Raw genomic sequence first — 1,054,209 nt, 5'->3', positions numbered from 1 at the left:
GATCTGAGCAAAAAAAAAAACCCTTGAACAGGCCAGTCCCACTGCTCTCTGACGTACCGATGTCTAACTGCTACTTTGATTCTGCCCTAACTAGAGATTACAAGAGTAAAGTAAAGTTACGCTGTAAAAGAACTAATAACATTGCCACTATATTCTATACAAATCTATGTCCTGTTATCACTTGCCTTGCTAGGCAGTTCCAATTATGAATTGACGTAGCACTTGACATGACACATATATCTATCTTTCCAATTGACATTGACTGCACTCAAAAAAAACATTCTGACACTAGATTTCCCTGTTGATTGTAGTAACTATCTCTTCACTTTGTACTTGATTTGCTACTGTCTCTCTGACTGGCTTCCTTTAAAAATACTATCCAAGATTTTTCATTCTCTGATTTGCTTTGTCAAATCCAACAGAACTCCCACTTCCAATGACTTGGCTGTTGCTTTCCATGTCTCTCAGAGTAACTCCCAATTCTTTTTAGACTTTGTATTTGATATGCATTAATCTTCTACAATTCCGTGAATTGACTGGCTTCCTTTAAAAATACTATCCATGATGTTTCATTCTCTGAATTTTCTTTCTCAAATCGAACGGAATTTCCAATCCCCCGTTCACTTCCATGTCCATTCTCTGATAGTTCTTCTTCAATTCTTTAAACTTTGAATTTGATCTGCATTAGCTTTTTCTCTGTCCGACATGCCTGGCGTTATTTCACTCAAACATTCCATTGAGTTTTTTTCATTCTCGAGCTAGACAACTGTCTTAAATTGTTAGCCTGGTTTGATTCTCTCTCATTTCTTGCCATTGCAATTGTTATCCTTCACTTGACTCCATCTGTTTTGACAACTCCCATCTTTAACTTAGTGCCATCTAATTTGACAACTTTGAATTTAAATTTTTCTTCTGTCACCCTGCTGTTTTGACCTTTTCTTGAATATCTAGCAACTCATAGCAGCATTCACAATTGCATACTTCATTTCATCTGATTGATTGAATATCTGATTGAATGAATAACTGATTTGTTGTTGATTTGTCGAAGAAGAAAGTGATACAATTTTTTTTTTTTGTTGCGTTGTCTTTTCCCCACGTTACACCTACACTGCACCATAAACTCTGAATGACAAACAATCGATTAAATACATAATCTACTCCTTACACAATCTACTTAAAATCTGCTCAACCTCCGAAGTCTTCCACTCATAATCCTCTAACAACTTCTTCTCTTTGCGAGTCATCTTCTTATTATCGTCTATCTCGCCACTCCACAGCTGCCCCATAATCAGATTAATAACACGTCGCATCTGTCCTGCACTCACTTTACTCTGATCCCGTCCAGTCCCTGAAAGTGTCTTCTTCATCGTGTGTTTTGTCAAGTCAAAATCACCAATCTCACCTTCTTGTTCTCCTCTCGCATTAAGCAACTGCATCACCGCAACATCAACATCGTATACTTCTCCATATACATTGTAATACTGATTTAGCTAGACTGACAAACTTGATTCACATTTTAGCCAAAGAATTGAAGTAGATGCACCAAACAAGCAACAAGTACTTATTACTACTCTCCTGTGTGATTGTCTTGTGAATATTTTTTGCCAATCCCAATTTGAGATGAATCCGTTTTTGAACACTGAAATATAGCCATTCAATCAATAAATTTTGATGCAGTTTTCAACAGACATAATACAACTTCTTTTCTTATGCTCCTTGTCTAAACACAAAATCAGTAACACTTCAAATTCTTGCAAGCTTGACTGCCTTTCCATCCACATGTGCTTTGATTAGGCTAATTGTGTTAGATGTTGAACATTGCTAATGAGAGTTCCATCGTTGCAAATTTTCCAACAGGTTAAATCATTTCAGAAATCAGTATTTCTAGGTTTCAAATATTCTATTTCCCCATTCTTATATCAGTAGTAGCTTTATCATGCCTGTGATAGTGAAGTGTCAATGAAGATGAGAAGAGTATTAGTTGATTGTTGTCATTTTTTTCTTGCCAGCTGTAAAGTTTCGTCGACTCGCGAATTAGAAAACCGGGGAGTCGTTTCCTAATCCGGAAAAATTGTTATAGCTTAAATAAACATTGTTTTCTGTCTAAATAAACCCTCGAGAATCTTCACACAGAAGTACCCATCGATCTTTTTTGGGTCAACATTCTTGTAAAAATAAACCTAAATTCTTACAATATCGATGAAATACGCTGCTACTCGATCAAGACACTAGTCGTTGAGCCTTGCACTATAACCCTTTGTTGTTTTTCCTGCCACCTTTCAACAAAAACCTGACGCCCTAATAACTCAGTGAAAAAGAGCGAACCACACACAGTATTGTACAAAACCCATCTTAAATGACCTACCTAGCTATCTCCAAATTTCAACCTTCCCATCTCTTCGGGTTCGCCCTCTGCACTCCTTCAAAGTTAACCCAAAATATGCCCTTTTCCATGAAATTCTGATTTTTCCGGTCGTGTGCGCAAAAAGAAGCTTTTTTTCTCTTGACCTTAAAATCAACCAACTTTTCCAATCAACAGCAGATCAGTCTATATTAACGTTATAAACCTAAAAACTATATAAATCGCTTCTCCAGATGATATAGATTGCTTTGATACCCTTACCTTTACTATACGACCAAAATTGGGCGAGTTATAAAGTGCTAAAAAACATGACGCATGTCACCTTCCTAACAAAATTCTATATATCTGACACCTTGTCAGTGCGCATAGATTAAGATTGCAAAATCTCTGCCATTTTTTTTAGCCAGCCATTTGTTCCAGCTAGTTATTTTTTCAACGCTCCAAAAAAAAAAAAAAAAAAATTTATCATTTCTTCGTCCAACCATCTATCCATCCGTACGTCCTCCCCACCACCAACATGTCCTGTCATAGCTCATACCCGTTGTCTTAGATTAGTCACGTTGCCTATTTTGTCATCCCGTCTTTGTTGTGCTACATCTTCACATGTCTGTGTTACCCAGTTTGCCTTTGTCGTGGCATGTCTTTGTTAGTCAACTTGTCCTTGTTGTTACGTCTTTGCCTCCTCCCTGTTATGACTTGTTGTTGAATGTCTTGAGTTTTGTCATTCGTCCTTGAATTATCACCTTGTCTTCTATATCCCGTTTTTGTCACTTGCCTTAGATTACTTGTGTTTATCTTGTCATGTCTCAGATTAGTCAATTTGCCTTTGTCATGACTTGTCCCCACTTGTCTTACATTACTCAACTCGTGTTTTCCCCGTATTTGCTATAACTTGTCGATAACTTTCTCAGATTAATCAAATTGTCCTTGTTGTGTCGTATTTGCCTACTTCCTGTTGTCACTTGTCCTAGATTAATCAACTTGTTCTTGTTCAACTTGTTCTTGTTCATCTTGTATTCGTCTTACACGCATTTTACATCCTATTTCTTATCCTTCAACTCCTTGTACACCAGAACCAATATATGTTGATACAATCCTGCCACCTGTGAACGCATCATAGCACGCATCCAATGATTAAACACTTGAATATCTCCCCTAAGCCGTCTACATCTTGCATCAACAAACACAGTATAGAAATACAACAACGTCTTGTTCCCAATACAGCCATTGTGACCCTCATTTAAGCATCCACATTCTCGACATACATTTTCCCTGGGTACCTCGAAGTACGTCTCCATAGCATGCTTCTCCCATTCCTGACCAGCAATCTGCACAGCACTCCCAGTTGATTCAGCTCCTAAAACTTTAAGCATCCACTCCTCCGGTTCAAATGTATTAATCTTCGACAAAACTCGTGCATACGTTTCATTCAAAATGTCTCTTCTACTATTCAACTTCAACCCAGTATCATCCAAAAACAGACACACCAAAAGTTTCTCATCATACGCTTGAATCATCTTGTCCAAATCATTTTCAATAACCCAATTCAATTGAATCCCACCTTGTCCATACTGCACAACCTCACAAACTTCATCCCCGCTCATTCCTCCAAATATAATCCTGCAAGCTAGACTTTGATGCACAACCTTATATCGCTCGCAACAGTTTCTCGAACACTCCTCATCATTCATAAAACACCAATCACACACCCGTTCAACCCTCACAACCGGATTACCTTCTAACGTCGTTTTATAGAACTTGAACCATAAATGAAGATTGTCAATACTAATAAATGTATACTTTTTGTCAAGCTCTTCCAATTTCCTCTTTGCCTGTTCTAGGTCACTCTCCTGCTCTTGTGCACTCTCTTCAGCTCGCCGTCTCTTAAATGCAGCCCCCAGCGCCTGCACCATTACTTTAACAATATCCCTTGTTTCACCATGTGCGTTCTGCACCCCACAACAGTTAAAGTGCCCATCCCATTTTAACAGGTAAAACTGACAAATTTGTTTCTTAATGCACTCACCAACATCAACACTCTCATCATACCCACCGTCTCGATCACCACTGAGAAATAAAACATACAGCGGCTTGCTTCTAAGTCTACCTATGACTTGAATAACTTCCGGAACCGTTGCCAATCTGTCTAATCTTCGATATATCCAAGCCTACCGAAGCAGCTTTCGTGGCAAGTATAATCCGTGTCCTACTAATCTGCTTGTGAGCCAACGCAATGTCACTAGTTTCAGAACTGATGCTCACACTGTTCGGGAAAATATCACCAAACTCTCTAAGCGTCGCGAGGCAGCTAAAATAAACGAAAATGATCCCCTCGGAATAGCTCTCTAAAAACCGTTCAACAACACCAACCAAACAACCAACCCTCTTCTCATCATCACTCACAAATTTCGACTCAATATAAACATTCCGGTTCGGCTCACTAACAACCGCATTATATAGCTTCGGCGACAACAACTTCTCCTCCATCAAAGTTGCAAAATTCTGCGGCAACGTCGCACCCAAACTAATAACTTTTTTGAATGATCGTAATATCAGGTACTTGATTCTAGATAATTCGCGAAATTCGTGCTCCTCTAACAAGACCTGGGCCTTCGTCTAAAACCACCAAAAACAACTCACCCGAATTTCCTTAACTTTGTCTGAAATTCAAAAAAAAATCCTTCACATGTGTCTTGGTAAGACTCTCAATCGTACCCACAATGAAATCAATACTATCATCAAACGCATCTAGATGGTCAAAATTGTGTGGTCAAAAATCAGTACTCAAAGAAAACCTGCGGTCAAAGAAAATGTGTGGTCAAAAAATGTGTGGTCATAGAAAAAATCAGTGGTCAAAAAACCTGTGGTCAAAGAAAATGTGCGGTCAAAAAATGTGTGTTCAAAGAAAAATGTGTGCTCAAAAATCAGTGCTCGAAAAATCTGTGGTCAAAAAAAATCTGCGGTCAAAGAAAATGTGCGGTCAAACCTGTGGTCAAAAAATCAGTGCCCGTAAAATCTGCGCTCTTTGGCGCTACCCAAAATGTGGTCAAGCAGAGAAAAAAAATGTGGTCAAAACTCGGCGCTACCTAAAAACGTGTGGTCAAAGAAAATCATTAATAACTTGCCACACAGAAAAGGTATAACCACTCTTCCTTTTTCAACCACAAATTCATTGACCTAGCTAACTGTCTACCTACTATCAGCTTACCACCTCTTGTACTGCCCTTCCTGTGCTCTTCCAAAATTGACCAAAAATCGCTGTTTTTCAAAAAATTCTGATTTTTCGGGTCGTGCGCGCAAAAAAATGATTTTTTCTCTTGCCCCTGAATTTTTAACCTTTTTATGATGAACAACAACTCAGTGTATATTAAAGTTATAAACCTAAAACCTATATAGTTTATCTCCCAGAGTTATGTAGATTCCTATGGTACCCTTATTTTTGCGCTACCGCCTAAATTGGGCAAATTATAAGTGCTAACAAACATGTGGTCAAGAAATGTGGTCAAGAAAAAAACATGTGGTCAAGCTAACAAACTTTGTTAGCACATGCGGTCAAAAATGCGCGGGTAGCGGTAGATGGTCAAAGAAAATCATTAATAACTTGCCACACAAAAAGGGTACAATCACCCTTCCTTTTCCAAACACAAATTCATTGACCTAGCTAGCACTCTCCCGACACTCACAGCACCACCTCTTGCGCTGCTCTTTCTGTGCTCTTCCAAAAATGACCAAAAATCGCTGTTTTTCAAAAAATTCTGTTTTTTCGGGTCGTGCGCGCAAGAAAATCATTTTTTTCTCCTGCCCCTGAATTTTTAACCTTTTTCTGATGAACAACAACCCTTCACATAACTTCCATTCTCAATCTCAGCCAGGGAGATTAGATACTTCGTCTAACTCCCAAATGGGGTACCCAGTTGCCCCTTCGTCCCCAAATTTTGTTTCGTCAAATTTGAATTCCCAAAATAAAAGTTCTCAACAAACAATCAACACAGCCCGAGCCGAACCATGCCAAAGTTGTTGATTATGCTGCTTTTGCTAGACTAATTCATGCTGAAAATGCTAAACATCCCAAATATAGGGAACTTAAACGTTTAGAATCCGCCCAATGTCCTATAGATCTTTATGACCTTGCCAATAGAAACAATAATATTAATGTTCCTCAGACACAACTTACAGCAGATATTAGCCACATGTATGAATGTGCTACTTCAGAGCAAGTCGTTAACACAATTTATTTCACCTTAAGTCAGGCCAGAGATTTTTTCCAAGACAAGTTAGCGGAGTTACCTGACTCCTTTATGGATGAAATCGCTAACTATGAAAAAGATCCTCAGCTTTATATTCAGGAACATGAACTGATTCCAAAATGGTCAGATGACTATACCCTTGATAACTTTTACGAGTCTCGGGCTATGTCCGAGATGTATCATGCTTGCACCTACTTTGAAGGTGATAGTGATCATAGGCTTTATCTTGAAGCTTTTGATCTTACATACATTAAGAAAGCGGAATTTGAACACTTGAAACAGCTACTTATTGGCGAAATAGAACGATTAAACTTTGTCATTGGGGATAACAGTTTTCAAATTCAAGTCGACGATAAGGTCGAGCACATGTATGTCGCCTCGTTTAGACTCCCATCCATCTCATTGCGGAGTTGTGTACAATATTTCCGAGAATTTCTCGATCCAAAAGATGAAATTGTTCATGCAAGGATTCCGGTTTTCTCTCATGAAGTTATGAGTATGAATCCAGGCTATGTTAATGCATATTTTATTCTTAAATTAAAAGGGGATAAAGTTCCTCCGAAGCGAAAAGTGATTTTACAACGAAATTATTCGGTGAGAATTCTCACGAATCTTTCCCATTGTGTTTATTGTCACTCCAAATCTCACACTCGTTTACAATGTCCTGAGACAGGAGAGTGTAATATATGTGGGAAACTTGGTCACCGTGCTATGAACTGTGAAAGCCGGAAAAGGCGTAGCCCAGAGGCCGTTCCGATGAATGGACCAGTTAAGATTTTAACTAAACCATCGGTCGAAACCTCCCAGAAAGTTTCGGGTGATGGTCAATCAAAGGAACATAACATTAGCGCCCCTCTGAGTTTCGCTGATACTATTTTTGACTCAGATGGAAAGGAAATATTTCATATAGATCCTAATAAATCTTGGGCTTTTCACATTTCACAACTCAGGTTAAAGAAAACGGTCCCCTCTAATTATTTTGTGGCCCCCTCCGAACCAGTTGCTCGGAAACGTTACAAAGATGGGTCTATTCTTGTCGATATTGTTGCTATCGTGGGTCATCGCAATGTTGGTCGTGGATTTAGATTAGCTGCTCGCCATGCTCCCACAACAACTCATCCTGACGGCGAAATTGTGGAGTATAATGCATCAGCGTTGCTGAGAACCGTCCCCGGATTTGGTTAAAACTTATGTTTCCGCACATAGTCTTCCAGTTACTTTGAAGTAACTTTCCTATCCTTTTCCAGGTGCTGTTGATTATTTTTTCTATTTCTATTTCTTTTCTCCTTCTACTTCAGTCGTTACTCCTTTGTTCCGGTGGTACGATATCTCTATTTTCTTTACTAGGGGGGGATGTTAGGTAGTAGAGTCACTTGACACTATTCTGATACATCTTCTAAACTCTAGTTCCTCTATAAATAGTTTAGAATTCCTCTTTTATATTTAAGTAAAAAAATAGACACTAACGATCAAATCTAACAACTTGGACTTGTGGGTATTTTTCTAAATGGCTTTCAATAGCCATTTGTGTCTAAATTTGGAAACATATCGGAAAATTTGCCTCCGGTTTGTGAGTAGATAATTCTGTATGTACCGTCTGTCATAAATCTTACTCTGAATAAGTCTTTTTCTGCTGCGTAAAGTAATGCCTTCTTCATGTCGGAGTTGGCTCCTTGTTCTCTAATAGTATTTGGGATGGTTTTTTTCAAGTGGACCTTGATGGCCTCTTGTTGTTCAAAGTAACCTCCATCCGAGTCTCTTTCATCGACCACATTGGTGTGGTCACCATGTCGGAGACACATTCTCTAATAAACGCCTTACTGGCGCCGTCTAATCTATTCAACATAGCAGGCCATTGGCTTGCTCCAATGTTCTTCACGTAGGTAACCATATTCTCCAACTCCCCCAACTCACGGTCGGTATCTGCATGGGGCTCCATCTCTATTTCTTTTTTGCTTTGGCCAACTGGTGGCCGTACGTGCCCGTCTTGGTACTCCCCTTCTTCGGTGGTGGCGGTGGCAGCTCGTCTGTAAGATGTGCCAACTTCTCTGCCATGGTCAGCGGGTTGGTTATCATGATTGATAAAAAACTTGAACTCTTTCGATACAATAATATGAAGACGCTAGTGTTTTATAAACGGGCCTCCAAGGTGTACTTGTATGTAAAAACTGAACGCAACGGACCCACTTACTTTCGATGGTATATTGCCAATATTTGTAATAACATCCTCCATTGTTGAAAATGATAAATTTGGGATAACAATAATAAGTTGTCTTGGTAGTTTCTCTTTGACAGGTGTTTGCCCATGACTGGGTCCCCTTCTGGTGAAGAGTCGTTGTTGTTATTGGTCTTTTTTTTTTTTTGGTTGTTCGTTTTTTCTTTTTGTATAGGCTGGTATGTGTACACACCAATCGGCATACCGTACAGATGCCCCAGGTTATTGAAAATTGGGGGTGCTTGTCACCCCCTGAAAAGTACGGATGTAGGATGTTCTACGGATGAAGACAGCTACGGATGTCTTGATGTTTCGAGGTACACCATTTAGAGTAGGACTGTTTAATTGCAAATCAATTCATCTGTGCCGGAATGTTTAAGATCTAGAGGGGGGCAGAAGTTAGGTACCACAATTACAGCGCCTTGGTTAGTACAATATACCAATAATTAGCATTTCTTTACTCTACTGCTAGACCTACACCCCCTCACTAAGCCCATAACTATAGCCAGTGAGTTATTTTCTGGCCACAACTCTTACCTTGATACTACCACTAAATTCTGTACATCCTGTAGAACTTCAATTGACCCTGTAAGTGAACAGTAAATATCAATTTTCTCTTATCTATTAATTATATGATTAACTGAAACCTAGTAAATGCACCCCACGTCGTTATTGATCTTTAGTTTTACTTAGTGTGTAGGCAACTTACTGTTATGTCCTTTATATCCTTGTGTTGGAATTTTTTTGGGCATGTTTCTCCACAAAAATAGATCAAAAAGATCAAACACATTATTATAATAGCAAACCCGTCAATATAGTAAAAAGGACTTGATATATACGTATCGACAAATCCCACATTTAACCCTTTGATGTGGGCATGTCTTGTATAGATCTGCCTTTGGAGTGACAAATTTTGACTTCATAAAAGAACATCAAAAAAAAAATTTCAACCAATTCAATCTCACGCTTTTGCTATCACATGACCTTCACATGACTATCACGCTTATATCACGCACTCTACACATAAAACAAACATCAACAAAAAATCTACCAATCCATCACCACTTCTTCTTCACCACCAATGTCCAACACCTGGAAGTCCCGCCTAACAGAGATTCTGCACATCACGGCAGACCCGTTCTTACGGGACTTTCAAAAACTCCACACAGAAAACCCCAACCAGATCCTATCCCTTCTCCATGACTCCGACACCTTTGTCGAACACACATTCAAAACAACCATCATCAAGTCCATGGAGGAGTCGATGTACCGCCCATTGATACCAACCACTGAAATGAAACGTCGCCAAGCAACCCACACCGAAGCTCCACCACGTAAAGTCCAAAAAACCACCCCCTACAAGCCCACTGCCGTCAAGTCCCTAAAAACCCAAGACCAAATCAACCAAGAAAGATTGACACACTACCTCAATCAGCCATTGGAAGACTTAGAAGTGATGACTGTCCCTGATCACTACCCAACCAGCGTACCTGTTGTGTCATCCTTGCCCGAACTATACTACCTAACCCAAACCCTTCCACTGATAAAACTACTCCCCAAATCCCACAAGGTACTCATGACAGAAAACTTTGAGCTGGCATTGGCAGAAGGGAAAATAGCCGTGCTCTACTCCCGCATCGAAGAACTAAAACGTCAGGGCAAGTGGTCGTTGCGACAACCCCAAAAATTCTACGACCCATTCAAGTTTATCCGCAAATCAAAAAAGAAATCGGCTCATTGGGACTACTTGCTCCAGGAAGGGAAATGGATGGCCGACGATTTTAGAGAGTCCCTGAAGTATAAGAAATGGTGTTGTGTGTTGATCGCAGAAGCGGTAGAAGAGTACTGGAAGAAAGTAGCTAAAACCCCACCCAAACCTGTCGTCGACGTAACAAACTTAAAAAAGATTGACAATTCCATCATTCGCAACTTGCCAGTATACACCGGCCTAGAGAACGACACTACAAAAGACCAACCAATCGCAACAGTTTCCAAACTCATCTACCCGTCCGAAAACGACCACTGGTACAAGATCGTCCTAAAACAACATGACCACGTCAACTCCCCACACACCAACGAACCAGGGTTGTTTGGTCCCCAGGCCCACCGCAAATACAATATCCTCAAACCACCAAAACCACCACCACCAAAAAACATCGAGTTCCGAATCCCAACAATCTGGCTCCCTGAAGACGACAAGCGCTTAATCCATTATGTTGCCGAATTCTGTTTCAACTGGGACCTCATATCTGAACATATCCTGTCGACGTCTTCTGCTGTCAGCCTAAAAAAATACGAGTCCAACATCGAGCGGCGTACCCCATGGCAGTGTTTTGAACGCTATATCCAGTTAAATGACAAGTTCCAATTTTCCGACATGAAGGGCGTATATGCCTACCACGCGCAACAATGGCTAGAACAGGCCCATAGAGCTCAACTGACAACTAAACGCAGAATCTCACCATTGGGCGTGGCCCCGGAGTCGATTCAAAGAGGTAATAGAAAATTGCGCTGGGCATCCATGTTTGATGCAATACGAAAGTCTATGAAGAAACGAGAAATCGTCGCCGCAAAGCTAAACCACCGCAAATCAACTGCAGAACTACAAGCCAGCCAAAACCCAACCTCCCCTCAATCCACAACCGTGCCTACCCCAGCAGAACTATCACGACTAAAATTCGAAAGAGACAAATCGCTACACGAAAACCAGATCAACCACCAAGCCACAAGAGCACGCATGATGCAGGCAGTTGCACCCCCACAACAACCAAAAAGACCTACAACGCCAAACGGAACCCCTCTAACCAACGAACAAATCCAACAGTTGCTCCAAATGCAAAAACACCGAAGAATGTTGCAGCTCCAACAACAGAGGGCAAACCCCGCGCCACCTCTACCACCTCCACCACAACCACAACCACAACCACCAAAAATACACTTCCCTCCTGCCCAAGTATCCAAAGTCATTAACGATATCCAGCAACAAAATCCAGGATTATCGAAAGACCAAGTGACAAAACTTGCCGCCCAGTACCTTGCAAGCCTTCTGCAAGGGTATAGATCACCAAATAACGCGTAGTAAATAGGATGTGTATATACAGGAATAAAAAAAAACATACAAAAAAAAAAAAACAAAAAAAATTTGGCAACACGAACTCTACTTCTTTACCAACCATGTCTTCAGACAACGACCTTAAACATGCATTGGCAGTGACTCCATTTGCACATATGGTGCCGAAACAGGGACTATACGGACTTGTGTGTCCCCTGCCCTTACCACAAGTTGAATCGCCAGACACCAAGCATGGCATCAAACAGATAGATCTAGACAGCGAGGAGGTAATGACATTACTAGGCAACGACTTGCTAGAAGCCAATGATCCAGCAGTGTTCTTTCGAGAGTTCCTGAAAACCCACCACCCTACCTCCTCCCCCATACCGCTAGCCTCCACTGAATTGCAACTCCTCAAATCCCCTATCCACTACGTCAACCCTCTATCTACGTCCGTGCAGTGCCCACGCTTATCGGTTAGAAAGAAATACAACCCAACCGAAATGGACCACCACAACAAGACCTACGAAAAGAAATTCAATAAGGCCTCAACAAGCGAACTCAAAGTGAAACGGCCATCACCACCACCACCCGCCCCTGAAACTGCCCGAAAACTAGTCAAACTTGCCCCCACAACCCCAAATCTAACCGATCTACTTGACAACAAATCCTTTGAAGAAATACTAGGCTTGATCAACGCACCGGGAATCGACCTCAACATAGACCAGTCCAAACGCGTGTTGTCGGTCTGCAAGTCCTACCTATCGACCACCAAAGACCATACACTGGCTTCCTTATCTGCATGTGTGTGTATTGCCACAATTATGAACAAAAACGTATTCAACATGTCGTTCCGTGTTGACGATACCTTCACCGAAGTGGGGGCCTGCGTGTACCGGTTTGTCCATACCATCTTGCCAGACTCGTCGGACTTGGACATCCTGAATCTTTGTAAATTGCTAAGAGAACTTGGTTTTATCGGTACAGGAGCGCTTTGCGACGAAGACTCACTCACCAAACTCGAAATATCCGCCATCCACATCCTTTTTGAAGAGCTGTTCCCCACCAACGATTTCTCCCTGCTCAGGCACGCTGCGGCGTCATTTATCACAGATGTATACCACGGGTGCCACACTCAGAGACGGTTCCTACTAAACGAATTGTCAACAAATTTCCTACGATTGCCAACCAAAAAAACCGAGGCGAGAAACTACCGTACCCATAGAGGATTCAATATCCTGGTGTTCACCACTGTCGCCATCAAATTCTCCCAAGAAGAGGATGACGCAAACGTCCTTGCCGGAGAACTAATCCTGCGAGTAACCACAAACTTCGATACCACCGCCAAATCCTTGCTTGAATTGCTAGTCGAAGACTTGATCCAGCTTTTACGATTTTGTGAATGGGCTGCATCAGCCGCCTTGTTGTCTGGTCTTGCAAATGCCATGCTAACAACCAACACACCACAACTGGAAGTGTTTTTCTTAGAGCTTTTGGGGACAATCTGTGCTAATGTATACGACATAAAGAAACACATGGGCCCAACCATCTATCAGGAACTTTCAGACGAGTGCACACGGTACGGAACCGAAACCGACGTCGTCTACATGACAAAAATGTTTGGAAGTTCCAAAAAATCCTATATCGAGCTTTTACTACACGATTTGGATAAATTCTGCAACTCGTTCCTAACTTCGTTGTGCAAATGGTTAAACTCCCCCAAAATAAAACTCAAAACCAAAGCTGTCAAAGTGTTGAGTCTTTTATCAGACAAACAACCCAATTTACTAAACTCAAAGGTGTTGCAGCTGGCTTTATCGGCAAGACTATGTGACGACGCTACTCTGGTCAGAGACGCAGTTTATGAATTCATAGGCAAGTACATCAAGGCCCACCCGAAAGAAGCCGATAATTTCCACACCTCCCTATGCAATGCTTTATCGGATGAAGGGGTTTCTGTCAGGAAAAAGGCAATAAGACTAACCAAAGAAATCTATCCCATGTTCAGCAAAACCTCCCGCATATCAATAGCCGCAAAAATGTTGAAACGGTTAAACGACGAAGAAGAGAGTATACAAAAAGAAGCAGCATCTATGTTAGTCGGTTGTTGGATGACTCCATCCAACCAGGCCATTTCGGAAATGATCACTCTCGCAATGTCCCACCACAAAACCCAAGAAGCATTGCAGACCTTCCTTGATGGGTATGTCCTACAAGAAAACTCGGTGGATTTTCTCATTGACACGCTTCTAGATATGGTGGGGGACGATTCCTCCTCCAAAGAAGGGCCATTATTGCTTCTCTCAGTGTGCAGCACCAGCAAACCCCAATTGGTCGGCCAAGACCAACTCATTGCATTACAGCCATTCTTAACCGACAGCAACAACATCACCACAAAATCGTACCAGTATGGCCTAAGAATACTCAAATCCGTTTTGCCCCTCATCTCCTCATTGCGACCACAATTCATCGACCCCGTCCAGGAATTCTTGTTTGCCAAACTCACAAAAATGACAAAAAAGGAATTACATGAAGCAGTACCCAGTCTATGGCAACTATGCAAGATCAAACTGGATTTCACCAAATTGGTTAATGCAGTCATCTCAACCATGAAAATGATATGGAAATACAAACTGGAACCCGATGTCCGTCTCGCCAAACTTATCCAGCTCTTGGCGTGTTTGGTCAAGCATTGTGATTTAGAGCCATTCCACGATATGTTCCTAAAAGCAAACCTTGGCCTTAAAAAGAACGAGACGGTGGTGTCGTTGGCCGTCAAGTACATACTCACCTTTTGCGACAAATCTTCATCTGTCCGATCCAGTGCAGTCACTAACCTCCTCGTCGCATGCTCCAACTCCCCACGAATTTTAATGTCGCCACCGGTACTTACAGTCTTTGACCAGTCGCTCGACTCAACCCCAGAAACCATCAAAAGCCTCCTTCAGACCATGATCGACTTTATCCAGGAAAGAGATAAAGTCTCGGTTGCTGCTACAACGAGCTTGGAAGATATTGTCGATGACGCGTGTCCTGGTCTAGTCCAACGGTATATCGAAAGGATCTTGGCTCTAAGCCTTGCCGACAAGGGCCAGCTTGCATACTTACCATTCCAGTTTGTCCAGGTCGCATTAGACCTAGGTTTCGCCAACCCGAAAATTTGCATATCAACAATAATTGCATTGGAAGCATCGTTAGAAACCATTGTCCACTGCTCGGCAGTGGCCATGCACCAAAAGTTGTTTGACAAGCACGAGTCGCTAGTAGACTCCAACTACCACGAAAGCATACGCAAGGCATATGATGCAGGTCTCACCTCCCCTTCCTTCTTCAACTCCATCTACACAATAATATACCGCTCTAAAACTTCAAGAAATAAGTTTCTTATAGCATTGACAAAGGTGTTGACGCTTGGCAATGCCCGTTTCTTATTGTTTTGTGTCAACAGAATTGCCGCCACCAATTTCAAATTCACCGAAGATGTCTTGGTGGTATTGACTCACTTGCAGGACCAGATCCGTGTTGATGGGGCCGACCTCGACCAACCCCAGGCCATATCCATCTGTGCACTAATAGAGTTGTACCGCCATCTCACTACTGCCTACAAAATATCAGACGAACAAGTCGAAGCATACGCAACTGGCGCTTCAGATATCGATTCAAAACATCCTATAAAAACAAAAACACACGACAGACTAGATCTAACATGGATAACCGAAAACCTCAACAACCCTTCTTGCTTGGCAGAATGTGTGGAGACTATCACCAAATTCACTTAGCCCCCTTATGCATCATTCGCCGCATATGTAGCGGGAGCTGGAACCCATTGCGGTACGTAGGTATATCTTCAAAGTTTGTACCAAAAAGTATATTGTCTTTAGTTTGAATGTCTATTTGCGAAGCATCATCAACATCCTCTAGTGTTACTATTGTCTTGCGTTTCTTTGGTGGTTCCTTCTCTTCCACTTTTTCAATCTTCGGCGTCGAAAGTGGATCAATTACCAAACAGTACTCATTCCCCAAATTCAACCTAATAACAGGCCCATACCGTTGTCTATTTTGCAATTTCCTTCTCTCCCTCAACTCTTCAATCGGCATATCATACTCCGAGTCCGAACTACCCTCACACCACTCCTTCATCTCACGACTGTGAAACTCCTTACGTTTCCTCCAGTTTTCATGTTTCTGCAATAACCGTTCAATCTCTTTAATCGTCAACTGCTTCTTCCTCTCTAATTCATCATAATCCTTCATATCTTTAATCACAGTAATCTCTGGCAAGCTTCGAATCCAATCATACTGCGACAACCGCTCTAACTGTGACTGCAACGTATCCAATTCCCACAAGTTCTTTATTCTCTCTTCGTTCGACATCTGCTTTTCGTTCTTCTTCATTCGCCGATAAAATATCTCATACGTAGAGTCCGGCAACGGGTCTGTCTTTGGACGTCGTGGCAACACCCTCTCCACCGTGACAACACTACTCCTAACCCTTGGCAACTCAGGAGTTTGCCCTCCATAATAATTATACTCAGCCCCACTGCCCCCCACTTTTATCTCTTTATCATTATACAAGTACTCATTCACATTATCAAAATCAAATAACGCCTTGGTTTCTATTTTCAGGCTCGTCGAACGTAATTTCCTGGACTCCATATTGTTGGATACCACCTATTGTTGTTGGTACTTTGAAAAAAAAAAAAAAAAAAGCGCACCATAAATTCGACGCGCAAAAATAACAACAACATTTCTTTACTCTCCTCCTTACCCATGAACACTTTACGAAGAAGAGGAATACCAAAACCAATCCCACATATCTTTGAGGACGTGGAATTCAAACGATCTACACGCACCAAACCCCCAAACTGGAAACTTTTTGGGTTGGTTGTCATCTGCTGGGTATTGTTGATACACTACTTTGAACGAACCATCCCGCAGAAAGCCTTAATGGCTTGCAAATGGAACAACTGGGAACCTTGGCAAACCCCCAGCTCTGCTCATCGAATTGTCTTGATAGCAGACCCTCAAATTGTCGACGACTACTCCTACCCCAAACAATTCAAAATAATAAACTATTTCACAAAAAAAATGGCCGATAATTACCTCCACAGAAATTACGAAATGATACATTCACTTCTAGCTCCCGACACAACAATCTTCTTGGGAGATTTGTTTGATGGTGGACGGTACTGGGACGATAAGCAATGGATTGACGAGTACAAGCGGTTCAGTCGTATATTCCCCAAGAAAATCAACCGTCGCGATATCCGCTCAATCCCAGGAAACCACGATATAGGTTTCCAAACTATACACCACAAGGTCCTTAAACGTTTTGCCGAGTACTATGGCGAGCTCAACGACTACATAGAGCTAGGCAACCACACTTTCGTATTGCTAGATTCCATATCATTATCACACCCCGACCATTTGATTAAAAAAGAGCCCGACGAGTTCCTCAACAACCTCAACAACCACATAAACACCAACTTCCCCCGCATATTGCTTACCCACGTCCCCTTATACAGATTCCCCAATATCCAGAAATGCGGTCCCCAAAGAGAGAAAAATAAACCATTCCCACTCCAACGAGGCGACCAGTACCAAACGGTTATCGAGTACGAGATATCGCGGAGAATTCTCAATACCATCAAACCAGCCCTTATTTTTGCTGGCGACGACCACGACTATTGTGATATCACCCAGGAATACGACGGCGGTATTGCTCGAGAAATAACCGTAAAGTCAGCTGCCATGACCGGCGGAATCAAACACCCAGCAGTCCAGTTGCTTTCGCTAAACACAAACGAAAACTCCAAGCATACTTACACAACAGAAATGTGCTATATGCCAAACGCATACTACGGTCTCTACACCTACCTTGCATTCTTGCTTCTTACCTCGGTTTTCATTGATAGATCTATTTGGTGGCTCAACATTATTTGGCCCTTGTTTATATTAAATGTGTACTATATGACTATTTGAACTTGAAAAATTTATCTGCATAACTTGGATTGAAATCGGCGCGTTTGGTGATATATTGCCTGACATTGTACGGCTTCATATTTGCCAACTGGCCCTCTGTAACCAACGAGTTGACCAAATCGGTCTGCACCGTAAACAAATTCCCAATCTCTCTTAATATCTGAAACTGCTCCGACAATTCAGGAATCTGCCACCCATCAATCACCGACTGGTACCGAATCACATCCTTGGTAAGCACAATGCCCCCAATCGAATTGACAGTAAACTTCTTGTAGTGCTCCAACAACTGGTGCAACACTTCCATCCCAATCTTGATCAAGATCTTTTCGAGATTGGCCCCATTCATCGCCAGCAGAATACTGGTATATATCTCCACCAAATAGTTACTAACTAGCTCACACGCTTCTGTATCATCCTCAATATTGTTGCAATTAAAATCTTTCTTCTTTTGCTTGGCCAACTGCGACTGAAGCTTGGCTCGAAAATGATCTAACGTGTCGTTAAGAATAACATTCAAAGACGTCTCGCACTGACCAACAAACCCATTCACCATATTGCTCATTCTGGTTTTTATGCTTGGGATGTTGGTGGCAATCGGCAATATAATTCTCTTGATGCACGACGACATCAAAAACAAGAGCTCACTAATGGTTGCAAACGACGACAAGTAATCCAAGTTTGCATTCTTCTTGCACTCATCATACACAACCTCAAGACCAGACCCAATATAAAGCTTACCAAAATCAATAATCAAGATCTCCAACACTTCCAATGCATATTCAGCTGATTTTGTAGGGACCAACTCAAGCAACCGCGCAACCGACTCAATCACCGATTTCAACACCGTCTCAACACTACCAATGTTCAACGACTTGCACTCCATAAATGTCGGCTCCGGCTCCGAATTTCTCGATCCACTACGATCCTTAAGCTTGGCGGTGACATACTGTTTAAACTGGTTCATGCGCTTCTTCTCAGACACAAAACTAAATCTATCTTTCTCTGGTTTCTGGGTGTTGTCGAGATTCTCCAATCTCGTGGCCAAACTTTTGCTGGTAATTATACTTTCGTTGGCAGTGTTGAATTCATGAACAATCCCATAAATCGTCTCTTCAAGGTTCTTCTTTTCACGGTTGAAATAAACATTGTCACCAATATACTCAACAAATAAATCACTATGCGACTGATCAAGAATAGCCGAAAGCTCCTGATCCTTATCCAACTCTTCTGTCGTCAAATAATCTTTAATCTGTTCTGTGAAATCACCAACTAACGTGTACAACGAGTGTAACACTCTCACATGCGCCAAAGGACTTACCGCTAACGATTTCTGTAACAACGATGTCACCTTATTTCTAATAATCTGAGCATACATTCTCTGAATAAATATTTTGATGACTGGTGTCGGGTCAGCAAACACTTTCTTACTAATTCTTGCTCGTGACTTGATCTCAAACTTTAAATTATCAAACGTCGCCTGCTCGTCAATCTTGAAATCTGTCCTGGTGGAGTCCGACAACATCGCCCACTCTTGCTCCCCCAACATCCTCTCTTCATTCTCAACCACAATATCATTTTTAATAACAAACGTCTGAATAACATTTATGCCTTCATTATACTCAAACAAAATCTGGGCAATCTGGTTCATCATATCAAAATCAATATCGTCCTCATCCTCTGAAGCTATCTCAAACTTTCGTAACAACTCTTTCTCCATGTTTTCTCCAAACTGCTCAATAGTAGTTATACACTTTATCGATTTCGGCAGCTTCTCGTCAGATACTTTTTTGGCTAGATTCAATAAATTCCGAACTGTCTTGGCACATTTCAACTTATCCTCAAGCTTCTTGCTATTCTTCAACGTCTCCAATGGCAAGTACTGCTCCTTCATGAAAAACCCATGGTACGCCCGAATTAAGAAAATCGTCTCCAATGACCGGTCACGGGAGTTGGTAATCTTGTTCAATGTATTCCCTAATGGATTAATCCGTGTAGACACGTCCAGGATCTGGTTGTCCAAAATATCAAATTTCTTGGTTGCCTCGTCAATTCGGTGGTTCAACTCCAACACGTTCTCTGAATGCTTCAACTCAAATGAATCCACTTGTCTTTCATTCTTGACTCGCTGTTCATTGGCCTCTAATTGTAACTGTTTCAACTCCCTCAAAGTACTTTCAAAGGTTCTGATGTATGGCTTGGGGTCGAGGTACGCTTTATTGTTGACTTCGGCTCCTTTAAGAAAATGATCTTTACTGATCTCTTCAATGAAATCATTGACCGACAACCCATTGAGATAATTGTCTACCGTTAGTAGCTTCTTGATGTTTTCATCTAGCTCATAAATAGAAAAACTCATCCTTAAAGAGTATGTGTGGGTAAAACAAAAGAGTGAAAGGTGTTTATTTTTTTTTTTTTGTTGTTGAGCACAGAAAGTAGTGCGACCTCGCAAAAATCTACAGTCTCATTTTTTGACTAATTTGAAATACATTAATTATACAACTATACTTACTGCATTTAGTTAGCCTTTAAGGTCAAGTGACATTTACCACAGTATTGTCTGTCTTTCATGTTGGCCATGAAAATACCGGCACCACAGGTTGGAGCTGGACATTCTCTTCTCAATCTTTCAACATTACCTTCGTTGTCAACTTTGTAGTAAGTCAAAACAGCCAACTTGTGTTTTCTGTGCTTGTGCTTGATCTTCTTTGGGGTGGTGTAGACCTTCTTCTTTCTCTTCTTACCACCACCTCTTAATCTCAAGACCAAGTGCAAAGTAGATTCCTTTTGGATGTTGTAGTCAGATAAAGTTCTACCGTCTTCCAATTGTTTACCAGCAAAAATTAATCTTTGTTGGTCTGGTGGAATACCTTCTTTGTCTTGAATTTTGGACTTGACATTGTCAATAGTGTCAGAAGATTCAACTTCTAAAGTAATGGTTTTACCAGTTAAGGTCTTGACGAAAATTTGCATCGTGAATTGGCTTGTCGGCAAATAGCTATGCTTCTTTCTTACCAAAAAAGTGGATTAGTGGAAAAGAAGAAGAAAAAAAAAAAAAAATTTTGGAAGATGAAAAATCGATTGGTGGGGCGCACTTTTATTTCTATCTCATCAGAAAAAAAAAAAAAAAAAGAAAAGGCAAAAAAAGCTACGTCACGTGCAAAACGTTAGGGCTAAGCCCTAAACATGTCAACCTTGACCAGGAACACCTCTATCCCATCAAGGGAATGTGTATTGCTACTTCCTGCTCGCCTATTGCAACAGCACACATTTATGGGATGGTTCTTCTCCATCAATTTTAACAAATCTTGGACAAAATCTACACCAAAAATATTACACCAACTTATCCTTGCTGTACTGATTTTGTGTAAGTTCACGCTATCTCGCTTAGATAAAAACAATATCAGAGATCAAATAGGGGGGAAAAAATCAAACAACTTAAACACTCCGACCACTTGGCTCATCAATGTCTTCCGATCTTACTGGGTCTACTGCAATATCATCACCGCCACATCAAATTGGAGATAATGTGCTACTCCATCGGAAACAAATAAAACAAGAGAATCCAAACTTCCATCCAGCTACAAGAAGACTAACATACCCCGAACTTCGATTCGGCAACGAAGAATTGGACGAAATCATCTACGGCGAAAAGAAACCAAAGCCAAGTATATGGAGACGAATACTAAATGCTATATTATGTCGTACCTGACTATACACATCTACCTAGCATGCAATTGCAGCATTAGTTCATTCAATAACTGAATGTGTTGTTTGATGATTTGTGCATTGTGTGGACTTGAAGCAATCTCATTCAACTTTACCAAATTGCTATTTATATGTTTCACTGTGGATAGTATCATACTTAATTCCATAAGCACTTGCTGCTCTTGCTCTTCTTGAGTCATCAGGGAATTGGATATAATAGGAAGAGACCAACGATTGTTTATGTTTTCCGGAAGATCAACAAAAAAAAAAAAAAGTGAGAGAAAAAGTAAATCAGAGAATGCGACACACTATCCGTGAACACCTTTTGCATTTTATAAATCTATATAACCCATTACTATGCCATTACCTTTCTTGATTTTCTTTTCTTTACCCCGCTGCGGTCCTCTAACAACTCAGCTATAACCTGCTTCAATTCCTCGTTTTCCTGAATCAAATGCAACTTCGTTTTCTCATTATCATTAAACTTTGTCAATAAATAATTATACTCTTTACATAACTTTAAGTACGTATTCTTTAATGTCGAGTACAACCCAAGGAGCTTGGAACCGTCAATCATTAGTGACTTCACATAACTTATTGTATCTAGATTAGCCTTGGTTTCTGGCTCGGTGGCCGCCGTTGTAGTAGAATCGGTTGGGGAAAAAGTCGAGGTTGGAGTCGACATCGGAGATAATGTCATGATTTTCCTAATCTCCTCTTCTATATCAAAGTCAAGTCCATCAAATTCATCATAACTGTCAAATTGCTGTTCTTGTTGGCTCATGTAGCGGGTGTAGCAAGGGTGAATAGAAGTAATGAGGTTGGTGTACAGTTTTTTCTTAACAAAAAAAAAAAAAGTATGTGAGATGGGGATGAGTATGTGCACATACCATAATACAAATATCTCACTCCCCGTCTATCCACAACCTACAACGCTATCCACTATCAAGTAATATAATTATTGTCTATGTACAGGTGATATCTACATGCAAATTAAAATCTAACAAAGCAAACTCTCAACCATAAACTCCCAATATGCAAAAAATATGAATAAATATCAAACGAAAAGGTGTAGAACTAAAAAAAAAAAGAAATATGCAAAAACCTTCTCTAAATCAGTAAATTCTTGACCTCTTGCAAGATCTTGTTATTCTCAAAAATTCCATTTTCCTCCCATTTCAAAGTCAATTTATCCAAAACACTCTCAAAGGCCAACTTCCCCGTTTTAGCATTCTGTCCAAACCGTTCAACCGACCAATCCTCTAACTTGTCACAAAGTCTACTCAACGAAGCAAAGGCAGTGATCTCAGCACTTTGATGGAAAACAGTTTTGTTATGAGGCAATTCTTCATCTGGTTTATAAATAACAGTCTCGTTAACCAATAATAAATTATTCATAGTCAAATTCATCGATTTCATCACTAGCGTTTTATTGAGAAGGTCAACCTCACTGACTTCACGCACATAACTCACAGTGGCACCTCCAACCACAAACGATAACCATTTAGGAATAGGCTGTTTACAACCAATCAACCTTTCTGTTCTCAACGTAGTATTGTTATTGATCATTTCTCGTTGTAAAATATCAACAGAAATAACATGTGAGGCTAATTCATTTGGGTATTTCTGCCAATTAGCAGCAGTAACTTGTTCCCACGGATAATTAAAAGAATGCTCTGATTCAAATAACTTCATTCTTGAATGTGTGATACCTGGGGTAGGAAAGATAACGGTGGGTTCAATTCAAAAAAAAAAAAAAATTTGATTGGGGGAGAAAAAAAGAAATCTGAACTTTTATATATGTGGTGACAAATTTTCACGGGCAGGGGTGAGCTTAATTGTGTGGGAAAATTTCTTTTTTTCTTTTTTTTTTTCTAGTTACTTCTAGCCGATGTTCCGTACCACCCCGGAAAAGTATATGCAGGTTGTCTTAACAGATAAGAGAAACATTGATTTCCCGAAACGCCACAGGCAATTGTAGATGTATAATCAAGTTAACATGCATTAATATAATCTAAGTCTAACTACTTTCATCGCTAGAGCTGTCACTGCTAGAGCTGTCACTGCTAGAGCTGTCACTGCTAGAGCTGTCCTCACTGGAGCTGTCCTCACTGGAACTTTCATCGCTGGAGCTGTCATCGCTGGAGCTGTCATCACTCCCATCACTGGAACTGCTTTCCTCACTGGTATCACTCTTTACTGACGGCTTTGTAGAGCGTTTTGGAACACCCCCAATCTTCAATTGAGACATGGGTACTTCACTATCACTATCACTCTCACTTGATTCATCATCACTACTATCAAAAATCTTAGAAAATTTCTTCTTTGGTTTCGTAGGCAGTAATAAAATAGGTTTCTTAATCTCAATCGTAGTACGAGGTTGTTTTAAATCCTTTAATGATGCCAATCTTTGATTCTTTTTGGGTGGTGGTGCTGGACCTGATATTTTCTTAGACTTTCCAGAAGCAACAACACTTGACGGTTTTTGTATTTTAGCATGTGATGCAACGGTTTGAGGTTTCTCTGAATTTCCAGTTGATTTCAATTTAGTTGTCTTTATAACAGGTTTTGGAGCGTCATCGCTGGACTCTGACGATTCTCCACTTTCATCAGATGAATCCATTGACTCATCACTTGAGTCCGAATCGGTTTCAGATGAGTCAGACCCAGACTCGCTAGAGCTAGAGTCAGAATCATCACTTGATTCACTCAGGCTATTGTTACTATCTGGTTGTTTCACTGTTTTAGGAATAGACGGAGTTGAAACACTAGCCACATTAACAGGAATGGTTTTCAACTTTGAATTATTTTGAATTTTTGATGGACTCTCCTTCTCAATACCATGAGCTGCACTAGATTCCTCAACTTCTGTATCATCATCACTATCCAGAACAAATTCTTTACTCAAAACAACTTTGCCACGTCTTGGTGTAAAATGCAAAACTTGCAAGGGTGCGGCTACTTTGCTTTTGGTCATTAGCGGCCTTGTAACTACGCTTTCTGACTTGTTTAAGTTAACGTTATCATTGTTATTAACAGGAGTAACTTCTGGTGATGGTTTCTGATTCAATTTAGGAGGGGTTTCTGGGTCGCTGGAAATTTCTGTGTCACTACTCGAAGATGAGCTGTCAGAATCTTTAGCGGGGGTTTCTGGGTTAGCAACTTCATCATTACTGCTCGAAGATGAGCTGTCAGAATCTTTAGCGGGGGTTTCTGGGTTAGCAACTTCATCATTACTGCTCGAAGATGGGCTATCCGAATCTATAGCGGGAGTTTCTGGATTAGCGGTTTCTGCATCACTACTCGAAGATGAGCTATCCGAATCTATAGTGGGAGTTTCTGGTTTACTTTCAACTTCTGCATCACTACTTGAAGATGAGCTGTCTGAATCTTTAGCAGGAGTTTCTGGATTAGCCATTTCGGTATCACTGTTCGAAGATGAGTCAACTGTATCTTTAGCAGGAGTTTCTGGATTAACCAGTTCGGTATCACTGTTCGACGAGCCATCTGAATCTATAGCAGGAGTTTCTGGATTAGCACCTTCGACATCATTTCCTGAAAATGAACTATCTGAATCTATTGTAGCTATTTTGCGAGTTTTCTTAGATACTGTCTTCTCTTCCTTTAAAGAAGAGGTTTCAGAGGAGTCATCAACGTATTCACTTCCTGAATCACTTTCAGATTCACTCTCAGACTCGGTTTCAGAGTCACTTTCGGACTCATTTTCTCCTTCATCTCCAGATTCTACTTCGACTTCCATTTCATCTTTAGCCTCAGGTTTATCTTTCGCCTCAGATACGATTTCCATTCCGTCTTCATCTTTATCCTCCTTTTCACCTTCACCTTCACCCTCATCTCTCACTTCATTACCTCCAATTGTTTTAGGTACTGGTACAGGTGCTACTTCATTTTCAGTACCTGCCTTAACGTTTTCTTGCACATCATTATTTGTGAGCTTATTTGTTGGTTCTTTCACCGATACACTATGTATTTCCAGCAAGTCAACGTTATCACCTGTTCTTGATGTAGTTGTTACGGTTTCTGATCGTCTTTCATCAGTAGAAACACTTGATGCACTTTCTTCAGAACTTTCGTCATCACTTCCATCAAAATTTCTAGACAATTTGGTATTTTTTGGTAAGGAAAAACTAAATCCACTGACGACAGGTTTGGTTGAGGTTGGTGGTTGTAAATCTATCAATGATCTCAACATGCCAAGTTTACTTGTTTGATGGGAATTGTCAGCTGCAGTTTGAATAATGGGTGTGTCTTTTGGTTCCACTTGGGTGGGTGGCTCCTTACCGGAAACTATCGTCTGAGGTGTATTGTTCAACAGAGAACCCGTGCCATTGACAAGCGATGCATTGGCACTTGTATGTGGTGTATACTTAGACCTCTTAATTTTGTCAGCAAACGAGTCATTAAGCAAACCATCTGCATCGTCTGCACTTTCCTCATTCTCCTCATCTTCATCTTCTTCAAATGCTTCAACAAAATGCAAGTCATTCTTCTCCAACATTTGCAATATTTTCGATTTCTTAATTGTACGAACTTCCTCTTCGGAATCATTGGGTCGCTTTCTGGAATCAGAACCATCTTCTGAAGCTTCACTTTCTGAAACACTTGCACGGCTAGATTGCACAGTTCCCATCATACTCCCCTCTGGGTGCAATGTAGATAATAAATGAGATTTGTCAACCGTCCTCTTAAGGCTGTCATTAAGTTTACATATTAAATCAACCAAATGCACGTGATTCGGAGGAACAGAAAACACCCCCAGCGGTTGAATCAGTTGATCAACGCTGCTCTGAGCATTTTTCATATGCAACTCATTATAGAGAATAGAAAACTTAAAGTACAAGTCACTATTCCTAATACAAGGGAAAATCTCGTTCAAAAAAACATCACTAACCCTATCCCAATCCATGCTCTTCAAGGATGGGACATATATCTCAAAATCGTTCAACCTAATCATTATTGAAATTATATCTTTGATGCTGTAATGATAGTCTAGTATAAACCCGTCATTCCCACTTTCTCCATCAAGGATAAAAATACCGTCACTAAACTCAATTCGAGGATTGTCCAAAGATTCATCTTCAACGGTACTAAAAAAGGACTTTTCAATACAAAGCTGGTTAAACTTAAACATCACTGGATCCGACTTGAGTTTCTGGATCAATTGGTTGTAATTGAAAAGAAGGTTAGGAATAATACTTGTGTTGTGCAATGACTGTCGTAACCAGTTCTTCAAACCATAGTCCCCAGGAAACTTCATGTAATCTTTATGATAGTACCCATCTAAGTGTTTGCTAATGTAAAGCAATTCAATATTGGTAAAAAACCGGTTCATCCAACAGTTGTTATGTAGAATTAATAAAATTTTTCTGCCTTGCAATTGCAACTGGAGATTCAACCTTAGCAAGTAGATATATAGATGAAATGGGTTTAAAAGACCAGTTGGATAGAAATTGAACGTCTCAGATATACTAGACGTAACCACGAGCGGATCTAAGAAATCAGTACCAGAAAGGTTCCCCAGTAATGTGATTGTCGTCATATCCCCATTGGCAGGGAAATTTATTTCATCCAAGTAATAGATATCATTATTTGAATACGGCTTCTGAAAAATAGCCGACACCTGTTCTTCAATAGTAAGTTCCAGAGACAAGTCCTCATACCTTTCCACCCCATTTATAATCTTGTCCTGGTTCAATGGGGAGATCGAACTCAAATTAGTAACCAAATCAATCACATCATTTAGATCCAACTCCGGCGTCCATAACTTGATCAAGTACTCCAAAATTGTGTACTCATTTAGTCGACTGATGGAATTTTTACGAATCACGCCTTGTGAATCAAGGATCAATTGAAGGGCAGGTTTGGTTAATTGTGGAATCAAGCTTTGAAAATAATTCCATGTTTTGTCTATAGAGTGTTCTAAAGATATAGATGAGTGATAATTATGATATTCTAAAATGACTAACTTAAGATCATCATCTAAAGTCAACATCTGTAACTTCCCGTATGAGTCCTCTTCTTGTTTAACGAAGAATTTCACGATGATTATTTTTTTTTTTTTTTAGCTCTTCTCTCTGGTCTTTTGTGTAGGAAAAAGTTGAAGAGGTTAACTACATGTTTGACCAGTACACGACAATACAATGTATACGTTTAGACCCATTTATCCATACCTATCACGTACATGCCAAGTTTGGTTGGGTTGGTTATAGGTATCTGGTAACAACCACACACTGTAGAACTTGACCCATGTAGAAACGAAAATTTGTATATCTTGACAACAAAGATTTTGCGTGTATCTTTCAAATTTTTTGTCACCTTCTCCCCTGATACTTCAGACGCGTCTTTTTATCCAAAACACCCTTTCTCTTTCTTTTTTATCATCCACCATGTCTAGTACCAAAATAGATCTCAAGTTCAGTGACTTGGCTGACGAAAGACTGTATTTCAAGAAATACGCACAACTTCCACCAAAGGAAAGCACCACAATTAGATTTATTGACCACAACAACCATGACTATTTTACTGCCCTTGGATCTGATGCCGATTTGATTGCTGAGAAAATCTACAGAACACAATCTGTGATTAAACACCACAACCAGACAAAGTATGTGACCATTTCACCCCAAAACTTTAAGGAGCTGTTGAATTATTGTTTGCAAAATCATCTTAAAGTAGAAGTTTATCATAGCAAAACCTTCCAGTTGATCTCGTCTGGTACCGCAGGAAACTTGGATAGTCTTTCCGAAGAATTCGACATTGATTTTGATTTCAAGGATGGCTCGAGCTCATCCATAGCTGCAATCAAGCTTGGAAGTAAAGTAGGTGTTTGTGTGATTGCCGATTCCATCGTGCACTTGTCTGAATTCGAGGACAACGAGTTGTACTCAAACTTAGAAAGTTTGTTGATCCAATTAGGCGTCAAGGAAGTTGTTATCCCAGCAAATGTCGACAACAAGAAGTTTTTCCAAATGTTGGAGAAAATAAACGATTTGGTGGTTAGTGCAGCAAAGTCGTTCCCCAAAGACAACGAACAGGATATAAGTAAATTGTTGGATACTGAGAATTTAGAATTAACGTTAGCTGCAAAAGGCATAAACTCACTTGACTATTCATCGGCTTTGTCATGTTGCGGCGCTTTAATCGCCTACTTGGATTTATTGAACGGCGACAAAACTTTTGAAATTAACAAATACAATTTATCGACTTTTATGAAATTGGACTCATCCACCATGAAAGCGTTGAACATTTTGCCAAATGGGACACAGCGGGCCATCACATCTATTTTTGAGTTGTTCAAATGCAAAACTTTGGCTGGCTCCAGATTGTTAGCACAGTGGTTGAAACAACCGTTGATTGACTTGCCATTGATCGAGGAGCGTCAAGAATTGGTAAAGTCGATGATCGATGACACTAGTTTGAGAGTTGAGACTCAGGAGTTCTTGTCAAAGGTACCAGATATCAATCGATTACTTAAAAAAGTGAGTCTTGGTGTTAAACGATCCGGCGCTGAAAACAAAAAATTGAATGAAGTGGTCAATTTGTACCAGTTGGTACTGTTGCTCCCCAACTTGACAGAAATCTTAACTGTCGACTATTACGCGAAGCCACTTAAAAAGGATGAACAAGCTTTATCCAAGTTTTGTGAGTTGGTCGAAACCACCATCGACCTTGATACACTGTTTGATAAGGATTACAAAATAAAGCCAGATTTTGATCCATCTTTGTCGGAAATTTCCAACACCATGGAAGCAGCATTCAAGGCTATAAACGATCTTTACTTGGAAGCTGGCGATGATTTGAATCTTGACACCGCGAGCAACAAATTAAAGTTAGAGCAACATCAAACCCATGGGTGGTGCATGAGAGTAACTAGAAATGATTCAAGGGTTTTAAGAGGTAAATCCCAATACAAGGAACTTCAAACAGTAAAGTCGGGTGTTTTCTTTACAACCATCGAGATGAAGAGACTTTCGCAAGAGTACGCCAAGGCCTACGACGAGTACAATGTCAAGCAATCCGAAGTTATCAAAGAGATCTTGTCTCTCACCTTAACATATGAACCAGTTCTCCAATCACTTTCTTCAACTTTGGCCCACTTGGATGTCATTACTAGTTTTGCCACCACTGCTATGCTCAATTCATACACACAACCCAAATTGTTCCCCTTTGAGTCTGCTCGTAAGATAAATTTGATAGAGTCGAGACACCCCCTTCTCGAAGTTCAGGATGATGTAAACTTTATTTCCAACGACGTGAAAATGGGTGACAAGCACTTTGCCATAATCACAGGGCCAAACATGGGAGGTAAATCTACATATATTAGACAAATCGGTACCATTGCCTTGATGGCACAAGTTGGGTCATTTGTACCTGCCAACGAGGGGGCAGAACTACCAATTTTCGATGCTATATTATCACGTGTGGGTGCCGGTGACTCACAATTGAAAGGTTTATCCACATTTATGATTGAAATGTTGGAGACTTCGTCGATCTTAGCCACTGCCACTGCTAACTCATTGATTATAATTGACGAGTTGGGTCGAGGAACGTCCACTTACGACGGATTCGGCTTGGCATGGGCAATATCTGAAGAGTTGATCAAAAGAAAATGTTTTGCAGTTTTCGCAACCCATTTCCATGAACTAAGCCAGTTATCAGAAAAGTACGATGGCGTTGAAAATTTGAATTTAATGGCTGAACAGACAAATGAAGACATCACATTGATTTATAAGGTCGGACCGGGTATTTCAAATACTTCGTTTGGTATTTCTGTGGCCGAGAAGTTACATATGCCAGAGAAGATTATCAACATGGCTAAAAGAAAAGTTGAGGAGTTAAGTGAAGAGCCACCAATTAAAAAGCAATGCTCTGAAATTGAAATCAGAGAAGGGATGAGCAGATTACGAGAAATCCTAAAAGAATGGAGAAACAATCCGGAAATTAACATAGCAGAGTCCTTATCTAAGGAGCCCAACAAGTTTATAAATTATATAGTTGACACTTTATAGATGTTACATGCGTGTGTGGCACAATTGTTTTCACGGAGATTAACCTCCGGAATGAAAAGCTTCCTCTTTCTCAACGGATTACTGTCTACCATTTTCTTTTTTTGTTGTCTCAATACACACTCTCGCATTGAGTTTGGCGAAGGCCATCAATAATTGTTCCGTGTTTTCTTTTTTTTTTTTTTTTTTTTTTTACAGTTTATCTTTCCATCAAACCAACCTTTTACCAATGTACCGTGCAACAGCTACTAGTCGCCAATTGGTTGGTGCTACTGCCAACATACTTGTCGCCAAGAGATCAATGGCCAAGGCCGCCTCAGATTTGGTCACTATCGAATTACCACCTACCTCTTTTGAAGGATACAATTTGGAAGTCCCAGGTTTGAGTTTTGAAACCGAAAAGGAAACTTTATTGAAAATGTACAAGGATATGATTATTATCAGAAGAATGGAAATGGCTGCCGATGCTTTGTACAAAAGTAAAAAAATCAGAGGTTTCTGTCACTTGTCTGTTGGTCAAGAAGCCATTGCTGTTGGTATTGAAAATGCCATCACACCAACTGACACTGTCATCACTTCTTATAGATGTCATGGTTTTGCATTTATGAGAGGTGCTTCCGTCAAGTCTGTTTTGGCTGAATTAATGGGCAGAAGATCCGGTATTGCTCATGGTAAAGGTGGATCAATGCATATGTTCACCAATGGATTCTATGGTGGTAATGGTATTGTTGGAGCCCAAGTCCCATTGGGTGCTGGATTAGCCTTTTCGCACAAGTACAAAAACGATAAAGCTGTCACTTTTGATTTGTACGGTGACGGTGCTTCCAACCAAGGACAAGTTTTCGAAGCTTACAACATGGCCAAATTGTGGAATTTGCCTGTTATTTTTGCCTGTGAAAACAACAAGTACGGTATGGGTACTTCTGCTGCCAGATCATCAGCCATGACCGAATACTACAAGAGAGGTCAATATATCCCAGGTTTGAAAATCAACGGTATGGATGTGTTGGCCACCTACCAAGCTTCTAAATTTGCCAAGGACTGGGCTTCTCAAGGCAATGGACCTCTTGTTTTGGAATACGAGACTTACAGATACGGTGGTCACTCCATGTCTGATCCAGGTACTACTTACAGAACCAGAGAAGAAGTTCAACACATGAGATCAAGAAACGATCCAATTGCTGGATTGAAAGCTGTTTTGTTAGAAAAAGATATTGCTTCTGAAGACGAAATCAAATCATACGACAAGGCTGCTAGAAAATACGTTGATGAACAAGTTGCTGCTGCTGAAGCTGATGCTCCACCAGAAGCCAAAATGGATATTTTGTTTGAAGACGTTTACGTTCCAGGTAGTGAGATTCCTGTTTTGAGAGGTAGAATTTCCGACGATAGTTGGGATTTCAAAAACAAGACTTTCTTAAACAAGGTCTATTAAGTAGGGTATAGTAGAGTCATATGTAATTATTCAAAAAAAAAAAAAAAGACATGAAAATGAAAAGTTGTAGAAGAATTGAAGGAGAGTTTTGTCTCATCACAAATGATGCTCGCCAAAAAAAAAAGAAGCACACACCTAAACTCTCCATCACAATCAACACACCCATTAACCAAGAATGTCTAACAATGTTATACGACAGAAGAGAGATCGAAACCATGACGAAGAGGTTCCTGCGTCCTCTATGAGTGGCAGAATATCAAAGAGTGATATGGGAAGCAATTACAAATCGTCACAACCACCAGCCCCATCACGAAAAGACCCAGAATTAGAACCAGTAGATGACCAATCCTTTGAACTATTCGTGACAAAAATACGGTCCTATTTACCTGATGCTAGTCACGAAGTAATTCAATCGGCTTCAGAAGTGGCCAGTGAACAATTGAGCAACCGTGACATGTCTGTTCCAGAAAAGAGAAAAGAACTTGAAGAACTATTGAATATATCTATATCTGATGGCGATCTTCATGAGTTGATTAATTTATCCAACTCAATTGAATCTGCCAAACAGCAACAACAACAACAACAAGAAGAAGATGTTGGTGACGAATTTGTTGCCATCAACTTTAATTCATCAGATGACGAGGGCGAGGAACAAGTTATTGAACCAGAGATTGAAGTTGCAGAAGATAAAGAAGAAACAAACACGGTCGTTATTGAAGAAGAACCACACAAATATCCCAAAATACATGACTGGGATTGGTTTCAAGAATGTTTGGAACTGAAAAACCAGCCACAGATATTTGATCTTTTGGCTAATAAAGATATGGATCTGATACAGTTAGATAACCAGCTCAACGAGTTGTTGGACTATAAAGAGATGGATTTTATTGTCAAATGCATAGAGCATCGATGGCGTATTGTGTTTTCCAAAAGATTGCAAACTGAAAACAAAGAGTCCGTTGTGAAGGAAATGGAAGAGCTTGGTCTTTATTCTTTAATCGACGAGTTGGACCGAAAAAGGCTGCTAGATGATGAGAGTAGCAACCCCCTTAAACGACAGAAAAAGGTAAAACGAGCACTTCAAAAGATTAGCCTTGACAAGATTTCGTTTTCTGCCAGTGTTGACAATGCCCGTGTGACTTTACCCGAAGGTACAACTCACGAAGTTAAAAAGTCATATGATACTATCACAGTTCCACCACCAGTTCAGTCCTTGACTGACAATGATGAATTGTTGCCCATATCTACACTTCCAGATTGGGCTCAAGAAGCTTTCCCTAGAAATGAAACCACCACATTTAACAGGATTCAATCAAAAATATATTCACAGGCATTTGAAACTGACAATAACTTATTAATTTGTGCTCCCACTGGTGCCGGAAAAACAAATGTGGCAATGTTGACTGTACTACGCACCATTGAAAACTTTCGCCACAATGGCCACATTCAATTGAAAAACTTTAAAATTGTATATATTGCTCCGTTAAAGGCACTTGTACAAGAACAAATGCGTGAATTCCAAAGACGGCTTACAGCTACTTATGGGATTGTTGTTAATGAGTTGACCGGTGACCTGTCTTTGTCGAAACAGCAAATTGCAGAAACCCAGATCATTGTCACAACTCCAGAAAAATGGGATATCATAACCCGAAAGGATCCAAGCTATGTGAAATTGGTCAAACTCGTAATCATAGATGAAATCCATTTATTGCACGACGAAAGAGGTCCCGTTTTGGAAAGTTTGGTGAGTCGGGCTATAAGAAAATCCGAGACTACTGGATTCGACATCAGAATAGTGGGGCTTTCTGCCACTTTACCAAATTATGCTGATGTTGCAAAGTTTATCCGAGCCAAACCTGAAGGGTTATTTTATTTTGATGCTAGTTACAGGCCATGCCCATTGGAACAAGTATACATCGGGGTAAAAGAACAAAAGGCCATTAAAAGAATTGCTGCCATGAATGAAGCATGCTACGACAGAATGTATCAAAGTCTACAGGATCATCATCAACTTATTATTTTTGTTCACTCCAGAAAAGAAACGTTCACCACGGCAAAATACTTGATGGAGAAATTAGATATTGACATTGTTGAACAAGAAGGTGTAAAAGAAATATTAAAGCAGGAAAGCGAGTCAATGTCTAATTCTAAATTAAAAGAGGTCATCCCTCAAGGATTTGGGATCCACCATGCTGGTTTGACTAAACAAGATAGAAGTACAGTTGAAGACTTGTTTGCTCAAGGTCACTTGCGTGTCCTTGTTTCTACGGCTACTTTGGCATGGGGTGTTAACCTTCCAGCACACACTGTGATTATTAAAGGTACAGAAACGTATTCGCCAGAGAGTGGGACCTGGGTCCAATTGTCACCTCAGGATATCCTACAAATGTTGGGACGTGCTGGTAGACCAAGATACGATAAGAACGGTGAAGGGATTATAATCACATCTCAAGACGAAGTTCAGTATTACTTGGCTATTTTGAATCAACAATTACCGATTGAATCACAATTGATTCATAAATTGGTAGACAATATCAGTGCAGAAGTTGTTTCTGGATCAATTACTACCATCGAAGAAGGAATAGAGTGGTTGAGTTACACCTACTTTTTTGTGAGAATGTTGCGGTCGCCGGCATTGTACGGTGTTGAAGCAACATATGATTTCAAAATTGACCCAACGCTTTACAACAGAAGAGCAGACTTGATATATACTGCATTTTGCATATTGCATGAAAACAAGTTGATTGTTTATAACGCTGCATTGGGATCAGTCGCCTCAACTGAGTTGGGTAAAATTGCATCACATTTTTATATCAATTTTGAAACAATAAATCTATATGGGAAGATGCTAAAACCATGGCACACTGAAAGCGACATTTTGAGCGTGTTCTCAAATTCAGGTGAATTCAAATATGTGCCTGTGAGACAAGAAGAGAGGTTGGAAATTAGCAAGTTGATGGAGAAATGCCCTATCCCTATTAAAGAACAGCCCAATGAACCACTTGCCAAAATTAACATACTATTGCAGACTTTTATTTCTCGATTGAGCCTTGAAGGGTATGCTTTGATTGCTGATATGATATACATTACGCAATCGGCAGGGAGATTGCTAAGAGCGTTGTATGAAATAGCCTTGTTGCAAAAATGGTCATCCTTAGCCAAAAGTATCCTTAATTTGTGCAAAATGGTAGATAAACGATTGTGGTTAAACAATTCGCCTTTGAGACAATTTGGTGACGCGGTCCCGCAACAAATCATCAGAGCATCAGAGATGTCACATTTGCCATGGATTAGATATTTCCATTTAAACACAGAAGAGCTTGCTGTTGCATTAAATCTAAAGGGAAATGCCCAAGTTGCCAAACAATATATCGATTCTTTCCCAAAGGTATCGATCCAATATATGGTTCAACCAATCACAGACCAGTTTCTACGCATACAGATTGAAGTGATTCCAGAATGGTCTTGGATTCTGGCTATTCATGGAAGCCAAGAGATTTTTAATGTTTTTTTGGAAGGCTGTGATGGGAATAGGCTCTTGCATAGCGAACAGTTTATTGTAAAGCGCAAAAATATCAATAAACCACATATTTTGGAGTTCTTTGTTCCCTTTGTTTCACCACATTTGCCCAATTATATCCTATCGTTTGTCAGTGAAAAATGGGTACATTGCACTTGGAAAAGCTCTATTATGTTGTCTGACGTGATTTCTCCCAAAGTGTCACCTCATTATTTGGATAACAAAGTGGATTTGGTACCTACAGAAACGGTGGGGGAGTTGTTTCCATTTACTCATTTCAACAAATTGCAGTCGTCGACGTTTGATGCAATCTATAATAGCGAAACTAATGTTTTTATTGGCTCTTCCAAAGGTGACGGGAAAACAGTTTTAGCGGAGTTGGCTATATTGAATCATTGGGCTAACCATAAAGGCAGAATAGTATATATTAACCCATGCCAGGAACTTGTTGATAAATTGTTCAAAAAATGGTCCACGTTTTTTCTGTCGTTCGAGAAAGAAATCAACGTGCTAAGCGGTAATTTGCGTGAGGATTTGACCACTGTGAATCAAACTCAGTTGGTTTTGGCCACACCTGAACAATTTAACTGTTTATCAAAGCGTTGGAAAACTAGAAAGGCCTTCCGATCTATTGATTTATTTATCTGGGATGACTTGCATTTAGTTGGTTCAGATGTTCACTACGAGATGCTCGTCACAAGAGTTCGTATGCTAACTTCACAGTGGGACGATTATGCACTAAGAATTATTGGTTTATCGAGCCCTGTATTAAACAGTCGTGATATTGCAGAGTGGATAGGAGTGGCAAAACTGGAAACCTACAATTTTGCTCCGCTTAGTCGCGAAAACAAAATTACAGAAATTAAACTCAGTGTTGACAACCCAGTTAAAATTTACAAGGATTTGGCTAAAGTGAATAGTGGTTTGCAGAACACAATCATTTTTGCCCCATCATATAACCATGCCTTCGAAATGGCACATGCTATGCTCGAAAATAACCAAGCACAAGAATGGAGAGCAGTTGATTTATTGAAATTGGAAAAGTATATCCTGAAAATTCAGAATCCATTATTGAAAAACTTGTTACCCAAAGGGATTGCCGTGTTCTATTCAGGAATGTCGCGGGTTGATAGACTAATTGTGGAGAGATTATTTGAATCCAAGTCTATTGGAGTATTATTTTGCACTGTGGATACTTGCAAGTTTGCACCAGTTGCAAATAATGTATTTGTTGCTGGAACGAGGATATATGATGGGCATGAGCATCGATTCCTTGATTACCCGCTCAATGATTTGTATGAGATGTTAGGCTGTTGTCAAGATGGTGGAGTAGTACATATCTATACAACTTCGCAGATGGTTGAATTCTACAGCTCGCTTTTAAATCTGGGGCTTGCGGTGGAGAGCTTGCTCCCAAACTCATTGCACGAATTTTTTATGGACGCTGCTGCCAATGGTATTATTAAGCAAAGACAGAATTGTATTGATGTCTTGACATTCACGTTTTTTTATCGAAGATTGCTTAAGAATCCAAGTTTTTATGATTTGAAAGAAGTTTCAAATAATGGGATCTCAACCTATTTGTCGGAATTGATAGAAAGTGTTTTTGATGATTTCAACAAAGAAGAATTTATCGAAGAAGAGGAAGAAGGCGATATTATTAGCCCATTAAATAAAATTGTTATTGCATCGCATTACAACAGTACTTTTGAAACGATATCTAACTTGAGCAAGCTTAGCAATAAAAGTAAATTGAAAGATATTTTCCATGCATTAACAAATGCAACCGAGTTTAGTTACTTACCAGTACGCGAAGATGACGACGCATTGTTGCTAAAACTTCAAACCAAACTACCAATCAAATATAGTCAAGATGATTATGAATCGCCTTTTTTCAAAGCTTTTATACTATTACAGGCACACATATCACGAGTCAGCGTTCCACTGGACTTGAAGCAAGATCAAAAGTCAGTTTTGAATAGGATTTTGCCAATTTTAAATGCTGCTATAGATTTGTTGTCCAGTGATGGTTCATTGAATGTTTTATTGGCTATGGATTTGTCACAGATGATAGTCCAGGCAGTGTGGAGTTCGGATAACCCATTAAAGCAAGTTCCATGCTTTAGCAATGAAATTTTAGCTAGATGCACTCAGCATAACGTAGAAACGGTATATGATATAATGTCATTGGAAGACGAAGAACGAGACGAAATATTGCAGTTGCCTGATGAACAATTGAATGAAGTTGCTTCATTTGTGAATCTGTATCCTAATATTGAGTTGCTGTATGAAATGAAGGGTGAGGTTACTTCTAACGCCTCAAAATTTGTTACTGTTACTGTTGAGAGAGATGAAGAGATGGATTCATTAGAGGTTGTCAAAAATGAAAATTTTCCTCCTGTCAAGCAAGAGAACTGGTGGATTGTTGTTGGTGATAGTAAGACTCGTCATTTGTATGGCATAAAGAAAGTCAATATTCAAAAGATGAGCCAATCTTTCGAAATTGAATTTACTATCCCAAACAAAGGTAAGCATGAATTAACAATTTATTTGATTTGTGATTCGTACCTAGACGCCGATAAAGAAATGGAATTTGTTATCGATGTAGTATAGGAAGAGGTGTTGCGAAGATTGACTCATTTTTTTTTTTTTTTTTTCTTTTGTAGCTCGAGCGAAAAAGGTGTTGTGGAAAGAAAATTTTCAACCACAGAAAACACTTGCAATTATTCATCTTCCTCTAGACATATTTACAGCTAAACATAGAATAAAGGTTAGACTTACTAGTTTGTTTGATTTTCCCTCGCTATAGAATAACCATTAGTTTTGAAGAATATGACGTCTTCGTCTAAGAATGCATTGACACCATACTTGAAGAAATTGGTAGTACACCCACCAACTTTGGAACCTAAAGATTTGTCAGAGGCCCTTGAACTTATTTTTAGCGATGTCCCATCTGATATTCAAACTGCAGCATTTTTAAGCTCTTTAAGGTTGAGAGGACTAGATCAAGAGCCTGACTATATTGCTGCAGCCGTCACAACAGTATTACATTTTGCCAAAACCATTCCGCCCGAGTTGGTTGATTCCAAAGGATACATCGATATAGTTGGAACAGGGGGTGATGGCCAAAATACGTTTAATGTTTCTACATCATCTGCGATTGTGGCTGGGGGGATGGGTTTACCAGTGTGCAAACATGGTGGGAAGGCTTCAACTTCGTCTTCGGGGTCTGGTGATTTATTAAAGTCGTTGGGAGTGGACTTGTCCCATGTAAACGAGGTCACCACACCGGAAATTGTTAAAAAATCAAAATTTTGTTTTCTATTTGCACCTTCCTTTCACCCAGGGATGGGCTTAGTTGCTCATATTAGATCGGAGTTGGGTGTGCCTACTATTTTCAATATTTTGGGTCCATTAATCAACCCAATACCGCTTAGAGCCAGAGTCTTGGGAGTGTATAGTGAAAAATTGGGTGAATCTTATGCCCAAGCAGCATCATTATTGGCAATGAAAAGTCAAACACATGAAAAAACAATGGTTGTTTTTGGAGAGGTCGTTCTTGATGAAATCTCGCCAATTGGATACACAAAGACATGGACAATTGATAAAAGTGGTAAAATTGAACGTAGTAGAATATCGCCAAAGGATTTTGGGTTGCCAGAACATGATTTATCTACAGTGAAATCTGGAACACCACAAGAAAATGCTGAAACATTATTACATATTTTAAATCAAGATAGCGATGAATTTAAAGTGAAGCAAGACGGTAATAACCACCCATTGGTTGATTATATCTTAATGAATAGTGCTGCAGTTGCTGTTGTATCTGGTATAGCCGAAAATTGGGTTGACGGTGTGGCGTTGGCTAAAAAGTCCATTGTAAGTGGTGCTGCCAAGAAAGCACTTGAAGATTTTCAAAACAGTTCAAAAGAAGTTTTATAGGTTAGTAGATAAAATGAATGAATTTTGTTAGTGAGACTAATAGTATGCGAATTAGTATTTACTCCAAAATATGGACAAAAAAGAGTAGAAATTTATTTTCAAAAATGAAAACAACTTAAAAGATCTTGAAAATTGATTTTGCAATTCCAAGATCAATACCTTTTGGGGGTTTACTACAAGGTTCCATCTTCCGTGAAACTGACCCTGAATCGAGTCAATACAGAAATACCAACCATGGGCCATGTTATACAAAATCCATAATAAAAAATAAAATCAAATGGGGAAATAAATTTTTACGCGTTTTTTTATTTCATCCTGGAAAACTCGTCCCTCCAAATAAACAAAACCACAACAAACACATCAACAAAACAAAAAAAAAAAAAAAATATTACAATCTGACTTTCAATTTCAAGTCCTTTCTAAACTTCACTCTACTCAATAACTATGGTTTTAGGTTTTGGATCATTACTAGGCTCCCCACAAGGGAGATCTCAAACCGAAGCGCCGCGTCCTGAGTTTACTCCTATTGGAAAAAGAAATGGATCAACTTCTTCTTTTCAAGTGTATCACAGCTACCCAGAGGAACCGAAACCACAAACATCGCCACCTAGAAGGAAACTATTTCGTCCATTAGCAGACTCCAACCTTGCTTCCCACTATTCTCATGATTCAGGATTATTTGATGACACCGTTGAAGATTTTGAAAAAGTCTCCCCTATCCGTCCACAACTTTCACCAATAACACAAAGAAATAGAAGGAGCCCAGATAGACACGCTTTTATTACCGATGACAGCGGCGGGATCGCCGCAAGACAACTGGAAGAAACCATTAAAGAATTGCGACTGGAGAATTACGGTTGGAAGATTAAGTATAAAGAACTTATCAGATCATTGGAGAATATGCCTGCTAATGAAAGGGAAGTAAGAAAAGAAAACATTGAATTAAAGGAAAAGTTGGCAACATTACATCAGCATGTTCAACAGTTGGAATCGCAAATTGCCGAATTACAGAATAATAAGGAGAATATTATCAGTAACAGTAATGATTCACAAGAAAAGAGTAACATTATCCAGCAGTTAAATCATCAAATTTACGAATTGCAAAAACTGTTATCGTCTGAACAGAAAGCTGAAAACAAATTAAAAGAATCACAACTTGAAAATGAAGAGATAATTCAAGCCTTGAAATCTGAAAGAAACGAGTTGACATCAAAAGTTTCTGAATTGGAAGACTATATGAAACATTCTGAAGTCGAATTTGATGTTGTCATGAAACAGAATGACGAATTTCAAGCAAGGATTCACGAATTGGAAGCTGCAATTGACAAATTACATCGAACTGAGGCTGCCGCTAATCAGCAACAGTCTCAACTGAGAGAGAGCTCTGAACTCCAGATTGAAAAATTATCTACCGAATTAGATAAACAACAAGAAATGAACCGACTTTTGGCATCAAAAAATGAGAATCTTGAAATGAATTTGTCTGAAAAAACCAATAATGTAAAAGAGCTAAACAACAAAGTTTTGAATCAGGCCCAAGAAATTAACTTACTTGAAACAAAATTGGATACCCTAAAGTCTCAGTTTGAAAACAACTCCGACGGGACTGAGAAATTAATGAAAAACTTAGAACTGCTTCAAAACAAAGTACAGACACAAGAAGCCTTTATTGATGAATTGCACAATGAACAAAAGACCATTGATAATGAGTATAGAGCAAAGATAAGAGATTTAGAATACGAGAATAGTCAATTATCTGAAGAGATTCAAAGAATAAGGACAAAGAATAGTGAATATGATCCCAAGGCTAAGCATTATGAGATTGACCAATTAAAACAAGAAAATGTTCAGTTAAAAGACAAAGTCAAGAAGTATTTGAATAATTTCAAGGAGTTGAAAGACAAAGAAGTTGAACATGCTCACCAAATTGCATTTTACGAGTTAGAGTTTGAAAAAGCTGAAAAAGAGAATGAAAAACTTCGAAAAGAAATAAAACTGTTAAAAGCCCATGAGAATGAGTTTGCTGAAAATGAAGTCCACAATAAGGAAACACATAGGAAGCTAAAGGAAGTCGAGCGTGCAAACAAAGAGTTATTGAAAAAATTGGAGAATCTTCAATCTGAATATGCTACTGATAAAGAACAGCATTACAAAGAATTAGCTGAACTTGAAAGGGTTTCGCTCTCAAAAGAAAGAGAGTTGACGAGGTTCCGAACCGAACTTGAGAATTTGCAAAGTTCGGTTTCCGAAAAAACGGAATTACGTGCTGACAATGTCCACCTTAGTAATCAGCTTGAGGCATCGTGGAAAGAAATTGCTGATTTGGAGAACCAGCTTTCAGAATTAAGGATAGCAAATTCAGAAAAGAAAGCTGAAGTCGACTATGAGATCGAAAACCTAATAAGAAAATTGAAGAATGACCTAACAGATTTGGAAAGAGAAAATGCAAGATTAAAGACCTTAGAGATTGAAAATATTAAATTAAAACAACAAGCAGACAAATTTATGGATGATCGAGAATTATACTCAGATAATATTGAATTGCTGGAGCAATTGAAGAAGGCAGAGTCTGCCAGAGCAGCTGCTGAACAGAAAGCGTCTAAGATGGAGTTGGATATCGCAGATCTACAAGAAATTGTTGAAGAATTGTATACGCGGAACAAGTTTTCCTTGCATGACAAGGAATCTACTGAGTTAAAGAACGAGGTTCAAGACCTTAAACACAAAATCAAGGCAAGTGACGACTATATCGAGGACTTGGAAAGGAAACTTAGACTCTCGCTAGTTGACAACAACGTCAATGAAAAATTGCAAAAAGAATTAGCCGATGCATATGATTTGGTTCAAACTTATGAAAGCAAAATGAAGCAATTGGAAAAAGAAGTAGATAAAATCAAACAGTCACCAGAATCGTCAACCATTGAACAATATGTGGAATTTCAATTGAAGCTTACTCGAGATGAGCTAGAGAAAGCAAACGCCCAATTGAAATCAACTGAAGAAAAGTACAAGAAACAAATCACAGAGTTGCAAGATGAAAAGCAAAATATGGATATCGAACTATTAAAGGCAAGATCCAACAACAAGGATTTGAATCGTCAACTTGAAGCTCTGAATCAGGAATTATCAACAATGACCAGAAACTGCAAGAGATTAGCCATAAAGGCAACCGAATATAGACGACTTGGAAAAAAATTGGATAACACAGACTGGATTGAATATATTCAAAACGAAAATTATTACTTTAAAGAAAGATATAGAGACACAAATATTAAGGCCCGTGACTTTAAGTTCTTGTATAACTTTACCATTAATTCAATTCGCAACTCGACCCAGGTGCTAGCAAATAAGGAGGATAATAGTAACTTGGCAAAATTAGGCATTTACCCTGAGTATGTGAATTTATCGAGGGAGAAACGACCAAAGTTGACATTTGCAGCATTGGCCAAATTTGTGCTAGCAGCAGTCAGAATTAGACGAAGAACCCGGGATCAAGTGGAGAGATACCGAGAGTTGACACGAGTTAGAGGAGAAGTAGATGTGGCCAGACTTAAATACAATTAATTATGTATTGTAATTGGAATAAATATAAATTATGTATTATTACTCACCTCATTATTCTGCTCACAGGAGTTTGGAACTTATCTGTAGATACTTGTCTTACTCTTCCGGGTCTAGGGGTTTGAAACTGCAGCAGCAGCAGCTGTTGTTGTTGTTGTTGTTGTTGTTGACTTGTAGAATTTGATCTCATATTAATAAAAGTGTTGTTTGAGTTTCCAACATAATCAGACGTAGAATTCAAAGACATATCACTGTTGTGATAGACTGTATTATTTCCTGGTGATAATTGTAGTATCAGAAACTCTTCCTTGTTGTATCCATTACTTAGAAATTCTGCCAAATCAGGATCCCCAGCAACCGGCGGAACTAAAGTTTTATCCACCACATTCTTGTTATCCAGTTTGAAACTTTCAATATTCAAGTCCATCCACCGCTTTTGTTTTATTGATCGTCTATTCTTATATAGTTTCGATCCAAATTGTTGAGATGGGAAGTTTAGGATGCCGTCGTCTTCTTCTTCCTCGGCAAACAATTGGGGATATACGTTTACTGCAGCTTCTACCAAGTTGTTGGTTTCTATATCATCGTAGGTTATGGGATCATCCTTCCATCTCTCAATATAAAGCACTTTATTGGGATCATCCAAATGGATATATGAAAACGTTCCGTCTCTAGACATGGTTAACAGCACAAAGATGTGTTTATCAGTTGTTTTACTCTTTTTCTTTTTTTTGTTCGCGTACATTCTTTTACATGCCGAAAAAAACTCCTACTCATATTCATTCTTTGCACCACTATATACTCCTTAAGCACTAGCTGCTACTTCACAACATGATTCGAATAATGTTGGTTTTTTCTTTAATACTTTCTTTTCGTAATTACTAGATTTAACCAATTTAAATGAACCAGTTCCAATCAGCATTGTTTGTCCCAAAATAATACATTCAGAAACACCTTCAATTTTATCGTTCTTCATAAAAAATGCAGCATCAAACAAATGATCCGTTGTTTTCTCAAACGAAGCCAATTGTAAAACCGAATCTCTCATTTTACTCAAACCAAATCTAGTAATACCCAACACTTCACCTTTATAAGTCATAACATCACCCAATAATTGAATATGACGAGGATCAACACTCATACCGTGGTTACTCATTGTATAATCAATTTCCTTAATAATAGATCCTCTGGCAGCCTCGATTCCTAGTATCTGATTCACTTCCAAAACATGATTTGTGGTAGTTTTGGTTCCTACTATACCTTCGGTGTTCATAACATCCTTCAATCCATATCCTTCTACTAACAACTCCTTTTTACCATCGTCTTTTATATTGATAACAGCACGGAAAATATTGGGCAACCCTTTAATACAAACACCAGGCAAAGCTCTCTTCAAGTGCTGCATTCTGAAGAACAAAGCATTCTTGGGGTCGACAGTATTTCTCAAACTCTCTGTTTTGGTCTCTTTGATACTAACTAAAACATTAATTCTGTCCTTACCAGTCACCGAAACGTCACTCTGCGAAATCTTTAATTTAGGAGCATTAGCAATGGCAACAGCAATGTTTTCTAAATTAAGCTCTAATTGAAGCTTATCGATTGTTTCCAAATCGACCTTGATCGACAAGTAGGCAAGATTGTCCTTGTAAACATCTTCAATATAAAATGCGACATCTTCCAAAAGTGTCTTTTCAATTCTCCCTTTGGCAACACGTGCCGCAATTTCGTCGTCATCGTTAACCAATACTGCATTGATAATTGGCGTTGATATGACTTTTGATGCATTGATAATTTCTTTGATACGAGGAACACCCAACGTAACATTCATAGATGCCACACCAGCAAAATGGAAAGTTTTCAAGGTCATTTGCGTACCTGGCTCACCAATAGATTGTGCACCAATAGCTCCAACAGCAGTTCCAGGTTCAACTCGGGCACGAGAGTATTTGTAAAGACATTGTTCCAAAAATGTTTTCACTGCATTCAGAGAAATCTTCAGCAATTGATCAATTGCGTTGGAGGTTACACGATCCTCATCCATAACAATTTCATCCTCGTTGGGGGCTGTAAAATATGCCTTCAAACCTCTCTCTTCCCTAAGTCGAGCCAATCTGGTCGATTTTTTAGTGATAAAGTCACGTATTGATTTGTAAAAGTCTCTTTCACCATCGTTTTGATCAATATATTCTATTTTTTCCTCCTTCTCTTTATCATTCAAAGCATTACCTAAATTATCATATCTTATCAATTTATTCTCCAATGGTGCCAAAATGGAATCCACCAACTCTTCTATTTGATAAGGCAACAAGCTGACATCGTCGACATTGTATGTCAAGTTATAAGCATGATCCCATTGTCTATTGAAGTTGACTGGTTTGGCGTCACCTTCCATATCATATGGGTCTAAGCCATCTCCACCATAAGTGAATTGAACAATACCATTAGACGAGTTTCGTACTGTGTTGTCATACTGCGATGATAAATCTTCTAATGACTTCATTAATCTTCTTGACATGTAACCAGTCTCAGCAGTCTTGACAGCAGTATCAACTAAACCTTCTCTACCAGAAATAGCATGGAACAAAAATTCCGGCGGAGTCAACCCACTGAAGAAAGAGTTTCGCACAAAACCCTTTGATTGTGGAGTCTTGGAATTCTTTGTGAAATGAGGTAATGATCTATCTTGGAACCCATCGGGAACACGGTGTCCTGAAATGATTTGTTGACCAACAACAGCCACCATTTGCGACACATTTAATGTAGAACCTTTGGAACCACAGGTTGCCATAATCAATGGAGCATTTAAAGAGTCCAACTCTCTGATACAAACATCCCCCACCTCTTCTCTGACCTTCGACAATAACCCCCCAATCTTTGCTTCCAATGTTTGTTCTTCATTACAACCGGGTTGAGTTTCTAATTTCCCGCGATTATACAAATCAATCAATTGATCACACTTCAAATAGGCTTGTTCCACCATCAACTCTTTCTTTTGCTTTAATTCATCGGCAGGGGTGACATCATTGATACCAATAGAAAACCCCCTATTCCCCAAAAACCTTGCACACAACTTGGCCATTCTGTTCATAGCAGCAGCAGCTTCCTCTGGACCATAATCTCGAAGAATTGTGTAAAACACTGAATGTTTCTTACCATCACCTAAAGTGGACTTGTCCATCAAACCACTCAATATTTTAGATCCTCTAATAACAACAAATCCATCATTTGGCGACATTTCATTAGGTAAACCCTTCTTTGGAGGATGGAATGTTTTATTTTTGGCATCCAAATTAATAACAACATTAGATTTCTTGTTTGGTTTTATCAACAAAGAAAATACTTGCTTACCAGTCCACAACATGACCGGTTTGAAAATTGTTGGTGGCGGAATATCAAATTGAATATCTGCATCAGACATCATACTCAATAGCTGCACCAATGTAGCACGATCAAAAAATGAGTCCTTGTGGGAAATCAAGTAAGACCCAGTGATGAAATCTTGGGTAGCAGCAATAATTGGTTCTCCGGATTTTGGAGTCAATAAGTTGTTCTTCACACCCATCAAATTAATAGCCTCCGCCCTTGCCTCCTCCGTTTGAGGAACATGCAAATTCATTTCATCACCATCAAAATCAGCATTATACGGTGTACAAACACATTCGTTCAAACGGAAAGTTCGCCATGGCCTGATCTTGGCATAATGTGATAAAATTGACAATCTATGCAACGAAGGCTGTCTGTTGAACAAAACAACGTCCCCATCTTCTATATGACGCTCAACAATGTCTCCAATCTGTAATGTTTTTGCTAACTTTACTCTATCACCAAATCTCAAGTTTCTTTTACCTGGTTCGTTCTGTTTCATAACATAGTTTGCCCCCGGATGAATATCTGGCCCATTGACAATTAACTTCTGCAACTTTTTCTTGTTATATCTAGTACATTTTTCAGGATATGTTAATACCTTGGCCACTCTATCAGGAACAGCGACCTCATCAATTTTCAAATTGGGATCTGGAGAAATGACGGTTCTTCCTGAAAAATCCACTCTCTTACCTGACAAATTACCTCTAAAACGACCCTGCTTACCTTTCAATCTTTGACAAAAGGCACGAATTGGTTTTGATGATTTTGCACCACCACCACCCGTCAGCAATGCAGGATTGGCAGAGTCCGAGTTAATATACATGGCAACCGATAACTGCAAATAATCCCATTGTTCCATCAAATTATTAATGGAAATCCCCTTAACAATACCTGCTCTGATCATAGATGAAGTCCACACTATTTCTGTCAACTTGACAGTTAAATCATCTTCATTGGATTGCGCATCCATCATCACCGAGGGTCTGATACAAACTGGTGGGGCAGGCAAATATCTCCATATATACATTTCTGGCCTACCACCCTTGGCAGGATCTAATCCAAATAATTCGCAGTCTTGAGGGGTGATCTGTTTAAATAAGTTCAACGTTTTCAATGGATTCAAATCATCGTGGATTCTTTTGGCAAATTTTTCCAACTCAGGGTTTCTAATGAAAACTTGATCCAACTCCTCATCCCAAATAGTCTTTTCAAGGGTTTCCTTTTTACCAATCCATCTAAATGTGTCGTGGACAATCTTCAATGCAGCAGGCCCTGCACCACTAGCTGCCTTCTTGACAACACCATTGATATGATTACATTTGAGACATCTTCTTTGCTTTTTACACTGTTCAATAATTTTCTTTATAATTTTCATTCTTCTCAAATTGTCAATATGTGGTTTCCGCAAATCATTCAAGTATTGTCGCTTGCTTTGTTCATCCAATAAAACAGCAGCACAGTTTTTACAAATGCACTGCAAAACAGAAATGATACTCTTAAAATAACCCACATGAAACACCGGCAATGCTAGTCTAATGTGACCAAAATGCCCATGACAAGACGCCAAGTTACCATGACAGGTAGAACATTCTTGGGCATTCGATGATATTCCCATTTTAGTATCTAGAGCCCCGTGTTCTTTGGGCACTCTGCCTTTTTCCAAATCATACAAGTCTCTGGTTTGAATCTCAACTTCGGACTGAGCTACTATATCCTTTGCAGATAAAGCTCCAAACTCCAAACCTTTAATGCATTTAGGAGCTATATCAACAACTACTTCTTTCATAGCTCGTGGTGATTTACTCTAACTTGATATGGCAAACTGACGAGATGAGATGATGTTGTACAGAAAATAGAAAAAAAAAAAAAAAAAATGACGAGTGCATTTGTTAATTGACTAGTCGTGAGTAGACAAAAAAAAAAAAAAATAGTCGCCATCACTACAACTGTGATCTGTTAATTATCACTACAGCGTATAATATACCCCCCTCAGAATACAAAGGTATAACTGATATATATATATATATATATGTTCTATAATAGAATAACTTGCAAACGACAACCACCGTGCACTAGATTGGTGATCTGGCATTATACTCCGATTGCAAAAACCATTTAGCTTTGACCTTATCTCTAAGTCAACGAAATCTAAAACGAAAAGAAAAAAAAAAGGAAGTATTGAAGATTAAATGTTTTTCTTATCTTCTTCTGCTAATTTTTGAACCGACCTGTGTCTTTCCAAGCCCTGTTTGTCTATACAGTAAACGACGGGCAACCCCCATATCCAAGTAAACTCGAAATACTTCTCAGTCCCAGTCAAAAAACAACGTAAATACTCTTCATACACCAAGGAATAGTAGACACCAATCCCAGTGAATATATGCCACCATCCGTGCCCTTCCAAAACGAACCCGTATGGAATACCCCACTCTCGTCTGGTAGCACGAGCAAAATCACAAAAATGAATGTCAAGGTTCCATAAAAAGTATCCTAACAAAAATATCCCAATCCCAAAAATACTAGTCTTGTGCAATTGAGTTCTTGCGGTTTTATCGTGGACATACTTTATATTTAACTGAATTGACCTGAGAATAATAAAGCCGTTCAATATGCCGTATGCCGCTTGATGAATTGTTGGGTTTCTAAAGTGCAAATATATCACAGTAAGCAAGTTTGCTGCAGTGAAAATGCCCACGGCTACAAGAATTGACTGTCTCGGTGTCTTGAATTCACTAAACACAGACCAAAAGGGGATACACGTTGCGTAAATCATTGGCAATTCGTCCAATAATTGGAAATGATACCTCAAAGTCATATGGAACAACCACGAGCCAACACCAACCAAAAGAAACCCAAACGCAGTAAATATAAAACGTGGCTCTAATTTATTATGGAACGCATGGTAAATTGCAAATGTTGCCAATGCAATAAATACCGAGTTAGTGGTGGTGTTCAATGCCTCTGCAATATATGTAGATATGACGTAGTTCTCTTCACACCAATCTATAGTAGAAGTAGGGATACCCCAGTATCCATCCTTTTGTTCAGGAGGATATGGCCAGGCAAAGGGTAACATATTTTTGCGTGATTTAGTATTAATTAAAACAAATAATAAGAAAAACCTCTAAATTGAAGGAAAAAGATTGTTGTATAAAGTGAGTTGATAAAAGAAAAAAAAAAAAAAGTAAAAGCAATGTGTATATATCTATAACAAGACGAAAGGTCCACTCGGATAGTTGAGGAGGAGTAACCAAGGACAAAGAAGAACAAGAAACACAAAAAATTTTTATCTCGCAACCGACGGGCCGATCAAGAATAACCAGGGAAAAACGAGCATCACTTTCAGCGGAAAAACCAAAAGCAATCAAAAAGGTTGTTAAACTACATGCCATAACTAAAAAAAAAAAAAAAAAAAAAAAAAACGGGGAATTCTTTTCCTACTAGAGTTTCTCCCATTTCAACCAACATTCGTCGTACAATGGTCTAGTAGTGTACCAGTCGTACATTCTCATTTTGTCTTGGTCAGTACTACCATCGCCACCTCCACCCATTTCAATAGGCTTTGCATCGTTTAGGACTTTGCACCACGTTTCATCGATCGCGGAACCATAGTGCCAGTACAACTTTGCGATAGCTAACTTCATCTCAATCATGGCCAAGTTCATGCCAAGACACATTCTGACTCCCTTACCAAAGGGCATCATATATTTTTCTTGTCGTTTGACTCTCCATTTGTCTTCTTCATTGTTGATAATCCACCTTTCAGGGATAAACTTGTCGGGTTCAGGGAACACACTTTCTGTACGATGGAAGGAGTATGGGAGACACGAAATAATTGTACCTTGTGGAATAACCATGTTATCTACCAAGTATGGCTTATCAACAACTCTTGGTTCAGCACCGGGGATGGAAGTATGAACACGTCCGTTTTCTGCAAACAAAGCATTAAGATATGGAAGACTGTCAACAGTTTCCAAGTCAATTTTCCCATCGGGGAATGCTTCATGTAATTCCTCACGTAATTTTTGCTGCATCTTATAGTTTGCCGGACGTGACAACTCGTAGCACAAATAAGTTAATTGAACTGCAGTTGTTTCATGACCAGCAAATAAGTTATCAGTAAGAAATGAATAAGCATACTCACCTTCAAACCCATTTTTCTTTAGTGTTTCAAATGTAGTCAAGTTTTTCCCATTTGAGGTTAAATTTTTTTCAGCAAATTTATAAAGGTTCAATTGGAAATTGCAAATATCATCTGCCGCCTGAAGAATCGATTTAGTGGCAGCATAATCCCAAAGAAAAGTAGGCATCAAGGTTGTCCAAAACCCCATGCTCGACACTTCTCTGTGAGACACAATTATTCTTCTATCGGATGAGCTGTCTAATAAGTTTGTACCATTACTCCTACCAAGTTCAAATCTTGAAACCACGTCCATCGCTAATGCGCCAAACAATGTAAATACTTCAATAGAAGGAGACTCCTTACCAACAGTTTCAACCAATTTATCTGCAGTCTCTAACAATACTGACCTAGTATGATTCTCTTTCGAGAAAATGGCAGTTTTGTTGTACAAATTGTTAATCAACTTCTTATACTTGCGATGACGATCATTCTCTAAGCTGGCAAAAATATTGTCCTTAAACCCATGGTTTCTGAAATTCTCATAGAACTTTGACTTGGGGAAGTTCTTCACATAAATATCATTGATGAATTTGGGATCGCCATTAACACTAACCTCGTTTGGAGATAAAATAATCACATTACCATATTTTTTGTGCAACTCATGAACACGAGCTATCCAAGTCCCATTTCTCTGGGCATTGTAACAAGGAATATAACTGATTCGATGAATATATGGACCAGGAATTTTCCATAACGGAGAGGTTACTGGGAATACAACCAAATAATAAACGAGTACAGCAATCAAGACAATAACTTGAGTTTGCACTGGGTGCGCAACCATATATGAGTATAACGTATATGCAATCTCTTTCAACATTTCAAATACTTGTTAAGCAACTGCTGATACATAAAAAAAAGAAAGTAGCTCAGTCTAAATGTCTTGTAAAGATTTCATTCTATATATATATATATGCCAAAACTGCTTATCAATACCAGATATACTGCTAGAAAATAATAATCGGTCCAAGTACAAAAGAAAAAAAAAAATTCCGCGCTTTGCCAAATCGGGATACTTATTCCTTCATGTATTCCGTGTACTTTTTGGTAACATGGATTCCACATTCAGTCTTTGGTTTACCCTTCCATCGCCCGCTTCTTTCATCTTCACCATCCGCAACTGGTACTGTAGAATGCCAGTCGCCAATAGACTTATAACCTAAATCTAATAGCTCATTATATGGAACCTTATTCTCATCAATATACGCCTTTACTTGTTTAAAATCCCAATTCCATAATGGGTTTATCTTGATAACTCCACTTGTTTCCTCGTATTCCAAAATTGTCAACTCGCTACGGGCTCCACCTTGAGACTTTCTTCTTCCAGTTAGCACAGCCGAAACACTTAACTCTTTGTAAGCACGTTGGCTCGGTTCCACCTTGACCAAAAAATCATAATATGCGTCATTCGATTCCCATAACTGATCACCATATTTGGCAACAAATTCTTGTTCGGTGTTCACATCCTTGGGTTTGTAGATATGCAATTTTGGGTGATATTTTTGCTCAACCTTTTTTACCAACTCATGAGTTTGTGGGAAATGATACAATGTGTCAAGAAAGATCAAATCAATCAAATGATCCTTTTCCAATTCCTGGGATAATTTAGATATAATGTCAACGGTTACCAATCCTGTTAATCCAAACGCTGTTGTCTGATACAAATAGGGGAAAGTAAAGTATGCCCACTTGATGATATTGTACGCCGAAAGAGTCTTCAAGTGCTCATTAAGAAAAGAAATATGCTCTGGAGTTAATTGAGCTATGTTTCCCATTGTTTCTTCTGGTGTAGTGTTTGCTTAGTAATATCTGGAAGAATAGTAGTTGCTGAAGTTGCGAATAAATGAGATCAAGACTCTCTGGGTTTCAGAGTTCACAGAAAAAAAAAAATTTTTTTTCTTGTTATCAAGAAAAGATGTAAGTGCACGTGATTGCTGCAATATTGTTACCTAAACAGACTTGTTAAAGTTATGAAACTCTTGTTGTGCAACAATTGTAGTAACATAGCGATGTGTGGTATGAGGACTGCGAAAATAAACTGTCCCGAGAGCGTCTATGAGCTTAAATAACTCACGAGTTTACGAATCGCAATTCTAATGTTCTGACAAATATAATCGAAGGATTATACAATAGACAAACCATAATTTTAGAAAACGCTTTCTTAGTTCATCCCTTAATCAAATACCCATGACATCTATTAATCAGGGGAAGCAAAATAAACATTTTAGTACTGCTTTTCAGTAAGTTGTTACACCACAAAACAAGAAAATTTCCTTCCTTATCACAAAAATAAGAAAAAAAAAGAAAAAGAAGGAAAAGATTTATTGAGGAGAATATAAGAAAAACTCGTAAATTCCTGTTATACACAAAAATACAATTAATCTCAGATTATTGAATTATACGAGCTTTTCCTTAGATATTATCAGGAGATAAAGCAAACAAACCAAATGAAAATAAAAAGCCAAGGGTTTTTCCCAATTCTGGGTTTTTTTGTCCTTGTTTGAAAAAAGAAGGTCTAGTTTCTCACTATTATAGCTATTCCCATGTCGTTTCCACAGTCTATTGACGATTTCATTCCAGAACAATTCAAATTACTAGATACTATATCTTCCTACTCGAAAAACTTTGTTTACTTCTGCAACCATTGTCATTCCAAATTATTTGATAATACATCCTCTGCTGGAGTCCAAGAAGACCAAATTCAAAAACTATTGAGTAATCATCTTCTCATCAAAGAAGTACACTGCATTGCCTGTAGTGGATTAATTGGGTTTCGAATTAAAAATTTTATCCCCGACCAATATGGTTATATTTATGAAACACAGAAAGTGAGTGGGTTGAAAGATTTTAAGAACTTTCTACTATGCTTGGAAAATGGAATATTGGAAAAACAAAGGTATTCCAAGTTTGTCAAGATTAACAAAAGGTATATTGATAAATATTTTATCTGCGTGACAAATATAACCACAAATTCAAAGAGTCTAAGTTAAATAGAAATGTCATGGCCTGTCTGAGGTTTGGACTATATGGTGCAAACTACCCTGAAGGAAAACCAATGGCAGTATTGTTTACTCCAAATTTTTCGTATGTATCATTCTGATAAACGACAATAATATATCACTAATACGCCCAAAGAAAAAAAAAAATAAACTGAAGGAACTACCCAAATTAGATGCTTTTCCCTGCAGGTCATATGAATAATAGCTCTCCTTTATCAATTTAGTGTTGTAGTTAATAAAACGTTGTATCAGGGATACTTCTCTTTTTGTGTTTACTTTTTTTTTTTTTTTTTTTTTGCTCTCAACATTAGAAAATTCGGATTATAAATATGTCCAGGATTATCCCTGTAACCTCCAGAATACCTTGATCTAGTCCCCAATGTACTTCTGATGCAAAGCTTATATTATTCTGTGTTTGATACTGATGTATGTACGGTGCTAGTCGTATTAAATCAGGATGGTTGTATATGTTATGCTTCATTGGGAAAACCTGCAGTTGAGCTAAAACGAATAATGGTTAAGGATTTCCAGTCATTGTCATATCAGCTCAAACCACTATCCACAATGAAAGGCGATAAAGCTCAAATAGATAAATCGGTGGAGAAATTTAAACTATTGGTAGAAAAGCCTTCAGTATCCCAGGATATCAAAATCCAAATAGTATTTGGTACGCCGTTTCAGAGAAAAGTATGGAAGGAATTAATCAAGATACCAGCAGGAGAAATTCGAACATATAAAGAATTGGCGGATTCACTAGGTACGCATAGCCGTGTAGTTGGGAATTGCTGTGGTGCAAATAGAGTCGCTGTCTTGATTCCGTGCCACAGAGTTGTGGGTGCAAATCATAAGCTCACTGGTTACAGATGGGGGAAATCCTATAAGGAATATTTATTGAAGCAGGAAGGTATAGATATTTAAAGTTATGAAGTGTCTTTATTGTACGTGATAAAAATAGTTCCTTACTTGTTCCATTCGTAACATCGACAATGCTTCATCATTGCTATTCTTTTGTTGCTCTGTGTACTCAAAACGACCCATAAACTCTTCAAAATCTAGCGACTCTTCACATTTGCATTTTGATTGTTCAGCTTCATAGTTTTTATTGACTTTAGATTTTAGAATTGATTTTGTTGGCTGCTGAACTGTTTCATCGGTATCATCCCTTCTAAAAAAACTGAGACACCCTAGGGAACGTTTCTTCTTAACTGATTTCAAGTTGGATAGCTTTGGGTCGTCGTCTTCCTTTTTTTTAAAGAACCCCATGAACCTTTCTACCACATTTGATTCCCGGATTATATCATTCGGTATACTAGGAGGATTGAGGTGTAGCTGAAAATCATTTTCTAGGTTAACTGAATCGAAATCAACGTTAAATGAACTCATTAATGATAATTGTGGAGACGGAGGCGTTGGTACTCTTCGGTACACCTCTAAGCTAATCGGTTTTTCACAACTGGACATAGGTGTACTGTTGTTGCTTCTATTAATACTACTGGCCACCGGTGACGGGCTTCGAGAAATCGATTGATTTGATATCTTCGATGTATTGTCTGATGTCATTATTAGTCGATTTAATGCAACCATAAAGTCAAAACAGCCAATTTTCCAAAATTATTGCAAAACAAAAAAAAAAAAAAAAAAAACAAGCACTGAATCTACAAAAACTAAATATCTTAAAACTTTCTAGAAACTATCTTGTTATGCGTCTATGAAACTGTTAAACTATCTATCTCCTGATTGTACTCCTCGTAAAACGTATCTAACCTACCATTGACTCTTTCATATTCAAATAATGATTCCCTAAAAGGTTTATGTAAAGTCACGATGTCTAGCAACTCTTTATACTCCTCTGTTATGTCGTCGTTGTCAATTGCTCTACCTTTACTGGTAAATGTTGTAAGATACTTGAGTTCTTCGGCATGAAATTTCCTAGCATTTCGAGCCAATTGATAATCCAACAATAGCTGATCATTATTCGAAAGCATTTGAAAAATCTGATCATCAGTCATTTCATCAATAAGAAATTTCATTTGTAAATTGCTTATATTGCCACTACTGTTAATGTAGTCATTCTTTTCCAACGCTTCAGCCAAAACCAGAGTGTGGATCCAAATATTAAGCTTATTTGAAAAAATATAATCTTGGTACTGTTTCCTGGTGATTCCACTACGGTACTCTCTTTTAAGGTTCTGAACAATGTGATTGGTTATGTAGCAAGGGACCCCGTTTAGCATTGACAATTTAACTGGCGCCAAATCTGTCAATTTATAAAAGTGTTTTCGACGATCATGGATATCTCTTCCATCATATCTCGATGCTCTGCTTACTACCACATTACTCAATCCCGTAATATCAATATAAACACCCGTGTCCACATCAATAAACCTGGCATCAATGTGATTACCATCGTTCGATATATCCCTGTTGTGAATAAAAGTACCCACATCTATCAAATATTTCCCAAATCCTTCGCGCAAGTCTTCAACTACCAACGTTTGATTATACAATTCTCCTAACTTGGCCAACTGCTTTATTGGCATTTGAACATCTAAATCGTTGTCGTAAGGAAAGATGGCCCCATTCCAGTACCAACTCAATAACGGACCATGGGCAATCCAACTAACAATTCCATACTTTTCAGTGAATCTAAACCAATTACGAAGTAACCGTTCCAATATAATTGCAGTTCGTGCACCATCTTTGAGTTTCCCATTGAAAAACCTCCAATCGTAATGCCACCCTGAATCTTGGTTCGCATCACCCACAGTCATAGTTGCTTCATTAAAATATCTAGTTTCCGGGTCCAGAGATTCTTGAATCGCAATAGACTTTTTTAACGACCACAAATATGATTGTTCGTGTTGATTCAAGTCTGATTTTGCCTCCAAGTTCTTTATTGATTCGAGAACAAAATCCTTTTCATATTCAAATTCACTCAAGGGTATATCTATTATTGGTTTTGGCTTATAAACGTTAGATCCTTCCGTTAACTTTTCAAATTCAGCAACTGGATCTATTTTAGATTTCTTGTAGCTGTCTCTCAATTTCTCTAGTCTCTCTTTATAGACATCAAATACAAGATCCTCGCCCTTATCGTTCATAAATATGACACTATATGGAATAGGCATACTTGTTAGCACGTATGTTTTTCCTTGCAAATTTCTGATATACTCGGTTGCTGAAAATACAGTATGCTCAAACTGTACAAAACCTGGTAACTGTTCGTATGAATCAACGCCATACTCTTGTAGTTGGGATAGGTTTAACAGTTTACTATCAGCACAACCAAAATAGCGAGTGTTTTCTTCACACAACTCTTTATCTTTGTCAAATTGCAAGTGAATATGATTTAGAATATCTTCACATTTGAGACGTTTATCAACCGGCTTATTTAATTGGTTGTTCAAGAGTGACAAGTCAACCCAATCAGCCCAATGGAATGGAATGCTAGACGAAGGATTTTGGTAAACATAATTTAGTATTAAGCCAAAGGTTAATCTAGGATCTTGAAATATTTGATTGGTTTTTCTTGGAATACGGTATTGTGAAGTCACAACGGGCGATCCAATACTCGCCACAAGCTCGTCAACTTCCTTGGTATAGTTTGCATCTGTTGTAGCATATTCCGCTAAAAGATTAGTCGAGTCTAGTGGTACATTCAACAAAGTCAACTGTGAATCATTATTGCTAAAATAATGATAAAATGACAAGTATAGGGTATTAGCTATTAATAACAAAATCAAGGGTTTCCTTAGTCTTCTAATGCTGGAGTATTTATTATACATGTCAAGTCAAAGAAAGTAATAGGCATATAATGCTCGTGGAAGTGGTAAACTTTGATTTAATTCAAAATAATAAAAAAAAAAAAGAAAGGGTACTGGTAAACATTATTCTTCATTGCTCGATATGAAAATATGCCTGAGTTGACTATTTTTGAAAACATTCATCTGTATGGTTGGGTCTTGTTAGTATCTTTGTACCACCAGCACAACTAATACTTTGGATTTTAGATTTGCTACTTTAAAAAAATTTTTATCCATTTGCCTTTTCCCCTTTCAAGAAAAATGAGAAACTAAAGCTAATCCCACAAAAACCGCGAGGCTTTGTTCGTCGTCCTAAAATCTCATTAATGACGTAGTGCAACAATTTCAAAACACTCTGTGGGCGTAATAATCAGCTTATTAAACTACAGTTCGATACTAGAATCGCTCTTCCAGTTACATACAATTTTTACAATTTGCTTTTTTTTTTTTTTTTTAATTCTTTCAAACTATAAATTAATTAAACAAAATGTATCCTCAAAACACATTAAAACAAACGTGGAAATAGTTTGAAAACCCAATGCTGGACTTGACAACTAACAGTGAACTTCGCCATCTGCATGTGTGTGGCAATGCAGACTAGCAGATGTGGTGGTGCTAGGGTTGCTATCAGTATGTTGATCGGAACTTGAAGCTGTGCTGCTGGTCCCTGATTCAGAACTATGTTCGTTATCCTGACCAATTTCAAAATCTGATGTCTTGTACAGAGTACCATCTCCATTGCACCCTTCGCCTGGAATTGCAACATCATATGCATAGACATCCAAAGCATAATAAATCAACGATTGCGAGTTTTTTGCAGCATAGGTAGAATTTTCTTGAGCTAATTCAAGAACTTCCTTATAAGTATCAGCATAATGATCAATAACAAGCTGTCCAATCGATTTTAAGTGCCAGAATCGGTGTAATAAGTCACTTGCCCAAAAAATGTTTGTCTTAGATTGCGAGACGGTATATCCACTGGAGCATAGTTGCGACAAGTATCTTCTGCTAACAAAAGAATATTCACAAATAATAGTCTCATCACTATGGTTAGAGCCTCTCCAATATCCAGCCCACCCATCATTTTTGCACTTGTCATCCAAGTCATCACAAAGAAACAAAATGGAAGATTTGTCGGCACCTACAACATTGTCAAAATGACCAACAACCTCAGCACTTGCAGTCTCGTTGCCAAAGTATTTTCTGAAAAATGGGGATTTATTACCAAATCTCAATGTGTGATCCTTGGCATGTTCAGCTAATAATTGAGCTTCTTGCAACCCAGCGGATAATTGGTTATATTCGGTGGCATTACACGATTGATCAATCGGAAAAACTTTAACCCAGTCAGACTGCCAATCATAACCAGTTGGAGAAGCATCAACAAATCTGGTAACAGTAACTGGTGCAGCAACGGAAAAAGCAAATAATAAACAAATCAATAAATAATTCATAGTGTGAAGATAAGAGCGTGTTTGGTCAGAATAAAAGTACAACGATCTTTTTTGACAAGATATGGTCTTCTCTTTATACTTTGGTTTACACAGAATATATAACCGTTATAACCATCCTGTCCCTCTCCCATTTTTTTCCCTGAATTGTTTGCAATACAGATCTATGAAGGCACCGAGGAAAAGATTAATTAATTAGTGGCACTTGTATCTCTTGGCAAATGTAACTGTAGTGGTTGTGACGAGGGAAGTGGGTGCGAAATATCTCATATATTTCAACTGCCAGGGCAAGGTGAGGTCGCCCAGAATAATTTGGAACATAGATTTATAGAGACCTGTCGCAATGAAGATATATACCATGGTGGTTAAAGTTGTGACTTGTCTTGGCAGACGATGAAATATTGGAAAACAGATATAAAGCTAGCTCTTGTTGGGATATGTTTTGATGGTTGTTCTCTAAACTCTAAGAATTAACAGGATCAATGAAGTTTGCCTATTTATTTTTCATAGTGTTATTGACTAAGGTTTGTACTGAAACTGTGACAGTGTTATCCACCAGAAGCTACAGATTGCCAACCACCGAGCTGAACCCAACTGATGGTACTGTGTACTTAACATTAACGAGACAACAGAGTCTGTCAACTTCCTTGGATAGTTCTACAATCACTTCTCCTCCACTGAACCTGTCTGTCATCGTTCAAACAACAGCAATAACAGATTGTCACTTTCATAATTCAGTTCAATATTGTGTTGACGGTTACGGAAATGAAGGTTCTATCTTGCCAGCCCCAACTAACATTAACAATCTTCCTACAAGCTATACTGGGTGCCACTCACACGATGGCGATACCTTCTGTATGAATGGAGACAACGAAGTTCAGTTTGTGAAATTAGAAGAAGAAGACAATGAAGGGTCAAGCTCCTCTTCTGGGAAAAAGTGCCATTTCCATGCTGGGGTTGAACATTGTGTTGGCGATAATAACCACGACGCTGTAACTTGTGAAAGAGTGGAAAGAGATTATGATATTCCTTTGAGAATTGGGTTGCTTTTTGTTATTCTTGTTACTTCTGGTATTGGATCTTTTGGTCCTATTGTGTTGAAACAATTTGTCCATTTGTCCCAAGAAAACTACATTATTGTTATCATCAAACAGTTTGGTACTGGTATTATTATATCAACGGCATTTGTACATTTGATGACTCATGCACAATTAATGTGGAGTAATTCCTGTTTGAATATCAAGTATGAAGGGACTAGTGCTTCAATAACCATGGCAGGAATATTTATTGCTTTTATAATCGAGTATATTGCACTTAGAGTACTCAATACCCGTGATACTACAAATGACGATAAAAAAGAAATTGAGGAATCATCCAGCAATGAGCAATCATTACATGGCATTTCAGTCAATGATAAGATTTCAGTAATGATTTTAGAAGCAGGAATCATTTTCCATTCCATCCTTATTGGTATTACCTTAGTTGTTACCGATGATGTGTACTTTATTACCTTATTCATTGTTATTGTTTTCCACCAGTTCTTTGAAGGGTTGGCTTTGTCTTCTAGAATTATATCTATTACCAATGCAAACTTGTCAACCAAATTGGTAATGGCCCTCATGTTTGCTTTGATTACCCCTATCGGAATGGCAATTGGTATTGGTGTGTTGAACAAATTTAATGGTAATGACCCTGCTACTTTAATTGCATTGGGAACATTGGATTCTTTTTCGGCAGGTGTGCTTCTTTGGACCGGTTTGATTGAAATGTGGAGTCACGATTGGTTGCATGGCCACTTGAGAAACAGTTCTTTGTTAAAAACTACAGTTGCTTTAGTAAGTTTGGTCTTGGGAATGTTGCTCATGAGCTTATTGGGTAATTGGGCGTAAATTTCGATATACAATCACACACACACATATATATATATATATATATATATATATATGATTAGAGAATATACTAATATATGCAGCCGTAAATTACCAAGTTATTGGTTTAAAAGTTGGAGACCAATGCTTCTGACCACCATAGTAGGTCTCATATTCTTTTTCAACCATTCTTATTGCCTCACTTTTTATTTGATTCTTATCCAAATGACTCAATTCCTTCACTTCAAATAATTTATCCACCTCAGAAGAAGCAAATGCAGTAAGAGTTTTCTTGGCAAAAGCATGACTAACAGGTTTCCCGTTTTTTCGATGCTTATCCTCAAACAATCTGGTGGCCTCAAAGGAGGCAGCCCCTGCTACTATATCATGAGAAAGTTTTGTCCTGTTGTCACTAATACCGCTCGTGGTACTATTTCTGTTGCTAGCACTACCACTTGGACTCATGCTGATACTGTTACTGCTGCTGCTGCTGCTGCTGCTACTATTACTGTGGTGACCATACACTCTCCTGTGACTAGCTTTGAATATTTCAGACATTTTTAATGTGGGACGGTAGTTGATAGGAATAAAAGTTGAGCGAATCCGTAGACATTTATACAAGAATGAAGGAAAGATATTCTCTAAGCAATGAAGTATGTAACTGCAGGGTGTAGTTGCGCAAACTTACCGGAATGACAAGTAGCTGTCACACCAGCATGAATATGCATACAGTAATTTCAGCAACCATTGAACGTCAAGAAAACTATCACAAGAGTACCATTTATTTACTAGTCTGTCCGAGTTCAAATTCTGAAATTAACTAATCCATCTCGGATCTCATCAATGAACTCACCATTTTCGTTAACAAAGCTTCCCCATAGCTCTCTATCATAAGCGTTGTTCACTGGAAACAAAAATTGTTGTGATACTCCATTATTCTCCATAATTATCAAACCTGCATGAAGAGCAATTTGGTTACTTTTATACAACTTGCTATTGACGTTTTTAGGAATTTCGGAATTTAGCTTGAAATCAGAAAAATTATCATCATTCAACAAAGGAACTCCAAATTTTTGTATTATGTGGTCTCGAATTTGGTTTTTCCTACCTGTTTCCAACTCCAAGATAATTGGTAATACTGGACCCTGTTGGGATATCGGAAATATTCCTTCTATGGCTCGCCTTGCTTTTGGAATCAATTTATAATGTGTAACAGCAGAGTAAGTAAGTAGCTTTCTTGACTCTCCTTTCCCTCTGTAATCCTTCTCTAATGCTTGTATGGGGAAATCAATTGTGCCCTGGGTTGATTCAGGAATTTGGTCGAGAGCTATCAATCCGACATACCTTCTTGTAAGTCGAAGAGTACCTTCTTGAAAAAACGATTTCCTAACCTTGTCTGCCCATTTTTTATTTCTAGCAACTACGAGACCACCAGTGACGAATCTATCTAGTCTTTGTACAAGTCTAAATTGTGATGAGTTGACTGAGGGAAGTATGGCTTTAAATTCGTTTGTCAATGCAGTAATAATATTATTTGTGTGATTAGTATCGCATACCATTCCCGAAGGTTTATTAACTATTACATAGTTAAACGTACGCTTGACAAGATCTAGTTTCATAAGGATGCAAATGGATGAGTCATTAAAAGTAGAATATAAACAGAGGAAATCCACCAGGATTATAAAACCGAGTAATTTGCAAACAAACAAACAAAAAAAAAAAAAAAAAAAAAATTCGAATAAAATGATTATGGTACTGAAAAAGTCTACACCACCTACCCTACCACAAATATGAGCAATAAGAATACAGATTTATCTAAATCACTTCGATTTTTGCAAGTGTCGAAGTTAATGCGTGCTTTTAAACCGGTTACTATAAATGGAAACTCGGCCAAATCGGTTATTAAACAAGTGAAAGAAATAGAATCAGACAACCCTGACCATTTCAAACGTTATAAAAATCATGTACGGTTGTCTTATTTGCAAAAATATTTGCTTGATTATATGAAAGATAAACTGGAAAGTCCTATTTATTTGTCACTTAGAATTAAACCTTCTGATCCCGAATTTCCATACGATCTAGAAAAGTTGAATATCAATTTGAGTATTCCAAGTGGGTTTCCAGAGGATAAATCTCAACGACCCAAAATCAGTGTCTTGAATGAAGAGATTCCCAGGGGATTTGCTTATAATGTCGAAGCGGGTTTTCAAAGAATAGTTGATATTGCCCAAGGTACCACCAAGGATGATGAAATCGCTTTGGTTGATGGGATAGGATTAACTTCAATGATATTGACATTGGACAAGTATTTGGAATTGTTTTTGAAACAGGAAAAGAAAGAAACTATCAAGTTTGTAAAGACCAAGAAGAAATCTCCGCCACTAACATCATCAAAGCCTCAACAGAATGTACAGCCAAGGCAACAGCCAAATCTCAAAACAAAGACAAATAATAAACCAAAAGTTGACCCAAGGTTGTTACTTCAACGAAAGAAACTACTTGAAGAGATGTGTTACAAATTAAATGGATCTGTTAGGCTACTCAAAGATGAGGTTTATCGAGCCACTATTCCAGTACTTCAAGATACTGCTCCAGAACTTTGGAAGTTGAACGGGAACATCGACCTTATGCTCACCGTTCCACAAACTTATCCTACGGACAAAATAACTGTTTCATTGAGAAACAATTTCAATGAAAACCTAGTGATCAAGCATTGCCAAGAGGACCAGTTTGAGATGGTCAAGATTATTAAGCAATATAAAAAATATGAGAAAAATATGATTGGTAATGTAAAGAGTTATGACTTTGAAACTGAAAACTTGACAGCAATACTAAATTATTTGGCAAATAACATTGACAAATTTGTTCTTGATCCTGAAGATTTCAAAAATTACAATGTTCTTGTTAATAAGTTGAAGGCAGAGATGGTCAGTACATAATGCTGGATTTATGAACATTGATCGTAACTTCAGTTTTGGGGTTTTGTTAATAGTTTGTAGGTGGGAATCTATATTAGTTTCGCATTTATTTTTTGATTAAGGAAATGTAGAGTTTAGTTATATGGCAAGGGGACTGTAGTAGTTATCCTAGATTGCACTTTGATTGGTTTGATCTTTTGTTTATGGTGGAAATTGGTTTATAATGATTTGCAGCATCTAGAATAAGATGCAGTTTTTAGTGCTGGGGGGGGTAATTTTCCGAAGCAATGCGAAGAAGCTAGAAAAAAAAAAATCAAAAACGAAAAAAAAAAAAAAAAAAAAAAATGAATGAATGAATGAGGGTTGAATATTTTTATAGTGCAAGGACATCCATCAAAGTACTTCATAATCATTATCTATAAAAATGGCAGAAGAACAAAGAAGACAGATAGAGCAGTTGATGGGGAAAGAAAATGGATCACTGATACGGCGAAGAGATCCAGAAATGACTTCACCTCGTGTTTGTCGGGCGTTTTTAGTGGGCACCTGTCCTCACGATTTATTTGTTGGAACAAAGCAAGATCTAGGAAGATGTCCTAATCTACATTTACAGAAACATAAGCTAGAGTACGAACACCGAACGAAAAAACTAGGGGAAAAGTTTTCTGACATTGAGTATGACTATTACAAATTATTGTCTAAATATGTTTCCGATTTGGACCGAAATATACACAATGCCCAATTGCGTTTGCAGCACACACCAGAGGAAAAAGCAAAAATTGCCCGAGTTACAAAAGAATTGGATGATCTAGATGTCGAGATTGGTTTAATGGTTCAAGAGCTAAATTATTTGGTGGCCAAAAATCAAGCAAGCAAAATTATCGATTACGCCATTGAATTGAATGCCAAATGTGAAGAAAGGGAAAAGCTTAGTCAACAAGCTCGACGAATAACTGAAAACGTCGGGCAGACATCACAACAGAAACTTCAAGTCTGTGATGGGTGTGGTGCTTACTTGTCAAGATTGGACAACGATAGAAGATTGGCAGATCATTTTGTTGGAAAAATCCACATGGGGTATTTGGAAATACGAGAAAATTTCAAGGAGATACAAAATAAATATAAGAAAATGGGAAAGAACCTATAATAATGATTCGAAACCGCTTTTGCTATTTCCGGTTATTGCTTTATATTTGTTATTTAGTATAATGCTATACAATGTATACCAAAACAATAAGAGAATATACTGTTTTCCTCCAATTATAATTAGAAATGGTGCTAACGTGCAGAATTACTTGTACCCCTTCTCCTTAAAGACTACAATTCCCGAGTTTTGACAGAAAAATAAATGGCTGAACTGTTGCGATTGGTGGAAATAACGTCAAGTGTGCCAAGAGCCGATACCCCAAGAGACACAAAATAAAAAAAAAGCGAAAGAATTGATGTTGCAAAGTAGGTGAAACCACCAAAATACTACTTTCAAAGATTGGGTTTGAACAAAACGGGAAACGACGTCCACTCTGTCTACTAGAGGTTTGGAGTTATCGGAGAGTAAGATAAATGAGTTGTTGTTTGGAAGAACTGGATAGGGGGTATAAATAGGGAACCAAATTTTCTTTCATAACATGTTTTTTAGATGAATATCAACAAACCAACAATTACTTTACCATAAAAATGAAATTTTCTACTATTTTCGCTATTCCATTTGCAATTGCCTTTGCTAATGCTGCTGCTGCTCCAGCTGTTACCGCTGCTCCAGCTGCTGATAACCCTTATACTGCCTATCCTAGTGTCCCTAAAACTGCTTCAATTAACGGTTTCGCTGATAGAATCTACGATCAAATTCCAGAATGTGCTCAAGAATGTGTTAAGCAAAGTACCAGCTCCACTCCTTGTCCATATTGGGATACTGGTTGCTTGTGTGTTATTCCTAACTTTACAGGTGCTGTTGGCAACTGTGTTGCAACTAAATGTCGTGGTGCTGATGTTACCAATTTTAGAAAACTAGCTGTCGATGCTTGTTCTGCTGCTGGTGTTTGGGATCCATACTGGATTATTCCAGCAAGTGTCTCAAGTGCTTTGGACGCTGCCGCTACTGCAGCTGGTAACTAATCAAGTCAACCAAGCTGCTTACTATGATTGTTTAGAATTTTATAGTCGATATTTTTATAATATTCGTCTTGAACAATATACAGAGAGCACTTGATTTTAAAGGAGTCCACATTCAATGGACTTTACTTTCTGAATTTCAAAACTATATACGTAGCAAATCTGTAGACAAAAACTAGAGCAATTAAAACCCCAATCCATAATCCTTTATCGTATTTCCCATATCCCAAACTTTCCAAAACAGCTTGGCCACTAATTTTGCATTGGCTTGCCAAAGGTGAATCATACATGCAGTGGCACCCATCTCCACAGCGGAATTCTCTATTGGTAAACTCGTTGAAGATCATTCCTTGAAAGACGTATCTTTGATAATCGATCCAATAAAAGGTATAATACCAAAATACATTCAAAATGTTAGAAGGCACCAAAAAGCCTCCTACTGCCATCCATAATCCGTTGGCAAAAGCTGTGATAGCCAATGACACAACAAAGTTCGGGAAAACGCTGGCAATGAATGTAGTCATTGATTCTGCAGCAACTAAATCCAAGAATAGCCACATTAAATAATACCAGAACCCACTTGCTGTTTGATGAAAGTTGACCATAAAAAATGTAATGACACTAAAAACAGCTGCAATCAAAAATAAAAACGGAAGTCCAACCAAAAAATTTGCTAAGGAAAATGCCAAGGGCCCATACAACCCATTCATTCTTTCCTTCTTATAGCTTTGAATATCTTCAAGATATGATGGAATGTACGCAACTGACATGAAAGACATAAACGCCCCAGAAAAGAAAATGGCATTAATAAATGGTTGTATGTTTTTTTGGCCATCTTGTAATCTCAACCACACGGTACCCATTAATATTGCCAAACCCAAGTACATAACCAATCTGACATAGTATGTCAAAATATCTCTTCGAGCTTTGGTTAAGGAACGAGCAATCAAAATCAAGACATTTTTCATCTCATTTATGGTAGTGGCTTCAGCTAATTGAACAGATCCTGTCTCAACTTTTTCGACCTCTCCACTGTTCCACTTAGATACCAAATCATCAAGTATACTTGAATCTTCTTGAAAATCAGTATTGATTAAATCTAAAACATATTCAGCTGGATTGATGTATGGAGGCATTGTGTGTCCAATTGAGTTAAAGTACTTGACCACATTGCTAACACCGTCATTATAGACTATTCTACCTTTGGAAAGAAACATTACCTTGTCAAAAAGTTCAAATGTGTATGTGCTGGGCTGATGAATGGAACAAATGATGATCATATTCTCCCTCTTGGCAATTCTTTTAATAGTGCCAATAACTTCGCGTGATGCAACAGAGTCCAATCCCGATGTTGGCTCATCCAAAAATAAAATGGACGGGGAAGTAATAATCTGAGAAGCAATACTAACCCTTCTTTTTTGCCCACCAGAAATCCCCTTTTGAATTGGAGTGCCAATTTTCAGAAAAGCCTGCCCCACCAATCCAAGTGATTTTATTGTTTTGCTAACGAGTTCTTTTTTGTGTGCTTTGACAATACCAGCAAACTGTGCACTGTAGTCAACTGTTTCCAGGACGGTTAAAGAACCAATCAATGAATCTTCTTGCTCAACATAGCTTGAAAGTTGTTTGATTTTGTTTAAAGTTGCACTCTCATTGTTAATAAATATACCACCTTGGAGTGTCGAAGATCGTGGACTATTCCTATAAGCCAATACGTTAAGCAAAGTTGATTTACCACTCCCAGATGGACCCATGATAGCTAACATTTCTCCACCACTAACAGAACCATTAATATCATTAAGAATTGTCTTTCCATTTGATAAAGTCAAACTAATATTTGACCAAGAATAAGTTTCAACCAGCATCTTGTTTAGGAAACTTATTTACAGTTATTGTTGAAAGGTGAATTGACTTGTTTTCTTCAAAAAAAAAAAAAAATTTTGCAGCAGGGCCAATTTATAATCATACGGGGTTTGAACTTTTTTTGCAATTTCATTGTGAAAATGTGTATAAATTTTTATTGCAAATAAGTGTTCATTTTCGCGGGAATAAGTGAATACTCGGGGAATAAATAAATCGATACACTCACAAAAAAAAATATCTTGCATGAATTTGCTTGGTCCCGTGTATATTTGCAGCTTTTGTGGGCCAGTAAAAGGAAAAGCTGCATGGGACTATGTTGTATGGGATATCTCTACAAATACTCTTTGTACGTATCAATACCAGTTTTAACTTATCACTAATTTGTATTTATTGTACTTCATACTGATATAAAATCTATTTATTCCTTTGTAGAAAATTTCATGTCAAATTGCAACAAAAAAATACCCAAAAAAAAAAGAGGATATATTAAAAGCCTCTCATTTTAATTCAAATCCTTCTTTGACACCTTTAATTGACAAAACGTCATAGTACCATTGAGTCACATGGGGATACTGCTGTTCAAAATTTTCAATCTCAAATTTGGTCCCTGTAGTTTTTTCAATACGACGGAAATGCCCCACAGCAAATGCCAAGTCGGCTATTGTGAATTTATCACCAACAAACCATTTATTCTGTGCCAAATGCAAATCCAAAACTTGATAAACTTTGCCAATTTGTTCAAATCCTTTGTCGACCAACCATTCGTCGTCGCTGCGAAACTTTTTGTAAAAGAGTAGTCTCGACAAAGCATCACTGAATTGGGTTGACTGATAGAATAACCATCGCATTTGCTGCCAATACAAAGGGTCATTGTTTGGGTAACTAAACTTATTATCAGTGTCATACTTATCAGCAAGATATTGCAAGATAGCATTACTTTCGCATAATGTTACATCACCATCTACTAAGGTTGGGACTAGTCCATGAGGATTCAATTCCAAATACCAATTCTTTTTGATTTCTTTGGTAGGCCAATCAAACATATGAATTTCATGAGGAACATCTAAAATATGTAAAAAAATTAATGGTTTGCGACCATTTCCAGTTGGAGCAGTGTATAATTTCATATTTTTCTTGAAGATACAATTACGAAAAGAAGAGCAAATAAATCACCAGAATATCGGAACTATTACCATCATTAAATACACTTCTTTCTGTAAAAATAAGGTTGGAGCATTTTTTTTTTGAATAAACTTTCTTGATTACTAATGCATCTCTCTCGTACTTGATTGAGTGGTGCTTGCAAGTGTTTCAAGAAAATTTTTACGTGAAATTATTGAATATTATTTTCCCCACTAAATTCTCTTGCAAAGGATTAACAGAACTAGTGGATGAATTAGTAATCCAGAAGGACAAAATCTTGAAAAAAAAAAATATTCAAGAAAAAGAATGAAACAAACTGTTAAAATGGCCGGTTGGTGCAGTATATGGTAATTGTATGGCAATTCTTCAAAATACATAAAAGCTTAAATAATTTATTAAAGTTGGCTATATAATTCCAAAAAATACACCTAACGGCGAATTTCATCATCTAGCTCTTCGACATCTGACCAGATAAATTTAGTTCTCAAGTATCTAGCAACAAACGTTAGTATCAACAATATTGGCACTTCTAACAATGGTCCAAAAGTTGCAGCAATTGCTTGTTTACTTCCTGAACCATAAATTGAAATTGCAACAGCAAGCGATAATTCAAAGTTATTAGAAGCAGCAGTAAAACTTTGCGTTGTAATTTCAGAATAATTGGCACTGCACCCTCTCCGCCATTTTTTAGGGTACTTTTCAATTTTCTCTTCACATCCACATAACAATCTAGTATCCTCGTCCTCCAACTTTGGAGCCTTGGAAAACCATCTCAAAACAAAAAATGTCGTGAACCAAGAAATCAAAAAGTATAAAGTCAAAGGAATAAAGCAAAGGAAGGCAGTTCCAACCTCTTCAATAAACTCTTTACCTTTATCAATGAAAATAACGATGATCGTGTACAACAATCCAATTAAAGCCCAAGGACTAATAAATCTAATTAACTTATCGTAAACCTTAAAGTATAATAATGCAAATCTAACAATCACACCAAGACCAAGTGGCACCCCCAAGAAGAAGGCAACACTCTTTGCAACTATCGAGTACGACACACCAGAGTCTATTGGGATAGGATCACCAGTTATCACATAGCAGAAAAACAATTGATAAGGTGCATACAAAACAACTTGCAACAAACTGTTAATAAGAACAATAACAGCACAAAGTGTGTTATCGCCTAAGGCAATGTCATTCCACAACAATACCATAGCAATACATCGCGCTAATCCAATCATAATTATACCAGTTCTATATTCGTCATAGTTGAATAACACCATCCAAGCTAACCCAAACATAATAAAAGGACATATAATCCAGTTCAAAACAAGCGAAATCAAAATAGGTCTGAGATAAGTACTCTTGTTGAAAAACTTGTGGAAATGTTCCCATTCCACTTTACATAATGGAGGAATCATCATAATTATCAATCCTATGGCTAATGGTACAGAAACACCAACAACTTTGGTACCATTAAACGCTTCACTGCTCCCTGGTACATATACTGATATTATAACACCAATAACTATAGCAAGAACAATTAATAATGGCAACAATTTATCTGTGATCGATAAGCCTTTAAATGCGGCTCTAGCATCTTGTTTGAAAGTCATGATTACCTCCAGAAGCAACAGATTTTAACTGAAAATGAATATCACCTATAGTTCAGCTCTATAAATACAAACACTTGTAAAATCATGAAATATTTTATTTTTTCTTTTCCCCAGGCATTTCAAGCATCTTTAAATGAAATATTATATTTAAACTTTCAGGCTGACTAATCATCGATTCAGTGCGCTACTATAGTTTTAATCCGTTATCATCCTTTTAACTTTAAATATAATTTCCAAGAAACTACAACATGAATGGTGCCAATAAACTCTTTTACTCAGCATCGATGAGGTCACAGTCAATAGAGAATTAGTAATCATAAAATAAATTTCTTGATTTAATGGAATATTGTTGAGATGAGACAACATTGTTTGTACTTGCGTGTAATGATCTCCTTGCTTTTATGAATTTGTGCCAAGAGAGTTCCGGTAAGTGTTTATTTTATACGCTATTTGGTATATTTTAACGGACATCGTGGTCTCACAATGATTCTTATGATTTGTCCAAACCTATAGTTATTAACCAACATCCGACAATCTCTCAAACGCCGATATTTATAGACTTTTACTTAAGGCTAGCAAAATTCTTTTTTACACCAACGCTACCTAATTAGGACTAACCAAGACAATATGAAAACTTTTAGTAATCAAAAATTTAAACTATTCTTACTTGGATTTTGATCTTTGGGCCAAACTCGAAATTCTGTAATAACATTTAGTGTCGGCAACAACACATTTTGCTATTCCTGTACAAACTACACCAAAGGCTCAGTCCCAAAATTTATAATGAGAACTAAAAAAAAAAAAAAAAACAGAACTAGGAAAAAAAAAATATCTTGAGAGTGGCAACCATTCGATAGTCAACATCAATCCAATAACACAATAATGTCAGACGTCGCTAAACTAGATTCTAAACCACCTGCTGCAGGTCCTCTGAAACATACATCAAATCTTACTGAAGAAGAAAAGAATGTTATCAAGACATTAGAAGAGGATGATGAATTTGAAGATTTCCCAGAAGATGATTCCAAGTGGTCAAATAATAGTACCAATAAATTAAGTGAACAAAATTTATGGGAGGAAGATTGGGATGATGATGATGGCCAAGACGAGGTGTCCAACAAGTTAAGAGAAGAGTTAAAGAAAACGATTAAACCAATTCAATAAAACGGAAAATTGTTCAAGTCTGGCAAATAACAGGAAATATGGCTCTTTCTTTTTTATACTATTGAATTTACAATACATGCAATATACACAATAACATAAAACTTCATTTATGCGTAGAAATTGACTGACTTTGACTTTCTAGCTTGAACTTCACTGATAGCTTCTACGAAATCTTCATGTTTAATTATAGACTTACCATTTCTCAAAGCAATCATACCTGCCTCTACTGTAACTGCCTTCAATTGGGCACCATTGAATTCGTCGGTGGATCTGGCCAACTCTCTCCAGTTTACCGAATTATTGTCACAGTGTAATTTTCTTGCATGTATTTTCAACACAGACTCTCTGGCTTCCTCTGATGGCAATGGGAACTCGATTTTCCTATCCAATCTACCTGATCTCAACAATGCAGGATCTAATGTGTCGACTCTATTAGTTGCTGCTAAAACTTTGACTCTATCGTCAGATCCAAACCCGTCTAATTGATTCAACAATTCCAACATGGTTCTTTGCACCTCTCTATCACCACTTTTATCGGAGTCAAATCTTTTGGTACCAATAGCATCCAATTCATCAATAAATATAATTGTAGGAGCCTTTTCTTTAGCTAAAGCAAACGCATCACGAACTAACTTTGCCCCATCCCCAATAAACATTTGCACCAACTGAGGAGCAGCCAATTTCAAAAAAGTGGCACCAGACTGAGCAGCACAAGCTCTAGCCAATAAAGTTTTACCTGTACCAGGTGGGCCATACATTAAAGCACCTTTTGGTGGTTTAATACCCAAGTTTTTAAATTTGTCTGCTTGCTTCATAGGCAACACCACGGCTTCAATCAATTCTTCAATTTGTTTGTCCAATCCACCAATGTCAGAATAATCTTCAGTTGGTTTTTCATCAACTTCCATCGCCTTCACTCTTGAATCGTATTCCGAAGGTAAAGTATCCAACACAAGATAAGAATCCTTGTTCACACCAATTAAATCATTTGGTTTTAATTTGCTCGGGTCGACCAATCCTATCATTGGTAGGAATATAGTTTGTCTGGTTGATGTCTTGATTACAGCTGATTTACCAGCTCTAGCTGCGTCAATATCAATATTGGCACCTTGTTCGCTGGCTTCTTTGTCAGCATCTAAATCTAACAACTCCACAACGTTCCCCACCAAGTAAGGCAATTGCTTATTATTGTTTATCTTTTCTTGATTGTCTTTTATTCTTTCCAACATCACAGTCTTTTCATGGGTCAACCTCTGTGATTCAGATCTCATAACTTTAATGTCATTATCCAACAATTTGGTCCTATTGATTATATCTGACGTAGCAGAGTTTAAAATTTCTTGATCTATAACATCTTCCTCTTGTTGCTGATTGTTTTCTAAATCTTCTAAGGTAACCATCGTTGATACAGTTGTCAGTAATTCGTAGTGGTAAATAATAGGTCAAGTCCTTCAATAGTAATTTTTTTTTTTTTCTCTCTCATACATTTTTTGTTGCCACCACCCGAAAAAGCTTGAATCGAAAAGTGTTTTGATATTGGGCACACGACTGCTAGAAATATTGGTTAGCGTACTGTAAGATAACTGTTGAATTTTCCCACCCTTTTCTTAATTACACGCCATGTCCATTACAAAGTATACCGATCATAAAGAGTTATCAGACACAGAATTTTCCAAATTGAAAGAAAACGTTATAAAAGGTATGAACAGAAATAAACCAAGTATTTTTGAAAGTTTATTTTTTGCTAACAATTCGATATAGCCAAATCCACCGCTTATTGTCCTTATTCGAAATTCAGGTATGTTGATAAAGTGCAGATTGTGACGAGTATATGACTAACTATTTATTTTTCACAGAGTTGGGTGTGCTCTTTTAACAGAATCAGGTGAATTCATATCTGGTGCCAATGTTGAAAACGCATCATACGGAGCAGGTGTCTGTGCTGAACGAACAGCAATTGTTAAAGCAGTGGTATGTGTTTATTTTTTTTCTTTTAAGTTATCACCTAAGTTATTACTAACTAGATTTATTGTTCACCATTAGACAGAGGGCCATACAAAGTTTAAAGCAATTGCGGTGGCAGGAAACACCAAAGATCCAATAACTCCTTGTGGAATTTGCCGTCAATTCATTAGAGAATTTGCTCCAGAAATTCCAGTGTTCATGTTCAATGAAGGAAACGGGTTTATTAAAGTGTACCTACAGGATTTACTCCCATTGAGTTTTGGCCCAGAAGATCTCGGTGTAACGAATTAAAATCTTGAACCACGTCACGCGACATACTACGCGGGCCATTCGATGAACAAAGAACAATACGCCTAGCAAATATGTTTGAGACTCACTTCTCTCTCCATATACTCATGTGAAGAACCAGGTAAAAAAAAAAAAAGAAAAATTTTTCAATGCATATTTTATTTTATTTTGTTTTATCTCTTCCTTTTTTTTGCATCGGAATTACTTTCACCAAAAAGTTATAGACCAACTATATATACATATATACTACAAGAAAACATGGCATCTATTTGTGCAGCACCACATTGTGGCAAAGAAACCGACTCAGCCTTGAAATGTCCTGTTTGTTTGAAAGACGGCGTTTCTAGTGTATTTTGCAATCAGAATTGTTTCCGTTCCAGTTGGGCAATCCATAAAGGCATCCATAAGGCAGAAGATGGGTCTGAAGATTACAACCCATTTCCAAATTTTGAGTTTACTGGTGACTTGAGACCTCATTATCCTTTAACGCCAAGGAGAGCCGTTCCTAAGCATATTAAATTGCCTGACTACGCCCAACATGGTAAACCAATCAGTGAAATTAAAAACGATAGAATTGGTAAAATCCCCATTTTGACACCAAAAGAAATCGAAAAAATTAGAAAAGTTACTAAAATAGCCAGAGAAGTTTTGGACATTACTGCTAGTCATGTTAAACCAGGAATCACCACTGATGAATTAGACGCAATTTTGCATAAAGAATGTATAAAAAGAAATGCTTATCCATCGCCTTTAAACTATTACAATTTCCCTAAATCATTGTGCACATCAGTTAATGAAGTTATTTGTCATGGTATACCAGACAAAACCAAGTTACAGGATGGCGATATTATAAATTTGGATGTTACTATATATTATCTTGGATTCCATGCTGATCTTAATGAAACTTATTACGTTGGAGACAAAGCAAAATGCAATCCAGAATTAGTCAATTTGGTTGAAACCACTAGAGAGTGTCTTGATTTGGCTATTAAACATGTAAAGCCAGGAATTGCCTTTAGAGAATTGGGTAATATCATTGAAAAACATGCAAGTGAGAACAATTGTTCCGTTGTACGTACATATTGTGGCCATGGTTGTGGGACATTATTTCATTGTCAACCTAATATTCCTCATTACGCCAAAAATAAGGCTATTGGAATTGCTAAGCCAGGTCAAGTATTTACTATAGAACCAATGCTTAATGTTGGAACATACAAAGATTTGTCGTGGCCCGACAAATGGACAGCCGTCACCCAAGATGGTAAATGCTCTGCTCAGTTTGAACATATGTTATTGGTAACAGAAGATGGGTGTGAAGTATTGAGTGCCAGAACAGAAACGTCACCAGGCGGACCTGTACCCAGAATAAACTAGTCCTCATGTCGACTATAATAGCAAGAGAGATGCAATTTATATTATTTCTTTATCACTAACTAGAATATCTAATAATGTAGATTCGATTTTCTTGAGTGAACTTTCAAACACTTGTAACTTTTTTGTGAATGAAATGTTTCCTTTCAGATTGGCCGAATCGTCAAAAACCCCTCGATTTATAGAGATCCCCAGATAGTGTTGTGTCAATAAAATATACTGATCATACAATTTTTGTAAAAATCTATAATTATTCAAAGTAGCCTTGATTTCGAAATCTCCAGTTGATTGAGACAGTTGCAGTATACACATTCTCATAATCTCACCAGTGCAATCAAAAATCCCCATTAGATAATCTGCTAGATCAATAAAGTCAATGTGTGGCTCAATACGCTCGGGCAACAGCTTAGACTTAATCAAGTATTGGACAATGGCTTCGATATTGTCACCATTTATCAAAATTTGAATCATCTCCAAAAAAGCATTATAACCCAACAATTGAAAATTATACTTATAAAAAGCAAATGTGAAAAACTCAATTAATTCTTCAATTGCTCCCGATATTGTTCCTCGCAAGTGCATATTTTCAGGGTATATTTCTTGGATTTTAGTAACCTATCACTTAAGACTTTAAAGTATCCAGTTAATTCTCTGATCAATTCATCTTCCAGGATAGTTCTATGTAAAGAAAATATCCCTTTTTTCGAATAGCTTGTTATGTCTCGACACAATCGTATCACCTCTTCTCTATCATCTTGTTTTATCCGCAAACTGTCTCTTGCAGGTATGAATATTGTGCTGGCAAAGTCTGACATTCTATAATGTTCTTTGATATTCGTGTATGTAATGTAATAATCTTCGCAAAAAAAAGGAAGGGCGAGAAGATTTTTTTTAAAGAACAGACGTTTCCATGGCGAAAACAGAAACATATACAAAGGAAAAAAATTTTTTTTTTTCTTACTCCCTTTTTTCGTTCGTTTACCCATCAATCTGATCAATATAAATAATATATCTTTGAAGACAACTATGTCATCATCAATTCAATTACTTAATCCTAAGGCAGAATCAATAAGACGTGCCCAAGCACTACAAGTTAATATTAATGCCGCCCAAGGCTTGCAACAAGTGTTAGCTTCTAATTTGGGACCTAAAGGAACATTAAAGTTGTTAGTTGATGGATCTGGCGGATTGAAATTAACTAAAGATGGTAAAGTTTTATTGACTGAAATGCAAATTCAACATCCAACAGCAGTGATGATTGCACGTGCTGCCACTGCACAAGATGAAATCACTGGAGATGGAACAACAACCGTTATTTTGTTAGTAGGGGAATTGTTGAAGCAAGCCGAAAGATTTATCAGTGAAGGTGTTCACCCACAAGTTATTGTTGATGGGTTTGAAATTGCTCGTGAAACCTCATTGGAATTCCTTGATCTGTTTAAGCAAAAGGTGGAAACGTTTGATCGTGAATTTCTTTTACAGATTGCTCGATCATCATTAGCCACTAAAGTCACCAATGAATTGGCTGATGTTTTGACACCAATTGTTACTGATGCAGTATTGACTGTCAAGGAAGAATCACAAAGAAATTTGGATTTACATATGATTGAAATTATGACTATGCAACATGGCCATTCTAAAGAGACGGAATTAATTCAAGGTTTAGTTTTGGATCATGGGGCTAGACACCCAGATATGCCTAGACGAGTTAAGAATGCTTATATTTTGATTCTCAATGTGTCTTTGGAGTACGAAAAAACGGAAGTCAACTCTGGGTTTTTCTATTCCTCTGCCGAACAAAGAGAAAAATTGGTGGCTTCAGAAAGAAAATTTGTTGATGATAAATTACGAAAGATTATAGAGTTGAAGAATGAAGTGTGTGATTTGAACTCTGACAAAGGGTTTGTTATAATAAATCAGAAAGGGATAGATCCAATGTCTTTGGATGTGTTGGCCAAGAATGGTATTTTGGCATTAAGAAGAGCCAAAAGAAGAAACATGGAACGTTTGCAATTGATTTGTGGTGGAGAAGCACAAAACTCTGTTGATGATTTGAGTCCGGAAATTTTGGGATATTCAGGGTTAGTTTATGAAAATGCCATCGGGGAGGACAAGTTTACCTATGTCACAGAATGTAAAGATCCAAGAGCTGCTACAATTTTGATCAAAGGTTCTAACAGTCATGTTTTACAACAAACTAAAGACGCAATAAGGGATGGGTTGAGAGCTGTTTCTAATGTGATTAAAGATGCTTCTATCTTACCAGGTGCTGGTGCATTTTGGTTAAGTTGCAATAATTATTTATTACAAAGCGATGCAAGCAAAAAGATTTTGAAAGGTAAAAACAAGCCTGGTATCAAATCATTTGCTGAGGCCCTTTTAGTCATTCCAAAGACTTTATCTGCAAATGCTGGTTTGGATCAATTGGAAACAATTTCCAACTGTCAAGATGAAATAATCGATGGTCACATTGTTGGGGTTGATTTAAAGTCGGGAGAACCTATGGATCCAACGGTGGAAGGTATCTGGGATTCTTTTAGAGTTGTTAGAAATGCCATATCCTCAGCAACAGGTATAGCTTCGAATTTGTTGTTATGTGATGAGTTATTGAAGGCTGGTAGATCGTCATTGAAGGAAGGTGCTGGAGGTCCACCAGGAGCAGGAGGAGCACCAGGTGGAATGATGCCACCAGCAGGAATGATGTAAAAGATGATTTATCTATAGAGTTGGTTTTAATTAAATATCTTCAATAAGAAAGAGAGAGGAGGTGTTTAGTATCAGAAAAATGTACATAATTCGCCATTACTCCAGCTTTGATTCTAGTAATTTTTTTTTTTTTTTTTAGTAAGCTTTAATACTTGGCGTTTAATAGCAATCACGGATTATTATTTGGTTGATTTGCAGATATACGTCTCTATACTCGAAACCAACTTCACAATAAACGCGATAGTGGATCCTTCTTTTTTATGCTAAAGTTCTTGTTATTCTTTCCAGCTTTCGATACTTGATGTTTTAAAGTAAAGTCTCACAAACATACATACCCTATACAAGTTGCCAAGATAAACCAATTACAAGTGGCAAACGTTTGCATTTTGGCGTCCATTCTGTTGATTATGGTTCGATGTCAAATAAAGTATATTAATAAATAATCAACAGCAATTAAAAGAAAAAAGGGCCCAAAATGGGGAATCTAGACTTTTACTTCTTCTCCTTTCTGCAAGTGCCAGAATATGTCTAATCGTAACAGACTGGGTTGTCATTATAAGGGGGCTCACAAGCATGTACTGAAAATCTTTATTGTAGAGAATTAATCAATGAAACAAATCCACAGGAAATATAAACAAGACATAATGCACTTGACAAATTACCAGGGTTTTAAATATAAGCATAAAGAAATGAGTCAACTGATATACAATAAGAACAATCCGTTACACAGGATAGAAACAGAACAAGATTAACAAACAATTGAATTGAATTGGTAGGTCAGAAAATACTAAGGGACAGGGAGTTGTTGGTGGCGGCGGCAACGATGGCTGCAGCAGCAGGAATATTAATCATCATTACAAATCAAAAAATTGAAATTCTGTTACACATCGTGCATATATATTTTGTGGTGGTTACTAATGCAATTTGGTTTTGAAACTGCACGCCTTACAGAAGGATTTTGTTCTCCAGGTCTCACTTGTTAAAAATGTACAAAAAAGAAAGAATTGGAACAAAAAATTACAAAGGCTTAAGCATGTATGCATGTTCTTGACTAGTTGGAATTAGTGGTGGTGAAGGTGGTGGCACCGCCGCTTGGTAAAAAGGCTCCAAAGAGGATATCTTGCGATATTTTTAAGTTTATTTATTGTTCTGGTTCAAATTTAGTATTTTCTTGATAGCGGAAACTCGTTTTTTTTTTACTCATTATGATGTTAGAAGGGTGACATCATTAAAAAATAATTACAAAATGATAACCATTTCAAATATGAAAATAACAAATATTTTTGCATGTGTTAGGTTTAAATTGAAAAGAGGGGGAAATCAAAGATTTGGTTAGTTGGTAGATAGATACGTAAATGAAAAGGTATTGCAAATCAAAATAGCATACCTATATTGTCTGGAACAGCTTGCCGCCTACTAGTAAGAAGAAAAGTACTATCTGTGTATTGTTCAAAATTTACCACCACTGGTAGAAATCTCTTATTGGTTCTTAGCTGTAGGTTCATAAATGGCGATTTTTTAACATGAGGAGCATTATAGCCTACTCAGAAAACGACAATATGGCTAGTACTTTGTTATGGTTTTGATTTTAGTCTTTTAGTGTTTTTCTAATAATTTCATTTACAAATGAAACGCACAAGTGATAAAACTGTTGTTGCGAATTGATGGTAAGTTTGGTGAACGACATTTACTAGGACCAGCTTTGCCAGCACTATTATTGAAGGGTAAGGCAAGAAAAGAAAATAGTGTTGGGTGAATTATACAAGTTGATTCTCATTCCAGATAATTACGGTTTGATAATGTTTTGCCCAGAACCGACACGAAACAAAAAAAAAAAAAAGAGTCCATATCATATACGTTATTTTCTGTTTAATTGAGGACTTCAAGTCGTTATGTTCGGCACGTCTTCTTTAGCATCTTATCTTTTAATGTTACGGTATCTATTGTTAGAGAGTTGCATTGTTTCCCTTTTTCATCTTCAGTCCTCGAGGAAATTTTGTTGAGCTTGAAAGGAATACAACTATTGTAATTTTTGTTGATATTAAATTGTGTATTCTCAAAAGTCGTCGAAAATTTAGTATGGATATCTGGACGCTGTGCATAGATTAGTAGTACTTCTTATTGCATTCCACGTTAGTCATTTCAATTTACCCTTTGATGTTTGAATTTTAGTTCTCATTATAAATAGTTATCACTACTCAAAGGGTTTTCGATATCCTTGTACTTTTATTCTGGTAGTCCACCTTTATTCTTCTATATCCATTCTGTGGAGTAATATTTGTAGAATTGAAAAATAATAATAAAACTCCCTTGCGTCTCTTGGAAGTATGAATTTGCCTCAAATCCCTTGTCTCCTTCTCAGTTCTGGAATCTGAGATTTTATCTACATTTCTTCTTGTTGTGAGACTAATTATTACACAATTGCGTATGTCCAATGTGGTAAAAAATAATAATATCACCAAAAATAGAAAATATTTTTCTTTTGCCACGATTATGTAACACCACGCCTTAAGGAGCTGGTGATAATGAGTTATGTTCCACCATATCATTTCTATTAAAACATATTTAGACTCAGCATATGCTAGTTACACTCGGTATTAACCACAGTGTAGCCATGAGTACTGGTATATTTCTTGCTAAGTAGTAAATTTTTTTTAAGAATATGGCAACCTATCAAGTGGAGACTAACAAACTTCTTCATATTAGTTATCAACATTTTGAAACCATGTCAAAGTTTTAGTTAAAGTGAAACAATAATTCAATGAAAAATCAGCCACCCACTAAAACAAGATAGGTGGTGTCGATAACAAAGCGATCTAAAAAAAAAAAAAAAAAAAAAAAAGACATGGCAGACCAACAAAACCGTTGCGGTGTTACAAAAATGAAATATACTTTCTGTTCTCTTGTTAAAGGATAGACAATAGAGAACTTGTTTTAAACAATTAATGCAAATATCTTTCACATGATTGTGTATGCGTCAAGTTGGGTCAAAAATAAATGAAATGATAACAATGAAATGAAATAAAAAGGCAGTACTAATCGGATTTGTTTGTTTTTCCGGCTTATTCTTTTCCGTTTGTGCACTCATTACTCTCACTGGAAATATTGATTCCATTACGTTTATTGTTCTCTCGTCAAGCTAGCAGTTTTAACGTGGGAGTGTGTAACAAACGCTCGAAAACACAAACACCGATTTACCGGCTTTGCCATATAGAAGTTTTTACACCTATGAAATGCTGTTTTTGGAATAAACAAAAGTTGAGACACACACACAATTTATTAACTAAATTGTTTGTTCGATTTCAAGAGTTCACCATCCTGTCAACAAACCTAGCAATTAGCTATCTTCTGGTGACCATTTAAATCCAATATTGTGTTCCATGGAGTTGTAACGCACTACACGGAATTAGGAAATATGACTAAATAGATAATACATATTTTATTGTATTTGTAGAGTGGGTCGCAAAATGATGGGAGATAATAAAAAATCTTGATATTTGCGGATTTTAATTAAACTATCTCCGAGTATCATATTGTATCTGGTAATTCATATATTTCTTTTGCATCTTAACTATGTCTGTGATGTAGAGTAGGATTAGGTACTATACAGCAACAAAAGAGGAGACCTAATCTTTGGAAAAACAGAAAATCTTTCACTGTCAAGAAGAAGAAGACGGGGTGTATTTCTAACAGGCACATCTAAGAAACAAATCCAAAATAGAAGTATGTACAACGACTTATGACACGTTTAATTTTCTTTTTTTTTTGGCTGCTTAGGTAATTTTGCATCTACCAAAGAATGTCGCAACTAATCAAGTTTATGTAGAGTACGTAAGTATCAACTTTTTCAGATTTCAAGTTGTTCAATTCAGTGGCGATTGACAGGTACCTAGAGCCGACAACATAAATTCAAGAGATACTAAATTGTCAATAAGTAAACAACAAACCAGGTCAAAAAGAATAGAAAATAATGTTGTAACTATTAATTATGAGCCAAATTTTCAGATAGCCAAGTCTACCCTGCAATAAATAATGTTCTACCATCACGGAGATTACCGAAGAATTTCCACTCCATTCGACCCTTTATGGAAACATATTTTGTTTCTTACTATAAGAGCAATTAACCATCAAGTGGTGAAAAGAAATATTAGCAGGATAATTCAAGCCAGAATTAGACTACCAACAAAGGAGTTTTAGCTTTCATTAAAAAACTTTAAAATCTTAACTTTTGATTGCTAATGTTGCAGATCAATAAATGTTGAACCATGATTGAAAAACAACAAAAAAAAAAAAAAAAATACTACAAACCAGTTGATTTAAACTATTATAACTTTGTTTCGTGTTGTTCTTTTTGCTAAAGGTTTTCTTTTCTATTGTTTCATGCAAATGTGTAAATGAATCAAAAGAGCTTTTTAGTTGTTCATGTTTATGGCCGAGCCAATAACAATAGGATATAACTCACTTCAACACTATTTATCCGAACCAAAGAGAAGTATTAAAAATTTGGGATTATCAAGAATAATGTCGGGGTCAAATGCATTCAATACTAAAAAAAAGTCTTGTGTCATAAATTATTAAATAACCCGTACTGCATCAATTGCTTAGGTAGCACTTGTCCAGAACAATACTCTTCTTTTGTTTTTTTAGTGGACAAAAATATTATGGTACCAAAGACTTGACTTTTTTCGTACTTCCACTCGCCTTAATTTTTGCCGTTTTGTTAATTGATGTATTTTTGATTAAATTTCTACATACCGTATATCATTATATTGCGTATGTCTTGCGTGATTTTTTTTTTCCAATACTTCTGCTCCTTTTTCGTTTTTTTGGGGGACGCCAATTGCATTTCACTTTTAGTTTCTAATTCTGTTACACATTTACATATGAATGAATGAATGAATGAATAAACAATTTAGTAATAGTACATATTGTTGTTATGCATATATGATAAAATAATACTTGAGATTCTCATAACCAATGCATCTCTTCTTGAATTATTATTGTTATATATTTTCAATTTAGTGTTTTCCCTTCACTTTAAATACTGTTAGATACTAATTCTCTGATATTCCATGCTTCCTTTTTTTTTTTTTTTTGTTTTTGGCTTCTTGTTTTAAAGTCAAAACAAATTACGCCTGGGAACTACAACGCAAATCAAAAGTAAGAAAGACACTTGCAATCTTTTTTTTTTTTTTTTTTTTTCTTTCTGGTTTTTGGCAAATATAAATAACAACTAATTTTTCAATCATATTTTCATTTTTTTTTTTGTTTTTAACATTTATCCTCAAAGTTCTTAATTTGGTTATTCTAAAAATATTCAATTAATATCCAATTCAATCTTCCATTTGAAGGAAAAACACCAATCAGTAACTTTACCGCATTATTGTTTACCCCCCACCCCTACCCCTACAAAAATCATTATACATTTACAACCCATTTATCACATAAAAACGGGCTATACTATCTTCAATTGAATTAAGGGAAATTTGAGATAGATTTGAAATTGAATCGGACAATCTTTCCTGACAACCAATTGATTACAACCAAATATTCTTGATAATTGGAAAACAAAGTATACGTGTATTCATCCCACCCTGATAAATATTTTTGGAGAGTTTTTGTTTTACCCAGACAACCCCTACAAATACTTTACAATTTTATTTAAGTTAGATTTTCACATACATTCTTTTTTTTTTTTGGTTTCACTTTAACTTAAAATACATTATTTTCATTTTTTTTTTTTTGTTTCCAGTACCCAACTTGACAATCAAAGAAATTGAAATTTCAACTATCAACTCAGTTTCCATTCCTCACGTTTTTGCTGCATTGAGTATAGTTTGACAAATCCTTTAAGTACAAGACTAGTTCAATAATTCCCTTCGAAACTCCTTATTTTCGCGTACTATTTTATTGTTTTTTTTCTTTTTTTTTTTTTTTTTTTGCACAACCAAAAACCAAGTACGCAATATCAAATACAACACCCCTGAAAGCAAAGTAAGAGAGGTTAAAATTAATTAGTTATAAAAGAAAAGACAAAGGAAAAAGGAAACTTAAGTTTACATTATAAGCAGTGTCATTCTCCAAGCACATATATATTTTCAACAACTTTCAAGAGCCAAAATATACTTTAACCTATCATTATATATTTGGAGAACATTGTCACACAATTTCATTTCCCCCGATCAAAACTAATTATCTCATTTCCAGGTATTTTTTTTTTTTCTTTTTTTTCTTTAAAGAAAAATTTCAATTGCCATAAATAAAAATATTTGTTGAAAATACTTCTTCCATATAACTCGTGTTAAGTCGAAGTAAAATTTCCAATTCCATTTGTGTCATCATCCTCATCATCGAATAGGTTGATTCTATTTTAGTTTTTCTTCTAATTCGTTCTTTTTCTTTTGGTTAGAAAAAGAGGCATATAGACAAGTTTCTATTATAGAACTAAAAATCACGAAGGAAAAAAAAGACCCAACCAAAAAAAAAAAAAAAGAAAGAAATTAAAAAAAAAGGACAGAGAAAATCCCCTACACATTTGGACTACCCATTTATTTGCTGTAATTAGAATCTTTTACCCGAAGGACATATATTTGTTGCATTATATATTTGGGGTTGTTTTACAATCAGAAAGTTGTTCAATTCATACCATCCACACCAAATTCAAGCTACTACCAAGAACTGGAACATACCATCAAATAGATGAATCATACCTCAACCAATTATATTAATCGGACATTTATTTATTCATATCTAACATCATTCAATAGACAAATACTAGGTTTTTAGATTCACAGCACGAAATATCTCAAAAACTTCAGAAACCATAGAGCAAGAATTAATTCATTTTTAAATATTTGCTTTCTTCCTCCACATTTAAAGTAGTCATTTGCCCGCAACAGTGGATTACATTTTTTTAAAAAAAAATTATTTTTCTGGCCCAATCATAACCTATTCACATTTGAAAGTTTCAATTAGGTCCTTCTAATTAATTGCTTGAATAAAGAGAAAAAAAAAAGCTAGAGAAACAGAAACAAACTAATCAGAACTTCCAGACAGTGTTATTCTTGATTACAAGATCTAATAATTATCAACAGGTCGTATTCTTCCGTTTCTAAAAATATATTTTGCTCGATATACAAGAAAAAAAATATAACGTTTTTTTTTTTTTTTTTCGTATCTTTTCACCCCATTTTTTTTTTTTCAACAAACTATATTACAACAAATAACCAAACTCGGAGTTTTTTAATTTTTTTTTTTTTGCAACAATTGAAATTTTTGCTTTAAATTAATAAAAATTAATCAAGCGAAAACTATTTGGTGTTTAATATTCCTACTTTGCAAATATAAAAGTCAAATATTTAAATATCATCAATGAGTTCATTACCCAATACCAATTGGAATGACCCTAACAATGGGAAATCTAATATTCGAACCACTCATCAAGCACAACCACTGACTAATGTATCGCCTCCTAATAACAGATCAGTACCAATATCGGGGTCAGTAGGAGGACCTCAGTACGGAAGCTCACAATTGTCAAATGAGTACTCTCGAAATCCTAGTACAATAGGCGGACCATCATACCCACTACAACAGAATCAGCGAGGGTATCTACAAAATACAGGCTATCCGATACAACAAGTCCCACAGCAAAGAAGTGGTGATAAACTACAGCAGGTTCCTTCTCTGCAGCAGCAGCAACAACCATTATATCAGCAGTATCCTCCTCAACAAATGGGCTACCTAGCGGGTGATATGTACAACCCCCAGCACCAAGAATATGTGCAAATGAACCAACTACCAAACCAACAATACAATTTGCAACAAAGACAACAAGTACAAGGACAACAGCTTAAACTGCAACTAAATGATCAATCCACCATGATGTCTACATCAACACAGCAATATCCTGTACAAGATTTTGTCAATCCATACGCGAATCCACAGAATCCTGCAGAACAACAACAACAACATCAACATCAACAACAACAACAACCACTTCGAGGACAATCACAACAATGGGATGGGTATCAATCTCAACCCTTGTATCCCGCTGTTGGTAATGCTATACCTTCCTCAAGTCAGCAACCAGTTGTGGCCCCATCAGATCAGCAACAACTTAAACAACAGCAGCCACTGCCACCAGAACAGGTCACAAAGAAGAAACCTGGTAGAAAACCAAAATCAAGAAAATTGTCAGACCTGAGTTCTGAACTACCTCTGGTTTCAAAAACGGCATCTAGTTCTTCGGGCTCGCCAACTGGAGTCAATTCTGGTAAAGCAATCACCAAAAGATCACGTATGGGATGCCTAACATGTCGTCAAAGGAAAAAGCGTTGTTGCGAAACTAGACCAAGGTGTACTGAGTGTACTAGGCTTCGTTTAAACTGCACATGGCCCAAGCCCGGTACAGAACACAAAAACAAGCCTAAGGATCAAAAAGATGACGAAAATACAATTGAGCATGCCGAGTTTGGTAGAATCAAAGTTTTGAGGGGTATCGTTGAGTACAGAAGCAAGTAAGCTTCCATATAAAGGAGCATGTCGTTTAATAAAGAACCACAAATAAAAAGAGCCGAAGGGCAAGATTGCCTTTCTTGTATTATGTGAAGTGTTTTAACAACATTATTGGCAACAACTTTTCTAATGTTACTATTGTATTTACTGGTATTATTATCATATTCATATCAACTTTTGTCATTATCACTATAATTACTGTACAATTATTAATTTCAATATAGATGTTTTTTTTTTTTTTTCCTTCTTTTGTATTTTTCCAGGATGTATTCAAATAAAGTATGGGATATTTGAGTTCTACAACCAAAGGAATGTATGTTCGATTTTGCAAGCTGCAAAAACAACCAAGATTCCAAATGTTCCCTTCACAACTAAAAAATGAAAAACTAACTTTTTATGTATAAAAAAAAAACAAATTTGTTATATATAGTTTGTTGGTCATATTACATGTGTAACACCAATAATTAAATGTTTGTATTATTATTATTATTATTATTATTATTTCATTCAAATTGTTAATATTGTCAAATAATAGCAGTTGTTGTTGTCTAGCAATTGGTGTCGTGTGTGTAGGTAGAATTTCTTTCTCTTCGATTCTTTTTTTTGTTTTGGTGGGTCAACTTGGACAAGTAGTTTACGTGTATGTGCCCTAATCCAAAAGTTGACAACAAACAAGCAATTTAAAAAAAAAAAAAAAAAAAGAAGCCTACATATATCATTCAAACAAAGTACAGCAACAGCAAAACGAAATCAGTAAATACGCTTTAATAATTCAATTCAATAGTTAATCTTATCAATAATGTCACTTGATGTAACTTTACGAGATAGGCAAATTTCTATTTTGCAAAAAATGCTTCATTTGAACAAGGAAGGTTCTGCAGACTTGACATTGGCATCCAAATCAGAAGAAATAATTTGGAAAGTCTTAGTATTAGATTCTAAATCTCGATCGGTTTTGTCATCGGTATTGAGAGTCAATGACTTGTTAAAATGTGGTATAACTGTTCATTCCTTGATCAATTCGAAAAGAGCAAATTTGCCTGATGTCCCAGTTATTTACTTTGTCGAACCAACAATTGAGAATATTTTATATATAATTGAAGACTTGAATCAAGACCGATACGATAGCTTTTACATCAATTTTACATCCCTGATAAATCGTGAATTGTTGGAAGAATTTGCTAAAAAAGTTTCCATATCTGGTAAATCACAAAAGATTAAACAAGTTTTCGATCAATATTTAGATTATATTGTCACCGAGCCAAACTTGTTTTCATTGAATTTACCCGAAATTTTTACTCAGTTTAACAGCTCAAACACTGATGAAGAGAAAATTCACAAGTTGGTTGATGTCATTGCCAATGGATTATTATCTACTATTGTTTCTATGGATATAATTCCTGTTATACGAGCTCAACAAAATGGCCCAGCTGAATTTGTTGCACAACAATTGGACTTGAAATTAAGAGAATATTTAAGTAATACTAGAGGAAGCACAGTGGCCACCGCTTCGATTCAACAACGTCCTGTCTTGATCTTATTGGATAGGAATTTTGATTTGGCATCAATGTTTTCCCATTCTTGGTTCTATCAATGTATGGTCAGTGATGTATTTCAATTACAAAGAAACACAATTAAAATTACCAAACATGCAACAAAAGATGGAGAAAAGGATTCAACTAAAAATTACGATGTTGATCCCAAAGATTTCTTTTGGAACAAATATTCTCACCTCCCATTCCCTGATGCAGTTGAAAGCGCTGATGCTGAATTAAATGCATACAAAAATGATGCTAAAGAAGTTACTGCTAAAACAGGTATTAGTTCTTTGGACGATATTGACCCCAACGCAAATGCAACGGCTAATATCCAACAAGCAGTTGAAAAATTACCTGAATTGACAGCAAGAAAGGCCACTTTGGATATGCACATGGACATATTGTCATCGTTGATCAATGAATTGCAAGCGAAAAACTTGGATAAATATTTTGAAATAGAACAAAATGCCACGGATCCGAAAGTTTTGAAAGAGTTTTTGGAATTGTTGGTTGTTGACTCAGAGAGAGATAGTTCTTTGGATAAATTAAGAACATTCATAATTTTGACTTTGTTGGTAGATTTGACTCCTGATTATATTGAAAAAGTTAAATCTATTTTCAAAGAAAAATACCCACAAGTTGATTTATCCAGTTTTAATTATATTTTGAAATTTAAAGAACACTCAAAATTGGCCAACTTATCGACATTGAACGAAACAAGTAATAATTTCACTAACCAAGCTTCACAGATGAACTCAAGTGCCTTATTGAGTGGATTGTCATCAAAACTTTACGGTTTGACAGAGGGTAAAATCTCTGAAGGATTAACTTCCATTGCTACAAGAATTAAAAGTTTTATACCTGAAAAAAAATTGCTTCCGATTACAACTATTGTTGAGGCAATTATGGATCCAGTTAATGCTTCTCAGCAGAGTGTCCAGTTGACTGACGAATACTTGTATCTCGATCCTAAATCAAGAGGCGGTCATTCAAAACCCCCTAAAAGACAATCTTATCAAGAATCATTGGTGTTTGTTGTTGGTGGTGGAAATTATTTGGAATATCAAAACTTACAAGAATGGGCTAATGATCCTAATAAAGCTCGTAAAAAGGTTATCTATGGTAGTACTGAAATTACATCGGCAACCGAATTCTTAGATGAATGTGGTGTTTTAGGTAGCTAAAATGTATATGTATCTCTCAAACAATCATTGGTACTTTTCCTATTTTTTTTCGTTTTGTTTGTAATTTTTTTTTTTTTTTTTTTGTTTTCAATATAAAAACTAATTTCACACAATCTATATTTTACAGTTAACTATATTCTTTTATTTAAAGGAAAGTCTTGGTCTCTTGCAAAACTTTTGTTGAACGACGGGAATCCAAGAATAAGAACTCACATTCTTCAATATCTTGAACAGTAATCTCAGAACGACCTGCAGTTGTACTTAAAACACCTGCTGGGGTTAATAATTGTACTGCATAACGTAACGATGTACTCAAACCTTGTTTTGACAATTTTTCTAAAGCGTCATCAGTCAATATCAATCCTTCCAAACTTGCTCTTTTACCAATAATAGTTTTGATTTCTTCTTGATTGTAAGGCAATGTTCTAACGATTAACAATCTATCGATTAGATCAGGTGGACATCCATGAGGAGCTTTGACTCCATCATCAGATCCTCTTACTGTAGTTAACCCTCTATTGGATGCCAAAACAACAATTGGGGCTATTGAGCTTTCCAATGCACGATTCAAGTAGGTGAAAATTTCCACATCCAACATATTAACTTCATCGATAAACAAAACGCCAGGCACTAATTCTGCAACACCTTGCTCAATGTATTTGGATACAACTTTGTTGACTTCAGTTCTTAATTTGTCAGTGATTTCGGTTTTCTTAGGTTTCAATAATTGTCCCATCATTGACAAAACATCTTGTCCTCCTTGAGGTCTGGCATTGGCTACATCCAAATCATGTAATGTAACATCTTGAACAATTTCTTTTTTCTTATGAACTTCCCCCTTTGGCAACGGAACGTATTCCTCTGCTTCTAAATCAAATTCTGTGGCATAGGCATCTGATCTACCAACACGCTTGACAGCACCAGTGTTTGCTTCAATATAAATCACATCCCCAATAGTTACTCTTTCTTTCTGAATGCTTTCATAAATAACAGGATCCAATCTAAGAGTCTTGGTCCCCTTGGCTGATTTTAACCCAACAATCACATGACTAATAGTTTTGCCATATCCACCTAACGGGTTTTCAGCTTCTTCAGGAGTCAATTCAATAACTTCTCCTTCATAAACTTCTTTGGTTTCTTTGATTCTCAAACCTATTGCTCTTCTGAAATTCTCCATTAATGCCAGGGTTTTCTTGACTTCTGCAGAATATAATTCCGACCCAACAATGGGGCAAAATGGAACTTTAGGACCCAATTCTTGCGATATAGCTAAGGCTAAAGCGGTTTTACCAGTTGCTGGTGGACCAGCTATTAAAACAGCTTTACCAGACATTTTTTTCGATTTGATTAAATCAACAATTATTCCACAGGCTTCACGGGCTTCATTTTGTCCAACAAATCCTCCTTCTATTGGTTTTGCAATACCTTGTTCATTAAGACCTAACCCTTTAATGTGAGTATGAGCAGCAGTTCTGCTTTCTCTAGATGATTGATTTTCTTTTACTTCTGTTATTTGTACCATTGTCTAAAGACGTTTTCTTATATTGTTGTTGTTTGAAATATTTTGATGTTTGGAATTTTTTTTTTTTTTTTTTTGTCTTGGTTTTTTTTTTTTTCCCAGTTAATTTACATTTTCTCAGAGAAGACATTGAGATGAAATTCCCTTAGTATAAACTCTATAATCAATAATATACATACAAATCTATTTAAAATGCCTCATCTGGTAACTCGACTTCATCGTGAGGCTCTTTTGGTTCTTGAGCCTCGCTCCATTGTGTTACATCATCAATATAACTTAAAATTGTCTCTACACTTCTGCTATCCTTTGAACAATCCAATGGCAAAAACTGCACCATTCCAAAATCATCGACCAAATTAGCAATCGATTGAGTCAATTTGGCAAATTTGGGATTTATGTAGTCTTCTTGTTTTGCAAGCAATAAAGGATCAGGATTCAAAAATTTCTTCAACTGTTTCCTGCTGTATTCATCTTTCACTAGATCAATTTTGGATAATATATTAATGTGTGGTAATTCTAATAAAATCATGGCTGACATGGCACTTAAGGCACCAGAGAAGAACTTTGAGTTATCAATGATAAATGGAGCTTCTAATAGATAGGTGGCACATAAGTTGAAATTCAATGATGTCTGCAAGTGTCTTACTATAGTTGGCAATACTGGTATATGAGTATATAGTTCGATTTGTCCAGGACAATCAAAAATCAAGTACTCGTCGTTGTAATCACCAATTTCTTCATCTAGCCAGTCGAGATTATTTAGTAAAAACTCAAAGCAATAAACCAACCCTCCATTTGGTCCTAATTCCATCTCTTCCATGACATCTTGTAATGATATTAAATCCTTGACGTCGATTGTGAATTCGTATTCGGTTGGGTTGGCTGCTGGATCCAAGTTGACAATATGGGCCCTACGTCCTATAGATTGCATATACGCAATCATGGAATTACAAAATGTGGATTTACCTACACCTGCAGGTCCTAATACTAATACTCCAGTTCTTGACATGTCTTGATTGAGTTCAGTTGGTGTCTGATGAACAGATAATAAAAGGGAAAATCAATTGTAAACATTTTTTTTTTTTTTCAACTTTTTTTTTTGTGGTGTTCTATCACATTCTTTGATGGTGGTGTCAAATATTATGCGATGAGTAGGAGCATTTAACAACAGTAATTGCCATAAACTATCATTATTAGCAGTAAGCTTAGTAAATTGAGAACTGAAATACGTACTCTAATAATCTACAGCTTATAAAAGTTTGTTCCCCAGGAATAGGATAATTGTCATAATATGGTGTATCATTTATAATTTTTAGCCTGATCCTCCTTTCATTAACAAGTATCAGGCAATAGCTAATGATACTTTCTCAAATGCCGTACTTATGATAGGCCATGAAGGAAGAATTGTTCGAGCGTGTTCGCCAACCATACTATGTTGTAGTTGGTTCTTCGTAGCAAACCCCATTTGCTGACAAATAATGAGACTTTTTTCTTTCGGTTGAAATTCCTTTTTTGGCAACCTTGGAAAGATATACCGCTAACACACCTATAACTCGATTTGTAAGCAGGATATCTCAATTTTGAAACGCGTTATTAACATGCTATTGAACCACTAATCTGACTGCATGGTTGTGTGGTTTGTTAGATAATTACAAAATCACACGTGAGACAAACTTTTGCATTCCCTTACAGTTAGAGCCAGCGTCCAGGGGTTTGCCATAATGGAACAATTTTAATTCCAATGAGGGGGGTGTGTTGCTTTTTTTTTTTTTTATCCGAAATCTTGTCCTTATTTGTAAGCACCGGATATGCTTCCACAATTTATAAATAGCAGATTTCCTCAATTTTTCAAAATGTTTTTTGTTTCTAATCTTGTTTAATACATTCCATATTAACCGAACTGATTTATTATAACGTTCTTGCTACAATGACAATTCCATACGAAGTTAAACCATCAGATGAAATCAAGGGTGCTCCTGAGGTTTCCTATTACACTCCAGAACAACCTGTTCCAGCTGGTACTTTTTACCCTCAATCACCAGATGAAGTTGCTCCCAAGATTTTCCAACCTTTAAAGATTGGTAAGCTTACTTTGCATAATAGAATCGGTGTCTCGCCAATGTGTCAATACTCTGCTGATTATAATTTTGAAGCAACTCCCTACCATTTAATCCATTATGGTTCGTTGGTCGTTCGTGGTCCAGGAATAACTATTGTTGAAAGCACTGCTGTTTCTCCAGAGGGTGGATTATCGCCTCACGATTTGGGAATTTGGAAGGACGAGCAAGCACAGAAATTGAAACCAATTGTTGATTATGCACATTCGCAAAAGCAATTGATTGCCATCCAATTAGGTCATGGTGGTAGAAAAGCATCTGGTCAGCCATTATTTTTGCATTTGGAACAAGTTGCTGACAAATCTGTCAATGGGTTTGCCGACAAAGCTGTTGCTCCTTCTCCATTGGCATTCAGACCAAATGGTAATTTACCAGTTCCTAATGAATTAACCAAAGAGGAAATCAAGCGTATTGTTAAGGATTTTGGTGCTGCCGCTAAAAGGGCTATTGAGATCAGTGGATTTGATGCAGTGGAGATCCATGGTGCTCATGGTTATTTGATTAATGAGTTTTATAGTCCAATTTCAAACAAGAGAACGGATGAATACGGTGGCAGTTTTGAAAACAGAACCAGATTTTTGAAAGAAGTTATTGATAGTGTTAAGTCGAGTATTCCAAAGGATGCCCCAGTGTTTTTGAGAATCTCTGCTGCTGAAAATAGTCCTGATCCAGAAGCTTGGACTATTGAAGACTCAAAAAAATTAGCTGACATTTTAATTGAAAAGGGCATAGCATTGGTAGATGTGTCATCTGGTGGTAATGATTACAGACAGCCACCAAGATCAGGAATCAGTAAAGAGTTAAGAGAGCCAATCCATGTTCCCTTGTCTCGTGCAATTAAGCAACATGTTGGCGACAAGCTATTAGTCAGTTCAGTAGGTGGATTAGAGAAAGATCCTGAATTACTCAACAAGTATTTGGAAGAAGGAGCATTTGATTTTGCTTTGATCGGTAGAGGATTTTTAAGAAATCCAGGTTTGGTCTGGGAGTTTGCTGATAAACTTGGTGTCAGACTTCATCAGGCTTTGCAGTTAGGTTGGGGTTTCTGGCCCAACAAACAACAAATTATTGATTTGATTGAAAGAACATCTAAATTAGACGTAAATTAGAGTTTTTCGTAGTTTGAAATTAAATGTATTTCTTTTTGGTCTTGACTATATTAAATTGGTTACTAAATAGTAGAAAGGGGATAAATGTAAACGGCTGCCGCCCCCCCCCCCCCCACTAATTGAGAAGGTTGATTTCTATTACTACTTTCTGCACCAACAATCATCGTAATCGTTTTCAATCTGTAGCATCACATCCATGTTCCTGCTCTCAAACATTTTCTCACATTGTCGCTTGATATAAGACGTATTTTCCCCTCGGTAAACTTGAACATGAACATACCCACAAACATTATTTCTAGGACCGGGCCAGAACCTTGGCGTTGTGAGAGATCTCACTCCTTTGACTTGTTGAACTTCGTGCAAAATATTCCGAATCTGGTCTTCTTTAGTTTTTGAGATACTTAACAACAAGGTCGAGGCTGTTGATTTAATTAAAGGAACTGCAGACACAAAAATCAAAGTGGCAATTATAATTGACGCTATCGGATCAAATCCATCCCACAAAAAGTATTTTGTTAATATTGTTGAGATTACAACACCAACCGAACCCAAGGCGTCTGCCATTATGTGCAAAAAAATACCCTTCATGTTGTCATTCATATGGTCGTGTTCATCTTCTGAGTTGCATTCAGGGCTATGCAGGTGTTCATGAGAATGCCCATGTGAATGTTCATGGCTATGAGAGGGACCATGAGAGTGACCATGGGAATGACCATGGGAATGGCCATGATTAAAGGCAAATATTCCAACCAAGTTAACTAGCAATCCCAATATTGAAACAATTATCAATTCCGTAGTCTTTTGTAAATGAACTGGGTTAAATAACCTGCCAATGGCCTCAAATAAAATGGATCCACTAATACCGACTAACAATGTCCCATTGGTAAATCCTGCCAAAATCTCAAAATTTTTTAAGCCAAAGGGGTATTTCCCATTGCTATCTATTTCGTGTTTGGATATGACACCAGCAATTAATCCCAAAACTAATGACATACAGTCTAAAGCCATGTGCAATGAGTCAGAAAGTAATCCTAATGATTTAGATCTAAACGAGTATAGAAATTGAACAAACATAAATGTAGCATTAAGTAAAAGAAAGTTGAAAATGGCTCGAGTATCAGAATGTCCCATTAGCTCTCTAAGAATGGGAGCTGAATTGTTGGTTATTTTATGTCCGTGACTGGTCCCTTTTTCTTCTTCTTGTTCAAAATAATACGATTTGTCAGGGGTCACTGCTCCTGCAAGCGCAACATTTAGTATTTGTGAAAACGACGGTTTCTGTGATAACACAACATATTGCAAAAGTTCAAGTAAAAATGAAACAAATACACTTGACAATCTGCTATCTCTCATTTGAAACTCTTGGATTGCTATCATAAACACAATAAATGTAGCAATGTTAACTCCTATCATACTGAAATTAAACACGGATGGATTGTAGAATGCAAGTGACAATGCACTCAAAATAAGCGTACCAAAAACGGTGGGTTTATCGAGTGAAGATAATAAATTCGACAATGAGGTCAGGTTCAATTTATAGGACAATAAGTAATATCCAAGTATTACCAATGAGTATGTGAATACAATGTGGAGGGCATAGAATTCCTTGAAATTAGTATAACAATCCAAAACAAATGCCAATGGAGTGTAGAAATTCCACGAGTTCAAAAACAATCCCAAATACAATACTGCCACTCTGTTTGCCGGTAGAAATGATGCCGACGTATATATGACATAAAATGTAGAAAGAAGATAAATGGTAGACATTTTGTTTGATCCGCTGGCGGTGGCGGTAGTATTGCTTATAGGTAAAACATTTAAACGATGAGCTAGTATTACTATTGAAAGACACGCTGATGCTAAAAAGATGTTTAATAGTATGGTGTTTTCATAAGCAAATTCAAATGATGTTGTACTTAGACTATGAGATAAAAACACTAGGGGAAACGCCACGAGTAAAGGCAATGAGCCAAAAAACTTTGTAAGGGTTAGTGATGATTCGTATCGGCTTTTAAAATCCATATCAAAAATAAAACTGAATATGTATGAATCTATTTATAAGTGTATCTAGTAGTAGCAGTGGATAAATGTTGTTGATAATTTACTTTTTCTCTGTGTGCTACGTGAAATTTTTGATTGAAACGCTAGTGGTTATCTCTCAAGCGTGGAAGTTTCTAAAAAAAACAATCTTGTAAACGAAAAAAAAAAAAATAGAAATTGACAACACGTATCCCTCCCTCACCACCCATCACATTGTTCCTGTTTGGTTCTACCCCGCCAAAGCGCGAGGAATGTCGCTTGCCGACCTGAACAAAACTACCATCGCGAACTTCTAGTTGATTTCCAATAATATAATGGACTTAAAGTTGGGTTCCAACAAACTTCAAATAACAAAACTACTCATTACCATACTACAAGACCATCTCTACAAGTTTTTTTTTTTTTATCTTCTTTTCTACTATTTTTCAAACATCTATCAATATTTTATTCTATCGAAAATTTAAATAACAAGTAAAATATAAAAAAGAACTTATATTATAAACAAAATCATAATTTCATTATTGGATGACAATTTTTTCAACATCAAACTTCTTTGGAGAAATACCCATGTTACCAATGTATTGTCTGGCTTCCTTTCTCAATCTTTCTTCGGTTTCTTTGTCCCAACCGTATTCTTTGCTCATGATTTCAACAACTCCGTCAACAGCACTAAGAGCTTCTCTGGCATTCAAGAATGCCAATCTAGTTCTTCTGGCTAAGAAATCAAGTGGAGTTCTTGGGTATTCATATTTCAAAGAGTACTTCAATTCGGCAATACTGAATGGTTCGTCAAATCTTTGGTAACTCAATTGATTATCTTCATTAGCCTTCTTTTCTGAAGGTTCAAATTCTTCAGTGGCAGCTAAAGTGACTGGCAATTTATTGTAATCACTTTCAGCGTATAAATCCAAAATCAATGGAGCTCTGGAACCGTAGTTGTGGGACAAGTGCTTGGCCAATTTCAATGGGATATGGTATTCATGGATCAATCTAGCAGAATAGTTCTTTGAATAATCAGTTCCCCCAACCAAAATCAATTTGTTGGTTTGACATGGTAAGATCTTTTTATCGCCAAAATCAAAGTGTTTAACAACGTAATCAATAGTCTCTTGTGCCATTTCTCTGTAAGTAGTCCATTTACCACCAGAAATAGTAACTAATCCAGTTGGTGATTGAACTAACAAATGTGAACGCACTAAACCTTCAGTTTTACCAGAAGCTTCTTGACCTTTAGGAATGGTAGATGGATCTCTGACCAATGGTCTAATACCTGACCAAGCAGATAAAACGTCATTTCTGTCAATTGGGAAAACAAGGTATTTTTGCATTTCATTAAGAATATCTTGGATTTCTTCTTCAGTTGGTACAGGATTTTCTGGGACTTCCTTCAATGGAGTATCGGTGGTACCAGCCAAAACTTTACCTTGCCATGGCAAAAAGAACATGACTCTACCATCAGAGGTAGAAGGATCTAACAAACCGTAGATGGTTGGACAATAATATTCTGGCAAAACAACGTGAACACCGGATGACGGAACAACCATTCTTGGTGGTTGTTCAACTTTTGGAGGTAAACCTTTTGGATCTTCGTCCATTTCCAAGATTTTATCAGCAAACGGACCTGTAGCATTGACAACACTTTTAGCTTTGATTTCGTATGATTCCTTGGTTTCCAAATCTTTAGCCTTGACACCATACAATTTACCATTGCTATCTTTCAATAATTGTTCGACTTCGAAATAATTCAACACAGTGGCGCCGTTTTCAATCGCAGTCAAGGCTAAAGTGACATTGTATCTGGTATCATTGAAACTACCGTCGTGGTAAACACAAGCAGCTTTCAAGTTGCTGGTATCCATCATAGGAGCAATGGCAGCAGCTTGTTCGGTGGAGAAAATAGTGGAGGAACGCAAGTTTTGTTTACCAGCAAACCAATCATACATTTTACAACCAGCAAAGAAATAAGGGACTTGCCACCAATTGTAAACTGGGATCATAATTGGCAAAACAGTACACAAGTGTGGTGCGGTTCTTAACATGTTACCTCTTTCATTCAAAGCCTCAATGACCAAATCCAACTGAGCTCTAGACAATTGGAAAATGGCTTTTTCCAAATAACGAACACCACCGTGTGCCATTTTGGTAGATTTTGAAGAAGTACCAGCACCGAAATCGGTTTTTTCCAAAAGACAGACATTCAAACCACGTGTAGCTGCATCAACAGCGGTACCAGTACCAACAGCACCCCCACCAATGACCAAAACATCGAATTCGGGCACTTTTTTCAAATTACCAATCAATGATTCACGTGATGGTGGTGGTGGAATGTCTTTCTTAAACGGTTTGTAGGAAGTAGCAAGATGTGGTTCATTTTTTGGTCTAATGAAATCCAAATAAACAACTGTACCACCAACTGCGGCACCAGCTGCTAATACTGATTTTGCAAAAGTTGATTTTAAAAATCTTGACATTGTATGGTTTTAAATTCAGGAGAATATGGAATAGTTATTATACAATAGACAAGATATTTGGAGGGATTTTCAATAGCAGGAGGGGGGACTAATGGGGTGGAGGCTATATCAAATGAGTTTTACCTAGTTATTTCTGGAATAGTTACCCGTTATTGGTGAAATATAAATTTCTCTATCAATTTGTCTATGAAATTAGAATAAATAATATAAATATTGCTTTCTATTGGGTAAAAGTACAATAAAAATATGAAAGACCAATGAAGTAGAAAAAGAAAAAAAAACGAGGAAAAGAATATTAATTTACAAAAAAAGAGAAAAGAAAGAACTTATGAAATGTGAAAAATTGAAAATATGATAAATTTATATTCTTGAACATTTTCATCTGTGAAATATTGAGTTTTGTTTGTGTTTGTTGCTCATGATTAATTTTTTAGTGTTTTTTTTTTTTTTTTTATTTTTCTCCATCATCAATTTTTGTTCCATTTTTCTGATTTCACGGTTCTAAAATTATTTGCAAATATTATAATTCATGCCTATTATTCGAGAACAACAACATATACAACTGTAACATTTTTGTAAATAATTAATCAAGAGTGAAGTATTTGAAACAAATTATAATAATTCAATAATCAAAAAAAAAAAAGAAAATCATTCAACCAGTAAGATGTTAAGATATCTTCTAAGATTCAATAGATTGTTTCAATTTTTAACAAATCTCTCGTGGAAAAGGAATGTTTTCGGGGCACCACGTCGCTTGTCATTCGGAATTTCTATATGGTTGAAATTCATTTCTTTTTCTGTAGGATTCATGCTCATGCAAGAGTATATTGTGCAGTATTACATAAGCAGACGGTTTCAGAGATTTCTCCATTCATCCATCTCGGAAGAATTGTACAAGAAAGATTTTTTTTTTTTTCTTTTAGTCATTGATTTCTTACCTATAGATTATGACATTGTAGGGTATTCAAACAAGTTCTGATTAGTAGAATGTGTGGAATTGGAGAGTAACAAGAAAAAGGAAGCGTATATGTATTGTAGCAATTAATTTGCATCTGACAATTCAACCAAACTGAACTTTTTTTGGGCCTTGTTATTGGTTGATTAGCTAAGATGTACCACCACTGACTCATTTTTTTCTTTTTATTTAGCATCTTTCTTTATGCAACTGTAGTGGAAACAATGTTATACCGATACAATTGGTGGGGGAAACGGTGGATATTATTTTTGAATCTGGAACAATATAAACACTTTACAAAGCCCATTCTTATTATGGTACCGCAAAACCAAAACTTCATTGTTAAGTATTGTAGTCACGATTTTATCCGTTTTTTTTTTTTCGGTTTCAGGCGTTTACTGACCTGATTTTATGGAATACATGTGGTTACCGCTTTGTTTGGTTTGTGGAATTTAAGCCGAGGTTTTTCTTTAATGTTTTCATTTTATGAGTGTCATCTTTTATGTTGAAAGAAAAGCAACTGCTTCCATCACTTGCAACTCTGTGTTGACAAAATGTAGAGTTTATGGTAGATGTAAATACCGACTGCACTATATGGGTCCACATAGTTCGAAATTATAAGATAAATCATGTCTGGTTGCTATTTGTATTAATCATATGAGATGTTTCAGTATACCTCGGTTAAAATAGATGTAAGCATTTTACTGGAGAAAGTGGTTTGTGCAGGAAAAAAATCGTTAGTATTATTCCTGTTTTAATGAGCCCTATTTTTGAAGTTTCAACAGCATGGAAGACGACTATATCATCTAAAGACGCTACAGGGCAATTATCATAGAATAATTTAAACTAGCGTAGAATTCCTCGAGTTTTGGGTAAAGTTCGGAAGTCTTGCCTTCCAAATTTAAGCTGCTTTTATTGTGATTGTTTCTAATAATAAGCCGCAAACAATTTAAAACTTATTGTAGAAATTGATGGCATGAGTTATTATCAAGCATGAGCAAAGAAGATGTGTGGCAAATTACTTGGACAACGTAGAATCCAATTTTCTAAAACTTTTTGGTGTAAAATTTGCCATTACCATACTTCGGGTGTAGGTGTTGAATTTTATGGTAGTTTTTCACACCAAATTTACTGTAAAATTTTGCATTGGAAATTTATGTTGTACAACACGTATTAGGAAAGCAAAAACTCTATTGAGTTTGTCAATAACAAGAAAGTGTCAAACCACATCCAATTGAAGACTACTGACCACCAGGGGTCTACTTTCTTTGATTACGCTTCTGTTCTCTTCTTGATTGAAGTCCAAAGTCTTGCTTGACAGATATAGCCCGTAGTAGCACAAAAATGACAACCAAAACAAACCAACATCAAGTCCAGACACGTAAGGTTCACCACTAAAGAAGAAGAAAAGAGGGGGTGTAAAAGGGAAAAAGCAACATAAGCACTTTCTACATTATTCTGCTAAATTCTACTCCTCTGTACAATCCCTTAAAGAATGTATAATTACAAAATATAGCAGATAGAATTATTATTATCTAAGCTACATATTGTGGAATCCATGGTGCATTGCGCAAAAGGCGACAACTGAGCTCCTGTGGGAACAAAAGTGTGTACCTATCCCACGACATTTTTTTGTTTTGCTATTTTTGCAACTAAAACTAAATGCTTGCTAAAATATTAGAAGGAGGGTTTTTAACATGTTTAAAAATCAGTACCTGGTGGTATTTACTATGACAGTAGGATATATATTTTTTTTTTTTTTTTTTCGTTTCAAGAGTAGATCTGCATAATGAAACTACCAAATCTAGTTAATTTACATAAGTCATGAAACCTTTTCCCCACCTCCTTGTTATTTTGGGATTGTTAGCAGAAATTCTATACCCACCTCAAGTTTATATAAATGAGATAGGCCATCAGCATTCAACCGAGAGAATTACTATTCAGTATGTGTTAAAACCCCAGATTACTAAACACCAATCATTCGTATCCTCTCATTCGACTGTTCGGACTAACAGCAACAAGTAATCTGGATGGTTTTAAAGAGCTTTTTCCTTTTTATCTTTAATGTTTCTAATTTTGGGGAATGTTTGATTACGAAGAATTGGATTCAGCAACATCATGCGTCATCTGGTGCGTCAGTGATAAACCCGACATATACACCAAAGAATATGATGAACAACTCGTAAGGAACCAGTCTTCCAGATTCAAAATTGTTTTCCTCTCAGAATAATATTTCAAGTTAATAGAATATAATACCTCATACATCCTTGTAATTCGGAACTACACATTCTTTGAACAATTATTATTTGTAGAATTAACTATTGCTACAATAAACAACACGCCTTTACACATTTGGCATGACAAGACTAATCCACAAAGTGAATGTTGTTTACAACAAACCATTGCAGGAGAATTGATTAGAAACAATAAGCTTCATTAAAATAGATGAGGTAAATTTCTGAGGTTGAAAAAAGTTGAAACAAATAAATCAAGCCATTTGGTAGTTAGTTTAGATGGTGTTTAATTAATTTCACTTGCTTTCAAAACCAGATGCAGTGTACAAGTATTGATCAATTGTCTATCTTCTAGTTACTCATTACAACATGCTGCTTGAAACATGAAATCTAGAATGCCTGAGCAATCAATGTAATCAAAACAACAAGTTTGATTGTTGGTCAAATAAAAAAATGTTGATTAAACTATCATTTAGGACTTGAGGGGAATAGCAATTACTCTGTCGAAACCAAATTCGTTTCCCAGTAAATTTAGTCCTTTTTTAGTATAACCACATTGCTTATTTGAAGTAGAGGCACTTAAGAATTTGAAAACCTTGCATTTTCGTTTTTGGTGGCGACACATGAGAAAAATCCAAGTGAAAACAAGTAAGGTAGCCTTTTGCTAGTTTAGTTTGTAGCAATGATGTTACACTTTGTACTAGACGCTTACCTAATAATTACCTTGACAACGAAGAATCGTGAATTATGTTGACTGTAGTGCTAATGATCGCACATAGTAGGTTTCATGTTACACGACACGAAGGGCTAATGACTTTTGAGGTACTTAACTATGCTTATCTTTACACCCAATAAGATTGCCATTGATAAGAACCAAAAACTTAAACCACTTAGTTGAAGATTAAACTTGTCAGTATCTCTCAAGTAATTGCAGAAACATCACATGATGATATTTGCTCTTTTGTTCAGTCAGATCAGAACAACTTCTATCCGTTGGTGAAGTCGCGTACAACGTTACAAAAAAAGCTTCACCAGTTCTATTTCGATCGTTCGTTCGTTCTTTGTTTTTTTTTTTTTTTTTCCTCTATCGTCGGGCTCCAAAATTTACACCTACCTTAATTTATTTCAAAACTAATTAGCAACAACTGCTTTTTTTTTTTTCACTTTACAAAATATGGATTCTTTGTCTTTAGATTACAGAGAGAAAGTTGATCAATTTAAGTCGATAACTGGAAGTTCTACTGAGTCTGAAGATGACGATAAGATAATTGAATTATTGACGGTACATGATTTTGATTTAAATAATGCAATATCCACATATTTCGATTCGGGGTTTGATTCCATTGGGAACAGTTCAGCAATTAACCAACACGATGAGATTGACAACGAATTAACACATCGACACTCGCATCATCAAAACGATACCCCTGATGTCAGTTTGGAGCAACGTGGACCAGTAAATTTGCAACATCAAATGTTCTTTGATAGCTTATTACCAAAGTTACCCAAAGCACCAGTCATTTCAAACGGTTGGCAATTGGAAGTTGGGATACACACATCAATAATGGAGGAAAAAATAAGGCAAGAAAGAGAGAAAAATGAAATTACAAAGGAAGATGTTTATGAAGCCACAGAATCAATTCATTCTGAAAATGAAGATACCAAGAAATCACCGTTGAGCTCATTATGGATAGTATTACTTCTAATACCAAAGACATTATTGCATGTTTTATTATCAGCATTTAGATTTGTGTTTGGATGGCGTGTATTCAAAAGTCCAGAAGAGAGACTACCCGAGCTGTTCAATTATGAGAAGTTTATTCCCAATTATAAGTTTTTACCAGAATTGAAATCCAACAAGGACGAATCAAACGAAGATGTGGATGTTATCAATAAATTTAACTTACGGGAAGGTGAATTTAACGAAACACATCAATTTTGTCAAAAAGAGTATCGTTGGCTTTTGATCGTTTTAGTCAATGATTCAATTGCAGCTAAAAACTTTATCGAGTCATTGGTTAACCACAGACACTTTAATAAACTATTTAATAAATCAAATGGATCGTTCAAGGAAACAGAGATATTCATCAATAACATTGAACGATCCCCTGAAACTTTTGAGATTGCCCGAACTTACAAAGTGAAAAGACTCCCCTATGTTATGTTAGTCGGTAATGTGTCTGCTAGCCCTGAGATAATGCCTTCCATGTCAATAGTTTATAAATCAAATATTGCTAAACCATTTATCACTGAAGATGAACTTCCCAATACCACAAACAAGATCTTGAAGAATCTTGGCAAATTGATGGAGCGATTCAATCCTCAATTAGTATCAGCCCGATTTGATAAACAAGAAATGGAAATCAGCAGACAGATAAGACAAGAACAAGACGACGCATATCTCAGATCTTTGCAACAAGACAAGATAAAGAAAGAGATGAGATTGCAGGAAGAAAACGCTCAAAAGTTGGCTGAACAAAAATCGAAATTGAGACAATATTATTTGCTAAAATTGATATCGACAAAATACATTGAACTGAATGTTCTTGATCAAGATGTTGATACCAAATGCAAGATTGCTTTAAAGTTACCTAACGGTAAAAGAATAGTAGAATTATTTAATGGAGAAATCACATTGCTAGAGTTTTACATGTTTATTGAATTGAAGCTTTTCATGGAACAAGAGGAGTTGGACGCAAGCAACGTTGATGAATTGATTGAAAAGATAGATATTGACAATAATGTGAGAGATTCGATTCAAGATCTTTCTGATTATCACAATTCTTACCCGTTTAAATTTGAAGTCATTCAACCTTATCCTAAAAAAGTTATTCATTTGGATGTTGACATGGATCAGAATATAAAAGACATTAACGAGTTCAGCAAAGGGGCAAACTTTTTAATCGAGTTTATAGATGATGATGATGATGATGATGAAGAGGAAGAAGAATAAATAAGATGTCCGAGACATCATAGTATAGAATTTCATGTTTAGCTATATACATTTAAGTCACAATAAAGTTGGCTGATAATGCTGTGTGGAGAATTTGGAATGTTGGATGTAAGAATTATAATGATTGCTCCTGTGTCTATACGAACAAGGCGGGGGTAGAAATCACAGTCCTCAATATGAAACGGACGTACACCAACCAGGAGAAAAAAAATACCTTGGCATTGTATCACTCTTACTCACACATTTTCTATTGTTAATCTTTCTCACCCTTGTTCACCAGTTTTTTTCTTTTTTAGACAAGGAAGGAAAAGCTCCATTATTTCTATCTCTTTCTCCTTTTAATAACCAAAACCAACCAATAGAAACTTCCTACTTCATTTTGCTTCTGACCCTCATAGAATTTTCTTTTTACCAACATTCCTAAGACTTTTATTTATTCGTTTAACTCGCACCAAAATGGCCAGTCGTCAATCCAGGTTAGAGGCAGAAAAATTAGCCATAATTCAACAATCCATGACCCGAGGCAGATCAACATCACCTAGAGGAGGGTCTCATTCTCGATCATCATCACTTAACCGCGAAGATTTTAATAAGGAATTGAAGTGGTCTATTGTTAATCATGACCCCCTGGAGAGAATTGTCAAGTCCGATAAGCAACAAACTGATAATGATTTCTGGGAAAACGAAGTTAGTGAAGAAGAACATATAAGCGACGACGACACAAACGAGAAATTCCAATACGATGACACGGGGAATATCTTGCCTAACTATGCTTGTCAAGATGAGAAAATCAACGAAATCAGTCAAATTTTAGAGAATTCAAATTTGAATGACCGTGCCACAATTAAGAGATTGGAGGAATTAACGGCCAGCGAAAGAGCGTTTGCTGCTGCTCGGAAAGCAGGAAGCAAGATTGATCAAGAAATATTGAATAAATTGGCTAGCGACAAGCAAAGATTAACTGGAACAAACTTGAATTTGGAAGAAAGTGACCAAGATGCATTAGCTAGAAGACAGAAGTTGGAAAATTATCAAGCATATAGAAAGAAAATTATCGATCAAGAAAATGGTCTTCGAAATGGATCTGTTTCTCCAACAAGGCCAGAGGAAGGCGAAGGTGCAGGTGAAGATTTTATGGCTCCGTATACATCAGCTGTTGAAGACAAGTTGGATAGCGAATTTGCATCACAATTGAACGAAACTATTAAAGAAGGGCCCGTTGATTCAAACAAATCCCATTCAAGGGTGATTCAGACTATAACAAGAGGTAATTTCTTCCAGTTAATCAACCCAAAAGTCAAACCAAAAATGTTTTTATTGTGCATGGACTTTTCCCCTGAATCCATTTTTGCCTTAGAGTGGAGTTTGGGGACAGTTTTAGTTGACGGCTCAGTTTTGTTCATAGTTTGTGTTATTGAAGATGGTGACACCAATCATCATTTGAAAGGAAACACATCAAATGAAACTTCTCGTGAACAAACAAGATTGAACATGTTGAACAAAGCCAAACAACAGGTATTGAATTTGTTGAAATTAACAAAGTTGCAAATACATATTGTGATTGAAATTATTCATCACCCAATCCCAAGACATTTGATTTTAGAATTTATTGATAATTTACAACCTACTTTGGTTATTGTTGGGTCTAAAGGCCAAAGTGCCATCAAAGGGGTGTTATTGGGTTCATTATCAAATTATTTGGTGACAAAACTGACAGTTCCTGTTATGGTGGTTCGTGAGAAGTTGAAGAAGATCAACCGTTTCAAATCTGGATCATCAGTGTTTTCAAATAACGTTAAACCATTAACATTGTCAGAAGCTAGAGTTGATTAGACCTTATTGTTTTGTTTTAATTTGTCGTTATATTATATATATGTTTGTATCCTACAGTTCTTTGATGTGCCACTTTTTTTTTTCTTTTCGTTTTTTTTTTTTTTTAGTTTTCAATAATCAAATGTATTAATCCTATTGTACAAAAATAATTTTATTTAAAATTTAGAGTATCCCAAATAACCTAATCTATTTCTTTATACCGCTTCTCATGTATCTACCAACGACAATACAATGGTCTCTTTCATAAGGTTCCAAAGTCAACTGTTCCAATGGTTTAATTCTTTCTTCTCTCAATTTTTGGACTTCTCTAGCAAAAACAGTTTCTGCATCAACAGTAGAATCAATACAGTTGGCCTTGATGGAAATGACAACCAAACCACCGTCTTTTAAGAACAAATGGGAGTTTAATGCAATAATTCTAGCTTGATCTGGTTGGGCAACATCAGCAAAGACACAATCGACCATACCAATCAACATTCTGTATTTTTGTGGATGTCTAGCATCATCTATGATTGGAATAACATTTGGTCTCTTTTTGGCCATACCAATTAATTCTCTACCTGGACGATGAGAGAATTCAACAGCATATACCAAACCTTCTGGACCGACAACATCAGCAACGTGGGAAACAGAAGTACCAGAAGCAGCACCCAAATATAAAACTTTTTTACCTGGTGCAATACCCAATTCATCGATACCACCCATAATACCGGCAGCCAACTTGGATCTGAATGGATTCCACACACGGTATTCAATCTTGGTTGGAGCAGCACCTTCTTCTTTAGCTGGCTCTTCAACAGAAATTCTTTTTTCTCCGTACACTGATTCACCTGGGGCAATGTTCTTGGTAACTAACAAATCTTCTTTGCCTCTGGCAATGAAAACACCAGCATGTCTATGTGGTTCAATGATGACTTTGGCACCTCCACGAGCACCACCTCTGGCACCACCTCTGCCTCCACGAGCACCGCCTCTTCCACCTCTGGCACCACCTCTGGCACCGCCTCTTCCACCTCCACGAGCACCACCTCTTCCACCACCACGGGCACCACCTCTGCCACCTCTTCCGCCACCGAAACCACCACGGCCACCTCTTGCTGGACCGCCTCTACCTCTTGGAGCGCCGAATGCCATTATGTATGTGTATGATTATTAAACTGGATTGAATTGGAAATATTTGTTGACCAAAACCAAACTAATAAACCAAGAGAAACTATAGTTAGGAAAAAAGAGAAAAAAAAAAATATCTAAAATGGAAACGAAATAGTTATTTTTTTGATGATGGGATACTGAAAATTTTTCCTCTTCACTTTTTTTTCAGTGGTTTAAAAGGAGATGCGACGTAAAATGTTGGTGCATGGATGTTCTCACGTGACTACAACTGAACCTTGCGTCTTGAAAGTTTTGGTGATAAGCAAAACTTCAGAGCCATAAAGAAGCAGTTTATATAGAAGAGAGTTGTTATTGAAAACAACTAGTATGGTTATTGATACGATACTTAATGCCTGATAAAGTCAAAATAAAGATTTTGGGTTGTGAAGTATCAATAAATTGATAGAACAACTACTGAAAATGCAATTTTTATAGTTTTTCCAATATTTCAAACCATCATATTAAAGTTTTGGTATTCATAATGTATCAAATCTTTAGATCCACGCATTAGCTATACAGATATTATATTATATATAGTGGTTGCTTTACAAAATTGTGCTGATATTGACCCATGATTAATATATCAGAGATGCCCATCGTGCGGCTCAGAATTTCTCATTCGGGGATAATATGGGGAAAAAAGCCAGAGCTTGAACTGAGGATTTTGTAACCAAACTTGACTCCTTTACAAAGAAAAGTGAAACAAAATGCAATTCTACCAAGGTTTAATGTTTTTCAGAGGACTATTTATGGGAGGCAATCAAGTTTTGTTTTCTCAACCTTGAACTACCCCTAATTCTCAGTCAGAATAATTGGCCAATACTTAGTTAACATTCTACAGGCTACAATTTACACTTTAAACTAATTTTCCATAAACATTAAAAAATATATTTTCATTTACATTCAATTTACATTACAGCTTTCCTAATCAACCTTAATAAGCAATTTACCATTTGGCTTGTTATCCTCAAACAACATGTTCCAAATTCTTGGAATATCAGCTAAACGTTTTGCTGGTTCATCACCAGATAACTTTTCAACATGGTAAGCACCTTGAGCTTTGATTTTACCTTCTTTAACAGCAGCACCAAGAATCTTGATAGCTTCTGGGAATTGAGCAGCAAAGTTACCAACAATGAAACCATTGACACTCAAGGAGTTGGTAATGATGTATGGCCAGGTGGTGACAGCAAAAGCTTTATTGTCATTGTAACCCGAGATAGCACCACAGGCAGCAACATGACCAAACTTGTTGATCTTTGTCAAAATAAAACTCAAAATTTCCCCACCAACACAATCAAAGTAAACATCAATTCCTTCGTTGTCTTTGGCCAAGTAATCACTGACTTGATTTTGCCATTCTGGATTTTTGTAATTGACACACAAATCAGCACCTAAGCTTTCAACCCATTTACATTTTTCATCTGAACCAGAAATACCAATCACTTTAGAAGCACCCAACAAGTGTTTGGCAATTTGAACAACAGACGATCCAGTGGCTCCAGATGCAGCAGATACACATACAACTGGACCTTTTTCACCTTCTTTTGGACCGCCCAAGTATTTCTTTAATTTAGCAACTTCGGTCAAACCAAAGAATGCAGTCAACGTAGTCATACCTAAAATAGACAAATAGAATTCCAAAGGCAATCCCAAACTCTTGTCAATTTTGTTGAAGAAAACAGCATCTGGAACAACAGCATAATCGGCCCAGTAAATTCTACCACTGGCAATGTCACCTTTTTGGTATTTGTCTGACTTGGATTCAACAATTTCAGCTAAACCCAATGAAGCCATTGGGGTGCCTTCGTGGACTGGTGGCAAATAACTTGGAGAATTGTCACCTGCTTTTCTTAACCAAGTTCTTTGGGTTGGATCATTAGACAAGTATAACACTTTAGCTAAAACCTGACCTTCTTTTAATTCTGGAATTGGGACTTCTTTGATTTCAAAAGTGGAGTCGTCTTCATTAACTTTAGTTTGAATGAAACCAGATGGACAGGTTTTCAAGAAAACTTGAGTAGCAACTTTAGGAGCAGACATTGTTAATTGTATTGGTGTTGTTTATTAAAGTAGTGTTGAATGATATGATTGAAAGGGAAAAAAGAAGAAGATGAAAGAAAGTATAGTTGCTGAAAATTGGCTCATTTATATAGTTGAAGAAATGGAAACCCATTCATGCACGTTCCGGACTTGTGAATTGAAAAGTCAGTATGAGATTATTAAGCAATGGAAAAATACTCATTTTTCCGCAACTCTTCTCATGACACAAAATGTTGCTAACCCAATACTTCAATGATCTGTTTAGATACATTGCAGTTATTTCATCGAAACTTATTAGTAATTAACTCCGATAGAAGATGTTGTTTGTGTTTGATGGATGTCAAATCATGGCGGATTTACCATGACAAGTACACTCTTGAATTAATAATCGGTTTTCTCATTTCTATAGTTCTAGAAATTTCTTCATGAACAAATAATCTTTAAAAAAAAAAAAAGAAAACATAAAATAGCAATGAGTTGTCGATAGCAAGCAGAGAAGAGAAGCTGAGGGGGGGGTGATTTTCTAGAAATTTTGCAACTCACATCAAGTTGCTTATTTGATTAGATTGCTTGACTTACTCGATGTGGTTGAAATTGTAGTATCACAACACAGATTTAGCCATCTCAACCTCTCATACCAACAATTCTTACTTGATATTTACATTAACATATTTTTTTTTTCTTTTTTGAAATTTCTACTGCAATGTCTACCAATTGTAACATTATCTTATGGTTATGTTATCAAGTTTCCCAGAATCGGTCTGGTGAAGAATCTGCAGTCGTGTAATCGTGTATTATAGCGAGTACGTGGAAAGCAAATCCACTCAAGCAAGAAAACTCAACCAACAGAAAAAAAAATATGTATGAACTTTGAGGTTGGTTTCTGATCAGTTTTGCCACCTATATATATCAAAACACAATTGCCAATAATCTATAATGGTATGTCTAACCCAATTAGAAGATTTAAATATGTATCAATAATTATATACTAACAATTATGGAAATAGTCATTAAGAGTTGTTCCATCCAGTACTAATAAAGAGTCTTCAGTGAACACCACGAAGTTTGGTCAACCAGCTGAGCATGCACCTGCCTTGCAAGATAGTTTAAGATCGCAAGAGGGTCCCTTGAATATAGCATCAAAGATAAACAATCGTCATCCATTAGAATCTCAAGTGACAAACTGGGAAAAAACTCAGGAAGAAAACAGAATGGAAACTTATAGACGTATATTTGGTGCTGGTGCTCCAATCAAAAGAGCCATGGAGTTGGAAATCGTGGAATCATCATCATTTAGACCAAGTTTGTTAGGGGGTGTTGATTCAATGCATAAGGATATCTTGTTGAATAAAGATTCGAGCGTTGATTGGGAAGATATTTACCCTGGAGGATTTGCTAATGGTGACAACGTGAGGGATTTCCATTCTGAAATGGAAAAACAAATGGGGATTTAGTAGAAGCTAAATAGAATAAGGAATGAATGTGGTTTAAATGTGATTGCATTGTGAAATGATTACCAGAATACAGTAAAGAGTAAACTTATTGATCTGTGATAACATTTTGAGCTTGAAAAACACGTCAAATTGAATAATATCAAATGAGCTTTATTCACTAGACAACTAATAGATGAGAAATGACCTACTCTTGTTAAATATCATTTACCACCTGTGCTTTTGACACCTCTCTTCGTTCAGCACACAGACTTACATTGTTTACTTCCTAAAATCAATCCTTGAAAGTTAAAATATGTTTTTACAATCGCAGCTTAGTTTAAAATAGGAACATTGTCCTGTTGTATATAGAAATCAAACATTAATCCCATTTAAAGTACAGGAAACCCAATGATAGGAAGAGAAAGAAGAAAAAAAAAACCTGCTAATGTATTGGGGCAATTTTCATGGGAAGCCCAAAAACAGAGAGAAAGAAAATTTTTTTTTTTTTTTCAACCAAATAACAATCAAAATTTGAATTCCCTAACAAATTCAATTCAATCCGAACATTTTGTTAAACCAAAAACCAAAATAGTTTACTATCAATTTAGCAATGTACTCAAGAGCTCGTAAATCGCAAGAAAATTCAAGTAATGGGAATACTGATGAGGTTTCCACCTACAATCAGCATCAATCCCATAACAGCAGTAACAACAACAATAGTAACCATCACCATCACCACCACCATTACCATCATCATCACTCACACCAGTATCCTCACACGAACACTATTCCTGCAAACAAAGATGGCAAACGTTATACCATGAATGAAGTATTCCAAGTATGGTATGATAATAAAGACCAGATTTTGAACAATAGTGTTCCCGTTGGTGCTGATGAACCCTACAAATTGTCTAAACCAGAGCCTATTTATCATTTAGATTTGCAAAGCAATCTAACCAAATCAGGTGATTTTCAACTGGAAACTACCAAAGAAGTCACTGATTCATTAGATAAGCTTACCATTGGTGCAGATTCTGAAGTAGATACAGCTACTCAGGTCAGTACTGCAACAGGAGGGCCCTCGGCAACAACAGGGACTGGGACAATTTCTTCGATTCAACAAGCACCACCAGGGATGTCACAATTGCATAAAGATTTTCCTAGTGTTGATTCCAAATTTAGACCTTTAGTAACATCTGATAAAATTGAATGGCATTACATTGATCCTTCAGGAAATGAACAAGGTCCATTTAATGGTGATATGATGCAGGAATGGTTAGCTGGAGGTTATTTGAATCTTGAATTGAAAATAAGACGAAAAGAAGAAGCGTCGTTCAAGACATTGAGGGATTTATGTGAAAGTTTGCAGAATTATGTGACTCCTTTTAAAGTTCCATTACCTGATTTAACTACGCCTAATGGTGATGCCAGTGGTGGTAATGCTACAGACAATGGAGTTAGGACCACAACCACTGGTGGTGGCAGTCAGTTCTTTTCTGATAATTTGCTGGGTAATACCTTTCCTAATTTCCAATCCAACTTGTTGTCTTCATTGGGTGGTATGCCACAGAATAATTCATCTCAAACAAATTTGTTTGCTAATGATTTTATGAAACTGGACCCGTTTTCCAATCCATTGCAGTCTATTAACCCAGGTGGCTCCTCAGGGTTTTCCGGTTCAAGTTTTGGTATTGATACATTCAACCAACATACTACTGCTGCTAGCAACATGGATGCGTTCAATCAGAGTTTGGGGTTTCCGTCAATGCCAACCTTGTTGCAACAACAAATTCATCAACAACAACAACCAGCATTGTCTAGAGTCAACAGTGGTTGGGGTGTTGATACAGCATCATCCATTTTGCATTCAGGGAGCAGTCCACAAACTCCCATTGGTGGCCATTCTGTTTTGAACAATCCAATTAGCCAACCTGCTCCAATGTCTCCTTGGTTGCCAGAGGCTGTTACCCAGTCTCATTCAAGAGTTAGTTCTCCATTTACATCAAGTGTAAACCTAATTGGCGGAGACACAGATCCATTAGCTTCGGTTCAACCAGAAACCAATATTGCCAAAAACAACACTACAGGTTCCGTTGGTGGGGTCTCTGAAAACAGATCTACAACCAATACTAAACCCTCTCCACAATCCGAAGATTTAGTTTTAGATGACATTCATAATTCTGTTGTCACTGATATTTTGAACGATGATGAACCTAAAACAACTAACAACCAACATGATCAAGCAACATTGGTTCCCATTGTCCATGATCAATCTACATTGGCTCAACCTACGCCTTCTGAGTCTAGACAATCAATTTCAAACGAATCCACTGCCAAAGTTTTAGAAACAGAGCAAGAACCAGAACCAGAACAAGTTAAAACAGTTGAGTTAAAGCCATCTACACCACAAGTTTTGGCCCCATGGGCAGCCGCTAAAGCCGATTCCAAGAAACCGGCCTTAACATTGAAAGAGATCCAAAGACTTGAGGCAGAAAAATTGAATGAACAAAAGAGAATTGAAGCACAAATCAAAAGTGAACAAGCCGCTAAAGCTTGGGCCAATGCTGCAGCTGCTGAAAAGGCAATTAAAGCTGAAAAAACTCCAGTTGCATTACCATCAACTTGGGGGTCTGCTTCTAATGTTCCAGTTACTAAAACCTTGGCTGAAATTCAAAAGGAAGAAGCCGAGCGTGCTAAGGCTAAACAAGCAGCTGCCAAAGTCAATTCTCCAAGTACTACATTTGCTCATGCCATTTCTAATTCAGTTCCAAGAGATGATGGACCTGCTTGGACTACAGTTAGTAGTAAAAAGCAAACTTCGGCTCCAGTTGTAAAGAAAGCTGCTACTACAACTACTATTCCAACTTCAGTTTCAAAAACAACTCCTCAATTATTGCGTTCGGTTTCTGCCAATAAACAAAATGTTTCCGCTGTAAATGCTCAAGCGATTAGAGAAGACTTTTTGGTATGGGCTAGATCCAGTATGACCAGCTTGTATCCAACTGTCTCTAAAGATGATTTATTGGAAATTTTTATTACTTTACCACCAAATTCGGCCGATTCAAGCTCATTAATTGCTGAAACTATATACAGTTCTTCTGCTACTATGGATGGAAGAAGATTTGCTCAAGAGTTTTTAAAGAGAAGACAAAAAGTTGATCAACAAATTGGTGGTGGGGATCATGTATCTTGGTCAGCAGCCATCATTTCATCAGCAGATAAAGTTCAAACTGTTGATGAAGATGGTTGGAGTACTAGTTTGAAATCCAAAAAGAAGAATGGTAAAAGAAACTAAGGTTGTGAATAGGAATCAATATATAGCTGAGAATCGACGTAAATAAACAATTTTTCTGAAAAAAAAAAAAAAAAAAAAAAAAAAAAAAAAAATTCAAGGGTCTTATTAAACATATGTTAGTTAAACTATAAAATATGTCAGCAACTTTTCGGTTGTTGACAACTTTAGACATCACGTAAAATCTTAGCTATGGTTTCAATATTTTCTTGTGGAATCATAACCACACCAGATCTTGCCATTGAAAAATAATACAATTCGGAAAGATTTTCACCACCAGTAATCAACTTACTAGCTAATCCAGCAACTATACCTGTAGAATCCAAGGGAAGTTTGGAAAAGTCTATTGTTATGGGTATAATTACATCTTGAGTTGATCCAATAATATATTTAGAGTCAAATCCTAACCTTGTTCTTTGTTTACTTGATTTCGGTAGAACAAGAGATACTTCATTGTAATAAGTTCTGGTAATGGCAAAATAATTTGGTATTGTTTCTGTAGATGATAAGATTTTGGCTGATTTAATAATTGCATTGTTCACTTCACCTTGTCTTGAACCCGTAAGTAATAATTTCACTTTGTTATTAATCATAGGATGAATTTGCGATTGTTTGAATGATTCAAATGTTCTTTCTTCTAATTTTTTGGAACCTTGTTCGAAATCAAATTCTGTAGCAATTGGTGACGCTCCAAATGTAGGAATATAACTATTGGAAACATCCAGAAATTCAAACCTATTTTTTGTAAGAATATTGACGACTTTTTGTTTCAAATCATAGGGGATTAATACGATATCATTGAAATGACTAGATATGAAAAATAAAGAAATGTTGTTTTCTGATAATGGTTTAGTTAATTCCAAAATTCTTAATGAATTATCCGAACTACCATCACAATCAACACTTAAACATAAATATTTTTCCGGTAGCAATTGGACATCAGTATAGTTTAATTGTTTACATATTTCAATTGGTTGTTGGAAATATTGTTTCATCAACTTTTGTGAACAAATAATTGTACATTCAACAGGAGTCAAGGCAATATGGAAAAAATAATCCTCGGATTCAATATCTTCTTCTATTGGTTGTTCAAGTGGAGGGCTAGGGGGTAATTTGCTTGAATTATCAACCAATTTTGAGTTTAATCCATCACTGTCCGAAGTAGATGTACTTGAGCTGTATTCATCCAATCCATTGCCGTCGTCATCGTCATCATCATCGTCGATGCTTGATTTTTGAAAGTTTGAACTATCAACTGAATGATATAGTAGTTGCAAAATAGAACTGATAAATATCCAATATTTATCTCGTGATATAGATAGTATCGATAGCATAGTAGGGTTTAAATGTACTTGTGTACTCATTTTGAATTGACCATGTAATGTAAAATTAAGGATGGGGGCTCCAAAAAGAACAACTCCAGATATATATATATATATTTGTAAAAAATTAAATCAAACAAAGATTTGAATATGAAAAATTGAAAAGGGACAAGAAAAAATCAACAAACAAACGAACAAAAAAAAAAAGGTTTCCCGTTGTGAGTCACAAAATATGATTTGAGCTTAATCTGATAAATTCTATTTAAATACAACTTAACTTGAATTAAATATTTTTAGAGAGATGTTATAACATATTTATAAATTATAACAATTTTCAAGGGATAATGGGTGTCAGGGGGGAAACCAGGATAAAGTAGAATTTAAACAATCTAAAAGTATTGAAAATTTATAAATGAATAATTCATGCCTCTCCCCCTCTACTACTAGAAAGAAAACAAAGAAATGAAATTTCAATAATAAACTTAGTTAGTAAATTACTTACTGTGGAGAATTTTATTATTTATTTCTAATTCCTTTTATCCATCCATTTTTTAGTTTCCAATTAGTGTGTAACAAACCATCAAGAGTTTGGTGAATATCTCCTCCTCCCCCCTTTCTTGCATGCATTGTTAACTCTCATGTGTAATGCACCACACCTCTGTCTTTATAAATTTTTATTTTATATCTCATCGTCATTAGTATTATCATTGGAATTGTCTTTAATTATTACTTGCTTTGATCCTCACCCCCAACATAGCCCTCTTTCACTTATAAACTAGTCGCTTAGACAAAGATAATCCAAGAATAATAACACGCAATTCATGTTAAATTGGTTGTAATGGTGATTATTCAAAAACCGCAATAACCGTATAAGCCAGAAGAGAACTTTTCTAGACCTGATTCCAGGTGAAACCACTAAATTATATTTGGAATTAACCAAAAATAAAAAAAAAAAAAGAGGGAAGCAAAAAAGGAATAGAACGATAAAAGTGAAACCGTTGTCTGAACAACCCTTATTGTCTTAATTTGATAATGCAAGAAACTTTTTTTTTAGTTTTCCATTCTTCCTCTTCTTCTTCTCTCCGATGAATTATAAATAAAGAAGTTTAACCCAGCCTACAGAATTGTCGAGTTGACAATTTTCTCTCAACAAAGGGAAAAAAAAATTGCAGGAAGTGGATAACTATCAAATATGGAAGGAGAAGGAGAGACAGAAGATATTTGATAGGATTAACAGTTCTACAGATTTTACCAATTGCTTACATTCCCCAGATAACACTAATACCAACAACAACAGATAATAATTGGAGCCATTGTTAAAAGCTAAACGACTACAGTTGGTGACCCCTCTTTTTGTCATGAAAGTGTGGTTCTTTATTATTCTTGTATTGCTTTAGTATACAACCTAGAAAACAACTTTGGTTTTTTTGTTTTTTTTTTTTTAGTTTTCATTACTAGACGTCTCCTAAATTCTGTCTTTCATAAAATGTTTCATACAACTCAATTGCTTCCTTTTGTGATTCAATAGCACTTTCAATGAAGATTTCTACACTATTTCTGAAATCATCAATCCTTTCGTATTCAAAATTCTCCAATTCCTGTTTGATCGTCTCACTTATCTCTTTAAAACTTTGCTCGTACGATTCTGTTCTTTGTTTCAATTTATCAACTTCAAAATTCAATTGATTGATCTTATCAGGTTGTTGTTGTTTTCTTGTAAGTTTATCCAAATGGGCTTGTTTTTTACTCAATTCTTGACTCGAATTATGATATTGTTGATAAACATTTAATCTTGTATCAAATACAAAATTAATTGATCCAATGATTCGAAGATATTCTTCAATAGTGAATCCTAATGTCAATTGATCTTGTAAATTGATTCTATCGAGATTATCTTTAATTTTCAATTCCACTTCACTAAATGCTGATAATAAATCACTAGTGACTTTAGAAATCTCCAATCCAGCTAATTCGCTCATTGTTAATGCAATCTCCTCCAATATCCCAATCATATCCAAACGCTGCTGACCTATTAGCTCAATTGTTTTGTAAAATTGTTTTAAATTATACTCCAAATCATCAATATATTGCTTTTTTGTAATAAAGTATTGGTCTGGCTCAGTTGCTTTGGTTGACATTGAAAACAAAGAGCTCATAAATCCACCTGAAGTGGCCGCCGCAGTGGCAGCAGCAGCAGCAACATTTGAGGACATTGCCACATCTTTATTGCCATCCAAATATTCACTATTCTGTAGTGATGCCCCTGATCCCGATAATCTTTCTCTCTCTTTGGATTCATTGACAAAATCTTGACTCGTTAAAAACATAACAAAATCGGGGTCGTTGCACAACAAAGGGTGATGATTTATTTTGCTCAACATTTTTTCTAACGATAGTCTTCGATTCTCAATGAAATTTTCATTAAACCTTCCAATAAAAGTTTGTTTAGAAGGTGGAGGTGGAATGATTCTCCCGGGATGGTTATTCTGTAATTGATGATATATCCATCGAAAATCTCTGTATCTTCTACAAACTTGCACCAGTTCAACTGCTGGGAAAAACTTTGAATCTAAATTCTTGTTCACTGTTTTGATCGTGTATACAACATGGGCTGTGGTTATATCGCCAACTTTAGTAGGGTCTCCCACTGTTATTTCTAATTTATTGGATTGCGGATCAGGTTCACTTGATTGTTTTTTTTTGCTTTTGATCAGCAGTGGTTTCTGTGGAGAATCAGGTCCATTATTTATATCATATAGAGGTGCCTCAACTTCCTTGGCTATTGATTCCCCATTAAAATCTGTTTGCGAGTTGGATTCTGAATGTTCATTTTCTTTATTATCATCTACACTTAGCGGACCCAATGGACTTGTACTGCTCTCATTCATATGTTGTACATTTATTTTGGAGCTGAACTTTCTTGGTCTCGTTGCTTTGAACTTGGTGGTTTTGATTTTCGTTAAGCGAGTTGGTGATTTGGTTGTCTCGCCATCTGTAGAAATAACCTTTAGTGGTGATCCCTTATCATGAAATAATGCCTCAGAGGAAGATATTTTCCCAGGCGATTTAACAATTGAAGATTCTAATATATCACTATCTTCCGCCCCATGCGTTAACTTAGATAATATTTCATTTGAATGTTCTTTTCTCTCCTCTTTTTTCAATTCGTGCGACTGTTCATCAACGGCATTGTAGTATGATGATTGTTTGTTATATTCATTCACCCCATAATCATCGTTGGTTTCCTCTTCATCTTCATCTTTTGCATATTCTTTAAAACCTTCTTGATTTTCGTTACCAAATCCTAATGGATTGGCAAAGGGGTCATCCAAAGCGAGTGAACTAAATTGATTTGATAATGGAGCAACTACAGAACTGTGTAATCTAGAATTGTTAAGTCCATTTGAACCAAAATCGTCATTGTTGCTTGGAGACACTGCGTCATCCCAAACAGATGCTGTCAATTCATCATTGTCCATAGTGCAAATTAATGTTGGTATGGTATTGACGAATAAAAAATATGGTTGGCAAATTTGGATCCAAGAGCTTATTTATTTCTCGTGTCCATTAGAAAAAAAATAAATGATAATCATCATCATTATTCGGTTACACATTTGTTTTGTTTAGTGTTTAGGAAACCATACACGACCAAGTACAAACGTGCAGGAATACGGTGTTAAAATAATAATAATATTAACATTGCCCATTAAAGATAGTAATGATCGTATGTTATGGATCAGGCAGTTGTTGTAGAAAAATGTGTCTTCAATTAACTGGTTAAACAGATCATGATTATGTTTGTCGATAGAATGATTTCGATATTAATATTGAATAAATTTTGTTAAAATTGTTCGCGCAATATTTTGCATCTAGCCTTGGGCTAGTAATTGAATATAAAAATTCAAACAAAAGCCGTTAGCCTCCACCCCTAGCGATAGAAAGTGTTATTTTATTTTTCATCTATAGTAGAAACAAACTTATTGATTGCTATTACCCCACAAGGCTAGAATTATAACAATGTGGATACTTACAAATACACTGTTCCATAGTTTTAAATTAAATGCTGTAAAAGAAATAGCATAGCCATATAAATAAACTTCTATAATTTTGAACCGCCTTAATTTGACCACCTTCACGTAATGGCTGACCCCTCGTTTCCCAGAGAAAATGCCTCAAATTATTGACACTTCTGTTTTTTTTTTTTTTTTTTTGCAACCATTTGTTTACAATTTTGGTTTTCAACCAACCCCAGGAAAGAGAACAGTCAGCCATAGCCCCTTCTATTCCACCATAGAAATAAGAGCATAACTGTAATGAAATACTATAAATAAGGGTGAATAATCCCCACAATTTTGATTATTTTTTTTAATTCTTATTCACTACTACCAAGATCTTAATTATGAAATCTTATAACTTTATCCTTTTCACCTTTTTGCTTTTTGTTGCTACAATTTTAGGCAAATTACAAAATGTTTACTTGTATGTAAAATCTGATAACAAAACTGTTGATGGAAACGGATTATATTCCATTAAGGAAAGACCTGGAATCAATTACTTCTTCTTAGGTCCTCCTAGTCAGGCTCAAAAATTGATTTATGACGATCAAAACTATTATATTTATCAACAGGTTGATCCTAACACAAGATATTATTTTGGTATTCAAAGAAATATCTTACAATTGTCCAAGGGAAATCCTCAAAAAGTTATTATAAGAAAAAATGGTTCTTTAAATTTTAGAGGTGATGACAAATTATATGCCGTTAAGAATATTGGTGATCCAATAAATTATTCTAAAGATCATTATGCCGTTAAATATTATGCCAATAAGAATAATGTTCCCATGCATGCGCCGAAAGTTACTGTTTATGCTAAAAAGGCGTAATATTTTCAATTATGAGAATGCATGCTTGTTTTTGTTTCTGTTGTACGTAGCGATTGTAGTTTATGTCTGTTTAATACATGCATTTATATTTCGCTGGAACAATAGTCTAATTGCCATGAACCATACCCCATGGCTATTTGAGCTAAAAGTAAAGCACTTTAGCCTATGTGACACAACTGTTTTTGAAATGTTTGCCAGGCTGTACTGAAGTCCCCTTTGATTTTATTTTCACCAAATTTGCAACCAACTTTATAGTAAACTTGATTCTTTTTCTTCAAGAACACCGATTTCCATGATGCAATTACAACATATCTTCGTCTCCATATTCATAATATTTGGTTTTTGTTTCGGAGAGTTAATATCTATCAATTTGTATTCAAAATCAGAAAACAGTTCTGTAAACGGGTTAGGGCTATTCTCTTTACATGAAGGCGAAGGCTACAATTATTTGTTCTTAGGAAACCCTAAAACGGCTCAAAAACTAATCTACGACACCCAGATGTATCAGGTATTTTTTTATTACGTTTACCTATTTCCTTACTATTTGACACTGGTAAACAATTTTTTACAGTTGTCTTCTGTTCATTATCCTTTTAAAATCAAGATCAAGAAAAATGGAGATCTTAAATTTACTTACTCTAACAGGTTGTATGCAATGAAAAATGTCGATGATCCACACAATTATTCAAATGAATATTATGCTATATACTACTACCCAAAATCCAGTGTTGTCCCATCCCAAGCTATGAAAGTAACCATAACAACCAGTATACCCACTAATTAAACAAGCATTTGTATGGAGAGTGTGTTGTGCGTGTTTATTAATGTTCCAAAAAATGTGTTGGTAGTAGTTCTTGTTGATTTTTTTTTTTTGTTTCTCCCGCATTTCTATTTTAGATAAAGTTGCTAAATTAGGAAATCATATTGATATCCACTAGCAATGAAAACCGAGAAAAAGGGCATCATTCATTTTTTACTTCCACTGGCAACCACATCCCTTGAATCCATTTTTTCTAGAAATAAATAAAATATTCTTGTTCTCTTTATTATTTTATCAACTATTCTTTCAATCAACAATCTTGCTAATTATGAATCTTCTACTATTATTTTTTCCAATATACGTTTTAGCCACTATTCACAAAATCGAACTTTACGTCAACTCAGCAAATCAAGAAATCAACGGACACAGGGTCTCTTACAGAACCGGGAAATTTCCTAGTTATGATTTATACATTGACGACCAAACTTCTTTTTACCAATACGATGATGCTAAGAAAGTCATTTACTATGATAACAAAGTTAGATTTTATTTAACTGTAATCAATAACATACTTCAATTGAGTCCAAACACTCCGTTATCAATAAATATTCAGCCTGATGGAAAAATATTGGATAACACTTATGCAGTGGAAAGCTCAAGTATAGCTGAAGCTAGTGCTAAAAAGAATTATAACATTTGGTATGGCACTGATCCACCAATTGATGCGATTCCCTTGTCTATTCATGCCAGTTATCTATAATTTATGTTGACGTTCGTACAGAAATATATATAGGAGAAAAAAATATAACAGTTAATTTGTTCTCATTCAATTTGCCTCTACTGCTATTTATGATATAAAATAGTTTCCCCAGTTAGAAGATTTGGAGTGTGCTCTTTTTGATTGTTTTGTTAATTCCTTAACTAGCAACTTCGACGTATAGTGAAATGACTCAATTGTAGAAACTTTACCATTAAGAAAGTTCTACAACATTGCAAACCCTCTTTCGTTTCTACTAGGAAACTTCCATTATCTCTTAGTCTAAGCATGAAGAATTATCGTGTCAAGACCAAACAGTAACCACTTAGGAGACCATTTAGCACTCGATGTAATACTAACTGGTTACTCCAAATGCTCATAATAAGGATTAAGGCCAACTAAAGGTTGTATTGAATGAGATAGCTGCAAAAATTGAGAAATATTACCATAGAAATTGCCGAATAAGTTTGACCTCGGAGAAAAAAAAAAAAAACGCTCTCTAAGAATTGCCTTTTTCATTACAAGTTGTGCTAGTACTGCTGCTGCTGCAATCCTCATTTTTTTCTTCTTGACTTTCCCCGGGGTCAATCTTCCCAACCGGGAAAATGCGGCTCACAAAAAACTGACCTATTAAATTCAAGCATTTTGTAATACATAGAAGAGAAAATGAAAAAACCAATCATGAGACGTTTTTTAATTTACACCAAGTTTCAATTACAATGGCCCATAAATCAAAAGAATGGTTCCTATTATATAATTGTAGATGAAGAAGACAATAACATTGTTAACTTATTTCCTAGAAATTCCAAGGTTTCGTAAAGAACAGGAGGCGTTTTATTTTATAAAGTGAAAAATTTCCAATCCAATAAATCTTAGCGATTGACTCCAGAAAACAGAACCAGAAGAAAAAAAAAAAAATTTCTCATTCCTCTCAATAACAAAAGTATTCCTCATATTTCTTTTTCTTTTACACTTTTCCAATTCCAATCAAGAACAAGTTTAAATCCTTTCAAGGCTGGAATCAAAGAAAGGAAAGAAAGAAAGATAGACTTGGAAGCTTTATTTTATTTCACCACCTCCAATTATTTGCATTTTTTTCTCAATTATTTAAAGGTTTTTTTTCCTGTTTATTTATTTTGTTCCTATAAAATTTCTACTTCAACACCCACCCCCCCCTCATAAAATATAATTTTTAAGATGTTGACTTCATTCCGTAATCAAGTGAGAAGCTCAGCAGTGACAAAGAGATTATTATCTTCATCTTCAGTTAGATCTCAAGTTATTGGATCAAATGTCAAAGGTCAAGATTTCAATGCTGCCAAGTATATGAGCCAAAAATACCATGTCGTTGACCACGAATATGACTGTGTTGTCGTTGGTGCTGGTGGTGCTGGTTTGAGAGCAGCTTTTGGTTTAGTCTCTGAAGGTTTCAAAACCGCTTGTGTTTCTAAATTGTTCCCAACCAGATCACATACTGTTGCTGCTCAAGGTGGTATTAATGCTGCTTTGGGTAATATGCACCCAGATGACTGGCATTGGCATTTCTATGATACCGTTAAAGGTTCTGATTGGTTAGGTGACCAAGATGCTATTCATTACATGACCAAAGAAGCTCCAGCTTCTATTTATGAATTGGAACATTATGGTGTCCCATTCTCTAGAAATGATGAAGGTAGAATTTATCAAAGAGCCTTTGGTGGTCAATCTAAAGAATTTGGTAAAGGTGGCCAAGCTTACAGAACTTGTGCTGTTGCCGATAGAACTGGTCATGCCTTGTTGCATTCCTTATATGGTCAATCCTTGAGACACGACTGTCATTTCTTCATTGAATTCTTCGCCATGGATTTGATGATGAAAGATGGTGCTTGTATTGGTATCATTGCTTATAATGAAGAAGATGGTACTTTGCACAGATTCTTTGCTAACAGAACCATTATGGCTACTGGTGGTTACGGTAGAGCTTACTTCTCTTGTACTTCTGCTCACACTTGTACTGGTGATGGTTACGCTATGGTTTCTAGAGCTGGTTTGCCTTTAGAAGATTTGGAATTCGTTCAATTCCATCCATCTGGTATTTATGGTTCCGGTTGTCTTATTACTGAAGGTGCTAGAGGTGAAGGTGGTTTCTTGGTCAACTCTGAAGGTGAAAGATTTATGGAAAGATACGCTCCATCTGCCAAAGATTTAGCTTCCAGAGATGTTGTTTCTAGAGCTATTACTATGGAAATTAACGAAGGCAGAGGTGTTGGTCCAGAAAAGGATCACATGTACTTACAATTGAGTCATATTCCAGCTCCAGTGTTGAAAGAAAGATTACCAGGTATTTCTGAAACTGCCCACATTTTCGCCGGTGTTGATGTTACTAAAGAACCAATTCCTATCTTACCAACTGTTCATTACAATATGGGTGGTATTCCAACCAACTGGAAAGGTGAAGTTTTGAAAAAGAGTGCTGATGGTAACGATGAAGTTGTTCCAGGTTTATTAGCTTGTGGTGAAGCTGCTTGTGCTTCTGTCCACGGTGCCAATAGATTGGGTGCTAACTCCTTATTGGATTTGGTTGTTTTTGGAAGAGCTGTTGCTCACACTATTAGAGATAATTTGCAACCAGGTACTCCAATTCCAGACCACGCTAAAGATATTGGTTATGAATCAATTGCCAACTTGGACAAACTCAGAAACGCTAATGGTTCCAAACCAACTGCTGATATTAGATTAGAAATGCAAAAGACTATGCAAAAGGGTTGTGCTGTGTTTAGAACTCAAGAAACTTTGGACCAATGTGTGGAGCATATTGGTGAAGTGGACAAGAGCTTTGAAGACGTCAAGACTACTGACCGTTCTATGATTTGGAACTCAGATTTGGTTGAAACTTTAGAATTACAAAACTTGTTAACTTGTGCCACTCAAACTGCTGCATCAGCTGCTGCTAGAACAGAATCAAGAGGTGCTCATTCCAGAGACGATTTCCCAGATAGAGATGATGTTAACTGGAGAAAACACACCTTATCTTACCAAGAAACCGTTGGCGGTCCAGTGAGATTGGATTATAGAGATGTTGTCAAGACCACATTGGACGAAAACGATTGTAAACCAGTCCCACCAGCCAAGAGAGTGTATTAGAATCAATTGGTTTGTTTTTTATTTAGGAAAAAATAATTGTGTATAGCAACACAAAGTAAATATATTTATAATCAGTTTTATTTCTATCTTCTTGCACGTAGATTGAAGGATGGCGTTGACGGGAATATCTTACATGATGTTGAACCAGGTTTATTGCTACAGTCAATAACTCCAATCCAATATGCTCAGCTAATGAATAAACTACCAACAACACGTCTGGACTCTATACATACAATCAAATCTATTATTTCTAATTCCACACAAATACAATAGTTTTCTATTCATCTACAATAAAATCATCATCATCACCATCATCCCCATCACTCATAACAATATCGTCATCTTCATCATCATCACTATCTATAATGACAGGTTTTTTTTTAGTATTTCTGTTTGTTGTTGAAGCAGTTTCTCTGGGTCTTCTTTCTTTTGACGTTGGTTTATCAAAACTTCCTAATATTTCAAGATCCTCTAATTCGTCCAAAATAGATTGTTTACCAGAAGGTTTTTGCTTCTTTTGTTTCTCAACAACTGGGGTAGCAGACCTTGATTTTGTCTCTTTTTTGACTTTCGTGGAAGATGACAGATTTAAATTAAATATATCGTCATCGTCATCATCATCACTGAAAAGTGTAATTGTTTCAATCTTTTTATTGGATGTTGATCCACCTGATGTTTTGTTTGTCTTTTTAGCACCATTGCTTGATGGAGAGAAAAATGACAATATATCATCCTTATCTTTAGGCTTGGAAGAAGAAGAAGACGATTGTGGTTCACTTGAAACCTCTTTCTTTACCACTGGCTTGACTGATGTAGTTTTCTTTTCTTTTGGTTCAACTTTAATTTTCTTATTGGTTGGCTGCTCTTTGGTGGCAGTTGCCTTGGCTCTTCTCTTGGTTGGTTTTTTCTTCCCATTAGAAGCCAAAGATTCTCTTTCTTGTTCATCACGAATCAAGAACTTGTCAAATTCAACCAAAAATTCATCCAAATCATGGTTCCAAAGATCCTTTGCCGATTTTGATAATAAGGCATTCAATTCTGCTTCCTTTTGGTCACGTTGTTGCATTATCTTCATAAACCGTTCATAAGTTAACGACCAAATTGCCATACCCAACAAATAATCATAAGATGAATAGATAGTTTCTGGAACATGAGCTGTTTGTTCAGTTTCTCCTTCTTGAATATTGGCTATAGAAGTATCTCCCACATCTTCGTCACCTTCTTGTTCTTCGACTTCCTCTTCTTCATCAGCAGCTTCACCAGTCAACAATTCTTGATTAGATTTAATTGGCTTCCCATCTTTACTGAATTTTGTAAAATTATGTTCTTCCAACAATGCAACCAATTGCTTCTTTTTCTTGTTGGCAACACTCAATTGTTTCTCAATTATCATTTTGATAAACCTCGCCTGTTCACTCAACATCAACAATTGATTCTGTAAATTGTCTGTCATGTAATCCTTTCTCTTTTGGTAGTATTCCAATCGAACATAATAGAAATCCTTAATTATTTCTAAAACATCGTTATATTTTTTGATTCTACCCATAGGATCGAAAGCAACCATATTGGCCAAACTCAAAGAAGACACCAACTTGAACCTCTCCAAAAGACCAATTCGTAAAGATTTTTGCATTTCAGCATCAGTCAATTTCACCACAAATCTGATCGAAGTAGTATGGTGTTCCTCCATATCTTTAATCCATGGCTGTGTCTTTTCGTTTCCAAACCCACTGAGTAAAAATTCCTTGACATTGTTGGTCCAAGTTTTCACTGGAATTTCTGTAATTTCAACTGTATTCAGATCAATTTGTTCAATTCTTCCGGAAACTTTGAACTTTTGCGGTCCCATTGGCTCGAGATCACCACCCCACCCTTTGTACCATGGGGTCATTTCCTGTAATTCTTCACCATTCATTAATCGTCTTATATTTGCAACAAGATCTTTGGGATTGTATGAAGGAATATTTGTAGACCAACCAGTACCAATGCCTTCAGCACCATTTACCAAAATCATGGGCAAAACAGGCAAGTACCATTCCGGTTCAACTGTTTGCTCATCATCTTGGACATAAGTGTACAAGGGATCATCCAATGGATTGAATATTTTCCGAGTAATTTCACTCAATTCCGTGAAAATATATCTCGCAGCCGAGAAATCCTTACCACCAGCAGCACGCGAACCAAACGAACCATTTGGCTTCAATACGTTGATGTTATTAGACCCAATGAAATTTTGCGCAAGACCAATTATAGTTTGCACCAACGACTGCTCACCATGATGATATCCTGTGTTTTCACTTACATATCCTGCCAATTGGGCAACTTTAATTTCGCTTCTCAATTTTTTCTTAAAACATCCATACAAAACTTTTCTTTGCCCTGGTTTGAACCCATCCAAAACGGATGGAATCGATCTTACATTATCAGACATTGAAAACAAAATCAACTCTTTATTAATGAAATCACTAATAGGAATTTCGGTAATTTCAGGGTCAAGATGGGTACCTGGTAAAAATCCTTGTAACCATTCCTTTCTTTCATCAGCTTTCTTTTTCAGGAATGCCAAATCAATATAATTTTTGTCTTCACCTTGCAATGCATGAAATCTCTTTAAATGACGATCCAAGGCCGTGAAATATTCACGTGCTTCCATAGGAGTAGAAGTACCCAAACCTTTGTAATACTTTTGAGTCCAACGACATTGTTTCCCTTCAGTGTCTCTCCAGTGTTCAAATTCAGGCATTGTATAAAATGGTATAACACGTTTACCACCAGCACCCCTTGCTCTAACAGTAACCTTAACAATTGGAGTAATAAATTCTAGTAAGAACCCAGGAATATCCAACAATCCAGGAAACGAGGTTTCTAAAAAGTTGATAATCAACCCCTTTATATGCGATCCATCCTGATCTTGATCTGTCATAATCATAATATGACCATATCTTAACGATTTTATATTCTCAGCTGTGTAAACTTTTTTATGTTGCAACCCAATGATTTGTTTCAAAGAGTTGATTTCGGAATTTTTAGCAATTTGATCTGCTGAAGCTTCACGAACGTTCAATAATTTACCACGCAATGGGAAGCATCCGTAATAATCCCTCCCGACAACCGAAAGCCCAGCAACCGCTAAATTCATAGCAGAAAGCCCTTCTGTTAAAATTAAAGTACAATTGTGTCCGTCTTTTGTACCAGCTCTGTTTGCATCAACCAAATTAACTTGACCCTTGATACGCAGTTTTCTGCTACCATCAGCTTTTTGAAGTGCCTTGTCTTCGTTCGCATTGGCAATAGCTCTAATTTTCTCTACTATACTGGTTTTCAAAATACGGTTGATCAAATTATCATTGGCAACAAACTTATCTTTACCTCCAAACTGTGAAACTTTTGTTGTTAATTGTTCTTTTGTTTGGGAAGTAAAAGCTGGGTTTTCAATAAGACAATTGATAAATAAAAACATATTATCTCTAACTTCCTGGGGTTTAATCATAAGTTTCTTCTTACCTTTTTCCTTCTTGGATAATGTTTCGACTAATTTATTAATGATCTGATCCGAGACGTATTTGACATGTGTACCCCCTGATGTTGTGGCAATGGAGTTGACAAAACTGACTTGATTAAAAGATCCATCACTAACAGCAAAGGCAACTTCCCATCTATCATTAAACACTTCATGAACAATGGTGGTGAAATTCTTGATGGTTCCATCCTGAGGTTCAGGTTCAGGTGATCTTTCTTTGATGGCTTTGACATACATTTCCACATAGCTCTTAAAACTGGAGATGTTTAACCTCTTTTCATTTAAATAAATGTTACAGTTTTTGACAGTACCACATAAATCATAAACTCTTCTTCTCAAAACAGATAAAAGGTCATTATCCAAACAGTCCATATCAAATTTGCTCAAGTCTGGTCTAAAAGTGATCTTGGTATATTCTTTTTTGGTTTTTAAAGTGGTGATTTTTGGTTTCGAGACATTTGACATGTTATTTGTCCAAGATTGCTTATATAATTTCCCCATATTCAAATCAGCAGTTTCCACTTCAAATTGAGTAGAGAAAATATTACATAATTTGGCACCAAACCCATTTCTACCACCAGTAACTTTTTTCTCATTGTCGTCATAGTTCGAAGAAGTTAATAAGTTACCAAAAATCAATTCAGGAATATACATATTTTCTTTGGTGTGCATTTCAACTGGTATACCTTTCCCATCATTCATTACCTCTATTATATTGTTTTCCGCGTCGATTTTGACTCTGATATTCTTCATACTAGGGTCTCTGATTTTGTTATCAGCAGCATTAACCAAAATTTCATCAAATATCTTATACAACCCAGGAACAATAGTAACTTCTTTGAACACCATGGATTCAGTGTCAGCATCAAAACACCACATTTCTGTTTTGGTTTTTTCAACAGATCCAATATAAGTGTCGGGTCTTTTCAAAATATGCTCTAACTGGGAAAGTTTTTGATACGTTTCTGAAGCATTGCTAGGTTTAGGAGTGGAAGAACGCGATGAACTGACTGTGCTATTGGTTGCATCAGCAAGAGGCTGCTTTTGTTTGGAAGACGCGTTTTTCTTGGTAGATTTTTTAGAAGTTGGAACAAAATCATCTTCTGAGCCATCAGTGAAATAGTCAGATTCTGAATCAGACATTGTAGATATGAGTGGTTCAATTAAACAATAACGTAAGAATAGATTATTATTTGCTGTCAAGGAAAAAAGAAGAGAAAAGGATAGAAACAAATATCAATTCAAAATTGAATTTGGCAACGCAAAAAAAAAAAAAAAAATAATCAACGCACATTTGTTTTGTTTTGATTTTTGATGAAGATGATGATCTGAAGCAATGCGAATTTACAATCACGGGTTCATTTTATCTCTAGACACGCCTAGTTTACCGACCTACCTCGCGTCCAAATATATTGGGTAACATTAAACACCACTATACATAAACATAAACTATCTAATAACCCTTTTTTTGTGTATTACTTCTTTTTCTTTATAATTTCATTTTGAATTCTTTCAAATTCATCTTCATCTATATCTTTAGGAGATCTCTTCTTCCCCTTTTTATCCTTATATTTACTTTCCAAATTATTAATTAAATCATCTAATCGATTTGCTTGACGACTTTTAATTAAACTAGTCAAGTCTTGATCCTTTTTAGGTTTATTCTTAAGTAGTTGCTGTAACTCTTCTGCTTGTTTAGCTTCTTTAGCTAACTTCTTTAACATTTGTTTCACTTTAGTTTTTCTTGATTTGGTATATTTCTCCCATGATTTTCGTACACTATCATTGACTTGTAAATTATTCAACTCTTTATCAATAATCTTGTAAACTCTTTGTTCTTCTGATTCGGTGAACTCTAAATGTGGAATCAATTCAAATAATTTAAGAAAATCTCCATCATAATAAATGAAATTGTTTAAAATATCGTATTTTTCTTCTTCTGAACCTTGATATTTCAATCTGTCTTCTTCAACCATCTCAACTGTTATTTTTTCATTAATGGATTCGAAATAATCCTTCCAATCAAACCCTTCATCGTCTAAATCATAATCTGCTAAAGATCCTGTATTATCATATCTCTTCCTTTTCGCTGGATCATTTAATATACTGAATGCAAATTGTATTTTGGTGAACATTTCTTGTTGTTTATCTTTGTCATTTTCGTTGTTGTTCTGTCGTAATTTATCAGGATGGTATTTAAGACAAAGCTTTTTATATGTTTTTTTAATCTCTAGGGGACTAGAGTCCTTCAATACCCCTAATTTTTCGTACGGGTCAATGTCAGGGAATGGAATACCCATTTTGATGTAATCTGGTTGTTAAGAAACAAATCAAAAATAGGTACAAATTTTTTTTTTTTTTTCTACCAGTATTACTATTTTTTTTTTTTTTGGTTAGTTCCTTAAGTTTCTTTGAAAACTCATTACAAAATACACATCTCTAACAACAAAACTGGCCATACATTTACAATTACATACTTAAACACCATCAAATTAAAATAATACACAACACTGATAGAATTATATAAATAGATTTTTTTTTTCTTTTTCTTTAAATAAAAATACCACCTCTAACGAAAACTTCCAACATATCCTCTTATTTCTTCCCTCTTTTCAACTGTTCAATTTCACGATATGCCAATTCGAGTTCATGCTTCAACTTTTCATTAGAAGCACTCAACTCACTAACAGCTTGTTCGGTTAACAACTTTTCTAAAGTCCATTTTTCGATATTATTGTTTTCATTTTCTTTCAATCTTTTAATGTATTCAACTGCTCTTTGTAAAATTTGGGCTTTATTGGTATCGGTAGTTGGTATCAATCTGGCCAATTCTCTTATACCAATATTTATTGATTCTCTTCTTTTTCTTTCAACTTCCTTATGATTTTCTCTTCTTTGTCTATGCCATTCCGGTGATCCGTGTGGAGGTTTGGCAGGATTAGTTGCTTCTGATTTGAAATTTGTTTGAGCAAGCAGTTGATGATACTGGTACTGCTGATCAGCCTGGTTTTGTTGATTTCCGAGTTGATCATTGGAAACTTCAGGCTCATGGTGCACAGATTTATTTTCATGTTTAATGTTGCCAGTGTCTTTCGTCTTCTTTTCATCTTTATCCAAGTCAGTTGTTTGGCTAGTATTGGATTCTGGTTGCTCTAATTCTTTGTCATGTTCTTTATTAACAGCAGCCACAGCAGCAGTAGCAGTAGCAGTAGCAGTATCAGCACTGGCAGAATCAGAAGCTTGTTGGGCTAACAATTCAGCATCAATTTCCATATCATCCTTGGAAATGTTACTTGCCCGTTTCTTCTCTCGACGTTGTTCGTCTTTTTCTAATGATCTTTTTTGACTCTAAACAAAAGGGAAATAGAAAAGAATAACATTCATGTTAGTCATCGTTGTTTGGAATGTGTGTTGCATGTATGAAGTGAGCGAGGGTGCAAATGATAAAGTTTGTCTGTTGCAAATAAAAACGTGATCTTGGGCGTTGCTTGAACAAAACCAATTTGTAAACAACTTTGTACCAACCAAGGTTTATTTGTTAATTCCTGATTTGCATAAACCACTTGACATCATATATTCAAACACACTTAGAGGTTCATACCCAGATTTCTGGCGTAGTAAACGATGATACATACTTTTCCCATTGATGTTGTAAAATGTGTAATGAGAGATAGAGTTAAGTGTGAAGAAAACAAAAACAACAACAAAAAAAAAAAAAAAGATGGTGATCACGTTGTTGGCACGTTTTTTCTCTTCTCTTTTTTTCAAGATGTTTTCTGTAATACTATGCAGAGTGCGTGTGAAAATCGTTTTTCTCGTTTTTCTTTTTCTCGTGCGCCCCTTCTTCTCCTCCTCCTCGTGGCAAGGCAAAGATAGAAGAAGAAGAAGAAGAAGAAGCCCGCCACTTTTCAACAATTCTTTTTGATAGTGTTCTTTTTACTAATTAATCATGTGTTCAATTGTAGAAACCGAAGCTGGCTGACTTGCCCACAAAGCAATCTGCAAACCGATAATCAATCCTCAAACGAATAACGCATATACGAACAAGAATAGCGACTAACACGGCCGTGCTTTTGCAATGGTTTAGAATTCGTTAAACCGTTATTCAATTCAATCCACAATATCAGGGAACATATCATTCTAAAGAGCGACAAAGAGAAATAACCTTCTAATCAGATGTTTTCCAGAAGATCGGGAATTCAAAAGTTTGAATATTTTGTTAGAGAAGGTGAATATGCGCTTAGAGGGATTGAATATTTTGTATGTATGCGCTTACAGCTTCCGGTATCAACCATAACTATATTTTTCTTTTTTGTCTCAGTCTATGTAAGGGCGTGTACTGATAACCATTCTCATTCATTTGTGGGTATTTCTTTTTGTTCCGTCGTCTTCTTTTCAATTTCATTCATCTTAATTGCTTTTCTCGGAGATGAGAAAGAATTTCGCATCAACTGATATTCAAAGACTAAAAAAATAATTGTTCACACAAAAACGCAAGCAAAGTTTCATCAAGATTAACAGCAACCACCGCCAATTACCCACCAATTTCGACTCAGCCGGCCGCCAACAAAAACATAAAAAGATTATGCATACGGAACGCTATTGTCCCTAACACTAAAACGAGATCATTCCACCACTTCCCATTCATCTAATGTTCAAAGCATTGCTACCTAAGTTGAGATTCGTCATTGATTGAAAAATTCTATAATTCATATATATATATAAAGAACCCCCCATCCATACGATATATCGTTTCGATTTTTATTTTATTTTTTTTTTTTTCTTTCTTTCTTTTCTCTTTTTATTATCATCAATCACAACTTATAATATATCATTTCTATATATTATATTTCATTAAAACTCACAAACAATCGAATTAATAATGTCCGAAATTACTTTAGGAAGATTCTTCTTTGAAAGATTACATCAATTGCAAGTTGACACTGTTTTTGGTTTACCAGGGGATTTCAATTTAGCTTTGTTGGATAAAATCTATGAAGTTGAAGGTATGAGATGGGCTGGTAATGCCAATGAATTGAATGCCGGTTATGCTGCCGATGGTTACGCCAGAGTCAATCCAAATGGTTTATCTGCTTTAGTCAGTACTTTTGGTGTTGGTGAATTGAGTTTGACTAATGCCATTGCTGGTTCTTATTCTGAACACGTTGGTGTTATTAACTTGGTTGGTGTTCCATCATCTTCTGCTCAAGCTAAACAATTGTTGTTGCACCACACTTTAGGTAATGGTGATTTCACTGTTTTCCACAGAATGTTCAAAAACATTTCCCAAACCAGTGCCTTTATTGCTGATATCAACTCTGCTCCAGCTGAAATTGACAGATGTATCAGAGATGCTTACATTTACCAACGTCCAGTTTACATTGGCTTACCATCTAACTTGGTTGACATGAAAGTTCCAAAATCATTATTGGACTCCAAGATTGATTTGTCCTTACATCCAAACGACCCAGAATCTCAAAAGGAAGTTATTGAAACCGTTGAAAAATTGATTTCTGAAGCCAGTAACCCAGTCATCTTGGTTGATGCTTGTGCTATCAGACACAACTGTAAACCAGAAGTTGCTAAGTTGATTGAAGAAACTCAATTCCCAGTCTTCACCACTCCAATGGGTAAATCAAGTGTTGATGAATCCAACCCAAGATTCGGTGGTGTCTACGTTGGTAGTTTATCCAAACCAGAAGTTAAAGAAGCTGTTGAAGGTGCTGATTTGATCTTATCTGTTGGTGCCTTGTTGTCTGACTTCAACACCGGTTCATTCTCATACGGCTACAAAACTAGAAACATTGTTGAATTCCACTCTGATTACACCAAGATTAGACAGGCCACTTTCCCAGGTGTTCAAATGAAAGAAGCTTTACAAGAATTATTGAAGACCGTTAAGAAAGCTATCAATCCAAAATACACCGTAGGTCCAGTTCCACAAACCAAATTGCTCAACACTCCAGCTGCTCCATCTACTCCATTGACTCAAGAATACTTGTGGACTAAAGTTTCATCCTGGTTCAGAGAAGGTGATATCATTATCACTGAAACTGGTACCTCAGCCTTCGGTATTGTTCAATCACGTTTCCCAAAGAACTCTATTGGTATTTCTCAAGTCTTGTGGGGTTCCATTGGTTACACTGTTGGTGCTACTTGTGGTGCTGCTATGGCTGCTCAAGAATTGGACCCAAAGAGAAGAGTCATTTTATTCGTTGGTGATGGTTCATTACAATTAACCGTTCAAGAAATCTCCACCATGTGTAAATGGGAATGTAACAACACCTATCTTTTCGTTTTGAACAACGATGGTTACACCATTGAAAGATTGATTCACGGTGAAAAAGCTCAATACAATGACATTCAACCATGGAACAACTTGCAATTATTGCCATTGTTCAATGCTAAAGATTACGAAACCAAGAGAATCGGTACTGTTGGTGAATTGAATGATTTGTTTGCCGACAAAGCTTTTGCTGTTCCAGACAAGATTAGAATGGTTGAAGTTATGCTTCCAACTATGGATGCTCCAGCTAACTTGGTTGCTCAAGCCAAATTATCTGAAAAGACCAATGCTGAACAATAAATGTGTTGTTAAAACAGCAAGATTTTATGATGATGGCTATTTTACTGCTTTTGTTATTTTTGATTTTCATGATTTTGAATAAATGAAAAGAGTAATTATGACTTTGTTTTGTTTTTAGTTCTAGAGTTCATTTTATAAAGGATAAATATAAAGAAAGATTTTTTTGATTAAAAATAATATTGGATTTCTTGTAGATAAGGATTCGAGGTTTATTTTGTGTTGATAAAAAAAAGGTAGAATTGTAATTGTTAGCCAAGTTATGTGATATCGTAAGAAAAGTATACACCAGTCGACAACAACAATAGATAAACCATATGGGTTCATGATCTATAGGTAGAAGTATATGATCAATAAATTCTCTTTATTATATCTTGGAAAATCTCATCATAAACCTAATCTAAGATTGAGAATTTCTTTTTTTTTTTTTTTTGGTTGAATATTTCTTCATAATCTCAATAAAAAAATACTATTCTTATTCCCACAACCAATATTATATACCAACAAATTATATTCCATAAATAAGAAAAAGGGGGAGTTTCGGTTTCTTATTGAGTTTCCAGTTATACTAAGAAGGAGAATCTTGATTTGTAACTTGGTTTCATTTATTATGTTTTTAAAAAGGATTATTTTTTTTTGCAACCACAGCTTTTTCTTTCGGATGACTTCCCGATAGATGTGATAATGCTACCACAAAAGAATTCAAATACGAATGTTGTCACTTAGATATTCTATACATGCTACTGAGTGTATATCAGAGAATACATCAAGAGAAGTTCACCAATCTTTAATATGACCACATGAAAGATTGAAGTTATTCTCCATTTATCCAAAGTTCAGTTAATTTCAAGATGTTTCCCATTTGAGTCTACGTTCAGAATAAATCACCACGATAGTTCTGGAAAAACACATATATTTACCAACAATGCTATTCAAAAAAGAACAAACTGTAGCTTCGATCAAATTAAACTTAAAACTAAAATCAAAAATGTGCCAACACTGATACTTGACAAATAATTAGCAGCTCCTGAAGTTGTTTGAGAGCTGGTAGGTTGGTTATTGGTTGTAGATGACTGTGAATTTGGAGGGACTGATGTTTGTTCATTGTGATTAGCAGCACCACCACTACCACTGTTACCACCATTCCCATTATTTCCGTTGTTTCCACCACCGCCTTGAGTTGACAAGCTAGTTATGGTAGAAGTATTATCACCTGTGGAAGAACCCGTGCTAGTAGTTGTAATACCTTTAGAAGATGAGCTGTCCTTAGTGGACAGAATAATATCAATTAATGAGCTGGTCTCATTGGATGTACTATCCCCAGTCGATGAACTATCTTCGGTAGATGGACTATAATTAGTAGTAGCAGAAATATCAATATCCGACCATGAGCCACTATAAGACTCATCACTTGCTAATGAACAAATAGTTCTGGATGCATAATAAACAGCCTTGGTATAACAATCACAACTTCTTAAATTGCTAAAATATTGTGAATTAGTACATAAACAACCAAAGTACTCTTGGTCCGAAATATCTTCATCATAGTAACCACATCCATTTTCTTGATTTAAAGCCTTAGTGCACCAAGTATTACAATCATAGTATACGTAATCTTTGTTGTGAGCTCTATTGGCGGCAGTAGCAGTGGTAGTAGAAACCTGAATTAAAGTAAATCATAAAATAACTAACTTCATTGTTGGGTTTTGAATATGTTGTAGAGTGATATCTTTATAAGTTGCATTCATGGAATAGGGATAAATTCATCCCTATTTATAGGACTTTCCAGTAAGAAGTACAAGTGATAGACCATGACCAATCTAATTGTTTGGGTAGTCCATTTTTTGCTAGAAAATTCATTTATGAGCTTTTTTTGGTGTCAGCCTCTCATGGCTGCTAATGGGCTATTTTTAGTATTACGTAATCGAGCAAACTCGAGATATTATGATGAAAATTGAATTAAGATCTTTAGTCTTTGGACTAATTCATGAAGTTTTAGAAACTATTTGGTTTCAAATTATTCACTAAATACGCCATAATCATTCACGCTTTTAATTTCTTTTTAAACCAGTATATATATCTTCTTTTTTGACCTTGGCAATCCTTGCAAACACTCTAATTCATGACTATAATGCATATACTAGATTTGTCTTTCATTTGAATATACCTTGTGTATTGTCACGGTGGTGTGGTATGCTATTTTTTGGGAGATAAGTTATTTGCGGGGTTAATCAAACACCCCATTAATTGAAATAGCTATTCTTACCAGTAATAATGTTCCAACATTGAACAGGGGTTCAGTTTTGATATGTCTTATGTCAGCAAATCACTAATATTTGGTAGTTTAGTGATCAAGTCTTAGTTTATACTACAGTCTTTAATGTATGACCATGTGTTTTGCTTGCATAGGTTCTTAAAATGACAAACTAATGGTATCAAGTAGTAGGCGTGTCCAATCACTTTGGTCTCCACATCCCTGTTGTTATTGATTAGTAAGTCTCAATCTTTTGTATGACTTCTATTCGTTTTACGAATATGCATTTATTGAGTTGAACATCGATAACAAATTGGTAGACTGTACTTATTCAAATACTAATCCTATTATAATCCAATTAAGGTTGTTAATACCATCCATTAAAGTTTGTTTGGAATATTATTGTTTTCAGAGATATCGTATAGCACTCAATCTATGGTATAACTGTAGTCGATTTTCTTACTCATTTCCCTACTACGAAATTTATCATACACCCACACTTTATCCAACGCCTTAAATACATTATACAGCTTATGAGCACAATAATTGAGATATCAATAACACTCTTAATGAATACAGGTTTTATGAGTTTTATTTTTTTTCATATCAGAATAATTATTGGGGTTTTTGTTGTTGTGCCAAGGCGTAAATACTACAAGAGGCTACAGTGTCGTGCGAGGTGCTCAGTATATGTCGCCTTACACACCCGTAATTATTATATTCGACTAGGTTACACCAGAAGTCAAACGGTCAAATCGGACTTCTTCACCGAAAGAAAATATCCCCATTACAATTATCGATAATATTATATTTGTCCAAGACTTTAAGGATTGATATATTTATAAAAAAAAAAAAGAAACTTTTCGGGGAGATGGGTCCGACTCACCCACCAAACAATTTTGTAGAATATCGAAAACTAAAAAGAAATCAAACTTGTTTTTTGCAGCTAATTTACTATGATATCAAAGACAAAACCACCAAAAGAAATCATTTCAAATCCATATGAATTAAAAAACTATAAATTCAACCAATATCCATTGTTGTTTTCCCCAATTTTTTTTTTTTCAATTCTTTTTCATCATTACAACTCCATTCAATCAATCATCACTATGAAATTGTTCCAGAATATTATTGTTTCCCTCGCTTTATTCACTCAATTAATCTTTGCTATCGAAATCGCTGAAAATAAAGTTGATCGTGGTACCATTACTTTAAATTTAGGTGATATCATTATTTATACTGGTGCTACTTGGTCAATCATCGACAATGCTTATACCAATTTTGTTGGCAAATTAGATGTCAGAGCTGATGCTGGGTTATATATCTCCCTGACTTCTCATCTTTTGGCTCTTCAAGTTAGTTTGACAACTATACTCCATTCAATTACCAATAACGGTATTATCTCCTTTGATTCACGCGTTTCAAGAACATCATCTTCGTATGATTTGAGAGGCGTTTCCTTCACAAACAATGGAGAAATGTATTTTGGGTCTTCTGGTGAATCTTCAAGTTCCACTTCACTTACTTCTGCTCTGTGGACTAATACTGGGTTATTACTGTTTTTCCAAAATCAAAGAACTTCTGGTACAGTAAATCTTGGGGTTTCAATGGGATCTATTACCAATGATGGACAAATCTGTTTGAATAATCAAGTTTATGAACAAGCAACCCAAATTAAGGGTTCGGGTTGTTTCACTGCTAAAGGTGACTCCACTATTTATATCGCCAATGTTGTATTAGCAGTTTCCTCCAAACAAAATTTTTATTTAACTGATAAAGGCTCTTCCATGATTGTCCAAGCAGTATCAACCACACAAACATTTAATGTTTATGGTTTTGGTGATGGTAACAAAATTGGATTAACTCTTCCCTTAGTTGGAACTCTTTTCACTTCAGCTTATACTTATGATACTGCTTCTGGTATTTTGACTTTAAGAAATACTTTGCTTGAACAAAAATTTAACATTGGTACAGGATACGATCCATCTAAATTTCAAGTTGTTACAGATTCTGGATCAGGTACTCCATCAACTGTCTTGGGTTCAGTTGCTTATTATGGCCGTGCCCCAACGAGAACTTTGCCTAAATCCTGTCAAATTCCTTGTAAACCAATTCCAGAAGCACCAGGAACTAACCCAACAGAATACACTACCACAATTACAAAAACTAACCCTGCTGGAAACACAGCAACTGAAACTGGTGTTGTTCATATTCTGACAGATAAAACTGGATCTTGGTTCACCACGACATCAATTTTCCCAACATTGACAACTGCTATAGCTACATCCACCCCAACTACTTTATCTACTGGATTATCTTTCAGTGTCAATATTCCAGTTGAAACTTCGTCAATTGAAGACTCATCAAGTACTTTAGCCGGTTCTGAATCTTCTGTTACTCAAACCACATCCATAGAAACCCCAGTTTCAAGTTACTCCTCTGCTGATCAAGAGTCAGTATCCATTGATGAATCTTCTGTTAATGGCAGTACTATGGTTTCCAGTGAATCTGCTCTTGAATCTGCTAGTGACATTATCATTGCCGAGGCATCTAGTGTTGAATCATATCCTTTGAGTGAACAATCCGTTGCTCATGAATCTACTACTACTACTATCCCAATGTCTGCTACTACTGAAACATATGTTACTGAATCATCTGAAGTTGTGGTTGATTCATCATTTGTTAGTGAAATCCATATTTCCAAAGCATCTTCTTTTTCAATTGTGACACCAAGCGAGACCATAATTGTTGATGAATCATTTACCAGTATTAGTGCTATCTCAACCACAGCATCACCTTCTGAAATATCATCTGATTTCGTTGTATCATCTGCATCTTACTCAATTTTCGCCAGTGAAACACATATCTCCAATGATTCTGAATCCGTTGAACCATCATTTGTTACCCCAAGTGAATCAATAATTGTCATTGTTTCTGAACCACCTATTAGTACTGATTTAATCCCATCTACTACCTCACAACCTGAAATGTCTTCTGTGATTACTGAATCAAACATCATTTCATCAATTGTTACTGCTCTGGAAATGGAATTATCATCTACTTTGGATTTATCCCATTCTGAAACATCTTCAATCAAAGAGTCAGAAATTATTAGTGTAACTTCATCAGTACCAACTGTGGACTCCACTATTGCTGACAATAAATTAACATCCACTTGGAAATCATCCAGTTTAATCAACTCGGAGTCAACTCCTTCTATTGCCATGAGTGAATCAGAAATAACATTGACTCCTGTTTACACATCTGCATCAGCTGCTAAATCTAGTGATATTCAAACACAATTCACTTCGACTTGGGTTGCTACAAAATCTGACGGATCTGTTACCACTGAGTCTGGTATTGTCAATCAATCTGGTACTTCTTTCACCACTATTGCCACATTCCCACCATCATCCACATCATCAGATATTACCACTGAGTTCATTTCTACTTGGACCACCATCAACTCCGATGGTTCTCTCACTACTGAAATTGGAGTTGTTAGTCAATCTGGCACATCATTAACTACCATTGCTACATTTCCACCTTCATCAATTCCATCAGAAACTATCAGTGAATTTATTTCCACCTGGACTACCACCAATTCTGACGGATCGGCTGCCACCAAGTCTGGTGTTGTTATTCAATCCGGTACTTCCTTTACTACTATTGCCACGTTCCCACCATCATTTACTTCATCTGACATTACCACTGAATTTACCTCAACTTGGACTACTACCAATTCCAATGGATCTGTTGCAATTGAGTCTGGTATTGTTAATCAATCTGGAACTTCATTAACCACTTTAACAACTTTTGAACCTGTTACTTCATTAGTTGTGCCATCATATACTGCCATTGAAACCGAATTTACCTCCATTTGGACCACCGTCAGTTCTGATGGTTCTATTGTTACTGGTTCTGGGATTGTTGGCCAATCAGATACTTCTTTAACTACTTTTCCTCCATCCTCCTCAGATTTTGTTACTGATTTCACATCAATTTGGGAAATCACCACTTCTAATGAATCCAACGCAGCTGAATCTAGTGTCATGGATCAATCCAATGAAAGTTTGACAAGTACTACTACTTCATATGAATCTGCCACTGAATCCAATATAGTTAGTCAATCTGATGAAGTTTTGACTAGTGAGGCTACTTCATTTGTATCAGTCGGAGAAACTTCAGCTGCTATTACTACCACTGTTGCACCCGCTTCTCCTTCTGCTAATATCAATAATAGTGTTACCATTCTTGTTTCCCCATCAGAATCGGAAATCAATACCAGTAGTTCAATTTGGAATAATGAAAATAATACTTCTGGTTCTGTTTCAACCTCAGACTCAACATCTATTACTGATCATCATGATGGTTCATTATCTATAACCAAAACTGAACTGGAAATCAATGGTGGTTATTCAACTGAATCAAGTTCCCTGATTGTCACTGCTACTATCACTAGTTGTAACGAATCTGATTGTTCTGAAAGTGTTGTTACTTATGTTTCAAATGTTTCTTATACCACTGTTACAACTGGACATTCCAATGATAATGTTTCCACTGCTGAAAATAATGCTGGTAGTACTTTGACTGAAAATGTTTCAAACACAAAAACTATCTCAATTGAAACCTATCCAGCTACCACTCTTAATCAATCAACTTCACCATCAAATATCGCTGAATCAAACAAAACTTCAATTGTTGATAGTGGAAACAACGACACCGACATCAATTCAGATGATAAGACTGCTATTGTTACCGCTGTTGCCACTGGTGATGGTGTAGCAAGTAATGGTACTAATTTCGTTTCTCCATCAACCATTGCTGATGGATCTTCAACTACTTCTGTTGGTATTCCATTATCTTACGAAAATGGATCTAATCAATTATCAATTGAAAATATTAAATATTTGGTATTGGTCGTGTTTGGATTATTGATGGTTATGTAATCATCATCCAATTAAAAGTGAATCGATTCATTTTATTTTTTCCTGTTTGCTTTTATTGTTGTTATAGATTTATAATAGAAATATCTTGTTATTTAATTTAATTTAATTTAATATAATATCACTTATTGAAAATAGTTATTAATAAATACTTTGTAACTTAAATTCTCTCTCTCATCATTTCATCAAAATCAAATCAATTCTAATCCAAGAATCCCTTAATGCATTGGCAAAATTAATATTATTACAAACTTGTATATTAGGATGCTCTGAAGTGTATAAGATTACAAGCGAACACATAGGCAAAATGGAAATCAACAGCCACATATCATCTTCTTCCAAACTCAGAAAATAGCTCTTGACCAATTTTAAAGACTAGCCGGACCTCGGGTAAACCCAGGAAAACTCCAATTTACTCACTTATTACCCAAATGAATACACTTTACCATATCAAAAAAACTTTCATGGATGAACCAGAGATCTGATATCTCGGAGTTCCCCTTTCTAAGAATTCATTGGTAACTGAACAACAAGACTTTACAGTGCAATCAAATTAGACTTACTGATCCAACAACGAGCATCACATACCTTGCAAGTAAACTTTATTATCAAGACATGCTTGCATCCTTCACAAATGCAAAAGGAGGCTAATCTCCTAGTTCTTCCTAAGCAGGAAGGTTTTTGGACTTATTGATATCAATCAACAAATGACGAGTAACAGATGTAAACCATCTTTAAACCAACAGGCAACAAAGTCCTTCCCTGATATGTTGTGCTTACTCACGGTTGTGGCACGATCAGTGAAAGACTCCAACAATACCGACCTTGGCCACTCCACTAAAACCATGCTACTCAATTAATTACCACCAATGTATTGCCAATTGAGGAATTTCCAGATTCTGATTTTACTTCCCTCTACCACAAGCAATACCTTCACCCGAAGGGGGGGATTGCTTATATAAACTTTGATAACCATGAGTTAAAGGAAAAACAACTTGATGGAGGGATGGAATTATTAAATATTTTGGAACAGTAATGGGGTTAAATTTTTCAAAGTCCTAAATAAGCTTAAACAAAAAATAGCCAAAAAAAAAAGTTTGGCAAAGACTTGGACCATGTAATTTAGGTAATCGAATCAATTCATATATTCCTAATGATGTACTTATGGATCACCAATATCTTTGACTATCTCGTTTTATTGCTGCAATCACAAACAGGAAGCAACTGACGAAGAATAAATGGATCAAGAATTTTTCAATGTTGGTCCTTAAATGGGTGTCCCTCAAACAAACAAGCAAACAAATTGTTCTATGTTACCCCTTCTTTTTTATATGATTGTTTATATATTTACAATAGATAAGATTAAATTAGACAACAATATTAGTGTAAGCCATTGATTGTAATTCTAAAATGATTCACATGGTCCGAAAAACAAAACTAAAAATATCCCGCCCACACACACACACAAAAATTGTGTTTATTTATATACACGACTAAGCAATCTTGTAATATTATGGCAATCTTTTATCAAAAATAATTCAAATTCAAATTAAATTAGAGTAGAAGGGTTAAACAAAATCACTTCCCTTCCCTTCCTTCGTCTCCCTTTCATCTAAATTATAAATTTTATAAATTTTCTTATTTTAATTTATTTTCACTTCTTTATTTCTTTCTTTCTTCAGAGATTAGTCGTTCTGGTGGTCCGTATAAAATAGCCACCTCGCCTTGACAAAAATGGTTTATAATTCTGTGAGGATTCTGACGATTCCTAATAGCTCTCTTTCCATCGCTGAGTATCGTCTTTGGGTTTCGGTGTTATAAGCACTATTATTTAATATACTATCACTACTACTATTTATTCTTTAATTGTTGTTGTACATGAGAATATTCTACCATTGTGTAAATTAGACTTATTTATTAAGATTGTATATCTCTAGCTTTTTATTAATTCCTGTTTCATTTCAAAAACATTTGATAAATTGAAATCATGGACTACAAACAGTGAGAAATGTAATCTATAGTGATCTCTTTGCCTTACAAAGCAATATTACGATCAGAAATCAACTCTATATCAAAACAATATATTGTATCTACGTTAATGGTTACTCCAATGGAGTCCAAAAATAACCACTTACATATCGGTACTATCTTATTAATGAAATCATTTGAATTATATTCTCCATCAAAACTACATGTAAACTACTCTTTTTTTTTGAATAAATGGGAAACAAAAAGATCACCACTACAGCATTTTTCCTAAAAGAATATTACATTACAAAATGTTATTAAAATGTTATTAAAATAAAAATCTATTAAAAAGTATACAAGTCGTCAAAAACTTGAATGAGATTGTACGTATATTACGTTTTTCATTTTTTTTTTTTTTTTCAAAATGCAAAATCTAAATCTTCTTCAATTTCCATAAAACTATTATCACCAGTAGCTACTTCTTCTTGTTGTTGTTGTTGTTGTTGTTGATATGAATTTTGTAAAGCTAAATAACGATCGACTTTATTTTCAAAATTATCAAGATCATGATTCAATTTATATAAATAAGGTTCATATTTTATTGGAGGGAAATCAATTGCCAGTGACATTAATTTTGCCGTTGATTTACCAAATGTTAATTGCATAATTTCTTGTTCATGGAAACTAGTAAAATCTTTTGCATTAAAAAATTGTATTAAAATATCATCATTATTTAAAAATTGTAATAATTCTGATTCATTCATATGTTTTAATTTTTCAAGTTCCAGATTTTTTAATTCAAATGGTTTTTTAGTTTTTTTAAATGGATTATCATTTTCATTATTAAAAGAATATTGAGAATTTTCATATTCTTCTTCACTCATTAAATAAGAATAATCTTGTAATAAAGTGTTACTTGGATCTTGTGATAATTTAGTATTAAAACTATGATACTTAGTCCATTGATCACGATGTTTAATAAAATAATATAAATCATCTTCTTTAATCCATAATCGAAGTTTAGCAATGAAAATATACCCACCATGAGAATTTGATGATAATCCACTTCGATATTCACGAGTTAATATACTAGTATATCTTGAAGGTATATAACCAATTTCTCCTTCAACAGAAGATTTCATTAATGGAGATAATTCATCATATGAACTAAAATGATTATTACGACAATTATAAATTTGTAATAATTCATTAGCAGATTTATAATTATTATCTTTAATTTCAAAATTTTTCGGTAATTCAGCTAAATCACTTTTAGGAGTTTCACTATTGGATAATGCTAAAGCGGTTATATCAATATATAATCCAGTATCAATATCAATAAATCTGGCATCAATATTATTATTACCATTGCCCTTTTCTCTTAATGTAATAAATGATCCAATATCTAAGAAATAACGTCCAAATCCATCTTCTGGATCTTCAACAATTAATGTTTGATTAAATTGTAAAGATAATTTATGTAAATCCATAATTGGTACTTGTACATCAATATCATTATCCCAGGGGAATGCCATACCATTCCAATACCATGATAATAATGATCCATGAGCAATCCATGTCGTAATACCATTTTTTCTCGTGAATGATAACCAAGTACGAACTAATCGATGTAAAGTTAATGATTGTTCCACAGTTCCAAACAGAATTCCATTGAAAAATCTCCAATCATAATGATCACCTATATTTGTACCAATTAATCTTGATTCAGCAAAATATTTTGGTGGTCCTCCATGTTCAACTTTATCTTTTGAATATTCTAAACTTTGTAAATATTTTAATTCTTTAATAGTCAATTTTTCTCCTTTATCTAATCGTTTAGTATAATCAAATATAATTGAATCAGGATCATATTTAAAACTTTCTTTAGGGATATGTAATAAATAATCATTAATGACTTTTGCTGTATCAGGTTTATGATTCTTTTTCAATTTATGTAATTGTTGTAAAACATTTAATGACACATCAAAATTGTTATTAAAAAGATAAGATTCAGGTATGCCATTTCTTAAAAGTGGTGCACTATGTTTCACATTAACTGAATATGATCCTTCTGAAGTTAAAAATAAAATCAGTGATGGTGGTGGAGCAAAGGAATAAAGAAATGATTTACCAGCAATAATAGCTTTTTGTGGAGTGGTTCTTCCTGGACTTTTGAAAACATTGAATCCAGGATGAACAATTTGTTTATCATTATGATCCATAGAAAGTTTACCATTAGGAATACACCAATCGGAAGGTTTAGTGATTTTTTTCAAAGCATTTTCAACATCTTTAGCAACACTAGCTTTATCTTCATCAGAAAGTTTTTCAAATGCTTCATTAAAAAATGTAGTCATATCGATTTTTTCTCTATCACCACCATCTGAATCTAAACTAGTCAGCATTTCAATTTCATCATCTCGTTTAACAAATTTAGAATGTTGTTGTTTCTCTTGTTGTTGCTGTTGCTCCAGTTTATTCTTTTCCTCATCAATTCTTTGCTTTTCTTCTTCCAATTTTTTCTTTTCTTCTTCTATTTCTTGTTTCTCTTGTTCATGACGTTGTTTTTCTTCTTCTTCACCTTTCTTCTTTTCTTCTTCTTCCTTCTTTTTATCATCTTCAGCTTTTTTCTTTTCTTCTTCAGCTTTACGTTTATTTTCATCCCATTGTTTAGCTAATTTTTCCATTTTCTTCTTTTCAGTTTCAATTTTCTTAGCATCTTCATGAGCATCTAATATTGAACAATCAGGTTTATCTTTATTAGAAGCTAATAAATATTTATTTAATACTGACATATCAACCCAATCATACCAATTAAAAGGTATAGTAATTGATCCTTCAGAAGAATCACTACGTGCAGATGTCATTTGTTGATCAAGATAATAATAATACATTGCTAATGTGAATCGTGGATCAAATGGTTGAATCAACGGTTTTTCCATTGGTTTTAATGATTCTTGCACATTTTCTTCTCCATTCTTATTATTATTTCGAGGGTTATTATAAGTGAAATATTTTGGAATTTGTAAAATTGCTTGATCATCATTAATTTTAGTATCAAGTGACCAAAATTTATTTTCTAAATCATGTTGTCTTTTTTCATCAACAATTTGTTGTACTTTAACATTGAAATAAGCTTCTGGATCATTTTTAGCTAAATAATCAATGTTATAATTATTAGTTAGATAATTATAATCATATATTTTCAAAATTAAATCATCAAAATAATTGAATTTCTTACTATATGATGTGGTTGATAGTATGGCAAATGAACCAAAGAATAATAACCCTGAAATTAATGCTAATTGGAAATTTTTCCTTCGTGCCAGAAATATTAGATTAAGAATTCTAATAAAATATTGTGGAACTTTACTTGACATGGTTGTGTGTGTATATGTGTGCTTATTGATTGAGGGAACTAGTAAATAGTTAATCTCTTGATAAATGAAAAATGCAAATTTTAAATTCTAGGAGGGGCGGTGGTTGGTTGTTTAAGGGTTGGCTTCAAAAAAAAAAAAAAAAAAAAACTGAATAGTTAAACTTTAATTCTAATTTTAATTTTTTAACCAAGATTAAGTTTTTAAATAAATGATAGTGTCTTGTGTGTTTAGGTGGAGTATCTTAATGAAAAGAAACAGTTACTTTGGAAGGTGATTGATGTATATATATATGGTTGGTGGATAGATGGATGTATGTAATACGGCAAAGGAGCTAATGTGAAAAAAGGGGAACCAAAGTCAGGGCGAAATTTTTGGGAAAAATTAGGGCGGTTGAAGACTTTACTTTTGGTTTATCTAAACTTGAAAAAAAAAAAAAAATTTTTAAGAAAAAGAAATTCTTCTGTAATTGTTCTTTTAGTTTGTTGTTATTTGACTGGTTGTGAGTTGGGTTGGTTGTTTCAAATATAAATCAGTCTGACTGAGTAGTGGTTGGTGTTGATGTTGTATTCGTGGAATTCGTGATTTCTCAATGAATTAATATAATCCTTGTTACAATTTATTGTTACAAGTTTGAGTAAAACTGAATGAGTCTAGATCTAATATATATATATAGGTGAAGTATGGAAACACGGAATGGAGTATTTTGAAACAGTTGATAAATTGAATAAAGAATTCTTAAGGTCCCACTAGTTATATAAGGTAAGATTTAACGAATTGTGGTGATAAAAAGTAAAAGTAAAAAGAAAGAGAAAAAAAAAAAAAGAACAAAAACACTTTTCGGTGTTTGTAATGATGATTAATGGGAATACTCTTCTATATATATATATGAATGTATCTTTTGTAAAAGTAATTATAGTAACAGAAACAACAACAGGAATATTATAAATAATAAATAAGAAGATCATTGATGATGATGATGAATGAGACGGAACTAAAAACCAAGAAAATTATTACTAAAGTAGCAAATGTATTTCTATTGTTGTCGTTCTTCTTCTTGTTGATCATGTCTAAAAAATTTCGAACTAAAAAAAATTTAAAAGATTTAAAAAGTTTCTTTTTCTTTTCATTTTGAACACACATCTTCATTTCTAATGTCCATATAAGTAACCATATATCAAACTACTTTACTTAACTAAATTGACAAAATTTCATATAGTCAACAACGACAACAAATAGATATATGTAAAGTCTAAACTATCAACTAGTTTTATCTTTACTAGATGTTTCAATATTGAAGATATCGTCATCATCATCATCATAATCATCATTGTTGCTTTTTATTGTTCCATTACAATTGTGTTACGTTTCAAATTGCAGCTACAATTTACCTGTTTTGTGTAGTATGTAAGTTTTGTTATATCGTTTATATATTCACACAGAAGCCACACACCAGAATCATTACACCAAGAAAATTGAATTTCACCTCACATCAACTTCTAGTGTTTTCCATTCTTCAATTCAATCAAAATCCCCTAATAGCTTACACTTAAACAAACTTTAGTTAGAAATGACGATAAAATGATCTCATCTTTATGATTTACAATTCGAGTTTCCATTGTTACATTATCAAACAATAGATTAAACAACAAGGCGACTCATTTTGTTCCCTTCGCTGGATTTCTCCCATTATCGCCCCCTCCTTCCCCCTTCTCTTTCTCTCTCCTTGTTTAGTTGGATGGCTTTTGTACCATTTATACACAAAACACACACATACACCTACACCAAGACAACACCTCTGGTTTTAGTGGGTAATCTATTTTAAATGTTGAGCGTTTTTTGGTTCAATTTTTGTACACTCGTGTGCGGATAAATTAGGAGGCTTTTGCCTAAGGTTGTCCCGGATAAGAGAGAAAAAGAATTCCTAACATTTCTATACTTGGCTATGGTGGTGGGTGGGTTTGTGTGAACAATATAATATAATATAATAGTATATATTATACCACACCACAGAAGTGATGAATTTTCTTGTTTCTTGTTTCTTCAATGGTCTGGTTTATTTTTTTTTTTTTATTTATTTTTTGGGATTATCGGGTTTATTAATCAACTAATTAGCCGATTCCGTTAACAACCAAAAACTAGTCTACAGCAACAACAACTGCAAATATTATATAATATTTCTACACCTAATATAGATCTATTTGGGGTGAAAAATCCCGAACATTCATCTAATAAAAACGAGGTGATTTACAGCATAATTGTACATTCAGGTACACGCAATAGAAAAGAGCAAACGCGTTGTTGTTGTTAATGTTGTCTAGTTCTTGGATTTAGTTTGATTTTCTTATCTTGCGTTCTTTAATCTTATTCTAGGACTTTAATAGCAAAAGTGAAAACAGTCTAGAATATATCTATTTACGAAAAATAGTGTAGTGGCTGGCTAGTTGTGGCTTTGCCTTTCGTTCAAGAAAATCCCCTCCCCCCCCCCAACAATTTTTGTCATTATTGTTTCTTATAGCGAAAAGAAAGTTTTGTCAATGATCATACACTAACACCAAATATACACACTCTTGGCTGGTTTTTTTACCAAAAGGTCAAGTTATACACCAAAATTTTTTGCTAAATCATCCAAAGAAATGTTCATCTTGTTTTTTAAAAGCTATATATATATATATATATATCACGTCTAAACTGCAAAAAAATAGGCTTAGCACTTGCTCTTATTCTTGTGACTTGATATAAATGCCGAATTATCAAGTAAGGAGCTGAAAACGAAAAATATATATGAACCAATGAATCAATAAAGTTGATATTGTTATTCACCGGAAATATAATAAAATTGAGTTTTGTGTACGATAATTATTATTTAGTGTGTGCACCAAAGGTTAAAAAAGAAATCTTAGTTTGTTTGTTCGTGTGAGATTTCGATTAAGGAAAAAAAAAAAAGAAATTTTATTATTGCTACTACTCTGCTACGACTAAGGTATTTGATTCACACGACCATTAACACACACTAGTTAATTAGTTAGTTAGATTATAACAATAGAGATTGTTCAAGAAGGTGAATGGAGGAGGAGGAGGAAATTTAGTATAATCTGTATAGTTTATCCACCGCCCCCCCTTTATGATGAGTTTTAAACACTGAAAACAAAACTATAATTTGTTGGTGTGGTGTTATATCTCCAAATGCGGTATATTGTTGACCCAAAATAGATCAATAGGTGGATTTATTCAACACATTGTGGGTGTATATATGTGTGACTTTTACCAAGGTATAACAATAAAAAAAAGAAGAAGCCATTATTAATAAATCATTCAATTGAAATTATTACACCAATCATGAGTTTAGAATGGATATGAAATTGTTCTTATTAAATCCGCTTTCTCTCTCCTTCTCTCGTGTGACTTATAAAAGAATCATTTTTTGCCAAGAAATTTCTGGTTTGAATTTTGGTTTTTTATTAGGTTTTTAAGTCGTGATGCATTTGATAGATTTTTTTTTTTTTTTTGATTGATTGATTGCTAGTTCGTGATTTTAATTTTGGATCAAACTAATATGAAAAAACACTTTAGCCGTAGTATTATCTGAGCAGCAAACAGTGTATACATCTACACATAATCGTTAATTATTACTAAGTCTAATATGACTTATTGTAAGAGTCAACAACTAGTGTCTTGGATTGAATAGTATGCAAACTATACTACTGAAGTGCTCTCATTAGACGGATCAGATATGTATGCTACAATTTGTTGTCACTTAGAATGACAATAGCACACTTTCTCATGATAATAAGCTATTGGTAAGAGCATGTCTACTATCCAACAAAAATAGAATACTAAATCAACAAGAAAAGCGTGTCAAATATTAATAAATTGGACGCTTTTAGACGAGAAAACTGAACATATATATGATAGAAGACAAATGGAGTAAATAGAAACAAACAATCAATTGTAACGACCACCAGTAGTTAAGACAACTGGGTTACTCCAGGTTGATATAGTATCTCTATCAGTGGTAGTTATTATAATATATATTGACCTTTAGTTCCCCCGCCTTTTGCTTTATTTTTATATTTATATTTAATCTACATATGATCCTTCCATAGTAATTTGCAATCTTGTTTCCCGCTGTAGAAAATCAGCTTTATTCCGGTAGATGTTCAGATTTCAATATTTTTTTTTTTTTTCCTGAAAAAAGTTTAATTCAAATTTTGATTGATTTAAAGTTTCCACTAGAATTGTTGCAAAAAAAAAAAAAAAAAAAAAAATAAAATGTTTTTGCACTTTTACTATCTTCCAAACAATCTATGACAAGAACTACTTCCTTTAGTTTTTATTAATGAATCAATTGAGTTACATCTCAGAAACATTGATACCACATAACAGAGAAGAAATTTACAAAAGTACTTATCAATGATAAATAATTAGAAATCAATCATCTTGAAAAATATCATTATTTAATCAAATTGAGCTTGTTTAGACAATTTCTGTTTATTCGAGAACCTAGTTGAGATAAAAAAAAAAGAAAAAGGTAAAAAAAATAATCTAACCAACATTTTATAGGAAATTCAACGGTTGTTCTATACAAATTAAGAGAAGTTTGGAACAACTATGATTTAATTCCCTAGAAGATCAAAAAAATTTTCTTTTTTTTTTTTTTGATAACTATGGCTTATCTTAAAAAAGGGCACCAACCACAATCATATACGAACAGTAATTGTTCCCAAAAAAAGTCTAGTATATTAATGTGAATCCCCCCATAATAAGAAAGGATTAATCTTTCCCCAAGAAATTTCAAATCTGTTTATTATTAATAAAACTGATTAAATCTATAGAGTCGTGCACTTTTCCTCAAGATCTTTCGGTGATATCCGATGATTGCTGCATTGCCCAGATTTTTTTTTTTTTTTTTTTTTGTTTTTCTAGCGCCCCCCCCTCCTCCTCTCGCCCCAATTATGGTAATAAATTTCATCACCGCTACCAAACGAGAAGAAGAGATTTTTATTAGATTTTGTTACTCTTTAATAGAACCAATAAAATTTTTTTGATAAGACGGCGAATTAATATACACAAAAAGACTGGGATTCTAATCTCATCATGATTATCATCATTAGTAGTGGCCAAAAAAAGTGAAAAAAATAAAAAGAAACATATACGGAGAAACGGTAATCTTTCTTATCAGATATGTTATTATAATTGATTAAGGGCATTTTTTTCAAAATCTGGACCAATGGGAACAACTACAGGAACAGAATCACGAGCCCAGTTTTTGGTAAATACGGGGGAAAAGGAGGGGCAGGGGAGGATGAGATCATGTCATTGATATTGCTATTACCCTTCTACAATGATTTACCCCACTATATATATTCCTCATATGTTATTAGTTCTTTTGTAGTCTGAATAATTGAAATTGGGAAACCAATAATTGACTAGCATTACTTTATAATATCTCTCAAAATCAATCTTTTACTTCTAAATTAATCGTAATCGGGCATTTGCAGTGAAATTAGATCTTCATTTCGTTATCTTCATTTTTCTTTTTTTTGTTTTTGAGAAATAATTTATATTTTGATAACGGACAAATGCACTGGCGAAGAAACAACCAGGGCCACCTCATTACATACAGGAAACTAATGCCTTTTTTTTTTTTTTTTTTTTGCAAATCTCTTCTTTCTCAAAAAAAAAAAACAATCAAAATCTATTGCTTTTTATTTTAGTTATTATCAATAAAACTATATCATATTTTTATAATTTAAGATTAGAAATTTTACAAATGAAATATAAATAAACGATTAAATAATTGGGGTTTTTTTGCATTATCCAATTTTTTTTTTTTCTTTTTTTTGAAAAGTTTATTTTTTTTTGAAAAGAAGCTACTATCAACCACCATAACAGCACCATGTCAAATATTCAAAATACTTTGAAACGAATGGTTCGTAAATGGACCACTAAAGATGGACTTCTAGGAGATTATGATTATAAATATTTATTTACTCCAGATATTCCATTTATAACTAAAGAACTTAAAACTCAACCATTTTTCGGAATTGATTCTGATATGCCAATATTATTAGGAGCAATATTAGGATTTCAACATGCATTAGCCATGTTAGCTGGGATAGTGACTGTACCCATTATGGTTGCTTCTACTGCCAATTTATCAGTAGAAATTGAACAATATTTAGTTAGTACATCATTAATTGTTAGTGGAATATTATCATTAATTCAAATCACAAGATTTCATATTCCTAAAACTCCTTATTATATAGGAACAGGTTTATTATCAGTTGTTGGAACATCATTTGCTACTATTACTATTGTCACTAAGGCATTCCCTATGATGTATGCTGATGGTACTTGTCCTATGGCTAGTGATGGAGTCACAAAATTACCATGTCCTGATGGATATGGGAAAATTTTAGCTAGTGCTTGTTGTTGTGCATTATTAGAAATTTTATTATCATTTATGAAACCATCAATATTACAAAAAATCTTCCCACCTTTAGTTACTGGTCCTGTGGTTATGTTAATTGGAATTCATTTAGTAGAAAGTGGATTCACTGATTGGGTTGGTGGAGCTAGTTGTCAAAATTCTGAAACTTGTACTTATGGGAAATTTTCTGCTCCTTGGGGTGATGCAAAATTTATTGGATTAGGTTTTTTGGTTTATGTATCAATCATATTGGCAGAAAGATTTGGTGCTCCAATTATGAAAAGTTGTGCCGTTATATTTGGTTTATTAATTGGTTGTATTGTTGCTGCTGCTGCTGGTTATTTCAGTTCCGATAATGTTGATGCTGCCCCTGCTGCTAGTTTTATGTGGGTTCATACATTTAAATTAACTGTTTATGGTCCAGTCATATTACCATTTTTGGCCGTCTATATTGTTCTTATGATGGAATGTATTGGTGATGTCACTGCTACTAGTGATGTTTCTCGTTTACCAGTTTCGGGAGAAATGTATGAATCAAGAATTCAAGGTGGAGTTTTAGGTGATGGTATTTGTGGTATACTTTCCACATTAATGACCATGACTCCAATGTCAGTTTTCGCTCAAAATAATGGGGTTATTTCTATAACAAAATGTGCTAATAGAAAAGTTGGTTATTGGTGTGCATTTTTCTTAATTGTTATGGGAGTATTTGCTAAATTTGCTGGTGCCATTACATCAATTCCTAAACCAGTTCTTGGTGGGATGACAAGTTTCCTTTTCTGTCTGGTGGCAATTAGTGGTATTAAAATTATTTCTACTACAGAATTCACTAGAAGAGATAGATTTGTTTTAACAGCAGCAGTATTACCTGGATTAGGAGCTACCATGCTTCCAAATTGGTTTGAAAATGTATTCACTTATCAAGGTGATAATAAATCATTAAAAGGATTTTTCAATGCCATTATTGTGGTGGTAGAAAGTGGATTTTGTTTATCAGGGGTTATTGCCGTGATATTAAATCTTTTAATTCCTCAAGTCGAAGATGATGTAGAAGAAATTAATGAATTGGTGCTTGATGTCGTTGGTAGTGCTACTGAAAGTGCTAGACAGAAATTTGAAGAAAAAGAGGGGGTTAAATTAGAAGCTTTAAGAAGTCAATTGAGTAATATTAAAAGTAATGGAGGAAGTCAAAATGGTATGACTGTACTTCATAGAAATGATGGATTCCCTGATTTGAAATAACCTCCAGAAAGATGATAGTAAGACAAAATATTTATCGAGTTGATCTCGAGATTGTTTTTTGGTCAGTCATTTTATTGTTTGTATTTAGTTATATTATATATATATATATATCTATTCATTGATAAACACGTTTACTTAAGGGTGTATTAATTACTCGAACTGTAATCTATATGATCAATTGAAAGCTCCAAGTTTAACAAAACTACAAGAATTAAATTATAATATAATCAGACAAGTATAATAATAAATAATATAGTATAATATAATATAATATTAAAGTAAATGAAATATTTCTATGAAATAATTCCGGAAAGAAAGAAAGAAAACTAACTTCCCCCCCCGCCTCTCTCTCTCTCTCTCTCCGAACTTTAATATTTTAAAATGAAAGAATAAAAATGTAAGCAAGTAAGGAAATAATTATCACTTCAATGATAACAATCAAAACCAATTCCAAAATTTGAACAATAATAATGATGTCGTCTAGTACAAAGTTATCTAACAAATGTGGTTGATTGAGTAACTTTGTTATACGACATGAGGAAACTTTATCATTATGTTAAATTGTTATATAAAAGTGAGAATTGTAATTTGGTGTTGTTTCTTTTGACCTCATGCGAGGCTTGAGTGTGATTTAGTGAATACTTGAATATAAGAGTTTTCCACATATTAATTAATTAATTAATTAATCTTAGTCTGAGATCGGGGGGACTTAGGGCGTCTCACCTAAAAGATTGGTGTTCTAATCCATTAAACGACGTTAATCACTATATTCGAACAAAGTACTCTCAAGAATTATATTACGCTGGCCGCACCATTGCTTAGAGTATAAAAGAGATTCTATTATACACGACACATGGGATTCGCCCTATTTATAATAATGATTGTCGTGTGTGAGCACCGTACTCAACAAACGGAACGATTTTATATAATACTTTTTTTTTTTTTTTGCATCATCCCCACCACCTCTTCTCCTCCTCCACCTCCACCTCCTCCCTTCCTTCCTTCCTCATTATCTGCCACGTGACTTGTACATCAATTTCCCAATTAAATATTAATTTTACTTTACTACAAAATATGAGTTTCATGATATTACAAATAATAATCAGATCTTAGCTTATTTATCCATAACTGAAGAGTAAAAGGAAACAATAGATCACGTGCGGTTTGGTTATTCACAATTGCACGACGACTATTTTTTTTTTTTATTTTTCTTCTAGCCGCGGTTCTTTTCCAAATTTCGGTTAAATTGAGTTTCGCTTTATTGTAATTTCTTTGTCTTTGTCTTTTTCTCTCTCTCTCTCCAATCCAATGAAGTTTTATGCGATTACAATTCCAATCAACTACCCGGAGCACCAACAGCACCAACAGATTTGATTATTTATAAACTGTGCCATATTGTTTTATAAATATAAATATTCCATTATTTCTAATTTTTAATTTCAAATTTTATTCCAAAAAAAAGAAACCCATCGCAAAAGGTAACTATTCAATTATTTGATTTATTTGTTTGTGTAGTATAGGACTTCATTTTTCATCTTATCAATTGCTTGCTTCTTATTTCTAACAATATTTGATATATCAACATCGACATCAACATCAACATCCATTACACAACTGATTATGAGTTCAATTTCAGGAATTTCTAATATTTCATCAATCACTAAATCTAAAGCAATCAACAACAATAAATCATTATTACCAATTTCAATATTATTAAATGTTCAAAAAATATTGAAAAAATCAATTTTTTCAAGGAAATTTTATCAAGAAATTAATGATAAAGTATTAAGTAAATCTTCTACAGTGGATCAAAATTTATATTTTATTTGTTATTTTACTTTATTAATTTCTGCTATTTTAAATAATAAACCAAAAATCATTTATTTTTTGAAAAATCAATGGTATAAATTTATACAATTAATCAAAAATACTACTGGTATATCATCAACAACAACAACAACAACAACAACAGCAACAACCGAAAAACAAGAAACTAACCGTATTGGTTCTTCTTATTTGGATAAAATTTTAAATCCAAAACCTCCAATTTATATTGAAGGAAAACCATCAAAATTAGCTTATCATTTGAAAAAAATCAATAGTTATTTAGCTGATATAAGAATTTTCAATCGATTAACTGATTCCATTAAATATATGCCATGGATAATTGATGAATATCAATCATTTATCAATATAAATGGGGATATTCCAAAATTTGATAGATTTATTAATTTATTACAATCATTAAATTGTCTTATTTTAGAAATTTTAGAAAATTTAGGATGGTTAACTGATCATGATTGGATAAGTACTGGCAATAATGAATATTGGTGTATTGAAACTTATATTTGGTGTTGTCGAGTTTGGGGGGTTTATTTATTAATTGAAATTATGGAAATTATTCGTAAAACTCCAATGAATAAATGGTTAAATAATAAACAATGGCAAATCAATTTATTTAAAAATATTATTCAATTACCTTTAGTTTTACATTGGTCATTAAGAAATGGTTGTTTAAGTCCATTTTGGGTTGGTGTTTGTGGTTCAGGAGCAAGTTGGTGGAATTTTAAAGATATGTGGATGTCAATAGATTTATCTTAGAACAAAAAAATAGATTTTTGAGTTTAAAATATATGATAATAATAATAATAATAAGAATAATAATAATAATAATATATAAACTATGAAATATTACAAAATATGTGATTTGTTAAAAAAAAAAAAAAAACTATGGTTGACTTGATCCCACTCCAACTCCTTTTTTTTTTAGTCAAAACCAGAATTTCTATCAGCTTTAGCAGCTTTTCTTTCTAATGTATCCCAATCTTCTCCACTTTCTGAATCATCATCATCATCATCATTATCATCACTTCCAGAATAATCATCACTTTCTTCACTTGCATAATCATCACTTTCTTCATCTTCATCTTGAGGATCTTCATCACTAGCTTGAAATTCACTTTCTTCATCACTTTCTTCTTCTTCATCACTTTCACCTTCACCAGTTAAAAATGACCAACCACCATCAATGAAAAATTGATAAGGATCAGCTAATACAGTTTTCATAATTTGTACCCAATTTAAATTCATTTGTCCTTCACTTATAGGAATATCAACATCAGTTAACCAAGATTTAACATCTTCTAATAATTCCACTGGGATAGTATTAATATGAATTACTGGTTTATTAAAATCTTTGAAAACAAATACTAAATCAAAATTTTTTAAACCAAATTGAACTCTTTCTAAATGAGCAATTTCAATTTCTTCTAAAGTTATAACTAAATATGGTGGATCAATTAATTGAACAAGACAATCTCTAGTGGGGACACATAATACTGATGATCTAAATGGTACACCTTGAAATCCTAATTCTCGAAATGGTATATCTAAATCAACCATACCATGAGAAGAATCAGCAATTAATTCAGCAAATCCTTTAAATTCTTTATCTAATAAAGCTTTTCTTCTTCGTTCTTCTTGTTCTTGTTGTAATTCATCTTCATCACCATATCGATATTTCCGTTTACGTCCACCAGTTTCATCAAATGCCATATCACTAGCTTCACGATAAAATTGAATATCAAAAGTTTTCCTTTTCCCAATCATTATAGGATTTTTTAAATGACAATGAATTAAAACAATTAATTCATCTTTACAAGGTTGGAAAAATAAATGTTTAATATTTGAAAATAATATATCAACTTTTTGATCATTTTTAAAACTTGATTGATAATATCTTAAACCATTTTCATGAATTTGTAAAATTCCACCTAATTTTTTTGTATCAGGAGTTGGTCTAATAAATATATTATCTAATTTTTTAATTCTTGAACCTTTTAATTCAATTAAATTAGGTTGAATTATAACATCAGCCATTTGTTTTTTTTCTTGTTCACGTTTAACTGAATCTTTTTTCAAATCTTGAATAGCTTTATAAACATCAATCATTCTTTGACGATCTTTTGAACGAATAGTAATTGATCTTAAAAATGAATTATCAGGAGAATCTTCATAAGGTAATTCTTGTTTTTTAGTAACATTACCTCCAGCACCAGGAGAATTAAAATTTAATCGAAGATATGTAAAATCTCCTTCTTCATTTTGTGATCCATTTTTATAAGAATTAATATGAAATGGAATTGGTCTCCCTGAAATTGGTAAAATTATTGTTTGATTTTTATAATCAATATGAATTTTTAAATCATTAACACTATTAGGAATTTGTGATTCTCTAACATAAGATTCATATTTTTTAAAAATTGGTTTAAAATCATCACCATCAGTTGCATCAGCTTTAGAAAATCTTGTTAAACCTTCTTTTAATCTTTTTTCATGTAATTTACTTTGAATTTCTTGTCTTAATTTTTCAGAATTAGCTTCATCAGCATTAATATTTTCATGACGTAATTTTGATTTAAGAATCGTGGTATTTTCTTTATTAGATATTTCCAATTTAGTGGTGGGAGGTTGTGATATACCTGGTCGATTGTTATTACCATTCTTATTATTATTATTATTATTGCTATCATTATTATTGCTATCATTGCTATCATTGAAAGAAAAACTTATGGCGGGTCTATCTTTAGAATAATTAGTTAACAAAATTGATGAATCATCAGTAATTTTAATTGTATCAGTCAATAATAAAGCATAATTAATTTTATTCCCCCCTTGAAAATCTGATAAATCATTAAATCCAATAGTCAAAGATATAATTTGTCCAGTTGTCAATTTTCTATTAATTGTTTTACCATTTAAAATAAATGTCAGATCTCTAAATTCAATACCTAATAACCAACCACAATTTTTTGTGAAATGATCAATTAAATCTGGTCTTTCCTTTTTAATATAATCTATAGTATTTTGATAAACTTTATTAGCAAAAATACCATCTTTTAATAAATTATCAATAATATATTTTTGTAATTTTAATAAAAAATCATAATTTTTTTCCATTTCTTTAGTCGGATCAATTAAAAAAGTTCTAGCAATATTAGAACAATAAGATTTATATCTTAACCCAATAGATGATAAAATTACTCCTTCACCAATTAATAATTTATCATTAGATATAGCACTTGGTTTTAAATCATAATCACCACCATTTTGAATAATTGGTGAATAACAATATTCAAGATATTCGGGATCAAAATCTTTAATTGATTGTAATAAATTTTTCCCTAATTTACTTTGTAAATACCATTTATTATTATCAATTTTATCTTCAATTTGATCAGTTAATTGACTATTAGTGATTTTTTTTTCATCATCAACAATAATCATCATTTCATTAACAAATGTATCCATCATAACTACACTAGCATTAGAAGCAATTTTAGTATTATTAAATTCTTCAGAATCTTTAATAGCTAATGATTGAGAAATTGTTAATGCTAAATCAATAATATTTAAAGAATGATTTTTTTCATTTAAAATTTCATTCCATTCATCAATAAATTTACCTTCATATTTATCTTTTAATACTTTCCCATATTTATTACCATTTTTATTCATAATTTCTAATAATTTAATAAACAATTGTTTATTATGATCAATATCTTTAGTTCTAATCCATAATTCAATCATATCAGGTTTTTGATTAGTTAAATGTTTTAAATATTTAGATTTCCCTTCAGAAGTAATAAAAATACATTTATCTAAAGTAATATAAATTGCTGTATGAACAAATTCATAACCTAATAACCAATTTTGTAAAACGGTGGATTTTTTATAAGTATTTTCATCACTACGACCACCAACAATAATTAATGCTTGAGGAATATTATTGGCAGAAAGTTGTTTTTGGAAAATTGATAATCGTTTATAAAATAATCCAGGATCAATGTTTACTTCTGACATGATAAAAATTTAATAAATGTATTATTATAAAGTTATCAAGAAGAAGAAGAAGAAGAAGAAGAAGAAGGATAAAGGTTTGCTATTCTGTTTTTTTTTTTTTTTCCTTTCTCGTTGTGTTGCGTTGTGTTGTGTTGTGTTGGAATTGAATTGAATTGAATTGAATTGAAAAATTTTGAATGGCAAGTTTTGTCTCTTTCTTCTGGACAGGACGTGTATTGGATAATGTCGGACACCACAATAATGTCGTTTCTTTTTTTTTTTTTTTTTTCACGCGTCGTACCAAACAACACGACACGACACGACACGACACACACGCGTGGAATTCTTCTTCAATGGAAAGATTTTATCAACATCTATTCTATTCTTCTTCTTCTTCTTCTTCTTTTTCTTCTTCTTCCTTCTTCCTTCTTATTCTTCTTCTTCTTCCTTCTTCTTCTTGTTCATTCAAACATGTTTAGACAACTGAAAAGACGTACTGCTGGTAGAAGAAATTTTGAAGATAATAATAATAATAATAATAATAATAATCTTGATGAACCAGAAATTTCTAAATATCTTAATCCTTCATCATTATATAATTCAAGATTATCATTTTATGATTTACCACCAATACAAGAAATTACATTAGAACAATTTGAAACTTGGGCTATTGATAGATTAAAAATTTTAATTGAAATTGAATCATGTTTAGCTCGATCTAAATCATTAAAAGAAATTGAATCATATATTAAACCATTATTATTAAAATATTTACCATTAAATCCATCACCAGGATTATTATCAACAACAACAACAACAATAGATTCACAATCAAATAATAATTATATATTAGAAAGAATGAAAGATCATTATAGTCATTTTATTCTTCGATTAGTTTTTTGTCGTAATGAAGAATTAAGAAAAAATTTTATTAAAAATGAAACGATATTATTTAAAATTAGATATAATTTATTACAACCAAAAGAACAACAAGAATTTATTGAATTAAATCATCATAAATTAAATTGGCAATATATTACATCAGAAGAAAAAATTCAATTAAATCAACAATTATTTAATTCTAGTGGGAATTTAATTAAAAATCAATTTTTATTAGATGGAGAAAATTTAACTAATGATCAATTAAAAAAATTTATAATGTTTAAAGAAAATTTTATTAAATTACCATTTGAAAAAATTTCTACTAATAATTTAATTAATAATCGATCAATTTATTTATTTAAAGGTTATGGATATTTACCTAGTTGTTTACAATTAAATTTATTATCAATTGAATTTAATAAAATTTTAAATGATAATTTAATTAAAACTTTCCAAACAATTCCAATTTTAGAAGAAGATGATAGATTATTACCTTTACTTAATAATTTATCGAAAAATTTTAAAAATTTTCAATATGAATATGAATATGATCAAAATCAAATTAATAACAATAATAATGATAATTTAAATTCTGATATAAATGCAAAACTGATAATAACTTCAAAAATTATTAATCATTATCCATTATGTGCTCAAAATTTACAACGAAATTTAATTATTAATTCTCATTTAAAATATGGTGGTAGACAACAATTAGGATTATTTTTAAAAGGTATTGGATTAAATATTGATGAAGCTATTAAATTTTGGTCTTATCAATTTACAAAATCAAATTCTTTATCATTAGAAACTTTCAATAAAGATTATAAATATAATATTCGTCATCAATATGGTTTAGAAGGTGCAAGAATTAATTATAAACCTTGGGATTGTTCTATTATATTATCTAAACCTCGTCCTAATTATAAAAATTTGGAATATCATGGTTGTCCATATCGTGATTTTAATTTAGATGTATTAATTAATAATTTAAATAATATGGGGATAACTGATCAACAAGATTTAAATACAATTATTGATGATGTTAATAAACATGATTATACTATTGCTTGTACAAGAGTATTTGAATTAACTCATGAAAAACAATTGAAAAAAATTAAAGAAAAAAATAATAATAATAATATCAATTCAATGATGCATATTAATCATCCAAATTTATATTTTGATAGATCAAGACAATTAGAAAGAAGTGAAAATAAAGATAAAGAAGTTAAGGTTGTTAGTGGTGGTGATGGTGGTGTTGGTGGTGATGGTGGTGATGATGATGTGTCTAATGAGTAAATGCATAAACCTGCATAAACACATTTAAATAGGAATTTGTAAATTGAAATAAAATGTTATCTGTTGTTGTTGTTGTTGTTGTTGTTCTTTAAAGGCTTGCCTTGAGTCGAGGTCACTTGAGATTAAGCATTCATTAAAGATTGAAAATGCTCAGTACCAACGGATGGATTTTGTAAAACTGTTTTGTCAGGATTGTTCTCTGACATATTGGATTGAAGACAACAATAGCTAGTTCAATATATATTATAATTTATTGTTATTAATTCTTAACTATTTAAGAAATCATCAAAAGATTCCTAGTGGTTAGTCTATAAAGAAGATTTTATTATATTTATAATCTACCTTTGTCTTTCTAAACCACTCTCAGATTTCATCCCTTAAGTGGGGGGGGTTAACTTAAGTAACAATATCACAATTTATATTCACAATGACAACTATTCTCTTAATCAATATTCTCTTAACAATATTCTCTTAACAATATTCTCTTAATCAATATTCACTTATCAATATTTCACTATAATAAAAACTCACATTAACAACATTAAGGTATTTACCTCATGATCAGTATAACCTTATCAAGTTTTCACATGATCAAGTATTTGCATTAGTTTACTATTCAACAGCTTGCAATTGGAACTATGTTGGTTGGTACAGTGGTATGTATGTATGTATAGGTTATGTGTATGCGTGTTGTGCGTGTGCGCGTTTTCGCTTGTGTTGTGTGGTTTGATTTTGTGTAACTTTCTCATCGATTCTAATTTGGTAAAATCTGAAACATGGCAAACTGGTGGGTTAAAAAAGAGTAAACAAAATTGAATTCTGAAACGTCTGAAACTTTCTCCTCCTTTTTGTAACATTATCAACATTATCAACATTATCAACAACATTATCAACAACAACAACCATAGCAAAGCCTCTTTAAACGATTGGAAGAAATAGTTTTTTTTAGGTTTAATTAATTAATTAAGAAATGATACCAAAAGAGTAAGATCGAATTCATTCACAGTTAATAATAATATATTGTTGTTGTTATTATAATTATTATTATTATAGTTGAAAGATAGTTGAAAGCGATTCTAGATTCAATTTGGTTTTCTCTCTGTGTTTTGTTCATCATCATCAAGATCATTAAGATCATTATTACATTTTGAACAACAACAACAACCACAACAACAAGAACAACTGTTACTATTTTCTTTTTTTTGTATATATTCCAATTCAATTCAATTCAATTCAATTATTACTATCATTATTATTATGATTTATCAACAATAACGTGAAGCACTTATTTTTGCGTAATATTAATAATATGTAAGGTACTTTTTTTTAAGTCGTCGTCGTCGTTTCTGTTTCTGTTTCTCTCTCTCTCTGAATTGTGGAACACAACAACAACAACAACATACCTCTTTTTCAAACTATGAAAATCCCCCTCGCCCCCCCCTGACATATTTGACCCGCCTTGATTTCTGGTCTACTACTACTTCTCTCCCCCCTCCCCGCCGCCCCCTGTATTGAGACTTATTGGTCTATCATCAATCAATCAATCAATTAATCAGTGATTTTTACAACTTTTAGTGTTTTTGATTTGAATTGTAAAACAAGGGTAAAACAAAAACATCCCCCCCCCCCCAAAGTAGCAAAACATAATATGATGATGAATGCATTGGTTGATTGGTTGATTGGTTGGATGGATGTTGTTTTGTGATATTTGATATTTCCTAAAACACATATTCTTACTTAATTTGGCAAGACCAGACAAGACAAGGCAAGACAAGGTAAGACAAAGTGTATTAGTTTGAATTTTTTTTTTTTATTTTTTTATTTATTTTTGACGATTAAATCAAGAGTGAAACTGATAATAATTATGTTTAAAACGTTCTACTATTACTACTATTACTACTACTACTACTACTACTTATTAACAATTAATACTCTATTTCATTTTGAAAATAATATCTGATGATGATGATGATTTTCATTAATTTGTTATATTTCTAAAAATGGGAGATCCGTCCATTTCATCTTTTTTTTTTTTTTTAGACAAACAAGATTCAAGAAAGAAACAAAACACGATAAGAGAGATATATATTTCAAAATCAACTTAAACTTAAATTAAAACTAAAACTAAAACTAAAACTAAAACATTTTAAAGGTACACAAACTAAAAAAAAAAAAAAAAAGGAGTATTCTTTTTTTTTTTTGGTGTGGTGTGTAGTGATGATGATGGTAGTGATGGTGTGTAGTGATGGTGATACTACTTTTGATTAATTTTGTTTTACATTTACGGTAAACATTTAATTATATTGTTATTGTTTATTAATATCAACATCACCAGGTTAACAAGATGAATCTTTTTTCTTTATTTCTCCAGACCAAAAGCCTAAACAAAAGCATAAACAAAAGCAAAAGCAAAAGAAGAAGAAGAAACTAGTACAAATTCTTTTCATTCTTTCAAGTAAGAATGAATGAAGAAAAAGAAAACTGATTTGTTGTTACAGAATTTAATTGGGGTTGTGGTAATAATAGTAGTAGGCATACATTAGTAGTAGTAGTATCAGTGGTAGTTGGACCATTCTCTTTCTATTATATTATAACAAATATAGCTTCTTCTTTATTGTTGTTATAATTACATTACATTACATTACACACTGCATTACATATATATATATAGGTATATGTACATGAGAATAGTAGTGATTTTCTTTTTTTTTTTAAAAAAAAAAAAAAAAAAAAAGGAAATAAAGAATTGAATTGAATTGAATTGAATTGCTTAAATTAGTTAACATTCTTTAACGAAACATACATACATTCTTGTAATATGTTTTTTTAACTAACTAAAGTAAGAAAGAAAATAATAAGAAGAAGATTTAAGTAGATTTAAGTAGATTATTTACTTTACTTATCATCTATTATTATTCTAAACAATGAGAATCATTAACCCCACCAACAAACAAACAAACAAACAAAGAAACAAAGAAACAATTAGAATGAAACTTGTAATGAAACAATTTTTTTTTTGAGAGAATAAGGTGGTAAAGATATAAAGCATGGCTTGGTAAGGTAGGTAGATAGGAGTGGAGTGGAGTGGAGTGGAGTGGAGACACAATACCAATACCAGTATTGTGTGAATGATATGAATGGAAAGTTTAGGAAATAATTGATATAATGTAGAATCAAGTAAATCACAGTTAATAAGTAGAAATGTGAAGATGTTGTAGTAGTAGTGGTAGTGGGAGTGGTAGTAGGAGTAGGCTTGGGCGTGGTCGTGTAAGAAAAAAAAAAGAATTAGTTTAGTGTAGTGTAGTGTAGTGTAGTGTAAAATACATAATGCATAATTATTGTGATAGTATGGGGGGGGATGTTTCAATTCAAATTTTTTTTTTTTTTTTGCTTACTTTTTTTAGTCGACTATTTACTACTTACTACTTACTACTACTATTACTAAAATAAAGAGAGAATTGTTTTTTTTTTTTTACCCCCCCAATCAACCAACCAACCAACCAATCTAACATATATATATATATATACTTACTTGTATTCTCATTTCATTCTTCTTCATTTTCTTCATTTTCTTCATTTTCTTTTCTTCTTTCTTTCTTTCTTCTTCTTTTTAAAATTCAAAGTTATATATCAACTATTTAATCCTTCTTTCCTTCTTTCCTCCTCCTCCTCCTCCTCATATCAACTTTTGTTTTTTGTTTTTTGGTTTTGTTTTTTTGTTTTTTGTTTTTTTTTTGATAGTTAAATTTAATTTAAATTTTATATAAACAGTCACTCCTTATATCTTTATTTTTCAACTTATATATTATTTATTTTAAATTTACTATCCCCCAACCCCCAACCCTCAGACCCAACCCAACTACTACATATTATTATTAATAATTTCATTTTGTTTGTTTATACGGAAACAAAAAGAAAAAAAAAAGAAAGAAAACCCCCTGTTTTTCAGTTTTTTCAGTTTTTTTAGTTTTTTTTAGTTTTTTTTTAAATTTTTTTTTTTTCAAAATTTTACTTGTGAATATTTGACCACGTCATCAATAGATATATTACTTTACAAATGATGAATATAGATCAACATCATCAGCTTCAACAACAACATCAACATCAACAACAAATGTTACAACAACAACAACAGGCTCAAGCACAGGTACAGGCTCAACAACAGGCTCAACAACAGGCAGCAGCAGCAGCAGCAGCAACAACAGCAGCTAACGCTGCTGCTGCTGCTGGTGCTACTTCTTCTACTACTCCTCGTCAAGTATCATTCAATGTTTCTGATCATTATCAAATTTTAGAAATTGTTGGAGAAGGAGCTTATGGTATAGTTTGTTCAGCTATTCATAAACCTTCACAACAAAAAGTTGCTATTAAAAAAATTGAACCATTTGAAAGAAGTATGTTATGTTTAAGAACTTTAAGAGAATTAAAATTATTAAAACATTTTAATCATGAAAATATTATTAGTATATTAGCAATTCAAAGACCAATTAATTATGAATTATTTAATGAAATTTATTTAATTCAAGAATTAATGGAAACTGATTTACATCGAGTTATACGAAGTCAAAATTTATCTGATGATCATATACAATATTTTATTTATCAAACTTTAAGAGCTCTTAAAGCTATGCATTCAGCTAATATATTACATCGAGATTTAAAACCTCTGAATTTATTATTAAATTCAAATTGTGATTTAAAAATTTGTGATTTTGGTTTAGCAAGATCAATTGCTTCACAAGAAGATAATTATGGATTTATGACAGAATATGTTGCTACTAGATGGTATAGAGCTCCAGAAATTATGTTAACTTTCCAAGAATATACAACAGCAATTGATGTTTGGTCAGTAGGTTGTATATTAGCAGAAATGTTAAATGGTAGACCTTTATTCCCTGGTAGAGATTATCATAATCAATTATGGTTAATTATGGAAGTTTTAGGTACTCCTAATATGGAAGATTATTATAATATTAAATCTAAACGAGCAAGAGAATATATTAGAAGTTTACCATTTTGTAAAAAAATCCCTTTTAATGAATTATTTGCCAATAACAATAGTAGTAACAAGAATATTAATCCTTTAGCATTAGATTTATTAGAAAAATTATTAATTTTTAATCCTATTAAAAGAATTACTGTTGAAGATGCTTTAAAACATCCTTATTTACAATTATATCATGATCCTAATGATGAACCAATTAGTAATAAAATTCCTGAAGATTTTTTCGATTTTGATAAAAAAAAAGATCAATTATCAATTGAAGATTTAAAAAAATTGTTATATGAAGAAATTATGAAACCATTATAGAAGAAAAAGAAGAAGAAGAAAAAAAAACTTTGATGGTTTGATGGTTGTTATAATATATATATATATATATATTAGCATTAGTTTATATAAGTGATTTGTTAGTCTTTTATTTTTTGTTGTTGTTGTTGTTGTTTTTAAAGTTGAAAATTGAAAGTTAAATGTGTGTAATGTGTGTTGTGTGTGAAGAATAGATTTTAAATTTTAATTTTGAAATAATTAGAAAAGAGAAAGGTATAGTATAGTATAGCATAGTTTAGTATAGATAAAGTTGTAGATGTAAATATTGAAAAGAAATAGTAGTAGTAGGAGTAGGAGTAGTAGTAGGAGTAGGACTATGAGTTATAACCAAGATCATATTATATATAAGATGTGGGAATTTGATAGATTGTGTTTTATTTTTCACTTTTTTCTGTCAAATTTGCACTACTTCTAATTTGTGTAGTGCAAATACAAATATAAATATAAATATAAATATAAATATTCTATTTTTTATGCTTGATTTTTTTTATTGTCTTCTTTTTTTTTTTAACAATACTTTTTATATCTTTTCTTTATCAACTCATCTTTTATACAATATATTCTTACAACAATTATAACTTTCAATTAAGAAATACCAACTACTTAAGTTCCTAGGAAATTCTTTGAAATCATAATATTAAAGAATAAAAAGTGTAAAAAACAAACAGAAAATTAATTTTCTGAACCAACTACAAATCAAAACAAAATTCAGTTACACATTTACTTACATTGCTTAAGTTTATCAGAATATTCACAATATATATATATATATATATATAACAAATCTACAACTTTCCACTTCGAAAACAACTAACTTAGACAGTTTTGAGAAGCTACTTTTACAGAGTACAATATAGTTTTTGAAGAAAAAAAATTTACATTGGAATCAAAGTTAAGTTTCAACTTATTGAATTATTTCAATTTCAATTTATCGCAAAAATATGAGGCACAAATTTTATTTATCAAAGGTCTCTTCAGGTAACCAATTTTAGAAGAAAAAAAAAAAAAAAAATATCTCAACAAAAAAAAAATCAACCAATTCGATTGGACACTTTTCAAAGACAAGTTCTTAGCCAATCAAAAATCATTTTCACTTTTTGATTGACAATTAGTTCAAATAAAATAATTATTGATTGATCGACAATATTAGATATCAATCAAACAAAAAAAAAAAAAAATCTAACAAAACTTACAGAAAAAATAAAAAAAACATATACAACCACACCTTTGCAATAAATTTTTTTTTTCGCAACCTCCAGCTATTATTAAAACAATACAAAAACAACATAAAACCCCACACAAAACCTCACACACAAAAAAAAAAAATCAATTTTTTCCACCACCCCCCAAATAATTTTTATTACTACAAATTTTATATACCGTTTACAGAACACCTGTTTAAAATCCTTTTTGGCAACTTTCTTTATCTACCAGTTATTTTTCATTATAAGTCAAACAAATCAATCTGGACCAAAGAGTACATCTCCATCTCCATTTTCATTTGATACGTCCACTTCAGCTACTACTGATACCTCCGCTAATGCTACTAATTTGGCCTTTCAAGCAAGTGTGGAAGCAAGTGTCAACAAACAGTTACAGGCCTTCCAAGAACAGATGATGGAAATGCTCAATCAATTTACTAGTAGATATGAACAGCAAACAGCACACAGGATCAATCAATCAAACTCTTGAACAGGAAGTTATCGTGACTGACTTTCAAAAATTCAATTCTGCTGATATGATATGATGGGAATCTCATGTCCAGGACGTTGAACAAGGGAAACTCACGAATTGGAAAAGGAAGTCAGAGCTTTTGAAGAAACTTAAAAACAAACGTGTCCGTTTTGAAGACGAACATTTTTTCAACAGGCTTCTAATATTATGGCTCAAAGCTTAGGACAAAGAATTGAACCTTCAAGAGCAGATTACTACTTTAAGGGACCAAATGGCAGAAAATGGCAAAGAGAATAAGTACTAATCAACTGGCTAACTTCTGGCCAATGGTCCTAAACCAGTTTTCGTTACTATTGATGACATTGCAATTCAAATTAAACCTATTGTATTTTTTCCACTGACTGATTTGACTACTACTGATTGGGAACAAATCCAACCAACAAATTTCCCACCCTTTTTATGGAAGTCTATATTATTGATTCATGCAATGATGTCACTATGGTTACTAACTAAAATCCACCAGATTCAAAATTATTTCCATGGTAATAAATTAATTAAGTCAGTTTGACCTTATGCTGCACCGCCTTATTTGCGGGGTGAGAACTTAGCTAACGATTATCGCTATGCCCAATTGAATCATCCTCTCAATGCCTTAATTTCCAATGAATCCAATGGAATAGACATTTTCAATGTAATAAAGGGGAAAAAGTCGTAATTGGGATATTTTCAATATCCCAAAAACACTATTAAATACCAATTGTATTTTTTTCCATAACCTGATCAACGTGTTACCGAGTACGTCCAACAATTTAGAAATCTTGCTAGTAGTACAACAACAACAACAACAACAAGCTTTAAGAACCAATTTTATGGTGTCAAATCAACTTTGTTTAGGTCTCCACTTATCCAAATATTTCCCAATCTGATATTTCATCCGTCATAACTTAACCACTATCAACAACACCCAAAACCTTTTTTTTTTTCCACCACCGTTAACCTGACCTGACCTGACCTGATCTTTATTGGTGTTCATTTTCCAGTTACATCATCATCTGACAATTCTGTGGCCCCCAAAAAAAAACAGAAAATTACACTTTTATTCTTTATTAATTATGTTTTTTTTTTTTTTTTTTTTCTCGAAGAATTTCCTAGGAACTTAAGAACTTGTAGAAGAATGTTAATAAGAAATTGGTATTTTTTAATTGAAAATTATTATAATTGTAAGAATATATATATATTGTATAAAAGATGAGTTTGATAAAAAAAAAAGATATAAAGAAAGTATTGTTAAAATAAAAGTATTGTTATTTGTTGTAAAAACAGGATCGGCAATATTTTATGTGCAGTCCTTTCAGTCCTTTTTTGAATTCAACTCCAGGGGAAGTTGAATGCGAATCCTTTATAATTGTTATTTTATTATTCTCTATTATATACTACTTCTCTTTGTAAAAAAAAACTAATTCATATTTTTTTATTACTTTCAATTTATTACATACTGATAATTAGCTTCGAATCTTCTAGAAAGTTAGAGCAACATATATTGTCCGTCGTAATATCTAATTAATAAAACCTAGGAATACTTCAGTATATTTATATTTGCACTACACAAATTAGAAGTAGTGCAAATTTGACAGAAAAAAGTAAAATAAAACAAAAGGGGTATATATGCAGGATAATATATATGTCACACAGTCAGATCAACATACAAGGAATGTCGCTCAGACAGACTGAATGTGACAGTTAAATAATATAGTAACTTATCCTTAAGCTATATTATTTACGATATAAAGAACTAATAACACAAAATGGATAAAAGGAAATTAATACAAGTAAAGACGGAAATAATGTTTACACATCTGATCTATTTCCTGGTTTCTTAAGAGATTGACAATATAAATAGTGGACAGAAGTAATTTATATTTTATATTATATACTAGTTAGATAGGATTAATTAATACAAGAAAAGTATAGTTAACTTAAAGAGATTTGAGAGGAGAAATCAAGGAAACAAAAGTGGTAAATCAACCAAAGGTTGAGATAGCTCATATCTGAGCAATAGAGTGTATTCGAGACATAAGATAAAAGACGAACAAGTTGAGGTTATTTCAATTACATTGGTTAGTGCGATGTTCACTTAAGCTTAATTACTAGGCTGTGTGACATATATATATATATATGTATATTAAATTACTACACAATTTATTTTTCTGAACTAAACTAAACTAAACTGAACTGAACTGAACTGTGAGAGAGAAATAAAAAGGTGGAGATTATTAAAAATGAAAGTGGCGGAGTTATCTCCATTCATCCCACCGAACACAAGATAACCAATATTTATAGTAACACTTATTAAAAAACCATCTGTTTTTTTTAAAAAAAATAACATAATATAAAATAATATACATTATAAATCAAAAAAAGCAAAAGCAAAATCAAAATCAAAATCAAAAAACCAAATATACATTAATAATATTTTAAATATACAATTACAACATCAAAACCAAATCAAAATCAATACCAAATCAATACCAAATCAAAATCAAAATCAAAAACTTATAACTTATAACTTAGAACTTATAACTTATAACACGTCTCCCCTGCTTCTTCTTCTTCTTCTTTATTTCTTTATTTCTTTCTACCAAATAATCCTCTTTTTTTCTTTTTAGTATTATTTTGATCAGCTTGTAAACTACTAGCACTATAATTACCTGCTTGATATACTGGTTGATCATTAAAATTAATCACTGGTCTACTATAAGAATTCCCAATTTCTTGTGCATTACTGTTATTATTATTATTTTGTCCATTTAAATTATAATAAGGGAAATCTTCATGAAACCCCCAACCTAAACGATTAGTTTCCAATTGATCTCGGAAACTTATATCACCAGTAATAGCATATTCAAATCCTCTAATTGTATCTAAAGGACGTTCATTTCTTGATCTTGTTGGATTTGACATATCAGTTTGATTAATTGGTTGACCAAATATATCTTTTAAATCATGAGAATTTTGTGATAAATATGATGGTCTTCTTCTTTCTCCTTTTCCTCCTGATAAATCATCATCACCATCATAATCATCATCACGTTTAACTGCTTGTTCAAATGGTTGAGCTTCTTGAACTGCTGATAAAATTGGATCATGAACATTTGCTGTATGCATTTTATAATGTTGAGCATCATGTGAAGATATTTTTATATCTATATCATTAGCAGTTTGAGGTTTTTTATTAGCTGATGATTTTGATCTAAATATAGCCATGATTGAGAAATGTGTGTGTGTGTGTGTGTGTGTGTGGTGTGGTGTGGTGTCGGGGGGGGGGAGGAAATATAGGGGAGTAAATAGTAATTAAAATTAACTAATGAAAGTGAAAGTGAAAGTGAAAGTGAAAGTGAAGGTTAAATCAAAGTAGTTGAAATAATAAAGAAAAGAAAAGAAAAGAGAAAAAAGAAGAAGAAGAAAGTAAAGGAATTAGGCTATGTTTATATATTATATTATAAGGAGAAGAAAAAGGGGGGAGTGGGGGGATAAATAAAAATGGAAACATTCAAGATCAAAACTTAATGCAGAAACAAAAATGAGAAAAAAAAAATTTTTTTTTTTTTTCTTCTCTTTTGTGTGTGAAGTTTTTTTTTTTTTTTTTTTTTTTTTTGTTAATAATTAATTAATTAATTAATTTTATATTATCACTGATTCACTGATACACTGATACACCCTCTCTCTGTCTCTCTGTCTCTCTTTCTGTATAATTATATATTTTGAGACAAATCAACACTACATACATACATACATACAAGTTAAGTTAGTAGGCCTATTGATGTTACATTCTACTTTATACTTTATACTTTCCTAAATATATGAGGAAAATGGGATTAATTAATGTTAATCATAATTTAAGTTAATCATTAATATAAAGTCAATGTACAAAATCAACATTAATATATCCTACATCCTACTATTCTCACTTTACTTTTACTTGACTACTTGGTAAATAATAATAATAATAATAATTTGTACCTAACCAATCAGCCAATCAGCCAGTCAGTCAGTCAGTGAGCCAGCCAGCCACTTTTAATCTTCTTTTAAATCCTTAATAATACTACTACTACTAATATATTAAATAGATCAACATTACAAAGCAATCAGAGAATTTAATCTACTTTCCAATAGATCTTAATTAATAAACTAAACTTACACACACACATATATATATATATATAATCAATAAAACGTTTGCAAAAGGAAATAATAATACAATCTTCTTCTTCTTCTTCTTGTGAAGGTTTTTCTTTTTTTCTTTTTCTTTTTTATTGTATAGAGATTTAAATTAAAACCTACATTGTATTGTATGTATGTGTATTATGTGCATGTATCTGTGGTTCTATTTTTGTGATAATTAGAAACAAGGCTGAGTTATAGAAGCAACTACTACCACCACCACCACCACCAATACTACCACTACTACTCCTACTACTAACAACCATTGATTGTAAATATATTCTATAATGGTGAAAAAAAAAAAAAAACACACATAATATTAACAAATCTAGACTTCTTAACCAACAATCATCATTAATTATCATCTCATTTATTCTACTTCAGTCACAAAATCTTTATACGACGACAATTCTTCTGCTTCTTCTACTTCTTCTGTTTTAATAACTAACATTATGTGCCCATAACATCGTACGATCTCATGGTTTTGAGACCTATTAATATATTTTCGTGTGTTGAGAATGTCCATTTTCGTATATATATATATATATATATATGGCCATTCTCCTACTTCTCTATTCTATGGAATCTTGTATAGAAATTAACTAAACTACATACAAATATAATATCTACCACAAAGAGTATCCTAGGGAGATTGAATCAGGTTAGATTATGAGCCTGATCAATCATACCGAGGCATTCTCATCCATCACCCCCCCTCCCCCCCCCACTTCAAGGAAGCTCAAACTACCATAGCTGGGCGTATCAAATTAAGGTCATTACTACACCTTTGGGAATTTTCCCATATTTGGATGACGATCTTGCTGGTATTATTGATCCCTCCACCATTTTGAAGACGATGAAGGTCAATCTGACGAATGTGGTTGTGGTTGGAGCTTTGAACTCCTATTATTTTTTTTTTTTTTTTTTCAATTTATTTAAACATACTGTTGATGTGGGGGCGATATTTTGTTTAGTTCATTCAAGCGATGTCAGGGGACAATGGGCGTTGTTGCAACTGTATTTTTCATTAAATTACCCCACGCGTTGCTGCGGCCAGATTGAGAGAGGGATCTTTTTTGCTGATCAAGATACAATGAGTAACCGCATGGAACTTACATAGTTAGATGTCTTTCAACACTATTCTGTTGGGGACCTTGATGGTTTATTTTATTTGTCGTCCTTATCTGATTCCATTTTATGAAGGATTTTAATAATGCTGGTGAAGCTCGTATAATTATTATGTCGGTTTTTAACCTCCCCCCCTCCCAGTATACATTGATTCAAAAATTATTCAGCATAACTTACTGAAATCCACCATTGTTTCTAACCTGGTCATCCACTTGAGAAAGAGCCCTCAATTCCCCAATCTCCACTGATTGGAGCTTCTCCAACTCCTGGCTCTAGTGCCAACTCATCTTTAGCGCTTGCTGCCACCAATGCCAAGCCACACACTCCCAACGCAATTTGTGGTCTCTGCAACAAACAAAATCACACCACTGAACAATGTTTGAAACTTCAAAGACAACAACAGAAGGACAAGGTTAAATCTCAAAAGGCTTCTACAGCTTCACCTGGTCCTCTTGCTTTATGTGCTATTGAAACTCCACGTTTTTCTCAGGCTACACACGCATACTATTCGAAAGAACTTGCCGAACCTAACCCTAGTATGGATTATTCCCTTTTCACTGCAAATTTTTCGAGTGAATTTATCATTGACAGTGGCAGCACTCGTCATATTTGCAACAATCACAACTTATTTGCTACATTAAATCGGAGTTATTCCTCCTCCATAAAAATAAAAAATCCCTGATGGTGAGACTATTGCTGTTCACGGCCAAGGTGATATTATTTTCCATGCTGATACTGACAATGAAATCAAATTATCGGATGTTTTATTTGTTCCTAATGCAGTAGCTAATCTTTTTTCAGTTTACGCCAAGCATGATCCCAATCCACTTACTCTTTCATTATTACTCACGATACTGTTTATTTCACACCAACTTCTGATATTTCTACTACCAACCTTCATAAATTCGGTACCGTTTCGTCATCAGTCAACTTTTACACCATTGCTGGTTCTCAGACTCATGTTGGGCTTGCAGTGAGGCCTCCCTCCCTTTGCCCCCCGTACGCGCATTACCAGAATGGCTCTATTGAACCATCCAATAAAGTATTACAACAAATTGCTCGCAATTTACTTGCTAATGCCCTGGTACCAGAATCATTCTGGCTTTTTGCTATTGCTATTGCTCATGCTCATGCTACCTTGCTTTGTAACATCCGTCCACTGTTGAAAGGAGGGGGAGGGGGGAGTGGAATGCCAATCTGTTTAAACGTTGGTTTCTTCACGATTTCGACCACTCGCTGCTGCTTCGTGTCTGGGGTTTGTTGTGCTTATGCATCGATGCCTCAATTACCCAAACAGCGCGCAACAAAATGTGTGTTTTTCTTGATTTAATCTCCCTAGGATACTCTTTGTGGTTGACATCATATTTGTATGTAGTTTGTTTAATTTTTATATAAGATTCTATACAAAAATATATTAATTTGGTCACAAAACCATAACACTGTACGATGTTTTGGACACATAATGTTAGTTATTAACACCGAGATATCACTATTCCATGGTCACGTGACTGATGTATATAATCAAGTCACGTGATCAAGCCAATATCTAATTTTTTTTTTTGTTGTTTTTTGAAATCTTCTCATAACGAGAACAAAACTATTAATCAAAATTAAATACTACTACTACTACTACTACTACTACTACTCGTGGTATAAGTAAATCTTCTTCCTAGTTAATTCATTAATTAATTATGGCTACTCCCAATCAACCTAATAAATCCACAACAATATCTCAACAATCTACCTCAATTAATCCAATTCAATTTATATCATTAATTTCTCGAAATGATAAACCATTATATATTCAATCATTCAATATTGGTGATGAAGAAGATGATGATGGTACCAATATGAACCCTATTAATGCTGATAAATTTCTTAAATATAATTTTTTAAGTCATATGGCATTAGATATATTTACATCACCATCATCATTAAGTTTACGTGAACAACAACAACAACAACAACAACAACAACAACAACAACAAGACAAGAACCATCAAAATGGTGATAATCAAATATCAATTATACTTTTATTTATTCAAGATCAAATTATGGTATATGGATATGAAACTAATAATGGATTGAAAATAGTTATTGGATTAGATCAAACTATAAATTCCACTATTATTACCAATAATAATGAAGAATTTTTAACAAAATTGAGAAAATTATTTTTAGATATACAAAAATGTTATTTACGTACAATTTTCAATCCATTAAATCAAATATATACTACTCTAGAAACTGGGATTGGTAAAACTGTTGATAATGATAATGATTATGATAATGATTATGATGATGAGAATATTTTACAATCTCCTACATTTGATAGAAATATTAAAAAATTAGTTAATTCATATAATATATAATAATATTAATAATAAAAAAAAAAAAAAAAGTTCTATGTAATTGGTAATTGATAATTGGTAATTGATAATTGATAATTGATAATTGGGTAATGATGATTTTATTTTAATATCACATTAGCTCCTCTTAATTGTAAATATTCTTGATCTAATCCAGCAGGCATATTTTTAATAATTTCTTGATAAATTTCTAAATTATAAAATCTTAATTGATTTGAAGGACATTTATAATTTGTTGGTAATCCAGTTATATCACAATATTTCATTGATGGTTTTAAACTTGGTGGTGACATTATTGAATTATAAGTTGGTGTATTTATATCAAATTTTTTTAAATTTGAATTTGAATTTGAATTAGAATTAGAATTTGAATTTGAATTTGAATTTAATTTTGATTGAATATATTTTAATTCATCAGATATTAATTGTCGACTTGGTTTATATCTTCTATTTGGTGGTTGTTTTCTATTAGGATTTTGTTTAAATGAATGAGATTTTGTAGTGATTTCCAGTAATTCATGAAGATTGACTTGAGTTGTAGTAGTTGTTGTTATTGGAGTACTTGACATTGAACGACCTGGAGTATTTGACATGATTAAATATAATATAATGTGATGTTGTTGTTTATTATTAGTGATGGTGGTGGCACTTTCTTCATTTTTTTTTTTTTTTTTTTTGGTCTTATTTACACACCACTTGATTCATTCTACAAGATTTCTTTTTTTTTTTATTTAGGACACATAGACTTATCTACACACACACACATACACACTCAATAGTACACGGCACCAATTAAACAACAGACCGTTAGTTTCCCTTTCCTTTGTTATATCATTTAATATTTACTCCTTTTCAACTACTTATCATGGGGATTGGTCTTTATTTAATTGTTGCAGGAACTTTAATCACTGGAGCAGCAAATTCTTTACTTACAAAATATCAAGATAATCAATGTGTTGATAATTGTCATGATCCTAATCCTGATAATCATAAACTTTTCCAACAACCAGGTATTCAAACCATGCAAATGTTTCTTGGTGAATTAAGTATGTATTTAGTATTTGTGTTTTATAAATGGTACAACCATGATAATAATAATAATCAATACATTCAATTAAATGAAAATGAACAATTGAATGAGTCATCTAATAACCTTCCCCATGAAACATCAATATTTGAAAATTTTAAATTATCAATTCCAGCAATTTGTGATTTAAGTTGTACTACTTTATTAAATATTGGATTAGTTTATACTCCTGTTTCTATTTATCAAATGTCAAGAGGTTCAGTAGTATTATTTGTGGCTACATTATCAGTAATATTTCTTAAACGGAAAATAACTAAATTAGAATGGTTATCATTATTTTTAGTAACATTAGGAATTGGTCTTGTTGGATTAAGTGGTTCAAAAAATCCTTCTTCAACTCCAAATTCATCTTCAAATAACTCACCTGGCCCGGCATTGGCTATATTTTTTGGAATTTTTTTAATTATTTGTGCTACATTTTTACAAGGGATTCAATTTGTTGTTGAAGAACATATTCTTATTAAAAATCCTATTATTCCATTACAATTAATTTATATTGAAGGATTTTATGGATTATCATTAATGATAATTATTTGTTTATTATTAAATTTTTTAATTAAATCAATTGAATCACCAAAAGATTTCCAATCTTCTCCATTTAATTTATTTTTAGCAATTTATCAAGTTTTCCATAATGAAAAAATTTTAATTTCATCAATTTTAATTCTGTTATCAATTGCTATTTTTAATTATTGTGGACTTTCTATAACTCATAAAATTTCTGCTACAGCAAGATCAACAATTGATACTTGTAGAACTTTATTGGTTTGGATTATTGCTATGACTATGAAATGGGAATCATTCCAATTATTACAATTTTGTGGATTTATTGTATTGGTTTTCGGAACTTTATGTTTTAATGGAGTTTTAAACCCAGAAAATTGGTCATTTATTCCCAATTGGTTGAAAAATAATGAAGGTAATACTTCTCATGAAAGATTGATTGATGTGGTTGATGAAATTGATGAACCAATTGAAAGAATGTAAAAAAAAAAAACAAAAAGATTGTCATGATATGTGTTATGTTTTATGATATATTATTGTTTAATTAGATCAGATCAGATCAGATCATACGTATTGTTAATATAAATCTATTCCAATCAATTAATTAATTGTTGTCTTCTTCCCCTAACATACAAAATCCCCATTCCGAGATGGGGCCCCGCGCTAATTATGTCCCCGGGACCAAGTACCCTCTTTTTAACAAGAACACCCCCCAAAAAAAAAAAAAAAAAAAAAATTCTCACCAATCGTTGAACCAATAAAACTAAATCAATTAATCAACCAAGCGACCAACCAACCAAACAAAGGCAATAGTCAGAGATACTATTATTATAAGAAGAAGCCAAGATTATCTTATTGACGTTTACATTTCCATTTCCATTTTTTTTTTTTTGGCATATACATTTATGAATCTTTTATTATTTATTCATCTATAATCTTTTTTATTGTTTGCTTTTCAAAATTTTGCTTTAGAATTGTATTATAAAACCGTATCATACTATATCATACTTTATTTATTTATTTATTTATTTATTTATTTATTTAAATCTGCATTTTTTTTTTTTCTTTTCTTTTATATATGAGGTCAATAAGATATTCATCATTGGTTAAAATTAAAATCCCATATCAAAAATCATATTTCCATACAACAACAACCAAGCGAGTACAAAATTCGATTAATTCCAATGATAATAATTCATTCAAAAATATTACTCCATTAGAATTATATAATCAACGAGTTTCTGAAAATAAACTTCGTGATGATCCATATCAAAGGAAAATCATTACTTCATTATCAAAATTACATGAAAAATTAACTTCATATATTCCACCAAAAGTAATTACTCCATCAATTTCTGATTTGACTCCAAAAATAACTATAGCGAAAATATTCAGTTCCTTTTTAGGTAAATCTTCTGCCAAAAATAATAACAATACTCCTTCATCTTTATTAGTTGATGAACAAACATTATTGACTGTTAGTAATGAAGTTCGAGGGATTTATTTATATGGAGATGTTGGATGTGGTAAAACCATGTTAATGGATTTATTTTATGATACAATACCTAAAAATTTACCTAAAAAAAGATTACATTTCCATCAATTTATGCAAAATTTACATAAACGATCTCATCAATTAAAAATTCAATATAAATCTAAGAATAATAATAATAATGGTAGTGGTAGTGGTAGTGGTAGTGGTAGTCATAATGATATTGATGTTATACCCTTATTAGCAAGTGAAATTGCTCAAACATCAACAATTTTATGTTTTGATGAATTTCAAGTGACAGATGTAGCTGATGCCATGTTATTACGTCGATTAATGATGTTATTATTACTGCCAAAATTTGGGGTTATATTATTTGCTACATCAAATCGAGCCCCCGATGATTTATATTTAAATGGAATTCAAAGAGTTAGTTTTATTCCTTGTATTAAATTAATTAAACGTCAATGTCATATAATTTATTTAAATTCTCCAACTGATTATAGAAAAATTCCTAAACCAATTTCATCAGTTTATTATTTCCCTAAACCAGGATTAAAATGGGATCTGAAAATTAATAAAAATAATTGTTTAAAACATATTGAATCATGGTATGAATATTTCAATGCTTCTGCTTCTGCTTCCGCTTCTGCTTCTGCTTCTGCTTCTGCTTCTGCTTCTGCTTCTGCTTCTGCTTCTGCCTCTGCTTCTGCTTCTGCTTCTAGTGATAAACAAAATATTAAATTAAAAAATTATAAAGTTGAAGTTTGGGGACGTCAATTAAATGTACCAATTTGTTCACCACCTTATGTTGCTCAATTTACATTTCATGAATTATGTGGTACTCCAATGGCAGCAGGAGATTATTTAGCTTTAGCTCAAAGTTTCCAATCATTTATTATAACTGATATACCTTATTTAAGTATTGATGTTCGTGATCAAGTTAGAAGATTTATAACATTTTTAGATGCAATTTATGATAATCATGGTAGAATTGCTGTAACTAGTGCTAATTCATTTAAAGATTTATTTGTTGAACCAGAAATTATTGAAAAAAATAATTATTATGAATTACATCAAAAAAATGATCCAAAAAAGAACGACATGGATGCTTGTGATGAAGACGAAGAAGAAGAAGACGATGAATTGGTGATTAAACATGGATTTGATAAACTGATTGCTAGAAAGGCAAAAATGTTTGTTAATGATGAAGAAAGATTTGCTTTTGCTAGAGCATTAAGTCGATTATCACAAATGAGTACAACTGAATGGATAGATCAAGTTAGAGATATATAAAATGAGTTACATTACTTTTTATTATTAGGTTTAGATATATATATATATATATATAAAAGAAAAAGCTAATAGATACTGAATAAGTAGTGGTAGTGGTAGTAGTAGTAAGCAGTAAATGGAAATTTGAAACGATATTTATATCTGGTCTTAATGGAATGGGATCAATTCTCTCAATATTAGGATCTACATATATATTAAACTTATACTTTGAAGCGTTTAATGGTGATTTAGTTATATTATGCTATATTATGTTATATATGTTGTTGGTTGAAGTTTTGAACCACTTTTTTTTTTTTTCAGGTTATGCAATTTATTGGATATTGTAATAATCTATATTTACCTAGATCTATTATTTGGAACAAACATTGACATAACTTTGAATTGTTTTATCAGAGAGAGAGAGAGAGAGAGGGGGGGGGGCAAGGAATTTCATTTAAAATAGTAGTTAACCCTCTTTATCAAGAAAATACTGTCATGATTATACATAATATAGTCTACTATTTATTTTTTTTTTATTAATCTCAACCCATCTAATATGACCTACAAGCTGTTAATGAGATCTCTCTTTCATTAGTTATTCCGAGTCTTGTTTATTTAAATCTATAAATATTATCATTTACTTCCCCTTTCCTATATACGTGTCCCCCCTCCCATCTGTATTTGTATATGAGTGTGTTATTAATTTTTTTTAAAAATATATTTCCATTTATCAATAAATGAATTCAAATTAATTAATTGATTACAAGTATAATTTAATCGAATTGATTTATTTTCTTTAATTAATTGATTTAAATTATTCCAATTTAAATGATAATAATTAAAAATTATCATTATAAAAGTTTCTAAAATTTTAAGATTATTTTTAAATTTTGTTTTATAAGAAAATGAATAAATGATTAATAATGTAAATAATTTAATAATTAATTGAACTGAACAAGATTTCAACTCGGTGGTGGTGGTGGTTGTTGAGGTGGAGGTGGTGTCGGTTGGTGGACCAATTATTGGAGTTGTTGGAGCACTTAAACTTAATGGTAATTGATCATTAAATTGTAATAAAATTTGTAAAATTGAATTAAATGATAAATTTTCAAATTCACCTGGTAAAATTTGAAATTTATATAATTGATTCATATTATTCCATTTTAAAACATTATTATTAAATTTTTGTTTAAATTCTTTAGTTAAAACTTCTTGATTAATTAATTCTAATAAACAATAAATATCTTGACATGATTTCGTGGGGAAAATTCTTAATAATATAGCAATTAATAATATTTCATCTTGATTTAAACCTGATTCAGATATAGCTTTAATATTCCAAATCAGTTTTAATTTTTCCATAAATTCAATTTGTTCTATTAATGGAATAGTTTCAAATAATGGTTTCTTCATTATTATATCATGACATAATTTATTAAATTCCATCATTTTATTAGATTTAATTGATTCAGGTAAATTATTAAATTTATTTTCAAACAATAAAAATGAATTCTTTATTGTATTTAAAGAATCTTGACAACTTTGATTTAATGATAATATTTTTAAAAGAAATTGGAAACATTGATCATTAGGTATATTCAGTGTCCATGCAAATGTTCGAATCATATCACGTTGAGATTGGAATTTTTTAATAAATAATTTCGAATCCAGTGAACATTGTTGTTGTTGTAATTCTTCTATTAAGGTCATAAATTCTTGATTATATGTAACAGCATTATTATTATCATTATTGTTAGAATCATTAGTATTATTATTAATACCGAAATTGGATTTCGTGGGTGATTTAATTAAATGAGGTGAACTATTATTCTTATTATGTAAAATCTTATCAATTTGTTGATTATGTTTTCTTCTTTCATCTAATGATTTTGGTGGTAAATGACTTGGTCTAGTAGGATCAACAACACTTAATTTTTCAAGTGATATTAAATGAAGATCTTCTAATGAACTATTAGATTTAATAAAATTAGGAATTTTATACATGACATTTTGACGAGCTAATTTATTTTTCATTTCAACTTGTTGATTATAATAAGTTGTTATATTGGATATAATTGTTGTATCATCATTAACAATCCCCAAACCAACTTCACCCAATTGTTGCTTGTCTTGTTGTTGTTCTTCCTCTTCTTCCTCTTCTTCTTCTTCTTCTTCAATAATACTTTCATCATTATGTGATGTTGGTCTATTACCAACACTTGATAATAAATCTGTCAGTGATCCTAATTTCCCAGGTAATGGACAAGGCTTTATAGTACAATATTGATCACGATCTGAAACAAGATCATTTCTTGATAATATTGTTACTGATGATGAATTTGCCGAACCATGATTCTTATTATTATTATTATAACTATTACCACTTAAATTTTCATGAGATATTTTACTTGAATTGGCGGACGTTAATGAATATAATTCTGCTTTATTTTTAATTATGGGGACATTGAATAAAAATTCTTCCAGAATTTCTTCATCATCATAATCATCATTATCATTTTCATCATATTTCTTTTTACGTAATTTTTGTCGTTGTTTGGCTTCACTAGATGATATAAATTTACTTTTAGTACGAGTTAAAGTTTGCATGGCAGAAATTGAATGAGCTCTTCTGATTTTGGGTGTAATGGTAGGTATATGTGAAGTTGAAGATGATTTAATATTAGTTTTATGTGGTTGTGGTAGTACTTGATTGGTAATAGTAGTACTAGCAGTACTAGTGTTTGGTTGAGATATGGTACTCAGCAGATCTAAACTAGAATCAAGAATTACTGTGCTATCTTTAAAAGAATCAGAAGTCATGGAATTTAATCTTGAATCAGGAGTATTAGTAGATGCCGCCGTTGAACTAGTACTAGCCACTCCATCAAATTGAGATGAAATAATTGAATGATCATCTGATATTGATGATTGTGCTGATGTGAGCGAATCAGTTGACATTCTTTGTTTCATCATTAATTGTTGATGTTGTTGTTGTTGTTGAGGAGAAAAATTTAGTGAACTCTTCGATGAATTTATTTTCTGAATATAATAATCACCAGGACGTTTAATCAGAGTGGAAGAATTACTAGTTTCATTCAATGTGGGTAATGAAGGGACTCTCTTTGGTATAGAAGTTGAAGGTGATGATAATGATAAGGAAGTACTACTGAAATTATTTGTAGAATTACGTGATAATGGATGGGAAGGGGGAGGAGGAGGGGCTTGTGGTAGTGGCGGTAACTGTTGTTGACATATCGTTCTTTTAGTTGTTGAAGTTAATGAGATATCATATAAGTTATTATCATCCATAGTTGAATAAGAAAAAAACTGTATAATAAAAGATATAAATGTTAGCTTGGTGAAAAAAATAAAAAGAAGTCTAGTATTGTTTCTATCGTTCCTAGAACTCTTGTTGAATATAGTTTAATAGGATAAAAAAGAAGGGGGCCAAGGATATCTCCAAAGTAGTAATCAAACAAACTAGTAATAAAGAGGCTTGTAATTAGTATGTAATATGGTGACGATGGATTGGCTTGGATTGAATAAGTAGCAATGGAACAAAAAAAAAAATAATAGTGAAGTGTAAAATTGTTCAAAAATTGTCCAAATCGAGCAAATCGGAAAACAAAAATGGAAAAACGGAAAAACTGAAAATAATAATAAAATAAAAATAAAGTAACAATTAACGATTAATGAATAATACTACTTAATAATGAAATTTCTTGTCTTCTCTTGTCTTGTCCTCTTTATCCGGATTGCCTTATGTATGTATGTGCCTATGTGAATGAATAATGAAAGTCGGAAAGATTAAGGCGGAAGTGAAAAAAAAAAAAAAAAAATTATAGGAAACTGTAAACTATTAATAGAATAATCCTTTGGAAGGGACTGAAGATAATGCCAATGTTAGAAGGGTATGGGTATCAAATAGATTGATTAAAGCGAATGTTGAAGTAGTTGAATTAGTAAATCTTAAAGAAGACGAAAATCAGGAACACCATAAGAAGAAAGTAAAAGATAACAAAAATCAGAAAAAAATCAAAAAAAAAATGTATGTGAAAGAAATAGAACTATATATATATATATATAGAAGATGGGTTGTGTCTGAATCAATTGTTCTGTCCTGTCCTGTCCTGTCCTGTCCTGTGTGTGAATATTACTTTTTAATTTTAGTTTTAATTTTTAGTCAGTTTCTTTTACAAAGTTGCTTTTGCATTTTTCATTGTGTATGTGTGTGTGTATGTAACTTCTGAGTTTTACACCCAATTAATAATAATCACAATTACAAAAAAGATCCAAAAACATCAAAACAATTGAATATCCCGTATTATTAATTAATATGTTAGTATTCCCAAATTGAAAGAGTTTATTAAGGGTGTAAAAATATGTGAGAGAATGAATAGAAAAATTGGTGTCGATAAATTTGCAGAAGTGTCACAAAATTCAAAAAAAATCCTAAAATTCTGTCTTTCCTAATTCGGAATAGTGATCTGCAACAAGTGTTATAATTTGGTAGAAATGGTGTGTCAATTGCACCAATTGGTACAATTTTTGTGGTTTGGGACACTACTTTTTTTTTCTGTTTTTGCTGTGTTGGCTTTGTTTGTGTAATTACGATGATGGCGATGGCGATGGCGATGAGGATACCAATGTAAATCAATCTTTAAGGCGAGGAACCAACATAAACATAGAGAAGGGGGGGGGGTTACAAGGACAGGGGGAGTTGTTTAGAAATGATTACACTAATAGTAGTATAAAAGATCAATGAAGGGATTTTACAGAACTAAAATTTTAAATATCATACTTTGCGCATATACTGACACTTATTGTTTTTGATTGAAGAAGTTCAATTTGAGTAAGTTTCTTTTGTGATTGACAAAATTAATTGTTTTATAAAGTTAAAAAGACGGGAAACAGAAGAATCAAACAGAAAAAAACAATCATAACAAAGAAGGAGGCGGCGGCGAAGGAGGGTCTAGATCTCAAATCTATTTTACCATTATTATTATTATTTGTTAGTTGATCAAAGAATGTGGATGTTTCAATACTTAATAACCGATCTTTGAAATTAAAACACTTTAACTAACCAATTTTTCGTCTAACTTCTTCTTAACATATTCATATTCAATCAAAACTTATTTAAGGGGTTTTCTTCGTTTCATGAAGTATCATATTTTCATGTCGTCTACCACCGTATACATTTTTTTTTTGTCGGATTTTTTGCTATGTGTGTCCAATTGACAAATTTCATTACTCCCTCCCCCCTAAATAATATCCTACACACACACACACACTTACTCCTGAAAATTTCATCTAATACTATCGTTGACTTCGGAAGATCTTTCTAAATCTCTTTAAACTAATCACCACATGGTGGGTATTCAGCAATTATGCAACCTTAACAGAAAACGTTTGGAATCTATATTTATTTTTTACTTGCTCTCGAGGAAATTTATCTTCTCCTCGAAAAGAAATTATAGCAATCTAAAATATAACAAATACTCCTATCAATGGTGTCGATAACATATTTCCTTATCTAAAATAAGTATATCGAGTATAATTATTTTGATTGCTCCTTCCTCGAAACCTATTACTAGTTCATATTGTATGTATGTCTCTAAACGTTGTTAATTGTCAAAAGTATAACACTAATAATTAATGTAATATGTATTAACAAATTTATTTATGCACCACATTATCTGATAGGACTATCTATACCGATAGTGATATAATCGTATTAACTCACACCAATGGAATAGAACAGTAAATTTTTGCATTAATATATTAAGAAATATTTTAGTTGATCTTTCTCTTCATACATTTAAACAAACTCTTATCACAACATATTTTTCAATTTCTAATTCACTGAAAATAATCCTATATATCTTCTTATTATTCATGTTTTTGCTACTTTATAAATAAGGGTTTCATTATTTCTTATTGCCTGTTCTTCTCGGAAATGCAATCAATTTGGTTGGTCCAATCTCCATAATAATCATCATCATCAAAAACAAGAAGTTAAGCACCGAATACTCCAGAATATATCACAAAACCTGATCCGGTATGATTACTTTGTGTTCAGGACACCACTCCTCAACAAGGTATAATGATGATGATGATGATGATACAATTAGTTATAAACCTTGAGTACAAGTATATGAACGTATCTCTATCCCTCAAATTCACCCTCTCATATATCAATCGAATGTACACGGTAAGGGTTTGATCTAATTTTGTTTGGGTCTGAGACGCTAAATTTTACTTTTTCTTTCTTTTTTCGTATCCCCATTATTCGTTTGTAAACTTTGCAACATTGTTGATCTGTTAAACAAACATTCTCTATTCTTACAGGGGGGGGGAGGAGGAAGAGGAGAATCACCACACACTTTTTAAAAAAGGGAAACCTTACATAAAAAACCTATTTGTAAACTCTTTTACATCACGACAAAAATAAAACACTCCATATTGAAACAATTAAAATATCGACATATTTACATATCTATATCAATTATATCTGGATTGGTAATTTTATCATCAGACTCTGTTTCGATGGAAGTAGCTCGCAAGAACCCCATTGGATTAATTGATTCTTTAATGACTTTATCATTAACAATTGAATTAATTACTGTTCGTTTAAATCTTAACATATCTTTAAAACTTAATTCATCACCATGTTCCATTTCAAATAATTCCCACATTTTCCAACTTTCATCTAATAAAGTTGATTGACATATAAATTTAAATAATTCTCTTATTCTCTCCAATTGTTTGTTTTTAGTATTTTTATTGGTGGTGGTGGTGACAACGGTTGATATTTCAAATTTAATAAATCTACTACCTAAATCAAATAATTGATAAGTTGATAAATATTCATCATTCATGGCCATAGTGGCAATTTTATTAAATTGTTCAATATCTTGTAATTCTTCTAATTTAATTAGTATCAATTTATAAATTTCAAATTTCAGTAAATTAATTTCTTTCCTTTGTTGTGGAATCATCAATTTATGATTCCTTTGAGCAGGTGAAAACTTTTCTGTTAATGATTTAATTAATATTTTAATGGCATTATAAGTATATCCTTGATCTAATTCATATTGATAATATAATAATAATATTGGTTTTATTAAATAAGCTGGAATTTCATTAATGCTTTGTTCAAATAAATCACGAATTCTTTCTGTTAATTGAATATGTTTAATGGCTTTAACAAGATAAACATTCCAAATTTCAAATTTAATTTGATTATCATTTTGGAATATTTTTAATGCTTGATGTAATACATTAAAACATTGTTCATATTGATTCCACGATTCTAAAAATTGAGCAAAATTAATCATTATTTTTGGAGTAGCAATTTTTAATTTTATTAAATGTTGATAAGCATTAATAACTTTTCCAATCTCATTCAATTGATTATCTGATTCAATAAATGATTCTAATAAATCAATATAAAAATTCCATAATTTAATTGATTTAATGATTCTTTGTTGTACCGGTTTAGTATTATCAGTATAATTGATATCAGAATATTCTCGATATAATATATCATCAAGAATTTCAATGGCTTTTGTCTCTGGGAATTTATCACACCCTAAAATCATTTCACTCCAATTAATATATAATTCTGCTAATTCATCAGGATCATTATATTGTGATAATACCGATTTTGAAAAAATCAAATCAGCAGTTTGGAAATCTCCTCGACTAGAATAAATATCAACATATTTTAACCATATCCCACTTAATTTTAAATTCTTTGCTGTTGTTGTTGTTGTCGTTACTTTCAATGGATTAATTGATTTTAATGCTTGAGTTAATGTTTGAATTAATAAATTTAAATCATCTTGTGTTTCAATAATTTCAAATCGTTCAAACCAAGTATCTAAATCATTGATGTTTTGTCGTAATTTCATATCATTAAGTAGAATTTTCCGATCATTAATTAATTTTTCAAAATCATCTAAATATAAGGATAGTATTTCTGATTCTGATTCTGTATCAAGTTTTTCTGTTAGTTTTGTCACTTGATTTTCTTCAAATTGTAAATATGAATCATAAATCATTGTGAAATCTTTAACTGTACAACAATTTTTAATCCCTTGATTATAATAATATCGAGTTTTTTCAATATCTCCACGAGATTTGAAATATTTAGTTGCCTTGATATAGAGTTTCCCTAATTGATCTGGATATTGATATAAGGATTTCGTCAATAAATCTTCAAAGTATTTGTTGTCTGTTGATTTCAGTGAACTAATTAATAAATCAATATATTGAAACAAATAATAAACAATTGGTTGCGGCAATTGTTTATAATTATTAGGATTATTAATAATTTCATAATATAATTTCATTACATTTTCAACGTCACCAAATTCTCGTAACTTATCAATTATTTCTTGTAAATTCATCCCATAATTTTTCTGTTTATTAATATCCTCTTTCCCCTGTAATATCGACTGAGGTAAATATTGTTTATACTTTAAATATATCTTAATCGCAGTAATGCCGCCTATTGTGTCGGCAAATTGTAAATAAATTGGCCAAATCATTTTATGATCCACTAGTGGTAAACTCTGCAAACAATTGTTAAACATTCTTCTTATATATGTCACCTTATTTATTCCGCAACTGTCATCAATTGTAGTTGTAGATAATAGGAATTTAAAAAATTGAATCCAAATTTCATGATTTGTCAGTAGACTAATCAATGCAGTTTCAAATACTTCAATAATAGTACTTGATTGAATTTGTGATTGTTCCAATAACACAAGATCAATTAATAATTGCCATAATTCAATTGATGTAGGGTTTGATTTGACACTACGATATAAAATGAATAATTTATTATATAGACTGGTTGAAATGGAGTTGGATTTGAAATTATAATAAGATATCCAAGTTGAAATATTGGTAGGATCTTTAGATATTGATTCTTCGTAAGATATATCTTCGTCAACTATTAGTTTATCTAAATCCGTAGACATTTATTTATTAATTGGTTTGTCAATAGTGTTGCCAAAAATCTCATTTGTGATGAGAGAAGAAGAAGAATGGAAATAGAATTTATTTATGATAATGCTTGTGCGTGTCTAGATGAACAAAAAAAAAAAAGTTCGACAACAATTGAATTAATTAATTTTATCACCAAAAGAAATAGGTAACACTACCAAAAAAGATATTTCCCATACTTGGTTTATTCATTCAATTCCTATCAATTCATCATTCACTTACACATTAATTTGCATTCAAGTTTTTTTTTTTCTTCTCTTTTTCTCCACCACATTCTTTATTATACATATATATCAGTTTTCTTAACCAATTATGTCAGGAGCAGGTAATCGTGAACAAGTGTTCCCAACTCGTATGACTTTGGGAGTCATGAAAAGTAAATTGAAAGGAGCCCAACAAGGTCATTCACTTTTGAAAAGAAAATCTGAAGCATTGACGAAAAGATTTAGAGATATAACTCAAAGAATTGATGATGCTAAAAGAAAAATGGGTCGAGTTATGCAAACAGCGGCATTTTCATTAGCTGAAGTTCAATATGCCACTGGGGATAATATTTCTTATCAAGTTCAAGAATCAGTACAAAAAGCTCGATTCACCGTTAAGGCAAAACAAGAAAATGTCTCCGGGGTGTTTTTACCTACATTTGATAGTCATATTAATGAAGATGTTAATGATTTTAAATTAACTGCTTTAGCAAGAGGTGGTCAACAAGTTCAAAAAGCTAAATTAATTTATTCCAAAGCAGTGGAAACTTTGGTTGAATTGGCTTCATTACAAACAGCATTTATAATCTTGGATGAAGTTATTAAAATCACTAATAGAAGAGTTAATGCCATTGAACATGTTATTATCCCAAGAACAGAAAATACAATTGCTTATATAAATGGAGAATTGGATGAAATGGATCGTGAAGAATTTTATCGTTTGAAAAAAGTTCAAGAGAAGAAACAAGAAGCTGCTGCTGCTGCAGAACAAGAAGAAGCCCTTGCTAAAGCTAAAGCTGAAGGTGCCACTGATGAGCTAGCAATTCAACAAGAAGTTGAAGCATTGGATATTAAAGCAGATAATGAAGAACTTGATATTCTTCAAGAAAAAGAGGACGATGTTATATTCTAGAATGATGCGGATTTTTTTTTTTTTTTTTTACAGTATATGTTTAATTAGTAACTTTCTTTTATTAATACATAAACCAAAAAGAATTATGTTTTGACTGATGACGATGACTACTGCTATTATTATTTCTATAACTTTTTTTTTTTTTAAGGGGAACAAATTCTTATTCTTATGGACATGTATAACCTCCGTCAACAGCAATATTGGAACCAGTAGTATAAGTTGATGCATTCGAAGCCAAATACAAATATGCCCCTACCAATTCTTGTGGTAATCCTTCTCTTCCTAAAGGTGTCAATTGCCACCATTTCTTTTTCATTTCTGGATCGGCAAAATCAGCGATATCCGTCAATATATATCCAGGGGAAATTGAATTTACTCTAGCACCAAAACTAGCCCATTCAACACTTAATGATTTAGCTAAATGAGTACAAGCAGCTTTAGCAGCATTATAAGGGGCTTGTAATTGCGGGATATTAACAATTGTCCCCGACATTGATGAAGTAATAATTAATGACCCAGATTTATTCTTTTTGAAAATTTGTCCTACAGTATGAGCACAATAATAAACTCCATTTAAATCACAATCAATGATTTTATTCCATTGATCATAACCTTTAACATCAATTTCTGGTCCTTCAGTCCAGGCAACACCAGCATTAGCAACAAATATATCAATGGTTCCAAAATCTTTTTCAATTTGATTAATCACTTTAGAAACATCATTAGGATCAGTAACATTACATTTATAAGCTTTAGCATTGACACCATAAGTTTTAATTAAATATTCAGCTTTTTCATCGGCGGGTTTAGAATTATACCAAATAGCAACATCAGCACCAGCTTGGGCAAATGCTTCTGCTACTGACCAACCAATTCCTCCTGATGACCCTGTCACTGAAGCTACTTTACCCTTTAAAGAAAATAAATCAAGAACATTTGATGGTAATTGAGGAGCTTTTGTTGGTAATGGACCTAAAGCAGGATTTGTATATGAAATGACTTCTTCGCTCATAATGATGTTATAATGAATGTGTGGAAAAGTTTATATCATAATGGAAAAAAAAAAAAAAAAATTAAGGAATTTGAAAAATGGGATGTTGGGGGGTATTTGATATTTATATTTTTTTTTTTTTTTTGAAGCAAACTTTAAAAATAAAAAAATTTAAATTAGATTGAATCTAACAGTAAAATGAGATCTCTCGGGTAGGATTAAGTAAGTAAGGGAAGGTTGACTCGAAAGGTGAAAGATTGCAGAATTGGGAAAAATTTTAGATAACCCAATGCCACCACCACCAATAATAATAGTAACAAATTGGATTTAAATTTTATTGTATCTAATGTAATGTATGTGTGTTTCATTATTACACAAAAGTTCTTTATATTTGCCATTTTTAAGGGTAATATTGGGGGAAAGTTTTTTTGGGGGGGTGATAGGAAAAGAGATTAAAAATCCCAAGTTGTTGTCGTATTGTACTCTCGGGTAAATAGTTAATCCGACGATGACTCGGAGTTGGCCCACTGACTTTTAGTCAATTCCTTCATTAAGTTAAACCTAAAGGATTTATCAATAAGAAGGGGAGTTTATAGTTGTTTGTATATTGCTATTGCATTGTGTTATAGCAATAGAGTGAAAGAGAGAAAAAGAGTGACGTCATTTCAAGATATTGTTTCATATTTCATTCTTTTTTCTGTCTTTCTACTCTGAGAAACTAATCCTATGTATGAGGATAAACGATGAAAGATTGGGGGGGGGGGGGGGGGGTTGCCGTCTAGAATTGGCTCATCACGAGATAAATATTCTGTAATGTAACATATATTATAATTTTTTCTATACCTCCTGTAAAATTTTTTCAACTGGTGATTCCTGTTTCTAGACACAAGTAACTCCTAAACCACTGTGTAACCTCCATCGACAGCAAGATCAGCTCCAGTTGTATACGATGCAGCATCAGAAGCCAAATACAAGTAAGCACCAACAAGTTCTCTTGGTTTTGCTTCTCTACCAAGTGGTGTAAGTTGCAACCATTTATTCTTGACATCAGGATCAGCAAATTCACTAAGATGAGTAGCAATGTAACCTGGAGAAACAGAATTGACTCTAGCAAATGGTGCCCATTCCACACTCAATGATTTAGACAAATGTTTAACCCCGGCTTTAGCAGCATTATAAGCGGCTTGTAATTGTGGAACATTGACAATTGAAGCAGACATACTGGCTGTGAAAATAAATGACCCCTTGCCGTGTTTTCTGAAAATTGGACCAACAACATGAGCACAATAATAAACACTGTTTAAATCAACATTAACAACTTTATTCCATTTGTCTACTCCCTTGACGTCGATTTCAGGACCATCAGTCCAGGCAACACCAGCATTGGCAACAAAGATATCAATAGTACCAAAATCCAGTTCTATTTGTTTGACAACTTTTTCTACATCTTGGAAATCAGTGACATTACATTTGTAAGCTTTGGATTTAACTCCATAAGTCTTGGCTAAATATTCCGCTTTATCATCAGCAGGATGGGAATTGTACCATATGGCAACATCAGCCCCAGCTTGGGCATACCCTTCAGCCACTGCCCAACCAATTCCTCCTGAAGAACCAGTTACAGATGCAACTTTACCCTTTAATGAAAATGCATCTAAAATGTTATCGGGAATTGTTGCTGGTTTAGTTGGTAAGGGACCTAATGCATCATTGGTGTATGAAATTGTTTCTTTGCTCATATTTATCGTAATAGTTGTAGAAAATTGTCGATTGATGGGTAATACTCGAAGTTTTTAAGTGATTGAATATATGTTCTTAAACATTCAAAGGAAAAGAATTATGAAGACTAAACTTTAGGTGTGTATTTATATCATTTGCGAAGCCATGGAGTAAGGTCAACTGTTTAGTTTATAAATGAATTTAGTAAAATATGACTGATATTAACATAATTGCTATTTCAAATCTGGAGCAAATATTGAATCTTGAGCGAGGAAAAATTAATATAGTATGAGGAGCAAGTAAACGTATTATGTTAAAGTGTGGATCCTTAAATCCAATTTTTCTCTTCTGTTTTATGGGGTAAGAAGATATTTATTTAAGATGAATAAGAAATTACTAAACTTTTAAGCTCTCTTCCCTAATTAGTAGTTGTTTCGCTTTGTTGTTTCAAGATGTGTAGTAGTATGAGTTGCAATTGGCATTTTTCTAGAATCACTTACTATATGCACATTATTATGACATCATAAGAGGTTCTTGTGTTTGTTTATGTTCTTCGTATGATCTTGCTTATTTGACAATTTATGCAAAACAACTGAATCCGAGAATTACGGATCTACAAGTGGGTTTTGGCTTATGATAGCAATTTAACAAATTAGGATTTTTCTCGGTAGAATGAAAGACCAATGAGGGATAATTCATCTGATAGTCTGTGATTATGAGTCTAATATTCCCTCTGGTAGCGAATAGTTAGTTCAACATTTGAAACTTGTAAGTATCAAATAACTAGACTCTTTTTTTATTCATACATTAAGTGGTAATTGAATTATTGCTCTGAAATTTAAACCAAAAAAAGATAAATTAGAAAAGATCACACAATCTATTTCACCTCTCAAGATTAGTTCAACTCTTCCTTAATAGTAGCTCTTGGGAAAACTTCAAGCTTTAAAACTGAAGTAGAAATCGGAAAACAGTTGGAAGGGGGCAAATAACGGCAGTTTTATTATCCAATTTTTTTTGTGTCTATTCTATCATTCACTATGTATCAGCAATTTTAACAACAAAGTTCCTGCTTTTCTACATACCAAGTAATTAAACCCCTGTGAATATCTGGATAAAAACCAATCATATAAGAATATGCTTTGTTTGTTTGTAATGTTATTCGATTGAAGAGTTCGAGGGGGCGGGCGAGAGTGTGTGTGGGGGAAGACATTGGAAGGGCCGCAGCACGGCTTATGCTCGTCATCAATTATACCGCATAGATTATTATTATTATTATTTGAGAAACCTTAAAATAAAACCCAAGAAAATAAAATAACAAACCCTAATTGCCGCAAATACTTGAAGTCATATATATTGGCCACGTTTTTCTACCAGTTCAATTTATAACAAGAACAAGGATAGAATCATATTGTTAACTATATTGTCAAGTTTTAACCCACTTGATAAGATCTTTATACGGTTGACAATACTCAATGTACAGGAATCAGATTTATAATCCCCAATACAGACCACACACAAGAAAAAAAATTATAAGATCCTTGTATCAACACTTTCCAAAAGGTCATCACTATATTTAACACAACAAATATACTCCTACCCACATTTCGTTTTGATATTTATAATTGATACATTCTTATATACTTTTTACTTAATACTCAAGTACCTCGTCTTTTTCAGCCATGGGGTTATCATTTAGACATTTTAATTATTTTGGGTATGGAATCTATAATGATATCAAGAGTAGACTACCGCATTATAAATCAGATTTCACTGATGCATTCAACTATCGAGTGATTCCATCAACTGCATTTATTTTCTTCACAAATTTATTACCAGCCATCGCATTTGCTCAAGATATGTTTGATAAAACTGATCATGCTTATGGTGTTAATGAAGTTTTAATGCTGAGTGCTCTTGCTGGGGTAGTATTTGGGTTATTTTCAGGTCAACCTTTATGTATTGTTGGAGTTACTGGACCAATATCGATTTTCAGTTATACAGTTTATGAATTAATTCATCCTCGTGGCACACCTTATTTCCCCTTTATGTGTTGGATTTATCTTTGGTCAATGGTTTTCCATATAATTATTGCTGTGGGGAATTATATTTCATTCTTACAAATCATTAGTCTTTATAGTTGTGACATTTTTGGGTTTTTTATTAACATGGTTTATATTCAAAAAGGTATTCAAATATTGAGTAATCAATTTGATGATGTTGATTTAGCAAGTGGATATTGTTCGGTAATGATCGCATTATTAATGGTAATATGTGGAGTAGGATCTAATATTTTGGGTAATTATTTACATTATTTTAAACCTTGGGTTAGGAAAGTATTTGTTGATTATGGGGTTGTGGCGCTGGTAATTTTTTTCACGGGATTTATTCATTTTGGCGGTAAATTGGACAATACAGAATTAGCAAGATTACCAATAACTCAATCTTTCCAACCGACAAGAAGTGGCGACATACGACCACATGGATGGTTTATTCATTTTTGGCCAGGAGAAAATATTTCTGTTGGAGATGTATTTTTGGCCATCCCATTTGCTATTTTGTTGACATTTTTATTTTATTTTGATCATAATGTTTCGTCATTGATGTGTCAACTGAAAGAATACCCATTGACTAAACCTGCATCTTTCCATTGGGATTTCTTATTGTTAGGATTAACTACTGGTCTTGCTGGCATATTGGGGATCCCAGCACCAAATGGATTGATTCCTCAAGCACCATTACATACAGATTCATTAGTCATTCATGACAAAACCGGGAAAAGATTATCGGTAGTGGAACAAAGAGTAACAAATACTGCTCAAGGAGCATTGACATTTTTAATGATGTCAAGACCGTTTTTGGTGGTTTTAGGACTAGTACCACAAGCTGTGCTTTCAGGGTTATTTTTCATTATGGCTATTGGTGGATTACATGGGAATATCGTCACCAATAGAATAAGGTATTGTTTTTTGGATAAAGAATATATAGAGACCGATCCACAATGTCCTCAAGTTTGGAAAGATATTCATCGATTGCCGACCAAGAAATGGTTTTATATTTATACTTTGCTTGAGATTATTGGCGGAGTGGCAGAATTTGCAATCACATTAACCAAAGGTGCAGTGGGATTCCCTGGAGTGTTGTTGCTTCTTGCCTTTTGTGCCAAATGGGTTTGGCCATTGATTATTCCGAAAGACGAATTAGCCAAGCTAGATGGAGATGTAGCTGATGAATTCATCCTTAAGAATTTCACCGTTGCATCTGATGAAAGAAAGAGAAGACGCAGAAGGTCAGATGCAGAGGAAAAAGAACGAGGAAGTAATTATCATGAATCCACTAATGAACAAAGCGGTAGTATAACGTCGTAGTCTCTAATATACATCCTTCAAACGAAAGAGTATTTACTGTACTTGAAGATTTTATTTAATAATTTTGTTAAACCGGCATTCTTTTATGCTGGTTAATGTAAATTACTGCAACTGTAAAATCAACAATTTTAATATCCCACATTTATAAAATCTGGGGGTTGTTTAAAATTCTATCAAAACTTGACAATATTATTAATTAGTCCAATTACTCAGAGTATCTAAATCATGTCCTACAATTTAGTAAATAAAGTTGCGGTAGTTACTGGTGGACTCACAGGCATTGGTTTGGCCACCACCATAAAGTTACTTAAGAATGGTTCAAAAGTGATTGTTGGTGATTTTTTACATGAACATGAGATTGATACAGTTTTAAATCATATTCATAAACAAGTCCCTGAAAATCATCATCAAATCAAATTTTTAAGAATAAATGTTGCCAATTATCAAGATAACGTCAATCTTGTAGATTTTGCCTTGGATGAATATCAGGATTTGCATTATGTTGTGACCAATGCAACCACTGCCGTTGCCACCAACACTAAGACGGAAACACTTGGCCAATTCAAGGATGTAATTGATACCAACTTGAATGGTGTTTTTGCTTTAAACAAATTGGCTATCAATTATTGGGAAGAGTTTCATAAACCAGGGAGTATTGTTAATGTAAGCAAGATATTGGGGTTGACCAGTACTAAAGGGTTAACTAGCTATCGTGTTTGTCAAGGCGGAGTTCAATCATTAACACAATCTTTATCTTTAGCATACGCTAATAAAGGTATAAGGCTAAATTCAGTGATTCCAGGTTATGTTGAAATATCTCCAATGTTGGGTCAAATTAATCAACATATAGAAACTAACACTTTGAAACAACATCCAATGGCTAGATTAGGGAAACCTGATGAAATTTCCAATGCCATAGCTTTCTTGTTATCAGATGAAGCATCATTTGTAAGTGGTGCATCGTTGGTGGTTGATGGAGGATATTCTGCCCAAATAGGAAATTAGCATCAATAATGTGTATGTATTGTGTTCATGCAAGAGATTTAACTATTTAATACTCTCTGTTATATACTTTATGTACTAAGTAGATACCCACCTGACCATATGTAATCAGTATAGGTTTGATATGTCGTAACTTTCAAGTCTGTGTCGTTTAACTAAGAATGTCGTTCATTGACTCTAATGAAATTTTTTGGAAGTGAAAGGAAAAGAAAAAAAAAAATTTCTGGATTTTTCTTCTTTCATAGCAACACACACACACACACACACATCGAAGGAGTTTAATATTCCATCAACAAATATTAATTGACAATCATTAAACATCCCTTACAACCACTCCTATTAGAAAAGTTTTTCATTTTTTTTTTTTTTTTTGGCAATGGATAATAGAAAAGTGTTTAGTTCTTACAGGAGTAAGCTAAATACCAAAAAAGATAATAGTTATCATCCATATTCTTTGATCACTAATAGATTTAAACATTGGTTTAACAAAACTGATAACAAATCTGAATCTTCATCTTCAGAAAGTCAGTCAACATCTGTAAATACAAAAACGAATAATGAATCTGAACCATCGTTTATAAAGCCATTTAAATTTCCTGAACCAAAGTTAGCTTCATCATCATCATCATCGACTACATCCTCAGTTACTCAAGAAAGTACTAAATCATTCAGAGTTCCTGGATCATTTACAGTAGATGATATGCAACAACAACAACAACAACAACAACAACAACAACAACAACCAAAAACTAATAAAATTGTGGATATTAGTCGTCATGACGTATCTATGAATGACACAACTAACGACCATACTGCAAATGAAATTCTATCAAATTTTTTCAAGAGAAAAGGTGAGAAGCCATTAAATGATATAGAATATGAAGGAGTAATGGCATTGATTTCTAGATCGAAAGCTGGTACACCAATTAGTAAACGAGTGATATCTGAATCAATTTTAGAACAACAACCACAAAGGAAAAGGGCCAAAAATGAAAAGTTAATAGACGGTGCAGCTGGTGCAACTGGTGCAGCTGGTGCTACTTACAAACAAAGCACTTTGATTCATGATACTTCAAATATAAGTATATCTACTCCAGGATATAAACCAACCTATCATACTATTCAAAATGATACTTTTGATAGAAGCAATCAATCATTCAATAACACTACTTCAATCATACCTTCTATCAAACGAGTCTATCAATTTTCAGGATTACCTTCACCTTATTCTACTAGACTTAGACCTCCTTCTTCAACGAAAAAATATAAAAAACTAAGAAATTTGCATAATGAAAATAGCAAGCTTGATAATACAAGTACAGCTATCAATAATAATGACACTACTACTATGAATAATAGTGCCAATACTACTACTTTTGTTAATAAAACACGAGAATTTAAAAGTGAAACTGCGAAAACTTTATTATCTATATTGGATGGTAGTGAACAAGAGAAAGCATTTGATTTTAATAATGATGATTCAAAATTAGAGGATTTAAAACCGTCATTCTCATCAGGGTTTAAATTCATTAATCCATATGCTAAAAATGGTCGTAAGATATCAAGATCAATTAAAAATCTTAAACCAGAAACTGGAATTGTTAATAAAGCAATATCTATAACTGCAAATGATATTGATAAAACTATATCATATGATAAATCTGAATCATTACCTTTAGCGAAAAACCCATCGCAGGATTCATCCATTAATAAATTGGAGAAGAAACTGAACGGAAATATTGGTCAAGAAAATGGTGAATCATCAAATGCAGGATTTGGTTCTGAGAAGAATCTGAGTTCTCCATCGAAAAATACATTCACTTTTAATAAATCCGAGACAGTGCTTAAACCAGAGGAGAACAATAATAAATCTGATACTACTACTCGCAATGATCAACCAAAATTCAATGGGACAATCAATTTCAATGATAATTCCAATTCTACCAAATCAACCAACGCCGCTAACAAAGAAACTTCCAGTGAAAGTATTATATCAAATGGAAATTCTAATAAACAAAATCCATTTATTTTTGAATTTCCTAAAGTTGAAGTGAAAAATGTTCAATTGGATACAAATAAAGTTGATAGTTTTAAATCATTATTTTTGTTTTAGAAACTTACATAGATACATTTACTACTCCTTTTGTTTTTTAATTCTCCAAAAAAGAGATTAAGAATATACAATACTCGGTGTTACTTACATTCTAATCAAAAAGCAAACTCATTAAACAAGAACGAAAACAAGTTTTTTGCTACAGTAGGAAGGTAAACAAACAAAATACAAAACTTTAACATCTGTACTTAATAAAAACAAGAAAAAAAAGAAAGAATGAATAAAAAAAGACAAAAACCAAACTAACAAACCAACAAGAGCTAAACTAAATGTAAAACATTGTGTTACGAACACTTGGATTAACATTTTCACCAAATTTAGTTCTTGCTCTTTCAATAGGAGTACCAGATAAATTTGGATCTTTAACAAAACCATAAATATAATCTCTTCCTCTTGTACATAATAAATCAGCATAATAAGCTGCAGGGACAACTTTAACTGATTTAGTAGCTCTACTAAAAGTATGACATAAATCATAAGTAATTTTTTGAATAGCATCTGAAGTATAATTATTTTCATCATGTAAAACAAAATAATGAGCTGGAATACCAGTACCTTGTAAAGATTGTTGAGATTGAACATAAAAATCAAAATAAGCAGGAGAAGTGATTTCTCTATCAACAGTAGTACCAGGAATTACATTTTCATTACTAGTAACAGCAATTTGTTTTTTAGTTTTAGGATCATCACCATTATCATGAATAGGAATAAATCTTGTATGATGTCTTTTAACAACGATCATAAATGTAATTGTTGGAGAATATTTTGGTATATTTTTCAATTTACCATATTCAATAAAAGCTGCTTTAATTTTTGTTAATTCTTCTTTTAAAATCGTGGTATATTGCCCCTCAGATACTCCATCACGATAAAATAATACCTTACTTGGTAATTTGCCGACTTTTTTATGGAAATTTTCTAATCTTTCTAAAACCATACTTTTAACATCAGCAATAACTTCTTGTCCACCAGTTTGAATTCTAACTGATCCCGGGAATTTATTAAAAATTCCATCTTCACTACCAACTATAGACGCAATAGAAACTGATTCGGAATTGATTTCACCAGTTGGATGAGTAACATCAGCTCCAAGAATGAAAATTGGAACATTATTTTTATCAAATAATCCTTGACTATCTTTTTTAGATAATTTATGATTTGACCCCCCTAATTTAATATTAATTTTCATGGCCATTTGGGCATATGTCATAGTATCGAAATTATCGGACCCCCGTCTTTTTTTAGTAAAAGTATTTAAAACTGAACAACTGTTAAGAATCCCAATTTTAAGATCACAAGCTCTTTTAATAGCTGAATATAATTGAGTATCTTGTCTTGGTAAGATAAATAATAAATAATGGCAATGATCAACTGTTTTAGCCTTTTTGGCAATGGAAATTAAATTAGATTCTAATCCGGATGGAGATTTAACCGTGGCATGATTTAAATCAACAGAATATTTTTGGAAATTTTTACCAACTTTAATACCTAATCGAGAAAGTTCTGCTAATAATGCGGGGACGGCTTTTTGTAAATCACCAATACGTTTAGCAACATAGTCATCTTTTAAAATAACTACACCAAAATTGAATGGTTTCCCCATTGGTTTGGTGATTTTTGCCGCATCAACAAATCGATATCTTTCAAGATTCCAATTCCCCTTTTGCTTTTCAGATCTGCCATTAAAAGGTGCGGGTTTATAAGTAACCATTTGATTATTAGCATATTCAATAGTGGGTGCATTTAAAACTCTGGCAGGAACTACGGTGAATTGTGATTCAATACTACCAAAATCAACTTGTTTCTGAAACAAATTTCTATTGGTTTTACTAATCAATTCGGCCTTTTGATTAGGTCTGGTAGCAGTGATTTTAATAATCTTTGCTGGATCAGCTAATTCCCCCTTGTATTGTTGATGAGGAGCAATGATTCCTAATTCCATAGGTAAAAATGCATCAGGACCAATTTTAATCAATGGTAACTTTGGATATTTCAATCTAATATTCCATCTTTCAATGAAATATTGTTTAACACTAACCAATTTATCATTAGCATCTTTGAATTTTAATGTTTCGGAATTGTTGGTGAAATCAAATCCAAGAATAGCTTTAGCAGTTTTACGATTAAGATAAGTACGATAGATTTTACAACCCTTAATAAATGATTGAGCTCTTTTAATATCTTTTTCAGTAGGGACATTTCTAATCTTTAAAAATTCTTGAATTAAATCCAAAACATTCATTGGTTCACCATTTGGTTTTGATGATTTATAAAAAATAGCTGGGGTGGGGTTTAAATTAATTCTAACATCGTCAAAGGAACATCTAACGGAAGCAAACGTCCCCATTACAATATATAACCCTTTATCCAATTCAGTAGTTTTCGTGGCCCCATCAATCAAAAAAAACTTATTGGGACCAAGACCAACAACATTAGTATTTTTCATCACTTGTGATCCCATAACTGCAACTAACGCGTTAGTATATTCAACAGTTTCCAAAAAATCAGGAGTATAATTTTTCAATCGAGTATAATTAAGCAAATCAGAAAAATTCAATTGTTTAATAAATTGGATTTTTAATTCAACAATTTTCTTTTCTCTTTTAGGATCACCACCAAGTTCAAGAGGATAAATAACAACGTCTTCAATAGGAAGCGGCATTCTTGAATAAAGATGATTATGATCACGGTAATAAATAATAGCTTTTTTACTTTTAAATGGTTCCAATTCCATTAAATATTTCTCAACTGCAGTTTTGATAGTTAATCTGGTTTTAACGTTAGGATTTTCCAATAAATCTACACGATAGGAATATAATTTCAATCCATTAACATTATATTTGAAATAATTGACTCCTACAACGGTGGGAACACCTTCGGTACCAAAAGATGGTCTCAACAAAATTCCATTTTGCTCGTTCTTTATTTGTTTTTGGAAAGTATTCTTATAAGTGTCAACTGCCACTAAAGCTTTATCATTTATTTTTGTTGGCGTGGAAAATTTGACGAGATCACTCATGTTAAATTGTTAAATAGCCAGAGATAGCAAGGTAGAAGGAAAGGGGGGGGGGGGAGGAGGACAAAGGGGTAGCCAAAATTTCGATTCTTATGATAGTAAATATAAAACAAAAAAAAGAATAAGAAAAATGGTAAAAAGATGGGCTAAGGTTGTGATAATATAATTTACAAAAAGGAGAGAAGGGTGGGTTGAAGGGTCGTGGTAAGTTGGTCAGAACCGAAAATTAAGAAATAGCAAAATGAAACTGTTGGTTTATGCGACGTTTGTGTCAGGGAAATAGCACCTTGATATAGTCGTGCGTATTAGATCAACAATAGTGAAAAATTTGCACTCATCGAGAGCCAGGAATTAGTATAAAAGAAAGAGAAAAGAAAGATATTTAGGATATTTTCTACATAGAGAGCGAGCTTCAATAGAGACATTTAGTGGGCGTATAACTTCATTTACTCTGTTTCTTGTTTATTACAAATATAACCGATCGTGTACTAGGACTAATTCTCACGAATTATCCGTGTATACTAACTGTTGGCGTTATGAGGAGAACCTCGGTTAAGTGCATGGGCATGCGCACACGACTTATCTAGGTATATATAGCTGGACAATTCCCCCTCTCGACGTCGAGTCGCAGAAGAGGAATTGAGGAACTATCTAAGAATATATACATTCTAGGCGCTCTATAAACAAAAGTCCTACACTAACAGAAATGGTTAGGAGACACAAGGTGGGGGCGAGACTCACTAACTAAATACCATCCCACATGCTTAAATATGTATGGTTATCTTTTTACTTCTAATACAAATAAACTACAACTACAACTACTTACAGTATACCATAAACCCTAACTAACTAACCTTTCTGATGTTTAAACTTCATTTCTTGGCGTGATATGATATATTGTGGACATTCTTCGAACTGTCCAAGGTCTGATGCGATATATCATAATTGTAATGTAATTACTAATTTTATAGCTTGTATTTTCTATATAACTATATATTGGTTGACGGCAAGGCGTTAGAGATAAGGTATATATATCAGTGTCCAACTCTAGTGGTCTGATGCTACTCGGTAGTCCGGTAACCAAGAGACCTGAGATAGGTCTGTTTTACCCAACTACCTCACACCTACTACTTGATACCATTAGTTAGCCACATAAAGAACCTATGCAAGCAAAACACATGGTCATACATTAAAGACTGTAGTATAAACTAAGACTTGATCACTAATCTACCAAATATTAGTGATTTGCTGACATAAGACATATCAAAACTGAACCCCTGTTCAATGTTGGAACATTATTACTGGTAAGAATAACTATTTCAATTAATGGGGTTTTTGATTAACCCCGCAAATAACTTATCTCCCAAAAAATAGCATACCACACCACCGTGACAATACACAAGGTATATTCAAATGAAAGACAAATCTAGTATATGCATTATAGTCATGAATTAGAGTGTTTGCAAGGATTGCCAAGGTCAAAAAAGAAGATATATATACTGGCTTAAAAAGAATCTAAAAGCGTGAATGATTATGGCGTATTTAGTGAATAATTTTAAACCAAATAGATTCTAAAACTTCATGAATTAGTCCAAAGACTAGAGATCTTAATTCAATTTTCATCATAATATCTTGAGTTTGCTCGATTACGTAATACTAAAAATAGCCCATTAGCAGCCATGAGAGGCTGACACCAAAAAAAAAGCTCGTAAATGAATTTTCTAGCAAAAAATGGACTACCCAAACAATTAGATTGGTCATGGTCTATCACTTGTACTTCTTACAGGAAAGTCCTATAAATAGGGATGAATTTATCCTTATTCCATGAATGCAACTTGTAAAGATATCACTCTACAACATATTCAAATTAACCCAACAATGAAGTTAGTTATTTTATTATTTACTTTAATTCAGGTTTCTACTACCACTGCTACTGCCGCCAATAGAGCTCACAACAAAGATTACGTATACTATGATTGTAATACTTGGTGCACTCAGGCTTTAAATCAAGAAAATGGATGTGGTTACTATGATGAAGATATTTCGGACCAAGAGTACTTTGGTTGTTTATGTACTAATTCACAATATTTTAGCAATTTAAGAAGTTGTGATTGTTATACCAAGGCTGTTTATTATGCATCCAGAACTATTTGTTCATTAGCAAGTGATGAGTCTTATAGTGGCTCATGGTCGGATATTGATATCTCTGCTACTACTAATTATAGTCCATCTACCGAAGATAGTTCATCGACTGGGGATAGTACATCCAATGAGACCAGCTCATTAATTGATATTATTCTGTCCACTAAGGACAGCTCATCTTCTAAAGGTATTACCACTACTAGCACGGGTTCTTCCACAGGTGACAATACTTCTACCATAACTAGCTTGTCAACTCAAGGCGGTGGTGGAAACAACGGAAATAATGGGAATGGTGGTAACAGTGGTAGTGGTGGTAACAGTGGTAGTGGTGGTAGTGGTGGTAGTGGTGGTAGTGGTGGTAATGGTGGTAGTGGTGGTAATGGTGGTGCTGCTAATCACAATGAACAAACATCCGTCCCTCCAAATTCACAGTCATCTACAACCAATAGCCAACCTACCAGCTCTCAAACAACTTCAGGAGCTGCTAATTATTTGTCAAGTATCAGTGTTGGTACATTTTTGATTTTAGTTTTAAGTTTGATTTGATCGAAGCTACAGTTCTTTCTCTTTTGAATAGTATTGTTATTAAATATATGTGTTTTTCCAGAACCATAGTGGTGATTTATTCTATAGTTCAACTAAAAGATTAAGCGTCCTAAAATACATTTGACTCTGTATAATTGGAGATTTTCTCTAACCTCACAAACAAACGTTCCGAGAACTGACCGTTTTCATTAAATGTTATCCGATGCTAAACTATTTATTCTACTACAATCTTGGTTTGCTTAAATATTTCTCTTTATCAACTAAGAGCGCGCACATTAATTGTAACCATATTAACCATCAAGTAAGACTTTCACTAGATTCTATTTCCACTTTTCTCGTACATTCTAGCAAGAATATAATCTATATTGACTTCCTTTGGTTAGATACTTCAGGCTTATTCAACAAAGTTTGACATTTATAAGTTGCCTGAAAAAAAGTCGTCCACCTCCTTCTATCTATCCATTATTCTTATAATCTTGTAATTCAAACGAGTGATCTTTTTTACCATCAAATTCATCCATACATTCTATAATTGTTTTAATATTATCAATCATATTACTTATGGCGACTCGTATAACTCTATCACTTACTCCTGAAAATTTCACTTTTAGATTGTTGGAATCTGTAGCATAATCAATTGTCAACTCATCTGATCTAAGTATTGGGTCTGGTGATAGCGTATTCTTTGCTATTTCTGCTTGATTGGAGGTTTCAAATGGAATATTCAATTCGATCGTATACGGGAGTGACATCGTTATGGAGATGGTGATGATGTCAGTACTAGATATTTTTTGGTGGTGGTGGTGGTGGTTGATTGATTTTTTTTTTTTTCTTTTCATGATTTTGCAGAAATCGATGAATCGAAAAACCTGGAAAAAGCGGCCATTAATTTCGTTGCTGCAGAAAACCACAGATACCTTCAATCACCATAACGTACACTGACTGATGGAATGTAAGCAATTTATGATGAAAATTGCTATGCACTATTCTGTAATACAACACATCTTATCCCTTCTATGCAATTTGGTGTCAACTTCAATATGAATCGGTTCCTATTTTCAAAAGATATATATATATATATCAGCACTAATTATCTCTCTATATTGGATACTTGTTCCCATAGACAATAACTATCATGAAGGCTGCTGTTGTACCAATATCCATTAAGGATAATCATTTTACCGAAATCAAAGATATCCCAAAACCAGAAATCAAAGATGATGAAATTTTAATCAAAGCCAAAGCTTGTGCCATCAATCCAATTGATTGGAAACATATAGTTTACCAAATGAGTAAACCAGGTGATGTGGCTGGAAGTGATGTTAGTGGAATTGTTGAACAAGTTGGATCTGACGTTACAAATTTCAAAAAGGGAGATTTTGTAAGTTCATTTGTAATGGGGAATATGTCACCAATGAGTGGTGCATTTGCTGAATATGCTGCTGCATCCCCTCAAGCTACCATCAAATATGATCATGATTTGAATAACGCACCAACAATTAAACCTTCCACCATCGATTCTTTTGAAGGTGCTGCAAGCATTACCATGGGGTTGACAACTATTGCTCAATCATTTTCACATTCTTTGAATATTGCCAAACATAAAAGTCCAGGGGATTCTATATTGATTTGGAGTGGTGCCACTGCAACTGGTACTGTAGCAATCCAAATTGCCAAATTGGTTTATAATTTAAAGGTCATCACCACTGCGTCACCTAGGAATCATGAATATTTGAAAGGATTAGGAGCTGACTACACATTGGACTATAAGGATCCAAATATTGTTGAAAAGTTGAAACTGCTTGGACACATCAAATTTGGGTTGGATACAATTGCTTCTCCACAGACTTTTCAAAAACTCTATGATGCCACACAGGGTACTCCGGAAGTTTATTTGGATTCTTTATTAGGATTGGATGGCAGTTCCATCAAAACTGACCCAGCAAGAGAGGCTACTGTTCATTGGGGGCATACTATGGGTTATCTTTGCGTTCTTAAAGAGAAAGCTTTAGGATCAACCACATATGTTCAAACACCAGAGTTGTTAAATGATTATAATAATTGGTGGGAAAATGTTATGCCAACGATTATCAATAAAATAAAACACGCAAACTTGAAGATTTTGCCAAATGGATTAGAATCAGCTAATGAAGGGTTACAAATGTCAAAAGAAAATAAAGTCTCTGGTGAAAAGCTTGTTTTCAGAATTTGAGAACAGACATTTACTGTATGTTTGTTTTTATAAATAGTTTATATTTACTATGAGTGATACACATTGTTATGATTAAGTCCAATTGCCATATATGTAAGTTTAAAAGGTCAATTGTGAAACAGAAAGAAAAGATGGTGGGAAAGCGCCAACTCAAATGATTTCCTCCCTGAAGTGGGAAATAGTCTAGTTGCTTTCATTTTGATAGAGGTGCTAAAATCTCTTGGAAATCTCATCGGATATCATACATGGTAGCGCTTACTCTATACGACGAGACCTACTACTCCATATCGTGTTGGAAGTCAAACCATGCTCGCATAATCATCGTCAACGCGATACGGAAAAGGAAAAAAAAAAAAAGAACCAACACCAGATTTTTCATCACACAACATTTCTTGTACATCTCCAAAGACTTTACGAAATGAGTGAATCTTTACAATCAGTATTAATCATTGGAGGCTCTGGATTTTTGGGTCTTCATTTAATAGAACAATTTCATAGACATTGTCCTAATGTTGCAATCACAGTATTTGATGTACGTCCTTTACCTTCCAAATTATCGAAATATTTCACCTTTGATCCTTCTCAAATACAATTTTTCAAAGGAGACTTGACTTCAGATAAAGATGTTACTGATGCCATAAATCAATCTAAATGTGATGTGATTGTTCATTCAGCTTCACCTATGCATGGATTACCTCAAGAAGTTTATGAAAAAGTGAATGTTCAAGGAACAAAGAATTTACTTTCCGTTGCACAGAAATTACACGTCAAAGCTTTAGTTTATACATCATCAGCTGGTGTTATATTCAATGGACAAGATGTTATCAATGCTGATGAAACTTGGCCATACCCAGAAGTTCATATGGATGGTTATAATGAAACAAAGGCGGCAGCAGAAGAAGCCGTAATGAAAGCAAATGATGATGATCAATTACGTACGGTATGTTTACGTCCAGCAGGTATTTTTGGACCAGGCGATCGTCAATTGGTTCCTGGATTAAGAGCCAGTGCTAAATTAGGACAACTGAAATACCAATTGGGTGATAACAATAATTTGTTTGATTGGACATATGTTGGAAATGTCGCTGATGCCCATGTATTAGCGGCACAAAAGATTTTAGATAAATCTACAAGAGACGAAATTAGTGGTCAAACATTTTTCATAACTAACGATTCACCAACATACTTTTGGACATTGGCAAGAACTGTTTGGAAAAATGATGGTTATATTGATAAATATTACATCAAACTACCATACCCCGTAGCATTGACTTTGGGTTATATCAGTGAGTTTGTTGCCAAAAATATTTTGAAAAAAGAGCCAGGTATTACACCTTTCAGGGTCAAGGTTGTTTGCGCAATAAGGTATCATAATATTGCTAAAGCTAAAAGATTATTAGGGTATAAACCAGAAGTCGATTTGGAAACTGGTATCAACTACACTTTAGATTGGATGAATGAAGATTTGTAATTAGTCGAAGGGAGGTTTAAGGTTTAAGATTTTTTTGTTTTTTTTTTTGGCATTATGGATGTCTAAACATAAATATGTGTCATATCTAAAGCCTAAAATTGTGTATATGTCTAATACATAGCGAAAAGAGTTCCTGTGATAATAGCACAAAGTATAATTATCGGGCTATTGAAATAAGATGAAGTTAAGCACGCCGATCCATTTTCTGATTTTGCCGAAATCGAGTTGTTAGAAGTATTTGTATGGTTTTGAATTGCAAACGTTTCATCTTTATCGATAAGTAATTTAATTTTCTTCTTGAGGAATTGATCTTGTTTGACATGACTTTTCATTTCATCAACCTTGTTATGGACTTTACTTTTCAAACTAGCATCATACTTTTCGTCAGCTTCTAGCGCTTGAACAGCAGATTTGGAGTCTGGAGTTGATTTCTTCTTGTCAACAAACAACTCATCTGTCTTTTTAAAAGGTAATGCACAAGCGTTTATCTCACTTAATTGAGCACAATCTTGAAGTAAAACTGTCAAAAAGTTAGTCAGTGGATTACCGGGACACAAGTGATAACAATCTCGATCAATCAGTTGTAATGCACAACATTCGCATGCCAAATCGTCTGATTTGCATTGATCCAATTTGTGTAGCAACTCGTTACAACATGATGACAATTTGACTAAATCATTGGCTTGACATTGTGGATATTTGCGAGGATTAGGGTTCAGGTAAGTGCCAAATTCTGGATCAACAATTCGTGCTAGTACAACTGTTGAGTGGAGATAAAATAAAAGCCATATTAATATTGAGTGGTAACTGTGCTGATACATTGATAATGTAGTCTTCTGGATTTCTGATTTTGTATATTTTAATAGAGAAGAATAATTCCAAAACAAGATGAAAATCAGGAACCTCTAAGAAGTGTAGCAAGAATATTCAAGTTTTTCGTTATTCTAATGTTGCAAAAAAAAAAAATACAAACCCGATTTACTTTGATATTCATGTTATCAACAGGTGGTTTATTTGGTCTCCTTGTGGTCATATCAAAATATATCAATGAAACCCAATCATGATTGCTAGTCGGATAATATTAGAAAAGACAGTTCATGATCAGCTGTAAGCTTGACATCAGATTGATTTAGGAATATACTATGGATATCACTGATTTTGATCTGCTATTATATAGGAACAATTGTAATTATTCGACATTGTTTTAATTCAAGAAGTCCAACACTCAACTATGAAGAGCTGTTTCGAAATCAAGCACTTAAATCTGATTTACAATTTACCTCACAATACTCTTGTTCCCCTCTTTCCATCTAATCAACAAAGTGTGTATGACAATGCCGTTAAGGGTCTTTAAATAACCCTTGGTCTACACTTTGTGATCACTTGAATTTGGAGAAAATTGAAACGACAAAAAGAGAGAGAAAAAAAAAAAAAAAAGAAAGGTCGAGTTAAAAATAGAGATTATACAAAAAAAAAAAAAAAAAAAAAAAAAACATACACACATCAACGCCAACAATTGATTATCAACAACACCAAAGATATAATACACTAAACCAAAAAGGAATTAATTGTCATTAGTTATTTCAAAATATTCTTTTATAGTTTAATATTGACGAACGCCGATAAATAATAAATTCAAATATGTTCAGAAGTCCAAAGAGATCAAAACAAAAACAATCTCAACCCCAACAACAGCCACAACAACAATCTAGACTGCACCATCATCATGTCCCGAATCCTGCCCATTTATTTTCCCACCCTTCAAGTCATCGTCAACAGTCACCATACCCATCATCTGGACCGGGATCTCAGACCAATTCCGGATACTCCACCCCTCAAAGAAATGGAATGAGTCCGATTCAAACCAATGTGTCGAGAATGGCTGGTCCTAACTCTCCTGCCGGGAGCACCAATTCTGAACAGCAACGAAAATTAGCCACAGATAAGATTATTTCCGATTGCTATTCAAAAGTGATAATTGATGGAGGAAGAAAGGTTAATGATGTTTCTTATATAACACACATTGGTGTTATTGAGTATTCACATTACCCATCGGCCCCTCCACCTCCCAACACCAATTTCGGTACCGTCAAACATCGTATACTTGTTTTGTGCAAAAAGAATTCAGGGAGAATGCAACTACAAAAGGGGAAATATCAAGCCGATAAGAATCTCTACCAAATTGGGAGAACATGGGATTTATCGGAACTACAATATGTTAAAAAAGTTGGACCTGATGGATTAATTTTACAATTAAATAAAGTATATTATTGGAAATGTGATGAGGATGCCAACCGTGTTTGGAAATTTGCTCGTTACTTAACACAACATTACGGGATATTTATGGGGAAATACCCTGGACTTGAAGGGTTTTCGCTTGATGATTTCATGTTACCCACAATCCCGAAATCTCCAACAACTACTGTTCCTAGATCACCTTCGTTAAATGAGCCTAATCCTGATCCTCAATTGTTAAAGTCGCGTTCATTGAAAAGAAAGAATATGCCTAACCCGGTGTTACCACAACCTCCCACTGCATCGGCAGCAAAAACCCCACCAATACCTTCCAAGCCGGAAGAGTTATACAAAGATATGGACTTTACAGTTAATGGTGGGTTGCCTCAGAAACAAATGAAGGTGATACTGCGTGAATCGAGTGATAGAGGGTATGCTAGCAAACTTGACCCAGGCCGGTCTGTTCATGAACAACAACAGCCTCGAGGCAGTCATCTGCAACTGGGCTTTAACAGTCCAAGCCAGGACAACGGCAGTCATCAAGCACCTCCAGTTAAAAAACACAACCACCATCCATATTTCCAGAAGTCGCCAATGAATGGAACAGATTCTTCTAGTGTTGTTAGTAATGATTCTCACAGTTTTGTGTTTGCTTCAAATGATGATAAAAACCACTCCCGAGAAAGAGTGGATGATAGTTCCAGGTCTTCTAGACAGCAAGGATCCTTAGCAACTGTTGCCGAATCTAAAAAATCAAAGGGTCTGCAAACTAGTAGCTCTGTGGGTAAACAAGAAAGGGAATCTGTTGCTTCTCAGAAATCTGCCGAAGACGTTGTCAAGGAGTTTTCTGAAGCAATTCCTCCAAAAAGAAAAATGGCAGCCTCAGCAACGGTTCCTGATTTTGGTGTTGAAGAGATTACAGATGACAGTGAAGACGATCAACGACCTGCCCCTACATTTAGTATCCGTAGACGCCAGCAACAAATCAAAGCTCAAGAGAAGAAAGAAGCACAGACCGAGAAAGTTATACATGAACAACCACCACATCACAATGCAGAAGCAACAACTAATTTTACTGACAAATCAAGTCATTACGATGAGAAGACTTTTGCGTCCCAAAAGGGATTAGGAATTTATCCAGGTGGTTCCGGGTCGTTTATCGAGGAATCTACAAAGTTGGAAGGTCAGAACAGTGCTAGTTCGAATCTTCAAGACTTGCAAGATTTGTTATCGTCACATATTGATAGAGCCCAAGAAGATTCTTTTGATTTCAATGATGGGATTAACGAAAAGAGTGTTGATGACTTGAATGAGATTCCTGAGATTCGTGTGGCTAGCCCATCAAAGAATTTGAATGGTGACACACATAGTTTTGAAGGGGAACCCCTTGAGAAAGGTTTGAATATAGTTAGAAAGTCGGAAACACCAGAGAACGAGAAAGTTAACCCATCGCCAATTATTTCCAAAGACCAAAGAGATGTTGAAGTAGATACCCTAGTCAATGAGATTGGGTGGTCAGTCAAAGATACCACCGATACTTTAATGAAGAAATTAAGTAAGGAATTGAACAACAGTAAACAAGATATTGTATCGAAATTGGTTACCATCGATTTGACCAACAATTCAGGAACTGATATTGGATCTGCATTGAATGAAGTGGATAACATGACTCAGATTTTTCAAAAGATGGAAGTAAAATTGAAACTCGTACGAAACGAGCTACAATATTCTGCTGCTGCTTGAAAAGAAATGCATCTTTATTTTTTTTTACAAAGAGTAAACTATTATTGATTTTGTATAATATAGCTTCAATTAAATTATTACTATTTTTTAGTATTGCTTTTATCTAACACCTATACAACAAAGAAACAAAACAAACCTATTTAGTAATATGCTCCACGGCCAGTATAATTTAGCTTCTCTTCAGTCTGTTTTTTGCTTGGGTGTGGGTCATATGGTTTAATCTCCGAAATGGGAATAGGACAACCAGTTGGCCATTTGCTGTCAACAAATATATCCAGCCATTTTATTATGGTATCAAATTTCAAATTGTTGTTTTCTTTAGTGAACTTGAGATTTAATTTGATTAATTGATCAAAAAGATAATTCAAGTCATTTAGAATTAGTCTAGAAGATGATGAAGATTTTTCATTAAATGCTGACTTGTCAATCTGCAAACTTGAAACTGAATTCAAATTAGATAGTATCACCTCATTCTTTTTGTTGTTGAATTTCATTTTTACACTGCGTATTATATTTTTGCTGGACTTTGTAGATTCTGTAATAATAGCTTGTTTACTTTGTAAAGATAAGAGACTAAAATGAACCAAGCCTAGTGCATGCCCCAATTTGTCCTCCTTGTACATTTGCAAACTTTGAAATAATCCAGCATATCCATTGATATATTTTTCAATCACGTTCAAATACTTTATCCAATGTGAACAATCTAACATAAAGTCCTGTTCGTTTTTTTCTATACCATTAATCAAATTCTTTATCACCTTCAACTCTTGTAATATGTAGATGGCCACTTTCGATAAGGTGGAGTTGTTTTCTGTTTGTATTGTTTCCTCTTTAAATTGAAAGGAGTTTCTATTAATCCAAGAAAATTTGATCAAAATAACAATCTGAATTGATACTTGAGAAATTTTATGAATTATATTCAATAGGACATTGTTTATCTGAAGATGTGGAGGTTCTTGTTGAGTTTGTGGCAAATTCATGGCATATAAAATATAGGAAATGCCAGTTTTATAGTAAGACATGATATGCTTCCAGTTTTCATTAAATTGACTCACGTCATCCGTTTCCTCGTCAATAATTGCATTGGCCATTTCTGCAGCTTTTTTCAAATATGTTAAGGTTATTGCGATAAGGGTCATGTACAATTCATTTTGAGTCGACCAGGTGATCTTATTGTCGATGGTTGATCCCAATTTTGGTATTTTTCTTTGTTTTGAAAAGATAACATTTGTCCATGGTATACCTTCACATATCACAGAAGGGTTTCCAGTTCCGTTTTGGTCTATATAGTTTAGCAAACATTTTAAATACTCTTCTAAATGAATCAAATAGGAGGTGCTGTCAGTCACCGGTTGTTGAAGTTCAATGGCAGCTCGTGATGATAACAATTGTGAAGAAACTTTGGAGTTTTTAAATTTTATGGCCACTGGTGGTGTATTTGGTAAAACGATCATTGATAGTATATAATTATACAAGTGAAAATCAATTGGTGGACAAGGCTGTATCGTGATTAAAAATCTGTCCTCACTATTGAGCCCAAAACTAAACCGTTCCTTGATAAACAACAACAACAACAACAACAACAACAAAAAAAAAAAGGTTTTTCCATATACACTCAATTTTTACCAACGCATTCACAGATTCTGACCCTTTCGACTACCGATCTAGTGATCTTGATCTAACTACCCATCGCCACAATGTCGAACTTGAAAAGGTCTGATAACTCAAATGAAAAGTATGGTATTGTCATTGATTCAGGTTCGTCGGGATCCAGAATTCAAATATATAAATGGACTGATCAACAATTTGAATTGAAGTCTTCCAAAGATCAATCTGTATTACAATCACCTCCAAAGATTACGCAAGAAAAGGGATGGACAAAGAAAATCACTCCGGGGATTTCTACATATAATTCAAAAGACAAATCTGGTAGAATTTGGCAGGACCATTACTCAGAATTGTTAAAGTTTGCTGAAGATATCATTCCTTCAGATAAACAGCCAGACACTCCTGTATTTGTTTTGAGTACTGCTGGGATGAGATTGTTGCTGAAAAAGGATCAAAAATCAATTTTAAAAGAAACTTGTTCTGGTATCAAACAAAACACCAACTTTTATATCCCTACCGAAAATTGTGAGAATTTTGTTGAAATAATCGATGGGTCAACAGAAGGTATTTATGGGTGGCTTGGGCTAAATTATTTGATGAAACAATTTAACAATTATGATAGCTCGCAAGATAGTTTGCATGAATCTATTGGATTTATGGATATGGGAGGAGCATCTACCCAAATTGCATTCGTTCCATCATCTAAAGAAGAAGTCATAAAACATAAGGAGGATCTTTCTACAGTTACTTTGAGAAACATTAATGGGGAAACTCAAACTTGGGATTTGTTTGTCGCTACATGGTTAGGTTTTGGTGCTAATGAGGCACGTAAAAGATTTCTCAATCAATTGATTAATTTGGCGATTGTTAATGGAGAAAACTGGAATAATGAAATCAATGATCCATGCTTACCAAAGGGAGCTTCGATGAAATATGAACACGAAAAAAAACAGTATTTGGTTCAAGGAGTGGGGAATTATGAGATGTGTATCAAAACAATCTATCCATTGTTGATGAAGAATATGGTTTGTATTGATGAACCATGTCTTTTCAACGGTATTCATGGGCCCAAGTTTAATTTTGAAAAAGACAAATTCATTGGTATTTCTGAGTATTGGTATACTGCTAACGATATTTTTCAAAGTGGTGGTGAGTACAATTTTAAAGCATTTAATGCAAAGGTGAAGGAATACTGTGAAAGCAACTGGGATGACATCCTCAAAAATTCCAAACAGGGACAATACTCAAACTTAGATCCTGATAAATTTTTAAAGGATGCATGTTTCAAAGCAAGTTGGGTCATGAATATTTTGCACGAAGGGTTTGAGTTGCCTAGGATCGGTTTTGAAACAGAAAAGGAAGATCAGACAGAAGAAGACAAAAAAATCACTAATTCCCATGTTCCTTTTAAATCTGCTGATTCGGTGGAAGGAGAAGAGTTGTCATGGACTTTGGGTAAAATACTTTTATTTGCATCGTCTCAAATTGAACCAAAAGAAGGAGACGCCGATGCTAAGCAAATCGGTATATATCCAAGTGAAATCTCTGGTCGTAAATTTGTGCCAGGTGGGGGCCTGTTGTCTGGTGAGGGAGATTACTCAACTGATGATGAAGATGATGATTTTGGCAGTCAATTCAGTCATATACTATACTCCTTAATTTTTATTTTCTTGTTGTTATTCTTTTTGTTTCATTTTGGAAAATCTCATTTTGGAAGATGGTCCAACAAGTTAAGAAGATTTCAAATTCCAGTTGAAGTCAAAAGAGCAGTCAATACGATTGGATCCAAAATTCCCGGTGTTAGGCATTATTTTGAAAATATTGTGATGTTTCTGGACCTTCAAGACCAAAGTATAATTTTGGAGGAAGGAATATTTGATAACACGTCGAATAATACCAATTTCAAAACTTTACAGAATCAGCAACAGCCTGCATCTGCGAGCGTATTAAGGACAAGACTGGCAATAGGATTAAATGAAAATTCAGGTAATGATTACAAAGGCGGTTCTGGACAGTCGCTTACAAACTTGAGTCTGTACAATCCCAAGGGGAATAGCTACTACAATAAGTCTTTTTCGTCGCCAAAGAAGAACATTTATATATCTGCCAACAATAGCCGAGAGTCATTGGCCAGAGGTTCTAGTAATGCTTCTATTCCCAGGTCTAAAAGCTCATTAGATTAAATTTATAAATACATGTGTTGGATACATTTCAGTGTTTAGTTTTTTGTTTTCGTAGATAGTTTAAAGGAGTGGGGAAGAGGTAATATTCCATGTGAGTTTTCTTTATAGATTTTGGGTATTATTTTTTATTGTATTTCCGTAGTATTATTGCTGCGAAAAAAATAAAAACAATTGCACAGCTTTCAAGCGTAACAAAGATATGAAATCGGTATATCCTTGTCCTGGTAGAATATCTTATTCTAGTAAAGATTTTTTTATTAATATATGCAATTGATAGACTCAGAGTAAAGTAAACACTATCTATTACTATCTACCAACAATGAAGCCAAAATTCGTTACTATCAAGCTTATATCAATACTTTTTTTATACCCCCTTGATTGTTTTACTGCAATAGTACCATTCAGAGATTCTATTGAACTTGTGTTTACCCCCGAAGATATCAAAAAAAGCACAGACTATGCTTTGTGGAAAATTCCTGCTGTTAAAAAGAATTTTAAAACTACCGTTAAGCAAAAACTACTCAACAGATTACTAAATAAGGACCTTCAGGAAATCAATCCAAATCCATATGACGAAGAGTTATTTGAAGAAGAACAGGAAAAAGTGAAAGCAAATGAAATTTCAAACACTTTTCAGATAGTGGAACTTGACATCAAAAAACCGAATGGTGTTATGCGATCAGTTTTGAAAGGTCCATCATCGACAGAGAAGAATCAGGCAAAGTTGGTTGTTCAAAGTAACAGAAATACACTTCTAAAAAATAACTTCAAAGAAAGTAGGACAGGAAATGAAGTAAAGCATCAGTTTCAAGAACTTAGTAGTGAACATCTTGGGTATCTGCATCCTAGACGTGTCAAGAATATCAAACACGACTTTAACAAAATGCCTAGTGAAATACCCGATAATACAGCTGATTCAAATTCAGATAGCGAAGAAGATGATGATCACGATGGTTTACAAGATGGAAAGACAGTTGATCCATTTTATGACGATTAAGCAGGCAAGTCATGTGAATGTATTGAAATTTATTAGTCTTATTTACGATGACAAAGCAACATATCCACGGTTACTAAAGGGCTTCTTTCTTATGGTTTATAGTAGGAATGAACAGTATAAGATAAATATTCCATTGATATTGTGTAGGTTAGTATTTTTACTTCACTTCTGTCTGGATCAGTATAATTGCAATTGGAATTCTTTTACAATAAGGAATTGACCACATTATGAATCGCTTGGTGTTGTATGCAATTGGTTCGCAGTATAATGATATTTACACAGAAAATGCAAAGTATAATTTCTACCTTCAGGAGTTTATAATACAATAAATAGTTTATATAAGCTCCCTGATGACTATTCCTTGAATACCACTAACTATTTGTTTAATATATTATTGCCAAATTGTCCCTTGAAAGCTACATTCAGTTGAAAAGGAATACGCTGTTAGCCAATAACCACGACCTTATGTATTCTGTTTTTCTTCTCCTTCCCAAACAATATTTACGATCTCATCGCACAATACATTTTCTAAATATTATTTTTTTTTTTTTGATTTTTTCATTAGAGAATTTACTAATCACCGTAGTTTTCCATCACTAATTCAATACACAATAAGTATTATCAAATATGAGAGTGAAAAAGCCAACATCTAAAAGAACTACCACTCGTATGAGAGAAGGTATTAAGAAAAAAGCTGCAGCCAAAAGAAGAAAGGACAAGAAATTGGCAAAGAAAGACGTCACCTGGAAATCAAGAAAATCTAAGGATCCAGGTATTCCAGCTAGTTTTCCTTACAAGGATAAGATCATAACAGAATTAGAAGAAGGAAGAAGAATAGAGAAAGAAAGAAGAGAGCAATTAAAATTGCAAAAACAACAAGAAAAAGAAGAAGCTTTGGCAAGAGGGGAAATTGTTGAAGACGACGATGAAATGGATGAAGATGATCAAGAAGAAGGGGATGGAGCCAATGGATTGGCTGCATTATTGGAATCAGCTCAACAAGCTGCTAAAGAGTATGATGGCGATGACTATGAGGATAACGAAAATGAAGAGATGGCTGATTCCGAAGAGGATGTAGAATATGAAATTAGTGATATCGAAGATACCCAAGACGAAGAGTTTGGAGAATTAGAGAAATCCCGTAAGGCTTATGATAAAATTTTCAAAACAGTGGTGGATGAAGCTGACGTCATATTATATGTTTTAGATGCGAGAGATCCAGAGTCTACCAGATCAAGAAAAGTAGAACAAGCTGTATTGCAAAATCCAGGAAAGAGGTTGATTTTAGTTTTAAATAAAGTCGATTTAATTCCAACTCATGCTTTGAATCAATGGCTCAATTTCTTGAAATCATCTTTCCCTACAGTGCCTGTCAAGGCTGCACCAGGTGCCACTAATTCCACATCGTTTAACAAAAACTTGACAAACTCCATGACTTCAGATGCTTTATTAAAAGCATTGAAAAGTTATGCTAGTAAATCTAACTTGAAAAGATCAGTTATTGTGGGGGTTATTGGATATCCAAATGTAGGGAAATCATCAATAATAAATGCATTAACCAACAGACACGGAAATAATTCCAAAGCTTGTCCTGTCGGTAACCAAGCTGGTGTTACCACATCTTTAAGAGAAGTGAAGATTGACAACAAATTGAAAGTGTTGGATTCTCCAGGTATTGTGTTCCCTGATGAACTTGTGAATGCCAAAAAACAATCAAGAACACAGCAATTAGCTAAATTGGCGTTGTTATCAGCAATCCCACCAAAACAAATAGTTGACCCTATTCCAGCTATTACAATGTTGTTGAAAAAAATGTCCAAAGACACTGAGATGGCCGATGGATTGAAAAGTTTCTATCAGTTGCCACCCTTACCATCGAATGACTTGAATGAATTTGTCAAACATTTCTTAATTCATATTGCCAGAAGCAAAGGAAGATTGGGTAGAGGTGGTGTTCCAAACTTAGAGTCGGCTGCCATGTCTGTTTTGAATGATTGGAGAGATGGCAGAATAATCGGTTGGACGTTACCAAAAGCATCTAAGAGTGCTGCTGGTGTTTCCTCGGAAGAAGTCAATTTGGATGCTCCTAAGAGTTCATTAAGAGGTGAAAAGGAGCCACCTAAAGTTGAACAAACTACTATTGTTTCTACTTGGGCCAAAGAATTTGATTTGGACGGTCTCCTAGGTGATAATTTTGGTCTTGAATAAACGAGCCAACAAAAGTATGTATATTAGTTAAATAAATGAATTAAAAAAAAAAAAATAAAAATAAAGAAACCGTAAAAGGGTCTCATGCATTCTATTTCTTGATAGAGGACTCAATTTTATCTGTTAATTTAGGAATGCTGGATAATTTGTTGGCAATACTAAGATTCTGCACCAATAACTCTTCGTGATTACGTAGCAATTCATTTATCGGTTCTTTCAAGTTGGACATTTGTTGTGTGAGGACCAGGTATGGGTCACTTGTATTATTCTTTATGCTACTATTTTCAGTTGATTGGGACATATGAAAGTGTTGGATGTGTGTTTGTTGTTTTGTTGGTTGGTGTATAATTGTATAAACATAGGGCGTATAATCTTCAGTATTTTTTTAAGAACCATCTTTGCAACAGCAAAGTTTGTATTAGAATAATACGCGCAGAATATCTGTAGCTTTCAAAATTATTATGTTTACCTTTTTTTTTTTTTTTTTTTTTTTTTTTCAATCATTAAAAAACAGAAAGACGTTTCTATTTCATTTCAAACATGACAATCATTCCATTAGAAGATGAGGATGATGACGACTGGGTCTTAGAGGATGACGATGATCTTGAATTTCAGGCCATTTTACAAGGTAACTCTTCAAAAGGTCCACCACAAAGAACATTAGAAGGATCAGTGGCTGCAGTATCAACGCGTCCACAGAAAGACAAGTACGAAACTATACCTGTTCCTGTAAAAATAAATTCTCCTACTCACCATGCTATGGATTTTGAGAACTTGAAGACCTACATCTATCCTACAAATTTTGAAATCCGTGATTACCAGTACAATATAGTTGAACGCGCCTTTTATGACAACTTGTTAGTTGCATTGCCTACAGGTCTAGGTAAAACATTCATAGCTTCAACAGTGATGTTGAACTTTCTACGATGGTTCCCAATCTCGAAAATTATATTTATGGCACCAACTAGACCATTGGTTGCTCAACAAATTAAAGCGTGTTGTTCAATTGCAGGTATCCCCAGTTCTAAAGTAGCAATATTGTTAGACAAAACACGTCGAAATCGAGCAGAGATTTGGAATTCTCGTCAGGTATTTTTCACGACTCCCCAAGTTGTTGAAAACGATCTAGCTTCTGGGGTTGTCAATCCTAAGTCAATAGCATTATTGGTAATAGATGAAGCACATAGGGCAAAGGGAAACTATTCATATAATAATGTTGTCAAGTTTATTAATAGATTTAGTGACTCATACCGAATACTAGCATTGACTGCAACTCCTGCTTCAGATGTGGAGGGAGTTCAACAAATAATTGACAATTTGAATATCTCCAAAGTTGAAGTTAGAACAGAACAAAGCATTGATATAGTAAGACATATGAAGAAGAAAGTTGTTGAAAGAAAGACGTGTTACCCGTCAACTGAAATAAAGGAATGTATTGATTTATTAGCAGAGGGGATAACTCCAGTGCTACAAACTGCAAATGAAAGAGGACTATTGGACCTTACCGATGCTACTAGGATCAATTTTTTGCAATGTATGGAAATTTCCAGAAAGATTATTGCTAATCCAACAATTCCTGAAGGTTTGAAATGGAGCAACTATTTTATTTTGCAGCTATTAGGTATGGTTGGTCAGTGTTACAGAAGGTTAAATATTTATGGTATCAGGTCATTTCAAAGTTATTTCAATGAAAAATTCTTGGAGTTTAAAACAAAGTGGAACGCAAAGAAGTCAACTAATAAGCTTAATGCAGATTTTTATTTTAGTGATCCGATAACCACATTAATGGAGCGAACCGAGGAATTACTGAAATCATTAACATATGGGCACCCAAAAATAGAGGCGTTAATGGAAGAGCTAGACGATTTTTTTAAAAACCATGAAACTGCAGGTTCGAAAGTTATTATTTTCACTGAATTCCGTGAATCCGCTTTGGAAATTGTCCAATGTATTGAAAAGGCGGGCGATAATAGAAAACCACATATTTTCATCGGTCAATCTAAAGAAAGGGAGAAATTCGATGTTGAGAATTTTGGTAAGAAGAAGCAGAAAGGTCAAACAAAAAAGAAAAAGGATGAACGGCCATCCACAAGATCGAGTTCAGAAAATGCCCAATTGACTGGGATGTCGCAAAAATTGCAAAAGGAAATTATCAAAAAATTTAAACAAGGTGTCTTTAATATCCTTGTTGCAACTTCTATTGGTGAAGAAGGGTTGGATATTGGAGAGGTAGACTTGATTATATGCTATGATTCCACCTCGTCTCCTATCAAGAATATTCAAAGAATGGGTAGAACTGGGCGTAAACGTGATGGGAAAGTCCTAATGTTATTCTCAAGCAACGAGGAATCTAAATTTGACAAAGCAATGGGTGGGTATGAATATATTCAACAGCATATCATGAAAGGTGATCTCATACAACTTCGTCCTCAACATCGAATGATTCCTGATGAATATAAACCGGAAGTTGTAAAACAGTTTATTCAAATCCCAGACGAGAACATTGAATTGAAAGCAGAAGATGATGAAGATGAAATTATAAGAATAGCTACCCTGTATATGTTAGGCAGTAAAGGTAAGAAGGGGAAAAAGGCTAAGAATAATAGTACCAAGAAACCAGTCAAGACTTTTTTTATGCCTGATAATGTTGAAACAGGGTTTAAAAGTGCTGCCAGTATGGTTCGTAAAGTAGGTGATAATAAATCCTTGGCAGAAAGAAACAAAGAAAAAACGTTTCTTGATAAACTTGTTGATTCCGACAGTGACAGTGATAACGAGGTAGATAAGGAGAATGGCAATGTTGTACAAGAAATCGAAGGATCCAGAAATGAAGGGCCAATTTTCACTGAGGTGGAAAATATTAACCAACTGGTTGGAAGTAATACCAAAAGTATCAATAATGATGTTGAAGCTGAAACAAGTGATAGGTCAAATCTCGATCATACCTCCGACAACTCAAATTTTGTTGCAAAGATGCCAGAACCAGAAGTCATTGAAAATTCAGAGAGTGAAGAGGAACTGGTTTCGAAGATAGCAAATAATACGCCAGCCACTTCAGTAGATCTTAGCAACGGTCGAGAGGAGACGAGCTACAAAGTGGATCTGGTTCTTATTGACTTGATTGAAGATGATTTTACATTCAGTAGTGAAACTGAAGAGGATAAAGTTGAAGTTATTGATGTCGTTTCTCCAGAGGTTTGTGAATTGTCTGAGAAATCAACAAAACAATTGATAAGAAAAAGTTTGGGTTTGAAAAGGAAAGTCAATAAAACACCAGTTCCTGAAACCAGTTCAATTAGTGACACATCTTCTGCTTCCAAGAAATCTCCTAATGAAGAAACAAGAAAAGTGGTTCAGGATTCATTTACAACAAACAAGAGGTCACTAGGTGTAAAAAGACCCCGCCCAACAAGTATTATTGATCAATTAAAAAGGCAAAAAATCAAGTCACAAGTTATAGTCTCAAGAGAAACTCAGAGTATCATAGAGCATGAAATTCGGACACAAAATTCACTTCCTAGTCCAAGAAATACGCTGGATGAAATTAGTGAAATCGACACCATAATAGATTTAGATGACGATGACAAGGTTATTACTCATGATAAGCTCCAAACCACCACATCAAAAGTGGATTCAATATATGAGTTTTCCAATAAAGACGATGACGGGTTCCTTACAAACCTGCAAACTCGTGAGCTTTATAAAAACTACTATATGGCTATTGACTCAAATGACCATATCCCTTTCTATGATCCAGTTGAGGGTTTCTCGAAAAATAAGGACACTGACAAATTCACGATAGGTAGAACAGGCCCGATTCCACATAGTCAGGCGGCACAAAGACTTTTCCAAGCATGTAATGCTGAATTCGACAGACAGCTTACAGTAGAAAGAAAAGATGATTCGGAACAGGGTTTTGCATTCATAGTAAAAAAGTAAATATATGTAAAACCAAACAATAAATACGCATAATACACGAAAATAGTAGTAGTGTGAGCACCAATGTTACTGGTGATTATAATTTCTTTGCGACTATAAATTGCCAACGCTTTAACCAAAAGAAAAAAAAAATTTTTATTTATTTTCATTTTGGTCTTTTTCCTTTTTCTTCTTTTCCCTTCTTTGTCTTTATGCAGGGGCATTACGTGTATCAGTGAGGATTCGTCCGAGATCATGTTTTTGCTGGTTGAAAACTTAAACCTGACAACTTCTTGAATGCTATAGTACTTTACTTGTGTGTTCAAGAGAATTTTTGGAACCATTTTTTTTTCAAAGTCATTAAGCATGTGTGAAGTGTTAAGTCACGAATACTGCTTTGAAAAGTGCTTTATTCCCAGGAATACTGAGATGATTGGAAAAGTGTTTGGTGTTCCTTCGTACACTTCTTTGAAGGTATTTGAGAGAAGCCAATTATGCATTTCTTCCATCAGTATCTGTTTGTTTGTTTGATTAGCTTCCATTTTTAAGTTATTGAGTAGTGAGGTCATTACCTATTGATTTAAAATAGAGGCTCGTCCAACAACGACAGTATCAGCAAGTTTGTGCTTTATTTTGTATTTAGTTGTTACGCCTTGTGCCTCGCTCGGTTCGATTTTTTGTTTACTAGTTGAGTCTTGAGCTGGATACTTTGAGTTATTACTAAAGTAATAGGCAATAGTAAACCCGTAAAAGATTTTCTTTGAGTGCGATAACACCAAGGTTTCTTTAAGGATTCTGGATGGTGGTATTGTAATTATAAATCTTTACATTAACGTAAGTTGGTTCTCTATTTCGGAACCTCATTCGCATTTAGTGATGTTCATCTTTGAAAAAATTTGTGAATAGCAAATACAGAGAAAAAAAAAGTTCCCTACAAAATCAAAAAAAAAAGGTTTTCCCTTACTGCAATTCTAGTAAAGATGTTCAAAAAATTCACTAGGGAAGACGTTCATTCACGTTCTAACATTAAATCATCAGTTCAGAGAGGACTTAAATCTAAATTTGTGGGTGTATACCCAGATATAGAGCAAGGTATAGATAACCTCATACCTAAAAAGTCCCAGGTGGTGGTTGTCAAATGTGAAGACAAGATCCAATTGTATGCCGTTGAACAGAATGACGAGCAAGACATTGTTATGTTCCAGCATTTTAGCGATGATTTGGTACCAACTTTGAAAACTGTTCATAAATATCCAGATTGTTTCCCTCGAGTTCAAGTTGATCGTGGTGCAATTAAATTTGTTTTAGGAGGAGCTAATATAATGTGCCCAGGGTTAACTAGTCCAGGTGCTAAGTTACCAGAACAGAACTTGGAAAAAGACACAATTGTTACTGTTTATGCCGAAGGTAAAGAAAACGCATTGGCTGTTGGGAAATTGTTGATGAGCACAGATGAAATCAAAAGTAAAAACAAAGGTATTGGTATAGAATTATTACATTACCTAGGTGATGGATTATGGAATTATCAAGAATAAATGGCTATATCGATGCATCTATAGAAATATAAACTTTTTGGTCATGCAGTAATGAATAACTATCTAATGTGCTTAAATAGTTTGCTAGCTCGTGTTTTTCGGCAAACGTCGAGTTTTCATTGGTGTAGTAGTATGCAGAAAACTTGAGGATGGACAAATCGTCCATCCATTGGGATACTAATCCTTTGAATTGAAGAATAGAAGTATTTTTTGTGAACTTTTTGGAAATCTCTTTAGAATCGGGAAATACTATAGTTAGAGGCATCCAGTCCTTTAATGTGTAAACGTGAGACAGCCTGGTTTCCAGTGGTTTATTATATTTTGAAAGCAAATATGACCATTGCCGTTCATTATCTATATGGTATTTTCCTTGCTCCACTTTCGAGATGAAGTAGAGCTCGGAATTCTCAATCTCTTCATTTGTTAAAAAGCTACCGTTCAATTTCCACAAGTGTTCTGGGGAACATTTAATGCGGCCAATTAACTGCATCGTCATATCATCCACAGACATTTCTTGAAACAATGGGTTGTGATTAATTCTTAGTTCTTTTAGGCCCGGTAAATGTATGGAAATTTCATCAATATCAGACCAATCCTTTATCATATTTGCTCTCAAGTCCAAAGATATTAAGTTGGGAAAAGTACCATTAATGATTTGTAATGATAGATAATTATATGACAAGTTCAAAGCTGATACAAGTGGTAGAGTGGGCATGTACTTTAGTTTATTATAAGATAAATCTAAAATTGATAATGATTGATTGAGACACATACTTTCAATATCCTTATTTGAATAATTATTCCCTGAAATGTAAAGCTCTTTCAAGTTGGGAAACTTCTTGATCAACTTCTCTACCATCAGTATTGGCATCATTGTTGAAGATAACTTTAGCAGAACTATACCATTATGAACTTTTTGATCCTGCGAAAACTCACTAAATCTGTTTCCATTAATGTTAAGACTAGTCAAATTTGGAATATGGTCAACTATTTTGGATATTTCATTTACATCGGTAAATAAGTTGCAACTTAGTTCCAAGTTTTTTAAATTGACAAGCTCATTAAACAATTGCTTGTCTTCATTATCACGGTAAGCAATACTAATCAAACAATAGTCCAATGTTAGTGAGTTCAAATTTCTCAAGTTGGAATGAAATTTGTTTAACTTATCCCATCCTAGTTCTTCCACTGTTTTGGTTCCAAACTGAATATTTTTGGTCTTGTATTCAGTATCCAAATAATTTTCGTGCATAACCTGAACAAAAGACTTTTGATTATGATTTAAAGATCGATTAGATGACTTTATGAATGTGCCCGATCCAGAAACCTTCGGAGTAAAGTACAGTATATCATTCAAATCACCATTATTCTTGCCTCGACGAGGATCGTCCCATTCAATCCCTAATGCGATAGTGTTTGCTCCCCAGACAGGTAAGCTACCAATGTACCTAATGGTACCCAAATAGTTGTCAATTGTTGAAATTCTATCGTTGATGGAATACTTATCGGTCATTGAAAGGTTGATTGAATGCAGTTATGGTTGACAAATAAATAACACAAGTCTACATTTATTTGGTAGTGCGACAATTTCAAAACATGAGCCCCAAGAAAAAATTACTTGATACCGTCTGTATAAAACAAATACAAGCTTTAACTTGTCATGCTTTGTCGTGTGGACAATTTTATTATTACATGTAATATTTGATTAGAAAGATTAGAGAATTGAAATATGGTTAGGTAAATGGTTCATTTTACAAAATTTTGCGGGTTTCTATTATTGGTATGTGTTCCCTAACAATCATACATGATTTTCACCAAAAATTTACAAAAAAAGTGTTGCAAAATATTCTCTCTTTTCCTTAGAAGGAGAATAATTTCATCATTCAGCCATGGCACCAGCTAAAAAGAGTCCACTTAGTACAGAGAAAGCCTTAGCATCAGTACAATTGTATATGCAACAGCAATACCGACCATATTCAATAAGCGATATCCAATTAAACATGCACAATGTTTTGACTAAACTGAAGTTGATAGCAGTATTAGACACCTTAGTTGATAATCAACAGTTGGTTTGCAAAACAATCGGAAAGACATCATATTATGTATACACAAAGCAAGAGTGTGTTTTGGATAGCAAACCCAAGAGTGAAACAAGTGAATGTTTGAACATAAAAATTAAAGACTTGAAACAAGAAATCTGTCATTTGAAGTCAAGTAAGTAACAACAGAATTGCTCACCTACATGACTTTACTAACGCAAGATTCAGAATTACAAGAAATTGTTTCTACTCCTACAAATGAAGAGTTGGACAATTTAATAAAAGTACATACAAAGGAGATAGAAAAACTAAGTTTGGAGTTGGAACACTCGGCAAGCAATTTTTCGGTAACTGACGATCCAAATGCATTAAAGAAGTACGTGCTTCAACTAACTAAAGCAAAAAAGGACCGAATCGCCATGGTATGTTAATCCTTGAAATCCAGATGATTTCCACGATAGAATCAAAACTACTAACACGATCAACTAATCTGCTTATTCTGACTTTAGTTTAATAACATTGTTTCGACAATAAAAGAAATTACCGGACAAACAGACATCTTGGTATGTTGAAAATAGCCCAGGAAGGAGGCTGAAAAAGCGCTGTTTAGAAGAAGAGAACTAGTTACTAACATCTCTGTTGAAGGATGCCTGCGGTATTGATGAAGACGAGATGAAAAAGTTCATTTAAACCATTGCCAAACATAGTTACAATTACGAATAACCAAATCTTTGGTGTGATTGATGAGCTGTTCTCTTTTAGTTATTGTTGTGTCTTTTATAAATAAGCTCTACTGCAGTGTCCGCCGCTTATGGATTAAAGCAAAGTGTATTACGTATCAGTTTTCATTTTCCGCCGCCACATTTTTCTCTCTGTTTTTTTTTTTTTTTTTTTTTTTTTTTTCGCCCCCACCATGCCTAGAAATACAAATCTGGTGAGATCTTAAGTTTTTCTCGAGTCCAATTTTTTTTTTCATTGTTTTGTTTTGCTTTGCTTTGCTTTGTTTTGATTTTTTTTTTCCGTTTGCTTCTTATTTTTAGACTAAATTGCTTTCATATTTTTACAGTGTTTATAGTTGAAAAATCATAACCTTATTCCTTTTTAGAGAATTGCCCCCTCCCCCCCTAGAGAAAGTACTCTACTCATTGAATATAAACCAAGATAGAACATCCCAACCTTTTATGAACTACTTATAATGATCTCACGAAACGTGCAAAGAGTTTTTGTTTTATTGTCTTGCACTTTTTTGGGTTTGATTTGTGGAACACTTTATCTTTATTCATCATACAGTCCCCAACTAGCAAACCAATTGCATTACAGTGCATCTGACTCATCAATAATAGCCCTTTGTGGAACTATAGGTGTAGCAATAGCTGGTCCAATATCTGGTGCTGTTGTGGATAAAAAGGGGTATACCGTGTCACTACTAATAGGTGGCATTTTGATTATATTTTCGTACATTGGATTGAAACGGCAATTTGACTATGCTTGGAGCAATTTGCATTTTTCTAGTTTAACCATCTTTTTGGTGGGAGTAGGCTCAACGTTCATTAATTCTGCATGTTTGAAATGTTGTGCTGTAAGTTTCCCCAGTATTAGAGGCGTGGCTACAAGTTTACCATTAGCCTTGTATGGATTAAGTGCCCTTTTTTATTCAGTTATAGCATCTGTGTTTTATCCTGGTGATACATCTAGCTTTTTGGGGTTTTTGGTAATGTCAATTATTTTTATCTATTTGATTTGTTTCCCAAGTGTCTATATTGCTGATTGTGAACACAAACTAAAAAGTGCTTCAACATTCCACAAACCTTCGGCTACTAGCAATTCTAATCATCATCATGGGCCTAATGCAGAATCTCATTCAGTATCTTCCTTATTTACTGATGTTAAATTTTGGCTCCTTTTTCTTATAACTGGAACTTTGGCTGCTATGGGGCAAATGTACATCTACTCTGTGGGATATATGGTCAAGGCGTTAGTTACTAAGGCGTTGCCTGCGGAAATGAATGTGAGTATGATAATCCAACAAGATCAACAGTTTCAAGTGGGGCTTATATCTATAGCCAATTTCATTGGAAGAATAGTTTCTGGGGTCGCCGGTGACATTATAACTCAGTCATTCCATAAACCAAGAGAATCTTTACTATTTATACCTGCTATTGGCATGGCAGTATGTCAGTTACTAGCCTTTAACATTGAGAGCTACACTGAGCTACCTTCCAATTCATTTCTAATAGGATTTTTCTACGGGTTTACATTTTGTATCCTGCCAATTATTGTTGGAGATGCCTTTGGTATGGAGAATTTTTCTTTTAATTGGGGTATCGTGAGTATGAGTCCAATTGTACCTAGCTTTTATTTCACAAAATTGTTTGGTCAGATCTATGATTCCAATTCCGTAACCATTCAGGATTTAAATGATGCAAACTCAAACACCTTTGTTTGCACTTTGGGTAAGTTATGCTACAATTCGATTTTCAAATTGACATTGGCTTTAAGTCTATCTGCATTATTCGCTGTAATAGTGCTAAATTTCCGAGAGTTTATTTCAAAACGAAGAAAGATAACTTCCTTGCCACTTGCATCCCCAACACAGGGTATAGTTAACGAAAAAGTCAACTGAAAATAGAGGCCAACACTATTATTATTTAATAAAAATACTCACATGTGTATTCATTTTAATATACAATTGTCAAAACATAAACATTGATCTAATATTTATCCATAGTCTATTCATATTTCAACTATTCCTTTCCAATTCTTCTCATGGACAGGAATCTTGAAAGTCTTCCTGATGCTGGCGAAGAAGGCAGCGATGTAATTCTCTTAGGTCTTGGGTATGCACGACGATCACCCGTATCCATCAAACTCACCAAATTTCTATGGGAATCTGACTTGACAGCAGCAGGAGCTAATCCAACAGGAACATTGACTTCGAATTCATCCGATAATTCATCTATATTCGTGTCTTCATCAATTACCAAGTCGTCAATATTCCTGTTAACCAAATAACGCAAAGCATTGTACCAGATGTTGTGACGGTGTCTAGTGGCACACGTGATCTTAATGGATCTGTCAGTTGAATGAACAATAATACTCTTATAATACAACCCAGTAGGTAATGGATTGTTATCTTCAACACTTTCAACACTTACTATGGCAGCAGCTCTAGTTTTGGCCAGAGAAGAACTGGATAATATTGGATTATTCTCCGTCCAATAAAGTGTCAATGAGTAAGGATGCACCCAAAAGTATCTTTCATGTCTTGTTTCTGTGATTACTTTGAAAGCACCTAATCTACGATAGTATTTGAACAAGTATTCACCAATAACCACTTGAGTTATAGCTGGAATCATCGACCTGTCTGTGAATGAAACATCTGTCGCCATCGAGAATAATCCTTGGCTTCGTAATGATTGATGAACTGACTGTTCAGAAAGACGAGAGACAACTGAATTAGATTCGGGAAGACCACGTGTAAAACTCACGCGACCACCACTGCTAAGTGACAAACTGCGTCTGGACACTGGTGTGACTTGTCGTTGTTTTACTGCAGGATTTATAGGTGGAGTGATTCTTGACATCAGATCCAATGAATCTCTATCTTGTATTGGTGTACCCTTGAATTGAGTCGTTGACGCCAATACTGGGGTTAATTGATCCCGGTGAACAAATCCACGTTTCTCTGCATACTGTTTGAATACTTCGTCAGAACATTTTTCAATGGACATTGCTTTCAACTTGAGTAGCTGATTGAAATAACTAGTTGGAACCACCTTAACATTGTTCACATCTGGACGTGGGTGAGCTGTAGTACCCACATACTGTGATTCTGGAACTGGTAGTAACGCCAATTTAGTTGCCGCAGTAACAATGTCATCTTTGTTTGTAAGAATTTCCTTTTTAGCAGCCTCTGAGCTTTCTGCAGTTTCTGGTGCATTAGAATCTTTCTTCTCCAACAGAGCCATTTTTTTCGTTTGCTCTTCTTTCTCCAAATTCAATTTGTGGATCTCTTCATCTTTTGCTGCTAACGATTGCTTCCAATTAATTACTTCAGATTCTGGAACCAAGGTCAAAGACAACTCTTTGGCTAGACTCTTTACTTTTTCCTCATCGACTTTGCTCAACTTATTATATTCTTCTTTTGATAACAACACCAAACCCAATCTAGAAGCGGAATAACTTAACTCATGTTCGGAAAGAACGAATGATTCATCTGCATCATGGAAATGGAAGTCTTCTGAATCCGAACTAAATGATTTTTCTGTTGGCAATGACGTTGAATTGTCTTTTGGAATAACTGAGAATCCCAATTCGTTGAGCTTCTCTTTAACGGCACTTAGCGAATGTTCCTCTCCTGAACTCAAGTCCACAGCAGCATACTTTTCCTTCCATAACTCCTTTTCTTCAAGAATCTCATTATACAACTTTTCAGAAATTGTCACTTTACCTTCAGCTAGTGCTTTTTCCTCGACTGTCTGAGACTCTGCCACTCGTAACTGTTCCAATTCATCAGGTTTAATTAAAGCATATCCTTCAGCTTCGGCTTTTTTAACTAATGGAGTTTCAATGTTCTCCTTCATTTCATCATGCACCTCCTTTGACATAACAACCATACCCTCTCTGGCCCCTCTTTCATAGATTGACTCATTTGCCTGTTCTTTCAATTTATTAATAGCTTCAACAGACATTACTCCAAATCCAATTGCTGCCGCATTTTTAGCAATATCGTCAATGGTTGGTTGATGGGCCTTCACCAAAAGTTCATCATACTCATCATTTTTAATCAACTTCCAATCAGTTCCTTCTAATTTATCTTGAATAGTGGCTTCAGCTTGTTTTTTCATTTCAAGATGCTTGTCTGTTGGGATTAATACAAATTGGTTAGCCTTGGCAACTTCTTTCAACTTTTCAATGGACGGATTATTTGCTTTTGTTGTCAACTCAACTAAATCAGTATGAGAAATTAAATCATAGTTCTGCCTCAGGGCAAATTCCTTCAAACTCTCCAAACTTGGCTCAGATAGTTGCTTATGTTGTTCAGGAGTTAACAATACCATATTATTTTCTAAAGCCTTATCCTCTAATGTAAATGAAGCTTGTTTTACCAAATTATCATGCGATTCCTTTTCAATGACATGATATCCACTGCTTCCACATTTATCTTTAAGGAATTCAAGACTTGGATCTTCCACGCACTTCTTCAAGGAAGAAAACTCATCGACAGGCAATACAATCATTCCTCTGCCTTGTGCCTTGTCTTCAAGAGACTGATTTAAGTTCTCTTTCATTTCCACTAATATCTTTTTGTCAACTAGAGCATAACCCTTACTGCTAGCAGACTTTTCTAAGTATTCAAGGGAGGGGTCTTCTACTGACAACTTCAAATTATCCAACTCCTTCTGTTCAACCAATGTCATGCCCTTCTCATTACATTTCAGATGCAAAAATTCAAGTGATGGTGCTCTATGTGTTGCTTGCAATTTAGAGTGCTCGTCTTTATCGATCACAACCATACCAGCTACAGCTGCTTTATCTTGTACAGTTTGTGAAGCTGATTTCACTAATTCATCATATTCCACTTGTGGTACAATAACTTTCTTCAAAAGCTTGGCTTTTTCATTCAAGAAATCAATGCTTGGTTTGTTCAAAGTCTCTTGTTGGGTAGTGTACTCTTCAGCAGGTATCAATTTAGCATGTGCCTTTTCAGCCTTTTCTTCTAACGTTTCCTTATTTTCAGCAACAATTGAGGCATAATCGTCCGACAAAACAACAGTATAACCTTGCTCTTTTGCTTTTTCTTTTATAAACTCTAATTCAGGATGTTCAAAAGTATTCAAATACTTGTTGAAATCACTTGCTGATACAACCACATGCTCATATGTACCTGCCATTTCTGTAATATGAGCCAAAGAAGGTTCATTGGCATTTTGGACCAAAGTATTATACTCTTCAACTTTTAATGCAACTAATCCATTTTCTTCAGCGAGATGTTCAACAGATTTCTTATATCTTTCGCTGATCAAGGAATATTTATCTTTTTCGATAACTTCGAATCCTTGATCTGCAGCTTTTGACTTTATGTAGTCTAAGCTTGGAGATTCAAGCAATGTCTTAAGTTGCTCTAACTCCTCTGGTTTAATCACTACTAGTCCCATACTATTAGCTTTTTGTTCAACAGTTTGATTAGCTCTCTGTTGAAGTTGTTCATACTCTTCTTCCAGAACAATCTTTTTGAGATGCTTTTTGCAACATTCCTTCAAATACTCTAAACTTGGTTTCTCAATCTTATTATTCAACTTGTCAAATTCTTCAATACCTACTACAGTCTTTCCTTGTTCTTTAGCTCTTATATCAAGAGGTTTCTCGGCATTTTCTTTAAGCTCTTTCAACACTTCAGGGGATACAACATTCATTCCATTTTCTTGAGCTAGTTCCTCTAATGATTTATTGGCCTTGTGGATCAAGTCCTCGTAACGGTCTTTATCAAGCAAAATTAAATTCTGCTCACTTGCCAAATCTTTAACTGATTTACTTGCTTTTTCAGTTAATTCTTCATGTTCCGATTTTGAAAGAACAACCATGCCTTCGGTTTGGGCATGATCATTCAAAGATCGAGCAGCTTTTGTTACCAACTCTCGGTGTTCCTTGGTCAGTACAGGAATTACGCCTTGTTCAATTGCAAAGTCATCTAAAGTTCTCGATGCTTTTGCTGTCAAATCTTTGTGATCTTCTGGAGACATCAATACCATTCCTTGTTCTTTAGAAAGGTCTTGTAATGATTTCGATGCTTGTGTCACCAACAGATCATGTTCATCAATCTTGAGCAATACCATACCTTTTTCTTTAGCATGGTCCTCGGCTGTTTTGTTTGCAGCTCTGGTCAAAGTTTCATGTTCACCTTTTGATAAAACAGTTACACCTTGTTCAGCAGCATGATCATGCAAGCTCTTAGCAGCTTTTTCGTTCAAATCTTGATATTCATTAATTGGAATAACTGCCATCTGATTTTCCTTAGCAAGATCACCTAAAGACTTCGTGGCCCTGGTGACCAATTCTTTGTGTTCATCGGGAGAAACTATAATTTTATTATTCTCCCTAGCGTGATCCTCTAAATTCTTAGAGGCACTCTTTACCAACTCAGCATGAGAATCCGATGGAAGCACCACCATTCCTTGTTCCTTAGCCAAATCTCGAATAGAAATATTAGCTCGTTCAACTAGTTTTGAATGCTCCTTTTGTGGAATTACCACATGATCATGATTCTTTGCTTTATCTTTGATATGATCCAAAGAAGGACTCTTTGAATTGCTTACCAAATCTTTATGTTCCTTAGCTCCAATAACAGTTAATCCCAAAAGCCCTGCAACTGAAGCAATATGAGCCTTGCTTGGTTTTGTTGCCTTTTCGTTCAAATTTTGGTATTCTTTAACGCTCATCACATGAAGTCCCAATTTATTTGCCTTTTCTTCAATATATTTCTCTGTTGGCTGATCAATTGCTCTTTTCAAATCATTGATTTCATTTGATGATACTAATACATAGCCCAATTTTTCGGAGTTAAGTTTCATGTACTCGACACTAGGGTTATCTAATTTACTTTTCAATAATTCCAACTCCAGTTTTTCAATCACTGACAATCCTAATTTAGAAGCACTTTCAATCAATGACTCCTTATTTGGATCAGTTAACAAATCATACTCTTCTTCCGTTACAGTCACAAGTCCATATTTGGTTGCTTTGGTCCGAATAAACTCAGAACCCGGATTGTCGATGCAATTTTTCATACTTTCATACTCAGATTTTGGAATCAATTCATAATTCGCCTTGGTTGAATGTTCCCTTAAGAAATCAATCGGTGGATCGTTAAATGCCGATTTAAGTTGTTTCAAATCTGTTGTTGGTAATATAGACATGCTTTTATCATGACACTTCTTTTCCAAATACTCAAAATCTGGAGACTCAATATCATTAAGCAATTTTTTATATTCCTCAGTAGAAATAATAACATTGCCATGTTCACTTGCCTTGTCTTTCAAAAAATCTACACTTGGGTTCTTAAGTGAGTTGGTTAACTTGGCATGTTCTTCTTTGTGAATTAACAACATTCCTTTTGCATTTGCTAATTTGGACAACCTTTTTTCATCAGGGTTATTTGACTTCTCTAATAATTCATCATATTCATCTTTTGGAACAACAACTAAACCAGCAGATTGTGCTTTCTCTTCAATATGTTCCTTTGATGGAGAAGTAATTAAGGTAGTTAATTTGTTGTAGTCATCTGTACCAACCATCGTAAAGTTGAACTTGGATGCTTGCTCCTTTAGATAATGTGAAGTTGGATTCTCAATTCTTTCTTCCAAGGATTTGTACTCATTTTTGTCAATTACTACTAAATCATTTTGAGCTGCCTTCTCTGACAATTCTTCCTTGGTTGGGTTAAATGCAACACGGGTAATATTCTTCCATTCATCTGAATTAATAACGGATTTGTTATACTTTCTAGCCTTCTCTTCAATAAACTGTATGCTTGGGTCAGTGGAAACTTTCACTAACGCATTGTAGTCTTTTTGTTTAACAACAATTGATTCATGTAAATTAGCTTTCTCTGTCAAATAGTTCCAGTCGGGCAGTTCTAAATTCTCCTTCAAAGACTCATATTTATCTGTTGGAATTATTACTGACTTGAAATTGTTGGCTGCTTTTTCACTCAAGTAATCAAGAGTGGGTTCCTCCAAGGCTTTCAACATTTGGTCGTGCTTTTTCTTAGAAACAGCAACTAAACCAATAGCACTGGCTTTTGCTATGATATGATCTTTTGAAGGTTCATTAGCATTACTTGCTAATTTACTATGTTCCTTTCTCGTCAAAGTAACCAAATCGTGCTGTGCTGCCTTTGTCTCAATAAATTCTCTAGACGGTGTACTTTCTATTCCTCTCAATCTGTGAACTTCTTCTTCAGGTACTAATAAATGATCAATTTTTGAAGCATGTTGCTCAAGTTTAAATTTAGAAGGCTGTAATAAAACTTTATGATCATTTTCATTAATAGCAACTAAACCCAAATTCTTTGCTTTCGCTATAATATGCTCTTCATGAGGTTCATTGGCCAACTTTGTTATGTTCGCAAATTCCTCCTTATTCACAACAACAAGATCTTTGACATTAGCAGTCTCTGTGATATGTTCAACATCAGGATTATGGGCCAATTTTTCCAACTGGGATTTCTCATCTTTGGTAATAACAAGGGAATCATATTTAGCGGCTTTACTGACTAGGTAATCCAAAGTTGGGTTCTCAAAATCGTCCATTAATTTTTCATGTTCCTTTATGGGCATTAATTGCAATCCCAAACGGTCTGCTTGTGTTTTTACCAAGGTTTCATCTGGATGTACTAAATTCTCGTATTCTTGAGTAGCAATAACTACTTGGTCATTCCTTTTTGCTGCTTCCTTGATTTGATTCAATGTTGGGTTCTCAGCCCTGTCGGTCAAATCCTTGAATGTACTATTTGTCAAAACTGTAAGCTCTTGTTTCTCAGCAACCAGTTTAATGTGGTCAGCATCTGGATTAGTAGAGTCCTTTACCAATTTCTCATGTTTAGATAAAGACAACACAACTAAATCTTGTTGTCTAGCAACTCTTTCAATATATGCAGAGTCTGGATTTTCAGCCAAAGTTTGCAAAGTAGATAACTTGTCATTTTCAATAATTGACAAATCAAGAGCCTTCGCTTTCTCTACCAAATAATCCCTTTGTGGATGTTCTAAATCTTTCTTTAAATTGTTCAAAGCATCGATACCAATTAAAGACATACCAAGTGCCGAAGCCTTTTCAACTAAATGAGATTTCTCTGGTTTATGAGCTAAAATCATCAATGAATTATACTCGTCAGTAGTTACTAATTTCAACCCTTTGTCTTTCAGTTTCTCATGCAAGTATTCTTCAGATGGCGACTCAAAAGAAGTCTTCAAGTCTGTTAAATCTTTACTGGGAATTATTTCATGTTCATGAGCAACTGATTTCTCTTTTATATAGTCAAGACTTGGATTGTCAAATTGTTGCTTGGAAATAACGATAGAATCATATAATTGGGCTTTTTCTGTTAAGAACTCGTACGATGGCTTGTTTACTGTGGCTTCCAATTCATCGTATTTAGTTTTAGTCACTGTGACTAAACCAAGTTTGGCAGCTTTGGACTCAATTTGTTCCTCCGTGGGCTTATCAATCAATTTTTGCATGTTTGTGAAATCGGAATCCTTGACAACAACATATCCAAGTTCCTTAGATTTCTCAGTGATATGCTCTATTGGGGGATCATTTGCCAATTTTGTCAACTCTGTGTGATCAACTTCCTTCACTGCAATGAGTCCATGCTCTTTTGCCTTGGCACTGATACGTTCCACATTTGGGTTGTGTGCCAATGCATTCAAATCGTTGAAATCAGTTTCTTTAACAGTAACAAAACCAAGTTCTTTTGATTTTTTGGTGACATGTTCAATAGTAGGTTCATGAGCCAATTTTTTCAATTCATCGTAATCCAGATCTTTGACAGCTGCATAGCCAAGAGATTTACATTTTTCAATAATATGGTCCAAATCTGGTTTATGAGCCAACGTTTTCAAAGTTTCAAAGTCAGTTTCTTTCACAGGAACATATCCATGGAATTTTGCCTTCGATGTGATGTGTTCTAAGCCGGGAGAATCAACTACTTCTTTCAATGTTTTAAGCTCAGTTTCTTTAATTGCAACATAGCCATGATGTTTCGACTTTTCAATGATACGATCAATAGATGGATTGTGAGCTAAACTATGTAGTTCTTGATGCTCTTCTACCTTTACTGGTATGTATCCAAGATCCTTTGACTTTTGTTGAATATGATCCAAGTCTGGCTGGTTGGCTAATTTGTCTAAGGCTTCTTTGTCTTCATTCAGCAATAATTGATAGCCAAACTGTTCAGCTTTCACTTTTATAGTTTCAAGTTCAGGATTCTTTAACAAATCGAGATCGGCATTATCTATCACAGAACAATGCCAATTCTGAACTATACATTCAATCTTTTCTCTTGATGGGTTTTTCAATTTATCCAAATCGACTCTGCTAATTGTTTCAAGTCCAAATCCTTTCACCTTTTCTTTCATTTGATTTATATCCGGATTTCTCAATGCGTCGAGTTCACTTGATTCCACCAATGTATGATTTTTCTCTTTTGCTAAAGATTGTAATCTCTCAATGCTAAATGTATAAGCTAATGCTTTCAATTCGTTAACTTCATCATTTGATAATACAGTTTTATCCAACTTTGATGCGCTGGCATGGATGTGCTCGAGTGATGGGTCATGAGCCAATGCAAATAATTCTTTGTAATCCTCTTGAGATATTATTTCACAATTCAACTTACTAGCTTTCTCCAGTAAAGAGTCAGTAGTTGGATTATTCAAGGCTTCCAATTCTTGTTTTGGTAATAACTCATAGTCAATCTCTTTCAAGACTTTTTGAAGATGATCCAAATCAGGATTGTATGCCAACTTTTCAAGATCAGCCAACTTGGTTTTATCTAATACTGAATGGTTCAAAGTGTCAGCTTGCAGTTGCAAAGTTTCCAAAGTTGGGTTTTGAAGTTTCTCATAATCTTCGTTGCTCACCAAATAATGGTTCAAACTAGTTGCTTTGGTTTTTATGTGTTCCACTTCTGGTGCATGTGCCAATTTATAAATTTCATCGTATTCCGACAATGGCAATATTTTGTAATCAGGGAGTCTTCCTTTCAAATCAGTAATATCTGGATGGTTTATGCTATTTGTCATATCGTCGTATTCTTGTTGTTTAACAACAGTATATCCTAAATCAGTTGCTTTAGAACGTATATGTGAAATACTGGGTTCGTTTGCGGTTTTAAATAAATCTGTGAAGTCTGGCTTTGACATGGTTACCAAATTTAATTTATCAGCGTGCACTTTGACTTGAGATAAGCTTGGATTTTGTGCTGATTTCTTCAATTCTTCCAACTCAGTATCTTTGATAAGAGTATGTTTCTTGGCCAAGGCATGGCTAGACAACACATCTAATGATGGATGTATAAGTTTTTGATATTCGGTATCCGGTACAATGGTCATTTTATGCGATTTTGCCTTTTGGGTGATTGTTTCAACAGATGGGTTTGTCAAAGACTCGTACTCATTGTTGGATAAAACTTGAGACTCATGTTTTGATACTAACTTGGTTAACTGATCCAAAGAAGGGTTCTTTAATTGTTTCCACTCTTCATTTGATAATAATATTAAGTTTTGGGCTCTTGCCTTTGCGGTAATGTGGTCCACTGATGGCTCATTGGCATTCTTCACTAGGGTATCGTACAAATCATTCGATGTAACAATCAATCCCATCTGGTTTGCTTTATCGGTGATATATGCCTTATCAGGTTTATCTAAATTTGTTCTTATAGATTCGAGTTCATCAAAAGGAAGAGTAACAAGACCTTTGCTCTCCAATCTCTTCTTGATTTCTTCTTCATCAATCAATTCGTTGTACTCTTTGGTTGTAAGCAAATGATAACCTCTGTCCTGGGCAGTCAACAATAACTTTTCGTCGTCTATTGATTTCAATTTCTCCAATTCCTCGAAAGGTACCATGACTAAATTGTTTGAAGATGCATATTGTTGGATTTGCTTATTTCTCAATTTGCTCGATTCTTGTAGTTCTTTTGATAAAAGTGATGATTTTATATGTTTTGAAGGAGAATCATCGTCTAACAGTTGAGGCTCGGTTTCTGAATCAGATGATTCCACTAAATAGGGTATACTGTAATCACCAGTTGCTGCAGTGACATTTATGGCTCTGCTATGGGTTGATTCAACATCCGAATCAGTGATTAATTTTTTAGATGCCGATTTTGATGGAGTTGTTTCTAAGTCATCAGTAATGAAATCTTCCCATTTGCCTCCATCTGTTGGGAATGGTTCATGGTCATCGTTATTGTGGGTTGTATCATCGTCAAGAATTGAAAATTTTGAATTCTTTTTCGCTGGTGAAAGTAACATCGAGGTTCTATGAGATGGAGTAAGTTCACTCTTTGAAGCTCTTAATTTGGGTTTACTTCCAAACTTCATTGGAGTTCTCTGTAAATTTGACATATTAGCTTGTTGTTGCTGTTGTTGTTGTTGTTGTTGTTGTTCAAACTTTCTCAATTTAAGCATAGAAGATCTTAATTTAGCAATTGTTCTATTAGAATGTTGCAAAGTAGATCTCAAAGTATCAATTTCTAACTGTGGATTATTTGGGTTGGCCTCGGGTATATCACAAGGTTGCAATTCTTTCAAAATCGAATCAAATTCAGTGGTATCATCATCACTCTCTGTTGATTCATCCATTGATGGTAAAGTTGCTTCCTTTGAAGTTTCTGCACGACTGATATTAGTGGAATCTTCACCGGCTAAACGTAAATGCAATTGATCATTTTCATCATTTAAATTTTCAATTCGCGCATTCAAAGCCAGAATTTCTGATTGGTACGACTGTTTGGTGTCATGTAAACTCTTTGTTAAAGATTGATTACTTATTTCCAATTTGTCATTAATTTTATTTAAATTGCTGATCTGATTAGATAATTCGGAGTTTTCGTGAATAGTTTTTTCTTGCGATTTTTTCAACATTGACAATTCATCATCCAATTTGATAACTTTACTTTCCAATTCCCAATTTTTATCTTTTAATGCTTGTTCATTAGTATTGTGTGACTTGTTAAAATCCTTTAATTTAAACACTTCCTCTTTATAGTTTTGAACTTCGTCTAATGCTGATTTTAATTTTTCTCGATATTTAGAATTTTCAGCATTTAATCGACGGCATTCTGTCAAAAGATTTTCACTTAATCCAACAACAAAGTTCATGTCATTACCTTTTGATTCTGGTCCTAAACGCGAGGAATGTTGATGTGGAACGCGTTTCAAAGAAGAGGCAGCAGGTGCCGGTGGTCCTAATGAACCAGAGGCATTGCCACTGCCTTTAGGAAGTGGTGGTAAGAATTCAGCAAATCTTTCTTGTTCATGAGAGCCAGCACCACCAGATAATAAAGATGATTTGCCTTGTGAATGGTGATTGGATTCTTTTAGAACTGGTCGGTGATTAGAATTGGTACTGGAGCTAGGACCAGATGTATCTTTAGGAGGAGACTTTTTGTTAAATAATCGTTTCTGTATATCGGACAATTGTCCTCTAATATCCTCTTTAGATGGCTTGTCCTTGGAAGACATTTTCAAAGTAAATGGGATACGAATATAATCAATTAGCTATACCAGTAGCAGTAGCAGTAGCAGTAATGGTAATTGGTTTTTATTGGAATGAAAAAAATATAAGGATAGTAAACTATTTGGTATACTTTTAAATTATGGTTTGATTTATTATATAATTTTTTGGTTGGAAAAAAAAAAAAAATTTTATTGTTGTTGTCTTATTTCTGTTTGTTTTGATTTGTTTGCTACTTTGTTTTGATTTGATTTCGGTAAGACGAGTTTGCATATAACACAACAACAATACACGCCCTTTTTTTCTTTCTCTCTTATGTTACCAATTCTATTGACAATACGCCGCATTCCCTTTCTCTGCTCCATACAAAAAAAAATTTTAAGCCCTGTCCCACTACTCTTACTGAATACAACAACACATTTTAAGTCAATAATAAGAATCAGCTAATATTTGAATCGTGTTTCCATCGTCATTTTTATCATCATAACAACAACCAAACACTCAATTAATAAAACAGTATGCACTTCTTTTTTTTTATAATATATTTACACACCTCTAATCTATCTATATATATACTTTGCATTAACTCATAACTCACAAAATAATGACAATTAATCCCAGAACTGAAAATTTTACAATATAAACTAACCACATTTACCTCCCCCTCTTATTGTCCATCATATAAAAAAAACCAAATAAAAGGAATAAAAAGATAAAAGTCGTTTAAACTAATGTGTTTTGGTTTTATTTCACTTAAAAGACATCACCTTGGTCAAACATGGCATCAGCAACCTTAATGAAACCGGCAATGTTGGCACCTTTCAATAATGAAGGTAAACCATTTTCGTTCTTTTCGATGGAGTACTTTTGAGCAGTCTTGTAACAGTTGTCGAAACAAGTGTACATGATTTCTTTCAATTTAGCATCAACTTCTTCGTTAGTCCATTGAACTCTTTGAGAGTTTTGAGCCATTTCCAAACCAGAGACAGCAACACCACCACAGTTGGCAGCTTTACCTGGAGCATACCAAACACCGTTGGAATCTCTGTTAGCTTCAAAGACTTCGATAGCTTCTTTGGTGGAACCCATATTAGAACCTTCAGCAATGAATTTACAACCAGCATCAACCAAAGCTTTAGCTTCTTCACCACTGACTTCGTTTTGAGTAGCAGATGGCAAGGCAACATCGACTTGGCCAACTTTAGTCCATGGACGAACACCAGCCAAGTATTCAACAGAATGGTCGCCGGAGAACAATTGTACGGAGTCAGCAACAATTTGTTCTAATGACTTGAATTTCAATTTAGCAGCAGCAATGGCGTAAACTTGATCAGCAGTGATACCATTCTTAGAAATAATTGAACCTTTAGAGTCGGATAAGGAAACAACAATACCACCCAATTCAATGACTTTCAAGGCAGCGTATTGAGCAACGTTACCGGAACCAGAGATGGCAACTCTTTTACCTTTGAAAGTTTCTTTACCATTAGTGGCTTTTTCAATCATTTTTTCAACATAGTAAACACAACCGTAACCAGTGGCTTCTGGTCTAATTAAAGAACCACCCCAGGTTAAACCTTTACCAGTTAAAACACCAGCCCAGTTGTTTCTCATTTGTTTGTAAGCACCGAATAAGAAACCAACTTCTCTACCACCAACACCAATATCACCAGCTGGAACATCGGTATCTGGACCAATGTATCTGGCCAATTGTCTCATGAAAGAGACACAGAATCTTCTGATTTCATTGTCAGATCTGTTTTTGGGGTTGAAATCAGAACCACCTTTACCACCACCCATGGATAATCCGGTTAAAGCGTTTTTGAAAATTTGTTCAAAACCCAAGAATTTCAAAATTGACAAGTTGACAGTTGGGTGGAAACGTAAACCCCCCTTGTATGGACCTAAGGCGGAGTTGTATTGAACTCTGAAACCGTTGTTGACTTCGATTTCACCTTTGTCATTTTCCCAAGTGACTCTGAATTGAATGATTCTTTCTGGGACAGAGACAACTGGAATAACTTTTTTGTATTGTGGTTCTTCTTTGAATAAAGTGGAATCTTCAATAGCTGAAACTAATTCATCATAAGCTTGTTGGAATTCTGGTTCGTGAGGTAAGACCATTGTGTATATATTATTAATTAATTAGTGATTTAAATGAAAGTTAAAGATAAAGATAACCAGATCAAAAATGAAAAAGAAAAGAAGAATCAAAAATAAGAATTGGAAAAATTAGGAAAATTACAGAAATATTTATACATTTTTTTGGGAAGACTGGTGAATCAAAAAGGAAAGCGAGTGTTGAAATTTGTAACATGATATTGATGATGACCGTAGCACAAATTTAATTGCAAATTGCCTAATAATTTTAGTTTCTTTTCCCATATAGGAGGTTTTGCCAAAAAGGAATAAAATGAGATGTAGTAGTAATAAATTGTTTCCAAACTTGCCAGAAAAAAAAAAAAAAAAAAAAAAAACAGCAGCATTTGAGTTACACAAAATCGGAAAAATGTGCTTATATGCAGGTAAATCACTGATAACGAAATCTAATCGTCCAATAGAATTAGTTCGATGATGACAATCAATACAGGGTACTGTATATTGAAATAAGCTGGAGCTTTCCGATTCCTATACCGGCGCGACAATTTCCAGTACCATATCAATAAATATTGCGAAGAAGATGGAGGAGAAGAAGAAGAAGCTTTAACAATGAAGATACCTATACAAATAAACTTCTGTTTATGTCACGAGGTTTTTTTTGGAAGAAACAGAAAGAAGTAAGACATGGGAACAAATACAACACAAACACTGTAGTCTATGATTCTAAATGAGTATTTGTAATCTTGTTTTGTGCCTCTTTTTAGAACAGAAACATTGACACTGTAGCACTACCAATTGATTGAAACGAAAGAGAGAATCCCGATAAATGGAAAAGGTTTAAAAAGGTCTTATGCAATCTGAAAAACTCGATTGGTCTTAACAACTTGACAGTCAATGATAGTGACAAGTCATTGGATAACGATAAGCTTTATTTAAACAGTTGTGTGATCATGAAGCTCTAAGGCATTTGTTGTTGTGTTGTCTACATAGCCAAAACCCCATACGTATTCTATTTTTCTATCTAAGATTTTTTTTTTCAATAATAATTTCTTGACTCGGGGCAAATTGGAACTCAAACCAAATATTTCGGAGAACTCACACCCAGTTTTAGTCTCGAAAATGTAGATTCAATACCATTATTGATTATTATGGGCACTACCACATAACATGTATGGCGTTGTTTAGATTGCCTTTCAGTTTATATACTGCAAAAAAAAAAAAAAACACGTATAAACTGGGCAAAATATAACTGAAATATGTAGGAACATGCAGCAAAAGTTAACTAGATCATAATCAAACGTTGCTTTTTGGTGCAATGGATATACTGTTTGATTATTGGCTACTGATAAAAAAAAATGATCCCTTTTTTATAGAGAAAAGAAAGTTATCCCGGAATAAAACCAGTTTCTTAACCACCACCACCACTATAGAAAAAAGAAAAGTTAAACCCAGATTTATTATGAAAGAAGAAATTTAAATTTCGGTTCGGCCCATTAATTAACATTTGCCGCAAAGTGAAGCGAAAACATAAATCTGATTGGATTGATTAATTCTATACACAACAACAGAAGCCTTTTTCCTCTGACTCAGGCACGAAAACATATATCCCCATAATTATTTACATAGGAGATGACTCACGTTTTTATGGGTTATTGTTCCTTTATTCAATCTAATGAAATGTACCCCAATTTTTTCCATTTCAATCGTAAATAGTAAACTGACGTCATTGTAGATCATTCCGTAAGATAGATTGTGAATGAATTTTCCTCATAATTTTGCAAAGAACCTAGAATAAAACTAACTGGATTTTTCATTGAGACAAAAGTTGTCTATTCCAATTTCTTTCCTTGAACTGAACAACAGTGCCTCTCTTTCATGAATGAATTGAAATCTTTGCAGTAATGATTATTTATTCGAAATATCAATCCTGACTCTACTTACCAGCTACATTACTACGATATCCTCCAAATCTAAACTTATGGAGAACTTACCTACTTGGAAAAGACTGGACCGTTGAAATCTTCAGAAACACTTCAATCATATTCTACTGTTAAAATCTTTGAATGAATAACAAACACACACAACAGTAGCTATTGTAATGACCACCCCTACCACTACCACCACCACATGGCTTGGTAGTGAGAACTCCAAAAAATTTCTCAATTCCTTCATATAAGGTGTTCTGTTTTTCTTTTTTCTGTTGACTCATTGCTTTTCGTTTTCTCGATTCTCTGTCACCAATTCTTTTTTCAGTATTGTTGAAAAATTTCTCCAGATAATATAACAATACACTTCTTTTCCTTTACTCCAATTACCATAAGCAAACAATATAACTCTTTTTTTTTTTTTTTTTTTTTTGAACATGTCTGCTTTACTTAAAGAAACATTTGCCAGATGCAAAAAGGAAGGACGCAATGCCTTAGTTAATTTTATCACTGCTGGGTTCCCTACCATTGACGATACCATTCCTATTTTACAGAACATGCAAAATGCCGGTGTTGATATCATTGAATTAGGTGTTCCATTTTCTGATCCTATTGCTGACGGTCCTACCATTCAACAAGCCAACAATGTTGCCTTAGATAACGGAATCACTGTTCCTAAATGTTTAGAATTATTATCTCAAGCCAGAAATCAAGGTGTCACCGTACCAATTATTTTAATGGGGTATTATAATCCAATTTTGAAATATGGTGAACAGAAATTTTTGAAAGATGCAGAAGAAGCTGGTGCCAATGGGTTTATTGTGGTCGATTTACCTCCCGAAGAAGCAATTAAATTTAGAACCGAATGTACCAAATATGGATTATCTTATGTTCCATTAGTTGCTCCTGCTACTTCAAATGAAAGATTGAAAATTTTAGGAGAAATTGCCGACTCATTTATTTATGTTGTTTCTAAAATGGGTACCACTGGTGCTTCAACTAAAGTTTCAACGGGGATCCAAGAATTATGTGATAGAGTGAGAAAATATGCCGGACCGGATACTCCATTAGCCGTTGGCTTTGGGGTTTCCACTAGAGAACATTTTTTGACCGTTGGTGAAGTTGCCGATGGTGTAGTTATTGGATCGAAAATTATCACTTTGATTGGTGATTCCAAACCAGGCGAAAGAGGTAAAGTTGCTTATGATTACGTCCAATCTATTTTGGGAAATGATTTCAAACCTACTTATCCTAAAACATTTGAAAGAAATAACAATAACCAAGCTAAGGAAACTAAACCAGTTTTGGAAGAGAATCATAAATACAATCCAAGATTTGGTGATTTCGGTGGTCAATATGTCCCTGAAGCATTACATACATGTTTAGCTGAATTAGAAAAAGGGTTTGAAGATGCCGTTGCTGATCCTGAATTTTGGAAAGAATTTAGAGATTTATATTCATACATTGGAAGACCATCATCTTTACACAGGGCAGAAAGATTATCTGAACATGCAGGTGGAGCACAAATTTGGTTGAAAAGAGAAGATTTGAATCATACTGGTTCTCATAAAATCAACAATGCCTTGGCTCAAGTTTTAATTGCCAAGAGATTAGGTAAAAAGAAAATCATTGCTGAAACTGGTGCTGGTCAACATGGTGTTGCCACTGCTACTGCTTGTGCCAAGTTTGGATTGGAATGTACGGTATTTATGGGAGCTGAAGATACTAGACGTCAAGCATTAAATGTTTTCAGAATGAAAATTTTGGGTGCTAATGTTGTCCCTGTAAAAAATGGGACTCAAACTTTAAGAGATGCCACCTCTGAAGCTTTTAGATTTTGGGTATCCAATTTAGAAACTACTCATTACGTTGTTGGATCAGCAATTGGTCCTCATCCATATCCTACTTTGGTTAGAACTTTCCAAAGTGTTATTGGTCAAGAAACTAAAGAACAATTCAAAGCTTTAAACAATGGGAAATTGCCCAATGCAGTTGTTGCTTGTGTTGGTGGTGGATCCAATTCCACCGGTATGTTCTCTCCTTTCGAAAATGATAAAGAAGTTAAATTATTAGGGGTTGAAGCTGGTGGTGATGGTTTGGATACTGAACGTCACTCTGCTACTTTAACAGCCGGTATTCCTGGTGTTTTCCATGGGGTTAAGACTTATGTTTTACAAGATAATGACGGTCAAGTTCATGATACTCATTCTGTATCTGCCGGATTGGATTATCCTGGTGTTGGTCCAGAATTGGCTTATTGGAAGAGTATTGGTAGAGCTGAGTTTGTTGCTGCTACTGATGCACAAGCTTTGGAAGGGTTCAGATTATTATCGCAATTGGAAGGTATTATTCCTGCTTTGGAAAGCTCTCATGCTATTTATGGTGCTATTGAATTGGCTAAAACAATGTCTAAAGACCAACATATTGTTATTAACGTATCTGGTAGAGGTGATAAAGATGTTCAATCAGTTGCTGAAGTATTGCCTAAATTGGGTGAACAAATTGGCTGGGACTTGAGATTTGAAGAAGATCCTTCAAAAGCTTAGAGAGGTTTTATGTGAATTGTTTCTTCAAAAAAAAAAAAGAAAGAATAAATTTATAACATTACATATCTATTGTAACTCTATAACTTAAAAAATACACAACCGCTATTGGAAAAGTGAAACATGATCAATCCTGCATCTTGAAAGTGTTTTGAGAAATGCAACATAAGATTGCGAATGACCAAAGATAAGAATGTATGAATACAGAATGTATGAATAATGTTACACGGATGTGTGAATGTATTGAGTATTATCTCAAGTAATGTAAAATATACACAATGGTGTGAATGACCTTAAAAGACACGTTACATTACAAGCACTGGTTAGTGCAAGTCTCTAAAGAATTTAAGATAAGAAATGAATGATATAAAAAAAGGTCTTAAGATTCTTTAGAGAATTGTAAATTAAACTGATTTTAATAGATTTGAGAATTAACTAATCAATAACTAATGAATACTACTTTATAATGCCACCAACTTCTAGACGTTCTAATAAAAGAGCAAGAACCAATTCGACTACTGAACCATTAATACAAGCTCCACCTCCGCCACCTATTGAGACTCCAGGTGAGTCTAGTATTACAGAGATTAACGAGACATCAAGTGTTCCTAGTGAGGAAACAAATAACTTACCTAGTGCACACACAAATGTCATGGAATCCATAGCCGAGAGGAATTTTATCTTCCAACAACCGCCGTCCCCCTTTTTTTTTTCAGCATTGGTTCTTAGAAATAATAACCACCTATTTCATTCAATTCAAATGTTCAGGCATTGTCATCATTATCAAGACCAAAGATGACCAACCCAAAAAATTCTTAGCTCTTTGTGCTTCCCCTGTTTCATCATTATATTGTTCCCACACAAACCCAGTTTTAGCAGCTTGATTAAATACATTGTTAACAATATTTATTCTCAAATCATGGTAAGTCTTTGCAAATTTTTCTTGTAAATCAGTTGACATGTGATCTTTGCTACGAATATAATAATCTTGAATACTATCTAAAATTAAATAGTTTATTGGGATCCATATTGGTGATCTCCAATAATCTTCACCTGTTTTATAAAATTCGTCAGCTTTTGATAAAGATCTGATACCATAGGGGGTCCACAATTCTTCTGGATTGGAAATTAAATCTATAATATGTTCCAATTTATCAATATTAGTTTCAGGTATCAACTTGGTTAAAAATGGGAATAATGAAATATATCCTTTGAAACAAACAAAAATATTTTCATCATCATCATTGACTGAAACATCACAGTAAGTTTTATCTTCTGGTGACCAATGCAATTTTTCAATGTTATCAATGATATCATTTTCTAAATTCTTATAGGCTTGTACATCTTCATCAATATTCAAAATCTCTGCCATTAAACGAATTGATCTTGTCATAATACCAATCCATGAGATCAAATCAACATTCAATTCAGCAACATCTGCAGGTAATGCCCGAGGGTAATCATCCAACCCACTAGCAAGACAATGTGTTAATGTTCTACCTCTCCATCTATAGGCTTCTGGGTTGGTTCCTCTATCAAATTCTTCAACATAGCCTCTTTGAGTTCGACGAAACATATCAAGATGTGATTTCAATTTAGGATACACCTGCTTAGTGTAATTCGTCAACACCTCGGGATTCTTCAACACAAAGCTGCCCAAGGTTTCTCTTGATAACGATTCATCGACATTTTTTGGTTCATCAATGTTATCATAATTTCCAACCACAGAATCAAGTAAATACGTAAGAACTAATGTCAATGTTGGAGGATTCACAATTTGTGGACTTTGTACAACAAATTCAGCCGGTACTCTTGATCTCAGTTCTTTACCCAATATTTGTTCACGAGCAATCCAACCATCCTCATCCATCAAATTAAACCAAGACTTGGTTATTTCCAAAACTAAATCAGAATCATAATTCAACAACGGTAATAAATGGAACCCTTCATCCCAAAGAAATCCACGTGGGAAAAATGGTCTCGAAGGAACCAAAGTGAATAACTCGTAAGGACCTTCAAAAGTACCCTCTAATTTGTAACTTTCAAACGAATCTTCATCAAATACAGTTTCTCTATCAACCAACTGGTCACCATAAAAGTAGGAAAGTCCTCCTAATAACCCTGACAATACTTCTTTACCAAACTTTTTGTACTTTTTAGAATTGAATGGAGGCGCTAACTCAAAATTACTATCAAATTTCTCATCAAATGCCTTCAACGAATTTTGTATTCTGAATTTCAAATTATCAAACGTAATTCTTTCCGTGATCGGTGTTAATGCATTATTATATACAACATCAAATTCACATGATCCTTGATAAATTTTTTGTACAAAATGTAAATTTCCTTCAAAATCTTGTAAATCCCTAAGGATAAACAAGTTTTCTGGTGGGATAGTTTCAACACCTCCAAATCTTTCAACAAGTTTTTGAATTGATTCTTGTAACATTGTCATGAAAATATCTCTTGCTCTCCAAACATTATCATCTGGAACAGTCAAACTATAATGGTGAGCTTTTCTTGGATCTAATTCAGGATCAATATAGGTTCTTCCAACTGGATGGACATTGGTCTTGGGACCATCATTGATCTCCAATTCAAATGCACCTAATTCTTCTGAAACCCCAGTAAATTTGAGATTCCCCTCATATCCTAAAACATTTTTTGGGTTCTCCAACTTCAAAAAGCCAGTTCTACTCATGCTTTCATCGCCATTTTCATCAATCACTTTTTGCTCACCTTCCAACCCACTATACCATATAAAGGAAGTCTTTATATTTTCAAACCCTTTATGAGGTTTAGATCTAATTTTAACCCCCCAGGATAATCCATCGTCACTTTTAACAAAATCAATTATTATTTTGATATGACACTCATCATCATCAATGATTTGTCTACCACCGATTCTTGGGTCATATGAAACCCAATTAGCTTTGGACATTTTGTCATGTTGTTCGTAAAAGTGTCTTATTTTACCAATTCCTTCATAGTCGTTAATTGAAAACCACATCAACCCAGATAACAAGGATCGAGGAAACCTAGGTCTGAGTCCAAAATATAATGCTGATCGATAAGGTCCCCATAATAATGAGTTATTGGATATTTGTGAATATTGTGTTGCTAAATCAACAGTGTCGTTAGTGTATTGTTGATCGTCGTTGTCATACAAATCAAATTTTATTTGATTGTTTGCAAATATTACTTCCAATAGAAAGACTAGTGGCAACCACAAGAACCATCTCATATTATATCTTTTCGAAAAAGGGGTTGCAGTAAAAGTAGATACACCAAATGTTGATTGGTATACTGAAAAAAAAAAAAAAAAAAAAAAAAAAAAAAAAAAAACAACGAGTTGTGTCTAAAAAGTGTGCAAAAAAAATTTACACAGCAACAATTTGAAGCAAAAGTTGTTGGAAGATAAAATTCCTCTCGGCTATGGATTCCATGACATTTGTGTGTGCACTAGGTAAGTTATTTGTTTCCTCACTAGGAACACTTGATGTCTCGTTAATCTCTGTAATACTAGACTCACCTGGAGTCTCAATAGGTGGCGGAGGTGGAGCTTGTATTAATGGTTCAGCAGTCGAATTGGTTCTTGCTCTTTTATTAGAACGTCTAGAAGTTGGTGGCATTATAAAGTAGTATTCATTAGTTATTGATTAGTTAATTCTCAAATCTGTTAAAATCAGTTCAATTTACAATTCTCTAAAGAATCTTAAGACCTTTTTTTATATCATTCATTTCTTATCCTAAATTCTTTAGAGACTTGCACTAACCAGTGCTTGTAATGTAACGTGTCTTTTAAGGTCATTCACACCATTGTGTATATTTTACATTACTTGAGATAATACTCAATACATTCACACATCCGTGTAACATCATTCATACATTCTGTATTCATACATACATTCTGTATTCATACATACATTCTTATCTTTGGTCATTCGCAGTCTTATGTTGCATTTCTCAAAACACTTTCAAGATGAAGGATTGATCATTGTCACACACTCAGCCAATATTACCGAGAATACAGGCTGATAGGATCAAGTGCGATATCTAGATAATTACTCAACATCTTAAAAATGATGGACAATAACTATAAGTAATTATCTACGACATTTTAGGGTAACAGAAATTTAGTGTAAGTGTAATACTAATTGGTGGACACACATCCGTTCTATATTGCACATAAACTACATTATTTAAGAAAAATATTTAGAAATAGAAAAAGAATTATTTTATATTATATAGGTTTAATTAGAGAAATGAAAGTACTATGTACTTGAGTACATTTAGATGAATATCATCGCTGGTAAAAAGGGTTAAATGTGTAACCATTCATTAAAAATGGTTCAACCGTAGTTACAGGAATTGAACACTAATGAAAATCCCTATAAAAATTACTATGTTATAAATTAGTTTAAGTTAACTGCTGACCGTACGCGCTGAGAACTGCTACGTCAGGACAATCATGTTTCACTTTTCCAACAAAAGTGAGGAAACGTTTTTTTATTACGTAATAATTTTGTTCTTTTCTTTTCTTTGATATCATACACAAATTATCACTTATGATATGTGGCCACATAAAAAGGGTCTTGGAAATCGACTAAGCTATGGAGTATATGGAAATGCTATTGTTTCAATAGATACCTTGATAGAGGCACAGAACCAGGATCGACTGTCCAATACCAATACAATTCCTCACAATGATCTCGAGATGAGCACGAAACCAATACCTGTAATATTTCCCAGACTAAATGATGAAACTATGGAACTTATTCCTAAACAAAATAGTACTCAGGAATTGGTAGAGAACCAAATTTCTAAATTCAACATTAATTCCTCAATGGCCAATTCAATTAGCTCCTCTACTGTCCCTAAAGGAAAACTACCCAACGATTTGAGCAACAATACGTATATACCGCAAGAGATAATACGAGCATACATGTTTGAATCCAAATCTTTAACATCTAACATGGCATATGATCCTATTGATGGAGATCTTTTGCAAACATTTGACATTTTTGTGAAATCAGAGGATGCATATGTTGATGTGATGACCTTTGTGACAGGCGAATCCATGTCAATTTTGAATATATCAACCTACGAAATAAAAGATGATTGTATTCTATTATCACCAGCATATCAAATTGACTTTTGCGACCCAATATTACAAATTGAAGTTTCAGATAAAATTGATGGTGTTGGATTGGTGGCAATTCGAACAGGCGCCAAAGTATATATTTTGAACACTTGTCTAGATAGGCTAACTTATATTGAAGAAATCCCCAATGTAGTACTATTTGTATTGGGAGAAATATCTGCAAAGTGCTTGGCGGGAAACGTGCTAGCTGATGTTCGCTTTTGTCCTAATGACAGTAGGAAAGTTGCAGTGGTGGACATCAAGGGCAATTTGACTGTGTGGTATGTCAATAAGACAGTTCCTAGTATAAGAAAGTTTAGCAAAGAACAACTTGTCGATGAATCATCGGATTCACCATCGTTATCGAATTGGCGACGTATTTGTTGGCTCCCACTTTGCGATAATTTACTAATTCTTTCCAGAGTTGAAATTTTAAAAGTTAATTTTAATTCAGAGTCTTCGAAAAAGATAATAGTTACATCGAATACCTGGTCTCGAATAAGAGATCTAAATGTGGTTGATGAGTACATGTTTTTGTTGACTTCTAAAGAATTGATTTGGTTTAGTGCTAAAGATAATATGACAAGATTGCTATCCTGGAAACATTTTTTAGATGATAGTGACCCATCCTTAAAATTCAAAGTTTTGGAAACCTCTCCGAAAGTATTTACTTGCTTTCTATATTCACAAGTGAATCCTTTGATTATTGTTTATTCATTTGGATTTAAAGGAGATAAGCCCTATAGCTTACGAGATCCTTATTATTTTAGAAAAAGTTTTGATAATTACGATTTGAGACAAATACATGTGGCCAAAACAGAAGATTCGTTGTTACTTTTTGAATTAACTACTGGGTTGGCAATATATCTGAGACGTTTAACTAGCAAAAATGAAAATTATGATCCAAATTCCCTGTTTCATTCCAATTTGGTAGACACTGGTATTGACAAGCACAGAAAAAATTACTTTAAACAGTTTTCCAAAAAAGAAATCAAGCAAATGATAGCCCAGTTTTCAAGTACAGTTGAACCTGATTGTACTACAGCTTCACAGCAGATTGATTTGATTCAGCGATATGCATATGAATTAGGAAACGGATTTGCTCAAATGGGTAATTCTCAAGCAGCACAACAACTGCATTATTTCTCGTTATATGAAGTTTGCAATAAAGTGCCGTTAGGGGTAACTGATTTGTTAGAATTAGATGATATGATTGTGCAATTAGAGAATTCTTTACCTCCAGATCGCCTCAAAGTGAAAAGTTTAATCAATAATTCATTTATACAAAGGAACAAGTTTATTAATAAAAAGGAAGCAAATACACACATCTATGATATTTACAAATTGTTGGAACAAATTTATCCTAGTCATAACAAAACATCATCAAAGTTAGCTGTATCCATATTAATAGGATTATCGCTAATAAAATGTCAATACGAATCAAACGATTTGCAGGAGAGATTAGAAAAATCTATAGCCAATGCACCAGAGAAAGTACAAACCTTGTTGAGCGAGTGGGATGAGGAAGACGACCAGGACAACGCCCAAACAGAGGGTCTTACACCCACTCAACATGATTCCCAGTTTATGATTCCAACTATTAATTCGTCAATCCCTCCACTCAGAGTAAACTCACAACCAAGTCTTCGCCAACAAGTCTTGACTCAAAATTCACAGACTCAAACATTACTCACTTCATCATTAAACTCAGCTGTTCCATCTATTGCTAGTTTCCCTTCACAAAAGTCAATATCATCGCAGGGGAGCCAATCAAGATCAGGCTCACAACCTAAAAAGAAACGGAAAAAGAAAGGAGGGTTTGTATAGATTGCCGATAGAACCAGCTGTTGTTTTCTTTCTTGTAGTGGATATATATAGTTTAAGTTAATATCGAATTTGTTTCTTTTTTGATTGCAAGAATATGTTTCGCCAATTGTTGTGGGTTTGCTCCTTCATCTAATAACTTTATACACAACTGCAAAACTGTTTCATCTAGCTCAACACAATTCATAAGACGGGCCAATTCAACAACCATGGAATTTGGATCGAGTGGCATAGTAGGTATGTATTATGTAGAATAACAGGAGTTGATGATTGATTGTGAATCAATTAGAAATCTATTTTGTTTATAGTTTTCTGTTGTTCATTATTTGATGGATTTTTTTTTTCGCCCACTAACAGATGTTGATTCCGGATTTTCTTAACCCCTTGAAAGTGTAATGATAACACCTATTCATTTATGTCGAAGGGCATTCTCAAATTATAGACGATATACATCACAATCAACACATGATCCTTTGAGAATTGCATTTTTTGGTAGTGATAATTTTAGTGTGGCTAGTTTAAATAAACTAATTCAGTACCAAAAGGCAAACCCACACAAAGTAGATAGCGTTCATGTCATTACAAGAAGCCTTAAGCCACAAGGAAGATATATGAAAACAGTACAGGATCTCCCAGTTGGAAAATTTGCTAGTAAACAGGGTCTCTCTATAATGAGAGCTGATACTTCTGAAGAAATAACACAGTTTTCAAAACAATATCTTTTCAATCTTGTAATAGCAGTATCGTATGGTAAACTCATTCCGTCGACATTCATACAACATTGCAAGTATGGCGGGCTTAATGTTCATCCTTCGTTACTACCGAAATATTGTGGCTCGTCACCATTGCAGTATGCGTTATTAAATGATGATAAATTTACTGGCTGCACCGTTCAAACATTACATCCTACAAAATTCGATCATGGCGACATTATAATACAATCTCCAGAAATTCCTATACTGGATGGTGACAATTCTGTTTCGTTATTTAAAAAATTTGGCGAGATTGGAGGTGACCTATTAGTTGAAGCGATAGATCGAGGCTTATTTGTTAACCCGACTCCAATAAAAAACAACTATGCACATTCAATGGCCCCTAAAATCCCCAAGGCCAGACTGCAGGTATTTTGGGATAAATTCCTGGCTAGAGACATCAAAAGGTTATACGATGCGTTGGGACCAATCTTTACGTTTTTAAACGTTAATGTAATCAGAAAAAGAAAGCAAATATGTGAAAAGAAACGCGTGATACTATCTTGCATTAAGGAGTATCAGTTAACAGACTCAATTGAACAATTGACACAACCAGGAGATTTTATGTTGGTAGAAGAAGGACTTCTTGTTAAGGCCAAAACAGGCGGGCTTTTGGTTGAGAAAATAAAAATGCAAGCCCAAGAAGAAGAAATCCCTGAAAAGTTTATAGGAGCATATTCCAAAAAAGTGGGACCAGACATGCCAAAACATTTCATAGATTGATTGAGAGAAAAGGTCAGGAAAGTGCCAACCAAATATATATATATATAAAACACTAAATATGTACTTCTATTGAACATTTCTATACGTTTACTTGTAAATAGACATATATATATATATAAAAATAAGAAAACAAAGGGCTATAGAGTCACTTGACAGTGCTTGTTAAATTCTTGAACAGCAATACCAATTTTCTGATATAAGAAATTTCTGCCTGTTCTATCTGGAATAGGTATGAATGGGCCCTTTTTCGTCTTCAACTGAATTGTCAATCCTGTAGGTTCAACTGAAATCGATTTGATTTGCTCAAACTTTATCACCCATTTGGACAATAACGAGTTTATATCAAACAAAATTATTAATTTAAAAGAAACCAAAACAGCCATCTCTTCGCCTGGTAAAAGCAAATGTGCCAAATATTTTTGATTATAATAGACACCACCATCCACGTTATTAAGCCAATACTGACCTTGCGCTTCCCTTTGTGAGTATGGTTTGACAACTCCGTTTGGATTTATATATCTCGGTAATCGAACCTTGTCTAATCCCTCACTATCGAAAACAGTTGTGGTGTTACGAATTCCCTCACTGACATTTGATGCTAAATCAAAAATCCCAATTGCAGTCTTTGTAGGTAATCCAATGATTCCTTTCCCAAGACCCTTGAAAAATCCTGCGGCACCATCACTATTCGCCCCTTCAATTGGAGCTGTAGCAACTCCGGTGACACCTGAGGACAATGAGTCAAAAAACGAATTAGCACCAGTAGCAAATCCATACAAAGCGTGTTTTGGTCTGTTTCTTCTGGTATTTAAACGACGACGCTCCTGGAACAGTTTATCCATAGTGGCAACAGACAACCCCTTGGCAATCGATCCAGTTACTTTTGAAATAGAGTCAGAAAACCCAAAAACAGATTTCTTAACAAAACTCAATCCTCCCTTAGCAATACCAATCCCTAATTCTTGAGGGCGATCATTCAAAACAAATCCCTGGTAAGGCTCATAAAATATATCAATGACACCTGAAGAAAGCAAATTAAACAAACCCACCGGGTTCCCCAAAAAGTCTGCCGATCCAATGATATTATGAAGCTGGTAGAAAAAAGCCTGGCTATAATGTGTTTGGATAGAGTCAACCAAAATTGGAATGGGGACTCTTATATTTTCAATAAACAAAGCATTTAACTTTATTGGAGCATCGTTTATATTTCCGATTGCCATCGTCAATATGTTTACGAAAAACATTAAAGTATTCTGGGATGAGCCCTTATCCTCTGCATTAACTCTTTCAGTTCGCACAAATGACAAGTTTGCTTGAAGTGGTTGTAAATGTAATGCTTCAAAATAGATATCGCTAGTGTCACTAAGCTTGGCTGGCTCAGGTATATTCAAATTATCATCACATAACCTGTCAACATGTTGCTTATTCCATGAAGCCCCTGGGAACTTGGAGAAGTCTAGTAGTGCAAATAGGAAATCTTCATCAATTTCTAAGGTCATTTCTTGCAACAAAAGTGTAGCATACTTGATAAATAATACACCATGTGTATCATCTTTTACGCGACATATAGATCCTGAAAATGCTGGATGACTATTCAATTCCTTCCCAGTTTTTGGAATAACACTTGGGTACAAAATAATTGGGAATATGCCTCCATAGAGTTGATTGTCAATTTGAATCCATTTCAATTTAGCACTAACAGTTTGATACAAGTTAGATTCATTATACCTAAACTCTAATCCTTTCAAAGTAATGTAACACAATTCCTGATCTCTTGTATTAATCAAAGAAACTCCAAATCCATCAAACTTTGTAACGATTTTAGTGTGATAGTTTTCATCATTTTCAACCGCTTCAAATTGACCACTGTGACTATTTGCCACTGAACTCGATGAGGTCGAACCTCCTTTTAATTGATATAGACTGCTGGACGGGTCATAGTTTGAAATAACCAAAGACTGTGTGGGTCCATCAGCAACAACATTGAGGTCAACAATTCGCTGTTCCTTGTCATTTGTAGCAGGAAGTCTAAAAGGTTTCAACGTACCGATTTCTGCCAAACTTACCGCACGCTCTCTTCCATGTGATCTAATGATTATTTCTTTGATAATAGCGTTTGGATAATCGTACGCGTATGGCATAACACTTTTTGGAGGAACCTTATAGTAGATTGGCTTATATGGTGTTTCACTTTTCACAACCTCGCCATTAACATTAATATTGGGATCATTCTGATAAATATAGAACTCTTCATTAGTAAAGTTTCGAATAGAAAATGGCCATTGATCATTACCATTCTCTATATGGATAAACACAGTAGCGTCTTCTAGCATTATTGTGACCTTAACTAATACTTGTCCCACATCCTTTTTAAGTACCTTCACAAACATTTGCCCTACATCATTAATACAGAATGGTTGTGACCAAGACATTGATCCTGATGCTTGTGGGAACTTCATCATTAAATTCTTTTTCTCTAATATGCGCAAACCATAAAGGGGCAATGAACCGCCAGACTCAATCGATAATTGTTTGGTAGTACCAACTTCCACAACTTGCAACTCCTCTTCTAGCTTATTGACAAAAATGTATCTTGGGGTAATACTTATAACTTTGGTTAAATTGTATTTACCTTCCCCTTCTGAAACTGTCACACCGAGATCTATTTCCCTTTGTTTCCCAGTAATCTGCAATTTGATTTCATTTGATTGCCCAAGAGCATCAAAACTCATAGGGTGAGACCAAATTGAATCTTCTGCCTTTATAATTGCTCGATTCTTGGTATCCCCATGCTTCTCAAATGAAAACATAGCAGGTGTAATCTTTTGTTCCTCACCAGATCTGCCGAGCAGTTCAATAGTGTTACCACGCTCACTAATAGCCAAATTCAAATTCGATCGATTCAAAATAATATACGGCGAATAAATCACAACTTTCAAACTCGTGCTGTCTGACTTTTTTCTAGGATAGTATATTCTCAACTTAAGTATCCTGTTGTGAGTATCTTGTAATGTAATGGTGTTTTCTCTTTCAAATTCACTTTTCTTGGGATGGTTTATTACAGCAAACTCTGATCTCTTGAAGTTGCCATTCACAGGCTCGACACTAAGAAGTAGCAAGCTTTCCAAATTAACAATATGAATATAACTCTTAACACCTTTCTCTACCTTTCCTGTCCAATCCTTTCTTGCATGTTTATCGTATAATCGGTACTTGAAATCAAATGGGAGCAAGTTCTCAATTTCCAATGGCGCAGACACCACCAATTTCATATGCGGATAGACGTGAGCCAAAGGCTCCTCCGTGTCATATACTGCTTCTGCTTGAAAATAATAAACAGACTTATCGTCTTTACTTGCTGCTCGACAACTCAATGCAATAGAACCTTTCATTGCATCTTTCCAGTATAATTGCTCTTCAGACCAACCATAAGGTATGTTTGTTTCCGGTCTAATTTTTAATTTACCGCCATAAACCAAATCAATAGGTAAGGATTTGCTTTCCTTAGACCCAATGCGCAATTCTTTATCACCTCGTGCATCACTAATATCAATAATAATAGGTATATCAGCGTCATTTTCTAAAATAACTGTTGATCTCAATCTAATGACTTTAACATTATCCTCTCTTAGCATAATATCAACAGATAATCTATTATGCACTCCATCGACAGGAGGATACATAACATACAACTCTTCGCCAACGCTAGAGGCCGATACTTTTGCAATATTTTGGTACTTGCTATCAACAAATCTAATTCCCAAAGTACTAGCATCATCAGCATCCAAATTCTCACGGATCGATCGCCAATCCTCAAAACTCCAAGGTTTAGAGTCCCAAGATTTTATTTCGGTTCTAGTTTCGGATTCCTTTGTATCATTCCAAACTTCCAAATCTAATCCAGTTTCATTTACTATTACATATGGATAATCTTCACCTCTTGGTTTCAATTTCTCTCCAGAAGTAATCAAATCAGATACTTGTGATAACAATGCTACTGCCTTAGATGTAAGCGTCACTTGAGCTACTTGTCTGGAAATTATTTCCACTAATAATTGAGGTTTCGGGTGTCGAGCTTTTGACATGTAAACTGCTATTGGCCAGCTTTCAACCAAAGGTTCCCAAGACGATCGTGCATAATTGAAAATATTGATATAATGCTCAATATGAACTTCAGCATTAAGATCTGTGGACCAGTTGATTGCCCGTGCTTCAAAAGGTTTGATTTGCATATCAAGGACAGGCAACTCAGATACATCACCAATCAAAACAAATCTCAAACCACCAAAATTGGCATTCAACTCTTCACCTTTTACAATAGCAACACCTGGTGGAATTCGGGGAGTCTCATAATCGGATTCATCAGAATATGTTGAAAGCACACTAGGAGCATACTGCGAAAGCCTCTTTTTGAAATTCTTCGAGAACTGGAATTCTTCTGAATTTGATGTCTCTTCAACCATACCTTGGTACTTCATGTACAAGTCGTTTGCTCTATTGAATATTCCCAATGCAAGTCGAATATCTCTCAACGAAACTCTGACGATTAATGGATCTATAGATGCTTGAATGTTTGTCAAAAACTTGGTAGCAGTAGAGCCCCGTGAATCATGTGCAAAAGATACAGAAAAATCGTCAATAATTCTATAACTAGACGTATCTTGCTCGTTCATATCCATCAAATACATTCCAATGTTACTGGCAGCTAACGAGATTACATTCTGTTGAGTAATTAATATTTGACCAACTTTAAATACAACTGCTTCAGTATTTTCTTGGGTATCATCCGCGAGTAAAAGAACAGATGGTTCGATTATATTGACGGAAAACCCTACTGTGTTTGAAGTCACATCTTTCAGATTAGAAATTTCAGTGCTTTGAGTTTTTGCTGACTTTGTTGTAACAGAAGTTGTAGACTTTTGTCTTGGTCTCTCAACAAAAGGGGGTGGTGCCTCTTGTTCTGTTGCTTTGTTTATAAACAGTTGCACTTCAAACAAGTAGTCAAGAGCCAATATTGTTTGGGGTTTCTCAACCGTTAGCATAGCAGTAATATTCCTACTGTCTGGAGGACCTTCAGTGGTGACTAACAACGTAAATTGGTTATCAACCCCGTCCACGCTAGGGATAATCACGGGAAATTTGCTGTCTGTATCGACCCTTGTATCTTTTACAACAAATGACTTGATTTTGACATTGGCATTGAAATGCCCATTATGCAACATGTCAAATTCACAAATTAATTTGTTCATTGTAAAAGTAGATAATGAACAATTTTTCAATGTAGTGGTACTTGCAGTTCCATTGTAAATAGTCAAAGCTACTCGAGGAATATCAAATTTTAAGTCAACCATTTTATGATTTCCAGGAATATCAGTATCTTCTGCATTAGGAGGACTTACAGATGTTTGTTGCTGGGGTGATTCAGCATGAATCATTTGAGTGTTGTGTCTAAGAACTTCGTTTGCATAAACAGCGTCTTCTTCAACATCTTGTAAATTAGAATCTGAATTGTCAAACGTAAAGGCTCTATTCACAGAATCAGAAAGCTGTGTTAACATTTTCAATTGAATTTCAGTTAGATGTAAATCAAGCTCTGGCATTTTACCACGTACCACAACTGTTGGAGTGTCTCTAATATATTTCTCTGAATACTCGATATCAAACGAAACGTCTAAATCATCTACCATATGCAGATCTTGTTGGATATTACCTTCAAACACTAAATGGGACATAACATTAACATTACGGATACCAACTTGTATTGTATTTATTGCATCCTTGTATTGATTATGAGCATAAATCTCTCCCAAATTAGCCACTAACTTGTTAGTATTATGATTTACAAACGGAAACACGATTGTCGGTGCATGGATTAAAACATTAAACAATAATTGAGCAGGTAATTGGGCAGATTGATTGATGGCAGCTTGACGTGCACTATCATAGATTGCCTTCATTTTAAGGAACTGGTTTAAATATGCCAATATTCTATTAAATGATGCCTCAATAAAATTTATTGTGATAGCGCCAGTCTCAAATTCCACAACTGACGGTTTGCTTTGAGTAGCATTATCGTAGGCCTTATAAGAAAACTGAGCCAAATTGTCACCATCAATATGAATAAGATTTCTAATTAATGAATTTCTGGGAGAACCTTGGTTAACTTCATCATGTAATGCAAACGCTCCAAGTTTACCCTGTATATCCATTGTATCTGGTAACAAAAATACTCTCACTTCAGCCGAGCTTAGCTGCAATGTAGCCAATTTGATGCCATCTTCGTTTAAAACAATAATTATACTTTCTAATGCAACATTGACATTAATTTTTTGTGGTGAAGTATCTTCGCTTGAAGTGTCATTTATTAACTCATTGGCAGATGTTGCTGGTGCGTTTGGATCAGTAAAAGTATTTAACACAAAATTCAACAAGCTCAAGTAAGATTTTCTTGTGACCACGAATTTGACAACAGCAATTTGCATATCCACATCTTGGTCGAATACTTCAATCTCCTTGTTTTTAAATATCACCATCCTTTGCTTTCGCGAGTATTTCATTTCAAGCAAGTTCTTGGTTTCACCTTCACTATTTGAAGATACTAGCTTTTGGAATTCTGGCACTCCCGATTTTTCAATATGATCCAATAGGCTGATGTCAAATACGCTTAATGTTAAATGCATGTCAGTAAGGGTTTTGTAGAAATTCAAAGTCAACGACTCACCAACGATTTCCGCTAATGGCTCTGTTTGTAGTGTTACCCCATCTATACATCTAGAGAGTGAAATTTGAACCAACTGAACATTCAAATCAAACTCGAATTGGTGCTGATCTTTATTTGTTGGAGCATTAGGTTTACTGACCTGCTTACTGGTGTCTTCAATATCAACATCCTGAATACTTCTGCTGTTACCAAACGCATTAAAAATACTGGAAGTATCTGAACTTTCAAAATCTGTGTTAGGAATTGCCACATCTATAATCTGCATTAAAGTTTTGTACTGGAAATCATTAATGGCCAATGCAACCTTAGGAACATCCCCACGTATTCTTATTCTAGCCAAGTTTTGTGCATCCGGAATAATGGAAACACCTAAAAGCAAACCTAAATTGAATGTGTCTAAAACGTAAGTCGATCTGTCGGTGGAATACAATTGCTCCATAGTGGTTTTGATATTGTGTCCCACTAAAAACCTTGCATCTTCAAGATTTACATGGAATTGATCATACATCAAGTTCTTCAAACTCTCCCAATCCTTGGCAGAGTATTGCTGTTTTTCTTTGTATTCTTTGATTTTTGATTTATCAACCAAATCGCTGATTACACTTATATGCCCTGCATCAAGAATTGCCACTGGGGATTTAACACTGGCAGGATCAAGTGGTAAAATTATCAAAGGTGTTTGTAAATCCAACTTGACATTGATTGTTTTGTGTTCTTCCAATGCATATTCTAACCCCATTCTTGTTTGTGTAGTTAATCCTTCAACAGTTGACTCGGCAGCATTCATAATTGCTCCCACTGTATCTAAATGAATCTTGGGGGGAGTGAAAAATTTAATAATTTCTTCTATGAACTTAGGGTTGTAATAAATGGTCATTGATTTTAATTTTCCAACAAGACTTGAATCTGCTTCTTGATGCAATGGGTTATTTTCAAACGATAACTGCAAAAAAGGTTCATCAAAACTATGATCTTGGTGGTTTTCTTCATCTTGCTTGACACTGACTATGTGTTTGTATAGCGATGTATTGGTGTTGTCCTCAATTCTAAATTCCTCCATTTGGAAACTAGCAACAAACGAATCTGGACGCTCATAGAACTGTGTTTTACAACCTTCAAAGACAATTTCTCCTAAAGTAGTTGTCTTGTTACGCTTAATAGTAAATCCCCCTTTGTTCAAATGCATTGTAACTTGCATTTTCACCCACTCTCTGGGAATATCCACAGTTGCTGTATCAGCATTCTCGTCATAATCAATAGCATCATAAAGTGCTTTCCTTTGTTCGTCACTCAAAGAAAGATCGATCTTGTCACTAGATTGAGGTTCGTTGTTCAGTTTTTCTTCGCTTTCATTCAGCCGTTTGGCACCACCCCACCAACTTGAAAGCCAACCACCACCACTTCCCGTAGATTGGGTACCATTTGTAGATTTACTCTCAGTGTCGTACAAAGAAGAAATATTCTTCTTTTCCTTTTTCAATTCATTTCTGGTCAAGGAACGATATAGTTTTATATCTTCATACGGCAAATCCCATTCCAAATCATCGAGCGATTTCTGTTGTTCAGGTGACATTTTATTCTCTAATTTCAATTTCCATAATGCAACATATTCCTTTCTTTGGTCTCGTCTTTTTTCAAAGTATGCCCAACTCCACTTATAGTTTCTTTCGTGGATTTCATCTAATACAGCTTTGGCGGCATATTGAAACCATTCCTTTGGAGACTCACTAGGAGCAATTTTAGGACGAAATTTTCTAAATTTTTCAGTTTTCATGAACCAGTGAAATTTAGAAGCAGTCCACAATAAATTTTGGTATTGCTGGGAATTCAATTCAACTCCAAATTCTTCGAAAAACAAGTCTGTGTCTATGTGTGGTATAGTGGCAGTTGTTCCAGTCTTATTAACCGTTAACTTACCATTACCAGTGACCGGTTTTAGTAAGTACTCTATGTCAGTCAACGTTTTCTGGAACGCAGCGTGTATTTCTTCACGGTCAAGGTTTGAATACAACTCAGTCGCCTGAGTATCCATGTAACAAGAAAGGTTTTTCAAAGTCAACAATTTTCTTGTAAGTGCTTGGGTTATGTTGATAAAGGAAGGTACCCAGTCCTCATCTGTTGAAACTGCTGACAATTCATCCAAAGTAAACCCTATCGAATACGGAGTCTCGGTTAAAACAGAATCATCCTCATACTTTAAATGAATATTTTTTATAGTAACTTGGAGATTATCCACTATTTTGGTAACTAAGGATTCCACAAAGGTCTCATTCTCTAAATCAGTCCCCAACTCTTGTGATTTTGCGTCCAAAAATGTTTCTAATTGTGCCAATTTTTCTTTCTTTACCGCTTGCAGTCTCAATTCCTCTTCTTCTAAATCATAATCTTGAACAATTTTAGGTGATATCAATAAATACACATCTTCGATAATAACTCTAACTGGTTTTCCTTTCAAATTGGACCAAGGAATTTGTAAAGTCAATTGCCCCAATTGACCAAATTTTACATCCACTGGTAACTTGAATTTATCAAGACTCTCTTTCCTTAGGCGCAAATTTCTCAATTTAACATCTCCACTCCATATTCCAATGTTTAACTGGTTTGTGTCAAAGTTTTCCAAGTATGATCCCAAAAAACGGTTTACCAAATTTGCTACGAGAGACTCAAACATATTCTAGCGCTATGGTAACTTTGTTTGATCTCCGAAAGTTCTTTAATAAATTGTATACTTGTGATCTATCACTTTTTTTTTGATAAAGGTGGATTGAATATGTTTGTAAATGAAGAAGAAGCAAATAAAAAAGAAAATGGATTCTGGGAATAAATTGCCAACAAATAGGAGAGACGCCTTTTCTTATTGATGTCGTTTGTTAATTTGTAGCACAAGTAGAAATAGAAAATAGCAACCCACTCTTTTTTTTTTTTTTAGTACCAGTAAATCCGAAAACTCGGTTGCGCAGATCAGCTTGTGAAGTGAGATATTTCATACAGGTAGTGCATGATTTACAAAACCAAATCCTTTGTTTTAGTGTCGGTGTAGTCTGTTCAGTGGAATACATTACAAAACTGTGTTATATATAATACATACATCTATATATGCTTCGAAATAAATGTTAGTGATACTACTCTGAAGAACGAGCTACTGTTACACGAAATTGAACAGCATAATAAGCTCTGGACGGGGTGTATTGACTTGTAAACTTTGATACTTATACGTATATTTGTACAGTGTCACCTTGGCTCTTCAAATAACAATTGGTTGATTAGCACTACTACCCATACCTTTATTGCTCACAGACGCCTTCTTTGTTGTTTTCTTTGTAGGTTTCGACGCAGTATTGCTTGAAGTCAGGTATGCTGCTGTGTTGGTATTACCAGTTAAAGTACTTGGGGTGGTGCTATTCCCCATAACAGGTGTTGTCTTGTTTCCCATATTTGGTGTATTATTATTGGTTGGAGCTTCGGATTTTATTTTACTTGGAGGTGGACCCTCAACATCGTGTCCCAACTTTATTTGAGCAAGATTAATGATCGGCAATAGCTTGTTATATTTGTCGCAATAATCAACAATACTATTCTGTACTGTCTTCAACCTAGATACTACTAATTTGTAATATTCCATCTGTGATTGATTTGTAGGTATAGTGGCCAAGGCTTTAAGGAAAAGTGACATATCATTTCTTAATGTGTTTATTTCCGCTTTCAATCGTTCTATTTCATCATATATCAACTGTGGGTCTATTTTCCCTGAAGTTATTTCATCGATTTTGATTATATCAGGAAGCTTGCTCTCACTTTTTGGTTTATCAGACATTTGTGTTCTCGTATATCTTTGTAATAGAATGTGCCGGTGTTTATAAAAATTAGACTATTATTGGAAAATTTAAATTGATGGCCTGTTATGAGTATGCAGAATCCTTTAAGTTGTTGATATATCTAACTATGGTTGCTCAGTATCACAGTTTGGTTACCCTTTTATATTTGTTTTTTTGTAGGCGATTGGACTTCCCTGACCTTTTTTTTTTTTTTTTCTTTCTCTGTTTTTCTACATTTGTCTTGTTCTGGTATCAAGTCTGTTAGGAGGGATACGCTTACATTTTGCTAGATATAATTGTATATTATGACTTGCTTTACTATATACATTAAGAAACCACCTTCTTTCTTCTCTCTCTAATGACAACAGTTTTACCGTCATCAGAGAGTTTCCAGTTGATATTGTGTTTGGAAACAAGATCGTCAAAACTCAAGTCATGCGGCAAATAGTTTTGTTCAAGATCAGATTTTTGCAACGTGTAATAGCAACAGCCTATGGTTTTTATTAGATGACAAACCATTTTATCATGACCCAATTTCATTAAAGAAAGAATGGCTTCATTTCTTTCTTCGTTGTAAATTCTGATCCAATGGTAGTAATTCCCGTTGATCCAGCTTTGGATAACAGTTAAAATCTCTTTTTTGTGGGGGATGTATCTGAAAAATAATCGAATTGCTTGTGCTATATTCTCATTTAAATGTACAAGATGAAGTATTAGGATAGTTACTATCTCTTCAAACTCCAGGTCAGAAAGATCCAATTCTGCTCTATGTAGTATTAGATAATTAATACTCGGTATGTATGTCTGGTAATGGCCCAAAACCGAAGATATACGAACCGAAAACATAAAGACTTTTTTATGAAATGCACTTGGCGGATCACAAAGAAGAGCTTCACGCAATTTTCGAGTTGACAATAGTATAGAGTCCATGGTAATATTCTCTGGATCGGAAGCATTGTTCTCTGGACTCTCTAAACTTTGATAATCTTCTTCATTAAGCAATTTTGTTAGACCTAGATGTAAAGAATTTGGGGTGCTGCAAGAGCAAAAACGAACAAACTGAAATAAAATCTGGCGATAAAACGCTACCCTGTCATGTTCATTATTACGAAGTCTGGTATCATTTCCTCTGCTTACTAGCCCAAATTCTTCTTTAGGAGTTGACTTAGATCTTCCAAACCTAGCCAATCTTTGTTTATTCTTCTCCCGCTCTTCCGGTGTTAATGTTACACTCAGATGATCACGCTCCTTCTTTCTATAACTAGACCCTCCACGCTTTGATTTGTGTGGCGGGATATATACTCCTCTCTGAGTGCTTTTAGATTTAAACGGTTTGTTGTTGATGTATTCTGGAGGTGTTTTCTCCACTGAAGATGCTAATGATGACAGTGAATCGGAGAAATCATTATCCACAATATTGGCATCAGAACTTCTTGTGTCTAAACATTGATTCGTTTGAACCCTTCGATCGGTATCATTATTATTATTATTATTCTGTCTGAATCTCATGAATCGCAACCCTTGCAATAGAATGGTATTTGAGGTGGTCTATGGATTGTAATATGTAATTGTAAACAATCTTTTAAAAAAAAAAAGTACATGTACAAAAAAAAAAGGCAACCTTACTCGCTAACTGTAACATCATACTAAATAAAGTAATTGGATAAATTGAATCCATATAAGATAAACCACTCGTTATACTCTTATAAGTTTCAATCAAAGTATCCAAGTACTTCTAGTACCATTGGCTTTATAGTGCAGAGAAGGAAATAGTAGACTACTATTACTAAAAACGAATATCAAATAACTAGTACAATCAAAGTGTATTAATTAATCAAGAACAATAGAAAGAAAGGGTAAGAAAAAAAAATGTGTCGTTGCCATTCGTTTCTTCTGAGGACCATTATTTAGCTGCTAATAACAGAGTAAACTCTTGGATATCAATCTCACCATCATTGTTGGTATCAGCTTCTTTAATCATTTGATCCACATCAGCATCAGACAATTTCTCACCAATTGAAGTCAACACATGCCTTAACTCGGCAGCACTAATCTTTCCATCACCGTTTCTGTCGAATACTTTGAACGCTTCTGCAATTTCTGCCTCTGAATCAGTATCCTTCATTTTTCTTGCCATCATGGTCAAAAATTCTGGGAAATCAATTGAACCATCAGAGTTGACATCAACTTCATTTATCATGTCAGTCAACTCACTTTCTGAAGGGTTTTGACCTAACGATCTCATAACTGTACCTAATTCTTTAGTGGTTATTTTGCCATCACTGTCTTTATCGAATAAAGAAAATGCTTCTTTAAATTCAGCAATTTGTTGTTCTGATAATTTTTCAGCCTTTAGAAGTTAATAGTTAGTATACATGATTCTTGCGGAATAAAAGTCATACAGACTAAACACATTTCACGAAGAGTCCATAGAAGTAACACGAGTAGATCAAAATGAAAAACAGTAAAACACATTACCTGTCACGAGGACCAGTGGAATAAAACACGCCCTTATTCGTCTTCATAACTTTGATCTTAAACAACAGTTGCTATCCAAATCATAAACATACCATCTTGTGTTATATCTTGTGTACAAATCAAAAACAAGGATTCAATAGTGGAACGAAAAAGAAAAATTAAAAAAAGAAAACTAAAGGAAGGGGAAACAAAATAGCAAGGAAAAAAAAGAAGAACAACCTTTACTGAAATTTTAGTCGTGATTTTGTTTGTTGTCATTTAGAAGTTTTGCTTCACTTTTAAAAATAGATCAGCAGAATTGATATTACACGACCGGAGGCTTTTTTTTTTTGTATTATTATGATCACGTACTCCATTTAATACACGGTAAACGTAATCGAACCAACTATTCGAAACGTTGATGGATAATGATCAAGAAAATGCCAACAGTGAAGAGTATCCCAGTTTCTTGAGATCATTAGATGACGAGAGTCTAATCTCACACATTCAAGATTTAAACAAGCAGCGTCTGCAAAGAAATGGGGCAGACTACTCCTTTGAACATGTCTCGACACCCAAAAAAATGGCGTCTTTCAATAGTGCCATCAGCTCGGATCCTTTTGACGATGGATTAGATGAAGATATAATTAATCATGTTAACAATACCGATGAGAATGATGCCTTCTCTGGTGAAGAAGATGACAACAACAGCAACAAAGAAGCAGTGGGTAAATTGCATGAATTTGGTGATTATGCCACGTATTTCCACTCTAAACGACTAAAGCAACAAAAGCAAGATGAAGAATATATCAAGTGGGATAAGAAGAGACGCAAATTGCAAAATATCAAAGATGAACCAAAGCAGATTTTTAAAGGGTGTTCAATTTTTGTAAATGGGCACACTAATCCCTCTATAACAGAGATCCATCGATTGGTGATTCTACACGGTGGACAGTTTGTGAGCTATATGGTTAATAAATCGAGTGTGACACATATAGTTTGTGATCGATTGACCCCTCGGAAAAGTATACAGTTCAAAAATTGTCGAGTGGTGAAGGCTCAATGGATTGTGGACTCGGTTGCACAACAGACATTACTAGATTGGACACTTTACAGACTGGTGCTGGAAGTAGCTTATGGTCAAAAAAGATTGGAATTTACCAAACAACAGACTATCGAAGAGAAGAGCGAGATAAGGGACGAGTGTCAGAATAATAATGACGATAAAGAAGAAGATGATTTAGACAATGAGACAAACTTTTCTTTATCTGATGAGTATAATGCAGATATCTTAGACAAACTGCAAGAGTTGGAAACCTTTTTTGAGAAACGTCAAGATCTTATACAAGAACCGGAAGAGGAATTGCCAGTTGTAATTGAAGATCCTCCACAGTCAGGCAAAGGTATTCATAAAGTGAATAATAAGTATGTCCTAGATGCACGGCATCCAGACTTTCTTCCAAACTTCTTTGCAAACTCCAGATTACACCATCTAAGTGTATGGAAGGCTGATCTTAGGCTAAAGTTTCTTCGTAGAATAGTGAAGGAAAGGTTGCACGAGTCAACTAGTCTCTTTGAAAATCCATTCATAGACCCAGGTGAGAAAAAAGTGATTATGCATATTGATTTTGACTGTTTTTTTGCTACTGCATCTTGTTTGAAGCGACCAGATCTAGATATGAATAAACAGCCTATAGCGGTTTCGCATGGTGGGAAAACTTCTGATATAGCTAGTTGCAATTATGTTGCTCGAAAACACGGAGTTAAAAATGGTATGTGGTTTATACAAGCGACAAAATTGTGTCCTGACTTAATTTTGTTACCTTATGAGTTTGAAAGTTATGAAAAGTTTTCTACTGAATTTTATAATTACCTATTCACAAGCAAGTTTTTTGATTCTATTTTCCCTGTCCTGATTGATGAAGTATTAGTTGATGCCACATCTTATTGTCATAGTGGAGTTGGTGATAGTGTGAGTTTAGTAAATGAATTGGCTACTCGCATTCGTAAAGATGTATTTAGGTTGACAAATTGTCCTGTGAGTATTGGTGCTTCGACAAATGTACTTTTGGCGAAATTGGCTCTCAAAAAGGCAAAACCAAATGGTCAGTTTTATTTGTTTGATGACACTGAAAAGTTTTTGCAGTCTATCTATATAAAAGATTTGCCCGGTTTTGGAAGAGGGATACTAGAGAAGTTGGATTCAGAGGTACAGTCCAGTAAACCTCGAATCAAAGATGTTATTTCTATACCGAAGCAAAGACTCGTTCAGCTATTAGGAGAAAAAACAGGTACCAAGTTGTTTGAATATGCTAGGGGAATAGATCAAACGAGTATCGAAATAGATGCGAATAATCCTGAAGCAGTGTTAGGTAGAAAATCTGTTTCAGTCGATGTTAATTTTGGTATTAGATTTGATACTGTTGAAGAATTAGACGAGTTTTTGATGAGACTTTCTCGAGAATTATATCAAAGACTTGTATCTCTTGGTATTTGTGGTTCTAGTTTAACCCTCAAACTTGCCAAGAGAGCTGAAGGAGCAAGAGTAAACCCGCCTAAGTTTTTGGGAATGGGACTTTGTGATTTTGTCAATAAATCTTCCAAATTAGGCGTGCCGACCAATGATTGGGGCATCATAGGCAACGAAGTGAAGGTGCTTTATAGGATGGTGAACATTCCTGTTAAGGAGTTGCGTGGTATTGCAATTACTATTTCAAAACTCGTCGATGCTGAAAGTGTCAAGTCTAGTAAACAGATGAGATTGCCTTTTAAAAAGGCAGAAAGCAATGCATTGAGTATACGAGATTTAAGACAGTTACAAAAGATGCCTGAATCGAAAGATAAAAAGACTCAAAAATTGATATTCAGCATGCAACTGCCAGAAAAAAGACAAGCTAATAAAGGCCGAGTGTTGCATGAATTTGCTGATTTTAAAAGCTTGGATTGGGAAGTTTTCCATGCTCTACCTGATGAAATCAAACTGGAACTAAAAGTGGAATTAAGACGGCGAGGCATGTTATCAGAGAAATCCACACCAAAAAAGGGGAAAACTTACTTGCAACAGTTGTTGCCCACTCAGTCTGGAAACGCCCTCAAATATGTCAGAGTGACTGAATCACCTAAAAAGAGGAAATCTCCTAGAAAAAGTAGACTGGAAACGCTGCTGCCAATAAAAGTTGCAAAACCAGAACCTGTATATGAAGAGTCACAGTCATACGATACGTCTGTATTAAATGAATTACCATCTTCAATTAAGGAATCGGTGCTAAGAGACGCAGAGTACAAAGAGAAGATTAAAAAGTTTGACTTGATGTCAATGCGAGATAAATTGGCGCAAAAGCTAGAAAACAGCAAGGTACTAGTAAACGAAGTCACTTCAGATTGGATCAAGAGCCAAAAAAAACTTAATACAACACCTTTATTTTTGAATGAACAATTGAAGGATAAAGAGTTATATACAAGATTAGACGATTGGGTTAAGTTCTCTCTACCTCAAGGAGGGCCACACGAGGAAGACATGGATTATTTTGCTTTCTTTGTTGAGACAATGTTGCAACGAGATCAATTTAATAGAGTTTTGTTGTTATTAAAAAGAATTAAAGAAAGATTAAAATACCACAAAACATTATTAAACTGTCAAGTTTTTAATGAAGAAGAACAGTTGGTATATGAGGAATCGTTCGAGGATTGGTATAGACAATTAGATAATAAGGTACAATTTTTAGTTGATAGATATTCAAATGAAAAAAAGATTCAAGTAGGATGTATAGGAATTGTGTAAGACTTGGTGTATTATCTGGATCATATTGCTGTAGTGGTTTAATTATCTCTACCCTTCTGTGTAAAATAGTTCCCGCAAAAATACTGATTGTTTATGTAATCAAAAACAAAAACAAAAAAAAAAACTGCCAAAGACCAGGCCATTATTATCAAACACTGAAGATGACCACAAAGAGAAAAGTGTATATCACTCTATCAGACTCTACAACCAATATATTTGATTTACTTCCATCTAATAAGGGAAGGCAGTCGTTAGTACAAGGCCTAATTGAGGCTTATAAATTGATTGACTTGTGTGATGGAACTATACATATTTATCCAGCTCAGACTAAAGATCTTACGACGTATCATGATGAAGAGTTTGTTAAACATTTGATGGAACCTCGAACGTCTCTAGATAAATATTCCGATCAAATTGACGCAGGAGAAGCAGATTTAACAAATGTTGTAATTGAGGAAAATGATCTAGATGAGAAATATGGATTAGTTTTCGATTGTTATCCATTCCCATGTTTGGGCTTATATGTGCTGTTGACGGCAGCATCTAGTATAAATGCTGCGAGAAAGATAGTTCAACAAGTTAAAGAAACTAATTATCAAATAATTGCAGTGAATTGGTATGGAGGAAGACACCATTGTCACAAATCTCAAGCAGCTGGGTTCTGTTATGTGAATGATGTGGTGCTATCAATTAACATTCTACGTAAAAACTTGGGTCCGGTGTTTTATCTTGATTTGGATTTGCATCATGGAGATGGAGTAGAAAGCGCTTTTAAGTTTTCCAAGAAAGTTGCTACTTGTTCAATACATAGATATGATGTTGGATTTTATCCTGGTACTGGGAGTTTGAAAAGCTCTCGAGAAAATACATACAATATACCAACTGGGAAGGGACTAAACAATTCAAGTATGTTATGGATAATCAAAGAAATTGTAACTCCGTTGATAGTCAATTTTGGCCCAAAGGCTATTGTCATTCAATGTGGGTGTGATGGATTGGCTCTAGATACACATAAGGAATGGAATATGACCATTAAGGGGTATCGTAATAGTATAGAGTGGATAATAAATTATTTTAGTGAAATACCTATAATGTTGTTAGGTGGCGGAGGATACAATCATACAGAGACTGCAAAATGCTGGACATACCTCACAGGTCTGGTTCTACGAGTTAGTAATATTGATACATGGGATATCATACCAGAACACAAAAATTTAGATGCATATGAAGAAGATGGTTTCAGATTCTGGACAGACCATAATACAGGCCCTAGTAAAATGAAAGATCACAATAGTGTAGAATATTTGAATGAAATTAAAGCTCATTTATTGTCTCTATAAGTAATTACCCACCACTTAAAGTTTTTAGGACTTATTTTCAAATATAGAACCAAAAGTTTGCATCCAGTTTTCGTCCCATCTGGAGTTACTCTCCTCTAAAGCTCCTTCCTTTAGTGATCTTAACAACGTACCATCAGTAAATACCCCAGTGATCAAACGAGTCACCTCCTTAGTTTGGTCTGATTTACTGTTTGTGAGTAGTCCATTGACGCTGTTCTTCACTAATTCGTCTATTGCTGGGAAATCTAGAGACACAACAGGGACACCACAACCGAAAAAATCAACAATTTTCATTGGCAAATCTATGCCACTGGAAGATGTGTGTAATGAAATACCCAAATCAGCGCATGCTAGAACTTTAGGATAGTCCTCTGAACTTAACCATGCACTTTTCACACAAACTTTGTTCGTAAACTCTAACCTATCTACTGTCTCCAAAAATTTTTCCTTCAAAGGTCCTTTACCAGTAACAATTAATAATATTGGTGGAGTGTTTGGTGTACTCTCATAACCTTTCAATGCATCTAGTAGGATATTAAAATCCTCATCAGGAGTAAATGAAGTTGAACTAATTAACACCTTATATTTTTCAATGTCAATGTCTGCAAACAACTTATGCCCTGACATAAACTCTCTCTTATTCGACAAAGGCTGGAATTGAGCTCCTGGCCTATCGTACAATGTAACAATTTTTGACTTTTGAAATCCAAATTCTTTGACTAAATATTTCCTCATACTTTTCGTGACTGTTATATTAAGATTGGCAAATTTCCCCAAAAACATTTCATATAGTTTCACCAATTTCACAAGTGGGTGGTTTAAATTATTGTATCTCAAATTCAAAATTGTATAATTCAAATTGTGCCAGTCAATAATTAACTTGGTTTCTCGACTGAAAATTGTCTTGAACAACATCACAATCAATAGTATGGGAATACTGGGAGGGTTCTGTATCATAATATAATCTGATCCTCTGGTGTCCCATAATATGCTCCAAATTTTCCCACATTGTTTTAGGACTTTAAGAATAGCAAAAACGATAAAGGGCAAATTGTTGGTATTTTTGATAGCCTCTATTGGAATGATATCAATATTTACATCATCAACAATTTGGTGTGATGGTTCTGTTTCGACATAACCACATAAATTCACATAGTAATCCAACTTACTGAACGATGACGCATGGTAACACATTCTAGGTGAATGGCCCAAGTCCCCTAGTACAAAAATTGATATAGTTTTCCGTTTACTGGACCTGTTTTTATGAAATATCCAAGGCAATATATGGTAAGCTAACACTGGCAAGCTAATATAGACCCCAATTAGACAATATAACCACGGTCCAGAGTATTGCCATAAATGATCAAATCCTTTATATTTAATAATTTCACCCATACCACAGTATAAATGAGTGTTGAACTAATCTGTGTATACAGTAAAAGATTGTTGAAAATGCCAAAAAAAAAAAAAGAAAAAATATTAAACGAAAAGAATGAAATAAAAAATCTAGAGTATTGAACTATCAAAAAAATAACGACAACTGCAGGACTCGAACCTGCGCGGGCAAAGCCCAAAAGATTTCAAGTCTTTCTCCTTAACCGCTCGGACAAGTTGCCTAATTTTCTAGAAAATAATAGTGCTCATTTTCTAGTCAATTAGATGTCTGGTTTAAAGAACACGTTCTAGATTGTTGGTATTGGTCCAATGCATCAGTATAGTGCTACTCCAATACCTGATAGGCCTGGAAATAAAGAAAACTTGTTGTTAGCTCTTTTTGCGAGTCTGCGCCTGTTGTCGTATGTCTCTGTATAGCCCGGGACGATGGTATTACTCGCAAAGTTGAGATAATGACGATTAAAAAAAAAAAAAAAACAAATAATATGCAAATCGAGTTACGACTATTTAGAATCTTTTCTTTTGATTCAAGATCCTCAGAGTTGCATACCCATACAACAAAATGTCTATCAATTACAATGCACAACCTCATGCTGTGGACGTGCCTGTTACTGACATGGACGACCCCGAGGATGATATTATTTTTGCTGAACAAGCATCTACACAACAAAATAGAACTCGAAATTCGTTTTTAGATAATTTGGATTTTGAAACTGACAATTCAAGGTCCGCATCAGGAGGGATTTTAGACAAATTTCGCTCTTTTTTTGAGTCACGACTGGGTCAAAATGATGATTACGAAATGGTTCTGCGGTTTGACGTAGATAGCACAAACGAAAGTGATGGTCTAGATAATCAACCACCAATTGATGTTAGAGAACGCCGACTTCAATTATTGGAGAAACAAGTTAAACGTCGAACTATTGTTGGTAGTGTATTTTTGCTTACAGTGGGTATATTGACACTTGTGCTATTCTTCAATAAGAATAGTGCTAAACTCTTGGTGAATTCAGGACCAACCCGTAAAGTCTATTCAAATTCAACACATGAGTTTCATCAAACAACGATATTGATATCACTTGATGGGTTCCACCCTCATTACATTAATCCTTTGGATACCCCTACCATGCATAATATAATGAAGAATGATTATGGTGCACCATACATGACTCCTAGTTTTCCCTCCCTGACTTTCCCTAATCATTGGACTTTAATTACAGGATTGCATCCATCTGAACATGGAATAGTAGGGAATACTTTTTATGATCCGGTATTGAAAAAACAATTTATAAACACAAATCCTAAAGTAGGCGGATTAGACCCAGATTTTTGGAGAGGAGGCGAACCTATTTGGAAGACGGCTGAGAGACAAAATGTTAAATCTGCAGTTCACATGTGGCCAGGTTCAGAAGTACCACATATTGGCCCAACAAAGGATTTTGATAGATACAATGGGTCTGAATTGTTATCTTCAAAAGTGGATAGAGTTATGGGTTGGATAGATCACGAGAGCATAGACACAAGACCAGAATTGATTCTTACCTATGTTCCCACTATTGACCAATTTGGCCACAAGTTTGGGATCTCAGGTGGTAACTTAACTGAAGCTTTGACTTATGTCGATAATTTTATTGACCTCATGCAACAAGAGATTCATAAAAGAAATCTCGATGAAATTGTCAACATGATTATTGTCAGTGATCACGGAATGGCCCCAACTTCCAATGACAGATTGCTTTATCTTGATGATTTGGTAGATTTGGATAAAATTGAACATATTGATGGGTGGCCATTGTTTGGCTTACGGCCAAAGGGGGACATTGATGATTTCTACATTGAACTTTCAGGAAACTTTAATAAACTAGATTCCAAAGTGACTTCACATTATCATATATATAGAGTTGAGAATATACCACCAGAATTTCAATTTGGTGGCAACATAACTGCTCACAAGTACAATTACCGTCTAGCCCCAATCTGGATAATACCTGATGTTGGATATTCGATCACTACGCATAAACAAATGGAGGATAATGGATTTGAGTATAAACCCAAAGGTGTTCATGGGTATAATAACACTCACTTGTTAATGAGAGCAATATTTTTAGGAACTGGGCCTTATTTTAAAAACAAAAATTTGAAAGTGGAGCCATTTGCCAATACAGAAGTTTATAACTTGGTTTGTGATACATTGGATATTGTACCGGCACCAAATAATGGAAGCTTGCCACATGAAGTTTGGTCTCAAAAACTACCTGATGAATGGACTGACGACTTGACATTTCCAAACTTGCCATTCCAAGTTGAGCATATTGTTAGAAAAAATGCAACTTATGATTTGCTTTGGAGAAAAGGAAGTGAAGCAAAAATCGATCCAGCTCCAGCTCCAACAAACAAACATCCAGTTGAATCTATGAAGTCAGAAGAGTCGACTATCACCTCGCTAGAGACAGAATCATTGCCCAAACCAAGTGATTTTATTTCGTCCTCAACTGGTTCAACGATGAAAACGCTGACTACTACAAAAGTTCATGAAGGGTTTGGAGAGGTTATAGGTGATATTATTGGTGGAATTGAAGATGGTTTTGATGCCATTGGCGATGTGGTTCATGATTTTATAGACGATATCTTTTAATAAAGTTATCTAATTAGAAGAATAAAAGTATTTAATTGTTTAATTTACAAAACTACTACTATTATTTGTTATTTTTGGTTCTTTCGTTGGTACTATACACCCGCAATTATTCCTTTGGTATTGTGTGTGGCTTTTCCTAGTCAAAGACACTTGTTGAATGGTTTGCAGGCGAATCAATCACAAATGGAGAGTTTGTATTTCTTGTTGGTGTTTCTGGAATCAAGTTTGTATCTAGTGTGTCTAACGAATGATTTTGGTTGGGACTTTTTGATAAAGGTGAGTCATCAGTTGAATCTTGACATAATCTAACAATTTCCTCTTTACTTAGAGAAAGGAAGGTTTTTGATCTGGTTATGATTGCCCATTTTCGTTTAATCAACTCCAATACTGTCACAATAAAGATCGCTTCGTTGGAAAACGCCAAATCTCTCCAGATTGTCAACAATACTGATATGGATGTTTCATCGTCAGAAAAACTATGATCAAACAGGATAAATAATTTGAACAATTTCTGTAATAATAAATATCCAAGCTCTTTTAATTCGTATAAATTTGTTAAAACAAGTAATCCTGAATAATCAACCAAGGTGAGCTCACCAATGTATTTTTCATCAAACTCAATTGTTCCAACATACAAATAGTATATCAAAGCTTTGATTCGGTTAATTGGCTCGGGAAGAAACAACCTATTTTGTAAGGCCTCATTCATTCCTGTTTGTATCATTCTTTGGAAATGAGGCCAGCGGGCTACAAGAACGGTCTTATGGACTCTAATAGATTCTGTTTGATATTCTAGTTGGGCCTCTACTTTTTCCTTGTCGTCATTGCTGACTAATGCAATAATTTCAAAATCAGTAAATGTGGAACTCACAAGTAGTCGATGGTAATCCGATGATAATGGATTTTCTAGTTGTGACGGGATACCAAATTTCTGTATTTCGATTTGTAATATATAGTTTAGTCGGGCTGATTCCTGCTCTTCGTCGTCTTCCTCTTCCTCCTCCCCCCCTGTGTCTGTTCTCCTTCCATTGCCATCAATGTCAGGCTCATGTTCGTGCCCTTCATCTTCTTCTTCCACCATACTATTCTCGTTCATGTCACTGCTAGTGTTCAAATAAGCACCAAATGGGTGGCTATTCCTTTGCTTTTTCTTTTGTGTTCCCAACAAGTACAATTTACCTTCGTGATTAACAAATGCTGTTTTCCAAATGTAGTCGTTCATATTTTTATCCTTGAAATAGTGACTTAGATTATTCTGTGAAAATAAGTTTTGTGCTTCAAATTTCCCAAGATCAAAACAAGAAATGCTAAGCCCGTTGTTAGGATAATTCCACAATGGCAACTTAACAAATAAACTTATGGATGGATTGATTTTGCTACTTAAGATGGCTAGATCATAAAATCCTGTTGGAGGCACATTGGTGATATCTAAATTCAAATATATCTCTCCCATTGCTTTCGTTTTCAAAGAATAATAAGTTATTGATTTAACATGATTCATATCCTTATCTAATCCGCCAAATGAGAAAATCCGGTCTTCGTACATCATAATTGTATGATCAAATCTATAGACAAACTCAATTGGTCCCAGCCAGATGCCTAAAGTCAAGTCATAACAGTATAAATCGTTTAAAGGGGTAGATTTCACCAACCCACCACTAATATATAGTTTTGATCCATCACGAGATAAGCAACAGGCATGCCTTGATCGCGAACTAGGACAATTTTCCAATGCAAAATTAGGTGGGCCTATCCATTTTTTATCGAAAATGTTATAAATCATCATCAAACTATCTTTTTTGATCTCTCCAGTACTACCATTCATCGTGTCCAGTCTTGTTGACGCTGTTTGTCTACTATTAAACCGTCTACTCTCCAGTGTTGGGATTTCATCTTCAAATGGTAGGCCACCATATACTAAAACGTTACCATTACCTATGTACACTGACAGGTGTCCTTCTCGATATAAACCATCTATTTTGTTGTCTATTTCCCACTGCATAGTTGATGTATCTAGTAAGTACACATTGCTATCCAATGCATCATATTCATCAAACCCTCCATATAAAAAAGCATATGGTGTACCAGTACATGCCACAATAGTTGATTTGAAGTTATGTGATGGGATTGATCCTAACGATTTATGAATTGCTAGACTTGGACATTCTGATGGCCTCATTTCAACCATTTCATTGAAATTTGTACCATATACTATGCCAAAGTCAAGTGTCGGGTCTTGCTGTTTTTCTAATTGGTTATTTTTATAGTGCAAGTGTAAATATGTAGGTATATGGGTCTCTCTCTTTCTTTAGATTTGAAAAGAGTGTAGTGGGGTGATGGAGATAGTGTTTGGTGACGTTGATAGTATGGTTAATGTACCATCGCGATAATGTTTCAAAAAAATGCGGATAATAAGAAGGGGGTGGGGAGGGAGGAAAGGACAAATAAAAAAAAGTAGTGTGCAAAGTTACAAATATCAGTACTGATGATGTTTTACAACACAATTAATGTGACGGGGAGGAACAACTATCAAGCTAGTGATACTTGTAATACAAATATGTGTCACCCGATTAACTGTGTGTCATTCCCTGCTGCCCAACATAGTTTTATTGAGGTACTTTTTTAATTTGCTCAGATTAATCAGTGACAGTGAATAAAGAGAACAGGCATTCGACAGAGCTTAGCATTATATGCCTATTGATAACTCTTGTATTTCATTGAACAGTGTTGTCTATTCTCTCTCTACGCTTTTTTTGTCCCAGTTGTATACGCCTTTACCAAGTTTCAAATGGATCTTTGTCAGTTTCACTTATTAAAACTTCATCAGTATCATCTAGTTCATTCTTCAATTGTTCTTGAATTACTTTCAAAAAAGCTCTTTCGGTGTTTGAATGATTACAACAAATCACTGATGATCCAGATTCCTTGAAAAACAATGCTTCATGATGAGATAATTCTCCTGTGTAATATAAATCTGCGTCCACTCCTTTGAACACACCACCTCCAGAACCAGCACAAATGGCAATTGTTTTAATATCGTGGTCAATTCCATCTTTTGATGGTGCCACTTGTACATGTTGCAAACCAAGTTGCTCTTTGATATTGGATAGTAAATCTGTTAATTTTGATGGTTGGCTCAATTTCACTAATCTCCCCATTCCACAATCTGAATCAGTTTTATCTTGTTCAATTGGGATCGATGATTCAACTTTTTGGTTTTTGGTAATACCTTCTACTAAAAAATCATTGACACCTCCTTTAGCACTATCAACTGCAGTATGTGGAGAATAAACACTAATCTTATTTTGAATCAATTTAATGAGTGATCTTTGTTGAGGGTCGTTATGTGTAATTGACTTTAATCCACGAAATATAAAGGGATGATAAGCCACAATGAAATTGGCATTTTTCGAAATTGCTTCATCAGCAACAGCTTGGGTTAAGTCAATGGTTAATAATACCTTGACTGGAACCTTAGTATTAAGTTCTGAATCAGATTCTTCAAAAGAACTGGAATCAACTAATAATCCAGTATTATCCCAAGTTTTGTCAGCCAAGGCAGTGGGATAGAATTTTTGAACTGTTGAATAGAAAAGTGTTTGGTTGTTAGTACTCTAGTAAAAACATATGGTATTATTAATCAAGTACATACTAGCATTGACAACTCTTTTCACTGAAGTCTTTGACATGATGAGTTGATATTGTGAGGCAGTAATTGTTCTTTTAACTTGAATTACGACTTTTCAAAAATTTGTCTTTGATTTTTTTTTTTTTTTTCGCTCTTTCGTAAGCAAGTTTATATGGTGGATGTAATTCAAACTTTAAGTGATAAAAATGCATTGTAATATAATTTCATAACTAATTAACTATGAGGTATTGATATCAAAATGTTTTGATTTTAGAAAAGTGGAGTAAAAAGATAATAAAAACTTGTAGTTGAATTACAACCTACTTTTTATTAAAAAATTGCAAAAAATTTGAATCAAAATATTAATCTAATGATATTATCATATAGCAGACAAAACAAAATGATAGTCTTCATTATTGTTATTAGCCCTAATCTAAGTACAAACCATAACCAATTTATCTACAATATTTGTTACTAATAACTTAAAATCAACTGATTGACACTTGATATCGATATTTAATAAACAGAATATATGTACATTTTAAATACCAGAAGGAAAAATCTAATGTACTATAATTTGGGTATTTGTTACACAAATACTGAGATGAGATGAGCTCTCGATGATTACTGACTGAAATTATCTCTTAGTGTGATATAGCTGCTCATCTCATCTGAAAATTCCAGGTTGGTATTACCAATCATTACTATAACTAGGTATTGTATTAGTAATCAACTGAGTCCATTTATTAATTATAGATCTATAGTTTGTGTTTATATAAAGAGGAGTTTCGTCTCATATTTTGTTTAATAGTTTAGAATAAAGAAATCAAGTATCTTCTGAATCTACTCATAAAAAAATAGTACGCACGAAAGAAAAGTTGCCTTTTTAGCTTAGTGGTAGAGCGTTGCACTTGTAATGCAAAGGTCGCTAGTTCAATTCTGGCAAGAGGCAATTATTAATTTTTTTTCTTTTTTTGCTTCCACCCGTAATTCCTTAAGGAATTCAAAATTTTTTTTGGGGTTTTCGTTTTTTAGCAATCATCATGATCAATAACATTTGATACATCAAATGAAATGAAATGACGATCATACTGTTGTAAATGCAACCAATTGGAATCAACTTTTTGATCATTCAAGTTTTTCTTTATCTTTGTTTTTCTTTTTGTTTTAGATACGTTTTGCAAACTTTAAAATGTTAAGAAGAAAATTGAGAGTTTTGTATTTCTTCCAAATAGCAACATTTAAAACAATGATATCATATATATAGATAAAGAGATAATCAATGATTGTGGCAATTTAGATTTTTCTCTCATTGATTAGGTTTATGAATAATGGGGGTCATGTATTTTTGATTGATTTGAATGTATGTGAATTGTAAGTTGTGATTTGTTTAATATGATCCTGTAAGTAGTTCAGCCCCAAAGGAGATTGAATCGTAGTAGCAACAGTAATCAATAATACCTACAAATCTTATTCAGTTAGTTATACAAACTAATTGATAGTAAACAAATAATATATTAGTATTTGTTAAAAAACTCAAAACCACTTAAAAACTAATTAATCTAAAACATAATACACATAATTACACATACACAATACAAATTATAGAATTAAAGAAAAAAATCAAACAAACAAACAAGGAAGAACCAAGTAAAAATCCCAAAATAAAACAAAAAAAAAAAATGACAGTAAGAATCCATCTATATGTATAAAAGTGTCCTTAGAGTTTCCCTGTGGGATGATAGTATCAATAAGCACCTGTGCTTTTTGAAATATGGTATGTCAAATAGGAACATATAGGACACAACAGACTCTTTGATAAATATGAAGCATTAAAAAAATTTCAAGGATATGTAGAATTGAAATGAGCTATCCAAACAAAACAAAAGTTCAAGATAATCTAAGCAATAAATGAATAAATAAATAAATAAATAAATAAATAAATTATGACGAAGGAAAGGTTATTGATTTTGGATTGATATAAATTTGATTTAATTGATTAATTAAACAACAAATGATTTCCCAATTATAATATTTAAATTGATGATTAATATAAAAATCTTTTAATCCTAACCATTGATCAAATAAATATAATTCATAAAATAATTTCAAATTTGGTTGAATAATTATATTAAATCGTTGAACTCTAACAATGAAATATGATTGTAAAAATCCAAGACGATAAGTTTTCATTAAATGAGCAATTATTAATGTTGCTGATCTACTAACGCCAATTTTACAATGAACTAAAGTTTTATTAGTATAATTGTTGTTGTTGTTGTTGGTGGTGGTGGTGGTGGAAGGATTATTGATATTGGTGGTTGTTGAACCTAATAATATTTTATCTTGGATAGCTGGTGGTGCATCAATTAATAATTCCATTAATGAATCTCTACCATCATCTTTAAAATCATGAATATAAATTAATGATTTGAAATTCTTATGTGGTAACCCCATTGATGATGATGATGATGAAGAAGACCATTTGTTTAATAATTCTTGAGGTATTGATTTCAAATTTTTCAGATTAAATTCAAATTCATAAATTTTCGATTTTGAATTATTAAATGTATAAATTGGTTTAATAATTTTACAATTATTTTTAACTTTTCCTCTACCTTTATCTTCCTTTTCTTCTTCTTCTTCTTCTTCTGCTTCTTCTTCTTGTAATTGGAAATCAAATTTATAATATTTCTTCAAAGTATGCCACCAAGTTGGTAATTCATCAATAGAAATCACATGAGTGAATTTATAAGCTTGTAATATTGTTAATGACCCACCATGTTTTGAACTTCCTAAATATACATTTGGTAAAATTCTCGTTGGTAAATTTATATCATGTTTGGAATTATTAGTCTTGGGAACAAACCAATCATCTTGATAAAGTGGAGGTTTAGCAATGGGATTGAGACAATAATACCGATGAATTGAATCTAAATCTAAATTATTCATATCAATGATAGTTGGGAATTCTTGAATTAAATGTTTGTTCAAATAATCAACAAATGGTTCCAATTCTCGTAAAAATTGTAAATCACCACCAATAATATCTGGATTTGAAAAAAATAATTTGACATTTTCTGTTTCTGTTAATTGGAAAATTGATTCTTCAATGATAAATTTACCCAATAATTGCATTACTAATACTAATAAATTAGTAGAATGAGTGAATCCATCATAACAACCAATAAATACTTTATTAACTCGACTAATTCGTTCAATTAATTTCAAGATGTTCAAGATCATTATTAGTTCATATTCATCAACTGATTGATTATCTCTAAAACCCAATGATGGGATCGTTATTCTATACGTATGATGAATATGATTTCCCAGCATATAATCTTGCCAAATACATTGCAAGTCATATAATGTGGGGAATTTATCATAACATGCTTCATTTTGATAATCTTCACAATATATCACAAGTTTGAATTGATTATCTATTTGATCTTGTATTTGTTGGTAATCAAGAATATTACCAACACATACTTTATTATTTAATATCCAATGTTTACCATACATTTTCCAAATTAAATTTTGTTCCAATCGATGGAATTTATTGAAAAATCCATCTCCTTGACTAATGAAAACTTCGTTACTATTATTATTATTATTATTATTATTATTATTGTTGTTGTTGTGACTGGTGTCACCATTATTGTTCTTAGTGTAAGGAGTAGGAGATTTGATTATTTGATTAACAACGGCATTATTATACCAATGCAATTCATCAGAGCCATTATCAAAATAACTTTGATCTATTGACCGCCACCAAGGCGCGCAAGAATTAGAATTTGTCAGATTGGAATATTGGTGTTCACACTCTATGTCAATAATATAAATAAATCGATTACCAGAAGATTTCATATATGACAACAACTTGTTCACTAATTTTTGGGTATTATTATTGGTTTTATTAGTACAAGTATTGTAATTATAAACCACCATATGAGATAATGGTGCCATTAATTCAATTTGTTGGCCGAAATTGCGACAATTGACTTTATTACCACTACTAGAATAATAATATTCATAATCATTATTACTTGAGTATCGAGATTTTGATGGTACTAGATCTTCAACATTCACAGTATTGATTAAATTTGGAATATTCTCTTTGTTGTTGTTGTTATCATTTTTCGTGGTATTAATAAACATGAAATTATTAATAGTTAAATTTACAAGCTGATGATTAATTTTATCAACTGATTTACCAGCTTCTCTAACAAAATGTACTTGTTGATCTCGCTCATTAAGTCCATGTAAATAAGGAAATAATGTATCCGAATATTCATAATCAAACCCCAGTTTTTGATGATAATTGAAATATAATAATCGATTAAGTTGAGCAACAGTGTTAATAACAAACACTTGATCTTCTCCCATATCACCACTATTATTATCTTCAAAATAACTCTTTAAGCCTTTATTGAATCTGAATAACCAAACATCTTGGAAATCTTGGAATGCAGTATGACAATTACTATAAGTGCTTGACCGTGAGCTCTTTCTGCTATTAGTGTTATTTTTGATACTACCACCATTACCAAATCTATAACTTCCATCACTAGCGATGACATTGTTATCAACAGTAGTACTTGTGCGTCTTGTGGGTGGTGCTGAGGATGACGACGAAGACAATAGTGATGCTAAAGAAGTAGTTGATGGTTTTTGTTGTTCTGGTTGCTGTTGCTGTTGCTGTTGCTGCTGATTCTGCAGTGAAGCCATATGACTTTCCTGAGGTGTCCAAGAAGAGTTTGGGAGAGCAACATTACTCAATATACTTGAAGCTGAAGATGATGAAGATAACATAGTAATTGAAGTTGGAGTTGCAATTGCTGGGGAAACGGTTGTTGTTGGTGGGGGTACTAAACAAGATCTAGGAATATTAACATTATCAGATTTGTAATATAATGAATCTGGGGTGGTTGTGACTGTGGTACTGGTAGTAGTATCAGATGATGTGGTGGTGGTAGTACTCAATTTTCTGTTTCGATGCTGGTTACGCAAATAAGATAAAGTTGAACTCATCTTTGAATGTTGGGTATTGTTGGTGGTAACTACTAATGAGTTGGCAAAGATGAAAACAAAATAATAGTCTTTGGCGGGTATTGGTTGAGTTATATAAATATTTTTTTTGAAGCAATTGATGTTAAACAGTTGACGATTCAATCAACAACTTAAATGAGTGTTGTTGATCTTTTTTGGAATAGTATGTAAGAAATGTAATGTGTTAAATGTTAAGATGTGAAAATATATTCTTTAAATCTTTTGTAATTGCTGCGTACTAAGTTGAATATGTTTGCTTTGTTATCTCTTTCTCTTTCTCTCTTCTTTATATATATATATGTGTAAGATTGGCGTCGACGTTGCTTATCTGGTGGTGGAAATTGCTGCAGTGAGACTAAAAAGATTAAACCAGCTAATTAAGATGCAAAAAAAAAAAAGAAAGAAAGAAAGATAGAAAATAGAATGTGTACAAAATTTATTAGAATGGGGAGAGAAAGGGGAATTTGAAACTAGAAAATTACATTGATATTTATATTTCACAGAAGTATCAGTATATGCAACACATTTTACTTAAAAGTAGTGAAAATCCTTAAAAAAACACATCACATTATCTCAGGAACAAACAAACAAACGTAGTGAAGGAAATTGACAACAATAAAAAGAAAAAAAAAAATTATTAAAAAAGACAACATGAGACGAGTATCAACTTTTCTTCTTTTGCTGCTGCTGCTGCTGCTGCTGCTACTATTAGTGGTGTTGCTTTATTGTTTGTTTTATTATTTTAGAATTTTTAAACAATTTGAATTTTTTTTTTTACTTTTGTTGTTTTCTAATTTAGTAAATCTTATTATATGCAAAGTCAAATTATAGAATTATAAAATTGTCTTCCCAATAATGGCTTTCTTTTTTATTTTTATCCTTTTGGTAGCCTCATGAGGTTTTATTTTTCTTGTTCGTTCGTTCGTTCGTTCGTTCGCTCTCTCTCTCTCTTTTGTTCCTACTCCCGTCTAAAAAACTAAAAAATAAGTTACACAAAATTAAGGTGCGAAATTATTCTGTTTTAGGACAAATTATTATTATTTTATGTTGCACCCCCTCCTCTCTTTCTCTTCTCCCCTCCCCCACCCCTTGGTCTTCTCCCCTGCGTGGCCCAGCCTCTAATTCTATTACTACCAGCAAACTATCATTTATTTAATACCACCAACAACCAACCAACCAGCAAGCAAGTTCTACATATTATTCTATTCAAAACATGCTTAATTTTTAGCTATTTCTATTCTGCTTTGATAATTAATAGATTTTGTTTAACACTTGTAACAAAATTGAGCAATCTTCATATATGTATAAGCTTCGTATTACCCAAAAAGAAAAAGGTTAAACTTTTGATAACAACCCATTTTGTTCTCTTTGATGATGTTTTACTTACAAACAGGGTCACGCCGTATCAATACTTTATCAATATCCAACCAATAGACCAATCAAATTCAGTGTAATTGATCATTCATTATTCGCTTAATTACAGAGACAACAACCCAATAACTGGGGATTGATTGGTTGCGTACATTAACACAAAACACAAAATTGGAACTAAAACTAGTTCAGATGGACCCCCTTATCCTCCTCCAGCCAACAAACAAGCCCTGTAACTGAAAGAATAAAGATACTTAACTTTCTTGCTTGTCTGCCCGTTCGCCCGTTCGCCCGTTCACTCTTTGTCTCTAACAACCTTCATTTACTCTAGATTAGGTTCAACTACACGAGTAAACCGAATGAATACCAATGCTCAAACAGATCATATTTATTGATCACATGTGAAAACATTTTTAACAAAGAAACTGAAACTTCTTGTTAATAATGTCCATCCTATTCCTATTGTAGTCTAAGAACATTATGTATTGATCTCGAGTAAAATCTTAATAACCGTTGTAAAGTAAAAAAAAAAAAAAAAAAAAAAAAATAGAAGGAAGGAAAGAAATAATAATGTACATAGACGACGAAGAATAGAATAAACGACGACGCACTAAAGAAGTAATAAATAATATTCGAAACATACATGTACTCCTGTAAAACCATACATTCTCAGATGTTACAAATTAGGACATACTACGAACAAGACGTGTTTTCTTAGTAGAATTAACTGGTTCTTCTTCTATTAATGTCAAACGCGTCTCCTTATACTGGCAATATGATTCGGCAATCGAAAAAAAAAGGGCATTTAGTATAGATAGGACAGGCGAACTGTATATATGGGGTGTGGAGATACTGTGTGACAGTGGCTATAGATTGGCGATCAAGACGATTTACCAAGCGTCTAGGTGACGAGCGGATACTACGGAGTTAAGGTATTGGTTATCAATGATGTAAGTATACACATCCTAAGCCATAACGTACATGCACATACCTCCAGGGCGTACATTCCAAAAAAAAAAAAGAGGATACACAAACCACAAGCCAAGTGGTTAAGATTAATTTATTTTCTCTTTCTTTGTTCATTTCATGTAGGTTGACGACAATCATTGAATACAACAACAACAACATATTAAAGGCTTGTGAATAGGGATATTTCTTACACGTGATTTATTTTTTTTCTTCTTTTCTCGTATTATTTTGCCTAAACTTGGTTAAATTATACCATGGAGTATAATCACCTGGTTTAGGGAAGGATATCTGTATTTTTCTTCTTCCTTCTTTTCGTCAAAGGTTAAATTGTTGATCTTCCCTAACTTCTTAGGGAACTATTGCCTATACAAGGTAAATATGAGCTATTCTGTAGTAGTAATAATAATAATAATAATAACCACACGCGTTATCTACCAAAAAAACAGATAATATGGTACAACCACCACCACGACCACCTTTTCTTCCAACATTTTGTGGACATTACTTGTCCCTAAAACCCAACAATTTTTGTAAACCTATTGATTAAGAGAATATGTCTTTGCATTTGTGTGATGCCCGTCAGCTTTTTCGAGACCACACACGTTTCGTACTTTTTTTTTTGTGTGTCTTTTGGTAGCAGGTACAAATATTGGTGACAAGACGATTGAAGTAATTCATGACCCTCTGTCAACTCAGTTCCTCTGGCACACGTTTACTATCTTGTTCTAACAAAACCAGAAGATTACAAGCATGGTCTATATATTTAATTGAACAAAAAACTACTACGCCCCACTATACCATATCAATAATTTTTTTTTGTGTATGAAACTCATAGAATTCATAATATTCACTAACAACATAATGATAGTAGTAAGACAAATAACTAGACTTGACTTTTTTTTGACCAGATACAAACAAAAATGTGACAGGTAACAAAACCGTCAAGTTTATTATTAAAGATAGAATTCTTTTTTTGCTTAAAGAAAAGTTTAAAACTGAAAGATTATAATTATGAAACATCAAATTTTTGTCCAACTTATAACTTTGTATTTGTTCTATTTTGTATTAAAAAAAAAAAGGAGAAACAAAAGGAACTTTAATTAAGTAAAGAATAATTAGATTTATTTATTATATGTTGTTATAAATTCATATTAAAGTTTGTGGTGGTGGTGTTGTTGTTGTTGGTATAAGATGATCTATAATAATAATAATAATAATAAATTGTGTGATGGCCATATTATTATTGTTAATATTTTCTGACAGAGAAAGAACAATATCGCTAATAAAATAGAAACTTAAATATAATTACACCAATAATCATGATTCCACAACAACGCGTTGTTCATATTTAAATGTTAAAATCACATTCCCAAGAGGGAAGAAAAGAAGATTTTCATTTATACCTCATTTGCATGATGAGGGATTTTTTTCAACTCAATAATATTAGGCATAAGAACTCGTCTATTTGTAATAAAGAGAATATTTTGGAGTGGCGATACTTTGTTGGGCCTAATTAGGCATGGTTTGTGGTACTTAACTAGGTCCTGGTGATAATCTCGGGTGCAAAAGAAAAAAAAAAAAACAGAACCAGATTCCACAATCTCCAAATAGAAATATCATTCAAACAAACCAACACAGTAGAATTAGATAAATTGATTAACTCTGAGGGATTTTTTTTTTCTGTAGACTACAACTTTTTGACGATATTCTCTATGAACTAGTGATGATTATGATATTTGGTTAAGCTCTACTTGCATCAAGAGTGGGTTATGATTCTGTAAATAGTTAATCTTAGCTATGCATAAACTAAAATAAGAAATATTTAGGTACACCCCCCCACCCCCCTCATAAAGATTAGCAAGCACAAGTTTAAAGTGGTATTAATTACTTCCCACCCTGTAAATCTTTCCTTAACTAATAATGTTCCTAGTTTTCTTTTCTTCCATCGTCAATGCGAAAGTGTTTATCCACAAAATGGAAATTCACTACATAATATAGATATTATTCCAATATTATTAACACCTCCTCATAATCCTGGAAGAGAGTGGTGGTTATTTGCCAACTCTATAACCACAATCATTGCTCTTTTGGTAGGTTGAAACGAAAACCCCAAAAAAAGGGGGTCATCAAACTATATTGTTGTATAGACTACCTGTTATCGAGAAATTACAATTTCTTAATCATTCTAAAGCAACATTGACAAAGGAAATAAATATTACCTCAGCGGGTATTATTGTAGTAGAACTTGATAAATGTGGCTTGGGTTAAATTATTCTTTTTTTTTATCAACTATTGGAGTTTTATTTTGTTATCTATTGTTATCGACAAAAGTTGTTGCAATTTCACAACTTTTTCTTCTATTGTTTATGAATACGCGTTTTCTCAAAATACAACAACAATATTGACTTTATACTTTTATCACCTCTTACTAGTTGGTTTATTATGGTTTCTGGTATATGTCGTGTGCCAAGGGTAATGCTCTGAATATAGGTAACACTGCTTGTGGAAACTTGCTTTAATAGACTTTTACTATACAATTGAAACTGGCAATCCATTGGTTACTGCCATTACATTAATGATAATAGAAATTTATCAGTTGATTGTTTAAATTATCTCATCTTATTGTTGTTGTTGTTGTTGAATTTGTTGTATTCAAAGAATTGATTATTGAACAAAGAAGTGGGGAATAACTATACTACATCCAAACTGGGTTACAAATTATCTTAAATTGGGAATATAATTAGATAATTGTTTAATGGCTTAGTTCTTTGTTTAATGCATACTTCAAAAAAATAAATCTTATTGTTGTCTAAGAAAAAAAAAAAAAAAACTTCCCAACAGCAGCAGCACAACTATTTGATTGAATAACAAGTATATGCTTCCTTTGTCTATTATCTAACATGTAAGCGTACCACCCAGAGAGATAAATCTTACATACTTTTGACAGTTTGATGAATTTGTAGGGTTGTTTGTTGTGAGGTCACGTGGATTAGTTTTAGCCGCCATATTGTGCAACCACAAAAAAAGTATGAAAGATATATCGGTTTGTGGCACAAAAGGCACTACAATCATGAACTGTTAAAGTGTCCAAAAAGATTATCAAGTTCTTACTCAAGGTAACCAATTAGGCAATAGTGTCATTTGTTTGTAAATATTATTATATATATTCTAAGAGACAAGTAAGTAAACAGCCGGCACGTTGATAAATTGTTGTTCTGATATTTCCCACATTGATACCAATCACAGTCAGTTTTTTCTTCCTTTTTTTTTTTGCAACCACTTTGAAATCCAAATTTAATAGTTTTTTACTTCAACAATAACAATAATCATCACAGCTATTACAACATCGGTCAATATGAATTTTATTACATCATTATTGTTACTATCAAGTAATACGTTTCTACACCCAACAACAACATACTTACAATCCATCAATGATTCAATTGTTCTTGTGACATCTTCAATGCCATCAAAATTAACAACATTTGGTTATGATCATATATCAACAATTTCTGGCGTTAATGGAACCAATAATATCGATTACATAAAGTTATTAAACGATACCAACGATACCAATTCCACATTTGTTCAATTGGATAATTCTGATTCAGAAATTAGCGATAGCTCATCAAATTCTGGAGATATGTCTTCCAACGAGGAGATTGAGGAGCAAGTAGCACTAGTGAATTCTTCGAGTGAATTATCCGATGAAAGTAATGACGAGGGCCATGACAATGATAGTGATGACAATGGGGATGAAGTTGAAAATTTGGAAAATAATCAAGCCAACGAAAATGACAGCCAAGATGAAGATGATAGAGTGTTCAATTATGAAGGCAACAGTGCCAGTAGCAGTGAAAATGAAAGCGAAAACCATTTGGAACAGGAACCAGAACCGGAACAGCAACACTATTACTATAAAAATAGACTGAAGTTTTATAATCATTTTTTACATTATCCTGAAGTGGTAATAAACAACAATGATGACAGAGATGAGTTACCACCACCAAAGAATAATTTATTACTGAGACTGTCAAGACAAAGCAACAGAAGATTGATGGAAAATTCAAAAAAGAAAACTGTCAAATCCAAATCCAAACCATCCAAATTAAAGCAAAAATCTAGAAAATCTCATAAAAAAAGACCTAAACATCTCAAATCAATTAGAAAACCAAAAGATGTTGAAATAAATGAGATCACCACAGTAGAAGTGATCACATTAACCATTACAAAAGTTTTAACAAGACATGATTTGAATGCAGCAGTAACACCAATTCAACAGCATCAAAGTGGCCACTTGATTATTGGCTACCCCTTTGGTCCTGACAAAATGCCACTACCTATAGCAACTAAAAGTACATTCCATGATCAATACAAACCTGGTGGTGTTTTAAAGGAAGTTGATACAAGTCCAACAAAAGAGCATGATTCTAGTGACGCGAATGAAAATAAACAACCAAATCCAATACCAGGAAAGACAGAACTGCCAAAAAGTACTAATTCTAATTCTGTTGCACTGACGTATCATCATGAACCCTTTGAAACAATACAACAACCCAAAAAACAATTTACTAATAGGACTGGAAACTCTGAAATACCAGAAAACTACCCAAATAATGTACAAGATATTGATGACATTACATTCCCTATTGAATTATCCAATCTGATTACCACACTGATTTTGTATTCAATACTACCAATAAATCAAACTAATCTATCAAGAATTGACACCATATCACTAGTACCAGAAACTGAATCAGCATCCTCTCCTCGATATTCTAGTCACCATAGTGAATTTACCGTTGAAAGACCACCTCGACCAAGTCGAACCAAAAAAAGACCCCGTCTTAGAACCAAAAAACCCATAAAAGTATCGACACACACATCTGCTATTCCCATAGAAAGTTCAAAATCAATATCGAGTTCTGATAATATTAGAAATATAATTGCAACTAGCCCAACTTCCTCAACCTATAACATGCCTCAAAATAATAATTATGATAAACAACCAATATCTTTGTCAATGACAACTGACGCTACCACGAGAAGTGTTACAATCACGGAGAAGTTAGATAAACCGAAATTTCCAGACATTTTCACTATAATAAGGAGCAAACTCTTGAGCAAAAAACCACAAGAAACCAAAATGTATTCAAGCATTCCCACATTTATATCAAGTAGTAGTACTAGTAGTACTAGTAGTAGTAGCAATGACGGAACTCACAAATTCGAAACTAGTATAAAATCAAAAGGAGATAGTCAAACACAGGAAAACACATTCCATAACGACACAAACGCAATTTCTAAAACCAGTGTTGTATCAACAACAACAATATCTACTAAATCAAACGATGATATTTTGAAATCATTCATACAATTCACAGAAACAATCCATTCTCAAATTCAATTCCCTATTGTTGACGATAAAGATGATAATGTTGGCAATAATTATCATCGTCGATTTACTGGCGTTGTCTTACCAGAGAATCGACAATTCATATTCCGATCAGCTTCGCAAAATTTATCATTTTCGGTGTTGGGATTAATTGTTTTATTGTTATTAGTACCTGGACTATTGATAATTATTATGTAGGCAATATATATAACTGCAACTATGTACGACGATACCGAGTAGTTTAGATTCTTATTCTTTTTCGTCAGAATTATAAGACATTTCTTGAACACCATAGAAAAAAAAAATAAATGCAAGCTGAGAAAAATACAACTCCAACTGATTAATACCATCCCACAATCCATCCATAGATTTGTCATCAATCACAAATATTGACACATTTCTAATTATTTTTCATTGTATATATAACTTGGAAGGTTCATTTCATTGTCACGCCTCCTAATCCTATCAATACGCAATCTCATACCAAGTCCAACCGCATTCAACTAATCATTACAACCAAGAATGTCTTCTTCACCTACATCTCCGTCTTCTAAGACTTCATCATCTCCTCTATTATCATTATCATCATGGAGACAGTTCCAATTGTTTGATTATACACCAATACGAGACCCCAATTATAATTCTTCACAGGCATTGTATTCTGACCCAACTTTGAGTTGTATTACAGCCACCACCTCCAGTTATTTAATTATTGCCATTAATCATTGCACGATCAAACTAATTAATTTATCTGATTTGACTTGTCAATTAATATTTGATGCTTATGATATCGACTATAGAATCACATTTATTGAACCTATTCACAATTCAAATAATTTGTTTGTTACATTGGCGGAAAAACAAGGCATGCCCAGCATTATCAAATTATGGGATATTTCAAAATTATTAAACTTGTCCAATAACGAAAACGATGACAGCAGTAAAAATTCCAAAATGGAACAATCGGAATATAGATTTGAATTTCAAACACAAGTATTGGTTACTGATCATAGTAATGGAACCACCGGTGTAGGCAACAATTCATATCCAATCAGTTGTTTTAAATTCAATTATGATTTGACATGTCTTGCCATTGGATATACTAATGGTAAAGTTATTCTTGTACGTGGTGATTTATTACGAGATCGAGGAGCCAAACAAAGATTAATTTATAATAGTGGTAACAATGATCCGATAACTGGAGTACAGTTTAATGAAATTGAACAAGTATTATATGTAACCACTACTGAAAAATTGTTAACCGTAGCAACAACAGGGAGAAATCATGAAAAACCATTGAAAATTTTATCCAATAAATATGGAGCTGATTTGAATTGTACTGATATTGACGAATCAAATCAGAATTTGATTGTTGGGTTGAATGATTCAATACAATTCTATGATTGTTTTAATAAAATACTGACAATCAATTTTAAACTTGCCAAATCAAGAATTATCAAATCAAAACGATATTTATTGATTGTTAGTCCCGAAGAAAGAAATAAAACAGGGATACCAGAAACCGAGAATACCATTGATAAATCATTAATGTCAAGAATAGTTATTTTGGATTTAGTCAACAATCATATTTCGTTTAATTTACTTATTCCTGATAGTTCAATTTCTCATGCATTTAGTTTATCCAATGGTACATTCTTGTTATTAACCACTGATGGAGTATTGTATAAGATCAATGAAAAATCAATCAATCAACAAATTGAAATTGTGTTACAAAGAGAATTGTTTTCAATTGCTTTTAATTTAGGTCAACAATATAAATTACCTAATGAAACATTATTAAGAATCCAAATATTACATGGCGATTATTTATATGATCAGAATAAATTTGATGAGGCAATTGATGTGTATATAAAGTGTCTTGAATTGTTTAAAGAGAGTGGCAAGATAGTAGAACAAAAACAGAAGACTAACCACCAGGCAAAGCAAACAGAAGACGAAGAAGAAGAAGACATTGATGAATTCATTATCACTATAATTACTAAATTCAAAGAAGCCACAAATATATCCAATTTAACAAAATTTTTGATTCGATTATATGAGAAATCACTTGCCAATATTGATCATATTACTTTATTATTATGTTGTTATTGTAAATTGAAAAAAATTGATAATTTAAATGAATTTATTGATGAATTAGATTTATCAATTGAAAATCTACAAGAATTGAATTATGAATTAATCATTAATTTATTTAAAGAATGTGGATTTTATGATCAAGTTTTAAAATTACTTTATAAATTGAATCAACCTAATTTGATTGTTGATATTCAATTAAACGATCTTCATAAACCAAAGTTGGCATTGAATTATATGAAGACATTAGCCATTGATGATTTGTTATTGATTTTAATTGATCATTCTACAAACTTATTGGATTCGTGTCCACTTGAAACTACAGAATTATTGATTAATGTATTTACTGGTAAATATCAACCTAATGAACCCAATGCAAAATATGTCTTTGATGTTTCTAATAATACTTCCACCATGAATCAACCTCAAGAAAATTCTGAGAAGGAATCATTGGAAAGGGAAAAGTCTGTTGATATATCTAATTATAGAGCATTTTTAAACTATTTATCATTACAACTGGAAGAAACTGACAATAGTGATAACTATGCAGACAGTAAAACTAGTCAAGAGAACCCATCTTTATTATCAAATAAGGAGCCAACGTATTTGCCACCAAAACCGAATTTAATTTATGCTAGTTTTACTAACCACCCAAAAGAATTTGTGATTTTTCTTGAAGCCAGTCTTGAAGCATTTAATAAATATGATGGTAATATCGTTGATAAGAGGGAAACAGTATTGACATTGTTGGAGATATACTTGTCATTGAATAAATCTACTGGTGACAAAGAATGGTTAGATAAAGCCGATACATTAACACAAGATTATAAACAATTATTAGATAATCAAGCATTATTATTATTGAGTCATATTTATGATTTCAAACCTGGTGAAGTGATTGCCCAAGAAAAAAGTGGCAATGAAAGTGACTTGTTTATGAGTTGTCAATTGAATCAGGATGTGGAAGGATGCTTTGAAATTTTGGAAAAATATGGTGATACCAAACCTGAATTATATAAATTAATGCTCAAATTTATAATCTCTTCCAAACCTATATTTGATCAGATAAAATATGAAGATATTCAAGTAATACTTGAACAAATCAAGATATATAAATTATTAACACCCCTTGAATTGATTGATATTTTAACAGAAAATCCTGATAATGAATTTATTACTTTGGGATTAGTTAAAGATTATTTTATTGATTATTTCCAACAACAAACTAAAGAAATTTCCAATAATACTAAATTAATTGAAAAATATGAACAAGAATCAACGAAAAATTCATTAAAATTATCAGAATTAACAAAACCATTTGTTATTCAAAATAATAAATGTTCGGGATGTAATTTGAAATTGGATTTCCCAGTGATTCATTTTAAATGTAAACATTCATTCCATCAGAAGTGTTTATCGACTAATTTAATTGCTACATCAACAGAATCACTGACACCGACACTGTCAACACCAACATCAACATCAACGTCAACGTCAATGTTGAATCCAAACAATAATACTGTCATTAATCATAATGATGACGATAAGTTCACTTGTCCAATATGTATTCATAAATTTAACGATATTAAAACTGCTAAATCGCATCAATACAAACTTGGTGATGTTTCTAACCAAAATAAGGAGAATTTTGATATTTTCATTAATTCATTACATTCTAGTAATGATAAGTTTAAATTTGTTTCTGATTATATTGGTAAAGGAGTAATGGAAAATCAATAGGTTAGAGATACTAAATAATATATGTACAATAACTTATGTATGTTGTAGGATCAATGCTTATACTTGGCCACATTTACAGACTAATTGTACTGGCATAAATGCCATTCGTTCAATTTACAATTCAAAAACAGGAAGTTGGGGAATACCCAGTTCTTACACACTTTTATGTTTTCTATGACAGAGGCTTTCATGTATCTTTTACGGACCATTATATCCGCAACATAATCATAGTATCACGCAGCAATTTATGTTTTTAGTCGAGATTATCTCATCCCTCGTGTTTATGTCTATTGTTTAAGAGCACTTTGAGTCATGTTGATTCATGTTTGTTTGATACACAAAAATATTACAGATCCTACTGGCCCCCTATCTTGAAAAATAAAATAAAATAATTTCTAGATGTATACCATCAGTAACTCATTCATTGCTAGTTTAATCACCTTTTAGTTTCGCCGTATTTATAGCGATTCTTTTAATCTAAAGATGAAGAAATGTTTTTTTAAAAAAATTGATTCTGGTATTTTTTGAATGCCCAGTAAATTATTGTGTTTCCCGCAATATCCACAACGTTCAAACAACCACAATAATATACACACACACATATATTCACCACTTTTTAATTATCAACACATTGAGATGTGTGTAAACTCGGTTCTAGACATGTATCAATAAACGGTCAAATATCCGTAAAATAGCTTTTTCTTCTGTAGTCAACGTCGGCTATAGTACAATATATTAGCAACTATGCTTGATAATAATTCTTTCGTCATGTGGTGTACAGATTCATTCATACTAAAACTAGACATATAATAAATTGCCTAATAATAATAAATGAAACAACTAACCCCTCTTTTCCTCTCTCTCTCTCATCGTGTTTCCTTAGTTTGAATACTTATTCCTGTTTCATTGTGTCAATCTAACCATTAACATTTCACATGAAATTAAGTGAATCCTCATATTTTAATACTGTCATTGGTCCTAAATATTCATTATTTGTGATAGTCTTGTGTTCATTGATTGGGGTAGGAGGCAAATGGCTACATTTAAAATAATAAAAAAGGGGACAGACAGACGATGGTTTTGAGGTCCGTTAATTTCTGTACTCTTGCATGCACGTGTATTTGTTTAATTTCCCATTTGTAGCAAGTCAAGACGATGGCGAATTAACAGATTACCGTTCTAACTTGTGGAGGGTTCTACAGTGGTATTTCCACTTTGGCTATTATTTTATCCGGTAGCCAGAAACTGACTCATTTTAACAATATTTATATGCCCGTGTTTGTGCGTAATCGGAGAAAGTGTGAGATAATTATAAGATTACACACTCAAACAAAGGCTTCTTCAATCAGCGAGGGAATTACCCTTTTCATGTCAACAATAACAAGTTGTAAAACAAAGAAAACCAAGCTTTGTTTTCGGGGTCTGAATCAGTTCCAGCTACTTTTTAAAAGTACTTGTTCAATTCTTTCAATAAATCTTCGGTGATCTAAACAAAGATGTATAAGTTAGCAACATTTCTTGGTCTTGCTGACGATAATACGAACTAATATGGTGGAGAGAGGCGTCTTGATAATTAAGCCACCATAAAAGGTCATTTGGTGGGAAAAAAAAAAAATAAACCACAATACCAAGCATTAAGCACGCGACACAAAAATATCGTATCAAGTCGCGAAAGAGCTAGTAGATTATACAGCCCAACAAACCATTACCAGTCCGTAGAGACTTCTATTTAGCCTGAAGTGAATATATGAAGACCAATTACTTGTACTAACACTACAATTAGTAATCTATATACTGAAGTGACCTAAAAATGAGAGGCGATCATTTCAGTGTTAAAAAAAAAAACCACTTATACACATCATCGTGCCGGAAATATGACAAAAACACACACTACAATAAAAAAAGAAACCTTCACCACACAAACACAAACACAAATATTATCTTCCTGGCCGCAGTATTGTTCCTCTATTGAGATGTTTGCGCCTTGCGCTCTGTATTGGGAATTGCTCGGTTAACCATTCTCATTCTCATCATGGAATGGTCATTTCACCTATATCGTATCATGGTGCACAATTACAATCCAAGCCCATAATGGTTATCGACTGATTATTGGAAATTAAAGGTAGCAGTTAATTTACACGCCTTAGAAGAGGTGGCAGGAAATATGTTCAGTCAGAAGAAAAAAAAAGCCACCCAAAAAAAAAAAAGCAGAAGGAAATATGAAAAATAAACTAAGACTAAGACTGGGTCAGTAGAAAATCATTTTATTGCTAGTAGTCAATCAATGGCTCATAACTATTTCATTTATTTATATAACCCAAACCTTTTTCCCCCTTGTGTTTATATGAAAAATTTTCTCCTTTTAACCTCTGTCTTTTTTGAAAAATAATAATCATTATCACCAGAAAAGGGAGATCCCATCATCAAATCAATCAGTATATTTGCTTATTGCTAATATCTCTATTTGTATTGAAATATAATAATTGCCGAGATTAACAAAGAGGTTAGTTTGCTCATCGATACATAAACACACATAGTCCCACACAAACCCACAGGAACCGAACAGAACAGAACTAGGACCACCACAACATAAGTTTTCTTGTAGAGGAACAAAAAGAAACACCGAGAAATTCTGCTTCATTTTGCCTCATTTTGCATTAATTCAACTTTATTACGTTTTCAGATTTAATCATTTCAACTTTCCCTTTAATTCACTTCAATTCCCAAATTCTCTGATTTTTATTTTATTTTCACTTTAACATTTATTATTTTATTCGGGGTTTTTTTTTTTTGGTTTTTTTGGTTTTTTTCATAATGTCAGATAACATTACTTCTGCTACTGCTGCAAATACAAATACCCCAACATCTACTTCTACAACAACCCTAGAAAATAGCAGTAAAAGCAATTATTATAATCCTAGTTCGATCCATAATAATATTTATAATAATAATAATAATAATAATACAACTGGATCGATAGGACCAACAACAACAACAACAACAGCGGCAACGGCAACAACAGGCATATCTACAACAAATACAGATTCAGGTAAATCTTCAGTTTCAAGTATATCCACCAATAATTCAATCTTTTCAGAGGCACCAGAAGCAAATCCACAACATTATTGTTCACATCCTCCATATCAACATTTTCCATTTATGACAAATAACAATCATCATCACCATAACAATGCCAATGTTGGTGGCATTCCTGCTTCGGGGTACCCTTTCCCACAACCTAATGCTTCACCAACAACAACAACAGGAGCACCAACCATAGTCTCACATAGCAATGGAACCCCTGAATTACAACAACAACAACCTCTTGTGCCACCTCAACCACAAGCACAATCAACTGTATCATCTTCACTTCCCCAATATCAGAATCAAATAATATCGGGAACAGGAGCTTCTACAAACCCACCCCATAACCCTCGAATCAGTGCCAAATTCAATAATCACGATATTCAAATATTACGTCAATTATTATTAGCTGGTGAAAAACATAAGTGGAAGCAAATCACTAAAGAATTGAATTCATCAACGAACCATAACGCTCATATAGTTGCAGCAATAAATGCTGCTGCTGTGAAATCAAGAAATCTTGCTAACAATTATGACTCTAACAATAATAACCACAACATTAATGATAATACACCTACAACTAATCTACATCATAGTTTTGGATATCATCATCTTCAACAACAACAACACAGCTTGGATCAAAAATCATTAGGTCATAGAATAGGTAATGGTACTACTAGCTCTTCTTCTGCTACTAGTGGAAGTCTTTCTGGCAGTTCACCTTCAACAATACCAGCCAAGAATGTTTCTCCAACATTTGTTGTTAAACAATATCAACAATTACTAGGGTTCCCTAATAATGCATTATATTTTGGTACCTTAGGTAGTTCTTTGCCTTATGTTGTTGCTGAGAATGGATGGGATGATATTGGACCAGAAGCAACCAACTATCAATTTTAAAAAAAAAAATTCCTCCAAGAGTATTAATAGTTTTGTTTCTGGTGAAAGAGGAGGGAAGATACTGCCAGTCTACAAATAGTCCTTGGTATGTCTAACAGAGGGGTGAAGCTCTTTCTATTTTCTGTTTTTGTTTTACTTCATTATAGTATATATATTTACATTATATAGCTTTTTGTTCTCCTTTTTTTTTTTTTTAATTTAATTTAACTTTGTCTTTCTATGTTGGATTCAATATTCATGATTCTAATCTACAATCTTTACAGTCTTTACAATCATCACTCTTATCATTACTTCCATCATATAACTTATTATCATCACTATATTTTTCTAAATGATGACCAATTGATAATTCTGGTCCTAATTCCATTTTAATCAATTTCTTTAAAAATTTACTATCAGGGAATCCATCAAACACATAATTTCCTTGATTTTCATTATGATATTTCGTATCATTTTTAAATTTTCTTCGATAAATGATTTTCGTCTCCACCCTATCATCACCATCATCATCATCATTGGCTTTTGTATTTTTGGAATCCATTTGTAGAATGATTTGGAAAATCCCCGGGAAATCAAATATTGGTTGAATACTAATATCATAAATTTTAATTTCCAGATCAGTAGATGATGCAAAAGTTTGTAAAAATTCTTGTAAATACCAAATAGCTCTATTTTGCCATTTACATTGATGACAATATTGAATGATTATTCGAGGATATCTATTAATATTAAGATTGAATGATGGTGAAGATGTTGAGGATTGTTTTTGATCTGACATTGTGATATTACCAAGGCAAAGTGATAAAGTTAGTTGTTTATAGAATTGATTAATGTATCTTCAAAAGTTTGTTACTATTTTGAGTAAATTATTATTAGTGGAGGATTTTTTTTTTTTAAGTGATATTGGGAATTTTTTGTCAACCAAATATCGAGGACCACCTTTTAAACACCAAAATCATGCCCTAATGGATTATTATATACGACTCAAACTACTATTTTCTGCCCCGCCCCCCATTACCCATAGCCTACAATATTTAATAAATAAACCTTGACTGGGTTTGCAAAATTTCAAATTCATATACAAATTCTGTGTTGCATTTGACTGTACTCACGTGATATTCTATCTGTACTCGATAAAATACTGATTCTAGTTATCTAGAACTTACCACTACCTATAAAGTTTCGAAAAAATTTATTAGTGAAATTTATTTGATCTATAATAATAAATGTAAAGAAGTGAAGGCTGTTTACAAACAAGAAAAAAAACGGGGGATTTGTTTTATTAATAATTCATGTTTAACCAATCCCAATCCTGATTATTAACTGTCGATGTATTGACTCCACTAGAATTGGAACCGTCATTATTCGATTCTACTTCAGGGTCAAACGTTGTTGCCAGTAATGACAGTTGGTGCAGTGGCTGATGCATTGTCATTAACATTCCATTGTTATTGCTATTATTCAGTAGATGATGATTATCAATCTCAGATTTAACAAGTGACACTGTAGGAGAAGTGATACCATTTAAGTAATCTGGGGTATTACCAAACACTCCTGAAGATCTTCCTCCATGGTTTAAGTTGATTACTGGTGATGAATTGTTAGATGTAGTCTCGGAAAGATTGGTGATTTCATTAGTATTGATTTTCAATTTAGATTTATCCAAATTGTTAATACCACTATTGTTATTATTGTCATAATTTTGATTCTTTTTCGATTTGGCAGGTGATTTACTATTATTGCTAGTGATCGAAGTAGGATTTAAATCATCGCCATCATCGATTTCGTTTTTCTTATTATTCGATTTGTTGTTGTTGCTGCTGCTGGTAGCATTACTATTTGCATTACCATTATTGTTACCACGTTGACGTTTCTTAATCACATCTGTTTTCAAACTCAAGGGCCGCACTACCCCATGTAATTTTAAAAATAACCCACAAGCATTACACAATGGTTGACCTTGTGGATTTCGTCTCCATAATGGAGTAGTTTTCGTACCACAGTTTGTACACGAGACCCCTGCATTCAGTGCAGCTGATCCTGTTGCTGTGCCCTTTGCAGTTGGATTTGAATTTGATGTCTTTATAGTCACATTACTTCCAGTATTAGTTATTGTTGATTCAGGACTTGTTGCTTTCTTTTTCGATTTTGTACTAGTTGATTTCCGTTTCAGTTTCTTGGCAGAAGGTTGTTGTTGTGACACGGACAATGAATTATTATTATTATTATTATTATTATTATTATTGAAGTAATCCTCTTTGGGTTTGTTATCAAAATGGATAGGTTGTGGTGATGGTTGACTAGGTAACGTGATTCCTGTGAAGTTATTCATAAAATAACTACCAGCATCATTTAAACTATGTGAAAATTGGGCATTGCTACTATTCAAAGTCGGAGTTTGTGACATTGATCGTAAATGATTGGCATAATCTGGTAAACTAACCATTGATTCTTGACGTAATAAATTACCTGGAGTTGCTGTAATGCTGACAGTAGAGTTCAATCGGTGGAAACCACTATTATTATTGCCTTGATTTGAAAATGTCGAAGTTGGTGATGTTATTGAAAACTGGGTATTTTTCGGCACAATTGTTGACAATGACGATGCTGAAGTAGGCACACTTGAGCTTTGAATATGATGATGATCACGAGGAAGAAAATCGTCAAACAAGGGCCTCTCATATGACGATGTCATTGAATCAAAAGAGTTGGTGTTGAAATCTTGTTGGGGATCAGGTTGGAAGTTTTGATTTGGTCCTTCAAATGCTAATGGATCCAAGGAAAACTCAAAAGCCGTCGAACTAGGGGCTATATGAGAACTTGAAGTATCCATATGATGATCAATATCGTTGAAATTAGGTGTCTGACTAGGATGATTAAATTTATTGAATTCGTTTAATTGTTGTGACAATTGTGACATGGTATTAGTAGTGGTAGTGGTGCTTATTGACTTTTCTGGTTGAATCAATGGTGAAAATGGAGCTGGTCGTTTTTTCAGTAAATTACTTATGGAAGTCATACCGCCACCACCACCGCCACTTGAGCTGACTCTGTTGTTGTTATTGCCAGAAAAAAAAGTGTTGTCATCAAATATACTATTATGATTATCTTGCGGTTGTTGTTGCTGCGGTTGCGATTTTTGTTGGTTAAATTGACCAATCTTTTTTATATGTGCCACATAATCAAAGTCATCAATTTCTGGGTCCAAACTTTGTTCAAAAATCTCTTTAGACGAATTGTTAGTATTGGTAAAAATCGATTTGTTGTTAATAAACATCATCCTCCAAGTCAAGTTCTCCATTCGTTTTTGATAAGGCAATGAGTGACGAGCACGGTTGTACATTTTCCATATATTTTCAATATGTTCTTGTTCTTTACTTGTTACCTGTGATAAGGGTGTGGAGTCGGTGAATGAGTTTATTTGCAATGGTAGCAGTTGTTGCTTGTTTGATTTTGTTGAAGGTGGGAAAGTTGAAGTGGTAGATGATGGTGATTTAACATAAGGGGATTGATATTTACCTGTTTGATTAAAATTCATTGTCATTGGCAAGATGTGGTCACTAAAGTATTATGCGTTAACGAGATAAGTACTCTTATTAAATCAAAGAAGAATACAGTTGTCAAAAAAGAAAAAAAATTCAACGGGAGTTTTGGATATTCTATCTTTACTGTCTCACGGCTATTATCAGTAATGGTTATTGTATCTTTTTTTTTTTTTGGTGTTGTTGTTGTTGCTTTTGGTGGACAAGTTAAAAAAGTTAAAAATAAACACTTGGACTTGGAGTGTCGATTGGCAGGGTCGTTGTTATCGGATTCTATTGTTTTTTTTCTATCTTTAACTCGAGACCACTAATGAAGATTCAATACTTGAAGAAGAAATAAATGAAATAGATAACAAAATAATATGAAAATCAATATATTATAAAAGAAAAAGAGTGAAAAAGAAAAGAAAAAAAAAAAAAGCTTTTAAAATCGAATTGGATTGATGTTGAAACAATTGATGAAATGTTGAAATAAAGATCAGCCTCGGTGACATTTTTTTTTTTTTTCCTTTGTTCGACTCTATTGATTATGATCAACACAATACTACACAAAGAGGAAACTATATCAAATACGGGATCAATTATCAAACGACTATGTTTACTCTATTCCTCAAACTAGAGTTTTACCTCCATCAATTAGCCAAACATAAGATTGTGATTAGTTTATAGAATAGCAAAACGTACGACAAATGCCTAGTTCACTTGTGGTACTGGGAGTTCTTTATTTTTGCAACAATTGTTTAGATTTCCGTGACAATTACATCTAGCGTTGACTCCCTACTTTTTGTTAAACAATATCTTGTTAAATCAATCAACCAACCAACTGATACATCTACACAAGTACATAGTACTTTAACAATCACCTATATTCCAAACAACCCAAAAAAGATAGAAAATATCACAGGGTCAATATTTATCCGCATATTATAACAGGGGATTTATGGTATGTTTTTTCTTCTTTCTCACACCTACTAAAATGTCGTACATATTTCTACGAATAATAATAATTAAGAATGAAGAAGAATTGGTGGTGGTAATAATAGCTGTGGAATTGCAAACAGAAAACAGTTACAAACATGTCAATAATTTAATGTTCACTTCGCACGTGATATGTCAATTATGATTGAATTTGATTGGTGCGATAAAAACAAAAAAAAAAATTCACTTATCGTTTCCCTGATAAGAATACAATAGGTAGTGTACCAGGTACTAAAAATACAAACTAAATTAATTGCTATTAATTACCATGTGTCAAACTATAATTGTCAATAATAATATAATTTCCTTCATTTTTTCCGGTTTTATTATATATTGAACGGGATGTCAAAACCGCAATTTCCTTTGATTTGATTCGCTAATGATAAATATACACCAGGTATTACAATAGTAGTATTGTTTGTACTGAAACATGACAATTACTAACAACTACAGTAGTGTGTTTTCAATCAAGGGACATACTGGCCTAGTATTACTTCAGATAACGTCAAATACAACTACATTTGGTCACGTGATATGGTTTTTTGATTTATACTCTGTCGCCACTTTTTGTAGTCTGTAGTTGAGTTTTTGGAGTAACCTAGAAGTTTTCAAGATTAGAATGTAGTTTACACCGTATTAGGTTTAATATTGATTAATCTGCAGATTCGATTTGTGTGTAGATTTCCGTAGGAAACCGTTATATCGTTGACCGTATAACTCGACTTGGTAATTGTTGAATATTCTATTTGATACAGATGCCTTGCATTATATTTACAACTAATTATGCGGTATATACAATGCACGTATGTACTTTCCTAATTGGTTTTCATAAGTGTAGATGAAACGTTTTATTGCCATGGATACAATTTAGTTAACCAGTTTCAAGTGCTTTTGAAAAACTTGAACTAAGTTGTTGTAACTAGTATATAATTTGACTCTTTTCGGGTATGCAGAATTCGTATTCTCTATTATTCCATACTACTATGCATCATCTTTGAGCAGTGATGATAACTTTTTTGGTGGTTTGTGTAAGAAAACAATAGGTTGTGACAATGAACAATATAATCAAAGAAGAATTTTTATGTGTGTTCCCCAATTTAAGGAGTATTTTCTGTTTTCAGCAAATTTTTATATACTTATTGAACTAAAACTTTCTTATGTTGAGAGATGTTAATAAAGCAAGATTAAAACATTGTTGTGAAGTTTAATTCCTCATTACGAGTATCAACAATTTGGAATTGTTCTCCTAGAACGACGACATCTTTCTTTCTCGCTGGTGTTGGGTAGTAATAATTGATAACTCCCCTTTTTCGATGATACTTGAGTTTGGTACCTTAAATTATACTCTCAAAACCACTGATAAGCATGGAGAAGATTCAATGCATCCTAGCATAAAATATCACTTTTGGTTGCACTCGTTCTGTCTCATTGTTATTGATCTTTCCGATTAGACTTTATTGGTTTTTAGATTCAAACTAAAACTATAGTGCATTTGTTATACACTAAAAACTGCATTACAATTAGCCAAGAATCAAATAATCATTCTCCTCTACCTAGCTATTATCCCAACAATTTCATAATTAGTTGATTTCCAAATAGGAGTTTAGTTTCAGCTCCCCATTCTCTTTATTAAATGAAAACGAACTTGTCTTTAGCAAGTTCACTTGGTGCCTGTATACTTGTTAAACAAGAGAAATCAATTGGAAACAATTGATTCTACACCCTCTTTCAAGTAAGCAATCAATGAGGCTGACCAGACTCAACATTCTGTTGTACAGTTGATTTTGAAATTATACCTCAAGTGAACAATTTCTTTGTTTCTTAAACAAGTTAAATCAAACTGAATATTATACACCACAATTTCATCTATAAATACTAGTTATGACAGTAGAGGAAAATCGAAAGGGATGAAAATGCTTACCCATATTCTTTGAATAATTAATTCGGATTGTGTAATATCGGGAAGTAGATTTAGGTACAACTTAAACTTTCTTAAACAATGCAGAAGTATTTGTTAATATATTTGTGATATTAGTGTATACAACATTGTGTGATTTTTAGTTTTATTGTAGCTTTCGAGATTATCTTCGAGTTAATATTGATAATGATTCTTCATTTGTCCCCCACACATGTCAACTCCTTTGGATAGCCACAGTTAAATAGAAACAAAATAAACAGCTTAACTGAGAGAAAAGTACAGATGTCCACCAATAAGTTGAAAATTCAAAATCCTGGTTTGGTGTTTCTAGTATGCAACTATTACTTACCAAAACAAACGTTTGTTGCAACAGAGGGAAATTCAAAATTGAATGGAATGTTATTTCCAATTAGTTTTCTTTATTTGATTTGCAGTTACTTTTGTAGATCATTAACAAAGATCCTAGTAGAACATGACGGGACCATACAATGTGAGAGATTATAAAACATCTACACCTACAAACGGCAGAGGTACTATGACTTAAAATCAAATTATTTTTTGAATTACTCTAAAACCAACAAAACAATAATCTGTTAAGCATTTTCCATTGGAAATTACTTCATACTAATCATGAATTGGGGGAGACCTATTTTTCTTGAAACAAATTTATTTAACCGATTATTACCATCACCAACGTCATAAATCGAGATCCGGAAATGTAATTCCGTTAAATTATTATTGTGTAACTTTTGTCAACAATTAGTTGGGGGAACGTGGCGAGGTGAACTCAAATCTGATTACTCCTGAAAGTTAAGTATCAATGTATGATTTTTAGGTTAATAAAGTCCACAACAAAGATATATACTAATCGGTGCTTGAAACTCGAAATTTTAGAGGTCACTTCAACGAGAATCCATTTACGCTTCTTTAGGAAGTCGCTCATATTGTTAACAATTTGCATACATATACATTCATGGCACTTAAAAACAATACAAAAATGGGCATATTATTATAGTTTATACTTAGACAACAGTATCCTCTTTTCCTGCTATCTACAGTAAAACTAAAAATTGGGATTGTTTTTGTTCATTACTAATCATCAAACTAAAAGTTAAACGATACTAACACCACATGCAAACCTTGAACAAGATTATTCCAAAAGATAGTGGCCAGTTAGTGTAAAAAGTTATAAAAAACCAGAACAATTCACAGTCTATAGTTCTGAATATTAAGATCTATTTCAAAAAAAAAAAGAAAGGTAATTAGTAGTCTTAGTCTTACGGATCGTTCCATTTATAAAATTCTCGACGAACTAAAAACTGCACAATGCTGCAAAAAAGAAAAGAATTAGCAAAAGTCTAACTAAAATAGATCACAACACGATACAACTACAGTATAATCATTCATTCATTCTTTACTATTAGGAATTTCATGTATTGTGATACTTGACTAATTTTATATTTTGTGTAGTTCAGATTACATGGATTTGCTACCATTACGTCTTCCAATTTGAAACTAAGTTACCTCCACTCAAGTTAGTTGTTCTCCCCCCTCTTGGTTTTTACAAAGACACAATAACTAAGACAATTATTGTATAAATTGCTGTCAAAAGTACCTGATTTTGCAAAAAAAAAAAACCCATTTCTTGAAATGCTTGAGTTGTATTTACCATTAAACAACAACATATTAAATTACGATGGAGTTTTATTTGATTCCTGCAGTTTCTTATCAAACACAAGAAAAATTGAAAAAGAAAACTAAAAGAACCAAAAAAACACCATCAGGTTCCAAATCAAGTTCTAATTCTTTGCCACAAAATCTTCTGGCTTCAAGGAGAGGTTCATCATCAGGTTCATCGTTTTCTTCAAATTCCTTGTTTTCAAGTTCATCATCCACGATTTCTTCACCCTCCAACTCATCAACAAAATCCAAAAAATCATCTTATTCCAGCTCTATGGAAACCAGTTCCACAGCCACTACAAACAAATCAAAATCATCATCAAACACAATTCCAACGCCCATTTCTTCAACATCATTAACTCAAACAAGGTCTCTTTCGAGGAAACCTACTAATTCGTCTGATTCATATTCAGTCAACTCTCTTAAAACAAATTCAAGTGTAAAAACATTCAGTACTTCCAAGACTTCAACATCTAAGAAACATTATAATTATGAATCAAATACTACCATGAATGAAATCCTTTCAAAACCAAAATTAAAGAAGAAAAGTTTACGATCAGTTTTCAAAAATTTGAGTTTAACTAATGAAAAAGAAATGATTAATGATCACGAAAATTGTGGATATGATTATCAATCTGATGAAGAAGATGATAATAATACACTAGATAATCTGGATTTGAATACCATATATTCCGATGCAAATTCAATTTTCAGTCGTCGGAAAGCTCCAGTTCCTTCGAAGTGATTAATTTGGATTAAGGTAGTAACAATATTCCTTCAGGTAAGGAATAAACCACAGTCTCTGATTAGATTATCAGAATCGATTTTAATTTACTTAATCATGATGTTTCAGTTTTCAAACTAAATATTTTTTTTTTTATATAATTCCATTCCTATGTTTATATTCATTTCTAACTAAGTATATCGCCTAATGATATTTTAGATCTACTTATACTCTCAACCCGATGTGATTTTTCTATTTTGTCTATTTCATCATCACTTTCTTGTAATTCAATGATATTAGGTTTATAAATTAAATCTAATTTGTCTAATTCATTCTTGATACCATAGTTTTCCCCATTCAACATTGCATATACCCCATCCTTCATTGACTCGGACTCGGACTTTTCTGTTTCTCTAAGGTTATCCCCTTCACCATGATAACATGATTGACATAATTTTGTATTGTCAACCGTCCACCAGATTGGCGAGTTTGTAGTAGTACACCTAAAACACTCATTGACAGTTTGAGATGGTTCTAAAGTATCTCTATTTTCATTGTTATCAGTCTGATGGTGGAAAAACTGTTTATAGTTTTCGATATAATTGATCAGCTTAGAAAATTTCCCACGTTTGTTATTTTTATCATTGGTTAAATCTTGTAAATACAATTCAATCAATGGTCTATAATCCACTTCATTAAATTTAGAATTCATTCTCTTGCCATATGTTCTTAAACTCAAAATAGTCTTTTTGGATTGATCATGTTTTGGACATACTAGTATCGGTTTTAGTCTACCACAGACATCTTCATCCAATAATTTGACAGAATTGATATCTGGCCCTCTGGTGTCAATTAATTTGAATCCCAATTTAAAGTTCGGTGTATCCTGGGCACATGTTACATGATAATTCAAATTATCGTCACACAACTCACATTTAATCAAAGCACCATTTTTCGACTGACAGATTTCACATTGCAAATGGTGATTATTAAGGAATACTTTATCAATATTTAGAATTGATACTGAGCTATTACTGTCTTCTAAAGATTTTTCAAAATAAACGTAGTCGTGATTGAAAATAGCACATAACAAGTGGCACCAACGACCATTCCCAGTAGGTTTTAAAAAGTCAGGACGTACAAATGGCGAGCCCAATATAGACAATTCATAATTAGACTCATTAGCAAGACAGCAAGAACATGAATAAATTGCCGAGTGAATAGGTCGTAAATCATTAATACAGGGCTCACACAACCATTCCTTGATCGGCTTTGATACACCTTCATGCAACTTGATTCCAGCACACGATGCATGTACATTAACTCCACACGAGGAACAAATCAACATTTCCAATAACGATGACGATTTACCCGCATTGTTATCGTGCTCTCGACATATACAGCAATTTCTTTCTGATGGCTCAAATGGAAGCTCAATCGATGACGATGGAACAGTCACATTTGTTAACAAGTTGTTATAAACATCAGTCAACTGTCGCTCTCGGTAGGTTTCAATCAAATGTGATATAAAACTTGGCGCAGAATTATTTGATAGTCTTTTGACCAATTTCTTTAATTCTGGTAGTCTGTAATCATTATTAAATAGCAAATCACGAATAGCATTATCTGGAATAAATCTCTCCTCATTTTGTATATTTGAAACTGCAGGTGTCAAGGACATAGTATTTGTTTTGATATGGACAATTTTCTCTTTCTCTTTCTCTTTTTCTTTTTCTTTTTCTTTCAACTCTTCTTGTTTAATTCTAGATTTTTTCTTTAATGGTGAAGTTGTCGACGGCAGTGGTCTTTTCTTACCGGAGCTATTTGGTTGTTCTTGGGTTACCAACCCCGATGAAATTGCCTGATTGTGTTCTATAATTCTATTGGCATCTTCAAGCAATTCAATTTCAATTTTCTTCTTCCAACCCCCTGCTGATTTACTACTACCATTATATTTTTTAAGCACTTCGTTTGGGTCTTCCCAAACAACAGCGTATCGACGCCATAATCTAGCACATCTAAAACATAAAGATACAATGTAGTTGTCTGAATTTTTTTTCTTAGTATCATGTCCGGTTATCTTGAACCATTGGATCGACTCAAGTGTATTACAATGTTTACAGATAAACTGTTTGTCGTCATTGGGATCATTTGATTCTTCGTATGAAGACTCATCGTCCAGGGTTTTCAAATTGTTGGGTTCTTCTTTAACAACTGATTTAGCTTCTTCTTTAACGATATTTTGTACTTTCTTCTGTATTCTCCCTTCGAAATTTCCCCAAATTTCTCTTCCATTCTTGGTTTTTTTCCACAAATAATAGAATCGCACAATCATCGACACTGGTTGGGTCTTCACTTTTTTGTAGACAGGATATAGTTCACTACCAAATTCACGCACACCAGCCTCAAATCTTTTGATTTCCTCTTTGGAAAAAATAGGTTCCTTCAAACTTTTTTTAGTTAAAGTTTTAGCTTCTTTGAAAGCTTCTTCAAGGTTACCTTTGTGCTGCAAGTATCTAAGTAATATCGCATCGACAAAGTTTGGTGAGTTCGGTGACAATCCAATTGATTCAGCAATAGGCGAGCATCTTTCAACATACTGATCTAATTTGGTGAAATTGTCTGCAATGTCTTCTTCAGAGCTTTTCCAAAGTAAAGTACAGGTTTCTCCATCACCATCGTCAACACCACGCTCAATATACCCTTTTGGTCTAGGCTGCAACCATGCCGGATATTCCTTGGGATCAACATCTGCATACTCTTTGGGTACTGTCAATTTTACTTGCTTTAGATCCTGGTCTTCAAAACTTTTACTTTTGGAACGCCTACTAGACGAGTTGGATCCATTGCCGTTCTTTTTCTTTTGTGGTTTATCAACATCATAATAAACCAAAGGATGACCATCGCATTCAGGAATATATGTAGCCTGGTGTTTTGTACCTATTCTTGTGCTTGCTCTTGGGTATGGAGATCTATCATCAACATCAACACCATCTTCTAATCTTGCATGTTGCCCCAAATATCGCATACACCATTCTTCTTTGATTCGTCTTTGAGCAAAAGAAGTGGATTTATCGTTCTTCAAAAATTCTATAGCTAGCATCTCATACTTTGGCAAAGTGCCTAGCTCGGAAAATTTAGGCGACGGCAGTATAGGAGTTGATTCTTTACTATATTCATTGTCGGTTGAACTCAACACGCTCAATTCTTTTGCTAGCTGGTCTTTGTTTGACGACTTGTTGTCAAGCAACATGACAAGTTTATTCTGGTGACTTTCTTGTTCATTTTTTTTAGCACATGGAGCACACGACCACGAGAATCCACGACTTGGCTTCTTCAGCATTGGCGGGTCGAGGCAGAACATATGAAAATACTTTTCACATACCACACACTGTATTGAGTTTGAGTTTTCACACCATTGTCCACAGATTTCACAGTTGCATGTATTAGAACTAAAGGAATCTATCAACGACTTTGTTCGCTGGCTCTCAACAAAAATAAATTCGTATCTTTTATTCAAAGCAATTAAAAAATTTCGACTTTTGCTATTTTCAACTTCTGCATATTGTAACAAATTGGCTGTCAGTAAAACATCATAGAACTTGATCATGTAACGATCAAATAGTTTGTCAAAATAAAATTGATTGGGTTTTTGTGCATATATCTCCAATGCAGTTGAAGCGCTGCTCGGTGATGTATTCCTTTTACCATTGCCAGAGCGCTTATGTTCTTTTTCTTGAACACGGTTAAACTCATCTTCAATATCTTGTTTATGCCGCACTTCAACTAATCCACGGAATGAACTGATAGGACAAGAATCTGTGTGCATAGAAGCAAATAATAGTCGCGAGTCTGAAGTAGTCTTAGAAATATCTCTTGGTCGATAAAACCATTGTATTTGAAAGTTGTAGTTCCTAGCATCAACAGTATTGGTCTTGTTTTCCAGACTTTGATTGTTATTATTCTTATGTTTGAACCCCATTATTCTTCCAATGTAGTAAGGTTCACCAGGAGGTTCGCTTATCATGTAAATATATTGACCTTTGCTGAGACTAAATTGTGGAACATTGCTTTTACGGCGGCTATTCGGATTGGTGTTGTTGGTAGGAAATTGATTGGGACAAAACAATGTTTGCGAATCGACGTCTATGTATGCATCATTTAAATCTAATTTGAACGAAAAATAATCTTCTAGTCGAGGTGACGATTGCCAATTATTAGGTAAGCTCTGTAAAATGGAGTTACCATTAATGCTGTTGTTGTTACCATTGGTGGTGGTGGTGGTTGACTTGTTGGTATCAGTCGACGTTTTTTTACCATTACCACTGGAAGCGGAAGTTTGATTTTTTCTTCTTGAACCTGAAGTAGTAGAGCCAGACAGATGGTTTGAACTAACAGTCGAGATGGAGTTCAGCGAATCGTAATCCAAACTGTTTAGATCAACTGAGTCATTATATGACTTATTTATTGTTGCTTTTCTTCTTGGTCTTGTTGTCGTTTGTGACATGGTTGCCAATATCTATGTATGAAAATTTATGCAGCCAGTGTGTAAGGTGCAAGAATGGGGAATAGTAAGTAAGACAAATTCCCCTTCCCCCAAAAAAGAAAGAAAAAAACAGAAACGATGGCAATTGGCCAATAAACTTATAAACTTAACAGACTATTTGCACTGAATCTAAGTGCTTTGTATCTTTAATTCTTGTTGAACTATTCTAATATAGAGAAAAAAAAAAAACAAGAAGATAATTTGGAGAGTTGGAAAAATCAAAAAAAAAAAATATGTTACTAGAATTGGGAGAGAATGAGAGAGAGAGAGCAAGGCATATTATAGTAGACAACAACAATAACAACAAATAGAGGCAGAAAATTTTTTAGACTTTCATAATAAAGGTGATTAGTCTCAATACAACTAAAACCAACCAAAAAAGAAAAAAAAAAAAAAAAAAAGAAAGAAAGAAAGAAAGAAAGAACTCTAACAATGTAACACTGAATAATTCTAGGAGTATACAAGTTAAGATAGTAATACTATTGATGGGATAAATGTGAGTGCCATAGAGCGATGTTCCTTATGTAGGGGAAATGATTCGTGTGTAGAAATCAACTACCAATGTTGTAGCATCTCATTTCAAACCATACCTTCTTTTAAATCATTTTCAATTCTTTCAATCTCTTCAATACTGGTAGCTGTCTCTAATTTTTTCAACAATTGTTGCCTTTCTTCGTCACTCAACTTTTTAACAAAATTCTTGACCTGTCTATCTGATTTTCCATCTAATTTTATGTTTTCATTTTCATTGCTAAACATCAGTTGAGCCAAAGTGTTGAATTCATCATGATTTGTACCAAACATGCTCTCACTTGTATTTCTTTCAGCCTGTTTCACTTTTTTGAAATCCAAAACTTTCAAGTTAGGTATTAGCCATATTATAAAATGTCTATAATTTTCTATTTCTGTTATGGGATTCCCTAAAAGAACTAATGTCTCAAGTCTGGTAAATTTATCTTTGAAGCTTTTCTGAAACTTATAAATGTTGTTGTTAAACAATGATATCGACGTTATGTGATTTTCCAGGGGGAAGCTATCATCATCGATATATGAAATGTTATTATTGGACAACAATAAACATTCTAGATTATTGAAGCTTTTAGGTATATTACCTAGACTAATCAAATCATTATTAGATAAATCTAGAACTTGATACTTGTTTTGTGTGATTGCAAGATTCTCTAGTTCTGTGATTTGAAGATCTCGTAGCAACAAAGTCAATTTCCCTTCTGGGTTTAATATTTCGGGTGCTTCATTTATTACCTGGGCTGTTAATCTCATCAAATTATTTTTCACGTAACTAGTAGTGTAGTGTTAAAATGGAAACAATACTGGATGAGAAAGTTTGACTTGTAAAATGAAAATTTTCTTTTGAGAAATAGAACAGAACAATGAAAGCTAAACAAAAAGGAAAAAAAAAAAAAAAAAAAATCCTGAAAAAAAAAAAAAAAAAATAACAGGAAACGTAAACATCCCTCCATAAAAGATAAAGTAACAAAAAAGATAATATTTAAAGAGGTCTACGATTATTCCTTAGAAGTAACAAGCGTACTATAAATTTTATGATTCAATTAGAAGAAAGAGAAATTCCTGTGATTCCAGGTAACAAACTAGATGAGGAAGAAACCAAGGAATTACGGTTGATGGTTGCTGAGCTATTAGGAAGAAGACATACTGGGTTCCCCGGTTCACAGCCGGTTTCATTTGAGAGAAGACATTTAGAAGAAACATTGATGCAAAAGGATTACTTTGTATGCGAGAAAACAGATGGATTAAGGTGTTTGTTGTTTTTAATTAATGACCCCGACAAAGGTGAAGGTGTGTTTTTAGTTACTCGAGAAAATGACTATTATTTTGTCCCCAATATCCATTTCCCGTTATCTATTAATGAAACCCGTGAGAAACCAACCTATCATCATGGTACTTTGCTAGACGGTGAGTTGGTGTTGGAAAACAGAAATGTCAGTGAACCTGTTTTACGATATGTTATATTTGATGCCTTGGCCATAAACGGAAAGTGTATCATTGATAGACCATTACCCAAACGATTGGGATATATAACCGAAAATGTGATGAAACCATTTGATAATTTCAAGAGACATAATCCAGATATTGTCAATTCCCCGGATTTCCCATTTAAAGTCGGATTCAAAACAATGTTGACTTCTTACCATGCTGATGATGTATTGAGCAAGATGGATCAATTGTTCCATGCCTCAGATGGATTAATTTATACCTGTGCCGAAACACCTTATGTTTTCGGAACCGACCAAACTTTGCTAAAATGGAAGCCTGCTGAAGAGAACACCGTTGATTTCCAATTAGAATTTGTTTTCAATGAAGTACAAGACCCGGACTTGGACGAAAGAGACCCAACATCAACTTACCTAGATTATGATTCCAAACCAAATTTGATAAAATTGAGAGTGTGGCAAGGCAGCAATGTACATACTGATTTTGCTAAGTTAGATCTATCAGACGACGATTGGGAGCGATTGAAAGCACTAGAGCAACCATTGCAAGGTAGAATCGCTGAATGTCGCCAATCTACAACTAAAAAGGGATACTGGGAAATGCTTCGATTTAGAAACGATAAAAGTAATGGAAATCATATTAGCGTGGTAGAAAAGATTTTGGTATCGATTAAGGATGGTGTTAAAGAGAAAGAGGTCATTGCTTGGTGTCCCAAAATATCAAAGGCCTGGAAAAAGAGAGAGAATGATAGAAGACAGAAGCATTCCAATGGAGTTGCCCGTCCAGCCTCTATACTGCACGACGAACCACTACGGAAGAAAATCAAAACAGAGACAAATGGTAATGGACACCGCACACCTCCAAAACAAGAACAAGAACAAGAACAAGAACAACAGCAACAGCAACAAGTACTTAATGACATACCCACTTATGAAGATAGTGATGACGAATAAATTGGAATTATTTATGAATAAAAGACAAATATAAGACTAAAGAATTTGACTTTTTCTTTCTTTGTTTTTCTTCTGTAGAAAAGAAAGACGACATAAATACAGATGACAGGAAATTTAAGTTGTGTATAAATTTGTATTACTAGTATCAATAATATATAAAGGCAATCTAAAATAAAATAAAAAAAGAAAAAGTGAGCATTTGGATTCCTTTCCAATTTAGTATTAGATGATTATGCCCAAGTCTGTAACTGTTCATGGTATTCGACTCTATGTTTTGAGGCACTCAAGCTCTTGGTTACAGCAGATCTTAATTCGTCAACCATGACGGGGTGTCCACATGTAACAAATCCAATTGGACCATCTGCTTGTCTAACCTCCTGTTCAACTTGCATTGATATATCTGGACGTCCTTCAATAAAGTCAATATGAGATAACTCCTGCTTAATATTTGAAATGATTGAATACTGAGATGATTCCACTGAGTCCTTTTCGTCGGATTTTCTCTCAATACTAACATCCTGTTCAAAACATTCTAGACCTGTACAATCTTGAGGTTGAGTAACGTAAATGGTACTTTGTATATTGGTTTTTTTCAAATATTCCAACTCTTCAGTAAACCAACTCAATGACTTCCAATGTCTTATAATCCAAATCAACTTGATAGACTGATTTTTTGACTTTTTGGCTAGATCGACACATTCGGAGTAAATACCTGGGATACCATTACCACCAGCAACTAAAACGACATTCTTACAATTGCGCCCAGCTCCACTTGCCTCACCATATGGACCTTCCACTAAAACTCTAATTGTGGCTGTATTGCCAGGTAAAGGTGACAAGTATTTAGCAATATTACTAGTGATACCATTTTTGATCTTAGCGTACAACACTATTTTATCATTTGACTCTGTTGTTGTGAATGTAAACGGATGACTTTGTAAAAATAAGGTTGGCCTCAAGAAATGAATAAAAGCATGCCCACCAGCAACCGACTTCCAGTACTTTGGTTTGGGAACCTCGATTTTCAAAGTGTCATCACCTTTGATAGAAACGGTTGCCTTTCTGGCACCGAAAAAGAAAATTCTACCTAATCGAACAGCACGATCGAAAGCCCATACAGCAATAGCAGCCCACATGAAATCTCCATATCCTTGACTTTCCAAATGATAGTATCCTCCAATAACAAAGAAAACAACTAAAACAATATGGATTAAAAAGAAAACTTCATAACATTTTCTTCTAAAAAACAACATGGCTTGGAAAAGAATAAATCCTCCACATATGGTAGAAACAGTACCCCAAATCATAAAATCACGTTTCATTCTGTTGTTGTACTTGCCAGTTGCTTTATCGGAAATGGAAAATGTAATAGCATGAACAATAATCAATAAAACATCAACACGGGAAATCCATCTGTGGTACATAATAAACGTGGCAAAATCCCAGCCCGTCAACCATTGCAAGAAGTTATTACGACCTCCAAATAGAATTAACAACGGAATCAAAAATGTTCCTAAAATACCGGTTCTATCTGCAATCAAATGGCCTAATTCAGCATCTTTGGAAGCATACTGTGGATTATCCTTAACATGATGAATATGTAATGCACTGAAAAGACCACTCAAGAAAATAAAAATTACAACAATTATAGATTCCAATCTAGTTGGAATTAAACCATCAAAAAATCCAAAAACACCAATAGAGAATTCTTGTGCCTTCTTTTTGCGGAAAGTGGCAGGCAAGAAAAGATGTCTTCTTAATGCATTGGAAATTGTGCCTGATAAATAATTTGTTAAATTAGGGAACATTTTTTTCATCATGTTAATAAAAATTGCAATGGCTAGAATCCCTGCCCAATAAGCAAGCAATCCTGAACCATAGTAAATTGAAAGGTTGAAGTTATTATTAGACATTTGGTAAGCATCTTTGTAAGGAGTGAATTTTTTATAATCAATTAACAATGGAGCAGTTAAAGTTTTTGTTGTAGATGAATCACTATTACCTTTGCCACTTTTAGAACTGCTACTGCTACTACTACTGCTATGAGCATTTGTGGATGACTTGGACACATTGGGCAGATCTGTTGACTTGGAGGAGTTACTTGCACCAGTAGAAGCTGAGGACTTGCCACCACTAGACGATTTGGTAGTCATGTTAGCATATTCAGTACCATTAGTTTTGAATTCAGTCTGAATCTTGTCATATTTGGCATAAAATTTTGATTCTGTCATATTACAGGATTCGGTGAATTTACCAATAATATTCGTGTTGTTATTGAAACCACGGACCAAACAATCTGAGATTGTTCCAAACCCAGCATCTGTTTTACAATAACAATTCCAATTAGTTGATCTTTTACCAGTTGAAGTACAAACAGTACCATATTTCCCAATAAATGTTGTACAAGTCAGCATCACGATATCCAATTGGGAATATCTCTTTGGTGTTCTTGCATCGATTAATACGAATGCAAACAAAAACACTATCAATTGATGAATCTTCATTGCTTGCAAAGGGGTGTAATTATATGTTAGAAGCGACCCACGGTGAACGGTAATCTAGTTGCAAAAGAAAAAAGGAACTTCCTGTATAAATAACAAAAAAAAAAAAAAAGAAAGGTTTTGAACAAGTAGGAAAATAGAAGGAAATATTGACCACCATTTATACCACTTCAAGGCATTTTTGAAATAAAATATATCTTATAGCATTATTGATTTCGATACTTTCAATTGAGTGTGATACTTGGGATGAATCAAGCCTAAACTATGGAAATGAAAAGTTTTCCATTTTGTGAAAAAAAAAAAAAAAATGATTTTAAACTGACTTGTGTAATTGGTTAATCTATTTCATCAGTGCTGTTGTTTTATAATAATTTTCATCAAAAATACAAAATAATATTTATTCCTGCCTTTTTTTTTTTTTTCCTTGGCAGTAGTTGGTTTAAAATTAATAGACTCTAAAGGGTATCTTGAGAAAATATTCATTAGAATACATTGTCCTGTGAAGAATTCTAAATTGAACGTTCTCTTGTTATTATCATTTTATGGATATGCTTTATTCGCTGTTTGGTGGGTTGATAAGTTCCACAAGTCTTGATAGCAAACACTTTGTGAATAAAAGCAGGCTTAGATTTATTTCAGACGGCATTCAAACGATATAATTTGATACCGATCACCGGGGACAAACAAATATATGATAAAATATTTTGAAAATCTTGTATTTATTCAGTTTTGATTTGTTGGTTATTTATTTTGTTCCTGAACAATTAGGAATGTAATTGCTCATGAATAGTTTTTTTAGATTAGTATTATAATATTGATAGACATAAACAGCTTGCTATGGGTAATCTTATTATCCGTTATTTCTTGGCGTTCACTTCGTATTACGAGCATATCATCTCGGTATGATTGATGTAATATTCAGTGTCAAATCTTCAAAAGGTTCTTCATTGTTGGAGAATTGCCGTCTTCTTGAAACATTGTAAATTAAGAATATAAAAATAAAACAAATCAAGGAACAAATGAGTATCTGAATAGCGTGTCTGTTTGTTGGTTGATGGTATTCAAAGTCAACAAATTTTGATTTGTACTAAATCTTTCACAATTAATCGATGGAATAGATAATTTTGGTTTTGTTTCACATACTTTAGTTTTCTTTTTCTCTTTTTTGCACGACAGCAATTGTGCATTTGGAGAAACCATCAAGGCGTGTTTTCCTCAACTTAAAATAGATTGATGATTACTGGCTATATGCTAGTCTATGCTCCCACAAGAATATTATTTGACCACAGATCTTAAATGCTTATTACATGTTGGATATGCAACCAGATATAAAGTCAAGTTGTTATTGATTGATTGATATTTATTCGCTTTATACCAAATTCGATTACAGTGCCTAGAGTTTAATTTCAATAGAATTGAAAACTATTCACTAGCAATTGCTAGACATCCACAAACTATCTGAGTTTATTCAATTAGTGAATTTTTTCTTTACCTACCGCTATGAAACTCAAATGGTATAAGCATGGAAACATTATCTGTCAAAAATGTTGGGTTGAAAAAAGTGAAACAAAAAAAAAGTACTGAAAATTAACTAGATCTGCAATGTGGAATCTGACCAATAAGTGAATGAATAAAAAACCAATTGTATTTGCGAATCGGTGAGAATTTATTACTTCAATTTATGTTACATTTTGATTATTTTAAGAACCACACAAAGCTATTAGATGATCCTCTTGGATATTTAACTTTTTAAAGCACAAAGAGAAAGACCACACTTTAGTTGTTAATGGGAATGTGATTTACAATTTCTGACAAGTACATCCAACCTTTTATCAATGTGTATTTGGTTTGATATATGTTTGAGTACCATGAAAACTTGACTTGGCAGGTACCGTGAAAATTTTTGACGACTTGTGAATAATTCGGTACAAACAAGAAATAGCCCACTTAGATAATGCCGAGGGTGTGTCTCGGTTGTTATTTTTTTTTTTTTTTTTTTTTTTTTTTTTTTTGTGGAGTGTGATTATTAGACTAAGCTGGGGTAAGGTTAACTAAAATAACATTATCTATTAAATCTAAGAAAATATTCATAGTTAAGAGATAATTTAATTTTTGTCATACATGTAAATAGTAAAATGGACCAGATATTTAGTGTGCTCAATAGGCATAAGAGTGAAAGCAGTACATTTTTCAAGAATGAATATAAAAAAACACATGTCGTGTATCCAATGTTACTAGGAAATCTCAACAACTTGGTTAAATTGACCGTTTTCAGAATATATTGAGAATAGCTATAATACGAAGAAACGACTTTTTTTTTGGAAGGCCTTTCGTTTGAAAAAAATGTGTAACAAATATGATTAATAGAACAAAACTAAAGAAAACAGTATGTAAATGAAACTACGAAATCTAATAAATCAAGCCCATGTTTGTAATTGTTCATGAAATTCAACTCTATGCTTCGATGCATTCAAATTCTTGGTTACAGCAGATCTCAATTCGTCAACCATGGCAGGATGCCCACATGTAACGAATCCAATTGGCCCATCTGTTTCCTTGATTTCATGTTCAATTTGTTCAACAATATTTGGGCGCCCTTCAATAAATTCAATATGTGGCAATTCCTGTTTAATTCTTGAAACAAAGGAATTTTGAGATGATTCAACTGAATCTTTTTCGTCCGATTTCTTTTCAGACCCCGAATCTTGTTCGGAAGACTTTACGCCATTGTAATCCTGTGGCTGAGTGACATAGACTGTAGTCTGAACATTTGTTTTTTGCAAATACTCTAATTCTTTAGTAAACCAACTCAATGACTTCCAATGTCTTATAATCCAAATCAACTTGATGGATTGATTCTTTGATTTCTTGGCTAGATCAACACATTCGGAGTAAATTCCTGGGATACCGTTACCACCAGCAACGAAAACGACATTTTTACAGTTACGCCCAGCTCCACTTGCCTCACCGTATGGACCTTCTACCAACACCTTAAGTGTAGCGGTGTTACCAGGCAAACGTGACAAATACTTGGAAATTCTCTTAGTAACACCATTTTTAATTTTGGCATAAAACACAATTTTATCTTCCGATTCAGTAGTAGTAAAAGTGAATGGGTGACTTTGCAAGAATACTGTTGGTCTTAAGAATTGAATGAATGCATGTCCACCGGCAACGGACTTCCAGTACTTTGGTTTAGGGACTTCTATCTTTAATGTTTCTCCACCTTTAATGGAAACAGTAGCCTTTCTAATACCAAAAAAGAATATTCTGCCCAAACGAACAACTCGATCGAAAGCCCACACAGCAATAGCAGCCCACATAAAGTCACCATAGCCTTGGTCATCTAAATGGTGGAACCCTCCAACAACAAAGAAAACGACTAAAATGATATGAATGCTGAAGAAAACCTCGTAGCATCGTCTTCTGAAGAATAACATTGCCTGAAACAATATGAAACCTGCACAAATAGTAGCAACAACTGCCCAAATCATAAAGTCACGTTTCATACGAGCATTATATTTATCAGTTGCCTTATCAGAAACGGTGAATGTGATCGCATGAACAATGATTAACAAAACGTCAATACGAGAAATCCATCTGTGGTACATCATAAAAGTGGCAAAATCCCAGCCCGTCAACCATTGCAAGAAGTTGTTACGGCCTCCAAATAAGATCATTAATGGAATTAAGAATGCTGATAAAATACCGGTTCTGTCTGCAATCAAATGACCCAATTCAGCGTTTTTAGTAGTATACTGTGGATTATTATTAACATGATGGATATGTAATGCACTCAAAAATCCAGTTAATAACACAAAAACAGCAATAATTAACGACTCCATTCGGGTGGGGACTAATCCATCAAAAAATCCGCCCAAACCAAATGAATGTGGTTGTGCTTTCTTTTTACCAAAAGTTGCTGGCAACAAAATGTATTTTCTAAAAGTGTTTGAAATGGCACCATTACAGTAGTTGGTCAAACGAGGAAACATTTTCCTAAGCAAGTTTGCTAATATGGCAATAACAAAAATACCAGCCCAGTACCCCAATAAACCAGCACCATAGTAGATGGAAATATTATAATTATTATAGGACATTGCATAGGCATTTTTGTACGGCGTAAAGGTTTTGTAGTTGATCAATAATGGTGTTGGAGAAACCTTCTTGGTGCTCAGTCCACTTGAGCTTTTACTGGAGGATACACTAGCAGTGCCTGATGCTTTAGTAGACAGGGTTTTGCTGGCCGAAGAACTCGTCTTTGTCTTTGATGTTTTATTGGCATAATGAGTACCATTGGTTTTAAACTCTTTCTGGATTCTGTCGTACTTTTCATAAAATTTTGCTTCAGTCATATTACATTTGTCGACAAACTTCTCAATGATTGAGGTATCATTATTATAACCACGTACAAAACAATCTGAGAGTGTTCCGAAACCAGGGTCTTGATTACAATAACACTTCCAATTGATCTTTTTTTTTGCACCGGCTTCACACACAGTACCATATTTACCAATGTAAACAGTACATGCTTGCATGGCAGTATCCAATTTGGAATACTTTCTTGGTTTACTGCCCGAAGCCTCGATTAAAGCAAATGTTAGCAAGAAAGTTATTAACTGAAAAAATTTCATTGATTTAGGAAACTTTGCGGTGTTGAAAACTGTCCAAGAAAATCAACAAGTTAGTTGCAAAAAAAAAAAAAAAAAAAAAAAAAACAGAAAACAAAGACCAATAAGGGAATTACAATCAATATTTATAAACCTTGCCTCATCAAAAAAGGGAAAGGCAATTGAGGGAGATGAGTTGATGCAAATCAGGTTTCATCCTGTTGTCTATGATACAAAAACAAAAAGCTAACCAAGGCAAGAAAAGATCGATGAGGAAAAAAGAATGCTAGTAATAGTATTGGAACTGCAATTATGTAATTGGCTGATTCATCTCTTGAAAAGATTTTGTACCATTTCTTGTACTAAATTAATACATACGTACATTATAACCCTTTGAATGTCCAACAATATAAATGTATGTATGTAAGAATAGTATACCTATCTGTAAGAAAATAAAATGGCTTGGCATTAATTTAAAAAAAAAAGAGGAAAATGCAAAAATAATTAGAGGATCGTTTTACTAGGCATCTTTTAACGCTTGTTTTATCATCCTTAGTTTTTCCAACACTATACATATAACTATGGTTAAACAATTATTATATTTCATTGTTTCTAGAATATATCAATTTATTATAAAATTGATATGATTTTGAGTTAGTCTCAGTAGTTTATTCATATTTAAATCTCTAGCCGAAAAAAAAAAAAAAAGAAAGAAAGGTTGACCATGTTTGTGTTGTTGTTAATGGCTAGTAATTGGGTGGTGTCGAGCAGCATGAATTGGTCGGTGAGTGAGTTCAAGATGAAATTCTCCAATCATCGTTAACCTCAAAGTAAGTTATTGTCTTATAGCTATTCTACATAACTTTTCTTGGCTTATACTAGTTCTATTATTTTGTTAGTACTATATTTAGGTAATGTTGAGAATTTTAGATTAGCCAGAAGTGGCTACATCTAGTGTTTTGTGGTATATTTTCTGATTCCTCGTTTCTTTGAGTGTTTTCTTGTTTAATAAATTATGGTGGTAGTATTAAAAGACCTATGGACAGTATAAAACTGATGAATATTGCAATTGCTATAATAATAGTGAGAAAGTTTAAAATCCAGGAGGTGACAGATTTGTTGAATCAATCTTAATTGGAAAATCTGTTTTCGGAATTGATGAAAAAGATAATTTTTTTTTTTTCTTTTCCTACCTTAAAAAAAAAAAAGAAATAAAACTAATTCTATCTCCCTTTAATGTATTGACATAATATAGGCACCAATTATATGCAAGTGCGGTAAAATTTAAACAATAAGGTTAAATAATATATTCGAAACAGCCCCACCATGATTGGCTGGAATACAAAATAAACCTCCTATAAATATATTGTTACAATATCATTTCTCCTTTAGTTAAGATATAAACAAGGAATATAATGGAATCTTTTGTTTCAGGTTCTTCTTCACAACTGTAAAATTCGAAAAGTGTGAAAAACTAGCAGCGGCATTTTTGCGAGGAACTGGGATAAGTTTAAATTGATCTAAATTCCAGTCAAAACACTGTCCATCGCTTATTAATGGTGAGAATAAATCAAAAATAGGCAATGCTGAAGAAATAATTTTGCACAACCATTTCTGTACTATTCTTCTTAAAGCCCTGTTGGTTAAGAAATTGTCTTCTCTTTCATATCTGGTTTGAAGAAATATAAGTTATTAGAACAAGCAAACACCTATTTAACCTAATTGAAAAGGGGGTAGAAGTAATGCTTAAGCAATTAATACTGGTAGTATACTTTAAAATTGAAGGGGGTTTTAAAATGATTCTACTTCTTTTTCTTGACATGTTCCACCAATAAACATTAAAGATGGAAAAATTAATGCATTTGCGAATCGGAAGGCTGTTAATCCCAGGTATGCAGAATTATGCACCATTGCTTTATTTAGAGTTTTCGGAAAAAACACAAACCTAAAAAAATGCAAAACAATTCCCAGTTGTTCGGTTATAAAGTATGAAAGTAATTATCCGTGGACTATAATGCAACATTAGAATCAAGCAAGTATCTAAATAGATTTTTTGTATAAGGTGATGTCTTGCTACTACCCCCTCAGTGAACACTGGTGCCCCCTTTACATATTGTAGTACCCTGGGAAGTTGCACATCAATTGAGTGAATTGTTGAATTGGTATCTGTTCAATCAGCTAGAAGCCTACTATATTAATTTCAACAATTTAGTCGGATTATCAGAATTTGGTCTATTATTTTTGTACATTTTTTACAAAAAAACCAAAGCAAATACTTGAACATTTAGATAGTTTACAAATTATATAAAAATTCCAATAAATAACAGCCAATTTATGAAATTATGAATAGAACTTCTCAAAATAAACTTTTGAATGGTCCAGGGTACTGTCAAACTCCTATAGAACAAGTTTTTGCTGCCATTATATATCACGAAAGAAATAGTACACAAAAAACCTAACTTGTCATGTGACAAACTATGTTTCAAAGGACTCTTTAATTTTCAACCATATTTCTTCAAACTTTTAGTAAACATCAGCTGTGTTTGGCTTTCGTAAATGCGTGAAGTAACACCTCTCTGAAAGTCGTGACAATGAGCACAATCAATCACTAACTAATTGCCAACTCCATTATACATAGCATTTAATACTAGTTTTTTCAAACCTAATGATCTGGAACATAATAAGTTAAACAGCGCTAGATCACAAGATTCATCGTATTATTAGCTGTACGTATTTTCTATCAACTCAACTTGTGAATTTATTTTAATTCAATTGTTGGTTGATTTTGGACCCTATGATTACGTAATACCATCCAAAATACTGCATATTATACTGACGTGGATATTTCAATCAATATAAGCTTAATCGATTAGTAACTCCTTAAACTTATTGTAATTATACTAGCACTACCTTGGTTATACCACAAAACATCGAATTCAAAAACTTAACAATTTGGGGGGGGGGAGGTTCAAGCTTCTGGTGCACACAGTAGATTTGCATAAAATTCGTGTTGTGGTGATTCTTTTTTTTTTTTTTTGCTGAATGTTCGTGTTTTGACAACAACAACAATAGAAAAAACATCAAAAAAATCCAAAACTGATTTGCTTGTAAAACTAATTTCCTAACAAGTTTCCATTGACATGGCGAATCCAGTTAAAATTGGATATTACGATCCATTTGGTATATATCCATTGATTAAAGATGAGCTCAAAAAGATATCACCTATACTGAGCCTACACATACGGTTTCACCCTTCACAACCATTGAAAACAACCCATGATTTGCCAATTGGATTCACAGAAGAGATTCCCAAAAAATCAGACTCATCTTTTTTGGAAAATCACAATGTCTATGCCAGACTAATGCTTATAAAAATTGAATCATTGGACAAGTATCGTACCCAAGTAAGGCCGTTAATCAAAGAATGGTTGAAGACTCTTGTGTTCAATGGAAAAGTGAACGCTTCTTCTCCATCATGGATGATTCTACTATATGTTCCCTCGGACGCCAAAGATAAACTGTCCACAATTATTAAAATGTCTCACTATGACAAATTATTGAAAGATTTTAGTAACGAAGGAGGTAAAGAATTAGTAGCTTTATTTTCTGAGTCGGCTTCGTCTAGTGCATCTGTTGGTGTCCAGAGCAATGAATCAATGGGGTACTGTTTTAAACTCAAGCAGAATGAATTTGAGTTGAACGAATTTCTTGTCCAGATCAAAAATTTGTTGGGGTTTACATTTAACCAAAAGTACCATTTGAATCTGGATTTGATAACGACTAGTGGTGATGACGAAAAGAATACATTGACAAAATACGTGGCAACTTATAATCTAGCCGAATTGTTTTATGATATGAAGCTATTCAATGACTGTATCAACTTTTTCAATAGGTTATCTGAGCAATTAAACAATTTAGTCGAGCACAACCCAGATTTATTTAATTATAAAGTTGACTTACCAGCTGAGGTTTTCTCAAATGATTTTGATTTTAATGAGTTTTACAACAGAAAATGTCAACATATACATGATGCCAACTCGTTTGCCAATGTGAATCTATTTGAATTGAAGTGCTTTATATTTTTCAGACAGGCATCAACACTTGAGATGTTGGCTACTAATAACTTTAAAACTTCAATCTCCTTAGCAGAATTACAAATTTCCAAGCTTTTTAGAAATTTGGTACTTTTTTTAAATGATTTATTACAGATATTTCACAATGAACAAGTATTGATAGAATTTGAATATTCAATAATCGAGTATTTCTTGAGTTTAGATATAGTCAATAAGCTTATCGAGCAAGGTACAAAAATTCATGAAGCAGAACCAGCAAACAACAACAATTCGCACCAACTAAAAAGAATGTTCGAGTCAAGAGGGGAACTAAAACTACTACAAAGATCCAGCTTGAGCAAATTGGCACAGAAGAATAGCATTGAAATTAAAGGCTTAGATCAGGTTTTTGAAGACGTGTCACTTGACGAGGAAGAAGCATTGAAAGAACATAGAGATTCGACAAAGGAAACCAAATTAGACTTAAGTCATCCAAAGCTATTACAGGCATTACAAAATAAAAATGCATTCATTGATGAGTTTACAAAACTTACCGAAGGAATTCTTGAAGATTTTATGGGCTGTGACAGATCAAAAACTATCGATGTATTATCCATTGATTTAGCCATATTAAACTATGAGAAGGGAAATTATAGTGAGTGTTTGGAAATTTTACGTGACTCTTACGACTTCTTCATTCAGAATGGATGGAATTATTTGGGTGGTATATTACTAGAAATCTATTATGGATGTATGGAGAAAACCAAATCTACCAACTATGAAGAAATATTGAGTACTTGTCTAAAACTATTGTCATGTTTAGAGGGTAACCACACTGATATCAATTCGTTTAGATTAATTAATAATAAGTTACAGATAAAGAAATTATTTGACAGAATTGAAGTTTATGCAAATAAGCTAGATTCCACAAAGAGATTCGAAAAGTCTTTGAATCAATTCTTCAAAACCGATATAATTCCTTACATAAATGCCGATGAGTCAACTTCTAGGGATAAGTATTTAATCCGGTTGAAAATTAAAAACCCCTTTTCCTTGGCGTTTGTATTTAAACATGTGGAGTTGATCATAGTAGACGAAGAAGGGTCAGAAATAGTGTTTCAAGCTGATAATGTTGAGATTACGGAAAAATTAGATAACACTATTCAACTATCAACTAATAATTTCATATTGGGATCCTTTTCGCCGTACCGCTTGACAATCCAATTTTATAACAGTTTATTTTTGATTTTAGACTACGGAGAAAAAGAATTACAAATGAGCCATGCTTCATTTTTAAGTGATACAGTGATTGAACATAATAATAATAATAATGTGTTTGATTATGAGGGCCTGAACACGTTGCCTTTATTTAAACCAAGACACGAGAAAACACTTTTAGCTTATCAGAATATTAATAAATTGACTGCACAGTTTTGTTGCGCTAATGACTTGAAATTAGGCTCCACAGAAGTTGTTCTAAAGATCAAAAGTGGAAGCAATCCTATCAGTGATATTAGAATAAAAATGTTTTCGACGACACCAGGGCTAACAATAGTAGAGCCTGAATTGGAAATCAGTGAACTTGACTCACAAGAAACTCGAACATTTTTAATTCCTTACACTTACGTCAGGTCAGTCAATAAAATAATTAATATGAGAGCTAAGATCGAATATAATGTTGATGGTGAAGAGCAATACAGTTTCCAAGTTTCGTATAACATAGATACTGCGCTAACTGTGTCGGTTACTGTCCAAGACATATTCAAGCGGGATTTTATATACTCAAAGTTTCAAGTTGGCACATCTAATCCCAAATACCCAATTAGGATCATCAACAATGATTTAACCACAGAGTCAAATTATGAAATTATCAAACCAAGCAGGTTTCTGTCATATGATATTATTGCATTTGGTGAACAACCAAGTAATTTCTTTTACAAGATCAAACCTAAAAGCGATGAAGTGTACCTAAATGATACGTTGAACTTGACAGTTGACTACACAAACTTGCAAGAAGAATGTGAAGAGTATGTTTCAAAAGAGATAATTCACTGTTTGGAGCACAATCAATTGGTCAAGTATTGGTATTTGATTAAGGATATTATTGTCACTAAACTAAAGTTTGATTTAAACGGATTTGCAGTGTACAAAACAATCAAATTCTTGAATGGGTTAGAATTGAATCTATTAGCAGAGAGAATTGTTTTGCAATATGTGGAAAATTCAGTGGATCAAAAGAATTTGCTTAAATTAATGCTGAATATACTCGTGAATCATAACTTTGAAACATCTTTAGACTCCTATGAGTACAATAATGTTCTTCATTTACACATTTCGGTTCCAGTCCCCGTTTTGAAGTATTTACAGATTGTTGAATATCAATATGATAAAAAACAGTACACTGTAGGAGAGCCTATCAATGTCAATTTGAAAATCAATACTATAATAAGATGGTCCCCTAAAGATCAAGATCATGAATTCGACTACAGTGAAAATCAATCACAACCTCTTGCTGTATCATCACCACAAAGAAATAAGAGTAAGAATAGCAATGAAAATATGGATAATTCCACACCAGTTGTAACCAAGGACCAATTTCAATTAGTCATACAACAAGATGATAATTGGTTAATGTCAGGGTTCAGACGTTTTACATTTAGTGGTGGACAAGAGACAACTAAACAATTGACTTTAATTCCATTAAATGTTGGTAAGATACCGTTGCCTCAAGTGGTAATTAAAGAATTGGCTGATGGTGTAAACCCTATAAATGATGATGACGATGAAGAAGAAAATGACAGTGATGATTTAGATATTGAATTCATCAACGGATTGGAAACCATTTTAGTTATACCAGAAGTAAATAGCATTACTTTTTCATTCTAGAAATATAGGTTTAGTTTATTTGTTTATACAGTTCTAGCACGAGTGGTTATGGGGGGGGGGGATCTGACACGAGAGCAACTGAATCTAGGCACTTTTTTGGTTTGTATGACCAAAGTGTGGAGATATAGATCCGTGGCAATAGTGAGATAAATATTCTTAGATGTTAGTCTCATTGTATTCAGATAATTACCTTCATACATAATGAAGGTAATGTTAGCCAATAATGGTGAAAATATGTGTGTTTTTTTTTTTTTTTTTTTTTTTTTTTGAAAAGTTTGCAGTTTCATATTTCTTTAATGGTGGGTAAACAAAAACAAAAGAAACCTTACTAGGTGGTAATTGTTTTGACTGATTTTTATAAAAGCTTTTAATTTCTTAACGCTTCTTTGACGTTTTCTAGTTCTTCTGACTTTCTAACAAAGACTTTTGGGTTGGTTCCAATGGTTTTTCTTCTTTGCAGACTTTTCCAACACTGATTTCTTTCCAACTGAACTTTTGCTATTTATATTCTGGTTAATTTCTGGATTGTTCCTCTGCTGAAAAATAGAGGAAAATTGCTTCTTTTGCAATTTACAATTTAATTTCCCGGTCGAAGGTTTTATTCTTAAACTTTACTTCTATCTCTTGGAAGTCATTAATTATTCCATTCTTCTAAAATGGGTACTCTGGATCTTTTAATTCTAATATCCTCATATACCGTAGAATATTTACATTTATTTAATTACATCAAAGTTTGTAAATCTTCATAGTAGTATGCACTAATGGAATATGCTTTTTCCATCGATTCATCTTCATCATTAATTTCTTCTTTGCCTGCTTTTTCAAACTTCTCAAGTTTCTCCATAAAATCGTCTAATAAGTATTGAGTTTTGTCTTTATATGCCTCAATGCTTTCATTAGAAACATCAAATATATTGTATCAAATTTAAACTTTCAACTAATGTCTGGGATAAGATAAACAGGGCCTACATTCTTCTTGAGTAGCCTGTATAATTCAATTGGAGGGTTAGCTGCTTCCATTCTTCTAATTTCTCTGACTTTTGGATATTCAGCATTTTTATAATGAATAGATTCAAGTGAATTCATATGATTTGAAGATGACGGATCATCATCTAATGAAGGACAATGGAGAATTAGAACCTTGTTAGTAGTTGAGGTGCTTTTCTTTTTTGTGTGTCTTCTTGCTGCTCCTCCTTCGTCGGATGAGCCGTGACGCCTCTGAAGAGAAGGGCCGAGCAATCCTTATTTTCCGTGATGAGATTCTTTGCCGGTCCAGACAAAGGTAAACAAAAACGTTCGTATATAAACAGGGGGGGGGGGGGAAGAAAAAAGGCAAAGAGAAAAAAAAAAAAATATCAGTGTTATCTTTGATTCAATACTTACAATCCTATACAGTTCATCTCATAGCATATCACATGGACAATGGTGAAAGACACAATTTATTATGATATCTTACAAGTTGAGGTAACAGCAACTGATGTCGAATTGAAAAAAGCTTATAGAAAACAGGCTATAAAATTACATCCTGATAAAAATGCCAATGATCCCAAAGCTGCAGAAAAATTTCAAGAATTGGGTGAAGCCTATGGTGTTTTACTGAATCCTGAAAGCAGAAAAATATACGATGAGTTTGGGGTTGAAGGAATGAAGGAAAACCCAACCATGCAACAAGCTGCTGATATAGATCCTGCCGAATTCTTCAACATGATTTTTGGTGGTGATTCATTTAAGGGATGGATTGGGGAATTGAGCATGTTGAATGATATGTCGAAAATGGGGGAAATTATCACTGAAGATGAAGTAGAATTAGAAAACGTTGAAGAGGAGAATAAACCGGGGAAACAGCATGGGGCTACTGATTCATTGAATGAGTCTGTTCAAACATTGACTATTTCCGATAACAACACGAAGGTATCTAGTAGCAACAATAAACCGACATCCAATTTAACTTCAGAAGAAATTAAAAAGTTGAAAAAGCAAAAGATCAATGAACAACAAAGAGAGCAAATGTTGAAGTATCAAGAAGAAGCAAAGCAAGCCAAATTGAAACGTATAGATGACTTAACAAGTTTATTGTTAAAGAGAATTGAAAATTATCAATTATCCAAAAACAATAAAGAAGCATTGGAAAGTTTCACCAGAATATTGCAAACGGAATTCGAAGATATGAAAATCGAAAGTTTTGGGATTCAATTGTTGCATTTGATTGGTAAAATATATATTGACAAAGCTAATGCTACTATTCATGCTTCAAAAACATTTGGTGTATCAAAAATATTTACTTCTGTAAAATCAAAGACCGAAACGGTTAAAAACGGCTATTCGATTTTGAAAACCGCAGTTGATGCTCAGTTATCTATTGAACAGATGGTAAAGGAGCAAGAACAGTTTTTGTTGTCACAAGAAGAAGGACATCAACCAACTCAAGAGGAATTGGTAAAACAAGCGGAAATGGAGAGAATTATCACTGGTAAATTCTTAGCAACCGCATGGGCAACCACAAAGTTTGAAGTCACTGACATATTGCGTAAAGTTTGTCATAATGTATTACGCGATAAAACTATTTCCAAGAAGGAAAGGGTTGCCAGAGCCGAAGCATTATTGTATATTGGTAAAGAGATTTCCAAAGTTGAAAGGTCTCCTGAAGAAGAAGAAGAAGCAAGAATATTTGAAGAAATAATGGCAGAGGCCCAAGCCAAGAAGTCTTCCAAAAAGCAAAAATCAATGAATAACAAAGAATTGGAAGAATATATGAAAAGAATGGCTGCTGAAAATGCCGAATCAGAGGAACAGTGATGTCTCACCTTTGTAGGTTATACTTGTTCATATGCACAGATATATTTATAGAATTGTGACCGCATATTTCTAACTTTCGAGTCGTATCTCAATAATTATATAGGAATATATTCATCGAGAATGAAACAACTGTGGTTTATGTGTTCAATGAAAGCCATGGAGAAACCAGTCGTGCACGAAATTTCAAAATCACCAGAAATTCTCAATTCTAAAGGGGAAAAAAAAAAATTACAATAAAAGAAATGACAATTACTAATAAGCACTATTATTGCATCGTATTCTGTTTTAAAGCTATTGCTAAAGGCTTATCAAATCATATAGGCAATAACAAATTTCATAATCATAATGGTGAACTCAAAACAGATTTTACAGTTGTATAAGCAATTATTAGAAAAGGCATACAAGTTTGATAACTACAACTTTAGAGAATATTCCAAAAGAAAAATCGTTGAAACTTTTAAGGCTAACAAATCCCTAACGAACGAAAATGAGATAAATCAGTTTTATAATGAAGGTATAAATCAATTGGCTTTGTTGCATAGACAAACAACCATTTCCCAGTTGTACACTTTTGACAAATTGGTGGTGGAACCATTAAAGAGACATCAATAATGATAGGCATGGACTTTGCTACTTTAGATTTATTTCCTTAACTATCAAATAATATAACTTGTATATATTAATACAGAATTGTTAATTATCGTTTGCTTCTTTCGGTTTAGCAATCTTTTTAAAAGGTATATCTTGTTGAATCTTGCAGGTGTCAGTTCTACTCTAGATTTGTAAATAATAAATCGGAAAAATGTGCTTATCAGGCGTATTTCATGGTTTTCAAATTTGCTGTTTAAAATGATACTAAATGATACTAAATGAACCAAACAATATGTTTAGTAATATGTGATGGAGTGATTGGGCACAGCATTTCGGTTTAATACACATTCCATTGCAAACAACAATGTGTCTCGCACAAGAATTGCGTCGATCTCTGAGCAAAAAAAACGTTTTGGTTTCCTTTTCGGGCCATCACCTCCACCTCCCTTTTCTTTCAGCCACCAAAAAAAAAAAAAAGAAAATAGAATAACAGATGAACATTTTTGCCACCATTTATCATCACAATGTGATCCGCGTACAAGCAAGTTAAGATATTCTTTTTTTTGCACCTTTTTTTGTTGAAATCAACAAAGAAATTCAATTACATTTAGGTATTGTATTACGAAAATATGAGTGTGAAACTTTGTTGATCTCTAAATAATGAAGGTCAATCAATCCTATTGTCCATTCCTTTTAATTATCAGTTTCTTTACTGCTGTTTCGGTGTTTCCCATTAAACGATATTTTTCGATTTTCTTTACCACCGTATAAATGGCTTGTCATTTCCTCGAAAAAATGTACAATATGTCCTGAAGGATCCAATTTTTTTTTTTTTCAGCTTATCAAAAATAGAATCTCACTAGACATTAAACTACTGCTTTCATCACACAGCTTTCTGCAGCAACTATGTTGGTATCCATTTTTTTGTTAGTCTTTGGACTTGCTTCGTCAGCTTTATCGTCATCAAATCCATATCGATACACACCGCTAGATATTGCTCAATATTCATGTGACGCCTGGATCAGTAACCATAAGCCAGTGTGTTTACCACCTAAAGTTTGGGGAGGACATAATTATGATTGCTATTGTAACTCCAATCCTGCTTTTGCTACTATTATGGATTGTTTTATTAATGGGTACAACAATGATTCCCTTATTATCAACGAATTTGCTCAAACTTGTAACATGACATTTGAATCAATGTTTGTAAAGTACTATTTAACTTTGAATTTCAACTCAACTTTATTAAGAAATTTGTCATTGGGGAAAAGATGGGGCAACACTTTAACTGAAAACGATTTTGCCAAAACACCAATTTTATACAATTATACTAATGGATCTTTTGCAGTATACAAAGATGTTTACAAGTTATATTATTTAAACACAAACAGATCCATAACCTATGGAGGCATATTGTTGGCATATTGGGGAGTTATCTTAGTACTTGCAATCATAGTTAATCTCGTCTTGAAAATGTACTTGGGTTGTATGATCAATGCATTTATTGGTAAAGTTGTCAACTTTTACAGAAAACATATTGGGTTAACACCTACATTTTCTCGAACAAAATCGAAAGAAGTTAGTGTCATGGGTTGGTTCTTGCTTGGAACAATTCCATCAAGATTAGAATCTATTATTTTAGGAGGCTTTTTAGTTGTCACAATTGCAGTTTGTGCAGCCAATATTCACCATATACCTAATAACCCTAAAGAACCTTCCATGGCTGAAGAGTTGTGTGATTTAATAGCAACAAGAACAGGTATAGTTACATTATATTTAGTTCCATTGTTGGTGTTATTCGCAGGACGCAATAATTTTATGCAATGGTTAACTGGTTGGAAGTTTTCTACTTATATGATGTATCATAGATGGATTTCTCGTGTTTGCCTTGCCTTGGTGTTTATTCATGGCGTTACTTATACAGTTGTTGACAAAATAAATGGCACATATGCAACCAACATGAAAACAAATAATGTTATTTGGGGTATTGTTGCATGCGTTTGTGGTGGATTCATTACCTTCTTTGGAATGTTGATATTTAGAAGAAGATATTATGAATTCTTTTACATTTTCCACTTGTTGTTGGTAGTGTTCTTTATTGTTGGGGGTGTTAGACACGTTATTGGTTTGGGATATGCAAACTACTTGTGGGCTTCAATTGCTGTATGGGTATTTGATAGAGTGATTCGAATTCTAAAATTGGCATCATTTGGTGTTAAGAAAGCCGATATTGCCTTGTTGGCAAATGAAACCATTAAGGTCACTATACCGAAACCTAAAAAATGGAGACCAAAACCAGGTGGTCATGCCTTTGTGCATTTTCTCACACCATCAACATTTTGGCAATCCCATCCATTTTCGTTTGTCATTGGTGGTAATGATGAGGAAGAAATTATGTTTTATATTAAAGTGAAAGATGGTATAACAAAAACATTGTATAACCGTTTGAGTCAATGCCCTGGTAAAGTTTCCACTATGCCAGTTATGGTCGAAGGTCCTTATGGTGGACATAGTCCGGGTCAAAGATGTAGACATTTGGTATATGTTGCTGGTGGTAATGGTATTCCTGGTCTTTATTCTGAATGCATTGACGTTGATAGAAGAGCACCTGAAAATAAAACAATCAAACTAGTTTGGGTTATAAGAAATTGGAAATCGGTGACTTGGTTTGCTGACGAATTGAAGAGGTTACAAAATACACGAGTGCAAGCCATGGTATTTGTAACTCGACCTGACGATTTGAGTGGATTTGACTCATCTAGCAATAAGGCTTTTAAACAACTGTATCAATACGAAAAGGAATCAGTTGAAAAAATTGAAACAAAGTCTGTCGATTTATCAATTTATTCGCATCCAAACTCAATAGTCGAGAATTTGCGACAAGAATTGGCCCATATTGAATTCATTGAAGGTAAACCATGTATGGATGCCATGGTGAAATATGAAACAGAAAAAGCGGATATGTCGTTGGCCTTTATAACTTGTGGGCATCCAATGATGGTTGATGAGTTGAGGGTTGCAGTGAAGAAAAACTTGGATAATACTCCACATAGAGTAGATTTTTTTGAACAATTACAAGGTTGGTCTTAGAAATTAGATTAGAATTAAAAAAAAAAAAAAAAAGCTATTGGTGTTTGGTTTGTATTTATTTATTTTTGTATAATAGTTAATTGATTGACTTGGTATGCACAATCCCGTACCAAACGTAAATTTCCCTTTAACATTATTTCCAATAAGCATCAGAATACAAGATATATTCAACAGTAATATACAATAAATATAAATATAAAGTAGAAAAAAAAAAAAAAACATCTCAAATGCTCTATTAAGTTTAGCTAACCTCTACTTATTAAAACCAAGGAAGTTTATCATTTCCTTCCCATATTATATCAGACTCACGCAATTTTACATCTTCTTTAGGATCATTCATCAATATTGCAGAACGGGAAGGGTTATCGATATTAACTTGAGCATTCCATTGGTTGATCAAAGTATTTTTGACACTTGAACTGATTTCTGATTCCCAAATTACTATTTTGGTAGTCTTCATACCATTCAATATTGGATTTTTAATCAAGTGGGTTTTCAATAAACTTAATAATTTGATAGAAACTTCATCTTTTGAATTCTCGTCAAAGGAAACAATCTTCAAAACAGTGACATAGTTTTCCGGCTTTGATTGATTGTTGAAATCCATTGTCCAAATAATGAACCCAGCAATTTCAAGTTTAATACCAAAGTATTTTGGTTCAACCAGTTCTAATTTTGATTTTATCGACTCGTATGATTCATTATAGAAATCAATAGGTTCATGGGCTTGTTTTGATTCATAAAATATTTTATAGGAAATATACTTTGACCTCAAATGAAACCAATCAATGATTTTAGAATTTGGCACTACTGTAATACGTGACTTCCCATCCTTAAGAACTTTTACTATTATTTCTTGTTCATTTTGTTTGTTATAACGTTCCATCAACGAATCAAATTGATGATACCCAATCAAATCATACTTCATATCAGACGTGGTTGCAACAGAATCCAGTTCACATGTCAATGGAATGTTAATCAAATCAACCCCTTGAGACAAAAATCCATTTTTAGAATAATATTCACCAATTTCAGAATATAAAAAGACAAATCCCCGTGATCCCAACAATTCTTTTGCTTCAACAACTAGCTTATCAACCATTACTCTAGCATATCCGTTACCACGATGTTGTGGGTACGTATAAACACCACCAATACATCCACTTAAAATGTCTTCTTGTTCAACCACATTCTCTTGTTTGTTCAAAGTATACTTTTTACTTTTACGTATTAAAAATTCAATAGAACACAACGGGGCTTTATCTGTTTTGTTTCTCAACATAAATATCAATAATTTATTAGGAGGTGTAGTTGCCATTTTTGATTTACCCAAGACATGCTCTCTCAAGACGTAATCTTTAATTGATAATGCCCCTTTCCAAGCTTGAGCATTTTGAAATCTAGTGAAATCTATGAGTTCTTGTTCTGTCAAATGAACTAATTCAAATTGTTCTTGATCTGGGGAAGATGAAGAAGAAAATGTTGATGGCATTATGAGTGAAGATTAAGACAAAACAAAACAAAAATGAAAAATTGGAAAAACTGAATTGACCCCTTTTTAAATACTCTTCAATGTGGTGGGTAGATAACAAACACAAAGCAATAAACTCAAAATGTGACTTAAACAAGACTTGCAGTTTCTTACAAAGAGTCTTTTGTTTTTAGGTGCAACCAATGAATTTTAAGTTAAAATAGTGGTAGTAGTTGCTTCCACTAACGTTAACCCATCGCGAGAAATTAGATTCTAGGTGTCGCGTAACTCTCAATTAGGAAAGTTATCCGATGACTTCTGGAACTATAGAGGATTTTCATACATTTATCAGTTTGTGGCTGACGTTGCTTTTAGTTAGATTCTAGGTTTATGGTGAATGGGAGTTTTACATATCTTGTTTACCTGCCACACCAGATCTATTCCAAACTATGATGCGTGGCATTTGGATAAATGAAAATTTTTGGGGTAAAAACAGTGAACAATGCTTTTTCTTTTTTGCAATAACACTTACCGAACAAATTAAAAGTTGCCTTAAAAAATCTCCATACAAATGCTTTATATGGAGGAAGATTAAATTGCCACACAGTCAGTTCCAACATACAAGGAATGTCGCTTAGGCGGACAGACAGACTGAATGTGACTGTTAAATAATATAGTAACTTAATCCTCCCAAACTATTGTTGTTCCGTGAAGATTCTCTATATATTTGTTTTAGTTTACACGACCAGTTATTATCCAATTTAATACCATTCTCTTTCTTTGCTATCTATATATTATTAAGATTATTAAGAACAATATAATACCCTAGCTTTTCTACTGTTAAGTATGGTCTGAAGAAGAGGTACCGAAACATCAATAGTATAAAATTAATACATACTTTGAAGAATAGAAATTCTTGTGGAAATTACACCCGAGGCATTGCGCACATTCAAACAAACAACTAAAAAGAAAAATTTAGAAAATCAATTTTCTTCATCCAACAACCAAACTCGGGACACAATACAATCATGGAGTTGTTACCATCAGGACAAGTCAACACGTCCACAGAGGTGACATATGAAGATCAATTAAAAATCAATAAATTCTCCACTTTAATATCTAAAAAAGATGAACAAACTCAGGAGCTATCCACGTTGAAAACAGAAAAGGAATACCTTGATGATTTATCCATTGAATTAGAATTGATTGATGACGAAGAGAAAATACAATACAGAATCGGTGATTGTTTTGTATTCTTACCTAAAGACCAGGTGTTACAGAAGATAGAATCAGATGCTAATAGTTTGGAGGAAAAGATAAATAGTATTGAAGAACTAATTGATGGGTTTGATGAAGAGTTGAAAGATTTAAAGGCTCAATTGTATGACAAGTTTGGTAACAATATAAATTTGGAACGATAATAAGTAGGAGGAAAGAAAAAGAAATCAAGAATTTATTTAAATACATTTATACAATCTTTCATTTATTTGTTTACTCTATATATTTAATCAACTCATGCAACAAATTCTCTAAACTTGAATAAAAGCTGCAATAATCAGTAACATCAATAAAAAGTCTCTACCAAATAACGCTATTAGTGAAAATAAGAACAATTTTCATCATTTTTTGAAGCGGTCAAGAAAACCGAACCTAAGATTTCAGAGAATTTGAGCAGACTACATTTCTAATCATTTATAAAGACAATACCTGAAAATATAATATTACTATAATTTATACAACAATCAAGAATATACTAAGCAATATAGTATATTCTCATCCTATTAATACGTAAATTTTTGGTTAGTAGCAAACTATCGAAGTGATGATTTCAACGTCTTATTTCCAAATGACGAAGTGGACAACAAAGTTAATATTCATATCTTATTCATGAATCAGAAAATTACATGCTAAGGGAAATCGCCCACTCGTGCCACTGGCCGATTTAACGACTTGCTACACAGATTCGTCCCCACCGTTCCACTGGCCCTCAACACGAAGGATCAGTCTTTTCTGACTTGCTAAACTGGATAAGGATATAGAACTACCTCCACCAAGCAGTAAATAATCTGCAGCAATATTAATAATGGAATTGTTTTCAAAAAAAAAACAAAAAAATCTTAAAATATTGAGGAATTAATGGCAATTTATACTTTTTTTACTGATGTAAAGAGAAGAAATCAATAATCACTTATAGTTATTGTGGAGTACATGTATTTTAGGTTAGTGTTACGTAGATTGCGTAAATCCTGTATATAATCTGTGTATTCAAGTTCTAGCTAAATTGTTAGGATTGTGGCGCTGAAGACTGCATAGAAGGTGATTCTTCATGTATTGTCATTGGCGGGGATATCGGATAAGCTAGTGAACCTCCGACTTATGGTCATTGACGTTCTTGAGCCAATCAGAACCATCTTTGTCTTACCCCCCATAAGCTAGAAGTGGAGAAGACCGAATGTGAACTCGAAACACATTTAAGTAAGATGAAAGATAATCATAAGAGATTGAAGGATTCCTAGGTTTTATTACTCAGATATTACGACGGACAATATATGTTGCTCTAACTTTCTATAGATTCGAAGCTAATTATCAGTATGTAATAATTGAAAGTAATAAAATATGGATTGTCTTCCAAAGAGAAGTAGTATATAATAGAGAATAATAAATTAGCAATTATAAAGGATTCGTCGAACTCCCTGAGTTGAATTCAAAAGGACTGCACATAAAATATTGCAGATCCTGTTTTACAACAATATACACACCTAGAACCTGTAACTGTATATCCGTCTCAGCGGAAACAGTCGTGATTATAGTTTAAGAAGTAGCAGTAAGTCATTACCAATAGTAGTAGTAGTAGGTAACTATAGTAGAGTACAACATTAGAACGATAGTAATAAAGTGATGGAAAAGTATCGTATAGACTATTAAGGTGATAGTCTACACTGATTATATTAATTCAGTAGTTGGTTGATTATTTGCTTAAGGTGAGCAAGTAAATCTAGTTTTAGTAGTTAGTGGTTAGTCTCTAAACGGAATTCCACAAGTTTTTAGTTAAAAAATGTTAAGATCTGATGAAAGTTACAAGATGTTTAACTTCTTGTTAGTGGCTAATGTATTTTATAAGTTTATTGCTATTGGCTGACAGTCATACGGTTTACAATTTTGCATTACACAAAGATAATCAAAAAACTGGATCTAACCCACTAGACAATTTTGACCCCATAGATTCCATATAATCGTATTATACTTAACAGAATTGTAGGTCTCATATTTCTAAATTCTTAGACTACTCTATTCTCTAACGACAACATGACGATTCCTGTTTTGTTTCCAGACGGCCACGCAGAAGTTCTATTTCTCGAGTTTAAAACCGTTGACGTAGCCCCCTCTAATGGTACGGCTTCAGCTGATCCAATGGATCACTTGGAAGTTCGATTTTCCTCTTTGAACTTGCTTTGCAAGGATAACAAGCGTCCTCGTCATTCTAAAAAAGGTGGTGACAGAGTGAATAAATATTGGAATAAGCAGACAAAAAGAGCCACTAAACGCCGTCATGTTACCAAAGCACAGAGGGATATTAAATTAGAGGATGCTCGTCAAAGAGTTAGATTTCAGAGAGAGAAAAGGACCCGTGATGGATATGAAACAGATTGCGAAGTTATTTATCTTAGTGATGATGATGAAGATGAAAATCAAGAACAAGAGAATCCTGATACAAATTTAGAAGAAGGCTCAAACAGCAGAACTCTTGTCAGAGTAACCAAGTTAACAAAAATAACAGATGTCTTATTAGGTCCCGCACATGCCGCAATTGAAGATATTGACAATTTAATCAAGTCTTTCCCTTATATATTCAGAGATATTCCTCTTGCATCCCTTGGAAAGAATGATATTACTTATGAAGGAAAAGTTCTTAAAAAAGGTACCAAGAAAGTTAGACGGGTATGTGATATGTTGTGCTCCAAAATAAACGCTCCATCTTTATCAATTGCCTCAAAAAATTTAGGACATAGTGGCCAAGGAGCACAAAAAACAACAATTGAGAAAGAAATAAACCAATTGGTGAACGACCACCAGTTCATTGAGCTTTGGGGGATGCAAGAGGCGAAAATAAAAAATGACTTCGATCCTGAAGACGTTGATATCTGGAAAAATAATACCCCCATGCATTTTAAAAAATATAGGCATGGGGATTTAACTGGTTTTACGGTGTCTGACACATTGGCAGATGCTCAAATAGCTGCCTTGGATGACGAAGGCAGAATTTCTGTTATTCGTCATTCATCACTTCCCTTTATGATTTTTAATCTTTACTTCAAAGTAAATGATTATCGTCATCAAATAGGGAGTGCAAAAAAATTAAGAGATGCTTTAGTTGCTGCTAAACAAACAGGTTTTCCAACTATAGCTTTAGGAGATTTTAATTCGGTGGTAGATTACAAAAGAGATACAATTACAAAAATAAAAAATCCAACCGAATACCAATTTAAGCCCGGAGAAAGAGATCTTATGAAGTTCTTGAATACGATTTTTAAGCTGCTCGGCCTTCTAGATTTGTTTCGTCATGAAAACCCCGATGTCAACCAACCGACAAATTTCCCTTACAAAGCCGGAGATAGAAAAAAAAGACTTGACAGGATATATGTTCATCGTTTTTTACTCGATAACTACATGTATAAATTGTTCAAGGAGAATAGGCGTATTTCAACCCACGACGTCATTCTGCTCATCCATAAGGATGATAAAAAATACTTAGCTCACGAAAAAGTTGAATTAGAAAAACAAAACATAAAAATAGAAAAAATAAGAGAATACGAGAAAAAAAATATAAAAATACAATATAAATAAAAAGCAATAAAAAAAAAAAAAAAAAAACAATAAAAAAAATAAAAAAATTAGAAATTAAAAAAAAAAAAACAATAAAAAAAGTATGTAGATTTATAGAGTATAGTTTGTATACAAATATAAATTTGCATATTTTAAAAAAAAAAATTACAAATCAACAACGCCACCAGATTAATAAGTACCTTGTTGTTTTACTTAATCGAGTAAAACGACGGCAGCGGTAATAAATGGGTCTTATTACTTAGCTGCGACTTTTTAGGTACTTATTTTTCCGTGATACTAGGCGACACAGTACTTCCCATATTCTTTAGTTAGCGTATATTTGTGTGCAAATATTCTATTTTACTTGATTTTTGTATACTTTTATTTTACATTACTTTTTTATAGGACTTTTTATATCTTTTCTTTATCATCTCATCTTTTATACAATATATTCTTACAATTATAACTTTCAATTAAGAAATACAACTTCTTATTAGCATTCTCCTACAAGTTCTTAAGTTCCTAGGAAATTCTACCAAACTATAATTAAAGACTAAAAGTGTAAAACAAACACACTGCATCATTTATCGATAAGATTCAACGTGAGGGTTATTTGCATCTGCATCTGATGAAGAAGAATCTCTCTTTGACTTTATCTCCCAATATAATTTATGTTGGGCTAAAAATTCGTTCATATTAACCACTATTGGCAACAATAGGTGTACTGAATTGATATATCTATCCATCAATTCAAAAGAACGATCTTTTCCCGTTGGCAAGTATTCCATAATATCATTAAGTATATTTGAATTCTCACCATAGGTATTTGTTCCATACAAATAGTTAATTGAAGTAGCAGTATTGACACGATATTCATTAAATGAATGGTACAAGGATGAGTTCTGCGTTTGAGTTTTCATTAATGAATCTGATTCTGGTCGATGTGGTGTCTGTTGTCGTGGTTGTGGTTGTTGCAGTTGTTGTTGTTGTTGTTGTTGTTGTTGTTGTAATCTTTCAGAAAAGGTCATAGTAGGTGAATTTACATGACTTGGGAATGTGATCGATACATCTTGATTTGCCAATGGAAACGAGCTTGAGTTGAAACTGATTTGATTATTTGTCTGTGTTGTGAAATTGTGATTGAAATAACTATTTGTCATATTGTTTGTGGCTTGATTTACCATAGGAGATTGAATTAAACTTCCCATTGCGAATGGATCAGCACCAGAAAATGGTGATTCCAAAGTTGTTGTAAAACCTCTAAGGCTGTTCAAGTTAGAATTTGTTTCAGATTTATTCGGGAATGTCAATATACTTGCTGACATATCCAATCCCAGTGGTTTAAATGCCCCATCATCAATACCAAGTTGTTCACGTTGAGTCTGGTTAGAATTTTCAATAAAATTCTTGTTATCAGAAACAGTGACAAAGTGTTTTTGCTCGACTTCTTCTATATTTGTTTCTAAACTTGAGGATGTAGCTAATGGATTGGTTACTGTTGTAGTTGAGGAGTTTGTAGGACAAGAAGATAGCAGGGACTGTGTATCTTGGCTCTTTGTTGCTTCATCAGATTTCAGTTGCCCTTTCTTGCTTTCTTCGGCGGAACTCGTCAATCCTCTCAACTTCTTCTCATCGGCAGTTAATCTGCTAGATTTTTTACCACCACGACTAATTCTTTCATTAATAAAGTACTTGCATTCAATGTCTAACTTGGTACATTGAGAACATGGCTCTTGCCGATCACATTTGATCTTTTTCGAATGGCAATAGACACATGATAAAATCTTACGTTGTCTGGTTCGTTGAACTTTTTTCACAATTTTACCATCTTGTATGATCTGGACATTAGGGTTTGGTATCCCAGTCACGTTGGTAGACATTGAAAACGAATTGGATTCACTAGTTTCAACCATAGTTTTTTTAAATGTAAGGGGATAATACAGTTACTTCTGTCAGAAGGAGTATTCAATTTGAAAAGAAAAAAAAAAAAAAAATGAAGAGTGGAGCTGATTTACAGAATGTAAGAAACCTGTCAGCAATATTTGGTTAAATGCTCAGAGTGAGTGGGGCAAATGATTCTCATGAAATTAATTAAACAAAACAAAAACACAAAAATAAAAAACAAAGAAATTAATTTTCAGGAAGAGCTAAATGTAAAAAAAAAAACTAACAAATAAAAGTCCGGAAAACTGAATGAAAACTGATTTCACATCACTCTGGACTACGTAATTAATTATTATTATACTTAATTGTGAATCTAAGAATGACAAGCACAGGTACATCAGCCACTCTTTCATCTCGGACATTAGTTGACGCACGGGGCAAATTATCTATAAAACTGGTACTGCATTATTTATCATGGATTAAATCATTTGTATAAAATGTTTGGTTTTTATTCTCCCCTCCACCCAACCCCGCCAATTCATTGTTTGGTTTTGTCAGTCGTTTAGTTTTTGTTCTGCAGTTGCTACCAAAAGTAAGGCTGCAACGGTGGTGTTTTTGGCACCCAACAAAAGACCTTCGCAAAAATAATCAAACTAACAATGGCTAATAGACAACTTCACACGACTTGCCACAAAAATGTCTGGGAAACAACAATAAGGTTATGGAGACTTAATTCGGATTTTAGTGTATATTCCGTTATTATAAAAAAGTATTGATGGAGTATTTTTCTTGTCTATTGTTACTATTGAATTATTGATTCAAATGTTTCACAATATCAGTTATGAATATGAAGAGACCCCATTGGTCTAGCGAAGTTTCTAAAATGGGTTATATAAAAAGAATCTACGATAAAGAGTAACATCTTCTTTTGTTCTTTTTTTTTTTTTTTTTTTTTTTTTTCGTTTGTGGCCAACTAGGTTTATTTGTGGATACCTAAAATTTGTCTATAGATAATTTTAATAGGGTTTGTCTCAAAGGCTTGGCGTATTTGTGTCAAATCTCCTATAGAAAATGACATATCTTCTACTGAATACCCTACAACAGGTACAATATTAAACGCAAATCAGGGAAGAGACTTACCCCATTAGAAGTCTTTGTTACTTGAATCAATTTTTATTTATTGCAATAGCTTATTCAACTATACAAGTATCATAAACACTTTTACATATATATAAAAGGAGCAGGTTTAGATTTATGAAGACCCAGAAACTACTAATTTTTGTAAATGGCTCATAAATACTTGTAAACTAACATCATCAGTCAACACAATAGCACCTCCTCCTGCACCACCACCGATAAAGTCATTAGTATTATAAGTCACACTTGGGTTCAATTTACTGTACAAGAATCTTGCTTGTGATCCACCTTCTTCGGTGTCAATAAATCTTGGCAATGGATATCTATCGTGTAATAACTCTGCTGCTTCTTTTTTAGGAAATTCCAATAATTCTTTGAAATTACTATACTCTGGCAAGTCTTGATAATTTGCCTTACGCCATTGAGAAATGGTTTTACCATGGAAAATTAAGATATGGAAAAATGTGTCCAATAACAAAATCCTATCATCTTTGATGGAAACACTATCTAACAACACTGCTTCTGGTTCGCCATCCAAAGTGAATGATGTCAATGTAGGTTGAATCATGATTAATGAGTTATTGGTGTCTTCGACTAACAAAACATGACGGTAAAAGGCAGTTTCATCAGGAGAATTATTGAAAACTTGCAAGAATTGTGATCTTCTCAAATAATAAATAAATTGAGGATATAATTGAAATTGAGGACCCAATCTAAATGATTCTTGTTGATCTTTTCTATAATCAGCAAACTTTTGGCATAATCTAATCAACATTCTGTCAACCCAACGTAACACATCGGCTCCATCATCTTGTTCGGCTTTAAACAATGTAATTCTTGCCATCAACACAGCAGCTGCCTCTTGATCAAAAGAGTTGGTCAAAGTTTGTTCGTCACTGGTCAAGAAATTCGACACAGTGGTGACTCGAACTCTATAAGTACCACTCGAATGTTGGTAATGGGTTATAAATTGAATATAACTTTGAGCATTTGGTGGCAATTGCTGATTGTTGACCACATCGAAAAACACTGCATAGGTATGTCTTGGTGATGTCGAGCACAAACGGTAACTTGAACTGCCTCCTAATCCCAATTCATTCTCCAGAACATTTGCTGATTTAACTTGTAATGACGATGCATTACCAATTAACCCACTGATTTTCAATTCTTTAGAAGTTCTAACTTCCAAGTTACCATTGAATCCCATCAAAAGGTACCCTTCGTCATCCTTGTTGAATAATCTTAGGAATGATCTCTTGAAAATAGAAGTAGTAAAAGCATCTGTCAACAACAAGGTCCCACCAGTTAAATTACATAAATTCTTCATCTCCAACATACCAATTTGATCGTAACAACCAGCAAAAATGTCTACTGTATGACAATTCTTAACAGCTTTAGCAGCTATATTTTCATAGAATTTAGTAGCTTTTTTGAAATGTTTAGCATTGTCTTTATCGATATCTGAATGCGATCTTATTGGTTCTTTCAATTGATTTCCAACAATCATTCCTGGATTCAATGTACATGGACCAGCAGCAAATAACATAACTCTGGCACCAAACCCTGGGTAAGTTAACCCTAATAAATTGACAGCAATGTTTAAGGCACTTCCAGTACTTCTCAAAGGTCTAGCACCATTGGCAACTGCCCAAGGATCTTTGCTCAAATTCTCCAAAATACTAGTTAATTGAAACTCAACATCCTCTAATGGTAAAAAGAATCTTGTCAATGAATTAGCAAGTTGTGGATTAATTTGTCCTGGTTGCTGTTGTTGCATTAATTGGGCAGAAATTGGACGATTCAACATCTCTGATATTTGCTTGTCAGTATATTCCTTATCACCTCTGAAAATATAGCTCTTGTTGATTTTGTCACTACCCAAATCATGAACTTGAATCATGGTACCAAAAGTAATCAACCCAATCAAGGCGTTAGGAGGTAAATAATTAAAACTAACAATAATATCTTCAATCAAAGCTTGCAAATTATCTTCATCCTGGCACAAATCAATGACAAAAGTGAAAATAGGTGGGTTTTGGACTGGTCTAGCAGTGATATATTCGATTGTAGAAGAAGTGCTTTGTAATTCAAGGGGCAAATTCTCTGGATTCAACCCATGATAATGAGCTGGTAAAGGGTTTCTATATTGACACAAGGGACAACGCCAAAACCCATTGGGATCAACAGCACAATATGGATTAAGAATCAGTTTACATGATTGATTAGAACAATAAATGGGATCATAAGCAGCAATGGGCAAGTCTTCACGTTGCTTCAATGGTGTATATAATGCTCCAGTAGGAACAACAACCTTTCCTGCTTCGACTTTGGTGGATGGAAATGCATTCCATGCAAATCTAATACCATTGATATCTTCAGCTTCCTCAAAATCCATTATTAAATATTGGTAGAGAATTCAGTTAGATGGATTGTGAAAAACGATTGTTATATAACAAGTTTGTTGGTTTTAGGTGGGTTTATTTATTATTATTATTATGTTTTTTTTTTTTTTTTCTTCCTATTTGTTTGTTCGTTTTCTCGTTTTTGTTTCGTTGGCATTTTTCGATTTCATTTTGTTGTCGTTTTTTTTTTTTCCATTTTTCAGTTGAATATGGTCGTGTATTTCATATTTTATAAATTGTGTTGCAAATCAATCAAGAATTGCCAAACTATGTAGTTTTGATTCTACTAAATTACATAGATGATAAAATATCATATATATATAAACAATAGCATTTCACCAATAGACATACTTACATCCAAAACAAAACAAAAAAAAACTGGATTACAGAAAATAAAAACTTTCTCAGGCAAGAACTTACCAACAAATGGATCGCCCCTGTTCTCTCCTTGGACATAGAATTACTTCATTTCTTTCAACTCTTCAATTTCCTTTAATAAAGCGGTAATATATTTCGAGGCCAATTCAACTGTTGTTGCTTTAGAAGGAATACTAACTTCATCGTGATAACTTTGCGGAATCAATCTTCCTAATTCTTGCACTGCATTATTCATTCTATTTCTTCTTCCTTGCTCAGCCAACTTATGAGATGCCTTTTTCGTTGCTGGTTTTTCTGACTTTTTACCACTGGAGTTGGTACCATTATTTGCTAGTATTCTTGGTGATGTTGAAGTAGACGTGGAAGATGAGTCATCGGAGCTTGATGATACTGAATTCCTATGTTTTGAATAACTTGATTTACGAGATAGTTTACCATTGTTACTACTTGTTCTTCGTACCAGCTTTTTATCGGCAATTGTTCCTGCTCCACCTTCAGCTAGTTTTCCCATAGTGAATCCCATTAATGGGGCTCCAGTTATTTCAATTGGTCTACCATTTGGAGGTAACATTGGATTACTGTCATCTAGCTGCTGTTGTTGTTGTTGTGGTGGTGTTGGTGGTGGTGCATCTAGCGATGCCTCCAGTGGTTCACTTTTCACTGTTATGGTAGATTCAGGCAACTTCTCAAACTGATTTGCAAAAGAAAAATCCTGCTTTTGAGTATTCTTGCCATTTTTCGTAATTGGTGACTTGTATGGTTTACCACTACCATTAATTGTGGTAGCATTACCTGTATTACCTTGTAAAATTGGTGTTCCATGTGGAGTTCTACGTTTGTATTGTTTGTTTTCATCTTTGCTTGGAGCATATGCTGAACTAGTTGACCTTCTTCTATCATCGGTTTCTTTGTGGTTCTTATTTCCGGATTTAGATTTTAGCGTTGATGGCTCGGCATTTAATGCTGGTGATGTCAATGGTTCAAAGGATATCTGTAAGGCAGGTTGAGGGGAAAATGAGCTACTATGTGGATTGTTATGGCCACTACTGTTTTCCCTGTCAGTTTTGCTATTTGTATCTAATGGAGCAACAACGGGAGAGACTAAAGGAGTAAAGACAGCATCAGGTCTCACGTGTTGGGAAGGTGCCGAAACAGTAGATCCAGTATTTTTGCCGGAGACAAAGACTTTATTGCTTGAATTATGTCGATGATAGTAATGCAGTGGGTTGTATGATTGGTCATTTTGTCCAGGTAGTACTGGTGATGAAAGCTCGCTCAACGGATCATGATGTCTCTGCTGTTGTTGCTCTTGCTGCTGCTGTTGTTGTTGTTGTTGCTCTTGTAATTGTTTCAACTTATTGACTGCTAATAAACTTGGAGTCTGGTCAGCAGGTAATTGCGGTGGAAATGCACTGGATATGTGATTTGGATCTGTATCAAAATTCAACTCCTCGGGAATGATAAAACCTATTGTGTCTAACCCAAGATCAAAAGATTGAGGGTTGGTTGTTGAGGAAACGGGTGGTGGTTGTGGCACTAAGCCCAAAGCACCAGAAGAAGTTGGGGTGTCGTTTGCAGATGGCACTTCAGAATCTATATGCGAGCGTGAACGAGAATGTTGATGTTGGTATGGTTGTTGCTGTTCGTTATTCAAATGAGGAGATATGTGCTGTTGCTGCTGGTGTTGGGATGAATGATGTAAATTAGGATTATGATTATGAAACGACATTGGTCCCGGAGTATTGCCGGCTGACTGGTTTGTCTGTTGTTGGTTTTCATACATTTCCATATGTTGCAAGAACATCTGATCACTATCTGCAAAAGCAGTAGGAGTATTAGAAACAATATGTGGTGTGTTTTGTTGAGAAGAAGATGGGAGTTGGATATTACCTGAAGGAGTTGAATGATTGGAACCACCACCATCTATATGAAAAAGTTGATGTTGTTGAGCTTGTGATGGGAGTTGAGAATCTTGATTAGATATGTGATTCTGCGATTGAGGAGCCAACTCATTATAATAAGAGGGAGACTTTCCCGGTGTTGTCCCGCTTGGTGAGAATATAGGGTTCCAAACTTGCTGGTCCATTTAATATGATATTGCTGAAATCAGTGTCGAAAGATGTTGCTTTATCTTTACGCCTTGTATTCTATCTGTTTTTCTTCTTTTGGTTGGAAAGAAAAAAATACAATTATTAACTTTTCACGGTTTTGCTGTTGTTGTTCTAGTAGTAGATTGAATATGATAGTTCACTTTTTAAAAAAAAAAGAATAGTAGAAATCGTTCTTTTTCTTATAATAAAAGTACTTAAATCTCTTGTGCAGATTTTGTTTTCTTTCAAGTTTGACTTCGGTTATTACTTTTTTTTTGGATTTCAGTTCTTTCTGATTTTTTTTTTCGTTTTTTGAATTCCCTTTTGTCCTTTTTAGTATTTTTATGTGTTCATTGTTATTTTTTTTATTCTTCTTTGCTAAGGGAGAGAGAAAAAATTAAAGAGAGAGAAAGATTTGTGCCCTGTTTGATTTACAAATTTCCTTTTCTTTAACTGGTCAATTAGATAATTTGATTTGATTAGCGTGATGTAATTCTACTTACCTGCAACAGAGGATGATCTCGGGCAAAGATATCAAGTATTGCATTGACCCAAACTTTTCATCTTTAAAGATCTAGTTCTAATTTATTTTTCCTTCCTCTATTGTTCGCCAATGATGTTCCACAAAAATACTCAAGCAAGATGTAGTCATCATGAGAACTTGACTGGCTCACTACAACATTAATTTACACTACTGTGATCAGTATTGGCTATTGAATAAATAGAGAACTAAGAGGGGGGGGGTGAGGAGAGTAGAGGAAAAAAAAAAAAAACCATACATCCAGATTATATTAGTTAGTTAAAGTTGGAAGTGCCAAAATGCAAACTCTCACCTACTTTATTATATATCGAAATAAAGCAAAGTAAGGGGAGGGGGGGACAAGCCACGTGGGTCTGGTTTTTTATTATTACCGTTCAAAAATAATAACAATCACAAAACAAAAGATTTGGAACCTCTTTTTTTTTTGCTTCTTTTGGGTTGATAGATTCGGAACTTTGTCTCGGCTGAACTCGGCACAAACTCCACTTTGATGTTTTTTTGTTGTTGTTGGGCGTATATAATACGACGAAATAATAACAATCCAGATTGTATTGGTAACGAATATCATTAACTGAATAAATTTAACTATTAGGCTATGGAATTGGAGTAGAGACCATTTACAACGGATATCGATAAATTGACTCCGATTGATCTTTTTCCCTCTATTCTTGTATATGGGAAGAAATATGTAGGCAATCTGCCATTCATCATCAGAGGTTGTTTTATCAAGTGTATTCTGTGAACAATTATTCTCGTGTTGTTTTAATTCTTATTTAAATATCCAACTGTCGATGTTTGTGTTTTCATTATCAAGCTATGCTTCTTTTTCTATTCGTTTTATGTAATTTAGTAAGATCTTTTCTGGAAAACGGTGGCATCACAAATGAAAGTATATGTACATCGGTACAACCATAGTATACCTACTCTACACTTATTCAATAAATCCGGCTTTTAGTTTAATATGAATTATCTATATTTATTATTCCAAACATAAATTATGTATTATCATTATAGATCAAAACAAATGAAGTAAAGAAAAAAACAAAGCTATTTACATACACCATAACCTTTATCCAAAGGTTTTTAATTCTTTTCCTCTTTCTTCTTGCTTGCCTTTATTATTTTTGTTAAACAGTCTATTTTTAAAAACTTTTTTTTTTTTTTGTTGTTTGTTTATTTCATTACTTTGGCATTTCATTATGCTGTTGGCATCGGGTCATTGAGTATATCTTTGATCTCACTGGATTTACTTGACTTTTTAATAACAGTATTACTCATTGTCTTGGCCTTGTTTATAGGCTCGCCTTTAACAACTTTCTCCATTTCCTCCTTAGTCAATGTCTCGTATTCTAATAAACCTTCCGCCAATCGTTTCAATTCTAATCTTTTATCATATAACAATTTTCTAGTTCTTTTTTCACTCTCCAACAAATAATCTCTGACTTCATTATCGGCCATATTTCTAATCTGGGGCGACCAACTCTCCCAGTCATCACTTAATCGAACTGGTCCGATTTTATCGCTCATACCATACGATGTAACCATGGCCCTAGCAACACTTGTTGCATTCGACAAATCAGAAGCACATCCGGATGTAACGTTTTCCTTACCATTGATCATTTCTTCAGCAATTTTACCGCCCATACAAACATCCAATCTAGCAAAACATTCCTGTTTACTCATGTCCACTTTATCCATTTCTGGTAATTGAAAAGTGATACCCAATGCACGTCCTCTAGGCAAAATTGTGGCCTTATATAATGGCGTGGCACCTTTAGAAAACATAGCCATAATTGCATGACCAGCTTCGTGGTATGCAGTATTTATTCTACTTTCTTCAGTTATAACCATCTTTTTCTTAGCTGCACCCATCAAAATCTTATCTTTGGCCCATTCAAAATGATTCATGTCCACAGCTGGCGCAGATAGTTGCGACGCATGGACTGCAGCTTGGTTCACCAAGTTCATTAATTCAGCACCAGACAACCCAGGGGTTCCTCTAGCTATAATGGAAGGATCAACGTCATCGGCAGTTTCAACATTTTGCATATGGTGTTTCAAGATATCTATTCTACCCCTAACATCTGGTAAATCAACAATAACTTCTTTATCAAATCTCCCAGGTCTCGTCAATGCCTTATCTAAAGATTCTGGGAAATTAGTTGCACCAATAATAATGATCCCTTCAGTTTGACTGAATCCATCCAATTCAACTAACAATTGATTCAATGTTTGCTTAGCATATGCTTGGTCTTTGGGATTTCTTTTGCCTCCAATGGCATCCAATTCATCAATAAATATAATTGCTGGTGCCTTGTCACGTGCTTGACTAAATAGTTCTCTAATTCTTTTAGCACCAACTCCCACGTATAATTCGTCAAATTCCGATCCTGACATAAAAAAGAATGGTACTCCTGCTTCACCAGCAGTAGCTCTTGCCAATAATGTCTTACCAGTACCTGGAGGTCCAGTTAATAAAACTCCTTTTGGTAATTTACCACCTAACCCCGTAAACTTGGATGGATCTTTCAAGAAATCGACAATCTCTTCTAATTCAGCTCTTGCCTCGTCACAACCTTGAACATCTTTAAATCTAACTGTACTTTGAGAAACATCAACTGATTTATCACTGGTTTCACTGTTTCTAAAAATAGTTCCATTTTCCACCAAATAATTAAACGCATTAGTAGCACCATAGGTTAACAAGGCAATGGGGATCAACCATTTTAACCATTTTGATAAAATTGTCAATAATGATTCACTAACAACAACATGAACTGGCTCTTGTCTTGAACCAAATCCATATGGTAATCCAACACCTATGTTGCCCCCGTTAGTTTGATACTGATACTGCTGTTGTTGTTGTTGTCGAGCAACTTCGGCTGCTTTAGCAGTTTGTCCAACTTTATTCAATGCATCGATGTACAACTGTACACATTCTGGGGATGAGGCAATACCTGGGGTTTCAAATCTCTGAACCAAAATATGTGGGTAATTATAAGCCAATAATGATTTGTAAAATTCTAACTGTGCTTGAGGGTTATTTAATTCATTGTTTGCAATCTGTTCTTGTTGTTGTAACAAGTTTATTGTTGAGTGAGATGCAAATCTTCTAGAATTTGCCACGGGATTTGAGCCATATCTTGATCTGAGATAATGTACGTTTGTTGATCGTAAAACTTGTGTAGACAAGCTTCTTATACTGTTTTGACTGTATATAATACCCCTGGATATGGGTACTATCTTGCTTAAAGAATTCATTGGTTGTATGTATGAATCTAGTATCGTATGTAAAATGAACCAAAAAAAAAAAAAAGAGCAGTTTTCCGGCTTGGTTGTCACTCTTTTTTTTTTTTGTTGAGTGGTGATATTTGCGCATGTCTAGTTGAGAGACATTAAAGGTAGTGTGAAGATGCCAAGAAGAAGAAAGGTCGAAAGATTATGGTAAAAAGCAACACAATTGTCAAGCTATTATCAGATTCCAGTGCAACTGCGACATGCCAGGCTTATAAAATGAGTGTACTGGTTCTACACAACCAATGCCATATTACTATGCAAATATATTATCCAAAACTATCTACAAACCTACATTCACCCACAACCAGAAAAATCATAGGTCACGTGACTTTGCTTTCTTAACAACCTTTTAATCATTTCCAAAAATACAGAGTTTTGCACCGACCGTAGCTATCGACGTAGAATATATAGCAGTTTACTAATAGACCCAAAATTTGCACTGACCGTAGCCACTGCCTTCAGCTTTGTAGTAAACTACACACTGACCCTTGTCATATACTGGCCGTAGTTCTGGCGAAGGGTAGACCCGTCCCATTATGTGTCTTGACGCTAGAGATGGCACAAGTGTTGGCAGCCGGCACAACCGTACCCCAGGATAGGATCAAACCGTCCCAGCGGTGGCTCTCGTACCTCCACTTTGTACCTAACGCCCTGCTTATGAGAGATGCGCTGTACTATGAGAAGAGTTTCGAATCCGTGGATCACCAACTACGTCTTCCTCGGACCTACTTCTTCCTCCCAAATAGCACCATTCATAACATCGTATCACCTATCCCCAAAGCATACTATCCTATACAGAATATACACTACATATATACCATTTGATGAACCTACGTATTCAATTATACTGTTAACTTGCCATAGACAGAGGAAATCATACAACAGATGATGGAATTACTACTATTGTTAATGATGGTAGGATAAGTATTTGAGAGGTGTTTTTGTACTTGTGTTTGTGTATCTTTTGCTCGGCTCTTACTGTCTTTCTTTTATTTATGTATTGAGACAATATTTGGCAACATTAGATTAATTTTTGTAGCCAAATCAACATCAAGACTATTTCCATCTCTTGTTCATGTGTAGTTGATTTGTTTCAAGGATGCATCAATACTATCAACCAAATTAAATTTTCTTTATGGGGGAGATTGACTTGAAATGGTATCAAATTTCAGCGGCCAGCAAATTATTTAAGAATGGGAGTATTTAAACAGCAGTGATATGGAAAAGCGGCATACTAATAAAGGACACTTGGTACCATAAAGGAATCATTGAATCGGTTACCTGGAAATTATTTTATAAATGTGAGAAAAAGGAAAAGAAAAAGTGATAAGAAAGTAAAAAAAAAAAAAAATTGGGTGCAAATGGGAGATTTGGGGTATTTATATAGTGAGAAAGAATACTGCCACAAATAGTTTATTATAGGCGTCAGTTTGCTAGATTATTAGACTGGTACATTAACCGCTGAAGTTCTTGTGGTGCAGTTGTGTTTATTTTCAGAAGTATACCAGTTTTATTACGCTGAAAGTTATATTTCCAATAAGGATTATTCATAACAAATCAATTCTCCATATCCTGCCTAAACCTTGTTGCTACAAAATATTTATAAAGAAATCAAGGTCTATATTGGATTTAGAACAGACTAAACAAACTTGCTAAACGTTTTTTCTTTTTCCCTATTTAACAAATTACAGAATAAGACTATACCTGTATTAACAACTATGTGTGTTCCTTTTATAACTATTTTTAGTGCAATTTTTTAACCAAATTTTTCATTTAATTAAATACATTACAATTGAGCAATACGTATAATTAAAATAATTAGGTCCAATCTGTAATAGAAACCACAGATGACTTACAGATTATTTTTAGAAGTGACTGTACCAACAGTCGCTGGCGATATTATAACCAATATACTGATCCTCTGTCTCTCTATAGACCTCTTATCCTAAAAAAATTTCGGAACAACCTAAAAAAGTGAATACCTCTATAAGTGTCTGGTATGTTTGGAATAACGATTAAACATATCCTCTGACGTTTCTTTTTTACTTATCTTTGCTTGACAGCACTAAGGTTGTTACAAAATGCATGGTGTGGATGTCGCTCTTCTTCTGTTTTTGTTTTTCCCAAAGAGGGTCTGCGCGTGTTCCAAGAATCAAAACTCAAAACAAAACAAAAGAGAAAAAAAAAAAAAAAAACAATCCGAAATGTCACCAATTTAAACTCTTTCATTTCATAAACTTATCATAATGATGCCACAGGTACTACCAAAAAAACGATCAGAAAACCCAGATGAAAGAAGAATAAGTACCAGCAGTAGTACCAATAGTTCCAATAATCATAATCACACCCCCAACAGAACAACTCCAACCTCCAATAGGATTATGGCAAACAGGAAGGTACTGAATCGAATTATGTCGGCGAGACACGTTAGTAGATCTATAGCGGAAGATGCAGACACTAGCAACTCATTTGACGATGGGATTGGATTCAATGAAAATAAGCATACCATCATGTCCAATTTTGAAGAATGGATTAAAATGGCAACAGATAATAAAATCACGGTGAAGAATTCTTGGAACTTTGATTTGATTGATTATTTCCACGATTTGAATGTGATTAAAGACGGTGAAAATATAAATTTTCAAAGGGCATCTGCTACTTTAGATGGTTGCGTGAAAATATATTCGAATAGAGTCGAATCAGCCGCCACTGAAACAGGTAAGTTGTTGAGTGGATTAAGTAAGAAAGATGATGGCCATAATGGTAATCAAGAAGCCGGCGACGGAGATGAAAATGAAAATGGAGAAAATGATGATGACGATAGAGACGGCAACGATGAAGATTCTAGAAAGAAAAGGAAATTTAACCGTATTGTCGAGTCTACGCTAGTTGAGTTTGATGCTATAAAAGTGAAAAAACTAGAGCAAGAATTGGCTATTGATCCATTATTCAAAAAGGCACTAGCTGAATTCGACGAAGGTGGTGCCAAAAGTTTATTATTGAATACATTGAACATAGACGTATCTGGAAGAGTGGTATTTGATGCAACGTCAAACCCTATTCAAGAGACAAAAGAGGCCAATCAGGTGGAAGCTGATCTTCAACAAGTACAGGAATCACAAACATTGGATACGAGACGGTCAGACGTCTCATCACTAAAGCAGTTTTTGTTCAAGAATAACGAGAACTTTGATGATCTAACTCTCTGTCCATCATTAGTAGAGTTCCAATCAGCATTAGCAGATGTCAATAAAGCTAAGAGTATTCTCAATGATTTCAATTCAAAGATCACCACTGCAGCACAAGAACCGCTTGTATTTAAGGAAACCGAGGAGAACAATGACTTTGATTTTGGGGAGTTTAACGACTTTGGTGACAACGACGACTTTAATGATGATATCAATACCAATGATAATAGTAGCCATAACGATCCGTATAACAATATTGATAATACAATCATGAAAGCCTTGTTCAATGAAAAAACCGACAGCAGTATTTATTCGCGAACACAAAGCACAGCAATTATGGATCAGGACTTGATGGCTTACTTTGATGACCGAATGAAATCAAACTGGCGTGGCCCTGACAATTGGAAAGTTGCTGCATTCAAGAAGGCCAATAATATTGACCAAAAGCAACCCGATGCCTCAATTAAACAAGAATCATCCACCCAGGCATCAACGGCAGCACGAAAAAAGCCTGAAAATATTATAATAGATTTTCTCAATGATGACGATGACGTTGATGAAGATATTCTTTTTGAACCACCAAAAAATTTAAACTCAATATCAAAGAAAGGTAAATTCAGGCCGTCGGACTTTATACTACCTGATGACATCAAGTATAATTCGGCCAGATTAACCAATTTATTTACAAAACCACAAGTTGCTATAATGCACTACGGAAATAAGAGATTACAGGGACTTGATGGACAGACACTAACCGATCAAAACTATTTTGCAGAACAGTATCGACAACACGAAGAAGAAGAAAGAGACAGACTTGCTAATTCGTTCCATCAAGCTGAATGTGACGATTTTGATAATGACTTTGGTGACAACAATGACTTTGGTGGAGTAGATTTCAATGATGCATTAGAAGCAGATGTACCAGACGTAGTTGCTTCTGAAAGCCAGAGTGTCATGGGTAAGAGACGTCCAGAATATGTCAATTTCTCAAGGGTTGCTAAGCGAGTTGATGTAAAATTGTTGAAAGATAATTTATGGGTTGTAATGAAAAATCAATTAGCAGACAAAAAAGAGGATCCAAAGGAGGATTCGCCAGATACAGAGGTAACCGAGAAAAAGAGTACTATTGATTTCAAAAGCGTTGTTCAAAATGTTTTACGAACATACAGACCAGAGCAGGCAAAGGATTTATCAACCAGTTTTTGTTTTATTTGTGTGCTACATCTTGCCAACGAACATGGATTAGCTATTCAGAGCAATGAAACTCATGATAATTTGACTATTATAGGTTCTTAAGTAGTGATACGTATACGTATGTAATATTACAATTGCGCGTTTTATCTTCTTTTCCTGAATCCTTTTCTACCACCACGATTTACTCTATCTATTTCCCCTTGAGATATTACTAATCCATTTCTAGTAGATCTACCAATACCATTAATTTTCAAACCTCTATCTCTGATTCTTTTATCGACTTTTTTGCCTGTACCCAATCTATCACTAGATGAGGTTGATCCTTTTCCTGCATCCAAATCACGTAGCTCTCCTTTTCTAACTTTTGATAATACTATTCCAGCATCTCTTGCGTCTTTTTCATATTTCTTTATTCTCTCATCACGTTTCTTAATCATCCCCTTTCTCATAGCCATAGGCATTTTTTCCAACTTTTTAGGCAACCCCCCAGTTCTTGAATTTGTACTTGCCAACTCACGAATTCTCGAATCCAATGCTCTTCTACGTGCTTTACCTGTTGGATCCTCAAAGTCAATCGTTTGCAAAGTCAAATCAGCCCCAGAATATTCTAACGTGTTGGCCAAAATATGTGATTCCTTTAGCAATCGTTGTAGTTTTAAGTCGTTGGCAAGATTTTCTTCATCCTCTGCTTTGGATTTAGCAGATTGTTGTTTGGCTTGTTGTTTCGCAGCTAGCTTTTCTTTCTTCGATATTTCTAATAATGTTGGGGCTCGACCTGATTTTAATAGTTTTCGATCCTGTTTGGAAACAACTGGAGGTGGTGTATTTGAACTATCATTGAGTTTAAACACTTTGGGTTTGGGGACATCATCTTGATCTTCATCACCCTCTAAAAAATACATTTCCTCTTCATCAACATTAGAGCCAACTTCATCGAATTCTGAATCTTGTTCTTCCGATGATTGGTCTGATGAATCTTGGCTTGAATTCTCGTCTTCATCTTCAGATTCTGCTTGAGCCTTTGATTTGTCTTCAAATCCCATATCCTCAATAGACCCAAATTGGGCTTCAAAATTTCTCCTCTGAATTTCCAATGCCTTTATATATTCATCATCTTCACTCATTCTAATTTGGTATTGTAGTTTTCAGTTGATGCTCATCTCTTCAATAACATTTCGAAGCGCTCATTTTGTAGTGCGGATTTCATTTTGCTTTCATTTTTTTTTTTTTTTCTTGTTTGGCACACACTTTTGCTCGTTGGACTGAAATTTTCACACTACTCTCATACGAAGATAAGATTGAACAGATACCAGGATTAACCCAATTCAACGAAAGATGACAAAATTCAGGGGCTGCATTGATATCCATTCCGGACAAGTTAAGCAGATTGTTGGTGGAACATTAACTCAAGATGACTCTGCAACTTCTGAATCCTCATCTACTAAAGAAAACTTTGTCTCCACAAAACCCTCCTCACATTACGCACAATTATATAGAGATTATAATGTGAAAGGATGTCATGTCATTAAATTGGGATCTAATCCAGCCAATGATGATGCTGCAAAATTGGCTCTTAGTACTTGGCCACACAATTTACAAGTTGGAGGTGGAATAAATCTCGACAATGCACAGTATTGGTTGAATCAAGGAGCATCACACGTAATTTTGACTAGTTGGTTGTTTACCAAGAATAAGCAGGATAAAATGGAACTCGATTTTGATAAATTACAATCGATAAGTAATTTAATTGGCAAAGAAAAACTAATTGTTGATTTAAGTTGCCGAACAGTAATTGAAAATGATAAAGCAAATTGGTATGTTGCAATGAATAAATGGCAAACAATAACAGACACTGCTCTTTCAGCTGAGTTTTTATTACAAGTAAGTGCCTATTGTGATGAGCTCTTGATTCATGCAGCAGATGTTGAGGGTCTCTGTAAAGGAATCGACGAAAAACTTGTGGAGAAATTGGGCCAATGGTGTCCTGTAGGCTTTGAAGAAAAAATCGTGTATGCTGGGGGTGCCAAACTGATCAATGATTTAGATACTGTTGCTAAGTTAAGTAAAGGAAAAGTTGATTTAACGTATGGAAGCTCATTAGACATATTTGGCGGAAAGTTAGTTAACTTCACTGATTTGGTGGAGTGGAATAAAACTAACAGAAACGAAAACTAAAGTACTATATATATAGACGTCTATTGACAAACAATAAAACACATAATTATAATTTACTTATACTACTACAAATAATTTTTCGTAACATTAACCCCATTGTGCACCTCCAAAACCGCCATCACCGTATGGTGTTCTTCCACCAGGAGTTTGGCCTCCATCAACACCGCCATATTCAGTTCTACCATAGCTAGTAAACCCACCAGCTGCGGCTTCGTTAACTTCAACATCTTCCTTATTTAATTCAATAGAAATGGCTGCCAATTTTGTTTGCAAAGTTTCTATAGACTTGATTACCACTTCATTCGGAGGTAAATTACCGACAGTTTCGACATCAAAGTAATAAATTGATGGCTTTGCTTTGTAATCAAAAGGTGCCTCTGGATCGGGTGCTTCTTCCCAGTCACAATTTTTCGATTTGGGCCATTCTGCTTCGGCATCAACTTCATACCAATAGTCAGTATGTTTTAGTTTATTCCAAGGATCATATTCAAACCCTATAGCTGCAGTTGGAGACCATTTAGCATGCTCTTTGGCTATTCCCTTCTTAGCAATACACGTAAGTGATAATTCCTGATGCTTTCTTAATTTACAAATCAATGGACCTCTTGCCTGAGGATCTCTAATGACTGGGTCCCCTAATTTGGAACCATTATGGGACATCTTTTGTAAATCCGATGCATAAACATTCATAGTAGACTCGGTAGCACAGTTTGCTACTAACTGTAATGTCACAGAACATTTAGAACAATAGTTGTCACATGTACAATCTCGTGAATAAGTCAAGTTATCGATTCCTTCACTAACCAAAGGGATAAGCCCTAATCTATGTGATAAGAACTCATCTGCCAATACCGATGTATTAACATCTATTTCAACCAAGTCTATGGCTAGTGTTGGCACTTCAGCTATAATAGTTCTTCTCATTGAATTTGCCACAGCCAAATCCACATTTTTCAATATAAAATTAACATGATCCTTTTCTGCCTCCCTAATAGTTACTGATGGTCCTTCGTGACTATCGATTTCCATATTGTACTGTGTATGTATGTGCAATAATCAGATTTAACTAGGACGTAGTTGTCTGTTGGACAATGGATTGTTGACTGTTTGTATTTTCCAAATTTTTTTCTTTTCCAATTTTTTTTTTTTTCCTCTGGGTAGAGCTCTCAGTTTTTCCGTTTTCTGGCCCATTCTCTCATGTTGTGTGGATAACAAGTAAACATCTCCATTCATACGATTCGATATCAAGCACACATAATGTCTTTGCCAATCCCCGATTTGAGATTTGAACAATCGTTTATGAACCAGCTAAATAAGTATGCGGGTAATAAACAACCAGACCAGCAAAAGATACAACCATTGAGTAGTAAGAAATATAACCACATTGCGACTTTAACTGATGACGATTTGAAGTTGATGAATGAAGAGTTGGACGTTGAAGAAGAGGAAGAAATAGATCACTACAATGATAAGTTAGAACCAAAGCCACTAGCTCCCATAACTCCTTCGATAGTCATATACGCCTTAATAAAGGATCAAATACTCATGCCTTTATTACAAGGATTTTTATGGACAGGGGTACTACTTTGTGTACGTCCGCTTCTAAAATTGGTAGTTAGGAACGGCCAATACGCCGGACACTGGGTGTCAAACGTGTTGGGATTGAATAGATTGGCTACATCTCGCTCTTCATTGCATTCTAGAAGAAGTTACAGTTAGAATGTGTATTTCAGATTTTAATAAATAGCAACCCATTATGTCTCATTGCATTACTGTTTTCTATAAAAATTTAAAATGAAATCTGTCAGATTACAAACATGTAGAAACTAGGCAAATTAGCAACATAGATTCAGTTAGTTAGTTAGTTGGCTAAACGGTGGAGAGAAATAATTAAGAAGAAGATGAAATAGCATTCCGGGAGTCTTGGTAGTGTACAAACGACAAGAAAGCAAAGATATGTATTTCACAATTTCAATGAGCGCCGCAGCTACACAACAACGACAACAACAACAACTACAAAAACCTCGATTTCCTAATTAGCCGGATTAGATTTTCTTACTTCCCTTGGTTTTATTGATTACTACTTTTTTATTTTTTTTTTTTTTTTGTCTTTCTTTTAATATTGCTTCTTTTCTCTGAAGTTTTATGAACCATTGACATCACACCTGAATGTATAAATAGTCGAGATGTTTTCTAGGAGAAAGACAAGAAGTGTTAATGACACAGCCTATACTGGTGTTAGTCGAACTGCCCTGAACACTCATCAACCCAATTCTGGAGCTTTAGCTGCTGCTTTAACTATTGGCAATGCCATGAAACAACAACAGCAACAACCTTCACAATCAGCAAAAAAGAACACTTATATAACACGCTCCCAGTCATTTCAAGCTACACCTCCATCTACAAATTTATCTGAATCTGGTGGAAGTCTTTTGAAAAGAGGGTCAAGGTCAAGCATGCAATCTAAAGACAAGGCTGCACTTGCGCAGCCTCGAAGAAGGTTTTCAACGAATTCACGTAGCTCCTCTGCCTCAGCTGGCAGTTCATTCAATTCTCAAACTCAACAAACACATGTTTATGATATCGATGATAGTTTCAACGATTCGTATTTGGATGAAATCACAGAGGAAACAAACCAGACATATTTAACCAACCAAGCTAGGATGAATGATTTAAGATTACCAAAACACAACGCAGGTGCAACAAATTCGAATGTAATAACAAACACACCTGTAAAAATGGTTAAGAAATACATACCTACACCAACAGGTATTAAGATTATTGAAGTTCCAGAACTGCAGTTTCAGAAAGAAGTTGCTAGAAACAATTCCATGAGGTCAAACTCACTTTTATCTCGATCTGGTTCATTGAGAAATGTCTCTTTAACCAAGAAGAGTTACAATAACATCCCCAGAGCTACATCGTTAACAGGTGCTTCAAGACGTACTGGATCATCAAGCACTAAGAATGCAAATCGTTCGGTAAGCTCACCTTTGAAATCAATGCACGAAGAAGTGGTTTTGGAAGAAGCTTTGGGGAAAGGAGATGAATTAGAAGAACAACATTCAAAGTACCAAGCATTGGAAAAGGAAATAGAGGAAGAAAAGAGATTGGCAGCACAAATCGAAGCAAAACGCAAAGAATATGAGAGATTAAAGCTGGAAAGATTAAAGAACGAGGAGAGATTGAAAGAATTGGAGAAAGAGGTTAGCTTTTCGGATGAAGTCACCGAGGCCACTATATTGCATACTCCTGATACTGGCAATATTCCTCTCGATCAGGCATCTGGTACACATTTATCAGATGCGTTTGTGGACGTTCCACTGATTGATGAACAACCAACTGAAACTGTCGAGGAAGAAGAAGTTCCAATAACAAAAGTCCCACCAGTTGTGGATGAGTTAGATGAGAAAAAGTTAAAAGAAGAAAAAGACGAAGTCCCAATTACAACCGTTCCTCCTGTTGTTGATGAACTAGATGATAAACGTTTGAAAGAAGAGCTGAGTGCTATCGCTGTAGATAGTTCAGATAATAGTAAACCTTCAGAAACTGATAACACTGGTGTCACAATTGATAAATCAGAAGGTACGTTGTCAAACGGAAGAAGTCAGTCACTTTCTGAAGCTGCTGATAATTTGAAACACCAAATACTTGGTGCCCAACCCGAAAACTCAGTTTTAGTTTCTGTTTCAACTTCTCAAGTTCAGGAACAGTGTAGTGCTGATGGAAAAATTACTAAACCGTTTTTGTCTACTCTTGACGATGAAAAATCAACTGACGATTTTTATGAAGCTGGTCATTTAGGTTCATCTTTTGTTGAAAGGTCGTCCGTATCTGATGATGACAAAGATTCCAAGACTTTGGATCCAAATGTTGCAACAGAGCTTGGTGTGATCAACCAATATCAAAATCTACAGTCATCGGAATTGTTACAACAAGACAATACTTCTGCTATTACTATTGAAGAAATCGATGACTCCGATGAGGAACAAGAGCGAAGCAAATTAGCTAACCAGTTGCGTCCACAGTTTAACAATAAACCAGAAATCATTGAGCCAGCAGTTGCAGATGAAGAAGACATAGAAAAATTGAATCCAGAGCACGAGAATAGCAAAATAGAAAGTGAAGATACATTACTAGCACCAGGTGCTTCATCAAATGTTAGTTCTAAATCTTCACTTTTTTCAAACGATTCACAAAGGAAACCCATGAAGTCAGCATTAAAGAGTGCATCTTCATTTACTACGCCAACTCAACAACAGCACCAGCAACAGCAACCAGTGACCAAAGGGAATGCTGCCCAACAGGCGTACCTTTCTTTGACAACAGCAGAAAATACTCGTTTGAATTCAAAGTTGTCTAATTCAAATCTTAATAATAACCCTGATTTTGCATTAGCTAAAGCTGGAAGTGGTAGTGGTGGTGTTGGTAGTGCCAGCAGTGCATTTGGCAGTGCTTATCCACTGTTTGGTAACCCAGCAACAGCCAATAAACCAACCAAACGATTATCCCATCAAACATTGAGAAAACCTCCACCACAAACTCAAAGAGGTGGTGCCAGACCATATTCAATGCAACACATCGAAAAACAGTCTGGAATGAGCAATCGTTCGTTACGCCCTAATTCAGCGGTACAACCAATTCCATCTCACCCAGCATTACAACCTGGTTATCAGTCACCTTCTAAGTTGAAAGCTGAAGCTCTATATGCTAAGGCTCAAGCCAGACCACATTCTGAATTTAAACCGTCATTAGCAAAGAAGTCCTCATTTTCTCGAGAAGTAGAGTCTAATGGACACAACAACCATGGTGTCCCTCCTAGATCCCAAGGAAGAAGAATTGGTGATCGACCTGCTAGAACTACATTGAGAGACCCGGTTGCTCCAACAGCAACACAAAGTCACGGATCAAAACCATTCAATCCGGAAGCTACCGCAGCATCCAAACCAACCAAGTCTCAACAGCAAAAATCGCAGTCACAACCACAATCGCAATCGCTGAGTGTTCAACAGACTAAACCGGTGCAACAATATCAACTGTCAAAAACTTTCAAATCGAGGTTAGATGACTCTGATGATGATGAAGGTGGTGATTCGTTGCCAACTAGAAATTTTACTTCACGATTTAATGATTCTGATGAAGATATTTGGACTCCTCAATCGTCTGCTCCTCCTGTTGCCAGTTTAAGAAACGAACCAGAACCAAAGGATTCATCTCCTAAAAAGGAAAAGAAGTTTAAAAAATTGAGAAAATTATTTGGATCTTCGAAGAACTAATAATTTTGAGGTGATGATTTTTTGATGGGTGCCGTCGAATGGTTTCTGTTGGTTAAAACTAAGTGTTAACAAAGTAATATTTATCTTTTTCTTCTTTGTCTTTTCTTTTTGAGTATAGAATTCTCTGATTTATTATTAATAACAAATTGTTTTACAAAAAATAAAATACATCAATATGCACAAACATATATAGTATAATATAATAATAATAATAATAATGAAGTATACAATTAATAATGAAGTATTTAAGTATGGTATGTACGATTTGTATAAATTGATATCTAACAACTCCAACTCCAACTCTGGTTCCCCCCTTTTTTTAAAAAAATAAAACTACTAAAAAAAGCTACATTTATTGCTCAAACTCGATCAAATTCTCAGTATGGTTACCATTAACTCCATCCTTGTGTATATGGTTTCTAGCTTCCAGTTCTGCTCTATGAAATTTTTCAAGAGTATTAGCAGTTGCACTTTCATTCTTAATTGGATCAACAAGTGATTGTGCTTCAGCACCAAGTAACAAGTCTTTATCTTGTTCATCAATTGAAATCATACCAAAATCATCATCACGTTCATCATCTTCATCAGAAGGACCTGTTTTACTTGTACTCTTATTTGATTTAACCAGGGCACTACTTGAACCGCCAGGATTTGAAGCGCGTGAATCCATACGTAATCTAACTTTATTAGCAACTTTCCTTCCATCGGCTAACAATCCATCAAACATATCACGCAAATTACGCATTGGATTGAAACTTGAGTCTAATGGTCTATTGAGATGAGTCGCCTCTCTTAAGGTATGACTGAATAATAATTCATAAGTTTCATCAGCTAGTATAACCATTCTAAATGTTGGTAGATTCAAATATACTGGGGTATTGGGATTTAATGCAGCATTGTGAGAAAGTTTTTCATCAATTGCCAAATCCTTAATTAACAATTCTTGATCCTCTGGTTGAGCATACTCAAATGCACGTTGAATAAATGTGCTTGCAGCTCGTAAATACCGTTCAATTTGTTGCTGTTCGATTTTTTCACGATTGACTTCAACATGTTGTGGCAAATCAATGGTTAGTCCATCACCATTGGCAACTTGATTTTTGAATACTTCTTCTGCCACTTCATTTTCAACAGCCAATCTGGTGATTTCATCCAACAAATAACCTTCTTTCCATGGACTCGTTATGTACAATAAATCTTCGGATATTTGTAGAATCGCTTCACTGTTTAATTTCCCATTATGGTTGGTGTCGTACAATTCAAAGTAATTTGACATGGATGCCATTAAATCAGCGTCTACTAACGAATTTAATCCAACAACTAAATCTGAAAAAGTCAAGACACCTTGTTTCTCGCTATCCCAATTATTAAATAAACGACGCAAAAAATGCCTTTCATTAGTCTCGTCTTTGGCATCAACAAATTGTACCCAATCACAGATTTCGGACATAAATTTCAAAAACGCTTTAAAATCCATAAAGCTGGATCCAGATCCTTTCGTTATATTGGAAACTTCTACTTGGGAATAAAACCTGTCATACAATATATCTAAAGTATCTGGTGGAATATTGCTGGTTCGTGGCAAGTTTCTAATTTCCGTTCTTTTGACAAATGTTGAAATGTTTTGATAAATAGAATCCCGATGTTTATTACGATGAGTATTGATCATATCCTCGTTAACTGTGGAAAACTCTTTAAATGCAGTAACCAAGAGCTCTTGAAATTTAGTCACAGTTCTATATTTGTGGTTGGGGGAATTAGGATGAGCCGACTGGTCTAAAGTATGGAAATAATCTTTAATTATAGATATGAATGTACCATCATCTTCAGTTTGCAAAAGCTCTTCTCCATTTTGTTTTAAAATGGCCAATGCAACCTGAAATAACGTTTTCGGACCTTGCATGAAAAATATATCAAGAATTCTGAATGCAAAAACCAATGGCATTGAAGATAAGTATAATGATAAAAACCATGGTAAGGAAACAACCGACAATTGGATATCATTTTTAGTGATGTGTTCCCAAAGCATGGGCATGGTATTCTGAACCAATGATTCAAACACTTTTTGATCTAATAAAGTCCCATACATGGTTTTCGAATAATACCCAGGCACAATCCTGTCACACAATACATTCAATGCCCAAAATGCTTGTTCTTCAGACATATATATAAGTAATGCGGCCACAACTATATTCATGGCTTGACAATACCCGACATCAGGGTTTTTCCAAGAATAGGCCGTTAAGACTCTTCTTAACCTCTCAATACCCTCTGGTGATTGATACGCAGCATATTCTGGTAAGGATCTATTCAAATCTTTTTCGATCTCTTCAATGGCAAACGATTTCTTGTCTTTATTTTCTTCTAATAACTGAATATATTCTCCTTGATGCTCCATTCGTAAGTACATCGACCCACAAGTCAATTCCCATATTTCTCCTCTTAATCTATTTGGTAATCCTACTCGAATAAGTTTATAAAACAAAGGTTTTTTAACCAAAGACAAGTTTCGTCCATCAGTTTGAAATAAATCAAACCACATTTTCAATTTTGTTTTATCTTTAGATTCTTTAGGGTTACCAGGGAATTTAAAGACCAATCCTAATCCACCTGCTGGCATATGTTCCACTTTTTCACTTGACACTTTGTTCTTAGATAACAAATATTCCGAGTAGCAAGTTTGAATAAATGGTTGTAATTTCCCAACATTGGATAAATTCTTTTTCAAACTAATAGTCAAATTTTGAGCAAATCTTTCACTTTCAGATCTAATACCTACCAAATACAATGTTATTGTCAATTTACTATATGTAGTAATGCTTAGTGCAAACCCATAATCGGTTGATACCAATCTTTCGACTTTTTTAATTGTGGACAAATGTATAGTAAATGAGCAATTCTTCCTATCATAAGCATCTTTAAAAATTAAAAAATGTGGTGTCAAATATAGTCTTCCCTGTGGAAATGGTTCATTGTTATTTTTATAACTATCATGAGAATATGCTGAAGTGATGTTAATTTCGGCTGCTGATTCATAAATAACGACTTCTTTATCGGGTAAATTGTATTGTTGACAAAACAATTGATCTTTGGTCAACACCATGTGGTTTTTGTTGTTAGCAGATAGTACCTGATTCAAAGTATTGAGAGCTTTGTCTTTAAGTGAATCAAAAAATGCCATGATGATGAGGTTGGTGGTAGTAGTGGTGATTCAAATGATTGAATAATGTATACAAGGAATTGACAAAATCAAAGAACAATTATGACTGTTCTTGGCGAAGAGGAAAAAAAAAAATGACAGATGAAGTTATAAATCAATAGATAGGATACTATAATAATTAAAGATGTTAATGTCCAAAGAATGGATCCAATTTAAGATTTATTTTGTATGGTAGTTTTGGGTTTTTTTTTTTTTTTATTAGTTTTGTTTCGTTTGGTTTAAACTATTATTTTGGTTTGACTTCAATTTTGACCCCCTTTATAATATTTAACAAGTTCACACACACACACACAAAAAGCACCAAAAAAATATAAAGACTGAAGAATTTGTTTGACAATTATTGGTGGAAATTAAATGGGAATTATAAAGGGCAATAACATCCACTTGAATAGTTTGATAAACACAGTAACAGTAGTGGTAGGTGTGGTAAGAAACTGTTTGTAGTATGTAGAGTGGGGTGGTGATTAATTGTTGTAAATGTAATCAAAAAACAAAAATGCTTTGGACAACAAGAAAAAGATTAGAACCCTAATAATATGGAAATCCTCTAATTCTTTCAGATCAAATGATTTAAAAACTTTTTATTGATGATAAAATGATACTTGTAACAACTTCTTTTTTGATTTCAATTTCAATTTTGTATTATTTCTTCCACGTAATGAAGTCTTTTGTTCTAGTAGTTTTGTATGGGTAAAGGGACAATTTATTGGTTGTCCCTTTCACAAAATTTGTTTTGTTTTGTTTTGTTTTGTTTTGTTTTGAAATTTTTTGTTTCGGCTGATTTTTGTTTTCGTATTTTTTTTTTTTTGTTTGGTGTGGCCGGTCACTGCCGCTATGGACACGTAAAATGGTACTAAACCTTAAGGCGAGGCGACCAAAGTGACAACAAGAAAGAGAATAAGCCGCGTATTAAACTAAATACTAAACTCAAAACTAGTTTCACGGTTTACAATATCTCCACTCAAATTATAATACAGTACTTCGTTATTAATACATAAAATATACATAAATACCCGACTAAATAACCCAATTATTTGTCAACAGTAGCAGCTTCATCAGATCCATCAACATCATCCAAATACTTTTCAAAAGTAGAATTATTATTGCTAACACTTTGACGTGAAAGAACACGACCAATACTAGACATTCTTGAACTGGATTTATGACTGGTTTTCGGTTTCCGATGTAGTTCATGATCAACCGTGGAACTGTCTCGTTCTCGTCCATGTTGCTGTAAATCATCCAACGTCATGTATTTGGAATAATTTGATATCTGTTTCAAAGGTTCACTTGTTTTTGTCTTTTTCTTTGCTTTGAACTTGTTACCTAATATCTTACCACTATGTTGTAAAATGACCTTGATAATATCTTTTTTCAACCGATCTGTAAGTTCCTTTGCTGACCAGATTTTATTAACATATCTTAAAGTTGGTATATTTATAACCAAACGATGAACATCAAGTAAACGCAAAGTAATAGGTGCTGAGAAACTTATAATCATTTGAAAATTAGCAATCTCAATATCAATCAACGATTTGTATTTCAAAGATCGTGCTATTATAACATCTATCTCATCATCGTTTTCTTCATCTCGTTGCTTTTTATTTTGCAGCGGAACATGTGGTTGTGGTCGATTTAATTTGATACCACTACCAAACGATACTTCATCTGAACTTAAAGCCGAGCTATTGGAACTTCTGGTGACTCCAGAATTTAAAGATAACGACTGCTGTGGAGAACTAACTGCTGAATCAAATGAAGACTTCGGCAGTCTACTATTCCTCTTCGACATGAATCTCCTTAGTGGGTTTTTGCTAGACAAGACTGAATCGTTACTTGACAATTCAACATCACTAGTGCTATCTGACATACCGTTTTGTTGATTATCGACATATATGTCATCAAATTCATCATCCTCTTTCTCATCATCATCTTCGGTGTATGCATCTTTGGGGAACAAATAACTTTCAAGTTTTTTAGCTGTAGCATATTCCAACTCCAATTGCAACGGTTGGGTCTCTAACTTGGCATTTTTGATTATAGGAATTCCACCAACAGCATTTAACATTGTCCAAGACATCGTTATTATTGGCTTTTCTTTGTGGCAACTATCCAATTTTTTCTTTTCATCGCTAATATTTGGACCCAATAATTGAGGATACTTAGCCCCCTTTTGTAAATTAAATCCTTGAACCATGCCAATTTCAAGAATGTTGACAATAGACCCATCTCCAACTTCGTTTTTAATAAACCTAGTGCTAGCCAAAGCAAAATCAATGAATGGTTCTCTGTCATCGTCAAGCATATGCCAAATCACCTGATCTGCCAATACTTGAAGACATTTGCTAGTCAATTGTGAGGTTGCCTTGATTCTCGTTTGCAACGCGTTCATAATAAGTATCAATTCCAATTTCAGTCTTTCCACTTCCAATTCAAGAACATGCAAGTATTTCTTTTGTTCTTCATTTAAATCAGCACCTTTTTGATCAAAATTAAATAACAATTCTCGGTAATCACGTATGCCTTGTTGCAAGTTTTGTACACGAACATCCAATCCTTCAAAATCAGAAGTATCCGCCAAATCCATCAACCGTTGCAAACGACCGTTATAGTTGCTTTCTTTGTTATCATTGGAAAGAAGTAATCCTGTAATGACGTAATAAATACTCGAATACTGTGCCGATGTCGCATTGATGACATATTTTGTGAGGTACACAACAAGTTCGTTTCCTTGCTCCAATTTCTCTGAACTAATAAACAACTGATTGGGGGATTTTTGTATTATAGCTACGGTATTTTTCTCTGAAACCAAATACTCGTGTGCCCATGAACCATCATAGCATACTTCACATTCAAACCATGGTGGCCAATTATATTTGTCTGACATGTATCCATTTTTAGCAAATTTCAGTTTGGCGTTACTAACCACTTCATCTCTTTGTAAAACAAATAATTGCTCTTCTCTAAACAATACTCCTGTTCTTCTTTCTATTCTCGCTGTCATCTCATTATTTTCAGACAAAATATTTACTCTATCTTTCATATTAATATCCACTATCCGAAGCTCAAGATCCTTCGAACTGATCAAGACACAAGAATCAGGCGCTTTTTTACTAATCATTTGGATCTGTGGATGTATCAATTTAACAAGGTATTTATACTCAGGCGCTTCTCGCTCTGAATCCTTGACTTCATCTAAATCATCTTCAAAGCAATCAACAATATTGTCGGTTTGTTTGAAAGATTTTTGAAACACTCTTTCTCTTGGTTGCAGTATAGGTTCTATTTCCTTTGCACTTTCTTGCATCACTTTCTCAACTAAATCAACTGCATATTTGGTCATATAGTAAATATGACTTTTCCTCTCAGCTATTCGTTTCATGTAACTGATAAAATATTTAGAAATATTATCGTCCCATTTCAAAGTCAAATTATGTAAGATAAATCGGTTGTGAAATTCGGCAATTGAAACAAAAGCAGCTGCTTGCAGCATTTGATCTTGTGTTATGTGACTTGAATATGCCGATAACCCAGTACTAGATTTCAGTAAACAACTGGAACTATCATTATCGTCAGTAAGATTTTTGGCAGAAGACAGTGGCAAACCACCAAACTCGTCATCTGTGAAACCGTTATATGCCGCACGAACTACGTCAACTTTTTCTTTCAAAGTGCAAATTTCTTGTTCTGTCATTTTAATATCATACTGAAATTCAGGTCCATTTTGAAGTTTAAATCGACGCAATGCTTCTTCATTTCGAGCTAAATCATCCTCCAAAGTCTGAAGACGGTCTAATAAAATCCGGCTCTGCACTATAGCAGGCTTATCCAAATCCATAATGCAATCGTGAATTCGCTCACCACCAAATGGGAACGGACCGTCTTTTTGCAACGTAAATTCCCTATAATAACTAAATTTCGGTGTGGCAAAAAATGGCAATATTTTTGTTTTCGGGTACGGAGATAATGGCTCCCTAACTTCCAACTCAATAAAATCCTTGGGATCATACCACGAAAAGTCACCATCACTTATCTCCACATTTTCAAGCCATCTCAGGTATGATGAACCACGATAATCCAGAGATTGTGAGCCATCAGTTGACGAGTCCAGTGTATCAGCATTCAAATACGTCATCAATTTCCCAGTCACAGAAGTATCATTGAATAACGCATAAATAATTCTGGCGTCGGCATTTTCAATATTTACTTCCGCTTGATTCATTTTCAAATGTCTGATTTTTGTGGTTCGATTTAATTTCTTGTTTTCATGGATAACAAATTCCTTTCTTTGATGTAAATCAATTTCACAAACATCAAATCTTCCTTTCAAACCAGTAAACGCAACTCTGCTATTTTTCTTTGGTACGTCACTGGTAGAATGTCTGTATAAATGGGAAATAGTCACTGGATTAAAGATTAGTTGATACTTCATTGTAAACATGTGTGTGCCAAATTTTATCTTGGGTTTTTTGACTTGATCCATTTCAAATAATTTCCCTCTTTTGATAGGAGGTGGAGAGTAATGCAACATAGTATCCCACCAGTAGAAAAAGTGATGGAACGACAAAGGAGTAAAATAAGCAGTATTGTCTGTCTCCCCTGTCTTAGCTCGAGATATCACGGAAAGTGACATGTGGACATAGTCTGAACGATATCCCTCGTAAGAATCCGGATGAAATTCGTTAGCTGGATTGGTAACCATAACTTCATAGTGTGGTTTAAAGGTCGACACTCTTAACTCCTCGTCAGAGAATTTATGTGTTGGATATTTGTTTCTTTCGAAAAGCATGCCCAACACCCAACGCACTCTTTCTGATGACGACAACTTGATAACATATTTACTAAATTTCTTCGATTCCAAGTCAATATCAGGAACTGGATCATCGAAATCATCGTAGAATAAACTCCATACATTCTTCTCTTCAATTGAATAATTGGGAATGGCAAATATAAAATCATCACTTTCAAGAACCACCAAATCTTTACTATTAATAGTACCATCAATCACTAATTTAACATTATTCTTCCAACAAAATACAAATCCTGCATTCTTTCCAATAAGTTCATGAGGATTTCTCCCACTCTTCATATGAAGACATAATTCGTTAGCAATATTGAATTGATATTTACCATGAACAATCAATGGAATCTTATCCCACCATCCAATGGGACTATCATCAATCGCAGGCTTGGTAAAGTTATCAAACGCCATTGCCATTGCCGAAAAAGCAGGTTGATAAGACTTACACCAACTTATAGTGCAAGATCTATCAGTATTCAAGTCACAATGGAAATCAGCTGCAACTTTAACAGGCGTCAATGTTCTCGGTATATTGACAGAGTAGAAATTGTCAGCTTTACCATCATCAGGGACTGCAGGGGAAAATGGAACATATATATATCTCAATTCCTCCTTTCTGGTGAATAGTTTTTCATTAATGACCAAGTTGGTTTTAATATGAATCGTTGGTGATGAAGGTGCGTTACTTCGCGGGAATGAAGCTACTGGAAGTGGATAGTCTTTCAAAATCATATAAAATTTCCTGGCTTTAAGTTCAAGATACATTGGACACAAAATCGAGTAAGTTAATTTTGGTTGGTGTTTGGCGTAGTCATACAAAAATTTGTCAACATCACCTAATTTGAATTTATCCAAAGTTAAATCAACATCCCTTAATATTGCTCCTGTCAAAGGTTTGCCATGATCAAACTCAACAATATCATATTTTTCTTTCATAACTTCGTTAATATCATGGGAACCCCAAATGTTTTCAGCTCTCTCTTTCCATTTTCGAGATTTGGTCTCTTCAAAAACCTTAAATTTCCTGCACCAGGACTTGCTAAAATTTTCAAATAACCTTTCTCTAGCTTCTGCGATCCTTTCCTCTGCTTCTTCCATTGTGTATTTTGCATCTGCTGGTTCTATCTCACTCACTGGTGCTACTGACAGAATATTGGTCTTTGTCTGTTTCCTTTTATTCAAAAGTTTGTTCTTTATCAAGCCAGCTCCACTGGTAAATAAACATTCCGAGGATCCACTTTTGGAAGGGCTTTCTGGTCTAGTGATAGAATCGTCAGCAACACTTGAAGTCTTCTTGGAAGGTACGGGGGCAGGGCTATGTGTGGGAGCAGGAACATTTGACAACTTAATTTGGTCTTCAATATTGACTTCGGCACCATCTCGTATCTCCTGAGCTTTTTTTTCAAACGCTTTCCATTTCCTAATACGTTCCTTTTGCTCAATTTTCCCTAATTCAAAGATTAATGCTAATCTGTTCTCAAAAGGATCCGCGCGCAATTCCAATCCCAAGACTGCAGTTTTGATGTTGACCCGAGGGAAAACAATTGCTTTTTTCTGTGTTGGATATATGGTCCCAAATTCATCGATTCCCCAATTAAAGTATCTAAAATTTTGCAGCAATTGTTTTATGGCTTTAAAAAATGTTATGAAATTATCAATAACAGTATAAAACAAAAACCTGTTGGGGACACTAACTCTGATTGATCTGGTGCATATTCCAAAATATGCATCGTGGATCGACTTGGTGAAATCAATGCTAAATTTAGGTTCTTTAATAATTAGCAATCTGGCCCAGAGTTTAGTACTTGGATCAATAACGTATAATCGACAGTTTACTATATCTGCTGACTTTAAAACTAAAGCATTCTTCAAGCGTGCTCTGTCGATTTCAATCATAACATCTACTTTCCGGGGCAATCGAATAACCAAAGCTACAGAATCAAGATGAACGTCAATCTTCAACTTCTTTCTTGGCCCTCTAATAACTTTGATTTGATCCTTGGTGCAACTACTTTCCACAGTAGGCTTGAACCTTTCCAACATCGTCTTTGCATAGAAACAACACCAGACAAAGAACATATCTACTCGGCCATCAACCTCAGGTATTGACAAAGTTAATCTGTCTGGATCCTTTTCGTTCAGTTTCCCTCCATTGGAGACAAGAATATCGCGAACCGTTAACACGGTTTTAATTTTTTTAGTGTTAGACTCATCAATCTCAGAAGGAGTATCATCATTTAACGACATAGACTCTGCTGAGTTGATACTAGATAAATCACTGATTTCAGATTCACTGACTTGCACCTCAGTAACCTTATCAAAGTCTTCCATATATTCTGAGGCGTATTCACTCAATGTGAAGGCTTTCAAAAGGGATACACTGGCTTCAAAATGTTTTCTTGCAAGTTTGTAAGTGACAGAAAAATCAAAAATTTTCAAAGATATACCTCTTCTAAAGTCTTTCAAATCCACTTCTCTTCCTAATTTCTCATCATATAACTTATGACTAGGTAAACCCTCTTTACATACCATATCCATTACTATGCTAGAAATGTCGATTTTCACTGATGATATGAAAGACGGAAGAATCTCAAATAATTTTATAAACTCAGGATTGGTTGATACATCTGTTGCAAAAGAAGTTCCGGGTCTACTGTCCATATGTTCGCTTTGTTTCCATGGGCATACATTGTTACCATCCATTTTTTTCCATTCTTCAAATTTCTTGTTAAAATAAATTCGTTGACGATTCTTAAACAGTCGGACAATGTGAAATATAAGATCGTTTGCCGAAACTAGTTCAAGGGTCTTACTAGAAAGTTTAATTGACATGTTTCGTTGTGTCATATTGTATGAGGCTAAAAGATTGACTTTAGTAAAATGAAACTTGTTACCTGTACCTTCACATTTCACATTTTTCATTTTAATCAAAGTGTTCAAAGTGAACTTGTTTGATTTTTTGTCGAGATTTCTTGTGAAGACTTTTAAAATCAACTCCAGGAGTGCCACTGTGATAATTGAATTGGTTTTAGATAAACGGTTAAACTTCCCAATTTCAGTTTGACCAAACTCTGGTAAATGAAGATTAACCTTTGTGTCCACCACAACTAGCTTACTAAATACAGCCTTGAGTATTTTGGATGCAATTGACAATTTTGTAAGAAACTCTTCTTTCTTCTGGACCCCAGTAGCCTTTCGCATGGTATTCATTCTCCTTTTCATCATTTTATCTCGTAGTATATCCAAAAAAATATCTTGTTGATCATAATAGATGTCAAACACTGGATTTGTCAAAGTTAAATTGAAATCAAAATTGATTGTTTCTGATGGGTTCTTTTCATGGCGGAGTAACGACTGAGCTACTGTTAAAAATTGAATAGGACAAAGCTCGTAGCAGAATGTTGCTGAAGGCAATTCAAAGCATTTGGTATCTATGTGGTAAAACTTGAATGATGTGAGATACCATGTAAATTTGAGATTGGTCACGCCATTGTCTTTTTCGAGTTTTTCTAGTGTTAGCACGAAATTGGATAAGTTAGTTCTCATTGATTTATGAGATAGAGTCAAATCTTCTAATCTGATTTCAGTAGTTGAATAAACCAACATAAACTCTTTGATGAAATCTTTATATTTGGTAACATCAATTACTTTAGTGTCAGCCAAGTCGTCGTCAACATTGGTAACATCTTTTTTGGATTGAGACTTGACAAATAAATCTAATGGAACGTTTAATCTTCCAACAGACAATGAAGTTTTAAAATCTGACAAATAGATGGATACAGCATTTGATCTTGTTGTTCCACAAGAGGTAACGGTTTGGCAATTTATGTAGAACTCGATATTTCTGAGCAAATTCACTTTTTTCAGTCGATCCCTTTTGTCTTGGATAAGGCCATTAAATAGAATCACTGTCACTCGTGTACTGTTGTCTTTTTCAACATTGACATTCAATCTGGTATAGTCAAGAAATATAGAATGATCTTGAAGAATTTCTTGATGTGTTATAGTGCAACGGAACACATGGATATTAATTCTATTGGCCACTCTTGTCTTTAATAAATATTCATAAAGTGAATTCGGTATTTTAAAGTGTAATTTCTCTGCAAGGGAAACATTCTCGATAGCCTTGAGTTTCATTTTTGGTGCCGGTGATTCCGTTCCTGCCGTTTCTTTTATAATTACTCGAACATCAACAATTTCTAGATTAACAAGTTTAAATCCTGAATCCTTGTTTGATTCAAATATATTAAATCGTAAAGAAATTTTGCTGATATGTATGGTAGACTTTTTGGTAGTAATGGTAATACCTCTTAAAGAAAACAACCCCACATATTTAATTGATACATTGGGTATCAAATTTATCAAGAAAAGCACAATTAGATATATTGTGATACTGATTGTTAAGATCCAATAAATATTAAACATTGTATTTCTGAGTGGATGAGTTTTTGCGGTTGTATCAATTGTTGTATGAAAATGTTACAAATATGTATATATAAATGTGTGACAAAGGAAGAATAAATAAACATAAAAAAAAAAAAAAAAGACTGTTAATCCAACCCAATAGAAATCACAATTCAAATAGAAGGTTATTGATTGATTATAGGTTTTGATAGATTATAACATCAATAATTAAAAAAGAAAGAAAAAAGAAAGGGATTTGGTTGCTATAATTTGAAAATATTTTCTAACAAACCTCTTCAAGAGTAATAAACAGGGTTGTAAATATAATATTATTTTTTGCCGCTGCTTTAGTAATGTGATTGTGTGTGTGTGTGTGTGTGTCTATTGAACAATTTTTTTTTTTTTTTCATCCTTCTTCCTTCTTCCTGTAGTATCCGGTTAGAATCTGTATTGTGGTTTTTTCCTTCCTTTGTTCTTAGCCGGACAGAAAAGACTTCTTTAGAAGAGATAGAAGGTTGCGGGAATAAATAAATAAAAACGGAACTTGTTTCGGAATTAGTTGCGTCAAGTTAAATTTCCGGAAAAACCGTCACCTTACCACTGATTATTCTTATTGTTTGATTAAACTTATTAGCAGCTATACCCTTTCTTCTTCAAATACATATGTCAATATAGGCTTGCTACTTCATGGAAATGAACTGGGTGTATAGAACAACATGTATATATGGTCAAGGCGTTCACAATTGGGATGAGATTTTCTGGACGTCACGTGATGTTATAGTGGCCCTGCAACAACGAAGACTTTAGCCAAAGAAGACCAAATAACAAATTGCTCTCTTATGGTATATATAAGACAAAGAATGGATATTCGAGTATACAATTTATCATTATTACTGTATTTTGAAATTTCTGAAATTTTGTATTCTTTTGAGTTATTTGATGGAAATTAGAGTGAAAAAAATCACAATATTTGGCAGACCTGTATCAAACGTACACTTCTCCGTATACCAATATTCAAAGAGCTACGTTATGATTTAAATGCATCAGTTAAATCTTATGTTGTGTTGATAAACCATTAGAGTCTGTTTCTATTCCCAAATGCCCAGTTTAAGACCATTTCAAACGATTGCTTTCTTTGGGGCAATTGATCCAAATCTTTGGATTAATCAAACACAAAAGTATAATCTCTATATACTTTCGATTTAATTAATAATTTCCATTTGAGGAATACTAAGTTTCAACCAGTTGTTTGACAGTATTATATATACTCTAAATATAGTAAAATCAAAAGGCAAATCTAAACCTTTGCCACAATCATTCAAATCCCAGCAAAAAATATGAAACAGGAGAAGAAATTACAAATGGAAATATAATTAGAAACATATGGTTCCACTGAAATCCAATTACGGTAAGAATTAAAAAGAGAGGAGGAGAAGAAAAAATTGTTGTGTATCTTTTGCGAGGGAGGAGAAATATTTTAAAGATTCAATTGTTACTCAACTGGGATATAAATTACTTTTTGGTCTGTTCGTAATAACTTCCCCCCGGAAACAAACATTGTTTTGCTATTGTTGGTTATTTCTTACAAAGCCGCCTGCAAAAACAGGGTTCCTTCTTCTTGAACAAACAATCAAAACAATGTCTGTAAACCCAAATCATGTTACAAGAATTATCAATTTATCCAAACACCAAAATCTCTTTCCAAGCCTTCTGGTATTTTTTTGACCCTGACCTTCTAAAACAATTGTTCTCATTGAATAATTATCATTGTTGTTATAATAAAGCCAAAGGGCCAAATCAAAAGTCCAAACCAAAAGTAAAAGTGAAGAAGAGAATAATATTTTTTTTTCCGTTTTGGGAAAGCCAAAAATTTCCCTACCAAATTGGGAAACTTACGCAAAATACTAAACGTTTAGTAAATGGAAATTTTTTGCAATCATTTCTTTTTCTCTCTTCTTCAATAATAATAGACCTCTTGACTTTTCATTATTTCTTAACCATCAACAATCTCCATACACAAAAGTATATCCTTAATCAAAGAATTACCTAACTTGGTTATATAATTTAATTTTAAGACGGGGGAGGGGGTCGGGGTCTCTAAGTTATCTGGCGGCACGTTTGCTCTATAGCTTCTCATGATTCTTGAGTTTTCTCTTCAAACAAATATAAATATAATTCAGATCCTGCCCCCTTTTTTGCCAATTCAAATAATCTTTTTATTTTATTTTTCTTTTTATCATAACCAACAACCCCTTGTTTTCCCGTTTATCTATTAACCATTCGCTATGAAGTTAGATTTCGCCACTGCCACTTTAGTTTTAGCTGCTATCTCATCTGTTGCCGCAGCCCCAGCTGCCGACGCTCAAGTGAAAGTCACTCAATTGACTGTTAGAGAAACCAATATTGTCAACAGTGCCTTAGCCAACTTACAACATTACAATGCTAAAAGAGATCTCATGTCTCAAGAAGAAATGACGAAAAGAGAAAACCAAATTGTCACTGATGTCTTGACTGCCATCAAAAACACCAACTTAGCTCCAGGTATTCTTAAATATTTCATTAGTGATCCAACTTTGTCTAAAATTGCCGTAGATGTTATTGTTGGTGCTATTAAGAATGGTTACATTAATTTGGGTACTTTATTGAAATCATTGAATGATTCTGGTTTAGCCGTTGATGTTATCAAGGATTTGATTAACGATTGTCAATTCTATGCTTACATTTATAAAGCCATTTTAGACAAACTTGCCAGTTTACCAAACCTTATTGGTAATGCTTTAGGTCTTAATGCCAACACTGTGTCCTCTAAAATGGCTGCTGCCAAGAGAGAAATTATGGTTGAAAGCGCACCAGAACCAATTTATGCTAGAGATGGTCAAGATGTCCTTACTTCTTTGATGGAATCATTGAAAAGTTCTGGTTTAGCTAATCAAGTTGTTGAAGCTTTGGTTGTTGATGATCAATTTTACACTTTTGGTGGTGACTTGATCAAAGAATTAATTGATGAAAAAGCTATCACTCTTGGTCAACTTATTGATGCCTTGGCTGATTCTGGTTTGATCCCATCTCTTTTCCAAGCTTTCTTAAACTTTGACACTTTGAAATCAGTCGTTGTTAATGCATTGGCTGCTGCTTTTGGTAAATGTCAAAATGCCACTCCAACTTCATCTTTAAAGACTTCTCCAACTGGTTCTGCCACTGTTTCAATACCATCTCCTACTGGTTCAAGTGGTCCAATTACCTGTAAAAAGAAGAAGAGAAGAAACTACTAAGCTGGTTGCTAACTAAAAATTCATAACTTTCATGTTTTTATCTGGATATGAATTCAGTTAATTATTGGTTTTATTTTACTTTTACTTTCACTTTTCATTTTTTTTATTTTCATCGTTGGTTCTATCATTGCAAGTTTATTCTTCTACTTTATTTTATGTTTTTTTTTTTTTTCGGTAAAAAGTCAAGGGAAGCATCAAGTTGATTAACCCCCCTTCTTTGATGATTGGGAAGAAGGAACAGTTCTTATTTTTTTATGACATTGATTTGGTTTATGGTCAATTCTCATATTCATTACATTTTATTATTACAATCAACCATTTATTCGGAAACACTATTTATCTCCATACCTAACAAGTTACTGCTGGACAGATTGTTTTGACATACTGATGCTACCATTTTGTTGAAACAGATTTGATATTATTCATCATCTTGTTTATATTATAATTAGTTGTTGGTTTAATTTTTTTTTTCCTTCCCCTTCCGAATAGTTATATTTCATGGTGATTCACAGGCTAGACATTAGAAAGAATATTGACTGTTTGTTCCTTAATATCTTAATCATTGTTTGTTTGAAAACCCCCTTTATTTTTTTTTTTTTTATTTTCTTCACATTTTGTTTATTATAATTTATATCATTTATACGTTTGGTAGAATAAAAAACAACCTATCTGTTATATATAAATCTTTTATTTGATCGTAAATGAAATTGGGGAAACTTGAAGGATTTAGCATACAGTGTTTTTTTTGACAGGGCAAACTTCGGGTTGTTTCGTAATATCAACAATTCCATATGTTGGTCACGTGATAGGATTTGAAGCAAAATTAAAAAAACCTCTCCCTCAACCAAAACGAAAAAATGTAAGAAAAAATCATCACCAAAGTGTAAACAAAGCAGTAATTCAAATACGCGTACTCAACTTTCAATCATCAACAATATGCCTGGGTAAGTAATAGTCTACAAAAAAAAAAAAAAGAGAAATACCTTTTTATGTTTATTGAATGTATCCGTAATACTAACCTTTTTGTTTTAATTTAGTGAGACGATTACATTGCAAGTGGGTCAATGTGGTAATCAAGTTGGATTACAATACTGGCAACAATTAGCAACAGAACATGGAATACAATCAGATGGTTCTTCAACACCTTATCCTAAAGATATCAATGATTTGCAACTACAAGAACTTAATAATTCAGGATCATCACCTCAACAATATTCACCACAATCCAGGACCAATGGGAAGTATCGTAATGACCATCCAGAGCTTTTTTTCACTCTTTCGGATTCTAATACATATACCCCAAGGTCCATTTTGATAGATATGGAACCATCAGTTATTGCAAAAAGCACATCTTCTTTACCTATGTTTAACCCTCGTAATGTTCATTTGAGTAATCAGGGGAATGGTGCAGCAAATAATTGGATAAATGGATATAAATACGGTACAGAGGAAGAAGAAACCTTGCTTAATTTAATTGATCGAGAAGTTGATAAATGTGACAATCTATCTAATTTTCAATTATTTCATAGTGTAGCTGGAGGAACTGGGTCTGGAGTAGGGTCAAAAATGTTAGAAGTGATAAGTGACAGATATGGTCATAAGAAATTATTAAACACTTTTTCCATATTCCCATCTAATGAAGATACATCTGATGTTGTTGTACAACCTTATAATACCATTTTAACTTTGAAAAGATTAATCGATTATAGTGATGCCACTTTTGTTTTCCACAATGATTCATTGAATAGAATTGAAAATATATTATTTAACAACAACAATAATAACAATAATAACAATATCCAACATGACGATAACGACATGTTTTTAGGAGCCAACAAATTAATTGCCTTAGTTTCTGCGTCGGTGTCAAATCCTTTGAGATTTCCTGGTTATATGTATAGTTCAATGGAGTCCATTGTTTCGAATTTGATACCGACACCAGATTTGAAGTTCTTGACAAGTTCAATAGCTCCCTTCAGTACTCAAAAACATAATTATTTGAACGAATATGATATGTTATTGGAATTGTCCAATGATCGATATAAAACTAATCGTGTTAGTGGTGATACAGCCTATATCAGTATGTTAAATTACCTTATTGGAGATAATTTAGATCAACGTGAGATTCGTAAAGGGATATTGAAATCACAACAAAGAATCTCATTTGTACCTTGGGTAGCTCGATCAGTACTAGTTGTTCATGGGAAAAAATCTCCATATTTGAAAAATACCAATTTGGAAGGTATTCAGGTAACAAACAATACTTCAATGATAGATGTTTTCACAAAAATTTTAAAACAATTTGATTTATTAATTAAGAGAAAAGCTTATCTTAATAGGTATTATAGTAGTGTTGAAGAAGAACATGAAGTGATGGAAATGTTTAATGAATCCCGTGAAAGTGTCAAATCTATAATAGATGAATATAAAGCTTGTAAAGAAATAACCTATTTAGATGATGAGGATGACGGTGGTGGTGATGGTGATGGTGATGCCATTGGTTATAATAATATAGATGATGCAGATATGGGTTTATAACAAAAAAACAATTGTAATATCTTATTGTGAATAAATATGTAAAAGAAGATTGTATGCACAGAACATCGTAGGTGGTGGTGCTGGTGGTGGTGCTGTTGTTATTGAATTTATAAACCCGATTGGCCCCTCGATCGTTGTGGAATCAATATTTTTCCGTTGTGGATTAATTATTGCGCATAAAACATAAACAAACTGATAATATTAAACTATGTGGCGTCGCCCCGATACGAAAGACGACTGTCATTAGTAATCAACAATAGATCTATAAATAGTTTCGTTTAATTACAATTGTTATGTTTTATTCTTCTTCTTCTTCATCTTTTTTTTTTTTCACTTCTTCCTTAAAAGTTTGCTTTACACCAAGATATGTCTGATCCTTCTCATTTAATTTCTAAACGAGCTGCTGGAAGAACCTCGTTACATTTTACTAATGCTCCATCTGATAAGCCTCCAGCAAATTTCAAGCCTCATGCAAAGCCCTTGGCATTATCTTATGGTATGCCTAATCATGGGTTTTTCCCAATTGATTCAATAGATGTCAATTTAGTTGATTTTCCATTCCAAAAAATCCCATCAGCCTCAAAACCCCCTTCATCATTGAACGGGTCCGAGAACGGTCATCAAACCAAAACTCCACCTCCAAATATACACGAACAACAGTCAACCGTACACATCAGTAGACATACTACTGATCCAAAATTAATTGATTTAGCTAGAGGATTACAATATGCTGCTGTTGAAGGACATGCACCATTATTACAATTTGCAAGAGATTTTATCATTCGGACACATAAACCAAATTATGACGATTGGAATGTTTTCATAACTTCTGGTGCCAGTGATGGATTAAATAAAGCTGCCGATGCATTTTTGGATGATGGTGATGTTATCTTGGTAGAAGAGTTTACTTTTAGTCCATTTTTAAGATTTCTGGATAATACTGGTGCTAAGGCTGTCCCCGTGAAAATCAATTTTGATAATGATTCCGATGGGATTGATTTAGATGAATTTGTTGACCTATTAGAGAATTGGGGGAAATATTATCCAAATTTACCTAAACCAAAGGCATTATATACTATTGCTACTGGACAAAATCCAACTGGATTCACCCAATCTTTAGAATTTAGAAAGAAAGTATATGATTTGGCAGTCAAACATGATTTTGCCATTATTGAAGACGATCCTTATGGATACTTGACATTGCCAAAATATGAAAAACCAAATATAGCTGGTGGTAACATTAATGAGTTAAAGAATGATCTTACAATTGATGATTATTTGAAAAATCATTTGACTCCGTCTTATCTTGAATTAGATACTACTGGTAGAGTATTTAGAGTTGAGACATTTTCCAAGTTATTTGCCCCAGGTTTAAGATTAGGATTTGTTGTTGGTCACAAAAAAGTAATTGAGGCAGTTAAGAATTATAGTGATGTTGTTAATCGTGGTGCCCTGGGTTTAACACAAACTATTGTTAATAATGTTATTCAAGAAAACTTTAAAGGTGTTGATGGATGGTTGGAATGGATTTTAAAGATGAGATCGAATTATTCTTATAGAAAAGATTTATTGTTATATTCAATTTTTGAATCACAAGCTTATAAAAAGGGGTATGTTGATGTTATTGACCCTAAAGCTGGTATGTTTGTTACTTTTAAAGTTAATTTACCAAAAGATGTTGATGTTTTACAAAAAATGAAATTATTATTATGGAAATTGATTTCTCATGGGGTGTTGGTTGTTGCAGGATATAATATGACGGTTGATTTAGAGTTTAGTAAAGATAGAAGCAATTTTTTTAGATTATGTTATGCTCTTGCTAATAATGATGAAGAAATTCTTGAAAGTGGGAAAAGATTGACTGATGCAGTTTATGAATTCTTTACCAATGGCTTAGAGTATTAAAAGGTTAGTTTTCCATTTACAATTTATTATATTTTGTAACCAGTTAGATTTGAGATATTTCAATAGTTTGTGTAAAGAACAAGGAAATAAAATGCCATACACTAGTCTCCATGAAATCATTCTGAATGCTATCAGTAATTTTTTTGAAATATTTAGTTCAAATAGGTCAGTTATTATATATGTGAATGATATCATATAATATAAGTTGTTTTGATTACTTTAATGGGAGGATGCTTTTACCAAGAGAGAATTTGTGTGTGCGTGTGGATCAATCAAATTTACACCCGAAGAAAGGAAGAAAAAAAAAATTGTGAGAGAGATTTTAATTTAGAGTTTGGTTTTCTTTTTTTTTGTTTGTTTGTTTGGTTTCATTATCAACCAACAGTTTCTTAAACAACAACTTACACCACCACTCCCACCACCACCACTAAACTATACTAATTAATCAATCCCAATGTCATTCAATTTCTCCAATTTTACAAAGGATTTAAAATCTTTTGGTGATAAAATCACTACTGAATTCAACAAAGAAGTTGTTCCATTAGCTCAAAGAACTTCAAGATTAGTTCAAGAAAAAATGGGGAACATCAAACAAGATGATATTAGTCAATTACCATCGGAATATATAGAGTTGGCCAATAAATGTAACAATATTGAACAATTATACAAGAATGTTTTGAAAATCACTACTAATTATGAAAATGAAAGTTATGATTATCCAACTAATGTTCAAGAAAGTTTTACAGAATTTGGTAAGAATATCACCACTAGAGTTTCCAATGTTGCCAAAGCTACTACCACTGCTGAAGCTCAAGCAGCATTGATCAATCCTAATACTGGTGAATTTAAAGCTCCTAAAACATTGTATCATGCATTAAGTAGAGCCACTGATGCTTCAATTTTGACTAGTGATAAATCTCAAGACCCATTGATTAAAGGATTAGATTTGTATTCTTCAAATTTAAACAAGATTGCCAATGCAAGATTAGGTCAAGATCAATTGATTAAATCTAAATTCAATAAACCTTTATTGACTACATTACGTTCATTAATTAGTCAATCAAATAATATCCAAAAAAAAGTTGAAGATAAAAGAATTGATTACGATTTAACTAGAAGCAATTTGGCCAGTTGTACAAATCCTCAAAAAGAACCTAAATTAAGGGTTGATATGGAAAATGCCGAAGATGAATTTGCCAATACTGTGGAAGATGCAATTAATATCATGCAAAATGTTTTAGAAAATGCTAAACCTTTGGAAGAATTTTTGGAATTGATTAAAGCTCAATTGGCTTATCATAAATTGGCTACTGAATTATTAGATGGCATGGTTAAAGATTTTGAAGAATTAATTGATGAACAACAAAAATTGAGTGGCAGTGCTACTAGTGGAAGAGAATCCGGTGATTTTGACATTTAGGGCAAACTCATAAACTGAGATTATATTCTTCTCCTCTTCAATCATTGTTTCCAAAAAAAAAAAAAAAAAAAAAAAGGAAGGCAATATAAGGAGATTTGTTTTCAGTTTCTTTTTTTTTTTTTTTCTATGTATAGTTTTATTTATGCTTGTTAGCATTTTTACTATTATTAATATTTTTATTATTTTTATTCTTTAATGTTTGTCTATCTACAGGAGTTTTAATGCTTCTAAACGTGTATCCACAGCCAGGACATCACCAAATGATGAACCACCTTCTAATAATTTAGCATGAATGGATTTTAATGCTCTTAGAGTATCTTTTTCATTAATAACCGCAGAAATATTGATTTCATTGGCCCCTTGAGAGATCATTTCAATATTGATCTTTTCATCAGCTAGCACTTTAAACATATTACCAGCAATACCAATGAAATTTACCATTTGTTTACCTACTAAGGAAACAATGGTCATTTTTTTGGTCACATCAACTGTACCCATTTTACGTAATTCAACTAATGCATGTTTCAATTGTGATTCATGATCTGGTTGTATCAGTAATGCCATTGAGACATGTACTTCTGATGTCGAAATCAAATCAACCACAAGCTTATATTTATCCAATGTGGTGAAAACATGAGCCAAAAACCCATGTGACAATGTCTTTTTGTTTGAATGGATATTTATAACGACAATGTTTTGTTTGGCAGTGATGGCAGTGGCAGAACGTTTTCTTTGCAATAAACTACTCATAGCCAATTGTTCGAATGCTGCCGGAGGATGAGGTGGAGTGGCTTCACCTCTTCTACCAATATTATCTGGATATATAATTGTCCCATTACCAGTTGGGTTCTCGACATTTTTTATTCTGATAGGGATTTTAGCTCTAATGACTTGTTCCATGGTGAATGGGTGAATCACTTCAGAACCATAATAAGTCAATTCTGCTGCTTCTTCTGGTGTAACACTATCTAATAATCTTGCATTAGGGACTTTACGAGGATCAGCAGTGAAAATACCATCAACTTCTTTCCAAATTTGTAATTCATCAGCTTGTAAGGCAACAGCAGCTAAAGCGGCACATAAATCAGTATAACCTCTACCAACACCATTTAATAATCCACCAGGGACAACACCAAAATAACCAGTTAACACTGGAATAACATTTTCTCCTTCTTGGTCACATTGTAAAATTCTTTTACCAATTTCTTGGGATAAAAACTGATAAAATGAATCATCAAACCCTTTTTGGAAATCATAACTCAAAGGAATGACATCTTGCAAATTTATATATACTGCATTCAATCCATGGTCTTTCATTAAAGCAGTCATGAACAAACACGATAATTTTTCTCCAACTGCCATAATTGAATCCAATGAACGAGGACTGATTTCACCAATGATTTGACAAGCATGTAATAATTCCCTAACATGTTCAATTTCTTGCTTGGTGTCTTTAATCAACTGTTGTTTAATTTCCTCCAGTTGAATACGATCAGCATTAGTAACATGATCTTCTTCGATTGCATTTAAAAGTGGTTGATAATCCTTATCACTTTCTGCCAAATCAGCACTACGTAATAATCTACTAGTGGTACCTTCACTTTTAGTTTGTGAAGATCTAGCAGAACATACAACAGTAACACGATTGGTTTGAGAATACACTTTGACAATGTTATCAACGATATTCTCTGGGAATTTACCCACTGAAGTACCACCAAATTTTTGAACGATCCAACCTCCAGTAGCACCAGAAGCAGAGTTTGTTGGTGAGGCAAGTTTAAAGTCTAAGACTGAATTATAGGATCTTGGAATGTTAGTTGGAGATTGTGACATTGATAAATAACTTTAGATAGCTTTATTGTAGGAATGTAAAATTATAATTATAGAAATTTGTGTAAAAGAAAAATAATTCTAGATATATATATATGTATATCTCGATCTAATTGGAAAAATAGGGAATCACGAGGATGCTAGTAGTAGTTACAGGAGTTGTTCTCAAGGACAACTGAAAGGAATGGGCAACAAAATAATTGTTGAATATTCTATAATAAATGAAGAAGAAGAAGAAGAAGCAAAAGAATTTAGAACAAGAAAAAAAAAATATTTAAATTGTGATCTCAACGGTTGGTGGGTTATATTAATAAGTTGAAAAATTAAATTAAGTTAAGAGAAAAGAAGAATGAGTCAACAGGAGGTGCAACGGAAAAAAAAAAAAAAAAGAAAGAAAAGAAAAAAAGCTTCAACTGTGAAGATCATATTACGTAATACGGCCCATTACTCGGTTACAGGAGAGTATTTTTAATTCATCAAACAATTCTTTATTGGTAACATTACCAACTCAACAAAAACATTGAAGAAAGTTTGTAATTGGTTCGAAATTATAGACTGTAGTAATTACTGGTGGGACAAGTATAATTGTTAAGCAATTCTTTCTAAAGAGCCCAGAAGTTATGTGATTGCACACCCTTGCAAAGCCCCTTCTTTAAGGATTCAATAGTTATTCATATCTGTACATTTCAAATGTTGTACAGTTTGGAAATACAGCATGCATATTTTTTTTATTTGTTTGTTGAATATTTATTTCACATTTGAAGTAATTCCCTTTATCCTGATTTGTTGTGTTTCCAACCATGCCTTGGGAGTTTTGGAATTGTGCATCGTGTGTCTCCTCCGTCATTCAGTTGATGACTTGCGATCAGAAACATCAATACCAAGTTGCAAATGTTCGGTCACTTCTCTCTACCTGGGTATACTGAGGTAAGCCCAGCACCCCCAGTACAACAAATCAGTTGAACTGGCCTTGGAGACAATGTGGATTTTACTCTTTCTACTTGATCGTACCTTTGGCTGAGGCAGAGCACTGGCAGCAACAATTCAACCAGTCATAGGACCAACTTGTAAACTGGCCTGTAATATACTCTGGTTTGTTTACCAGACGATAACCTCGGAACTAGGCTAGGTAGCAGGGCCAACTATGTTGCCCGTGGTGAATCTGGACGCAGTCATTACAACTGACTGGTACCCATCACCCTTGAGCCTCTTGTAGGGTGGGTCAGAGTACTAGCCCTGGCTCCCGGTATTGTTACCAGGTTAGCCATATTATGGGCTTTGGCTTTAGACCCATGCTCTGGCTCTGGCTCTGGCTCTGGCTCTGGCTCTGGCTCTGGCTCTGGCTCTGGCTCTGGCTCTGGCTCTGGCTCTGGCTCTGGCCCTGACCCTGACCCTAACCCTAACTCCAACCCCAGCCCTTGGTGGCACTGGCTTTGAACTTGTTGTCCCCACCAGCCCAGCCTTTCTGGCCATGGGTAGACCAGTCCCATGATGTGTGTTGGCGCTAGAGATGGTACAAATGTTGGCAACCGGCACAACCGTACCCCAGGATAGGATCAAACCGTCCCAGCGGTGGCTCTCGTACCCCCACTTTGCACCTAACGCCCTGCTTATGAGAGATGCGCTGCACTATGGGAAAGAGTTTCGAATCCGTGGATCACCAACTACGTCTTCCTCGGACCTACTCCTTCCTCCCAAATAGCACCATTCATAACATCGTATCTCCTATCCCCCAGAATATCGTATCCTATAAATGATATACAAGTAATATATATCAAGACCTTTTAAGCTAGCACACAAGGTTTTATAATCAGCTTTTGAAGACCAATATAATACAGCAGCAACTTATTATTTGTTTTTATCTTTTTTAAGTCTTTTTTATGTTCTTTTATCTTTTTTTTGATCGTTTTTGATCTTTTTTCTATTTTTTATGTCTTATATTATACTTCTTTATAGCTTGTTTTATACTTTTATGTCTTTTTTTATATTTGTTTTGCATTTTTGCATATTTTTTATTTTGTTTTGCGTTTTTGCATCTTTTTTTGTTCCTTTTTTATTTGACAGTTTGATAATATAGAATCTTTTATAAATTATTAAGCAATACCTTGGTAATATATTGATTCAATAGTGAATGTAAGGATAGGTTTTAATTATGATTAGCAGCTTCAGCAGGGAACTTCAATTTCTAGGGAGGTTTGTATTTAATATTGATTGGACAGTTTTATACGTGATTGGACAGTCAGTTTTAATTTCTTCTTGACGTAAATTTATGACTAGGGAATAGTAATATCAATTTCCAAATCTACTTCAGGAGTCTAATAATATAACAAATCTATTATGCATTTTGTTTTTGATTTTTTATATGTGATTATTTTTTTTTTTTTAGGTTTTGATTTTGTATTTTTTTGCATAATGTGCTCCAACAAGTATTCAAACAATAGGTTCCAGGCAAGTTAAGAGAATCAGTTTATGGAATTGGCTTTAAAATCAACATGAGGAGTCTTATCTGATATACCATTAGTTGTACTATGCGTCTTTTTAATTTGTATTTTTTTGATTTTGATTTGCATTTTATATTTGTATTTGTGTTTTTAACCGCATATTGTGCTCCAATAAAAATTCAAGTAACAGTGGAAAGAGCCTTGCTTATTCATTTACTTTCTGAATGGACATGGATTTCGAAACACGTTTTAGGAGTCTTTTAATTTATAACAACAACTTTATTATGAGGTTTTTTGTGCTTTTTTTTTTGTTTTTGTTTCATTTTTTTATTATTTATTTGGTTTCTTTTCCTCATAATGGTGCTCCAATAAATATCCAAACGTTAGCTTCACCCTGCATGCTTTGGATCCGCCATGAATGGATGTAGTTTCAATAGCGGTTTCAGGAGACTTATTTAATATAAAAATACTTCTATTATGTGTTTTTTTTTAGTATTCTTTTCATTTTAATTTATATTTTTATATTATTGATTTGTTTCTTTTGCACATAATGATGCTCCAATAACAATCCAAACAGCAGCAGTGAATAGTGCCATGGTTATCCATATTGTTACCTGATGATGTCGATTTTGTTAACCGCTTGAGGAGTCTTATTTTATATAACAATAACCCTATTATGCGTTCTTTTTTTGTATTTTTTTAATCTATTATTTATATTTTTATATTTTTGATTTGTATTTTTAATCGCATAATGATGCTCCAACAAGCTTCCATATAAGAGATAAGATTCCTGGTTCCTTGAATGAATGAAATGGATTTTGAAAGTTGATTTTAAATGAAAAGAAGAAAAAAAAAAGTGGTGGAAAGTTGCAAAAAAAAACTGGCGCCATAAGGAGTTTATATAGTTTTATAAATTTTGTCGCAAATATAAAGAATTATTTAGTGTAGCAAATCAAAGTTGGTTGCAAAACCTTTCTGTGTAAAGTTGAAAATAACTAGCAGCGGCAAATTTCAAGTAAGGTAAAATACAATTAATAAGCCTATTTGTATTCATTAGAACAGTATTTGAAGCAGATTACAATGCTTTTCTTGTTTAGAAAGCACAATAAAACAAAATGAACTGATCATACAAGATTTAGAAAAGTGAAGTTTAGCAGTAGTAGTAATAGTCAGAACTATGACAGGTATCTAGTGATTCTATAACACTAGAGTCATGTCTTCTGAATAGAAACAATGAGCCCTTGAACATTTCAGACCGGCTGTTGAACTAACATGGTCATATGAACAACCCTTATACTCTTTAGTGTATAAATTACCGCCAAAGCTGCAATGAATTTCATATCACCCACAAATAAGACATACAAAAATATGCATGTCTTTTAATGTATGGTGTATTGCAATATCAGCCACAATTGAAGAATCCAAGGAAGGTCAAGGGTATCTGCAACCATTTGAAACAAACAAGCATCGGTCCATAGATGTGAAAGATACTGTACTGACAAAACAGCAAACAACTACCTCTTGCTATACAATAATTCACCACAAAAGATGTCCATTCTTATTCTTGTAAGTGCATATTTCCAAATACTGGTGATGATAATAAAGCATTCATTAGTTTGTCTCATGCCCGTTATTTGACAACTGGAGTAGTCAATCATGTTTGTTTAGTGAAGTAAATAATGTAATAATACTAGTCATTAATCTCTTCATTATAAAACAGTCACTTCTATGATATACTCGACAACACAGCCAAAGTTGAAGTAAACAATTCATTACCAGTTAACTCATCACTCTCAGTATTCCCAAAAAATTGAGATGGCTCTCTATTCCCACTTCCAATTCCCTGTTCAGTAATAAAAACCTTGCGAAAAGATACAAGTAAAAGGTCATCTATTCTAGTAATTTTGCTTCCATTCTGATTTTTTATATATAGTTCATTCAAGTGCGTTTGCAATGGTTGAAATACACTTAGCACGTAAAACCTGATATAATTATTATAATATCTCCATGCGTTCAATATCAAAGTTTGTAAAGATACTTCCGATGGCTCGGCAGTTTGTAAGTTGTGACTCAATACTGTCATCAATTTCTCAATCAAATTTGATAACTGTCTATAATCAAAATCGTCCATCTTACCATGGCCCAAACTTGATACACTTGATCTTGTTTTCAGTCTAAAACTTTTATCGTGATCTAATGATGCTCTTTCATTGGGTTGGTGTAAACAAAAGCTCTCTTTTACAAAATTTGCAATTTCTTCCACATTTGCATTCAATATTGGACGCATGCTTACCTTTCGACCAGAGTCGGATACGGAAAAGGATGGGGTGAATAGTGGTTTCAAGTAATGATAAAGGTTCGAATATATCTTACTATCTTTTTCGTGATCTAATTCACTTTCATATATGCCCAATCCAACTTCTGTTTGGTGATACGACTGCTTTGATTCTTAGAAAACTTTAACTTCTGGGCAATCTTCAACCTATTGCCACTCTTGCTTGATTCAGATGGAGACGCAGATTCTCGAAGTGTCTTTGGGGAGCTATCATCATCGCTTGGAGAATGATAAATTGAAATGTTAGATGATGGCTTATTTTTAGTGAATAGCCTGGATAAAGCATTGCTTGTTTTAGTGGTTGAGTTACTTAAGTTTGACGAAAACGAGGTGTTCGTATTTAGTTTTCTCAAGGTGTTGAAATCGACATTAGCAATTTGTGAACTAGATGGAGCACCATGTATTTTTGTTGATGATGAGGCATTCGATTGTTTAAATATCGATGAACTCGGTGATTCTTGATTAGGAACTTCAGACATTGTGTAATACTACTCAAGTTTCACGATTTCAAGAATGTTTGAATAAAGTAGTGTGGTGGCTGCCAAGCCTTGTTTTCTCCTTATAAATGATTCAAATTATGGAATTCTAACAAAGATTCACGCAAGGGATAGCTGAATTAGTAGTGGTACATGCTTATAATGAAATGGTGCCAACAAAAAGCTCATCTTCAAAGTTGAACTCAAGTTTTGACGAGTCTCGTTTCTATTTGGCTCTTATACGCGAAACCAGTTGTCGTGGATGACACAATACCATTGTCAGTACTTTCAACACGGTTCTTATTTAAAGTGCATATCCATTCAAAACTGTGCAAGAATGAAGCGTTACAATGAGTGTATTAAAGCACTTTGGATTAATAAGATTTATATGTCTTTATTGTGCATTCTAGTCCATGTTAACCGTCTAAAGTTACAGTTATTTGATTGCTCAAGCTTTTTCTACTCGAAACCTCCATTATACAATTAGTTGAGGAGAAAGAGTGTCAATGAATGTGTAGGAATACCCACCTATGTCATAACTACGGTCAGTCTTTATGACCAACTTAAGTATTGAGTGTAAATGTACAAATTAATGTACCTCCAAACATTATTGAATTCAAGGCAATTTCGAGAATTTCTGAGTTGTGTATATTTCTCAAATTCCCTCGTCAAAGTGATAAACCGCCACTCCTATTTTATGTAGAATAAGCTTATTTATGTACAACATTCCCTAGTTGGCGTGTATCTTTCTCAATAGTAGTAGTTATGTTAAGAGTTTTCGTGTTTACTCAGGTGAGATATTCGTAACGTAGATTACACAAAAATAATTTGTATGTCGCGTTTTTCTTGATAATCACCAATGGTGTTTTGTAAAATTGTATCTTGCACGATCAATGAAGAATACACCAGAAGTTAGACAATTTGAGCTATAAGTCTTAATCAAAGTTATCTGGTGTGTGTCCAGTAATATCAGAAGCTATTGGAGATACTTGGCTAAGTAAAATAAGTGTAGAGTCTGGCTTTCTTGGTGATTTGTTTGGATTAATTATTTGCAACTATTGATTTTGTGTCACATATTTTTAATTCTACATTTTTTTATATTTTGCAAAAATATTGAGCCAAACTTTACTTCAAACTTTCTACAATAGTTGAATTTCTAACTCGTTGTGTCTATTTCCTCTATAATACCTCCTAAAAAGAACCATACAACTGTTTGGCTATTAAATAACATTACCATCAATATTTTGAGTCCACAAAGGTTCATTTTGATGCTCAAATATGGCCATCAAATACTTGTCCACGTGAGATAGTCATACAATTTGAGTCATTGTCACGAGATGATTCAGAGTCATCCATGCCTAAATGGTTAAAACACTACTAGTGTTATGCACTACCTGTGGCCATCACACGATGAATACGTGTACTTTTCATTTCCTAATTACGTGTTTGTTTACATTTCCTCTTCCTCTTATGAAACGCGCAGAAATATATCATCACGACAAACATTCATCCCTTTTGACCCATCACATTTCTTTTCCAAATAGTCCAAACTACTGAGACCAACAAAATGGTAGTATTTCACTTTCTTATAATTTATAATAGCTAACCCTGCTAACCAGTTTCAGGCAATCAGTGTTTATATAATTACCAAATGATTCACATGCTCAGAAGCACTAACTGTTTTCAGATATAAAGTAGCAGCAAGTTCTTTCCAAATGAATTAGAATAGTTTATTCTACCGAAATATTTTGGTCATTTCTGGATTAGAAACTATTACCACATACCTTGTATCCAAGGAGGTTCCTATTTATTGGACATTCATATAAATTAGCGTAATGAAAACCACTGACACACATAGCACTCCCATTGAGAGACAACACCTTTGAGATGATCCACATATAGAAAGCAATCAACTTGGTTTATTTCCACATAGATACACTCATTAAAAACTCCTGGAACATTTAGGATATTTTCCTATTAATGACAATTTCAAGTTAATTCACACACAAGAAACTACCGACTACTTTCAGGAACCAATTGCTAGTACTTTATTTCTAGTTAAAACTCTTCAAGGTATTTCAATGGGTCCAATAATTTGGAGATGTGGCATATATATTGGTTTAATCCGATATCATTATGGCTACAGGATGGCATTTTTTATACATACTTCTATTCAAACTCATTACAGTTGAATTTAAACCTCATAGTCAATATCACAGAATCATAAATAGACAACTTAATCGTTAAATTGAACCAATTTCACAACATGTAAATTATGTAAACACACCTGTTAATTCCCTTATAAAAACGGCCTTTTTTATTGTAGCATCTCTAATAATTCGCCTACCTCAGTCACTGTTTGTGTGCATAATAGAGATTTGTCTTGGCTTCAAAATGGTGTTGGTTTGGTCGTTGTAGCGCATCTATTGGTGGAGCAGTAACCAAAACTAAAATCGGTGTGTTTCTTAACTATGGCCAAAACGGCCTTTTTTGTCCCACAGCTTTCATCTAAATAGGTTTTCAAACAGTATCTAACGGCTTTGGTACTCACATTTTGTGGCTCCAAATCGGCACTAGCGTTACCATTTACTCGTCTATACTCGATCTTCTGTCAACAATAAACCACTATTTTGACCCTTAACTATGGCCAAAACGGCCTTTTTTGTCCCCCAGTATGCAGTTGGATACCGTTTCTAACAGTTCTCATGGGGTTCGTAGTCATAACACGTGGCTACAAATCGGCACTAGTTTGACTTTTGTAGCGCTTCTATTCGTCGCATTGTTTTGACTGGACATAACTGCGATTTCCTTAACTATGGCAAAAACGGCCTTTTTTGTTCTACAGGTCCTGTTTAAAGACCTTTTCCAATGGCTCTCTCGGTGTTAGTAGTTACATCCTGTGGCTACAAATCGGCACCAGTTTGATCTTTGTAGCGCAGAAACTGGTAATTTGGTGGCTCGCGGATCAAAATAGTTTTTTCTTAACTATGGCGAAAACGGCCTTTTTTGCTCTACAGGTCCTGTTTCAACACCTTTTTTAACGGTTCTTTCAGTGATAGGTAGTTACATCCTGTGGCTACAAATCGGCACTAGTTTCACCTTTGTAGCATCAATACTCGTTGATCCATTCTTCTCCAACCAAAACACGGAGATTGACCACCAAAATATTTTCTTTAATAACTCCTCCAATTTTTAGCCGATTTAAACCAAAGTTATACCCAATAATCTAGATTGATGTCGGTTCAAATCGGCCCTAGTCTGGTCTTTGAAGACGTCCTTGTTCACCAGTAATCGCTGTTTTTCCAAAATGCCCTGCGCACGACTTTTCTGGCCATCTCGCACTTTTTGCCCTCCAACAATGAAAACACCATTGATCAAATCAATACTCTCGGTTCCAAACTCCATAACCTTCCTCTACAAATCGGCACCAGAGCCCCCAAGTTCCGACTTCAATTCGTTGACCTACAGAAAGGGGGTGCTCTTAACTATGGCAAAAACGGCCTTTTTTGTCCCAGAGAACATGCCACAACTGATCTTTGGATCGGTTATGACGGCTTTAACAATGTTCATGTTTGGCTACAAATCGGCACCCATTGGGCAGTTTTACTGCTCCAACTGGTTGTACCATTACAAACGGAGTTTACGAGCATGCTCTTAACTATGGGCAAAACGGCCTTTTTGCTCATACAGCTCCCAACTAAATGCCGCTACTAAACATACTCTCGGTTTCAACCACCACAACTGTAGCCTACAAATCGGCACCTGATTGGCTCTTGTAGCACCCCTCTACCGCCCACACTTCAATTTCCATCCTTAACTATTGCGGAAATGATTTTGTGGTGTTTTTTTTGGTGGTCAATACCCTAGGATTTGGGAAATATCAGTGTTTCTTTAATACTGGGTGTGGTATACTTGATTTATTTTGTTTCTATTGATCTTATGATACTTCTAGACTCTGCCTATCATGTGATAGTAATAACATTATGTAGAGATGAAAACTGATTATTTTATTGAGAGGTGTAATATTAACTATGGGGAGGTGGTAAGTTGGTAGCATATTTGTTAAAATCGGTGGTGAAATATTTCAATCTGCAATATCTCACTCAATTTTTTATCGATCGTTTTCAATCTGAGATTGAGACTTGATTGATAATTAGGCTAGAAAATGGGAGGTCTGGGTGTGCATGGGAAGAGTATTGAGTGTGTTATTGTGTCCTCTCTGTTGCGTCTCATTCTTCCTAAGTCACGGAGTTAACATGCAAGTATATGCAGAAAATGCAGGAATTTGTATGGAAAAAGTCACGTGACCAGGTCGGAGTTAAGAAAGTCGTGTACCCGTGCTCAAAATACATACAAATTTTAGGCAAATTCGGACATAAATATGCAAGTTTCATGCAAGGTTCGGAACTTATTTCTCCCATGCATAATGGTTTTTACTAGGATTTTTTTGGGTATTTTTCTGGCGTCTATTATTTTTTCTCAAGCCTAATTTCTTAGAATCTTTTCTTACAACCAATTTCTTACAACCTTTTCTTACAACTTTTTTTTTACAACCAACTTTATCAATCTCATTAGTACACAACAAGTTATATTGAAACACCTCAACTAGCACAACATAAATCATTCAATCAATTGTTTATTCAAGTTTAGATCCCTATGAGAATGTATGAATAGTTCCATTGACGCCATGAGTTGTAATTTATTGTGATAGCGGTTAGTGGTTTCCAGTTTTGTTTGGCGGGATATTAGACTTAACTACTTCAATCAAGAGAATGAATAGGATGATAGTGAATTAATAGTGTTTGAGAGTTACAGAGATACTTAGTCAATGGCGTCAAGTAATTATTGGTCATTTGTTGTTGTATTGCTTTTAAAGAAGTCCCCATTATTTTAGACGCTGGTCGGTAAATCTACCTAATAGCCATATTTCAATGAAATTAATAAATGTACAATGGAAATGTACTTAGGATTAATGAATTTAACAGAACTAGCCACTTTTGGTATTGGTGTCACAGTCATCTACTGGGTTTAGTTTATCAGTTGTTATCATGTTTATGAAAATAGGTTTAATTATTTTAGTTAGTCAAGCTGGATAGTACTAATGGTTAAACAGATTATTATTTACTAATTGATATGGATGTTTATGATGCACACCTAGGAATCGTTAAATGAATAAATAGTGATTTAATTCTCATTATTAGAAGTCCAGGATTATGAGTGAAACTATAACAAGTTATCTCCGCTAGTTGTCTCAAAGCAGTATTTGATATCTGGTACAAGTATTTTATTGGTGATCAATTTTTTGACTTTTGGGATCCATGATTTGTTGAGTAGTTGCCATATTTGGAACATCATGATTGATATTTTGAAATCACTTTAATTATTTTATTAGAGATTGAAATTTGCCAAATCATTGATTAAAAAAGGAATTCGATATTTAAGCTTCATTAGTTTTTATTAAGAACCTTCCAGGTGTTAAGAGCATTTACGATGGTATTGATTCTTTCTAAATCAGTGAATATACTGAAGGTAAATATATTGGATTGCAACATCAATCATAACCAGATGTTGTTGAATTCTTGAAAATTTTGACAAGAATCAACTCCGAAAGAATTGCCATATGTGCTTTTGGTTTTGCTTTGAAAGACAAAAGAAAGTTAGTTACTGGTATCCAAAAAGCTAACATCATGAAATTAATTTGTTAAGTCAAGTTGTGAGAGATGTTGGTCAAGATTACACAGGTATTGGAGTAAGTGATTTGATTGTCGATAATATTTTTATACAAGCTTTTGCCAAACCACGACAAGTCGATGTTGTGGCCACCCCCACCTTGCATGGTCGTTACTTATCCAGCATTAGTGATGCATTAATAGATGGTTCAGGTTTGGTTCCAGGTGCTAACTTTGGTAGAGAATATGCTGTTTTCGAACTAGGTTGTTGTCACCTTGGTTTAGATATCAATGATAAGAACTCAGAATTGACTTAGTGGTAACTCCCAGTTCATGGTTCAATTTATCTAATTGGTTGTGAGCTACAGAATAATAATACGGCACTTTATACAAGGAAGTTTGAATTAGTCATTTTATTGGATTTTAATGCGTTTCTTAATAGGATGTGCTGTGGTCAATATCATTTGGAACTTCCATGTTTACAGTCTAATGTCCCACTTCATAATAATATTTTGTTGTTGTATTGCTCCTATTGAGGAAACGTCGAGACATGAACAGAAGCTTCTTGGGGAATTACTTACCACTCAGCTAAGTTTCATATCCTCACCCTTGTTTATCAACAATTAATTTGATTAGTTGTTAATACATCAACTAAAGTATTGATGCGAATGGTTGTTCTCATCACAGAATTTCATTAAGGGCAAGTGAAGTGAATTCAACTAGTATTAACTTATTACTAGCGTGTAAGATTGATAAGGTTATACTATACACATGTTGACTTGGTTATTGTTATGTTGAGTAATATGGTTATTGTTATGTTGAGCCGATGAAGGAAAAGCCAACCAACTATTATATGCTATTGATGCGTTAGAATTAATCCTGCTTAACGATTAAACTCAATGTGTGTTAGGGAGAGACAAGTTGGATTATAAGTATATGTGAGAATCCCTTTTGGAGAGTCATCACTGGAAGTCGACTGCTGTTTGGTTACATAGAATTCAACATTTACTGCTACAATATAAATTCATAATTGTTGGCAGAATGAAGTATGGTTTGTCAGACTAAGATCAATCATATTCTACTAATATTGTAGGAAACACTTTTATGGTTCTTTGTCCACTAAAAAAAATCAAGGGAATTGGGTTTTAACTGTTATTATACTTCTTTGGTAGAGTTTGTATAGAGAGCATAAATATAGGACCCATGGTTTGCCACGTACAAAGGAAAAAAAAAAAACAAAAAAATTTTCTCAAGCATAAAAATAACTCTTACACATCGTCCACTCTACTTTCTTCTGAACTACATCATCAATTAATCAAAATGGTATACACATTTGAAGATATATAAAATAGTATTGATAAAATATATTTCATTCTGGTGTTGTGTATCAACAGTCAAGTGAAAATTGGGTATTCCAGATCCAACAATTATAGATGGCATTAGTGGAGATAGACGATGGGCAGTTTGTTTTGATTATGAACTATACCCTCTGCTAATGGTCAAAAAAGAAGTACTCATCAATTTTTCATTGGATATTAATGAAGATGATATATCCCGTTCGTTCATCAAGCTGTCTTGGAAACTGTCAAAAATCCTGTGGAGATATATGGGAATACTCGTCTAAGAAGTTCTAGAAAAGCCACAAGATTGTTACAACATTTAAGAATTGTCCGTTCATAAAGTTTTAGATGCATGGCTTCTATCGGGAATGCCTTTGTTAATTATGATACAATTTGTGATGAATTTGATTTCCCCAAGACTTCTTGTGTATGGTTGAATTTTAATGAAGAGAACACTTAATTTCAATGAAAACTGGTTTACAATAGGAAGGCCAACAGGTTTGTCATATTGAGTGTCTATGGGATAAGAATCATTGTTATTGGGAGTTTAAACGAAGATATGGCACGTAGTGTTGAAAGTGTTAGTGCTAATGGGGTAAATATTCTACTGGCTATCATTTTGTCAACTGGGTACATTTTATTATTTATTGTTTCCTTTTGCCAGATCAATCAATATGGTTTCAGTATAATGTTTAAGAGCATATGGAAAATTGATGATCTTATATTTAGTTTGATCAAGAGTCATTCACTACTACCTTGTGTATTTGGTGTTACTTCATGCTTGGGATTTAATTCGTATTGGAAACACTATAAAATACTAATTGATATTTCAACAACAAGAAAGAGATTATGAGCAAAATATTGAAAAATGAAACAGTTTATTGAACTATTTGGAAAATAAGGATATACTAAGTTGTTTTATAAAAGTATTATGGGTGTTGGACAAGTGGCTGGATTAATTTTTATTTTATTGCGGTAAAGATTTAGAGTTTTCCCTAAGTATCCATAATTCAAGTAATACCAACAAACAGATTTCAATGGGGAACTTATCGTATGCGTCTACATCAGGGCATGTCAGTCTTTATAGACTATCAATATGGATAGTTGTGTTGGTTTTTTACAAATAGAGTGCTTGAAGACAATGGAAAGAAATGAGAAGCAGGATACAAGACTACCAATATCACTTCAAACAAATGCTCTGACAAGAAATGAACCATCGGAAAAGAGGGATAACAACGACAATCGGATTCTGATTCTAACAATGATAGGAAAAGTATAAAGATGGTTAAACAAGACGACAATAACAAATCGTATGACTCAAATTTCATTGCTGATTAGAACATTACTGACATTATACATATTGTGGAGGGTGTTAGTGTCTTTGTTTGAAGTTAATGTCTACTACTTGCTACTAGTCAATTGAGACAATTAACATGTGTTTGCCACTTTTGCTTCATTTGTGTTTAGCAGAAACTATATCTTTATTTTCTCAAATCATAAATAATAGCCACTAGGTTGCATGATTGCTGCTCTTTCGTTCTCAAGACAGCTCTGCTTTATTTCTAGAGAGTGCTGCTGGTCTTTTTCTCATTTCTTATTGTCTACACTATGTTTGTACTACCAGCTTGGTAACCAACCACATTGATATTAATACAACTAGCTAAAGTATTACACAGCAGGATAAATTATGATTGTGATTATAATAAAGCTTGTTTTTTATGGTTCAAATGTACTTTCGTTATATTGATCAACAATTCTGTTATTATTTGATGTCTAAGTATCTGCAGGTTTCGAACGAAATCCTCATCTTTGCATACATCTATGTCCTCAAAATACAATCGGCTATAATTCACCCAGTATTTGAGTTATATTGAAACCAATGGTATTATTGAAATCAGCGAGTCATTCTCCATCATTTAATGTCATCAAAAAAAATTGGTCAGATTTTTACCTATATATGAATCATACCCGGCTAGACTGATGTAATTTATTTTTTTTGCAAAGCACTGCTTTTACTATGCATTTCTGGAAAATCAAATTTGCTATAACTCACCCAATATTTGTGCTACGTTGAAAATAATGACACCATTGAAATCAGGAGCTCATTTTCCATTAGTTAATGTCATAAAACATTAGGGTCAAATTTTTGATTTTGGTGGGAATTTTTTTTTGGTGGGTTTTACCTTCATTCTTGGTTTCTGAAAAAATTTCAAAAAATTTTCAAAATTTCAAACTTGCTGACTTAAGAGTTCGAAAAAATTAAATTTTGCCATAACTCACTCAATATTAATGCTACAGCGGAACGAATAGTACCGTTGAAGTCAGAATTTCATTCTCCATCATTTAATGTCATAAAACATTATGGTCATATTTTCACATACATGAAGTCTACCCGGCTAGACTGATGTAATTTATTTTTTTGATGGATTCTGTCTTTACTATGTGTTTTTGGAAAATCAAATTTGCTATAACTTGCTCAATAATTGTGCTACGTTGAAACTAATGGTACCATTGAAATCAGGAGCTCATTTTCCATTAGTTAATGTCATAAAAGAATATGGTCAAATTTTGTCAGATTTTAGCCTGTATAAACCCTACCCGGCTAGACTCTTCTTGAAAAAAAGAATTGGAAATAAGAAAAAGAAGTTTTCTGATGGTTTAGAATTAAATTTACCCGACTGGGGAGAAATTTCTCATAAAATACTGTTTTCGCAGCCATTCTATTATAAAAAATAAACCTACAAATGAATTAATCCACATAATAATATATTGCCATTTACAAACCTGATCTGATATTGAAAGAGGCATAAATGCATTTGTTTAATGGATTATTCTTTACAACATTTAAGTCTCTTTGTACTGCCTTGCAATCTAATAGCCAGAGACTGAGTTAAAATACTTAATGTTTAACATATCATAAATGTCACTAATGGTTATAACATTTCAAGATTGTTGTTTTCTATACGCTGACTATCAAACAGGATTGATGTGGCTTTTTTTTCGTTTGGAATCAAGATTAAAAGTTGGATCAATCAGTCATTTTACCCATTAATTCAATAGATAAAGTAACAGCTAAAGTCTTTATGGTCAATTGGTATACATGAAATAAGGGATTTTTCAAATGGGTGAAGCACGTATATTTGTATCTATCCATCTTGATGTTAGGTAAGTAGTTTTATGTATTAATTGATTAAATCAAGATTGAAGTTCTGACAATTATTAATACATTAGTTATTTTATATCCGACTATCAAAATTTCTAGGGTTTTCTCTATTATTTGGCATTGTTTAGGTTATGAGATATAAATTGGCAATGTTATTTATCAGAAACCTTCTTGTTCTCTTTCCTTATTGCCAATGAATAGTTTTGGAATTATATTTGAAGAAACTGGCGTATTATTACTCTATTGATACGTGAATAAAGGACATTTTTATTTAATGAATGGACCCAACTCTTTTGTTTTTTCTCTTATTGGGTTTCAAACTATTGGAGTTTACTTTAATATGGGTTCTTGATTAAAAGTGCTGTAATGGAGCATGAGTAAACATTTGATAATGGTTCTAATACTAATAATTATACATCAATGGATTGATAAAGTATTCTCTGACTAGGTAATTGTTTTTGTAATCAAGTCTTGCAGTAGAGAATATTTGGTGATAATTTTTGTTTAAATTCTCACCCAAAAAAAAAAAAGAAAAGTACTAAGGAATAATCAATGACTTGGTTGCAAATGTATCCTTTGCACATATTTCAAATGCATTCACACTTTAATTAAAAATCATATTCCCTTTACATTATGTTGAATGAGATATCGTTTAACTGTACAACAAACAAATTCTGCTAGAGTAAATGGTGATATATAAGGAGAGCAAATTTTTATTAACTCAACTGGAAGTATATACAGTTTTATCTACCGAGAATAAAAATCATCAAGGGCTTGATAAGTTCGTTCTCATCCTCTGCCAAAGTGGTTGTCCAAGTTCTTTGCTTGATTGGTGTCTGTAAAGTCAATTTCATTGTTAGAAATGTGGCATCTTAATGGAATATTATCAAGTAAAGTCCAACAATACTGAATGCATGATTTAATATTTGTATAGAACTTGTATTAATCTAGGTATGATGATCCAAAAATGAGCTAATTTTATAGGAAAGCTGATTGTAGTTTGATATGAATTTATAAAGATATAATACATAGTGGGAATAGAAATTGAAGTTAGACATCGTCCTGTAACATTTTCCAACCTGATCTATTACAGCAAATTAAAGGGATTTTAAATCAATTTCATACCATCCCAACATTAATTCAGAAAAATTCATTTAAAATAAGCCTGATATGGGAATGGTGTGAATTGTTCTATCATATTGGCAAACATTTATTCTCTGGTAATATCCATTAGCATGAATGATTTAAAGAAGAGACCATAAGGGATATCAATTCTAAAACTAAAGAACACCGTCAGAGCAGCCTTGGGTTTCAATTAGATTAAGTTTATCACATGACCAGGAAGATCTACAGAATTACATCACCTTATGGTTGTAATTATAAGTACATTGTCTGTTTTGTTAGTGGTGTGTGAATAAATGCGATGAGATTCTGAAAAAGAAAAAAAAAAAAGAATGTTAAGAATGGTCTGATAATATTCGTGAGCCAAAATATTTATACATCGATAATTCTTCATTTCTCTGGTTTTACCTTAGAACACACACACACAAATCATCATGTCACCTAGCAAAAGAAGTAATAACGATACAGAATCATCAGTGGAGCTGAAAAAATTAAACACCTCTTTCAATAAGAAAGACATTCATTCTTTTTTCAATCAACAAATCTGGGACACCAAATTTCAAGATGATTTGAAAACAACCATTGCCGAATCACAACCATATAGATGGGGCACCATTAAAGGATTAATGGATGATACATTGTTAAGACAAGTTAGAAAAGAAGTATTGTCGGAAATTGCCTTCACCAAAAAGGAAACTGATATTTATAAAGTTTTCCAACTGGGTGATTTGGCCAATTTACTGGGATTGGATTGGGATGATTTACTGAGACTCCCTAGTTTATATAAATTACGCGCTGGTATTTATTCTCAAGAATTTAGAGATATCATCAGTAAAGTAACTGGATGTGGGAAATTAAGTGGGATTAAAACAGATATGTCAGTCAACACTTATAGAAAAGGTTGTCATTTGTTAACCCACGATGATGTCATTGGTAGTAGAAGAGTTAGTTTTATATTATATTTACCTGAACCAGATAAAACTTGGAAAGAAAATTATGGTGGTGCATTAAGATTATTCCCTGCCATTGTACCCAATGTCCCCAAAACTGATTTTAGTGCCAAGTTAGTACCTCAATTTAATCAAATTGCATTTTTCACCGTACAACCAGGATTATCATTTCATGATGTGGAAGAAGTAAGAGTTGATAAACATAGATTGTCAATTCAAGGTTGGTTCCATATTCCACAACCAGGTGAAGATGGATACATTCCAGGTGAACAAGAAGAAACCGAGGCAAGATCAACATTACAACAATTACAAAGTAAAGAATTACAGGAATTTGATTTTCCTAAACCTATCAGAAATGACTTTGATGAACAACAAATAGACATCTTGGCAAAGACAGTAGATAATAAATTAGATGCAAAAGATTGGGAATATTTATCTGAATTTATCAATCCACTTTATTTGAAACCAGAAAATCTTGAACAATTGAATAAAACTTTTGTGGAAGAATCAGTTATTGAGATTAATGAAATATTGAAAAAAGAATATGCCGATAATCTTAGAACCGTAATGCGTGATTATGAAATCAATACCCCTGCTCCACAATTGGCATCTGAAGTAAAACATCCATGGAAAGTAGCTGTTCCTCCTCATAAACAAAGATTTTTATATATTGATGGTAAATCACCCATTGAATTGACTGAAGCTGGTATCAATCTTGCTAACAGAATAGGACCACAAGAATTACCTAATTTTAAATTATTGGCTGAAACTGAAACCAATGAAGTAGATCAAAAATTAACTAAACTTGGTTCATTTTTAAAATCTATGGCATTTAAAAAATGGTTGAAATTGGTGACCAGTTTAATAACCACTTCTGATCAAATTTTGATTCGTCGATTTAGACCAGGTCAAGATTTCATATTGGCAACTACTACTGGGAACCAATTGGCACGTAATGATCAAGAAGAAAATGTGCTACTTGAAGCCACTTTGAATTTAACTCCAACTGCTGCTAATCCTAAAAATTGGGAATCAGGGGAATTTGGTGGATATGAATTATGTATGGCAGACAAAGATGAAGAAGAAGATGATGATCCAGCAATTTACAAGACTAATGATCCTAATGATGATAGTTTATTATTTACTAATCAATGTAAATGGAATTCATTGACTTTAATGGTTAGAGACCCTTCAGTGTTGAAATTTATTAAATATGTTAGTATTAATGCCAAAGGTTCAAGATGGGATATTAGCTGTCAATGGAATGTTAAAACGGATGATGATGATGATGATGAAGAGGAAGGAGAAGAGAATTAAAGATTTTATAAATACATAGAAGTATAGCTTCCATTGTAGTTGCACCAATTTATAAATTTATAGGATGAAATATTATGACTCAATATGTACAAGATCCACTATCAAATTATACAAATGAAATAGAATAACTGTAGTTGGGAGAAGGAAAAGGGGCAGATCTGGGCAAACTATTAATGGCTTGATATCAAGGAAGCGTAATAGCGCAAGTTTTAGATCTAAATTTCCCCCCCTCATACATACTCCCTGTTAAGATATGAATTATAAGGAGAGGATAATATTGTGCATTAGAGATAATAATTCAAAAGAGGAAGCGGGTGGCAGTGGTGGAAATCAATGCCGAATTAGGACAAGTTTCACGAGAATGGGATAAAAAGTAGATATCAGGGTATCAAACACTACATCAAGAATGGTTGATTCAAATTATTGAAAATCATAATCCTAATTATATGAAAGAGAGATTTGAAAGAAAACAAAAGAGGGATTAATGAAAAACTCTTTATAATCATGAGATATTTTAATATCAGTCGATAATAATTTTTCTTCATCACAATTCACAAGACGACTTAAGAAAACGAAAAAGAGAAAGAAAATATTTTAAGCATTTGATTTTTTTTTTTTTTTTTGTTTTTAAACTTTTCCCATCAACAAACTCTTTCTTTATTCAATTCATTCCATTCGTTGAAAAGATCAAGAATTGCCAACAAAAGCATCATGTCTGAAGCTACTACTGTTCCTCCTGTTGAAACTGTTTCTGAACCAAACCCATTGATTGTATTTGCTACTGTTGCCACTATTATTAGTGTATTTATTGGATATTATTTCCTTCAACAATCCAAGAAACTTAAACCAGTTTTAAAACCAGATGAGTTTCAAAAATTCCCTCTTATTGAAAAAATCAGAGTCAGTCATAACTCAGCAATTTATAGATTTGGGTTACCAAAACTGACTGATAGATTAGGATTACCAATTGGTCAACATATTTCTATTGGTGCTACTATTGACGGTAAAGAAGTTGTTCGTTCATACACTCCAATTTCTACTGATGATCAATTGGGTCACTTTGATTTATTAATTAAAACTTATGAAAATGGTAACATCTCTAGACACGTTGCAGGAAAGAATGTTGGCGAACATATTGAAATCAGAGGTCCAAAAGGGTTTTTCACTTATACTCCAAATATGGTTAAAAGTTTTGGTATGATTGCTGGTGGTACTGGTATTGCACCAATGTATCAAATCATTAGTGCTATTTTGAAGAACCCTGATGATAAAACTAAAATTCATTTAGTTTATGCTAATGTTACTGAATCAGATATTTTATTGAAAGAAGAATTAGACAATTTTGCTATTAGACACCCAGATAGATTAAAGATCCATTACGTTTTGAATGAAGCTCCAGCTAATTGGCAAGGCTCAGTTGGATTTGTTACTCCAGAAATCATTGATACTCATTTACCAAAGGCTTCAAATGACACTAACTTGTTATTGTGTGGTCCTCCACCAATGGTTAGTGCTATGAAAAAAGCTGCTCTTGAATTAGGATTCCAAAAAGCAAAACCAGTTTCTAAATTAGGTGATCAAGTGTTTGTCTTTTAAATGGAGAAGAGGAGACGGCGCATCATAACAAAGAAAGAAAAAGATCTGTATCTATATTGCAAGGTTTACAGTTTTATTACGACTTCTAGATATTTTGAATTGAATTGAACGATAGAAACTTTTTTTTTTGTAATCTCTTCTTGTGATTTGTTGGGACCGACCCTGAGTGTGTTTCTTTGTCCATTTATTTATGATAAACAAAGGGTTCATATAGAATTCGGATTTATCGTATATCTCTAGAATATCACGTGTTGAGGATACTGGAACATGTTAAATAGTGGGAAAATGAATTTCTCTCTACTGAATTGGAAACGGCCTGTATTACTTGCAACTTTCTCTAGTGTTCTGACATTTTATAAAGCATATCTATAAACCACCCAACATAACGTGGGGTTCATCCTACAGTCCTTGATCATTAATCTATATTAGAAGCTGTTGTTTCAAACATTATAACTTGTGATTGAAAAACATCAACAATATTACTTTTAGTGAACGATTGTTTTATGCCAATCAAGTGTATAAAAAACGGTCAGGAATAGAATATCTCTAGGATGTTCCGGCTTGTTGTTGTAACGTCAAAATCATATTCGGTTATATATATATAAACAAGCCGAGAGTATCTGGTAGGGACACTCCCCGACACCCAACCAAACCGAATTCTATACGATGAGGGAGGGCGAGTGTGTCATGCATACATAATTGTCTTCTCTCCGAGTTGTTATTTATTACTTGAATGATATTTCTTTTTATTTTTTAAAGTATACTCTACCAAGGAGATATTTCTCTTCATATAAACCACATATTATTAATACTAATCTAATTCATTTTCTTATTTCTTGTTGGAGTTTTATTTTTTGTTTGTTTTGCCATTCCTCAAGCCAGCTTAGTTAGTCTCCCCATATCATATAAAACTGGCTACTTTAGTTTTTTTTGGTGTATTATACTACTATAACTATTATTACACGTGCCAACCATGATGACCACCACGGGCTTATTAACTATACTTCTGCTATCATTACCATTTTGTTTAACAAGTAATCCAGAATACTTTGACGTTGGAGCTAATAGTTATATTCAAAGCACTCTTAATGATGAATCACGAGAGATTAAAATAGAGAACATTTTACATAATCCTTTATTTTATAAAGACTATCCACCAATAGTAAGTCCACCTAACGACACTCAAAAGACTTTGAAACCAGGCGAAATCCCTGATTATGTTATTAAATATGCTCCCTTGGTACATCTTTATAGTGAAGAAAGATATTTCCCTTATGATGTTAAGAAATTTGTTACCAATTTCCATGTCACTTGGAGAAATGGTTCAATATATCCTGGAACGGAAACAAATATGAATTTAGATAAATTAGCTCATTTACCTAATAGTACTGATTTGTTTCTCACTGCTAATAGTGATTTTGATGCTGATCCTGAATGGATCACAGGATTGAAAAACAAACCTAGTTTGATTAATGGAGAAATCAAAGATGCTCCAGCTACGTTGATTGTTGTTGATAAGGGGAATGGATGGGTAGATGCATTTTGGTTTTATTTTTATTCTTTCAATTTAGGACCTTATGTAATGGGACAAGGTCCATATGGAAACCACGTGGGTGATTGGGAACATTCATTAGTGAGATATTACAAGGGGGAACCAGTAATAGTATGGATGTCTGCTCATAGTGGTGGTGGAGGGTATTATTATGATAATTTGGAAAAATACTCTTTAGACCCCAACCATCCTATTATATTCAGTGCTAGAGGTACTCATGCAAATTATCCCAGTGTGGGACAACACCCTCATGATTTACCATATACTATATTGAGTGATTTCACCGATAGAGGTCCATTATGGAATCCATCATTAAATTATTTATGTTACACTTTTGATGGGAAACATGTATATCCAGGTAACAATTCCAATCCAAGACATGTTGGAAGAGAATGGGATTATGGGAATTGGTTATCATTTAGTGGTCATTGGGGTGATGATACTCTTTCAAGAAAGGATTCTCGACAAGTATATTCATTTGTTGGTGGATATAAATATATTGAAGGTCCCACTGGTCCATTAAGTAAGAATTTAATGAGATTGGAACCATGTGAAAGTGCCCAATGGTGGAATTTTTGGAAAGTTTGTAATGTCCGTAATGATATTGAATGGGGGGTAGGCGTTGAATCAGAAGGGTTCAATTGTGCACGATTAACTAATAATATTAGACCAATATGGTTAAAGAAATCAATACAAAGTATAATGTGGGGTGGAGGAATTTGTTTTATAGCCAATCTATTGGATTAATTGGGAGAGAAGTCTCTTTGTATATGTTTAATGTGATTATTCTTGGGTTTTTAATTAATTAATGAGTATAGGTTTGATTTATTTCTTAGAGGTGATTTTAATTTAATATACAGTTTAATTTTTTCAGACCAGTTTATGGGTGTTGTATTCCAGTTGAAAACTTGCTACAAACTATCCTGTAAAGCATAATCTATCACACTGTTGATTGAACTATGACCCGTTATGAGTCAATTTTGATTCTGTCCCATATTTTGTCGCGGTTGCCGCCCCGCTGCTACCACAGTTGCAAGTTTTAACACCGCGCTTAGCCCGAAAAAAAAAAAAAAAAAAGAAATTCACACCAACCAACCAAACAAAACCATTTGGCATCGCATAAAAAGCTGCAAACTTATATACAGGAAAGCGGCAACCAGGAAAAAGAAAGAAATTTTCATTTAAGGCATTTGGGATTTCAATATTGAATGTTTTGTCACCTTATTTAATTGATTCTTCTTAACTTTCCCCCTTCTTTTTTTGACTTCTTCCTCTTCCTCTTCTTCGTTTTCTCTTTCTTTTTTCTATAAACTACAATACAGCAAGCTTATAAGCATAGTTTTTTTTTATTATTTAGCCAATGTCGAAGAAATACTGTGAGGAGAATACCTCGAGCATAGCATTGACAGATTTACTATCTCCAAGTACAGGAGAAACCAGCTCACAACAACAACAACAACGACAACGAACATCACCACCACAACAACAACAACCAGAATCAAATACCGGTACCAGTAGTAGTAGTGGATCGAAATGGCTGAATTTTGTCGACTCTTTCAAACCAGCAATAGAAAATGAAAAACTTGCCATGCGTTATCGTGATGATGATGAAGAAGAAGATGCTGGTGGATATTACAATTCCACTGAAGAATTAACTGAAATTCAACGTATTAATATAAACAGTTCCAAATCAAATTTGAAAAGAAAATTAAAGAATAGACATTTACAAATGATTGCTATTGCTTCATCGATTGGTAGTGGGCTTTTAATTGGTACTGGTGGTGCATTAGCCACTGGTGGACCTGGTGGTATATTGATTGCCTGGATATTGAGTGGGATTTCTATTTTATGTACTGTTCAAGCAATGGCTGAATTAGCAGTTACTTTCCCTGTTAGTGGTGGATTTAATGTTTTATTTAGTAGATTTATTGATCCAAGTGTTGGGTTTAGTGTTGCTTGGAATTATGTTTTACAATATTTGGTTTTACTCCCCTTGGAATTGGTTGCTGCTTCTATGACTATTCAATATTGGAATACTGAAATTAACCCTGATGTTTGGGTAATAATTTTTTATGTCACGGTCACATCAATTAATTTTTTTGGAGTTCGTTTATATGGAGAAGTCGAATTTATTCTTAGTTCTTTAAAAGTTATTGCTGTTGTTGGATTTATTATTCTCTCAATTGTATTGGCAGCAGGTGGTGCACCTAATGGAGTTCATCACGGGACTAAATTTTGGCATGATCCAGGGGCATTTGCTAATGGATTTAAAGGAGTAAGTAGTACATTTATCACCGCAGCATTTAGTTTTGCTGGTACTGAATTGACGGGGTTAACTCTGGCTGAAGCTGAAAACCCTCGTAAGGCATTACCAAAAGCATGTAAACAAGTATTTTGGAGAATCTTGTTGTTTTACGTTGTTAGTATTACTTTGATTACATTTTTGGTTCCATATGATAATCCAAGACTTTTGGGTGCATCTGATGTCTCGGCATCTCCATTTGTCATTGCTATACAAGAAGGTGGAATTAGTGGTCTTGCCTCAGTGATGAACTCTGTTATTTTGATCTCAGTGATATCTGTGGGGTCTTCATCGGTATATGCAACTTCACGTACTCTTGTATCACTTGCTGAACAAAATCTTGCTCCTAAAATATGTGGATACGTTGATCGTGCTGGTCGTCCATTAGTCGCTATTCTTATAACTAATGTATTTGGATTATTAAGTTTTATTGCTGCCAGTGGGAAAGAAGACGAAGTGTTTACTTGGTTATTGTCAATTTCTGGGTTATCGAGTATTTTCACTTGGTTATGTATCTGTATTTCTCATATTAGATTTAGACGGGCTTTGCACGTTCAAGGAAGAAACACTGATGAGTTGACATTTGTATCTCAAACTGGAGTCATTGGTTCTTGGTTTGGTATTATATTGAATGTGTTGGTTTTGATAGCTGAATTTTGGTTAGCAATTTTCCCATTAGGTGAAAAACCTAATGCCAAAAGTTTCTTTGAAACATATCTTGGGTTTGTGATTTTAGTTTTATTTTATTTTGGACATAAATTGTGGAGAAACAATTGGATTGTGTTTATTAGAAGTCGTGATATTGATATTGATAGTGGTAGAAAAGAAACTGATCTTGAGGCATTAAAAAGAGAATTACAAGAGGAAAAAGAAGTTTTAAGGAATAAACCATTTTGGTATAGAGCTTATCATTTCTGGTGTTAAATAGGAACTATTATGATTATAGATAATGTACAATTGACAATGTAGTAGTTGTAGAATTATAAGTTGTTGTTGTTGTTGTGCCATATTGTAACATTCATTCATTTTGTTTGAGAACGAAAGGTCAAACCAAAAATGGAAAAAAAAAAAAAAAAAATTACAAGCAAAAGCCACACACAGAAAAAGAAGAGAAAGGCCGAACCTTGAACCAAGAATACTACAATAAAATCAATATCCAACCTTCAATTGTTGATATTATATTATATTTTCTTTTCTTTTTTTTTTTTTTGGGCTACATTGAATGAATAAATGTCTACATATCATCCTAGTTTTAGTTCCTCAGGAGGACTTGGAAGTGTTTTCAAATCCATTACTAAATCATTTAAACAATCACCATCCACTAAACGAGTTCCTGTCACCATCAATCCAACAGTTGTAGGTGGTGGCCAAGATTTACAAAACCTTATTGATCAATTACAAACTTCATCGTCATCAAGTGTTAAATTACAAGCAGTTAAAAAATTAATTGAATCAATTAAAAATTATCTGATTTCATCAATTCCTGAAATATGGTACGTTGCTCGTAAGAATTGCGACATTAAAAATATAAAACATTCACGAGATCTTCGACGAGCAACGTTAGAATTATTAAATGCATGTATAAAGAAAGATGATTTAACGTCTGTGGGGACAAGAATACGATATTTTAATGATATTTTCAAATGTTGTATATTTCAAGATAATAAATTTGATCCCGATTTTGATTTATTTTTAAAAGCCTTACTAGTGTTAACTGGTGAAGGAAGAGATATTTATGATTTTATAATATATGAAGATAGAAATAATCTATATATTTTTTTGGAAAATTGTTTAACTGTTGCGATTGAATTACTGGCAGTTTACAATTTTCAAACAGAGATTCAAGATATTACAACTAAAGAGAATGATGAAAAGTTTGCTAATATATATAGAGTAATTGAATTCACGAGAAATTGTATCAAATTCAATTATACTGTTTTCAGTGAGAATATGGTCATTTGGATAATTAATAAGATTATTGAAACCAAATCTAATAACAAACTAATATTATTGGCGATTATAGATATCATCAATTCGTTATCAATATATGGACAAGTCCCCAAAGAATGTATACCACAAATGGTCAAGTTTTTGGCAACCATTTATGGACTGAGTTTAGATAAAGGTATTAGTTCATCAGTATGGGGTTGTGTTAAGAATCTTTGTCATGATCATACGTATCGTGACATTATAAATTCTTTATGTGACAATATTCAAAGCCCAGATATAAATCTTTACAAAATAGATTCTGCAGAAGGGTTACAATCAGTATATGCATGTACGGGATCAGTAAAATTAATAAGAAATTTCCAAGTACAATCTGGTTTATCACGAAATGAAAATATATTTGAAATCCTGCAAGTACAAATATTGAATTCATTTAAAGTTGCATTAAGTTTTGGTATAGATATTATAAATTCAGTATTTTTGGATTGTATTGATAGACTTTTAGCTAAAGATTCTTATATTGACAACTTTGAAATTTCATTTAATGATTCCATTGATAAAATATTCCCTTTCCAATTATGGTACTCTTCTAATTCAATGTATGATATTTTCAATTTGTTAAAAGTAGATACTGAACAAGATAAGAGTTGTTTCCAAAGTATATGTTTATCATTGCAATCGTTATATGAAAGTCAAGAATTGTTTACTCCTAAAGATAAATTGATTAATTTTTTCACAAATTATATTGAATATTTACCGATTAATACTATTATATTTGTTTTACAATATTATTCTGATAATAAAATGTGCAGTTTGCTTAATCCATTTTGGCGAGAAAATTCCATGAAATTATTGAATCATTTTTATTTCCCCGTTAATATTGATGTGACAGTGAAAATGAGGTGTCTTCAAGTTATCTTGGATGCGTATAATACTTCTGTTGCAATATTTAACGATAATGATATCAAATACGAAATTATTTTAGAAATAGCAAAGAGATCGTTACGTGAAACAAATGAAGAGTTGTTGAGGTATTTGATTAATAACTTATTTGGTGTTGTGTTTTTGAAATGTCCCAATACAATATTCAAACAATTGGTGACCGTGTTTTTACCCTTATTTCAACCTCCTCAAGCACCACCGAAATCACTGCATCTAGTTTTTGAAGGTCTGATCACCCTGAGTTTTGTAACGTCTACCCGTACACTGGGTACTGTACAAGAACATGGAAGTATAGAATTCACAGAAGCAATAACTAAATTATTATGTACAACATTTATTAAGGCAACTCCGGAAAGAGCTCAAGATTGTTATAATTTTTTGATAGAAATAGCCAATTTATCGAAACATAATGGTAATGTATTGTTGATAATTGCTAAATGTTTGGTTCGAATTAGATCGACAACGGAAAACTATATTTATTTTACCCAACCTAGTGATATGGCAGGTTTAGCATTAGCATTCCGTCGAGATATTTCAACAACATGTTCCGATAGTTCAAAAGTACTGGGGTGGGTATATCCAGAAACTGTAGATTATTTGCCTGAAGAATTGTTTGACCAACCTAATCGAAACTTACTATTGTTTAAAGTTGCAAAAGATGTGGAAACAGATAAATATTATATTGATATTCAAAAATGGCTTCAATTGGTCTTATATATAATGGATCAATATATTGATTGGGAAGTATATTCATATGTTTGGGCTCATTTTGTTAGTCAATTATCAAATACAAAATTGTTTTATGATTGTGATTTAGAAATCAATGAACTTCGGAAAATTATATGCAATCAATTAACTTTGAATTTACCTTCTAGTCTTAAATTACCTCATAAAACCCAAAATATTGAAGTCACCAAAGCAGATTTACAGGTTGTTTTCGTTAGAAGTTTATCATCACTTACGGGATATTTCAATAAATTCACTAAACCAGATCAAGATCAAGTAGTGAATAGTTTAATATTTGGATTAGGATCTTGGGATAAAACTGCTGTTCCATGTATTAATATTTTGACAGTTTGTTGTTATGAAATTCCATTATCAATTAAAAAATTTTTGAATTCAATTTTAACTAAATTACAAACAAGAATAACTAGTGCTAATGCTGCAGCTCATTCTCTTGAATTTTTAATATCATTATCACAACTTCCTAGTTTGACAACTAATTTCACTGTTGAAGATTTTAAACAAGGGTTTGGAATTGCATTTAAGTATATTCAATATTCAATAGATTTAGAAAAAAGATCTCAACAACAACTGCAACAGCAAAATCTGCCACAAATAATACAACAACATGGTGTTGATGCTGATGTTGAAGAAACCCCACTGACACAACAACAAACAATTACCCCAATTCTATCGGAATATATATTAATGTTATCGTATCATATTATTGCTAGCTGGTTTGTCACATTAAAAATGAGTGATCGAGTTGAATTACAACAGTTTATTATTAAAAATTTGAAATTATGCAGTGAAAGCAATGAAAACCTACAAGATCAAACTATTGGATTTCTTGATTTTATCAAGAAATTCACATCTAGTGATTTACCATTGGAAATGCGATTACCCAGTAACAATAACAAATCCAATACAAGTAATGGTAATGGTAGTGGTAGTAGTAATAATAGTAGTACTGCTAGTATTTGTAATAGATGGATGGTTGATAATTTGGTAGTATCGATTGAAACTGAACCATATGGTGGAGATACTGAATTAATTATTCGTAAACCAACTGGGATATCAAAATTCAATATCACTTTAGATCATCCTTCATCAATGAACAATAATAATACATCACCTATGGTATTACCAAACTATTTCTTACTGCAATTAGTTGAAAGTAATATTGATCCTATTCTTATACCTGATGATGTAAATACCAATCGAGCAATATCAGTGTTAGATCGGATTCCTAGTGTTGAATTTCATAAAATAGGTATAATTTATATTGGTAAAAATCAAATGACAGAAAATGAAGTTTTAAGTAATCGAATTGGATCAATTGATTATCAAAAGTTTTTAAGTAATATTGGTGATTTAATTAAGTTACAAGGATGTAAAAGTATTTATACTGGTGGATTAGATACTGAAAATAATATTGATGGAGAATTCACGAGATATTGGCGAGGGAAATATACTCAAGTTATATTTCATGTTGCTACAATGATGAATAATGAACAAACAGGTCAAACAGGTCAAACAGGTCAAACTCAAAATGGGAATGGAAATGAATTAACTGATATGGATATTCAACGTATGATTGATTTGAAAAAACGACATATTGGTAATAATCATGTCAATATATTTTATGATGAATCAGGTCATGAATTTAATTTCAATTTAATTAAAAGTCAATTCAATTTTTTAAGTATTGTTATTACTCCTCATACTTATTCTCAAGATTATAATTTGACATCATCATCATCATCATTTTCATCATCTTCTTCAGATGATAAACTGTTGGAAAAATATTTCAAGGTGAAAATGTATCGACGTGGTGGTGTTCCGTCATTTTGTGGGATATCTCATTTTAAATTAATTAGTGAAAGAGAATTACCAGTGTTTATAAGATCAACAAGTTTATTAGCAAGTATATTTGCAAGTATTTGGCATGGTAGTAAAAATGTTTGGTCTCAAAGAGTGAAACAATTGAAACTCATATCTTCATATACCTTGCCTAATCTGAATTCAACAGCAACAACAACAACAACGGTGTATAGTTGATTAGTTTTAGATGGTTATTTATCTACAAGTATATATGTATAACTAACTTGGGAGTAAGACGGAGAAGAAGATTCTTATCTTTTTGTTGGTAGTTGTGGCGATCCACAGTTGTAAATATAACGTAATTAATGAATAATATTTCTTTACATCCGGAAGACGAAGAATATAATGACACGTGATCTCAAGACTAGATGATGATGATGATTTGTATCCCAATGCCATACCCCCCTTCCGAACCGAACAAAAACTAAAGCCAAATGAATATAGATAATAAGATTCTACAGTAATAAACTTGGTTATCAGGGTAAGTAATCTTTGCTAATCAACAACAACGTTTTCTATTTCTTTCTTTCTTTGTTTCCATTTCTCGGAGATAATAATTAATTTAAATTTTTCTTGTCGAAAAATTTCTTTTTTAGAATATTGTTCTTTATTATTATGGTTGGTAATCTAATTTGTAATGGATTTGGTATCAATTACTAATTAAATTAGAAGTAAAGTAAATTAGAAGTAAAGAATTAACGAGAGGATAGCAATGGCAAATTCTCCTATTCTGATAAATATCCAATCATTTGGAAGTTGTGGCAGATGAGTTATTCATTTCTTTTTTTTTTTTTTTTTTCCTTGGTTTCTTATCTAGACCCAATACTAAAACATGAAATAAGCAATATATATATATAGTCTATTGTCTATCTAGTTCCAACATTCATCATCCATAATTCAATGAAACATTGTGAAATTTCGGGAAATAGGGCCTCGAGGCGTTGGGGGCATTTGGGCCCCATTGATAATGTATCTATATGCAGTATTCTTTAAAAAGAAAAATTTCATTCCTTTTTTTGCACGCGCACTGTGTAAGTGTGTGTGTGAGTGTGTGTGTGGCCGTTTTTTGCCCTTCGCTCATCCATCATCCTTCTCTAACATATTATGAATCAATCAATAAACTATCAATTATCTTTCATCATTCATCAACTTTAAAAATTATTTCGTTTTCTTTTTCTTTTTCTTTTTTTGAAGATTGTAGAATTATACATATTTATATATATTCATCTGATAATTTCTTTATTTTATTTTATTTTATTTTATTTCTTTCTTTCTTTCTTCCTTCTATATTTTCTTCTTCTTTTCTTTCATCTCTAACTATCATTCCTCATTAATTTATCCTTGGTTTTGAGATATCTATATTCCATCATATTTCCCATATCTTATCAAATCAAAACGCCACACTTTGGGTGACTAATTATTGATTAACTATATATTGCAACTATCTACCCTCCCCCTCCTATATCTCCAACATATTCATTAACAAACCAAACAGACTTATTCGATACTTGCACTCCTCCAATGACCAATCCAATTAGTCAATATTTAACTCTGGTTTCATTGAATTCAGTACAAACAACTTTGAAATATGAAACTGATGCGGTTACTAATTTATTTAATCAATATCATCAAGATGAATTTTCCATTAATAATATAATTCAAAGTATTACAATAATGTATAATACTATAATTTCTAATAATGGGAAAATTGTTATTACTGGAGTTGGTAAATCATATAAATTAGGTTTAAAATTGGTGGCCACATTGAATTCTTTATCAATTCAATCATCATCACTACATCCAACCGAAGCATTACATGGAGATTTAGGATTAATTGATCAAAATCGTGATTGTTTAATTATGGTAACTTCAAGTGGTAATACACCAGAATTAATTCAATTATTACCTCATTTATCTTCAAATTTACCAATATTATTATTAACTTGTTCTCGAAATTCAAAATTATCTCAATATAATCAAATTAATAGTTTAATACTAGCAGAATTATTATCTTGTCATAAAGAAGAAATTATTCATGGTATACCAGCACCAACAGTTTCATTCACTTTAAGTATGATGCTTGCTGATGCGGTGATTTTAGCATTACTGGAATTAATTGAAACTGATTCTTTAAAAAGGAAAAAATTATTTGGTTTAAAACATCCTGGTGGTTCAATTGGAGCAAATTTAGCTCAACAATTTGGTGAGGGTGGTGGTGGTGGTGGTAGTAGTAGTGATAACATTGATATTAAAACAATTAGTACTACTACCACTAATACTAATACTAACAATAATAGTAGTATTACTGTTCAAGCACCAATTATCCCATCAACTTTAATGTCAACAACAAGACTTTCTTCTAATAGTTCATCAATGTTAAGTCTTAAAGAAATGGAATTGGAAAGTTATTCATCAATATCATCTACAGAAGAAGGTCCACTGCAACAAAAATCAATAAAAGAAATTACATATCAAGATTTATTAAAATTACAAGAATTATCATTATTACAATGGATTGTAAGATATGATTCATTAAGATTGGTTGAACAAGACAATAAAAATGGTAATAATAATTATGTTAATTGTGATTTTATTCAATCTTTATATAAAAAACATTATGATGGATTGAATTGGGATAAATTTAAATGGGAATTAATTAAAAAATTTACTTGAAAGAAAAAAAGGAAAAGTATTTGAACTATGATTTGATAATAATTGAACAATTATTAATAGGTTTATTTATTTAAGTATTTGATTTAGGGTTGGTTGCGTTTTTTTTTTTTTTTTTTTTTTTTTTTGCAGTAATTACCATTCGTTTAATACATTGTATCATGCTTATTATTGTAGAAACTAAATTGTTTATTGCGTAACAAGCTTGTTGGAATCCCTTGCATCTGGATAACTTCTCTAAGAAAATATATTTTGGTGAAAACTAACGATCTAAACAAATATTTACTTTCCCTTCTAAGAAGGACCCCCTCCCCCGCCCTTCCAACCCCATACTTTTCCTTTCTAATTGACTCTATTTAAACATTTACCTTGAGTAATAATCTGATCAATATTTTCTAATGCCTTAGCAGCAGTATAATCAAAATTTTCAACAGTTGAAGCTCCTATATGAGGAGTTAATACAACATCATCTCTTCCAAGTAATTCTGGATGAATTTTAGGTTCATTTTCGAAAACATCTAATCCAGCAAATAAGATTTTCCCTAGTTTTAATCCTTCAACTAATGAATTTTCATCAATTATTGTACCACGACCAATATTTATAATTCTAAATGGATTTTTAATCAGTTGAATCACGGTTTTATTAATTAAATGATAAGTTTCTGGAGTTGCTGGACATGCAATAATTATTAAATCAATTTTTTGAGGAATATCAATAATTTTCGAATAATATTCCACTGGATAACCTAAATTATGTTCTTGTAATGAAGTTAATTTATTCCGTTTAATATAATTAATTTTCATTCCTATATCATATAATTTTTTCCCAATAGTTTGACCAATTTTCCCAAATCCAATAATTACTACATTATGACCTCTTGGAGAAGTATTAGCTCGATGATTCAAATAATGACCAAAATCATACCCAGAACCAACACCACCATCACTACCACCACTAATGACTTTACCTGATTGAGAATCAAAATCATTTTGATTCAATTGATATCTTAAATCAACTGTATGAGGATTTTTCAATAATTCATTCCCATACATATGAAATTGTCTAAAACTAGTTAATGTCAAATATAATACTAAATCAGCTACAGGACCTGCAGCTCCATCACTAGGTACATTAGTTAAAGTAATTCCATGTTGTTGTAATATTTTAGCATCTTCATGATCATATCCAACTGAACAAAAAGCAATTATTTTTAACAGTCGAGGAACATAATCAATAACAGTTCTAAATCCACCAATAGGTAAAAATCCAAGCCAAGCTCCATAAATTGCAACAATATCATGATATTTATTAATTAAATCATTAATAAATTGTTCTCTAGTGGTGAGTTGGATAAAAATACAATTATATTTGGATTGGAAATGTTTGAATTGAACAAGTTCTCGATTTAATTCTCCAATGAAAAGTACTTTTGGTTTAGCCATAATCAATCAATATGTGTGGTATATATTTAAGACTTGAATGATGATGTTGTTGTTGAGGTGGTGGAAATATATTTTCCAATCGCAGTGAGTGGGGCAGGACGAGGGCTTCCCCGTCGACTGTCTCCTCCTCCTCCTCCTCTATTGTCTTGTTGCCGTACAATACATATTTATCTTGGTCGTGTGTGACCATTCAAAACACCACCACCACCACCACACGATCGCCAAAACAAAAGAGAATTGACAACTAACAATCCACAATTAAGGACAACACATATTACCACTTATCATCAATTAATATAATTAAATCTACTTCAATTAAAAGTCATTTCTTCCTGTTTCAAATATAAATCAACTCCTATTATTACTTTTCAATTATGGATAAATTACAAGAAATAATAGAATTCCCAGTGACAATTCCTAATCAAAAGAAACCATATCAATTAATTCAAATATCATCAATAATTAATGTTATTACTTCATTAATAGTAGGAGTAATTACTGATTCAATTAAAAATATTTGTATTTCATTTATTATTCAATTTATTATATTATTATTAATTGTTTCACCAAATTGGTTATTTCAATCAGAACCTTCATTGGAATGGTTAACTGTAAAGTTTTAAAAAATAAGGAAAAAAACAAAAAGTTCATACCAAAGGGTTTAGTAGTTTTTAGTTTAGAAAGATATACAAAGTTGAATATATAAAAAGGAATTAATAATAATGATGATAATAATAATAATAACTGTAAAAAAAAACAAAAACAAAAACACTATATATAAGAAATTATCAAATATTGACAATTTTTTTTGAAAGATTTGAAAAGTATAAACCATAATCCCCCAATCTTGAAACTATAAACAAAATAAATCCATTAATTAATTAAACAACAACAACAACAACAATAACAGTAATAAATAAAAAATTAAACAAGTAATAGTAACATAAACTAATAACGGTATTATTAGACATTCTTGTCTCTCATGATTTAACTTTTAAATTTTGATTCGATTCACTAACATTATCAATAATATTTCTAATATTACGAATACTGGCCAAATTATTACTTGATAAACTTAAACATTTCTTTATTTTAATAATTAATAATTTCCTTTCTTCACCATCAAATGCTTCGACCAATTTTTGAATAACATAATTACCAAATTGATCTTTCACCATTAATGCCAATGGTGAATCTTCTTTAACTGGTTCATCATTGTCACTATTGTCATCATCGTTGTTACTTAACATTTTTTCATTACCAATCATAACTTCATGTAAAATTCTTTGTCGTTGATTTGTATCACCAAATTTTATACATTTTTCAATAACATTTGAAGCAAATTTATGTTTAGAAAATTGTACTACTGAACCCAAAACAATTTCTAAAATTGGTTCTTTTTCTTCACTAGTACCATTTTCTAAAATATGTTGAATAACATAATTACCATATTGATCTAAAATTAAATAATAAAGAAAATTATTTAATTGAGAAAGTATAAATTTTTGATCATTAATATCAGAATATTCAAGTAATCTTTGAATTACTCTACATCCATAAGGATGAGTAGATAAATGATAAATTTGATTATCTAAACTGGTTAAAATATATCTAATTTGTGAAAATGGTTTAATTTTTTCAATTGATTTTTGTATAACATGATTCCCATTTTGATCTTTACAACAAATTAATATATGATTTTTCAATTCTTCAATAATTCTTAATTGTCCTTCATTATCAATTGCTTCTAATGCTCTTTGAACTACTCGACATCCATACATTTGTAATGATAATTCATGAATATGACCAATCATACTTTCAAGTAAAACTTGTTTTTGAGTTGTAGTACCATATTCAAAATATTTTTGAATAACATAATTCCCAAAAACATCCGTCATTAATTCATAAGAAATTTCCCAAATTTCATTGAAAATAGTTTCTTTTTCTTCTTCAGTGGCTTCAGGTAATTTTTGTTGAATAAATCTTGATCCATGTTGATCTTTAGTAAATTCAATAGCATGTCCATGAATATCTTTTAATTGATATGGTTTAGGATTAGAACGTACTTCTTCTAATAAAGGTGAACGATAAATATGATTACCACCACTACCATTATTATTATTATTATTGTTACTACTGTTTTTACCTTTAAAATTACCTTTTCTTTTGGATCCTACACCAGTGTTGTTTACATTGGTATGTGGATGAACATTGTTGTTGTGATGAGGATGAGGATATTTAGAATGTTGATGATGTGATGTGGTTGTTGATGAAGAAGAAGTACCAGAAACACCTGATGTGGATTTGCCTTGAGAAGATGGTGGTGGTGGTGGTGGTAGTGGCTGCTGTTGCAGTTGTTGTGGTGGAGGTGATGTCATTCCTCCTAAAGCTGCTTCAGGTGGAACTAATGGTGGAGACAGTTGATACATTGAATAAGGATTAAATGGATGAAACATAAATGAGGCAGGAGAAAATTGACGATTCATAAGACCAACACCAATGGGTCCTGGTCCTGGTCCATGCTGATAAGAACCTTGTTGATAATCTTTAGTATTATCATTCTCTTCTTCATGAGATTCTGTATCTGAATGTTTATTATCTTGCGATTTTGAATCCGTTTCATTGCCCTTGTTCTCTTGACCAGGATTTGTTTGTGACTGTGGCTGTTGTTGTTGTTGTTGAGATGGTGGTGGTGGTGGTGGTGGTTGAGGGAAATTACCACCATACATCATACTATATACACTAGGGTCCAAAAATGGAGGGGGAGGAGATGGAATCATAAATGGAGGTGGGGGACTAATAGAATTTGCTCCACCAGAATTAGAAGCATCACCACCACGTGGTGGATAAAACCCTTGAGGTGGCATTGGCATAGAAGGCATTGGTAATCCATTAGCATCAATAAAATAATTAGGTGTTGGTATTGTTACTCCTGGTCCTACTGGAGTAAATGAAGTAGCTGCAGCTGGATTCCAAAAATTATGAGAATAATTCCCTTGATTTTTAGTAGCATTGGCATTGACACTAGTAGAATTAAGATATGATTCATTATTGTTGGTATTCCCACCATCAGAATTCAAATCAGAATTTATTGATAATGCTGCAGCTGTTTGAATGGGTGAATTATTATTATAATTATCAATTTTTTCACTTATAGATTGATGTCTTGATCCTCCTCTTGTTGGTACTGGCATATTCAAATTTTCATTCAAAGATCCATGAGGTGAAGTAAATGCACTAGTACTAACCATTTTAATTTCATTAACACCAATATTATTGTTATTAGTATTAGTTTTATCATCTAAAGATAATCTACCTAATTCAATTTCTCTTGTAGCATCAGCAACACTAGAAAATTTTTGTAAAAAACTATCTTGAGGTGGATGTCTATTAGCAATACCTCCACTAATAGAAGCAGTTCCAAAATTTTTATTTATCACTTGATTATGATTATGATGATTATGAGAACCATTGTTTCCATTCCCAACAACAGGTGCAGTAATTGCTGATAAGGCACCTCGTTTAAATCCAAAAAAATCACTTTCAATAATATCACTACCATCATTAAATGATAATCGTCTATCTGCAACTTTAACTGTACCTGTACCTGAACCTGAACCTGGTCCACTTGTTGTTGTTGTTGATGATAACGGATCAAAAGTATTTGAATTGGCAAATAATCGAATCACTTCAGGATCAACTTGATCAATAACTGATTTATATTGAGATGCATTATTGGTAGTAGATGATAACAGAGGATTATTCTGAATTGGAGAATTATGGCCACTAGACCAAATAGTTTCAGACTGCATTTGTTCTTTCACAAAAGGATTGTTTAAGGAAATTCTCTCTTTCTGGTTCTCTCCTAAAAATTTAAAACACTAAACAGAGTAGTATAAGTTATAAAAGAGGGGGGGGGGGGGGTGAAAAAATGGTATGTGATTGTCTATTTGTGTATATTGAACAGTAGTTGATTGTTTGAGAGGGTAATATGGGGTATAATAGTTTGAAACGTGGTTAAATGGTGGTGGTGGTGGTGAGTGGTGACAGTTTAAAGAAATAATTTTTTTTAGTATTTGGAATGAAAAGAAAAATTGAGGGTAGTGTTAAATTGCCGAAATAGTTTTGGCCACCATAGAATATACGTAAATGGGGATGGAAAGGGCTACCATTTCTATATACTTCCGGTATGGCTAATTCTAATGCTTGACACTATGTCTTTATCTATATTCTAGGGAATTAAGACAGTCATCTTGGAGCTCAATAACAACAAAAGGGGAAGGTTTTAAATGCCGGTCAAACAAAAGTGAAACACCATGTAAAGAAACACCACCTATAACAAGTCACCCTTTAAAATGATTTATACCATTCATCTACTAATATAGACAATTCTAATGCTAACACTGGTTGTTGTTGTTGTTGTTGTATTAAGCTACCCATTTGATGACTTAATCACGTGACCCCTGTTTTTCTTCACGACAAAAATATTTTTCCGTTCTTCATTAAATATACATTATAACAATTACAATAACTTACACTGCCACCTCTAAATAAGAACCTAGAACCATGTCTAAACCTACACTTGAAACGTCGAAGAAATTAATAAATCTACTATATTCATCAACAGCATCCAAACTACCTTTGACCAACAAAGGATCAATAATTTCTGATATTACCACTCCAACAATATCACGAATATTATATCAAGATCTGTCGTCTACTTCAGGTAATACTGATAATATATTAGATTTAACATCTCCTCCATCACCTAGATTGAAATTTCCAACTGAACACAAATCATTACGTGATATTGGAATTGTGAATTCAAATATTATTCGATTTAAATGTCCAATTCTGTATATTACTAAAAATGATCTAGTTAAATCATTACTGACATTATCATTAGGTAATTTCAAATATGATAATGATAATGATATAAATGGATTAAGGAAGTTGCCTAGTTATTATAATAATAATAATCAATTTGAATTAATTAAAAAACGAGATTATCGAATAAATACTAATCAACCATTGAAATTTTTAGGTGAATATTATATGATTTTTGAAAATCAATTATTAGCAAATAAATTCATTCAAGGATCACCAAATAATGGTGTTATTATTAATGGGATGAGAATACATTTTGAAATTATTAAATTGAATGAATCAATTTTGAAAAGTATGAGTAATGAAAAAATCAGTGATTTTAATAAAATTAATGAAATTTTATCAATAATCAACAAACCAGAAAATGATAATGGTGGTGATGGTGATGGTGATAGTAATGATTTTCAAATTTTGAAAAATTGGTTAGGTGGTGGTAATCAAAATCGTGATAATTATGTTTTAGTTCAAAATTGGCCATTTGGATTATCAACAATATATATATCTAAATTATTATGGAATTATAAATTATTAGATATTATTAATATTAAAACTGATATTAAACAACAATTGAATATTGTATTATTAAAATTTGATAATCATAAGGATTCTTCAAGATTTATAAGAAATTTCCATGGTCGGAAATGGGATCATTTACAATTGAAATCAAATACAATTAATAAAGAAATTATATTCTATCAACCATTGTTATGTGAAACTTTATGAACAAAAAAGGGTAAACTATACCACACCATTCCATGTAAATATAGGTAATATATAGGTATATATATATATTTGAACTCAATATAGAAACAACACACGCAAACACATTTATGCATATATACATTTACCTATACACGGGGGGGGGGGGGGGACGAATAATATTAAACCTCTATACCTTCATATCAACCACCCCCCCTTCCCCCTCAACTATCAAGTCTTTTCCAACTTGCTCGTTTTAAATCATATTGATGATTTTCTGTTTCAACAATAACATATTTTTCCCATATTTTTTTCAACTTCCATATAATTATAATACTATCATTACCACTCCATCCAATTATTCCTTCATCAACTCTTCCTTCTGTACCATTACTATCATTTATTGTCCATTTCTGTTGTATACCAATATTAGCCTCTTCGAAATCGGATGTATGATATTTATTGGTATTAACTGAACAGAAACTCCAAGTACTTTGAAAATAATTGGGTAAATAAGGTAATCCATTCAATAAATGATGACGATTTAATCCTCCTCCTCCATCCTTTGTATTGTTACCAATAGTATCATTGGGATGTTGTTTTTCATCAATATTATATACATGCAATGTATGTTTATCTGATAAAACTGCCAACTTACTATCATCATGACTAAATTTCATCGATGTAATAATGGCTCGATCTATACCTCTTCTAAATTCAAATAGTAATGCTGTTGTACGAGTAGAATGGATACGAATAATTGTACCAGTAATAGAAGCACTAGCAATTAATGTTCCTGTTCTATTAAGACATAAACAACGAATATTCAGTTTATGAGCTTTAATAATATTTATTGTATGTTTGTTAATGTTGTGGTTATTACCAACATCAACAATTTGAATTTGTCCCATTGATCGACCAGGGAATGCTAATGTTTGATAAGATGATCCAATACCATTGGCTAATGGTTTAGTCAGAGTAGTAGCCGTAGTGGTGGTGGTGGTGGTGGTTGCTGTAGTAGGGTTAGCAGTAGTTGCTTCCACGGTATTATTGTTGGTATTAGTTATTGTAGCGACTGAAGCTGAAGTTGATGTTGATATTGAAGTTGTTGATGACGGTGATGTATATGTAATTAAATTGCCTCCATTTTCTTTTAATGAAGTACTTGATGAACTTGATGAATTTGCTGGTGATAAACTTTTCCGTCTTGAAAAATCATAATGGGATGGACCATGAGCTTGAGCTTGAGCTTGAACCACAGGTCCGTTGTTGTATAAATTAATAGTGGATTGTTGACTATTAACTGATAAATCAGCTATACCTAATGGATTGTTTATAGTATTAAAAGTTTGGAATTTTTTTGGTGGGGCAGCAAATCCATACACGATAATTTGATCAATTAATACAACAATAATTCGAACTCTGGATAATAATACATTTAATACCGGGGTATCAAATTCTAACAGTAAACTAGTTTTCCGTTTTAAATCATCCCAAATAATTAATTTATTAATGGGGAATTTAGGATTTTCTCCTCCTCCTATTAATGCAAGATAATTTGTTCTATGTAACATGGAAATATGACCAATTCCTGATCCGGATTTGTTATTAGATTTATAACCAGATGTTGATTCATTATTTGATCCCAGTGATGAAACCGATCCATTACTTCCAGTACTCCCAGTACTATTATTACGATGATTACTACCACTACCACTACTACTGCCATTACTATTATTATTATTTGATCTTGATGAGATATGACTATTGATGTGGAAATTTCTTTTGACTCGTAATTCTATAGGATCAGTATTATAGACCAAAAAACCTTGTTCATGACTTATTGCAAAACAACCTTGATCTTGATTAAAATTAATGCATAATATTTTTGAATCATTGGGTATAGAAGTGGTAGAGGAGGAGGTGGTGGTGGTGGTTGTAGTAGTTGGGGTAGTAATAGAATGTCCCGATACCATTATTGATGTAAGTCAAGGGGAAATGAATTGAAAGTAAAGTATAACTTTATGTAATGCTAAATAGAATGCTTGAAATGTAGAATATGTGTAATGTACTTCTATCCTGTGTATTTGGTTGATTGATGTGAATCAAGGGGGAGGGTAATATGTAACAACAACAATAGTGTGGGTGATAACTGATGGTTGGTGGTACTAATAGAAGATCAAGAAAAAAGTGGAACAACTGGGAAAAGTGGTAGAAAGTGTGATTAGAATGAAAGTAAAAAGTGGGTGTAATAATTCAGGTTAATGGTTGATGGTTGATGGTTGTTGTTGTTGTAAATTGATGATGTTTATTGTTTTAATCACGCAGACACGCACACACACACACACACGAATTGTTTGTTTGTTTTCTTTTTGTGTTAAATATATATGAATGATAAACTACTTCCTTTGATAGATTGATTGATTGAATGTCCTTTTTACAATTATTAATGAACGAACAAACCTCAACTTATAATATAATATAATATTTCCAACGATAGAATCAAATGAGTCTATTATATATTTGATTGTTGGTTTTGAACAAATGAAAATCTAAAACTTCCCAATAAGAAGTGAAATTTAACTTCTGATGATAATGCTAATGCTAATATAAATGCTAATTCAAATGCTAGATGCTTGATGTCTAATGCTATAATGACTGATGCTAGTTGGAAGTAATAAATAAAGGGGAATTAATTAAGACAAGTACTGGTAAGATTTATTGTATTAAAAAAGAGAAATAAACCCACTTACAAGGAATTATAACATATATATATATAAGAAAACCCCAATTTCAATATCAATAATAAGAAATGGGAATTAAGCCTTGATATTTATATAAATTATTAATTCATTCAAATTTTTTTGAAACAAAACAAAACAAAGCAAAGAATTTTCCATTATTCCATAAAGAGAAAGTAAGGCCAAGTTAAGTCAAGTAAGACAAATTTGACTTATTTTTTTTTTTTTTTATAATTACAATTTTGTTTTACAATTTTAATGTATTCTTGTATTTCATATTGTTTCCCTGGTTTCGTTTATTTCAATTGTTTAAATTGTTTAAATTGTTTTGGTTTTGGATATTTTGGGAGTTTTTAACGAATTATAAACTTGAATTGATGAATGGTGAAACCCTTTTTGGTATGTTTTATATTGATGAATGAGTTGGTGATTACGAATAATTTAGTTATTTACAGAAGAGTAATACTGTTAGTACCGTTATTCTTGTTTTTCCTATTTGATATTTGACTATATGTGTGCTAACTCCAGTGACTAATTGTATATGGGAAGGATGGTTGATATACAATTTAACATGAAAGAAAGAATACGCTTAACCAATTTTAAGCTTTACACTTTTTTGCATTTTCTTGTTTTAATTTCTTCGACCGCCTTTCTTGGATGAGGAAAGTTTATAACTTTAATATCAATTCAAATTTATTCATTCATTCATTCATGTACCCTATCTACAAGTTTAGTTGATGCTTATCCATCCGGATCCCCCTTTCTTACCCTTTCTATTGATTGATATTCATAAATTTTATAAAATCTAATTATTTCAATAATTTTATTCTTTCCTATCTTGGTTAAAATTTCAACCGTGATCCCAATAATAAACAATCCCCGGCATTTTAAGTATTATCATGCATGTATGTATGTTATGTTTATTATGCTTAATGTGGATTTTGTGTTTTTGGTTACTACAAATGAAATTGAGAATAAACGAAGACGAGAATTTTCTTCCATCGTCTAAAAATGAACTTCACCACCACCACCACCAACGTTAATATGAATTAATTCTTAGAATTAAAACTATTACTACTGAGGTGGTTGTTTGAATCTATAATGCAATGGATGATGATACATGCTGAGTAATTCTTTGTTTCGAATATTATTGAAAATTTTTCATATTTTTCAAAATTAATATTAAATTGAAAATCTTTCTTGGTAAATCTTTTTTAGTTTAAATTTGATTTCCCACCTTCTTCTTCTTCTGATTTCTTCTTATCTTAATTAACTCTGGAATTGTCAAAAAAAAAAAAGGATATACTTATCAACCGTTGATACATTATGAATCAAAGGGTAAACCCAATCTTTTTCAAATAATTACACTCACTAGTATATACACCTTACTACTATCAGCAACGTCTTCACCATCACTAAAACATTACTATATAGTATAATAAGAATGCTATAAATGATTTTCATTCAAGTATTACTAATCATTAACAGTCATGTGCTTGGCACATCCCTCTTTTATCAGCTTATTACACAAACTCAATTGCCAATATTGTTCATTTTATGAATGAATCCTCCTCCCAAAACAACCAATCTTGTTGGATTATTCTTAAGTTGTAATATGTCAAATACTTTGCATATATGCAAGCACTGGGAATAGAAACTAACTTCTTGTCCTGTTTTTTTTGGTCCCTGTTTGCTTGCTTGCTTTATAATTCTCGTCTAAATTGGTAGGAAAGAGAAAAGAGGGTGCGATGGATTTATACGATGCAAGGGGGTGGGGCTGGGGACTAGTGCGGCGTAATTCCAAATTAGGAAAAAGAAACAAACGATGGTAGCGCAGAAATTTATAACATTCATTTTAATCACTTTCTATATCCATTATATCTTCATCATTATCTTCATCATCAGTTGAAGCTTCACCATTTTGTAATTCTTGAGCTAATAATGTTACATCATCTCCTTCACCTTCTAGTTCTTCATTATTATTTCTACCTGAAGTAGTATCACCAAATAATATTGGATCTATACTACTATTATTACTAATATCAATATTTCTATCCCGTACTTTTGTAGTTAATGGAGTAGCTAAATTCTTACTATTCTCACCACCTCTAACTTGTTGTTGTTGTTGCTGCTGCTGCTGCTGTCGTTGTTTAAGTAATCTACTTTCATGTTTTCTTCTTTCTATAGGTAAATTCAATTGAAATAATTTCTCTGTAGTGGTGAAAATTTCTTGATTTTCTTTATTAGCTTCCAATGCTCTTTTCAATAAATCACTAGCTATTGGATCTAATGGAGAAATTGCCAAGGCATCATGTAAAACATCTATAGCTTGGAAAATATTTCTTAATCTTAAATGAATTAATCCAATGGCCGATAATATATTAGCATCATTTTTATTACTAATTTTTAAAACTTGATTAAAACAATCTAATGCTTTATAAGGTTGATTAGCTCGACGATATACATGACCTAAATTAGCATGAATTGAAATCCAAGTTTTACTATCAGAATTCAAATTTTTTGCCGCATTTAAAGCTTCTTGTAAAAAAAATTCTGCTTTATCAAATTGATTTTTATGGAAATTAATTACTCCTAATTCATTTAATAATAATGGATCACTATTACATATATGATATGATGCTAATAAATATTCTTCCAGTAAATTTAAATTATTCATTTGTAAATGTTGCATTCCTAAAAATAAATTAGGTAAATGAGTCCCAGGGAATAATCTTGCAGCAAAAGCATAAGCACTAATTGCTTGTTCATGTTCACCTTCAGCAGCAAATGTATGAGCAAATCCAATCCATCCATTACCAAAATTAGGGTTTAATAATGTTGCCTTACTGAAAAATTTCCTGGCTTCAGCCATTTTATTAATTGATAAATAATAAGTTCCTATAGCTAACCAAGTCATAGGATTAATTGGATGTAATTCAGCTAATTGATGAGCTTTTAAAAATAATTTATTTTTCCCACCTAATTCATAAAGGCAACTTAAATAATTTGGTAAAACATCAAAATTATATTCATCTTTATTTAAAATTCCTTCACATATAGTTAAGCATTCATCAAAATTACATTGAATATATAAATAATCCGCTCGACTCAACATTAAATCACAATTTTCTTGTAATTCATATTCTTCCCTCAAGATATGTTCACTTTCATTGAATTTATCGGTGTTTAAATATTTACTTAATTTTGTCATATAAAGTAATTTAATTAATTCATCATTATTATTATCATCCAAGTTGTCTCGGAAATTCAATTGATTCATAACAAATTCCCATTCTTCATTAGGTGTCATTAAATTATTAACAATCAATTCATTAAATGCTTCATAACATTTAACATCAACCATACATGCTTCTTTATAACATTCTTTGGCTCGTTCAAAATTATTTTGATTGGCATAAATTAATCCTCGTAAATAACACATTGATGATTCAAGTTTTATCCCTCCATCAGTGGTAGCACTACTACTTGTCAGATTGGTATCATTATTTTTGAAAGGGTTAGTTTCACCAATCAAATCCAAGGCATCATCCCACATTTCTAATTTTATTAAACTATACCCAGCCAAATATCGACAACTAATCAGATTTTGATAATTAATATTTGATGTTAATAAATGTTTACATCGTAAATAATTACCTTGATTAAAGTATACTTGACCTAACCAAAATGCATCATTGGCATCATCATTAGTTAATTCTAAAATTTTATCACCAATAAATTCGGCAGTTTTATATTGATGTTGCATAATGGCATCATGTCGCCATAATCTTAATTTATCTACTGGAGTTAATGGATCATCCAATAAATTGTCATTGGCTCTATCATGTAAATTATGATTAGAAGCTCGATCAAAATGGAAAAACAGTGATGTTGATGTAGATTTATTGGATCCTGGAGTATCTAATAATTTATTGGTTGCCGTGGTGGGATTAGGTGGTGTAACATACATTAAATCATTTTTTTTATTAACAACCGGGGATATATATAAAGTAGAGTTATTATGATTAGGAGTCTTTTGATTCTGAACCATGGCGAAGGGTGATACAACTCAGTTAAGGTGTTGATTGGGCTGGTTGATATTATTTGATTTGATTTGCTTTGTTGTCAAACTTGAGTGGTTGGAAGTTTTTGTAGATTTTATTTGGACGCGCAAAATTGGATTTTAAAAATGAGTGTTGACAGTTGGTAGCAGTTGTTCCTCATCTCATCAACACTCGCTAAGTTTTTTTTTTATAAAGTCCTGTCTAACTTCTGGTAATGAAAAAAAAAAAAAAATTTACTTCCACTGCTTTAACAATCCTTTCTATAATCATCCCTTCCCTTTCTTTTGTTAAATCATTGTACTATCCGATTGAGAAGTGATAGGAAAACTTATAAAATGTCTAAAGAAGAATCTAAAGTTATCAAATCTGCATTAAAAGGAAGTGACTCCACAACAACAATCACTACCACCACCACCTCTTCATCAATTCAATTTAGAATATTTGTTGGATCTTATGAACATAATTTATTATGTCTATCAGTAATATTAGATCCATCTAATACCAAAGATCCAATCTTCCAACCAATTTTCCATTTCCAAGCTCATTCATTATCAATTAAATCAATGGATTTAGCTAAAAGATATTTAGTCACTGGATCTAATGATGAACATATAAGAATTTATGATTTACAAAAAAGAAAAGAATTAGGTACATTATTAAGTCATAGTGGGACCATCACCAGTTTAAAATTTTCTACTGAAGTTTCCACCAAAAATGAAAATGAAGACAACAATGTTGGTGGAGGTTATTCACAGAAAACTGGGAAATGGTTATTATCAGGATCTGAAGATGGGAAAATTATAATTTGGAGAACTAAAGATTGGGAAACATTTGGAATTTTAAAAGGTCATACGGGTAAAATCAATGATTTAGCCATTCATCCAAGTGGTAGAGTTGCTATACTGGTATCACAAGATCAAACTATTAGATTATGGAATTTAATGACCGCTAAAAAAGCTGCCATTTTAAAAATAAAGGGGAAAGATCATTTAGGTCAACTGGGAGATTTTGTTAAATGGTCTCCTGATTGTAAAGGATCATATTTTTTAATTGGAATGTTAAATCAAATATTAATTTATAAAACTTCAACGGCGAAAATTGTTAAAAAAATTAAAATATCACCAACTTTAATGTGTATGGATATTTTAAACTTTGATAATAAACATTGGTTAGTTGTGGGATTAAGTAATGGTGTTATTGAATTTTATGAATTTAATGAACAAGTATTATCAGGGATAGAAAACTCCACTTCTGAATCAGATGATGAAGAAGAGAAAATGTGGGATTCTAAACCAGAAGAATTGACTGCCAATTTCACATTAAGAGGTCATACTAATCGTATTAAAGGTATATCATTTATTCAAGATAATTCAGAAACTCATGGAGTACCATATTTAGTATCAGTTTCATCTGATGGAAGAATTGTTATTTGGAATTTATTATTAAAAGATCAAATTGCCGTATATGATACTGGTGAAAGATTAAATTGTGTTGTTACTAGTCCTGAAGGAATTGAAAAACTGGATACTATGAAAAGAAGATTTACTTCATTAAGTCAAATTACTGGAACAGGTGAAGGTGAAATTGATAATGATATCCCTAGTGAATCTGAATATGAAACCGATGGTGAAGAAATTAAAAATATAATGCAAGGTAAAAAGATCAAGAAAGGTAAGAAATCAAAAAAGAATAAAAAAAGAAAAGTTAATGTAACATTAGAGTAGTAGTACTACGACTAATAGTAATTTTGGATTAATAATGTACCTTATCGTATAAATAGATCAATATACACATACGCATGTAACAAGAAATGAAAATAACACATATACACTTGTGGTAACTTATTCTTTATCAAGTCTGGCAACATGTTTATCAAATAATTGTTTAGCTCTAACCCATACTGGAGAAGTATCTCTATTAGGTAATTCTAATAATGATGGCATTAAATCTTTAGCGAAAAATTCTGAAGCTTCTCTAGGTAATAATGAAGGTAAATGATCAATTGAACAAACAGATAATTTAGGTCCTTTATCAAGTTTAACATCCACTGTTGGTTTATTAAAAACTGTAGCAATTTCATAGACTGGGATTGGATTATGAGGATTAGTAGTATCAGCAGAAACATCAACAATAGTAGTCAATTTTCTATTATCATTATTTAAAATTTCTTTATTAATAAATGGTGGTATTGGTTTAGATAAGTAAATACAATTGATGAAAATATCCAGATCAACAATTTCTTGGAATGGACCACCTTTAGCAGTTTCTGCCATATCCCATTTAGCAATATTATCTTCAGGGATACCTATTTTTTTAAATAAATCAATGGCACCAGATCCACATCTACCCAAGGCACCAATAACAAGACATTTAGGATATTTACCACCATTTTTAGTTAAGGCTTTTTCTAATTCAATTTTAACATCTTTAATTAATTCATCTTCATTAGGATAAGGAGTCACACCTGGTAATTCCCCTTCAATATTACCCAATTGTTTAAAACTCCAATCTAATACTCCAATGGCAGCACCAGCAAATCCAGCATAAAATCCAAATGCAGCAACTCTTCTACCTTGATCATTTTCTAAAAATTCTAAATCATATAATGTTCCATTACCTTGAGGGAATCTTTTTAAAACATCTTGCCAACCAGCTTGATCTTTATAACAATGAGCAAACTGAATATGTTCGTGAATTAATGGGAAAGTTTCATTTTCAGGTAATTCTTTCAATCCAAATATAATTCTTTCTTTAGGGGCAGTTTTCCATGAACCTTCAGGTACTATTTTAGCACCAACAGCTTCATATTCTTTAATATCAAAAGTAGATTGTGAAGATTCTTCAACATAAATTTCAAATCCAGCATCGAGTAATTGTTTAGTGGTGGAAGGAGTTAAAGCTGCTCTAGCTTCTAATGGTTTAGTTTCTGCTCTTAAATGAAGAATAACTGGAGATTTAGACATGATTTGATAAAAGTGTTTCAATTAACAAGAATAAAAATAAGAATTGATTGAAAGGAATTGATTTTTTTTTTTTTTTTTTCAAAATGAAAGGGGAGAGAACCGTGGAAAGAATTGTGTTTATATATTAGTGGGGGAGAATGACAATGTTGGGTGAGTGAGTAATCTTTGTTACGGCGATTAATTGAGTCGTCGTGGTGTGGTATGAAATGTGGGACGACAACAATGTGGCTAGAAACAAAAGAATGATAAGGCGGTAGGCGTTCTGCCATAAAGAAATGAGTCAGACGGAGAAACAGTTTTAGTGGGGGGCAATTTATCACAAAATTGGACCTACACATGCGCGGCAAACAGCGAAAAAAAAAAAATTTTTCATTCTGGATGATTACTCATTTCAGTATTGTTGCCATGTGCACGACTGATTATCAGTCATCAATCTTCATACTGCCGGCTAAGTTTCCCAATTAGGAAAGTGTTTATACCAAAGTACACGCACAGATATACACCCCTTCCCCCAATCGATAACACTATCAAATAGTATTTACCAAGGCTATTGATTCTCTATCTATTTACAAATTACTCTAAATAAATTCTTCTGTGGGTAGACCTCATTACTTTTCTCAATACTTTATGGAATCAATGTTTTCAATATACTCCAAAGCAACATTTATCATTTTTAATTGAGCATTATCTTCCCAAACCTCATTATCAATAAAGCAATCACTATAAGTTTTAAATAATTTTTTGATTTGACTAATTTCTAACTCATCAACAATTATTTGATTCTCTATAGCTTTTTCAAATATTAATGATGCAAATTCACGATCATTGTTGATTAAAAATCCTAATATTATTGATTCAGTTAATAATCCCTTGGATGATTTTTTAGTTTCAGGATTGATTTGTGAAGATACATTTTGAATATAATCATTATATATTGATAATCCTGAATCAATATTGAAAAAACTTTTACCAATAATTAATAATTGTAATGTTTTAATGGTTAATTCTGGGTTAATCATCAGTTGTGCCACTTGATTCCAAATTTCATTGTTTTGTTTTATGGCTAAATAACTGAATATTTTCACCATAATAAAACGAATGTGTTCAATATTGGTCTTAACATGAGTTTCATAATAAAAATATTTCTTTAATGCCTTATCATTATCTTGTTGTTTAATACCATAGATTTCTAATAATGTTTGTCTTAGGTTAATTGCTTCTGGGATTTCATCAAGTTTTGAATCTATAACAAACTGTAAAATTTCATTACTTGTTGATATTGTCCTGGTGGTGGTATATTTGGATATAACATCTAACAACTGTTTATGGGAATCACCGAAATTTAACAAATTCAATACAATAGTATAAATTTGATAATCAATAGATTTTGGATTATTTATAAATAATTGATTGAATATTGTAATAAATGCAAATTTAGTAGAAATAGAACTTGTCTTGATATTACCCTGTGAAATCATTTCCTTTAATATTATTTCACCATTTAATATTCCAGAATTTATTAATTCAACAATCAATTCATTATCATTGTTATCAATCAATTTATAAAATAATTCAATCAATAATTGATCAAATTGTAAATGTTGATAATCATTAACAATTTGAATAATATTATTCAAATCAATATTATCAGTCCCTTTTTCTTCTTCTGTAGTAATGTTCTTCTTCTCTCCATGAATTAATTTATTTAAAATATCATTGATCATATAATCTTGAATTTCATTACGATGATTATTATATAAATCCAAAGTACTATGAACTCTACCAGGATTTAATTGAATTAATCGATGTAAAACTTCTTGTTTAATGATATGTTGAGGTAATTTAAAATAAAACGAAAAATTTGGAATTAAAAATTCTAATAATTGGTTCCGATTATTAGTTGATAAAGTTGGTGTATTTTGTATTGATTCAATTAATTTTAATCGACCAATTACATCATGTTGATTGATTGATGGTTGAGATAAATCTTCAATAGTTAATTTTTCAATGGGTTTGGTAGTTAATAATGTAGAAAATCTTCTATTCAGATAGAATGATGATCTTTTTAGAAGGGTTCTTTGACTTCTAAGCATTTTTAATTGTTATTATTAGAAGTATAGTTGTTGATAATGGGAAATTAATTCTGATGATCAATTTTTTTTTTTTTTTTTTCAAAAGGGCAATTTGGTAGCAACTAAAAAATATTCACCATCAACATCTTTTTTGAATGTTCATAATCCTTCTAAGTTTATATAATTAAACTAAACAATCTTCTAAATATCTATCTAAATTCTAAATACAAGTAGGAGAAGAACTTCCTTCCTCTATTGTTTTAACAATGTTTCTTCCATTTTGGCTAACATACCAACTCCAGTGAAATATTCTTCCCATTTATCATCAACTTTAAAACTTTCTAATTCATCATTAGTATCAAATAATTTACCAATATATTCATCATAACTAATCATTTTATTTTCTAATTCACATTTATATGACCAACTAGCTTTATAAGCACCACCTAAAGCACAAGCATTTGGAATTTCTACTTTATAATTACCATTGATAGGACCAAAAATTGATCCCATCTTCTTGATTATACTAGTATTATTAGAAGCACCACCAACATAATAACATCTATTGGGTCTTGCTATTAATGATTCAAATGATTGTTTTTTACCATCAGTAGATAATTCTCCAAATTTATTCACCAAATTATCATACAATTGTTTCAACTCCTTAGAAGTGTTAGTTTTCTCATTACCATTTTTCTTTGAAGATGTAGTGTTGGATGATGACGACTTGCTTAACATTGGACCTGCTCTTAATCGACAACTCAAAGTTTGAGAATCAACAATTGCTGAAGCATCATCATCAACAGTAAATCCATGACTATCTAATTCACAAGGAGTTATTTCCCCATTATCTTCCAACACTGCTCTAATAGTTTGTGCTGGTGCTTGGGGAATGATTTCTCCCAAGGGGAAATAAATCCCTAATTTCCCATTGAAATCTTTATTATTATCCAAAATTTCATTAAATTTATCCCAACTTTTCTTATCTGATATATTATGTTTTGCATTTACTTGATCACGAGCTTTTTCTCTAGCCAAAGATCCATTACAATAACAAAGCATACCCATATAATGATCAGGTAATGTAGGATGCTTAAAAAGATGATATTGTGATGATGGTTCATAATTACTAGTAATAATCAATACTGTGGTTGAAGTACCTAATGAAATTAAACAATCATTATGTTGTAAAGGTAATGATAAAATTGTTGCCAAATTATCTCCAGTAAATGAATAAATTTTACAATTAGAATTGAATCCATAAGTATCAACAAAATATTTTGAAATTTTACCTGATGATTTGTATGTTATGGGTGAAATTTCTCCTAATTTTTGTTTAAGTTGATCAATTGATTTCTTATATTTAGGATCTTCTTTAGAAACATTATCAATCTCAGGGTGTACACCAGCAGCTAATGCCAATAATTCTTCATCGTATTGACTCTTTTGAATATCATAAAGATTCATTCCACAAGCATCACTTTCTTCTAATTGAGCAATTTCTCCCAATAAAATACTTGTAACAAATGATGATACTAAAGAAATCCTTGAAGTTGATTTATATTCTTTACTATGAGATCTCGTGACAAATTTTCTAATTTGTAATCCGGTGAACCTTAAATGAGCTCTAGATCCAGTAATTTCTGCTAAATGTTCTTTACCAATGGCTTTATGGAATTCTTCTGCTTCTTTTACTGTTGAATGATCTTGCCAATTGGGTGAATACCCCCATGAAAATGCATCTTGTAATTGTGTTGATAATTCTTGCGAAGGGTTCAAATCATTTAATAATTCATTGGCTTTTTCACTCCAATAAACTGATCCATGTTGTTGGCATGATCCACTAATCCCCAGAACTTTATTAAAAGGGAATTTATCTTTTTTCATTTCATCGAAAACATAATTAATAGCATCTAACCACATAGCCACGGGGCTTATAACTTCTCCATCATCGCCAGTGATTACCCCTTTATTGATATCTTTATATTTGGATTTGAATTGAGAATCAAATTCAACATTATAAGTATTTAAGGGAGTAAGATTTTCATTAGTGATGATAATTTTTAATTGTTGAGTTGATAAATCAAATCCTAAAAATAATGGTTTTGAATTAGAATAATCGGTCATAATGATAATCTGGAAAAGAAGAAAAGTGAATGATAATACTTAGAAATGAATGTAAAAGAAATGTTTATATAACGAAAGAAATGGATGGGAATATTGGTAAGATTTTATATAAGAAGTTGATTGAATGAAGAATGAAGAATGGAGAATGACTTCGGAGTTTTTGTGTAATGGCGTGAGCAATCAATCGGAACAATCGCAAACTGAAGCAACAATTAAAAATTGTCAGGTTGATCCGAAAGCAAAAGACCAATCAAACATCAATTACCCATCCAACAATAGCAATAAAAAGTGTTTAACTCCATAAAAGTTATATAGAGATTGTTCTTACGTGAGGTGGTTTATTGAGTTGACTTTTTTCTAAGCACAATAAATATCTTAAGCTAGTTTCTCTTCTTTTCCTATTTACAGACAATTTTTGTATAAATCTATATTTCTATTTGAATGCTTGTAATGCACTAGTCAACTTTAACATCATTTCCTCCCATTCATCATCTACATCACTTAAAACCGTGATTGCCCCACCAGCTCCAATTCTCCAAAGCTTGGTTGTGGAATTATTTTCCTTATCATTATAATAATGGAACACTGATCTTATAATAACTGACCAATCAGAATCATCAGTTATTGACCAATATCCAACAACTCCACTATAAATGCCTCTTCTACCTCCAACAAAATTTTTTTGCATCGCTTCGATATCTTGTAATAATTCTACTGATCTTTTCTTTGGTGCACCAGTCATTGATCCTGGTGGTAATGATCTATGTAAAAGATCAATTCCATGATATCCTTGTTTATAAAGTTTCCCCTGGATAACACTAACCAATTGGAAAACTGTCTTGTATTCTTCAACCGCCATTAATTGTGAAACTTCAACATCATCAGTAAATTGATATAAATCATGTCTAATCAAATCAACAATCATAAGATTTTCCCCCATTTCTTTCGGTGTTTTAAGTATCTTGGTAGCCATTTCATGTGTCACTTCATCAGTGTTTTTAACTGTCCCCTTGATAGGTCTAAGTTGAACAATTTTGTTACCACCACCACCACCAGTACCTTGGGTGTCATCATCTTTCCAGGATAAAAATCTTTCTGGAGATGACGATATCAAACAGCAATCATCAAAATCCATAAAACATGAAAATGGTGAAGGATTCTTATGAAGAGTCAATACTTTATATATATCCCATGGCTTTATATACCGGGGTAAATGGATTTTCAGTTGCGTCGTGAGACATAATTCATAAGAATCTCCCGAATGAAGATATTCTTGACATTGATTAAATTGTTTCTTATAAATATCACGACTTGGTAATTCAAAATCAATTAAATCCAGATCCCCTTCTGCAGCTAACTTGTTGACAGAATCTGGAATATTAGCAAGGTTGATTTTGCCAACTTTATGTAAATCAATTATGATCTCTTGCCCCCAACTACTATTATCACTGTCATTAATAGCCACAACAAACCAATTCTTTGTCACGTGATCAAAGGCTATGAACCTGGAAATAAATATCATTTTTAAATCTGGAGTGGTTGTTTCACTTCTGCAAATATTGGATACCTTGTTGATTATCACATGTTGACCTTCTTCATATGAAACTAAACCCATATATCCTCCCCAAAATGGTAATTCACGATCGCCATAATCATTTCCTATTCTCAGTTTTATTGTTTCACGTGATATATATGCATTTTGCATTCGGTTAGCAATGAAATTCCAAACTGTTTGGGAATCATCTAGCTTTTGTTTTTCAATAGTTTTAGATCCAAATTGTGATAAATAAATATGATTCTCATCATCTACTGAATGAGTAATAATCTCACTTTTCCCCATAGTTGGTAATCCAATAATTGACCATTCACCAGGTATTGATGCTGAATTTAATAATATGAAATCGCAATTATCATTATTCTTTTGATGGTAAAAATAATCACATACATCAATGGGTAATATTTCTTTATCCAATTGTAATTTCTCGAAATGAATATTATGTAAATCATTTGAAATAAATTTACCATCTTTAATTAAATAATCTTCATGAACTGCATGATTATCTAACCAATTTGATATTTTGTTTTGTTTAAATGCATTTCTTCTATACGTCTCATTGTATTGCTTGGCTATATTACTAAAATTTTTAATCAAATCTGAACCTTTAGATGAACATATAGATTCCGGATGATATTGAACTCCATAAAATGGGAATTTTTTATGTTTCATCGCCATCAAAATTTTATTATCACCATTGTTCCCCTTATCGTTCCCCAATGGTTCATAACAATATGCTAGTGGGATAATTTCCCCATTAATATTCTCCTCAACAAATAATGAATGATATCTAACACTTCCAAATGATTCACCATCAGGAAATAATTCATTTTTACTAACAGGATAAATATCATATATTTGACCATGTTTAACTTTTTGTAATCTTGATACTTCATTACCAAATTCATAACATAAACTTTGAAATCCAAGACAAATTCCTAAAATTGGTACCACAACATTATCAACACCCTCTTTTTGATCTTGTTGTTGAAATTTTTTAATTAACCAGCTGATTATTCCAATATCCGATTTAATTGCTGGATGACCTGGTCCTGGACCAATAACTATGAATTGAAATAATGGAAGATATTGACTATAAAAAGTTTCATATTCATTAGGGGTGAATGAATCATTATGAATAGTTATTACTTCTTGCCCAGTACTTTCTTTTAATAAATGTGCAAGATTATTAGTAAAAGAATCGTATGAATCAATAAGAAGAATCATCGATTATAGTACCAAACAAGGAAGGAAGAGAGAATAGTTTTTTTGCAATTGGTAGGAATCGGTGTTTGAAATTTTTTGAATTCTTTTTTTTTTTTTTTCATTCATTCATTCATTGTCTTTTTATAAATTCATTGCATCGAGTGCCCTGTTTTTTTTTTTTTTAACGTTTTGCATTTTATGGTTTTACGTTTTTACGTTTCAATTGATTGAATCTTCATTAAATCTTATATTTCTTTATTGGGAAAGGTTGTTAAGGTAACAAAACTACAAATAATTCCGTGGGAAGTAGGTTTAGGGTTACATAAAAAATCGAAACCATTATTGACTAAACATGTTATTCATTATTCTATATTCAAGTAGGTAAGGTTACTCATCTTCATCTTCATCTTCTGATTCTTCCTCTGATTCTTCATCACTTGAAACCTCATCATCACCTAATTTCTTCAACCTAATTTTATAAGCTTTATTCTTTTCATCCAAATCAGACATTAACAACATCAAATCATCTAAATCAGATTTAGGAACATAATTTTTAAGTTTATCCTGTAATTTCTTAATCTCAGATTCATATTTTGTTGTAATTTTCTCATTTTCTTCTTCAACTTGTTGTAATTTCTTTGATGTTTCGACATGTTCAATATTGAGTTTTTCATGTGATTTGGCAAGATCATTTTTTTCATTTTCAATATTGTCTAATTTGATTTTGAACTCTTCATGTGATTTACTCAAACTAGTGAATTCACTAGTTAATTTTTCACGATCTTTCAATTCTAGTTTATTGGTTTCAAGTTCTTTAGTAAGTTCAGCAAGTTGTGTCTCAAGTTCCCCTATTTTTTTGTTAGCTTTTTCAAAGTCAGAATTTATCTTATTGGAATCGGCATTTTTATCATCAACCAGTTTAGAAAGTTCAGTATATTGTTTTGTAAGCTTTTCTAATTCTTGTTCGGCTTTTTCTTTTTCATTAACCAACGTATTCACTTTATTATTTGCTGCTTCCAAGTCAGAAGTAGATTGGGTTAACTTTGATGAAGTTGTTTCAAATTTATCTTTAAATGCCAATGCACCACTTAAATCTTTCTTTAACTCATCTAATTTCAATTTGGCGGCAGATTGCTCATTTGTAACTTTCTGTAGCTCCTCGTCCTTTTCTTTTATTTGTTCTTTCAAATCATCATATTGTTTGACAATCGACTTTTTGTCTTCCAATTCCTTAGATAAAGTCTTAATTTCTGACTCAAGTTTGGCGACTTTTTCCAGTAGCTCTTTTTTGGCATCATTATCGTCATTTTTTAATAGCTCCAATTCTTTACTGAATTTTACAATTTCTTTGTTCTTACCTTCCTCGAGGTCTTTAAATTTGCTGGTTTTTGACCTTTCAGTTTCCAATTCCTTCTTAGTGGTAGACAAATCATTTTCCAATTCAGTCAATTTCTGTTTCGAATCATCTAATTCTTTACTCTTCTCTTTAAGCTCATCGGTCAATGATTTAAGCTTTCCCGATATGTCATTATAATTTTTAGTGTAATTTTCCAACTCCTTTGTTTTGTTTCCTGACAAAGACTTTAATTCTTCGTTCTCCTTTTCCAAAGATTTCACTGTCTCTGTTAATGCAGCAAGTTCAGAAGTTGTAGACAATCCACTATTTTTCACCGTTTCAAGTTCTGATTTCAATTTACTTTCTCTTTGTGTGATTTCTGCTAATTTTTCATTTGCCGTTTGTAAATCTGATTTCAATTTTTCTAATTCTCCCAATTGTTTCTCCAACTTTTGTTCAGCATTGGTGTTCTTACTTTCTAAAGCTTTGCAATCCTTTTGAGATTGTTGTAAGGCATCACCACTTGTCTTTAGTTCACCTTTCAATGACTTGATTGTATCTGATAGTCCCTTTATTTGATTATTTTTTTCTTCAATACTTGTTACTGACTCGGTATGATGTTTTTCTAAGCTAGCTTTCAATTCCTTTAATTGATTCTCCTTATCCTCTAATTGAGTTTGTACCAGTTCATGATCTTGAGATAATTTGGCAATATCTTTTTTCAAAGAAGATTTCTGTTCATTATGGTTAGTTATCTCTTTTGAATGAGTTTCCTTTATTGCATTGATCTTGTTCTCTAAACTCTTTATCTTGTCACTATATTCCTTAATGACGGTTTCAGAATTCTCACTAAGCATAGCTCTTTCTTTTTCAACTTCCAGGATCCTGTCTTTTAATTCGTTTTGCAAGTTAACAATCTCTTTTTGTTTCTCTTCTACCTCATCTTTTAATGAATTGGTTTCTTGAGTATATTTGCTTTCAAAATTCTTGAGGTTGCTTTTTACTGATTTTAATGAGTCTTCAAGTTCCAATTTTTCTTTTTCACAAACTTCCAAAGCCTTTGACGATTTGGCCAAATTAGTTTTTGTCTTTTCATGTTCTTCTGTCAAACTTTGGTTTCTATCTTGGATTTGTGTTAACTCTAAAGAAGTGTTAGTTAACTCTTCTCTTACTTGTTTCAACTCTAACTCGGTCTTTTTTAATTCCTTTGTGGCTGAATCCAATTTTGATGTTTGAGTTTCCAATTTATCAGCAAGTTCTTTACATTTAGTGGTATTATCCTTTTTCTGCTCTTCTAATAGTGAAATCTCTTTCTTCAAACTTTCAATTTCGGTTTTCAAAGTGTCAACTGATTCCTGGTTTTCCTTTTCATTATCACTTTTCTCTTTCAAAACCTTGTCAAGTGTAGTTTTAATCTTTTCCAAATCTGCAGTTTTAGATTCCAATTGAGATTGAACCTCGCCAACTTTTCTCTTTTTTTCACCTTCGAGTTTCTCAATTTGTTCCTTCAACTGAACTGTGTTTTTCTCAGATTCCGACTTTGTTTCCTCAATTAACTGTGACAATTTTTTACGCTCGGAATCATGATCAGACTTTGCTGCATCTAATTGGCTATTTAGGTCGCTTACCTCTTTCTCCTTTGTTTCGGAAAGTTTTTTCAAAGACGCTTCAAGCTCTTTATATTTGTTATTAACAACTTGCAATTGTTCCTTTTTCTCCGAAATCGTTTTCTCATTTTCTGCCAAAGTTTTTTCTAATTTACCCTTTTCTTGTTTCAAATCTTCAATATCACGTTTCAAACTTTTTGATTTATCTTCAGAGATGGCCACTGAAGTTTCTAAATCATCAATTTTTTCTTCCTGTGTCTTGAGTTTGGTTTGCAATTTATTTTTCTCAATTTCAAGGCTAGATAATTTTTCCTTATTTTCAGATAATTCCCTGGTGGCATTTTCCAAATTGGACTTGATATCATTTTTTTCACTTTCATACTGTGACTTTTGTTTGGCATGTTCCTGTTGCAAATCTGAGATGTGTTTGGTTTTGGTTTCAATTTCATCAGTGACCTTTTTATGCTCGTCAATCTTTGCTGAAAGCTTAGCTGTCAATGAAGTTTTGGTACTCTCATACTCTTTTCTCAATTTTTCAAGACTCTCAGAGAGTAAAGAATGCTCATTCTTGGTATTAGCATGAGAGTCTTCTGTCTCCTTCAATTTTGCTTGCAAGTTAGATATCTCTGAATTAAGACTATCAATATTTGATTTGGTCTCTGCTCTCAATTTATCGATCTCTTTATCTTTTGTATCAAGATCCTTTTCAGTTTTCTCTAACTTTTGTATTAATTCTGAATTTTGCATGGAAATTTCCTTGTTTGACTTTTTAATAGTCTCTAATTCATCTTCTAATCCCTTGATTTTTTCATTGGTGGAATCAGTAGCATTTTTTAACTGTCCCTCCAATTCAACTTTCTTGGACTCTTGTTCCTTCAATTCCTTTTCGAGATTATCAATCTTAGTGGTAAGTGCCTCCAACTCTTCTTTCGCTTTAGTTGTTTCTTCTTCAGATACGGATTTGGCCTTTTTCAATTCATTGTATGCAACTGATTCTGATCTCAATTTATCCATCAAGTGTTCATTGTTTTCTTCTGTGTCTCTTAACTTCTCCTCAAGTTGCCTTGTGTTTGATTTATTATCTTCATTTAAGGATTCAATTTTCTTGCTCAATTCATTTATTTTCTGCTTGAATTCATTATTTGATTTATTCAAATTACTAATTTGTAATTCATAATCCTTTTTAGCGTTTTCATATTCACTAGACAAAACTTTAAACTCCCTTTCACGTTGTTTGATTTGACTTTCTGCTTCACTCTTCAGTTTCTTGAGATGGAACAAGTCTCTGGTCATGTTATTGATACCATCTTCTAATTTCTTTTTCGCCTGTTCTGTGGAATCGAGTTTTTCTTTCAATTGCTTCAAGATGCCTTCAGAAGTATTGCCCTTTTTCAAAGCCTCTTGTAATTCTTTTTGATATTTTTGTGAAGCAGTTTCAAACTCTTTCTTGGAAGCTTTCACGGCTGATAAACTGTTGGTGGTGGCCAAGAATTTTTCATTAAGCAATTTATGGTCTTCATGGATTTTGGTCAATTCTTTTTCCTTTTCTTCAAGCTTTGTTTCGAGTTTTGAGGAAAGATCAGTCAATTTTTCAATCTTGTCGTTCAATTCTTTGTCATTGCTTTCAGCATTGTCCTTTTCAGTCTGCAATTCCTTTGATAAGTTTAAAACCTTCATATCTAGCTCCTCAAATAATTCGTATGAGATTTTGCCGCGAGGCTCTGATGATGGATCATGAAATAATGATCTTTTGATTCTCAAAAAATTGTCTTTCACCAAATTCACATAAACATCGGTGAAATATACCGTAGGAAGACCAGTTTCATCTTGACTGAACGTTAAAGTCAGTGCCTCTTCAAAATCAGCAAATACTGGATTGGATCTAAATTGTTTTACTTTTAAAGAGTAATTATCTTTCCCTAACCCTTTCACTAACAACGCATGCAAATCTGATCTTGGTAATGGTGAATCTTTGGATGAAAATTCGTAACATACCCCCAACAAAATAGTGGCCATTCCATGTACTAATACATTTTGGTCAGATGAATTATTTGATAAAAATGCTAAAATTGATTTAACAATAGATTGATCACTCAAAAAATCATTCACAGCATCAAAATCTTCGTATAACCAAATGGTTAAAAGCATTAAATATCCCATCGCAATTCTTTGGTCTTTGTATTCGAGTGTCGTGACCAAGAGTCCCGACATTGCTTGAATTGAGTTCATTACCTCCTCTCCGGCCTCTTCGTCCCCTGTTTTCACATTTCTGGCAATTTCTTTGTTTTCCGGCTCATCAAGAAACAAATTTACCATAATTAGGGAAGCAAACCATGCAGTATAAGGATTTAATTTAAGATCTGCGTCATAATCCATTAATGTTGTAAATATATTTCCAAAAGGAGTTGGAACACTATTCCCATTAATTGCGTTTTCGTTTTGTTCTTCATCCTTGTGTAAGCTAGTGTAATAAGTTGGATCAGTGTACGATTTGATTTGGTCGTCTAAAAATGCAAACTTTGAGTCTTTATTGTCTTTGAAATATGCATTCAAACAGAATGCCGAGGCTACTCTAATATCAAAAGCATGTACTGAGTTTATGTATAAACACCAATTGAGCAATGAAAGTGGAACCAGGATTGGTCGGTCATATGGCTGGATTTGTGTTGGTAAAGATGGATCCATATAGGGAACATCTACTTTGGAAAATTCAAATTGAATATAAGGATTACCACATATCGCATCACCAGTAGTGAGTAATGCAACTGATCTGACACTATTTTCTGTCAAGGGTGAAAATACAAGTTTGAGTAAAATATAGTGGATTCCTGATTGAAATAATTTATCCTGGTTTTGCGCTACATATTCTGTATCTTCAGAAACTAGTAATCGACAAATCTCCAATGCAATAATCATATTTTGTATTCTTTGTTCTGTCCAGACAATTGGAGGTGGGATATCGGGGAATCCATTTTCATCTAGCATATCAGGATCACCCGTTTCATCTACTGGTTCACCTAATAAACTTGCTAATCTTGGAACACATTGAGTCTCTAAAAAGAATTTTTGATTCGATGCATTAAATTGTAAAAGGTTGGTTATTAAGGTGAGACAATCTTGTACTAAAATAGATCCTCTTATACCTCCTTCTTCTGCTATAATGTCAAATAATGTTTCAAATGTATTTTCAAAAGCCACCAATTTTTGAATGTTGAAATTGTCATTTGCTACTGCCATAAGTAAAAGAATGGCTTCGTTTCTCACTGGCTCGTTTGAATCTTGTAATAACAGGCATAATACTGACATGGATGTTGGGATATTCAATAAGCAATCTTTTGTTCTTGATCCTCTACTTGATGCTAAAGATTCCAATAATTGGATTGTGTATAATTTGGCGTGGTAATCATTGGTTTCTGAAAGGTTTTCAATGAGTAAACGTAGGATTTCTTCGTCTTGAATCAAAGCATCAGCAATCCATAATGATAATTGGTCAAGAGAAATATCTTCCATAAGTAATGGTGACGGATATTTACCATTTTGAAGACGAGATTGTTGTGAGATCCAACCTCTAGTCAAATCTTCGTCATTTTCACCACGAATAAATAAAATGAGTAAAGCTTCCAAAATTGCCTTCACAATCTGAGGATTATCAATATCTTTTTTAAAAGTTGAGATCAATGGTCGCAATCCATGTTCAACAACGGTTTCTCTATATTGTCTACTGAAACTTTTCAATCCAAGAACTGCAGATCTTCTATCAGACGACATGGTTGCATGTTGTAAACGATTGCATAGTGTAGGAATTGCTTCTTCCACCAGCTGAACTTGATTCAGCAGCCCCAAAATATTATTTATATACTCCATTGACGTGAGTGGGGGTAATGTAGGAAATGAATCTTGGTAATGGTGGTGGTGGTGGTTGATCTCTGTCTGTGCTGTTCAGATTTTTCTTTGAAAGAGAAAAAGAAAATTTCTTTCCGTGGAAACACAAACACATTTTACACACAAATGAGATTCGCGTCTCTTACTATTTACTCCCATCATCATCATTTGGTAAACAACCCAAGGGTAGGATGCCTCTATATGAAGATCCAAAGTATGATATTGATGAAGAAACGGCTGCACTTCCATCAACAGTGAAGTTTTTCCCAAAGATGACAGATTTACTAGATGGCGAAGAATGTCAAGACAATGCTGACAGTGATAATAATAACAACACGATGATCAATGAATGGGCTCTTAAAAGGTTTGGTGCACTTCAAATGAAATTAGAGAAAATGCAACATTCTAGAGATACCTACAAATCATTTGGATCACGAGATAATTTAACCAATTTTTCTCGAAGTATATTATATAATTTGGCCAATGAAGTGTTTGGATTTGATGGATGGTCAACGACAATTTTGGATTGTAATTTAACCAAATGTGAAAATCAAGATCAAAGCAAATTTTCTGCAATTTGTATAGTGAAAATACGGTTAACATTAAAAGATGGTACTTTTAGAGAACAATTGGGGCAAGCAGAATCGACAAATATGCCTTACCAGTATATGTGTTATGCCACGGCTCGAAAGAAAGCAGTTACAGATGCTATCAAAAACGCTATTATTGGGTTACGTGATCTTTATCTTGAATATGAACAAGAACAAATTATGAAAGAGTTTGCACTTGACTGTGTTACGTAAAACAATAAATTATACAAAGTATATAAATAGGTTGTGAGGTTGAATTGGTTTGCAATTTTTATTATTAATAATCTAATATATTAAATTTAGGAAATTCTGGTACTTTAGGTTTAGGGATTTCATCAATCAAATATATTTCACCATTGTCATCAATTCTTTCACGATCCTTTTCACTCATATTATGAATTTCATCAATGTTTTCCTTTATAAAATCAATCAATTCACACCAATTCTTTTGTATTTGATAAGCTTGTTCTTTCATATGTCTTCTTAAAAGTCCTTCAATTAATTTGAGAGCATCTGGTTGGGTTTGATCCAATCTTTCTAATAAACGACCAACAGATTTAATAAGATATTCTTCTTCATAAATCGTACCTTTTCTTCCCTTGGCCCGTTTTCTTTCTTCTCTCTTTTTGTTCTTGGCTGTTCTTCTCGATGCTCCTGTCTTGGCAGTACCAGCAGTTTTACCAGTATATCTTGTGAAAAATGAAGGTGTTGTTGAAGTTTCAGAAGCAGCAACAGATACATTATCTGGTGTATCTAAATCGTCTGGGGTTCCATAAAAGGAAAATGGATCTTCTTGCTTTTTAGTTCTTAATTCTCGAAGTCTCTTTAATTGTGAATTCATTTGTCCTTTACAATCAGCTAATAATTCTGCAATCACTCCAAATCCTTCATTTATTTGAACATCAACTATCGATTCAATCAATTCTGGTTTTTTGGATTTTTCAGCTAGCAATATAGCATGATCGTACCAATATTGTTTACAATATAATTTGATAGAAGCTTCAACATTTCCCAAGAATTGATACTCAATTTCAGCAGCATCACTATATTTATGATCATCAGTTAAAGATTCAACTAATTTTTCAGCAGTTTCAATTAATTTCTCAGAAAGGTCTGAAGCTTTTTCAACCAATGATAATGCTTGTTTCCATTTCTTGGCCATGACATAACATTGTAATGCATTTTCCAAATCTGCCAAATATTCAAATATTACCCCAGCTTCACCATACTCTTTCTTTTCCCGTAAATGTTCAGCAAATAATCCCATGACCGTATTTGTTCGTGTTTTGTCGTATGTATAGATCTTCAATGCTGGTTTGTACAATTCATGTAATACAACGTAATCATCAAACTCTTCATGAGCAGTCTCGCCTTGTTCATGTAACCATTTCAAAGCTAATTCATAATTTTTCAAATAATCATCAATTAAAAATTTTCTTTGCAATTCTGGCTGGACGTGTAAATTCTGTAAGAATGGCAAATACTCTTTAGGATCCATTTGTGATTGTTGAGCAATCACCAATGTTAATTTGACGTCATATAATCCCAAACATGTTCGGTATAATTTATTTACATCTTGTAAGAAACACAAATGAGTAACTGCTGTTTCTTTCTGTTCTTGATTGTCCATGTTACCAATCAATGTGAGTGCTTCTGTCAAATTTGCTGGTTTTTCACAAGCATAAGCAGTAAGAATTGTTTGTAAATATTTAGTGAAATATTCTGGCTTTAATAAAACATTCAATATGGCTTCACAAATTCGATTTACTTTGGAATCATTAAAGTTGGCGAAAACTTTTTCCTTTTTATGATGAAACTTCTTTCTGAATGCTGGTTGAAGAGTGTCACCATCACGTTTTATTTCTTCTTGAGTAATCCCAGCATCATTTATTGTTTCTCTATATTTAGTAACAGTGGCATCTTCCTCATGTAAACATGAAACAAATAAATCCAAGTATTCGACTTTCGATATTTGAGTAATAAATGTCTCGACATTGTTGAAAAACAATTCCGGGTCATAATCATGTAAGATGTCTAAATCGATTCTATGGGTACGACAAGTAATAAAGGCATCTTTGTAATTTTTCTGTTTGATGAATTTTCTAATGGCTGATAATACCATAATTCTTGGACATATAGTTTCTAAATTACCTCTAGGGGCTTCTAAAACTGCCGAATATTTCGTTGGCATTACATTGACTAATATAGACCCTCTTTCAACCTGTCTAATTCTTTCATCAATAATATTTTCATTTGTCAAATTCAGGAATATTTCATAATTTTCTTGACTAGAATTCAAATGAATAAAACATAATTTCGATTGAACAGTGGTGAATAATAAATGAGATTCAGTAATTTTCAATGAAGTGACACCACTAACAACATGATTTTCGTTACAAAACAATTTCCCATTTCTAGAAATACCAAAAGCTTCGTACTGTTGGGTGTCTTCTTTGAAAGAAACTTCGATATCACGACATAATTGTGGGAATTTGACAATTTCTTTTGAATCGAGTGTGGAATCTAATTCTACCACTCTATTATCAACTAATTCAATAATCACGGTATTGAAATCGGCTCTGGATTTTAATAAAACAATTTTGGTTGTAATATTGACTGATTCATTCATAAATGGATTATTTATATCATCAACTTCGAATAAAGCTATTCGAGAACCCAAAGGAGAATCTATGGCAACCGCAACAAACAGATCTTTTATAAAAGCAATTTGCTTGGCAACTTCATTGGAATCAGTTATATATTTATCTCTTGATATCTGGTGGTTCACCTTAGGATGTTTACCTTGTTTCATATCTGCTAATGATAATTCACTGAAATAAATATCTCCTTCACTAGAAAGTACCGCATATTTCTCATTAGACTTGCTCACGGCCAAGTCGTTGATATTACCATTAATGTCCAACTCACGGAAACTAATTGGTGGTGGAACATTGGCCATTGAGAGTGGAGTGATTTTAACAGTAGATCCATCAGTGACTAAAGTCATTCCTGAATCATTGCCTAAATGAGTAGGTCCAGTAACAATTTTGTGGGTCAAATCAACAATTTGAATCCCTGTTGAAGTTCCAATCATGAAATTTAATGGTTTTTCAGGATGGAATTTGGCGAAAATAATATCATTAGCAAACAATTCTTGTTTCAAATACCAATGATAGTTTTTCGTGGTCCATAATTGAACTCTATCTTGTAATTGAAATAATAAAATTTCACTATCAGAAGACCAAGTGAGATTTTGAATGATTTCCGTTTCTGGGTTTAAACGGGTATTGAATTGTCCATGTCTTAACCCGTTTCTCTCATAAAACACCAAATCAAGTACTTGTTCTCCATCTTCATCATCTATATGTCTTTGTGTTGATGCAATTAAAGCTCCTTGAGGTTTCCAACTTAATGTATGTTCCAATCCATCAACTGCCTCATTGACACTATCTAATTCACCTTCTCTGTTGAACACTCTAATAACTCTTCTCTCATACATTTCTCCAGTATCTTCCACAATAACTGGTTCAACAGTACTAACTGAAAAGTATTCGCAATCACCTCTCCAACTGATTTGTACTGATTGATCATCAAATGTAGATAATGTCCCCTTTTCAATTTCATTAACAGTTGGGTCACGTAATTGAGTAACATTGTCATCTAATCCTGCATGTTTCAATGCTTCTCTTTCTCTTTCTCTTTCCAATGCCTTGAAACCTTTACCTTTGAATTGGGTTTCTTTTTTACCCCAACCGACAGAAACATGTTTGGAATCAGTAATTTTAATATCACTAGAATCGAGTAATTTCTCACAAATTGGTTCAAAAACACGTGAAAGTAATAATAATTTATTTTCATTGGTCACAATAGTTAATGTTTCTTCATCAATAGACCACAGAGCTGCTGAAATCCCAACATCAATAGAACCAACAATCTCAATGATTGTATCATCGATTTCATTGGTCAGGGTATTATAATTTGCCGTTACAATATCACCATTGGCAAAAACAAATATCAATTGGGTTGCATCAACAAAATGAATAAAATTTATTAATTTGGAATTGACAGGAAAACTTGCTAATACGGAAATATTCCCAGTTTTATGAAATTGTTGAACTTCAATTATTTGAGATTCTTCTGATGATAAGACAAATGTGATGGAATCAGATATCACATCGAAAACAGAATCTATAATGTGTAAATCAGGATATGTTCGAGACTCTGGTGAAACAAGTCCTCTATTTAGAACAATCAAATTTCTCATATCTCTATAGTTGTTCAGGTTATTAATTACAAGAATAAGTGGTTCTTTACAGGTGTATATTCTTAAATGGTTAGTAGCTGGATATAGAAAAAAAAAATTTTTTACTTGATGAGATAGAACGACATTCGACGCACGACATTGTAAGGCATCTCAATGTCGTCAATTTGGTAGCGCGGCGCGATCCACTGTTTTCTATTGAATTGTGTTTCCTATATATATATTTATGCTCTATATTGTCGGATGGAGATAACTATGACGAGTTTGTTGCTCTATATGAATCTACTGCCTCTTTTATTGTAAGATTTGGATATAACTGATCTTCAGTTAATTCTTGTCTTGTTATGGGATCAAATTTCCCACGTCTTTTTAAATGTTCTAAAATATGGGCTTTTTCATAGGTGATACCACTTGGTGTAATCACTGGGTTGGTAAACATTTCAAAAGATATTGGGTCCAATAAATGATCAGGGATTTCTTCGGAAGAAGTAGAAGCCGAAGAAGAAGTGCTTGGTAAAGAATTTCTTGAAAATACCGAATTACTTCTTGAAGCATTTGATAATTTACGATTTTCCAAACTATTTTGATATAATGAATGTGTATAATTATTCTGAGCAAGTTCTAGTAATTCACTACACTCATCAAGTTGCTTTTTGTATAAGTTAAATAATTCATCATAAAATTCATTCAGATTGTTGTAATTATATTTTTGTTGCAATTTTTGCTTCTCGGTATTGTAATAATTGTCCATTGGCTGTAATATTTTACTAACCAGTTGTTTTTTAGTGCTATACTTCTTTAGTTGTGATTTGGTGATGGAAATATCATTTTTCACATATGGAATCAAATCTTTGTGGTTCCCTGTGACTTTTTTACCTTTAGGAGCTAGCTTGGGCTCTGTGGAAGAAGAGGAAATGAAAACTGTTTTAAAATGGGACAACATTCGAAATAATGGCTGATGACAAATTGGAAAAGTGAAAGAAGATTTTGGAGTGGAAATTTATCTGTGTTAAGTAGTTTTTTTCAAATTAAGTTGAAAGTAGAACCAGAAAGGGACACACCAGTCCAAATGACAAGAAAATATAAACTAAGTCAAAGTATGCTATTGTTATCTTAATAATCACAAAATCACGGGGATTAACGAATAACAATAAAAGTTACATCAACAAGCTTACAAATCCTAAAAGGAAACAAAATCAAAACAAATTATTAACAAATAACACAATGAGAAAACAATGTCAAAATATTTTTCCAGCAATGAAACTCCAGCTCATAACAATAACGATGAATTAAATGTTATGGCTGTGCTAGCTTTTTCTTTTCTATGTTTTCTTCGACCTTAGGTACCCTGAAGGAACTGAATAAAACAACTATCTTCCACCATCTGTATTGAGGTTAGTTTCTTGGTTATTATGACGACGATTATTTGATTTCGTCTATTTAATTTGCTGCAAGGCAAGTTTTGGCGGTACTTAATGAGCAAATTAGTTTTCATTTTATAACCGATGTTCTCTTGCAAATTTAAAATACCAACTACTGCTACCAACAGAACAGTTACCTGCAGGGAAAGGGTAATTGACATATTCATAATTGGTTATAGTTGGAGGCTCTACCAATAACAGTAATGGTCTAAAAAGCAATTACTGTTGAGTTAGATTTAGCAACTTATGCATGATGTCATAGATTTACCAACACAAAAAATTATCCCATTAACAAAGAAGAAGATCTTACTTACTTACTTACTTCTGATAGTTAATAGTGTATGACATCATTAAGACTGATTTCTTTTAAAATCGTCGTCAACAACAAGTTGAACTGGGAAGGGTCGACTAATTGATCTTTAACACAGTACCAAAACTGTTCAAAGTTTCCGTATCTGCAGCATTGTTAATAATTAGCGATTTCTAAAAAAAGATAACCATTAGTGCTAACGACTTATCTAGATTCGGAATGGTGGTTCCCATAAACAGTTCTTGAACATGGCTATCATAGAATTATCTATTGTAACTTATTATCGTAGATTTTATTTGGTATAAACTGTATTCCCAAAATATTGGTGGTAATGTTTTGGTTTGATAATTTTACCCAATTTTGACATAAATTTGATAACTAAAATTTATACTCATGAACAATGTCAGCTATGAAACAGCCATAGCCGTTTATCATTCAATGGGTATCTGGTTTATCAGATCATTGTTTGAAATAACATAAAAATCAATATTAATACTATAGTTTTGTTGCAAATGGATTAGACAACTTCATGGCGAAGGCAAGTCGTGTGATGATGTACAAGTAGGGGCGTGTCCCATTGAACAAAAACAAGTAAGTGGTGAGAGTGAGTGAGAGAAGAAAGATTTCGTCCATCATGAAATACTGAAGAAAGAAAAATACTCAACGAAGAATATTTTTTTTTTTATTTTACAACACTGATTAAAAAAGACAATCTTACAATCTGTTAACAAACAAACAAACAAACAAACTTCCTTCTTTTGTTTTTCCAATTCTTCAAATATAACATTGTATAAATATGCCGGAAAAGGAAGAAGCAGTATTCCGTTCAGCGGATATGTCGCTTGTTCAGTTGTATGTTCCAACTGAAGTTGCTAGAGATATTATCTATAAAGTGGGTCAATTAGATATTATTCAATTTAGAGATTTAAATTCTAAAGTCAATGAATTTCAACGTTCATTTGTAAAAGAATTGAGAAAATTAGATAATGTTGAAAGACAATTCAATTTGTTTAAACGTGAATTGGATGTAAGAGATATTCCTATCAAATTGTTTCCTTATGATTTAGATAATGTCCCACCTCAAACTGAAATTGACGAATTAATTGAAGGTTCTGATTTATTAGAAGAAAGAGTAATTCAATTGCGTGATTCAGTAGAAACTTTATATGATAAGGAAAAATATTTAAAACAATTCAAATACACCATTCAAGCTGTTAATAATTTCTTTGCTGTACAAGGTGAAACCACAATTGAGAACGAAGAAGAAACTGCATTATTATCACAATTGGAAAGTGGCCGTGGCGGCAGTGGTGGTGATGCACGTTCAGGATCTTCATTTATTTCTGGTGTGATTAATAGAGACAAAGTTGGTGTTTTACAACAAATTTTATGGAGAGTTTTAAGAGGCAATTTGTATTATCATCATGAAGATTTACCTGAAGAAATTTATGATTTTAAAAACAATGCTTATATTGCCAAAAGTTCATTCATTATTTTTTCTCATGGGTCACTTATTCGTGAAAGAATTAGAAAAATTTGTGAATCATTAGATGCTGATTTGTACAATGTTGATTCCACTTCAGCAGCTAGAAGAGAACAATTGGATGATGTTAACACTAAAACAACAGATTTATCTACTGTTTTAGCAGAATCGGAAAATGCATTAAATTCTGAATTAATTGCCATTTCTCGTGATTTGGCTAAATGGTGGGAAATTATTGCTAGAGAAAAAGCTGTTTACAAAGCTATGAATAGTTGTGATTATGACAATTCAAGGAAAACTTTGATCGCTGAAGGTTGGACTCCAACCGATTCTATCACTGAATTGACTACAGCTATTCAAGAATATGATGCATCACAATCAGTTCCAACCATCATTAATGTTTTGGATACAAACAAAACCCCACCAACTTATACTCGTACCAACAAGTTCACTTATGCTTTCCAAGCAATTTGTGATGCTTATGGTGTACCTAAATATAAAGAAATCAACCCTGGATTACCAACAATTGTTACTTTCCCATTTATGTTCGCCATTATGTTTGGTGATTTAGGTCATGGGTTTATTGTTACTTTAGCAGCTGCTGCTCTTGTTTTAAATGAAAAAAAATTGAATGCAATGAAAAAAGATGAAATTTTTGATATGGCTTATACTGGTCGTTATGTTTTATTACTTATGGGGGTTTTCTCAATGTATACTGGATTTATTTATAATGATGTTTTTTCAAGATCAATGTCTCTTTTCAAGAGTGGATGGGAATGGCCTGACAAGTTCAAAGTGGGTGAAACCATTTATGCCAAATACGTTGGTACTTATTCCATTGGATTAGATCCAGCATGGCATGGAACTGAAAATGCTTTGTTGTTTTCCAATTCATACAAGATGAAATTATCTATATTAATGGGATACATTCATATGTCTTATTCATATTTCTTTTCCCTTTTCAATTATACATATTTCCATAGCATGATTGATATCATTGGTAATTTCATTCCTGGTCTTTTATTCATGCAAGGTATATTTGGATATTTGTCCTTATGTATTGTTTATAAATGGTCAGTTGATTGGTTTGCTACAGGAAGACAACCACCAGGGTTATTGAATATGTTGATTAATATGTTTTTACAACCAGGAGAAGTTCCGGAACCTTTATATTCAGGACAATCTACTATTCAAGTTTTCCTTTTACTTATTGCTTTGATTTGTGTTCCTTGGTTATTATTAGTCAAACCATTGTATATGAAAAGACAATTAGAAAAACATGCCAATTACACCCAATTAGCCAATGATGAAGAAACAGGTGAACAAGAACACAACAACAACAACAACGACAACGACAATGATGATGAAGAAGAAGATCATGAAGAACACAATTTTGGTGATATTATGATTCATCAAGTGATTCATACTATTGAATTTTGTCTTAATTGTGTCAGTCATACAGCATCTTATTTGAGATTGTGGGCCCTTTCATTGGCTCATGCTCAATTATCCACTGTTTTATGGTCTATGACTATTGGTAATGCATTTGGTCCAACTGGTATTGTTGGTACTTTTATGGTGGTATTTCTATTTGCCATGTGGTTTGTATTATCGGTTTGTATTTTGGTGGTTATGGAAGGTACTTCAGCAATGTTGCATTCTTTGAGATTACATTGGGTTGAAAGTATGTCCAAATATTTTGAAGGTGGTGGTTCTGCTTTTGAACCATTTACATTTAAAGGGTTGTTAGACACTATTTTGTAAACTCCGTAAAGAAGGTTTGTTGTTGTTTTGTAACAAGTTTTATTTAGATTTATTTTCATTAAAAGCATTCATTAGTTAAAAAGAAAGAATAATTAAGAATTTTCAATTATATTTATTGAACTAATATATATATATATATATATGTAAATACATTTGATCTTGTCTTAATTTAGTATGGTATGGTATGGTAAAAATTTTTCTACTTTACTCTCTTTTTCGACTCATCGCATTGCACTAAAAGATGATGAAAAAAAAAAACTATCAATCATTAACTTACACTTCCTTATTCAAAACACAACCATAATGTCTATTAATATTGTTTTGGAAGAAATCAAAGGAACTCCTTCTTCAATTATTCCAATATTATCATTTTTACATAATGATAAACAAATCTTATCTTGTATCACCAAAGTTGAATTGAATCATCTTATTTCAAGAACATTAAATTTAATTAGATCACCTGAACCTTATAAGAAATGGTGTGGGATCAATTTAATTAGAGTCATAATAGAAGAATATTCTATTTTAGCTAGTGAAGGTAATAATTTAATGAATAGTTTATTACAAGTTTTAGAAAATTATAATGAAACTATTGATTTAAAAATATTGACCAGTTGTATTGATACAATCAATTATATGGGGAATTTAATTCGAGGTAAACCAACATTAACAAGAGAGATTTTAACTCCAAAATTGAATTCAATAATTGGATATTATTTTGAATATTTACATTTTGCTCCATTATTAATTTTGAATTCATTACAAACAATATTGAAATTCCATCCTACAACATTTAGACCATTTGGTAATAAATTAAAAGCCAAATTGATTACTTTAATTGATCATGATGAATTTATAAATTATCCTCAAAATTTACAAATGGCAATATATGATACTTTAGCTATGCTTCCAATTATTGAAAAAATTGAACCAGAAACAAAATGGTATAATGATGTTATTAATATTATTGGAGAAATTAATGAATTGATTCAAGTTTATCAAGAATTTATAAATTTTAAAGATGATCAAGATTTATTTAATTTGATTCACAAAATATCTAAACCTTCCACTAAAATTTTAACTGATTTATCAATTGATTTTAATAAACCACAAACAATTTTAACTATTTCAAATCATTTGAATATTCTTGTGGGGATTTTGAAAAGTTATATAACTATGGAAACTTCATTCACAGTGAAATTACCCATTGGAATAATTTTAATTATTTGTGAATTAGTATGTTCTATTAATATCAAATTTTTATCATTTAAAGGAGATATTCGTGATGAAACAATTAAAAAATTAATTAAAACTAGTTTAATAGAAAATTATCGATCAATAATTGGATTATTAATTGAATTAATCAATTATTATCAAGGTGCATTGATTCCTCATTTGAATACTATTTGGTCATTTTTAGAAACTTTAATTCCATTTCAAAATAAAAGAATTGTTAATGAAGAAATTATTGATGAAGAAAGATTATTTGTGGAAATTTTACAATTCATGAAAGAAAGTTTATCTCTTTTGGGTAATGTTTCTGAAAATACTCAATTATTAAGATTTGTTGATATGGCATTAGTCTTAGTTGAACCAAGAATGAATTCATCATCATCATTAGCCAACAATAATAAACAAACTAACCACCACCAGCCTCAAAATAGAAAACAAAAGAAAAAGAAAAACACTTCGGCAGTGGCATTATCAGATATATTATCTCATGAACATTTATTTATGATTAGTATCCCTGAAAATACTATCAAATCAGTTAGATCATTTATCAATCAAATCATTCAAAAAGTCATTTTACCACCAACTCAACATTATAAAATTATGAGATATTTAATAATTGAATCAATTCATGCCAAATATTATAATTTACAACATAATGTCCCAATTGAATTGAAAAATTTATTAATAAATGCTGTATTATATCCTGGTTATGATAAAATTAGTATTTTACCTATTGTATCATCTATTTTATCTGATGATCAATTATTAGGGGTTTTCAATAATCCAAAATTCCCACCATTACCGAAATATATCAATTTAGTAAATAATATTGAAGATGGACAGGAAGATGAAGAAGAGGAGGAACCAGAGGAAGAAAATGAAGTAGATGTGATTGTTGAAGATGAATCATCAGCAATACCAATGAAAAAGAGAAAGTTGGATATTGAATCAAAACAAGAAACTGAAAATAATGAGATTATTCCAGTAGAAGATCAATCTAAGATTTTCACTGCCACTAAAGTTGAACAATTGACATTAACACCAGCAACAACAATTGAAAATAATCCGGTTGTGATTGAAGAGTTGACGTCTACTAAAGAAGTTGTTGTTGATGCTCCAACTAAAGTAGATAATATAATACCAACTACAACAAATACCGCTCCAACAAATGATGGCGACGAGGATGCTGAAGATGATGAATCTTCTGATTTTGAAATGCCTGAAATCAATCTTGATCAAGATTCTGATGATGAATAAAGATAGTTTGTTTGTATAGAAATAAAAGATTATTAAAGATCGATCGCGAGATTGTAAACAAAAAAAAAAAAATAACAAACTGATCAAACTCTTCAAATGTTTTTAATATCATTTACTCTTCTTTATCATCATCATCATCATATATTTAACTCATAATTATGTCTAGAGATGATATCAAACTTCTTTTATCAGAAGATTTATCACCTTATAAATTAACCCTTTTAATATTAATACATCTATATTTATGTAATAAATTACCCATCCCACAATTAATCACATTAACTCAATTAATCGAAAACAAACAACCACCAACTTCAAACCTACTATCAACTAATAACATTAACATTATTCATTCATTAGAACGACTATGTGAAATTTTTAATGATTTGAATGTGACAAAACAACTTTTAAAATGTATTTGGAATATTCATTCATTAGAACAATTGGAAAATGAATATATCAATAGTTTAATAAAACAAGTTAAACCAGCCGATTTAATTACATTGAATATAACTCCAGGTTCAACAAATAATAAAGTTTTATCATCAAAATCATTATTTGGGTCATTTATTTTGAAAATTTGTACATCATTTAATTCTCTTAAATTTGATGAAAGTTTATTATTATTTCAAGCATTCCAAGAATTTAGAGAACCAACAAGACAGAAATATATTATTGAATTTGGTGGTAGTGATATGATAAATGATAGTAATCCCGATTCTGATTCTGACCCTGATAAGGAGTTATTTACCAAATTGAATAATAATTTAATTGAATTAGGAATGAAAAGTCACCTGTCAACACATATCATTCCAGTACCAAAATATGATTTTCAACAATTATTAGATCGACAAATTTCTCTTTTAGAAAATTATGGTACTCCAACTCCACAATATTTAAAAGATATAATGACAATGATGATATCACCTAATTCTAATGTTGGAAGAATTCAAAATATTCATTTTAATAATTTACCATCTTATTATTATTTACGATATCTTGAATGTCTTCAAACTTCAAATTATAATGAAGCATTTTCTGCATTACATCAATATTTTGATTATATGGTTTCTAATAATTCCAAATATTTTTATCATTTTGCCTTAATTTCTCGAGCTTCATTACATCAATATTTTGGTGAAGATAATAAAGCCATGGATGCTATTGAAGAAGCCATTTCTGTGGCTCGAGAAAATAAAGATAATTCTACTTTAACTTATATATTATCTTGGTTATTTAATTTTATGAAAAATAAACCTGAATTATGGAATCGACAAATATTTCATAATAATAGTAATAATAGTAATAATAATCATAGTGAAGCACATTTATTAGATTTTTTAATTAAAAAATCTAAACAAGTTTCGTTTCTGCTTTATTCCATGAGTTATAATTTTGAAACATTACATTTATTACATAATGGTGATCGTTCATGTATGAATAGTTTAATTAAATCAATGTTTATTGCAATAAATGATGTGAAACCAACTTTTATTAAATCAGCAGAATTAGCAGCTATAGTTTGGAGCAAAATTGGTGAACCAATATTAAGTGAAGTTTATAATGAAATTGCCGTTGAATTAACTGATAAAACAACTGATAAAATAAGTCTTGTTATCAGACTGAATTTTTTGAAATTTTTACAAGGTAATAATATAAATGAATCTTATAATGAATTATTAAAATTGAAAGATAATGTTACTTCTGATCATTCATTGTATAATGCTATTCAAATGAGACTTTTAATTATTCTGGTCAAGATCAATTTACAAAAGGGGAAATATAATGTCAGTAAAGAAATCATTAATGTATTGTTAGATACCGATTTAAAAGATTTGGAATTGAAATATGAAGTATTGATATTACAAGTGGAATTAGAAATGTATTTACAAAATTATAGTCATGCCTTGGAATTACTCGCAAATATTCATGCTACTAATAGTAATGAAGTTTATTTAACCATTCGATTAAATTTATTAAAATGTAAAATTTTCATTTCATCAGGTAATCCATATCGAATATTTACTTTACTTATTCAACAAATCAAAATATCTAGTAAATGTGGATTTGGGATGATTGTTATTGAAGCAAAATTATTATTATGGAAATTATTAAATGATTTACAATCATATCTGGATGCCAAAAATTTGGGACAAGAAATTATGCCACAAATTTTCAGTTTAAATCAATCAGATTTTATTGCTAAAGCATATTTTGAATTATCTAGAAGTTGGAATGACGAATCCAAGTCGATAGAGTATATTAAAATTGCTATTGACAAATTTAAGAAAAATTCAGATTTAGTTATGTTGAATATGGCTTTACAATATCAAGTTCATTTAATGAATAAACATGATTCTTATCCACAACAAGAAAAGGAAAAGGAATTGGCTAATCATATATTACATGAAATGACTCAAGAGTTGCAAAATGAAATTGAAAAAGGATATATATAGTAAGATTCAAGAATAGATGTATCTAACAATTTAATTCTTTCTTAATACGATAATGATGTGATGACGTGTATTATTATTACTTGGTCAGAGGGGTGCAGGGTGGAGGGTGGAGGGTGGAGGGTGGAGGGTGAGGGGGTAATCATAAATCTAATCTCTTTTACTATGATCATGAGCATCCATTCTTGCCAATATTAATGATGCATTTTTCAATTGTATAATATTGGCAATTTGTTTAAATAACCAAATTGGTGTACTTGCCACTAGCATAACTGTACCTAACCAAAAAAATTTATAATAATGTAAATAAACTGCCATATAAAATAATTCATTGACAAGACAAACGAAAAACAATACTAATCGATTATTATAATATAATGATAATAATTTTGATTGAGTTTCATCAACATTTTTATGAGATGTGGAACCAGCTGATAACATAGCATACATATGCATATAATGAGATGATAAATCTAAACTGACTAGTATTTGCCAAATCACAGTATATTGAGGATATAACACTCCAAGATATACAATTAAAGAACTAGTAGCACATCGATCAGTTACCATATCTAATACAGCACCAAATCTAGTACCTTGATTGAATTTTCTAGCAGCATATCCATCAAATGCATCTAAAAACCCTGAAATCCCATAAAAAATCAATGTGGCCACAGGATGATTAGCCATACATAAAAATGATATAATGGCAGTTATTATTCTTAAATATCCAATCAAATTTGGAATATAAAAAAAAATATCTTGAACTGAAACTTTTTGTTGTTTAATCAGTTCAAGATTAGTTTTCGTTGAAGAAAGATCAGGGGTCTTGGATGTCATATTTGTATGGGGGGAGGAGGGAAAGAAAACAGGAGGCCGAGGTGATGGAATAGTAGTTTCTGGTATATATTTAGTTGGAAAAACAAGTATGTATGGATTCCAAAACAAAAACAATGAAATTTCACTCCTATCTTGAGTATTTGATGTTTAGAGTAACTCAATTAGTTTGTATTAAATTTTTTTCTTTTTTGAGTTTTGTTTGGCGAATTGAAATTTTTCTTTTTGCTCGTTTCTCTCAGTTGTTGGTGGTGTGCCCAATTTTTCATAACGTGTAATTGCTATCGGATATAATGGATGGGAGGTGGTGGGAGGGGGTTTTTGTTAATACAACACATTTGAAATATATCAGTAGTTTATGAAAATGATGATCAAAGAACAGTAACTTGGTATAGTCAAGTAAATATTTCCCATGGTAATTAACACCTTGAGATACACCAGAAGTTTGCCACGACAAGTTGCAACCGGAATTATCGTTGCCACCTCGGCACGGGTTTTCTTTCTTTAACATTAAATTCATTCGTTATCATCAGCAGCAACTTACATAAGCATTCTATAGTGAAGCTTATACCTGATTAAAAAGATATTGTAAATTTGTCAATTATAAACATTTAGTTAATCATAATATAACCAGTGATCAATTGAACATACCAAACCTAGAAAGACTAGTATATATTTGACAACTAACAACAATAGGTTCCAGCATTCTTTTTTCTCCTTCTCTATTGTTTCATAATGTAATTTGATGGCATGGCATCTAAAACAAGTAATGATCTGCATTGAAAAAAAAAAAAAAAAAAACAAATATAATGTCAATACTTTTGTTTGTCAAAATGATTGGCGTTGATCTTTTAAATTATCATTGATGGCAGAGGACCAACTCTCATTTTCAAGTTAGAATTGAAATGGATTGAAAATCAAATAGTGGAAACAAAACACATTCCATGAACAAATCCCAGTGAATGTTTACTTGAAACTCAAGAATATTCCTAGTTCCCAAATCCAATTCAAAGTATATAAATACATGTCTATAATCGTTTTCCATAAAAATGATTATAACATCTTTTATACCTTTGTTTAATATCCAACAAAACCATTTCCACAATGAAATTTACTACTGCTTTTGCTATTTTGTCAGGTTTATTAGTTGCTAAAGCTAATGCTGAATCTGCCTCTACCACTATCAATCCTGCTTCTCTTGCTAGTGCTCTTGCTGATGCCAAGGTTTCCGTATCTGCTTCTCCAAGTGGATCCTCAGCTGATATTAATATTAAAGGCAATGGTGGGGCTACTTTAGGAAATATTGATTTCAGTTGTAATGATCATTGTCACTTGGCCATTAAAGCTGTCAAGGACAATTGTAATGGGAAGGATTTTGATTGTATTGATAACTTGTCTGATGATCAATTATGGAATCACGTAAAGGAATGTAACTGTATCAATCCATTTGGTCTTCTCGACACTAACACCCTTAAAACTGGTATTATCAAAGCTGGTAAAGCCAACATTAACATTCAAGGTAGTGGTTCCATCGATTTTGGCAACACCCTTTCTACACTGACAACCACTTCATCTTAAACAAATGAATGTAAACCTTTAATTATATATATCTCCTTTGTTTGATTATTAGTTTTTAAAATATAGTTTTCCTTTAAATGTATACCCCTTTACTATTGAAATATAGACCTTCCGTCCGTTTGAATTGATTCAGTTGATGGTAAATTTGCAACATAAATATTGTCGTGTAAGAAGTATCAAATTATGTGTAGACCCAAAAAAAAAAAATTTCCTCCAAAAATTCTGCCGTGGAAGGTAAAAAAAAAAGTTCATACCAACCAACCAACCATCCAACCATCCAACCAAACAATTAAAAACAAGATCTTTATTCCTTGATATTTCCCAACAATGACTGAATTTCTTAATTATAAAGTTGATTTAACATTAAAGGATGGAACAAAATCAACTGGTTTAATTTCCCAGGTCGACAGTCAACAAATTAGACTTTCGAATGCTATTCAATCTATCCAACCCAAGCAAACCATTCCATATTTGGATATTAAAAGTTCTGAAATTTCTGATTTAAAAGTAATTCAATTACCTCCAGATTTTAAACAACAACAGAAAAAGAAGCTGAAACCAAGAAATGGTGAATTGATTGATGATGCAATAGTATTTGCCTCAAAACCAGGAACACCTCGAGTACACACTCCGAAATTGAAAACTCTGAAACCTCATGCCGTTTCAGCAGGTTCAGAACAAGCAGATTGGGATAACTCTAGTGATGTACAAGATATAAAAAGTTCCAATGATTTTGATTTCCAAGCTAATCTAGCCATGTTTGATAAGAAATCAGTATTTGCCGATTTTCAAAAACGGGATCACACCAACATTAGTGATAGATTGGTGGGGCATAATAAAGTTGAAAATGTCAATAAATTGAAAAAGGAAAAATATGACAATGACGAAATGGTTTTAGATCAAAATAGAACTGACAATTGGGATAATATTGGAACTGCAACCACTAGTAAGACCGGCACTCCAGTAATTCATCAAAATGGATATAAAGATACACAACATCAACATTTGAAATTAATCAATGCTAACAATTTAAGTAATGTTGCCTTGGCGTCTCCAGTACAATTGTTAGAAATTGAAAGATTAGCAACAGATTCATTTGGAATTACCCAGGCAATGATGGCTGAAGTATGTGCCATTAATTTGAGTCAATTAATTATGGAATCCATACTAGGAGGAGCGTCAAGGTTAAGTAATAAAAAGAATCACAATCTACCACCATTAGTTTTGTTGCTTATTGGTAGTGGTAGAGGAGGTAGTCGAGCTTTTGCCACGGGTCGTCATTTAACCAACCATGGTGTTAGAGTGTTGGCATTTATGATAAATACTATTGATGTTGATGCAGACTTAGAACAACAATGGAAATTATTTGAATTGGCGGGAGGCAAAGTAATGATTTCCAATATTGTTGAGTTGTTAGATATTGTTAATAATCAACTAGATACCCCAGTGGAAATTATAATAGATGCATTACAAGGGTATGATGATCACTTGGAAGATATATTTTATCAAGATGAAGATCAAGCTACTTTGAAGAAATTGATGAAATGGTGTAATGAACCACAACAACAAAATAAAATAATGTCATTGGATATACCTTCAGGTATTGATGGTGGGTCCGGTACTTTACTGGATGATTCATTGAAATTGAATTGTCGGTGGTGTATTTCAATGGGGTTACCATTATCAGGAATTATACTTGCATATAAAAATGGGAACATGTCTTTGATAGATGGTGATATTATACATTATTTGGTTGATGTTGGTATACCGAATAAAGTTTACTCTAGTAAAGGAAACTTGCGTAAATTTGACAAATTTTGGTATAGTTCTGAAGCCAGCATTAAACTTGAAGTATCTGAGAAATAGATCAAGTTCTTAGTTTGTACCATTCATATATTTATAGTGAAATGTAATAATAGACCTGTCTTAATGATTGTTTAATATTTGTAATTTCAATAAGAACTTGGGTCGTGTGAAGCTGAATAATATGTTTTTGTTTTTCACATCTCTCAATTTCTTACTTAGTTGGATGAAAAAAAAAAAAAAAAAAAAACACTGATATACAAAAGAATCAGATTCAAACAAACAACGACAATTCAATCCCTAAGTTCTGTATAATGTCCTTCAATTTTGGATCTGGATCTGGATCAATCAATACAGGCAATGCCAATGGAAATAGTTGGGGTTCATCTTCAGGTTTTGGAAGACGAGCTTCAATTGGTGGTCCAACAACAACAGCAAATACTTTTGGAAATACATCCAATACAAGTGGTGGTGGATTATTTGGTAATCTGAATACTAATACTACATCAGGTTCAGGTTTGTTTGGAAATTCATCAAATAATGCAACAAATTCTACAGGCGGTCTTTTTGGAAATTCTGCAAATAATACCACGTCAAATGCAACTGGGTCTAATTTATTTGGCAATTCTAATAACCAAGCAAATACAGGAACCACTAATCTATTTGGATCAACAGCAAAACCATCTGGAACCACCAATTTATTTGGAAATAATAATGCCACATCAACAACCTCGAATCTTTTCGGCACATCTACTTCAAACACCAATGCAAATGGAGCAGCATTGGGTAATTCATCTACTCAAGGCGGGTTGTTTAATAATAATACATTGGGTTCTTCATCTGGTGGACTTTTTGGCAACTCTGGAACTTCAAATGGTAGTTTATTTGGGAATAGTCAACAGAATAATAATTTACAAGCCCCATCAAATCAACTTACTGTTAATAATAACAATCCTTATAGTTATTCTCAAGTTATTTCGAATTTACAAGCAAACACTTCAAATATGCCAGAATCCATCACTACTTCACTTTTTACAGGAATTGGGAAAGAATCATCAGATAAAAAAAGAAGATTCTCATATTTAGAAAAACTGGAGAGTCATAAACCAAAATCATCCCTATTAAGTAAATTAGGTCAAACATTTAAATTCATTCGTAATGGGAACACATCAGCAACTTTTGAATCTTTAAAAGGATTATTTACTAGTAATGATGTATTAAAGCCAAAGGAAAAGAGGATCATGCTTTCTGCAGCAGCTGCATCATCATCATCAACACCATTTGTTACCCCTAAGGCAATTTCTAGACCTTCATACAAAGCAATTGATGCTAGAAGAGTTGGGAGTATGAAAAGATTGATTATCAAAAGTAAACCTATGAAATATCATATGATCGATGTAAATAAAGTTTTCAATACAAAGAGAAGAAAAGTGATTGATAATAAGGTTACTGCTGATAGATTATTAACAGCAAGTTATCCAAGTGATGATGACAGTGATGACGAGAATGATGATAATGAAGAAATTGTTAGTGAAAAGACATTTGCAAGATACTCATACAAGACTGGTAACACTTTTGAGGAATCTGAAACAAAATCTACCACAAGAATAGTTGAAAAAGAACCACCAATCACTAAAAGCGAAGAGAAACCATCAGTAGAACTTCATGATGGTTATTGGTCTTCACCTACTATTCAACAATTGTCAGAAATGAATGTTGAACAACTTTCGAATTTAGACAATTTTATTATTGGCAGAGTTGGATGTGGTCAGATTGCATATGATTTCCCGGTTGATTTGTCCCAGATATATTTCAATGCTCAAAAACAAGGTATATCATTGGAAAAAGAACTTTTTGGTAAAGTTATTGAAATAAATCCAAAAGTAGTATTGGCTTATCAAAATTATCCTAGTAAACCTCAAATAGGGTTTGGATTAAATGTTCCAGCAACAATTACTCTTGAAGGCATTGAGCCAAGAGCTAATTTGTCAGTGACTGAACACATAAATTTCTTGAGACAACAAATAGGGATGGAGTTTGTCACGTATGACCCAATAACTTATGTGTGGGTTTTCAAAGTTAAACATTTTAGTATTTGGGGTTTGATTGATGAAGATAATAATTCCCAAAAGGATTGGATTGTTATGAAAAGAAAGCAAGATGCTCAAGAATTGGAGGCGTTAAGAGAATATTCACAAATCTATGAAAATGAAAAATATAAACAGGAATTGAAAAAGCAAAAATTAAATGAAAAAACAAAAGTTGTTCCTGGTGGTTGGGAATATACTATTCCACCATCTGATGAACCTTTGAATATCAAACGTAGATTGGTTTCAGATGAAATTAGTCAGCAATTGATCAAGTATCAACAAGAACACAACACTGAAGAACTCAGTGCCCAAGTAAGTGATATAACTATAGATTCAGATCGTGAATCAGCACCAACACCGAAATTGGTTACTTATATGGATCAATTGGCAAATTTCATTCCTCCAGGTGTTGATTTGAATGAAATCATTGATGAAAAAGTTTATGAACCAACAGTTTCGAATGAAGTTGTTTTTGATTCGATACAAATTCGTCCAAACTTGCCAACTTCTGAAGATTGGTTACTTCAATTGGAATTGGCTAATCAATTAACATCTGCTTTAGCTCCATATGTTGCCGAACCAAAGAAAAAACTGGATAAATTAAATATTGAAAGAGTTGATGATATTTTATTTTCAGATTTCAATAAAAATGTATTGAAAGTTTCCACACCAACGAAAAAATTAAGTGTTGTTGAAGATATGGATGAATCCCAAGATATATATATTGATAATATTTCGACAATTTTCCATAAACTTTTATCTAAAACAGTTGTTGGTCATCGTCATGGCAATGTGAATGATTTCCCTATCATTGAAAAAACTACTGGGTTTGAATTTAAAGATGTAATCACTACTCCTCAAGAAAGGGAAGAAAAAGATGTTTTCGTCTTATGTTCTGCTTTATTTGATAAACTAACTATAAACCAATCCAACCCTGAAATTAGTGCTGCCTTGATGGATAATACCAGAAAGAAATTATTAGGTGATTGGTTGAAAAATTATAATTTGTCATCGGTTGAAAAACTTTTGGCTGAAAACAAGAATGATCCATTGGAGAAGACATTCATCTATATGTGTTCTGGTGATATGATTAAAGCTATTGAAACTGCAATACAAACAAATAATAGTCATTTATCAGTAGTGATAACTTTATCTGATTCTAATGATGCGGTAGTGAAATCAATTGCTCAAAATCAATTGAAAAATTGGAAACAACTTCAAGTTATCCTGTCTATTCCTTCAGCTGTTGTTAAAATTTATCAAATATTAGCTGGTGATTTTGAACCAATTCTTGAAATATTACCTTGGAATCTTGGTTTGGCCTTAAAATTGTTTTATGGTGATTATAATGATATTAAAAAATTGATTAATAAATTTAGTTCACTGATACCCATTGGGGATCCAGTTGGTGATGTTTTACTTGCATATGTCAAAGGTGTTGATTTGGAATCTATCACATCAAGTTCATTGAATATTAAATTGAAATGGTTATTCTGTAAAATATTAGCAGATTTTAATTATGATGCCATAACTAAAGAATTTGGTGATTATTTGCTGTCAATTGATTATTGGAAAGAAAGTGCCTTAGTGTTTGCCCATTTAACCAACGATAATGATGCTGCTGATGCTATTAGCAAATTGGTAAATTCCAAAATACTGTACATCAAAAGTTCTACAATTGATAAAGAACAATACGCGATAGAAGTATTAAAAATTCCAAGACCAGTTATATACAAGGCAGTTGCTATTGAAAAGAACAATAACGAAGATTTCTGGGGTGAATGTGAAGCTTTAATAGAAGTTAGTTTATGGGAAGAAGCACACGTTACTATTGTTAATGAATTAGGACCAAGAACAGTGATATCCAATTCAAATCAAGATAAATCACAATTACAAAATGTACTTTCGAAATTTCCTGAAAATGGATTGATTATTTCTGATTGGAATAAAGGAGCAGGAATTTATGAGAAATATTTGGTGGTATTACAAAATGACAATGATTTATCGGTTATTCAATTCTTACTAGATAATTTACCATTGAGTAATATTGATTCATTTCATAAAAGAATTGCATTAGATATTATATCTAAATTTATTGGCAATTTAATTATTGAAAATGACAAATTTAATGCTACGGATAAATCAAAAATCTTAAATTTACCATTAGATGATGTGAATAAGAAATACTTTGAATTAAGATTGGCGGATTTAAAAAAAAACATAGAATAAATATTTTGTAAAAAAATTTTTATATAAAATGAAATAGAGAGACATGTACTTTAAGTATCTACAGTAATTCAATTATCATTTGACATATCTATCTATCCCACCGATCGGAAATATAAGATATTGCTCTGTATAAGTCGTGAATTGCTTTTTTAGATATGACTATGAAAAAAACAAGTCGTGTAAATATGGCAAAACAAAAAAAAAGTTATCAAATCCAACGTCACTCAAGATATATACACACACACAAGATTACTAATACACTTTTTATTTATATACTTCTTCTTTCTACTACTTTTCATTTGATTCTATTATTATTCTTTAAAATATTCGGCTTTTTTCATGTCGCCAAGTCAAACACAAATAGAAAAATCACAACTAGCTGCACCAGAACCAGAACATTGTCCGGGTCCGGAATCGGAGCTTGCTGGTAAGGGAGATGCATGTAAAGGATGTGCCAATCAAGAAATATGTTCTTCACTGACTCTTAAAGGACCAGATCCTGATTTACCAATTATAACTGAAAGATTATCTGCTATAGATCATAAAATATTAGTATTAAGTGGGAAAGGAGGTGTTGGGAAATCTACATTCACATCAATGTTGGCATGGGCCATTGCTGCTGATGAAGAAATCGAAGTGGGAGCTATGGATTTAGATATTTGTGGTCCATCATTACCACGTATGTTGGGAGCAGAAGGTGAATCAGTACATCAGTCAAATTCAGGTTGGTCTCCAGTATATGTGGCGGATAATTTAGGATTAATGAGTATTTCATTCATGTTACCCGATCCTGATCTGGCAATTATTTGGCGTGGAGCTAAAAAAAATGGATTAATTAAACAATTTTTAAAAGATGTCAATTGGGGTGAAAAACTAGATTATTTAGTGGTGGATACGCCTCCTGGGACTTCCGATGAACATTTATCAGTGACAACGTATATGAAAGAAGTTGGTATAGATGGAGCATTAATAGTGACTACACCTCAAGAAGTGGCATTATTGGATGTACGGAAAGAAATTGATTTTTGTCGGAAAGCCAATATAAAAATCTTGGGACTTGTGGAAAACATGTCAGGGTTTGTTTGTCCTAATTGTAAGGGGGAATCACAAATTTTTAAAGCAACTACTGGTGGAGGTAAAAAATTATGTCAAGAATTGGGAATTCCCTTCCTTGGTTCAGTACCATTAGATCCAAGAATTGGTAAAGCATGTGATATGGGTGAATGTTTTTTCGATAGTTATCCTGATTCTCCAGCAGCAACGGCAATATTAGATGTTGTTGATGCCTTACGAGATCAAGTAGAGTTGAACTTTGAAAATTTAGCAATTAAGTAAAACAAGAGAAAACAATTGGTGATGTGTGTATTTATTTATAGAATAACTAGGATGTATTTAATAGAGGGGTTGCAAGGATAGATTCAAAGAGTTACCCCAAAATGTAAGAATCTGTAATTGGGATGAGGATCAGCAATTCTATGTGGGCTACCAATTGTGGTCTATCTTTCTATTACATTCGATGGGTCGTGTTATCGTGGCAAAAAGAACAACCTATAAATGATGACTGGTAATCTTATCAACCAGTACTTTCACACACACCATTTTTATTACTAAACATAGGTGATTAAGGTTATGCTATTATCCGATATATGATATAATGTCAGATATAGAAACTTTTATTAAATCAATACCTGAATTTAAAGAATCAAGATTAGCTTCTTTATATTCAAATTTTGAAAAGAATAAAATTCTTAATCCAGAAGGATATGAAGCAAATATATATGCCTGGCAAACATTATTATTAAAATTAATTACTTCATCAAAATTTCCAGATTCTGATATTTCATTTGTTACAAATACAGCTAATCGTACTTTAGGGGGTAGTAGTAGTAGTGGTGGTGGCGGCGGTGGTGATGAATTCAATCTTTCTTCATTTTTAAGTATTTCCAAATATGGACTGCCTCAAAATCTTGGACCAATAATTAATGAATTAGTTGTTCATCGGAAAGTTTTCATACCGTATTCATTGTTTATTAATGGAGAGAATGATTCAGAATGGGTTAACAAGGGAACCCTGATTATTGATTATATATCACCTAAATCATGGATTAAATGGGGGATTAATTCAATTTTCTCAAAACAATATTCTGTAATTGATCCCAAAACGGGTAATTTGAAACATGATAGATTTATAGCATGGGAGCAATTGACAAAATTGAGTAATCAATATCTTGAAATAATTCGAAAAGAAATTTCGAAACAAGGAACTTATTCTAGCAAATTATTTAATAATCATACCTTATATCAATTTTTAAAAACCAAAAGCATCAACAACAACAACAACAACAACAACAGTGGTCATGAATTGAAAAAAATTGATTTTGAAATTTTGTTAAAATATTGGAGTATTTATAAATCAGTATGCACGATACGTCAACCAACTACCATATCAGGAAATGATGATACAATATATATTAAATTTGATAATAATTTAGAAATAACTGATGATGATATTGGAATTATAAATATTCAACAAAATTTAATTAATTTACAAAATCGAAATGATTATTTACAAATGAAATTAAATGAAATTGATTATAAATCAACATTATTAACATTACCTAAATCAGAATGGAAATTTCGATTGAAAAAATTAATGAATCGGAAAATGGTATTAACTAAATCATTAATGAATTCATTAAATTTATATGATGAATTAAATAATATTCTTGTTAAAATTAATGATTCTGATTTAAATTATCAAATGTATCATCAATTATTAATTAGTTCGAAAATCTTACAAAATATGAATAATAAAGTGAATTTAAATGATATAGATGATTTGAAAATTGATATTGATGAACAAATTGCTAAAGAAAATGAAATTAATCATGCATTAACAAATGATTATAAACAGAATGATGAACAAGAAGAAGTAGAAGATGAAGAGCTTGAAAAGGAATTGAATGATTTATATAAAGAAATTAATGGAGAAACTTCAAACGATGAAACTGAGTATCAACAATTGGAGAATGCAACTAAAGGAGAAGAAAATGTTGATAATGTTGATGATAAATTATTAGATAAATTAACTCAATTGAAAGTTAGTGAGAGCACAATCAGAGAACCAACAAAGGAGAAACAAACTGAACCTCTAGCAAATTAGATTATCTAAATATATAACTGTTTTGTATACACCTTCAGAAGTAGTATTTTTTGATTCAATTGAATGAGCAAAGATGGTTTGTTGGTTGCTTGGTTGGTTGCTTGGTTGGTATTATCACAATTAAATCAAAACTTTAAACTAATTAATATTAAAATCAAACTATTGAATACATAAATATATTGAAATATTTAAATATATATTTATCCCACTTTTTTTTCTCTTTGAACAAGAACTATTGTAATTTTGTTCAAATTTTTTTTTTCTTTTATCCTAATATTTGTAAGATTTGTTGAGTCAAATTAAACAATTCTACTTTTGGATCTTCAAATTGATCTTCATTAGTTGCTGCTGCTGCTGTTGTTGTTGTTGTTGTTTGACTTATTTGTGATTGTTGTATTTGTTGTTGAGAAGCACTTAAATTCTTAATTCCTGCTAAAATAGTTTCATTCTCTTTTATTAAAGCATTAATTTCAGTATTATTAGATTCTAATAATTGTAAAATTGTCCACAAGGCAATATGTTCAAACGTTGGACTACCACTTTCCAAGAATCTAATGAGGAATCCATAAATACCTTCATTAGGTTGAGCCCAATTATTCAAAATATATTGTTTGTGTTCATTAGAGACTCTTGAACATAAATTAGCTAATGCAGCAGCAGAATTCCCACAAACTTCTCCATTTTCACTAAAAGTTAATGGTATCAATACATCAATAATATGACTTTCATACAATTTAGGTTTCAAATCATCAGCTAAAGCCAAAATAGCAAAACAAGCAGAAATTTCCAGTTGAACTGTAAGTGGCACTTTTAATACCAATTCTTTACATTTATCCACCGCACCAGCAGCCAATAATGCTGTTCTATTCTTTTCTGAAGATGCAGCCAAATTTCTCAAAGTAGAGACCGCATGACATTGAATCTCTTCCGAATCGGTATAATCCAACAATCCAACCAATGGTTTCAAGAAGCCTGCTTCAATGATTAATGCCTCATTTAATGGATGGATCGATATGTTTCTGATACAAGCAACGGCAGCTAAAACCAAAGGTTGATGATTACATGTCAATAATTGCACCAAATGAGGTAAACCTCCTGCTCTAACAATTTCAACTTGATACCCAGAATCTGATGCCAAGTTTCTTAATGCTAAAGTTGCTTGACATTGAACACGAGGTGATGGTGAGTCCATTAAATGTACCAATTGTCCAACTAATTTAGGCTCAGTACTAGCCAATTTCTTTCTGTTCACTTCGTCAACAGCAATATTAGAAAGAGCTGTAGTACAGTAATATTGTACATCAGCATCTTCATTGGATAACAAGGAGACCAATACCGGCACGGCACCAGCATTAACCAATTCTTGTCTATTTTCACCAGAATGGGTCATATTTAATAATGCCCCAGTAGCATTTCTTTGAACTCTGATATCTTTTGATTTGGCCAATTTAGTTAATGGGATCAATGCACCACTTTTAGCAATTTTCGATTTATTATCATCTTGAGTGGCCAAATTGGTTATACATCCAACAGCATTACATTGAACCTCAATATTAGTTGACATCATTTGTCTAATCAATGGTTCTAATCCCCCCATTTCAACAATTAAGATCTTGTTTTCTGTGTTTACTGCCAAGTTCCCTAAAGCTCCACATGCAGCACGCTGTACTTCTGAATCAGCCAGTTGTAATAATATCAAGATTGGTTCCAATACATCTCTATTAACTTCTCTAACATCTTTTTCGGTAATTTCAGCAAATGCTAATGCCGCACTTCTTTGTAAATCGATATTTTCCGAATAAACCAAAGTACTCAATGCACGAAGTGGTCCATTGCTGAAAAAATCAACGTCAGAACGGTTTTCCAAGTATTGTAATAAGGCTGAAATGGCTTCTCTTTCATTTTCTGCTAATAATAATTGAGTATGACTTCCATCACCTCCACGATTACCTAAACAACTACAACAGGCACCCATTTTTCGGTTTTTTTGTTGTTAATTGTTGTTGTTATGCAATGTTGTAATATATATAAAAAAAAAAAACAGAAACAAATAACAAAATTTTGTCCTGACCTGACCTTGAATTGATAAATGTAATCAAATCTTTTTAACCAAGTAGTTTTTCACAATAATCGAAACAACGAATGGAAATGAAACTTAGTTTGTTGTGATTGTGATTGTGATTGTTGTTGTTTAATCCCGCAAGAATACTGATAAGGAGATATTATAGTATTCCCAAATTAAATATTAGTACAATAAATAGAAGGTGGCAAATCAATCAAAAGATAAACTAAACCAAAACAAAAACTAAAACAAAAATTAAATATCAACCTTCAAATGATGATAATAGAATGGTGATGATGATGGGATTAATAATCTGTAAGTTTTTGGGGTAAAAGTAGATAAAAAAAAAAAAATGACGACCAAGAAAAAGGAAATGTGTGAGAAGTGAAATGAAGTTGGGTTGTTAAGGGAAAACGAAAGAGAAAGAGAAAAAACGAAGAATTATTTTTTGAGTTAATAAACACGACAACAGAAAAACAAAAAACAATTAACGGAGTGACCTAAAAATATGATTATGAAACCACCACTCCAAATCTGGTAACAAATCTGGTAAAACAAACAACAACAAGGAGGAAACGTTGATTGTTGATGTTTAACAAAGGAAGTCAACTTGTATCAGGTAGTTATTCATTTTGTAAGTATTCAACACCAAGATTATGATTGTTGTATAGTTTAAGAATAATATTAGATAGAGACGCGTTTAAGGCAAGATTGTAGGACAATAATTAGCGGGTAAAAAAAAAGAACTAGTGGTGTTGCAAAAACCCTACATACTAAAGAGAGCTTGCAATGGATAGCACAGTCCTTCAAACTTCTGGTGCCTCTATAGATTCTCTGTATAAAGGCAATAGTATAATAATAGTTTCTTTAGGTATGATTGGACCTAATAATTTGGTCTTGGTTGTAAATCGCCAGCCTGTCAGCCGAGATCGTCGCATAACAGCAACCTTTTCCCAAAATAGCAACTTAATTACCAATTATGCCCAGTATGACGGTTGTAATGTAATTCCTATTAATGCACAAGTCAAAGATGCAAAAAAAAAAAGAATCATCAATCAATCAATCAATCAGCCAAGGCTGTTATGATAGTTGGTGTAACTATTCAACCTTTTCAGTAGGGGGGGGGGGGTTATTTCTTTTTTTTTTTGATATTTTTTTTGCTTAAAAATTGACATAATTTTCTTCTTGTTTATGTCAAACTTCTGGTGTAGTAAGAAAACACTTTTGTTAGTTGTTTTGCCAAGTTTTCTACATCTGTTCATTAAATCCAATTGACAACAATCATAGAGAATAGTTTTAATGACCTCACTAGTGTTGATTTCTGATGGTTGCCAATCCATAAGAGATTTTTGCAACCCCTACTCCAACATTAAATAAATTCCCTCCCCTCCCCCCAGTAACCAGTTCAGTTAAAACTTCATTACAATCAATGAAACACCCTATTGAAATTACCAACCGTCATTTGTTGAAATTAGGTAGAATAAGAAGTCTGCTTCAGTTTTGGGGAACAAAAAAGAGACGACAACAACAGCCGAGAAAAAAAAAAAAAGAACAAATAAAACAATAAAGGCCCCGCCCGGCCGCCCCTCACTTGGTCTCGTTCCTCCTTTCCTTCTTTCTTTCCTTCCGCAATCGCAGTCTTCTCTCATCCGATTTCTAGAAATGCTTGGGATCTACTATATACAGTACCACACAAGTTTTGTCCTTCATTCTCTTTCTTTATTAATTAATTAATTTTGCTTGCTATCGCTAATTCTCAACTGCTACCACCACCACCACTACTACTACTACTACCTCCCTAAAACTCAACAACATATGCACACCACACCACATAACCCTCCTAATTTAGTAAATTTTACCATCAACTTACTAAAATTAATATAAAGAATTAAATTCCACCATCCCTTAAAAGAGGTCCGAACTTTATTTTTATTTCATTTTTTTTTTTGAAATTCATTGCTTTTTCTTTTTTTTTTTTTTTTCTTTTTACTATACTATCATTTGATTTTCATTTTCAATTCGTTCGTTAAACTAAATACATCATGTCTGAAGCACGAACTGTTTTATTTCGATTATCCAATCTAGGTGAACCGGTCAACAATGAGAATATTTCTAATGGTGTGTTAATTTTACCAGTAGTAGAATTACCAACAAACTATCAACCAGGTGATGTTTTATTCCAGCTTAGATTTCAATTGAATGCTGCTAGTAAAGTATCAAGAAATGGGGTTTTATACACTAATGTGCCCCCAAAATATGAACAAGAGTTTGATAGAAACACTCATTACCAATATCCAATCAAATCATCGTTTCATCAAGATATTCAAATTATTGTTCCAATTTATAAACCAGGTAGTTATAATTATTATATTGAATATGATGATGAAGAAGATAATAAGAAAACCACTGAGAAATATTACTTCAATGTCCCCCCAAATTTAACGATCAATGGTAAATTTGTTCCCTTCAATAACATTAATGTTGAAACTGTGGTTTCCAAATGGATTGGACCTTATGAGAATTGGGACAAGTTTTTCAAGATTGTGGCACAAAAGGGGTATAATATGATTCATTTTACTCCATTGCAAGAACGTGGTGAATCGGATTCCCCTTATTCGATCTATGATCAATTGAAGTTTGATCCTAAGATTTTCCCTGGTAGTGATCAAGATTCTATACAAAAAATCCATAAAGTATTGAATGATAATCAATTGTTGTCATTGACCGATGTGGTTTGGAATCATACTGCCAATAATTCTGAATGGTTGAGAGAACATCCAGATTCAGGTTATAATGCCACCACTGCCCCTCATTTGATCCCTGCTATTGAATTGGATGAAACATTGTTAGAGTATTCTCATAATTTACAAGAATTAGGTTTACCAACTGTTCTCGAATCAGAAGCAGATTTACAAAAAGTTATGGATGGTATTCAAACTCATGTGTTGGAGAAATTAAAATTGTGGGAATATTATGTTTTCCATAAAAGACAAACAATCATTGATTTGGAAAAATCTTTTAAAGCCAACAAAAACAATATCAATAGAATTCAAATTCCTAATGATGTTGATCCTCAAAACTTGAAACAATTGAGTGATTATGTTTTAAAAGTGGCTAATATCAACCCAACTCCTATTATAGCCGATAGATTTGCCAACAAATTGAATGTTGATAAACTTTTAGAGGTTTTGTTTACAGTATTTGATGGTAATGTTGAATTTGAAACCATTGCTGACAAGGCAGAAGAAATTATTGATGTGATTAATAGTGATTTATATGCGTTATTTGATGATGATACCAGTAGTATCAAACAACAAATTGCTGATCGTATTAAATATTTGAGATTAGCTGATAATGGTCCTAAATTAGGTGAAATCACTGATAAATCTCCTTTAACCGAACCATATTTCACCAGATTCACCGATGTTAATGGCAAGAAGCAAGCTTTAGCCAATAATGGTTGGATTTGGGGAGGTAATCCATTAGTTGATTTTGCATCTAATAAATCAAGAGCTTATATTCGTCGAGAAGTTATTGTTTGGGGTGATTGTGTTAAATTAAGATATGGTGAAAAATTTGAAGATTCTCCAGAAACTTGGAAACGTATGATTGAATATACTCAATTATCAGCGAAAACATTTAATGGGTTTAGAATTGATAATTGTCATAGTACACCATTACATGTTGGTGAAAGATTATTAGATGAAGCCAGGAAAGTTAATCCTAATCTTTATGTAATTGCTGAATTGTTTAGTGGTTCAGCAGAAATGGATAAAATATTTGTTGAAAGATTAGGAATCAATTCATTGATTAGAGAAGCAATGCAAGCATGGAGTGTAGGTGAATTATCTCGTTTGGTTCATAAACATGGTGGTAGACCAATTGGTTCATTGACTTGGTTACCATTGGATGATTTTACTTATCCTGCTATTAATGAACCTATCAAGGATAAATATATTGATGGATATACCGAATTAGAAATCCCCAAAGTTTTAACTTGTCAAGCTCCTCATGCAATTTTTATGGATTGTACTCATGATAATGAGACACCAGCACAAAAGAGAACTGTTGAAGATACATTACCTAATGCGGCATTAGTAGCATTTTGTTCATCAGCTGTGGGGTCAGTTTTCGGTTATGATGAATGTTATCCTAAATTGTTAAATGTTGTTAGTGAAACAAGACATTATGATCTTGATAGTGACAATGGTATTGGAGAAATTAAGGGTAAATTGAATAAAATTAGAGATAATCTTGTTCAAGAAAGTGAGGATGTCACTCGTGATCATGAAATGTATATTCATCATGAAGGACAATATATTACTATTCAAAGGTACAATGCAAGAACAGGTAATGGATGGTTTTTAATTGCCAGAAGCAAATTTTCTGAACATGAACCGACCCAAGGTTTATCACCATCAATTCTTGGTGGAACTAAAGTTAAACATGAATTTAGTTACACTTTGAAAAAACAACCAGGTGATTATGAACCACAATCGGATAAATTGACTGGTATTCCAGTAAAAGTCGAATCTATTGAGGATCCATCGATTGAATACACTGAAGATGGTGATTCAATAATTACTATTGATGAAAATATATTCATTCCTGGATCTATTGCTGTTTTCTCTACCGAGATTCCTGGAGTTGATGTGAAATTAGATAATTTTGTGAAACAAGGAGCTATTGAAGCATCAATTGGATTAGATTTATATGATTTAAATGCTTTATTATATCGTGCTTCCACTGAAGAATTGGATGCTAGTCATGGTAAAGATGATGTATATGATATTCCTGGATATGGGAAATTAACATATGCTGGATTAGAAGGATGGAATACGGCATTAAAACATGTTATTTGGCAAAATAATTTGGGACATCCAATTTGTGATCATTTACGAAATGGTGATTGGGCTTTTGATTATGTTATTAATCGATTAGATAAATATGTTGTTAAACTGGAAAATTTATTAAAATTCCAAGATTGGTTACGATCTCGATTTGATGCTGTTAAAAATAGTAAAGCACCATATTTTTTGCGACCACATTATTTTGCTCTTATTATGGGTATTGCTTATGAAGCAGCTAGATTTAGAGTTATTAGACAAATGAGTGAAGAGATTAAAGAGGCCACTAATTTTGTTCAAAGTCTTGCTCTTACTTCAGTACAAATGGTTGGGTATATGCAAAATACTTCTTTAGTACCCGATAAACAAGTCCCATGTATGGCAGCTGGGTTACCTCATTTCAGTAATGATTATATGAGATGTTGGGGTAGAGATGTTTTCATTGCCTTTAGAGGGTTATTAATTGTTACTGGTAGATATGATGATGCCAAACAACATATTTTAGGGTTTGCCAAGACTTTAAAACATGGATTAATTCCTAATTTATTAGATGCTGGACGTAATCCTCGTTATAATGCTAGAGATGCAGTATGGTTTTTCTTACAAGCCATTCAAGAATATGTTACTTATGTTCCTAATGGTATTAATATTTTGGATGAAAAAGTGACTCGTAGATTCCCATTAGATGATACTTATATTCCATATGATGATCCACAAGCTTTTAGTTATGAATCTTCCATTAGAGAGATTATTTATGAAATATTGGCTCGTCATGCTAAAGGTATCAAATATCGTGAAGCCAATGCTGGACCAAATTTGGATTCACAAATGAAAGATGAAGGGTTTAATGTTGAAATTGGAGTTGATTGGAATAATGGATTAATTTATGGTGGTAATCAATTTAATTGTGGTACTTGGATGGATAAAATGGGTGAAAGTGAAAAAGCTCATAATAAAGGTATTCCCGGGACTCCACGTGATGGATCAGCCATTGAAATTCAAGGATTATTAAAGAGTGCATTAAGATTTGTTAATAAATTACATAAACAAGGTAAATTTGATTATACCAAAGTGATTAAACCTGATGGTACTACTATTTCATTAAAAGATTGGGAATCATTACTTGGAGAAAATTTTGAGAAATATTATTATATTCCTAAAGATCAACAACAAGATGATCAATATATTATTGATCCATCAATTGTTAATAGAAGAGGAATTTATAAAGATTTATATAATTCTGGGAAACCATTTGAAGATTATCAATTACGACCAAATTTTGCTATTGCCATGTGTGTTGCTCCTGAATTATTTACACCAGAAAAAGCTCTTGAAGCTATTATAATTGCTGATAAATCTATTCGAGGACCTATAGGTATGAAAACATTGGATCCATTAGATTGGAATTATCGACCATATTATGAAAATTCTATTGATAATGATGATTTTGCTACTTCAAAAGGTAGAAATTATCATCAAGGACCAGAATGGGTTTGGAATACTGGATATTTCTTAAGAGCATTTTTATTATTCCATCATTTACATGAATCAAAGACAAAGAGTTTTTCTTTTACTTCTTCTTCTTCGTTACTTCTGCCATCAATTAAGATTTTGACATTATTGAATGATAGATTACAAGGACATATAAAATGGATTAAAGAAAGTCCATGGAATGGATTAACTGAATTGACTAATAAAGATGGTTCATATTGTCAAGATTCAAGTCCTACTCAAGCATGGAGTGGTAGTTGTTTATTAGATTTATATTATGATCTTTGGAATGATAAACATTTTCAATAGATTATAATTATGTTTACATAGATATTTAGATTGTGTAAGACAAAAAATTTAGAGTTTATAATTATTTATTTGTAGTTATCCATATTGGTCAACATGGACCATGAGGTTAAACATAACCTTGATATTGTACAATGTTTAAAAGATAATAATAAATAAAGGACATATATTAAAAAGAATACCAATTTCTAAAGAATCAGTACGCTATTGGTAATTAATCACTGTTGCTAGAAAAATCCACGCAAATCAATCAACCAGGTTAAGTTAATCACCCTGGACATCAGACGTTAAAACAAAGTAACATTAAAAAAATCCCCGCGCTTATTCCACATATACCCAACAATAAAGATCACTGTTTACTCAATCCAAAATATTTCTCGACACTAGATTTTAAAAAAAAAAAATGCCCTTTTTTATCAAATCTGAATCTACGAATTATTTACCCATTAAATTCACTACTTTGGTGGACGAATTTTCCATTATCAAATACTCATTAATGAGGACGCCAAGAAGAGTCCAACCAATGGAATGGGGGTTGAATACAATTATATTGACATCTTTGATCGCATTTGTCAAAGGATCACAGTTGGAAGTAATCAATGCAAATATGCAAATGGAATTATTCAAGATAACACCAACATCAGGATAAATAGTCGGGGACTTTATTGATTCAATGATACGCAAAAAAAAAAAAAAAGAAAAAGAAAGCAAGATCGGAGCGGGGGGTGGGGCGGGGAGATCTCCGGTTCAGGAGTTGTTGTTGTTGTTGTTGTTGCTGTCCATTTCTGGTGTCTTAACGCGGGTCCACCTATCCGGTACACTACCACCACCACCACCCACTCAGTGTGGCGCAACGAATTATTTCATAAGCTTTGCAGTCCCAGGGACGTGTAAATTTGTTGACAATGCGTGTGATAAGATAAAAGATAATAAGAGAATGAGAGAGATTGAGATCTGGAGATCTGGGCCATTTTTTTTTTTTTTTTTTGTGGTGGTGGTGGTTCGTGGGGCGGCGGTTATTACCAAGAATAATAAGCGGCAATCGATGCAAACATTCAAGCAAATTTTTGCCATTTCATTCATGTGAAGAAACCAAATGGTAGTACTTGTTCAATAAATAACTAAAAATGACTGACAATACTAATGTAGGTTTTAGAAACATAATATGCATGGAGCCCAACTAAAAAAAAAAAAAAAAACAGCCCAGAAGTATAGTAAGTAAGTAAGTAAATAAGTAAGTAAATAAGTAAGAAAGAAAGTTATCAGTGTTAGAGTTTTGTTATTGCTCGGTTATTACAGTATATTGGCGGGTCATAAATACACCTACCAAAGTATCAGTAGGTTAAGTTTAGAATTTTGTTAGACAGAAGAGGTGTATAAAGAGGGGGGAAGGGGGGGAGAAAAACACTTTCACTTTTTAAGTTTATTTTAATCTGATTATGGTTGCAATTGTTTAATAAATTTGTTTCGAGGTTTTTAAATTAATGGTTAGTAGTAGTAGTAATAGTACCAGTGGGTAATTAACAATATCCATGGTTACTTGGATTTAATACCGAGCATTGTAGATATTTTTTTTTGCGTTGGTGGGTGGGAGGGTGGGAGGGTGGATTATGGTTGCCCCGCAAAAAAAAAAAAAAAGGAAAGAAAGAAAGCCCTACTGGTTTATATACAGGAAATAGGATTTCGTTATCCTACACTGTCAACTTTTCCATCAACAAACCACCAACAATAATAATAAATAGGAACAACTACTGCTACTAACTAATAATACCGCCAATTATCCAAACAGCCGCTGGGAAGAAGAAGAAGTTTTAACTTCAACATTTTCTTTTTCTTTTTCTTTTTCTTTTTCTTGTTCTTTTTTTTTTTTTCAATTTTTACTAATTTCTATAAAGATCACCAAATTTGTCTTTTTTCTTTATTCAAATTCAAATTCAAATTCAAATTCAAGTACAAGTTCAAGTTCAAGTTCAAGTTTAAGTACAAGTTCAAGTTCACTGAAAATTTCAATTTCTTCTTTAGTTTTCAATTGGCCCCACCACCCCACCACACCCCACCACTAGTTTAATATATTATCTTTTACTAATAAGGATAATATTGATATACTTATTATATTCAAACTTCCCACATAAACTAACAGTCACGGTAGTTTATTATTATTATTAGTAGTAGTATTATTATTATCAACACCACTACTACTACGACTACTTGAGGGAGAGAGTTCTATAATTCTTTTTTTTTTTTTTTTTTAAACACTCCCCACAAATTAGAAATCATTATTTATACACCATGTTATCACGTGTTATTTTAAAGAATAAATCTACCATTAATAAAAATATGACCAATATTGTTGTTTCCACCAAAATTTCTATTAGAAATAAATCTATTATTACTTTATCATCAACTACTACTGATTATCCAAAGGGACATACTACTGTTAATGATGAACCATATTTAACTCCAAGTTTTGTTAATAATGAATTTATTAAATCAGAATCCAATATTTGGTTTGATATTCATGATCCTGCTACCAATAATATTGTTTCTAAAGTTCCACAATCAACACCAGAAGAATTAGAAGATGCAATTGAATCTGCTCATAAATCATTTCCTTCATGGAAAGATACTAGTATTATTAAACGTCAAGGAATTGCTTTTAAATTTGTTCAATTATTACGAGAAAATATGGATCGTATTGCTTCAATGATTGTTTTAGAACAAGGTAAAACTTTTATTGATGCTAAAGGTGATGTTTTACGTGGATTACAAGTTGCTGAAGCTGCTTGTAATATTACTAATGATTTAAAAGGTGAATCATTAGAAGTTGCCACTGATATGGAAACAAAAATGATTAGAGAACCTTTAGGAGTTATTGGATCTATTTGTCCATTTAATTTCCCTGCTATGGTTCCATTATGGTCATTACCTTTAATATTGGTCACTGGTAATACTGCTGTTATTAAACCAAGTGAACGGGTCCCTGGTGCAGCAATGATTATTTGTGAATTGGTTAAAAAAGCTGGTATTCCTCCTGGTGTTCTTAATATTGTTCATGGTAAACATGATACAGTTAATAAATTAATTGATGATCCTCGTATTAAAGCTTTAACATTTGTTGGAGGTGATAAAGCTGGGAAATATATTTATGAACGAGGTTCTAAATTGGGTAAAAGAGTTCAAGCCAATTTAGGTGCTAAAAATCATTTGGTAGTATTACCTGATGCTAATAAACAATCATTTATTAATGCAGTTAATGGTGCAGCATTTGGTGCTGCTGGTCAAAGATGTATGGCCATTTCTGTTTTAGTTACTGTTGGTAAAACCACTAAAGAATGGATTAAAGATGTAGTTGATGATGCTAAATTATTGAAAACTGGTAGTGGATTTGATCCAACTAGTGATTTAGGTCCAGTTATTAATCCAGAATCATTAATTAGAGCCGAAGAAATTATTGAAGATTCAATTCAAAATGGAGCTATATTAGAATTAGATGGTAGAGGTTATAAACCAAAAAATGATCAAGATCAAAAATTTATTAAAGGTAATTTTTTAGCACCAACTATTTTAACTAATATTAAACCAGGTATGAGAGCTTATGATGAAGAAATTTTTGCTCCAGTATTATCAGTAGTTAATGTTGATACTATTGATGAAGCCATTGAATTGATTAATAATAATAAATATGGTAATGGAGTATCACTTTTCACTAATTCAGGAGGTTCAGCTCAATATTTCACTAAAAGAATTGATGTTGGTCAAGTTGGTATTAATGTTCCAATTCCAGTTCCATTACCAATGTTTTCTTTTACAGGATCTCGTGGATCATTTTTGGGTGATTTGAATTTTTATGGTAAAGCTGGTATTACATTTTTGACTAAACCTAAAACTATTACTTCAGCTTGGAAACTTAATTCTGTTGATGAAGAAATTTTGAAACCTTCTACTTCAATGCCAATTCAACAATAAGAGTAATAAGGATAATAATAATTGAAAATGGAATAGTTTTTTTTGTTTTTTTTGTATAGTTTTGTATAGTTGGCTTTAAAAAAAAAAAAAAAAAAAAAAAAAAAAAAAAAAAAAAAAGTGTGTTAATTTCAAATCAAAAAAATTTTTTTTTTTTTTTTTTTTTTGGCTGCAAACTATTATTACTATAACCAAGAATTACAAGTATTATTATTATTACCATCTCTACTACTGGGTGTTTTACAAGGTAATTGCCAAAAAACAAAAAGAAGGATTTGGTTTACTATACCACTGTGTGATTGTTGTTGTGTTATTCATTTGTTAAAATTAACTTTCTTTTTTTCATGATTTTCATAATTTTCATCTCGTGATTACATTTGATCTCTAATAAACATCACCTTGTCAATTATGACAATCACCAGCTGTTACAAATGAAGAATAAGAATAAGAGTAAGAATTAAAAGAAGAATAACTTAGGTTGTCATAAATGACAAACCAACAAATTCAAATTCAAATTCAAATTTAAATTCAAATCGGGATTTCCGGATAAAAGGAATAAAGAATGAAATGATAACAACAACTATGATCTTGGAACAATAAAGTTGAATTTAAACAGACATTAAAATCATCCACCCACAAACACCCACAAACACCCACTCCCACGCCCACACCCACCCACACACATACATACATACAATAGAAACAATAGATACTACCAGACTAACAAAGCAGAATCAAATAATAATAATAATAATAAGCCATGAATGAATCCAAAAGGTAAACAACATACAACAAACAACAAATAATAATAATTGTTCTATTTTTTTTTTGAGATAATATCGCTTAAGTATCTCTTTAATTCATTGTTTAAATTGATTGAACCAAAAAGTAAAAAAAAGTAAAAAAAAGTAAAAAAAAACCAAAAAAAAAAAAAAAAAGCCTTGGGATGAAATGGGATGGGGGGACCGAAATTGTTTTTGAGATTGGACTAAGTGGATCAAAAAAGAGGAAGAAGGAAAAAGGAGGAAGAAAGTAATTAATCCCTTCCTTCCTCCTTCTCCTCGTCTTCTTCCCTTCGGAACAATCGGTGATTCATTATTTGATCTATTATTATTGGAAATTGCAAACAATCAATTGGTAATAAAGAAAAAAAACTACTACTATTATCATGATTAAATAAATTAACCAATATTCAATGAGTTAGGCTAATTGTAAAGTTATTGTTTTCCAATAATAATAAAGGATATTACGAAGACGAAATCAACAACAACAACAACAACAATAATAATAGTAATAATAATAATAATAATAGTAATAATAGTAATAATATAATAGAATTAAGGATTAAGGAATGGAAATAAAATAGAAAATAGAAATGGTCAAATGATCGTGCTGCTGTTTTTGTGTGGTGTTGTGTTGTGTTGTGGGGGGGGCCAACATTGATAACATTGATAACATTGATAAATAATAATTAATTATCAAGTAACATAACGATAAAAGATATGAATCTTTGAATATGTAGTAAGTAGTGGTGGTAATAAAATGGAAACCCCCCCGAGAAGGAATGGATAGATAGTATGGGGAGCAAGGGTGGAAGAAATAAAGTTGATAATGAAAAGAAGACGACGGAGTTTGGAAACAAGAAAAAAAAAAAAAGATAAAGTAGAATAAATTTATTTTTTTTTTTTTTTTACGAGGGTTGTTAGTTATTGTTGTTAGTTATTGTTGTTGTTAAAAATTAACACCGAAAACTCCGAAATAAACAAAAGGGAGAATTACATTATTATTATTATTATTATTATTATAACCAGTTATTCTTCTTCTTCTTCTGGTGTAGAAAAAGAAAACATTTTTTTACTAAGAATAATATTATAATATAATATTGAAAAATCATGTCATAAAATACTACTACTACTACTACTACTACTACTCCTTTCTCCCCCCCGTATCCCCTATTATTTCTAGATCAAGTATATCGTCAGTGAATAAATCCAATACTCTCTTTCTTTGGTATAGAATAATTCTAAAAAGGAAAAAAAAAAAAAAAAAAATGATTCAACAACAACAACAACTCATCATCATCATTCTTCCCTCCCTCCCTCACTCCCTCCGGAACGTCCCTTGAGAGATGGCAGACCTACCTCAAAGAGATTTATTATTATTTATTCAATTTAGTCAATCAATTTAGTCAATTAATTAATCATCGATCGATTTCATGTTGACTAAAAAAAAAAAAGAAAAAAAAAAAAAAAGAAAGAAAACAAGATTTCTGTGTCTGAATGAATTTCCAATTTAGTAAAGTAAAGTAAAATAAAGAAGAAAGAAATTAGGATGATGATGATGATGATGATGAGGTTTTCATTTTTTTTTTTTTTTTTGGTAAATTTCTCTGCCCGGGCAGGGCAGGGCAGGGGAAGAATTTCTTCTGTACAATTTTCTCTCTCTATCTCTCTCTATCTATCTATCTCTTTCACGCCCTCCCACCCACCAACCGCGCCCCCAAGTTTCAATTTAAATATTATCCGGAGTCTTTCTTATTATTATTATTATTAGTATTATTATTATTAATCTGACAATAATGATTCGTTGGTTTTGTTCCCCCCCCTTTTTTTTTTTTTTTTTTATTCTTGGTCTAATACTACAATACATTGTGTTAGATATTATAGATATATAAAGTCTAAATTATTATTATCGTTTACATGCAAGTAAGTATCATATTACATCTATTTTGTACCTAATGAAAAGGAAGTCATGAACTATAAACTAAAAAAAAAAAGGCAATTTTATGTTGAAAGTCCGAAATGTATAGATGATTATACGAACAAGAAGAAGAAGAAGAAGAAGAAGAATATGGTGAAGCAAAACAAAAGAAAAGAAAAGGAGAATAAATAAATAAATGAATGAATGAATGAGCAAAACGAATTGAAACGAATTGAAACAAAACGAAACGAATTGAAGCAATGACTACCGGAGTTTAGACACATACATATACATTAGACGTTGATTACAACAACAACAACAACAACAACAACAATAGTCAATATTGCTAACATTATTTATTTATTTTTCTAATAGATGAAAGTGGTCTCCTAGTCCTAGTTCTAGTCCTGGTCCTGGTCCTTAAATAAAGAACGATCTGATAAGTAATACCCCATATATACATACATATATAACTAATGATACAACCATCATCATCATTCTTATTATTATTAATATTAAGAAGGAAAGATTGTGTTGTATAAACTATGTAATCTGGAGTTTAAAACTTTTAAGGGGGGGAGGGGGGGGGGAAGAATGGTCAACCAACCAACCAAGACCAACCAACCAAGACCAACCATGACTAAAAAAAAAAAAAACTTTTCCCTTAAGTTTTGTGCCTATTTTTTTTTTTTTTTATTAAATCTTACAGATGAAATTCCTTCTTTCCTTCTGTGTATGAATGTGTATGTGTATGTGTATGTGTATGTGTGTATGTGTCTGTGTCTGTGTCTGTGTCTGTGATTTGAATTGCCATGGATAATCCCTAAATTTTTGTACTACTACTACTATTACTACTACTATTACTACTATTACTATGTGATTATTATTTTTCCCACCCATCCGGCCCGCTAAAATTTGGTTTTTTTTTTTTTTCCCCGGTTCCTGTGTTTTTGTTGTTGTTGTTGGTAAAAGGTTAATCATTATCATTATAATCGATATATAGATAGAAAACCCTTGAGTCAAAGAAAAAGAAATACAAATGGAAATAGAAATAGAAATAAGGAAGTATTGGGGGGGGGGCAATAAACAAATACATATTAATTAACCAGGGGCTCAAGGGCTCAAAAGCCAAGACCTCAAGCTCAAATAATAAGTTTGTTACAGGGAGATGGAGAGGGAAAGGGAAGGTGATGATGATAATGATTAATTCTGGTTAATTCTGGTTAATTAACCCAAATGATAGAAGTCAAGAATTACCGTTAGAACAAAACATATATTATATTATAGTTATATTATAGTTATATTATAGTTATATTATAGTTATATTATATATTACTTTACAAAACAATGACAATGAATAACTGTTGTAGGTGATTCCTCTCTCTCACATATCGTGAAAACAAAACCAAAAAAAAAAAAACCAACCAACCAACCAACAGAATCAGACACTAATTTATTTAATTAGTTCTTAGTTCTTAGTCTTTAGTCCTTAGTTCTTATTTATCCTTATTTATTTGATGCAACCTGTGAATATAGTTTGTGTAATATTAGTTTCTTATATATTACATTATATTATATTATATTATATTATATTAGGGGGGGGTTTAGAAATCTTTTTCTTTGTTAGTTTCTTTTTTTTTTTTTTTTTTTTTTTCTGTCCTTTGCCGTGGAAGAAGGAAGTATGCATGGGGAAGAAAATTGGCGGACTTTTACAGATTACTCCAGAATAAGTCTCTCTTTTTTTTTTTTTTGGTCTTGAGTAAATGTATAATTGTTTTTGGACGTAAAACGATTGGGTCGTGAATAAAATGGAATAAAATGGAATAAAATGATATGGAATGGAATAAAATTTGGCCATATTGTCAACATTTGTTATTTGTTGGCTGGACTCCACAAGAAAAAAAAAAAACCACTATAAGATTGTGATTGTAATTGTGACTGTGACTGTGACTGTGACATAAAAAGCTATGCAAATGAAAGAATGCCTTACTGTTTATTCATTTGAGATGTTTTCTTTTTTTTTTTTTTCTAGTATAGATAGACCACACATAATAATAATGATGTATTAATTAATAATTACTATCGTTTAACATATCTAATTTGATAAATAGAAAGGAAAGGAAAGGAAAAGAAAGGAAAGATTATAATATAATATAATATTCGTTTACAATTAGTTTAGAAGTTAGTTTGCAGCTCTTTTTATTTGGTAAGTTCCCACGGATTGAAAGAAAGAAAGAAAGAAAAAGGGCAACATAGATTCACCCTGTTTTTTTTTTTTTTTTTTTGTCGTCCTCATTGCAAATTAAAACACAAGAAGAAGAAAAAAAGACGTTGAAAGATTTTTTTTCTTTCTTTCTTACATTACATTACAATATTTAACAGCAAAAAAAAAAATTTTTTTTTTTTTTAAATGTATATAATATTAGTTCGTTATTATTATTATTATTCTTATTATTATTCTTATTATTATTATTAATGTTTGTAACTTGTTGGTTGATTCAATTCAATTCAATTCAATTCCAAATATCATTGTTGTTAAATCCCTCCCTCCGTCCTCCCCCCGGGGGAAGAAGAAGGGGTGTGTGTGTGTGTGTAATTTACTTCTGTGACATTCTCTTAACACTTTTTAAATGAATAGACCATATATTACCCTCTGGTGTATTCCAACTACCAATTAAGAAAATGATTTATAGCTGGTAACTGATAACGATGACGATAACTGGTAACTGATAACGGCAGTTGGTATTGTTTGAATTAATTTTCATATGCTGTTGTGCTGTTGTGCTGTTGTGCTGGTGTGCAGGGCCAGGACTAGGACTAGGACCAGGACCAGGACCATTATGGGCTAAACTTTTGGTTCTAACCCGAGGAGGTTAAAAAGACAAAAAAAAATGCGTGCGCAAAGAGAAATACCGCTTGGCATTAGGACATGCGCGATTTTTTGGTGGGAGGATGTCGGGTCGTGTCGGGTTGTGTCGTGTCGTGTCGTTGGAAGGGATGGATGGATGGAGGGAGAGCAATAAATTCTCTACCAAAACCCCTAATTCCTATTACACTACCGAACCTAATATAGGTTACTTTCTTTCTTGTTTAATTGAATTTTTCATGGAGATATGGGTATAAAAACATTCATAGTAAGTAAGTAATCTGTATGTGTTATATATATGTGTGTAATCCATTCATCATTATTATTATTATTATTATAAAATTGTCACGGACAAACTCGCGCCACCCCCGGATTTTGATTTTGTCTAACTTTACTACTAATACTAGTAGTAGTACTACTACCCAATGATTGGATTGATAATGATTCTCTCTAACTTCTGGTGTATGACTGTTTTTGTCCTCCAATTTTTTAATTTTTTTTCAACATTGGACTTTTGTTTAAACAGGCATCATTCCTTTTTTGTTTTTGTTTTTGTTTTTGTTCTTCCTAAACTACAAGAAAGTTGAAATATTATTCATTCACTCAATAAAGCACAAAGAAAGAAGGTCATTTGTTTAAATTACCTGGTATATGTGTGTGTGTGTGTATGTGTGTTAGACTTTTGATATTGTTGACTACAACTACACAAACTCCGTATCTTCTCTTCCCTTCCCTTCACTTTCCTTCCCTTAACTATAAAAAATACAACATTGCAAAAAAAAAAAAACACCCGAAAAAAATAAAAGTGTCTGACTGAAATTTCTCTAATATAATTTGAAGAATATCCAAAAATTGGGTTCCGTAACCTTCCGAACAATCATTCCGGTTTACCCAGACACACATGATTGTTGTCTGCACACACTAAAAAAAGCACTGACACTGACACTAAACCACCACCACCATTACCACCATTACCAAAAGAAAGAAAGAAAGAAAGAAAGATATTATTATTATTGTTATTAAGTAGTTAGTGTACCAATGATCAAAAAAAAGGAAAAAAATTTTTTCGTTTCGTTTTTTTAATTTTTTTATTTTTTTAGTTTCATTCATTCATTTCAAATTCATTTTTTTTTTTTTTTTTGGACTATTGATGTGTCTATTTAACGCATATGTTTTATTAATATATACATATGTACATTATATAAATATATATTTATATATATATATAGATGTTGCTTGTATAAATATATATATAAATATAATTTCATTCTTTCTTTCTTTCTTTCTTTAATTTTTCAATTTTTCAATTTTTCACAAATTTTTTTTTTTGTTTTCTAGTTTTAGTTTGTATTTATTCCATTTATTACTACAATTGCAAAAAAACACCCACCACCACAACAACAACAACCTATTCCCTGTTATTACCAATACTATAATACTATATATTCATATATATTTATTTCATTATTCAATTCTTTTTCTTTTTTTTTTTTCTTTGGCCATTTTCAATTACAATTGATTATCTAATTTATTTTCCTCCCTCCCCCCCTTTATTCCCTATTCCCTGCCTACTACTTCCATTTATTAAATATTCTAGTCTTATGAATTTACCATTATGATAAGTATGTATAATAGAATTCTTGTTTTTTTTTTTTTTTCTTATAACAATTTCCCTTCCACCCTTCTACCCTCCCTCCCCCATAATTCGGAGGGGAATGTTCTAAGATAGAGATAGGGACAGAGAGTAATTTGATGTTTATATTTCAATACATTTTGTTCTTTGTTTTTTTTTTTTACCGTAAATGAAATGAAATGGAATATAGTCAAATTGATTAAAAATCACAAATTTATCATTGGTTGTTCAAATGAATTTTCCAACAACAACAACAAGAACAAGAACAACAAGAACAACAAGTTGATTGCTTTTTTTTTTGGGTTTTGGGAAACTAAACTTTACTTTCCATTCTTCCAGAATTTCAATGCACCTTATTATTATTATTTTCTTCTTTCCAACTCCCCCCCCCCATTGAACAAGCAGACTCATGCATGATACATTACTAGTGCTACTACTAGTAGTACTACTATTATTATTATTATTATTTTCAACAATAAATCAAATTAAACAAAAAAAAAAAAGAAATTTTTTTTTTTTTTTTTGATTTTTGAGACGAATCGGACTTAATTGCAATGAGAGCAATGAGAGCAATAAGCAAATGAACAAATGAACAAATAAATTTAAGGTGTGTTGTTGCCCTTTGTTGTTTTTTTTTTTCTTTTGTGGGATTCCTAGTATAATGGTATGTGGTGCGTGGTGCGTGGTGCGTGGAGGTAGTGGGGAGGATGATTCCCGGTAGGATGACTCTTGTATCCCCCACCCCCACCCTCACCCTCACCCCATGTGCGCATTTGCCATAATCATAATCATAATCATATCGCATCCCATCGTTTTCCATCCCATCGCATCCCATCCCATCCCATCACATTCCTCCTTTCCCATTCCTCCTTTCCATTTGTTTTCCTTATTTTATATACTCCATTGATATTTCCCATTTCATTATTTATATCTATATTTCTATATTTCCAGATTTACAAGTGTTTTTGAAATTTAAATTGATATTGAAATTTAAACAAGCAAATTCTCTCTCTAAAATATTTGATTCAATAATGTATACTAATATTATTCTAGCTGCAACCTCATCATCTTCAACATTAACAACACCTCCTCCTACTACTACTACTACTACTACTACTGTTCCACAAATAAATCATATTGAACCTAAACTGGATCATAATCTTGAATCGAAAACAATATCTATTAATGATTCCTTTTCAATTTCTCAAACAATAACTTCATCAACTCAACCATCATTAATTATTAAAGCTTCAAAAGATTGGGTTTTACCTCCAAGACCAAAACCAGGTAGAAAACAAAAAGAAAATATCATTTCAATTTCTAATAAAGATTTATTAAAACCTAAAAAAAAATATGTCAAAAAATCTCAAAAAAAGAAGGAACTACTAAAACAACAACAACAACAACAACAACAACAAGAAGAAAAAGAAAAAGAAGAAGATTTGTCAACTAATATTAATGATCTACCTTCATTGATGAAAAATATTTCTATAATAGATGGAGAAAATATTGAATTAAAATCTCATTTATTGAGTTTAATTCATGAATATAAACATTTGAAAGATATTGTATTTAAACAACCAATAGATATGTTTTCACATAATGTTTCATCTATAACAACCCCAGAAACAGTCCCAGAAACAGTAACAATCCCTGCAACAGTAACAACAACAACAACAACACCACCACCACCACCACTTGCAGCTAAGAGCACAACTACAACCACTTCATCTACTACTACTTCTACTACTACTACTCCTCCTCCTCCTACAGAAATATCAGCAATTTCTTTACAACATTCAATATCATCATTATCATCAATAAACAATAACAATAATAACAACAACGATAACAATAACAATATCCAAGATGATCCATTTCATCAATACACCTCATCAATCCCATCTCCAAGTTCTCCAATGTCATCAATATCTACCCCATTACCTTCTATTTCCACCACCACCACCACCAACTCCACCTCCAACTCGACAACAAATGATAGTTTATTAGCAATAGGAACACAAAAATCATCATCATTATCATTATCATCATCATCATTATTATCATCATCATTATCATCATCAATTTTTACTAATCCATTAACCATATTTAATGGTAATAATCATGGTAATAATCATGGTAATAATAATAATTTTCATAATACCATTCATATTCCATCAATATTAAGTTTAGATTCAAATGTTCATAAACGATCATTTGATGAATTATCAGAATTTATTGATTATTCTGAAGGTTGTAGTGGTAGTGGTAGTGATGAAGAAGGTGAAAGAGATAGAGAAAGAGAAAGAAGAGAAAGAAAAAGAGATAGAGAAAGAGAAAGAAAAAGAAGAGATGGTGAAGGAGATGGAGAAGGAGATGGTGAAGGAGATGGTGAATTTATTCTGGATCTTTCTCGTACTACTTCTTCTTATAGTGATCAATATTTGATGAATGTATGAAAAAAAAAAAAATGATTTATTGATTGATTTATTGATTGATTTTGTAATGTGATGTGATGTGATTAGGTTTTGGTTTGCGTTTTGCGTTTTGAGTTTTACGTTTTGGTTAAAGTGATTTATTATTTATTAATGATATATTGTTATATACAAAGAAAAGAATGAATAAAATATCTTCTTTTGATGTGTTTGATATTTTAGTAATTATAATTATAATTATATATATATATATATATTCAATAGAGACAAAATGATAATGATAATGATTTTTTTTTTTTTTTGTTTAATTTCTATGGACTAATTGTAAATTGATTACATTACTATATCAACAACAACAACCACCAACACAACCACAACCACCACAACCACACCCACTTCCAAATTATACTTGAATTCAATCATTACTCTGTTGGCTTCTGGCTTCTGGGTTCTGGCTTGAATGGGAGAAAAGAAAATCACATAGACAACCAATAAATGCAATTACTAAAATGGTTCATAGTACCAGATTTTCATGACTCTCAATCGCCATCGAATCGCCACCGGTTTATATTATTATGAGCAAACATCGCCCCCCCAAATGATTGAATTCAACAACTACTATTAAAGGAATCAGCTTATGTGTCATAGTAATGTACTCAACTCCAACTCCAACTCCAACTCCAACTCCAACTCCAACGCCAACGCCAACGCCAACTTCTTAATGATTACATTGTGGTTGGTTTATCTGCGTTATGATTATAAAACTGTAACAACTGTTAGTAGTGGTAGTAATAGTAATAAAAACATATGTTAAGTAATTTCTATATATTTTTGGACGGCATGGAGTCGATAAATATAGGATTGGCCTGACAGGCGGGCGATGATGGCGGTGAGAGAGAGAGTGTGTGAAATACCAATCAACGGAAGATCTGGAAAGGGGGGGGCGAAAAAAAAAAAAAAAATGAAGGAATTATAGTTTAATCGGACTTAATCTCAGTGTTAAGGAAGGACGAGGAAGAAACGAAACGAAACGAAATGGAGACAGATTTATTTCAATTCTCAACACTGACATTGATACAAGAAAAAAAAAAAAGAAAACACTCTCAAAACTCAAACCCAAAATTCAACCGACCGACCAACCAACCGCAGTTTAAATTTTTTTTTTTTTTTTTTTGGTTTTTTTTTAGATTTCTTTCTTTTCTTTAACAACATTTCATTCATCAATTTAATACACCTCTAGTCATTATCTTCATTTATTTTCATTTAACTATCATGGCTATTGTGAAAAGAGGTGGACGTACCAAGACAAAACAACAACAAGTACCTGCCAAATCTTCAGGTGGAGCAAGTGGTGGTGGTGGCATCAAGAAAGCTGAATTTGATATCACCAAAAAGAAAGAAGTGGGTGTATCTGATTTAACTCTTTTATCAAAAATCACTGATGAAGCAATCAATGAAAATTTACATAAAAGATTTATGAATGATACTATTTATACTTATATTGGTCATGTGTTAATTTCTGTTAATCCATTTCGGGATTTAGGAATATACACTTTAGAAAATTTAAATAAATATAAAGGAAGAAATAGATTAGAAGTACCACCTCATGTATTTGCTATTGCCGAATCCATGTATTATAATTTGAAATCATATGGTGAAAATCAATGTGTCATTATATCAGGGGAATCAGGAGCTGGTAAAACTGAAGCAGCAAAACAAATAATGCAATATATTGCTAATGTTTCTGTAGATCAAGATAATATTGAAATATCCAAAATTAAAAATATGGTATTAGCCACAAATCCACTTTTAGAATCATTTGGTTGTGCTAAAACATTAAGAAATAATAATTCTAGTAGACATGGGAAATATCTTGAAATTAAATTTAATGAAAATAATTATCAACCAATTGCTGCTCATATTACCAATTATTTATTAGAAAAACAAAGAGTTGTTTCTCAAATCACTAATGAACGTAATTTCCATATATTTTATCAATTCACCAAAAATTGTCCTCCACAATATCAACAAATGTTTGGTATTCAAAGTCCAGAAACTTATGTTTATACTTCTGCAGCTAAATGTATTAATGTTGATGGAATTGATGATGCTCAAGATTTCCAAGACACTCTTAATGCCATGAAAATCATTGGATTAACACAACAAGAACAAGATAATATATTTAGAATGTTGGCGGTGATTTTATGGATAGGTAATATCTCATTTATTGAAGATGAAAATGGTAATGCTACTATTCGTGATGATTCAGTAACAAATTTTGTTGCCTATCTTTTGGATGTTAATTCAGAAATTTTAAAAAAAGCCATTATTGAAAGAACTATTGAAACAAGTCATGGAATGAGACGAGGTTCAACTTATCATTCACCATTAAATATTGTACAAGCTACAGCTGTACGTGATGCACTTGCTAAAGGGATTTATAATAATCTTTTTGAATGGATTGTAGAAAGAGTTAATGTTTCTTTATCAAGTCATCAACAACAATCATGTAAAACAATTGGTATTTTAGATATTTATGGATTTGAAATTTTTGAACATAATTCTTTTGAACAAATTTGTATCAATTATGTTAATGAAAAATTACAACAAATTTTTATTCAATTAACATTGAAAGCTGAACAAGATGAATATGTTCAAGAACAAATCAAATGGACTCCAATTGATTATTTCAATAATAAAGTAGTGTGTGATTTAATTGAAGCCACTAGACCTCAACCAGGATTATTTGCTGCTCTAAATGATTCCATTAAAACTGCTCATGCTGATTCAGAAGCTGCTGATCAAGTATTTGCTCAAAGATTAAGTATGGTGGGAGCTAGTAATCGTCATTTTGAAGATCGTAGAGGTAAATTCATTATTAAACATTATGCTGGTGATGTAACTTATGATGTTGCTGGTATGACTGATAAAAATAAAGATGCCATGTTACGAGATTTATTAGAATTGGTATCAACTTCTAAAAATACATTTATTAATCAAATATTATTCCCACCAGATTTATTATCGATATTGACTGATTCAAGAAAAAAACCAGAAACTGCATCGGATAAAATCAAAAAAAGTGCTAATATTTTGGTAGATACTTTATCTCAATGTACTCCATCTTATATTAGAACCATTAAACCAAATCAAACGAAAAAACCTCATGATTATGATAATCAACAAGTATTACATCAAATTAAATATTTGGGTTTAAAAGAAAATGTCCGTATTAGACGTGCAGGTTTTGCTTATCGTTCCACTTTTGAACGATTTGTTCAACGATTTTATTTATTATCATCAACAACAGGATATGCTGGTGATTATATTTGGCGAGGAGATGATATTTCTGCTGTTAAAGAGATTTTGAAATCTTGTCATATTCCATCATCAGAATATCAATTAGGTACAACTAAAGTATTTATCAAGACTCCAGAAACTTTATTTGCTTTAGAAGATATGAGAGATAAATATTGGCATAATATGGCAGCAAGAATTCAACGAGCTTGGAGACGTTATGTTAAAAGAAAAGAAGATGCTGCTAAAACTATACAAAATGCTTGGAGAATTAAAAAACATGGTAATCAATTTGAACAATTCCGTGATTATGGTAATGATTTATTACAAGGTAGAAAAGAACGTCGTCGTATGTCAATGTTAGGATCACGAGCATTTATGGGTGATTATTTAGGATGTAATTATAAAAGTGGTGGTTATGGTAGATTTATTATTAATCAAGTTGGAATTAATGAATCAGTGATATTTTCTTCCAAGGGGGAAATTTTACTTTCTAAATTTGGTCGTTCTTCTAAAAGATTACCAAGAATTTTTATTGTTACGAAAACTTCAATTTATATAATTGCCGAAGTATTAATGGAGAAAAGATTACAATTACAAAAAGAATTTATTATCCCAATAAATAATATAAATTATCTTGGATTATCTACATTCCAAGATAATTGGATTGCTATATCATTACATTCTCCAACACCAATTATACCTGATGTATTTATTAATTTAGATTTTAAAACTGAATTAATGGCACAATTGAAAAAATTGAATCCAGGTATCATCATAAAAATTGGACCTACAATTGAATATCAAAAAAAACCGGGGAAATTTCATACTGTCAAATTTATTATTGGATCAGGTCCAGAAATCCCTATTAATGGTGATCATTATAAATCAGGTACTGTTAGTGTCAAACAAGGGTTGCCTGCTAGTAGTAAAAATCCTAAAAGACCAAGAGGTGTTTCTAGTAAAGTTGATTACAGTAAATATTATAATCGAGGAGCAGCAAGAAAAACTACTACTACTACTACTACTACTGCTGCTGCTGCTGCTGTTGCCACACCAACTTATAACCATCCAACGCCAATTGTTAATTCAGGTTATCTGGCTCCCCAACCAGCATATCCAATACCACAGCAACAACAGCAACAACAGCAATACCAGCCACAACCACAGCAACAACAACATCAAACACCGTATCCTATTCAATCAACAATCCCATCTGTTAACCATAATCAACCCCAACAACCTCAAAGAAAAGCACCACCACCAGCTCCAAGTTTACAAGTTTCCGCTGCACAAGCTGCAATTGGGAAATCACCAACGCAACAAAGACAAACACCAGCTCATAACCCAATTGCTTCTCCAAATAGACCTACCACCACAACTACCACCACTAGTCACACTGGTAAACCGGTTAAGAAAATAGCACCTGCTCCTCCAATGAAAAAGACTGCTCCTCCTCCTCCACCACCACCACCACCTACATTAGTAAAACCTAAATTCCCAACTTATAAAGCTATGTTTGATTATGATGGATCAGTTGCTGGTTCTATCCCTCTTGTTAAAGATACAATTTATTATGTTACCCAAATCAATGGGAAATGGGGGTTGGTTAAAACTATGGATGAAACTAAAGAAGGATGGTCCCCCATTGATTATTTAAAGGAATGTTCACCAAATGAGGTTCAAAAAACTGTTCCACCACCAGCACCACCAGCATCCACATTCACGGGAGGTAATGTAATTAGTACTAATACTAATACTAGTAGTAGTACAAATACTACTAGTTCTCATACAACAAATACAACTCTGAATGGTTCATTAGGAAATGGATTAGCTGATGCATTAAAGGCCAAAAAGCAAGAAGAAACTTCATTAGCAGGATCATTAGCTGATGCTTTGAAAAAGAGACAAGGTGTTACTAGAGATAGTGATGATGAAGAAGCAGAAGAAGACGATGATGATGATGATTGGTAAGTAAAATTCGTTATATTGTGTGTTTAGTTTATATTTGTATATATATATATATATATTTATATATATGTTTTTTATCTACTATAATTGTATATATTGAATCGCCTCCCCCCCCCTTCCCCTTGGATATTAGATTTAATTTCTGATTCTATTAAAGAGTCATATATTACTTAACATGAGAGGAGTAAGAAATTCCGCATTTCGCTTACCAAATAATTTTCCTCTCTCTTTTTTTTTTTTTTTTTTTTTTATTATTTGAAGTGGTGCGGTGAACAGAATGAAAGTATGTGTGTCAGTTGAAATTTAGAAATGTTGTCTTCTATTACTAACCATACTTTATTTTAACACACACACACACTTGAACACACACACACATTTACAACCACCAACTACTAAAACTCCCGTTCTTTTCGTTTTTCGTTTTTCAATTTAATTTAATTTAATTTGACGTCTATCCATTACTCAACATTAATTATATTATGTCCAATAAGAATCGTAATAGAAACAGTTTATTATCATCTCATAATCGATCTAGTCATACAAATTCCACTAGTAAAGATGAACTACTAAAATTGAAATATCTGATGGAATCTCCTAATTTATCCATATATCCATTAAATGATTCATCATCTATGATAAATTGCAAAACTAATGATAATTTGAAAAATTCACCTTATCAAAAATCAAAATCTCAACCACAGACCCAACCACAACCACAACAACAAGGTTCTTTGGTATATCCTGATTTTATGCCTTGGAAAGATCATACTCAATTACCACAAGATGAAACTGAAATTGAGCATCAAAAATTAAGTAATGTATCTTATTTGAACAAAGGTTATTTTGAACCTCCACAAGTGGCCAATGAATATTATTCTGCTCGTAATTTGATTCAAGCTACAGTATTTTTATCTACAGATAATTGTACTAATGTTATAAATGAATTATCTATTCATCTTTCTAATGCTTATAAATCAAGAAATGAAATAATTAATAAAATCAAATTTGATTCTAATAAATTTAAATTACCTACTAGAGTTACATTAACTCTGTCCAAAAAAGAAATTTGGTTAAATGAATTAAGTAATCCAAATGTATCAATGACAAAATTGGGGGAAAAAATTCCTCATGGAATTAGAAATAAAATATTGATTGATTGTATATGTAATAAGAAAATCCCTATGAATCGATCTATTTGGTTTACAAAATGTGTATTATATGGAGAATTACTTGCATTAAGAAGAAAACATCAAAATCGATTATCAACAATTCCCAATAATAATAATAATAATAATAATAATAATATTGGTAGTTCATTGACAGGTACAATGGATCATAATACTGCAGAAAAATTTGAAATTCATTGGCTTCAAGAATGGACTCAACAAATAACTGATTATATTTATAAATTTTCTCGAGAAATGAATAATGTGGTTAATTTAGATGGGAAAAATCAATATATGGGGAAATTATCTTATTTATTGAATTATATTCAATCATTATATATTGAATCATTACTTGATAAATCATTATTTCTATCATTGATATTAAAATTTTTAAAAGAGGGACTTTGTTTACAACCAAAATATATTAATGGATTGATATATGCCAGTATGGAAGAAAATTTGGATGATTATAATGATGACAATGACGATGACAATGAGGAAGAAGGGCAAGAGGATCAAGAGGATAAGGGTATTATTGTTGATGACAATTCCGAGAATAACAATAAGACTAAGATCAAGTCAAAGAAAAGAAATTTAGCTTGGGTAGATGAAATTGATATGAATTATGGACAAAGATTAGTATCTTTAACATTAATCAAAATGTTTTGGAATGATATATTGAAATTTGATTATTTATCCAAAGAATTAAGTGAATTATTATTACTTAACCATTTTTTCATCAATAAATTGTTGTTAATTAACAATAATGATAAGGAGAAAAATGATGTCACAGTAGTTATATCTGATGGATTACAATCCAAAATCCTTAAACTAATATCAGATTGTATCAGATATTTGTTTGAATATAATTGTAATATTTTCATTATCCCTAATCATTGGACCCTTATTGAACAATCATTAATGAAAATATTATTACTGGATTCTAAGGCAACATCGGAAAAGGAACAAGAAGAAATTCAGAAACAATTGGAATTGATTAAATATCGTAATGAAAGCTTGATTTTAAATTTGAAAAGTGAGTTTAATAATTCTAACAACAATAACAACAATAACAACAATAATAATACTAGTAGCTCCAATTTGGTTACTACTACTACTGCTACTTCTAAAAGGTTTGTTAGATCAGGGTCATTTTCCAATTATACACCAAAATCAATATCTAACACAACTATGGAACAAGATTATTCATTTATCAATAGAAGTTCTGATGATGTGTTGAATATTGTTGAAAAATTGGATAATTTAAAACTTAATGAAGAATTTGCAACTTTTTTAAAACCAACCAAAAAATCCAATATTAATTGGAAACTTAATTTAAAAGTTTTATTATATTGGTGTGTTTTACCATGGAGAAATCCTATCAATTCAAATGAAGATATTTTATTTGTTTGTAATTTTTTGAAAAATACTGTGGTTAAATCTTTAACAAAATCTTTACGAACTGAATTTGATAATGAATTATTAGAAATTATTTATCATATTGCTGAAGATAATAACAATTTACAATTTACAAGTTCTAGACTATATGTTTTGATAAATGAATTGTATCAATTGAAATTAATTACCATTGCTGCTTATTTAAGAAAATTAATTGCTTCAGGGATTTTTTATTTAGAACCAGGTAGTACTATTGATCAAAGTCTTAACAATTTACCAAGAATTATGGAAATTCATTTGAAAATTCTTGAAAATTTACCAGTATTAAATAATCGACAATGTGATAGTATATTGAAACGTTGGACTCCCATGGGATTTGATTTTAAAGGCAAATTTTCTCAAGGACAATCATTATTACAAGATTCAATCATTATGAAAATCTGTGATAATCAATTAACTGATGAAATTGATGGCAAATGTATTGAATACATTGATTCTTTAAGTGTTGGATTACAATTTTTATTGATAAATTGGTTGACCAATGAATTAAAACTGAAAATAAAATCAACTAATAAATTAATTCATTTTACTCCAACAGTAATTACAAAACTTTATCAATTTTATACGGAAAACTCAGGACTCACAGTTTTCTTTAAAGTTGTTATTCAAACAATTTTGAAAAATGATGGTGGTATGATTATATTTTATCTTGATTCATTATATTTAATATCTAAATTGGTTATTAGACATTATAAATTGATCAAATCAATAGCTGGTACTCATGAATTATCTACTGCTTATGATTTATTTAAACTTATTATCCAAGTTTATAAAGATTTGAATACTCGTGAATATGATTGTTTTAAGTTCAATTCAGTTTGGAATTTTATTAATGCTGTCATTGAAAAGTCATCAACAAAGACAGCTGCTTCAATGTCGATATCTTCTTTGTCTTCAACACTGGGGGGGAATAGGGATTCCAAACTTAAATCAGTACAAGGATTACATCTGAAACAAACTATGGATTCACCCATGTATATTAATACTGTTGATGATTCACATACTCATGAAACTAGATTCGGTACAAAAAGGTATACTTCTACTGATTTTAGAAATGATCTTAATTTTCTAATTACTTTACAACCAAGAACATTGACACTTGAAGAACAACAAGAAGTGTTTGATTTGATTGAAATTGAATTGAAAGATGTGGATTCTATTTTAGAGTTTTGGTATAATAATTTTGAAACACTTGATGAAGAAAAAGAAATTAATTTAATGAAGATACTTAAAAGTTTAATTGTCAATAAATTTAGTGATCATTCAAGTCAATTCAATGAAAAATTGAAACAATTTATTATATCAAAAGCTGGTCAATCCCAATCAATAAATTACTTCAAAGTGAATAATTTTTTGAAGAAACTTGTTATTTTTGATCTTGTTCGAATTAACGATATTGTTAAGTTGATTCAGTCTATGCAACGAGATGATATCAATATCATTGATGATCCTATATTATTTATTTATGATTTGATTTGGGGTGAAGTGGAAGAAACTTACTTTAGTTGTTGCCAATTAATCTTGTTACAAATTGCTAGACGTATGTATCAAGAAAAATCAAGTTATCAATGTACTATTTTGATGCAACAAGGATTATTGAAAAATCATGAAACACAATTACAAAACAATTCATTTTTCATAAAGTACAAACAAGATGTATTGACATTTTTCCATAAAGCAATAATTACCAATACCAAAGCTATTCAAAGTCAATTCTTTGATAAGTTGTCACATTCAGACAGTTTACAACTATTGAATATGTTACTTCAACGTCAAGAACATGAATATATTGCCACAATTGAGGATTTTAGTTTGTTTATCAAACATATTAATGAATTCAACATGCCTTTATGTCAAATATTGTTGAACATATTATTCAAAATTTTTTTGCCAATTGATAATAAATTAGAAATTAAACATCAATTGGAAATATTTGTCGATAATTTATTACAAGAAATCAAATTTGAATTTTCTAATGAAAATTCTTTTTTTGGAGAATTGTTTAATTTAATGCCTTGGAATCAAAAGAATTATATTTTAGAAATTCTTGAAACAAAATTTTTATTACAAACAAATTTGAATAATGATCAAATTGAATTGATTATAAATGATAAAAACTTATTACCACCATTGAATGATTTTTTCAAGAAATTTTCTTCTTCTTCTTCTTCTTCATCATCAGGACAAATTATTGATACTGATAGTTCATTTTTCCTTAATTTATTTAATTTCATTGGGAATTTAGTTAATGTGGCAAATTGTCAAGAATTGATTATAAAACAATCTAATAGTATCAATGATACAATATCGATTTTTTTAAGAATTTTAATTATTCATAAACTGTATTTATGTTCAATGATATCAAGAAATACTAATGAAGAAAATGTGATTTCATTTGTTACTAAATTAATTGATTTACTCAATTCTGATTATTTGACTAATCATAATGATAAATTGAGAATTTTACTTTATGATTTACTTTTGTTAATGAAATCATCAGTTAGTGAAGAAGTTAATTCAAATAGAGAATTAAATGATAATATTCAAGGGAATGGGAATGGGAATAGAAGTGGAAGTGGGAGTGCTGGTGGAGGATCAAATGCAACATCACCCAATCAAGACACAATACCAGAAGATCAGAATAACAATACTACTAAAGACCTGAAATCTCAAATTGGTGTTACCAATAATAATGATATGTTGGATGTTATAACCCCTGCAGTATCTCTGATTCAAGTTTTATTTGATTTACCTGAACCTAATGCTACTAATCCATTTAAAGAATTTATAGATGATAAATTGATTAAATGTTCAATCATGCTTGAAGAAGAAGAATTAAAATATGGTGGTGATTATCATGTTTTCAATAATACTGGACTTTATTTGAAATCAACGAAAAATTTTGAATCAGTAAGTTTACCTCCATTTGTAAATGGATTAAATAAAAATACTGGTGATTATGATAATTCATCAACAAAAATGGTTAACACACAATCTTTTAAAATGAAAAGTTTTGAAATATTAGAAGATGTAAATAGTAATACTAACAAGAATTCAGTCAATGATGGATGTATCAATTTAAGATTGTTTGATGCTTATACTACAAATGAAAATCCCCGTTAATATTATTATAGAAGATATACTTATAATTTGTGCAATAATATACATCATCGTGTTTATTAATTTTATTGGGATTCGTACGAAATTGATGGTAAGGAGTTTTACAGGGTCCAAATGACATTCTTGGCAGTTTGTATTTTTTTTTCTACTTTGCCAAGAAGTATTAATATTTGACAATCTCTACAATCTGATTAGAATCCCAGTTCCGTAAATGTCTCAAACTAGACATTTCAAAAACCTACTGCTTTGTGTTTATGCCTTCCCTGAGTTGAATAATTTGACAGATTTTAATTAATTGATGACGTGTGACGACATTTATTGTTTGTTTTATTTTTTCTCTTTTTGGGGACGACATATTTTTAATCGACTTGAAGCGACATGCAAATGAAAAGGGGGGGGGGGGGACAACACAGGCGAACAGTTTGAAAAAAAAAAAAAAAAAAAAAAGGGACAGCCTTTCTGAAACACATAACATACTACCAAACAAATTTATCTCAATTGTTCTTATTAATATACCAAAACCCTAGTTATAATCAATATTGGACAACAATGACAGATAAAGATCTTCTGCCCTCACCGGCATTGAATGACCCTTTTGAAACAGAAAGTGCGGTTTCAGATACAAGTGATACCCCAATGACGAATAATTTTGAAATTCCACAAATACAAACACCACAAGATTCTCAAATTAACCCAATGTCACCGTCTATTCATATTGAGGAATCATTTATCCCCAATGATACTTCATCGACTAGTAATTTTGGATTGTTGTCAAGTGCAAATTTTTCGACAGATTCTTTAAACAACGACACAATGACAGAGCCATTTAACGATTATTATAATAATAATAATAATAGCAATTTTAGTAACAGTAACAATGGTTCACCTAGACGATACTCAAATTCATCATTAACCAATTCACCAAGAATGGGTCGAGCCAATTCAAATAGTGCTACTTCACGTTCTCGTCCCTTGTCGGCATTTTTAATGGATTCTAGTAATGCAATTTCAGAAGATGGTCAACCAATTCAACCAGTTTTCAATAATACCCCAAGATCAAGAAATTCTTTAACATTTGGTATAAAAACTCCAATTTCTTCCACGTTTTCAAATAACTATACACCACCACCATTGGCTGCACCAACTGGTCCTTATAGATCATCATCTCCAACAAGACAATCGTCACCACTGAGAATAAACAAACATTACCGATCAACTTCACCAGTTAGAAGAGGATCATCACCAACAAAGGCTAACAACAACAACAACAACAACAACAACAGTAATCCATTTAATTTTCAATCACAAGACTTGATGTATCAAACTAATCTTAATGTCAGTAATGGTTCAAATCTAAGTTTGCCACTTAAACCAGCTCATCGTAAAGGTCACAAATATAAACATTCCTCGATTTCTATGAACCTTTTCCAAGAACCTCCACCGGTAGATATTGGAATGACACAACTTTCAGCTATTCCTGATCTGTATCCAATACCGAATTTCAATGAAACATTAAATTCAATTACCCCTAATCAGAAATTAAGATTCATGTGGTCAGGTTTCCATGTTAGCTTATCATTGATTATTTTCACTATTGGGTTCAAATATAAATTATCATCTTTATCTACATTGGCTCATTTAGTATTTTATGATTCATTGGGTTCATTACTTATAGTGTTTGTTGACACCATGTCCAATTTTGATGTTTGGAACAAATCTTCTCTTGCTTACCCTTTTGGACTAGGAAGAATAGAAGTATTGGTTGGATTTGCATTGAGTACCTCATTAGTAATGGTTGGGTTTGATTTGTTTAGTCATTTCATTGAAGAGTTTATAATATTATGGGTTTCTCCCGATAATCATGTTGATCATGAACATCTGTCACATAATGTCCATGCTGAACCTGGTAAAAATAATACTGATTCAAATTGGCTTATTTATATACTGGTTTTGATTATCACCATGGTTGTGTCATTGATTTCGTCAAACTATATCTTGACATATGATAGAATCACGGAAATGATAAACGGACAAGATGATTCGGGTTTGAAAGGCAATTTCTCCACTAAGGGTAACATCAATAATGGGAGTTTGTTAATTGATGTTGATATTAATAATACTGCTGGTGAAAAATTAAAGAAAATTGTTAGTGCTTGGAAAAAGAATCCAACACATTTGATCACATTAAGTTATACGTTATTTTTATTAGTTGGGCCCTTGATACCTCAGAGTTTAACCTCTGACTTGGCAATTGATATTAATGAAGCTGCTACTATTACAGTAGCATTGTTGTTATGTTATAATGGATGGAAACTAGTGAAAACTCTTGGCGGGATATTATTATGTTCATTTCCTTATTCAGATTATGATTATCATGTGCTCAAATCTAGGATTGTTGATCAAATATTGTCGAAAGATTTTTTCAAACAAACTTATCGAATAGAGAAATTTTTCATTACTAAATTCAATTATCGACTTTTTGTTATTGGTATGAAAATCAATATGAAAGGAGCTAATTCTGATGAAGAAGTAAGAATGAGATTTGAAATTAATCGAATAATTTATAATGAACTTGAAAAATTGGATAATTCCAGTAAATTAGTGAAACCAGAAATTACTATTGATATAGATCGATTCTGAAAATGTACTAGTTAGAATAGTAGCTATAGTTAATAAAATACTCTTTTTTTTTTTTTTTTTTTAATGAAATAAGTTGAATTAAGTTTATGGTGGTGGTGGTTGTAGTGGTAACATGTGAAGGACAGCCGCAACTGCTGTATCAAGTAATAATAATTAATGAGTCAATTTTACCGCGATCGATAAATAATCTTTGGTCAACACAATGAGAAGAAGAAGAAAAAAAAAATTTTTTTTCAACGTAATAATTACTTCCTCTTTTCGATCTTTTTATTGACTTAGACAAACTTATTGACAATGTTGAGAACATATACTAAATCCTTGTTAAAAACATCAACCGTCATAAAGAAATCACTTTTGTTGAATCCAGCAACTTTATCATTGCTCACGAAAAAGTATTCGACGACGACTTCAATTCCTGATGCTAATGATGAATCACATACAGGGAAATTTATTAATTCAATTTCCAAACCTTATTCAGTCACCACTTATGCCCGTCCAAATCTAGTATTGACTCATGGTAAAGGATCATATATATATGATTTAGAAGATCGTAAATATATTGATTTCACTTCTGGTATTGCTGTTACTTGTTTAGGACATTCTTATGAACCTATAACTGAATTAATTAAACAACAAAGTGAAAAATTGATTCATTGTTCAAATTTATATTATAATTTACCTGCTGGAGAATTATCCAATAAATTAATTAATAAAACTAAAGAATTTGAAGGAATGAAAGATGCTAGTCGAGTATTTTTATGTAATTCTGGTACTGAAGCTAATGAAGCAGCATTAAAATTTGCTCGTAAATATGGCAAAACAATAAATAAGGAAAAATATGAATTTATAACTTTTGAAAATTCTTTCCATGGTCGCTCAATGGGGGCATTATCAGTTACACCAAATCCAAAATATCAAGAACCATTTTCTCCTTTGATCCCAGGGGTTAAAATTGCTAAACCAAATGATATTGAAAGTGTTAAACAAGTTATAAATAAAGATAAAACTTGTGCAGTTATAATTGAACCTTTACAAGGTGAAGGTGGAGTTAATCTTATTGATGAATCATTTTTAATTGAATTACGTAAATTATGTGATGAAAATAATGTATTGTTGATTTATGATGAAATCCAATGTGGATTGGGTCGTACTGGTAAATTATGGGCCCATTCTTGGTTATCTCCACAAGCTCATCCAGATATAGTTACCATTGCCAAGGCATTAGGTAATGGATTCCCAATTGGTGCCACTATGATCACAGAAAAAGTCGAAAGTAGTTTAAATGTGGGTGATCATGGAACAACTTATGGTGGTAACCCCTTGGCTTCATCTGTAGGGTCTTTTATTGTTGATCATATTGCTGATAAAGAGTTTTTAACACAAGTTGGAAATAAATCAAAAATTTTCCTTGAAGGATTAAATAAAATATCAAATGAGTATCCTAATTTGATTGAAAAAGTTAAAGGTAAAGGATTATTATTAGGGTTGCAATTTAAACAAAATGTTGATATCGGTGAAATTGTTGCTAAATGTAGACAACATGGTTTATTGATTATAACTGCTGGGATGAATACTATTAGATTGGTACCAGCTTTAAATATTCCTGATCAAACCATAAAAGATGGTCTTGAAATTTTAACTCAAAGTATTAAAGAGGTTAATTAGATTAATACGAAAAGAATATACATACATAGAATAAAAATAACCTCTGCACAATTAATTAATTAATTCATTCATTCATTCATTTCTACAATCCTATTTCAGCTAATTTTGGGGTATTAACCAATGCACACATTGCTGCTTTTTGAGCAGCTAATTTCTTATTCAAATCAAATCCACCACCCAAATAAATACCTTTAACCAGAACAAGAACATGATAAACTTTTTCAGGGGATATTTTATCCTCATATTGAGGGGTGGAAATTTTTGCTTTACCCAATTTCGAATATAAATCATTTTTAGCATTAGTATCAACTTTCTTACATCCAGTACCTAAATGTGGTATACCGTATTGATCAACATAAATCTGCTCACCATTCTTACTTGTAGCATTTTGATCATATAAAGGTCCGCTGGAAGGTGGTTGTACTTGAGATCGTGCTGGGGCTTGGGCTTGGGCTTGAGTTTGGGTTTGTGCCTGTGCATGTTGTTGCAATAGCTGTGGTGATGCTGTTACTGCCGCTGCTGCTGCTGCTTGTGAGTGTAGATGCTGTTGCTGCATTGGATGAAAATAGCCGATGGGTGCACCACCTCCGTATTGTTGTGGTTGTAGAAATGGTGTTTGATAGGCAACTCCGGGATAATGTTGTTGTGCAAATGCAAATGATTGTTGTGATGGTGGCGGCTGCATTGCAAATTGGGGTGGCGTTTGTCTTGTATTTGCATTTGCTGACGATGGGGATATGGGTGTTGTTGTTAGGTTTTGTATTGAAGGTGACTCTGTAGCATGCTCAACAACAGGTGTACCTACATGAGAACTCATAGTTGGAGGAGCTTGTTGTATTGGGATTTGCATGACGGTTTCCGGATTCTCTGTTTTAATGACCGACTTAGTGGTATTATTCTTCATATGATTATTTTTCAAAATCTCCCATATTTTCATTATCCGACCCTGATCATTCAAAATATCTTGGGCAGCTCGACATTTGGCTTCTTCAAAACTTACTGATGATACCCCAGAACCCAATTCTTCATTATCCACCAATATTCTGGCCACATGAGGATCAGATTCAACTTGAATTATCTCGTATCGAATATTCTCTCGAGGAAGATACAACATATTAGTCACCAGTTTGAATAAAAGATCCAATTCAACAAGAGCAACTTTTGATAAAACATCATTTTTATTCATATAATCAGCAATAACTGGTTCATATAATCTTTTAACAAACAATTTCAAATCATTCAAATCATAACCCTCGGTTTTAAGTCCACCCATATATGCCAAAAAAATATTGCCAATGATTTGCAACTTTTCTTCATAATCAGCATCAACGGAAAAGTTATATTTCAAATGATCAACTAAATTATAACCAAATGCAAACTTGGTTAAAATAATTGGTGTCATTAATTTATGACTAATAAATTGTATATCTTCATCAAGTAGACGAGGGTAACTTTCTTCCAATACTTCAACAAGACAAAGTTGCATGATTGCTCGTCCTCTCAAAACCAATCTTCCATTATGACTTTTATTATAGTCACTAGATGACAGTTCAATGAAATCCAGAGGTTGACGATACGATCTATCAGTCATGATTCTAATCAAAAGTATTGTACTACTAATTGCAGGCAAAGTTGGTGGATAGGAAATAATATCAATAGGAGCAGTAAGGGTATCAGGTTTTTTACCTTGAAGAACTCTTAAATCTTGAACAACATTACTGGGTAATACTGGATTATAATCCAAAAAATAAGAAACAAATTGATCTTCAACATTTGATTTGAAATTGATTTTTGAAAGTGATGTTAATAATGGCAAATACCCTCCCAAATATAATTCTTTTAATCGAACAGCAACTTTTGTTTGCAGAGCAGTCATCAATTGCTCTAGTCTTTCAATTGTTTGCACAGTCTCACCTGGAGCTTCACCAAGACGAATAATTTTCAATAGCTTTTCATATTCTTCTCTTGTTGGTGCTTTACTAATGATATTGTTAACCATTGCTTGAAACTGGGAAACATTCCCCTTGACTTGAGTTAAATCATCACATACAGTTAATAATGATTCTGTTTTATCGAAAGACATAATTTTGTTTATGCTATGTTAATATTGACTTTAAAAAACTACTAGAATTATTTATTTGCAATGAAGTATTTTTTGACAACACTAGGATTGTTTTTTGATGCAGATGTAATAAGTAAAAAAAAAAAAAGGGGAAGGATGGAGGAGGAAGAAAAGAACATAAAAGTTGAAATATTTGCTAATGTACAACTAACACCTTTTAATATGTTGATGTTTAGAATTGAATTGAATATTTCAATAGATACTCTAATTTTTTATGGCAACAACAAGAACAAAGTATCTGGTTAGGTTGAGGCCAATGATGATGCTTAAATAGGTGAGAAAAATACAAAAGGGAATTACAACTTTATGCGGTCGTGCAAAAAGACAAAAACTGCCACTCTTCTATAGATTCCCCAAACGATTATTGGAAGGAATTATAAGAAGTTTATTGGAAAGGAAAGAAGCGAATAGGATGGGTTGGGATCTATAGTTAAAGGTATTGAATGGGTTTTATTGGATTATACCAAAATGAGAAGTATCCCTATATAGAATCTAGGGTATATTTTTTGGTATGTTTAGTAGGAAAGTAACATGGTAGCATGGTGGCAGCACCGGTGGTTTCCCTTTTTTCTTTTAATGTGAAAGAAACGACTTTAAGTCAATTCAATTTAGCTTTGGCTTTGGCTTTGGCTTTGGATGGGACGGGCTATAATTGGTATCGGTCGGGGATTGGGCTTAAATGAGTGATGTGCCCTGGACCAGCCTAGCAAGCCACCACCCGTCCAACCATCCAACCAACCAAGAAAAAAAAATGTTCGTTTGTTTTTCTGGCACCATTGACACGAAAAAAAAAAAAAAAAATTTTAAGGCAAAAACAAAAAACAAAATAATAAACTTATCACTAAACTTTACTAACCCAATCTACCAATAGATATCCCAAACAAACATATCATTACAGCACTCTTATAATCTTCTTTTTTTTTTTTTTAGTTCTTTTTGTTTGTATTTTTTTGTACTGTCATATTATTTAATTTTCCCCCATTCATCAATATTTATAGGTACCTGGGAAGGACTATTTTACTCGACTTTGACGACGATAAGGCTGTAAATCCCCCCCAAAAAAAATTGTGTATTTCCTACCCCCATAATACTTCCCCATCAGAATCATCATTAGCACCATCACCAACCCCAACATCCTCATCTCAATCCATTTTCATTAAAACACGTGTGTTCACATCCAACAAAACATTATCAGACATACTAATTCTTTTTTTTGCTGTCATTCATTGTAAATATATGGTATTAAATGACAGTGCCGTTCAAAATACCAATATCCGATTTGGATTATTGTCTAGAACAATTATTAGATCATAAACCGCCAAAGATTCTTCCTCCAGAAACTATTCAACAGTTATGTCATACATTGAAAACCCAATTGTTACAAGTTCCCAATATAATATCTCTACAATCCCCAATATCGGTAGTTGGTGATATTCATGGACAATATCACGATTTATTAGAAATATTTCAAATTGGTGGGTCTCCACCTCAAACTAATTATTTATTTTTGGGTGATTACGTTGATCGTGGTTATTATTCAGTGGAAACTATATCGCTATTATTAGTGTTAAAATTGAGATATCCAGAACGAGTGTTTTTGATACGAGGTAATCATGAATCAAGAACAATTACTACTAATTATGGATTTTATACAGAAGTGTTAAATAAATATCAAGGGTCAGCTGATGTATGGACGTTTATTACTGATTTGTTTGATTATTTGCCATTGGGGGCCACTATAGATGGCAAGATATTTGCATGTCATGGTGGGTTGTCTCCAAGTTGTCAACAATTGGATCAAATACGAGCGGTGGATAGATTTAGAGAAATCCCTCACGATGGGATTATGGCAGATTTAGTATGGAGTGATCCCGATGTTGCCATACTGGATTTTAAATTGAGTCCTCGAGGTGCAGGTTATTTATTTGGTAATGATGTTATTGATAAATTTTGTCACGATAATAGTTTGGTACAAATGATTAGAGCTCATCAATTGTGTAATGAAGGTTATACAAGTTATTGGAAGGGGAAATGTCTAACAGTTTGGAGTGCGCCAAATTACTGTTATCGGTGTGGTAATAAAGCAAGTGTTTTGGAAATCTTGCATTCAAACTATGATAGTAAAGATCCTACAGATGTTCCTGATGGTGAACAAGACAAGGCTGTCAATAGTATTAATGGTGAATTCATAGGGCTGATTGACTACGATAATGGTTATAACGACTACAGAAATCGATTTAATAATAGTTCCTGGCTACACAAGCAACAAGGGGTGCTACCGGGACAATTTTTCAATGTTTTTGAAGCATCTAAAGAAAATGATGAAGATACTTTACAAGGCAAAAGTGTTAATGGTATTAATTTTGAAGACGAATTGTCAACGTCTGATGATGATAGTAATAGCAATAGTAGCAATAATAATAATAAGAGTGATTTTTTTGCTTCTTTTTTCCAAGATCGTCCTAAACGTCAACAAGTTGAATATTTCTTGTAATTTATAAGTTTCCCTTTTGTGTTTGGTTTTACTTTGATTATATATATTATGTGTATAGAATGTTGTAATATTAATTAAGTTAATTAAGTTGAATTAACCGTAGTATAACTCAAAATTGAACCCATCGTGTATTTCATAATCTTCCAAAGTAATATGATCTTTATAAACTTGATATCCTTTTTTCAAGATAATCTTATCCAGGGGAGCACCAATCTGTAATCCAAGTATCTTTTTAACATCACCAATAGTGTCTGTTTCAAGACATTTTAATCTAATTTTTTTACCCAATCTATCATTAGCTTGTATTTCAATCATTTGTATTCAATGTAGTTTATAAGTGGTATATGACAGTTAGCAGGAGATGAGGATTGTAGAGGAAATAGCAACAACAGTGATAATATTTGAGTGAATTGTACACTACTTTCTATGTATGGTAAGTACACACACATTTAGAAGTAGACTAAAAAAAATTATACTTAGTGGCAGCAGCAAACTTTCTGGTGTGTCTCACTTCGTTTTTTTCTTCCTTCTATTATTTAAGCAATCACTTATCCACCATTACAACACTTCATTCCATCTTGAATAAATACTTTAGCTAAGTATAAGTTTATTCATTCATTCATTCAGTTTGTCAATTTAATTCATATTCACTCCTTTATATTTATTCCCCCACCACGAAATTTATTGCAAATTGAAACCCCGGTTACTTTTGTTGTTGTTGAATTCTTTTTCTTTTTTTTTAGTTACTTACGAGAACTCTTTACAACCAACACAATCTCCAACCAAAGCCATACACGCCTTGAAAATCAAATATAGAAATTCTTTAAATTTTTAATTATCAATAATTTAAATACTGAGTTATCCTTTTAACTTTAACTGTTGTATTATTGTTTTAATTATTACTTTATTCGAGGTTTTTCTTTGGTTTTCTTTTTTTTGCCCACTATTAAGTTCATTAATAATAAAAGAGCATTTTCATTTATTTCAGATAGTTCAATTATTACCTTTTAGTTAAACAACATTTAATATCTAATAGAACAACTAGCCTATAAAAGGGTCGAATTAACCACAAACGATAGTTAAGTAATAATGTCAGATATTCCTTCATCCAATGAATCTCATCTGGATTCTATTCCCATTAATCATAATAATAATAATAATAATAATAATAATAATAACTCTAAGGAAATTGGTAAGGACATAAACTCAACTCATACTCCTCATCATAGAGTCTCATTTACTGAACAACAATCAATGTCTACTTCAAGCAGGAAATCCTCACTTTTGAGAAAGCATTCCCTGAATAATTCATCTTTAGAAAACGATAAACGTCCATCCATTATATCGAGAAATAGCAATCCGGACATTCATAGAGAATCGTTACCTCCTCTTAGTCGAGGACCAAGTTACAATAGTAATTATACAAGAAGTCATAGTTCAAAGAATGTTAATGCCAACAATTCCATTAACGCTGGTATTACTTCCGATAATAATAATAATAATAACAGCCATGCAAATTTGAATACTCCAGTTAGTTCTCCAGTTACATCCTCAGTGAGTTCTCCATCAGCCAATGGTAAGCAATTTAACTTGACATTACCGGCAGGAAAATCAAGAGAAAAGTCACCAGGCCGTCATTCCAAAGAGGGAGGACATACTAGATCAAGATCATTTACTAAACAACAATATGGTGCCGGTAGCACAAGTTCTCAACTGAGCACACTGTATTTGGCTCAAGAAAAAGCATATCTACGTAAAATGAGAAATCAATCTATTGACGATTATTATTCAAAAGGTATACCTGGCGCTCATGAATTCTCCAAAGCAGATGATAACGATGATGAAGACGATGAAGATGAAGAACATTCTTCCTTTGATGCTGGTGATAATGCTAATTTGTTAGCAGCCATAGATGATGATAAATATCAAATTGACTATAGCATGGCTCTTTCATTAATGAAAAATTCTAATGTCAATTTGAGAAAAATCGCCAATTTGAATTCTGATGACACTGATGATCCAGCTATCATTGAAAGGTTGGAATGGCAATCGATGTTGACTTCTGTGTTAACTGGTGATGTTGTTCGTAGTGAAAAAACGAAAATCATTAATATTAATAACCCGGATAGTACCCAAGAATCCTACTTGCATGCCACTTTCAAAGAAAATTTGTGGTTTGGAATTAGGGCCAAAATCTTTAATCGAACTGAAGATGAACAACGTAAAATTGTTGCTTATAGAAGGACTTTGGTGGATCAATTGATTGATGATGTGATGAAATTTGAAATTGATTATGAAAACTCTACTGAAAATCCAATTAGAGGTCAAGTCAAGACTATTTTGGATAGATATGACCAAGCATGTAGCTTGTGGAAAACATTGGAAGACATGTATAGTGATAAACCAGCGTGCCGAAGTGAAGAGTTTCAAAACAGAATTGATGCATTAACAGCATGGTTGACTATTACTGATGCAATTAGTAGAGAAACAAAGTCGTTACGATTATGGATAGGAAATGATGAGTTGGATATTACCAAATCTCCTGTGGAAGTTTCATCTTCCAATACTGTTACTTCAAATAGTAAAATTGTGAAGAAAATATTTGATGAAGATAACAAGTCATTAGCTGAGAGATTAATGAAAGAGAAAGATGTGCAAACAATTTTCAGGAAAAGAATTTTCAAGCCAATAGCACCATGGATGATCAAATCTAAAGATACTTATATTAGATTAGGAGTCATGTTTGAGAATATGAAATTGCCGGATTATTTACATGATTTGTTGCAAATATGTATTATTCCGGTTCGATTAATCAAAGAAATTGTTATTGTGCGATTAGGTTATGCCATGAAATTACAGAACCCTACATTAATGATGATTGATCAAATGCTTGATGATTTTAAAAGTTATATTACTGTTGCCTTGGAAGTTAAAAGTGGAATTCTGGAATATAAAGAGCCCGATGAAGATAGAAAATGGTTAATTAGTGATTTATTTGACAGTGAACTTGAAGATTTTGATAACGTTATATTAAGATGCGTTCGTTACTTTTTGGTGTTACTCAATAGAAAATTATTAGATAGTTCGCGTTCGCCAACAACGTTCCGAACATTTAAAGAGCCAGAGGAGTTGGAAGAAGCATGGAATTTTTTGAAACCATTAGGACATTATGTTGATGGTGGTAGTGTAGTAGTTGCTGAAGAAATCACTATGCTTGCTCTGAGGTTGATTCACCGGTTGATGGCATATTTTAATCATCAGATTAGAGATCCTACTTATAATGGACTGTCTCAAGACTTGATCCGTTGGTACAGCTCCACGTCGGAAAATTTCGGTCAATTGCGACGTAAGTTGGCTCGTTTTATGGGTGAAATATCTCGAGATTTTAAAAACTCGGTAGTATTTGATATACCGTCTCAATCAAATAGTACCAAGACTTTGTTAGATATCCTTCGTACAACTAATCATTTTTTGGTTTACACCGGAACTGTTGAGACTCAAGGGACTTATTTTTTTGCCAGTCCTGAACTATTAGGCAATGAACAAGAGATTTTGAAAATTTTGACGGGATCTTATGTTGGATTGGATCCAAGTACTGATAATCTGCATTTCACTGATTTATTGCACTTGATACGATCTGGTAGTGAAGAGCAAATACGGTATAATGATGATAATGATGACGATGATCTCGAATCGTATGATGATTCAAATAGTGCTTATGCTTATGTTTTGGCATTATGTCCTATGAAACCTATCGTATGGGATGGGCTTGTTGTCAATGTTGATATTGATTCGGTTCCGATTACAGATATGAAAAATGGTGAATTATTGTTAGTCTCGAAATTATCGTATTACGATCTTCATATTGTCCGCAATAGGTTTTTGGAAGTGGCAAGCGAAGTGTCTCTTGGTAATGCTGGACTTAAACAAATGGAATATCGATGCTCGTTGGCCAAAGTGAATCAAGAGTTGAAAAAAATGAATCGAGTTGTTTTTAAAATGTGCTCATCAGTATTAGAATCGGTAGAGATAATCAAAACTAGAATTGCTGAACTTGACCCAGTAGGAGAATATCAAGCATTAATTAATAGTTATTTTATTTATGCGCGTGATTATGGTAAGAATTCGGTGAGAATGCTCGACCCGCAACGGAAATCAACTATTATTATGAAGATGATTCAATTATCGATTGATTGGGTCAGTTTTATTTGTGACGATTGTATTCCAACCGATAGGAAAACTTTCCGATGGTGTGTTTTGGCATTAGAATTTGCCATGGAGATGATTCGTGGTATCAATATATTTTTGTTGACAGAGGAACAATTTACGAAATTAAAAGTAAAAGTTGCTCGTTGTATGTCATTGTTGATTTCTCATTTCGATATTATGGGAGCCAGATCAAGCGAAGCAGAAAAGAACAAATTATTGAAATGGACATTGCAACGTCATAATATTGCTAGTTCTCAGAATGACGATGAGTATTTGAACAAGGTGTATCATGAAGAAGTCATGGGACAGATTAAAAAAATTGAAGAAGAGCGACGTGATTTACAAGAAGAGTTGCAATCAATTGGACGTGTATTGGATGTTACCGATCTGGAATATCAATTTGTCACATTATTGGCATCGTCATTTTCAAGTGTTTCCATCAGATGGCAAAAGGGGGCGTGTATTGGACGTGGTACATTTGGCCAAGTGTTTTCAGCAGTCAACTTGGATACTGGTGGAGTTATGGCTGTCAAAGAAATTACATTCCATGATAGTCAATCGATTAAAAATATCGTACCCCTGATCAAGGAAGAAATGACGGTATTGGAAATGTTAAATCATCCAAATGTGGTACAATATTTCGGTGTTGAAGTTCACCGTGACAAAGTTTACATTTTCATGGAATTCTGTGAAGGAGGATCGCTTGCTGGATTATTGACCCATGGTAGAATTGAAGATGAAATGGTTATTCAAGTTTATACATTGCAAATGTTAGAAGGGTTGGCCTATTTGCATCAATCGGGTGTTGTACATCGTGATATCAAACCTGAAAATGTATTATTGGATCATAATGGAGTAATTAAATTTGTTGATTTTGGTGCTGCTAAAGTTATAGCTAGCAGTGGAAGAACTCTTAGTGGAATGACAAATGCTTCACTCCGTAAATCAGTTAAACGTGATGGACATGATAATTTGAATTCCATGACGGGTACACCGATGTATATGTCGCCAGAAGCTATTACTGGTACGTCTACTGATAGAAGTGGTGTTGTTGACATTTGGTCTTTGGGATGTTGTGTATTGGAAATGGCTACTGGAAGACGTCCATGGGCCAACTTGGATAATGAATGGGCCATCATGTATCATATAGCTGCTGGTCATAAACCACAATTACCTTCACCTGAACAATTGAGTGAATCAGGGAGAAACTTTTTAGCACGTTGTCTCGAACATGATCCTGATAAAAGACCAAGTGCTGTTGAACTATTAGCTGATCCATGGATGGTTGACATTAGACAAATTGCTTTTGGAAATTCCGATGTTACAACTACACCATCATCAGAGATTTCAGGTCCTATTTCAGAATAAGTCTGGGTACACTTATAGAGGGAAACAATAATAGAGCTTTTCTATTTTCTTTATTTCGATAATCCCAAAAATATATATGTCTATATGTATGTATTGTGTGACTGTATATTTACAAGATATGATACGACCGAAAACTATATTTGATGGGGAGGGTTTTCTATTTGATTTATTGAGTTGAGGTTGAATTTTTATCAAGATAATTTTTAATTTCTTCAACTACATTACCTTTAATATTAACAATTCCTGCTGTTGAATTAATAGTTAATTTATAATTTGGATTAAAATTTAATAAATCTTCACGAAGTTTTAATAAATCACCTTGTATTCTTTTGATTTCAGTAGTGATTTTAGTATTTTGAATCTTAATATAAACTGGCCAATGATTAAATTTAGTTTTGGGAATAAAATAATTATTTATGCCAAATCCATTATTAGGTAAATCTTTATATGATATTTCCGATAATTTAGGAAATTGAAATAATTGTAATTCTGGTTTAGGAGTCTTTATATGAATTTTCGATAATATACTACTTGGTCTCATGATAATATGATGTTGTGTGATAGGTTCTAAGGAACGTGGTGTATGTTATATAGATTGTTAAGTATATGTTAAAGATACTAGAAGCGAAGAAGAATAAAAAAAAAAATTTTTTCAGTTGCTAACAAATATTCAAGTGGTCGTGTTATTGTATACAACTATATAAACCATACTCATGTTCTCTTTCTAATGGGACCATAATCTAATCATTTTATCTTTACCACCAGAAGCCACTCTTTTACCGTCTAAACTCCAATCAACTGCATAAACTTCATCTGAATGACCAGGTAAATCTACACTCAATTTTTTAGTTCGAATATCCCATACTTTTAATGTAGTATCTTTAGAACAACTAACCAATAATCGATTATCGGCCGACCAAGCAGTTTGATAAACTGGAGCAACATGACCTCGAAGGGTAGAAATAAATGTACCTCTAATACCGTCCCAAAGTTTAATAGAATTATCAAAAGAACTTGAAACAACAAATCTTCCATCAGGTGAGAAATTCACATGATTAACAAGTTTTTGATGTCCCGTCATTCGACATATAGGTTTTGATGATTTTAATGGTTCCCAAAAATACATTGTAAAATCATCACTAGCAGTAACTAATCTTTCATTGATTGATCCATTTAATTTAGCCACTTTTTCATATTGTTGCAAAGCACGAGTACGTAATTCTTCTGGTGAATAGTGGGTGATCTTTGTTGAAGTATGATCAAATCCTCCTTTACGTAAAACATAATCGGTCGATAATGATAAATGATTAACCCAATGAGCATGGCTTTTCAAAGTTTGAATACATTTCCCATTAGCACTTATATCCCAAGCTTTAATGGTCTTATCATGAGATGCACTGTAAACAATATTAGATCCCGACCATTTAACACAAGAAACAGCTCCAGTATGACTACTCAATGTCATAGTACAAGTTCTTGCTGTGGTGTCCCAAATTTTAACAGTTCCATCTTTAGAACCAGAAACTAAACGGGGGTTATCGTTGGCTTTAACTAAATGTAATGGTTCCCAACTCAATGAACTGACCCATTTAGAATGACCTAAAAGTGGTTTCCCTACTGGTTTACCCGTTGTAGCATCCCATAATCGTATAGTATTATCCATAGATCCTGTGGCAATCAATTTCCCATCTGGGGAATAAGTGACACATAATACCCAATTTGAATGTCCACTTAATGTATGCAATGGAGTTTGGGTATTACAATCCCATATACGAGCAGTAGAATCACCAGCTCCGGAACACATACGACTGGAATCATTAGGAGCAAATGCACAACATAAAATTGTTGATCCATGTCCGGCAATTGCTGCATTCGAACGAGTAATTGGTTTAACTTTAAAAATTGCCCTTGGGGTGTATACTAATGTTAAGAAATCTTCAGTTGTTTTGATTCCTGGTTTTAATACAGAATGATATAAATTATCTTTAATATCAATTAGTTTATTGTTAGCAGTAGTTGAGCTATCTTTTTCATCCGCATTTAAAAGAGAAAATGTGTAGGGAACTGGATCATCTGATTCACCCTGTAAATTGTTCAATAATTCTTCTAATTGTTTTTCAGTGATTCCACCAGGAACTCGAATTGAACCACCAGTCGATTCACCAGTATCTGAAGCTTGAAATTTGATAAGAACATTTGGTAAATCTTTTGGTATAAGATCTAAGTCACGGACTTTTTGTGCTTCCTTTTTTTGTTTCTTCGAAGGTGGCGGTATAACTGTAGCCATGATTAGTTGTTTATCTGGTTATCTGGTTATGTGTGTTGACTCAAAATCAAAATAGACTTTGGTTTGTTTAAATAAGATGTGTGTTTTTCAACTTGGTTAAAAAAAATTCGAGATGGCGCACGATGAGATGCGAATTGAGAATCAAAAAAAAAAAAAAAAAGAAGACGGCCTAACAATTTATGTTGATCTATACATTTTCTAAATACTCTAAGTTATCATACTACTTGTACTAATTATAGGCAATTCGTCTTCTGAATCTTCAATTATATCATGAGTGTCTATAATTGTAGGTGTTCGACTTTTATCGATTATAAAACTAGATTCAGCATTGGTTGCATGTAACATTGTAAGATCTTCAACATTGGGGGAGGAAGAAATATCAGGGACTGTGAATTGTTGATTCAAATCTATCATGGTAAAGTGACTTTGTTGATTATTGCTGTGCTTGTCAAAAAGCTCATCATATGTGTTATAGAACTCGCTATCAATATCGAAAAAAATCGGATTTGAAGAAGTAGTAGTAGATAATGAATTCATCTTAAATATCACAATCTGGGCAGCATATACTAATTTCAATTGGTCTTGGTTGATCACAGTATTCTTTTCTGAATTTGTAGTTTTACAATATTGATTTCTAAAATGTGGTGAATTGTGATACCAGTCATGATAAATGATTAGTTTGACATCAAGACTTTTATGAGTTTTAAATGGAGATAGCACAACTCTCCCCTTTTCACTAAATGAGGAAAACGATGATGAAGACGGGGTTGGTGATATCGAGTTTAATGATTCTAATAAATCCTGGTTTTTCGTTGCTTTGTAGGGTCGATATTTTGTATCTAAATATCCCAATAAAAATACCATCGAATTCAAATTTATACATTTATTTTTTAAATTAGTAATTAATGAATTGACGTGTGATTCATATTTTAAAATTGGACTTGATTTCAAAAGATCGGAATTGTTAGGTAGTTCCGGTAAGGGATCTTTTTCCTGAGTTTTTTTATTGTTGATAAATGTGTCATTAATTTCAATGTGATGTTTTAGTATAACATCTTCATATATCGAAGATAATTCCAATCTATAAACCTGCAATAATTGATGAAATTCATTTATTATAAGTATAGTGTCAGACGGTATTGTTGTATCAATCAATGTCGAGTATAATTTAGCAAATGTATCACATCTGTAATAAGTGATATTATCTAACCAAGACTGTTCAAAATGGGGTTGCAGTTTAAGAAATTGTAAAGGAAACTTATTCATTGTATCGATCAATACTATGGATTTATTTTCCCGTAAGTGTGAAGCTACTAATGCACACAATACCATATACATCCCATTACAACTAGGTGCTGATTGGACATCATAAATCTTGTTTTTCACTTGGGTTTGAAATATTAGATTGTCTAGACTTGGTATTGAAGTTGTTAGATTGGAGAAGTTCTGTTGCAGTTGTATAATATCTCCTAATAAAACCATATTGTTAGTGCAATAGTCTAGATTATCATTTGTATACCGTTAAGATCTTGGTTAAAGTGTATTTTCGATATTTGCGGCTTAACAATGAAAATTTGTATGTGTGTGCGTGTGTGGAGCTGATTTTCGTGATTTCAATTTACGCGTCTTGAAAAATATTTGAGAGCGGTCGTGTGCTACTGGTTGGACATCAACCACTAATGATGTAATATAATACTAATCAATCCAACTAATATTTAACTATTTCAGTTTATATAGTGTTGCAAATTGAGTGGTTGGAAACAGAGTGGGGGGTATTTAGCTTTAGTGGTTTAAATAATATTGAAAATGGTGATACCACCCCCAAATGTCTTATTTGGTAGCGCTTCAAAAAAAAGCTTGATAGTAATAATATTATTATTTTTCAGGACTTGGTTGCTTATCAATCACACCACCACCACCACTCATTTGTACTCCACCTATTCCAATAGCATAATTAATATAATATAATTCAATTTACAACGCCGCTTAACAACAACGACATTAAATACTGCAACCGAATAGAGAATTATATATCGTACTTCAAGATAAAAACAACAACAAGTATCTTCACTATCAAGGATTGTCTCTTATCAACACACTTCAACCAACCATCACAATAAATAACACAATCGTGACACAAAAGAAACGACAAAGTAGTCAAAACATTTGACACTTCGACAGAACCAAACATTGATAACAACAATTTTATACCATTTTATAGATTAACTATTTATTATCTGTTATCAAGAACCTTCTTTGTCATATTTGATTCTCTCTAAAGTTATCAATTTAGAACAACCAAACTAAAAAAGGAATTCCATCTCAACATTTCAAAAATTATAAATTTTGCACTCCCTTTTTTTTTTCACCAAATTTTTTTTTTTTTTTTAAATCCATCCATCCCATTCAAAGGTGAATTATAATCTTCGTTATCAGCACATTTTATTATATTATATTATATTATATCGGCATATTCAACACACGCATACTTCTAGTAATTTAATGAGAATATAGTATCAGATTCAAGAAACCGACATTTATCTATATATATACGCCTATCTATTTTGATATGACAGATTCCCTACGATTGACACATTCACTAAAATTACTTGACAACTTTATGTTCAACATATCAAAGACTTCAAGTATAATATCTTTAACAATATGGTTATTTACTCAGATACCACAAATAATTTTAAATTATAAACGTAGGGATGTTTCATTATCAATTTCATTTGTTGGATTAACATTTCTTGCGGATATCATAAATCTAACATATCAAATTCTGATTAAAGACTCTGCATATTGCATTTTATTGGTATATATGATAATACTAGATCTAATAATAATTTCACAATACTATTATTATTCACGATACTTTAAAAAGTCAGTGTCGTCTCCACCACAACAACAACCAACATTGGTCAATCGAATATTGGGGGCTGCGTTCGTAACAGATCTTGCCCTGGCTATGAATATCAAGGTACAACAACAACAACAACAAACATTTCCTTTATATATTGACTGGGTCCAGGTCTTGCCCATACTGTGCTGTTTCCTATATATAATACTGAGAATACCTCAAATAAGGCGCAACTATGTTAGAAAATCTACTACGGGACTTTCGTTATACATGGTTCTCTTTACTGTCTTGGGTACAATATTCAATTTACTATCGATCGTAACAGATACAAACCTTTATAAGGTATTGTCAATCAAGATTTTTTTGATTGGTAGTTTTGTTATAGTGATAATGGATGGAGTGTTGTTGTATCAATTTTGGTTATATCGTAAACCTATATCCCCTTATGAAAATGATATAGTCGATATAGATGAACAGCCACAATGGTATGTCAAGAATCAGCCACTAGTATTCTACCAATCATTTGAGCAAGACAGACCACTACAACAACAACAATTAGCGTCATCATCTGTACCTTCAACCACTTCTAGCCCTCATTTTTCCAATCTGATCCATCCCATTAAATCAAATCAATCCCGAGGAAGAAAATTGGTAAAATCACCAGGTGAACAAACCCTGCTATTGGATGAATCTTTGATAGCATCAACAGCAGTATCAATGGCAACACCTCCACCACCTCAGCATTATATTGTTAGTTCAAGTTCTAGATCCAGATATCAACTGATTCATCGTTTTAATCTGCAACAAAACCAAAACCAAAGCACTCAACCGAAAATTATTCCTCAAAGTCTAACTAGTAGTTCTGTTGGTTCTGCTACTAGTTTAATACCAAGTATAATTGGTAATATTTCTAGTGTCAATAAAAAATTAATGGATGGTTCAAAAATTCCATTCCTGCCGATTGATTTTTTAACTGATGATTACTATAATGGTAATAAGAATGTAAATTCATCTAGAGAAGGTGTAAATAATGGAAATGTTGTTGTTGGTTCTTCTAACGTGTATTATGGTTCTATAGATACCTAGAATAGAATAGAAGTTTAATTATAAATCTTAGTTTCGTTTTTTTTTTTTGTTTCCTGTTAAAGTAACGGAATATGTATTATATATAATTATCTCTATTTGAATTTCAATTTTCTAACTTCATTATTTCGATACCCTCCAAGCACTATTTGGTAAGCTTTGAAGATAAGTTGCCTTCTTTTTAACCCAGAAAAAAATTATGATTCCTAAAGTTATACATAATGCATTTGTATAAAAATATCCATCTCTTATGGTTTCAACTTTACCTCCAGAATAAGTACATTGTTCCTTTGCTTCTTCCGATGTTAACATAATATATCCTTTATCAGTTATGCATTTATTGATAGTAATCTTGTCGATCAAATAATAAATAAATATTCTTGGCCAAGTGCCTCCATAATTGGATAAAGTGTTTAAGGTGGTCATATATGTTCCACCTATAGCTGGATCAGCAATTTTGGTATGAAATGCACAAAGTGACACAAATTGGATTGTCGACATGAATGATCCTAATAAATGTTGCAAGATGATAATTATAAAATAGGTGGTAGAAACTTTTCCATCTTTAGGGAAAAAATATACAATCAATTGTGCCAATGATGCCGCCACTAATCTCCCCATAAACCCCCAAAGCCAAGGCCGTAATGGTGCTTTACCGGTAGACCACCTACCAGCATAATATCCAAATATCATTTCAAATGGGAAATCAATAAGAACCGTTATAGAAAGATCCTCTTTTGATAATCCTTTCTCTAATAATTTCAAATTAGTACCAGCTTCATTTACTTGGAATCCCAATTTTGCAATTAATAAAATAATAACAAATGTTTGAACATTAGGCAATTTCAAAACTTCATACATTGATTTATAAACATTAGTTAAATCTTGCCAACTCGTAGTATTATAAAGTCCCTTCTCTTTAGCTAATCGATCTTTATTGATATTGACCAAATGTGGTGGATCTTCAGGAACAAGACAAATCACACCAGTAACAATCAAATACATCCACCCCCAAAATTTCAAATATCCTCCTAATGAAAATAATCCAACATTTAATGGAGTTGATCGTAAATATTTATTAGCAAAATCAGGCGAACTTAAAGCTAAAAAAATTGTAAAACTTGAAAAATATCCAGTATTAATTCCAATTGTTTGTGCTGTAGAAGCATAAGATAAACTTTCTGGTGATAAACAAGTCAATGCCCAACCATCAACTGCAATATCTTGAGTAGCACAACATAAAATCAATATGAAAAATACAAATGTTATTAAACTTAAATAATTTTTGGGGTTTTCCATTAAATCATTTATTTGACTCCCCAAAAAAATCAACATTATTCCAGAAATTGTTTGAATCGGTATAATCCATGATCTTCTTCGACCCCATTTTTTCAGATATATACTATCGACAAATGGTGACCAAATCAATTTTAATGAATAAGGATATGCTGCTAATGAAAAAATCCCCACTTGAGAATAAGTTAATTTTGATTTCAATATAAATGGAATTGATCCAAAGGCAAGACCAACAGGTACACCTTGTAAAACATATAATAATACTAAAATAATAAATGCTTTTCTATCTTGAGGAGCTAGATGTGATGATTTTGTATGTGTATGATGTCCCAGGGTATTATTGGTGGTGGTGGTATGTTTTGGTTTGAGGTTTTTGTTGGCTAATGGTAAAAGACCATTATTTTCTTCATCAAAAGCAGCATGACGATAATTTAGTTTGTTTTCTGTTGAATCAGAAACAGAGAATTGTTGGTTTTCTGACATATAAAAGCCCCCTTGTTGATTCCAAAAAGAAAAAGAATGTGTAATGGATGGAAAAGGTTGGTTAAGTGTTTATTTATATTGTAGTTTTTTTTCAGGCGTTTATTATTATTATGCGTGTCCTTTTTGAGTTTAATTAGGGGTCTAATTTTTGATTTCCTCGCTCGGCATGGGTTATTATTGGTGTTGTTGTTGTTCTTGCCCCACATATTAACATACACACACACATATATAGAAACAGAAACAATAATGACAACACTGTAAGTTATGGTGTTTTTTGTATTGTCTCTGTGTTTTTGTTCGAATAAAAAGTGTTAGTATTGACTTGATTATTTTAGACAAAATTGGGATAAATTTGAGTCTAAAAAAAAAGATCTCTTCCATTAGTTGGAATGAATAATTTTGTTTATAGAAGTATATTCTCAAGTATGGACAAAAGAGAATACTAAATCTATTTAATTAACAATCAATCAAATTATATAACTACTTGAAAATGCTTCACTACACCTAAACTATTTGTTGAGGTAATGGTAATTTTACCAGTTTATGTTAGGTTTTTGATTAAAAATCATTATATATTTGGTACAATTAACACGACCCACAACAATAATTTGTGTCCAAATTTGAACCAACCAAAAGTTGCAGAAAAAAGTTTCAATGTGAAATATTTGCTGGTGAATTGAAATTGAACATTGATTGGAAACTAGTTCAAATATAGAAATAGAAAGAAGTACCACTCCCTTTTCCAAAAATAGTATGTCAAATTAATTATACATTACGGTATACCCATTGTCAAAGAAAAAACCTTTTCTTGCTGGATTGTAAACTTATTAATTCCAATACTAACATTTAACTTTTATTAGGAAAATTTATAATCATGTCTACAGAAATCAAACCACAAGAACTCGTGCCTTCTACTGCTTCTCAAAACTTATTGAACGACAAATGGGATGTTGTTTTATCCAACACATTGATCAAAACTGGATTAGGTTTTGGTGGTGGTGTGTTAGCATCAATTTTATTTTTCAAAAGAAGAGCATTCCCAGTATGGTTAGGTGTTGGATTTGGATTAGGTAGAGGATATGCTGAAGGTGATGCTATCTTTAGATCTAACCATGGATTAAGAACTGTTAAAGCTTAAGATGTTGATGATTAGATGTAGTGGGACATAATAAAAAGCCAAAAAAATCAAGTAATTTATTTTCTGAATAAAAAGTTTTGAATTTGGGGGAAAGGGGTTCTGTTTATTGTTTAGTCAGTCATTTATTTCCTTGAGCTTTTTTCATTTATTTATCTATTCACAATTTTATCCTTTTTCTTTGTTTTTTACCATTCATAGTTTTGTTGGTGAGGTCATTATAAATTGTATATTGAAATCTAAAATATCTTTGTTTTTTGATATTACCGTTCTTTTACGATTACGATCTACATCAACAATATAGTGTTCCAATTGAAATAACTGATAGGAATGAACGAAATTCTTGACCAAACATTAACTTATTAAAGCATTGTTTTATAAATATACGTATACATTCATGAAATGACTGTAAAAAAAAAGACGTTACGATGTCTCCAGCCTTTAATATTTGTGTCAATATCGACGACAGCAACCTTTTGATTAAAAGATGCAATCTGCTCTATTGTAAAATAATATCCTTTATTGGTAACCACGGGATGTAAAGCATGTAGATCTGACATATATAATAATATAGTCTTTAGCTTAAGTTAAATATTTTTGACAATTTAAGCATAGAATAAGAGACTAATGCAACCATGTTTTGTTACGTACTGGATATTTCCTTCTACAAGGATGCTACCACTTGTCAACAAAGGAAGCTACATTTGCATATATAGTAATAAAAGTTCTACTTAACATTGTATTCTAACTTGTACCATTTTTAGTCTTCCCACAATGATAAAGGAATTTAAATTTCTTCCCTTGGATGATATTCAACAGGAACGAATTGAAGAACTGGCCCATTTCTATCCACTAACAGGATACTCTTCTTCCTGACAACGTATTCTAATTTTGGAAATTCATCAAGATTCAAATCAACATTAAAACTAGATTCAGAAACATATTTCCAATCAAGAAAATTATTTTTCAAATAAACTTCATTTTCGAAAATAACTTTTAATGAATCTTTATGATGTAATAATGCCGGATAAATGGTTTCAAATGAATTTAATGACTCGGGTACACCAATTTCTTTTAATGAATTTTGTCTTAAAGTTCTAACAATAGATACGAAAACTGTCTCATCCAAATTTACATTTAAACTCTCGAGTGAAGTGAATTTTTCAGCATGATCTACCAATGGTATGTTAAATAAATTCATGCTTTTATATATACGTAATTTTTTAATTTTTTTTTAGATCGAAGTTTCTAAAGATATTGTCCATTCATATTTTAACTATTGTGAATATGTAAATCCAAAATATCCACTGGTTCTGGCAACTGAAAATATGGTAGATCAATTAACATGAGTTTTTCTAAATTGGGCATCTGTTTAATGAAAGTAAACCTTGTTTGGATCTTGGCAGAATCAGAACAATACAAGGTCAACTGTTTGATTCTGTTTAGTGGATGATTCTTTAATTCAAGATTTATATCATCAGATAAAATTGGTTTTGTTGGTTTAGTTTTAAGTTGGTAATCTGATAACCATGAAGCATCTTCATTTAAATATATTATTCCAAAATTAACTGAACCACGCAATTTTTGTATTTGTTTATTTTTCACCATTAAAGATGTTTCATCATTAGTACGTTGGAAAAAAATATTTTCAACATATTTAGGATTTGTATCATCTCCATGAAACAACTCCTCAAACGAAAACTCACCAATTAATGTATAATTAGTAAACGCTGGTATATAAAAATTCTTGGGAAATAAAGGCCGGTCCTTAGTGTGCAAATACACATAAATGTTTTCCATCAATTTCTTTTTACATATTTCACGAAATGATCTATGAATTAAGGCAAAATGAATAATATCTATTTGATTGACATAACTAAGAATCTTATCAATGATTTCATCTGGTAAAATGAATATCCCTTTAGTTAAATTATTTAAATTCGGTGGTGGTGGTTGTAATTCTAAATTTTTATGAAGATAATCATATGGAACCCCATCCTTGGTAACCGTACCAGTTGAATGGTCAATTATTACACCTTACTCCTTTAATTCACAACCTATTTCGAATGACTTTTCTATTGATTCATCCAAATCAGACATTCTTTTCTTCTTCTCAATGTGATACTGATACAACTCAATTATCAAGATGAAAAATAAAAAAAAAAAATGGATAATAGAGAATTAATATAATCTCACCAAACCCAAAATCCCAAACAGTAATTCAAATTATGAGAAATTTCTTTTTAAAACCAAAAATGTGGCGAATCCCAACAACCATTTATATTCCTGTTTACAAATTAAAACAAATAATTACAGTAAAATTTGTAATTAAATTACTTTGGTGATTCTTCCACCATGTTGCATTGTTATTTGTTTGTGGGTGTATTATTATTTTCTTTTAAACTGTCTCTTAACTTTAAGTGGTTTGAAAACTCTTGTGATAGTTTTTTAGTAGAAATTATACAACTAAGGCGTAACCACATTTTTTGTCACTTCTCCATACAGGAGTTTAAAAAAAAAAAAAAAAAAAAACCAAGAAAATAAACTGCCCCACCGTACCATGTAATTATCAACACAATGGACCAAACCATATCCCAGATTATAAATGATGATATTAACTTGTATGATGTATTAGGAGTTTCACTTGACAGTACACCTCAGGATATTCGTCGAGCCTATCGACAAAAAGCCTTACAATTTCATCCTGATAAATACGATGGTGATACAACGAAATTCAATTTGATTTTGAAAAGTTATGAAATACTAAGTGATAATTCATTAAAGTTGAAATATGATGAACTTTGTCAAATAAAGTTGACAAAACTAGAAAATCGTGCTCAACTAGATGATTTAACAAGGAAATTTCAGGATGAACTAATAGCATCAGAACTGAAAAGACAGAAACATCGACATCCCAATATCGAACTAATGAAACAAGAAGGATTGAAAAAAAGAAGAATCCAGGAACAGAAATTATTTGATGAAAAGAAACCTTGTACTACGATTTATGATATACCGTTGAATAACAATGTATCGGTCAGCCTGAAATATGCCAACACGACAGTAAGTTTAAAATACAAGTTTAAAAAGGAGCTTGAAAATCTAATTGATGGAAATGTTATATCCAAAATCATGCTGATTTTCGGCGAAGTTACAAAAGTGACAATGAATGGTCATGATAATCGATATGCCTATGCGTATATTGAGTTTGCTACAATTGACGGTTGTAACCAAGCTTTGCGCCACAACTATAGCGAATCAGCAAGAAAATGGGACGGAACCGAGGTCAGAAAGTTGGCCAGTTTACTTAGGGAATGCAAGAAGGCAGACCTTGCCATCTCAGATTTTACTAATAATGATAAAGTTAACCAAATTTTAAGAGATTATTTGAAAAGTGTCAATTCCCGTATCTGACAAGAATACCATGGGCAAATATGTAAAACTTGCCTTTTCAAAGAATTTTATTTTTAATGTACGATCACCATTTTAACGAAATAAAGGTTTGGATACTCACCTCTACGTCGAGGATCGATATCTAACAAATTCTGATCATTTCAATAATTTTTAGTATATGTATTAATCGTCTCTCCATTTAACAAACACTTCATCTGTTCTAAACCTTTGTGTACAGACGGTATTGTTCAATTGGTTAGTTTGACCTGTCCTATAACTCAACAAACCTGCATGGGCAATCATGATACCATTATCTATACAGAAACGTTCATCGGTGGCATATATTTGTCCATTTTTACGATCCTGAATCATAAGCTTCATCATCTCTTGTAATCTCTGGTTAGAACCTACTCCTCCAACAATTAAAACTTGATTGCTATCAACATGGGCCAAAGCTCGTTCAGTAATCTCCACCAACATGCTAAACAATGTTTCCTGTAAGGAAAAACACAAATCTTCAGCAGTTATAGGCTCCCCTGACTCTTCATCAATGAGTTTTTTTTGTTGTTTGCCAAACATCTCTTTGGCTATGCTATCAATGGACGCTAAAATACCTGACATGGATAAATCCATCCCTTTGACTGTGTATGGCAAGGCAACCAAATGTTTCCCCTTTTTGGCCATTTGTTCTATGTTATAACCAGGTGCTGGTTCGTTAGGAATCTTTAATGTACGTGCAAATCGATCCAAACAATTTCCAATTGCTATGTCAAGTGTTTCACCAAATATACGATATCTTTGTTTCGAGTACGCAATGACCTGAGTGTTTCCTCCACTAACATACAACACCACAGGGTTTTGTGCACCAGTAATCTCTCTACCCATTTCTATGTGGCCAACACAATGATTGACACCAACCATGGGGATTTCCCATAGCTGTGCCAAAGTCCTTGCTGCAATGACTACACTCTGTAGTGGCGCACCCATCCCAGGACCTTGTGTAAAACAAATCACATCTATATCTTTTCCTGCAACCTTTGCTGTGGCTAATGCTTGTTTGATAATTCTAACTACCCAATTTCTATGATGTCTTGCCGTATCTCGTGGTAGAAATCCTTCTCCTGGTGGAGTTATATAAGTATCTCTGATATTTGATAATACTTCGGCACGGTTTGTTGATGATAATGGGCCCCTGTTGTGTTTGATCACACCCACACCTAGTTTATTTGCAGACCCCTCCAATCCAAGAGCCAAGTAATGGTCTTTTCCTGGTTTAAGATACTTGTCCAAATCAACAGTCATGATAGTATAGTAAGGTGATCTGCTGTGTAGAATTAGGAAGATGTAGTTGTCACCTTCTTCTTTGAAGAAAAAGAAAAAATTATTCTTTTCAACACGACTCGATTGGAAAAAAATATCACATCGCAGAGCGAGGGAGCGACTTACGCAATTGGCGTTCAACATATCATCGAACCGCGAGCAAACAAAATGTAAACAAACCTTTACTTATAAAATACACTTAAACCATTGAATTATTGTGCCACACAAGATATAAACCATAACAGCCATGACAGTCTCAGAACCTCTTGAGAAGTTACAACAATCATTCAGATCTATTCAGTCGATAAATTTTGACGATGCGCAAATGTTTACCAACTCGATTGTGAATGCACCAGCAATAACAACATTATTGAAGGACCCCACCCATGATGAAAGTTTGCTATATAAGATTGTCAAACCAAAAACCAATAAAGGACCAAGCAAACTAGTAAGTACAATTGTTGAGTCTGCATCTATGGATAGTAAGCCTGAAAGAGTCGATGGTAAAATCCTATATACACTTGAAGGTATAATAAGCGACAAACCTGAAGACGAAGATTCAGAAGAAGATGAAAGAAATCCAGTAGTGAAATTCCCTAAATTAGGTCCTAGAAATGCTTATTCGAGACCATTTATACACTTGGAAAACTCAGAAGATTTCAAAGAAACTTTTTATCAAATATCACAAGTGCTATCAAAATATCCAAACTTGATTGATGATTATCCAACGTTGATCAATAAATTGAACACATATGAAGATACTTACCGGAAACTACAAAGAGATATAGAAAATTTGGAAGAAGAGATAAAAGTGCTGAAGGCGTTTCTTGAAGATAACTATAATGTGAGCTACAGTCCCAAAGTTAAATCTTCGGCATCATTTGGTAGTGATGATCCCGATGCACAAATAGATATTGATGAAGCTATACGGAGAGAGGAAGAAGAAATAGCACAACTAGAGTTGCAATTCAATAAAAGAGGGTATTAAGAGATTGCTGGTGGCTATGATCAAAATACAAATGTAGTTTGTGTATCCTTTTAGATTATGTACATTAATTAATTAAATATTGTTATTATATAATTCTTAGCTATACCAATCAAACTCCTTAGATAGAAGAAAGGATATCGGAGTCACCAGCATCCAAAATGGACAAAGTACCAACTCTGAATAATTTACCACAAACGGTACCCAATTCGTTGTTACCACCTTGGAAGTAGTAAACTGGGGTCTTGGACAACATAGCGTAATATTCCAATTCAGATTTTCTCAAGACTGGGGTGTTAGCAGCAATGATAACCAATTTAGCTTTACCAGTTCTTAAAGATTTGACAACTGATTTGTAACCCAAGGTATATTTACCTGACTTGATAGTCAAAGCTAATTTTGAGTTGATGTTTTCTTGGTTCTTGTTAGATTTTGGGGCCTGTATTAAAAAAAAAAAGAAACAATTGTTAGTAAGACAATCCTTGTTAAGACTTGTATCATGCTTTCTACTTTTGATAGGTTCCACATACATCTTGTCCGTCTTCTCATCAGGAAAACCCTTTCAATAAGACGATGTATTCATCAATCAAAGGTAATATCACGAATTTAAAGAAATTATACTGACCATCTCTGTATATTAATTAATTACTCCGGTCTTGGTGTAGTAAAAGAAAGAAGAAAACTCCAAGTGTAATTGAATTTAGTGTGTGAAAAATTTTTGTTTTACATTTGCGAAGCCTACACCACACTGTATGAGAATTGGCAGGAAGAGGTTTTGAGAAAAAAAAAAAAATAAAAAAAAAAAAAGTGTGCATATCAACACGACCAAAAGTGTTCAGCATTTGATGTGTCACGTGCAGATAATTAGGGCTGGAATTAGGGTTTTGTAATATATGCAGGATTTTGTTAGCACATAGAATGAAAGTTCTCACTTTTTTTTTCCCTCCCTCCCTCTCGGTCTCATACTAGGGTTGCACACATTGTTGATACACCTTTTTTTGCTCAATGTACACACACACGCACAGGCCAGTGGGAAAAAAAACAAAATTAAATGAAAAATCATTTTCATCCAATATTAAGCTTCTTAAGATAACCAACCAATTAATATGTATGTGACATACCATACGACTGAAGTTATAAATGGGGATAACTATATATCGAATGATAAATGAAAGCAAGAACAAGAATGGATATCAGTGAATAATATTTCGTTTAATCTAAGAAAAAACCAATCAACCGACAAATTGGAATTTGAAACCAACAGAGAATTGGAAACCTTCATATATAAGTCAATAAGAGAGAATTACCAACTACTACATTGCCTGGCTACTTTGTTTATTATATCAAAAGATCTATAGTTACCTACCCTTGAGCAATTTTGTGGTTTGAAATACTAACAATTTATTTTTTATTTATAGTGAAAAATGAAGATTGAAGTTGACTCCTTTTCAGGTTCTAAAATCTACCCAGGTAGAGGTACTTTATTCGTCAGAGGTGACTCTAAAATTTTCAGATTCCAATCCTCAAAATCTGCTTCTTTATTCCAACAAAGAAAGAACCCAAGAAGAATCTCTTGGACTGTTTTGTACAGAAGACACCACAAAAAAGGTATTTCTGAAGAAGCTGCTAAAAAGAGAACCAGAAAAACCGTCAAGCACCAAAGAGCTATTGTCGGTGCCTCTTTGGAATTGATCAAAGAAAGAAGAAGTCAAAAACCAGCTGACAGAAAAGCTGCTAGAGACTCTAAATTAGCTAAAGACAAAGAAGCTAAAAAGGCTGCTAAAGCTGCCAGAAAAGCTGAAAAGGCTAAAGCTGTTGCTTCCGGTGCTTCTGTTGTTTCTAAACAACAAGCTAAAGGTTCTTTCCAAAAAGTTAAAGCTACCTCCCGTTAAGTTCAATTGATTGTAAATACGGATAAGGGAAACTTAAACTAATGACATAAAGAAATCTAAAAAAAACAACAATGCAAAAGCAAAATTCTGTGTACATTTAGAGAGTGGTTTATTCATGGTTGTATATGTGTATTTTACTTTTTATATATAGATGTACAACGTATTATTAATTATGGAAAGTAAACCTCAATGGAGACTGTACTCTCCGAATGTAAAGTATCCCAATTTATCTGAACTACTTAAAACGATTCTTGTTTGATTTGGTGATCGGAAACCAAAGTAGAAAGTTTCTGTGGTGTGTCCATAAAGTAGCTGGGTCTGTGATCCATAGTTTAGAACAATGATAAAGCCAACATAAAATCTTGGGTTTAATTCATATATCATTTTTTCAAGATATCCACCATACTCATCACCAGCAACATTAGCGATGCTATTGGCTATTTCCCATGCCAACTTACTTTTGATAATTTGTTCTCCATTTCCGGAACACATACAACAGATTTCGCAATCACTAAGCTTCTTTCGAGCTATAGCCGCTCCAATAACACCAGCACATCCTATCCTACCAGGTAATTTAAAAAAGTTGCCTCCTGATGATGTCACAATCGTTGTCTCGGTGTCAGATATATGGGTAATACCAATAGTATCAGAAACTTCATTGGGTATGGTGTAATGGTCTAAATGCTTACCTTGAAAAATCTTGTCCTTATAGGTGTCATATATTTTCCTTGATTTTGCCGATACCAAATTGCCATCCATTATATTGGGGATTAAGTTTTTCAACAGTGGATAAACTAACATTACTGGTGGTGTTAAATCGGTTTCGTCTGAATCGTACAAGGTATCGAGATATTGAAATATCCGAAACAACTCCTTGGTAGGTTTCTCACAGGTCATATTAACAATTGCCCCTACCTTGTCATTACTTATATAGCTTGCATCACATTCTACTTTGCCTAATAGATTTAATGATGAACCATGGCCTGTATTAGTTAGTGAGGATGATTCAATGACATCACTTGCTTCTGTTATTGATGGCCTCGTTAATGCATTTCGTAGTAGTGTTTTGTAGTTTTCCAGCTTATTAGGGTCATGTTTACCTGCTCCAATGTGAATAATTAATATATCGTTCATGGAAAACCATACATAGGTCAAGCAATTGGGTGTGCAGTTGGAAGCTGATATAAAAAATAGGACGACAAAAAAAATTGGAGTATTAAATGTTGTGAGAATTGACTTAAAACTGTAGGTAGAGCCATTTTATTGACACCATAAAATAAGTAATTTACAAAACATTCTAAATAATTTTGTTTATAAACGTTTACTTTTTGATAGATTATTTCAATAGCCCTATTTGATAGTGCTTGCAAATAACAATGACGTACTCTATTTCTGCCTGACAGAAAGGTATATTTGTGACAGTCGCTCATCCAATATATAACAGTAACACTTTTGTCAGGTATTATTGAACTGATGTTTGATTGAACTTCTAGAAAGCCCAAACATGGCCACTGCTAGGTAAGTGAAGGAAGAGGAAGTTTTCTAGTTAGTTTAATAAACACATTCGTGGGTTTTCTATTGGATAATGTTAGTTGATCCACTATTTCATCCCACCACCTTCATTTATGTATTACTATCATTATCAAAGACAATTAATTAATTGATATTCTTTTACCAACTCATTATTACCTCTTGACAATCATTTCTAGTTGCAAAAAACACTAAGCAAGACATTTAATAAATTGAGTAGTGTAAGTATGTCAATATATACAAGTCCTTTCAAGCACCAAACAAAGGAGAAGAAAAAAAAAAAATTGTTCGTCGACAAAAAAAAAAGGAATAAAAAAAGAGTCAATCTTGAAATTGCCAGAGTCGAGTTTACTTAATAATTCAATAGAATGTCATTTTTTGGGTTTGATCCAGCAGCTCCTCCTCAAGGAGCCAATCAAAAAGATGATGTTTACGACTTTGAGAATACTTATGATGGGTTAGGTGAATTACAGGAAGATGATGCTTTCAATCAAGAAACATTTGGAACTAGTACCAGTGAAATTAGAAAAGATTTTGAATTTAGTCAAGGAGAGTCTCAACAATCTGAGTCATATGCAAAGGCCTCGGCACCTCCTGCCCAAACTATTAGTTATGCCCAGGCAGCAACAGTTCCAGTAAATGATGATGAGTTTATGCAAGAATTATGGGGATCATCTAATGCACCAAGCAAGAACCATACTGACTCCACTGAAGAAAAGACAGCAGGTGGTCAATCTGAGAAAAAGATTTTGTCTTTAGAAGAAATTGAGGCCCAATTAACTGCAATTGATCCTTCTCAACAACCACCTCTTCCTCAGCAACAATTTCCTCCTCAACCTTATGGGGTTCCAGGAATGATGCCTCCACCTCCACAATTTGGGTACATGATGGCGCCAGGATTTATGCCACCTCAGTATCCTTATCCCGGTATGATTCCACAACAAATGCCACCTATGCAGCAAGGTCAATTTCCACCTCCGCAACCACAGCAGCAACAGCAACAGCAACAGCAACAACCTCAACCTCAACAACAACAACAGACCGCAGGTCCTGTAGATAAACAAGTTTCAGAAGGTCCTGCTCGTTCTCCAGCTTCCAAGAAGACACAAAAAGTGGATTTGTCTAATTTCCCAGTTTTAGGATCAAAGGAGGCACAATCGCATCAACAGAGCACTCCCCAGCAACAAGTGCAACTGCAACAGCAACGCCATCATCATCATTATAATCAACATTATCAACATGGTCACCAGCGTGAGCCTCTGCAAGAGCTTACACCAGAACAACAAGAAAAAGCTGCTAGAAGACAAGAAAAAGTTTCTCGAATCATGAAATACTCGGGGATTATGAATCCTAAAGATAAAGATTTTGTGACCAGATTTCAATTATCTCAAATTGTTACTGAAGATCCTTATAACGAAGATTTTTATGCTCAAGTTTTCAAAGTTATTCATCCAAAGACAATTAATGGTGCTCAACAATCTACTCAACAAAACAATTCTATTGCTCAAGCTTACTTGGATCATAGTGGTCATAGATTAGGTGGACGTTATAAAAGAGCTGATGTTGCTTTACAAAGAATGCAACAGCAAGTTCAAAAAGCAGTTACTGTTGCTAAAGAAAGACCCAAGTTGACTCAATATGCCAAAGAGGGAGCTCTTGGTAAGATTTCTTTTGGTAGTGGTAAAAAACCAAGACAACAATTGGAAATTATCAGTAAAGCTGCTGAGAGACAAAAGCAGGAAAACCAAATTGGCAAGAAAGAAGGGGTTAAGCATTATAGCAAAAAAGACATTTTAAGTATATTAGAGAATATTATTGGTGAATTAATGAATGTTGAAAGTGAATCAAGAACCCGAGCTGATGTTGATACTAGTAAATTATGGGAGTCATTGAAAGTATTGGAACAATCGTCATCATCCGGTGATGAAGAAAGTGAAGTCAACCCATTCATTCAATGTTTGAACTATAACAAAATGTTAAAGATTTTGCTTCGTCTTTTCAAGTTTTTAACTAGAGAACAAATATTAACTATTGTAACATTAATCATGTCTAATTTAGAAAATTTGTTAGTGATCAAGAATGGATCATATACTACGTATCCTAACAAGAAAGTACCAGAAAATATTGTCAAATTGGTTGAAGCTTATACTTTAACATTTTCAAAAGTGTTGATGAATGCAGTATTGGATTTCAAATTTAATGAAATCATTGGATTATTAGTTATTTTAATTGAGCACAATAATGTTTCATTTGTGTCTACCACCAAGATTGGGTTATCTATATTGACAACATTGTTATCACGTGCAGAATTAATCATTGGTGAAGGATCGATATCGGCCACTGATTTATCGGAATGGTCATCATGTTATGATGAATTGTTTACATCATTAGAATCGAGAATTGCTGCTATTTTCCCACCCAATCCTGAAGATGTTGATGATGGTTCTTCTGGGGAAAACTATATATGGCAATTTTTAGCCACATTATCGTTGGGTGGTAAATTGAGTCATCAAAGAATTATTGTTGATGAAGTACGTGATGAAATTTTTTGTGTGATGAATCGAGCTAAAGCCATTGCCAACACTGATATGGCTAATTTGTATAAGAAACAGAATTTGTTGAATAATTTGAATATGTATTTGGTTGTTATGGGGTTGGTAGCAGATGAGACGGAAATCAAAGAACTTCAACAATAGTAATTACTGAAAGAGAAAAAAAAAAAAAAAATTGTATTGGGCGCAATTAATCATTCATTAAAAGCTTAATAGTCTTGAAACAAAATATACGAATATTGTGTATTATTATTAAATTGGGTATTACTTTGTACTATAAAGTAAAGAAAAAATGAACGAAAACTAGTAATAATTAAAGTACTCTTAAAAACTGAAAATGTAAATGGATATGAAAAAAATGGGTTCAACGTTAAAGAATATTCTTAAAAAAATTAGGTATTTGTATTTGTTTTCTCAAAAGTCATATATTAACAATTAATTTTACAATAATCATTAACAAAATGACTTCTTAAACTGGAAGTACTTGAGTAGTTTCTTGTTTCCACTGTATTATTACCATCACTATTGTTGTTGTGAATACGTTGATAGTTTGGATTATGAATATCAAGATTCCTACTCATTATTGAATCAGCTGATGAGACAGTAGATTTATTATCATCGACATAAATATCCATATCAATATCAATATGGGTGTCAGTGTTGGTGTTGGTTCTTTTATGTGGATAATTCATGGAAAATGGAGGCAATAACTTATTGTTGCTGCTGTTGTCGTCAGTATTATTAGCTGACATTTGATTGACCAATTGTTGGTTTATTTGGTTTTGATAGCTTAATAATTTTTGTAAATGATTAATTTGTCGTTGTTGTTTTTTCATTATATAATTGTGTTTTTCTTTAATTAACATTAATTCTAATTGGTAAATCTCATCATTTATTTCAAGACCAGCTTGATTGTTTAAAGATAAGTTATTTTCTTGTTGTTGTTGTTGTTGTTGGTGTTGTTCTGATTGAAGCTCTTCTAGGTCTACTAGTTGTTGTTGATTGGTGGTATGGTCGTTAATTTGGTCGTCATAAACATCTAAAAAACTTTCCATAAATGTATTGGATTGGGGGTTAGGATTTGATGTATCGTATTTAGTAAATATTTCAATATCTGCCTGTGTGATGAAGATTGAGCTTTCTTTATCAAAAAATGATCCAGGTCGTGATACCGAACCAGATGCTTTTTTTAAATAATAGCCCAAATCTTCACCATCAGAATGATAGGCATTATCAAATATAGAATCTACTGAATCATCACTTCTTCGTTTTACAGATTCAGGCTCATCAACATTTCTTCTTTTTCTCGTTGTCAATCTTGTTTCACCTTTTATTGGTGTTGATGTTTGTTCAAACGAGTCTATTTCAAATTCTAAAATTTTGGGATGCATTAGCAGGGATATTCTTGGAGGCAGTAGTAGTTGCGGTATGTCATCAGCAATTAAATTGTATTGGGCTGGAGTTGGTGGTGATTTGATTTCTGCCAAATCTGCAGTTTGGAATACTTGAGAAATTGGTGTTATTGGAGTTTGATCTATTTCCAGGGGTTGAGATTTATAACTTAAAGGTGAAGCTAATTTAAGAAAGAAATCTCTTGCACTTTTTGATTTTTTAATAGTCACTGGAGCTGGTGTCATTGGAGATTGTTGATAATTCTTTGACCGTTTTTTGAAGAACATTTTGGATGACCTTCTTCTAAGTGGGGGTATCAATTGTAGTAGTTAAAGCGATATCAAAAAGCTAGACTCTAATAAAATATATATATAATAAAAAAAAAAGAGAAAGAGATTTAGTCAAAAGTAAGGTAAAGGGGTTGAGGAGGAAAGGGTGTTATATATATAATGTAATGATTATTATAATTAATGCCTAAACTAGTATTTAGACAAAGCAACTTACTACTCCTCCTCCTCCTTCTTCTTCTTCTTCCCACCCTCTTCTCAAATAAAACAATAACAATCTTAATTATAGTAACAAACCACATTTACTTAATAAGAAAGAGAATATAGACTAAGCAGGGCAGCTTACATGATGCTGTTGGGTAAAAAAAAGAATTCCCAATCAATCCAATTCCTTTTTTTAGTAGTTTTTTTTTTCTTTTTTAGTTGTTGTTGTTTGGATTTTAGATATTTGTTAAGTTAAGTTAAGTTGCATATACATTAACAATTGGAAAAAAAAACAAAAAGTGGCTTTGTTACTTTTCTTTCCTTATGTGTGTATGTGTATGTGTATGTGTACTGGGTATACGTATACACATTCCAAAGAAAAAGAAAGGGATACTAATGGAAGTGGGTGGTGGTGGTCGTGGTGGTCGTGGCAGAACTGATAGAGATAATTAAGGTGGATAATTAAAAGCACACACAGCTAACACACACGCACACAATAATCTTTAATGCATGAAATTATGAAATAACTTTTATTAGCTTCTGAATCTAAAAGGTAAAGTAGTTGCCTAATTAGTAAACCATTTTGTACTCAATTCTTTCTTATTCTTCTTCTTCTTCTTCAACAAGACGCGTGAACTAAATAACAATAAGAACAATTTCCCATTAAGGTAGTTGTAATAATATAAAGGTACTAAAGGGTATTCTATTTAGTTATTTAATGGTGCCAATAATAAGTTAGAGCAACAATTCTATAGCAAGCATTGATGATAATGGATTCCACATTCTGATTGGGATTTCATTTCTTTGAGGGAATAGAGAGATGCTCAAGATTCAGTTGCTCGTTCCCCTTCTTTCGTAGGTAACTTTGTAGTAGTATCGAACGATATATTTTAATTTAAAGCCTCAATCAAAGCTTTCTAGTAGTTGTCTCGAGATGTGTTTATTTGCTTTACAGTCCGTCTCTTCCATCTTGATATTTGTTGGGGCTTTCTTGTTTGTTTGTTTTCTATTGTTTTTTTCTTGAAAGAGAATTGGTGGTGGTGTTGATGAAAGAAAAAGATCAACAATGACAATGGCAAGAGCAGTTTTCAATTTAAACAATAAAAATTATAGATCCTTCTAATCTCATCAGGAAGTCCGTACTGCTTAAATCTTTTTTGAGTTTTCTGTGTGTGATATTTTTATTCTATTGTTCGTTTCTTATCCTTCTTTTTCTTACAACAAAAACCTATTGTTAATCGAACAGGCTATTTCATCCAGATATATCTTTGTTATGTGGGTTTTGGGTTTGTTCTTTAATTTCTTGTAATTACACCATTCTATCCGGTATATGCAATGCATATTCGTCATATACAATACACACATAATAATATGCATACACAAACCATCTACACACCAACCAACACGTTATAAACACTCCCCTACACAGACCACCAACAAGTCAACTTTCTTGGGAGTGTATTAAAAAGTGGACATGTATAATAATTAATACAATTTACAATTTATAATTAATATAAATTAGGAAACAACCTATAATAGCAAATTATTAGGTGTAGATAAAATTTAAACACAAGGTCAAGCCAATAAAATAAAATCCATATTAATCAATCAATTACCAGCATTTAGTGAACATTAGACACTACTATAATTTCCTGCAAGATCGGTTAAATTTTTTTTTTTTTTCTTTAGTGGAGTGGTGGTGGTGGTAATGGAAAGTAAAGTAGCGAAGGAAATTTTATAATTCATTTCTTCCTCCTTTGTTTTAGTCTTTGTAACTTGATGCAATAGATTTTTTTCTTTGTATTATCAAGAGATTGTTTTTTAGACTTCCTACAACAAAGAGAGGATTTACTAAAGTCATTTTGGTTTTTGAAAACCGAAGTCTAATCAAAGACAAGGAAAGAATGATGGAAATTAGACGATAAGATATTAAATTTGTATTAGTCATTCATTAATTTGTATATTGTCGTTAATATCAATTTGTTGAAAAGGTAACAACGGTTTATGAATTTGGGATTATTGGTTGTTCATCGGAACAACTCGATATTGTTTTTTATTTTATTTTTTTTTGTTTGTTTACATGGATTAACTACATTTTGTGTACATACTTATAATTTTTCCGTATGATTTCGGTACAACTTGAACTTGCATTTAAAATAAGAAAACTATCATGATACGATGACAGTAGCGACGAGACAGAGATGTGAAGAATATTTTGTTGTAATTCCTTTTTTGGATCAAATTTAATGCCAAAAAATGGCTAAAAAGTATTGGAATTTTAGTCTTCTAAAATTCTAGTCTATTTTATTAACTAAAGATCTTCATCTCTTTCTAAAAAAGACGAAAAAACCAACAAAAAATAATTTCGGATTATTTTTATATTGACAACCAAACCCATGGCTGGGCTGTCATTTTCAGTAAGTTACCAATTGTATATGAGTTCATCTCGCAGAGACTCTCTAATTGATACTTTTTTTTTTTTCTTATCATTCCAACCTTATTTGAGATGGCCTTACAATTTCGATTGTTCTTCCCCCCCCCCCTCTGATGGCGTACTACAGTCCACTTTTTTTTTTTTCCTACTGTACTTTGTTGGGCCTAAAGTTTCTTAGAAGCTTGGCCTTTTGACATGTACATATGTCATCTCCCCCAATACAATCTCTTCGTAGATGCAAATCTCCTGGTAATTGGACCTACCGTTCTAATTGAGCTATTTTTTTTATTCAAATACAATGAAGGCTCATTACTGACGTATTTGTAATTTCGTGTCATGTAAACAGGTCTGACCCTTGTTAATTACGGCCTACAATTTCTACTGTTTTCTTGGTTGCAAGTTGTTATGAAGATACATCGTCTTTCTAAAATTAATGCACTCACGACCCTTGTAAGTTCTTTTACACCAAAAAGCAACTATTGGTCACTATTTCCACATTGTTAAGAATTAGCTGGTTAAACTTTATGCAGGGTGTTCCCTTCACTGTACTACCACCACCAACGTTAATCCTTAATAAACTTTGAAAATATTAAGCTTTCTTGAATTAATTAATTGAGAAAATGTAAATTAATTGCCTTGGATGTATGTCAGTTGGTAGCACCAATGGACCCCCCCCTCTTTGAACCTTTATACACGACGTCTCTTTATTTAGAAGTAAAATCTTTAACAATAAGAATTATTAATAGTTGTAAATTAATCACCCAATTTAACTGAACCGGAAAAAAAAAAAGATTGAACAAAATCAAAATGGCATAACCACCAAGGTCATTGCAACCTTTAATTAATTATTTCTCTTTTCCCCTAGTCGTAGTTTTTTATTTATCATTATACTATATCATCATCATTAGCTACAACATCAACAAGAATACTTCTCGAAGAGAATTTTTTTTTTTCTTTTCTATTCTATTCCTTAAAGCATAATAGAAATTTTTTATTTCATTTTCAAGTGGAGAAACGTATTTCCTTGGTTGTATTACAAAATATTTATTAGACGTTACTTTCTTTCTTTTTAGTTTATATTACCAATTCAAAATTATACTATATTCTAAAAGATATACCAACGATGTTACCAATTGCGGGTGGTCCACAGAATACTAATCATGAGATGGGCGATGCTAATGAAGTTCAGGTTGAATTTTCCAGAAACAAGATACCAGAAACATTGATAAAAAACTTGCCAGTAGATGGGAAGGTAATAACTCATGGTTATGTCCATGGTCATATTCATAAACATAAAGACCATACCCATATACATGGTCACATCCATAATCATGATCACAGCACAGATTTAAATACACAGATAAATGATAGGTCGATTCAACCAATTTCCAAAGAGTATAATCAACCCAATTTCAACTTTTCATGCCCTGAGTTGGACGACTTGGATTTTTGCAAAGACGTGTTTTGTAATGATCTTGACGATTGTTTTTATTTGAGTTGTGGTGATAGTAAGAATTCTAACACTTGTGATGTAAATTGCTGTGATTCTCGAGTTGACGAAATTTGTTGTACCAATGATCAATGTGTGGAACCAAACCTGGTGCAGCCACTGTCATGTGAGAAATCTGACCATCTTGAGTGTTGTGCTGATCCTCGCTGTGAATCATATGATATCTGCCATTCCAATTTAGGGGATCAATCGAGTGTTTGTACAGATCCTAACTGCTCGGAAATTGATACTTGTTGTTCGTCATTGCCACAACCTACACTCCCTTCTCATCTGGAAAATAATTTATGTCAACCACAACTCTCAAAGAGACCGATATTTGAAGATTTAATTACAAACGTACATTTGAGTTGTAAACAAACCCAATCACAAAAAACCAACAATGTTTATCCTCCTAAGAAGAAAATTAAATGTGAGTCTGATTTTGATATACATTTCCCTCATGAATGCCATCAAGATTATAAAAAACCATCCACTACCACCACCACAAACCACCAGCTTCATCAATCATGTTTCCATACTACTATACCTGATAGGAAAAATACATCTTTAGAATATGATGAGAAACTAATGTCTGATTTTGATTTTGTCATACAGTTTAATAATTTCAATCAACTATTAAATACTGCACCAAAACACGAACCACAACAGGAGCAACCGAATCAATTTTCAAAGACCACAGATTTCAACGAAGAGTCAACTACTAGACCCATGCTGTATTCATGTCAATGGGAAAATTGTTTCAAAAGATTGAATAACAATACATTTCTTAATCATGTTATCGAAGATCATTTAGAAAAAGAGGAAATTGTTAAAACTGAGAACTCCAATTATCAATGTGAATGGAATGAATGTAATTTTACTGATAATGATTTTAATTCTTTGATAAATCATTTAAAATCTCATCAACCTTCCAACCAAATAGAGACATCTAGTGGCTCATCACTATTGAATCACGTAACAAATAACTATGCCTTAACACCATTATCATGTTCAATATCTAATGATGCTTCTCCTGTGGTTGCTTTACAAAGCCCACAGGCACCTGATTTAAATATTACTTCAGTGAAAATTGTCCCTAAAAGTAAAAAAAGTTGCAAACCAAAAGTGAAGAAAGAAGAGAAGGACGTGGATTTAGAGTTTACTTGTAATTGGCAAGTTGGTACTGATGACAATGGAGACCCACTTTATTGTAATATAAAACATCAATCTCCTGGTGAATTACATAGTCATTTACTTGATGTCCATATAGGATCAGGGAAACATGAATATTATTGTTGTTGGCGAGGTTGTGAACGTCATAATGGGAAAGTTTTCACACAAAAACAGAAACTAATTCGTCATATTCATATCCATACTAATTTTAAACCTTGTAAATGTGATATTTGTGGGGCATCATTTGCTGTAGAATCGGTATTGCAACAACATTATCGAGTTCATTCAGGTGAGAAGCCATTCAAATGTCCTATTTGTGATAAAACATTTGCCACTAGTTCTTCATTATCAATCCATACTAGAGTACATACAGGAGAAAGACCGTTGGCTTGTAAATGGCCCGGATGCAATAAACGGTTTAGTGAAAGTTCAAATTTAGCTAAACATATGAAAATCCATACCAAGAAATTTAATTGTGAAATATGTGGGCAATCGTTTGATAAAAAGGCACTGTTTAATCGACATGTTTTAGAACATTCAACTGAGAAATAATTGAAAAATTGTATTATATTTTTATCGATGTATATATATATATAGGGTTGGTAGTCATTCTAAGTTGATGAATTGCTATCGTAAAAGAGTTCACTATTATATTCGTAAATAAAAGAAATCCCAAGCCAATAATAGCAAATTATCATTCGAAATTAAAAAAAAAGGAGCAATCATAGACATTGTTGATAATTTATTATTATTTTCAAAATTGTTGTAGTACATCTGTAAGGGTGTTTCAGATCCGAGGAGTGTAGTTTCAGAATCTTATCTGTATGTAACATATGTTTTGTAAGCATATTACTATGGGGTGAGGACGAAGAAGTTGCAGTTTACATTGATCTTGTCTATTTCAGCTTATGGTTCGGCTAAAACCCTAGAGTACAGACTCAATTTGTAACACTATTGGACCAACCTAACAAAACCCCATTCAAAAAAACATATTTAACTCTTGTTACAGATGAAATCAGCACCAAAACTAATACTGTTGAGAATCCACAGTTGTGTTGCTCTATCATTTAACTAAGTTGCTTGCACGTGACTTATCTAAATCTTGCCATTATTTTTTTTTTTTTGCTTTTGTCGCAAGGAACAAGAAAAAGATCGTGATCAACAACCTGTATATGCACCGGTAGATTAATTAGTTAATAAGGAACTTGATAATAATAGCAACGAGAGCCCCCTCGCTAAAAAAAAAAAAAAAAAAAATTACTTAGTGTTTGAGATGATTGGCAGCAAATTCATATTCAAATGTTTAACACCACTTTCTTTTACTAAATGATACATATTAAATTTCTTCAAATGTTAGAAGGCTTTTTTTTTTTTCTTTAGCTTTTAATATAAATAATTGAATAAAAGACTGTTGTTTTCCATTTTTCTAGAAAGATTCTATTATTATTTTTTTTTGTTTGTTTCATACTAGGTATATTTATAATCTAATGTCTATCCCGACTAAAAACTTGGAACTGATACGGTCACAAGAACTAGATAGTGACCAATCGATATCGTACGACTCGACCACTGGTCTTAAACATGGATTAAAAGATCGACATCTAAGTTTAATTGCTCTTGCTGGAATCATTGGGCCTGGTATCATGATCGGGGCAAGTTTGGCCTTGGCTTCTGGTCCTGCAGCATTATTGTTAGGGTTTGGAATCATTGGTATAGTTGCATTTTGTATGATGCAAAGTCTTGGTGAAATCGCCACCATGTACCCAACCGGAGCAACATTTTCCACCTTGGGAGCAAAATTCGTTGATTATTCTTGGGGTGGTGCTGTTGGTTGGAATTATGTTATTATTTGGATAGCTGTTTTGGCTAATGAGTACAACACTACGGCTTCTGTATTACAATTTTGGGGACCGCAAGTGCCTCTTTATGGATATGTATTAATATTATGGGCTGTGTTTACTGCTTTCCAATTTTTGGGAGTTTCAGTATGGGGAGAATTTGAGTTTTGGTTAGCATTAATAAAAATTGTCGGATTAGTTACATTCTATATATTTTCCATTGTTTATTGTGCTGGTGGGGTTAAGGGAACTAAAGCATTTGGTTTCCATTATTGGAATGACCCAGGAGCTTTTGCTAATGGGTTTAAATCGTTTGTTTCAACATTAACTTTTGCCAGTACTTTCTATTCTGGTTGTGAAGTGACAGCAATCGCTGCTTCAGAAGCTAAAAATCCAAGTCGAGCATTACCCAAAGCCATTAGACAAACGTTCTGGAGAATATTGATTGTCTACATTGGAATTGCCATTAGTTATGGTTTGACCGTTCCATATGATGATCCAAGGTTATCAAAAGGTTCCAAAACTTTGAAATCACCAATGACAATTGCCATTCAAAGAGCAGGATGGGATGGGGGTGCTCATTTGATCAATGCCTTTATTATTGTTGTCTGTATCCTGGCTATTAGTTCGTCAATTTACACTGGTTCCAGATCTATGGTCAATTTGGCAAACGAAGGATGTGCTCCAAGTATACTCAAACGAGTAAATGGCCAAGGTGTTCCCTATGCCGCAGTTATTTTAATGAGTACCTTAGGGTTAATCTCGTTAATGAATCAAAGCACCGGTGCTGCCAATGCTTATCAGTACATTGTTAATCTTTCTGGTGTTGCCGTGTTCATTGTGTGGGGTAACGTTTGCTTTTATCATATTCGGTTCAGACAGGCCATGAAATTACAAGGTCGGTCATTGGATGAGATACCATTCAAAGGATTGTTGTACCCTTATTTGCCAATACTAGGTCTTGTATTAAATGTTTTTTTGGCTTTAATTCAAGGTTGGTCCTATTTCAAGCCGTTTGATGCTGGAAATTGGGTTGATGCATACGTGTTGTTGCCATTTTTCTTTGTGTTATATTTTGGGTTTAAACTTTGGCATAAATCGAAATGGGTGAATTTGCGAGAAGTTGATTTAGATGAAGGTAGAAGAGAAGACGATGAAAAGGGAGTAGACAGCAACAAATGGATGATATAATGAATATTACCAAAATAAAAAAAGGAATCAGTTTATTACTCAGTTTGAGGTGATTGTATAACTGCTTAGACTCTGTAGATTTTGTAATTAGAGTGAGTTTAGAATAAACGAATTTCATCAATCAGTCAAATCAAAAAGGTGTCATATTTTTTAAAATGGGTTTCTTCACCACCACAGTTAAACTACAAATAGACTTTGCAATACCAAAACAGTGAAAACAAAAAAATTAATATGTGTTTGGGCAAAAAAAAAAAAGCTGTTTATTAATACGTCTATAATATAGATAAACTAATCCTACTATTCTGGTGAGTCCCTAGTTCGGAAATCTTTACAAATTTCTCTCATTGCACTTTCATTTTCCAATAATGTTTGAGCTACTCTGGCCATGGCTTTCTTCTTCGATGGATCAGTTGCTTCACAAATCAAAATGCTTCTAACGTTTAATACCACTCTAAACAAATTACCATTTACCTGAGATGTAAGATAAATCGGTTTGTCACCAATTTTTCTACCAAGGATACCATACAATTTGTTTTTGGCATCAATGTCCAATGGTTCATTTTCATTAACTGGGATAGGAAACATCGAGGTTCTAATTGGCGACAGCGGTGTAGAAGGGAGATTATTCTTTTCCTGTTCTAATCTTTCTGCAATTTCCCTCTTCTTGGCATTTTCTCTTTCGAGTCGTTGTAATTTAATTGGTCTTTCAATTTGTTGACGTGCCACAAAGTATTTTTTCAAAATTTCAGTATTATTTAGTCCTGCCATGGCAGCTCTTAACCCTGCCTCTTTCAAACTATTGGCTGAACCACGACCTAATTCTTCTCCATTGATAGTGCATTGAACTATAAATTTATGATTAATTCCATCACCCATTTGAATAGTGTTATATATTGGATGTAAATCATCTTGACCTATAAGTGCATATAATTTGGATTTGGCCTCTCTATCAATTGGATCCTCAATATATTCAATTTTCAACTCATGAATCAATGGCGCATACAATTTAGCAAGCCATTCCTTGACATCTTCCACTTCAAGACCTTTTTCTAATGCTAATGCTCCGATATATGCCTCAAATACATCAGCAAAGATTTTCTGATCACCAGTCTTTAATACATTTTCACTTATTCTAGTACGTAACTTCTTGTCGAATCCATATTGAAAGGCGAATTTAACTAATGTCTTATTGTTAACTAATCTTGATCTAATTTTCGATAAATCACCTTCGGCTGAATCAGGGAACTCTTTGAAAATTATAAGGGTCACTAAATTATTCAAAATCGAGTCCCCATAGAATTCTAATCGTTCATTATGACTATGCAACAATTGATTAGCTTCAAGATATTGCTTGTTATTGACTGTGGATCTGTGAACAAAAACTCGTTCAAACAACTTGGGATCTTTTATTGGTGGTAACGGTGGCATGTCATGGTCAACCCCGGTAGATTCAATTTCTGGTACAGTATCACGATGAGAATTTACTTTGACAGAATTTGATTTGACAGGCACTTTTTTCAAATTTTTCAAATCATTCTCACTTATTTCGACTTCATCATTGATGATTTGGTCTAGAATTGGTAATTTTCCAATTTCATGTAATGACTTTAATTTTGTTGCTGTGCTTATCAATGGATTGTCTTGTAATTCAATTCTGGTACTATTATCTATCTCGTTAGATTCAATGAGATATTGTAATTGGTTACAATTAGGTGCCTTTTCAAGTATACTGGAGACACATTTTTGCATGGTTTTAGTTGAATGTTCTAATTGATTCATATCCAAGATTCCTATTGTGGTTGGAGGTGGTCTATCAAACACTGGCTCATGATATGCCAGAAGTTCTTTCAAATATGCATCGGTGATTTTTGCTTTCTTTGTAGCAGTGGATGGTATCGGGGCAGGACTCGATCTTTTCGATGAGTGGTGGTTTTTCGAACTGTTGTTGGTCAGCATACTAGTGTCTGAATCTATATCTGATACACTTAAAAGATCGTCAAGATTTGATGAGATTACTTTATTGTCTTCTTGTTGACTGGTAGAGGTCCAGTTGTGGATGTAACTCATAAACCCTTTGTTGGCCGTTTCTGCTATATTTTGTGCTGCTAGATTTTTTTGAGAAAACGATGACATTAGGCCCAAAGTGAACAATGTGATGAAGGAAGGAATTGAGTATGATGTGAAAAAAACTCTACCAACAGGGCAATATAGAAAACAAATCAAAACGCAAACAAACTAGAAATGGAAAAAAAAAAAAAATGCAAAGCTCAAGTAATATATATGTTAGCCAGTATTTACCAGTTATGTTTCAACAACACCCCATGAATTGAAAAATTGTTTAATTTATATATATATGTGGTGTAGAATGCATCAAATACGTTAAATTTTTTTTCTTCCTCTCTCTCTCTTTCGTACTGTGGTAGTGTACAATATATCAATATCAACATTGAGTTTTCATTCACCAATTAATTGTTAGTAACTGAAAAAAAAAAAAAAAATTTTCTTTCATAGTTTGATTTGAATTCTTTGAATATTAGGTGTGTGGGAAGTTACAACTATCTAATTATTCAAACGATTACAGTACCACCTCACATCATCACCAAATGTTGTCTCATAAACTTATTAATACTGGTATATTACGAAATACCTCCAGAATATCGGTGAATCAATGGTCAAAATCATTTTCGACCTCAATAATCTCTTCCAACCAATACGCTGATTTTATACCTGCCAATGCTGAACAAGAACAATTTTTATCTAGACAGACTGAGAAACCATTATTTTCTAGAAAAACCTATTTAATTGATTTTTACAAGCATTTATACGATAGCAATGAAATCTTATTATTTGTTCACCATAATAATTTAAACAAATCTGACAATAATAAATATCGACAAGAATTGATCAAATCAGGAGCAACTTTACATGTTATTAAATCTAGTGTATTTAAGTTATTATTGAGATCTATCAATGAACCTGACCCAGCACAAAAGGGGTTAGCAGCCAAGAATAAAGATAAAGTTCATGATTTAGATCCATTGCTTGCTGGACCAACAGCAATTATAACAATCCCAAAGAGTGATCCTCAAGTGGTTGCATCAGTAATGAAAGTTTTAAAGAGTGCCAATGAAAGATTACTTTTAATTGGTGCTAAGATTGAAAAGAATGTAATGAATCTTGATGAAATCAATCAATTCAAGACCTTGCCTACTAAGGAATCTTTACAAGGACAATTAGTTGGATTATTGACTATGGCTGGTGGTGCTGGATTAGTTAGAACTTTGGAAACTCCTGCAAATGCATTATACTTGAATTTGGATCAAAGAAAGAAAGATATGGAAGGCCCTAAACAAGAAGAAACAGAAAATAAAGAGTAGATAAATGTAAATAGAATTTTATTTTTTTTTTTGTATATATAATGGTGTCATTTGTAATTCAGGTGTAAGAAATCTATTACGGATTTCTATTGGTACGGTATTTGCGCACATCGATGTGTTGATAAACAGTGATAAAGCTGTGGTTATGTTAAGTTCAGAAATAGTATTCTTGTTTGTTGATATCTGTAATTCAAGCATATATCATCCATTTGGAAATATTTTGGTCCATATGGTATACATTATTTTGCAAGTAAATAGTCTGCAAAAAAAAAAAAAAGAATACCTTGAGTCAACGCATAAACGGCGATGGACTCGAACATGAAAAAAAAAAAAAAAAAAAAAAAATCTTCACATTTACCTCTTTATCCTCTCCATCTCCCATAGCATTAACCAAAGGTAATTCCTAACAACAACCATGTCTGAATCCACTGAGAAACAGGAACAAGTATCCGCTGAACCTCATTTAGCAAAAGATTCCAAATCAAAACAACAATCAATAGCAGCAACGAAAAGAAAACAATATCGTGAAGATAAATCTCAAATACGAAAACAAGCTAGATTTGAAGTATCAACCACTCCAGAACTTGAACAAAGTGATTCATCAACAACAACTACAACGATTACCGAGTTACCGAAAAAGAGATATTATCGTCAAAGAGCTCATTCAAACCCATTTTCAGATCATAGGTTAGAATACCCTAAAAGTCCTGAATCAATGGATTGGTCAAAATTATATCCTAAACAATATGATATTAGTAAAGTTGAAATTGCTGATATTGGATGTGGGTATGGAGGATTAATGATTAAATTAGGTCCTCAATTCCCCAAATCATTGATTTTGGGATTAGAAATTAGAGTTCAAGTGACACAATATGTGGAAGATCGTATTATTGCATTAAGAAAGAATCAAGAAATTATAAACAGCAATAAAAAGGAAAGTGGTGATTATAGTTATCAAAACATTGCGGTGTTGAGAGGTAATGCCATGAAGTTTTTACCAAATTTCTTTGTTAAAGGACAATTATCAAAAATGTTCTTTTGTTTCCCTGATCCTCATTTTAAACAACGTAAACATAAAGCAAGAATTATAACAAATACTTTACTAAGTGAATATGCATATGTATTGAGAGAAGGTGGGGTGGTTTATACCATTACTGACGTTGAAGATTTACATAATTGGATGGTTAAACATTTGGATGAACATCCATTATTTGAGAGATTAAGTAAAGAATGGGAAGATCAAGATAAATGTGTTGAGATAATGTATAATGCGACTGAGGAAGGACAAAAAGTGACTCGTAATAAAGGTTCAAAATGGGTAGCATGTTATAAGAGATTGCCAAATCCAGATGATTGTGAATAGGAAGTGATTATTTTTGTAGAATATAGAATGTATGTATACTAGTGTGTGTTCTCAAAGGAATATAAATGAATTATCACACAAATGGATGAAGTGTAGAGAAGACGATCCGTCAATCAGTATGAAACATAGCTTACATTAAACCACCAAAGGAAAACAAAAAAAAAAAAAAAAAGAAGAATTTTTGAAAAGTACCAACTACATATAAGAATGAAATACAACAAGCAAAATAATGTGAACGGAAAGAAGTACAATTAAGGATTAGTGAAATTGAATAAAAAAAAGAAAACTCCATGATAATTAATGAATACCATAGCAGCATGAAGTCAGTTATGATTAAAAGTCAAATGAACGTTGCATAAAGTAATATAAGATATCAAAACACAACGAAGCAAAGCAAAGCCACGGCCAATAAAACAAAAAAAGAACAAGCCCTACTTACTTACTTACTTACTTCCTTCCATGCACTACATATTCCGCCTTAAATGCGACACTTAATGTAAGGTTTGTTTGAATGATTCCTGCGTAGTGTCAGCAAATTCATCTGCTTCTTCAGAGGTTTGTTTAATAACATCTTCAACGGTACTTGGATGTAAACCAGAAGTTGGAGCATTTGGGAATTGAGAAGCACCAGTGGAATGGCCAGTTGAAATTGGTTCAGCTGAAGCAGAAGCAGCAGGAACGGAAACAGGAACAGTTGTTGAGTTACCAGCAGCAATATTTTTATCAGCGTCAGTACCATAGGATGTTGCCTTTGAGTCGCCAACAGTAGAACCAGCAGTTCTGACTGGAAGTTTTGATTGAATGAAACTTCCAATTGGACCAGTTTTTTTGATTAAAGTGTCAATATGTGGACCAGCAGCTTTATGAGCCTTTTCGGTGAATTCAGCAGTCTTGGATTTAATAATCTTGGTAACATCAGCAACAGCAGCATCGATTTCCTTCTTGTAAGTTTTGTAAATGACAGGAACGGTGAAAATCAACACAACGAAAATAAAGATCAAAGTGTATAATGAAAACCATGAAGTCAATTTATATAAAACATAAGAAATACCAGCAGCTTTCAAAGTGGTTTCAATATCGTGTGAATAGACAATTTTATTAAAACTTTCTTCCAAATGCACATTGAAGTTAGCCAATTCTGGTAATACTTCATCATTGAATCTTTTAGCATACAATTTACCAGTTGGTTTGAAATTAGCAAGGAAACCTTTACCAGTAATCAATTTACCAGAATATTCAGCAGCAGCAGAGACTAATAAACCAATGTAAGCTAAATGGAAAAAGATGTTGAATAAATTGACGGTTTTCAAGATAATCAAACCAAAAACAAGAGAACCAAAAACTTTACCAGTCTTGATTGGGTTTTTCCAAGTCAAAAAATCAGTGGTTGAACAGGATGGGTGATGAGCACCAGCAATTGATGTTGATGAAGATGAAGAAACAGCTGGAGTTGGGACTTCATGAGCCAATGGAGTAGTACCACTGGTAGTGATATCAGCGGTGTTGGTGTTGGTAGTGGTAGTAATTGGTGATTCAGTAGGAATTGATGCAGACATGATTATGGAAATTTAAATGTTGAATTCAAATAAATACTATGGATGATGTTGTTGATGATGAATTGAATAGTGAAAACTAAATCTATTAAAGATTAGATAAGGATATGGATTCGTCGATGGCAACAAAAAAAGTTAGTATAAAATAGAATGAAATAAAATAAAATAAAAAGAAAAAAAAAAAAAAAAGAAGGGAAAGGGAAAGGAAGGAAAGGAAAAAAAAAAAGAGAGAGAGAGTGGAACTTGTACACTTTAAAAATCGAAAAGTTATAATAATAAATAAATTAATGCCTTTATCAAAGAGAGAGAGACAGCAAACTGTGGAAATAAAAATAATATTAATAATTAATAGTCGTGTTAAATTTGACGGAAAATATATCAAATGAAATTATTTTTTTTTTTTCAATCAAATCAATAACAATTTGTTTTTTAAAAATAATGAGACGATATTAATGCAGTGTAAATGGGTTTTCATTCTATGTGCTGTACTAATTCTTTTAGTTGTAAATGAATTGATCTGTTGTTGTTGTTGTTGATTATTTAAATTCTATAAAATATACTTTTATTTGCTTTGAATTTTTTTATTTGATTTTTCATTCTTTTGTTCATTTAACTTGCCTTGAATAGGGAATTCTTGCTTTATTATGATAAGTTTAATGTACAAAAATAAAAATAAAAAAAAAGGTTAAGTCAGATATAGTAATTTTCAATCAAATTCTTCGGCAAGAGCAATTGTACTACTACTTATATATATTCTTTTATTGCTCTATCAATATCTAAGGTATTCTCAAGTTTCTCGATGTTTAAAGTAATTTCATGTCTAATTTTTTTGCTTCCCTATTTTTAAATTGCTAGTTCACGTCAATTAATCCAGATTCCATTTCATATCATTTACTACATACACTATACTATCAGAATAAACCAACTGATCTATTCTAAGAAGTTACCGTGTAAATGACCAATGAGTTCATTGATAACTATTCTAAATTTTTCAATTTTTGATCTGGCCGGCACGAACTCTTTTTTTCTTTTTCTTTTTATCACAAGACATTTAAAAAAAAAATTCTCTCATTGCTGATTCGGGTAATTAATTTTGAGCCGCTTACCATTTCATCTTTTAACTTCTGGTGATTCACAATAAACTTGTTTTCCCTTTGTGATTTTTAACAATCCTTTACGACCAATAGTGGCATGATGATGTAAATTGTTATTTTTATCAGTACGATCTTATATATGCTCCAAATATAGTGTCTTCAGATTGTGTTCAAAATTTGTTTTTACTCTGCAATGGCCATAGTTTGAATAAGTCTACCAGGATCTAGATCATTTGATTTGAATTATTTTTGAAAGGGGTGGGGGGAGTGAGGTGGAGTTGTATAGAACATGTTTTTTTCAGAGCTTTCTCTATTGAGGAGTTAATTTATTTTTCAAGTTTAGTTTATTATATTATTTATCCTATGGGATTCTTGCTTCCTCTCTATTTCCTAATTGTCATTTTTTTGGGCTGTACTGTTCATCTTCTTAGTTTTGGTAATTATACATTATTGAGATTCTTCTTCATACGATTTTGCAACCAACATAATTTTGCATTTTCACACGACCACGTATATTTGTGAGAAGAATTTGTGGAAGCATATCAATAGCTTATTGCGCCTTGGTCTTTTTCTTTTGCTACTTTATCACTTTTCTTTTCTGCTTTAAGATCAAATTCCAAAATCCATTTCATTAATTAAGAAAGTTGGAACCTCGTATTTTACATAGATGCTTGTTGGAGTATTTTTATGGGATTAAAAAACTAATCAAGAATAATGAGAATATGAATAATAGATCAGAAATTGCTCAAAAAAAGGATACATAATTAGGCTATTATGCTATATGGCTAACAAAGTAGATGTTGAAATTGATACTACTATTTCTTGTGATAAATTCTCGTCAAAAAGAAATTAAGACTGACCAATCCAATCAAACAAAGATCCAATTACCCATAAAACTATCCGATCAAACATTAAATATAAACTTGTCTACAAATTGACGTTACACGCTGAAACTGCTATCATAATTGAAACACGTTTTTGCGTTTGCTATTGAGTCATTATATTACTGATGTTTTTCCAAATAATTCATAAAAGATGTTATATTATTTAAATGTCAACTGAAAGACAATAGTAAAAATCAAAAACAATTAATAAGTTGCTGTTGTATTATGCTGGTCTTCAAAAGATGATTATAAAACCTTGTCTGTCAGTTTAAAAGCTCTTGATATATATTGCTTGTATAGTATGTATAGGATACGATATTCTGGGGGATAGGAGATACGATGCCATGAATGGTGCTATTTGGGAGGAAGGAGTAGGTCCGAGGAAGACGTAGTTGGTGATCCACGGATTCGAAACTCTTCTCTTAGTGCAGCGCATCTCTCATAAGCAGGGCGTTAGGTACAAAGTGGCGGCACGAGAATCGCCACTACGACGGTTTGATCCAGTCCTGGGGGTACGGTTGTGCTGGTTGCCAAAACTTGTACCATCTCTAGCGCCAACAAGGGCTAGTGCCAGTGCCAGAGCAAAGGGTAACAAGTCAAATTCTGTTTCCCAGAACCCCAACCTCAGTACTCCACCTATGATCTGGGCTCGGCATTGGTATTAGTACAAACAGAGAAAAAGTTAACTTTAGCACAAGACACTTTGTAATGTAATTGTCCAGCTAGATACCGTTACTATACAGATTCAACATCCCTCTAAGTTCATGTTGGATCCATGACTATGAGTCAATGTGTTCCAAGTTGTATTTCATTTGTTTCATTTTGTTCGTTTTTTGGTAAAATTCTGAGAGAAAAATTTTTGTTAATAAAAAGGTTCGTTAAACCATTACCAACTTGTTGTTGTTTGTAAAAAATGGAAATAGAAAACAACCTAACTACATTGTAGATTCACATTTATACTCGGTTGTATGAAGAACATGACCGTCTCCTACAGTATATATTCCATCCATATACCCCGAAGAACTCCAAATCCTCGTTCACTGATACAGCCTCATAACTGATCGACCTTTCAACAATAATACAATTACAATTTTATTAATTAGATATACACATTAAAAAATAAGCTGAGCTAATAGTTAGAACTGTTTAACATCGGCACTAACTTACCAAACCAAAAGTATTTGTCTATATTTATATATTATAAAGTTTTTGGTCCTTGCCCACCCAAATCACATAACCAAACTTTTCAATTTAGTTAACTGATTATAATATTGAATGATATCTTCTCCATTGGGTTTACCAATTTTATTACACAAATCTTGGTATTCCTTAATACTATTTGACCCAATTATTCCTTCCAACCATTGTCTATACAATTTGTTATATTGAGAAACAATTAATTCCATAAATTTATTAACATTAACTGGATCACCTTTACCTTGATCACATAGTTTAAGACACTCATCAATAGGGATAATCAATCTATCAGCAATATGTAAAATAATTGTCAGTTTAGTGAATTCAATTTGATTTAATAATTTTTCATGAAAAGATTGATAGATTGATTTGATATATGGGTCATTATTAACGTGCATATTTCCATTTTGCTGATATTGTTGTTGTTGCTCGTCAATTAACGATTCCCATGATTTACAATAATTCAATTGCAAATTCAAGAATTCCAATAATTGAGGACCAATTTGAAATAAGCGTTTACGAAACTGCACCAAACAATCCAATTGGTATTGAATAGCTGAATTGTCAACTTTTTTAATGGATGCTTTTTTACCGTTTATCGATCGATATCGAGCAATTGTTGGTTTGATACTTGGTTGTGGTGGCAATGGACATGGCTTATTTGGCGACTTTGATAGTACCAAATCTTCTCGTTTAGGAGTCTTTACCAGTTGTTGATTCTTCAAATGCTCTTGTAATGACTGATGTCTTTGTGGTGGGTGCTTGGGAGTATTTGTTTCTAATTTAGCTGCTGGACTCTGATCGGGAATATCTTCTCTTTCCTTATTATTTGCATCATTAGTTGACAAACTTCGTTTAACAATTTTACTTATTGATCTTTTCAAAGATGTTGCTCGACCTAGTTTTTCCGGCTGCGAATTGTTGTTGCTGTTGCTGTTGTTATTACTATTGTTGTTGTTGTTGTTGTTGGCGATATTTTTAATGGTTAGAGAGCCACTTTCAATTCGTCTAGGTGGTGCAGCAACCCTTTTCATATGAATGATTTTAATATCATTGGATGATGATAATGGACGAGGCATATAATCAGGGAATTCTTGAATATGGCCATGTTCAGTATAATCTGGGAATTTTTCAGTCAACAATCGATTGATTTTTTCAAAATCATGCCAAGATCCTATAGGATCTGTTTTTTTCAAATTATCAACGGTGGGGAATTTACAAGTAATTGAATTCAATTTCACCAAAGTGATTTCTAAATCTCTCGTCATTGGTTTGTTGATCTTAGTTAAATTATCATTAATGATTTTAATAAATGAGGGCAATTTATACCATATTTCCATGGGGATCACTAACCAATTTTTTTGATCTTTAACGTTGATCAAAAGATAATTCAATTTATAATAATAGCTCAACAAATTAAACTTGAATGTATTGGTAAATAATGAACAATTAATCAAATTTCCAACATTAACATTTTCAATCGAACAATTATAAACAAATTGGAAAACATTATAATTTATCAAATCATCATCATCATCATTAGTAGTAGTCATGTTGGTATTAATATAAGAAGGATCCAAAGAATTCTGTGTAAATGCTTTATTCTTACTCTGTGAGCCATTTCCAATTATCCCACTATTTAAACTTAATTGTTTTAGAATACTAATAATCATTGCTTTAAATCCTTGAGCAATATGGATTAAATTATCCAAAGTTTGTCTCTTGAATGTATAAACATTCCACCAATCGGTATATGAATTTATCCCTTGTTCCATCTCCTTATATTTGCCAATGATATAATTTAAAAATTCTATAATACTTTGTTGATATTGAAATTTCACATCCAGAGCCAAATTATCCTGGAAGAAAAACTCATCCGACATGGGCGAATCAACTTTTTTATTAGCAAGATACCTAAGGGTATTATAATCTCTGGCTGGTGATAACAACATTGCTTGTCGTTGCTGTTGTTGCTGTTGCTGCTGCTGTTGTTGTAATTGCTGTTGCTGTTGCTGGTGTTGCTGTTGATTCAATAAAATATTCTGCTGTTGACGTCTTAATTGAGCATTATTATAAACCATGGCAAAATTGGCTGGTTGATTATAAGTCAGATTGTTCGGATAACTATTCCTATACTCTTCTGAATCACTCGAACTAAATGATGCGTCCCCAGGTGCAACTTCCTTGATCTGTAATGGGATATCTATGGGTAATGATGCTAACTTTGGAGGAGGGTTAGCTTTTATCCAATTTGAGGGTGGATTATTGTCGGAAGTGGTAGTATTTGGAGGTACCAGGGTCAGTTCAGGGGCAGATAAATAGTTGTAGTCTGAATTAGTGGTGTTATCCGAAGACGTTGTTGCTAAGGATGGGCAAGTAGTCGATTCTAATGACACTCCTGGATTATTAGTTGTGGTGTATAACTGACGTTGATTTTGGCCAGTGTTTTTAACTTCTTTGGTGCTAGTACTTATACTGGTACTAATTGTGGTGTTACTATTAATGTCGTCTTCGTCGTCAGTAAAATTGTTGTCGTCGAAATTATTGTTACTTTTGGTGTTGGGCCTGTTTTTATATTGTGTTAAATCAACATTCATTGGAAGTGTGATAGTATTTGGTGCAAATTTGTATGTATATATATATATATATATGCCTAAACTAAGAAAGGGAAACTAACAATGGAAAATCAAATCTAAAATGTTTTAAAGATGCAAGAAATAAACTGTTGATTAAGGTTTTGTGGGTGAAAGGAGGAATGATTAGGAAATTAATACAAGTAACAATAGTCTGAAACAAAGAACTAATAATGAATCTCAAAACAATGAAGTTGCGTAACTTGAAGATGACGAGACAACAAAATTATTATTATCACTAGATATAATAAAAAAAAAGAAGATGAAGAATCAACGAATGAGCATAAAACAAACAGAGAATTGCCATATATATATATATACGCCATAATGTTGGTTGTATAATTATAAAAATACAATTCTCTTGGGGTTTTTAAAATACTCGTCATGAAACACTTTCAAAAAAAAAAAAAAATATTAAAAAGAAAAAACGGAAACTGATGAAACACTACAACAAAAAAATAAAAAAAGAGCCCACTTTACGTGATGGGCGATCATCATCATTATGATGACTTATAACTGTAAATAGCAACAGCATACAAATCTAGTAACAGGGAGAGAAAAAACGATACACGGTGGTGAAAATCAAAAACCAACCAAATAAACAAACAATAGAAGCAAGATAAATGAGGCGTTAATAGGCAATTATTCTGCGTCAAGCTCTACTATTATTATTATCGATGAATTTAGGAACGAGTTGGCTACTGTTTTACATAAGGACTATGGGAATAAAAGGTGTAGGGGGGGGAACAACACCAAGTTTAGTACTAAACTATATCATTTGGGAAAAGGCAACATGATGCGTGAACAATAACAACATTTTAATCTGCATTTGAATAGGGTTATGCAGAACAATTATATCTTGTTCACATTTACTCACTAGCCCCGTAATATTTTTTCTTTAGCAATAAGGGGGGGGGGACAGGGGGGACAGAGAATCCCTAACTGAATTTTAAATGTATAACAAAGAATTTAGGGCCAAAAAGAGTGACAAAACTGGATTTCAAAAAGGTACAAAGGAGAGGAAGAGGAAGAGGAGGCTAGAACATATTTGTACTACAAAGAGCCTAGAACCGTTGATTCGCAGTCTTTTTTTTTTATATCTCTTTTTCTTGCCCTTCTTCTGAGAGATATAACAACAACATTGCTGCAACAATTATCATGATTTTTACTCTTTTGGGAGTTTGAATTAGTCCCAGCACATTACATTATAATATCATACTTGGCGTCTATCCTAAGCAAACAATATTGGAGATAATGCCCTTATCACGACAATAGCTAGGGCTTAAAGACGTACAACTTAGGGAGCTGAATATCTAACAAATTTTAGCAAAAGCAACTCCAATCTATAATTAGAATTTTAAGGACATTGTATTTTTTTTTTTTTTTCACCAGAAAGAAAACATATTCTTCATCTTTTTGTTCTTTTGGTTTGTTTCAGGTGAAAATGCTGCGAAAATAATAATGGTTGAAAAATTCAATATGAAACAATACACAAAATAATACTTTGATTTTGTGTAATATATAATACCCACCATCATCGTCTATTTACTACTACTACAATTGTTATCACTATCACTATATCTATATCTACAATTTTGATAACACCGTAAGCGTTGTTCTTTTCGGCCACATTTACAGATGAATTATGACTTGGGCTTTTGTAGAAGTGCCAGCAACAGATGCGATAAGTTAAGAGTGTGGTCCATTGCGTGCGCATGTTGGGTTTCCTTGTTTTCTCTATCTATATGCGGGTTAAAATATCGGTCTCAAACGTTTCATCCTCCACAACAAGAACAAGAACATTCCTAATTTGTGCAATTATCTGGAATAAGAAAGAACTACGCGTGAAACAAGAATATCGGAATTAGATTATTGAAGCATTGATCGTTTTCAAACAGTGATAAAAAAAAATCGTCGACAACATTAGTTTCCAAAGAATCGATACATTTTTAACAGGATGATAACACTATGTTTTACGTCCCATCCAGTGTTAATTCCATAATAATTGACACCGCTTTTCCAATAATGACCTTGGACCTTTCAATAACTTGATGTTTTCCTTTGGTATCATATACGAAATTGCTAGGCTGAGGTATCTCATTTTGATGACAGATTTAATATTCTCCGTCGTGAGATTTACTTTGTGCTGGATATTAAACCCAGGCAGAGTCATACTAACAGTATATAGGTCTAGCTGAATAGTATAATAAAACGATCTTTATTGTTATACGAATCTAGTTGTAGAATGATGATTAGAAGCTCTAATCAAACTTAGAAACGGTTTAGTCCTTTTCTTACTCTAAATGCTAATCAGAATTTTAGACAACGAATTTGTGCAAATACTCCTCACTATATATGATTATTAACAGAATCAAAAGGGAGACCTAGACACCAGTGATTGCAATCAATCAAGTTTCTAGCTAAAGAATCGAAAGAAGTTGATACGATGGTGGTATTTGTCATACAGTCGGGTCCACAAGTAAAGAATGTCGTCCAGACAGACTGAATGTGAAAGTCTAATAATATATTAATTAAATCAATTTCTAAAGAAACCTCGAATTTCATTCGTATTCTAAACATTAAACCACATCAAAATAGTAAATAGACAAAATATTTTGAATCTAAAAACAACCTGAAATTAGACTGTTTCATATAGGACAAAGTCTTAGACGCGTTTTCTCTATTCAATTGTCTGTACAGAATAAATAACTAAAAAACTTTTCTACACGAACTAGCATGCTTTGTTATAGTATCTATAAATTATATCATCCATGAACCTAAAAGTCGTAAGTGTCGAAAAGCAACCGATGACCCCTCCATACCAAAAGAAAGATCTTTGAAATACCAAAAACTTATGCAAATCACCAAGTATAACGTTGAGTAGATCACCACTTTGAATATATACTGAAATTTATTGTTATGATAAGAAAAATCCAAATTTACTATGGCATCAACAATAAACCCAGCAATAAAGATGGCAAAATATAATGCTGGGACATAATGATGAAGATACTTGACTCTTCCCATTAAAATAAACGGAACATAATGCAAAACCCACCCTGCCAATGGAAGCAATGCTCGAGCCGATAGTAATGATAATGTCTGCTTGTTCACTGAATTGGTGTTGCTAGCGTCTGTTGCTGATAATGATATCCATTGTCGTTGATATTTGATGCCAACAATCAATAAGTAAACGGGACATGCAATCAACGCCATTGTTGACAACCAAGTGATCAATGGATTACCCAAAAGAAAATATTTAATATCGGCGTCACCCCAACTATTCATTCTGAGGCCAGTGTTCAATATTGGCCATTCCCACCACTCAGAACTGAGTTTATCAAATCGGTCTGGGTCAGGGATCAAGGCATTGTTGGATGCCATCATGGCGTAGTTCAAAAGAATAAACTCTTTCCAGAATTTTGGTTTTGGTGGCACATATTCAGTTGGTGGTAATGGCAATTTATCATTAACATGTTTTTCAATGTTCCACCACGTATTTTTATCACGACTGAAAACAGAATATTTGCAAACAACTTCACCCTGTTGATACCCCCACGCTGGGTACGATTTCCCAGTGGTAGCCAAATAGCATCCTAATTGTTTGTGTTTCAATCGGAAACTAGTCGACACTGAGTGTATTTCCAGCCGGTCTTCATCCTGGAAAATTGGATCCGGTGATTGGTCTTGTGTTTGAATTTCTATTACCCATTCATCTGCCCAATCATTACTTTCAACATCACCAAAACATGACACTTCATAACTACTTGAAGTCACAGGAGCACCTACAGCATTGGCTCGTAAATAGCACCCGGTGTTTTTGTGGTTGATTCTCACAGTATCACCATCATGAATTATTACATGGTAATAATCATCATCGTCATCCTCACCACCACTCGCAGTACTATTTCCATTTTCTAATGTCGCGTGTTGATTGCGTAACCCGGCATCAACACCAAACTCAAACAAAAACTCATTATTATCGTCCTTAAACCCATATGTGGTTACTTGTTGCTCTTGTGACCCTTGAGGATAGTTATGGGGGTGTGAATGAATAAGATTAGGCGATAATCCTTGTGATCTAATAGTAACCAATGACCCAAAAGCCACTGATCTAGGGCCGGATTGTAGATCATTTCCTATTAATGATCCTTGTAATAAAGTTGATAAGGTACCATCGTCAGGCCCGGTATGATTCAATACCATAAAATGTACTTTAAAAGTGGCAACATAAATTGTTATGGGGATAATTATCAATGTAACAATTCTAACAGCCCAATGAATTAAATAACTGCCAACTGACATTTTTTTAGGAGACTTGTCGTCGATAGCGAAAGTTTGATAAAACTTAAGCCATAAGTCAAAAATTGTATAAAATCCAACTAGAGCTGTAACAAATAATCCTACCCATTTAACAGAACAGACACACCCTATTGAAATACCAGCTAGAATAAACCATTTGATTTCCAATTTCGTTAATGGTGGCCTGGTATTGCTACCACCACGGGCCATAGCTAAAGTGTGTACTTTAATCAAACAATACATTGTCAAAACCGTGAAAAATAGTAACATTGAATCCAATAAAATAAACTTTGATAATGTCAAAGACAATTGTTCAAAAATTACCATAAAGGCAATCAACCAACAAGTAAACTGGTTATACCCTAGTAATACAGCAGTTTTGTATGCTAACGGTGTAACAAGAATTCCGAAAAAGCAATTGAAAATTCTCATAAACACGTAATTAACATTATCAGAATAAACATTTGAACTTTCAAATTCAAAACTGCCATCGTAATCAGCCAAATATCCCGACAATCCTATTAACAATTTACCCAATGGTGGATGCACGTCAAAATAAAACTGTCGTTTAAGGTATTGTGAACCAAACTTTCCAAAATGTGCTTCGTCCCATACAACGCTATTGGCCACGTCAATACGATAAAGTCGAACGAAACTTGAAATTGCGGTTAATATTAGCGGATTAATGGTTTTAATAAACACTTCCCTCAATTGTGGGGAATGTGACGATGAATTTGCATTGTGACGTCTTGATGAGGGGAAGAAAAAGTTTTTTATTCTTGTTGACGTGGGAGTATTGATGTGAAGTTGCGATGTCTTTTGAATGATATCCTCAATTTCAATATCGTCTTGTTCATAAACATCCAAAGAATCAGGGCTCTGGTTGTGTTGTTTTTGGTGACGATGATGAATTGAATCATTGTGACTATTGTCATCCAAACCAAAAGGTGATGCACCCGTGGAATAGCCCGTTGCCATTGTATGGACTAGTTGTTGGTTACCAGATTTTGAAAGGAAAGAATACCAAAAAAAAAAAGTCTCGATACACCCAAATTTGATGTAATGACGTAGAAGTTAATCTGATATATCAAAATAAATTGACAATTGTAGAGGGTTTCGTTTTGTTTTCCCCTTTTTTTTTTACTACAATTCTCTCTCGTTGAAGCAAGTGAAAAAAATAAAGATCGTCACTAAAGCGAACGAAAAACGAAAACTGAAAAATTTTATCATTACAATTTTGATCACGTGATACTCGCTGTGATGTACTTGTGCTTTACTGAACAATAGAAATTAATACCAAACAAACTAAGCATAATTCAGAAGACAGGTTTATTTTTGTGTTCATGTAACTTTATCATTAAACAAATAATTTAGGAAAGGTAGAATTGGTTAGTGCTTGTGCTTGACGTATGAAGCACAAGATCACTTTTCAAATGGTAATCAAAACCAGAAAAAGCCCACTTTTGAAAGTTAGAGTTTGGCGCTATTTTTCATCCAAAGATTGCTTTCGGCAATTATTGTTCAAACGATTGCTCCTTCTAATACAATAAGAATGGATACACAAAGTCTAACATCAAATAATAGAGCTTCTTTGTTTGACTATGAACTGGAGCTACCGGTTGTCACAACAGTCCAGGGAAGATTCCCGAAGGGGGCTTCTAAATTATCAAGAAAAGAAAAAAAAAAAGGTTTAAAGCCACATGGATCTCTAGCAGTAGGGATATCAATTATATGCTTCTGAATATCAGCTGATGTTCCAAAGGGAGCAATAGCAACAGTGTTACAGTAGTAAACCAAGACAACTTGTGTTGATTCATTTTCTGTAAAGTTTCTTTGTTAGGGAGGACATAAAGGTAAAACAATAAGGTTAAACAGAAACAAGTATGCAAACGTTAGAAGAACATTTTTAATGGAAAAAGTAATATTAATTGATTATACCAACGCGTCCTAAAAGTTCATAAAAAAAATTTTTTTCTGGTGGTTCCAATTTGTGGTGAAGTATAAAGTTCGTAAGCTAGAAGTTTGTTTGTTTTTGTTTTTTTTTTTTTTAGTTTTATTTTTAACAATGTATTCCTTTGTTATTCCAATTTTTTTAGTTGTTGCATGTCGACTGGTTTGATAAATTATTTTTAACAAAGGCAATAACACTAAAGACTTTGTTTTTAAGATCGCTTTTAAAGCTTGTGATTGGTAAAGGTAAAATAAGCACTACAAGATGGCTTTTTGAATATGTGTTTGTGGAATAGATGTATTTGATGCATTATGCGAACTCGTGACCACATGTCAAGCCTTCTTCTTCATCCGTCATTCGAGATTCTTCCTTAAGAAAAAAAAAAAAAGCTTATAGTTTCTGGATTCATCAATACCAGTATCACCTCTTAATATTCATGATATCAGAAAACCAGTGTGGCAAAGGAATTACATCTATTAATAGAACATAATAATATTTATCGTTTAATTTTCGCTCTATCCACAGTTTTAAATTAGTTCGTAGATTTTTTGCTATGGTCATTTCAATCTAAACATACTGCTTCATGTACATCTAGTAAAATATATCTACAACATGCCTGGAAGGAGAAATAAACATTATTTGCTTGCTTGCAGATTTGTGATCATAATTGGATCTTCCATTTTACCCACACACACGCACAATCTATGCACATAAGTGCGTGTACCATTCCAAAATTACTTTTTTTGATAAGTTTTTTCATCTCTTTGTGTCTTTATTCTTCGTTTCTTTGTTCGTGTCTAGACACATTAGTGACAAGAATTAGTTTTTGCAGCATTACTATTTTTCGACTTTCAAATATTCCAGTTTTTCCACCCCCCTCCCTCCTCTTATCTACTGTATCTATGTTCAGTCACCAAACATTAATGCCTCAAACTACACTCTTCTACTTTGTATAGGGTCACCCTTGTGTTACGTGTTTATATATAGATACTAGTAAATGTCTTTCTCTTTGTTTTTCATTTTTTTTGACTATTTTGGTGTCACCTACGGATAATCAATAATCATGAGTAGTATATTTAAAGAGAGACGTAGAGCCTTACTCAAACCAAAGCCTATAATAATCTGTTTATGTTTACTTTCAATATTTTTTACTCAACTAACCAAGTATCAATATCAACTGCTAGCGGACGATTCTCAACCAACTATTGCTCCACATCATTCATCGTTGAAGTCACCACAACACAACTCAACTAGAAGTTCATCACCAATAGCTCCACCAAAATCTTTAAATAAGCTAACATCGCAAGAGTTTTGGGAGCACATTTTCAATATTTTTGAGAATAACAAATTTGATGATGGATTAAAGCCTTTAATCAAATATACACCACAAGAGCAACAACTAACTACCAAGATAAAAACTCGTGAATGGTTATTATCAAAAGCTAAAATATTTCATAAGGACACAATTATGCAGTATCATGAATCCGTGGTGCACAATCTACCCAGCAAATTACCTAAATCAATTTACACGCCTAATACTTATGGTATTGTTACTATTGGGGGTAATTTTTATTCATGGATGGCCTATATCCAGCTATTACAATTACGTAAATTAGGATCCAAATTACCCGTGGAGATACTCATTCCCTCAATTGAAGATTATTATAAAGAGTCACACTTTTGCGATCATGTTTTACCTCAACATAATGCTAGATGTATTTTAGTGCCAGAGAAATTGGGGTTTAATGTTGCCAAGCATTGGAAGTTCTCTAGCTACCAATTTAAGGCTTTGGCACTTTGTTTGAGTTCGTTTCAACACGTTTTAATATTAGATTCGGACAACGTTGTCCTACTGAAACCTGAAAACGTTTTTGATTCTCCAGTTTACCGTGACAATGGTATGGTTTTATGGCCAGATTATTGGGAAAGAACAATATCCCCGGAATGGTACGATATAATTGGGAGACCCGTCGTTGGTAACAAGCAAGTGAGATCTGGTCGGTTTCCTGTTAATATACACAATCTATTAACACACGAGCTTGAGTTTGAGGAAACAAGGTTTCACGACCTTGAGGGTGCTTTACCAGATTTGTCAACCGAGTCTGGTCAAGTTATGTTCAATAAAAAGACTCATGGGAAAGTCATGTTGATGGTCTTGTATTATAATATCTTTGGCCCCGAGATTTATTATAAACTATTTAGTTTGGGAGCATTGGGTGAAGGTGATAAGGATACTTTTGCGGCAGCAGCTCTTGCTTGTGGTGAAAAATACTATCAAGTGGCATCATCGATTCGGACATTGGGATACTTTGATTCTACTCCCGGTGGTGGGTTCCAAGGCATGGCTATGGCACAAAAAAATCCTCAATTAGATTATCAGTTATTTCAGAAAACTAAAAAGAATTTCAAAGATATTCATTTGGATTGGGATAATGAAGCCAAAGATCAATTTAGCGCCAATAACAAGATTCCTATTTTCACCATGCACTGTAATATGAAAAAAATTAACCCTGCAGCATATATGAAAAATGAGAAAATTGCCAATATCAATGAGAAGCGAATGAATGTTAGGTTCTATTCAAATTTCAAATTTAAATTGAATGATGATGATATTTATAATCCGAAAAAGGAACAAGAGAAAGAAAAGGAAGAAAGCAAAAAAGATAAAACCAAAAACGATCCCAATGAGGTTGATTTTGAATTATCAAGATGGAAGATTGTTTCTGAGATTCTTTGTGACCAAAAAATAACTTTTGAATTCTTGAAAGATGACAATATGGAGGAAGTGTGTCAATTTGTTAAAAATACTATTGCCTGGTTGGAAAAAGAGAAATAAATAATTGCGTAAAATGTCGATCCATTCAACAGCTTTAATTCTAGATCTGTATCTATTGCTATTTATTTTGGTGATGGTTTTCGTTACTTTTAAAACCCCGGTCTAACTCCTGAAGATACAACATATCTTTAGAGTAAATATACACAATAATTAGAGATAAGGATATACATACATACATACAATCATACACGGTTTGCAAGGTTCAAATAAACTTTTAGTTAAAAAGTTAGTAAGCTCTCTTTTCAAAACTACCTTGTCGTAAATTATCAAAATTCGGGGAATACAACTTTAAATCTAAAAAAAAAATTGGATTATACGATTACACGCTTGGTAGCAGTTCTTGACGATTTGAAAGAATATCGCTCAACTCGAGACAAAAGAAAAAAAAAAAAAAAAAAAAATTAAGTTGAAGAAAATTACATTCATCATTACTAAATGAACTATTCTCAAAGACTTTTGATTTCAACAAAGTTACTAGTATTATGATTGTCTCAGCTATAATCGAACTTGTCTACCAATATGATCAGTTATTAACTTCGTTTCTACAGTCGAATTCATTCACTAGTAATTTATTAGCTACTCCGATTTCGAAATTGATCACTGAGTTTTTAATCATTGTGTTCATTGTTTTGTTGAGTTATGAAACCATTTATTGGAGTGGGATATATTTGAACTTATGGGATTACCATGCCAAAGATATCTTTACTGAAGTCCCGATCCACTGTTCCCATGTTTACATCAGATTGAATTTTGTTGATTCAGACAATATTGAACTATTGGATCAATATTATCAATTGAAGTCTAATTCAACAATATTACTATCCAAGTTCCACGATCATTTTAACTTTAATGTTGATTTTGATCTTGTTGGCGACTTCAACAATTGGAAAAAATTAAACTCATTAAGTCGGGAAGTCTTTAAATTGCAAAAATTTATTAAATATTACTTTGAGTTTAGTCCCGAAGATTTTGAAATGAATGAAGAACCAGAATTCGGCAGCACTATTGTTCATTTACGGGGTAAAGTACTAAATCTAATCAACGACTCAGAGTACTTACGTCAGTTTAATCAGTCAAATGGAAAGAAATCTGATAAAAGCATTGACGACGACAACGACAAGAATGAGTTAACCGTAGATAATGTGAAAATCTACAATAATAAGAATATTGAGGTCGGGTCCCATGAAAATGACAACTATTTAAGTAAATGCAATATTGAAACGGGTAATACAATTGATGTAGTTGTTGTCATATAAACAAAACTGAGAATTGGTCTAGCCACCAAGAGGTTGCTTTTTTTTTTTTAGTTTCCGTTCATAAGAAAAGACAATCTCCCTCTCCCAAATACCAGATTATAAAATTAGATCTTATCATATATTATGTATTTATGTATAGCTAAACATTATCAGTTAGTGGTACAGGCTAAACTGTATACTCTTTCATTACTCATAAATTAAACCTTTAGGTTCGGTTTGTAATAACAATGTTCAGGTCTTTAATTCTCTGTTCAGTTAATAACCATAATTTAATCACTCTTTCCAACCTTGAATCCAATGACAAATTTATTATTTTATTCATCTCATCTTCATTTTCAGTCCCCATATTGTCGATGCTACTGTCCTTAGTGTCTTTATCAGCATGGCCATTGCTATACAAGTTAACATCGGGATTAATATGATATCCTATTTCTTCCTCCTCCTCGTCCTCCTCGTCCTCGTCTACTGCTTCTAATTCTTCTTGTTCATCTTGACGTTGTTGTTCTTCTGATTCAACAAGTTCCGACCCATTATAGTTTATTTCCTGTTGTTGTCTTGTTTTATGTTTCCGATAATTATCATAGTTTGATAAATCAAATTCGGCAAATTTAGGACCGTGATAAGTTTTGGTCATTTTCCGTTTATTGGATTCCTCTTGGTTTTCCAATAATTCTTGAACTGTTTCATCATTTGTCAAGTAATAACTATCATTAAACGGTGATTTGGATTGATGCATACCTTTGTTGGTTATTGTAGTAATGGAATTAGCATACTCGTTATTATAGAGTTTTAAAATTGCATTGTTGACTAATCGATAGCATTGATACCTCAATGATAGGTCAAAAAGTTTCCTCAATTCAACCGGCAAATCAGTTTGGTCTTGCAAGTTTTCAATAGTAGGGTCAAATTTAAAACATAATAAACTCATGGTGATTTCTAATTCTTTTAGTAGTTTGAACAGATTAAAAACTTTATTGATTAAATTTTCTCGAACAAAATTCAATATTGTTGCCAAAAATTCCCGTTCATCTTGGTCAGCATCCATCGAATCGTCAATACTACTTTTACTACTCTTAGTATTAAATTTGTGGTTACGTATCATTTCCACGAGGTTTAATCGCAACAATTTGAAATGTAATAAATTGTTCAAATCTAAAATCATTGGATAATATTGACTAATTTGTTTGATTGCTTGACTAATGTCGCCATTCAAAATCAAATGCTTAATCTCTTGACGTTGCCTAATTGTGGCAAAACCAGACTCTATCTTTTTATCACAATTACTTGTTGCCTCAATATCATTAATATCGGGAAAACTAGCACTCCCACTTTCATCATTATTATTATTGTGTTTACTACTGGTGTTATTAAAGTAACTAATAACCATATCGGAAAACTCTTTGTCGTTACTCAATCGGTTCATATTGTCAATGAATAGACTGTTAGGTGGTTGTAGTATCTGATCCTTCTTATCACCCTGAAAGGTTGGTTGCCCACCACTAATACTATCGCTGTTATCGTCCCTGTTTTTAATTTCTAGATCCATTTCAGCATCTTGTTCTTTTCCACAACGGCTATACCGAATTGCAGCATCCTCATACCCTTCATGAATAAAATAATCTAATATCAATTCATCGAATTTATCATTTCTCGTTGCATTTGGGGGTTTGATCATTTCTATTGCTATGGGAAGCTCAGATCCAGCAGAGTTGTTTGTCATTGTATCACTATGGTGTCAATATGTGTATATGGATATATATATCGACTAATCAAAGCAAAGAAGATGTTGTAAAGTTGTATCAATGTGCAAGTGTGTTTAACTACTGTAACAAAATCTCTGGTATTATTTGGGTTGCGGGAATAACACATGAGTGTCCAGTAATTTGTGCTCAACACACGACTTGCTCTACTAGATTTGTCAAAATAATTTATCGATGTTGGTTTCTCCTTACATTGATAAGTTCAAATTTTAGATTAACTAGGCTTTGTAAATGCTGTATTTTGGTGTTAGAAGAAAATATTTCAATCAAGGGAGGCGAGGAGGCAAAGTGTGGTGGCTACGAAAAGAAGATAACTTATCTCAGTAATATTTGTACGCAAACACTTTCAAATCACCCCTGTACTCAACACACATTCATGGTAAACTATTTCAGAAATCACTAAGGAGAAAAAAAATATGAGGAAGAGGATAACCTCTGAATACAACCGATAGATATTTTGTGTGCAAAAAATATGGTCCCTAGCAGGATCGAACTGCTGATCTTGGCGTAACAACTTTTTTTTAGTAAATTATTAGCACCACGCCTTAACCAACTGGGCCAAGGGACCTATTTGCGACAGTTCAAATTTCTGGCTTTTTCACACTGTAGTATACCACCCACTCTTACTTACGTCTATAGCTATACATTATCCTTTCAATCTTACTTCCTCTACTGGGCTCTACGTACAACAACACAATTACAATAACTCACATTTATTCTCATAAAACTTAAATTTATAATTCTATTGATCATTTCTACTTAGTTATAGGTAAAAATTATACATCTAAGATGGGTTAAATGGAATAATTCCAAAACCACCTCCCCATTGGTCATATACCGAGTATTTTTGCTGCTGCTGCTGCTGCTGTTGTTGTTGTTGCGAACTTTGCTGAGGTTGCACTTCTGGGAATGTTGAACCCTCTCGGGTGTATACATTGTAAAACAATCCGTAACTATTCAATGTTTCTTGGTCTACGCCGACTTCCGATACTTCTCTTGCCAATAATTTATCCTCTTCATCCAATCCCTCTTCTTGTTCTTCGTCATTGTTGTGTTGACCATTTTCTGTTTGCTTCCTGACTTGGCTTTGACTTAGCACTGGCTTCGGCGTATTCTCTCTGGTGTTGCTATTATAATAATGAAGCGGGTGATGCTGCGAGACGGGCTTTTGGGAAAACTGAGTTGAAGTAAGAATTTTGCTATTAGTGGAGCTTGTTGCATTGTTATGATAAGCTGTATCATGGGAAATATTATTTTTGTTATTACTAACCGTAGGCTTGCCAGTGGCATTATTCAAAGTGCTATTGGGCAACTCTGTTAAATTCCTCATTGTTTCCCAAAAATCCAACTCTTCATCCTCACTGGGGATGTCATGATTCTTATCATTGTTAGGGTGTTGAGCTCTATTCACCATGTCTGTACTCGATTCAATAGAAGCACCCAATTTCCTCCGTTTGACCTTTTGATTCTCCTCTGCCTCTACATACTCCACAGCTTGTGCTAAGGGGGTTAATGGATTCGAGATCGGTGTTGTTTCTCTTTTGTTAAGTTCATCAGTATTGTTTAACAATTTTATAAGGTCTGATTCTCTGGTGCCATCAAGTTCTGCCGGTGTTGTTGATCTAACAGCGCTCTCATTATTTCTAGTAGGCTTAATTCTCTGGTCCTTTTCATGGTTGTTATGGTGGTGGTGATGGTGGTGATGGTGATGATGAAATTGGGTGGTAGTTGGCGTTGTGCCACTCGCACCTTCATAGGAGCTGTTATTTGGAGAGGACTGCGAAGAATTCAATTTAGGAACCTCTACTAATGGTGGTAGATAGTTGAAATGTTGGAAACGTGCCTGTTGATCCTCGGGTTCAATGTTGAATCGGTTTGGTTGAGTTCGATTATTCGTGTCTTGTTGAGCACTAGAGCCATAATGATGGTGTATGTGCTGATGAACTGTAATATTCAAATGCCTTTTCTTTGCGTACGATACAAGCTGTTGTACCATCTGCTGATTTTTGATTACTCCTCCGTTCTCTTCACCAAAAACATTGCTCCGAGAAAAATAGCCATCTTCTGCATTTCTTGTCTGCTTGCTGCTATCTGGCGTCAAAGCGTATCTCCACTCGACCTCAACACGGCTTTGTTCGCTGGTAGGGGTACTTGCACTTGCAGATCTGGGAGAGTTTAGCGGTAGATCGGGGTCTCTTTTTACTCTTTTAAAGCGCTTACCACTTTTGGGTCCATTTTCCTTATTGCTCTCTGTTAATTCCTGTTGTTTCTTTGACAAAACTTCCAAAATATTATCTTTGTTGGATTCATCATCGATGCTTTTCTGGGTCACGTTTTCTACTTGCAGTTTGATCAATGGATCGGCTTTACCTCTAACCACATCCGTTACTAACTTTCTCCATCGATTCCGACAAGTCAAAGACGGCCTTCCTTCAAACCCATTGCTGATGGTTCGCCATTTTGTGCCATGGATTTTTATCTGCTGGATCAACCTCAAATCCTCCTCCATTGACCATGGTTTCAAACGGTTCTTTGTATTGGGATCTAAAACTTCCATATATCGTTTCGCACACTGGTCATCTGTCCGCCCTTCAATCTCCTGTGATACTTTTAGCCATGATGCTCCGTATTTCTCAAATGCTCTCACCAATTTCTCGTCTTCTTCCTTGCTCCACTTTCCCCTCCGCAAGCTTGGATTCAATGAATTACACCACCTCTTCCGACATTCCTTGCCCTTTCTAAACCCATCGGGAAACAAAGTCTCTGCAATATAATCCCAGTTTACTTTTTCCACATCAATAGGTTTAGGGTACTCTGTTTCCACTAGAGACGACAACCTCGAATCTTCTTCCTTTGTCCATGGCTTCCTTGCCCCTTTTCTAAACGTCTGAAATCCTAGCGATTGTGTGATTTCCAATGGGTCAATATGAACTACCCGTTTTCGAACTGATGAGTTTGATGTGTCTGAAGCTTCTTTTGGAGACGAGCTCATCGCGTTGTATAATGGTGTTGTTTATTTATAGGTGCACAAATACACAGAATAGATAGTACTGACTGTTTTCTCTTCTTTAATACTTCTGTTTATTTAGTTCCTGTCTCTATATTCTTTCAAATGTCTCTAAGATTGAATTGGACTGATACAAGTTAGAATTTTAAAATAATCTGAGTTGCATAAAACCATCCGAGTTAAAAAAACTCAAAGACAAAAAAAAAAAAAAAAAAATTTTCTCTCATTCGCTTGACTTCTCCTAATTCCTGTTGTGGGAAACATAAAAGGAAAAAAAAAAAAAAAGATAATAATACCAGTTTAATTTTTTTTTCCTGTATATACATGTCATCTCCCATGTGTCATTCTCCTTCTCCGACAATTTAGCCTGAAGAGGCCGCATCTGAGACTTCGCCTTGTCGAACTTGCTTATTGTGAATCAATCTCATTAAATTTCTCAAAAGAATGGCAATTGTGACTTTGCCAATGGATGGGACATATAAACCAGCTCTCAATTTAACATCATCATTAAAGTTTTTGGCACTGGAAAAGTTAATAACGACAGTACCGTGACTGACCAAGTCTGAAGGAAATTTATAGTTCTCCAGAGGAACACCTGTTATTATTACATCACATTGAGGTGCAAGTTTCTCTAATGTGTACTCCTCAGGGCTCAAGTCAACAACCTTGTGTCTTTGTTCCAGCAAATCGTCGCCTCTGGTGAACTGCTGGATGTTGTTGATGTCAACTGAGTATACAGTGGCACCATCGTTAGCTAACAATGCCGCCAATGGACGCCCAACAATCTCTGACCTGTTAACAATAAGCACCTTTTTCCCATATAACCTATTCCCGTAGTGCAATATTGTGTTGTACACTCCCAAGTATTCCAATATTTTGACCATTGCTAAAGGTGTACAAGGTAAAATGGACTTTTGTTGGTTCTGAGGAGGATCCAAAAACCTAACATTGTGATACAAGTTATGATAGTATAAAAAGTTTAACCCTTCAACATCCTTCTCAGGGGAAATTAGCTGTTGTAGATATTGATCTTGTTTGTCACCAAAAACCGGGAAATAAACCATTATTCCATTCACGGAATCGTCCTTGTTGGCTTTAATTAACGCAGTCTCCAAATCATTTTTGTTAACTTCAAGTAATTCGTACTTGAAGCCTAAGGATTCACAAGTTTTACCTGTCCAATTAGCATACATTTTGGCTGCTGGGTCCTCGTTTGATAGGAGTCCAACTAATTTGGGGGTGAAGCTTAACTGTTTCACTGCTTTCGTAACTTCCTCTTGGAAAGGTTTAGCGATTGTGGACGCTAAGATGGTTCTACCAGCAGGTTTTGACATGATTGACGGAAACTAATTTGAAAGATTAGGGATACAGACTTGGACCACTCTGATGTTACAGTGAAAAGAAAGAGAGAAAAAAAAAAAATATATTGTGGGAAGAAGGAGAGGGGGATGATAGTGAACTATTTATCTTTTAAATGCGGGAACAACAAAACTATAAAATTTTGACTTCTTTTTCTCACTTCTTTAATAAGACACAGCTTTAAATTAATTAATAAAAGACTCTGGTTGCAAAAAAATATTAAGCCCACACCTAAAAATGCCTGGAACTAAACACAACACAGGAAATGCTCGTATGTGGGTTATCTACTTCAATACTATGCTGCTTTATTGTCTAATATTTTATTTTTCTATTACTACAAAAGTCATTCGCTATCCTGTATTATAGGTTGGTACACGGAACTCGGGTAGTGCTGAGTGTGCCACCTTCTGGTGCTAAAAAGTACAAGTGTATATGTACTGTTTATCTCAAGTGAGCTGACGCATTTTTGTATAGACTCTGCCAAATGTAAGCTTCACTCAACATCAACTCGACATCCTTCTCTGTCCAACTACTAGTGGGGGGATTCTGAAGAAATAGAATAATCTCCTGGAAATCCTTCTCCTTCAAGTCGCTACTGAATTTAATCAAAAAAGCAGCACAAACATAAGTATGAAACGTATTAAACCCCAATGGAGTTTCACTAAGATAAGTGTCCCACATTCTAATAATGAGTTGCATCGGCAACTCGCGCATCAACAAACAATTCATCCATCTGAATGAAAACTGAATAAACTCGATGCCCTCTTGCTCAAAATGATTTAAGAGCTCCACGTCGATCTTTGAAATCAAGTTTTTCAATTCATTAACTTGTCTTATAATACCAGGTTGCTGGTGAATGTAGTTATCTGTTATATTCTCCAATAATCTTGACAAACACCAGTACGTATCTGCCTCGATGATAGACGTGACTCTCGCAGAAAGCCACTCTGTATTAAAATTCTCCAAGTTGTATTGCATCAATTGAGGATCGTTGAGCAATTTCTGCTCTTCTGGGTCTTCTTCATCAGTGCCAGCCATGTATCCGGGAATAAACAAATCCTCATCTTCCAACTCGCCTTGTTGCTTTCTTTGTAGCTGCCAAATGTAATTATTCAAGAATATCTGATAAAATGGAGTAGATAAATCGTTTATTCCTTGAACATACCCACTGGCTGGGTGTCGTACTGCCCATAAATACAATATTTTACGTAGTGACACTTGAGTTGCCGAATAAGAATATAGCTTTAGTGTTGGGTTTGTTCTTTTTACATCTATCTTTATCTGGTGATACAACTGCTTGTCGCGATTAACATTGGATAATGACAAATTTGAATTGTTATCTGGTGGATCCTCATGAAACTCTATTGTAACACTACCCAATCCATCCAAATACTCCTGTCGTTTTCTTTTCAAAGTGGAGCTCTGGCGAGACTTATTTGTAGGAAGATATCCAAGTAGCAACAACCATGACAATGCTCGCAACTCATTTGGTATACCATTCCATGATAACTTTCTCAAATCCTGTAAATTTATAATGGTATCAGACGCAAGGATCTTCCTGAACTTTGAATATTTGCTATTAAGCTGGTTTAGCTTGTTTATTTCTGCTTTTGCCTGTAAATCCACATCATCCATGGACTCCTTGTGTTGCTTTTTCTCTGGTACTTCCAGGGGAAGCTGAACTGTCAAATCTGGGTACAAAGAATCCAACATTGGTGGCGGGTTAGGCTTAACAACGACCTCATCTAGCCCTGCATCCCAGTCATCGTCTAAGTCAGTATAGCGTGTATTTGAATGAGACCTGCGATGTTGAGTCTTGGGTGATTGATGCCTGCCAATGTGTCCAAGAGAAACCGTCCTGTTCCCACCTGACGCTGGTCGAGGTTGAAAAATCGATCCTGAGCTTAAATTGGCGGCAGATCTGTTGTTCTTGCTATAGCTAAGACTTCCATATATATTACTGTTTACTTCCTCATAGGAATCTCGGTGGGAATCGACACTGGCAGAAGATCCTGTTAACGATAGGTTCTTTAAAAACGAAGATAGGTTTCTTCCTTTTCCTCCTTGCTCTCCAAAGATAAACTCGTTTTTGGATCCATTATATACTTGAGACATCTCCTGTTTCTTCTTACCCATAATGTAGACAAATTGTTTAGGGATTGATGTCGAAAACACAAATAAGAATAAATGAATAAACAAAAAAAAAAATCAAAAATTGTAGTGTGTAAGTCGTTTATAGTGATCCAATTTGCCAACAAAAAAGCTCTTCTTTGTATTTTTTTTTTCCGTTGGTGTTGGTGTTGTTGTTTTGCTCGTTCATTATTCCCGATCATACAACGACTCCGCATTACTACCACTGTCATTTCCTTACAAGAAAAGAAATTATTTAACTTTATTACTGTCGAGTTTACTATTATAATGACATTTCATGCAACTTTTCGCCAATCAGACTTCTATTCAAAAAAAAAAATTACAATACAACGATCTACATTTTCGGTATTTATTGAGATGTGATTTCACCTTTAACAGCAGTAGAACCTTGTTTTAATTCTCTTCCTGACAAATGCAAAACACCATTTTGAGTAATGTTTACAATAACTTCCAAATTTGCGTTTGGTTTCAAGTCTTTCAAGGACAATTCGGCCAATTTGTCACCACATTCGTACACAACTTCTCTTTTGATTTCTGGTTCTTCTTCTTCTGAGTCTTCATCTTCTGAATCCTCAACTGGTTCAGCTTCAATGACAGTTTCTTTCACTGTTCTCTTACCTTCGTATAATTCGACAATAACTGATGATGAATCACCGTTAGTCACTGAAATAGATTTTTTGATAGGATAAGCTGTTTCAGCAACTAAGATTGGCTGGAAGTTGCCATCAGCGTCTTTGACACCAATTGGCTTGGTCAAATGTTGAGTATTTACCACAATTGGTTGTAAAGATTCTTTTATTTCTGACTCATCAAATGATTCAACTAAAGAAGCTTGCAAGGCAGCACCAAGAGCAACTAATTCAGATGGGTTCAATGCTTTTGAGTCCAAGGATGGGGCTATTATGTTGGTTGTCTCTGGGAACAAGAAGGAAATGTTACTGGCCAATTTAGGGGTATGGGCAGCACCACCTACTAATAATACTTCATCAATATCCAATGGGTCCAAGTCAGCTTTAGCAATGACTTTTTCAACAAAAGCTGTCATTTTGCTCAATGGGTCTCTGGCAGTCAATTCGTATCTTAATCTATTAATACTGGTATGAAAGTCAAAGCCATCGGCCAATGACTCAATGGAACAGGTGGAAGTTTGAACATTTGATAATGTCTTCTTGACAACAATAGATTCAGCTTTCAATTTAGCTAATGATCTGGCATTGTTTCTTGGGTTGGCCTTGTATTTCTTTTCAAACTCTTTGGCAAAATACTCAGATAATGCGGCATCCAAGTTGTCACCACCTAAACCGTATTCATGGGCAGTAGCCAAGATTGTCAATACACCACCTCTAACAGCAATCACTGCACCATCGGTTCTAATACCACCAAAATCAGCAACAACATAAATCTTGTCTTGCGATAATCTATCTTCATCATTAGACAAATGGGCCAACAAGGCTGCAGATGGTTCATTGATCAATTGCAAAACCTTCAATCCAGCATCTTCTGAAATTTTGGCAATTTCTTGTCTTTGAACTTCAGTGAAATCTGTTGGCACAGTCAACACCACACCTTCAATATTTTTACCAATAAAGTCTTCAGCTGCCAATTTCAATTGTTTGAAATGTCTCTTGGCAACTTCATGTACAGTCAATACTTCTGTTTTACCATCATTGGTGATCTCATAGCTAATTTCTCCATTTATTTCTTTGGGTTTAGCACCGGTGGCGGCGTTTGGGTTAATTTCACTAAACTTTTTCCCAATGTAATCTCTAAAGTTCACAATAGTGTTTTCTGGGTTTCTAATTAATCTAGCTTCTGCTTGAGATCCATGGTACTCATCGGCACCAATGTATGATAGTGCTGATGGGATGGAACGATCACCATCTGGGTTAGCAATAACATCCACTTTTCCATCTGCAGAGGCAACTGCAATTGAAGAAGATGTGTTACCAAAAGTGATACCAATAACTGACATGTCTACTTAAATATGTGGTTGGTTTATGAAGTAAATTTATCAATAAAAAAAAAATAAAAAATTTTTCTTTACTCTGATGAGAGAGCGAAACAATTTTTGAGAAAAAAAAAAAAAAAAGCAGATCTCTCTGATAGAGCCAGGGTCGTGTATTTCAGTCATAGTTTTGCAGCAACATTCCCTGTGAAAAGTATGGAAGACAATCAAACCCATGTTATTTTCTGATATCAGCTCGTTAGTAGGCAAGGTTTCCTTTTGTTAATAGAGAAAAGTATTTGTTACGCAGTTAGTCTAAATATGCTATGAATGTTGTACATTTTACCTATAATGCTTGATTATTGCAACTAGGGGACAAATAGTGGTTGTACCTGATGTTAGTGAGCTCTTGGAATTATCGAAAAAACATAACAAATCAGAACAAAAAAGTGATGTTGATTGATTATTTGAAGGTTTGTTGAAGTATTTTTTCTTCTTTCAAACTCAAGTTGGTAGGTAAAAAAATTTGGGAACTAAAAACAACGAAAATGTGACAAAAAAAAGTACTTGTTGATGTTCTCCAATTTCAAACTTGTCTTGCTAACTCAGAAAACTATTCAAACAATTGGCAAACTACTAGGTTAAATAACAAGTAGCTTCTCTTTTGTATACAATTAAAGCAATCAGAAGAGTATTATTTAAACAAAAAAAAGCAGGAAATTTCTCGATCAAAAAATTGGTCCTATAGTGTAGTTGGTTATCACCCAAGGTTTTGACTACAAAGCCTCCTTGTAACTCCGGTTCGAATCCGGATAGGACCTCTTTTCTTATGGTCCTATAGTGTAGTTGGTTATCACCCAAGGTTTTGATTTAAGCAAAACTTCCTTGTAACTCCGGTTCGAATCCGGATAGGACCTTTTTTTTCATTTTTGGACATTTTACGCCATCCTCATAGCAAAGAGGGTGTTTGTTTTTGAACTCTGTTTTGACAATTTTATAAGACAGAGCTCCAGGGGTTATCATTCGTATAAGTGCCAGTTGTTGTAGTTGTAGTGTCCATTTTTATTTTTTATTTTTTATTTTTTATTTTTTTTTTGTCAAAGTTGGAAGACAATTTCAAGAATTTCACCAACCTATACAAACTACGTTACAATGAGGATGACACGTTCCCAGCGTACCAAACATGTTCGACTAACATTCATCTCGATAGTTGTTATTCTGGTTTTTGCATTAGTGTATACACTTAGCAGGTCGGCTGCTGTATCCACGTACTCGGACGTTTCAAAGATGATAACTGACTTTGGACAGAAATACAACCCAGCCACTCTAGTAAACGACCATTCTTCAAATATACCGATGGATGACACTCAGAATCTGAAAGACAAATCTTTTGGAAATAAAGGGAACAACAACAAGAATGATGTTCTGGGAAATTTGCAAAGTGATATGCTTGGAGAAGAAACGTCTCAAAACCCGGGGAATTATCTAGGAGAAATTGAACGCATGTCGCCAGAAGAAGTGGAAAGAGCCAAATCAATAATGGAAGAGCCAAAAAAAGGAGACGAAGCAACAAACAAGCTTGGTGTTCCTGATCCTGGCAATCCCAAGTTCTCTCGCGTGACAAAGAACAAACCGGAACTTCCTAAAATTCCCCTGATTGGTACTAGTGACAAATTAAAACGGTTCAAATTTAGAATATACTCCCATAATGTGAAAAACGGTGGTTACCACAGTCTAGTTCCAGGAGAGCAATCATGGTCAGATAGACTAATTCCATTAGTTGCATCCATTAAGTTTAATACGTTTGCCGACAATTCAATTGTCACCTTACAAGAGGTCTATAAATTTCAAATGTTGGATATTTTGAAAGAGCTCAACCGGCACGAACCTGATAAATGGGAATACTATGGTAAGGGAAGAATTGATGGAGAAGAGATAGGGGAGTTTGTTCCAATAATTTGGCAGCCTGCTGAATGGGAGCTAATGTATAGTGACACAATGTGGCTCAATGATAAGGACCCAAGAACGTCATTTGAGGGTTGGGACGCCATTTATGCCAGAATTGTTTCTTATGTCACCTTGAGGCACAGAGCAACTGATAATTATATCAACGTCTTCAACACGCATTTTGACCATGTAGGACAGGAAGCACAAGTTGGATCAGCAAAATTAATAATAGACACAATGAAGGTGTTGAATCTGTGGCCAAGTTTCCTAAGCGGAGACCTAAACATAGAACCCAATCTGGAGCCTTACAAAGTGTTGAATGAACACTTGCAGAATACAGCAGATTTAGCGACTCCATTTAACAAGTTTGGGCATTTCAAAAGCACGGTCACAGGTTTTGAAGGAGAGGTGTTATTAGATGGTGGTCAAAATATAGATTATATTTTTGCACCAAAATATACCCTAAAAATGGGCAATGATGAACAAGACGAAGCCTCTGGACAAACAACTACAAAAATAAATCTAAAGCTTTATCAGTTGGGTATGCTACATTCAAAATTCAACGGTAAATACATAAGTGACCACCGGCCATTGGTTGCTGATTTTATTATGAACTGAATGAAATTGTTTACAGCTGCCCTGCTTCTGCACAATTGTTTACTGATATAAATAATACCAATAATAACCAAGTAGCTAATGGCAATAGTTGTAGTATAACCAAAGTCTGTTTCCATGTTAAGAACAATATAAACAATTCTGTGAGGCAAACTAGTTACCTAAATTTTGAGACTCTTTAAACCATTTAGGCAGTTTACTAGATCAAAGGTTACGAATGTTAAAGCAATAGCTTTTCAAGACACTTCTGATATGAAATTGCCAGCATAATGATCTAGAATTTTAACCACAAAAGAGATCACTTAAGTAAGTAAAAAATTGGTAATTCTTAAAAATTAGCTTTCTGTGCAGCAATGTTTTTGAATATGTTATTGTAAGAATGACACAAAACATCCCTTTGGTATTATCAACAACGAGATCGGAAAAATAAAGAGAATTCAGAATGGTATTGTTGTGTATTCGTGGCATTCGGCTTAAATGTGGAACAGATTGCATTACCACTTAAAGTAGTTGGTCTATGAAGCTAACAACTTAGCAGTAATGTTTTGCTTAAGTGACGGTTGAGTCCATTATAATTTGATATCGGCAATGGTGCTTGATGAATGTAGCGTAATTATGGTCATTTATGAATTTGTTATATCTTGTGAATATTGTGCATAACCTTTAAAGCTAGGCTTTCACGGATAAACTGTTTATTTCCCATATTTAGGATATCTAACTATACGATATATTTTACGCTTTTTATTCTTTTTATGTCAAGCTCATGTTTGTCACACAGCCCCATAAGTCTAAGTGGACATCGAACTAACCAATATAAATGAAAACCAGTATCCTTATCTCACGGATACAGTCCCTTGCTCACCAATCCAATATTGCAACCTGTAATTAATTTGTCATACTGGTCTCTCTTATCAAACCTCGTTAGATAAACTCTACTTTCATTGTATCCATTGAGCCTCGATAACAAGTATATGATAGTAAATATAATTTTCTTCTTTCCACAATTTATATTGTCAATCTCTCAAGAAACGTGAAACTACATTTCTTTTGGCCACTTGGTTTGTCCATCCGAATATGTCGTAATTAATATATAATAAGTTAATATATTATTTAGCTGTCACGTTCAGTCTGTCTGGATGAAATTCCCTACATGATGACCTGACTGTGTGACTGAATCTCAATCTTGTATTTTTGATGTCACAAAATCAACCAAAAAAAAAAAAAAGAGAATTACTAATGTAAATAGAATCAAAAGGGGACAGGCGGGCGAGACGCAGTGACCACGATTTCCACTTACTACTACCGTGCCTCGCTGACCAACAATCAGGAAAAAGAAACACCAGAAAAACAAATCGATTTGAACACAACAAATACAAACATAAAGACTAATCAACCAACGGAGATTTAGTAACCAGACACAACTAATAAAGGACATCACTCAGCTATTGTGAATCAAATATCAACATATACTATTATTACTTAGATTAAAGATACTGCAACATTTTCCAAGAAATACTTGAGACAACATTCGCCACATGGAACGCATAAAGCACAAGACCAGACTACCTACAGCGAATGTTAATAAAAGTTTGCCTGAGACACCAGAAGCTCCTTCCAAGTCACCGCCACCCAATGATATGCCAACATCTCAACCCCAAGTTTTTACTTCCTCAACAGTCGGATCAAGCACGGTGCAACATCAGTTTCATGAAAACAGTACCCCACCAACTGCTGTGATGCAGCCACTAATAACGGAAGATGACATACAAGCGTACTATAGTAGATTGATCAACTATGAATTCAGAAACTTGCAACTAGACTCGGAAGTAAAATCAAAGTCCTTATTCGATCTAATAGATTATTGTGAATTCCAGTACGAAACATCGAATGTCCAACTTCAAATGGGGGCAACAGACCCTAATGCCACTTTGAAGGGAATCAAAACCTACATAAAGGGTTATCTTGTTTTCAACTACTTTATAAACAGTTTTATCATAGTGCATTTTAAAGGCTTTGATATGTTTATTGAAAACAATGAGCAAGATTTTATAATATACTTGAACATTTTTGCATTCTACAACTCAAACGAGTATTTTCGAAATGGAAATTATTCTATTCAGTCTGAAGATTTGCGAGAGTATGTGAAGAAGTATCTTGTTGATAAGAACTTATTAAGCTTCAACATTGAGGAATTGTACTCTTGGCTTAACGAGTATATTGCGTATTTGAAAGAAAAAGACAAGTCAGCAGAAGAGCAAGCTTCAGTGTCCTCATCAAGCTCATCATTTTCATTTGTTGAAGAGGCGTATGCTACACCAGACCTTCGCCAATCAACACATTCTAGAAATTCATCTATAACCTCAGAAAATGAGTTTAAGCAGAAGTTTCCCTCTATCAAAAGAGTCGACTCACCTCCTTCAGAGTTTATACCAAAACAAATACCACCACCAATACCGACACAGTTGCCACCTAGTTTGCTTGAATCAATGCCAGACCTTCAATCTGTGTCTCCAAATGCATCTCCACCGTCGCCTACACCAACACCCCCAAGTCCTCCCCCACATCGAGTTTCCACAGCCGAATATCCTATTTCAAGAAATGCATTCATGACGAAGGAAAACAATCAAAGCACTTATCCCGTTCAAGACAAAGTCCTAGGTACAGCGGTTTCCCCAGAAGAACAAGTTTATTTTCAACCAAAGTCATATAGCAGACCCAAGAACGAAGTTCCAGATGGTTATCTACGCCCGACAGACTACACGAAGACCAAAATGTACCATAAATCAAATAACCTAGTCTCTTCCAACGGTTACGTGAATGGTTACGACCAGAGACTTGCACAAAGTCATCAAATCGACCCACAAGTGGTTCAAGGCGGTAATGCGCATTTCCCAACACAAGCACCACCACCACCACAACCTATTTATCGCCAACCAATGCAACCAATACCCTACCAACAATATCCTTATTACCAACAACCAAATCAACCGATTCATCATGTTCAAAATACTCAGCCCCAAATGTATCCACCGCCAGCACATTATAACAATACATATTCCCACGTTCCTGCACACGTTGTACAACAGCAAGAACAAATAAAGCACCAAAAACATTCACTATTAAAGGAATACTCCGTGTGTGGGTTGAGGAATTTTGGCTCGTCATGCTACATCAATTCCACTATTCAGTTATTGTTTGGTGTTTACCCTTTTAAGTCTATTTTCAACCACGGATATCAGAAGTATGTAAAGGATCCCAAGTATTTAAGAATTTTAGCCAAGCCCAATAGTCACACCAAAGAATCTGTCCTATTAAGTGAGGCCATAGCTGGACTTTTGAGAACTTTCCAGCAGAACGGAGGCGTGTCGGTTTCTCCCACCAAGTTTATTCGAGTCACCTCGTTACTAAAACCCGATTTTAATATTCCACATGAACAGCAAGACGCACAAGAATTTTTGCTATTTGTTTTGGAAAGATTACATGAAGAGTTGGCAGATAAACGACAAGATAACTACGACCCGGAGTTGTCTGTCCAGAAATGGAAGATAAATATCAACATGGAAAATAAAGACAAGTACATGGAGTGGTGCAAATCATTACACAAGCATGAAGGCAGCTCCCCAATCACGGATTTGTTCCAGGGCCACTTGCAGAACAAATTGAAGTGTAACAAATGTGGGTATGAATCAGTCAGCTATTCTCCTTTTAGCATTTTGTCGTTGCCTATACCAAACAATTACAAAAATGAAGTCAACTTAAGCGACTGTTTGCGATACTATATCCAAGATGAAGTATTATCGGGAGAGAATGCATGGCATTGTCCAAAATGTAACGGTGAGGTCCAGACATTAGAAAACCACCCAGTTTTTGAAAATAAGCGATCAGGTATTTTCAAGCTAGGCGGGAAGAAAAAACACACCAAGAGCCAACAGGCATCAAACAACAGTATTAATACGATCTCTACCAAGAGTATCAACTTTGTCAAGTTACCAACAATCTTATTCATTCATTTGTCCCGCTTTTCCATGTATAATTTAACAGATAAATTAGATACCATGATTAGATACCCTTTATTGTTAAAATTTAACAACCAAGGCCACGAGATAGTGTACAAGTTATCAGGGTTGATCAACCATTTTGGTAATTTGAAGAGTGGACACTATACTTCGTTAGTTAATAAGTCGACGGTCCATGAGAAGTTACAGAACTCAGATAATTTGAAACGGCCATGCTGGTGCTTGTTTGATGATGAGCATGTTCGTTCAAATTTGGTACACGGAGCCTTAAACCCTCCACATGATGAATTGGTGTCTAGAGATGTTTATGTTTTGTGTTATGAAAGAATAGATGTATGAACATGTACCTAGCGATATAGATAGATAGAGGCATGGTGCATTCTACAAAATAGATATTTAGAATTAAAACAGCGGAAAGTAACAAATAATACAATGTAGACATTAATATACACATACACATGTTACTCACTTTCACTGTCATCGAAAGCATTCACCAATTTTTTAGTGGCGCAAACCTTTTTCTTTTTGAGTGTAAGCTTCACTGGTCCAGAAATAGGGACTTGTTGTTGTAAAGTTGGCTTCTCGGTGTCTTTGTCTCTCTCCATTTCCTGACCTCGTTTAATCTGTTTTTGTAATAGTTTGTCATCGTTCATTTCGTCATTGTCTTCCAAGACACTGATGTTACTATTGGTTTGATACGAGTTCAATGTCTGCATGCGATCAACCAATTTAATTTCTAAATTGAACCCCTCCTCTTCTTCATTGTTCTCATCACTAGTTTGTACCTTCACAATTCCATTTTTACCCAAATGTTTTATGAATGAAGTTAGGCTCCTCCATTTAGTGGAATTCATATGAATATGATCTCGCTCACGGATATATTCTTGGTAGAACTTATTGGCATTGATAAATTTAGTCCCATGATTTATTCGGAGCAACTTGATAAACTCATCTTCAAATTTGTTAGAGTACGTTTCTATTAGTTTGGAGCTATCACCAGATTCGTGTATTTCAGATACCTTCTTTATATGCAGTGGTGAAGATAGATGGTTTTTGAATCCATTGGAATCTCGACACTGTTTCGAGCATAATTGGCAATAAAACTTCAATTTTTGTAATCCTGCTGCTCGTAGCTTTTTAGATTGATATTTCGCTGTTCCAAACTCTGCCTTTGCCATGATACTTAAGCTAGTGATATAATGAATTGAATCAAAACAAAAAAAAGGGAAGAACAACCTGTACTCTTTCTGTTCTTAATTTTCTTCAGGAGTATTTACGTATGTTGTTTTTTTATTTCATTTAAGTCATTTTTGATCTTGAGTCTAGAGTTTGATGAGCCTCGGAATTTTTTGTTACAGCTTCAACATGGTTTCAGTAAATGGTCGTGTAATACTCGTTAAATACAAAAGCACAACAAATTCTATTCAAATTTATCATCTGTACATTGAACATTTGAACTCAACACATAAAGGTTTAAATCTCATCAATCAATTCATCAAAAGGTTTATTAGGTTAGGGGTTCTCTATTTTTACATTTGGTGTTCTTGGCCCAGCAGCTTTCATTTGATTTAATTTACATACCTATCGCACGAGCTTCTTTTGGCAAAATAACGCGAACAGCAATTAGAGATGCCATAACAGGAATAAAAAGAGCTGAGAAATACCGACCCTGCTTGAAAAACTTCCCCTTAATATCAACAAAGAAACGTGTCTCGATGTTACGGAGTCAAGTCACATGTATTCAAAAACGAACATTGTTTCAAAAGTACAATAACCCGCCAAGGTTGTCCTACGTTGCAAATAAAAGCTATTTCAGTCTAATCTGGAATAATCTCATTCCACAACCATTGAAGTTAACAGGTTTAGTCGCATCGGGCATAATTACATTTGTGAATGTGCACCCACGGTATTACATCACTCTAGGTCCACCCATCGGGTTGCTAGGATTTTTTGGTTATCAAAAATACCGACATTGGCAGTATCATAAAGCAGTTACCAAATTGGATGTAACGGAATGGCAAGATAATGAAACGATCAGAACTGCAAAATATGATGAAAAGTCTCTCGATAATGTAATAATGGGGATAGATAATCAATATGATTCACTTAGAAGACAGATTATTCAACTAGTGGAGCAGCGCATAATTGAATATATACTGGAGAATGGGATTGACGACGAAGTAACTGGTTCATTTATTTCCGACGACAATCAATTCAATGTCCGTTTGCCTGAATCAGAAATTGAGAGCTGGATCACCACAAACGTTAAGCTTGAAAAGAACAATAACGCAGTCTCTGAGTTTATAAAGTTATCTGTGCCCTATTATGATTCGAAAAATGTACACACGAGGAAGCGATTAGGTGTGGTGCTGATTTATTTACTACAAATTCCTCAACAAGAAGAGTCAAGTTTCATTGACTATAAAATTGGTATTGAAGTCACCCGTTTGAAATGGTTCAATCCCCAATCGTTATTTTTTACAAGACTTGAAAATAAAGCACTAATGCAAAGTGAGATATACAAAGCTTTAAATAAACAAAACTAGAATTGGGGAGTTGAATGGTGTGGTGTTACGAATAAAATTATAAGACATGCAAGCACAAACAAAGAAAGATGTTAACGTGAGTTTTATTCCAAGGGGTGCTTTAGTGTGTTTGGGTACTTTCACTATTTTTGATAGATTCTAGTTCTTTAGTCTATCGACTGATGATTTACACATTGTATAATACTAAACACGAGATATTTGCAGTATATGGGAGCACCACCTAACCTTTTGTTCATGGATAGCGGTTGATACTATTTAAATGTCAGTAAATAAAACTATTAAGAGGTGGCCAAAACACCGTAAATGGCAACTTTGTTGAATATTGAACTTTTTGTTTGGCGAAGCTTTTTTGCAAAATAAATATAAAAAACCATACTACTATTATCGCAATTTCTTCATTGCAAATTCTTTAAGCATTGACTTTTAACTCATAGCTACCTGATCCAAAGTGTAATTCTCTCAAATTCTATAACACTAGAGGTAAGATTCCCAGATGGGTGTTCGTATAAGTCTGTATCTTCGACAATCTTGCTTCGGCCACTCAAAATCAAAGCAATCTATTCGTAGTAGTATTATAGTAAATGCTGTTTGATATTATTCACTCAAGACAATATGGATCCCCCTCAACTTTCCTGCTTCAATATTGAACTCGTCATACATGTAACCATTTTACTCATTTTTCCAAGAATCATTTCTACCACCTGGAGAAACGCAAGTGTTGGCACAACTTCTAAACGTCTATCAGCATAAATTTTCCAATACTTTGCATCAATTTCCACCCAAACCCATTCTTCTATTAACAAGTGCACTTTACTGCAAATTCAAATACAGTTATCTCTTGAAACTCCAGCTCATTCTAAGTTATAATTTCAACATGTCACACATTAAATACTTCTAAAAATACTAACCACAATACTCAATTCCACCTGGACTCAGAGAAAAATGATCACATTTAAAGATGGCAAATCATAAGAATTAAGTCTCTGACAACATCCAACCAAACCACCCACACTGATATGTTGTTGTACCAACCAAAAACATATTTAATAAACACCAACTGCTACCTTATCTGTTTTCATTCATTAATATCAATATCCACTAAACCAATTCAGCTAGAACCAAAGACAAAAAACACATGCAACATAGTCATTCTGCCATCTCTTATAAAAAAAAGGGTTCTATTCCTGCCATTGAAAACCCAATATTAATTGCGAGAATTAGACAACACAAACAAAGCTGAGCATCTCCAAATAAATACATTCATCAATGTACTTCTGCCAGACAAAATGGCTCCCTATAACAATAAATCTACACACAGAAACTGAAAAACACTGATAAATAGACAATTCACCAAGTGAACCTCCCCTTAACAACCCATCCGTACTTAATAGTCTCCAAAAAAAGGGTACCTCATGAAAAGACAAGCTAGCTAAATTCGAAACATGGTTTCACCATCTCTATCTTATTCGACTTAGGCCCTATTTACTCCCACAACTACTGCGAACTTACTTGCATTGAAAGAAGGATAATTCTCCTACTATAAAAGTCTCTTCTATCACTATTGAATTGATGTATCCATCCTCAATCCTGATAGCTAGTAACAAACAGCGAATGCAAAACAAACTCCAGCAAATCTCTTACCCATTAAAAAACATAACTCGCAGATATCCAAGTCTTCCTTCAACATCTTTACTTCAAAGGACTCCCAGAATTATTTCTTACTCTTTTAAGTAAATACACGATACATTACAAAGCCATGGCGACCCTCATGCACCCTACCAAATAAACAAAACTCTCGTTTCTAAATAATCCACTCCAAACTTAGCCAGCCCAACCGAATCCACCCATTTCAAACTCTCAGAGAAGAACATCTAGGGAAAAGTCTTGTCATCATTAACCCAAGAATGACGGACTACCGACAAACAAAACCAAAGAAAGACCTAACTGAAAAACAGTTTTCCAACCAACAAATGGATGACCCTCCACCACATAGTAACAATGTCTCAATACATACATTTATATATTTTTACAAATTATCCAACAAGTCATGGAATTGTGGATTCTTTGAGTATACAATTCTCACAAAATACAACACAGTAGAAAACCCTCTAAAAGCTCTACTTTTAAACGACGTGAAAATGAATTACATATAAACCATTAATATCCATAAAATGATAACCTGCAAGAAGTTGCCAAGTATACATGGCATCAAATAACTGCCTGACCTCTCATCAAAGTAAAAATCAAACATAAACAAAATCGTTCCTCTTGATTAATCAGATGCTATCTATTTTGGCGGTGAATTGACAGAAAATTGCCAATGGCGATAACATGCATATTTGAGCATAAGAATTCTGCATGTTGTACTCCTTTTGTTTACATTTTTTTGTTTACATTTTGCTTACCTCCAAAATATCTTTCATCCCTTGCTCTGTCCTTTTTCTTCTTCATAATGATAAATGCCAGGCTGGCGTGACCTCAATTATTTTCCTCTCACCACCACTTCTTTCTCCTTCTTCTTTCACCATTCGTTCATCAATCCATCAGTTTCCATCATAAATCAATCAAATAGTTACTGCTACTGGGATTACAGATACTTTAAGTCATGATATGTATGATTAATACCCTTGTTTTTAAAAAACTGTGCTTACTAACTAACTAATATAGATGAGTTATTGATTTTTGTTTGACCAGTAGGTGTCAAACTTTTGGAATTGCAATTTGGTGAGTTATAATAATTCAAAAATGGTGTACTTCTATTTGACAATTTCTGTCGGATGTTATTGCTCAAATTGCTTGATGCTAAAGTGGGTTTTTATTTTGAGGATTGAATAGCGAGTGGCATGTTCATTATCCATGAAATCTTATTATTAGGGCTGTTGAGTGGATCATTTAACTTGAATTGGACAGGGGCTTAGGGCTATTAATTTGCATTTACTTGAAGTTATGGTATGATCTAAACTAGTTTTCCACTTCAACAATTACAGATAGATAAATTGTTAGTGAGATGTACATTTTCCAGCCAACTTGGATTTATGATTCAATATCAAGGGCACAAACGAGTTTTTACAAAGTATATACTTGTTTATAGAGGTTTTGTATTCAATGAGATGAGTTTAAGTTAATGATTTGATCATAATTAATGTGTCATATCACATAAAGTAGCCTAAGGTTTCTCACGGTCACAAGAACGCTGCTGTGGAATACGAGGAATACCACTGCAACCGTGGTGATTCCTATACTCAAACAAGTTTAAACCATCAACAAAATCAAAGTGAAGCCGCGAATGAAAACAATATCAACAATGTATTTGCTGTGAAAAAAAAGAAACAGAAAAGAATCCATAAAAAATAAACTGTCCAGCAAAAATCATAGTTCAGCAGAAACATAAAGGGGAACAGTGGTTTGCTGATTGGATTTATCACCATAACCATGATTTTTCAAATAGCTACTACCATAATAGTCGGCTAAGCAAAAAATTGGTTGAAGAATTGAGGACTTCAATACAACAACAAACTCCAATAGTTGAAATAATCAATTCAATGTTGGATCCAATTTACAGAAGTTGCCAAAATGTGGCTCTGAAATTAAAACAAATTGTAGTTTTTGAAGACAAGCAGCGACAAAAGGCTATTCATGACCTGATAATAAAAGACTTGCAGCATATTTTATTCAATCCAGAAATACTGAAAATGATATCCAAAGTTTTCTTAACAAATATGCATCTTTTGAAAGATTTATAACCTATTTTAATTGAGCTGCTCACTTCACTGCCACCTCCACATCACAATACAACAGCTTTAGCAATTGACAATACAACAGCCTCAACAAGTCATAATACAACAGCTTCAACAAGTCAGAATACGCTGAATATATCAAGAATAAGTGCAGATAACTTTGAGAAACTCGATGATATGGAGAACGGTCTCCCCCAACTATCCGAATTAATTGCTGATATTAAAAGACGAAAGCTATACGAAAAAAGCCAGTTCAATGATATTTATATAACGTACCTTGTACTTAAGAAAGATTTGAAACATTTATCTTCTGGCAAGAGAAACTTATCATATACTAACAAGTCAGAAAAACGAAGGAGATTAAATGAATGAATTGTTCTTATTATTTTATATAAAGTTTGATTTTATATGTAGTTGTTTGTTTTATTGAGTATAAATTATTAAGACTTGAAATGAGAAGCCGAAGAGATGGGGCCGAGTTCAATTCTCTAGTGCGAGGAAGTAGTACCACTTCGACCTAGAGTTGTCGACCTAGGCAAAGGTTTCAAGGGATAAAGAATCCAAAAAAGGAAATTTAGGGGAGGATAATTGCATATTTTTTCTATTTATAGTAATAGAAATACTAATTTCGAACCGGCTCCATACATATTTTGCAGTAGAAAAGATGACTCTTTATTGAATTTTCTTCCTAAACTAGTAACTGAGAATCTGAAAATCACACGAGAAATATGCATGTAGTAATTAAAAAAAAAAGAAATTCCTGTCAATTCACCGCCAAAATAGATAGCATCGATTAATCAATAACTCACTTGGAACTCTATTGCTGCATCACCAATGGTCAACACTATTAACCAATTCTCCGTATCTTCCAGTCTTCGTCGAAAACCAGGCGACCAAGTCATTTTCAAATAAACGATAATACCGTACACCCATTACTCCACCACCTCCATAATACAATTTGTCATTAATCATATTCATACCATGCAAATGTCACTTTAATTCCTATAAACTTTACATCTTACGTAATTTCCTTTATCTAAGATAATCCAATTAAAGAAGAAAATGTAGTATACACTTGGAAAAGAAAGCTTCAACTATAAATGCTCAAATTCTAATGCTCCCCCAATCAAAGTTTAAAGAACCTTTTCTTCCGTAAAAGACAATCCAAAATTTCTCAATATTTGATACACCCTACTACATCTTCCAATGAATTGACTAAACGTTGCTTATCAGAAGCAAAGCCAACGCAGCTTAAATTTTCTAGCTCTGAGGCGTGACTAAAGGAATGTCTCTAGTACGAGTATAGCTTTATTAAGTAACTTATTAAAACTCTTTTAATTATGCACAAATATTTTAATCTGTCCCAATCAAGAACTTATTCGCAAAAACACTTCTATAGTATAAGTTCAAATGAACCCTACTAGTTGTTGGAAACAGTAATCCAGCTAGCAAACTTACTCAAATATACTAATTTCCCATTTCAACCGACAATCTCCTCGAACCACCGGTTGCTCAATTTCAAACTAATACTTGCAATTAATATTTATGTAGAAACTTTCAAGCAAGTATCACTTTACGAAGGTGGACCCTAGTAAGAAATACCAGAATAATCAAAACTCTAATGCATGAACAAAAAGCTTAAGCTGACTGAATACGTTGTTGGACAAGTTGGAAAGACACGTTCAACTCCTTAGCTCTAAAGCACTAATCCCCATACTTGCCTGCATTCGACGACGACAAACTCAGTTTTCTTTGTTAAGAAACGCAAGCTTTAATCATTTACTAGGTGTCTGGAACAGCTACATTGCTACCATACGGCAATGTATTTTTTGATGTTACTTAGGATTATCTCGATACTACGTACGACGATCATCAGCAACCAAACCAAAACCGATTGACCTGAGGCTGTACCAACATCTGAAAGAAGCATAACTGTAGCACGTGAAACCTAATTATAAGTGATGATTGGCATCAGGAAAACGAATTGAAAACTTTGTTGCAAATTCACAATGCCCTGTTAGACTGCAGGAACAGGATACGTAGTTTAGTAAAATCGAATAGCCAAAGCATCTTCTTAGAAAGCATTTTGAGGGGGTCGTTTAGCAATTAATAGGCTATAAAGAAAGCGCAGTGTCTTTAAATCATATAGAGGACTTAACTAGTCTAACTACAGCTTTGATTAGCATTGTAGAATTGCGTTCGTCTGTAGAAAACACACGAAAATGTAATCACTTAACAGTAGACATTTTTAATGGTGTTTGCATTCAGTGCATGCTTTAATTCGTGGTTTAATGTTTGGTCCCGGTAGTGGTCAATTTTAGTTGAACCCGATTCATTTCAACAATGTACGCACCTGGGTTATTCTTCTTTATATGTAAAGGCTCGTTTTGCAATTGTTTCATTGTTCCAAGTAGTAGTAATGGTAGATGTTTTCGTGAGTTGCGCAATAATGAATGAGGTGAAGTATATTGATTAGGAATAGTTTATATTTTTGAAGTTTGGCTGATTCGAAAATGAGATTGATGTAAACTCTATTGTTTTCATGTTCTTACCTATTGCAGTATGCAACAGCTATAAGTTTTGTATTGTCTGACTTGAGGTGTATTTGAGATAATGTTTTCAAGTCCATGGGTGTATCTTTTCTGAAGCATAATTAAGTATGTTTGCTACATTCATAATCTGATTTGTAGGCTCCTAGTAAGCCAACTTACATGTTGTGTGGCTAAGGATTGGATTTTAAAGAATAGAGCTCTGTGCTTTAGGTTTACATTTGCAGGGAGTTGGTTGAAAGCTTTTCCTTTTATAATGGTTTACTGGGAATTGTGTATTCGGTAGTATAGAAATTAGGAGGGATGCTTTTGTTTCCGTGAACGAGTAATGTGCTGGTGGGAGCCTAAATATTGTAAAATATATTTGTTGGAGTTGATAAGGTAATCTTGGAAGGAGGGCAGTGCTTGCAGAATAGTACCATTGTGTATTGTGGTTTAGTGACTAGAATTCTTGTACTACGGATTTTATTTTGCGAGTACGTGATATATGGGAGACTGGTAGCAGATTAACGTATCTTGGTGAGCTTGTTATATGACTGTTGCAAATAAAGAAATGGCTTGTTTAATATCATAAGTGAGATCGATTAATTGGTAGGTCGCGTTTGAGAAAGGAGAGAGGGGGTCATATATGAAGTAAAAGTAATTGATGGAATGGGTTGCTATATGGGAGATGTCTTGAATTAGACATCGTTCAGGACTAGATTATTTCTAGAGATTTTAGTGTGGCCATTTTGTGAATTGTGTCAACTACTTAGGAGAATACTTATAGAATTTGGTAGCAGATTACATTTGATGCTTGATTCTTTGTTAAATTGTAAATGTAGAGAGTATTGCTAGCTAGGAAGAAGATATTGGGAGGTAGGAGAATTACTTGTTTGGTGTATGGTATAATCAGAGCTTGTAGAGTATCGTTGCAATCTTCTGGTAACGTCTTGTTATAGGAGAATATTATGAATGTAATTGGTGCAAATTTTATGTTTGACTCAGAACAAGCAGTACATTTGAGTTGAAATATCCATGTGGAGTACTTTGGATTATTTTGAATGTCTATGTAGCTATTATATATATTGACCTTTAGTCCCTGCTCTTTGTTTATTTTTTCTATTTATGTTTAGTCTAAGTACGATTCATCCATGGTAATTTACAATCTTATTCTACCTAGATAAAATCATAGTAATGTGAGTTACATGATGACAGAATAGCCTGAAAGGAACGATAAAAAGTGTGAACAGCATTAAAAATATTTTGATGAAAAGGAATATGGACCTTTGAGATAGGTCTCGGGGTTGGATGAAATGCTGAAGAATCTTTTGTCCAGGCGTCTGGTGTTACGCATGGCAATACGTAAACGGAAGCAGCAGGTTTGGAAGTTGGTTTCCTAGGTTTGAAATACGGAAATGGGAATGTAGTACGAATAAATAAGCGACAAGTAAAATTCCATACCACAAACCAAGAAATGGTTGCTAAAGGACTAATTTGGAAATGGTTGATAACAAATTGAAATAATGACGAAATGCATCCTAAAACAAATGATACAAAAGGTGAAATAGCTGTCCAAAAGGACTGGATATTTGCCATCCATGGAATGGCGAAATCAGTTGAATCATTGACATAGTTCATCACAGATTGGACTTTAGAAGTGGTTGTGCTAATAAAGTATTCCAAAGTATCTTCGACGGACGTAGTGAAACGATTGTTGGCGATTGCCAATAAAAAGTGATTGGGGAAGAAATACCGGAATACCATCTTAACCCATGCAACAAAAATTGACAACAAAATAAGTGGTGAAGACATTAATGAAGTTAGAATTGGTTCAGGTGTCATAAGCAGGTTTTGACTTGCGGAGTTGGGCTGCATGATATGATTAAAGTGAGATTAGATTGTGGTGGTTTTTATTATCGATTTACTTATGCAAGTTTGTAAGGAATGTTGTGGATGACTATCTTTTAAATATGCTATATTTGGCACTATCCCACGACACAGAATTAGTTGAAAGAATGATTAAACTTGTTGGTAAATTGTAAAGAGAATTGCGACTTGAAGAGAAAAAGTGTTGAATCAATGAAGAGGATTTAAGTGTGAATGTGTGAGTAATGAGAATGATCATTACTGGCCTGTATGGAAAGGTTGAATTCTATAGAAGTGGAAGAAATCTAGAGAATTAGTTATTTAGTTGAAACGGGATTCATGCAAGGTTAGGTTGAGATCCAGGAATATACAATCCATTTATATTTACACTCGAACAAAATAGAGGTTACTCGAAGGCTTACACTCAGTCGCTGTGTTCATTATTACACATATGACCAATAGAGGTGATTTACATTAAATTGCCAACCACCATAGACTCCGTGAGATTTCACCTTGTACGTGAATCGATACCGTACATATCATTGTGATTTGAATTAAATAGCGCTACATGGTGACCCGATTGTGTGACAAAAGATAGTAATGCCGCAATTTACGCGAGACTCGAAGGGAATAGTTTGATGTTAATTCTAAGCTATACAATAAATGCCAGGGGAAATGTGGTTGGAAAACTCGGGCTTTACTCCTAGTTTATGTTAACAGTGGTAGAAGGCTTACTCTTAAAACAAGTAGTTGAAAAAGCGTTTTCGAGGAAATTGGTAAGTTTTTAAGATCAATTCTTTATTTGGTTTAAGGGGGAAGTTGTTTTCTCTCTCGAGTGAGATGGCATTATCGTCTTGGTATCGATGTCATGAGGAAAATTCATAAAACTTATCCTAGCTTAAGCTATTTCTTACTTCAGACACAATTTCAAACATAATCAATTCCAAAGTTAATCTGTGAAATCAATATACCTGTCAATGGCAGATTTGGGATTCCATTTACTCTATTTGGTAGCGCATAACTGACTAAATTAAATTTCCGTGCTATTACACGACTAGCTGAAATTGAGATGAAAACCAAGATTTGGAAAATCACAACAAACTTCGACGTATATCAATGCAAATAGAATAATAGAATGTCAACCAAATCAGATCGTCAGCAGGTATTGAACGTTTTAGAAGACAATTATACCTCTGATTTGTCCCTACATTTGTATTCGACCTTCTTGCTAAGACGAGTAAATCCCAATTTTCCAAGACATACCTGGAGCTACTGGCCCCTAAAGTTTGCTGATGTGCCCATTCCGCAAGACAATTTTGAAGACGATATAGTTGATGGGTATGAAAAAGACATAGATTATGTTTCTGTACTCAAGCGTAAGGTGAGCAATCGAAAGAGCAGAACAGAAGAGATGACCAGCCTTGAAGATAATACAAAAGAGGATGAGGACAATCCAATCTACAATGCTGAGGTTGAGTCGGAGGACGAACAGGAAGCGGAAGATAGTGAGGGTGACAATGAAGACGAGAATTTAAAGAAGCTTTTGCTGAGACCTATCAATGAAATAACATACTTGGAACGCACTCCCAATTCCAAGAAGTTACTTATCAATTCGTTGTCGTCAATAATCCAACATAAAATACATGCAAGAGTAAAGGATTTAAATATTTCTAAGACGAACCTAGCAATTACGGATGATATGGCATCGAATCCAGCTTTATTACCACTAACTATCCAAGTTGCAAATCGGTTTAATTCTTTGATAGACACTTTGACAAAGAAGAGAACCTCTAAGAAAACAATAAACTGGAAGGATATTCTATGTACAGCAGTGAGAAATGAAATTAATCCACACACCATTATAAATACAAAGACCTACAAAGATTTATATAACAAATGCGAGAAGTTGTTCAGCAAAATGCACTATAACTACGAGTTTGAGAGCGAACCAGAATGTGAGGGCCAGATAAGAACTGAAGAAGGGGGATTCAACGTGCACGAATATTTGAAAACATTATCTAATAGTGTCCAGGCGTCAGGTCAAATTACTTATAAAGATTTAGTAGCCCGATATCTTAACGATTTCTCTCAAAGAGGAAGAGAGGAGGCAAGGTTCAAGCATAATTTTTTCGAGCTTCTACGAATCCAAGACCAATCTTCAGATATTTCATGGAGTAAGACGAATGGAGAACGAGAAAGAAAACGTAGAAAAGTGTCGATAGCAGAACCAAAGGTAGAGGATTTGAATGACGTGAAAGAAGATATTCTAGGATCGGCTGAATTAGATGAAAATTCATATATGTTGAACCTTTAGCTTTCCAATTGGTGCTTGAGTTCCTTGGTGCCCATAAAAAAAAGTCCTGGTTGCAAGAATTCAAGAACAAACTCTTGCAAATTCTATATATTATTGTATAATCTACAAAGTCTACGAGTTTAAGTGTATTGCGTAAATAATCATTTTGCAGTAACCTCTCACATAACAGCTACTTGCCACTAACACTAAGTTTTTTGTACATTTGTACATTGTATTTTCGTTTATTTAGCAAGTAAAACTAAGTTTGAAGAGCTACTTATATCCACAGAATACCCAACTAACCCTAACAAATACCCGTTATTTTCTATTTTCTCTTCTCAAAAGTATTGGTAAGTTCTGTACCAAATACGACATCCCAAAAGGGAGATGTTACACCAAAGCCCAACTCGTAGTTCTTGTAATGATGCTCCAAATGTAATCTCTTCACAGTTTGAAAGTATTTAGGTAACTTGGTGTGATGCAACACATAATGAGTCACATCATACATGATATAACCCAAAGTACCACCTGCAAATCCCGAGCACGCCATGTAGAAAGGAAATATTGAAAAAATCAACTTGTAGAATGGGAAAGCTAAAACCAAAAACATGGCTGGTGGCAAAACTAATCTGTAGCCATCCATGGGCAAATAGTGGTGGACACCGTGCAAAAGAAAGTGGACAGTAAATGCATAAGGATGATTGGGCAAAAAGTAATCCAAATGGAATAAGAAACGATGTAAACAATATTCCACCAATGTCCAGACAAATAATCCCATCACCCATAAACTCAACGCAGTAATGGGGCTTTGGTTGACAAACCCAATATAGAAAATATAAAGGTTGGGAGGCAACCAAACCATAGGTATAACCCACCATGGTGTCAAAGAAATTGGCTCCAAGAAGTTTCCAAACAAAGGTGCAGATCCTTTTCCGTAATGTCTTGGACGGTGGACTTGGTCCAAGTAAAAGTCCTTGGAGAAATCACTAGTCAATAATTGCATCAACAATGGTTTGTTCAAATCCAAAAAGCGATGCTTTTTAGTATCTTCTTCGAAATCAGTTTGAATGGATAACTTTTCTTCTGCTGGTAAATGGTCATGGAACTCATACATATCAAAATCCTTGCCATCGTTATTCACCAACTTAACCTCAACTGGTGTGTTGTTCTTATTCCTCAATAACCCTTTCTCTTCATCCTCGGTTGCCAAGTACCCAACCAACATTCCATCGTCCAAGATTTCATAGGCACTTTCTGAGTGTTCATGAGACAGCGCCTCAGCCATGATTCCTGTGATATCTTTACCAGCATATGGCAAAACGATCTCAGCGCCACCAGGATGTTCTTCTAAAAACCCGGTCACATTGTAGATTTTTCTTTGGTACAAAGTGACCCAACAATCCTTCACATGGTTGTGTTTACTCACTTCTTGAATAGATAACAAGGGCAAATTCTTACTCATCTCTAACGCTCTAATATTCAATCAGGGTTTGTGTTGTACTTCAATAACTCCCTAGTGAATGAACCTATCTAGCTGTTGTGCAAAAAAGAAACAGGGAAATAAAAGTGGTAACAAAAAATAAGATATTTTGCTTATAGTTATATATTACTTGATTCGTCAGTTGACTTCAACTTACCAATAATATATGTGCTCGATGGGGTGATTTCTTTTTTTTTTTGCTTCCATATAATTTTCAAATATTTTTTATTTTATTTTATTTTTTTTTATTTTTCGCGTCAGTTGTTAACGAGGAACGAGGTGCATAATAATGCCTGTGCGAAAAGAAACAAAAAAACGGAAACAACGGGGATTGCAAAAATAACAAACAGTTATTCCATTTTTCCGAGAATAACAATAAGCCACACGTTACAACACTTGGACCACTCTTTATACAAAATAGATACAAGAAGAGCCATCACCCAAGAATAGGGTGGAAAGCAAACCGCCAACTGTCGTTGCCTGTTACTTCGAATGTGCGGCAAATGATGTATTAGAGCGATCTAAGTATCCATTAGATATCTTTTTTTTTTTTGATTTTTACAATAGTTCTCTATGTTAAGTTATTCTAAATTCATTCTAATTCCTATACCTCGATTCCAGAATGATGGTGCTGTTTCCTATGTAAAACGTCCATACCAGCCATATCCAAGTTAATCCCAATTGAATCGCCATTTGCTTCCTCGGGCATAATGTCGTCCTCATCGGCGATACTACTTTCTCCAAATATCATGTCTTTCTCATCCGTGTCAGTCATTTCTTCTTCCTCTTCCTCGTCACGTTCCATCTGATCACCATCCTCACTACTCATGTTTTGTTGCTCCAAATGTAATGTATGATCAACTAAGTTAAGGTAGGCATACATAAAGTTTGACAACAAAACTTGTTCTCTCAATGAACGTTTGGGGTTAGCTAGCTTCAAGTGTGACAATCTATAAATAGCACGTTCAACATGAACCGGAAATCTGTAGTCAAGCATCACTAAAGTTGACTGAGATGGTGGTGGCAAGGGAAACCCAAAAGCAGAGTCTGTAAACTCTATAGGTTGGTTAGCTCTTGACGTACGCTTAATTGATTTTTTCAACTTTTCTTGAATGTCTAACTTCTCTTTATCTTCATTCTTAGAAGCAACTTCGTCCTCTGGGCTTGGCTTGATACTCTGATCTGCTGCAGGAACCTCCTCTACCATCTCCTTGTTTGTATCAGCAAGTTCCGTTGAAGGGTTCTTTTTCTGTACCCTGTTATGTTTTTTCTTGCTGACCGATTTCTTCTTAGACAATTCATCAACCCTTAACGTCTCCAAATCATTGTTAGCAGCGTTATTTCCAGTAGAAGCTTCTTCATCTTCATCAACAATGACAATTGTGCTCTGAATATTACGAGATTGTACACCTTCGACAAAATCTTGGGCTCCAGAATCCAAAACGTCGTCCTTCTCCCCAAAAGAGATAAAATCGTCCTTGAGATGTTCAATGTTGAATTGATGTATGGGTGACGAGGTTACAGGCAATTGCTCTTCATGTTGCTCTTGGTTCTCAATCCGTTCTGACTTGCGAGTACCATTACTTTGCCGCAAATTCTCTTTCTCCTCAATTGTCTGTGATTCTTTTGACACCAAATTCAAAGGTCGAAGCTTCTCTTTATTCACTGAATTCTCTTGTTCTGATAATTTGGCCTTTGATTTCTTCTTAAATAATTTACTGCTGTTGTTGGTCTTCTTTTTCATCAGCTTTGCATCGTTGTCCGATTCGTAGTCGACACTAGCCCCTGAGCCTCTTGATTCAAATGAAAATACCGACTGCGAGCTTGAACCTGGCACTTTTGTCTTTTTCTTGAAAAGTTTGGATAGAACATTTTCCTTGTCTGTTGACTTCATAGAAGTAGAATCAACTGCAAAGCTTGAATCGTTGATCAATGAAGCATCTTGATGCTTTCTTTGATGTTCGTAATCAAACTCAAGGTCCAGCTCCAACTCAAGTTCAAGTTGTGGCTCATGCTCTAATTCCTGCTCAAGGTCTGAGCCATTTGCAAGGTCTTGTTTGTGGTGCTGATCAGTAGATGTTTCGGGATTTGAAAATGACCTCGTAGGCAATTTATCAAGTGGCAAAGGTGGTAAATTGTTGATATCTGCAGATGACGTACTGGCAGAACGTTCCCGCAACCAGCCCCATGACTTTTTCTTTTTCAATTTTTTGGGGCCCTCACTTTCAGATGCATTGTTCCCCCCCACAGATGATGTTGTACTAAGCAAACCAAAAGACTTTTTCTTCTTCAATTTTTTGTTATTAGATGTCTCAATACCCATTTTTTCTTTGTAGTTGTCAGAGTCTATAATTTCCAAATTGGGGTCTTTGTTAAATAATTTTGTCTTGACTTTGGTCTCTTTCTTTGTTTTGGGGGTACCTGCAGTGGATGATTTGTCTGCTATATTGTAGTAATCGTCGTAACTGGCAGAATTACTAGTCTTTCGCAGATGTCCAGGTGTACTATTTTGAGATTCATCTAAATGTAACGTTGGAGAGGGTAACGCATTCATTCCAAACCCGATTGCAGTTTCCTCGGGGTGAATTGGCTTACTCTGCAACAAATCAATACTTAAGCCAGGACCACTTTTTCTATCAGTATCTTTACCTGGAGGCAAACGCAAATCATCATGAGCCACGTATTGTTGTGAAGATGGCGGTGAAATATTTCTAGGTTGTTGTGGTTCTTGTTGTTGTCGCGTAACGTGGACCTCAGTCTTACCATTGAGGTTTTGAATCTCTTCATCTGCAGATCCAACCAATTGATTATCCATCAAATCGAAGCTGCCCAAAATGTCATGGTCGAGTGTGAATTGAGAACGAGTTCCATCATTGATAGGCAGAACCTCCAAATCTTCATCAAATGCATCATCTATATCAATTTCATGAGAATTCCCCTTTTCCTTGCCTAATTCTCTCAATGCCTCTTGCTCAATACCTAATTGATCTTCAACACTTAGGTCCTGATAACTTATGTCAAAGCTAGTATCTGACTGTAATGGTTGGACTTGTTGGGGCTGTAAGCGTTCATGTGGTTGTTGGCTTCGGTAGCGGTCATTATGGTTGTAACTGCGAGGTTCAAGTTGTTGCTGTGATGGTGCTTGTTGTCGTTGGTGCTGGTGCTGGTGTTGTTGCTGGTACTGGTCGTGATGCAGTCTGTGTGCTCTTTTGGAATCTTCGCCAGGTGAGTCCGATTTGTTCAAACTTTCCTTGAATTCATTGATCTCTGACCTTAACTTGTCTAAATTTTGATGTAGTTGACGCGATTTGGGAGCAGCAGAAGTAGTCAGATACGGTTGATGTAAATGCTGTTGAGGCGACGAAGACATATTTCTCATATTTGAGTTTCTTGTCGAATGAGACTTACGTTGGGGGTCTTCATTTGCAAACAATGCCGTCTTGTCCTTTTTATGGAGGTTGTCATATCGATGGTGCCTTGACCCATTAGTCTGAAATTGATTCAGTTGCACCATGAAATCATTTATGTCCGTATTAGTAGCTGACAGCATGATACGTTTGTTATCCTGTCGATGTTGCTTCTCAGCCCCTATGCCCTGATGATTGTGGGCCTGTCTCGTTGACTGTCTCTGTGTTTGGGGTTGCACCTGAGGTTGTGGCTGTTGATGATAAGGATGAGACCTTTCTTGGTATGGGTAACCACGATGGGGTTTGTTTTCTGGCTTTGTGCGAGATCTGCCATCCATGGCATTCTCTGGACTAAGTGGTTGTTTGTTTGACTTTTTGACACCCATACGACTGAAATCAATGGTGGTTGATGCAGTAGGGTATGGATTATGCGACATATCTGAGCCATCGACTATTGGATTAGCCAATGCTGCTTCCAATGACTTTTGAGATTTCTTGTGCTTCACTCTATGACCCGTCATGCTTTGAGATGACGATGGTGAAGGTGAAGGTGAAGGTGACAGCGAAGGAGAATCTACTGGTCTCTTGTAATTAAACAACAATTGAGAATTACGAACATTGTACTTTCTTGTAGGAGGCGAATTATTTGATGTCTTTTGTTTGGAGTCAGTTTCCTTTTTCCGATAGTCAGTTCTTCTACTTCGTTTCAAAGCAAAGTCGGTACCACTTCCACTACTGGTAAAAATATTAGGAGTAGAACTTCCATCATTGGTTGAGAACTGTGACAGAGATTTATGACTACTTTCATTGGATATTGGCCATTGTTGTTGCCTTTGTTGGTGTCTGGTTGTTCTTTCTGCTTCTCTTTCGGCCTTCATTTGGGCCTGTTGAAATTGTTGTTGTAGACGCTGTTGCAAATGCAAGGTTGTGGTACGAGGTGAGCTGGCAGAATCGTAACCTCCTGATGAGCCCAGTGAATTGGGAGTTGTCGCTGTAGCGGTTGTTTGTGAACCGTCTAATTCATCAAAGGCTAATTTCTCCACGTCAGTGTATCCCAACGATTGCGCCGACAAAGTTCTTGCCAAAGTCACGGCATCATTCTTGTCCATGCCGGCCATTTTCGACAACTGCTCTAATTCTGAAGTTAGCTCTCGCAATGAAGGATTCAGATATCTTTTTGGGTTGTTGAAGTACCAAGATTCTCTCTTTGTTGGATCTTTTTGTGGAGAAGTTGAAGAAACGGAGGATGAGGACTTTCGAGAAATATCTTCATTCGGGTTCTGTTGTGACGAGGAAGACAATGAAGATTTTCTTACTGGAGAAGGAGGAGACACATCGTGTTCCAGCTCTGGGCTTATTTCTGGTTCTGGTGCTAATGTTTCTTTGGTACTGGTTGAAGAACTACGTGATAATGTTGACCTTCTCGAAATAGTTGATTTTCGAGATAGCTTTCTTTCCAATATCTCTTCGACTTGAGTTTTGATTAAACTCTTAAATGACTCGGGATTCACTTGAGGATGAGAATTAGCCGGTACCCACAACAAAGGTGATGAGCTATCATAAACTTCATCTTCGGCATCAAAAAATATATCATGACTTTCTGATGTCAACACGCTAGAATTGTCGTAAAAACTGCGTCTCTTGACTGGACTAGGTGATTTGTTATAAGGGGGGGTCTGTGGCTCATGAGGAAAAGATTGCTGCTGCTGTTGCTGTTGATGTTTGTGTTGAGGAGAAGTAGAAGGTGAAGTTGAATGTGATTTTGATCGTGATCGAGTTGAGTGTGATCTGTGAATATTCTGTGGAATTAGATCTTCATCATAAGGGCTTTGACCACGATGGTTGTTCAACTTTGAGTTGGGAGAATGATTGTGTGTGTTGTTGTTGGTGTGATCTCTGGTATGAGGATTGTGGTGGTTATTGTTGCTGCTGGTAGTAGTGGTGTTGTTGTTGTTTGCAAAGGGATCAATGTCATCCATACTGCCTGGTGGTAAATCGGGGTCATATTGCATCATATGTCCTATAGATAGTCTCTTCAAGGCTGCCACCATTTTCTTCTCTTGTTCGAGATCTTGTACAGCTGATTCAAAATTCGAATCGCTATGGAATGACGTGTTAGGCAGTGACATGATAGAATATGTGTAACGGTTACTAAATATAAACTACTAGAGTTGATAAAGTCCTCGTCTTTAATAGGAATAGTGAATGAAATGAATGTAATGGTAGGAAGTGAAAGTTGTCTATGATGTTAGTTGCCTAGGTTAACCTGTTGTTGTTCTGGTTGATGTTGTTGTAATTTTTTTTTTGGGAATTTTTTTTTTTTTTTGGATTTTTCCTCTGTTTAAGGTTGAATTTATTACTCGTTAAAGTTTCAATTATTGAAAAGGGGGAAATGAAAACAAAACAAAGCAAAACAAAACAAACAAGACCCAGAACTAAGTTCAATTTAAAAAGTATTGAAGGTTAATACTAAACTAATAAATAAGGAAATGAAGATAAGGGATTGAAAAGAAAAGTGGTGAAAATCAAATTGAAATGTAAGAAAGTATAAAATAATGATGTATGTGTTCCTTAGAAAAAAAAAAAAAAAAATACGGGTATGTTTGGTATAGGGTATGTACAATAATAATAATACACTTGATCTGAAAAAGAAAGCAATAGGGTAGAGAGGTTCAACAAATACAGAAACTATAAAGTTGGAATGATATAATATAAGATTCACCACAATATTATCTATAAACCATAATACTAATTGTTGTGACAGTGAATAGAATTGATTTAATAGGTTCTTCAATTGAAATTCAATTGTGAAAAATCTTGACAACGATGGAAAACAAAGAAATAAACTTGTCTAAGTTCTGGTGTTAATTCACCTTTGTTGGTTACTTGTCTTTTTTCTTTTCATTTGTCGAATTTAGTGTTTTGAGTTTTTGCCGTTTGTGATAGATTCCACCTGATTACTACTACCTACCTATCCTTACTACCCCTACTACCCCTACCACTATTAATATGGCTAGAGGAATAGAAAAAGAAAAGTTAAAGCATTTTTTTAGGATATGTTACGCATTCAAATCCACAAAATCAAATGTTGCTTTTGTAAATGAATTACTTTTTTTTTTTTTTGGAGTATGGAAATTGATTTGGTTGTGGTTGAAATGATTATCGTATTCTCTCGTTAATTGGAGCAACTCCTCTTTCAAAGGTAAGAATGTTGTCGATTGTAAAATATATAGAGTGGTGTGGGCGGGCGGTTATTGTAAGAAAACATTTGGAAATATCGGTTAAGCTTTTGCTTTGTTGTTGTTTTTCAATTCTTCGTGTAATTTTTACAAGGGCGGTATAGGGTACACAATTTGAATACAACAACAACAATAAGGAAATTTTAATTGTGCATAAGAAAAAAAAAACAAATGTATGTACGTGTCTGATTATATCCTCATATTATACACGACCAACACGTCTCCACATTATTTTTAGTGTACTTTAGCGAAAAAAATTAGTTCTTTAAAAAAAAATAATGGTAATAATAATTCCACTGTACACATTGATTTGTAATTGGTAGTCCAACACTAGTATAGTTGTTATTACAATTTCCAACCATTTGGTAATGCTGATAATTACAATTTTTCTAAACAGTTTGTGATTAAGTGTTTGCCACGCCTTACGTATTTTCATTCCCGATCACCAGATAATTATCGGTTGTGCACGACTTTTTGGTTTTGCTTCTTGTCATCATAACGCTCTTTTTAAAAAAAAATTTACCCTAAGTTTCTACTTTGTGTAACAGGTTCAATAATTTATAATCATCATAACAACTTCTTTTTTTTACATTCTCGTTTAATACACTGAATTAATTAATTAATTGGCTAATCTGCAAAGTGCTTGTGATTTGTATCATCTGCAAAGAGACGAAATTCTTAAGGTCCGTTTCATTTGCTGACTGATTGATTGATTGACTCAATCAACGATGTAACCATCATCCCTTGCTCTTTCCACAACATATTGTCAGCTTAATGCATCCTAGTGCTACACCAAAAGTTTGAACCTTTCTAGGTAACCAATGGAATCACAAGAATACAGTGTTTAGAGACAATAAAGAACTAATAGACATTTTTTGCGTAGTTGGATGGATGTAGTGTGCTATCTATTGGTGGTTTTTCTACACATTATGTCGATTTTATACCTGTACGGCTAATTTAAAAGATTGTCTTGTCTTTTTTGTTTCTCATATATTGTATTGTCTACATGTAATACAACAATACCACCATGCTATGAACTATGCCCAAAACTATCAACGAGTAAAACATCACTTGATGGATCAATTTCGATGAGTCTAAGGTAAAACTAGGTAATCCAAATACATTACAGATCATATGTAATACAATGCAACTCCACAAATTTTGGTTAGTCCCAGAATAAACTATTTCACTCAATTTACCAAATAACGAAGTGTATATAAGTTGAAACCCAGTTGTAATAACTATTGTCATTACCGGTACATTTTGTTGATATAATTGTATGCCGTGGTGTATATGAGCCACACCAAACAAAAACGGTGTGAACACATGGCGATTCTTGTGATTGGAGTCTGTATTGGTATCATTATTGATCAAGAAGATTAATCCACGATATATCAACTCTTCCGATATGGGAGCAAGTACGTAATCTCGGATAGGATAAAGTACTGAAGTGTTGCTAATGGAATTGATTTGATGCTTCCAGTCAAAAAATTCAATCTCTTCGATGTAGATTTGGTAAATACTTGATGAATATAATATCAAAATGAAATATATTGTAAACCCAATATTGAACAAATCAACAGCTAAGCTAGTTGAGTTAGTGAACCCAGGGATTATTCCAAGCTGTCTAATTTTATCCAAATATGTTTCGTTATGATTTTTGCCCTGGATTAGAACTAAATTAGGTATAATTATCATCAACAATGTGCATAGTATAATTATTCGCAGTATTCGATGTCGTACCACATCAAGATTGTTACGATCTTTATGTTTAATTGACGGTGGTGGAGCAAAATATATGGCAAAAACATAGGAGCAGGCTGTTAATATTGATAGTATTTTTCCCATATCTGAAAGCTCGCTATTGTAGTATTACTAACAATCATTACAGAGCAAAGAAAAATTTGATTCAAGCATCAACTGTCACAATGTAGCGCTATTTAATTTAAATGACAATGATATTTACGGTACTGATTCACGTGCAATGTGAATACTCACGCCGTTTCTGGTGGTTGGCTAAAAGTAGTAAATCAATGCTATTGGATGTATGTGTAATAATGGACACAGTGACTAAGTGTAAGTCTTCGGGATACCTCTATTCCGTACGAGTGTAATATGTGTGGATTGTATGTATTTGTATATTCCTGGATCTCAGCCTAAGCTTGCATGAGGTCCATTCTAACTAAATAATTAATTTTCTAGATTCTCTTTACTTAAATAGAATTCAACAATTTCGTGCGTGTGTGTACCAATTATTCTATTCGCTCACACACTCACACTTAAATCCTTTTAACTAATTCAACACTTTCTCTCTAATAACAATTCTCTTCTTTATGTGCGATTTACCAACAAACGTAATTATTCTTTCAAATGATTCTCTGTCGTGTGATAGTACCAAATATAGCATATTTAAAAGATTACTATCCACTACACGACATCAACAAAAAAAAAAAATAATCGAATTGGTAAATGCACGTGAGCGCTTATTCTGTATAATAATGATGTTGAGACCACCATCTTTAGAGGGTTGAGTTGTAACTCTAATGGACATGTCTTATTGAAAACAGTTTCTTTTACTTTGCCTATTAACTATTAAAAACAGGGTTATGTATTGAAGACAGTTGGTATTCAATCAGTGAGAAAATGGCTTGTCAGTATTGAGAAGTTTCTTTCTTTTCTGGTAGAATTATCACCAAGTTCTTTCGAAAATAAAACAATATAATTATTCATATCGTATTAAACAAAAGTACAATTCTTCAATCATGTAGAAGTGAATTCAAAAATATCATAAAGTGTAATATCTTTAAAGAATCAACCAACTATTAACAAAGGAGTAAAATAGAAACCCCATACATTGGTTCGGTTCATGAAAATAGATTTCAAAATTTGTATACCAATCAAACGGAATTAATAATAACGTTACATTGGCGACGATAAAAGCTTGTTAGGTTGTGGCAGGTATTAGTCGGATTTTCTGGTACCTTAAAATTAGATTTAAGATGTGGTTGATTGGTTTGATTTGGTTAGGGTTAAACAATAAGAAAAAAAATAGGGGACTAAAAAAAAAAGCAACTCATTATGTTTCCAAAAATAGAAAAATCTCAACACTCCACACATATAGTGCAAAGTTTCTTCTAATGTATTCAAGACAAGGGGGAAAGGGGGAACAATAAAGCTTGGAAAATATCCCATACCATTGACTGATTTACAGTGAAGTCTTTTTCAAGTTTAGAAGTAGTGCTAGGACTTTACCATTAATTGGCAGAAGAAAACAGGAGACAAATACCACTTACTGCACAAGAAATTGATCAATTGATCAAATACTGAATCACACCAAAGCAACGTACTCTACAAATGAATCCTTCAGCTATACCACAGTGATGTGTGTTAACAGCTCTTGTTCATTTCTTTCTCCATAGTCTAGATAGCAGAATAAATGGCAAAACAAGCACTGTCATTATTCACATTGGAGAGAAATATGCAAATGAAACACGCTTGTGGGCACTAGAATTATCATAACCTAGATTGTTTAACAGATTCGATAATTTGAGCTTGAGATTGTGGGATTACTCCTAGTAGTAGTAAATGGATAGATTTCAGATACTGGAAATACCACAAAACTACTGGCGATTGTAATCTAAAACTACTTCTCTTTTCTTTTTTTTTTTCTTTGGTTTCGCTTTCTCTGTCTAAAATTGTATTTATGTATGTATCTAATTTATAAATGTGTCCATACATTGTGTGATTGCATAATACCAGCATATTAATTAATTAAGGTGTTTTAAATTTAGCGTTGGAGAGGCAGAGGAAGAAAATAAAATAAAATAAAAGAGACGACGATAAAGTAAGGGAAAAAGAAAAAAAGCTAAATCTAACGAACCACCAGTCAAGCAAACAAAGTCAAACAGAAAAAAAAAAAAAAAGAAAGAAAAAAAAAATTCTTGGCTGTGCTTTTTCTTTCTTTCGTTACTCTTTTTTTTCTTTCTTTTATTTTATTTAACAGTCGCTAAGTGTGTTTTATTGTTGTTGTTGTTGTTGTTGTTGTTGTACTATTTTTAATATTTAATTGTTCAACAATATACCACCAGTGTCTATTAACAGAAACCAAGATTAAACACAAAGATTACCTTATTCTTGTGAACAGGTCCCCTCTCTCCCCCATACCTTCCGTTCCCGCATTGACAATTCACCAGCAATAGCATATAGAGGTACAAATATATACACATTTTACATCAACGTTTCCATTTATATTCATTTTTTTTTTTTCAGCCAAGTTCATTTTTAGTTCGATCATGGTAAATACACAAGGATTAACAGTAGGGTTAGCCGTTGGAATCCCTTCATTTATAATATTGGTGGTGGTTGGGATATTTTGGTATCGGAATCAGCAGAAACAGAAACATGAGGATATGAAAGATAATGAAATCGACATAGGATTACGAGACGACCATTCTTTCAACCAGTTTCAGGAGGAGCTCCACAAACAATACGAAAAGAATAACGATGAAGACGAAGCCCATATACGTGAAGAAAAATTAACTCACGATTCATCGGAAAATAGCAATGATGGGCAACAGCATTCAACGTCGACTGCAAGCAGACAAACCCCAACACCTTATAGTCAGCACTACAATTCCAACAATGTCAGCCAAAGACCTCAAACAAGCTATGATTTCTATGAAACTTTTATTCCTATTTTACCACTGAATCAACAGGGTTCCTCATCAGCACAAGGCTCTACTGCGGATATAGCGGAAGCCCATCCCAACGACACCGATACCGATATGGAGACAAATACCAACAACGGTACTGGTAATAATTTGACAACTGACAGCTCGTCTTCGTTAATCAACTCCCATTTACGTACATCGTCAAACGATCTAAATACGCTAGCCAAACAGCTCAATAATCCGGTATTTTTTGAGAAACTACCTAGTAAAGCCACCAAATATCAAGTTAAATCAGTCAATAACAACAACCATGGTAACACGATTGCTGTGGGGAAAAATAATAACTCGAGTAGCGATTTAATTAATAATTACTTAATTGGTGAAACCCACGCTATTAACGATCATTTTACGTATGAGGCACCAAAAGTTGAAGTTACTGATCTAACTCAACCTGAAAAAAAGAAATAGATATAGTTTTTACTGGCTACAATCAAGTAAAGGTACATTTTTTGTATAAATATAGAATTCATCGATTGGTTTATAATTATATGAGACAACTTTTGTTGAAGTGTAAGAGAAAATGAAGTATGCTGGAACTGTTGTTCTATATTGCAGTACAATTCATTTGAATCTCAAACAGGGTTGGTAAAGGGACATTCAATTATCGCAAATAAAACTAATCTATTTGCAAACTCAACTCTTAAAGTAATTACTGAACTGAGAAGGATACTAAACAAGATTGGTACCCTTACTTAGTATAACCAAACTTCCTGATCCAGCTATGTTTTTAGATGTTGTAGTTGATTTGCCGGAATCTTATTGGTGCAGTCGGAAACTCAATTTATTCTGGAATGTTTAAGACTGTGCACCAGCCACTCTTTTAGATGGCGCACAGTTGACCAATAGAGTTAGTCGAGACAGATAAGAAAAAAAAAAGCTCTATGATGGGTTGTGGTCAAGCGATTCCAGAATGTTTCTCAATCAGACGAAGTAGATTGACATGAATTTACATAGCTATAGATTCCATCCAACTGAACAAACCCCTTACATTTTAGCTTCAAAAGAACCTTCGAAACAAAAAAAATAAATAGAAAATTGATATTACGAACAGCTTTCAGGGGAATTATGGCTAGTAATGTTCTTATGACGATCACTAGAAATAATAATAATAATTGGAAAACTATTCGATCTGTGTTTCGAAACGGTATAGTATGCAACTATCAACCTTGAACTTGTAGAGAGTTTCTTTTTCTTTTTCCCAATTATTTTTTTTGTTCTGGAGGTTTCTATTGCGACTATTTTTTTTTTTTTTTTTTTTGTTTCTGCAAGCATCTTATAGATGTTATAAATTTGTATTCTGAGCAACAACCTAAACCAGTTTCAACATTAGTATAAACCACTTGAAATGGTGACAATGTTTGGCTCCAAGATATTTCTGCGTTTATTTTTCAAACGAACTTATGCCACCTATAAACGGTTTGATAATAGTACCTCGTCATCATTTACCACCTCGTATTCTCATTTATTAACCAGCAGGAAAACCCTATACATTGGTGGAGGATTATTAGGCTTCTATATTTACAACCTTCATGATGCCCCATATACCCATCGTAGTAGATTTATATGGGTTCCATATTGGCTAGAAACAAAGATTGGTGACTATTCTTATCGTCAGATTTACCAACAATTCCAACTGCAAATATTACCCCACTCAAACCCATTGTATAGCCGAGTATCAACCATCATGAATAAGTTACTTGCGGTGGCGCTAAATGACAATATCAACGACGATTTAAACGCCAATTTTTTGACACATTTAAAAAGTCTAAAGTGGGAGATCAACATCATTGAAAACAATAGATTGCCACCTAACGCATTTATATTACCCAATGGGAAAATTTTCATTTTCAGTTCGATCTTGTCCATTTGTCAGAATGAAGATGGGTTAGCCACGGTGTTATCCCACGAATTATCCCATCAATTAGCCCAGCATTCGAGTGAACAATTACTGAAACAGCCGATTTATATGGTTTTGTCGACAATTTTGTACACCATAACTGGAGTTAGTTGGTTCAATGACCTATTGATAAATGGAGTTTTGACTATGCCAGCATCGAGAGAAATGGAATCGGAAGCTGATCATATCGGTTGTGAATTGTTGGCTCGGGCGTGTTTTAATCCACAAGAATCCATTAATTTTTGGCATCGAATGAGTCAGGCAGAGAAAAAAGCAACTGGAATTGCATCCCAAGAGGGCGGTTACTTGAACACCTGGGAATTTTTTTCAACCCATCCAGCAACTAGTCGAAGAATAGCCGATATCCAAAAATGGATGCCACAATTATTGCAAATTAGAGAATCTTCGGGATGCTACGAGTATGGAAGATTTCACAATTTCAACAAGAGTTACTTCAATCACCAGAACCGTTAATTAATGGTTAGATTGTGTGTGTTTTAAGCCTAAACAAACACTTTGTCACGGAACCAAGACTTGAAGTTGTATACTATTGTGTCTGGAGTTAAATATTCAATATAGATTATTTTTTGTTAACGCTTGGCTCTCACACGAGAGGTATTTTGAATGTGTGCATCACAACAAGACAACCCTGTAAGCCTTTCTCTTTGGTATAAATATTTTGGAGTAGTCTTTGTTGATTAAATGACCATTTGCCAAGTGGTAGCATTTTTATAGAATTCTCGGTATTGAAGAAAAAAAAAAAAGCAAAGTGGGCTGTGTCAGAAGGAGGAGACGAGTAGTAGTATTAGACCAAGTTGGTTAGAACAATGAACCAGACTACAACTAAACATGGTTATACCTTTGTACCACACAATAGTGAAAACCTAAATAAAGAAATGTGGGGTTCGTGTGTGATAAGAGTGAAAAAAAAAAAAAAAAAAAAACTTGAACCCCATCTGTGTTTATTCTGGTAGGTGTGTTAATGGCGGTACCAATGATATGACCATCGCTTATACCACCACCAAACACTACTTGTATTACATTTACTTCGACTAACAACATAGCCACCAAATCAAGAAATCTGAAAATGTTAAAGCTTGGTGCTGATTGTTCTTTTTTTTTTTTTTTTTCTTGGTATTTGAAACACAAGGGAAAAACAAAAGCTAGAACTATATAATAGAACAAATCAAAGGAATTTAATACACAAAGAGAGAGGGGAAGCTAACAAACAGATACCTATAACTGGAAGTTTAAACTATTGGAGAAGAAGGTGTAGTGTAATTGTAACGTATGATCCAACGAACCAGCGAACTAAGCTAGCCATACACATGAGGAGATATCCAAGAGCACGCGACTTTGCCCTAAACCGCTATTCATTACCTACCACAACCTATTGTCGGTTCTATGCATCAAATACCTTCTAGTTTTGCACAGATTTGTTTATGATTTGTTCAAATTGGAAGTGCTAAACAGGTTCTGTATATTGCGTACATTATGTTATCTTACAGCATATTTTTCCGGTTAGTGCGACCCATAATCACGTGGGTATTAGACGAAACTCATTGCTATTTTGCACCTACAATGGTGAATTAGTTCACAATATCATTGGTAAAAACAAATAAACACAGTATAAACCAAAACATTCTACGAATGGAAAATGAAAGAAATGTTTACAAGGATGCTACTCGATAGTTTTGGTGTATTAGCTGGAATTTGCTCACCGGCTTTTAGTTTTTGTTTGGTAGCCAAACATGTCCTAGTGGATGCAAAAGAATTGGCCAAAAAAAAAAAAAAAAGAAACACAGACAAATTTTCGGCTAAGCACTGCTAAGTCATTCTCTTGCAAACAAATCCAGAACCAATGAAGTAGTAGTAAACATTCATCATTTGAAAAAGATTTGAATGTTTTCAATTTGCCATTTCTCTCACACTTGCAGAAAGAATTCCAAGAAAAATACTCATTTTAACCCAAATGAAACTGAAAACTAAAAATTTGCACTTTTTTTTTTCTTAGCCTTAAAAAAATTTCTTAGGTTGTTCTTAGCTTTGTGTTCCGTTCACGTCCATATCATTCAAGCTACCGCCCTCTCCCTCGTCCCCGTCCGCCCCATAATACTCACGATTACCGTCCAATACTATATTTATCACAAAACACGAAATATAACGCTACTTTATACTAATAATAGCTTTCTTTTTTTTATTTTATTTCGTCTTACAAAACACAACACAACAACGACAATAACAAATGGAAATAAAACCAAGAAAATTTATTCAATATGAATTCTCCTTAGATCAAATCATTCCACCTTGAAATGTTATTTATAACCATATATATAAATACCACGCTATTCTCTCATCAATTGTGATAACAATTTGTTTTCAGATTTTGTTTTCAGTTTTTTGTTATCCCAATTTCACACACGCCTTTAATCGACCCTTGTTTATCACTCATACACTCCAGTTAAACACCTCCGTTTCTACTGTCGCCTTTCTTTGAGAAATTCACTAACGACCCCCATTCATACTAATATATATTGAACAAGGTGTTGCAACCCCAAGATCATTTCATCGCTTAAACAAATATCGTAAAATTTTTTTTTTTCAACTACAAAGGTTAATATTTACGACCGGCAATATTCATCAAGAGTATAGTTACCACCACAGTCAATACTTAAAACAAACCATCATTTAATAATAGTATTTATTAATCACTTCAAAAAGCTCAACTGTGTGTGTGGTTTTTTTTTTCAATTCATAGATTAACTTATTTTCCCCATTTAACATACCAATTGCAGAGTGAAGCAAGAAAAAAAGATGTATTCATTAATCAAATCTTTGGCCACATTTGTCACACTCTTTTCATTAACTTTAGCCAAATTTGAATCGTCCACCCCACCAATTGAAGTTATTGGTAACAAGTTTTACTTCTCCAATAATGGTTCTCAATTTTTAATCAGGGGTATTGCCTATCAGCAGGATGCCGCAGGCTCAGTTTCTTCTGGCTACGATGCTGATCCTAATAGAAAATACACTGATCCTTTAGCCGATGCCGATGCTTGTAAGCGTGACGTCAAGTATTTCAAGGAATCAAACACCAATGCCTTGAGAGTTTATGCTATTGACCCAGAGAAGGATCACGAGGAGTGTATGAAGATTTTCAGTGACGCCGGTATTTATATTGTTGCTGATTTATCAGAACCAACCGTTTCAATTAACAGAAACAGCCCAGAATGGAATTTGGACTTGTACGAACGTTATACAAAGGTTGTTGACAACATGCAAGAATACTCTAATGTTTTGGGATTTTTTGCTGGTAACGAAGTTACTAATAACCGTTCAAACACTGATGCTTCTCCATTTGTCAAGGCTGCCATTAGAGACATGAAGAAATACCTCAAGGACTCTAATTATAGAGAAATTCCAGTTGGTTATTCATCCAATGATGATGAAGAAATTAGAGTTGCCATTGCTGATTATTTCTCTTGTGGTTCATTAGATGACCGTGCTGATTTCTTCGGGATCAATATGTACGAATGGTGTGGCAAATCCACTTTTGAATCCTCAGGCTACAAGGACAGAACCGAAGAAATCAAAAACTTGACCATCCCAGCTTTCTTCTCCGAATATGGATGCAATGCTAACCGTCCACGTTTGTTCCAAGAAATTGGTACCTTGTTTTCTGATAAGATGACCGACGTCTGGTCTGGGGGTATTGTTTATATGTATTATGAAGAAGCCAACAAATACGGTTTGGTTCTGGTTGATGGCGATTCAGTCAAGACTTTATCCGACTACAACAATTACAAGTCAGAAATGAACAAAATAAGCCCATCCCTTGCCCACACTTCAACATTATCCAGCTCTGAAGCCAGCAAGACTTTGGAATGTCCAGGAACTGCCGCTAGTACTTGGAAGGCTGCAACTAAATTGCCACCAACTCCTGATAAAGATTACTGTGACTGTGTTTCCAAGTCATTTGAATGTGTTGTTGCTGATAGTGTTGAGAAAGAAGATTATGGTGACTTGTTTGCCCAAGTTTGTGGTTATATCGATTGCTCAGCTATTTCTGCTGACGGTAACAAAGGTGACTATGGTGTGGCATCCTTCTGTTCTGATAAGGACCGTTTGTCGTATGTTTTGAATGAATACTATATTGATCAAGACAAAAAATCCAGTGCTTGTGATTTCAAAGGCAGTGCTTCAATCAATAGCAAGGCTAGTTCTTCTGGCAGCTGCAAAGCTGTTAGTGGAGTGGCTACTGGTAAGGCTTCTGCTTCCGGTGGAAGCTCCAAATCTGGATCTGGATCTGCTTCTTCCTCTGCTTCTGGATCATCTAGCAGCAGCACCAGTTCTGGATCTAACTCAAGCTCTGGAAATAAATCAACTCAACAAATGTCTATGGTCAAATTGGTTTCAATTACTACTATTGTCACTGCTTTTGTTGGTGGTATGTCCATTATTTTCTAAATCAATGAAGACTGACCAATAGAGGATTTCTATAGGACTAATATATAGTTTAGGAGTTTATTATTCAAAGTTCTAATATCAAATCAATACATATTACACATATCTATACTTTATGTATTGTGTTCTACATACAATACAACTTGTCTTGGTTATCCGAGCTCTTTGTATATTTCTCAATTGGTGATCATAAAAATTTCGTTTAATGCCTTTGCATCCATCACTGATGCCCTCTTCTGTTTAATCCACTTTGATCTAGCCGAAAGTCGGGTGGCGATAGGGGGTGGAGTAGTACTAGATTCTTTTGATACCAGCGTTTCCTCTAAACTGGTTCGTATTTTGTCTTTCTTTTCCTTCTTGGATTTTTTGTCCTTTTTGTCTTTCTTTTCCTTCTTGTCTTTCTTCTCCTTCTTCTCTTTCTTCTCCTTTTTATGCCTTTTCAACATCTTTTTATCTTCTTTAGTACCGCTTTCATCAGCTTTCCTCTTTCTACTCTTCTTCTCATCATCTTCCTGATTTTTATAAGATATTAATTTTTTACTCTCCTTATCCCAAGTACTCAGTAAAGTTTCCCCCTTGACAAATCTCATACCCCATTTACCGTTAATAATATCATCGTCACGAACATTATCCAATACTTTATTAACAACATCTTCTTTCCCATTTAACCTTCCCAATATTCTTTGAAACGCATCTAATCCAGCAGTTCCTTCTTCCTCTAATCCACCATCACCATTGGCTTTACGTTTATGTAATTTGGCTCCTAGTCCCAAATTATCGTCCTTGATAGAAACCTTAACATGGGTAGTTAATGCATGCGATACCAATCCTAATCCACTACCCTGTTGCCAACCCATTTTCGATAAATATTGATGTCCAAAACGTGATGTGTCATTAGACCAGTTGGTGTTTCTAGGATCGTTCCCAAACCGCTGCTTTATTTTTGTACCTGCCAACCCCATTATATTGCAATTTGATAGTTGATATTTCTATAGATGTTAAAAAAAGAAAATTCAAACGAGATGTGTTTTTTTTTTTTTTCTGGCCTTGACTTTTCTTTTTTTCTCGTTTTAGTGCAATTCTTACTGATACAAATTTATTATTACACAAAAATACTCATTCCATAAATAACAATCGTGCCTCTTATTCAGTATCCTAATATATTTAACCAATTATTTGAAGTAAAGTATCCATTATGAGCGCCTCTTTCAATACACCCACTCTTTGTCAACCAGTCAATCACCGCAGTGAAATCACTTACACTCAACAACGAATCAAACTTTCTGAATATCATATCCATTGGAATACCAGGACGAAAGTGAACATGATACAAAATTGCAACAACAATATCTCGCCACAACTTTGCATCAATTTGTCCATTTATATCTAACCAAACTCTACTACATGGTTTCCCAGTGGGGACTGGGATAATCATGTGGATGTCTTGGTCATCTATGTCCCTCAAGTCTGTGGACGATTTATACAACACAATTTCACAATCCAAATCATTCTTATCCATCAATCGCGATTCATACCCGTCAAAAGTATAATCCTTCTCCATTCTTTTTACAGATATCGAGGAGCTCGATAGAAGGTCTAATAGTTGTGCCATAATACCATTGTCTATTCCCTGTGACAAAGGGTATCCCTTCTTGGAACTGACAACATTATATAGTTCATCTTTAAACTGAGCTGCTTCATTGAAAAATGATGCCAGAATACGCACATATAGGGAATCATATACTTTATCGGTCAAGGCAAAATTGTTTTGGCTGTCATCAGTTCCAAAATACAACAATTCTCTATCTTTGATCATCGCTTCCGACGCTTCCTGAATATGCTTGTGAGGGAAACCTGATAACAACTTGTCAATCTTACTTGAGGTGCTCGTTTCTTTGGACGTACCAAATATTGCCTTCAACATGGTTCTAATCTCATCGTGCGGTTTTATTGGTAAAACCGTATCCTCTGGATCTTTAGACACATAAAATGGAATGGTTGCAAGAGACATCTCCTTCATTCTCATTGATAAAAGCTCAATTTGCTCAAAAGTATCAACATAGGTTTCAGTTGTTGTTTTCTTGTAGTACCTATAGTTATCCTCCATATTCTTATACAACGGCATTTTGTCAACAAACTCATTGTCGGCACCTTCATAATTGGCCCATAGGTCCAAAAAGAACGGTATTCTAACATCCTCCAAATCGCCGGCCAGTACATTTCCTTCATCTATTCCTCTCATCACAATCAACTGAAACTCCTCAACTCCCTTGTCTACTACTGCCCCTCCACCAATCGATTTTCTAGTTACAGACCACGTTTTCCGCAAGGAATCAACAGTGACATTATCGAAAAGTTCGCTTATAGCGTTGTAATCAATAGAACTTATGTTAAAAGCTTTGGAAATGCACACAGCACGGAACAAAGTGATCGTATCGGTTTTGTCGAATTTGACAGCAAAGTTCTTTTTAACCCCTCTATTCAGCAGCTTACCATTATTAGATCTTCTTTCAGGAGCAGATTTTCTTTTAAATCTTTTTGGAGCAAAACTAGACAGTTCACTTTTGGTTGACTTAGCAGATTTGTGCGAACTTATAGCCTCTGATTTTAAAGCCAACTTTTCGTCTCGTTTGACATCAGAAGGTGCAGTAACATTTTGACCCGCTGGTACATCCTGATGATCTTCGTCATGAAATCCCAGTATATCACCCACAAATTTAGTTTGAGGTTTGCGTCTGTTTGCTGCAACGGGCTTTGCCTTTCCTTTCGACTGGGCCAAAGATTCCAACCTTTTCGTGTTTTTCCTGTCAAAGGGACTTTCAATATGGAAAAGTGTATATTTTGACTCAATAGTTCTTATGTTGACATTAGTAAACAGTCTCTTGTTTTGAGTTCGGTTCCATCCCTCTGAGCACGATTTTCTATACCCCTCAATCACCTCATTACTAGGTCTTGATCTTTCTTCTTTGGAATATATTAGCAATCTGGTAATTGGCTGGCCACTTTTTGTCAGTGGTATAAGTTCAAACTCAATCATGCCACTTTTTTGCAACTTTTCTATATCTCTTTGAATTGTCCTTTTATCTGTTATCGTAGTGTTTTCTAATTTTTCGTCCAATTCTCTGGACAACTTTGCGTCAAAAATAAGAATCCCACCTTTGGATTCAACTAGTTTTACAAGCAAATCTCTTCGTAATTCACCCTGGGCATCGTCTCCAAAATTTGGTGTTTGGTAACCTTTTCTTCGCCTATATTTTCGTACCCGTTTACCATTCAGACCCAAAGAAACCGATTTAGTTTCAAGTTTAACAGTTTCATTTGATACACTTTCCGTCGTTGAAAGGCCATCTGTAGCAATTTTATCATCACTTTCTTGCTCTGATTCTACTTTTACACCCAGTTCTATTCTTTCTTGATTATCAGCTTCATTGTAATCATTGTCCAGGTCATTCATCAAGACATCATCTTCAATTTTTATTGCAGGCTTTCTTGCTGAACGTGCAGACCTTCGTAAACATCTCACAATATCGTTTGCAGGCAAAGTTTCAACTTTTCTTTTCTTTGGAGTAGTGTTAGGTGATTCCTTGGATACTTTCCGCTTTGGCAAAGGTAACTTCTGGGTACTAGACAGTATCACATTGACAGCATCATCTTTCTCCACTTTAGATGCTTCCGTTTTCCTAAGTTTGTCATCTTTTATAGGAGACACCATTGACTTATCAACAAGATGTTCACCCTCACCATACTTGTGGTGCGGATCATGTAACATTTTAATAGCAGGATATAATTTCTCAGGAACAGCAAACAATGGTACTGTTTTCTTTTTTCTGTCTTTCACAAATAAACTTTCATTCAACGCTTTGAAATCAACATCACTTATTGTTTTCAAAACTGGTCTCTCTTTTTTATGCATCTTGACAGTAACTGAATTAATACTATCCCGAGCACAGTATTTGTAAAACTTGATTTTACCTTCGGCATCAACAATTCTGACTACTCCAGTTTTATCATTTTCGTCAGGATATAGTCTCAATGGCTGCAACTCCAGTCCTTTCAACTGATAGCTGGAAAATATCTCAAAAAATCTTTCCACTAATCTATTCCTAGGCTGTCCAAATACCAGCAGAAGCATCTGTCTCGTCGAGATACCTTCCAGTTTTGAATCGTATATGTATTGGTACAACTGTGATGCAAGAGGAAACATGATATTAAACGAAGGCACAAACCTAGCTTCGTCGTCATCTTCTTCATCATCATCCCCATCTTCTTGATCTTCCCCGTTGTCACCCAACAGGGGCATTTCCAGAAATTCAGTTTCCATATTTAGTTTCGAATCTTCAGGGTCTTTCAAATACTTAATAGCGTAGATTAATCTATCCGTTTCTTCGTCTTTGATATTCACCTTTTCTATAAGTCCTTTATTGTGGAGGACATTAACGATTGCGCGAAACAAATTTGATAACGATCTTGTTTCATGCATTCGTAATTCTCTTTTCAAATCTCTGAATACCCTGACTGAATGTGGAGCATTTTTACAAGACTCAACAATAACGTTTTTCAAATTTTCACGAAACGTCCAATACCCGCTAATATTACTATCTTCTTCATTTTCTTCATCCTTGTTTGGATCATTGGATTCTTCGTTGGTGTGGTCAAGTTTTTTCTTCGTCTGTTTATCCTCGGGCTTTTCCGATGTTGAGGCAAACTTTATATGTACAATCCAATTGGTATGTACTTTTTTCTCTGTGTAAAACCTTTTCTCCCTGTAAATAAGCCTCCATTCTTCCAACTTATTGAGTCTTCCTGTCAATGATCTATTGTCCTGGCCAGTTACATCAGTCAAAGTAGGTGCCCAAATACCTTTGCTCCCGTGTTTGGCAATCTCTTGTAGTAACTCATATGGTTTTTCACCAAGGGACGATAAAAACTTTTTGTTGTTGGAGATTCCTGTTAAATAAAACACCTGAGTTTCCTGTCCTGGGAGTACTCGAATTTTCGTTAAATCCTCATAACTTGCAACAAATGCCTTGTAGTCGCTATTCGCCTTGACTGGGCTACTATCATAGGTGACATATATTTTGGCTTCCTCTGGATTTCCATCCTCACCTTCCGCAACAAATAGCCATTGCCATATTAATTGTTTTTGAAATTCATCCAATTCATCTTGTTGGTTAAATTTGGTTTGAATAAATGTCCACAACTCATCTAACGTTAATCCCCACTTTCCCGAAAACGATAATTTCTTTACTGTAAATTGAACAATTTCATATGGTGCACACGGAAACAGCATATTAGCATGGCTTTTAGATATACTACTCAATTTATCCTGATCGAATCTTGCAGTAAGTCTGTTAAAAAAAAAAAAAATTCACTTTCCTGTTGTTATCATCATCTGTTTTTATTTTATTTTATTTGTTTCGTTTTTTTTTTTTTTTTTCTTTCTTTTTTTTGGTTGCTTGAGATTATTATTATATTTTCGGGTGAATTTTTTTTTTGGCATCAAGTTGGCAACTTCTCAAACTCTATCAGTTTCTTTTTTAATTAAAAGAGCACCTACCCAATAAATATTACATAACCACTATGACCAGTTCTGACGATGAACCAATAGCCTTGTCTGCACATGCCTTGGCTGCTTTACAAGAATTCAGAAGCGAAGAAAAAGAGAGGTTGGAGAAGTTTGAATCCTTGTACCAGCAATCTGAAGATAAATTTGATGAGCAAAAGAAACAAGAGCAACAAAAGATAACTATTGACGACTTTAAAGAGGACTGGCAATTATCACAATTTTGGTACTCGGATGAGACTGCAAAAATATTGGGCAAAGCTTTATTAGAAGGTGCTGACGAAAGCACGGTTGTTGTGATTGCCAGTGCACCTTCAGTGTATGCCGCCATTAAGCAATTCCCACCAGAAGAGATTCCTACTGAGCATATTTATTTATTAGAGTTTGACCCTAGATTTAAGGTTTTGGCCGGTTCCGAGCACTTTAGTGTCTACGACTACAATAAGCCCAACGATATCCCAGAGCATTTACGCAACAAATGCCACAGATTATTGATTGATCCCCCATTCTTAGAAGAAGAGTGTCAGACAAAGTCGAGCGAAGCAGCCAAGAACTTATTGGTTCACAACAAGACCGAGAAAACAAAACATGGAGATAACAAGTATAAATTAATCACGTCGACTGGTGAAAGAATGTTTGAATTGGTCACTAAGAAAAACTATCCTGATACCGAGATGACAGACTTTTTCCCCGAACATAAGAATGGATTAAGTAACGAATTTAGGTGTTATGCGAATTTCGAATGTTCGTATTGGAAATTTCAAAAGTGATTGGAAACCCTAACAAAAAAAGACCATATACAATAATAGAAATAGCTTAAGCTAGATATAAGTCGTGTGTAGGATACAAGAATACACACATAAAATTTTTGGTGTGCCTGTATATAAAGAATGTATGAGTGGTAAGTTTGTAAAAAGGGGAGTGGTGGTGGTAAGTGAGGACAACGTTGTGAAAGTATTTAAAGAGTGCAAATAATTTTCTTTATTTGTTCTTCGCTTTCTTTCAGTGAAAAATTTTTCTTTTTTCCCCTTTGACTGAAGAGAGAGAAAAGAGCAAAGCACATCCAACATCATCAAATTTTTTTTTTTCCTTTTTTTTTTTTTAACTTCCTTTCCTTTGCTTTCTTTGAAGTATCATTTTACTACACCACCACATCACAAACCAATTACATAATGTCATTCTCAGATTTCTCTAAAGTTGAATCTCTCAAGTCATTGAACGAATTCTTGGCTGACAAATCATACATTGATGGGTAAGTATTTTTTTCAGCTTGGTATTTTGTATTATTAGTTTGATCTCATTTCATTGGGAAATTGCCATTGACATGGAGACGTTTCTAGCTGGAATATCTTAATTGAGTTATGGAAACCCCAATTCCAAAATGTGACTGCATTCTAATGCATCCGGCGATTTTATTTATTTATTAAAATGATGATCTCAATCTTTGGTCCGTGTTTATGAGGTGGCCTCAAGACCCACCGCATGAGTGACAAAGAAGATTTAAATCTTATATCTGACAATAATAGAGTTATTTTAATGAGACAATTGATTTTGCAATTACCGACAACAAGTATAAGAATAAAACCATATACTAACATGTTTGCTAGTACTGCTGCCACTCAAGCTGATGTTACTGTCTACAAAGCTTTCCAAAAGGAATTCCCACAATTCACCAGATGGTTCAACCACATTGCTTCATTCACTGAAGAATTTGAAGACTTGCCAGCCGGTAAAGCCCCAGCTGCTTCTGCTGCTGCTGCTGAAGAAGAAGATGACGAAGATGTCGACTTGTTCGGTTCTGATGATGAAGTTGATGAAGAAGCTGAAAAATTGAAGCAACAAAGATTAGCTGAATACGCTGCCAAGAAAGCTGCTAAAGGTCCAAAACCAGCTGCTAAATCTATTGTCACCTTGGATGTCAAACCATGGGATGATGAAACTGATTTGGACGAATTATTGGCCAACGTTAAAGCCGTCGAAATGGAAGGTTTGACTTGGGGTGCTCACCAATGGATCCCAGTTGGTTTCGGTATCAAAAAATTACAAATCAACTTGGTTGTTGAAGATGCTTTAGTCTCCTTGGATGAATTGCAAGCTGCTATTGAAGAAGATGAAGACCATGTCCAATCTACTGATATTGCTGCTATGCAAAAATTGTAAGCTTCTTTTCTCCATTTCTATTTTGTAGATTTTTTTTAATAACAGTAAATATTTTTTTTTTTTTTTTTTTGTCCATTATTATTAGGACAGCTAGTGTGTCTTTGGTTGACTCTCAGAGCAGTGTCCAACAAGTTTGGTGGAGCGTTAGAAATTGATTGATCGTCAACAAAGAAACAGCCTTCGCATAACAGTATGTGAAATTGACTGAACTGTGAATCAACAGCTTCAAGCGTTTTTGTAAGTTCCACCTAGAACAAGTTCATGCCTCTGTTTTGTTTTCATTGAGCTGTCAGTGATATGAAGGTTTAGCACATGGTATTCAGTCAATCCAGGATACCATTGTATTTCATCTAATTGAATTTGCTCTACAAATCTTTTTTTTTCATTTCATGTACGATAATTTGGTATCAGATTCTATTAGTCTATATAATATGTATATACACGAGAAGTACAGCACACAATGTGGTGAGCCATGAATGTGCTTGACGACTCCCACTGGCACTGCTGGTGGCCTTCTTCATATTGTCACCACTGGAGGTTGAACTGGACTGGGATTGAGAACTAGATGCAGATTGTGTAAAAGAATTACTTGTTCGAAGCTCGTTTTGATCCTCGTTATGGTTTAAAATCTCTTCAATATCTTCGTCTTTGGTATAAGCCACTGGCGCTACCGAAATAGTCATGTCCTGCAAATCATAAACAAGATAAATTCGTCTCAATATATCGTCACCAAAAAGAATGCCGCCGCCACCTATAACTGAATTGCTCATAATCGCCAAATAACACTGACCGTCCTTTTCTGTGGTGAGATCTTGAATTGGAATTGAAAAATCAGCATTGCCTATTGAAAACCCAAAGAAATTTTCATCATAGCCATCACATTCAATTGCATAAACTGACTCGTTGTCATCGTACGTAGCATTCAAAGAGCGTCCAAGTGCGTCAATCCACTCATCGGGGAAAATCGAAAAGGTCGATCCGGTATCTAATAGAACCGAATGACTACCAGAGGTAACCTTTCCATCTTTTGTCTCTAAATTTGTTACATTGACCGAAAGCTGACTTTCTGAATTAATAGGAACTGTACTCAATGCACCGTCGTACTTTGCATGATCGATAGCACCAAATAGTATGGTTCCCGTAGTGGAATTTGACGAGTTCAAATAGACAGAATATGCGATTTTATTGATCAACCCCTGTTTCTGTAATAATACAGGAAAGTTGTCATACCCATTAGCTATCCCAATCCCCAAAATTCCATCCGAAACACTGGATCTATTGGCAATTCCTATTTTCAAATCAGTCACCCCATATTTTCCAAATTGAACACTATCGTAGCCCCATACACCTTGAGCAGCAGAACCATCTACATAACCAATGGAAAAATCTTCTGATGTATTTTTAAACGTTGTTGAGGTGTTTGGATTGTATGTTCCATTGACAGTACAGGAATACTCTTGATCAATATCATTGAAAATATCAGGTAGTTGGGGTGCACCTTCAGTTTGAAACTCAGATACTTTGTAACAAATGGCATCGTTGCTCATTACCCACAAGTCATAAGATCCAGTATCTATTGACACTGAAACCTTATCCTTATTCGATCCGATCTCCAATTCTGTAGTGTACAAGATCTTGTCGTTGATAAGAGGCATGGGCAAGGCATCTCTTTTTGTGTATTTGGAAGGGGTCAGCACTATATTGAAGTCCAACTTGATCGAACATTTCACAACTGAGGCTAAATATAGTAGGAATACAAAATACATTATTGCTTTACCATACAAAGGGGAAATTAACAAAAGAAAATGAAAAGAAAGTTTAATAAATAATTTTTCAGATATAGTTGATGAAATCTGTAGAACGAAAAGATCTGGTCTTTCTTTTTTTTGTAGAAAAAGGAAAGAAAGAAAGAAAGAATAGGAAAAAGTCTTTTATGGTTCTAGATCCGCTTTTTAATAGATAGAGATTGTCACCCCCCCCCCCCGTTTATCATTGTCTTCATCGTGGCTATTACCAAAAAATGCTATTGTACCCTATCCAATTTTTCTGTTTTTAGTAATATACTAGAACAAACAAAGAAGCGTGGCTGCGGCAACTATATGCTTAAATATCTTTTTCTGTGTACTACACAAAATGAATCTCCTATACTTGTTATCTGCTTCGGTTATTCAATAATTTCAGGCTTAGAGATATACACAGGATTAATAGTTGGGTTCAAGTGAGCAAAGTCCAAACTATAAATTTTAGTTAATTAATCAATTAATACTATGCAGTCAACGGATTCAGTTGTTTTATTTTCTTTTTAATCACTAGTACTATTAGAATATGTGGTGTGGTGCGATGGGGGCGGACTTTCGGGCGTAACTATTTTTTTAAGGGAATGTTAGTAATTTTTTTTTCCATAATTCTTGTTTTTATCGAAAGAAGTTTGATCCTGTCAAGACCACCAAAATAACAAGATACTACAAAAGTATATATTGTATTGACTTGTTTCGCTTACAATAATGATATGTATTTAATCGTCAAAATCTAGGCGAGAATTTGTCGTTCTTGATGGCAAGATCATATTCACACTTCAAAAAAGGAGTTCTATATTACTTGTAAATGAATAGTAGTGGCAAACTCTTGGTGCAACAAAGCCAGTATATCATTTTTTGAAGTATTTCCTCCAATCTGTCTTTCAGTCTGCTTGAATTTTCGTATTCTTTGACTTTCACCAAGTGATACCCTTGGTATAGTTGGGCTTGTAATTATAGAGGCTGTTTTTGCCACTTCGAAGCTTCAATTTTAAGCTTTTGAATAAAACCCGTTAAAAATTTTACACATTTAACGAAAAAAATTCAGGACAAATTTCTGCCGGAAGTCAATGTTTATGTTAAAATCTTAATAATTGTATTCGTTAAAAGTAGAGTTGGCAACATATGTTGTGGGAATTCTCAATTTCAGTTTACATAAAGTTGAAAGCTTTCATATACTGTATTATAATCCACCTCCGATTGTAAGCATCTGTGCATATATTTGTTAGCATGAGCGACCCCATGTTTTAGAAGTTATAATAGAATGACCCACAAAAGTAACCAAATTAATGTTAATGTAGACTTCTCGGATAACTTGGAATTGATAGTTTCAAGAGTTACTTCTGACGGGTTCCCCGGTTTTCTATTTTCCATCAGAAAGTAATCTCCAATCCAATGAGACTTGTACCAACTTTACAGGTATGCTTTGCAAGGAAACTAATCTCATTGAATCGTTTGATATTTTAAGTACATCTCAGTTGGCAATGGCTTTATCGTACAGTTGTCCCAGTACACTACATCTACTTATTGTCAACGTTACCAATTTGTTCAACAACTTACCAATTTTTTCTTACAGTGCTTCTATCGACTTGACAAATAAAAAGACTTCAGACTTTTCATAGGTTTACCAGCTTTAATTACATGTATCCATTAGAATATGACAAGAGGATCACCTCATAAATCACTATACATATATTCTGATGTGTAGTCTTAGGAAAAACCTGTACATAGTAGTTTGGTTGAAGAAGAAAAAAAAAAAAAATAAAAATAAAACATCAAAAAAACTTTTTTTTTTTCCCTTTCTTTATTTAAATACCTATACTTTACGAAAGGGCTGCCCTTCTACTCTTTATGTGTTTATGTTACTTCGTTTAGCTTGAAAGAAATAACATAGTTTGAAGATTATTGTCAAAAATATTAGAACGGAGAATACTCAATTATGTCTACATCTCTACTGCATCAAGAGTTCTCCACCGAAAAGGGGCAATCATGTTCTCCAATACCCCATAGCAATCATTTGAATCTAAAATCATCTGCATTAAGAACCAACAGCAATTCTACAAATAAAAATAGTCACATTGAAACCATCGATGCAAACGGATCATCAAACAGTAGCATATCTGAGGAACCAACCATTAATGGCTCAACATATTCAAATACCACGCCAACAGTTCAGCCTGAAGTGTTCGGCGAACTGCACACGACAACAACAACCCACAATTCCGCAAACAACAGCACCAGAGCAGAAAGAAACAAATTTCCGAATAGTCACCCACACCAGCAAGAGACTAAGAACAATGGTGAAAGTAATTCTCCTGTAAATTCTCCTAAACATTTTCCCATTGAAGATTTGAGACACAGTCTTTTGTACAAAGCAGGATCGGCAGCTTATCATAAATCGGCGACTTCTTCGAAACAGAGTTCTACAACATCATTGAAAGATGGCCTCAATAATTTGAATGCTCATTTTTTCCAGAATCCATCGTTGGATAACAGTGTTATGTCAGATTTGGAAGAATCACCAGTTCCCAATGAGAGAAACTCTGTCCAAGATGCGGGCACCCGCTCGCATACAGCTAGATTTAGTGTTCAATCTACAACGTCATTACCAGCTACTATACTGCAGAGTAGAGTACCAAATAGTAATAGATCTAGCTTTTTCCCTTTCAAATCTTACACAACTTCACCAGTAAAGGAGACTAAGCATGTTTTTTTGGAGTATGACCCAATCACCCGGAGAAAAGTGCTTAACACGTATGAAATTTTAAGAGAAATTGGGAAAGGTGAACACGGGAAAGTAAAGCTAGCAAGGGACTTGATTAACAATGAGTTAGTCGCTATCAAGATTGTCAATAGAAGATCACGAAAGGAGAGACCTTCACTACGGATGCGGAAGAATTCGAGCGCACCCATCGTAAATGAATATGAATTGAAAGTTAAGCGTGAAATAGCAATAATGAAAAAGTGTCGTCACAAGCATATAGTGGCATTGCGTGAAGTTTTGGATGATTTAAACTCATTAAAGATTTATCTTGTTTTAGAGTATATGGAAAAGGGTGAAATAAAATGGAAAAAACTACAATCAGATGTAGCGAAACCAACTGCTGGCAAATGCTATGATGTCGACGATAACGAGATTCCTTGCTGTGGCAATGGAAGAATGCAACAGCGGCAACCGAGTCTTTTAACTGACGAAGACTTATTGTCGAATGAATTTTCTCCAAATTTGACTTTTAAACAGTCAAGAAAGATATTTAGAGACGTTTTACTAGGACTAGAGTATTTGCACATGCAAGGAATTGTTCACCGTGATATCAAACCAGCAAACTTGCTAGTCTCAGCCGACAATATTGTCAAGATTAGCGATTTTGGCGTTTCATTTGCCACCTCTTTGGCTGAAAATGATGAAGGACACTTGGTAAATGAATTAGATTTGGCTAAAACTGCGGGGACACCAGCATTTTTTGCTCCCGAGTTATGCCAATTTGACGATGAAACGCCCACAGATAAGTTGTCTTCCAACGAGCCGATGACCCCTCCTAAGATTGACTACAAAATTGATATTTGGGCATTAGGTGTGACATTGTACTGTTTGCTATTTGGCAAGGTACCATTCAATGCTGATACAGAGTATGACCTCTTTCAAGTTATTGTCAAAGAGCCGCTACAATTCCCTGATTCCATTGAAGCATTCAATCCTCCAGCAACAGTGACAGAGGAAGAATTTGAACTAGCTAAAGATCTATTATCTAAGATGTTGGACAAGAACAACCGAACCAGAATCGAAATCCAAGATATTAAAGAGCATCCATTTACTTTGATGGATTTGGATACCGACGTGGATGGCTTACATGAATTGTTTCATCTTAATGGCGACAACACATCTGAGCCAATAACTTTTGACTTAGACGAACACGACATAGTCCTGAAAGATGAAGTCGATAATGCAGTTATTGGGGTAGGAGCAAGAATCAAAAGAAGCTTAGTTAGGGCAATACGTGCTGGTGGATTGAAGGATGGCGAAATCAGAAATAAATTTGCTGCTTTGCAACTAGAGCATTCAAGGAGCGAAAATAGTGAGGAATCTTCTAGTGGTTATTCCAACTATAGCTCCAGCACCAGATTGTTGGGCTATCAAAACGGTCAAAACTACTCAATGATATTGTCAGAAGGCTTACCAGTTTCATCTGCCACTCCTCCTCCTGTTGCTCAGCCATTTGTGACACAACAGAAGAGATCGTCGTTGTTGCTGCCAAAAAGTGGGAATATCCCTGAGAAGAATAACCCGCATTTCCCGTCATCATTGGCCCATCAAATACCAAACCCATCGTCCCCTTCTTCCTCCTCATCATCATCGATGGCCTTTCAAAACCATTTCTCCTTTGCGGGCATTAGAGAAGGTGGCAAAAGTCTATTACAAGATATGATCGAATCCAATAGCAACAGCTCTAGCAGAAGAGGCAGTTCTGCTGGAATAACTGTTTCGGAGGCACCACAAATTGAAACAAAAAGAAATGTTGGAGGGGATTTATATTTGAAGAACCAATCTGTTGTAGAGACATTCAAAGGGATACAACTCCAAGATGACAAGAGACGAAGATCAAGTATTTTTTCACTTCATTCACAAATTGGAACAAATTCCAACAAGAGCTCCTTATCTCATGAATTGACACCAACTCAAACAGGACTGGGAGCTTCCACTCAGCAACAGCATCAGCACTATTCAAATATAGCAGCACCTATTCCGGTACCAGTATCTGCAAAACAGTCTATTTCGGATAAGGAACAAGGCATCAAGGCACCATTACTCCAGCAAGAAAAGAATGCCATGGGTAAACCATACTTAAAGATTGGTCCCATTAGCATTGCAAGAGAAGACGACAAGCCTGACGATAATCAGCCCGACTCTTCTATTATATCATTACCATTAAGTGAAAGCTTTGCGTCCTTGGATAGTATAAATGATGACTATCTAAGTAGAAAGTATGAGGAATACACCAGCAATAGAAAAGAAAATTCAAAGTCTGAGGGAAATGTGCCGGTGATACTGTTGCGGAGAAAGTCAAGTCTTTCGGAATCAGATTTAACGAGACGTGTTCTGTTGAATGACCCTTTCGGTAAGTTTAAACCTGATGGAAGTGAGATAGCTGAGAAGTTCAAGGCTTTTAATCTTGGAAATCTGATGAAGACTGGGAGCAAATTTGCTTTAAAAGATTGTGAACTCAGTGGCGGTCAACAGGTAAAGGGCAAAAAATATGAAAGCAGTGATGACGGCATTGCTCCGAAAACAGTGGTACCCACTATAGCATATTCGAGTTCTGATTCTTACTCTTCGTGTTCGTCTAGCAGTTCGGACGAGGAAGATGAATCTGACGACGATGAAGAGAATTTGACGTTGGCATTTCAGTCTAAAGTTGCTCCTATTTCCAGAGCCAATTTCTTATCGTTGACAGGACGAGCTAAATCACATGACTCAAATTTACCAACCCTCCGACAAAATCGTGAAAAAAATAAACAACTAAATCATGAGTTTCAGGGGCCAATAATTTTCCACGATGGTTTGCCTGAATTTGAAGATGTTCCAGATGGCTTAATTGGCAACAATGCAATTGGTAGTAGCAACGTCAATGGTAATAATACATTTAATTCCGGCTACAGCTACTATGACAATGTCAACCCTACTGTCGTTTCTAGTAATGTATCTACAGCCACTTTAACAGTAGGGATGGCACCAAGTGAGTCTGCAGAAACAAAGCTTGAAGTACCAGCTCAAGAAAATGCTGTACAAGTTTCATCGCCATCAAACCCACAAAAAAATATCCTGTCTCGAAGTGACGTTTTGAAAGATCTTAAAAAGAAAACAGACGTTTCATTTGGAGAAAACTTTTGCAATAATCAGTTTAACAACCATTACAAAAAAGATCCAGTTTATTCGCCATTCCCCTCCGCTAAACATTTAGATAATGATCCGGAAAAAATAGTAAAGGAATCAGTTAACAAATTTCATGAGCATAGACCAACTTACTACAGATCAAACTCGGTAACCATTGGGTTATTACATAGAAGCAAGCATAGAGAAGAGGATGAGGATGGACTGCAAATGAGTAATGATTTAGGACAGCATCATACTGAAGAAAAACAAGGATAAATGATTTCATTTAGTTTTTTTTTTTTTCATTTTTTTTTTAATATATGTTTTCTGGAACACATTACAGTTAGTGGTTTAAATTATTTATGCCAAATAGATTTGAATACACACAGTCATTCTAGTATTAAGATACATTTCTTATGGCTTTTTGTATTATGTTTGTGTGTAATTGTGGAGAAGAAAAAAGGAAAGTTTTTACTATTTTTCCGTCTTACCGTTAACTAAGGTCATGTGACTTCTGTTTAACTAAGAAGCGTAATCTGATATGGGGGTGGAGGGTTATTTCATTGATAAGTACTTGATTTGTGGTGTGTCTAATACTTTTCAGGAGCTTAGAGTCTTTATTATCAAGACTCCAGAGATTATCTAGTCAAGCCAACTTAATCTTATGTCTACATGAATAGTTGGAAAGAAGGATGGATCATATTACTTTGGTAGCCAATGAATGATCTTTCCCTACCCCCCCCCCCCCCTCTACCGCCTCCAAGAAAATAGTTCTTATCAATCCTCACACAATTTTTTTTTTTTTTTTTTCTTTGTTTGTTTTTATTTTGTATTAGTAATAGTACTCTTTTGTCTTAAATCCACCCTCTCCTTATTTTACACATATACAAGTCAGTCACACTAACACCATTTCATAATCTCCTGTTGATTTTACTTTTACTTGGTTAATAACTAGTTAATCATCAACTACGGTGTATCACTTATCAACAACAAATCCAGAATTATTTTTTTTTTTATCGCTTTTTTTTTTTTTTTAATAAGGTTAAGTTGATTTATTAAAGAAGACACTACTCCACAACTAAGTACTACTTTGTCTTTATCAATATATACATACATTCAACAAGGACACCCTTCTTTATACATACCTAGTTTATTTAATATGATGCCCAAATCGAATCAGACAGATCAGGGACTTTTACGTGATACCCAAAATACCAATAATGTGGCACCCAACTCAGTTGCCACCACTACTTTGACATCTTCTACCCAATCTGGAAGCAGTAACAACAACACGAACAAAAAATTGGAGTACATAGGCGTGTACAAGATTGGTCCAGAAATTGGCAAAGGATCATTTGCCACGGTCTATAAATGTATTGACACCACAAATAACAAAGCTGTGGCTATCAAATCCGTGTATCGGTCCAAATTAAAATCGAAAAAACTACTAGAAAACTTAGAAATCGAAATACAAATATTGAAATCAATGAAACATCCTCATATAGTGGGCCTATTAGACTATAAACAAACAACAAGTTACTTCCATCTAGTTATGGATTATTGTTCGATGGGTGATTTGTCGTATTTTATTAGGCGAAGAAATAATTTGGTGAAATCGCATCCAGTCATTTCGAGTTTGTTGCATCGCTATCCATCTCCAGAAGGGTCTCACGGGTTGAATGAAGTATTGGTTCTCCATTTTTTGAGACAGCTCTCGTCTGCACTTCGATTTTTGAGAGACAAGAGTTTGGTACATCGGGACATTAAACCGCAGAACTTGTTATTATGCCCTCCAGTTCATTCGAAACAGGAATTCATTGATGGTGAGTTTGTTGGTATGTGGGAATTACCAATATTGAAAATAGCTGATTTTGGCTTTGCTCGTTTCTTGCCCTCAACTTCAATGGCAGAGACTTTGTGTGGCTCTCCTCTTTATATGGCACCAGAAATTTTGCGTTATGAAAAGTATAATGCCAAGGCAGACTTATGGTCCGTTGGGGCAGTCCTATATGAGATGACAGTGGGGAAACCTCCTTTCAAAGCAGGAAACCACATAGAATTGTTGAAAAACATCGAGAAGGCAAAAGATAAAATCAAATTTCCCTCAGCAGCCAAAGTGCCCGAGTCGTTGAAGCAATTAATCAGGTCCTTGTTGAAATACAACCCAACAGAGCGGATTTCTTTTAATGAGTTTTTCAATGACTCATTGATAACTTGTGACTTGGAAGACAACGATCAACCTCTCGAAACCTCACATATGGATGAAAATTTGTTTATCAGTGAATATATCAGCCCTATAGCTCCTGCAGAACGGTCGCAGTTTTTTAAAGAGGAAAAGAAGAATGATACAGCCGTTAGAAGCCCATCACCAACTGCTGAAACGATTCCACGTCAGGACAATACGGTACAACCAATGACGAAAATTGCAAGCCCTGTACCTGACAATTTTGCACTTTCTATCGCTCAAAACTCGTCTGAGTTTAATTTAAAGAAGGATGATATGAATTTAGAAAAAGATTACGTTGTTGTTGAGAAAAGGGCGGTTGAAGTGAATGCACTCGCAGACGAATTAGCACATGCTGGTACTGGGGTGGATGCCATTTCTAGCTCACGCAAGAATCTGGATGCAGACCAGGGTAATAGATTATCATCACTGCAGCAACAGCAACAAGCAGAAACAACTCAGTATCGAAGATCGTCACTGAATGGAAGTCAAAAACGACCCAGTTTTTCTGAAAGACGGATTTCACTTTCGCTTTCACCCACCAATGCTTTAACAAAGGCAATTGGGTTAGCTTCGAATCGATTGTTTGGGTTGACTACCAGTAGTCTGCACGCAAATGTGTCAGCTATAGCCGAAGATGACGATTCATCCACAAGCAATAATGATTCGTCGTCTTTTTCAACTGTCATTCCATCTACAAACAACCATGTTATTTTGCAGAAACTCAACCTTGCTACTATGGGTGAACCCGGTACTGAGTTCGACTTAGGGAGTGCTTCCAATTTAGATGATCAAATACTAGACAAGTTAGAGTTGATTGCAAACATTGCTAATGCAGTCAATTTGTATGCTGATGTTAAATTCAGCCAGATTATTCCCAGTCCGCCATCTTCAGACGGGATAGAGGATGACACCGAGATGTTGCCTCCTAAGATTGTTCATATGATCAGTCAAGAAGGGATCGGTTTATATATTAAGACGTTGAGTTTGTTGGGAAGAGCCATGGATATTGCTGGTCAATGGTGGTTTGAAAAGTACGATGCAGTTCACGGCGAAAGACCTAGCCTTGAAACGACGGTTAGAATAAACCAAATAGTTCAATGGATCAGAGAAAAATATAACATTTCCCTTGAAAGATTAGAGTTTTTGAAAAGTAAGAGTGATTTTACTGCTGATGAAACTTTAGAAGATAGTGAGTCTTCTAATGGGACGGCAAGAGTGCAACAGACAATTTTTGCTGCTGCTCTTGGAATTGCCAGGGAGACCGCACTTAAGGAACTTCTTCGCAATAGCACAGATATAGAATGCTCCTATATCACAAGTATATATATGCTTTTGGCAATACTCGAAGATCTCGAAGAATCTGATCGCCAAGAAGTGAAAAAGATAGTCGAGAAAATTAACTCCCGTTTGAAAAATTTCATGGGGAAATGATAGATAATATCGTCTTCATTAGATACAAATATACCCTTAAAAAAAAAAAATTACGGTTTTTATGTATTTAAATATATATTAATATATTGTATAAACAAAAGAGAAGGTAGAAAGGAATATGCAATACTAGTTTTTCTTTGTCTTGCTGTTTTTTTTCTTTTTCTTTGATTTTGAAGAGTCGTTATCACCAGCTTGGTGTTTTTCATCTGCTTCTTTTTCTTGTTCTTCCTTTTCCTCTCCAACCTTATCATCGATTTCTTTTTCCTTATCCTGTTTCTCCTCGATTTTCACTGGCTCCACTTTTTTCTTTGGCTCAACTTTCTTTGCTGATTCTAATGATTTTTCAGATTCATCAGCGTCGACTTCCCACAATTCACTAAATTTTTCTGCTCTATCATCCAGTGCTTTCAATCTTCTTCTTAATGCTTCATTGAAACATATTTCTTGTGCCAATGGGAAAAACGTTTGAACCCAACCTTTTTTATAAGTTTCACATTCAGCAACGATATCTTTCAATTCCAATTCCTGGAATTTTATTTGAATTTGATATTGCTTGAAAATATCATCACCAATTAATCCATTTTGATATAATTTATTAAATACCGGTTCATTCTCTTTCAATTTCATTGATCTTCTAATGGCTTCAACTGCACGTCTCAATAATGCTGCCTTCATCACTTTTTCATGAGGTCTCTGATCTTTAGGCAAATCTTTATTGGTATATTGATCCTTTAACTGTTGGTACAATACAGCAGTGTAATTTTCTTTGAAAAGCGGTTCCACCTTAGTCAATGATTGCAATCTTTTCTTTCTATATATGATTGAAAATGTAATAAATATCGACAATACCACACCCACATAAATCAATGGAGTGAAAACGGAAATCTTTACAATTTCAGGTTCAGGTGTCACAGTTTCTTCAGCCATATTTTATTGATTAACCAGGTTTTGGAATGCTTGATAAAACAGAAAAAAAAAAAGTGGTGATTTCTATTTGGTGTTTTCCTATTTTATTCCAAAGTCTTTTCTTTTTTTTTTTGGGGAGCTATTGAAAAATTTCTACTACGAACACGTCAAAAAAAAAAAAAGAGAAAGAGAAATACACTTGCAAATAAGTCGTGTATACATTTCAATATACAAAACTATCAATCAATATTCCTTCAAAGGATTCATTCACAAATTCTACCAACCGTCACTATTTCTTCTATGTTTTATTCCAAAATATCTAGCCAATTCGTCGTAAATTTCATTTACCTGATCTTCATCAAAATTTTTGCTCAACTCTATTATATCTTTCTTTTTGTTGATATCTAAGATTGCTTCTTTGCTATTAGTCTGTTGCAAAGCGTGGTCTATTTCTTCTCCATCTGGTAATATAATTTCATAAAACACTCCTAATCTTATCAAATCAATTTTCTCCAACAGCTTAAACTCTTTTAAAGTGACAGGCAATGCAAAATCAGGCAAATCACCATCTTTATTTGTAATTGGTGCCAATTTTTCGTCATCTCCTTGAACGGTTGCATTATATGTTCGACGCATAGTTCGAGCTTCTAAAGCATCTAATTGTGTTTGTAATTCTGTAACCAATTGAACAATATCATCATTGTTCACATAATCAGTTAGATCCAATGCAGGTTGGATGTTTTGGCCAGCTTGGTTTTTCATGTTTCTCAATTCAACATCAATCAACTTTTGTCTCGCTTGAACCATTACATTGGCCTGTTTTTTGACTAATGCTTCTAGTTCAACCACCTTTGCTTTAGCTTCATTTAATTTAGAAATATCAGACATGATAATTGTTGAAAGAAAGTTGTTAAAATACAAGAGAGTTTGGAAAAAAAAAAAAAAAAAAGTGGTGTTGTATTACTATTGTTTTTCTTTTTTTGTTTGTTCCGTCTTACCTAGAATTTCTAGTAACTGTAGGGGTCCAACAACAGCAACCACAACAACTTTTACATTGTCAAAAAATACTGCAAAAAAACAAAAAATAAAAAAAAAAAAATAACTCTGGGTGGACTACTCATTCAAATATATTAGTAGCACCTGTCTATGAATCTACATACTAATCGAGAACAATTGGATCATCCCAGCTTTCACCATCACCATAATGAATTTCGTTATCCGTTGTTTGATTTAATATTTCTTGAGCTCTTTCATAAAAATCAAAACGTTTTTTTGTCTTGACTTCTGGTGCTTGCACCAGGGGTGTATTCCGATCATCTTCATCCTCCTCATCGGAGGTGAGCACAATCACTTCGGCAGACTGTTGGTCATTCTCCCCGGCAGCGGCTGGTGTTCTTCGATTATCATCAATTAAGCGGTACTTATCCAATCCAATCAATAATTCAACTCTGTCTATTTCCTTTGGAGTTGCACGAATGAAAAAATTGAATCCATCACTTATGCTTAATTCGCTTAATGGGAACTGGGTATCACAAATTGGGCATTTGTACATGGGGTATTTGTGATGGGGAGTTACAAATCGACTACCAACTCCGGGCTTTGGATCATTGATAATTCTTATATAAGGTTCACCCAATTGGTTATGGAAGCTAGTGATATCACCAGATTGACTATATCCTGCATTACTATTGTAAATATTGTTATTATTGATAGGGTTGTTCAAGGCAAAATTCGAATGAAATGTTGGTAGTACCAAGAAGTTGTGGATCCCATTACTTCCGGGTAAAGCAACGGGTAGCTTATTGGAAATATTGGGGTTATTGCCTTTATTTGGTAACTGCGAGTTTCTCGGTGAAAACTGTAATGAGCTATTGGTGGTTGGTTGTTGATTAACTTGCTGTTGGACTCGGGCAAGATGTGCACGATTCAGTTGTACAAGATTTCTTCTAGTTATCTCCTTAGTTGCAGCAGTAATCTTATTGAATAGACAAAAATTTTCATAATCAAAGCATTGAAAATGTATGCATGAGGTTGATTTTACCGGTAGACTTATCCGTCCACCTCCTAAAGGATCCTTTAAGGAAAATACCATCCGATCTACTGGAGCAAATTCATCTTCAATGGAATGCAACTCGTTTCTCACAATAGGTGAAACATTTCTCGGTAGTACCTTATATGTCTCATCCACACGTGGAATATCTGAACTGGAAGAGCCTTGCCGCTTTTTCAGTAGCAGGGAAGATGGTTTTGGCGAGGGTTTCTTTTCCAGGGTTTTTTTAGTTGTGGGTGCTATTTCTGGATGATTTGGTACCGAAGGTAGGCCTGGAGTCACCAATACTGAATGTTCAGTTAGAAACTCCGTTAGCTCGTTATCCATAGAACTAATATCACTATCAGAAATATCTTCTCCAGTATCAAGATTCTCTGGTGCTGTTGGTTCTGGTAATTCAGAAGATGTAGGTGGCAATGTTTCTGCATTCGAATTCTTTTCAATAGTTGTCTCATCTGATTTCTCTATTTCTTTATTGACGGATGTCACTTTCAGTATGTTTTTCAACTGTGTGGGATCCAAACGTATCGTGACCAAAATCTTTGCATTTTTGTACTTTCGACCCATTTCACGAACTATTGAAACCTTGTCTGTTAAAAGTTTAGGCCCCCGTATCCGTTTTAACCTGGTCATTTTTTTCTTTTTGTTCTAAATTGATTCAAATAAAAATGATTCCTCAATAGTGCTATTTTATTTCAAAGAAGATAATAAATGTAGTTGACTTATTTAATGAGTTCAGGTTTAAATGTATCTATGAAAGCAGCAAGTTTCTTTTTTTTTCTTTTTTCTTCTTCAACATATATTTAGTCCTTATATACAGGTATATACCTATAAACATATGAGGCGGTTACAATAATTTATTTAATTAAATTCAAGATGGAAAACCTTTTAGGCCATTTGCATGGAAAGAAAAACTCATAATGAGTGTTCTCTTAAAAACCACCGTGTATAATGTTTAGTGTTGACAGCGCTTGCAATCACTGTATAGGTAATTTTCGTATAAAATCTAGCTGTCTTGTTGTTATGGCTAAACGAGTATATTTGTTGCACCGTCCACATCTTGATATGCAGTGTATGCAACCAGCGATACTTCATTCACCACTCCTATTCCCTCAATTTCCTTACTCAATCTAGCGAGAAATGTCTCTAAGATTAAAATAAAAATTAAAGGGGAAATAGGGTTTCCTTGTCTGACCCCCCACGGTTAAGTGGGAAGCATGACCCTTCAATGTTATTAATACTGACTTTTGCTTTTTTGTTTTTGTGGTTATTGCCATCAAAAAGTTCGTCGCCTTAGGTCCCTAAACCTCTACTTGGCGTAAAACTTTCAATATAAAATCATGATGTACTGAATCAAAAAAAGCTTTCCGAAAATCAAGACTAATAAACCCTTCCGGCTCTGCTGCTGCAGTTTTAGAAGATTGATATCTTGTGAAAAACCATATCGAGGAGGTATATGCTATTACTAATGGATCTTTCTTTAAGGAAACCTGTTTGAGTTTTCTCAATAACTTTTGCCAAGACTGGGTTTAGTTGTTTTTCTATTACTGATGATAATAATCGTACGGCACAGCTAATTACACTGATAGGTCGAAAGTTTTCAATTATAAGTGTCTTCAGTTTTTTTTGGTATTAGTGTAAAAATCACTTCATACTCATTTGTTGTGGTAAAGTTCCATTTTTCAAAATACTATTTCCTACTCTTATGAGGCTTTCACCTAAACTGGACCATAATTCAATGAGATTTTGGTAGGAAATTCCATCAGTTCCCACTGCAGTTTTCTTATTGATCATTAGTAAATGGTCATATACATTTTCTTCAATGAAAGCTTTTTCCAACAAAACTTTGTCACTTTCATCTATCTTTTGATCAAACTGGTCCACAAAATTAAAGGATTCCAATTTTCTATCGTCTGACAGGAATAGATCTTGATAGAATTTTGTCGCTAAATTTATCATTATTTCTGTGTCTTGCACTGCATTACCAGACTCAGTTTGCATTTCGGTAATTATGGAAAAGTTAATCAATGGTCTAAATCTAAATTTAAGCATCTTTTCATCTGGAACCTTTTCTGTATTTGAAGTGTATGCTCTAATATATTTCTCAGGTATTTTTCATAGAATATCACTTTGTCTTGTATCTGGTTAATAAGCCCATTCCAATTGGGAAAAAAAAAAACGGTGAGACTGCCTTTATCGTTATTATTTAAGTCTTTAATTATATTTTCATCTTGGCTCATCCATTCAGGTATCCGGTACCGTGGGTTACCAACTTTTAATATAGGTTCTTTTTTGAATTTGGAACGAAATCGCCATAATTTTATGCGTCGAAATTTGTTTAAACTCTTGTAGGAGTCTGCACTTTTTAAGTTTTCTTCTAATCCTGGAGTCAATATATATTCTATCTAACCGTTTCTTTACAGACTTGTTAGAATGAAAATTTGTGGGTTGAAGGTTGTTGCGTATTTGGAAAGCATCTTGAAGTTTCCATTTTTTATAAAAATTTGACATTAGCTGAATGATTTCCAGCTCTTTTTTGGAGATAATATAACTATTTTGGTTCAGTGGTAGTTGTACATCATCTAGTAGCATAATGTGGTTATAATCACCACCATAAATTATATTATAATTGGTTGTGTTTTTTTTGAGTTTGCAATATATTTAGTAAATATTTTGAGGAGAGTCATCTGTGCATCCATATTTCAACTATGTAAATAGTTATTAATCAAAAGTATGTTTTCATTTGTAATCATCAAAGTGATATCCAAGATGCTAATACGACCTTCAAAATGTGGTGTTTGGTAATTTTTATTTTTATTGATTGTAAATTTAAGCTTAGCATGAGGTGAATAAATAAGAAAACCCGTTAGGTCTTCAAAGTTATTCATGCTAAGTTGGGCATTGTGGTGTTTTAAAAAAATGTTATTGATATAAGCAAATTGTTCCTGGGATACGAATCTGATTTCCAAAAGAAGCCGGCAGTTGGTGGCTTTCCGGTTACCCATGACCTGCCGTACTTCAGCTAGAAGCTTGTTCCAAAAATCTTTCTTGCATAAAGAAGACATAATAGTACAACAATATGCTCCTGTTGTGGAGGAAACACACATTGGGAACACCATAGTAAATGGAGAAAGGAGTTATGCCAACTCCAATGGAATATGTTTGTTACTTCATTGTTGATCTCTTCTCGGGACAAGTTCCGAAAAGAAGAATCATTCCAAAAACAAACGGATAGTAATAACAGATTAATATTTGAAAAATGTACCACAAGGGTGTTATCAAACTGCAGATATTGTGAATACTGCAGATCGATGAACCACACTAAGTACAATTGCCAATTAATCAAACCTTGTACCAATTGTGGTATCAAGGGTCATAAAACGACCAGCTGTAAAAAAGCTACGTCGGTGCCAACGACAATTTTACAAAGACCAGGAAGCCAACAGTATTTCCCAGCTTTTTTTTTTTTTTTTTTATTTAATCTTTGGGCATTCAAAAAAAAGAAAAAGTATTCAGAAACATTTTGTTCGAGCATTTCTCAGTTGCTTCTCCCTTGTCTTATTGTAGAAGGTAGTGTGGTTTGGTTGTATTCTTTTTTTTTTTCTTAATCCCCACCCCGCCCCCCCCCCCCCTCTGGAAATCTCTACCGTCAGGCAAGAATAAACGGAACGGGTCGACAAAACAAAAACTCCGGTACCAAAATTAAATTATTGTGTCCAACCACCCCTTTTTCAAACCAATGGCCTAGAATGAACTCATGTTTACCCTTTTAAAGCTGTAGGTCTTCTCAAAAAAACTTAAAGGCTTTTCTTTTAATTTAGCCTCTATACCAAGAACATGCATTGAAATAGTAACAACTTGTAGGGCATGATGAAAATCAATAAACTTGAAGTTTGTTTTGTATATAGTTCGAACCACAAAACTCAATGTAACAGATTAATAAAAGATAATAATGAATATTACGTATATTTGGATGTTATAGTTTATCTGAGTAATTGAATCACATTCTTTTCTTTCAATATTGAAAATTTGTACTGTATTTTTTTTTTTTTTTAATTCTTTATTTTGCAGAAAGTTTGAACTAAAAATTACTTCCACCAATTCATTAAATTGCAATCCTTTGGAGTTGACAATCATTTTGATAGCTAATCTGATATCGTGATCAACTCTTTGAACAACAATTAGGACCACTCATGCCAATTGATACACAAACATCTATAAAGTCCTATCTGTTCAACACAAAACACTACCAGTAAATGAAAAATTTTTGCATTCACTTGACCATATTTACTAGAGTATCTGACTAAGGATAATATTATTAACATTTGGAGTCTCTTGAAATTGATAATTAATGTCAAAAGTAGTCATGTAATGCTATATCATGTCAGAAGCTCAATATAATCATAAGTGACTAGACGAAGAATATACCCAACTATCTGACTAGTAAAAGTGCCATCACTAGTTTATTGTTCTTGAGTTTACTTCAACATTCATGTTTAGTCGATTTCTGGTGTAAGCATGTGGATTACCCAAGGACTTCAGCTTTTATACGCGCACCAATAATGTTTGAGTTAAAACTACTGACTCATTCACGGCGCGCGGACCGATACAGGAGTCACAAAAATCTTGAAAAAATTTTTTTTTTTTTTTTTTGTTCCTACAATTTACTTGTTATCTAGTAAGAAACTTACCCCATCTAATAATTGTCATCTATTAATTATAACCACCACCACAACAACATCAGTGAAAGTTTTTTTTTATTTTTTTTTTTTCCATTCTACTTTACATTGTTTTTTTTTTTTTTTTTTTTTTTTTTTCATCAGGGATAGATAATTGCATTGATATTAAACTATATTAAGATGTTAAGATTCAGATCATTTTCTACTACGACTCATCTATTTCGTGGTCAAAATTTAACTGAAAAAATTGTTCAAAAATATGCTGTTGGATTACAACCACTGAGTAAAAAAGTGTATAGTGGTGATTATGTCACGATTAAACCGGCTCATTGTATGTCACATGACAATTCATGGCCAGTAGCAACCAAATTTATGAATTTAGGGGCATCTAAAGTGAAAGATAATAGACAAATTGTGTGTACTTTAGATCATGATGTACAAAATAAACTGGAACAAAATTTAACCAAATATAAGAATATTGAAAAATTTGCTAAATCTCAAGGAATTGATTTTTATCCAGCTGGTAGAGGTATTGGTCATCAAATCATGATTGAAGAAGGTTATGCATTCCCATTGAATTTAACAGTTGCCTCAGATTCTCATTCTAATACTTATGGAGGTATTGGGGCATTGGGTACACCAATTGTACGTACTGATGCAGCATCGATTTGGGCCACGGGTCAAACATGGTGGCAAATCCCTCCAGTGGCTAAAGTTGAATTAATTGGTCAATTACCTAAAGGTGTCACCGGTAAAGATATTATTGTTGCCTTATGTGGGATATTTAATAATGATGAAGTGTTAAATCATGCTATTGAATTTGTTGGTGATGATGCTATATCTAAATTACCCATTGATTATAGATTAACCATTGCTAATATGACAACCGAATGGGGTGCCTTATCGGGATTATTCCCCGTTGATGAAACTTTGATTGAATTTTATCAAAATAGATTAAAGAAATTGAATAAATCAGATCATCTTCATCCACGAATTAATAATCAAACAATTGATCAATTAATTAATAACAAATTATCCCTGGATAATGATGCCATATATGCTAAACATTTACAAATTGATTTATCTTCATTATCTCCATATATTTCCGGTCCTAATTCTGTAAAAATTTCCAATTCATTATACGATTTGTCACAACAAAACATTGCCATAAATAAAGCTTATTTGGTGTCATGTACAAATTCTCGATTATCTGACATTCAAGCTGCTGCTAATATAATTAAAGGTCATAAAGTTCATCCAAACGTTGAATTTTACGTGGCGGCTGCTTCATCATTAGTACAAAAAGATGCCGAACAATCAGGGGCTTGGCAAACTATTTTAGATGCTGGAGCTAAACCATTACCAGCAGGATGTGGTCCTTGTATTGGATTGGGTACTGGGTTATTGAAAGATGGAGAAGTTGGTATTTCTGCCACCAATAGAAATTTTAAGGGAAGAATGGGATCAAAAGATGCATTAGCATATTTAGCATCACCCGAAGTTGTTGCTGCATCAGCAGTTTTGGGGAAGATTGGTGGTCCTGAAGAATTGAATGGTGAATCAGTTAAACTAGCACCACAAATAATTAAATCGATTGAAACAGAGAGTAATTCATCCGATGAAGTAGCAGAAGTCACCATTGGTGAAGAAGGAGAATCTTTGGGATCAATTGATATATTACCAGGATTCCCACAATCTATTGAAGGAGAATTAATCTTATGTAATGCCGATAACATCAACACTGATGGGATTTATCCTGGGAAATATACTTATCAAGATGATATTACTAAAGAACAAATGGCTAAAGTGTGTATGGAGAATTATGATTCTCAATTTTATTCGAAAACCAAACCAGGTGACATAATAATATCTGGATATAACTTTGGTACTGGATCATCAAGAGAACAAGCTGCTACATGTATATTAGCTCGAGGTATGAAATTGATTGTTGCTGGATCATTTGGGAATATTTTCAGTAGAAATTCCATTAATAATGCCTTATTGACATTAGAAATTCCTGATTTGATCAATAAATTACGACAACAATATCAAGGGAATGATGAATTGACAATTAGAACAGGGTGGTTTTTGAAATGGGATGTAACTAAAGCTCAAGTGACGGTAGTTGATGGTGATAATAATTTGATTTTGAAACAAAAAGTTGGTGAATTGGGGACTAATTTACAAGATATTATTGTTAAAGGAGGATTAGAAGGTTGGGTTAAAAGTGAATTAAAAACAAATCAATAACAAATCAATAACAAGTTTTACCCTTGATTATATATTAGTATATATTTTAGAAATACAATCTGACTGAGAATACGAATCTTATTGTAGTTTTTATTTTTGGTAGTTTCAACAAAAACGTAAAAAAAAAAAAAAAAAAAAAAACCAAACTGTCTATTGAATATGTGTTTCCTGCAAATGCAAATGCAAATGCAAAAGGAGAACACAAGATCATAATAAAGAAATCTAAGATGATTCAATTCTAGGATACATCATTGAAGGAACAAAGGATTAAAGAACTTTGCAAGAGCAAACAATACAAATTGGTGCTTGAGGAACAAGGGATGGATTAGTTAGTTTGTTTTAACATAACACACCTAAGAACTACTAGTTATTTTTTTTTTTTTTTTCAATTAACATACCAGAGGAGTTAGCTGAATTTTACCTATAATACTTCCTGTTAGTACTTCTTTGCTAATGCAATAGCAAACAAATCAACAAGAATGGAATTTCACCAGAAGTGAGACATTGAAAATTATGAATATCTGTATAGGAATATGTCTAACTTCATAACTGCAACATTTGCAATATCTCTCTGCAACAGCTACCCTTGATTTGATCAATCTTAGACATCATTCAGCAATACCTAATTTAGGGTAGTAGTAGGAGGGGGGAGGGGGTATTCATTGGTGCATATGATTAATTTATGTATAGTTGCTAATAGTTTATACTTGAAAGTAATAACCTAAAACTTAATGCAGATAATTTCTTTACAGCAAGGATAATTCATAATAATAAAGTACCCCCTTGGAAGAGCAATTGTAAATGATATTTATTAATGGATACAAGTCACAATTAAACATCAAAAAAAAAAAAAAAAAAAATCAAATCAAAGCAAAGCAAAGCAAAGCAAAGAACTTTATTGCGTCAATTTGGCTTTACGAACTCCGCAATAATAGAAAGCGAGAAAAAAAAAAAAAAAAAAAAAATAAACAACATGGAGATGATGATGAATGTGGGGGAGGGGCAATAGGACTGAGAAAAATAAATCAAAGAGGGGTACAAAGAGCAAATAATAGAATAGAAAGAAAGAAAGAAAGACCATAAGCAATCAAGCAACGATAAATAAAAAGAAACAACTAGAAAGCATTGCATTCATTTAAAAAAAAAACCAAATGGAATTGACCAAGTGGGGGTGGGGGGGAAGAGGAAAAGTATGGATATATACAAAGTTTTTGAATTGTGATTAGTTTCACCACATCAGAGAGACAGAGAGAAAGAGAAAGAGAAAGAGAAAGAGAAAGAGAAAGAGAAAGAGAAAGAGAAAGAGAAAGAGAAAGAGAAAGACTAAATAACAACAACAACAACAACAACATACGAATTTCTTACTGTTTCTTACAGCTGTTAATTGCTTAGCTAATTTGTTTAACTTGGGTATACGAGTCAAATGGTATTCAACAAGAAAAGTCAATTAAGGAGAAACAAGAAAATAACAACCACTAAATAGAATAGAATAAATCAGAATAATAATAATAATAATTTCAAGAAAGAAAGTAAAATAAAATAAGCCAATATCAAAAATAGAACAATCTTCAAACAAACATGAATTCAACATGGAAACAATTTTGAGGTTTATGCAGATAAACGCAAAGAATATTTAGTTGAAAAACAAAAAAAAAAAAAAAAAAAAGAAATAAACAGACCAGTTGTTGTTGTTGTTGTTGTTGTTGTTGTAGAAGTATTAGTTGGCAACTAACAATTATTATTATTATCATTACTTCTTCTTTTCTTCTTTTCTTCTCTTCTTCTATTCTACTTTTTCTTGGTGTTAGTGAATTGTTGGTTTAATTTGATTAATAATAATATCATTTAATAAACAAAAAAAAAACCAACAAACTAGAAAAATGGTAGCAGACTAAACTTTATTTGCATTATGTCATATGTCAAAAAAGAAAAAGAAAAAAAAAAATTGGAAACAGAAAAGGTTAAAAGCTTATATGAATAGGAGTAGACAATACCAACTTTTATTGTCTTTAAGAGTCCAACCACAATGAATGAATGAATGTACTGATATGCAAGGTGCACATATTAACTCACTGGATTCGATTACCACTGAGGAAGGAAGGAAGGAAGGAAGTAATTTTGACGATCAGTGGCTGTGATGAATGTGGAACAGAGATAATTACAAAGGAATAGCCTTTCATGTGAATCGTTAGGATACATTATTGAAATAGATTAGACAATATTAAACAGTTGCAGCATATAAGTGAAAGATGGGAGTTCTAGAACTGAACTGCCGTTGAAAAAAAAAAAAAAAAAAAAAAAAAAAAAAAAAAAAAAATTACATATAACCACAAAGAAACAACTTTTAAATTTGGATAAAAAAAAAAAAAAACTTGATCGACGTTTAATAATATCTAATTTGTCAATACTACATCATCGTTAAGACTTGTTTGATTAAGAAGAAGAAGAACAACAAATAAGGAATATCAAGTTGTAAATTTCAGATTGTTCCGAATTAAAAAAAAAATAGCTATATCTATCTGCAGGGGGGGGAAGAGGAATTAGGAATTAGGAATTAGATTTATCAAACTAACATGTGATAATAAAAAAGAAAGATTTTCATCGACACAAAGAAGAAGAAGAAGAAGAAGAAGAAAAAAAAAAGAAGAAGATTTCAAACAAAAATTGACAAAATTGACAAAATTGACAAATGAATATCTTAATGAATTGAAATAATTTGATATATATACTTCGTAACACAACTTGATAGATTATTGTGGTCATAATTGTTACTAAGTTATAGTTTATCATGGAATGAAAAATATAGCAGCAGCACTAATAATAATAATAAATTGAGAATAAAGAAATAATATCCGGCATATAACACAATAAACGGTAACGGAGTTTTTGTACTTCTTTTTCTTGTGGTTGCGTCGGAGGAAATCCGGAACCTATACACAAGAGGCAAAAATAAGAGATGGAAAAGAAGGAAGGAAGTTACTATGTGGATGAGGGTGTGTGATATTACCAATATCCTGTATATAAATTACCAACTTGTCAATTGAGAAATTTCAATTTCAAGTATTATTTTTTTTTAGTTCCTTCAATGTTTTTGACACGACCTTCCATCCATTTATTGTTGTTGTTACACAAACTAAATTTTTTTAAACAAGTAAGGAAAGTGATATTAATAATAATAATAACACTTAACCGTCTTGATGGTTGGTTGGTTGGGTGGTTGTAGTTAAGTTAAGTTAAGTTAAGTGTAATATTGTAACAATAATAAAATTATAGTATCGGCAGTAGTAAAGTGGAGCGGGAAAGAAAAGGTTACGTTTCTTTTTTCCTTTTTTTTTTTTTAGGTTCTTGTATTTGTACTTGTACTTGTATTTGTGTGGTGTTTTATTATTGTTCTTAGTAATTGCTTATTATAGTCAAAGATGATGATGATGATGATGATGATGGGGGAAAAATACTAGTACGAATAAGAGGGGTATTTCATTTATTGTTTAACTTTTAAGTCAATAGTTTCATCTCAATTCAATTCACTTTGCATCATTAATTGTTTGTTGCACTGAGTACTTCCCACTAAGTGATACATCTATTGTACTATATATATGGAACGTCACTATTACTTAATATATATATGTTATACATTTCCTTATTTCTTTCTTTCTATTTCTTCTTATTTTGTTTTGTTTTGTTTTGTTTTGTTCTGTTCTGTTCTGTTTTGTTCTGTTTTCATATTTTCACTATTTATTCTATTCAGCTTTTAAATTTATACATCTATTCTTTACTCATAAACATATACATCTTATACACACACTGTCTTACAACGATTACTACTATCATTACACCATGTCGATATTAACTACCATCACTAATAGATTAACCAATTACACTACCAATTTTCAAAACAATAAACTAAATCATCAACCAAACATTGATGAAGGCACCACAGTAGTGGAAAATGCTTATGGATTATTTGATTTATTTCTATATTATTTAATGAATATGATACTATTTATGGTGTTGTTTATTGATTTAATTGTTGAATTTATAAATAATTGTATTCATAATTATAATATTGTTGCTTGTTCATTCAAACACAAGTTGTATAATAATATCAACTAAAATGGGTATATATACATAATCACTCCACAAAAAAAAAAGGAAAGAATATATATATATATATAGAGAGAGAGAGAGAATCAGACTAGATTCTATTTGGTCTTATTTATTTGTTAAGCAAAACATCAACCAAACAATTCACAACTTGACAGACTAAATGAACATTTACACAACTTACAAAAAAATAGAACTATTTATACATATAAAGATAGAAAAGTACGAATTAATTCAATTAATATATACATATATATATATATATATATACATTACAATCAATTGATTTTGTAGATTGATCAAATTTTCGTCTGAACAACAAATATCGTAAAATCTATTTCCAATAGTAAAGAATGTTGAATAAATTTAGTTAAAATTTATGTTTTTTTTGGATGATGTGGATTTGGTTTGTATACTTTGAATATTGATTAAACTATATGACTATTTCTTGTTTTTTTCTTTTTTTTTTTTTTTTTTTTCATATAAAATTTACATACAGTTGACATTCAAAGAATTAATGATGTTTGTTAGTTGTTATTGTTGTTATTGTTATTGTTATTGTTGTTATTGTTGGTTTGTAGCAATTTAGATATTTAGATGCGAAAAAAAAAAAAAAACGAAAGGGAAGAATCTTCTATTTTCCATTTACCTGTCAAAGTTAATATACTCGAGTGATATCCCTCCCCCTTCCCCCCCCCCTCCCCCAATAGGAATAATACTAAAAAATTTTGACATTCAAATTTCAAATCTATCAACATCACTAGATCATCATTATCATCACGAGTTTTTAGTTGTTGTTGTTTCTTTTGTGTTTGTTCTAATACATACGTAGTAGTAGTAGTAATGGGAGGAGTTTAGTCAAGTTCTAGTGGTGGTAGTAGGTGTAGTTTTTGTGTATCATAATTACCCCACCTTTTTTTTTTTTTTTTTGCTCTTCCCCCAACAACAACAATAACAACAACAACTACGATTATTATTTATTTATTTAATTATTGTTTGATCATCTCTCTTGTTTCTTTTCTCCGAAATCAGATGGTTTATCGTAACAAATTAGTTAAAAGCAACATCACTTAATTTTTTTTAATATTTTTATCTTGCCTTGTCTTGTCTTGTCTTGTCTTGTCTTGTCTTATGTTCTGTGTTGTTCTGTGTTGTTCTGTGTTGTGTTATGTTATGTTATGTTGTAACTTGTAACAGTTTATTATCAATATTTTATTTTTATTATCATTTCATTTCTTATACTTTACTTTTGACCAATTACTAATACCATCATTATCACAATAGTAACCTTCCCTATCGGCTATAATTTTCCACCGTGTTAAGTTGGCTGGATAGATAAACCATTAGTCTATAAATCTTCCCCCCCCAGATAACGTCATCATTTTTAATATTTGACTTTTTTTTTTTTTGTAGTTTAGAGTGGGGCATCACTCACTGGAACCAAAAACAATAATAGAAAGGTTTCCTCCATCATCTGCCATATGAGCATTGTAAACGTATGTAATATATAAACATTACAAGATTAATTAAATGTCGACAAACATGTATATTACAAAACTGTTTTGTTGTCTTATTGTTGTGGTAACAAAGATACTATTATTTTTCAGATTATCAGTATCTTTAACAGAATATGTAGATTTTGCTACTATACAATTATTGTGTCTTTTGAAACCAATAATTAAACACCTTTCAGAATGAATAGCAATAGCAACAGCAACTACAACAACTACAACAACTTGTTCTAAACAATGAGTTTACATTTCTCTCTCTGCCCCCCTCCCCCACTAATAGATCTATACTAATTATTTATTGTCTTGGAGTTTTTTATTTTTTTTTTTTATTCCCGTTGGAATTTTACCCCTCTGCCAATCCTCAGTTTAACCTTTTAATGTAACAACAATTCCATTAGTTCATACCAATTGATCCGGATCCATTAATTAATGGGGGGGGGGGGGAGTTTCTTGAATAACCAAGTTTCCTCTTACCATGGTTAATTGGATTTATAAATACTTCATTTCTTTGTAAATCAACATATCAATTGATAGATTACACCAAGGATTTAACTATGTAATTTATTTGATAAATTAAGAAACAGGTTATTGTTCAGTTTTATATATCAAAGATGAAGCAACTCAATGATTCGATTTTCACATTGACAGCTCTTCTAAACTCTCTAATGTGTAGAAATAAACTTAGCAAATATTGAAATTGAGCCCTTTACATATACCACACTACAATCTTCTACAATCAACGACACACATATGATACGTCAAGAAATCTCTAATTTTGGAATGCTATTCTTTTTGCTTTGCTTTGCTTTGCTTTTCTTTTATTATTATGTATATATTACAAGATGATGATGAAAAAAAAAGTACATATAACCCTATACATATTAAATTACTAATATGTTGACCCTAAAAAAAAAAAAATTAGTTTTTTTTTCTATATTCCAATACTCATTAAAGGATAAATATTTGTATTAATGAACTTGAATCAAATTTATTCTTCGTCTTCTTCTTCTTCTTCGTCATCTTCAGCGACAGCGTAGAATTGCAATTTGTATTGGTTTTGTTTAACAGAAACAAATCTAATCCAATCTCTAATTTGGTTCTTTTTCAAATATTTCTTAGTCAAATATTTCAAATATTTACCAGAAAAACTACCGTTACCACTAACAACAACAACAACTTTGTTGTCAGATTCAGCAGTGATGGAAATGTCGTTACCTAAGTTACCAACAATACCGTCAACTTTAACATGTTCAACCAAGTATTTGACATAACTTTCTTGATCAAAAACATCATTTTCAACTGGAGCAGCAACGTCAACAACAAATTTCTTGACAGATTTGGATTTCTTAGAAGTCTATAAAAATAAAAAAAAAATTAAATGTTAGCCTACTGCACGAGAATAACTCCCATAATATCCATATTGTAATAATATGTATATTATTTGGAGATTCTAAATTTATGTTCCCTATCTTTTTTTTTTTTGGTTTCAAATATAGTAAAGAAATAAGAACATAGATTTGACAGCATAGCATTGAAATAGTAATACCACTCTCCCCCCTATGAATCCACCCCCCCTTGATCATCTTTTATTTTAAGATGAATATCATATCAAAAGAGTATTGCAGGAATCACCCCATCTCAATACTCATATATTCCCAAAAAAAAAAACAAAAAAAACTCATGATGAGCAAATCTGTAAAAGTACTAGACTATAGGACAGGACAGGACAGGACGGGACGGGACAGGACAGAACAGGTTCGAATGGAATGAACTAAAAGTAATATTTATCCAAGCATGATAAATTTGTAATTCAATACAATTTCATACTTTTCCTTTTCCTTTTCCTTTTCCATTCTTTCTTTCTTTCTTTCTTGGGAATTATTTCTTTTAGTTAACACCACCATAAATGAAAAATCTTCCCTCCACCTCCCCATTTGTCTATCCCTTGGTGTACTTTTCTTCTTGTTTCTCCTTCTATATTGATTTTTTTTTAAAAAAAAAAAAGATATCTAAATCATTATTTGATACATACAATTGGAGCCATTTTTTTTTTTTTGATTATGTATAGTATTGGTAACTAGATATTAAACAAGAAGAAAATCTAACTTGAAAAATTTTTCTTTTTCTTTTTTTTTTTTTTTTTTTTTTTTCAGTTTTTCAGTTTTTACAACTTGGATACTTTACCATTCGCACTCAAAGCCTTTCTCCTCCCCCCTCCCCCTCCAATATACATAAACTATTTCTGTCTTCATATAAATGTGTAGTGCGAGAAGTTAAGACAAAACAATTATTTTTTTATTGAAATGCTCAACAAGAAAAACAAAAAATCAACCTATCACGTGCAAAAATAATTATAGGGCTATAGCCCTAAAACCAGATAATTTCCTTAAGAAAAGATGATTAATAACTCGGTATAGTTTTGCTTCAGAGAATATGGTGAGTATTGTTTTTATCGTTTATTCTTTACCTACTGGTATCCTATGATTACAGAACTAGAAAACTGTGTGATCAATCTGTTTTTTTTTTAAACCTAGTGTAGTAGTTATTTTGTCTCTGGGCTAGTACATCTTGATGAACTTCGCAAATGTATCTTTGCAAGAGTTTGCTCTAGTGGAAATCACAAAAAGGATCAACAGAATGCATATCATTATTACTGCTCAAAATGTGGTCATAGATTATTTGCTCATTTGATTTGATTAGTGGTAGTGGTGGTTACAGTTACTTTTACGATATATCCATCCCTTATCTGTCTTCTACTGACAAAGTAAAATAGATTAAATAAACAACTTCATAGATCGTAGTAGCAAGCTAAGGAAAATAATCAAATTCATTTCTTTTGTAAATCTTCATAATAATAATTCTCTTTTTAAACAAACGAAATATAGAAAAAAAAAAAAAAAAAAAAAAAAATACCAAACTATATTCCAAAGATGGGATTGGTATTTGGTGCACAGCAGCAAAAGATACATGAAATACTAGCTTTATAATAATTTGCTCATTCGATAAGCCCACAATCAAAAACAATACAGACTCACTATGGTTGATTTTGCCCAAAAAAATATGTTCAACAATGTGGACAGCATTTTTGAGTAGAAATTCAGAAGGGGTTCTAAAATTCACAATTAAGAGCCAAATTGCGCGAGAGCGACACAAAACCCCCCCCCATTGCCTCAAAAACCTTACCACCATTCCATATTGTATGGCAATTACACCTTTTTGTATACGCGATGTGCAGCTATTGTTGTTGTTGTTGTTGTTGATGATTATCATTTTTTCTTAGTTATGTTTTGAAACTCAACTACTACGGAATGTCTTACGTCTACTCGAAACATAATAACACGTACACAACACACACACTCAAACGATAAATCAGTTTTGGGGAATTTAATAGCATTTTTTATTCTTAATTAATTTCTGGTTTATAATAATAATAATAACAATAATAATATATAAAAACTATTCAACGTCTGTACACATTTTTTTTTGTTTTTACTTTTTCTCGAGTTTCTTATCTAATTCATTCATCATTTAAATAACAACCATAAATCGTGTTTACTTATTGGCACTGATTGTTAAACTAATTCTTGATAATTTTTTTTTTTATTCAAAGCACCTGTTAATTGGGGGGGTCTCAATCACACGAGTATAAACATAAGCGTCGTCACTACAACTATCCAACAAAAGCAATAAATAATATGTTTGTCAATAATACAAGATATTTACTACAGTCGTCTTCTACATCTTCACCTTCATCAATACCTAGCAAAGATACAAGTCATGGTATATTTTCAATAAGTCAAGAATATACTGGATTGGTAATATTTTTCGCCTTGTGTTGCTTGTTTGTTCTATTGGCAATATTTTACTTTCAAGAAAATAATAATAATCCATTAATGCTATCGACAACATATCAAGAATTAAAACAAGAATATAATTCTAACCATAATAACAACAACAATAACAACAATAACGATAATAACGATAATAATGATAACAACAGATAAATTAACAATCCAGTTTAGAAGATAACACAGGGAAACTTTATAGTAAATGATACCCAATATTTCGTCCCAGTAATAAATGATTGTGCATATATGAAGGTTAAATATATTATGCGCCTATATTACTGGATAACTAAACTTCCATTTGACAAATACAGCAAATGTGGATATATGCAATTTGCTTATGATTCTATATTTGATTTTTCAGAATTGTATGTAAGTTTTTTTTTTTTTTTTTTTTTTTATAAGTCTATGATACATGTTAGATTTTTTTTTGCTTTTCACATTGTAAACAAACACGCCAAGTTCAAAACTTGATCATTAAAACCCAAGAAAGAAGTTAAACACCTGATCAACTACAATATTGTTATACCCATCCAACAACACATCTCACATAAACATACTTAGGATCTAATTCTGATCACAAGATTACAAACTCGTAACTAATTGGATTAAGGTAGACGAAGGAAAAAGTTTAATAAAAAAAAAAAAAAAAAAAGTGGGGGGTGGTATGAAACAAGATAGGGGTAAAAGGATTTAATTCTCAATTAACAACAACAACTACTGATCATTCGTGAAATCTTTTCTTTTACAATTGTGTGTGGACATGTATATATGTATATATGTATGTATGTATGTATGTTCATGTAGGTGTGTTGGATCGTGGTCTTAAAACAATGCAAAGAAGTCTCAAACAAGAAAAGAAATTATCAACATTGACTAACAGCTTGGAGAAGGAAAGGCGAAGCTAATCAATTGGGTTTCCCAGTTACCGGTACTCAATATAAACGAAAAAAAACAACAACAACAACAAAGAAACCGATTTATATTTGCATATGTAAACTTATATGTGTGGATATATTGTTTCTTCTAATCTTGTCTATTGTCTTGTCCTTTTTGCATCTTTTTTTTTTTTTTTTTTTTCGTTGCCTTTTGCTAGATCCGACCTAATTACCGTCAACATTATCAATAATTAACAATAATATTTAATGATTTTGTATCGTATACACAAATATACTTAACATTTTAGTGTTACCCATAAGCTTTTTACGTTGTTGATCCTTCTAGCAAGGTGATACAACAACAACAACAACAACAACAACACAAAGGTTGAAACGGACTTTTTGTTCCCATTTCTCCGTCCCCTCCTCCGCCTTTTCATTAAGGTCTAGAACAATATATGTATGTGGCACACATGTTTATCTACAGTGGGCCCTGTAACAATAGAACTTAGAACTTAAACTTCATTATAAGATTTTAATGAATAATGAAACATACTGGAAGTATTCTAACTATAATGAAAATTTTGATTCTAGGTTATTAACATTTTTTTTTTTTTTTGTTAACCTATTATTAGTTAATATCACTATAAATTTAGGTAAATAACAACTACAGTAGGCTATCAATGATTTTAAGTATTGGTCATTTATTGATGTAATCAAGTGTTACCTATACATTCTTATCTCAACATCTTTGATTAATATGCTAACTTTATGTATAAACTTTAGCCAATTATCAACTCTAAATACCCCAAGTCACGTGATACAAACACATGGGGATTGGTTGTTCTTGCTTCCATGCACTCACGCACACGGGACATGTACACGACTTTTTTTTTCTTTTTAAAGTATTTTATTTTTTTTTTTTTTTTTTTTGGTTGTTGTTGTTATTAAATATTATTAGTATTATTATTATATATATATATATATATATACTTGCTTAGTTTACTTGCTTACACCCTTTACGTATTTTTTTTTTTTCTTTCTTTTAGCCAACTTGATCACATTTGATGCTACATCCCAATAATTCAGTAGTCGACACATCGGGCACTGGAAACATGAGTGAAAACACAGATGCTCCACCGAAACAACAAACGAAAAAGAAAATATCAAAACAGAATTCAACCAAAACCGATTTTTTTGCTGCACGATTGGCTAGTGCGGTTGACGATATAGAAAGCAGTGATAGTGATGAAACATTTATATATGAGAATAATGATACCGAACTAGATGATAATGCTAGTAACATTAACAATAACAACAACAGCACCAACAACTTTGTCAATTTAGATAATGCTAGTGTTAATGGAAGTATGATTGCTTCACCCAATGCAATGATGACTGGTCCTCCTGGAGCATCATTGACATTAGGATCGGGGCTTCGATCGCCATCCATACTAGAGGGAGAACAGCTTCAATATTTTCATGACCCAGGGAGACAACAACCGTTCAAACTTCCGTCTACTAAGGCGCCATCGATTGCCAATTCCATCGGCAGTTCAAATAATATAGATTCGATACTTAAACGACCCGTACATCTTCGTGAAACATCAACATATTCAGTGAATGATAACGATCACCGAAATTTTGTTCCTCCAAGCTCAACTGAAAGGTTCACTGCTTCACCATCGAATAACATTGGCAATGAAAATTTACCACAATATCAGAAAACTAACAGTGTTGCCCATTCCATCAATGAAGGATACAATGACGATACATTTTCATACAATGAGGTTGAGGATAATTTGATTGATGAAGATTCTATGGATGATGGAGAATTGGCAAAAAATACCACTACTAATAATAACAATCCACCAACCACGTCAAACCAGCAACCACAATCACAACCACAATCACAACCACAAATTCAACAACCACAACTACATACCCTGTCTCCACTAAATCAGATACTGACAACAATGTCTGCAACACCTTCTGTATCGACTAAGAACGCATCTAAAAGAAATTATAAAACCTCATCCACTTCTTCCAAATTGAGATCAACTACATCTAAACTTTTCGATAAAAAGGGTTCGCAACCAAGAAGGTATAGCACGATTCCTGATGATATTGACATTGAAGATTTTGATGATGAGCTAATATATTACGACAACACCGTTAGGTTCCCAGCTAACGAATCAACTTCATTACTAAATCAAAACCAAAGAATCCCTCATTATAGATCACTTAATTTGAATTTCCCTCAAGTGAAGCGGCAAAGCAAGCGTTATTTATCAACTGGTCAACCTCTAGAAAGTTCAGATCGTGGCTCAAACAAAGATGGTAATGATAATGGAAGTAGCAGTGATAACAATGTTAATTCTGCTATGACTGGTAATAATAACAATAATGGTGATAACAAAAAGATCAACAACAACAACAACAACAACAACACTGCTAACAATAGAGCATTTCCATTTCCTTATCAAGATCAACAACATCATTATTACTATGACTATGATGATTATGATCAAGAGTCACAAATCAATGGACCCAACTTTGATTTGCCAGATCTCCCTATAAACAGATCAGCTTCACGGAATTTTAATAACAATAATAACCCTAAAAGATTTGGCGACAGTCATTTCTTTCTACCAAGAAAGACTGATCAGTATAGTCAAAGACCAAGCTTTTTAAAATCATGCATTTATACCTTTGTTTGTATTTTAATTGTGCTTACCATAGGGTTTGTGTTGGGGTTTGTTTTGGCGACAACAAAAGATTTGACTGATGTAGGCATCACATCCATTGAGAACCCCATTGTTAGTAAAGATGAATTAGTTTTCAACGTTGTTATTGAAGCATTTAATCCAGGGTGGTTTTCAGTTGATATCAATGAAGTAGAATTGGATTTATTTGCCAGAAGTGGCTACTTACCTGATACAGATGACCTGAAAATTTTACAAATGGGAGGATCACAGAAAGTTGAGACGGTCAAATTGGGAACAATTTTGAATTTTGAATCGGTTCTAAATTTCAAAGGTGGCTTTCTTTCTCGAGAACCAACAATTCAAAAGGGAGGAATTCGATTATTGTATCCCGGGAAAAATGTTACGGGAGAAGCGAAATTGATTGTAAATATGGCTGATATTAAAGTTGCTACTTCAAATAATATGGCTAATAAAATCACCAGTAGTGATGGTAGCCATGAAGATGATAACTCCAAGAAATGGGAGATCATATCAAGCAATCCATTTGATTTAATTATAACTGGAGTATTAAAGTATGATTTACCATTTTCAAGAACCACAAGATCAGTTGTGGTTAGAAAAACTGGGTATATTGATCCTACATTATTCGTTATTCCACAAGGAGATAATAATAATCTATCAATTTAGTTCACAAAACCCCTTTCTCTTTAAACAAAAAGTGTAATTTTTTTTTTTTTTTTTTTTTTTGATTTTGGGATTTTTCATTATAAATAGAATATATATATATATATATAATGGGCTATCGTTTATTATTTATGACTTTTTAAATGGTATTACAAAACTAATAATATTAATAGAAATATAGCAAATCAATTTTATATTCACCTATTTAATCTTGTTGTAATATCAATTCATGTAGCGATTTATAATTAGGTAGTTTGCGAAACTTTAAATTAATTTGATTAGTTTTCGGTTCAAATGATGTACCTTTTGGATTCAGATTATTTATAAACGGATTTAATTCCATTAATTTCTTGGTATTAGTGGGTGGATGTATTTCAAATATCAATAACATTTTAATAACCATAACATACATTTGTTTAATCACCAAATTATAACCAGAACACATTCTTGAACCTGCGCCAAAGGCAAAGTGTTGATGATTATGGTGAGATTTGAATTGACCACGACCATGGTTGCTTCTATTGCTATTGTTGTTGATTATATAATTCAAAAATTGAGATTTGATGTTATTTGATACTGGATCTAACCATCGATCTGGGTCGAACTTATAGGGGTTAACAAAAATCTGGCAATCATGATTTGCTGAATAAGCATTCATAAATAAATGGGTCTCTTTAGGAATAACAAAATTTTTATATCGAATTTCCTTTGAAGTCAATCGTGGTAAGCTCAATGGCAATACTGTAAAATGTCGTAATGTTTCCATTATTAGGGCTTCGATATATTGACAATTCATCAAATTCTTTTGATTAGTAGTCACCAGCGCCTGCAACAGCAGTACTTTTTCCCAAGCAAGTATTGCATTACCACCCGAATTTTCAAGGATGTCTTTTATTGCTCTGGTTTGTAAACGTTCACCCAATTTAGGATGTGATAAAATTCCAAATAAATAATTCAAACTCAATGGAGTATTATCTAGTCCAGCACTAATTAATGTTAGACATATACTCTGAATTTCCTGTTCATTTAAACAATTATTGCGAGAAATGCAATTCATCCCACCACTCTCACCATTATCGTTCCTATTCTTTGTTTTGGTTATTAAATCTCCTAATATACTATTTTTATATTGTGGCAAATCATCAGCTAGACCTTGTTGAAGTTGCTGATACAATTTATTCATATAAATATTTCTTTTCTCACCACAAATTCGAGCAATTTCAGAGTTGTTGAACCATCGAGGCATAATCCGCAACAAAGGGATTGAATCTTGTAAATTCGAAATGGGCGATCTTAACCGAATTATTTTGTTTTCAATATCAATTATTTCTTGACAAAATTGGTTATGTTCTTTATAACAATCCAATTCAATCCCGTACCCAATAAAAATTGCCGTTTGTAGGACAAATTTTTGGAAATACGGTAACAAATTAATGTCTTCAAATTCAATATCACGTTTCCATAATTCACCAATCATTATATTTATTTGACGATTAATAATATCCAGTTTTAATTCAATTTGTCGTTTATTCAAATATTGCGAGATTGTTTTCTTCTTTTTTTGAAATGTTGAACTTGCTGGAGTAGACCCAATGGTAAATCCTTGAATTGCCGACACCAAATCATGAAATGTATAACTTAATGGTCGTGAATTATTTTGACAACTATGGTTAATCCATAATCCAACAACATCATCAAAAGAATTAACAACAACAACCCGTTTATTGCCAATCCGGATTTGGAAAACTGATTGGTTATATAATTTTGACCAAGTCAAATAAATTAATGCTGGATTCTCAAGAATAAGATGCAAGTGTCCGATAAATGGTAGTTCACCAGGAATTGAAAATATGTTAGCAATTTCTTTAGGAGTAATGGTATAATCTATGACAATACCGAATACAATGGTTAGTAGTATCAAGAAACAAGTGATGGTGACGGGATAGTCATTCAAATAATTTAGCAAAATTAGCAAAGCCTCATCCCACCTTATGCTCAGAAGCATACTACTATCGTTGTGGATTGTGATATAATTGTCTTGAAAAAAATTGAATTGACTTAATCTTAAGTCATAGCAATCTCGAGACTATGATGTATTTTTATTTTTAATTTTAATATTTTTATTTTTTTTTTGCAGCATAATCAAATAAACGAACCCAAAAAATAATTAAGCATCTTCACCACCACACACAAGCACACACATACATTGTAGGTAGAAAATGTCAATTGCCTTTCTTTTGAGGGGGAGGGGGTTGGTGTTGGTTCTAAACTTTTCACATTAAAACATCTATATATATATACAACTAGATGGACAAACTATGTTTCAATTAACACTAACATTTAAATTGGAATGCTTAAACCATTTCTTCTTTTTCTTTACCGATTATTTGGTCTTTATAAAATTCCTGTTGTTGTTCTTTTCTTGCCAAATCATTCTCCTCAGCAATCAATTCGTCAATGTCATAATCAAAAGTGTTTGGATTATTGTCAAGGTCCAATTTCTCTCTCTTTCTATGTCTCAATCCACTACTGTTACCATCAGCGGTGTTAATACTATCAGGTTTGTTTAGTTTGATTTTAAGTGGTATGTCATCGGCAGTGACTTGAAGTTTTTCTTTTAATAAATGTGCTCTGTCTTTTAAAGAATGATGCTGTTCATTAGTTTGATCATCAAAATCTTGTATCTCATCTGGTGGAACATATCCATAATATTGTTGTGGAGGTTTGTGTTCTTGTGATGACAATGGAGATGACTTTTTCAGAGATTGATGATGTGACCTATCGATTTCTATCTTTGTTAAACCAGATGCATAAGGTAATATTAACATTATAGCCACTAATATGACCGCTATAATCAAAATAGTGAAAAACATGAATGAGATAGGATGCTAGTTAATCAGATGGTGGGGGATGTTTGAAAAAAGTGAAGAGTGCTTTTCTTTTTTTTTGTTTTTCAGTTTTTATTGATTTGAATTGTCTCTGTCGTTATTTGAGGGAGAATTAAAGTCGGAATTAAAAAAAAAAAAAATAGAATCAAATTCACGCGACAATTGTCGGAAGTAAAAAGAAAATGGCTCGATTGGATACCCAAAATGAAAAAAAAAAAAAGTTATTCAGTATTGCTGTTTTGAACCCAATCATAACATTGCACACCAGAAGCCTTTTCTCCTCATAATTAACGAGTGTACACTTTTAGAAATGTTCAAAAGATTTGCATTGAATACTGCTAAAGCTCTTAGCAAACCAGCCTATTCTCAACAACTTATATACCCTCAAGTCAGATTCATCACTCAGACGTTGCCAACTGTGGCGTGTGGGTTAAGACCCTTAGGCTCAGTTAGAACTTATTCTCTCAGCACTGAAGGTGAAGCCATAGATGATAAAATTGATAAAATTACAGATAATGAATACGCTAAAGTTTCCAATGAGTATTTAGAGAACTTGTCTGATCTGTTGGAAGAATTGAACGAAGATTTTGAACAAGTGGATTCCGAATTGAGTCAAGGGGTTTTGACTTTGACATTGCCGCCAAATGGTACTTATGTGATTAATAAACAACCACCAAATAAACAAATTTGGTTGAGTTCTCCTATTAGTGGTCCTAAACGATACGATTTAATTGGTGGGAAATGGGTCACGTTACGTGATGGGAGTTCCTTGACATCATTATTACAGGAAGAAATATCTTCAGCCATTGGTCAAGAATTCACATTCGAAAATGTTGAACAGTAGAGAGGAGTTTTACTTTGTCACGACCATTCATATATGTAAATAGTACGTAAACTTTGAATTGATTGTTTGATAGTCGAGTTTTCTAGTTGATGATATAGATTGAATAGAAACGATTAATGAACAGGAAAGTATGATAGTTTTGACCTAACAGATGTAAGAGAACCGTTTAGTTCGTTGGTGAGCGATAGAATCTTACAGTCTTGGAATACGAAAACCATAAACGAATTAAAAACTAATAGAACCATCTCCTGTCGTATAACGGAGAATATTGAAACAAAGGAGTTACTAACAGGAATTATCAAACAAGACTGATGTGTAAAACCAGGTAGCTTTTTGTATTCATATGTCACGTGAATAGGGAAAAGAAATGTACCCCGAAATCGGGTTCTACTACGACAACGAGGCTGAATCATCATGGTCATCATTTAATACAAATTGAAAAATAAATACCATGATTTGTTTTCTTTTTGTTATTTTAAACGATCTCTATCTACATAGTAGCTTGATCTTGATCCCAGTACCTCTTCATTATGCTTTAGAAGCAAAAAAAAAAAGCATTACAAAACTGGAAGTCACAGTTTATAATTTTGAAACCTGAAATTTGCTTTATTGCCAATTTTTTCTTGGTATTTAAAATATATAAACCCTCTCCCCCTCCCCCTCCCACTCCGACCTGAAAATTTCACACCCCGTTTTTTTCTTTGTTGGTCTTTGTATTTTATTCCCTTTCTTTTTTTATCAAATCCATACTTGATAGCTTTTAGGACAAGCATTAAATAAACTCATATAAGCCAAATGTCTAATAGAGAACCACCAAAGTTGCCACCAGGCTGGAAAGCCCAATGGGATGAAGAATATCAGACATTTTTTTATATAAATGAAAGAACCGGAGAAACTCAATGGGAATTACCAACTGGAGAAGCCACTGGAACTGCCACTCACTCTGAATCCAAAAGTACAATTCCTTCACGTCCTCCAGTTGAACAAGGAAATGGTGATAATGAACAAACAGATAGAGGTATTGGATCATTTGTTATGAATCAAGCAATTTCAAGTGCTACTGGTTCTAAACACCATGGAAGTAGTAGTGGTGGCGGTGGCGGTGTCCAATCGTTTATTATGAACCAAGTTGTTTCAAGTGTTACTGGTTCCAATAAACACCACAATGGATCTGGATCCGGTTCTGGGGCTGCTGGATTGGTCGGTAGCTTATTATCTGGTGGTAGTGGCCACCACAATAACAATTATAACTACAACAACAATCATCAAGGTCAATCTTCAGTGGGGTCTTTAGTTGGAAGTTTTTTATCTGGAGGAAGTAGTCATGGTAATGGTGGTAATGGATCATACAATAACCATGGAGGCTCATATAATGACCGTCCGCAACAACAATCTGGATTTTCTGGGGCCTCTGAGTTGATTGGTAACTTTTTAGGAGGAAAGAATAATCATAATAACCAAGGAGGCGGTTATAATTCAGGTCATAATAACAATTATGGTGGAAGAAATGATGGCTATGGCGGAAGAAACGACAATTATGGCGGCCGAAACGACAACTATGGCGGAAGAAATGACAACTATGGTGGCAGAAATGACAATTATGGTGGCAGAAACGACAATTATGGTGGAAGAAACGACAATTATGGTGGAAGAAATGACAATTACGGTAATGGATACAACAACAACCAAGGCGGATTTGGTACAGACAATAGTTTTGGATATGGAAGAAACGATAATAACCGTTATTAGTTAACATTTAAGTAGATTTATATATAATTTAGGTTAAATATATCAATCTTTGATAAACTTAGCTCTGAATTATGTAAGTAGATGAATTTCGGGAATAAACTTTTTAGAATTAATTCGTGTTTTATCGAATTAGAAAATTTCCCACCATTGCTTTGAAGTGAATATGTATTACAAATGTAAAAGAAAAAGCAAATTATATATTTATATATCTATTAAACCATAGGACAATTTATTCAATTTATTAATAAAAAGAAAGAACCAAAAATATTACCAAACATTATTGGCAAAAAACAAAACAAACAAACAAACAAACAACAAGTTGTTGGTAAAGACTCCTTTTTCTTTTACCAGTTTTGCATTTGTTCAAACAATTCAACTCTGTAATTAGAATTGCTCAAATTATCAACAACAGATTTTCTGACATCATCAACCATGTTACCATGAGCACAAGAAGCAAATGCAATAGGACCTGTCAGTTGTTTAATTTCTTCACCAACAATTTGGTAGAAATCAGGTTTGGTTTCAATGAATTCAATAAATGATAAATCTTTTTTAACTTGAGCAACATAATCATTATTTTCTTCAGTGTCAGATTTTTTTTCTTGATCTTGTTCTTGTTGTTCTTCATCATCAGTCAATTCTGTGGTAATTGGTTCTGCTAACCCAACATTAGGTTGAGTAACATATATAGTGGTACTAATTGGTAAATCTTTCAACTTGAGCAATTCTTGGTAGAACCATTCTAAGGAACGGTAATGACGAACAACCCAATATAATTTGACATTACGTCTGTCACAAAATCCCTTGGCAAGATCAGTGGCTTCATAGTAAATACCAGGAATACCGTTACCACCAGCAATGAAAACTGTGTTTTCAAATCTATCAATTGCAATTCTGTTACCATATGGACCTTCAATTGATACTTTGATTTGAGCAGTTTGAGCTGGTTGTTGGACTAAGTATTGGTATAAACCATGAGTCATACCACCTTTAACTTTAATGTAAAAAGTAATAGTGTTGGCTTCAGTGACGGAATCAACAATAGTGAATGGATGTGATTGCCAAAAACAAGTTGGTCTCATGAAATGAATAAATGCATGACAACCTGGGAATGGTTTCCACCAGCTTGGTCTAGAAACAGTGACTTTGACAGTTTCATTGGCAATTAATTGCACCGTAGCAGATTTAAGACCAAAAGCGGCCAATCTGGCGATTCTTACAACACGATCAAAAACCCAAACTGCAACAGCACCATACATCCACATTTGATAACCTTGCTCAGTAGTATGAATCCAGGTACCAGCAATGGCAAATACTGCTAAAAGAATATGGACTCCAAGGAAAACTTCATAGTTTGTTCTTCTGAAATACAGCAATCCTTGGAAAATCATTAATGACATGGAAACTAAAGCAACATAACCCCATCTAACGTATGGTTTGGCGTTTCTTGTTTCGTATTTACCAATACCTTTACCGTTGTAGGTCATACCAACAGCATGAGCAATACTCATCATAAATACAACACGACTGATCCATTTATGAATGTAGACAAAACGTGCGTATGGCCAACCACTAACCCATTGCATAAAATTGTTTCTACCAGCAAACAAAACCAATGGTGGCATCAACCACATAGAGATTTGACCGGTTCTATCAGCAATTTTTCTTCCTAATTCATTACTTTTTTGTGGCCAAATGTAGTTTGGTTTGACATGAACGTAATTGGTCAAATTCATAATCAAGGCCATAATAAACCAACCAGCAACCAAAATGGATTCTAATCTTGTTGGCAAAAGAGCATGGAAAAATCCAAAAATGGATTTATGGTGAGCATGGGTTTTCTTAAACAATGCTGGTAAAGTGATGTATTTTCTAAAAGTATTAGAAATGCCTCCTTTCAAAGATTTAACAAAACCAGGGAAAAGGAAATAAGTCAAATTACAAATACCAGCAATAAACATAACGACAAACCAATAAGAAAATAATGCAATACCGTACCATTGTGCGTAATTATAATTATACCATCTGGTAGCTACTGCATCCCAAGCAGCGTGAACTTTCTTCTTCTTCAACAATACTGGTTTGTAGTATAATTTTTTCTTCTTAAAATCAGGATCAGCAGTTACATTGACATAACCAAATTCAGTAGCATTTTTCCAAGAAGCTAAGTATTCTTCTTCAGTAAGGTTGAATTTTTTACATGTTTTCAAAAATTCTTTTCTTGAATCTTTGTGAGGCATTAATTCAATACATTCTGCCATAGTACCCAAAGCTTGTTGATTTTTAACATTACAATAACCAACTTTATCAGTGGTTTCGTTGAATAAAACTGCAGTTTTACCAATTAAACCTTTACATGCTTGCACAGCAAATTTGTTATTGTGATAAATTGTCAAGGTGTTGGTAGCTTGAGCTGAAGACACCAATGTGATGGCAGCAAATATTAATGAATTGATAGCTACCATATTGTATCTATATTTCTTTTTTTTTTTTTATTTTATTTTCTTTGTTCCCTCTTAGTTTGAAATTCTTGTCAAGAAAAATAATTCAATCTATTAATTCTATTTTGCTTGGCAGGAGAAATGATGGGAATGGCTGAAAAATCTTCAGTAACTGGAAAAGAGGGCTTGTGCTGAAGAGGATTTTAAAATAATAGTAAAAATAATAATAAAATTATTTTAACAAAGCAAGGCATAGAATTTAAATTAAGACAAGGAGAATTTAGAAAGTATTTATAGTCAAAGGGGTTTTAACCAATTTAAATTTATATTGTTAATAACAGTGGAAGAAGAAAGAAAATTTTTTTTTAAATTTAATAAGATCAACGTGAAGACTTTTACAGATTAAACTGATAAAAATTGAATAACAATTTAAAACTTCGAAGGACAAAGAAAGCAAAAAGAACAAAGGAAAACCATTACCGAACACAAAACGGAACAATTATTACTGAAAGAAAAACTAAAACTAAAATTCAATTTAACAAAAACCCATCGGATAATAATTAAATATATTTAATTTTGGGATTCTTTAATCCAATCACAAGCCTTTCTTTAACAACAATAATATATATTTGTAAGATTAGTAATATTTTGTGGCCAAAAAAATTATTGAGATATATGTATTACGGGATAAAATAATAAGCGTAATTCATTTACTTTGTATTAGTACTTTTCTCTCTTCAACTTCAACTTCCTCTTCTTTCTTTACTTCTCTTGTCTGAAAACAGCATGTAGTGATGGACATTTTGAGGTACAGACAAATAAATCTAGCAATTAGTTTATCAAAAAGGTAGTATCTGACAAATAAAAAAGCAAAGCAAATATTGGCAACATCGGCAAGACTATCAAAGTATCAATCAAAAATAGCCAATGACAGCTGTCAGAAATAATGAAATAGAGACTAGAACTAGGGAGTTTATGCATGTTTTTAATTGATAGACGTTTTAATTATTAGTTTTACATTTTCTTTTCTTTTTCTTTGGGCTATTTTTTTTGTCTGTTTTGCATGAAAAAAACAAAAGAAATTATTTTAGACAAAAGTTGAAATTATAAAAAAAACTGAGGAGATGAGATGGGTGCCAATTTAAAAGTATTTGGTTAATGAGATTCGATATAAGCAACAATATCAACAACATTGATAATGCATAATCAATCAAGATTTATAACAGAGAGAAGGAGGAGAGAGGGGCTCAGCAGCAGAAGATTTCACTGTAAAAGAACTTTTTTTTTTTGTCTGTTGCTTCCCTCAGGAGTAAAAAAAACGGATTGATCTTATCTGATGAAATCAACAAACTTCAATCAGGAGAGAGAGAATGTGTGTACACAAGCCCAAAAAATAGTGTAAATTTCCAAAATCCAAGAAATTTTTTTTTGCAGACTCTAAACATATAGATCTGGATTGATAAGGCAGTGCCATACACTTTTAAACTCATTTATTTCTTCATTATCTTGATCAAATTCCAATCAACCAATGCTACTACAACCCCTATAGGGCTGTAAATGATTGAGAACACTCAATTTCTTTTAAAAATAGACTAGAAAACTAAAACAAAATTTAACCAAACAAAGCCAAGTTCAAGATTCGGAAACGTAATGCCACAATTGAAGATCACAATACTGATCCTTTAATTTAAGTTCTTTTCTCCACTAAAGCAAGTACTCCACCTCTTTCTCTAGTTTTTTATCCGGTTTTTCCTTTCAATTTTCCCTTTGCTTGCTGGCAATATGCTTGGCACGTCACCACCCCCTATCACCGACATACCAAAAAATCCTATTATGATCTCTGATATAGATTAGGTTGACGAATCAAAAAAGACTATTGGAAACCCGATCGCGTATACTTTAATGGCAATCCCGGTATTTCAACTCGTATTGTTTGTCGGCTACTGGCAATAAGTCTTATTCACCGTTTTGTTGGCTAAACGATTGTTTACTAGATGGTGGTTTCCGATATATTGATTGTTATGGGGCGCATTATACACATGAAACGAACACCATACGTTTGTGTTCATAAATTAAATTCATGAGCCATCGCAAATTACCATCCAAGGCTACCTCAACCAATAGCGAACAAGTATTAATTAGACTCGGAATACTAGACCGTGCATATGGTACAATAGTACTTTGTACGTATTTTGAAGCCTTATACTATTGTTCCATAACTAGAGTGTTTATTCATTGTTGCTCAGCATTATGGAGTCCATAATGAAATTGTCCATTACAACATGTATAGATTCACCTTTGTATTCTTTTCATTCTTTGAAGGGGAGTTGCGTGCAACCAGTCGGACTTTTTTTTTTTTGTATAAGAAGTTGAAAACAAAGCTTACAATCATATAACAAATATAATGTCTGAATTTAAGATGCTGACACTGACACAAGAATCGTATTTCACTTTTTAATTATAAGTTGAACACATTTTCAAAAACCAACCAAAGCAAGCAAAGACAAGCCAGAGATAAGAAGATTATTGACTATGATTAATTAATTCTTGGCGTGGACCAACAACTATTGGGAAAATTGAAACCATCTGTACGTTTTAACCATAGACACCCAGACAACTAAAAACCAAAAGCCAGAAAAAGAATCAAGACCTAAAACAATTCACTGCTAACTCAAGCTCAGCCAGCCAATTATATCTCTCAAATTAATTGTTCACCAGAAATTTGAATTACCGATTGGCGCACAATTCATTATTACACAAAATACCATAGTAGTGTATTCAGTCACAGAACTGCTTTTACGCAGTTCGACAGTCTTTGTAGTATTTGGTGGTAATCACCTCGAATTAGTTGGAAGAATTATAATTCTTATCGACCCAGTGTAGCTTTATAGATGGATTACATGCGTATCGTCTTTCTCTGCAGCTATTCAAAATATAATAGAATACTTTGTAGTGACTGAAAAAGAAAATACTGGATCTTGCTGTCCACCAAATTCAGTTTAACAACTAATTTTGTCCCTTTGCAAGTTGGAATGCAGTTGCCTTGTTTTTTGGATATTAAAGTTAAATATCATTTCTACTTTGGATGGAATCGTAATTTTTAGTTTCGAGTTCTAATCCTTGTCTAACAAAATATGAAATGAGTTGCATCGTTCACCCAACTAATACAATGCCATATGAATTGCTCCACACGAGACTCCTCGTCCTAAAAATGAACTTTATTTTGTATCATAAACTACATTTACTTTCTTCTATTTTTCTATTTACAAGAATCCATCGTACCTATTAACTGACCACACTGGCTTTCATTTCCATGTTCCCAATAGGTACAGCCGCCAACTCACCATCGGAATAATGTGCTTTGAAGAATGAATAATGCAAAACCACATCATCGATATTTCTCATTGCTGGATCTTTAGCAAAATCAGGATCAATAAAGAAAAACACCGGCATATCAACTTCCTCACCAGCACTCAATCTTTGCTCTTCAAAGCAAAAACATTGAATCTTATTGAAATACCCAGCAACATTATCTGGTGTTATTGAATACGTTGCCATACCAATAATATCTTCTTTACTCATATTTTTGGCTCGATAAAAGGCTAATGCAGTTTCACCAGGAACAACATAAACTTCACGTTGCAACGGAGTAAACTTCCATGGTAAGATCCCTGATGATTGACAAGTAAATTGTATACGGATACGTTTATTGGTATCGACGGGGATCAACTTATCAGGAGTGAATTTTGTACTATCAGTAATTGGTATTCCACCCCATCCAGTACGCTGACAAATGGCTCGATATATTGGCACTGCAGAAAACGCTAATGCCAAAAAGAAAATCCCCAAAGAGGCAGTATAATATGTTGCTGTTTTATTTCTAAACTTCTGACGTTCCTCTCTTTCCTTAGCAAGTCTATCTACCCATTCTCGTTGTTTTTCAATCGATGATTGGTCTGGAACAGGTTGTCCTTGTTGATGGTGATTGTGTTGCACCTGCGACAATCTTCCCGTAGTATGTATACTTCGTGATACAACAAAAGCATATGCCCAAGGCGTGGCCGGTTTGATTATTGTTGACCTTAAAATCGGTGTGTATATCCTTAACCTATTCATAGTTTCTTAAAGTCAGTTGCAGTAAACGAATAGATCGAATGGTTTTTCAGCTTATTTTTTTTTTTTTTTTTCTACTTTTCAAATTCCGTACGAACCACTCCAAAACAAAAAAAAAAATTTAATCCCGTGCAAATTACAAGAGTAAACCCAATTCATCAACATAGCTTCACCACAACCTGCTGAATACCTAAGATTACACCATCTTAATACTCACGCCATGATAAACACTCTAATCAAAAGATCTGTTATAACACCCAAAAGATTTCATACCATCAAATTACCTCATCAAATCAATCAAGACCCAGTGAAACCCCGTCTATCTCAATTTTCTCATGCATTATACAACACATTAATGATTTCATTATCAACATTTTTCCTATTGAACATTGTTTATAATAATTTGCGATACCAAGAAATAGAACAAGAATTGAAATTGAAATCAAATACTTTGGAAAATCAAATTCAGACTATAGTAGATGAAAAGGATAAACAATTGAAACAAGAACAAGAGAGTAGTAGTAAACGTTGGATACACAAATTGAAATTTTGGTAATATATAGAAGAAAATTATAGCAAACTACTTATTACTATTTATTTTGTTTGAACCTAGTAGTAAACTGTGCCAATTTTGAAGTAGTACTAGTCGATTCTATACTCCCACTAGAAGTATTTCCTGGATCATCGGTTGATAAATTACTCAACATGTTCACAAAACTTCTTGTGGAACTAGAGTTAGGAATAATCCCACCAATGGTTCCTCTCTCAGAGACTGTTGATACCGATGGTTGTTGTTGTTGAGATTCATTACCTTGCATTTTTTTGATTAAATTTATACCATCTTCATATTTCACTCTATCAAAGCGTCTCATTCTAAATGAGGAATCGTTAATGAACTCCTCATAATCCTCTAACTTCAACAAGTCAATACATTGTCTCAATTCAGTGAATGTAGATTCTAAAGCAACATTACCTCCGTTACCATTGGCGTCATCGCCTTCCTCTTTAAACCCATGTAAGTTCCTTAAAGAAGCTTCCAAATATTGAATATCCAAATCAAAATTGGCAACAAATATTCTATTGTATACATTAGCATCCTTTAATACATTTAAAAAATATTCAGAAACAAAGTCATAAGCCCTGAAAAGACCTAACGTACGCAATTGCAGTGGTAAATTGTTAAAAATAGATGTAAACAAATTCTCCAAAAATAGAGCAAAATCTTTGATGGCAAAATTGGCTTCATCATTCTTTTCCACCGGTAAATATTCATCATATTCAACCATATCCAATAATTCATTAATTTTATTATCCACCATTTTGAAAACAGTCTCTTCAGCATGCTTTTTAAGTTTATTGAATGTTTCAACGGCTCGTAAGGTAAACGTATCATTGGCATCTATATTATGCACACCCATACCAGTATGTTTACGCAATTCACGATTGACCAATTTGCCAATTTCGTACAAACTGAACAAATAATATTCCAAGTTGGTATAAGTTTGGGCCGTAATCTCTTTATTATTCTCATTTTTGGTGATAAATTCTTCAATTTCATAAGCAATACCATATCCTTTTTCATCACTCAACACAACTTCAATGATATTGTTGACTATTGTGTTGGTCAACTCACCAATTTCATAATTATAATAATCACCAATAAACCGCAAGACATCTTTAAGCAATCGTCTCACTTGGATACAGTAATGGACGTAATCTTCACTAAAGGGGAATGTCACTGGGAAACTCTTAACATACGCTGGAGAAAACGTTGCGTCATCCTTGTACCACACATTTTGCATGATTGCAGTATAGTCCGCTTCATCAGTGACCGTAAGTGGACGATAACGATCAGATTGTATCGAGGCGACAAACTGTTTCCTAAATGTCTGTACCGTCAATGGTGCATAATAACTTTTGAAAATCATCATCATCACTTCGTACAACTCACTGATATCATAATCATGATTATCCATAATTTGTAAAAACTCACCAACAATTGTTTTAAAGGAACCTAACTCCTGTATACTGGTGAAATTATGATGTTTCAAAAGTTGAATTAATACCGGTTTTAACTTTGTCATGTAAGATAACCACAATTCGTCAGCCTGTGTATTTGATCTTAATTGAAATTTGGTTATAAGATTCAACTGTTTATCAGTAACAAACAATGCTGCTATTTTCCTCAAGTATTCGTATAATTCATTATTGTCAAACACCACATCTTTTTTGCTCACTGATGCAGTAGTTATTGGATAAATGATTCTGCTATATTTGGACATCCATTCTTTATGATAGGCAGAGCTTAAAGTGTCCAATTCCTGTAGAGTTTGATACACTAATACGGCGTCGTAGACAGCATTCAAGTTTATTTGTAAACTTGCATCTTCAAAAACATTGTAATTCAATTCAGGATTCCTAAGTGCTAATTCAACAGGAGAATTTATTTTGTAAGGTAAAAAAGTTGGCCCATTTTCCTTTTTAATATTCGACCAGTTATTTTGTAAATCGTCCAAATTATTGTATAGTCCACTGGCAATATCCTGTAATTTCCGTTCCAAATTTATCGACAACCATTTACACAAGTTTTCAAAAGACTCGTCTTTAACCATCTTTGTCAAATGAGGGATCGAATCAACTATTTTTTTGGCAAAACTGAAATCCTCGACTTTTTGGATATGGATGTTGATTATCTCATCTATTAATTTCAAAGCCAGAAAATATTTAGTTTGTCTAATCAATTCTAAAATTTTATTCATCAATTCTAATACTTGAATACATTCATTCAACACCACTTGGGTTTCGTTAATTCGTTCGCAAACATCCTTATATTTCACGTAATTCTTTTTCTTTGACATCAATTCATAGGCTGATTTGTTTAAACTTGAACTCACTTGAACAAATTGTTTATTCAATTCATTAGCCTCCTTGTGAATATTGTCGATAGTGTTGATGCATGTGTTGATTTCATCCATTGACTCCATGGAAGCTTGATTTAATTCCTCGTCTTTTGATTTTACAATCTCATTCAATTTCACAAGCAATTCACTCAACCCATTAGACTTTATTGCGTCTTTCATAATCGGTGCTAGACTCTCCAAGTAATCTTCTGAATTAAGTGTTGTTTGAAAAATATCTTCATCTCTAAGCAATAAATTCTCCAATTGTAGACTATCAACGACCGGCCCATTCGATTTGTTTTGAACCTGCTTTGTATACTTCCCATTCAAGGAAGTCCCTGTTTTACTATCCCTTGTCTGTGTTGACGGCATTTAATGGTATTATGTCTTAAATATGTGGTATTGTATTCGTGTTGATTTCTATTTTTTTTTTTTTTTTCGTATTGTCCAACTGAGAGAGGGGTCTTTTAAGTGAACCTCAATTTTTTTTTTTGTAAGCTACTTTTGTTTCTAACAAAACTTATTGATCCAGAAAATAGTTCCTATTAACTATGATACCGAATCACATATTGATACTAGGTTCTCCTAACAGTGGGAAATTGAGAATTGCTAATTTGATTTCAAGAAACGAAGAGATCCCACAACTAGAGGATGCTGAATCACATAGTGGATTGATAATAAAAACGTCACTACGAACAAAGTATTACTTTCTCAAATTAAATATACTAATAGATGAATATTTAGAGTCAAAAGAGACCCCTGATGAAAGCAAGCTTTCAGAACTACATAAGTGGTACCAAGAATTTAAATCTGAGGAATTTGGAGAGTTGAGGGAGGTATTGGATGGTTTAATGTTTACCATAAATATGAAAACAGATTCTATATCCTTTATTGGTGAAGCTTTGGAGATAATAGAGCAAATCAAATTATCATTGGGTGATGAAGAAAGTTTCCATAACTGGGGAGGGTTTATTGCAGTTGTAGGCTCATGTCCAGTGAATCAAGTAGTTGAAGATGATGTTGTTTTAGAAATCGAGGACATGGTGTTGTCACACGGTCTCGAGTTTATAAACTTGTCGACTGAGGGAGAGAACGAGTACAAGGAAAAGCAGGGCAAGGATAGAATAGTAGAATTGGTCGAGAGTCACGATTGGACAAATTTGGAGATGGTTAAAGTTGACTCCAAGCAATATGAGGCCAATAAACTCGCCAAAATTGAATCAATGAAACATAAATTGATAAATGAAAAAGAGGAATTGGATCTAGATGACATTTTTAAAAAATTAAATCTTGCGAGAGATCATGCACTGTCATTAACTCAAAATGAAAAGGATAAATATGCTAATAAAATTATTGACGAAATTATAGACTTTTTGTAATAGTATATATAATGAACACTTTTCCTGACAGCTTTACAATTTTGCATTAATCTGCTTATACATAATATCATATCCTGGCTCAAAGTAGCATTCCTGAACATCTTCATCAGCCACCCCATTTTCGTGAATAAATACTGCAAAATCTATATGTGGGACTTTCTCATCTATAACCACCATAGGTGCATGCCAAGTGCCCATCCCGTATGTAACAGATTGGTTACCTTTACAAACAAACGCTCTAATCAGGGTTGGATCGGGCAATTTATCTTTTGTGCTCTCGTCTGTTTTGGCCACTATGACTAGGTAAGAAACCTTATGTAAATCTTGACCTAATGGTAGAAATGTTTGAGTACTAAAGGGGTGTCTCTCTAATACTTTTGATGTGTAAGTACTATTAGAACTTCCATGATTGATCAAATGCTTTGGAGATTTGCATCTAAAAATATTCCAATTTGCTGTTGCCTTCTTACCACTGGGACAGTTTGAATAATTGTTAATTATAGGAGCAACCTTATGGATCTTTATAGCGGTTCCATAGTTTGCTTCTGAGCTTTGTACTTTTTTAAGTTGGTGATCTGCACTGATTACACCCCCATATTCCAGAAAACTTTCAGGAGTCAAAACCTCAGCCTTTATAGGAGGTGTCCCATCAACTTTAAATGTTTTCAACACCATTCTTGAATGAAAAACAAAAATAATTACTTGTTGTCTATTTTTTTATGTTGAAAAATTTCTATTGATAAGACTGGAGATAACCGAAGGTTGACCTTACGTAATCAAAGACATTCTTTGATCACGTGAATATTTGGGGAGAAAAAAAGAAAAAAAAAAAAAACAATACGAAAACAGAAATCAATTAATCACCCAATAAAAAAAAAGTTTTATAATACCAGTGCCACTATCGAAAGACCTTCTTAAAAGTGTTACACTTATTAGTAACATCGATATTTTTTCTTTCAAGCTGACTTCTTTAAAGTTCAACAGTATATAACTATCTTTTATTTTAGTCAAGGTTACTTTTTTTTTAAAAAAGAGATGGGCGATTTTCCAAATCTAGAACCTGAAAAGAGGATTGATCAAGATTCTCATTCCGATAATAACAGTGTGAATGATCAGGCTAGTTCAACGAATGCTTCTGTTTTGTCAACTAGTCCTTCTCGTTTAGTATATATTCCAGGAGAGTCCTCGTTAACTCGTGATGGACCTTTACCGATAGATGGAGAAGAGGGATCAAGTTCACAACGTGGGTTCATAACACGCAGCAATCGTCAACAAATCGATACATCATTGCAACAAGTGCAGTACAACAATAATAAAATAGCATTAGACAGTTCTATCAACCAGACCATTGATTTGATTTCTGAATTACAAGATGAAAATAAAGAGAGACCTATATTTTATCCGACAGAGATTGAAGATGATGCCAATGTTGTCTTAAACTCGGCAAAGGCGCATTTGGCATTAGTCCGTAAGAATAGTACTTTGAAGTCTATAAATAAATCCAAAATTGAAACTGACACAAAGGAACTACCAGAATTCAAGATTTTAAAAATCAGTTTAAAGTCCGGGCATGGCGACAACAGCAATACCATGGCCAACTTGGATAAAAAATCAATTGCCAATTTGTTGGAAAAAAAATTGTTACAACAAGTTAAATATTTATTAAATTTAAAAGACAGAATTGATGACACTACATCAAAAGTATTTGTTACTGGTGACTTAAATGCTGGGAAATCTACATTTTGTAACGCTTTATTGAGAAGAAAGATTCTACCTGAAGATCAACAGCCCTGTACTGCAGTATTTTGTGAAGTCATAGATGCATCAAAGGAAAATAATAGCATAGAGGAAGTGCACGCGGTTCCCATCGGTAAAGAGTACAACATTCGTGATGAGTCTACATTTGAAGTTTATCCATTAGAGAGTCTAGAGGATTTGGTTTATGATTGTGATCGATTCAGCTTATTGAAAATCTACGTTTTAGACCATCGTAGCTTCCAAGAAAGCTTATTGCACAATGGGGTTATAGATATTAAATTGATTGATGCCCCCGGATTAAACATGGACCTGTATCAAACGACTCAAGTGTTTTCACGCCAAGAGGAAATTGATTTGGTGGTATTTGTTGTTAGTGCAGAAAATCATTTCACATTGTCAGCAAAGGAGTTTATTGCTGCTGCTGCAAATGAAAAAAGATATGTGTTTATTGTTGTCAATAGATTTGATCATATCAAGGATAAAGAAAAGTGCAAAAGAAGAATATTAGATCAGATCAAGAGTTTATCTCCAGACACTTATAAGAATGCAAAAGAGTTTGTCCATTTTGTGAGCTCAAGTGAAGTTTTGAATGAAAATGGTGGTGGGGATGACGGGGATGACGGTGATCCTGACGATGACGACAACTACAACAATGATCATCCTGATTTCGACCAATTAGAAGCATCTTTGAGAAAATTTCTCTTAGAAAAGAGATCTATTTCCAAATTATTACCAGTTAAGGATTATTTGCTTAATATTTTACTAGATTTGCAGACATTATCTAAAATCAACGAGAAAATCTACCATGATGAAAAAGTGGACAAACTTCAAGAATTGAATAATCAGGTAGCCCCAAAGTATAATGACATAATGACCAAATCTGTGAGAATAGGTGATACCATTAATGGGTTGATTGAATCTACCTGCACTGAGGTATATAACGAAACTAATAAGGAAATTGTGACTACTGTAAACAATTTGGGAGATAAACCAATAGTGAAATATCCTGGACTCCAGTACTTGTTTGAATATGCCAAAGAGACCCAATTAGCAATGATCGATATAGTTTTGGAATCGGTTGCACGTAGTGAAGAAGTGGCCAAGAGGGTTACTTCAACTAGGGTAGACGAGATTATCAAATACGGACAACAGACTTTAAATGAAGAGTTCTTGAATGACAAGGTATTTAATTCAGATTTGATGTTTACTAGAAGAAGAGATACCATTGGAAAATCAATTGATGATACCATTGAAATTAATGATTTCTTTGATCCCTCGATTGAATCGTTTTTAGTATTTGTTGGATTACCAGAGAAATTTGTCAAGTCTGCCAAATACCAATTATCCTATTTTAATCCAGTTGGTATGTTGACGTCGATACCTCAAAATGCAGTGACTCTTAAGGAACAATTACCATCACAGCTTACTTTGCATACACTTTATTCATCGAGTAAAATTTTGACTACTGGTGCGTTAGTACACAAGATGTACCAATTTTCACATTATGTGACTCCCAAAATGGTTAAAAAGATTGCTATCCCAGTAATTATTGGAATATCAGGTATCACATTATATTATCTTTTGAGTGATATTCCTAATGCATTGCCCAGAAACCAAGCTAGAAAAATCAAGAAACAAATTGGTGATTTGGACTATGCCCATCAAAACTCGGCTCGAATCTCACGTGAGTGTCGTCAAGTATTAAACTACCCAGCAAGACAAGTGATGAATAATTTCCAAACCAGTATTGACAAGAGAAGTAACGAAAAGGCTGAATTAGAAAAGGTAATTAAAGATGCAGAAATAAGTTCTGGTTTCTTTAAAAATTTATTGACAAAAGTAGAACGTCAACAAGGTTTGCTTAAGGAAATTGATTTGGAAAGTATTAATTATGTGGAGTAAAATTGGTATTCTATCAAACATAATCCCCACCCCCTACTTCTTCTACTTTTATGTATATAGTTTCACAAATTTTTTTCTTCTAATTATTCTAATGTTTATATGTCGTTATTTATATGAAATGATTACATTACTTTTTCTTTGGGGAAGCAACCAGAAAATCACTTTCTTTGTATATATATCAAAAGTAGCGTTACCACAAATGTCATACCACAAAGAACTAGACTTAACTCGAATGCACCTTGATAACAGCCATTCCCCAAATAACAAATTCCCGTATCACCATCGGTGTTAGCATCATATAATTTACCGAAATATTTATTTAAAATCCATAATGTAATCAAAGGTCCCGTACACACCAATCCCCAAGATGTAGAAAACAGCCGAGTACCAAATCGATCAGCAATCACTGCTGGATATGTCCCAAATATAAGTCCATAACTTCCTCCAATAAGGGCAGATGCAAGGGTAACAAGATGTAGGTTATTCACATTTTGAATAGTTAAATATTGTCCAAATGCGAGAAATACAAGTGTTACTTGAACAATCCATAATCGTTGAATATGCCATTTTTTATAAATATAATCACTCAAGAATCCAGAAAACAATCGGCCCAGAAATGATGCAATGGAAATTATTGAGACTTGAAGGGCTTGTAAAGTTTGTACTGTATCATCAACATTTGGGTCATGATGAATATCCTTACTGTTTTCTTTTGTCAAATTTTCAATCTTATTTTTGCCATAATAATATTGTGCGGTGACAATAAATCCTACACTGTAAATGTACATTTGACCAATACCACTGGCCAATGAGACAATATAGTAATGAATGGCAAATATTCTCCCGTTTTCCTTGTGGAGAAAATCAGGCACTGGAATAAAATTGAACCATAACTTTTTGTGGTCCTTTTGTTGTTCTTCCTGTTGTTGAACTTGTTGTTGTTGTTGTTGTTGTTGTTGTTGTTGTTGTTGTTTAGGTGCATTTTCATTTCGAAGACTCTCAATAATGTTGTTGGCTTCTGATTCTTGCAAACTGATAGATTCCCTGGGTGTTCTTTGACCGATCCCCCAAAATGAAATAGATCCTTGCAATGAATCTTGTCTACTCATTGTTGTTGCTGGTGGTTCAATTACGGAATTTCCCTCACTAAGTAAGGATAACTCTTCCTCTATTCTAGGGTTTCTCAAAGTATCAGATTCAATACTGTAATAGTTTGGTGAAGGAGACGACACGGATTCTGGACTCGACATTTCAGGATCTGTCTCACGATGATCGTGATGATCTAAATAAATATGAATGAAAAAAGACCCTAAAAATGTCATACTACCACAAAAGATAGATAAAAATTCCAATAATCCTCCTGAATTTCCTTTGAAAAAAGTTGCTGAGATAATTGAAAACACGGTAGCAGCAAACCCAAAAGCACTAACGGGAAAAGCTCCAGCAGCACCTCTATGTTTAGGGAAATTAGACTGTGATGCTTTCAATGTGGCGAAATAGGAAGTAATGGATCCAAATCCTGCTAGAGCCATGGCAATACATATGATTAATAAATTGTCGTATTTGGTTTCATAAATTTTATGCATGGCAAAATAACCAATAAATATACAAATTGATCCCAATAATATACTCTTCTGGGGACCAAAATGGTCAATTATTAATCCTCCTGGAAGTCCACCTACTCCTGAACCCAAGTTTGTTGCCAATGATATTGTTGCTGAATCAGAAGTGGTCAAGCCCACTTGTTTTACAAACTGTGGAGAATAGACCCCATATAAATATGGCGTGCCTGAGGCAAGAGCAACCAATATTGAAACAATTAAAGCTGTTAGTCTACCTGGTAGATGGGAAGATACGGAATTTGAATTGTTTCTATTATTCATAATGGGGAGTATCAGTATGATTTCTAGGGCGAAGTGTTGCTTATCTAGGATGGAGCACAAGTAGAAACAATTTGTTTGGTCCTTAAGAAAAAAAAAAAAAATAGCCACAATGGAATAGATTTTGTTTGGGGTGAGCGGGGGGGGGGGGTTTAACAATCAATGAAAAAGTTCAAGAGATAAGAAAAAAAAAAAAGCAACTAGAATTCAACTAACCATAGTCGCTTACTTAATTAGGGAAGTCTAAGCCATAGTAACATCTCCCATATCTAGACATTCATATAATGTTGTTTGGACTGAGATATAATAATAAAACTGCCATGTAAGACAGATGTAACGTGGTAAGGAGCTATTGATACCAATAATTGAAATAGAAAAAGGTACACACTTGCATTTGCGTTATTAAAAACACGATCATTGCAGTTATATTTTGTTTTGAAAACAAATACAGCTTGTACTATTCCAGATCAATAAATGTTTAGTGAAGCAATTATATGCCAGGCACAGATTTGAACAAAAACCAATGGTGTCTTAACTCTAACAAGAAAATATAATTAAAGATTTCACAAATATTTAGTTTTTGAAACTTTTTGGTATATTTTTCATTATAAAAAACTCATCATCAACAAAAGAAAAAAAAAGATTATGCTAATAATATTCCAAAAATCAACCTTCTTGATATTTCTAGCTACCTATTAGCGAAGATATCGATCTCTTCTTTACAGGTACCAGTGATACAACTGTGTGGTTTTGACGGTTGGAAAACCTAACTTTGAGGGAAGAGTTTCATCTCGTGTAATTAAGGCGAGAAAAAATAGAACCTCGACCGAGGAATTAGTAATTGTAGCCTAGTCACGTTACCACACTTCAACTTACTAAATGTAGAAGAACTAGTCACTCCTTAAATCATGCAAGTCCGTTTAAATGTATATGAAATGAGATGTATCGATTTGAACAAAATCATTTCAGTTGGTGACGCGTTGTTAAAGAAAAAAAGGTACGAATTAAATCTTACATAATTACTTTTCACGAAACCCATTGGTTGTACATTTGTTGGCTTAGAAGAGAATAATCTTACCACTATAAAATAATTACAAAGAAGCAAGAATAATAGATGATATATATTACGGGCCGATCCAAATATCTATCATTTCACCACCACCACCACCATCATCATCATCATCAACAATCATCATTACGGGAAATAAAGAAAGAAAATAACGGAAAAAAGATAACATTACACAAACATCACAAAGAAAGAAAAAAATCAAAACAAACGCAGACCTATATACAGGACATTCTCAAATGAGTTAAAAAAATTTTTTTTTTTTTTTTTCTTTGCGTTCTTCAAATTTTCAATTTCTACGCAATTTACACGACTAACGCCTTAAAACTGAAATCTAAGCTTTCATTCTTCTCATTTTTTTTTTTATTCCCTCTGTTTCCTTAAGTTAATTGATTGGATGAACAACAACAATATATACACTCCAATATATTCAATTTTTACTTTACCATAACTTGATAGTTTACTTATTCCAGTTGTTTTTATTATTAAATCCTTTTTTGCTTGTTTGTTTGTTTGTTTGTTTGTTTTTTTTGATTAAGTTATATTTTCTTGGTTCTAAGAATAGTTTGGGTTTTTGAAAGAAAAGATTATTTCACAGATCTTTGGAAAAGAAATAGAGAATTATTCATCCCTAATAACATTGTCATTCGCTTTTTAACTACAACTTCACGATTTCATTCACCCCCCCCCCCCGAACATTTTCCATATTTTTAGTAACGTCATCCTCCTAGTATCGCTTTTTACAACCACCAAGAAACTCCTGCTAGTCATGCCTACATTCGATCTCGTGTATGAAAGAACACCGACACTAGAAGTTCGAGCTTCGAAATCTTCCGACGACTCTAGTGAAACATCCGATTATTGTAAAACACATCCAAACTCCGATCAGTGTGAAAAACCCGTTAGTGATAATAGTGTTACCATTGCATTATCGATTATATTACCTTGTCTTGCTATAGTTGCTGTTCTTGGGTATTTTCTTTATAGAAATTACCGTAAGGATAAAAAGGAAAGTTTAGAACATGATCCAGATTTTGATGAAAATGGAGAGGCTACCGCGTTACCGGATTATCCTCAAATGAAAGGTTATCAAGAAGATCCATTCCATAATAGAAATTCTATTAGATACCCAATGGACTACTCTAATAACAAACCATACGGTAACCAATACGAAAGGACCTCAAGACAACAACAACAACAACAACAACAGCAGCATCCACAGGACCCATACTTGGATAGTTTTGTTTTGCCATATCAACACCAGACGGGATCGAAGCTTTCCTTAGATGATTATGCACGAAAGCTTGGTGATCTGCAAGGTTACCAAACCCCTTCCAATGTGGGATCTAGATCAAGATCAGGTTCTATGCATCTTGATAGTAATCTCAAAAATACAGTAGCAAATGGCCGTGGTCATTCTAGAAAACCTTCTTCAGTTAAAAGTCCAAGTAAAAAGAAAGATGGTAAACAATATACCAACATTCCCAATGATTCTGATCCTTCCATGGTTGAGCCAAATGCGACAAATCTGGGACGTGGTGTTCAAGAGGAAACATCAGATGAATCGGAGAATTATTCTTCACCAGAAGAGAAGTTTGTTGTGTCATATGAAAATGAATCTGTTCCTAATGTGAATAATGATGTTCCACAAATATTTGTTAGCGAGGAAAATGAACAGTCAACTGAAAATTCTCATTCGCCATTTGATGATCAACAAGACCAGGCCACCAATACTACTGAATCCACCATGGAGACTATCCCTCATACCAAGCAAGCTACCACTCATAACTATGACGATGGTGATTTTACATTTTCAACTGAAGGTGAAACTCAAAATACAACGGCAACTGAACAACTAACAACTTCCAAGCCCCGATCTCCAAGAATATCTGCATTCAATTTATTAAAAAATGATAGTGACAATGAAGAGGACGAAAAAGATGAAGATGATGAAGATGACGAAATGAACGAATTAAGTCCTGAACAACAAGAAGAACTCAAACGTATGAAATCAGTTTATAAAGTTTATTTTGACAAAGAAATCATTGGGGAAAACGTACCAGCTAGGAAATATGACATTGATGAAAACTATCCTCCGGTGCCAAATAAGATTAACGATGAATTGAAAATGGATACCGAATATGCTAAAAGATTCAGTAACACATCTTCTGTGTATCAAGAACAAGATGAACAACAGTTTGTTCAACAACACCAACAATATTATTACGATCAATTCAATCAACAATATCAACAACAATATGGTTCTCCAGTGGATCCACAATTGTACCAACAGATCCAACAACAGCAATACTATAATTATTATGAACAACAACAGCAACAGCGTATTAAGGAATCGAAAAGACCATTACCAGCATTGCAGAAAATACCTCGTCCATCAGACATTAGAAAATCTACTTTACAAACTTATACTGATTTCAAACCAAGTATGAAAAATCAAACCGTGACGTCTTCACCTACGGGGAAATTACCATTTGTTCCAATAGAAAATGATGGAGTATGGACTTCACCTGTAAATTCACCTTCAATACAATCACAAGCTTCATTCCCACTGCAACATCAAAATTCTATCCCACCCGATGGATATTTCTCATCAGCACAACACCAACACCAACACCAACACCAACACCAACACCAGCAACCATCATCTTCATCTTCACAACAAAGAAATGTATCATCCTCATCATCATCATCAACAACAAATGTACCTTCCGCTTCACAAATGGCTAGATCATCAGTGGTTATGTTAAATCCTGTGACGGAAATCACCAAACAAAGAAAATTTAAACCAGCTGGATCAATACCTAGAATCAATAATAATGCACGTCCCGGATATCAACAATTTGGTCATAGCGACTTGAATGGACCGGAGAGTGATTTACTTCCAGGTAATAGGAAAAGTGATGTTAGAAGAATGATGAATAGTAATTTTTAGAAAAAAAAAAAAAAAAAAAAACATATAATACCCCCCCCCTACACTTCTTTCATATTGTTTCTTTACTGGTTTAACGTTTTGGTTTATTTTATTAAATTTTTTTTTTTAGATTTGTACAATATTGAAACAATTAGATAAAATTAAAAAAAAAAAAAAAAAAAATATATAATTATAGATAGACATAGTTTTTGTATATCTTGTAATATATCATTAACACGTTCAGAAACATGTAAAAGTACAGCAAAATTATAAATTATACATTGGTATAATTTTTAGTAAAAATTAATATCTAATAAGTATATCTAAATTGAGTATTTTCTATATCTGTCAAATCAAAAAATTCAAAATTCTCTGGCATGTCATTATTATTATTATTATTATTATTATTATTATTATTATTACTTTGATTGATTTTTTGATCTCTTTTAGAATTTTCAAGTTTACATAACCATCCAATTAACCAAGTTATAGGGATACACATACATTGAGTAATTAAAATAACAATTTTTGCTGGATGATATTGTGGAGCACTATAATTTTGGAATAATTGAGGACCAATTATACAAGCAATGGAAAATCCAATCATTATCATACCACTACGGAAAATTTTTTTTGAAGTACCAGCAGTATTGACACTTGTCCAAGAATAAATTAATGTGATTACTGATGATCCACTATAAAGCAAATATAATGCCATAATATTCCCAATTTTATTAGGAGAAATAATCAATATTATAGCTCCGACTATTGTTGGAATAAACATTGATATTATAATATAGGTAATATGACCAAATTGAGATACTAATTGAGTTGCTGTTAAAATGATAATTATAATCAATACCCCAATAGGTAATTGTAATAAAGCTGATTGATAAGAATCAAATCCAAATGAAAGGGTAATGGTAACACTAAAAGTACCAATAGCACCAGTGACAATCTGAGAACAAATAGTTAATAAAAAATAAAGCCAAGTAAACTTATCATAAATTAATAATTCTTTTATATGTTTCCATTTGAATTTTGAACTTTTAGTTCCAGTTTGATTTGGTCTCACAGTATGATTCAAAATATATAATTTTTCTTGGTTATTTAAAAACCACACTGTATCGATATTATCAGGTAAATAAACCATGACAAAAAACCCAAAAACAATAGTAATCAATCCAATAACAAGAAATAATATTTGCCATGATTTGAATTTTTGAACATGTATATGTTGAAATGCAAACGATAATAACCCACCAACTATGGTTGCTGTACCAGCCATAATTGACCATATTCCCATTCTAGCAACTTGTTGTCGTTTATTATAATACATGCCACTAATAGTGATTAATCCAACAGCAGAACTGGATTCAAATATTCCTAATAAAGTTCGAACTATCATTAATGAAGCATAACTAGAACATGCAGAATGACAAGTAACGACAACTCCCCATAGTACAATACAAACACCAAGTGACTTACCTAATGGATATCGTTGTAAAATATATGACATTATCGGTTCACCAAATATATATGATGCATAAAACATTGTTGATAAGTTAGCAAATTGGTTATTACCAATACCATTATTATGCAAGACTTTTTTAATTCCCATTGCTGCAGCATAGTTTAACAATGATTTATCTAAAAATTGTAAAAAATAAACACAACACAACAAGGGAAGGATAATGAAATCTAATTTCCAAATTATCTTAGCAGCATCAATAGTAGATTCAGAATCAGTTATTTCTTTATTCTGTTTGATGAAATACAAGACATTATCAAGTTCACTAGTATCAGTGACAGATGCGTCTTGTGTGATGGTTGTAGATAATTTTTCACTCATATAAATATAGTTTAAACGACAACAACAACAACAACAACAACAGCAGCAAAAAAAAAAGAAAAAACGAAATAAATCACATTGCAAGAATGTTGGAATTTTATACTTATCTTGTAGTTTGAACACTTTTCAAAGATAGTAGTATAAGCAAATTATTCCTTTTTTTTTTTTTTTGATCAAGTGAATTAAAGGTGTGCGCTTATATGAACTATGCGCTTAAACAGGTGCAACCAAAAAAAAAAAAAAAACAAGACAGGAGAAGCCATATTGTTGCTAAAGCTTTGAGATGTAAACGCATATACCTAACCAATCGTTTCTTTATAATATTTTGACTGATATAATTCATAAATTATACTTAATGCTTGTTAATGATGTACAAATTAGTTTCTTCATTGTAAGTAATACCATTGATTAACGTGTTGTTTTTTTTCTGACATTAAATAAACCCAATTCTCTTTTCCTTTTATTATCAATTTCTCTAGCACGATTCATTTTAGCATTCTTTTCCCTGGCATGACTTTCAATTTTTTTACTAATTTCAAGATTTTCCTGTTCAAGAGCACGTAATTTAGCTTCAATCTCTTCTTCATCATCATCATCATTATCATCTTTTTCTTCTTCTTCTACTTCTTCATCTTGTTGTTGATGTCTTTCTCCAAATTCATTATCATATTCATCATTGGGGATCCAACCACTATTATTAATCACATCAAGGGTAAAATCAGCTTGTGACATTATATCTGTCCATTTGTTCATCAAAATCATGGTATTTGTAGCACCATTATTAATTTGATTCAAATCACCATTTACTTTTTCAATGGTGTGAAGAAACTGTTCCAAAACAGTATTAATATTAGTTATTTGAGAAAGTTCTTGTTCTAATGCAACTTCTCTGCTAGTAGAAATTTTCACTTTTGATGAAGAATTTGTTTGAGGAGTGACTGGAGTGGATGACATGGGTTAGGTGGGGTTGTTTATAGTTCAATGGTAGGGGGACAGAACTAATGCTCTCACTCTCTCTCTTTTTTAATTCTTTTTTTAATTTTTAATTCTTGTTAGGAGGGATTGAATTTGTCGCATTGATGTCGTGAATAGCAAGAATGCGACATATTTGTATTGAAAAAAAAAAGAAACAGAAAAACGTACACACTCAAAACAGCCTTGACTGGTTTTTTTTTTTTTTCTAAACCCAACATCATTACTTAAACATAGCCATGTCCACTCAAACAGACCAGCCAATAACGGATCAACAAAAGAAAGAACAAGAACAATATACAAATTTAATAAACTCATTACCAACGAGGTGGGAGATTGAGTTAGAATTTGTCCAGTCTTTGAGTAATATTCCCTATGTCAATTATTTAGCTCAAAACAATTATTTCAATGATGAAAATTTTATAAATTATTTAAACTATCTACAATATTGGACTCAACCTGAATATTCCAAATTTTTGGTTTATCCTAATTGTTTACATATTTTGAAATTATTACAAGATGAAAATTTCCGTAAAAATATAATCAATCAAGATTTCATGAATTTGTTAATGAATGATATGGTCAAGCGTTGGCAACTGAATGCAAATGATCAAGATGAAACTAAAGACAAGGAAGAAACTAAGGAGGTTTCAGAAGTGAAAATCAATGGGACAAGTTGATCTAGTAAAGTGTTAGCAATGAAATGAATGAAAGTAATCGTTCTGGTGATTAATTCACATGCAAATATGCTAGAACAACAAGTGAGATAAAGTTGAAGTGTGTTTATAAAAACCAATTCAAATATGTTAATCATTATAAGATGTGGAGGGAAATATTACATTTCTGAAATAAAAAAAAAAAAAAAAAAAAAAAAGGTCTTTTATACGTGTTATGCTGATAAAATCAATTGCTTCAACTGTTAAGGCGATTTGAAATAACGATGACTACTAAAACTGTTACAAAATCATAGATTTTACATAGCCCGTTATTTTATATAACAAAATATCGATACCGTTGTGAAAAGTTGAAAAGACCAACAAATGATATAATTCCCCACCAGTAGCCAGAATAATCATTTTAGAAAAATGGAGAATACTTAACACAATTAACACAGATGTGTTGATTGTAGAAAATGTTTCATAGCCACAACTAAAGGCTAATGATGTGTTGTTTTGAACGTTCTTAAGATACTTACACCTTCATAGTGTATTTTATTCAATCACACAAAAAAAGTCGTACTGATGGAATGGAATGACTCTTGATAAATCTGAACTATTATTTTACTATTACAAAATGAGTTTGAATTCAACTAGACTAGCAAAAAGCGATATCATTTCTTATATTTGTTTAATTGCATATTTATGACTAAAGTTTTATGTTATTTGTCTAACAATTGTACCAGTTCTCCCCCCCTCCATTATTACTGAGTTAGAGAAACGTGTTATTCAGAATTTACGAATTTTGTGAAAAATCTCTAACAGTAATGATAATAGTAATAATATTTTTTAATCATCCTGTTAAACTAAATTTCTTTTTAATGGTTTGTCACCATAAATATAAGCCACCACTACAAAGAAATAACTGCTCCTCCCTCAACCCTTAAAAACTGTTTACACTAAAAGATAGGGAGAGGGGACTTAATAAGAAACACAAATAGTCAAGTGAGTAAATTAAATCATAACCAATATACTATTTATCAACTACACCTCCAAAAAGTGTATTAATAAATTTAAAAATGTGTTGAGAACTAAGCCTTGCGAATGAAATACTACAAAGATAAAGCCTTATATCCATAAACAAAACAAATATCAATATCTGTAATGTGTTTACCCATTCAATAGCAATTACCAATCAGCTCACAATCAACGTCTGCAAAAAAAAACGTCCACATATATACACCAAAAAATGGAGCTTCTTTTTTTTGCAGACGTTTCAGTTTTGTGTTATATAATTAATAAATGGGGGGGGTGGCAGTGGTGGTTGGTGGTGGTGGTGGTGGTGGTTGGTGGAAACCAACACATTCAAATCTCCACCAACATTAATAAGATAAATAACCATTAACTGTACATAAATTCCAAGTAATGATAAAATTGAGGGATATATTTATCATGAATTAGTTAGAATTAATAATAATTTCCCCCTTTTTTTTTTTTTCTAGTTTTTTTTTTTTAAGTAGAATTTTGTTCCCATTTTTCTTGTTGCATTTTTTTTTTTTTGGAGGGGGTGGAGGAGGTGTGTTTATTTATGATTTCTTAATTACTTCAAAGTCATTCATTCATTCATTCATTCATTATCTATAATTAAACTTAAGTTTTTTAGATGGTTATAATTGGAACGATTATTTTTTTCTTCTTGGATATCTTTCTTTATAATATTTGATTTAACAAAAAAACACAATCCCTATTATCCATTTACTTTGAACATAATATAAATAGCAATTAGATAATCCTCCAATAATACAAAAAGTAAATTCTCCCATTTATTATTCTTCACCAAGTGGGATTACAAATTATATCAATTTATTTGAAATCCCTTCAAGAATCATATATATATATATATATACATATACATATATTTGTTTATACTAACTACTATCAATGCCCACACAACAATCGACAGATTCATTGGATGAACCAGAAAGTGTATCAAAACAACCACAACATCAACATGATACATCTCAAATTAACCACAACAAAGAAGAAACAGGAAAAGAATCTGGGAAACTTGATAATTTTAAACAATATATATTGAAGACAATCAAAAAGATACCGACCCCAAAATTGATATGGATAATTAGTCCTATTGCTATTGTCATTTATTCTACAATATTTAATATTACTAGTGAAATATTATATTCAAAATTCACTTATAATTCATATGGTACTAGTTTCTATAAAATTGTTGTATTATTTTTAGATGTTTTCATATTTTTAATTATTATTTATGAACAAATTTATTTCACCAATAATATTAATCATTTCACTAATAATCATAATAATAGTAATAATAAGAATAAGAATAATAAGAATAACAAGAATAAGAATAATAAGAATAAATGGTCAAAATATATTTATATTATAATTTGTAAAATTTTGAAAAAAATTTTATGGTTAATTTTATTAATAGCTTGTATTTTCCAAGTTATTGTAATATCTACTGGGAAATTAAATAATCCATTAAATATTGAAAATGATGATTATAATTATAATCATAATCATAATGATAATTATAATCATAATTATAATTATGGTAAAAATTTTGAAATTACTCCTAAAGAAAAAACTATTTATTTTATAATAAATCTTTTCAGTTTAATATTTAATGGAGCAGTATTAACTATTTGGTGGTCAACTAATATATCATCAGTTCAAACTTTATTTGGACTTATTAATTTAATGAATATTTTAATTGGAATTAGTATATCTCAAATAAATATTGTTCATATTCATAATTCTTATGGAATAAATAGAAGATTACATAATTGGTTTATATTAATGGGATCATTTATGACTGGTCAATCAACTATTGGATTAATTATTACTTTATTAATTAATGAAAAAAATCGATTGAAAGATTTCATTGGTAAATTGATTTTTTTTTATGATATTTATGTTGCCACTATTTTTGGTTTACTTTTGGGTTGTACTATTGTTAGTGGGATTTATTTTAATAATGATACCCTGTTCCCTATTAGTATTTTCATATTATATCTTTGTTCCATTATTATTTCGGTTGTGTCTTTCTTATGTACAAGATATTTCCGTTTACGTGGTGGTGGATTTACTAATGAATATCAAGTGGAAGAATATAATTTACTTTCATTAACGGTTCATCAAAAACAAGGATGGGGGAAACTTATAGATATTAATCATAAATATAATGGAGGAATTTCTGGTGATTATGTCATTTCATTAATGGAAAATTATGTGAATGCCAAATTATCAGGAATGTCATGTAAAGTGTTACGAGTATTCAAAAAGAATGAAACAACAACAACAACAATAACAACCACAACCTCTAAACTGCTTCAAAAACTAAAGCATCAAAACAAAAAGAATTTAAATACTGCATTTGAAGAATTAGATCCTGAATCTTTATTATTCCAAGAATTACCAACTTCACAAAGTTATGAATCACCAGAAGTTAAACATTTACAAGAAGAATATCGACCATTATCGAAAAATCAATTGAAACGATTAACTAAAAAAAATCAAAAAGATAAAAAATTATTACAATTAAAATCTTTAGAAAATAATACTGAAATTTTTTATCAAGAATTAATGAATACTGAAGCATTAATATTACTTACTATTATTGAAGAATTTGATTTAAGTGAAAGAATCCCAGGTTGGATTGGTAAAAAATTGAATAAATGGTTTGGGAAAAATTCGAAATATCCTTTTTTAAGTATTCGATTTGGATTATTAGGATTTCATTGGCCATTTAAACGATCAACTTTTTATTGTAGTGCCACCAAAAAACCCGTAGCTCGTGGTGCTGCTGTTCTATATGCCATATCTCAATGGAATTCTCAACATGAAAAATTAACCGTATTATTAGATCCAACTTATAAAGATGTTAATTTTGAAGCAGGGATAACTTCTAGTGGTTGGTATAAGATTAAATTACCTAATTCTCATATTATTGATTTAAGACCATTTCAAAAAATTCAAACTAGTATTGATGATTATTTCAAAGCTATAAAATATAGAAGTCAAGATAATTCATTTAAACAAGCTAATGGACAAATAATTGAAACTAATATATTTAATTATGAAAATTGTCAAGAAATCATTAATATGAATCAAAATATTTCTCAAAATAGACAACTTTCAGGACAATCACAACAATTATTACAACCAAATTGGCAATTCATTTATAATTTAGGAAATTATTCTAATGAAAAAAAATATCGTTCATTATTGTTTTTAAAAGTTGATAATGAAATTATTGCTTCATGTGTTATATTTCGTTTAGGTGATACTATGACTTCAGATATTCAAGGATTAAATCATGTTATAAGTAAAAAATATAAAGCATATTTTGTTATGATGCAAGAAGTAATTAAAATTGGATTAAGAGAAGGAGTTAAATTTATTGATTTTGGTCCAACTACTGAAGAAGCTAAAGTTACTATTGGTTGTAATGTTGTACCATTATGTGGATCAATTTATCCTAAAAATAAATTCTTAGGACCAATCATAAAATTTGCTGCTAGTAAAGTTGATGTGTGAAAGGAGAGTCAAACCTCTAAGGGTTTCTTATTAGTTATGTGTATAGTTAACTGTACGATAATGTTTAAGTGAATTTATCCCCCCTCCCCCGCCCTCCCCCGTAACTTCGTGAAATGTTTCAGAACGGGATCAAGTTGCCCAAAATGGAAGAAACATATATATCTTCCTCAAGTTCCGATCTTTTTGACTTTTCACATTCTTATCGATCGGAAGGGGAAGCCACTTTTTTTTTTTTTTTTTTTTTTGACAGGTTGTAGAGTTTCACCCTATAATTCTTGTATTAGATTGTATTGAATTGTATTAGATTGTATTGAATTGTATTAAATTGAATTGAATTGTATTGAATTGAATTGAATTGGATTGACAAGTTCTCACGTGAAGACGCAAAAACTATGGCTGCAATTTTTACATACACTCCCCTCACCACCCAAAAAAAACAACAACAACTAATCATGCGCCATAGTAATTCGTTATCCAAATATTTCCTCTACCTCGCTCCCTCTCTATTTAACCCGTTGAATGGATAATCTGGGGACGGCAACTGCAATGTAGTGCAAAGGGAAGGAAGATGAATATATGCATTAACAAGATTATGAAACAAAGAAGAAGAAGATTATTATTGTTTCAAATTGTTAATTACTGTCTAGTATTTGTATCATGAAAACACCTCAATTTATTTGTTAGTATATTGTACCTTTTGTTGTTTCTATTATGCTTATTAATTATCCGTTAAGTAATAACCCCCCCCCCCCCCCAACGGAAGAAAAGAAAGCAACAACAACAATGTTTATGACACAAAAGATAAAGTTGCAATTGTTCATTTATCTTTTTTTTTTTTGAAGGGAGAGGGCAGGTTATTGTTATTATTGATAGTTTGGAGAAGTCACGTTTTATTGCACTATCTTTTCAATCGTAACCATTGAAAATAAAATATTACTGTTGTTGTTGTTTTTGTTGTTTCTTCACCAAATTATAACGTTTCTTTTATCAGGATATCAACGGCACCAAATTTATCCAATCATAAACAAAAAAAAAAACAATACCCTGCCAGTTAGATTTAAAGACAATCAACTTTTTTTTTTAAAAAAAAAGGAAGAAGAAGAAGAAGATTACTAATTTATTTACAAAACTGTGGTTTTAAAGATTTCAGTTTGTAAGTTGAATTTAGAAACAAAATCATTTATATAGCCACTATTTATCTTATCCACCTTTCCCTTCCCTACAAAACAAAAAAAAAAGAAGTTTCAGAGTTAAAGTCAGTTTATCAGTTTTTATCACATATTCTATTAATGATATAGTAAATAACATTAAAGAAACATTGTTATTTTTTTTTTATATACATCAAACAAATAAGGTATCATTATGAGTGACGAACCAACATCAGCAGCTTTATTAGAGCAATTAGTGTATATTGATAATTATATCAATGGGAATGCATCAACTGCAACTGATAGTTCAACTGCCACACCTAATCTTGACATGGATGGTCAATTAAGTTTAGATTTAGCTGCATTTGCAGATGATTCGTTTATTTTTCCCGATGAAGATAAGAAGCATAATCACGATAACAATAATAATGATAGTAATTGGAATATTCAAGAATTTGACCACCATGAAGTTGGTCATAGTCATAGCCTTAGTCATAGCCATCATCACCAACACCAAAACCACCACCAAAGCCACCACGTTGAAGATCTTAATAATAATAACATATTAAGACAACAAGAATTTCAATCTCATTTACCATCATTATCACACCAACCACATCACCTATCTTCTTCATTACTTGCTTCACAATCTCATGGTCATACAAATCTATCATTGACAACACATCAACCAATAGAAGAACTTAATTTTATAAATCCATCTTCTTCATTTACCAATTTGACTGATTTACCCAAATTTCCAGTTCCACCAGGAGCAAAATCATCATTAATTGATGCAGGATTATCACAAAATCAAATTGATTTATTGAGTGCTTTAGTTGCTCAACATCAAGCTAGTTTAGGTAATCCAATACCTTCAGCTTTAGCTTCAGTTTCTTTTTCTTCTGGGAAATCACCAAATGCTACAACCACAACCACAACTACAACTACACCATTATCAGTATCACCAACTGAATTACCTCTTCGAAATAATAATAATAATAATAATAACACTACAATTGCTCCTATTATTACTACTACTACTACTAATGGTAATGGTAATGGTAATGGTAACCACCATTTACATCGATCACTGGTATCACTGCAACTGAGCAATACAACAATGTCATTCTTAGATCCTATTCCATCATCATCTAGTGTATCACCATCATCTATAACCACTGGTGGTGGTAGTGGTGGTGGTAGTAGTAGTAGTGGGAATAATCAAATTCAAGGATTTTCATCAGAATTAGATAAAAAACGAAGAAATACTGCTGCAAGTGCTAGATTTCGATTTAAAAAAAAATTGAAAGAAAAACAAATGGAAAATAAAATTCAAAATTTAGAAAATTTAATTATAAATTTAGAAAATCAATTAAATAATTTAGAAATGGAAAATAAATTATTAAGAAATATGATAACGGTTAAAGGTACACAAAAATCTAATGATGAAGTGAAATTATTACGAGAAAAAGCTAAATTAAATTAATTAATAAATAAATAAATAAACAAATTAATAAATGAATAACTAAGAAGTATTAATATTTATAAATTGTATTATCTATCTATCTATCTATATATATATATATATATAAATATTCATGATTAGTTAAAAGAAACAAAATAAGGTATAATTTTATTATTATTATTATTATTATTATTATTATTATTGATATATTTAAATTAGTAATAGTTAGATCAAGATATAGAGTAATTCTATTATTTTAATCTCTTGAATTAATGGTATAAAATCACAAATATATAGGCATTGTTTAGATTTGGCCCCAAAAAATAAATAAATAAATAAAAAAAAACAATAAACAATAAACGATAAACAGGAGGAGAGGAGAGTTTAAGATTTAAGAGCAAATCTAGAATTGACAAGTATCTGAGGAGGAGTCAATATACAATCTTATTGAAGAAGTGGGAGGAGGGCAGGGGGGGGGGGGACAAATGTGAATGTGAATGTGTCAACGGCTGTTTCAAATCATTTCCCACGTAAACACACAAAAAAGAAACATATTTGTGGAATATGACATGACATGACATGAGATCAGTTCAAGTTCAAGTTTCCTTAAACAAAGATATATATATATATATATATATATATATACCTATTACCTGGTAGTAAACTCTTAAAATTTAATTTATGGTTTGTAGCCTTCCCCTCCAAGAAGAGAAAAATGCAAAGAAAGAATAGAAAGAAACTTCTACAAATTATCATAACCCATTAAATATTGAATTAATATCAATTTACAACTGGTAGCTCGAGGGGGGTATGTTGGGGGGTGGGTTCTTAACGAAAATTTGTAGTGTTGATATAATTTCAAATACTATATAATAAGCCAAGATTAATGGTTCTTGTTTCTTGTTTTGTGTAAGGCAATTGATAAAAAATGTAAATTAAATCCTATTATAATCAATTTAAAATATCTATAAGGAAGAAGAGGAGGAGAAACTTATCACTTATCAATAGTAGTAGTAGTAGTAGTAGTAGTAGTAGTAGTAGTGGATGGATGGATGGATGGGTGGATGTAAATAAATTTATTGGGCGGCATCGTACACACATTCCACCAGGAATTTATGCAAAAAACCAAAACCAAAAAAAAAAAAAAAAAAGTGAAAGATTGACTAGACCTAGACCTAGACCTGGACCAGAAAGGAAAGGAAAAGAAAAGAAAAGAAAAGAAATGAAATGAAAAGAAAAGAAAGGAAGGGTATTTAGAAATTTCACCAGGTACTCTTCCATCCATCCACTCTCTCATCGTCCTTTCCATTTGCAGCTACAATTTTCAAATAAAACTAGAATGATGATTCAACTATAACTAGTCCTATAAGTGGTTCTTGCCAATTAACCAACCATATGAGAATATCCTTGTATAAGCAAATTAAAGTAAAGGTAATTTTAAGAAGTATATATATATATATAACTCATACTACGACATATTTCAAGAAATAATTTAATTCTTGAAAATTCTTGAAAAATGAATTATTATTATTATTATGGTTTAGTAACTAACTAACTAGCTAACTAGCTGTATAGAAAAAGTTATTTGAGGAATAATTGTTTTTTTTTTCTTTGGGGGGCTAGCGGGGGCTAGGAGGGGGGGGGGGGAAGGAGGAGGATTGGAAAGTTTTCAAGTTTCTAATCAGAATGCTTGACATTTATGTGTCATCTATTTATATTATATTATTCATTTCAAAGCAATAATAATAATAATAATAATAATAATACATTGGTTAATAAATAAATAAATTGTAAATACAAGTTTGACGATGGATTTGAAGAATTCATTCAAAACAAGAAAAAAAACAAAAAAAAAAAAGCAAAAAACAAAAAAAAAAACAAAGCTAGTTCAGTATTCTTATTAACATTGGGTTCTTTTTTTGATTTGATTTGATTTGGAGAATATAGGTGCTCCCAATTTCATCATCTTTATTCTAATTAACATTCTCATGTACTATTTAGTTAATTACATAAATGTCACATCATGACATGCATGAAGTACGGAAGGAGTGGGGGGGGGAGTGGGGGGGAGTGGGGAGGGGGGGGGGGATCAGAGTATGATGATGATGATGATGATGATGATGATGATAATCAACTGCAACCTCAGAATTATGTGAGATGCATGAAGGAGAAAATAAATTTAATATAATGCATAGTATTGTATTATACATATGAAAGTAACAAAACTCCTTTTGCATTTTAAAATTTCAGAATATCAAGATATAAAATATCATTTATTCAGTAAGTAGTAGTAATAGTAGTAGTAGTAGTAGTACTATTCATTCAACAAACAATTATAGTAAGATTTCTCCCCTAAAATAGACAAAACCCATTTCAAGACAAAAACCTTTACCCTCTCTCTACCCTTCCCATCTCAATCATCATTTGCGTCCTTAAAATTTAAAATTTAAAATTTAAAATTTAAATTTAAATTACACAAACATAAAACATGTCAAAAACAATGGCCGACATTCAAAAAAACAAAAAAAAAATTAAAAAGCCTGCGACATTTTTCTCAACTCCCTTTCACCCCCTTAAAAAAAAAAAAGATAAAGAAGAGATGTAATTTAGTATCACCAAAAACACACAAATAAGATTCTTATATTCAAATTTTTATATATATATATATATATATATATATGTCTTAACCAGTATAAAAGAGAAAGCTTTTTTTGGAAAACAATTATTCTTTATTGTTAGTTAATCATCCATCATCCATTAATTTTTTTGTTATTGTTGTTGGAGGATTATAACCAACATGAATGGGTTCCACCAAATATCCAGTTTTGAGGGTCTATAAACAGCCACCTATATCGTCAAGTTTCTTTGAATCATTCCCTTTGTAGTTTTTTTTTTTTTTTATTTTTTTTTAGGTATCAATTAATTTATAAATCTTGATATTTCTAACTTATAAATCTGTATTTTATTTGTCAATGGGAAAATAAGAAAATTTATTCTGTAATAATATTGTTTTGGAGATTATATCTTTCTAAAGGGTCTGGGTCTTGGAAATGAATGAATCAATAAATAACAGCTAAACATTACACTATATACTGACTACAATTAATATATAGATAAATTATTAAATATATTAAATAGCCTTTGAAAACCCATCAAAACTTTCATATGTGTTAATCGAACAAATAATACCACCAATAAATTGTTCTTCCTGTTGTTGTCATGATAACAACAACAGCAACAACAAAAACAACAACAAATATAGATATTCCAAACTTTAATTTCAGGTTCAAATTTTTTTTGTTCCCATCATTATTACTTACTTACTAACTTACTTACTTACTTACTACAACTAGAACTTTCATCTTTTTCTTCTTAAACAGATTAGTTTCTAGTTTCACTCTCAATTAACAATATAAAATACACATCACAACTTTTCACAACCCACTATTTTGTTTAAATAACCCCCCAACCCTCCCCACCATATATTCCCTTTATATCAATACTTTCACCTCAATTGGAAAGGAAAACTTAAACAACAACTCAAAAAAGAAAAGGGCCGTTTACTTTGGATATCATTTATTTAATTACAAAACTTGAATTTGAACTATAATAATAGTATGGTGTTTATAAAAGATATATATATAGATATATATATATATAAAGTGAAAATGTCGTGGTAGGTTTTATGAGTTGTTGTTGTTGTTGTTTTTTTTTTGTATTTTGTTAATTCTGTGCTCCCTTTAAATACATTATATACATTATATACATTATATAAATATATAATATAATATATATAAATATATAAATATGCAAGGTTAAATTTTTTCCCTCTCTCTCTCTCTCTGTTTTAAATTTATATCTTACCATTTTCTTTCTCTTTCACTCTTTCACTCTTTCACTCACTACCTCCCCCCCCCTCCTCCTCCTCCCCCCCTTCCCCCTTTCTTTTTCATTTTTTCATTTTTCATTTTTCATTTTACATCCCTTCCTTCAAACAAAACATTATCAACTTGAAATAATCATCATTCAATAAACTCCCAACCCCCCCCCCCTTTTTCTTTTTTTTTACCCTAATTCTTTCATACTTAACACTATTTTGGTTTTTGGTGTTTTACTTTACTTTACTTTACTTTACTTTTTTTTTTGTTTCCTCCCCCCTTCTACCCCTACACCTACCACCACCCCTTACTAAATTCTTTTTTTTTTTTTTTTTTTTTTTTTTTTTCTTTGTCTAATCGAATACCTATACATTTATGAAATATTGACTATGGTAGCCACTAGAAGATCATCTGGAAAATTCATAGATGTGGAATTAAGTGATAATGGGAAAGAATTACAAGAAGTTATCCCTATTGAAGAACAACGAGCGGCAATTGCACGAGCATCTCAAGAAAGTGAAGAACAAGAAGAACAAGAACAAGAACAAGAAGAACAAGAAGAAGAAGAAGGGATTCAAGAAATATCCCCAATGATGGTAAAGCCAATACCACCATCACCAACACCAACAAAGAAGAAAGAGACTAGAGGTCGAAAGAGGAAAAATTCTAATATTACTAATTCAACAGCTTCAGATTCCTCGGCATCTTCTTCTTCGTCATCATCATCCTCCTCGTCATCCTCCTCCTCCTCGTCATCGTCATCGTTTGATCCTGTTAAAAAAATTGAGAGAAGGGGTCGAAAAAGAAAGAATCCTGATAATTCATCTCCAACCGTCATAAAAAGGACATCTCTACAACATAATTTAGTCAGTCCATCTAAAACACAAACTACAACAAATAATGTGTTAACATCTACAACCAATATCATTCCAAACAAACATAAAATAAATCATTTATTGACTGACGATGCACCACTACACCCACCCCTTTTACAAAATCACTCAAATTCTAATGCCACGTTACCTACAGCACATCCACATCCACAATCAATCCCAACTACAGTGCTGTTGCCTACTACTACTACTACTACTACTACTACTACTACTCCTCCTCAACGACCAGTTCTCCCTACTCCAGCAATTTCCAGTACTTCATCAGCATCAATGCAATATATGTCTGCGGCAAATCCATTATCTACTAATTGGACAGCTCCTATGACCAACAATATTCAGAGAACTTCTTCCAAAAAAAACAATACCACAACTACATCTACATCTACATCTACATCTACAACCACAAAGGCATCTACTCCATCAACAACAAGATCAACAAGAAGAGGACCATCATCTGGAAATAGCAATGGTCGTATTCCCATAACTTCAATTATATCACAAAAGATTGATCTGCGAGATATTCCATTAATGTTAGACGATGGATCAGGAACAGAAAATGGTGATAAAAAAACCAAAAGAAGATATAGAGTTGATCGAGATAATATCAAAATTAATAAAAGAATTATGTCTCAAGATACTGAAGAAGTTATTAAAATGTTTAAAAAATTTGATGATGAAGTATTAACTAATTCAGAAGCAAGATCAAGACTTTTAAATCTTGGATTTGAAACTAGAAAACGTTATATAACTACTTTTAAACATTATATAAGATTTTGTTGTAAAAAAAAATTGAATAATTTTTTTGTTACAGGAGAATTAATGAAAGAATTTTATCAAGAACAATTTATAATGAGTTCATCAAATAAACCAGTTATTAGATTAAGAAAAATGGATCCAGCTTTTTCAAAATTACAAGAAATAAATTTTTTAGTTTATCATTTACCTAATAAAGATATACCAAATCGACATTTGGCTTTAGAATATTTGGTATATAAAGAAATGGGACAAGATCCTCCTCCTCCACCTCCTCCTCCTCCTGCTAATGGTTCATCAGAAGGAAAAATTAGCCCTTTCAATCAGTCAAATGCAGTACCAGTATCAGGACCAGTATCAGGACCAATACCAGTACCAGGACCAGTATCAGGACCAATACCAGTACCAGTACAAGTGCCAATACCAGGATCAGGCCCAGGATCAGGCTCAGGACCTGTGTTACCACTGATTGAGAATTTAGATTCAAGACAGAAAACTTCTACAATTAACTCATCAAACAAAAATGTGTTAGAGCAGTCACAGTTGCTGTCACCGCCGCAGTTGCAACAAAAGGAGAATTTGACACCATTAACCCGAAATTCCTCAAACAAGAGAGGTAGAAAAAGTCTTAAACTGAAATTAAATCTTCAACTGTCAACTTCAGGCACAGATGTGGGTGATACTAGTCTGTCAGATAGTAATGCATTAAAAATGATAAATATGCAATCACGATATGTACCACCACTGCCCCAACAACAACAACAACAACAACAACAACAACAACAATCTCAAAAATCTCAAAAATCTCAAAAATCATCATCACAACATGCACTGCTACCACCACCACCACCAAAAAATTCATTGGTTTCTTCATCAACAACTTCTAATAATAACAAATCAAATGGTAATACTCCAATTTATACTAAAAAAGTGACGAAAAAAAATATTGAAGCCATTCGTAAATCATTTTCCAAAATGAGAAAAGATATTCAAGAATCATTAAATCGTGATATATCAATAGATCCAGCATTTGTTTCAAAATTATCTGATACTATTAATTTTTCATTAGATGAATTTGAATTACAATTAAATGGACCATCACCACCACCACCTCCACCTCCACAAATGAATAATAATGGTATACCAATCATTGATTTAAATAATAAAATTTATACTGTTTATGATATTTTAGAAGAATGGTATAAAATTGAACCAAGTATATCTAGTAGATTAGAAAAATGGGGGGAAAATTGGATTAGAGATTCAATTGATCATAATACTTTTTTAGAAAGAAAATTGGTGGTTGAATTTGTTGAAAGAATGAGTAAAGAATGTAATGTTGATATTTATGTTATTGCTAATGATTGTGATAAATATATTCGAGATAAATCAATTTTACAAGAATTTATTGCTGAACTTGATTTAGATGTTGATGATTTATTTAAAAGAATATTAAGATATAGACAAAGAAGAGGGTAAAAAAAAAACAAAAAAAAAAAACTTCTACAAATTTTTGAATATTTGCCAAAGTATATGTGTGTGTGTGTGTGTGTGGTGTGTGTGAATATTTATATGTGTTTCTATTTGATATTATATGTTGGTAATACCATCATTGTTTTGCAATTATTGATTTGAATTTTGTACATTTATATAAACCAACTTTACTATGTTTTTCCTTTTCTTTGTTAGTTTTGTGAACAATATATTTATTTATATAATAGTCGTTTATAATATAAATATCCTTTCTCTGCTTTCTTACCCTCCCTCTTAATAAATCAATCAACTTTAAACCCTTCAGGTAGGGAATTTTTTATATTTTCAATTTCCAATTCTTGAGCCACCAATTCAATTGATCTTCTTCTTGATATGATAGTACTCATTGTCATCATTGAATCATTTGATGATCTTCTTCTATTGTCACTACTTCTCTTATATGAATGATCTGATACGGGTTGATATTGAGGAAATTGCCACAATTCAACCAGTTGGAGTTGACTTTCATTCATATGAGTAATTGAATTTGTATCTTGATTGTTATTGTTATTATTATTATTATCATTATCATTTGTAGTACCTAAAGTTATTTTCGGACATTTATGAATGATCTTAGCGTTGTTGGTTTCTACTAAACTCTGTTGCTGTTGTTGTTGTTGTTGTTGTTGTTGTTGTTGTTGATTATTTGATGATGATTTAAATACTCCTAAAAGCTTATTAATAAATATTCCCATACTATTACATATTAATTCAAACTTTGAAAGTATCTAAACCAAAAAAAAAGACTTTTCTAGGATAATTGAATATTTCATCATTCTTTTGTTATTATTTTGCAGGAGGAGGAGGAGGAGGGTGGGGGGGATTGCAAAAAAAAAAAAATCGAGTGATTTTCAAATGTCCCTTCCCCCCCCCTCCCAATATTTGATGTAAAGAAATGCACAGTCAATACAAAAAGAGAAATAATAATATCAGAGAAGATTAGTGGAGTAAATATTTAAGTTTTGAATTATATAGCTGGGAAGAAGAAGAAGAAGAAAAAGAAGAAGAAAAAGAAGAACACATACTTGAGTACTACCTAAATGTTGAAAAATAGAAAAAACCAAGCTTTATCTTGTTTTTTTTTTTTTTTTTTTTTTTATTTTTTTTTTTTTCCCAATTACGATAAATTGTTGAGTAAAATTCAATTGGAAATCAACTATGAAATACGGATGAATTAGGATTAGTTTTCATTGGAGATAAAATGTTATAGTTCCAAACCGTATATCCCCACTCCTCCCTTTCCCCATATATATGTCTTACCCCAGAAAACCTGATTAGTTTCGTTAATTATTGCAGATCTTTAATCAGCCACCACCACCACATCCACCACCACCACTGCTACTATCATTGTAATCATAACCATTGACTTTGTGTACGAAATTGGATTTTGTTGAAACTATATCTGCTAGAATGAATAGGTGTTTTTATGTTTTAAATAGGATTTATAGTTCTATTCCATTCAAAAAAAAAAAAAAAAAATTTTATGGAGATACTAACAATGATGGAAATGAATAACACGGCTTATTTCTTATCCCCACCTTTAAGGTCCAAATCTCATTTCCTATAACTACTACTAAGCCCTTTTTGGACAACCAAAACAATACAAAACAAAACCCAAAAGAAAAACGCCGTAGATAAGTTACTGATACCTTTTTTTTTGTAGTTCATAACTGTACAAGATAACAACAATATTTCATCCAATGGATCGTTACAGAACGATTAATTAGCTTGCTTACTTACTACTATATTATTAGACATGTAAAACTTCCATACACGACAATTGGGTTTGTGTAAGGTTTAGTGAATATTAACTAAGTAACTAATAACTAGTTCCATATTTCCAAAACTCCGAAGCAATGAAACTAATGGGAATGATGAAAACAATAAGAGAATCGAAACCACAAAATAAAATAAAATAAGACAAAACTAAACTAAACTAAAAAGTGGTCAGATTAATTTTTGCTTTTCTTTTTTTTTTTTTTTTGTTTGACTCTGTTTTTTAAGCTGACGTTTGAAAACGTCGTTGTTGTTCTTTGTTCTTTTCTACAAATGATTGGTGTGTGTAACATGCTTTTCTCTGTTTTCCTTTGTTCCGTGAGATAAATCTAATGGTTTTATTTCAAGGTTTGTTATTTGTTTGCTATTTATTTGCATTGTGTGATAAAATCTAAGATGAACAATTTCTAATTGCTGTTCTTTTGGGGGAGGGGGAACCCATTATCCACTTTTTATTACGTATGAATAGAAGTTGCTAAATTCAGTTTTGTAACTCCGGGTCACCAATGATAATGATTACATTCATTTGTGTGAAATTAGATGATGTACATTGAATGGAGGAGGCTAGTAGTACTAGTAGTAGTAGCAGTAGACTTAATTTATTCATACATTATTGTTTTCATTCATTTGTGTGGGGTAGTAGATAATATACCCATTATGCATGTTCAATTGGATTTCAACAATGAAATTAATATTACAGTGAAGAGAAGAGAAGAGAAGAGAAGATCTACTAGTCTCACTAAAAATATTGATCCTCTAAGTTCTTATTAAAATATTAAAATCTAATGGTAGTGGTCTCTACACGAAGAGTTTAAAATTAAGAAAATAGCTTTTCCAAATAAACTTTGACAGGACAGGACAGGACAGGACAGGACAGGAAAAAGTCTAGTTACTTGTATCTACTAACTACCTACCTACCTACCCCAAGAATATTTGTATCTGAGGTATTTTTTTTTTAAAAAAATACGATAAGAGGAATCTAAATACCCAATTCCGTGGAAAAACATCGTTTATATTATTTTTTCTTGGTCTTAAAGGATTTCTCCATATAAAGTTTGCTCTAAATTCGGGATATCAATGCCATCCAAGAAAAAAAACAAAAAAAAAAAAAAATTTTTTTACTTCCGTTCGCCCCACTTTTTTACCCCACCATTTCCGGATGGGAGAACAAAGACACGAAAGAAAATTTCTTTTTTTTTTTTTTTTTTTTTTTTTTTTCTAACAATTGACGTTCATACAACTCCATCGTAAACTTGTAAGGTTTTTTCAATTAATATATACTTTGGTTGAAAGATGTAATATCCTATTTTCAGAAATTGAAATTGTATTTAAAGTTTGTTATAAATAAAACAAGACAGACAAAAGAAGATACAGACACAAATATTTGTCAATATATATCCTTGATTAGCTTACTGTTGGTCTATAACTTGAATTTGAGCCCCCCCCCTCCTTATCCCCTCCATTATCCTTTCCGTTATCGTTTGCCATTTTTTACTCAACAATTTAAGACAACATTACTAAAACGTTTTAGTTTTAAAAAAGTCCCAAATTATTTGGGGGGGGGGATGATGAAAAAAAAAATAAAGGAGTAGCAAAATCGACATTTTATAACTTTTGTGTACTTTTCCTCCTCCTCCTCATTCTCATCCCCCAAACCCAATCGCACTGTTGTGTAACTTTGTGTTAAATTTGATTGTTTTTCAACCAAATGTAATGTTGACTCTAGTCTTTTTTTTTTAAGTTCATGTAGGTTTGAATAAATAGACTTTATTAGTGGGCAGTTTACAGACATGATTAATGTACAGGATGTTGGTACTAAAAGCGGTAGAATTTTATTCCGCGCTTATACACACCGGAGGGTGAATTATTTTAGTGTTACGTTTACTTACTTGACTGGTATTGTCCTCTCTTTTTTTTTGTAGTAGTAGTAATTGCAAATTTGCAATATATCATTTGCATGTAAATTTATTGATAAAGCCAATTTTACTTTAGAATTTTTAACAAAGAGAGCGTTTTTTTTTTTTTTTTAATTTGGTTTTTATATTCTGTCTATATAAATACATGATCAAAAGTCTAGATTCTGTAGAATTATGTTTATTTTTTTTTTGGTTTGTTTTTTCCTTTTTTGCTTTATTCCAATATCTTTTGGTTTTACTCTCATATATTCTTACAGATATATATATAAATACGTTTCAATAATAGTACTTATTCAGTTTCACTTATTTATCATTATTAATAATCCAATATATCACATTACATTATAAATCACACACACATATACATATACATATATATATATATACATACATCCATAAAATATTATGACTGCAGCTGATACTCATTCTATTACCAGTGTTGATGTTCAAGAACACAATAGACACATTATCCGTCCTCCCAAATTTACTTGGCCAGCTATTCGAAAATATGCAATTACAAGAGTTACTTCATTATGGGTTGGATGGGATGAATTGAAACAATATTCCTGGCATGAAGTTCTTAATCCATTTGAACCATTAGTTGAATTAAATTTACATCAATGGAATTTTTTCTTTTTAGGATTTTGGGCATGGACTTGGGATGCATTAGATTTTTTTATTACTTCATTAAATGTATCTAATATTGCTAAAGACTTGGATTCTACAGTTAAAGATGTCTCATGGGGGATCACATTAGTGTTGATGTTGAGAACTGTGGGGGCATTAATATTTGGGGCTATTGGTGATACTTATGGTAGAAAATGGCCTTATATTATTAATTTATCATGTTTAATGGTGATTCAAATTGGTACTGGATTTGTCACAACTTTTAATCAATTTTTAGGTTTGAGAGCATTATTTGGAGTTGCCATGGGTGGATTATTTGGTATTTGTGCAGCTGAAGCATTAGGTGATGCTCCTAAAAAGGCAAGAGGGGTATTGTCTGGTATTTTTCAAGAAGGTTATGCATTTGGTTATTTGTTGGCAGTTATTTTCCAAAGAGCTATTGCTGACACTACAGAAAAGACTTGGAGATCAGTATTTTGGTTTAGTGCAGGTCCACCAATCATTTTCATTATTTGGAGATTTATTAACCCAGAAACCGATTCTTATCAACGTCAAAAGGAAAGATTCGATCAAGGTGCTTTACAAAAAAATTCTAAAACTGCTGAGTTCAAATCACAAGCTAAGAAAGCTTTAAATCAATATTGGTTGATTATTGTTTATTTGATCTTTTTAATGGCTGGGTTCAATTTTTCTTCTCATGGGTCTCAAGATTTATATCCAACAATGTTAACTCAACAATATCATTATGGTAAAGATAAATCAACTGTGGTTAATGTATGTGCCAATTTAGGTGCATTAGCTGGTGGTATTGTCATATCCCATTTATCAACGTTTATTGGTAGAAGAACAGCAATTTTGATTGGTAATATCATAGCTGGTATTATGATATACTTTTGGGCATTTCATCCAATGTGGATCACTGCTTTTTTCATGCAATTTGGTATTCAAGGTTCTTGGTCAGTGGTGCCAATTCATTTATCAGAATTGTCTCCTCCACAGTTCCGTTCATTTGTCAGTGGTGTGCTGTATCAATTGGGTAATTTAGTTAGTTCTGCATCTTCCACCATTGAAGCCACAATCGAAGAACAGATTCACGATTATGGTAAAACCATGGCCATCTTTATTGGTGCTGTTTTGGCTTACTTGATGTTTGTTGTGTTTATTGGTCCAGAAAATAGAGGTGCTGAGTTGGGTGTTGAAAGAGATGATGAATATAGTGCGTACGATAGTGAAAGAGAAGATAGAGGTGATTCTGATCTTGAAGAAGGTAATATTACTCAAAAGACCTTGGAAAAACCCGAGGTTGAACATAAAGAGTAGATGTTGTATGGGATTTTTGATTTATTTATATTTATATTTATATTTAGATTAACAAGTATAGTTTATTTTGATAATAAATGAGTTTATGATTTGTTAAATGTGTGCTGACAAATAACTTACAGCAAAAGTGAAGAATACCAAATAAATAAAAAAACCATTTGTCAAGGCAAAACCTCATAGAGTAAAAGTATAATCTTTTCCTAGAAATTTTTTTTTCAGATATAAAAGTTTATACATTGATTTTTCGGTGTACTTGCCTTATTAGTTAATTCCTTGATTTACTGGACGAAAAGAAAATATGGTAATAGGTACCACACACAATTTTACATAACAATTTATGTAACTCACCCTATATAAATACCTACCTAAGTATACGTTAATTTTTTATTTTATATCACGGTGTTTCTTAGAGAATTTATCAAAAGAATAAACCCAATTCACAACACCAATAGAATTACCTTGAATTATCATTTTGCTTAATCTCCTCCTCCCCTTCAATTTTTGCAGAACAGTCTATGATTATCTTATTGACGATGGAGTTTTTAGTATTGGCAATTATAGGTGCAACGTATGCTTCAGTACTTTTTGAGCCACTGGCACAATCAGTAAGAAATATGAGAAAAGTAAACAATAGATCAACAACCTATAGCAATGCTAATACTTTTAAACGTAAGATTAAAAGAAGCTCAAGAATCAAACTAACAAAACCTAGAGTCAAAAGTGGTAAAAATCGTATGCAATGGCAATCTGACCAGACTATGACACCTTTTACTACCACAGGACAAAGGTCAACTGGTGTACGTCCACGTAAAACCACAAATGCCATTTGGATCAATGAAACTTGTGCTGATGAAGAGCCACCTCCTTATTCTGCACGTGAAAAAGGAACACGACGGAAAAAGCTCAAGTTGAAATTGAGATCAATATTTAGAATTAATTGATTGATAATTTCTTATTGATAAATGAAGAATTAGTTGCGAAAAAATAACATTGAGGGGGTGAGGCAAATTTTCTAGTTAGGTCTCCTTATTTTTTTTTTTTTTTTCGCAGTCAAATTTCAACAGTTTTGCATTTTGTGAGAAATATTCATCTTTGAGTGATACCAAGAAAATTTGAATATTGATGAAGGAACGATTATTTTTCTTATCATTCCGACAAATTTACGATAAGTTAGATTTCAAGCAAATAAGAAAAAATACAACTTTTACCGTTATTGTGGCAGAGAAGGTGGTTAAACTACAACTTGTGGTTTAATAACATATTTTATTATATATATTGATAGATTAAAAGAAAATTATATAATAAAAAATATAAATCTCAAACATCAAACATCAAGGTATCACATTTTTAACTGTAAAAAAGAAAAACAATATTATTATTAGCAAAATTGTTAATTAGAATTAAAAGTCAAAGACAGCAACGGATATAAAAGTGTTTTGTCTAACTGGTTGATTACAAGACTAATCCAGCAACAACAGCAGCCATACCAACACCATAGCTTAATTTGTTTTGACCAGCAGCACCTTCAAAGTTTGAAACGGTGGCTTGTTCTGAGCTAGCACTGCTTGAAGCTTGTGCAACATCACTGGAAGCAGCAGCATTACCATCAGTGAACTTGGCAACAATAGTGATTGGAGCACTGTCATCAGTTTGTTTGTTAGAAACAGCATATTCACTGTTAGAGTAACTGTAAGGATCGTTGACATTCTTTGAAGCAAAAACTTTGTCATCACCAGTAAAGCTAAGAGTACCATCCTTGTTAATGGTGACTGGAATGAAATTGTCGGTGGCACCTAATTCGTAAACGTCACCACCCAAGGTGAACAGTTGTCTAACAGTGAGGGAGGCGGTTTTCAATTCTTGGTAGATTTGTTTCTTTTCGTCATCGTATTTCAAGTCAGCACCGTTCTTACTAAGGAACAAGTAATCGATGGCAGCACCTTCATGTTTGGAGTATAAACCAAGACCATCAACTTTTGAGTCGCTAGATTTAGCAAATAATTGAATTGATGAGATAGTAGCAAGAGCAGAGCTAGACAATGATAAGATAGCAAGGAATTTCATTTTTGATAGTGGTATTAATATGTATAACTAAATTTGTGTTTTGTTATAATGAACTAAAAAAAAAAAAAAAAAGAAAGAAAAAGGAACAACCAGAAATTGAAGAATGGGAAAAGGGGTGGTCTTTATATAGTATGAAAATTATATCACTCTAAGTAGAATTCAACAAACACTGAACAATGTGTAACCGACATCACACTGGTTTAAACAAAATTCATCCGTAATAACACCACTTCTAAACTAGTAGAAGCCATTGTGCGCCGTCCGTTCCCTCCACTTTTGTTCTCTTTTTTTTTTTTTTTTTTTAGTATCTGTTTTAGTTCATTTCATTTCAGTTTTGGTGACTTGACTTTTTCTGTTTGACATTGTTGGGGTTTTAGTAACAGAAATCCGAAAAAGTAGAATTTTTAATCTTTGGTTTAACCAATAGTGTGGTTTTTTTTTTTTTTAATGTGGTGGCGTATAGGCAAAGATTATCCCACCGAAAAAGAGAAGAAAAAGAACGAAAATTATTTTTCGAGAGACAAAACAAACAACAAGACGTCACACAAAAAACCCACAGCAATTACTACTTTTGGATGAAATGTATATGTTTACAGAAATACAACAAAGAAGAATCAATGAAGATATTTTATAGATTTGGAATTGTTGTTTCCACAGCAATGGTTAGTATTTCTTGTCTGAGTTTCTATTTATATCTTTTTTTTAAAAAAAAAACATCCATATCCACAATAACCACAACCATGGTTAAAACAATCAACGTAATTATCTGTTCTCCCCCCCCCCCAAATAAACAACTCTTTTATATCCTTGCCAGTTCTTTGCAATATACTGTCAAGTATTTGTCGGTTGATTTTATAAAAGACCCATTCAATCAACTCATCGATCATTCAAGAGCAAAAATACAAAAAAAACCAACATCATCATTAATTGAGGCATTTTATGTCGTCACACTACTTGATGTTTGTACCTCATTAATTGTGGAAAAACAATACCAACAAATATTTCCACCACTAACAATGAAAATGATGTATTCAATATATGCTGACTATTGTCACTTCATTTGTTGCCATCGTCATCATCGTCGTATTAGCACAAACAATAGACTTTGTTGAATAATTGTTTTCATGATTACAATTTTTACTCACCCTTCTCTGAGTGATAGGCTGGTTCAGCGAGCAAATGTTTATCCACAAGTGAACAAGATGTGTTGGAAGTGATACAAACAACAATGAAATGCTTGTTTTTGTGTAGCAAAGGAGAAACACAAAAGAATGTAAAGCATGTCACGCTCAATGATGAGCAAGTGGATAATTTGCCTCAGCAAAAACTTTGATGAGAATTGGTCTTACAAACAAAAAGTAAACAAAGCTGATGGTACTAGTAATCGTGATAATTATTGTAGATGTGTTTTCAATATCAACATACAACTACTGTTTGGTTTTTTTCCAAAACAAAAATTTGCTTATTTTCTTTATTGGGTCTTCTAAATAAAAGCATTTGCCAACACCATTTGCTGATTGGGCAGATAATTAAGGAATAGTTTTGCTAATACCAAATTCTAAGATTATTCATGCAATGTTTTGTGGCTTAATCTAATTTACGTAGTGGAGGTGGCATTTCCTGCCTCCAAACGCCACCCCCCGCTACGATCTATGGGCAATGGTACGACATGGTGCCAACAAAACTATTTTTAGTAAAAACTAAATTCTTATTTTTTTTTTTTCTGTTGTGCAATAATGACATGACGTCATCACACAAAAAGACTTGGTCCACAAATTGTATGTGTGTTTAACTCATAACAATTCTCTCCACTCATAACCCTTAGAATAGCCTTACATATAACACCTGATTATATGATGCAATTAGTTGGTTATGATTAGGGTGGATTATCCATATTGTTTCCTGTTTCTTTTTTTTTTTTTTTCCAGTAAACTTTAGTAAAAGAGTTGAATAGAAATTATATTTTTTTGCCCCTTAGGCGGAGAAATATATCCCCCCCGTCAATACAGCAATGATCAAAATAGTTTGTAATATATTACTATTGATCGAGGAATGAGTAAAGGTAATTTGAAACTCACTTTGTCAAATTTCTAACCGTTTAAATTGAATATGCTTCTTTGAAATTCTCATGAATCACTTTTTTCAGCAATCCTTATATCGATTCATAACCAAAAATCTCACAATAAATTCAACAAAACTTGTGGCTCCAAATTTTTGTTTTAATTTCAATGCTAAACTGTCGATTGTAATCAAGGATCAATAGGAACTACTAGGAGTTTTTGTTTGTGAAGTGGTTTGTGTTTGTTCTGCTTTCCACAAATTAGACAATAAAGGATAACATCCCGTCTTTTCCTCTCGCATTTTACTTCTATTGGGTAGTGTTATTATATTGATCACTTCAAAAGCAAACTTTACATTATATGGATGAAGAATATTATAGTATTTAGTAAAACATACTTATATAATAAAAAAAACATCGAAAACAAAAGCTTGAAAATTATAACTCAAATAATAATATATCACTAACATTGTAATAAAATCCAGTAAAATTTTATAATAGATTAATCTGGTTCAATGTAACTGTAAAAAACAAGAAAATAAAAAAAAAAACAGTAAAAAATTGTAATAAAGAAATCTGACAAATAAAAAAGAAGAAATAGAGAAAGCTGAAATTGGCAGGGTATCTAAACTTAGATAACTAAACCAATAGCAGCAGCAACAAGGGCAACAGCCATTGATCCGCCACTAATGATTTCATTAGCACCACCTTCATATGAAGTGACTGGAGCAGTAGTTTTGGCTTCAGCTGTAGTTGATGGTGCTGCAACAGAAGTTTTTGGAGGAGCTTCAGTACTAGAAGGTAAAACAGAAGAAACAGTAACTGAACCAGAAGTTTCAATCACAGTAGGTGTACAAACTTCTGAACAAATAGTTAAAGTGATTGTAGTAGATTCTGGACAGTAAGTAGTGAAAACAGTTACTGTCTTGTTTGAATAAACCGGAGTTTCTGTTGGAGCTTCAGTAGGTTTTGCAGTAGACGAAGATTTCTCACCACCAACAAATTTGGCAACAATTGTGAATGGGATTGAGCCTTCACCACCATTAGTAACAACAGCAAATGAATCCTTGGAGTAGTTATATGGATCATTGATATTCTTAGCAGCAGCAACAGAATCGGAACCAGCAAACTTAACGGTTCCATCTTCAGAAATTTCAACATGAAGTGGTTGACCAGTAACACTCAATTGAACAACACCACCGGAAACAACCAACAGTTGTCTAGCAGTAGTTGAACCTGTTTGTAATTCACTGAAAACTGTATAGGTTTCGTCATCAAATTTTAAAGTTTCAGCACCACCACTAGCCAAAAACAAATAATTGATTCCAGCACCTTCACGTCTAGAAATAAGGCCATTATTGTTAATTTCTTCATTTGAAGATTGAGCAAACAATTGAACATCCCTGATAGCAGCTAAAGCAGATGATGTCAAAGTTAATAAGGTTGCAATTGTAAAGTATTTCATATTGTAGATAATTGTAGGCTACTTTTGTTTATTGGTGTTATATGTCTGTTAAGCGAATGAAGTGATTATTAAAATACCAATCTTGAATAAATAATTAAATAAATAAATAGAAAATGAACCAAAAAATTATTTAATTGGATAGGTTGATTGATTAATAAGAAGAAAGACAAATATAATGGAAAAGGAAAGAAAAGAAGAAGAAGGAAATTCCAAAATATAGAAACTCCAAAGAAAGGAGAGAATAAGCCATTTATATAATGAAAGGAAACTATAAAAGTGACTTTCTACCTTACAAAAAAATAACTTATTCAGCATTGGTGGGGGAAAAGTGATGCCAAGTGAAATAATAAGTTCTTTCCAAAGTATCTCCTTTTTTTTTTTTTTTTTCAAACCCAAAATTCCCAATAATAGTACTATTTGAGAAATATTTTAAATTCTTGCAAAATAGTTTGGTAGAATAGTTTGCCTTAGGGTGCATGAAAATAAGTTCATCAAATAAAGATGGTATACTATAATATATTTCTCGATGTGCATTATTGTACATACATGTTTACACGCAATATTATTAAACTATAATTCGAATGATGATAATCGCGAGTTACTTTTATTTTAAAAACTTGTCCTCTTTCTCTGGTAATATAGATAAAAAGTTTATACCTAACATCCAAGAGAATAATTCTATTAATAGATTAGATGGTGTTGTTTTCATTCGTATTTGTTATGCCATTTTGTAAAATACACTTCAGAATGAAATAAATTTACAGTGTCTTGGCTACCACTCAAATCAAAATTTCTAGGCATCAATAAGAGTATATGATATATAATAAATAACCTTAAATGACGCGTGGGTCGTTTCTATTTTTTTTGTTTTTTAATAAGGAAGGTTTAACTAGCAACTCGCTTCCTGAATTTGCAATTGTTTTGTAAACTATAACAACCTTTAAAAATATACTGTGCCCCATTATATTTTAAGGAAAAATCAGTTGACCTATTATTTCCCTACTATGGATACTTTACAAACAAACAATATTATATTTTCCACCAACCACGAGGTTTCAATAGGTAATTCCCAAGCTGACCATGTATTGATTCTTTAACAGTTATTTTATTTTCCAATGTGTAAGTAAGTACAGTCATGCAAAATGAATATTTTTCAAACAAAAAGGCTCTTAAAAGTCAAAGTCAATAAAAATAGAGTTTTCTATACAAAGCAAAAGTTAAACCTGCAATGCTGTTATAGCTATCATATCTTCTCCCCATTTGTTTGCCGCACATACATAACTAGACAGTTGGATACCAGCATGAACGTAGTTGAAGCAACCGACCTCTATTGCTATCGCCTTTATACTGAATTGTACTTGATGCAGCTAACGGTTCTCGGATTATCAAACGAAACTGCGGGTTTGACGTATCACTCAACTGGAATTTAATAAAAACGTTTATGTGGTTTAGAAATATATCTCAATATCCCATTCTTCTTGGTTAAAAAGAATGGGCATCTCTAGTAAACAACGTGTTAAGTTACGCAGAAAACCTGGTGCGTGATTCAATGATTAGACAGACGTGATACCCTCTGTCAGCTCGTGGAACATTTCCCCATACAGCAAACTAATTGAATATTCTAATAAATACAAATGACCATTGTTCGGGGGGCTCAAAATTGTGCAAATATGGAACCAAAAAGTCATTCACATTTGTTGGCGAAGAATTGAATGCAAAATTCCTGTTTTTGTGTCATTAATCAAATAAACTCAGGAACATTCAGTCCAAAAAAAAAAAACAACGTCTTCTTTAAAATAGTTAAGTTGTTTTCAATATCTAAAAAACACCTGCCATTATACTATTGTAGATTATTAAAACAAAACTTTTATTTTAGTTTTAAGAGTATAGACTGGTAGCTTATCCAGGTTCTTCATATAAAAGAACTTATTGGAAAGGCCTCCCCAATTTTTGTTGCAAAACATCAACCCGTACCGCGTTATCTTATTTCCTCTACCATTCTTAATAAATGAAAACTTACAAATGTTGCAATTTAAATCTATAGTATATATTAACAGGTATACACAATACTTTTAAAGTAACAGATTAATAACAAAAATTCAACCGAAACAAATTAATTAAGCAAAAGCTAAAACCCAAAAGAAACATTCTAAATTAAATGAAAACGTAAAAAGAAAGGAAAAAAAAAAAAAAGACAATCAAGAAAGATTAATTTTTAACAATCTAGATATATTTTTAAATTTAGAAGACCAAACCAATGGCAGCGGCAACAGCAATAGCAACTGATCCACCAGTGAGGGCGTTAGCAGCACCTTCGAATGAAGTGACAGCAGCAGTTGGTTTGTCACCAGATGGAGCTGGTTTGCTGACTGAGTCAACAGTGGTTTTTGGTGGGGCAGCTTCAGAAGAAGCAGCAGGAGTACCGGAAGAAACTTGAACTGAAGAAACAGTGACTGAACCAGAAGTTTCAATGACGGTTGGAGTACAAACATCAGAACAGACAGTTAAAGTGATGGTGGTAGATAATGGGCAGTAAGTGGTGTAAAGGGTGACAGTACTGTTGCTGTAAACTGGAGTTTCCTTTGGAGATTCAGATGATGAAGCAGTTGGTTCTGGAGCAGAAGAAGAACCAGATTCTTTATTGTCACCAGTGAATTTAGCCACAATTTTGATTGGGATAGCTCCATCAACACCTTTAACAACAGCATATGAATCTTCGGAGTAGTTGTATGGATCGTTGATGTTCTTGGCAGCTCCAACAGAGTCAGAACCATCAAAAGTAAGAGTACCATCTTCGGCAATGTCAACTTTGACACCATCACCACTACCACCTAATTGAAGAACAGTACTACCAACATTCAATGGTTGTCTGACAGTGGAAGAAGCAGTTTTCAATTCAGCAAAAATAGATTTGGTTTCGTCATCGTATTTCAAATTTTGAGCAACACCTGGAGCAGCCAAGAATAAGTAGTTCAAAGCAGCACCTTCGTGTTGGGAGGAAATACCAAAGTCGTTAACTTCATTGTTGGAAGATTGAGCATATAATTGAATGTCTTTAATGGCAGCTAAAGCTGAGGAGGACAAAGTTAATAAGGAAGCAGCAGTTAAAAATTTCATTATGTAGCAAATAAGATATTTTTGTATATGTAAATGTAATCAAAAGTTGATTGATATTGAAAAAAAAAAAAAAAAGAAAGGATAGCAATTAACAGAAGACAAAGATATCCCAGGGTTTATATAGTATTCGGAAAATCTTGCAAACACATATGAAATTTCATTAATCACTAGCCTTTTCCTTCTAAAAAAACAAGTACTCTATTGAATTGCTTGTTTGTTTATAAAACTATTCATAGTAATTACTGACTTAGTACATTATACATACATGATGACGTTGATGACAATTTTGTACAATATATGTCTAAAAAAGGTAGAATAGAATATAGTATTGTATGGTTAATTTTTTAGTAAATGTTTCTAAATATAGAAAATCAAACAATTGCAAAGTCCTTCTTTTGGTTATTTACACAAAAACGATTATAATTTTGGGGGAAGAAGGAGAAGGAACATTTAAACATTGACAACTATCTCATAACCGTCATCAGTGTCATGGTGAATATTGTTAGTGTGGGCAAAGTCTTGGCATTTGGCAAAAGTGACGCACTTTAGTTAATTTAGTTTGTCTTTTTTAAAAGTGGTGGCACGAATGAATCAATACTACACCAGCCATTTACCAGCCTGTCCTCTACAGCACATGTTAGTTAATCTAATTATACTACAGTGGCTTGATATGTATGATACAAAGAATATGGTCCGAGGCAACTAATTGAGAGAAACAAAACAGAACGAAATCTGCAAGATCTCGGAAATAGAGATTATTATTATTATTTCTTTTTTTGACCTGCAGGTAGCATTTCCACCCATCACTGACGTCATAGTCATTATGGAAGTTGAACCCTCAACAGTTTAGTAGCATATTGAATGATCAATTAAACATTACTAAGAACTACTTTAAAACCTGAGGTACAAGAAATATTAAGGTTTCCATGAGTGCCATTTCCATAACTGTTATTACTTTCAATATTTTCATTAGTCTACTAGTTTATAGGAATAATAACAATGGAGAATAGTTTTTAGTCAGGTTTGAAAAATTCTTCTAAAAAAAGTATTTTTAGACTAAAAAAAAACAAACAAGCCAAATGACTAAACAATTACAAAGTGTTTTATAGCAATATTGATTCAACAATTGAAAAAAAAAAAAAAAAGATCCACTCAAAAAGAATAATCTCATAACTCCCACACTCAGTTGATGTTTGGTATTGAGATTTACAAAATGTTTTAAGTTGCAATTCTTTAGAGTTAGAGTCCAGTATCGGTCTTACCTAAACCTAAATATTTTAGAATACCAATCAACATCGTCCAATAACTCTGATATCGTTTTACACTAAGTGTTCACTATTTCCTTCACTTGTTTGCTGGAAGATTACTATTCTTAATATGGTAATTCATTGCCCTAAATTGGAACAAGCCACATTTGTGCCAGCTACGCTTCAGTTTCAGGGGGGGGGGACTAAAAAAACAACTTGCTATTTCAAGCTTTAAGGCGGCTTGCGTTCTCCACACATCGTACTAATTCGAGCATGCTGGGTTAAGTATAAGACTTGATTGGCGTTGTTTTCCCGAAAACGTGTCTCGTTACACTAACCTAAATCGAAAGCCACATTGTTTTGATATTTCAAATTTGAATTAATTCACTTCTATACACATTCTATTTCCTTTGTCTCACATGTATTTGTTCATCAAGAATTTCTATTTTCTGTACATTGCTGCTAGGAATTTCAATTTCTTCTGCGTTTGATACACGTTCAGTGTTGTTTTGATCAGTTGTAGTACTTCCAAACACCTCGCCTCCTTGTAGTAAGAACATCACTGTACTTGCAAACCCAAAAAATATCGTAAATGAAAACAAAAACAAAAATGCATACACTAAAGTTTTCAATGGATTTGCTGTGACTAATCCTATAGGATCCAACATTAATTCAAAATAAAAATCTTTTAATTGAACATATTGTCTTAACCAAAATAATTTGATGAAAATAAGAAATTGTTGAAGTGTAGAAATAGAATCATCACGGATTATATCTTCAAAATTTCGTGGTGGTGCCACAGGTTCATTTTTAGCTCGGGGTTTATTTTCACGTCTTTGATCAGCTTCTAATTCGTATTTTATGGTAAATGTAGTATTACCAATTAATTCAGCTTCCTTTATGGAATTCCCTAAATAAATATTATCAAACAAAATATCACTTTCAATACTCCAAAGTTCAAATCCAATTCCACCAATTGGTTTATCTAATTTCCCTGGAGTTTTCACTTCATAATAGTCAGGGTTGGGAATTAATCTTGGTGTCCAAATACCATTATAATTTGGGTTTTTAATATCAGGTGGGAACCATGGACCAATGTAATCATGATTTGGAATTAATGGTGCTTCCCATGGTCCACAACCAGTAGCACATTTAGGATTAACAATTAATGGTGGTTCCCACTCTTTTTCATTGTCATTCCAATCTTCAGGTTTGACAGCATCGGGATCAGGAATATACCTTGGTGCCAGTTCATCCCATTCATCTGGTTTAGCAGCATTTGGATCTCTAACTTGAGGGTATTCATGTTTCAACTCATAATCTTCTGGTTTTTCAACAGTGGGGTCAGGAATATATGCTCGATCATCCCAATCATCTGGTTTTTTATCATTAACATCAGGAATTTCTTTTGGTGGTTCAAATGGAGGTGTGAATAATTTTTGATTATTATATAAATTCCCTGCTTTGGCAACTTGTCCATTGACTCTAATTTCGAAATCTTGGTTTGATTTAACAATTAATGTATATAAATTAGTCAATTCATTTGTTCTTGCCATTGGTTTATGTTTCAAATGTTTCTCTTCAATTGTACCATTGGGGAGTTGTTTTCTTATAATGAAATGGATTTTGTTTTCACTGCCACAAACATCAGGACCAAACATTATTTGATACGGTGTTTCTGAATTGAAGAATTTATAACCAGAAGGTGAACTATCCAATAATTTTATATAAGCACCACCACAAGTCAAACCTTGTTGTAATTTTACTTCATATTGAAGTACTAAATCTTGGTTTTTGTTGCTATTTGTCACTTCATGAGGTAATTTATAAGAAATGGCATAATGAGAAGCTCTTGATTTCATAACTAATCCAAGATCACCTTCTAAACCAGGATATTTAGAAGTTGAAGGTTCAATTTTCCATTCACCAGTATAACGAACTATTTCATCTCTTCCTTCATCAAATTTTTTGGCAGTTGATAGTTTCCAGGGCGATGATTTTAAAGATGGATAATCAAACTGTTCAAAAAATGATAAAGGATCTAATTGCGTTTTATCAAATGGAACATATTTAACTGTTGCGTGTACCAATGAAAGTAACAACACTAATGCATATTTCATGATTCAACACTTTTGATTTGTAAATAAACGTTGTTGATCTGAATTGAAACCCTTATGAATTGGTTGTATAAAAAGTGGCAATGAGTTTTTTTGACTGAAAAAAAAAAAAAATTGCTCCTTATACACTCGCGCGTGGCATATTGTTTAGATTGGACTGATGGAGAGGAACTAAGATCCACTTCATATAATAAAAACATAGCTTAAATTATGTTTCATATCAGTGAAATAATACTACACATATAAGAAAATCAAATCATTCCAGTGAATTCTTAAAGTCATTCTCCAATGCCCAATATGACGTACATTACTCTATCTATTAATATACCCAGTATCGCCCCCCCCCTCTTAACAAGCTTAATCCTCAATATCATTCAACAAAGCAAATCTGTTATTACCCAATGAACTATTTGGAGTTTCCTTTTCTTGTTGTTCCTCTTTCTTTGCAAAAATACTCTTTACATATTCATCTTCTTCAATTTTATCAAGTTCTTCTTGTGTCAACTCTTTCTTCTTTTCACCAAGACCACTAGCAGATTTCAACTCTTCAGCTAGATGATTTTCCAATGTTATATTCTGATTGGTTTTATCCCATCCAGATTTACGAGCATTTTGAACATATTTCGCTCTTGCTATACTTTGATCGATTTTGGTAGCTAATACCCCACTTAATTTATCTGATCGTTCAAGTTTATGTTTCAATGCTGATGTTTTCTTTTTGTTGGTTGATTTTTTTATCTTGGATAATTCGAGTTTTTTATTTAACAAATTTTCATTCTTGATGGTAGTTCTAATGATGGATTTTTTAACATCACTTTTCTCTCTTGGAATTGATTCTAATGATTTAGCTTCATTATTAGTATCTGTGTCTATTAATCCTCTTCTAGCAGCTCTACTATGTTTTGAAATTTTCTTTGCCATTCTCTGTTTGTTTGTTTGTTTGTTTATGTATAGTCAAATTAAATGAGTAGTTGTTACCTCATCTCATCACAGTTATACCACAGATTAATTTTTTCCAAAAGCTCTTTTGTGGTTCTTCTTCTTCTTCTCAGTGACAAATAATTTTTGATGTCACGATTTATTACATAATCCAGGCGCATTGCTAAAACTTCCTTATTAAGAAATAAACAATGCGCTGTCATACTTTATTATTTGTTTCGGGGGATTATCATCATCATCATTCATTTTTGTTATGAATACCATCAGGAGTGTTAATCACCTTACAAGAACTGTTTAATATTTTCTTTTTAATTATATCCTATTCCTTCTCCTTTGCTTCTTACACTAAAGTTAGTTAGCTCTTGTTCATTATTAAACACCCCCGCCTCCTTGTTCTTGTTCTTGTTATAATTTTTTTCATAGCCCGTTATGAATCTTAATCAAAATTTACAATCAAATTCTCGTATGTCATCGACATCAAATATTCCATTATTAAATACTGTTGAGACCACTGACAATAGTAAGTTTATAAATTGTTCATATTCGCATAATCTTGCTACAGATATAACTTGGTATCTATGACTACGTAATGCCTCCAATTATCACCACCACCACCACGACCAAAACAACGACAACTGAGAAACAACAATGTTTAATTATTGAAATTGGCAATATTAAATTATATGGTATATTCACTGATCAAATTGATAAAAATATTAAACAAATAATAATGATTTTTAATAAAGAATTATTACTGAATATTAATACTGAGAATATAAAATTTAATCGACTTATGGTTGATTTTGTTGATTTATTAATTGATGAATTTGATATTACTGATATGTTATGTTTGATTGAAAGACTGGAAGAGTCAAGTACATTAGCTAGGAAATTTAATCTGTTGTTCCCCTGTAATTTGGTTCATGTTGATAAATATGTTGACGAGTTTCATTGGCTTGGATTGTTATGTAAGATATAGTCTCCTTCCCTCCCCCACCTCCTTCCAAGTATATACTAATAATATCAATCTAAATAGTACATCCATTCGATATATTTATGCCTATACGATCTAATCTGAAATTACTTTTAAATCAATAAGTTTAGTAAGTTACTCCTCTGGTAATGGACGTTTACCATTTTCATTTAATTCTGGTTTAGCTTTCCTTACTGCTTCAACATATTCATTACATGCCTTATCCAATGCTATTTTCATCGGTTGAAGACATGATACAAAATCTTTTAAAACTTTATCTTGTAATTTTTGATTTTTCTCTAATATATCCATAGATTTGAATTGATTAATAGCTTTATTTTCTAATTCTATTAAACCAGATTGACAATTTTTTAAACTAGTAAATATTTTCTTTAATTGACCAGGATTATTCCCATGTAAAAAAATCTTCCAAAAATGAGATAAAAATTCAATAATGGTAATATTATAAGTAATAATTTCTTGTATTAAAGAATTAGGAACAATATTTGTTCCAGTAATATCATTTTCTTTATTAATCAATTTAAATGTTCGGAAATTTTGTTTAATAAGCATGGCTATTTCCATTGAAGTTTTCTCAATTTCTTCACTTTTCGAAGTATAAGTTTCAGTTAATTCTATTTGTCCATGAAATGATTGAGATTGTAAATATTTATGTAATTCATCTTGAGAAATTTCATTATTGGTATTTGAATCATGATCAATATTGGTTCCTTTGGCAATATCAGGATTAATATTTAATTTTATATATTGTAAATTTTCAAAATCATTTAAATCATGTAAATCTAATTCTTCTTCATATTCATTAATTTCAGCAGCAGATAACCCATCAATGGTGGTTGTTTGTGGTTTCTCTACTTCTTTAGCAGAACTCATGCTCATCATTTTCGATGATAATCGGTTCATATTTTTCATTAATATGATCATTTCATTTTCATTCCCTAAAGCTGGTTTCTTCTTATTATTATTATTATCCAAATTTGTCTCTTCATCATCATAACGCATAGTAAAATCTGGTCTATTCCCCAATTTTTGGGAATTATCTTGTTGATTCCCCATCAAATCAAGAAACTTGTTAACATGAGGAGTCTCCGGTATTGCAACATCATTTTCTGAACCCCCTGTTTCTCCCTTTTCTGAAGCAGATGATTTTTGTAATTTATCTTGATAGTTTTGATCTATATACAAATATTTGTCCAATACAACATCTCCTCGACTATTGCTGATACTAATCTTATCTCCTCTTAATCGTCTAAATAATTTAGAATTAAAAAATCTCGACCAAAATTCCCCTTCACTAAACTTATTGGGAACCAAATCATCAAAAGCTTTCTTTATAATTGGATAAATGGTGAATATTTCATTAATGGTATCACGCGTAACATTAACATTCACTTGATTATCAGATGTTGCCACTGGTTTAATTGTACTCAACACATTATATGGACCTTTATGCTGAGATATTGTCAAGGCAAAAGTTCGTAATTGATTTAATCTTGATGACCAAAATATTTGTGGTGACAATTTAAATTGCATGACTGATTTAGTGAAAATATCACGTAATTCACGGTCTTCTAGTAAAAGTTTCTGCTGTAGTTCGAAATTTTTCAACAAGTTTGCATCAGATAATGATTGTGATGCTGCTAATGATAGTAATGATGATGAAGTATTTAATGTTCCTGATGGTGATGATGATGATGCAGGTATTGGTGTTGATGTTGAATCTCTAGTGGAGTCAGCTTGTGTCATTGATCCAAGTGCTGGTGTTGGTGTACTAGTACCTTCTACTCTGGTTCTTGATCTAGCAACAATTGTCTGTAGAGAATCTTTAATAGTGTTCATCGTTGGTCTATTGGTGAATATCAATTTGAATGATTTTTCTTCTTCATTGTTATTAGTTTCCTCTGAATTAGATGGACCAGAGGTTAATTTGTATACGATTTTTAGGATCATTTTCGGTGAAGTCTCCTTTGTACTTTGTAATGTGGTTAAAGAATTCAATGGTATTGAAATTGCTCTATCCTCTTCTTGTTCATCAATTGGTTTCCATTCCAACATCAGCGGTGCTAAATCTTCTCTGATATACACCATCCCTCCAACTTTATCAACTGAACATGCACCTCTAATTATATCCATCTTGAAGCTAAGGGAAAAGTAATGCAATGATACAGATAAGCACCTACCAAAGAGAGATTAGAATTCAATTGATCTTTGCTTACAAGTTTTTCCTCGCGTGGGCTTTGAATGAGAGCAAAAAAAAAAAAAATAAAATAAAATAAAGGACGAAAAATTTTTGATCATAAAAATGTAAACTTTTTAAACAAGACTTGTTTGACTTCCAACAATAAATGATTTCGAGACAATTAATGGGGTTGGTCCCAAAACCTGCAATCACTGTTAGGAGATTTTTCAAAACAACATCTATAATATTTCAAAAATCTGCAACAACAGCACCAGAATCTTCCACTTCGATCCCTCATCCACATGTAACATCAGCCGATTATAAACCACCAGTTACAATTGATAGAGAATTACCTGATCCATTTTCTAAAAAAAAAACTAATCGTCGTTATTTGTTTGTTTATGCCATTGGGGTAACTTTATCATGTATTGCTATTTTCAATTATGAAAAAACCCAATCACCAATTATAACTTCATCATTATATTTTTTAAGACGTTCTCAACCATCGATTGAACTTTTAGGTAAAGATATTGATTATAGTTCTAGTTGGCCATGGATTTGGGGGAAATTGAATACTGTTCAAGGGATAATAAATATTGAATTTTCTGTGAAAGGTTCTAAAGGTAATGGAGTAGTTAAATTAAATGCTACTAGAGAATCTAAAGCTCATCCTTTTGATGTTCATCAATTTGTATTAGAAGTTGAAAGAGATGGGAAAAAGGAAGTTGTTGATTTGACAAAGGAACCAAATTTTGATTTAATGTAAAAAAAAAACAAAATCTGTAAATAGAGATAAGCGAAGAATATACAAGCACCAATGTGATTAAGTAAGATTGTATTTGATTTATTGTATATCTAGTTGATACCTGTTTGTATCCACATCTTCAAATCTATTTTGTTCTGGTTCTTTGGGTTGGGTTTTGCTTAAAATTTGTATCCTATCGACAATTTTAGAATTATTTATCCAAACCACAATTACAACTGAACTTTAGTTAGACAAACCTTTTACAATTAAACAAAGTAGTAGTAGTACCATATAAGATGTATCTCTAAGTTTAATATAGTTGCAGGTCACACAAACCTGACTAGTTTTCGTGCGTCGTTGTATGATTTGTTTGCTCCGCGTTTCACCCTTCCTCCTCCTTTCATTCTTCCCTCCAACATTTGTAACAAAACCCCATACTCATCCCCTTTCAATATATATATATATATATTATATCACATCTCCTTCTGCCCCCTTTTTTTTTTCTTATTTTTAAAATGTATCCAGAAATGACTAGAGAAACTGATCCATTATTGAAAAATAAACCACAACCAAAACCAAAACCAAAACCAAAACCACAATCACTGGTAAATCCATTGTTTAAGAAATTGCTAACAATTGTCATTCCATTATCATTAATTATTATATCTAGTTATTATATCATGACACATCAACACCACCACCAAAACAATAGTGATGGACCTAATTTAAATTTACGATTATATACTAATAATATAAGATTTGATAATAAGAATTATCCTGATAAATATGAACAACCATGGGAAATTAGAAAAATTCAAAGTATTAATTCTATGAAATTTAATACTTTCCAAGGTAATGGTAATATTATTTGTTTACAAGAGGTTTTACATAACCAATTATTAGATATTTTAGAAGGATTAAATGAAATTGAAGAATGGAATTATTATGGAGTTGGTAGAACTGATGGGAAAACATCTGGTGAATATGCTCCAATTTTTTATAAGGATAAAGATTTTAAAATTATTGAAAATTCGACATTTTGGTTAAGTCCAACTCCTAATATTCCTAGTAAAGGTTGGGATGCAGCATTAGAAAGAATTGTTACTATGGTTACTTTTGAAAGTCGATTAAACCCTCAAATAAAATTTAATATTTTTAATACTCATTATGATCATCGAGGAATTATTGCTAGAAGAAAATCTTCCCAATTAATTGTTGATAAAATGAAAAATTATAATGATTATCCATCATTTTTATGTGGGGATTTTAATACTGAACCAAATGATGAACCTTATCATATTTTAACTACAGCTGGGTTTAAAGATGGGAAAATATTAATTGATAAAAATTCAGCTTATGGATTTGAAACTACTTTTACAGGATTTGATATTAATAATGAACCAATTTCTAGAATTGATTATATTTGGTCTCCAGCTTTCACTCATACTTCATTAAGTTCAGAAAATGAAACAGGAAATGATTCAGATGATACTTATGAAGTTACTTTAAAACAATTTGGAATCTTGAGTAATTGGTTTAATGGACATCATTTCTCTGATCATCGTCCAGTTGTGTCAACTTATGAATTAAGAAAGAAAAAATAAATATATAGGATAAGATTTTACTAGATTTGCATTGATAAATTAGATATTTAGAATGAAAATCAAATTGTATTAGAATAGTTTTGATTATCGTTGCCTTTTTTTTTTCTTTTTTTTGAATACTTCTTTTGAGCCATGTCAGATGGTCCTATTTATTACACTTGCGTTCAAAGAATATTTACTCTATATATTATAATTATCTTGTCCATGCTATGCTAGTTAATGTCATCATCATTTTATTTTATTTTGTTTCTTTACAAACTTAATACTTTTTTACAAGCTCTCAAGATAACTTCAGTGTCTGGGAAGGCAAAATCTTCCAATTCTTTAGCATATGGAGTTGGAACTTCACAACCAGTAACTCTTTCAACTGGAGCATCCAAATAATCAAAGGCTTCGCTTTCCATGATTTGAGCACAAATTTCTGAACCAACACCAAAACCTGGGAACCCATTTTCAACGGTGACCAAATGATTAGTTTTCTTGACGGAATCAACAATAGCTGGAACATCCAATGGTTTAATTGATCTCAAGTTAAGTACTTCAGCTTTAATTCCAAAATCTTTTTCCAAAATTTCTGCAGCTTCAATGGCAAATTTAAGGGCACGACTATGACCAACAATAGTTAAATCAGTACCTTCTTTTTCAATTTTAGCTTTACCAATTGGTAAAATAAAATCTGGAGATGAGAATTCTTTAGAAACTTGGAAAGTTTCACCATAAGCAATTTCATTTTCCAAGAAAACAACTGGATTTGGATCTCTGATGGCAGCTTTAAGTAAACCTTTATAATCTTCAGCAGAATATGGAGATAAAACTTTTAAACCAGGAATTGAACCATACCATGCAGCATAACATTGAGAATGTTGAGCAGCAACCCCAGCAGCAGCACCATTTGGACCACGGAAAGTTATATTACATGGTTGTTTACCACCAGACATATAAAGAGTTTTAGCAGCAGAATTCAAAATATGATCAATACCTTGCATGGCAAAATTCCAAGTCATAAATTCCAAAACTGGTTTAAGACCATGTAAAGCAGCACCAACAGCTAATCCTGTGAATCCCATTTCAGTAATTGGAGTATCAATAACTCTTTTTTCACCAAATTTGTCCAATAATCCTCTACTGACTTTATAAGCACCATTATATTGGGCAACTTCTTCACCCATAAGGAAAACATCTTCATCTCTGTCTAATTCTTCAGATAAGGCTTGGTTAAGAGCATCTCTGACAGTGATTTCTTGAACAGGAGTTGATTGTGTGGAATTGGCACGATAAATGATTTTTGATGTTTGAAATTGACCAATTGTAGCCAATGATGGTCTGGTAGTATATTTCAAAGATTGAGTTGCTAATTTAGCAGTCCTGGTGACTGATGAGAATGATGACATATTATGAATGGGTAAACTTCTTTGATGTTGGTAAACTTAAAATTAAAAGAAGTTTCAAAAGGTTCGAGATGTGTAAAAAAAAAAAAAAAAAAATATGAAGGAAGGATTCCGCAACAGAAAAGTAACAGCACTGAATAAAGAAGAAGAATAATTTAGTGATTTAGTTTTGATGTTAGTTATGTATTATATTGAGAGTAGTAGTGGACTTCATCTGTCCGCGCAGGTGTTTTTTTTTTTTTTCTTCTGCCTCACTGGGTTAATGATTTATATGCAGTTCTCACGGACATATAACACCGAATAGTTAACCATTATCAATCGCTTCATTAGTCGTAGTGGTGCTAAAATAGTATATGAATTATATATATATATATATGTATCAGAATTGACATCTAGAGGTTGTAGATGATATAAGTATCCCTTTGGTCTCATGAAGACTGGCTGTTCAAGTTCTTCATATGAACAGGACAGGTGGTAGTAGTGTTTGTAGTATATTGAGATCAGTAATAGACTAGTAATAGCTGTTATTAATTAGATCTTACCTGACTTATTGAAATGGAGGGAACATCTACTATCAGATTTGTTTATCATCTACAACATGCTTTAACAGTTTGAAAGTTTTTTTGACACATTTTCCCGGACTAGATAGGAAGCTTAGAATTGTTACGAGAATTCCCGGTTCCCCTCTTTTGGTGCCTCGCTAAACCTACCCACTGACCCACCCAACAACAATAACGGTTGAGAGAAGTTTAACCAACAAATATACCATCTCTTTTATTATTTTCATCTATCCGTTGACTGATGGTTTAGGCGAGAGAGAGAGCATCATAATAGTCAATGTGTAATAGAATTATTACCCCTCCTCCTTGTCCATCCATCCATCTGTGGTGGTTGATATTATTTATCTAATTAGTGTTAAAATCAATTAGATAAATGACACATTTTATTTTTAACTTAGATTGTTGATAATAATAAGAGAAAACATATCTTATCTTTTCAATTTTTACACAACAAAATCATTAATTTAATGGCAGAAAATTTTCTGGTCAAATTTCCCCTCCTTTTTTGATGATAATACTATAAGAGTAAGTATTACTTTTGTTTAATATGTAGTGGTTTAAAAGTTGGTTACATGTGGTGTAGCTCAGCTCATACTATGATTTCCATTATTCGTTAAAACCCCCTAATTCTGCAAGAGCAGAGCATCTACCCCCTCTCTCTCTCTCTCCCACTCTGCCCCTCTTTAACCCGAGTAAAGATGACTAAGAGACATCCTTTTTATCTTAAGAAACTACTTTGATTGGCTTAGCGGGAGGAGATTAAATGATTGAGTGACTTTTTCTTTTAGTAATCAATTTATTATTTAAAGATTTGACTTGCCACACATCTGTTTTTTTTTTTTTTTGTTTAACCTTTTTCTTTTTCTTCAATTCATTTAAATTTCAAAGGATCAGAATTATTCAACCACAATTCCCCCTTTCTTTTTGGAAACACTTACAAATTATTTCTTACTCCTTCAATACTCTATCTTCCATCTTTTCCACTAATGATTAGACTTATACGTCAACTGTCAATTCAAAAATTTGTTCAACCTCAACCAAAATTATTATTATTATTGAGATATAATTCTCAACAAATCAATTTCCATAAACCTGATAAAGCTTATTCTAATGAAAGATCTGAAGCTGCTGATGCTGCTCCAACAATTTTATCAGAATTACATGATGAAAAAGTCCATCCTAATAAAGCTACTTGGTTAGATGCATTAAAACAACGAGAAAAATTCCAAGCTGAAGGTAAAACTCTTGATAGTTATAGTTATATTGATCCTATAACTACTGCTGTTGGAGAAAAAACTCGTAGTGATTCATTTTCATATTTAATTTTACCATTTAAAAATGATAAATGGTTATGTGATGCTTATATTAATGCTTTTGGTAGATTACGTGTGGGACAATTATTTCAAGATTTAGATGCTTTAGCAGGAAGAATTGCTTATAGACATTGTTCACCTGCTGAACCAGTTAATGTTACTGCAAGTGTTGATCGAATTTATATGATTAAAAAAGTTGATGAAATTACTAATTATAATTTTGTTTTAGCTGGTTCAGTTACTTGGACAGGTAGATCATCAATGGAAATTACTGTGAAAGGTTATGCATTTGAAGAAGAAGAAAATTTTACTCATATTGAAAATGAAGAATCATTATCTGAAGAAAATGTTTTTTTATCAGCAAATTTCACATTTGTTGCTCGTAATCCAGTGACTCATAAATCATTTGCTATTAATAGATTATTACCTATTAGTGAAACTGATTGGGTTGATTATAGAAGAGCAGAATCTCATAATGCTAAAAAAAAATTAATGGCAAAAAATTTAAGTTTAATTGAACCAACACCAGAAGAATCAAAATTAATTTATGATATGTGGAAATCATCAAAATCATTACAAGATGTTGAAAAAACTAATGATGGAATTGCCTTTATGAAAAATACTGTTATGAAATCAACATTATTTATGCAACCACAATATAGAAATAGACATTCTTATATGATTTTTGGAGGTTATTTATTAAGACAAACATTTGAATTGGCTTATTGTACAGCAGCAACTTTTTCCCTGGCTGGACCAAGATTTGTTAGTTTAGATTCTACCACTTTTAAAAATCCTGTCCCCGTTGGATCAGTATTAACTATGAATTCATCAATTTCTTATACTGAACATTTACATGAATTGAATCAAATAAAAGAAGAAATTGATAATGATTCTCCATTTAATTTTTCATTACCACCAACTAATAAAATTTCTAAATCTCCTGATGCATTTTTATCAGAACCAGGTACATTAATTCAAGTTAAAGTTGATACTTATATTCAACAATTGGAACAAAATGAAAAAAAACCGGCAGGGACATTTATTTATTCATTTTTCGTTCCTAAAGAAGGAGGAAATTCAAATTTTTGTTCAGTGATTCCTCAAACTTATTCAGAAATGATGACTTATATTGGTGGTAGAAGAAGAGCACAAGATACTGCTCATTATGTTGAAACATTATCAATATCGAAATAGAGAGACAGAAAGAAAGATAGAAGAGGTGTTGATATTTTCAAATTGGAAAATTTTATGTACTAATAATAATTTATAACATAAATATTTATATATAAAGAGAGGCTTAATAAAGAATCACCGACAATAACAATAACAAAAAAGGGTATTAAAAATAGAAATCAAATAAAAGAACTAATTAAGCAGATAAAATAAAATCAATAAAACACCAAGTTCTTTTCTAGTATAACAACAAAACAACAAAAACGACAAAGACAAAAATCAAAAATCAAAACGTAATAACAATTAATATAAATGATATTAAATAAATGAATTGAAAGTAACAATAACACATTGAAAAAAAAACAAGCAAACAAAAAACAAGACAAGATTTAATTAATTAATTCCCCTTACCAAAAAACAAAATTTCCCTTATACTATAAACAAAAGTAGTAGTATCAGTAGATATATATAGTTAGTCTTAATCACTATCATCAATCTGTATTGATGCTGATTGACCAGTGTATACGTAATCAGGTTCATAAGCTGATTCTCTTAAACTACCTTTTCTAGTAAAATCAACTAATTTAGCTGATTTACCAATATTTAAATTATTTGGTGGTGGTGTATGTCCATTATTATTGTTGTTGTTGTTATTACTATGATGATTTTTATCAAAGAAAAATTTATCAGAATTAATTGATCCTAATGAAATTGCTGATGAATTTTGATGTTCCATGGTTTGTCCATCTTTGTTATTGTTATTATTATTGGTTGTGGTTGTGGTTGTGGTTGTGGGTGCAGTTGTTGATATTATATGATGATTATTTACTGGAGTTGATTCATCTAATAAAAATGTATCACTAGATGGTGATATCATAGTTGATCCATTGGAATTTGTTCCTCCATATTTATTTGATTTTGCTTCCAATGCATAATTTGGAGATGGTAATCGATTATCAAAATCATAATGATTTGAAAATGAATTTTCTCTTGATAATGGATGTTGTGGTTGTTGTTGTTGTTGTTGTTGTTGTTTACCATATTGTTGCCTAGTAGCGATTGAATTATCATATTCATCAATTGATCTATTATCATTAAATTGTAAAAGTAAATTACTTATGGTACCAGTAGTTTCATCTTTACCAGTTTGAGTTAAATCACGAGATTTTTCTTCAGGAACAATATCTAAATTTGCTTGCAGTTGTGGTAATGATGAAGGTGGTAAAGGTGATGATAATTGTGTCATATATTTTTCCGACAGTGATGATCGATTACTTTTGCTGTGATTATTCAATTCACCAACAATATTACCATTACTATCTAATCTTTGGAAATTATTATTAGATGATGATTCACGACGTAATAAAGCATTTAATGAATTATTACTTAAAAATTTCGATGAAGTTTCAGAATTTCTGGCAGAATAATCATCAATTAATCTTACCAGAAACAAATTTTCTGTATTCACAGTTGCTAATGATCCATTACTAATACGAGCCAATTTATTATCTGATTCAGTATTAGCACGCCAAGATTTCACAATTGGAGTATTTTCATGAGTATCATAAAATGATTCTGTACTTGATGTTTCTACTTGAGTTAATGAACTTGATGATTTAGAATAATTATGTTCTAATTTTAAAACATTCATCGTGGATTCATCTTTAATAGATTCATTTGAACTAGTTGCAATAACAGCAGCACCGGCACCAGCCATAGCACCGGCACCGGCAACACCAGTAGCAACACCATTAGTTGGTATTGGTTTTCTTGAATCATTAGGATATTCATCATTATCATCAGTACCTTTTCCTTTGTTTTTTCTTCTTTTGAAACAACAACATAACAAGATTAATGCAGCCACAAGAATTAAAAACACGGGGATCCCTACACCAAGACCAATGGCCAATGCTTTATTTTTATTGGACTTTTTATGAGTAATAGGACTTGATGTTTCAGTTGCAACAACACTAGAATCTGATGTTGATGATGACACAGAAGAACTAGAACTACTTGAAGTACTCAGGGATAATGAAGAAGAAGAAGTACTTGATACAATCTTCTTATCAACACCTTTGATTTGGAAACTTCTTGATTCTTTATCTGAATTAGATTCAGCGTCAATTTCCACTTTTAAATTGTTAAAATTTTTCGGTGTAATACCAGATAAAGTCATATTGGAATCATGATATTGTAACCAATCAGAATTAGACCCGGATCCAAAATTAACATTGACTTTAGTATTATTAACATCAGTAAAATATGATTTCAAAATTTGATATTGGAAATATTGACCTTTAGTAGCATTAACATCTTTTAATGAATCAATTGTGAAAATTGAATCAATAATATCAAATGAATATGATAATTCAACACTATTTCCATAAATATCTTTGACAACAATAGTAAAATTATCTGATGAAGAAGTATTAGGGAAATTACCAGTTATGGTAAAATTATTTTTATCAAATATGGCATAATTTGGTAAATTTTGAGAATAAATATCAGAAATATTTTCTTTAGTAATAGTTTGACCATCAAGGAAAACTTTTGATAATATTGGGATTTCCTCATCAATAATAGAACCTATAGTACCATTGATTATATTAGTTTGATTCATTGATGTACTCAATTGATGTCCACCAACAATAATTTTAAATTTACCTTCAGCACCAGCAAATCCATAATAATCCGATGCAATAAAACTAAAACTATAATCAATTGATGGAGCATTTTCTGAAGTAACATAAGGTACAGTACCGGAAAAAGTCAAGGCATCACCATCAAAATAAATCCAATTTGGTAATGAACTTCTATCAGCAGATCGACCATAATAAGCAATAATAGGACGATCACTAGTTGAATAACTTTCAAATAATTTTTTTTCAAATTGAATATTTATTTTATCTCCAGGTTTAACAACTAATCCTCCATTACCATTAGTTTGACCTGATTTAGATAATTCTGATAATAATAATCCTGTAGAAGTTAAATATAATCCTGTATCATTTGAAACCATCATAGTATAACTATTAGATAATTGAGATTGATCAGTGGAATCAGTACCAATTAAAGTAATTTCAAATTGTCCTACATCAGATTCTTGAGGTTTCCCAGTAAATGTTCTAGTTGATGAATCAAATGATAACCATGAAGGTAAATTATTTACTTGATATGATATTTCCCCATTACTATTGGATTTATATGTGGTGTTGGCTATGGTGAAACTATATTCTTGGTTTACTCGTCCAATATTGGGTAATTGTTCATTGAAGGGGAATCCCATATATATTGACGCCTGAATCAATGGTGACATTGATATTAGTAGAACTAGTAAATTAATCATCATAAATGAATGAATGGATGTGGGAGGGTAGGTAATACTACTTGTCTATAATGATTTAACAACGAACGAATGAATGAATGAATGAATGATTGTAGTAGGAGTTTTGGTCTAGGGTTAATTAGAATACTCAACAATCTTGAAAGAATAATGATGTTGATAAAGTAAATAACCGATTTGAGGCGGTAATGTTGGTGGTAGAAGAAGAAGATGGTGATGATGTGGGAGATGTAGTGGTATGTAAAGATATGTATCTGTCTATTTGGTGAAAGAAGGAAGGAAAGGAAAGGAAAGGAATGTTAAAAATAAAAAAATAAAAATAAAAAAAAAAAAACGCCAGAAAAGAATGTAAGTCTATGCAAAAAATATAAAGAAAGTAAAAGTGTGAATTCGGTATAATAAATAAGTATTTAAGAAAGGGTGATTTTCTTCTTCTTCTTCTTCCTTTTAATTATTGTTAGCCTTATACTCCTTTCCCAAGTATAAGAATATATTGGAATTGTTATATTTCACAATAAAAGTCTCATGTACAATTTAATTTAATTTAATGCAAATAACTTAAAAATTACACGAAACGGGGGAAATTATTTCAATATTTCTTTATTATTGTTTAAAAATTCCACCTCCTTCCTTCTCTCGTCTTTATTTTATATTACACTTACTTACTTACTTACTTACTGTTTGGTTTGTATTGTTTATAAGACTAAATATCTAGTAAATTGTATTTCATTGTATTGTATTATTAAATTTCATTTTGCGTCAATTGTTAAAACAAAATGCAAAATGAAAAATTTTTCTTTCTTTTTTGAGTTCACGAAAAGTTTAAATGTTCAAAGAAATCAACTCACACACATGTTCAATTTAATATCTCTTAATGTTGATGTAATACCTTTTTTATTGAGATTTATGATATCCAGTTCTTTGGTGCCAGGGGAGGGGTGAGTGATTAGAAGTTTAAGAGACTCCCCGTTACTAGAAGGAACATTTCTTAACAACATCAATCATGCATAGAGTACATGGAAATAAAAATAATAATTACTGTTTTCCTTTGTTGAAATGTATGAATGGCATTTATAATAATGTGTCTTTCCATTCTGATTGGTTATTATTCTTCTACTTCATCATCATCTGGTGCTTCGTCTTTCCTCTTTCGTCTTTCGTCATTTTCGTGTAAATTTGTGTTACATTTTTTTTTTTTTTGTTTATTGTTTGTCTTTTCTCACAAAACACACGATAATTAATGTCGTGGTCATATATATATATATGATTATGTCGTGTATTGTGACATTCGCGTTAAAATGTCTCAACTGTCAAATTCGACGCGTCTGGTAGCCTCCTTCTGGCTTCCCCCTTATTCTTTATTATCAAGCCCATACATCTTCCTTCTCCTACATAAGAGATCAAAACATAGACTGTATTGTATTAGAATCTAGATTTATCACACTACAAAGTATATCATAATATGTTTATAAAGAATGTATATACAATATTCAAATAGTTGTTCAAAATACAACCCAGCAATTGACTCCGTGTTTGTTCCAATTCAAAGGGGGGGGGTGGCGTTTTTAAAAAAGGGCTTTTCAAAGAACTAAAATCTAAAAGGAAAATCCCTATTCTATTTTAGTCACCACAAAGGTTAACTTTTATAGATTTGAAACACGAAGAATTCAAATATTTCTTCTTTTGGTAAAAATCATTTTCCTAGAGAAGAAGAAGAAGAAGAAGAGTTATACATCGTTTACTAACCCATACACTAGTATATGACAATTAAGTAATCAATATAATGTGTATCATTTGAAGACCTATAATACTTCAATTCATAAATGAATTGACGATAGAAAATAATAATCTATCATTTAATACATCTTTTTTTGTGTATTGTGTGTAAGATTATTCTCTTCAACAATGTAGGTTCTGTTTTTTCGATAATGAAATTTATGTAATGAAAATCTTCGATTGTGAATGGTTGGTACCTGAAAATGTTTCACTCTTGACGGGAGATATATATCCACTTATTACTGACTAATAAGAAGATATGGGATATTGATTACTCCGAAACTGTCATACCGTTAGTGTAAAACCTTGCCCCCCCCCCCCCCCCTCCCACTGTAAATAAGAACTCATGGTAGTAGTCCCCTTATTTTAATATCATCAAAGATATTATCATCATAAATCTACAATAATAATTTACTGCAAAAAATCAACCCAAATGTTATTAAATTAAATTAATTTTATATACTTTTTACAAAAACCTCCCACACACATACATATTATGATAACCATCTCGGTATCCAATATAATCCTGCTACACCAATATAACCAAATATTAAACCCACCAATTTTTCTAAACTCAGATGGAAATATATATTTGTCATTAATAACATAAACCACCATAATCCAATTAAACCTATAATTATCAATTGTGGAGTATTCCATAATAATAATAATCTATCATTAATAGTTAAAGGTCTAGTACTTGTTAATAATTGAGAAATATTATGTTTAATATATGACCAATTAGGCCAATAATTAATCATTTCATTAAACAAATATAATGATGAATGAATCATTAAAAATACATGACCCAGAGGATCATGACCACCTATCCATTGACTTCCTTTAATTCTACGACAATTATATGATGTTATCCCCGTTGATTCCCAAATATTTTCTAATTTTTGAACAAAACTTGGATGAATATGATGATTAGGAGTAAATACTGTTGTTGATGTTGTTGTAAAAGAATTTGCAGTATTATTGATATCAATACTACATTTACCTCCAGTTAAAACAAATATTTTATCCATTATTGGTAATCCAAAACACCATTGAGTGAAAAATATCCACCATATAGTAACAACAATATAATTAATTATTGCATTACGAATCGTCTTAATAATAAGTGTTTGTTTGTTGTTTTTGGTGGTGGTAGTACTATTGACATATTGTTTATAGATGATATTAGAATAAAATAAAATAATCACTAATGTAGTCCAGCCCCAACCTCTTTTAACAAACCATTGATTCAATATATTCCGTTTATCATTATAATAATTATATACTTCTTCATCTGGAGCTGAAAAATGAATGAGTCGACCAAGTAAGAAATTTAGTATAAATGAACTAGCAAATAAAACCTCATAAACCTTTAATTTAGTTTGAGAATGTATGGATTTAAAAACTTTAGTCATTTTTATATAATGATCATCATATATAGTAGTTGACATAACTATTGGTAAGTAAGTAATTAAATAATAATAAAAAAAAAAAAACTTAATCAAAACTGATATAAAGAAGGAAAGTAAATGGTAATGTTAATGTGTGTAGTAATTGAAAAGGAACAATTTGCCACACTAAATGAATAAAATAAAAAAATTGTTGCCCAAGGGACACTTAGTTGAAGCTGTGCGTGTACATGTGTCCGAAAAACCATTTGTTGGTCCAACACATAGATTTAAATTCTGTCGTGTAAATTCGTACAACACTTTCTGGTGATTTTACTTTGCAACAAAACTACAAATTTACAACAACTTTCATATAAAACATATTATAAATCGTATCTTATCCTATCCTATCCTATCCTATCCTATCTATAAAGTTCAACCAACTATTCAAACTAAACAATGAACCATCTTATACATCAACTTTACTAGCAGCAAATTTTATGATTGGTCCTAAGAATTTATTTTTAGGGTAAATTGATCCACATAATGGTACAACATTACAACCAATAGTAACTTTAGCTTCTTCAGTAGTTGGACCAAAATCAATAAATTTAACTCCTTCTCTTAATCCAATTTTAATTACTTCTTGCATCATAACAAAATATGCTTTATATTTTTTACTTATAACATGATTTAATCCTTGAATATCTGAAGTCATAGTATCACCTAAACGAAATATAACACATGAAGCAATGATTTCATTATCAACTTTTAAAAACAACAAGGAACGATATTTTTTTTCATTAGAATAATTTCCTAAATTATAAATGAATTCCCAATTTGGTTGTAATAATTGTTGTGATTGTCCTGACAGTTGTCTATTTTGAGAAATATTTTGATTCATATTAATGATTTCTTGACAATTTTCATAATTAAATATATTAGTTTCAATTACTTGTCCATTAGCTTGTTTAAATGAATTATCTTGAGTTCTATATTTTATGGCTTTGAAATAATCAGTACTAGTTTGATTTTGAAATGGTCTTAAATCAATAATATGAGAATTAGGTAATTTAATCTTATACCAACCACTAGAAGTTATCCCTGCTTCAAAATTAACATCTTTATAAGTTGGATCTAATAATACGGTTAATTTTTCATGTTGAGAATTCCATTGAGATATGGCATATAGCACAGCAGCACCACGAGCTACAGGTTTTTTGGTGGCACTACAATAAAAAGTCGATCGTTTAAATGGCCAATGAAATCCTAATAATCCAAATCGAATACATAAAAATGGATATTTCGAATTTTTCCCAAACCATTTATTCAATTTTTTACCAATCCATCCTGGGATTCTTTCACTTAAATCAAATTCTTCAATAATAGTAAGTAATATTAATGCTTCAGTATTCATTAATTCTTGATAAAAAATTTCAGTATTATTTTCTAAAGATTTTAATTCTAATAATTTTTTATCTTTTTGATTTTTTTTAGCTAATCGTTTCAATTGATTTTTCGATAATGGTCGATATTCATCCTCTAAATGTTTAATCGATGATGTGGTGTCACATAATGTTGGAGTATCTTGAAATAATAATGATTCATGATCTAAATCTTCAAATGCAGTGTTTAAATTCTTTTTGCTTTGATGCTTTAGTTTTTGCAGCAACTGGGTTGTGGTTGTTGTTATTGTTGTTTCATTCTTTTTGAATACCCTTAATACTTTACATGACATTCCTGGTAAATCTGCTTCCATATAATTTTCCATTAATGAAATGACATAATCACCAGAAATTCCTCCATTATATTTATGATTAATATCTATAAGTTTCCCCCATCCTTGTTTTTGATGAACCGTTAATGAAAGTAAATCATATTCTTCCACTTGATATTCATTAGTAAATCCACCACGTAAACGGAAATATCGTGTACATAAGAATGACACAACCGAAATAATAATGGAACAAAGATATAATATGAAAATACTAATGGGGAACAGGGCTTTATAATCAAAATAAATCCCACTAACAATGGTACATCCTAATAATAAACTGAATAATAATGTCACATAAACATCATAAAAAAAAATCAATTTACCAATGAAATCTTTCAATCGATTTTTTTCATTAATCAATAATACAATACTTAAACCGATAGCTGATTGTCCTGTCATAAATGTTCCAGTTATTATAAATAAATTATGTAATTTCCTTACTGATCCACTAGTTAAATTGAAATAACTAATATTAATTTGGACAAGACTAATGGCAATCAAAATATTTATGAAATTAATTGAAGCAAATAATAAATAAACTGATGAAATATTAGTTGACCACCAAATCCCTAATAATGCACCATTAAATACTAAATTAATTAAATTAACGATAAAGTATCCAGTTTTTTCATGTTGTGACATATTTAAAATATCCAATTGATTATCATTAACATTTAATGGATTAGATAATTTACCAATGGAAATTAAAACCACTTGGAAAATACAAGCAATTAATAAAATCAACCATAAAATTTTTTTCAATATTTTACAAACTATTATATAAGTATATTTTGACCATTTATTAGTGAATTCATTATTATTTTTATGATAAAATTTTTCATAAATAACAACAAGAAATATGAAAACATCTAAAAATAAAAAAATCACTGATAATGGATTAACCAGATTGAAATTTTTAGTAAATTTAGAAAACATAATTAAATTGGTTATATTAAAAATTGTTGAATAAATGACAATAGCAATAGTACTAATAAACCATTTTATTCTAAATGGAGGGATTTTTTGGAATTTAATAGATATCATTTTTATGAATTTTGCTATAATATTAATTGAACTAGAAGTACAAGAAGTTGGTAATTCTTTATCCACCAGTATAATACTTTCTCCATCACCTCCACTATTATATCCATGTGGATTAATGAGTTGTTGATGAGACATCATGATATTGCCTTTTTTTTTTTTTTTTTGGGAGTGGTTTGTTTTTTTGCAATTAAAAAAAAATGAAAACAAGAAGGCAAGGTAATGTTTTGAAGTTTAAAAGTTTAAAAGTTTAAAACTGTTATGGATGATTTGTTGTAATTGTTATTTGATTACAAGAAATTTTGTATATTGGAATTAATTTAAAGATGGCTGTTATAGTGGATTCTTTCTTTAAGTTATAAAATATTTTGATAAATTGGAAATGGGAAATATGATTATTAATGGAAATAGTGAGAAAAAGTATGATAATTATGTGAATGACAAATAATGATTAAATTAAAAAGTAAATTAAAAGGGAATTAAATAAGGACATATGAAGAACAAATAAGAATGCAAAAAAAAAATAAAAACTAAGAAGAATAGTAAAAAAGGGAAGAAGAGAAAAAGAAGAAAGAAGAAAGATTCAAATATATATATATATATATATATAGGGAGAGAGAACAATAAAATTATTACTAATAATGAATGGAGAAGGATTACTTTCGTCATATACATAAATCTATCGTACCTATATATTGTGGTTATGTCTATTATGTTTCAATATAGAAGATTTTGATAATAATAATATTAATAATATTTACAATAAATAAATTAAATATATTTGGAATGGTCATCGTTATTTGTTGTTGTTGTTGTTGTTGTTGTTGTTGTTGTGATGGATCACCTCCTTTTAAAACTCCTTAGAATCCAATTTGTAGAAGTTGTTATAGTTGTAGTTGTTGCTGTATTTATTCATTACACTAAAAGTCGTCTGCAAAATTTCTTAAAAAATGTAGTCTATTTCCGTAACGTAAATTAATCATTTTAATTTGAATAAACATTAACTGATACCAAATTTCTCGGGTAGACTACAACTACTACTATTACTACTTTATTACTAACTAACTAACAATACCCGAATATCAAACACTCAAATGTCAATTCCTCTTTTTCTTTTTTTTTTTTTTTCCTGGTAATATCGGCACAAAAAATTACAAATCAATTGTTTTATCCATCATATTGTTGTTACAACAACATATTGGGTGATTAAACGATACAAAAATATTACCAACATTATTATAGAGATCAACAATCAATATAGGCAGAAAATCTTGAATATACAAACCATAAACAATAATTGAAGAATAGGAGAAAAATCATAAGAATCAAAACCAGGAGGCTTATCAAGTTGTTGTTTAAAAATAAATCATTACATAATAATAATAAAAGAAAGAAAGTTGGAGAAGCTATACACGGTTTTGTTAATCTTAAGTTATAAGTGGTGGGTGTTGGATGTTGAGTGTTGGGTATTATAATCTTAGGTTTAAGATGTTGTTGTTGCTGTGCCTCGACGGGTTATTTTTAAAAACTTTATTAAGTTTCTTTCTCTCCCCACCCCTTTATTTTGATGATAAACATTTAGTAGGCTTAAACGTTAATTCTCATATACCAATAACATAAACAGTAGATAAAGAAGATGTTTTATTACAGTAAGCTTATAATTATATTAATGGTAAGAGAGTAAGAAATGGTTCTTGATAATAAAGGGATCGTATAAAAGATGAGAAGAAGGTAATAAGAGGGGGATATTATTATCGTTCGGTTTAAAAAAAATTTCAAATGAGGGAATTAATAAAAAAAAAATACTTACTTTGCCTCGTTTTAATCATTTTAGAATGTGGTGGCAATGGCAGTAGTAACAAGAATTACTTTCAATCAGCTTTTCCGGTTTTTTGTTCATTAAGAATAAGAAGAACAACAGGTAATATTATTGTATCCTCAACCTTCAATTGGTTTCGCATTTCGTAATCGGAAATAATTTCGGTTATTACGGGAAGCCCTTCTTTTTTTTGGCTTTCTCTTGATGATCACCTCATTTCGGATATCGGTTAATTCTCAATTTCCACCACCACCTAACAAAGAAATTAAACAATATATACTACATCAAAAGATGAGATGAGATGAGATGAGAAGTTGGTCAAGAGTATAAAACAAATTAACATATATAAATTGAATATTTGATAACTCTGTCTTTCTTTTATTTTATTTTTATTTTTTTATTTTCCTAAGCCTTAAAATAATGCAATAACCAAATAAAGAAATAATATTTACCATTTGGTACATTTAAAGAGAATACACAGCCTCATCTAACAATTATATTAACCATTTGAGTTTCTCTAACCACAAAAGAGAAGAAGAAGAAGGTGGTGGAGGAGGTGGTGTGAAGAAGTTGACAAGGCATATATAATATTAAACCTATCAACAACAACAACAACACCAATTGATCCATGCTTTTGACTAGCACTCTTGATTCTTTAGCGATAAATTGCTTTCGTATATTTTTAACAAATACTAAATGCAGCAATCTATTTTTTTACTCTTAATCTTTTCTTGGCGAATGTCAAACTTCTCGAAGCGAAAGCGAATGACAAATTATTATCATCATTAATGCACCGCCAACCAGCCAGTCCCCCTTTTCTTGTTTATTGAATCTTTCCATTAAAACTATTCTTGTTCATGTTTTTTTTTTAATTGGAACGAAATTGAATTGTCTGAAATTTAGGTTTTATACCATCTTGTCTAATTACTACTAACATTACACTTTTTTCAACGATATAATTCAATTTAGGGAATTTTTTCACATCCAAACTTTTCAAGAAATAACACTTGTAACTATCAATGCAATCAATAGAATATCCCCGTTTATGATAAGGACAAACAATTATTGATATTAAAGATTTACTATGGTGTAATAATGCTGAATAGTAAACTAATGCAAATACTTGATCATGTGAAAACTTGATAAGTGAATATTGTTAAGTGAATATTGATTAAGTGAATAGTTGTCATTGTGAACATAAATTGTGATATTGTTACTTAGTTAACCCTGCTTAAGGGATGAAATCTGAAAGTGGTTTAGAAAGAGAAAGGTAGATTATAAATATAATGAAATCTTTTTTAGAGACTAACCACTAAGAATCTTTTGATGATTTCTTAAATAGTTAATAATTAACAACAACAATTATAATATATATAAAACCAGTTACTGTTATAATCAATCAATATGTCAGAGAACAATCCTGACACTTCTACAAACACATCTGCTAGTGCTGATCATTTGCAATCATTGGTGGATGCTCAATCTCAAGTGACCTCAACTCAAGACGAGATTAAAGAAAGAAACAACGGAGAAGCTGAATAGATTGGTTGATGTGGAAAGACTATTGGTGGTTCAAGCTGAAGAAATAAAGCAAGCTCGTGAAAGACTTGCTGAAAATGGAAGGTGATAGTTAATCTGAAGGGGAAATGCCTGATGAAGAAAGGGAACAGCTATTTGAAGCAGACGATATAGGAGGATTTTCAGATGCCATATCAGAATATTTTTCAGAGGATGAGCCAGGCCCACCTCCCTCTAATATGGTGTGTTGTTTAGTTTGGTTTAGTTTTTTAAATTTTTTGTTTAGTTATTTTGTTGGATTTATATACTTTTTTTTTTTCGAACAGACACACCTAGACTGCATTAGGTAGTGCAACCCTCAAACCTTATTAACATACAATAGAAATGATGCCACTGCACCAATAGGCACAATGAACAAAGCCAAACAGGCTCAGAGGAGGAGTTAAGGAGATAATGGACGATGTCACATGGACATTAAGGCAATAGACAATACCGGATGGTCGGATACAACCAGTAATTAAACTATTAAGCTTTTCCCAATCATATATATCCTTGGCAGAAATGATAGGAGCAAGACGCTAAGGCGTGCGGGATTTTACCCGTGTAGTACTCTAAAGGAGTGGTATATAAGTACATAGATTCTCCCAGTGTTTAGGTTAGGTATAGAGGGCGGACGAGGCAGGATTAACCTAATACACAGTTATATTAGTAACAGAATATATTAGCCAAGTTACACGACTATATATATTCCATAACAACTGTTCACAATAGGTTGTGGTATTTGACTCAAGTGAAATAAATCACAGATTCACCGAATGTTGTGAAAATAGCCCATAGCCTTTAAAGTTAGATTTTATGGACAAAACTTATTGTATCGAATAAACTCTTTATATCCCATAATTAAGTTATATATAACTATATAAAATATTTTACGGTTGTTACTTATTTTATACCAAAGTCTTGAATTGTGATATTTGTATTTAATTTGTACCAATACACTTGTCGTGCAAATAAGCACAAATAACAATGATTGGGAAGATTTGTTGTTACTTAGCGACACTAATATAAATAACCTAAATTATTTTTTGCATCCAAAAAAATATACCGTTTCTTTCTCTTTTCTTTTCTTTCTTCTTCTTTTATTTTTACTTATTACCAGCATAAAAACCACCAATGATCATCAGGCTTCTTAAATCGTATTAAATTGTTATCAATATTCAAAACTGAGTCAGCATTGCGTTTTAGTTTTTAAGATTATTCGTTCTCAAGTTATTGGAAAAATACAAACCATTCTTTATAAAGATGGTTCAATATAGCCGCTGATAAAGAAATCTTAGCTGAACACAATAAACTATAATTTCCTGTTCCTCCCTAATTTAGTTGATAACTGGAATTTTTAAATGCTAATCAAAAAGGTTAGTTGTTGTTGTTTGGTTGACATTTATCATTGTAAAAATGTTAATTTCTTTTTGACTTAAAAGATACAGTTAGATATTGTTGTTATGGGTAAATCAGTTGATAACAATTATTACCACAATATAAGTGACCAATGAATGGTTGATGTTAAGCTATTAGCATGCAAGTGATCATTAGAGGTTATGTTACCAACTGTTTAGGTCATGCTATTAACAATCAAGGTAGAAAATGAAGATTGTTAATTAATGAGTTGAGCCCTCAAATCCTACTAATGAAAAGACTTTAAATAGGCTTGATTTTCATCCTAGTTTATTTTGTTTGTTTTTCTTCAATATACGATCATATCTAAACTACTTATATAACAATTGTATTGTTTATATATGCGGTATAGGATATTCTGCGGATAGGAGATACGATGTCATGAATGGTGCTATTTGGGAAGAAGACGTAGTTAATGATTCACATATGTACAGCTTTCTAGTTCTTCTTTTATTAAACTGTTTTAATCAATTTTGGTGGTAACTCAAATCATGATTTGCTTTGGTGGTAAAAATTTTTTTCTTGTCTATTGCTTCATTTTTTTTTTTGGTTGAAAATTATTATGAAAAACAAACATAATTATAATTACACACCATTTATTTATCTGTTCTTAATATTCAAATAATGATATATGTATGTATGTGTATTAACTAATAACCTATTGATACAGTTACTTCTTATTGGTTTCATGACAACAAATAGCATTATAATTTTTGATATTGAAAGAAATAGATTGATTATTCATTAAATCCACATAAGATATCCCCACAAAAGCAAAAAAACATGTCAATAAACGCCAATCTGAGTCTATATCATTCATTTTAATGAAATCAAAAACATACATTTTTAGTTCCCACGAAGATTAAATCCTAAAGAGGATGATATTAATGCATAGCGTTTGTGATCACCTAAAAAACTTCCCAATGATATATTACATCTTTCATGATTATTTACAGTTTTTATCAATGAAATATTAACGGTAAGAAATTTTTCATTTGAATCATCATTTTTATCATTATCCGAAAACCCATTTACTGTGTAATCCATGTTAAATTTTATTCATTGTATGTTCCCCGCTAACATTAGATTACAAATAAGAAAGAATCTTAAACTGCAATTCTAATTAACCAACCAATATTTACGTTTGTATAAAATAGAATTATCAAGTTTGGTGTCATAAATTCATTCTAATTAATACAATTACAACTATAATTGTCATTGCAAATTGATATAAAGGTAAATGTAATTGAATCATAATTATTAATTGCACAAGCAAATTATCGCCTTGCTATATGCAATTTTTTAATAATATCAATTATACAAATTAGACTTTTGGTGTGATAGAAGTGTGTATTACAGTGGCAACAGAAGATCCACTACAGAGAATAATATAGAATTTAAAAATCGATGAGTAGATGCTGCATATCCCGATGGGAAAGAGCATTAAGACGTCCACATCCCATTGGCATTACCTTATTGCGGGATTACACACAAATACTATACCAAATATTAAAGATGCGTCTATGTATATGTATGGTTCATTCAAAACACCTCTTCTTTCTTTCACATGGATAGACTACAAAAAGTTTTGTTATTCATTTATTTGTAGATGTATCTGATTCTTCAATTAATGGCTACAATAATAGGTTGGTCTAATTCTTTAATGCTGAATACTAAAGCAAAAATTTAAGCCATATGACTCCTGTTTGATTGTAGGCATGTAGAAAACATCAATCTTGAAGTGTTGCAATTGTTAGTTGCATTTACCATATGTTGAATATATTATATCTCTAGTTATTAGGTTGCAAAGTAATACAAGAAACCATAAAAATTATTGAAAAAATATCCATTAAACAAATGCATTTATGCCTCTTTCAATATTAGATCAGGTTTGCAAATGGCAATGTACTATTATGTGGGTTAATTCATTTGTAGGTTTATTTTTTATAATATGATGGCTGCGAAAACAGTATGTTATGAGAAATTTCTCCCCCAGTCGGGTAAATTTAATTCTAAACCATCAGAAAACTTCATTCCCTTATTTCCAATTCTTTTTTTCAGCCAAGAGTCTAGCCGGGTAGGGTTTATACAGGCTAAAATCTGACAAAACTTGACCATATTCTTTTATTACATTAAATAGTAGAAAATGAGCTCCTGACTTCAACGGTACCATTATTTTCAACGTAGCACAAATATTGGGCAAGTTATAGTAAATTTGATTTTCCAAAAACACATAGTAAAGACAGAATCCATCAAAAAAATAAATTACATCAGTCTAGCCGGGTAGACTTTATCTAGGTGAAAATCTGACCCTAATGTTTTATGATATCAAATGATCGAGAATGAAATTCTGACTTCAACGGTACTATTCGTTCCACTGTAGCATTAATATTGGGTGAGTTATAGCAAAATTTGTTTTTTTGGAACTCTTAAGTCAGCAAGTTTGAGATTTTGAAAATTTTTTGAAATTTTTTCAGAAACCAAGAATGAAGGTAAAACCCACCAAAAAAAAATTCCCACCAAAATCAAAAATCTGACCATATTCTTTTATGACATTAACTAATGGAAAATGAGCTCCTGATTTCAATGGTGCCATTATTTTCAACGTAGCACAAATATTGGGCGAGTTATAGCAAATTTGATTTTCCAGAAATGCATAGTAAAGACAGAATCCATCAAAAAAATAAATTACATCAGTCTAGCCGGGTAGACTTTATCTAGGCAAAAATCTGACCCTATTGTTTTATGACATTAAATGATGGAGAATGAAATTCTGACTTCAACGATACTATTCTTTCCGCTGTAGCATTAATATTGGGTGAGTTATAGCAAAATTTGTTTTTTTGGAACTCTTAAGTCAGCAAGTTTGAGATTTTGAAAAATTTTTGAAATTTTTTCAGAAACCAAGAATGAAGGTAAAACCCACCAAAAAAAAATTCCCACCAAAATCAAAAATTTGACCCTAATGTTTTATGACATTAACTAATAGAAAATGAGCTCCTGATTTCAATGGTGTCATTATTTTCAACGTAGCACAAATATTGGGCAAGTTATAGTAAATTTGATTTTCCAAAAACACATAGTAAAGACAGAATCCATCAAAAAAATAAATTACATCAGTCTAGCCGGGTAGACTTTATCTAGGTGAAAATCTGACCAAATTTTTTTGATGACATTAAATGATGGAGAATGACTCGCTGATTTCAATAATACCATTGGTTTCAACATAACTCAAATACTGGGTGAATTATAGCCGATTGTATTTTGAGGACATAGATGTATGCAAAGATGAGGATTTCGTTCGAAACCTGCAGATACTTAGACATCAAATAATAACAGAATCGTTGATCAATATAACGAAAGTACATTTGAACCATAAAAAAACAAGCTTTATTATAATCACATTCATAATTTCTCCTGCTGTGTAATACTTTAGCTAGATGTATTAATATCAATGTGGTTGGTTACCAAGCTGATAGTACAAACATAGTGTAGACAATATCAAATAAGAAAAAGACCAGCAGCACCCTCTAGAAATAAAGCAGAGTTGTCTTGAGAAGGGAAGAGCAGCAATGATTCAACCTAGTGGCTATTATTTATGATTTGAGAAAATAAAGATATAGTTTCTGCTAAACACAAATGAAGCAAAAGTAGTAATCACATGTTAATTGTCTCAATTGACTAGTAGCAAGTAGTAGACATTAACTTCAAACAAAGACACTAACACCCTCCACAATATGTATAATGTCAGTAATGTTCTAATCAGCAATGAAATTTGAGTCATACGATTTGTTATTGTCGTCTTGTTTAACCATCTTTATACTTTTCCTATCATTGTTAGAATCAGAATCCGATTGTCGTTGTTATCCCTCTTTTCCGATGGTTCATTTCTTGTCAGAGCATTTGTTTGAAGTGATATTGGTAGTCTTGTATCCTACTTCTCATTTCTTTCCATTGTCTTCAAGCACTCTATTTGTAAAAAAACAACACAAATATCCATATTAATAGTCTATTAGTACTGGCATGCCCTGATGTAGACGCATCTGATGAATGCCCCATTAAAATCTAATTGTTGGTATTGCTTAATTTATGGACACTTAGGGGAGTCTCTAAAACTTTACCACAATAAAATAAAAATTAATCCAGCCACTTGTCCAACACCCATAATACTTTTATAAAACAACTTAGTATATCCTTATTTCCCAAATAGTTCAATAAACTGTTTCATTTTTCAATATTTTGCTCATAATCCCTTTCTTGTTGTTAAAATATCAATTAGTATTTTATAGTGTTTCCAATACGAACTAAATCCCAAGCATGAAGTAACACCAAATACACAAGGTAGTAGTGAATGACTCTTGATCAAACTAAATATAAGATCATCAATTATCCATATGCTCCTGAACGCTTTACTGAAACCTTGTTAATTGATTTGGCAAAAGGAAACAATAAATAATAAAATGTACCCAGTTGACAAAATGATAGCCAGTAGAATATTTACCCCATTAGCACTAACACTTTCAACACTACGTGCCATGTCTTCGTTTAAACTCCCAATAACAATGATTCTTATCCCATAAACAATAAATATGACAAGCCTGTTGGCCTTCCTATTGTAAACCAGTTTTCATTGAAATTAAGTGTTCTCTTCATTAAAATTCAACCATACACAAGAAGTCTTGGGGAAATCAAATTCATCACAAATTGTATAATAATTAAAAAAGGCATTCCCGATAGAAGCCATGCATCTAAAAGTTTATGAATGGACAATTCTTAAATGTTGTAATAATCTTGTGGCTTTACCAAAACTTCTTAGACGAGTATTCCCATACATCTCCACAAGATCTTTCACAGTATTCAGGACAGCTTGATGAACAAACGGGATATATCATCTTCATTAATATCCAATGAAAAATTGATGAGTACTTCTTTTTTGAGCATTAGCAGAGGGTATAGTTCATAATCAAAACAAACTGCCCGTCGTCTATCTCCACTAATGCCATCTATAATTGTTGGATCTGGAATACCTGATTTTTATTTAACTGTAGATACAGAGTATCAAAATGGGATATATTTTTATCAATACCAGTTTATGTATCTTCAAATGTGTATACCATTTTGATTAATTGATGATGTAGTTCAGAAGAAAGTAGAGTGGACGATGTGTAAGAGTTATTTTTATGCTTGAGAAAATTTTTTTGTTTTTTTTTTTTTCCTTTGTACGTGGCAAACCATGGGTCCTATATTTATGCTCTCTATACAAACTCTACCAAAGAAGTATAATAACAGTTAAAACCCAATTCCCTTGATTTTGTTCAGTGGATAAGATGATAAGTGTTTCCTGCATTATTAGTAGAATATGATTGATCTTATTCTAATAAACTATACTTCATTCTGCCAACAACTATGAATTTATATTGTAGCAGTAAATGTTGAATTCTATGTAACCAAACAGCAATCGACCTCCAAAAGGGATTCTCACATATACTTATAATCCAACTTGTCTCTTCCCAACACACATTGAGTTTAATTTTTAAGCAGGATTAATTCTAATGCATCAATGGCATATAATAGTTGGTTGGCTTTTCCTTAATCGGCTCAACATAACAATAACCATATTACTCAATAATGACAATAACCAAGTCAACATGTGTATAGTATAACCTTATCAAGCTTACACACCAGTAATAAGTTAATACTAGTTGAATTCACTTCACTTGCCCTTAATGAAATTCTGTGATGAGAACAACCATTCACTTCAATACTTTAGTTGATGTATTAACAACTAATCAAATTAATTGTTGATGAACAAGGGTGAGGATATGAAACTTAGCTGAGTGGTAAGTAATTCCCCAAGAAGCTTCTGTTCATGTCTCGACGTTTCCTCAATGGGAGCAGTACAACAACAAAAGATTATTATGAAGTGGGACATTAGACTGTAAACATGGAAGTTCCAAATGATATTGACCACAGTACATCCTATTAAGAAACGCATTAAAATCCAATAAAATGACTAATTCAAACTTCCTTGTATAAAGTGTCGTATTATTATTCTGTAGCTCACAACCAATTAGGTTAATTGAACCATGAACTGGCAATTACCATTAAGTCAATTCTGAGTTCTTACCATTAATATCTAAACCAAGACGACAACAACCTAGTTCAAAAACAGCATATTCTCTACCAAAGTTAGCACCTGGAACCAAACCTGAACTATCTATTAATGAATCACTAATGCTGGATAAGTCACGACCATGCACAGTGGGGGCGACGACCACATAAAGTTGTCCTGGTTTGGCAAAAGCTTGTATAAAAATATTATCGACAATCAAATCACTTACTCCAATACCTGACTAACCTTGACCAACATCTCTAACAGCTTGACTTAACAAATTAATTTCATGATGTTAGCTTTTTGGATACCAGTAACCAATTTTCTTTTGTCTTTCAAAGCAAAACCAAAAGCACATATGGCAATTCTTTCGGAGTTGATTCTTGTCAAAATTTTCAAGAATTCAACAACATCTGGTTATGATTGATGTTGCAATCCAATATATTTACCTTCAGTATATTCACTGATTTAGAAAGAATCAATACCATCGTAAATGCTCTTAACACCTGGAAGGTTCTTAATAAAAACTAATGAAGCTTAAATATCGAATTCCTTTTTTAATCAATGATTTGGCAAATTTCAATCTCTAATAAAATAATTAAAGTGATTTCAAAATATCAATCATGATGTTCCAAATATGGCAACTACTCAACAAATCATGGATCCCAAAAGTCAAAAAATTGATCACCAATAAAATACTTGTACCAGATATCAAATACTGCTTTGAGACAACTAGCGGGGATAACTTGTTATAGTTTCACTCATAATCCTGGACTTCTAATAATGGGAATTAAATCACTCTTTATTCATTTAATGATCCCTGGGTGTGCATCAAAAACATCCCTATCAATAAGTAAATAATAATCTGTTTAACCATTAGTACTATCCAGCTTCACTCATTAAAATAATTAAACCTATTTTCATAAACATGATAACAACTGATAAACTAAACCCGGTAGATGACTATGACACCAATACCATAAGTGGCTAGTTCTGTTAAATTCATGAATCCTAAGTACATTTCCATTGTACATTTATTAATTTCATTGAAATATGGCTATTAGGAAGATTTACCGACCAGCGTCTAAAATAATGGGGACTTCTTTAAAAGCAATACAACAACAAATGACCAATAATTACTTGACGCCATTGACTAAGTATCTCTGTAACTCTCAAACTGTATTAATTCACAATCATGTCACTTGTTCATTCTCTTGATTGAAGAATATAAGTCTGATATCCGGCCACAGAAAACTGGAAACCACTAACCGCTATCACAACAATTTACAACTCATGGCGTCAATGGGACTATTAATACATTCTCATAGGGATCTAAACTTGAATAAACAATTGATTGAATGATTTATGTTGTGCTAGTTGAGGTGTTTCAATATAACTTGTTGTGTACTAATGAGATCGATAAAGTTGGTTGTAAAAAAAAAGTTGTAAGAAAAGGTTGTAAGAAATTGGTTGTAAGAAAAGATTCTAAGAAATTAGGCTTGAGAAAAAATAATAGACGCCAGAAAAATACCCATAAAAATCCTAGTAAAAACCATTATGCATGGGAGAAATAAGTTCCGAACCTTGCATAAAACTTGCATATTTATGTCCGAATTTGCCTAAAATTTGTATGTATTTTGAGCACGGGTACACAACTTTCTTAACTCCGACCTGGTCACGTGACTTTTTCCATACAAAATCCTGCATTTTCTGCATATACTTGCATGTTAAATCCGTGACTTTGGGAGAATGAGACGCAACAGAGAGGACACAATAACACACTCAATCCTGTTCCCATGCACACCCAGACCTCCCATTTTCTAGCCTAATTATCAATCAAGTCTCAATCTCAGATTGAAAACGATCGATAAAAAATTGAGTGAGATATTGCAGATTGAAATATTTCACCACCGATTTTAACAAATATGCTACCAACTTACCACCTCCCCATAGTTAATATTACACCTCTCAATAAAATAATCAGTTTTCATCTCTACATAATGTTATTTCTATCACATGATAGGCAGAGTCTAGAAGTATCATAAGATCAATTGAAACACAATAAATCAAGTATACCACACCCAGTATTAAAGAAAGATTGATATTTCCCAAATCCTAGGGTATTGACCACCAAAAAAAACACCACAAAATCATTTCCGCAATAGTTAAGGATGGAAATTGAAGTGTGGGCGGTAGAGGGGTGCTACAAGAGCCAATCAGGTGCCGATTTGTAGGCTACAGTTGTGGTTGTTGAAACCGAGAGTATGTTTAGTAGCGGCATTTAGTTGGGAGCTGTATGAGCAAAAAGGCCGTTTTGCCCATAGTTAAGAGCATGCTCGTAAACTCCGTTTGTAATGGTACAACCAGTTGGAGCAGTAAAACTGCCCAATGGGTGCCGATTTGTAGCCAAACATGAACATTGTTAAAGCCGTCATAACCGATCCAAAGATCAGTTGTGGCATGTTCTCTGGGACAAAAAAGGCCGTTTTTGCCATAGTTAAGAGCACCCCCTTTCTGTAGGTCAACGAATTGAAGTCAGAATTTGGGGGCTCTGGTGCCGATTTGTAGAGGAAGGTTATAGAGTTTGGAACCGAGAGTATTGATTTGATCAATGGTGTTTTCATTGTTGGAGGGCAAAAAGTGCGAGATGGCCAGAAAAGTCGTGCGCAGGGCATTTTGGAAAAACAGCGATTACTGGTGAACAAGGACGTCTTCAAAGACCAGACTAGGGCCGATTTGAACCGACATCAATCTAGATTATTGGGTATAACTTTGGTTTAAATCGGCTGAGAATTGGAGGAGTTATTAAAGAAAATATTTTGGTGGTCCATCTCCGTGTTTTGGTTGGCGAAGAATGGATCAACGAGTATTGATGCTACGAAGGTGAAACTAGTGCCGATTTGTAGCCACAGGATGTAACTATCTATCACTGAAAGAACCGTTAAAAAAGGTGTTGAAACAGGACCTGTAGAGCAAAAAAGGCCGTTTTCGCCATAGTTAAGAAAAAAACATTTTGATCCGCGAGCCACCAAATTACCAGTTTCTGCGCTACAAAGATCAAACTGGTGCCGATTTGTAGCCACAGGATGTAACTACTAAGACCGAGAGAACCATTGAAAAAGGTCTTTAAACAGGACCTGTAGAACAAAAAAGGCCGTTTTGGCCATAGTTAAGGGTCAAAATAGTGGTTTATTGTTGACAGAAGATCGAGTATAGACGAGTAAATGGTAAGGCTAGTGCCGATTTGGAACCACAAAATGTGAGTACCAAAGCCGTTAGATACTGTTTGAAAACCTATTTAGATGAAAGCTGTGGGACAAAAAAGGCCGTTTTGGCCATAGTTAAGAAACACACCGATTTTAGTTTTGACTACTGCTCGACCAATAGATGCGCTACAACGACCAAACCAACACCATTTTGAAGCCAAGACAAATCTTTATTATGCACACAAACAGTGACTGAGGTAGGCGAATTATTAGAGATGCTACAATAAAAAAGGCCGTTTTTTTATGCCTTTTTTCTTAACAAATTTCTGGTAAAAAATAGCAGGGAGCCCTGCCAGTTAATTCCGTTGGACATGGAAACATCAATTTTAATGCTACCATACTCTTTCAAAGACCTATTTGTAGCTAACAGTTTGGAGAAACTACCGTTAGAGTTTTGTAGGAATACATGTTATATTCGAAGCTCCATTACCAATAATGTGGTCTTTTACATAGTGAAAATTGGGGGTAGTCTGTACAGCTATTTTTTGTTAGGCCAACCCTGGCTTTTTTGGTATCAATCTGTAGCCAGCATTTTTTGGGTATATACCCGACGATTTGGTAAACGTAGGTAATGTATTGAATGCACACGCTGTGTTTTTAGTTTTGGTCAATCGTTTTTGAAAAATCGCTACCAAATGGGCCAAAAACGCTAATTAAACTCTAAAATCGTCAATAACTCCACCAATATATGTGCTAGACTTGTGGAAGTCGGGTCACATTAAAGGCGCATTTTGTAAGCAACTGCCAAATCCAGTACTGTTGAAGTAGCTCCAATATTGGTGGAGATATTGCCCAAAAACCAATATTTCGGAGTTGCATCATTTCCGCAATAGTTAAGGATGGAAATTGAAGTGTGGGCGGTAGAGGGGTGCTACAAGAGCCAATCAGGTGCCGATTTGTAGGCTACAGTTGTGGTTGTTGAAACCGAGAGTATGTTTAGTAGCGGCATTTAGTTGGGAGCTGTATGAGCAAAAAGGCCGTTTTGCCCATAGTTAAGAGCATGCTCGTAAACTCCGTTTGTAATGGTACAACCAGTTGGAGCAGTAAAACTGCCCAATGGGTGCCGATTTGTAGCCAAACATGAACATTGTTAAAGCCGTCATAACCGATCCAAAGATCAGTTGTGGCATGTTCTCTGGGACAAAAAAGGCCGTTTTTGCCATAGTTAAGAGCACCCCCTTTCTGTAGGTCAACGAATTGAAGTCAGAATTTGGGGGCTCTGGTGCCGATTTGTAGAGGAAGGTTATAGAGTTTGGAACCGAGAGTATTGATTTGATCAATGGTGTTTTCATTGTTGGAGGGCAAAAAGTGCGAGATGGCCAGAAAAGTCGTGCGCAGGGCATTTTGGAAAAACAGCGATTACTGGTGAACAAGGACGTCTTCAAAGACCAGACTAGGGCCGATTTGAACCGACATCAATCTAGATTATTGGGTATAACTTTGGTTTAAATCGGCTGAGAATTGGAGGAGTTATTAAAGAAAATATTTTGGTGGTCCATCTCCGTGTTTTGGTTGGCGAAGAATGGATCAACGAGTATTGATGCTACGAAGGTGAAACTAGTGCCGATTTGTAGCCACAGGATGTAACTATCTATCACTGAAAGAACCGTTAAAAAAGGTGTTGAAACAGGACCTGTAGAGCAAAAAAGGCCGTTTTCGCCATAGTTAAGAAAAAAACATTTTGATCCGCGAGCCACCAAATTACCAGTTTCTGCGCTACAAAGATCAAACTGGTGCCGATTTGTAGCCACAGGATGTAACTACTAAGACCGAGAGAACCATTGAAAAAGGTCTTTAAACAGGACCTGTAGAACAAAAAAGGCCGTTTTGGCCATAGTTAAGGGTCAAAATAGTGGTTTATTGTTGACAGAAGATCGAGTATAGACGAGTAAATGGTAAGGCTAGTGCCGATTTGGAACCACAAAATGTGAGTACCAAAGCCGTTAGATACTGTTTGAAAACCTATTTAGATGAAAGCTGTGGGACAAAAAAGGCCGTTTTGGCCATAGTTAAGAAACACACCGATTTTAGTTTTGACTACTGCTCGACCAATAGATGCGCTACAACGACCAAACCAACACCATTTTGAAGCCAAGACAAATCTTTATTATGCACACAAACAGTGACTGAGGTAGGCGAATTATTAGAGATGCTACAATAAAAAAGGCCGTTTTTATTATGCCTTTTTTCTTAACAAATTTCTGGTAAAAAATAGCAGGGAGCCCTGCCAGTTAATTCCGTTGGACATGGAAACATCAATTTTAATGCTACCATACTCTTTCAAAGACCTATTTGTAGCTAACAGTTTGGAGAAACTACCGTTAGAGTTTTGTAGGAATACATGTTATATTCGAAGCTCCATTACCAATAATGTGGTCTTTTACATAGTGAAAATTGGGGGTAGTCTGTACAGCTATTTTTTGTTAGGCCAACCCTGGCTTTTTTGGTATCAATCTGTAGCCAGCATTTTTTGGGTATATACCCGACGATTTGGTAAACGTAGGTAATGTATTGAATGCACACGCTGTGTTTTTAGTTTTGGTCAATCGTTTTTGAAAAATCGCTACCAAATGGGCCAAAAACGCTAATTAAACTCTAAAATCGTCAATAACTCCACCAATATATGTGCTAGACTTGTGGAAGTCGGGTCACATTAAAGGCGCATTTTGTAAGCAACTGCCAAATCCAGTACTGTTGAAGTAGCTCCAATATTGGTGGAGATATTGCCCAAAAACCAATATTTCGGAGTTGCATCATTTCCGCAATAGTTAAGGATGGAAATTGAAGTGTGGGCGGTAGAGGGGTGCTACAAGAGCCAATCAGGTGCCGATTTGTAGGCTACAGTTGTGGTTGTTGAAACCGAGAGTATGTTTAGTAGCGGCATTTAGTTGGGAGCTGTATGAGCAAAAAGGCCGTTTTGCCCATAGTTAAGAGCATGCTCGTAAACTCCGTTTGTAATGGTACAACCAGTTGGAGCAGTAAAACTGCCCAATGGGTGCCGATTTGTAGCCAAACATGAACATTGTTAAAGCCGTCATAACCGATCCAAAGATCAGTTGTGGCATGTTCTCTGGGACAAAAAAGGCCGTTTTTGCCATAGTTAAGAGCACCCCCTTTCTGTAGGTCAACGAATTGAAGTCAGAATTTGGGGGCTCTGGTGCCGATTTGTAGAGGAAGGTTATAGAGTTTGGAACCGAGAGTATTGATTTGATCAATGGTGTTTTCATTGTTGGAGGGCAAAAAGTGCGAGATGGCCAGAAAAGTCGTGCGCAGGGCATTTTGGAAAAACAGCGATTACTGGTGAACAAGGACGTCTTCAAAGACCAGACTAGGGCCGATTTGAACCGACATCAATCTAGATTATTGGGTATAACTTTGGTTTAAATCGGCTGAGAATTGGAGGAGTTATTAAAGAAAATATTTTGGTGGTCCATCTCCGTGTTTTGGTTGGCGAAGAATGGATCAACGAGTATTGATGCTACGAAGGTGAAACTAGTGCCGATTTGTAGCCACAGGATGTAACTATCTATCACTGAAAGAACCGTTAAAAAAGGTGTTGAAACAGGACCTGTAGAGCAAAAAAGGCCGTTTTCGCCATAGTTAAGAAAAAAACATTTTGATCCGCGAGCCACCAAATTACCAGTTTCTGCGCTACAAAGATCAAACTGGTGCCGATTTGTAGCCACAGGATGTAACTACTAAGACCGAGAGAACCATTGAAAAAGGTCTTTAAACAGGACCTGTAGAACAAAAAAGGCCGTTTTGGCCATAGTTAAGGGTCAAAATAGTGGTTTATTGTTGACAGAAGATCGAGTATAGACGAGTAAATGGTAAGGCTAGTGCCGATTTGGAACCACAAAATGTGAGTACCAAAGCCGTTAGATACTGTTTGAAAACCTATTTAGATGAAAGCTGTGGGACAAAAAAGGCCGTTTTGGCCATAGTTAAGAAACACACCGATTTTAGTTTTGACTACTGCTCGACCAATAGATGCGCTACAACGACCAAACCAACACCATTTTGAAGCCAAGACAAATCTTTATTATGCACACAAACAGTGACTGAGGTAGGCGAATTATTAGAGATGCTACAATAAAAAAGGCCGTTTTTATTATGCCTTTTTTCTTAACAAATTTCTGGTAAAAAATAGCAGGGAGCCCTGCCAGTTAATTCCGTTGGACATGGAAACATCAATTTTAATGCTACCATACTCTTTCAAAGACCTATTTGTAGCTAACAGTTTGGAGAAACTACCGTTAGAGTTTTGTAGGAATACATGTTATATTCGAAGCTCCATTACCAATAATGTGGTCTTTTACATAGTGAAAATTGGGGGTAGTCTGTACAGCTATTTTTTGTTAGGCCAACCCTGGCTTTTTTGGTATCAATCTGTAGCCAGCATTTTTTGGGTATATACCCGACGATTTGGTAAACGTAGGTAATGTATTGAATGCACACGCTGTGTTTTTAGTTTTGGTCAATCGTTTTTGAAAAATCGCTACCAAATGGGCCAAAAACGCTAATTAAACTCTAAAATCGTCAATAACTCCACCAATATATGTGCTAGACTTGTGGAAGTCGGGTCACATTAAAGGCGCATTTTGTAAGCAACTGCCAAATCCAGTACTGTTGAAGTAGCTCCAATATTGGTGGAGATATTGCCCAAAAACCAATATTTCGGAGTTGCATCATTTCCGCAATAGTTAAGGATGGAAATTGAAGTGTGGGCGGTAGAGGGGTGCTACAAGAGCCAATCAGGTGCCGATTTGTAGGCTACAGTTGTGGTTGTTGAAACCGAGAGTATGTTTAGTAGCGGCATTTAGTTGGGAGCTGTATGAGCAAAAAGGCCGTTTTGCCCATAGTTAAGAGCATGCTCGTAAACTCCGTTTGTAATGGTACAACCAGTTGGAGCAGTAAAACTGCCCAATGGGTGCCGATTTGTAGCCAAACATGAACATTGTTAAAGCCGTCATAACCGATCCAAAGATCAGTTGTGGCATGTTCTCTGGGACAAAAAAGGCCGTTTTTGCCATAGTTAAGAGCACCCCCTTTCTGTAGGTCAACGAATTGAAGTCAGAATTTGGGGGCTCTGGTGCCGATTTGTAGAGGAAGGTTATAGAGTTTGGAACCGAGAGTATTGATTTGATCAATGGTGTTTTCATTGTTGGAGGGCAAAAAGTGCGAGATGGCCAGAAAAGTCGTGCGCAGGGCATTTTGGAAAAACAGCGATTACTGGTGAACAAGGACGTCTTCAAAGACCAGACTAGGGCCGATTTGAACCGACATCAATCTAGATTATTGGGTATAACTTTGGTTTAAATCGGCTGAGAATTGGAGGAGTTATTAAAGAAAATATTTTGGTGGTCCATCTCCGTGTTTTGGTTGGCGAAGAATGGATCAACGAGTATTGATGCTACGAAGGTGAAACTAGTGCCGATTTGTAGCCACAGGATGTAACTATCTATCACTGAAAGAACCGTTAAAAAAGGTGTTGAAACAGGACCTGTAGAGCAAAAAAGGCCGTTTTCGCCATAGTTAAGAAAAAAACATTTTGATCCGCGAGCCACCAAATTACCAGTTTCTGCGCTACAAAGATCAAACTGGTGCCGATTTGTAGCCACAGGATGTAACTACTAAGACCGAGAGAACCATTGAAAAAGGTCTTTAAACAGGACCTGTAGAACAAAAAAGGCCGTTTTGGCCATAGTTAAGGGTCAAAATAGTGGTTTATTGTTGACAGAAGATCGAGTATAGACGAGTAAATGGTAAGGCTAGTGCCGATTTGGAACCACAAAATGTGAGTACCAAAGCCGTTAGATACTGTTTGAAAACCTATTTAGATGAAAGCTGTGGGACAAAAAAGGCCGTTTTGGCCATAGTTAAGAAACACACCGATTTTAGTTTTGACTACTGCTCGACCAATAGATGCGCTACAACGACCAAACCAACACCATTTTGAAGCCAAGACAAATCTTTATTATGCACACAAACAGTGACTGAGGTAGGCGAATTATTAGAGATGCTACAATAAAAAAGGCCGTTTTTATTATGCCTTTTTTCTTAACAAATTTCTGGTAAAAAATAGCAGGGAGCCCTGCCAGTTAATTCCGTTGGACATGGAAACATCAATTTTAATGCTACCATACTCTTTCAAAGACCTATTTGTAGCTAACAGTTTGGAGAAACTACCGTTAGAGTTTTGTAGGAATACATGTTATATTCGAAGCTCCATTACCAATAATGTGGTCTTTTACATAGTGAAAATTGGGGGTAGTCTGTACAGCTATTTTTTGTTAGGCCAACCCTGGCTTTTTTGGTATCAATCTGTAGCCAGCATTTTTTGGGTATATACCCGACGATTTGGTAAACGTAGGTAATGTATTGAATGCACACGCTGTGTTTTTAGTTTTGGTCAATCGTTTTTGAAAAATCGCTACCAAATGGGCCAAAAACGCTAATTAAACTCTAAAATCGTCAATAACTCCACCAATATATGTGCTAGACTTGTGGAAGTCGGGTCACATTAAAGGCGCATTTTGTAAGCAACTGCCAAATCCAGTACTGTTGAAGTAGCTCCAATATTGGTGGAGATATTGCCCAAAAACCAATATTTCGGAGTTGCATCATTTCCGCAATAGTTAAGGATGGAAATTGAAGTGTGGGCGGTAGAGGGGTGCTACAAGAGCCAATCAGGTGCCGATTTGTAGGCTACAGTTGTGGTTGTTGAAACCGAGAGTATGTTTAGTAGCGGCATTTAGTTGGGAGCTGTATGAGCAAAAAGGCCGTTTTGCCCATAGTTAAGAGCATGCTCGTAAACTCCGTTTGTAATGGTACAACCAGTTGGAGCAGTAAAACTGCCCAATGGGTGCCGATTTGTAGCCAAACATGAACATTGTTAAAGCCGTCATAACCGATCCAAAGATCAGTTGTGGCATGTTCTCTGGGACAAAAAAGGCCGTTTTTGCCATAGTTAAGAGCACCCCCTTTCTGTAGGTCAACGAATTGAAGTCAGAATTTGGGGGCTCTGGTGCCGATTTGTAGAGGAAGGTTATAGAGTTTGGAACCGAGAGTATTGATTTGATCAATGGTGTTTTCATTGTTGGAGGGCAAAAAGTGCGAGATGGCCAGAAAAGTCGTGCGCAGGGCATTTTGGAAAAACAGCGATTACTGGTGAACAAGGACGTCTTCAAAGACCAGACTAGGGCCGATTTGAACCGACATCAATCTAGATTATTGGGTATAACTTTGGTTTAAATCGGCTGAGAATTGGAGGAGTTATTAAAGAAAATATTTTGGTGGTCCATCTCCGTGTTTTGGTTGGCGAAGAATGGATCAACGAGTATTGATGCTACGAAGGTGAAACTAGTGCCGATTTGTAGCCACAGGATGTAACTATCTACACTGAAAGAACCGTTAAAAAAGGTGTTGAAACAGGACCTGTAGAGCAAAAAAGGCCGTTTTCGCCATAGTTAAGAAAAAAACATTTTGATCCGCGAGCCACCAAATTACCAGTTTCTGCGCTACAAAGATCAAACTGGTGCCGATTTGTAGCCACAGGATGTAACTACTAAGACCGAGAGAACCATTGAAAAAGGTCTTTAAACAGGACCTGTAGAACAAAAAAGGCCGTTTTGGCCATAGTTAAGGGTCAAAATAGTGGTTTATTGTTGACAGAAGATCGAGTATAGACGAGTAAATGGTAAGGCTAGTGCCGATTTGGAACCACAAAATGTGAGTACCAAAGCCGTTAGATACTGTTTGAAAACCTATTTAGATGAAAGCTGTGGGACAAAAAAGGCCGTTTTGGCCATAGTTAAGAAACACACCGATTTTAGTTTTGACTACTGCTCGACCAATAGATGCGCTACAACGACCAAACCAACACCATTTTGAAGCCAAGACAAATCTTTATTATGCACACAAACAGTGACTGAGGTAGGCGAATTATTAGAGATGCTACAATAAAAAAGGCCGTTTTTATTATGCCTTTTTTCTTAACAAATTTCTGGTAAAAAATAGCAGGGAGCCCTGCCAGTTAATTCCGTTGGACATGGAAACATCAATTTTAATGCTACCATACTCTTTCAAAGACCTATTTGTAGCTAACAGTTTGGAGAAACTACCGTTAGAGTTTTGTAGGAATACATGTTATATTCGAAGCTCCATTACCAATAATGTGGTCTTTTACATAGTGAAAATTGGGGGTAGTCTGTACAGCTATTTTTTGTTAGGCCAACCCTGGCTTTTTTGGTATCAATCTGTAGCCAGCATTTTTTGGGTATATACCCGACGATTTGGTAAACGTAGGTAATGTATTGAATGCACACGCTGTGTTTTTAGTTTTGGTCAATCGTTTTTGAAAAATCGCTACCAAATGGGCCAAAAACGCTAATTAAACTCTAAAATCGTCAATAACTCCACCAATATATGTGCTAGACTTGTGGAAGTCGGGTCACATTAAAGGCGCATTTTGTAAGCAACTGCCAAATCCAGTACTGTTGAAGTAGCTCCAATATTGGTGGAGATATTGCCCAAAAACCAATATTTCGGAGTTGCATCATTTCCGCAATAGTTAAGGATGGAAATTGAAGTGTGGGCGGTAGAGGGGTGCTACAAGAGCCAATCAGGTGCCGATTTGTAGGCTACAGTTGTGGTTGTTGAAACCGAGAGTATGTTTAGTAGCGGCATTTAGTTGGGAGCTGTATGAGCAAAAAGGCCGTTTTGCCCATAGTTAAGAGCATGCTCGTAAACTCCGTTTGTAATGGTACAACCAGTTGGAGCAGTAAAACTGCCCAATGGGTGCCGATTTGTAGCCAAACATGAACATTGTTAAAGCCGTCATAACCGATCCAAAGATCAGTTGTGGCATGTTCTCTGGGACAAAAAAGGCCGTTTTTGCCATAGTTAAGAGCACCCCCTTTCTGTAGGTCAACGAATTGAAGTCAGAATTTGGGGGCTCTGGTGCCGATTTGTAGAGGAAGGTTATAGAGTTTGGAACCGAGAGTATTGATTTGATCAATGGTGTTTTCATTGTTGGAGGGCAAAAAGTGCGAGATGGCCAGAAAAGTCGTGCGCAGGGCATTTTGGAAAAACAGCGATTACTGGTGAACAAGGACGTCTTCAAAGACCAGACTAGGGCCGATTTGAACCGACATCAATCTAGATTATTGGGTATAACTTTGGTTTAAATCGGCTGAGAATTGGAGGAGTTATTAAAGAAAATATTTTGGTGGTCCATCTCCGTGTTTTGGTTGGCGAAGAATGGATCAACGAGTATTGATGCTACGAAGGTGAAACTAGTGCCGATTTGTAGCCACAGGATGTAACTATCTATCACTGAAAGAACCGTTAAAAAAGGTGTTGAAACAGGACCTGTAGAGCAAAAAAGGCCGTTTTCGCCATAGTTAAGAAAAAAACATTTTGATCCGCGAGCCACCAAATTACCAGTTTCTGCGCTACAAAGATCAAACTGGTGCCGATTTGTAGCCACAGGATGTAACTACTAAGACCGAGAGAACCATTGAAAAAGGTCTTTAAACAGGACCTGTAGAACAAAAAAGGCCGTTTTGGCCATAGTTAAGGGTCAAAATAGTGGTTTATTGTTGACAGAAGATCGAGTATAGACGAGTAAATGGTAAGGCTAGTGCCGATTTGGAACCACAAAATGTGAGTACCAAAGCCGTTAGATACTGTTTGAAAACCTATTTAGATGAAAGCTGTGGGACAAAAAAGGCCGTTTTGGCCATAGTTAAGAAACACACCGATTTTAGTTTTGACTACTGCTCGACCAATAGATGCGCTACAACGACCAAACCAACACCATTTTGAAGCCAAGACAAATCTTTATTATGCACACAAACAGTGACTGAGGTAGGCGAATTATTAGAGATGCTACAATAAAAAAGGCCGTTTTTATAAGGGAATTAACAGGTGTGCTTACATAATTTAGATGTTGGGAAATTGGTTCTGTTTAACGATTAAGTTGTCTATTTATGATTCTCTGATATAGACCATGAGTTTTAAATTTAACTGTAATTAGTTTGAATAGAAGTATGTATAAAAAATGCCATCCTGTAGCCATAATGATATCGGATTAAACCAATATATATGCCACATCTCCAAATTATTGGACCCATTGAAGTTCCTCGAAGAGTTCTAACTAGAAATAAAGTACTAGCAATTGGTTCCTGAAAGTAGTGAGTAGTTTCTTGTGTGTGAATTAACTTGAAATTGTCATTAATAGGAAAATATCCTAAATGTTTCAGGAGTTTTTAGTGTGTGTATCTAGGTGGAAATAAACCAAGTTGATTTCATTCTATATGTGGATCATCTCAAAGGTGTTGACTCTCAATGGGAGTGCTATGTGTGTCAGTGGTTTTCATTACGCTAATTTATATGAATGTCCAATAAATAGGAACCTCCTTGGATGTAAGGTATGTGGTAATAGTTTCTAATCCAAAAATGACCAAAATATTTTGGTAGAATAAACTATTCTAATTTATTTGGAAAGAACTTACTGGTACATTATATCTGAAAACAGTTAGTACTTCTGAGTATGTGAGTCACTTGGTAATTATATACACACAGATTGCCTGAAATTGTTTAGCACGGTTCACTACTATAAATTATAAGAAAGTGAAATACTACCATTTTGTTGATTTCGGTAGTTTGAACTATTTGGAAAAGAAATGTGGTGGGTCAAAAGGGATGAATGTTTGTCGTGTTGATATATTTCTGCGCGTTTCATAAGAGGAAGAGGAAATGTAAACAAACACGTAATTAAGAAATGCAAAGTACACGTATTCATCGTGTGATGGCCACAGGTAGTGCATAACATTAGTAGTGTTTTAACCATTTAGGCATGGATGACTCGTAATCATCTTGTGACAATGACTCAAATTGTATGACTATCTCACGTGTACAAGTATTTGATGGCCATATTTGAGCATCAAAATGAACCTTTGTGGACTCAAAATATTGAAGTTAATGTTATTTAATAGCCAAATAGTCAAATGGCTTTTTTTAGGAGGTGTTTTAGAGAAAATAGGGACAACGAGTTAGAAATTCAACTATTGTAGAAAGTTTGAAGTAAAGTTTGGTTCAATATTTTTGCAAAATATAAAAAAATGTAGAATTAAAAACATGTGACACAAAATTGGTAGTTGCAAATAATTAATCCAAACTAGTCACCAAGATAGCCAGACTCTACACTTATTTTACTTAGCCAAGTATCTCCAATAGCTTCTGATATTACTGGACACACACCAGATAACTTTGATTAAGACTTGTAGCTCAAATTGTCTAACTTCTGGTGTATTCTTCATTGATCGTGCAAGATACAATTTTATAAAACACCATTGGTGATTATCAAGAAAAACGCGCCATACAAATTATTTTTGTGTAATCTACGTTACGAATATCTCACCTGAGTAAACACGAAAACTCTTAGCATAACTACTACTATTGAGAAAGATACACGCCAACCAGGGAATGTTGTACAGAAATAAGCTTACTCTGAATAAAATAGGAGTGGTGGTTTATCACTTTGACGAGGGAATTTGAGAAATATACACAACTCAGAAATTCTCGAAATTGCCTTGAATTCAATAATGTTTGGAGGTACATTAATTTGTACATTTACACTCAACACTTCAGTAGCTCATAAAGACTGATCGTAGCTATGACATAGGTGGGTATTCCTACACATTCATTGGCACTCTTTCTCCTCAGCTAAACGTATAGGGGAAGTTCCAAGTAGAAAAAGCTTGAGCAATCAAATAACTGTAACTTTAGACGGTTAACATGGACGGGAATACACAATAAAGACATATAAATCTTATTACTCCAAAGTGCATTAATACACTCATTGTAAAGCTTCATTCTTGCACAGTTTTGAATGGATATGCACTTTAAATAAGAACCGTGTTGAAAGTACTGACAATGGTATTGTGTCATCCACGACAACTGGTTTCGCGTATAACAGCCAAATAGAAAAGAGACTCGTCAAAACTTGAGTTCAACTTTGAAGATGAGCTTTTTGTTGGCACCCTTTCATTATAAGCATGTACCACTACTAATTCAGCTATCCCTTGCGTGAATCTTTGTTAGACTTCCATAATTTGAATCATTTATAAGGAGAAAACAAGGCTTGGCAGTCACCACACTACTTTATTCAAACATTCTTAAAATCGTGAAACTTGTGTAGTATTACACAATGTCTGAAGTTCCTAATCAAGAATCTCGCAGTTCATCGATATTTAAATAGTCGAATGCTTCATCATCAACAAAAACACATGGTGCTCCTTCAAGTTCACAAATTGCTAATGTCGATTTTAATACCTTGAGAAAACTAAATACGAACACCTCGTTTTCATCAAACTTAACTAACTCAACCACTAAAGCAAGCAATGCTTTATCCAGGCTATTCACTAGAAATAAGTCGTCATCTAACATTTCAATTTATCGTTCTCTAAGCGATGATGATAGCTCCCCAAAGACACTTCGAGAATCTGAGTCTCCATCTGAATCAAGCAAGAGTGGCAATAGGTTGAAGATTGCCCAGAAGTTAAAGTTTTCCAAGAATCAAAGCAGTCGTAAACCAGAATTGTTTTTGGATACCAGTAGCTCAATAAGTGAAGATAACTCTTCGTTTCGGAAAATAGTAACTGGTAATCTGCTGAAAGAGGTGAATAAGTCAAGAAAGAACTCAATGAGCTCGCCAATGAGTACCACATTTCATAGTTTGTTTCATCGATCTCATCACAATGGCAGCAGTTTTCAGCAAGATACCAATCTGGTTGCGACTGGCACGACACCTTTGTCCAGTAAGTTCGATGACTTGTCAAAAGTATCCAAGACAACTTTATGTCTTTCCTCAAACAGCTCAAATTCAATAATCAGCAATCCTGAACTAGCTCAGATTTATAATTTCACCAACCCAAATATTTCAATTGAAGATGGAGAGACTAATATGGACCATACAAACAGTTCTTTTTTGGATATTCATAAGAAAATGCTTGTGCCAGCAGATCTGTTTATCCAGAATAAGTTAAACAAGTATCACCAAACAGAAGTTGGATTGGGCATATATGAAAGCGAATTAGATCACGAAAAAGATAGTAAGATATATTCGAACCTTTATTATTACTTGAAACCACTATTCACCCCATCCTTTTCCGTATCCGACTCTGGTCGAAAGGTAAGCATGCGTCCAATATTGAATGCAAATGTGGAAGAAATTGCAAGTTTTGTAAAAGAGAGCTTTTGTTTACACCAGCCCAATGAAAGAGCATCATTAGATCACGATAAAAGTTTTAGACTGAAAACAAGATCAAGTGTATCAAGTTTGGGCCGTGGTAAGGTGGACGACTTTGATTACAGACAGTTATCAGATTTGTTCGAAAAATTGATGACAGTATTGAGTCACAACGTGCAAACTGCCGAACCATTGAAAATATCTTTACAAACTTTGATATTGAACGCATGGAGATATTATAATAATTATATCAGGTTTTACGTGCTAAGTGTATTTCAACCTTTGCAAATTCACTTGAATGAACTATATATGAAAAATCAGAATGGAACCAAAATTACTAGAATGGATGACCTTTTACTTGTATCTTTTCGCAAGGTTTTTATTACTGAACAGGGAATTGGAAGTGGGAATAGAGAGCCATCTCAATTTTTGGGGAATACTGAGAGTGATGAGTTAACTGGTAATGAATTGTTTACTTCTACTTTGGCTGTGTTGTCGAGTATATCATAGAAGTGACTGTTTTATAATGAAGAGATTATTGACTAGTATTATTACATTATTTACTTCACTAAACAAACATGATTGACTACTCCAGTTGTCAAATAACAGACAACAGATAAACTAGCCAATTCTTCATTATCATCACCAGTATTTGGAAATATGCACTTGCAAGAATAAGAATGGACATCTTTTGTGGTAAATTATTGTATAGCAAGAGGTAACTGTTTTCTGTTTTGTCAGTACAGTATCTTTCACATCTATGGACCGATGCTTGTTTGTTTCAAATGGTTGCAGATACCTTTGGCCTTCCTTGGATTCTTCAAACTAAATTGTGAATGATATTGCAATACACCATACGTTAAAAGACATACATATTTTTGTATGTCTTATTTGTGGGTGATATGAAATTCATTGACGCTTTGGCGGTAATTTATACACTAAAGAGAATAAGTTTTGTTCATATGACCATGTTAGTTCAACAGCCGGTCTGAAATGTTCAAGGGCTCATTGTTTCTATTCAGACGACATGACTCTAGTGTTATAGAATCACTAGATACCTGCCATATTTCTGAATACTACTACTGCTGACTTTCACTTTTCTAAATCTTGTATGATCAATTCATTTTGTTTTATTGTGCTTTCTAAACAAGAAAAGCATTGTAATCTGCTTCAAATGCTGTTTTAATGAATACAAATAGGCTTATTAATTGTATTTTACCTTACTTGAAATTTGCCGCTGCTAGTTATTTTCAACTTTACACAGAAAGGTTTTGCAACCAATTTTGATTTGCTACACTAAATAATTCTTTATATTTGCGACAAAATTTACAAAACTATATAAACTCCTGTTGGCGCCCAATTTTTTTTTGCAATTTTCCACCACTTTTTTTTTTCTTCTTTTCATTTACAATCAACTTTCAAAATCCATTTCATTCATTCAAGGAACCAGGAATCTTATCTCTTATATGGAAGCTTGTTGGAGCATCATTATGCGATTAAAAATACAAATCAAAAATATAAAAATATAAATAATAGATTAAAAAAAAAAAATACAAAGAAAGAACGCATAATAGGGTTATTGTTATATAAAATAAGACTCCTCAAGCGGTTAATAAAATCAACATCATCAGGTAACAATATGGATAACCATGGCGCTATTCACTGCTGCTGTTTGGATTGTTATTGGAGCATCATTATGTGGAAAAGAAACAAATCAATAATATAAAAATATAAATTAAGATGAAAAGAATACTAAAAAAAAAAAAAAAAAACACATAATTGTTATAAATTAATAGACTCCTAAAGCATGTTTCCAAATCCATTTCCATTCAGAAAGTAGATGAATAACCAAGGCGCTTTCCACTGTTACTTGAATTTTTATTGGAGCACAATAGGCGGTTAAAAAACACAAATACAAATATAAAATGCAAAAAAAAAAAAATGAAAAAAATACAAATTAAAAAAATGACGCTTAGTATAACTAATGGTATATCAGATAAGACTCCTCATGTTGATTTTAAAGCCAATTTCATAAACTGATTCTTTTAACTTGCCTGGAACCTATTGTTTGAATACTTGTTGGAGCACATTATGCAAAAAAATACAAAATCAAAACTAAAAAAAAAAATATAATCAAATATAAAAAATCAAAAACAAAATGCATAATAGATTTGTTATATGATTAGACTCCTGAAGTAGATTTGAAAATTGATATTATTATTCCCTAGTCATAAATTCACGTTAAGAATAAATTAAAACTAACTGTCCAATCAATATTAAATACAAATCTCCCTAGAAATTGAAGTTCCTTGCTGAAGCTGCTAATCATAATTAAAACCTATCCTTACATTCACTATTGAATCAATATATTACCAAGGTATTGCTTAATAATTTATAAAAGATGCTATATTATCAAACTGTCAAATGAAAATGAACGAAAAGAGATGCAAAAACGCAAAACAAAATAAAAAATATGCAAAAATGCAAAACAAATATAAAAAAAAGACATAAAAGTATAAAACAAGTTATAAAGAAGTATGATATAAGGCATGAAAAATAGAAAAAAGATCAAAAACGATCAAAAAAGATAAAAGAATATAAAAAAGAATTAAAAAAGATAAAAACAAATAATAAGTTGCTGCTGTATTATATTGGTCTTCAAAAGCTGATTATAAAACCTTGTTTGCTAGCTTAAAAGGTCTTGATATATATTACTTGTATATTATGTATAGGATACGATATTCTGGGGGATAGGAGATACGATGTTATGAATGGTGCTATTTGGGAGGAAGTAGTAGGTCCGAGGAAGATGTAGTTGGTGATCCACGGATTCGAAACTCTTCTCCATAGTGCAGCGCATCTCTCATAAGCAGGGCGTTAGGTACAAAGTGGGGGTACGAGAGCCACCGCTGGGACGGTTTGATCCTATCCTGGGGTACGGTTGTGCCGGTTGCCAACACTTGTACCATCTCTGGCGTCAAACATTGGTTCCTTGATCTAACCCGAAACCACTACGGCGAGTAAGGAGGAAAGGGACCTGGACCTAGATTACTAGGTATACTTAGGTAGTTTGCTGAGACCGCTACGGCTCGTACAAAAAACGAGGTTTCCCGTAGTGATCAAGGCAAGACTACAAAGGTCACGAGGATACCGAACTGTTGTCCTTTTGTTTCATCAATTAGTAGTGTTATCAAAAGCCAATAGTGGGTTAAACCTTGTTGATATTTACTATATATATTATATGTATTGTCTTGACAACATAATATTTTAGTTTATACAAACAAGAGGAAAAAGGAGTTAAAAAAAAGAAAATATCCAAAGATAAAGAGACTTTTTTGTTTTCGGTTAGTTGATAGAAATGATAACATTAAAGACGAGATACGAAATACTCTCAAATGAAATGCACATCCATGTAAAACACTGCTTTTTGTAATCTCTCAACCCTTACACTTGAAAAGGGAATTCATAGTAGTTATGTCATGTATCTCTGAGTAAGATAATGTAACCAGAGATACATAAGCAATAGAAAAAGAAGAGATCTTGTTTGTCTGTCTCTCTGTCTTCTCTGTCCGTTGCTCCGGATTTGCATATGCAAGTTGAAGTAAAAAAAAAAAAAAAAAAAAAAAAAGAGACTGCAAAAAAAAAAAAAAAAAAAAAGAATCCACATGTGGGGAAAAACGATTAAGAAGATTAGAAAGAATAGGAAGAATGGAAGAATGGAAGAATGGAAGGTAGTGCAAGAGATTTGGAAGTTTTAAGTATTTGACAATATATAAACTTAATATTATATCGTACCTTTACAATCATTATAATTGTTAAAATTCTCGATGTTGGTAGTCTGTCCAACTACTATCTAATTAACAACTGAAACAGAAAACACCATCAACTTAAGTACAAATTCCTTGGAGGAACAGAAAAGACTAAAAAAAAAAAAAAAAACCGTAATAAAACAGTGAAAACTTTAAAGCTTACCAAGTGTTGTATGTAGTATTAGTGGTAAACCAAGACAATATTCATTTTTTGATCGAGAGACCTCCCACCCCCCCCTCCCTCCCACATATTTTTGTTTAATATTTATTTTACAAATTGATATATATTTTTCCTTCCCCTATACAATATAAATTTCTTCTATTTTTCTTCCTAATAATAATACTAATAATGATGATGAATCTTCTTAACTATCCAGTAAATAACTAAAGATTAATAATAATAAAATATTGATCAAAGAAAAAAATGAAAATGAAAATGAACAAAAGAATGAACAAAAGAAATATAATGAAAGAATCCTCTATCCTATCATTACACCCCTCTCTTCAAAAAAAAGCAAAAAAAAAATTGAGAACTGAACTGAATGATTATTGTTTCTTGATATCCAAGACATATTAAATGGAAAAAAAAAAAAAAAGTGAATGTGAATGTGTAAACCTGAATGTAAATTTAAATTTAAAATTTAAAAAAGTTATTTTAATTGGGATTATTTGGGAAGTTGATTTTTAGCAGCAATAGCTAATGGTGATTGATTAGTTACTTTAATACGATATTCAGCAAATGATCTAAATGAATTACCATTACTTGGTTGCCATTTATTAACAATTATTTTGGCGGCTGATGCTGTAGTTGGTCTTGGAATTGATTTTTTAATGGCAGCTTTTTGGAAAGAAGTTTTAGTAGATTGGGAAAAAGCTCTAGTAAACATTGTAATTTAATTAGATAAAGATTCAATTGATAGATAATTAATATAAATAAAAGAAAGTAAAAAAGAAAGTAAAAAATAAAAGAAAAAAGGAAAGACAAGAAGGAGGAAATAATTTAAAGTATTTATATATTTGGTAGAAAGATGAAGAAGTAGAAGTAGAAGAAAAAGAAGAAGAAGTGAAAAAATATTTTCATGTAATGTATATGACACAAAATCGTATTTCATCTTTGTTAGCTGATTTTTTTTTCTCCTTCAGTGGTCCATCTTCTGATTACAATAGTATGAGTGAGAGAGTGGCTTTCGTCTTTCTTCTATTGCTGTTGTTATTGTGAATTATGACAATTTGGCAATTATCCTTGGTAGTAAATTTTTGTGATCCCTTGTTTTATAGTTGTAGTACCCGCCACACCTACTACTGTTATTATGAGTCTTAGCCGCTACCACCATGTTGTTGTTATATATTTTCTCTTTTAACAGCTGACAAAAATGAAAAGAGAGGGGAAAAAAATTTTTTCACTTCCTTCGTCGCTAAGTTTTTCGGTATTATGATCGATTGCTGCAACCATACAGAAACACTATCCTGCATATACCTAATCTTAACCAATCACAGTTCATTATCACATCTTATCTATACTATAGTGAATGCATCTTACTGCCTTCAACAGTAGAGATCTAATTTCCACTGCCACTGCCACTTCCACTGCCACTGCCACTGCCACTGCCACTGCCACCGCCACTTCTTCCACGCACCACCCTCTTGCTTTTGCTTCTACTACCACCACCACTACCACTATCATCATATCTTGAAACATATTTCCGTCTTGTTTTTTTTTTCTTGGTCTTAGCTTTTACTGATCAACCCATTTTATACAAATCTCCGTTGTTGTTGTTGTTGTTGTTGTTGTTGTTAAATGTTAGCCACCTTTTTTTTTACTACCAATTGTCACCCGCATCAACCGATATATATATTACTATTTATCTTCCTCAGTATCCTTCCCCGTATCCCTCGTATTCCCCTCCTCCTCCTCCTCCTCGCCATTATGTTCTAAAAACTAAAAGAACAGACACATAATAGACACATAATTATTTATTTATTGTGTTATTTCTTGATCTTCCTTTGTTTTTTGTTTGTTTGAAGTAATAATTGAATGAATGAATGAATGAATGAATCACCAGATATTTGCATCATCAATCTTCATTTCATCTCATCATCATCCTTTCGGATCGTTTTTTTTTTTTTTGTGGTTTAAATTGTTGTAGGAATTGGCCACCCGAAAAAAAAAATTGAAACTCAAAATTTTGTAACAACTATTTGATCACGTGCTTTGATGGAATTTTTTTTTTTTTTTTTTTTTGTTGTTGTTGTTGAAACAATAGAAATGGGCCTGAAAGATATAAACCCTTTGATTCAACGTTACTAGTTAATTTCTTTACTGGAAAAAAAAAAAAAAAAAAAAAAAAAAGTGGACAGATTTTATGACATATAATAGTAGATTAACTGATTACTCTCTTTTAACAGCAAAAAAAAAAAGGGGGAGGGGAGGGGAGGGGGGTGGAGTGAACATTTAAGATATATCTTGGGTGGTTGTGGAATTGAAGTAGAACTAATCAGTTAACAAAATGAAAGATCTTGTATACATGCATTTGCAAAAATTTTCCTTTTTTTTTTTTTTGGATATTTTTAACCAAATCAAATCAAAACAAAATAAAAATGAAAGTATAGATATTTCACCTACATTATATATATATATATATGAGCAACGTTGAACAATTAAATTTATACAATCACTGGTCATTGATTTAATTACTTATATCTTTTCTTTTGTAAACTAGATTAGTTATCATTAAATCAAATTAATCATCATTGATACCCCGGACTTTAAACTCCGTTGAAAAAAGCTAATTTTTTTTTTTTTAGAGGCGAAATTGAAATTGAAAATTCTACACTCATTTTTTTTTTTTTTTTTTTTTTTTGAACCGCGGTTAATAATGAAAATCAAAAAAACAATTTCAATACCAATTCCAATTCCAATACCCAATTGCAACCTTTGCTAGTTTATAATCTTTCATTGATTATTTATCGTAAAGATTACAATAGAAAAAAACCTTATTAATATCTATAATAATAATACTATACGTTATTCTATTGTTTATTTTTTAAACTTTTCTAATATAAATTAACACTTTGGTTGGTTAGTCAGTTGATTCGGACGTATACGTCCGAGTAATATCTTAACTCTTCCCTTCCCCCCCCACCCCCCATGGTTATTGTTTATATATATATATATATATATTGTGTAAGTTATGATTGTTCTTGATGAAACCCAGGAACTTGTAAAATAAAACAATAGTATTTGATTTTTTGTTTTTTTGCAATAAGATCAACAAGCTGATAAACTTGTGGAATTGAATTGAATTGAATTGAATTTTTTTTTCTTTTTCTTTTTCTTTTGCTCTCAAACTGGCTACTATGTGATTTTAATTTAAATGAATTTCATTGGTTTGTGATAATGAGGTTTGGTCTCTCTCCCCCCCCCTTCCTACAAAATGGAAAAATAGGAAAAACTAAAAGTTTTTCCAGAGATAGATGACTCAAGAAAAGAAAACAAAAGAAGAAAAAAAAAAAAGAGCCTAATAGTTTTTGTGAAACTCAATTTAGTTTCGGACTTTTTCAATCCATTTTGAATAAGATTATGATTCGGGTATAGACTGATAATTCTATTGTATTTTGTACCTCTCTGTCTCTCTCTCTCTCTCTCTTAACCAATCTTAACTTGATGATTCTACTAGTTTTCAATAATAATAGGAATTTTTTTTTTTTTTTTTTCATGCAATTTCAATGATCTAATTAACTAGCTACTGATTTTCAATTTCACATGAGTTTATAATAATTACTAGTTAATAAATGGAAAACTCAAATGATAAACGAAGAAGTTTACTACATAGTAGGTTAATCTCTCTCCCTCCCCCCTCCCCCCGCCCTCTTGTCTCCTCTTTTGTTATCTTTGTTTGAAAAAAAAATTGATAAGAGAGATTAAAGTATAAGGGCAATAATTATTTTCTTTCAGAGAAAACTTATCAATACAATATAAAAAGATTAAAACTATTTTAAACCCCCCCTCCAATTGATTCAAAGTTCAATAAAAAGAATACTTTACTATTAATGGATTGAGTCATTTTTCAAATTAATTGGAATGAAGAATATAACACAGAATGGAATTAAACAAGTCAAACAAACCAAAAAAAAAAAAACACTTTCGGAGTTTTTTTTTTTTTTATTTTCCTTTGTGCATCCTCTAGGCGACAACGGAGTGTAGTAAGTTTTATATACAGGTGTAATAGTAAAGTGTGTTGATCACACCAGAAAGACTACAACAAATAAACCAACAACAACAGAAGTAGAGTAATCAATCAGTATATATTCAATTGATTGTTCTATCACATCATAAAAGTGAAAACAATCCAGACATATATATATTGTTTGGAGGGGTGTAAGGTAATTAATATATTGTAAATTGTGATTTGCAACATCCAATTGAAAATATTTAATTTGATTCAATTTTTTTTTTTTTTTTTTTTTTTCGTTTGTTCCTCCCTCCTTCCTTCCTTCCCTCCTTCCCAAAATTCACTTACACTTATTGGATGGGATGGGTGGGTATTTTTTTTTGTTTTATCAATTTTTAATATAAATATCAATCAATTTATTCTTTCATTCAATTCAAGACAATAATTTTTCTTTTCTTTTCTTTTTCTTTTCTTTTTCATTCATTTTACTTTCTACTTATTCATTTTATCTTATTTTAATTTATTTTATTTATTTTTCATTTCTTTCCATTTCCATTTTCCTCACACATACCCCTTCACCCCTTCAACCCCCCTACATTATGACATCTCTTCAAAAGGCAACTAGTCAAGATGCAAGAATTAATCAAATGAGAAGAGAATCCACTGTTTTAGGTCCAATGAATAAAATATTAGTAGCCAATAGAGGGGAAATCCCCATTAGAATTTTTAGAACTGCTCATGAATTATCTATGCAAACCGTTGCCATTTATTCTCATGAAGATAGATTATCTATGCATCGTTTAAAAGCTGATGAATCTTATGTTATTGGTAAAAAAGGTCAATTTTCTCCTGTTGGAGCTTATTTACAAATTGATGAAATTATTCAAATTGCTTTAAAACATAATGTTAATATGATTCATCCCGGTTATGGTTTCCTTTCAGAAAATAGTGAATTTGCTAAAAAAGTTGAAGAAAATGGATTAATTTGGATTGGTCCATCTTATAAAACTATTGATTCTGTTGGTGATAAAGTTAGTGCTAGAACTTTAGCTCTTGAAAATAATGTCCCCGTAGTTCCTGGTACTCCTGGTCCTATTGAATCAGTTGATGAAGCAAAAAAATTTGTTGAAAAATATGGATTACCAGTTATTATTAAAGCAGCATTTGGTGGTGGTGGTAGAGGTATGAGAGTTGTTCGTGAAGGTGATGATATTGAAGATGCTTTTAAACGAGCAACTTCAGAAGCTAAAACTGCTTTTGGTAATGGTACTCGTTTTATTGAAAGATTTTTAGATAAACCAAAACATATTGAAGTTCAATTATTAGCTGATAATTATGGTAATGTCATTCATTTATTTGAAAGAGATTGTTCAGTACAAAGAAGACATCAAAAAGTTGTTGAAATTGCTCCAGCGAAAAATTTACCTAAACTGGTTCGTGATGCCATTTTAACTGATGCCGTTAAATTAGCTAAAAGTGCCAATTATAGAAATGCCGGTACCGCCGAATTTTTAGTTGATGAACAAAATAGACATTATTTTATTGAAATTAATCCAAGAATTCAAGTTGAACATACTATTACTGAAGAAATCACTGGTGTTGATATTGTTGCTGCTCAAATTCAAATTGCTGCTGGAGCTTCATTACAACAATTGGGATTATTACAAGATAAAATCACTACTAGAGGTTTTGCTATTCAATGTAGAATTACTACTGAAGATCCAACTAAAAATTTCCAACCTGATACTGGTAAAATTGAAGTTTATAGATCAGCTGGTGGTAATGGAGTTAGATTAGATGGTGGTAATGGATTTGTTGGATCAATTATTTCTCCTCATTATGATTCAATGTTAGTTAAATGTTCTTGTTCCGGTTCAACTTATGAAATTGCTCGAAGAAAAATGTTGAGAGCTTTAATTGAATTTAGAATTAGAGGTGTTAAAACTAATATTCCATTTTTATTAGCACTTTTAACTAATGAAATATTTATTACTGGTGATTGTTGGACAACTTTTATCGATGATACTCCATCACTTTTCCAAATGATTAGTTCTCAAAATAGAGCCACGAAAATGTTATTATATTTGGCTGATCTTGTTGTTAATGGATCATCAATTAAAGGTCAAGTGGGGTATCCTAAATTAGATACTGATGCTATTATTCCAGAGATTCATGAACCTAAAACTGGTATTACTATTGATGTTGATCATACTCCTCCACCTCGTGGTTGGAGACAAGTATTACTTGAAGAAGGTCCTGAAGTATTTGCTAAAAAAGTTCGACAATTTAATGGTACTTTAATTACTGATACTACTTGGAGAGATGCTCATCAATCATTATTAGCCACTAGAGTTAGAACCATTGATTTATTAAATATTGCTCCCACTACAGCTCATGCATTAAAAGGAGCTTTTTCATTAGAATGTTGGGGTGGAGCCACTTTTGATGTTTGTATGAGATTTCTTTATGAAGATCCATGGGCTAGATTAAGAAAATTAAGAGCTTTAGTACCCAATATCCCTTTCCAAATGCTTTTAAGAGGTGCAAATGGTGTTGCTTATTCATCATTACCAGATAATGCTATTGATCAATTTGTTAAAGAAGCTAAAGACAATGGAGTGGATATTTTCCGAGTATTTGATGCATTAAATGATTTAGATCAATTAAAAGTGGGGATGGATGCTGTTAAAAAAGCTGGTGGAGTAGTGGAAGCTACTGTTTGTTATTCTGGTGATATGATGAAACCAGGTAAAAAATATAATTTACAATATTATTTAAATGTTGTTGATGAAATTGTTAAAATGGGTACTCATTTCTTAGGAATTAAAGATATGGCTGGTACTTTAAAACCAGCAGCTGCTAAATTATTAATTGGAGAAATTAGAAATCGTTATCCTGATTTACCAATTCATGTTCATACTCATGATTCTGCTGGTACTGGTGTTGCATCAATGACAGCAAGTGCTATTGCTGGAGCTGATGTTGTTGATGCTGCTTCAAATTCAATGTCAGGATTAACTTCTCAACCTTCAATTAGTGCCATTTTAGCTTCATTAGAAGGATCTATTGAAACTGGACTTTCAGAATCTATGATTAGAGAATTAGATAATTATTGGGCTCAAATGAGATTATTATATTCATGTTTTGATGCTGATTTGAAAGGACCTGATCCTGAAGTTTATCAACATGAAATTCCTGGAGGTCAATTAACTAATTTATTATTTCAAGCTCAACAATTAGGTTTAGGTACTAAATGGGTTCAAACTAAAGAAACTTATAAAATTGCTAATCAAATATTAGGTGATTTAGTTAAAGTCACTCCAACATCAAAAGTTGTTGGAGATTTAGCTCAATTTATGGTGAGTAATACTTTAACAGAAGAAGATGTTAATAGATTAGCATCAGAATTAGATTTCCCTGATTCAGTATTAGATTTTTTCCAAGGATTAATGGGGACACCATATGGAGGATTTCCTGAACCATTAAGAACTAATATTTTGGGTAATAAACGTCAAAAATTAGATCAAAGACCAGGATTAACTTTACCACCAGTTGATTTTACTGCCATTAAAGAAGAATTAACATCACGTTATGGAACTCAAATCACTGAAACTGATATTGCTTCTTATGTTATGTATCCTAAAGTATTTGAACAATTTAGAAAAATTGTTGATAAATATGGTGATTTATCAGTATTACCAACTAGATATTTCCTTAAACCATGTAATATTGGTGAAGAATTAACCGTTGATATTGAACAAGGTAAAACATTAATTATTAAATTAATGGCTGTTGGGGATGTTTCTGATAAAACTGGTACTAGAGAAGTATTTTTCGAATTAAATGGTGAAATGAGATCAGTTTCAGTGGAAGATAAAACTGTTTCTGTTGAACTGAAAACTAGACCAAAAGCTTCATTACCAAATGAAGTTGGTGCACCAATGGCTGGTGTAGTAATTGAAATTAGAGCTCATAAACATCAACAAATTGCTAAAGGTGATCCAATTGCCGTATTATCAGCTATGAAAATGGAAATGGTTATTAGTGCTCCTTGTTCTGGAGAAATTGGTGATATTTTGATTCATGAAGGTGATTCAGTTGATGCTAATGATTTAATCACCAGTATTCATTAGGAAGTAGTATGTAAAATTAGAGAGAGAGAGAAAATAGTAGAAAAAATATTGTAATATGATTTATTGATTGATTGATTTTTGCTTTTTTTAAAAGGTTTAATAGGTTTAATAATAATAATAATAATAATATTTATTATAAGGTATGAATAGATTGGTATGGATAAGATGGTGTTTTTCACATTTTGAACTGGATTTTAAGACAAGTTTGGATATTTTTTTTTTTTTTTTGGTTCAGTGTTGAAAGAAAAATTTTTTTTTTTTTTTCCCTTTCCAATTCCACATATTAGTTTAATACCACATATAAACAAGAAACTCATACCAATCGGTTCATTCCTTACATTTGAATAGATTACAATTAAAACAAATAAACAAATCTCCTTAAAGAATTATGACAAGATTGGATAATTCACAATTTTTGAAACAAGTGGAAACTTTGACCCAATCAAATAATGGTAAATCATCAATATATTTAACTCAAAAGAGATTATCATCATCATCATCATCATCAATAACAACTACAGAAGAAGGTATAAATGATTTGCCAACCAATGTAATCACCCCACATCCAAAAACCACCACGACAAACACAACCACCAATACGATTAATAATGATTCGAAATATCCTTTATTAATTAGATTATCAATGAATTCAAGTGATAATAAAAGTAAAACCAAAACCAAAACCAAAACCATCAATAAAGAAAAAGAAAGAGTTAAAATATCAACGGTGGTTGAAATAAATCAATTGAATGAATTTTGGGATCAATATATTCAAATATTAAAAACTGGTTTTATGGGATTGAAAAAAAAGAAAGATAAAAAGAAAAGTCATACCGGTGGTAACAGTAGTAGTACCACTAATAAGATTAAAAAGAAATAGTTATACTATATATATATATATATATAGATTATTTAATTAATTAATTTTGTATATCTTCAACTATTAATAAACCATTTGGATAAATTATATCAAATTGATTAATTTTCATGATAATATCTTTAGATAATTCATCATTTAAACAAATTTTGGGAGGTAATGGTGATAATAATTTAAATTTATAAATTAATTTAAAATTTTTAAATTTTATTAATGCTTGAGATTCAGTTAATGTTGAAATCACTGAATGATGGGGGGTTGTAGTTGTAGTTGTAGTTGAAGTAGAAATTGGATTTAAATAACCTCGATTAATTAATTCAACAAATATAAATATATCTTCAATGGAATTATCCGATGGGAAATACCCTGTGACTCTAGTCCCATTAGTTAATTTAATAGCAATTCTTGCTATATTATTACCATCATTACTCGTTTGATCTTTGGTTAAATATTTTTCAAATCTATCTAATTGATAAATTAAATATTGTTTAGATAATGTATCATATTGTTTCTGTTGTTTTTTCAATTTATCAGCTTGTAATGATTTTTGATAATTTAATTCTTGTTGTTTTAATAATATTTGACTCATATATTTATCTTGTAATTCTTGACGAATTAAATTTAATTCTGGAGAATATTTAGTAATTTTCGTTAAAAATTTCTTTTTAATCAATTCATTAGCCACTGATACAAAATTATTATTATCATCATCACCATCACCATCATCAACATTTCCATTTTGGGTTTGAAATTGTCTTGAATTATGATTATTAATTATATTCCCTTGGATTTTACTAACTAATGATAATTTACTAGCAGTTTTCCTTGGTCCTTCAGGAGTCATTTTCAGTGATCTTGTCAAACATAATAATCCTAAAAATGGAAATTTAGTAACCGCAAGACTATTGGCTAATTGATAAGCTTCAGGATTAGTTAAATCTCCTCCCCATATAATTATATTTTCATTAGTTTGGAAAATTTTTAAAAACATTTCATTGGTAATAATATTATTGAAAATTCCATTAGCATTTTCATTATGAGGATTAGTTAAATAAACAAATAAAAATTTCCCTCTTTTCGTAGCCATATATAATGCTTGAGTATAACTTCCTTGGAAAAATGGTGGCAATCTTTCACTAGCAGATATTGTGGTGGCTGTTGCTGTTGCTGTTGCTGTTGCTGTACCAGTTGCCAGTGTTACCGGTGAGTGTGTATCATTAACCACATTTCCACCACTACCACCATTAGTATTATTCCCTTGCAAAATCAGTGGTGGTTGTAAATTATCTTCCAAATCTCTAATAAATTTACTAGCTTTAGCCACTGGATCGACAATTTCATATCGACTATTATTATTGTTTGTAATACTATCTCTACTGCCACTCCCATTCACTATTGAAGTTGATTGATTTTGAAAATAAATAACATTAATAATCGTGGATAATATTCGAAATATTATTAATATGATAATAATCAATGGTTGAATTAATAAATAATTAAGCCAAGAAGATAAATTACGGAAAGTTGAATTTATTGTTTGTGAATTGAATACTGAATTGATTCTTGATGATGGCAATGGTGAATTTGATTCTTCAGTGGGGAAAGATCCTGGTATATTAGTATTACTATTATTCCCAACTCTTTGATAAGTTGTTGATGGTTGGAAAAAACTCCCGATCCAATCAGATATCGATGATGACATATTCTTTGTTTGTTTAATTCAGGATGGTATAATTGAGATTATAAATTTCTTTGTTTGAAGGAAACTGGGGGTGGGGGTTGGGCTTGAATTAAGACTTTTCCTGTGGCGATTCCTTAATTGATTTAAATAAATTAAAAATATTCAGTACCTTAACCTTTAGTATTGCTTTACACTATTATACATAAACAAATATGAATTATTAAACCAGTTACTGATGTTTTTAAATCTTTAAAGAAACAAATTTATAATATAATGTGAGATTTGTCAAACCAATATTTCTTGTTGGCTTGAGTGTGATTTTGGCTAAAAAATTCCTGCACCAGAAATTATACATCACGTGATTTCTATCTTACAATTGATAACGCATTATCAAAACCACCAACATATAAAGAAGAAGAAGAAGAAGAAGACCAAGTTTTCTTTTTTTCAAGTTATCTTGAGTTTTTCTATTGATGAAACAGTTTATGCTACTTGTTTTAATACAACATTTCAAGCTTCTTTTTGCTACTCCCACTGAAAAACAAGATTGATATGAACCAGGTTCAAAGTTGATTGCTACCTCACACTTGTCACTCAAGAAAATATTACTACTACTGTTAAAGCCTTGATAAGGGAATATTAACCGTTAATACTCAGAGATTGTTCTTTATGGGAAACATTTTCAAAGCAGCCCACGTTATTTCTACGGACAACAACTCTCTTTTGCGTATTGGTGCCATTGGAGAAACCAATACTTGTCTTAGTGTTGGCCCGTGTATGTAATAATATTTACATTTGACAAAACCATAGAAACAACTATGTTTCTTATTGATGAGAAGTAATAATGACTCTGGTAATATACGCACCGATTATGGAGATAACTTCAGTGGGAAGTTTTATCGACACTTTTTGAAACCATGAAACAATTTGACAGTTAACGTATGACTACAAGATATAAATATCAATGTAAAAGGATTAATTTATCTTTGAAATGGGCTGTATTGTCTGTTATGATAGTACTGAAAGGTATTTTTTTTTTTTTTTATCTTTGATTGAATATATTGGGTTTTATCATAATGCATTGGATGATACCTTATACCAATTTGAGGTTGGAGTGTTTATTATAATATCAAGATTTCAAATTGAAATTGAAATTTAATATAAAACAATCAATCATCAAAATTATGTACATATATGCAATCTTATAAGTTGTTATCATTGTCATGGCTATTTCAAGTAATTTCATCTACCCTCTGCCACCCCCCAATACTCAATAATAATATCATAACCTATTCTTCTTAAAAACTTCATAAACTTTTTTTTGTATATTATGACAAAGTAAGTAATTTTAGTTTGAAGATTGTTTCATAATTAAACTTTTTCCAATGAGAATTCATTTTGCTTCAGAAGAGTGAAAGAGAGAGAGAGAGTGGGTTGCAAGAATTTTATTTTTTCATTTCCGACAAATTCATTCAATCATTCATTCAATCATTTCAAAGTTGAAACACCACATATCTTTCATTAACTAACCACACTGAAACAACACTAATAGATATGTATAAATAATGAGTCAGAGTCAAGATCCTAATGATAAAATTAATTATTTATTAAACATTATAAATTCTCAACGGAAAACCCCAACAGTTAGCAGCGATTCCAATAGCTCAATCAACAGAGTTAGAACTAAAACTAATACTAAAACTAAAACAAGAACAAGAACTAGTCCCAAGACAAAGATTAAGACAAAAACTATGAAAATTAACAATAACAACAACCAGATATCTACTGAAACCACAGAATTATTTACTAATGAATCACAAATCATTGAATCATTTAATTCTAATTGTACTATTAATACAAGTTTCTACTCAAACTCAAATCCCAACGATAAACTTCATGTATATAAATCACCAATTATTGATATAACAAAATATTTCTCACCCACAGTAGAATCACAAATGGATTTAGAATTGATTATATTAAATGAATATTATTCAAAGACACATAATCATCAACCCCAAAATGACAACGATGACGATGACGATGATGACGACGACAATGATGAGGACGAGTTGAACCATTTTTATATTGATGCTCATTTAAAATATATTTTATCATCATTAACTAATCCAATGTCATCAGGGTATCAAGTATTAGATGTGAATCATTCATGGATGATTTATTGGTTACTTAATTCTTATTATCTTATACAAAACCCCACTTTGGAAATCAATCAATCAATATTGGATTTAATTGTTGATAAGATTTCTAAATGTATAAATTATCCAGACACCCTGTCTAGTGGTGTTTTTGATGGGATTGGTGGTGGGATTAATCAATTGGGTCATTTAGCATCGACATATGCAGCAATATTAACATTAATTTTAACTGATCAATATGAATTATTAAATTCTTTAAGAGAATTAATTCGTGATTGGTTATTAACTTTGAAAAAAAATGTTGGTAGTGGTGGGGCATCATTTATAATGCATGAAAATGGAGAAATGGATGCTCGATCAACTTATTGTGCCTTGATAATCATAAATTTATTAAATCTTACCAATTATGAAGACGACAACTCTATAGAACTGGTTGATCCATTGATTGATGGGGTTGAAAATTGGCTTAATTCATGTCAAACTTATGAAGGAGGATTCAGTAATATACCTAATACTGAAGCTCATGGAGGTTATACTTATTGTGCATTAGCAAGTTATTTCTTATTATATAATGATTGGAAACAGTTTTCCTCTGAGTTGTCCACTACTAATATTGATTGGGGGAAATTATTAGAATGGAGTGTTTATAGACAACATGAATTAGAAGGAGGAGTTGATGGGAGAACTAATAAATTAGTGGATGCATGTTATGGATTTTGGATAGGTGGATTATCACCCTTGTTGCAATTGATAGTACGCTCACAAGGACAAGTTAATCATAGTGTTAAAATATTTGATGAAGAGAAATTGCAACAATATTTATTAATTATAGCCCAAGAAGAAACAGGAGGATTTAAAGATAAACCAGGGAAACAAGTTGATTATTATCATACAAATTATAGTTTATCTGGACTTAGTATTCTTGAACATAATTATGAATTTAGTCAAGATAAGACTTTTTCATTAGCATTTCAAATTGATATAAACAAGGAAGAGGAAGATAATTTCACAAATCCAATTCACCCAGTATTTGGAATTCCTATTAATTTTGTTAAGAAATGCCATGAATATTTTAGATTGAAAACAATTTCCAAACCAAAACCAAACTCGAAACAGAGAACTTGAAGGGTCAATGTTTTAATGATAATTGTTAATGTTAAGGATGATGTATTGAACAAGAGGGGTAACAATTAAACTTAGTTGGAAGTATTGGAACCAAGTTTTGGTGTAATTAAACTCATTGCATTTGCATTAAAGTCATTTGATTTACTAATATATATCATTTCAATAAATAAATAACAATGAATGAATGAATGAATGTCTATTTATATACGTGTATATGCATAATAATATATATATATAATAAATGATTCTAATCCTGGTTACTCTGACTCTTCTCATAATTGATTAAAAATTTAATAAAAATCTCATAACAAGCAATAAATTGATTATAATTTTGTACCATTGAAATTCTTTGTTTTCTTTGATGTTGAATTAATTTATAAATTAAATCTTTTGAACTTTTATATATAAATTTATCCGACAATTTAACAACCACATCTTGTTGTTGTTGTTGTTGTTGTTGTTGCTGTTCTTCTTCTTCTAGGTTATCATTATTTATTATACCTTGAATTAAAGAATCTAAAGTAATAAATACTCCAGTACGACCACAACCTGCAGAACAATGTACCAAAATTTTTTTATTCAAATTAAATTGTTTAGTTAATTTATTTTTCAAATTTATTAATTGTAAAAAACTTTGATAATCTTGTGGTATACCAAAATCTGGCCATGATAAATATTGTATATAATAAATCTTTTCATTAATCAAATAAACTTTCATAATATTATTACTATATTTTGATATTGGTTGAACCAATTTAACAAATTCATGATAATTGAAATAATTAATTGATTCATAATCTAAATTAATTATAATTTGAATATTTTCATTATTAATTATATTCCAAAAATCACAAATTGTTGAAGTTAAAGGTTTTTGAGTAGCAATATAAGTGAATTGATTATTAGGAATTATTGAATTGGTATTAATGAAATTCCCATTAAAATAATCATCAATAAATGGTTGACAATTAGTTGATGAGGTGATGATGTTGTTGTTGTTGTTAGACTTGGCACTTGTCGCAGCATCTGCTGCTAGCTTAACTCTTGAATGATCATAAGGCCAAATATTTTTATATCGATTTTTATAACCATATTCTATTCCTCTAGGTACATTAAATTCAATTTTTTGACATGACATACAACATGGTGACATAATATCATCATTATTATCACCAAGTTTATTAATAGGATTTAATTTAGATGTAGTGTTGGTGAAGATATTATTGATACTGGTTTTTTCAGAATTTTCTAATTTTTCAAAATTTTCATATAAATGAACATTATTTAACCAATTAGGAATATATTGTAAATCATTATAAGGTATTTTTAATTGATAATTACGTAATTCTTCCAGTATTGGTTCATTATTACCATTAGATTTTTTATGAATTGATTGTAAAAAAGCATTATTTATTGATGATGAAGTAGGAGGATTATTACTAATTGATGTAGTTTTGGTTATGGTTGGTAATGTTAAACCAGATAAACTTTTGGCTTTACGATGTTGTAATTTTGAATTATTATTCATTGTAGGTAAATTAGTATTATTATTGGAAATATCAGAATCATCTATTAGATGATGATATTTTTCAATATCATTTTTCAATGGATAAAACCCACCTTCCAAGTAGCTAATATTAAAATGATTGGGAAATTGATTAAATTTTAATATGGTATGATATAAATTAAATGATATAAAATCATAATTAGAATTATGATCATATATTAATATATTTAATTTCTTAAAATTTGATAAACTAGAATTTGATTCTAAATGATTGAAAATAATTGATTTTAAATCTGATGACAAATTAATCAGTTGATTCAAAATAGTTTTCAATCCTGTAGAATTCCGTTTTAATAAAGTTGTCGGGATACAACAATTGATGGCATTAGTTATTCGATTGATAGTATAAAGGTTATATCCTCTTATATCCACAATTAAATCATAATGAGTTGGTTGTAATGTATCAATAGTTTGTTTATGGATGTTATTGGGTAGTTGATTGAAAGTTAATGTTGTTGGTGAAGGTGATTTAAACAGGGGAGTAAATTTAGCGTTATTACTATTAATTGTTTCAGCTGATAATGGACATGGTTTGGAGAAATCAAAACTACCAGGTGTAATAGGACTAATAAATGGGAAACTAGTATTATTACTACTAGTAGGGTTTGTAGATGAAGTTGGTCCAGGTGGATGAATAGATAATTTAGGGATTGTTGACAGCTTATTAGGACTAGATTGTTGTTGTTCTTGAGGTTGTTGTTTTTGGTAACAAGAATGAAGATAAGTAGTATTAGAATTATCAATAGTTGACATGGTGATTATAATGTAATGTAAACACGGGCACACACACACATATACACTAACAAGATAAGGTAATATAAATTAAAAAAAAAAAAGTATTAGGTATTAGGAATAAATATTGATAGAAAAGGATTGCTGAAGAAAAAGAGAGAAAGAGAAATTTACTAGTAGGAGGGAAACACGTCATATATATATATATATATGGAAGGCGGTTGGCGGTAGGCGGTTGTAGTTGAAATGAAAGAGAGGAAGCCATGATGCATAATAATAATAATAATTTAATGTAAGTACTTCCTTACTTCCAGTCACGCCTAAAATTTACTCGTTGTTGTAGTAGTTGTTGTCGTGTGGTTGCAAAAAATATATATACATGCAAGCCAGACAATAATTCAATTAACTTGTCCTTCTAAATAAGCAAGTTTGGGAGAGTGATGAATGGCTTGATAACAGTTAAGAAGTTAAGTCATAAAGAGAAGATCTTCTCTATCTTTTTACCCTTTCTTGTTTAGTTTTAGTTTTAGTTTTAGTAGTTGTTGTTGTTGTCGTTGTTGCGGGTGAATGAATTCTATTAGTTTGAAGATATGACGTCATAAAAATGAAAATCCCGCCTTAAAATTCTTAACCAAAAATAGAAACATACAGAGAACGAACATTTATGCAAAGATTAACCCTTTTTCTCTTCAAATACCTTAGTAGTAGTAGTAGAATACGATACATATAAAGACAGAAGCAACTATCATTCTTACTTGCTTACTGTATAATTACATATAATTATGTCATCTATACGTAATAGAGATTACATCAATTAATTTGAAGTTTATTATGATTTTGAAAAGACCCACACTGAGCAAGAAAAAGGATTGGAGATAATTAAATGATAGACAGTTGGGGGGTAGAAGGAAGAAGGAGGAAATAACTCAATTGGAAGTACAAAGAACAATGCAGGTGGTTCTAGAATCAATACTTCGAGGGCGGCAGTTTCCATTTTTAGTGTTATTTTTTTCCTATCGTCCTGTTAATTATTGCATTTTATTCAAGGGGGGTGTGGGGTGTGGAGGAGGTTGCTTTCTCACCCATATCTTAGGTATAGATAAACTACCAGGTTCAATTACATCAGTCGTTATTTACTATATTTCTTTTTCTAAGATTATTTAATTAATAGAGTGTGGTACTTGGTTGATGTAATATATCTCCTTCGTCCAATCGTGTCCTCGTCGCCTTAACCGTTGATTCTGGACCAATTCTCTCTTTTTTTTTTTTGTCCACTCGTACACGCTCCGAGCTTTCATCATCATCATCAACAACCACCACTACTAACCGTCATCACCAAAACCAGCACAGTCTTTGAAATTTAGTTCCAGGCGGCTCTTCACTAATTTCTTAGTTAATGAACCATTATTCCTTCTAATAGCAATTTATTAATCTCTCATCTTCCCTCCACTCCCCCTTACATCTCTAGTTATTTGACACATTTGATTCTATGATCTTCTATTATACAGGGTTATTACTTTTATTCCTAAGGTTGTACCTATACATCAATGTATTACCAATATTCAGGTTGAAATTGATTTAAATCTCTCTGTGGTATTTTTTGTGACTGATTTTTTTCATTATTGTGATCCAATATGAAACAACAAAGAAGAAGGAAACAGAATTATTCCTATTGTTGTTTATCGGATCAAATTTATTGCCGAGGATGTCTGTTACATAATACATTTTGTTTCATTTTCAATATTTGATGTGAGTTGGTCCTATTATTTCCTGTAAAATAATTCATATTCATTATTACTATCTTTCAACTATTATGGCTTATTGAGATTTTGATAATAGCAATAAATGACCAACTTTTATGGGCTTTTGGAGTTCTATTTTGGTCACACTAATCGTAGATATCAACTGATTCGGAAACTACAAATAAATAGCCGAAAATACCACTACTACTACTACTATTCTTAGCCATTTTGCCACCTATAAATAGCGTCATTTCGTAATTTTTAATCATACATTCATTCAATAGTTCTTTGATTCGCATGATCGCTCTCGCTGTTCAACAAAACCAAACCATATTTCCCAAGCCCCATACTTTAGTTTTGTATCAGCTGAATCTTAAATTTCTTAGACCCCGATACCATTGTTGTTCTTGTTCATTTCTATTTGCTATATTTAGTAACATATCAACTCCTATCTATATATAACTTGAAACAATCAGTGCCAATGTTTGCGTAGCATTTGTTGAGTTGTATCTATTTCTTCTTCTTTTTTAACTTTCAATAAATCTGTGGTCACTGAATCTAACTCCGATTCAAACTTTGCCTCGTTGGCCGCAGTTCCCATACCCTTACTAGTAGTGCTATCATCATCAATCTTAGCTTGTAGTTTTGGTGGCGATAATGATGGCGACGGAATCCTCGGATTTTTACCATATTCTTTCTTCAATATCCGTTGAGTATCATATTCTAATCCATTATTTGATTTTGCAACCCTATCTATAACATCATCTTCTTCCTTATATCGAGATATAATCCCATTTACTTCTTCTTGATCTTCTTGTTCTTCATCATCACTATCATCACCTTGGACACTACCATATTGGAAACTATTACTAGCACTATTATTTTTCAATTGATTATATTGTGATCGTAATTCAATATTCTCTTTAGTCAAATTATCAATCAATTTTCTTAATTCTTGACTTTCAGAATTATCTGATGGGTTAGTTTCTTTAGATGGCGATTCATTGCTATGTTTTAATCGATTATTCTCTCGTTTTAAATTGAAATTTTCATCTTTCAAATTAGAAACCTGATTAGTTAATTGTATTATTTGTAAATTTTTATTATCAATTTCATTATTTAATTTATCAATTTGTATTCCTAATTGGTCAATAATAACACCACCATTATCATTGGTTGTTTGTTTGTCTTGTTGTTGTTGTTGTTGTTGATTTTTCAATTTAATTTCATATTTTTTAATCAATTTATTAATTTCATTTTGATTATTTTTCATCATACGAATTTCTTTAGTTTGAAATTCCTCAATTATATCTTTCTTTTCAATGATTTGATGTTTGATTTTATTATTTAATGATTCAATAGTTTTTTTTAATTGATTTATTTCTTCATCATTATTCAACGGTTGTTGAAATCTTACCTGTGATTTATTATCATTAGGTATCATTGGAATTCTTGACTTGATATTATTCGTATTAATAGTTGTTGCCTTATTTTGAGGTTGAATATCACCATTTTTATATTTCCCATTCAATCCACCTCCTAATTCTTCTTCTCTATTCAATTGTTGATCATTGTCACTTTTATCTTTCACCACCAGCGCATTGTTTCCTGAAGGAATATCAAATTGACTATTATTAATATCATTTATATCTTTACTTAATCCATCCCATTTTTTCTTTATTGATTCCCGTAAATTATTATTAGTACTACCATTGGAATATAATACATCATTTAATAATGGTTGGATGATTCTATTATCTTGATCATCAAATTCATGTTTATTGTTTAAATAAGCTTCACGTAATTTATCTCTGAAATTGATATTCATTGATTTGAATTGATTTATTTGTTTATCAGACATAATTAAAAAGGGGTGGTTAAGTTATAAGTTTATGTTATTCCTACTTTTATTCTCTTCTATGTCATCAAACGGGAATTGGTTGGTTGGTTGGTTGGTTGGTTGGTGGTGGTGATGGAGGGGAATAAATTATTAGGCGCGTTTCAAAATAAAACTAAACTAAAAAAAAAAAAAAAGAACAAGAACAATAACAATTTAATTATCACGAAATATTTTGATTCTTTATAACCCGTCCTTCACCAACTCATCTTCATCATAATCATACTTTTATCACTTGCTATCACATACCCCTATCATCCTATCTCCATTTACTAGCTAAAACAATTACTACTCTAAAATGTCTAGGAAGCATATCAGACGACAATCTTTAGTTTCACAAATCCAATCATTCCCATTTGATTTATATTTATATATACATGAACTTCATGCATCTATTGATTGGGATGAATATAATTATATCATTGCTTTACCATTAGGTATAATTTTTATCACAATTTTTTCAATCATTCAATCAATTTTAAATTATTATCATTATATAAATAAACGATCACAAAATATCTTGTTTGATTCTGATTATATTCATTATGAAAATTTGAAAAATGATATAATTTATAATTCTGGCAAACTACAACAATTACAAAAAAGTGCTAATTCTATTGGTGATACGGAAATTGTTGATACTCCATTTACAACTACTATTTTATGGGGATTAAAATTATTCAATTGGTTTATTATATTTATTGGTTTATTTAATAGTATTAAATTATTTACTAAAAGGAAAAGTTATGGATTATTATATTGTAAATTAAAACCAAAATCGAAAAATGTTTTTAAATCTTCAATAGAAAGATTATCATATATTATTGAAATTTTAGCATTTTTATTGAAATTTTTCCAAAATGAGCAACCAGAAGAAGAAGAGGAAGAACCAGAAAATAGTTTTAATGAATCATCAATTATTATGGATTCAACTAATGAATTGATTGATGATAATGAAATTTGGCATTTAAATGTTTGGAATCCTTCTAAATTTTCCTTGTATTTATTTATTGGTCTTAATCCAATAAATCTTTATATTGTCTATTATTTAATTGGTGATAACAATGATAATACATTTACTGGTGATTCGAGTTATAGTATCACATATCCATCATATTTTTATTTAAATGTGATAATTTTAATATGTTTAATCATGATAATTTGTTATAAACTTGTGGAAAATTTTCTGCAATTAATTAATGATAAACAAATTTTATATCAAGAAATGTTTCAAGAATATAATAAAAAATTCGTTAACCCCAAAGTTAATCAATTGAAAAAAGATGCCATGATAGATGCTACTATGGGACCTCATTATCTGATTAGTTTAAATGATGAAAAACCTTATGCATTTAGTAAACTGAAAGTATTTATAACTCATGATATTAAAGGTAAACCAATAACTGAATATGGTGATATTGATTCACAAATTTTACCTCAACAATTGGAATTAGAACCGGCAACTTCATCTTGTTCTACAGCAATTAATCTGAGATTAACTAGTAGAGCAAACAGTGTTTTACATTATAATGATAATGATGATGGTTATCAAGATGATTATGATGATCCTAGATATTATGATAGAGCATTTAATACTAGTTCTAATTGGAATCAAAATCGTCGTTATCACCAACAACAAAACCCACGTTATAGTAATAATAACAACAATAGAAATAATGAAAACCTAATAATGAATACACCATCAACGTATTTACCTCAACCATCAAGATATTCAACTCAAACACCATCATTAAATAGCAATTTATCATTTAATCGATATGATAGAACTCCTAGTCCAACTCGGGGTAGCACCACTACTATTGGTCGTCGATACTCAAATCCTATTAATAACAACTCATTACACTCACCATCAACAATTAGATCAACAGGAACTATACGTTCAAGACCTACTAGTCCTAATAAATTATCACCAACAAGACAACCACGATTAGAATTTGATGGAATTGGCAATACAGCAACAGCAACTACAATGAACAACAACAGTAATATAGCTGATCAAGATAGATTTTCTCCATTTAAATCACCATCTCCAATACATCGAGGAACTTATCATAATCAATCTTCTCCAAACACTATTAATCCACAACAATTACAACAATCACAGTATAATGCATTTGGATATCCAAATTCATATCGATCACCATCTCCTACAAGAAGAAGACCCTCAGATTCTCCTGAAAGACCAAGACCTGGATGGAGGTGAATAGACAAACATACTTTTCTATATAAATATATATATATATATGTATATTAATATTACAATCAATAAACAGTTAACTTTTTCTCTCTCTCTATATATATTATTTTAAACATTTATAAATCATGGAATCCAAAAATATATTTCGATAAATTACCCCAAACTCCTAATTTCTCCTTATTATCCGTAGTTTTATTACCATCAATATTTGATACTTTTTGAGAATCTCCACCATTGGTAGTAGTAGTACCGTTAATGTTATCTTTTAAAAATATCTGATCTTTAGAAATTGGTTTTATATCTAATCGATTATATAATGATCCGCCGGTTGTTGCACTAGGTACGGTTTCACTACTACCATTGTTGTTATTGATGAAATTGTTGGGGGTAGTAGCAGCACCACCATTACTAACAAGTTTAGATTGTTGATTAATAATTTGATTAATTTTATCTAATGGAATATCTAAATTTCCTAGACCAATATCATTATCATCATTAATGAAAATTTTCCGATTTTCTAATTTTTCAATAATACTTTTATGATAAGGTACAACTCCAATTATTGATCCATTGAAAACATTACCATTTTCTTGTAATGCTTGTAATGCAGAATTGGGATTATCAAAGGTTAATTTAATCCAATGTTTACCACTAAATATAGGAACAATCTTATTAGCAGTGTTGTTGTTGTTATTAGTGTTAGCTAAATTTATTAAAACTTCTTTAATATTATTATTGTTATTAGTACTTGTAATTGATGTAGTATCAAATTTTTCTAAAATTCTTCCAAAACTTTGGAAAAATTTTATGATTTCAATTGATAAATATTCTGGATATCCAAATACAATAATTGCCAGATTATAATGTTTCTGATTTTGAAGAAGATCATTCCTGGTACTGCTATTACCACCATTTAATATAGAATTAATGGGGTTCAGTTTATCATCATCATATCTATTCCCACTATTACTAGTTCCATTAGTATTATTAGTGTTAATATTATTAGGATCAAGAATTGGAGTAAATTCTTGAAATTTATTGAAAACACTATCAAATGATTTAGGATCTTTGTTGATAAATGATTCAAATTTACTATCAGAATTAATTCCATTTTTATCTCTTGTTGTTCTTCCTCCTCCAATACTCAAATCATACATTGAATTCTTTGGTGGTAAATCATTTCCAAATCCATCACCACCACCAATACCATCATCATTAATATCATCAACAGTATTATCTCCACCAACAATAAAACTATCATCAATTCTTGATAAATCACTTACTGAATTATCAAATAAACTTGCAATACTAGTGTTTCTATCTAATAATGATCCACTACCACTACCACTAGTTACTCGACGATTCAACTTTGATCCAAATGATAATAAATTAAATTGACCTTCATCATTATCATTAGAAATTATTGAATCTCCACCATTCACGTTGCCATTATTGGATCTATTTTTACCATTTTTATTTTTATTCTTAGAATTAAGTTTATTATTATTATTAGTGGTGCCTAATTGGAAACTTTGTTTCTTTTTAGGAACTAAATGATTAGGTATTGTTCTCTTTTTCTGATTTTGTAACCAGATTGGATGTTGCTGCTGTTGTTGATGTTGTTGTGTATTGAATAGTTGTGGCTGTTGTTGCTGAGGTTGTTGTTGAGATTGTTGTTGTTGTGATTGCTGTTGTTGCTGTTGTTGTTGATTCTGTTGCTGTTGCTGTGAAGATGCCGCATTAAATGAACTATTAAACAAACTAGGTTGAGTCAGTTGCTGACCTCCAAATAGTGTGGACATTTCTAGTTATTATTAATTGAATTAATGAATTGAGTGATGATTGATTGATTAAAACAATTTTGCTGCGATTGTTGTTGATGGTGATGATGATGATTTGAAATATTCGCAGAGAGTGAGAAAAATTTATGCGTGTGCGGCTCATCTAAATAAATTACCCGGTATTAAAGTATTTAATGGAGATGAATAGATATACATTTCATTGAATGATTAGAATGATAAGACTAAGATTTATAATCTCAGTTTAATATCTTTTGAACATAATCTGCTTAATTTGATATTAATATTCCGTAAGTTAAATAACTTTTGGTGTATTTTGAAAATGATGCAAACAGAACAGAGGAAATACCAGAAGTGCTAAGAATATTGGAATGTGTAACCATCTTATTAGAGAACTTCACTGTTTAAAGGCAATATTAAGCAATCAATTCATTTAATCGTATTTAAATTGTTTATTATATTCTATTCTATTTTGGTGTATCTAATCATCATCATCATCGAACGCTGTGAGCCTAAAAAAAAAAAAAGACTTGAAAAAAAATCCATCGCTTCATCAATTACATCAAACTTATAGACCCCATATACACCTTAGCATGGTTCAACTATCACCAGCAGAAAAGTCATATTTATATGATTCATTAACTCAACAACCAATAATAAGACCTGATTTACGATCAATTCATCAATATCGTCCTTTAGTTGCGAAAACTTCATTCTTACCAGGATCTAATGGATCAGCTCGGGTAAGAACTGAAGATGGTAGTGAATGTATTGTAAGTGTCAAATCAAAAGTAGTATTGATTCTGGAAGAAGAAGAAGAAAAAAACCAATCACAGAATCTAATTGAAGTGGATATTGATATTGTGGGACATCGTGATGATTCAAATTATGTTGCCAATTTAAAATTCCAATTAACCAATTTATTACAACAAAATTTCCCATTTGAAGTTTTAAAATTGACGAGCCGGTATACATTTAAACTATATATTGATTGTATTATAATAAGTCATTCATGTTATCCATTAAGTTTAATTTCATTAACCAATTATTTAGCTTTGAAAACTACGAGATTGCCATTATTAATTAGTGATGTTAATGATGAAGAAATTGCTGAATTACCTACATTTAGTGATGACTGGGAAAATGCTAAATTAATACAAGATTATCATTTAAATGATACCAAAGAGGGGCAACCAAGTAAGTTCCAACCACCAATTTTCATTACTATTGGAGTCATTGGGAAAAATTTAATTTTTGATCCATCATTTGAAGAAGAACAAGTTTTAGAAAATGGATTAATTATAAGCTTTTATAATAATAAAGTGATTACTCCAATTTCAAATACTAATTTTGCTGTTAATTCCAATAATTCAAATTTCAAAGGATTAGATCAATCATTATTGATTCAATCATTGGCATTATGCAATAAATATTGTCCGAATATTATAAGAGCATTAGATAGTTTAATAGAAGAAGATAATGATGATAATGACGGTTCTATATTCTAATAAAAAAAAGCTATATATATATATACATACAAATGCAGTTAAATATAAGAAAGGCTGCCTCTGTCTTACTCATTGGGTTTAGCAATGTTGGGAAGAATAAGCATGAACTATAATTGCTGTAGCAGTTTGAATATTCATTGATCTAACAATACCAACTTGTTTTATTTCCACACAAAAATCCAATTCAGCTAATAAATCACCAGGAATACCTTCACGTTCTTTACCAATTAAAATTAATGACTTTTTAGGAAATTTCAAATCATTATTCAATTCAATTGATTTATCAGTTTGTTCTAATCCAATTAATGTATATCCTTCACGTTTTTTATCTAATAAATAATTTTTGATATTTTCCATTTTAACTTCTATCATAGGCATCCATTGATCTGCAGTAACTGCTACAGTTTTAAAATTAATATGATTTTTAACTTCAATATCATGTAATGTTAATAATCCTGCTCCTAAAACGTCACATAAACGACATATCCCACCTAAATTTGGCGGTTTGTCAACTAATGAAGAAACAACAATTAATTCGCTTCTAGGGATTTCTGATCCTCTCAAGTTAGTAGTATTAATATCATCATCAGCATCCATAATTGTATTCCAAGCACCACTTTTAGTTTGTAAAAATGATGACACTTCACTAGTAATTGGTTTAATAGGAGTAACTATTGGCTTCTTCATGCTTACCTTGTTCACGTGATCATTATCATCATCTACCATCCATATTTGAGGATCTTGACCAATATCATATTTTAATAAATTAATTTGATTTTGAGAAAGATATTTAACAAAATTTTCTCTTTTAATATAATCTAAATCCGTTCTATCAGACAATCTTAACATAACTCCACCAGATATATTGACCAAAGTTAAATCTTTAAGGATATCCCATAATAATTCATCACCACTTCTATATTGAGTAAAAGTTTCTGATTCAATAGCATTTAAATACATATTATTAACAATATCAAGAACTCGAGGATCTAAGGGTAAATTTTTCCTTTTAATTTCATCATGAATAGAAATTATTAATGATAATGAAAAATGTCTAATCATTTTACGTGATACTGTACAACCAGGGATAACCGCATATAATAGTTTGGTCAATAACTGACATTCTTTATTAGCAGGTTGTTGTTGTTGAATGAATAAAAACAATATTTTCAAATATGAAGTGACCACTGATGGTTTTAGGACATTTATTTTTTGCAATAATTCATTTAATAATTTGTCAACATAAGTTTCATTATCAGTTAATTTAAGGGCAATTATCCATTCGATATAAGAACGAACCATTGGACTTGGTTCTGTGGCTAATCTAGCAAGGAAATTATCCAAATCAATATTAGTTAAAGTATCATCAGATAATGATAAAATTATTGAATATAATTGCATTCTAGTCCATTCTTCTAATGCATCAGTACTCTTTAATGGTTTAAATAAATGAAATTGTTGTTGATTTTCAATTATATAATCATAAATGGATTGAGCAAAATTGGAAGATTTAATTGAATTGAAAATCGCCATAAGATTAATTCGAGCACTAATTTCTTCATTTCCATAAACTTCATAGTAAATGCTTGAGTTTGAATTGATTGCCACTTGATTGTCATAAATATTGGCTAATATTATTGGGAGAATGAAAAAATGAGCTTTTGGTTGATATATCAAATAAGCTTTAACTAAAAGTTCTGGAATCCATTGATATGATTCAAATTGTTTTTGATTTTCAATTTGACAATTGGATAAACATAAAGTTAAAGTTGGTAAGAAACTTCTTCTAACTTTAGAATTTTCAATAATTGAAAGACCAAATTTATGTAACATATCACTGACATTCACACCAGAGAATACCACTTTGGAATGGAAAAATGTCTTTATAATAGAGAGATGTAATGGTAATGCTTGCAATTTCAATCTTGTGGCCGATAAATTAAACCATAATTCACTTAAAAATTCCACAATTTGATATATCGAGTCAGGGGTTTCAGCAATTTCAAGATAATGATAAAGTAAATTGACCATATTGTAATTGGCTTTATTTTGAGCTATACCAGGATTTAAAACATCTATAATAGCTGAGATGCTATTGTTGGCGTTGGCGGTTTTTTCAAAAGTAATATTTAAAGTACTATAATATTCACCTAATATTTCATTTTTTAATTTATAAAAGAATCTTGAAGTTTTCGATGTCTCATAGGAGTTGTTTAACATAATTTTATAAAAATCAATGATTGTAGATATGCTTTCAAATTGGAAAGTTGAATGCTTATAAATTTGATTGAAAAGTCTAAATTTATAAAGGCATTCCTCAAGGATTCTATATTCATTAGATTGGATTTCCATTGTGATGGTTCCCCATAATTTGGAAATATCTTCATTGTCAGGAATTACCCCAGACAATTCAAACTCAGCTTGACTTAATGTTTGTATAATTTCTATATCATTCAGTAGAACAAGTTCTTGTAATCTTGAATCGAATTTCTCTAATTCAGTTGTTTTAAGTCCAGATGCAAATAATTTGGCCAACAACAAGTCCTTATCCTTTGATTGTTCAAGAACAGACAGGATATCTTTATCAGTAATACCTAAAAACAATGCCTTGTATTCTGGTCCACAATCACCAAATTCTTGGTTGGACATGAATTTCTCTATTGGAACGTCCTTAATATAACTGGCAAGCAATTGATGATTTTCTTTTAATAGTTCAAATCCATTATGCTTGGTAAATTTATTCAATTTTGATAAAAATGATTTGATATCTAATTTGAAATTGAGTAACAACCTCAAATTAAGTGTTTGATGATATCTTTCATATATTTCTCCTTCACATTTTTTCTCAAATAATACTAATAATGGAATATCATGAATTCCATACTGTAATACTTGTTTGGTATTTTTAGCTTGATTCAATCCATCATATAATCCATGTAAAACCAATATTCTTGAAGGACCATAACTATCTTTTAAATCAGCCAATACTCTTAATATCGATAAAGTAATATCTTGAAATTCTTGGTCAGTTGATAAATTTTTAACCATATTACATATATAATTTTTCAATTGATAAGCATATTCACAATCTAATTTATCATTAGTGGAAGTTATTTTCACATTTAAATTAGATGCATTCATTAAATTTGGTAAAAATGCCCGTTCTAAAATAGGTAATCCATGTTTTATTAAATATAAATTTTCTAATGGGATTGATAAAAGAAGTCTTAAAGTGAATTTTCTAACTGATTCAAGAGTAGCTTGAAGACCAGTTGATAATAAACACCACCCCCAAGAAGATGGAATCAATGAAGTTGGTGAGATTAATCCCGTGATATCATTCTGACCTGCTTCTGCTTGATTTAATGAAGTATCTATGGCAATAATTTCATATAATGTCATATATCTTGACCATTCATTAAGGTATTTTTGTTTATCATCCATTCTCCAAACAATATAATCATTTTTGAGGTTGGTGTTAATTGATATTAAAGATACTTGTAATATAGATAAACTAAACTTGCGATATACATGAGAATCACTAATTAATCCTTGTTGTAATGCCATCCAATAATCGGGGTTTTGAATAATTGTTTGGAAGGTGTTGTTTTCAATTAATCCAGTGTTCAAATATCTTAACCATAATATATATGCATGACTTTTATGAAATTCAAGATTAGTACTTTCTAAAGTAAATATTATATCCCAAATCAATTGACCTTCAATTTTTTGACAAATTGAATCCATTCTCCAACGCAATAACTTGGAGCTAATGCCTGATACGTTTTTGTCATTAATACCCAAAAATAACAACAACAAATAATCAATTTCAAGGTTCAAAGGAGTATCACTACCAGTAGTTTTAGTAAATAATGATTGTAAAAACCGAAACAATAAAATTAATTCATCAGTGGTAATTGAATCAGCCGCTGTATCAGCAATTTTCTCATCAACTATAGATATTGGAATAAGTTTAATCAATTGTTGATTGAAATAATAAATTTGTTCTTTGATGTATCCATATAATAATTGAATCATTCTTTCTAGTATATCATGTTTCAATTGAGGAATCTTATAAACAAATTTCAAAATAATTTCTAATTCATTTTCAATTAAAAGCTTTTCTTTAGAGATATTTAAAATTTGATTATAAAACTGGGGATATTTATCAAGATCAAATCCATCTAATAATTCAATCAATATTTCGACATTATTATTGGTGGGTTCTTCTTGAATGTCGACTAATAAATTCCCTATTAATTCAGCTTGCTTTTCAGTACCCAAATATTTTGCTATCAATAATGCTGAACTCATATTTGTCAAATTGGATATAATGGCTGTGAAAGACTATTGAAGGTATGAAGGCTGTATATGAGTCCTTTTTCCAAAATAATTTTTTTCATGAGCTCATCTAGATCATGCACACGACCTAAAAAAATATATACAGTTGGTAGCATTCGGCTTACTGGAATCATTAGTAGTTTGGCATTTATGAAGACAGTCACATAGCAAAGAAGTGATTCGAGATATAGATATGTGGGATCTTCACTTTTATTAAGAAATACTGATTTTTTGAACAGGAAGAAGATTAGTTAACAATAGTCTTCGGTGAAAGGGAGCATTATATAACGTATCTCTTGGCATTGTATATCATTGAAAGCGCAACTATTAGCTATCTATAATGAAATCAGCCTATATCCCTTCTTTCCCCCCTTTGGTGAGTTGTAAGCACTACCACATATATGTTGAAATCGGGGTTCGTAATCCGACACTCCCAAATCCCAAATAACTTATACATATATTGGCAATTAGTAGTGAGATTGAAGTTGTTGTGGGCAGTTATTATATCAACTTCTGGTATACTTATCTGAAGGAGAAGGGCATGTATAGTTTGTGATTATGGATATCTTTTTCACTCCATCTCTTCCTTTAACTCCAATTTAGGAAATAATATCCGTTAAGAAAAAAGAAAAGAATCACTCCGGTTTCGGAAGCCGTTGGCATAGTAGTAGTAGTGTGAAATTCGGCTGGGGAGGATTTAACACAAAAACCAGGCGGGTGGTGGTGGTAAGCGAATTCCGCCTCCACCCAACAATCATCGCCAGATACTTCCCTCACACAAAGCATTTCTTAATCAAACACAATATCAACCAATCAATTAATCCATGTCATCAACCTACCTAGTTCTATTTATTTTCAGAAGGATATATATATAATATCGAACCCCCATCTCTTTTTTCTTCCCGAACTATTGTTCCAATAAATACCATATATCTATTCAATTAACCTTAGGCTTGACCTTTAATGAACTCCAATAATACTGAATTTCTACAAACCATCATCAACAATTATTACTCAAATAGTAATAATAATGTACAAACAACAACATTATTTATCCTTTCAATTTCAACTTTAGTATTCATATACTATTACCGGAAGATATCAACCAAGAAGAAGAACCCATTACCAGGCCAAAAATCTCCAAAAAAATCATTATATGACAAATCAAAAGAATATCAACCTTTAAAACCAACACCATTAGTTGATTTCCAATGGGATCAAGTAGAACCAATAAAATCATATCCTTTCAAGAATGCTGAATATAAGTTAACCATGGGGATTCGTACTTTAGATCCTCAAGATTGGTTATTAATTGAACCCACTTATAAAGCTCGAATTGAAACTAAATCTAAAATTCTTAATAATAATCATCCCGATTATCCGCCAACAAAAGATCTAAGATCATCAACATTATTTGCTACACCAGAATCCACGCCAGCAATTAAAGAATTTTATGAAATTGTCATGAACTATATGTGTGATAAATATCCAACTTGTTTTAAGAAACAAGAAGATGAAAAAATGATTTATAATTTGATCACCAAGAAGAAGTATCCAATGCACATCAGTTCTAGTACTATTGATCCTTATGAATTACAAGAATTTTTAGCTGAAAATATTGAAGAAGATTTCATTATTTTATTAAAAGATCCAACTAGACAAACTGAAGAAAATGGTAATGAGTATTTTTTTAAAGCTGGAGTTTTCGGATTTGCTGCTGGATTTAATCCTATTGATCGATTTAATACTCCATTATCATTTATTCATCATCCAATTCCTGGTTATGAATCAAAATTGAAACTTTCGATGAATAGATTTTTCAATAGATTATCACCAGGTCAATTTGTCACCAGACTGAATTTTTCAATTCAAACTCATAATAAATTTTACGTTGATGATTCCAATAAAGGTTATCATAATTCTAATGATGGTGGTGATGGTGACAGTGGTATTCTTGAACCAATGAAATTTGAAGATTTGGATTTTGAAAATCAAGTTCATTATAGAAGTGAAAGACAAGTATTAACAAAATTACCTCAATCAGGAGCAATAGTATTTACAATTAGAACTTATCTTTTACCATTATCTCAGGTTAAAAACGAAGGGAAAGAAGTTTGTGATAGATTAATTGGTGCTATAAAAGGATTTCCTAAAGATATAGCTCATTATAAACGTTCTGAAGAATGGGGGGAAGCAGTTATTCAATACCTATCTAAATAGTCTCAACAATATATATATATATATATATAAACATATGCTCTCTTTGGACTGTATTACATCTTGACAATTTCATCTCGAACTTCTTCCCAAATATCTATATTTTTCTTTGCCCAACCAATAAGTTGTTTATTATAAAGCAACAAGATTTTATAAATCATATTCAATTGTCTCTTTTGGAAAGATTGAATATTTTTATTGACTTCATCAGTTATAAATGACAAATCTGCCAACATTATATTCTGACATTTCTCTAGAATTTGAATTTTCTCTTGTAAATTAACGATTTTTTGCTTTCTGGTAACTTCAGGATTTTGATCTATAATTTCACTAACATATTGAGTGATTTTCTTAAAACTTGGGAATTTAAATTTTGATGATGAGGAGGAGGATGAGGAGGATGATGCGGGTGGTGCTGATGGTACTCCTGACTGTTGTTGTTGCTGTTGTTCAAGATTATATTTACCATTTTTAGGTTTGACTTGGGAATTTATAGCATTTTCAATTCTGTTGGATTCCTTTTCTATTTTCAATAATTCTTCCAAAGTTTTCCGTTTATCCTTAATTTCATTATCCAACATTGATTTCTGCTTTATTTTCTTAGATTGATATTTGGCAACATAATGTAAAATACTGGTATATTGAACTATTTCTCCAAGTGGTTCAGAAAATTTTGTTTCCAACTCCCCAATCAATGAATTAATTGTAATGTATGATCTGTCGAAAACTTGTCCAATTTTATCAAAAATTAAATTCAATTCATTATCATTATTCTTTTTGGTATCCGATGATGCTTCTGTTGTTGTTGTTGTTGTTGTGGTGGTGGTGGTTGTTTCAGTTAATATCAAAGAAAATGAATTAAATGTACTACCTAACTTTGCATAATCATTGGATATCCCAATGTAATTCTCCATAATTCGCTTGTTTATATCATCCAACATTGATGTATTAGCAATGTATTGACTTTGAGAGTTTGTACCATTACCACTGATACCATTACCACCATTCGTAATATCTTGACTATCATTACCATTGCTTAATAGTTTATTGGTTTTTTTCGTCAATTTCTTTTTATTATCTTTGAAAAATGATATGGTGTTTTTGTTAGATGGATTAGGTAGATTGGAATATATGGGATCTGTTTTCAATCCATTCTCTGGATTCAGTAGATAAATAGATTTAGGTAATTGACTTTGAATTAATGCAATTTCATCACCCCAATTAGCATTAGGATCTAAAAATTTGGCAAAAAATTCTAAACTTCGTATTTGTTTTATCTCAAGACAATTATTTAAAAAATTGGTTAACAATCTTTTCCGATGATCAATTAGTTTTGCTTTGGTTAAATGAGTGGAATTAATATATGAATAAGTTCTAGGACTTGTGATATTAGATCCACCACCACTACCACCACTATTACCGTTGGATCCAGTAATTGACAGTGATGAATTTTCATGATTACTCCCCACCAATCCATTTAACATTGAGAAATCAAAATAGTTTTTCGGAGGGATTGGTGGGATAACAATAAGTGGGAATATTTTCGTCAACACATCTCTCATACTCTCAAAATCACTATACCTTCTCCTTGTTAGAATGTCATTATTGGGATCTTCTAAATTGATTAATTTAATTGTGTAAACAGTATATTTCTTCAGCAGATTAGACATCCCTTCATTCGAGTTGCCTGCTTCAGTAATTTGTATTTTAATCTTTGTGTTTGGTTTTAATAATTTTGTCACTCTACTTTCAAAATTCATATTCACAGTCTTGAAAACTTCTCCTGTTGACTTTAACATTGGGTTGGTCCTAGAAACGATATTGCTCTTATTATTATTGTTTGATGTATTATATAAAAGTAAGGATTCGTCATCGTCGTCTTCGTCGTTGTTGTTATCGTTGTTGTTGTTATTATTATCTTTTTCTTTTGTGGTTCCTTTATCTGATTTGATGTTTGGCCCTTCATTAAAACTATTAGCGGTCATAAAACTAGTTAGCCCTTCACCATGGTGTGAAAATGGGTTATTATCCTCTTCATCATCAACAAATGTAGGGTTTTCAAAAGTAGATGATATTTCCTCCAGTTTGGAATTAGAATTCTCGGTATTCTCTTTAAAATTGGATGAAGGTTCTGGAATGGTAGGCGGGATGTCTTGATTTCCTGAAGCAGAAGACATTGATATGAAATTGACCTACAGAATTAAAATGGAATAATAGATGATGAATCGGTATTTGATAATTTGTTTATGCCGTGTTGATAATATCCTGTTTTGAATAGAATTGATAATAAAGTTAATGTGGAGAACAGTTAAACAATTACTTATAAAATATAATTTGCTATTATATCCAAATGATAACAATAATAGTAATTGATAGTTAATGTAGGGATAAAGACTATTGTGTGTGTTCCTTGTTGTTGTTATAGCTGTGTATGTATATTACGTGGGCGCGGAGAGAGGGAGAGGTTTAAATTAATTTGATTAGAAATTTTTTGGTTTCTCTTTTTTTTTGTTTCTTTCTCCCCTTCAATCAACTACTTTTGGTGATGGTGGCGTGCCTCTGTCGCTGTGCTGATGGTATTATCTACCACCAAGTCTGCTTCATTTCCTACCACACTACCGCCATCGTTAACGACTACCTGACCCTTCCCTTTTTTTTTTCTCTATAAAGATATCTCTGCACAGTTATACTCTGAAGGTATGCTTCTATTGTTGATAATATTATGTTTGTATGGGCTTAAGAAATCAGCAGTGTTACAAGGAGTGATGTTTCAATTGACAACAGTAATCTTATACTTCTTTGTTCTACCCAGAATTCTCCCATATATATACCAAGAACTTCTACTTGATTTATCAAACATAGAAGGAACCCACAACCGCTACATTCATTATTCCTTATATTTGCTTTGATGAGGACGAGGTGGTGTTTTTAGAAATACAATTGGTAATCCTACCATATCCTTACTTCATATCTAGTTCGTGGTGGTTGACTGTGGTCGTGTTATATGGTCAAAACCTATTTTTTTTTTTCGTTCTTTCAATTTTTTTTTTTTTTGTTGATACTTTTACAACCACTTCTTCAATCTCATCATCAAAGACTAGACACAACAGCAAAGCATAGTATCTTTACTGTCTTGAGTATAGATCATCGTTACAGTTTAACTATTAGACAATAAAAATGCCAATTGATTTAGTGACTTACGATCAAAATACCAGTATTGAAGTCCAATTTGCTCAGGCATTGGAACGATTTCAATTGAATAAATCAAACACTTCCTTAACTTCACCACCACCGCCATTTAATTTTTTACAGAAATTTAAGAGTATAGCAGCTACACAGGCATTACAATTAGGAGAGGAATTACAATCCAAAAACGATACTGATAATGTTCTTAGAGAACAATTTGAAAATTGGAATTTAGAAACAAAATTATGGATTCTTGTGGAAGAATTGTATTCATTTCGATTATCAAATCCAGAAGAAAATATTGAAATTCATGAATATTCATCATTATCATTAAAACAAGAAAATTATTTATCAACACATCCTAAATTAAAAGAATTATTGATTATTATTAATTGGATTCAACAAACAACCAACAATTCAAATTTGAATGTGAGTGGTGATTATGATACTAATATTGAACAGACAAAATGGCAAAATACAAAAATTGCCATTGAAACAAAAGAAGTTAATTCACTTTTAAATAATAAAGGTGTTGATAACATTGTTGATAAATTAGATATTGATGCTCCCTTGAGAACAAATCTGATTATTGATCCTAAGGATCAACTTATTGATCTGGAAAATTACGCCATCATTTATAAACTTCTTTTAAATGGAAAAATTCAAGAAGCAATTGATTATGCCAATAATACAGGGAATTTTGCTCTTGCATTGATATTAGTTGGTGGAGCTCAAGATTATATAGACCCAGTATTGGATGGAATTAAAGATTCAAACATTCTGGTTGCTAGTGGGATTAAACATAAATTATTATGGAAAGAAACTGTTTATAAATTATCTCAACAAAAGGGGTTGAATGATTATGAGAGATTGATTTATAATTATTTAAGTGGAGGTGATATTTCAGAAAATTTAAAGGCATCAAGAAATTCATGGGAAGAATCATTACTTTTATACGCCTATCAATTATTATCATATAAATTACAATCATTCATCTTAGAGAATAGCAATGAAGAATCATTATCGTTGGCAATTTCCATTCCTAAACCACAGTCTGATTCAATTGAAGAAATATTAAATATCTTATCAAATGCCAATTCAGAAGTATCATTGGAAAGTCGTAACCCATTGAGAATAATTAGTGGGGCAATTATGATAGATAAAGTTGAATCTTTAATTGACAACATTAATCAAGATTTAGTCAACAACAACAACAATAACAATGAAAATATTCTTAGAATATTAGTACATTTATCTATTTTCATTGCCATCATAAAACCTTGGGGTAATGATCAACTGGAGAACTTGACTACTATTATTACACTTTATATTTCAATGTTATCTGAAACCAATAAATCAGAATTAATTCCAGTTTATTTATCATTTATTCCTGATGAAAAAGATGCTCGAGAAACTTATTCGATAATTCTTTCATCAATAACAGACAAGGAACAACAAACAAAACAATTACAAGCTGCTAAAAAATTAACCCAACCATTCATTAGTGTAAATAATAATGAAGGCGATGATGTCGACATCGACGTTGATACTGATATGGTGATAGTGGAAGATGATGATAATAAATTGATTAATGTATTGAGAAGAACCGTGGAAAGAGTAATGATAGAAACGGCACCAAATTATGAACGTCAACAAAATGATCCCGTGATAGTGAAAGATGATGAACTTTCAGTGGATGAAATTGATTTTAAATTATATCGTTCTGTTGAATGGTTTTATGAAAATCAAATGTATGAAGATGCAATTAAAGCTACAATTGTAGTAATACGTCGATTTTTAATTAATGGGAAATTGGCTAGTTTGAAAAAATTTGCTAAGGAAAACAATTTCAAACAATTGATATCCAATTATGATATTGAAACCGTTGGAGAAGACGATCAACAACAACAGCAACAACAACAAGATGAGAAAAAAGAAGAACGAGTTACTGATGATACAAAACAAGAATTGATAGAATATACTAATTTCATTGAAGGATTAGAATTGATTGATGATTGGAAATTATTTATTAATCAAGGACATCCATTTAAAGGAACTTCAGTAGATAGTTCATTAGAGAAAACTGAAAAAGTGTTGAAAAATATTTTACAGAATTGGTTACTTGAATTGAATACTAACCGTGATGATGATCTTAATCCACCAATAGTTCAACAATTTAGAATATTATACATTCCTTATTTGATAATTGAATTACTTACGATATATGAAAACGCCAGAGCACAAAATTGGAAATATATTAAACAAGCATATCAATTGATTAATGAAGTTGCTGATGATCAACTGAATGATTATTTAAATTGTTTTATAAAGAGTGGTCGTATTAAAGAATTTATGGCTAAATGTGGAGAATTATCTATAATTGCTTGTGAACATGGTATTACCGGTATATTTGGTGGTACTACTAAAGGTAAAGAAAGTATATAAGACAATCAACTCTCCATATAATGTTAATTTAGTTTAATGAAGATGCTTTTTCATATAATAAATCAACAACATTAGATAAATTTTTCACCAATTCTAATGAAGCTTCATAAGCAGCATCTTTTCTTGGTTCATCATAAATAATTAACCAACCATTACCTTGATCTAATACACCATAAAACACTTTATCTAAAATCATTTGAGATAATTTGCCTTCTACTTGTTGTAAATTTAATCCAATGACTTTAGAAATATGAGATAATTCCACACAACTATAACTTTCAATAATTTTCAATAAATTTTGTTCCAATAAATTATCATATAATGCATTAAAATGATTTTTTATAATTGGATCAGATTTTAATTCTTTAGCATAAGTCAATAAAGAATTTTCAAATTCTTTAAGGGATCGATTTGAATAAGCCATAGCAATTGATTTCATAGCATCAATATCTTTTGATTTATATTTAATAACATTTTTATTATTTAAAATATTATTAACATCATCAATTAAATTCAACATAATTTTTGTCAATAACATATACTTTAAAACAATTATTGATCTTGGGTCATCTTGACTATTAAACCCTTCAAAACTTTCATAAAAATATGAAAAAGCAGTTTTATAATCTTTATCTTCAGAATTTAATATCCCACTTTGACAATCTAATTCTGCTTGTAAAATTGTGGGACAATAAATTGAATTAGCTGAAGTTCTAGCACTAGTTAATGCTGCTTTAGCTTTAGGAATATTTCTTAATGCATGATAAATTTTCAGTTCTAATAATTGAACTTCAACTAATGATGATTTATCATCTAATTTTTTATATTCTCTTAATAATTCATTAATGATCTTAATGGCTTCATGATGATGTTTCTTTTGATATAATAAATCACTCAATTTTAATTGTAAAGATTGTCTTAAAAATGATAATTTTGATTCAATAGCCCATTGCATACTTGATTTAGTAGCATCAATTTGAATATCTAATGACTTTTCATCTTTTGCAGACAATTTATCAAAATCTTCAATTAATGTTTTAACAATTTTGGCAGTTTTCGATTTAGCAAAATTACCCAAGATAGATCGAGAATCAGATATTAAATCAGATAATTTACTAGGTTCATTTAAAGTTTCATAAATTTTACCCAATTCTAAAATAGCACTTTCTTGTTGTTGTAATTGTTTTGCTGTTGGGGTGGTATTAGAGGACTGAGATTCAGATTGGTTGATTATTTGTTTATATTTGGTCTCTGCTTCATCATATTGTTTATTGGTTACAGCTTTCCTAGCTTCCTCTAACAATTGTTGTTCAGACATGGTTTTGCTATGGTTGTAAACAATAGAAAGGAAAGGAAATGAAATGAAAGGGACAGGATATTTGCCATCAAATGTGTTGGTGTTGAAATAGAACGAGAAAAAAAAAAAAATTTGGCCAGGCAGAAACTTCTCCATGGTTGCACGACTCTCCATACAAAACTTTACATCAACAATTTTTTTTTTCACCAGTCTACCACTACAATATTGAAGAGCATTAAACAACCAACGTTTTAGGCAAGATGTTGGGCCAAAGATTAATATTGCGAAGTTCTTATAGATTGGCAATTCCAAAACTGGTAGTTGTGCCAAGAAACTATTCAACATCACCATCTAATAATCCATTCCCGTTGAATGATAAAGAACGGAAACAAGCAAAGAAACAATCACAATTACCTTGGTATAAACGATGGAGTAATTATTCCAATTCCGAACAATTTCAAAATAAAACCATGCCCAAAGTATATTTATGTGCCTTTGTTGTTTCTTTAGTACCAATGTATTTTTATATGCGAGATAGATATCATGAAGATAAACAATTGAAACATATTAATGCCAAATATGCACAAGATCCTTCAAGTTTATCTGAATATGAATATTTAGTATTAAAATCAATGAATCATCTGGAGAAATTACGTCCTTTAGAATTGAAAAAATACAAGATATATCAATTAATGAGAAAAGAATTTAGACGGAAAAATTTATTTAATCAAGAAATGTTTAATCCAACCCCACAAGAATTGAATGATTGGTATCAAAATCAAGTTAAATATAAATCAGCAAGTAAAGTTGTTCCCATATTAGTTGATAAAATTGATTCTAAAGATAAAATCAATGTTTCTAATCCAGCAATTCAAAATGCTGAAGATACTACAGCATTTTATGATTCCAAGGCTAAAGAGTATGATGATGCGGTGAAATGGGAAGAACGAGGCATTTTTATGGGTAGTAAAAGAAAATGGTTAATGAGTCAAGCTAAAGGTGATGTTTTAGAAGTTTCTTGTGGTACAGGGAGAAATATTCCTTATTTATATCTTCAGCAAATTAATTCATTAACGTTTATTGATTCTGCTCGTAATATGGTAGAAGTGACTAAAGAAAAATTCCAAAAGGCGTTTCCAGAATTTAAAAAAGTTGCCTTTGCTGTGGGTAAAGCTGAAGATTTGACTAGTATTGCTGAAGATGTTAAATATGATACTATTGTTGAAGCATTTGGATTGTGTTGTCATGAAGATCCTGTAAAGGCATTACAAAATATGGCTAAATTATTAAAACCAGGTGGGAGAATAGTATTATTGGAACATGGTAGAAGTAATTGGGATTTTATTAATAATCATTTAGATTTTAGAAGTGAAAAAAGAATGGAAACTTGGAAATGTCGATGGAATTTAGATATTGGAGAATTAATTGATGAGGCTGGATTAGATATAACCAAAGAGAAAAGAGCTCATCTTAGTACAACTTGGATGATAGTTGTTAAAAAACCAGAAGATCCAATTAATCCTGATGAAAAGCCATTTTTAGATAAACTTTTCGGTAGAGAATCTAAAAAAGTTCAAAAATCATAGTCATATTAGTTTGTAAATAGTTTATATTATATTTTGTCATGTAAATATAGTTGATGTTGAAAGATATGGATTTATTTGATAATTCTATGAAATTCATAAATACACTCCTTCGGCATCGCCATCGCCATCGCCATCGCCATCGCGTTCGGCAAGGCTATTAGTGTTCTCTTCTGTAACATCTTTCTGCGGGGTTTCATTTTCAATATCTTTCTTATTTATATCATCCATTAATTTAGATTCATCTTGTGATTTATCTTGTTCACTAATAAGATTTCGACGAATCAACTCATCATTAATACTTTCAATTCGAGCTATTTGTTCTAATAAACTATGTTTATTTTCCCATAAAGTTTCTTGATATAATATTAAATTCTCTTGATTTTCAAAAGATGTCAGATCTTGTAATTGTTTTATATTATTTATCTCTTGCCATAATTCATTATTGGTATCAATTAATTTGAAAATAAAATGTTTTTGTTGATTTTTTTTAGATTCTAATTCAAATTGTGATACATCTTTAATAGCAGTTTTGAATTCTTCTAATGTTAAAGTAGGAAACTGTGTTGATGACATTGAATGAATTGGAGATGTATTTTACACGATAAAAGATTGTGTGGGTGGCAATTAAGTAGAATTCAATTTAGAGACAACCAAGAAGTAACAGTAGTTATAGTGACATGTGTTTGGTTCAACTTCCTAAATCGGAGATCAACAAACAAACGAAAAAGTTTCTTCTTCTTCTTTTGCAACCCCAGCCGAATTCACTTAAAGAAAGAGTCGTGTCTAATTGGATGATTTCAACCCACGGCTATTCACGGCTACCACTTATCATATCAACAACTTATTTAACCTTCTACCAACAACATTAAGGTATAAGCTTTTTTTAGGGTCATGTCACAATTGTCTTTAGTGACTTGATTAGTAAAGTTTAAAAGAAAAAGAAGACAGTGTTGATGATATTTGATAAATAAACCCCGACTTGAAAATGAGAGATGATGATGATTTGTTATTGATTTCTGTAACAAGATTTATGTTTAAACTTTTGTAATTATCTACGGTTACATTTTCCATTGTATAGATAAAAGAGTTGTATGGATTCAAGGAGAAGGAGAAAGCGAAAGGATATTGTATAACATGATATATATTGTAACACAATTCACCCATATACACTTTGAATCAATCTCATTCAACTTTTCACATTATAAAAATACACGCGACTAGATTTTTATTCCAACACTAAACACCAAATTAAATTAAATTAAATATACACACACCTTCTTGAGATATTATTGTTGTTGATGCTCTGACGTTGAACAACGTAATACTTGCTAATTAAGCTATTATGTAAATCCAATATATCTCTAAACAATTGTGGTTGTTTATCCAACAACAGTAATTCGAAACATCGATCATTGTCATTGCCAAATGTCGTTGTAATGACATTTTGGTCATTACTCGTGTTATCTTTTGTTTCACTTTCAATCAAATCTTCAAATCTATCTTCCACTTGCTGTAATTCAAGTACTATACAATGATTAAATTCAAATAATTGTTTTTTAGAAATGTACCCTGAAGTAATCATTGTCGTCATTGTTTCATTTAAAATTCTTCTATACCCCCATAATTGTTGATTTTTCGTCATTATACTATTTTGTAGAACCATCCAACTCAGTTCTAATTTAGTTATAGAAGGTAATTCAGCGGCTGATGAAAAAAACAATAGATTGAATAACAATGATATTTGTCTTCTCTTGTATGATAAGTATAACTCATATGTGGTTATCAAATCATACAATGATTCGTGATAAGTTTGAAGTAAACCGGGGAAACTAGTACATAAATTGAATTGTATGTTAGACATTTAAAAAAAGCTATAAGTAACTGACTTTGGAGTGGGAAAGGATTAAATGGTTCTATTTAATTAATTCAAAAACAAAAGATAATTATAGGATATTTATATTCTTATTTTTGAAAAATACTAGATAAAGAAGTGGGGAGTATTTCATTATCATCATCTGTGTGTATTATGTAGGGGGGTTATTAGATATCATTATTTTTATTTCGCAACATTTTTTCAAATTTTTGAGTTTTATAGTTTTGAAACATATAAAGACCTTGAATAGGGCAAATTATTATTCTCCTCAATTTATATATATCCACACATGGTATAAGATCTACTACTTTTACTTATACACAATCTTAATTTCTTTTTTTATTGTACCTCTTCTGCTTCATTTGTAACTGAAGCTAATTTTTGGGGTAATCCCCCAGATGCTAGTCAAATCTTAACAATGGAAGTATTCAAGATAAGCTATTGAATTATCAGATTTCTAAATGCAGCAGAAAACAGAATCTCCAAGAGTAAATAATATATGTCCGCCTTGGGTATAAATAGAATTGAACAATAGATACCACTCACGTATTTTATTGCTTTCGTGTATTTGGGGAAAGGGTGTATAATTGAGGAGCAGCATTGTTATAATCTGGCAGAAAAAGTGTTATCCATCCCTCTGCCCCTTCGCCCTACCACAGTACAAAGTGCGTTTCTTGTTGTGCGTAGAACGTTGTTGCTGGTGATGCCATAAGGCGAAGTGTTGAAGCCCCTTAAGACGACGCGAAAGAGAAAAACACAATAAAAAAAAAAAAATTTTTTTCTCCATTTTACACATCTTCCTTCTCCTTTCTTCTCCAATAATAAAACTCCACCAAACAGTTTAACATCTGAAGTGTGGATTTTATTTTTCAATATTTTCACACATATATTCCTTACCACATGAATTCTTTGCTAAGGATACCCCGTTTTGCTTTAAAATGGGGTAGTATACGACCAATACTACCTAAAAAGATACCAAATTTCCCACGATTCAATTCATCAACTAGATCATCATTAACTATTCCAACATTATCACCATCATTACTAGAACGAGCTCAAACAATACAACAAGAACATAAAGAATTAAGTGAAAAATTAGCTGATAAGTATATTCCTGATTTACAAGTGAAATTTGATAATTATACTAATATCTTATCCATGTTTGGGAAATTAGAAACTTTAACCCAAGAATATATTGAATTGACAGAAATTACTGATGATCCCGGTTTATATAAAGAAGCTCAAGAAGAACTTAAATCTATTGTTATTCCACAAATTGAGAAATTAGTATCTGAATTAACTGTAAAATTGCGTCCTCCAGTGAAATATGCGGATAAAGGTTGTATAATTGAATTACGTCCTGGAGTAGGAGGGAATGAAGCTAGTTTATTTACAGGGGATTTATTAAATATGTATATAAATTTTGCTTCAGAAATGAACTGGAAATATAAAATCATTTCTGAGGGGAAGAATTCTTCTGGATTTATAAATGAAGCAATTCTCAGTATTGATACATTAGGTAGTTATGATATTATGCGTCATGAGAGTGGTGTTCATCGAGTGCAAAGAATCCCTGAAACTGAAACTAAAGGTCGAGTTCATACTTCAACATCAGCAGTTGTTGTATTACCAAAATTATCTGAGGGGAATGAATCTTCATTAAAAGATGATGAAAGAGTATTTGCTCCTGGTGAAGTAAGAATAGATACAATGAGAGCAGGAGGGAAAGGTGGTCAACATGTTAATACTACTGATTCGGCCGTTAGATTGGTTCATATCCCGACGGGGATGATTGTTATCCAACAAGATGAAAGATCACAACCATTGAATAAGGCCAAAGCTTTTGCTATTTTAAGAAGTCGTCTTGCTCAAAAAGAACAAGAAGAAGAAATATTAAGACAAAAGAAATTACGTACAGATCAAGTTTCTAGTACTGATCGAAGTGATAAAATTAAAACTTATAATTATAAAGAAAATAGAGTAACCGATCATAGAATCAATTATAGTATGCATGATCTTCAAGGGGTTTTAGAAGGTAGAAAACTTGGACAATTGATTGATACTTATAGATTTCAATGATCTTCTTGTATATATATATATATAACTAACGAATAATACACATAGACAACTATCCAAAGAACGCTTTTTTTTTTTTTAATAATCAAAGGCTTCGACAAGAACATCATTGTTAATTTTTTGTTCTTTTTCAGCTAATGATTTAATAATATTATAATATTTGGCAATATTATTTCTTGTTTGAACATCAATAAATTCATTTTTATCGCTATAAATCTCCCATGAACTTTCTTCTTCAAGTCTTGTTATCCCCGGGGTATTATTTTCTAAAGATTTATTGATTTTGGGGGTTTTATATAACCAAATATATCCATTTGTTCCTAAGACTATAGAAACATTACCAGGTAAATCAAATGCATGATTTTTAGTTTTAACAATTAATGGACTAGGAATTTTTATAAAAATCCCATTTCTTAATTTTCCATATTTTAAAGATCTAGTATGTAATGATGCAATTCCATTATTAAAAATAGTTTGGACTTCACAATTTAATAAATCTCCTTCTTTTAAAAAATTTCTCATTTGTAATTCATCAGATTCAGATTTTCTACGTAATACTCCACCAGGCAAATTAACTGATCCCAACATTAATATAGCATCTTGTTTAGCTCCAATATCAACTTTCCATCTTTTATTACCAACGTCAGTGATACGTCCAATGACATGATCACCAGTTTCTGGACTATATCTCCCACGTAATGGAATCACACTTAATAATCTATTTACTCGTGATATACTTCCTGCAACTGATGAATATGTTTTATCATTTAAAAAATATGTTCCGTGACCTTTCATCCAAGTTGGATCTTCTGTTATTAGTTCACCTGGTGTAACAATCGAATTTCCTGCAGTTGCGGTAGTTGCTGATTGTGTGTGACCTTGTTCATCAGACATTTCAATATCTAAATTGTCATCATTATTGTTGACATTGTCTATATTATTGAATGCAGATGGTCTAGTTATGCTTATTACTTCAGATATATCCATTATGTGTGTGTGTGTGTATGGTTTTATATGATTATAAAGATTGAGTTTATTGCACAGTTATTTTTTTATGAAAGGCATCGAGATTTTTTTTTTTTTTTTTTTTTTCCAAAAATGAATTTTCTTTTGTTTGGGATGTCTTCCATGTTGTTGATCTTTAAATGAATATAAAACTATTTAGACATCTACCTAAATCAATAACTAGATCAATAATAATGTCTAAATTCTCACCACCAATCAACCGTAATATGGTTGAATTAGATCGTTCATTTTTCCATAAAGAAATTCCTTTGTTGGCTGCTTATTTCCCTAATCCAAAATTTTTAGGTCAATTTGTTAAGTCTTGTCCAAAAGATATTCTTTATGTTCAAACCGTGAAACATATTATATCAATGGATGATTCTAAAGCCATATTATTACGCGATGATGTCAAACTGATATCTGATTTAAACCCAGAAACTCGACTCAAAATCAATGAATTTGGAATAATATTAAAACCATATATTTTAAAACTTGATTATTCATTTTGGAAAAGTGATGAAATTTTGAAAAGTATTTTACCAGAAAATTTAATAGATGATATCCCTAGTGGATTTAGTCAAGCGGGTCATTTAGCTCATATTAATTTAAGAGATGAATATAAACCATTTGGGAAATTAATTGGTCAAGTTATTTTAGATAAAAACCCTCTGGTTTTAACCGTTGTGGATAAAGCCAATACTATTGCTAATAAATTTAGAACTTTCCCCTTGGAATTATTAGCCGGAGAACCAAATTATATTGTTGAACAACTGGAAAGTGGATGTAAATTTAAATTTGATTTTAGTAAAGTATATTGGAATTCTCGTTTAAGTACAGAACATGAAAGAATCATTGGTAAATTTAATCCTGGTGATGTTGTTGGAGATGTTTTTGGAGGTGTTGGTCCATTTGCCATACCGGCATCCAAGAAAAATGATATTGTTTTAGCTAATGATTTGAACCCTGAAAGTTATAAATATTTACAAGAAAATATTAAGATAAATAAAGTCGAACCATTTATTAAACCATTTAACTTGGATGGAAGAGAATTTATCAGAAAAGCACCAGAATTATTACTTCAATGGTACAATAGTCAAAATGGAATACTTGAAAAGAAGATCATTAAAAAAGTTTCAATTGATAATAAGTCAAAAAATTTTGAAAGAAAAACCATTATTGAAAAAACCAAAATTCCAAAATTTTATCATCATTTTGTGATGAATTTACCTGATTCTGCTTTAACTTTCCTTGATGAATTTATTGGATTATACGCTTCGAATCCTGAATTAAAACAAGATCCAGAATTCAAATTACCAATAATCCATGTTCATTGTTTTGAAAAATTTGACAATAATGAAGATCCTACACCAGAAGAATTACATAATAGAGTTTATGGAAAAATTTGTAAATTAATACAATTCCCATTGAATAAAGCAAAAATGGAATTCCATGAAGTTAGAATGGTTTCTCCTACAAAACCAATGTTCTGTGTATCATTTGAACTACCGGAGGAAGTAGCCTTCAAAAGCACACAATGAGAGTGTATTATATGTATGTATATAGCAACTTCAGAAGATAAACTTCTAGTCCGAATCTTTAGCAACTGCATCTTAACTGGTTAGGTCTATTGTGCTTTGTAAACTGATGATCAAGAATAGCCTGACCTACATTCCATTAAATATCTTATTAGTTAAGCATTCTTTTAATTGACTCTGTCTGAGAATGAGTTGGCTCTTTTCTACCATTATTTAAACAAAGCTGCTTCCTGATAGTAAGACGCTCATCAATGAAACCAGTAAATAAGATAACTTAATACCAGTAAGCTATCCATTTGCAGCTAACAAGAGCTACATTGACATAATATGATATGATGTAAGACCATTTCAATTCTGACTCGTAATTAATTGCAAAAACAAAAATTATTGAGCATCACACTACTCTTCGCTTGTTATCTAAATCCCCAGTAATAATTCCGATCAATAATCTGTACTATAAAACTCAATAGGATTTCACTTCATATAATAACTACCAGTATTACTTAATTACCAATGTCAAATCCACTCAAGGTGATAAATATTTCTGAAGATTCTCTTACAACTGCCAAAGAGTTGCTTGATGCTGCAACTTCTCAAGGGTTTTTATTTCTTGAAGGACATGATTTCACTCAAGCAGAAGTTGATAAATTATTTGAATTATCAAAATCATTTTTTGAATTACCAAGCACTTATAAATCGAAATATTCAGTTGATTCTTCAAATCATGGTTATGTAATGTTAGGCAAAGAAAATCTTGATCCTAATAGTCAAACTCAAGGTGATCCCAAGGAGGCATTGAACATTGCTAATTTGAATTTTGAAACTGGTAAATCTTTAAATGTGATTCCCGATTGGATTTCCAATAACAAAGAAAGGGATGAATTGATTTCAAACACAATTCTTAGATTATATCAATTATCTATCAAGATTCTTCGTATGCTTGCTCGAGCTTTAGAAATCGAGGATGATGATGACGATAAAGTGAAAGGTGAAAATTGGTTTGCTTCAAGATATGCTAGTGATTGTGAATCTGGATCTACTTTTAGATTTCTTCATTATCCATGTCAGAAATCATTGAATCCAGAAAGTGTGATAAGAGCTGGTGCTCATACTGATTATGGTTCTATGACACTATTATTTCAAAAGGAGAATCAAGAAGGTTTAGAGATTTTTTCACCTATATCGAAGAAATGGGAACAAGTTCCCTTTATTTCTTCTACTGTTGAAAAAATGGCACCTCCATTAGTGGTTAATATTGGTGATTTGTTAAGTTACTGGACAGCAGGGTTATTGAAGTCAACTATTCATCGAGTGAAATTCCCTGCTAAAGCACAAGAATTGGGACAAGATAGGTATTCAATAGTATTTTTCAGTCATCCTAGTGACAATGCATTATTAGAACCTGTACCTAGTGAAATTATAAGAGCAATTGAAGGAAGAGGTGCTAACAAAGAAACAACATATATAACAGCAAAGCAACATTTACAAAAGAGATTGGCAGCTACATATGGATGGAAGAAGTAAAGTTGTTGTCACTCCAGATATTCCTGTTCTTGACTAATAAACCTTGTTAATATTATTTAATAGACAATATTCATATAATGTAATGCTGTATTGATTAAAGTAGTAGTACCAAATCTCCTGATTTATTATTGTTGTAATTTGAATTAAAAGAAGAAGAACGTTAGATGTATGCGAAGCGGAATTACGCTTGTTGTTGTTGGTCTTAGCGCAAAAAAATATATTAAGTACCGCGATCACTTGCCTAATGGGGTAAGTACAAGCGCATAATCTCTCTCTTATCAGTAACAAACTATTTGATCTCTTTTCTAGTGCAGCCGCAACAACAACGGTCATCATCAAAAATCAATGGAAGCACACATTGATTCTAATCACCACTAAGTCAAATAATAAATTTTTACTTCTTCTATTACAACTAAAGAAAAAAGCCACTATTTGTCTTTGAATTTCAAATCATTATTTGGTGCCTTATAATTTATTATTTTTCTAGAACAATAGAAAGGCTCCGTATTTAAGAAATCGAGGAACACTTCATGCCCAACACACCTTTACTTCTGATCAGATCTCCCAGATTTGACAGACTTTCTCCAAGAATTACTGCTGATCCTAATGATATTATTGATATTATCAACCAACAAGAAATACAAAATTATAAACTTGGGATAATTCTTCTTGTGATTGCGTTGGCTACTTGGATTATTGGTTTAGAATTGGTCAATGCAGTATTGAAAGGAGATGATTATGAAAAACCTTGGTTATTTGCAGTAATTACTGGGTCATGTTTCTCCATAAATTTATTACCCGATATAATTCTAGTTAAGAGTTGGAGTATTTTTTCTCAAACTCCGATTAAAGAAGAAGAAGAAGACTCGCCATTACTTCAAACAAAATCGAAAGAAAAGAATGATAATGTTTCAGAATTAACTCCCCAAGAAGTATTTATTTTAGCATTTCAGATATCAGTCATTTATTATTTATATAATGTTCTTGGGATGTCTGCGTTAAAGTTCACATCAGCTCTGAATCAAACAGTTATGGGATCAACAACATCAATGTTTACGTTAATAATAGGAGTGATACTCAAAACAGAAATTTTTACAATTAAAAAGGCAATATGTGTGATTGGTAGTTGTTTGGGAGTGTTTTTGGTAAGTTTTAGTAATACTTCAGGGGGGAAAGGCAAATTTCAACCGAAAAATCCTGTACTTGGAAATACATTGGCATTGGGTGCAGCATTAATGTATGCCTTTTATTTGCTTATTATGAAGTTGAAATGTGGTACTGGGGATAAAACAACTAACGAAAGAAGACTTTTTGGATACGTGGGATTAATAACTTTTGTTATCGGTGTGCCAATATTGTATGTGGTTGATCTATTGGAGATTGAAGAATTTCAATTTCCTCCTCCAAATAATACTATTTTAGCTAGCATTTTTATTAATGGTGTATTTTCTGTCATTTCCGATTACACTTCTGTGTTGGCCATGTTGTTGACTTCTCCATTGGTAGTATCTTTAACTTTGACGTCAGTGATCCCAATCACAATTTTGATTGATTATCTCGTGTTAATATCAACTGGGAATTCTGTGAAAACCAGTTTTGTGTATGTTTTTGGTATTGTTTGCATCCTAGTTGCAGTCGTGTTGGTCAATGTCAATATAACATCTGAGAACGATTTAATAGAGGAAGTCATTGAGCATGCTCTTGAAGAAGCAATAAGAAATGATGAAGTGATGTCACCAATGTTAAGTCCATTATTGAGTCCTAGAAACAATGGTGCTAATGCTTTTGGACTGCTGCTGCTGCAGCAGCAGCAGTTGCAATTGCAATTGCTGCCTCATGCATCTCCAATTGGTATTTCATTATTTTCACCTAAACTCAAATCTAAACATCCTCTTAGAATATCTCATTTCAATCTCAACGACAACGATGAAAGTGAACCAACTTTTAATGCAAACCACGAACCGTTGTATGGCATCACATCATCACCACCAAATATTTTTGTTGTTCAAGGTAAAAATCATCAATACCAAATAAAACGAAATATAGATGAATAGTTTTTACATTATAAAAAAAAAAAAAAGGAATATATAATACATATCTGTTTAGTCTCTATTAATGCTCGTGTGTAAAACGTGCTCTCTCATGAACAAAGATGAAATGACACCAAGAACAATGGTGGCAAATGCAAATCCAAAAGCTCCCTTGCACCCAGCATCATATGAAGCTCTTATAACTTCTCTAACATATTTAGGAGCCTCATTTACGTACTCCGTACTGTCCAAAGCTTTGGCAATAATCTTTGCCGCTTCTTTAGGATCAGTAACTAATTTATTGATTTTGTTAGTCAATTGGTGGAGTAAAACATTTTGGAAAACTGCCGTTGCAGCAGACACCCCTAATGTAGAACCAGTTGATCTGAAAGTGTATTGAATTGATGTGGTACAAGCTTGGTATTTTAAAGGTGCAGCTGCAATCAAGGCAAGCAAAGTAACAGTTAATATACATGAGTAACCCAATCCTGAAGGAATTAACAATAAAAACTGTTGCCATGTTGGGATATTAGGAGTGAGTAACACTATTTTTGCCACACCAAATATAGCAAGCACACCTGCTACAACTGCCAACTTGTAATAACGACCAGTTTTTTTCATATAAATTCCGGCTCCAACAGAACCAAATGATACACCAAAAAAGTTAGGTACCAATCTCATCCCATTTTGTGTAGGTGTTAATCCTATAACAGAACTGTAATAAATTGGAACATAGAATAACGTTGTGAAAATGGCCATGGTATAGAACCAATTGGTTAACGAGGAAGCTAAAACAGTTCTATTGGCAAACAATTCTATTGGTAATATTGGCTCTTGTGAGACATAAAGTTCAACAGCAACAAAAGCTGCCAATAATGCAAGAGCAGAAATTGATAATCCAATAAATGTAAATGATGAATAAGCAATTTCTCTACCACCCAAGGAGGCTGCACTTAAAAATACCATAAGAGAACTAACCAAAAAGAATGATCCTAAAAAGTCAACACGCTTCAACTTTTCCGAAACATTACCTTCCATACCTAATCCAGGTGAACCTTCTGGTAAATTCAAGAAAAAATAAATTGCAAAGAAAACTGATAAAGCTAAAGGAACTTGTAAAATGAAAACATACTTCCAACCAAGCCAATCAGCTAATAATCCACCTATGGCTCCGCCTGATGCAGCACCCAATCCAAAGAAAATATTAGCCAATCCTTGGAAATATCCTCTATCTCTCAATGGAATTATATCAGACATGGTAATAGTCCCCAACGAAGTTAACCCTGATCCTCCACATCCAGTGACAAATCTACCAATAACTAAAACTAAAACTGAGTCAGCGATTCCACAGATGGCACACCCAACAGCAAACAATGTACTACATCCAAGCAATAATGTCTTCCTTCCAAATATATCAGATAATTTACCAAATATAGGTTGAAAAGCTGCCGATGACAATAAATAAGCAGTAGCAATCCACGAAATGTTTGACACTGCATGTAATTCTGAAGCAATTAAAGTCAATAACGTAGTAACTACAGTTCCGTCCAAAGCTGCCAAAAAAGATGCCATAAATAAACTGGAAACAACAGTATATAATTGAGCTTTAGGTAAGGCATATCCTCCATTAGGATCATCAATCTCATAATGGGTTTCTTGTGTTGCTACTGATCCGTATGTATGAGTTTTCAAAGCATTATTACTTAATAATCCTTCATCTTCTGCAGCCAACTCGCCAGCAACGATTCCAGGAGCATCAGTAGAAATATCTTGAATAACATTGGGATGGATTGAATTGTGATCCTGTATAGTCATTTTTTCAATTGCTAATCAAACTAAAGGGGATGCACAACAAGTGGTAAGAAGGAAATGTGATGTTGAAGGGAAAAAAAAAAAATTTTTATTCGTGTAAAAAACTGTGGATTCAATTCATACGTGTTGGAAAAAATGCGGGAAAACTTAAAACTTGAAGATAAGAGGCCTTTTAGGCGGAATTTATTGACCAGTTTTCTGCACAAAAAAATATAAGGCACTACAACAGAACAGAGTCGATTTCTTTTTCTGATAGCTAATACCAGTGGATTAAGTATTTGATTCTTGTCCCGTAGATGTAATATTACAGAAATTATGTTTATTGAAATGTTTGTGAAGCACATAGAAAGTTGAAAAAACAATTGGCCTTATAGGTCTGAAAGTTAAAGACCAATCAAATCCAATAAAATACTTTTAGTTTCATCGATTAACTGATAAAAAATGAAAGATGATGGAAAAAAGATGAGAAACGCCGCTTGATCGGATTTATTGCAAGTGGGAGATTTTTTTTTCTGGTAAAAGTGATAAATCCGAGGAAGGTCCAATTGAAGTTTATTCTCTTATTGTGAGACACGTCTTGGCGGAAAAAAAAAAAAATTTCCCCTCTGTGCCTCGATAGCCATTTACAACAATACTATTAGTAATGAACAACTAATGGAAGGTATTATAATACTGATTCATCTGATAAAGCATCAATTATTCATCTCAAATCAACAAAAACTATGGATTTATCTTAAATATTACTAGGGTGATGGTACTATAAAAGTTCCTCTATAGTGTTTATTTATTAGAGGCTATTCTTCTTTTGTGCGACTTTGCAAATATCAATGTATGGATCTTGAACTTTAAGTTAACTTATACTTCTGGTTTTGTTACAAATTTTAGTAATTCAAAAATAATCACGTTTATAAATAAAATAAAAAAATAAATAAATAAATAAAGTTCAGACCAAGCTAAACCAGAACGAAACTAAAATAATAATCTAAAAAACTGAAATAAAAAGATAAACGTGTAAGTAAAAAGCAAAGCAACAAGAATTCAAACTTGTTATTGCTACTTTAGATCAGCACCAATTTAAGAGTTAGTACATTGAGATCAACTCAAAATCTAAAGGAAGGCAAGAGATTAACTCTATTTTGCCTAAGCGAGACCACCAAGAAGGGCTGGAGCAAGTCTTAAGAGAGCATCAACAACTTCTGGAAGAACTTTTTCAAGGAAAGCAACAACCTCTGGAACAAGAACTTCTCCTTCGGCAATGATTTCGTTAACAATATCACCAATGGTGTCTCTCTTGACGTTTTGGATTTCTTCTTGAGAAACTTCTCTTTTACCAACTACGTTGAAGCCAACAGTACCATCAGCATTGGCGGCAACAACATCTCTTTTGGTTTCTGAACCATATTGAGCAACAGCAGCTTGTGAGAAGGAAGCAAGGAAGGCAAAAGCAGCAATATTGTAGAATTTCATATTTGAGGATTGAGTTTGGGTTTGATTGGAGTGAGGAGTGTAGATTGAATTATAGAAGACAAAAATTTCCAAATCAAAGGACATCTACTGTCATATTTATAGTCCCACATTTTCTAACAGTTTAGTGTTGAATTAAAGGGTAATATTACAATTCTTTCTACTCAAATAGAGCAAGTGACTATAGTATAAGAAAGAGAACCACACTCCATATTTGTCCACAGTATAAAAAAATTAAGTTTTGGAATAAGGTTTGATACCCTCCGTGTAAAAACGAAGCATTCCTTCTTTCTTCCTTGAACGGTATTAAATTGCGCAATAGAAGATAGATTTAAACTTCATACCACCGTCAAAATGATACTTTCATGAACGCCTGAGCTTTGAAGTTTTTTGATTAGAAAAAGCTTTAATAATTTATCCCATATATCAAGGGCCACTCTTTTGTATTTTCTCTTGTTCTGTTGACATGGCGAAAGTGCCGATATTGAGTTTGATAAGGTGATTGCTTTAACCAATTTTAAAGATAATATTTTAAGAAAGATTTGTTTGTCCGCCTTGATTACTTTAGTATCTCTCAGGGATCAATGCTACTTTAAAAATTTAAGAGAAGACATAATACCAAACCCTGGAAGCTATCTTGCAATTATTTAGTAATATCATCAACAGCTTCGGTAGTAACATATATCACTATCGACTTTACAAGTAGCTACTGTATTCAAAATTCTTTTGGTAAAACGTTTTCGAGGTTTTTGACATATGCTGCAACTTTGTTTTTTAATATACATAATTAGAGTTGACATATAAAAGGAAGGCGGTTGTTACACCTTATTGATGCCACAGAATACGGTGTATGTTGTCATCCCAATTAAGAGAGTAGAGAAAGAATTCTGCACACTATCCTTTATGCTGTCTTTGATTGTGGACTCAACTTGTTTTCTCTTGAATATGATTTCAAACGGTTGTGGTTGAACTTTAATGTTTTATACTACTTGGCTGTGATAGAATAAATTGATGTGCAATTAACCAAGCATATGTATATCATATATTTATATCTATTGTTTCAAACCCCCAGTGTAGCCACTCAGGATTGAGAGGTCGATATTTTGATAAGTAGATATCTCTCCAAGATAACATTAACGTAGATGCAGCGAACCATACCGTTTTTTTCTTGGTTAGATAATGCATGAACTTAGAAAATAGTTAAAAACATATAAATCACAATCATGTTTGTGAATAGTAAATTCCACTACACAAACTAAACTAAGCTCAGACTCTTGCGTTTGCACTTTCCCGGTTTGATCAAATTATAGTTTAGTTCAAGGGGAAACCACACAAATCCCCATGTTTTTTGGAACCAGTGAGGCTTTATCGTATTTGACGAACTAATTAATGGTGGCTTTTGAGTGAGGCTTAGTTCTTTTGAAATTATTATTATCAAAACGTGGCAGTCAATTGTGGTTAAATATACATATCAAGAGATTAGCTAATTCACTCTTTTAATGTCATGTGAGAAATGGTTTTTCGTTATATGTTTCAAAGAGATAAAGCTTTCGGTAAAAAAAGATAACCAAATTAGGGAAAAAAGACAATTCAATTATGATTCAGTACTGACAATGTGGCTTGCTTTCAAATGCTCTACTTTGGGTTGATGAAAAATTTCGTATGCTTCAGTGTATAGTAAATGAGAAGAAAAAGCCTGTGGTGTTCTTTGCAGATATTTTTCAAGCCATAATAATGTATATTTATGTAAAAGTTATAAAAATAATAGGAATGACACATTATTGAGGGTAAGCCTCTAATAGTGTCTACAAAGCCATAGACCGAAAATAAATGAGGTAAAAACAAAAAGTATCAATTCATCTAGTGAAGCAAATGTACTCACAAGATAAGTCAAACCGAACTATCGATAACAAGAGCGTGTCTGAGTAACAATTCTACCAAATAGTTGTAACAGCAGTAGTACCATTAGCAACAGTAGCAGTATTTGCAGTAGCGTTCAAAGTCAAGTTTTCGGTGAGTGTTGCATTGTAGTTACGTGGAAAGAAAAGTGCTTGAGATACTAAGATGAATAAAGAAACAGGAGCAATTTGGTTGAATTTCATTTTCTATAATGAGTTTTGATTTGGTAATCAATTAGAAAGTAAAGTTCAAAAGGCAATTCAATCTAGTTATTGGTAGGTATTTATAACTAAAATTTCAATTGCTACATTGATTAAGGGATATTCCTTCCAATATCCCTACTCCTCTGCTACTAACAACAAAGCTACTCAGTAAGTGAATTGTTGCCTGATTCTACTACATATCTTTGTAATGGGAGACAACATCTCCTGTTATTTTTAAATTAAACAAATGAAATTTGAGCTCAAGTAATATCTAGATATTTGTCTAGATTTGCATCATTGAAAAATGGAACAACCTGAACATAGAATAAGTGGAGCACTTGTTATTGGTCTTGATTGTATGTATATCTTGCATGCTTGTTTCAAACTAACAATAATACAAAGAAAAACAAGCAAATTACCAATTTTCATTGAAGCTAATGATGTATCTTGTTCGATTTTGCATATTTAAAACTCATTGATATTGCTAAGCAATCGTTTAACACTCACATCACTACTCGGATAAATTATTTTGACGTGCGGCTTCCCAACAATCAACCAATTATAATCCTATTGTTGAAGAAACAATAGTTGACAGGCTTTATTAACAATGATCTTTTTTTTTAACAATACTTAACAATAAAGTGATATATGGAAACCTTAGACTACTTCTAATTTCTCCCTATTTAATACAAAGGATATTTGATCAGTTGTATATATATATTGTATCCGACGACTTGACTGGAAATTATCCTTGAGGGTATTTGTTGCTGCAACAAGATATCAGGCAATACTAAGTATCATTATTTAGAATTCTTTTTTTTTTTTTCCACATTAAACAATGAATATGGATAAGCATTCCTATTTCGGAAGAATATTTAGGGGATGAAAATATATATTACAAAGGTATCTAATCCTCCATTGTAAACAATTTGATTTATCACTTTTTGTTCCGAGATACTCTTTCTTTTTGTAAAAAGTTAAGAGAATTTCTTAGGTTACAACTGGAAAATTATAATCTGATACTTGAATTACTCACAGTATATTATTTTGTTTTTGCATCTTGAGCGAATACATGAGATTGCCTGGTCTTTACTTAATATTACAATGGAGTACGATTGCAAATTGAATGCTTTTTATTGTATAGCAATATAACAAGTATAAAAAAAGATAACCAGTTTAATGGTTATTAGATCTGAAAACATATATCTGATAAAGTATATTAACAACTCATAAGTGAATAAAAAAGAGACACGATAAAATAAACATCTAGCTTAACCAAACTCTGTAGATAGCTCAAGAAGATCCTCCAATAAGTTGAGGAGCTTCCTTGATAATTGCACCAATAATTTGAGGGACAATTTTTTCAAGGAAAGCTATAACTTCAGGGGTAAGTTTGATTCCCTCGTTAATGAATTCCTGAATAATATCTGATGCAGCATCTCTCTTTACTTTGCTTGAACCTTGTTGAACAGCTAAGACAGTTTGAGGAAGGATCTTTTTGATTTCCTCAATGACATCGTCAATTATTTTTTGCAAGTCTAACGAACCAGGAGCTCCACTAGGAGAAGATCCATCTCCCAAAAGACCACTGATAATCTTGATGAGTTCTGGTAAAACATCAGTAAGGGCACTAGTTATAATTGAAATAATAGTTGAGATCTCATCGTCTTTGGCAAGAACATCATAATTGTATTCTCTTTGAGAGAGAATATTACCATTACCATCACCATTAGCACCTCCAACAACAACATCCTTTTTGACCTTGGTTGGTTCTTGATTGTTTTGAACGATAGCAGCCTGAGTGGATAAAGCGAGGAAAGCAATTGAGGCGACTTTGGAAAATTTCATTTTTTGGATAAATTGAAGATTGGTAGTAAGTTGTTTTGTTGAATAAACAAATAAATGAAAAAAAAATCTACTGTTCAAGGTTCTAAATAGCTCTATTTATACCCAAAAATTTCAACAGAACCGTATATGTTAGATAACTCTTTTTTTAAAAAAAAATATCCCTTTACTCGTTGATATGGCTCAAATTGAATGGTGGGCTGACCATTTCTGCTCTACTACTAAAGATATTTATTGGTAATGGTATGTCTTTTTGAATTCCTTCCTCCTTTTTTAACAATGAAGATTTAAATATTGCATTGATTCCTTTGTACTATTGTAACTGTGTAATTGAGGTATGGCGTTGTTTCTGGATTGAGTGAATACTCCTCCACCTCTCCGTAATCGGTTTTTAATGCTTTTTTGTGGCTACTGTGGCTAAAAAAACCGGTTGCAGTTTTTGGATTTACATGCCCAGTTAGTTTCTCTGAGTGACCGTTACGGTTAGCAATACCAGTGGCTAGAATGTTCAAATTAGATTCAATGCAAGATACGGAGTTTAGAGAGTTTTAACGCATTTCAACTGACAGGTGCACAATCTAGTTTTCTGTTTAAACCATTTTGTGTATTATTTTGGTTTTATTGTTTCTCAAAAATGTGCAAAGAGAGCAATTTGATGATAATGGAAATACTATCAAGCGCAATAAAGAAAGAAACTCGACCCATTTAAAGAATGAGAAATTAAAACTGAAAGATAAGTAATCTAATAATGAAGGGCCTTGTACAAGCTTCGCACCAGATCTAAGAATACCAAATACGCACAACCTACATTTATTTGATCTAAAATGAAATCTTCATGTCCCGAATGTTTATGATAAGTCTTTGTGCGTGAAATTGTACATATGTCCAACGTAATCAAGTTACACTTATACCCGAACCACCAATTACATTGCATTTGCCGTGTGAATTCCAACACATTGACATAAATTTTAGTCAGTTGAAAGAACGGCATTTTGTAATACATAGATATTCATTTTTTTATTATTCTCTATTTCTTTCTGATTGTAAGTTCTATTGTAAAATGGGTTTGTCTGTAAACGTGGAGTTTGGACAATTTACAATATATTTAACAAATTAAACACAAATGATAGCATAAACAAAGCCTTATAATATTAATATAAAAAAAAAGTACATAAAACAAATAAACAATAAAATTTACAATAGCAAGTGTTTCAAAAATAACCACCTGATTAAACTAAAATATTTTTAACTTAAATAAAACATCAAATAAAATCCTCGTCTAGTTTTTTCATTAAACAAGACCAGCAATAAGTAAAGGAGAAACCTTAATAAGCTCCTCAATGACTAAAGGGGCAACTTTTTGAAGAAATGCAACGATTTCAGGAGTAAGCTTTTCTCCTTCAGCAACAATTTCTTGAACAATCGAAGAAATCTCATCTCTCTTAATAGCCTTGAGCTTCATTGGTAACAATAGCAGCTTGGGAAGACAAAGCAAGAAAGGTAACTGCAGCAATTTGAGTAAATTTCATTACAAATAGTATATAAGTTTTATTTGTGTCTAATAGAGAATGACAGAAAGTAAACTTTTGTGCAAGGTGAAATTATTTTAAAAGGAAAATTTTCTTTAAGAGTCTTTATCTTAAATTTATTTTGATACTTCTACAGATTAGATTGATGATTTGTGTGGCTTTGTTGTTTTTGGGTTAGCCATGGTGAAATTAGTCGAATACGATTTTAAAAAACTGTTATCTGCTAAAATCTATATTTCACTTTCGGTTCTTTTAAAAAATGAATACCCAAGCAAATCTTTCATCTTGAAATTTTCGGAAAGTTGGCATTTGCTTTATGTTAACAATTTCACCCAGAAAAGTATCACTTGGTGCATAATTCCGGATAGACCTTACATATTGAAAACACAAAATTCTATTTAGCAGAATTATTGTCGTCAAGTATCAGGAGGCGAGTATTGTTCACTTCACTTCACAGCTACAGTAAATAGCTTCATTGTACTCTATGAATCGTCAAAAAAAACACATTTGTAAAACCATGAGATTTTTCAAGGTTGGCCCCTGCGCATTGACCTTCTCATTTGATATTGTCTATACTAATTTTTCTATTTTATAAAATCCTTTATTGTTGTGGCTAGTTTGAGCTTTGTGAAACAAAGGACTCCAGTTCTGATAACAAAATTAACAATAGCCGCGAAAAACACAAACCAAAGGAAAACATGTTTCTTTTTTTTTTTTTCTATTGTTGCAAACTTGACCCTTGCGGAGTTAGCGGATAAAGTAATTTGCGGAACTCAAAGTAAAAATTCCTTGTGAAATTTCTTTTTAGTTAACATTTGCGGATTAACTTCAAATTTATAATCTTAAATTGTATCTAATTGCACGACGATTATTAATTACGATTTTGATCTCTTGGGCTCTCTTTATTTTACACTTTTATTCTTTTCTTATATTTTCGAAGGGTTTCCTAGGAACTTGAGAGCTTGCAGGAGAACACTAATAAGTAGGAAGGGATTTTTTAATTGACAGTTATAATCGTTAGAACATACTGTAAAGTAAGGTTGATTTATAAAAGAAAGGATATAAAAAGGATGGTAAAGTAAAAGTATATAAAAAGTAGTGCAAATTTGACAGAAATGTGAAATCAAATAGCTCTAAGCAAAATTTGTCTCTCTCGCATATACGGCTGAAGCTTTTTTTGGTATATTTGGTCAATTAGTTAAACCTGTTTTCCTTATTTTTAATAATATTACGACATAATAAATTACCTATTGAAAATTATCAGTATTAGCAAGTAGTGGGAACTATATTTTTTTTTGTTGGGAGGGGTTCTGTATTCGACGTCGCTGTCATTCTTGTCGGTACTTGCCATATATACAGTAGATCATGATAAAAATTTGGTATATTTTGTGTTTGCTGCCTACTAGGTCTGCGATTACATAAAAAATTAAAAAATGATATGAAGTATTAGTATTACACTATAAACCGAAAATAATAATATTTAATAAATAATAGAAAATCAAAAATCAAAAACAATATCTTAAAAATATAAGTACGAAACTAATTTTATAACAAACAAAATATTCAACAAAATACTTGATGTATTGTATTGAAAACCGAAAATTTTAAGAACAAAAAAAAAAAAAAAGCAACACTTTGCTTTTTGAATAAATGGTATCAGGAATTAATTCTAAATTACAAAGGCAGCAATACCAAAAATTGCAACACTGAAAGAAAACTTCATGTTGTTACCAGTACCTTCGTATGTAGAAATAGCAGCAACACTTGACTGAGCAGCAGATGATACAGCAACCGAAATCGATTCAAGTGTAGTTGAAGCAACGCTCTTAGTGGTGTAAACCATCACGGTAGTTTCTGAAGTAGATGTAGAATCTGTACCAACTAAGGTGGATTTAGTACCTTGACTATTTGTTGTGGCTTTAACATCTGGAGTAATCGAAGTAGAAGCAGCACTTGAAGCAACTGAGGTAGTAGAAACAGCACTTTTAGAAACTGGAGTAGTAGAAGCAGCACTTGAACCAACCGAGGTAGTAGAAGCAGCACTCGAAGCAACTGGAGTAGTAGAAGCAGCACTTGAACCAACCGAGGTAGTAGAAGCAGCACTCGAAGCAACTGAGGTAGTAGAAACAGCACTTTTAGAAACTGGAGTAGTAGAAGCAGCACTTGAACCAACCGAGGTAGTAGAAGCAGCACTCGAAGCAACTGAGGTAGTAGAAACAGCACTTTCAGAAACAGGAGTGGTTTCAATGTTGGAAGTCGATTTGCCAACTGTGACCAGTGATTCTAAAGCAGGAGATACTGGAGTGGTTTCAGTAAGTGGACAGAATGTAGTGTAACTTGTTGTATCAGAAGTGATGATAGTTACACCAGTGGCTACTTCAGTTTTACTGCATAAATTGTTTGAACATGACGTAACAGTTATAACAGTTGTTGATTGCTCAGAAATTGTGTACACTGAACCTGATGACGTTTCACCAGCTGAAGTTGAGTGTTCTAAGATAGTATTTGGAACAGATGGGTTTGATGTAGTATCAACAGACGACCATTCTGGAGTTGTGACTGCTACTGATGATTTTGGTGTAGTTGTTGAAACTGAAGACTCAAAGGCAGATGATTCCCAAGTAGTAGCTTCTGTGGTCGATTCAGTAGATGGGTTCTTTGTGGTAACAACAGCTGACTCTGGCGTGGTACTTGGTTTGGAGGACTTGTTAGTTGAAAGGATTGAAGTCATAGGAGATGATTCTGGAGTTGTTGTTAATGTAGACCATGCTGAAGTTGATGACTTTGAAGGATTAGCTGAACCCGATGACTCAGAGATAGTAGACTTTGGTGTTTCAATTGAAGTTGTTGAATCGAAGGAAGAATACATCAAGGTGGTACTTATAATAGATGATTCAGGAACAGAAGATTCTGAAACTAATGATTTCAAAGTAGTTGCTGATGTGAATAACTCAGTAGTAGTAGTTGACAAAGATGGTTTTGAAGTAGTAGTTAAATTGCTGAACTTAGTAACTGAATATCCTAAAGTAGTAGAAGAAGAATATACTATGGTACCTGGAATGGTTGACTTGGTGGAATATGACTTCAACGTAGTTGGTGAACTGGAGAATTCAGAAGATGAGTACTTTGAGGTAGTAGTGGAAATTAAAGATTCAGAAGATGAGTCTGGTGTGGTAGTTAATATTGACGACTCTGGAGCAGAGCTTGGTACAGATGATCCCAAAGTAGATGACTTGGAAGTGCTACTCAAAATGGTGGATTCAGTAGTTGAATATTCTAAAGTAGTAGCAGGAGCAGGAGGCTTGGAAGTAGAATATTCTAAAGTGCTGACTGAAGTCGATGGCTTAGAAGTTGAGTCTTTTGAAGTAGTGGTTGAGATCGAAGACTCAAAAGCAGTTGATTCCAGACTATTAACTAAATCTGATGACTCAGAAGCAGAAGCCACGCTTGATGTTGACTCAACGGTAGACTGTCTCGAAGTTTTGACGTGAATTGATTTAGTAACTGAACCTGATTCAACACTAGTGTGTTCTGAAGTAGTACCTAAAGCAGTTTCAACAGTAGAATGTTTCACGGTAGTAGCATGACTTGATTCAACACTAGTGTGTTCTGATGGAATAGCATGGGTTGAGTGCTTAGCAGTAGAGTGTTTGATGGTGGTAGCATGACTTGATTCAACACTGGTATGTTCTGATGGAATAGCATGTGTTGAGTGCTTGACAGTAGAATGTTCTGATGGAATAGCATGAGTTGAGTGCTTAGCAGTAGAGTGTTTGATGGTGGTGGCATGACTTGATTCAACACTGGTATGTTCTGATGGAGTAGTATGAGTTGAGTGCTTAGCAGTAGAGTGTTTCACGGTAGTAGCATGGCTTGATTCAACACTGGTGTGTTCTGATGGAATAGCATGAGTTGAGTGCTTAGCAGTGGAATGTTTGATGGTGGTAACATGACTTGATTTAACACTAGTATGCTCTGAAGTAGTACCTGAAGCAGTTTCAACACTGGTGTGTTCTGATGGAATAGCATGAGTTGAGTGCTTAGCAGTAGAGTGTTTGATGGTGGTGGCATGACTTGATTCAACAGTGGTATGTTCCGATGGAGTAGCATGAGTTGAGTGCTTGATAGTAGAATGTTTCACGGTAGTAACATAACTTGATTCAACACTGGTATGTTCTGATGGAGTGGCATGAGTTGAGTGCTTAGCAGTAGAGTGTTTGATGGTAGTAGCATGACTTGATTCACCAGTAGAATGCTTTGGAATACTAGCATGAGTCGAGTGTTCTGATGGAGTAGCATGTGTTGAGTGCTTGACAGTAGAGTGCTTGATGGTGGTAACATGGCTTGATTCAACACTGGTATGTTCTGATGGAGTAGCATGACTTGAGTGCTTAGCAGTAGAATGTTTCACGGTAGTAGCATGACTTGATTCAACACTGGTATGTTCTGATGGAGTGGCATGTGTTGAGTGCTTGACAGTAGAATGTTCTGATGGAATAGCATGAGTTGAGTGCTTAGCAGTAGAGTGTTTGATGGTGGTGGCATGACTTGATTCAACACTAGTGTGTTCTGATGGAGTGGCATGAGTTGAGTGCTTAGCAGTAGAGTGTTTCACGGTAGTAGCATGACTTGATTCACCAGTAGAATGCTTTGGAGTACTAGCATGGGTCGAGTGTTTTGATGTAGTAGCATGAGTCGAGTGCTTTGAAATAGTCTCAATTTCTGTGTCTGTATCAGTGAGTGGACAAAATGTTGTGTAAACAGTTTCTTTATCAGTAACAATTATAACACCAGTAGTAACTTCAGAATGGCTACATGCATTATTTGAACATGATGACATAGTAACAACGGTTTTTGAAGGTTTGTGGGATTTATGATTGGTATGTTTAGTGGAGGCAGTTGAAGATGATAAAGGTGTAACAGATTTTGTTGTAGTAAATGGAAATGGTGGCTTTGAAGTTGAATGCTTCGATGTGGTACTAGCATGAGTTAAGTGTTTTGATGTAGTAGCATGAGTCGAGTGCTTTGAAATAGTCTCAGTTTCTGTGTCTGTATCAGTGAGTGGACAAAATGTTGTGTAAACAGTTTCTTTATCAGTAACAATTATAACACCAGTAGTGACTTCAGAATGGCTACATGCATTATTTGAACAAGATGACATAGTAACAACGGTTTTTGAAGGTTTGTGAGATTTATGATTGGTATGTTTAGTGGAGGCAATTGAAGATGATAAAGGTGTAACAGATTTTGTTGTAGTAAATGGAAATGGTGGCTTTGAAGTTGAATACTTCGATGTGGTAGTAGCATGAGTTAAGTGTTTTGATGTAGTAGCATGAGTCGAGTGCTTTGAAATAGTCTCAATTTCTGTGTCTGTATCAGTGAGTGGACAAAATGTTGTGTAAACAGTTTCTTTATCAGTAACAATTATAACACCAGTAGTAACTTCAGAATGACTACATGCATTATTTGAACATGATGACATAGTAACAACGGTTTTCGAAGGTTTATGGGATTTATGATTGGTATGTTTAGTGGAGGCAATTGAAGATGATAAAGGTGTAACAGATTTTGTTGTAGTAAATGGAAATGGTGGCTTTGAAGTTGAATGCTTCGATGTGGTAGTAGCATGACTTGGTTTAGAGGACAAATATTTAGAAGTAGTAGCATGGGTGGACTTGGAAGACAAATGTTTGGAAGTAGTAGCATGAGTTGGCTTAGACGTTGAATGCTTGGAAGTAGTAGCATGGGTGGATTTAGCAGTGGTATGTTTCGAAGTAGTAGCATGAGTTGACTTGGCAGTGGTATGTTTTGAAGTAGTAGCATGAGTTGGCTTAGACGTTGAATGCTTCGAGGTGGTAGCAATGACCGTAGTTTTTGGTTTAGTAATTGATGTTTCACTACATACATTGTTTAAACATGAAGTAACTACCACAGTAGTTTTCAATTCTTTGGTAGAAGTAATAAATACTTCACCATTGAAGTCACCAGAATTCCCATTATTTCTTTTCTTCTTAATGTTTGTATCAATATTAAATCCTTCAACTTTTTGTTGTTGATCATTAGTAGATTCTTCTTCATGGTAAACACCTAATTCAGTAATAACTGGAGCAGCATTCTTGTTGGTATCATTAAAGAACCCTTTTAACGGAATGGTAGCTTCAGTTGCTAAAATAAACCAAGCGAGCGTGGCAAGTTGAGTAGTTGCAAATCTCATACTTGTAAGTATAAAAAGCGAATGACTATGGGGGGTGGTTGGGGAGTTGGGAGGTGAGGAGAGATTTGTGGAGTAGTTTTGATATTAATAAATAAATAAGAAAGAAAGAAAGAAAGAAAGAAGAAACTAGATTTGAAATCCAACATTTTGATCCATTTTTGGTATCTATTTATACTTTTTTTTTTTGAAAAACAAAGTTGATCGTGCTTTTTTTTTGGAAATCTTGGAATGTTGGAAATCCACGGCAAAAGAAACAGGGTTTGAAAAAAAAAAAAAAAAAAAAAAAAACCTTTCATCATATACAAAAGATGAAAGTTTCAACTCAAAAGGAAATGAATGCCTAATTTTTGTGTATAACAAGAATTGTTGATTGGATGGTAAAAATATATAATATGATTTAGATTATTGTGTTTTTATTGTTGCAAAAAAAAAAAAAAATTTAGGGGACAAACTAAAATTTTAGTCTTGTAAACGTTAATATATCAAGAATGAGAATATTTTACAGGGCAAAAAAAAAAGAAAGTAATACGGGTTGCCTTAAACCCTTTGCCTTTATTGAGAATCAAAAAAAAAAAAAAAAAAAACTGATTTTGTTACTTCCTATTACTCAAAACAGAATTGTTGACCCTCTCATCACCAATGTAAGAGGTAATTTAGTACTTATTTTAACCAATATGAAGTTTTTCAAGTAATTGAAAAAAAAAAGAAAGAAAGAAAAACCCCCCATAATTTCATTTAAAGGAAAAATTATGGCTTTCGGAAAATTTCATTCTTGGAAATGTGACGTTACATTTCTCTCCTGATTGAATTTTTTTTGGTTGAAATATAATAGAAAAAAAAAGAAATTTTTCTATTGTCATTGTTTGATTTCAAGGCTAAGGAAAGAAACAATAATGTAAACACGATAAGATGAGCCTAGTCAGGGATCTGAAAAAAAAAAAAAAAAGATAAGAAAGATGAAGTTGGCAAATTGCCGTGTGGCTGAGATATCTTACATTGAAAGATAATAAATGGAATAATTAATTATGCCTTGAAGTGTTTAACAATTGAAACAATGTTATTTTAAGAACAATAGAGGTAATGTTTAGCAGTAATTCCGAAATATTTTACAACATATTGTTTATTGACGATGGTTTGGTAAGATGAAATTAATTTATCGAGAAAAAAGAACATACAATGTTTGATCTTGGAGAATTGGATCTCCGTGGAGTGATTAATTTGACAATCGGGATATTCTCCTTTTCCTTTCAAGTAATGGATTGTAGAGAGGTGATGTGGTATATCTGTTATAGCTCCATGGTGTATTTGCAGGTTCTTTTTATTTTTTTTTGATCGTAAAAATATCCAAAACAACTGGAAAGTAGACGAGGGTTTCTTTAACAGAAATAAGGCAATTTGAACAATGACCTATAATTGAAGGATTTCTGTTTCACTTTTGATATATGATGTTTGAAGTTTGAAATTTTAGATATCATTCCTTGTGGAATAATTGCAAAACTCAATTTCTCCGAGATTATGCACTATTCATTATATCAACAATAGAGAGTGTATAATAACCGTATTTGTCAAAAGGACAAAAATATAAATTATACTGCCTTACAAGTTACCAAGTTATTATTATTAGGCTTACATAGGTTTGAATTTCTTCTCCAAGATAATTATTATTTTATTTTTTTTTTTATATAGCTCGATTAATCTCATCATAAATGGAACTCAGGTTATGCTTCAATTTATCTTACTATTAAGAAAGTTCTAGAGAAGGAATTCTAATTATCAATTTTCAATAGATAGTACCATAATTTTGAATAATAAATGCATCTCTCAAACAATATGAATTATAAAAAGTACATATTTTTTGTGGATACAGAAATGTTAGTGTTATGTAAACAGAGGAAAACCAATTATAACCATTATATGTTATTCTTTTTTGTTTTGCAGTCGAGTTCAAATAGTGAGGTAGTTTTTTTTTTCACAGAGTTGAGCCATATTCATTCATTAGTCTGCAATATCTGTAAACATCACTTTTTTTATGTATAGTTTTGTGCACCACGGATTTCTGAAAACATTTCTTTGTTTTTTTAAAAAACCTCATGATGATGGAGATTTATTGGATAGTTCCAGAAAATATATAGTACGTAATTGGTGTTTTATTGTGGTTGGCCATGTTCTTCGTAATGGATAGGATAATATATGTAACTGGGCAATTTAGATTTAGATAGATAGTATTAATTGCAACTTAATCCTGCACAATCTTGGTAAATTAACGTTCCAATGGTTTAGTAGGAAATTTTATGATTGGGGTAAGGTTTTAAATTATTGATATCTTAGTAATACGAAGTTGGGAAATTCCCATTTTCAGATGTTGTAAGAATAGTTGTCTTACTACAGAAAAGAAAAAGGAAAACAAGGATATAAGAGTCTAAATTCTGTTCATTCATTTGCTGTCAAAAGCTCGTCAAAGTTTAGACGAGTCGGGGAGGGGGGGGCACTCCTCCTCCTCCACTTGTTGATTAATCCAACGTTAACAACAATAGAGGAGGGGGTTCAAACACACGCACACGCACATGCACATGCACATGCATATGCACACACGCATATATGTAGACACACACACACACACAAAAATAGTAACATTGCATAAAGCCCGTTATGCATACATTGGGTTGTTTTTTTTATTCAGTTTAACGTGTTTTGCCAATTGTTGAAATAATTAATATTTGTTTCCCCTAATATTTATACATTCCAGTACACAATAAGAAAAAAAAAACCTATATTGTTTGTTTCAGTTAATCCAAACTATTGATACCGTCAACGTTATCTAATAATCGTACTATTTAATACTGACCAGTATGGTTGAAGTATACAGTAAAAAACTAAAACTAAAACTGAAACTAAAACTGCTGGATGGATGAATGGGTGGGTGAATGGGTGGGTGTTCTATTATTAGAAAAAAAAAAATAAAAAAAAGAGAATATTCGTCCATAATGTTGTACCTCGGATGTCCAAACATGTCAATTACAAGACATGTGATTTTGAAAATTGCAAATTCTCTAGTTAATCATGATATAACAATGAAAGATAATAAGGTAAAAAATTGTCTATTATTTATCATTGATAGTTTTATTATTGTAAAGAAGTGTGAAAGAAGTGTGAAAGAAGTGTGAAAGAAGTGTGTGTGGTAGGGGGTGAAAGAATTTCTGGGTTGTTCTCTCTCTCTCTCTGTATATATCTTAAAAAAAAAAAAGATTTGCAATATTATTATTATTATTATTATCTATTTATTTTTTTTTTTTCGAGATCTCTCTAGTACTTGAACCGCCCAAAACTTTAACTTTAACTTTAACTTTAACTTTAATATTATCATCATTACGGTACCTACTGATATTTTCACCATTCTCTTTAGTATATTACTTTATTAGTTTTTTTTTTTTAAACATATATTACACAAATAACAAGTAAAATGCCTTTCTTTCTTTCAAGAAAGAAAAAGAAAAAGAAAAAGAAAAAGAAAACAGGGTATTTATTGTAAGTTGTAATCTATACACCGAAAATGAAAAATAGAACAAATAGAAGAAATTATAAAATTCAAATAAAACAATTCTTAAAAACAAAAAAGAAAGAAGCACTAACTTTTTTTTTTTATCATGTACCAAAAAAAAAAAAAAAACAAAGTAAATATATCCAATAAAATAATTGTAATAATATTGAAAACCGAAATATCGAAAATGTAATTAAGTAGAAATCATAACAACAAGAAACAGAAAGAACAAGAAAGAAACAGAAAGGAAAAACAGATTTGAATCAGTATCAGTAATTAGCATTACCATTAGATCAATAATGCAGCAAGACCAACAATAGCAGCACCATAAGTCAATCTCATGTTATTACCAGCACCTTCAAATGAAGAAACTGGAGCAATAGTGTATGAAGAATTAGCTGATGATTGAATAATAGAAATTGATTCTAATGTAGTTGGAATAGTACCTTCAGTCGTAGAGACGATAGCACTAGTTTCTGGAGCAGTAGTAGGAGCAATTGGAGTGGTTTCAGCAACTGGAGTTGATTCAGCATTTGGAGCAACTGGAGTAGATTCAGCATTTGGAGCAACTGGGGAAACTGGAGTGGTTTCAGCAATTGGGGCAACTGAAGAACTTTCAGTGACAGGAACTGATTCGGAAGCTGGAGCTGATGATTCTGGAGCAATTGGAGTGGTTTCAACAGATGGAGTTGATGATTCTGTAGCTGTGGTAGTTTCAGTTAATGGACAGAAGGTAGTGTAAATAGTATCTTCAGTTGTAATAACAACAACACCAGTAGTGACTTCAGATTCACTGCATGCATTGTTGGAACATGAAGTAACAGTGAGAACAGTTGTAGTTTGTGCAGTAGTAGTAGAGAATTGAACAGTTGGAGAAGTTTCAGTTTCTGGAGCAGTAGATTCTGGGGTAGTAGATTCAGCAGTAGATTCTGGAGCAGTAGATTCTGGGGTAGTGGATTCAGCAGTGGTTTCTGGAACAGTAGATTCTGGAGCAGTAGATTCTGGGGTAGTAGATTCAGCAGTGGTTTCTGGAACACTAGATTCTGGAGCAGAAGTTTCAGCAGTAGAATCAACATTTGAAGTAACTGGAGTAGTTTCAGTTAATGGACAGAAAGTAGTATAAATAGTGTCTTCAGAAGTGACAACAACAACACCAGTTGTTACTTTAGTTTTGCTACATGCATTGTTAGAACATGAAGTAACAGTAATAACAGTTGTAGTTTGTGCAGTAGTAGTAGATAATTGAACAATTGGAGAAGTTTCAGTTTCTGGAGCTGATGATTCTGGGGCAGATGATTCTGGAACAGAAGTGACAGAAGTAGAATCAACATTTGAAGAAACTGGAGTGGTTTCTGGGGCAGATGATTCTGGAACAGAAGTGACAGAAGTAGAATCAACACTTGAAGAAACTGGAGTGGTTTCTGGGGCACTAGATTCTGGGGTGGTGGTGGTGGTGGTTTCTGGAGCTGATGATTCTGGGGTGGTGGTGGTGGTGGTTTCTGGAGCTGATGATTCTGGAGTGGTTTCTGGAGCAGATGAAGTGGTGACAATGGTGGTTTCTGGAACACTAGATTCTGGGGTGGTGGAGGTTTCTGGGGCTGAAGAAGTGCTTACGATGGTAGTTGATACAGATGGGGTATCACATTGACAATCCCAACAAAATTGTTGTAAAGTATCACATCCACCAGTAACTTTCTTAAGCAAATTTAAAAGTAAACCTAAAGTTCTTTTACTATGAGTAATACCATTATTATTATTTAATTCTTCAAATTCATTTAATTCTCTTTTAACTGGGAAAGCATTGAGTTGAGCATTAAATAAAGCAGAAGCATCAAAAGTACCAATAGCATGAGAAATAGCATTAACTTTATAAATTATTTGAGAAGTACCAAAAATTTGTTTAATGGCATCAAATTCAGGACAATTACTTTCAAAATCAGTAATAATTTTAAAACCGGATGGAAGACAACATTTTCCTTTAATAATTTCTGCTTTAATTTTAAAAGAAGCTGACCATTCAAATGGATTAGCAACATGTCCTAATAAATCAATATCAGAATATCCAGTACCAGTAACACTTAATTGTTTAATTTTTTTCCCAAAAGCCAGATTTAATTGAACCGATGAATCACTTTTAAAATTACAATCAATACCATAAGAACCATCAGATAATTTTTTGGCACCAGACACGACGAATGCAGCATTGACCCCAGAATTAAATCCAAAATTTCCAAAAGTTCTTTTTTCAACATCTCTTTTGTTTTTGTTGTTTTGAGAACCATTGATAGAAGCAGAAGTATCATGATAAAGATTCAATTCACTACAAACTGGAGGAGTGTTGTGTGGGATACAATCAAAGATATCACCCAATAATGGGAAAGTGGCTTCAGTGGATAAAATATAATAAGCGAGGGCAGCGAGTTGGGCAGTTGCAAATCTCATAATTGATTAATAAAAAAAAAAAAAAAAATTAATAAAGCGAATGACTAATACGAGATTTGTATTTTGTTTGATCTTGATAAATGACTGAAAGAAAGAAAGAAAGAAAGATAAGATAATTGATAGATCCCCAAAAAAAATCCGGTAAAACTTACCTTTATTTATAGTTTTTGTTTTTGTTTTTTTTTTTAAAGCAGAAATAATTGAAATCATGAATTGATGGAATCAACGGGTGAAAAGTCTTACAAGATCTGAAATGTAAAACAAATAGAAATAGAAATAAAAATAGAAATAGAATTGGAAATGAAAGAAGAAACGGAAATGTTAACATTCCAAAGTAGAACTTAAAACAAAAAAATGGTAAAAGCATTGTTTTGTGTAAAATATGAAAAAAAGAACATTCTTGTAAAAATGTTTAGTTGTTTAGTATTACAAAAACAAAAACAAAGCATTGGACAATATTTGGCGTAGGTCATTTTTTTTTTGTTTCTAAAACAAATTGAACATTAATGGAAACAAAGATGCTGTGTCAAAGAATAGTGTAGGATAGGATAGGGTAGGATAGGATAGGGTAGGATAGGGTAGGGTTATTGAAGTATCACATTATGCATTAAACCCGAATAATAATGCAAAAAACGAAAAAGTTAAGATTCTTGCATTTAAACGAAAAAAAACCAAAACCAAAACCAAAACCAAAACACGCCTTATAATGACAAAATTAAAAAAAAAAAAAAGATAAAATGAATTTCCCATATTTGGTAAAAATATATAAAAGAAAATCGGTATTGCAATCTATTAATGCATCAAAAAAAAAAAAAGAAAAAGATTAAATGTTAAATGTTAAAAAAAGATAGAGAAATCAAAAGGGAGAATAAGTTAAGTTAAGTTAAGTTAATGATTTGAACATATTTGGTCAAAATTTCTAAAGAATGGGAATTCAATCCCGCTGAATTGAAGACAATAAAGAAAAGAAAGAAAGAAAGAATGTATATATATATATAAATGTAGGTCATTTCTAGAATAGGGGGAGGGGGGGATATGGTGTAACAACAACAACAACAAGAAGACATAAGGGACCCTGCGGGTTTTGGTTGTTTTGTTAAGGGTTCAGAAAGAGAGAGAGTGCGTGTGCGTGTGCGTGTGCATGTGTGTGTGTGTGTGCATATGTGTGTGCGTATGTGTCAAAGAGAGAGACTGCAAATACTTACACAAATTTAAATTGCAAAAAGAAAGAAAGAAAGAAAGAAAGAAAGAAAGAAAGAAAGAAAGAGCAAATGCGCATATTAACTAAAAACATATACAAACTATTTGAAAACAATAATAAAACCAATTTAATACTTCTTTGTTCTACTTTTGTTTTTTTGGGAAGGAGATAGATAAATGTTTTGAATGAAGAAAAAAAAAAATTTTATTTTGAAACAATTTTGTTTATTGAATTTTGATTTTAATTTATTATTATTGTTGATTTCTTTGTGTTAATAATTAATAATTAATAATTAATGATTACTTCTGACGAGAAACTTTAAATTTGTTCCAAAAGAAAGAAAGAAAGAAAGAAAGAAAAAAGTCTTGATCTTAATACAATAGAATAAACAAAACAAAAGTTGTAACATTCCCCAAAAAAAAAAATTAGAGTCTTTCTTTTATTTTAAAGAACTTCGCCAATCCTTTGGATAATTCTTCTTTTTTTGTTTTTGCTTTGCTTTGCTTTGCTCTGCTTTGCTTCTTGCAAATTCATTTTCTTTTTTTTTTTTTTTTTGGGGGGTTTCAAGGATTTGCCTTGCATTAGAGATATTATCACAAAAAATCTGCCAGATCGAAATGTATCTGCCCGACTCATTCTCGTAAAAAAAAACATAACATAAAAAATAAAAAAATATTGGTATTAAAGTCTCATGTTAATAAATATTAATAATTATTCTAGTTTAATATATATATATATGTATATCAATATATTGCATCAAATGACTTTATAAAGGAAAATAAGATTAATTTGAAAATATCCTATAAACTGCTTGTTGTTGTTGTTGTTGTTGTGAACCCCGTAGTATTTTGTAAGTTTACCCTTTTTTGTTTTTTGTTTTTTTTGTTTTTTTTTGCAAAAAGCTTATTGTTTGTTTTCAACCCCATTGATAATAGAGTTACATATACAGCTAATCAATCAATTAATTATGACCCCATTTTTGATTTTTGATTTTTTCACTTTTTCCATTAACAAATTATTTATTGATGCTTGTCGTCTAAATATATAAAAGATAAAAAAAAAAAAAAAAAATTTTCTTGTTTCGTTTTCGTTTTCGTTTCTGAAAATTTTTTTTTTTTATTATTAGTAACACTGGATATTGAATTGTTGATTTGATTTCTTAATCATGTTAACTTTATCAATTCAGTTAATAAAAGAAACAGAGTAGAAACGCAATTTTACTTGACAAAAGAATGGGTTTTTTTTTTTAAATAAAATTCTTAAAATTTGGTTAAATAATAGATATTATCATATTTTGTTTTTTTTTTTAGAAAAGCATTTTTCAAACATTCTGGTTTTATTGTATTGTGAATTATTTGCTTTGTTGGAGACATACACACACATATATATATATACAGGGAAAGACAAGAAACATATATTATAGATATGGTTATGTATTAAAAATATTATATTCTTCGCCCTATTATCCTGTTATTGGTTATACAATGTAAGTCGCTAATATTTTAGGCTATTTTTAACTCTCAATCCTTTTTTTTTTCTTTTTTTATTACTTTGTGTATGTGTGTATGTGTGTATGTGTGTTTGAATAATGTTATTTGGTCGATAATATTAAATATTGTTTTTGATTATTATTACAAAACAAGAAGTATTAAATTGTATATTTGTATTAATCAAAATGGTACAAAGGGTTCAAATTTTAATGAACTTCCCATTTGTGATACGCGGAATTTTTTTAATTTTATTTGCTTTCCGGAGGGGGATAGGGGGGGGGGGGTTAATTTTTTTTCTTAGTTCTTTAATCCTCGTCAATAAAATTTAGACGAACATAATAATAATAATAGTAATAATAATAGTAATAGGCTATTCGTAACTGTCAAGGCTATTGAATTAAATTGGATTATACCAATGTACATCAATAAAAACTTGTCCTTTTCTTTTTTACTTTCGACGTTTGAACCTTCTTCTTCTTCTTCTTCTTCTTTTGGTATACAAGAAATTAAAGATAAGAAATCACAAAAAAAAAAAATTCCAAATATTTAGAATCAGAAGGTTCTTACCCAAAAATATGTCAAGCGATTAATTGCAGAGATTTGTTTACATAAATCTTGATCTAATAATTATTATTATTATTATTATCATGAGGCGTTTTTTTTTTCTATTTTATTATTATTATTATTATTTGGATAAAGGATCCGCGTTTTCAATCCTAACAAAATATTAATCTGTTACATTTTTGACATTCTCCTCCAAATGACATGAATCTGTTTTTTTTTTTTTTTGTCATCTCCATCCTCTTTTACCCCTTCTTACTCCATCCATCCATCCATCCAACATCGTAAATAACATTACTGGACTGAACTGAACTGGGGACCCACCCCCCCAATAAAAAAAAAAAACGTTTGTAAGACTGATCAACACTAATGAAGAGGCGCCTTTTTTTTTTTTTTCTTCTTCTTTTGTTTTGTTTTTGCAATTTTTTAAGTGTATAATAGATATGTTATTCTCATTAACTTAATCTAATAATGCAATTTAATCATAATCATAATAATAATAATAATAATAATAATAATAATAGTATTAATGAATTTAACCTATGTAGAGATAGAGAGATAGTATAAACTTTGGTGTTAATCTTATTCTTTAACAAATAAAAAAAATGCCTTTTTTTTTTTCAAATTAATTATTTTTTTTTTTTTTTTTGATATGAGAACAGCATTGAAATCAATTAAGGGATTTTTATTAGAACTTAACGATTTTTAATAAACCATTAATGGAGATATTCAAAACGTTCTTCTCTTCTCGTTTGATCTGTATTGGAAAGGAAACTATCCTAATCGTTATCTTCATGAACAGAAGAGATTATCTCCAATTATGATACAGATGATCTTTACAATGCAAGTGATGCTAATTTGGATGAAGAAAATGTCGGTGCTGATAATCAAATATTAAGAGAAATGTAAGTTATTATTGTATAGTTCAGCGTATTAGTAGTAGGAAGCAATTTTATATGAAAATTTTTATTAACAAAATCAATTGATATTGGTAGATGTTATCATCAACACACACACACACACACACACACACACACACACACACACATCATATAACGTAATAATAACTCATTCACAGGTAAGGCTAACCTTATCTAAATCAATGCCACGGCTGCACCATCACCTCTCATGTCACTACCACCAGCATATATTAATTTACCATCTTTAGAAACATTTTGAATAATTTGGGCTCTACCAAACGTTACTCTGTCATATCCACTCAAAACTTCCACTTTATGTCCAAGTGTTTTCAAATCTTCAATTACATCCAATTCAATACCTTCTTCTAACTGTACAACTGTTATTGGAGTACAAACTGGACCTTCAGCTCCACGTCCTCTGTCGGTAGTAGCTTCATCATCATCATTATTATTATTATTATTATTATTAGAATTTAATACAAACCTGGGGGAATCAATCAGTTGTTGTGGAGTCATTCCAAATATAATCAAATTTAATACATGTTGAACATGGCATACTGGTTGGGCAAAACCTCCCATGTTTCCAAAACCAGCATATAATGATCCATCATTATTAGTTATCATTCCTGGGATAATTGTATGATATGGTCGTTTACCACCTTCTAAACAATTTGATTGTCCTGGTGTTAAATTGAAATTACTACCTCGATTTTGTAAACAAAATCCATAATCTTCTACTACTATAGCAGAACCAAATCCTTCATAAACCGAATTTATAAATGAACAAACTTCTCCATTAGAATCACTTACAGTAAGATAAACTGTATCTGATTTAAATTTTGGATCTGGAATTCCATGGTTCATTTTATTACCATCTATAATTTTATTTAAATCAATAAATTCTGATCTAGTTTTCAAATATTTAGGACTTAATAAATCATCAATTGGAATATCTTTAAAAATTGGATCTGTGACATATTCATCTGAATCATAAAATCCAAGTTTACAAGCCTCAATTAAAATGTGTAAATATTGTGAAGAGTTGTGTTTCAATTCATATAAATTGATCTTACCCAGATTATGAAGTTCCTGAATTATTCCCAATGCTATTAATGCAACCAATCCATGTCCATTAGGTGGAATTTCCCATACTTTATAATCCTGGAAATTAAGTTGAATTGGTTCAACAATAGTAGAAGTATGATTCTTAAGATCATCAAGTGTTAATTTATGATTTCTGGCATTAGTTGTTTTGATAATAGCATCAGCAATTGGACCTTCATAAAATATTTTCTTCCCATGTTTCCCAATTAATTTGAGACATTCAGCAATTTGATGATTGGTTATATATTCACCTTCATTAGGTCCTCGATTACCTTCAAGAATAAAAGGATTTTCTTTCACATCAAGGTTTTGGTTTAATAATTTGGGAATATTGTTTCTCCATGCATGACTAGATAATTCAGAAATAGGGAATCCTTCTTCTGCCAATTGAATAGCAGGGTTAAGAATTTCTTCAAAAGTAACTTTACCTGACCCCCATTTCTCATAAGCATCAAACCAACCACCAATTGCTCCTGGAACAGTCACTGCCAAAACAGAAGTATAAGGTATTCTTGACATATATTCCCCATTGTTATGTTCATTCCAAACATCTTGTGGTGTAATATTTTGTGCTGCTCTACCTGATCCATTTAATCCTAACACTACTCCACTTTTTGGATCCAGTTTATCATTCAATTTGTAATAAAGTGCAAAACAATCACCTCCAATACCTGTAGACCCTGGTTCTGTGATTGTTAAAGCAGCAGAAACTGCAATTGCTGCATCAACACAATTTCCTCCTCTTTCTAAAATTTTTATCCCGGCAGCATTGGCTAATGGTTGAGTTGAAGCAACAATTCCTTTAGAAGAATATACTGTTGATCTTCTCGAGGGGAACTTTATAAATTGTTTTGACATTATTGATTTTGAATATTTACTTGTTTTTTTTTTGGGGGGGAAGAAAGGAACGAAGCAGTTTAAATAGTTTAGAAGAAGAAGAAGGATTCATTTGTCTGTCTATCTGTCTCTGTGTGTGTGTGTGTGTGTGGGGGGGGGGGAGGGGAGGAGGGGAGGGGGAGAAAGAGTCAAACAATTAGTTTTTTAACTACTACTAGAGTACTACACACAAAAACTACCTTTGATAAAGTAAGTTTGTTGCCGCGCGTGAACGGAAAATTATAGTCGATTTATTTTCTCTTTTTATTTCACCAGATCGATCCGAAGGAAGTATATTTATAATTACTTATTGACTCGGTAAGTCCGAAAGAAATCAAATAATGCGAAAAATAGTAGGAGTATTACAAGAAAGTATTTATTTTGGAGATTCTTCTTGCCTTGTAATATATCTCTTCGTGACCCAAAATCATATAACAACCACATATCACTCAAAGTTATATCTGATTATTAATATATGTAAAAGGGTCAGGGTCATTTATTCAACAATTCATGCCCATTTGTTTTGTTCTTGCAAGACTCAGGTAGACCTTTTATGGACTCTCAATACAAAAATATGAATTTATAGTTGCGCCTGAACATCCCCGAAAGCGACAAAAACAAAAAAAAAAAAAAAAAAAAAAAAAATAACTTAAGCTAAAGTTAGAAAGCAATTCTTTCATATTGGTGTTACTATCATGGGAGTACACTCATTATGGAAAATAATCGGACCAACAGCAAGGCCAGTAAGGTTAGAAGCACTATCAAGAAAGAAATTAGCTATAGATGCCTCGATTTGGATATATCAATTTTTAAAAGCAATGCGTGATAAAGATGGTAACTCCTTACCATCATCACATATCATTGGGTTTTTCCGAAGAATATGTAAACTATTGTATTTTGGAATATTACCGATATTTGTGTTTGATGGTGGAGTGCCTGTTTTGAAAAAGCAAACCATCAATAACAGAAGACAACGAAGAGAAAAAAATTCTGAATCACGACAAGAGACAGCTCAAAAATTATTAGCCATCCAATTGCAAAGAGAAGCAGAAAACGCGTTAAATCGACTGAAAAAGCTATCAAGTAATAATGTCAATGATGATTCTGGTATTGGCAATGATAATGTTATATATTTTGAGGATTTGCCGATAAATAAACTGGAAAGAGAATCATCAACCCCATCATCAATAATTTACAGGAAGGATGATGAATATCATTTACCGGATTTAAAGGAATTTAAAGTGTCTAAATATGATGAAAGAATAATGCCTGAGGAAGATTTAATAGAATTTTATGAAGATTTTGATCATGTTGATGGAATTAATATAAATGAAATTGACCCTAAATCCAAAGAATTTGAAACACTACCTATTGCCACTCAATATATGATATTATCACATTTAAGACTAAAATCTCGATTGAGAATGGGGTATAGAAAAGAGCAATTGGAAGAATTGTTCCCGAATAGTATGGATTTCTCAAAATTTCAAATACAACAAGTCCAACGAAGAAACTTCTATACACAAAAATTAATGGATGTCACAGGTATGGGTGCAGATTCAACTATATCGAAACGACTTGCTGGAGATAAAGACAGAAAGTATGCACTTGTTAAGAATGAAGATGGGTGGACTTTAGCATTAGAAGAGAATTCCAAAGATAACCCGATACATGTGGATTCCGATGAAACTGAAGATATTACACGTGAAGTCAATAGTTACAAACATGATTCAGGACAAGACAAAAAGGACGAAGATAGTGACTCGGATTTCGAAGATGTTCCTTTAGAAGAAATACCCGAAACAGAAGAGGATAAAGACTATCACCGGGCTTTGATCAAATCAATTTATGAACAGTATAATACAGAGGAAAATATACAAGGTCCAACAAAGGTTGTAAATGAATTTGATGAAAAAGAATTGAGGGAAGCTGTGGAAAAGTCTAAAATTGATTACTTTGAGTTACAGGCTAAGGAAACACAACAATCAGGAGAAGAAAAATTTGATTGGGGATCGTCAATGTTGTTTGCGCCTGATACTGTGAAGCAAGATGTTTCATTGCATAATGAAGAAAGTATCAATTCAGTTGAACATACTGGCACTCAAGTAAATGCCGTCAAATCCGATGAATTTAAAAGAATCAAAAATAGCGATATCAAGAAGGACACATCTAACAACATTGGTCAGTCTTTTTTGTTCAATGCCGATCCTCATAGGACAGGCAAAATAGAACTTCGTACCAAAGAGGAAACAATTTTTGAGCCTGAGGAAAGTGATTCTGAAGAAGCAATAACTAATAACGTCCAACAAAGCTCTGACATAGAAAAACCAAAGAAATTGGAATCTGTAAAGGACCAGCAAAAGCTACCGGATTGGTTTCAGAATGAAGTTAGCAAGACTTTGAACCCACATAATGTCAAGTTTGTCAACTACAATAATTATCAAATACGTAACCGAAATAATCAAGAAGAAAAGGACGCTGGATTGGTTCCCTGGTTTGAAGCTAAAGAGATTTTGGAACAAGAACAATCAGATGAACAAGAACAGGAACCGGAGAAACCTGATAATGCTAATGATGACATTAAAGAGATTAATCAAGAGCAAATGAATGTATTAATTATTGAAGAGAAAGAAACGGTGCCGCCACTGCCAGTTGAAGACGTAAGAAAGCCAGCTGTGATGGACTACCAGTTTGAAGAAGAAGACGAAGAAGAGTTGGTGCAACAGTTGCGAAAGGAAGAGCTTGATCATGAAAGTCTTAAACATCAAATCAAGTCATCACATGCTATCCCATTAACTTCACTTGAAACAAGGATTACAGACGAGCAATTATTACAAGAGAAATTCCAGAAAGCAAAGAGAGATTCCGACGAAGTTACGGAAGCAATGATAAATGATGTACAAGAACTTTTGAAAAGATTTGGAATTCCATATATCACTGCACCAATGGAGGCTGAAGCCCAATGTGCAGAGCTCTTCAAAATTGGCCTTGTGGATGGTATTGTAACGGATGATAGTGATTGCTTTTTGTTTGGTGGAGACAAGATCTACAAGAATATGTTTGATCAGAAACAATATGTTGAATTTTATCTACAGGACGATCTTTTTAATAAGATGGCGTTAACACAACACAAGTTAATTGAGTTGGCACTTTTGTTAGGAAGTGATTATACAGAAGGTATCAAAGGTATTGGTCCGGTTCAGGCAATGGAAATCCTTGCTGAGTTTGGTAACTTGGAGAAGTTTAAAGAATGGTTTGACAAACACGCCAAAACAGTTGCTGATAAAACAGAGCTCACCAAATTACAGAAAAGTTTATTAGATCGAATTAAAAAGGGTAAACTTTTTCTTCCTGATAGTTTCCCTGATAAAGTGGTTGAGCAGGCATATATATCACCAGAAGTTGATTCTGATAAAACAGAATTCCAATGGGGAGTACCGGACTTGGATCAAATTAGGTCTTTTTTAATGTACAACCTTTCTTGGTCACAAACAGAAGTGGATGAGGTTATGGTCCCACTTGTACAAGACATGAACAAGAAAAAATCCGAAGGAAGACAGTCTATTCTTAATGAATTTTTCCCTCAAGAGTATATACAAAGTAGAAAAGAACTTAATTTGGGTAAAAGGTTAAAGACAGCTGCAAGTAAATTGAAAAAACGGAAACATTTATAGATTTGTAATATATACACGACCTATTTTTTTTTTTTTTTTTTTGATCTCAATCAGTGTAAAAGACTTGTTAAATATCACTCTATCGGAAACCAAAGAAAAAAAAACTATTGTGCTTTTCGAATTGAACATTTTAATCCAACGTAATACATTTCCAACAGGGAATCCCTTAAAACAATGAGTGATTCGTTTTCGAGGATAACGTCTATGATAGACTCTGCGAAAGAGTTCACAATAGAAACTGCAGTCTCTGCGTCTGCTCGATTAACTGATACACCAAGTGGATCTCGCCCGCAAGAAATCTCAAAATTATTGAATTCGAGAACTGACCGTGAAATATTAAACGGGATGAAATGTGTAATCTCCCTAATAACAAGAGAAGAAGATGCATTGCCATATTTTGCTGATGTTGTTAAAAATATAACCAATAGTGATCCCAAAATCAAACAATTGGTAATAATCTATTTGACGAAATATGCTGAGGTTGAGCCTGATACGGCATTACTTTCCATCAATTCAATACAGAAATCATTAAATGATAAAGACCCAATAAATAGAGCCAATGCAATCAGGTCATTATCTGGTATTAGAATTGGATCCATTATTCCCATTTTGGTGTTGAGCATGAAAAGAACATCAACGGATCGATCACCATTAGTTCGTGCTGCAACAGCTATATCGATTGGGAAAATTTATCAAATATCTGGCAGATCCAAACGACAAATGATTGAATACTTGAACCAATTATTAACTGATAGTGAAGTGATGGTTGTTGGTGCAGCCATTAAATCTTATGCAAAGATCAGGATGGAATTAAATGAAGATAAGCGATGGGTGCCAATACATGGTAACTTTAGACGAATTTGCAAATTGTTGAATCAATTTGATGAATGGACTCAATCTTATGTGATTGAATTACTTACTGAATATTCTCGTAAGTTTTTACTGCGACCTATTACCGATGAAATAACTGATGATGATCTTGAGTTATTTTTGATGTCGATGAAACCATTGGTGCAAAGCATTTCAGAATCAGTTATTTTAAGTGTTGCCAAGTCAGTTTACCTTCTTGCTCCACGTCAGCTATTTTGTGATTTTCAATTGGATCTTGTTTTGACAAGAATGGCTACTTCATTAAATCAACTGGAGGTATCTTTGTTTGTATTAGAAGTTGTATCGTTTATCAGCAAGAGTGACAACTTATTTGAATCATACTACAAGAGCTTTTATGTAACACCGAGTGACCTGACTGATGTTGCTATTTGCAAAATTAATATCCTTTCAGCATTATCTAATCAAGAGAATTTCAAGTACATATTTGAGGAATTGAAATACTATGCCATTTATTCAACAAACAAAAGTGTGTCAAAGGAGTCAATAAAGGCAATGGGAAAATGTTCTGGTTTATCTTTGGAATGGAGTCAGAAGATTTTAAAATGGTGTTTGAAAAAAATAAAAACGTCGCGTGGAGAAACATTGAACGAGTTGTTAACGGTTATACGTTATTTAATTCAACAAAAAAGTGATTCCAATGACAGTTTAAACAAAACAGAAGTTTTGAAGACAACATACAATTTGGCAACCATTTTGGAAGATAGTCTGGTTGAATTGGAAACCGAGGCCCGAGCAAGTATTATTTGGATTATTGGGGAATATACGGCACTAGCTGAAAACTCATTTGCACCTGATGTTTTAAGAAATTTACTTAAACGGTTTGCAGAAGAGGAAGAAGAAGTTAGATATCAAATATTGGTTCTAGCAAGTAAAATATTTGCCTATGAAATGATCAAAATAAAGAACGAAGGGGGCGACCAATTCAAGGATTATGTGGAAGAGAAATTTTCCAATAGTATTGAATACAAGATGTTTCAACATACATTGCATTTAGCCAAGTATGACTCGTCCTATGATACCAGGGATCGTGCAAGAATGTTTAGCGTATTATTATCAAGTGTTGATAGGGCACAGTTGGCATCTTTGTTCTTGCAAGTTCCTAAACCAGTTCCATTTGTTAAATCAGATGCAGCAGATAATCTTAGGCTTAGGGCCATTGATAACTATTTTGAAGTTTGCGATTGGAGCGATCAAGATAAATTACCACCAAAGTCTATTCGAACTGAACTCCCCGTGCAGGTTAATAGATTAGGCAATGTTTCATTTGCCTCATCCTCAATATCCAGAGAGAAAACAAAGTCACCAAGTCCTGTTGGTGAACATTCCTTTTCATCACAACAATTTGCTCAGCAACGAGAATCATTGTCTCAAGTTGAAAAGAAACAAGCACTGAGATATAAATTACAAAGTTTGGATGAGTTTTTTGGTAGTGAAGATGATTATTCATCGTCGTCCTCGTCTTCTTCAGAAGAGGAGGAAGAGGAAGAGGTCAGTGAAAAAGAGGAGTCTGATGAAGAAAAGAATGGAGAGAAAACCGATAAAGAAACATAATTATCAGGTGATGAATTGCATTCTGCAAATGCAAAATGTTGCTCTTGATTATGTTAGTTCAAACGTTATGCAAAAGATAAAACATGTATTAACTGTACATATTAAGAGGTGATTACTTGAATAAGTCTCGACGTTTGAGCAATTGGCATAAGATTTGGAATTAGCTCTGATTAGGTAATTTTTTATTCTTAGAAGTTTCATATAATAGAGGAAATAATAACCATTGAAAATAATTTGTATTACAGCTTGTCTCTGAGAATAATATAAAAGAAACGATTTGATTTTGGATGTATATTGGTTGCGAACACTTTAAGTTGAATACCATAAAAGGGCTTTTTTTTTTAGGAGAGGTCTGGTAATGTGGTTTAGAGGGTTGTGAGACATGTCAAAAATGTAAGAGGTTAGTATGTCAAGCGGTGACGCAGATCGTCAAAAAAATACGCCATATGATATTTGGATCAAGATTTACGTAAACAAATCACCAACATTGAGGTACACCATTTTATAGTACTCGGTAGAACCATTTCTACCAATATTTGGAATTTATTCTCCGTGATCTTTGATTATATTACTAGTGAATAAAGAGATCCCTTTTAATTCCGTTAAAACCTGATCAACAAAGAAAGTGGAAAGAAGAGTCTTAGCAATTGAAATTTTGTGTAATTCAATCAAATTAAGAACGTTTGACAGTTAGAAGTACGTTGTTGTTGTCTTTGTCTCGTCTAATCTTTATTGACGAGGATAATAAAGAGCAATACGTACAGCAAAAATGGAACTTACACGCATATAAAATGCGGATAAACTTGCTAAAATAAATACTCTTTGAAACATACGATATCTTATCCTTGTAATAATTGGAATACTTTTTGCTTCAATTTTAGCATTATTAGTAATTCAAATGAAATGACAAGGTAAGAATTGCCTAATTGTTAGCAATAATAGGCTAGAGCTATTTCCTGATGCATTCACTGTTTCCATGTTTTTTCTTGTCCTGCTTTGTTTTTCTCGAACAAAATGTTCCACTTTACATTGAGAAAATATTTGAAAATCACTAACCACTTTGAGTATGGTGATATCAACTCTTGATTCCTTTTGGGAGTAGAAGAGTAAAAATTTTTCTAACCGGATTTAACTATTTTATAGCAATTGGATTTATTTAACAGCAGCTATGATAAGTTTGAACAAATTAGTTGTTATGATTCAGAATTAACAAATCGTTTTCAGTTCTTTGGATGCAAAAAACAGAATTTTGTTTCCTCAGACAATAAACGTTAATTTTAAGAGTCTTAGTAAGTTCATAATCGGTTATAATGTAGCAATAAAGAAATTTAAAACAAACACAAGCATTCAAGGGCCTATAATGATAACACTAATGGCTCCTAACCAGTAAATAGGATAAGTTAGTTCAGCTAATTTTTTCTGACTTCATTTTGTTTCACCTCTTGTTGCGACTTTAATACAGTTTTTGCAACTTCTCTTTGTATCACCTTTGGCTGCCTTTTAACATAGGAATTCCCTTGAAGTCCCTTATTTTTTTTTTTTTACAATATTTCAGCATTCCTGAAAGACGTGATCAGAACAGTTTTGAAAAAACTATAAATAAAGGTCAAAATAATCGATAATTTCCAATTTCCAATTAACTTGTTTTCCAACAATAACAAACAAAACAGGAATCTCCAATAGTCACTCGCTTTTCGTTTCATCAATCATGAAATTATCAACTGCTAAACTCGTTGCTATCGCTTACTATATGTTATCTATTGGGGCCACTATCCCACTGGTAGATGACCAGCAAGTTGAGGAAGGTCTCATCCAAAAGAGAACTTATGGTTATTATCAAGAACCATGTGATGACTACTATCCACCTCAACAACAACAAGAAGAACCTTGTGACTATCCACAACAACAACCACAAGAACCATGCGACAACCCACCTCAACCAGAAGAACCATGTGACAACCCACCTATTCCAAACATCCCAACAGATTGGATTCCAAATATTCCAACAGATTGGATTCCAAATATCCCAAATGAACCAACAAATCCACCTACTACTCCAAACATTCCAGCTACAACAACTACTTCAGAATCATCATCTGTTCCCTCTACTACTCCAAAAACTTCTGCTTCAACTACTCCTGAATCTTCTGTTTCAGCTACCTCTCCATACACTTCTGTTCCAACAACTATTCCAAAATCATCTACTCCAGCTACTGGCCCAGAAACTTCTGTCCCAGGCTCATCTATTTTAGCTACCACTTCAGAATCATCATCTGTTCGAGCTACCACACCAAATACATCTGTTCCAACCACTGCATCTGAGTCTTCCACTTTGGAAACCAAAACATCAATTACTCCATTAACTACCTCTACTGAACATGATACAACTGTTATTACCGTTACTTCATGCTCCAACAGTGCATGTGCAGAAAGTGAAGTCACTACTGGTGTTGTTGTCGTCACATCTGAAGATACTATTTACACTACTTACTGTCCTTTAACTGAAACTACTCCAGGTACTGAATCCACTCCAGAAGCTTCCACTCCAATCATGGAAACAATTCCAGCTGATTCCGAACCATCAGTTCCTGCCAGTGAAACCTCAGCAGTTGTTCCAGAATTATCAGTCCCAACTACAGAATCGGCTCCAGGTACAAAAATGACTCCAGGTGGTTTAGAACCATCCGCTCCAGTCTCTGAAATGACCCCAGCTGGTATTAAAACTAACCAAGCTGTTCCAGAATCTTCAATTCCAGCTGGTTCAAGTGTTGCAATTACTACTCCGGTAAATAGTACTATCGTCTCTACGACTGAAGGTGCTATTCCAACCACATTAGAATCTGTCCCAATCATGCAACCATCTGCCAATTATTCATCTAGTGTTGCCCCTGTTTCTACGTTTGAAGGTGTTGGTAACAACATTAGATTGACTTATGGTGCGGCCATTGTTGGTCTTGCTGCATTATTGATCTAATGCTAATTACTGAATCCGTGTCTGTTCTTTTTTTGGGGATTTCTATTTGATTGATTATTTTGTTTTTCGGTTTTCAATATTATAAGAGTTATTTTATTGAATATTTGTTTTGTTTGGTAGGTACCATTAGTTTCTTAAAATTGACTTGTTTGATTTTCATATTTTCTTCTTCTTGGTTTGTTTTCAGTTTTCGGTTCATAGTTTACAACTTGAAATAAATACCCATTTTTTTAAAAATAGTTAAGACGTTAGTTTTTATCCTATTCACTATTTCTATATGTGTGTGATATAAACTTGGTGAGTTATAGGACCTATAATAGCAACTTATCTAAGAATAGATGTGGTTCCTTCTCCAGAAAGCATAAAGATGCAATGCAAGAAAGTGCAAATACAAAAAGCGGTTTTTAGATTTTTGTCGTATTTATCAACAAACATTCTATCTCTTGTTTTTTTCTCCATAGCCTTCAATCTCTAATGTTCCAAACTTAATCCTATAAATCTCAAATTACCATAAAGATAAGTTATGAGTACCACCAACCAGATTTAACTACCTAATCAAAATGGTCGTGTGAAATTGCCCACTAAATCTCATTCAATTTCTCCGTAATCTTGTTTCGGTGATCAGCCGCAACCATGATTCAATTTCAACCGAAACAAAACTTAAACTAAAACATCTAAAAACATTTGTTGGGACAATTTTACGAAGCAAACTTAAATTTACTATTATTGTCATTGTTCACAATTTAACCCTAGAAAAAAGTAAGGACTTTAAATCTCCCTATTCTTTCTTTATATTATTTGCCCTTATTTTAAATGTCAAAACAAGACTCACCTCCAGATTATACTAATAGGGCATCAGATAACTATAACCCACATGAAACTGATAATAGTATTCCTCCAGCATTCACTCCTAATTCTTTAGAAGTTCATCCTCCACCATTCTCCCTTTCTTCTCCACCACCACCACCTCCTCCTCCTCCTGATCAACATAATTTTCATGTTCCGGCATATTTTCAAAACCAAATTACTCCAGCATGGACAATAGTAATAAATAATCGATTTTGGACTGATGGATTTAGGATTTTTGTCTCTGAAGATGCATCAAATAAGTTTGATGCTTTCAAGAAAAGTAAAAATCCCGAAATAATCCAATTACAAGAACAAGGTATTGGAGTACCATTATTTAAAGCTATTACTTCATATATCCCATTGGCAACAAAATTTATAACTTTTAGAAGATATGTCCCTACTAATTTACATCCATTTGATATTGATAAAGATTATTATGATTATTGTATTGTTAAACGGAAATTACACGTTGGTTATGATAGTTATATATTTGAATTTACTCCTGATCCTAAACAACCAAAACTAAATTTTCAAGTGATATTATTTTCTCATTCAGTACTACCTATTCATGATTATATTTATAAGGGAGAAAGACATCGATGGATTGATGAATCAAATTTAAGAAGATTTAAGGAACTTTGGCAAGTTAAATATGGATTCAAACATACATACTTAATAGATGGTCAACCGGCATTAACTGATAATTGGGATGGTCAAAGTGATAAACTTAATAAAAATAAAAAAAATCCTTATTTAGATAATTTTTTTAAAATGAAATTTTCTATACTGTCAAGATATCCTAAACCGGAATATTATGGTCCACATTGTACCGATACATTAGGAGAAGCTGAAGCTTTTTTCAAATTAGGGTATGCTGAACTTAAGATTGATGATTTAGGTAAAGGATATTCACAAAATGATGATGTTAATTACGAAAGTATTTTTTCAATACCTGAAGAGGAATTGGTAACAATTTGTATAGCAACGGTTTTGAAACGACAAAAAGATATTGAAGAAGAAAAGAAAAATAGAAGGAGAAGAGCAAATTAATTATAGAGATTGTTTCATATACATATATATATATATGTGTGTGTGTATTTATTTTTTAATTGGTTTCTATGATCTAAATAATATAATGTCTAAAAAAAAAAAAAGAACGTAGTAAGTTTACCACAATTTGATCAAATCATCCCAATCACCTTTCTTTCTTCTATTCCAATAACTTTTTTCACCTTGAATAAATTCCCATTCGGATTCATTTATTGGTCCATTCCCTTTGCGTTTAAAGAATTTTGGAATATGTACTTCACCAGCTGTTTCCAATTCTTTTCTTCTATCTCTTTGATCTTGTTCTAATTTATTTTTCAAAGTCTCGGCAGTATCTGTGTCTCCTTTTTCATAAAGTTGTAAATCTGGTCTATTTCTAGAATCAGTTGGTGCAAGCTTACCCTTTTCTATTTCAGTAATCTTGTTTAAAGTACCAGCAAACTCTGTAAATCCAAATTTCTTTTGATATTGTGGTAATAATTCACCAGCTTGCCATATGGTCTTTTCAGTAGTTTTAGTCTTTAATGTAAATGATTCAGTCCAATTACCTTCAACACTATATGTCAATTCCTTCTTTTTGTTGTCAAATGCTTTCACAACAACACCTTCTGATCTACCACTCCACATACCACCTTTGGCAAATTCAGCTACAGCTTTATAACCATTTGATGATTTGATTGTCACTGATCCACTTGGTTCAGCATATGTTTCACCAGCAATAATGTTTTTTATCATAGTGGTTGGTTGAGTCCATGTAAATACTTCACCAGTTGATTTATCTCTTAAATATACTATACCTTTAGTGGTAACTTCAGATTGTTTACCCCAGAATTTTTGATCTGGTGATAATGCATAATCAAGTGTCCAATGTTCCGTATCAACATGATAGGCAAAAACCGGTGGTCTATGACTGACTTTTTCCGATATTAATCTGAATCCAAGATCTTCTCGTACTAATTCATAAGTTTCTCCTAATAATGGAGTGAAAGGTTTACGTTTATTTCTTTCTTTGGCACGTTGTGTTGAAAGATAACTTAAGGCAAATGCAGCCACCCGTAATAATTTTTCACCTGATTCGTCTTGGAAATCTGAGATTAAAGCATTGGTGGCAACTTCAGGATACTCAAGCATTTCAGCAAATTTTTGTAGCATTGTGGTTGGTTCATTGTAAGTAACAGGCATAGCTATAGTAGATAAATCTTTACCAACATTCTTACGCACAAAACTCAATATTGATGGTGGTGTATGAGTACATATTGGAATATCTGAAGGTCTTGAAACTGGATCGTGAGGCAATGGATACAAGTTGTCATCATCAGCTTCAACTGTTGGCTGAGGCAAATCCTTGTCTTGAATAACTTCATGACCTTCATGTACACCACTGGGAGTAGTCTGTATAAACTCGTCATCTTCTTCATCTTCTTCAGAAGAGCTTTCTGCATCGTCAGCAACTTCGACATCTTCTTGGATTTTACCTTCATCATCCAAAAAGTAAACACCAGTTTCTTCAAAATGATCAACTGCATCATGGAAATCAGAAGAAAATACTGATTGGACGTCGGCTGAACCAGGTGAAGACAAATTTGCTCCTCCTTTGAACCTTGTAAGCAAGTTAACAAAATCTTGGTGGATTTCATTGGCCAAAGGTGATGGATTTTCTGTTTTCAATTGTACTAGTTTTTGGGCAATCAATTGTAATTCAGAAGTAGATGCACCTAATGGAGTACTTGCAAGAGCAGGTTCTTTTGAATCATTTTCTTCTGTGGTGGTGGCTGTTGGCACGACAGTATCTTCCTTTTTAACAGTATTAAAGGCATTGACCCAAGCATTAAAATCGGCTTTGTTGATTGCTTTCAAATGCCAAACTTCCATTCCCGAATCAATAATAAACTCACGAGTCGATGGATTGGCCGACACTATACAATCCTTAATTGGCATTTGGCCGCGCAATTTATTATCGTCAACTTTAAAATAAGACAAGGTTTCTCTGCCATAATTCAATACAAAATAACGTTTAGTGAAACCTTGTAATTTCTTTCTTCTTTTTTTCAACATGATACTCTGTAAAGTTTCTCCTGGTGCAACATCATTTTCGTCAAATAAATGTTGATCATGAACTTCAGCTACTTTTTCTTCAGCAATATGTTCTTCTGATTTAGATTTACTAACAATTTTGGCGGAAAATTGTACCAGTTTAGCAATTGTTTTAGAAAATGAATTATCGAAAACAAAGGCAAACATCCCACCTCTTTCCACTTCAAATTTCCCATGAACCAATTCATTGGCTACTAATTTATAATAATTCTTGATCAATATTAAATCTGATTCATTGATTGATAATAAAGTTGATGCTCTAGATTTGGATCTATAAACGTCATTTGGTTTAGAAAATTGATTGACTGAAGCAGTTGAGGCAGATCTAGATCGTGTTCTTTGTGGAGGTGCAATTGGTGGCTCAAGTACAGCCGTAGAATTACTATCTAAAGATGCTTCTGATTGATTGAGTGATTCTTCTTTCTTTTTATAAAATGAAAAATTGATTGATTTCTTCAATGGCTTAGCCTCCCAATCAATAACTGAATTATCTGGAGCATTGATCCATTTAATAAGGAAATCTTTGGAATGAATCTCTAAAGTCTCCATATTTGGGAATTGGTATGGAAAGTTGAATGTCTGAGAAAGAAATAAAAGAGGTGCAAAGTGGAGGGGGGGGTATGTGGTGTTTAAAACTGGTTGTGGTGTTATGACTGGAGGGAATATAGCGTGGTTTTGGGGGTTTGTGTTTCGTTGTGTTGATACGTGAAAAAAAAAAAAGAACAGAAACTTCGGCAAGAAAATGAAACCAGAAATAGAAAGAGTAAATTCCGTGTGAAATTTTCGTTATTTCTTTTTTTTTAGCTTGTGAAAGGAAATTAAACCAACAGAACAGAATTTATTAATTAAATTCCCAAATTGATAAAAACCAATACAAGGAGTAGTTGTAAGATGATAGGATAAAGGGTTTGAATGAACTTTGGAAAGAACTTAACAAAAATTAGAAAGAAAAAGGGAGGAGATATTTAGTTAGTTTTATAATTCTTATTTATATATTTGAAAAGAAGAAAGAATAACAAGCATCATCAACAACGAAAATTCTTGTTGGGTGAAATACGAATTTCAATTTTTAATTGATACTATTATGAAATAGTTGATTTTTTGGTTGTGATACTATTTGTATTATAAGCATGAGCAAGTAAGAAATAATTGAGACAAGGTGTCACTCAGCAATTCTCCCCTTTTCTATTTAAAGTAATTTTCACACTATTGCTCTGTTACATGACCATATAGAGGTTTGCTTTTTTTTGTTGGAGATCTTTAGATTTCGGTCTCATGTTCGTTTATGCAATTATATTTTTATGTCGATTACATTAATTATTATTGCAGATAGATAAATCAACTCTTTTTATACAGAATACTAATTCACCACCCCAATGTAGTTTGCCTACTATAAAATGCAATATACTAACTAGTTTTAGTAGTTCAAATAATAGTTCCGGGGTCAAATGTTGGACCAAAGAATTGGGATCTTGCATGTGAGAAGAGGTAAGTATAATCGGCAACAAACAAACAAACAAATAAGCCAACTCTGAAAATATATATGTTACCTTGGTAAAAGTTTGCTGAAAAAAAAAGATTTCACATCCATGGTATTCTTTTTTTATAGTTGTTTATGAATTAAATTAAATCCGATTATTATTTGCTGTTTTCGGTCTTTGTGGAAATACCCCACTTATTTATTGTTCACTCCTATTTCAATCATGCACGTTGCGGGAGTTAAATATCCTGTATATATTATATATGTATATTATAGCAGCTCTTTGATCCACTTGTTTATAATTTCAAATTCAATCTTTCTTCAGAATTACTTCGAGAAACTGTTTCATAAATTTCTCCTATTCCCAGTTCTTCAGTAGGAAACATAGTTGGAAACATATTATTAGCATTGCCGCCTAGGGTAGTGTTTCTATTCTTGGAAAATAGCAAAAATTGCAATTGTTTTCTCAAACTATTAATCATCATTCGTTGTACATTCATATCCTCTCTAATCATGAAATTATCATTGATCAAATTATTCATGATATTTTCTCGTTCATTGACGGTTGATTTATTCATAAATGGGATAATTCTTTCATTTATTTCATATTTTAATCGATCGATTTCAAAATTCAAATACACTAATTTATCTTGATCTTCTATAGATTCAAACTTGTTGATTTCTTCAATTGATTCACTATACCCTAAATTGGTTATTTTCCCTTGAATAATTGAATCTAACATCTTGTTTATTTGCTTTTGTAATGTTTCATTTTCTAAAACCAATGAATCCATTTTTTCTTTCATTGTTGAATAAGTGGGTAAAAAATGATACAATTGACAATTATTCTCTAAATGAAGTTCTAATGAAGTTTCATTGGTTCCAATCCATTTGCATCCAATTTCATGAGCTGGACATACGAATCTACCGATTTTACGACAATTTTCTTGATGTCTAGCCATATTTTTCTCTGGTATCATATCATTATCACATAATTCACAAGTTTTATAATTAAATAAACATTCTTGTTCAAGATGTTTGGTTTGAGTTATTTTCGTGACCTTTGTTTTACAAAATTCACATTCAAATATTAGGTGGACACATTTGGACGATTCTTTATCTTCAAACCTTCGTTCAATAATAAGTTGACAAATTGACCCATCTGATCTTACACCATTACATCGTATTCCAGTATATTGACAAATATCTTTAACATGATGTTCTAACTCCCATCTTGTCCCCACCCAATCACAACCTCGTTCATGATTGGCACAATAAACTTTTAGTTCATCTATTAAATTTGTTATTATTAATGGGGTCGGGAACAAATCATTGATATTGGCTCCATCTAAAGGTGTTCTATCCAAGGGGCAATATCCAGTTAATTCATCAGTTCGACTACTACTGCTACTGCTACTATTTGATTTGGCCATTTTGAAACATTCATATATACATTCTTTGCAATAGGTATGACCACAAATAGTTGTTAATGGATTAATAAATGGTTGTTGACAAATAGGACAATTTAAATGATCAGTTGGCGACTTGTACTTGGCATTTCGAATATCAGGACTATCTTTTGTATCTAGATAATTAAATGAAGTAGGGTAATCAACTATGGTCGTTGTTGTATCATCATACTCTTCTGGAATGTCTTGGGTTTCAATTCCATCAAGTATCGGTTCTTGAGTAGATTCTTCTGTAGATGACATTCTGAGATATTAATCAACGCCGTCTTGTATTGGAAAGTTTTATTAATGTGCTTTTGAAAAAAAAAGGAAGGGAACTAAAACTAAAAGAATATTTAGTAGTAGTGTGATAAGGTGAATTGTGGGACATCATTCCATGTTCTTGTTTTTGTTGCGCCTTAATTCTGGTTCGTTTTGTTTTTTTTTTTCCGCTATCTCGATTTCTCTTTTCAGTAATAACTAATTTCTCATCTCTTTATTAGTTGGGGAATGAGGAGTTACTTTTCCGTTAATCAATAATATCAAACCACACATAGTTCAAGTATTTTGAGAAGGAAGGCAGTACTTGTTAAAAGTTAACATATATTAGCTCTCTCAAGACATTGAAAAATTTCTTTCCCACATTTCTTGTGGCCAAAAAAGAAAAAAAAAAAAAAAAAAGGTCCTATCCGGATTCGAACCGGAGTTACAAGGAGGTTTTTAATCAAATCAAAACCTTGGGTGATAACCAACTACACTATAGGACCTGTTTGTTGAAAATTAAATTTTTGGCATTTATATATTGATACCTTTTAAACTTGTTGATTTGATTGAACTGTAGTTAAAACTGATTAAACCCATATTGAATCTTGGTAATAAAGGTGAATTATGAGTCATAGTTTCTATTTATTAACCATAGAAACCTTTGCAAATGGGAATCACAAATATTTTTATGGTTTGGGGAATTCATAAAAAATTAGATAAATTTTTGATTCCAAATTTTTATTCAGACGTTAGCCACTAGGAATTAATAATAACTTTAACAAAATATATTCTTACAGTAATGAGAAGCAACATCATACCATTTCCTTTGGTTCTTTACACAGATGTATATAAAACAAACGTTTCATTGAGGGGATGGGGTATAATAATTGTACATAAATACGAATATAAATATATCTAATAACTTTTTCTTTTGGCTCTGTTTCTTAAACATTTTCATGATTGGTGTCACCACCATTGAAAAATGGCAATTTATCGAAAATACTTCCCTTTTCTCTGTTCCCCTTTGGTACTCTAAACAACCAATAACAAAATACTGTAGCAGCCATATTAAAGACAATAAACACAATGAAAATACCAGTATCTCTACCAAAATTATGAATGGAAATATTCATGAAATTCAAAAATTGGTTAGTCTTATCCATGATACAAAACTTACAGCTATCAGTATCTTCAGGATTCAATAAATACCCACCAGCTATACTAATATAAGCTCCCATATAATCTTGACATTTTTGAACTCCAGGGTTTTGTGGTGGGAAAGTCAAAATTTCCGTTGGTGCACATTTAACATATGAATCCCCCAATCCAATTGACATCATTGCCGATGTTAAATAAGTCAATGGAGTACAACGATAAAGGAAAACCCAAAATCTTGGCATACTGTCTTTTGTAGCAATGACACCACAAAATATCATGGCAATTGTCAATAACAATGAAATCCAATTGGCAGCATAGTCAGCTAATTGATTCCACGAAATACAAAACTGTGCTAAAGTTGAACTGTAAATAAACATCAAAGTCATGATTAACCACATTAATACACCACGATGGGTTACGGCATCGGAATATACAGCATTACGATATAACCCAACAGGATAATACCAAGAAAAGAATGATATTGTGGCTGCCAAAACTTGATAAGGGATTTCTGCTGTAATCTGTGCGGCAACGAATGCCAACCACGAAAATGTTTTAGATGGTCTTTCTCTTGCTTCATATAAATCTCTTTGAGTAACAAACAATGGAACATATTGTTGTGCTAATGTAGTCAACACAACAAACATGGAAAATATCGAAAGCATTTGATTTTTCAAACCTTGCATGGAATTTTGTGATTTATAATATGTGAATCCATTAAACAAGGAACACAACACAGCCATGGCAAATTTAGAATAAATATATGATGGAGTACGCCAGTATTGTTGGAATAATCTATGAACAACAAAAATATATTGTTTCCAGAATGATGCAGCATATGCTTGGTTGGTATCTGGTTCCTTTTCTCCACTTGCCAAACCTGGCAATTCTTCTAAACGATGTAATTCATTTTGTACGGCCCGGTATTCTGGTGAGTTTCTCCAAGTTTCAAAATAATCTTGATTTGCTTGTGTACCAGGAGCAGCACCAATAACACCCAACATCCATTCAGCAGGATTGGCATGTGGTGGACATTTGCTGGCACCATTTCTTTCAAAGTATTCAATCAATGTATGACAATTAGCCCCAAATTCACCAAAATAAACCGTTTCACCCTTTTGCAACAATAACAAACGATCAAATTCTTCCAACAAAATGGCAGATGGTTGATGAATAGTACACAAAATTGCTTGTCCATGGTTGGCCAATTTTCTAATCAACTTACAAATTGACCAAGCGGTTTGCGAATCTAACCCAGAAGTAGGCTCATCTAAAAACACCAACAATTTTGGTCTAGCAACCAACTCAACAGCAATTGTCAATCTTTTCCTTTGCTCAACGTTCAATCCTTCACCAGGAACACCAACAATGGCATCAGCATATGTTCTCATTTCCAACAAATCGATAATTTTTTCAACATACTGATCCTTTTCTGTAATTGATACAGAGCCAGGTTGACGTAAACGAGCAGAAAATCTCAATGCTTCACGAACAGTTGATGTCTCCAAATGTAAATCTTGTTGCTGAACATATCCAATAGATCTTTGGAAAGAACTATCCAATTCACCACCATTTACCATTCTGGTTCCTGAAGTAATAACACCAGTAGTCAATCTTTCCGATAAGGCATTCAATAATGTAGTTTTACCAGCACCTGATGCACCCATCAATGCCGTGACTTCACCAGGTTTGACCCAACCATCGATATTATTAAGAATAACACGCTCTTCAGACTTGATTTGGACAGTATAAGTTAAGTTTCTCCAATGGAAAATATTCGAAGTATCCAATAATTTGCGATCCATATAGTCATAAGAATAATCAGATATTTCCGTGCTACCACTAAAATCTAAAGGTGCCATACCATCCATATATGCTTCTTCATCCTCTTCCATTTTCCTCATTTTTTTGATGTTTTTCTTTCTAAACACCAAAATTTCACCTTTCAGAATGCTTGATTTGTTGGTTTGAACGAAAAATATGGTTGTGCCAAATAAAAATATGATGAATGCCAACAAGACACCAAAATTTCTCCACGCATTAGAATAGGAATAATCAAATGCCAATTTCATATACAAATCACCATCAACTTTAAATTCTCCTGGGATGGCACCAATACTTGCACAAACAACAGAATTCCCTGTTTTAGGATATCCAAATCCACTAGGTACAACATCGCTACAATCAAATACTCGACCATGGAATTCATTAGAAATCAAGGCTTCATAAGCATAGGCCAACGGATTTACCCAACGGATCCATTTACACCAACCAAGCATATATGTGACAGGAATGGCAAATCCACTAAATGTCGACAAGGCAAATAATAAAAGTGAAGATGGAGTCATCGCTTCTGCTAATGAATTGGTGAAGGCTCCAATAGTTCTGAACAAGTGAGACATGAACAACGTGGAACAAAAACTAATCAACAAATAGAAAAAGAAAGCACCAGGCTCTCTTTTGAAATTGACCATGAAATATAATATAAGATTGAATAAAACACTGCAAACAACCTTTAACGGAAAATCAGAAATTATTGATCCTATAGCGTCAGCCATTGGTGGATAAAGGGCATATTCACGATGCTTTTGAACAATAGCTCTACCTTCATACATATTATAAATTTCCAAAACTGATGAATAAGCATTGAAAAGCAATGCATAATACATAACTGACGTCCGGTAATAAAATGAAGATGAAGTCGGTTGTAAATTATAAAATACCGAAGAAAGAATCAACGCCATGGCAACATTACCCGCCACAGTGGAAAATGGTACTATGATATCCCCTCTCATTCTATCCCAATATCTCTTCATAATATAACGTACTTGCATAGGTAAAGAAACGGTGTAGGATGATTTGTTATAAGTATGATTGGCCTTTTTGGCATTATTGGCTTCAAATATTTTTTGTTTTTGATCATAATTTTCACAATTATCCAAATATTCATCAATTTCTTCCAAAAGTGCTTGTCTTTCTGGAGATCTTCTCCAATATCGATAAAACTCTTTTGGAGTTCTTGGGACTAATCTTTCATATCCTGGTTTAATTATTCTTTCTGCAGGGCTAGTAATTGATGTTAAAAAGTCAGGTGTAGTTTGTCTGTCTTGACAAATGAAACCCATTTTTTTGAAATAAGCGGCAGCACGCTGGGACGACCCGAAAAAAATTTGATAACCTTCATACATGACAATGACTTTGTCAAACAAATCGTATGCATTTTGTGAGCATTGATAAATGGCAATTAAAGGGGTATCATTAAGGATGGATGCTGATGTTTTCAACGATGATATGAATTCCAATGCGGTTGCAGCATCTAAACCACGAGTAGAATTGTCCCAACACTGAATTGATGCCTGCACCAATGTCACTTCAGCAATGGAAAGACGTTTACGTTCACCACCAGAAATCCCTCTAATGAAATCATTACCGACTTTTGTATTCTTAGTGTGTGATAAACCATAAGTTGCCATGACAACATCGACAACATGTTTGGCGTATTCATCACGAGAGACTCCCATGGGTCTGTTTTGAGGAGTTTTCATCAAAGCTGCAAACTCAAGAGTTTCTCCAACGGTCAAATTGGGGAAATGGGTTTCTGTTTCAGCACAATAAACTACCTCACCTCGCAAATGATTTCTAATTTCATCTTGGGTGATCCCATCATATGATATTACTGACCCATCAGCTACATGGAATCCTTCTGTACGACATGCGATAGTCTTCAAAAAAGTCGAACAACCAGCTCCTGGTCTTCCTAGCACAACTGTGACTTCACCTGGTTTAATTAAACCTTCCATTGGTTTCAAAATGTCAAAACTATAGTCGTCATTGTGCTTTCTGAATTTGTTGAAAAGATTTCTGGCATATTTTAATACCCCATTTGATACAGTTGTTTGATAATCACTTTCAATGGCATCACCATAAACTCGAAGGTTTTTATAAGCAACACCCAATTTACCTGGCTTGTAATATTCAGAATCACTCTGATATAATTTCCACATATTCTGCACCCATCTTTTCGAGCTGAAAGAAGGTGATTCAGGGTCTAATGTTGGATCAGTCTTGTCTGAAATTGGGTTGATCCCATGAGGGTGCATGGTAGCTGTGGTATAGGTATCATCGTAATGTGATTGGGCTCCTTGAGTCAAAGATCTTGCCAAGTGGTGAATTTGTGCCGATGCACTTTTGTTAAAGCCACTATAATAGCCACGATACGGCTGACCTTGAGATTTGTTATTGTAATAACCCTTGTAAGGCTGTCCTCCTTCTTGTGTTGTCTTGGCCATTTTTTGTTGAAAAAATAAATGCCTATCTAATGACCAATATGTTTTTGTTTAAATCAAATTGAAGGAATAAAAGAATGGAAGTTTTTCTTCTTGAAAAACAAATAAATAACGGTATTGGAAAAGGAAAGTAAAAAAGGGAAGTTTCCAATGAATGTATAAAATTAACCCAAAAAAAAAAAATGAATAAATAATTCAAAAAAAAAAAAGCAATTATAAGGCTATAATGAATTGAGATTTCAATAGGGTGTGAATCTGAAATTAATGGAATACCTTATGGAATAAAGGGAATTAATATATGTATAAAGATGCAAAATCAAGGACGAACGAAAAAAAAAAGAAGGGAAAAAGAGAATGGACCAAAAAATGATTCGAAATAAAAGTTACCTTTTCTTTTTTATTTTTTTCAAGATACAAGAAAAGGGAACTTGGATAATTATATATGAATATAAATGGGATGATGTATCGAATACAAACAAGGTTAAAAACTTAAAAAAAAAATAAATAATACTATTAAACCAAAGACGGATAAACAATTTAGTATATTACCAAATTTGATCTTAAATGTTTAATGATGAGGAGAAGTAGAAAAAAAAAAAAAGAGAAACCAGGAAAAAAATTGTGAACAAAAACAAGTAGTAATTGGAACAAAGAGGGAGTGTCATACTATGAGTTGTTATTGTTTCATTATACTTGGGAAGATCAATAATAAAAGAATTAAGAAACTAAAAAGAAAAAAATAGAGTGGATGGATTTAGAGTATCTGCAAAAGGAATAAATTGAAAGAAACTATTCTTTACAATTGGTAGTGCATTCGAATTTAGTTTGTGCTTTTTTACTTAATTAGGTAATTAAATGGGGTACAAAGTATGAACACATCACAAAGCAATTTATCCTGTTTTTTTTTTTTTTTGTTTTTCCCACTTCATTAATTGAATACAAAATTCAAGTTGTTGATCTTACTACATCAATTCCCACAGCCACTGGTATTGTTATTAAACCAAGAATAAATGTTAGTTTACAGAATATCTAAACTGTCGACAATTCTAAGATTCAATTTTAACTCTAAAGCAGAAATAGTATCACCATCAGGAACAACATAGCATTTTACACATTTGCCGAAAAATAATATGGAAGAGTTAGCAAAAAAGAAAAGAGAAAGAGAAGAAAAGAAACGAATAAATGATATTAGGGTGGAATTAATTAATTAATTGGTACGTTTGATAGGTTAGTAAAGAGTCATTCAATTATTTTGATTGTGTGAATGGACAAAGCGATACTACAATATCAATGTGAAGATTGCAGTCGTGGTGTTAAATACCATTATTATTGGTGAATAATGAAAGTCATTATACTATTTAATTTCTTTAACGTAGTTGTACCTAAACTATTGACTAAACATTAGTAGTCGTTGTTGTATTCTCATGTTAAACTTCTAGTGTGTTATCGATCATTATTTACGGAGTCTTCAAGATAATTCTGAACCAAAGAAAAAAAAAATGAAATGAGATGAGGATAGAATAAAAAGTGGGGGAGGAGTAAGAGGAAACCATAAATTAATAAATTAAATGACTAAAACTAAACAATTTTTCTTTTTTTTTTTTAGTTGTCGTTTCATTTCATATCATTTTCTTTCTACTAGTACTTTTTTTTGCAATTGACACATCACCATGATACCCACCTTCTCTTTCGTTTGTTGGTGGTGCTGGTACAGTAAGTATTACAATATATTATTTTTTTTTTTTTTCCGCCTTATCGATAAAGTGAAGTTTCATTAATTTTCCATTTTGATACCCATTTCCGTTCTTGTGTCATATTGTGGATGAAGAGCTGGGTTACACTTATCTATGTAGTGAAATTTGTTTCTTTGAGCGCATACATGTATTCAACTCGCTTTATGTTAGCCGTGACTATAGCTGGTTGGTTGGTTGGTTATCAATGTAATTGTAACTTGGTCTTTGTTTAGAGGAAACCGAACTAAAGATTAAGAACAAGAAGCAAAACGCAAAAACCAAAGCACATTAATAAAAGAATTTTCCTATATAAGCACAACCAATAATAATGATTAACTAATTCCTGCACATACACAGGAAAGAAGTGGGGCAAAACAAAAGACTTGTTGCTTCTTATATTTTTTCCGAATTCAGTAATACTAAATAATTGATTTTGTGTCAATTTACTATATTGAGATGTTGAGAATGAGAAAATGTATTTGCTAATATGTGGAAAGAGAAAAATTGCTATACCAAAATATACTTTAAGAAGTTGCAAAGAGGAGTTGAAACAATAGAAGAAGGGTGAAGGTAAAAGAAACAAATGAAAGGGGTGGATAGTGGGGTGCCTGTCAAGTAAAACTAGACAGATAATAGTTATCACACGAGTAACACCATGCAGTTTTACGGGATGGGTTAAATTAATAGTTCTGATTAGTAGTAGTAGTAGTTTCTGTAAAGTGCTAACGTTATCTTTCAATTTCTTCTTCCTCAATATGCCTTTGAATTGTATAGATTATGATGACTTCATTTTGGAGAAATATTCTTGAGACATTTTTGACAGTATTCAACCAATTTTTCACGATCTCCTGACAACCTATATCAAAGCCACATATCAGCCTGCAATGTATTAACAAAAGAGGCTTAAATACATCAGTGATAAGCCAATGCAAACGACACAAATTGCACTCATACTTTGAACGTTCCCAAAAAAAAAATGTTAATCAATTTGTCAAAAAATAAGTCGCAAAAAAATAAAACAATTGCAAGAACCGGGAATCGAACCCGGGGCCCAACGATGGCAACGTTGGATTTTACCACTAAACCATTCTTGCTTCCAATTAAGCTATTTGCTTGAATTGTTGGAATCGGAAATGGCTTACTTTCTTAAGTAGCTTTATTAAGATGACATTAAAGTTTCACCATTTTTAATTTTATAAGAAAGAAAGTATAGAAGTCTGTTTTGGTTGACAACACTACAAAAATTAATAAATGGTTTGGCAATTAAGCTTATAATTTAAGTTGATTAATTACAACACAACTAAAAGGGATAGGGAGACGATCAAATTAATTGATCAAAAAGAGATGAAGAAAGATTAATAGTACGGTTGGTAACGTGTTAATGAAAGAGACTCAAATAAAGTTGTTCACCTTAGGCTATATAATCAATCAGTTAATGGAATCGACTTAAATTGTAACCCCCTATGCTATTCTGTATTTACTTTCAGATATGGATTGTTAACAAAAAACAACTTACAAATTCAGTTTGAAGGGATTCCAAAAAAAAAGTTCTTTTTTTCTTTTATTGTACAGCGAACAATACGAGCTTCATGGAAGTTGATTTTTAACAGGTGTAGCAAGAAATTTCTGTTCACATACAGACCAATTAAATCCCTTTTTATTTAAATCACCTTTCAGTTGTATTAACTTAATGCTCGAGCTAGCAGTTATCATCATCACCAAAAATAAAAAAAATTACTCTCTTGCGGGGAATCGAACCCCGATCACGCGCGTGACAAGCGCGTATTCTGACCGTTAAACTACAAGAGAATTCCGACTGAGCTAATCAGCTGAATTGATGTCAAATAATTTTTCCACGTTTTGAAGTGCATAAAATAATGTTAAAAAAGTAAATGATGATTGTTAATCTTATAAAGTGTAGTAAGGAAGCTATGGACAAGATCCAATGTTGATCAAAAATAGTAAACTAGATAATAAGATAGAAGAAAAAACAACTTTACCTAATGGATTCAACAAGAGAGTAAGATGAGTCATAGAAATTGGCTCATGACAATAAATAAATAAGATGGAGAATCAAAAGTATTCAGAGTTAGAGGATCTTGTAGAAAGTGAGGCAGGTTGCTTAGGATATAAAGGATAAAAGAATTTGTGAGTTGCAGTTGGAATGTAGCCTAGATCTATTTCGAATGGTATAAATCCACCTAACGCAGTCACTAATCGTACTTACAATGCGAGTGGTTTTCTAACAATTATAATTATAGGTTGAAAGATATCGTTTACTTCAAAAGATAGGTTTCTTTACAGTTTACAATATTGATTTATAGAAAGTTGATTGCTTTCATATAGATGTAGTATTAGTTTTATTTTCTTTCCCTATGGTCAAGAAAGTTGGTGATGTTTTTAAAAAAATCAGAACAACAAAAACTGTAGCCAACACAGAAACGAATATTGAATATTATGAATAAGATTTTTTTTTCAAGTTCAAAAATAATCATCATTAGGAGGTCTATTTTGTAAAATACTGTTCAACTATCATGTATTATGCTAAATTTATTCCAATGATTGCATCGTGAGATGAATAATAGACTGAATTATGTTAACAAATGAGTATATTCTGGGTTTTTATTTATTGATCTACTCTTTGAAGTTTTCACTAACCTCAAGAAGCTACGAACATGGGAGGTGTTTATTTGTGAAGAAAAAGATTTGGATACAATTTATGTGAAAAATTCATGAAATTTAAGAAAATAATTTTGTTAACCACAGCTAAATTTATTAGACAACATATAAATTTTACAAAATAATTCAAGGATAAAATTTCCAATAATCGTTGATATGACCTTTTCAAGTTGAATATAGATTCTTTACCCTAATTCAGAAACCAGAAGAATTTTAAAAACAATATCTTTACAAAATGTGCATAATTTTTTTGACATCAAAGTTCTCTTGTAGTTTAACGGTCAGAATACGCGCTTGTCACGCGCGTGATCGGGGTTCGATTCCCCGCAAGAGAGATTTTTTTGACTTGCTTTTTTTTTGCAACCTGGTGGTACATTTAATCACTACACAATATACACTGAAACCCAGCGTCAACAACCTCTCTTGTAGTTTAACGGTCAGAATACGCGCTTGTCACGCGCGTGATCGGGGTTCGATTCCCCGCAAGAGAGTAATTTTTTTTTTGATTTTATAAAGTTTGATTTGGCAACCATATTTATAATTATTTATATCAACCTCGGTGTTTTTGCGTTCCAATAAATGAAAGAATGGAGACATTACCAAGAGGATTTTTTAAATGGATTGTCCCAACATTGAAATGTAGCATTAATACTTATTTATCCTTAGGGTTGGATGCATATTTCTTTATTAGATTCATTAGTGTATTACTGCTATTTTTCCTATTTATTGGAACCCTCAATATGGTTATACTTATACCAATAAACTACACTGGTAGTAGCACAGAATATACAGCATTTGGATTGGACAAACTTAGTTTATCAAATATTGCAACCACTAATGTGGCAAGGTTAAATGCCCATTTTTTAATGGGACTAATAACAATAGGGTTCTTCCATTGGTTGATTATTTATGAATTCCAAAGTTATGTGATTATACGACAGTCATACTTGTTGTCACAACCACATAAAGATTCTGTAATGGCTAAAACGTTACTAATTTCAAATGTCCCATCATATTTGCAAAACCATGAAGTATTGAAAACCATTTTCCAAGTAGTACCAGGTGGGATTAAAGATATTTGGGATATAAATGAGTTTGAAGTAATTGACCACCAAGTAGAAATAGCCCAAGATGCTTTGCATTATTTGGAAAAATCTCAAGTATTAGGACTAAAAAAATATTATCGTAAAAAATCACAATGGTGTGGACCCCCAGTGGGTGATTCAATAGAAGAAATTAAAGAATTTATTGAAACCCATGAAACATATTTTTACCCTCCATTATATCTGGGACCAATTAGGATCCCTCAAATTGAACGAACAATTCGTATCACCCTACCAGGATGGTTACGAGTATTTTGCTTTCAAAAACCAATCCCCATGTATGAGTGGTCTCTCCAAACCCTTTCTGAATGCAACCAAAAAATTGACGAAGAAAAACTTAAGCTCACTGAAGGTCAACTCGCCAAACACAGTAAAATATTTATTGAATTCACATCTCAAGAAGGATCCTATATTGCCCATCAATGTCTTTTATCCCAATCACAAGGTTTCCTTGACAAAACAACCATTGAAATAAATCCAAATGATATAATATGGAGAAATGTTTGTCGTAATGATGGCATCGCTTGCAAATTTGAAAAATATTTGGTTACAATTGTTTTTATCAGTATTATAATTCTCTATGTTATCCCAGTGTCATTGATTGGGTTGGTATCACAAATACCATTGCTAACTCAATTATTACCGTTTTTGGAATGGATATATCAATTCCCGGAAGAGGCAAGAGAAACAATTTCTGGGTTCTTACCTTCAATATTACTCGGCGTCTTGACTGAGATGGTGATGATCATTTTCAGATTTCTAACATATTTCAAAGGAAGAACAACTGGTTGTGAAGTTGAAATTGACTTGCAAAAATGGTACTTTGCATTTTTGTTTGTACAACAATTTTTAGTTGTCACCATTCTGTCAAGTGTCACAGTAATATTAAAACAAATAATTGATCAACCAACTTCCATTCCAGTATTGCTTGCCACCAATCTCCCCAAATCAGCCACATTTTTCTTTCAATATATATCCCTCCGAGCATTTGCATTCTGTGGTAATAACTTCTTAAGAATCAGTCCATTAATCCAGACATTAATAGTTCACAAATTCATCGACATTACTCCACGACAAAAGTTCAATCGTATCACCAATTTACCTAAAATAAAATGGGGCACAACATTTGCCGTGTATTCAATCTATGCTTGCATTGGAATTTCATATTCAATAATTTCTCCACTAATTTCAATATTCATCATTTTCTTTCTAAACTTGTCAATCTTGTATTACAAGTATGCACTCAAATATGTATACAATCATATCAACGAATCAGAAACAACCGGAAGACTATACCCCACAGCATTGCTTCATCTTTATACCGGTGTTTATTGTCTTGAATGCTGTTTAATTGGTGTTTTCTTCCTTCTGAAAAACGATAAAGGTGGATACCCCATGAGAGTGCAAGGTTGGATCATGACAGGAATATTGATCTTGACAATTTTTGCCAATACAATTATTTACAATCGGTATACCCCTCATTTTTCCAATTTGCCAATTCTATCAGATAAAGCATTCAAAGATGGAATAAAACCAATATCAGAAAGCAATAGTCCCAGCACTGACGATACATATTATCTGAATCACAAATTGTTGTATCTCCATCCAGCATTCAAATATGAAAGCCCCAAAATATGGTTACCAAAAGACCCCCACGGATATACAGATTTGCTACTACAAAAAATGTTGACCAGGTCTCAATTTGAAGGCGAAAACGATGGTGCGCAAGTCCAACTTGGTAAATTTTTCAGCTCCTTAAAACTAGTAATATCCGAGGCTCCGCCTGATTACAAATGATCGTCAAGACGTTTTTTAATTTGTAAATGTTTGTAAATAAACTTCCAAGTATATAGAAGTTTTAGACGTCGTTGTGCAAGTTGTGCCTTGTGTTCTTTTATTCGTCCAGAAAGCCAGATTTTCTTTATGCGGGTCTCTTCTTGTTTTAAAACAATTACCCCTTGCTTAATAGGTATTGCTTGACCCGCTTTAAAAGCAAATCCAGTAACAACCGGAACAAACTGAGCTTTATTCTTCAATATATTTTCAATATTTGTCAATTTTAGCCATACACAATCATCAGGAATCATATTTTCACGGAAAATTTCTATGTTACCATATTTATTTCTTGGGAGAATCAACTTACCATTATCTGGTGATTTAGTGACTTTCAATTTGATATAGGGACATGTTTGGCTGAAACTGTATAATTTCACTTGATTTAAACTGGGATCGTTAATTTCATTTTGATTATATAACCGCTTATTGTATATGGTTCGAGGAGTTGCCTTAGCTAGCTTTATGGGAATTTCACCAGGTTTAATTGAACGTCCAAGAAACTTCCACTGCTGTTCAGATTTACCAACAAGTAAACTATTTTTGAAATAAACTGGTTCCTTTTTATTGTTTATTTTGATTTGTTTAACGGGTTTAGTTTCCAGAATGATCACTTCGTTATACCTAAGTGTCGAAGGCGTGATAAAATTAGGACTATTTTTCATTGCAGTAAAACTTTCAGGAATCGTGTAATTAGTCATTGCCATTTGCATGAGACTTTCTAATTCTCTGTTGTCGTCAGTAGTGTAGTTTTTAGTTCTATTGAAAATACGCAACAATGATTGGAGTAGTAATGCAGCTTTCCCCAAGTCAGTTCGCAAATCTAATCTATTAAACCATCTATAAGAAATATCTTTCATATATCTTGAGCTTACATCAAGTATTAGGTTTTCCGAATTGAAACTCAAGACATAATACATTGACATTTGGCAAAGCTGATTTTGGATAGGGTAAAATTGATCAGTAAAGCTTTGTGATAACGTGCCACCATAACGTTTAATTCTAAGTAATCTTTTATCTTCTTCATAAAAGCATTGGGTTTCCATAACTATTATTTCAGATGGATCCAAAGGGTTGATTAATTCTGTCCAAAAGGAAGGATATAACAAATCATTGTCTTTATTTACTTTCAAAATGTCATTATTTAATTTTGGTTGAGTGTTGGTATTTTTAATTGATAGTAGGGGGATGGAAAAGACTAAACGACTTTCAAAACCCAAAGCACCCAAAATTGCTGTAAAGATTTGTGCCCCTGTATCCCTATTATGTTGAAACTTTTTAATTACTGATAATAAATCTGACTCATTTGTGATATTCTTTGCATTATTAGGGAACCTTTGAGGATCAGATGAATATCCGAGAACTCTCATTCCATTTGAATCATGTTTAAAATTTTTTCGAAACCATTTAATTAGATACTTGAGAATATATACCAATTGTTCATCAGCAGATTGAGTATCTGTATTCTTTTTAAATTTTTTGTATACTTTTTTAACTTGATCTGGAATCAATTTTTTAAGCAACTTTTGAACTCTTTTGGATCTCATTAACTGATTTCTAAATCTGGCATGAATTATGTACGATACCATACTCAAGTAATGAATACTGACACGCTTTTGTTTCTCCCTAATTAATTGTTTTATCCTTTCCTTTCTTTGATGATCGATTTCGTTTTGTTGTATCGTGATTGAAAACTCTGAAGGTGCTGGGTCGACAACATTATCAAGAAATACATCTTCCCAATCAGACTCATTTAATTCAATATCAGAATCTTCTTCTTCTTCTTCTACTACTTTAGCCCTTTTAGTTGGGGGTTCGTCATAATCACTTTCATCATCACTTTGAACAAAAAGTCCTCCTTCTCTCATGATGAAAGAAATTGAAAGAGCATTTTGAGCAAAGCAATTCTGTTGGTGAAAGTTTTTTCTTTTTCTCAAAAACTTGAAGAAAAATGTAGATTACTAAAACTACCATATAAATCTTTATAGTAAACAACTACTCATTGACTATATTACTTATACTTAAATATTCTGGTATGAGTGACCATTGATTAGTTCGACTTGGTAATGTATCATGTCCATATACTGTCAACTTCTGAAAATTGCCTACTGGAATATAGGTTACTGCAGTTTTCACTTCACCAGTTTCTTTATCAGACACCAAATGTTCTGATTTATTGAGGACATAACCCTTAACATTATATTTATCCAAATCTAAAGTTTTACCAACTAATTTGCATCCTCGAAAATAAGCCACATCTAACAGTGTACCATCAGGTTGGATTTCTTGTGTCTTTGATGGAGTGAAATATTCTTCAGTGTTTGCTGGACCAGAGTATTGAATATTCATTGGAATTACCGAAGCAACAACCTCTTTGGCCAATTCATTAGTGGTTTTTATCGTAGACATATTGAATTAAATTATATGAATATTCAAATCAGGTAATTACTATAATGATGACGACAGAATTTGTCAAGACTTGATATTTTTTTTTGGTTCTTGTTATGAAGCTGACGCGCGTCATAAAATGAGATCAAGATGTAATGTGTGGAAATACCACCCCCAACGGACAGAGTTGACGCGTTGAATAATACAGCTACTAAGGTTCAACACATAGTAATTGCAAGATACGGTGCTGGGCATGCAAAACTAATAAAACAAATTTAACACAAGAGGAGGGAATGGGTTAGTGTATGCAAGAAGTGACCTAAGTTATTTTGGTATTTTTTTGAGAGATTCACGATATGAAGAGTTGGAAGAGAGAGAAAGTACTTTTAACTATGGTCTCCATGAATGGAATAAAAGTAGACTCAAGCTAACAAGGTCTTATAAGAGAAATCAGACAATCACATGTCACAACTTAATTACTGTTTGTAATATTAGATTGGTAAACTATAGAGTATATTCGCGAGATACGGAAAATGGTAGTTGAACAATAGACATTATTTCATTTTTAAATGGGTTAGTTTGATATCCACTTTGGCAGGATTGACAATCATATATTAATTCCAACAAAGACAACATTCTTGCTCTTTCCCGGTGCAACAATAAAGAAAAACAACATCATTTATTCTTTTGTTTTATGTCTTTTTTGCAGCTATTGTTATTTTTGTTATCACAATTGGAGTCTTTCACTTATTTTATGTACGTCACGCATACATGTATGTTTTCTTATATTTTGCTTTATGGAACTAAACATAATCTGAAAAACTTGTAGGTGTGAAGTGAAGTGAAGTGAAGTGAACAATACTAGACAACAATAATTCTGCTAAATAGAATTCTGGGTTTTCAATATGTAAGGTCTATCCGGAATTATGCACCAAGTGATACTTTTCTGGGTGAAATTGTTAACATAAAGCAAATGCCAACTTTCCAAAAATTCCAAGATATAAGATTTGCTTGGGTATTCATTTTTTAAAAAAACCGAAAGTGAAATATAGATTTTAGCAGATAACAGTTTTTTAAAATCGTATTCGACTAATTTCACCATGGCTAACCCAAAAACAACAAAACCACACAAATCATCAATCTAATCTGTAGAAGTATCAAAATAAATTTAAGATAAAGACTCTTGAAGAGAATTTTCCTTTCAAAATAATTTCACCTTGCACAAAAGTTTACTTTCTGTCATTATCTATTAGCCACAAATAAAACTTATATACTATTTGTAATGAAATTTACTCAAATTGCTGCAGTTACCTTTCTTGCTTTGTCTTCCCAAGCTGCTATTGTTAACAATGAAGCTCAAGGCTATTAAGAGAGATGAGATTTCTTCGATTGTTCAAGAAAGTGTTGCTGAAGGAGAAAAGCTTACTCCTGAAATCGTTGCATTTCTTCAAAAAGTTGCCCCTTTAGTCATTGAGGAGCTTATTAAGGTTTCTCCTTTACTTATTGCTGGTCTTGTTTAATGAAAAAACTAGACGAGGATTTTATTTGATGTTTTATTTAAGTTAAAAATATTTTAGTTTAATCAGGTGGTTATTTTTGAAACACTTGCTATTGTAAATTTTATTGTTTATTTGTTTTATGTACTTTTTTTTTATATTAATATTATAAGGCTTTGTTTATGCTATCATTTGTGTTTAATTTGTTAAATATATTGTAAATTGTCCAAACTCCACGTTTACAGACAAACCCATTTTACAATAGAACTTACAATCAGAAAGAAATAGAGAATAATAAAAAAATGAATATCTATGTATTACAAAATGCCGTTCTTTCAACTGACTAAAATTTATGTCAATGTGTTGGAATTCACACGGCAAATGCAATGTAATTGGTGGTTCGGGTATAAGTGTAACTTGATTACGTTGGACATATGTACAATTTCACGCACAAAGACTTATCATAAACATTCGGGACATGAAGATTTCATTTTAGATCAAATAAATGTAGGTTGTGCGTATTTGGTATTCTTAGATCTGGTGCGAAGCTTGTACAAGGCCCTTCATTATTAGATTACTTATCTTTCAGTTTTAATTTCTCATTCTTTAAATGGGTCGAGTTTCTTTCTTTATTGCGCTTGATAGTATTTCCATTATCATCAAATTGCTCTCTTTGCACATTTTTGAGAAACAATAAAACCAAAATAATACACAAAATGGTTTAAACAGAAAACTAGATTGTGCACCTGTCAGTTGAAATGCGTTAAAACTCTCTAAACTCCGTATCTTGCATTGAATCTAATTTGAACATTCTAGCCACTGGTATTGCTAACCGTAACGGTCACTCAGAGAAACTAACTGGGCATGTAAATCCAAAAACTGCAACCGGTTTTTTTAGCCACAGTAGCCACAAAAAAGCATTAAAAACCGATTACGGAGAGGTGGAGGAGTATTCACTCAATCCAGAAACAACGCCATACCTCAATTACACAGTTACAATAGTACAAAGGAATCAATGCAATATTTAAATCTTCATTGTTAAAAAAGGAGGAAGGAATTCAAAAAGACATACCATTACCAATAAATATCTTTAGTAGTAGAGCAGAAATGGTCAGCCCACCATTCAATTTGAGCCATATCAACGAGTAAAGGGATATTTTTTTTTAAAAAAAGAGTTATCTAACATATACGGTTCTGTTGAAATTTTTGGGTATAAATAGAGCTATTTAGAACCTTGAACAGTAGATTTTTTTTTCATTTATTTGTTTATTCAACAAAACAACTTACTACCAATCTTCAATTTATCCAAAAAATGAAATTTTCCAAAGTCGCTTCAATTGCTTTCCTCGCTTTATCCACTCAGGCTGCTATCGTTCAAAACAATCAAGAACCAACCAAGGTCAAAAAGGATGTTGTTGTTGGAGGTGCTAATGGTGATGGTAATGGTAATATTCTCTCTCAAAGAGAATACAATTATGATGTTCTTGCCAAAGACGATGAGATCTCAACTATTATTTCAATTATAACTAGTGCCCTTACTGATGTTTTACCAGAACTCATCAAGATTATCAGTGGTCTTTTGGGAGATGGATCTTCTCCTAGTGGAGCTCCTGGTTCGTTAGACTTGCAAAAAATAATTGACGATGTCATTGAGGAAATCAAAAAGATCCTTCCTCAAACTGTCTTAGCTGTTCAACAAGGTTCAAGCAAAGTAAAGAGAGATGCTGCATCAGATATTATTCAGGAATTCATTAACGAGGGAATCAAACTTACCCCTGAAGTTATAGCTTTCCTTGAAAAAATTGTCCCTCAAATTATTGGTGCAATTATCAAGGAAGCTCCTCAACTTATTGGAGGATCTTCTTGAGCTATCTACAGAGTTTGGTTAAGCTAGATGTTTATTTTATCGTGTCTCTTTTTTATTCACTTATGAGTTGTTAATATACTTTATCAGATATATGTTTTCAGATCTAATAACCATTAAACTGGTTATCTTTTTTTATACTTGTTATATTGCTATACAATAAAAAGCATTCAATTTGCAATCGTACTCCATTGTAATATTAAGTAAAGACCAGGCAATCTCATGTATTCGCTCAAGATGCAAAAACAAAATAATATACTGTGAGTAATTCAAGTATCAGATTATAATTTTCCAGTTGTAACCTAAGAAATTCTCTTAACTTTTTACAAAAAGAAAGAGTATCTCGGAACAAAAAGTGATAAATCAAATTGTTTACAATGGAGGATTAGATACCTTTGTAATATATATTTTCATCCCCTAAATATTCTTCCGAAATAGGAATGCTTATCCATATTCATTGTTTAATGTGAAAAAAAAAAAAAAAAAAAGAATTCTAAATAATGATACTTAGTATTGCCTGATATCTTGTTGCAGTAACAAATACCCTCAAGGATAATTTCCAGTCAAGTCGTCGGATACAATATATATATACAACTGATCAAATATCCTTTGTATTAAATAGGGAGAAATTAGAAGTAGTCTAAGGTTTCCATATATCACTTTATTGTTAAGTATTGTTAAAAAAAAAGATCATTGTTAATAAAGCCTGTCAACTATTGTTTCTTCAACAATAGGATTATAATTGGTTGATTGATGGGAAGCCGCACGTCAAAATAATTTATCCGAGTAGTGATGTAAGTGTTAAACGATTGCTTAGCAATATCAATGAGTTTTAAATATGCAAAATCGAACAAGATACATTATTAGCTTCAATAAATATTGGCCATTTGCTTGTTTTTCTTTGTATTATTGTTAGTTTGAAACAAGCATGCAAGATATACATACAATCAAGACCAATAACAAGTGCTCCACTTATTCTATGTTCAAGTTGTTCCATTTTTCAATGATGCAAATCTAGACAAATATCTAGATATTACTTGAGCTCAAATTTCATTTGTTTGATTTAAAAATAACAGGAGATGTTGTCTCCCATTACAAAGATATGCAGTAGAATCAGGCAACAATTCACTTACTGAGTAGCTTTGTTGTTAGTAGCAGAGGAGTAGGGATATTGGAAGGAATATCCCTTAATCAATGTAGTAATTGAAATTTTAGTTATAAATACCTACCAATAACTAGATTGAATTGCCTTTTGAACTTTACTTTCTAATTGATTACCAAATCAAAACTCATTATAGAAAATGAAATTCAACCAAATTGCTCCTGTTTCTTTATTCATCTTAGTATCTCAAGCACTTTTCTTTCCTCGTAACTACAATGCAACACTCACCGAAAACTTGACTTTGAGCGCTACTGCAAATACTGCTACTGTTGCTAATGGTACTACTGCTGTTACAACTATTTGGTAGAATTGCTACTCAGACACGCTCTTGTTATCGATAGTTCGGTTTGACTTATCTTGTGAGTACATTTGCTTCACTAGATGAATTGATACTTTTTGTTTTTACCTCATTTATTTTCGGTCTATGGCTTTGTAGACACTATTAGAGGCTTACCCTCAATAATGTGTCATTCCTATTATTTTTATAACTTTTACATAAATATACATTATTATGGCTTGAAAAATATCTGCAAAGAACACCACAGGCTTTTTCTTCTCATTTACTATACACTGAAGCATACGAAATTTTTCATCAACCCAAAGTAAAGCATTTGAAAGCAAGCCACATTGTCAGTACTGAATCATGATTGAATTTTCTTTTTTCCCTAATTTGGTTATCTTTTTTTACCGAAAGCTTTATCTCTTTGAAACATATAACGAAAAACCATTTCTCACATGACATTAAAAGAATGAATTAGCTAATCTCTTGAAATGTATATTTAACCACAACAGACTGCCACGTTTTGATAATAATAATTTCAAAAGAACTAAGCCTCACTCAAAAGCCACCATTAATTAGTTCGTCAAATGCGATAAAGCCTCACTGGTTCCAAAAAACATGGGGATTTGTGTGGTTTCCCCTTGAACTAAACTATAATTTGATCAAACCGGGAAAGTGCAAACGCAAGAGTCTGAGCTTAGTTTAGTTTGTGTAGTGGCATCAATATGGTGTGATAACGGCTGTTTTGTATATGTCAACTCTAATAATATACGACAGAAAACAGAGTTGCAGCAAATGCCCAAAAACCTCGGAGTCGTTTTACCAAAGAATTCTTAATACAATAATTGTTTACAAAGTTTATAAGGCTGTATATTAGTTGCTAAATTATTTCTGGTATAATACCTAAAAAAGAATAAATCCATCAAGGCGCAAAGGTGAAACATTTTTAAAGTATCGTCTTAAAAATCAACTAAAGCTGCTACACAACAAAACCCAATATTCCTTTTTTTTTTTTTTTCAGTACGTCAACTGAACAACAAAGAATACAAAGAGCGGTCCTTATATATGAATTAAAGTATTTACATATACTGTTTAAAAACTTCAAAGCTCAGGCGTTCATGAAAGTATCATTTTGACGGTGGTACGAAGTTTAAATCTATCTTCTATTGCGCAATTTAATACCGTTTAAGAAAGAAAGAAGAAATGTTTCGTCGTACACGGAGGGAATCAAACCTTATTCCAAAACTAAATTTTGTTATACTGTGGACAAATATGAAATGTGGTTCTCTTTCTTATACTATAGTCAATCGGTCTATTTGAGTAGAAAGAATTGTATTGTTTCCCACATCATCATTACCCTTTAATCCAACGTTAAACAGTCAGAAAATATTGGAATATAAATATAGCAATAGATATTTCTTGATTTGAAAAAAAAAATTGTGCCTTCTATAATTTATTCTCCACTCCAATCAACCCCAAATCCTCAAATATGAAATTCTACAAAATTGCTTCTTTTGCTTTTCTTGCTTTGTTATCACAAGCTGCTGTTGCTCAATATGATTTAGAAACCAAAAGAGATGTTGTCGCTGCCAATGCTGATGGTACTGTTGGTTTCAACTTAGTTGATAAAAGAGAAGTTACTGAAGGAGAAATTTCTAAAAGATTTGCTGAACTTCTCCTTATTCCAATTATTTTGGTTGCCATCAAACATGCTTTACCTGAAATTATCAAGGTTGCAAGTGCCCTTTTGGAACATTTGCCTGATAGCGGAAGTGTTAGTGTCAATGCTACTTTGCTTGCTGAGATCAGTGCTGGTCATGAACCAGATTTGATTAATCAAATTGTTAATCAAGTTTCAAACAACCTTCCTCAAGCAATTACCACTGTTCAACAACAACAACAACAACAGCAATCTCAAAAGGTCAAGAGAGACACCATTGGTGATATTGTTAACGAAATCATTGCTGAAGGAGAAGTTCTCGCTCCAGAAGTTGTTGCATTCCTTGAAAAGGTTCTTCCACAAGTTGTTGATGCTCTTTTGAGACTTGCTCCAGCTCTTCTTGGCGGTCTCGCTTAGGCAAAATAGGATTAATCTCTTGCCTTCCTTTAGATTTTGAGTTGATCTCAATGTGCTACTTATCAAATTGGTTTTGCTTTGAAGTAGCAACCAGATGTTTGAATTCTTGCTCTATTGCTTTTTGCTTATACGTTTGTCTTTTTATTTTGTCTTTTAGATTATTATTTTAGATTCTTTTGGTTTAGCTTGGTCTGAACTTTATTTATTTATTTGTATACTTGTTTCGCTGACTCTCGTTTTTTTTATGTCAATATATATATATATTAATTATTCAAAATTCATCTTGGAGAAGTTCTTAATTTCAACTTCCTATACTTGCTGATTTACATTTTTAAAATGGCAGAAATTTTAAAAAATGCGGGTTTCCATATTTGATGAATGAGGTTTTTAGGGGCATACATTTTTGTCTTCACCAAGAATAAAAATTGTCAGTACTTGCCCAAAAAGCTCATAGTTTTCGGCAATTCTTGCTTTTTTTACAGCCGTACCACAAAGCACTTTAAAGCCGTTGAAAAGTGGTTCGTAATAATTTGCTAAACACTTGCGCAAACTTCTGCAGATTATAGTGTTAGACAGTTGGTATTCTTAAAAAATTGGACAAGCCATCAGATAACCCTCAAACACACATACGTTACAAACACCGCAGTTGCTGCACGTAAACAGTCAATGTTATGGGATAACACTTTGGTAGAATACAGGAATCATGAGCAAATTATATGCTACTCGAGGAATGCCATGGCAGGGTATATAAAACGTTTTTCAAGACTACTCTCCATTTATAATTGTTTGTTTTTAATACTTGACTTTGTTGCCATTTAGTATAAGAACTTATTTTAGAATTGACAATGAATATGGTATGGGAGTTGCCCATGAATATATAGCAGACAAACGGGATTCAAATTACAAGGGGACACCGCATAACACAGAACCATATTATCATCTATCAGTGGAAAAACTGTATTAATCAGATTTAGAATTTGACATAATTCATTTCACATTATCAAGACTATCCTTATCTCGAGTGATAACATGTAGATAGGAAATGGTGTTGCGTATAAAATGACTCTCTGTAGGTTAAAAGTTGCCACTTTATTTTAAAGAAACGCCAAAAAATATCTGTTCAATGTTGTTGTCATTTTTTTTTTTCACCACTACCAAGCCATTTTTTTTTTGGGTTTTCAGGATAAGGTAGAAAATATTTGTTGGCGCCAGTATTTTAACAAAAGGTAACACAACTTTTAATGGGCTTATTCACAAATGTAACATAGAAAACGCGGAATACGAATTTGGTTGGTTCATTTCCCTTTCAAGAGTCTATGGTTACGTATCTATTTCTCTATAAGAAATACCTATTGTTTTGGTAAAAATGTAGTTAATGAATTGAGAGATTTTTTTTTTTTTGCATTCTTATCCATAAGCAATGGAAGTACAATAGGGTTTAATTGAACACTTATTAGGTCAAGCCAAACAGTTTTTTAAATACGAAATGAATGTTCTTTTCTAATCTTGTTGTCATGGTATTCATCTTACCTTATTCAATAAACCTGTTACAACACTGAATGGAAGCGTCAAAGAAACAGATTCATAAATTAGCGACGGTGAAGATACCATACATCTTGATCCTGTCAATGGGATGCATGTATAAGCTCAATGTACAATTGTTGACAGGTTTTCAAGTTTTAATACTTTTGTGGTTATTTCTGGGTTTTGTGTTATCCCCTTTGTTGTTTGTCTATATGAAACATGCATGAGTTGTATCATTCAAGAATGTTAGTTGACTTGCAGGAGTGCTCAATCGCCATTCATCACCGTTATTGAAAAATAGGGTTATTTTGTACATAATACGCCTCCGATATAAAAACTCCCCTACATACCCAGTTAGAAATATTATTTGCTCTCAATTTTTCGACTACACTATTGAATTAAATTTAGCAACAACATTACTGTTGAATGGGAAAACCTCCCCCTAATGTGTTAGATAACTAACAATACAGAGTCACTTTTACCAGGTACCGATAAAACAAACAAATTGGTCCTCTCCCCTCAAAAAAAAAAAGAAAAACTCCAAAAAAAACAGCCCACTTTTTGAGCCCCTTGTTAAAAAAACAACAACTAAACCTCACAATAAAACCAATGATTATTCCTAATTCAACCTATTGTTATACTCCTGTTGTTGTTGTTGATGTTGGCAAATTTTTTATATCAAATACACGTAAACAAATCAGTTTTCACAAATCGACAAACGAATTTGAATTCTGGAAATGGAAAAAGAATCTATCTAGTTCAAGTTTTAGCGAAGCAATTTTTTTTTTCTTCAACAGCTAATAGAATAATTTCACAAAATAGTTTAAGGTCATTTTGCTGATTAGTGATATATGGTTTCACTAAGATGAAGCTTCTATTCCTTATTCCCTAGTACTCTGTATTTTAAATAAGTAAAATTATTCCCAGAGTGTCCCCATTGTTAAAAAAAGCAACAATTCACTTAAACCCGACACCTAAAATATTTGGCTATTGTTGTAGATTAGAACCTCATTGATCCCGATACATTGTATTCAACTCACGCGTGTTTTGGAGATAATCACTAGCGAGTAACACATATTTTATAGAAGTTTCCAGCCACTATTTTGTAACTATCATTTTCAAATTGCTTAAACTGTTGGCTTTACTATCAGTGTTTTCATGTGAAATGGTGTTTCTCAAAGCCTTAATACAACTCGGATATCACAACCTTCAAAAAAAAACAAAAAGCCAACACTCCACTACTCGTCTGACACGGTTAGGAGTCATTTCTAGACTTTCCTGTAAAACAAAAAAGAAACATTGTTGTATACCCATGGTTCTCCAAAAAAAATAAAAACAACAACATACTTTGAACGAGATACACAAAGTGTTAATCACGGCGATGACGCAAAAACTTAAAATAGACTGCAAAAGCGCTTAAACTTGTAAAGCCCGTTTACAAATAGTGCAGGAAATATTGATTTAATCAAGACAAAAATATATTCGTCAACCATTCAAAACAAATTGCACCCAATAGGATTGGTATATACTGATTAAATTGCATGAAAGAAACCTTTACAAAGATTTTATTTACTCCTTTTTGTTTTATTATTGTCATCTTTTTGTTTTATCATTGTCATCTTTTTTGTTGTAGCTGTCTTGTTAGTTTTAAATCGCTTCTCAGAGTAAAAGTATAAATACACCAAGCAAACCATCCTTTTTTTGATTTCTCTTCTTTTTTTTTTTTTTTTTATAATTCCTCTCTACAACATAAAACCTTCCTTTAGTTTACTGCCAACTATTTGCCATTCGTTAAAATGAAATTTTCCAAGATTGCCTGTGCTGCCGCTTTTGTTTTATCTTCTCAAGCTGCTATCATTCACCATGCTCCAGAATTCAACATGAAAAGAGACATTGCGACTGCTGATCCTGTTGTTGCTGAACCTGACGTTTCTGTAGCTGCTAATGTTGACACTTCTATTGCGAAAAGAAGTATTATTGGAATTCTCACAGCAATTCTTAACAATGTTCCACAAATAATCAATGTCATCACGACTATTATCAAATCTATTACAGGAAACAAGAGAGAAGATATTGATTCTGTTGTTTCTGGTGTCATTGCTGATATGCCATTTGTTGTTAGAGCTGTTGACACTGCCTTGACATCTGTTGCTTCTACCAAAAGAGATGGAACTAATGATGATGTTACTAATGCCATCGTCAGATTGCCAGAAATTGTTGCTCCTGTTGCTACTGGTGTTCAACAAACTGTCGAAAACGCCAAGAGAGACGGTGTTGAAGACATCGGTCTTAATATTGTTGCCAATTCCCCAAGACTTGTTTCTGATGTTATTGGAGGTGTCCTGGAAACTGTTAAACAAGCTAAAAGGGATAATGCTGAAGATATTCTTACCAAGGTTCTTCAAGAACTCCCAGATATTATTTCTAAGGTATCCAACTCTACATTGAAAAACAGTCCACCATTTAAAAGAGATGCAAACACAGTCACTCTTAGCAAATTGATCAAAAAAAGTATTGAAACGATCGGTGTTGAAAATGCTGCTAAAATGGTTTCAAAAAGAGATATTTCTTCTTTAATTGCTGAATACTTTGAAGAAGCTTAGATGTTACACAAAGAATTTTTTTTAAAAAAAAAATTGCCTTCTACAAGCTTAATCTTTTATTCCATAAGTCTTGTGACAATTGTTGTAACAAATAGTTTTCATTGTTTTATTTTTTCGGTGGTGTTGAATTGCCTTGATATCCTTTTGTTGGCATTTTCACCATAATATATATTTACTAAATTCTTCCTAAATATATCTCTCTCTTATGGTTTGTTTTATATAATTGTCTCTATTTATAAGTGTAATGAGATTTTACCATTTCGTTGCGTGCAAAAAAAAAAAAAAAAAAAAAAAAACTCTCTAACAACTGAATTTAGTATCGTAAAAAAAAGTTAAAGTTTTGCAACCAACGTCTGGGGTAAATCTTCTATTCTTTAATAGACAGAAAAAAATATTCAGACCAACTGTCATTCATATTTTTTTTACTTTTTCTTTTTTTTGTTTACCACTGCTTTACAATTATTAGTTTCCCTTACTTTTTTTTTATGAAAGATTCTTGTTTTCAATTTGACTAATCACCTTATTGTTAATGGTAATTTAGCAAGTAATCAATCCACCAAAAGTTTGTTTTGAAATCCATTATTCAAACACAAATAATTAGTATCGCTTTGAAAGAAACAAAAACAAAAAAAAAAAAGGAATTAATTCATTGACTCAATGAAATTAGAAGTACTGTCTTGTAGTTCCAATTCAAGTGAATCTTCCACCACAAGTGATTTAATTGAATCGTTTCCACCATTAGAAACAACTGTATCTCCTAAAGAAAATATCAACTCATTATATTCCAATAATCAGTGGCGCGACAAAATTGATTCAGCTTCATCTACCTTGTCTAGCACCACGGGTAAACTAAAAGAAAAATTTACCGCAAAACTTGCTATTGACAGTGTGGGGGAAATGTCAGCACCAAATAAGGCGTCTGAGTTAAACAGCGCTTATGTTAGGGGACGTCCTTCTGCTTGTGTCTTTGTCGCTAGTTTATGTTCCAATATGTCTGACGACGCACTATGTGTTTCAGTGACAGAACATTTTAAACAATGGGGTACATTAGCCACAGTCAAGGTTTTGCGTGACACTTGTAACCGCCCTTATGCTTTTGTTCAATACACTACTGATAGTGATTCTAAATTGGCCATTGAGAAAGGCCACAACTCAGTGTTGGACGGAAGAAATATTCGGTGCGAGGCGGCTAAAGTCAATCGCACCTTGTTCGTGTCCTCTAAATCGTTCCTTAGCAAAAGCATAATTGAAGATCGGTTGTCAAATTTTGGTGAGATCGAGGAGTTGCTTCCCAGTACATCCAAGGGAGAACTATATAACTCTGCTATCGAGACTAGGGGTTATAAGAACTGGTTTTGTAAGTTTACTTACCGTGATGATGCTATTAGAGCTTACGCCAATTTGACGGAAGAAGGTATCTACAAAGTTGATTGGACACAGAATATTGACAAATCCAATGCACCACGAAATGATAATGAGCCTGAACAAGAGTCCGTAAAAGTCAAATTTGACAAATATTCTATATTTGTCGGCCAATTAAGTCCCAATGTATCTGAGGGACAACTTTCACAAAGGTTTGAAAGACATGGTGAAATTGTCGATTTAAATTTGATTAAAAGAACAAACAACACTTTTGCGTTCATCAAATTTAAAAGAGAGTCTAGTGCTGCTGGTGCTGTTGAAAGAGAAAACCATTCTATGTTTTGTGGCAAAACGATGCATGTGCAATATCGTGAAACTCACATCCATGCTCCAATGCGTACTCGAAGCAGCTACAATAATGGTATTCCATTAGCTCCACCTCCAATCAATTTGAATAAAAAATCATTTACCAAAAATGATTATGTCAAATCTAAGGGTACAATCGAAATGTCCAAACCAAAATTTAATTCTTATCCTTCGAATAGCTTCAATAAAGGTTTTAATAAATTGAAACAATTCAAGAGTTTTAGACCTGCTAGTTTTGAAAAAAAATTTGGCAATACCAAAACCGAGAGTACTTGGCATGCATCACAATTAAATCTTAAAGGTGAAGTTTCAGAGTCGAATCAAGTTGATAAAAAGGTTAATGGGAATAGTGGTATTCTGAGTGCTCCAAACGATAGCAGAGGAAGTGGTGCCAGTTCAAGAAATAACAGCACCAACAGTTTCCCACCCCCACCACCCACTACAACTGCACCAGGGTTCCCATTGTTCTATTATGTTCCTGCTGATAATGTTAATTTTGCCAATTCTTCATCAACAAATACACCTCCATTTTATAATGTTTATCCACAATATTATCCTGCAACTGCTGCTGCCGCCACTGCCTTAGCCGCCGCTGCTGCTGCCGCTGCTGCAACAGGTGGTACTAATGGGAGTTTACCGTATGATACACCAGGTTGTCCACCTTCTGGTGTAGCGAACGTAGTTGCTGGAAGTCCTGAATTTACTCTGATTGCTTCACACCCTTCCTATGGGATTGCTAATTATATGTATTATCCGACTGAAACGGAGATGAATATAAATGATAAAAAAGTTTGAATCATTATTATTTACATAGCTAGTGATTGCTATTTTGAGTTATAGTGTTATAGTTTTTAAAATAAAAAAGTAGAGTTTTACCGAACCAAAAATAAATATTCTGTTTTTCAAAATGAAGGCGCTTAAGAACGAAAAAAAAAAAAAAAAAACAGACACAACATTATTTAATTCAACAATCGTAATTCTCCTCAATTGAGTTAGAACAAACGACACACCATTTACAGACATAACTACAAATCGAACTAAATTTATTTAACCATTATAAGAATTCGATTAATTGAACATGACTTGTTTAGATGAATTGGCTTGTTTATTGGAATTAAAACCAGACACAATACGCTCCAACAGCAGGAACAGCAAAATAAAGACAATTGATTTATATCAACAGAATGAAACAATTGGAGAACCTTCTCAAGATCAAGATAAATTTTATCGATTACCAGCAATGGATCCTGTTGTGAGAGATAAAAAGCCTTGGAAACAAGATGTAAATTATTTCAATAAATGTTATATATCATCATTAGCATTAATGAAGATGTGTATTCATGCACAAACAGGGGGATCGATTGAAATTATGGGGATGTTAGTTGGCAAAATCCTGGGTCATGCAATAATTGTTATGGATACTTATCGATTACCTGTAGAAGGTACTGAAACACGAGTGAATGCTCAGAATGAGGCGTATACATATATGGTTGAACATTTAACTGAACGACAACAATTACTGAATGGAAGAAATGAAGAAAATATAGTTGGATGGTATCATAGTCATCCTGGATATGGATGCTGGTTGAGTGGGATTGATGTTAGTACTCAAAGTTTGAATCAAGGTTTCCAAGATCCTTATTTGGCTATTGTTGTTGATCCAGTGAAAACTTTAAAACAAGGTAAAGTAGAGATTGGGGCATTTAGAACGTATCCTGAAGGATCACAACAATCACTGGCAAATAGAATCAAAAAGAATCAAAATAAACCCCATAATAATGCCAATCAGAAGATTTTACCTAAATCAAAGCAAAAAGATTTTGGTAGTCATGCTGATAAATATTATGGTTTAGATATTGAAATATTCACTAGTTCATGGGATGATAAAGTTATTGAAATGTTAAAAGATGAAGATTCATTGACTTGGATGAAGAATTTGTTGGTTGATAGTAATAATGACAAAGTATTAGGGATTAAAAAAGATGAAATTAGATATATTGAATTGATTAAGAATTATGAATTAATTCTGCAAGGAAATTATAATGCTGATGAAGGAGGAACAATTTTTGATCTTATTGAACAATTAAAGAAGCAAGCGAATGCATCTAAATTGATGCTTAATAAAATAACAAATATGCAACTTGATCCAAATTTTGAAAGTGTTTTGTATAAGCGATTGTTAAAAAAATCCCAGAAGTCAAGTACCACCACCAAAAAAAATAAAAGAGATTTGGCCACAGATATAGATGATGAAACTATGTTAGATGAAAGTGATTTGGAAAAAAATGTGAGTACTGGTGGTATTGAAACTAGTGTAAGTTCTGATGATGACGAAGAGGAAGAAGGGGAGGGGGAAGAAGAAGAAGAAGAAGAAGAAGAAAATGCCCCATCTAAAAATGAAAACGAAGATGACAAGAACCAAGTCGATGAAGTGGATTCTGATGATGAAGATGACGACTTGTTGCAAGAAGTTAGTGCATTAGAGAAGTATAATTTTGATGAGCGCTATGCAAACGAATCTACAAACAGGTTTATTCATCCCAAACAAAAAATGAAGCATAAAAATAGACCTATGATGTCAGAATGGAGACGTTTTGGGCACCAAAATCAACAAATACCACCAGATTATATGTATCAATGGTCAAGTAATAGTGCCAACTTGGCCAAAGCAAGTAAAATCAATCGCAGAAAGGAAAGACTTGCTCGATTAGAGGGACCGAATATTGAAGATAAGAAACAATTTGAATTGGGACAACAGGGAAGTCCCGAATCAAGAGCTAAAAGTGCAAACTTGGTTAAATTAGCTAAATCAATTGGCTTAAATGAAGTTTTTGATTTGATAACATTAGACGCTCAACAGAAACTATTTGGATGAAAATTAATGAGTTCGTTCTAAGGGTAGGTTTTTTTTATATAGGTTCAACTGAATTGGAATGTATGGTTTAGTTACAATATGTTTTCTGATATTTTACGACTAATACACAAAGAGTGGTAGAACAAACCATATCAAGGAAGTGAATAGAATACTCTAGGTATATATATATATATATTCGTAGAGACATAAACATGAAATCCAATTTCTTGTCCAAAATTTAAGGGAGAAAATGGAAAAAAATCGCGTTTACGTGTATTGTACTTTTTTTCGTTTGTTATACTAGTTTTGTGTGAGAGTGAGAGAGAATAGTATAGAACCAATGATAAACTCAATGTTATGGATAAGTATTACTTATACTTAACTTTTAGAATAACGACAAGACTTACTTGAGTAAGTAACCAAATATGTCAAGATGTAGGTAATTTAGTAGATGCGATACATATAATTATACTTTCATTTGTTTGTTGGAACAGTAAAAAGAAACAAAAAGAATTACACAAAATTTGAGATTTTTTTTTTTTTTTTTCCCTTATTCAGTCCAATTCCTCACATTACACGTTAATCATCATCATCGCCCATCACATCTTCTTCTTCTGTGTTCTTTCGCAAATAATTAACAACCACCTCACACGTACAACAACAACACATACAAAAAAAATTTTTTTTTTTTTTTCTTTCTGGTTTCTTTTTTTTTTTTTTGAAAGTCTTCGCTCTTGTTTAATAATAATACACTTACCCACCCACCCACTCTCTCACTCATTCCATATATTTACTAATTAATTCTGTTTTAATTTAAACATTACTCTAACGTTAGTAATAGGATGTATCAATCTTCATCTCCTAAACCACAGCTAAGCATTAATAATAACTCCTCAAGCATCACCACTAATTCAACTACGACAATCAATCCGTTACTTTTTGCAACCCCATTAAACTTCAAACCAGCATCATCCACCACATTAACATCTACATTTGATAATCAAATACCGAAATCATATATTGTTTTATCTAACAATTCTAATATGAAAAATTCCAAACTTCAAAAAGATAATAAACTAGTTAAAGCAAATACGAAGAAATCTACTAATGACCCACCAAAACCTAAATCTTTAAATGAAGCAATTGCTAATTATACTGGGAATAAGTATTTGACTCATAAGGAGAGGAAAAGGAAAAGAAAATTACAAGAAAGAAATAATGAAGAGAAACAAGACCAAGAGGAAGAAGAGGAAGAAGATAATGGAGAAAGGCGTGTAACTAAAAAAGCGAAAAGAGGAATGTGGGATTCTATCAAATCATTCTTACTGGGTACACCAACCCCACTTTCAGATGAGGAAGATTTGGGTGAGAATATAGAAGAAAACCGGGAACAAAAGGAAGAAAAGGAGGAGGAAGGTGATGACAAAATAGAAGACGATGATTCAAGTTCCTCTGGTGAAGTATTGACTGAAACATCACCATTTACTGGATTTAGTGAACCAGAAAAAAGTGAAATCGACGACATTGAAGAAGAGGAAGACGACGCAGATTTTGTGGATGAAGATTCAGATTCACCTGAAAGTAGTGATCAAGATGATGAAGATGTTGAATCAGATTCTGTATCATCACAACCATCTGATAATGACGAAGAGGATTTAGAAAAGTTGAAATATGATTTAAAAATCGATCAATTAGTCAATGGCAAAGATGACAACGAAGAAGACGAGGATGAAGACGAAGAAGAAGAGGAAACACAAGAACGGACATCAACTACTCCACCAACATCACCAGAAGAGGACACGGAAAAACAACAACCAGAGCCACTGGAAGTTTCGTATTATGATATTAATGAATATGAAGACGATCGTGGATCCAACAATTCTACTAGGATATACAAGAATTGGAGAGAATTAGTTAATAAAAAACCTCCTGTTGGATTATTGAACCATGGTGTCACATGCTACATGAATTCAGCAATTCAATCAATTATTCATATACCGGCAATGCAACATTATTTAAACGATGTGAATGATAATAAATATTCTCAACTTAAACCAAGATCGGTGACTCATGTTTTAGCTGAGTTATCTAAAAGAATGTGGTTAGCATCGAATACTAACAACAATAAAAAGGGTAAAAATAGTGGTGGGATGAAATATATTAATCCGAAAAAAATCATTCAGAGATTGGATGAAATCAATTGCATGATGAGTGAATGGCAACAAGAAGATTCTCATGAATATTATATGTCATTAATCTCTAGACTACAAGAAGACTCTACACCAAAGGGGAAAAAATTGAATGAATCGATTATATATGATATTTTCGGTGGATTATTGAATCAACGTATCACATGTCATAAATGTCATAATGTTTCAATCACAAAACAAGAATTTTATGATTTATCATTAGGGTTAAATAAAAAGAAAGCCAAACCACACAGCAGCAACGACGACAACAACAGCATTAATAATAATAACAATAACAATAACAATAATAGTAATGATGAAACTACGTCCACTACTATCGATCCCTCCTCCACCACAATGTTTAATAGTAATAAATTCTCAATTGAAAAATCTATTAATGATTTTTTCAGTAATGAATTAATTAAAAAACTGGAGAATGATAGCAAATCAGGGTATTTCTGTGAGAAATGTAATCGATTCACTCATGCCAATAAAATTTCTTCAATTGAAATTGCTCCAGAAACATTAACCATTCATTTTAAACGATTTAAATTCAATAATAATTCTTCATCCAAAGTTAAACAACTGATAAATTATAGCAAATACCTTGATTTAAGCAAATATATGGTTCAAGGAACTGCTAAATATCGGTTGACATCAGTTATTGTTCATGAAGGTAGATCAATTTCTAGTGGACATTATGTTGCTCATTGTTTACAACCTGATGGATATACTTGGTGCACTTATGATGATGAATACATTAATAAAATTGAGGAAAGAGTGGCATTAAATGATCCTTCGGCTTATGTATTAGTATATACCAAATTGACCCCAAAGGTTTAAAAACCGTGAGCACAGACCTATCCATATACATTACACCAGAGACCTTACACTGGAAATTTTTGCATAGTATTAGATAAACAAATTTATATACACATTTTATTATTCGAAACGATTTGTAGTACTGTAATGACAACTATTGATTATAGTGACGCAGTTGGCCTAGTAGTTAAATTGCTTAGATTACACAAAATCACTCTATGCAACAAAACAACACTAAGGCGAACTAAAAGCTATCTCTATTTGCTTATCTTTCCCTTATCTGAACAGAACTAACAATGATAGAGCTAAGATGGAGGGATATATATATATGTCATGTGTATATTTTGTTGTATACACTAAGGAATAATTGAAAGAGTTACTGATAAATAAAAAAAGTATTAGCAGAGAAATAAATAGGAGACAGACAAGCAAACAGAACAAAACAAAAATGGGTAAAGGGGGGGGTTAGTTGCAAGGAGAAAAAACAAAACCACACAGATAATATAACTTCCAACAAATTACTCACCCACCACCACCCATAATTATAAAAAAAAAAATTACCAAAAAACCAATTAAAATGAAATTACTACAGAAGATCAAGTGATTCTATTCACGATATCATTCTGTAGAATTGAATAGCCAATAGCCAATATCAAAAAAGAAGAAAAAGACAAAAAGGAAGCTACACAAAACTAAAGGCCAAATGAAAGCAACAAAACAAACATTAATTGTAGACAAAAAAAAAATAAAATAAATTAGAGAAGCAAAATGAAAACCAAACCAAATAAAATAATAACGTAAATCAAAATAAACCAAAATAAACCAAAAATAATAACCAACATAAAGTAAACCCAACCGGAATTGGAGTAGGAGTAGGAGAAAGGAAAAAAAAAAAAAATAGGTATCTAATAAGTTAACATAAAATCAATTCAAAACATGAATAAATGGAGGGAAATGGGGGGATGGATGGCGTAAACGTGGAGGGTAAACATGATATTAAGAAAATACTCTTAAGCATCAACAAATATATCATCATCGTCAATATTACTTGGACGATTAGTTGTAGTTCCAGAAACAATATTCACATGGTCATGATGATCTACCTCAACATTATCATCATCATCTTCTTCTTCTTCTTCATCGTTATCTTTTTCTTCATTTCCTTCATTTCTTATTGAATGATAAGGTATTCTCAAATGATTCAATAAAGTAGCATTTATATTCCCATTAGTACCACTTGATCTTCTTCTATTTAACAATTTGAATTTCTCTTTAGTTAAAAATGATTCATGTTGAGGACTACCACTTTCATCAATTTCTAAATCTGATATTGAATTATTTGATATTGTTGAACTATTACTAGTACTACTAGTACTATTATTACTATATCTTCGTTTAAATTTATTTTGTAATGCTCTTTCTGTTAATAATTGAGTTGTAGTTAAATTATCAGTAAAATTAATAAATTTCCGTTCAATAACAAATTTCCCTTCTTTATAAGTTTCAGCATAAGAATATGATTTTTTATAATACCAACCCAATTGATTTTTACATTGATGACATTTAACTTTATTAATTTTATAAACTCCAGTTTTCATAGGAGTTTCTTCTGATTGTAAATTGAATTCAATATTAATTAAATCTTCAACTAAATAAGCAGGACCACTGGCTCCATTAAAATTATCGGATAAAATTAAATCAGAAAGACATAAATGAGATGAACAACCTTTACAAGTTATAATTTGAATATTGGGGGAATCATATTTTGAATTCTCAAAATAATTTGTACATTTCAATCCCATGATGAATAATAATGATTCGAAATTGTGTTATGGGGTTTCTAAATTTGTAAGCGGGATTGGTTGTTAATGAAATGATAAGTTATGACAATATAGTTGCAGTAGAGGAAAGAATGAAAGGGATGGAGCAACGACACTGGGTTTGATATCGATTCAGTCAAATAATGTAAATAATGACCAAATAATTCTTTCTCAAACTTTCTCTCAAGTTTCTCTTTCTACTACACTATATCCAAGTACTGTATGTGTCACACACTCGAGTTGTCAAATCTAATTGAAATTGAAAGTAGTACTTAATGTTGAAGAAAATGATTTGCAGTATTTGTTATTGGTAATTAATTGCGGTTGTGATAAGTTTGTATATAACGCAGAATCTAAAGCCCAATATTAAACTGAGGAGTATTTAAGTATATTGAAAACAACAGGATATGATTTTGCTAAAACAGTAAGAAAGTCGAAAATAAAGAATATTAATTGAAAATAAAGTGGATTTAGTTGAAAAGAAGAAAATAAAAGAGAAAGAAAAAAAAATTAGATTCAAACTGGGGGAGGAATATGTAATCCCATATATATATATATAATACAGTACAATACAATACAATAATAGGTTATATAATTTTGAAGTTGTGAACAAAAAATTAGAACTTACAAAAAATTTAACCACAGTATAAAAAGTGACTTGAAGCAATGTAAATAATGTAATAATTACAATAGTATATATATATATATGACTAAACCTTACACTTACACTAAAACTAAATTAAATGCTTTATCAAGTAAGAGAAAGAATATGACTAAAATTACCAAAAAAGAAACAACAACAACCACTGAGAGAGAGAGAGGGAATAAAAGTGAAATGACACTATCGGAGGAGTAGTAGAAGAAGGAGGAAGGAGTTGTATAGGAGAAAGAAAAGTCTGAAGGTCTGGAGACTGTGAAACCCGAGTATGCATCTGCGTCTGCGTCTGTCCTCTATCGTCTGCATTTGTTCCAGAGTCCGAAACAAACGGAAAAAGGAAAGGAAGGGAAAGGAGTGATGACGATTTTTACTGTTTCCCCTTCCCGCCATTTGTCTGTCGTTTCTCCTCAGTAATAAAGAATCATTTCCAGTTCCTAGTATCCAAGCTTTAAAATACCTCATTCATACCATGTCAGTAAGTGATAACAATTTAGTTTTACTAAAGTTATCAATTTTATTGTTTCTACAATAAGGAAAGCTTGCTCTCCTCCTCTCGCTTCCCACCCCTTGAACAACCAAGTACAAAAAAAAAAAAAAAATGAATGATAACTTCAATAGATTGATACATGTGGGAATAAAATAAAGAAAGTTTAAGATAAAAAGATTAGCATTTGGCTCTTAATTACACTCTAGAATCAGAATAAATGGAATAAAAAGAGTTCACTAAGTATTTCATTGCTTAAACCATATTTCTCTCCTTCCTCTTCTCTAGTTCTTTGCCACCTATTTTTTGATTTTTTTTTTTTTTTTTTTTTGATCATTCCTTCTGTCTAAACTACATTGTCTGTCTGTCTGTAATCGGCTGTCTAACTTCTGGTGTCGTTTCTGTATTGTTATTTTTGATATGGAGATAAATATGGTAAATGCCTCAATTAGATAAATCAAAAAGCTAAACGAGGTTTTAGAGCAACCCACACCAAAGTGAATGAAATAACTATCGGTGGTTTCAAAGTGTACAACAATAAGGACAATGAATTGTAAAAGAATTTAGAAAAAAAAAACAAAACAAAAAAAGATGTACCATTAGTGTAAATAGTATTAACTGGAAATGTTTTATGTAACCATGTGTAATTTACTGTGTGTATGTATGTAAATAAATGGGGCTTCCTTTCTAGCCTAACACTATATGGTGTCAAATTTCTAGCACCACTAATTGACAATATTACACACATTGTATGTTCTTGGTAAAAAGATTAAAATTAGAAAACAACAATGATGAGTAACATCGTTATTGTCTGGGTATAAAACAATCGATTAAAATTGTTCTATTTACAAAACATTAAATATGAAATGGAATAAAAAAAAAAAAAAAAAAAACAGAGAGAAAAAGAATCAAGTTAGTATCAGTTGCGTTATGTATGTATTCTTGTCAATTTATAATAACACAATTCTTTTTTTAAAAAAATGCAAACAAACATATATCCTATTTCCTCTTAACCGTATAAAGAATAGTTTAACAGAGGAGGGGGGAACTGACAAACTCCCCCTCTATAACCGTTTTAACGGAGGATATCAAAGAAGAAGAAAAAAGGTTTTTGATTCTACATTAATCTTTACAGTTTTTCTCCCATTCCCACAAAAAAAAGATAAATTGGAACAGAGTTGATAATAATGATCAATTTTGAAGTTATAAAAGATCACTTACATCTATTAGTTGTTGTTGTAGCACCACGGTTTTGTGTGAAATTTCAAATTGGAACAAACAAAAAACACAATGTTTGCACCCATGGGCACACGTCCACAACAATTACATTCTCCTCCTTCCCCCCCTACAAGGTTCATACCAAAAAAAGAAACAATTTCCCTCCATTTGGCTCCATATTGTTTCCGTAGTCTAAAACAATTTTCCTTGAGTAATAACTTCTATCTCTAAATAGTTGATTATACTACTACCAGGATCGCTTGGCTGTAGGCTATATAAATTTGAACCTTGGAGATTCCTCGTTGATATTTGCAGTTGCTTGTTATTGTTGTGAACTCAAATATCCACATTTGGCATTGATATATATTTTTTTTTTGTCTGATTGAAATTCGAGGGCAAATGGAATTAACGGATTACTTGAGTTTGCTTCATCATGCAACAAGGTTAAACCAGGCAACAAAAGATAAACATTACATATTGGTACAATACGATAACATCACTTAAAACAAACCACCTAATCAAAGTATAAGACTATTATCAAAAGCCCAATTTGTTTCAAGCTAGGTGGGTTATCACGGTAAAATGTGTTAATACTAGTAAAGCAATTGTTAAACCAATCAATGAGGTATTCAAAATCGGTTTCAGTATGGTTTGATCTCTTTTATTGTGTTGTGTTGTGTTGTGTATCTTTTTCTCATGACCTTTGATAACGCAACAAAATTGTAGTAGGAGAATGATGGAAATAAAAGATAATGCAACAAATTCCGAAATTGTGGCATAGGAGAATACACGATTGAAATAGAATGTAACAATGATTATTATTGCTAAGCAGAAATATAGTCCTCTTCTTTCTCCCCCCCCCCTTTCAGGTGCAACAGAAACTAAATATTCAGATACTGTTGTTTCTGTTGCCGAGATAATTAATCGTTTTTTCATTTCTTTATTTAACTCAAATCACTAGTTACTCTTGAGTCATTTCTGGCCACTGTGGAACCGAGCTTTATCTATTTTACAAAAAATCTATGTTGATAACAACAGATGTAAGCTCAATCGGATCAGCGCAAGCTAAGATCTAAACTCTGGACAACAATAGATTCTGGTGTTGCATATAGCAAAGTAAATCCATATGCAATAATAGCAACAACAACAACTACGAATATTTAACTTCGAACAATACAAACTTTCTTTGTTATTGTGAATTACCAGAAGTTAGAATCTGTCTGTTTTATTCTCAGGAATGGTATATATTATTGTAAATGATTAGACTTTTTACTACTGTTTCGTGGAAACTCATTAACTTTGTTTCACACCTTGATTACTACTCTGTAGGTCACAATTCCTACCAACAAACCTTACGTAATAAATGAGCTGTATGTGTATATTAGAATAATGTTAAATATTTACAAGTCTTGTTAAAAAGCACATGAATAGTCTGGTCTGTTAATGACAAATTTGGTTCAACAATCCTTTTTCTCTCTTTTTACCATTTATACCATGGTCTAACTTTAAGATTCAAAGGTTCATCATTTAAAAACATTCTTGGTTTACTTTTCAATTCTTTTTGTTGTTTTTCCCAATCCAATCTTAATTTTGTTTGATTAGTTTTCAAAATACATTTCAAATGAACATATCTATGAGCAATAATCCCCATTCTACCTCTACCTTTTGGATCTAATCTTTTCCTCCATTTACCATCACTACCAACCCATAATCTATCAATATATAATTCATCTTCATTTAATTCTAATTGTTTAGCTTGTTCTAATCCTCTTTTCAATAATTGTTCTAATTCTGTAGATATTTTCTTATGATTGAAATGTAATTGATTAATGGCTAATTTAACATTGAATTTACGTACCATACGATTAACAATGGTGGCTTTTTTCATTGATGATTTGATACGATAACTGGTTAAATAAATCGATGGTTCTAAAATATCAATTTCTTGTGATGTTAATGTGAAACGTAATTTTTTACCATTATGCTTCATGATTTGTCCATTTTTGAAAAACCCAAATTGTGATACATTTTCATTATATAATTGTAATTTTAATGGATGAATGTAATTTTCAATTTTGAATTGTTTGGATTCAGCGTTTTTCGCATGATACTCAATTAATTCTTCATCATTTTCGGGAGTGATTTTGGAAATATCTTTTGTATCATCTGATGAACTAGTGGATTTACTATTGGTTGTGATTGGTGATTCTGGTTCTGAATCGATTTTTGTCACTTCGCCAAGTAAATTAGAAAGTCTAGGAGATGTGGTCGAAAAAAACCTCTGTATTGGAATAGACACTCCTATATGACGACTAGGTCTAAATAAAGATCTAGTTATTATGCAAAATTTATTCATAGTCTATGAATATCTGATGATCTATTGATACTTCAAGCTTTCCATAAAGAAAGAAAAAAAATTTTTTTTTCACCAGTATTGTTTGTTACTATGTTCCCTCTATAATATTTTGGGCATTGTACACGACCATGATGTATACAATTTTTCAACCAAACAACTAGATATGATATCTCTTGAATCTACATTGATCTCTTCATTTACTTTTATATATAAATATAATGAATTTAATATTGTACGAATATGTATTATACATGTATGAGCAACCAAAAATACACCCAGCTCGGTGCCAATTTTTCTTTAATATATGTAAATGTATATAACACATCTTTTTTTAAATAGTCCCCCTCCCCCCCCCCCTTCTCTATTCACTCCCCTATATTAACTAATCGTTATTCATATCTTACTCATCATCAAATCCAGTTAAATTCTTATCTCTTGGTCTTTGTGGCAATGGATAAACTTGAGGAATTGGTTCATGATCGGCATACAAGTATTTTCTTCTTAATGGAGTCAACAATAACACTAATGGTGCTGATACACCTAATGCCACAGAAACAAATAATGCTGGATTCACATGTGCATGATAACGTATCCACTAAATTACAAATTTTTGTTTTATGTTAGTATATTGCAATAACAAATTGAATGTCTTGGTGAAAGTCTATCGATTAAAGCAGTGTACGGTTATAGTAAGCCTAGGGCATACAACAAGAAAACAACCCTAAAATCTAATTAGATATTATCCAATCCCATGCTGTGTATCATTGAGTATGATTCTCTGCAAGCTATGTTAATTCTAGGACCATTGAAAAATGGAAAAACCTTTATCAAGACATTATCAATAAGACACATTAACAATTAGACAAATCTAACATACTCTGAAAGGTTGTTTAAAATAAACTGGTTTATCACCCCAAACTTTTTCTTCACTCATAATTGTTATTTATGTATATATCTTGTTGGTTAGCTTGTTTGTTCCCAATTTGATTAAGATGCACCTATGTAGGATTTTTTTCGGTGGGCTTTCCTTTGGTAATGAACTTTTTGGTGAGCCTTATTGGTTAACCAGAGAAACAAAAAAAAGAAAGTATGTTAGAGTCGTGTCAATTGTACAAGTATTGATAGTACTACTCAAAAAAACTAACAAACTAATGAACTGATTGAATTGATTGATATACACTTTATAAAAACAAGTTTATGATTTTCTTTTCTTTGTAGTCTTCTTTTGTCCTTTAGTAGCAGAAGCACCAGTTGTTGCGGCAGTACTTGCAGCTTCTTCAATTTGCTCCACTTGAGGTTGAGCTTTATCTTTCTTCCCCTTAGTTGCAATATCATGTTCTTGTTTAGCTTGTGTTTCTGCAGCAAGGGCAGCCTCATTGGCTTCTTGACGATAGAATTCTTCCTTCAATTTGTTATCATACCATTGAGCATAATACAATCCACCTTGTAATAATAACACACCCAAAAGAACAAAAATAATCATCACTTGAGAAGCAGCCATAACATTGATTCCAGTTTGGTAATCAACATCACCCCATTCTCCAACAATACATGAATTAACCCCAGTTCTCAAATTGGTTAAATAAATAACCACTCCAACCATAAATAAACCTAAACTTCCATACTCAAAATATTTAGCATCCTCATCGGGTTTATATAATTTGATAAAATGTCCAAGCAAACCTAACAATCCCACAGCATGTAATGTATAATGAATATACATTGGAGAATTCCCCCATTGTTGATAATGACGTAAAGAGGCATCGAATGCTTCAGGAACATCATGAATCCATAAAGTGTTGACATCATATGGCCAATTACCGTAAATGATTCCTAAACCAAAACAAGTAGATCCAATAATCAATGAAGTTCCAATTGGAACAATATCCTTATATGCCATCATATTCACAGGGGAGTATTTTTAGATAGTAGCTGCTAAAAGTTGGAGATAGTCTACAACGAGGCTAGCTCTTCAATTTTTTTTTTTTTTTTTTTTTTCGTTCGTTGGAAAAAGTCCACCGACTGGGCGGCGTTTTGTTGGTAGTGCGAAAGTTGCGAGGGTGATTACAGAATGACTTCATCTATGGAGTCAGCATTTATCAAAAACCATATAGAACCCTCTAGAAAATCAGTAACAAGGATTTGAACTTTAAACTACAGATAACAACTCCTTATATCGTTTATATTCGATTTATCAGTTTTACAACTTCAATAGTAGAGGGTTCACGTGTTTTTCACATACAAGAAGTGAAATATTGGTATGTGGGGAGATGATGAGGAGGAGGGGGGAGTGGAGAATAATACTAAAACCAACAATGTTTCACAAACTGGTTAATAAATTCCGAATCGAAGCAAATTAAAAAGGAGGGGGGAACCCTCTACCTACGATAACTTTGGTCTGAATTGTAGCAGATCTTCCGGAATTCTATTCCTAATAGAGCGATATAAACACCATTTCAAACCAACACGTCGTACGAGTGTTAAGGCATTTTGTTTTTTCCATTGCGGGATACTTGGCGGAATAATTACAATTTTTGCCAAGATGAGTCAAACCTTAAAAAAAAAAAGAAAAATTCCTGAAAAAACGGAAATATATATATATAGAAGTAGTAGAATCCATTTGATATATTCTACAGATCACTCTAGAGCATTTTCCTTTTAAATTTTCATTCTTCGGAATATACTACATTTTTTTTTTTTTTGATGATTGAAAAGCCTCATATTGTTATTGCAGGAGCTGGTATTCTTGGACTCACTACAGCATGGGTAATTGCTGAAAACTTATCAGCTTGTAATACTCCTTATGAAATCACAATAGTTGCCGAATACGGCCCTCATTCACCTACCATGAATGCCAACTTGACTAATCTGGCCAAATATACTTCTCCATGGGCTGGTGCTCATTTTCGACCATTCCCAAGTAAAAATGAACAAGAATTGAAAGAAATGAAGTTGACAAGATTGACATTGCAAAAATTTAAACAATTGAGCCAGACATCTCCTGAATCAAGTATTAAGTTTGTCAAGGGGATAGAATATCTTGAAACCCCAGATGAATATTATTCTAAATTTGCCTATGGATGGAGTGAAGAAATTGGCAATTTCAAACCTAAAACAGATAAGCCAGGGTTTTTAGGGGTTGAATATGATACATGGGTAGTTAATTCTCCAATGTATTTGCAATTTCTTTACCGTAAATTATCAATTGAATATAGTAATATCAATTTTTTGAAAATAAGATTAGATTCATTGAAACAAATCAATGATTTATTTCCAAAAGCCGTATCTAAAACTCCACCAATCATTATTAATTGTACTGGTAATGGGCTACAATACAATGGAGGGTTTGATCCTGAATGCTATCCAATTCGTGGACAAACATTATTGATTAAACCACCGTCACATGAAAATGAAACTAACCAAAAATGTCAATACTTGGACAAAACGATAACTTATCAATTGAAAGATGGATCGTGGAGTTTTGTAATTCCTCGTCCATTTAATGGTGGGGTTATTTTAGGAGGTATGAAACAAATTGGTGATTCGTTCTTAGGTATCAATGAATCTGATACTGAACAATTGATTGAAATGGGGAAAAAATACTTTCCCGATTTAATGACTCAAGATGTTAATGTCAATAATGGGAAACCATTTTTTGAAATACTAAGAGTTAATGTTGGATTGAGACCTGCCAGAAAATCAGGATTGAATTTGAATGTGGAAAAACATGAAAACAAACAATTTGTCATCAACAATTACGGAGCTGGAGGAATGGGGTATGAATTAAGTTATGGGGCTGCTGTAAAAGTGTATGAAAAGTTAATGGAAATACTAGGTAGAAGACATCATCTTTAATAGAAACATTTGTAAATAGACAACTTTTAATAGAATAAACTATAGATTGTTTTAACAAGACTCGATCAAAGAAATATATTACGTATTTGTTAGAATATTGATCATCTGTGGAAAGTGGCCAGTTGGCGGTATAGTCAGGGCTAGACGATCATTTATTGAAACAAAACTACCCTTTCCTAGTATACTTCGTATGTTTCTTCGGTATTGTGCTATTCCTTTACAACCTTATCAGGAACAAGTATGTCACTCCAATCGTACGACATTATATCCAGTGGGGGCTAGATTGATTAGAAGAACGGCTGTATGACAAAATCAGTGAAAGCCATCCATATAACGTGCATACACGGAGATTGTGAACGGCAATAAAACGGAAATACCAATAAATATACCACAGTTTTTAACAATAGTAGTAGTAGTAGTAGTAGTAGTAGTAGTACGAAGTGCGGGAAATGAAGGGCGATTTAGACAGAAATGACGATAACAAATACTGAATGATAGAACCCATAATTAGACAAATAAAAAGAAAAAAAGGTAAAAAAAAAACAAACTATTATTATAAATAATTCAATCAATCCTTCGATAGTGATTAATCACAATATTTATTCTGCCTTATCTTTTTGCTAACCAAACTCCACAGCTTTTGTCACTATGAAAACAATTGAAAGCAATATAATCATCAATGCTAAACCCGAGAAAGTCCGATCATTCTTTTTAAACTATCAAAATTATCCCAATTGGAACCCATTCTTCGTTAAGTTTGCAAAGTATACAAATAAAGAAGATCCCGAGTTGAAGGTTGGAGATGAACTACAAATTGACTTAAAATTGAAAGGGGTTAATCACACCAGTACCATGTACCCTAAAGTCTTGCAAAATAATGAAGAAGGTTTGGTTTGGCGTGGACAATTGTTGAGTACATGAGTGTTTGGAGGCACTCATAGTTTTAAATATGAATTAATTGACGGTAACAAGACATTATTTACTCAGAAAGAAGAATTCACTGGCATTTTAGTATATGTGTTTTATTTATTTGGATTATTCAAAATGACTCAAGAATCATTCATTAATTTAAATGAGGTTTTGAAAGATCAAGTTGAGAATAATTAAGTAGACTTTTTTTTTTTTTATATATAGAGTAATGATATATTTATTAGCTTACTAAAACATCTTGGTTTGATCGATCTCGCTGTTGTTCCTACTTCGATACGCTAAAATAAATTGATGTAATAATGGTACAAAAATATTTCGAAATTATTGCTGGATTAATTCTTTTTATACACGTTGTTTCTCTACAGATGGATTTATTTTATTTTATTTTACTTGTTAATTATGTATTTTAATTACAAACAATTAAGACAATCTCATATATACGGCATCCAAAAAACCTGAAAGATGTTACTGTAAAGGGAGCTTTATAATTGGATGCAATACAAAAATAAAAAATGGTGGTATGAAAATACGCACGTGGTGCACCGAGAGATTTGCCACGACTCCCAATCAATTAATTAAGTAGTATTTTGTGTAATAATAATAAATTATTATCAGGAAAAGAAGAAGAAACCATGCAAGAAACTAAATGACAGAGTAAAATAATAAATAAGATTTATGAAATTGAAAAATGTAACCTAATTTCAACTTCATCTGGATGTTCAACAATTCTCATCAATTAATTCATTTCTTTATTAAATAATTAGCTTTTTCACTCTTGTTGTTTTCATTTTGTTGAAAAAATTCATCTTACTTTCATCAAACAATCCCGAACCCCCTTTATCTCATCCAAAGTCTTTGTTTTTTTTTTTTTTTTCTTTTTGGCTGCACTTTTGATCATATCCAGCCTCTCTTCTATCAACCCATTTCCAATATTTAATTCTTCGTCCTAGCACTTTTTTTTTTAAAAAAAAATTTTCCAGATTCTTTAAGCAATGAAGTTTGGTGAACATTTGAGAAAGGCATTAATCAAGAATTATTCCTTTTATTACATTGCCTATGATGACTTGAAACACCAATTGAAGAAAGGTTTATATGACAATGATGGCGTTTGGAACAACGATTTGGAAGAACAATTCCTTAATGCCTTGGAAACTGAATTAGACAAAGTCTATTCATTTACTAAAGTTAAAAACACTGAAGTCAATAGAAGAATCAAAGAAAACGAATCTTATGTTTATGAAGTTGTTGATGCCTTGCATCGTTATGAAAATCACGATCCTTCGATTACCAATCCACCACTGGAAGAAGATTTCCAAGATTTGGAAGAAGAATTGTCTGACATTATTGCTGATGTTCACGATTTGGCTAAATTCACTAGATTGAATTATACTGGGTTTCAAAAAATCATTAAAAAACATGATAAAACTACAAAATTCACATTGAAACCAGTGTTCCAAGCCAGATTGAACACCAAAGCATTCTATAAGGATAATTACGATAATTTGATTGTTAAATTGTCTAAATTATACGATTTAGTGAGAACCAGAGGTAATCCAGTGAAAGGTGATTCTGCTGCTGGTGGAGGTCAACAAAATTTCGTTAGACAAACCACAAAATACTGGGTTCATCCAGATAACATTACTGAATTGAAATTAATCATTTTGAAACATTTGCCTGTTTTGGTTTTCAATGCTGACAAAGAATTTGAACCAGAAGATAGTGCCATTACCTCCATTTATTTTGATAACAAGGATATGGATCTTTATTACGGTAGATTAAGAAAAGATGAGGGAGCTGAAGCCATTAGATTGAGATGGTATGGTGGTATGAAATCTGACCAGATTTTCGTTGAAAGAAAGACTCATAGAGAAGACTGGACTGGTGAAAAATCAGTGAAAGCCAGATTTGCTTTGAAAGAGAAAAAAGTCAATCAATTTTTATCAGGTGAATTTACTGCCAGTCAAGTTTTTGAGAAAATGAGAAAAGAAGGTAAAAAGAGTCCTCAAGAAATCGACAATTTAGAAAGATTGGCCAAAGAATGTCAATATAGAATTTTGAAGGAAAAATATCGTCCTGTTATGCGTTCATTTTATAACAGAACTGCTTTCCAATTACCAGGTGATGCTAGAGTAAGAATTTCTTTGGATACAGAATTAACAATGGTTAGAGAAGACAATTTTGATGGTTACGATCGTACTCATGGTAACTGGAGAAGAATGGATATTGGTGTTGATTATCCATTCCCACAATTGCCAGAGAAAGATGTGTGTCGTTTCCCTTATGCCGTTTTGGAAGTTAAATTACAAACTCAATTGGGTCAAGAACCACCAGCATGGGTCAGAGACTTGGTAACTTCACACTTGGTTGAAGCTGTTCCCAAATTTTCAAAATTCATTCATGGGGGTGCTACATTGTTGACTGACTATGTTAATTTATTACCATTTTGGTACACTCAAATGGACGTCGATATCCGTAAACCAAAGATCCAACAAGAATACGGGATTAGAAGAAATGCTCCTCTGCGAATTGAAAGTTCAACATCAGCTAACGAATTGGACGAAGAAGAGTTGTCTGGCTACAGTGGCAGCGGTGTACAATTTTCTAATGATGTCAATCCTCTTGAAGAAGATTTAGAAGAAACAAGTCCTTTGTTATTCCAAAACTCGCATCGCTCAAGACATGGAAATTCTCTCCTTAATCAATTAAAAAATTATTTCAAAGATGACCGTGAATTCACTGTTAAGGAAGGTACTAATTTTGATTTGAATGGTACTTTTAAAGATAAATTACCAAAGGGGAAATCTATTTGTGTTCCAATTAGAATTGAGCCAAAAGTTTATCTTGCAAATGAAAGAACCTTCCTTTCTTGGTTGAGTGTTGGTATGTTGATTGGTGGTGTCGCCACTGCTTTATTGAATTACGGTTCTAATAGTACTTTGACAGCATCTATTGGGTTCTTCATTGCTGCCTTGTTCATTATTGGCTATTCTACGTATAGATATTTGTGGAGAGTTCTTATGATCAGAGAAAAGAAAGCTGTGGAATATGGAGACAAATTCGGTCCAAATATGATTTGTGGTGTAATCTTTTTAGCAATTTTTATTAATTATTTAGTTTTGTAATATCATTTGTTTTCCTATAGTCATTTAAAAATAGAAAAGTCTTTTTAGTTTAATCTAGCAAGAAAGTGTATCTTGTAGATTTTGTTGATGTAAAACTGATATTAATAGTCATTGCTAAATCTTAACATATAATATGATATGAAATCGTAACTGTTGCTATTTTTGTACCTAACTTATAACTGATTTCATGTTTGCTCAAAATATGTTTCCGCAAACACTCTCCGTTTCGGGAAGCAACCTAACAATTTCTTTTTCCAAAAGCGAATAAAAGTCCAGTTTTGATGAAAAAGATAATAAAAAAAAAAAGTATAAATTACCTTCAACGTCTTGACAGCAGAATTTCAAACAAATTAGGAATTTACATATCTATATACACTTTTGTTTGTTTATCATGGCGGACCTCACGGAACAACTACCTAAAGGATATGACGATTTGTCAACACCTACTATATTCAACGACAGGAATTTGCATCCAATTGCAAAATCATTCACCACAAACATTCTTATAGTTGGTGGGGCTTATAGTGGGTTATCTGCTTTGAGGTCTCTACAGCTACGTTTAGATGAGCAAATAGAACTCTTTAAACAAAAGCAGCCATCCTCACCAGCCAGGAAATTGTCACTTACCATAGTAGAGCCACGAAATGGGCTATTGAACATCCTTGGCATCCCTAAATCAATTGTGGATTCTGCATTTGCAAAGACCCAATTTGTCCCTTTCAAGGACCTACACAATTGTCAGTTCACCAACATATTTTCTGATTCCCAGGACGAGTACGACATATCGTGGTTTGGCAACGACAATGAATGGCTCGACATAAACTATGTGCATGGAAGAGTGACATATTTGGACCAGCACAAGGCACAGTATACACTTGGGTCACCTGCATCTGAGAAGGCCATTATTGAGTTTGACTATGTGATTTTGGCCACGGGGCGAGATAGAAATTGGCCCACTACGCCTCTGGCCACGACATACCGCCAGTACATGCTTGAAATGGATAATACACGACAGGAGATTACCAATGCCGATACCATCAGCGTTATTGGTGCTGGGGCGGTGGGTATTGAGTTTGCTGGGGATATCAAGACCGAGTTCCCACACAAGACCGTCAATCTTATCCACCCACACGAATGTTTCCCACAGGAACCGTTGTCCAACGAGTTCAAAAAGCTCACACAGGACTCACTTGAACGAGCAGGCATAAATGTGTATCTAAACACCAGAATCAAACCTGAATTGATAGAGAAACGTCATGGCGACCTTGCAACGACAAACAATAAAATAATCCATTCCAACTTAAACATATGGAGCTGTTCCAAACACAACAACATTGGGTTCCTCTCTCAGCACATCTGTGAGAATTACGTGACAAGCACTAAAAACTTGTCCGTCAACCAATACTTGCAGTTGTACAGTCCCGAAACAAACACCACAATCAAAAACTTTTTTGTGTTGGGAGATTTAGTGGAGTTGCCAATTATCAAGTCTGCCGGATGGGCCATGTACATGGGCCGACAAGTGGCAAACAATTTGAGCCATTTGATATTCAATGGGGTTTTTGTTGAACCGTTCCCGGACTTGAATGCGATTCCGTACGGGATGGTGATTGTTGGTGGCAACAACGAGATTATCAGCGAACTAGCAGGCGAGGTTGAAGTTGACAATGAACATTATAAACAAGAGTATGAGGACTACTGTATAGGTAAGATTAGAGCAACCATAGATATGTAATTACTTCCCCTCGCCGCTCAAAGATTTTGTGTAAACAATAGAAGAGGAAAAGGGAATTCAAGTGGTATTTGAATGTTGGAATCGTGTATTGTAGGGCAACTTTAACTCCGTATTCATGCTATATTCATTGTTGATTCGTCAAAAACCGAGTTAGATTTATGGGTACATGGAGAAAAGAACAAAAAAAACTTGGCCTTGGCATCTATCCGATCCCGAGACCGATTCCGAAAATTTATTAAAAGCTACCCTTTAGTAAAGTATCAAATAAAAAATACCTTTACATCTCTAGAAATACATAAAGATTTCTACTGGCAATAATTAATATGTATTTGAGGTATTTTTGGGGTATAAATAGTACTCAAAAGTTATATTGATGGTTTCTTTTTATTCTTCTTTTACAAGATCCAATTCATCAATATCTAACAATAATGGCATCAAAAGTGGTAATCATTGGAGGTTCATACGCTGGGTTAGCTGCTTTAAATACATTAAAACTGTTAATTACCAAAAACTTAAGCACTATTTCAAAACCAATATCAATCACGCTAATTGAACCAAAATCAGGGTTCTTGAATATATTAGGACTACCAAAATCAATTGTTAACAAAGATTTTGCAAGCAAACAATATGTTCCATTTTGTGATTTTTTAAAATTTGATAATGTGATCAGTACTTCCAATGATTTAAAACTTCAATTAACAAGAAATACAAATACTGACAATAACAATTTGGTATTGAATTATATTCAAGGGAAAGTAACCAAATTAGCCAGCAACAAAATTAGTTACTCTATCAACGACATCGACGAATCAAGCATTGAGTATGACTATGCAATCTTAGCAACAGGAAGAAACAGAAATTGGCCAGTCAATCCAATGGCTTCTACATTTGAATTGTATTTGAATGAAATTGAATTCACAAACAACAAAATTGAGGAAAGTCCAATTATTAGCATTATTGGTGGTGGTGCCGTTGGTATAGAATTGGCGGCAGAAATTAAATTGCATTATCCTAATAAGATTGTTAATTTGATTCATCCTCATGGCACTTTGCCACCAGAACCAATACTGGAAACATTCAAAAACAAAACCTTACAATCGTTAAAGCTTGCTAATATTAACGTGTTCTTAAATACAAGAATAGATACCTTAAAAGCTACAGCAGCAGAAAACGATAGGGGAACATACAATTTGAAAACTACTGATGGAAGAACAATTGAGTCAAATTTAAATATATGGGCTACTTCTTTCAGAAACAATCTCGATTATTTATCTCCCGATTTAGACATTCGCATAACTGCAAATCATAATATTCAAACCAATGATTATTTGCAAATACCAAACATACCAAATATTTACGCTGTGGGGGATTTGATTGAATTGTCCACAATTAAATCAGCTGGTTGGGCATTCCATACTGGAATTCAAGCTGGAACTAATGTTTATAATTCCATAGTTGAGAATCCTTTGCAATTGTCAAGAATTCCGTTTGATCAAATAGATTCTCATAAATTGACCATTGTTGGTGGTGAAGGTAAGATAATCCATGAAGTGAAGAGAAATTTGGAGATCAACCCCATATCAATGGTGCAAGAGTATCAGGATTATCGGTTAGCAACATGTAAGAGATTTATAGGGGCAGTAGTCAAATAATAAAACCATTGATTATATTTGCAACACAGGACCTTTTTTTTTTTTTCAACTTTTACACGTCGATTCAATCTCCTCGATGATATCATTCAATAACAGATGTGAACAATCGAATGACTGATAGGATCTATAGAGAAAACACATGAAAACAGAATACAAGTTAATAATATTAATGCCATGAAGAATGCAAGTCTATAGACGAAAAAGAATTTTCAATGAAACAAATAAAAAAAGCTATACCTAGATTGTAGTTGTACCAAACTGATATTAATGTTGAATTTGATCATACTTAATACAGTATCTCCAATTAGGGTTGGAACTATTGTAAATTTCTTGCAAATCATTTTCAACTTTTAACCAATGTTTATATTTCATTTTCGATTTCAAATCCAAATCATAAATATTACACGTGATTAAAAACTTTTCATCATTATCTTCTTGATCGTTTGTTCCAATCTCTTGATCTTGATCTTTAGTCCCATTCAGTTCATTATCATTTATACGATAAACATTTTTAATGTTGTTGTGCGACGTGTGAATATGGTTGTTTTTATCAAATTTCTCAATTTTGATAAACAACCCAACGTCTCTTAATGTCATCACCAAGGATAGGTTCTGAGACACATCACTAGAAGACGTCAAGTTCTTAATTAGATCGTTTTTATTATTAATTTTTTGGTATTGCTTTAACTTTTGAAAAACATTATCGGGATTATTGAAATAGATTGTTGTTAATTTCTTTAAAGGGATCAATTTTTCAATTTTGGCATATATATCTTGCGGGATTGGTGCAAACAAATCATTCAAACCTTGATCAATAGTTTCAGTATATAATAAATCCAAGGGACAAAAATGTCTTGGAACTTTTTTCAATTGATTTAAAGAACAAGTTCGACAATAATTATCGGTGTAATTATCGTATAACCATTTTGGCTTAATTTCAAAAATCACGGAATTGATATCTTGGTGGTTGTCATTGAAGTATAGTTGGCATTTGTGCAGTAAGGAAATCTTTCTATAATCGCCATCCAATATATTAGGTAACAATAACCCATATCTTTCATTCAACATCAATTTATTTCCTTGACTATTCAACTTATTAGTAAAATTCGAATCCAAAACTGTTAATTGGATATCAATAATTTGATTGGGAAATAAATCTTTACATCTCAATTCGATGAAATCATATAATTCACATGTGGATATATATTCTTCTTCTTGTTTGAGTAATCGTAATCTCAATAATTTGCGTTTCAAATAATCGTTATTTCCAGTATATTTGAACAAAATATTAGCAGCTCCCTTAGCAAAATATTCCCAATCATCTGGTGAAGTGATTTTTGAAATCTCCATTTGTAACGGTTAAGCTTTTCTTTTTTTTTTAATTTCTTCTTCCTTGAAATTGATGTCAAAATTTGTAATATATTTGTACTGTTTTGAACGAGATATAACCAAGGAATAACCGGATCTCCAGACAAAAAAAAAAATAGTAATTGTGAATCAGTATAAAGTGATTATTGATAACACGACAGTTCACTATAAGAAGTAGTAGTCGTTGTGGTTACTACTGTTGGATAAAGGATTAATGAATTGAACAAATGATCTCCAAATAAAAAGAAAAAAAATTCTCTTTTGATTTTAAAGAAATTTGTGCGTGTTTAAACTTTTTATTAAGTTTTATTGATTATATCTCTCAACAGAATCGTTTTTTTTCTTTTCGCTTTGAGACAAATCATTAAAAATTTGGTTTCAAAGATAAAAATAGACTTTGCTCATTTTTAAACTTTTTTGGAAAAGGGAACGAAAATAAAAAATAAACTAGGTACCACACAAAAAAAAAAAAATAGCCCGCCCCAAGTATATGCAGGAACGATTCAACCGATCTCTTCTGGGCCGCCTTAGAATTTTTTTTTTTTTTTTTTTTTTTGCTTTGTTTCTTTCAATTCTCGTTTGATTTCATCCTTCATCTGGCTTCCTCACTCGTGTGGGTTGTAAATCGTAAATCTTTCTTTTTGATTTATGTATCTTGTTATTTCAATTGGTATAACGTATGACTCTATTTGATCCAATATATACAGTATATATATATATATTATAATTTAACAATTCATAACCACAATTGTGGTACTACATAATTTGATTTACTATAAAGTCAGCTGTTGACCAATTATACTCCTTGCAGAATCATTTGGCTTTGCTATGTTTCCTTTCCAAGCATTACAGGAACTTGTTTTAAGCAATTATCTTTTGCTATGCTCTTGTTTTGAATGTTAATTGATTGATTTAATTTCTTTGTAAGTGAATAATCGGTTGTTATTTATCGTTTCGTTATTGTTCATAATGAGTTTAGCAGGACCTTTAATCTTCATAAATATGGGGTTTCTTCTTAACAACACTCCTTCACTGTTGTAAAACAATTTACTATAAATGCATTGATAAATTTTAATTGTGGTTGCTCGAATGATTTTCAACCAATGATACTTATTTGCTTCATTTCTTATGTTTTGGACGAAATTCTTATAATTGCTAGTGAACGTGTTCATTGATTTTCTTATTGGATTAAATAATTCGCTCGCTATTCCATATTTAGGGATTGAGAATTTGGGGATTCTTACCAATGAGTTAATTGGATTGGTTATATTGTAAAAATAAGGAATCACTTGATATTTCAAATCTGTTGTAATTGAAGATGACGGTTTATTAATAGCAATTAGACTGTTCAAATTGACCAACATGTCTTCGTTTTCATGTAAATTCAATTCATAAACTTCATTACTGCCACCATCAATTAAAATATATCCATTACCATTGATTTTTAAACTTGAAAATTTCTCTAATAAATCAATTGATTCAATATTTAGTTTGAATTTATCAATCCAACCAATTAAATTAGATTCTTGAAGAATTATCCAATCATCTTGGATTTGCAGTTGTTGGTTTTTCAATTCAAGCAATTTGAAGTTATTCTCATTGTTACCTTGAATGATCAAGTTGAGACTGCATTTACTATATATTTCTTGATAGTCAATTACTGAATGTTTGTTGGTCACAACAAATGCTTCATTATCTTGTTTCTGCTTTGTGCTACTATTGTCAATGGCAATTATTGAGCTTGAAATTGAGCGGACATTCAACTTTGATGATTGAGGTAAAACGACTTGTAAGAAATTGGCTGGGTTGCCAATCGGTTTAAATTTTGGCACCTCAACAAAAGGACCTGATCCTGTTACCAATGGCTTGTCAATGATTATTGTATCACTATTGAGTATTGTTTGCTGGTTGTTTGTAGTTGACGTGATAATTTGTCGTATTGAGGACTTTGTTAAAGATGAATATTTAAATGACTTAGCCACTATTGGATTGTTTCTGCAAGTACTCAACATCTCTAGCTGTTGTTTATTTGACCCTTGCTTATTGTCTGTTGTCCGTGTTACAAGATTATATATGTAAACATCAACTCCACTGGTATTTTGATATCGTTGTTGTTAATGAGGAATTTTTTTCGTTTGCGCTATAAATACAGAAATCTATAATCGGTATCACGTGACATTGTTACTTTTTTTATAGTTTGTGATTGGATAGATTTGAGGGAAACTTGTAATACCAGTTGCCAAACATTTACAATTGGTTTACAATTGAAATCAGTAGACTAGTGTAATATTTCATTTGGAGCATTGAGTTTTAAGATAGTTTAGGGGTAGATATGAGTTACGGAGGGGAGCAAATTTCTTAGTGGCTGCGAAAGCATTAGTGTTGTTGTTAAGCATATGATGGATTTTGCTCGTGTAACTGTATCAACGTTTTTTTTGTTTCTATTGTTTGAAAAAGTAGGTGAATATATAGAGTTTAATTAGAAGGTACAAGAACACATGACATCAAGGCGGTGCAAAGACTGTGATATTGTTCGGATTTCATTGTGTTTAGTATGATGTTTAATTTTAATTGCAGAAAGTGCCATGAATATACAAAATAAGAATTGTAAAACACCTGATAAATAGTAGTGTTGTAGTAAAATAACAGAAGTTAGAATCAAAAAAGTGAATAAAAAGAACACAACAAATTCAAGGAACACGAAATACAAAAACCAAGTTAAAAAGTATAAACTTACAAAATCAACATATACACATACAAAGAAAAAATTAAATTAAACATTACAAGACGAAGTCAAGCAGAATGAATCAAAATAGTCTAAAAATAAAGAATTTGGTGATAATTACAAATTTACATTGATTAAAATCATCAACAAATTCTAAATAAAAATGAAAAAAAAGGAGTGCTAGTCAAACAAAATCATTTAGCAAGGAAAACTGAATTGGACAATATGAACTCTGAAAATTTCAAAATAGTGAAACTTTTAAACGTATGACTCAAAAGGTCTGGCACAATTCATATTTAGGAATTCAAGATATTACGAGTACGATCTTAGTTGATAATTCCACTGAGGAAACAAAACTATTCATTTAAACTTTTACCGCCTATTAAATTACACATATTCAATTGATAATGGAAAATGTCTTATTTTCTTTTTTTTTATTACGTATCACAATTATTCTACTTTTCGGGTTTGTTGTTTGTATTATTTTTACCTTTTTCTTGAACCCAACTTTGTTAAAAGGTGATTATACTCTATACATATTTTCCTTTGCTATATCAATGAATGAATTATAATTATCTGAAACACGTCAAATCCAACATTATTATGTTATATAACTACCAAGCTTTGTCTTTACCTTTTCTTTTTTTTTTTTTGGTTTTACTTTATTCCAAATTTTAATTTCAGAGTCCTAAGAATGATCTAATCATGAACTGCCAATAAACATGGTTTAAAATAAATTATTCAGCCACTATTTCCACCACCATTCAATTACATTAACTATATATATATATTCTTATGTGAACACAATTCGCCTAAATTTTTTTTTATCATTTCAATTTCAGAGTTAAAGAATTCATACTTTTTTGAAAACCCAAAGTTATAGTTCATATATACAAACCTTGCCATTCGTTTTCATTTTCTTGTATATCTATAACTTACTTGTTTATACGTCTCACACAAATACCTCCACAATATTTGAACCCAAATAAAGTTCTATATAAGTCAACATAGTCATGGTATTATTCAAGAACCCTGAACCTAATATTCAAAAAATCATTAGTCATCAAAAATACGACGATGGTAAAATATACGTTGAAGTTGAATTTGGTGATGGAACTGGAGGATTCATTAATTATGAATATTTGAAAAACGCCAAACCAGAATTGACTCGTAATTACGTGAAAAAATTCAAAGAAGCAAATATTTTCCCTAAAGGTGATTAGATTACATTGGTGACAGTTTTGTCATGGATTGAACTAGAATGATAGGTTTGACAAGATTATCTGCGACGATTTTCATAAAATCTTATGTTTTTGATTTTAATTGACTAATTGGCTGATTTATCACCACTTTTAGTGTAGCAAGAAATTTATTTCCATTTTTGAAACGGTTACTAGAAGATGATGGTTTAAATTAAATTTGGGTCAACGTGATAGACCGAGTGTATAGTGTATAGTGTATTTTTCTGTGTAATGTGAAGTATATGTATTTATTTGTAGTATCAAACAGTTACGAACTTGAATATCCATAAGAGTGGTTGCAAAAAAAAAAAAATGAGAGCATAAAAATGGTGGTGATTTTGCTTGTCAGAAACTTATCAACATTACATTCCTCGACTTCTTTTCCAATTAGCCATAAACAATACATATCACAGAAGAGGTGGAACTCAAAGAAAAAAGAAGTAGACAAATATTTGATAAAGTTTGATTTAAGTTAATTTACAAGACAACTATTCATTGTATATAGTAAAAATTGGTGACACATTGTTATCAATTTCCAGACCTACACGCGTCTGTTTTGCTTTGTTTTCTTGTCGTCTAAAAAAGATGCCACTCTACAAGACAAACTATATAATCAATCACAACAACAACAACAAAAACAACAACAACAAGAACCCCCTATTCATTACTGAAATCTTTCCTCTTTGTTAGTTTCAATCAGAAATGTTAGTATTTGTAGATAACAGTTTTTGCATCAAATCTAGAAGTCAAAATTAAAAGGATAATATACAATACACTTTTGATAAAAAGTAAAAGAGGTTTTTTAAAATATTGATTCCAGGCACAAGATAAATCAATTATATTGTGAATTTAGTTGAATTGACAACCTGTTCTTAAATTTACGCGATTTCATTTTATTTGTTCTGTTCTTGTTATCAAACTGGAACGAGTTGATTTAGAGTGTAATGAATCACAGCCTATTTTTTGTTCTTGGATTGTAATGAAAAATAAGGTTATTATTGCTATTATTATGCTTTCATAATTTTGTATTTTAAGCAATGCCCTTTTTATGTTGCCTATGGTGGTGGTGGTGGCACTTATTGTATTGTTAAATATCTCGACTAAAAGATAACAAAAAGTTCAGGTACTAATTCATTTTTTACTCATTTTGCTCTTGAATTATTTTAGATAGACAACTGAATAACAGATATTTGTATTCTTGTTTTTGCTTGAATTGTTTGCTATTAAATTTGTAATAAAATTGATTGAAAAAATTACAGTTTCCAAATAAACAATAAAGTCATCTCTCTGGTATAAGTTGTTACTAACCCATTCATTCATTCATGCATATGCATATACTCACACTCACAATACGATCTCTCTATATATAAACGAGTTCTTTGCATCATTACAATTACAGCTACTTCTTTTCTGGTTTCCTTTTGTTTGGCTTTTGCTTAGAGTGAATCTGCCTTTTTCATGTATATTCCAATTTTCAATTTGTGATATATACAACGATAAGATCTTTTTATTATATATTTTTTTGTTGTTCCCCCCCCCTTTTTTTTTTTGAAGTAGATGGAACATTTAAAAGTAATCCAAATTTTGAATCATAAAAAGACCCCTACAGGTACATTTCTTTATGTGTTATTTATAACGGGTCATTCCGCGTGGTTAGCATTACACATTGCCATACAAACTGCTCCTGAATTGACTCTTCACTATTTACATTTATATCCCGATCTACAAGAGTATCATGCAGAACATAATCCCGGCTAAAAATACAGGAGAAATGGGTGCTAGTAGTGAAGGGATGATTTTTGAAAGTTTTGCTATATGTGTGGAATTTTGTTGAATTGAGCTAATTTTGTGGTCAAGTTAGAATTATACTGTGAGATCAAGGTATATAAATTTTTTTAAGTAGATAATTTTCACACAACTTGTAGATAGGAACGTATTACGTGTGTGCAATGTATGAATCATAGTGTGTTAGAGGGGATTTGTCTTTGGAAATGAATATATGATTTTTGGTGTTTTGATAACAATTTAAATTATTTTCGTAAAAATCCTGATTTGAAATATAGGTATGAGAAGTTTTTCAAAAAGCTAAACATAGTTACAAGAATGTGATAATTACAGCAAAATGCTTCTAGTAAAAGTCAAACAAATTGCATGGGATTATAAATTTGCCACAGCTTACTTTGTTGCAACCTAAAACTCAAATTTAAAACAAAAACTATATACAACATTTAATGATACATCATAAATGTTCGATTGGAAAAATTGATTCATTACAAATGTTTACCAATCCATAATCATCTAATATATAAACACACATTAATCAAGGAGTGACATTTTATTATAGTCTGTAAGACTTTGTTGATGTGTGAAGAATATTAGATCCTGAAGTACAACCATTACTAAGGCTCTTAAATCGCTGATTTTATTGTAGACTGCCCAGCCTCACCTAAATGACGACTAGAAGTTTATTTTCCAACAATTGTTACTATTAAGTTTTAATTGATATAGAAGAAAGAGGGATAGATAGAATTAAACTTCAAAAGCTGATCCCTTGTTTTGAACTTTTCTTTATTAAAATAAAGAATACAATTACACATCATTAAGAATTTTTCAGACTTTTTATTCGTCATATCTTAAAAATACAACAAGCTGGAGCGACTATTCAACTTGTGGATGACGCTATTGCGGACATAAAACGTACACAGATGGGGAGTAACATTTGTATATATAAAGCTGTATTTTTTTTTCATTATCAAAATCATAATATCTTTCATTCTTTCCACTTTTATATTCTTATTATTCTTGGTTTCTCTTAATTAGATTTTGAGATTATACTTCCCAAACCAGAAAAGAGAATCTTGTTTTGGTTTCATTTTCAATTGTCAATATTCATATCTTCACACGGTCGGCAATACTAATTTTACTAATTGTGGAATAAATGACTCAATTGGAAGCCAGGGAAGCCTTGCGAATCACGGCTAATAAAAAGACTAAAAGAGGTGTATTTCTTCGTTTTCTATTTGAAGGAGGTATTATAGAATGGTTTGCACTACATGACGCTTTAGAAGAATTTCCCGATATGACTGATGATTATTTAGATGACCATCCTGATTTGCAGGATTACCATTTGGAGCACACCGATGAATAATGGTATAGCGTTAGTCCTACTACTTTTTTGTTAGGAAAAGATGTTTAAAAGATGTGCTTCTATTTGCCGTTGTCCATTTGCTTGTAATTGGTCAAGTTCATTTAAAGTTGTGATATATATGTAGATGTTCGTTTTTATATTTTTGAAATAAATCTTTTAAATAGCATATTTTCTTCCGGTTCAATTAAGAACTGGCGACAGCGAGTTGATATCAATTTCCACCAGAAGTAATGCCAATCAATCTCAAACGATGTATAACAAGTGTTGCAAAAGTCGTGCAAATGACATTAATACTGAAAATCTCATCTCTCCACTCATAACCAATCTTGACTATAGTTCCAAGAAAACAAGTAATTGCCATGCTCTAGATTCAATTTAACATATCTGCAAGTGTTCCTATTATTGCGATGTGTGAAAAGTGATAGCTGAATAGAATGAACAACATATAACTTGAAGATAAGAAGCAGAATTCAAAACTTGGGATTACTATTGATTAAGCACACGATTATCGGTTTCCTGTCCGTACCGCGCCTTAGTTGTCGCGCGGTTAAAGATGGAGAGTAGAAAAAAAATTTTTTTATTACCACTTCTTCAACAATCACCCAAAACTGCAAACCATTACATCATCGTCGTAGATTAATTTGATATTTACCACACATACGCACAAACACAGGCGCGTCTTTCTTCAACACTAAAAAAACCCACTCAACATTATTCTATTTCCGATTTTTTCTTTTTCTTAGTTTCTTTTCGATTGAAGCTTTGTCTTTGTTTCAGTTTTTTAGAATATTTTGAATTTATGTTCTTGTTCATGTTGTAGTATTAGCTTAACTTTGAATCTTTCTGCGAGAGAAAAAAGAGGTCGAGGTGAAGCTGTGTTGACCCAAATATTTATAAACCGAGCTGATAAGTGAAGTCGCCAATTATCTTTTTTTTTTTTTTTTTTCACTCTATTGCATATATTTCATGATCAGGAATGTAGACCATTGTGTTACATTTAGTGATTGTTTTCAATATTTGTATTTTCAAGTTTCTAAAATTAGGAATCCACCAGCAAAACTAAAAACAAAGGGTTATGTTTCCTGTTGCACTTTTTCTTATATGTGATTCATTTGTCAATTAACTTCACTCTTAGTAAGGTAACTCATAATTCATTTTCTTTCAAATAGTTGTTTTTGACTCTTTTTTTTTTTTGTTGTTGCTCCTATTCTTTATGGTGGTTGATTCTCCAAATGTGAATCCCTCTTGTTCCAATTTTACTAAAAGGGATTTGCTCTGGCAGTGACAATTATTTCTTTCGTATACATAAAACAAGACATTCCCCATTATTAATACCACTTTATTTACTATTGTTATACATTGACCACAATAGTAGTAATTATATCAAAAGACATTTTCCACAAACATAAATAAGTGGTAAATTTCCCCCTGAAAATTTTATTCTTTTTTTTTTCCAATTGTTTTTAAGCCACCCAAATTTATTGTCCTTCTTTTTTTTGCCTTCTTTTACCCAACCCCTGCCCTCCACCCCCTCCAGCTTCCCATCCTTCGTTTTCTCCGCCCCTCATCATACTTATCTTCTTTGTCTTCTTCTTCAGATCATTACTATTACTACCACTACCACTACTAACTTACCTTCCATATTTGCAATCTTTTCTTGCTTCCAATTCAAATTTTTGTGTTTTCTTTTTAAAATATCTTTTCAACTCCTCCACCCCCAAGAGATTAACACAATCAAAAACATTGCTTTCCATCAACACATCCCAATTGGTGAGAAGAAACACAACAAAGGAGTCATATTTGCGTATATCTAAATCTATACCTGAACGCCGTACTCATATAATTGAAAGCAACATTCTATCATGAGTAATACAGAACCAATAATAAAAAACATAATTGGTCATCGAGATTATGGTCCTGGTGGTTACTATTTAGAAATTGAATTTGAAAATTCAAAAACCGGTTGGATGCTGATCGATAACGTCAAACTGAGAAAGCCTGATTTGGTGAAGAAATACGTAAAGAATAATCCAGAGGTTAAATAAAGACTCGGTTGAAAAACCTTCTTTTACATCAGTTGTCGGATTCAATTCAATTCAATTTAGAGTTTATTTATTTCAGTTTAGCAACCCAATCACCTTGTCAATCCTTATCTCTTGAGTCACATTCAGTTATTCAAGGAAATTGCCTATAACCCACCTCATCACCCCTCTACCATTTCTAGCTCAACCTGTATTTTTCATCCATACTATTTCACCTTTTTTTTGTTTAAGATTATTGTTTTTTTGCTATATTTGCTGATAATGTTAGATAATAACAATAAAGTTATACATTTTGATTTTTATTAAATTGATAGGAGTGGTTTTTTTTTTTTCTTTCGTTTCATATTTCATTATTATGTTTATTTCCGGACCAATATTTCCACTCCATTTTTGATAGCTTGAATTGACAGTTTCCAAAACAAGATCTCAATTAACAGGAAAATAATATACTTTAATGGCTATTCTATGAATGTGGCACTCGGGAACTAGAAAGTAGATGGGGGTATCTTAACCTTTCCACCCAGACTCCAGAGATTCATGCTATCATAAGAGTCGTGATAATGATAGTATTATTGCTTTGCAGAACGAGCTTGATGTGTATTGCTATTTATTTTTTATTCTGTATATTTAATTTAGATATAGAGTATCTCTATACGAAAGAGTTTAATTGTAATATAAAGTGCCTTTTTTTAAAAAAAAAAACAGAAGATAAGATTTCAAATATATTCAAGTCTATACAAACTCTTTCAAAAACTCGTCTGTTTGTTTGATTTCTCGATACAAATTATCATCCACCAACTTCTTGTCAGTTTTATTTATGATATCAATCAATATTATGAATTTCTTCCACCACTCTACCCCTCCTTTGAAATCATCGATTAATTGCGATCTAGAAGTCGAGTTAACACCATTGACATTAATGTTAAAGGATGGAATATTAACCAAAAATATATGCTCACTCAAATGATTTTGACAATTCTTAATTATTTCTTGCTTCGTCAATTGTGGTTGTTCTTGTTTTTGTTTAATTGCCATTTCAAAATAAATTTCACTAATCACACCCATTAATGTATTATCCAAACCTTTATAAAATGGCAATTGGTCAATCAATTTGTACCAATCATCTTTAGTTTCATATTCAGTTTTAATATTATTTTGCTCCTGTCGAACTACGAAATCAATGAGGACCAACTGCAAAGTGTTAATCAAATTGTGGTTGATGAATTCAACATGACTTCTAAAGTTCAATAAGCTTCTAGAAATCGGGCCTTGATAATTAATTGGTGAAACATTTAATTTCTTGAACGAGAATATCCTTGAAATTAAGGTGATCTTTTTAATCACATCAGCTGTAAGACCTTGTTTGCTGAATTGATTGGGGTTTTGTTGTTGATTTAACATACTTGTTTTGTAATAATTAGAAACATCAGTATACTCTTTGCTTGGTTCATTTAATGTCAATACTTTTGAATTCAATAATAATACAAGCAATATTATATGCTCAACCTCTTCTTGACTCACTTCGTTATCAGCACTCTTGGCAAATTCGACCAATATTCTTCCAATGGTCAATAGCTCCGATTTTTCATTCACAATTCCATAAAGATGCAACACTCTCAATAAGACAGTGGAAATAATATCATCCTTTGTCTCAACAGTTTTGGTTGAAGTATATTCGCCATCAAGCCTGGATTGGAAAAACCTATTAATGACAAAATTTTCACCATTCCCATCATTAGCAAGAATAAATTTGTTCAATTTCTTGCTAATTGGGGGTGTGAATCGATTATTCAATTCTAAAATATCGTTTTTAAACCAATATTTAACTCTAATCTTTTTTACTTGATAATATCTAGCCAAAAACTGAGTTAATAAATTGAATTGTGAATCTAACAATTCCTCATAAAACTTCAGGGTAATCAAATTCTTGTACGATTCATTACTCTTGCTGCCAGTGCTACCTTCTATTGGTGGTCTTATTTCTAATTCTCCTTTCACTATTGATCCCAATAATGACAAAGGCAATAATCCCATAGATTGGTAAAAATAGAGTTCAGGTGGTAATCTTTGTGATATGATTTCATGAACATCATTTGGGATCCTCACTGATCTATGGGAAATACTAGAATCAATACTTGATCTTTCATCACTTGCGTCACCCTCTTGTCCTGTTTCTTGTTTTGTTGGTTTACCCTCTGCATTTCCAATTTTACCTTCCTGCTTTTCTTCTTGTACTTCACCACCGACATCTTCTTCTTCCTCATGCAAATAATCAATATTTTCACTCAATCCTAATTTGGCCATAGCAGCATGGTACAATTCGACATACCCTTCCTGGTTTAAAATCGGTATATACCGGATAGAACACACACCCTTGTAATACAAGTCTAATAATTTAGGATTATTAAGAGAAATAATATACCCCAATAAACTCGAATTGTCTCCGCTGAATTGAGCATACTGATAAAGAGTATCCAATCCAATCTTGAAATAATTCAACTGCGACCCAGCACCTGGTCCAACAACAGTACCACCAGCACCACCACTAACAACAGCAGAGCTACCCATTCCAAATGAGGATGTTGACGAAGATGATGACACACTTCCCCCCGAAGGTGGTTTATTGGATAATGCTGGGAATAGCGGGAAAGTTTCCGGTTGGATCCCACAGCCAACAATTATACACAAATCAAGAAACTGCTGTTCATTTAAATTCAATGCCTTTAGTACTTTACTTTTATTGACAAATTTGAAATCCTTTGATTGAAATTCCATTCCTAAAATAAACTTATCAATTTTAGTAAGTAACAAATCGGTTGAACCATATACTGAGTCGATGACTCCACGTTGATAAAAATATGACAATTGAAACGATGCATCGTAGGGACTTATCATATAATCAATGTCAAATTCTAAGAAGAATTTGATTATATAGTTAATCATGGAATAGATCGGCAATGATTCATTTAAATTCCGGAAATTCTCAATTATGGCATTGTGAAAATGAGGATGTTGATGATGAGAACCATGACTGTAAGGATCCTTGGTATTAATTTTATTCCAAATATTTTCAACATGCTGTGTATCAAATTCGTTCAAATCATTTTTATACTTTTGTTGCAATTGAGTTTGTAACCCAGATATAACAAAAATGGGTTTAATATTAAACTCTTGAAACACCTTCAAGTCTGATTTAATATAATCTCTTAATGAGGAAGGTGCTCCTCCAATTGCTGGCAAAAATTGTTCCTTTTTAAAAGTGTAAATTCGACTCAAATAGTGTTCAACGTCGATCCCGATAACGGCATTTTCTAAGATCTCAATAGAGCTTGTGTGTGCTAATTTGCGTTCAAATAAGTACGATTCAAGTGATGTGATTGGCATGTTTGAATTTCCAAAGGGTTAAAATTTAATCTCTATAAAATTAAATGTTGCAAAGTTGGTCTTATTTGTTTATAATTTGTTTCACCGTTTAGCCTTGGACAAAAAAAAAAAAAAAAATAAAAAGATTCTGAAAAATAATCCAAAGAAAAAAAGAAAGGAAAAAATTCCCGCGTCGTTTACCCGGAGAAGAGATCAATTTTGAAATAATCGTACGTGTCATAAGCCACATAATTTTCAACACTTGTATACGAATCTAAGAATAGCTGAACATCTCAAATTTACATTCAAAAAGGATATAAAACACTAAATACAACATCAATCGATCATTTATGGCTCAACTTGGTCATACATGCAGGTTGCTATTTTTTTTTAAAAAAAAGAATTCTTGCCTTTTAATCTTCGCCAAACAATTGTCCCAATGCACCATTTTCAGTATACGGATCATTCATGACATCAACACCACCATTTCTCTTCTTTCTATTAGCAATAGAAACTGCTTCCAACTCTTTCTTTCTTTTGGTCATTTCATCAACTTCTTGGTTTTTAGATCTTCTCACTAAATCTATCAAAGCACCTCTTTGGTGTCGCAAGGATTTTGAATTGACCAACTGTGATTCAAAATTACTAATGTCTCGGGTATTTATATTTTGTAAATTCTGAATCAAAATCCTGGCTGGGTAATCGTTTTTAGATCTCAAAGCACAATACAAAGTTGTTAATGCAATTGCAGCTTCACTATGCGTCTCAGCAAAATAATCATCAAGCAATACCTCAAGCAAAGACTTGATAAGGTGATCAGAAAGATATTTATCAACTTCGTCGTCCTTTAACAAGACTTCGGGCAAGATGTTACGTATTACCAAAATAGTATTGAACGAACACTTTGTATCTTTGAACAAAAACAAATGACAACATATTTGTAGGAATGGGGCTAAAACCTCCTTATTCTCAGCTACTAATTTCTTGCATGCAAACTGAGTGTCAGTGGCTGGTCTAGCATTATATTGACCAACAACATCCATCAATAATCTCACAACAGTTGCAGTCAATTGCCTTAACATGTGTTCTTCCATCATCTCTTCCGACAAAGTTTCGTCATCTTCGTTTCCTTGCAATTGTATCCCATTGCCATTTATTTTAGTCCATCTATCAACAAGTAATTTGTCCAAGTCTAAGAACACTGCTGGTAATAATTCACTCATAAATACTTCAACATACTTCACAGGACAAAACTTAATAACTACTCGTAAGCAACTGTTTATCATATGCTTCCAACTATGTAATGTGACACCAATTGTATCACCCGCCACGGCCTTCCAGATCATCAGTGCAATGCCAGGAATTTCATACAATGTGTCTTCCAATTGAGCTATTGAGCCCACAGTTAAAAATGCATATTCTCGAGTATATCTAATCAAATGCCCCACCGAATCGGCAAAATCCCTTAAAGTCAAAGCAGCTTTCACATTCTCCTCCATAAATGTTTCTTTCGATTGAATAGATACTCCTTGCTGCCAAAATCTTTCGGTACAACTCTCTTTAACAAACGATTGAACTTCGATTGGTAAATCTTTCCAATTCTGAGGATCATGATAAGCTTGAATTTGTGTCAATAGTTGCAAAATATGCGGCACAATCGGTTGAATTCTTGGTTTCCAAAGTTTCAATAGATGTAAATACTCAGGAGAATTATGGTTCAATTTCTCTATACTATACTGAATAAAAATTCTTGTCGCTCTTATTGGGAAAATAGAAGACCAGTGATCCTTTAACTTTGTTTTCAACAATTTACCTTCTTCATCCATTTTTGCCTCCAAAAGGTTCGTAGTGGCAGTTATTCCACGACTCTGGAAATAGGAAGCAATTTCAACAATACCAATTCTTTCCATAAACCAATGTAAATCCATTAACCCTTTCTCCGTCTCGGGTGCAGACCATGCGGCTAAATCTGGATCGACAATCTTTGCAAATATTTCATCCTTATTACCAATAGACGACCTAAACGCAATTACCAAAAGAAACGATTTGAGTGCAACATTTTCATGATCACTGACTTTTTTTGCAGATAATATATTGGCAATGGCATTCTCTAAATCAGTAAATATCTTGCTCAATCCTTCAGGCATCATGTAGGCATATCTATTTAATTCGGTTCCACAGCTACCTCTTAAATCTCGAATCAATTCCATATCCTCATCCGATACATTAGGTGGATAAGGGTAAGTCGCAGTAGTAAGAATCTTTTCTAAAGCTCTAAACATGAGCGGTGGGTTGACATCCTTCAAAAGTGGAGCAAAATGAACTAATGTTTGCATCTGCTTTCTAACCAATAATGGGCTGGCAAAATTCATTGCCAATAAACGTTCACATAAAGATTCAACCAATTTATTTAATCTCTCCTTAATTGTATTTTTGTCCTCCCGATTATACCATTCATTCCAACGAGTGACACCACGTAAAGTGTAATCAATTGTGCTAAGTTGAGACGATCCATAATTGAACTCTTCTGACTTTTCACCTAATTTAAATTCGCTGACGCATCTGTTACCTAATTCCGAGCTAAAAAATACTTGAAGTCTATTTTCGAGCCATGCTAATCCATTTTCAGGATCCTTGCACACAGTGATACGTGTTATATCTTCATTGAATTTTCTGTAGTTTTGTAGAAACGAATTGGCATCTGGAGTTGAATCGAAATCAACGTCCAAAAACTTTTTTGAGATGTTGTTTTCATCGTAGGTATAATTTATGGTTCTATTGGCAGCAATCTCTAGCAAGTCTGGCATGAGTTTTACAAATTGAGGTTTCGCACTTAACTCATCGAATCTCAATATGGTGATCCACATTTGCAACGATAAACCACTAATTATCAAACTAGGGTGGCTTGTGGTTTCCAATACCAATTTCAAATAGCTATCAACATCAGAACTTTCCCACGAAACTTTATTTCTCGAAGCAATATTCAAGTATTCACTCAAGGACACGATCATTTCCACTGTTTTCTTCAAGAGTGAATAAACAGTTTCGTCTACATCATCAGGATCTAAATGTAATGAATGATAAAACTCGCTTAATTTTGTTATGCCCTCACTGGTAAATACTGAACCAATGAAGAAGTCAAAATCTTCAGGTTGGGTGTAAGTTCTCGTAAACAAAATATGCAAGCAATCAACGGCTAAAATTTTCATTGGCACATCAGGGATAGTTAATATACCAATTAACGTTTGCATGATATTCTCTTGTCTTAATACGGAGGGGTTGATCCAATGTAAGCAAGTTTTAAATGCCGATAATATCTTGGGCACAAATGTTTGGCAGATCTTATCTTTATAGTCGTTGTTAGTTAACAACTCAACCAAATATCTCGACCATGTTATAAACCACCCATCAGCCAGAGCCTTGCAAATTGTGACGTTAGGATTGTTCTCATACATAGACTCTAATACACTTTGAGGAGTCACAATCAAAATTGATAATTGATTCAATAGTGTGCTTCTTTTGGAGGAAATTGGATCATCCAACAAATAAATGTCTTCAAACAATGTTCTAATAACAATCAAAGATAGTTCTCGGCATGTTATGTTGTTATTCCACAACTTTAATAAATCGGCATCCATAGATACCCAGCCATCGACGGACTCTTGTTCCGTGAGAGAGACCGACAGTTTATTATTATTCTCTAGGTTTGTCGATATTGTTGTGTTTTCATCTACACTGTTGTGATGAGAGTCCCTCGATTTGATTAGATGATTTCCCCAAACTCTCTTTGCTATTGAAACCCATAACAAAGCAATCTTCTCTTTGATGTAATGAGGATCACTTGGTTCAACTTTGGTGGATAAATCAATTATCCACTGCTTTACAGCAGCTGTCTTTGCTTGATCAAAAGTGTGAAAATTTGTAGTTATCGATTGCTGTAATAGTGACAACCCAAAGTACCTTACAATGTAATTGTCGCCATTATTTTCTGGCAATGCCAATTGATAACCCCAGAACGGACTTTCCTCGTTTGTTTTGATGGTATCTAAAAAGGTCTGTGCCTCTCTTCTTCGATCATTTGTCGATTTGGGGTCATACACTATTTGCAATGCAGATACTATCTGTTGAACGCCTCCACTATCCATTGTCATTTGATTTACTAAATTTAATATCCAGATTTAACGACTAAATACTTAAGAAGGGAAAGGGATATGAGAACAAATGAATGATTGAGCAATGAGGTGAAAATTGAATAAATGTTTCTATAATACACTCTAAGTAAAATACAATTTCTAACGTGACAATTAACTCTCACAAATACAAGTTATATGTCAACAATTGATGTAAAATGATGAAAGCTTCTCTGTTCCTAGTGGGAGTTCTGATTAGGAAAACAAATGATAGCTGATTAGATTAAATAAGGATTTGCGTGATTTTTTTTTTTTTGTCTATTCTCGTTGTTGTTGTAGTTGTTGTTCTTGTTCTTGTTGATGTTGTGCGTTTTTTTTTCTTTCTCTTGGAAAAATTTAATGTTGAGTTTTGTAGATGTTGTTTTGTGTGTAGGAAGAGAGACAAAAGAGGGAGGGCGCGAGAGAGAGGTCAGGCTTTTTTTTTTTGGTATTGTTTATCTATGCTTGAGGCGTTCGTTCCGCCTGTGTCCAGTGAGTCCAAATAACCCCCACAATAATAGTGGCAGCATAAGATAGAAACCTTTTATCATTACCGGTGTGATATGATACGTGATTAATGTATATGGAGCCAAATGGTCAAATCTATTGGATTTGACATCTATCTCGTAACCCTATTGAGAACGTCTATTAATTTTTCAAATTAGCTTTATTAATCTTTACACACTTATGCATACACACAGAGACACACAAACACACCACTACTACTACTACTACTACTACTACTACTTCTACACCCACCTACAAGTAAAACTTTTTCTTGTCTCTTTCCATATCTGGTCTGTGTTCCCAAACAATATCACCACGTACTCCCTTTTGCATTCTTCTTAGCTTCAATGTAAATTGCGGTCCCAATTCCTGCAATCCAACCTTTTCCTCATTTCTGAAAATATATCTATGTCTTCTAAAGAAAATGTAATCACGTTGATTGTGCAAAGTGATCACTTGTCGACCTTGAAGTTCAGGTTTGTGTGGGAAAATACTTTGGAATAGTCTTCCAACAGTTTTACCCAATCTCGAATTGAAATTATTCAAGACAATCTCGGGCAAATAATCACCAGCTTTCCCATGTCCTTTGATCCTCTTACCGTCAACTATTGATGAGACTGAAAAATAAAATGTTGGCCCTTCAGGTAAATTGATGAGAGTAATACCATTAACCTTCTTTTTATCTTCGTTAATAACTATCAATGCAGTGAAACCTCTATTGGAACAGTACTTGGCCATATCTTGCATTGTGTACTCCTTTTTCCTTTTGATAAATGTCACATTTGGTAAAAAGTCCATAATCATATCAGCAAATTCGTAGGCTGGTTTTTTGGCATTGGCGTTTGTTGTTAGCAAAATTTTTGGTTCTTCCAACAAATTAGTGAAATACGACTGAAACTCATCATCACCTTCAACTTCAGCCGCTATAGTTTCATCATAAATACGTTTGCTATCTATGGTATCTGGAATATTAGCAGCTATTCTTTCTTCTCTCAATTCAGGATTGTCTCGTTCTTCCTTAGCTCTTTCTGCTCTTTGCTTATGACGTTGTTTATTCTTCTCATGTTTTATTTCTGCAAATACCTTTTGTCTTCGCTGTTTGTTTTTGATGTTCTTTAATGCTTCGCTTGTACTCATGATCGTATAGCGGTGTAGTAGATCTTCTGTAGTATAAAAAGGGTGATGAGATGAGATGGTTCTATCGCGAATATACATATTTTTTTTTTTTCGTAGTTACAATTCTGATTTAACAATATGCCTTAGATTTCTGGCGACTTTTATTTTTTCTGTTGTGTGACATTATTCTCTGTCGTCGCCCTGGTGGGTCTATTGAGTAGATTCTCACACTTTTTGCCGCGACGACAACTGTGAAGCAAACATCAAAAAGTATATCTCGCCACAAATCATTGGTAAACTATTCCTTAATCAGAAAGTGCAAGAAACAATGATAACCCCAATTACAAAAGAGTGCATTTACAAATGGGCCAACATTGTCAAATCCAAACCAATGATGATCAAAGATACGTTTTCAATCGGGAAATACAACAACCTAACGAATTTGTTAAACAGTATCTTGCAAATCAATCATCATCCACCAATTAATAAATCATGGTTTCAAGGGTTCCACTTTTTGTTCAACAACCAATTGAATATAAAATTGGGCAGTGACGGGTATGACAATTATCAAGCACCAGTAAACGAACAAGGTGAACAACTTTATTTGCGTCGGATGTGGGCTAGAGGTGAATTAGATTTTGTGTCAACGCCCCCTCTAAACTCACCCATTGACTGCAGAGAAAGCTTGAAATCAGTTCGAATAATTGATGAATCAGTGCTAGTGAGTATATGGAGAAATTTCATATTCCAGTCTGAAGAAGTTTTGAAAGAAAGTCGAACTTTAACTTATACCAATGAATTATATAGTCCAGTGGAAAACTACAAACTTGCAGAAAGCGTATCCTCCAACGGGCCTTCATTTCATGTATCGAGTATTGACTTATTAAAGTATAGTATGTTGACGTACAACCTCCATAAAATTCATATTGATGCTAATTATTGTCGTTCCATTGAAAATTTACCGAACATGATAGTGCATGGCCCATTACAAGTTACATTATTACTATACTGGTTTGCTATAACGTATCCAGATTTGAAGCCAGTTAATTTCAAATATCGCACCTATGCTCCAATGTTTGTTAATGATGAAACGTCAATACTGATTGAATCTAAGTCCAATAATTCATTTACACTTGAAATTTATAACCAAGAGTCTAAAAAGCTTTACTTACGTGGTGATCTAACAGCCACTTTGTCAACATGATTTGGGTACTCTGTGGGAATAAAGCCACAGCTGATTTTCATTTATAGACTTGTTCATTATCTCTAGTTTCTGTATTTTCGAATGGATTGTATGGATAATATGAATGTTTAATATACGATTCCAACATTCAAATACCACTTGAATTCCCTTTTCCCCTTCTATTGTTTACACAAAATCTTTGAGCGGCGAGGGGAAGTAATTACATATCTATGGTTGCTCTAATCTTACCTATACAGTAGTCCTCATACTCTTGTTTATAATGTTCATTGTCAACTTCAACCTCGCCTGCTAGTTCGCTGATAATCTCGTTGTTGCCACCAACAATCACCATCCCGTACGGAATCGCATTCAAGTCCGGGAACGGTTCAACAAAAACCCCATTAAATATCAAATGGCTCAAATTGTTTGCCACTTGTCGGCCCATGTACATGGCCCATCCGGCAGACTTGATAATTGGCAACTCCACTAAATCTCCCAACACAAAAAAGTTTTTGATTGTGGTGTTTGTTTCGGGACTGTACAACTGCAAGTATTGGTTGACGGACAAGTTTTTAGTGCTTGTCGCGTAATTCTCACAGATGTGCTGAGAGAGGAACCCAATGTTGTTGTGTTTGGAACAGCTCCATATGTTTAGGTTGGAATGGATTATCTTATTGTTTGTCGTTGCAAGGTCGCCATGACGTTTCTCTGTCAATTCAGGTTTGATTCTGGTGTTTAGATACACATTTATGCCTGCTCGTTCAAGTGAGTCCTGCGTGAGCTTTTTGAACTCGTTGGACAACGGTTCCTGTGGGAAACACTCGTGTGGGTGGATTAGATTGACGGTCTTGTGTGGGAACTCGGTCTGGATATCCCCGGCAAACTCAATACCCACCGCCCCAGCACCAATAACGCTGATGGTATCGGCATTGGCAATCTCCTGTCGTGTATTATCCATTTCAAGCATGTACTGGCGGTATGTCGTGGCCAGAGGCGTAGTGGGCCAATTTCTATCTCGCCCCGTGGCCAAAATCACATAGTCAAACTCAATAATGGCCTTCTCAGATGCAGGTGACCCAAGTGTATACTGTGCCTTGTGCTGGTCCAAATATGTCACTCTTCCATGCACATAGTTTATGTCGAGCCATTCATTGTCGTTGCCAAACCACGATATGTCGTACTCGTCCTGGGAATCAGAAAATATGTTGGTGAACTGACAATTGTGTAGGTCCTTGAAAGGGACAAATTGGGTCTTTGCAAATGCAGAATCCACAATTGATTTAGGGATGCCAAGGATGTTCAATAGCCCATTTCGTGGCTCTACTATGGTAAGTGACAATTTCCTGGCTGGTGAGGATGGCTGCTTTTGTTTAAAGAGTTCTATTTGCTCATCTAAACGTAGCTGTAGAGACCTCAAAGCAGATAACCCACTATAAGCCCCACCAACTATAAGAATGTTTGTGGTGAATGATTTTGCAATTGGATGCAAATTCCTGTCGTTGAATATAGTAGGTGTTGACAAATCGTCATATCCTTTAGGTAGTTGTTCCGTGAGGTCTGCCATGCTAAATAAACAAAAGTGTATATAGATATGTAAATTCCTAATTTGTTTGAAATTCTGCTGTCAAGACGTTGAAGGTTATTTATACTTTTTTTTTTTTTTATTATCTTTTTCATCAAATCGAGATCTTGGTCTTTTTTCTTTTAAGATTTTTCAATTTTTCCTTTTCTCGGTATAGATCGGGGGGCTCGTAAGTTCGGAGCGCATATAAATTCCCGCAACTACAGGAATTGAAGTAACAAGTTGTGAAGAACGTTTTGAATGGGTTAAAGGGATGTTCAGAAATGTAATTCACTTTATGCTACACATAATGTCCATATTTGAAGAACAATCCTGACCCATTGTGTTAGTTAGTTTGCTATGAGAATTTACTGAAAAAAAAAAAAAATGAGAAGAGAACGATTGATTATTTTTCTTGGCACAGTTTAACTTTGTTTTCAATAGAAGAAGGTTGACACTTGTTAACAAAACGCCGTAGAATCAAATTGCACTCGATGAGTTGATTTTAATTAGATAAATAGAAATTACAAGAGTATTCTGTCATAAATTCTTAGATAATATTTGACTTCACTCCAGAATTGTGGAACTAAGTAGGTGGGAGAATTCATACTGGGAGTACCAGGAAAACTTCAAAGGATCATATAATTTCCGCTACAAAGTGTCCACGAGTCTGATCTTGGTATAGAATCCAGTCAAAAAAACACAACAACTTCATTTCTGAAATCACCGTTTTCAAATAAAAGAGAGACGAATCTAGTGCATTCAGATTTACTAAATTTACATATATTATTATCTAACATAATTAACAATAAATCTACGAGTAGGAACAAAACTACAATAAGCTAATTTAATATATATATATACTAATCATGAAAACTCTCTATAATATAAGACCAATAATTGTTGTATATTTGTTTTACTTGTTGGTTTGTGGTTTGTTTTGAAATGTTTGATTGCTTTAGTTTCAATTGATTTCACTTACCAAACATCTTCTTGGTATCTATTTTGAACCTTCCAAGACTTAACTAATTCAGTGGCACTTTCTTGAGTGATATTTCTATCTTTGGCAACAATCTTAGCAATGGCCGCTTGAACGTCTCTTGCCATTCTACTGGCATCACCACAAACGTAAATGGTAGCACCATTGTTCAACAATTCGTTAACAGTTTTGTAATTTTCCACAATTTTATCTTGCACGTACACTTTTTTCGATGGATCTTGTCTTGAAAAAGCATTAAACATTTGGAATTTGTCACCTAATACACTGGCATATTCAGACCATTCTTGTTTATACAAGAAATCATCGTGTTCGTTTCTGCAACCATAGAATAAAATAGTCTTTCCAACATTAACACCATTCTTAACTTGTTGTACTCTTTCTCTAACAAATCCTCTCAATGGAGCAACACCAGTTCCTGGTCCAATCAAAATGACAGGAGTGGTGGTATTCTTTGGTAATTTAAAGTTGGATCTTCTAACGTGAACTGGTAATTTAAACTTGCTGAATTTGCTTCTTGGACCATTTAAATCATAATGAACTAATGGCTTTTCGTTGGTATTGTTTTGTTCAATTTCAATGTTCTTCAATAAATTAGTAACAACACCAGTAACAGCTCTTCCGTCACTTTCGACTTCAGCTTCAACAACAGCAGTAATATTGATCAATTGTTTTTCACTTAAAGAAGAAGAAGAAATCGAGTAGTAACGAGGTGTCAAATGCTGAACATTTTCAATAATGAATTCAAATGGAACATCAACCCAAGCTTCACCTTTGGAAGCAAACAACAATGCATCAGCAATATTGAACTTTCTACGGGTAATTGTGGAAGCAAACTCTTTTTTATCGTTACCAATTCTAGTCAATGTAGCCTTTGTCTCTTCATTAGGTGCAAATCCGGCAATGGATAAGAACAATTGTCTTGAAATTGGTCCAGAGATCTCCAAATGGTGTCTAATAACAGCACCATAGGTAATTGGACTTGGGAAAGGGATTGAATAAGTAGAGTCTAATGCTTTCAATTCTATAACAGTGTTCTCCTTGTTTTCTAAACCAAAGCATTTAAGGAATTGCTTGATATTCTCATCTGAATTAGATGGCCAAACTGCTAAATGATCACCAGTGCTGTATTTCAAGTTGGAGTCGGAAATATCAAATTCAATATGAACACAATTTCTATCTTTGGAGTTAAATAATTCCTTTGTCTTAGTTATCTTGGCTAAATATGGATGGGTGTGGTCAAATGGACCTTTGGTTAAATCAGCGCCTTGAGAATTGATATACTTTTTGTTTGGTTCACCAAGTGAGACATTAGAGTCATCAACAGTTAAATCATCACGTTCAGTCAACTTGACATTTGGTTCGTATTTCAACTCTTTCTCTTCATAATTCAAATTGTTCTTCAATGAATCAAAAACGCCATCTTTCCAAGATAAGAAATCTTCATCTAAAGTACCAGTACCGTCATCACCTTCACCGTATTCAGCAAATCTTTCACCACCTTTTTCTTCTAATAATTGGTCAAATTTTCTACCAATGGCATTATAGAATTCATAAGTAGAGTTACCTAATCCGAAAACAGTAAATCTCAAAGTACTCAAGGTATCAGCTTCATCAGTTAACCAAGTATGGAATTCGTCGGCATTATCAGTGGGTTCACCTTCCCCGTAAGTAGCAACAATGAAAAATACCAAGATGTCGTTGGAAATATCACCAAAATTATCAAAATCATAATCAGCAAAATCAGCAACCATGGTGCTTAACCCAAATCTGGAATGCAATTCACGAGATAATTTATTGGCATAATCTTCAGCAGTACCAGTTTGTGATCCAAATAATAATAATGTATTTTTATTGTTTTTCTTCAATGTCTCCAATATGTTTCTTGAATTTCCACCAGTACCTTCGTTGGAAAGGAAACCAGTGTCTTGTGGTTTGGTGAGAAATTGGTTCTTAGCGAAATATGCTGCTACTGCAAGCACCAATGTCACGATAACGTATAAATCTAATTTGTCTAATGCCATTAAGTCGAAATGATCTCAATATAAAAAAAAAAAAAGGAAAATCAAATTCACGATAATAATTATAGGACCAATTGGATAATTATATTAAATTAAATTAAATTAAGAAAGAAAGAAGGTAAAAGAAAGAAAGAAAGAAAGAAAACTAAAAAAAAAAAAAAAAGATTAGTTGGGAGTTAAAAGGATTTTTCTTTTTTTTCCTTTTTCTTGAGTTGTATTTATTGTATTGATGGGGGTTATTTAATATTTTGATGTTGTAGTAAAATAGTTAATGTTGTTGAAAATCATGAGAGAAAGAGAGGAATAGTGTGCGACTATGCCGAAACGTACATATCCCAAAGGGCGACAGGAACGAGCTAAAATCACAGATTTGTACGAATAAGAGAATCAATGAAAAAAGTGGATGTGAAAAATTTATTCAACACACAAAAAGAATGGGGGAAAAAAAAATCACAAGAGAACTTAAGCACCACCTTATTTTAATGATGATTTGTTCAACTAGGTACAACAACTGATTATGTTAACGGAAATTTTTTTGGTTGTTGCCATTACAATTTCTGGTGTTTATCATGTAGTGATAATTGTTTGATTTGAGCTATGATAGATATTCTCTTGTTCGTTCTTGTTGTGTCTTCAATAGGTGTGTTATCCTATTCACTAGCGTGATTTCTTTTTCATTTGGTTTATCACAACTCATTAATAGTAGACAATTCCGCAAAATACTAAAGGTTAACGATATTCTACCCATATAAGAAAAAAGCGGAAAATAGAATTAACATTTGACATTTGACATTTATGATAAAGCTCTTGACATCAACTCCGTTGTTTGATTTGCAGAAATCACCTTTTGTTGTTATATTCTTTTGTCCTGTCTATTGTTCGTCGGTTATTGGTGAGACCCTTTAATACATATTCACATGTGGCTATCTTCAGGTTTGTGTAGGAGCCGTAGCTATATATTGTTTCAGATTGTGGTTCCCTCCTAGGTGTCGTTTAATTTGTTCTTTGTATACTCCAACATTTCACCAGCTTTTCCTATTTTCCGTTTTTTCGCAACTTATTTCCGAATCAGGGATTATCAAATAACATCGGGAGACTAATTCCATGCATGAGAAATTCAGAGGAATATGATGTTTACAGCGGAAGTTTGGTTTAACAGTTAGTGAAAAACGAGTTTTGTAATAAACGAGGAGTTTGCTCATTTATATCTTGGTCAACCACTGAGATGCTACTAATAATCTTTACTTATATATATATATATATGTGTGGAATTTAGTTGTGATACTTCTATGTATTTTTTTTCTGTATCTCATTTCAATTAATCAACTATTCAATTGAGCTTTAGATCGATAGAATAAGATCTTGTCACATTGAACTGTCAAAACCTAAACCAATAGATATTACGTTTAAAAAGATAAACAATTCCCATTTCCTGTGTATACTTTGCATTATTAGTCAACACTTTCTTCATAGATATAGCGATCCAATTGTTAATTGAATAAGGAGTACCAAATTTTACCTGCAATCATATAGTCATATACTACTCTGATCCGTCTTGACTGTTGGCCTCAGTTGATCCTTCTCGTTCATTATTTTCCTCTGCATTGTGTAAAGCAACCCCATATGCTCTTTCAATGGTAACTAACGCCCTCTCTGCTATGGTGCTATCAAACTTGCTTCCATATATAATTTTAATATAATCAAACACTCCTTGAGGTGAAAATTCAACCAATGATCTCTGTCCTATAGAATAGTCAAAAATGTTCTCCAGTTCAGATCTTCCCTTAATGACATTTTTGAGGATATAATCCTTGTTCACCAATTCCTTAAGCAAGTCCTGGCTATTCAAGTTAAAGTTACTGTTTTTAACATTAAGATTACTACTTATACCAAACTTGTGAAGATTCTTCAATAATGCAGACTCTGAAACATGATTCTCATTCAATATAATAAGGGAAATTATAACAAGCATAATCCCAGTCTTGACCAACTCATAATGGGATCCAGGTATTGAAGTTATAGAATATTTTGGTAAAAAGAATTTATTACCACCAATGTCAATCTTTTTCACACTCTGGGATAAATTTTGGTTCCACAATTCCCCTAGAATGGCTCTTGATTTGCTCAGTAACGCACTTGTCACCATATAAGGATTTCTATCTGAGGCAACTTTTCTTGATTTCAATGATTTTTTATCCTCTTGTTTTATTGTGGGGACTTCCTCTATCTTCAATCCATATACTTCTGTTAATATTATATTTGCTTGTTGTATTAACTTTTCAGTGGTAATTTTTCTCCCCAAATTATGTTTAATATGTTTTCTAATAACATCTGGTCTTGTAGTTCTGCCATTCAATTCTCTAGAAAGAAACAATCTAACAACTTGATTTACGACATGTTGAATCTCACTCTCATCAAGAGGTGTTGCTGTTCCACTTGGTTCAACGTATTCATTATCTTCCTCATATAAACCACCGTCTTCTTCTTCTTCCTCCTCTTCTTCTTCTTCAGCAATAAAATCTTCAATTTCATCAAGTGGGATTTTTCGTTTCAACAGACTCATGATATGAATATTAATCTGGGTTGGTTTGTATGGTATAGCTAGATGTAGAAACGCCAACAAAATATTTTTTTTTTCTCCCTGTTTCGTGATTGAGTACGCGTCTTTTAAAACACTAACTGCTCAAACATAAACATTTCAATGATGAAAAGAATGTATATTATTTGAAAAAAGTCTGAATTGTTTTTAGCTGGTTCCTTTTCTAATGCAAGAGAGATAGAACAGATTATAGAAACGCTTAACAATTTTCCAACAAATAATGAATCAGAATTACAAATACTATCCCGTATATAGTCTATTGGAGAATACATTAGAAATTAACAGCAAGAATACAAATGACTAAATGACGAGAAAAGCCTTTGCAAGATTCTACCTCACAATATGGACAAAACAGTGATATTTATGGCTGCATTGTTCATTCCCTTGGTGTTTGCTGGAGATGACGGTATTGTGGGGTGTAATTATTTTTTACTTTGCCCACACGACTTACTCTTAGATTTTTGCAATCAAGCTCTCTCCTATCATTATACAAATACTCCAGTTTTTCTTTCATCCACAAGAACTTATACAAACACAAGTAGTTTCGAATTATTTATTAATATCATTAGTTTTGTCGTTTGATTGAAGTTCAAAATAGAGAAACACAGTTTTATTAATTATTGTTGGGTAATAATTCACAATTTATCATGGATGATAAAACAAAGCGGCAACAGTCAATTCTTCATCCTCTAGCAAACAACAACCAATTACTTGTGAAAACAGTGGATACCAACAATACAGCAAACAATAATTGCAATAGCAACAATAGCAGCATATTGTCCAGCTCAATTAATCCTCAACAACAGCAACCAAAGAGATCAATACCAAAGAATGTAGCTTACCCGCCTATGTACAGCTTCAATATCTCAACTGCTAATACACTAAAGAACGGCGTTTCAACGAAAAAAGTTACTTCAGGACTTCCTGTAGCTCCTGATGGTTATATTTATGTGAAAGGTTATGGCAGTGGTTCTGTAGCAGACCATATTCCCAGAAATATACCTAGTTATTATCCAAGACGAGGTACCTCAATAACTAACAATTACACAGAATCATCTGCGGTGACCCCTACACCGCTACACATTCCTCGACCATTAGCACCACCACATTTGCTCCAACCGCCGAACTCGCACCAACAGCTACAACATCCACAACAACAGCATGATAGTGGAGAAACAACAGTGTCACCAACTTTGGAAGTTTTCAACACATTAAACCCCAGAAAGGCTCCCAATATGACTTATAAAGAAAAAATAATGAACTGGATGTCATCGATTCCTCAGTTTAATGATAGTGAAAATAATGAAATATATATCGATTGTTATCCCGGTGTTATATCAACTAGTGTCACACCTAGTACTTCAGATGAAGAGATTGATTTGGCGGATATTGAGGACATATTGGAATTACAAGCTAGAAAAGTTACCAGATATGTTACTAGACTATATATTCGTGAATCAGAAAATTGGGAAGAAATACCTGCAGAAGATGGAGATGGGGATTTTGATGGCAGGGCAGAATATGAAGTGGAAGACGGTGATGACGATGTTGACGACGACGATGTTGATGATGATGTTGTTGATTACGATGAAGATAAAGTTCAGGTACGTAACTACGTCTACAGAAATGCTAACTTGAACATTGCTTATGAGACTGACTAAACGATGGTGTAAATTTCATCAGTGCAATAATCACTGCGCTTCTGTTTTATGTGCAAGGTTGTTAGTTTCTCTCAATTTCATGACTATTAGTATTGTTGTCACATCTGAATACAAGTATTTATATTCATATTCCTCTATAAAAACAAATCCAACTCTTCCAATTTGTAACTTAACTCTTTGTCATCCGGAAGATTCTCAATTCTTGGATAACACGGAACTAATGCATCACTGCATTGAACATATGCATTATTGAAAATCTTCCAGTATGGTGTTCTGACTTTCCTTGCCGGGTGAAACAATCCAGACCAAACGTAGTTTGTAAAAGTCCCATTACCAATAACCAATCTTAAGGCATCTATACTCTCCAAAATCCTTGAAATCACGTGCGGTGATGTTTCAAAAACATTAGGCATAATCAAATTCAAGTAATGAATGAAAACATCACTATAATCATTATCGGCTAATCCAATACAATTTATTGCTATATGAAAAATCACTGTTGCAGCAGTTTGACGATGTACTAAATCTCTATCTGTCAATGCATCTTCTAGCAAAGGTGTTATAGCAAACAAATAATCCTTTGTGATTTTCCCATCCAAATATTCAAACATAAAACTCATCGCTTTTAATACACCATTTTGCACATTTTTTTCAGGAATTCTGTATTCATTCATGATTGCTGGCAAAACAGTAAATGGTAAACAAGTTTCAGCAACTATACCCATTGCAACTGCTGTACAAACTCTTAATTGACGTTCTTGAACACGTAAATTATTTAGAAGCATAACTATTACATCTTGAGGCCCAATAGTTTTGGCAATATAGCCAAATGTACTGTTAGCGGCAATTCGAATTCTTTTACGTTGAGCCTTCAACATTTCCAACAAATCAAAACAAATACGCATCCATTCTTTTGCATTTATGGTTTCCGAATTCTTTCTAGCTATTAATCCCACCAATTTAATACATGCTTCTTGAACTTTTTCGTGTCGATTCTTCAAAATTGGGGTTAATGTTGGTAGAATTTGATTGATTGAAGGATTTGACATGGTATATAATGTTGCTTTGTCAATTGAATCAAGACATGAATATAATGCATTTAGAATTGATCCCAAAACTTCTGGGTAGACTTCACCAAGTGACTCATACAAAATTAATATCAATTTCATTAACAATTCATCGTCATGTTCTGAACATTGCTTAATCACTGGAGCTATAATAGCAATCAAATCTGAAGCTTGTTGTCTTATCTCTGCCAATTTATTCTTCATTCGGTACAAGATGGTACTTAGTATTGAATTTAAATGAGGTTTTAATCTTACATTTAAAGCATCTGCCAATGTTCCAAAACAGGTCAAGTATATCTTTTGGTGTTGAGTTTGCTTTTGAAAGGCAAATAAAACACCATCAACCAATTTTCTATCCAATTGGGAATCCATACCTATCAATTCTTGTCTATTGTTGGAAATTAATTTATTAACAGCTTCAATCGCCAATTTCCGCAATTGTTCATTGTCGTCTTTTGTAAAGTATACAATGTGCTCTAACATGTCTAGGAAATCAAATTTAATAGCCAAATGATTGGTCGCTTCCACTACTAGCCTCGTGATTTGCGTTGAATCTGAAGCAGTACGACGATTCCAAAATGCATTAACAAATGGCTTCACAATCGATTTTTCATAACCTGGAATAAGCTTTCTCGACAAAGGTAACCCCATTATAATACGCAAAATAGTCTTTCTCATATCTTCATCAGGAGACTTGAATTCACGTGTTATGATATGCATAAGTTCTGTAGTATAATAATTAGTGTAATCCTCGTAATTGGGATCATACGACATCAACGGGATCATGGCCCCAATACATTTTAAGAAACTAGCCAAACCTTTCCCTCTGTGTTTTCTAATTCCAAACCAAACTGGTTCCAATATTGGTTCAAACGAATCAATGCCATATGGTGACACATTATCAGCTAGTTGAGCTAAAGTTAATGCTGTTATAGTTCTAACTTGTAAGGACTCGTCATTAATTGGAGGTTTCAAAATTTCAACTATATTTGAAAGATATGGCAATATTGTGGTACCATTTCCTTGCCCTAGCATAATACACAATTGTTGAATTATTTTGATACCGGTGTGTCTTGCTGTCCAATTCCTTTTCGACTTGATGACTGCTTTTAAGAATGGCAAAAATGATTTTAAACCTAACGTGTTGGCCACTATGGCGAATATTCGTGCTGTCAAGTTTCGGACGTACTCGTCAACGTGGTCCAAGTCTGGCCTTAATGTCGATATAATATTTGCTAAACCCACTGCTTTGGTTAAACCAGAAATGATTTCCCGTGTCTCCAATCTAACTGTAGGGTCTTCATCTATTAAGAATGGCGATATGACAGTAAGGACTTTTGAAGTATATGGTCGAATTAACTCATCTAATTGGTATATAATTCTTCCAATCATTTTGATAAGCAAATGCCTTTCCTGGGGAGTTAAGTTAGGCTCCAATAATATAGGAAGAATTTGATTTAATAAAACTTTGGGACCAAATCTCAAGGCATTATTGGTTAATTGTTTCATAGCCCGTTTACGTGTGATTGGCGATCCATTTTTTATCTTCAACACTAGTTTCATAGCGTTTAGTTCTTTCTTTTCTTCATCATTCAAGGATTCCGGGTTTGAATGAACTAGCTTCCCAAAATGCTTCATATCTTCCTCTTTGAAAAATTCCAAGCCTTTTACTCCTGGTACATCGGTTGGAATTTCTGTTGTGGAAATACTTACTGATTCATTGGTCGGGGGCAAATAATATTCTGATGTAGTAGTCACGGCATCAGATAAATCTGGTGGCAATGTCTCTTCATTTTGCTTGAAATGTGCGGGAGGATTCACTTTTATATACCCAGGTGGCAATATTTTTTCCAATATCGAATCTGTTAATGGAATCCCCTTAACCACAGGAACTTTGCCCTGTACCAATTCTGCAATAAGTGAAGATGTAGAATGTTTAACCAATTCGTTACTTTCTTCAGACTCTTTTTGCCTCTTGTATTCTTCTGGTGATACATCCCATCTCTGTTTTCTTTTACGGGGTAATAACTTTTCTTGAGTGCTTTCAATAGTTTGAGTAGCTCCCTCCCCTTTTTCTTTAATTAGCTTTTCTACTCGGAGCTCTTCTCTTTCCAAGTTTCTTTCATTCATAATTTGTTTATAACTCTTTTGCTCGTCCAAATCTAGCACAATAGACCTCTGAAATCGTTTTTTATTGTAATTGTTTTGATTAATGATGTCATCTTGTAATTTATCCATTGGAGTCGATACATCTTCGGCAAACTCTTTCCGTAGCTCCTTATTCAAGGATTCAGGTATGGAGTAATTACCAGCCAAATTTCTTTTTCGTTCAATGGGTGCCATATTCTGTTTCATACAAGGTAATACGTTAGTTTTTATTAAAGCATTGGAATTAGTTTCGCACTATCAACAGTTTAATCTCATCGAGAGTTTTTCTTGGGTGTCAAACTATTTGGTTTTTTTTTTTTTTTTCCAGTTTGGTTTGGCTTGTTTCGCTCGTTAGTTACAACTCCTCTTTACTTCAACTTCGTTCCCATTCGCCATCTTCTACAGCTAGTATAGAATGGCATCTACCTCGCAAAATGCGACAGTGTTATTGACTCGATTGTTATCACTCAAAGAGAATTCTTCGTTCCACTTGATTTTGGATTCATTAACTCAATCATCATACTATTTAATTCAAGAATATGTCCATAGGTGTTCTAAAACTACTAGTAAGATTATTTATTTGTCATTTGAAACAATAAATGAACCTGATTATTGCAATGAATTTATTGATTGTTCGGCAATGACTTTACTTCAAATTATTGAAAAAGTCAAGCCTTTGAGAGAATCCAATGAAAGACTATTAATAATTGTGGATTCCTTGAATTATGTCAATAATGATGAGTTGGCCCACTTTGTGGCACAATTAGTTGGTCCAACAATAACCTTAGTTGGTGTTTATCATACCCAATGTACCACATCGTTATCAAAGTATCCAAATTATCCATCATCGGAAACATTATTGACTTATATTGCAAGCACAATATTTGAGTTGTATCCTTTAATACCTGACTCTTTAGACGAGGAAGAACTAGAAGCCAAAGTTAAAAATTTGACATTTCCAATTAACACTAATTTGAATAGTTCCATTTTCAAAGTTATACTTACAAATCGAAGGAAATCTGGTCGTTCATTAACATATGCCCTCACGATCAATAGTCTAAGTCATGAATATGAACTTTGGAAAGACAAACAAGATTCTGAGGAAACTTTGCAAGAAGATGAAAGCCTATTGAAAGACTTGACAACATTTAATTTGACAACCAGTTCAAAGCAAAAGCTTGCTCGTGAACAAGTTGAGTTGCCATTCTTGCAAGCACAAGAGTCATTGGGTGCCGCTGGTGGTGCAATCGTATATGAGTTTGAAAAAGACGATGACTACGATGAAGAAGATCCTTATGAAGACCCATTTTAAACGAAAATGTTAACTTTACTGATTACAACACTTTCTATATATATATATTTAAAATGCATGAATTTTTTTAATTATTGCTTACTAGTTTCTGTTTGTAAGTTTCTTTGTTTTTTTTGACCTTTGAGTTGCTGAATAGTTGATTTTATGCCTCTCTTTAATTTGGCCAATTTTGTGTTGGCCGCTATTTCTTCAAATTCCTCTTCAGTGACAACCTTCTTTGTCAATAAGTTAAATATAGTACCAAAAACCATAGATAAAACTGTACATGTCATTATGATAACGTTATAAGGCATCGAGAAATCTGGTGTAGGTAATGTTAACAATAAACTGGTTGTTCGGAATTCATATACTTTTTCATTGTCGTTATTAAAAACAGATATGACTGCAGGCTCGACATCGAACCCATGATTTGCATCTGGAGGGTACTCGCGATACAACAACAATGACTTATCAAAATCATACGATATAGCTAATGTCAGTTTAGCAGGTACTTCCATCATTAACTCCATATGAGATGGTCTCTCTCTGTCAACAGCAGGGCGGAAATAAATGTTCTTGATGTATTGTTCATGATTGAAAACATCAAATAACCCGGTGGAGTTTTTCAATGTCAATTTCAATGTGTGCAAATACAATCTCATGAACCAAGGAGTCGATTCAAAATACACAAATTCAACAGGCTTGTCATCGTTATTGGTAAACACAGTACGCAACCCTCCTTTATCCAATGAGTAGCCAGTTAAAGAACGAGATGCGTATAATGGTGGGGTATCAACTGGTAAGACAATGGAACTATTCTGAGCAATGAATTGAAAATCAAATTTCACATTTTCATGCAAATATTGGACTATCTGGTTAGTTCCCTCTTGATTACTCAACGAGTCTCCCTCAATGGAGCTTTCCTTTTCTCTTAATAACATAATATTCCATGATGTTGGGTCAACATCTATTGTTACTTTCGACACATGTGGATCATCAGCTAATGCTGGTCCATTGATCCCTCTTCCATAAATTGTTTCTAAGTTCCATTCTATATTCACTGGATCGCTTAACGGAAAGCATTGCCAAGAGTTATAAGTTTTTTCTGTATCACATCTTAATTGGCCTCCCGGTGTGGGTTTTGGAATGGCTCCCTCCTTCCGTTTACGAAGTGACCTTATTATATCGACAACTTGATTGACAGTTTGATGTAGCTTTAAAGTACATTGATTGTTAACATCGCAATTGGTAGTGACATCAATGGACATTCCATGCCATAAAGAATCAAAAACTTTATGCCCATCTAGTAAAGAAGCAATCCCTGACTTTCCTCTTGTTGGTAATAATTTCAAAAATGGGGTCAAGTTTTCCGTACAAACTGGTTCACTGGGCAATGCAGCTCGTAACAAATACAATCTATTGCCCTCTTCTGGTGCATATTGATCAAGGTTTATTTCTTTAACTGCATGCTTTGGATAAGTGGTGATGCGATCGTCAATAAAGTTCAAAGATGCACAAAAGAACCCAGATAAGGTTTTCGTTAATTTTAACCAATTACGTTTGGCAGCTTCAACATTAGGTGCTTCTATAACAGCAGATACCTCTACTCCTGTACCTCCACTATATTTACCATTAAAAGGTAACTGACCCCATGAACTAGCATCCCACCATCCTTGTGTGAATTTTAATTGCAATTCTTTAGTATTGGTTGACTCTATTATTAACCCTAAAGAGTTTGGAAAGTAGTTATAATGGCTTCTTCTGGAGACTTCGATAGGGGAGGAGGAGTTGTAATAATCAATTTGAAATGGTGACGATTCAACATCAAATTCAAAATTTGTTAATAATCTGTTCCGAGACAAGGGTTTCAAATGAAGGTGCTCGTGGAATTCGCTAGTTGGCTTACTCTCGTCGGCACATGCAAATGATAAAAACAATGACACCAATAGTATTGATAAATTCATTCTCCACAGTTGGATCAAATGCTATCTCAATTTCAGGTTCTCTAAATATTGTCCTTTAGCCTTTTATAGGGTTGTCTATTTGTTCGAATTTTATTCACATTTTTTTTTTTTCCTTCCTCAATATTCTTTCACCACGTATTATTATTAGAATGTCGTTTGAATAAACCCCAAACCACCGCCAAACCAAAATGTGCGTGCCAAAAATACAAACAAAGAAACGCGAAAATCGCACGAGAAAAAAAAAAAAAAAAAAAAAAAGAAGAGCGAAAATTCCAAACAAACGTTCATTTGTTTTCTTTTTTCAGTTTACTATAAACAAACAGTTTAGATTGATATTTCTTTGATTTTAGCAGAACTTTTTGTTGCACAGATTATACTTTAGAAATGGCGATACAGAAACTGCCACAGATTGCTAATATGCAACTACTAGAACAGCAAAAAGAGAATATTCAACCATTGAGTGGAGGAAGATCTGCTACCAAATTAACAAAAACATTGTCATCAAGACCCAACTCAGCTTCAGCAATAAATTATCAAGATCATAGAACAAAATTAGAAAAAGAACGAGAAGAGTTGGAACAAAAGCTCTTAGATTCCGATGAGTTGGATGACCCGTTACAAGTTTATATTGAATATATCAATTGGGTTCATTATAATTTTCCTCAGGGTGCCAATGCAGATAGTGGCTTGGTGATATTATTGGAAAAATGTACTTCGAAATTCAGAGACGTGCTGCATTACAAGAATGATCCGAGATACTTGAAAATATGGCTAGAGTATACCAATTACTCAGACTCGCCTAGGGACATATATGTGTATTTGGCCAAAAAAGAGATTGGAAATCAATTGGCATTATATTACGAAGAATTTGCCAGATATTTGGAAGCGCAGAAGAAATATACTGATGCTAGTCAGATTTATGAATTAGGAATACAGTCAAACGCATTTCCTTTAAAGCGTTTACAAAGGTCATATGAGAATTTTAAGGATAGGCTTCAATTGGAACTAAACTCGGTTTCAACAACATCAGAACTAGTAAGAGAAGCTTTGAAAGTGAAAAGGGGGTCGAGTGTGTATCCAAGCACACATGTTGAGCAAGGTCCTGTCCCCAAAAAACCCAAACTAGAGGTTTTTAAGGATGATGACGATCAAAATCAAAGTGTGCTACATTTGATTTTTGGAACAGGTTTGAATGACGACATAAAATTAAACTCGACAAAGCAAAGAATTAAAGAGAATACTATAACGGCAACATCTTGGAAAGGTCAAGTTTTAAAGCAAAAAGTTCCCACCCCTCCAAATTCTTCAGGTGGGAAAATACAAGTGTTTCGTGATTTTGAGTCCCTTGCTTTCCAGGCCAAAAAGCTGGTTTGTTACGATGATAAGGGCAGGGCCTATACCTTGATTGAAAATCTGGGCAAGAAACCAGAGCGAGTACTTGTAAATATGGATTTAGTATATCCCGACGAATCGCAAGAGTTTGGTATGATAGAATTACTTGCAATCTCTCGAAGGTCTGAAAGGCGAAAACAGCCAAATCCACCACATCAGCATCATACTGTGGTGGATGAAGATACTAGAACAATTACATTAGCATTGAACAACTCCAGTACCATTAAGTCACGTGACGTGGACCCAACAATTACAATGAATGGTAATATAGCACATAATGAATTGCAAGGAATCTACAACGAGTTGGGATATGATTACAATTTTGATGATGAGGAGGAGAAATTACAAGAACCAACAGTTACAAATTATGAAGGTTATGTTACAGAAACTATCAACACACATGCAGCTAATGCCAATTTAATTCCAACACAAGTCGATTCACCCCAAGTGGATCAAGTGGCAACACCCCCTACTGACAGAGAAGAAGACTTTGATGATCGTGTGCTAAGCTCGCCATTTGTGGAGCAACCAATGGCCAGTACCCAATCAGTTGATCCATTTGATACTAGCTTACAAGAAAGTTTTTTGGATAATTTATCGATCCCCATGAGTACATATTCGGGTTATTATGATAAATCAACTACAAAAGTTGACCGTATCAGAAAATTTAGAGAAATCACTAACAAAAATCAGACAATCAACAGAGGATCACTGCTGGCCATAATTGACTATTGTGGTCAGGAGTTGTATTGTTTACTACATGAATTAGGACAAGGTGGTTATGGGTTTGTCTATTTGATAGAAGCTGGATCAAATGGTAAACTAAAAGCATTGAAAATTGAAACCCCATCTAGCAGGTGGGAATTCTATATTTTGCATCAAATTCATCGTCGGTTACTTGGCGAAGCCGGTTATAAACAAAGATATTTTATTCGGGCCGAAGCATTATATTATTTCCAAGATGAGAGTTTTTTAATATTGGATTATTGTAGCCAAAGTACGTTATTGGATGTTGTTAACAACTACAAGAATAAAGGATCGTCCTTAGAAGAATGTCTTGTTATTTTTTTCACTGTCGAGTTATTGAAAGCTTTAGAAGCGTTGCATTCTGTTGGTATCTTACATGGAGACTTGAAAGCTGATAATTGTATGGTTCGATTTGAGCCAATAAACGAAACTGAATGGAGTGAAAGATATGACAGAAGTGGGAAATTTGGTTGGTCACATAAAAGTATCACCTTGATTGATTTTGGCAGAGCTGTGGATATGACATTATTTTCACCGGGTACAAGGTTTGTTAGTAGTTTTAAAGCTGATGAACAAGACTGTCCACAAATGAATAATGGGACCCCGTGGTCCTATGAAGCAGATTATTATGGTTTGGCGACTATTATTCATACATTACTATTTGGAAGTTATATTAAGATCAAAAAAGACAGTGATAGAATCAAACTAAATGCAAACTTTAAAAGATATTGGCAGCATGAGTTATGGCAAGATTTGTTTGAATTGTTATTAAACCCATATTCTTCTACCGAAGTCACCCATGCACCTCGAACAGAATCATTAACAACTATCAGAGAACACTTTGAAGAATGGTTGGAAAATAACTCAAAAATGAAGTATTTAAAGGGGCTCATAAAGATGGTAGAGGGAGAATTAAATTCCATAAATAGAGCACGTGTGAATTAAGACGATTTCTTTTTTTATGTTTCTCGTATACTATTTGTATGAATACCTAGATGATGTATAAATTTTGGAAAATTAATTGCCTAAAACAATAAATATCTATTGTGTGTAGATTTGCTATTTCAAACTTGAATTTCCGTCTTCTTCGTTACGCAAATTGTTTAATCTTTCGTCAATAATTGCATCAACATCTTCTTCTTCATCTTTTCCAAAAGCTTTTGAAATGGACCATCCACGAGACTTGTCTCTGATTTTAACTCGTTTCCCACTAGGCAAAATTTCGTATCCATTTTCGAAATGCTGTAATTGAGGTTTGAAGTCACTCGAATAAACGTTGACTCCTTCTCCGCTTGGAGGTAATTCATGTGCCAAAGGATTTGTCCCAGCTCTTTTTCTACTAATGGCAGATTGAAGATCATCACTACTGTAGTGATTCTGATTAGCTTGCAATTTATCTTCCAAAGACTCATTCAGTGAAGTTGATCCTAATTTGAGTCCAATCTTTTGTAAACCTTTTAAAATTTGTGTTTTTGTTGTTGACTGATCATGAGGAAACGTCCAACTTTGATACAATTCTCTGAACGCTGAGTTCTCGAAAAATCTTCTCAATTCCAAATCTTTCTCATAAACACGGAATAGTTCGTCGTCGTTTGGTTTAAACATAAATTTGAACACTTTAACTAAAATCTCGAAAAACAACGGGATCGTTATCATAAGCAACAATGTAGCCCACCAGCTTTGGTCACGACCCCACATTATCAAACCGTAATCGACAAAAAATATTGTTGGCTGCTTGCTTCTATACAACCCCATTATCAACACGTTCCAAAGTCCCCACCCTCCAACAGATATTATAAACGAAGCCCATGCTAACCATTGTCTATTTTGCATCTCAATCAAAGTACATTTGGCATTGATCACCACAACCAATACTGTAAATGCTAATGAGCCTAAAGCAAAAGTTGTATTGTCACGCAATGCGGTAAATCCCCATACGTAAAAAGTCAAAAAGGAAATTCCCACACTTTGCAAAGTTGCAAGTACCATCCATGAAATAAAAAGTTTCAAATTGAAAGCTTGATACAATCTCCCCTTGGCATACAACTCAGGAACCGCCAACAAAGTTGCTGGTTTCAAATCCTTATCAAACATACCAACACAAATAACAGGCAACGATGTAAACAATGTATTAAACATTGATAAAGACCAGCTCTCATACATTGAAGATCCAGAAAATAAGGTATTTCTTTGGTAAATACATTGGGTCAAGTAAAACAATAATTCTTTGTAGAATGTGCACAAAACAAACTTCGATGTTCTGACATAATTGTAACGACCATTGACAAGTAGCAACTTTAGCAAAAACCTGAATTGCGCAATTGCATAATCTGCAGAACGAGCTGCCTGTAATCCTTCCTTTCCTGTAATTCCCACTCCGATATCAGCACTTTGAATCATGGCAATGTCATTGGCACCGTCACCAATTGCAAGAGTGACACAATCTTTTTTCAAATTTCGAATTGCTGTCACCATATTAGCTTTTTGTGAGGGAGATGCCCGACAACATATTGTAGAGTCAACTTCGACACATAATTCGAGAAAAGACGTTAACATAGTTGGATCCAGCTCAACATCCGCTAAAGTGCCACCATCTATCACCATAACACTGTGTGCAACTCTCCCTGCTTTGATTTCTTGAGTTGAAGAAATTAATCTATCCATTAAGGCATCTCTGCCTTCATCATTTGAAAGCACAACAACCGTTGAATAGTCTTTAATAAGACGACAAGAATACCCAATGTTTATAGCTGTTTCTCTCTTATCACCAGTAAGCATCCATAACTTGATACCTGCCCTTCTCAATTTGTCAATAGCCTCGCTTACCCCATCCTGCAATTTATCTTCAATGGCTGTGGCACCCAACAACTGTAAATTGGTCTCAACTTTTGCTCCTACCTTCTCAACTAGTTTGGATCTATCAGTCAAAGCAGTTTTAGCTTCTCCGTATTCTTGGCTCCATAATTCATATTCTTTTTTATCCATCCACTTGAATGAATAGAGCAAAGTTCTAAGACCTTCAGTAGAAAACTCTTCAATGTGTTCCAATGTTTTCTCAATCAAAAACTCATCGTTGACTAAAAGCTTATCATTTGGAATATAATGTGGAGGTAGCTCAGAAGACACTCCTCCAACCGCAGTTACGTTAGGGGAAATTTCTGTACCTGCTTCATATTCCTCTGAATCCAAATTATACTTTTTTGATTGTTGGAGATGTAATGATTTTCTTGCTTTCAACGCTATATCAGCAATCTCTCCTTCTTCTGTGCCCATTAAGGCATTATCTATGGTGTTCAACCGGGTGGAGTTGGCACTCCCTAAATTCATACTGTGACGGAACGATAATCCGGATTTCCTTGCTTCAGCCTCTTGAGAAAGTCGTGATTGTAAGATAACATCGGCTTCTTGTGTTTTTCTTTCTGCAGATTGTAAGGAAATTTCTTTGGCTTTAGCTTGTGCCAATTTAGAGTTTTTCAATTTTTCTAGAATCACATTGTCTGCTCCTTTACAAAATAAACAGATTCTATTATCAGGGAATCGAACCACAATTGACATTCTTTTTCTTGCTGATGAAAACTCTATTACATCCAAAACTTGGTACTCTTCAAATTTGGGCTCATTATTAAACCCATCAGGGTAGGTCTTTATGGTCAATTTGCTGTTTTGTCTATCATATACAACAAATCCCAAGTCTCTGGCAGCTTGAACTAATGCCAATTCATCAGGTGAAGCAGCTTGATACGTGATACACCCATCATCTTGTGGATCCTCATTTGTGGGTATCTCCTCTAAGGAAAAGGTGGAATTATTAGAATTACATTTGGACTCGTTCTCCTTCTTTTTCGGTAAACAAGTATTACATAATGCAATGGACAACAAAAAGAATTTGGCCTTTTTGGCAAATAAAGTTTGAGGGTGTGATTGAATATGTCTTAACAATTGCAAAGAGTTTGATAAGTCCTGTATTTTGTTTGGTTGTGCCGATGATTTCCAAGCAGCAGTGCTTGCTCTTGGAGATGAAATATCCATACTTTCGCGCACTATTGAAGTTGTGCTATCCCTGTGCGTAGACTCCACTGATGTCCTGTCATTGGTGCTTTTCTTGTTGGTTGCTGCTGGTGATTGTATATGTATACTGTATCTTGGTACTAAAGGTGCTGTCACCTGACTATTAGGCTCTTGCTTTTCATTCAACATAATATCTAAATCATGTAACCAGCTTACTCCGCAAACGCTAAATTTTCTGAAAATCATTTTGTTATCAGTGAGTGTGCCAGTTTTGTCACTGAAAATATAAGAGACTTGACCCAATTCCTCTAAAATTGTTGCTGTCTTTGCATCTGCTGGAGTGTTGGTTTCCACATGATACATATCTATGTCATATTGTAGAAAGCACAACTGCATAACTTTGATAATCTCCATTGTAACATAAAGTGACAACGGAATAAGTGTGTTATACATGATGATGAATCCCATCAATGTCGCAGCAACCCCGGCATCTTGTCCATACAAATACCAAGCTCGATTTTTATAACTCTCAAACTGTAGTCTTTGTGCCATCGTCGAAAATGCAGATAACATTATAACCACGAAAACCATGAAAATAACAATATAATTGATGTTTTTTTGCAACTTGGGGGCTTTTGTACGTGGATTCCTAATATTGTTCATTCTAATTTTTGTTTCTTCTCCAGTGAATACAACAAGTCCCAATACTGACTTTGTATTCCTCAAAATACTCCCACGGTAAACAACATTATCTGGACCAAGCGGATGCTTCTCACCATCCAAAATAAAAGATCCTTCAAAATTATAAAGGTCCTTATTTGGGTCTTCAACAGTAACTAATGTGTGTAGATTCTTTAATCCTGTTACAGTTGCTGCTTTTTTAGCTATCTCTGGATGGGGACTCTTTTGTTTCAAATTGGTTTCCCCATCAAGAGCCATCGTCTCAACAAAAGCCTCTTGTGTCTCCAATTCACTGGTAGCTATCAAAATCACATCACTAGGAAACCACTCATTCTCATTGATTTTGACTATATCCCCAACTTTCACATTTTTCCATCTTGTAGTGTACTCTTTAAGATTGTAGCGTCGCATCATCTCGGAGTTTGTAAAACAAAGATCCTCTTTTGAAACTGAATCTTCAATGTCAGAAAGTGAAGAAGTTGACGAGATTGCTAATAGATTGTTGAGACTATTCTTATTGAGATGGTTGTTGTTGTTGTTGTTGTTGCTATTGCTATTGTTAGTGTGGAGTCTATCTGCGACTGGTATTGTTTCTGTCATAATTGTGGCGATAGAGTGAGTGTCAAAACTGCTCAATTCTTCGTCTTCCCTAACAACAGTTGTTCGTTTGTTATTTTCCTCTTTGTCATGACCGTGTCTTTTCCAATCATCAAAACCTTCACGAGCTATTGAGATCGACATGAAAATACATAATGGAATAATTGTGGTAAAATGACCGGTAGTGGACCATCCAGGGATCATTTGCATAATGGCAACAACCATAAAATAACAATTTGCAACTTTGGAAAATTGGGCCCTCAATTGTTTGGGCAAAAATGAGTACACTGTATACTTGGATGAGGTTATCATGTTATCGATGTATGGCTCGTTAGATCTTTCGTCAATATACGCTTTGGACTTTTTATCATAATATTCATCCTGGTAATACGAGTTTGTGGATTTGGGGTCAACTGTTAAAGGAATTATACGTCCTTCTTCTGTTGGGGGTAAGTATTTGATGTGGAAAACCTTATTTTTTATGTCCACTAATATTTGGTAGAATCTATTTTTGCTACCATAACGTTTCCAGTCCGATTTCTCTCTTTTGGAAATAAAAGACTGTGTGCTAATGCTTGTTCCATTGGTTTCCACGGTCAAATGTGTGGTTGATCTACTTAAATTCGATGGATAATTGGCATTTGAATCATTATTCGCTACAGACCTTATGGAAGTGGGAAATTGTTCTGGTGCTTCATAAACATTGATCTCGGGTGTTATTGGAATATTTTGAAGTTCTATATTTTGTTGAAAATGGTCTGAAACTGGATATGTATTCGTCTCATTCGCTAGATTATTAGTTAATTCCGGTGACTGCAAAGGTGGTGCAGATGATTGTGTTTGTTCTAATGGCTGCTGTTGGATATTGAATGCTTTATTAAAAAGCTGGGACCTCAACGATAAACCACGTTTTCTTCTAGTATTAAGTGGAGTGGGCACTTTTAGTGAATTATCATTGCTGGGTACCAGAGAAGTTAAATCATTCTGTATCGGGGTCTGTGAGTTGCTAAAATTGGATGACAGTGACGTCTGTGTATCGCTCATATTGTTATTATTGTTATTCCTTGTATGATGTTCCCGGAAACTTCAACAGCACATAAGATCAGCAAAACAAACAACAATACAAAACAAAATACAAGTTATAAGTAAATGCAGTAGTAATTTGATGACCAAATGATGAGACAAGTGACTCAAAATACGGTTCTATATTGTCGAATCTGTAGTTGGATCTTTGATATGGAAAGTTGGATCAATATAGAAGAAATGAGTATAAAAAGGAACTCTAAGAAATAATAATCGAGGGAAAAAAAAAATTTTGTTGTTCCGAAGAAAAAAAAAAAAATAAAATAGATAAATCAATTTTTATGTGAAACTAAAATCTTCTTGGTGGTAAAAGTGGTGATTAGAAAGAGGAGAAACTATTAAGAACGTTTAAAACAGTGGGTAATCTGAGAATATATTTGATTAAGTGAAATATCACAAGTTTACACTTAAAATTCATTAAATAAATTGTAAATCATCTTAAAGTCACACTAGCAATTGGTAAATGAAACATGTTGTCAAGGCTTTTTTTTATTTTCTAACCCCGTAATTGTGCGTGTCTCTGTAATACTTGGTGGTGGTGGTGGTGATACTACAACGGAGAGCTATTCATCTTCCCTTCCCGTCTTTCCCACCACCACAATTCCTTGTTAGAAATTGCCGTGCCCTTGTGTGATTACAGACTATAAGATCAGTCTACACGTACAAAACAGAATACAACACAATCAATAATTATTGAAAGAAACAAGAAAAAAAAAAAAATTTTGTTTGGTGGATGTTTTTATATTTTTGTGTGTTCTACTGCGCCTCTCAGTATGTAATGACAACTTCTTCAATACAAATAGTATTTGGTTAAGCAATTACAAGAAAACTACAAACTGGTAAATAGAGATCCCAGTTGACGGCAATATTAACTCACAAGACCTTTGTTATGATAACCAATTTGAAGTATCACCACCACTATTTGATGGTTTGAAGTTTGTGCGGCTTAAATTTGTGGCTTATTTCGAACGTTTAACAAAAAGAAGATTCACAATAGTTCATTACTATCAACATTTAACAAATCTTATTTGAACTACTAGTTCACATGAGAAGATGAAGAAATAACTAGAACAAGTGGTTGCAAATTGAAATAAGTTTCATCCAAACTGGTGTCGTGTTCTTGAGATCAAATTTGGTAAATCAACTCTCCAAATTATTACACATTTCGAAATTCTCTTAACTCAAATAATCAACGATATATTAAACATGGTATAAACAAAACACAAGAATATTTTTATATATTTTCCAGCAATTCAACTTTTGGTGCAATTAAATTGTTTTCTCGTTTTTTTAGCACTTATTTAGGGATGTACCACACTTCATCTTCACATTTAGTATTGGTTGTGGTATCAATTGGTTTATAAGTACCTGTCAAAACACTTCCTTGTAAATTGTAGAAATACCAGATTTCTGAAATGGAATTATTCAAACATCCAACATATACTTCGGCACCATGAGCTTTTTGTAAAGCTTCTTGCACTTGACTCAACTTGTACTTTCTTGAAACAGTAGGGTAAATTCCAGCAGCTGCTAAAAATTCAAAAGTATCCAATTGTGACCAAATTTCAACAGTTTTTTTATAAAAGTTGACGATATTTTCAAAACGAGTATAGTTACTACTGGTGAAACAGGATGGACTCAAGGTAGTCATACAAGTACCATGTTTATTGTATTCGTGTTCCCATAAGGCTGTAGAGGCACTGCTGTCCACATTACTAGCAATAGTGTCAATCCAATATTTAGACATGATATTATATAATTCAACTTCTTTGAATTGATCAACCAAAATATGAGTAAGATTATCTTTTTCATCACTAACTTCCAAACTTTTGTTACAGTACTGTGGATATGATCCATTACAGAAGTCATCCCAAGTTCCATGAATAGTAAAAGTTCTACTCAAATCATTGTAAACAGTATCAAGTTTGCTTTTCAATTCAGCCTCAACAATGTCACTGGTAGATCCATTAACGGCAATTTCCAACAAGGTAGTATTGTAATCCCAAAATTGAGTCAGCAATATAATACCGTTTTCTTCAAAACAACAAGAATTTGCAGAAGAAACAGGTGATTTGTTATGACAAGACCAAGAAGCTTCTGGGTTTTGGTCAATAAAGGCAGAACAATCTTTAACTGGATAAAAGTTACCCGATGAGGAAGAATCAGCTGAAGTTCTTTGACCATGGAAAAATTTCCCAAAATAAGGGTTGTAATATGGTGAAGCTAAAGTAAAAGGAGCAGCAGCAAGAGCTAATAATAAGGATTGAGAAAGCATATTGTGATTGTGGTTCTTACCCTTCTTTATAAGAAACCTATATTTTCGTAATTATTTGGTAGAAATTTGATGGTATTTATATTCAGCATGCATTTCATGTTTGGAGACAAAATTTGGAATTGCATATTTCATTGTTTAATGATTAATTCAATATATCTTATTGTTGTTATTATCCGAGAGAGCATCTCTAATCCATTTTGGTGCCGTTCCAACGGGAATAAATAAATGAATTAGGGGTTATTTTATCGGTACATCAACATAATCAAAAAAAAAAAAAAAAAAAGAACATACACAAAAACTGAAGAATTTCAACTTACGAATCCCACATGGGGTATATCTTTATTACCAATTGATTGGATAAGTTAGTTTAACTCTGCGATGGAATTGCAAAGAAGGCAGGTTCCAATCTTTTGGTGAACAAATTTAAAGTTATGGTTAGTTCAATCGTCTTATATCCTTCGAAACGAGGTTTAACAGATTCGTAAAGATACGTTCCAGATTCGGTAATGTAATTGATAAACTGAAGAGAAGCTCAATGAAACAATAGAAAAAAAAACAACAATTAGGAGCCCTTTCTCTTTATTGCAATTCCCATGTGGTATAGAACAAGTCTTATAAATAGGATATTAATTTATTGGTTGAACAGGAAGCCACGAGGTGACAATGGTTAATTTAATAGACCTTATTTTTGTGTTATTATCTGCAACCTAATTAAACCATTTTAAAAAAGCATTAATCCCACATAGCAAAAATATTGAGTAATCTAATTTCACAGCAATTGTCAAGTATAATTGAATTTGTACTCTGATATGTCAATTTTTGGCATTTATTTCCTTACGAATCAGTTTTGGATGTTTAGTGAAATATGACAGTATACCAAGAGATTTTGACATTTCTGTTTGGTGTCAAGAACTTGCCAATAATACCACTTGACACAAATGGTCAGAAGACTATCGTTTTGATGCTTATTGGTGGTATCCATAGAAAAAAGTTGCTATAAAACAGGATATTAATGACTTTGAAGTGATGGAAGAAACATCTATTAAATTAGGCATCTTACAACAATAATTCTTATAATTTATTTTTATTTTTAAATGAATGAGGAACACTACTAACGAATGCAAAGGACGAACTAGATAACTATTTTTTTCTTTTCTCTATTTAATTGTTTTTATTTTTTTTTTTTCACCATTCTGATTCACCATTGGCTTTATGGAAAACATAATCTTTACCATTAATGTTAGCAATCCCAGCAACTAAAGTGCTCTTCCATTTGTTTTTAATTCTTTGAACTTTATCAAAAAGACAAAGAGCAAAATTGGTTTCTTCTTCATCTTCCTCATCTTCTTCTTTATCAGATTCAGAATCAAGTTCAGAATTAATATCATCAGATAAATCACCATCAGATTCAAATTCTTCAAATTCAGATTCACCATCAACTTGACGTAATTGTTTATTGGATTTCTTGGTTTCAAAAAAAACTGCCCCATCAGCTTGTTCGATTTTAGGAACTATTAATCCATGATCATCACCATCAGCAGCTTTCTCTCGCAGTATCGATGGTATTTCTATTCCTAAATTGTCAGTTGTGTTATAAGATAATTGAGCATCAGGTACTTCCAAATCATTACCACTAGTGGTTTCTTTTTTGACATTAGTTTCAACTGTAGCAGAAGTATTGACTGCAGATGTACCACTTGCAGTTGCTCCACTGTCACTTGTTCCTGCATCATTACTTTCAGTTTGTTGTTCTGGTTGTTGTGCTGCTTGTCCAACTTCAACATCTACATCTGCTTCTTCTTCTTCTTCTTCTTCATCCTCATCCCATGAAAATTTTGCAACCCCGGATTGTGTTAATTTCTCACACCATATTCTTCTTAACTCTTGTAATGTACTTTCATCAATACCATTATTCTCAAAATCTTGCCTTGAATCATTTATAACATCTTCAATGACACTTTCGTATAATTTGCTTGTTTCAATGTTAGACATTATTATTTACTCTCAATAGTTGTTTATTTTATGAATGGGATGAAATTGATCTATATATGAATGATGATTAGTAATGTTTGATACTAATTCTTTGCGGTATTTTGTTTATTCTTAATACTACTAAATAAATAACAAATGGGATTCTCTAACCAACAATAAACAATTGGAAAAAAAAAAAACCAAAAAAATTAAATATGAAAGACCTCTAAGTTGTGTTTTAGAATCTTTAAACTATGAAAGTCTCTGTACAATTCTAATCCAACACCAATGGAAATAAAAGTGGTCATTATCTTTGCTTTTTGTTATTCAACGAAAAAAAAAAAAAAAAATTGGTTTTGAAAAGTGGGTGGTCGTGTAAGAATGTTCAAAAGTGTCTTCTTACAAGCCTCAAGAGTTAGATAAAAGCCAGTCTATCGAAAGATATTCTTCTCGTAGACTTCTGAACGTGCAATAGTCAAAGTTAGAGTTAGGTTAGGTTCTATTGAATATGAAATAATCGTCTAACTCATGTATATTTATTAGGAATTTAACATTTTGGTAACACACTCGAAACTTAGTGTGAACTTTAATCACTCTTAATAGCCGTACTTAATGTCCCGTAATTAATTTCTATAATCAACAACACAACAACCCACAAATCATTACATTTTCTACAATCGTGGTATTTTTTTGCTATTTCGTTCCTAGTCAACAATCTTTATTTGAAACTTGAAATAATAAATAAGTACTTTTTTCTTTTCCTGTATAGCTTATATATCTCACCTAATTAATGTTTGCCCCTGTTTTTAGGCGCTGCTGTGATTTTAGGACTAAGGGCAGACGATGAAACATTACGCTCTGATAACAATTCTGCATCTTTGTTAGCCTTTTCTAATTTCATTTTATAGAATTCAAGCTCTCTTTCTAATTTTTTATTCTCTTTAATAATACCCTCCAATTTCTTGATATGCTTTGCCGCATATTCAGCATACAAATATTTACTCAATTTATCCAAATCTTCATCTGCTTGTATCTTACTCTTTTCTAGTTTATCCTTTAATGAAGTAACCTCTTGTGTAAGTCTTTGTTGGTCTTGTTTCAATTCCTCATTTTCTTTTTTCAAGGGCTTAATGTGGCCAACCAAATCATCCATCTTGGATAAATAGTCCTCAATGGTTTTTTCTTTGCTTTCCATATCTTTATCTTTTGCTTCAAGTTTTCTTTTCAATTCTTGTAGCTCATCGTCAGAAACAGACTTAGATTCAAGTTCCTGGATTCTTAATTCAAGCTCTTTATTAGTATTCTCTTTCTCATCATATTGCAGTTTCAATTTTTCAACTTGAGTCTCTAAATCATGAACGATTTGTTTATACTTTGAAATTTCTTCAATGGTTGAATCTCTTTCTGACTCCAACTCTTCAATTCTCGATGTGGCCACTTTTTCATATTCCTTAATCAAATTCTCATTATTGATATTATCATCTTTTAATTTTTGATTGACTGTTTCTAGTTTCTTGGTCTTGTCTTCCAATTCTAGTTTATCTGCTTCTAATCTTTTGTTATTGCGAACCAAATCTTGATTTTCTTTCTGTAAGTCTTCATACTCGTCCTTCAATTTATCATATTTAGAACTTGAAGTGGATTCAGAGCTTTGCAATTTCTCATTCAATTCTTGGTTTTTAATCCATAATTCCTCCTTTTCTTTGATGACCTGATCCAATTTCAAAGTACTTTCAATGTTGGAGTTGCTTGTTTCCACTATTTCAGCCTTCAAGTCTCTTTCGAGCACTTGTAATTCATTTATTTTTGACTTCAAAGTGTCATTTTCATGACGCGTCTCATCAATGCTAATTTTTTGTTCATTTAATTTACGTTTCAAGTTATTAAGTGAGCTTTCCTTAAGTCTAAAGTTTTTAGTCAAAGAAGCTAGTTCTCTCTCATTGTGTTGTAATTGAATTGTTAACAAGTTTTCCGAATTGGCCAATTTGCTCTTTTCATCTTTTAAAGCCCTTTGTTCTTTTTGGCTAGAAATCAATTGTTCGTTCACTTTTGCTAATTCATCGTACAATTCCTTGATTTTATCATCTCGTGAATTCAACTCTTGCAATAATGTATCTACCTTGGCGTCGTGTTCCTTTTGAATTTTGTTAACTTGATCTTTTGAGAAAACTGGCTTTGAGTTTGGGGACATTAAAAAATTAATAGTGGGTTCGTTTTCGAGTTGTCGCACCAAAGTAAGATTAGCAGTTTCGTCATCAAATTCATTTTCGTCTTGATTTCTCTTTTTCAATGGACTAGTGGTATCATTAAACTTGCCAAAATCTTCAGTTTTATCCTCTTCTATAAGTCGAATGTGTTGATGATGTGGATGTGGACTTTGAGCAACTGCTTCGGTTGCTCTTTCTGGTGTAATATAATCTAGCTTAAGATCTTCTCGAATAATTTTGTTTATTTGGGTATTGTCAAGAGTTTGATTCTGTTGATACATAACAGAGCCGTGACTTTCTTTTGTTATATCCTCATTATCACTATCATTATCATTTTGTTCCTCATTAGCCAAATTAGATCTATTGTTTTCTTCAACTGATTCTATTTCTTCGTCATCATTTACTACGGTTTCAGGAAACCTCTGTTTCTCTTCGTTGGGTTCTGCTAATTTAGGAATCTTACTCAAATGTCCGCTATTTTCATTGTCATCATCATCATCATCATCATTACGTGGTCTTGTGTGTCTTTTTATGGGCGAACTATAATCTTCGTCTGGGTCAGAAGATAAATCTAAATGCAATTCATTTTCTTTATCATCATCGTTATTAGCTGGGAAAGCCAATTTAATCTGTTGAGCCATTTTTTGATTGGTTCTTTTTATACTTTCTAAATTTATGGGTGGTCTGACTGCCAACCTTGGGGAAGTGATTGGATTCCTAATTGAGCCCGGAGGTATTAATGGTGTATGAACTAATCCTCTTCTTTTAATGCTGTTACTATAACCAATAGTATTTCTACGTGCTTCATGCTTGGCAGATAATCCATGAGGATGATAGATGATCCGCTGCGGAGTCTTGTGATGAATAATCAGTTTATTTGGTGAATCATCAGTAGTTGTAAGATTAATTTTTATTGGAGAAAATGATTTCTCAATGCTTTCCGTCAAGGTTTTTGACGGAGAATTGGAGCGTGAAGACATCTAGTAATTGATTGAATTTTTTTGGTAATTACTGAGGTTGATCGATTGTGAATATTCTTGATGACTCTGTCAAAATGGATTTTTGATTTTCCAGGCCAAACCCAAAACAAAAGACAAGTTTTAGTTGTTGTTGCTTTTTTTTTTTTTTTTCTTGTTTTTTGTTGGTATCCCTTTCACAGAGAAAATAACAGAAAGAGTGTGACGCGAAAAAATAAGAACAAATTTTTGTTTGCTTATGTAATCAAAACCATCCTATTGTTTTCCAAGTCGTGCCAGGTTTGGGGATGTGTTAGGTTGCTATTTTTGCAACATCAACTCTTAATCAACTTTGAATATAACACGGCAAATGTATATTTATTATATCCAAAAAAAAAGAAGAAAAATTTATGTAAGAGTAGAAGATGATACATAGTTAGAGAAATAAAAATAACAAAGACTATAAAATCTATCTAGACAATGGTAGAGAATGTGAGAGATGGAATGTTAGAGAGAAAGTTGTTTCCAAAAAAAAAACAAGACAAAAGATAGAGAGAACAGAGAGATGAAAAGGTAACTAGACCAAATTCTTTGCTAGAAACCATTAAATAAGACAATGACAAAAAATCCAAAAGGTATAAAAAAAACTCTAACAAAAGGAATAGCAATAATAATGTAAAAAAGTAAGCAAATCGAATAACACCAACCACTTGAAAAACAAAAATAAAGAACAAGGAATAACAATGTAAACAAAAAAAAAATCTAAATGAACCCAGGTATCAAGATACAATAAAAACAAATGAGTAACATCAACCTTTAAAGGTGACATAATATGGAAAACTAAAAAAAAATAATGAGAAGGATTTTTAAAACAAATCTTTACTCTAAGGTGTTAAGTATATGAAGGTGGTGGCGGTGGCAGTGGTGGTAGTAGTAGTAGTAATCACAAACTCTCATATCAAGTCCCTTACAAGGAGTAGTAGGAACTGATTGGTGGGGCATAGTCCGAAATTGTGTAGTTGGAGTATGAGGAAATTGGATGGGATTGAGAAGCGCCAGTTGAGTATGATTCGTGAATGCTTGAAGTAGAAGTGATGGTGACAAGGTCTGTAGAAGTCAAGTCAACCCAAGATGTAAGGGTAGTAGTGGTATCATCAAGTGTAAATTCAGCAGTAAGTGGAACTTGGGTAGTGTGAACAATAGTTGAAACAACTTCAGAAGTTGGCTCAGCAGTGACAGTAACAGTAACAGTAGTAGGAGTACAGTATGAGGCATCTGCGTCACTACTGGTTTCAGCCAAAGCTTCGGTCAACACTTCGGTGGCACCATTAGCATCAGTAATTGTAACGACACTAGTAATGGTTGAAGTGGTGGTTTCGCCATTATCTTTGGTAGAAGCGGCCTTGGCATTTTCACTAACTTCTTGAGCAGATGCTGCTGCTTTGGTAGTCAAAACACTAGTCAAGGTGTTGGTGGCTGAAGTGTATGTAGTGTCAGAAGAAGTGACGGTAATGTATTGAAGAATGGTGGAAGTGATGGTTTCGTCTTCTTCATCCTCAGCTTCAGTGGTGATAACTGGAGTTGGTTTGGTAGTCAAAGTACTAGTCAAAGTGTTGGTGGCAGAAGTATAAGTGGTATCAGAAGAAGTGACAGTGACATACTGAACGATAGTAGAAGTGATGGTTTCGTCTTCTTCGACACTGGATGAGGAAGCAAGAATGGTAGTAGAACCATCAGCCAATGAGGTTGACAATTGACTGGCTGGCGCAGTAGTGTTTTCGTATCTCTTGATAAATGGAACTGCTTGAACAGCTGTGGCAGCTAATAATAACAAATAGTTGGAACGCATTGCACTTGTTTTTAACGAAAGACTTAAGCTAATAGTAGTTGTAAAGGAGTGGACGCGATTAGAAAACGCAAATATAGGGTAAGTCTTAAAAAATTAAAATTTAAAGAAAAGGTGAAATGATTTTATATGTTTCAATAGATAGAAAAAACAAAAAAAAAACAAAGGATTCTTAAAATTTAAAAGTAATTTCCTTTCTCTTTCTTTTAAATGGGAAAATCATTCTCAACTTATACCATCAAACAATAATTGGCGTCAGAATTTAACAATGTGCCTGAAATTTGTTTTTGTTTTTCTTTCACTAAAAAAAATGCACGAAATGTTTAATTGGCGTTGTCTTACATAAGCATTAGTATTTGAAACAATAACAATTAATTTTTGAAAATGTTGGCCACTCTTTAATTCTTTTCTCGTGTAGACTTTACTGTTTAAGATTTTGTGCATGATAAAAATATCAATTCAATTCCCACAGAATTGATTGTTTAAAAAACCCATCGTCAAATATTGAATTTTCAATTCTTTGGTAAAGGTTATTATATAAATTATTTATTGTTTAATTTTGTCCTCCCCCCCCTCTAGTGTTGCTTTAACTATATAGCCAAAGTGTGTTTTTATTAGAAAAAAGGGGGGGCTTTGGGATATATCGCGATACGTTTTTTGGAATTTTGTATTTAGTGTTGTTGTTGTTGTTGAACAAGAAAAAGCGAAAGAAAAAAATGTTATTAATATCAAATTTTACATAGCCAATTACACATTCCACCAAGCAATTTTCTTATAGTTTATTCCTAGCAATATTCTTGTTGGTGTTAAGTAATGACTTCATGGATAATTTTTTTTTTACGGTGTGCCGAAAGGGAAAGGGGGGCCAGGCGTGATGTTGATACGAATATTTTGTTTTGTAATGTTGTTTTTTTTTTTTTGGCCCTGCCTTATATTTCTTGTAAGGAACACAAATTCCTAAAAAAACAAAAACTCGTGGACACCACTAACAGAATCACCAATAAAAAATTCCTCACCATCAGTTCTATTTGTTGGGATCTGTTAATCCGGAAACAATTTATTTATTGGTGGCGCAATTAATTGGTCAAATTATATTTATAATCATGACAGGTTAATTTATTATAGAGTTGAAATAGAAAAAACCCCTATAAAAATTAATTATCAATTCTTTTTTTTTTTTGTACACAAGCGAAAAAAAATAATAAAAAAACTAAAATGTCAAACAAACACGACAATTTAAAGTTTGTTTCGTAGTAGTGTACGACCCAGAGAAAAAACAGCAAGACAATACTGATCCAATTCTTACTCAAAAGCTTGATGTTTGTGAGTAGTTTAAAAGCCAATGAAACTACAACAACCATACATTGATCGATTTAGATCTGACAAAGAATATTATAAAATAAATGAGTTATTTCCATTTTATATTCTTGAATCTGGTCGTCAATTCAAAATTCATTGAGAGTGTTTGGTAATGAGATGAGACAAAACCAAATCGATCTCAAACAAATTTCAATAACCACACCTTTTTTTTTTTTCCTTCCGCCACTACTTGTTACATCACAAAAACATTAAAGAATGTAAACGTCTTTCTTTTTTTCTCCTTCTACTCTGAATCGTGATTTGATTTGACGATGGTCATGATATAAGTGATAATAACATATCACAATATCATATTATCGTCAAGCTCTAGTTTGTTCGTGTTTTGTTGTTGAAGTTTTGTTTCTTTATTAAAGACGGTTTGTTCCCTTACAGAGCCAGAAAATAATAGAATCAAGAAATAGGGGTACATCATTTGGGGAGGAAGATGACTAGAACATTGTTAACTCTGGATTTGATTCCTTTGTTTTGGTTCGAAAAAATGATCAGGAACTCGTCCTTTATTCGTGTTTCGGAAGGTTATTATCTCAAATATTTTATAGATGTTCCTTGAGGGAATTCACTTGCGTGAATATCTTCTTTCTGCATAAGCTTATTTTGATCATTATCAATAGTTGTTGTCATGAGCATAGAGGCAGTTGTCCTTCAAAGGAGATTTGCAGTGCCAAATCTTTATGACCTACGTGCATCCATTTCATATCAATTAGGTAGAAGCAACAGTAGTTATTGTCTTGACAAAAAAGATGAATTATCATCACCATGCAGCATGCGCCCTGGATATTTCAAGGGGTCATCATCATCATCGTCGTCGTCATCTTCCTTTGTTATGATTTGTTCTTAATGCAATTGTAAATTATTATTATTCTTATTCAAGTGGTATTATGTCATAATAATAATAGTTGTCGATGAAAATAAGCCATTTTAGTGATCTGGCATTTGTGATTTTTAGACGTTTCAGATTTGTTTGTTTTCATTTTTTCAACTTTTGGATGAAATTTTTATACCAAACCGTGTCGGTGTGCCTCGTGAATTCTGTTATGTTTTTTGGACCCTCTAGATAATTTGATTTTCTCGTAGTGGCATCTTTCTTGTCGATTAAAAAAAGATCGATCAATACTTTTCTCTATTTATTGCAAGCTTCTTTTTATTTGCAAATATAATTGACCTTGATACTAAATTTTGAAATCAAACTTCTTTCAGTCCAGATTAGGTGCCACATGTGTATTGATAGATACTACTGCAAGGGTCAGCACATATTTTGAGGGCTTAATATTTTGGTATCACAATAGTCCGAGCAAGAGATACTTTGGTCTGCAAAAATTCACGATGAGGTTTGCCATTGTTGTAACTTCTTAGATATCTCAGTACCTAGTTGGAACAATGGAATCGCTAGGAAACTTGTTATAGGAAAACTGTTAAATATCATTAATAATTTCCCTCAATTTACATATAGAGGAAAAGTTTATAATTCAGTGGATTCCACTAGTATTTGTTACAAATGCCATAACACCCCCCAAATGAGTTGATAGATACGACTAAGCTCACAAAATATATTCTGTTCCGATGCCATATAAATCTAACAATGAACATTGAAAAATGGTAAATACATCCTCCCGAGAATTCTTCAAAATGAAATTTAACTTTTAAATCGGTTCAAGTATCATCATCGTGTATATGTCTATTATTCTTTAAGATAACTATAAGACGGACTTATTGGGGTACCAATTAAATTGTATCGGATTTGTATTCTTGACCAGCAATATACTAGGATTATTGGTGGAGAATTGTTAAACGGAACAAAAATGATGGTTCTAAATACGGTAATATTTTCCGAATTATGACTAAAAGTGGCTCAGGTATAATCAATGAGGAAAATCTGTCTATCTCCCTTAAAAAAAAAAAAGATTTAGCGCCATAGATAAATTTATCTCACCCACAGTTTAAACCTTGCTTTTTTTTTTTTTTCAACGGACTATCAGCATAAAAAGTGAATAATAATAATTTAGTTCTATTAGACTTTTTTTATTACCTTTTCTTTTCTTCTTTTTCTTTTTCTTTTTCTTTTTCTCTATCATTCTTCATTATTTTCAAAATGATTGGACTTCCATTGGATGAAAACTTTAGATCTAACAAAAGAAAATCAATCATTGTTGGCTCAGTTGTATTTGTTGCCTTATTGGTTACTTTATTTTCAACTAATTTGTTCAATTACTTGAAAATTATAACAACCCCAATTCCAAAAGAAAGTTCATTATGTCCACTTTATGAACCAATTGCTCCAGAATCTTATTATAAAGACAATTCAACGGTGTTGCAAATCTTGCATGATAAAAAATACAAAAAGGAATCCATTAAAAAATTAGCTGGTGCCATTCAAGTTGATACTCAAGTTTTCGATAAACAACCAGCTGTTGATGATGCTCCAGAAGTATGGGCAAAATTTGCCAAGTTCCATGATTACTTGGAAGAAACTTTCCCATTGGTTTACAAAAACTTGAAAGTTACCAAGGTTAACACTTATGGTTTGGTTTATCATTGGAAAGGTTCTGATAAATCTTTGAAACCAATTTTATTGACGGCCCATCAGGACACTGTGCCAGTCCAAAAAGATACTCTTAAAGACTGGACTTATCCACCATTTGAAGGTCATTACGATGGTGAATATATTTACGGAAGAGGTGCAGCTGATTGCAAAAACGTCTTGATTGCTATTTTGGAAACTTTGGAACTTTTGTTATCAAAAGGATATGAACCAAAAAGATCTATTCTTGCTGCATTTGGTTTTGATGAAGAAGCTTCCGGTTATCATGGTGCTGCTTATATCGGTAAATATTTGGAAGAAACTTTTGGTAAAGATTCCATTTACGCTCTTATTGATGAAGGTGCTGGACTTACTGTTGAGGAATTGACCAACACCATTGTTGCCCTCCCAGGTACTGCTGAAAAGGGTTACGTTGACATTCAAGTGGAATTGACTACCCCTGGTGGTCATTCGTCTATCCCACCTGATCACACCTCTATCGGTATTATTTCCGAATTGGGATACGTTATTGAAAAGGATCCATATAGTCCACTTTTACCACCAGAGAATCCAATTTTGAATTTCGCTCAATGCTTAGCTCTTCATGATCCAAAAAACAATATTCCATCTTCTTTCAAAAAGACAATTTTAAGAGCAGGCTATGACAAGTTTGCTAATTCCAAATTAGTCGAAGGAATCTCCAAAAATAGATTGACTAAATACTTGATTAGAACTTCTCAAGCCCTTGATATTATCAAAGGTGGTGAAAAGGCTAACGCTTTGCCAGAACACGTCAAGTTATTGGTCAACCATAGAGTTGCTATTGGTAGTTCTGTAGCTGAAGTTCAAGAACATTTCGTTTCTAGAGTCATCGAAGTTGCAAAAAGACATGACTTGTCCGTTACTGCTTTTGGTAAAGATGTTCTTAAAGTTGAAAATGATTCAGGCTTGTTTAATGTAAGCAACTTTGCTGGTTTTTTGAATGCTGCTCCTGTAACACCAACCAATGACACTGTATGGAAGTACTTGTCTGGTGTTACTAGACACGTTTATGAAGATTTGGTTTTCCCAGAAATTACATATCCTGTTATCAGTGCTCCAGCCATTATGACTGGTAATACTGATACCAGACACTACTGGAACTTGACTAGAAACATTTTCAGATTTACTCCAGCTTTTATTGGTGATTTTATTGGCGATACCCACATTCACAGTGTTGATGAAAAATTGCCATTTGATAGTCATTTGCAATTACAAGCTTGGTTCTATGAGTACATTCAAGCTATTGACACTGCGAAGGCAAACAATAAATAAGTCTTTACGTTTGTAATCAAGTAGAAACACAATTGATGTATATTCAATGCCGCAATAAAAAAAAAAAAAATGAAACTAATAATCTAGAAATACATGAATCGGAACCTTTTCTCCCACCTTTTGTTGTATGTATCTGAGATGTTGTATAATATATCTCTTTCAACTCAAGCCTTTCAATATTCCATACTGGTAAACCTCCCCTTAATTAATATCCTTCTTCTCTAATGGATTATATCTCAAAAACTTTTCAATTAAATCAACATGTGTCAACACCATTCTTCTACAGCAATATCTTTTTAATTTCAATTTGTCCAAAGCATCACCTTCACTGAGGGTTTCATCTTGTAAATAATCCAAATAAGTTTGCCACTTATCACCTACCACTTTACCACATGAGAAACAACGTATTGGGATAATCATTATTTGAAGTTTGGGTTCGTTATTTGAATATAGATGAAGAACACTTTGCGTTGAGAATCTAATTAATAATCTTCACTTTTGATATAATGTTTTGTGCTGGTTAAAAAAAAAAAAAAAAGAATGAAAAAAATGTGATGGAAATGCGATTTTTTCTGTTCCAAGTTACACTACTGCTCTCATCTCCAAAAGACTATAACCATCTCATCAAATAAAAAAAATTTTATAAACTTTTCAAATACCGTAACATACTTTTTGTATTCTGGGAATCTATACTTTATTGTAATCATGCCGAGTGCTATTTCAGAATGGTCATTATCCATGGTCACAGGAGGTAAACCATTATATTTGCCTTATTCACAAGCAACTGCATCTGTCTTTTCTCAAGATGGTCGATATGTGATCATGGCATTATCACATCAATTAAGAGTGTATTTTATTTCAACCCGACAATGCATCAAGACTATCGAGTTAGATTTACAGGACTTGGCTGATTTGAAAATAGATGTTACCAATGGAAATCAGGTGTTATTATTTAAAAGCTCTGGAGAAATATTGACTGTAAATTGGAAAGATAAGGTTTCTCAGCCAATAATATCTACTACCAACATAAATAAAACTCAATCGGGTACATCATTGCCTTTGTTATCAGTCATATCAGTTAAACATTTGTTTTTCATTATTGTTACTGGTAGAAAGGAAAAGAAAAAGGGAACTCCACATACCCGTTATATAAATTATTTTGATAGAAATCTGGAATCGCTTGTTCCAATAGTTGAAGTCGCCAACTCAATAAATTTCGCAACTTCCTTGGATAATACAAAAATTGCATTTATTACTAGTAGTAACGAAATAAACTTGTTTGATTTATCGGGAATATTTAATGTGGATAGTATTGAAAATTTATCAGATAACGATATCGTCAAGGAAACCATTCCATTTGTGTATCGATCCCCAGTGACATCAATAGCTGTGTCTAATGATTCCATGGTTGCCATTGGTACATCTGCTGGTCCAATTCAAATAGTCTACGGTGGGTTGAACACTCCAAAACCTCAGCGAGTTTTGAAATGGCATCTTGATCAAGTCAAAGGGTTAATGTTCACTGCCGATAACAATTATTTACTTTCCGGTGGTATGGAAAAAGTATTAGTCTTTTGGCAATTGGAAACAGAAAAGAAACAGTTTTTGCCTAGATTGAATGGGGTGATTGATAAGGTCTCTATTGATAACTATAAGGATGATTATATTTCATTGCAATTGAATGTCGATAGTTTGAACAATAATTACGAAATCTTGGTGTTATCAGCCGTCGATTTAGTGTCTCGTTTATCTGTCAATACCATAAGACCTAAATTTGCCCATAATATTGCCACTACCCTTTCCAAAACGAAAAAGAAATTCATTAACAGTTCTTCAGATTTTGATAAATTCAAGATCAGGTACGATTATACTAGTCAGTTTGAAATTCATCCAAAGACGAAAAGTATGTATTTCCCCAATGGAGCCTTGATTCAATCATTTGATTTATTCAAGAATGAGCAAAATTTCATTCAACATGGTGCTCCAGTATTGGGTATCGGTAAAGTTAGATCAGAAACTAAACTATTGGATCCTCTGGTCACATTATTGAAATTCACTCATGATGGAGAATGGATGTGTACATTTGATGAATTTACCAATACTGAAGTTGACAGTTTATTATTAAAAAATGAAAAACAATATGCATTAAAGTTTTGGAAATATATCGGCCATAAAGAGACCACAACCAGTGGTATTAATAATAAAACTGGTCATTGGGAATTGACAACAAAAATTATTGATCCTCATGGAACTAATCCTATTTTAGCCGTGATCCCAGCTCCAACTTCTTATTTCAATGGGTTGGCATTTTTAACTGCTGATGATAAAGGTGGTTTGAGAATTTGGAGACCTAGTGTGCCCAAAGAACAATATAAAACCACTTCAGCAAGGTCTCAGCAAACTGCATGGACACTAAGAAAAGTAAGAGCTCCTAGTGCATTGTCATCTGATGCCGTTGCTTTGAGTTGGTCTGATGACAGTTCATTGATTTTCCTTGGTCATGAATGCTCCATTCTTACCATTGATTCCAAGAATTTAGAAGAAATCCCTGATTTCAAAATTCCGTCATTATCGGGATCCAGAGTTAGATCATTAAACATTGTCAATAATAATCTTATAGTGTTATCTAAAACAAGAATATCTTCATTTGATTTGATCACTGGTGAATTGACCAGCTTGGTGGCCAAAGTGAACACCACTATTGGAGCTAAGAATTTGATTACTATTGATCCCATTAGGAAATTGGTATGTTTGGCATTAAATTATTATTCTGATGAAGACAATTCACTTTCCATAAAATCTAAAATCTTAATCTTTAAGCCAAATCAATTAAAACCAGTTTGGGTTCACTTACATGACCAAGGTATTTCATCGATTCGTTATTTTAACTCATCGTTTGTATTTGTCGATTTAGATTGTCGGGCTGGTACAATTTATAGTAATGAGGAAATAACTGAAACAGTTGAAATTGGTCTAACCCAGGAAATCAACAACATGCTAATAACTGCACAAGCTACTGCTGACGTAATAAACGATAGAAACGTAAAGACTACTGTTGGGCATCAGCAGAATGGAAATAAGGAAGGAGAAATGGATATAGACAACAGTGTGGCATATTCTCCAAAAGTGGTTGATCTTCATACTTTCCAACCAATATTTCAAAACATTGAAGGTGTTCAAGTTGAGTCATTATTTGAACGTATAGTTAATGTACTTAAATAGACAATTATAAAACAACGCATATACACATCTATAAGCAATAGCTGCAACAAATTAAAAACACTAAGGAAAAAGAAACAAACATTAAAACTATTTACAATTAGAGCAAAATCACCAACCAAAAACAGATTTCTTATTACGATCCTCTGTATTATCTTTTTGTGTTGTTCTTTGGACCGCTAAGACACTCTCAACTTTGCTTAAAGCATTTTCCAATAAGTCTTTTCTTTCTTGTAATTCAATATGCTTTTTGATCTTTGGATCTTCTTTGGCAAATTTCTCTATTTCCTCTTTACTCAAATTATTAAAGAACTTTAAATCCAACTCACGAGGAAAGTTGTAATAAAAATCACTCAACAACTCAACATTCAAAAATAATATTGAAGTAGAGGTTATTTTCGAAGTCACTGCATCTAAAAATATTTCCGGACATTGATACTTGTTCTCCTTCTTTTTACATTTTTTGGAATTTTTGACAAATTGGTATCTCATTTTCAATAAGGACATTCTTTCCTTGAGAAAAATCGCTTCTTTACCACGCTGAATCAAAGTTGGTGAAAACCCTAATGTTTCATTGGTTGTTAAATCAACATCTGAATCATTTTGTTGCTTTAATCTCTCAAGATAAGTCACAACCTGTTGCAATTTTCTGCCTCCAACCTGGCTCTTTAAATCATGGTAAACCTCGTCACATTGTCGCATTTCTTCTTTCAATAAATTGACTGCATTTTCTTTGGACGTTTGCCATTCACGGTCCTCCAATTCAATCTCATACTTGTATGGCTTGATACAGTTTTCAACTTGATCAGCAGTCGAGTAATATTTATTCCCCAATACTGATCTTGCGGCTTCGCGTACTGCTGATTTTGCCATGGGATGGTTTCGTAATTGAGTGTTATCCACTAAATTATCAACTTCTGTAAGCAAAGCATTTGTGATCAAATTTGTTGATAATCTCCCGACCCCAAGCTTAGTCAATGATGACGTAGTCAAGTCCAACTTCTTATGCCAATAAATGTCATTGTCGATATTTATTTGAGTTAATTCACGTAAATCAGGTTCAACCAAAGACCCCTTCAATTCAAACGGCTTGTTCCAATACCGTTCTGCCATTAAGTCCAAGACTTTTTGATCTAATGCGTTCTTCAAAATTGCTTTCAATTCATTTCTTGAAAAGTTATGGCTCAAATCTTTAGTTCCTAACTTGAGCATATCAATATTATTGGCCAAATACATCTGTGGTGTTAATGGACGATCATTAAATTCTACCTTAAATTGATATGAAGTTTCTTCCAATTCTTGTTGTATTGCTAAATGAGTTGGTCGTAAAGAAGCTGCCATGGTTTTCTCTAACACTTTCATCAATTTTTTCTTCAAGTTTCTGGTGCCCACCGTGCATCCAAAAAATGCATCCTTGTTTTCCTTCAAGAAAGTATGTTCAAAATTCTGTTGAGCGACAAAAGATTGATACCCAGTCACTTGTTTTCTAGAAAATAGTCCACTTGTAGTAGCTTTTGAATGTGGGGCTTTGGTAATGACACCCACATATCCCAATCTCAAAGGGTACTTTTTGTTCAACAATATTTTACGTGCTTGTTCCGGATCAACCAAATCCAATTTTGTAACAACCCCAATTGTCCTTTCTCCTCGTGGATCTGCAAGTCTTGAGGCTCTCAATGCAGCAGAATTTGCTAAATCAACATCAGCAGCAGATATAGCCAAAATAACATTCGGTGGTTCTAGATATCTATTACATAATTCTCTGATTTTGTTTTTCAATTCTGTGGGTTGATCAGCGGCCTCAACTTGAATATATCCAGGTAAATCTACCAAGGACAAATCAGGCACGGTTGGTGATCTGATGGTAACTTGAATGGGATCATTGGAAATACATTCAGATGGAGGTACAGCCATATTCAAATCAAATAGAACCTTTTGCACTTGCTGGAAATCGGTTAGATTATACATTTTCAAAGCTGGGAATTCTGCCACATTAGCAGCAGCTTCTGGTGTATTAACCAATGTCAATTCAATCGGTCTTCTGGTTACCATATTTGACCCTTTTGGTAAAAACTCTTGACCCACTATACTTTCCAAAACTGAAGACTTACCACTAGATTGGGATCCAATAACAACAATTGATGGCAATTTAATTCCATCGTGATTCAAGCTGGATAAAAGGTTTCTTATTTCAATCATTTGTCTTGTCAAATTAAGCATATGATCGTCTGTCTCATCGCTTGCTAAATCATCGTCATCGTCACTGTCATCTTCAATCAACGTTTCTTCGTCTTCTTCCTCGATGTCTGTTTCTGCTTCTGTCGATTCATCCTCGTCTGATGTGAGACCGACCGCGGCAGCTGTAGCACCTACAGCAGTAGCTGTATCGTTGCCACCACTGCCTCCCCCTCCTCCTCCAATACCACCCGATGATGCTCCATCCTCTGCACCATTGCCACCTGTTGCGCCATCAGTTCCGCCAAGGTTTTTGAAGAAATCACCGGTTTTATCAAAAACGCCATCCGCGAAATCCTTAAATGCTGATAGTTTGTCTTGTGTATAGTTACTTGCTTGTTCGACTTTATAAGCAACATAAGTACCTCCGGCTGCCATAGTTCCACCTATATAAGCAGGCATCTTGACTGCTCTGGTTATAAATTTAAGAAATCCTAAATTTCTCGTAGGGACAAATGTGGACACATTCTTGATGTGGGTTTTATATGCCGATGATCTTAATAACACAAATGTTCGCAACGGCAATGCTCTGCTTCTCACTATTAGTCGTCCATTTCTTGGGATCATGATATATTAATTTGTGGTTCTGTAAGGATTCTTTTTTAAAAAAAAAAAATGGGCTAAAAGTAGAGATGGTGTGATAAAAAAAGAGCGACCCCATTTTTATTTGAGTGAGTGTTTTTTTTTTTTGTTGTTGGTTTTATTGTTTTTTGTATTGTATCGCTAATTTTAGTGGCAACAACAAATTTTCTTAATTCATCAACCCCAAAATATTAGCAAAAAAATAAGTAATAACAACAACCAGATATCGTTGTCCTAGTACTTGGGTGTATAAACTTGATTGGTTCGTGTTATATCACATCAAAAAATTTAATGGCTTGAAAAGAATGCCTCTTGCCAGAATTGAACTAGCGACCTTTGCATTACAAGTGCAACGCTCTACCACTAAGCTAAAAAGGCATTTTTCGAAATTTCAAAAATCTGTAGGTTTTAAGTAGTCTAGGTTTGACCATTTGCATTTATATTCTTTGGATGTAGAGGATCAAGATGTTTACTCTAATCATTGTCTTTATTTACTATTTTTCCTATTTTTATAGATACTACAAGGTTAACGAAACGGTTTCTGACTGATATAGGTGAGTAAATTAAGAATAATTTTGGTATCAAATTTTGGACTAAAAATTTGCAGAATATTTTTCATAATTAATAACTAAGCCAAGTTATCCTCATTTTTCATGTAATGTTTTACAGAATACAGAATAACATCTGATCTTGTTACATCACTTACATACACTATTGCAATCCAGAAACAATTTGATAGAAGGCCGCATAGAGCAAGTAAAGAAGACCTGTGAACTGCAAATGTCATTGATTGGCAGTGAATATTGCAAGGCTAAGGGGTGTTTGAGAATCCTTGAATGAGGCGTTTAGCGTAATCTTCAGGAATTGAAAATTGAACTTGCTATAGAAACCCAACGTAGCTTTGTTTCAGGCCATGTACAATTTAAATATGTACAGTTATTATTTCAATTTAAATGTGAGGTAAGCGAGACTTGAGGTGGTGCAATATGTCTCCCAAAAATGGAAACGTAATTAAAGGTACACAAAAACAAAACGCATTCATTCACTATTGGTCGTCAGAAATTGACGATTCTGCAATTTCATCTCGACATATTTAAAATACTCTATTATTTCTATCTTTTTTTTGCAGCTTAGTCTTGATCAATACAAGGTAACTTGGCCACTGTGGAATCACCCTTTTCATTACACTTCTCAATTGATGCACAAAATAAAATTTACCTTTCCATTAGAATTCAAAATGCAAGGAACATTCAGACATGTATTATATTAAGCTACGAAATAATAGCAGACAGCAAAAAGGATAGAAGGCAACAAAAGAACTAATTTCTTTGCCGAGGCATCCAAGAAATTTCTGGCGTAGAAGAAAGAAAAAAGAAAAGAAAAGGAAAAAGAATATTAACTTTACCAGCGTTTGTGTCACATTGTAATGGTACAGAAAACCATAATAAATAGTGATGATTACGTGGTACCTGAACAAGTGGATCCACTAACTATAGTACAGGAGTGAATCTTTGGAACTAATCGTCTACTTTTTGCTTTAACTGATAGCTAGTATCTGTTTCCACACTTTTTTTTTCCACAATAAATTGTTTGTTCAAAACAGACTATCGACGTTTGATTTTGTTTTTGAGAGTCAAATAAGCTTCTGTTTTTGCACTTTTTCTCCGTTCCATATTCATTTCAAATTGGACTTTGTACCATTATCTCTTCATTTCGCAATGAGCAATCAAATTAACTAAATACTAGAACACTTTACATTAATAAACGTTTGAACTAAAAATTTCCCTTAAGTTGTGACAATATCGGGTGTTTAGGAATCGTCAAAAATTTATTTTTTGCTAACTCGTATGGTAGTCAGAGAGTGGAATATTTAAACACACGTACACACACACACTGAGTGGTGTGACGATTACTGTGATTTGAGTGCTTAATATTTTCAATTAGTCAACGTACAAAACTCTATACATTGGCCATTATTATAATCAACTTTATAACAGCTAATATGTCAAATTGCCTGTGCAAATTTAAAAGTATTTTCTAGGAATAAATACTTGAAATATACTTTTGAAAGTTGAGGAAAGACGACGACGACGACGACAAAAAAAAGGGGGAGAGGGGGAGGGGGTTGAGAGGAGAAATCAGCACAAACATGTCGAAATGTATGTATTGTGGGAACATATTTTTCAGAAACAGTGAAAATGATGCAAATAATAATTTTACTTGCTTTGTAATCATTGATTACTCTCTATACGTAGTCTGGCATTTCAAAACTACGCTCATACCTCTCGGGTTTACCTTTCGACATGAAGTGAGACAAGCAACAATAAGTGCATCCATACTTACCTAGAAGGATTATTATGTAGGTTTTCTAATTGTAGTGAAATCATGGAGATAGAAGAAGAAGAATGGAACTTACACAAGCAGACTTTTGTTCCACTTTTTTCTTTAAAAAATTACACTTTGAAGCAAGAAAGAAATAAAGAAAAAAAAAAAAGAAACAAAAGGATTTTTTGTATAATGAGCGAGGTTTCCGATACGATAGAATAACAATAATTTCATAATGATATGATTCTTGGTATCTTTCTTTCTTTTCTTGCTTTTCATTTTTCACCCTCGAGTATTGAAGTTATTTTGAGAATATAAATACTATCAACATTCCTTATTATCTTGTCTCTTGATTAAAGAGTGTTTTTATTTTTTGATACACGAAACAAGTTCAACCTATAAGCATGATCCCTCCCGCTTCAAACAAGAATAGATTCAAACAAAAATGGACTAAGATAAAGTTGAGGTTTAGAAAAAACAAGAATCATGAAGTCGATGACCAGGTTACCATTGTTGTCAGAAGCTCGTACGATAGTTACCTGAGATGTGTTGGAGAGAAATTACCCTTAGACGAGTTGACAGATATAGCAACTCAAATACACCATCAACAAACACCACCTTTTAAGGAGAAAATGACCTTGGAAACAGCAAAACGTATTGAAAACAAGCAGGAAAAGCCAGACCAAACGGTAGAGCTACTGTGTTCGGTAATTTCAAGTCCGAGGCAGCCCCAGCCCCAGCCCCAGTTCCAGCTCGAGTCTCAACAATTACCATCTTATCCTCCTCCAAAATATCAGCCCCGATCAATCCCCCAAACAATCAAGTACAAATCGCAACTAAACCAATACTTGCTAGAGAAAGCCAACGACCCTAAACCTTATACAAGCATATCGTCGTATTACATGAACCTACATAATAGTTTTGCAAATTATTATTTGATTGTTCAGAATGGATCTTATCAGTGTGTCAATTATAAACTGCTAGAGCCAGAAATCGAAGACAGCAGCAGGATGTTTAAGTGCCATTATCGGTATTTTTATGGTTTTTTTGTATTATATATATCTATTTTTGTGATTTACATTTATGTTGTCACAGCACAAGCTATATAGGGAATCAATAAATAACTGAATGTTTCTTACTTTCCAATCTTCATAACTTTTTAGATTTCCAGGTAGATTTATTTTTGTTACTTGATGCAGTCTGAACGACTTGCAGGACCTACGGATTTACGGAAAAAATTAGGATTGATTTGATTTTCCGAATGTTTCCCCGAACAAAAGAAAAATAATAAGAATAGTTCCCAGTTCCTGCGACATGCCATCGTCACTAGTTGGAGTAGAAGGATGGTAATCGTTTTGTTGAATAGAAAGATAACATCTCTTGCTATCGCTTCTTTTTCATTTCTCAAAACAATTACAAGTAATAGTACCCCAGAAGTCGAGTAGATAGTTTTCTCAGGAATATTCTATAGATGAGGGTTGTAAAAACCCACTTAAATGAAACCCAATGGGGGCTATATTGTAAATATAGAACTAGAAGAAGTTTCTGCCATCAAATTTCACTGCTATCCTTCCTTTATTTTTGTGTTTACAACTACCAATTTCCACTTGATCTTATGTGTTAGTTTTTCTAGTCTCCGAAAATTTCAGACTACTGTGGCTGCTGCTTAGTAATTGTGATGTCTCCTTCTAACCCCTCGATTATCCCAGCTTTTGTGAAAAAATGTATAAATACAGCCAAAAAGAAATAGCAACCATGAATTTCATCTCACAACACCACTTTTCTTTTGCGTATCTATTTACTTCCAACAACAGCAATGGTTAAACCAATTCAGTTATACACATTCGCGACTCCAAATGGTTTCAAAGCAAGTATTTTCTTAGAGATTCTAGGATTGGCATACGAAACTACTGTTGTTGACATCACTAAAAACGAGCTGAAATCCGATTGGTTTGTGAAATTGAACCCCAATGGACGTATTCCAACTATTGTTGACCCAAACTTTAAGGACGGTGAAATTACAATTAGTCAAACAGGTGCAATTTTACAATATTTAGCTGATAATTACGATAAAGAACACAAATATTCCTACCCATTCGGAACTGAAAATTATTATAAAACTTTAGAGTATCTTATTTTCCAAGTTTCCGAAAATGGTCCAATTCAAGGTCAATTGAACCATTTCAAGCTTTTTGCAAAGGAAAAGATTGAATATGGTATTACCCGTTATGAGAACGACACTAAACGTATCTACGGGGTATACGAAGATATTTTGCTGAGAAACTCTGCAAACGATAGCAAATATTTAGTGGGCGATCGTTACACTGTTGCTGATTTTGCTTTGTTTGGATGGGCTTACTGTTTGCCTAAAGTTGGCATTGATATTCATGATTGGCCATTGTTAGGTAAATGGTTCGATACTCTTAATGCAAACCCAGCTGTTATCAAAGGTGTCAATGTACCAGAGAAAAAATGAAAGATGACTTTTTTGTAGCGATATAAATACCGAGTAGTTTCTGTGGTTTAAGAACCATATTTAAGGTAATAAAAGAATATTCTCTGAAATATACACACGCATATATATATATATTTATATGAACTCTAATATTATACAATTTATTCTTTAGTTGACTTTTCTTCTTTCTTTTCGTTGACCTTTCCATCAGCATTCGAAGCTGCTGGAGCATCAGCAGAGTCAACACCAGCAGCAGCGCCTGGATATCTAGTACCTATCTTCTTTACTTTCTTTTTCTTTTCTTGTTTTGGTTTTTCTACTGGATAACCATTCTTCTGTGCCACTTGGAACTCTTCACTCGATTCGAATTCAGCTCTAATTGGTGCCAACAATTCATTAATCTTATCAGCAACCCCCAGTTTCAAATCTGGAGGAGCCAATTTTCCATCTACAAAGTCAGCTTTTAATTGTTCAATCGAGTCATAGGACAAAGGACCACCGTACTTTTCTGGTCTGTCTATATCCAACTTGAATGCCCCTTCAACACCAGTCTTCAATTCAGCAATAGGTTGTATAACATATTCAATAAATGCGATCAAACCATTATCCTTCAACTCACCAGGGGCACAGTAAGCACTATTAACTTTCTTTTTAACAACTTTAGGATCCTCAATAATATCAATTTTAGAGTTTGGATCAGATGCACTCATTTTACCACCTTGGCCCAAACCAGGAACCATAGGATTCATCAAGTGAGCTCTCTTTTTATAGCCAATACTTGGTAAATTCTCTTCGGCCAAAACAAAAATCTTTCTTTGATCCACACCACCAAACTGAGCATCAACACCCAAGTGCTCTTCATCTATGGCTTGCATCAATGGATAGATCAACCCTGACAATAATGGATTGGCAACTTGTTTAACAACATCAGCACCAGCTCTTTTGGCGTCATTTTGTGAAACAATGTTGGACAATTTAAATAAATCCATCACATAATCCCCACCTTTTTGGTAAGACGAACCAACAACAAACTTTAATCTTTCAATTGGGACATTGATCGATTTCAAAATGGCTTTAACAACAAATTCATAATATTTGGCACGATAATTTACAACTTCCAATGGAGCCTTCATATTATCTAAAAAGGCATGCAAATCAGCCAACAACACTGTGACTTCACAACCGGCTTTTAAAAAATGGGCCAACTTAATCATTGGCACAAAATAACCACAGTGTGGTTTACCGGTTGGAGCTGTCCCCCAGTAGATTTTAACTGGTCGGTTTTCCTTTTCTAGAACATCTTTAATAATTTGCCCATTAAGAGTTTCTTGCAAGCCCTTAGTGATTAGTTTATATTGCTCAGCTGAATCCGTTAAAACAGTCATGGTACTAAGATGTATTCAAGTAAAGAATTCTTTTTTTAAAAAAAGGACTTTGTTCTTTGATGGTGGTGTTAAAATAGTTTGTGATGATTCACAGTCGGAATAAATAAAAAAAAAAATTTCACTTGGAAAAAAGAAGAAAAATAAATGTTTGTTTTTAGTGATAGACAAAACACTATTATTGACTGCATATTAACACTATTTAGTCAGTGTATACTTCAATTGTTAATAAAATACGTTAGAAAAAGAGCATGAGGTGTTTTGGTTTATCAGAAGTTCAGTGGATAATCCCAACGGGTCTTCTAAAGTAAAATGAACTGAAGAATTACTTCACCAGAAGTCTGGCAGTATAACACCTAACGTTTAGAGGCAATTGCCAACTCATTCGTTTGTTTGGTGTACACACGATTTAATTTCTTTTTGAACTCTCAAACCCTTGTCATATTAACACCAAATATGTTCACATTGACAACTTTAAAGGTAGCTACTTATTGACACCAGAAGTTTTACTCGTCTCCAAGAAACAAGATTCAACGTTTATTTGTTTCGGCAAAACTTGTTTTCTTACGAGACAGGTATCCGATTCTTAAATTGATCCGACTGCATATAAAATAAGGCGTTCTTCCCTTCCCATCCAGCCTTTAAGAGAGAGAGAAGAAAGAAAAACTTAGTACGCCGAGTTAAAAAATGAATACGGGGGATAAAACTAACACCAACTAATTCAATTCTCTTTTACCTTTTGTCCCCCTTTTTCTTCTCTCTCCTGTTTTTTTTTTTTTTTTTTCACCAATTCATTGATTTAAAAGAAACAGAGAATAACAATCATATAAACACGATTATTCACGCAAAATATCTGAACTCAGTTTCCAATTTTGATTTGATCTATGAATTCAGATTTGCTCAAAGAGTTTTTGATTAAAGTTCCCAGAAATTTGGGATTTCGTGATTTCAAAGGTCTCCCCCATTACATAACTAAAGTTTTATATTATTCAGCAACTGATGAAGGAAAATACTTGAGAGACCTTTTCCCCAAGGTATCAGAAAGAGACCTAGATCCAAAAACGGTTTATAGTATTCCGGGATCAACTGAAATTTTGAATCCATTTTATGAAACTAGTAGTGTGGCATATACTCATCCACCAGATAAGGCATGTGCAAAACCATTCAAAGCAGGTGAACCCGTATACAGATGTGAAGAGTGTGGTTTTGATGATACTTGTGTTTTATGTGCCTTTTGTTTCAACGAGCAAGACCATTTGAATCATAATGTCAGTGTTTACATATCGCGTGGGACGTCAGGAGGTATTTGCGATTGTGGCGACCCAGAAGCTTTCCTTCGACCTTTGAATTGTAAATGCCAAACAAACAGAGATGAACTGGAAATTGACTTGAGTAATATGATGGATGCATTGCGTATGACAATTCAAATTGCTGTCGATTATGTTTTAGATGTTTCCAATTTTGCTATTCTGACATTACCTCTTATTCACACCGAGCTTAATGAAAGACATCCTAAATTGGATGTGCAAGCATTATCTGACTATTTATCCTTACCTGCAGAGTCTTATAGCGGAGCATCGGATATAAACTCTACAAACAGATGGGTTTTAATTTTATGGAATGATGAATTCCACAATTTGACAGAGGCAGTAACAGCTATAAAAGCTGGTACTGGTTTTAGTGATAGGAATTCTTATAAGATAGCAGAGAAGATAGATAGTAGGGGATTTTGTGTTATAAAGGAAGAAGATAGCCCGCAGAATTTAATCCAAGCCAAACGGCTAGTTGAATTCAATGGATTGGTAGCAACAATCGTGTCAGCTCGTGATTTGTTGAGACAAAAAATTGCCAGTTGTATTCTAGATTGGTTAACTGCTGTGCTAAATTCTCCAAGCGCTCAAATAAGAAAGGCAGCCCTGTCTTATTTTGCTGAATTGTTGTTACAGCCAGATTATAGATTTTCAAAAGTTATCTCATCATCTTTTTTAAAAGAAACCTTGGAATCAGAATCCGTCCAAGATCAGCTTTTTGCATATTATGTTAATGGACTTCCATACGATGGTGAATTAGTCAGTTTTAATTATAATCAATTGAGAACCGCTGCTAACCCAATTACCTTACATGAACCCTTGTCTTCTTTATTAGATCAGAAAAGGTCAGTTGAAAAACTCAAAGGTTCCAGACTACAATATTTGCTAACATTCCAAATCAGATTTCCCAAGGAGACTCGTAAAAAATTGGGGTTGTTATTAGTGCCTCCTTTGGTAAAAACACCAGCTTTAAAACGAGAATTTGCGGATCAATTTGTTGAACTATACCCGTCCCTATTAACCATGATGGCTTTAACAGATAGGGAGGAAGATTTAAATTTAATGGCTGACATTACATCTCAATTATTTACCTGCCCTCAAACAGTTCGTTTTATTATAGACAATGGAAAAATCACGAACTTGGTAGGTCCTTTGGCAAAGCTAATTGAAGAACACAGCTCAGTTCGAGACATCAATAGTGGGTACAGAGTGTACTGTGACATTGGCAGCAATTTACAACAGAAAAGAGCAATAAGAAAGGCAGTTCTGTACGGCATCAACAACTTTTACCATTTTTTCAACCCAGCTGTTTCAGGAGAGAATATAGCAAAATTTTTGCAACCTGACCTTTTTAAATTACTAGTCTTGTTGTTGAGGTATTTCCAAGGTTATTGGCCTCTTACTAGAAAGTATGGTGAGCATGTTGAAAGAGATGATTTCGACATCACCGTACATTTTGAAATTTCAATGCCTATTTTAAAGTCTCTCTATAATTTGGCTGTTCACCTGCGCAAATACAGAGAAACCCCTTCTATAGTTGCACAGTTAATCGAATTATTGTCAAAGAGGAAAAATGAGTACATCGAACCCGGAGTAATCAAGTTTCAAGTTAGTAAAGATCCGGTCGCAATGATTAATCCGTTGAACTCATTGTTGTCATATTTTTTGCAGTTGGGAAATATTGATAATTTCAAACATTTATTGCAGCTGTATCTGTCAGAATTAGTCAATATTACCGATATTTCTCTCAGAAGTATTGTTTTGGGATCTCAAATTGAGACGGGATTTTGGATAAGAAACGGAGTTTCAACTTCGCGCCAAGCTTCCTTGTATTTTGGTACACTAATGTCAGAATACGCCTTTATGAGTGATTTCCACTTGAATCAAATTGCTGTTTTATTTGAGGACCCAGAAAAAGTATTGATGAACTTTTTGGAGCGTTGGGGGTTGTATCTGTGGCTTAAGAATGAAGAGCGTTTTAACGAAACAGCTTATGAGGAAAGGATTTTTTCTATCGTGGAAAGATTTATTGCATTTGTTTACAATTTGTTTGTTGACAGAAGCATGTTGATAAATGAGGCTCCAAAGGATGCAGCGTTAAGAAAACTTAATCGTGAAATAAGGTATACGTTATGTGAAGGTGCAATGTCCTTTTCTAAACTAAAAAGGCAAATAGACATTCGGCTTGCAAATTTGAATGAATTTGAAGATGTTTTATATGAAGTAGCTGATTATCAGCCACCATCTGCATTGGTCGACACAGGCTTATATCGGTTAAGGGAACCAATGTATGAAAAATTGGATCCGTTGAATATGCTGCTTGATCCTGGGAGATTTCAAGTCGTTTTGGAAGTGCTCATCAAGAAGATTTCGAAGCTGAAGAAGAGGAAATCAGAGAAATGCATTGTAACTCCATTCATAGAAAAAGCCGGGAACGATTTTATCGATGAAAATATGGGGAATTTTGTCAAATCATTAACATTTATGAAGTTGAATTATAAACTTACTCAGGTGGCAATAGATACGTCGGATGAAACATATTTGCCGCACTTGCTCCACTTGGTACACGCAATTATGTTGGACGATGAAATGATCCATGGAAAGGAGTATTTAAATGAGCTTTTCTTTGATATTCCGATTACTGATTTATTGGTTACCATTGTGGACTCTACAATGTCCAAACATGTACGCCAAAAGGCTGACTTTTTAGTAGAACAAATGATCAGCAAGGACAAGCGTATTATTGAGAGTTTGGTTGATTGTTTTGGTGAGGAGTATATTCAAAGATTCAAGAAGAGAAAAAACAGCTTATTTGAATCAGATGCAGAAAGAAAGAAAAGAAAAGCCGAAAAGAGAAAAACCAGTATTTTAAAGAAGTTTTCTCAACAACAAGAGAAGTTCTTAACCCAGAATGAGGATTTACAAAAGAATATGCCCCAAACAAGTGCTGTACCAATGGAAGGGGAGGATTCCCAAAGATTGCGTACTTGTGTTGCTTGCGGAGAACTTGAGTCTTTTGAAAAACCATTAGCAATTATGGCTGCTTCTATTAAGGCACCTGTGTTTTGGAAGTTGCCACCAGAATCCGGAGAGGTTGTTTCTAATGCCTTTAGAACCTGGGACAAGAATTTGTTACTTGATTCCAAGGCTACTGAATATGGTGTTGGTTATGATACAGTTACTAAACTGGCACTAGATACTAATCAATTTGAATCTTGGGTGTTGTCTTCATGTGCCCATAGCATCCATCATAGCTGCTTGGGCAGAAGAATTATAGGATCTTCGCAATATTCGTGCCCCTTATGTCATAATTTACATGACTTGATTATTCCTACCATTTTAGTAAACAAGGACGTTGACATTCCTATGGAAGTTCTTAATGGTCCTCCAATAAGCTTGAAATACAACCAAATTGTACAATCTGCTGATTCTAACATAAAACTTGGTCACTTATTAAGGGTATTTTTAAGACCTGAGTATTTTACTAATCGTGCAAACACCGTGGAATTAGCAACTCTCAGTGAAGCTCCATTAATTGCTTCACTGAAAATGAAATATTTGCATCCGGGAAATAATACGTCGTATGCTAGAATATTCGACCAACTTATGAACTGGACAATTGCCCTAGCGGATACAATCAGAATGAACGAGATCTCCACTAGGTTAAATGGTGTTGACGGTTATAGTGGCTTCTTGTCACAGATTCCAGGATCAGCAAAAACACTTTTAATTTGTATGATTCAACTTCGATTACTCAACATAGCATCCTCATTGTCACCATTACTGACCGCTGAAAGTTACAATTTCGAAATTGAAGTAAACCTGTTCTGGGATTCTGATATAATTTTGGATGGGGTATTTAATGAAGTTCTTGTTTTGTTTTTTCAAACCGGTGAATCCTTAGCTACGTTGACCAGAATGGGGATGTCAAAACTCTTTACAATTGCTGTTAATTCATTAATAGCAAGGGACCAAAGAGATCCCATTTATTTTGAATGTATTGATACTGACAGCATCAATCAAATAAGTGACGTCTCGCTTGAGAAGTTTCATGATTTTTTCATTACAGTTATGCTTGTAAATAAATGTGATGTTCTGGTGGTTGACCAATCCATATCATTACTGGTGTATTTTGCCATTGAAAAAATCTTAGGTATTTTTTTGAGACAGGTTGTCATTTTTAAGGACTTATTGACATGTAAACAAAAGGGAGAGAATGATTATGAAAGTATACCAGAGCTTTCAAGATTAGAGGAAAAGATCAAATTACAGGATAGATTGACTGACACAAAAGCGCTCACCGATGCTCTTGATGTACCTTCATATGATGAGCTCATTGAAATGTTGCTTGGATCAAGTGACACATTAGAGGGCAATGTTTTCAATATTATATCGTATGCAAAAATGCCTAAACATTTTGACAAAGGAATTTTAACCTTACAGTACCCAGGAATGGTTCATTTGGTGAATTTACCTGTTGATTATAATACTTGCATTGTGGGCACTTCACAAATTGCTACGCGTGATAATTGTAAATGCTTAATTTGTGGACAATGGATCAGTGCCGCTAGAAATGTAGCCCACATGATGACTTGTGCTTCTCAAATAGGAATCTTATTCAACCTAAAATCCAATACGCTCAGAATTTGCATCTACATTGGAAACAGTCCCATCACTATCGATTTATCTGCACCTTACTTGACGAAACATGGAGAAGTTAAGGTAGTCGGTGAAAAAGGAGGAGCCACATTGAGTGGGTATAGATTCGCTCACTTCAATAAGTTATGGGTTACTCAAGGTTTGTATGGGTTTGTTACACGTAATTTATTTGGGTCAGGCATTGCATTGAATGATGTCACTTTTGATTTTGATAGAAATATGCCTGAAGCAGATGAGGACGACGATGAGGCAGCGTTCTTTGAGTGGGATGGCCAACCAATAATTATGTAAAGAGTTTGGTACTTGTCCAGGTTGCAAAAAAGAATACGATAAATAAATTGATGGAGTTGTCCATCAAGAACATTAAGTAGTACATATAGTATATATTTAAAACTGCATTGTATATGATAAAGCAAATGTTCTATAACGTCTCCCATCCTCCGGGATCCAACACATTTTCTAAACTTCTTACTATGCAATTCTGGACATTATGCAGTAACCAGATATTCCTTATAAAGTCATCATATCTTGGCCTCATTAAATGCAACGCTTTTGCCTTTTTGCTTTCCTCAGCAATTTCACCATGTTCGTCCAAAAAGGGAGCATTATAGAATGTGCCGCCATTATTGTGTAACAATAATAAAGAGCGGTCCTTTGGTAGTAAGAATATCCCAACGTCATTACTACATTCCTTTAAGTAATGTGTGGTACACTGTCCCTCTTTACAACCTATTGCCTGTTTCTGAACATCAATGACTTCACCACAAAACAAACAGATTGCTGGATCTTCAACTCTTTTATTTGGATTATTGTGTCTATCCAGATAATAATATTTGGTGAAAAAGAAATCAAGTCTTTCTGGCAAATCAACTAGTTTTACAATACCGGGATATTCGACTAATTTCTTTACACGAAGAACATCGTTGGTCTTTAATAACGCTGATGAAAAAGTAAGAAAGTCATGAAATATGCTTCCTTCATAGGAGCTCTCCTCATTAAATAATCGCAAATATTCACAAACGGGTTTTAAACTCAAAAAAGAACATAATCTGTCAGCCTCAATTTCTGTTTCTGGATATGCTGCAAAATCAATACCGTCAATATTTGCACACTGTACATATGCATAGATGGCAGCCCTTCTTAGAAACGGTGTAGCAATTTTTACTAACATGGAATATATCACTTCACCAAACTTTCTACTTTCAACAATACCCATGCACCTGACGTCATTGGAAACAGACAATTTTTTAAAACAACTAATAGCCGCCTGAGAAATTCCTTGAGGAATATCTGCAACAGTTGGAATATCCGACACTGTGTAAGCCCAATTTTTCTTTAAACAATTTGCACTCATCTCATTTACCATTATGCTTAGGCTTTGTATCAAATGACCAATGAAACATGTTTCCAAAACGCTATTAAAAGAAAATCCAAGTGACGGAAATGCATCTGTGTTCACCAAATGCTCAAAAAAATCCACTTCTAAAATATAATTGTTGATAGACTTTTTAGATAAAGCAAAAATATAGGCAAAAATTTTTGAATAAGCAGATTTTTTATGGCTTGGCAGATCGATCCAGTTTTTCACCTTCATAAGTGTACTTGAATTTTTAAACTCATTGAACGTTCGCAATGTTATCAATGTATTATTAGAAAGTTGATGGATTATCAACTGGCCACCAGAAGAAACGCCACGCAAAGAAATTTCAACAGATTTGATAGTATCAATTAAAACAAAGCCTGAATCTGCTTTGAAAACCTGTGGAAAGGTAAACAACGACAAAGTCTGGAACATATCACTCAACATTAGACGGAAATCTCTTTGCTGTTTAGTTAGTTCCTTCGACAGGTCCATTGAAATCATTTCCTTACTGATGCTTGTCAAAATAGATCTTGAATCAAACTCCTTCTCGGAAAATCTTTGAAACCTTTCCGTCCAGTTTTTGTCCTTGGAATAATTCAAGTCTAAATCAAGAAATGGACTAACACCAGAATATGGTCGTAAAAACTCCAGTAAACTTCTATTATTACTTGACCATAAAATTGGAATAAATATATTGTTCAAAGCTTTACAGAGAGGACAAAGAAATTCCTTTCTGTCCATGTTTTCAGGAGTACTTCTGGTAATCTGATTTTGTCTGTTTCGACTATTAGTGATGTAGTTTACATAGCATTGGTAATGCATTCCATGTCCACAACTCAGTGCAACAAAATGACTCTCAATGAACTCATTTAACTTGAAACCAGGACCAATAACACTCGAATTGCTCACTTGCTGCATAAACGAAGTCCACGTCTTGGTACGAGGTGAATTATGTAACGATTGATTTATATCTAGCTCGTATTCATTGCCATTGAGGTCCACATTATCCGAAAATGCCTTTAAAAACCAATACTCGTCATTAAAAGGAACATTTCGGAACTCACAAGATTTTGAGATGTATGCTATTATTCCAAATGGACCGGCGTCTTCAGCAGCATTTTGACACAACATACAGTGATGCTCCGGAAATTTCCATGCAGCATGATCATCCAACTCTTCCATTTCCGTATCACTACCACATGCAATTGTTTCAAATTGGTTCTTTTTAAGAAACAGAGATTGTTGCTTCTTGAATTTTGCCATCAATTTTGCCTGGCGTTCTTTGGCTATACGTTTTTTCTTACCAAGCTCATCTTCATTATTGACTTCATCAGATGATAAATCCACTTTTGAAATATCAAACTCAGAACGACGTGATTTCAAGGTTGGTATAAAACTGGGGTATTTTTGATTGAACACTCTGAAGATACTCCTGATTTTGGTATGGGAAAACTTGAATTCTTCAGCAAGTAATATTTTATACAACAAGTCAGCAATAGACGTGTTAAATTCCTCTGACCAGTTGATAAACCTATCGAAGAAGTTACCATATTTTTCAATATTGATAGTTTGCTCAAGAGTGCAAATATGAATCAAATGCAATACAGTCTCCAACAAACTCTCCACGAACTTTGTATCACGCTTGCTAACGAAAAGAAGAACTTTTATTAAAAAATTTGTAAAATGGGTCGAAGTGGCAAAATTTCCAACATGCTTATATATTCCCAATTCTTCTGTTTTAATTCTTTTTGGCTCAATTATAACATCAGTAACAGGTTTCCCTTTCTTTTTACTTATTCTCTCCTTCACAAACTTTATTGCTTCATCTTTTACATTGGCAGTATAATGGCAATAGTAAGGGGTAACATCGTCAAGATACTCATCTTTGAGATAATATACTCCAAAATCATTTGATCCCTTTGGTGCTTTGAACAGAGTCATTGATTTTAATATAAGTTCGAATCTTCTGTCGGCAACAATATGGTCCGGAATTTGAAAACAAAGCTTTGAATATCCCAAAGGACCAAAACATAACGTGTGAATAATTTCCCTTTGAATTTTTATTTTGATTAGAGTTTCTTCGTCGTATCCTCTCAAATGTGTATCTTCTGTCAACAAATGATTGAAGAAATTTAAACATTCTTCTAGCATATATGGCAAGACCTTAACATCGTATATGTGTGATGGTTCATTCTGTAACCAATCGTCTAATAGCTTCCAACGGTCAAGAATTAAATAGGTTACAACATCGGGATGACCAAGATTAGCAAATACTTGAATTAAAAATAAATCTCTCGTGTAACCTTGGTCACGAAGACTCGTGTTCTTGTACAATTGCAATTGTGATTTGACACTAAACCCATTCCGAACCCAAAGTCCTGCTTTAATTTGTGAAATGAGTACAATGGTCTTAATCGGGTAATCAAATATAAGCACTTCAAGACCAGGGGTTTCGGATCCAATGTGTTTGAGTTTTACAGTTTGGAAAACATCAATCAAATCATTGATGTTATTGAATCGTGAAAACTCAATCAACCAACTCAAAAATGAATGAACCGGATGCAAAAAACTAACTTTGTCTTCTTCGATATCACTGATTTGTATTAGGCTTCCAGTGTTTGGTTCGACTTTGTATGTTTTATCTACTGATAGATTAAGATCGACTTCTTCATCAACCAAACCTGGAAAGTTTTTGTTCTCAAAGTTAACCAAAAATGCTAGCACATACTCTATTGCCAACTGGTAGTTGTGCAATATGTCACATAATTCTGTTTCTCGCGTGGTCTTCAATGCCCCCGCAATAACTTCACCAAATTGATAAATCACCAGAACTGCTTGGAAAAAAACAGAGTAATCTGGACTCTCATATTCAACATGATTTGCCTTTTCTCGTTTCAAAATGGGTTTACCTTGAAATAAAACTAGCATGTCACAAGTCATGGGGACAATATTACTATTGGGCAAAAACTTTGAGTTCTTGCTTCTAGTTAATATGTAACTGAGATCAAAAAATATTTGACCCCATCGCCTATTTTTTAAGCTTTTTATAGATACTCGATGTGTCCTATCTATGTCTCCAGGAGCTTTTACATGCTCTGCAGTCAAAAACCCATAAATAGAAGCTAGTATTTGGGTCAAATCTCCATGTTTAATTATTTCGGCGGAGTTTGTAGGACATGTGAATAATTGTGTTGACAATGTTGGCATAATACTAAGTTCAGGCTCTCTATCCATGGTAAGATACATATCTACAATTGTTGGATATATGTCCACATACTGGTAGCATATTATGTTTTTGTAACGCAAGTTGATAATCAAAGACGTGGAATACATGTCGTGCAATAATGCACGAGTATCCTTCCAAAACCGGACATCCAAATAAACCAAATACTGAAGTCTAGATCCATGATGACTAACGTTTTTCTGAAACTCTGAAGTATTTATATTATAATTGCATTCCTGACAAAGTTCATCACACAATTTCCATTTAGAGGGGGAGTAATACCAATGACCATTAGCAGTTTGTTCTCTTGAAGAAATTTTTGGGATTCTAAGAAAAGGGTCCAACGTTCCCACCCTGTAATTATAAGTAGTCTCACTCACACTCCCCCCTAAAAGGCCGTTCTCCCACTTTTCGCAAAAAGCTCGACAAAACAAATCTTTCACAGCTGTATTTGTTTTGAAAAGCTCACTTTCAGAAAAATCATTAAGCCACAGTACAAGTTCATCACACATGTCTTCTCTGAAAATGTCCCTATGACTTCTTATACATGTTGCTAGTCCCGTCGCACTTAATATTTTCTGCCTCTCTAACAAAAGTTGAATATTTCGTGAACTTATCACTTTTGCTTTTCCAAATTTTTGTACTTTGTCGGTCACCATAATTGCAAAGTCCTTCACTTTTTTACTAGCCAAATGAACCCTTTGTACTGCATCTCGATAATACCTGACTTGATCATTATATAGCATTAGATAATATTGGTCGTTGGTAGCATCAACAAACTCATTATCATGACAACCATATTTCTTCGGATCTAAACTGCTGCTTATCGTATTTGATTCAATTTCATGTACGGTCGTTTCTTCTGGGTTTTGGAATTGCAAGTCACTATGTATTATGACATCGATCATGTAGTCCAAAATAGTTGCTATCGTAGTTACAATCGATGCTGCCAATCTTTCTGGTATTTCTCGATCATGTACGGAAGCCGAATCTTCATCAACAGCGTAAGGGCAAAATAATTCTCGAGTCCACGCCTCAGGGTCTCCACAATCACAAACACCACCATTTTCACGCTGACAGATACCAATATGCACTTTATGTCCTTCATGATACTCAGGTTGAAAACAGTGCGAACATAAAGCACAAGTATCATCAAATCCGCAAGTCAAACATCGATGTATTGGCTCCCCTTTTCGAAAAATTCTTCCACAAGGCAGATTTTTATGGTAAGCACGATGACTGTGAGTGTCATGTTTGGGATCTCGTTTCGATAATAATGCTTTATAATAGTTATTGAAGGTCCATTCATAGTCATCTTCCACTTTCTTGATCATGTCATCTCTATTATAAGAGTGGCTATCTAAAAATGCACTGGGGAATAGCCAATTCAAACATTCGCCATTGGCGGAAATCGACATAAATAAAGCTTTACGAATCTCTTTCTTAACATTTTTATTGAAATCAAAATCTGCCTTGATAGGGAGTTGTAAAAAAAACTTTTTTAACGCTTTATTCTCTTCATTAACTTCCATAATTTTAGATGTTCAATGCCTTTGAAAGGGTTTATCGTTACTTATTACTTATAACCAGGTATCTGTTTAGTGACTTGTCAATTCGAACTGGAAGGTACAATTTATGGTGGCTAAAACAGAAAACAAAACAAAGGAAAAAAAAAAAAAAAATTTTTGGATTTGTCACGACAGTACAATTTGGTTTTCTTCTTCTGCTTTCTTCCCTTTTGTACCTTTTTTTTTCATATATCCTAAACCAACAAATCGAAAAGGAAAACTCCTAGAGTTGGTGATTCAATTAATACATTTATTTTCAACTAAACATTTAAGAGGTTACCATTAGTCTCTATTTGATTTTTTTTTTTTTCAGAATACAATAATTGATAATATAAAAAGCAAAGAATATGACAACTTCAATGGAGAAGTTTTACTATCAACCCAGCATCGAGGCCAATAAACAGAAGTTACAACACGTACATGATGTTGCATCGTTAGCATTGGGTGTTGGTTCCGGGATATTGACATTAGAATCAATGAATGGATTCATATTTTATTTCATAGGAATTACGGTTGCCAATTTACTATTCTACATAATATGCGGTGAAGGTAGACCATCAAAGTATTACAAGAACCCATTACAGGAGATATTTGTGAGCGGAATTTTCGACAATATACCTGGTTTCATTATGATGTGGTGTTTGGTTTATGCTTTAGTAAAGTCAAGCTCATAAGTTGCATAGTTATAGAAATATATAGATGCATTTATCAATGATATATCTTTATGCGTGACAACCAACTGAAGCAACGCAAAAGTAGAGATGAAAAGAATGTCAGCTAAATTAAGATACCAACCTCTCCCAGGAGATAGTAAAAACTGGATACAGAATTTAGTTATCTTTCCTTTGTATTTATCTTACAAAAAATAATTGAATATCGTTTATACTAAATCTACTCATTCAAGACAACATAATTAGCAGGGAACAAACCAACTTCTCCTGTCTTGGAATGCTTTCCTTGCCACCAATCATCGTCAACAAATTCGATTTCAATAATCAAATCCCCTTCTGCAAAGCCAATTTCATTGTCTTCGTCCTTTTCGTAATCGTATTCGGCAGTAGCAGTTTTTGAAGCTGGTTTTTGTTCTGATCTACTCGGTAATGCTGGAGGTGCTTGTGTTCCTTCTCTAGAAGGCAATGATGGAGCAGGTGCTTCTTCTTCTTCTTCTTCTTCTTCTTTGTCTGCAGATTTTTCATTCAATGACACATAAGTGGCTGGGAATAAACCAACTTCACCAGTTTCAGCGTGTTTTCCTTGCCACCAGTCGTCATCTACAAATTCAATATCAATAATCAAGTCACCTTCAGAGAACCCAATTTCATTATCTTCATCCTTTTCGTAATCATATTCTGCAGTTGCTGTGACAGATTGCTTCTTTGTTTCTTCGGCTTTTGGTGCTGATGGCGTATTTCTTGCAGGTAAACTTGGAGCAAGAGCAGCAGCTTCTTCCTTTTCCGGTTCGGGTTCCGGTTCAGATTGTCTTTGCGGTGGTGGTGGTAAATTCCTAACAGGCAAAGATGGTGCTGGGGCGTCTTCTTCCTCTTCCTCTTTTTCACTAGATTGGTGTGTGGTTTCTCTTGCTGGTGGCGCTGGTGGTAAGTTTCTAGTTGGCAATGAGGGAGTATCGTCAACAATCTTTGCCTTTTCTTCGAATTTCTTGGCCAAATCAGCGGTATGATGTTCTTCGGGCTCGTCAACATTTTCATTTGAGTTGGTTTCTTTCTCATCAGAGGCAACTGTTTTGTATTTCCCTCTTTTTTCAGCCCAAATTTGTGCTGGTGTTTTACCATTTTCAGCACCAAAATCTCTCGATAATCCACCCACCAACTTATCCTTTCTTGAATCAACAGATTGGGTACCAAATACTGGTTTGGCACCAAACACTGGAGCGCCACCATTTCCTGGTGCATTGGCTTTATATTTGTCGGCAACAGAATGTCCAATCTTTGGTTTTGGCAAGGAAGTTAATCTTCCATCACTACTTGACGGTTGGTTGTAGGCCTTCATTCTTTCAGACAAAGGTTTGGGTTGCTCTTCATCGTTATTCTTCTCTTCTGTAGGCTCTGGTTTAAACGCTTTAGGGGTCGAACTAGTAGTGTCTGACTTTTGTTTTCTCAAGTCATCAATATTGACCTTTGTTGGTTTGTATGCAGATGGAACGTTCTCTAAAGGTTTCTTGTCAAAGTCTCTTTCTTCAATGTCTTCAGCATCACCCCAACCCGCGTCTTTCGTGATGCTCTTTGGTTTTGGCTTAACCGGAGCAATTGGCTTTCCAGTAGACTTAGGCACAAATGAAGGTTTTGATCCTGTGCTTGGTTTGGCAACAACAGGTTTTGAAACAGGTTTAGGAGCAACAGGAGTTGGTTTTTTGGTTCCAGAACTTTGAGTCGAGTATCTTGCACCGGCAGCAGCACCAACTCTATTTAAAAATTCATTGACGTCTAAATCATCTTGATCCCTGGCAGTAATTTGAACATGGTATCCGTTCAAGACTCTGGATACGTCAGCAAAATTATTTGCAAACGACAATCTCAATTTTGCCGGAGCACTGTCGGGACACCATCCCAACAAGATATTTTTGGAAACATCAGATCCTGGAACAGTAACCCTTGCCAATCCAAATTGAACTTGTCCATCAGTGAAATGTTCGACAAAATCCTCTAATGACCCATCCCCAGTTTCAGTAACGTCCATGGTGGCATTTTTGTCAACAGAATAGACGACATATGTTGCATTTGGGTCTCCTCTAACAACCTTGTCGTATGCCTGTTGGATTTTGTTTGAATTTGTATTAAAGTCGATTTTTTCCATTGTTTTTGTTGGTAGCAATTGATGTGGGAAAAGAAGTGGTGAGTTGTAGAAGTCTTTTCAACGATGAAATTCTCAGGAAACCAGAAACAAAATCTCCAAAAAAAAGGTATTACGTAAACTTGTGTTGGCCCAACCACATAGACTGTCTTTTTTTTTTTCTTCCCCCCTGCTACTACGCCCCCCCGTCTCTCGTATTTCTACTACTCTCTTAGATGACCAATACGTAGTTTAATCAAAGTGCTCAATTCTAGCATCGAGATTTGATTTATAGCTTCTACTTTGATAAGGGTTAATTGAGTAATATATATCCCCAACACTTCTAGTTACCTACAAAATTAAATAAAGCCGTCGTCCAAAAATAGACCGTATCACGTGACTAATACAGAAATGGTTTACAAAATCTTCATCAACTTTCTTCCTAGGTGATACTAACTTAATACTAATTAACTGTATGACAAAATAACTCCAAAAAAAAAAAGCAACCAAAACAACATATTTCTATCATCAAAATGTAATTTTGGCATTGCTTTGTAAAACAAACTTTTCTACATTTGGGAAATTGCAGATCAATCTTTTCATCGAAAAACTTCTATCACCAACCAACAGTAGATCATCGATATAAACACCACGGACCCTATCTAACATGAAGTTTGACTTTTTCAACACATCATTGACTATAACAGCAACAGTATTGAATTGAAGATCTAAGTTTACAGGGTCATTCTCAAGTTTATCAAAATAAAAGTAAGCATTTTGAACTAAAGAAAATGGAGTTTTACCATAAAGGTCTATGGCATCACAGATAAAATCTTGAATATATTGAACCCCATCAAAAAACATAAATATGATTTTCCCAGTAAAATTGGGCACTTCGGAAAGATATGAACTCAAGGATGGTAAATCGTGTAAATACGTTATTCTAGCAGGTTTTGCAACAGCTACTTTAGATTGAATTTGACTCTTAGTTCCATTGGATACAACAATGACATCATAGTCAGTAGCAGGTACACATGTAAATTTTTGAATCATTTTGGAGAAAAGCTAAATTTATAATGGTTTATGGCAGGGAAAAAGAACCAAACTAAAAAATGAATTTAATTGGATTGATAAGAAATTGACATCAATTTATAAGGCATTTTGAGGATAATGAAGTTCCCCACAAACAGAGATCTCTCCGTCGCCAAAAAAAACTTATATAAATGGTACTAGTATCCCCTCTGGTTTGTTTGGGTGTCAAAACTCCACATTTCAAATGTGTTTGTTAAGGCAAAAATCGAATTAAGAACGCCGAATCCAGAAAAGAGAGAGTTGCAAAACCGAAAAAATATGATGCCATTCTCTCTCGTTTCCACGTCGGAGTTTTATGTCCATTACAAATTCTCCACCTCTTCAAAACAGGAATGCCTTTTACCACCAAATAAACTGGGGAAACAGGGAACGAAAATTGGGGTAATACAGTATAACCACAGAAGAGAAAAGTTTGAAAGCAAAAAAAAAAAAAGACCACCAAATAACCAAAACTATGCCAAATTGTATTAGTTGAAGTACTGTAGATGGTTAATCCCCGTTGTATATGGAGAAAGCTATCCATTACAACCTAGCAGGTATTATAGCCAGAGAAAAAGTGGGGAGGAAAAAACACATAAAACACACGTTTATTATAACTCAGGAGCGTCATTATCTATATCTTCTGTTTCATTGATGCTCAGACTATCTGCCTCCACAGCATTAGAATCCTCAGTCGTTATATCAGCAGCCTCTGTTTGGGTATCCTCATTTTCCACATTATTTACATCTATATTCTGGTCTTCTTCAGCATCGGCAACATTTCCAGAACTATGTCTCTCATTACTCTTTTTATTTACTTGTTCTTCTTCAGGTAACACTGAGTTAGTTGGAGTACTCGAGTTACCTTCTTCCAAATCTTCATTATAGGATGGTGGTTTGACAGGAGGAACCAAACTGGCCAATGTGATTCTTTCATCGTGCGAGTTGACCTCTGAGTATGCATTGTAACTGAATTTATCCTGCTCTAAAGCACGAGGTGATGCAGCACGATCATCTTCGTCTCCATTAATAGCCCAAAAATCTGGTGGAAAATCATTTTCTCTTTCACTCAAATCGTCATCGTCTATCTCTGATCTTTCTAGCAAAATATCAGAATTATATTTATTATAAACAGGAGGAGCGGGCCCATTTCCTTCTAGCGGTGCATAACCCCAATGCTTAACATTCCCTTCAATAAATACAAATCCCATTTGTCCCAAATTAACATGTACAGAACAAACGTTGTTGGCTCCTATAGTAGGGAAAAGTTGCCCCTTGTTGGCAATTTTGAAATTCTTGACATGCCCACCCAATTTGGATTCACTTATTTTCTTACCATTACGTGTGAAAAATACAGTACCTGAACGGGTTCGATAACCAACCCCAATTACATCACCTTCGACCAATCTGGGGAATGGTGGGTCACTAATGAATGGGAACGGTTGATTGTGTCTTCGATAGCCATTCGAATCGTAGCAAACAGAATGTGGATGTCTTCCGGGTAACCTAAACCATGGGTATGGCTTGATACTTAAACCAATAGATATGACGGTTTCATCGGGGTTAGGCAACGAGTATATTTTAGATTCGAAATAATACACCTCGTTTTTCATTGGAATAGGTAAATTAGTTTGAGTGGAACATTCAAAGCTCTGGAAGAAATTCAACTCACACTTATTAAGAATCATCAAATCGTTATTTGTCAAAACCGCATCTTTTTGAAACTCAAATGCCGTGATACCTTTTTCCTGTATCGACAATTCCTGGCTCAAGGTTAAATCACCAACCAAGTACGGACTGTTGGTTAGAAACTCCTTGGATTGAAAATATAGTTCTTGTTCATCAGAATTTAACTCCAAGTAAGCTTGATTTTCTTCTTCCCTGTCAATTTCGTCCTGGGATAACTGACGTGATCGTCTTACAATCCAAAAAATTACTAGTGATAATAGTATAACCACTATTAACGAAGCAAATGTTATAAAAGATATAATTAAAAAGTTGGCTAAATCGTCGTCTGAAGTTTGTGGTCCGTCTGAATGTCTAAAGGGTGGCTTAATAACTGGTTGTTGGTCATCGAGTCCCCCATTGTATTGTGTAAGAATTGTTGGATGGGCCACAGTGAATGGTACAACAAATAACGCTGATAGAAACATATTTGGATATGAGTTATGACGCTTTGCTTATTAATCTAAAATTTATGGAATAGTGAGAAAGAAAGAAAGAAATTAATAATAATACTAAGGGTATCTGGTATTGGTAGTGATGATATTTGGGATAAGTGATAAGAAGTTCCATTTTTTTGTTCTAATTTAATTGAAATTAATTCTTCTCGTTTTTCTTTTTTTGCCTTCTTAGTTGAATAGCATTTTGTGTGTTGGTCGTGGATGGATGGTGAATAGATGGGGGGTGTCTCGGCTGGAAGTCACACTGATGAGTGTTCTTTTTTTTTTTTGCGCCACCAAGTACTTGAAATCTGTTGTTGCAGCCTTTGAAGCTTATGTAAGGAAGACAGCTTTTTTATTCCTGTTCTACCCCTCCGCCACCACTCACCATAGTAATTTATACTAAAATATTGGCATTGATGGTTTTACTGGTAGTCTTAGATAAGAAAAACTCAACACACAATAACGGTGACTTCTTTCAATAAAAATTCGTGCCAAAATGTTCATTCTACTTTTATATTACCTAGGCCGTAGTACTCTCATGAATTTGTTAAATGTCTTCACCCCTGTAATTTCATTGGTATCTATATATATTGAATTAACTTCCGTCAGCAAGTAACTACTGCTAGGTTTGAATATTAATAATGACACTGGCAGTATAGATTATTTCTGGTAATGATGGTACTGAGTTATTGAATTTACTGTAAAACCTACCTACAGTAAGTATTTAAGCCAAAATTTGTGCAAAAAAAAACTTCAAATACCCTTTACAGTCCTATTTAAATCAATTTTCTAATAGGAATATGAACATTTATGCCTACTCTCGATATTTGATGTGATCAAACAAAACTGAACAGAACCTCAAAGGACGTACAGAATGCGTGGCTAATAATGAATACAGCATTCCCTCACATATCACAAGCTTGCCTCTATTCAAATCTACACAAATTCATTTGAAGAATGTTTGCTTCACATAATCCAATCTAAATTATGCAGCTTTATGTCATAAAATTAGTCTGCCAATGATTTTACCTGAAAGAGTAAACACAGATTGAAAAGCTGCATTAGAAAATACTAACGATAACGCGAATCAAGAGTTTGGCGCAGTACTTTTCTGAAAAACCAGGATTCAAGATAAACTACCGTCACCGTCTTAATGGTATGTGTACTAAAAGTGTAAAGAACGATGCGTCCACACACTAAGCTATTTATCAATTCTTTTCTTCGTGTTTTTCTCTTTATTGTTATTGTTTGCATATTGTTGACAATAGTCTAAAACTAACAATAACAGTACTAAAAAAAGAATTGAAAAAACCGTCCTAAAAACATACTTATTGTTGGAAACTATAACTTAACCCTTTGATGTTTTAGAAATCTATTACTGTATCAGACCAGTGACGACAACAGCAACAACAACAACAAAACAACTTACTAAGCCATTGATTAGCCTGGAGATATGGATCAAGGGGATAGGAAAACCTTGAGGGACAAAATACTGTTCAGGAAATTAAACGAGAAAATATTTTCTATTTTTTTCTTTGGACCGAAATAATTTCCTGATTTGTCTTTTATGACCAGCAGAGATTGGAGCAAATATCATTATCAATCAAACAAAAACTAAAAAAGAAAATATTCGTATTAACACAACTCAACAGGGCCACTTATCCAGCCTCCGTTGTAAAGTGGTCCAATATTTAATAATTATCTGGCATCTGCAAATTGGCAACCCACAAATCATTAACACGATACAGCTTATCAACTCTCCCAAATAATTACACATAAATACAATTCATGAATGTTGATCCAGCCATCTTTTTTTTTAATTGTTTTTCTTCTTGATCACCGTCAGCAAATGATTCAATCCCCAAGAAGAATAACTGAGTATGTGACCACCACGAGTTTTTTTTTTTTTTTTGCTTTTGTCTTTGTATTTCTTGGTTCTATTTATTATTATTGTTCCTATTGTTCGATAGAGTGTTCAATACCGGTCCGTTTTTTATTTGTATTGTTTCTAAATATAAACTGATTTTGGTATAACACAAAGTATTTTAACTGTTTCTGTAGTAATATTCAGTTGTTAATTAATTAACTCTTTTTAATATACACACACACTCTCTCTCAATAATGTAAAAATATTGTGTAATATTTTATTTATTTATTTTGTTTTGTTTTTAGAAACAAAATCTCTACTTGCAATGCCTCGCTTCAACAATGTACCCACATACATAAAACACGCCCAAACATTCTCCCCCCTTTCAAATCAGATAAAGTTCTTTCCAAATGACTACCACCAACAAATTAAAAAAAAAAAAGTATATATATACTAGCTAGATTCATTTTTCATTTTTCAAGTTTCTTGATCTTGCTTCTTTCTTTCTTCTTTATTGATTTCATTCTACATTATCAACCAAATCAAGTTTTAATTTTTACATATACTTTTTTCTGCCTATCAGTTGTAGACTTTAGTTGCAAAAAAAAAAAAAAAAATCCAAAAAAACAACACACATCATAGATCAATAATGAAATTCACTACACTCGCTACTATAGCAACTACATTATTATTTGCTGCTAATACAAATGCCGACACATGTAACCCATTGAAATCAAGCAATTGTTCTCCAAATCCTGCTTTGGGATCATCATTTTTGGAAAAATTTGACAATGACTTGGGCCCTCATTTCGAAAGTTTAAAAAAACAAGGTACTATTGACACTGGCTCTAATGGTTTATCCTTGACTATGAAAAAAAGATTTGATAATCCTTCCTTTAAATCGAATTTCTACATTATGTTTGGTCGTGTCGAAGTTGTTTTAAAAGGTGCAGAAGGTAAAGGTATAGTGTCGTCTTTTTACTTGCAATCAGACGATTTAGACGAAATAGATATTGAAATGTTTGGTGGTGACCCATATCAATGGCAATCGAATTATTTTATCAAAGGTAATACTGCTACTTACGATCGTGGTGGGTATCATGATATTGCCAACCCATTGAAAGACTATCACACTTATGTAATTGATTGGACTCAAGATGCAGTTACTTGGTCGGTTGACGGTAATGTTATCAGAACCATTCCAAAAGATAATGCACAAGGTTTCCCACAATCACCAATGGCCATTTATGCTGGTATCTGGGCTGGTGGCGATCCTTCTAATCAACCAGGTACCATTGACTGGGCTGGTGGAATCACTGATTACTCACAAGCTCCATTTACTATGGGTATTAAGTCTGTTTTGGTTGCTGATTATTCGTCAGGTAAGCAATACAGTTATTCTGATCAATCAGGTTCTTGGAAATCCATCAAAGCCGATGGTGGTGAAGTTAACGGAAGATACGACCAAGCACAAGACGATATTAAGAAATTAGAAAATGGACAATCTGTGGACTCTAACGATAGCTCATCGAGTTCATCGAGTTCCTCAGATTCATCAAGCACATCCTCATCATCTAGCACATCATCATCCGCTTCTTCATCCAGCTCATCTTCATCCTCATACTCATCCTCATCCTCATCCACCACCTCCACCTCCAGCTCTTCTTCAAGTGAAAAGTCTAATTCTGTTCCAAGTGCTTCTGTGATTGTATTCATTAATACTGAAGGAGGTGATAAGACTACCATTACCAGTTCTTCCGGAGTTTCTGTTCCTGCATCTGCAACTGTTTCTACTGCAGCTGGTACTACTAGTGGATCTTCAAACTCAGCTCCAGCAACAACAGCTTCAAGTACTGCCTCCACTGTATTTATTTCAACTGGCGGAGCTGCTCCATCTTCCTCTGCTTCAGAAACACCCTCTGTTCTGACCACTGAAAATAATGGGGCAGTTAGTGTTGCTAGAACTACCTCTCTTTTCGGGTTTATTGCATTGATTGGTTTCTTATTTGTTTAATTGAAGAAAACTATCACGCATTGGTTAAATATATATTTGGGTAAATTTTCATTTTTCATTTTTCAGTTTTTAGTTTAGTTTTTAGTTTGATCTTCTTTGCACATAGAATAGTTTTAATTTGAGTTTCGTGTTCGCTTTTATTTTATTTTTAATGGCTAACTTCTGTAATTGTTTCTGAGAGCTTTATATCATCATCATCGATCTGTCTATATGTACTTTAGTTTTGCTGTGAATTTGTAAATATTCTGCATACAACTACAACCAATCAATTCACAGTGAAAAATAATTTGACCAGACAGTGAGAATTTTAAGAGAAAAAAAATGCAAGAAACCAAAAGTCTAATAGAGATTTCAATCACTTATACAACAACAAATAATACAAAGATGTTGGTATGTAAATATTATGGACTGCCATGAACCAAGAGGATTTCGTGTGATTTATAGAAAGGAACTGGATATAACTGAAGGAATGCTAGTTTTTTTTCAGGATAACTTCACATCCTCTTTTATTTGTTCCAAAGAGTACTAACATTTATTTATCTATAGACAGTCCTCGGTCGTTTACTTGAAAGAAACTCAATTTACGTTGCTACTATCTTTGGTGGTGCCTTTGCCTTCCAAGGATTTTTTGATGTTGCTGTGAACAAATGGTGGGATGAACACAACAAAGCTAAGTTATGGAAAAATGTCAAAGGGAAATTCCTTGAAGCCGATGAAGAAGATGACGAATAAACAAATGGTTATTTAAAAATAATATATTCATAAAATAAAAAGCTCATTGAAAGGTGGAATGACTCAGAAACTAGTATGATATACTTTGAATGGGAAAATATAGGGAATTCATTGCTTTCCACAGTGTTTTAATTTACATATTCAGGCTTACACCCCTCCTTTTTTTTTTTATTCATAAACAATTTACAATATACAAAAAAGACATATAACTGCAATTAAATGCTAATAACCAGCTTTGGTTTAGCTTGTAGATAAAGATAGCATTCTTGTTCTATACCTTTAACATTTTTTTTTTTTTTTATTTTCATTTTTTACTTTACAACACTAAATATAGTCAGTTGTTGATTTCAAAAGCTTGTTTTCGCTTGACATCTCAACTCTCACACAGTAGAAAATTTTATTGCTCATCACCATCCTAATACAAACAGTGTATCTCATTCCTCCATCAACACATTACTTTGGAATATGGCGGTAATTAATCAACCAAATAGTCAGATTAGACTTACAAATGTTTCCTTAGTTCGAATGAAAAAGGGGAAGAAAAGATTTGAGATTGCATGTTATCAAAATAAAGTTCAAGATTGGAGACTGAAAGTGGAGAAAGATATTGATGAAGTGTTACAGATCCCACAAGTTTTCATAAATGTTTCCAAAGGTCAAGTTGCCAATAACGATGATTTACAGAAATGTTTTGGCACCACGAATCAAGATGAGATTATAGCTGAAATTTTAAACAAAGGAGAAATTCAATTGAATGAAAAGGAAAGAAATGCAAATTTACAACAAAAGCAAAATGAATTTTTAAATATAATTTCCACAAAATGTATAAATCCAAGATCTAAAAAGAGATATCCTCCAAGTATGATTGAAAAGGCATTGAATGAAGTCAAGTTTCATTTGAATCCTACCAAACAAACTAAAATTCAAGCATTAGATGCCATCAAATTATTAGTTGAAAAACAAATCATACCCATTGCCAGAGCTCAAATGAAAGTGAGAATCACATTATCCAAAAAGGCATACTTGAAATCTTTTCAAGATGAAATAAAACCTGTTATTGATCAAATTGTGGAGGAAGATAACAATGGAAAACAATTTGAGATTGTTGGTATTATAGATCCTATAAATTATAGAGTCTTGGTCACATTAATTGAAAATACAGATGGAAGCAACAAAGTTGCCAAGGGGGAAGGGTCTATAGAAGTATTAGATATGTCTGCCATAAAGGAACAAAGTTAAGCTAGACAAGTGTATAGAAGCTTTTTTTTTTTTTGAATAGATGCTTATCGTAGTTATGTTCCAAAACAATTCATACATACATAGAGTGAAAAATGCAATCACTCAATTTGCACACTGAAATTAAAAGAAAAACGAGAAGAAGCAAAAGAAGAAAAATTTTTTTTTTTTTCTCAACCATCTTAAATCCTTCTTAGCCAACTTAATATCAATAAAGAACATGTCTATTGTATTACCATCAGGAACTACTGACGGATTCAAAGCCGTCTCGAAATACTCTGCGCCAGTGCGTCGTCCAATTGAACCAGTTGGTCGTTACTTCTTAGCTCACGCTTCAAGAACTTTGCGTGGACACACTTGGTCAGAATTTGAAAAATTGGAGGCTGAAAAGAACGTTAAACAAATTGAAGTCAATGAAGATGAAGATTTGGGTGATGAAGAACAAAGTGAAGAGTTATTAGAACACGATCCAAGAGAATGGAAGACTGCCAATTTATATGCTGTTTTAGGTTTATCTCATTTGAGAAGTAAAGCAACTGAAGATCAAATCAGAAGAGCTCATAGAAAACAAGTTTTGAAACATCATCCAGATAAGAAATCCGCTAGTGGTGGATTAGAAAACGATGGATTTTTCAAAATCATTCAAAAAGCTTTTGAAGTTATGTTAGACCCAGTTAAAAGAAGACAATACGATTCTATTGATGTTGAAAATGATCCAAAACCACCTGCTCCAAAATCCAAATACGACTTCTTTGAAGCTTGGGGTCCAGTATTTGAAAGTGAAGCAAGATTTTCTACTAAACAACCAGTTCCATTATTGGGCAACTTAGAAAGCACCAAAGAAGAAGTCGATGCTTTCTACAGCTTTTGGGGAAGATTCGATTCTTGGAAGACTTTTGAATTCAAAGATGAAGATGTCCCAGATGACACTGCCAACAGAGATCACAAACGTTATATTGAACGTAAGAATATTGCTAATAGAAAGAAATTGAAGCAAGAAGACAACAAGAGAATTATTGAATTGGTCGAAAGAGCTCATGCTGAAGATCCAAGAATTAAATTGTTTAAAGAAAAAGCCAAAAAGGAAAAGGCAGCTAAGAAATGGGAAAAAGAATCCGGATCAAGAAAAGCCGCTGAAGAAGCTGCTGCTAAAAAGGCTGCCGAAGAAGCTGCTGCTAAGAAAGCTGCCGAAGAAGCTGCTGCTTTGAAAGCCAACTCTAAAAAAGCCAAAGAAGCTGCTAAAGCTGCTAAAAAGAAAAACAAAAGAAACATCAGAGCTGCTGTTAAAGAAAATGATTACTTTGGTGACGCAGCTAAGTCTGCCGACATTGATGCCGATGTTGATTTGTTAATTGAAAAATTCGACGATGTTAAATTAGGTGAAGTTGCCAATAAAGTTAAAGACGCTGATGCTGCTTCAGTGAAATCTACTTTTGCTGAAGTAGCAAAGGAATTGGTTGGTGCAGGCTCCTTAGATGCTTCCTATTTGAAATATTTTAATTAGATTTTTTTTATAGGAAAATAATATATATAGAATGTAAACTATCAAAACAATTATACAGAAACTGAAACTAAACCAATCAACCAACCAACCAACCAAACAAACTCAATAAACAAAAACAAATGAAGGTTTAAGAAGACAAGCCATTATATAAACATCATTACATTAATTTTCTTCCTTCCAATCTACTCTTCATCGTCTTCGTCCGGTATTTCTATTTTTTGTCTCAATGGTAACCCTTTCATATGATAATGTTGCTTTCTCATTTCTTCAAACCTTCTATGCTTCTCTTCTGCTGTCAATTCCTTTTCTCCAGAATCATCTTCTTCATCCTGTTCTTTCTCCTGGTGATTGGTATCTTTAATCACTCGACTACCATGGAGAGAACCCAGAGTTTCATGAGGTAATTTGTCAAATTCTCCTTCCCCTAATTCAAAAGCAGGAATATCGTCCACTTCACCATTTCCATTACCTTCGTTGTCGTCATCCTCCCTATAATACTCTCCTTCAGGGTTAAAACCTCCTTCGTATGGTGTTTTAGGTTCATCAATTTTCATAGTAGCACTCTTCTCTTGTTCATTTTTGTACAAATTTATTTCATCCCATTTCAAATGTTCAGGTAGTTCTGCTGAATGTAACCCTTGTTCCTTTTTCTTCTCAGCAATCTTTGCTCTGATTTCATCACCTTTAGAACTTTCTGATGCCAATTGGGCATTCAACCTAGTGTTCTTAATCACTTCTTTACGATCTAACTTATCAGGGAATTGTGTCTCCTCAACATAACCTTCTGGCTTATTACGTAATATTCCTTTTGGACTAGTATCAGACATATTTATAATTAATAGTTTGTCTATTGTATACCAAAAAAAGAAAAACTTGTATACTAAATAAAAGGAACAAACAAAGTAAAAAAAGTTCGGTAAATCTCTGTGTGTGTGTGTGTGTGTGTGGCCAAAGGGTTAAAAAGCGGGAGTAATATTGACATTGTTGGAAAAACTACTATTCAGAAGTCCGTCCGTCCTGTTCGCTTAGTTTTCGTATGAGTGAATCAAGGTAGTGTCGTTTGATCAAAAGCATGATTTAGCCATTTATTCAACTTTCTGAACTTCTAACACACTACACACAACTTCAAAATCTATCAACTTCTATATAAAAATATAAATACAAGGTCTATTCATTTTAGATAGATATCTATATAAATATTGTCAGATCAATGCTATATAAACGAGCAGAAGTATCTTTGCTCCCAACACCCAAAAGCAATTTTCCATTATGAAGTTTGTTGCTAAAGCTTAATTTCTCGATTCTATTTGAAGGGGTAAGTTCTTTATCAAGTATTGAGATTAGTTTGAATTCAGGGTTGGCGGCATCAACAGCAAAAATAGAAATTCCTCCATCTTCTAATCCTACAGCAACAATGGCTTGGTTGTTAAAAAGGCTTCCTTTGTAAACCGATACAGATGTGACCGCATCATTTAATTTAGTAGAAGCCATCATTTCAACTTTGTCGTTAGATACTTTCCATAACTTTATTTGCTTATCTCTGGATACAGTTGTGAAAGAATCACCAACTGGTAGCCATGAACAATCCCATAATATTCTTGCGTGTGCCTTTGGATTCAATTCTACAAGTTTGAAACTGGCAGATTGCTCGTTAACCACCTCCCATAAACTAAACTGTCTGTCTCTTGACACTGCCAATAAATATTTACCATCTGGTGAAAATTCAAGACTTGAAATTGTCAAGTTATGTCCCAGTAAAACTTGCTGGCTTTGTTGATAATCTTGGGCAACATTAAACACTCTGATCACAGCATGTTTGGCACTATTTGATTTACACGCAGAAGCAATCAAATTACCATTTGGAGACGTGGCACAGCAGCTAATCTCATAACCATGACCATACAATTTCTCCAATTCAGGGAACAACGTATATCTTTGCAAGTATTCCTCGACTGGGGGCAGACTAAGCGAAGCCAAAACATCCTCAGCAGCTTCAGGTGTATTATCTTCATTATCAACGTCTTGTTGATCTCCTTGCTCTATTTGATTTTCAGCTTTGTTTGATAATCCCAAAACTGGCAAAGAAGCAGTTATTGGCAATTGGTCGTTCTCCTCTACTATCTGTGTTCCACATAAATTCTGTAATAATTTACTAATGGATTTCGTCATCTCAAAGACACGCAATATTTTTTCATCCCCTCCGGAAACAAATTTCGTTGGTGAAATGTTGTCATAACATATCATATCATATCCGTGAATCTGAGGTCTTGCAAACTCGTGCCAAGATTCAATGCCTTCTCTTTTCCATGGTGCATAAAGTCTCGTTGTTTGATCCAAAGATGTAGCAGTGAAATAATCGCCATTAACAGACCACTTTATGTCATTAACGTCTCTCACTGCCCCGGTTATACCTAAGACACTTTCAAATGATTGGCCGTTTGCATCAGATTTGTAAACTCTGAAAGACCCAGTTTTACCACTTGCCAAAACATAGTGTTCATTTGTAGAAGGATCAATAAACCACAAACAAGACCAAAATCCACCAGATGCACCAGTTGCAGTAGAAGCACCCTTTACAGACATTTCACCCAATCTACTAACACAAACCCAGATCCCTGAATCAGGATCCATTTCCCAGATCATTAAAGCAGTATCTGCTGTACAGGTCAACAACTGCAATTTGTGTTCTTGTCCTATATTTTTACAAGAAGGATGCCACTGTAACCCACTTATCCAATCATCATGTCCCATGATCAAGGCTTCAAAACTAAATGCTGCCCTTGATCCATTTGCCAACTCAAACTTATACTGCTTATTTGACAACAACACCAATTTTGTTGGATCCTCATCAGAATCATCAATTAAATCGTTGAGCTTCAATCTCCATAAACGAACATATCTGTCTTGAGATCCACTAGCTAATATATAGTTTTTATGAGGTTCTTCTGTAACAAATTGAAGACATTTTATCCAATCTTCATGACCAGTCAATTCAGCCTTTTTCTCCAATGCAGATACTTTGCCATTTTTGAATTCAAAAGTGTAAATGTATATATTGTTATTGGTACCACCAATAGCAATTAAATAGTTATCAGCGTCAATATCTTGAAGTGCCAAAGCTAATGGGAAGTAGTTTGATTTTACTTGAAATTTATCCCCATATTCAAACTGTTGCTTTTCTTCGTTAAACAACCAGATAATTATATTGTGATCTGAACCACCTGTTATAAAGATATTTTCATTTATCACAGCAATACAAGTAACTGAATGGGTGTGATCTTGCAAAGATTGGACAAACTCGTACACTTTTCCCTTTTCTCTCCATACATTTATGACATGGTCTTCCCCAATAGACACCAAATAAGGACTATTGGGAATAAATTTAACACCAGTAACTTCGTTCTCGTGTTTCTTTAATGTATGATATACACCATTATGATTTTTGCTCAATGGGTTCCAAAGTGCAACTGTATTTGCAGCACCAAATGCAATAATGTTATTAGCAGGATTATAGTCCGAGACAAAATTTTGTTTATTGGCGCCAATAAATATAGCCTCCTGAGTTATTTCCAGGCTCGTCATTGTAGTGTTAATTAGACGTTTAACTAGTTTCTCATTGAATATAAACTAACTCTACAGTAAATGCATTACAGAACAATTTTTTTTTTTTGTTAACTTTTCGATGGCAGGAGAAGAGATTGGTGTCGTGCAGTATTACTCAATTTTTGGTTTCTTGTTCATTAATGTTGAAAACAAGAGTGAATACTTCTTAGCAGATCCACAACCCTTTATATATTATACCCTTCAAATTATATATGAATATGGTAACAGCGTATGTGATGTTTTACATTCTTGAAAAGCAAACATAATTCAATACTAACAATCCTTAATTTTTCTTGTTAGAGTTCTTTTAGTTCAAAAAGCCAACCTAGAGACAATAACACAATTCCACGATCAAATATCAAATGAATTGCCTACCGCCAAAGGAAAATGGAATTTTAATTTTAAAATTTTTAGGAATAATCAATATTCGATTCCACAAGAACTAGTGAACACCCATGAACAAGCACCGGAATCCAAATTTCTTTTCACGTTATCACCTTCCTATTTACGCGATTCTACAATTACATTAATCAATGGCAAATCAGCAGGAGTATTTACCAATTCAATTGAAGAAGAGTTAAGCGAGCTAGGACATCCAAGTGATTTGAGTATACCAAATGATCACTTACGCAGGGGTGCTACTACAGGATTAAATGACAAATTTGATACATTTATAGGTGCCAAATTGCAAAGTCTATGGACACAACGACAATTGATCAAAGGAGATGGAGGTCAAATATATGAATTGGAAAATGGGAATTTGTGTATTAGAACGTCAAATGTTTTTTTGCATGGTAATTTTCGTGGGTTGTTGATACAAATTGAGATGAGTAACAGTTTATGTGATATTAATAATCATAATGGCTTTAAAGAGCATTTTAACAAAATTGTTGAAAAGTATGGGTTTCCAGAAGGAAGCCTTTGTTGTGATGTATTAGATAATAAGAATTTAGATAAATATGGTGATCTTTGTTTACAATATTCAAAGATTTTGAACTTTTAGTGTCAACAACCAAATTTAATTTTAGAAAATGCCTATAAATTATAACTGAAATAAAAAGTACATGTAGGTAATAGAAACATCATTTGTATGGTTTATGCGATAGATACTTCTCTCGTATGTCCTTTTAATCCTGTCCTGACGTAGCACTTCTCAGCGCATACGGTCAGCAGTTAACTTAAACTAATTTATAACATAGTAATTTTTATAGGGATTTCCATTAGTGTTCAATTCCTCTAACTACGGTTGAACCATTTTTAATGAATGGTTACACATTTAACCCCTTTTACCAGCGATGGTATTCATCTAAAATGTACTCAAGTATATAGTACTTTCATTTCTCTAATTAAACCTATATAATATAAAATAATTCTTTTACTATTTCTAAATATTTTTCTTAAATAATGTAGTTTATGTGCAATATAGAACGGATGTGTGTCCACCAATTAGTATTACACTTACACTAAATTTCTGTTACCCTAAAATATCGTAGATAATTACTTATAGTCATTGTCCATCATTTGTAAGATGTTGAGTAATTATCTAGATGTCGCACTTGATCCTATCAGCCTGTATTCGCGGTAATATTGGCTGAGTGTGTGACAAATCCACAAACTGCATATAGGTTTATTTTTTTTTTTTCTCTTTCAAAAGTATAAGCAGAGATGAGATTGTAGGATTTTTTTTTTTTTTTTTCTTTCTAGAATTATCATCCTTTGGATTTTATCTTTACTTATTTCAAAACTCCTATCAAAATAATGGCCAAGAATCTTAAAAAGGGAAAGAAAGTATTTAAAAAATCAGTCAGAAAAGTCAACCGTTTGAAAGAAGAAGAAGAATTGGCAAAATTACAAGAGAGAATTAACAATTATAATCCGAAAACAGATGAAGCATCCATATCTCAATTCAGTGATCTCCCTATCACTGAGAATACTTTAAAAGGGTTAAAAGAAGCAACTTTTGTGTCGTTAACTGATATTCAAAAGAAAACCATTCCAGTGGCTTTGAAAGGTGAAGACTTAATGGGAACAGCACGTACTGGATCAGGTAAAACATTGGCATTTTTAATTCCTGTGATAGAGTCATTGATACGAAACAAAATTACTGAGTATGATGGGCTAGCTGCATTAATTGTGTCACCAACGAGAGAATTGGCAGTACAGATTTTTGAAGTTTTGACTAAAATTGGTAAATATAATTCCTTTTCTGCAGGTTTGGTGACTGGTGGGAAAGATGTCCAATTTGAAAAAGAGAGGGTTTCAAGAATGAATATTTTGGTAGGTACTCCGGGCAGAATTTCACAACATTTGAATGAAGCAGTTGGGATGGAAACATCAAATTTACAGGTATTGGTTTTAGATGAAGCAGATCGATGCCTAGATATGGGTTTCAAAAAACAAATTGACAATATTTTAGGTCATTTACCAACTACAAGACAAACATTGTTATTTTCAGCAACTCAGTCTGAGAGTGTTAATGATTTGGCCAGATTGTCGTTGACCAATCCAAACAAGATTGGTGTATCTTCAGACCAAGAAGTATCAGCAACTCCAGAATCATTAGAACAGTATTATGTAAAAGTGCCATTAGATGAAAAATTGGATGTATTGTGGTCATTTATCAAATCACATTTGAAAAGCAAAATCTTGGTGTTTTTTTCATCTTCCAAGCAAGTCCAATATACTTATGAAACGTTTCGTACGTTGCAACCGGGGATATCATTAATGAAATTATATGGTCGCCATAAACAAACATCACGTTTGGAAACAACCATGAAATTTTCTCAAGCCCAGCATGCATGTTTATTTGCAACAGATATAGTGGCTCGAGGGTTGGATTTCCCAGCTATTGATTGGGTTGTTCAGGTTGATTGCCCTGAAGATGCCGCAACATATGTGCATCGAGTTGGTCGTTCTGCTCGTTTTGGTAGAAAAGGTAAATCCTTGTTGATGCTATTACCTCTGGAAGAAGAAGGTATGTTAAAGAGATTGAAGATCCACAAGATTGAACCGAAATTGATGAACATTAAACAAAAATCAAAAAAATCAATAAGGCCACAATTGCAATCATTGTGTTTCAAGGATCCTGTTATGAAGAATTTGGGTCAAAGAGCTTTTATTGCTTATTTCAAATCTGTACATATACAAAAGGACAAGGATGTTTTCAAAGTGGAGGAACTACCAGCAGAATCTTATGCTGCTTCGTTGGGATTACCTGGTGCACCAAGGATCAAAATTAAAGGAGGTGAATCAAACAAAGAAAAGAAAAATGCGTCAAGAAAATTGATAGCATTAGCAAAAACAGACGCTGATGGGGAAGTTCAAACTGAGAATGAAAAAGTTAGAACCAAGTATGATAGAATGTTTGAAAGAAAGAATCAAACCATTTTGTCTGACCATTATTTGAATATGACTGGTAACAAAGTGGATAGTGATGGCGACAGTGAAGAAGAGGATTTCATGACAGTAAAGAGGAAAGACCATGAATTAAAAGAAGATGAACTTTTCGATTTGACAATACCAGTATCCAAAAGACAAGCCAAGAAAGCTCTTTCAAGAAAGGCTACGCTTGCATCGAAGGGGAATCCTACAAAATTGAAATTTGACGATGATGGTGTTGCACACGCTATTTATGAGTTGGAAGACGAAAATGATTTCATTAAAGCTGGTGATGCTAAGAAACAAAAGGAGGAATTTGTAAATAAAGAAAGGGAAACTATGAAAATATCAGATATTACTGATAAAGAGGTTGAAAGACAAAAGAGACAAGAAAAGAAGAGAAAAAGAAAAGAAATTGAAAGAAGAATGAGAGAGGAAGAAGAGGAAGAAGAAGAATATGACCATGAGCCAGCAGTAGTGACTTTGGCTACACCAGATTTGGAAAGAGACATGCAGTATGATAACGGTTCCGATGTTGAAGAACCGGTGTCTAAGAAACCTAAATGGTTCGAGGATGATAACAAGAGTAAGAATACAAATGATGGCTTCGTTGAATATGATGAGCCCGAAACATTAGAAGATTTGGAATCTTTGACAGCCAGATTAATTGGTAATTAGCCTTGAAATATTTCATCAAATTTGGATGTATAGTGAATAGAGTCATTAATAGATAATTCTGCATCTTCAAATTCAATATCTAAGAATTTTGTAACCACTTTTTTTGCAACAGAATAGTTTTGTTCTTCCTCCTCAGATAATCGTGTTAATTCATAGGCTACATCTTCTCCATTATTTAACATTTGAGCAATGCACTCTGCTCTTTGGATTACATTTTGTGGAATCCCACAAACTTTTGCACAGTAAATACCAAAGCTCTTTTCTGCAAGTCCAGGTTTCACCTTGTAAAGATATGTAACATTGTCTAACAGACTATTTGTAGTTTTCTCAAGCAAAATCTCGGTAGACATCATTTTTGTTTTCCGTGACTGGTACATCTCACAAAGCTCTTTATCCTTAAATAAATCTAAAAAGTGGGTAGAGAAAATGCAACGGGGACAATCTAGACTTTTCTTTCCAAAATAGCTTAGTGTGCCTCCAAACATTGATGTGGAATCAATGGGATCGCTTCCCTTTCCAAACTCATCAACAATAACCAAAGACCGGTCTGTCGCTAAGGAAATACATTTTGAGAGTTGATAAACATCTATGGCAAAAGTGCTTTGCTGTTTATCTAACGATTCACGAGACAGAATTCTAGTGAGTATCTTATCAACTATTCCAAGAGTGGCTTTCTCTGCTGGTACTGCACAACCAATTTGAGCCATCACTACTATCAAGGCAGTCTGATTGAGATATACTGATTTGCCAGATAAATTTGCTCCTGTGACCACCATTATTTTCTCTTCTGGTTCAAATATTGTATTGTTTGGGACAAACATATTCAGAAAAGTCTCTACTAGAGGGTGTCTCCCTTGGATTATCTCCAATTCATTGGTATCAGTAATACAAGGGAAAACATAATTCCTGTATTGGGAAACTTCCGATAAACTGCACAAGCAGTCCAATTCTATTGCCGCTTCCCCCACTTGGATGATCACCGTGTTGAATTCTGACACTTTTGCCAACATGCTCTGAATGATCTCGATCTCCCGATCATTAATCAAGGTGTAAATATCACCAAACTGTTCATCCAATTGCCAAACCTCTTCAGTTTTGTAATAAATGTTGGTACTTGTTCTGAACACTTCTTGCCATTCATCAGGCATAAATGTTGTATCAGCATTTTCAATATCTGCTTTTCGAGACACCAAGAACCCAAGTTGTGGTATATAAACTGTATTGAACACCTCTTCTGAGAATTTTGCAGCTATAATTCCAGTTGTTTCTTGAAGTAATTCTTCAAGGTTGTTATACTGAATTCTCAATTCATCAAGAGTATCATCAATGCCGTTGATTATTCTCATTTTATTGTCTTCTTCAGAAGTTATAGGCTCAGCGTACAGAAGAATAAATTTTTCTAATTCATTAAAATCAATCATCAATTCTTGGTTGTAAAATAGGGCTAGTTCTGGAGGCATATTTGTTTCCAGAAAACAAAGTCTGATTTGTTTCAGTAGGTACATGACATTTTGTAAAAACAAAATAAGATTTTTCCATACTTTCCAACTCAGTTTACCTGCTTCTAACCCATTCACTATTGATTTGCAGTTTTTAGTATATTTCAAACCTTTTCTGATATTTGATCTAATCTCGTGTAATTCTGACAGACTAAGAATTTTAACGGTATTTTGACGAGAAAGGAGTTTTGTAATATCGGTTAGTGGTTTTCTGACCCAATCTTTTAATAACTTGGCCCCTTCAATGGTCACGGTGTTGTTTAACAAGTCATAAAGGGATAACTTTTGAGATTTCGAATTTATATTGAGTGATTTTCGAGTTTCTGGTAGTATCTGAAGTGCATAAAGCAGATCAACATCAATGAACATAATATCTTGAAAAGAACAAAACTCTAAACTATCAACCAAATCGGCAATACAACAACATGAAGGGTCAACAAACTCCGCTATTCCCAACCATAATGCATTAATTGTACCTAACTGGAAAACAGAATGTTAAAAGTTAGTTTTTCCAAACCACTAAAGGAATATAAGCACCATCTAAATACATACCGTAATTCTAATACTTGAAGATTTCAATGCAGAAGTAGCAAATATGTGTACATTGTTATTATTTGCAAGGCTATAAAATGATTCAACCAACCTTTTAGTATCAAATTTGGTAAAATCTGCAACAATTTTTACGTAAAACGTGAATTCATATACATCTTTTATATCTTCAAGAATGGAGACCACATTAGTGGTTGTCCTAGAACTGACAAAAACAATAGTAGGACCAAACTCATTTATTATTGATTCAATATAGGTTTCGGGATGATTTATGTGGCAGTCTTCAAAAATTTTGAGCTTTTTTATCTCCCCATTAAGACAAGATGCGCCAAACAAAGAGCCTTTGATATCTAACGATAAAATTCGTTGGCATTCTGTGTCAAGAAATGTCACATCTTGGATAGACAGTTGTGTAGTATCTTCATTCATATGGATTATAGTTTTTGGTTGCAAATATTATGTTGGACAGGGAGGGGGTTTTTTTTTTCTTGAATATAAACTAGTATTATACCAAAAAAAAAAAAATACCGTATATGCAATTTGTTTGAATATTATCTATACTATCTATTGTATACAAGGTGTAGCAATAATTTTATCATTTACTATTCCTAAGCGAACAACTTTGCCGGTTATAGATCTACCATCATCATCCACCATTTGAACATCTTCCTCTTCATTATCTTCTGGTTTTGATGGAGGATTCATTTCAATTAGAGCTAATTCTTGCAAGAAATCTGTGGGTGCACCTTTAGTCACATTTAATCGAATACCATTACCCAAATCTATTGTGATTTTACCTGATTGATGAATATTGATATTTCCTATTTTCCCACGTAGCTTTGAATTATTTGTGGCAAGTTTTGAAATTTCTTCTTCAGTTACCGGCTCATCTACTTCAATTGATTTCACACCTGGTTCTAATTTCACAGCACTTTTTGGTTGAATATAAGTAGGTAAATGCTTTGGAAGTTGAAATAAAATGTATTGGTCGTCAAAGTATGTTTCTTTCTTTTCATTTTCTAGTTCAACGTCAATATCATCGATATCATCGATATCATCATCATCATTATCTTGTTGCATTTGTTTTTGTTTTGGATGCACATCTTCTGTTTTGGTGGATAACTTATCAAGTTTCCCAGTCAAGATATCTAATATTTGTTGATGATCAGAAATGATTTTATCAGTTTCTTCTGACACAAATGAATCGCCACCTTGAGCAATTTTCTTTTCGAGTTTGGATTTGGTTTCTTTTATTTGTTCTATTTTTTCTTCAATTAATTCACTCTTGACAGTTGTTTCTCGACTTTGAGTTAATGAAATAGGCATTGGTGTACTTTCTGCAGTACTATCATTTGGCTCTTGTTTGATTTCAACATCAGGCATAGTAATTTCATTTTCTACTCTAGTAATTCCATCATCTCTAAATGGACGTACTGGGAATAACACAGTATCCTCTTCGTTGAATCGATATTTCTGAGTCATGTTAATTTTTGTTGGATCGTCGTCTTCTTCATCTTCATCAGATTGAGCACCAGGAGTAGAAGCTTTTTGTTTTGATTTAAAATTGGCAATGAAATCAGGAGTTGATGAAGACGATAAATCACCATTACTATTATATATCATATCACTTGTCAAACCCAATTTTGAACCACTAGAGTTTCCTATAGAGACGGCACCTGCAGATAAAAACCCATTGGAAACCATATGAGTGCCAGCATAATTATTACGTCCTCCTCTTCCTCTGGCACCTCCACGACCCCTACTATTTGGTAATGGTTGTCTTGTTTGTGGTTCTTGTTTGATTGTAGGTGCAACTTTGGCACGTTCTTCTTTAGATTTTCTTTGAACGACTTTTGGTTTGAATTTTGCCGCCGATTTCGATCCTGAAGATGAAGATGAAGATGAAGATAATGGCTTTCTGGGATTTAATGATTCCAATCGATTAGACATTCTTTATTTTATTTAAGAGACAGAGAACGATCAGTATTGATAGTGCCAATGGAAAGAGTTTACTTTTAAAGAAAGAGAGAAAGAGAGAGAGAAAAAAAAAAAAATTGATATTATGTCTGTCTCATCACACAGGTTTGAAAAATTATTATTACTTGACACAGAATCAAAGTGCGTACGTAAACTAGTCCAGAAGAAAAGAGAGAGAGAGAACTGTCTATAAATTTTTTTTTTTTTTTTTTAATGAGATGAGTTTTTGGATTTATTACATCCAATTCTATATAAAAATATAACCAACTATGGCCAGAAGAAATAGAAATACAACTGTCAATGAAGAAGAGGTTGAACTTGATGAAGTTGACTCATTTAATGCCAATAGGGAAAAGATATTATTAGATGAAGCTGGAGAATATGGACGTGATGACCAATCTGAAGATGATGATTCTGAAGAAGAAGTCATGCAAGTAGAAGAAGATAGTGAGGATGACGAAGATGATCAAGAAAATTCAGGCTACAATGATGATGAAGAGGATGAAGAAGAAGAGGATGAAGAGGAAGTAGAAGAAGAAGAGGGAAAAGGATGGGGAGGAAGACAGAATTATTATGGAGGAGATGATGTAAGTGATGATGAAGATGCTAAACAAATGACAGAAGAAGCATTGAGACAACAGAAGAAACATTTACAAGAATTAGCGATGGATGATTATTTAGATGAAGAAATGATGGAAGATTGGCAGAAAAAAGCCGATTCATATGACAATAAAGAATCATTGTCAACAACCCAACAACTGCAACAACAACTTATTATTGAAAGTAATAGTTCTATTGAAAACTTGGAAGATAATGATAAATTGAAATTACTTCAACAATCATTTCCTGAGTTTATCCCATTATTGAAAGAATTAAACATTTTGAAAGTTAAATTAGAAGATTTACAAAAAATAGAGGATAAAAATCGATCCATAGAAACAAAAATTGTGGCATTATCAGCCTATTTAGGGGCCATATCATCATATTTTGCCATATTTGTTGATAATTTGAATAATGAAGAATCATTTGTATCTATGAAAGACAATCCAATTATGGAAACTATATTGAGTTCTAGAGAAATTTGGAGACAGGCAAATGAGTTACCCGATGAAATCAAAATGGATGATGTTAAAGTATATGTTTCAGATGTTGTTTCTAGTGATATTGATGACGAAGAAAATTTTGTTGATGCTAAGGAAGAACAATCTGAGGATGAAGAAATATCAGAAATTGAAGAAGAAGAAGAAGAAGAAGAAGAACAAGAAGAAGAGGAAAAAGAAAATCAATCAGATGATCTTGACATTGATGCCAATTCACAAAGAATTATTAAACATGTTTCTAAAAGGCATGGTGATGATTTCACAGAAGCTGATATTGAAGATATTGATATGGAAGATAAACAACGTCGTAAGAAGACATTAAGATTTTACACTTCTAAAATTGATAAAGCTGCTGCTAAAAAAGACCAATCATATTCTGGTGATATGGACGTTCCATATAAAGAAAGATTATTTGAAAGACAACAACGTCTACTTGAAGAGGCAAGGAAAAGAGGATTACAAAAACAAGACGATGAAAATATATCAGATAATATCAATGATGATGATGATAATGATAATGATAATGATGAAGGGTTTGAACAAAATGACAATTATTATCAATCAGTGAAACAACATAAATTAAACAAGAAACAATCTAGAAAATCAGCTCATGAAGCTGCAATTAAAGCTGCTAAAGAAGGTAAATTGGCAGAATTACAAGAATCAGTTGGTCAAGATGGTAAAAGAGCAATTAATTATCAAATTCTTAAAAACAAAGGTCTTACGCCTCATAGAAAGAAAGAATATAGAAATTCTAGAGTTAAAAAGAGAAAACAATATGAAAAGGCACAAAAGAAACTTAAATCAGTTAGACAAGTTTATGATGCTAATAACAGAGGTCCATATGAAGGTGAAAAGACTGGTATTAAGAAAGGGTTGTCAAGATCAGTTAAGTTGGTGTAAAAGAATAGTAAACAAAGTAGATGAAACTATTCAAGATTCACTCTGTAATTATATATATATATATATATATGTATGTTTTTATATTATTCAACCTAACGACTAAATTGGATATCATCGATTCTTAATATTGATTTGACACATTCAGATGCCAACACAATGGCACTTGTACTTACCAATACTGGTTGCAATACATGTTCATCATAAGTGTTTGAAGCGCCAGATCTTCTGACAGAAATACCAGCATCTTTTTCACCATTTTCATGTCTATTTCTCAAATCTGTAACCACATTTATTGGATTTAATCCAGCGTTTTCAGCAAGAGTAGTTGGAATGACTTCTAGAGCTTGAGCAAATTCTTTATAAACAAATTGTTCTACCCCTGATAATTTATTAGCTTCTTTCATCAATTGTCTAGAAACTTCAATTTCTGGAGCTCCACCACCAGCAATTAAAGCTTGTTGTTTGACCAAACATCTAATGACACATAAAGCATCGTGTAAAGATCTTTCAGTTTCATCAAGAACCAAATTATTAGCTCCTCTTATAATGACAGAAACTGTTGGTTTAATATTTTTTGAAGTTACCCCGGTGATTTCAACAATTTTGGAACCTGAACTATCAATTTCTTCAATTAAATCAGCACTACCTAATCTATCTTCAGTAAAATTATCGATATCAGCAATTGGTTTACATCCAATAGCTTTTGATAAAAATTCCACTTCATCTCTTTCAATATCTTTAATAACCATAATATTTAATTTTGACAAGAAATGTAATGCTAAATCATTAACTGCATCTCTAAGAATTGATTTTTGAATCAATAATACATTACATTTAGCCTTTTTAATTTTTTTACAAATATTCAATAAATAAGCTCTTTCTTCTTTTAAAATTTTATCCATTTGTCGATAATCATTAACGACAACATTATTTTCCATATCTGGTTTAGGAGGAGATATTTGAAATTGAATCAATCCAATTTTGGCTTTTTCCACACGTACAGGTCCTCCAGCGTGTTTGACGACATTTTGTGTCAATACAATTCCATTAACCAAATGAGTATCATCGATTGTACCACCAACTTTTTTAATCAATCTAATATCATTTAAATCGACATTCTTTTTTTTGGTAATTTCATTATTTTCATTAATAATTTCTTCTTCATTTATAACTTTTAATACAGAATCAACTGCTAAAGGAGCTAATAATTGAGAATGTTGGGAAACAATTTTTGAACTTAATGAAGTAGTAGCAGCACGAATCAATTGTTCACGATTATCTAAACTTATTTTATATGACATATCTAATAAAATTTCAACTGAACGTTGTGCTGCTGTTTGGAAAGATTCAGCAATTAAAGTTGGATGGATTCCCTTATTTAATAATCGTTCTGCTGCACCCAAAAATGCTCCGGTCAAGATGGCAACAGTGGTGGTACCATCTCCAGCTTCAACATCTTGAGCATGACTTACATCAACTAACATTCTAGCAGCAGGATGTAATACTGCCATATGTTTCAAAATAGTTGCTCCATCATTAGATATAATGATTTCTCCATTTTTGGTTCTGATCATTTTATCCATCCCTTTTGGTCCTAATGATGTACGAATTGCATCTGATACAGCTCTAGCAGCAAGAATATTTGCCTTACGAACTTCTTGTGGTTTTTCTTTATCTTTAAAAGTAGCATTAGATGGTGCTACTGTTGGTCTTGCAACTGATGCCATTGATTGATTATTTATTTGGGTGATGATGATATTGTTAATGGAAGAAAACTCGTTTGGCAATCGTTGTCTCTAAAAAAAAAAAAAAAAAAAAAAAATTTTTTTCTTTCCAATCTTTTCACCATTTGTAAATCCATTTTTCTCTTTCGTGTGTGCGTGTGCGTGTGTAATAATATTGAGAAAAGAAGAGAAAGAGAAAACAAAGGAAGATTCAAGAAGGTTTTCTTTCAAAATACAGTTTTTCCTATTTTTCTTTTTTTTTTTTTTTTGTTTTTGCATCTATTCATTATTAATCAAACAACCTGTTTACCCTCCCATATAAATACAAATGACAGAAAGAGATTATACTACATTTGAGACTATAGATTTGACTAGTGAGGAAGTATTACAATGTTCATATTCTAACTGGTCAAAATTATTTTCTAATAATATATTCCCATCTAAAATCATCAAGCCATTGCCTTCCACATTCTTAGATTATTTGGCTAGTGAAAGTATTCGTTTGCCTTCAAATACCAGTAACAAGAAAATAACTGTATTGGAAGCAGATAGTGATAATGAATACAGTGACTGGGATGATGATGATGATGATGATGATGATGAGGGACAACAACAACAACAACAACAAGAAGATGTATTTAGTCAGTTCCAAGATATACAAGATAAAATTGATGAGTCAATTCAAGAAATAGGAGGAGCTGTTTTCCCTAAACTAAATTGGTCGAGTCCTAAAGATGCAAAATGGATTATGCCAGGAAATACAATTAAATGTCAAAATGTTAGTGATGTATATTTATTATTAAATTCTTCAGATCATATTGGTGATGATTTAGATAATCCATTTCTGGAAGTGAAAAATAAAAAGACAATTCCTGAAGAAATTAATTATGAATTAGTTTTAACAAAATGGCAAGATATAAATCCTGCTTATGAATTTAGAGTATTTATTAAACATCATCAAATTATTGGTATATCACAAAGAGATAATAATAAATATGAATTTTTACAAGGATTAAAATTGGAATTGAATGAAAAGATTACACAATTCATTGATAATGTAGTGATACCTAAATTAAAATCTAATACCCAATTAAATAAATATATTGTTGATATATATGTATCCAAGAATCACATTTATATAATAGATATTAATCCATTCTCAAGAAAATCTGATTCTGGTTTATTCACATGGGTAGAATTATTATCAGAAAACAACAACAATCATCATCATCATCATCATCATGAATTGAGATTAGTGGAGAATCAAAACTTTGTTAAAGAATTTAGTGAATCTCAAGTACCAATTGAAGTTGTTGGGGCAACAATGGATACTGAAGCTATGGTTGAATTAGCTAGAGAATGGGATAAATTACAAGCCAAAGAAAAATAAGGAATATATATATATATATACAGACAGAGTGTTTTCATAGAATCAATTTATAGAGAATATAAGAAAATATAATTAGTTTTATAACATTTTATGTTTTTTTTTTTTTTTTTTTAGTTTAGTTTTCGGAGCATCAATCTCCTTTCGCTTTCTTGTCTCCGTGTCCCCCACAAAGTCCCCCCACCACCCATCACTCTCCACCACCACCACCATCACTCGTATATAAATTAAACTTTGACCCATAAATTTTTTTTTTTTTCTCACCACATTTTTTTTTTTTTTTTTTTATTTTATTTCATACTGGTTAATCTTCTTTATACTCAATCATGACATTAACAGTTACTAAAGATAATATTTTTCCTAAAGGATATCGTGGAAGATTAACTGAAGGAGTAACATATGATGAAAGAAATAATACTTTATTATGGGTAGATATAATTCAAGCTGAAGTTCATCGAGTATTTCTAGATAATATCGAAACCGACCCTAATTCTAATTCTTCTAATTCTTCTTCTTGTCATGAAATTTTAAAATGGGATTCATCAGATGAATCAATTGGTGCAATTTGTTTAACTAATAATCCTAATAAACTTATTATATGTAGTAAATATGGTATTGCTTATGGAGATTTTTCAAATTTCACTATTGAATATTTTTTCAAATATCCTCATACTAATAATATCAAAGAAAAATTACGATTAAGATCAAATGATGGAATTATTGATCCTTGGGGGAATTTATGGATTGGAATTATGAATGATTTTTCTATTGGTGAAAATGAAGGTATACAACCTGAAGGTAAATTATATCGAATTAGTATTGATCATAACAATAACAATAATAATAACAACAATAATCATGATCATGATCAATTAATTTGTGATGTTATGATTGAAAATAGTTTAATTCTGAATGGATTATGTTTTAATAATAAAGGTGATGAATTTTATTGGACTGATTCATTAACATTTAAAATTTGGAAATTTAATTATGATAAATTAACTAATAAATTGATTAATAAATCAATATTTATTGATTTAAAACAATTTTATCCTAATATTGAACAACCAGAACCTGATGGATTAATAATGACTAATAATGGAGAAATTTATACTTGTGTTTTCAATAGTGGAACTATTTTACATGTTGATAATCAAGGTAAAGAAATTGAAAGAATTAATATTCCTGCTAATAGACCAACTTGTATTACTTTTGGTAATGGGGAAAAAAATAATGAAATGTTTATAACTACAGGTCATTTACAATTGAATGATAAAAATGTTATTATTGATAATAATATTAATGATAATGATGATAATAATGATGATGATTTAGGAGGATTTCTTTTTAAATTGAAATTTGATAAAAATTTAAATGGACAAAAAAAAAATATTTGGGGTGGTAAAGTTTAAATATATATATATATATATTTTATGTGTGTATTTGAACATTGGTATTTTCAAAAATATAATCATTTCATCTGCAAAAAAATAAGGAAAATTTGAACTCAAATTAATCAATATTCAACTCTAGGTTAAAGCAAGTTTAATTACTTTACTGTGTATTGAACTTGTGAAAGTGTCAATTAGTTGGGTCTTGATCGTATTCAGGTTTATTCTTGATACATATATAGTTCCTAATCATTGTACAAATCTGACCTGGGCAATATCTATCCATCTATCCATCCATCCATCCATTCATCCATCATTTCCATCCATCTATCATTTCCACCTCTTTTATGTTCCATTCATTAATTCAAGACAACGTTGAACAAATTCTTCAATTAATTCATTTTGTTCAACCCCACCAATTCTTAAATCATTAAGTTTTAAATTAGCAATATCTAATTTTTGTTCAATATTACTATTTTTAGGAGTAAAAGTTGAATCTATTAATATTTTGATAATTGAAAATAAATGAAATTGTAAACTTGGTTGATTTAATAAATATTGAATTTGATTATCTTGTAATAATTTATTAAATTTATCATCTTCACTAGAACTAGAACTAGCAGTAGTAGTAGTAGTAGTAGTAGTAGTATTAATGGTATCAATTAATGATTTTTGTTGTTGCTGTGGTGGTGGTGGTGGTGATGGGTCGGTTATAGTCGGGAGATTATCATGATTATGAAGTTCTGATTTATAACAAATCAATGAACAATAAAGTATTGAACATTTAGGACATTTATATTTTGATTGTTCAATTTTGCATATTCCACATAATACCATTATAAAAATTGATAAAATATAATAAAAGATTAGTCTAGAAATGATAATAATAATAATAATAATAAAAAAAAAAAAAAAAGTATATATGGAGAATTACATATGTTTGTGTGTGTGTCTTAAATGATTTAATGATCCAAACTCATCGAGAAAATTTCATACTTCTTTCATCAAAAGAGGATGGCTTCCCCCTTTTTTTAAGTAAATAAGAAAGAAAGAAATAGTGCGTGTATTATTCTCATAATCTAATATTCTTTTTTTGGAAGTACTAGTCGTCGTGTTATATTCTTGTGATCGTTATAGGTAATGATGGTGATGTCATTTGCGGTTATAATTCTTAAAGTTGAATATATTAATTAATAGTATAACAATAATGTTACAGTGATGAGTTGGAGGAGGATAGGATAGGATAGGGGTAACGAAGAATAAATTTTAACGGCGTTTGGTAAAATCCAACAACAGCAACAATTGGTAGAGGAGATAAGAAATATTCACACACACACACACACAAACACAAACAGACTTGTGACTTTTGGTTATTGCCATTTATTCAATTGCCATAACTGTATTATACCTTAAAATTAACTTAAAAAACTAAAGCAAATGAATATACATTAGAAAGTAAGACATAAATTTGTGAAAAAAAAAAAATAAATGAAAGGTAGAGAATCAATTGTTTATCCTCTGGTTTTAATCTTATTAAATAGTTACACCCACAAAAAAGACGATATTGACTTATTAGTTAGTTATTGTTTGTTGGAAATATGAAAACTAATTGCATTTCTTGAGTTTAATTACATGTTGATCAGTTGACAACAACAACAACAAGAACAACAACAACAAGAAGAAGGACTCCTCCATTACATGTAAGGTTTTTTATATTATCTGTTGACCTGGTTATTTAGTTACCCCAGAAAAATACAAAAAAGTCAATCATTATTAACAAAACTTGGAAATAATTCAAGTTATTGTGCGTAACATACATGTATACATGTATACTCTAGAATCCATGACCATTCCAATAACAAGGAACTAAAACTATTCCCCACAAAAACAAAAAAAAAACAAAAAAAACCAAGAATAAAGTACTATATAGACTTAAAGAGTTTAACTAAAATGAGATAAAAACACAATTGTTTGATAATAAATAATTAAATTGTGCCAAATCATTATTGTCATCATCATTATTGTCATAAATATTTGATTTGTTAGGAGCCTTGGGTGTGTGTGAGAAATTTTTGTTTTTTTTTTTTTTCTATTGTTAATTCTAGTTAGGAGGAGATAAGCATAAAATTTAGAAAGTCTTACTTTTTTAGCTGCAAATCAAAATCAAACCAGAAATTTACAATAACAGCAATCAAAAAACTAAAACTAAAACTAAAACGTAAAATGGTAATAATAATATAAAATAATAATAATTATAATAATAATAATAAGGTTAATCATTTTCAATGTACAAATACAAAAAAAAAAATACACCCACAGACATACAAACGCCTTAACAGAGAGAGTATAGAGAGAGTATAGAGAGAGAGAGAAAGAGAGAGAATTCATGACTATGAAGATGATGAAACAAGTAACAGAAACAGAAACAAATTAAGGTTTACGTAAGCGTGAATTAGTGAGCATTTCCGGGTTGTTGGTGTTGTTGCTCATAACAATATTTATAAACAATTCCAAATTGAATCATATCCCTTTGTATTTTTGTAAATGAAATGAAACGAAAAAAAAAAAAAAAAAAAATAACACTACCATAATATAATCAATAATAATAATAATTAGTTGGTTTACCAGGAAAAAATGTTCCTCGTCACATCGTTATATCTATTAAACAGAATTAATCATCACCATAATGGAAAATAAAAAAAAAAAAAAAAAAAAAAAAGAAGAAGACGAAATCCGATAATTTGGCCAGAAAGAAATAAGGCAAATCAAAAAAATAGGTTGTGGTCACATGACATAAAACTAACCAATTATTGTTGTTGTAGTTATTGTTGTTATTGTATTACACTGATTACGTATATGTGATGACCGCAAACTGACACAAAATATTGAAATGAGTAAAGTAAACGGAAATACAAAAACAATAATAGGGGGGCAGGAGAAAGGAAGAAATAGCCGATGAGTGAAATCTCTTCTCTTTTTGTGTGTGTGAGTGTGTGTGTGTGCGTGTGTATGTGTCTATCGGATATGAGCGAAATGAAACAACAATAAAAGTACCATCAAACAACAACCATATATTAAACAAACACTGTGCCTCTTTTTCATTCCT

At 33.2% G+C, this 1,054,209-nt stretch overlaps 384 protein-coding genes, 11 non-coding genes and 10 pseudogenes across 395 annotated transcripts, besides 54 other annotated features; 204 read left to right on the top strand and 201 right to left on the bottom strand. All coding sequences in view use genetic code 12, as the record gives it.

Moving 5' to 3' along the window:
- Positions 1-3,477: 3,477 nt before the first annotated feature.
- CD36_46720 lies at positions 3,478-5,108 on the bottom strand (annotated as a pseudogene).
- Positions 3,478-5,108: a sequence feature (Similar to C. albicans YRF1, (HPR5);~incomplete sequence, no splice junction consensus, apparent pseudogene).
- A 1,092-nt stretch (positions 5,109-6,200) lies between these two features.
- Positions 6,201-7,536: a mobile genetic element.
- Positions 6,553-7,794, top strand: CD36_46700 (non-LTR retrotransposon zorro 3 orf1-related protein; the record flags this gene model as incomplete). The annotated part of the gene is made up of 1 exon (XM_002420264.1): positions 6,553-7,794. One exon carries the CDS (start codon positions 6,553-6,555, stop codon positions 7,792-7,794), a length of 1,242 nt encoding a protein of 413 aa, XP_002420309.1.
- Positions 7,538-8,090: a mobile genetic element.
- Positions 8,091-8,491: a mobile genetic element (partial ORF1 (subtelomeric)).
- A 1,414-nt stretch (positions 8,492-9,905) lies between these two features.
- Positions 9,906-11,903, top strand: CD36_46690 (chromatin modification-related protein, putative; the record flags this gene model as incomplete). Its single annotated transcript, XM_002420263.1, has 1 exon — positions 9,906-11,903. One exon carries the CDS (start codon positions 9,906-9,908, stop codon positions 11,901-11,903), a length of 1,998 nt encoding a protein of 665 aa, XP_002420308.1.
- An 8-nt stretch (positions 11,904-11,911) lies between these two features.
- Positions 11,912-15,655, top strand: CD36_46680 (sister chromatid cohesion protein, putative; the record flags this gene model as incomplete). Its single annotated transcript, XM_002420262.1, has 1 exon — positions 11,912-15,655. One exon carries the CDS (start codon positions 11,912-11,914, stop codon positions 15,653-15,655), a length of 3,744 nt encoding a protein of 1,247 aa, XP_002420307.1.
- On the bottom strand, positions 15,648-16,532 carry CD36_46670 (subunit of the SAS acetyltransferase complex, putative; the record flags this gene model as incomplete). The annotated part of the gene is made up of 1 exon (XM_002420261.1): positions 15,648-16,532. The coding sequence occupies one exon, from the start codon at positions 16,530-16,532 to the stop codon at positions 15,648-15,650; it is 885 nt and encodes a 294-aa protein (XP_002420306.1).
- Positions 16,533-16,646: 114 nt separating this feature from the next.
- Positions 16,647-17,858, top strand: CD36_46660 (Mn++ homeostasis regulatory protein, putative; the record flags this gene model as incomplete). The annotated part of the gene is made up of 1 exon (XM_002420260.1): positions 16,647-17,858. One exon carries the CDS (start codon positions 16,647-16,649, stop codon positions 17,856-17,858), a length of 1,212 nt encoding a protein of 403 aa, XP_002420305.1.
- Positions 17,851-20,214, bottom strand: CD36_46650 (exocyst complex component, putative; the record flags this gene model as incomplete). The annotated part of the gene is made up of 1 exon (XM_002420259.1): positions 17,851-20,214. One exon carries the CDS (start codon positions 20,212-20,214, stop codon positions 17,851-17,853), a length of 2,364 nt encoding a protein of 787 aa, XP_002420304.1.
- A 158-nt stretch (positions 20,215-20,372) lies between these two features.
- UBI3 (ubiquitin-40S ribosomal protein S31 fusion protein) lies at positions 20,373-20,828 on the bottom strand (the record flags this gene model as incomplete). The annotated part of the gene is made up of 1 exon (XM_002420258.1): positions 20,373-20,828. The coding sequence occupies one exon, from the start codon at positions 20,826-20,828 to the stop codon at positions 20,373-20,375; it is 456 nt and encodes a 151-aa protein (XP_002420303.1).
- Positions 20,829-21,918: 1,090 nt separating this feature from the next.
- Positions 21,919-22,347, bottom strand: CD36_46620 (conserved hypothetical protein; the record flags this gene model as incomplete). The annotated part of the gene is made up of 1 exon (XM_002420257.1): positions 21,919-22,347. The coding sequence occupies one exon, from the start codon at positions 22,345-22,347 to the stop codon at positions 21,919-21,921; it is 429 nt and encodes a 142-aa protein (XP_002420302.1).
- Positions 22,348-22,673: 326 nt separating this feature from the next.
- Positions 22,674-23,258, bottom strand: CD36_46610 (conserved hypothetical protein; the record flags this gene model as incomplete). The annotated part of the gene is made up of 1 exon (XM_002420256.1): positions 22,674-23,258. The coding sequence occupies one exon, from the start codon at positions 23,256-23,258 to the stop codon at positions 22,674-22,676; it is 585 nt and encodes a 194-aa protein (XP_002420301.1).
- A 325-nt stretch (positions 23,259-23,583) lies between these two features.
- CD36_46600 (conserved hypothetical protein) lies at positions 23,584-27,576 on the bottom strand (the record flags this gene model as incomplete). The annotated part of the gene is made up of 1 exon (XM_002420255.1): positions 23,584-27,576. The coding sequence occupies one exon, from the start codon at positions 27,574-27,576 to the stop codon at positions 23,584-23,586; it is 3,993 nt and encodes a 1,330-aa protein (XP_002420300.1).
- Positions 27,577-27,970: 394 nt separating this feature from the next.
- Positions 27,971-30,592, top strand: CD36_46590 (DNA mismatch repair protein MSH2, putative; the record flags this gene model as incomplete). The annotated part of the gene is made up of 1 exon (XM_002420254.1): positions 27,971-30,592. The coding sequence occupies one exon, from the start codon at positions 27,971-27,973 to the stop codon at positions 30,590-30,592; it is 2,622 nt and encodes an 873-aa protein (XP_002420299.1).
- A 226-nt stretch (positions 30,593-30,818) lies between these two features.
- CD36_46580 (E1 alpha subunit of the pyruvate dehydrogenase complex, mitochondrial precursor, putative) lies at positions 30,819-32,024 on the top strand (the record flags this gene model as incomplete). The annotated part of the gene is made up of 1 exon (XM_002420253.1): positions 30,819-32,024. One exon carries the CDS (start codon positions 30,819-30,821, stop codon positions 32,022-32,024), a length of 1,206 nt encoding a protein of 401 aa, XP_002420298.1.
- Positions 32,025-32,199: 175 nt separating this feature from the next.
- Positions 32,200-38,157, top strand: CD36_46570 (pre-mRNA-splicing helicase, putative; the record flags this gene model as incomplete). Its single annotated transcript, XM_002420252.1, has 1 exon — positions 32,200-38,157. One exon carries the CDS (start codon positions 32,200-32,202, stop codon positions 38,155-38,157), a length of 5,958 nt encoding a protein of 1,985 aa, XP_002420297.1.
- A 219-nt stretch (positions 38,158-38,376) lies between these two features.
- Positions 38,377-39,486, top strand: CD36_46560 (anthranilate phosphoribosyl transferase, putative; the record flags this gene model as incomplete). Its single annotated transcript, XM_002420251.1, has 1 exon — positions 38,377-39,486. The coding sequence occupies one exon, from the start codon at positions 38,377-38,379 to the stop codon at positions 39,484-39,486; it is 1,110 nt and encodes a 369-aa protein (XP_002420296.1).
- Positions 39,487-39,930: 444 nt separating this feature from the next.
- CD36_46550 (conserved hypothetical protein) lies at positions 39,931-43,050 on the top strand (the record flags this gene model as incomplete). The annotated part of the gene is made up of 1 exon (XM_002420250.1): positions 39,931-43,050. One exon carries the CDS (start codon positions 39,931-39,933, stop codon positions 43,048-43,050), a length of 3,120 nt encoding a protein of 1,039 aa, XP_002420295.1.
- A 43-nt stretch (positions 43,051-43,093) lies between these two features.
- On the bottom strand, positions 43,094-43,792 carry CTA6 (transcriptional activator, putative; the record flags this gene model as incomplete). The annotated part of the gene is made up of 1 exon (XM_002420249.1): positions 43,094-43,792. The coding sequence occupies one exon, from the start codon at positions 43,790-43,792 to the stop codon at positions 43,094-43,096; it is 699 nt and encodes a 232-aa protein (XP_002420294.1).
- A 60-nt stretch (positions 43,793-43,852) lies between these two features.
- CD36_46530 (DNA-directed RNA polymerase III subunit, putative) lies at positions 43,853-48,199 on the bottom strand (the record flags this gene model as incomplete). The annotated part of the gene is made up of 1 exon (XM_002420248.1): positions 43,853-48,199. One exon carries the CDS (start codon positions 48,197-48,199, stop codon positions 43,853-43,855), a length of 4,347 nt encoding a protein of 1,448 aa, XP_002420293.1.
- A 399-nt stretch (positions 48,200-48,598) lies between these two features.
- On the bottom strand, positions 48,599-49,489 carry CD36_46520 (alkaline ceramidase, putative; the record flags this gene model as incomplete). The annotated part of the gene is made up of 1 exon (XM_002420247.1): positions 48,599-49,489. The coding sequence occupies one exon, from the start codon at positions 49,487-49,489 to the stop codon at positions 48,599-48,601; it is 891 nt and encodes a 296-aa protein (XP_002420292.1).
- A 364-nt stretch (positions 49,490-49,853) lies between these two features.
- Positions 49,854-51,413, bottom strand: CD36_46510 (N-formyltyrosine oxidase, putative; the record flags this gene model as incomplete). The annotated part of the gene is made up of 1 exon (XM_002420246.1): positions 49,854-51,413. One exon carries the CDS (start codon positions 51,411-51,413, stop codon positions 49,854-49,856), a length of 1,560 nt encoding a protein of 519 aa, XP_002420291.1.
- Positions 51,414-51,609: 196 nt separating this feature from the next.
- On the bottom strand, positions 51,610-52,368 carry CD36_46500 (3'-phosphoadenylylsulfate reductase, putative; the record flags this gene model as incomplete). Its single annotated transcript, XM_002420245.1, has 1 exon — positions 51,610-52,368. One exon carries the CDS (start codon positions 52,366-52,368, stop codon positions 51,610-51,612), a length of 759 nt encoding a protein of 252 aa, XP_002420290.1.
- A 768-nt stretch (positions 52,369-53,136) lies between these two features.
- CD36_46490 (conserved hypothetical protein) lies at positions 53,137-53,583 on the top strand (the record flags this gene model as incomplete). Its single annotated transcript, XM_002420244.1, has 1 exon — positions 53,137-53,583. The coding sequence occupies one exon, from the start codon at positions 53,137-53,139 to the stop codon at positions 53,581-53,583; it is 447 nt and encodes a 148-aa protein (XP_002420289.1).
- Positions 53,584-53,982: 399 nt separating this feature from the next.
- On the top strand, positions 53,983-54,510 carry CD36_46480 (6-O-methylguanine-DNA methyltransferase, putative; the record flags this gene model as incomplete). The annotated part of the gene is made up of 1 exon (XM_002420243.1): positions 53,983-54,510. One exon carries the CDS (start codon positions 53,983-53,985, stop codon positions 54,508-54,510), a length of 528 nt encoding a protein of 175 aa, XP_002420288.1.
- Positions 54,511-54,525: 15 nt separating this feature from the next.
- On the bottom strand, positions 54,526-55,176 carry CD36_46470 (conserved hypothetical protein; the record flags this gene model as incomplete). Its single annotated transcript, XM_002420242.1, has 1 exon — positions 54,526-55,176. The coding sequence occupies one exon, from the start codon at positions 55,174-55,176 to the stop codon at positions 54,526-54,528; it is 651 nt and encodes a 216-aa protein (XP_002420287.1).
- A 122-nt stretch (positions 55,177-55,298) lies between these two features.
- CD36_46460 (positive regulator of mannosylphosphate transferase, putative) lies at positions 55,299-57,377 on the bottom strand (the record flags this gene model as incomplete). Its single annotated transcript, XM_002420241.1, has 1 exon — positions 55,299-57,377. One exon carries the CDS (start codon positions 57,375-57,377, stop codon positions 55,299-55,301), a length of 2,079 nt encoding a protein of 692 aa, XP_002420286.1.
- A 572-nt stretch (positions 57,378-57,949) lies between these two features.
- PRA1 (adhesin protein, putative) lies at positions 57,950-58,849 on the bottom strand (the record flags this gene model as incomplete). The annotated part of the gene is made up of 1 exon (XM_002420240.1): positions 57,950-58,849. The coding sequence occupies one exon, from the start codon at positions 58,847-58,849 to the stop codon at positions 57,950-57,952; it is 900 nt and encodes a 299-aa protein (XP_002420285.1).
- A 479-nt stretch (positions 58,850-59,328) lies between these two features.
- Positions 59,329-60,735, top strand: CD36_46440 (high-affinity zinc transport protein, putative; the record flags this gene model as incomplete). Its single annotated transcript, XM_002420239.1, has 1 exon — positions 59,329-60,735. The coding sequence occupies one exon, from the start codon at positions 59,329-59,331 to the stop codon at positions 60,733-60,735; it is 1,407 nt and encodes a 468-aa protein (XP_002420284.1).
- A 90-nt stretch (positions 60,736-60,825) lies between these two features.
- On the bottom strand, positions 60,826-61,272 carry CD36_46430 (CipC-like antibiotic response protein, putative; the record flags this gene model as incomplete). Its single annotated transcript, XM_002420238.1, has 1 exon — positions 60,826-61,272. The coding sequence occupies one exon, from the start codon at positions 61,270-61,272 to the stop codon at positions 60,826-60,828; it is 447 nt and encodes a 148-aa protein (XP_002420283.1).
- Positions 61,273-61,517: 245 nt separating this feature from the next.
- Positions 61,518-62,333, bottom strand: CD36_46420 (pseudouridine synthase, putative; the record flags this gene model as incomplete). The annotated part of the gene is made up of 1 exon (XM_002420237.1): positions 61,518-62,333. One exon carries the CDS (start codon positions 62,331-62,333, stop codon positions 61,518-61,520), a length of 816 nt encoding a protein of 271 aa, XP_002420282.1.
- A 171-nt stretch (positions 62,334-62,504) lies between these two features.
- On the top strand, positions 62,505-63,653 carry CD36_46410 (conserved hypothetical protein; the record flags this gene model as incomplete). Its single annotated transcript, XM_002420236.1, has 1 exon — positions 62,505-63,653. One exon carries the CDS (start codon positions 62,505-62,507, stop codon positions 63,651-63,653), a length of 1,149 nt encoding a protein of 382 aa, XP_002420281.1.
- Positions 63,654-64,056: 403 nt separating this feature from the next.
- Positions 64,057-64,779, top strand: CD36_46400 (protein associated with the U1 snRNP complex, putative; the record flags this gene model as incomplete). Its single annotated transcript, XM_002420235.1, has 1 exon — positions 64,057-64,779. The coding sequence occupies one exon, from the start codon at positions 64,057-64,059 to the stop codon at positions 64,777-64,779; it is 723 nt and encodes a 240-aa protein (XP_002420280.1).
- A 527-nt stretch (positions 64,780-65,306) lies between these two features.
- CD36_46390 (conserved hypothetical protein) lies at positions 65,307-65,744 on the top strand (the record flags this gene model as incomplete). The annotated part of the gene is made up of 1 exon (XM_002420234.1): positions 65,307-65,744. One exon carries the CDS (start codon positions 65,307-65,309, stop codon positions 65,742-65,744), a length of 438 nt encoding a protein of 145 aa, XP_002420279.1.
- Positions 65,745-65,866: 122 nt separating this feature from the next.
- Positions 65,867-67,606, bottom strand: CD36_46380 (ATP-binding protein/permease, putative; the record flags this gene model as incomplete). The annotated part of the gene is made up of 1 exon (XM_002420233.1): positions 65,867-67,606. One exon carries the CDS (start codon positions 67,604-67,606, stop codon positions 65,867-65,869), a length of 1,740 nt encoding a protein of 579 aa, XP_002420278.1.
- A 495-nt stretch (positions 67,607-68,101) lies between these two features.
- On the bottom strand, positions 68,102-68,731 carry CD36_46370 (glutathione S-transferase, putative; the record flags this gene model as incomplete). Its single annotated transcript, XM_002420232.1, has 1 exon — positions 68,102-68,731. One exon carries the CDS (start codon positions 68,729-68,731, stop codon positions 68,102-68,104), a length of 630 nt encoding a protein of 209 aa, XP_002420277.1.
- Positions 68,732-69,175: 444 nt separating this feature from the next.
- CD36_46360 (arsenical-resistance protein, putative) lies at positions 69,176-70,357 on the bottom strand (the record flags this gene model as incomplete). The annotated part of the gene is made up of 1 exon (XM_002420231.1): positions 69,176-70,357. One exon carries the CDS (start codon positions 70,355-70,357, stop codon positions 69,176-69,178), a length of 1,182 nt encoding a protein of 393 aa, XP_002420276.1.
- An 882-nt stretch (positions 70,358-71,239) lies between these two features.
- Positions 71,240-71,521, top strand: CD36_46350 (26S proteasome complex subunit, putative; the record flags this gene model as incomplete). Its single annotated transcript, XM_002420230.1, has 1 exon — positions 71,240-71,521. The coding sequence occupies one exon, from the start codon at positions 71,240-71,242 to the stop codon at positions 71,519-71,521; it is 282 nt and encodes a 93-aa protein (XP_002420275.1).
- A 107-nt stretch (positions 71,522-71,628) lies between these two features.
- CD36_46340 (26S proteasome regulatory subunit, putative) lies at positions 71,629-72,921 on the bottom strand (the record flags this gene model as incomplete). Its single annotated transcript, XM_002420229.1, has 1 exon — positions 71,629-72,921. The coding sequence occupies one exon, from the start codon at positions 72,919-72,921 to the stop codon at positions 71,629-71,631; it is 1,293 nt and encodes a 430-aa protein (XP_002420274.1).
- Positions 72,922-73,141: 220 nt separating this feature from the next.
- On the top strand, positions 73,142-73,777 carry CD36_46330 (cytidine aminohydrolase, putative; the record flags this gene model as incomplete). Its single annotated transcript, XM_002420228.1, has 4 exons — positions 73,142-73,220; positions 73,283-73,319; positions 73,378-73,492; positions 73,565-73,777. 4 exons carry the CDS (start codon positions 73,142-73,144, stop codon positions 73,775-73,777), a joined length of 444 nt encoding a protein of 147 aa, XP_002420273.1.
- Positions 73,778-74,032: 255 nt separating this feature from the next.
- CD36_46320 (methionine aminopeptidase precursor, putative) lies at positions 74,033-75,148 on the top strand (the record flags this gene model as incomplete). The annotated part of the gene is made up of 1 exon (XM_002420227.1): positions 74,033-75,148. One exon carries the CDS (start codon positions 74,033-74,035, stop codon positions 75,146-75,148), a length of 1,116 nt encoding a protein of 371 aa, XP_002420272.1.
- Positions 75,149-75,184: 36 nt separating this feature from the next.
- CD36_46310 lies at positions 75,185-75,960 on the bottom strand (annotated as a pseudogene).
- Positions 75,185-75,960: a sequence feature (possible rearranged pseudogene;~MmTsnax).
- Positions 75,961-76,171: 211 nt separating this feature from the next.
- Positions 76,172-77,851, top strand: CD36_46300 (actin/tublulin assembly protein; the record flags this gene model as incomplete). The annotated part of the gene is made up of 1 exon (XM_002420226.1): positions 76,172-77,851. The coding sequence occupies one exon, from the start codon at positions 76,172-76,174 to the stop codon at positions 77,849-77,851; it is 1,680 nt and encodes a 559-aa protein (XP_002420271.1).
- A 7,371-nt stretch (positions 77,852-85,222) lies between these two features.
- CZF1 (Zn(2)-C6 fungal-type DNA-binding protein, putative) lies at positions 85,223-86,374 on the top strand (the record flags this gene model as incomplete). The annotated part of the gene is made up of 1 exon (XM_002420225.1): positions 85,223-86,374. The coding sequence occupies one exon, from the start codon at positions 85,223-85,225 to the stop codon at positions 86,372-86,374; it is 1,152 nt and encodes a 383-aa protein (XP_002420270.1).
- A 793-nt stretch (positions 86,375-87,167) lies between these two features.
- On the top strand, positions 87,168-89,090 carry CD36_46270 (vesicle transport protein, putative; the record flags this gene model as incomplete). Its single annotated transcript, XM_002420224.1, has 1 exon — positions 87,168-89,090. One exon carries the CDS (start codon positions 87,168-87,170, stop codon positions 89,088-89,090), a length of 1,923 nt encoding a protein of 640 aa, XP_002420269.1.
- Positions 89,091-89,235: 145 nt separating this feature from the next.
- Positions 89,236-90,612, bottom strand: CD36_46260 (RuvB-like DNA helicase, putative; the record flags this gene model as incomplete). The annotated part of the gene is made up of 1 exon (XM_002420223.1): positions 89,236-90,612. The coding sequence occupies one exon, from the start codon at positions 90,610-90,612 to the stop codon at positions 89,236-89,238; it is 1,377 nt and encodes a 458-aa protein (XP_002420268.1).
- A 184-nt stretch (positions 90,613-90,796) lies between these two features.
- On the bottom strand, positions 90,797-91,618 carry CD36_46250 (transcription factor, putative; the record flags this gene model as incomplete). The annotated part of the gene is made up of 1 exon (XM_002420222.1): positions 90,797-91,618. The coding sequence occupies one exon, from the start codon at positions 91,616-91,618 to the stop codon at positions 90,797-90,799; it is 822 nt and encodes a 273-aa protein (XP_002420267.1).
- Positions 91,619-92,536: 918 nt separating this feature from the next.
- CD36_46240 (NADPH dehydrogenase, putative) lies at positions 92,537-93,835 on the top strand (the record flags this gene model as incomplete). Its single annotated transcript, XM_002420221.1, has 1 exon — positions 92,537-93,835. The coding sequence occupies one exon, from the start codon at positions 92,537-92,539 to the stop codon at positions 93,833-93,835; it is 1,299 nt and encodes a 432-aa protein (XP_002420266.1).
- Positions 93,836-93,976: 141 nt separating this feature from the next.
- Positions 93,977-95,857, bottom strand: CD36_46230 (zinc ion homeostasis protein, putative; the record flags this gene model as incomplete). Its single annotated transcript, XM_002420220.1, has 1 exon — positions 93,977-95,857. One exon carries the CDS (start codon positions 95,855-95,857, stop codon positions 93,977-93,979), a length of 1,881 nt encoding a protein of 626 aa, XP_002420265.1.
- A 536-nt stretch (positions 95,858-96,393) lies between these two features.
- CD36_46220 (glycerol-3-phosphate dehydrogenase, mitochondrial precursor, putative) lies at positions 96,394-98,346 on the bottom strand (the record flags this gene model as incomplete). Its single annotated transcript, XM_002420219.1, has 1 exon — positions 96,394-98,346. One exon carries the CDS (start codon positions 98,344-98,346, stop codon positions 96,394-96,396), a length of 1,953 nt encoding a protein of 650 aa, XP_002420264.1.
- Positions 98,347-102,709: 4,363 nt separating this feature from the next.
- On the top strand, positions 102,710-104,488 carry CD36_46200 (UBX domain-containing protein, putative; the record flags this gene model as incomplete). The annotated part of the gene is made up of 1 exon (XM_002420218.1): positions 102,710-104,488. The coding sequence occupies one exon, from the start codon at positions 102,710-102,712 to the stop codon at positions 104,486-104,488; it is 1,779 nt and encodes a 592-aa protein (XP_002420263.1).
- A 456-nt stretch (positions 104,489-104,944) lies between these two features.
- CD36_46190 (conserved hypothetical protein) lies at positions 104,945-106,321 on the top strand (the record flags this gene model as incomplete). Its single annotated transcript, XM_002420217.1, has 1 exon — positions 104,945-106,321. One exon carries the CDS (start codon positions 104,945-104,947, stop codon positions 106,319-106,321), a length of 1,377 nt encoding a protein of 458 aa, XP_002420262.1.
- A 186-nt stretch (positions 106,322-106,507) lies between these two features.
- Positions 106,508-107,455, bottom strand: CD36_46180 (rRNA methyltransferase NOP1; the record flags this gene model as incomplete). Its single annotated transcript, XM_002420216.1, has 1 exon — positions 106,508-107,455. The coding sequence occupies one exon, from the start codon at positions 107,453-107,455 to the stop codon at positions 106,508-106,510; it is 948 nt and encodes a 315-aa protein (XP_002420261.1).
- A 942-nt stretch (positions 107,456-108,397) lies between these two features.
- Positions 108,398-109,516, bottom strand: CD36_46170 (uncharacterized membrane protein YML131W homologue, putative; the record flags this gene model as incomplete). The annotated part of the gene is made up of 1 exon (XM_002420215.1): positions 108,398-109,516. One exon carries the CDS (start codon positions 109,514-109,516, stop codon positions 108,398-108,400), a length of 1,119 nt encoding a protein of 372 aa, XP_002420260.1.
- Positions 109,517-110,452: 936 nt separating this feature from the next.
- On the top strand, positions 110,453-110,970 carry CD36_46160 (proteasome maturation factor, putative; the record flags this gene model as incomplete). The annotated part of the gene is made up of 2 exons (XM_002420214.1): positions 110,453-110,455; positions 110,524-110,970. The coding sequence occupies 2 exons, from the start codon at positions 110,453-110,455 to the stop codon at positions 110,968-110,970; spliced, it is 450 nt and encodes a 149-aa protein (XP_002420259.1).
- A 589-nt stretch (positions 110,971-111,559) lies between these two features.
- On the top strand, positions 111,560-114,244 carry CD36_46150 (uncharacterized protein; the record flags this gene model as incomplete). Its single annotated transcript, XM_002420213.1, has 1 exon — positions 111,560-114,244. One exon carries the CDS (start codon positions 111,560-111,562, stop codon positions 114,242-114,244), a length of 2,685 nt encoding a protein of 894 aa, XP_002420258.1.
- Positions 114,245-114,408: 164 nt separating this feature from the next.
- On the bottom strand, positions 114,409-115,605 carry CD36_46140 (conserved hypothetical protein; the record flags this gene model as incomplete). The annotated part of the gene is made up of 1 exon (XM_002420212.1): positions 114,409-115,605. One exon carries the CDS (start codon positions 115,603-115,605, stop codon positions 114,409-114,411), a length of 1,197 nt encoding a protein of 398 aa, XP_002420257.1.
- Positions 115,606-117,017: 1,412 nt separating this feature from the next.
- CD36_46130 (nexin, putative) lies at positions 117,018-119,042 on the bottom strand (the record flags this gene model as incomplete). Its single annotated transcript, XM_002420211.1, has 1 exon — positions 117,018-119,042. The coding sequence occupies one exon, from the start codon at positions 119,040-119,042 to the stop codon at positions 117,018-117,020; it is 2,025 nt and encodes a 674-aa protein (XP_002420256.1).
- Positions 119,043-119,962: 920 nt separating this feature from the next.
- CD36_46120 (conserved hypothetical protein) lies at positions 119,963-120,445 on the top strand (the record flags this gene model as incomplete). Its single annotated transcript, XM_002420210.1, has 1 exon — positions 119,963-120,445. The coding sequence occupies one exon, from the start codon at positions 119,963-119,965 to the stop codon at positions 120,443-120,445; it is 483 nt and encodes a 160-aa protein (XP_002420255.1).
- Positions 120,446-120,737: 292 nt separating this feature from the next.
- On the top strand, positions 120,738-121,229 carry CD36_46110 (conserved hypothetical protein; the record flags this gene model as incomplete). The annotated part of the gene is made up of 1 exon (XM_002420209.1): positions 120,738-121,229. One exon carries the CDS (start codon positions 120,738-120,740, stop codon positions 121,227-121,229), a length of 492 nt encoding a protein of 163 aa, XP_002420254.1.
- A 304-nt stretch (positions 121,230-121,533) lies between these two features.
- On the top strand, positions 121,534-121,965 carry CD36_46100 (conserved hypothetical protein; the record flags this gene model as incomplete). The annotated part of the gene is made up of 1 exon (XM_002420208.1): positions 121,534-121,965. The coding sequence occupies one exon, from the start codon at positions 121,534-121,536 to the stop codon at positions 121,963-121,965; it is 432 nt and encodes a 143-aa protein (XP_002420253.1).
- Positions 121,966-123,159: 1,194 nt separating this feature from the next.
- On the top strand, positions 123,160-125,085 carry CD36_46090 (flavoprotein subunit of succinate dehydrogenase, putative; the record flags this gene model as incomplete). Its single annotated transcript, XM_002420207.1, has 1 exon — positions 123,160-125,085. The coding sequence occupies one exon, from the start codon at positions 123,160-123,162 to the stop codon at positions 125,083-125,085; it is 1,926 nt and encodes a 641-aa protein (XP_002420252.1).
- Positions 125,086-125,362: 277 nt separating this feature from the next.
- TOP2 (DNA topoisomerase 2, putative) lies at positions 125,363-129,748 on the bottom strand (the record flags this gene model as incomplete). Its single annotated transcript, XM_002420206.1, has 1 exon — positions 125,363-129,748. The coding sequence occupies one exon, from the start codon at positions 129,746-129,748 to the stop codon at positions 125,363-125,365; it is 4,386 nt and encodes a 1,461-aa protein (XP_002420251.1).
- Positions 129,749-130,080: 332 nt separating this feature from the next.
- Positions 130,081-130,905, bottom strand: CD36_46070 (conserved hypothetical protein; the record flags this gene model as incomplete). Its single annotated transcript, XM_002420205.1, has 1 exon — positions 130,081-130,905. The coding sequence occupies one exon, from the start codon at positions 130,903-130,905 to the stop codon at positions 130,081-130,083; it is 825 nt and encodes a 274-aa protein (XP_002420250.1).
- A 295-nt stretch (positions 130,906-131,200) lies between these two features.
- Positions 131,201-132,249, bottom strand: CaCBF1 (centromere DNA binding protein, putative; the record flags this gene model as incomplete). Its single annotated transcript, XM_002420204.1, has 2 exons — positions 131,201-131,953; positions 132,241-132,249. The coding sequence occupies 2 exons, from the start codon at positions 132,247-132,249 to the stop codon at positions 131,201-131,203; spliced, it is 762 nt and encodes a 253-aa protein (XP_002420249.1).
- A 1,238-nt stretch (positions 132,250-133,487) lies between these two features.
- Positions 133,488-135,191, top strand: CaPDC11 (pyruvate decarboxylase, putative; the record flags this gene model as incomplete). The annotated part of the gene is made up of 1 exon (XM_002420203.1): positions 133,488-135,191. One exon carries the CDS (start codon positions 133,488-133,490, stop codon positions 135,189-135,191), a length of 1,704 nt encoding a protein of 567 aa, XP_002420248.1.
- Positions 135,192-136,147: 956 nt separating this feature from the next.
- On the bottom strand, positions 136,148-136,864 carry CD36_46040 (conserved hypothetical protein; the record flags this gene model as incomplete). Its single annotated transcript, XM_002420202.1, has 1 exon — positions 136,148-136,864. A coding segment is annotated over one exon (717 nt), but the record flags the coding sequence as incomplete, so codon positions are not given.
- A 1,687-nt stretch (positions 136,865-138,551) lies between these two features.
- On the top strand, positions 138,552-142,391 carry CD36_46030 (conserved hypothetical protein; the record flags this gene model as incomplete). The annotated part of the gene is made up of 1 exon (XM_002420201.1): positions 138,552-142,391. One exon carries the CDS (start codon positions 138,552-138,554, stop codon positions 142,389-142,391), a length of 3,840 nt encoding a protein of 1,279 aa, XP_002420246.1.
- Positions 142,392-144,775: 2,384 nt separating this feature from the next.
- MNN4 (positive regulator of mannosylphosphate transferase, putative) lies at positions 144,776-147,736 on the bottom strand (the record flags this gene model as incomplete). Its single annotated transcript, XM_002420200.1, has 1 exon — positions 144,776-147,736. The coding sequence occupies one exon, from the start codon at positions 147,734-147,736 to the stop codon at positions 144,776-144,778; it is 2,961 nt and encodes a 986-aa protein (XP_002420245.1).
- A 5,896-nt stretch (positions 147,737-153,632) lies between these two features.
- Positions 153,633-155,408, top strand: XUT1 (high-capacity xanthine-uric acid/H+ symporter; the record flags this gene model as incomplete). The annotated part of the gene is made up of 1 exon (XM_002420199.1): positions 153,633-155,408. One exon carries the CDS (start codon positions 153,633-153,635, stop codon positions 155,406-155,408), a length of 1,776 nt encoding a protein of 591 aa, XP_002420244.1.
- A 474-nt stretch (positions 155,409-155,882) lies between these two features.
- Positions 155,883-156,246: a mobile genetic element.
- A 782-nt stretch (positions 156,247-157,028) lies between these two features.
- Positions 157,029-158,009, top strand: CD36_46000 (conserved hypothetical protein; the record flags this gene model as incomplete). Its single annotated transcript, XM_002420198.1, has 1 exon — positions 157,029-158,009. The coding sequence occupies one exon, from the start codon at positions 157,029-157,031 to the stop codon at positions 158,007-158,009; it is 981 nt and encodes a 326-aa protein (XP_002420243.1).
- A 165-nt stretch (positions 158,010-158,174) lies between these two features.
- On the bottom strand, positions 158,175-161,270 carry SPT16 (FACT (FAcilitates Chromatin Transcription) complex subunit, putative; the record flags this gene model as incomplete). The annotated part of the gene is made up of 1 exon (XM_002420197.1): positions 158,175-161,270. One exon carries the CDS (start codon positions 161,268-161,270, stop codon positions 158,175-158,177), a length of 3,096 nt encoding a protein of 1,031 aa, XP_002420242.1.
- Positions 161,271-161,492: 222 nt separating this feature from the next.
- Positions 161,493-163,433, top strand: CD36_45980 (subunit of DNA primase, putative; the record flags this gene model as incomplete). The annotated part of the gene is made up of 1 exon (XM_002420196.1): positions 161,493-163,433. One exon carries the CDS (start codon positions 161,493-161,495, stop codon positions 163,431-163,433), a length of 1,941 nt encoding a protein of 646 aa, XP_002420241.1.
- Positions 163,434-163,530: 97 nt separating this feature from the next.
- Positions 163,531-164,055: a mobile genetic element.
- Positions 164,056-167,490: 3,435 nt separating this feature from the next.
- CEK1 (ERK-family protein kinase, putative) lies at positions 167,491-168,744 on the top strand (the record flags this gene model as incomplete). The annotated part of the gene is made up of 1 exon (XM_002420195.1): positions 167,491-168,744. The coding sequence occupies one exon, from the start codon at positions 167,491-167,493 to the stop codon at positions 168,742-168,744; it is 1,254 nt and encodes a 417-aa protein (XP_002420240.1).
- Positions 168,745-169,132: 388 nt separating this feature from the next.
- Positions 169,133-172,089: a mobile genetic element (LTR, + gag ORF sections + LTR on opposite strand).
- Positions 171,746-172,020: a mobile genetic element.
- Positions 172,090-172,118: 29 nt separating the features above from the next.
- Positions 172,119-172,598: a mobile genetic element.
- Positions 172,599-173,061: 463 nt separating this feature from the next.
- On the bottom strand, positions 173,062-173,700 carry CD36_45960 (uncharacterised protein YMR295C homologue, putative; the record flags this gene model as incomplete). Its single annotated transcript, XM_002420194.1, has 1 exon — positions 173,062-173,700. The coding sequence occupies one exon, from the start codon at positions 173,698-173,700 to the stop codon at positions 173,062-173,064; it is 639 nt and encodes a 212-aa protein (XP_002420239.1).
- Positions 173,701-177,476: 3,776 nt separating this feature from the next.
- CD36_45950 (conserved hypothetical protein) lies at positions 177,477-178,157 on the top strand (the record flags this gene model as incomplete). Its single annotated transcript, XM_002420193.1, has 1 exon — positions 177,477-178,157. One exon carries the CDS (start codon positions 177,477-177,479, stop codon positions 178,155-178,157), a length of 681 nt encoding a protein of 226 aa, XP_002420238.1.
- A 98-nt stretch (positions 178,158-178,255) lies between these two features.
- CD36_45940 (Ino eighty subunit protein 6, putative) lies at positions 178,256-178,747 on the bottom strand (the record flags this gene model as incomplete). The annotated part of the gene is made up of 1 exon (XM_002420192.1): positions 178,256-178,747. The coding sequence occupies one exon, from the start codon at positions 178,745-178,747 to the stop codon at positions 178,256-178,258; it is 492 nt and encodes a 163-aa protein (XP_002420237.1).
- A 272-nt stretch (positions 178,748-179,019) lies between these two features.
- CD36_45930 (conserved hypothetical protein) lies at positions 179,020-180,228 on the top strand (the record flags this gene model as incomplete). The annotated part of the gene is made up of 1 exon (XM_002420191.1): positions 179,020-180,228. The coding sequence occupies one exon, from the start codon at positions 179,020-179,022 to the stop codon at positions 180,226-180,228; it is 1,209 nt and encodes a 402-aa protein (XP_002420236.1).
- Positions 180,229-180,823: 595 nt separating this feature from the next.
- Positions 180,824-182,530, top strand: CD36_45920 (mitochondrial ATPase, putative; the record flags this gene model as incomplete). The annotated part of the gene is made up of 1 exon (XM_002420190.1): positions 180,824-182,530. The coding sequence occupies one exon, from the start codon at positions 180,824-180,826 to the stop codon at positions 182,528-182,530; it is 1,707 nt and encodes a 568-aa protein (XP_002420235.1).
- A 678-nt stretch (positions 182,531-183,208) lies between these two features.
- Positions 183,209-185,818, bottom strand: CD36_45910 (conserved hypothetical protein; the record flags this gene model as incomplete). Its single annotated transcript, XM_002420189.1, has 1 exon — positions 183,209-185,818. The coding sequence occupies one exon, from the start codon at positions 185,816-185,818 to the stop codon at positions 183,209-183,211; it is 2,610 nt and encodes an 869-aa protein (XP_002420234.1).
- A 3,179-nt stretch (positions 185,819-188,997) lies between these two features.
- CD36_45900 (component of the spliceosome complex, putative) lies at positions 188,998-191,496 on the bottom strand (the record flags this gene model as incomplete). Its single annotated transcript, XM_002420188.1, has 1 exon — positions 188,998-191,496. The coding sequence occupies one exon, from the start codon at positions 191,494-191,496 to the stop codon at positions 188,998-189,000; it is 2,499 nt and encodes an 832-aa protein (XP_002420233.1).
- Positions 191,497-191,833: 337 nt separating this feature from the next.
- VMA8 (vacuolar ATP synthase subunit putative) lies at positions 191,834-192,637 on the top strand (the record flags this gene model as incomplete). Its single annotated transcript, XM_002420187.1, has 1 exon — positions 191,834-192,637. One exon carries the CDS (start codon positions 191,834-191,836, stop codon positions 192,635-192,637), a length of 804 nt encoding a protein of 267 aa, XP_002420232.1.
- A 166-nt stretch (positions 192,638-192,803) lies between these two features.
- On the bottom strand, positions 192,804-193,649 carry SOU1 (sorbitol utilization protein, putative; the record flags this gene model as incomplete). Its single annotated transcript, XM_002420186.1, has 1 exon — positions 192,804-193,649. One exon carries the CDS (start codon positions 193,647-193,649, stop codon positions 192,804-192,806), a length of 846 nt encoding a protein of 281 aa, XP_002420231.1.
- Positions 193,650-194,524: 875 nt separating this feature from the next.
- On the bottom strand, positions 194,525-195,367 carry SOU2 (L-xylulose reductase, putative; the record flags this gene model as incomplete). The annotated part of the gene is made up of 1 exon (XM_002420185.1): positions 194,525-195,367. One exon carries the CDS (start codon positions 195,365-195,367, stop codon positions 194,525-194,527), a length of 843 nt encoding a protein of 280 aa, XP_002420230.1.
- Positions 195,368-197,026: 1,659 nt separating this feature from the next.
- CD36_45860 (boron efflux transporter, putative) lies at positions 197,027-198,712 on the top strand (the record flags this gene model as incomplete). The annotated part of the gene is made up of 1 exon (XM_002420184.1): positions 197,027-198,712. One exon carries the CDS (start codon positions 197,027-197,029, stop codon positions 198,710-198,712), a length of 1,686 nt encoding a protein of 561 aa, XP_002420229.1.
- Positions 198,713-198,937: 225 nt separating this feature from the next.
- Positions 198,938-199,717, top strand: CD36_45850 ((R)-2-octanol dehydrogenase protein, putative; the record flags this gene model as incomplete). The annotated part of the gene is made up of 1 exon (XM_002420183.1): positions 198,938-199,717. One exon carries the CDS (start codon positions 198,938-198,940, stop codon positions 199,715-199,717), a length of 780 nt encoding a protein of 259 aa, XP_002420228.1.
- A 373-nt stretch (positions 199,718-200,090) lies between these two features.
- On the top strand, positions 200,091-201,827 carry CD36_45840 (subunit of the nuclear pore complex, putative; the record flags this gene model as incomplete). The annotated part of the gene is made up of 1 exon (XM_002420182.1): positions 200,091-201,827. The coding sequence occupies one exon, from the start codon at positions 200,091-200,093 to the stop codon at positions 201,825-201,827; it is 1,737 nt and encodes a 578-aa protein (XP_002420227.1).
- Positions 201,828-202,092: 265 nt separating this feature from the next.
- On the bottom strand, positions 202,093-204,846 carry CD36_45830 (Argonaute-like protein, putative; the record flags this gene model as incomplete). Its single annotated transcript, XM_002420181.1, has 1 exon — positions 202,093-204,846. One exon carries the CDS (start codon positions 204,844-204,846, stop codon positions 202,093-202,095), a length of 2,754 nt encoding a protein of 917 aa, XP_002420226.1.
- Positions 204,847-205,091: 245 nt separating this feature from the next.
- Positions 205,092-205,546: a mobile genetic element.
- Positions 205,370-205,540: a mobile genetic element.
- Positions 205,547-205,789: 243 nt separating the features above from the next.
- Positions 205,790-205,966: a mobile genetic element.
- A 701-nt stretch (positions 205,967-206,667) lies between these two features.
- Positions 206,668-207,531, top strand: CD36_45820 (conserved hypothetical protein; the record flags this gene model as incomplete). Its single annotated transcript, XM_002420180.1, has 1 exon — positions 206,668-207,531. The coding sequence occupies one exon, from the start codon at positions 206,668-206,670 to the stop codon at positions 207,529-207,531; it is 864 nt and encodes a 287-aa protein (XP_002420225.1).
- Positions 207,532-207,986: 455 nt separating this feature from the next.
- CD36_45810 (component of the EKC/KEOPS complex, putative) lies at positions 207,987-208,370 on the bottom strand (the record flags this gene model as incomplete). The annotated part of the gene is made up of 1 exon (XM_002420179.1): positions 207,987-208,370. The coding sequence occupies one exon, from the start codon at positions 208,368-208,370 to the stop codon at positions 207,987-207,989; it is 384 nt and encodes a 127-aa protein (XP_002420224.1).
- A 296-nt stretch (positions 208,371-208,666) lies between these two features.
- CD36_45800 (conserved hypothetical protein) lies at positions 208,667-209,743 on the top strand (the record flags this gene model as incomplete). Its single annotated transcript, XM_002420178.1, has 1 exon — positions 208,667-209,743. The coding sequence occupies one exon, from the start codon at positions 208,667-208,669 to the stop codon at positions 209,741-209,743; it is 1,077 nt and encodes a 358-aa protein (XP_002420223.1).
- Positions 209,744-210,161: 418 nt separating this feature from the next.
- On the top strand, positions 210,162-211,214 carry ERG26 (C-3 sterol dehydrogenase, putative; the record flags this gene model as incomplete). The annotated part of the gene is made up of 1 exon (XM_002420177.1): positions 210,162-211,214. The coding sequence occupies one exon, from the start codon at positions 210,162-210,164 to the stop codon at positions 211,212-211,214; it is 1,053 nt and encodes a 350-aa protein (XP_002420222.1).
- A 110-nt stretch (positions 211,215-211,324) lies between these two features.
- On the bottom strand, positions 211,325-212,035 carry CD36_45780 (conserved hypothetical protein; the record flags this gene model as incomplete). The annotated part of the gene is made up of 1 exon (XM_002420176.1): positions 211,325-212,035. The coding sequence occupies one exon, from the start codon at positions 212,033-212,035 to the stop codon at positions 211,325-211,327; it is 711 nt and encodes a 236-aa protein (XP_002420221.1).
- Positions 212,036-212,855: 820 nt separating this feature from the next.
- CD36_45770 (subunit of the exocyst complex, putative) lies at positions 212,856-215,192 on the top strand (the record flags this gene model as incomplete). Its single annotated transcript, XM_002420175.1, has 1 exon — positions 212,856-215,192. One exon carries the CDS (start codon positions 212,856-212,858, stop codon positions 215,190-215,192), a length of 2,337 nt encoding a protein of 778 aa, XP_002420220.1.
- Positions 215,193-215,332: 140 nt separating this feature from the next.
- On the bottom strand, positions 215,333-216,646 carry CD36_45760 (conserved hypothetical protein; the record flags this gene model as incomplete). The annotated part of the gene is made up of 1 exon (XM_002420174.1): positions 215,333-216,646. The coding sequence occupies one exon, from the start codon at positions 216,644-216,646 to the stop codon at positions 215,333-215,335; it is 1,314 nt and encodes a 437-aa protein (XP_002420219.1).
- A 243-nt stretch (positions 216,647-216,889) lies between these two features.
- On the top strand, positions 216,890-218,983 carry CD36_45750 (Golgi ATP-diphosphatase, putative; the record flags this gene model as incomplete). Its single annotated transcript, XM_002420173.1, has 1 exon — positions 216,890-218,983. One exon carries the CDS (start codon positions 216,890-216,892, stop codon positions 218,981-218,983), a length of 2,094 nt encoding a protein of 697 aa, XP_002420218.1.
- A 319-nt stretch (positions 218,984-219,302) lies between these two features.
- Positions 219,303-219,980, top strand: CD36_45740 (conserved hypothetical protein; the record flags this gene model as incomplete). Its single annotated transcript, XM_002420172.1, has 1 exon — positions 219,303-219,980. The coding sequence occupies one exon, from the start codon at positions 219,303-219,305 to the stop codon at positions 219,978-219,980; it is 678 nt and encodes a 225-aa protein (XP_002420217.1).
- Positions 219,981-220,607: 627 nt separating this feature from the next.
- CD36_45730 (nuclear GTPase, putative) lies at positions 220,608-222,188 on the top strand (the record flags this gene model as incomplete). The annotated part of the gene is made up of 1 exon (XM_002420171.1): positions 220,608-222,188. The coding sequence occupies one exon, from the start codon at positions 220,608-220,610 to the stop codon at positions 222,186-222,188; it is 1,581 nt and encodes a 526-aa protein (XP_002420216.1).
- A 540-nt stretch (positions 222,189-222,728) lies between these two features.
- Positions 222,729-226,127, top strand: CD36_45720 (ATP-dependent RNA helicase, helicase; the record flags this gene model as incomplete). Its single annotated transcript, XM_002420170.1, has 1 exon — positions 222,729-226,127. One exon carries the CDS (start codon positions 222,729-222,731, stop codon positions 226,125-226,127), a length of 3,399 nt encoding a protein of 1,132 aa, XP_002420215.1.
- A 959-nt stretch (positions 226,128-227,086) lies between these two features.
- On the top strand, positions 227,087-227,641 carry CD36_45710 (translation machinery-associated protein, putative; the record flags this gene model as incomplete). Its single annotated transcript, XM_002420169.1, has 1 exon — positions 227,087-227,641. One exon carries the CDS (start codon positions 227,087-227,089, stop codon positions 227,639-227,641), a length of 555 nt encoding a protein of 184 aa, XP_002420214.1.
- A 4-nt stretch (positions 227,642-227,645) lies between these two features.
- CD36_45700 (alpha-tubulin assembly protein, putative) lies at positions 227,646-229,154 on the bottom strand (the record flags this gene model as incomplete). The annotated part of the gene is made up of 1 exon (XM_002420168.1): positions 227,646-229,154. One exon carries the CDS (start codon positions 229,152-229,154, stop codon positions 227,646-227,648), a length of 1,509 nt encoding a protein of 502 aa, XP_002420213.1.
- Positions 229,155-229,530: 376 nt separating this feature from the next.
- Positions 229,531-230,370, top strand: CD36_45690 (meiosis-specific protein, putative; the record flags this gene model as incomplete). The annotated part of the gene is made up of 4 exons (XM_002420167.1): positions 229,531-229,855; positions 229,909-230,102; positions 230,190-230,243; positions 230,326-230,370. 4 exons carry the CDS (start codon positions 229,531-229,533, stop codon positions 230,368-230,370), a joined length of 618 nt encoding a protein of 205 aa, XP_002420212.1.
- Positions 230,371-230,875: 505 nt separating this feature from the next.
- Positions 230,876-232,303, top strand: CD36_45680 (conserved hypothetical protein; the record flags this gene model as incomplete). Its single annotated transcript, XM_002420166.1, has 1 exon — positions 230,876-232,303. The coding sequence occupies one exon, from the start codon at positions 230,876-230,878 to the stop codon at positions 232,301-232,303; it is 1,428 nt and encodes a 475-aa protein (XP_002420211.1).
- A 121-nt stretch (positions 232,304-232,424) lies between these two features.
- On the bottom strand, positions 232,425-243,932 carry CD36_45670 (nuclear migration protein, putative; the record flags this gene model as incomplete). Its single annotated transcript, XM_002420165.1, has 1 exon — positions 232,425-243,932. The coding sequence occupies one exon, from the start codon at positions 243,930-243,932 to the stop codon at positions 232,425-232,427; it is 11,508 nt and encodes a 3,835-aa protein (XP_002420210.1).
- Positions 243,933-244,677: 745 nt separating this feature from the next.
- Positions 244,678-246,048, bottom strand: CD36_45660 (NADP-specific glutamate dehydrogenase, putative; the record flags this gene model as incomplete). Its single annotated transcript, XM_002420164.1, has 1 exon — positions 244,678-246,048. One exon carries the CDS (start codon positions 246,046-246,048, stop codon positions 244,678-244,680), a length of 1,371 nt encoding a protein of 456 aa, XP_002420209.1.
- A 2,338-nt stretch (positions 246,049-248,386) lies between these two features.
- On the top strand, positions 248,387-250,495 carry CD36_45650 (tryptophan synthase, putative; the record flags this gene model as incomplete). Its single annotated transcript, XM_002420163.1, has 1 exon — positions 248,387-250,495. The coding sequence occupies one exon, from the start codon at positions 248,387-248,389 to the stop codon at positions 250,493-250,495; it is 2,109 nt and encodes a 702-aa protein (XP_002420208.1).
- Positions 250,496-250,598: 103 nt separating this feature from the next.
- Positions 250,599-251,182: a mobile genetic element.
- A 61-nt stretch (positions 251,183-251,243) lies between these two features.
- Positions 251,244-253,736, bottom strand: CWH41 (mannosyl-oligosaccharide glucosidase, putative; the record flags this gene model as incomplete). The annotated part of the gene is made up of 1 exon (XM_002420162.1): positions 251,244-253,736. The coding sequence occupies one exon, from the start codon at positions 253,734-253,736 to the stop codon at positions 251,244-251,246; it is 2,493 nt and encodes an 830-aa protein (XP_002420207.1).
- Positions 253,737-253,900: 164 nt separating this feature from the next.
- Positions 253,901-254,982: a mobile genetic element.
- Positions 254,491-254,960: a mobile genetic element.
- Positions 254,983-255,065: 83 nt separating the features above from the next.
- CD36_45630 (conserved hypothetical protein) lies at positions 255,066-257,462 on the top strand (the record flags this gene model as incomplete). The annotated part of the gene is made up of 1 exon (XM_002420161.1): positions 255,066-257,462. The coding sequence occupies one exon, from the start codon at positions 255,066-255,068 to the stop codon at positions 257,460-257,462; it is 2,397 nt and encodes a 798-aa protein (XP_002420206.1).
- A 392-nt stretch (positions 257,463-257,854) lies between these two features.
- CD36_45620 (methionyl-tRNA formyltransferase, mitochondrial precursor, putative) lies at positions 257,855-258,934 on the top strand (the record flags this gene model as incomplete). The annotated part of the gene is made up of 1 exon (XM_002420160.1): positions 257,855-258,934. The coding sequence occupies one exon, from the start codon at positions 257,855-257,857 to the stop codon at positions 258,932-258,934; it is 1,080 nt and encodes a 359-aa protein (XP_002420205.1).
- A 137-nt stretch (positions 258,935-259,071) lies between these two features.
- CD36_45610 (from SGD-Protein of unknown function, involved in sporulation, vacuolar protein sorting and protein-Golgi retention, putative) lies at positions 259,072-268,326 on the bottom strand (the record flags this gene model as incomplete). Its single annotated transcript, XM_002420159.1, has 1 exon — positions 259,072-268,326. One exon carries the CDS (start codon positions 268,324-268,326, stop codon positions 259,072-259,074), a length of 9,255 nt encoding a protein of 3,084 aa, XP_002420204.1.
- A 573-nt stretch (positions 268,327-268,899) lies between these two features.
- On the bottom strand, positions 268,900-269,469 carry CD36_45600 (conserved hypothetical protein; the record flags this gene model as incomplete). The annotated part of the gene is made up of 1 exon (XM_002420158.1): positions 268,900-269,469. The coding sequence occupies one exon, from the start codon at positions 269,467-269,469 to the stop codon at positions 268,900-268,902; it is 570 nt and encodes a 189-aa protein (XP_002420203.1).
- Positions 269,470-269,797: 328 nt separating this feature from the next.
- Positions 269,798-270,979, bottom strand: CD36_45590 (conserved hypothetical protein; the record flags this gene model as incomplete). The annotated part of the gene is made up of 1 exon (XM_002420157.1): positions 269,798-270,979. One exon carries the CDS (start codon positions 270,977-270,979, stop codon positions 269,798-269,800), a length of 1,182 nt encoding a protein of 393 aa, XP_002420202.1.
- A 394-nt stretch (positions 270,980-271,373) lies between these two features.
- On the bottom strand, positions 271,374-272,043 carry CMD1 (CaM, putative; the record flags this gene model as incomplete). The annotated part of the gene is made up of 2 exons (XM_002420156.1): positions 271,374-271,820; positions 272,041-272,043. 2 exons carry the CDS (start codon positions 272,041-272,043, stop codon positions 271,374-271,376), a joined length of 450 nt encoding a protein of 149 aa, XP_002420201.1.
- Positions 272,044-272,348: 305 nt separating this feature from the next.
- CD36_45570 (DNA repair protein, putative) lies at positions 272,349-275,708 on the top strand (the record flags this gene model as incomplete). Its single annotated transcript, XM_002420155.1, has 1 exon — positions 272,349-275,708. The coding sequence occupies one exon, from the start codon at positions 272,349-272,351 to the stop codon at positions 275,706-275,708; it is 3,360 nt and encodes a 1,119-aa protein (XP_002420200.1).
- Positions 275,690-277,048, top strand: CD36_45560 (histone deacetylase, putative; the record flags this gene model as incomplete). The annotated part of the gene is made up of 1 exon (XM_002420154.1): positions 275,690-277,048. The coding sequence occupies one exon, from the start codon at positions 275,690-275,692 to the stop codon at positions 277,046-277,048; it is 1,359 nt and encodes a 452-aa protein (XP_002420199.1).
- A 24-nt stretch (positions 277,049-277,072) lies between these two features.
- Positions 277,073-278,443, bottom strand: CD36_45550 (GDP-mannose-dolichol diphosphochitobiose mannosyltransferase, putative; the record flags this gene model as incomplete). Its single annotated transcript, XM_002420153.1, has 1 exon — positions 277,073-278,443. One exon carries the CDS (start codon positions 278,441-278,443, stop codon positions 277,073-277,075), a length of 1,371 nt encoding a protein of 456 aa, XP_002420198.1.
- Positions 278,444-278,582: 139 nt separating this feature from the next.
- Positions 278,583-278,664, bottom strand: tRNA-Ser (TGA). Its single transcript has one exon. It is a non-coding gene; the product is annotated as a tRNA-Ser (tRNA).
- A 341-nt stretch (positions 278,665-279,005) lies between these two features.
- On the top strand, positions 279,006-281,078 carry CD36_45540 (putative ectonucleotide pyrophosphatase/phosphodiesterase, [includes: alkaline phosphodiesterase (ec 3.1.4.1); nucleotide pyrophosphatase (ec 3.6.1.9)]; the record flags this gene model as incomplete). Its single annotated transcript, XM_002420152.1, has 1 exon — positions 279,006-281,078. One exon carries the CDS (start codon positions 279,006-279,008, stop codon positions 281,076-281,078), a length of 2,073 nt encoding a protein of 690 aa, XP_002420197.1.
- A 136-nt stretch (positions 281,079-281,214) lies between these two features.
- Positions 281,215-283,266, bottom strand: CD36_45530 (conserved hypothetical protein; the record flags this gene model as incomplete). Its single annotated transcript, XM_002420151.1, has 1 exon — positions 281,215-283,266. The coding sequence occupies one exon, from the start codon at positions 283,264-283,266 to the stop codon at positions 281,215-281,217; it is 2,052 nt and encodes a 683-aa protein (XP_002420196.1).
- A 586-nt stretch (positions 283,267-283,852) lies between these two features.
- Positions 283,853-284,767, bottom strand: CD36_45520 (NGG1-interacting factor orthologue, putative; the record flags this gene model as incomplete). Its single annotated transcript, XM_002420150.1, has 2 exons — positions 283,853-284,658; positions 284,731-284,767. The coding sequence occupies 2 exons, from the start codon at positions 284,765-284,767 to the stop codon at positions 283,853-283,855; spliced, it is 843 nt and encodes a 280-aa protein (XP_002420195.1).
- Positions 284,768-285,586: 819 nt separating this feature from the next.
- tRNA-Thr (TGT) lies at positions 285,587-285,658 on the top strand. Its single transcript has one exon. It is a non-coding gene; the product is annotated as a tRNA-Thr (tRNA).
- Positions 285,659-286,650: 992 nt separating this feature from the next.
- CD36_45510 (conserved hypothetical protein) lies at positions 286,651-289,740 on the bottom strand (the record flags this gene model as incomplete). Its single annotated transcript, XM_002420149.1, has 1 exon — positions 286,651-289,740. The coding sequence occupies one exon, from the start codon at positions 289,738-289,740 to the stop codon at positions 286,651-286,653; it is 3,090 nt and encodes a 1,029-aa protein (XP_002420194.1).
- Positions 289,741-295,453: 5,713 nt separating this feature from the next.
- CD36_45500 (conserved hypothetical protein) lies at positions 295,454-297,691 on the top strand (the record flags this gene model as incomplete). Its single annotated transcript, XM_002420148.1, has 1 exon — positions 295,454-297,691. The coding sequence occupies one exon, from the start codon at positions 295,454-295,456 to the stop codon at positions 297,689-297,691; it is 2,238 nt and encodes a 745-aa protein (XP_002420193.1).
- Positions 297,692-298,015: 324 nt separating this feature from the next.
- VPS11 (vacuolar protein sorting protein, putative) lies at positions 298,016-301,327 on the top strand (the record flags this gene model as incomplete). The annotated part of the gene is made up of 1 exon (XM_002420147.1): positions 298,016-301,327. The coding sequence occupies one exon, from the start codon at positions 298,016-298,018 to the stop codon at positions 301,325-301,327; it is 3,312 nt and encodes a 1,103-aa protein (XP_002420192.1).
- Positions 301,328-304,141: 2,814 nt separating this feature from the next.
- Positions 304,142-305,311, top strand: CD36_45480 (conserved hypothetical protein; the record flags this gene model as incomplete). The annotated part of the gene is made up of 1 exon (XM_002420146.1): positions 304,142-305,311. The coding sequence occupies one exon, from the start codon at positions 304,142-304,144 to the stop codon at positions 305,309-305,311; it is 1,170 nt and encodes a 389-aa protein (XP_002420191.1).
- A 235-nt stretch (positions 305,312-305,546) lies between these two features.
- CD36_45470 (conserved hypothetical protein) lies at positions 305,547-306,089 on the bottom strand (the record flags this gene model as incomplete). Its single annotated transcript, XM_002420145.1, has 1 exon — positions 305,547-306,089. The coding sequence occupies one exon, from the start codon at positions 306,087-306,089 to the stop codon at positions 305,547-305,549; it is 543 nt and encodes a 180-aa protein (XP_002420190.1).
- A 504-nt stretch (positions 306,090-306,593) lies between these two features.
- GAT1 (nitrogen regulatory GATA-factor, putative) lies at positions 306,594-308,855 on the bottom strand (the record flags this gene model as incomplete). The annotated part of the gene is made up of 1 exon (XM_002420144.1): positions 306,594-308,855. The coding sequence occupies one exon, from the start codon at positions 308,853-308,855 to the stop codon at positions 306,594-306,596; it is 2,262 nt and encodes a 753-aa protein (XP_002420189.1).
- A 4,590-nt stretch (positions 308,856-313,445) lies between these two features.
- On the top strand, positions 313,446-314,174 carry CD36_45450 (conserved hypothetical protein; the record flags this gene model as incomplete). Its single annotated transcript, XM_002420143.1, has 1 exon — positions 313,446-314,174. The coding sequence occupies one exon, from the start codon at positions 313,446-313,448 to the stop codon at positions 314,172-314,174; it is 729 nt and encodes a 242-aa protein (XP_002420188.1).
- A 166-nt stretch (positions 314,175-314,340) lies between these two features.
- On the bottom strand, positions 314,341-318,660 carry CD36_45440 (DNA binding protein, putative; the record flags this gene model as incomplete). The annotated part of the gene is made up of 1 exon (XM_002420142.1): positions 314,341-318,660. The coding sequence occupies one exon, from the start codon at positions 318,658-318,660 to the stop codon at positions 314,341-314,343; it is 4,320 nt and encodes a 1,439-aa protein (XP_002420187.1).
- A 618-nt stretch (positions 318,661-319,278) lies between these two features.
- CD36_45430 (component of U2 snRNP, putative) lies at positions 319,279-319,980 on the bottom strand (the record flags this gene model as incomplete). Its single annotated transcript, XM_002420141.1, has 1 exon — positions 319,279-319,980. The coding sequence occupies one exon, from the start codon at positions 319,978-319,980 to the stop codon at positions 319,279-319,281; it is 702 nt and encodes a 233-aa protein (XP_002420186.1).
- A 281-nt stretch (positions 319,981-320,261) lies between these two features.
- On the top strand, positions 320,262-321,626 carry CGT1 (GTP-RNA guanylyltransferase, putative; the record flags this gene model as incomplete). The annotated part of the gene is made up of 1 exon (XM_002420140.1): positions 320,262-321,626. One exon carries the CDS (start codon positions 320,262-320,264, stop codon positions 321,624-321,626), a length of 1,365 nt encoding a protein of 454 aa, XP_002420185.1.
- Positions 321,627-321,856: 230 nt separating this feature from the next.
- Positions 321,857-324,130, bottom strand: CD36_45410 (ferric reductase transmembrane component precursor, putative; the record flags this gene model as incomplete). Its single annotated transcript, XM_002420139.1, has 1 exon — positions 321,857-324,130. One exon carries the CDS (start codon positions 324,128-324,130, stop codon positions 321,857-321,859), a length of 2,274 nt encoding a protein of 757 aa, XP_002420184.1.
- Positions 324,131-326,544: 2,414 nt separating this feature from the next.
- Positions 326,545-328,761, bottom strand: CD36_45400 (ferric reductase transmembrane component precursor, putative; the record flags this gene model as incomplete). Its single annotated transcript, XM_002420138.1, has 1 exon — positions 326,545-328,761. One exon carries the CDS (start codon positions 328,759-328,761, stop codon positions 326,545-326,547), a length of 2,217 nt encoding a protein of 738 aa, XP_002420183.1.
- A 3,116-nt stretch (positions 328,762-331,877) lies between these two features.
- On the top strand, positions 331,878-335,675 carry CD36_45390 (conserved hypothetical protein; the record flags this gene model as incomplete). The annotated part of the gene is made up of 1 exon (XM_002420137.1): positions 331,878-335,675. The coding sequence occupies one exon, from the start codon at positions 331,878-331,880 to the stop codon at positions 335,673-335,675; it is 3,798 nt and encodes a 1,265-aa protein (XP_002420182.1).
- Positions 335,676-337,097: 1,422 nt separating this feature from the next.
- Positions 337,098-338,471, top strand: CD36_45380 (DnaJ-related protein, putative; the record flags this gene model as incomplete). Its single annotated transcript, XM_002420136.1, has 1 exon — positions 337,098-338,471. One exon carries the CDS (start codon positions 337,098-337,100, stop codon positions 338,469-338,471), a length of 1,374 nt encoding a protein of 457 aa, XP_002420181.1.
- Positions 338,472-338,816: 345 nt separating this feature from the next.
- On the top strand, positions 338,817-339,083 carry CD36_45370 (iron-sulfur protein biogenesis, desulfurase-interacting protein, putative; the record flags this gene model as incomplete). The annotated part of the gene is made up of 1 exon (XM_002420135.1): positions 338,817-339,083. The coding sequence occupies one exon, from the start codon at positions 338,817-338,819 to the stop codon at positions 339,081-339,083; it is 267 nt and encodes an 88-aa protein (XP_002420180.1).
- A 247-nt stretch (positions 339,084-339,330) lies between these two features.
- On the top strand, positions 339,331-339,641 carry CD36_45360 (annotated as a pseudogene).
- Positions 339,331-339,641: a sequence feature (in-frame stop codons; frame-shift).
- Positions 339,642-339,968: 327 nt separating this feature from the next.
- Positions 339,969-342,152, top strand: CD36_45350 (ferric reductase transmembrane component precursor, putative; the record flags this gene model as incomplete). The annotated part of the gene is made up of 1 exon (XM_002420134.1): positions 339,969-342,152. One exon carries the CDS (start codon positions 339,969-339,971, stop codon positions 342,150-342,152), a length of 2,184 nt encoding a protein of 727 aa, XP_002420179.1.
- A 259-nt stretch (positions 342,153-342,411) lies between these two features.
- On the bottom strand, positions 342,412-343,644 carry CD36_45340 (conserved hypothetical protein; the record flags this gene model as incomplete). Its single annotated transcript, XM_002420133.1, has 1 exon — positions 342,412-343,644. One exon carries the CDS (start codon positions 343,642-343,644, stop codon positions 342,412-342,414), a length of 1,233 nt encoding a protein of 410 aa, XP_002420178.1.
- A 576-nt stretch (positions 343,645-344,220) lies between these two features.
- Positions 344,221-344,322: a mobile genetic element.
- Positions 344,323-344,499: a mobile genetic element.
- A 152-nt stretch (positions 344,500-344,651) lies between these two features.
- CD36_45330 (subunit of the prefoldin complex, putative) lies at positions 344,652-345,044 on the top strand (the record flags this gene model as incomplete). The annotated part of the gene is made up of 1 exon (XM_002420132.1): positions 344,652-345,044. One exon carries the CDS (start codon positions 344,652-344,654, stop codon positions 345,042-345,044), a length of 393 nt encoding a protein of 130 aa, XP_002420177.1.
- An 861-nt stretch (positions 345,045-345,905) lies between these two features.
- Positions 345,906-346,080: a mobile genetic element.
- A 45-nt stretch (positions 346,081-346,125) lies between these two features.
- Positions 346,126-346,372: a mobile genetic element.
- An 18-nt stretch (positions 346,373-346,390) lies between these two features.
- Positions 346,391-346,672: a mobile genetic element.
- A 257-nt stretch (positions 346,673-346,929) lies between these two features.
- Positions 346,930-348,468, top strand: CD36_45320 (retrotransposon polyprotein, putative; the record flags this gene model as incomplete). The annotated part of the gene is made up of 1 exon (XM_002420131.1): positions 346,930-348,468. The coding sequence occupies one exon, from the start codon at positions 346,930-346,932 to the stop codon at positions 348,466-348,468; it is 1,539 nt and encodes a 512-aa protein (XP_002420176.1).
- Positions 347,602-348,369: a mobile genetic element.
- Positions 348,469-348,635: 167 nt separating the features above from the next.
- Positions 348,636-348,737: a mobile genetic element (C-terminal end of ORF2 and start of 3' UTR, separated from 4D by very A-rich segment).
- A 48-nt stretch (positions 348,738-348,785) lies between these two features.
- Positions 348,786-349,020: a mobile genetic element.
- An 11-nt stretch (positions 349,021-349,031) lies between these two features.
- CD36_45310 (zinc cluster transcription factor, putative) lies at positions 349,032-350,360 on the bottom strand (the record flags this gene model as incomplete). Its single annotated transcript, XM_002420130.1, has 1 exon — positions 349,032-350,360. One exon carries the CDS (start codon positions 350,358-350,360, stop codon positions 349,032-349,034), a length of 1,329 nt encoding a protein of 442 aa, XP_002420175.1.
- A 1,223-nt stretch (positions 350,361-351,583) lies between these two features.
- CD36_45300 (GTPase-activating protein, putative) lies at positions 351,584-353,863 on the bottom strand (the record flags this gene model as incomplete). The annotated part of the gene is made up of 1 exon (XM_002420129.1): positions 351,584-353,863. One exon carries the CDS (start codon positions 353,861-353,863, stop codon positions 351,584-351,586), a length of 2,280 nt encoding a protein of 759 aa, XP_002420174.1.
- Positions 353,864-354,330: 467 nt separating this feature from the next.
- On the bottom strand, positions 354,331-356,334 carry CD36_45290 (conserved hypothetical protein; the record flags this gene model as incomplete). Its single annotated transcript, XM_002420128.1, has 1 exon — positions 354,331-356,334. One exon carries the CDS (start codon positions 356,332-356,334, stop codon positions 354,331-354,333), a length of 2,004 nt encoding a protein of 667 aa, XP_002420173.1.
- Positions 356,335-358,076: 1,742 nt separating this feature from the next.
- On the bottom strand, positions 358,077-360,140 carry CD36_45280 (subunit of the mitochondrial inner membrane i-AAA protease complex, putative; the record flags this gene model as incomplete). The annotated part of the gene is made up of 1 exon (XM_002420127.1): positions 358,077-360,140. One exon carries the CDS (start codon positions 360,138-360,140, stop codon positions 358,077-358,079), a length of 2,064 nt encoding a protein of 687 aa, XP_002420172.1.
- A 2,282-nt stretch (positions 360,141-362,422) lies between these two features.
- Positions 362,423-364,660, top strand: CD36_45270 (subunit of the condensin complex, putative; the record flags this gene model as incomplete). Its single annotated transcript, XM_002420126.1, has 1 exon — positions 362,423-364,660. One exon carries the CDS (start codon positions 362,423-362,425, stop codon positions 364,658-364,660), a length of 2,238 nt encoding a protein of 745 aa, XP_002420171.1.
- Positions 364,661-364,701: 41 nt separating this feature from the next.
- CD36_45260 (pre-rRNA processing protein, putative) lies at positions 364,702-365,682 on the bottom strand (the record flags this gene model as incomplete). Its single annotated transcript, XM_002420125.1, has 1 exon — positions 364,702-365,682. One exon carries the CDS (start codon positions 365,680-365,682, stop codon positions 364,702-364,704), a length of 981 nt encoding a protein of 326 aa, XP_002420170.1.
- Positions 365,683-365,893: 211 nt separating this feature from the next.
- CD36_45250 (phosphoribosyl-5-amino-1-phosphoribosyl-4-imidazolecarboxiamide isomerase, putative) lies at positions 365,894-366,733 on the top strand (the record flags this gene model as incomplete). The annotated part of the gene is made up of 1 exon (XM_002420124.1): positions 365,894-366,733. One exon carries the CDS (start codon positions 365,894-365,896, stop codon positions 366,731-366,733), a length of 840 nt encoding a protein of 279 aa, XP_002420169.1.
- An 87-nt stretch (positions 366,734-366,820) lies between these two features.
- On the bottom strand, positions 366,821-367,762 carry CD36_45240 (DNA-directed RNA polymerase II subunit, putative; the record flags this gene model as incomplete). Its single annotated transcript, XM_002420123.1, has 1 exon — positions 366,821-367,762. One exon carries the CDS (start codon positions 367,760-367,762, stop codon positions 366,821-366,823), a length of 942 nt encoding a protein of 313 aa, XP_002420168.1.
- Positions 367,763-367,990: 228 nt separating this feature from the next.
- Positions 367,991-368,452, top strand: CD36_45230 (conserved hypothetical protein; the record flags this gene model as incomplete). The annotated part of the gene is made up of 1 exon (XM_002420122.1): positions 367,991-368,452. The coding sequence occupies one exon, from the start codon at positions 367,991-367,993 to the stop codon at positions 368,450-368,452; it is 462 nt and encodes a 153-aa protein (XP_002420167.1).
- A 467-nt stretch (positions 368,453-368,919) lies between these two features.
- Positions 368,920-372,009, top strand: CD36_45220 (conserved hypothetical protein; the record flags this gene model as incomplete). Its single annotated transcript, XM_002420121.1, has 1 exon — positions 368,920-372,009. One exon carries the CDS (start codon positions 368,920-368,922, stop codon positions 372,007-372,009), a length of 3,090 nt encoding a protein of 1,029 aa, XP_002420166.1.
- A 352-nt stretch (positions 372,010-372,361) lies between these two features.
- On the bottom strand, positions 372,362-375,190 carry CD36_45210 (GTPase activating protein, putative; the record flags this gene model as incomplete). The annotated part of the gene is made up of 1 exon (XM_002420120.1): positions 372,362-375,190. One exon carries the CDS (start codon positions 375,188-375,190, stop codon positions 372,362-372,364), a length of 2,829 nt encoding a protein of 942 aa, XP_002420165.1.
- Positions 375,191-376,259: 1,069 nt separating this feature from the next.
- CD36_45200 (conserved hypothetical protein) lies at positions 376,260-384,455 on the bottom strand (the record flags this gene model as incomplete). Its single annotated transcript, XM_002420119.1, has 1 exon — positions 376,260-384,455. The coding sequence occupies one exon, from the start codon at positions 384,453-384,455 to the stop codon at positions 376,260-376,262; it is 8,196 nt and encodes a 2,731-aa protein (XP_002420164.1).
- Positions 384,456-386,719: 2,264 nt separating this feature from the next.
- On the top strand, positions 386,720-387,706 carry CD36_45180 (conserved hypothetical protein; the record flags this gene model as incomplete). The annotated part of the gene is made up of 1 exon (XM_002420118.1): positions 386,720-387,706. The coding sequence occupies one exon, from the start codon at positions 386,720-386,722 to the stop codon at positions 387,704-387,706; it is 987 nt and encodes a 328-aa protein (XP_002420163.1).
- Positions 387,707-388,642: 936 nt separating this feature from the next.
- On the top strand, positions 388,643-390,244 carry TUB4 (gamma-tubulin, putative; the record flags this gene model as incomplete). The annotated part of the gene is made up of 2 exons (XM_002420117.1): positions 388,643-388,650; positions 388,744-390,244. 2 exons carry the CDS (start codon positions 388,643-388,645, stop codon positions 390,242-390,244), a joined length of 1,509 nt encoding a protein of 502 aa, XP_002420162.1.
- A 366-nt stretch (positions 390,245-390,610) lies between these two features.
- CD36_45160 (aromatic amino acid aminotransferase, putative) lies at positions 390,611-392,149 on the top strand (the record flags this gene model as incomplete). Its single annotated transcript, XM_002420116.1, has 1 exon — positions 390,611-392,149. The coding sequence occupies one exon, from the start codon at positions 390,611-390,613 to the stop codon at positions 392,147-392,149; it is 1,539 nt and encodes a 512-aa protein (XP_002420161.1).
- A 454-nt stretch (positions 392,150-392,603) lies between these two features.
- Positions 392,604-393,569, top strand: CD36_45150 (Golgi vesicle protein, putative; the record flags this gene model as incomplete). The annotated part of the gene is made up of 1 exon (XM_002420115.1): positions 392,604-393,569. One exon carries the CDS (start codon positions 392,604-392,606, stop codon positions 393,567-393,569), a length of 966 nt encoding a protein of 321 aa, XP_002420160.1.
- A 207-nt stretch (positions 393,570-393,776) lies between these two features.
- On the bottom strand, positions 393,777-395,402 carry CD36_45140 (L-aspartate 4-P-transferase, putative; the record flags this gene model as incomplete). Its single annotated transcript, XM_002420114.1, has 1 exon — positions 393,777-395,402. The coding sequence occupies one exon, from the start codon at positions 395,400-395,402 to the stop codon at positions 393,777-393,779; it is 1,626 nt and encodes a 541-aa protein (XP_002420159.1).
- Positions 395,403-397,879: 2,477 nt separating this feature from the next.
- Positions 397,880-402,949: a repeat region (RB2 region).
- Positions 397,880-410,249: a repeat region (core RPS block consists of only one single partial repeat unit of 1535 bp; orientation = forward).
- CD36_45130 lies at positions 399,567-400,654 on the bottom strand (annotated as a pseudogene).
- Positions 399,567-400,654: a sequence feature (similar to Candida dubliniensis, Q8TGW0; apparently rearranged pseudogene).
- Positions 402,950-404,484: a tandem repeat (RPS (RePeat Sequence) domain; single, partial RPS unit of 1535 bp).
- Positions 404,485-410,249: a repeat region (HOK region).
- Positions 406,069-406,625, top strand: CD36_45125 (annotated as a pseudogene).
- Positions 406,069-406,625: a sequence feature (degraded pseudogene in HOK region of MRS_2).
- A 2,130-nt stretch (positions 410,250-412,379) lies between the features above and the next one.
- CD36_45120 (PKHD-type hydroxylase, putative) lies at positions 412,380-414,212 on the top strand (the record flags this gene model as incomplete). Its single annotated transcript, XM_002420113.1, has 1 exon — positions 412,380-414,212. The coding sequence occupies one exon, from the start codon at positions 412,380-412,382 to the stop codon at positions 414,210-414,212; it is 1,833 nt and encodes a 610-aa protein (XP_002420158.1).
- A 711-nt stretch (positions 414,213-414,923) lies between these two features.
- CD36_45110 (cytochrome b reductase, putative) lies at positions 414,924-415,808 on the top strand (the record flags this gene model as incomplete). The annotated part of the gene is made up of 1 exon (XM_002420112.1): positions 414,924-415,808. One exon carries the CDS (start codon positions 414,924-414,926, stop codon positions 415,806-415,808), a length of 885 nt encoding a protein of 294 aa, XP_002420157.1.
- Positions 415,809-416,781: 973 nt separating this feature from the next.
- Positions 416,782-418,107, top strand: CD36_45100 (vacuolar targetting protein, putative; the record flags this gene model as incomplete). Its single annotated transcript, XM_002420111.1, has 1 exon — positions 416,782-418,107. One exon carries the CDS (start codon positions 416,782-416,784, stop codon positions 418,105-418,107), a length of 1,326 nt encoding a protein of 441 aa, XP_002420156.1.
- A 613-nt stretch (positions 418,108-418,720) lies between these two features.
- Positions 418,721-420,586, top strand: CD36_45090 (general amino acid permease, putative; the record flags this gene model as incomplete). Its single annotated transcript, XM_002420110.1, has 1 exon — positions 418,721-420,586. One exon carries the CDS (start codon positions 418,721-418,723, stop codon positions 420,584-420,586), a length of 1,866 nt encoding a protein of 621 aa, XP_002420155.1.
- Positions 420,587-420,892: 306 nt separating this feature from the next.
- CD36_45080 (GTPase activating protein, putative) lies at positions 420,893-425,335 on the top strand (the record flags this gene model as incomplete). The annotated part of the gene is made up of 1 exon (XM_002420109.1): positions 420,893-425,335. One exon carries the CDS (start codon positions 420,893-420,895, stop codon positions 425,333-425,335), a length of 4,443 nt encoding a protein of 1,480 aa, XP_002420154.1.
- Positions 425,336-426,679: 1,344 nt separating this feature from the next.
- On the top strand, positions 426,680-427,831 carry CD36_45060 (phosphosugar binding protein, putative; the record flags this gene model as incomplete). Its single annotated transcript, XM_002420108.1, has 1 exon — positions 426,680-427,831. The coding sequence occupies one exon, from the start codon at positions 426,680-426,682 to the stop codon at positions 427,829-427,831; it is 1,152 nt and encodes a 383-aa protein (XP_002420153.1).
- Positions 427,832-428,170: 339 nt separating this feature from the next.
- On the bottom strand, positions 428,171-429,271 carry CD36_45050 (2-hydroxyacid dehydrogenase, putative; the record flags this gene model as incomplete). The annotated part of the gene is made up of 1 exon (XM_002420107.1): positions 428,171-429,271. The coding sequence occupies one exon, from the start codon at positions 429,269-429,271 to the stop codon at positions 428,171-428,173; it is 1,101 nt and encodes a 366-aa protein (XP_002420152.1).
- A 374-nt stretch (positions 429,272-429,645) lies between these two features.
- CD36_45040 (conserved hypothetical protein) lies at positions 429,646-429,894 on the top strand (the record flags this gene model as incomplete). The annotated part of the gene is made up of 1 exon (XM_002420106.1): positions 429,646-429,894. The coding sequence occupies one exon, from the start codon at positions 429,646-429,648 to the stop codon at positions 429,892-429,894; it is 249 nt and encodes an 82-aa protein (XP_002420151.1).
- Positions 429,895-430,251: 357 nt separating this feature from the next.
- On the bottom strand, positions 430,252-433,083 carry CD36_45030 (RNA binding protein, putative; the record flags this gene model as incomplete). Its single annotated transcript, XM_002420105.1, has 1 exon — positions 430,252-433,083. One exon carries the CDS (start codon positions 433,081-433,083, stop codon positions 430,252-430,254), a length of 2,832 nt encoding a protein of 943 aa, XP_002420150.1.
- A 754-nt stretch (positions 433,084-433,837) lies between these two features.
- CD36_45020 (conserved hypothetical protein) lies at positions 433,838-434,881 on the top strand (the record flags this gene model as incomplete). Its single annotated transcript, XM_002420104.1, has 1 exon — positions 433,838-434,881. The coding sequence occupies one exon, from the start codon at positions 433,838-433,840 to the stop codon at positions 434,879-434,881; it is 1,044 nt and encodes a 347-aa protein (XP_002420149.1).
- A 200-nt stretch (positions 434,882-435,081) lies between these two features.
- CD36_45010 (phosphatidylinositol 3,5-bisphosphate-binding protein, putative) lies at positions 435,082-436,833 on the bottom strand (the record flags this gene model as incomplete). Its single annotated transcript, XM_002420103.1, has 1 exon — positions 435,082-436,833. One exon carries the CDS (start codon positions 436,831-436,833, stop codon positions 435,082-435,084), a length of 1,752 nt encoding a protein of 583 aa, XP_002420148.1.
- A 2,620-nt stretch (positions 436,834-439,453) lies between these two features.
- Positions 439,454-441,649, bottom strand: CD36_45000 (subunit of the anaphase-promoting complex/cyclosome (APC/C, putative); the record flags this gene model as incomplete). Its single annotated transcript, XM_002420102.1, has 1 exon — positions 439,454-441,649. One exon carries the CDS (start codon positions 441,647-441,649, stop codon positions 439,454-439,456), a length of 2,196 nt encoding a protein of 731 aa, XP_002420147.1.
- A 348-nt stretch (positions 441,650-441,997) lies between these two features.
- CD36_44990 (from SGD involved in an early, nucleolar step of 60S ribosomal subunit biogenesis, putative) lies at positions 441,998-443,386 on the top strand (the record flags this gene model as incomplete). Its single annotated transcript, XM_002420101.1, has 1 exon — positions 441,998-443,386. One exon carries the CDS (start codon positions 441,998-442,000, stop codon positions 443,384-443,386), a length of 1,389 nt encoding a protein of 462 aa, XP_002420146.1.
- A 117-nt stretch (positions 443,387-443,503) lies between these two features.
- Positions 443,504-444,625, bottom strand: CD36_44980 (lysine-2-oxoglutarate reductase, putative; the record flags this gene model as incomplete). Its single annotated transcript, XM_002420100.1, has 1 exon — positions 443,504-444,625. One exon carries the CDS (start codon positions 444,623-444,625, stop codon positions 443,504-443,506), a length of 1,122 nt encoding a protein of 373 aa, XP_002420145.1.
- A 617-nt stretch (positions 444,626-445,242) lies between these two features.
- Positions 445,243-446,718, bottom strand: CD36_44970 (conserved hypothetical protein; the record flags this gene model as incomplete). The annotated part of the gene is made up of 1 exon (XM_002420099.1): positions 445,243-446,718. One exon carries the CDS (start codon positions 446,716-446,718, stop codon positions 445,243-445,245), a length of 1,476 nt encoding a protein of 491 aa, XP_002420144.1.
- A 231-nt stretch (positions 446,719-446,949) lies between these two features.
- CD36_44960 (xylulokinase, putative) lies at positions 446,950-448,824 on the bottom strand (the record flags this gene model as incomplete). The annotated part of the gene is made up of 1 exon (XM_002420098.1): positions 446,950-448,824. One exon carries the CDS (start codon positions 448,822-448,824, stop codon positions 446,950-446,952), a length of 1,875 nt encoding a protein of 624 aa, XP_002420143.1.
- Positions 448,825-449,257: 433 nt separating this feature from the next.
- Positions 449,258-451,606, bottom strand: CD36_44950 (aminodeoxychorismate synthase, putative; the record flags this gene model as incomplete). The annotated part of the gene is made up of 1 exon (XM_002420097.1): positions 449,258-451,606. One exon carries the CDS (start codon positions 451,604-451,606, stop codon positions 449,258-449,260), a length of 2,349 nt encoding a protein of 782 aa, XP_002420142.1.
- A 366-nt stretch (positions 451,607-451,972) lies between these two features.
- On the bottom strand, positions 451,973-458,392 carry CD36_44940 (ER to Golgi vesicle transport protein, putative; the record flags this gene model as incomplete). The annotated part of the gene is made up of 1 exon (XM_002420096.1): positions 451,973-458,392. One exon carries the CDS (start codon positions 458,390-458,392, stop codon positions 451,973-451,975), a length of 6,420 nt encoding a protein of 2,139 aa, XP_002420141.1.
- A 209-nt stretch (positions 458,393-458,601) lies between these two features.
- Positions 458,602-459,213, top strand: CD36_44930 (DNA repair and recombination protein, putative; the record flags this gene model as incomplete). Its single annotated transcript, XM_002420095.1, has 1 exon — positions 458,602-459,213. The coding sequence occupies one exon, from the start codon at positions 458,602-458,604 to the stop codon at positions 459,211-459,213; it is 612 nt and encodes a 203-aa protein (XP_002420140.1).
- Positions 459,214-459,277: 64 nt separating this feature from the next.
- Positions 459,278-463,264, bottom strand: CD36_44920 (subunit of Elongator complex,putative; the record flags this gene model as incomplete). The annotated part of the gene is made up of 1 exon (XM_002420094.1): positions 459,278-463,264. One exon carries the CDS (start codon positions 463,262-463,264, stop codon positions 459,278-459,280), a length of 3,987 nt encoding a protein of 1,328 aa, XP_002420139.1.
- A 250-nt stretch (positions 463,265-463,514) lies between these two features.
- CD36_44910 (conserved hypothetical protein) lies at positions 463,515-464,204 on the bottom strand (the record flags this gene model as incomplete). The annotated part of the gene is made up of 1 exon (XM_002420093.1): positions 463,515-464,204. The coding sequence occupies one exon, from the start codon at positions 464,202-464,204 to the stop codon at positions 463,515-463,517; it is 690 nt and encodes a 229-aa protein (XP_002420138.1).
- Positions 464,205-465,788: 1,584 nt separating this feature from the next.
- Positions 465,789-468,239, top strand: CD36_44900 (vacuolar ATP synthase subunit, putative; the record flags this gene model as incomplete). Its single annotated transcript, XM_002420092.1, has 1 exon — positions 465,789-468,239. The coding sequence occupies one exon, from the start codon at positions 465,789-465,791 to the stop codon at positions 468,237-468,239; it is 2,451 nt and encodes an 816-aa protein (XP_002420137.1).
- Positions 468,240-468,413: 174 nt separating this feature from the next.
- Positions 468,414-470,729, top strand: CD36_44890 (conserved hypothetical protein; the record flags this gene model as incomplete). Its single annotated transcript, XM_002420091.1, has 1 exon — positions 468,414-470,729. The coding sequence occupies one exon, from the start codon at positions 468,414-468,416 to the stop codon at positions 470,727-470,729; it is 2,316 nt and encodes a 771-aa protein (XP_002420136.1).
- A 158-nt stretch (positions 470,730-470,887) lies between these two features.
- Positions 470,888-473,185, top strand: CD36_44880 (Anaphase Promoting Complex subunit, putative; the record flags this gene model as incomplete). Its single annotated transcript, XM_002420090.1, has 1 exon — positions 470,888-473,185. The coding sequence occupies one exon, from the start codon at positions 470,888-470,890 to the stop codon at positions 473,183-473,185; it is 2,298 nt and encodes a 765-aa protein (XP_002420135.1).
- A 147-nt stretch (positions 473,186-473,332) lies between these two features.
- CD36_44870 (CDP-diacylglycerol-inositol 3-phosphatidyltransferase, putative) lies at positions 473,333-474,022 on the bottom strand (the record flags this gene model as incomplete). Its single annotated transcript, XM_002420089.1, has 1 exon — positions 473,333-474,022. The coding sequence occupies one exon, from the start codon at positions 474,020-474,022 to the stop codon at positions 473,333-473,335; it is 690 nt and encodes a 229-aa protein (XP_002420134.1).
- A 1,101-nt stretch (positions 474,023-475,123) lies between these two features.
- Positions 475,124-475,597, top strand: CD36_44860 (conserved hypothetical protein; the record flags this gene model as incomplete). Its single annotated transcript, XM_002420088.1, has 1 exon — positions 475,124-475,597. The coding sequence occupies one exon, from the start codon at positions 475,124-475,126 to the stop codon at positions 475,595-475,597; it is 474 nt and encodes a 157-aa protein (XP_002420133.1).
- A 327-nt stretch (positions 475,598-475,924) lies between these two features.
- Positions 475,925-477,463, top strand: CD36_44850 (enhancer of mRNA-decapping protein, putative; the record flags this gene model as incomplete). Its single annotated transcript, XM_002420087.1, has 1 exon — positions 475,925-477,463. One exon carries the CDS (start codon positions 475,925-475,927, stop codon positions 477,461-477,463), a length of 1,539 nt encoding a protein of 512 aa, XP_002420132.1.
- Positions 477,464-477,714: 251 nt separating this feature from the next.
- CD36_44840 (nuclear pore protein, putative) lies at positions 477,715-481,719 on the top strand (the record flags this gene model as incomplete). The annotated part of the gene is made up of 1 exon (XM_002420086.1): positions 477,715-481,719. One exon carries the CDS (start codon positions 477,715-477,717, stop codon positions 481,717-481,719), a length of 4,005 nt encoding a protein of 1,334 aa, XP_002420131.1.
- Positions 481,720-482,058: 339 nt separating this feature from the next.
- On the top strand, positions 482,059-483,054 carry CD36_44830 (cytosolic Fe-S cluster assembling factor, putative; the record flags this gene model as incomplete). Its single annotated transcript, XM_002420085.1, has 1 exon — positions 482,059-483,054. The coding sequence occupies one exon, from the start codon at positions 482,059-482,061 to the stop codon at positions 483,052-483,054; it is 996 nt and encodes a 331-aa protein (XP_002420130.1).
- A 319-nt stretch (positions 483,055-483,373) lies between these two features.
- On the top strand, positions 483,374-484,882 carry CD36_44820 (conserved hypothetical protein; the record flags this gene model as incomplete). The annotated part of the gene is made up of 1 exon (XM_002420084.1): positions 483,374-484,882. The coding sequence occupies one exon, from the start codon at positions 483,374-483,376 to the stop codon at positions 484,880-484,882; it is 1,509 nt and encodes a 502-aa protein (XP_002420129.1).
- A 265-nt stretch (positions 484,883-485,147) lies between these two features.
- On the bottom strand, positions 485,148-486,857 carry VAC8 (vacuolar inheritance protein, putative; the record flags this gene model as incomplete). The annotated part of the gene is made up of 1 exon (XM_002420083.1): positions 485,148-486,857. One exon carries the CDS (start codon positions 486,855-486,857, stop codon positions 485,148-485,150), a length of 1,710 nt encoding a protein of 569 aa, XP_002420128.1.
- A 2,129-nt stretch (positions 486,858-488,986) lies between these two features.
- CD36_44790 lies at positions 488,987-493,591 on the top strand (the record flags this gene model as incomplete). The annotated part of the gene is made up of 1 exon (XM_002420082.1): positions 488,987-493,591. The coding sequence occupies one exon, from the start codon at positions 488,987-488,989 to the stop codon at positions 493,589-493,591; it is 4,605 nt and encodes a 1,534-aa protein (XP_002420127.1).
- A 2,286-nt stretch (positions 493,592-495,877) lies between these two features.
- Positions 495,878-497,554, top strand: CD36_44770 (malonate-semialdehyde dehydrogenase [acylating], putative; the record flags this gene model as incomplete). Its single annotated transcript, XM_002420081.1, has 1 exon — positions 495,878-497,554. One exon carries the CDS (start codon positions 495,878-495,880, stop codon positions 497,552-497,554), a length of 1,677 nt encoding a protein of 558 aa, XP_002420126.1.
- Positions 497,555-505,781: 8,227 nt separating this feature from the next.
- Positions 505,782-507,209, top strand: CD36_44730 (conserved hypothetical protein; the record flags this gene model as incomplete). Its single annotated transcript, XM_002420080.1, has 1 exon — positions 505,782-507,209. The coding sequence occupies one exon, from the start codon at positions 505,782-505,784 to the stop codon at positions 507,207-507,209; it is 1,428 nt and encodes a 475-aa protein (XP_002420125.1).
- Positions 507,210-508,457: 1,248 nt separating this feature from the next.
- On the top strand, positions 508,458-512,456 carry CD36_44720 (myosin, putative; the record flags this gene model as incomplete). The annotated part of the gene is made up of 1 exon (XM_002420079.1): positions 508,458-512,456. The coding sequence occupies one exon, from the start codon at positions 508,458-508,460 to the stop codon at positions 512,454-512,456; it is 3,999 nt and encodes a 1,332-aa protein (XP_002420124.1).
- Positions 512,457-512,932: 476 nt separating this feature from the next.
- CD36_44710 (subunit of the RNA polymerase II mediator complex, putative) lies at positions 512,933-518,200 on the top strand (the record flags this gene model as incomplete). Its single annotated transcript, XM_002420078.1, has 1 exon — positions 512,933-518,200. The coding sequence occupies one exon, from the start codon at positions 512,933-512,935 to the stop codon at positions 518,198-518,200; it is 5,268 nt and encodes a 1,755-aa protein (XP_002420123.1).
- Positions 518,201-518,746: 546 nt separating this feature from the next.
- Positions 518,747-520,837, top strand: CD36_44700 (zinc ion transmembrane transporter, putative; the record flags this gene model as incomplete). Its single annotated transcript, XM_002420077.1, has 1 exon — positions 518,747-520,837. The coding sequence occupies one exon, from the start codon at positions 518,747-518,749 to the stop codon at positions 520,835-520,837; it is 2,091 nt and encodes a 696-aa protein (XP_002420122.1).
- A 294-nt stretch (positions 520,838-521,131) lies between these two features.
- CD36_44690 (acetylornithine aminotransferase, mitochondrial precursor, putative) lies at positions 521,132-522,502 on the top strand (the record flags this gene model as incomplete). The annotated part of the gene is made up of 1 exon (XM_002420076.1): positions 521,132-522,502. One exon carries the CDS (start codon positions 521,132-521,134, stop codon positions 522,500-522,502), a length of 1,371 nt encoding a protein of 456 aa, XP_002420121.1.
- An 82-nt stretch (positions 522,503-522,584) lies between these two features.
- CD36_44680 (RNase III, putative) lies at positions 522,585-524,585 on the bottom strand (the record flags this gene model as incomplete). Its single annotated transcript, XM_002420075.1, has 1 exon — positions 522,585-524,585. The coding sequence occupies one exon, from the start codon at positions 524,583-524,585 to the stop codon at positions 522,585-522,587; it is 2,001 nt and encodes a 666-aa protein (XP_002420120.1).
- Positions 524,586-525,870: 1,285 nt separating this feature from the next.
- On the top strand, positions 525,871-527,118 carry CD36_44670 (serine/threonine-protein phosphatase, putative; the record flags this gene model as incomplete). Its single annotated transcript, XM_002420074.1, has 1 exon — positions 525,871-527,118. The coding sequence occupies one exon, from the start codon at positions 525,871-525,873 to the stop codon at positions 527,116-527,118; it is 1,248 nt and encodes a 415-aa protein (XP_002420119.1).
- Positions 527,119-528,207: 1,089 nt separating this feature from the next.
- Positions 528,208-532,695, top strand: CD36_44660 (MAP kinase kinase kinase, putative; the record flags this gene model as incomplete). Its single annotated transcript, XM_002420073.1, has 1 exon — positions 528,208-532,695. One exon carries the CDS (start codon positions 528,208-528,210, stop codon positions 532,693-532,695), a length of 4,488 nt encoding a protein of 1,495 aa, XP_002420118.1.
- Positions 532,696-532,861: 166 nt separating this feature from the next.
- On the bottom strand, positions 532,862-533,236 carry CD36_44650 (mitochondrial 54S ribosomal protein IMG2; the record flags this gene model as incomplete). Its single annotated transcript, XM_002420072.1, has 1 exon — positions 532,862-533,236. The coding sequence occupies one exon, from the start codon at positions 533,234-533,236 to the stop codon at positions 532,862-532,864; it is 375 nt and encodes a 124-aa protein (XP_002420117.1).
- Positions 533,237-533,419: 183 nt separating this feature from the next.
- CD36_44640 (WD repeat-containing protein, putative) lies at positions 533,420-534,982 on the bottom strand (the record flags this gene model as incomplete). The annotated part of the gene is made up of 1 exon (XM_002420071.1): positions 533,420-534,982. One exon carries the CDS (start codon positions 534,980-534,982, stop codon positions 533,420-533,422), a length of 1,563 nt encoding a protein of 520 aa, XP_002420116.1.
- A 207-nt stretch (positions 534,983-535,189) lies between these two features.
- CD36_44630 (conserved hypothetical protein) lies at positions 535,190-536,464 on the bottom strand (the record flags this gene model as incomplete). Its single annotated transcript, XM_002420070.1, has 1 exon — positions 535,190-536,464. One exon carries the CDS (start codon positions 536,462-536,464, stop codon positions 535,190-535,192), a length of 1,275 nt encoding a protein of 424 aa, XP_002420115.1.
- A 1,087-nt stretch (positions 536,465-537,551) lies between these two features.
- Positions 537,552-538,931, top strand: CD36_44620 (uncharacterized membrane protein YOL092W homologue, putative; the record flags this gene model as incomplete). Its single annotated transcript, XM_002420069.1, has 1 exon — positions 537,552-538,931. The coding sequence occupies one exon, from the start codon at positions 537,552-537,554 to the stop codon at positions 538,929-538,931; it is 1,380 nt and encodes a 459-aa protein (XP_002420114.1).
- Positions 538,932-539,051: 120 nt separating this feature from the next.
- Positions 539,052-540,707, bottom strand: CD36_44610 (acetyl-coenzyme A transporter, putative; the record flags this gene model as incomplete). Its single annotated transcript, XM_002420068.1, has 1 exon — positions 539,052-540,707. One exon carries the CDS (start codon positions 540,705-540,707, stop codon positions 539,052-539,054), a length of 1,656 nt encoding a protein of 551 aa, XP_002420113.1.
- An 874-nt stretch (positions 540,708-541,581) lies between these two features.
- CD36_44600 (uncharacterized protein YCL057C homologue, putative) lies at positions 541,582-541,845 on the top strand (the record flags this gene model as incomplete). Its single annotated transcript, XM_002420067.1, has 1 exon — positions 541,582-541,845. The coding sequence occupies one exon, from the start codon at positions 541,582-541,584 to the stop codon at positions 541,843-541,845; it is 264 nt and encodes an 87-aa protein (XP_002420112.1).
- Positions 541,846-542,629: 784 nt separating this feature from the next.
- CD36_44590 (conserved hypothetical protein) lies at positions 542,630-543,043 on the bottom strand (the record flags this gene model as incomplete). Its single annotated transcript, XM_002420066.1, has 1 exon — positions 542,630-543,043. The coding sequence occupies one exon, from the start codon at positions 543,041-543,043 to the stop codon at positions 542,630-542,632; it is 414 nt and encodes a 137-aa protein (XP_002420111.1).
- Positions 543,044-543,114: 71 nt separating this feature from the next.
- On the bottom strand, positions 543,115-543,879 carry CD36_44580 (conserved hypothetical protein; the record flags this gene model as incomplete). The annotated part of the gene is made up of 1 exon (XM_002420065.1): positions 543,115-543,879. A coding segment is annotated over one exon (765 nt), but the record flags the coding sequence as incomplete, so codon positions are not given.
- Positions 543,880-544,419: 540 nt separating this feature from the next.
- CD36_44570 (DnaJ domain-containing protein) lies at positions 544,420-545,256 on the top strand (the record flags this gene model as incomplete). The annotated part of the gene is made up of 1 exon (XM_002420064.1): positions 544,420-545,256. The coding sequence occupies one exon, from the start codon at positions 544,420-544,422 to the stop codon at positions 545,254-545,256; it is 837 nt and encodes a 278-aa protein (XP_002420109.1).
- Positions 545,257-545,418: 162 nt separating this feature from the next.
- Positions 545,419-546,699, bottom strand: CD36_44560 (glycoprotease, putative; the record flags this gene model as incomplete). The annotated part of the gene is made up of 1 exon (XM_002420063.1): positions 545,419-546,699. One exon carries the CDS (start codon positions 546,697-546,699, stop codon positions 545,419-545,421), a length of 1,281 nt encoding a protein of 426 aa, XP_002420108.1.
- A 103-nt stretch (positions 546,700-546,802) lies between these two features.
- CD36_44550 (DASH complex subunit, putative) lies at positions 546,803-547,543 on the top strand (the record flags this gene model as incomplete). The annotated part of the gene is made up of 1 exon (XM_002420062.1): positions 546,803-547,543. One exon carries the CDS (start codon positions 546,803-546,805, stop codon positions 547,541-547,543), a length of 741 nt encoding a protein of 246 aa, XP_002420107.1.
- A 118-nt stretch (positions 547,544-547,661) lies between these two features.
- CD36_44540 (60S ribosomal protein L30) lies at positions 547,662-548,664 on the bottom strand (the record flags this gene model as incomplete). The annotated part of the gene is made up of 2 exons (XM_002420061.1): positions 547,662-547,979; positions 548,662-548,664. 2 exons carry the CDS (start codon positions 548,662-548,664, stop codon positions 547,662-547,664), a joined length of 321 nt encoding a protein of 106 aa, XP_002420106.1.
- Positions 548,665-548,964: 300 nt separating this feature from the next.
- Positions 548,965-549,432, top strand: CD36_44530 (60S ribosomal protein L24; the record flags this gene model as incomplete). Its single annotated transcript, XM_002420060.1, has 1 exon — positions 548,965-549,432. One exon carries the CDS (start codon positions 548,965-548,967, stop codon positions 549,430-549,432), a length of 468 nt encoding a protein of 155 aa, XP_002420105.1.
- Positions 549,433-549,618: 186 nt separating this feature from the next.
- Positions 549,619-550,566, bottom strand: CD36_44520 (L-asparaginase, putative; the record flags this gene model as incomplete). Its single annotated transcript, XM_002420059.1, has 1 exon — positions 549,619-550,566. One exon carries the CDS (start codon positions 550,564-550,566, stop codon positions 549,619-549,621), a length of 948 nt encoding a protein of 315 aa, XP_002420104.1.
- A 764-nt stretch (positions 550,567-551,330) lies between these two features.
- Positions 551,331-553,658, top strand: CD36_44510 (topoisomerase II-associated deadenylation-dependent mRNA-decapping factor, putative; the record flags this gene model as incomplete). The annotated part of the gene is made up of 1 exon (XM_002420058.1): positions 551,331-553,658. The coding sequence occupies one exon, from the start codon at positions 551,331-551,333 to the stop codon at positions 553,656-553,658; it is 2,328 nt and encodes a 775-aa protein (XP_002420103.1).
- Positions 553,659-553,942: 284 nt separating this feature from the next.
- CD36_44500 (conserved hypothetical protein) lies at positions 553,943-555,193 on the bottom strand (the record flags this gene model as incomplete). The annotated part of the gene is made up of 1 exon (XM_002420057.1): positions 553,943-555,193. One exon carries the CDS (start codon positions 555,191-555,193, stop codon positions 553,943-553,945), a length of 1,251 nt encoding a protein of 416 aa, XP_002420102.1.
- A 3,761-nt stretch (positions 555,194-558,954) lies between these two features.
- SUR1 (CSR1, ZAP1) (zinc finger-containing transcription factor, putative) lies at positions 558,955-561,045 on the top strand (the record flags this gene model as incomplete). Its single annotated transcript, XM_002420056.1, has 1 exon — positions 558,955-561,045. The coding sequence occupies one exon, from the start codon at positions 558,955-558,957 to the stop codon at positions 561,043-561,045; it is 2,091 nt and encodes a 696-aa protein (XP_002420101.1).
- Positions 561,046-561,980: 935 nt separating this feature from the next.
- Positions 561,981-563,522, top strand: CD36_44480 (general amino acid permease, putative; the record flags this gene model as incomplete). The annotated part of the gene is made up of 1 exon (XM_002420055.1): positions 561,981-563,522. One exon carries the CDS (start codon positions 561,981-561,983, stop codon positions 563,520-563,522), a length of 1,542 nt encoding a protein of 513 aa, XP_002420100.1.
- Positions 563,523-563,819: 297 nt separating this feature from the next.
- On the bottom strand, positions 563,820-565,655 carry CD36_44470 (RNAse III, putative; the record flags this gene model as incomplete). Its single annotated transcript, XM_002420054.1, has 1 exon — positions 563,820-565,655. One exon carries the CDS (start codon positions 565,653-565,655, stop codon positions 563,820-563,822), a length of 1,836 nt encoding a protein of 611 aa, XP_002420099.1.
- Positions 565,656-566,125: 470 nt separating this feature from the next.
- CD36_44460 (mitochondrial 54S ribosomal protein YmL11) lies at positions 566,126-566,899 on the top strand (the record flags this gene model as incomplete). Its single annotated transcript, XM_002420053.1, has 1 exon — positions 566,126-566,899. One exon carries the CDS (start codon positions 566,126-566,128, stop codon positions 566,897-566,899), a length of 774 nt encoding a protein of 257 aa, XP_002420098.1.
- Positions 566,900-567,314: 415 nt separating this feature from the next.
- CD36_44450 (tRNA (guanine-N(7)-)-methyltransferase subunit, putative) lies at positions 567,315-568,262 on the top strand (the record flags this gene model as incomplete). Its single annotated transcript, XM_002420052.1, has 1 exon — positions 567,315-568,262. The coding sequence occupies one exon, from the start codon at positions 567,315-567,317 to the stop codon at positions 568,260-568,262; it is 948 nt and encodes a 315-aa protein (XP_002420097.1).
- A 491-nt stretch (positions 568,263-568,753) lies between these two features.
- CD36_44440 (endoplasmic reticulum membrane protein, putative) lies at positions 568,754-569,818 on the bottom strand (the record flags this gene model as incomplete). The annotated part of the gene is made up of 1 exon (XM_002420051.1): positions 568,754-569,818. One exon carries the CDS (start codon positions 569,816-569,818, stop codon positions 568,754-568,756), a length of 1,065 nt encoding a protein of 354 aa, XP_002420096.1.
- A 3,204-nt stretch (positions 569,819-573,022) lies between these two features.
- Positions 573,023-575,587, bottom strand: CD36_44430 (conserved hypothetical protein; the record flags this gene model as incomplete). Its single annotated transcript, XM_002420050.1, has 1 exon — positions 573,023-575,587. The coding sequence occupies one exon, from the start codon at positions 575,585-575,587 to the stop codon at positions 573,023-573,025; it is 2,565 nt and encodes an 854-aa protein (XP_002420095.1).
- A 2,493-nt stretch (positions 575,588-578,080) lies between these two features.
- Positions 578,081-578,154: a mobile genetic element.
- Positions 578,155-578,383: 229 nt separating this feature from the next.
- On the bottom strand, positions 578,384-580,903 carry PMT6 (dolichyl-phosphate-mannose-protein mannosyltransferase, putative; the record flags this gene model as incomplete). The annotated part of the gene is made up of 1 exon (XM_002420049.1): positions 578,384-580,903. One exon carries the CDS (start codon positions 580,901-580,903, stop codon positions 578,384-578,386), a length of 2,520 nt encoding a protein of 839 aa, XP_002420094.1.
- Positions 580,904-582,939: 2,036 nt separating this feature from the next.
- Positions 582,940-584,712, top strand: CD36_44410 (alpha-1,2-mannosyltransferase, putative; the record flags this gene model as incomplete). Its single annotated transcript, XM_002420048.1, has 1 exon — positions 582,940-584,712. The coding sequence occupies one exon, from the start codon at positions 582,940-582,942 to the stop codon at positions 584,710-584,712; it is 1,773 nt and encodes a 590-aa protein (XP_002420093.1).
- Positions 584,713-585,194: 482 nt separating this feature from the next.
- CD36_44400 (conserved hypothetical protein) lies at positions 585,195-585,968 on the top strand (the record flags this gene model as incomplete). Its single annotated transcript, XM_002420047.1, has 1 exon — positions 585,195-585,968. The coding sequence occupies one exon, from the start codon at positions 585,195-585,197 to the stop codon at positions 585,966-585,968; it is 774 nt and encodes a 257-aa protein (XP_002420092.1).
- A 205-nt stretch (positions 585,969-586,173) lies between these two features.
- CD36_44390 (conserved hypothetical protein) lies at positions 586,174-587,688 on the bottom strand (the record flags this gene model as incomplete). The annotated part of the gene is made up of 1 exon (XM_002420046.1): positions 586,174-587,688. The coding sequence occupies one exon, from the start codon at positions 587,686-587,688 to the stop codon at positions 586,174-586,176; it is 1,515 nt and encodes a 504-aa protein (XP_002420091.1).
- A 513-nt stretch (positions 587,689-588,201) lies between these two features.
- Positions 588,202-588,296, bottom strand: tRNA-Ile (AAT). The gene has a single exon. It is a non-coding gene; the product is annotated as a tRNA-Ile (tRNA).
- Positions 588,297-588,512: 216 nt separating this feature from the next.
- CD36_44380 (Myb-like DNA-binding protein, putative) lies at positions 588,513-590,720 on the bottom strand (the record flags this gene model as incomplete). Its single annotated transcript, XM_002420045.1, has 1 exon — positions 588,513-590,720. One exon carries the CDS (start codon positions 590,718-590,720, stop codon positions 588,513-588,515), a length of 2,208 nt encoding a protein of 735 aa, XP_002420090.1.
- A 377-nt stretch (positions 590,721-591,097) lies between these two features.
- On the bottom strand, positions 591,098-592,069 carry CD36_44370 (NAD-dependent methylenetetrahydrofolate dehydrogenase, putative; the record flags this gene model as incomplete). Its single annotated transcript, XM_002420044.1, has 1 exon — positions 591,098-592,069. The coding sequence occupies one exon, from the start codon at positions 592,067-592,069 to the stop codon at positions 591,098-591,100; it is 972 nt and encodes a 323-aa protein (XP_002420089.1).
- A 466-nt stretch (positions 592,070-592,535) lies between these two features.
- On the bottom strand, positions 592,536-594,230 carry CD36_44360 (GTPase-activating protein, putative; the record flags this gene model as incomplete). The annotated part of the gene is made up of 1 exon (XM_002420043.1): positions 592,536-594,230. One exon carries the CDS (start codon positions 594,228-594,230, stop codon positions 592,536-592,538), a length of 1,695 nt encoding a protein of 564 aa, XP_002420088.1.
- Positions 594,231-594,594: 364 nt separating this feature from the next.
- CD36_44350 (HSP70-family chaperone protein, putative) lies at positions 594,595-596,217 on the bottom strand (the record flags this gene model as incomplete). The annotated part of the gene is made up of 1 exon (XM_002420042.1): positions 594,595-596,217. One exon carries the CDS (start codon positions 596,215-596,217, stop codon positions 594,595-594,597), a length of 1,623 nt encoding a protein of 540 aa, XP_002420087.1.
- Positions 596,218-596,928: 711 nt separating this feature from the next.
- Positions 596,929-597,011, top strand: tRNA-Gln (TTG). Its single transcript has one exon. It is a non-coding gene; the product is annotated as a tRNA-Gln (tRNA).
- Positions 597,012-597,021: 10 nt separating this feature from the next.
- On the top strand, positions 597,022-597,107 carry tRNA-Gln (TTG). Its single transcript has one exon. It is a non-coding gene; the product is annotated as a tRNA-Gln (tRNA).
- A 235-nt stretch (positions 597,108-597,342) lies between these two features.
- Positions 597,343-598,755, top strand: CD36_44340 (endonuclease/exonuclease/phosphatase family protein, putative; the record flags this gene model as incomplete). The annotated part of the gene is made up of 1 exon (XM_002420041.1): positions 597,343-598,755. The coding sequence occupies one exon, from the start codon at positions 597,343-597,345 to the stop codon at positions 598,753-598,755; it is 1,413 nt and encodes a 470-aa protein (XP_002420086.1).
- Positions 598,756-599,201: 446 nt separating this feature from the next.
- Positions 599,202-599,520: a mobile genetic element.
- Positions 599,521-599,924: a mobile genetic element.
- A 363-nt stretch (positions 599,925-600,287) lies between these two features.
- Positions 600,288-603,107, top strand: CD36_44330 (ubiquitin carboxyl-terminal hydrolase, putative; the record flags this gene model as incomplete). The annotated part of the gene is made up of 1 exon (XM_002420040.1): positions 600,288-603,107. One exon carries the CDS (start codon positions 600,288-600,290, stop codon positions 603,105-603,107), a length of 2,820 nt encoding a protein of 939 aa, XP_002420085.1.
- Positions 603,108-603,229: 122 nt separating this feature from the next.
- On the bottom strand, positions 603,230-603,946 carry CD36_44320 (Kin17 orthologue, putative; the record flags this gene model as incomplete). Its single annotated transcript, XM_002420039.1, has 1 exon — positions 603,230-603,946. The coding sequence occupies one exon, from the start codon at positions 603,944-603,946 to the stop codon at positions 603,230-603,232; it is 717 nt and encodes a 238-aa protein (XP_002420084.1).
- A 537-nt stretch (positions 603,947-604,483) lies between these two features.
- On the top strand, positions 604,484-605,314 carry CD36_44310 (conserved hypothetical protein; the record flags this gene model as incomplete). Its single annotated transcript, XM_002420038.1, has 1 exon — positions 604,484-605,314. One exon carries the CDS (start codon positions 604,484-604,486, stop codon positions 605,312-605,314), a length of 831 nt encoding a protein of 276 aa, XP_002420083.1.
- Positions 605,315-607,593: 2,279 nt separating this feature from the next.
- Positions 607,594-609,842: a mobile genetic element.
- A 2,916-nt stretch (positions 609,843-612,758) lies between these two features.
- Positions 612,759-613,457, bottom strand: CD36_44300 (hypothetical protein; the record flags this gene model as incomplete). Its single annotated transcript, XM_002420037.1, has 1 exon — positions 612,759-613,457. One exon carries the CDS (start codon positions 613,455-613,457, stop codon positions 612,759-612,761), a length of 699 nt encoding a protein of 232 aa, XP_002420082.1.
- A 70-nt stretch (positions 613,458-613,527) lies between these two features.
- Positions 613,528-614,025: a mobile genetic element.
- Positions 614,026-614,583: 558 nt separating this feature from the next.
- On the top strand, positions 614,584-615,762 carry CD36_44290 (conserved hypothetical protein; the record flags this gene model as incomplete). Its single annotated transcript, XM_002420036.1, has 1 exon — positions 614,584-615,762. One exon carries the CDS (start codon positions 614,584-614,586, stop codon positions 615,760-615,762), a length of 1,179 nt encoding a protein of 392 aa, XP_002420081.1.
- A 304-nt stretch (positions 615,763-616,066) lies between these two features.
- Positions 616,067-617,203, bottom strand: CD36_44280 (fatty acid hydroxylase, putative; the record flags this gene model as incomplete). Its single annotated transcript, XM_002420035.1, has 1 exon — positions 616,067-617,203. One exon carries the CDS (start codon positions 617,201-617,203, stop codon positions 616,067-616,069), a length of 1,137 nt encoding a protein of 378 aa, XP_002420080.1.
- Positions 617,204-617,825: 622 nt separating this feature from the next.
- On the bottom strand, positions 617,826-622,757 carry CD36_44270 (Zds1 orthologue, putative; the record flags this gene model as incomplete). Its single annotated transcript, XM_002420034.1, has 1 exon — positions 617,826-622,757. One exon carries the CDS (start codon positions 622,755-622,757, stop codon positions 617,826-617,828), a length of 4,932 nt encoding a protein of 1,643 aa, XP_002420079.1.
- Positions 622,758-624,869: 2,112 nt separating this feature from the next.
- CD36_44260 (CAAX prenyl protease, putative) lies at positions 624,870-625,715 on the bottom strand (the record flags this gene model as incomplete). Its single annotated transcript, XM_002420033.1, has 1 exon — positions 624,870-625,715. One exon carries the CDS (start codon positions 625,713-625,715, stop codon positions 624,870-624,872), a length of 846 nt encoding a protein of 281 aa, XP_002420078.1.
- A 73-nt stretch (positions 625,716-625,788) lies between these two features.
- Positions 625,789-626,304: a mobile genetic element.
- Positions 626,305-628,159: 1,855 nt separating this feature from the next.
- CD36_44250 (cell wall biogenesis protein, putative) lies at positions 628,160-629,005 on the top strand (the record flags this gene model as incomplete). The annotated part of the gene is made up of 1 exon (XM_002420032.1): positions 628,160-629,005. One exon carries the CDS (start codon positions 628,160-628,162, stop codon positions 629,003-629,005), a length of 846 nt encoding a protein of 281 aa, XP_002420077.1.
- A 937-nt stretch (positions 629,006-629,942) lies between these two features.
- Positions 629,943-630,968, top strand: CD36_44240 (metalloendopeptidase of the mitochondrial inner membrane, putative; the record flags this gene model as incomplete). The annotated part of the gene is made up of 1 exon (XM_002420031.1): positions 629,943-630,968. One exon carries the CDS (start codon positions 629,943-629,945, stop codon positions 630,966-630,968), a length of 1,026 nt encoding a protein of 341 aa, XP_002420076.1.
- A 1,038-nt stretch (positions 630,969-632,006) lies between these two features.
- On the top strand, positions 632,007-632,227 carry CD36_44235 (annotated as a pseudogene).
- Positions 632,007-632,227: a sequence feature.
- A 1,081-nt stretch (positions 632,228-633,308) lies between these two features.
- PHR1 (beta-1,3-glucanosyltransferase, putative) lies at positions 633,309-634,961 on the top strand (the record flags this gene model as incomplete). The annotated part of the gene is made up of 1 exon (XM_002420030.1): positions 633,309-634,961. The coding sequence occupies one exon, from the start codon at positions 633,309-633,311 to the stop codon at positions 634,959-634,961; it is 1,653 nt and encodes a 550-aa protein (XP_002420075.1).
- A 173-nt stretch (positions 634,962-635,134) lies between these two features.
- On the bottom strand, positions 635,135-635,920 carry CD36_44220 (PinX1 orthologue, putative; the record flags this gene model as incomplete). The annotated part of the gene is made up of 1 exon (XM_002420029.1): positions 635,135-635,920. The coding sequence occupies one exon, from the start codon at positions 635,918-635,920 to the stop codon at positions 635,135-635,137; it is 786 nt and encodes a 261-aa protein (XP_002420074.1).
- Positions 635,921-636,105: 185 nt separating this feature from the next.
- CD36_44210 (TFIIIC subunit, putative) lies at positions 636,106-640,248 on the bottom strand (the record flags this gene model as incomplete). The annotated part of the gene is made up of 1 exon (XM_002420028.1): positions 636,106-640,248. The coding sequence occupies one exon, from the start codon at positions 640,246-640,248 to the stop codon at positions 636,106-636,108; it is 4,143 nt and encodes a 1,380-aa protein (XP_002420073.1).
- Positions 640,249-640,538: 290 nt separating this feature from the next.
- On the top strand, positions 640,539-641,291 carry CD36_44200 (DNA methyltransferase, putative; the record flags this gene model as incomplete). The annotated part of the gene is made up of 1 exon (XM_002420027.1): positions 640,539-641,291. One exon carries the CDS (start codon positions 640,539-640,541, stop codon positions 641,289-641,291), a length of 753 nt encoding a protein of 250 aa, XP_002420072.1.
- A 402-nt stretch (positions 641,292-641,693) lies between these two features.
- On the top strand, positions 641,694-642,681 carry EFB1 (translation elongation factor 1-beta (EF-1-beta), putative; the record flags this gene model as incomplete). The annotated part of the gene is made up of 2 exons (XM_002420026.1): positions 641,694-641,773; positions 642,129-642,681. The coding sequence occupies 2 exons, from the start codon at positions 641,694-641,696 to the stop codon at positions 642,679-642,681; spliced, it is 633 nt and encodes a 210-aa protein (XP_002420071.1).
- A 422-nt stretch (positions 642,682-643,103) lies between these two features.
- On the bottom strand, positions 643,104-644,447 carry SAP10 (aspartyl protease, putative; the record flags this gene model as incomplete). The annotated part of the gene is made up of 1 exon (XM_002420025.1): positions 643,104-644,447. The coding sequence occupies one exon, from the start codon at positions 644,445-644,447 to the stop codon at positions 643,104-643,106; it is 1,344 nt and encodes a 447-aa protein (XP_002420070.1).
- A 1,969-nt stretch (positions 644,448-646,416) lies between these two features.
- Positions 646,417-650,625, top strand: CD36_44170 (serine/threonine-protein kinase, putative; the record flags this gene model as incomplete). The annotated part of the gene is made up of 1 exon (XM_002420024.1): positions 646,417-650,625. One exon carries the CDS (start codon positions 646,417-646,419, stop codon positions 650,623-650,625), a length of 4,209 nt encoding a protein of 1,402 aa, XP_002420069.1.
- An 883-nt stretch (positions 650,626-651,508) lies between these two features.
- Positions 651,509-654,007, top strand: CD36_44160 (serine/threonine-protein kinase, putative; the record flags this gene model as incomplete). The annotated part of the gene is made up of 1 exon (XM_002420023.1): positions 651,509-654,007. One exon carries the CDS (start codon positions 651,509-651,511, stop codon positions 654,005-654,007), a length of 2,499 nt encoding a protein of 832 aa, XP_002420068.1.
- A 126-nt stretch (positions 654,008-654,133) lies between these two features.
- CD36_44150 (subunit of the Sec62/63 complex, putative) lies at positions 654,134-654,934 on the bottom strand (the record flags this gene model as incomplete). The annotated part of the gene is made up of 1 exon (XM_002420022.1): positions 654,134-654,934. One exon carries the CDS (start codon positions 654,932-654,934, stop codon positions 654,134-654,136), a length of 801 nt encoding a protein of 266 aa, XP_002420067.1.
- A 255-nt stretch (positions 654,935-655,189) lies between these two features.
- Positions 655,190-655,801, bottom strand: CD36_44140 (mitochondrial ribosomal protein, putative; the record flags this gene model as incomplete). The annotated part of the gene is made up of 1 exon (XM_002420021.1): positions 655,190-655,801. One exon carries the CDS (start codon positions 655,799-655,801, stop codon positions 655,190-655,192), a length of 612 nt encoding a protein of 203 aa, XP_002420066.1.
- Positions 655,802-656,072: 271 nt separating this feature from the next.
- On the bottom strand, positions 656,073-657,596 carry CD36_44130 (conserved hypothetical protein; the record flags this gene model as incomplete). The annotated part of the gene is made up of 1 exon (XM_002420020.1): positions 656,073-657,596. The coding sequence occupies one exon, from the start codon at positions 657,594-657,596 to the stop codon at positions 656,073-656,075; it is 1,524 nt and encodes a 507-aa protein (XP_002420065.1).
- A 140-nt stretch (positions 657,597-657,736) lies between these two features.
- Positions 657,737-660,430: a mobile genetic element (C-terminal half of ORF2 deleted, but followed by 3' end and polyA. First ~~50 codons of ORF2 also missing and replaced by inverted fragment of ORF1, preceded by polyA.).
- CD36_44100 lies at positions 658,377-660,082 on the bottom strand (annotated as a pseudogene).
- Positions 658,377-660,082: a sequence feature (Similar to S. cerevisiae POL92;~in-frame stop codons; lacks splice consensus sites;~transposon pseudogene;~transposable element).
- Positions 660,122-660,571, top strand: CD36_44090 (non-LTR retrotransposon Zorro 3 orf1-related protein, putative; the record flags this gene model as incomplete). Its single annotated transcript, XM_002420019.1, has 1 exon — positions 660,122-660,571. The coding sequence occupies one exon, from the start codon at positions 660,122-660,124 to the stop codon at positions 660,569-660,571; it is 450 nt and encodes a 149-aa protein (XP_002420064.1).
- Positions 660,572-661,822: 1,251 nt separating this feature from the next.
- CD36_44080 (homoaconitase, mitochondrial precursor, putative) lies at positions 661,823-663,892 on the top strand (the record flags this gene model as incomplete). The annotated part of the gene is made up of 1 exon (XM_002420018.1): positions 661,823-663,892. The coding sequence occupies one exon, from the start codon at positions 661,823-661,825 to the stop codon at positions 663,890-663,892; it is 2,070 nt and encodes a 689-aa protein (XP_002420063.1).
- Positions 663,893-670,495: 6,603 nt separating this feature from the next.
- On the bottom strand, positions 670,496-671,551 carry CD36_44070 (60S ribosomal protein L22; the record flags this gene model as incomplete). Its single annotated transcript, XM_002420017.1, has 2 exons — positions 670,496-670,861; positions 671,540-671,551. The coding sequence occupies 2 exons, from the start codon at positions 671,549-671,551 to the stop codon at positions 670,496-670,498; spliced, it is 378 nt and encodes a 125-aa protein (XP_002420062.1).
- A 3,746-nt stretch (positions 671,552-675,297) lies between these two features.
- CD36_44040 (conserved hypothetical protein) lies at positions 675,298-677,625 on the top strand (the record flags this gene model as incomplete). The annotated part of the gene is made up of 1 exon (XM_002420016.1): positions 675,298-677,625. The coding sequence occupies one exon, from the start codon at positions 675,298-675,300 to the stop codon at positions 677,623-677,625; it is 2,328 nt and encodes a 775-aa protein (XP_002420061.1).
- Positions 677,626-677,827: 202 nt separating this feature from the next.
- Positions 677,828-679,627, bottom strand: CD36_44030 (cytochrome P450 protein, putative; the record flags this gene model as incomplete). Its single annotated transcript, XM_002420015.1, has 1 exon — positions 677,828-679,627. One exon carries the CDS (start codon positions 679,625-679,627, stop codon positions 677,828-677,830), a length of 1,800 nt encoding a protein of 599 aa, XP_002420060.1.
- Positions 679,628-679,976: 349 nt separating this feature from the next.
- Positions 679,977-680,495, bottom strand: CD36_44020 (conserved hypothetical protein; the record flags this gene model as incomplete). The annotated part of the gene is made up of 1 exon (XM_002420014.1): positions 679,977-680,495. One exon carries the CDS (start codon positions 680,493-680,495, stop codon positions 679,977-679,979), a length of 519 nt encoding a protein of 172 aa, XP_002420059.1.
- A 325-nt stretch (positions 680,496-680,820) lies between these two features.
- On the top strand, positions 680,821-681,354 carry CD36_44010 (frataxin, mitochondrial precursor, putative; the record flags this gene model as incomplete). The annotated part of the gene is made up of 1 exon (XM_002420013.1): positions 680,821-681,354. The coding sequence occupies one exon, from the start codon at positions 680,821-680,823 to the stop codon at positions 681,352-681,354; it is 534 nt and encodes a 177-aa protein (XP_002420058.1).
- A 795-nt stretch (positions 681,355-682,149) lies between these two features.
- CD36_44000 (conserved hypothetical protein) lies at positions 682,150-683,103 on the top strand (the record flags this gene model as incomplete). Its single annotated transcript, XM_002420012.1, has 1 exon — positions 682,150-683,103. One exon carries the CDS (start codon positions 682,150-682,152, stop codon positions 683,101-683,103), a length of 954 nt encoding a protein of 317 aa, XP_002420057.1.
- A 344-nt stretch (positions 683,104-683,447) lies between these two features.
- CD36_43990 (ferric reductase transmembrane component precursor, putative) lies at positions 683,448-685,568 on the bottom strand (the record flags this gene model as incomplete). The annotated part of the gene is made up of 1 exon (XM_002420011.1): positions 683,448-685,568. The coding sequence occupies one exon, from the start codon at positions 685,566-685,568 to the stop codon at positions 683,448-683,450; it is 2,121 nt and encodes a 706-aa protein (XP_002420056.1).
- Positions 685,569-688,829: 3,261 nt separating this feature from the next.
- CD36_43980 (cytochrome c oxidase assembly protein, mitochondrial precursor, putative) lies at positions 688,830-689,660 on the bottom strand (the record flags this gene model as incomplete). The annotated part of the gene is made up of 1 exon (XM_002420010.1): positions 688,830-689,660. The coding sequence occupies one exon, from the start codon at positions 689,658-689,660 to the stop codon at positions 688,830-688,832; it is 831 nt and encodes a 276-aa protein (XP_002420055.1).
- Positions 689,661-689,877: 217 nt separating this feature from the next.
- CD36_43970 (conserved hypothetical protein) lies at positions 689,878-690,213 on the top strand (the record flags this gene model as incomplete). Its single annotated transcript, XM_002420009.1, has 1 exon — positions 689,878-690,213. One exon carries the CDS (start codon positions 689,878-689,880, stop codon positions 690,211-690,213), a length of 336 nt encoding a protein of 111 aa, XP_002420054.1.
- Positions 690,214-690,247: 34 nt separating this feature from the next.
- On the bottom strand, positions 690,248-692,929 carry CD36_43960 (exocyst complex component, putative; the record flags this gene model as incomplete). Its single annotated transcript, XM_002420008.1, has 1 exon — positions 690,248-692,929. The coding sequence occupies one exon, from the start codon at positions 692,927-692,929 to the stop codon at positions 690,248-690,250; it is 2,682 nt and encodes an 893-aa protein (XP_002420053.1).
- Positions 692,930-693,108: 179 nt separating this feature from the next.
- On the top strand, positions 693,109-693,936 carry CD36_43950 (uncharacterized protein YFR043C homologue, putative; the record flags this gene model as incomplete). Its single annotated transcript, XM_002420007.1, has 1 exon — positions 693,109-693,936. The coding sequence occupies one exon, from the start codon at positions 693,109-693,111 to the stop codon at positions 693,934-693,936; it is 828 nt and encodes a 275-aa protein (XP_002420052.1).
- Positions 693,937-693,969: 33 nt separating this feature from the next.
- CD36_43940 (ureidoglycolate hydrolase, putative) lies at positions 693,970-694,611 on the bottom strand (the record flags this gene model as incomplete). The annotated part of the gene is made up of 1 exon (XM_002420006.1): positions 693,970-694,611. One exon carries the CDS (start codon positions 694,609-694,611, stop codon positions 693,970-693,972), a length of 642 nt encoding a protein of 213 aa, XP_002420051.1.
- A 360-nt stretch (positions 694,612-694,971) lies between these two features.
- Positions 694,972-697,596, top strand: CD36_43930 (mitochondrial integral membrane protein, putative; the record flags this gene model as incomplete). Its single annotated transcript, XM_002420005.1, has 1 exon — positions 694,972-697,596. The coding sequence occupies one exon, from the start codon at positions 694,972-694,974 to the stop codon at positions 697,594-697,596; it is 2,625 nt and encodes an 874-aa protein (XP_002420050.1).
- Positions 697,597-697,754: 158 nt separating this feature from the next.
- On the bottom strand, positions 697,755-699,479 carry CD36_43920 (transporter protein of the Major Facilitator Superfamily, putative; the record flags this gene model as incomplete). The annotated part of the gene is made up of 1 exon (XM_002420004.1): positions 697,755-699,479. The coding sequence occupies one exon, from the start codon at positions 699,477-699,479 to the stop codon at positions 697,755-697,757; it is 1,725 nt and encodes a 574-aa protein (XP_002420049.1).
- Positions 699,480-701,311: 1,832 nt separating this feature from the next.
- CD36_43910 (uncharacterized protein YHR149C homologue, putative) lies at positions 701,312-703,495 on the top strand (the record flags this gene model as incomplete). Its single annotated transcript, XM_002420003.1, has 1 exon — positions 701,312-703,495. The coding sequence occupies one exon, from the start codon at positions 701,312-701,314 to the stop codon at positions 703,493-703,495; it is 2,184 nt and encodes a 727-aa protein (XP_002420048.1).
- Positions 703,496-703,784: 289 nt separating this feature from the next.
- CD36_43900 (transporter protein of the Major Facilitator Superfamily, putative) lies at positions 703,785-705,326 on the bottom strand (the record flags this gene model as incomplete). The annotated part of the gene is made up of 1 exon (XM_002420002.1): positions 703,785-705,326. The coding sequence occupies one exon, from the start codon at positions 705,324-705,326 to the stop codon at positions 703,785-703,787; it is 1,542 nt and encodes a 513-aa protein (XP_002420047.1).
- A 408-nt stretch (positions 705,327-705,734) lies between these two features.
- On the bottom strand, positions 705,735-706,280 carry CD36_43890 (DASH complex subunit, putative; the record flags this gene model as incomplete). Its single annotated transcript, XM_002420001.1, has 1 exon — positions 705,735-706,280. One exon carries the CDS (start codon positions 706,278-706,280, stop codon positions 705,735-705,737), a length of 546 nt encoding a protein of 181 aa, XP_002420046.1.
- Positions 706,281-706,537: 257 nt separating this feature from the next.
- CD36_43880 (subunit of the RNA polymerase II mediator complex, putative) lies at positions 706,538-706,978 on the top strand (the record flags this gene model as incomplete). The annotated part of the gene is made up of 1 exon (XM_002420000.1): positions 706,538-706,978. The coding sequence occupies one exon, from the start codon at positions 706,538-706,540 to the stop codon at positions 706,976-706,978; it is 441 nt and encodes a 146-aa protein (XP_002420045.1).
- Positions 706,979-708,895: 1,917 nt separating this feature from the next.
- CD36_43870 (conserved hypothetical protein) lies at positions 708,896-711,532 on the top strand (the record flags this gene model as incomplete). Its single annotated transcript, XM_002419999.1, has 1 exon — positions 708,896-711,532. One exon carries the CDS (start codon positions 708,896-708,898, stop codon positions 711,530-711,532), a length of 2,637 nt encoding a protein of 878 aa, XP_002420044.1.
- Positions 711,533-712,894: 1,362 nt separating this feature from the next.
- Positions 712,895-714,166, top strand: CD36_43860 (bZIP transcription factor, putative; the record flags this gene model as incomplete). Its single annotated transcript, XM_002419998.1, has 1 exon — positions 712,895-714,166. The coding sequence occupies one exon, from the start codon at positions 712,895-712,897 to the stop codon at positions 714,164-714,166; it is 1,272 nt and encodes a 423-aa protein (XP_002420043.1).
- Positions 714,167-718,412: 4,246 nt separating this feature from the next.
- On the top strand, positions 718,413-721,148 carry CD36_43850 (conserved hypothetical protein; the record flags this gene model as incomplete). The annotated part of the gene is made up of 1 exon (XM_002419997.1): positions 718,413-721,148. The coding sequence occupies one exon, from the start codon at positions 718,413-718,415 to the stop codon at positions 721,146-721,148; it is 2,736 nt and encodes a 911-aa protein (XP_002420042.1).
- Positions 721,149-721,444: 296 nt separating this feature from the next.
- CD36_43840 (conserved hypothetical protein) lies at positions 721,445-721,897 on the bottom strand (the record flags this gene model as incomplete). Its single annotated transcript, XM_002419996.1, has 1 exon — positions 721,445-721,897. The coding sequence occupies one exon, from the start codon at positions 721,895-721,897 to the stop codon at positions 721,445-721,447; it is 453 nt and encodes a 150-aa protein (XP_002420041.1).
- A 3,402-nt stretch (positions 721,898-725,299) lies between these two features.
- CD36_43830 (carboxylic acid transporter protein, putative) lies at positions 725,300-726,841 on the top strand (the record flags this gene model as incomplete). The annotated part of the gene is made up of 1 exon (XM_002419995.1): positions 725,300-726,841. The coding sequence occupies one exon, from the start codon at positions 725,300-725,302 to the stop codon at positions 726,839-726,841; it is 1,542 nt and encodes a 513-aa protein (XP_002420040.1).
- Positions 726,842-727,356: 515 nt separating this feature from the next.
- CD36_43820 (conserved hypothetical protein) lies at positions 727,357-727,782 on the top strand (the record flags this gene model as incomplete). The annotated part of the gene is made up of 1 exon (XM_002419994.1): positions 727,357-727,782. The coding sequence occupies one exon, from the start codon at positions 727,357-727,359 to the stop codon at positions 727,780-727,782; it is 426 nt and encodes a 141-aa protein (XP_002420039.1).
- Positions 727,783-728,293: 511 nt separating this feature from the next.
- On the bottom strand, positions 728,294-728,905 carry CD36_43810 (uncharacterized cell wall protein, putative; the record flags this gene model as incomplete). The annotated part of the gene is made up of 1 exon (XM_002419993.1): positions 728,294-728,905. The coding sequence occupies one exon, from the start codon at positions 728,903-728,905 to the stop codon at positions 728,294-728,296; it is 612 nt and encodes a 203-aa protein (XP_002420038.1).
- A 575-nt stretch (positions 728,906-729,480) lies between these two features.
- CD36_43800 (conserved hypothetical protein) lies at positions 729,481-730,017 on the top strand (the record flags this gene model as incomplete). Its single annotated transcript, XM_002419992.1, has 1 exon — positions 729,481-730,017. The coding sequence occupies one exon, from the start codon at positions 729,481-729,483 to the stop codon at positions 730,015-730,017; it is 537 nt and encodes a 178-aa protein (XP_002420037.1).
- Positions 730,018-731,595: 1,578 nt separating this feature from the next.
- CD36_43790 (uncharacterized cell wall protein, putative) lies at positions 731,596-732,429 on the bottom strand (the record flags this gene model as incomplete). The annotated part of the gene is made up of 1 exon (XM_002419991.1): positions 731,596-732,429. One exon carries the CDS (start codon positions 732,427-732,429, stop codon positions 731,596-731,598), a length of 834 nt encoding a protein of 277 aa, XP_002420036.1.
- A 2,241-nt stretch (positions 732,430-734,670) lies between these two features.
- CD36_43780 (uncharacterized cell wall protein, putative) lies at positions 734,671-735,546 on the bottom strand (the record flags this gene model as incomplete). The annotated part of the gene is made up of 1 exon (XM_002419990.1): positions 734,671-735,546. The coding sequence occupies one exon, from the start codon at positions 735,544-735,546 to the stop codon at positions 734,671-734,673; it is 876 nt and encodes a 291-aa protein (XP_002420035.1).
- A 1,648-nt stretch (positions 735,547-737,194) lies between these two features.
- Positions 737,195-738,913, bottom strand: CD36_43770 (calnexin precursor, putative; the record flags this gene model as incomplete). Its single annotated transcript, XM_002419989.1, has 1 exon — positions 737,195-738,913. The coding sequence occupies one exon, from the start codon at positions 738,911-738,913 to the stop codon at positions 737,195-737,197; it is 1,719 nt and encodes a 572-aa protein (XP_002420034.1).
- Positions 738,914-739,267: 354 nt separating this feature from the next.
- Positions 739,268-739,831, bottom strand: CD36_43760 (the record flags this gene model as incomplete). Its single annotated transcript, XM_002419988.1, has 1 exon — positions 739,268-739,831. The coding sequence occupies one exon, from the start codon at positions 739,829-739,831 to the stop codon at positions 739,268-739,270; it is 564 nt and encodes a 187-aa protein (XP_002420033.1).
- A 1,126-nt stretch (positions 739,832-740,957) lies between these two features.
- Positions 740,958-742,976, bottom strand: CD36_43750 (RNA polymerase II transcription factor B subunit, putative; the record flags this gene model as incomplete). The annotated part of the gene is made up of 1 exon (XM_002419987.1): positions 740,958-742,976. One exon carries the CDS (start codon positions 742,974-742,976, stop codon positions 740,958-740,960), a length of 2,019 nt encoding a protein of 672 aa, XP_002420032.1.
- Positions 742,977-743,188: 212 nt separating this feature from the next.
- CD36_43740 (cytochrome c oxidase assembly protein, putative) lies at positions 743,189-743,788 on the top strand (the record flags this gene model as incomplete). The annotated part of the gene is made up of 1 exon (XM_002419986.1): positions 743,189-743,788. One exon carries the CDS (start codon positions 743,189-743,191, stop codon positions 743,786-743,788), a length of 600 nt encoding a protein of 199 aa, XP_002420031.1.
- Positions 743,789-744,282: 494 nt separating this feature from the next.
- Positions 744,283-745,371, top strand: CD36_43730 (endonuclease/exonuclease/phosphatase family protein, putative; the record flags this gene model as incomplete). The annotated part of the gene is made up of 1 exon (XM_002419985.1): positions 744,283-745,371. One exon carries the CDS (start codon positions 744,283-744,285, stop codon positions 745,369-745,371), a length of 1,089 nt encoding a protein of 362 aa, XP_002420030.1.
- Positions 745,372-745,622: 251 nt separating this feature from the next.
- CD36_43720 (E1 beta subunit of the pyruvate dehydrogenase (PDH) complex, putative) lies at positions 745,623-746,762 on the bottom strand (the record flags this gene model as incomplete). The annotated part of the gene is made up of 1 exon (XM_002419984.1): positions 745,623-746,762. The coding sequence occupies one exon, from the start codon at positions 746,760-746,762 to the stop codon at positions 745,623-745,625; it is 1,140 nt and encodes a 379-aa protein (XP_002420029.1).
- Positions 746,763-748,305: 1,543 nt separating this feature from the next.
- On the top strand, positions 748,306-749,829 carry CD36_43710 (acyl-coenzyme A hydrolase, putative; the record flags this gene model as incomplete). Its single annotated transcript, XM_002419983.1, has 1 exon — positions 748,306-749,829. One exon carries the CDS (start codon positions 748,306-748,308, stop codon positions 749,827-749,829), a length of 1,524 nt encoding a protein of 507 aa, XP_002420028.1.
- A 457-nt stretch (positions 749,830-750,286) lies between these two features.
- On the bottom strand, positions 750,287-753,157 carry CD36_43700 (integral plasma membrane protein required for axial budding in haploid cells, putative; the record flags this gene model as incomplete). Its single annotated transcript, XM_002419982.1, has 1 exon — positions 750,287-753,157. The coding sequence occupies one exon, from the start codon at positions 753,155-753,157 to the stop codon at positions 750,287-750,289; it is 2,871 nt and encodes a 956-aa protein (XP_002420027.1).
- A 2,264-nt stretch (positions 753,158-755,421) lies between these two features.
- Positions 755,422-756,378, bottom strand: CD36_43690 (inositol phospholipid biosynthesis protein, putative; the record flags this gene model as incomplete). The annotated part of the gene is made up of 1 exon (XM_002419981.1): positions 755,422-756,378. One exon carries the CDS (start codon positions 756,376-756,378, stop codon positions 755,422-755,424), a length of 957 nt encoding a protein of 318 aa, XP_002420026.1.
- Positions 756,379-756,784: 406 nt separating this feature from the next.
- Positions 756,785-759,274, bottom strand: CD36_43680 (conserved hypothetical protein; the record flags this gene model as incomplete). Its single annotated transcript, XM_002419980.1, has 1 exon — positions 756,785-759,274. One exon carries the CDS (start codon positions 759,272-759,274, stop codon positions 756,785-756,787), a length of 2,490 nt encoding a protein of 829 aa, XP_002420025.1.
- Positions 759,275-762,048: 2,774 nt separating this feature from the next.
- Positions 762,049-762,459: a mobile genetic element.
- A 330-nt stretch (positions 762,460-762,789) lies between these two features.
- Positions 762,790-763,235: a mobile genetic element.
- Positions 763,236-763,529: a mobile genetic element.
- A 439-nt stretch (positions 763,530-763,968) lies between these two features.
- Positions 763,969-764,250: a mobile genetic element.
- Positions 764,251-766,437: 2,187 nt separating this feature from the next.
- Positions 766,438-772,186: a repeat region (HOK region).
- Positions 766,438-788,580: a repeat region (core RPS domain of MRS consists of five partial RPS units of 1934 bp each, plus one partial RPS unit of 1358 bp; orientation = reversed).
- Positions 770,042-770,598, bottom strand: CD36_43675 (annotated as a pseudogene).
- Positions 770,042-770,598: a sequence feature (Similar to Pichia stipitis IDH1;~degraded pseudogene in HOK region of MRS_1).
- Positions 772,187-783,217: a tandem repeat (RPS (RePeat Sequence) domain; last RPS unit is partial;~RPS_6).
- Positions 783,223-788,580: a repeat region (RB2 region).
- CD36_43670 lies at positions 785,518-787,068 on the top strand (annotated as a pseudogene).
- Positions 785,518-787,068: a sequence feature (in-frame stop codon).
- Positions 788,581-795,138: 6,558 nt separating the features above from the next.
- CD36_43660 (pyruvate carboxylase isoform, putative) lies at positions 795,139-798,672 on the top strand (the record flags this gene model as incomplete). The annotated part of the gene is made up of 1 exon (XM_002419979.1): positions 795,139-798,672. One exon carries the CDS (start codon positions 795,139-795,141, stop codon positions 798,670-798,672), a length of 3,534 nt encoding a protein of 1,177 aa, XP_002420024.1.
- Positions 798,673-799,060: 388 nt separating this feature from the next.
- CD36_43650 (signal recognition particle (SRP) subunit, putative) lies at positions 799,061-799,552 on the top strand (the record flags this gene model as incomplete). Its single annotated transcript, XM_002419978.1, has 1 exon — positions 799,061-799,552. One exon carries the CDS (start codon positions 799,061-799,063, stop codon positions 799,550-799,552), a length of 492 nt encoding a protein of 163 aa, XP_002420023.1.
- Positions 799,553-799,592: 40 nt separating this feature from the next.
- Positions 799,593-801,251, bottom strand: CD36_43640 (UBX domain-containing protein, putative; the record flags this gene model as incomplete). Its single annotated transcript, XM_002419977.1, has 1 exon — positions 799,593-801,251. The coding sequence occupies one exon, from the start codon at positions 801,249-801,251 to the stop codon at positions 799,593-799,595; it is 1,659 nt and encodes a 552-aa protein (XP_002420022.1).
- A 1,544-nt stretch (positions 801,252-802,795) lies between these two features.
- CD36_43630 (protein farnesyltransferase subunit beta, putative) lies at positions 802,796-804,514 on the top strand (the record flags this gene model as incomplete). Its single annotated transcript, XM_002419976.1, has 1 exon — positions 802,796-804,514. One exon carries the CDS (start codon positions 802,796-802,798, stop codon positions 804,512-804,514), a length of 1,719 nt encoding a protein of 572 aa, XP_002420021.1.
- Positions 804,515-804,761: 247 nt separating this feature from the next.
- On the bottom strand, positions 804,762-806,834 carry CD36_43620 (tyrosine-protein phosphatase, putative; the record flags this gene model as incomplete). The annotated part of the gene is made up of 1 exon (XM_002419975.1): positions 804,762-806,834. The coding sequence occupies one exon, from the start codon at positions 806,832-806,834 to the stop codon at positions 804,762-804,764; it is 2,073 nt and encodes a 690-aa protein (XP_002420020.1).
- Positions 806,835-809,027: 2,193 nt separating this feature from the next.
- CD36_43610 (intracellular protein transport protein, putative) lies at positions 809,028-810,416 on the bottom strand (the record flags this gene model as incomplete). The annotated part of the gene is made up of 1 exon (XM_002419974.1): positions 809,028-810,416. One exon carries the CDS (start codon positions 810,414-810,416, stop codon positions 809,028-809,030), a length of 1,389 nt encoding a protein of 462 aa, XP_002420019.1.
- Positions 810,417-810,750: 334 nt separating this feature from the next.
- On the top strand, positions 810,751-812,676 carry CD36_43600 (conserved hypothetical protein; the record flags this gene model as incomplete). The annotated part of the gene is made up of 1 exon (XM_002419973.1): positions 810,751-812,676. The coding sequence occupies one exon, from the start codon at positions 810,751-810,753 to the stop codon at positions 812,674-812,676; it is 1,926 nt and encodes a 641-aa protein (XP_002420018.1).
- Positions 812,677-812,786: 110 nt separating this feature from the next.
- On the bottom strand, positions 812,787-814,472 carry CD36_43590 (nuclear pore complex subunit, putative; the record flags this gene model as incomplete). The annotated part of the gene is made up of 1 exon (XM_002419972.1): positions 812,787-814,472. One exon carries the CDS (start codon positions 814,470-814,472, stop codon positions 812,787-812,789), a length of 1,686 nt encoding a protein of 561 aa, XP_002420017.1.
- Positions 814,473-815,062: 590 nt separating this feature from the next.
- Positions 815,063-815,977, top strand: CD36_43580 (exosome complex exonuclease rrp42 (ec 3.1.13.-) (ribosomal rna processing protein 42); the record flags this gene model as incomplete). Its single annotated transcript, XM_002419971.1, has 1 exon — positions 815,063-815,977. The coding sequence occupies one exon, from the start codon at positions 815,063-815,065 to the stop codon at positions 815,975-815,977; it is 915 nt and encodes a 304-aa protein (XP_002420016.1).
- A 78-nt stretch (positions 815,978-816,055) lies between these two features.
- CD36_43570 (tRNA guanosine-2'-O-methyltransferase, putative) lies at positions 816,056-820,291 on the bottom strand (the record flags this gene model as incomplete). The annotated part of the gene is made up of 1 exon (XM_002419970.1): positions 816,056-820,291. The coding sequence occupies one exon, from the start codon at positions 820,289-820,291 to the stop codon at positions 816,056-816,058; it is 4,236 nt and encodes a 1,411-aa protein (XP_002420015.1).
- A 990-nt stretch (positions 820,292-821,281) lies between these two features.
- CD36_43560 (conserved hypothetical protein) lies at positions 821,282-822,538 on the top strand (the record flags this gene model as incomplete). The annotated part of the gene is made up of 1 exon (XM_002419969.1): positions 821,282-822,538. One exon carries the CDS (start codon positions 821,282-821,284, stop codon positions 822,536-822,538), a length of 1,257 nt encoding a protein of 418 aa, XP_002420014.1.
- A 53-nt stretch (positions 822,539-822,591) lies between these two features.
- Positions 822,592-824,712, bottom strand: CD36_43550 (autophagy-related protein, putative; the record flags this gene model as incomplete). The annotated part of the gene is made up of 1 exon (XM_002419968.1): positions 822,592-824,712. The coding sequence occupies one exon, from the start codon at positions 824,710-824,712 to the stop codon at positions 822,592-822,594; it is 2,121 nt and encodes a 706-aa protein (XP_002420013.1).
- A 1,000-nt stretch (positions 824,713-825,712) lies between these two features.
- CD36_43540 (nuclear pore complex protein, putative) lies at positions 825,713-828,166 on the top strand (the record flags this gene model as incomplete). Its single annotated transcript, XM_002419967.1, has 1 exon — positions 825,713-828,166. The coding sequence occupies one exon, from the start codon at positions 825,713-825,715 to the stop codon at positions 828,164-828,166; it is 2,454 nt and encodes an 817-aa protein (XP_002420012.1).
- Positions 828,167-828,194: 28 nt separating this feature from the next.
- On the bottom strand, positions 828,195-829,814 carry CD36_43530 (26S proteasome regulatory subunit, putative; the record flags this gene model as incomplete). Its single annotated transcript, XM_002419966.1, has 1 exon — positions 828,195-829,814. One exon carries the CDS (start codon positions 829,812-829,814, stop codon positions 828,195-828,197), a length of 1,620 nt encoding a protein of 539 aa, XP_002420011.1.
- On the top strand, positions 829,724-831,049 carry CD36_43520 (methyltransferase oms1, mitochondrial precursor (ec 2.1.1.-) (oxa multicopy suppressor 1); the record flags this gene model as incomplete). The annotated part of the gene is made up of 1 exon (XM_002419965.1): positions 829,724-831,049. One exon carries the CDS (start codon positions 829,724-829,726, stop codon positions 831,047-831,049), a length of 1,326 nt encoding a protein of 441 aa, XP_002420010.1.
- Positions 831,050-831,142: 93 nt separating this feature from the next.
- CD36_43510 (translation machinery-associated protein, putative) lies at positions 831,143-831,622 on the bottom strand (the record flags this gene model as incomplete). The annotated part of the gene is made up of 1 exon (XM_002419964.1): positions 831,143-831,622. The coding sequence occupies one exon, from the start codon at positions 831,620-831,622 to the stop codon at positions 831,143-831,145; it is 480 nt and encodes a 159-aa protein (XP_002420009.1).
- Positions 831,623-832,307: 685 nt separating this feature from the next.
- On the bottom strand, positions 832,308-832,910 carry CD36_43500 (conserved hypothetical protein; the record flags this gene model as incomplete). The annotated part of the gene is made up of 1 exon (XM_002419963.1): positions 832,308-832,910. One exon carries the CDS (start codon positions 832,908-832,910, stop codon positions 832,308-832,310), a length of 603 nt encoding a protein of 200 aa, XP_002420008.1.
- Positions 832,911-833,822: 912 nt separating this feature from the next.
- On the top strand, positions 833,823-835,001 carry CD36_43490 (peptide chain release factor, mitochondrial precursor, putative; the record flags this gene model as incomplete). The annotated part of the gene is made up of 1 exon (XM_002419962.1): positions 833,823-835,001. The coding sequence occupies one exon, from the start codon at positions 833,823-833,825 to the stop codon at positions 834,999-835,001; it is 1,179 nt and encodes a 392-aa protein (XP_002420007.1).
- Positions 835,002-835,076: 75 nt separating this feature from the next.
- On the bottom strand, positions 835,077-835,985 carry CD36_43480 (exosome complex exonuclease, putative; the record flags this gene model as incomplete). Its single annotated transcript, XM_002419961.1, has 1 exon — positions 835,077-835,985. The coding sequence occupies one exon, from the start codon at positions 835,983-835,985 to the stop codon at positions 835,077-835,079; it is 909 nt and encodes a 302-aa protein (XP_002420006.1).
- A 158-nt stretch (positions 835,986-836,143) lies between these two features.
- On the top strand, positions 836,144-837,541 carry CD36_43470 (tRNA (guanine-N(1)-)-methyltransferase, putative; the record flags this gene model as incomplete). The annotated part of the gene is made up of 1 exon (XM_002419960.1): positions 836,144-837,541. One exon carries the CDS (start codon positions 836,144-836,146, stop codon positions 837,539-837,541), a length of 1,398 nt encoding a protein of 465 aa, XP_002420005.1.
- A 510-nt stretch (positions 837,542-838,051) lies between these two features.
- On the top strand, positions 838,052-839,062 carry CD36_43460 (Iron/ascorbate oxidoreductase/dioxygenase family protein, putative; the record flags this gene model as incomplete). Its single annotated transcript, XM_002419959.1, has 1 exon — positions 838,052-839,062. The coding sequence occupies one exon, from the start codon at positions 838,052-838,054 to the stop codon at positions 839,060-839,062; it is 1,011 nt and encodes a 336-aa protein (XP_002420004.1).
- A 530-nt stretch (positions 839,063-839,592) lies between these two features.
- Positions 839,593-841,116, top strand: CD36_43450 (thiamine-repressible mitochondrial transporter, putative; the record flags this gene model as incomplete). Its single annotated transcript, XM_002419958.1, has 1 exon — positions 839,593-841,116. One exon carries the CDS (start codon positions 839,593-839,595, stop codon positions 841,114-841,116), a length of 1,524 nt encoding a protein of 507 aa, XP_002420003.1.
- Positions 841,117-841,164: 48 nt separating this feature from the next.
- CD36_43440 (MFS multidrug efflux transporter, putative) lies at positions 841,165-842,907 on the bottom strand (the record flags this gene model as incomplete). Its single annotated transcript, XM_002419957.1, has 1 exon — positions 841,165-842,907. The coding sequence occupies one exon, from the start codon at positions 842,905-842,907 to the stop codon at positions 841,165-841,167; it is 1,743 nt and encodes a 580-aa protein (XP_002420002.1).
- Positions 842,908-844,044: 1,137 nt separating this feature from the next.
- CD36_43430 (conserved hypothetical protein) lies at positions 844,045-844,455 on the bottom strand (the record flags this gene model as incomplete). The annotated part of the gene is made up of 1 exon (XM_002419956.1): positions 844,045-844,455. One exon carries the CDS (start codon positions 844,453-844,455, stop codon positions 844,045-844,047), a length of 411 nt encoding a protein of 136 aa, XP_002420001.1.
- A 3,308-nt stretch (positions 844,456-847,763) lies between these two features.
- Positions 847,764-848,318, bottom strand: CD36_43425 (conserved hypothetical protein; the record flags this gene model as incomplete). Its single annotated transcript, XM_002419955.1, has 1 exon — positions 847,764-848,318. One exon carries the CDS (start codon positions 848,316-848,318, stop codon positions 847,764-847,766), a length of 555 nt encoding a protein of 184 aa, XP_002420000.1.
- A 2,425-nt stretch (positions 848,319-850,743) lies between these two features.
- Positions 850,744-850,974: a mobile genetic element.
- A 539-nt stretch (positions 850,975-851,513) lies between these two features.
- CD36_43420 (GPI-anchored cell surface glycoprotein (flocculin), putative) lies at positions 851,514-856,058 on the bottom strand (the record flags this gene model as incomplete). The annotated part of the gene is made up of 1 exon (XM_002419954.1): positions 851,514-856,058. The coding sequence occupies one exon, from the start codon at positions 856,056-856,058 to the stop codon at positions 851,514-851,516; it is 4,545 nt and encodes a 1,514-aa protein (XP_002419999.1).
- A 3,826-nt stretch (positions 856,059-859,884) lies between these two features.
- On the bottom strand, positions 859,885-862,038 carry RBT1 (GPI-anchored cell surface glycoprotein (flocculin), putative; the record flags this gene model as incomplete). The annotated part of the gene is made up of 1 exon (XM_002419953.1): positions 859,885-862,038. One exon carries the CDS (start codon positions 862,036-862,038, stop codon positions 859,885-859,887), a length of 2,154 nt encoding a protein of 717 aa, XP_002419998.1.
- Positions 862,039-866,384: 4,346 nt separating this feature from the next.
- CD36_43390 (gamma-glutamyltransferase precursor, putative) lies at positions 866,385-868,172 on the bottom strand (the record flags this gene model as incomplete). The annotated part of the gene is made up of 1 exon (XM_002419952.1): positions 866,385-868,172. The coding sequence occupies one exon, from the start codon at positions 868,170-868,172 to the stop codon at positions 866,385-866,387; it is 1,788 nt and encodes a 595-aa protein (XP_002419997.1).
- Positions 868,173-868,885: 713 nt separating this feature from the next.
- On the top strand, positions 868,886-871,864 carry CD36_43380 (DNA-repair protein RAD2 orthologue, putative; the record flags this gene model as incomplete). The annotated part of the gene is made up of 1 exon (XM_002419951.1): positions 868,886-871,864. The coding sequence occupies one exon, from the start codon at positions 868,886-868,888 to the stop codon at positions 871,862-871,864; it is 2,979 nt and encodes a 992-aa protein (XP_002419996.1).
- A 174-nt stretch (positions 871,865-872,038) lies between these two features.
- On the top strand, positions 872,039-874,306 carry CD36_43370 (AP-3 adaptor complex subunit, putative; the record flags this gene model as incomplete). Its single annotated transcript, XM_002419950.1, has 1 exon — positions 872,039-874,306. The coding sequence occupies one exon, from the start codon at positions 872,039-872,041 to the stop codon at positions 874,304-874,306; it is 2,268 nt and encodes a 755-aa protein (XP_002419995.1).
- Positions 874,307-876,014: 1,708 nt separating this feature from the next.
- On the top strand, positions 876,015-877,280 carry HWP1 (hyphal wall protein; the record flags this gene model as incomplete). The annotated part of the gene is made up of 1 exon (XM_002419949.1): positions 876,015-877,280. The coding sequence occupies one exon, from the start codon at positions 876,015-876,017 to the stop codon at positions 877,278-877,280; it is 1,266 nt and encodes a 421-aa protein (XP_002419994.1).
- Positions 877,281-878,093: 813 nt separating this feature from the next.
- CD36_43350 (conserved hypothetical protein) lies at positions 878,094-879,179 on the top strand (the record flags this gene model as incomplete). Its single annotated transcript, XM_002419948.1, has 1 exon — positions 878,094-879,179. The coding sequence occupies one exon, from the start codon at positions 878,094-878,096 to the stop codon at positions 879,177-879,179; it is 1,086 nt and encodes a 361-aa protein (XP_002419993.1).
- Positions 879,180-879,296: 117 nt separating this feature from the next.
- Positions 879,297-881,819, bottom strand: OSH3 (oxysterol-binding protein, putative; the record flags this gene model as incomplete). The annotated part of the gene is made up of 1 exon (XM_002419947.1): positions 879,297-881,819. The coding sequence occupies one exon, from the start codon at positions 881,817-881,819 to the stop codon at positions 879,297-879,299; it is 2,523 nt and encodes an 840-aa protein (XP_002419992.1).
- A 1,227-nt stretch (positions 881,820-883,046) lies between these two features.
- CD36_43330 (signal-transducing regulatory protein, putative) lies at positions 883,047-884,462 on the bottom strand (the record flags this gene model as incomplete). Its single annotated transcript, XM_002419946.1, has 1 exon — positions 883,047-884,462. The coding sequence occupies one exon, from the start codon at positions 884,460-884,462 to the stop codon at positions 883,047-883,049; it is 1,416 nt and encodes a 471-aa protein (XP_002419991.1).
- A 416-nt stretch (positions 884,463-884,878) lies between these two features.
- Positions 884,879-884,965, bottom strand: tRNA-Gln (TTG). Its single transcript has one exon. It is a non-coding gene; the product is annotated as a tRNA-Gln (tRNA).
- A 441-nt stretch (positions 884,966-885,406) lies between these two features.
- CDR3 (ATP-binding cassette (ABC) transporter, putative) lies at positions 885,407-889,909 on the bottom strand (the record flags this gene model as incomplete). The annotated part of the gene is made up of 1 exon (XM_002419945.1): positions 885,407-889,909. One exon carries the CDS (start codon positions 889,907-889,909, stop codon positions 885,407-885,409), a length of 4,503 nt encoding a protein of 1,500 aa, XP_002419990.1.
- A 2,753-nt stretch (positions 889,910-892,662) lies between these two features.
- On the bottom strand, positions 892,663-892,733 carry tRNA-Gly (GCC). The gene has a single exon. It is a non-coding gene; the product is annotated as a tRNA-Gly (tRNA).
- A 643-nt stretch (positions 892,734-893,376) lies between these two features.
- tRNA-Asp (GTC) lies at positions 893,377-893,448 on the bottom strand. Its single transcript has one exon. It is a non-coding gene; the product is annotated as a tRNA-Asp (tRNA).
- A 1,133-nt stretch (positions 893,449-894,581) lies between these two features.
- tRNA-Asp (GTC) lies at positions 894,582-894,653 on the top strand. Its single transcript has one exon. It is a non-coding gene; the product is annotated as a tRNA-Asp (tRNA).
- An 84-nt stretch (positions 894,654-894,737) lies between these two features.
- tRNA-Asp (GTC) lies at positions 894,738-894,809 on the top strand. Its single transcript has one exon. It is a non-coding gene; the product is annotated as a tRNA-Asp (tRNA).
- A 96-nt stretch (positions 894,810-894,905) lies between these two features.
- CD36_43310 (sporulation-specific protein, putative) lies at positions 894,906-897,218 on the top strand (the record flags this gene model as incomplete). The annotated part of the gene is made up of 1 exon (XM_002419944.1): positions 894,906-897,218. One exon carries the CDS (start codon positions 894,906-894,908, stop codon positions 897,216-897,218), a length of 2,313 nt encoding a protein of 770 aa, XP_002419989.1.
- CD36_43300 (DNA repair protein RAD34 orthologue, putative) lies at positions 897,209-899,122 on the bottom strand (the record flags this gene model as incomplete). Its single annotated transcript, XM_002419943.1, has 1 exon — positions 897,209-899,122. The coding sequence occupies one exon, from the start codon at positions 899,120-899,122 to the stop codon at positions 897,209-897,211; it is 1,914 nt and encodes a 637-aa protein (XP_002419988.1).
- Positions 899,123-899,249: 127 nt separating this feature from the next.
- CD36_43290 (conserved hypothetical protein) lies at positions 899,250-899,663 on the bottom strand (the record flags this gene model as incomplete). The annotated part of the gene is made up of 1 exon (XM_002419942.1): positions 899,250-899,663. One exon carries the CDS (start codon positions 899,661-899,663, stop codon positions 899,250-899,252), a length of 414 nt encoding a protein of 137 aa, XP_002419987.1.
- Positions 899,664-899,772: 109 nt separating this feature from the next.
- Positions 899,773-900,245: a mobile genetic element.
- Positions 900,246-902,450: 2,205 nt separating this feature from the next.
- Positions 902,451-903,005, top strand: CD36_43280 (conserved hypothetical protein; the record flags this gene model as incomplete). Its single annotated transcript, XM_002419941.1, has 1 exon — positions 902,451-903,005. One exon carries the CDS (start codon positions 902,451-902,453, stop codon positions 903,003-903,005), a length of 555 nt encoding a protein of 184 aa, XP_002419986.1.
- A 2,928-nt stretch (positions 903,006-905,933) lies between these two features.
- CD36_43270 (conserved hypothetical protein) lies at positions 905,934-906,521 on the top strand (the record flags this gene model as incomplete). Its single annotated transcript, XM_002419940.1, has 1 exon — positions 905,934-906,521. One exon carries the CDS (start codon positions 905,934-905,936, stop codon positions 906,519-906,521), a length of 588 nt encoding a protein of 195 aa, XP_002419985.1.
- A 3,320-nt stretch (positions 906,522-909,841) lies between these two features.
- Positions 909,842-910,648, top strand: ECE1 (cell elongation protein, putative; the record flags this gene model as incomplete). Its single annotated transcript, XM_002419939.1, has 1 exon — positions 909,842-910,648. One exon carries the CDS (start codon positions 909,842-909,844, stop codon positions 910,646-910,648), a length of 807 nt encoding a protein of 268 aa, XP_002419984.1.
- A 657-nt stretch (positions 910,649-911,305) lies between these two features.
- CD36_43250 (RNA-binding protein, putative) lies at positions 911,306-913,171 on the top strand (the record flags this gene model as incomplete). Its single annotated transcript, XM_002419938.1, has 1 exon — positions 911,306-913,171. One exon carries the CDS (start codon positions 911,306-911,308, stop codon positions 913,169-913,171), a length of 1,866 nt encoding a protein of 621 aa, XP_002419983.1.
- A 283-nt stretch (positions 913,172-913,454) lies between these two features.
- CD36_43240 (catalytic subunit of the COP9 signalosome (CSN) complex, putative) lies at positions 913,455-915,251 on the top strand (the record flags this gene model as incomplete). Its single annotated transcript, XM_002419937.1, has 1 exon — positions 913,455-915,251. The coding sequence occupies one exon, from the start codon at positions 913,455-913,457 to the stop codon at positions 915,249-915,251; it is 1,797 nt and encodes a 598-aa protein (XP_002419982.1).
- Positions 915,252-916,072: 821 nt separating this feature from the next.
- Positions 916,073-918,262, top strand: CD36_43230 (ubiquitin carboxyl-terminal hydrolase putative; the record flags this gene model as incomplete). The annotated part of the gene is made up of 1 exon (XM_002419936.1): positions 916,073-918,262. The coding sequence occupies one exon, from the start codon at positions 916,073-916,075 to the stop codon at positions 918,260-918,262; it is 2,190 nt and encodes a 729-aa protein (XP_002419981.1).
- A 989-nt stretch (positions 918,263-919,251) lies between these two features.
- CD36_43220 (Yippee-like zinc-binding protein, putative) lies at positions 919,252-920,043 on the bottom strand (the record flags this gene model as incomplete). The annotated part of the gene is made up of 1 exon (XM_002419935.1): positions 919,252-920,043. One exon carries the CDS (start codon positions 920,041-920,043, stop codon positions 919,252-919,254), a length of 792 nt encoding a protein of 263 aa, XP_002419980.1.
- A 3,858-nt stretch (positions 920,044-923,901) lies between these two features.
- On the bottom strand, positions 923,902-924,777 carry CD36_43180 (mitochondrial 54S ribosomal protein YmL22; the record flags this gene model as incomplete). Its single annotated transcript, XM_002419934.1, has 1 exon — positions 923,902-924,777. One exon carries the CDS (start codon positions 924,775-924,777, stop codon positions 923,902-923,904), a length of 876 nt encoding a protein of 291 aa, XP_002419979.1.
- Positions 924,778-925,177: 400 nt separating this feature from the next.
- CD36_43170 (NADH-ubiquinone oxidoreductase subunit, putative) lies at positions 925,178-925,711 on the bottom strand (the record flags this gene model as incomplete). Its single annotated transcript, XM_002419933.1, has 2 exons — positions 925,178-925,372; positions 925,655-925,711. The coding sequence occupies 2 exons, from the start codon at positions 925,709-925,711 to the stop codon at positions 925,178-925,180; spliced, it is 252 nt and encodes an 83-aa protein (XP_002419978.1).
- Positions 925,712-925,972: 261 nt separating this feature from the next.
- On the bottom strand, positions 925,973-926,680 carry CSH3 (amino acid permease-packaging chaperone, putative; the record flags this gene model as incomplete). Its single annotated transcript, XM_002419932.1, has 1 exon — positions 925,973-926,680. The coding sequence occupies one exon, from the start codon at positions 926,678-926,680 to the stop codon at positions 925,973-925,975; it is 708 nt and encodes a 235-aa protein (XP_002419977.1).
- Positions 926,681-927,480: 800 nt separating this feature from the next.
- On the top strand, positions 927,481-928,632 carry CD36_43150 (D-amino acid oxidase, putative; the record flags this gene model as incomplete). The annotated part of the gene is made up of 1 exon (XM_002419931.1): positions 927,481-928,632. One exon carries the CDS (start codon positions 927,481-927,483, stop codon positions 928,630-928,632), a length of 1,152 nt encoding a protein of 383 aa, XP_002419976.1.
- Positions 928,633-929,280: 648 nt separating this feature from the next.
- On the top strand, positions 929,281-929,739 carry CD36_43140 (annotated as a pseudogene).
- Positions 929,281-929,739: a sequence feature (in-frame stop codon; apparent functional, but hypothetical gene in C. albicans).
- Positions 929,740-930,554: 815 nt separating this feature from the next.
- CD36_43130 (vacuolar transporter chaperone, putative) lies at positions 930,555-932,684 on the top strand (the record flags this gene model as incomplete). The annotated part of the gene is made up of 1 exon (XM_002419930.1): positions 930,555-932,684. One exon carries the CDS (start codon positions 930,555-930,557, stop codon positions 932,682-932,684), a length of 2,130 nt encoding a protein of 709 aa, XP_002419975.1.
- Positions 932,685-933,075: 391 nt separating this feature from the next.
- CD36_43120 (NADH:ubiquinone oxidoreductase) lies at positions 933,076-934,419 on the top strand (the record flags this gene model as incomplete). The annotated part of the gene is made up of 1 exon (XM_002419929.1): positions 933,076-934,419. One exon carries the CDS (start codon positions 933,076-933,078, stop codon positions 934,417-934,419), a length of 1,344 nt encoding a protein of 447 aa, XP_002419974.1.
- A 428-nt stretch (positions 934,420-934,847) lies between these two features.
- On the top strand, positions 934,848-936,071 carry CD36_43110 (oxidoreductase, putative; the record flags this gene model as incomplete). Its single annotated transcript, XM_002419928.1, has 1 exon — positions 934,848-936,071. One exon carries the CDS (start codon positions 934,848-934,850, stop codon positions 936,069-936,071), a length of 1,224 nt encoding a protein of 407 aa, XP_002419973.1.
- Positions 936,072-936,335: 264 nt separating this feature from the next.
- Positions 936,336-937,421, bottom strand: CD36_43100 (inositol 1,3,4,5,6-pentakisphosphate 2-kinase, putative; the record flags this gene model as incomplete). The annotated part of the gene is made up of 1 exon (XM_002419927.1): positions 936,336-937,421. The coding sequence occupies one exon, from the start codon at positions 937,419-937,421 to the stop codon at positions 936,336-936,338; it is 1,086 nt and encodes a 361-aa protein (XP_002419972.1).
- A 917-nt stretch (positions 937,422-938,338) lies between these two features.
- On the bottom strand, positions 938,339-939,451 carry CD36_43090 (conserved hypothetical protein; the record flags this gene model as incomplete). The annotated part of the gene is made up of 1 exon (XM_002419926.1): positions 938,339-939,451. The coding sequence occupies one exon, from the start codon at positions 939,449-939,451 to the stop codon at positions 938,339-938,341; it is 1,113 nt and encodes a 370-aa protein (XP_002419971.1).
- Positions 939,452-947,327: 7,876 nt separating this feature from the next.
- Positions 947,328-949,979, bottom strand: CD36_43080 (DNA repair protein, putative; the record flags this gene model as incomplete). Its single annotated transcript, XM_002419925.1, has 1 exon — positions 947,328-949,979. The coding sequence occupies one exon, from the start codon at positions 949,977-949,979 to the stop codon at positions 947,328-947,330; it is 2,652 nt and encodes an 883-aa protein (XP_002419970.1).
- Positions 949,980-950,371: 392 nt separating this feature from the next.
- Positions 950,372-954,109, bottom strand: CD36_43070 (karyopherin, putative; the record flags this gene model as incomplete). Its single annotated transcript, XM_002419924.1, has 1 exon — positions 950,372-954,109. One exon carries the CDS (start codon positions 954,107-954,109, stop codon positions 950,372-950,374), a length of 3,738 nt encoding a protein of 1,245 aa, XP_002419969.1.
- Positions 954,110-954,886: 777 nt separating this feature from the next.
- CD36_43060 (ribosome biogenesis protein, putative) lies at positions 954,887-955,849 on the bottom strand (the record flags this gene model as incomplete). Its single annotated transcript, XM_002419923.1, has 1 exon — positions 954,887-955,849. One exon carries the CDS (start codon positions 955,847-955,849, stop codon positions 954,887-954,889), a length of 963 nt encoding a protein of 320 aa, XP_002419968.1.
- A 229-nt stretch (positions 955,850-956,078) lies between these two features.
- On the top strand, positions 956,079-956,954 carry CD36_43050 (mitochondrial hydroxyacyl-thioester dehydratase, putative; the record flags this gene model as incomplete). Its single annotated transcript, XM_002419922.1, has 1 exon — positions 956,079-956,954. The coding sequence occupies one exon, from the start codon at positions 956,079-956,081 to the stop codon at positions 956,952-956,954; it is 876 nt and encodes a 291-aa protein (XP_002419967.1).
- Positions 956,955-957,153: 199 nt separating this feature from the next.
- CD36_43040 (NADH:ubiquinone oxidoreductase, putative) lies at positions 957,154-958,497 on the bottom strand (the record flags this gene model as incomplete). Its single annotated transcript, XM_002419921.1, has 1 exon — positions 957,154-958,497. The coding sequence occupies one exon, from the start codon at positions 958,495-958,497 to the stop codon at positions 957,154-957,156; it is 1,344 nt and encodes a 447-aa protein (XP_002419966.1).
- A 975-nt stretch (positions 958,498-959,472) lies between these two features.
- NCP1 (NADPH-dependent cytochrome P450 reductase, putative) lies at positions 959,473-961,515 on the bottom strand (the record flags this gene model as incomplete). The annotated part of the gene is made up of 1 exon (XM_002419920.1): positions 959,473-961,515. One exon carries the CDS (start codon positions 961,513-961,515, stop codon positions 959,473-959,475), a length of 2,043 nt encoding a protein of 680 aa, XP_002419965.1.
- A 1,537-nt stretch (positions 961,516-963,052) lies between these two features.
- Positions 963,053-964,075, bottom strand: CD36_43020 (DNA repair protein, putative; the record flags this gene model as incomplete). The annotated part of the gene is made up of 1 exon (XM_002419919.1): positions 963,053-964,075. One exon carries the CDS (start codon positions 964,073-964,075, stop codon positions 963,053-963,055), a length of 1,023 nt encoding a protein of 340 aa, XP_002419964.1.
- A 683-nt stretch (positions 964,076-964,758) lies between these two features.
- Positions 964,759-965,772, top strand: CD36_43010 (conserved hypothetical protein; the record flags this gene model as incomplete). Its single annotated transcript, XM_002419918.1, has 1 exon — positions 964,759-965,772. One exon carries the CDS (start codon positions 964,759-964,761, stop codon positions 965,770-965,772), a length of 1,014 nt encoding a protein of 337 aa, XP_002419963.1.
- Positions 965,773-965,906: 134 nt separating this feature from the next.
- CD36_43000 (U2 snRNP component, putative) lies at positions 965,907-969,194 on the bottom strand (the record flags this gene model as incomplete). The annotated part of the gene is made up of 1 exon (XM_002419917.1): positions 965,907-969,194. The coding sequence occupies one exon, from the start codon at positions 969,192-969,194 to the stop codon at positions 965,907-965,909; it is 3,288 nt and encodes a 1,095-aa protein (XP_002419962.1).
- Positions 969,195-969,402: 208 nt separating this feature from the next.
- On the top strand, positions 969,403-970,299 carry CD36_42990 (elongator complex protein 5 (gamma-toxin target 5) (protein iki1) (hat-associated protein 2); the record flags this gene model as incomplete). The annotated part of the gene is made up of 1 exon (XM_002419916.1): positions 969,403-970,299. One exon carries the CDS (start codon positions 969,403-969,405, stop codon positions 970,297-970,299), a length of 897 nt encoding a protein of 298 aa, XP_002419961.1.
- Positions 970,300-970,370: 71 nt separating this feature from the next.
- Positions 970,371-972,242, bottom strand: CD36_42980 (GPI transamidase component, putative; the record flags this gene model as incomplete). The annotated part of the gene is made up of 1 exon (XM_002419915.1): positions 970,371-972,242. One exon carries the CDS (start codon positions 972,240-972,242, stop codon positions 970,371-970,373), a length of 1,872 nt encoding a protein of 623 aa, XP_002419960.1.
- Positions 972,243-972,626: 384 nt separating this feature from the next.
- Positions 972,627-975,326, top strand: CD36_42970 (checkpoint serine/threonine-protein kinase, putative; the record flags this gene model as incomplete). The annotated part of the gene is made up of 1 exon (XM_002419914.1): positions 972,627-975,326. One exon carries the CDS (start codon positions 972,627-972,629, stop codon positions 975,324-975,326), a length of 2,700 nt encoding a protein of 899 aa, XP_002419959.1.
- A 114-nt stretch (positions 975,327-975,440) lies between these two features.
- On the bottom strand, positions 975,441-980,711 carry CD36_42960 (aminophospholipid translocase (flippase), putative; the record flags this gene model as incomplete). The annotated part of the gene is made up of 1 exon (XM_002419913.1): positions 975,441-980,711. The coding sequence occupies one exon, from the start codon at positions 980,709-980,711 to the stop codon at positions 975,441-975,443; it is 5,271 nt and encodes a 1,756-aa protein (XP_002419958.1).
- Positions 980,712-982,047: 1,336 nt separating this feature from the next.
- On the bottom strand, positions 982,048-983,025 carry RBT7 (T2 family ribonuclease, putative; the record flags this gene model as incomplete). Its single annotated transcript, XM_002419912.1, has 1 exon — positions 982,048-983,025. The coding sequence occupies one exon, from the start codon at positions 983,023-983,025 to the stop codon at positions 982,048-982,050; it is 978 nt and encodes a 325-aa protein (XP_002419957.1).
- A 1,185-nt stretch (positions 983,026-984,210) lies between these two features.
- Positions 984,211-985,017, bottom strand: CD36_42940 (transcription factor IIA (TFIIA) subunit alpha, putative; the record flags this gene model as incomplete). The annotated part of the gene is made up of 1 exon (XM_002419911.1): positions 984,211-985,017. The coding sequence occupies one exon, from the start codon at positions 985,015-985,017 to the stop codon at positions 984,211-984,213; it is 807 nt and encodes a 268-aa protein (XP_002419956.1).
- A 766-nt stretch (positions 985,018-985,783) lies between these two features.
- CD36_42930 (conserved hypothetical protein) lies at positions 985,784-988,183 on the bottom strand (the record flags this gene model as incomplete). Its single annotated transcript, XM_002419910.1, has 1 exon — positions 985,784-988,183. The coding sequence occupies one exon, from the start codon at positions 988,181-988,183 to the stop codon at positions 985,784-985,786; it is 2,400 nt and encodes a 799-aa protein (XP_002419955.1).
- Positions 988,184-989,126: 943 nt separating this feature from the next.
- PGA54 (GPI-anchored protein, putative) lies at positions 989,127-990,008 on the bottom strand (the record flags this gene model as incomplete). The annotated part of the gene is made up of 1 exon (XM_002419909.1): positions 989,127-990,008. One exon carries the CDS (start codon positions 990,006-990,008, stop codon positions 989,127-989,129), a length of 882 nt encoding a protein of 293 aa, XP_002419954.1.
- A 3,466-nt stretch (positions 990,009-993,474) lies between these two features.
- On the top strand, positions 993,475-995,217 carry CD36_42910 (carboxypeptidase, putative; the record flags this gene model as incomplete). The annotated part of the gene is made up of 1 exon (XM_002419908.1): positions 993,475-995,217. One exon carries the CDS (start codon positions 993,475-993,477, stop codon positions 995,215-995,217), a length of 1,743 nt encoding a protein of 580 aa, XP_002419953.1.
- A 201-nt stretch (positions 995,218-995,418) lies between these two features.
- On the bottom strand, positions 995,419-995,637 carry CD36_42900 (DNA-directed RNA polymerases I/II/III subunit, putative; the record flags this gene model as incomplete). The annotated part of the gene is made up of 1 exon (XM_002419907.1): positions 995,419-995,637. One exon carries the CDS (start codon positions 995,635-995,637, stop codon positions 995,419-995,421), a length of 219 nt encoding a protein of 72 aa, XP_002419952.1.
- Positions 995,638-995,922: 285 nt separating this feature from the next.
- Positions 995,923-998,439, top strand: CD36_42890 (U3 small nucleolar RNA-associated protein, putative; the record flags this gene model as incomplete). The annotated part of the gene is made up of 1 exon (XM_002419906.1): positions 995,923-998,439. One exon carries the CDS (start codon positions 995,923-995,925, stop codon positions 998,437-998,439), a length of 2,517 nt encoding a protein of 838 aa, XP_002419951.1.
- A 108-nt stretch (positions 998,440-998,547) lies between these two features.
- CD36_42880 (dynamin-like GTPase, mitochondrial precursor, putative) lies at positions 998,548-1,001,238 on the bottom strand (the record flags this gene model as incomplete). Its single annotated transcript, XM_002419905.1, has 1 exon — positions 998,548-1,001,238. The coding sequence occupies one exon, from the start codon at positions 1,001,236-1,001,238 to the stop codon at positions 998,548-998,550; it is 2,691 nt and encodes an 896-aa protein (XP_002419950.1).
- A 321-nt stretch (positions 1,001,239-1,001,559) lies between these two features.
- Positions 1,001,560-1,001,631, bottom strand: tRNA-Thr (TGT). The gene has a single exon. It is a non-coding gene; the product is annotated as a tRNA-Thr (tRNA).
- A 2,351-nt stretch (positions 1,001,632-1,003,982) lies between these two features.
- Positions 1,003,983-1,004,687, top strand: CD36_42870 (conserved hypothetical protein; the record flags this gene model as incomplete). Its single annotated transcript, XM_002419904.1, has 1 exon — positions 1,003,983-1,004,687. One exon carries the CDS (start codon positions 1,003,983-1,003,985, stop codon positions 1,004,685-1,004,687), a length of 705 nt encoding a protein of 234 aa, XP_002419949.1.
- A 707-nt stretch (positions 1,004,688-1,005,394) lies between these two features.
- On the top strand, positions 1,005,395-1,006,054 carry CD36_42860 (glutathione S-transferase, putative; the record flags this gene model as incomplete). The annotated part of the gene is made up of 1 exon (XM_002419903.1): positions 1,005,395-1,006,054. The coding sequence occupies one exon, from the start codon at positions 1,005,395-1,005,397 to the stop codon at positions 1,006,052-1,006,054; it is 660 nt and encodes a 219-aa protein (XP_002419948.1).
- A 140-nt stretch (positions 1,006,055-1,006,194) lies between these two features.
- CD36_42850 (cytoplasmic tyrosyl-tRNA synthetase, putative) lies at positions 1,006,195-1,007,418 on the bottom strand (the record flags this gene model as incomplete). Its single annotated transcript, XM_002419902.1, has 1 exon — positions 1,006,195-1,007,418. One exon carries the CDS (start codon positions 1,007,416-1,007,418, stop codon positions 1,006,195-1,006,197), a length of 1,224 nt encoding a protein of 407 aa, XP_002419947.1.
- Positions 1,007,419-1,008,299: 881 nt separating this feature from the next.
- CD36_42840 (E3 ubiquitin-protein ligase, putative) lies at positions 1,008,300-1,013,675 on the top strand (the record flags this gene model as incomplete). Its single annotated transcript, XM_002419901.1, has 1 exon — positions 1,008,300-1,013,675. One exon carries the CDS (start codon positions 1,008,300-1,008,302, stop codon positions 1,013,673-1,013,675), a length of 5,376 nt encoding a protein of 1,791 aa, XP_002419946.1.
- Positions 1,013,676-1,013,805: 130 nt separating this feature from the next.
- Positions 1,013,806-1,019,502, bottom strand: CD36_42830 (cytoplasmic ubiquitin-protein ligase, putative; the record flags this gene model as incomplete). Its single annotated transcript, XM_002419900.1, has 1 exon — positions 1,013,806-1,019,502. The coding sequence occupies one exon, from the start codon at positions 1,019,500-1,019,502 to the stop codon at positions 1,013,806-1,013,808; it is 5,697 nt and encodes a 1,898-aa protein (XP_002419945.1).
- Positions 1,019,503-1,019,885: 383 nt separating this feature from the next.
- On the top strand, positions 1,019,886-1,020,212 carry CD36_42820 (conserved hypothetical protein; the record flags this gene model as incomplete). Its single annotated transcript, XM_002419899.1, has 1 exon — positions 1,019,886-1,020,212. One exon carries the CDS (start codon positions 1,019,886-1,019,888, stop codon positions 1,020,210-1,020,212), a length of 327 nt encoding a protein of 108 aa, XP_002419944.1.
- A 217-nt stretch (positions 1,020,213-1,020,429) lies between these two features.
- Positions 1,020,430-1,022,349, bottom strand: CD36_42810 (actin-binding protein, putative; the record flags this gene model as incomplete). Its single annotated transcript, XM_002419898.1, has 1 exon — positions 1,020,430-1,022,349. The coding sequence occupies one exon, from the start codon at positions 1,022,347-1,022,349 to the stop codon at positions 1,020,430-1,020,432; it is 1,920 nt and encodes a 639-aa protein (XP_002419943.1).
- A 504-nt stretch (positions 1,022,350-1,022,853) lies between these two features.
- CD36_42800 (conserved hypothetical protein) lies at positions 1,022,854-1,023,378 on the bottom strand (the record flags this gene model as incomplete). Its single annotated transcript, XM_002419897.1, has 1 exon — positions 1,022,854-1,023,378. One exon carries the CDS (start codon positions 1,023,376-1,023,378, stop codon positions 1,022,854-1,022,856), a length of 525 nt encoding a protein of 174 aa, XP_002419942.1.
- Positions 1,023,379-1,024,007: 629 nt separating this feature from the next.
- CD36_42780 (conserved hypothetical protein) lies at positions 1,024,008-1,025,549 on the bottom strand (the record flags this gene model as incomplete). The annotated part of the gene is made up of 1 exon (XM_002419896.1): positions 1,024,008-1,025,549. One exon carries the CDS (start codon positions 1,025,547-1,025,549, stop codon positions 1,024,008-1,024,010), a length of 1,542 nt encoding a protein of 513 aa, XP_002419941.1.
- A 2,528-nt stretch (positions 1,025,550-1,028,077) lies between these two features.
- On the top strand, positions 1,028,078-1,029,442 carry CD36_42770 (cell-wall-associated glycosidase, putative; the record flags this gene model as incomplete). Its single annotated transcript, XM_002419895.1, has 1 exon — positions 1,028,078-1,029,442. One exon carries the CDS (start codon positions 1,028,078-1,028,080, stop codon positions 1,029,440-1,029,442), a length of 1,365 nt encoding a protein of 454 aa, XP_002419940.1.
- A 384-nt stretch (positions 1,029,443-1,029,826) lies between these two features.
- CD36_42760 (subunit of the ubiquinol-cytochrome c reductase complex, putative) lies at positions 1,029,827-1,030,174 on the top strand (the record flags this gene model as incomplete). Its single annotated transcript, XM_002419894.1, has 2 exons — positions 1,029,827-1,029,832; positions 1,029,989-1,030,174. The coding sequence occupies 2 exons, from the start codon at positions 1,029,827-1,029,829 to the stop codon at positions 1,030,172-1,030,174; spliced, it is 192 nt and encodes a 63-aa protein (XP_002419939.1).
- Positions 1,030,175-1,030,639: 465 nt separating this feature from the next.
- CD36_42750 (60S ribosome maturation factor, putative) lies at positions 1,030,640-1,031,413 on the top strand (the record flags this gene model as incomplete). Its single annotated transcript, XM_002419893.1, has 1 exon — positions 1,030,640-1,031,413. One exon carries the CDS (start codon positions 1,030,640-1,030,642, stop codon positions 1,031,411-1,031,413), a length of 774 nt encoding a protein of 257 aa, XP_002419938.1.
- A 217-nt stretch (positions 1,031,414-1,031,630) lies between these two features.
- CD36_42740 (ribosome-associated chaperone, putative) lies at positions 1,031,631-1,032,914 on the top strand (the record flags this gene model as incomplete). Its single annotated transcript, XM_002419892.1, has 1 exon — positions 1,031,631-1,032,914. One exon carries the CDS (start codon positions 1,031,631-1,031,633, stop codon positions 1,032,912-1,032,914), a length of 1,284 nt encoding a protein of 427 aa, XP_002419937.1.
- A 182-nt stretch (positions 1,032,915-1,033,096) lies between these two features.
- Positions 1,033,097-1,033,741, bottom strand: CD36_42730 (protein phosphatase regulatory subunit, putative; the record flags this gene model as incomplete). Its single annotated transcript, XM_002419891.1, has 1 exon — positions 1,033,097-1,033,741. The coding sequence occupies one exon, from the start codon at positions 1,033,739-1,033,741 to the stop codon at positions 1,033,097-1,033,099; it is 645 nt and encodes a 214-aa protein (XP_002419936.1).
- A 361-nt stretch (positions 1,033,742-1,034,102) lies between these two features.
- CD36_42720 (RNA polymerase II Elongator subunit, putative) lies at positions 1,034,103-1,036,496 on the bottom strand (the record flags this gene model as incomplete). Its single annotated transcript, XM_002419890.1, has 1 exon — positions 1,034,103-1,036,496. The coding sequence occupies one exon, from the start codon at positions 1,036,494-1,036,496 to the stop codon at positions 1,034,103-1,034,105; it is 2,394 nt and encodes a 797-aa protein (XP_002419935.1).
- Positions 1,036,497-1,036,729: 233 nt separating this feature from the next.
- Positions 1,036,730-1,037,520, top strand: CD36_42710 (general transcription factor, putative; the record flags this gene model as incomplete). The annotated part of the gene is made up of 2 exons (XM_002419889.1): positions 1,036,730-1,036,746; positions 1,036,818-1,037,520. 2 exons carry the CDS (start codon positions 1,036,730-1,036,732, stop codon positions 1,037,518-1,037,520), a joined length of 720 nt encoding a protein of 239 aa, XP_002419934.1.
- Positions 1,037,521-1,037,651: 131 nt separating this feature from the next.
- Positions 1,037,652-1,038,122: a mobile genetic element.
- Positions 1,038,123-1,038,275: 153 nt separating this feature from the next.
- DBP4 (ATP-dependent RNA helicase, putative) lies at positions 1,038,276-1,040,573 on the top strand (the record flags this gene model as incomplete). The annotated part of the gene is made up of 1 exon (XM_002419888.1): positions 1,038,276-1,040,573. One exon carries the CDS (start codon positions 1,038,276-1,038,278, stop codon positions 1,040,571-1,040,573), a length of 2,298 nt encoding a protein of 765 aa, XP_002419933.1.
- On the bottom strand, positions 1,040,570-1,043,050 carry CD36_42680 (MutS homolog, putative; the record flags this gene model as incomplete). The annotated part of the gene is made up of 2 exons (XM_002419887.1): positions 1,040,570-1,042,552; positions 1,042,625-1,043,050. 2 exons carry the CDS (start codon positions 1,043,048-1,043,050, stop codon positions 1,040,570-1,040,572), a joined length of 2,409 nt encoding a protein of 802 aa, XP_002419932.1.
- A 135-nt stretch (positions 1,043,051-1,043,185) lies between these two features.
- Positions 1,043,186-1,044,571, bottom strand: CD36_42670 (DNA-directed RNA polymerase III subunit, putative; the record flags this gene model as incomplete). Its single annotated transcript, XM_002419886.1, has 1 exon — positions 1,043,186-1,044,571. The coding sequence occupies one exon, from the start codon at positions 1,044,569-1,044,571 to the stop codon at positions 1,043,186-1,043,188; it is 1,386 nt and encodes a 461-aa protein (XP_002419931.1).
- Positions 1,044,572-1,044,867: 296 nt separating this feature from the next.
- Positions 1,044,868-1,046,601, top strand: CD36_42660 (SSU processome component SAS10; the record flags this gene model as incomplete). The annotated part of the gene is made up of 1 exon (XM_002419885.1): positions 1,044,868-1,046,601. The coding sequence occupies one exon, from the start codon at positions 1,044,868-1,044,870 to the stop codon at positions 1,046,599-1,046,601; it is 1,734 nt and encodes a 577-aa protein (XP_002419930.1).
- A 92-nt stretch (positions 1,046,602-1,046,693) lies between these two features.
- CD36_42650 (cytosolic chaperonin complex subunit, putative) lies at positions 1,046,694-1,048,328 on the bottom strand (the record flags this gene model as incomplete). The annotated part of the gene is made up of 1 exon (XM_002419884.1): positions 1,046,694-1,048,328. One exon carries the CDS (start codon positions 1,048,326-1,048,328, stop codon positions 1,046,694-1,046,696), a length of 1,635 nt encoding a protein of 544 aa, XP_002419929.1.
- Positions 1,048,329-1,048,653: 325 nt separating this feature from the next.
- CD36_42640 (cell division cycle protein, putative) lies at positions 1,048,654-1,049,715 on the top strand (the record flags this gene model as incomplete). Its single annotated transcript, XM_002419883.1, has 1 exon — positions 1,048,654-1,049,715. The coding sequence occupies one exon, from the start codon at positions 1,048,654-1,048,656 to the stop codon at positions 1,049,713-1,049,715; it is 1,062 nt and encodes a 353-aa protein (XP_002419928.1).
- Positions 1,049,716-1,050,038: 323 nt separating this feature from the next.
- Positions 1,050,039-1,051,124, top strand: CGR1 (cell growth-regulated gene 1 protein orthologue, putative; the record flags this gene model as incomplete). Its single annotated transcript, XM_002419882.1, has 1 exon — positions 1,050,039-1,051,124. The coding sequence occupies one exon, from the start codon at positions 1,050,039-1,050,041 to the stop codon at positions 1,051,122-1,051,124; it is 1,086 nt and encodes a 361-aa protein (XP_002419927.1).
- Positions 1,051,125-1,051,448: 324 nt separating this feature from the next.
- On the bottom strand, positions 1,051,449-1,051,940 carry CD36_42620 (Hit1p orthologue, putative; the record flags this gene model as incomplete). The annotated part of the gene is made up of 1 exon (XM_002419881.1): positions 1,051,449-1,051,940. The coding sequence occupies one exon, from the start codon at positions 1,051,938-1,051,940 to the stop codon at positions 1,051,449-1,051,451; it is 492 nt and encodes a 163-aa protein (XP_002419926.1).
- Positions 1,051,941-1,054,209: the final 2,269 nt, after the last annotated feature.

Source organism: Candida dubliniensis, chromosome 4, assembly GCF_000026945.1.
Source record: "Candida dubliniensis CD36 chromosome 4, complete sequence".
Taxonomy (NCBI): Eukaryota; Fungi; Ascomycota; class Pichiomycetes; order Serinales; family Debaryomycetaceae; genus Candida; species Candida dubliniensis.
This window is presented reverse-complemented; position numbering and strand designations above follow the sequence as displayed.